This window comes from Schistocerca piceifrons, chromosome 2 (assembly GCF_021461385.2).
Source record: "Schistocerca piceifrons isolate TAMUIC-IGC-003096 chromosome 2, iqSchPice1.1, whole genome shotgun sequence".
Taxonomy (NCBI): domain Eukaryota; kingdom Metazoa; phylum Arthropoda; class Insecta; order Orthoptera; family Acrididae; genus Schistocerca; species Schistocerca piceifrons.
The window spans coordinates 217,705,985-218,859,417 of NC_060139.1; the positions used below are offsets into that span (position 1 = coordinate 217,705,985).

Below are 1,153,433 nucleotides of genomic sequence, written 5' to 3' on the forward strand. Positions count from 1 at the left end.
ATATTCCGTGGTTTTGAGAATATGATTCGCCTTCTGCAATTACGAGGGAGAGGAGCCAAGCTTTGCTGGGAAGCCAGCGGTGGAGAGAAAGAGGTCTTCTGTTTTGAGTGCCCGCATTTGACGGTCGCTCAGTATCAGTTTTTGTTGGTACAGACGGGCTTGCTGTCTTTGCTCTCAGGAGATTTTGTAGTCAGTAAATAGTTAGGCACTGTACTGTTGGGAACTTATTCGATTCTGGACTTCGCCTCCGGGTAGGGAGTCGTCGTTAAGCACACAGTGTTCAGCGACTGAGAGCACTTCTTCTGTCTACACTCACATTGAGACGTTATCTGAATTCCATCCGTGTGGCTGGGAGTTGGCGTTTCTCGTCTGTAGCACACTGAGACGAGAAGACAGTATTAAATTACACAAGTCAGAGGACCGCCTCATGCCGTCCTAGTGCTTGAATGAGTTTGGTTTTCATATTCTGTGGCTGGAGTTCTTCTGTTGTCGGAGACGTGTACGAGAACTATCACCCCAACGCACCGGTCACAGTACATACGGTGATATTGCTAATCGCTTCGGCTTATTAGGGCTATAAAGCTAAATATCTGTGATCACGTAACTTTATTTCCACTGGGGTTGCACACCACTGTAGATCATCTTTAAAAATAGTGTCTCCTAGTATTTGGTGCCTAGATGATGCCTGCCATCTCGCGTCATTTATATTAGATCGCATAGCCATAAAAGGGCACATTTGGGCAATTGATTAGTAATATTAGTTAGGGAATTCATTTGTATCTCTTTATGTCCATTGGGTATAGATATGCAAACATTTATGATATATGAAGGGGTTTTAATCTAAAATAAATGTACAAGCAGAAAAAACATTTATATTTTGTAGGTACTAGTTCCCTTAAACGTTCATTTATATTTTGTAATGTATATGTTAAAGAGCAAGAAGAAGGAAGTAACATCACCATTAAGAGATCCTAAGATCTGCTTCAGGGGGTAGTTAGACTGGGCCAAATCTTCATTTTCGTGTTCAGTATTTTCCTTTGGGCACATTTATTTTTTACCCACCTGGAGTAGCATCTTGGAATATTTTTGGCGATGAACCCTGTATTTCCTTTAGAGGCTATCAACATTTTATACTTACGGACGAGTACATTTACCTTTTTGTCTTGAAGCAGCTGCCCCTGTGAATGGATAATGCAGGTGAGGTTGGCGTTATGAATCAGACATTCCACCAGTTACAAATCTGTCTCAAACGTTGGAAGTCTATAACGTTCTTCGAACCGCATGAGAAGCATCACTGTCATCATCATCATCCATTTCACATCCACTTGCCTGAAATATATGCAGGCATCTCCCCGCACTGTATTCCTCACCTTTACAAATTCATGTTGCTGCAGCAATGTTTTCTGATGTCTTATGAGCACCTTTCATAAGGACTTGGCCTGGATCTCTTCTTACCTCTTGGAGTGAGTGATGTGACTGAATGCACGTAATATACCAGGGCAGAAGAGTGTTTACAGAAATTATTTGTGCTGTACTTGAATGGTAGCAGTTATTACAAGGATAAGAGAGGCAGTTTTATTCTCTGCCGAAAAACTTACACATCTTTTTGTGCCTCTGTCATGTAGGCGATTACACTGGTCCTCACGACTTTGTTGTTAAAGATTTATTTGGATGTCACTGTTTCTGTTTCCGTAAGGAACGTTGGTCTACAGACCTCAGAGTTATGGGAACTGGCCAAGAAAGAGTACGTGGTGAATTGCCGCCTTTCACTGCCATAATGGCCAAACCCGAAATTAGAAGCTTCACCTGGTCTCGAAAATTTCGGGTGAACTTGAAGTTGGTAACTACCTCGGTGCGAATGTTTACCAACCATGGTTCAACTCCTTCACACATTTGACAGACATTAAGGATAAATCTTTCTGCGACTGTCAGAAGAATGGACAAGGACACATTAACCTCCTGGCTGTTTTCCAGCAGTTTCTCCGAAACACAGCGGACAGTTTACCATGAAACCTTGTGAGATGAAAGGGGACACTTTCGACAGTTGCTCCCGTTGCAATGTGTCATGAATATCCTCAAATACACAAAGATCTTTTTTATTTCATGTGACACAACAATGTTAGTATACGAAATAGGTGTGCCATGTGGAGCAGTATAAACAGTTGAATGTGCAGATGTATGCTATCCAATGTATGTTGACTTCTTTCTTGCATTCTATTTTGTCTGCAATTGATACTCCAAGATTGCTTATCTATTGTATCTACAAGGAATTTTTAAAATAAGCTTAAACTGTTTACGTTGTGATTTCCGTGTATCCATGATTTCGTATTTGTAATAAGCTGTTGGCAAGTATGGTTCAATAAACCCAAACCAAATTAAAATAAGAAATGTATTTAAGTTTTTGTTGTAAGTATATTCTAAGACCTGCACTTACTTTCAGAATATTTTCCAGTGTAATGGAAAATATCCGGCAGTCGACTCTGTTTTTAGCTTATTTTTGATACTCACGGTGCAGTAGATTTACATTTTCTGTCTTGAAACTGCTGTGCTGTTGAATGGATAATGCAGGTAAGGCATAACGAATGAAAAATTCCATCGATTAGCAAATAAATATTACCGTCTTAATGATAACACAACATAAATACGATTCATTTACAGTGAACTGATATTCACAATACAGAGTCTTGTTAAATTGTTATGGACAATTACTCTATCGACTTTACAGAATAGTATGGGAGCTAGACAGCCGTTGTGCCTAGAAGTAGGTCTTAAATTATTGGGCTACAATGGTAAACATAAGAATCTGCTATTCATAACATCACACTTTCGAAATCGGTCAGAACGTGGTTCTCTTTATCGGAAAATGTGGAAAACTGTGTCTCATTCTATTAGCATTTCAGTGTTAAGTTCTCAACAGTAAAACTGAAAATGACTGAAACAGTTGCCTCTACAATGATTCATTGTAGTAGTCTCGCAGACAGGCTGAAACCATTGTTAAAGAATAAATATTAAAGGTTTCATATGTACAAGTTATGAAAAGCTAGATCAAATTTCATTTGGTTTTTCTCAGCTCCAACTTTTCATATGGAGAAGAAGTTAATGAATTTAACAGCCATTTACAGTTTTCGTTAACACTAGATCAACAAATTTCGGGCACACGTACATGTCACAGCACATATAGTATATATACATTTCAGCGCTTCACAGAGTTCATAGGCAAATGAAAGCAAAAATTTTATTTCAACACTGATTATTGCTTCAATATCAGGAAATATCTCAGTAAGCTGTGTTCTCCGTTTCACTTTTACCGCACACTCTTCGATTAAAAGGTGTCACTACGTTTGATATCCTGCTTCCTTCTTTCTCTACTTTTATTGTTACCATTGTCAATTTTAAGTACTGAATCTCTGTAAAATATTGGTTTTCCTGAACAGAAGGTTTAGTTTCGCCTGCCTCAGGTAATTTCGAACCTTCTGAGCCATCTGGGCACATTTCAGGAACAAGTTCAATGCTGAAGTCCGTTTCTTTTCTCAAACACTTAATTGCACAAAGGCTATCCTGCAGCACTACCACTCCGGTCACAGTATGGTTTTGATGTCTTACACTTTCGAATATCAACAAAAAGCCTTCAACTAAATTCGCAGGACTACACTTATGGGTCGAAGGATTCTTTTGGAGAACGGATCTGGCCTAAGTAGTACGTTTGATCGGACGTCTACATTCAAGACTGTTCATGTAACGTTACGTAACCATCCCAGGTAGGATGTAATTCCATCTTTGCTGCACTATAGGCGTCCATCGAAGCTTTCGGTGATTTCTGGAGTACACGTCAGTTTGGAATGTCGCTAGAAGAAGTCTAGATCCCATAAGCCGGTGCTGATATATCTGTAGTGTAGACTTTTTTTGTAAAAGGTTACGAAAAGGTAATGCAGTATCTTGTTTAGATTTTCTATATCTTTGCTATACGAAAGTCTCACCTCACTGTCACAATTACTCACTCTCTTGATTTTAAGTCAAATACAGTTGACATCTCACGCTGAGTTCGTACGGAATAAAATGAAGGGTGGCGGCCAAGTGCTTAAAAGTAAAAAGATAGAGAAAGATATTCATGATGATGCTACAGAGCTGTTAGGCTTCAATTCTCAATCCTACACTCCTTCACAGAAATGCGTCGACATAGATGGGCCATTGACCTGCTGAGATTAACTGCTTGTTGAAATGGCAATCGTACAGCTGTCCCGGAATGTGTGAACGGCATTTAATAAGTTATCGCTGGAAGACTGAAGAATCTCCATCACCAATACCACAGCGACTCTACCTGCGTTGGCCTTGCTTTGCGTAGCAGGGAGTAAAACATTCATCAATAATCAGTTGAGCGACAGAAAACATTTGAATATGCGGTTACCCAATTTCATGAACATTGAAACTTGGAAAATGACAGGGATGTAAACTGGGTTTCCATTCTAACCGAAATTGAGATGAGGACCTATAACATGACCATGAAAATGTGTATAAAAAGTGACCCACCAATACCTAGTATTATTATGAATACCTCCACTGCACATACGTAACAGGTGGAAGACTTCGACAGTGTAAGTTTGGAGACAAAGACTCATCTTGCTCAGGTCGGAAACTCCTCTTGACGTTTTTCCGTGTTTGCGACACAGAACTTGTTTATTTTTTATCCACTTGATGCAAAACGCTGTTTCTTTTTATTCACCCGGACATGTTTCGAGATCTGTGTCATCTTCTGTGTGTCACAAAAATGCACGAACTTTCTTCATGACTACTTTTCAGTGACATGCAGCCAAAATGACAACAAAGAGCGCAAAGATCGATCTGTAGAAATGCATTTTCACTTTCAATGTAACTTTCAGGCGAGCAATCAAAACAAACCAAACAAAATGCACATGTTATAATTTTTAGACCTGCAATAGGTAAACAAGTATAAATTTTGTATTATACTTTACAGAAATAATTCTGACCCATAGAAGATAACACATAGTTGTCGAAACCTGCCTCGGCGAATAAAAATAAATATTGTTTTGCGTAAGGCAGATTTCAAAAACGAGAAACACTAATAGACAAAGATATTTCCGTGAGAAAAGTAATGAGCCAAACAACACAGCGAGCGATTTGGCAACACTGTGTTATTCTGTTAGAGTAGAGCGATGTGTTCATTCCTTCTAGATGCTCAGTCCGAGTTTCAGCTCCTTACACCCATCACATGAATTCTGAGAGCGCCATTTGAGGAGTTATGTTTTTGTTGTGTGTTATGAAAATGGAGGAGTGGAACTTGGAGCAAAGTCATGCCATCAAGTTTTGTACTAAACTTCTAGAACTCTCTAATGTGACTTTTGGAAGGTCTATGGGGAACATCAAGAGCACAAGTTTTTCGTTGGGACAAATCGTTTTTGGAAAACCGAGAACATGGAGAAGATAAACCTTGCTCAGGGAGACTTCCAACTTCAAAAACCACTGGGGGCCGAACCGCACAATAACCCTGGGTTCGGTGTGGCACGGCGGTGGGGTCGGTGGACTGCTGTGGCCTGTTGTGAGGATGTGAACTACTGAGGGCTACAGTGGGACAAAGCCTCTCTGTCGTTTCTAGGTCCCTGGCTTGACTGCTGTACTTAAATCAAATAAATCTGAAAAAAATCTTTCACCATATGACAAATTTTCACCGAAATTTTTCACATGCGAAAGATTTGTGCCAAAATGGTGACAAAAAAACCTAACAGCGGGGCAGAAAGACAATCAAAGAAACGTATGCGCTGATCATCTTGAGACAATTGCCAGTGACCTCGAATGCATCAGTCGTATGATCACAGGTGATGAACTGTGAATTTTTGAGTATGATCCTGAGACAAAGTGGCAAAGTGAGGAGAGGTACACTGAGATATCTCCTCGACTGAAAAAAGTTCAAATGAGCAAATCAAAGATCAAAACAATGCCAGTTACCTTTCTTGACCAGTTAGCATAAAGAATATGTTCCTCCAGGACAAACTGTCAACCAAATGTTTCATAAATATGTCCTTGAAAGGCTAAGGAAAATGGTGAATCGAGTGAGGTTGGACATTGCAGGAAAGTAGATACGCCATCACGAAAACCCCTCATGACGCATGGTCACTTTCAACACGGAATTTATGACCTCAAAAAGAATTTTTGTTGTTCCACTGTCCCCCTATTCACCTGATCTCAGTCCCTGTGACCTCTTTTCTTTTCCCGAAACTGAAAAATGTCTTAAAAGAACAAAATTTTGTGACTCTGCAGGACGTTCAAAAGAATGTGACCGACATGTTGAAGGCACTACCAGTTGAAGCCTTTCACCGCTGTACCCAAGCTTGGAAACAACAATTCTGCTGGTGACTAGCTGCTTAAGGGAGCTGCTTTGAAGGGGACAATTCTCTTGTTTGGAAAAAAATAAAAACTTTGGTAGATAAAGAATCTGCCTCATTACTTTTCTCATACACCTCGTATTAACGGAAACGAAGTGTTAATCCTTAGGATTATTCTGAATTCGCTGATTGCAGAGTGGATGCTGAAGATGGTCCAAGCAGAGGGATCGAAACGTCCAGTACTCTAGAACTTTGAATCCATCGGAAGAGGACTCAGACGGCCCAACATTATCGACCGACCGACGTGTCATCCCTAGATCACAGGCGCCGCTGGATACTCATGTGAGGGGCATGTGATCAGCACACCACTATTCCATCTGTTGTCAGATCTGCGACTTCTAAGTCAACAGCTCTTCAATTGGCCTCATAAGGTCTGAGTGCATCCTGCTTGTCAACGGTGCTCGGAAGACCCGTGCTGTGCTAGCTATGCCCAATAGTGCCTAACTTCGATGACCAGTAAGCTATGTCTACAGCTAAAGATTTATCAGCACCTTCTCGTAAGCAAAAACCAGACCATCGTTTCATGACATAACTCCAGTTTTCAGGAGACGCATAGCTCAGATTTTTCGATTTCAAAAGATGCATACGATGTTCGAGGTCCGATTAGATGTTAGTCTGGAAGCTACAGCGATAGCTGATGTCTGTCAGACAGAACAGGTGTCGATGTGCGCTGGTGGAGAGGCCAGCGCGTCGCTAGCCAGTGATGAGGTGGCTGAAGCAGCCGGTGGGCGGCGTCCTGCTGCCGATGAGGACGCCGCCGCTCAGCGAGACGGGCGCCGGCCTGCACAGCGTCCCGGCGTCGCGTGGGGGCGGCGTCGGCGCCGGTGGCGTGTGCCGCTGGTGTCGGTCGTCGGGTCGCGACAGCAGCGACTCGATACTGAACGGGTTGGGCCTGCGCTGCTTGGCCGCGTCGCTGGACGCGGGCGGTGACGGCGACTTGGGGACGTCCAGCGGCTGCTGGTGGTGGTGGAACTGCTGATGCTGGAACGGCTGGAAGGAGCCGTAGTCTTCCGGCCGGGTGGCGTGGGAGTTAGGGGAGTCGAATTGCGGCTGGTCTGCGTGGGCGGCCGCCTCGTCCTCGGAGGGGTCGCCCACCACGTCGATCTCGACGTCGCGGGCCGTCGCCGTGGAGGCGTTTGTGCTGCTGCAGCAGCTGGACGAGTCGTGCGCCGACAGCAGCTGGTGGCGCGAGACAGCTGCCGCTGCCGCCGCCGCCGCGGCCGCCGCCGCCCCCGCCACCTTGCGGCAGCCTCCGCCGCCCGCCTGCTGCTGCTGCTGCTGGGCCTCCCACTCTCGGCGCAGCGTGTCCAGGTCGACGGCGACGCCCTTGGCGGCCAGCTTGCGCTGCTGGCGCTCCAGCGACTTGAGCAGCTTCTTCTCGCGCCGCTCGCGCTCCTTGCGCCGCAGCTCCTCCTCCGGGATGGGCTCCCCGCTGCACGTCTGCGGGTGCGCGTTGTGCGCCGGCCGGCCCGGGCCCTTCTTCGTGTGCTCCTTCTTGCGCCACTTGGCGCGCCGGTTCTGGAACCACACCTGCAACACGGAAACCGACAAGGTGTTACAAACTGAGTGGCCAAAACTCACTGGGAATCTGATAAGATATAAACTGAAGCAATGAATTACAATTTGTGCCACGGCTGGGACCTGAACCCGGGTCTCCTGCTTACTAGGCGGTTGCGCAATGTGGCTACCACACCTACTAGGAGTACCTAAGTCCAGTACCCTCCCTAACACGAACCAGCGTATTTCATCGCACACACGACTCCTGACAGCATCGTTGGCTGTAGTGGACGAGCGGTTCTAGGCGCTACAGTCTGGAACCGCGCGACCGCTGCGGTCGCAGGTTCGAAGTCTGCCTCGGGAGGGGGGGGGGGGGGGGGGGACTGATGACCTCAGAAGTTAAGTTCCATAGTGCTCAGAGCCATTTGAACCATTTTTGAATGGATCGACGATGAACTTGAACAGGTGTCGTGGAACGTCCGCCCTCAACAAATGCAACAAACAGTAATGAACAGAATGACATTTTTTTAAAAATTGTATGGCGACCGCTCGCGATAAGCTGTATATCCGGTTTCGAGTCCCTCTCCGGCACGAATTTTGACTGTCGTTATTCCATTATACATCCGATGGTTGTCCGCATTCGCAACTGTGAATGCGTTTCATGATTTCTGTGTGTTCTACCATCCAACCGACGTAACTACCGTGCTGATTACAGTGCCACCTGACACGAATGGAAAGAATTATTTCGACGAAACGTATCTGTTCCCTTTTTGCGTAGTATCAGAGACTGCAATCAAAAAGGGCGTTATCGATTTGAAAATAAAACCTGACCTCCATGCGTGGTGAGGGGATTAGGCGTGGCCAGTTTCAGCAATGGCAGCAGCAGCAGAGACACAAATCCCCTTTGAAAACATCAACTTTCCATTCCCTCAGCTTTTTTTATTACAGAGGGCAGGTCACGCTGAGCTACCGAGCTGATAGCATTTGGCCTCCCTACCACGACTCACAAGACTCTAACTTCCATGCATGCGTATCCGAAGGAGCATTGCATCGTAATTCCAAGTAACACAGGTACTGCAGAATGCTTTTATGCACCGACACCGGGCAAGCGACTTTCAAGTAAAATGTCTCTTCCTTGCATGGGAGTATACATAATGGATGTACGACTACAGGTTCTAGGCAAGTAGTTGACGACATATGGAAGTTTGGGTTTGGCTGTGAGTCGTGCACGGATAGCCAAATAGCAAAGCGACCGCTTGCCATAAGCGGGAAACCGAGTCCTGATACGGCGTGAATTTTCCTTGTCGTCATTCCATTGTATAGTTGATGGTTGTCCATATTTGGAACTGTGAATGCATCTCACGTATTTGATAATGGCTGTAGTCACCTCAGTTCAAATGGTTCAAATGGCTCTGAGCACTATGGGACTCAACTGCTGAGGTCATTAGTCCCCTAGAACTTAGAACTAGTTAAACCTAACTAACCTAAGGACATCACAAACATCCATGCCCGAGGCAGGATTCGAACCTGCGACCGTAGCGGTCTTGCGGTTCCAGACTGCAGCGCCTTTAACCGCACGGCCACTTCGGGTCACCTCAGTGCCTGTTCTTTCAGACACATATGCATGTCCGAAGGGACGTTTGCATCGTAATTCGGAATAACACAGGCACTGTAATGTCGCACACCGAAATCAGTCTCCCTGATGTTGAGCGTCGAGGGATTCACCAAAATCAAGCGTCTTGATGGTTCAGGGACTCAGCGAAATAAATCCTTACGGGAAGAGGTACCACGCTGCGTTAAAGTTAAATTATTTTCCAGACCTTTAAAAGTTTAAATGTAAAACTTCTACTGTGTAATCAAAATTGCATAACTGAATTAAAATTTTAATATCACTGTTTTTCCAAAATTTTATCCTACAGAAAAAAACTGATTGTACAAAATATTATATATTCTACAACATTCACATCTCCGTCTTCAATACGGAAATTTGTAAGAAATTGGCAGTCGAGTAATGTGACTATGTAGGGGATGTAAAAAAAGTATTACAGAGAAAACAGCATAACAACAAAATTGATCAGAGGATAAAATGAAGCAGGACATATGATGTAATGAAAACCATCACCACATTACATTCTTGCTATATGGTGCGAGACATGCCTCAAATGTCCTGGACACATCACTAGATAATTTTACTATTCGTAGCGATTAGCTTACACTTGATGCTAGCATTCAGTTGATGGCTGCAATACTGCTTTCCATTACTTTCAGATCTGTAATGTGACTTCACTCACGATTATGCTTAGCGTTCATTGTTAAGAGAGGTAGATACCTTTGATCCACTTGGTATAGGATCAGTTATTCATTAACACATCCGAACAATAGGTACATTGACTACTTCACAGTCTCGTTTATTTAAATGATTTCAAGAGTTTCTAATTGTCTAGTAACCTTCTTTGCTTAATTCTTTATTATGTGGTGGCCGAATATGCCACGTGGTCCATGAATGGACAACTGTACTTTTTTTTATTATCAACGTGTATGGCTTGCATCAAAAAAGTCATTTACTGAACAACAGCATCTATGATTTACATACATTCCACTGCCATTGATAGTTCCTTGTATGCATTCTGCAGTCTGTACTTAACATCAAGCATTGATTAACTCTCATCCACCCTCTGCCTCTAGCAGCGATGTATCAGTGTGAGCCCAAACTTCGTTCAGTGCATACTTTTTCAGAACTGCAGTCAGCGGAAGCCTTTTTGTATTTATTTCCATTGACAGGTTCCAAGGTAAATGACAGCGTGGAAATTCCAAGAATGCTTGCTGCTGTCATATTATTTTTGACATTGTTACTCTGAATCTTTATATTTCAGATTTTAAGTACTAATGTGTTAGGTTGTCAGATGGAGCCTAATCTGTTCCTTGCACCTGATTCACAATCATAGGAAATTAGCTATATATTCTTTGAATCACATTATGAATCTGCTACAAATAGCTGTGATCATAAAATTCACTCAAATATTCATTTATGCTGTTAATTCTTTCTGTCGTGTAAAGCAAGAACTGTCAGTTCTGGAATATTCTTTTCAAAATATTCCTTGGAACTACGCTTTGTATAAAACAGCGCACTTGCTTAGGATATTTTTCTGAAAGCTTCCTTTCAAGTAGGGCATACTCAAAACAATACGAAGCAGCATAGTTAGCTTACACAGTGTAGCTGAATCTTTGCAAGTTGCCATTTGAAAGACAAAAAAATGGCTCTGAGCACTATGGGACTTAACATCTGTGGTCATCAGTCCCCTAGAACATAGAACTACTTAAACCTAACTAACCGAAGGACATCACACACATCCATGCCCGAGGCAGGATTCGAACCTGCGACCGTAGCAGTCGCGCGGTTCCGGACTGAGCGCCTAGAACCGCTAGACTACCGCGGCCGGCATTTGAAAGACAGCTGTAATAATGTAGAGTCAATCACTGGAGGGTTAAGATCAGTTAGTATGCATCTGACTTTGCTTGAGCCTTCATGATTACCTTTCCTAAAGAAGAACGATTTTATTCATCCAGCTCCCTCACTTTATATTATTCTTACTGTCTCAAGTGTAAACACAGACTTTACTGGTATCTAGTGGAGAGTGAAGGAGGTACATGCAGAAGAGGGTCTTCCCCGTGGAATAATTTGGGGAGGGGCAGGGATTTGGAAGGCGGAGGAAGCCAGGGGCCTGAGCGCTAGGCCCGTGGCTCGTGGTGGCTGCCGGATGCTGAATTATTCATGCGTCGCCGCGCACACTCCATCACGCAAGATGGCGACGCGCGACGCACAGCTTAACGATGCTAGCGGCTTTTTCACTCAATCCGCCTTCCCAAGTTCAGCCCAGCACTAGGATCGCTCTGGTTACACCCAGCCTTCCTACTGCTACACATTATCAACGTACATCTTTCACGTCTCTCTCTCTCTCTCTCTCTCTCTCTCTCTCTCTCTGTCTCTTGTGTGTGTGTGTGTGTGTGTGTGGTGAAGGAAACTGTCCTACAAGTGTGCCGAAAATTTCCATTTCACTCTATTTCTGAGGAAACTCTGTGGAGATTCTACGTTGCTAAAGTTTCCTCTTTTGTAACTCCCACAAGGAACCCCTTGAGTGCAAGATCGCAAATTCAATTTTTAGTAAGGCTCATTCGAAAGTACTGTATTAACAGTTGTGACAGGAAAAATATTAACTAGTAATGACTCACCATGTGCGTCAGGAGGGCGGCAGGAAATGGGTGTCCGGGAGGTGTAGAGATTAACTTTCTCAGGGAAAAATGTACAACACTTTACAAAATGGACATAGTCGACATTGAAGAAAAGTGCAAAACAAAACAAACCACTAACTTCCACCATAAACACCGAAAGAAAAAGGCCGCACCAAGTGATCACAAGCGTTCGCAACATCAAGAACGAAGGCGGACTCTTCGGGACTTACAAATCATGCAGGACAATCAGCTAGGTATCCACTCCCGAAGAATGCGTATAGAGTCATATTGGTGTAACTGGGTGATAAAAACTGATGGAATGTGCGGCATGTAAGCGAATGCGAAATAGTCTGTCGTGGAAGTTATCGTGAAACTGTCTATCCTTTAAGGTGTAGCTGCAGCTAGTGCAATAATATGTTTTAAAGACACGAAAAAAAAACGAACATCCAGAGGTTGAATTAGTTCAGTGGTTCCAGGTGATATGAACTGCAATGTCACAAACCTTTCAGGAGGGGTAGTTTGCTATAAAGGACTATGATTGTTATACGCAGAATAGGACTCAAGCAAAAGCCAAAGGCAGTGTTCATACAATACTTGTAGTTCTCTCACACCTATTTTCCCACTTTTGCTTCCTGTCACGTAAACATTTCCTACTGCCCTTGCAAGATCACACACACGAGAAAAAATCGAAGGGGACAGAGCACCTCCAACTTCTGACATCACAATAAATAACTTCCCAGACAATTTACTATCCAGGTTAGCAGGCGGCGTAACTGTATACGAATGTGTAAGGGGTCGATGTTAGCTGATCTTGATACAAATCTCTTGGTACCTGTAATTTCGAGGGTTCCTTTCATATGCATTTCCTCTTCAAATCCCGTTTGTCGGAGTTGAAAAGAAATTTCTTGTTGAGCGATGAGATAACTTTTTTTTATCTCCTCCACAAATTTTCAGGCGGTTCCACAGTTTGTTGTACATTGTCAAGTTGACCCTTTGTTTTAAATTTCGTTGTGTTACGTCTTCCAGCTCTGTTGCAAAGTTTGAAGTTATGCAACAATCACTGTAACCAATGTCGCGCGCAATTTTGATATGCTTAACATAGTAGGTCACTCTCATGCACATCCCGTAAGTTGTATCGAGCATCCTTGAAACGCACAAAAACTAGTTTTTGTAAGAAGTGAGGCTATCCTCCCTTCAATATCCGTAGTTTTCCTTGTGCACTACACGGTCATATTGTTGTTGACGTATTCGAAATCTTTTCATAACACTTTTTTTTACTATACTGCGGATATTCTTCCACGAACGTAATTATGTTTACTACCCGTTCTTTGAACAACGATTGTTCTTTACTGCATTTCACTGGAGACGCGATTTGTGGCTCCCTGTCCGACAAGGATGAACCACATGGCTCGACACCTATTACAGTATCATTTTAACTTGTCAAGCACTTATCGTCATAATTATACTCTTCATGTACCATGTCCACAGAGCCGTGCGTATACGGCACCACACATTCCACTGACTCATCTTGCAGAAACGCTAATATTTCACCTGCCACTTCTTTCTCACTGTGAGATATTCCTTGGGTACCTTTCCGACGAAACGTCAACGTCAGCAACTATTGTCGGAGATATAACACAATGTTTGCTTTGTTTATCGTTGCCGTTGCTCTGCTTTGTATCAACACCACTAGCACTGTAGCAATGTTGTGAGTTACTCGTCGACTACGTAGTTCAACTACGCTCCACAGCCTCATGCTGTGTTCATCAATGGATACCTCCAGTTCCGCCCCCTGTTACCTTTAACAGCCAATACTGTGGTTCCATTGTAGTCAATATGTGGGGCATCGAATGTCATAAACATCATAGGGTCATTTGTCGTATCTCATCCAAGAAGTTCCTTGTCAGTTTTTTACCTGATTTGATGCAGTTCACCTTTTTACTATCCTACGGTGATATTCTCGCCTCTGCGCGATTTCGACATCCTACATTCTCTGGAAGGGTGTTCCAGACGCGATGGTAAACATTTTATGAGGTGGCAGTAGTAGAGTAATTCGAATAAAACATCCCATATAAAGTCTGTTCATTTTTCTTCGTTACAGAAATGTTTTCATTTGGCGTGGGTTTATTTTTCGATTGTCCTCTTCGTTTGAAGTTAAGGTTGTGAAGTTGTGCTTGAGTTTACATATAACATAACTAACCTTAGGCCTTTATTATACGCCATTGAAATCGTAATATGTGTTTTTTGAGTAAAAATCTTGCACCCAAAGGAAACTGCACGACATCGACGAAAGGCCTTCGCGGAGTGCGAGGGCGGCTGGTGGGAGGCCTGAACGCCACGTTTTTCAACCTAGAACCAAATTTTAAAAACTGCTTTGAAACTGATATACTGTCTAGCGTAGTCCGTCGTGGTATTTAAAAGAAATGCTTTTTTAACAAAATAGAAGTCAATTTTTCGACCGAAAATTCGTTATGAAAACAAGCACCAAAACCCACAATTAATTTGTATATTAGAAAAAACTGCGACTCGCCAGATACAAAAATGTTTAATGTAATTTTATGTGTATTTCATGACATAGTTTCCTCCGACATCTGTCCTTATTGAAGTTGAGCAAACCTTTAATCGGCAATGCTAGCACCTTACAGTTGGCTTTATTTTCGGCGATTTCGAATCACTGTCATTTCGATATTCCAAGTTATGTCGATTATTGGCTTCCGCTAACCAGTCGAAAGGTTTTATGAACGATTGGCATTACTTTTAGAAACTTTGCTGTCCATAAAATATGTCTGTTTCTCATTTTCAAGCACTCACGTTTTACTTCGTATATATAAAAAAAAGAAAAAACAGAAAAACAAGCGTAGTGACAATTTAAGCAGAAGCGAGACAAGCGAGTATTTTCAGACTGTTTACCGTTCACGAACCATGTGACGTAGAGAGCTCTCGTTGAGAAAAGAATTTTAGTTGAACTTATGCCCTCTGTGATACATTCGAAACTATTAGGACCCTCTTCCGTCGGTAACTAATATAGTGTCACATCGATTGTATCCGAGTGATCAGATGCGCCATAAACCCATGCTGTAAATCACGGTTTTGACATATTTTAACCGCGCGACCACTACGGTCGCAGGTTCGAATCCTGCCTCGGGCATGGATGTGTATGATGTCCTTAGTTTAGTTAGGTTTCAGTAGTTCTAAGTTCTAGGGGACTGATGACCTCAGAAGTTAAGTCCCATAGTGCTCAGAGCCATTTGAACCATTTTTGACATAATTTCTCATTTATGACACACTGTACATGAATGAAAAAAATCTCCCTAAAAACAATTTATACCTTGATCTACAATCTTAAGCAGTCCGCACGTATTTGAAAATCCTCATTATGCCGATTTGAGATTTTTTTTAAGGAAACGCTGCTTCTGCTGCTTGCAGAAAATACGACAGACGGTCTCCTAACTTCACAGTAGCAGATGCAAGAATGTTTATTCGTGATTTTAATAATCTGCGTGAGACTGGCGCAGTCATCAGCTGTCAAATACCATCTGAACGTCCAACTGAACAGGAAGTGAATGAAGTAGAAGACAGAATTCAGTTAGCAGAACGTAGTCACAGAACGTAGTCATTCGAGATGCACGCGCAGAATTTCTACGCGTACCACATACAAGAATATGGCAGGAATTACGTATGCACAGCATCTGTTTCGATCATTTGCAGCAGATTCAACACTAACGAGGAAGAATTGAAAGAAGACAAATTGTGGCATTCGTTAATTGCAAATCGTCAAGTAATCCCAGTAATACTGCTTACTAAATAACCCACTGCATTCGTGAATGGATTAACAACACGTGACATGTATTCTAAGTTGCAAATATGGACAACCATTAGCTGTATAATGGAATGACGACGATGAAATTTTGTGTCAGAGTGGGATTCGAACCTAGATTTAACGCTTGTACTGAGGCATCGACTTACCTTTTTTTCCTGTCGTCTGCCTTTTGAACTGCCCCGAAATAGTAGATTTGGGTTGAGAGGTCAAGCAAACGAGTTTTACATTGATAATTTAGTGGAAACAAAACAGAACACCTACAGTTTTCTGCCATGAGGACCGCTATTCACTCTCTGAGAAAACAGATATCCCTGTTTGATTCTTCAACGTACCAGGAAACCTCTTCAGATGACGTATTAAATAACAATAAAATACTGTGGAGATGCTGGGGTTTGAACCAGTGAACTCTGACATGCCACTTTTTTCAGAGACCCCGCTATTGACCGACAGCTACACTGTCCACTTTTTTTTTCGGGAGGAAAGAACGGACAAGTCAGCTTCAGGCTGGGTGGAGACGAGGTGGATAGGGGACAAATCCCGAGGTCTAGCGGTAATCTCTCTCGCCCCTCCTCCTTCCTCCATCCCCCCTCCCACCCCCCCCCCCCCTCCCAGGCATGTCACTGTGCTGGTCCCTCACTTGGTATTGACAGGTTATTCATAATTTTTTAATTTTTTTTAGACCCTTACAACTTGCTACGCAAAAGAAATGAAACAGACTAGGAGTCCATACTACATGGCTATCGCTATGTAAAAAATAAAAAAAATAAAAAATCCATTTCCTGTCGGTGACTACAACTATTTGTTATTTATTTTCTTTTTATTAACTAAAAAGAGAAACAAGAGAAACAGGACGATTAGGCTACCTGAGCACCACTTACGGCCAGACCCAAACTTCCGTATGTCGTCAAAGTATGTGTTTACAGACTGTACTCGTATATACATTATGTATATTGAAGTACAGGTGAGAAATTTTACTTGAAAGTCGCGTGCCAGGTGTCCGCGGATAAATACGACATTGCACTGCCTGTGTCCTTTGGACACGTATACATGCCCGAAGGAACGTTGCATCGTCATTCGGAATAAAACAGGCACTGTACAGCGTATGAATCAATAACACTCGTAACTCACATCGGAGTCCAATGAAATCATACACGTTTTTGTGGAGATGCATTTCCAGCAACGCTTATCTATAGCCGCGCGGAGTAGTCGCATGGTCTCGGGCGTCTTGTCACGGTCCACGCGGCTCCCTCCACCGGAGGTTCGAGTTCCCCCTCGGGCATGGGAGTGCGTGTTGTCCTTAGCGTAAGTTAAAGTGCGGAAGCCTAGGGAGCGATGATCTCAGCAGTTTGGTCCCATAAGACCTTACCACAAGTTTCAAAAAACAATTTGCTTATCTATAAATGGTGTGATAGAAAATACTCTTCTCTACAGGGTGTTTCAAAAATGACCGGTATATTTGAAACGGCAATAAAACCTAAACGAGCAGCGATAGAAATACACCGTTTGTTGCAATATGCTTGGGACAACAGTACATTTTCAGGCGGACAAATTTTCGAAATTACAGTAGTTACAATTTTCAACAACAGATGGCGCTGCAAGTGATGTGAAAGATATAGAAGACAACGCAGTCTGTGGGTGCGCCATTCTGTACGTCGTCTTTCTGCTGTAAGCGTGTGCTGTTCACAACGTGCAAGTGTGCTGTAGACAACATGGTTTATTCCCTAGAACAGAGGATTTTTCTGGTGTTGGAATTCCACCGCCTAGAACACAGTGTTGTTGCAACAAGACGAAGTTTTCAACGGAGGTTTAATGTAACCAAAGGACCGAAAAGCGATACAATAAAGGATCTGTTTGAAAAATTTCAACGGACTGGGAACGTGACGGATGAACGTGCTGGAAAGGTAGGGCGACCGCGTACGGCAACCACAGATGGCAACGCGCAGCTAGTGCAGCAGGTGATCCAACAGCGGCCTCGGGTTTTCGTTCGCCGTGTTGCAGCTGCGGTCCAAATGACGCCAACGTCCACGTATCGTCTCATGCGCCAGAGTTTACACCTCTATCCATACAAAATTCAAACGCGGCAACCCCTCAGCGCCGCTACCATTGCTGCACGAGAGACATTCGCTAACGATATAGTGCACAGGATTGATGACGGCGATATGCATGTGGGCAGCATTTGGTTTACTGATGAAGCTTATTTTTACCTGGACGGCTCTGTCAATAAACAGAACTGGCGCATATGGGGAACCGAAAAGCCCCATGTTGCAGTCCCATCGTCCCTGCATCCTCAAAAAGTACTGGTCTGGGCCGCCATTTATTCCAAAGGAATCATTGGCCCATTTTTCAGATCCGAAACGATTACTGCATCACGCTATCTGGACATTCTTCGTGAATTTGTGGCGGTACAAACTGCCTTAGACGACACTGCGAACACCTCGTGGATTATGCAAGATGGTGCCCGGCCACATCGCACGGCCGACGTCTTTAATTTCCTGAATGAATATTTCGATGATCGTGTGATTGCTTTGGGCTATCCGAAACATACAGGAGGCGGCGTGGATTGGCCTCCCTATTCGCCAGACATGAACCCCTGTGACTTCTTTCTGTGGGGACACTTGAAAGACCAGATGTACCGCCAGAATCCAGAAACAATTGAACAGTTAAAGCAGTACATCTCATCTGCATGTGAAGCCATTCCGCCAGACACGTTGTCAAAGGTTTCGGGTAATTTCATTCAGAGACTACGCCATATTATTGCTACGCATGGTGGATATGTGGAAAATATCGTACTATAGAGTTTCCCAGACCGCAGCGCCATCTGTTGTTGAAAATTGTAACTACTGTAATTTCGAAAGTTTGTCTGCCTGAAAATGTACTGTTGTCCCAAGCATATTGCAACAAACGGTGTATTTCTATCGCTGCTCGTTTAGTTTTTATTGCCGTTTCAAATATACCGGTCATTTTTGAAACACCCTGTATGAACGTTACGTCAGACAATTAGGTTTTGTGCATCATGTGTTACCGCATCCTCCTATAGTGTCCCGTTATCCACATTGTCTGAAGCACGAGCTTCCATCATTATTGAAGGAGGCTCCCTCTACCACAAAGATGAGTATTTTCTTCCAGTATGAAGGGGGTCCCTGCACATTCCAGTCATCAGGTCACACATCATCTAAACCTAACATTCCCCAGGAGATGGAGCAAGTGAAATAGCCAAGTTTCTTGGCTACCAAAGTCCCCTAAGCAGTATAGATCTATGCCTGTGGGACTGGTTGAAAGTTGAAATCGACAAGGAAAAAGTAAACACAAAAGACGAATTGACTGATCAAACTATGCATAGACCTCCCCCCATTGATTAACGCTAAGACGGTCTGAGAGGAGCTGCACCTGGTGTTGACAAGATAATTGGAAACTATATTGAAATCTGAGATGTAATTCATAAAAATAACTTCGAACTCGAATATTTGTCTTTACTTAACATCTTCTATAAGAATTTATTTCAGTTACATTCTAACATCCATATCTCTATAGCAAATAAGAATTGGACACGTGTTATATGGAATGTTTTATTGTAAACACTGTGTACCACAACATTAAATGAAGATGCTGTACACCCTGCTTGGCATATTCCAGAACTCAACTCTGTTTGCACTAACAGTTTCCCCTTCCCGTTACTACTCCCGCCAGCAGCTGTAGCACATTTTCGACCTAATATGCCCATCTTTCGCTAAGGCTCTTCCATAAAGTCTTTCCTCGCCTAATCGTTTCCGTATTTCATGGTTTAACATTTTCGGTATCAATACACTTCGAATGCTTCCAAATTTTTGTCTTCTCGGAATTTGCGCCGCTCTACGTTTCACTTCCAAACAACGTTGTGCTCTAGTTCAGTGGTCCCCCAAACTTTCAGAGAACATTACCCCTGAGTGTAGTCAGATATTACCTACTACCCCACCCCCACAACCACTCCCCGGCCCCACCATCATCGATATTAGCGTAAGTAAACTGTAGAATGAAAAAGAACTCTCTTTGAAATTTTTATATTTAAAATGACAAAAGATACATGACATTTATTTTTTGTAGGTGTTTTATTAAACAACGAACTAATGAGTCAGTGAACCAACGGGTAAAGCTCATTTCTAACAAGTTTTCTTTTGAAAAGAATGGAACAACTCTCAGTGGATCGCGAGTGATGTCCGCAACACTTTCTGAGGAAAGAAAGCTAACTGTCTGCATTCAGCGTAGACAACTGTTACAAAACATGCTTGCTCTACGCCATCCCTGTCCCCAATAACACCCTGCGACCCCATTCAAAATTAAACAAGTTAAACGTGGACTCAGCACTTACTGTTTGTAAATCACTTGATTGCTGGACACTTTACTTCTGAAACGGAGGAAACTGGAAGACATATGTTTCAAGGAGTTGCGAGAATGAGCACACGCCGAGGAAAAACGTAATGCTGCAGCCGTTTACGACAGTCAGGTGCCCAATTATTTGGGATGGAAATTTACTGCTGAACGTCAGTTTCGAGCTAACTGACACTCCCATTTGGAGACAGGGACATGGCAGCAGAGGTGCCCTTTGTTGAAGTAATCATCCCGCCATTGACATGGAACAGTTTAGGGAAATAACGACGATCTGTTTCAGTTCCACCAGAGAGTGAGTTCGACATTGTTTCCCAAAGCTTGAACGAATTGCTTTATACTTTATATACGAAGGAGATACAAATGGAAATCTTAATTGTTGATACACCGACGGAAAAAAAATCGCAACACAACAAATAATTAAAGTAATGAAACTTCGGGAATACACTTTTTCTAGGTGACATATTTAGGTAATTATCATTGCAAGATCACAGGTTAATGTAAGTGCGAGGTAAGGCATTGCAAATATGAAATGCTGGTACACTAATAACCGGTGTAACCGCCAGAATGTTGAATACAAACATGCACGCATTGTGTTGCACAGCTGTCGGATGTCTGTTTGTGAGATGGAGTTCCATGCCCGTTGCACTTGGTCAGTCAACACAGGAACGATTAATGCTGTCGGTGAATGGCGCTGGAGTTGTCGTCGGGAAGGTGTACCACATGTGCTCGTTTGGAAGGAAGAATTGGTAATCGAAGGGGCCAAGGCATCATTTTGACACTCTGCAGAGAATATTAGGTTACAATAGCGGCATGCAGGCGAGTACTAACCGCTAGAAAACACCACCTGGAATGCTGTTCGTGAATGGCAGCACAGCAGGCCGAATTACAAGACTTACGTACAAATTTGCAGTCAGGGTGCTTCGGGTAACCACGAGAGTGCTAGTGATGTCATACGGAATCGCACCCTACACCATAGCTCCAGCTGTAGGTCCAGTGTGTGTAGCACCCAGACAGGTTCTTTGCAGGCCGTCAAGTGGCCTCCCTCTAACCAACATACCGCCATCACCGGCACCAAGACAGAACCAGTTTCCATCAGAAAACACAACAGGCCTTCACACTGTCCTCCAATGAGCTCTCGCTCGACACCAGTGAAATCGCAAATGGCGATGGTTTGAGGCCAGTGGAATGCATGCTACAGGACGTCTGCAAAAAAATGGTTCAAATGGCTCTGAGCACTAAGGGACTTAACATCTGAGGTCATCAGTCCCCTAGAACTTAGAACTACTTAAACCTAACTAACCTAAGGACATCATACACATCCCTGCCCGAGGCAGGATTTGAACCTGCGACCGTAGCGGTCGCGCGGTTCCAGACTGTAGCGCCTAGAACCGCACGGCCACTCCGGACGGCAGGACGTCTGCATCTAAGGTGTCCTTGAAGTAACCGATTTGTAATTTTTTTTTTTTTTTTTTTCTGGCACTGCCGTGTGGACCGCGGCCCAGATTGCTGCTGCAGATGCAGTGTGATGCACCAGAGCTATACGCCTGTTAGCATAGTGCCACGTAGCCGTGTGTAGCCCAGCTTCTTGCAACCAAACATTCCCGTGACCATCGCTGCCAGCAATAACGTATAGTAGCTACATTCTCGCCGAGTCTTTCTGCAGTATCGCGGAAGAAACATCTAGCTTGTTATTGTCCTACTACACGACCCCTAACTCAGTGAAGAATTGATAAAGGCGTCTTTGTCACCTTAAAGGCATTCTTGTCCTACACCAACCCACCAAGTCCAGTCTCAAACGTAACTAACCCTCAAGACTGTCACAGCGTGTATTTAAACTGGATCCTCACAGTGGTGCAACTGGAGCCACTCTTACGCGAGTGAATCGAAATTTGAATAGACATCACCATTCAGATGAAGAAAAATAGCCACCAATTTCGTTTATGTCACACAACTCCTTCTTGGCGTTGAGATTTTTTTCCATCGGTGTTTTATGCTAACGAGATAATGTACAAAAATTGCAGATGTATCATTTTTCGTTATAGTTCCCGTGAGGTGTAATTATACCACTTAGAAAGTGGCTGGATACCTCGGAAAGAGAATTCTTTTTGTTGTGTATACAGCCACTCGCGTACCGGAGCGTTCACCTCTTCGTCGCTTCTGAAAAGTATGCCTCCCAGTACTTCTTTGAGCCCTCAAAACACATCATCGCCAATTGGAGCGAGGTCCGGTTAGTAAGGAAGGTGTTTGAGACATTCAGATTTCAATCCTGTACTGTTCGTGCGCCTGAACGGCCAGTTTTGGGAACGAACATTGTCGTGTTGCAAGAAAACACCCGCAGTCAGAAGTCTTCACTTTCAATTCCTGATCGCAGGCCGAAGATGGTTTCTTAGCAAACCTGAGCATTCCCTGTTAATTCTCTTTCCATGTCATGCCCCAAAAGTACGTCTTTCGGCATCCCAAAAAGAGAGTGAGTGTTTTCCTGCCAACGGTTGAGTGAGAATTGTTTTGGTTTTGGCAAAGGGGCACGGCACCATACCTTGCTCGATATTTTCGTTTCGAACTGGTGTTGAATGCACTCACGTTTCATTTGCTGTAACAGCTTTCTCCAGTAATCCATTAGCTTCGACCTGAAAATGATGATAAGGTTCCCCAAAAGGATCGACGCGGTGATTTCTCAATTCAGTGCTAACTGGCATCTACACAGCTCCCAGGCATTTTACTGAATCGTTTACAGTAATATGCCTGGTTTCCTCCACCTGTCCCACTGCGATTGCTGTAGTGATTCCCGTCGTACTACACGGTTTGCCTCGATTTGCCTGCCGATCGAGGTGGCGCAGTGGTTAGACACTGGACTCGCATTCGGGAGGACGACGGTTCAATCCCGCGTCCGGCCATCCTTTTTTAGGTTTTCCGTGATTTCCCTAAATCACTCCAGGCAAATGCCGGGATGGTTCCTCTGAAAGGGCACGGCCGACTTCCTTCCCCATCCTTCCCTACTCCGATGAGACCGATGACCTCACTGTCTGGTCTCCTTCCCCAAACAACCCAACCCCTCGGTTTGCCTAGCCCTGATGCGGAGCGCCTCCCACGGAAGTTACGCCTGTAATAAACTTTCTGCGCCGCTCGTGTACTTACTGTAGGAACACACATTGTGAATTCGTCCAAAAATGCATTTTGCAATTTCTGCAAGGTTAACACCTTCACCACTCAAAATTCGAATCACAGATCCCTGCTCCAACGTGGTGCAAATCGACGATGTGTTTTCGATCTTGGCATTGACGAAACTACCTGTCCTATGATGCAAGATCTGGCTGCCAACTGTTGGTCATTTATCGAAACACAACTCCAGCCAACTTACTTATATTAAAAACAAAACAGTCACGGTTGCAAAGTTATTTTTATTTAAAAATAATGCGTTTTGCCTTTGTTAAGCATCAGCGGATTCCGTAAAACTGTCAAATAAAATTCACGCCATCAGCCAGCAAAGCTCTACGTCGGCCATATACACATAAAACCGTCTGTGTGCGTGTCTGACGCACAGCTTTGGTAGCTGACGCAGTGAACTTCTTTTTATGGTTTTACATAATCTGATGACGACTAAGCAAGGCGAAACTTTTGAATAAAAACAACTTTCCAACCGTGACTGTTTTATTTTTAAAATAACTTTGATAATCGGTTTGTGTATCAATCAGTCAACGATGGAATGGAATGAATACTATAACTTTTAGGAATTTTATTTCATTTCTAAAGTTTTCATTTGAATAACCGTAGTTTACATTTCTCTGTAGCTTACTACTACACAGCAAAAACATCTACTAAACAGAAGCTCCGAAATGCATACTGGAAAAGTTATGAGCGGTTGTTGATCTTCGCTACTGTGAAACACATCTCTTCATCATGCATAACTCTTAAGGCATTTGTTTTAGAGCCCATATCTAGTAGCACTTTTTTTGCGTTTTGGTCCACACCTCCTTCTAAAATACTGAAAGCAGGAGCTTGCACCAGAAGAGATTTATTTCGCAGTACTGAAGAAGCGTTCGTAACTGTCGAGGTATGCATCTTACAGCCCATATTTACCTATTTTGATTCGAATGATCGACCTGTCATATCCCTCAATACTGACCATACCTCGTGAGACACCATGCATACAAAGAAAACTACTCCCATTATCCTGAAATAGCGACATCGCTGTCCTGCAATTGAACCGAAATGTCGTTTGATATTCATGCTGCCAGGGTGCACTTCCGTAAACCATCAAACTGAGGCATGTGCTGGAGTTTGAAATAAACATCACTCTCGACGCAGCTCTTAAGATCTGGAGCTGATCAATGATCAGCAGCTGGCTCTGCTTCACACACGCGGATGAGCGGTTCTGGTGTGATATCGCCCTCCTCTGGCCCTCGTTCCAGCTCCAGAGGGCGGAAGTGCTCACTCCAGCGAGCGCGGCCGCCTGGAATGGCCCTGGAGCCACGGGCCCGGCCGTTACGATCAACTGTCAGACCCATCTCAGCTTCATTACCGTCTTTACCCATACGGCCATAAATCAGCCGGATCAACAGGTGCTCAGCGACTGAAATTACGGACCCGCCGCGCCAAACCCTCCAACAGGGGGTGGTGGATAGGGGGGGAGGAGGGGGGGGGGGAAGATACCGGCGGGGCATTTCTCGGGAAACGGCCGGAATTATGTCGCCTTATAATTCAGCCAGTGCTGGCGGAACTGGATGCGTCGGCCGACAAAACGCATCTAATAACTTAAACAGAAGTGTTTATTCGTACAACACAAAATTCGTTAGTCACTGCCCTCACAGGAATTATTTGACCACGAGGACAAATAGGCACGCCTTCGAATTTACGATGTGGCGAAGACGGAAAGGGGATGCTCCAGTTGGTGGGTCGGAGAGCAACATAAATCTTCTTTATTCAAAAGGAGAGGAGACTTTTGGAGGGAAAATAGATATCTTCGGTTCGCTCGCGTCGGTGGACAGATGGCACACGAATCGTACTGGCGTATATTAGCAGTTCAGATTCACTTCTGGGGCCAACGATAGACATGTATACACCTACATTCATTCTCTGCAAATCACTGTGTAGTGCATGGCAGAAGGTACTTCTCACTGAAGCAGTTGTTATGGGCCGGTCGGAGTGGCCGAGCGGTTCTAGGCGCTACAGTCTGGAACCGCGCGATCGCTACGGTCGCAGGTTTGAATCCTGCCCCGGGCATGGATGTGTGTGATGTCCTTAGGTTAGTTAGGTTTAAGTAGTTCTAAGTTCTAGGGGACTGATGACCACAGCAGATAAGTCCCATAGTGCTCAGAGCCATTTGAACTAGTTGTTATGGTTTTTTCCCGTAACTTTCGGAAAGCTCACAGTTCGTAGTATCGAAGAAAGTCATGGAATAAAGCAGTACCAAAATGTGCGGTTCCCCAAGGAAGTGTTGTACGCCCCTGCTGTTCGTGGTCTAGAATAAAAGACAATATGAGCAGCTCTCTTAGATTTTTTTGCAGATGATGCTGTCATTTACCGTCTTGTAAGACCGAAACCAATTGCAGAATGATTTAGATGTCAAAAATTCTAATTGACGGTAAGTAGTGAACATTGTGAAGTCATCCACAAGAAAACTGCAAGCAATCTGCTAAATTTCGGTTGCGTAGTGAAACACACAAATCTGAAGGCTATAAATTCAACTAAATGCCTAGAGATTACAACTACGAATAACTGAAATTGGAACGATCAAATGCGTAACGCTGTGGGGAAAGTAAACCAAAGATTGCGATTTACTGGAAGTGCAACGGTTCTACTACAGAGAGTGCTTACTGTACGCTTGTCCACCCTCTTTGGAATATTGCTGGGCGGCTTGGGATCCGTGTCGGACAGGATTGAAGGAGGACATCGAAAAACCTCAAAGAAGGGCATCCCCTTTCGTACTATCGCGAAATAGGGAAAACAGTTGCCCGGATATGATACGCGAAAGCTCAAAGAAGGACAGCACGTTTTTCACTATCGTGAAATAGAATGAAGAGCGCCACGGATATGATACGCGAATTGGGGCGGCAATCACGAAAACAAAGACATTTTTCGTTGTGGTAGGATCTTCTCATGGAATTTCAATCACCAGCTTCCTCCTCCGATTGAGAAAATATTCCGTTGGCGCCCACCTACGTAGGGACAAATAATCATCATTGTAAAATAACAGGAATCAGAGTTCGCAGAGGAAGGTGCTCGTTTTTCCCGCGTGCCTTTCGAGAATGGAGAGGTAGAGAATAGCTAGAAGGTCGTTCGAGGAACACTCTGCCAGGCACTTAACTGTGAATTGTAGAGTAATGATGTAGATGTAGATGGAGTGTGGAAGGAATGATTGCTTAAACGCTGTCAATAGTCCAATCTTGTCCTCGCTATCACTAATACGAACTGGGTTGTGGTATATTCCTGGATTTCATAAGGCGTTTACTAACGAATCTGTCAACAGCTGCACTACTTACATTTGGCGACCAGTTTCAAACCTTGCACGTTAGTTTTCAAGTCTCGCCTACTGAGACTGCACTGAACGTGTCTGATCTTGATTATTAATATCAAAGTGGCAAACATACTTTACAAAATTTTTGGAAACTGAATGTCACAATCCGCAAGTGGCAAGTCAAACTCACGTGTGGATTGTGAAATTCATTCTCCAAACATTTTATAAAGCATGCGCCGCCACTTTGATGTTAATTATTGAGATCATGCATTTTCAGTACATCCTTAATAGACCAAGCTAGAAAATGAACCTGTAAGGATTGAAACTAGTAGCCAAATATATCAGTGCAAGTGTTGACAGAGTCGTTGATAAACGCTTCATGAAATTTAATAATGTTGATGGTTTCGTGTCAACAAATGTTGAAACTGAAAGAAAACAATATTCCTAGATTTATCACCGAAAGCAGTGTCCTGAAACTTTGTAAGTAGGTTTTTTCGGGATAGTTTCTGTCTATCTTCAAACGTTTGCCTGCTCAGTTTCTTCAGCGTCTACTGTGTCGAGTGATTGCATTCCCCTAGTATTCTACCAATGACCCGAATTCCGACACGTTATTTACCCACGACTGAGGCTGTGTGATAGTTCCATTTCTTGTGGTCACAAATTGTTACAACTACGTATTAAATGTCAATATCGTATGACATTGTTGGCTGGAATATCTCACAGGGTGGGTTCAGCGGCCTGTCGGAAAGGGTGTTGTTCCACCGCGCACGTTGTTCCCTTACCATCACATATGCGAGACTTGGGTATTTGTGGAGTGTAGGTGGGTGTAATGGACGCTTCTATAGCGTAGCGTATGTTTGGGTTGTATGATGATAATGACAGATGGGAAATGTATCGGCACATAGACTACTCCTCTCGAATAGCAGCAAGGGGGCTGCCAAGCTTAAGGTCCCCATCCGACGGACGGATTTCCATCAACAGTACCAAATGCCTTCACTTCCTGACACATTGCCTTCCCAATCAATGGAATGAAAATATCATGCACCTCCTCGATTCGAACCTTCCAGTCTGTTTTGTGTACCACAGGGGGGTCAGTACCATCTCTCAACAGTTTATTTGGTACATATCTCTCGACTGCCGTCGATACTATTTCTTTGGATGTAAACCACATCTCATCTACACTGACATGCGAGATTTGAAGGCATAGAGACTGTTTCTTAGGAGAGCGTCAAGCCTTTTTTTTTAAATAGATGTATTTTTCTTTTATTTTTGGTAAGTTTCGAAGTTACGGTATTTGGTCACAAATCCTAGAATCCGTCATGATGTTCCCTATTTGCTCAGGTTTATTTGCTGCAAAGAGGTCACAAATGTTTCCACAATCATTATACTTCCAGTGGGCTCCTTAACTAATTGTTTAAAGTTATTGTCTAGGAACGCAATCCAGAACGATTTCTTACCACTTTTTATGTCTACCGCCGACTTAAACACGCATTTTCACCAAATATCTGTATCACTGAACCTTTCAGTGGTGCGAGAATTAAACTGAGGTATTACATCTGGATTTTCATTTCTAAAGGAACATTTGAAAACTTTCAGTGTTTCTGCTTTTGGTTTTTGCTACTCACAGTTTCAATACCTGTCTCGTCCATGTGTGCCTGGGGACTAACTTAGGTGCCACTAACAGCCTTCGCATTCTACAACGATTGTCGCTGAAGGCTTCACGCATTGACTCCTTCATGCAGCGCTATTTTTTTTAAATTTTAGACCTATTATGCAGCAGTCTCTATTTCTTTATGTGACTGCATACCATGGCGCCTCCCACCGTGAACTGCTCTATTACGTGCGTATCTATCAAATCAAACTATTCTTTGATAGCTGAGCCACAGTTCTACTACAAGTTCGTCTCCAGAGCTAAATGTTTCGAAGTCTTTGTTGAGATAAGGCACTACTGCCTCTACAGGGTGTTACAAAAAGGTACGGCCATTTTTTCAGGAAACATCCCTCACACACAAAGAAAGAAAATATGTTATGTGGACATGTGTCCGGAAACGCTTACTTTCCATGTTAGAGCGCATTTTATTGCTTCTCTTCAAATCACATTAATCATGGAGTGGAAACACACAGCAACAGAACGTACCAGCGTGACTTCAAACACTTTGTTATAGGAAATGTTCAAAATGACCCCGTTAGCGAGGATCCATGCATCCACCCTCCGTCGCATGGAATCCCTGACGCGCTGATGCAGCCCTGGAGAATGGCGTATTGTATCACAGCCGTCCACAATACGAGCACGAAGAGTCTCTACATTTGGTACCGGGGTTGCGAAGACAAGAGCTTTCAAATGCCCCCATATATGGAAGTCAAGAGGGTTGAGGTCAGGAGAGCGTGGAGGCCATGGAATTGGTCCGCCCTTCGACTGAAATGTGCAGGAGCTCCATCGTGCATGAACCACATGTTGTGTCGTACTTGTAAAGGCACATGTTCTAGCAGCACAGGTAGAGTATCCCGTATGAAATCATGATAACGTGCTCCATTGAGCGTAGGTGGAAGAACATGGGGCCCAATCAAGACATTACCAAGAATGGCTGCCCAAACGTTCACAGAAAATCTGTGTTGATGACGTGATTGCACAATTGCGTGTGGATTCTCGTCAGCCCACACATGATGAATGTGAAAATTTACTATTTGATCACGTTGGAATGAAGCGTCATCAGTAAAGAGAACATTTGAACTAAAATGAGGATTGACACATTGTTGGATGAACCATTCGCAGAAGTGTACCCGTGGAGGCCAATCAGCTGCTGATAGTGCCCGCACACGCTGTACATGGTACGGAAAGAACTGGTTCTCCCGTAGCACTGTCCATACAGTGACGTGGTCAACGTTACCTTGTACGGCAGCAACTTCTCTGACGCTGACATTAGGGTTATCGTCAACTGCACGAAGAATTGCCTCGTCCATTGCAGGTGTCCTCGTCGTTCTAGGTCTTCCCCAGTCGCGAGTCATAGGCTAGAATGTTCCGTGCTCCCTAAGACGCCGATCAATTGCTTCGAACGTGTTCCTGTTGGGACGCCTTCGTTCTGGAAATCTGTCCCGATGCAAACGTACCGCGCCATGGCTATTGCCCCGTGCTAATTCATACATCAAATGGGCATCTGCCAACTCCGCATTTGTAAACGTTGCACTGACTGCAAAATCACGTTCGTGATGAACACTAACCTGTTGATGCTACGTACTGATGTGCTTGATGCTAGTGCTGTAGAGCAATGAGTCGCATGTCAACACAAGCACCGAAGTCAACATTACCTTCCTTCAATTGGGCCAAATGGCGGTGAATCGAGGAAGTACAGTACATACTGACGAAACTAAAATGAGCTCTAACATGGAAATTAAGCGTTTTCGGACACATGTCTACATAACATCTTTTCTTTATTTGTGTGTGAGGAATGTTTCCTGAAAGTTTGGCCGTACCTTTTTGTAACACCCTGTATATCTAGCTTACTGAAAATATAAATCCTATTTCTTTTTTGGGGTGCCCTTTGTATTTTGGTAATAATTTTGCTATAGCTGATACCAGTTTCCAAGTGGACATCGTCGAAGAAGTTATGCCATTCAAGTCTCTGCTGCTATGTTGATTTGAATAGCTTTAAAATTGCGTGTATTTCACGTACCAATGCCCTCAAGTTTTACGTCCGCAAAATTTTAATTGTGCGGCCATAACGTATACGTTGAGAGCTGTGTTACGTGGAATACATGTAATTTTAAAACGATAGCACGCTTTTGTTCAAACGGTGCCAATGATACCGGTTTTATGGCAGCTACGATTCCTGCACTCACAATCGATGTGACAGTGGGCATCATCGAAAGGCGCACAGGGGCAGAGACTTGTATAGCATCACGTTTCATCGATGAATTTCTGTACAGATATTTGCCCGTGGTGTAAGACCGAAACTGTTCAATCGTACAACAATTATACAAAGTAATTTAGTGATTTAAACTGTACTGTTCCATTGCGTTATTCATTTCAAAGAAAGATTACTAGAGTATATCTCCACGATTCGAAATTATTAGCCAAAATGGACGGGGATACGTACACTGATGGGATCGTCGCATTCGTTGATGGTCTGTTGTTTGTTCTCAAGAAAGAGAACTGGAAAGCAAAGCCAGTGGCGTTCTACACAGGATGGGCAAGTGGTGCCTGAAAAACCAGCTCACCGTGGGCCGGGACAAGACAGTGTGTATACTGGTGCAAGCAGAACTACAGAGGGAGCCGATCATGGAACTACAAAATGCAAATATTCACTCAAATCATGTAACCAATTTGGGGGTACAGTGGGTCAATCGACTGAAGTTTAAGCAATACACAAAACAGCCAACTGATAAAACAGAAAAATTTTCAGTCAAACTCGCACGCGTCAACACAACCATTCACGGATTTCTATTGCAAATTGTACGAATGTATCCGTGTACCTTGTTTAAATCAATGATATGTTTCGCGGTGAGCACGTGGGCACACAGGCTTTGTCTCGCAACGATCAGAACCGTTGTTAGACGAGGTCAAAGAAATTTTCTGCTGAGGTTATCAGGGGCTTTCAGCATCACGCCAGTGGAAATACAGTGCGGCGGTGCTCGAAACAGAGATGGCGACTATCGTTGAAACAACCGGTATTCAGTTATATCGACTTTATCAACGCCAGTTTAAACTGAGTGTCAAAACCGCTGAAAATAACCCGTTTCTGAAATAAGCGTTTTACGGTTTTTTATTCCTATTACTTCCTTTAATAAACGTAGAAATCGAAAAGAGACTGAATACTTTTGAATCCCTCAGTTTCAAGACAAACAGAATTAACCGTCCAAAAAATTAGATAGGAAGTACGAAATTGCTAAGTGAAAATGGCTAGAGCATAAATGTAAGGATTTAGAAGCGTATTTCACTAAGGGAAAGATAGATACCGCCTAAAAGAAAATTAATGAGGCCTTTGAGGATTAGAGAAGCAGCTGGGTGAATATCAAGAGGTTAGATGGTAAAACAGTCCTAAGAAACGAAGGGAAATCTGAAAAGTGAAAGGAGAATATAGAGGGTCCGTACAAGGGACATGCACTTGAAAGCAATATTATAGAATGGGAAGTGGACATAGATGAAGGTGAAAAGGGAAAGATGATAACGTGAGAAGAATTTGACAAAGCTCTGAAAGAACTAAGCCGGGAGTAGAACGCATTCCGTCAGAACTACTGATAGCCTTGAGAGAGTCAGCACTGACAGAACTCTTCCATCAGGGTACAGGATCTTTGAGGCAGACGAAATGCCAGCAGACTACAAGAAAAATATAATAATTCCAATTCCAAAGAAATCTGTTACTGACAGAAGTGAAAACTGTCGAGCCATCAGAAAATAAGTCACGGTTCCAAAATACCAACTTGGATTCTTTACAGAAGAATGCAAAATTTGGGAAAGCAGATCTCGGGGAAGATCGGTTTGGTTTCCGGAGAAATGTAGGAACACGCGAGGCAACACTGCCCCTACGAGTATCTTAGAAGCTAGGTTAAGGAAAGGCAAACTTGCATTTATAGCATTTGTAGATGTAAAGCTTTTGTCTATGTTGATTGGGATACTCCCTTTGAATTTCTGAAGTTAGCAGGGGTAAAATACAGGTAGCGACAGGCTATTTAAAACTTGTACAGAAGCCAGATGGCAGTAATAAGAGTCGAGGGGCATGAAAAGGAAGCAGTGGTCGAAAAGGGAATGAGACAAGGTTGTAGCCTATCCCCGATGTTATTCAATCTATACACTGAACAAGCAGTAAAGGAACCAAAGAGAAATTTGGAATAGGAATTAAAGTCCAGGGAGAAGAAATAAAAACTTTGAGTTTGCCGATGACATTGTGATTCTATCAGAGACGGCAAAGCATGTTGAAGAGGACTTCAACGGAATGTAGAATGTTTTGAAAGGAGGATATAAAATGAACATCAACAAACACAAAACGGGGATAATGGAATCTAGTCGAATTAAATCAGGTCATGCTAAAGGAATAAAATAAGGAAACGAGGCACTTAAAGTAGTAGATGAGCTTTGCTGTTTGGGCAGCAAGATAAATGATGGCGGTCGAAGGATAGAGGAGATAAAACGTAAACTGGCAGTGGCTAGAAAAGCATTTCCGAAGAAGTGAGATCTGTTAACATCGAATATAGATTTAAGTGTTAGGAATTCTTTCTGAAGGTATTTTTCTTTAGAGTAGCAATGTATGAAAGGTAAACATGAACGATACACAGTTTAGATAAAAAGACAATAGAAGGTTTCGAAACGCAGTGCTACAGAATAGTGCTGCAGATTAGATGGGTCGATCACGTACTTAATAAGGAAGTGGTGAATAGAACTGGGAAGATAAGAAATTTGTCGGAGAACTTGATCAAAAGAAGGAATGGGTTGATAGGATGCATCGTGAGACATCAAGGTATCACAATTGTAGTATTGGAGAGGAAGTGTGGAAGACCAAGAGATGAACACAGTAAGCAGATTCAGAAAGATGTCGGTTGCAGTAGTTACTCAGAGATGAAGAGGTTCGTACAAGGTAGAGTAGGATGGAGAACTGCATCAAACCAGTCTTCGGACTGAAGAACACAACAACAGTATGAAAATGTTAAATTAAGAAGGCAGATAAACAAAATTTAGTCAACCGTTCGCCACTTTTCTCGAAAAATAAGTGGCTGAGTTCTACAAACAATCACCAGTACTCTCTTATAGATTCTAATTTTTTGGGACTCTGCTCAAAAACCATGTTGTAATCGAAGATCATACCACTTTTTGGCCATCACGAATAGTCAATGCTAAAGGGTGAAGACTGACGTCGGAGAACGCTGTTTTTCATGTTAATTTGTCTGTTTTCAAAAACTACAATCAGATATAGGTATATTAATTAGGCACAGGCAACAGATTAGCTAATTTCTAATTCTATGAGTGAACTGTTAAGTTCTAAGTTACCTCCTTACATCATCTCAAAAGTTTGTTTTCGTTCCTCCTGTTCTTAATCTTTTAAAGGAATTGGGGTATTCACCGATGATGCCCTTTGTAACATACGCTTGCTTCCAGACTAGGGATGGTGGCATTCTGATATACAGCTACATATAGACCGGACAGGGCAAGTCAAGCGCGCTGCTCGCTGACGCATACCGCCCAACACGCCACACCACATGGTTGCAGGTAGACAATTCTCTCAGCAGTGCTCTTATGCCATCTGTTTGTTCCTCGTTTCTGACGACAGTATTATTAAAATAGCGCTGATCGCTGCTCACAATTTCTATAATGACGCACTATTTTTTAGCAGTGGAAATTTTACGAATAAAAATACCCTTAAAAAAGATTAATCAAAAACCAAAAATTATAGCACTGCTGCTATCGGTAATCGATATTTCGGTTTTTTTACCCGGTTATTTACAAAAAATAAAAATAATACATCCTTTATAACCGAGAGCAAACAAACGCCGAAATATACAGCGTATCCTGAACTAAAATACCGGTATCGGTTTTAACAGGCCGGTTTTCTCGTCGCTAGCTCTGAATACATCCGACTGACCTAAGAGTCCTCTAGGGAGCTACGACATATTGGACATATTGGTTGTATACAGTCATGCTAGATGAAGCAATGGAAATCCCAGGGAAATTTTTAAGGGACAAACGCCAACTAAGACAATGGCGAGAGAATGCGTTGTCGTGTTAAAGCCTGTGAGTTTACTCCTTTCTCCCCCACATACGGAAGCGATTGAAAACGCACCATGCGGACCCCAGTCGAGACATAGTGCCCTTTTTAACACCAGCCTCAAATGCACCACGGTCAGCGAATAGAGTGTTCCCGTGTGTAACCACGATGCACTGAACATGTACTTCTACAGTGAACACTACACATGAGGACCCGACAAACAAATTTCACACATGACGTTATATGCGAATCCGGAAGAGACCATGACAATGAACATGACTTGAAAAGATTCGCTGACATGACATCATGAATACCATATTCCGAATACACAGAAACGAGAGCGTACAGTCGAATCATACAGGATTACTCGAAGTGAAACTATCCGGTCGAAAGTATCCGACACTGAGCTGAACGAAAATACTAACCGACATGCAGCAGAATCAAAACACGGGACCAACTCCGCATGAATAACAAAGGTTGCCGGCTAACAGCTCCCAATTCGGGAAGAAACACCTGCGGACTACATCTAGCTATAACTGTGCCAGGGCGTGTCCTGGATAGGCACGTGAACCATGTAACACCTGTAGTGTAGAGGTAGTACCATTACATCAATAAATAGTATACAAACGAAATATTCTAACAACATACATAGAACGATACAAGGATTCAGATTAAATTAGAATAGTATTTAGAATGGAATAGCGGTTCAAATGGCACTAAGCACTATGGGACTTAACATCTGAGGTCATCGGTCCCCCAGAACTTAGAACTACTTAAACCTAACTAACCTAAGGACATCACACACATCCATGCCGGAGGCAGGATTCGAACCTGCGACCGTAGCGGTCGTGCGGTTCCAAACTGAAGTGTCTAGAACCGTGTCTAGAACCGCTCGGCCACTCCGGCCGCCAGAATGGAATATCGCTGAAGACTGATTTGAGGCAGCAACTAGCCATTCATTCGGAGATGTCCGTCACCAGGATTAGATATCACTACATGTGCCACGCAGGATGTGTGGCTCGAAGTGTACAACCGATGTCTCCGCATGTGGAATGGTACCGGTGCTGGAATCTTACATATTCTATCCTTTATTTCTCTCTTTCCTTTCTAGTCAAATAATCGTAAGTGATTCTAACGTTGTTTCAATACACAGAGGAACTAATTAAATTAGCTGCGTGTGGGCAATGATTTAAATCAATGTGAAAAGTTGAAAATTCGTAATGCACCGACATTCGAACGCAGGTCTCCTGCTCACTAAACAGATGCGCTGACCATTTCGCCATCCGGACTGACATGTCATCAAAACTGTATTGACAACCCAAGTACGCCTCCCATCAGACTCAAATTCTCAACATAGCCACACACTTCTGATGTAGTGCCCCTTGCCCATTATCCTCGTTGCTAGCGGTATTTCACCGACTCCCGTAAGAGATGCAGCGTGGCGTGCATCCGCACTGAAGTGATCATTTGATTATTGGCTATCCATGCCTTAATTATATATGTGGTGTCTGTTCTTCCAGACATGACCCTGTCGTCACTATGAATTAAGACGCAAAGTAATTAATGACATTGCCGGCCGCTGTGGCTGGCCGCTGTGGAACCACGCGGCTGCTACGGTCGCAGGTTTGAGTCCTGGCTCGGGCATGGATGTGTGTGATGTCTTTAGGTTAGTTAGGTTCAAGTAGTTCTAAGTCTAGGGGACTGATGACCTCAGATGTTAAGTCCCATAGTGCTTAGAGCCATTTGAGCCAATTGATGACATTAGCTGCCAGTCGGCACACTGAAATCAATGGAGAAAATTGAAAATTTGTGCCGTACCAGTATTCGAATCTGGGTCTCCTGCTCAACAGGCAGATTCAATGACCACTTCGCCATCTGGACACAGTGGTGATATATATCAAGTGAGATTCGCTGGAGGCAAAAATGACGTTCCTTCTGCGAGGCAGACAGCAGAACGATTCTACTGCCGCCAACTAAATTTTCGCGGAAGGACCAAGAAGATTAGATAAGAGAAATTAGGCACGTATGGAGGCATATAGACAGTCGTTAACCCCTCCCTCTATTCGTGAGTGGAACGAGAAGGGACACGACTCTAGTGGCACAAGGTACCGTTCGCCATGCACCACACGGTGGCTTGCGGAGAATGTATGTAGATATAGCTGCAGATACAGCTTTAAGCGACAGAGGAAGGTAGGAGAGAACGAGATGAAGACATCCTGCCTTGATCTCCCCACGCCTGCCTACCTGGGTGCCTGGCGTGTGTGGGAAGACCGTGTAGGAACCCCCCTGTGCCGGCCAACAGCAATTTTCTTGTAACAATTCAATCAGGCCGGCATGGCTCTGCTGCCACCCCTGGCGGCTTTTTGTCTCTCGCTAAACACCGGCTACAACTTAATCACGGGGGCTGCCGCCCAGGGCTGTCCACTGCCGGCCGGTCCCCGGGCGCCACGTTACTTCCCAGTCACTCTCCGCTCCACTCTCGGGTCGAGGAAAGGATCAACTCACACCAAAATGTTCATCACTGATGGAGTGTGACTGAATTGTTCACCAGGAATTGGGATGGGTATGACTCAGTCGGTGTGTGCTGAGAACTGTCATGCGATATCAGCTAATAAGACTGTCTTTACCAAACAATTCGTCATACACATATGTATCTATACTCCGCAAGCCACCACACTGAAGGTGGCGAGTGTATTTGGCGTACCACTTCCACCTGTTCCTGTTCCAGACGCGAAAGGTTCGCAGGAAGAACAATTGAGGATCGTTTTAACGAAGTTCAACAAACGTCATTTTTCTCAAAACTCGTTTCTTAACCGATTGTTTGCTTTAATACGAGCCTCACTCAATGGTTAAAAGCAAATACGACAAAACTGAATATTGGTCGTAGTAAAATGCGCCAGAATGTAGCAAATTTTCATAGGCCTCGACATTTCCATGTTTCAAGATTACACAAAACTCTACTAATTCTTTGTTTACACTGTGTTGTTGAAACTTAGAACATAAATTTAAAAGTCAAATTTAATAGCCTTTACACTCCGTTGCGTTGATTGTCAGGCAGTCGCACAAATCTCTGCATTAAACAAAATGTTTGCTAAACGTTTGTTGGATAACGATGCATATTGTCCCGGTTAATTATCTTTCATGTTCAGCCATAGTTTTACTACATGATTAGTAGCTGTAGTAGTATGCTCTTGTTGGTACATCATTTTCAATTTGTTACAACATTTAGTATATTCTGAAATAGTTCGGGAGCTCTAAAGTGCAAGATACAGCGAGACTCGTCAACGTCAAAATAGTGAGAAGTATACGATTGCACCCTAAAATGAAAATCTGAATGTAGATCGCAGCCATACTGATACAACAGAGGAAACCACATACGAAACAGGATGTATGTTTTACAATTACCTTATTAATTTTAGAGATGACCTGTATATGAATAAAAAAAGTTGATCAGGAGCATTTCTTCCTACGATTAATGTAGGCAAATTAGACTTTTGCTGGCCAATAAATATGCACAAGCTGGAATTATTTTAATCCGTGTTAGGCACCCCAAATAACAATTAAATGAGTTTGTGACGATTTCTGATTTGTACCAAACTTTTGAGGGCCGGAAAACCACGAAATTTTTTGACATTTTTCGTTTTTCCTTTTTAACTCGAAAACTGTAGATCCTCCAGAAAATATCCAAAAAGCCGATGGAAGAACTTAAAATTTCTCGTAGAAGAACCTACTTAAGCGTTAGCATCGGTTCAGCCATTCAGCTACAATCATCATCAAATATCGGCAGTTTTTATCACTTTGGATGAAAACTGCGTTATGCTTACGTTCCAAAGCCTGTATTCATAAACGGCTACTCCAAGTCAAACGTGTCGTACATGAAAAGTACACAGCATCAGTTTCTGTCTAAACATAACTCCTAAATTTTAAAATTCACTCACTCTTTTGAAAAAAGAGAAATAAAAATGTGAAAGTCTTCGTAGCGCCCAAAGAAGAAAAAGGCCGTCCAAATTTAGAATTTAAGTGCGGACCAGATGTGGCTTGAATTCAGTGAAATAGTATCGACAGCAACTGAGACAGATTTTTACAACATAAATTAAAAATAACGGTGATTACCCCTGGTACACAAAACAGGTCAGAGCACAGTTGCAGAAACAAAGAGAAAATTGTGCCAAATTTAAACGAATGTAAAATCCCCAAGACTGGCGATCTTTTACAGATGCTCGAAATTTGGCGCAGACTTTGATGCGAGATCCTTATAATAGTTTCCGCAGTGAAACTTTGTCTCGAAACCTGGCAGAAAAACCAGACAGAATCTGGTGATATGTAAAATATGCTAGCGGCAGGACACAATCAATGCCTTCTCTGCGCGATAGCAGTGGAAGTACTATCGATGACACTGCTGTTAAAGCAGAATTATTAAACACAGCCTTCTGAAATTCCGTCACCAAAGAAGACGAAGTAAAAATTCCAGGTTTCGAATCAAGAACAGATGCCAATATGAGTAACTAAGAAGTACAAGACGATACCTTCGGAGTAATGAAGCAGCTTACATCACTTAATAAAAACAAATCTTCCGGTCCAGATTCTACATCAGTTAGGTTCCTTTCAGAGTGTGCAATAGCTCCATACTTAACAACCATACACAACCACTCCCTCGACGGAATATCTCTATGCAAAGACTGGAAAGTTGCACAGGTCACATCAGTATTCTAGAAAGGATATAAAAGTACTCCTCTAAATTACAGCCCATGTCATTAACGTCTATATGCGGCAGGATTTGGAACATACATTGTGTTCGAACGTTGTGAATTATCTCGAAGAGAAAGGTCTATTGGCACACAGTCAACAATGATTTAGAAAACGTCGTTCTTCTGAAACACAACTAACTCTTTACTCGACAAAGTGTTAAGTTCTATTGATAAGATATTTCAAATTGATTCTGTATTTATAAATTTCCAGGAGGTTTTTGACATAGTACCTCACAAGTGGCTTGTAATCATACTGCGCGTTTATCGAATATATTGTCAGTTATGTGACTGGACTCCTGATTTCCTGCCAGAGTGTCACAGCCCGCAGTAGCCGACGGAAAGTCATCGAGTAAAACATAAATGTAACATATTGTGCATACACAGGAAAAGAAATCTACTTCAGTGTAGCTACACTATTGATGACAAACAGCTGGAGATAGCGTCTGCCGTGAAATATCCAGGCGGAACTATCCAGAGCGACCCAAAATGAAATAAACAAATAGTGAAAAAAGCAGACACCAGCCTCAGATTCATCGGAAGAATCTTAAGGAAATGTAACTCATCTACGAAAAAAGCGGCTTATAAGGCGTTTGTTCGCCCGATTCTTGAGTACTGTTCATCTATCTGTGATCCCTATCAGGTAGGACTAGTAGAGAAGATCTAACGAAGTGCGGCGCGTTTCGGCACGGGATCGTTTAGCTGACGAAAGAGCGTCACGGAGATGCTAAACAAACTCCATTGGCAGACGTTACAAGAAAGGCATTGTGCATAACGGAGAGGGTTACTATTGAAATTTCGGGACAGCACTTTTCAGGAGCCGCACAAAAAAATGGCTCTGAGCACTATGGGACTTAACTTCTGAGGTCATCAGTCTCCTAGAACTTAGAACTACTTAAACCTAACTAACCTAAGGACATCACACACATCCATGCCCGAGGCAGGATTCGAAACTGCGACCGTAGCGGTCGCGCGATTCCAGACTGTAGCGCCTAGAACCGCTCCGCCACCCCGGCCGGCAGAGTCGAACAACATATTACTTCCCCCAACAAACACCTCGCGTATTGATCACGAGGAGAAAATTCGAGAAATTAGAGCCAATACAGAGTCTTACCGACCATCATTCTTCCCAAGCACTATTCGCAAGTGGAAAATGGTTGCAGGGACTAGATAATGGTACCGAAAGTACCCTCCGCCACACACCATTAGGTGGCTTCTAGAGTATGATATAAATGTAGAGTGACTTCTGGCTCCCCAAGGTTGTGTTATGGGCCCTCTGCCGTTTCTTATCTATATAAACGATTAAGAGACGATCTGAGTAACTGTCTTAGGTCGTCTGCAGATGGTGTTGCTTATTGTGTAATAAAGTCATCAGAAGATCAAGACCAATTGCAAAACGATTTAGATTAAATATGTATATGGCGCGAAAATTGGCAGTTGACTGTAAACAATGAAAAGCGTCAGATCATCGACATGAGTGCTATAAGGAAACAGTTAAACTTCCTTTACACGATAAATCAATCAAATCTAAAGGCAGTAAATTCAAATAAATACCTAGAAATTACAGATGCGAACATCTTAAACTGGAAGTGACACACTGAAAATGTTATGAGGAAGACGAACCAAAGTTTTATTGGCAGAACACTCAGAAGATGCAACAGATGTACTAAAGAGACAGCCTACACTACGCTTGTCATCCCTCCTTTGGAGTACTGCTGCGCGGCGTGGGATCTTTACTAGTCAGGATTAACGGAGTGCGTCGTGGAAGTTAAAGAAGGGTAGGCCGTTTTGTACTATCGAGAAATAGGGGAGAGAGTGTCAAGGACATGATACAGCATTTGGAGTGGAAACCATTAACATAAAGGCATTTTTCGTTGCGGCAGGAAATTTCAATCTCCAATCTTCTCTTTCAAATGTGAAAACATTTTATTGACGCCGACCTACATAGGGAGAAACGATGATCATAATAAAATAAGGAAAATCACAGAAAGACGTAGGGCTTTTTCCACATACTGTTCGAGAGTAGAGTAATAAAGAAATATTGTGAAGGTGGTTCGATGAATTCTCTGCCAGGCACTTAAGTGTGATTAGCAGAGAATCCATGTAGATGTAGATGTAGATGTAAGAAACAAATTCGATAAAATTGGTGCAATGCACCCGCCGCCATCGACTGTAGGGTGGTTTGTGAAGTATTTGTCTAGATGTAGACAAGTTCAGCTTGGGCACGGAAGCGGAAAAAAAGTCGGCTGTGTCTTTTTTTGAAGGAAATATCACAGAATTCCCCTTACATTTTAGGATAATCCTGGAAACCCAAATACGGAAGACGAACGGGGATTTGAAGCGTGTCCCTCACGATTGCGCGTGCATTGCATTAACCGCTTCGCAACTTCACTGTTGTGTAGAAACAGGCGGCATGGGAGGAGACGGGGGCAAAGATTAATTACAGTGGAAGACACACTCATAAATATGTATTTCTCCTTGCGCATTATCTTTGGCCATAAATTTTCAGCGTCCTGTTGGCAGCTTCGCCACTCATTACGTATGGCGCACATGTTATCTGTACAATTTCAAGGAATATGAGTAAGTGACTTTGAAGAAATATGGTCACAGTTGTCTCCGGCCCGTTTCCTCAGCTCCGATACCAGCATATGTGATACAGTTGTTGCACAGTTTCTATTTTAACGCGCTCCCTCACGCCTGGACAGAATGAGTAATTCTCGCAGATGGCGCGCACCCCGGCGCTGACCTCATTTTATCACTGCTGAATGCGGCGGCGAGAGTAAGCACCCGTTTCCGGTAATTCATCCCTCCAGGCCGCGCCACGCCGCGATCTAAACGCATCCCGACAGCAGCCCGAACTAATTGCCCCCATTCGTCCCGTGCAAGCCTGCAGGGGCGTCGCCCGCACAAAGAGATTGCGCGTTGTTAATTGAGCTGCGGCCAGGAGTGTACTGCGCGGGACGAAGTCATGGCTCGCCACCATACGTTTCACGAGCATTCGACGTTCACTAAAACCGTGCGTGCTATGTGCACGGTTTTCTGGAGCTTTAATACCTCTAAATTCAAAATAAAGTCACTGTACATGCGAACACTTTCCGTTATCTTCCTCTCCTATGCTTTTTATATGGTAGACACGCTTTTTACATTCCATCGTGGCAGGTTGTTACAGAACCGGTTTAAAAGTGGTTCAGAACAAAAACAGTCTTGGTTGCGAAATCATTTAATGTCAATGAAGCGTTTCACCCATTTGCGGTATGACCAGATTGTGTAAATGTAAGTGGATACGTAACCCATCAGTCATACTACTACATATAATATAAAAGACACCGGATATACAGGGTGGTCCATTGATAGTGACCGGGCAAAATGTCTCAGGAAATAAGCATCAAACGAAAAAACTACAAATAACGAAACTTGTCTAGCTTGAAGGGAGAAACCAGATGGCGCTATGGTTGGCCCGCTAGATGGCGCTGCCGTAGGTCAAACGGATATCAACTGCGTTTTTTAAAATAAGAACCCCCATTTTTTACTTCATATTCGTGTAGTACGTAAAGAAATACGAATGTTTTAGTTGGACCACATTTTTCGCTTTGTGATAGATGGCGCTGTAATAGTCACAAACGTATAACTACGTGGTATCACGTAACATTCCGTCAGTGCGGACGGTATTTGCTTCGTGATACATTACCCGTGTTAAAATGGACCGTTTACCAACTGCGGAATAGGTCGATATCGTGTTCATGTATGGCTATTGTGATCAAAATGCCCAACGGGCGTGTGCTATGTATGCTGCTCCGTATCCTGGACGAAATCATCCAAGTGTCCGGACCGTTCGCCGGATAGTTACGTTATTTAAGGAAACAGGAAGTGTTCAGCCACATGTGAAACCTCAACCACGACCTGCAACAAATGTTGATGCCCAAGTAGGTGCTTTAGCTGCTGTCGCGGCTAATCCGCACATCAGTAGCAGACAAATTGCGCCAGAATAGGGAATCTCAAAAACGTCGGTGTTAAGAATCTACATCAACATCGATTGCACCCGTACCATATTTCTATGCACCAGGAATTGCATGGCGACGACTTTGAACGTCGTGTACAGTGCTGCCACTGGGCACAAGAGAAATTACGGGACGATGACAGATTTTTTGCACACGTTCTATTTAGCGACGAAGCGTCATTAACGAACATCAGTAACGCAAACCGGCATAATATGCACTACTGGACAACGGAAAATCCACGATGGCTGCGACAAGTGGAACATCAGCGACCTTGGCGGATCAATGTATGGTGCGGGATTATGGGAGGAAGGATAATTGGCCCCCATTTTATCGATGGCAATCTAAATGGTGCAATGTATGCTGATTTCCTACGTAATGTTCTACCGATGTTACTACAAGATGTTTCACTGCATGACAGAATGGCGATGTACTTACAACATGATGGATGTCCGGCACATAGCTCACGTGCGGTTGAAGCGGTATTCAATAGCGTATTTCATGACGGGTCGATTGGTCGTCGAAGCATCATACCATGGCCCGCACGTTCACCGGATTTGACTTCCCCTGATTTCTTCCTGTGGGAAAAGTTGAAGGATATTTGCTATCGTGATCCACCGACAACGCCTGACAACATGCGTCAGCGCATTATCAATGCAAGTGGGAGCATTACGGAAGGCTAACTACTCGCTGTTGAGAGGAATGTCGTTACACGTATTCCCAAATGCATTGAGGTAGACGGACATCATTTTGAGCATTTATTGCATGAATGTGGTATTTACAGGTAATCACGCCGTAATAGCATGCGTTCTCAGAAATGATAAGTTGACAAAGGTACAGGTATTACATTGGAACAACCGAAATAAAATGTTCAAACGTACCTACGTTTTCTAAACGTACATTTCTAAAAATGCACGTTTGTAGCACAAGCATTGTATGGTTGTGAATCGTGGACTGCAGGGAAATCGAAAAGAAGAGAGTCGAAGCGTTTGAGATGCGGTGCTAGGGAATGATGTTGAAAATTAGATGGAGTGCTGAGAAAAGAAAATAGGAAGGTCTCTGCGGAATCGGCGAAGAAAGGAGTATACATAAAACAGTGCCGAGAAGAAGGAACAGGGTAACAGGACATGTGTCAGACGTCATTGAATCAACTGTACGGTTCTAGAAGGAGCTGTAGAGGGTGAAAACTATAGAGGAAGGGGGAGGCTGGAATACATCCATCAAATACGAGTGAGAACGTAGGATGGAAGTGCTACTGTGAAATGAAGAGGCTGACGAAAGAGAATGCCTGTTGGGTTGCATCGAATAACACGAGAAACTGACAACAACAAAGAAATTTCCAAATACCTCAGTTTTTAAAATTACGTATTTGGTCACGTATATATACTTATCTATTTCCTTTTTTATTGCAATGGAATATGTGTCATGAGAGAGAGTTTTCATTTAAAACTTTTTAAGAATTTTCATTTTTAAAAATTCTGGCAATATTTTATCCAGCATTGTAAAAGGTGGTTGTTACAGTGCAGATCATGGGTAAACACACGTTACTGGGTACAGTAGTACAGTGGTAATAGTTTACATATTGACTTGCGATTACGTAACAAAAATACGATGATCAAGTAAGACTGAAGGGATGCCAAAGAGGTTCGGTCACTTCTGAATTAGTTCGCTAAGATGAACTGGTAATGTCTATACCTATCCCAGAGATGAACTGGTAATGTCTATACCTATCCCAGACATGAACTAGTTAAGTCCATACCTATCGCAGAGATGACCTAGTAATGTCTGTATCTATCCAGGACGACAGTGCAGACGGCCACGTTTGAGAGATCGTTGCGGACACCCCTGTCTATTACCTGGGTCCGGAGTGGCGCTGGCCCCACGGAGTTGTGAAGGCGGCACGCGGCTCCCTCCAGAGACGCGGAAACGGCCGCACGTCATTTTCCCGCAGACACGGACATATTAATTTGGAGAAACACGCGGGGCAAAAAAGGGAGCAGTAAAAACGGGAAAAGAAACGTAGAAGAAGGGAACACGACAGCCTCAAATCGGTGAGCTGCATGCAATGCCGGTGGATGGTTGGAGCCCCAGTTGGTGGGACGATAGACCAAGACATCGCTAATGACTTGGAGGACAAAGCACTTGTGAAATACAAAGAGGGGAGGTTTATTTATTGGTTCTTCGACTCAGAGAACTCTAAAGGACGGAGCAAACATAGGTATGAGGATGTGAAGAGACCGGTCGCTCTTATATAGGCATTCCGACGTTCACTGTGCTTATTGAAACCACAGGAGAGCTGAAGAGGGATTTGAATTATACCTTTCCAAAATATGATCCTTGTGACGTGCACACTGCAATACTTACGTTTTAAATTTCTTGTCATTGTTACACAGTACCTACTCCGATATATGGTTGCACTACAGTTCTAATACTACTGGGTTGGTGCGTAAGTTGGTAGCGTTTTTGTAACAAATACTTTAGTCATCAATAATATACTCTCCTTCATTCTGGACAACACTCCGCCAACGCTCGAGTAACTGAACGTGGTTTTTGAGGCGAAGAACTCGTTCAGCCATGTTCGGAAAGGAAGTTCTACATCTACATATATACTCCGCTAACCACCAAGCTGTGTGTGGCGGAGGGCACAATTCGCCCCAAAGTCATAATTCCCCCGGTCTGTTCCACTCGCAGATCGCGCGAGGGAAAAACGACGGTCTGAACGCCTCATTACGAGCTCTAAGTTCCCTTATCTTTGAATGGTGATCATTGCACGATTTGAAATTTGGTGGTAATGATATATGCTCTACATCCTCGGCGAAGATCGGATTTCGGAATTTAGTGAGCAGCCCCTTCCGTTTAGCGCACCGTCTGATTGCAAGTGTGTCCCACTTCGACTTTCTATGAGATTTGTAACGGCCTCGCGATGGCTAAATGTACCAGTCACGAATCTTGCCGCTCTTCTTTGGACCTTCTCAATCTCTTGAATCAGACACAACTGGTAAGGCTCCCATACAGACGAACAGTACTCTTAAGACTGGACGAACTAACGTATTGTAAGCCATTTCCTTTGTTGACGGACTGCGTCGCTTCAGGATTCTACCAATAAACCGCAATCTAGAGTTCCCCTTGCCCGTTACTTGTGTAATCCGATCTTTCCATCTGAGATCATTTCGAACAGCCGCACCTAGATACTTGCAGGATGTTACCGCTTCCAAAAACTGGGTATTTATTTTGAACTCGAACGTTAACGGGGATTTTCGCCTTGTTATACGCAGTAGGTTACAGTTACTAATATGGGGATATAACCGCCAGTCATTACACCACGCATTTATTTTCTGCAAATCCTCATTGATTTGTTCAGAACTTCCATGTGATACTACTTACCTGTTGACTACAGCATCATCGGCAAACAATCTAATGCCGCTGTGAGTACCATCAACCAGATCGTTTACGTAAATTGTAAAAAGCAGCGGACCTATTACACTGCCCTGGGGCACACCTGAAGTTACGTTTGTTGCTGTTGAAGTCACCCCGTTCTGGACGATATACTGCTCCTTGTCTAAACTTTCTATCCAACCGCATCTGTCATCAGACAGACCGTAAGCGCGCACTTTCTGGAGCAAGCGACAGTGAGGAACTGTGTTTAGCGCCTTCCATGAAGTTCCATGAAGGTTGTTCGGTACAGAACGGGAAAGGTGAAAATGTGAGGACGCGAGATCAGGTGAATAAGGTGCATGTGGAATGACTTCCCAACCCAGCTCACGTATAGTGTTTTTTGTCAGTCTAGAAGAATGCGCCCTCACACAGTCCTCCTTATCGTTGTTCTTGCTTTGCGTCTGCAAGGCGTGTCAGTTGTCGACGATAAAAGTCAGCAAGTATGGGGATACCTCAGGGTAGCAGTTCGTAGTACACTACGGCGTCGCAGTTCCAGCAGATGCATAACATTGGCTTTTAAGGATGCACGCAGGTTTTTGTACGGGGACTTGCTCATTTATTAGGGTTCAACCATTCCTTTCTTCTCCTTATGTTGTCCGCCCCTGGTAGCTGAGTGGTCAGCGTGACAAAATGTCAGTCCTAAGGGTCTCGGTTCAATTCCCGGCTGGGTTAGAGAATTTCTCCGCTCAGGGGCTGGGTGTTGTGTTGTCCAACCAACATCATTTCATCCCCATCGACACGCAAGTCGCCGAAGTGACGTCAAATCGAAAGACTTGCACCCGGCGAACGGTCTACCGACGGGAGGCCCTAGTCACACAACATTTACATTCTCCTTATGTTAGCATAAAAGCACCATTACTCGTCAACAGTAACGATACAGGATAGGAACGGTCTGTGTTGTTGACGGGCCAACTCGTAACGTGTAAGCAGAGATGTACATATGGTCAGTCGCCGATTTTCTTTTTATTTTGGCTTGTGCATGCGGTGCCCATGACCCGACTTTCGAACCTTCCTCACTGCATGCAGATATCGCACGATAGTGGAGAGATCACAGTTCATCCCACTTGCCAGTTCCCGAGTACACTGACTTTGGTCGTTGTGGATTAATGCATTTAAACAATCTTCATCAAACGCCGAAGGTCTTCCTGAACGCGGAGAGTCACTAATGTCAAAAGGTCCTACTTAAAACGAGAAAACCATTTTCTTGTCGTCCTCTGCCCAATGGTATTACCCACACACGCGGGGCAAATGTTTCTACCTGTCTCCGCTGCTCTCACCCCCTACTGAATTCTAACAGAATATACGTCGGTAATGTTCCAATTTCTTCCCTTGGCACTTAATTTTCTACCGTCCGCAGCTCCACTATCTCCAAATGACAAATTGACAATGTTTAAACTCATATAGAAACAGTGAACTACAAATAAAAAACGACAATCGATAAATAAACCCATAGCAGCCGGAATACCAACATGCAAAACAAAAACGCTTCGAACTTATGCACCAAACCTAATATAATATTACTGTGGTGACCTTATGCACGTTGACAAAAAATGAGAAAATACCCAGATAGAGATAAAACCATAAACTTTTTATTTTGCATAGCATGAACAAATGATTCACAACAAATGTCCACAGATGCAGCGAATTGGGGAGTTTATGTGACGCGAGTAAATAATCTTCCTGATCGATAATTGATACTGAATAATTGTTTCCTATGGATTAGAAGCAGTCTCTACCGCAATAAAACATTTCTTCAGTCGTAATGTGGCCATTTTCATATCATTTATGCGGTGATGGTAGGCGTTTGCGCTGAATAGTGCAGGTGTTTTGATTCGACGAACGTCTGTTGAGCAATGAGCAGGCTCGAGGCTCTGAGCACTATGGGACTTAACATCTTAGGTCATCAGTCCCCTAGAACTTAGAACTACTTAAACCTAACTAACCTAAGGACATCACACAACACCCAGCCATCACGAGGCAGAGAAAATCCCTGACCCCGCCGGGAATCGAACCCGGGAACCCGGGCGTGGGAAGCGAGAACGCTAGCGTACGACCACGAGATGCGGGCTGAGCAATGAGCAGTTGACGCTCGTAGAGGCGTAACATTTGTTCCGTTCACCAACACCGTTTACCATCATGGTCTAAACGGTTTGAAGATGGAGACATTCAGACAAAACCGGTGACCACTGTAAGTAAATTTTATGTTCTATTGCGGTCGAGAATGTGTTTAATACATTTTTACTTTTAGCCCGATCGCTGTTTCTCCACGAGAAATGTTCTCAAAAATTCCTATAGTTCGTGTTAAATACACTAACACATGAAGTAAATATGCTGGGTTGGACTTCCATCACCACATAGTATTTCATAGTAAAAGTCTAAGCCGAGTGGACCCCAATTTTGGTATCAGCCTTTAAACTCAATCACAGAAGACATGACTACCCGCGGGTACAAAAGTCCTGACGCCCAAAGTCCACCGGAGGCTGTAAATTCAGCTAAATACTTTGGAATTACAATTGCAAATAACCTAAACTGGAACGGTCACATAGATAATATTGTGGGCAGAGCAACCCAAAGACTGCGATTCATTGGCAGAACACTTAGAAGGTGCAACAGGTCTACTACAGAGACTGCTTACACCACGCTTGTCCGTCCTATTCTGGAGTATTGTGGGATCCGCATCACGTGGGATTGACGGATGACATCAAAAAAATACAAAGAAGGGCAGCTCGTTTCGTATTATCGAGAAATAGGGGAGATAGTGTCACAGACAAGATACGTGGATCGAAGTGGCAATCATTGAAACAAAGGCGTTTTTCGTTGCGACGGGATCTTCTCATGAAATTTCAATCACCAGTTTTCTCCTCCGATTGCGAAAACACTCTGTTGGCACCCACCTACATAGAGAGAAATGATCATGACTATAAAATAAGGGAAATCAGGGCTCGCTCACAAAAATTTAAGTGCTCGTGTTTCTCGCGTGTCTTTCGAGAGTGGAACGGTAGAGAGACTGCTTGAAGGTGGTTCATTAAACCCTCTGCCAGGCACTCTATTGTGAACAGCAGAGTAATCACGTAGATGTACATGTGGCGGTTGCAGAGGCGTAACTTCCAAGTAGCTGTGGCAGTTGAAAACTGCCAGGTCTATTACTGGACGGCTACCTAAATACCATTTCAGCGGAATGACTTGGTTCGGCATACTTGCTGTCACATGGCATGGCGGAAGCAGGTTCTGCCGCATTCGCCGCGTCTAAGCGCATGTGCACACTAGGCCAACGAAGGCCAACGAACGACAGTCAGCCACTTCGTTGACCGACTTTTGCTTAGCGTGTACGGGTGGCAAATCGGAGCCAACGAAGCGGCTGGCCTTGGTTGCGGTTCGGTCCGCTGGCGGGAACATCAAAGCGTTGATGGGTGGTTGGTGTTGGGACCTCTCTCGTAGTGTGGACACCGGTTCGAATGTTCACAAATTCAGTAGCGATGCGTTGTGCCTTTAGAATGGGTGTGTATTTAAGATTTTCCGAACAGCCACAAGTCGCGCTTACTGTGTTTTAGTGACCAGTTGCACTCTATAATTCAACAAGAGCATCATCGGAAGCTCTGGAACTACCAGCTGGCTGTGAATTAAAGAGCGAAATCAATCAGTAAACCATACTGAGTGCGACTTGTGACTGTCCTGAGACACTTAATTTCCACAGTCGCTGTTTCCCCTGCAGGCAAAGCCTGTGTTGGCTAGTGGTGTGTATTTATTGTGTTTAAAAATGCTGGAGTATAGAGTGAAATATAGTGAGAGCATTAAAGCCGAACGGAATTTATCGAGAACGAGAATGTGTATGGGACCAGATGAACTGTGATTATAAAAACAGACCGAAACGATAGACGCCTTGAGGGAAATAACTCAGTTAGAAAGTGATGTGCATGATGTGAGAAAGAATACAGTGTCTTCATCGACTTCTTTTAGCCGTGAATGGCAAAGAGAAACAAACAAAACTGGGAGTGACTGTTAGCTTTGTGCTGTAGGTGCACCTTTCCGAAAGCAGGTGTTAACTTTGAGAGTTTTAGAACCTACGCAGTTCAATAATAATTCGAAATCTGTAGCTCCAGTAGGAAAAATAAGCACTGTAACTGTTGACAGAATCGGTAACGAACGCTTTAAGAAATCAGGAAAAAAATTGTGAAATAGCCATATTCCAGTTCAGATTTATGGAAAACACTAATTTTTTAAATTTCTTTTTACAATTACTACTTCATATCTAAAAGTTCATCTATTGACTAGAAGGAGTTTTCATTCAGAAATTCTTTTGATTTGTTTTTAAATTCTGTCTGGCTATCTGTCAGACTTTTAGCTATATGTTAAACTTTTAATGCTATTTGATAAATGACGAAATATTTCTGTGGTATCGTGAGTCACCGCTTTCTATGCCAAAGTCCGGTTTAACCCACAATAGTGAAGTTCATCTTTTCTTATAGCATATTTTAACTAAAGTTCAGTCTTGATCACAACACTTATGTCTCAATAACATAGGTGAGCAGTTTCGGTTATATTTATATAACCATCTTCAGACCCTTGGCTTCCTTGGACGATGGTAGACGGAGCTCTCCTCAGCTGCTACAAAGTCAACTGATCAGTTGACTTCGTAGCAGCTGAGGAAAGCTCCTCCTACCATCCTTCAAGGAAGCCATGGGTCTGAAGATGGTTATATAAACATAATCTAAACCAGTCACCTATGTTATTGACACATAAGTGTTGTGATCAAGACTGAACTTCAGTTAAAATGTAATACTCTATAATTTTCTGAAAACCATTATTTAAAATTTCCTCAGCTAATTCTTGTTTGTTGGGTGTGATTATTATACTTGCATCATCAGCAGATGGAACTAGCTTTGCCTTTTCATGAATATAGTGTGGCAAGTCATTGATATATATTAAGAACAATAAGAGAACGAAGACTGAGCCCTGTGGGACACCATTCTTCATACCTCCCCAGCTAGAGGACTCTGCTGATATTTGCAGACTATCTGTACTGTTAATTTCAAACTTCTGCATTCTTCTAGTTAAATATGAATTAAAGCTGCTTCCTACTTTTACAAAAAGAGGTCGTCCACCTACGTCGTTTCTTCTTCTTCTTCTTTCTCTGATAATCAGCTAATTGCAGTAAAATAAATGCTGCACGTACGACGACTGCTAAATTCTATTATCCCCTTATAATATCAGTCGGTGAAAATGCAATTAAAACGATACTTTACAACAATAACAAACCGGGTCACTGTCGGCAAGTTATCAGAGTAACTGCGATTTCTCATGGGCGAATCCCTTGGCCCCAAGTACATTGTTTGGTTTGGTTAAGAAGCCGAACGTCAAGGCATTAGAGACCAAACGTTCGGCCGAATTCAGTCTCTTTCGATCGTTGGCTTTCGTTGGCCTAGTGTGGAAGCACCCTAAAGGGAATACAGCTGACTCCTGCTGGCGAATTAAGTATCGCTCGCTTGTGCAGCGTCCGCTAGAGTTTTACACGAAAGCAAACCAGTGTTGATGTTGTCATCCCGGAATACTGGTATATTTGGTTCCTGAAGAGCGTAGCCTGCAGATCTTACACTCCTGCAACCCGCCGAACACGCCTGTGTTACTGGTGGATCAAGTGCCCCGATACAGAAGTTTTTTTTTTTCCTTTTTTTTCCAGAAAGAGATATTACATCTGTTATAGTGCAGGCAACAGCCTTGCCTCGTTGAATGCTCCATTCTTATCAGATTACCCAAGTTACGCAATGTTGGGCGTAGCCAGTAACTGGGTGGGTGCGCCAAGTGTTTTTGGCTGCTTTCCATATGCCTTTACGGCAACGGGGAGGCGGGGTGCTAGTGGTGTAAAGTTCTCAGTCACTAGACTTTGCGCGAATGTCCTGCATTAAATTCCAAACGTGTCAGCCGCGTCTTGCGAGGGCATGTGACACTTTTGGTGGCGGTCCATCGGATGGGGACATTATGCTCGGCTGCCAGGGGAGTAGGCTATGTTCCTGCATCGGATTTCACTCCTCTGTTTCCTTCATCACCCAGCACAAACATAACACCACACTACACACACACACACACACACACACACACACACACATCCATCGCAGCGACACACACTTATCAGATACAACGAAACCTACCATACACTGCAAAGTAAAGGTGCCACTGTACGCGAAAGGCAGGAAATCTTTCCGGTAAGGTAGCTGAGCCTGCCTTTCACGGTCTCCCAGCCAGAAATGTCATACGACTTTACTTTTTGTTCTAATCCTTTAACGACTGTTATGTTATATCTCCTGATATTCAGTGTGAACCAACAAAATTTCTAAAAGTGTTCAGGGATACTTCGGTATAGAAGACCAGTGGTCTCCAGACGGCCGTTACAGGGTAATAGAGCAATTATGAATTATTTATTGCCCCAGTTATATTCGTTCCTTCGAAAAAGTCTGTTGTATGCAATCACCAAATCGTATAGTACGAAACACACTGTACACCATCGATCCGAGCCGGCCGGAGTGGCCGTGCGGTTCTAGGCGCTACAGTCTGGAGCCGCGAGACCGCTACGGTCTTAGGATCGAATCCTGCCTCGGGCATGGATGTGTGTGATGTCCTTAGGTTAGTTAGGTTTAAGTAGTTCTAAGTTCTAGAGGACTGATGATCTCAGAAGTTAAGTCCCATAGTGCTCAGAGCCATTTGAACCATCGATCCGAAGCCGAAGCAGAGTTACTGAAGTGTGACTGCAGTCGCTGTTCCACTTCTTGCGTTCGGTGAACCCATAAATGAGGAACATACCGGCAAACCATTATCAGTACACCTACGCATATTACTGTATGTTACTGTTAATTTAAAACCATAAAACTAGAAAAAAATGGAAAAAAGACCAGGAGACAGATCCGAGCAGTACTGAAAACAGCTTTAAAGGCGAAGATTAAAGTGAAAGTTATCGTTATCTACAAGTACCTTGACTGAGTAGACAACTTTGTTTCCAAAGAAGATACAGAGCGCATACCAAAGACATTTGTACTATTGTGGACATATTTTCAGTACAATAGAAGTTCTAAAATACGTAAGGGTGAGACATCCAACACTACTCTGTAACGAGGCACCGCAGACTAGGGGTCTTTTATACAAATATACTCAGAGAATATCCCTGAACAACCTCGACATTTTGCCGACGGATTTCCCCTACTATGACACGGGACCGCAATTAATAAGCAGCTACCTCTACGTTGTAATTATTAAGTCATCTAACTCAATAATATAAGATTATTTTTAACTTATTGTACAACACTAAAACTACTAAAAAGAATCCACCACCGGCATGCCTACGAACAGGTGCTGAAGTTCAAGTAGAGCAAGGACTAAAAGAATATGTTTTATGAAACTGAATAAAAATAGTTTTATTGTGAAATAATAACAACACAATAATCAAAATAAAGGTAGTCTGTTCGGAAGTGTACGTCTTTGGACGTCTGTGAAATCAAAATTTGCTACTCCACTCCGTATATTCCAACACTTTGGATCCCCTTTGGTATATTGTACACAAGGTGACAGAGCGGTAAGAATGCTGTATTATTTTACAACAGTGTTAATGAGTCATAAACAAAGTCAATCACATAGCGTAACTATTTGGAAGCGGCCCGTATCTGAAAGCTGCCCAAGTGTGTAGGATCGGTATCAAGGACCACAAAGAAAGGAGGGTGAGAAAGGGCACAGGCTAGTTTGACAGGTGAAATAGTGTAATATGACAGCTGTTCGGAAAGTAAGGTCCGACAGGTCGCGAAATGAAAAGCACGGTGAAAATCCGATAAGGCTTTGAACAGGTGTATTCGGCAGTGTCTCCAGTATGCCTGTCGACTGTGTCACGTAGCTCTTTACAGTTCTGAGCACTCAATGAGCACGTAAGACACCTAGAACAATAGTGTCTGCTGTCAAGTATGGTGCCCGCTGCGAGGTTGCGCCTGATTCCATGCAAGCTCACATAACGTGCCTGTCATAGATTTCCTTCTTCATGACAATACCCGGCCCCACAGTGCAGGGGCAAAGAGGACGCCCCCGCAGCGTTTTCGACAGGAATTGTTTGATCACCCACCGTACAGCCAGGACTTGGCTCACTCTGATGTTCATCCCTGCTCACATGAACCGCTGGCTATGAAGGCAACACCTTGTGACAGACAATAGTACAACGCTACGACTGATGTCTAGGTCATAGCGATGACTATGCAGAGAAGTAGCCGAAATGTTTAGCAACCTACTGCCAATAAAACATTTTAAATTTTCAGTGTGGTTTCCATTTTGCGACCGATCGAACCTTACTTTTCATATAGGCCTTGAAGAAATGATGAAAAGTCTCATATCGCAGATTCTCGAAGAGACACGCTGCACATCTGTCAAGCTACTTATAAAACTTCAACGCATATCGTTCTCGACAGAAGTTTCAAGTATTATCCAGCCCCCTAGATATCTTTGAAATTTATGGTAAGTTCCCATGGGACCAAACTGCTGAGGTCATCGGTCACCAGGCTTACACACTGCATAATCTAACTTAAACTAACTTAAGGTATGGACAAGACACACACCCATGTCAGAGGCAGGACTCGAACATCCCACGGAGGGAGCCGCGCGAACCGTGGCAAGGCGCCTAGATATCTATACCGAAGAGATAGGAGACACAATCAGGCAAACAGCTGCTCGCTATGAGGCAAAAAGCGGTCAAACACTGTTTCCGTCAATGTTACAGCAAAGTCCGCCCCTGGTAGCTGAGAGGTCAGCGCCACGGAATGTCATACCTAACGGCAATGGTTCGATTCCCGGCTGGGTCGGAGATTTTCTCAGCTCAGGGACTGGGTGTTGTGTTGTCTTTATCATCATCATTTCATCCCCATCGACACGCAAGTCACCGGAGTGGCGTCAACTCGGAAGACTTGCACCAGGCGATCGGTCTACCTGACGGGATGCCTTAGCCACTCGGCATTTCCGTTTTACAGCAAAAACCCTAATATTTTGTCTTATTTTTGGGGGAAGATGTGAGGAGGTCATCAGTCTTTATAGCTAAGGTCCTTATTTATTTGTTCTATATATTCTACACTCTTCCTCCACTACATTTTTTTAACCTTTATAGCTCTGTCTAGCACAATGGAACTAATTCCCTAAGTACCGATGACCTCAGCAGTTCGGTCCCATAAGATCTTACCAAAAATTTGCAATTTCCAACTAATTCCCTGATCTTAACACATGTCCCGTTATCGTACCATTTCCCTATCTCATGTCTGTCACACATTCCTTTCCTTACAAAGCTATGAAGAATCTACTTCTTTCTTATCATATCAATCCATTTAATTCTCTGCATCAACGAGTAACACAATATCTGAAATGCTTGAATTTTTTTTCCCATCTTCCTACAGTTCATGTGGAACTGATCAGTTGAACACTCTCGGCGTTTAGTAATGTACGCAATAACTTATTTAATGCACATCGAGAGCCCATAAAATTTCTCGCACAATATCTATTTAAAAAAAATTCATTCAGGTGTTATAAACGTGACGTTTATGAACAATGCTGTGTAAAACGTAAGGACGAAACGAACTTTCGCATATCGTATCACTGTCAATAACACAGCTCGGTGAAACTTAGACCGTACGTAAAAAGAACCGCTACAGTATGCTACGGAAGATATCTGAAAGAAATACGCGGGGAGACGAACAAAAATGACACTTTTATTGAACGACAGTAATTACGCCAAGGTCGGCACGATTTATGATAGTCCTCTGTACCCCGCAAAATACGTGACATGGTTCTCAATACGACCTGTGATTGCCTCGGAAGGCAATTCATGCTCTGCCATGTGTCCCCTTGTCGGCCATACGGTTGGTGAGGAGTTCTTGTAGTAGGGCGTTCCATTCCTCGACCAGGCGTTTCACAATTTCTGGATGGTCATTGGTGGATGTGGATGTGCTGCAATATGTAACTTGTGATGTAATGGACGAATTGTGGCGCCTTGAAAATGTGTCGATGAAGGAGATGTCTATGCCGGGAGTACCAAAGATAGCGGACTTTGTGAAACCATAATAGCAGACATTTCACAGTTCGTATAGAAATTAATAGTAGCCAGATGAATGATGGTACCTCAAAAAGAATCAAGTACATTACCATTATCTGCACTTCAATTCTGATGGTGTAATCAGATTTTCAATATCTTTTCTAGTTTAAAGTTTAGTATCTGACTGTAAATTGTACAAGTAACACCCAGCAACGAATTTCGAAAATCTAATCGCTTCATCCGATTTTCTCGATCGACGTGTCTTTAGAAAGCTATCAGTGTAAACCTAAATTGGTATAAATTACAGGCATTTAACTTGAATAGTCACATGAGTTATTGGAGGTCAAATTGGCCGATTACTATCGATCACGTCAGGCCATAAGTGCTCCACAGTTGCACAAAAAAACCGTATCAGCATGCTTATAAATATATTTATTCGTATATGTCTTTGTTTATATCCGATATATACTATTCATGAAGAAATTGGTCAAATATTTACTGTGTGTTAGGAGCCACTTTGCTTGCTATTCCTTTGATACATATTTATTTAATTTGTTTTTGTATTTAATAATGTATGTTAGAGCGTGTTTATGGTCCAGCCGTAGGAATATTTATTTAATTTCAAGTTATTTACATATAAATCCAGTATTTCGAAAGTGGTAATGTTTGTGAGTATGCATTGGCTTGAAGACATGGCAGGAGCGCTGTAGCCAATCACAGCACTCGTGAATGGGGGGACTCGATGGAAGTTGGAGAACAGAACGGCGCAGGACACGGGGAGAGTCGCGGGAGAGGGACTTGGAGAGTGTGGAGCGGTTTGCGCGTGGTCGCGGCAGGTAGAAATGCTTCGGAGTGCCGACTTGTGCACTTGTGAGGTTTCCGTGGCTTCTACAGTGAAGACGTAGTGTACGTTTAGAGGTGAATATCTCGCGAGCTATGTTGTTGTTCATAACTACACTCCTGGAAATGGAAAAAAGAACACATTGACACCGGTGTGTCAGACCCACCATACTTGCTCCGGACACTGCGAGAGGGCTGTACAAGCAATGATCACACGCACGGCACAGCGGACACACCAGGAACCGCGGTGTTGGCCGTCGAATGGCGCTAGCTGCGCAGCATTTGTGCACCGCCGCCGTCAGTGTCGGCCAGTTTGCCGTGGCATACGGAGTTCCATCGCAGTCTTTAACACTGGTAGCATGCCGCGACAGCGTGGACGTGAACCGTATGTGCAGTTGACGGACTTTGAGCGAGGGCGTATAGTGGGCATGCGGGAGGCCGGGTGGACGTACCGCCGAATTGCTCAACACGTGGGGCGTGAGGTCTCCACAGTACATCGATGTTGTCGCCAGTGGTCGGCGGAAGGTGCACGTACCCGTCGACCTGGGACCGGACCGCAGCGACGCACGGATGCACGCCAAGACCGTAGGATCCTACGCAGTGCCGTAGGGGACCGCACCGCCACTTCCCAGCAAATTAGGGACACTGTTGCTCCTGGGGTATCGGCGAGGACCATTCGCAACCGTCTCCATGAAGCTGGGCTACGGTCCCGCACACCGTTAGGCCGTCTTCCGCTCACGCCCCAACATCGTGCAGCCCGCCTCCAGTGGTGTCGCGACAGGCGTGAATGGAGGGACGAATGGAGACGTGTCGTCTTCAGCGATGAGAGTCGCTTCTGCCTTGGTGCCAATGATGGTCGTATGCATGTTTGGCGCCGTGCAGGTGAGCGCCACAATCAGGACTGCATACGACCGAGGCACACAGGGCCAACACCCGGCATCATGGTGTGGGGAGCGATCTCCTACACTGGCCGTACACCACTGGTGATCGTCGAGGGGACACTGAATAGTGCACGGTACATCCAAACCGTTATCGAACCCATCGTTCTACCATTCCTAGACCGGCAAGGGAACTTGCTGTTCCAACAGGACAATGCACGTCCGCATGTATCCCGTGCCACCCAACGTGCTCTAGAAGGTGTAAGTCAACTACCCTGGCCAGCAAGATCTTCGGATCTGTCCCCCATTGAGCATGTTTGGGACTGGATGAAGCGTCGTCTCACGCGGTCTGCACGTCCAGCACGAACGCTGGTCCAACTGAGGCGCCAGGTGGAAATGGCAATGCAAGCCGTTCCACAGGACTACATCCAGCATCTCTAGGATCGTCTCCATGGGAGAATAGCAGCCTGCATTGCTGCGAAAGGTGGATATACATTGTACTAGTGCCGACATTGTGCATGCTCTGTTGCCTGTGTCTATGTGCCTGTGGTTCTGTCAGTGTGATCATGTGATGTATCTGACCCCAGGAATGTGTCAATAAAGTTTCCCCTTCCTGGGACAATGAATTCACGGTGTTCTTATTTCAATTTCCAGGAGTGTAATTACGTGCAATAGGACTCTGTCTTTCCCTGTTATTCAACTAATATTTTAATCGCTGGACCATCGACACCAATAAGTGTTTGCAGAAATATACCACATTCTCAAAAGTGCTTCTACTATCCTACTTGTCATTTAAAGTCGTTAAGATAGTACCTGCAGATTTTATTTAATCGCAATCTTTCATTTATAAATTTCTACGTTACATTCGCAATTGCCGAGTGATAGGAACCTTTGACCATTCGATCCATGTTCATATTAATATTGTGTACTGTAGGCTCAGTAGTATTTGGCTTGTAATGCGTCAACAACGTATCCTAGCCCCTAGACAACGAAACCAGCCAAAGTTTTAATATTTCAACTCTGAGCTGAGGGTACATAGTCGAGGGCCACCTCACCATCACCATTTCACTCTCCAAAGTATCCCACACATGATCGATGCGAGTGAAGTAGGGGGAGCGGACAGGCCAGCCGCTTCACCCAAGATCTCGTTGCAACAACTGTTCCACTTATCCCATTCAATGTTGTCGCGCACTGTCACCCGTAAAAATGAAGTCATTGTCATAGTAACTATAACCGGCGAGTGCACTGTGTTCAGACATATGGAGATCAGTACGAGCATGCAATATTATGCCTCTCCACAACAAAACACCCGGACCACAACCGCCAATTTTCCTGGATGTATGACGTGTTCCTACGTTTAGCCATATGAGAGTATGTAATGCTGTTCGTAATGATCACATACCCTATTCAGAACCACGTCCCACCTTTTGTAGTGTTCACCGTGCCGTTATTAATCGTGGTAACTTCAGTGTAATTATTGTCACTGAAGAAAAGTGTCTTTTCTTTTCTTCTCACTGCGAATTTGTTTCGGTAACATTCTGTACTATATTGCAGCATTCCTAGTATGGTCCAAATTTCATCAAGCTGTTACTTGGCAGTGGTAGCGGACGTCACTTTCACTCTTACGTCTTGCAAAGCATTGTATACACCAATATGAAGGTTATTTTCATTCAAGTCACGTACTTTCAGTACAGTCGTACATATTTTGCGCATTTGACTAGTATTACCATGTCATCGATACATACGACATTTTATACCTTTGCGAGTGTTTTGCTCCTTGGCTGGAAGAAGTCAAGACATGTTTCGGAGGCAATTGTGTGTGGAATTTAATGATTTGTTACATTGTACTGGTTGTGATTATCAGTGAAGATTATAATAAGAAGTGGAAAAAATAGGGAAACGGTCTGTTACATTCCACTTACTAGTGTACATGAAACAAAATTGGGAACCTAAAATCCGTTTAGAAAGTAGGTATACACCTCTAGACGTACTTTGGCAACAACAGTAACAAAATCGAATAACGAATGGACGACAAATAGAGAATAAGAGAAAGAAAAATCAGTTCTTGCAACGTTAACTTAAAAACGTTAATAAACCGTTCTTATGCTGTTCCTTGTATTACTTCTCAAAGCACTGAGGGGTAAGGACTGAAACAGATCGTTGTGGGAGTTACGTTTTATGAGTGTTATTTATGTTTATTTTGATTATTTGTGAAAAGTACTAATATCAAGAGTTAGATTACAGCTTCGCTACTATTTGGTGGCCTAGTGGAACAGTTTGACAAATTTCTTCCTCGAGTTAAATCTTATGTAGGAAACTAGTGAACATCTTTTCGCGAGACATGCTTTCCTTTATATGTTCCAGTCTGCTTTATGTATCGTTCTCGCTTCGTTCGTCGTATATTATTTCCTTTCCTAGGTAGTACTACTACGGCGCCCCAAGTTACTATTTTAATTTTACTGCTAATTCCCGGTGTTTTCCATTACTTTCGTATTTTGCACTTAGTAGACTGTTAATCCTACTCAGCAGGCTCTGTAACTTAAAAATACTTCCACATTGGATACCAATGTCACCAGCAAATTTTATCGTTGATATCTTTTCACCCTGAATTTTAATCCAAATTACGACCCGCTTGTTGTTTTCCGTTGCTTAGTTTTCTAAGTACAGCTTCATCAGTAGAGCAGAGAGACTGCTTCGATATATTAGGCACTTTCAGTTCGAGCACTTCTTCCAGGTCTTGTATTCTCATTGTTCCCTCTCAGTACTACTACATATGGAAAATAACCACCTTTCTCTGTTGTGTACAGCTTACACAGTGCCTTGTTGACAACTTAGGTCCATAGCTTCGTGGAGTCTGCAGCACACTCGAATCCCCACCAACTCTCACCAAATGAAATTTGGACTCATCTGACGAGGCCACGGTTTTCCAGTTGTCCAGGGTCCAGCCGAAGTGGTCACGAGCCCAGAAGAAGAGCTGTAGGCGATGTCGTGCTGTTAGGAAAGGCACTCGCATCGGCCGGATGCTGCCGTATCATCGTCTTAACGAATACATTAGGCCTAAGTCCCACTTTGATCACGCAGTGTTACTTGTCTGTCAACACTGACAACTCTACGCAAACGTCACTGCTCTCGGTCGTTAGGTGAAGGCGGCCGGCCTCTGCTTTGTCCGTGGTGAGAGGTAATGCCTGAAATTCGACACTGTGGATCTCGGAATATTGAATTCCCTAACGATTTCGAACATGGTCTGTCCCGTGCATCTGGTTTCAACTACCATTTCGCATTCCAAGTCGGTTAATTCCCGTCGTACAGCCATAATCATGTTGGAAACCTTTCACGTGGATCACCTGAATACAAATGACAGCTGCATCAATGCAATGCGATTTTATACCTTTTGTACGCGCTGCTAACGCCGTCTGTATGTGTGCACATCTCTAACCCATGACTTTTGTCACCTCAGTGTGTATCACTGTTTTACCTTTTTCATCTGTTGTATGAATTTCATTAAGAAATGTTTGACACTGTTACCCCGTACCCATTTCCTTCAGAACTGGTTGCGCACTGGCCTGTAGTACTGAACGTAATATGCAGAGTTGACTCTGACCAACCAAAGTTGTTGCTCAACAGCTGCGACTCCGAAGAGCGACTAGTGAATTGGTAAAACAGTTACGGCCAGATAATAACACAATCGCAGCTGTAGCAAATGTGTACAGTACCGTGCAGCAGGAGGGCGGTTCGATTTCCACGGTCGCGACACGTGCCGAACTTTAGCGCCGCCGCTCGGCCAGAATCTATTTGGTGCCAATAAAAGGGCGGGCGCTGGCGTGGCGGGTGCGCACGCGTGCACGCACCCGGCCCGGGCACACGCACGCGCCTCCGTAATCCGAGAGGCCATCCATCACCAGCCGGAGCCGGCTCTGAGGTCTGGGCGGGGCCGCGGCGGTCTGTCGCCGGAGCGATGTCGTCTCGGCGGCGCCGGACACAGTCAACGGCGGCGGGCACACTCCTCCCCTCTGCCCCTCCCCACCCAAACCTCCTCTCCCAGCCCTCTCTGCCTAATGGCAGTGCCCTACGACGTGGTGACGTCTGCTGACAGCTCGTAATGAGGAAAGCACTTGCAGGGGAACGACAATCCCAGCAGTCCCCTTACGATCTCAAACGGATACACAGAACTACACCCTGATTGATTAAATTTTCATGTGCATCTACACTACTTTCCTGCAGTCTACAGGAAACGTACTCACACCGACTTGTACTTAGAAGCTAATAGTTGTCACCATTCGGCTCAGCGTGAAGGGGTACTTCGTACCTTGGTACACAGGGCACATATCGTTTCTGACGCTGAGACTTTGCCAGCTGAGCTGTCCCATCTTGAAGTTACATTTCGTCAAAATGGTTACAGTGATAGACAGATTGAACGTGCGTTGCGCTATCGACCAACTGTACATCAGGTGATTGATGATAATTCTGAGTCAACACCTAAGTCTACTGCCTTTTTGCCTTACGTAGGAAACACGTCCAATAAGATCGGTCGTATTTTACGGAAATACGATGTGAAATGTGTTTTCCGACCTCCATCTAAAATTAGAGCACTTTTGAGTTCCGTTAAGGATGATCTTGGACTGCGTAAGGCGGGTGTATATCGTGTCCCTTGTAGCTGCGGCATGGCATATATTGGTCAAACTATCAGGACCGTGGAGGACAGATGTACTGAGCATAAACGGCACACACGATTACAGCAGCCAAATAGATCTGCTATTGCCGAACATTGCTTGGATACTGGTCACTCCATGTTATATAATAACACCGAGATATTGGCATGCACGTCCAGCTATTGGGACAGTGTGATTCGGGAGGCAGTTGAGATTAAATTAGCGAGCAACCTTGTTAACAGGGATGGAGGCTTCTGTTTAAACTCTGTTTGGAATCCGGCTCTCTCCCTTGTCAAGAAACAGAGGGACAGACTCAATGCTACCTCACCTGCGAATTCATAGTCTCACTATCGATAGCTCTGACTTTGGCCATCTTTGGTGGCACTAGTGTTCAGTGTGTGTGTGTGTGTGTTATCTTTCCTGCTTGGGTCCGAGAACCGAGGTAATAAATTTGCATGTACGCCGCCTGTCCGTTGCAGTTTGCCTTGAAAATGGCGGGGTGTTCTCCCGCCGAAATATCGGCGGTCGCTGAAAGTGTTACCTGGCTGAATTCCCGGAAGTTATTTGAAAGTTGTATACGCCAGAAGAAACTCAGGTCTCACATCTACACTACTGTTTCGAGAAAGCGAACCACCAAGCCCGAGAGATGTGATCACGATGAAATTTATTCCATCGTCTAGTGACATGACACTAAAGTAGCATCAGACGTATATGCATTAAATGAGTATGTGCCAAGCAAGATCGTAAAAGATGGAAGAGATTCACCGTGGCACAACAACAGAGTTAGAAAACTGCTACGGAAGCAAAGGGAACTTCGCAGCAAACATAAACATAGCCAAAGCCTTGCAGACAAACAAAAATTACACGAAGCGAAATGTAGTGTGACGAGGGCTATGCGAGAGGCGTTCCATGAATTCTAAAGTAAACTTTTACGTACTGACTTGACAGAAAATCCTAAGAAATTTTGGTCTTATGTCAAAGCGGTAGGTGGATCAAAACAAAATGTCCAGACACTCTGTGACCAAAATGGTACTGAAACAGAGGATGACAGACTAAAGGCCGAAATACTAAATGTCTTTTTCCAAAGCTGTTTCACAGAGGAAGACTGCACTGTAGTTCCTTCTCTAGATTGTCGCACAGATGACAAAATGGTAGATATCGAAATAGATAACAGAGGGATAGAAAAACAAAATCGCTCAAAGGAGGAAAGGCCACTGGACCTGACGGGATACCAGTTCGATTTTACACAGAGTACGCGAAGGAATTTGCCCTCATTCTTGCAGCGGTGTACCGTAGGTCTCTATAAGAGAGTAGCGTTCCAAAAGAATGGAAGAGGGCACAGGACATCTCCGTTTTCAAGAAGAGACGTCGAACATATGTGCAGAACTATAGACCTATATCTCTAACGTCGATCAGTTGTAGAGCTTTGGAACATACGTTCGAGTATAATGACTTTTCTGGAGATTAGAAATCTACTCTTGAAGAATCAGCATGGGTTTCGAAAAAGACGATCGTGTGAAACCCAGCTCATGCTATTCGTCCACGAGACTCAAGAGGGCCATTGACACGGGTTCCCAGGTAGATGTTTTTCTTGACTTCCGCAAGGCGTTTGATACAATTCCCCACAGTCGTTTAATGAACAAAGTAAGAGCATATGGACTATCAGACCAATTGTGTGATCGGATTGAAGAGTTACTAGATAACAGAACGCAGCACGTCATTCTCAATAAAGAGAAGTCTTCCGAAGTAGGAGTGATTTCAGGTGTGCCGCAGGGGAGTGTCGTAGGACCGTTGCTATTCACAACATATATAAATGACCTTATGGATAACGTCGGAAGTTCATTGAGGCTTTTTGCGGATGATGCTGTAGTATATCGAGAGGTTGTAACAATGGAAAATTGTGCTGAAATGCTGAAGGATCTGCAACGAATTGACACATGGTGCAGGGAATGGCAATTGAATCTTAATGTAGATAAGTGTAATGTGCTGCGAATACATAGAAATAAAGATCCTTTGTCATTTAGCTACGATATAGCAGTCAGCAACTGGAAGCAGTTAATTCCATAAATTATCTGGGAGTAGGCATTAGGAGTGATTTAAAATGGAATGACCATATAAAACTAATCGTCGGTAAAGCAGATGCCAGACTGAGACTCATTGGAAAAATCCTAAGGAAACGCAATCCGAAAAAAAAGGAAGTATGTTATTGTACACTTGTTCGCCCACTGCTCGAATACTGGTCACCGGTGTGGGATCCGTACCAGATAGGGTTGAGAGAAGAGATAGAGGAGATCCAAGGGAGAGCAGCGTGCTTCGTTACAGGATCATTTAGTAATCGCGAAAGCGTTACGGAGATAATAGATAAACTCCAGTGGAAGACTCTGCAAGAGAGATGCTCAGTAGCTCGGTACGGGCTTTTGTTGAAATTTCGAGAACATACCTTGACCGAGGAGTCAAGCAGCATATTGCTCCACCCTACGTATATCTCGCGAAGAGACCATGAGGAAAAAGTCAGAGAGATTAGAGCCCAGACAGAGGCATACCGACAACCTTTCTTTCCACGAACAATACGAGACTGGAATAGAATGGAGAACCGGTAGAGGTACTCAGAGTACCCTCCGCCACACACAGTCAAGTGGCTTGCGGAGTGTGGATGTAGATGTAGAAGAAGTATATGTTGACGTGTTCATACACCGTGACTGTGGAAATTCAGTGCGGTGTAGTGTTCCCATGTGAAGCAATCAGAGCCGCTAGATATCGTGGCGTGGAATCAAAGGGCGCCTGAATAAGCTGCTGGGGAATACTCTGCTACGCGGTTTTTAGGCCCTCCACAAAGCATCATCTGTGGTTGCGGGAGCACCTGAACAAAACGAGTTGCCGACAAACCATACACCAGATACGTTCGATGGATGATATACCCAGGCGAAACGGCAGGTCAGGGAGGCAGTGCCACCCATCGTTCTTCGATGGAGGCTTGCGCGTTCCTCACCACCTACTGCCGCGCGTTGTCCTGCTGAAATATGGCACTTGGATCGGCCTGCAGGAAGGGCAGTACCTCGGGCGGTGAAACCTCTCTGATACAGCGGTAACTGTTCAGATTGCTTTCAAGATGTGCGGCCTTGTAGCCCGTTGGCACTGTGTACGACCCTCTTCTCTCCACTGATTCCACATACGCCCCACTTTTGAACCAGCGTGCCCTGTACGAGCCGAAATGTTACGGAATGACACACCGGCCTCCCGGAGGTCAACCATTCTGCCCCGTTCGAACGCACTCGTGTGCCGATATTCCACCCCGTGATGTCGGTGGCACTAGTGGCACTCGGTTACACGTTTCCACTTCGTAAGAAGGCTCCACACTTACTAGGTGTTACATGAACCTGACATGTCCGGTCACACACAAGAGACCGCCAATGAGCCTACGTGCGCGTCCTCTCCTCCATTTCAATCGTTTACGTATTCGCTCTTCTGTACGTCCTGTTATCGTGGCGTGTTGCAGATCATTGTTTGTGAGCGTTTCGCTTTTTACAAAACAGTAGTGTACATTTATGCCTACATTTATACTCCAAAAGCTACCTTACCGTGTGCAGCGGAGAGTACGTCCGCAACGATCTAGTTACATACGTATTTTAATCCCCGAGAAAATACACTCCTGGAAATTGAAATAAGAACACCGTGAATTCATTGCCCCAGGAAGGGGAAACTTTATTGACACATTCCTGGGGTCAGATACATCACATGATCACACTGACAGAACCACAGGCACATAGACACAGGCAACAGAGCATGCACAATGTCGGCACTAGTACAGTGTATATCCACCTTTCGCAGCAATGCAGGCTGCTATTCTCCCATGGAGACGATCGTAGAGATGCTGGATGTAGTCCTGTGGAACGGCTTGCCATGCCATTTCCACCTGGCGCCTCAGTTGGACCAGCGTTCGTGCTGGACGTGCAGACCGCGTGAGACGACGCTTCATCCAGTCCCAAACATGCTCAATGGGGGACAGATCTGGAGATCTTGCTGGCCAGGGTAGTTGACTTACACCTTCTAGAGCACGTTGGGTGGCACGGGATACATGCAGACGTGCATTGTCCTGTTGGAACAGCAAGTTCCCTTGCCGGTCTAGGAATGATAGAACGATGGGTTCGATGACGGTTTGGATGTACCGTGCACTATTCAGTGTCCCCTCGACGATCACCAGTGGTGTACGGCCAGTGTAGGAGATCGCTCCCCACACCGTGATGCCGGGTGTTGGCCCTGTGTGCCTCGGTCGTATGCAGTCCTGATTGTGGCGCTCACCTGCACGGCGCCAAACACGCATACGACCATCATTGGCACCAAGGCAGAAGCGACTCTCATCGCTGAAGACGACACGTCTCCATTCGTCCCTCCATTCACGCCTGTCGCGACACCACTGGAGGCGGGCTGCACGATGTTGGGGCGTGAGCGGAAGACGGCCTAACGGTGTGCGGGACCGTAGCCCAGCTTCATGGAGACGGTTGCGAATGGTCCTCGCCGATACCCCAGGAGCGACTCTCATCGCTGAAGACGACACGTCTCCATTCGTCCCTCCATTCACGCCTGTCGCGACACCACTGGAGGCGGGCTGCACGATGTTGGGGCGTGAGCGGAAGACGGCCTAACGGTGTGCGGGACCGTAGCCCAGCTTCATGGAGACGGTTGCGAATGGTCCTCGCCGATACCCCAGGAGCAACAGTGTCCCTAATTTGCTGGGAAGTGGCGGTGCGGTCCCCTACGGCACTGCGTAGGATCCTACGGTCTTGGCGTGCATCCGTGCGTCGCTGCGGTCCGGTCCCAGGTCGACGGGCACGTGCACCTTCCGCCGACCACTGGCGACAACATCGATGTACTGTGGAGACCTCACGCCCCACGTGTTGAGCAATTTGGCGGTACGTCCACCTGGCCTCCCGCATGCCCACTATACGCCCTCGCTCAAAGTCCGTCAACTGCACATACGGTTCACGTCCACGCTGTCGCGGCATGCTACCAGTGTTAAAGACTGCGATGGAGCTCCGTATGCCACGGCAAACTGGCTGACACTGACGGCGGCGGTGCACAAATGCTGCGCAGCTAGCGCCATTCGATGGCCAACACCGCGGTTCCTGGTGTGTCCGCTGTGCCGTGCGTGTGATCATTGCTTGTACAGCCCTCTCGCAGTGTCCGGAGCAAGTATGGTGGGTCTGACACACCGGTGTCAATGTGTTCTTTTTTCCATTTCCAGGAGTGTATTAATTTCAAACGTGAAGTTACGGTTTGTTTGGTGCTGCTGTGATCCTCAGTCCGGCGACTGGTTTGATACAGCTCCACTTGTTAGTCCATCCTATGCAGCTTTCTTTATTTCTTGATAATTAACGCAGCTTACAACCATCCGAACCTCTTCATTGTTTTCAAGTATTTGTCTCTGTCTCTCTCTCTCTCTCCCTCTCCCTCTCTAGAATTTTTAACCCCAAAATTTCTCTCTGTTACAAAATTGTAAATTCCTCGATGCTTCAAGATGTGTCCGATCAGCTGATTCCTCCAGAATTCAAATTGTTCCATAAATGTCTTTTTTCCCCACATTGACTCAGTACTTCCACAGTCGTTATTAGATCTACCCACCCAACGTTCATCAATATTCTATAGCACGACACCGCAAAAGCTCCTGTCTTCCTTTCGTTTCAATTACCTATCGTCGAAGTTTGACTTCCATGCAAGGCTATACTCCAGATCTATGTATATTACTAAGAGACTATCCTGTAATTCGCAACCCTTGAAACTTCTTTATTTTCAGTTGCGATTCTGTACTTAAACTGCTGAATGAAATGAGAAGTTGAAGCCTCTACGTTATTTGATTCTGAAGCTGCTGAGTGAAACTGAACGTACTGAGCTTACTTTCTCTTTACTTATTCTTATCATGTCAACACTGACCTTCAATATCCTAGCTCAACGCAATCTGACTGCCCAAAAAAAGATAACTGGACTTCATATAATTAATTCGAAAGAATGGCCCTGACTAAAAATAAATCGTAAAAATAACCTATTTCATTAAGCACTTACCTCACAAAAATCTTCACTACGCTAACTACTGCAATACAGCGATCGTCAATATTGCCAGCAGTTAAATAAAAGATTCTGACTACTAAAGCCACTAACTACTAATAGGCATGTGGTTAGCAAAGGAAAGATTTTGTTGCAAAACAAATAATGTATTTTTTTACATTAATAATGTGACATTCAGTTGAGACACGAATATAAATCGTCATTGACATCTAGTACAAAGGTATATAATCATGAATAATATTCAATCTCCAAGTATAACATGTACAGATCGTTAACCTACGTTAACACTTCAGACCTCTACCCTCCATCAATGCTAGCTACTCACATCTAACATCCATTACTGCTGGCTGTTCACCTCCAACTGCCCCTTCCATCACTGCTGGCGACTAACTTCCAACTGCCCATCATTACTGGCGATTAACTTCCAACAACGAGTCCAACCAGCCACAGAGTCTCTTACAAAGAAAGCGCAGTCAGAGATCCAATGCAAAGCGCTACACAGCGCTTCCAACACAGAAGCAGCCCACTTACACCGGGAACCGAGAACCACTTGCTTAACTAACGGCTCCCAGGCGCTACGAAAGTTTTATTTTCAACATTCAGCGCAGTAATTGACCCAATTTAAAAATTCAGAATGCAATCATATTGTATTCTTTAACAGATATAATGTTATGTTGAAACTTTAACACAATGACACAAGTATTACTGTTAGAACTGTCAAATATTTTTTATTCGTTTTCGATCACAATATAAAGTCCCTCGACGATGACCGGTTCCAGTCAGTAATGCCCATCTTAAGATCCCTTCTACACCATGTCATAATGTGATAAAGTCGTAATGGCATCGTCAAAATATATAACCACACTCACTGAAGCATCGACACGTAGAACTAAGATATGGTGTAAACTAGGCCACATAGTCCACACAGTCATTTTGCAACTGGCGTTACTGCACAAAACAGACCGCACTTCAGTATGTTTTGTACAGTCACGCTAGTTGCAAAATGACTGCGTGGACTATGTGGCCTATTTTACGCCATATTTTAGTTCTACATGATGGTGCTTTGCTGAGTGTATTTACATGTTTTGCGATGCCATTACCACTTTATCACATTAGGACATGGTGTAGAACAGATATGAAGATGGTCATTACTGACTGAAACCGGTCATCGTAGAAAGACTTTATATTGTGATCAAAGATTGGAATAAAAAACATTTGGCAGTACTTCGATCACTGCTTGTATTCACTACTATGTCGCAACTTGTGAAGTTAGAAATGTGTTTTTGTCTTGAGGCAGATTTATTCATCCATTATTTGAGAATAATTTCAAACTTTTACGAGGTTTTTTCCTCACTGACATCTCCCGAAATATGATGAAAGGAAAAACGTTTATCGCTTACTACATTTTCGCTGTTCATTCAGTAAAACTTCAGCATCAACTTCTTTGCTACCCAGTCGATTCCCAAGTTTGCATACACTATCCATATATACCACTAAATGTACCTGCAAAATTATATCATTGTGCTGCACACAGTTCAGGAGATAATATGGTATCACAGATATTTAAGTGCGTGAGAATCTAGCTTCTCGTTAAAATAAAACACGCAGTAAAACTTGAACATCAGGCATGAGTTTTTAATCTGTTAGTTCTTTACTACTGCCTCTATTCGCAACACGCTTTGTAGGCAGTTTTTACATATTTCAGAGAATTTATGTGTAAAATTAAATCATTATACGACGGATAGTTCAGGAGATATGACGTCTTAAACACTGAGATGCGGGAAAATTTGCTTTTCCTTAAAAGGAGCGCAAATTACCCAGTCTGTAATCATCCAGTGTTTCATAATGAGAGCTCTGGGAGACTTCCAACGAACTTAAAGCATAATTTCAAACCTTTTCTAAATTTATTTTCCCTTACATGATTAACGCCAATTATTTAACACATTGACTCATTTGTAAGGCAACAAGACGTTTAAAGCTGTTTTATACACGTGAGTTCAGTTATTTAAAAAATTGACTGGTACCTTCAGAAAAGATTTCTCAACACTTAAGCTTGTATACTTCATATTATATGTTAACAAAATCCTCTTTTTCGGAAATGCTTTGCTCGATATTGTCAATATGCATTTTATATCTTCCCGAACTCGGCTATCATCAGTTACTTTGCCACCCAAAGAACAAAACTTATCTACTATATTTATTGTATCATTCCGTAACCTAATTCTCTCAGCACCGCCTGATTTACTTCGACTACGCTAGTTTTACTTTTATAGCCTTCATATAATAACCTACCATCAAGACGCTATCCATTCCATTCAATCATCCCAAGTGGTTAGTCCACTCTTCCAGAATTACAACGTCATCGGCAAACTGCAAAGCTTTTATTTATTGTTCCTGAGCTTTAATATTGTCTTTCTTTCTTTCTTTCTTTTGCTTGTGCAGTTTTTCCCGCGGATACGTAGGGTCGGCATGGTTAATCGGATGTGGCAATGTTAGTTGAAGGGGTGGCCGGATGCCCTTCCTGCCTTCACCCCTTACCCCCCAGGAAGGAATTAGTGTACCACAACTGTCTGCGACTAGTGTAATCCATGGAATAGTGCTAAAGTGTTCAGATGTCTGCGAGCCATGTAACTGAGGCGGGACGTGGGGACCAGCCCGGTATTCACCTAGGGGGATGTGGAAAACCACATCCAGGCTGGCCGGCACATCGGCCCTCGTCGTTAATCCGCCGGGCGGATTCGATCCGGGGACGGCGCGCCTACCCGAGTCCAGGAAACAGCGCGTTAGCGCGTTCAGCTAACTGGTGGGTCATGTTCCTGAGCTATAATCGCCTTTCTAAATTTCTCCTTGGCTTCCTTCATAGCTTGCTCAATGTACAGATTTAATAACATCGTGAATAGGCTGCAAAGCTGATTCACTCCCTTCTGAGTTACGGCTTACCCTTTACGCCCTTCAGGTCTTACGGCTGTCGTGTGGTTCCAGAAACCACAGAAAGGCAAGATCGCAGGAACAGAACAAGAAACTTGCGTTTATGCCTTTCTGTGGTACAATGTCGAGAAAGATTGAAGAGACACAACATCTCATCAGTGTTCAGGTACCAAACAAAAATACGGCAGTTCCAGAGGCCTGTGAGGGGACGATCTAGGGCTTAGAACATCTGGACTGTACAAGATAACATGCCAGTGTGCCCGCTGCAACGTCGGCCAAACAGTACACGCTGTGGAGCAATCGCGGACGAGAGATGCTTCACACTATCCTAAAAAGACAGCGCTGGCAAAACACGCTTTCGAAAATCGACATCGAATTCTGTTTGACGAAACATCTGTCATTATGAGGATGAAGGGATTTTGAGATAGCGTTATAAAAGAAACTGTAGAAATAAGAATATCTGAAAAGAGCATAAGTAAGAACGGCAGATTGCAGCTCAGCATAGCACAAACGTCCGCAGCTCGTGGTATAGTGGCTAACGTTGCTGCCTCTGGATTATGGGGAACCTGGTTCGATTCCCGGCCAGATTGAGGATATTCTCTGGCCGGGGACTGTGGATTTATGTTGTCCGCATCATTTCATCATCATCGTCATCATTCGTGACATTGTCTTGCCTGGATTGTGTAAAAATTGGACTGTGTAAACTTGGGACTTTGTACGGGCGCTGATGACCGCGCAGTTGAGCGCCCAACAAACCAAACACCACCACAGCTGGCGAGGAAGAGAGCACCAGTGACGTCACAGCCAGCAGAGTGGCTATATAACGGCAAGGCAACGGCGACACGCGACTCATTTACTTAAATATTTTCAACATTCAACGGTCCTGTCAGCAACTGTATAAATATTAATTTTAATTTTAAGCATCAATGGCCTCAGTTGCACAGATTACCTAGATCTATCTAGGTTTCAGTCGGGATAATCCAACTTTCTTCAGAATAAAAGTAACTACCGTTTGTCCATAGTGGACATCATCAAACTAAAACCACAAATCCGTAAATTATCGTCAGACCGTAAAAACTTATCTGAAACTGCCTCGGCGCCACTTTCGCGACCGCGATGCGGCAACCACGAGTGCTGTACTGTAACTGACCGTAGCGTCATGAGGCCCGCCTAGGCGGACAGAATACCTTGCGCCTGCGCATAAACTTTGTGAACGGTACTTGCTGGGACAAGACGTGAACCTAACTCCCAGTATGTACCGTTCACACAGTTTATGCGCAGGCGCAAGGTATTGTGTCCGCCTAGGCGAGCCTCATGACGCTACGGTCAGTTACAATACAGCACTCTTGGCTGCCGCATCAAAAATGGCTCTGAGCACTACGGGACTCAACTTCTGAAGTCATTAGTCCCCTAGAACTTAGAACTAGTTAAACCTAACTAACCTAAGGACATCAAACACACCCATGCCCGAGGCAGTATTCGAACCTGCCACCAAAGCGGCCTCACGGTTACAGACTGCAGCGCCTAGAACCGCACGGCCACTTCGGCCGGCGCTGCCGCATCGCGGTCGCGAAGTGGGGCCGAGGCAGTTTCAGATAAGTTTTTACAGTCTGACGATAATTTATGGATTTGCGGTTTTAGCTTGACGATGTCCCTATGGACAAACGGTAGTTACTTTTATTCTGAAGAAGGTTGGGTTATCCCGACTGAAACCTAGGGAAATGTAAGGAATCTGTGCAACTGAGGCCGTTGATTGTAAAAATTAAAATTGAGTCATTTACCACTTGACAATGCCCGAGGAGACCTGGGTCGAAAGCTCGTGGGATTTCAACCAATGACGCGTCTAGAAGGCGAGAAAATTTTACTAACAATAACCGTATATTTGTCTTTCTTCGACCTATCCTCTAAGTCAAGTCGCAAGGTGAGTGCTGCTTCGCGTGTTCCTACATTTGCCCAAAACCAAACCAATCGGCCCTAAGGTCGGCCGCTACCAGTTTTTCCACGGTACCTGATTTGTTATGTTACTCCAGCGTGGTTTCTCCTCAGTATGTTATAGTTTCCAGCGATTCTCCACAAATAGTGTAATCCAATAGTAGCGGATCTCTTCACCTCTTTAAGGACAATTTGTTACATTTATTTACGTCCACAGTTAAGTGCCACTCCATGCAGCAAACATTTATCCTCTGCGGGTGTTTTGCAAGTCTTCTGGCGTTGCAGCCGTCCCATAATGATCAGCATCTTCTACGAAAGGCCTCGTAGAGCTTCCGACATTATGCACCATCCGCAGCGTTTGTGGTGGTATGCTGCAGTTCTGTGGGGCGGCGAAGCATGTTTGGCAGGTGGCCAGTGCGTCGGCGCTGATGAAGACATTGGCGGGCCGGCACGCCACGTTGGGTAATTAATTAGCAGCCAGCGGCCGGGCCCGCCTTTTCGTCGTTCAGGCAGCTCGTTTGCGCGCGGCGATAAGGCACGGCGTGCGTGTCCGCGCGACATTCAATTACAGGCGGTGGGCGGCGGCGGTGGGCGGCGGGGGCGGCGGGGCGGGCGGCGCTTTGTGCACAGTGTTCCCGACCCGGCGCCGGCCCGACGCGGCGGTCGCCCGCTGCGCGACTCCAATCGGTAATCCAGGGACCCCCGCAGTCGCGCCGTGACCAATCGCAGCCGCGCTGTGCCCGGGGAAAGGGCCCGCCGCAGACGACACAATTACGTTCGCCCCGTCTTCCCAACGTTTCGTCAGGTAAATTCGATTTCTCGTTCCGAATCGAGACTCATTCCGGCCTCACTGACAGCCCTCTTGACTGCAACAGTTCAGTGGCGTACAGGGTGATCCGAGATTGTAGACCCCAGAGTGGTGCAGCGGAACCTACACGAGAAAGGAAACTGCAGGCTGTCATTTACAACATATCGTTGGATCCGACTCTTTGCTGAGAGATAAAGCGAAACGTCCCAGACAATTACTATACAGGACGAAAAGTACTTAAACCGACAAACTCTGGGAGTTTGTAGGGGCCATCAAAACAAATATTTTTCCCTAGTGTCATTTTTCCCTATGAGGATTATTTAAATCGGTGGAGGCCGTATTACGCTCTTCAGTTGTTAGAGGGCGTATTACGCTCTTCAGTTGTAGGTAACTGCTGTCCACCAGTGCAGCAGTGCATTGTCTCTGTTTACTAATGGAGCGATACACCTGGAGTGAGTACACTGATATGGTACTACGTAGCGCAGCACAGCGGACGACCCTGCACAGCGGGTTTATCAACAACAATATCCTAATCGCCATATTCCGCATCATACAACCTTTGCTGCTGTGTACCAACGTCTGCGTGAGACCGGGTCATTTAGCAGATTACCTGGAACAGTCCTTCGAGAGCAATTGTTACGTCCATTTCATTTACAGCGTGTTCACAACCTGGAACCAGTTGATTACCCACTCAGAGCACAGTTTTCGCTGTGGTACCTGGAATAGTGTGAAATGCATCCTACATTTCCATCTTCTGTCTTGTTTACCGATGAAGCAACGTTCGGGAGTGATGGAGTCTTCAACATGCACAATTCGCATGTTTGGAGTGAGGATAACCCACATGCCACAGTTGCTAGCGCTCATAAAGTGCGGTTCTTCGTTAATTTGTGGGTCGGTGTTGTTGGGGTCTGTTTAATTGGGCCATATCTGCTACCTAGGCCATTAAATGGCAGGCAATATTACAATTTTCTTGCCAGAGCATTGTCAGAATTGTTGGAAACGTCCCACTCCCTACAAGACAACGCATGTGGTTCCAACTTGACGGCGCGCCGGCACATTTCACTCGTCGTGTGCGTCGATTCCTGGACCGACGATTCCCAGAAACGTGGATTGGCAGAGGTGGTCCTGCTCGATCCCTAGATATGGCCCCTCTGGACTTTTTTTTGTGGGGAGAGATGCGCAACCTTGTTTACGCAACTCCTGTTGCATCAGAAGAGTATCTGGTTGCCCGGATAGTAGCAGCAGCAGGAACAATTCAGGATACTCCTGGGGTTTTTGACCGTGTTAGACAGAACACGATCAGACGGTGTATCCTTGGTTTACGTGTCAATGGAGGCATTTTTGAAAATCTACTGTAATTGAAATTGGGTTGTGTCAACGAATTGTCTCTTGGTCATAAAAAAATGGAAAAGTGTTTGTTGGTTTAATTAATTTGTCGGCAGAGAAATCTTCCTCTACCGTTTTAAATACTCCTCATAGGAAAAAATGACATTAGGGAAAAATATTTGTTTTGATGTCCCCTACAACCTCCCAGAGTTTGTCGGTTTAAGTACTTTTCACCCTGTAGTTCCCAGAATGGGTTTTTCACTCTGCAGCGGAGTATGTGCTGATATGAAACTTCCTGGCAGATTAAAACTGTGTGCCGGACCAAGACTCGAACTCGGGACCTTTGCCTTTCGCGGGCAAGTGCTCTACCATCTGAGGTGCCCAAGCTCGACTCACGCCTCGTCTTCACACCTTCACTTCTGCCAGTATCTCGTCTCCTACCTTCCAAACTTTACAGAAGCTCTCCTGCGAACCTTGCAGTACTAGCACTCCTGAAACAAAGGATATTTCGGAGACAAGTTTCATATCAGCGCACATTCCGCTGCAGAGTGAAAACCTCATTCTGGAAACATCCCCCAGGCTGTGGCTAAGCCATGTCTCCGCAATATCCTTTCTTTCAGGAGTGCTAGTTCTGCAAGGTTCGCAGGCGAGCTTCTGTAAAATTTGGAAAGTAGGAGACGAGATACTGGCGGAAGTAAACCTGTAAGGACGGGGCGTGAGTCGTGGTTTGGTAGCTCTGCCCGCGAAAGGCAAAGGCCCCGAGTTCGAGTCTCTGTCCGGCACACAGTTTGAATCTGCCAGGAAGTTTCAATTACTTCACTTATTTTGAGAAGGTACGTGGATTTCAAGAACTAAACAACGCCTACTGCAGGGAGCTGAAACTTCTGTAAGTCAGCGACGTCTACACAGTAGCAGGTGACGCACACAGCCAACCATTTGCAATAAATGGTCGTATTCGATTAACATTTCCCATGGTGTCAATAGATTTACCAGTCTTTCTCAGAACAACAAGACATAAACTTCACATTAGCAAAAAGTCAGTAAAGGTACCTCCACACGAAATGTGTCGGCAACGGTCTGTACGTCCATATATGACAGTTAAAGCCACTAGAATCAATGGCTTGTAACACCAGTGCATGCTACGGCGTGTAGGTCTTAACATGGTCTGGTATTTTATGTGACTGGTATTACTGATGTGACAAGCCGTTGATTCTAGGGCCTTAACTTTTATATAGGCCGTACAGACAGTTACGGCACATTTTATTTGGAGATTAACGTGTAGGCTTTCACGGCCCCGCCGGCCAGGGTGGCCGAGTGGTTCTAGGCGCTGCACTCTTTAACCGCGCGACCGCTACGGTCGCAGGTTCGAATCCTGCCTCGGGCATGGATGTGTGTGATGTCCTTAGGTTAGTTCGGTTTAAGTAGTTCTAAGTTCTAGGGGACTGATGACCTCAGCTGTTAAGTCTCATAGTGCTCAGAGACATTTGAACCATTTTTTCACGGCCCACGTCTTCGCAACCTCTTCTGAGGTGACTCAGAAGAAGTTACCCGCAGTTGGCAACGAAGCGTCAGGAGGAAGAATTTCTACTTGTCGACCACGGCCTCTTATCCCGGAAGCTTTAATTAATGGTTACTGACCGTTTACTAATGCTTCTCAGGAAGACGGATTTAAATCCGTTGAAACTATGGTAATGATTGAAACTTCCTGGCAGATTAAAACTGTGTGCCGGACCGAGACTCGAACTCGGGACCTTTGCCTTTCGCAGGCAAGAGCTCTACCAACTGAGCTACCCAAGCACGATTCACGCCCCGTCCTCACAGCTTTACTTCTGCCAGGTCCCGAGTTCGAGTCTCGGTCCGGCACACAGTTTTAATCTGCCAGGAAGTTTCATATCAGCGCACATTCCGCTGCAGAGTGAAAATCTCATTATGGTAATGATTGATTGAAAACCACCATTTATTGTTAGTGTTTGGTTGTCTATTTCACCTGCTACTGTACTGTTATTTGACAACCTTGCGAAGAGTATTGCTCATTTGTTAGATTAATATTTGCGTAAACATAACGTCTAAGCACTCAGCTATGGTGGCGTGTCCTTTGAAAGAAAGTACATGCTGTTTCAAATTAATTATACGAGTTTCAATCTTTGTAGCATTTATTACATTCAGCTCATAATTATACAAAATACATCAAATGAAAGAACAACTCAAACAGATTGTGCGCCAAGGGGGAAACGGCCAATAGTGTCTGAAGAACGTGTTGAACGAGTGATAGTCTTTGACGCTTAGCTCCCAGAAAACAATTCCGAAGGCTAGTCGTCAATAAGCAATTCCAGAGACACCCCGTGTGAAGACTTTTCAAGAGACGCTTAAAACTACGTCCTTATCGGTCGCAGTTTTCACAAACTCTAAAGCCTACGGGTAACGGTTTACCTACCAACTTCGCAACCGACATACTGCTGCATGACGATGAAGATTTTCTGGGTCGTGTCGGCTCAGTTACGAATCGACATTTCACTTACGTGGAAATGTGAACGCATATAATGTGCGAATCTGGTGGTCAGCAAATTCCCAGTAGATGTTACAGCTGCAATGAGAGTTCCATACGGATTTTTGTTTGAACCGATGAAAGAAGCTTTGTATGGCATCAAGATCAACGGCAACGATGTGTTAAAGGGAAAAGTACAAAACTAGCTTTGAGATCTTGGTCAAGAATTCTTCGCTAAGAGGATAATAAAACATGTAATAAGGTCTTATTTGAACAGTTACTGTGTTATGTTTTTAAACTGTTTGGTAATCAAAATAATTGCTACTTGCTATGGTTCAGACCTAGTTTAGCGTTCATTAATACACACTGGCGTGCATAACTTAAGGACGGAAGCACCTTTCCCGTGATGTGTCGGTGCCAAGTAACTTAGTTCCTTGAGACGTCGGCCATACATAGAAGCAACTACTACAGTATGGTACAGAAGGAAACCGCAAGAAATACACAATAATACAAACAGAAATGACACTCTTATTCAAAGACAATAATTAAACTGAAGTCACCGCGAGTCCTGATGATTCTCTGGACGCTACAAACGACGGGACGTGGTACTTAACAGGGCGTATGGTTACCACGGATGGCAATGAATTCTCTGCAGTGTGTTCCTATGCTGGCCACGTGGTAGGTAAAAAGTTATCGTGTGAGGGCGCACCACTGTTCCACCAGTGCGGTTGGCATCTGCTGGATGGTCGCTGGTGCGTGTAACGTTACGTGCAAGTAGGCGAGCTAGTCGGCCTCCTAGGAGTTGTACAAGGTAAGGTGAATTTATCTGCGAATCTGTGCGGTCCCAAGGCCGATAGAACGACGAGGCCAGACAGGCCGCTCCAGGCGGTCACGTGCGTTAGCAAAGGACCGAATGTGGGGAAAATCACGACGCTGGGAATTTGGACGGCTGTTATTCGCATGTCCTTTGTGCAGGAGATGCTCCAGGAAATGGAGTGTCAGATAATCTTAGACGTGGCTAAGTTACAACTCTCTGAGATTCGACAATACATCACAGTTAGATATTAGCCCGAATCGGAATAGGTCTGCGATCTCCGAAAAATAAGGCACATCCAAACACACAACAGTATCTCATTATCACTATAACTGCAGAAGTTAATACACTGAAGAGCCAAAGAAACTGGTGCACCTGCCTAATATGGTGTTGGTACCCCGCGAGGACTCAGAAGAACGTTGCATGGACTCGACTAACGTCTGAAGTAGTACTGGAGGGAATTGACGTCATTATTCCTGCAGTGATGTCCATAAATGCGTAAGAGTACGGGGAGACTGGCGACCAGCGGAAGTGTTTAATATCTGAATCCTGATATTCACGGTACACTCGTGAAATGGTCGTACGGGAAAATCTCCGCTTCATCGCTACCTCGGAGATGCTGTGTCCCAACGTTCGTGCGCAGGCCATAACAACACATTCAAACTGACTTAAATCTAGATAATCTGTCATTGCAGCTGCAGTAACCGATCTAACAACTGCACCAGACACTTGGTATTTCATACAGGCATTGCCGACCGCAGCGCCGTATTCTGCTTGTTTAGATATCTCCGTATTTCAATACGCATGCCTATACCAGTGTCTCTGGCGCTTCAGTGTAGTTCACAGTGAATAAATATTTACGCAATGAACCTAATAATTAACAACTTTTAATCGCTTCATAAGATTTGAACGAGCGGTATCTCAGATGAGAGCGTTGCACTACAACTATCATGGCTGAAAGTTACGTACCTGTACCTGTTTTATTTCTTGATTTACGACGCTTTTTAACGTATTTTTCATTATACAAATGTTTGTCAGAACGTCTATTCTCCACATTTACACAGCAAATGAATGCAGCATGAACACCTCATATTTTGTTATACTTGTGTTTTTATTTAATGAATTTCTACTGATTTGCCCGTAACTTTATTTAAATGTTTATTGCAAATGCTATTAAAAAACTGTGCTAATTTAAAAGTGATCAATCTCATGTGCTAGCGGAGACCACCTTTGTTGAAGCACGCCTGGCAAGCAGGCTGCAATAATTGTTTAAACTATATTTAACGACAGTTCATTGTCATTTAACGTGAGCGCACTTGCGTAAGATTGCTGTCTTATTTATTTATTAACCAACTATTACTTATATTTAATGTAAATTGTCTGAATGTAACCGAATGTTCATAACATTTCGTTTTATTTAAATATTGTTATAATATAATAGTTTTGTGTGAGAAAGTGATCAAGTGAGTCAAATCATGTCTGTAGGGGTTGAGAACGTATTTTTGGTGAGGATGGCTCTCAGCCAATGAGAATTGGAAAGTGGTGAAACATCGCTGGAGTCATGTGGAGAATAGGACTTTTCGAGTGAAGGGCTCAGGGGAGCGAACCTGGACTCTTTTACGTTTGTTCTTCAAGAAGGCAGACCTTCCAGTGATGCAGTGCTTTATTCGGTCGTGTAGCTAATAGATTCTGGGCGGTAGACGGCCGCTACAGTACTTTTAAATTTTCAAGGGACTTCATATTTCGAGAGGTCTGAATGTGCTGCAAAGTAGGACTCTGACTTTTGCCGCCTATACTACGCAACTGAGGACAGACTGAGTATGGCTTACTATTCTTTGTATCGCTTATGTTAATTTCTGAATCATCATGGTGAACTATGAACTGTTTTGAGCGGTACATGTTTCGTATACTGTGATCATGAAATGGACATAGTTTTCGCGTAACTTTGACCACTATTTAGTTTGGGGACTTTGCTACCATTCTCGAAACGCTCTCAATGTAACTTTACTTCATTTCATGAGGATTTTTTCCTGTCTGTATTTCAACTGAATATCGTAGAACTACTTCCCGTTTATTTGAGATGTCCTTTCTTCAATGAGCATTATTGAATGTAATTCTCTGCCATCTACATCAATTACAGACATTAAAATAGTCCTTCTTATTAAATTGTTCATTTATCTTTTAGTTTCTATTTGTGTGTATTTTATTAGCTCGTAATTCTAGTCAATGTATAGACTATTTGACTGGATGATCACACTTACAGTTTATTATTTGCTGCGAATTAGCTGATGGGCATGAAAGCAGACGTGCGTGGCTCGACCCTATGACTATAATGAGTTACTGTTCTTTTAACCAGTACCTAAAGGTATCCACAGTACCTAAAGTACGAGTAACCGAAGGGAAAGATGCAACTGGTCTGCTCGTATGGGATGCTGTTTAGGAAGAGCAAGTACTCAGCTGTCACCGTTAGGTAACGTCGCAATTTGGACGTGCTGCAGTACGACTGCCCAACCGATTCCCCACGTGCTCGATCGGAATAAGTCGGGAGTAAGGACAGGCCAGTCTATTTACCAATTAGTCTCTCGTTCCAAGAGTTCCTCCACCTGCACTACTAGCCGGCCGCTGTGACCGAGCGGTTCTAGGCTCTTCAGTCTGGAACCGCGCGACCGCTACGGTCGCAGGTTCGAATCCTGCCTCGGGCATGGATGTGTGTGATGTCCTTAGGTTCGTTAGGTTTAAGTAGTTCTAAGTTCTAGGGGACTGATGACCTTATATGTTAAGTCCCATAGTGCTCAGAGCCATTTGAACCATTTTGAACCTGCGCTACTCAATGGAATCGCACTTTTCCATGCATTAAAATCAAGTCAGTGCGCTACTCAATGGAATCGCACTTTTCCATGCATTAAAATCAAGTCAGGGCCGAAAGCACCCATGAAAAGAGGCGTATGGGGAAGGAGTACAGTGTTACGATAAAGTTGACCGCTGACTGTATTGTGTTAGAAGATTTAGAGGTCAGTAAGCCTAGGCAACGTAATCTCCTCCCAACCCGTGACATCTAGACCACCAAAACAATCGTGTTCGACAATGCTGGACTTGCTCTCATACAGCGTGAGTTAGGAATGCGTAATGCACTCTCGAACATTGTCGAACCGACCTTCATTTCTGTGGAAATGCTCAACAACATTGAACAGCGAGGTGAAGAAGTTCTTGGAATGAGAGGATACTCGGCTTAAATATCATAGAGCACGCATAGGATGCGTTAAGACGTACTTCAGCGTGTACACATACAAAAACAATCGTCCGGCTGTCGTCAACCTCACAGGTGGAAGAATGGAACGCCCTACCGCAAGAACTTTTTACCAACCTTGTAGCACATTGCAGAGCATGCATTGCCGCCCTTGGCGATCACACGTCCTATTAAGAACCATGTCCCGCCTTTTGCAACGTCCAGGCGACCATCATTAATCACAGTGAATTTAGTGTAATTATTGTCTTCGAAGAAAAGTGTCATTTCGGTTGTCTGATTCCGTATTTATTTCTGTACCATGATACAGCAGTTCTTTCTAAATATGTTCCAAGTTTTACCGGGCTATGGTGCTCGGCAGTAACACACCATGCGAATGTTTCTGTCGTCCATAAATTTTGCACATTACTGTAGTATACGAAAATGACAAACTAAGTGGCTCAATCCAAAAGATACAGTTGTAACCTTAATTATCCATTTTGTTGTTGTTGTTGTTGTTGTGGTCTTCTGTCCAGAGACTCGTTTGATGCAGCTCTCCATGCTACTCTATCCTGTGCAAGCTTCTTCATCTCTGAGTAACTACTGCAACCTACATCCTTCTGAATCTACTTAGTGTATTCATCTCTTGGTCTCCCGCTACGATTTTTACCCTCCACGCTGCCCTCCAATAGTAAATTGGTGATCACTTGATATGTCAGAACATGTCCTACCAACCGATCCCTTCTCGTAGTCAAATTGTGCAACAAACTTCTCTTCTCTCCAGTCATATTCAATACTTCCTCATTAGTTATGTGATCTACCCATCTAATCTTCAGCATTCTTCTGTTGCACCACATCTTGAAAGCTTCTATTCTCTTCTTGACCACATTATTTATCGTCAATGTTTCACTTCCATACATTGCTATACTCCATACAAATACTTTTAGAAACGACTTCCTGACACTTAAATCTATACTCGAAGTTAATAAATTTCTCTTCTTCAGAAAAGCTTTCCTTGCCGTTGCTATTCTACATTTTAAATCCTCTCTACTTCGACTATCATCAGTTATTTTGCTCCCCAACTAGCAAAAGGCATCTACTACTTTAAGTGTCTCATTTCCTAATCTAATTCCCTCAACATCACCCGACTTAATTCGACTACATTCCGTTATCTTCGTTTTGCTTTTGTTGATATTCATCTTATATCTTCCTTTAAAGACACGGTCCATTGCGTTCAACCGCTCTTCCAAGTCCTTTGCTGTCTCTGACAGAATTATAATGTCATTGGCGAACCTCAGAGAGGGGACTGATGACCTCAGATGCTAAGTCCCATAGTGCTCAGAGCCATTTGAACCTCAAAGTGTTTATTTCTTCTCCATGGATTTTAATGCCTACTCCGAATTTTTGTTTTGTTTGCTTTACTAAAAGAGAAGTGTTGTGGTGCGTCATATAACAATTTTTCTGACTTTTTATTTTTTCTCAATGACAGAGCTTTTCATCGTGGTCGTACATGTGGAGAACTTCCCTCGTTTGTGTCTGTGTATTCCCGCACGGTGGAGATAAAATCCACTACAAGGCCTCATGTGATGTATTCAGTGCTAACGAAATTCATTTATCTTGCTTCTGTGCAGTTAATTAATATTTAAATTATTATAGTTTTGGCAGGAGCGGGTTGTAAAGGCAGAATACTGAGATTTCAATCTACATGTTGATAGAAGCTAACAGCTCTGCGATGGAAAATTGTTTGTCCAGCATAGCCCACTGACGGCTCTGGCTTAAAGAAGCCATTATCCGAACATGGTATTCTTTCATCTCAGGTCGATTTAATAGATCCGTCTCATCACCTCATTGATTAAAAACTTTTTATGTAAATAGAAATTCTTGAAATATTCCTTAGTATTTAATTTTGCTGTTAACCGTTGTTTTCTAAAACATCTTTGATTTCGGTTTGCCTTGCTGCTACTATAAAAAGTAAGTTTCTTGTTTCTTGGCCACAACCACTGTTTTACAGTTTCTTCATTAGCTTTCTAGTGCACATTTTTATTTGATGTAATCAATCCACCGTGAATATCCAACTCACAATGTCGCCTCATGATTAACAAGAGAAAAGTGCAGACATCTGGGCAGATTACTAGTTGTCGAAGTCATCCGATTAGGCCGAAATCCGTGCTGACGAGGTGTCGAGATTACGGGCTCGATCACTGCCCATGCCTCGACATGGGCTTAAAATATACAGAATATTCAGAAATGACTACAGCGAACGATATACAGTCTGCATCAGGAGAATTGTGCATATTTTAGGAGGTTGAGGCGCAGACTATTCGGAATAGAATTGCGCCAACCCCGGTTAGCTTGTAGCAAACGATTTTTGCGATGATTTTGCTGTACCGTCTACCTCCTTGGTTCGATTGCTCTCTAGCAACTTCCCGTCAGAGGGTTCCTTTTGCAGAGAGCGGTAGGCTATTTGGGCGCGTGCGCATTGCCATTGGAGAGGCTTGGATTGTATGTACCTGTGTTGAGTAGCGGCGCTCCGCGAAAGAAAAAGAAGGAAGGAAGATTGTTTTTAACGTCCCTTCGACATCGAAGTCACTAGAGAAGGAGCACAAGCTCTGCTTATGTCAAGGATGGGGAAGGAAATCGACAATGTCTTTTCAAATGAACTATCCCGCAATTTGCCGCGAGCGATTTAAGAAAATCATGGAAAACCTAAATTTGTATGGTCCGACTCGGATTTGAACCGTCATCCTCCCGAACGCTAGTCAATTGCGCTAACCACTGCACCACCTCGCGGAGTATGGTGACAGCACCCGAAACACTCGGCAGTGGTGTGTTCGGTGCCGATGTTCCATGAGTAATAGCGTGGGCCACTCTGTGATTGCTAGAGGCGCGTGGGTCTTCAACGGCTCCATCAGCAACCTAAAGAACAAGTCAAGGTACTGCGTGGTTTTCTGCGTTTCTGTGGCGTAGGGTCATGTCCGCAATGAGTTGGCGACATTTTGGCGGACTACTATGGGGCTCTCGTAAATTCTGCTTCACTCTGGTAGCCTGTGGCCACTACGTTATTTCTATTCAGTCTTGAGAGCTCAGCTAATGTGCAATAACTCCCTTCTTCCGGGTTTTTCATCAAATGGTGAGAATTATTGTGCTTCTTATGGTGTTCCCACGCCCTGGTTAAATCTGAAATCCGAGTAATGACCATACTCTCCTGTCAAATTTTGTGCAGTGTCGTCATCTCAAGTTGGTCCTCTTCTGCTAAGTCTTACATCAGTAGCTATTGTGCGTACAGACACCACTAATTCGGTCCTCGTTTAGGGCATTGGTGCCCTCCCTTATGTTTTTTTTTTTTTTTTTTTGTATGTCGGTGATGGTGGTAAAAAATTTATGTTTGAAGTATTTCTATCCAAATGTTCCACTCTATGTAATGCACTGTAAAGGCCACACTGATGACTGATTTTTTAAAAAACATGCAGAGCAGCCATCAGACAGTGGGGCTTGTATCTGTGTGTTATTATTTGGAGCCAGACTCTTAAATAATTTTTTCTTTCGTCCTGTTTTCAGCTAGTCAATTGTAATTATTACTTCGCTGTTCATGTTCTGTGTACTGTGGGGACTGTCATTACAAAAATTTGCTATTGAGCTCCAAGCTGTAATTACTGTCTCTCCATTTTTTTCCTTAACTGTGTGATTTAACTGATTTCCTTGTAATAAAGAAATAGACTCCTTTAGGCAGATACCTTTTTAAACAGGCTGTGTGCTTGTGATTAATGGTGTTTCGTATTGTGTAATAAAGGCTTTAAATTTTAAGAGTTCTTCGCTAGCTGAACTTACGTGATTACTGTTTTTTTTTTTTTTTTTTTTTTTTTTTTTTACAAATCTGGCCACTGAACTGAACCATTGCATAACGCCCCTTACAGTGTTTAATAGTTTATACCACAGTTGCAAGTTCATATCAGCTTGATCAGGTGGAATAACTGTAATTGGATTACGTTAAAATTTCGCATGCACAGTTATGTTGCTCAACTCAGGGTTTGACTTGTTGTTTTATAGTTGTTATCTACAATCTATGAAATTCATTTGAGTTTTGACACCTTCACTTTCCCTGAGCTGTAGTCAGAGTGTAGAATTTGTGGTTTCAGCTTGGTTTCATGTGGATCTGTTCAATTGTTATTTCTTGTAGCTTGAGGCCATCATAAATTATAATATGAAGTACAGGATTATTACAAATGATTGAAGCGATTTCAGAGCTCTACAATAACTTTATTATTTGAAATATTTTCACAATGCTTTGCACACACATGCAAAAACTCAAAAAGTTTTTTTAGGCATTCACAAATGTTCGATATGTGCCCCTTTAGTGATTCGGCAGACATCAAGCCGATAATCAAGTTCCTCCCACACTCGGCGCAGCATGTCCCCATCAATGAGTTCGAAAGCATCGTTGATGCGAGCTCGCAGTTCTGGCACGTTTCTCGGTAGAGGAGGTTTAAACACTGAATCTTCCACATAACCCCACAGAAAGAAATCGCATGGGGTTAAGTCGGGAGAGCGTGGAGGCCATGACATGAATTGCTGATCATGATCTCCACCACGACCGATCCATCTGTTTTCCAATCTCCTGTTTAAGAAATGCCGAACATCATGATGGAAGTGCGGTGGAGCAACATCCTGTTGAAAGATGAAGTCGGCGCTGTCGGTCTCCAGTTGTGGCATTAGCCAATTTTCCAGCATGTCCAGATACAGGTGTCCTGTAACGTTTTTTTCGCAGAAGAAAAAGGGGCCGTAAACTTTAAACCGTGAGATTGCACAAAACACGTTAACTTTTGGTGAATTGTGAATTTTCTGCACGAATGCGTGTGATTCTCTACCGCCCAGATTCGCACATTGTGTCTGTTCACTTCACCATTAAAAGAAACTGTTGCTTCATCACTGAAAACAAGTTTCGCACTGAACGCATCCTCTTCCATGAGCTGTTGCAACCGCGCCGAGAATTCAAAGCGTAATTGTAAACGGTAAGGCTTCTGCTTTAGCCTTTTCCGTAAGATTTTCCAAACCGTCGGCTGTGGTACGTTTAGCTCCCTGCTTGCTTTATTCGTCGACTTCCGCGGGCTACGCGTGAAACTTGCCCGCACGCATTCAACCGTTTCTTCGCTCACTGCAGGCCGACCCGTTGATTTCCCCTTACAGAGGCATCCAGAAGCTTAAAACTGCGCATACCATCGCCGAATGGAGTTAGCAGTTGGTGGATCTTTGTTGAACTTCGTCCTGAAGTGTCGTTGCACTGTTATGACTGACTGATGTGAGTGCATTTCAATCACGACATACGCTTTCTCGGCTCCTGTCGCCATTTTGTCTCACTGCGCTCTCGAGCCCCCTGGCGGCAGAAACCTGAAGTGCGGCTTCAGCCGAATAAAACTTTATGAGTTTTTCTACGTATCTGTAGTGTGTCGTGTCCATATGTCAATGAATGGAGCTACAGTGAATTTAAGAAATCGCTTCAATCATTTGTAATGGCCCTGTACAGAGCATGTGTTATTCATTCTGTGAAAGTTAAAACAAGATTTTTGAATTTAAGCAATATGTATGATGTAATTTCGGTCCAGCGTCTTAACGCTTCCTCCCCGATCCTGTCACTTCAAAAACATTCCATATAACATGTGTTTAATTTCTACTGGTTCAGTGATACAACTGGATACATAGACAATTTGTCATTCCGGATGTTAGTACTCCATTTCCAATGGGTCCATTAATCGAGTGTTACTTCTGTTTAGTAGTTGAAGTTTTGAAGCTGTGTTTGAATGTAGATAACTGAATTTTTTATCCGTGTTTGTGATTATGACTTGTTAGTCAATTCTGTTGTACCGTTTAAACATACTTACAAATACTGAGTACGCCGATTTGGTATATGTGTAAGAGTTCTGTAATTGAAACATCGCTGTTCCTTGTAGAGAATATGGTTGACGGTTTTCTAATCATGGAGTATCAGTTCAAAGAGTGTTTACCTTTGTTTTCACTAAAGTGCTTAAGGACGCTGCAGTATCTATCAGTAATATACAGGGTGTTTCAAAAATGACCGGTATATTTGAAACGGCAATAAAAACTAAACGAGCAGCGATAGAAATACACCGTTTGTTGCAATATGCTTGGGACAACAGTACATTTTCAGGCGGACAAACTTTCGAAATTACAGTAGTTACAATTTTCAACAACAGATGGCGCTGCAAGTGATGTGAAAGATATAGAAGACATCGCAGTCTGTGGGTGCGCCATTCTGTACGTCGTCTTTCTGCTGTAAGCGTGTGCTGTTCACAACGTGCAAGTGTGCTGTGGACAACATAGTTTATTCCTTAGAACAGCGGATTTTTCTGGTGTTGGAATTCCACCGCCTAGAACACAGTGTTGTTGCAACAAGACGAAGTTTTCAACGGAGGTTTAATGTAACCAAAGGACCGAAAAGCGATACAATAAAGGATCTGTTTGAAAAATTTCAACGGACTGGGAACGTGACGGATGAACGTGCTGGAAAGGTAGGGCGACCGCATACGGCAACCACAGAGGGCAACGCGCAGCTAGTGCAGCAGGTGATCCAACAGCGGCCTCGGGTTTCCGTTCGCCATGTTGCAGCTGCGGTCCAAATGACGCCAACGTCCACGTATCGTCTCATGCGCCAGAGTTTACAACTCTATCCACATAAAATTCAAACGCGGCAAACCCTCAGCGCCGCTATCATTGCTGCACGAGAGTCATTCACTAACGATATAGTGCACAGGATTGATGACGGCGATATGCATGTGGGCAGCATTTGGTTTACTGACGAAGCTTATTTTTACCTGGACGGCTTCGTCAATAAACAGAACTGGCGCATATGAGGAACCGTAAAGCCCCATGTTGCAGTCCCATCGTCCCTGCATCCTCAAAAAGTACTGGTCTGGGCCGCCATTTATTCCAAAGGAATCATTGGCCCATTTTTCAGATCCAAAACGATTACTGCATCACGCTATCTGGACATTCTTCGTGAATTTGTGACGGTACAAACTGCCTTAGACAACACTGCGAACACCTCGTGGTTTATGCAAGATGGTGCCCGGCCACATCGCACGGCCGACGACGTCTTTAATTTCCTGAATGAATATTTCGATGATCGTCTGATTGCTTTGGGCTATCCGAAACATACAGGAGGTGGCGTGGATTGGCCTCCCTATTCGCCAGACATGAACTCCTGTGACTTCTTTCTGCGGGGACACTTGAAAGACCAGGTGTACCGCCAGAATCCAGAAACAATTGAACAGCTGAAGCAGTACATCTCATCTGCATGTGAAGCCATTCCGCCAGACACGTTGTCAAAGGTTTCGGGTAATTTCATTCAGAGACTACGCCATATTATTGCTACGCATGGTGGATATGTGGAAAATATCGTACTATAGAGTTTCCCAGACCGCAGCGCCATCTGTTGTTGACAATTGTAACTACTGTAATTTCGAAAGTTTGTCTGCCTGAAAGTGTACTGTTGTCCCAAGCATATTGCAACAAACGGTGTATTTCTATCGCTACTCGTTTAGTTTTTATTACCGATTCAAATATACCGGTCATTTTTGAAACACCCTGTATTATCTGTATGTAAACATGAACAGAACGCAAATGAAGTAGAATGTATGAAATCGGTAAAATGTAGCCCTTCAAAAAGAACACGCCGAATTTCTACGTGTATCGGTGTTCCACAGAGAAGACTGAGGCAGAGCTTACGTAGGTAGGGCATCTACCCTTAGCTTTTTGCAAATCGGTGAATAATCCTATTAATACTCTTTACTGATGAAGGCGCTTTCAATAGTGATGTCATCAATAACACTCCCATATAATAAGCCCATTCTCATCTGAAATATGTAATGCATCACTAAAGCAAGGCATTTTTGTAGAGAGGGATAGAAACATGTCGTTGTTAAATCCCTCTTTAAGGAAGGTGGTGAGAGATGTAAATAACTACCGATCTGTTTCACTGCTGACATCGTTTTCCAAAACATTTTGCGAAGGTGATATATTCTAGAATAGTGTCTCACCCGAGCAACAAAAAGAAAAAGCCTCACAAAGTCGCAGTTTGGTTTTCGGAACTACTGAGAATGACATTTACGAGTTCACTCATCAAATTTTACAAGCATTAAATAAGAAAGTAGTTCTGGGTGGTATTTTCTACGAGCTATCTAGGGCACTTGACTATGTGAATCATAGGATTCTCCTGGATAAATTGATGTTTTATGGGATTAAAGGTATTGCCAATGACTGGATGTGCCATATGTAACCTAAAGAATGCATAAAGTTGTATTTGGTAATTCAAGCAATATTGTCCGTGGAGGTAATTCTGACTCGGGAGAAATCAAGCTTCGGGTTCCCCAAGGCTCAGGCCTAGGTCAGCTAGTCTTTCTATGTGTAAAGTATCTTCCTTCGAATATACGACAAGCAGAGTTAGTTCTTTCTGCAGATGACACCAGTATTGTAATCTGTCCTACATACAGAAACAGAAGAAATGAGAGAGAGTGTTCTTAAAAGAGCCATTGATTGGTTTTCAGCGAATGACCCCATCCCCAGTTTTAAACACACACAATACTCGTATATTCAGTTCTGCACGTAAAAAAAATTAATTTAGCCACATTTGCACTTAGAATCATTGCAAATCTTGATGAGACACAATTCAGCAAGTTGCCATATTCGCATATTTTCGTTAAATAATGTTCTGAAGTATCTCATCTTTAAGAAAGGAAGTCTTCTTTGATCAGAAACGTGTTGTAAGAATAATATGTGGTGCTCATCCACGATCATATTGTAGACATTTGTTTAATGAGTTGAGCATTCTGACTACTGTTCCACGGTATATGTATTCCCTTATGAGCATGCTGTACCCTCTACAGACCAAAAGGAAGAACAATGTACCTAATTACAACACTAGAACGAAAAATGAGATTCATTATTCCACGCTAAGGTTGTCTTTAGCAGAAAAAGGAGTGAAAATATTTATGCTCACTTACCCAGTGAAATATAATGTCTGACAGACAGTAAAGCAAAGGTTGAAAAAAAAGCGAAAATGTTTCTCCTTGACATCTCTTTCCGTGGAAGAATTCCGTAGAAAGTGTGCGTAGGAATTACTAACTCAGATCTGTATATTTAAAATAAAATGAAAATAAAAAAAGATAAAAATAAAAAGCACTTATAAACGTTCGGCATGTAGCCGTATTTAGAAAGTAATTTGTAATGTGAGTGTGAAACGACTCTTTCCGTATGGCTGCGATTTATCGAGCAAAAGATCCAAGGAAATGAAACCAAGTAATTAACTCAGTAGGAAGAAGAAAACCCAATTACTGTGTGGAAATCCATTTCCAATTACGTGTCACTGGAAATGTAAGGCACGTAACGACAGTCAGTTGAATGGGCCTGTTCTTTTACCACATCATCTTGCGGGCCCCATTATCTACACTCTTGAAAATGATCTTCCAGCACTACTGGAGGTGGTTTATTTGGCTGCACCGATGGATACGTTCTCCCACCATAACGCGCCCCCTGCACATCCTAATCATCAGGTGACACATCACCTACGCTTAGTATTCCTCAGAGAACGGATCAGCATAAATGGTCACGTTTCTTGGCTACCAAGATCCCATCAGATTTTTTAATGTAGCGATGGTTAAAAGGCGATGTCTACAAAGAAAAGGTGAATAGAAGACACGAACTGATCGTGCCGCTCCCGTAAAAGAACATAGAGACCCCCTCAAAAGAGCTACACGTGATGTTGGCAAGACAACTCTAAAGTGCCTTGAAGTCGGAGGCGTAATTTATGAAAATCAGCTTTGAATTTGATCGCTTGGCCTTGCTAAACACCTTCATTATTTGCTTGGGTTACGTTCTAATAGTTTCATCTAAGCAACCAATATAAATTGAGTACATGTTGAATGTTTTATACGAATCAGTATACATTACCGGCTCCTGAAACAAATGCCACTGCACCTGTATAACAATGTACACACTGTATAAAATGGTTCAAATGGCTCTGAACACTATGGGACTTAACTTCTGAGGTCATCAGTCCCCTAGAACTTAGAACTAATTAACCCTAACTAACCTAAGGACATCTCACACATCCATGCCCGAGGCAGGATTCGAACCTGCGACCGTAGCGGTCTCGCGGTTCCAGACTGTAGCACCTAGAACCGCAGGGCCACTTCGGCCGGCTAGAACCTTAAAGTCTAAAGAATAAAGCAAGAGGGGTGTTCAGTACGTACTGTAACACTTTTTTTTCTCGGTCAGTTTCAGTTCAAATGCTGAATATTGTGTGACGTGGTGGAATATTCCCGGTTCAGCCGCTATAGTTTCATGAAGTTCCGATAAGTGATGGCGCTATGTAAACCTGTCAAAAGGGCGTAGGTAACGGAGGTGCGCTCCAAGCAGAGACCTTTGATTGAGGTTTTTTTTTGCAGAAAAAAGGGCATTCCATATATTCATCGGCACTTGCAGAATGTCTACGGAGACTTGCATTGAACAAAAGCACGGTGAGTCGTTGAGCGAGGCGACTGTCATCATCGTTACAAAGTCGCACAAACATGTCCGACCTCCTGCGTGTCAGCCGGCCACACACACACCTGCTGTTGCAACGTGCGGACGCTCACAAACACCTCGCTGCTCAAGTGGGAGGACTCTGTTATTAGTAGTAAAACAATCGTCCACCAGTTGGGTTCCCACAGGTTTGTATACCGAGCGAGGTGGCGAGGTGGTTAGCACACTGGACTCGCATTCGGGAGGACGACGGTTCAATCCCGCGTCCGGCCATCCTGATTTAGGTTTTCCGTGATTTCTCTAAATCTCTTCAGGCAAATGCCGGGATGGTTCCTTTGAAAAGGGCACCGCCGACTTCCTTATCCATCCTTCCCTGATCCGACGATCTCGCAGTTTGATCTCCTCCCCCAAAACAACCAACCCCAACCGAAGGTCTGTGCCCGTCGACTTCCTCGTCGCCTAACAGAAGAGCATAAAGAACAACGAAGGTCCACCAGTGCGAAATTGCTTGCGCGTTACGAGGCTATTCGAGACAATTTTTTGTCAAACATCGTCACAGACGATGAAACGTGGGTTCCTCACTTCGAACCGGAAACAAAATGGCACCTCTCCTCTGAAGAAAAAGTTCAAAGCCGCACCCTCACGGCGACAGTCTTCTAGGACCCTGAAGGGTTTGTTCTGATTGATGTCCTCCCTCATGGTGCAACGATCAACTCTGAAGTGTACTGTGCTACACTAAAGATGTTGAAGAAATGACTTCAGTGTGTTCGTTGCCACAAAAACGCAAACGAACTTCTCCTTCTTCATGACAGCTCAAAGCCTCACACGAGGTTGCGCACCCGACATGAGCTCACAGGGTTTCATTGGACTGTTCTCCCCTGCAGCCAGGATCTAGCACCTTAAATCTGTTTGCACGAACGAAAGATGCGCTCCGTGGGAAGCAGTACGTGGATGAAGAGGAGGTCACTGATGCAGTGTAACGGCTTCGACGTCGCCCAGTTGAGTGGTAACATGTGGGCTTACAGGCCGTCCCAGTAAGGCAGCGGAAGACTTGAGCCGCGGCGAGCTGGCGCCAGTGTTATTTTGTTCATGTATCGTTGTATGTATGCAGGGAAGATAATCTGCGGTGGTATTCCGTTGCCTTCCGCAGTTCTGGAGGCCGCCCCTAACATGGGATACAGACGCCTTTTGCAGCCGCCCGCTCCGGGTCAGACGCTGCATGAGAAGTATAGGTTGGAAAATGAAAGACCCCTAGCCCTCGAAACCTAATAGCGTCAGGGTCGGAAAAGAACAAGAGCTGGCCGAGGGTGGCCAGATAGGAAAGACAAAAGTGAGGAGCCTGGCATAAGTAAGTGCAAGCAATGCCAGGACTCAGCTCGGGACCCCGTGGTTAAAGTTTCAGTTAAAGTGAGAGGAGAAAGTACAAACTGGATCAGACTAGGGAAAGGAGTAAGACAAGGATGCTGTTTATCACCTACTCTTTTCAACCTGTACTAGGAAAATATGATTGACCAATGCTCATTAGATGACAAAGGAGTAGAAATTGGAGGAAGAAGAGTAGGGTGCTTGAGATTTGCTGATGACATGGTCCTTCTAGCCACAGGGGAAAAAGAATTACAGGATATGGTGGACACCATTGCAACTAACGGAAAAAAATATGGAATGAAAATTAACACACATAAAACAAAAGTATTGGTAATAGGAGGAAACAAGGAAATAAAAATTTTGCTGGATGGAGAAACACTAGAACAGGTGCAAAATTTTAAGTATCTTGGAAGCAGGATAGACACCGACTGGAAGTGCACCACAGAAATTAAAACAAGGATAGCAATGGCAAAAGAGGCGTTTTATAAGAAAAGGAGAATCTTCTGCAGTGGTCTGGACAGAGAACTCAGAAAGAGACCCATAAAATGTCTTGTATGGAGTGTTCTTCTATATGGCGCTGAAACATGGACTATGAGGAAAAAAGACAGAGAAATGCTGGAGGCTTTTGAGATCTGGACATGGAAAGATGGAAAGAATAAGTTGGATGGACAGAGTAAAAAACGAAGAGGTACTGAGAAGAGTGGGAGAGAAAAGACAGTTACTAGATGCAATAAAGAGAAGAAAAAGAAATTGGATTGGGCATATATTAAGAAAGAATGACGGACTGATAAAAACACTTTTAGAAGGTTATGTAGAAGGGAAAAGGAAGCGAGGAAGGAAGAGATTCCAGATACTGGGTGACATGATGGACGGTACAACATACAACAGCCTTAAGAAGGAAGCAATGGATCGCAGAAAATGGAGAGGCAAAGGACCTGCTAATATAGCAGATAACTGATGATGATGATCGTTGAGATCTATTGTGGTTGAGCTAAGCTATCTTTGCTTTTCGCGTGTCGTATCTTCCAGGATGACGGGCGAAGCGACTTGGTTGTTAGCCTTCGACGGGTAATCCTCGACATCTCGTGCCATTCGCTGGGAGACGAGTGTCAACGGCTGCCGAACAAGCTTGATGACCATTATATGTTGTGGTGTGAAATTAGTAGGGTGTTTTGGCCACATGGGCAGCTATGAGATAACAAGTTCTGTAACTTCGCTGGGAACAAAATTTGAAGTGAAGCGGTGAAGAAGTGCAAGCCGCTCCTTCGTATTGTTTTCGTGATATGAGTAAGTGGTCGTAATTCTCTTTCTTGACCGACGCACTCACGGGCATTTAAATTTTATTATTATGGCGAGACGTTCATAGTCGAACTTTCAAGATGGTGTGGAAGAGCTCAGTTGGCCTAGTAAAATGGTGGCCGTTATTTGAAAGCTTTCTCAGAAGTTTTACTAGTGCTCTGTGTTTCTTGCCACAAAATGATTTTATGTTGGCGTTTTGACAGCCTGCACTCTATCAATACAGTTGTCCATGTGTAAAATGCGTAAGCTCAAAGTTGTGAATTTGTCAGTAGAGTAACATGTTCCTTTACACGCTTACTTATATATCGAGTGAAAGGTTCTGCCGAGTGTTTCTATGTTTCAGAGTTATTTGAATGTCTTTGTGATTCGCGCAAAAACCTTTCATTGTGTCAGCGCCTTGGCGGGTAGTGAAACATCATCCGAGATCTAGGCCTGGCAGTGTATAAGAACCTGGCCACTACCGAGAGTTGTTCACATACCGCCTTCCAAAGTTTGGTATTTATCTGTCCTTCCATAAAAGCGGGTTAAGCTGGTAGATGTGCAAATATATATAGTATGTAACCCTTTCTTATACGAACCTGTTTCCTTAAATATTAGCGACTGGCAACTGGCTAAACTTTAAACTGCATAGCATCTGCTGAGTTCCTTGAGCAGCTCTTTCTGGTAGTCCTTTATTAACACGTCTGATCACCTGAACATTCATTTTTAAGGATCAGTGTTTCTGTTGTTCTTTATGTAGGTTGTTCTATCATGTTATGTAATTGTATCTTAGCTTGGCACTAGTGTTTAAGTGTCATTAAGTCACCCTTTACTGGTAACTGTTTCATTGTATGTGTTTTGAGGGAAATCCTGTATGGGAGTTTGAATTTCTGAAGTTTGTCAGTAATTCTGTTTACTTAATAAGGGCCGTCCGCGGTGGGCGAGCGGTTCTAGGCGCTTCAGTCCGGAACCGCGCGACTGCTACGGTCGCAGGTTAGAATCCTGTCTCGGGCATGGATGTGTGTGATGTCCACAGGTTGGTTAGGCTTAAGTAGTTCTAAGTTCTAGAGGACTGATGACCTCAGATGTTAAGTCCCATAGTGCTCAGAGCCATTTGAACCATTTGAACTTAATAAGGGGAAATAAAGCGACGGATATTACTGCCTGGCTACGTTAAGTTTGTAATTGACGTTTTAACAAGTGCTTCTTTAACGGATTGAAATAGTAAGTTTATAAGGATATATTAGTGAAGAAAGTTTTAAGTGTGGCCATCTTAATGTAATAACTGTTTTTAAGGAATTTGATGAAGTAGCTATGTGAAGTAATTGATAATTGCTATGCTTAAGGTTTCTATGAATTCCTGGCACATTAAATTTTTTACAACTTTCTCTTAAGGGATTGTGCCGGCCGCGGTGGTCTAGCGGTTCTACGCGCTCAGTCCGGAACCGCGCGACTGCTACGGTCGCAGGTTCGAATCCTGCCTCGAGCATGGATGTGTGTGATGTCCTTAGGTTAGTTAGGTTTAAGTAGTTCTAAGTTCTAGGGGACTGATGACCACAGATGTTAAGTCCCATAGTGCTCAGAGCCATTTTTTTTCTTAAGGGATTGTTCATTTGAGTACTGAGTACGTTGGGGTTCTAACTGTATTTGCAAAGCTTTATCTAGTGGCTCGTCCACAATTTGTAATTTTCAAATTCTTTAAAAGGCGTAATGTCAATAAACTGTCTTAATTATAAATAGTGTGGTACGAATAAGGGAAACCATGTACCAACCATCACATTGAACGCAGATTATGTTGAAAAATATTTTTTGTAGCCAAAAGAGTGCAGAATAATTAGGATGCATTAGAATCTTGAATGAATATCAATCGTCGGTCAATAAAAAAACCAAACAAACCAAAAGAAATAATGTGGCATTACTTATTGAACGCCACTCGCAATAACCACGGTAGATTTGAAGTATACTCAGGCGTAATGTTCATTCCAATAACTTTTGCTTTAAAACGCGTGTTCATTTCACAGACACCAACAAAAGTGCGTACTGATGATGGCACAAATGTGTCGAAACAAATTTAGGCACCAGAAAGAATAGTTGTTTGTATAATAAACGGTTTTGAAAACCGATGAAGCAAGCAGTGTTTGTCACGAGCTACTTTGCTTGTATCTGTACGGACCCGTAGGGTGAAATTCGTCTTCCTCCCGGTAGAAGCGTACGCATCTGACACGCACAGTATGTGGAGAGAGTTGCAGCGCTCTTAGAAGACGGTTTATTCGGTGCCGCGACTGTACCCTAGGTGGGGTGGGTAGGCGAGGCTCGAGACGTCACGCCACGGTGTCGGTGTTGGCGGTGGTGGTGCTGCCGGCGCTGGTGCGGGGGCCAGATTGCGCTCGCCACCCCGTAATTGCCTGCCGGCTCCCGCCGCCGCTGCCACCCCGCCTTCTCCACACGCAGCCCAGAATAAACCCCCGGCTCGAGTGGCCGCTGTCTTGCTGACACGGCGTCCGCCTCATTTACAAGTGTCTACCCACAGCAGGCTTCTCTTTAGCGGAGGCCGCGGTTACAGTTTCGGAGAACACAGCTTGTCAGCCCCTAACATTTTCTACTTCGCTTCCCATTACGCCAAACTTTTTTCGTAGCTTCGCGTTCCAGTGCACTTCATGCTAAATGCCATATTATAATAAGTCATTTAGAATAATGAAAAATACGGACACTGAATATTCGAGAGCATTAATTTCCCAGTCACTAATAACGCTCCTTGTTTTTGCACTAGAAAATAAGTGGAAAATGCGGAAACTTTAAGGAATCCTGGAAATTAATGAACAGCTCGAGCACAGTTCATATTTGTTCCAAAAATAGAAACGGTCTCTGTTGCAAATGCTTTACTAGCCACTAGCTTAGCGCACGCTGCTTCACTCACGTAGACTGTATGGTCTGCACACATATTTTTTGTTCCTCTTTAATCGAATTTTTATGTTGTTCAAATGTTCAAAAATGTTCAAATGTGTGTGAAAACTTATGGGACTTAACTGCTAAGGTCATCAGTCCCTAAGCTTACACACTACTTAACCTAAATTATCCTAAAGACAAACACATGCACCCATGCCCGAGGGAGGACTCGAACCTCCGCCGGGACCCGCCACACAGTCCATGACTGTAGCGCCCTAGACCGCTCGGCTAATCCCGCGTGACTATGTTGTTCACAAAATGGCATCACCTTCTAAACTTATCACGCTAATTAAGGCGATACAACAATGGTATTGCGAATGTACTTCTGACGAAACACTGAGGCTCGTACCTGGAGTCAAAGGTTCTTGTTAATCATGCACTTTCCCTTCTTGTGGTAATGTTTCCATAGAAACTTTCATTCCCAAACACATATTTCTTATATCTAACCGAGAAGAGAAATACCAATTTTCATCGATTTAGTTTTAAAATTTTTTCAATACGACGAAATATTTTTTAAACTTTTTCATCCCCTATTTCACCCCCTTACGGGTTGAATTTCCAAAAACCCTGAAAGACCTATTTTTTATTCCTAACTCAGAAGTCAAATATCATTTTCATATGGCTTTAAAAATGTTCTATAACAATGATTTGTTTTCAAAAAATACTTCCATCCACTATTTTACCCTCTAAGCGGTGGAATTTTTTTCTGACTGAGGAACCAAATACCAATTTGCGTAATAGCGACGTATTTTCAAATAGTCTTCCATCTCCTATCTCATCCCTTAGTAGCGGAAATTCGAGAAATCCCTTCTTAAACGACGTCTACAGTATAAACCCCACACCTTCTCCAAATTCCAGGTTTCTATCCTTACCGGTTTTGGAGGAGCGATGATGAATCAGTGAATCAGTCTGGCCCTATTTCACTCCATGTTTCCAAAAGCAGTTAAACACGTACCTTTTTTCATTTGTAGATATTTAGCTCTTAAAATGCTTTCACAAATAAATATTTTCGTAAGACATTTCACCCATTTTCAAAAACAGGGAAATGCATATCTATATCTATTTCCAACAGAAAAGCCAATTTGCATAGATTTAGCCTAAAACTGCTTTCGTAATGAAACATTTCCTGCCGGCGGGATGTCCGAGTGGTTCTAGGCGCTACAGTCTGGAACAGGGCGACCGCTACGGTCGCAGGTTCGAACCCTGCCTCGGGCATGGATGTGTGTGATGTCCTTAGGTTAGTTAGGTTTAAGTAGTTCTAAGTTCTAGGGGACTGATTACCTCAGACGTTAAGTCCCATAGTGCTCAGAGTCATTTGAACCATTTTTGAAACATTGCCTGTAACATTTCATGCCCTATTTCAAGCCTTTAGATGTTGAATTTACGAAAGCAATGAAAGAAACATTTCTTTTAATTTGTAACCGATGTGTCGAATACCAGTTTTTATAGATGCAGTTTTAAAGACACTAGTGTTTATTTAATAATCATTTGTATTTAAAAATTTCACACCCGTAGGGATTAAATATCCGTAAATGCCTAAACATTTATTTATATACTTCAGATAGAGAAATCAAATACCAATTTTCGCAGGTATAGCTTCAAAATTTTCTTAAAAGTGATGTATTTTTTAAAAAAATTTCATTCCCTAATTTACCCCCTTAGGGATGGAATTTCGAAAAGCCCCGTCTTAAACGATGCGTACCGTATAGGATCAACACCCTCTCCAATTCAAGTTTCTGTCCCTAGTAGTTTGCGCTGGGAGATGATGAGTAAGCCAGGACATTTCCTTATACCGCATACACTGGGTGTTTCCGTAAGAACGTGCAGAAATGTAACAGGACATAGACAATGCTCCAGTGAACAATTTGAGGTAGGAAATGTAGGGTCGGAGAAGCCAGCTTGAGGAGATATGGAAGTAAACTTGTCTAAAGGCACCTGTGTTTGAGAACCCCAATGGATACCGAGTTGGGATTAGTTGTCAGAATTGTTAACTGCCTGTGATGTGATTCGAAACGCACCAAGGATACTTGTCAGGTTGTGTCAGAATCTTATTCGCCGATGTCATTGTTGCATTGAGATTTATGGCCGTCAGTTTCAGCACATTTTGTAAGATACAGTACAAATGGGACGTTCATTGGGTCAATAATAGTATTTGCAGTTAACTGTCATTAACGTAAATAAAAAAGTACACGGTAATGCGATTTTATTCATATTATCTCCCGGTAAGGTGGTTTCCCAAACCCAAGGTTCCCTACCTCAAATTGTTCAGTGGAGCATCCTGTATGCCCTGTTATTGCCAGTTGTGTTGACAGTTCGAGCAGCGTGGTCTATTGCCCGACGAATTTGTAGCACTACTGAAGGCTGGCTCTGAGCACTATGCGACTTAACTTCTGAGGTCACAGTCGCCTAGAACTTAGAACTAATTAAGCCTAACTAACCTAAGGACATCACAGACATCCATGCCCGAGGCAGGATTCGAACCTGCGACCGTAGCGGTCGCTCGGCTCCAGACTGTAGCGCCCAGAACCGCACGGCCACTCCGGCCGGCAGCACCAGTGAAGCGCATGCCGTGAAGTGTTTCTTTCAGTTTAGAAATCGAGTTGAACTCATGAGGGCTTAAGTCAGGGGAGTGCAGTAGGATACTCTTAGCAGGTGGTATAGCACTTAGCAGCCCCATCAGTCAAACAAATCAGTAACAGCTTGCACTGTACGTGCTTGAGCATTGTTCTGCAAAATGATGGTCAGTTCCTGCAGAAAGTGTCATCGCTTCTGTCTCTGTGCTGTTCATTTTTGGAACACAAAGTTCCAAACAGCGGAGACCGCATGAGTCATATCTAAAAGCCATTGATATGATGGCGTTAAAGCGAAAGCTGCCATCTCTGCTGTTCAAGATAATCTGAAGATGCACAAACAGCGCGAAACGCATCATCAGTAATAAAATGCAACAGAGACTGTTTTCAATTTTTGGAACATTGAACCACTGTTGCTGCATCAGGTGTAAATGGAGTAGAGTATTATCCTCAGTTCTTACTTGCTATAAAATTAAAACCGAGACTATAGATTCCTTTTTCGTAACAATATCAGTTTTTCAAGTTTCACATGTGTTTCATCGTTAAAATCCTCCTAGAAGGGTCTTTTCAGTGCCACCAAGAAGAAGTTCCATTAAAAAAAAATGGTTCAAATGGCTCTGAGCACTATGGGACTTAACAGCTATGGTCATCAGTCCCCTAGAACTTTGAACTACTTAAACCTAACTAACCTAAGGACATCACACAACACCCAGTCATCACGAGGCAGAGAAAATCCCTGATCCCGCCGGGAATCGAACCCGGGAACTCAGGCGTGGGAAGCGAGAACGCTATCGCACGACCACGAGCTGCGGACGAAGTTCCATTAAAGAAAGCGAAGTCGGTATCATAGTTTGGTAGCTGTTAACGTTAAAAATTAACCGTGTATGGTAGTAAAGAGAGTTTCGCGGAGGTGCCGCGTACTCATGTGAGTCAGTCTTTGAAAGGGGCGTCACTGTCGATCACCAATTGGCTAGGTGGTCAAATCGTGTAACATCTAGACATGTGAGGCATTCGAATTTGACATTAACCTGATACTGGATTCCCTGAGAACGTAAGGGCAGGCGCGCTCTTCGTTAAGGTTACTTCCGACCACGTCTGACCACCAAAAGGTAGAATCACCCTATTTATACACCAAACACCTCATAACCCACCCCTCCACCATCTAGCAGAGGTTGAAAATACCGCTTCAGTTGTAAATTACTTTATTTTCACACGACCGATTTCGGACTGTTACAAGCCCATCCTCAGGTGTCGTACTGGAAATAGCAAAACACGGGAGATAAGTTTCACACGCCGAAACACACACAAAAAACAATTTTTTTCTAAAAAGTTTTAAAAACTTACAAAAAAAAACTTTCGAAACCGCCGGTCGGGCTAGGTACTGTGAAACCTATGTCAATGCGCAAGTGGCGCCAGACAGTACTACGGACGACTGCCTTGGTAGGGAATACATACAAATGGTATCACATCACTTACGCTGTGCTGTGGTCCCCGAGCGCAGCGTGTACCAGGCGCGGTGTGCTGCCTATGAGTGCAGAACAGGGAGTAGCGGATGCGAAAGAGGAGGCAAATTGGTAACCAGAGTGGCAAAAGTGCTGCCATCTACTGACGGAGAGAAGAAGGCGGGGCCACTAGCCCGGCCGTTCACAATTTGAATTTAATGGTTTACATTTAAAATGAAGAAAAAAAAACAAAAAATACACGATATAAGTTAAAAGAGCGTTGTGCGTAGTAAAGGAGCGTATTGAACAGGTCGGTCCACAACTGTGGTAAAACTGAGTGGAAAGTGCTATATAAAATTATTATATAAACCATAAAGCGCAATGAAACTTTACTTTTACATGAGTGGCAAACAAGTTTTAAATTTAGTGGGGATATATAAGTGGCAACGTGGGACAACGCGCCACAGTCATCAGTTAAAAGAACATGCACATGTGCCACTCCTATTTACAAGCTCTCGTTACTGATCAACAAGGGAAGTAGTGAAATCTTACAGTCTATGCCTTCAGACAGTAATATGCCAATTAATAGCTAGCAGGAATAGCATTAAAAGAAGACATTAAATGTGGGGTCAGTTTAAAACTGTTAACCAACCGTCGACATCTAATCGAGGCTTACATTACATATTACGTGAGGCGCACTTTACATCGTGAAAGACAGGTAAATTTTTAATTAGTGAGGACACAAATAATGCCACGGTACAGAATGTGCCGTAGTCGTAGGATAAAATGAAAACATGCATATTTTATTAACAGAGGACAATTTTACACCTATGTAAAGTGAACTGGGTGGACCTTGCTGACCTCACTATAGGAAACAGGCATATGCCGTACATTCGTTAAGCCTACTGAAGGCCACAAAAAACACTGACCCAATAAAAAATAGTATACATGTAATGACCCCCCCGCATCATTCAATGTCAGTAACCAGCAGCTGTCAGATTAGTGCCCAGACTTTGAAGCATGGGCTGATAGTGAACTGTATCGTGTGTGTTTACCGATGAATCGCTATTCTGAAGTACTCCGAATGAATATAGTCATCGAGTAGGGCGGCAACGTGGGAATAGGTCCCATGTTTTGGAAAGTCACAGCAGTATTCCTCCTGGCGTAATGGCGTGGGGAGCCAATGGGAAGGACTATAGATATTTCTAAAAATATCAGATATGAGATATATCGATATTTGAAAATATATCTTTGCCGGCCATTGATATAGAAAAATATCGACAGAAAAAGTATCGACGCACGCTGCCTATAAAAATATTGGCTGCACATTGTAAATATACTGTCGGTTTTAGAGTCGTATGTGTAAGTACTGATTTATTATTAGATATTTCGTGCATCAACAAGCTAGCAGCCTGCCTATCCCCCTTCGAGCAAGAAATGAAAGGAAAACATTGCATGCTCACACTTGGCGATAACCACTTTGCTAACAATGGTAACGCACGCGAGTGGCACAATGAAAGATGTCGGAAGAGTCCGTCATTAGGTTTCGTCACGTATCGGATTTGTCCGGAACACTTCATGTCGACTTCCCCGTCTTTTCATTTCTGCCAACGCTAACGACCTAGCAGTTGTAGTGTCAAAAGAGCGTACTGAAGCTAAACGTTGCAGTTTCTATTGTTAACGCCGAGTACCGATTACGTCAGCACTTCCCCTTTCCATTTGACACGTCTCCACTAATCGCAAAGACCAGTCTTGTCATTTAGAGCTTTGTTCATCATTTGCAGCAACTTTTTTTGAAGAATGCCGATCTAAAGAGGTAGCACACTAGCTGCGTTACAAAAAATGGTACAAATGGCTCTGAGCCCTATGGGACTAAACATCTGAGGTCATCAGTCGCCTAGAACTTAGAACAACTTAAACCTAACTAAGGACATCACACTCACATCCATGCCCCAGGCAGGATTCGAACCTGCGACCGTAGTGGTCACGCAGTTCCAGGCTGAAGTGCCTAGAACCGCTTGGCCACACCGGCCGGCGCTGCGTTACAAATTGGTTTTTAACGCAACTGGTGTGCTATTTCTTCACATCGGAAATCTTGTTATTCCAGTCACACCGCCACCTCCAGTGCAGTCGGGCTTCTTCTTTTTTGCACATATACTTGCTTCACAAAGTCAAAAGAGAAAGACTGGACTTGATGAAAGCTCAAAAAGTAGTAAGACTCCACACAGTGAAAGCAAAATTATGGTCTACTACAACTTCAAATACATACTAAAAATTGCGAAAAAATAATATAAAATAAAAGTATCGGCACTCTGCATTGCCATTTTGATATCGATATACCAAAATATCGGTGGAAATAAAAATAGCCGGTAAATGATACTTTTTGGAAAATATATCGATTTATCGATATTTTATTAACAGCCCCACTAAGGGGTAAGACATCAGATCAGGAGTGGTAGCGATTGAGGCGAGTCTGACGGCCGAAAGATACATTACCCACCTACTGCGTCCCACGTGTTACCCTCCATGTGACAGGACGATGCTTGTCCACAAAAGACAGTTGTCTCTATGAGCTGTCAGCGAGATGTTGAGGTACTCCTGTGACCAGAAATATCACCAGATCTGTCCGTGATGGAACACGTGTGGGACCAGCTCTGACGTCAACTGCGTCCCATTTCCAGCATCCAGGACAACGAGGACCACTTACAACATCTGTGGCCTGCTTGCCTCAGAGGAACTGCTTCAGTGCGTGCATCCAGGCCAGACAGGGTGCAATGTCATACTGAAAAGTGGGTTCATACTGCCAAACTTTTTGTAAATTTGGCTCGATGTTGCAGTCGGTGAAATAACATCACATACCTTCTCAAACATGAAGTTTCGTTTCGTTTTCTTTTCCCTTCTTGGTGCTTCACGTTTTCTCGACGCACAACAAGGAACTCTTCCAGAGCTTTTTTTCGGCTTCCCAAAGCCCACATTATCTTTGTTCTCTGAGAAGTTTACGCCATTCTGCGCTGGTAAGTCCACGTTCTTCGGATCTTCTTGCTTTTTTCTGACAGGCTAACTGTCCACTTCTGAGTTTCCTGCTTAAACGTTTTTCTCCCTGATACATCAAGTAGGGTTATTCCTGCGTTCTTCAGTTCTTCTTTAAGTGGACAGATCCATTTTATTGCTTCAGTTATAGTTTTACTGGGGGTTTCGTAGAAATCAACAACCTGGTTAATCTGGTTGCTTCCATTTTTCTAATGCCTGTGTTTTTTCATGTCGAAAAAAATATTGGTATACTTTTCAATCTCTTTATTTGCTCTTAGTCTTTATGTTCCTTCTCCAGTATAATTTAGTTCAAAAATTTCCTGATTGCTTTTTGTTGTCTATCTTTGATTCTTTAATGTCTCTTTTTCTGGAATGAGATTTTCACTCTGCAGTGGAGTGTGCGCTGATATGAAACTTCCTGGCAGATTAAAACTGTGTGCCGGACCGAGACTCGAACTCGGGACCTTTGCCTTTAGCGGTCAAGTGCTCTACCAACTGAGCTACCTGCTGCAGACGAAGTTCGCAGAAGAGCTTCTGTGAAGTTTGGAAGGTAGGACACGAGTTACTGGCAGAATTGAAGCTGTGAGGACGGGTCGTGAATCGTGCTTGGTAGAGCACTTGCCCGCGAAAGCAAAGGTCCCGAGTTCGACTCTCGGTCCGGCACACAATTTTTTTTTTCTGCCAGGAAGTTTCGTCTCTGTTTCTGTTTAAAATTAATGTTTCGGTTCCATAAAGATAATCTACTTCGATGACCGTGTTGTAGTGTCTCAGTTTCGCGTATTTTGAGGCGCATTTCTTGTTTTATGCTGTAAGTCCCAAAAATGCTGCGAAAAACTTCGAGAAGTTGTACAGGGTGTTTTGAGGAACAAATCGGGGATCGGAACCTGTGTCCGGAAACGTTATCGAACGATGCTACACAGCATCGAAGTTATAGGCGCCGGCTCCTGTTCCTTGGCCGCCTCTTCGGCAGCAAACGCGATTTTGTACGCTGACGGACAATCGGCGGAACGTCTCGCAGTTTTGTTTGTTATTCAGTTATCGTGACTGATTGCCACGATTGCCAATGGAGAAGATGGAGCTAGCTATTCCGTAGAAAGGCCTTTCCTCCGGTGAATACGATGTTCTGTTGCCTTGATTGATGGCAGTTTCGGACATGGGTTTTCACCAGTAACTTATTTTTCTTTTCGAAACCTCTAAAATCTCCATTGTTTTTCGGTGTACAGGACCAAAATAAACTTCTTATGGCAACCCGTGTCAGAAACCTTCATGCACCAAGGCAACAGAGGATCACATTTATCGGAGACAAAGTCTGTCTACGCAACACCTATCTCCAGTTTCTCCACTTGCGATCGTGGCGTCTGAATAACAAACAACATTGCCAGACATTCTGCCTATAGTACTTCAGTGTACAGTGTCACGTTTGCTGTCGAAGGGGCGGCGTTGTGGCAGGCGCTGGCGCCTGTAACGTCGACGCTCTGTAGCGTCGTTAGATGACATTTCCGAGCACGGGTTCCTACGCTCTATTTGTTCCTCAAGACACCATCTACAGCCCCTCAAGTCTGTCATAACATTTCTGGGACACCTTGTACGTCTTTTGTGCCAACGAATTTCGTGACCAATATTTTCCAGGCGAGTTTTCAGAACTGTTTCACCTAAATATTTTGTCTGAGGAACTCTCTTGATTTTCGTGTATTTGTTGTTCAGAATTTTGGCTGCCAGGATTTAGGTAGATGAGAGTTTCTTTTTTTCGAAATTGTAGTTGGAGCCCTACTCTTTCTACTGTTTCTTTAAGAATTACTTTTTGTTTTTGTACTGCTCTGAATGACCTGACATAGGATCACCAGGTCATCTGCAATATATATATATATATATATATATATATATATATATATATATAACTGCTTTTAACTTATAGCGGCACATAACAAATATAAATAATAACGAAGTTCGGTTTAGTTGTAGCCTTAGCTTTAAAGTATAAAGTGATTCATTTCACATGTGTCCTCTCATGCATTTAATTCGGTGGTATATTCCGACATTCATGACATTTTAATCACTGAAATTTGAAAGCTTCCAGTCTTCGAGATTTTCCACAATTTTGATTTTTAACGTCTTCTTGCAAAATTGTTAAACAGTCTTCTGTTTAACAGCTATTATAGAATCCACTAATATGTAAACCTATCTCCCATCACAACAACAGGTTTTTTGTCTGAGATATAATCTTTTACTATCTAACAACAGTGACGAATTCATGGATGTTATTGTTTGACGCCATCGGTTTTATCGCCTACTATTATGCTGTAAATGGTTTGATGAACCTGATGATGATCTGTGGGTCGAAACCACTTGTTCAATAAATAAATTTTATCAGCAACTCTTGACGGTAAACCATAACGTTCTTCTAATATCACAAACCCTTTGAACCCTTGAAATATCTTTTCATTTCCTCCTTCCCCTCTGAATGTTTCACATTTTTTCTCAGACAGTGTCTGAATGACACGGTAAAGAGACAAGCAGGGAGCCGCTTCATACCAATCAAAATTCCGATGGCTACAGAACCACTTTTCATTTCGCCGACTACATTAACAGTTGTCGCAAACATTGCGCAAGAGACGCTTCTGCATTGTCCATCTCACGGCAATTCTGCTCTCGATGATATCGCAGCTGGTCCGCTCGTAACGACAACCGCGGTTCATTTCGGGCTCCGGCGCGCTCGGAGGCGGCCATAAAGAGCAGAGGCTCCTCCCAGCGGTCTAGTGAGTGACTCCCGATTCCCAGGACGGCGTTTACTGCGTGCGACTCCCGCGGGATAGGCCATCTGGCGCGTCGTAGCGCTGCTGTAGTGTGCCAGGGTGCCCCACACTCAGAAGCTGCATCACACATTGGGTCGCTTCTCCCTTCCGGAGAAAAGACGGAAGCACCATTAGTCGAGATACTACAGTATCTTGGCTCCGATGTGTGGACGTCACATTTGGAAGACTGAAAAGCCAAAGAAACTGATACACCTGTCTGTTATCGTGCAGGGCCCCCGCGAGCAATCTGAAGTGCCGCAAACGACATGGCATGGACTCGACTAATGTCTGCAGTAGTGCTGGAGGGAACTGACACCATGAACCCTGCAGTGCTGTACATAAATCCGTAAGAGTACGAGGGGTGGAGATATCTTCTGAACAGCACGTTGCAAGGCATCCCGGATATGCTCAGTAATGTTCATGTCTGGGGAGTGTGGTGGGCAGAAGAAGTGTTCAAACCCAGAAGGGTGTTCCTGGGACCACTCTGTAGCAATTCTGGAGGTGTGGGGTGTCGCATTGTCCTGCTGAAATTGCCCAAGTCCGTCGGGAAACACAATGGACATGAATGGATGCAGGTGATCAGACAGGACTCTTGCTTACATGTTACCTGTCAGAGATGTATCACTCCAACTGCACACGACTCACAACATTACAGAGCCTCTACCAGCTTGAACAGTCCCCTGCTGACATGCAGGGTCCATGTATTAATGAGGTTGTCTCCACACCAGTACACGTCCATCCGCTCGATACAATTTGAAACGAGACTCGTCCGGCCAGTCAACATGTTTCCAGTCATCAACAGTCCAATGTCTACGTTGACGGGCCAGGGTGAGACGCAAAGCTTAGTGTCACGCAGTCGTCGAGGGTACGCGAGTGGGCCTTCAGCTCCGAAAGCTCATATCGATGATGTTTCGTTGAGTGGCTAGCACGCTGACACTTGCTGATGCCCCAGTACTGAAATCTGGAGCAACTTGCGGAAGGGTTGCAGTTTTGTCACGGTGAACGATTCCCTTCAATCGTCGTCCGTCCCGTTCTAGCAGGATCCTATTACGGACGCAGCGATGTCGGAGATTTGATGGTTTACCGGATTCCTGATATTCACTATACGCTCGTGAAATGATCGTGCGGTAAAATCTCCACTTCATCGCTACCTCAGAGATGCTGCATAGCTCTTGCGCGACTATAACACCATGTTCACACTACCTTAAATCTTGATAACTTGCCATTATAACAGGTGTAATTGATCTAACAACTGCGCGAGGCACTTGCTGCCTTATGTAGGTGTGGGCGACCGTAGCTCCGTATTCTGCCTGTTTACATATCTCTGTATTTGAATACGCACGCCTGTGCGAGTTTCTCTGGCGCTTCTGTGTATTATGCTTATTACAAATGTAGACACAATAACAGAAATAAAATGATACTGATTTGAAACGACTCACTGCCGCTTTTTTACAGTTGAAACATCCCCTTAGAAAAATTTATGAAAGACTGTGCTGATAAACCTCTTACAACATTTGATTTTCAAACAGCTGAACGTACAAACAGAACTGAACGTACTCAGACATTTCGCTCTTTACCTATTCTGATCAACACTAAACTGACAAACAATATTTTTAGCGCAACGCAATCTGACTTTCAAAAACCCCTACAAAAGAATGGCCCTGACTAACAATAACCTATACCTTTCATGAATCAATTAGCTCACAAAAATCTTCGTTACTCGAACTACTGCAATACAGCGAGCACCAATACTGCCAACTAAATAAAAGATTCTAACTACTGAAGGCACTAACTACTGACAGGCATAGTTAGCAAATGAAAGATTTTGATAGAGAACAAACAATGTATTTACCTTAATAATATTCCAAAGTCATCATATATATATATATATATATATATATATATATATATATATATATATCAGTTCATGATATCCAATATTACAAATTTACTCTTTCTGATGGACACACGTCCAGATCGTCCGCTCTCAAAATTCTGCCATTTATCTCCCCACATCCACCACTGCTGGCGGCTCACCTCCAACTGCACAACGCTACACGCTGTTCACATCCAACTGCCCAACACTACAATGGCGAATATTCCAACAATGCCAACCAGCCACAGATTGCACACAGCACAGCCAGTGATTTTCATACAGAGCGCTACGTGGCGTTACCAACATAAAAACCTAAACAGCCTACTTACACAGTCTCCTGAAGAAAATTAACCGTCTTTCGGGATAAAGATAAGGAAAAATGAATGAATCATTTAAACACTAATAATAATTTACACTTGTTAGAATTACGTGGGAATATAAAAAGTTACCGGCACCGAGATTCAATGCAGCAGCCTCCCTCTGATAAAAATAAGCGCTTACTCTCTCGGCTGTTGATCCCTTCAATGTATAAAGTAGATTAGGGCGTCCAAAATTTTACAAGTCGATTATCTCTACCATGGTTGACAGCTGCGCATTCCTGTTTACATACATTGAAGTCCTCGACATGCCTTACACACTTGTCTGTATGAATCAAATCCGTGATAGGAAGTTCGTACGGTGCCCTTTTGTGTGTGTGTGTATGTGTGTGTGTATGTGTGTGTGCGGCCGGCTGGCTAGTGGGACACATGACAGGTTTGCGCGATCTTGTTGCGATGATGACTCATCGTGCTTTTGTTCACTTCCAGGTCACTATAGATATTCTGCAAGTGCCTAGTAATATCTGCGATGCTCCGGTTTCCCGCCAACACAAAGTCGTTGACAGCTCCTTTACAGACGCCTTTTTGAAGGGTATGTATAGCACCGCCACCGATTGGAGCGTTATGAAACTATAGGGGCTGAAGCGGGAACATTCTACGATGTCCTACAACAAATTCCGCATACTTTCAACGCAAATTGGCCGAGAAAATGTGTTGCATTAATTATTGACGACCACTCGTATGTGGAGCGAGTCAGTTTACGCGATGTACACACATTACACGTGATTAGTGTTAACAGTAATGAATACGCTGTTTTTCCGTCCTACTCATGTCATGCCAGTACAATTGATAACTAGCTTTTTCACGGGCTAACAGTTCTAAATAGAATAGAAATTCGTCCATGGAATAGAAGTTGTTCATGAGAAATGATTTAAAGTTACATTTAGAGCTTGCTTTGCCATTTGTCGTACATTTGATGATAGTGGGCCAGATTGTCCGCCCCGGTAGCTGAGTGGTCAGAGCGAAGATTGTCAATCCTAAGGGCCCGGGTTCGATTCCCGGCTCGGTCGGAGAAAATCTCCACTCGGGGACTGGGTGTTGTGTTGTCCTAATCATTATCATTTCATCCCCATCGACGCACAAGTCGCCGAAGTGGCGTCAGATCTAAAGACCCGGCGAACGGCCTATCCGACGAGAGGCCCTAGTCACACGACATTTACATTTTTACTGGGCCAAATTGACCCAGAATTTTTGTTGTTATATATTGAACTCCTTTCTGAGCCACTGACGGCTTTCATGATGGGTTTTTCGTTTAGTGTTGTTGGTATGGATATAGAAGTGACTCTCTAGTGCCCTTACCTTTCGTAAAGCCAAACTAATAGTCATCAAACATATATTTTTTTTCTTATTCTTATCAACATGCAAAGAGTGCCGTTGACTAAACCAAGTGGACATTTTGTCCAAGTAGACAGCAACAAAGTCATACACAGCGGAGCAGTTCACGAAGACCAGCGTTTGCAGTAACAGGACAGGGACTTACGGCGACGCGCGACTCCTTGAGGTCGAGGCGCATGGCGAGCGCCTCCCGCATGAAGACGTCCGGGTAGTGGGAGGCGAGGAAGGCCCTCTCCAGCTCCTCCAGCTGCCAGCTGTTGAAGTTGGTGCGCGACCGCCGCCGCTTGCTGCCGCCGCCGCCGCACACGTCGTCGCTGTCCACGTCTGCAACACACGGCGACCACGAGTCGCAGTCAGTAACGCGGTCTTCCGAGACCCCGTCGTGCCGGTCAGCGCAAGCGTCTCAAAACGAGGCGTCTCCTTCCCTCTGGTGACCAACACGCTTAACTTGACCAGATCACATACCGTAAAATGGAGTGAATGGAAAGAGTGAGATAAATCGAAAGGAAACTTCCATCGTAGCGGAAGACAAATAGGATCATCATTCAAAGATCTTTTGCAATATACCAGTCTAATAGGGAAAGTATACACTACTGGCCAAGAAAATTGCTACACCAAGAAGAAATGCAGATGATAAACGAGTTTTCATTGGACAAATATATTATGCTAGAACTGACATGTGATTTCATTTTCACGCTATTTGGGTGCATAGATCCTGAGAAATCAGTACCCAGAACAACAACCTCTGGCCGTAATAACGGCCTTGATACGCCTGGGCATTGAGTCAAACAGAGTTTGGATGGCGTGTACAGGTACAGCTGCCCATGCAGGTTCAACACGATACCACAGTTCATCAAGAGTATTGACTGGCGTATTGTGACGAGCCAGTTGCTCGGCCACCATTGACCAGACGTTTTCAATTGGTGAGAGATCTGGAGAATATGCTGGCCAGAGCAGAAGTCGAACATATTCCGTATCCAGAAAGGCCCGCACAGGACCTGCAACATGCGGTCGTGCATTATCGTACTGAAATGTAGGATTTCGCAGGGATCTAATGAGGGGTAGAGCCACGGGTCGTAACACATCTGAAATGTAACGTCCACTGTTCAAAGTGCCGTCAATGCGAACAAGAGGTGACCGAGACGTGTAATCAACAGCACTCCATACCATCACGCCGGGTGATACGCCAGTATGGCGATGACGAATACACGTTTGCAGTGTGCGTTCACCGCGATGCCACCAAACACGGCTGCGACCATCATGATGCTGTGAACAGAACCTGGATTAATCCGAAAAAATGACGTTTTGCCATTCGCGCACTCAGGTTCGTCATTGAGTACACCATCGCAGGCGCTCCTATCTGTCTGTGATGCAGCGTCAAGGGTAACCGCAGTCATGGTCTCCGATAGTCCATGCTGCTCCAAACGTCGTCGAACTGTTAGTGCAGATGGTTGTTGTCTTGCAAACGTCCCCATCTGTTGACTCAAGGATAGAGACGTGGCTGCACGATCCGTTACCGCCATGCGGATAAGATGCCTGTCATCTCGACTGCTAGTGATACGAGGCCGTTGGGATCCAGCACGGCGTTCCGTATTACCCTCCTGAACCCACCGATTCCATATTCTGCTAACAGTCATTGGATCTCGACCAACGCGAGCAGCAATGTCGCGATACGATAAACCGCAATCGCGATTTGCTACAATCCGACCTTTATCAAAGTCGAAAACGTGATGGTACGCATTTCTCCTCCTTACACGAGGCATCATAACAACGTTTCACCAGGCAACGCCGGTCAACTGCTGTTTGTGTATGAGAAATCGTTTGGAAACTTTCTTCACGTCAGCACGTTGTAGGTGACGCCACCGGCGCCAACCTTGTGTGAATACTCTGAAAAGCTAAGCATTTGCATATCACAGCATCTTCTTCCTGTCGGTTAAATTTCGCGTCTGTAGCACGTCATCTTCGTGCTGTAGCAATTTTAATGGCCAGTAGTGTAGAATCCCAAGTTACGACACTGCTAGTCGATGTTTCGTTCCGTTTATGGCACATATCGGATGCGGCGCCGAATTCGCTCACTTCGAACTTTATTTCCAAGTACCAATCCAAACAGTATCGTTTTAGTGTAATTGAATAGTAAGAAAATTTGTAATCCTCTTTCATTAATCGAAAATTCAGTTTTGAAATACACTTACATCTAATTTTTATTCAGGCTAAATGAAAATGTAGGACTGTGTTTTGTAATTTTTGGTGTGAGTAGAAATAATAATCGTCTGTGCGTCTTCAAGAAGAGGCCAAGTGTTTGACGGAGATGAAGAACCATGTTTTTGAACCAGGAGATGATGCTGTGATTAAAGTATGGGGTGTTCAAAAAGTTTCCCCGCAGTGCCGTATGATTGTTACCCGCGCGTGCCGTATGATTGGTTCGCCTGCCTGGGTTACTTCCCTTCAAGTGGACTCTCCCATCATTCCACCGTCAGTAGTATCGTTGGTGTTTGTCGTTACATGTTGACGCAAACGTTTAAGTTAAGTTCCTTTGTTCGTTTTTGTCACTGTTAAAATGCTAAACATTGAAGAAGGCGTGTTTTTAGTCAAATGGCTCAAATGGCTCTGAGCACTATGGGACTTAACATCTAAGGTCATCAGCCTCTAGACTTGGAACTACTTAAACCTAACTACCCAAAGGACAGCACACACATCCATGTCCGAGGCAGGATTCGAACCTGCGCCTAGAACCGCTCGGCCACAACGGCCGGCTGTTTTTAGTCGAACAATTGTTCAAAGCTGGCGGTAAATAGTTTCACATCGTCAAACATTTAATTCAGTTTTCCCAGAGACAATACTCCCGCATCGCGATACTGTGGGAGATTTGATTAACGAATTTCGAAGTGCGGGTTCAGTGACAGGTGCACCGAGAAGTGGTCGTCCTAGCGCTTTGTCTGAGTATAAAATACTCGATATTTCCGATAAAATGTCCATGAGTGCCAACAAGTCAGTAAGAAAACTCGCTCAGGTAACCGATGTTAGTGACGAAACGTCCCACACAGCTGCAAGGAAAAAATTAGAACTTTTCCCATACAAAGTCACAGTCGTGCAAGAACTGAAAAATACTGATCATGGCAAGAGACAGCATTATTATCAGTGGTTCAAAAATTTCGTCCGACTTGTCAGTGGTTCAAAAATGTCGCTCAACAAAATGGAAGGGGTATTCTTAATGAAACGTTTTTCACTGTTGAGGCGTGGTTTCATTTATCCGGATACATGAACTCGCAAAATTCTCGTTCGTGGACCACCACAAATCCGTTCTTTATTGATGAGGAACCACCTCATTCTGTGAATATAGGAGTTTCGATTGCAATTTCTAGATGTCGGAATGTGGGTCCCATATTTTTCAACGAAACAAGAAACGCACGACGATACTGCAGTGATACTCTGTACCCATTCATAGGAGAACTTGTGTTAAGTGAAACATTGAACGGTTATTTTCAACAAGATGATGCAACCGCGCATACAACTCGCGTTTCAATGTCACTGCTTGCTGATGTTTTTGGTGAGCGCATAATTCCACAGGGACTTTAGCCTCCACGATCGCCTGACCTAAACCACCTGACTTTTTCTTCTGGGGTGCAGCGAAAGCAGCTGTCAATAAAAACCGTCCAAAATCCATCGATGAATTGAAAACTGCAATATCCACTTCCACTGCTTCTGTTACAGAAAAAATGTTACAGTTTGTGTTTGGAAACATTATTAAACGAATTGCACTGTGCATTCAACAACAGGGAGGACACTTTCAACATTTAATGTGAAAATTTGTAACTAAAAATAAATATTCAATAAATTAATAACTTGTATTCCATTTTGGTATATTCGCTGCGGCATACGGCACGCGCGGCTAACAATCATACGGCTCTGTCTAGAGACTTTTTGAACGCCCCGTATATGGGGAAAGTAAGCAGTCATTTGAAGTCTATGTATTTAAGTTTGTTATAATGAAAGCGAAGGTTATGTTACTGTTCTTTTTCTTAAGAAAAGAACAAGGTCCATTAAACACGTGTACTGTAGCACATGACGTGTCATTTTTTGTCAAAGCGATGTTATTCGAAGAGGAAGAGATTGGTGTTTAACGTCCCATCGTCAACGAGGTCATTAGAGACGGAGCACAAGGTTGGATTAGGAAGGATGGAGAAGGAAAGCGACTGTGTGCCCTTTCGAAGGAACCATTCCTGCTTTTACGCTAAGCGATTTAGGAAAATCACGGAAAACCTAAATCAGGATGGCTGGACGCGGGTTTGAAGAGCCGTCCTCCCGCATGCTAACCACTGCGCTATTACGCTGGGTAATATTGTTTGAAAGATCTTCGTTACTTCTCAGAATACGACTTGAGGATTCAGAGATATAATTTCTAAACATGATGTCAGTGACTGAATGATTTAACAAACAAAGCAAGTTCATCGATTTAATGTTAACAACAAAGTAACTAGAGATTTAACAGTTTTTATTTTTAAAACAGAATAAAAAATCACAATTCATGCAATATTTTTGTTTTGCATTGAAAAACTTTTTCGAACCCGAGAAATTTTGTTTCTGGTTTTCCTGGCTCGAAACTGAGTTTGACATTTCGCAGGTCACCCCAAAAACCAATGTGCATAAAAAATATGATTAACGCTGCTTTTTCTATTCATACCTCTCCTTGGATTGCACAGAAATATCAAGTTTTTATTTTTTATTTTACAATAGCGAGAAATAAGCTCGAAACTAATAATAAGTTTCAAGTTAGGCATAACATTTGTATCCCACATAATGCTGATTTTCATATTTCTTATTAAAATTATCAATTTTTACGTGTAAAGTTTAAATTTTTTTCTATTCACAACATTTTACAGTATCTCAGATAATCAGGAAAATTGTAGACACCATAAGCAACAAGATGTGTCGCTGGAACTTTACATTCTCTTGATGTACAAGGAGCTCATTCGCTCGGTCATAGCTTACAGATGCTTCTTTCATCACAGCGCTGCCAGATGTGCAATTCAGAATCCTGACACAGCACATATCTTGTGGCTGCAGATATGCCTTAAGGCACTGAAATCGATGTACGCCTTACTGCAGCGTTGTGCGAGTAAGAAAACGGGTGCGTGGCTTGTCCTGGGCGTCACCGAAGTGCTGTCTTTGTTCCACACCACATCCTCCGCCCGTTGGCTATCCTCTGTTCAAATGTTCAAATGTGTGTGAATTTCCAAGGGATCAAACTGCTGAGGTCATTGATCCCTAGACTTACACACTTCTTAAACTAACTTATGCTAAGTACAACACACACGCCCATGCCCGAGGTAGGACTCGCACCTTCGGTGGGACGCTATCCTCTGTCACTGGCAACTTTGACACAAGAGCCACTCGGAGCAGTTGTCTCTGCTTTTGGGACTGGTTAGATAACTATATTTTCTAGGAAGACTATCACCGTCACATATTTATTATTTACTTGTTTACTGCGGTTCTAGGCACTACAGTGTGGAACCGCGCGACCGCTACGGTCGCACGTTCGAATCCTGCCTCGAGCATGGATGTGTGTCAGGTCCTTAGGTTAGTTAGGCTTAAGTAGTACTAAGTTGTAGGGGACTGATGACCACAGCAGTTAAGTCCCATAGTGCTCAGAGCCATTTGAACCATTTTTGACTGGAGTACAATTGTCTTCAGTGATTAATCCCTCTTCGAACTGAGACCCGAGGACCAGGAAGGACGTTTCTGGAGACGCGCCCAGACAGCTGTAGGATACCAACCTGACTCTCACTTGCCGTACAGCCCGACAACCAGGAGCAGTGGTCTGTGGTGCCATTTCTTTTCGTAGGAGCTTCAAATGGTTCAAATGGCTCTGAGCACTATGGGACTTAACATCTATGGTCATCAGTATCCTTAGAACTACTTAAGCCAAACTAACCTAAGGACCTCACACACATCCATGGTCGAGGCAGGATTCGAACCTGCGACCGTGAGGTAGGACAACACAAACACCCAGTCATCACGAGGCAGAGAAAATCCCTGACCCCGCCGGGAATCGAACCCGGGAACCCGGGCACGGGAAGCGAGAACGCTACCGCACGACCACGAGCTGCGGACCTTTCGTAGCAGGTCCCCTTTGCTTGTTATCCGGGGCACCCTTACAGCACAGCGGTACATCGAAGACATTTGACGGCTCGTTTTGTTGCCCTTCATGGCAATCCATCCTGGGCTTACATCTCAACAAGAGACGCCCACTGCACATGGCGAGAATTTCTACTGCTTGTCTTCGGGCTTGCCAAACCCTACCTTTGCCAGCAAGATCGCCGGATCTCTCCCCAGCTGAGAATGTTTGGAGCATTGTGGGCAGGATCTTCCGAATATCTAGGAATTTGGATGAAATAAGTCCCAAATCTGGCACGCTATGTGTCAGGAGGACACCCGACAACTCCGCCGATTAATGCCAAGGCGTATAACTGCTTGCGTAGGAGCCAGAGGTGGACCAATGAGTTATTAGCTTGCTCAGTTTGTGAAGCCCTTTCCCTTGAATAAATCAACCATTTTTCCCTGAAATTGTAATCATCTGTTTATCTGTACACGTACATCACATCTATCGATTTCCGTCTCATTAGGTTTTATTCCTCTGTCGTATCTTAGAGTGTACACAGACTTTTTTCTGCCGACGAAAAAACCCATACAAAAGGTGATTCCGTCATGATGTTACAAACACTCAAGGAATGAAACGTATCAATTTGCTTTCGGTATTTTGAGAGGTGGTAGTATGTAGGAAAGTATAAACACCATGCATTCATATAACTGATATGTCTCGTTGAACTATGAAACGGCAACAATCAGAGCAGATGCACATATACGTTCGACCTCCAGGATGAATCTAAAGTTAGCGATCACGGAGGAACAGCACGGGGACTGTGGATAAGGGGAGCCGCTAGGTGGGAATGTGTATCGGTCGAGGTGTGTGACGAGCATTTGCGAATAACACTGTGTCCGGATGGTGGCAGTGGTTAAAGCAACTACCTAGCAAGCAGGAGATACCGGGATCGAGACCAAGTCTGGCCCTCATCTTCACTCATCATCGCTGAGTCTGCATAAAGTCCCGATGTAGCTGTTATCATCAGTTCCTTGCATTTCCTTTCGTTTCTTCCCCTCTACCTTCAATTTGCTGAATGTGTACGGTGACAAAAGTTTAAGGCAAATGGCTCTGAGCACTATGGGACTTAACTGCTGAGGTCCCCTAGAACTTAGAACTACTTAAACCTAACTAGCCTAAGGACGTCACACACATCCATGCCCGAGGCAGGATTCGAACCTGCGACCGTAGCGGTCTTGCGGTTCCAGACTGCAGCGCCTAGAACCACTCGGCCAACCCGGCCGGCACTAAAGTTTAAAATTTCATGAATTTAATGGTGTTTTAAGAATCCACAGAGATGGAACTCTTGTGATTTCTGTAAAATTCTCATCAATTACTAAATGCGTAATTGCAAAAGTACGTTATCCTTTCAACATCATTGCCAAACATATCATGGATTCAGAATGAGATTTTCACTCTGGAGCGGAGTGTGCGCTGATATGAAACTTCCTGGCAGATTAAAACTGTATGCCCGGCCGATACTCGAACTCGGGACCTTTGCCTTTCTACCATGGTAGAGTACTTGCCCGCGAAAGGCAAAGGTCCCGAGTTCGAGTCTCGGTCGGGCACACAGTTTTAATCTTCCAGGAAGTTTCATATCAGCGCACACTCCGCTGCAGAGTGAAAATCTCATTCTGGAAACATCCCCCAGGCTGTGGCTAAGCCATGTCTCCACAGTATCCTTTCTTTCAGAAGTTCTAGTTCTGCAAGGTTCGCAGGAGAGCTTCTGTAAAGTTTGGAAGGTAGGCTGTGAGGACCGGGCGTGAGTCGTGCTTCGGTGGCTCAGATGGTAGAGCACTTGCCCTCGAAAGGCAAAGGTCCTGAGTTCGAGTCTCGGCCGGGTACACAGTTTTCATCTGCCAGGAAGTTTCATATCATGGATTGGTCAAGACTGTTCCGTATTCTTGGATCTCAAATTTTTTCTTTCCACCTTTTCTGCGGGCTTCCTCCACTATGTTTCCTTTCAACTTCTTAGTTACACATCTTTATATCTAGTGTGGGCCATTCTTTCAAGGTGAGTCAACTATTTCTCTGATGTCCTTCAATTTCTTCCGGTATACTACGAACACTTACACCTAATCTTAGTTTTACATTTTCATTTCGGATGTGATGAACTCTAGTGTTTCCTATTTTTTTTGTCAGCATCCAACACCACTCTCTGTAAAAAAATTATGAGGGTTGCCATGGTTCAATAAAATTTTACCGTTCAGTCAACACTTGCTTTGCTGCACAACAAGTCTTAGTGCTGTAATTACAAATTCAGGAGTAATTTATCAGTTACTACCTGGAGCTTCTGCAGCATGAGGACCGAAACGATTTCATCTGATCTGCTATCCTTCATTATTGCTAAAGGCTGTTGTTAAGAAACCTATAAAAAGTGGGCGATGGAAACGTCGACAACCGGCAATCAGAAAAGAGTTGTCATGTCTGATGAAGCTGCGTTCAGAAATCACTCATCGTCCCGCCAAACATTCGATAATGATGGGCACCAGGATCGGAAATTGGCATGAGTGATTGAGGCAGGTGTTTTGCTCGGGGCAGCTGACCACCTGTTTCATTTGAATGACGCAACAGTCGCCGACAACGGATTAACGAATGCAACGGTGTAACGGTGTCGCTATCACATTCGCTTCTTCGCTTTACATCTTTGCACCATCACTTATGTGAAGGAGTAGCAATAATTTCTCGTAAGGAAACATCAAAGTTTTGAGATTTTTACGAGCTCAGAGTCGAACTCCACAGCTGCTATGTGTTTCACGAAAGACATACTTGTGTACTAACACCATCAGCTGATGTCAAACCTTTTACTAAACATCCTACTATTTTTTGCAAATACATGGACCATCTTGTGGCACCTGGTAACTATGAATAGAAGGTACCAACAGCTAATTGTAAAACATTTAAAACTTATACAAACATTATAGAAAGTCACATAATGTATTGCATGATGTCAATATGTGAAAATTTTCTGAAATGTTTTTCTACTAATTTCCAGGTAAACGTAGTTTATTTCAACAAATATTTGAATATGTAAACTGAAAAAAGGTGGGAAGTTAAGGAGATGGGACCTGGATAAACTGAAAGAACCAGAGGTTGTACAGAGTTTCAGGGAGAGCACAAGGAAACAATTGACAGGAATGGAGGAAAGAAATACAGTAGAATGGGTAGCTCTGAGGGGTGAAGTAGTGAAGGCAGCAGAGGATCAAGCAGGTAAAAAGACGAGTGCTAATAGAAATCCTTGGGTAACAGAAGAGATACTGAATTTAACTGATGAAAGGAGAAAGTACAAAAATGCAGTAAGTGAAGCAGGCAAAAAGGAATACAAACGTCTCAAAAATGAGATCGACAGGAAGTGCAAAGTGGCTAAGCAGGGATGGCTAGAGGACAAATGTAAGGATATAGAGGCTTATCTCACGAGGGATAAGATAGATACTCCCTACAGGAAAATTAAAGAGACCTTTGGAGAAAAGAGAACCACTTGCATGAATATCAAGAGCTCAGATGGAAACCCAGTTCTGCGCAAAGAAGAGAAAGCAGAAAGGTGGAAGGAGTATATAGAGGGTCTATACAGGGGCGATGTTCTTGAGGACAATATTACGGAAATGGAAGAGGAGGTAGACGAACATGAAATGGGAGATATGATACTGCGTGAAGAGTTTGTCAGAGCACTGAAAGACCTACGTCGAAACAAGGCCCCGGGAGTAGACAACATTCCATTAGAACTGCTGACAGCCATGGGAGAGCCAGTCCCGACAAAACTCTACCATCTGGTGAGGAAGATGTATGAGACGGGTGAAATTTCCTAAGACTTCAAAAAGAATATAATAATTCCAATCCCAAAGAAAGCAGGTGTTGACAGATGTGAAAATTACCGAACTATCAGTTTAACAAGTCACAGCTGGAAATACTAACGCGAATTCTTTACAGATGAATGGAAAAACTGGTAGAAGCCATCGTCGGGGAAGATCAGTTTGGATTCCGTAGAAATATTCTGAAGGTGTCAGGGGTAAAATACAGGGAGCGAATGGCTATTTGCAATTTGTACAGAAATCAGATGGCAGTTATAAGAGTCGAGGGACATGAAAGGGAAGCAGTGGTTGGGAAGGGAGTAAGACAGGGTTGTAGCCTCTCCCAGATGCTATTCAATCTGTATATTGAGCAAGCAGTAAAGGAAACAAAAGAAAAGTTCGGAGTAGGTATTAAAATCCATGGAGATGAAATAAAAACTTTGAGGTGCGCCGATGACATTGTAATTCTGTCAGAGACAGCAAAGGACTTGGAAGAGCAGTTGAACGGAATGGACAGTGTCTTGAAAGGAGGGTATAAGATGAACATCAACAAAAGCAAAACAAGGATAATGGAATGTAGTCGAATTAAGTCGCGTGATGCTGAGGAAATTAGATTAGGGAATGAGACACTTAAAGTAGTAAAAGAGTTTTGCTATTTGGGGAGCAAAATAACTGATGATGGTCGAAGTAGAGAGGATATAAAATGTAGACTGGCAATGGCAGGGAAAGCGTTTCTAAAGAATAGAAATTTGTTAACATCGAGTATAGATTTAAGTGTCAGGAAGTCGTTTCTGAAAGTATTTGTATCGAGTGTAGCCATTTATGGAAGTGAAATGTGGACTATAAATAGTTTGGAGAAGAAGAGAATAGAAGCTTTCGAAATGTGGTGCTACAGAAGAATGCTGAAGATTAAATGAGTAGATCACATAACTAGTGAGGAGGTATTGAATAGAATTGGGGAGAAGAGGAGTTTGTGGCACAACTTGACTAGAAGAAGGGATCGGTTGGTAGGACATGTTCTGACATATCAAGTGATCAACAATTTAGTATTGGAGGGCAGCGTGGAGGGTAAAAATCGCAGAGGGAGACCAAGAGATGAATACACTAAGCAGATTCAGAAGGATGTAGGCTGCAGTACGTACTGGGAGATGAAGAAGCTTGCACAGGATAGAGTAGCATGGAGAGCTGCATCAAACCAGTCTCAGGACTGAAGACCACAACAACAATATGTTACAACAGTTCCACTTTGCTTAGAATTTAATTTTTATTTTTTTCTTATGCCTGTTATGCTATCCCCATCCCTCTACGAACTTCTCGGTATGTGTGTTAAGTGATGATATGGAAGTGGCTACAGGAGTTGGCTATGTATGGAACGAGCAACGCTTACTGCATTGGATGGCATTATGAACTTGAGAGATTTTCTTCAGATTACTTCCAGTTAAACGTTGTAATTTATAAATAACGTCCGATGCCCACATTCAGTTCTGAAAAAATATAATTATCTATATTAATGAAGATACGTTCACTGAAGTTCTCGATAATTATAGAATCCTATTTCATGCACCAGATACTTTCTCTACGTAAGATACAGGGAAGGATGAAGGACTTGCGATTCACGCACACGTTTAAAGAACGGAATTGCATATTAATGTACAACATAGAATAACTGATCAGCCTCCAAGCTGAGCTTCGTCATTGCGCATTAGGCGAACTCCCTGACTCTTAAATCACATGGAGCATTTCACGACAGACAGAGTCATTAGCCGATAAACGATTTTTGCAAAGTTTTTCTTCTTTGTTAGATATATTACGCATTGTTGGTGTTTGCTGTATTGCAAGAGCTAACGACATTTGTATTTGTCTGATCTTTAAGACAGAGATTCACTACGTCGTGGACGATGAAGACACTGAATTCCTTTCTGCAAAAAGAAAAATTTGGAGACAGTTAACGAACATTATTAATTCGATTTAATCAGCTTCACGTCTGACAGAATATAAACGTAACTGCCAACTAGACCAGTAACCTTTACAGAGATTCATTTAATTTTTTAACTTGTCAGCCAGCATTCAATTATGCAGATATTGTTTGGATATCTGGTTGAATATAGTATATTACTGAGCATTAATCTTAATGTGGCATGATGGCGTCAGTTGTAATAGTGCCCTTGGGGGCGACTATAACGTGTTACAGTTGATGCCCAGTGAATGCGAATTGGTTTTGTTTCCATTTCTACACAGTTTGAAACATTTCAATAATGTCTGTAAGATAAATGCCTGAAAATTGGCTATAACGACGTTTTTTCTATAGTAGGCCGAGGAATCGTAAGTGTTCAGGAGAGGGGGATAGGTGCCACGAGAAAGTATGGAAGTTATTGTTGGGGAAGTTTTAAGTTCCAGAAAATCTGTAAGCAGTGTGAGTCAAGAATCTAGCGTACGTCACGTCTGATCGCATAGACGTTTACCAGAAAACGAGGAAAAACGAGATCCTAAAAGCAGGATGCAAACCAGAACACCGTGTATTCAGCGACAAACTTGCAGATTCCAGCAAACATTTTGCCAATCTGTTTCTTGAGTCAGGATGTCAGGAAGTTAGCTTTCAGTGTGCTCTTTACACTGTAGTCTGAAGTTTCCGCCGGCCGAAGTGGCCGAGCGGTTCTAAGCGCTACAGTCTGGAACCGCGTGACCGCTGCGGTCACAGGTTCGAATCCTGCCTCAGGCATGGATGTGTGTGATGTCCTTAGGTTAGTTAGGTTTAAGTAGTTCTAGGGGACTGATAACCTCAGGAGTCAAGTCCCATAGTGCTCAGAGCGATTTGAACCATTTTTTCTAAAGTTTCCAGAGGCATGATGTAAAGTAGATAGCGTGGGAGTGAATTGGCCGAATGCGTCTCGACAACGGAATATTTCATTATGAATTCGTCGTCCAGCGGGAACTAATCTCGCCTGAGCAATCAGTTACAATAAAGAGAGCGTGGCAGAAAGTACCTTGTGGTTGTAATTAAACTTTCCCTATTTAACACGTTATAACACGGAAACTAATCACCGTACGAGCACCAAACTTGGCAGTATTAATGCCAAGGACATGAGGAAGCGAAATAATGCAGAACCAATTCAACTGAAACAATTTTAAATGTGGTGCTACTGTACATCATACCATTGCATATCGCTACCATTACTGCTACAGGAGGGGCTCCACATAGCGCCCATCAGTGTCTAGAAGAGTCTGAAAGCGCAGGATTACATGCTGCACAGTAGAACGAAGCACGCCCGTTTGTGTGCTGGTTGCCTCTCTTGTTATCTATGAATGTCCGCTGGTAAACCCTGTCCTTCAGGTAGCCCCAGAACCAGAAATCACATTGAGTGAGATAAGGCGATCGCGCCGGCCAAGCATTTGATAACGATCGGCTGGTAATTCGATCGTTTCCAAATGTGTTTCAGAGAAGCAGGAGGACTTCACAAGCAATGTGCGGTGGGGCCCCATCTTGCATAAAAACTGTTGAGTTCAAAGCGTCTCTCTCCTGGAAGGCGGGTGTGACATGCTGGCGAAGCACGTCGCAGTAACGCTGGACAGTCACGCGGCACGTCTTTGGTCCTTGAGCGGCAACCTGTTCAAAAAAGAAGGGGCCAATGACGAACGTAGCCGTGAAGCCACACCATACGGTGACACGTTCACCATACAGAGGAAGTTCATGCACAGTGACTGGAGTGAAAGATCCCCACACTCAGCAATTCTGTGTGGTCGCCTCACCCGTCACAGAAAAATGAGCTTCGTCTGTCCGTAGCATGGTTCAGGGTCAGCCCTCGTCAACCTCATTGCTTGCAAGAAAGTGGAGAGAGAAGTCAACCCGTCGTTGTGCGTCCTGTTCTGCAAGCTACTGCACGATATGGATCTTATATGGATACCATTTGAGAATGGTTTGAAGCACCTTCCGTACAGTGGACCACGGGATGTTCAACTTTCGTGACACAGCACGCGCACTGCCTGAAGATCGGGAATTGCGCGCAGCGTTGTCTGCCATAGCAACAGCGATTTCATCAGCCACCTCAGTTGCAGCCGGTCGTCGGCCTCTTCCCGGAGCGACGCCCAGTTCTCCAGTTCATTCCGACTTCTTCATTATACTCCGCACAGCAGGTAGGGAAAGAGGACCCTTCCGTAATCCTTTCAGCCAGCGATATTCTCGAAGTGCAGCTGCAGCATTACTGTTGTTTTGATAACAGAGCTTCACCAGTAATGCCCTGCTCCTTTTATCCAAGCTCATGTTGATACGCCAAAAAACGCACTGCGACTGGTCATTTGTGTGAGACTATGAATCACAATGACTGATCACGGCACCTGGCGACCATAGTTGGAACTAGACGATGACGCTGTGACGCATGGAAACCATGGACATTAAGGCTACCTAGTTTGTGACTCGAACGGCAATTAGCTTCCGCGTTATAACGTATTAAATAGAGAAAGTTTAATTATAACCACCCGGTATAAGATGACCACATTTTTCAAACCCCAGGACTTGTATAATGTAGACAACACTGGTATTCATACCGTGAAAGTTCAAAAAATGGTTCAAATGGCTCTGAGCACTATGGGACTTAACATCTATGGTCATCAGTCCCCTAGAACTTAGAACTACTTAAACCTAACTAACCTAAGGACATCACACAACACCCAGTCATCACGAGGCAGAGAAAATCCCTGACCCCGCCGGGAATCGAACCCGGGAACCCGGGCGTGAGAAGCGAGAACGCTACCGCACGACCACGAGCTGCGTGAAAGTTCCAACAAAAGTATTGGCACAGAAGGGGAAGAAGATCACAAGTTGAGGCAGTTACTTCAGCAGAACGAAATTATGCTGTCATGGCATAACGATTGGTCGGATTTCTTCAAGAACATTATTTGGAGACATGAGGTGGTGTTTTATGTTAGGAGATTCGTCAATCGGCACAACTGCCGTTGTAGGGCAGAAGCAAATCCAAGAATTATAACTGGAAGTTCACAAAGACGACCAAAATCTACAGACTGGTGCGGTATGACCGCGGAACGTCTGACTGATCCAACAGCGACTGGTATCGCTGAATGAGTACGTGTGATCACTGATAGCACAGTGGGGTAGTGTCGTGGATATCCTTTTTCAGCAAGATGGAGCACCATCTCAATTTGCCTGCACCGTTCGTGACTGACTGGACGAACACTTTCCGGGACGTTGACAGGGATGGCGAGGACCCCATGAATGGCCTCCGAGAAGTCCTGACCTCACCCTTTATGCCTTGTTCTTGCGGGCTTTGGCCAAAGAAGAGGTGTACCTAACCAAACCACGCACACTAGATGAACTGGAGCTGAGGATCACAGTTGTCCCGGAAATGTACCTTTGACATTCTTGCATAAATCAGTTGATGATATTCCTGTACATTTAGGTCGTTTGGTCGGCAGCGCAGAGGATATGTGGAATTGTAGTGTAGTACACACGTTCTCATGGTCCTGACAACCGACTGCAACGAGTTCCGTGAACAAATATTTGTTAAAAAAAACTACGGACATTTAAAACTATAGAGCGACTTCTCACCCACCCTGTACAGACAGTCGTTTTTCACCCGCTCTGTTTGCAAATGAAATAGGAAAGGAAATGAGTAGTAGTGGTACAAGGTACCCTCCACCACGCTTGCGAGGGATATACAGGGGTAGATTTAGATATTGAACATATTCAAAGATAGTGTTGGTAGTGTTCTTGTCAACCCGTAGTTGCACTTTTGTGTTCTAATATTGTTAATTCTACAGAAACATACTCGAGCCACACTCACGACAAAAATAGTGTAATCCCTCTATTATAGCTTAAACTGGTTTTTAAGTACTAGTTAACAAGGTCGTAACTGTAAAATTACCATAGGCTACTGTAGGTTATCATAAGTAAGACTAGCTTTCCTAATAGCTTTGGTCAGTTAAGGTCGTATGCATATTACCTGCACATTAGGTGTGCTGCCTACCTGTCGGGCGTTAACTCATAACGATCGCTTTCTTTCGACTTACTAGGATTCCCCTAAAACCCGGGAGTGATGAACTGACTAGAAATAGAGTGAGGTTTTATAAAGGACCAGGCAACCTGCGGGACATTTTTGTTCTACGTAGTTATCCTCTTGTCTGTTACATACAAATAAACAATATTTGTAGCAAAATTGAAATTGTTAATGTATAAGTCTTTTGTTCGAAAGTTGTTAACCTGTGACGTGAAACAGAGGAATGTTGTAGTAAAAATAAAGAACAAAACACAGATTTATCATATAACGCTAGAAAACACCCATTTCGTCAAGGAAAAGGTAAAATAAGAAAACCAACTTATATATGTATAATCTCGTCAATATTTCATCGAACATGTCCCACATCTACCTCTACGTCTACATGTAAACTCTGCATATCAGTCTCAAATGTCTGGCAGAAGGTTCATCGAATTACCTTCACATTAATTCTTTATCATTCCACTGTCGAACAGCGCACGAAAAAAACAAGCACTTACACCTTTCTGTGCGAGCTCTGATTTTCCTTATTTTCGTTCAAATGTTTCAAATGGCTGTGAGCACTATGGGACTTAACTGCTGAGGTCATCAATCCACTACAACTTAGAACTACTTAATCCTAACTAACCTAAGGACGTCACACACATCCATGCCCGAGGCAGGATTCGAACCTGCGACCGTAGCGGTCGCGCGGTTCCAGACTGAAGCACCTAGAACCGCTCGGCCACACTGGCCGGCCCTTATTTTAGTATGATGTTTGTTTCTCCCTAGGTAGGTCGGCGCCAACGAATTATTTTCTCATTCGGAGAAGAACGTTGGTGATTAAAATTTCGTGAAAATATCCCTCTGCAATCAGAAAAGCCATTGATTCAAAGATAACCACTCCAACTCCTGTATCATGGCCGTGACACTCTCTCCCTGTTTCTCGATAATACAAACGTGCTGCCTTTCTTTGAGCTTTCTCGATGTACTGCGATAATCCTGGTAAGGATTCCACACCGCGCAGCAATACTCCGAAAGAGGACGGACAAGCGAAATATAGTTTTTGTCATTCATAAAAACTTTCAATAATAGCAACAATTGCACAGTTTTTGTGTCATTCGCAAAAACTTTCACGGTTATCAGTAATAACAGGAAACTTCGATCATGATGAAGAGCGTTCAGCTGAGTGAAAAATAATATTTATTATTATAATTATATAGGGTGATTTTTTCCACTGTGTACAAACTCTAGGAATCGATCGATGAGAGGATACGGAACAAAAAAGGTCTAATGACATTATGTCCAGAAATGCACGGTTTCCATGCTAAAGGCTATTTATTCAGTCATTACTTTTACAGAGGCTGCAGTCTAATAAGCGCTGTACCATGCAGCAACTGTTACAGTATGCATGGGTTCCTCGTAGAGGGTGGTACCGTTTCTAATAGGTCATGCCCCAAGGCCTTCTACTGCCATAGTGATTGGCATTGTTGTGTCCGATTCATTTCACTTACTGACTAACTTTGTAGTGGATGTGATACAGCGTTGTACACAATGGTTCCATATTCGAATCCACGGCTCGGGCATGGTGTTTACTTACGGATAGGCATATGGCAACGCGCCGCGGCGGCCAGCAAGACGGTATCAGGAGACCTACCTCTGCCGACAACAACCACAGCACTCAATGTTTGTAAAAGTGTTTCGCCGTTTTTCTGAGACAGGGTCGCTTCAGGAAGCAGGAAATCATGAAGAACGTGCCCGAAATGTTCGGACACTAGACATCGAGGAAAATGTGATTAACTCTGCGGAAGGCGACCGCCGTGTCAGTACCAGGCAGTTGGACTGTCAGCACACGGTAGGCCAGACGACCGTGTGAAACGTTCTCCATTACTGCCCTTATCACTTACAGTGCGTGCAGGGCTTACTAGCGACAGAATTTCCACGTCGGGGGACAGTATTATCACTGGTTTTTTCACCAGGCAACCACGATTCCGGGATTTGTGTCATCAGTCCTATTCACAGATGAGGCCACTTCTACGCTGAGGGGTACACTACGTGATCAAAAGTATCCGGACACCACCAAAAACATACGTTTTTCATATTAGGTGCATTGTGCTGTCATCTACTGCCATGTACTCCATATCAGCGACTTCAGCAGTCATTAGACATCGTGAGAGAGCAGAATGGCGCGCTCCGCGGAACTCACGGACTTCGAACGTGGTCAGGTGATTGGGTGTCACCTGTGTCATACGTCTGTACGCGAAATTTCCACACTTCTAAGCATCCCGAGGTGAACTGTTTCCGATGTGATAGTAAAGTGGAAACGTGAAGGAACACATACAGCACAAAAGCGTAGAGGCCGGCCTCGTCTGTTGAATGACAGACACCACCAACTGTTGAAGAGGGTCGTAATGTGTAACAGGCAGAGATCTATCCAGACCATTACACAGGAATTCCAAACGATATTAGGATCCATAGCAAGTACTATGATAGTTAGGCGGGATGTGAGAAAACTTGGATTTCACGCTCGAGCGGCTGCTCATAAGCCACACATCACGCCAGTAAATGACAAACGACGCCTCGCTTGGTGCAAGAAGCTTAAAGATTGGATGTTTGAACAGTGGAAAAACGTTGTGTGGACTGACAAATCATATTACACAATGTGACGATCCAATGGCACAGTGTGTGTGTGTGGCGAATGCCTGGTGAAGGTCATCTGCCAGCGTGTGTAGCGCCATCAGTAAAATTCGGAGGCGGTGGTGTTATGGTGTGGCCGTATTATTCATGGAGGGGTCGTACACCCCGTCTTGTTTCGCGTGACTTTATCAGAGCACAGGCCTACATTGATGTTTTAAGCACCTTCTTGCTTCCCACTGTTCTTGAAGAGCAATTCGGGGATGGCGATTGCATCTTTCAACACGATCGAGCACCTTTCCATAATGAACAGCCTATAGCGGCGTGTTTACACGACAATAACACTCTTGTAGTAGACTGGCCTGCACAGAGTCCTGACCTGAATCCTATAGAACACCTTTGGGATGTTTTGGAACCCCAACTTCGTGCCAGGCCTCATCGACCGGCATCGATACCTCTCCTCAGTGCATCATTCCGTGAAGAATGGGCTGCCATTCACCAAGAAAGCACCTGACTGCCTGCGAGAGTGGAAGCTGTGTTCTACTCTAAGGATGGGCCAACACCATACTGAATACCACCATTACCGATGGAGGGCGACACGAACTTGTAAGTCATTTTCAGCCAGGTGTACGGATACTTTAATTACATAGTGTATTTTCAGCTTTCATAATAGTCATCTGTGGGATAGTATGCAGAGCCCCTACGGTGCAGTGACAGCGAATCATGAGCATCGGTGCAGCCGGAATGTTTGGGCCGGGATAACTGGCGAACGTATGTTGTGACCACTTTTCCTTCCACGTCGCCCAACAGGCCGTAACTGTCGGCGTTTCTTGCGGGTGACTTTGCCTCCCCTGTTGGAAGAAATCCCACTGATGATTCGAAGGGTTATGTGGTTTCTACATGATGGTGCTCCAGCCACTTCACCATTTACGTCCGGACGCATTTGAATTGTATCTTCCCTGGTCAGTGGATCGGACGAGGTGGTCCAGTTGCTTGGCCTGCTCGTTCATCGGATCTCAACCCGTGCGATTTCTGGTTACGGGACCGTCTCAAGAGCATCGTGTATGCAGAGCCTATTCCAGATGTGTAGACACTGGAGCAGCGCATTCATGCTGCCCTTGACACTGTTCGGATGCAGCATGGCCGATGTGAACGTGCTACGGCTCGTTCACGCTTGCATTGAGGTATATGGAAACCATTTTCAACACGTATTGCAACTGTGGCTGCATGGTACAAAGCGTATTAGACCGCAGTCTTTGTAAAAATTTATGATCCAATAAATGGTCCCTAACATGGAAACCATGCATTTCTAGATACAAGTTTATTAGACCTTTTTTGTCCCGTACCTTCTCATCGATCAATTCGTAGAGTTTGCACACGGTGCAACAATCACTCTATAGAGCACTGAAAGACCAAAGTCGAAACAAGGCCCCGGCAGTAGACAACATTCCATTGGAAGTACTGACAGCCTTGGGAGAGCCAGTCTTGACAAAACTCTACCATCTGGTGAGTAAAATGTATTAGACAGGCGAAATACCCTCAGACTTCAAGAAGAATATAATAATTCCAATCCCAGAGAAAGCAGGTGTTGACAGATGTGAAAATTACCGAACTATTTTAATAAGTCACGGCTGAAAATACTAACGCGAATTCATTGCAGACGAATGGAAAAACTGGTAGAAGCCGACCTCGGGGAGGATCAATTTTGATTCCGTAGAAATATGGGAATACTGACCCTATGACTTATTTTAGAAGCTAGATTAAGAAAAGGCAAACCTACGTTTCTACCATTTGTAGACTTAGAGAAAGTTTTGACAATGTTGACTGGAATACTTTCTTTCAGATTCTGAAGGTGACAGGAGGAAAATACACGGAGCGAAAGGCTATTTACAATTTGTACAGAAATCAGATGGCAGTTATAAGAGTCGAGAGACATGAAAGGGAAGCAGTGGTTGGGAAGGGAGTGAGACAGGGTTGTAGCCTATCCCCGATGATGTTCGATCTGTATATTGAGCAAGCAGTAAAGGAAACAAAAGAAAAGTTCGGAGTAGGTATTAAAATCTATGGAGATGAAATAAAAACTTTAAGGTTCGCCGATGACATTGTAATTCTGTCAGAGACAGCAAAGCACTTGGAAGAGCAGTTGAACGGTATGGACAGTGTCTTAAAAGGAGGTTATAAGATGAATATCAACAAAAGAAAAACGAGGATAATGGAATGTAGTCGAATTAAGGCGGGTGATGCTGAGGGAATTAGATTAGGAAATGAGGCACTTAAAGTAGTAAAGGAGTTTTGCTATTTGGGGAGTAAAATAACTTAAGATGGTCGAAGTAGAGAGGATATAAAATGTAGACTGGCAATGGCAAGGAAAGCGTTTCTGAAGAATAGAAATTTGTTAACATCGAGTGTAGATTTAAGTGTCAGGAAGACGTTTCCGAAAGTATTCGTATGGAGTGTAGCCGTGTATGGAAGTGAAACATGGACGATAAACAGTTTGGACAAGAAGAGAATAGAAGATTTGGAAATGTGATGCTACAGAAGAATGCTGAAGGTTATATGGGTAGGTCACATAACTAATGAGGAGGCACTGAATAGGATTGGGGAGAAGAGGAGTTTGTAGCACAACTTGAAAAAAGAAGGGATCGGTTGGTAGGACATGTTCTGAGGCATCAGGGGATCACTAATTTAGTCCGCCGGCCGCGGTGGTCTAGCGGCTCTAGGCGCTCAGTCCGGAACCGCGAGACTGCTACGGTCGCAGGTTCGAATCCTGCCTCGGGCATGGATGTGTGTGATGTCCTTAGGTTAGTTAGGTTTAAGTAGTTCTAAGTTCTAGGGGACTGATGACCACAGATGTTAAGTCCCATAGTGCTCAGAGCCATTGGCATTGGCACTAATTTAGTATTGGAGGGCAGCGTGGAGGGTAAAAATCGTAGAGGGAGACCAAGAGATGAATACACTTGCACAGGATAGAGTACCATGGAGAGCTGCATCAAACCAGTCTCAGGGCTGAAGACCACAAAAGCAACAACACATATTTTTATGTTGGCTCACGTGAACTATACTTGCATCAGGAGTAATTGCTTGTGCTACATAAAAGCACAGATTTTCCACGATTAGCTATTTTTATTACATAAAAATGCAATTCATATACTGTAGGTATATAAAATGCACAGTGAACTAGTACTGAATGAAGTGCGGTTCTAATTATGTGCGAAACAAACAGTTAAGAAAAAAGAAAAAGAAATATGGAGAAGCCATCGTGTCCGAGGATCTGTCTTACGCATTCAGTTATATTTCTTTCCCTAACAGTGTTACCAATACAACTGGTAATCCTACCATTTACTACGCCATTTGTCTCGTGCACCAAAACTACGGAACTGTAGTTACAGTAATAGACGTGGGACGAACTGTGCTAGGCGATCTGTCGAGTTACGGCGGTCGACGTACGGTCGTCGTAAATCAGAGCGCTGGCTGTTGTCTGCTGTGTGGTGGGTGGTGTGCGATTAGGGCGTGGGCCGGCGGCAGCCAGTGAACCGCAACGGACGAGGCCGCTGTGGACAGCTACGGAGCGACGCGACGCAGCCGCTGCGGCGCGTAGCCGTGCGTAAAAACGCGCCGACCGGTGCGTGGCGCACACTCTGCGTCGGTTCGTAATTTATTCCGTCCCGCGGATACGCCGGAACTAATGGCGCCTGCGATGCTATCGCCGATTCTCCAATCGCGGCGGAATCTCTGGCGCCCGCCACTGCCGCCGCTGCTGGCGTCTCGGTTCACGTGCTGCCACGAGGGTTCGGGGCCTGGCTGCGTCGCTACTGCCCTATCAATGGCCAGAAGATCTTCTCTCCACGATCGAGGATGCCGGACGAGGGCAGTAATATCTCCACTAACGTGTTTATCTCCAAGTCCGCTTTCATGCCCGCTTTGTAAACACGTTTGCGTTAGCTCCATAAGTGACCGAGAGTTTCAGTAAAAACCTTCAGGAGATATGACTGTCTCAGGTTTCGGCCACTTCTCTCCATAACCGAGGATGCCCGAGGAGGGCGGTAACGTCTTCACCAATGCATTTATCGGCACGACCGGGTTTCGTGCCAGCTTTGTTAACACGCGTGCATATGCTCCAGAAGAAAGTCTCGATGAAAACCTTCTGGAAGTGTGACTGTCTCAGGTTTCGGACACTTCTCTCCACGATCAAGGTCGCCGGAGGAGGGCGTTAACATCTTCACTAACGCGTTTGTCTCCACATTCGAGTTCGCGCCAGCTTTGTAAAGACGCATGCGTCGGCTCCAGAAGTGCTCGAAATTTTAAATGAAACTCTTCTGGAAGTATGACTGTCTCAGGTTTCGGCCGCTTCTCTCCACGACCGACGATGCCGGAAGAGGACGCTGACGTCTTCACTAATGTGTTTTATCTCCACGTCCAGTTTCAAGCCAGCTTTGAAAACGGGCATGCTTCGGCTCCGGAAGTGCCAGTGAGTTTCAATAAAAACCTTCTGGAAGTATGACTGTTTCAGGTTTCGGCACTTACCCTATGTGAGCGAAGATAATCAGCCACCTATCAGTTGACAATAATGTGGCGTTCGTACACATTTAGCCTTTATGACAGCTTGAACTCTTCTGGGGACACTTTCGATGACGCGTCAGAATGTCTGCGGAGGACTGGAAAGCAATTGCTCATCAAGAGCCAAAAGCAGAGAAGGTAGTACATATTTTTTGTGAAAGCCAACATCACTTGATTTTAAGACCTTCGTTCCAGTTAAAGTGTCGACAGAATAGCGCTCTTGCCTTCAGGCTGGCATTACACTTTGCGTATGTGTCCACATACATGTGTCATCGACATTTTGGTAAAGTGTAAACACATTGTTCCCAAAATGTCGACGGCACATGTGTGTGAACGTATACGCAACTGTAGTGCCAGTCTGAAGATGGCAGCATGGTTCAAACGGCACTATGGGACTTAACTGGTGTGGTCATCAGTCCCCTAGAACTTAGAACTACTTAAACCTAACTAACCTAAGGACATCACACACATCCATTCCCGGGGCAGGATTCGAACCTGCTACCGTAGCGGTCACGCGGTTCCAGACTGTAGCGCCTAGAACCGCACGGCCACTCCGGCCGGGATGGCAGGATGATTCTGTCGAAACTAGTAATTGAAATAAGGGTCTTAAGATCAAGCGATCTTGGCTTTCACAAGAAATATGTATAATAAACAGAGGTCCCCACAACAACATGTGTAAAATACATAGAACGTAATGATGTTGGACGATGAGGAGTGATGTCGGCGTTCTAACTCATCAGAGTTGTGGCATAAAGGCACCCAGGAGGGAGGCGACCATGTTGAATAATTTAAGTAGTTTGCATACGCTGAATTGGTCGCAGATGAAGGAATTGTAGTGCACACAAACTTGAAATCAGTATTCATCATTTATTAATGCACTTTTACATGTTTTAGCGGTAGCCATTATCCGGATCTGCATATGCAGATACATATATGAATTTATGGAAGCACTTAGGGCTAGCTTAAAGCAAACAGAAGGTACATCACATAAAAATAGATAAGGCTCGTCTAGTAAAGTGGAACCATACTATCCATAAAGACTAGAAACATCCAACATTTTGCGAAAGATACCTACTGTGGCTCAGGTGAAAACCAGAGCATTACATAGTTCCATGGTTGATTTGTAACGAACATGAATGCACTGACAGAATTCAGATTGTGAATACTGTTATGTCTTCCACTGCACGCCCTGTGGTTCTTTAGTGGATACAGGCGAGGAACAAATGCCGTTCATAAACAGAGCAATCAAATATTAATTTATTCTATAACTAATTTCAAATAGTAAAAATAATACATAACTTTGTTGCTGTATACACAGCGACTGTCGTTTGAATGTAAAAATATATACAGATACAATAGGTTTATAAATCTGTCACTCTTCAATATAATGTCTATTCATAAGATGCCCATCCCTGGCCATTATGATTGAAATGGTTCAAATTGTTCAAATGCCTCTAAGCACTATGGGACTTAACATCCGAGGTCATCAGTCCCCTAGACTTAGAACTACTTAACCTTAACTAACCTAAGGACAACACACACATCCATGCCCGAGGCAGGATTCGAACCTGCGACCGTATCAGCAGCGCGGTTCCGGACTGAAGCGCCTAGAACTGCTCGGCCACAACGGCTGGCTCCTGGCCACTATGAAAGTCTGTAAATGTTATTAAACTGACAAACACACAAAATGAACTTACTCCATGAATACACCAACTAAATACAACCGCCGCTGGAGCTCCAGAGAGGTGATGCTTGCATCTCATTGGCAGAGGCGTAATCGTTCGTGGAAGCGCCTCGTGTCGTGGTAGTGGCTGTAGGAAACGCAGCGGCGTAACTGGCGGCGCTTGTATTTGAAAGTCCTGCTGAGCGGATGGCGGCCGATACCGCAAATTCAGAGAGGTACAACGAATTGGTCACTAGGTGGTGCCACAGTACATCCATGTTGATCACCAGTGCCACCCACGAAAAACAAGAGCAACACAAATAACTATTTACAAGTATATGATGTCAATGATATTGGGTAATTTGGACTGATAAAATGGAGCTAGTTCAATGGCCGAAACGTTGAGTAATTTTAACATGTGGTACATAGTTGGCCAACATCTAGAACATCTGTATAAATAGAAACAAAGAAACTTCTTTATTACTAGACGGCATATATACAGGAAATAACCATAGGAATGTCAGTTGTCACATTATGATAACAAAAATCATTATAAAGTATGAAAAGGATAAATACAATAGAAGGCACTTTACCAAAAACATAGGCACGTGACATACAACCATACGGAGAAGCTAATAATGCCATTAAGGATACAGATCGATATCAATATTAAAACATTGGAACATTTATTAAAACGTAACTAAAATAACAAAATTGGAGACAACAAAATAACTTTAAAATATACATGAGTACACTATCCACGTTCGTTCAGTTCAACCACGTAACTGCGAAGTCCTCTGGTTTGTAGCTGAATCAGTACTCTTGTGACGGCTAACATCGAAACGCGAAAAAATGTATTAGTAAATTAACTGTTCCTTACAGTACGCACTAAACAATACTGTAAAGTGTGTCCGTATAGATCTCTATGCATCGCTTTCTGGGCAGTAAAAAGGGGACCACACACTTACCATGAAAAACGGCCCCATACCGTAACGTTTTCTAGCATCCGTCAAACACAAACCCTTCAATCGGATCACCGCAGGGTACAGAGTGAGTCACAACTCCAAGTCACTCGTATCCAGTCACCCACTGTCCAATGGCGTCACCCTTTTCACCTCAAGCGTTGCTTAGCACAGACCACAGTGGCTTATTATTGTCTAGTATGATGTGAGTCATGTAACAACGATATTTTATGTATAATAGAGAGTTTGTTCTCATTGGATTACACTGTGTGTAGTCTTGCTTATTTGCTTGGTTTTTTTATCACAGACGTTATCGTAATTTTGACAGGTGCTGATCCAAAATTACGATAACACCTACGATAAACAAGTCAGCGTCGACACACAGTGTAATCCAATGAGAACAAATTCTCCACTGCACGTAAAATATCGTTGTCACGTGGGTAATATCATGCTGGATAATGAAGATCTGAGATGCACTTAAGTGTGACATAAATGGAACTGTCCGCACCAAACATATCCTAAATAAAAAATACGAGGGCAGTTCAATAAGTAATGCAACACATTTTTTTTCTCGGCCAATTTTGGTTGAAAACACCGGAAATTTCTTGTGGAATATTTTCAAACATTCCCGCTTCGTCTCGTATAGTTTCATTGACTTCCGACAGGTGGCAGCGCTGTACGGAGCTGTTAAAATGGCGTCTGTAACGGATGTGCGTTGCAAACAACGGGCAGTGATCGAGTTTCTTTTGGCGGAAAACCAGGGCATCTCAGATATTCATAGGCGCTTGCAGAATGTCTACGGTGATCTGGCAGTGGACAAAAGCACGGTGAGTCGTTGGGCAAGACTGTCTGATCTCCCGCGTGCGGGCCGGCCGTGCACAGCTGTGACTCCTGCAATGGCGGAGCGTGCGAACACACTCGTTCGAGGTGATCGACGGATCACCATCAAACAACTCAGTGCTCAACTTGACATCTCTGTTGGTAGTGCTGTCACAATTGTTCACCAGTTGGGATATTCAAAGGTTTGTTCCCGCTGGGTCCCTTGTTGTCTAACCGAACACCATAAAGAGCAAAGGAGAACCATCTGTGCGGAATTGCTTGCTCGTCATGTGGCTGAGGGTGACAATTTCTTGTCAAAGATTGTTACAGGCAATGAAACATGGGTTCATCACTTCGAACCTGAAACAAAACGGCAATCAATGGAGTGGCGCCACACCCACTCCCCTACCAAGAAAAAGTTTAAAGCCATACCCTCAGCCGGTAAAGTCATGGTTACAGTCTTCTGGGACGCTGAAGGGGTTATTCTGTTCGATATCCTTCCCCATGGTCAAACGATCAACTCTGAAGTGTATTGTGCTACTCTTCAGAAACTGAAGAAACGACTTCAGCGTGTTCGTAGGCACAAAAATCTAAACGAACTTCTCCTTCTTCATGACAACGCAAGACCTCACACAAGTCTTCGCACCCGAGAGGAGCTCACAAAACTTCAGTGGACTGTTCTTCCTCATGCACCCTACAGCCCCGATCTCGCACCGTCGGATTTCCATATGTTTGGCCCAATGAAGGACGCAATCCGTGGGAGGCACTACGCGGATGATGAAGAAGTTATTGATTCAGTACGACGTTGGCTCCGACATCGACCAGTGGAATGGTACCGTGCAGGCATACAGGCCCTCACTTCAAGGTGGCGTAAGGCCTTAGCATTGAATGGAGATTACGTTGAAAAATAGTGTTGTGTAGCTAAAAGATTGGGGAATAACCTGGTGTATTTCAATGCTGAATAAAACAACCCCTGTTTCAGAATAAAAATGTGTTGCATTACTTATTGAACTGCCCTCGTACAAGGCTTCTGACAACGGGCTAAGCCTTAAACTAATCAGCCAGTAAATAAACAGCAGCTTAGGTAAAAAACATTTAAAAATGCCTTTTCTTCAATATTTGAGAACTGCAAGACTCGACGTACTGAAAACGGTTATAAGATCATCACCCACAAACATTTCTTCCTCAACTCTTTCGAATATAACCGGTTTCTTAATCCAGAGGCACTCATCAACTTCGGACCATAGTACAAAATCCGCACAGCCTTAGGCTACCTGTTACTGTTCATAGAACGCAGGCCGACTCCAAAAATAAGACTGTATTGCTCTACTTGTGTGTTCCATGGAAAGGGTCAACACTGACATGCGGTGAAGGTGCCAACCTGTGGCTCTGTATGGAAAAGGTTATGTGCCTGCAGTAATTTAAGAAAGCAAGAAAAACGTTAAATCTGGAATGCCGACTCCGGTAGCGAGGGATAACAGTAGCTCACCAGCTCACGACCCTGGCTTGGTTCTAAGAGGCACCGAAAGCATTATTCCTCATTTAATTTACGGCGGGCTGCTCGTTAGTTAACAAGGGAACCCGGCGTGCCTTATAGATTATATCTTAAATGGAAGTCACGGCTCCTGCGTCAAATCAGTTGATATATGGTCACAAAAAGATTTCTGTGAGACACACAGCTGCAAGCGTAAGAAAGCACGTCTAATATATGCTTATTGGCACTTCAAAGTGGATGACTTTTTTGTCGAGGCAGAGAGAGAGAAAGAGAGAGAGGGAAAGAAAACACGGAGTTCCTTTCCAGTAGCCTGCCAATTAGGAAGTACCTCCACGTCGCCAACGGTATCTCTAATTATTTCTTCGTGTCTATGCGCTTTTTACTGTGACGGGTAACGGCAGCATCTATGAAGAAAACTTCTAACTTATAATACAGCGTGGTTAAAGGGTCCACGGAATCTTTATCCTAAAATGCACTAGCCCAAAGATATAAACTTTAGACCGGACGTCAACGAGAAACGAAGCTATAGAGCCGAGATTGCCTTCACAAATAACTACCGTATGTAGGAAGACGATTAATTACGAAGTGAGAATCAGTTCTTTTACATCCCTTACAAAGGCGTGACCAGCGAGAAGCAATGGAGCGAAGTTGTCCCCCCCCCCCCCCCCACACACACATACATTACGAAAAAAAAAAATGCTCGCAAACCGAACTAACATCTTCTCCCGCCACACATACTATCCGTAGCTAGAGAGCCAGAAATTCTAAAGGGTACGGACTAGTATCAAATACATTCACAGCCGTTTGACGTGAAATCATAAGACGGTTTCGCCGTTGCCGCTATGCTCCTTGTATTTGAAAAAGCCAGCTAGCTCTATGTTCTGCTAGTCTCCAATAATGTTATATCTCCAATTCGTGATGTTTACCCACTAATGCCCAATTATAAAAATGCGGATAAAGACAAAATTCGCTTCTACCTGAAAATTACTTGTGTTATAGCAAAGTGATACTTACAAACCATACTCTCTGTTAGACACTGTACACGGTACTTACTTATAATGAAGTGGTAGCATTAGTACTGTTGGTAATTAACAAACAGTTCCATCGAAACTGTCCGTCTAGGAAAAGTTATTGGGAAAAACGAAATAGGCTGTATGTACCAGAATCAAGAGTGAACAATTAGAATGGAAAACGAAGAACGAAGACGAGGATTAAAAGGGGTGTAAGACAGAAACGCAATTTTCTGTCCTTGCTGTTCAACCTATTCATCGAGGAAGCAGTGACAGAAATGAAATTAAGGTTCAAGTGTGGGACTAGAATTCTCCATGAAAGGATATCAATGACAAGATTCGCTGATGATACTCTTATCCTCATTGAAGTGAAAAAGCATTACAGAATGTGTTTAATGGAATGAACAGTCTGATGAGTATATAATTTGACAGGAAACCGAAGAAAAACGAAAGTAGGGAAAATCAGAAGTAATAAGAAGGGCGAGAAACGTAACATCAACATTGATGATCAAGAAATAGACGAAGTTAGAGACTTCCGCTGTCTTGGTAGCAAAATAACCCATGACGGATGAAGCAAGGAGGTCATAAAAACCAGACTAACACAGGCAAAGAATGCATTCCTCGCCAAAGAAAGTCTACTGGTACCAAACATAGGCCTCAATTTGAGGAAGAAATTGCTGAGAATGTACGTTTGGAGCATAGCATTGTGTGCTAGTGAATAATGGACAGCGGGAAAACCACAACAGACGAGAATCGAAGCGTTTGAGATGTAGTGCTACAGAAGGATGTTGAAAATTGGATGCACTGTTAGGGAATGCGGAGGTTCTCTGCAGAATCGGTGAAGAAAGAAAGAAACATACAGAAATCGCTGATAAGAAAGGACGGGATGGTACAGACATGAGTTGAAGCATAAGAGAATAATGTGCATGGTACTAGACAGAACTATAGAGGATAAAAATTGTAGAGGAAGACAGAGATTGGAATAGATGAAAAATGTAAATGAGGACGAAGAATGCAAGTGCTACTCCGAAATGAAGAAGTTCATGAGGTCGTGGATGCTGCTGCTCGATTGGTACAACAACAAATAAAATCTCTGTGAGGTGTGACAACGGGCGGTATTACATCTCTGCGAGGTACTGTTTTAAGGTGGCTCGATTTTGAGAGTGCACCAGTGCAGCACTCGTTACAGGGAGTCTGAAGGTGTGTTTGGGAACGAAGGCTCGGTCGGAGGAACTATTCGAAAGAAAGCAGTGGACTGAAATTTACCGTCGCCTTTGGGAATAATATTGAAAAGTAATTCGCAAGTATGCAACTCTGCTAAAATTAAAGCAATCATGAAAGTTAAAGTATATTACAGAATCCTCCAGATGGGCTCAAAAATGGTTCAAATGGCTCTGAGCACTATGGGACTCAACTGCTGAGGTCATTAGTCCCCTAGAACTTAGAACTAGTTAAACCTAACTAACCTAAGGACATCACAAACATCCATGCCCGAGGCAGGATTCGAACCTGCGACCGTAGCGGTCTTGCGGTTCCAGACTGCAGAATCCTCCAGATGGCTCGACAATAATTTTCCAGAATATCCCACAATATTACACAGACTTCCAAAAGGTTCGAGAGTGTACTATAATTTTCCACAACGTTCGCGAATGCTCGAATGCTCAATTATACTACTGTGGTGGGGAAGGCCATATTCAGGGTGTCAGGGATGTCGATTTTGGGTCTCGTCCTCGAGAGGACGGCCGATGGCTTCTATTGAACAGGGACGAGAGATGGTGGCCTGCGAGCTACTGAGCGTCTCTCTTGCAGAGTCTTCCACTGGAGTTTATCTATCATCTCCGTAACGCTTTCGCGAGTACTAAATGATCCTGTAACGAAGCGCGCTGCTCTCCGTTGGATCTTCTCTATCTCTTCTATCAACCCTATCAGGCACGGATCCCACACCAGTGAGCAGTATTCAAGCAGTGGGCGAACAAGTGTACTGTAACCTACTTCCTTTGTTTTAGGACTGCATTTCCTTAGGATTCTTCCAATGAATCTCAGTCTGGCATCTGCTTTACCGACGATTAATTTTGTATGGTCATTCCATTTTAAATCAATCCTAATGCCTACTCCCAGATAATTTATGGAATTAACTGCTTCCAGTTGCTTACCTGCTATATTGTAGCTAAATGATAAAGGATCTTTCTTTCTATGTTTTCGCAGCACATTACATTTGTCTACATTGAGATTCAGTTGCCATTCCCTACACCATGCGTCAATTCGCTGCAGATCCTCCTGCATTTCAGCACAATTTTCCATTCTTACAATCTCACGATATACTACAGCATCATCCGTAAAAAGCCTCAGTGAACTTTCGATGTTATCCATAAGGTCATTTATATATATTCTGAGTAGCAACGCTCCTACGACACTCCCCTGCGGCACACGAAATCACTCTTACTTCGGAAGACTTCTCTCCATTGAGAATGACATGCTGTGTTCTGTTATCTAGGAACTCTTCAATCCAATCACACAATTAGTCTGATAGTCCATATGCTCTTACTTTGTTCATTATACGACTGTTGGGAACTGTATCAAACACCTTCCGGAAGTCAAGAAACACCCAATCTACTTGGGAAGTCGTGTCTACGGCACTCTGAGTCTCGTGGACGAACAGCGCGACCTGGATTTCACATGATCGTCTTTTTCGAAATCCATGCTGATTCCTACAGAGTAGATTCCTAGTCTCCAGAAAAGTCATTATACTCGAACATAATACTTGTTCCAAAATTCTACAACTGATTGACGTTAGAGACATAGGTCTATAGTTCTGCACATCTGTTCGACGCCCCTTTTTGCAAACGGAGATGACCTGTGCCCTTTTCCAATCTTTTGGAAAGCTACGCTCTTTTAGAGAACTGCGTACACCGCTGCATAGAGGGGGGCAAATTCCCTCGCTTACGGAAGGGACGGTACGATATGGCACTGCGGCTACAGCATTTTGTTTCAGGTCCCAGTTCAGTACTTGCCTTCTAAGAATAATCTCAGAGGAGGAAGTTCCAGCGGAGAAAACTGTTGCTCTGAGAGGAGAATTGCGATGTCTCAGCCGATGGGAAGCGGTTCAAATGGTTCAAACGGCTCTGAGCACTATGGGACTTAACTTCTGAGGTCATCAGTCCCCTAGAACTTAGAACTACTTAAACCTAACTAACCTAAGGACATCGCACACATCCATCCCCGTGGTAGGATTCGAACCTGCGACCGTAGCGATCGCGCGGTTCCAGACTGTAGCGCCTAGAACCGCACGGCCACCACGGCCGGCATGGGAAGCGGCCAGTGATTCTTCAGCTGCCAGCAAAAATGTCTGACTCTGAGATGCTTTTGAAAAAACAAAAATGTGTTGTACAACTCAAAGTGCCACGGTGCACGTCCTTGCTGCAATAAATCAGTTTTACATAATATGACTATGTTTTCAAATTACAAGTGCTAAATGCAACTTTAGAAGTACGACTGTTTTGTTATTACAGCCATGGTTCACATTCCTTACCTCTTGGCAGTGAAGGTATACATTCACTAGTGACAGTGCGCTATCCGTAGTCGATGTGTATTGTTTGACAGAACTGGAATCAGTAATCCACTTTCACTAAAAGGGCCAGTGAAGGTGCAGTAGCGCCAGTGATGGGATACTTCGCCTGAAACGTTCACTTTCGCTAGAACGTATATATGTGTTCCCAGGTATATGACCACGTTGTAGCTTGGAACATGTTATCACATTTGGGAAATCCTTAATTTTCCGAAGTAAAAACCACTGCAGCACATAAAACTTAAAGCTACAATTTTAAAATGAAATAAGAAAGTATGTTAAATTTCTGTTATTTGACTGGCTTGGGACGAAGGTCTGAAAAATGTACGCTCTCCCCCAACCAAGTGTCACGTGATGTGTGTCGTACACGCCCTGTTTTGCTCAGTTTTAAGGACGTTATAGATACGGGAACAATATTTAAATTGTATCCACGTGAGGAACAAATTTTGCTGCAGTGCTAAGAATGCCGAAGATAAAGAGATGTTGATATTGTACTGAGTAGTTGAAAGACTAATGCTGTGAAAGGAATGTCTGTCAGTGCCATTTCCAGAAAGGACCTTATTGAGAACACTTAGCCCTCACTCCTACTGCCTATGCCTTAGGTGGCAGGTGCCAACAGTGACTCACGGCGCACCCTTAGCTGGCATCGTCTGATCACGTGCTGTCACAGTTAATAGCGGTAATTTGCGCGAGTATGTAAAGTAGACCCGCTTAGTCATGCCCTCGCCGGTCGATCAATTCACGTTTTTGATTCCTCATATGGGAACCAAATAAATGGCTGTATGTACTGAGACAGTGTATTTATTATTGCCTTATTAGGTATTCACTCATGTGTTTTAACCTTATACGATGTAATGATTACACTCTTCCTTTACTAACAAGAAAAAAACCTTCCCGCTGTTAGTATTTATCACAGCGTAAAAACTGTATACACAACACACGTATTCTATTTCGTGCTTGCAGGCGACATAGAACAATAGTAAACTTTACAAAAAAGATCGCTTCGGTTTAATAAAATTGCAGTACTGCGTACGGTTTATTATTTTATCCTAGCTATTATCATTAGTACAATCAGATCATGAGAAACAGCAAACTGATCCGTAAACTTCACAATAAAGATTGCTTCGGATTACTAATATTGCAATCTGCGGACGTATTGTTAATTTATCCTACTTCGTACCCCTAGCATCATTAATCATGACAAACAGCAAACTTACATACATAAAACTAACTCTTATACATCCGAAACGAATGTGCTTATGAACTGTCCAGTTGAACTCGCCTGCGAGTTCACTTCTCTATTAAATAATATTTCCGATACTGAAAGATGAACGCAAAGAAGTCTCTCCTATCTCATGACGTATGAAGACGGCGAGTAATGCTTATTTTGTTCAGATCCGTCCCGAAAATAAGCAAAAATGATTATTGTCGCTCTTGTAAGTATGTAGGTCGCATCCTTGCAGTACACTTCCGAACATTTACAATACTTACGCCTTCGCGATATGATAACGCAGATGTACAGGTTGAAGATATATTTTCGAACCCCTTCCTCACAATATCTTCGGAACAAAATGTTTTAATATTACGCGTCTTGTGGTCAACATGCCAAAAAACTAAAACTTCATGTGAGACCTGATTGGTAGGTAACCAGAGAGCGCACAGGATAAGGTTGGGGATGGGGCCGTAAACAATTACTGTGGGTTGCACCATCAAACACACAACTTTATTTTCTATGAACCACTTATTTACACGTTGGCTTAAGGATCACAATTAAACAATACCGCTGAAGGCCTAGTTAAAGAAAACTTAAGATGCTTTCAAGGCTGAAGGCCCAAAACCACACAACAAACACAAGAACGGCTGAAGGACTGGCTTAGAAACCAAAAGCAATTAAAAATAGAAGACAATTTTAAAAAAATGCAATGAAAACAATTAGCGGCTGAAGGCCTACACTACACTTCTGAAGAACAACTATAATCAAAGCACACTAATAAACAGTTTTTTCTAAGAAATAAAATTTCTTTTTAAACTTACAACAGAACGGCCGAAGCCTAATTAACTTATTGCACTGCTGAAGGCCACAAACAAATTTGCAACAACGGCTGAAGACCTGAACAACAAGTGAGATAAATAATTTAGAATAAACCCCTCGCTTCTTATAAAAAAATTTCTTTACAGAATACACCCGGCTGAAGGCCTTATTAAGGGGTTACGCGTATCATCGGCTGAAGGCCACACATAACACATGGAACAACTAAAGGCTTCGTCCCTGGATTACAAACAATTTAAGATAGAACAATTTCTAAGAATAAAAAAATGTTTTTCTAAACAATCAATGCTAAAACTTTTAATTTAACACGGCTGAAGGTCTTTATGTAAAATTAAAATAAAAAACTGAATCAGACACGACCAAAGGCCTCGCACAATACTTCAACTAAAATGAAAATCACAATTTAAAACAAACGGAACAAGTTCAAATGGTTCAAAACCAACTTAAGGACATCACACACATCCATGCCCGAGGCAGGATTCGAACCTGCGACCGTAGCGGTCGTGTGAATCCAGACTGTAGCGCCTAGAACCGCTCGGCCACTCCTGCCGGCCACAGAACAAGTGGTGTTCAGAAGTGTTCCAAGGGTCGGCCTGGGAAGGTAGCTGAAAGGTGACGTGAGATGAAACAGGCAGCCAAGACTTGAAGCTAGGTAATCGGATGGCAGCCAAAACTAGGGACGGCACAAGGACCGACCAACAATTTAATTAATTCCCTTCCGTCCGACCAACGGTACAACGATGGAGAATATCGGCCGAGGATGAAAATACGAACAGCACTACGCCTCCAGGAATTGGCGTCTAAAACAGCGAGGGGAACAATATCCACTTGCTTGCTGCTCCGTCCCAACCGACTCACTCCATCCAGCACGCAGACAGCATTAAAACTACTGCTCAGTCAAAACCACACAAGCTACACCCGGTTCCGCGAAATACTTCCACAGGCAACTCGAACAATACTAAAACCAGTCACTGAGGAATAACTAGAACGAATGACAAGTCGACACACACAGAGAACCCGAAGCAATCGGCGACCAAATATACGTCGTCCGACGAGAAGACCGACCGAACGAAGGTCGTCCCCACTCAAGTTACGTGTGTCGGCAATGGTCGGGCGAGTCATGGCTGTCCAGATCTCACTGCTGCTCCAACCCGACTCCCTTCGGACGGACGACGTCCCGGAGACACTGGCTCGGACCCAATCATGCAGAGGGAACACCGGCCCTTTGGCCACCCGACATCTCTACACGAGGAAGGAACCGACCAAAGTCCCGCAAGATGATCAATTGAAGGGGCCCAGAAGCGATCGGAAGACCAAATACACGTCGCCCGACGAGACGACCGACCGAACGACCAACGAATGGTCGTTCCTGCTCCAGTGTCCTTCCGTCGGACAGGGCATGTGTGTCGCAAGCGGTCGGCGAGTACTGGCAGTCCGAACCTCACTGGCGCTGCGTCGCGCCTGAACTCACCGCAAACCACGACCCCGAAATACTAGCGGGCGCTCCAAAGATAGTACGACAGTGCTCTTATCGATAGCGCTGCTGCTGCCACTCACGGGCAGGCAGGCCAGCAACTCAGTGACGCTAGTAAATCGGATAAGAAACGGTACGCCAGTAACGCAAAGACAAGATGTCAAGTATCAAGCGGCACGAACTCGAGTCGCGCACAGCTCATCATGATTCTCGAACGTGACAGTAAAACCGCAACAAAGGAACTCTAATATGCGTATATCTTGATGCAAGACGGATGACAGCAGATATGCTTATAACTTTTCCTCCTCCCCTTCTGCACGCCTCATTGAGTTTATCAGCTCTTATATCTGCTGCCATCACCCTACACAATGCTGTAGTGTCATACGCCCCGATACACAGAGCATATCTGGTAACAGATCCCAACAGTCTGCCAGGTGAGCTGCAACACCCTAGAAAATGTTCAAATGTGTGTGAAATCTTATGGGACTTAAGTGCTAAGGTCATCAGTCCCTAAGTTTACACACTACTTAACCTAAAGTATCCTAAGGACAAACAAACACACCCATGCCCGAGGGAGGACTCGAAACTCCGCCGGGAATAGCCACACACTCCATGACTGCAGCGCCTTAGACCGCTCGGCTAATCCCGCGGGGCAACACTCTAGAACCGTGTCCCAACAGGAATGTTACTCTGATAAACCAGCGAACTGGATGTAGGGATTTAAATAAAGACACGGAGGCAACCACTGGAACATCCTACATGCCGCATTCTGGAGTGGGGTCTTCATTAATCAAACTAATACTCAACAAATTCGACATTAAATGCGTTTTTCGTTCACGGGCGAAACTGAGAAACCTGATATACGAGGTGTGTGAGAAAAGTAGTGAGATCGATTTTTTGTCTACCAAAGTTTCCATCTTTTTTCAAACAACAATATTGGCCGCTTCAAAGTAATTCCCTTCGAGAACTTTAAACTGGCGAAGTTGTTTCCGGTGTCGGCAGCAGCGCTGAAACGATTCAGTTGCTAGGGACTTCCTTCCTTCAAATGTTCTGCAGAGTCCCAAAATAAAGTCCTTTTAAGACATTTTATACTTTTGGGAGAAGAAAAGAATCACAAACCCTCAGATCAGGTGTACAGGGGGGGGGGGGGGGCTGTGGAACAATAGGAATGCTTTTGAGGCTAAAAATTCCTTGCCACATGGGGCGTTCTCACGATCAAGCACCCACTTGTCGGCAATATCCAGTCTCACTGGATTCGCCCTTTTCCTGAGCATTTCAAAGACATTTTCGTAAAACGCTTGGTTAACAGTTTGTCCTGGAGGGAAAAATATGCACGATGACCCTACTGTCAAAAAAATCAGTACTATTTTGGTTTTTAATTTGCTCATTCGGGCGTCTTTCATCGAGAAGATGGCTGTTCCAACCTTGCCGCTTCCTCTCAGGATCGTATTCAAAATCCAGCACTCATCGCCAGGGGGATCACACGAATGAACCACTCGTGGTCACTGACAGCCCTGTCAAGTTTATTCGATTGTATTTCTTCTCAGTTGTGAGGTCTTACGGCACCGTTCTGGCACAAACCTTTCACAAGTGCGAAATTTCGGACAAAATAAGATGTAGCGAGGAAGTGTTTAAGATGTCACACTTCATCGTTATTGTTTAAATTGCACAAAGTAACTTAGGATCTGTATTCTCGTTTTTTGTACTTCAATTTGTCGGTTGGTTTGGTAGTTATCTTGTCTTCAGCCTTCTCTATTTAACTAACATTTTTGGATAAATTGAAAGCCTTGCCTTATAGCATGTAACTACGCCAAGCTCTGATGTTATTAATGGCGAATATATTTTATTCACGTTTCTTTGTTATTAGTAGTGTTTAACAAGTATTACTATGGTGAAAGTTGTGTTGAGGATAAACTAACAAGGAGAGAGTGTCACGAAACACATACTAGAAATCCTGACTGGGGAGTGATAAATGTTGGGGTGGAGGTGCGTCGGAAGGTCACATTCGTTCGTTTTCCTTGAATAACTCAAAAACCGCCGCCTCTAGCGAAAATGTATCCCGGTACAATATCTAACTGCATTAAATTTTCTACCGAAAAGATCTTGTTCATTTCTTCTGCAGGACTAACAGTTTGCGCTTAGCGAGCGAGAGAATATCAAAATCTCTCCCGTAGTTTCTGAAGGCCAGATATAGCATTGCGGGCTGTATAAAACGGCATTTGTAGGGGCAGCTGAATCGCCTTGTACACACTTATTTTTTCCTTTATTCACAATTCTTTATAATTATTCATATTCAACCCACCACCTTACATAATTAGTGGGTCCTTAAATGTTACATATCATTATAATTACAGCTAATTTACAGTTTTCACAACTGAACTACAGTCAGTACATAATTACTACGGACAACTTTGTTACTACTAATACTCTACTTTATAATAGGTACTTATGTCTAATCCCTACTGTCTGCAGCGTCACAGGTGTGTCAGCAAACGTATAAACCCACTATGCAGCCTTGCTCACCGAGTTAATCCCGATGAGGGTGTCCCTGACACTAGACAGGCAGAGGATGTTTAACACTGCAGGTTCCTATTTTAATTTCCTAATTCTAAGTCCTACTACCTGAGATCTATTTTATGTCATGTTCTGTGTTTGGTGTTGTCGCACCCCACTCCCCCTAATCCTGCACGTGGCGGATTCCAACTATGATGTAAGTCGGCCTGTCCACTCACAGGAGGTATACGATTAGGGTACTGGACGCATTTGGTGTTAGTTAATATTCACGGATTAATAGTTACTTAACGTCCCTCTGATATTCCGTCAACACTTTCCGTGATACTTCGTTTTCCAAACTGTTCAGAGTTTGAAATGTGTCTTCACGTCTCAGTGTCATTGTGAGGTAATTGGTCTCGTAGTGTGGTTGCTACATCACTGAAAAGGGGGCACTCGTAAACCACATGGTCGGGAGTACCCTCCGATGAGCCACAGTCACACGCGGGCGTAGCCCTCTTCCCAAACCGACATAGGTATGTCGGGTAGGGCCCATGTCCAGTGAGAAAATGGAACAATTCCCTGGTTGGTTCGAAGTACTTCATACCTAGTCGTTCCTTCACATCCGGTAAAAATTCAAACGTTCTTCGACTAGTTTCTGCCGCTTCCTATGATTCCTGCCACAACTCTTCACCTCTTTTCTTTATCGCACCCTTGTCCTCAACCCTAACACCCAGTATGTCCCCTGTTTTCATGATATCCCCTTTTTCGCCCAGTACAACACTGCTTGTTCTCTAATTTTGATGTCCAAAGGACAGAGCCCCATTATAACTAATAAGTGCCCTCCTTGGAGATGTCCTATTGACCCCAAAGACCTCAGTATCATGTTCCTCTGCACTCAAGGAAACCAGAGACGCGAGACCGCTACGGTCGAAGTTTCGAATCCTGCCTCGGGCATGGATGTGTGTGATGTCCTTAGGTTAGTTAGGTTTAAGTAGTTCTAAGTCTAGGGGACTGATGACCTCAGATGTTAAGTCCCACAGTGCTCAGACCCATTTGAACCAAACCAGAGACACCACCATGATAGCGCAATCTGGGGGATGCGATTAATCGGGCCGTCGATAGTCGCGGCTCAGTCGCCTTCATACCTTCCGTCACTCTAGATTTTTTTGGGGGAGGGGGGTGGGAGGGGGGGAGGTTGATGGGTTTACGGACGTGCACCAGGGGTCGGCATACTGAAGACGTGAGAGACATCGATGTATCGTGTATTCCCTGGCATGTGCACAGCATCAATAGAGGCGTGGTATTGTGAACGTAACGAGCGTCGCGGCCGCGCATCTTCCCATCTGGCGAGATGGCGGAAACGCCGACGACGCTGCTCCAGCCGGGAGCCGCCGCCGGAGACGTGGAGGGCCATTACGACCTCGCTCCCACTCGCTCGGCTAATGGCCGCGCCGCGTATAAATAAATATAAACACGCGGCTAGCTGGCCGGCTCCATCACGCCGAGCCCCGCCCGCCGCATACATATTTCCTCGTGCATTACCATAGCGCTGCCAGCCATCCGGATTTCAATTGTTAATTGGTTGTGGGCGCGATGGGCTTCTGTTTCTGTAATGGCGCCGTGGCCCGCAGCAGGTGGCTCGGCCCGGCCCGGCATGCATTATTCAGGCGCCCGGGGCCGCGCCAGCCGCTCCTGATGGCTCAATCCCGGCCCGCGCTCTGGCACAGCCAGCTGGCCGCGCGGCCGCAGCAGACGCCGCGTACGCCAAGTGGCCGATACGGTCCGGCCCGGCGCAACGTTAAACACACGAATTATCGCGCTAGTATTTCGGGTCGCCGCTACTGCGTCCGGCCTGCTCCTCTCGTTACGTATTCATTACATGCCGGACGGCATGTGCGTCCGTGTGTCGATGTAATCGGCCGTTGTTTGTTTTACTTGAGTGTGTAGCAGTAAAGGACGACTTTTAGCTTTTCCCTGTTTTTATTACTCTTCCTTTAAAGTACTTTGCCTACCTCCGAGTGTGACTTGCGACCGCCGTTAGATGTTTTGGTAATAAACCTAGGTAACAAAAGTTATGGGATAGCGCTGTGTACACATACAGATGGCGGAAGTATAGCATACGCAAGTCCATTGGCGGAGCCAAAATTTGCACTCAGATGATTCACGTGAAAAGGTTACCGACGTGCTTATGGCCGCACGACGGGAATAAACAGGCTTCGGACGCGAGTCGGTAGTCGGAGCTGGACGCATGGGAAATTACGTTTCGTAAATCGATAGGGAATTATATATTCCGACATTCACAGTGTCAAGAGTGTACCGAAAATAGCAAATTTCAGGCACTACCTGTCACCACGGACAACACAGTGGCCGACAGCATTCACGTAACGAGCGAGAGCAGTGACGCTTGCGTTGTCAGTGCTATAAAGCAGGCAACACTGCATGATCGTGGGACGTACGACGAAGATGTTCATTGGGACACTGTCCGCCTGCTTAGCTGGTTAGTAACGTGCTTGCCTCCCATGAAGCGGGCCCGGGTTTGATTCCCGGCCGGGTTGGAGATTTTCTCCGCTCGTGAACTGGGTGTTGTGTTGTCCTCATCATCATTTCATCAAATGTTTCAAATGGCTCTGAGCACTATGGAACTTAACTTATGAGGTCATCAGTCCCCTAGAACTTAGAACTACTTAAACCTAACTAACCTAAGGACATCGCACACATCCATGCTCGAGGCAGGATTCGAACCTGCGACCGAAGCGGTCTCGCGGTTCCAGACTGTAGCGCCTAGAACCGCTCGGCCACCCTGGCCGGCCATCATTTCATCACCGGCACGCTAGTCACTCAATGTGGCATCGACTGAAATAAGACTCGCAGTCGTTGGCCGAACTTCCCCTGATGGGTCCTCGAGGCCAACAATGCCACATGATCATTTTTTTATTGAGACAATGCGGCGAATGGCGTTGATGGGCTACAGCAGCAGAGGACGAATTCGAGTGCCTTTGTTGACCACGATATCGTCTGCAGCGCCTGTCCTTGGCTCGTGACTATATCTGTTGAACCCTAGACGACTGCAAAACCGTGAACTGCTGAGATGGATTCGGATTTCAGTTGGTAAGAGCTGTAGCAGGGTTCGGGCGGGGCGCAGACGCCACAAAACCATGGATCCAAGTTTTCAACAAATCACTGTGTAAGCTGGGTTTTCACCAGTCTTCCAGCTGGTTTGATGCGGCCCGCCAAGAATTCGTCTCCTGTGCCAACCTCTTTTTCTCAGCGTAGCGCAACGTTGTAACGTCCCCTTAGAAAATTACAACGTACATCCTCAATAATTTGCCGGATGTATTCCAATCTCTGTCTTCCTCTACGTTTTTTACGCTCTACAGCTCCCTCTAATACCATGGAAGTCATTCCCCGATGTCTTAACAGATGCCCTACCATTCTGTCCCTTCTTCTTGTCAGTGTTTTCCAGATCTTCCTTTCCTCAGCGATTCTGCGCAGAACCTCTTCATTCCTTACGTTATCAGTCCACCTATTTTTCAACATTCGTCTGTAGCACCACATCTCAAATGCTTCGACCTTTTTCTGTTCTGGTTTTCCCATAGTCCGTGTCTCACTACCATACAATGCTGTCCTCCAAACGTAGGGTATCAGAAATTTCTTCCTCAAATTAAGGCCTATGTTTGATACCAGTAGCATTCTCTTTGCCAGGCATGCCTTTTTTGTCAGTGCTAGTCTGCTTTTTATGCCCTCTCTACCCCCTCCCGGATGGTTATTTTTCTGCCCAGGTAGCAGAATTCCTGAATTTCGTCTACTTTGTGATCTTGAAACGTGATATCAAGTTTCTCGCTCTTCTCATTTCTGCTACTTCTCATTGCTTCTCTCTTTCTTCGATTTACTCTCAGTCCATATTCTGTACTTACTAGATTGTTCATTCCATTCAGCAAATCCTGTGATTCTTCTTCGCAGTCACTGAGGATAGCAGTGTCACCAGTGAATCTTATTAGTGATTTTTGTATGTCCATCCTCGTGACTGGAGGTCTGGCGGACCTTCTGGCGCACTTCTGACGTTCACTTACGTAAGAAAACAAAACACCAACAGCCGTCCTTGATGCCATTTATTGTGTGACTACCAGTTTCGGGGCTTCAGTGCACCCTCTTCAGGCCTTAGCTGACACTGCGGGGGTTAACACCATCTGTATACACGATATGTCTGTCGCCAACATCTGTAATTCCTTTACGTAGACTACCTGTAACCACGATGTGGTCTCTCCAGCCATAAACTATCGACTCATCAGTTGATAGTCGGTGGCTGGAGAGCCAACATCACGGTTACAGGAAGTCTGCGTAAACCAGTTATGGATGTTGCCCACTGATGCATCGTGTATACGGATGGTGTTAACCCCTGCAATATCAGCTGAGACCTGAAGAGGGTGCACTGAAGCACCGAAACTGGTAGCCATACAATAAATGACAACTTAATTTCGAACACATATTAATGATACCCTCTCACCTTGAAATTTAAACGGGTAGTGATCCCATAATGGCGTATGCCGTGTTTACAGGGAATGCAATGGGTTTTCTGGTAAAACTGAACATTGACTCGGAAAGGTTATGTTCAGTTACTTGGAGAGCATTCGCAGCCATTCATAGACTTCATGTTCCCAAACAACGATGGAATTTTTATGGCTAATAATGTGCCACGTCATTGGACCACAATTGTTCGCGAAGAAAATTCTGGACAGATCGAGTGGATTATTTGACCATCCAGATTGCGGGGAAAGTGGGAAGAACGGCATTTGGATGCCAGAATATGAATTTAAGTTCCGTTGCTGTCAGATGCGCGTGTTAAGTACTAACCACCTTACAATTCCGCTTAGTGCGACAATCCAGAATCTGCATCTACCGCCCTACATGAATCGTATCGAACATTTATGGGAGTTAATCGAGAGGTCAGTTTGTGCACACTATCCTGAAGGGTAACCCTTTCGCAGTCATGGATGAGTACGGACAAAAGGAGATCCTACACTTTATTAGGAAGTATCCCTTAGTGTACGTTGCTTTAGCGAATGATTGCTTTACTCTATCGCTGATATCCCAAAAACTGTGTACTTCGCACATTGCTGTCTTGCAGAAAGGAACACAATTTTAAAAAAATATCATTGTGTCGACAAATGTTTGTCAGTGATATAGCATTGTATAAACTCACTGCTAACAGACTGCTAATGAGTGTCACTGCTTATTAGAAAGAAACGTATCTAAACTAAATTGTGTGTACGTAGCTCGGTTCCCGGAATAATCGCCTTCTAGTTCATAGAAGCATCCTTACCATTTGTTAAGTGCTGAAATAGCACAATGTCTCACGGGTTGTTCTAGCCTCCCGTTTACACACTGTTGGTCGAGAACAGTTTTCGTGCAGTGCACTAATTCTCTTTGTGGATGTTTATATTTTTTTGCGGCATTTGCGGAGAAAAATATTTTTCCTAAACAGAAATCATTGTGAAATCCCTTGAGAAGCTCTCCGGGAACTTGTTGATGTACTCTCCTTTCTGGCGTATTTTTATATGTTTGTTGATGCCATCTTCTCAGCAAGACGCTATGACGGTTAGAAGGGTCGTCCAAACTTCTCCTCTGGACTATGCTTGAAATTGATATTAAATAAGGCACCGCGACAACTTCGGTAGGAGGAGGTTAGCCAGATAGCAGCTCTGCTGGGAACATGGAGACAAATCCATTTCTCTGCTATCTCGAGAAGGAAACTTCACAAACGTCTTTGCTAAGTTGCTCCATCTGCTTTTATTTCCAGACCCCATTACAGCGTGAAACACTGTCCGACGGACTTTTGTTCTCTTTGGCTGGAACCCAGCAACAGCAAACCTTTTTTCTTCGTATTAGTGGAGAAAAGACATCTGAGTTCGCTTGTGCGTGCGTGCGTGTGTGTGTGTGTGTGTGTGTGTGTGTGTGTGTGTGCGTGTGTAAACCAAAACGAAGGAGAAACGAAATGAAAGAAAAAATATTACGTTAATAATTCAGCTCACTAGCATGTTATAAGGCCACTTAGCAACTTAGCGATTTAACAGAAAAAAATACCTAGTGAATCCGTACGCTTGAAGATAGAGGAAAGTTATTTTCCTTTAGCAGTTGTTGGGAAGAAGCAAAATCAGGAAAGGAAAAGACGGGGGGGGGGGGGGGGCGGAATTAAAATATATGTGACGTAGAATATCGATTTGAAAAGTCACTCGTCATGGAACCAATGAATTTATGAATTCCGTTGCTAAATACGGCGACTGTTCTGTTTGGGAGTTTTACACGTCATTAGTTCGTATATAATGTATAACGTGTGCGACGTGTTGTGGTTGCGTAAAATTTAAAAGTTAGGGGAAGAGACCAAGAAATGTTTTTATTGATCTGTAAAGGGATTTGTGTTACCTGTACATGATGGCGACACTAGTGTTCTTTATGATTGAACTTTTCTCAACACTCTCGTTGCAATAAATTTTCATTTAATGGAGATGTAACATAAAATCATGTAGAAGACTAGCGAACATTCTCGTAAATATGCATAGATCTGCAGTTAAATTGCCTAGGTCACATTAAAACTCATACAGGATGTGAAGAATGATTTCATCAATCACAAAATATGCATGATGCATTTCGGAGTTCAGAAATTGAAGTCCGAAGGTAGCACAAGGACAAAAGCATTACCAGTTGTGCACGTAACATGAGATCATACATTATTTTGTTAACGCAATTCAAACGACGAAGGGCTCCGCCTTTAAAACACTTAAAAATTAGTGCTTCTGCGTTTACATCTCGAACTTAAAACTTGGAAACTCCCAATAATTGGTTATTGCAGGCATCATGAAAATAACATTTGTAGCTCGCACGGGGCGTAATATGCAATCCTTGTATCGAAAGTACATTCATCGACGCAACTAGATAAGATTTCATTATATTAAGCAGCAGAAAACATCACGCTCCTTAGAGTGGCCTTCATAGCGTAAACGGAAGTCTACGTACCTGATGATCAGTGAAAGACAGGGTGACAATTATTGAACTATATGAAAAATACATAAAGTAGTTACATACCACGGCGTGCAGACACTTTATTCAACATGTAAACGCCACTACAGATATTCGGATGTAGGTTATGGCGTGTTCGACATGCCTGCCATCATTGGCGGTGATGTGACGCAGACGAATAGCGAAATTCTGCATGAACCGCTAAAGTGTCCGAACATCGATACTGCCGATGGCCCTCTGATTGGCCGTTTTCACCTCAGCAGTGGTTTTGACGTTATTGCTGTACACCTTGTCTTTAATACAGCCCCACAAAAAGGAGTTGCATACGTAAAGATCCGGAGAACATGGCGGCCAATAGAGGCCCTTGCCAGTTGCCTTCGGGTACCCCAGAGCCAGTATGCGGTCCCCAATGTGCTCCTCCAGGACATTACTCGTCTGCTTGGATGGGGTCGAGTTCCGTCTTGAATGAACCTCATCTTGTCGCAATCAGGGTCACTTTGGACAACACGTACCGTTCGCTAGCTACCGTGCCATCAAGAGATATCGCACCAGTTATTCCGGGACTGGACATTGCACACCACACAGTTACCTGTTGAGGGTAAAGAGACATCTCGATCGCGAAATGCGGATTCTCAGTCCCCCAAATGCGCCAGTTTTGCTTACTGACGAACGCATCCTAATGAAAGTGGGCTTCATGGCTAAACTAAGCCATATTAACCACACTAATTCCCATCACGCTCCTCGCCCAACAGTGCCGTTTGAACGTCCTAACGCAAACCGTTCAGATGTTTCATGTAGTTGTTACCCCGTATGTATGATACCAGTAAGAAATCAGAGCTCTTGGTAATATGTAAGGGGCGATTGGAAAGTTTCCGTCCGAAGACCGTACAGTCCGGAATCGGTATGCCGGTCAAGAAAAATCACCGTGAGCTCTGAGGCAATCTTCCCACCGACACACCAGGTAGAAGACAGCCGTTTGGTATTACACCGTGTCCTGCTGCGTGAAGAAGTCCTTAATTGTCTGCTGCACATCCTCGTCCGACAGAAACCGTCGGCTCTTCAAGGCCTGTTTTAAGGTACCGAAGGCGAGATAATAGCATGGGGAGGGATCAGAGCTATAGGGAATGTGTTCGAGTGTCTCGCACTTGACGTAACTTCTGCATTACGGCATTTGCTATATGGGGACGCGCGTTATCACGAAGCATCAGCACCCCCTGTCGCAGTTTTCCCTGACGTTTCACCTCAATTTCTCGCCTCAGTTTCTCTAGTGTTGCACATTAGCGTTCCTCGATGATATGAAAACCAAGTTCCTTGAAGCCAATAAGAAATGGGCCGCTGTAATCAAAAAATAGGGTGAGCGTCACCTTCCCAGCTGATATATTAAATGTATTCCCAGTTGCGAACATGTGCAACCATCAGCTGTAGAATGGAATGACGGCAACCAAAATTTGTTCCGGACCGGGAGTTGAACCCGGATATCCTGCTTTCGCGGTCGCCTTACTATTTGGCTATCCGTGCACGACTCAAAACTAGATCCAAGCTTCTACATGTCGTCGACCATGCTCCTACAACCTGTAGTCGTACATCCATTATGTAAATTTCCGTACAGGAGAGACATTTTACTTGAAAGTTGCTTGCCCGGTGTCGGAGGCTAAATACGATATTGCAGTGTGTGTTAAGGTAGGAAATCCGGGTTCGAGTCCCCGTCCGGCATAAGTTTTCATTTTCGTCATTACGTTCTACAGTTTATGGTTGTACATATTCGCAATTTCGAACACTACTGGCCATTAAAATTGCTACACCAAGAAGAAATGCAGATGATAAACCGGTATTCATTGGACAAATATACTAGAACTGACATGTGATTACATTTTCACGTAATTTGGGTGCATAGATCATGAGAAACCAGTACACAGAACATCCACCTTGGGCCGTAATAACGGCCTTGATACACCCAGGCATTGAGTCAAACAGAGCTTAGATGGCGTGTACAGGTACAGCTGCCCACGCAGCTTCAACATGATACCACAGTTCATCAAGAGTAGTGACTGGCGTATTGTGACGAGCCAGTTGCTCGGCCACCATTGACCAGACGTTTTCAGTTGGTGAGATATCTGGAGAATGTGCTGGCCAAGGCAGCAGTCGAACATTTTCTGTATCCAGAAAGGCCCGTCCAGGACCTGCAACATGTGGTCGTGCATTATCCTGCTGAAATGTAGGGTTTCGCCGGGATCGAATGAAGGGTAGGGCCACTGGTCGTAACACATCTGAAATATGACGTCCACTGTTCGAAGTGCCGTCAATGCGAACAAGAGGTGACCGAGACGTGTAACCAATGGCACCCAACACCATCACGCCGGGTGATACGCCACTATGACGATGACGAATACACGCTTCCAATGTGCGTTCACCGCGATGTCGCCAAACACGGATGCGACCATCATAATTCTGTAAACAGAACCTGGATTCATCCGAAAAAATTACGTTTTGCCTTTCGTGCACCCAGGATCGTCGTTGAGTACACCACCGCAGGAGCTCCTGTCTGTATGCAGCGTCAAGGGTAACCGCAGCCATGGTCTTCTAGCTGATAGTCCATGCTGTTGCAAACATTGTCGAACTGTTCATGCAGATCTGTTGACTCAGGGATCGAGACGTGGCTGCACGATCCGTTACAGCCATGCGGATAAGATGCCTGTCATCTCGACTGCTAGTGATACGAGGCCGTTGGGATCCAGCACGACATTCCGTATTACCCTCCCGAACCCACCGATTCCATATTGTGCTATCAGTCATTGGATCTCAACCAACGCGAGCAGCAATGTCGCGATACGATAAACCGCAATCGCGATAGGCTACAATCCGACCTTTATCAAAGTCGGAAACGTGATGGTACGCATTTCTCCTCCTTACACGAGGCATCACAACAACGTTTCACCAGGCAACGCCAGTCAACTGCTGTTTGTGTATGAGAAATCTGTAGGAAACTTTCCTCATGTCAGCACGTTGTAGGTGTCGCCACGGGCGCCAACCTTGTGTGAATGCTCTGAAAAGCTAATCATTTGCATATCTCAGCATCTTCTTCCCGTCGGTTAAATTTCGCGTCTGTAGCACGTCATCTTCGTGGTGTAGCAATTTTAATGGCCAGTAGTGTATTTAATAATGGCTATAGTTGCCGTAGTGCCTATTCCTTTGGGCATGCAATATCGTATTCCCAACTGATGGCTGGCTCTTGAACTTCTCGGGACAAGGGACGATGGATGACACCATGGCATGGTCGACCCTTTCGCCTGAGGTTCCCAGTGGTGGCACCAGCTTTCGCAGACTGCAACAGTCCACTCATGGAAAGTGTTTCCTTCAACATTGAAGTGCATCAGGTGCTTCAGGCAAACAGCCATCCGGTTTTATTTCTGTTCGGCATTCAAGCCCGGGGTATGCATTGCTGCAAAGCTTATGGTAGCGTAACTGCTGTCGGATAAGGTGTTGCACGCTACCGAAGCTGAGGTCTAGACACTAGCACACGAATGCTTCCGCGCCGGTCCCCCCTAACTGTATAACCAACCGCCCGCTTGTTGTTGTCCCGAATAGATGAGGCTGGCCTCCCAGATCTACCAACGTCTTCTGTCGAATGGCGAGCAGCACGGAACTTGGCGCACCATTCCATAACGGTGGCTTTCACAGACATGCTGCCCAACACACATCTTTCATTCTCTGACGGATTCCTACCCGTGTCTTTCCTTCGGCAGCCAAGAAAAGAATAACAGCACACTGGTCCTGTTTGGACACACGTAGTATTAACGTCGCCATAGTTTACGTTTGCGCATTTACCTTACGCACGTCGGGAAGACTCGAATGCCACATTAAGTGCTTGCCTACAAGTCGGTTCTTATATACCCGCAGCGGAGTCGCACTGAGTGGCCCCCTTACGTATTATGTTCTGTTTCTCGTAATAAAACGGAGCGCTGAAGCAGATGAAAATTCGGATTATTAGGAAGATTTCAATCGCATAATTAACTTCATTAACGAAAAAGTTTCTGTAATTGAATAACACAAGAAGTCTATGAGGATTTTCGGCTATTAAGTCACTTCAAGCAACTCAATAGAACGAAATGCTGTTATATTTGTCCAAACAGCATACCTCTTCGATTCATTCCTTACTAGGTGTTTTCTGTTGTTAGCTCGTTGACAAACTTCTTCAGTAGTTCCGAGTGATCTTGAATTGTCTCCTGTAGCACGTCATTTCTCCAAACGTAGCTTTTCATGAGTATTTTGCTCGGCTCAAGGTTTATATTTTTTGCTGTTAGCAGTGACATTCTTATTTACTTTTTTGTCTTTGGAATGCCTTTCTCTCGTGTACAGTCCTTGCTATTACGTCTTTGTTGCATCTTCGAGACGGCAAAATTTTCCACCACTTTAAGAGTTTCTTATTCGTGTTCATCATTGAGCCATTGAACTTGTTCAGCAACTAAGCTCGCCATTATCTTATATCCCTTTTATTTATGTGCGTGTAGTAACCTTTAGCTACGTAAGAGGAGGCTAAAGAAGGTCCCTGACAGTTACAGTAGACTTGGCACGGCCTCTTCGGGTACCTGCCTTAAACAATATCTTAACGCGATTTTCTATACGTGTCTGTGAAAAATCCCCAGGATAAAGCAGAACTCCCCACGAACCTACTACGGTGTCGTAGCAGGCGGAGAGGTGATACTCCGACGTGGCGCGTCCCAGGTGGCGGATAGGGGGGTCCTCACCGGTTTACCGGCGGACTTGAGTGAAATAAAATAGCTCTCGCGGACCAAACACTAAGCAACCTCTACGGCTAACAACCGTAGTTGTAACTCGGAGCTTGCTCCATACAAGGTTGACTACCTTTGAAAGTCAAACATGGAAGGAAATCTTTCAAGGAATAATCCACCGCTTGGCAATAACCAAGGAAGACTGCACTCGGATACGGTGGGCAGTCACCTGAAAGATAACTTGGATGAGTCGGAGCATCTGAAAATACCCAAAACGGACAGACGACCAAAACTCAAGACAGAACAAATAAACTACATTGCGACACACAATATAAATTCCCTCATACAACCAGGCAAACTCAAAATTCTGACGGATGAAATGGATCGCAAGGGGATTCTCATAACCGGACTTCAAGAAATGAGAAATACTGATCAGGAGCCGATAGAATCACAAGGATATAGGATTTATAAGGGAATACCAGGGAAAAGAGTCATGAAACAGTGTCCACAATTTGGAACAGGATTCGTGGTGAGTCTGAAAATAATAGAGTCCATAATAGAATTTAAAGCACAATCTCCCAGGCTCTCAACATTAACTCTAAAAGCTGCAAATAAAATGTACACAATAATAAATGCCCATGCCCCGACAAATGATAAAAATAATAAAAAAGAACACAGAGAAGAGGTAGAAAAATTTTGGGAGCTCTTAGATCAAACGACGAATAACATTAATAAAAATCACATCAAAATTTTAATTGGAGACCTCAATGCCCAGTTAGGAAGGGAAAAGAGATATAGAGACATAATAGGGAAATGGACAGCACAATGAAGAACAAACAAAAATGGCATAAGACTAGTGGAATTTTGCAGAAACCATTACATGATCTCAAAGTCGACGTATTTTAAGAGAAGACCAAGCAAACTAAAAACTTGGAAACATCCAGACTGGAAAAAAGGAGAATGGCAACTGGACCACGTCTGCATGGATAAGAATTACCACAAGGAAATTTACAATGTGAAAGTACTGAGAGGGACAGATACCGGATCAGATCATTACATGATAAAAATTAAAATTAAATTAACCCCATTAGCAAAGAAAAAATCCCACCAGAAGAAGAAGAGAACCTATGACCCTCATAAACTGATACGAAATGAGGATTATGAAGCACAAACCAGGGATATAAAAACAACAGATGATCTGGAAGAAATAATTCCCAAATTGAAACAAATAGCTGAACAAGTTGCCCCTATAAATCCAAGGAAAAAACACCAGTGGTGGAATGATGAATGTGATGAAGCAGTGTTGGATCGACACCAAGCTTGGTTAAGGCATCAAAATGAAAAAACAGAAAAATCATATTTGGAACTCACAAAACAAAGGAAGACAACACAAAATATAATAAGGAGAGTTAAACGTCAGTACCAAAAAGATATACTTCTAATGATAGAAACAAATAGTGAAAAAACAAACTCAAGAGACTATTACAAAATATTTGGCAGACAATTACAAAGATATGATCCTCCAACATTAATGTTAAAAGATAAAGATAATAACCTAGCCCATAGCAATAGTAAAAATACAGAAATTCTAACAGAAACATTCAACAAGTTACTAAATTGTGAAGATCCCCCAGAACGTCTTCAGATAAACACAGAAACCCCAATTAAAACACCAGCAGAAAATATAAATCCACCTACAATTAATGAGGTCTACAGAGCTTTGAAAGAACTCAAAAACTACAAAGCAAGTGGAGAAGATCAAACGTTTGCTGAACTTTGGAAATATGCAGCAGAACCAGTAAAGATAGCATTACACCAATGCATAGTAAAAATCTGGAATGAAGAGAAATTACCAGAAAATTGGACTACTGCTATAATACATCCATTACATAAGAAAGGAGAAAAATCAAATCCAGACAACTATAGAGGAATTTCCCTTTTGGACTGCATGTATAAGATCATGTCAAGAATACTATACAACCGCTGTAAAGATCAACTAGAACTGGAACTGGGAGAATATCAAGGAGGATTTAGATCCTGGAGAAGCTGCCCAGAACAGATAATCACCTTGAAGTTAGTTATGGATGTCTACAAAAGAAGGCAAAAACAACTAGTCATAAACTTTGTAGATTTCAAAAAGGCGTATGATTGCATCCATAGATCTTCAATGATGAAAATATTAAGGAATTTTGGACTTCATCCTAAATTAATAAAAATGATACAGTTAACCTTAACAAACACCAAATCCAAAGTAAAATTTAGAGGAGAAATATCTGAACCATTTACGATTAAAACAGGGCTGAGACAGGGAGATTGCTTATCACCATTGCTATTCAATTGTGCTCTTGAATATGTAATGAGAGAATGGTACAAGGAAAATCCTATGAATATTAAAATTGGAACAAAGAAAGATAAAATAAACCTAAATTGCTTGGGATTTGCTGATGACCTAGCATTACTAGCTAATAATATTCAGGAAGCCACGTAACAAATAACTAGCTTACAAAATATAGCACAAAAATTAGGACTCCAGATATCATTTGAAAAGACTGAAATAATGGTAACGGATCCACTTGTAATAGATCACATCACAGTGAACAATAGGGAAATTAAAATAGTGAAACAATTTAAATACCTGGGTGAAATTATAACACATAAATTGGACGAGAAACCTGCATGGCGAGCAAGAACTAATAAGATGATAAAAGCTCAAAAACTAACATGGTCTACGTACAATAAAAAATGTCTATCAATTAAAACAAAATTAAAACATTACAAGACGGTGGTTCAACCAGAGGTTACATACGGAAGTGAAACTCTTTTTAAAGTCACCCAGAAAAACAGAATTGACAAAATTTTAAAAGTAGAGAGAAGAATTGCTAGAACATGCATAAATAAGAAATATCAAAAAGCTGGGCAATGGCGGATAGTTCCAAATGAAGTGGTATACAGAGAACTGGAGCCCATCACCGATACTATACGAAAGAAAAGGATCTCTTTTTGTGGTCACATTCTGAGGACACCACAAACCAGATTATCAAGGAAAATTATTGAGAAACTCTGGAATTTGAAACAACAAGGAGGATGGCTTAAGGAAATAAGAGAGGATATGGAAGAACTGGAAATAACTCTGGATGATTTGCAGAACAAAACGCCAAATTTAAAGAAGTTGAGGGACACAGAAATAAGATTTAAACCAAAAATTGACAAACGACATACAATGAAAAGGGTATTTACAGATGAGGAACGACGAAAAGCATCGGAAAGAATGAAGAGATACTGGGCCACTCGGAAGGGGAAAATACCAAAGAAGAGGACTAGAAATGATTGACTGAAGTGGTCCAATGAGGCCGTAAAAGCAGAAGAAGAAGAAGAAAGCAGAACTCCACCGACGAACTTTTACAGGTGGTAGTACACAGCAAAACAAAAAGAAAAGTCTCGCAAACAAAGGCTCTTCGCTACAGTGAAACACATCTCTTCTACTGAACAAGTGCTCGCAGCTCTTACGATATGCATTTTAGAGCCCATGTTTACTGGACACATACATAAGAAACCAAAGATCTTGCTGTTGAAGAGATGTATTTCACAGTATCGAAGATGAACAAGCGCTCATAGCTCTTAAAGAATGCATTTTTCTTGTTTTGGTCCATACTACCACCTCTCAAAGTTTGTCGGTGGGGCTCTGGTTTACACTATATGGAAGACTACCAGTAATTTCCTCGATACTGATTCTTTAAAGAATCGAACTGTCATGTATGAAATTGCTTCACATCTCGGATTACCTTACAATGAGTTAATAAGTTAAATATTCAACGATAAGCATATAAAATCTCTATTGTTAAGAAGCAAAACTCTAATGAATGTATTACTTTTGAATGCATTACGGGAACAGCAGTGATCAATGTCTTATAAATAATTACTATTAAAAACAGTCTTGATCACGATTTATTTCACAAGGTGACCGGTTTCGACCACTCCTGTGGTCATCTTCAGACCACTGAGTAGGAACCTCTTTCTGTTGGAGAATTCTCCAACAGAAAGAGGTTCCTACTCAATGGTCTGAAGATGACCACAGTAGTGGTCGAAACCGGTCACCTTGTGAAATAAATCGTGATCAAGACTGTTTTTAATAGTAATTATCTAATGAATGTTCTTGAAGCCGGCATTATAGAGAGGGAGATATGATACCACGACAAGAATTTGACGGAGTTCTGAAAGATCTCAGTCGAAACAAGGCTCCGGGAGTAGACGATAACCCGTCAGAACTACTGATAGCCTCGGGAGAGCCAGCCATGACAAAACTCTTCCACCTGGTGTCCAAGACGTATGAGACAGGCGAAATACCTTCAGACGTTTCTTATTTATATAAATGATATGCCTTCTAGTATTACAGGTGATTCAAAAATATTTCTGTTTGCTGATGACACCAGCTTATTAGTGAAGGGTCTTGTGTATAATATTGAAACATTATCAAATAATGTAGTTCATGAAATAAGTTCATGGCTTGTGGAAAATAATTTGATGCTAAATCACAGTAAGACTCAGTTTCTACAGTTTCTAACTCACAATTCAACAAGAACTGGTATTTTGATCAGACAGAATGGGCATATTATAAGCGAGACGGAACAGTTCAAGTTCCTAGGCGTTCGGATAGATAGTAAGCTTTTGTGGAAAGCCCATGTTCAGGATCTTGTTCAGAAACTAATTGCTGCTCTATTTACCATTAGAACAGTATCTGAAATAAGCGACATTTCAATACGAAAAGTAGTCTACTTCGCATATTTTCATACGCTTATGTCATATGGTATTATTTTTTGGGGTAATTCTTCTGATCCAAAAAGCGTAGTTTTGGCTAAACAGGCTGTTCGAGCTATGTGTGGTGTAAGTTCGAGAACCTCTTGTCGACCCCTATTCAATAGTCTGGGAATTTTGGCATTGCCCTCACAGCATATATTTTCTTTAATGTCGTTTGTTGTTAGCAATATTAGCTTATTCCCAAGAGTTAGCAGCTTTCACTCAGTTAATACTAGGCAGAAATCAAATCTGCGTGTGGAATGCACACCCTTGACTCTTGTGCAGAAAGGAGTGCAGTATTCTGCTTCGTCCATTTTGAATAAGCTACCACAAGAACTCAAAAATCTTAGCAGTAGCCCAAACACTTTTAAGTCTAAACTGAGGAGTTTCCTCATGGCTCACTCCTATTCTGTCGAGCAGCTCCTGGAAGAGCTAAAAAATTAAGCAAATTCCAGTGTTACATTGTTGATTTTCTTTATTTAAACTTACGACTTGTCGCCTGAATATGTTTCTTATATTTCATTTTATCTGTTTCTACAATCGTGTTAAAATTTCATGTATTGACTCGTTCCATGACCATGGAGACTCCTCCTCAATGTGGTCCCACGGAACAATAAATAAATAAATAAATAAACGTCAAGAAGATTGTGATAATTGAATTTCCAAAGAAATCAGTTGCTGACATGTGAAAATTACCAAACTAACGGTGTAATAATTTATGGTCGCAAAATACTCACAATAATTATTTACAGAAGAATGGAAAAACTGATAGAAGCCGACGTCGGAGAAGATCAGTTTAGATTCCGGAGGAATATAGGAACACGCCAAGCAGTACTAACCCTACGACTTACCTTGGAAAGGCAAACATACACTTATGGCATTTGTAGACTCGGAGAAGGCTTTTCATAATGTTCATTGGCATATTCTCTTTGAAATTCTGAAGGCAGCAGGGGTAAAACACAAGGAGTGAAAGGCTATTTATATCTTTTAAGGAAACCAGACGACAGTTATGAGAGTCGAGCAGCATGAAAGGGAAGCAGTGGTTGAGAAGGGAGTGACACAGATTATAGTCTATCCACGATGTTATTCAATATGTACTGTGAATAAGCAGTAAAGGAAACCAAAGAAAAATTTCGAGTAAAAATTAAAGTTCAGAGGGAAGGAATAAAAACTCTGGGAATTACCGGTGACATTGTAATTCTGTCAGAGATAGCAAAGGACTTGTAAGAACAGCTGAATTGAATGGACATTGTCTTGAAAAGAGGATCAAGATGAACATCAACAGCAGCAAAATAAGAATAATGGAATGTAGTGGAATTAAATCAGATGATGCTGGGGGGGATTAGGAAAGGGGACACTTGAAGTAGTAGATGAGTTTTACTATTTGGGCAGAAAAGTAACGGATGATGGCCAAAGTAGAGAGGATGTAAAATGTAGACTGAAGTGGCAAGAAAAATATTTTTGAAGAAGGGAAATTTATTAACATGGAATGTAGATTTAAGTGTTAGGAAGTCTGTTCTGAAAGCATCTGTCTGGAGGGTAGTCATATATGGAAGTCAAATCATGGACGATAAACAGTTTACACAAGAAGAGAATGGGGCCATTCCAGAAGAATGCTGAGGGTTAGAGGGATAGGTCATGCAACTAACAAGGAAGTACTGAATAGGATCGGAGAGAGAAGAAATTTGTGGCACAGCTTGACTAAATGAAGGGCACCGTTGATAGGACACATTCTGAGACATCAAGGGGTCACCAACTTAGTACTAGTGGGGGCGAAAAATCGTAGAGGTAGACAAAGTGATGAATACAGCAAGCAGATTCAGAAGGATGTAGGTTGCAGTAGTTATTAGGAGATGGAGAGGTTCGCACACGATAGAGGGGCATGGAGAGCTGCAGCAAACAGTCTTCTGAATGAAGACCACAACAATAAACTAATGAAAACGTTTATAGGAAGTTTCAGATTCTGTTTGGAGTCAGTTGGGAGTAGCCAACTGCTCTCACTATAACACTGAATGAATATAGTGTAATTCGCGTTCTGTTTTAAGAAGAACTGATTTACCACCCATCTCAATGTTTACGAGGCCATATGTCCTGAATTGTGAGAGCAATATGATATAATTTTGCAGGTATATTCAGTGCTACAAGTGGATACGTTTTACAAAATGTGTTGCAAATAGAGTCTGTAGTAAAAAGTCAAGTCTGATGCTGAAATTTTAATGCATGAATATCGAAAATGTAGTAAGCGATAAACATTTTTCCTTTAATTATTTTTGTGGTCGTGGGTGTCAATGAGAAAAAGCATCGAAAAGATTTGAAGGTGTTTTCACTTTCAGGTACTAAATGAATATAGGAGCAGTATGGCATCCATTCTACAAATGATTCCAATTTAAGAAAAAATGGAAGAATTATTCAGTAGAAATATCTTCACAAACTGAGCAAGCCAATAACGCGTCGGTCCACCTATGGCCCTTACGAAAGCAGTTATTCAGTTTGGCATTGCTTGATACCCTGAGGTATATCGTGCCACATTTGTGCAGCTGGCGTTTTGGGTAGCCAAAATCTCGAGCTGGTTGGACGGACCTGCCCTTAACGCTCCAAGTGTTCTCACTTAGGGAGAGATCTGGCGACGTGGCTGACAAGGTAGGGTTGTCAAGGATGAAGACATGCAGTAGAAACTCTCGCCGTATCCGGGCGGGCATTATCTTGCTGAAATGTAAGCTCAGGATGGCTTGCAGTGAAGGGCAACAAAACGCGGTGCTGAATATTGTCTACATACTGCTGTGCTGCAACGGTGCCGCGGATGACAACCCGCTGTGAAAAGAAACGGCGTCCCACACCATCGCTCCTAGTTGTCGGGGCGTATGGCAGGCGACAGTCAATATGGTATCCCATCACTGTCGGGGCCGTCTTTCACACAAGTGTTAGCTGGTCATCGAAGCCCTGTTCGAAGAGGGACTCATGACTTAAGACAATTCTACTCCAGCCAATAAAATTCCAGGCCGAAGATGTGTATGCAGACGCTCCGGACAGCAATGGGGTACTAACCTGATTGGCCCCCAACAGGGGCCTAATCTATGTCAATGATTTAGGAGACAATCTGAGCAGCCCCCTTGGACTTTTCTCAAACGCTGCAGTAAACCGTCTAGTAAAGTGATCAGAAGATCAAAAGCAATCACAAAATGGTTTAGACAAGATATCGGAATGGTACGAAAAGTGGCAAATGATGCTTCTTATATAGAGACAATTGTCACTTTTCGCACCATATAAACATCTTGTCTTTTCATTATTTAGCCGGCCGGTGTGGCCGAGCGGTTCTAGGCACTACAGTCTGGAACTGGGCGACCGCTACGGTCGCAGGTTCGAATCCTGCCTCGGACATGGATGTGTGTGATGTCCTTAGGTTAGTTAGGTTTAAGTAGTTCTAAGTTCTAGGGGACTGATGACGTCAGAAGTTAAGTCCGATAGTGCTCAGAGCCATTGAAACTATTTTTCATTATTTAATATTTAAAAAAAACATAGTTCTTATTATAGGAATCAGCGATCTATAATTATTATAAATAAACTGGAAGCAGTCTTGATCGGATAATTTTTTAATGTGGTGACTGTTTACGATCTTATTATAACAATGAACCAGAATCCTTATAAACAAATAAAAGACGAAATCGTATATTGATAAAACAGCAAATAACGCTGATATACCACAGATGTCTGCCGGAGGCGGTGGCGCATGGCAACCCTCTTGCTTATGGCTGCTGGTGTTGTTTATTGTGTGAAATCTAACACATGAGTACCGATAGAAGTCCTTTAAATTTAGGTTACACAGGAAATCAGACTATTTTTAACCAATTTCCGTTCAGCTAATAACCTAATGATTACAATTACAATCAACCTAAACTGGAACGATCACATAGATAATGTTATGGGGATGGCGAACCAAAGAATGTGTTTTGTGGCAGAACAATCAGAAGATGCCGCATATCTACTACAGAGATTGCCGAAATTGCACATTTCCAATTTCTTACTGAGTATTGTTGAACGTACGGGATACTTACCAGATAGGATTGACAGAGGACATTGTAAATTTTAAAGAAGGGCAGCTCGTTTTGTGCTATCGCTCGCGTAACAGGGGAGAAAATTTCACAGTTATAATGCGCAAGTTGGGGAGGGGGGCAGCAATTATCAAAACAAAGGCATTTTATACGAAGATAGTAACTGTTCTCGAAAGGACAGATACCATTGATGACCGTGCAGATTCTCTAGAATAAACGATAATTAATTGAAACCCTCAGATGCCGACAGGTGTTGTTGATATACCTCGATGGGGACAGCTGAAAATATGTGTCCCGACCGGGACTCGAAACCGGGAACTCCTGCTTACATGGCAGACGTTCTATGCATCTGAGCCACCGAGGACACAGAAAAATAGCGCGACTGCAGGGACCTATCCCTTGTATGCTTCCCGTGAGACCCACATTCCCAGTGGATTGGCAAATATCTATTAGGTAAATTACGTATGTAGATTGTGGACAGTTGGGAATTTGGGTCTCACGGGAAGCGTGCAAGGGATAAGTCCCTGCAGTCACGCTATTCATCTGTGTCCTCGGTGGCTCAGATAGAATGAGCGTCTGCCACGTAAGCAGGAGATCCCGGGTTCGAATTCCGGTCGGGGCACACATTTTCAGCTGCCCGTCGAGGTATATCAACAACACCTGTCGGCAGCTGAGGGTTTCAATCAACTATCATGTACTCTAGAGAAGCTGCACGGTCATGAATGGTATCTGTTCTTTCGGAAACAGTTACTATCTTTATATATATATATATATATATATATATATATATATATATATATATATATATATATATATATAGTTAAAGGCTACCCAGCCACTGACCTTAGTCTGTGCGAATGCGCACAGGTTGCTCGAACCCTTACGGGAATCGTCAGCTTAGTGTGAGCGAGTAATGTATTTGGTACATTACGTATGTAGATTCTGGACAGTTGGGAATTTGGGTCTCACGGTAAGCGTGCAAGGGATAAGTCCCTGCATTCGCGCTATTCATCTGTGTCCTCAGTGATAGAGCGTCTGTCATGTAAGCAGGAGATCCCAGGTTCGAGTCCCGGTCGAGGAACACATTTTAGCTGTCCCCATCGAGGTATATCAACAACACCTGTCGGAAGCTGAGGATTTCAATTAATTATCAAAGGCACTCTTCCTTGCGGCGAGATCTTTACACGAAATTTATTTCAATCACCAACTTTCTCCTCCGAATGCAGAAATACGGGGTGATTATAATTAAAGTTAATGATTTGTGCCAGTGAAGAGGGAAAACTATTTGCCACATGCGTACCCAGCTTTATAAGAGTTATGTTCAGTCTATGCGCTGCAGCATACGCGTTGTTAGTAAGGTTAGAAAGCGTGATGAACTGCCGCTAGGTGCCGGTGCTGGTATGGCGACGCACGGTTCCAGACAGTCAAAGCTGCTTTATCAATACAACAGTAATAGTGCTGGTGCTCTTCGCGAGTATCGCCATATTAAAGTAACACAGAGGGACCTTCTTTCCACAGCGGTACTGGAGAACATGATTCGGAATTTCGTATTAATTGGCTATTTGGCATTTGCTCTTGGGAGAGACCAACAGCCAATTGCACCACAAATTGTTGACGAAGTTACTGTTGCCATTGCTGACATTGACGGATGCAATGTGTGGTTTTCAAGCAGTGCACGGGGGATGTCATGACAGCTGAACATTCCGTGGTCGGCCGTTCGAAAGTTGCTCCGAACCTTTGTGAAATGGTATCCGCTCAAACTTCACATTACTCACCAAGTTTTGCCAAGTGACGCAGACATTCGAATACACTTTGCTTTTACCTTTCTTGCAGTGGCTGCAATTGACGAAATGTAGCCTTGGAAAATTTTGTGGAGCGGTTCAGCACACTTTACGCACACCGGGGCAGTGAACACTCACAACTGTCGCATTTGGGGATCTTCGCCGCCAACGAACGCTCATGAAGTTCACTTGCATAGGGAAAACATCACCGCGCGGTGTGACTACATTGCACAGTTCATGGCTAGTCCATTTATCTTTGAGGAACTCGGACTACAGGACGAAGACAATGCAGCTTGGACTCTACACATTATTGTGATCTGCTTCGCCAACATAATATTCTAGCTCTATGAAAGATAAGTGCTTTGAAATCAAGTGTTCTGATACACACTGGAGCTCCACCTCACACTGCTTTTTGAGGTTACCCGGTTACTCTGTAATACATCTGGAGAAAACCGAGCCATTGGCCAATCCTTCCAAAGTGCATGGCCACCAAGAGCACCAGATTTGGTTCAAAAATGGTTCAAATGGTTCTGAGCACTATGGGACTTAACATCTGGGGTCATCAGTCCCCTAGACTTAGAACTACTTAATCCTAACTAACCCATGCCCGAGGCAGGATTCGCGACCGTAGCAACAGCGCAATTCCCGACTGAAGCGCCTAGAGCCGCTCGGCCACAGCGGCCGGCAACTAGATTTGAACGCGTGTGATTCATAGCTGAGAGGTTACCTAAAGGACAAGGTTTATCAACGGGAGATTAACACACGTTAAAGATGAGGATAGCGAAGGAGGTAGCCAACATCCCGCCTAAAATGTTTCGGGCAGCAGTAGTGCAATCTCTACTGCGATTCCAGGCAGTCGAGGATGCAGATGCTCGTCACCTGGAACGTAAACATGGTGCGTAATCAACAAATGTTACCCTCTCATAAAAAAATTAAAATATGTTTCTTTCAGTGGTTTGTTCGTTATTTCTCGTCTCCATGTCCTTAGAAATGTTTCCATGAGGCTCCATCGTTCTATAATCACTCGTTTTCATGGGGGCCCTCTCAAGTAAAGAAAGTTTCATTATAACCACCGTGTATTTTGTTGACTCCCGTCTACGTATAGAGATACAACAATAGAGATACAACAACCATCGTAATAACATAAGAGAAATCATTGAATGTTAGTTCCCCCCCCCCCCCCTCGTGCTCTTCGCGGGTGGAACGGTGCAGAAATTGTTGAAGGTGGTTCTATGAACCTTCTGTCAGTCATTCAAGTGTGAATTGCGGAGTAGTCATGTGGATGTAGATGTGCTTGAAGTATTGTACCGTCTATTAATCTGTGAGTAATTGTGCACCAAGCCGGACAACATGGGCGCGTTTCGATGAGACGCACTTGCTATTCCCATCACGTCTCCCTCCGAAATAATTTGCTTCGCATGGCCATCGTAAACTAAATATTTATGCTGAGAGAGAGAGAGAGAGAGAGAGACAACCTGCTCGGTTCGGCCGAATTAAGCCATCAGAGCAGAACAAAAAACGACAAACAGAATATTTCACTTTGCTTCCCAGAGGGGTCTCGGCGTCACTTTTTCCCCGGCGTCCCCGGTCATCTTTCCGGACTAGCTGGCCGGCGCCTACCTCCTGGTTCGTCTTTTAAAGTCCGTAGGAATTAGGCAGAAAATTAATAAAAGCCGCCGAGAAAAAAAAGAGACAATATCGGCGTAATCCGGCGGTGGGCCCGGGAACCTAATGGCCGGCGCATCCAAATTGAATAGGCAATTAGGCGGTGCTGCACGGTGGGCCGCGCGCTGGAGAGCCGGACCTCGCTGGAGCGCCGAGGAGCCGTGTACTGGAGTCCAGAGTGAGGAGGGGGTGGGGGAGACGGCAAGGGGGGGAGGGCCCTGGGGGCACCCGGGCCGGCCTGACAAATTTGTGGGCCTCGGACACGATCTTCGGGGAAATGTAATTATTGCCGGGAAAACGGCCGCGCTGCTTCAGAGTTATGCGGGCGTATTATGTATTTAAATTGTTGTTTATAGGCGGCGGGGCCGCGGGTGTCGGGAGTAGTACATGGAGGGAGGGGAAGACAGGGGGGCAGAAGGGGGGGGGGGGGCTTTATGTCTTGATAGCCGGCGGATGCTATCGCTCGGTTGATAGAGCTGTTACTGCCCTGCCGGCTGCGTTTCCTGGAACGGCAGATAAATCCGCGCAGCCGGCCGTCTGCATAGCGATGAGGCACAACCGGCTGGCATCCGCTGCGTTGGCACCGGGATCGAGTCCCAGTAGCGGTGCAGACTGCACTCCGTAGCCTGTCTCTTAAATACAACATATACAGTAGAAATATTGGAACACGTGAGGCAATACTGACCCTTCGACTTATCTTAGAAGCTACATTAAGAAAAGGCAAACCTACGTTTCTAGCATTTGTAGACTTAGAGAAAGCTTTTGACAACATTGACTGGAATATTCTCTTTCAAATTCAGAAGGTGGCACGGGTAAAATACAGGGAGTGGAAAGGCTATTTACAATTTGTACAGAAACCAGATGGCAATTATAAGAGTCGAGGGACATTAAAGGGAAGCAGTGGTTGGGAAGGGAGTGAGACAGAGTTGTAGCCTCTCCCCGATGTTATTCAATCTGTATATTGAGCAAGCAGTAAAGGAAACAAAAGAAAAATTCGCAGTAGGTATTAAAATCCATGGAGAAGAAATAAAATCTTTAAGGTCCGACGATGACATTGTAATTCTGTCAGAGACAGCAAAGGACTTGGAAGAGCAGTTGAACGGAATGGACAGTGTCTTGAAAGGAGGATACAAGATGAACATCAACAAAAGCAAAACGAGAATAATGGAATGTAGTCGAGTTAACTGGCGTGATGCTGAGGGAATTTGATTAGGGAATGAGAAACTTAAAGTAGTACATGAGTTTTGCTATTTGGGGAGCAAAATAACTGATCATGGTCGAAGTAGATATCATATAAAATATAGACTGGCAATGGATAGAAAGCGTTTCTGAAGAAGAGAAATTTGTTAACATCGAGTATTGATTTAAGTGTCAGGAACTCGTTTCTGAGAGTATTTGTATGGAGTGTAGCCATGTATGGAAGTGAAACATGGACGATAAATAGTTCGGACAAGAAGAGAACAGAAGTTTTCGAAATGTGGTGCTACAGAAGACTGTTGAAGATTAGGTGGGGGGATCACGTAACTAATGAGGAGGTATTGAATAGGATTGGGGAGAAGAGAAGTTTATGGCTCAACTTGACTAGAAGAAGGGATCGGTTGGTAGGACATGTTCTGGGGCATCAAGGGATCACCAATTTAGTATTGGAGGGCAGTGTGGAGAGTAAAAATCGTAGAGGGAGACAAGAGATGAATACACTAAGCAGATTCAAAAGGATGTAGGCTGCAGTGCGTACTGGGAGATGAAGCAGCATGCACAGGATAGGGTAGCATGCAGAGCTGCATCAAACCAGTCTCAGGACTGAAGACCACAACTACAACAACAACAGTAGACCTCATACGCACATTTGCTGAGACTGTTTCCGTCGTGGTGACACCATAGCCTCACATCCAGTGACGCTGTTACAGAGGATGACATGGTGGTCGGTCGGTCCCGAATCTTTGCGTTTTTTATCATCTGTGGCACGACAGCTTGTTCTGGGCGATGGTCTCCCGCAGAAGACAATTTCATTTTTAGCAGCTGGTGAATTTACCGTGGTCAATGGAACAGTTTTGTTCCTGACGTTAAGTCCGGAGATGCAGTGTACATCTTCAGAGGCGCTCCTGGTTCCGCTGAGCAAGGGTGGTGGTTATCGCTGAAACCACCGGTTGTTGGTTATAACGGTTTTTCAACGCCAGTTTAACTTGAGTGTTAAAACCACTCACACTAACAGGTTTCTGAAATAACCGATTTTAGCTTTTCTGTTCCAGTTACTTCCTGTAATAAACGCAGAAATCCAACAAAGACTGAATAATTTTGACTCCCTCTGTTTCAAGAAGCATAGAATCAAAACACTACATAGCCAAATAAAAAGCAAACTTAGTTCGTACACCGTTCCCTGCTTTTGTCGAAAAGTGTTAAGTGGCTGAATACCACAAAAAAATCTCCATTATTCTCCAACTGATGCAAATTTTTTGAAACTCTGCTTAAAAATCATATTGTAATCGAGGATCATATCAAAAAAATGGCTCTGAACACTATGGGACTCAACTGCTGAGGTCATTAGTCCCCTAGAACTTAGAACTAGTTAAACCTAACTAACCTAAGGACATCACAAACATCCATGCCCGAGGCAGCATTCGAACCTGCGACCTGACTGACTTTTGAAAATTTTTGCTCGATATTAAATTTTCAAGAAATTCCCCGTTTATCGTCTTGATACTCGCACTGGTCGAAGTAGAGAGGATATAAAATGTAGACTGGCAATGGCAAGGAAAGCGTTTCTGAAGAAGAGAAATTTGTTAACATCGAGTATAGATTTAAGTGTCAGGAAGTCGTTTCTGAAAGTATTTGTATGGAGTGTGTCCATGTATGGAAGTGAAAGGTGAACAATAAATAGTTTCGACAAGAAGAGAATAGAAACTTTCGAAATGTGGTGCTACAGAAGAATGCTAAGATTAGATGGGTACATCACATAACTAAAGAGGAGGTATTGAATAGAATTAGGGAGAAGAGAAATTTGTGGTACACTTTGACTAGAAGAAGGGATCGGTTGGTAGGACATGTTCTGAGGCATCAAGGGATCACCAGTTTAGTACTGGAGGGCAGCGTGGTGGGTAAAAATCGTAGAGGGAGACCAAGAGATGAATACACTAAGAAGATTCAGAAGGATGTAGGTTGCAGTAGATACTGGGAGATGAAGAAGCTTGCACAGGATAGAGTAGCATTGAGAGCTGCAGCAAACCAGTTTCTGGACTGAAGACCACAACAACAATTAGCACTAACACCTAATTGTGGTTGTTTTTTTTTCCAAGGCAACAAAGACGCTCAACTCAGACAGCGATCGACGTATCGTTGAGGCTGTACTCGAGTTTTCCGAACTATCTATGGTGTTTATTCAATCAGTGCTGGACTACCCTCCACCAGCGCGTTAACGACCGCTCGTTGTCGCGAAACTTGCCCGGTGACTTGCAGCTCTTGTTAACTGCCACCCGTGAAAACAGGTCACGTAAAATGCTAACTTAATAAGGTAATTCCGGGCTTGCCGTGTTTTTCATGTCACATAACTGCTGCGACTTCATAAACCTCGCTACATCATACCTGCTGCGAAAATTGCCTATGCTATTCCAGGTACCTTACGTAAAATACGAGAATCCGAGACGGACGTTCCTCGAGTTTGAAACGGGTTATATTCTCGAATCAATGCGGCCTTAGAGAAGTTGTACACAATATTATAACTTTATTCGTGGCAGATGTTATTAGTTTCTGACATGGACGACACGTCCCACTGAACATTGACCTCAATTTGCAAGTGATGGTAGTAGTATGTAAAGTGCGATTTTCTCCTTCTTCATCCCCACGTCCCCCACCTCTCGCTCTCTCTCTCTCTTTCTCTGTCAAGGTGGCGCCTTATAAACAGTAGACTTGCATACATGACGACAGAAGTTCAAAATCCCTGCTTTTTTTTTTTTTTTTTTTGTCATTCAAGTATGTGTTTATTTTGTCTGTAGTGAAAATAATAATTGTACTAGACATACTAAAACTATTTTAGGCATTTAGTTATATGACTGGTTTTTTGTGGACCTTCACGACTTCCTATTCTATGCTTACGTTTTCATCTTATACATGGCCAGTTACTTTAGTATCACCACCACCTATGTTCGATGTAAACGTGTAGTAACCACTCACAGACGGTAGGTGGCAGTACTAGCAGGTTGTGTAAGGCTTGTCGGAGTGACGGGGCAAACAGTGTAGTCTTTGTCGTACCCCGCAAACGAAGTGATTTATCTGACTTCAAAAAGATCATAATGGTTTGCTCTCGGGCCAAGGGTGGAAGAATGTCCAAAACGACTAGGTTTGTAAACTGTCCGTGTGCCGCCGTGGGTGAGTACACCGTGCATGGCAAAATGGCGCTATCCAAAACCTGCGTCGAGGCCACGTGGCGTAGATGACGGGTGAATTACGGTTGCGGAGAAATGGGATGACAGTAATTGAATTATATGAAGTAAAATCGTCATAACTTCAGAATAGTTTGCGTTAGGACGTTAAAACTGCACGGTTGGCAGCGGGACATGATGGGAATTAGTATGAGCATGCATGGTTTGGTTTAGCGACGGAGCCCACTTTTATTTGAATGGGTTCCTCAATAAGCAAAACTGGCGCACTTGTTGTACTGTGAATCCGCATTTCGCGGCAGAGATGTCTCTTCACTCTCAACGACCGACTGTGTGGTGTGCAATGTCCAGTCACGGAATAATCAGTGTGATATTCCTTGATCGCACGGTGAATACCGAACGATACGCAATGGCTTTGGAAGATGATTTCGACCCCATTATCGAAAGTGACACTGATTTCAACAAGATGTGTTCATGCCAGACGGAGCTCGATCCCATTTAAGCGGGAGAGTGTTTGATGTCCTTGAGGCACACTTTGGGGACTGCACTCTGGCTCTGGGGTACCTAGAGGTCACTGGCGTGGGCCTCTATTGGCCGCCGTATTCTCCGGATCTGAACACATGCGACTCCTTTTTGTGGGGCTACATTTAAGGCAAGGTGCACAGCAATAACCCCAAAACCATTGCTGAGGTGAAAACAGTCATTCAAGAGGTCATCGACAGCCTCTATGTTCCGACAGTCATACAGAATTTCGCTACTCGTCTGCAGCACATGATCGCCAATGACGGCAGACATATCAAACATACATAACTTAAATCCGAATATCTTTAGTGACGATTACGTGTTGAGTAAAGGGTGTGCAGGCCGTAGTCTGTAACTAATTTACGTTTTTTTTTTTCATGTAGATCAATAATTTTCAGCCTGTGTGTAGCCGGCCGCGGTGGCCGTGCGGTTCTGGCGCTGCAGTCCGGAACCGCGGGACTGCTACGGTCGCAGGTTCGAATCCTGCCTCGGGCATGGCTGTGTGTGATGTCCTTAGGTTAGTTAGGTTTAAGTAGTTCTAAGTTCTAGGGGACTTATGACCTAAGATGTTGAGTCCCATAGTGCTCAGAGCCATTTGAACCATTTGAACCTGTGTGTACCGACAAATAGACGTGCAACTGAGGAGCATCTGATCACCCTGATGAACGAAGGAGCTACCAAAAGTGTCTTCCGCCGCAGAAGCCTGCTTCATGCACCCGTGCTGACTGCTGTTAATCGGCGACGAAGGCACGCCAGTACTGCAACTTGACGTATACTGAGTGGCTACTGGTGGCCTTTGCAGATGAATCACGTTTTGTGCTCCATCGAACATACGGCCGTTGCCGTGTACGACGTGAAACATGAACGCAAACACCCTTCATTCATTTTGGTCTGGGGGACGTTTTCGTGGCATTTCCTGGGTGGTCTCGTCATTCTTAAAGATACAGCGGATCAACGGAAGTATGCATCTATCCTTGCGGACAATGTCCACCCCTACATGAAGTTTGTTTCCTCCTAGGCACGACGGCATCTACCAGTGCGACCATGCAAAATGTCACACAACCCGCAGTGTATGTGCGTGGTTCGAAGAGCAGCAGGACGAGTTTGCTGTACTCTTCTGTCACCGAACTGCCCGGGATCACCTCATTCGGGTTGTTGGCGCCATGGATACTCAGCCGGGAAACCTAGCGCAGCTGGCCACGGCACTGGAGTCAGCATGACTCCACATCCCTGTCGATACCTTCCAGAACCTCACTTGCTCTCTTCCTGCAAAGTGAGGCAGTGATCCGTGCTGCAAAATGTGGTTATGCAGGCTTTTGACAGGTGGTCACATTAATGTGACTGGACACTATACTTTCCTTCCGAACAGGCCTTGAAAAGCCTAACAGCACCGACCGGCCGCCGTATCATCCTCAGCCCACAGGCATCACTCGATGTGGATACGGAAGGGCATGTGCTCAGCACACCGCTATCCAGGCCGTATGCCAGTTTACGAGACCGGAACCGCTATTTCTCAATCAAGTAGCTCCTCAGTTTGCCTCACAAAGGCTGAGTGCATCCCGCTTGCGAACAGCGCTCGGTAGAGCGGATGGTCACCCATCCAAGTGCTAGCCCAGCCCGACAGCACTTAAATTCGATGATCTGACGGTAACCGGTGTTACCACTGCTTCAAGGCCATTGGCTGACTGGACAATAGCAGCACTTACATCTAGCGTCCTCAGTTATTTATTCAATATGTTCCAATTCTTGTCTTCACCTACAGTTTTTACACTCTACAGCTCCCTAAAGTACCACTGAAGTTATTCCTTGATGTCTTACCATGCGTCCTGTCATCCTGTAGCTTCTGGTTTTTTTCTGCATTTTCCATGGCACACATATTGATAGTAAAAATAATTTATGTATTACAGTCCTAGATAGTTTACAAAGCAATTTGTATTACCACAGAAAAGAAAATGCTCTTATTGCCGCGAAAGAGATAACGCCAAAAGAAAAACCTGTAATAGCATTTACTTGTTACCTAGGACTCATGTTTGTAAATTATTCTTGAGCCGTTTGTGGCTCGTGTTCGTGCCATTTCTTATTTTACGTCTTCTTTTTACCGTACTGCCACCTCGTTATGTTAATTATCAACTACTGGTGTCACTAATTTGCTGCCTTGCCTGACCGTGAGCGGCACCAGCAGCGCTTATCGATACAGGCCCTGCAGTGTTATCTTTGTTGGACTGGTATTACTCTCCGGTCGTCGTGTGTTGTTAGTTCGGACCTGGCAGTGTTTCAGTTGGCACGCGGCCCAAGTTCAGTAAGCAGTAAGGTCTGGACCTCCATGACTCGCCCGACGGTTGCTGATGCGCATGATTGGACTGGGGACGACTTTGGGTGGTCGTCGGTCGGTCGTCTTGCCGGACGACGTTTATTTGGTCAGCTATCGCATACGTGTTGGCTGTGTGTGCCGACTCGTGATTTGTCCCTGTTATTGTACAGTCACTGCCGTTAGCATTGTCTAGTTCTTCGGGCAAGTGTTCGTGAAGCTGTGTGTAGTTTGTGTAATTTTGACTGACAAGTTAATTTAAATGTTATCGGCGTACTGGCTCTGTCGAGTCGGTCGGTTGGCGTGGAGCAGTGAGGAATTCTCGGCGGGGCGTAGTTTGGCCGAGACCCGCTGGCGGTCTCTACACGTATCGGAGCGTGTGGCGCTGCTACGAGGTCCGCGGCTCACCGACCCTGGACACGAAAGTTGAGTTTTGATTTAACCTACCAGCAAGTCAAGACTGTTCAAATTGTTTCGTTTGGAGTTTGTAGTCGGCTGTTGGGATATTCCCGCGAGCAACAACGTGGTTTTCAAGTTGGAGAATTCCAGCCACCCTCCAGTGGAGTTTCACTGTATTTGGTTATTTGAATTGAAGTGCACCAGCGGAATCTTCCACCTTGTGGCCGTTAACGTTCCGGTTACCTGCCCTAAGCGTTGACGTAAATTTCAGACAGTGTAGTTTCCTCATCGTGTTGTTGCTGTCCAGCACGGTGTGTAGTTTGACAGTTCTGTGTATGATTGGTTGTGGGCGCCAATATCTTCTACGTTGTTCCGTTGAACTCCCTGTTGTGCCCTGGTCGGGTGAAGTGGAAGTTATCTTGGGATGGGTCCGCTGACTGTCGGTCGGTTGGGTTGTCGTCGGATCGTGAATGGTTGGCCCAACTGCCTGTCTCACCGAAGCGAGAGTTCGTGTTTGAATCACAGGCCGACCATCGAACATCTGGGCGCCCTTGTGTGTACTGCCTTATTTTTTTAAATTTGTTCTTGTCGATGGAACTTGTATGGCTTCTAGCCGGTTCTGTGTTTTAAATTAGAGTTCTTTCACGCTTAAGTCCTTCAGCCTAAATTAAAGAACTGTTTCACAGACGGACTTTGGTATTTAAAAAAAAAAAAAAGTTTTCGAGTTTTAAGTGTTCGGCCTTCAGCTGATTTGAATTTAACTTGTTTATTTCAGCCAAACTAAAGAACTGTATTAAGATAAGGCTTGCCTTTTAAATTTCTGATTATGCTTGCGTTTTAAGTTATTGGCCTTCAGACGTTTTTAAATTAAGCCCCAAAGATTAAAGCTGCGTGTTTAAAAAATTTTTGGGCTATTGTAATGTCTGATCAAATAATAAAGTTGTATGTTCGAGAGTAACTGACCGCCCCTTATTTTGACCCCTTTCCACAATTATTCTATCTGTCCCGTCCTGTCGGTTACGCAGGGCATTTCAATTCCCTTTAAGGAAAGCAAACTGATTTTTCGACGAGTAGTTGTACTTGTAATCGTAATAATTCTGTGTGTTACAATTCTCATTAAGTTTATGAATATGTTTATAAATTTTTTTCTCTCGATTTAAATCCATATGGGAGTCTTCCCTCAGCTGCAAACTAGGTAAAAATATATAGCATCTTCTGTTACTGGAACAAAAGGTTTAGTGTCCTACGTAGATATTCGATTGGACACCTTTTAGCGGCATAACATGGGGAAGCGTGTCGATTATTCTACTTCACAGCATGTTGTTTACTACAGAACTGTTGCACACCAAACCGGGTTTTTGAGTTGTTAGTGTACGGCCTTATCTATTCTGTAGGAATCATTCACAACGTTCTCTCCCTACTTCCACTTATTCCTCCAGATAAGACATGTAGTTTCTGTAAAAGACAGTCTTCCACCCACGTTGGTCTCCTGACTCCGATGGGGCTGAGTAGAATTATCCAGCAAATTATCCAGTAGTGGATGGGCAGGAAAGTAATTAATGGAAGGTCGCTGCAGATGCTGATATACAGGGTGAGTCACCTAACGTTACCGCTGGATATATTTCGTAAACCACATCAAATACTGACGAACCGATTCCCCAGACCGAACGTGAGGAGAGGGGCTAGTGTAATCGTTTAACACAAACCATACAAAAATGCACGGAAGTATGTTTTTTAACACAAACCTACGTTTTTTTAAATGGAACCATGTTAGTTTTGTTAGCACATCTGAACATATAAACAAATACGTAATCAGTGCCGTTCGTTGCATTGTAAAATGTTAATTACATCCGGAGATATTGTAACCTAAAGTTGACGCTTGAGTACCACTCCTCCGCTGTTCGATCGTGTGTATCGGAGAGCACTGCAACATACATCGCGTTTCTACAGAATGATCTGCCAACGTTGCTCGAAATGTCCCACTGGAAACGCGTCGACGTATGTGGTATCAGCATGATGGTGCACCTGCACATTCCGCAATTGACACTAGGCTGACCCTTGACAGGATGTTCGACGGGCGTTTCATAGGACGTGGAGGACGCATAAATTGGCCAGCCCGTTCTCCTGATCTTACACCTCTGGACTTCTTTCTGTGGGGTACGTTAAAGAAGAATGTGTACCGTGATGTGCCTACAACCCCAGAGGATATGAAACAACGTATTGTGGCAACCTGCGGTGACATTACACCAGATGTACTGCGGTGTGTACGACATACATTGCGCCAGAGATTACAATTGTGTGCAGCAAATGATGGCCACCACATTGAACATCTTTTGGCCTGACATGTCGGGACACACTCTATTCCACTCCGTGATTGAAAACGGAAACCACGTGTGTGCGTGTACCTCACCCCTCATGGTAATGTACATGTGCGTCAGTAAAAAAGACCAATAAAAAGGTGTTAGCATGTGGACGTAATGTGCTGTTCCAATCTCTTCTGTACCTAAGGTCCATCACCGTTCCCTTTGGATCCCTACGTATTTCGGTGCTCTCCGATGCACACGATCGAACAGTGGAGGAGTGGTACTCAAGCGTCAACTTTAGGTTACAATACCTCCGGATGTAATTAACATTTTACAATGCAACAAACGGCAGTGATTACGTATTTGTTTATATGTTCAAATGTGCTAAAGAACCTAACGGGGTTCCATTTAAAAAAACGTAGGTTTGTGTTAAAAAACATAATTCCGTGCATTTTTGTATGGTTTGTATTAAACAATTACACTAGCCCCTCTCCTCACGTTCGGTCTGTGGGATCGGTTCGTCAGTATTTGATGTGGTTTACGAAATATATCCAGCGGTAACGTTAGGTGACTCACCCTGTATAAGTCCGTGATCGGTCTCGGTCTCACATCTGGGCCATTCTGAAGTAGCACCTGAATCTGCTTCACCACAGCACAATTTTCAGGCCAACCTGAAAAGGGACTGGATGCGAAGTCCGCAACCGGTCATGCCGGTCATGGACGCATACAGCAGCAACTGTAGCGGCCTTTCAATAAATGAATATATAGTATTGGAATAATGGCACAGTCTGAACATGGAGAAACAAATATTTGGACTGGCAGGTGTTCATGAGTCATGTCATGAACTTCCATTCTGTGCCAGTGGTCTCTGAGAAAGCTGTGAGTCAGAGAGCATGCAATCAAAATGCCGTGCGTTTTAGAATTATGGGAGTAGTGCTCCGTGACATTTTCAAACACACAGCTTTCTCGTCGTCAGTCCTGTCAGTGTTATACAGTAAAATAACTATCCAGATGCAAAGTGGATGATATTTATCAGGGCTCTACGGCCTATTTGCATCCCAATAGGCACGTGCTACGAACACAATCCCGGTCCAAAGTCAAGTTTTAATCAACCAGACTGTTTATTTTCTCTTTTATTGTGTTTACATCATGATTAGTTTTTCAGTAATGTTCTAGTCTCTCTCTCTCTCTCTCTCTCTCTCTCTCTCTCTGTGTGTGTGTGTGTGTGTGTGTGTGTGTGTGTGTGTGTGTGTGTGTGTGCGTGCGTCTCTCTGTCTCCCTTCCTTGTCGTTTAGTTGATCCCGACTCTCCGTGACTCCATGAATTAAAGCATACCAATTTCTCCTATATTGCACTATCTCCAGAAATCTTTCTTGGTTGGAATCTCTTACTCCTATCAATCAATCAGTGCATCTTATCTTCTGCCGCCCTCTTCTTCCAGCAAATCATGTCTTCTCAAAATGTGCCAAGTGTAGATCAGCTTTTGTTCGGTATCAGACCTTCCGAAGAGCAACTTGGTTTTATTTGCTGGAATAGGGTCCTGTTCATTCTCGTCTGCAGCCCATGGAACTCTAAGGACATTTCTCCAACAACACTGTTCAAAGATGTCTACGCCACGACGTCCAGCCTTTCTCACGCCCAGCTCTCACATCCGTATGTGATAAATGGAAAGACCATAGCCTTTACAATACGGATCTTTGTTGTTAAAACTATGTCCTGCCCCTTAAAACATTGTCAAGTTTGGACATTGCCTTTCTACCAAGTAACAACCGTCTTGGTTTCGCAGTTCCACTCACCAACACAAGAAGTCTAGGAACTCTGATAGTTGAAAATAGAAATTACTTTCATGTTCCTAGTCCTATATGCCACAGAGTGATGTGTGCAGTTGCCATAATTTTGTTTCCTTGACATTAGTCCACTCTTTGCACTTTCTTCTTTCACCTTCAGTAAGATGAACTCTCTTCTTCACTTTCGCCATCAGGATGGCATCGCTGCATATTTAAGGTTATTTATATTTATCCCAGCTATTTTAATTCCTGTTTCTTCTTCAGCTAACCCGGCAAACTTCGTAATGTACCTTGCATACAATCCAAATAAATAAGAAAATAAGATGGCAAAATACAACGTAAGCCAATGGCCTTGCCACGGTGGTAACACCGATTCCCCACAGCTCACCGAAGCTCATTTGGATGGGTCACAGTCCGGGTCTGCCGAGTGCAGTTAGCAAGTGGGATGCTCTGGGCCCTTCTGTGGCCAATTGAGGAGCTACTTGCCTGAGAAGTAGCGACATGGGTCACGAAAACTGACAACGGCTGGGAGAGCGGTGTGCTGATGACATGCCCCGCCGTATCCGCATCCGGCGACGCCTAATGGTGAGGATGACACGGCGGCCGGTCAGTACCGTTGGGACTTCACGACCTGTTCGGATAGTTTGGATACAGAGTAACCATACTCCTTTCTGAATTTAGGCCTATTTAATTGTAGAGATACAAATCTTTCCGGAATTCTCCTGCCTTCCCCATAATCCATAGGCAGCTAGAAATTTGATCTCTTAAAATACTAATACTACATGAATTGTGCAGTTCTACTCTGTAGAAATCAGCATGGGTTTCTTAAAAGACGATCGAGTGAAACCCAGCTCGCGATATTCGCCCACGAGACTCAGAGGGCCATACACACGGGTTCCCAGGTAGATTGCGTGTTTCTTGACTTCCGCAAGGCGTTCGATACAGTTACCCACAGTCGTTTAATGAACAAAGTAAGAGCATATGGACTATCATACCAACTGTGTGATTGGATTGAAGAGTTCCCAGATAACAGAACGCAGCATGTCATTCTCAATGGAGAGAAGTCTTCCGAAGTAAGAGTGATTTCAGGTGTGCCGCAGGGGAGTGTCGTAGGACAGTTGCTACTCACAATATACATAAATGACCTCGTGGATAACATCGGAAGTTCATTAAGGTTTTTTGCGGATGATGCTGTGCTATATCGAGAGGTTGTAACAATGGAAAATTGTAGTGAAATGCAGGAGGATCTGCAACGAATTGACGCATGTTGCAGGGAATGGCAATTGAATCTCAATGTAGACAAGTATAATGAGCTCCGAATACATAGAAAGAAAGATCCTTTATCATTTAGCTACAATATAGCAGGTCAGCAACTGGAAGCAGTTAATTCCATAAATTATCTGGCAGTAGGCATTAGGGGTGATTTAAAATGGAATGATCATATAAAGTTGATCGTCGGTAAAGCGGATGCCGCACTGAGATTCATTGGAAGAATCCTAAGGAAATGCAATCCGAAAAAAAAGGAAGTAGGTTACGGTACACTTGTTCACCCACTGCTTGAATGTTGCTCACCAGTGTGGGACCCGTACCAGATAGGGTTGGAAGAAGAGATAGAGAAGATCCAACGGAGAGCAGCGCGCTTCGTTACAGGATCATTTAGTAATCGCGAAAGCATTACGGAGAAGATAGATAAACTGCAGTGGAAGACTCTGCAGGAGAGACGCTCAGTAGCTCAGTATGGGCTTTTGTTGAAGTTTCGAGAACATACCTTCACCGAGGAGTCAAGCAGTATATTGCTCCCTCCTCCATATATCTCGCGAAGAGACCGTGAGGATAAAATCAGAGAGATTAGAGACGACACAGAGGCATACCGACAATCTTTCTTTCCAAGAACAATACGAGCCTGGAATAGAATGGAGAACCGATAGAGGTACTGAAAGTACCCTCCGCCACACACCGTCAGGTGTATTGCGGAGTATGGATGTAGATGTAGATGTAGACCTTCATTAATATCTTATGTCATTCCTAACTAACAGCAAAGGGAGACGAGCAATACTTTTGAGAGCACGCACAAGTGGATTGGCACTACTACTTTCGTACAGAAACTACACAATGGCAGAATCATGTCCACGATCTTGCATCGCATTTGCCTTCCACATAGGTGTAAATCGGAGACAAAATAATACAGCTGGTGACTTCTAACAACGGAAAGGAATCAACGAGAACGCGTGGCTCCCCTGCTGTTTCTGCTGGATATCGACGCATCTCCAGATCTCCAGTGCTGTCCTCTTCCCTAGTAGCAACATTGTTTCGAGAGAAAACGACATATTTCCCGATCATATCTCTCCGTCCTCCCTCCCCGGATTCAATTTCCATACGAAAATACTCGTTCCGGGTTTATTGTGGCATCTACGGGAAAATAAAGACATTTATTTTAATCCGGAGAGTAACGGTATCTTTATTCGCATCTGATACCGGGGACGCGAGATACGCGGCGGCGGCTGGCCATAAAACCGTAACAAGATTGAATAATATAAAAATAGAGCAGTGCGAGACGCGCCCACTTTCCGCAGTTCGGCGCGTTATTTATCGTTTTATTGCGTTATACATGCAAATTGAAACGGGATTAGACGCCGCTGTTTACAGCCATCGCGCGGCAGTAAAGGGGCGGGCGCGGTTGGTGGTCGTCTCGACGCGCTTATGCCGGCTAATGTCACGACCAACACGACCCTCGCGGTCGGCCACTGCCAGGCTGGCAAAAGAGACCCCTGTCGCCGTACATCAGTGCCTACAGCGCGCGGTGGGGCCAGGCGGTTTGAGGCGCCATGTGACGGATTGCGCGGCCCCTTCCGCCGGAGGATCGAGTCTTCCATTGGGTATGGGTGTGTGTGTTGTTCTTAACATAAGTTAGTTTAAGTCAGATTAACTAGTTCGTAAGTCTAGGGACCGATGACCTCAGCAGTCGTCCGCCCCCGGTAACTGAGTCGTCAGCGTGACAGACTGTCAGTCCTAAGGGCCCGGGTTCCATTCCCGTCTGGGTCGGCGAGCGGTCTACCCGACGGGAGGCCCTAGTCACATGACCTCAGCAGTTTGGTCCCTTAAGAATTCACGCGCATTTGAACATCAGTGCCTACACGTCACGGTGGTGCCGAAGTCGTTAATGCAGCGCAATGTGGTCGCGTTCTTCTAGCCTAGTGGTCGGCAAACTCGTTAGTCAACACAGGAAAATATCAGTTGTAAACGAATAAAATTTCTTTTGAGTGCCAGATTTTGTAAACTTAAAGGTAGGTACACAGAAATGGAGATGGTGGGAACAGACACAATCCTGGCATTTGCTAACGAAGTTGTGATCCTTGGCGACATCCACAAGCAAGTAAAGGGCTGACACTTCACGATTCCACCGTAACGCGAAACAAAAAGGGCTGGTAGTGAACGAGAGGAAAACAAAATGTCTCGTTGCATCGCGACATCAGGTTCCTCTCCCCCCCCCCCCCCACCCCATTACTGCTGAAGGGCATGCCTTCGAACGAGTAAGAGAATTTAAGTACCTGGGGTCCATAGCGACCAACTAAAGTGAAATGACGAAAGAGGTGCAGCAACGAATGACAAACGCTAGTCGCGTTTTCTTCAGCCTAAACAATACATTCAAATCTCGCCTGATATCAACTAGTTCAAATGGCTCTAAGCACTATAGAACTAAACATCCCCTAGACTTAGAACTACTTAAACCTAACTAACCTAACGACATCACATACATCCATGTCCGAGGCAGGATTCGAACCTGCGACCGTAGCAGCAGCGCGGTTCCGGACTCAAGTGCCTAGAACCGCTCGGCCACAGCGGCCGGTCCGGCTGATATCCCTCAAAAACAAGATTCGGCTGTTCATGACATTAGTATGGCCAGTAGTTCAGCAAGTAAAGAAGCAATTTGTGCATTCGAGAGGAAGGCACTTCGAAATATGTATGGGCTGTCTACAATACCGTGGAAAGTAAATGGGAACGAAGAACGAAAGAAGCCCTTTACCAGCGGTATGGAAAACCACACATCTGCCGGATATTAGGGAAGAAGAGGCTACAGTTGATTGGCCACATCCTCCGAGCCTGTGGATCCGTCCGTAACCGTGTTCTCCGCTCCCACCCTGCTGGGAGACGCCCAAAGGGACGACCGACGTCGCGACGGAAGGATCGGGTACTCGCCATGACCAAACAAGCGGAGCCGACAGCGCTAGAAGATGAGGCTGAGGACCGACAGCGACGGACCGCCATCTGCAATAAACGTCTCCTGCAGTGAGATTGTGACTGACTGTTTTTTTTTTTTTTTGTAATGTGTACCTTCGCAAATTTTTAAAATATGTGGTTTGTTGTATTCCTTTTATATTGTAGTTTGTATCCTTTTTATTCTGCTGTAGGCCTTAAAGGCCCGTAAATGCAATAAATGATGATGATGATGATGATGATGAGGTACAGTGTTATTAACTTAATTAGGGTACTCCTAAGCCGGCCTTTGCTAAAAACGTCCTCAGTGTGAAATAGATACATTCGCTGAGGTCGATCCCTACCAACTCTCCCATTCAAACTGGTCTTCCTCCATAAAATTTCGGGCGTGTGGTTTTTTCTTAATCATAGCCACTTAGCCACTCTCTACACTCCTTTCTATTATCTATTGCATCTGCCGCATGTTTTTCATTTTAAATTTTGCAAATATTGTCACTGCTATTAAAAATTCACAAGCCCAAATTTCCAGGACTGTCTGTGTGGGGTTAGGAATCTGTATGCGAATAGGAGAAATTATTTTATACTTTTTATACCCTTTTAAAAAGGTATTATATTAAAAAGGTGTTTATTTAAATAATAACTTTCCGCTTTTTACTTTTGTGTGTGTGAAATTTTGGTACTACAAAAAAAGTGGTAAGTTTCTCTTCATGTGAGTCAGGTAATATATTGCTTCTTCCTACAGACATCACTTGAAAAGACGGTGAAGGGAAAAATTAGAATCGACCTTGTATTGTATTGTATGGAACTGGGGACCTAGAAACGACGGAGAGGCTTCGTCCCCGCCGTAGCCCTCAGTGGTTCACAACCCCACAACAGGCTACAGCAGTCCACTCACCCCACCGCCACCCCACACCGAGCCGAGGGTTATTGTGCGGTTCGGCCCCCAGTGGACCCCCCCAACCCCCGCCCCTCGGGAACGTTCCGAGTACCAGAAGGCACACTTGAAGACGACTCACGGAATATGACCGATTCTCCGAGAAAACGGTTTACAGGGAATCTCCCCCTCCATTAACTTGCCCGAAGACTACTCGGAAGCTTTTGATGACGGTAGTAGGATCCGGTGGGAAATAAATAAATAAATAGATAAATAAATAAATTTATTCAAATAAAAGTCTCTTGATTCTGTAAGATCATTTTCCGTCCTTAGCTCTTGGAGGGTTGGAACGGGACCACCGCTACAGAGCGAAAAAAACGTTTTTTAGAGAACACGCTCATCGTTGACAAAGGAAACAGGTTCGAGTTCCGGTCTGGCACACAATTTTAAACTATCAGAAACTTTTATTTAAACAAAATTTCTCCAGACCCTCACAACACATCTGGACATCGTTAACGACTTCATGGCGAAGTGACTGAAGTTATGTTCTAAATCGACATGAAGCTGAGGGGAAAAAATTGCTTTCGCATCGTACGTTTCGTATCTTTGTTTTCCGTAAATAATATTATACAGGGTATAGCAGGTATAAGTGCAGATATTTCTACTGGTGACTAAGGACGGTATGCTGAACAACTTTACATCAGTAGTTAAGTCATTTGCAGACTAATAACTATAGCTATTACAGATCATATGTTTTTAGGTTGGGTGGTACCTCCACGTGTGGGTGGCACCAGTAAGTCATTAATGTCTATTTCCCCCTGCGCAGCAGACCAGGTATCGAGGTACGAGGAAGCAAACCGATAGTCTATACTGCCAGGCGTTGTTCACTTAGCGGCCCAGGTACGGCTATGCAGAACACATCGCATCGTGAAGTTTGCGACGTGTTTTTGGGAAGACCACACAGAAAAAGCAACCAAGACAGTGGTATGTGTACATATTAAGGTACCACATTTAAAATATCTGCACTTATACCCGTTTTTCGCTGTACATATCAAGTTCAGTATTGGAGTTCAGACGGCGTACAAAAGAGTAATTAACAGTTCCATGCCGATTAATGTATGACGCTATTCCCATTAGTACTGGACCCAATATCAGTTTTGACTGCTGTATCTCTTCCTTCAGTGTTTTACTTCTCCAAAGGTACGAAATTACAATCTCGATTGGCCTAAGACCGTGTACCTGCTAGTTGTTTGCGCCATATTTTCTCCTATGAAGAAGTGGCAGAGGCATTTTAAGGACAAACAGCAAGGAACATTGAATTCAAGAACAATGAACGAGTTTGTGTAATGGTTGCGACTCCGGACATGTATTACAGAGAAGATGAATTTAGATCCTCTACCGATCATGAAGTTGTAGGCGTGATTTCTCTAAATAGCCAAAGGGAAATGCTGGTATGTTTACTTTGAAAAAGGGAACGGCCGATATTCATTTTCATTCTTGTCTCATCAGGGTTTCCATTTCGCCTCTAACGGCCTGATCTTCCTTCTCCCTTCAGGATAGCGGTATGGGAGTTTGAAGCCTGTCGTCCGAAAAGCTACATGAGCCTCGTCTAGCAAACTATTTTTCTTCAAACGAAACTTCCTGGCAGATTAAAACTGTGTGCCCGACCGAGACTCGAACTCGGGACCTTTGCCTATCTCATTCTGGCTATTTTTCTTCACTTTATCTTGTGAGAATGAGGAACTATATTGATATGTCCAGAATGAGATTTTCACTCTGCAGCGGAGTGTGCGCTGATATGAAACTTCCTGACAGATTAAAACTGTGTGCCCGACCGAGACTCGAATTCGGGACCTTTGCCTTTCGCGGGCAAGTGCTCTACCAACTGAGCTACCGAAGCACGACTCACGCCCGGTACTCACAGCCTTGCTTCTGCCAGTACCGCGTCTCCTACCTTCCAAACTTTACAGAAGCTCTCCTGCGAAACTTGCAGAACTGGCACTCCTGAAAGAAAGGATATTGCGGAGACATGGCTTAGCCACAGCCTGGGGGATTTTTCCAGAATGAGATTTTCACTCTGCAGCGGAGTGTGCGCTGATATGAAACTTCCTGACAGATTAAAACTGTGTGCCCGACCGAGACTAGGTCCCGAGTTCGAGTCTCGGTCGGGCACACAGTTTTAATCTGTCAGGAAGTTTTATATTGATATGTAACGTAATTTTCATTTATTCTTCAGTCACAATTGCAAATGCTTAATTGCATGAAATGTTGAGATCACTCCAGATCATCTTCAGAGGTAAGTAATTGCATCAGCAATCCATCTTGTCTGTTCAGAATCTCATATCAGAGTACTGAAAGTATTGAACATCATACTATCAGTACAGTAATACGAGGTTCTGAACAGACAAGTCTCGTTGCTGACGCAACCACTTAGATCTGAAGATAATTTAGAGTGATCAAAACAAGTCATGTAACTAGCAATGTGCAAACGAAACTGAAGAATAAATGAAAATTGTCTCAAACATTCTTCTTCACTCCAAAGAGTATGTGCGTCGCCTGTTCTGATCTCAATCTAGCCTTGAATCAAATGCCACCTCACGAGACACCATATGCCAAACCCCGTGGAAGCGAAATATCCAGCGGTCAACTGGAGTAACGTCTGGAAAAATATTAACAATCCCATCCTCCACACTAAAATAGTGTCCACATGGTGTGACACTGTGAACGAGAAGGTCCCCACAGGTGAAATCTGCATAATATCAAACTGAAGTAAAGTCCATATTGCGATCATTGCCATACTGTAGATATCTTGGCAAACATCCTAATCTGCTGAGACCAATTCCACATATGGAACTGGACTAAAAAAAACTCGCAACAATTACTAGGAGTAAAGAATCTGCTATAACACTTAAAGAAGTACTTCAACCTGACTGGCATTTCTTTCCAGAAACAAAGAAGAACAGCTACACTTGGATTTGGCCAGTTCGCATATTTCGCTATAACGTCTAAACATGCGAGTACAGACGCATATACAGTGTATAATGGAAGAGCACCATAATCTTAAAAAGAGTCCGAAATACATAGCTTTGCTTCAAAATTTCTTATTTCGCACTTTGCCATAATGAGAGGTAATTTTTGGTTGGCGCACAACAATAAAGCGAGTCGCTACAAAGTTTGCATCATTTTAATTAAATTGGTACAAATTTATTTTTGTTAGTAAGCCTAAGTCAAGGTGCGCCAGGAAAACTAATCTTGGCAGAATCCATAACATGGAAAATAATTAAATATACATAAAAAAATTATTTTATTTTATTCTATTTTACGGATACTGGACACTTTGGTACGAAAAGGAGATTTATTTAGATTCTGTTAAAAAATTAAAAACAATAAAAAAAGCTGAAGTAGTGGCAAAAAAGAGGTCCTGGCTCGAATAAAAAAAAAGTTGGTTAGGAGGAAAGTGGTGGAGGCACTAGTAGTTTTGTTTTTGTTTTTAGGTTAGATAGATTTTTGGGGGTGGTATGGGTGATTGGAAGAGGTCTAACAGTGGCTAGCATTCCTGCCTAGCAAGCAAGGACACCTAGGTTCAAGTTCCGGCCATGGCACAAATTTTGATTCATTGCTTCAGCTTCCGAAATACTTAAAAAAAAAATATATATGGTAGAGGCAGTTAAGGTAACTGCTCTAGAAATGTGAGTCCCCGTCTGACACTAATTTTCAAAACTCACCGGTGCATTGCCGCAATGCCATGTGCGGCTGCAAATCATTATTTCCTTCCTATCTCTTTCCCACTCCGTTTCCTTTCCTTTTGCAGCAGCTTCATCGCAAATGGTATCTGTTCTGTCAGGCATGTTTATGAATAATGCTTCTTCCGGATACTTTCAATTAAACTCAGCCTGGCATCTGCTTTTCTCACAGCAAGTTTCAAGTGATCATTCCATTTCAGGTCATTCCGGACGGTAAGGATAATTTACGTTTTTTTTCTGTTTCAAATGATTTACTGCCAATAGCGCAACCCAACAGTAATGGATCCGTTTCGCCCATTTCTTCACTGTCTGCTACGCTGATTTACGTTCAGAGTCAACGGCCAGTCTCTGCAAAAATCATCCATAGGTCTTCAAGCAATCCGCTGCATCCTTCTGGCGCTGAAATCTTCCAACAGACACAGTCTAGGAAGAACCTAATGAACCTTTCGACGTTATCCTCTACAACATTTATAAAAATTGTAAACAGTAACGGGCGTCTAACGATTCCTTGAAAATAGCATTTAGATGTGTCGATTTCGTCAACGTTATGAGTTCTATTTGCTTGGAAGTACTGAAACCACTCACAAACTCGACCGAATATCTCGTATACTTGGGAAACCTTGTATTTTATGCAACCAACGGGACGGGGTTAAAGAGTCCCTGGCGCTTTAGAACGATGTCACCCAGGATCCAGCGATGTGGTGCAGTGGTTAGCAAAAAAATGGTTCAAATGGCTGTGAGCACTATGGAACTTAACGTCTGAGGTCATCAGTCCCCTAGAACTTAGAACTACTTAAACCTAACTAACCTAAGGACATCACACACATCCATGCCCGAGGCAGGATTCGAACCTGCGACCGTAGCGGTCGCGCGGTTCCACATTGAAGCGCCTACAACCGCTTGGCCACAGCAGCCGTGCAGTGGTTAGCACAATGGACTCGTAATCGGGAGGACGACGGTTCGAACCTGTCTGGCCATCCTGATTTAGGTTTACGTGATTTCCCTAAATCGTTTCAGGCAAATGCCGGGATGGTCCCTCCGAAAGGGCACGGCCGACTTCCTTTCCCATCCTTCCCTAATCCAGTGGGAGCGATGACCTTGCTGTTTGGTCACCTCCCCCCAAATTGACCAACCAACCCTGGTTGGGGCAGACAACCCCGAGAGAAAGCACAGGACGGGAGGCATAAGGTGACATCCCCACCACGTGACGGCCTAGCTAGAAATTCGTAATCTGTTATGGGGAAATGTTTTCACTCAGATTTCTCAGTCAAAGCCGGATTGTCGCTGTGTGAACCACTGTTGAACTTGAAGCAATTTTCATCTTTGCGTTGCTCATCTCCTGATGTAACCGAAAACGTTAGAGAAAGCGTCAGATCACTTGTTTGTAAGTTCCCCAATCGTACTGTAACATCGGTGGAGACTTTAATCATCCAACAATCAATGAAGAAAATTACAGTTTTGTTAGTGGTAGGCGTGTTAAGACATCCTGTGAAACTTTACTAAACACCTCCTCTGAAAACTACCTAGAACAGATAGTTGGGAACCCCACTCACGGCGGAAATATGCTGGATGTAATGGCAACGAGTAGATCACATGTCTCTGAGGATGTCCACATCGAAGCTGGTGTTAGTGACCATGATGCAGATGTGGCAACAATGATAACCAAAGTACAAGGGACAACTAAAACAAGCAGAAAGATATATATGTTCAGTAACCTAGCTAAAAAATCGGTAGTGTCATATCTCAATGAGGAACGTAAGACTTTCAGAACAGGGCAGGAGGATGCAGAGGAACTACGGCTCAAGTTTAAAAGAATAGTTGACCACGAACTGGATAGATATGTACCCCGTAGAGCAGATCCTTATGGGAGGGAACCTTGTAACACTTATGTCGATTAGCAGTAGGTTCACTTTAAGTAACTGTGTGTCTGCAATTTATGAAGTGTGCATTCTGTGTTGTTTGAACTCCTTGATGTCTTGCAAGAAAATTATAGTTTTGAAATGTATATGTGAAAAAAGCAAAAGAATATGTTGAAATTATAAATTATTATGATGTGAATACCCTTATGAAAGAAGTATGTTTATTAAAAGCTGGTTCATGCTCAGGGAACTTGTAACATGTAAACGCTGTAAGGTGGCATGGTGCGATGTAAACGGTGGGTTTCATTGCCGAACTGAGCGGCTCCTTTGTGTCAACGGCACGCAGTGTGTGGCTAGCCTTAGCACGGTACACCTCGACGGTGCTAAAAGACGCAGCTGGAAACTGCATTAGAAGGAGTTTGCCTCGGAAGTGGATCTGGCTGTTACTCGTATTTGGTATTCACGGAATAATGCAATGGCTCTAATATGTTAAAAATCCGACGCCAAGAAGAAATTTTATAGAGCGTTCGCACATCAAGAGCCGTTATTACACTTAGCCGCCTGACACTAATCTTCGCCACTGCTTCACAGACTTCATACATTCAGTTACGTAATATATATTGGCATAGACCAGTTAATTTGTGTGTTGTTTCAATAATAATCACATAAAACGTCCGTGTTTGAAACCATAATTTCAATCCTGATCATGAACCTACGCAGGGTCCTCCCCTAAGTGTTACTGAAACCGAGTATCCTGATTTAAATAAACAATTCTGGCAGTCATGTGTTTAAAACTTATTTTTTGTCTAAAGTAAAAGTAATAGTAAAAGTTAAAGTAAGAGTAAAATTTGGATACTTTGTTTATTGACTACTCCAATTGAAATTCTTAAGGTAGGACGGTTAAGTACAAAAATTTAAAGATCAATCAATAGGAAAGTGAAAACCTTAAATATTTAAAAGCTAAAACCATAAAAGTGAGGTTGGATATGCTACTGCTAAAGTATCCTTACAGTGCAAGATTGTGTAAATGTTATTGCCAAGAATACCTGCTTCACAGGTGATTAAAGTACAAGTACATATAAATCGTTAATGAACCGATTTGAGGTAGTACTATTAGAAGTGAAGTTATGCACATTTTCAAAGATAGTGTAGTTCTGGTACCCATCATTTGAAGTTAATTAAGACCAGTGTTGCATTTTATTACCTTTCAAAGTAATTTAAGTGAATGATTAACTTTTAAAGATTTTTTTTTCTTTTGCAATAATCTGGGCTAGTGAAACTACAGCAGTTCATGGGTCCCCATCATATTGTCCTCCAATTAAGAAATAAATGAACTATTACTGTTACTAAGGAAAACTGCTATATGCAGAGGAGCTTAAACAGTGTATTTAAGATGTTATTAATTTTTACTTGTGTTATTCATGTCATTCAAAATAGAAGCCCCTCATGTCCAACATTAGTTCTGCACTTCATATGGTGATGTTTCAGTATTTTGATTAAGTAATGCTGTTCATTGTGGCTGTCATTAGTATAAGCTCGGTGCAATTTTGCTCCCCGTGATTTATTGGTGCCACTTTCCGTCACTTTCTACCGCTTTCCACACCAACAATAAATTCTCAGTGTTGTTTAATACAACTTATTGTGTTTATTGTACATCGTAGCACTACCTACAGAGCGCAATTAAAATTAAAGGATCACTTTCTCGAAACCCCGTTACTGTCTGCCATTGCGACGCATAAGTTTCAAATGTGGCTCAAAGGTGTCTACAAGCTACTTCTGTAACAGAACAAATGCGTGTCATGCTGCAACATCACCCACTGGCTCGGCGACTCTGCAAACAGCAAGGTGTCGACTCGTGCGAAAAAAGGCCACAGATCATAACGTCATGTGCCCTGAAAGATGGGTTGATGATATCGCATTGACACCAGATTTCACAACCAACTGCCCAGCGCAACCGTGGACGTTTCACACGAAAAAGAGGTCGCCACAGCCCCTCTTACCGACATTTCACTTCTGCGGTGGAGGTCAGAACCGCAATACCCAGCCTTGAAATCACGTAGTTTTTTACGCGTGAATGAGCAAAACATTTCAGGCACATCACCGCCCACAATCGGCACAGGTGTGGCATAAAGGGCGTCTATGAAACCACCTATTTCCCTCGGGCGCCGGCCGAAGTGGCCGTGCGGTTAAAGGCGCTGCAGTCTGGAACCGCACGACCGCTACGGTCGCAGGTTCGAATCCTGCCTCGGGCACGGATGTTTGTGATATCCTTAGGTTAGTTAGGTTTAACTAGTTCTAAGTTCTAGGGGACTGATGACCTCAGCAGTTGAGCCCCATAGTGCTCAGAGCCATTTGAACCATTTTTTCCCTCGGGCGGTGACTCCCACACATTTCGTTGTTTTCGACAGTTCCGAGTGCGATGAGCAACAGTAAGTTGTTCTTGGCAATATCTGAAACAGCTGGCACCCTCGGCAAAGGGTTCTTCTAACAACCTTCTGTTCGGCAAGACCCTAGGTGCCAGCCACACAACTTTGTCGAACATGTCACAGATGTGCCTCTCAGAAATTTCAGTTCAGTCTGGCGACTGCTCTAGCGCCTGAAGGTGGGGAAACCCCACGCAAGGAGTGACGAAGGGATTGACAAACCTCTAACAGGCTGCTTTGATGTCGGAATTTCTGCATTTTTTGATGTGCTCAATAAAGGTGGGTGGGTGACTCCGAGGGAGTTGCCGAAAGGTGGGTAGGGCTTAGAGGGACCCTTGTAAGGCAGTCATGTCATTTGAGTCTGTAAGTCATCGATGTTCACGTCAGAGAGGGAACAGGTTACGTTACTGTTACACAATCTTTGGTCTTGTCGTGGCACAGTCTTTGCCTCTGCGCACTCTGATGTATTATTAGTTGAAGGGTGGCAGGAGATGGACGTATTTAGTGTGCTGTGTTGACTTGTGGTGGTATCTGCTGGATGAAGAAAGGACAGCAAGGTTGAGTATATTGTGTTCAATGAAAGGTGAAAGGAATATAAAGTTTGAATAATGTAACTGGTTTTGGTAGAAGTATGAGGTAAGACTGCAGCACTGCGCACCTAATTTGTCGGAATGATTATTGTCAGCTAGTCAACTTGCTCTGAGCTCAGAGAAAGACCACCCCAGTTCCCTCAATCATGGATTAACGAATTAGTTGATTAAGCTGTTTGATTTTTATAGAAATTCTCTGCTAGCGCTGTACCTTATTTAAATCATTGTTCACTTTGTTAAGCGTAGTATTGCTCAGACCTAAGTTATGTGTGAAGATCATTCGAAGTTTTACTCTCTCTTTTTGAACATATACTTCATTCTAAAATCGTTGTCTTGGAATATCATGTCATAGGAGTAGTTACTCTCACCACCCCACTGTTTATCATTACGCATCACCACACGCAACAGTTTGAATATGTATTCAGAAACAGCAATCTAGTTCAGCCGTTGCCTGCTTGCTGTTTGCTATTTTGATGTGCAACAATGTTGTCAAGACGCGAGGTAAGGGGAAATTTTGATTACGGCCAGATAATTGTTTTACTTCCCTTGCGCATTTAATACAAAGTCAAGCAGCATTCAGATCAGTTACTGTTCGCTTCAAACCAGGTTCTGTTTAGTGAAAGATTAGCATACGAGTGTAAGTTGGTTAACAGTTTATGAATATGTAGTTTTTCGTGATACGTAGATTTTAAAGAGTGGGAGGTGAAGTTGGGCTAAATTTCAGACAAAAACCAATTTACTGGGGACGTTACACTCTTCGTCTTTTCACTCTCGCACACGTTAATATTGCTCTCTCGCGTGATCACGCCACAGGAGAGTGAAAAACAGGAGAGCAGAAAAAGCATAAGGACGTTCAAATTTCACTGAATGGTTTTGTACAGTCGCTAGTGGTTTCAATTTGTACAGAAGAGCAAAAATTGCGGTCGCTCTGCTCTCCAAAAGGTGCGATCACGTTTGTTCAATGAGGGAGTGTCCTTAGGGAAGAACTGAAACGTCAGAGGGTGCCAGACTATCAAGGTTGTCAAGGACATCTTAATCCTCGTACTGCCAACAGTCGTTTTCGACCGCGAAGTGTGTGGGAATCAACACCCTAGGGAAAGAGGTGGTTTCACTGACCCCCTTTATGCCTCCACTGAGGCCTTATCGTGTCGATTTTGAGCGATGGGTGTGTCTGTCATGTTTCCCTCGGTTATCTTTAAGAAAACCGAGTGATTTCAAAGCTCGTTGTTGACATTCTGGCCTCCATCGCACAGACGTCATAAGAAGGAGTAAAATGCGGGTGAGAGGGACTGTGATGACACGTCCACAACTGCTTTTGGAAAAACTGAGGTGAAATTTCGTGTCAATGTGACATAATCACCCCACTTTACAGCTCCCATAAACTTCCGAGCTGTGCCCTTTTTATAGCAAGTGTCGACACCTTGCTGTTTGAAGCAACAAAGAGGTCGACTGTGACGTCGCAGGGTGTCACGCTTTTGCACTGTTACTGGGGGAGCCAAATCTCGAACTTGCGCGTCGTAGTGGGAAACAATTGTAGGGTTTCAAAAAAGTGATCCTTCAATTCTAATGCTCAGCGTGGTTCATCAAATTTTCCTCGTCACTCAACTGTCTGTTCTTCTTATTTTACACAAATATATGTCTCTCCGGGCGCAGCACATACAATAGGAGAAACACACGCACAGTGTTTAATGCAGGGTGCTTCGCAGTTCTTATTACAGCTTTTATGGTAGTAGGGGGACAAGCTCTGATAAAGAACCCATTTTTGATAATGTCCCGTTTGGAAATAAAATTTATAAGAGTGGATCACTTTCAAATCTCTCTCGCTTCACAGTGCAGTAAGCAATGGTAGGGATGCAGAACGCATGTATCTAGAACGCTTTCTGGATCGCGTAAGTCCATCACATAGCACTGTCGTGCGAATACAACGGATGCAAGAAAATGATTTGATCGCCACTAGTGACGTTCACTGTGGTCCTCCACAGACGCGCACTCACCATTGTTTGTGGATCGCGTGAACGAATGCACTCGTAGCAGATATACACTATGCAATCAAAAGTGTCCGGACAACCCCAAAATCATACGTTTTTCATAATAGGCGCACTGTGCTGACACCTCCTGCCAGGTTCCCCCCATCAGCTACCTCAGTGGTCATTAAGACATCGTGAGAGAGCAGAATAGGGCGCTCCGCGGAACTCACGGACTTTGACCGTGGTCAGGTGATTGGGTGTCACTTGTGTCATACGCTTGTACGCGAGATTTCCACACTCCTAAACATTCCCAAGTCTACTGTTTCCGATGTGATAGTGAAGTGGAAACGTGCAGGGACACGTACAGCACAAAAGCGTACAGGCCTACCTCGTCTGTTGACTGACAGAGACCGTCGACAGTTGAAGAGGATCGTAATGTGTAATAGGCAGACATCTATCCGGAGCTTCACACAGGAATTCCAAACTGAATCAGAATCCACTGCAAGTACTATAACAGTTAGGCGGGAGGTGAGAAAACTTGGATTTCATGGTCGAGCAGCTGCTCAAAAGCCACACGTCAAGCCAGTAAATGCCAAACGACGCTTCGCTTGGTGTAAGGTGTGTCAACATTGGACGATTGAACAGCGGAAAGACGTTGTGTGGAATGACGAATCACGGTACACAATGTGGCGATCAGGTGGCAGGGTGTGGGTATGGCGATTGCCCAGCGAACGTCATCTGTCATCGTGTGTAGTGCCAACAGTAAAATTCGGAGGCGATGGTGTTCTGGTGTGGTCGTGTTTTTCATGGAGGGGGCTTACACCCCTTGCTGTTTTGCGTGGCACTATCACAGCACAGACCTACACTGATGTCTTAAGCACCTTCTTGCTTCCCACTGTTGAAGAGCAATTCGGGAGTAGCGACTGCATCTTTCAACACGATAGAGCACCTGTTCATATTGCACGGCCTGTGGCGGAGTGGTTACACGATAATAACATCTCTGTAATGGACTGGCCTGATCTGAATCCTATAGAACACCTTTCTGATGTTATGGGACGCCGACTTCGTGCCAGGCCTCACCGACCGACATCGATACCTCTCCTCAGTGCAGCACTCCGTGAGGAATGGGCTCCCATTCCTCAAGAAACCTTCCAACGCCTGATTGAAAGTAAGCCTGCCAGATTGGAAGCTGTCATTAAGGCTAAGAGTGGGCCCACACAACATTGAATTCCAGCATTATCGATGGAGGGCGCCTCGAACTTGTAAGTCATTTTCAGCCAGGTGTCCGGATAATTTAGATCACATCTTGTATGTTGTGCAACGTATATCAGGTTAGCCACATGGGGGAACTACTGTAGAGCACAAACGTGAGAGCTCATTCTCTCCGCTGATTACGTCCCGTGAAGAGGGAGATTTGAAAGTGATCCGACACTCAGACTTTTTTTACATCCAAATGATACTTTGCCGAACGCGAGTCCCTCATAGAAACTTTAACTGTGAAGTCCCCTCTACAGTTCCTAGAAACCTGTAATTGGAATTGTATAACATTCTGAATATTAGTTTACGTACGTTTACAACAAACATGGTACAAATGAAAGAAAGAAAGAAAACGATAAACAATTAACCAAAGCAAATTTCATCACAGCCTTCTCTAATACATCACTACTCAGCATGTTACGCATCAGTTGCCGAACTCGTGATATATCTACCTCAACATGTTATGGGACTACGTCATCGCATTATCAAGTGGTATAAAGGAAAGTAATCAGCATATCAATGCAACGTAATAATACACATAGTGACGACGATGCAAATTTCTATAGTGTCATGTAGTGGCTTAAAGTTACAACACCATTAGGGACAGTCAAAAACAAAAAGGCAGCAACATATAAGCGTTGTCAAACACAGAATGCCTCATGCTGGCGTATAATACTCGCACAAAGATCAGTTGCACACTAAAGGCAGCTGCCTTTCTCTGCCAAAGATAGTACTGTCGTGTGACGTACATATCACAGTCCACAAAGTTCATCTGTCTACAGTGTAATCTATGAACGTTCTGCCGCTAAGTAGATTAACTTGGTGTCTGCTTCTCACGGAGGACAGAATGCCCCTTGGACACTTCTCTCTTCTCAAACAGGCTGATGCATTCCTCTCTTGAAGTGCAAAAAATTTCCGCTTCCACCAAATTTGACAGCAACCACCCTTTTCTTCAAAGTGAAATATATTTATGCTGTCAGCAATATTACCCAACGAATACTGCTCGTTCGTGAGGTGCTCAGACACCGCCGGTGAGCCATTCTCTTTACTGTTATGCTCATTAAACCTATGGATTTCTCCCAGTTTGTCCCACACTTCAGCTCACAATCCAGGAACTCTATTGCATAAACTCCCGCTTTGGATCTGGTTCTCATCTGTGCCTCTGCTCCAGTTTGTCGTCTGTCCTGAATGCAATTTTAGCCCCTTTGTTCTTGAAGTGCTTCGCCATTTTATGTTCTTTCATGTCTAAAAAAAAATAAGCGTCTTGACTGACCGCTTCATCATCGCCCACACCAAACCGCTAAGTACAGAAACTTGAAATTTGGCAAGGGTTAATCTTACACCGTAGATATCGTTTAATAAGGGAGTGTTCGAACTCATCCCCTAAAAGATGTGAATCTTGGGATGAAAGTTTTTTTGAAAACATTTCTGTTATGTGTCCAAGGGGCATTTTTTCCTCCTTGAGAAGCAGCCATCGACTTAATCTACTCAGCGGCGGAACGTTCTTAGATTAACGCAATTTTGAAGCCACAACTATGAAAATTGGTATTTCGTTTCTCGGTTTCAAAAAGAAAAGTACAATTGTCAGAAGTTTAGGAAATGCAGCCACTAAGAGGCTGAAACAGTGGATGAACTTTTTTTAAGGTATATCTTTATTGAAGTACTCCTAAAGAAATTTAAAGTTACGTCTATGAAAACTGATATATGACTCCTCGGTTCTAAATTTAAAAAAAAATAATTTGCTTCACCCTTTTTCGGAAATGCACCCCTTGCAAAAGAGTATGAAAATTTTTATGAAAATATTTCGTTACGTTACAACATTTTTAAATCGAAATCTATGAAAACTGTTATCTGACTTCTAAAGAAATAAGTATTAGGGGATGAAAGTGTCTATGGAAAAATCACCACAAGAACTCAAGACGGGATTACCAAAGACCTCCGATTCACTAGCCACCAGAAGCGCTTTTTGGTCAGAAATGCATTGGGAGAAGAGCATGTTTTCGAGGTCTTATTAGCGCAAAAATTTTAGAAGATGTTACAGTTTGTGAGCAACATCAAAATTCTGGCAAAGAAAAATACAAAACCAAAAAAGAAAAAAATAATCTGTACAGGCCATACAGTCTACGCTGGCGAAACATAGGGCGCTAAGCTAGTATAAACCCCAAATATGGCATAACTCTACATTTCTGCGGATATTTCTAATTGTTTTGCTGTCTGTCCTACCGATGCATCAATCCTGTCTATGAAACCGCTTCAAAGCTATTTTCTGCCGCTATTTGTCGGCTTTCATCTCTTCATCTTTGTTCTTGTGGCTTAGCAGGATTGAATTAGCCTTAGGCCGGCCGATGTGGCCTAGGGGTTCTAGGCGCTTCTGTCCTGAACTGCGTTGCTGCTACGGTCGCAGGTTCGAATCCTGCCTCGGGGATGGGTGTGTATGTAGTCCTTAGGTTAGTTAGGTTCAAGTAGTTCTAAGTCTAGGGGACTGAATCATTCTTGAATTAGCCTTATGCTATTTTTGTTTAGAAAGGTGGCATGAGAGCTTGTCACGTGAGAGTGAGTTTCCAAAATAATACTATCTCAAGCTTGTTATCTTATTCTCGCCGCGCGGGATTAGCCGAGCGGTCTTAGGCGCTGCAGCCGTGGCCTGCGCGGCAGGTTCCGGTGGGGGTTCGAGTCCTTCCTCGGGTATGGGTGTGTGTGTTTGTCCTTAGGATAATTTAGGTTAAGTAGTGTGTAAGCTTAGGGACTGATGACCTTAACAGTTAAATCCCATAAGATTTCACACACATTTTTCTTATTCTCGATCCTCAAATCACGACAATTTAAAAATCCCTGTTGCTTTTGCTTAACAACAGATAAATTTCTCTACTGCATTTCGAAAATGCTTATTCATTGATAATCTATTGGCATGTTGTCATATTTTCGTGCTATACGCATACTGTTTACACCATGTACTCAGAGGTAACATAGTTCTTCCAAAAATGTATTTACAGATGTATTTACAGGTAACACAGTTCTTCCAAAGATGTATGATTTTATGTACCTATGATCTTTCCGTAATCACGTATTATGCAACATAGACTTACAACCTACGCTGTTCGTCTTTAACCACCAGTCAATCAGCAACTTTCGTAGTATATTTTCAGACCATGTAACTACAGCATTGATGTTCATCCTTCGGCTCAGTTGTCTCATGGATGGAAAATATGTTTGCTATCTGTCTGCACATATTTTGGTGATTTTGGTCTTACCTATACACTGGGACACCCAGTTCAATAGGTCTTGACAATGACTTCACTTAGCAAAACCTAATTATACCCAACATATGAGTAGTATTATTTCGATAACTTTTAATCTGACTTTGGAGTGACACACTGATGTTGAATTCGGGTTCTTCGCAGTTTTTATTCATTTCTACAAAATAATTTTTCAGTGTTGTACTTGATAACGGCTTAAGTTCGAAATCATGATAGTAATATAAATAAAGAAGTTTGTTCAGCCAAATAGTAGAAATATCATACAAACGTGCACATTCGTTGTTCAAGAACGCTGTTGCTCCCGTGAAGATGAAAGAGATAACTTTTCATCTTGACTCTTAGGCAAAAAATGTTGCCCCAGTTTCGATACATGACTAAATTAAGTGTTGTAAAAGGATGGATTCAGTTCCTCAAAATAATGCCTTTTAATGTTCTGACTTAGGCAAAATACCGCGAGAGCTCTTTCATTCCGTGGTCTCTAGTGCCGCAGCGCCCGACAATTTACAGCCACTCCCCTACCAGCCAGTGCCAAGTTCCACGCCCTCGCTACATTTATTGCAACACAATTAGACTGCAAAAACATTTAAAAATGGAAATTCTCGAAACGGCGCAACCGCATGATGGAGTCTGCTTGCGAACACGAGGCGGCTACAACAACCAAAAAAGAAAAAAAAAGGAGAGGTGTCGGTTTTATTAATATGGGATGAGCGGTTCGGTTCCCACAGTCCCGGGACGAAACACGCTAAACGCAGTGATTATTCGGCGTTGCTCTTTTTCTCCCACTTTCCTTTTCCGTACGGAAACAAAAAATAAAAATACGCGGCAGTGTCTGCCCGTTATCTGGCGGCGCGGTCGTGCCGTAAATACGTAATTATTAATAAGCCTTAATTAAATATCTCAATCAGGCGGCGTACACAGACGGAGTGTACGTAATTTATTATTAGTTTTATTTTGACGGCGGCGGCAGCGGCAGGATAATGAAGATGCCGTTGCGACCGGTTCCGCCCGGGGCTACACAGCCAGCCAGCCATCTCTCTCTTGCCGCCGCGGGAGCTGAACTGCTGCCGTGCGGTATTCACGCACGGTGCAGCCGGTCTGAACACCTTTTTACACGAGCGACTCTCTTATCTCTTTGGACTACTCGCGGCAGTTGTCTACTGCAGCGCTCCTGGCGCGTTATTTCCGTACTAAACTCGCTCCTCACAGGTCGTCGTTAAAGGGAGTTTGCAAGCAAAAACAAGAATTCTTTGGTATTTTACAAGACCAGCACTGGAAAGTTCATTAAATAGTAATTAAAATATTATATAATTTATCTCTGTATCACATATAACAGCATTTTATTTTTAATTTTTATTACATCAATTGCGTATCGGTGAAACAACGTGATTTTGGAGAAGCATCTCTTTATGAATTGGTATCTCTGAAACTCCACAAATTACGCTGTGGCACAGTCTCACACATAGAGTCACGACCATAAACGGACAACGTTAATCAAAAAGTTAGCTTCGTTAAACGTAGAAGCATTAATATACAGGAGACTGGTCGGAAGCTAAAGTTGATCTTTAATTCTTAACTCGTAATCGCAAACTTTAGGTTGTGGGTCTAGTGAAACGTGCCAAGTGAATCACACGTTTTACCTTTGCTTAAATAAAAATCTTTTGGTTGGAAAATTTTAGATAGGACATAGAAGATAAATAAGAAAAACAGCTTATAATCATTTAATCATTTATTTTTATAATTATTTAGTTCACGTTGTTAAATTACGGGACAGCCATAATACAGGAGAATCCGGTAGTATCTGACATAACGTGAATATTTTTTTTCATGAACATCAACATGTTACAGTTTTCATCCGAGAGCGTGGCTTGTTGGAGGCACTGCAGCACTCGAGAGTGCAGGGATTTAAAGTTTTTCTCAGCTTCTTAAACGACTTGATTCGATGACATGTAAGGGAATCATGCCCGTAACAAAAAAGTTTACTATGCTTTGCCCCACACTAATTTGAGACACTTCGCTAACAATTGTTGCAATGCGAAAACATTCTCCATCGCTTCTCTGCCGTATTCTTTTGACTGGATTACTGCTACCAGCTCGAGATTTATTTTTCTTTTTGACTTTCCTCAACTGGATCCTGCCTCAACTGTTTCTTCGAACTGTAAGTATAGAAATCAATGTACTCCCCTTACGTATTGTTTCAAATTGTTAAGGCTCGAAGTGTGAGCCCTAATTGTTGAATTGTTTAGGCAAGCACAGTTAACAATCGATAAGTATTTGATCTCATGATCTGGATACAAAATTTGTGAAATAATTTAAATTTGGCCGCAGATTTTCATCATTGTAGAGCTAGAATCCGGTTCCATGACTTAGTTTCCACAGTCAGTCCATTAACAAAAAATAGTGCCCAACGCGAGCTCAGTAAACAAACTATGGCTAACAGCCAACTTCTAATTACTGTCGCTCGCACTCGTTTGTTTACATCATGAGCACGCGCAGACGCAAAACACGATTTCTGCGGGCGGCGCGGAGTCATTTTTGTCATAAATAGTAAGTAACTAATTAACGGACTCCAAGGAAGGTAACGGAAGTTCAATAGCCGGTAACGTTTTTTAAAATTAACTTAAAAGCTAATCTATTAATCGATCAATTACCTTCAACAACAGTTGAAGAATTGACCGTCTTGTGTCCAGCTACGGTCACTACGCTCTTGCTTATTTCTGTTGTTGGTATGCTACTACAACAGCACTCCAAGCAGTCAGTAAGCTACGCTTCCGAACATGATATCGGACTAGTTTTTCATTAGGGAGAGTATGTAGTGCTAGAAAAATCAACAGTTTATTAAAAATTGACGCCACGTTTCTCTTTCTTTGGTTTTCCAAGGAGGCTAGGGAGGTATGTAACGATACCTCACTCGGCAGTTTATTTATGACTATCTTGTAACTACAGATATTTACTGAAGAGCGTCGTTTCTTTTAATAACATAAAACGGCTAGTAAACAGCACAAGACGTGACCTCTCGCAAACAGATGTCGTATATCTACTCAACAACATGAAGTTTTGTTCAACTCACCAAATAAGCCACCACAACTGTTGATGAAGGAAAAACCACTCAGACATAATAAAAAAAGTCAAAAGGTATAAAACTGTTGCCCACCACAGAAGAAGCAGTTACACAACTGTTGCTCCATCTCAGTCACGAACGACAAGAATCTTCAATACATTCGCTCTTGAAACAAAAAATTCGTGCATCAGATAGTCGAATGATGTGTAAGAATGTGCGAATCACTCGACTCTGCACTAAATTGTTAGCCTATGTGTTGAGCAAAGGACAGAAAAATATACTTCTCGTACGTCAAATAAGTGTTAATATTCTCTTGCTTTCAGCAGATTAAGCTGCAATTATACACATATTCGAAAGTATGTTTTCAAGAGTAAGTTGTAGCTTTGTCACTGCATCAGTTAGATTCGGTTGTTTTTAAATTCATTTCACAATCATTCTCTCGATAGTTTATCACTGCTTGGAAGGCAAAATTATAACAACTATTTCGTTAATTAAGTAGAAAAATAATTAAAAGCAAATAATAATTTTAGGATTGCCTTTCTCACTGCTAGGGGTGCTCGGATTGAAGAGGGTGTAATACTGGGATGTAGACTTTCGGTCCTACTGTTCAATCTGTACAGAAGCAATGAGGAAAATAAAAGAAAGGTTCAAGAATGGGATTAAAATTCAAGGCGAAATGATATCAGTGGTACGATTCGCTGGTGACATTGCTATCCTTAGTGAATGTGAGGAAGAATTACATGATCTGCTGAATGGAATGAACAATCTAATGAATACAGAATAGGAATTGAGAGTAAACTGAAAGAAGATGACTCACTCGTGAGTCGGTTGTGAGCTCTGCAAGATTCATGAACTATTTCATATTAACGTGACAAACCCTAATTCTAGAGCTATATTTTATTTTTGACACATGGGTCTATGCCGACAATTGTAAAAACGGCGATGGTACATTATTCCTTACTAATGTAAAATTGTTACCTTCTGGAGAAGAATTTATTTATCCATTGCAACTCGTCGGCTGTTTATAATATTATTAAGATTAAGAATGCTAATGCGTCTCAAAATCAGGGTTGGCTGATTGTAAAGGAATTGTAACTTTTGGACAAATGAAGAACTGCAAAGTCATCTACTTATTTTTAAATGAAAATACGTTTAAGATTTTTTTGTGTTAATCCACATTTGTGAGGCCCATTTCACCTCAAATCAAGCTAAGTGTAGTTTCTAGCCAGACAGTGAAACGGCTAAGCATGTTGTACTGTACGACTGAATTTGAAACACTGAAGTAAATTCCGAATATAAATGTCAACCGTTAGAACACAAACGTTTCCATTTACGTCGTAAATGAAATTTAGAATTACATGTGTCGGTCCTTAATTGCAAAAACAGGCACACTTCTTATTCATCGATTATAGTGCCATCTACCACGAATGGAATACAATAGGTTGAGTAAACAGAACGTAATTTTTGACGTAGAATACGAATATGCAGTAAAATGGGGGTTCATATTTGAAAATACTGACCCTGCCCACGCAGGAGGGATGGTTTTGCCTTAACTAATGCTAACTTTTCACTTGGAATTTTTTTTTTTTTTGACGATACGTTGTTTCCGAGATATTTAGTTATAATTGAGACTTCCTGACAAATAAAATTGTGTGCCGGATTGAGACTCTAACTCGGGACGTTGGTCTATTCGCGGGCAAGTGCTCCACCGACTGAACTGTCTAAGCACGACTCGCGACCCGTCCTCACAGCCTTACTTCTACCAGTACCTCGTCTCCTACCTCCCAAACGTCACAGAAGCGCTCATATAAAAACAAACATCGTCCGATCAGGTCTTGAAGGTCCAACGGTACCGTCCGGCCGCCGTGTCATCCTCAGCCCTTAGGCGTCACCGGATGTGGATATGAAGAGGAATGGGGTCAGCATCCCACTCTCCCGGCCGTTGTCAGTTTCCGTAACCAGTGCCACTATTTCTCATGCTAGTAGCTCCTCAATTGGCCTCACAAGGGCTGAGTGCTCCCCACACGCAAACAACACTCGGACGGTGACCCCTCCAAGTGCTAGCCAAGCCTGACAGCTCTTAACTTGTAAAACGTGGAAACAACACAAGCACAACACACTACGATGCCTCATAGAGTACAGGAAAACTATTGCCACTCTCTAAAATAGACCACAAAGGTTGAGATCTGGTGACTGTAGCTGCCAAGGAAGAAGCGAAAATTCATCCTTGTGCTCAAAAAAGAGTCCTGGACGATATGAACTGTGTGAATAGCGGTCCTATCGTCTTGGAACACAGCATCAACATTGGGGGACCAACATTGTGCCATTGGATGAATACGATTAGTCAAAGTCGTCATACAATCCTTGGCACCAATGCTGCCCAAATCAACACCAAACCCACCGCCACATTTCACTCTTCAGACCTAACGTCGGCCAGAAGTTGAAAACAGTGTAAACCAAGACTCTTCCGTTCGTCATAATCCAGGCATTGTGGCCGCGGCACCACTTTTTTTTCTGTTATAGGCAATTGTATCGCTGATGAGTGATTTTGAAATTCCATCTCACTCTGAAATTGCCTTCCTACGGATCTGCCTTTCTGTTGTTTTGGTGCCGACAGCGTTTGCGAATAATATTCAGTACTGCAGTGACTTTTTCAGCTGTTGTCCTGTTATTTTCATCAAGACACATCACACACTTCCGTCCGCATTTTGGCTTAGCGGATAATGTTTCCCCGCTTTCCCAGTAAGCGGTATATACACTGAACCGCCAAGGAAACTGGTATAGGCATGTGCATTCAAACACAGAGATAGAGTATGTAAACAGGCAGAATACGGCGCTGCGGTCGGCAACGCCTACACAAGACAAGTGTCTGGCGCAGTTGTTAGATCGGTTACTGCTGCTATAGTGACAGGTTATCAAGATTTAAGTGAGTTTGTACGTGGTGTTGCAATCGGTGCAAGAACGATGGAACATAGCATCTCCGAGATAGCTATGAAGTAGGTATTATCCCGTACGGCCATTTCACCAGTGCACCATGAATATCAGAAATCCGGTGAAACATCAGATCTCCGACAACGCTGCGGCCGGAACAAGAACCGGCAAGAACGGGACCAACGACGACTGAAGAGAATCGTTCAGCGTGACAGAAGTGCAACCCTTCCGCAAATTGCTGCAGATTTCAAAGCTGGGCCATCAACAAGTTCAAATGGTTCAAATGGCTCTGAGCACTATGGGACTTAACATCTATGGTCATCATCCCCTAGAACTTAGAACTACTTAAACCTAACTAACCTAAGGACAGCACACAACACCCAGTCATCACGAGGCAGAGAAAATCCCTGACCCCACCGGGAATCGAACCCGGGAACCATCAACAAGTATCAGCGTGCGAACCATTCAGCGAATTGTCGTCGATATGGACTTCCAGACAAGAAGGTCCGCTGGTTAACCTTGATGACTGCACGACACAAAGCTTTACGCCTCACCTGGACCCGTCAACACCGACATTGGACTGTTGATGACTGGAAACATGTTACCTGGTCGGACGAGTCTCGTTTCAAGTTGGCTGGCTCTGAGAACTATGGGACTTAACTTCTAAGGTCATCAGTCCCCTAGAACTTAGAACGACTTAAACCTAACTAACCTAAGGACATCACACACACCCATGCCCGAGGCAGGATTCGAACCTGCGACCGTAGCGGTCGCGCGGTTCCAGACTGTAGCGCCTAGAGCCGCTCGGCCACCCCGGCCGGCCGTTTCAAATTGTATCGAGTGGATAGGTGTACGGTAATGGGGCCAACCTCATGAACCTATGGACGCTACATGTCAGCAGGGGACTATTCAAGCTGGTGCAGGCTCTGTAATGTTGCGGGGCGTGCGCAGTTGGAGAGATATGGGACCCCCGATACGCCTAGATACGACTCTGACATGTGACATGTACGAAGCATCCTGTCTGATCACCTGCATCCATTCATTTCCATTGTGCATTCCGAAGGGCTTGGGCAATTCCAGAAGGACAATGCGACACCCCACACGTCCAGAATTGCTGCAGAGTGGCTCCAGGAACACTCTGAGTTTAAACACTTCCGCTGGCCGCCAAACTCACCAAACTTGAACATTATTTAGCATATCTGGGATGCCTTTCATCGTGCTGTTCAGAAGAGACCTCCATCCCCTCATACTCTTACGGAATTATGGACAGCCCTACAGGATTTCTAGTGTCAGTTTCCTCCAGCACTACTGCAGACATTAGTCGAGTCCATGCCACGTCGTGTTGCGGCACTTCTGCGTGCTCGCGGGGTCCCTACACGTTATCAGGCAGGTGTTTGATATGCGGTTTTCACAGAATGGACTGTAATTCAGGGGCTCACGTTGTTAGCTAATAAGCAGACTGAAACAAAGCTTGGAAGATTTTAGAGCAGACAGACACTTTTTGAGTGGAACATTGTCTGCCGATCTTAACAAAGTACTCCTCAACACTTCGAAATTTCTTTCGTTTACTGTCAGCCCGTAATACGTGTCGATCCGAATGTTCGTTCGATTCAGCAAGTAGTGTTGCCCACTTTCACAGAGGAAGCAAAGTCGTGTGCGAATCTAATCACTGTTAACGCTTCGCTCTGAAATTTATTTCCGCTCCTGAACCTCTCTTTGTTATCGCTCCACTGCTTCGTCGACATGATTGTATTTGCGACTCTTAGACGTTCGGCTGTGTCGTCTTGTGAAGATTTTAATCAGATAAACACGCATCCGCTTGTCACTGAAGCGTCGGAGTTTCGTGCGTCTGCCACGGCAGCGTCACAGCGTGGCGACCGGGACAAGAATGCGACGGAGCGCGCATGCGCGCAATAGCGGCGTGCCTCCCCTCAGCGCGTTCCCCCACCACTGCGCCCTCCCCTCCACGTTCCGCGACGCGGAAGCCCCGCCCTAGCGCAGCTTCTCTGGCCGTCGGGCACCATGACAACAACATTCGCCATGCGAGTCTGCACTCCACAGCCACGCGCTGGGATCGGCTGCTAGCTCGCATCACCGGAAAGCGCACCGAGGCGATCCTGTGACCTTCGCATAGGTTTGCCATAATTCTCCTGCACAAAACAGACAAATGCATATTAGCCACGGAGTGCACCTAATGAAATAGGCAATACAAATATATTTAGCGTAATTTTAATGTTTTGAGATGACTGTACAGTGTCAAGGTATTTGACAATTTGTCACTGGAGATTAATGCATAGAATTCAGAACAACTGATACTAGAGTTTACAATATTAAGTTCGATGTCAAGAGTGGACATATTTATGCCAAATTCTGTCCTCAGTACAATCAGCATTCATGAGAACACTTTTTCTAACACTCGATAATACTGGTCACTCATCAGACTATCACAGTGAATGTAGTGGATTCGTACGGATTCTTCCTCTTAAAATACAGATAATTGAACAAGGTACTTCCCAGTATTGCAGTTGGAAAGTAGGCGATCACATCGGAATTACGGCAAAGACCCGATAACACGATAGTTTACTTACTTCATCGATAAGACCAAATTTAATCGATAATTTTTGAGCCTCAACTATTCCAGTTAATCGAAGTTTCAAGAGATTAGGCAGTCGTTTCAACTTTGTTTCCTTGATATCTACATAAAAGGATTACTTTTTAAAAATCCACGACTTTTACTCAGCCGGACGGGACATTACACCATGAAAATCAGGGACAATTTCGGTTTTCCGGGACGTAGGACAACCATAGACTGAAAGAACTGCAGAAGTTGCATCTCACTCTCCATCCCCCCCCCCCCTCCCCGCCAACACCCCCACCCCACCACCTTCCTCGCCTGTAAATCTACCCTTCTGCATTTTTTTCTACGTAGATACATCTTATAATTTTGTTATCAGGTTTAATAAAAAAGTAGGAGTTCTGAACAATCTTTCTTAAATGGACTATATTGATGAAGATCACTGTCATAAATAAACTAAAAATTATATAAACTATCCAAAAAAACTGAAAGTAAATCCAGTTTTTCATGGCAAGTGTTGTACATTGCTTTTAATAGATGTACAGTGAAGGTCAGATGTTGTTTGCTCTTCATAAATGATTAATATTGTATAAATTAATTACTTTTAATTTCTTTGCTTTTAGCGAACCAAACTCTAATGTTACTGAAGTCAAGTGTCGCAGTTACGTCACACTGCCATGTATATCTCGAAAGCTATTTCGATGTTTGGATAAAGCATCTCTTAACATATTCTTTCAAGGAAAAAAAAAGCTCATTTGCTTCAGCAACCACTCGGCGAACTTTGAGATCGTACAATTTTGTAGCGAAGAAGCAGCAAAAACTCCGTTACTGAAAATAGGCGACCACTGTGAACTAAGAACACTGTTGCCACATGACTGTATTAACGATCGACGTATGTTCGATATTAGTCATACCTTTGTGATGATACTTAGAGTAAATGACTGTAAACAGCAAGCATGAAGGGAGGTCAGAGGGAGGAATGCAGAACTGAAATTTTTCTCCGCTCTGCGCGTTACGTCACTATCGAGAAAACACGTTCAGTTAGCGCGTGCTCTTACGTGTTGAAGAGAGTAAGTTTCTCTGTTCTGCCGGGTTTGTTCGTTCTGTTTGACACTAGTAATGCTGAATTGGGCTGTGGCTGTACGTGAAAGCTAGTTACAATTTTCTCACAGAGACAAAAGCACATGATCAGGAAGCTCACCTCTGTAGAAGATATGATGGCGTTGTTGTTGTTGTTGTCGTCTTCAGTCCTGAAACTGGTTTGATGCAGCTCTCCAAGCTACTCTATCCTGTGCAAGCTTCTTCATCTCCCAGTACCTACTGCAACCTAAATCCTTCTGAATCTGCTTAGTGTATTCATCTCTTGGTCTCCCTCTACGATTTTTACCCCCCAGGCTGCCCTCCAATACTAAATTGGTGATCCCTTGATGCCTCAGAACATGTCCTACCAACCGATCCCTTCTTCTGGTCAAGCTGTGCCACAAACGTCTCTTCTCCCCAATCCTATTCAATACTTCCTCATTAGTTATGTCATCTACCCATCTAATCTTCAGCATTCTTCTGTAGCACCACATTTCGAAAGCTTCTATTCTCTTCTTGTCCAGACTATTTATCGTCCATATTTCACTTCCATACATGGCTACACTCTATACAAACACTTTCAGAAATGACTTCCTGACACTTACATCTATACTAGATGTTAACAAATTTCTCTTCTTCAGAAATGCTTTCCTTGCCATTGCCAGTCTACATTTTATATCCTCTCTACTTCGACCATCATCAGTTATTTTGCTCCCCAAATAGCAAAACTCCTTTACTACTTTAAGTGTCTCATTTCCTAATCTAATTCCCTCAGCATCACCCGACTTAATTCGACTACATTCCATTATCCTTGTTTTGCTTTTGTTGATGTTCATCTTATATCTTCCTTTCAAGACGCTATCCATTCCATTCAACTGCTCTTCCAAGTCCTTTGCTGTCTCTGACAGAATTACAATGTCATCGGCGAACCTTAAAGTTTTTATTTCTTCTCCATGGATTTTAATACCTACTCCGAATTTTTCTTTTGTTTCCTTTACTGCTTGCTCAATATACAGATTGAATAACATCGGGGAGAGGCTACAACCCTGTCTTACTCCCTTCCCAACAACTGCTTCCCTTTCATGTCCCTCGACTCTTATAACTGCCATCTGTTTTTTGTACAAATTGTAAATAGCCTTTCGCTCCCTGTAATTTACCCCTGCCACCTTTAGAATTTGAAAGAGGGTATTCCTGTCAACATTTTCAAAAGCTTTCTCTAAGTCTACAAATGCTAGAAACGTAGGTTTGCCTTTCCTTAATCTTTCTTCTAAGATAAGTCGTAAGGTCAGTATTGCCTCACGTGTTCCAGTATGTATTCTATTACTCATTATTTTTTATTATTCACTATTTTCTTTTAGGCAACTTCTTACTTGCTGTCCTCCATTTTCCATAGCATTGCATACACAATAATCATAAGCTATTTATAGCATAACTATAAAGAGGACGATTATGTACAGGATCTTCAGGAAGAATAATTGAAAAGTTCCACAAAATAATATCTTAAAGCAGACTGTAGTGCCTACATTGCATGTAATTAAAGCCACTATTACTAGTGTTCAACCCTCTAGTGAAACGGGTTTCACAAAGAAATGATAGGATAGCTCGTGAAACTCGTAAACGAGCGCTTAACACATTAATTAGGCGCACTGTCATCGAAAGAACAAACAACGAGGCAAAGCACAGAATAAGAAAAAGGCAGCATCGAGGATGACATTAAGAAACTCGAGAAAAGAACTCGGCGTTTAATAACAGAAAAACCATACGCTGACAACAAAAAACATTACAGCTAATGGCTCATGCTTTACGCAGAAAGGCGAGTCAACGCCGTACCTTTCAGCTTCCACACAGTGCTTAACTAATGATCAAAGGTCTGAGGCGTCTTATCACTGTTCGCGCGTCTCCCCCCGTCGGAGGTTCGAGTCCTCCCTCGGGCACGGCTGTATGTGTCGTCCTTAGCGTAAGTTAGTTTAAGTTAGGTCAAGTATTGCGTAACCTCAGGGACCGATGACCTCAGCAGTTTGGTCCCATAAGACCTTATCATAAATTTCCAAATTTTTCCAAAGTACATCAGATTTCGTAAAGATGTCTTTGCACACACAAAAAAATGGTTCAAATGGCTCTAAGCACTATGGGACTTAACTACTGTGGTTATCAGTCCCCTAGAACTTAGAATTACTTAAACCTAACTAACGTAAGGACATCACACACATCCATGCCCGAGGCAGGATTCGAACCTGCGACCGTAGCAGTCGCGCGGTTCCGGACTGCGCGCCTAGAACCGCTAGACCACCGCGGCCGGTTTTGCACACACACAAATGAAACACATCGTCAAGTGTCAGAAGAAGGCTATTGGAGTCGGTAATATACAAGCAAAAACTTGCTTCCACGCTCTTTGTCCAGGAAAGCTTATATTTAAATAACTAACATGACTATAACATTGTTCGGATTGCCAGCTTTAAGAACATTGGTATTTAATTCATTTCGATGTTATCTTGGCAACTTGATTAATGTGTGCCGATTAAATCTCCGCCTGTTGTGTAATTATGTGTGTTTCAATTCACTTAAATTATGGCCTTTTCTTGTTACTTCGTGTCTGCATGAAAATTATGTTAACGACTATAGCCGATTGTGACGCACAGAACGTGTTTACTACGCTACAGCTCTTATGATTATTGTGTATGCAATACTATGGAATATGGAGGATAGCAAGTAAGAAGTTGCCTAAAAGAAAATAGTGAGTAATAGAAAATAATGAGTAATAGAATACATACGTCAACAGCAGTCGTAAACTGTAGTTCTACTCTTGTAACTAAAGCAATATACAAGCGCCGCGTGGGGTAGCCGCGCGGTCTTAAGGGCCTTGTCACGGTCCACGCGCCTCTCTACGTCGGAGGTTCGAGTCCTCCCTCTGGCATGCCTGTATGTGTTGTCCTTAGCGTAAGATAGTTTAAGTAAGACTAAATAGTGTGTAAGCTTAGCGACCGATGGCATCAGCAATTTGCTCCCATAAGATCTAGACACAAATTTCCAAAATTTCCAACATACAAGCTTCGTGGCTGCAGGTAGTAGTGACATTCAATCCCTGTGTATGTACACTAAAGGAAAAAGGATATCCCAACACCAAAAAGGACTTGTGTGAGATAAACAGAAGTTGATATTCGTGCTTTTACATCTGCAAATGTCGCGCCAATCGCGTCAGAGAGGCGCTAGTAGCGCCACTAAGAGGATGCAAATCAGATTTACTTTAAGTACGTCCTGCAACGGTCGTTTAGATTGGATGTAGTGAGTTGATGTTGGTCAAGAATGCTTAAAGGTGACGAAGACGCCATTTTCGACAACTTACTGACTTTGAACAGAAGGTGGATATCCCTTCCGTGATATTGCAGAAGGATTTGGCAGGAATGTAGCCGCTGTACGTGACTGCTGGCAGCGATGGCCATGAGAATGAACGGTCGCAAGAAGACCGGGTTCCAGATGCCGATGTGATGATGATGGTGATGATGATGATGTTTGGTTTGTGGGGCTCTCAACGGCGCGGTTATCAGCGTCCGTACAAATCCCCAACCTTTGCTCAGTCCAGTCTCGCCACTTTCATGAATGATGATGAAATGATGAGGACAACACAAACACCCAGTCATCTCGAGGCAGGTGAAAAGCCCTGACCCCGCCGGGAATTGAACCCGGAACCCTGTGTTCGGGAAGCGAGAATGCGACCGCGAGACCACGAGCTGCGGACCCATGCCGATGTGGTCTCATCGAGGGGAAAGACTGTCGTGTTCGGCGTTTGTCTACGGCTCTGGCGCATCCCATTGCGTCTGCAACAGCAATCGAGTAGCAGTTGGCACGAGAGTAACCCAAAGAACTAATTGGTTAAGTGAAGGATAGATCTCAGCCAGACGCCATGTAGCGTGCATTACACTGGCCCCAAACCACAACCGTTTGCGACTTCAGTGGTGTCAAGCGAGAGCTCAATGGAAGGGGAGGAGGAGGGGGGGGGGGGGGGGGAAGGTTCTGGCTCGGTGCCAGCGGTGGTCATGTGTTGTTTAGAAGAGGCCATGGTGAGCGTCTGCAACCAGCCTGTGGCCCAAACACATTGGACCTATACATGCTTCGTAAAGGGAATTTCGTAGGAAATCATGGCGCAGATCTCCAGCAATTCGAAGAATCCTCCAGTAAATGACATGATTCATGCTTGATATACATTTTCGGGAATGGGGCGGACAAAAACTTTCTGTCTACTGATTGTTCCACTTCATGTGTTCTGTAGTTCATGAGATGTAGGAACTAAAGTCTGCTATCGGCTGGTTTAATCTTGTCAAATATGTGTTTCTGTCAATTCAACTACAAAGATGCCAAGATTCTTGTGATATATACAGGGTGTTACAAAAAGGTACGGCCAAACTTTCAGGAAACATTCCTCACACACAAATAAAGAAAAGATGTTATGTGGACATGCGTCCGGAAACGCTTAATTTCCATGTTAGAGCTCATTTTAGTTTTGTCAGTATGTATTGTACTTCTTCGATTCACCGCCAGTTGGCCCAATTGAAGGAAGGTAATGTTGACTTCGGTGCTTGTGTTGATATGCGACTCATTGTTCTACAGTACTAGTAGCATCAAACACATCAGTACGTAGCATCAACAGGTTAGTGTTCATCAAGAAGGTGGTTTTGCAGTGAGTGCAATGTTTACAAATGCGGAGTTGGCAGATGCCCATTTGATGTATGGATTCGCACGGGGCAATAACCGTGGCGCGGTACGTTTGTATCGAGACAGATTTCCAGAACGAAGGTGTCCTGACAGGAAGACGTTCGAAGCAATTAATTGGCGTCTTAGGGAGCACGGAACATTCCAGCTTATGACTCGCGACTGGAGAAGACCTAGAACGACGAGGACACCTGCAATGGACGAGGCAATACGTCGTGCAGTTGACGATAACCCTAATGTCAGCGTGAGAGAAGTTGCTGCTGTACAAGGTAACGTTGACCACGTCACTGTATGGAGAGTGCTACGGGAGAACCAGTTCTTTCCGTACCATGTACAGCGTTTGCAGGCACTATCAGCAGCTGATTGGCCTCCACGGGTACACTTCTGCGAATGGTTCGTCCAACAATGTGTCAATCCCCATTTCAGTGCAAATGTTCTCTTTACGGATGAGGCTTCATTCCAACGTGATCAAATTGTAAATTTTCACAATCAACATGTGTGGGCTGACGAGAATCCGCACGCAATTGTGCAATCACGTCATCAACACAGATTTTCTGTGAACGTTTGATCAGGCATTGTTGGTGATGTCTTGATTGGGCCCCATGTTCTTCCACCTACGCTCGGTGGAGCACGATATCATGATATCATACGGGATACTCTACCTGTGCTGCTAGAACATGTGCCTTTACAAGTACGACACAACATGTGGTTCATGCACGATGGAGCTCCTGCACATTTCAGTCGAAGTGTTCGTACGCTTCTCAACAACAGATTCGGTGACCGATGGATCGGCAGAGGCGGACCAATTCCATGGCCTCCACGCTCTCCTGACCTCAACCCTCTTGACTTTCATTTATGGGGGCATTTGAAAGCTCTTGTATACGCAACCCCGGTACCAAATGTAGAGACTCTTCGTGCTCGTATTGTGGACGGCTGTGATACAATATGCCATTCCCCAGGGCTGCATCAGCGCATCAGGGATTCCATGCGACGGAGGGTGGATGCATGTATCCTCGCTAACGGAGGACATTTTGAACATTTCCTGTAACAAAGTGTTTGAATTCACGCTGGTACGTTCTGTTGCTGTGTGTTTCCATTCCATGATTAATGTGATTTGAGGAGAAGTAATAAAATGAGCTCTAACATAGAAAGTAAGCGTTTCCGGACACATGTCCACATAACATATTTTCTTTCTTTGTGTGTGAAGAATGTTTCCTGAAAGTTTGGCCGTACATTTTTGTAACACCCTGTATATATCAAAAAAAGTTTTGCATCACCGGATCCCAGAGCTCCTAAAGACAGATGTTGACTGAGGATAATGTATCACAGAAACAGTCCCTTACTATTAAGAGATGTTACTAAACCCACCCAAAGATGTAAACAACTATGCATGTACAACGCCTCTTAGACGGAGGGGGTCCGACAATCATTCCCAGTCATTCCACTAGGAAGAAGGTACACGGCTCGTGTTGTCTGTCGTCCAACCATGCCTAGGCAGTCAATACCGCGGTTCCATCACGTCCACGTTGTTACTTTGTGCCAAGAAGAGCTCTCAACAAGAAAAGTGTCCAGGCGACTCGGAGTGAACCAAAGCGATGTTATTTGGAAGAGATGCAGCGAGACAGGAACTGTCAATGACGTGCCTCGCTCAAGTCGCCCTAGGGCTACTACTAGGGCTGACCGCTACCTACGGATTATGGCTAAGAGGAACCCTGACAGCAACGTCACCATGTTGAATAATGCATTTCGTGCAGCCACAGGACGTCGTGATACGACTCAAACTGTGCGCAATAGGCTGCAGGATGCGCAACTTCACTTCCGACGTCCATAGGAAGGTCCATCTTTGCAACCACCGTAAGCGCGGTATAGATGGACCCAACAACATGCCGAATGGACCGCTCAGGATTGGCATCACGTTCTCTTCCACCGCTGAGTGTCGCATATGCGTTCAACCAGACAATCGTCGGAGACGTGTTTGGAGGCAGCCAGGTCAGGCTGAACGCCTTAGAGACACTGTCCAGCGGGTGCAGCAAGGTGGAGGTTCCCTTCTGTTTTGGAGTGGCGTTTTCTGGCGCCAACGTACGCCGCTGGTGGTCGTGGAAGGCGCCGTAATGGCTGTACGATACTTGAATGCCATCCTCCGACCGACATTGTAACAACATTGGCATCATATTGGCGAGGCATTCGTCTTCATGAACGACAATTCGTGCCCCCATCGTCCACATCTAGTGAATGACTTCCTTCATGATAAGGAAATCGCTCGACTAGAGCGGCCAGCATGTTCTCCAGACATGAACCCTATCGCACATGCCTGGGATAGATTGAAAAGGGCTGTTTACGGACGACGTGACCCACCAACGACTCTGAGGGATCTACGCCGAATCACCGTTCAGGAGTGGGACAATCTGAACCAGCAGTCCTATGAGAGACTTGTGGATAGTATGCCACGACGAATACAGGCATGCATCGATACAAGAGGACGTGCTACTGGGTATTAGAGGTACCGCTGTGTACAGCAATCTGGACCACCATCTCTGAAGGTCTCGCTGTGTGGTGGTACAACAAGAAATGTGTGGTTTTCATGAGCAACAAAAAGGGTGGAAATGATGGATAAGCGGTATTGTGACTGTTTCTGAAACCATCTTGTTCATGTGCTGTATGTTGTGTTCTGCAAACTGTTATAGTCTGTTGCTAATTATTCCTTCAAAAGTTTTGCCAATTATTTGAAGTAATATGACAGGTCTGTATGAGTTAGTGTTGTGTTTCAATTATCTTTTTTTCGGAATCATTCCAATTTTGTTTCCATTGGGACGGTACAGTTTTTTGAGTTAAGACTGCATTAAATAAAGGTGTTAGTGTTTGAGCAAGTCCCTGTGGTAGAAGTAGTTTGAGACGTGATCGTCCAGTGCCGTCATTGCTGTATGTTTGCCACTTAGTACGGCAGAGGATACCTCACATTCTGTCACTTCTTTCAATAGATGTGCAAATTTGGTCGTCAGTGTGGTGATTCGACCTGTTGCGAAGCCATTCATGAACAACATACCAGTGGGTGTTTTCCAACAGGATAACGCTCGCCCACATACCACATACCGAAATGCTCTCGTTTCGACTTCTTGCCTTGGACTGCTCGATCATCGGGCACATATGGGATATCATCGGGCGGCAGCTCCGGCCTCATCCACAAACAGCAATACCGTTTCTGTACTGGCCGACGAAGTCAACCGGCATGGAATCCCATCCTACAATCTGACATGCTGCACCTGTACAGCTCAATGCACTGCGCGTTTGCGAGTCGTATCATTACGCCACTTAGTAGAAGGACATTCATTACTGCACCAGAAAAGTGATGAGTGCACTGTTTCGATATTTAATCGAAAGCACGATATCACCTCTTCGCCTGTATGTAAGCAACCGCCTCTTTTGCGTCCCGATCGCCGACAGCTGGAGAATGGCCATCCAAGGACAAGCTACGAGGCAAAAGGACGCTACGAGCAACGACCAAAGCTGAATTTCATTTTAGGCGAGAGCAAGAGTCGCCATTCTGTCAGTTTTCACGTCTGAGAAACACGGCACTCGGATATGGTGGAAGGCCTGCTATCATGGGAAAAGTGAGACAGCTGAGCGTTTGATGCACTTGTTTCATGGACGCCTCAAAACGTAGACTGTACAAGACGCTATTCGGAGCTGTCCGCTGTGCCGCTGTGCCGCATTTCTTTATGCTACATACTTTAGGCGTCAGTTAACAGTGGTGCTATTTAATGAGTTTACCGGTCGGACTAATTTACATTGGTTATATTCTGTACCTCAAAGCTATTTCTCTCTATCAATGTTATCTGAGTCTATCCCGTACTTGTACAGGGCTATTACAAATGATTGAAGCGATTTCATAAATTCAATGTAGCTCCATTCATTGACATATGGTCACGAAACACTACAGATACGTAGAAAAACTCATAAAGTTTTGTTCGGCTGAAGCCGCACTTCAGGTTTCTGCCGCCAGACCGCTCGAGAGCGCAGTGAGACAAAATGGTGACGGGAGCCGAGAAAGCGTATGTCGTGCTTGAAATGCACTCACATCAGTCAGTCATAACAGTGCAACGACACTTCAGGACGAAGTTCAACAGAGATCCACCAACTGATAACTCCATTCGGCGATGGTATGCGCAGTTTAAAGCTTCTGGATGCCTCTGTAAGGGGAAATCAACGGGTCGGCCTGCAGTGAGCGAAGAAACGGTTGAACGCGTGCGGGCAAGTTTCACGCGTAGCCCGCGGAAGTCGACGAATAAAGCAAGCAGGGAGCTAAACGTACCACAGCCGACGGTTTGGAAAATCTTACGGAAAAGGCTAAAGCAGAAGCCTTACCGTTTACAATTGCTACAAGCCCTGACATCCGATGACAAAGTCAAACGCTTTGAATTTTCGGCGCGGTTGCAACAGCTCATGGAAGAGGATGCGTTCAGTGCAAAACTTGTTTTCAGTGATGAAGCAACATTTTTTCTTAATGGTGAAGTGAACTGACACAATGTGCGAATCTGGGCGGTAGAGAATCCGAACACATTCGTGCAGCAAATTCGCAATTCACCAAAAGTTAACGTGTTTTGTGCAATCTCACGGTTTAAAGTTTACGGCCCCTTTTTCTTCTGCGAAAAAAACGTTACAGGACACGTGTATCTGGACATGCTGGAAAATTGGCTCATGCCACAATTGGAGACCGACAGCGCCGACTTCATCTTTCAACAGGATGGTGCTCCACCGCACTTCCATCATGATGTTCGGCATTTCTTAAACAGGAGATTGGAGAACCGATGGATCGGTCGTGGTGGAGATCATGATCAGCAATTCATGTCAAGGCCTCCACGCTCTCCCGACTTAACCCTATGCGATTTCTTTCTGTGGGGTTACGTGAAAGATTCAGTGTATAAACCTCCTTTACCAAGAAACGTGCCAGAACTGCGAGCTCGCATTGACGATGCTTTCGAACTCATTGATGGGGACATGCTGCGCCGAGTGTGGGAGGAACTTGATTATCGGCTTGATGTCTGCCGAATCACTAAAGGGGCACATATTGAACATTTGTGAATGCCTAAAGAAACTTTTTGAGTTTTTGTATGTGTGTGCAAAGAATTGTGAAAATATCTCAAATAATAAAGTTATTGTAGAGCTGTGAAATCGCTTCAATCATTTGTAATAACCCTGTATTATACACTCAGGATTAATGTAAGGCCACTGTCTGTTGAAGCCATGTGGACGTTCTGGTTCAATTTTTACTTATTCGTTCTTTTATGAATTAGCCTGAGTAATTTCACTTTGAAGTCAAGTTGTGCAAATTGTTACCTGTTTCTCTCTCTGCGAAGTTTGAATTTTATTTATACATTCTGTTACAGAAGTAGACAGACTCATTTCCATTCTCTTGGCGTAAGAGAAAGTCGGGCATCAGCCACAATTGGGCAGTGAAATAAATCAAATCGCGACCAGAGAAAATATGTTCCGGACCAGGACTCGAATCCTGATTTCCCACTTTACATGAGCGGTCGCCCTAACCCCTTCAGCCATTCGAGGACACTTTCCATCCAAACGAAATTGCAGTGTCCAGTGTCATCATTGCTTGCAGCTTCATCTAATTCCCGCAAGACTTCGCATGCAGTGCGCATCTGCACTGAAGGTATCATTATGCCCCGTCAAGGCGCTTGTACATTATTGTATCTGCGGTTTCTGTTCATTCAGATAAGGCCGAAAGAACAGACACCACACATTAATAATAGTATTTCTCTGGTTTAGGTGAAGCCGATACTTCACATTATTTTATAATTCTTTGTTGGTTGTTCTGAACTGATTGGCGTCCCTGGTCGGCCGCTGTGACCGAGCGGTTCTAGGCGCTTCAGTTCGGAACCGCGCTGCTGCTACGGTCGCAAGTTCGAATCCTGCCTTGGGCATGGATGTGTATCATGTCCTCAGGTTGATTAGGTTTAAGTAGTTCTAAGTCTAGGGGACTGATGACCTCAGATGTTAAGTCCGATAGTGCTTAGAGCCACTTGAACCATTTGATTGGCATCCAAGTGCCAGTTCACGTTTTGGCTAGTGTTTAACGATATTCCTACTTTTGAACTAGAGTGAACTGAAGTTTTTCATTTTTTATGTTCTAGTAATATCTGAATTTCAAATTGTCTTTTACTGAAATTACTGAAATATTTTTTTTTTCTGTCCGTTCTAGTAATGCTCGAATTTCACACTCTGCATTTTAGCGCGATTATCTTGATAGAAGCGCTACGTAAGCTCACAATTTCATACATCAAGTGAGAGTTTCTCAGTTCTCAAATATTAAATATTTTGCGTGTTTTCTTACATTTATTTGGCATTGTTAAATTTCATGCGTTTAAAAGAAAAAGGAATTTATACCACTTCCTATAGTCTTTTTCTGAGTGACATGTTATGTTTTTGTGCCCTGGCACCTTACTACTCCCAGCTCCTCTCTTACTAAAGTATTTCAAAAGAGTCAAATGTTGTACCCATTACAAATATAACTGACAAGTAGAGACTGAAATGGAAAGACCATGTCCAATGCGTACCTAATAATACAACTAAAGCTGCTGTACTAGACAACAGCTGGGCGTTACAGACAGCGTGAACCATTTTGAGGCAGAACAAGCTAAGAAGCCTGACGCTTCATGATGGTGATGACTAGAAAACCCTATTGTCACACCCTTCACGACTGCAGAACTAAACCGTGTATTCCAGTACGCATTGCAAGATCACAGACTGCTGTTTACAAACGCCGCGAGAAACGTCCAATCTATCACTGGTCTACTAGATCTCTTGATTTGTCGCTCATGTCTAGGACGTGGTGCAAAGACGTATATGTTCATACCAGGCTGCGGTCAGTAACCTTCAAGAACTGACGCAGCATGTGTAAAATATGGCAAGAAATTTCCCAGGATGACATCATACGGCTGTTTGCTTCCAAGCCACAACAAGCACGAGAGTCTATTAACGCCAGAGGGTTGCTAGCTCCAACAGATATTGACAGTGGAGATCAGTTTCGAATGGAAAGACAGTATGGTAATAGACTGGTGGATTTGGAGTGAAGGGGGATGCCAGACAGACAAATATAAATTCTCAAATGTCTTTATTACAGCCCCTCCCCCCCCCCCCCCTCAACCGCCATGGTTCTGTTCTGTATAGGCAACAGCAACGTGGCTGGGGCGCCTGAGGGTTCCCTGTGTGTGCCATCCAGCAATACAGACAAAGTACGGCACCGACCGAACGGAGGCAAGAGACGCACCCGTCTCTGTCAGCGAGAGTGGACTGCCCTTTCGCAGAGTCGACCTGCGGCCCACGAACAGCATTCCAGACGGTGCCTCCAAGCGTCACGAACCCATGCTGCTTTTACTAACACAAGTGACTTTAGTACAAAACGGTTGGCTTTCAAGCTCCGCTTGCTTTGGCTTTACTGTTCCTTGCGGCATTATACTAAACACTTCTGCGGCTGCCAGTGTGGAAAGGCCTCCCACCGTTGAAGTACTGCTGTGTCAACTCTTTCTACATCTCGCCAGGCCGGCTCGCCTCGCAACGGTGCGATGCTTGTGTTGTATTTTATACTGCATAACATCCATGCTTGCCTGGAGATGGCGCTGCTGCAATCTGTGCGTTTCTGGCCAAATTCGGTCGGTATGCTACAGTATAATAAATTAAAAGCCATTATGTAATGAAGATGATCATGAAGTTTGATTAATATCGGACTTGTGCTTCATGGTGTAACACTGTCTGTATCCATCGGTGTGTATACAGATGTTTCGAAAACAGGGGGAGTAAATTCATTTATGTATTCTCTGTACATAAACAACAAAGAAGTTCATTACAACATCAGTCTGGAAATTTCTGGCCTTCAAATCAGTGTTATTTACCTATTCTTCTAACAGGTAGCTACCATGACAGGTGATACTTGTATTAACAGCGTAATTCCGAGGTGAAGGGTACACTGAATAATGTGCTATCGACGTGTGCTTAAATCAGAAGCTGGTAGAAAAATGGTTCAAATGGCTCTGAGCACTATGGGACTTAACAGCTGTGGTCATCAGTCCCCTAGAACTTAGAACTACTTAAACCTAACCAACCTAAGGACATCACACACATCCATGCCCGAGGCAGGATTCGAACCTGCGACCGTAGCGGTCTCGCGGTTCCAGACTGCAGCGCCAGAACCGCGCGGCCACTTCGGCCGGCTTTACGATAGGTGTGGAACTCTAGCTGACAGCAGGAGAGTTTCTAGCGTGTGAAGGTCGTTCGTTTAAATGTCACAGCCTAGTTACTCGTTCTTGCTTGAGTTCTCAGTTGCAAATCTGGAGCAAAGATATTCTGTACCAGGCTATGCGCTGCTTAGTGTATTACTTCTCTGACTTCACGTACAGTTAGGCGGACGGAAGGGCTGTGATAGCTCGTCATTTGCACCAGGAGAGGTACCCATAGTGAAGATTAAAAACCTAAACTCCGCCAGAAAAGGCCATGAAGGCCCAACAGTAACGACCGACAGCCGTGTCATTCTCATCCCACAGGCGCCAACAGATGCGGATATAAAGTGTAATGTGTTCAGTACTCCGCTCTCCCAGCCATACGTCGGTTTACGAGACCAGAGCCGCAATTTCTCAGTCAAGTAGCTCCTCAGTTTGCCTCACAAGGACTGAGTGCCAACAGCGCACGGGAGACCGGATGGTCATCCATACAAGTGCTAACCCAGCGTGACAGCGCTTCATTTCGGTGATGTGACGGGAACCGGTGTTACCACTGCGGCAAGGGCGTTGGCTCATAGCGAAGATGTCCAGATAGGAAGACATTTGAACGTCTCCATCGCCGTCTGTACGCGAATAACAACACATCTCCTGGTTTGGCGAGGGGGCGTCGAAGATCCACAAATCTGGATGTAGAGGACGGGATTTAGGACTCTGTATAAACGACTGCTCCCAGCACCACACAACAGTCAGCACTGCAAGTGAATCTTCTTTGTACGTGTGACCTTTTAGACAATTCCGCACACAGAAAAATTGTGCTTCAATTCTGTTTCTTTCACAAAATGAGAAGGCCTTCAATAAAATCTCCATACCTCTAAATAACAGCAGACCACCGTCTCGGCAAGTTCTCTATTTCCGTTAGGACGCCATCTTTCTTGATCTGTCTCATTACACGGGTCGCTGCAACTTACGCTTCCTCGGTAGTCTGAAATCGTTTCTCTCGGAGTGGGTCCTCGGGTTCTGAAACAATTCAAAGTCTGATGAGCTCATGTCATATCTGTACGGTGAATACGAAAGGATTTACCCTCTATAATTCTCTAAAACTCTGTGGTCGTGCGTTGCCACGCAGAATGAGCTCTCCGGCGCCGAATTTGTGGCTACAAAAAATTTTGCATTAAGACCACGTAATTTCGCCCTGTTACAGTGGTTCCCTGGGGCACTGTGTACTGCTATCACTCCATTCTTGTCATAAGCCTCAATCATTATCGGCCTGACTTTCGACTGTAGGCGAGGGTTTTGTTTTGGCCGAGGAGAGGCACGACATTTCCACTGCGAAGACTGATATGTTTCATCTACAGCAGCAGTCCGTATAAAAACTGATCTCCAGTCTCGTGAAGCTGAAGCAACTGTTGCGCGATTTTCTTGCCACCTGCTTTTTGATATTCAATACGGCGATGAGGAAACCATTTTGCAGCGACTTTTGTCTTTTGTGACCTCACGGTTATGAATGTTTCCAGAAATTACTGCAACCAGTCTTTTTTTGTTTTATTATTTAGATTTTATTTTTCCTTACCGATTTCGAATCTTCTAGCGGTTCATCAGCAGATGATACATATTTATTGCATGTTTTCACCATTGTGGGGGGTCGTGTAGCTGTGGCAAAATGTGTAAAAGACACGTGTACGCACTGAATGTGGCGAGAATTATTCACATTAGGAGATGAATTTATTTGCATTACTTACACATCTATAATGGATAACAAAAAATTCTCTCTGTTATGTTTCTGAACGCCAAAGAGACGTGCATGTTTGCCTCATTTGAAATTTTTTGGGCGTTTTGCGTCGATCTTCTTGCAATTAGTCGTCAATGGCGATAGTGAAAGAGAAAGTAGCTCGTTGCAGATACCGACGGACGGCCCGCTCTTTGCATTATCTTCAGTACTACTCCGATTTTCGCGGAAGCCCACCGTGACACTGTGCTTCGATCCATTACACCATCCCCACAAACTTTTCAGACGGAGCGATGTGAATTTCGGTAGGTGTTTTTTCCCGGCAAACTGGTCAGTAGGTAAGTTTTTACCTGAGTCATTTTCTCACTCCATTTCAAATCAGAATACCTCACTCAAAACACAAATTATCATATCACTAAAAACACGTGGTGGTAGATGAAAGTTTTGTCTCACAACTTATGCTTAGCGTGCGAGGATCGTTCCACTTCTACGGACGCGCATGCGCTCTGTGCAGAAGTTTTGAAACGGCCCTCGTACGAATATCTACTGGTTTGGAGAGGGGATGATCGAGACCTCCAACTCTAGCTAAGAGGACGAGATTCTGGAGTTTGTGCAGACGACTCCTGTAAGGTGCCAGGACATGGGCAGTTACACGCTAGCTTACCAACATTAGTATTAATAATAAAGCGACTGGCAAGGGCATCAGATCATGACTCTATTGAATTACGATAAACATGAGGCGCTCTCGAGCAGTATTCCCTGCATGTCTGCATGATTGACCCACAAACTTAAATCGTTGGTGAAATGTGTCGGAAGTTGAGAAATGTGGAACATAAAGTTTGCAGATGGCCGTAGCTTGCCGGGCCGCCGTGGGCGGCAGGTAGCGGTCACCGGAAACGCGGGACAATACGGCGCTTTTGGGGGTAACCCGGCATCCGGAGCCACCTGTGCTGGGCAACACGTGGCGAAGACGGGAATTTCGTTTGCCTAGGGGCGTTATGACCTACTCGATCATTGGGTAGATCTCAGAAATGCCGTTGCAGTGATTTCGGCGATGATAGAGCCTTCGACATTGGCCGAAACTGAGTATTCTTCCGCCGCTTTTTCGTATGCGTGGGAGACAGGAGAATTGAGGAGGGAGGGGACTTCGCCTTTAGCCATCGAGCGGTACGGACTTGGAGACGACGTCTTGGCCATCGTCTTCGAAGGGAGATATACGGTCTGTATCTCAGCACAGCACCAACGCGTGTTCCGTGCAGAGTTCTGCAGTTAGAGCTCTTTGCGTACTCAGAAGCGAGATTTTCACCAACGCTTAACCACTTCCAACAACTTACCTAATATTCTTGATCTGGTAGTTATCCTTGCGAGGTGCCGAGTATTTATCAACGCAGCTGCCGGTAATAGGGGCTCGTAATTGCAAATTGTCAATGTGCCATTCTCAGGAGTGTGCGGGTGGACAAAGAAATTCACATTTTTTTTATGTAAATTTTATCAGTTGTGGGGGATATCAAATTAAAATGCCAATATTACAATCGAATTATCGACTTCATTGTAGCTAGCATTTACCCTGTCCCAGTAAGCTTTACATGTACTCTAGTCACTGCACAGCTTGCCCAGCCGGGAAGGAAAGAAGGTTTGCGGTCTTCTATGTCAGACACGGACAAATATGCTTACACTTCTTCTGTCAGAACATAAAGAATAGCGTTGTAAGTGAATGTTCTTTATGTAAATCTATGGAGACTGTTGCTAGCGGTAGCGTTGAATACTTATCATCTGCAGCTTGTACAGGACATATCACCAGTAGATTACCATGCACGTGTTATATTCTGCAGTGGTTCTTGTATAAGCGTGGTACAGATCCGCACTTTCTTGCTTTAGTATTAGTCACAGATGAAGCACAGTTCACATCAGATGGCATTACAAACTTCCGCAGTCAGTATGTATGGGCATATGAATATCCACATGCAACTGTTCCATCTCATTGCCAAGTGCGCTTCTCCCTCAGCGCTGCTTAGTTGGACCCCTGTACTAGGTTGGCGCATAAGTTCGTAGCGTCTTTCCATAATTTCAAACAATACTAAAGATTACATATAACGGAGACGTTAGTCACCAATAATGTACTCTTCTTCACTATCTACAACAGTCTGCCAACCCTGGCGTAACTCTTCTATTTCGCGAATGTAGAAACCACATGGTTTTGAGGCTAAAACCTCGTCGAGCCATGATCGGAGTGCATTTTCGTCCGGAAAGGGAGTCCCTTGAAGGATGCTCGATAGACGGCAGGAAAGGCGAAAATCTGAGGGCGCAAGAGCAGGTGAAAGAGGTGGTGCGGAATGAATGTGTAGTGTTTTTTGTCAGTCTAGCAGAATGCGGGCGGGCGTTATTATGAAGTAGCATCACTTCACGCAGTCTTCCTGGTCGTTGTTCTCGGATTGCATCTGCTAGACATCTCAGTTGTTGACAATAAATGCCAGCAGTGACGGTTACACCTCGGGGAAGCAGTTCGTAGTACACCACACGGTCGCTATTCCACCAGATGCATAACAGCATGTCATTATCGTTTGTGGAAGCGGGCAGTACTTTGTACAGGGAGTTGCTGGTCCACGAGCCAATTAATGTCGATCAAGGAGAGATTCACGTATGGCCACTCACTGATTTTTATGATTTAGGCTTGGAGCATGTGGTACCCATAAACCCGATATTTGAACTTGATGTGGATTAATGGGTTTAAGCGATCATCATCATCAAACCACGACGGTCTTCCTGACTGTGGATAGTCGTTAATGTCAAAACGATCCTCCTTAAAAAGAGAAAAACATTTTCTTACCGTGTTCTGTCCCATGGCATTGTCCTCGTACGGCGGAAATGTTGCTGGTTGCCACTGCTTCTGTCACGAGCTCAAACAGAAGAATATGTCGGGAATGTGCCGATTCCTCCTTTTACATTTCACTTTGTAGCGTCTACAGCTCCACTCACTATCTCCAAATGACGATATGTAAACTCAGATAGCAACAGTGAACGGCAAATAGAAAATGACTGTCGATAAATAAACCCACAGCGACCGGATTACCAACATGAAAAAACAAAAACGCTACGAACATATGCACCGTACTATTATTTTAAGTGGTCAAGTGAGACTGTTCAGCGTGATTGTAGCCCAGGTCAGTCCCTTCTTTGTCAATTGTTCCACGTTATATGCGACTGTGCACATCACATTTTTGTTATAGTTCCTGCTTCACTGTTTTTAGTCAAGGGTCAATTTTTGATTCCTAAATCCATTTATTTGTTTGTTTACACTCGTTATTCGTAATTAATGATGGTTTTACCAACGGAAGAAGACTGGGAACTTTGCTTAGCTACGCTGACTGGTAGTGCGGCTTTCTATAATATCTCCCTATACCCTATACCATATGACATAGCACTGTAAGTATCTTTTGACTCGAAATTACAAATCTTATATATTATATACGCCAAGAGCCTTGCCGAAGTGGTAACACCGGTACCCGTCACATCATCAAAGTTAAGTGCTGTCGGGCTGGGCTAGCACTTGGATGGGTAACCATCCGGTCTGCCGAGCGCTGTTGGCAAGCGGGATGCACTCAGCCCTTGTGAGGCAAACTGAGGAGCTACTTGACTGAGAAGTAGCGGCTCTGGTCTCGTAAACTGACATGCGGCCGGGAGAGACGTGTGCTGACCACATGCCCGTCCATATCTGCATCCAGTGACGCCTGTGGGCTGGGGATGACATGGCAACCGGTCGAGCCGTTGGGCCTGCCAAGGCCTGTCCGGACGGAGTTTACTATGTGTTATATACGAACAGGCTCGTTCTTTGTCAGGCGTATGTGATCCGCACCTAGTTTCCTAACGAAATACACCAGATTTTCTTCCTCATTTAATTCTGTTCACTCAGACTTTGGAAATATTGAAACACGTATGTTGTGTGGCGGCGATGGCGAGGCATTGCAGAGTCTCTGACCAGAGAGCCATTTATCGTGGCTAGTCTGCGCTTGACCGCGCGAGAGTTGCGAGCGGTACTCTGTCAGTAGTAGTCGTGCAGTACAGTTGCGAGCAGTAGTCAGTGGGCAGTCTGTGAGCAGAGCAGTCTGTCGGTAGTAGCAGCCCAGTGCAGTTGCGGCCAGTAGTTGGTCCGCAGTAGTAGTCAAGTACAGTTGTGTGTGTGAGTCGGCGGGCGTCGACATGGCACTCTGGTCAAGATTCAGGATGAGGTATATTATTTTTAAATGCGCTCAGCTAATAATGTAAATTAACTGTAACTAATTTGTGCAACAATCGCCCCAATAATGATTTTGGTTTTTAAAGCAATTTTTTTACAAAGAATTCTTTAATGAAACAAATATTCCCTTGATATTCCTTAAAGAAAAGCTTCCCTTAAATTCAAAATTTTTGCAATCAATTTCCTCCAAGCTATGGCAAAAATAAATAAGAGCAGATGCAGCTTTACTAAGGTAAGAATTTCAGTCTAATTAGTGAACAGGGCCTAAGATCGACATTTCGATGTGTTTGTGTTTTCATTGTCACTGAGATTTTATTATCACTGAATTGACTTTCATTTTTTGTGAGGAACTTATACTTGAGTCAGATTGCTAATTTTTGTTTAATTGTCATTGTCATTGAATTTATTTGCTGGGAGGTTACGTTAGGTTGTATTCTTGTTAACATTCAACTATTGTGTTTCAAAAGTTCTCTGGGGAGCTTGCACTTAGCACAATGTGCATTAGCATTTAAAATAATATCTTTTAAATTTCTGCGGGGAGGTTACAATATGTCAGTTAACTTCATTTCTATATTATCAAAGAAGTAATTATTAAAAATTTCTGTCCAGATGTACACCAGAATCATCATTTTCTGGAGGCGTTATTACTATTCTTTTGGCAGTGTTAGTTGTAGAGGGTGGCCAGATGCCCTTCCTGCCGCCACCCCAACTACGTCGTCTTTCTGCTGTAAGCGTGTGCTGTTCACAACGTGCAAGTGTGCTGTGGACAACATGGTTTATTCCTTAGAACAGAGGATTTTTCTGGTGTTGGAATTCCACCGCCTAGAACACAGTGTTGTTGCAACAAGACGAAGTTTTCAACGGAGGTTTAATGTAACCAAAGGACCGAAAAGCGATACAATAAAGGATCTGTTTGAAAAATTTCAACGGACTGGGAACGTGACGGATGAACGTGCTGGAAAGGTAGGGCGACCGCGTACGGCAACCACAGAGGGTAACGCGCAGCTAGTGCAGCAGGTGATCCAACAGCGGCCTCGGGTTTCCGTTCGCCGTGTTGCAGCTGCGGTCCAAATGACGCCAACGTCCACGTATCGTCTCATGCGCGAGAGTTTACACCTCTATCCATACAAAATTCAAACGCGGCAACCCCTCAGCGCCGCTACCATTGCCACAGGATTGATGACGGCGATATGCATGTGGGCAGCATTTGGTTTATTGACGAAGCTTATTTTTACCTGGACAGCTTCGTCAATAAACAGAACTGGCGCATATGGGGAACCGAAAAGCCCCATGCTGCAGTCCCATCGTCCTCGCATCCTCAAAAAGTACTGGTCTGGGCCACCATTTCTTCCAAAGGAATCATTGGCCCATTTTTCAGATCCGAAACGATTACTGCATCACGCTATCTGGACGTTCTTCGTGAATTTGTGGCGGTACAAACTGCCTTAGACGACACTGCGAACACCTCGTGGTTTATGCAAGATGGTGCCTGGCCACATCGCACGGCCGACGTCTTTAATTTCCTGAATGAATATTTCGATGATCGTGTGATTGCTTTGGGCTATCCGAAACATACAGGAGGCGGCGTGGATTGGCCTCCCTATTCGCCAGACATGAACCCCTGTGACTTCTTTCTGTGGGGACACTTGAAAGACCAGGTGTACCGCCAGAATCCAGAAACAATTGAACAGCTGAAGCAGTACATCTCATCTGCATGTGAAGCCATTCTGCCAGACACGTTGTCAAAGGTTTCGGGTAATTTCATTCAGAGACTACGCCATATTATTGCTACGCATGGTGGATATGTGGAAAATATCGTACTATAGAGTTTCCCAGACCGCAGCGCCATCTGTTGTTGAAAATTGTAACTACTGTAATTTCGAAAGTTTGTCTCCTGAAAATGTACTGTTGTCCCAAGCATATTGCAACAAACGGTGTATTTTTATCGCTGCTCGTTTAGTTTTTATTGCCGTTTCAAATATACCGGTCATTTTTGAAACACCCTGTATATGATACACGATGTGAGATGCTGATGATTAAAACAAAGGCGATTGTAGTTGCGGATATTTTCACGAAATTTGAATCTCCACCTTTCTCCTCCGAATGCGAAAATATTTTTTTACGCTCAACAGCATAGGGAGGTCCGACCATAGTAATAAAATAAGAGAAATCAGAGTTCCCATGGAAAGATCTGAGTGCTCGTTTCTGCTGCACGCTGTTCGAGAGTGGAATTGTAGAGAAATAGGTTGAACGTGGTTCGATGAACCTTCAGCCGGGCAATTAATTGTGAACAGCTGAGTAGTCAGGTAGCTTTGGATGGTTTTGTTTTATACAGAAAATTGCAATTTTGGTAATATTTTGGATGTCACGCGGAAAAGTACAGATCCAACAGCATTTGAGAAATAGCGGCAACATATCCTTCAAAGAGGTTGTGTTGCGAGACACTGTAGTAGAACCTCTGCTTGTGAGAGAGGGAGATAGGGAGAGAGAGGGGGGGGGGGGGAGACACACACACACCACACACACAGACACACACACACACACACACACACACACACACACAGAGAGAGAGAGAGAGAGAGAGAGAGAGAGAGAGAGACTTAGGGAGGATATGGAGGAGAGAGAGAGAGAGAGAGAGAGAGAGAGAGAGAGAGAGAGAGATGATGTTTTTAGGCCGTCGTGTGTGCTGGCAATAATTTTCTAATATTTTTCATTTATGGAGAGATATTTCGTAAATTCATTCAAAAGACTTCAAAAGGTACTATAATAGCGCATCTGCCGAAGCATACCTGTACATGGATTTTGAATTGAAGATATTTGTGATAATGTAACAATGTGTGATTTACTTATTTTTCAAAGATGGCTAGCGCACGTGTTTGTAAGAAAATAAAGATAATTTTTTTTCAGATTTTTGCGCTTTTACTGTAAAGTGAATTTTTAATGTTTCAAGTGTTAAAATATTTTGTCTTAGTGATGAAAAGTTCTGTCAATACAGTTACTTTATTGTTTTTCCATCAATCAGCATTCGTTCAAATGGCTGTGAGCACTATGGGACTTAACATCTGAGGTCATCAGTCCCCTAGAACTTAGAACTACTTAAACGTAACTAACCTAAGGACAGCACACACATCCATGCCCGAGGCAGGATTCGAACCTGCGACCGTGGCGGTCACGCGGTTCCAGACTGAAGCGCCTAGAACCGCACGGCCACATCGGCCGGCAATCAGCATTCGTCTCTTTATTTCAAGTTTCATATAAATAATTTTGCTTTCCCGAGTTCCTCAGTAACAGAACTTTAATTGACAATGATCGTTGCAGTAATGAGATTTATTAGTACAGAAGTTGTGTGGATGTCTCTATAAGTTTAAAGAACGCATCGCACATCGCGTTGCTAGTAGTCTGAATTTTTGTTTTTTAACTAGCATAGCAGCAACAGCTGCAGTAGTTTAGAGATAGCAGGACCACAGCATTTATTCATTGTGCAAACAGGTAGGCCACTTATGGTTTACATGTGATACAATTAGCATTTCAACAGTGGCATACTTTTCAGATAGGGATTTTTCTTAAATTTAACAGAACAGACCGAGCGAGGTGGCGCAGTGGTTAGCACACTGGCCTCGAATTCGGGAGGACAACAGTTCAAACCCGCGCCATCCTGATTTACGTTTTCTGTGATTTCCCTAAATCGCTTCAGGCATACGCCGACATGGTTCCTTTCAAAGGGCACGGCCGACTTCCTTTCCCATCCTTCTCTAATCCGAATGGACCGATGACCTGGCAGTTTGGTCCCCTCCCTCAAATCAACCAAGCAACAGAACAGACCCTACTCTCGCCACGGGCGTCACAGTACACAGTTTAATGTTGCATTTGTGATTAACTTTTCCATTGCTGATCACTTAAGAATTACGAGATTACTTACGAACTTAAATACGAGCTTAACTGCTTGTCTAATCACGAGTTCAAATTACCACACAGACGAAATAACTATACATTACCGTACAACAAAATCTAATTAGCCGCTTTCAACTGTGTGGATGATAATCACATTACTGTTCGGTAATGAGTCACCGGAGACGAAGGGCCCCATTTACTAAAGCACAAAATATCCGTGAAAAACCTCCGAAATATTGTCGGCACTACAGAAAAGTCATTCAGTCGTACACAGATGCCAATCATGCTTGTAATAGCCGCGAAGCTGATTACAGCTGCACACACTTTTAAAGGAGAAGTTCGGGGTCGGAAAAAGTCCTGTAGGAGCCAACGAGCGTGACGTCAAAGCGCTGCATCACTCCTTCCTGACTCACCGGGGAGCATCCGGCGAGAAGGCCGGAGCATTCACCGAAGCGGGCTGCGGCTGGCTAGCTGTACACCGGGACGCGGCCGAGGTTCCCGGGCTAGCACACCACCTAAACGAGTGTATCCTCTCGCTACGTATCTCGTCTTTTTTTAGACTAAAATTTATTCGAACTGGCCATTAACAATCCCATATTTCACATAAAATCATGAATTCCTGTTTTAAAGTAGCGAAAGTTAAATCAAAGAATAGAGGCAATGGGATAGAGTATTATATGCTAAGTAGCAAGGAGCTTTATTCAAAGAGTATCTAACGAACGTCCCTCTTCTTTCCCAACTACTATATAACCCCAACGGACGTATTGTTAACGTCTTCAGCGCCTGGAAATCTTTACCTTTTGGGAGTCTTTGTGTTCGAGACTGTAGTGTCTGACCTTTCACCGTTAGAGTCTCGAGTATTCGCGGCTCTTACGTTCACGCGCCACTGCGTGAAATAGTTAACTTCATTGGCAGCCAGGCTAATTAACAGTAAACTTCCGCTCTTTTACTTTATTGTCAAAAGTTCGAAAACTGACAGACACGAGATAACGCTAACGTCTCAGTCGATAATTACAATTTCAGAACTTCAGTTGTTGCCGAAGCTACTATTCAAACATCGCGTCGCTTTGTTTGGACATATGTTATCGAGTTAAAGTGTGACCATTCATAGTAGTGAATCATATCAAAGAAACTGTACTAATAAAAAACCGTGTTAGGGAAAAACTATAGCGTCCTGTGATTTCGGGAAGTGAACCATATATTGGTTTATAGCTGGGCAATAATAATAATAACAATAATAATGATAGTAATAATAATAATAGTTTTTCCCACATTAATATTAAAGTGAATAATTTTTAAAGGACAAAACATTGTGTTGTGTTAAATGAACCCTGTGTCTTTTGAAGAAATTAACTTGGTGTACTTGTGCTACGCTAACCAAAGACATCAATTAATTCTGAAACGCCAATCAGCCGCCTAGTAACCGTTGATGAGCAACTTTGGTGGCAATTGCTAAAACAACGCAGCTTACTGATAGTAATCATTTGAATCTAAACTTATTAATGGAAGAGACTTTCCGTGCCTGGTTAGCTTGCGTGGGAGTTTAGCTTCGAACTGAGTAAGAGCTAGACATAACCCAAAATGAGACACTGGGATGGGGACCCTCAAACCCGACACGGCGCGTCCCAATGGCTGATAGGGGAATCCCCTGTAGATAGGTAGGACAGATGTGAATAAGGCCTAGCCAAATAAGCACCAGCGGATCAACTGAGGTGAATAGAAAATGTTCAACGGCTTCAATGGCAGAAGAGGACATATACCTCAATGGCAGAGAGTGCCGAAGAACCGAATTTCAAATCCGCTTTGCGTATGACTTGGACTGAGCGGCAAAGCGGTCAGCGTCTGTTTACCTAATAGGTACCGCTGCACACCTTACGTCCCAGCAATCCCTGGTCCTAAACCCCCAGTGGAAACACTGGACAAATCTTCGATTGTAAGTAATTATGATTCGTGAGAGTAGCAACAGAATCACCTCAGGTGGTAACCAATCCACCCGTCAACGGATGGCAACTAGGTCTTAGGGATCTGGGGGACCTGGGCTACCACGATCACAGAGAAAGCCGGAGTTCTCTGGCAGACTACCACCAGAGAGACCCACTTACATCGGGACCTTCAACGTCAACACCTTACGACAACCAGGTGAACTACACATCTTAACATAAGAATTAGATCGACAAAGGTACAGATACAAGCTCTTCAGGAAACACGCTTTACAGATGAAAACTCACTAGACTATGGCAATTACCGTATCTCCAAAAGAAAAACAGACCAACGAATAGGAAGAGGTGGCACCCCACTCCTGGGTATGGCATTTGTCGTTCATAAGAGCATAGTTGATTCGATTGAAGAAGTCACCCCCATAAGAAATTGACTAATGACAATGAGCATACAGTGTGAAAACAACAAATACACACTAATTAATGTACATGCACCCACGAACATTGAAAATAAGGCAGATTTGCAGAAGGTAGAGCAGTTCTGGTCTAAACTCGAGAAGGTAGGCGACTTCAGTGCCCAGACTGGCAGAGAAAAGTAATACCAAAAGACCGTAGGCAAATTCCCGGTCCGTAAATTCACTAACACGAATGGCAAGACTTGGAGATCTCCTATACAGTCTCTCGGAAAATATCAAATCGACGACGTGGACATCACACACCCTTCACGGAAGGGAGTTCATGAGGTGCAAGTCCGAAGAGGAGTCAGCATTGACTCTGACCACTATCTAGTGCGGATCAAAGTGAAATTTACTTCGAAAATAATCCACCACAAGAAAACTCATCTTCAAAAATTCGACACCAAAAAGATCAAAGAAAGCAACATAAAAGAAGAGTGGGAAAAGGAAAAGGCAGGCACCTGGCATCAATTCTGTAACAAGATAATCAAGAGAACCAAAGAGGTAGTACCATTGAAGAAGAATACGGGATATCCGTGGTGGGACTGCGCATGTGAAGAATCACCGGAAGAACGAATGAGTGCTTTTCAGAAATATAACTCTAAGAAGTTACTGGAGACTCAACAAAATTATCTTCAGACAGAAAGGAAGCCTCAAAAATTGTCAGACAAACAAAGAGGGGGCACATGAAGGACCAGCTAGACTCGATAGAAAAAGACTTCCGAGATCACAATACTCGAGACTTTTACAGGTCGTTCGCAGGGAGGATTCGAGGATTCACCGCTCAGAACTTATGTTTCCGAAAACCAGACGGCTCCCGCTGATCAACAAGATAATTGTAGAGAACTGGCCTGATATTTTTCAGAGCTACTCAACAGCCAGGAGCCCACTTCAAGATGGCCCAAAGAGACTCGCGCACAAGTACACGCAGAATATTCACCACCTGCCAAAGGAAAAATCGATAGACACATCTTCAGACTCAAGAATAACAGGGCATCTGGAGAAGATGGTATAGTTGTAGAGATATTGAAGAACATAGGGCCAAATACACTTGAAGAGCTCACACAAATCATCATAGACATCTGGAAATCGGAAAAGGTACCTGAAGAATGGGGTATGTCCACCCGTTACGCAAGAAAGGTGACTGAACAGATGTCAATAACTACAGAGGGATTTCTCTCCTTTAAGTCACCTACAAAATTGTATCCGCGTGCCTTCTTCAAAGAACACAAGAACAGCTTGAAAACAAAATTGGGGATTATCAAGCCGGTTTCCGACTGGGACATTCTTGTGTTGAACAATTTTCAATTTGAAGATACTATTGAAATACAGAGCAACCCGAAGCTCTCCGATCATCTGTATGTTCGTCGACTTCAAGAAGGCATACCGACAAGACTCATCGAGGAAACACTCACGGGAACGAAGTCAAAAGTGAAATTCATGGGCGAACTGTCAGAGCCCTTTGAGATAAAGAACGGTGCGCGACAAGGTGATGGATGGTCACCACTGCTCTTCAACATTGTTCTGGACGAATTCATCCGAGAATGGGAGAAAGAATTGCAGACCCAGGACCACTGGAAACTTCAACTCTGGCGAAAGAATGATGACATCAAGGTCAGTTGTTTAGCTTTCGCAGGCGACCTAGCGATACTAGCGGCCTGCGAAAATACACCGATAAAACAGACTGAAGTCCTCAAGGAATGCTCTGAGAAAGCTGGACTACAAATTTCATTCGAGAAGACCAAGTTCATTTGCACTAAATTCGACATTCAGGAACTGAACACAAAATACGGGCAGATCAAAAGAGTTTCACACTTCAGATATCTCGGCGAGATCATAGAACCAACAGGGTGGGAAAAGGAAGCACAGAAAGTTCGGTTACAAAAGCTCAAACGAGCTTATGGAAGAACGCCAGAAATGTACAACAAGAAATGTATGTCCATTCATACAAAGATCAAACATTATAATACAGGGATTAAACCTGAAGTGCTGTACGTGAGCGAAACAAATGGTTCAAATGGCTCTGAGCACTATGGGACTTAACTTCAGAGGTCATCAGTCCCCTAGAACTTAGAATTACTTAAGCCTACCTAACCTAAGGACATCACACACATCCATGCCCAAGGCAGGATTCGAACCTGCGACCGTAGCGGTCGCTCGGTTCCAGACTGTAGCGCCTAAAACCGCTCGGCCACTCCGCCCGGCGTGAGCGAAATCTTGGTACTTAATAGAAAAGGCGATCTAGAGAACAGGAAAGAAAGATCATGAGGAAAACGCTGGAACCAGATAAAACAGAAGAGGGGCTTAGACTCAAATCGAGCAAAGCAACAGAAGAACTGCCCAGCCTTGCCGCAGATATCAGGAAATGAAGGCTGAAAAACTATGGATTCATTCGTAGACTCCCATCTTCAAGGCTAACTCACAAGATTTTGACATACACTGCGAAACTGAAGAACATTCCATGGATAGAAGAAGCCAAATAAGACTTGGAAAAGTCGCAGATAGGAACATCGGACATACTAGACAGAAAACTTTACCGTCAGAATATAAATGGATGGGTAGTAAAGCCAGAGAATGAAGTCCCTAAAAGCTCTGGGACCAAGTGGTCAGCCGGCCGAAGTGGCCGTGCGGTTAAAGGCGCTGCAGTCTGGAACCGCAAGACCGCTACGGTCGCAGTTCGAATCCTGCCTCGGGCATGGATGTTTGTGATGTCCTTAGGTTAGTTAGGTTTAACTAGTTCTAAGTTCTAGGGGACTAATGACCTCAGCAGTTGAGTCCCATAGTGCTCAGAGCCATTTGAAGCCAACCAAGTGGTCAGAAGAAAGGAAGAAAGCACATATCGAAAGATAAAAGTTATATGGGCTATAAGAAAGGCGAATCGTAAATGTAATGCGTGACCCGACCAGGTCCATACGCACATAATAATAATAATGGAAGATACTTTAAAATATTTGTGTAACCCCGAATAGAGACTCAAATTAGCGCCAAGAATGGACATTATCAACAAACATTGACTGCAGTAACAGTGTCTTGTCGCCTCGCTTTCGCGTATTTCGACGAGGTGAAGAATACTGGTTAGGCATAGAGAAAGGACGTTACAGTTTCTCTGATCGTGGAAGTGTCAGTAAGCAGCAATAGGAGGCATCACAGGCGCCCTCTCTGAAAACTATTAGCTCGTCGTTCAAATCACGTCTTTAAATACACTGCCTCACAAAAAACAGTGAAACACCAGGAAGAGGAGGAGGAGGCAAACTGAAGCTTCAGGGGTCGAGAGGGTATGTGAGGTTACTATAATGATTACAGAATCGAGCCACGTTTACGTCATCTTGGCGTTATGATCCCACTTACAAGGATAATACTGCCCCCACTCTGGCCTGAATGCTTGTGCTAAATCGTTTGGGAAGGGTATCATAAAGATATTGTATCGTCTCCTGGGTAAAGTTTCCCCACATCTGTCGTAACTGGTCCTTGATGTCCTCGATATTGCCACTGGAAAGGAGTTTATAATACTGGTTTCCTGTTGGGGGTATTAAATTTGGTAGAACTTTTGTTTTTAAGAGTTTTGATGCGATAAAGTTTGCCAAAAACGGTCTCTATTGCACAAATATTTGTTTAAACTGGTGACCGGTTTCGATGTGTTGTACATAGATCATCTTCAGTCCTTGTACTCCGTGGTGGTGACAGCAGCTGGGCTAGCTGAGCACGCTGCTCTAGGGAGATACCCATCACAAGGTCTGAAGATGATTTAAGGACAATACATCGAATACGTTCACCAGTTTAAATAAATATTTATGCGACGAAACTATTTTTAGCGAATTATATTGATATCCCTGTTTTCCTAGAACAATGTACCAGAAATTGTTTAATAGGATAGTCAACATTACATCTACATCTGTATAGATACTCCGGAAGCCACGGTCTGGGGCATGGCGGGGAGTGCTTGTCATTTCCTTTCCTGTTCCACCAGCAAGTAGAGCGAGTCTATAAGCCACCGTATGAGTCGCAGTTTTTCAGACCTTATGTTCGTTATCCTTACGCGCAATGCATGTTGGCGGCAGTAGAATCGTTACGCAGTCAGTTTCAAATGCCGGTTCTATAAATTTTGTCAATACTGTTTCTCGAAAAAAAGTCACCTTTCCTCCGGGGATTCCCATATGAGTACCCGAAGCATCTCGATAACACTTACATGTTGTTCGAACCTACCGGTAAAAGATATAGCAGCCCTCATCTGAATTCGATGTCTTGTAAGTAGGCTGGTTAGGTTTTTATGTTGTTATGAAAATCGCTGACTGCGCTGTGTGCAGTGTGTGGCTGGTTGGACTCATTGTTGGAATATTCGCTTGTGTAGTCTTGGGCAGTTGGATGCGAACAGCGCGTAGTGTGTTGGGCAGTTGGAGGTGAGCCGCCAGCAGTGGTAGATGTGGGGAGAGAGATGGCAGAGTTTTTTGTTATATATATATATATCAGTTCATGACATCCAGTCTTACAAATTTCCTTTTTCTGACGGACACACGTCCAGATCGTCCGCTCTCAAAACTCCGGCATCTCTCTGGCGGCTCACCTCCAATCTGTTATTTAGCTGGCAGTATTGGCGCTTGCTTTATTGCAGTAGTTCGAGTAACGAAGACTTTTGTGAGGTAAGTGATTCATGAAAGGTATAGGTTATCGTTGGTTCAAATGGCTCTGAGCACTATGGGACTTAACATCTTTGGTCATCAGTCCCCTAGAACTTAGAACAACTTAAACCTAACTAACCTAAGGACATCACACAACACCCAGTCAGCACGAGGCAGAGAAAATCCCTGACGCCGCCGGGAATCGAACCCGGGGACCCTGGCGTGGGAAGCGAGAACGCTACCGCACGACCACGAGCTGCGGGCGTTATCGTTAGTCAGGGAATTTTGCAGGAATTATTCAAAGTCAGATTGCGTTGCGCTAAAAATGGTGTGTGTCAGTTTAGTGATGATCAGAATAAGTAAAGAGAGAAATGTCTTAGTACATTCAGTTTTGCTCAGCTGTTTGAAAATCAAATAACGTCAGAGTCTTGCCAGCACTGTCATTCTTTACATACAAAGGGGAAGTTTCAGTCTTCCTTATGTCCGCTTTGGACGGATCCCAAACACTCGTTCAGTACTCAAGAATAGGTCGCAATAGCGTGCTATTTGCGGTCTCCTTTAAAGGTGAACTAGTCTTTCCAAGAATTCCCCAATAAACCGAAGTCGACCATTCGCCTTCGCTACCACAGTTCACACACGCTCTTTCCACCTCATATCACTTTGCAACGTTACGCCCAGATATTTAAACGACTTGAGTGCGTCAAGTAGGACACTAGTAATACTGTATCCGAACATTACAGTATTTTTATTCTTACTCATCCGCAAAAACTTATATTTTTCCACGTTTACGGCTAGTTGCCATTCACCACACCAACTGGAAATTTGGTCTAAGTCGTCTTGTATCTTCCTAAAGTCACTCAAACATTTTACCGTACACCACGGCATCATCAGCAAACACCACCTTCACCAAATAATTTATGTATACAGAGAATACAGAGATTGGAATACATCCAGCAAGTAACTGAGGATGAAGACTGCAAGTGCTACTGTGAGGAGCACAGGAGAGGAATTCCTGGAGGGCCACATCAGACCGGTCAGAAGACTAATGACTGAAAAAAAAAATTACATAGAGACAACAGCGGTCCTGTCGCACTTACCTGGGGCACTCCTGATGATACCCTTGTCTCCGATGAACACTCGCCGTCGAGGACAACATGCTGGGTTCTATTACTTAAGAAGTCTTCGAGCTACACACGTATCTGTGGTTCAAATGGCTCTGAGCACTATGGGACTTAACAGCTATGGTCACCAGTCCCCTAGAACTTAGAACTACTTAAACCTAACCAACCTAAGGACATCACACACATCCATGCCCGAGGCAGGATTCGAACCTGCGACCGTAGCAGCCGCGCGGTTCCGGACTAAGCGCCTAGAACCGCTCGGCCAGCACGGCCGGCTCACGTATCTGTGAACTTATTCCGTATGCACGTACCTTCGTTTACATCCTGCAGTGGGGCACCGTGTCAAATGTTGACCAGAAATCTAGAAATGTGGAATCTGTCTGTTACCCTCATCCACAGTTCGCAGGATATCGTATGAGAAAAAATCAAACTGAGTTTCTCACAACCGACGCCTTCCAAAACCATGATGATTCGTGTACAAAACCTTCTCGGTCCCAACAAAGTTTATTATATTCGTACTGACAATATAATATAGTAGGTGCCAGAGTGAAGTTCTTGCTTTTTATTGTCAAATGTTTCAGAAAGGCGTACTTTACAATTAACTGAGGCATTTCCTCTAGTGAAGGCCTGAATTTATTGAATGGGGTATATTCCACACCATGCACTTGAGCACTTAAGTGTCCGTTATCGTCGTTGTTGAGCGGAAGTTTGGCGACACGAGAGCGTATTAACGTCAAGTTTCAGTGCAAAGAAGTGATTCGTATCGCGCACCATCATTGCGCTGTTGTATAAGCATTTCAGCATCTAGAAGTCGAGCCTGCGACTTAATGTCGTTATGAAGTCCGATTATTATTGTTAATAACCGGACTCTGTAACGACATTAGACTACAAGCTCGACCTGTAAATGTTGAACTGCATTTACGATAGCGCACTGACGGCGCGATCGTTGAGTCATCAGACCGACCTCTTCCAACGTATTCGACAAGAAGTAAAAATTCATAAAGCTGTTTCAGTTAGTGGAACGCGACAGTAAGTATCTTCCTACTAAATAAAACATCAATCAGTTGGAACATATAATTACTATTTGATTTTGCACATACAATTATTATTTCCCCTCAAGATTGCGACAACAAATTGTACAGGACCTTTTCGTGTGACGGTAAGAACAAGTAGAAAGAGATGACAACGCAGCATACTACACCTATTAAAAAAAAATCGAGACTCAATGTAATATAATGCAAATGTAAGCTTTGCGTTCGATAAAGAATTACGTCGTTGGCTTTGACGAAATCTAATTATGTTCTACCGAGGACATACCTGCGGATCTTGTTGGCCACAGGAGTACCTCGACATCACGTAGACAGTTCACACACGCGCCTTCCCTGTGAGGTCGAGCATTGTCCTATTGAAAAATTTCACCACGATACCGTCGAAGGAGAGGAAACCTGTGGGACGCTTGATTTCCGTGATGTGCCAATGTGCCACCAGGGTACCCTCAGTTACTACTATCCGTGACCTGAGGTCGTGCCCAATAGCTTACCACAGCTCGATACCAGGAGTAAGGAAGCAAAGCAATTGATGACAGATGTTGCAAGGAGGGTATAAGTAGCACAGGCAGAGAGAGCATTCCTCCTTAAAACTAGTCTAATGGTATATCGGCCTTAGTTGAGGGCGAAATTTTTTAAAATGTGCGTTTAGAACTTAGGCCTTATATGGTAGTCAGTCACGGACATTCTGGAATCTGGAAGAGAAGGCATTATAATGTTTGCATTGTGGTGCTACAGAAGGAGTATGTAAATTAGGACTGATAAGACGAGAAATGGCAAGGGTCTCCGCACAATCGGCGAGGAGAGTAACATACGGAAGAGACTGATAAGAAGATGGTAGGACAAGTGTTACGAAAAAAAAAAATGGTTCAAATGGCTCTGAGCACTATGGGACTCAACTGCTGAGGTCATTAGTCCCCTAGAACTTAGAACTAGTTAAACCTAACTAACCCAAGGACATCACAAACATCCATGCCCGAGGCAGGATTCGAACCTGCGACCGTAGCGGTCTTGCGGTTCCAGACTGCAGCGCCTTTTACCGCACGGCCACTTCGGCCGGCCAAGTGTTACGACTTCAGGGAGTAATGTTTATGGTACGAGAGGGAACTGTTGTCGGCAAAAATTGAAGAGAAAGTGAGAGATTTAAATACAGCCCACAAATATTTGAAGACGTTAGGTCTAATTGAAGAAGTTGGCACACGAGAGGAACCCGTGGCTGCTCGCCTCGCCGCATCAAAGAAGACTGGTGACATCCATCTCTCCTCCTTCGATCTCACCATCAGTAAGAGAAAGTACAAAAGAAATGGATTCTTCCCATTGTGGTGCATTAAGGGGAGGTTTACTATCTTTGGTCCGAAAAAAGCATGTTCTTTGAGGATTTTTTCTCGGGATGTGTTATAGATATCAATGGCAAGTTTGGTCAAAATGTTATTGATATTTCCTCTACAAACCGGAATTTTTTCGACCGAAAATGTCGAAGAGCAAAGGCGGAGTGCCGTCGAAACGATACAAAATTTCGATGTAGACCTCCACGCGCGGTATGTCACAGGTCAGCCGGCTCGTCTGAAATCAAAACTGAGTTGACGTTAGCGAAGTATATAAGACTTTTTAGGAGTTGCACCTCGCTTAAGATATTTGGTGCACAGGAAACAAAATGGCTGCCACTTGAAATAAAATAGGGTTTTATCGATTTTTCGACTTCGTCGACCAAGTAAAAGTATTTATAGTTGATGGAGCGGAATACTAGTGGTACAACTGCTAGAGAATTTAGTTAGCTTCGTCGGAAACGAAGAATCATGCCAATCGGTTCGGTAGATTTGAAGTTACCACAGCGCACGATAAAAAGAGAGTCATTTCGAGAAAAACACGTTTGAAGTTTTGACTACATATAAATGCAATATTATGCAACTTACGTTCAATCTGCTATTCCGGGTCCATAAACTAGTCCTTCCTCTTCCTCACAGAGGGCGTTCTGCTCGATCTGGGACATCCTGCGCTGCTCCAGAGCCGCTCCTACGGCCGGTGACAAGCGGTTTTCGGCTGCTTGAATCCGGTGGTCATCCGAATGCTTGGCGAACTGCGTCGAATAGAGTCCGAGGGAGACGTCCATCATCGTCATGGTCTTCTGAATTGCTGAATACCCTTCGCTGAAGCTGCTCACTGCCAGGAAGGTCGCAATCTCCACGGTCTTCGCACCAGAATGCAAATGCTTGGGGGCTAACTTGCAAACATACGCGTTCAGACCTTCATTTGAATTTTGTGTGTTTCCTCCCAAGCACAGGTACAATAACTCACCCTCCGAAAGAAAAAAAAACTGGTGCGTGAAAAAGGCCGATTTCAGGCAGGTGTATTTTTTTGTTCAACCGCGAATAACAAACATTTCCGTACCGAATTGGGAAAAACCGTTCCAGGGGTGGATTCTAAACACTTTTATGGATCCAAAAATTCAATTTTAAAAAAATCGATATCTTGAACCAAAAGATAGTAAACCTCCCCTTAACCTTCGATCTTGTGCAGCCGGCATTACGCGGCACACCTAACCTTTCCTAGTCAGAAATAGGACTGCCACCTAGCGGTGGAATGGGTGAACTTGCGATTTCAGTAAACTGTTTATCCGCCGGGGAGAAATAGGAACTGTTTGTTCTGTTCTGCGCAGAATGCAGCATTTTGAGCGCACTTTATGGTTGTTATTGTTTTCGCGTGTGGTCAGCAGAAGAGAAATGCGTGAGCTCTTGGAAACTCTTTTGGTAGTCGTGCGAGATATTCTAGACATTTTTGAGTGAGTATTTTTTTAAAGTAAAGACGGTAACAAAACAAATGGAAATTCTCTTCTCTGTATTGGCGTTGAGAAAACCACTATATCTGATAACAGCTTCTTATTGTAGAAAGGAATGATAGTATAACCGTGCTTATTGAGGCATACAACATGGAGAGTTGTCTATATGATCTTCTAGATACGCTGCACCATAATAATACACGTCTACAAATGTTTAATTCTGAGTTTAACCGTTTTATGTAAATGTGCATATAATTTTACTTTCGATATGTGTGCGTATTACCTTAATTGTTCGATTTGATTGCATCTTTTACGTTATATCTGTATTGCAGGAAGAACAGAGTTGACATAAAAGCTACAAGAGTCAGAGCAGCTGTGCGAGCAGCGATTAATGAGTACTGTAAAACCCGTCGTGCATCTTCGCGGCCGCACTATTGGGAAATAGCTTCTCTCACTACCACGTCACTTGCACAAATCCCGTCAGGTACGATCAACAAGGCACACCCATTCCGACGAAGTTTCTAAATTCCCGTGCATCTTCTGGCCTCAACTCCATGATTAACAGGGAGTCTCCAGTCCTTCTTCCCAGCCAGGGATGAAACAGATTCCTACTCCTAGGATTAGGCCGCCGTTGTGCCTCTCTCCTAACGACTAAGGAGGACACTGTAACAGCAAATGCTGCCTAGATAATTGCATCCACCGTGTCTAAAATGCTGTGAAACATAAACAAAGATAATCATTTTCTTGTACATGACGTAAAAGGAGCACTTTAGTGCGTAATTCTCTATGATCCTAACGTTTTTTTTTCATTGTAGCTGAATAAGATAACAATAACTGCTTAATAAATAGGAAGCTCTCAGAAGCTTCAGTAGGAGTAAATAGCACAAATAGCGGCTTTACAAAATTATCAGTTTCACACTCATCGACGTAAGCAAGCCTGGGTTTCGAATACATACGCTTGGGGCGCTAGCGCAGACTTGCACGTAGAGAGACTTTATATAGTCTCTTCAAGTACACGTTAGGTGATGATGAAGTCCCATACTCCTTGACAGAGCGCAGGGGACGATGTGGGAGACACGCAGCGCTGTACTAGGCAAGGTCCTAGAAGAGATGGTTTGCCATTGCCTTCCTCCGACCGTAATGCGGATGAATGGTGATGATGATGATAAATACGACACAACAACACCCAGTCATCTCGACGCAGGTGAAAATCCCTGACCCCGCCGTGAATCGAACCCGGCACCCCGTGCTCGGGAAGCGAGAACCCTACCGCGAGACCACGAGCTGCGGACACACGTTAGGTATACCGTGTAATAGGACTAAAGAAAAAGTTGTCAGTTCCAGACTTGTACGCTCGAGGCGCTAGTGCAGACTTGTTTTTACGATAGGTGTGGAACACCAGCTGACAGCAGGAGAGTTTCGAGCGTGTGAAGGTCGTTAGTTCAAATGTCACAGCCAAGTTACTCGTTCTTGCTTGAGTTCTCAGTTGCAAGTCTGGAGCAAAGACATTCTGTACCAGGCTATGCGCTGCTTAATGTATTACTTCTCTGACTTGTCGAACGAATGTAAGTCGTCTTTTATTTACTCGGGAGGCAGCGTTTACGCTCGAATCACAGCCCTCTACGGGCCTTGCCACCTGTTTAAGAGCCCTGTTGAATGGTGGACAAAGCATTCTGTTCTGTTCTGAAGTTTTGTCTCGTCTCGCCACTTTTGGGCTTTAACATGGGAGACTGCTGTGGTAGCTTGCTTATAGATACTGGATACTGGCGCTGAGGTTACTTTCTGATGGCCATCCTGACGCAGGAGCTACGAGAATTACAGTGAGGTGGCGGCTTGAACTTGCAGGTGTCTGCAGCATTTTCAGCTCGTTGAAAGTGCCTTCACTTGTGTTCAGAACTAACTCCTGTTCTTCAAAGACGTAAGTCGTGGCCCTGGGGGCATGCACGTAGCACAGTATAGGTTCTTGCAAAGGCTAGGCGTGCTATCTACATCACATTTCCAGTAATTTAACTACGTTCAGGATTTGCTAATGTACCTAGAATTTTTTTCTGTTTTTTAAAAAAAATTAACCCTGTATACCACGTGGCCCATCACAAAACAAGTGTAATCCTTAGTTTTCTGTTGCTTCAGAAATGAGTTTCAATAGTCAGGAATTTATCTAAAATACTTGCTATTTTTTTTGTTCCCCAATCACTTGATGAACCCCACGCTAAAAATACGATTGCACACGTGTTTTTACGTCCACATTCATATCTGCATGTAATTTGAGAACGAACGTTGTTGCAAAACCTGTCTTCAGCAGAAATAGTAATCATGGCGAAGCCAAACTGCTATCAGCAGAAGCCTTTTTCATTTCTTTGCATGCCTTTAGAGCACAGAAGCTGAGATTTCCGAGACTACTTGCTGTTTATCAGGCAATATTTGAAATGCTTTCTTCATTGATCATCATATTTCTTGCGTACACAATGCTATCAGATGGAGGCCTAGGTATACTCCCGTAGCACTAGGTCTGCCTACGAGGAAGATCAACTGTACGTCCACCGAATCAGGTTATGAAACTTTAAGAAGTAACTGTGATCTTAAATCCATTCAAAAATTCACCCACGCCCCCATTTCATCCCACTCAGCAAAGTAAGCATCTCTCTCTTGGACTTACACTCCTGGAAATGGAAAAAAGAACACATTGACACCGGTGTGTCAGACCCACCATACTTGCTCCGGACACTGCGAGAGGGCTGTACAAGCAATGATCACACGCACGGCACAGCGGACACACCAGGAACCGCGGTGTTGGGCGTCGAATGGCGCTAGCTGCGCAGCATTTGTGCACCGCCGCCGTCAGTGTCAGCCAGTTTGCCGTGGCATACGGAGCTCCATCGCAGTCTTTAACACTGGTAGCATGCCGCGACAGCGTGGACGTGAACCGTATGTGCAGTTGACGGACTTTGAGCAACGGCGTATAGTGGGCATGCGGGAGGCCGGGTGGACGTACCGCCGAATTGCTCAACACGTGGGACGTGAGGTCTCCACAGTACATCGATGTTGTCGCCAGTGGTCGGCGGAAGGTGCACGTGCCCGTCGACCTGGGACCGGACCGCAGCGACGCACGGATGCACGCCAAGACCGTAGGATCCTACGCAGTGCCGTAGGGGACCGCACCGCCACTTCCCAGCAAATTAGGGACACTGTTGCTCCTGGGGTATCGGCGAGGACCATTCGCAACCGTCTCCATGAAGCTGGGCTACGGTCCCGCACACCGTTAGGCCGTCTTCCGCTCACGCCCCAACATCGTGCAGCCCGCCTCCAGTGGTGTCGCGACAGGCGTGAATGGAGGGACGAATGGAGACGTGTCGTCTTCAGCGATGAGAGTCGCTTCTGCCTTGGTGCCAATGATGGTCGTATGCGTGTTTGGCGCCGTGCAGGTGAGCGCCACAATCAGGACTGCATACGACCGAGGCACACAGGGCCAACACCCGGCATCATGGTGTGGGGAGCGATCTCCTACACTGGCCGTACACCACTGGTGATCGTTGAGGAGACACTGAATAGTGCACGGTACATCCAAACCGTCATCGAACCCATCGTTCTACCATTCCTAGACCGGCAAGGGAACTTGCTGTTCCAACAGGACAATGCACGTCCGCATGTATCCCGTGCCACCCAACGTGCTCTAGAAGGTGTAAGTCAACTACCCTGGCCAGCAAGATCTCCGGATCTGTCCCCCATTGAGCATGTTTGGGACTGGATGAAGCGTCGTCTCACGCTGGTCCAACTGAGGCGCCAGGTGGAAGTGGCATGGCAAGCCGTTCCACAGGACTACATCCAGCATCTCTACGATCGTCTCCATGGGAGAATAGCAGCCTGCATTGCTGCGAAAGGTGGATATACACTGTACTAGTGCCGACATTGTGCATGCTCTGTTGCCTGTGTCTATGTGCCTGTGGTTCTGTCAGTGTAATCATGTGCTGTATCTGACCCCAGGAATGTGTCAATAAAGTTTTCCCTTCCTGGGACAATGAATTCACGGTGTTCTTATTTCAATTTCCAGGAGTGTATTTATGAAACCGTGGTCAAATAGCGTTATAGACTAATTTTTGGGTAAAATTTGGTGTAAAAGGAGCACAATTTAGGCCTTTTTTACTAAAATCAATTGCTCTAATGTACTTTTAGTTCATTTACAAAAAAAGTATAATGTTAAAAAGTGAAATGAAGGAATGCAAGCGAGTGTTGGCTGAATTGCTTCTGCTGTGAGCACCATCACCATTACTTGAACATATATGGTAAGTAAACAAATTTGCAGAATCAGCTCCTTTTATTTCGTATCAGACGTCGTGCACATATTCCGAAAGAGTGTACTGGTTCGTGTGTACAGTAGCACGTAAATTTCCCCTGAATTAATTGAGTTTGACAAAACTTCTGATAGCAAAAGGAGACCGCTGACTTCTGCGAAAAGTCGCCCACTACTACATGACGACAAACGGTTGCTCGATAATGCCGTCAGTTTCATTTACTTTTGTCTCGATTAAAACGTTTGACAGAGAGGCTGCTAGAATACTATAAATGTTCATTTCAGGATACGGTCGCAAACCCAACACGAATACCATAATTATCTGTCATTACTCGTATTCAGTCAACACTTCAGCTACAAATGTTTTTTGTTTTGCATTAAGCAACCTGGTGTCTGGCTATTTGCCTTTACCACAATGCTACAGCCGCGTACCACTGCCGGTCATCAGAACACATATGCGCCAAAGGCTTACTTCCATCACAGTCAAGTATTCCACCCAGCGGACCCCCTTGGCTTCTATGAGGTTATCGGGCACTCAGCGTTACGAAATTTTTCCTAACGTAAAGTCAGCTGTTTTGATATTTCCACAACAGTCCCTGATCCACTAGTGGGGGATAATAGAATCTGCTAATGTTTTGTGTGTTATCGTTTATCCAGATTCTCCACATCAGCTGGGATTTATCCCTTCGTCGACGTGCAGTCAATAGTCAGTTGTCATCCACTTTGGCTTTTTTTCGGTTTTGGGTAAAGCAGTTGAAAGATAAAGTCGCTGTCTTCGAAGAGATGTTAAGCAGCTTTAACTAAGTTGGATTACTGACTGTGAGTAAATGTACCAAAGTACCGAGGAATGGAGAGAAGAAGAAATGAAAGAAGGTTAGAGTTTAACGTACCGTTGAGAACCAGGTGATTAGCGACAAGCAACCATTTGAGAGTTGAAGTAGTACTCGGTTCCCTGCGGTAAACATTGGTTTTTGATGGAATAGTGCACTTCGGACTATGAAACGTGTTTTCCTAGTATTTAGGAGGTGCACAGTCATTTATCATTTTAATGCTTGATCCATAGAAGGCTAAAGAAAATATTGTCCTGATGGTTAAAATTCGTCTGGCTGTTGCATCGCATCATTGTATGAAATACTTTAAATATAAAATATAAGGCCGTGCGGGGTAGCTGAACGGTCTAGGCGCTTTGCCACGGTTCGCTCGGCTCCCCCCGTCGGAGGTTCGAGTCCTCCCTCGGCCATGGGTGTGTTTGTTGTCCTTAGCGGAGGTTAATTTCAGTTAGATTAAATAGTGTGTAAGCTTAGGGACTGATAACCTCAGCAGTTTGGTCCCGTAAGACCTTACCACAAATTTCCAATTTCCAAAATATAAAACCGATGTTTCTACCGTATTGCAACGGGCTTTCTGAGGAGAAGACTGTTTTTTCAGGAGGAAAAGTGCCCCCAGTTATCACGGACAATCGGAGTCATTAGGTTTTATTTGCGAAACTTTATTGGCCTCTGAATGATGACGAAAAGAAGAGCATAGGAAGGAAACTACTTGCGGACTACGCACAAATAGCTTCCTTCTACTATGACGAATGGTACCCTTGTACACTGCCCTTTTCGTCATGACTAGCCTGTTATATTCTCGGGCCAGTGAAGTTTCACAAGTATGACGTATTGACACCGATTTGTATGCAATAAAAGGGGGCACTTTTCCTCCTGCAAAACCTGTCTTGCCCTCAGGAAGGCCGATGTAATACGATAATTACGTCGGTTTTGTGGTTTTTATAAAATACTTTAAATATAATGACGCGGTACAACATCCAGAAGAACTTGAAACATCAAGATGCGTTCCGCGGAAGCCTACGTAGTTACGTCAAAATATTTTTCCACTCTGCGTCCTCATGAATCTATTACACCGGATGCTCTTCTCTCGAGAAGAACAAAATAAACAATTTAAAAGCTAGTGCAAAAAGCAGTGATTGTACGGCTGATTCATAAATCGAACATGACCTCGAGATGGACACGCTGATAGTAAAATTGGTTCTGCTGAGTGAATCATTCATTCCATGCCATAAAATGACGTTATGCCTTTTTTTGGGTAATATTGAGAGTACATGCTTTTCACGGATGTAAGTGCGTGCTGTAAGAAACAAAGGAACATGAAAGAGCGCAAACAGGAGTCGAACTTGGCTATAAATTAGAGGAAAGATCAGAAATGGTTCAGTCTGGTGGAGCCCTGGCAGCGAGCACGCATTACATTAAAAGTCAGAAAAACTGAAGAAGACGAATATTGTGCACAAAACGGAAAAAATATATTAATTACTTAAACCATGGATAGAAGCGAATCGATAACTTTCCAAATACTTTGGCTTGACTAAATCCGAGCTCAGATTTGTACCCTCCTATTCAAACTCATGGTTTGATATACATAAGAAGAATATTATATTCATTTGATGTTGGGACATTTTTGTACTGATTTTTGTTCTTATACTTTTTATACTTTCTAAAAGAATTTGTTGTTATTTGACACCGAACAAAACAGCAATTTTATACTGATCTGAAGATGGTTTGTCGTTGAGCTGAAACTAGTTATCAGAAAAGATACTTTCGCGATCTAGATCTAGGATTTTTAACCCATACATTTTAAAAGTTAATAATTATGTTACATAGTTTTCTGACGTCATAACAAATACGTAACAACTCACCATTACAAAAGAAGCTGTCTCAACTGATAGGGACAGAGTAACGCAATCAGCAAAGCTGCGAGTAAGTGTTAATGGTTTTTCTGAAAGCTGCTGCTGTTCATTGCTTCAGACGGCACCGGATTTTCGGTTATGAGCGATGGTACAACAATGGTGGCAGCCATTATTTAGTGAGTAAGATGCGTGTTTCGTTGTTGAAAGTGTTAATAATAAACAAACATTCTGTCAAGTTTTGGTTCGTTAATCTAAGTTTCATATCGCCTCATATATGGCTCTGAGCACTATACGACTTAACTTCTGAGGTCATCAGTCGCCTAGAACTTAGAACTAATTAAACCTAACTAACCTAAGGACATCACACACATCCATGCCCGACGCAGGAGTGGAACCTGCGACCGTAGCGGTCGCTCGGCTCCAGACTGTAGCGCCCAGAACCGCACGGCCACTCCGACCGGCCATATCGCCTCAAAAATGAAATGAAGTGGTGAACCTACAACTCTGGAAGAAAGATCAGCTAAGATTAACTTGCAGAAAGGGATGTCGAACGGTTGCACTAAAATATGCGGCCGGCCGCGGTGGCCGTGCGGTTCTGGCGCTGCAGTCCGGAACCGCGAGGTTGCTACGGTCGCAGGTTTGAATCCTGCCTCGGGCATGGGTGTGTGTTATGTCCTTAGGTTAGTTCAGTTTAAGTAGTTCTAAGTTCTAGGGGACTTATTACCTAAGGTGTTGAGTCCCATAGTGCTAAGAGCCATTTTTAAAATACGCGCCTCTATCTCTGAGGTCGACCTTTTGTAGGATTTTACAACTTTTTTACTATCGCTTATTATGAAATTTGTGGAGACCGTGAATTTCCTCTACAGAAATCCACATGGGTTTCCTAAACAACAATCGCGTGAAACCTAACTCGCGCTTTTCTTCCATGAGACGCAGGAAGCCTTAAGACACCGACGCCTAGGCTGTTGCTGTATTTCTTGACTTCAAGAACGTCAGACCAGCTGCGTCACTGGTTTGAAGAGTTTCTGGGAAACAAAACACAACGTATCATTCTCAACGGGAACATATCTCCGGACTTCGAACGTACCCCGAGGCGGTGTTAGAGGACCATTAGTGTCCGCAAAATACAGGGTGCGGCAACGTTCTTAGTGGGATATTAACACATCATCAGGCAAAACTGTAATTTATTTATTGCCTCTTATGTCAACTGCCGGCCGCGGTGATCTCGCGGTTCTAGGCGCTCAGTCCGGAACCGCGCGACTGCTACGGTCGGAGGTTCGAATCCTGCCTCGGGCATGGATGTGTGTGATGTCGTTAGGTTAGTTAGGTTTAAGTCGTTCAAAGTTCTAGGGGACTGATGACCGCAGCTGTTAAGTCCCATAGTGCTCAGAGCCATTTTTTTCTTATGTCAACTGATAGTTAAACGTATGCCATTTACTAATGTTTAAGTCATTGTCCATCGCGTCGATTACTTTTTGAATATAACTCCTGTCAGATGATGTCTCCTCTGCACAACACATTCATCTAGGCGGCGTTGGAAGCTTTCCACAACTCTGCGTAACGTATTCCCTGGGACATTGCCGACGGCAGTTCTGATGCGACCCTTCAACTCAGGAATGGTGGCACAACGTGTTCGGAACATTTCTTGCTTCAGGTAGCCACAAAGGGAAAAGTCCGCACATGAAAGGTCAGGTGAGCGAGGCGGCCAGGAAATGGCACCAAAACGGGAAATTACCGAGAAATGTCTGTAGCAAGAAATCCATGCAAATTCTGGCTGTATGCGAGGTCGCTCCGTCTTGTTGAAACCATAATTGTTCCACATCAACATCGACCATACCTACTTGTGGAAGAAACGAAGTATTGGAGCATTTTTAGGTAGCGTTCACTGGTTACAGTTACAGCCACACCGCTGTCATCCTCAACGAAGTAAGGGCCAATAATGCGAAAGGAACCAACTTCACACCACACTGTGACACAAGAACTGTGCAAAGGTTTGATGTGCAGCTCATGCCGGTTTACTCCAGTAACGCATGTTCTGCTTATTCACTGAACCACATAACTCGAAATGACCTTCATCTCACATCTGGATGGTGTTCGACATTTGTGGATTTTGGCGAAGGAGATCACGCACGGTTAAGCAGAATGTTTCGCGTGAAACCCAACCGGGAGGCCTAATTTCCTGAACAATCTGCAGCTGATATGGGTGAAAATTTAGATCTTCGTGCAATGTTCTCCTGAATGAGCGGTCGGACATATGCACAATTTGTGCATGACGAGCTTTTTGGGCTACGCAGTAGTGCAGCACGAACATTTTCCCCGGCTTCTGGTGTCCGCACAGTTCTTTCACTTCTTTCCAGTTTGCCATTGCAAACAGAACCTGTTGTTCGAAATGCACGTACCCACCTCACAATGAGCCGTCCATCTGGAACTTTCCCATGACGTCCCAAGTTGAAACGTTGCCGAAATAGACGCTGGGTAGCAACAACAGAGTCGTTATTCTTGAAACAACTTTCAACAGCAAAGGCACGATGCTGTGCACTCCACCGCTCCACATCACTGTCACACTCGAAATGGCAGCTCATTGGTACACGAATGCGGCACGAGCTGCCGCGTGTTCCTGCAGTACGTCGCTGTACTACGCAAGTCAAATTACGCTATGCACTCTGCCGCACCCTGTATGAAAATGACCTAGTGGATAGGGTCCGAAGTTCCATGGCGCTTTCTCCGGACGATGGTGTTGCAACCCTAGGAAATTGTAGCGAAATGCGGGATGACCTGCAAAGGGTTGACCCTTCGTGTGAGGATTTGCAGTTGACCCTCAAAGTAAACAGGTGTAAGGTATTGTGCATAAAATGGCAAAAAGTTCCATGATAACACAATTGCACAAAAAAGACTGGAAGCAGTTACATCCATAAAATATCTAGCATTAAGCGTACAGAGCGATTCAAAATGGGACGACCACGTAAAACTAATCGCAGTTGAAAATGACAGACTGAGATTCACAGGTAGAATCCTCAGGAAATGCAGTCCACCCACAGAGAAGGTAGCTTACAAAATCCTCGTTCGACCAATACCTGAATAATGCTCCTCAGTATGGGCTCCGCACTAGACAAGATTGAAAGAGGAAATGGAGAAGCTGCAAATAAGAGCAGCGCATTTCGTAAGCGCGAAAGCGTCACGGAGATGCCAAACGATTCCAGTCGCAGACACTGCAAGGGAGGCGTTCTGCATCACGGTGCGGTTTACCGTTAAAGTTCCGAGAGCTTACGCCCCTAGAACAGTCACCCAATATATTGTTCCTTCCAATGTACTGGTACGTCTAGCGAAAGCTCATGATAGTAAAAACAGAGGCAATCGAAATCACGCAGAGGTTTACCAGCAATCGTTCCTCTGAGAACCGTTGTGACTGGAAGAGAAAATGGGGGAAGTGACAGCGGCACACGAAGAACCCTCCGCCACACACCTTAAGGTGGCTTGCGGATTACAGATATAGGAGCTTGTACTCAAAGGAGCTGTCGATTTGGGTGTTTCGATTGATGTCACAAAAGAAATGTAGTTAGATCTCAAAGAGTCAGGAAAATCTGTATTAATAATGCTCTTACTCTCATAAGAGAACCAATTTATTCTGAGTATAAAAGGTCACGAAAATGTAATTATCTACATCTACATCTACATCCATACACCGCAAGCAACCTGACGGTGTGTGGCGGAGGGTACTTTGAGTACCTCTGTCGGGTCTCCCTTCTATTCCAGTCTCGTATTGTTCGTGGAAAGAAAGATTGTCGGTATGACTCTGTGTGGGCTCTTATCTCTCTGATTTTATCGCCATGGTCTCTTCGCGAGATATACGCAGGAGGGAGCAATATACTGCTTGACTCCTCGGTGAAGGTATGTTCTCGAAACTTCAACAAAATCCCGTTCCGAGCTACTGAGCGTCTCTCTTCGCGATTACTAAACCATCCTGTAACGAAGCGCGCTGCTCTCCGTTGGATCTTCTCTATCTCTTCTATCAACCCTGTCTGGTACGGATCCCACAATGGTGACCAGTATTCAAGCAGTGGGCGAACAAGTGTATTTTAAGCTAATTCCTTTGCTTTCAGATTGCATTTCCTTAGGATTCTTGCAATGAGTCTGAGTCTGCCATCTGCTTTACCGAAGATTAATTTGAAATGGTCATTCCATTTTAAATCACTCCTAATGCCTACTCCCAGATAATTTATGGAATTAACTGCTTTCAGTTGCTGACCTGCTATATTGTAGCTAAATGATAAAGAATCTTTCTTTCTATGTATTCGTAGCACATTACACTTATCTACATTGAGATTCAATTGCCATTCCCTGCACCATGCGTCAATTCGTTGCAGATCCTCCTGCATTTTAGTACAATTTTCCATTGTTACAACCTCACGATATACTACAGCATCATCCGCAAAAAGCCTCAGTGAACTTCCGATGTTATCCACACGGTCATTTATATGTATTGTGAACAGCAACGGTCCTACGACACTCCCCTGCGGCACACCTGAAATCACTCTTACTTCGGAAGACTTCTCTCCATTGAGAATGAGATGCTGCGTTCTGTTATCTAGGGCCGTGCGGCTCTAGGCGCTTCAGTCTGGAACCGCGTGACCGCTACGGTCGCCGGTTCGAATCCTGCCTCGGGCATGGATGTGTGTGATGTCCTTAGGTTAGTTCGGTTTAATTAGTTCTAAGTTCTAGGCGACTGATGACCTCAAAAGTTAAGTCGCATAGTGCTCAGAGCCATTTGAACCATTTTTTGTTATCTAGGAACTGTTCAATCCAGTCACACAATTGGTTTGATAGTCCACATGCTCATACTTTGTTCATTTAATGACGTGGGGAACTGTAACGAACGCCTTGCGGAAGTCAAGAAACACGGCATCTACCTGGGAACCCGTGTCTATGGCCCTCTGAGTCTCGTGGGCGAATAGCGCGATCTGGGTTTCACACGATCGTCTTTTTCGAAACTCATGCTGATTCCTACAGAGTAGATTTCTAGTCTCCAGAAAAGTCATTATACTCGAACACAATACGTGTTCCAAAATTCTGCAACTGATCGACGTTAGAGATATAAGTCTATAGTTCTGCACATCTGTTCAACGTCCCTTCTTGAAAACGGGGATGACCTGTGCCCTTTCCCAATCTATTGGAACGCTACGCTCTTCTTGAGACCTACGGTACACCGCTACCATAAGGGGGGCAAGTTCCTTCGCGTAATCTGTGTAAAATGGAACTGGTATCCCATCAGGTCCAGCGGACTTTCCTGTTTTGAGCGATTTTAATTGTTTTTCTATCCCTCTGTCATTTCGGTAGTGAAACAAGTACTACAAGCTGCTCTTCATTGAAGAAGGAGCAAACGTAAGTTAGCGTAGTAAAGGCTGACAGACGAAAAAGGATGGCGAATAACATGAATTCCGACAGAGAACTGTTTTCGGCGAGAGTGTTCTCCTAAAGACGACAATCTGCGCTAAAGGTGTGAGCCAGAGCGCATGCGCGTCGGCGGTCGGTCGATACGGGCGCGCCGGCACCGCGGATCCAGACAGAGCCGGACAGGTAATTACGGCGATCTGCACAAGTGCCTCCGTAATGGACGGCACAAAGTGAAAAACTTTTGATTAACAAAATTTTTGCCGCCTCCCTCGCCTCCTGCACGCCGTTCTGCAGCCGAACGAACCGGCGGCGCGGCCGCAGCTGTTACGGACGCAAGCATAAGAGATCGGCTCGAAACCAGGCACGGTAAAAAGTTGCGACCGTACCTGGAGATTCCAGAGAAAGCGTCTGGGCTTTCACGTACTCTGGTCAACGTCAGCATCAATAGTTGCATCACAGATACACTAATGGCCATTAAAATCGCTACACCACGAAGATGACGTGCTACAGACGCGAAATTTAACCGAAAGGAAGAAGATGCTGTGATATGCAAATGATTAGCTTTTCAGTGCATTCACACAAGGTTGGCGCCGGTGACGACACCTACAACGTGCTGACATGAGGAAAACTTCCAACCGATTTCTCACACACAAACAGCAGTTGACCGGCGTTCCCTGGTTAAACGTTGTTGTGACGCCTCTTGTAAGGAGGAGAAATGCGTACCATCACGTTTCCGACTTTGATAAAGGTCGGATTGTAGCCTATCGCGATTGCGGTTTATCGTATCGCGACATTGCTGCTCGCGTTGGTCGAGATCCAATGACTGTTAGCAGAATATAGAATCGGTGGGTTCAGGAGGGTAACACGGAACGCCGTGCTGGATCCCAACGGCCTCGTATCACTAGCATGACAGGCATCTTATCCACATGGCCGTAACGGATCGTGCAGCCACGTCTCGATCCCTGAGTCAACAGATGGGGACGTTTGCAAGACAACAACCATCTGCACGAACAGTTCGACGACGTTTGCAGCAACATGGACTATCAGCTCGGAGACCATGGCTGCGGTTACCCTTGACACTGGATCACAGACAGGAGTGCCTGCAATGGTGTACTCAACGACGAACCTGGGTGCAAGAATGGCAACACGTCAGTTTTTCGGATGAATCCAGGTTCTGTTTACAGCATCATGATGGTCGCATCCGTGTTTGGCGACGTCGCGGTGAACGCATATTGGAAGCGTGTATTCGTCATCGCCATACTGGCGTATCACCCGGCGTGATGGTATGGGGTGCCATTGGTTACACGTCTCGGTCACCTCTTGTTCGCACTGACGGCACTTTGATCAGTGGACTTTACATTTCAGATGTGTTACGTCCCGTGGCTCTAACCTTCATTCGATCCCTGCGAAATCCTTCATTTCAGTAGGATAATGCACGACCGCCTGTTGCAGGTCCTGTACGGGCCTTTCTGGATACATAAAATGTTCGACTGCTGGCCTGGCCAGCGCATTCTCCAGATCACTCACCAATTAAAAACGTCTAGTCAATGGTGGCCGAGCAGCTGGCTCGTCACAATACGCCAGTCACTACTCTTGATGAACTGTGGTCTTGTGTTGAAGCTGCATGGGCAGCTGTACCTGTACACGCCATCCAAGCTCTGTTTGACTCAATGCCCAGGCGTACCAAGGCCGTTATTACTGCCAGAGGTGGTTGTTGTGGGTACTGATTTCTCTGTATCTATGCACCCAAATTGCGTGAAAATGTAATCACATGTCAGTTCTGGTGTAATATATTTGTCCAATGAATACACGTTTATCATCTGCATTTCTTCTTGTTGTAGCAATTTTAATGGCCAGTAGTGTAGATTGCATGAAACCTAAGGGGCAGCGTTGGACACTGAGGCGTCAAAAGTAATGGGACAGCGATATTCACGTATACAGATTGCTGTTGTATCGAGTGCATATGGTGTTAAAGAACAGTTCATCGGCGGAGCTGTCTTTTGTACTAAGGGGATTCATTTGAAAAGGTTTCCGACGTGATTATGGCCGCACGACGTGAGTTAACAGAATTTTGAGGCAGAATGGTAGTTGGGGCTAGACGTATAGGGCACTCTATTTCGGCAACCGTTAGAGAATTCAATATTCCGAGTTCAGGAGTGTACCGAGAACACCCAGGCATTACCTCTCAACACGGACAACGCACTGCCGACAGCCTTCACTTAACGGCAGAGAGCAGCGGCATTTGCATGAGGTTGTCAGTGCTAACGGACGAGCAACACTGCGTGAATTAACCGCAGAAATCAATGTGGGACATACGACGAACGTATCCGTTAGGCTAGTGAGGCGCAATTTGGCGTTAATGGGCGATGGCCGAAGACCACTGTAGAGTGCTTGAAAGAGGGTACTTCACATTGGACCCGCTGTTAGGGCTTCTTCTCGTTGCATTCACGTACGAAGCACTGTAGTTAACTTAAATTTGTCTTCCCGTTTCTTACGGGAGCGATGTGTTGGAGGTTGTAGCATATCCCTGGATTCCCCCCCTAAGGTTGGTTCTTGAAATTTGCTAAGCAGGTTTAGCTGGGAATGTGGGTCTCAGGGGAAGCGTGCCAGAGATAAGTCTCTGCAGTCGCAGGTGTCTCAGATGATAGAGTGTCTACCATGTAAGCAGGAGATCCCGGGTTCGAGTCCCGGTCGGGGCACACATTTTCAACAGTCCCCGTTGACTTATATCAACGCCTGTATCCAGCTAACGGTATTCATTTCATTGTAATTTAGTCTACTCTGTTTCAGCGGAAAAGGGAGATATGTGATGACAGATTAGAGAAGATAATCTTGTTTGCCAAGCCCGCTAATAATAACCTTTATTCTAGATAACCGGTATCTGTAATCCGTGTCACCATCTTCAGACTACGACAGACAGGCTATTGTATATTCCTTACTGTTATTTTAAGGGATGGCTTGGCCATATCTGCAAGCTTTTGCCGATACATTTCTTTCAGCGTCTTCGTGATGGTCTTCAATGGATGAAAAAGACCTGTGACCATTCGTGCTGCTGTTCTTTGTTTACTTTCAATATTTAGTGTTAATACTATTTGGTATGAGTCTCACACACTTGAACAATATTCGAGTACGAGTCGCACGATCGATATGTATGTAATCTTCTTTATAGACCGATTGCATTTCCCTAGTATTCTGCCAGTGAAACGAAGTTTGTATCCGCTTTATCCATGACTGAGGCATCCACTTCCCTACACATTGTTACAACCAGGTATTTTTGTGAGTCGACTGGTACCTCCTACTAGTTATTGATATTATAACCATGAGATACTATGGTTTTTCATTTTCTGCAGTATAAAATTTCCCACTTCTGAAAATTTGAAGCGATTTTCCAATCTGTGCACTACTTTGAAATCTTTTCAAAATGAGACAGAAGACTTGTGTATTTTTTCAGATAGTACTTCATTACAAATAACTGCATGATCTACAAAATGTCTAAGGTTACTACAAAAATTGCTTGCAGCGCCATTAACGAATAACATGGACTACGAGGGTTTCCAAGCTCTTTCATGAAGCACACCTGAAGTTGCTTCCGCTTCAGTCGATGCCTTTATAACGAAGATAACATGCTGCTCCTCCGTAGCAATAAATCGTCAATCCTGTCACAAATGTTGTTTCATACTCTCTAATATCTCACGTGGCTGGCGGTTTATATGTATAGATGTGCAGGTTGGCCCAAAAATCCGTTAAAATTTAAATATTTAATACTTCACGGAATAATGCAGGTAGAGAGGTAAAAATTGACACATATGCTTGATATGACATTGGGTTTTATTGGAATCAAAAATTGTGCACAAAATGACCAACAGATAGCGCTCTATATGATACAAAAGCAATAATTAGCATAACAGATATTTTAATTAAAGACGATTTTTTGATAAAAAATGCTCTGCATGCCGTCCGTCATTCATCAACAATACCTTTAGTCGAGAGACAATGTTGTAAACAGCACAGTACAGCATAACAGTAGGTACGGTGAAAAAACTACCGTCGGATGTAGTTGTTTAGCATTCCTAATGTGCAGTCATGGACTGTGCGGCTGGTCCCGGCGGAGGTTCGAGTCGTCCCTCGGGCATGGTTGTGTGTGTTTGTCATTAGGGTAATTTACATTAAGTAGTGTGTAAGCTTAGGGACTGATTATCTTAGCTGTTAAGTCCCATAAGATTTCACACACACACACTTTCCTAATGAGGTCGGACGCTTGCAGTAGACCTACGACATCGGGTAACGCAGCAACCAATAATCACACGGGTTGAGGTCTCGAGGCCTGGGAGGCCAAGCATGACGGACGTGGCAGCTCAGCAGGCGGTCCTCGCCAAATAATGGGCACAAGAGATTTTTCATGCGTGTAGGGATAGGGTGTAGAGCACCACCCTGCATGAAAGTCATCCCTCCCAGCAGTTGTTTATCAGACAGGCTAGGGATGATCTTACTCCCTCTCTCACTTCTGCCATTGTACACACGATTCCCATGCGGCGTCACTGACGTGTTGCCATCCAGCGCCATCTGTTGGGCAGTTTTTGCACTAGTTTTTTGGTTTGAATAAAGCCCCATGTCTTTTCAGTATTGTGTGTCAATTTTTACCTCTCTACTACATTATTCTGTGAATTACTGCATTTTCAAATGTTAACGGACTTTCGTGTCACACTGTAAACTGCCTTGGTCCTTGGCTTTCGCGATACTTTTTGAGAGAAGAGCAAGTTGGCTTTCAAAAGACTGATGTTTTCGGAAGCAATGAGAGAGGAGGTTATTCTATTCGAGGTATCTCGTGAACCATTGAATGCGACTTACGTAAAATAAAATGAGATGTAAAATCGAGGTGAAAAATTCTGCTTTGTATTCACTTTGAATGGCAACCTGAAGCAGACGTCCAGAATGAGAGTTTCATTCTTCAGCGTGGTGTGCGCTGATATGAATCTTCCTGGCAGATTAAAACTGTGTGCCGGACCGAGACTCGAACTCGAGACCTTTGCCTTTCGCGGCCAAGTGCTCTACCATATAATTTTCGGCATTGTTCCTTGCGTTTGGTCTGGGCGGACGTCACAAGACATCCTTTCAAGTTGGTCGTTGATTCCTTTACTCAATTTTTTAATACAGAGGGTGAGCAGCCCTCTGACCGAACAAGGTGCGCTACCGTGCCGGCTAACCATCTGAGCTACCCATGCACGACCCGTCCTCACAGCTTCAATTCTGCCAGTACCTCGTCTCCTGCCTTCCAAACTTCACAGAAGCTCTTCTGCGAACCTTGCAGGACTAGCACTCCTGAAAGAAAGGATACTGCGGAGACACGGCTTGGCCACAACCTGGGGGATGCTTCCAGAATGAGAGTTTCACTCTGCAGCGGAGTGTTCGCTGATGTTGGCACAAAATACCGTGGCCTGTAGACGTGCAGATGGCACCGCAGGGGAGAGAGCAACGATGTTGGTGGGGGCTCCATTGTGAGTGGAGGTGCAGTTTTTACAGCTGAAGTCTATGCAGAAGCGCGTATCTCGCATAATTTGAATGCTACAGCTAATGTGTCTAAAAAGATCGTATTAACTGGCTGTGCCACTACGGACAATAAATCGACAAATATAGATGATCAAAGCCAATAGTTCCTCACTAGAGTACTGAAAAAGAAATGCATGTACATAAACAGAGGACCAGCCAAGGTAAAACAATCCCCACCATGCAGTGTCAGAAGAAAATCTCATAAGACAAAAAGGCGTCAAAAAAGTAACTTAGTGGACAGTTTGGACTACTACAGTATCGACAATGTAAAATAAAGAATATCAGTCACGCAGAAATTGTATGTAATTCCTCTGACACTCTGTTAGGCAATGTCACCTAAGAATATAACTTTTTCCTCGTTCTTTGTTATCTTTCCGAAGTACTGAAACTTAGGGAAGTACTTGCAGCTACATTTTCGCCCTTCTTCCTTATTCTCTTTCTTTTGCAGTTGGAATAGCTATCAGTTTCAGCAATCCTCTCAAATACAGATTTTAATCAGATTTTTGTTTCAACGTTTGCCTCCTTCGGCATAAATTTAGTGGTATTGCATATAATTCTACATGCCTCATTATGAAGAAAAGCATTGGCCCGACGTGTCAGCACGGATTTAGAAAATATCGTTCTTGTTAAAAACAACTAGCTCTCTACTCACACGAAGTGCTGAGTGCTCTTGACAAGGGTTTCAAATTGGTTAAGTATTTCTGGATTTATTTTATTTTATTTTATTTTTTTGTCGCTGTAACACACAAGCGGCTTGTAGTGAAATTCCTTGCTTATGGAATATCGTCTCAGTTGTGTGAGAGGATTCCTGATTTTATATCACAGAGGTAACAATTCGTAGTAACGGACGGAAAGTCATCGAGTAAAACAGAATGATATCCGACGTTCCACAAGGTAATGTTATAGGCACTCTGCTGTTCCTTATCCATATAAACTATCTAGGAAACACTGTGAGCAGCCATCTTCTGTTGTTGCAGATTATGCCGTTGTTTATCGTTTAGTGAAGTCTTCAGAAGATCAAAAGCAATTGCAAAACGATTTAGAAAAGATATCTGTACGGTGCGAAAATTAGTAACTGGCCCTAAATAATGAAAATTGTGAGGTCATCCAAATGAGTGCCAAAAGGAATCCGTTAAACTTCGATTCACGATGAATCAATCAAGTCTAAAGGCTGTAAATTCAACTAAATACCTAGGAATTACAATTACAAACAGCTTACATTGGAAAGAACACTTAGAAAGTGTTGTGGGGAAGGCTCACCAAAGACTGCGTTTTATTGGAAGGACATTACAAAATGTAATACATCTACTAAGGCGACTGCCTACACTACGCTTGTCCGTCCTCTTTTAGAATACTGCTGCGCGGTGTGGGATTTTTACCTCATAGGACTGAGACGAAGTACATCGAAAAAGTTCAAAGAAGGGCAGCACGTTTTGTATTATATCGAAATATGGGAGAGAGTGTCACTGAAATGATACAGGATTTGGGCTGGACATCATTAAAAGAAAGGTATTTTTCAGTTCGGCGGAAGCTTTTCACGGAATTTCAGGCACCAACTTTCTCTTCTGAATGCAAATATATTTTGTTGACGCCTGTCTAGATAGGAAGAAACTATCATCATAATAAGAGAAATCAGAGCTCGCTGTTCGAGAGTGGAATAACAGAGAATTATTGTGAAGATGGTTCGATGAAACCTCTGCCAGGCACTTAAGTGTGATTTACATAGTATCCACCCGTAGATGTAGATGTAGATATAGACGTAGATGATGTGCAAAACTACACACGTGCACAATGTGCTCGACGCGTGCGGTCTGAATCCCGGCCCGTCTCGGAAATAGTCGGTATGTGTCAGCTCTGCTGGATCCTTCTCGGAACTGCTCGGTACAGCGCAATATCTCATTTAGCACTGCGATGCGTCGCTATTTCTTCCAGTATTTGGTGCTGCATTTTTCGGTCAGCATGCCTTTTTTCATTTCGGCAGAATTGTGGTGTCAGTGCTGTTCGTGGTATAAAGGAAGTTCACAGGTCCAGTGGCTGTTTGAACAAAAGGAAGCAATTTACCGATCATCGTCATAAGCCATAAAAAATTAATGAGTATCACAGAAGAGAAGGATGGGAATACTCAATACGTGTTATGCAGTCATATAATCGACGGGTGCAGCAGATTTCCTCTGGAACAGGATTACAACATAATGTAAAAAGATTATAAATAGTCAGTTGATGAAAGCCCAAAAAATTACAGTCATCAACATGCAATTTGTATGGGATTCATTGCTTTGTACATCAAGAAGAACCTTGTGCTAAATTTTAAGGCATGGAGCGTATGATGATATCAGTGATACGACTAGTAAATTTCCAGTAATCATACACATTATTATACTGTCAGTCGCAATAGTTCTTGATGGATCTGTGCGAAGAGTGTGGAGACGTTATACACTCCTGGAAATTGAAATAAGAACACCGTGAATTCATTGTCCCAGGAAGGGGAAACTTTATTGACACATTCCTGGGGTCAGATACATCACATGATCACACTGACAGAACCACAGGCACATAGACACAGGCAACAGAGCATGCACAATGTCGGCACTAGTACAGTGTATATCCACCTTTCGCAGCAATGCAGGCTGCTATTCTCCCATGGAGACGATCGTAGAGATGCTGGATGTAGTCCTGTGGAACGGCTTGCCATGCCATTTCCACCTGGCGCCTCAGTTGGACCAGCGTTCGTGCTGGACGTGCAGACCGCGTGAGACGACGCTTCATCCAGTCCCAAACATGCTCAATGGGGGACAGATCCGGAGATCTTGCTGGCCAGGGTAGTTGACTTACACCTTCTAGAGCACGTTGGGTGGCACGGGATACATGCGGACGTGCATTGTCCTGTTGGAACAGCAAGTTCCCTTGCCGGTCTAGGAATGGTAGAACGATGGGTTCGATGACGGTTTGGATGTACCGTGCACTATTCAGTGTCCCCTCGACGATCACCAGTGGTCGATCGGCAGTAGCCGGACGACCTCAGAAGATGTCTACCGCAGATGGAGACGAAACGTCAGGAGGAAATTTTATACATCGACCACGGCCTCTCAGCCCGGAAGTTTCAACTGAAGACAACACCGGCAGTGAAAGCCTACATTGTGTGATCATCCAAATTTGCTGCACACTTAAAAGACACCAACCACAAAATACCTAATATAGATGGATCACTTCAAATATTACATAAGCTACAGAAAGGAAAAGTTATGGATGCAATGGAAGAAACTGAAATCTACTTACATCTAAAAGATCTGTCAGACAAAGTTTTAAATGACCAAACGACCTGCGAAATAGGAAATTCCTAGACAACTTTCTACCACTTCTAGGATGACGGAAGCACAGAATGTAAAATTATCGCTACACTCATTAATAAATATGACTGTAATACGAAACATCACGCAACCATAAAGCAGTTTCTACTAGACTCTCGTTTTTCTCAGTACCATTTCATTAGAATACTGCGATAAATGTGATATATAAGATCGTTTTACCAATTGTTCAAAAATGACGTGCTCCTACAGTAACAGAACAAATATTTCCAAGTTATTTTAAAGAAATTACATACAGTCATATTTACACCAATGATGAACGGTAATTAAATACAACTGAGAACAAAAGAATATGCAGGTTAAGTAGCAAAATTCTGTAAAATAATTATAATCTTCCTAGTGTTAAGTACGTTACATATAAGAGCTTTACAACAACTGCTCGAAAGTAACGTGCTCCTAAATCAGCGCGAACGCCTCTAACTAATTTATGAGCATAACATTATGTCATAGGAGCAAAGACGTATATAACATAATCTGTTACCAAAAATTCATCCATAAAGTTCGTTATAATGCGCCTAGTATACCTACAGATATGACTTGATCCTACATCAAAATCACAAGTGTCACTAATGTATCCAATGTATGAAACATCCATTTTAGATACTTGTAAATAGCCTAAGGCAAAATTGTACAACCATACAGGAAACAAGAAAATGGAAGCTGAAGGCTTCAAGAAATCATTCAAAAAAAATCTCTTACGTTAAAAGTATCTAGGAGTTCTATGTTGTTTTCGTCGGGTAAAGTATCCACGACTTTATAATGGGATTGCAAACGTGATAAAATGTTTCGAAGAACGTATGTCCATGAAAGGCTTATTTCGATTTCGAAACTGAATATGTCACGATTACACAGCAATATGACTGCCAAAGAATACCGAAATTTTCTGCCTCTGTCTATACTCCGACAGTTTGTAGAAGTTATAAATTTTTATTATGTCTTCAGCATGTGTGTTCTTGAGAAATATGGAACATGAAACCAAGCCACACGCAAGCCATCCATTGTTCCTTGTGCGACTACAATTGTCAAGTGGAGTGTCCCAGTTTCCCCTTGTCTCTCTTTCCTTTCCCCTCACTCAGACAGCGCCGCATGGTAATGAGGGAAATGAGCAACTGGGTGGCAGTGAATCATAAGTGTCCAAGATCTATGCACACATGCAGAATTTTTGGCTGTTCCTGATGAAGATATTTTCTTGTGCTTTGAAAAGAGTGCAGAGCCATGTTATGCCATACTAGCCTGTTCCCTGCAGCTTCGACCTCGTATGCATTCGACATGTGTATTGAACACACCTTCTCAACTCCATCTTGTACCCACCTCTTCCTCCCTCTGTCTCTCCACCTCATCCTGCCACTTCCATCTCTCTCCTCCTCCCCACTCTATTCACCTCCTCTCCACCTTTTTGCCCATTTCCTCCACTGCTTCTCTCTGTGTGACCATATCTTTCCCCCTCCATCCCTCTGACCATATTTTCTTCGCTCGCTTTCCATCTCTGCCTACCCCTCTTACTTTTCCACCAGCCCACCACCTCCTTCATGTTCCACCTGCCTCATGCATCTCCCCACCTTCCTTCTCTTCAGTAATTTCCTCCTTCCCTCACTCTGTCCATATCCTCCTCCATCCTTCTCAACCTGTCCCCAGCCATCCTCATAGGTACATGTAACCCCTGCAATAAAGGTCAATAAAGCAGGCCGATTCTACTCGCACAACACACCTATCATGTAGGGGAGCCTTCATGTTGGGACCTGGAAAACCATTTCTTGCCCCCTTAAACTGGAGATCGATAGTGTTGCCACAAAAGGTGTCTGTCATTCAAGGCAGCATACAGGGTGGTCTGCTGATAGTGACCGGGCCAAATATCTCACGAAATAAGCATCAAACGAAAAAACTACAAAGAACGAAACTTGTCTAGCTTGAAGGGGGAAACCAGATGGCGCTATGGTTGGCCCGCTAGATGGCGCTGCCATAAGTCAAACGGATATCAACTGCTTTTTTTTTTAAACAGGAAACCCAATTTTATTACATATTCGTGTAGTACGTAAAGAAATATAAATGTTTGAGTTGGACCACTTTTATCGCTTTGTGATAGATGACGCTCTAATAGTCACAAACGCATAAGTACGTGGTATCACGTAACATTCCACAAGTGCGGACGGTATTTGCTTCGTGATACATTACCAGTCTTAAAATGGACCGTTTACCAACTGCGGAAAAGGTCGATATCGTGTTGATGTATGGCAATTGTGATCAAAATGCCCAAAGGGCGTGTGCTATGTATGCTGCTGGGTATCCTGGACGACATCATCCAAGTGTCCGGACTGTTCGCCGGATAGTTGCGTTATTTAAGGAAACAAGAAGTGTTCGGCCACATGTGAAACCTCAACCACGACCTGCAACAAATGATGATGCCCAAGTAGGTGTTTTAGCTGCTGTCGCGGCTAATCCGGACATCAGTAGCAGACAAATTGCGCGAGAATCGGGAATCTCAAAACCGTCGGTGTTGAGAATGCTACATCAACATCGAGTGCACCTGTACCATATTTCTATGGATGAGGAATTGTATGGCGACAACTTTGAACGTCGTGTACAGTTCTGCCACTGGACTCAAGAGAAATTACGGGACGATGACAGATTTTTTGCACGCACCATACGGATATGACGTCCCCGGATTTCTTTCTGTGGGGAAAGTTGAAGGATATTTGCTATCGAGATCCACCGACAACGCCTGACAACATGTGACAGCGCATTGTCAATGCATGTGCGAACATTACGGAAGGCGAACTACTCACTGTTTGTGACTATTACAGCGCAATCTATCACAAAGCGAAAAAAGTGCTCCAACTAAAATATTTATATTTCTTTGCGTACTACACGAATAAGTAATAAAAAATGGGGGTTCGTATTTTTTAAAAAAGCAGTTGATACCCGTTTGAGCTATGACAGCGCCATCTAGCGGGCGAACCATAGCGCAATCTGGTTTCCCCCCTCAAGCTAGACAGCTTTTGGTCTTTGTAGTGTTTTCGTTTGACTCTTATTTCGTGAGATATTTGGCTTGGTCACTATCAATGAACCACCCTTTATATGACTGGGGCTGAAAAAAAAACTGTTTCGCCCATATCTCCGTCCCTATTGGAACCAAACAGTGATAAACCCTTAAGTGCTGAAATTCGTGAGGTCTGCTGTTTCTGTGCCATATTTGACTGAAATCGCTTTTAATATACAACAGATCGTATATTATCTGTCTCTCTTTGTAGAATCCTCCTATTTTTCTCACAGTTTCCAACTTATTGCACCATTTTACGTTATCGAACATGGAGTAATCTTTCTGAAGTCCTGCTTTCATTATCAAGTGCAACGACGGAACTGCCTCTGCGATGCCTTTGTATTTCGTAAAGGCAAACTGATAGTCAGCCAACAGCTATTCAGTTTTCCTTTTCCATTCCATTGTCAGCAATATGCGTGCATGATCTGTTAAGATGATTGTGCGACAGTTCAAATGGTTCAAATGGCTCTGAGCACTATGGGACTTAACATCTGAGGTCATCAGTCCCCTAGACTTACAACTACTTAAACCGAAATAACCGAAGGACATCACACATATCCATACCCGAGGCAGGATTCGAACATGCGACCGTAGCAGCAGCGCGGTTCCGGACTGAAGCGCCTAGAACCGCTCGGCCACAGCGGCCGGCTTGTGCGACAGTCCTCGCATTTAATTGCTCTGGGCACGTCGTGAACCACCCCGATCCTCCGTCGGCGCCTCATCTGCGTCGGCTGCCAGCTCCGGACGATGCCTCCCCCGGCCGTGTCCCGGCGTGCCTCGCGGTGCCCGACGCAGGAGCACCTGCGGCGCTGATTGATCGGTGGGCGTGGCCCGCCGCGGTAAACACAGCGCTAACTGCGCCGGTGCCGCCTCATTAGCCGCTCGCGCCTTGCCGCTTATCTCGGCCAGCCGCCGCGTTCGCAAACTGGCGCCGCGCGTGTGTGTGTGTGCGCGCGCGCACGCTTCCCACATTAGTCGGCGCCCGCCGCTATTCGTGGTCGACTCGGATCGAAGCAGGTACTGTTCACTCCGCTCGGCCTCTGCACCGGTGGTAGCGGCTCTGGCGAAAATTCAGACCAAAGTCTTAGAGACATTAAACGTCTTAAAATGTCGCAGGCAGAAATCGGGGAGAGCACACCGAACATGTCTGCTCCATGACGTCTCGGATATTCGGGAATCCAGCCGGATGTTCGCGTCGTTCTCGCACGATATTTCAACAGCGTGCCTCGCTGTCTTCTTCAGGTGCATATTTGATGAATTTTACATGTTATGATGTAAGTATTTGAAATGAATGGAGAAAAACGAAAGAAAAACGACAGAAGCGAGATTCGGACCAACGATCCAGCGATTACCGTCTCGAACGAAATCGGTCCTTACTTTCATCTTCATGTATTTTGCTGTTCATGGAAATGCTTCGTTTAAAACCTAGAATCGGCTGGAAATTGACCGCAGGTAGCCCACTTGGTAGATGAACATTCTATCAAATCGCCACATCGTCTAATCGGATATTCGTTCTATTTCGTAAATCAAGAACGCTCGGAAAAGTTCATGTTAGATTTTCTCAAGAATTCTTGAGAATTGCTTCGAACTGCTTTGAGGCGTAAATACAAAAAGTTATAAAACTCCGATTGCTGTGTGGTCTCCATGTTAACTAGGCAATTTTATGATCGATGCTGGTCACCTTGTGAATATTTCGTTGGGAACAGCAACTTATATGACGATTCCCAACCTCTGTGTTGAGGCTGGTGAACCACCGCTGGTTGTCCGGCGGCACATCTTCATGATCCGTCACGTATGCAGCCTACTCCCCACCACACAGTCAGCTGCATTCCATACCGTTGTTCGCCCCCCCTGTGGAACGACTATTCAGAAGTAGACCGCCAGCAACGAAGCCATTCGGGAAACGTGTGTGGCAGAACTCGCAAGGGAACGGTCTCAAGTGGCAGACGATCTTGAAGAAACTATGAATAGAGGGAGCAAAATAACACAACACGTATTTTTTCCATAATTTCACTTCTAAGAGCACAACACACCACAATAGGTAATTTGGCATATTATGTTTTAGAGGTAATATATTCGGAACGATGATACAGAAAATATGTTTTTCATAAAAAAAAGCTGATATGCATTTAACGTTCTTGAAATCTCTATAATCAACTTTTGTAAGCATTAGAAATTCTGCAAAACACCCCACCACCGTAATAAATATTGAAAACTGAAAAAACAAATGCAAGCGAAATAAATAATTAGGATGATAACGAATTTTTAGATATATTAATTAGATATGTTGAAAGTCTTCGACAGCACGTAATGTACAGCTTATTTTCGCAAAATGGTATGTTTTATGACATCTAACCCATAAGTTGTATCCTATTGACTACTGATGGCGCAGGGCGCCAGGCAAGGGTCGGGGCATCTGCTATTGAACTGCATGACTCCGCCCCACAGTCAGCAGTGGGTGACAGCTGCAGTACCTGTTCTGTGCCATTGTCTCCACTCGACATCTCTGGGCATAAAATCGCATAATTTATGTTTCATTAATGTTTATTACATTTTATGTTTCGTTTCTATTCTTCCGTACTCTGAAATGCAGAGTACAGTCGGAAGACGATCTACATCGTATCGAAACCGGTCAGTACATATGAATGGAAGGGTTTCTAATGCTATCAAGACTCTTCTGTATAACATTTCATTATTATTTCTACTCTCTCTTCGACAAGTGACAGTCTAAACATTATTTCAAAAAATTTCTTACTTCTCTGTTCCATGAACCACTTGTCGCCTAACATAGTGACATCATCTCACACATGTTCCCACTACCAACTGACTTCATCTTCATTTACAGAAGCCAAATAACACTTATGACGTAATGGGTATAGCGCTGCCCTACTTTAACATCCAGTGCATTAATAGTATACGAAAGTGCAACAAAGGAATAAATTCACGTACATTCATTCACATTTTATATTTGCATTAATAAAATCATAAAATAAGAGGTATTAACTCCAGAGTGAACACAAATACAGTTAACGAAACAGAAAATAGTGTGGAATTAACACATAGCGATTACATGGGATAAAAAATCTCCTTCTCGACTCCTAAGCAGTGATGAGTTTGATGTAATTAAAATCTACAATACCAAATTCCATAACATTTCTCTCGAAAAGTGAGATAATATGTTCAAAAGGCTGATTATCGTGTATAATGATGGAGAATACCTGAATAATTTAAGCCCCTACGCGACTTCGTAGATGAATAAAACAGTAGTGTTCCTGACTTGAGACGCTACTTGATGAAAAGACCATCTGATGAATAAAAACGCTGCAACTGTCATATGTATATCGATAGCTGACCGTACAACAATAAACAAGTGACAAGCCAGCCATCCAGAGTCTACCGACAACGCAGCAAAAAATTGTAATACGTGTTACGTAGTTTCTGTTGTCGGCAAGGACCGTAGGATGGTGCACAGGGTTCTCAAACCAACTTAACGGCCGCCATTACGTCAGTCTGCGAAGCATATGTAGTGAAAATATACTGTACTTTATCTTGTATTCCACAAGATTCACATATTGGTAGATCATACCAAAAACAGGGGCGTAGGAGGCTAATTTGGACAGTGTTGCCAGAGTTTCTATCTCCAACTTGCTGTGTTCAGACTGCCTCACTCTGACAAAATCGTACAAAACGGCTTTTACTGAAAACTTTAGGCTCACTGATGGTTATTCAGAAATGTCATGTCCGACTGTCTTCCTCAATCCTTGTACTCAGTCTCCACTGACGTCGTCGTCCACCACACATTCTACCTTAATCTTCCTTTGTTTTGTGAGAGAGCTTTTTCTTAGGCTAACAGAAGTGACCACAGCTGGTTATTCAAAGATACAAAACTAACTTCTCTTTGAGCTTCGATACAGTGCATCTAAATTTGCTATTTGTTTAATTTTTATGGTTACTGTAACGTGAATCTAGTTGCGTATAATCATTTCAGTAGGTTAGTATTAAGAGGTAATTACGGTTACAACGAAAACAAAATATAGCCATGTTAATAGATGGTAGACGGACCGATGAAGTCCTTTGCTAAGTTCCAAGAGAGAAGAAAACACCCCAAGACATGGAAGATGGTTAGATGTGACTAAAAAACATGCAAGAGCTTCGACGATCCTTTGCGAAAGCTGGTACTGAATGGAAAAGTCCAATGGAGGCCTTAATCCAACAGTGGACGCTAAGTTGCTGTTGCTAATGACGGCCGGCCGGAGTGGCCGTGCGGTTCTAGGCGCTACAGTCTGGAGCCGAGCGACCGCAACGGTCGCAGGTTCGAATCCTGCCTCGGGCATGGATGTGTGTGATGTCCTTAGGTTAGTTAGGTTTAATTAGTTCTAAGTTCTAGGCCACTAATGACCTCAGAAGTTAAGTCGCATAGTGCTCAGAGCCATTTGAACCATTTTTGCTAATGACGATGGTGTGAGATTCGTTTATAAGTATTAAGTGCTCATGAAACATCACTATGCATATAGAACTTTATTTCTTATCAACGTTTCCTAGGGCTGATTCGCAAGGTTTTTCTCTAAACAGGAACGAACGTCTACGTGTGCGTCCTTTTTCAAGTTACTATAGCTATTGTCAAATAATGTCCCTTGTAATGCTTCAATGGCAAATCTAAATCTACATAGATACTCCGCGAGCCACCGTACGGTGCGTGACGGAGGCTACCCTGTTCCACTCGCAAATAGAGAGTGGGAAAAACGACTATCTACAGGCCTCCGTAAGAGCCCCAGTTTCTTGTATCTTATCTTCGTGGTCCTTACGCCCAATGCTTGTTGGCAGCAGTACAATCGTTCGGCAATGAGCCTCAAACTCCGGTTCTCTAAATTTTCTCAATAGTGTTGTTTGAAAAGAACGTCACCCTTCCCTCCAGGAATTCCCATTTTAATTCCCGAAGTATCTTGTTCGACCCTACCGTTAGCAAATCTAGCAGATCTTCTCTGAATTGCTTCGATGTCTTCCTTCAATCTGATCTGGTACGGATCCCAAACACTCGAGCAGTAATCAAGAATAGGTCGCACCCGCGTCCTATATGCGGTCTCCTCTACAGACGAACCACACTTTTCTGAAATTCTCACAATAAACCAAAGTCAACCATTCGCCTTCCATACACAGTCCTCACACGTTCGTTCCTTTCCACATCGCTCTGCAAAGCTAGGCTCAGATATTTAAACGACGTGACTGTGTCAAGCAGGACACTGCTAATGCCGTATGCAAACATTACAGGTTAAGTTTTCCTTCTCTTGCGCATTGACTTACATATTCCCACATTTAGGGCTAGCTACCATTCTTCACAGCAACTATAAATTTTGTCTATGTCATCTTGTATCTTCCTAAAAACTTCGACACTTCATCCTACGACACAGCGTCATCAGTGAAAATCCGCAGTTTGATTGACGATACCCTTGTCTCTGATGAACACTCGCCGTCAAAGACAACATATTGGATTCTCTTAATTAAGAAGTCTTGGAGCCACCCACATATCTATTAACTTATTCCATATGCTCGTACCTTGTGGTTTAATGCCATGAAACATGGAATCTGCCTGTTGCTCCTCCTCCACAGTTTGCAGTATACCATGTGAGAAAAGGGCAAGCTGAGTTCCGCAAGAGCGATGATCTCTAAAACCATGTTGATTCGTGGACATAAATTTCTCAGTCTCAAGAAAATTTATTCTATTCCTACTGAGAATAGGTGCAACGATATGTGACGGAAGTATGCGTCTGGGTCTCTTTTAACAGTGCTGGATATTGTCCCAGAATTTTAGATAGATGTAAATCACTTCCGATTCCAAGCTGAACAAAAATTTTAAAAAATGCGACCGTAAGGAAGGCAATTGATTTTAACAACTTGTAATTCTTCCTCTTATTCCTCAATCAAGGTATAACAACAGTAACAGTTGCGTGTTGCTCAATGTCCGGATGGAACTATTTCGTTTGGTCGTCACTTCGGCTTCCTGTGTTTCCTTAATCTACCTAGTCACCGAAGTGGGGAGAGAGGGTTTACACTTTAACGTCGAATTTTAACCTCTCCATATCGTCGGCAGGTGATGGCTAGATTAAAGGAGCACAGAAAATTTCTATTGTTCAAAAAGATTTAAATGGCTCTGAGCACTATGGGACTTAACATCTGAAGTCATCAGTCCCCTAGAACGTAGAACTACTTAGCCGGCCGGAGTGGCCGAGCAGTTCTAGGCGCTATAGTCTGGAGCCGCGCGACCACTACGTTCGCAGGTTCGAATCCTGGCTCGGGCATGGATGTGTGTGATGTCCTTAGGTTAGTTAGGTTTAAATAGTTCTAACAAGGGAACCTCCCCATCGCTCCCCCCTCAGATTTAGTTATAAGTTGGCACAGTGGATAGGCCTTGAAAAGCTGAACACAGATCAATCGAGAAAACAGGAAGAAGTTGTGTGGAACTATGAAAAAAATAAGCAAAATGTACAAACTGAGTAGTCCATGCGAAGATAGGTAACATCAAGGGCAATGAGAGTCAAGGAGCGCCGTGGTCCCGTGGTTAGCGTGAGCAGCTGCGGAACGAGAGGTCCTAGGTTCAAGTCTTCCCTCGAGTGAAAAGTTTAGATTTTTATTTCTAGTTTATGTGACAAACTCTTATGTTTTCATCACTTTTTTGGGAGTGATTATCACATCCACAAGAAAATCTAAATCGGGCAAGGTAGAAGAATCTTTTTACCCATTCGCTAAGTGTACAAGTTAGGTGGGTCGACAACATATTCCTGTCATGTGACGCACATGCCGTCACCAGTGTCGTATAGAATATATCAGACGCGTTTTCCCGTGGAGGAATCGGTTGACCTATGACTGTGCGATCAAATGTTTTCGGTTCCCATTGGAGAGGCACGTCCTTTCGTCTACTAACCGCACGGTTTTGCGGTGCGGTCGCAAAACACAGACACTAAACTTATTGCAGTGAACAGACGTCAATGAACGAACGGACAGATCATAACTTTGCGAAAATAAAGAAAGTAAAATTTTCAGTCGAGGGAAGACTTGAACCAAGGACCTCTCATTCCGGAGCTACTCACGCTAACCACGGGACCACGGCACTTCTGAGCTCATACGTTCCATGATGTTTCATATCTTGCGCATGGACTACTCAGTTTGTATATTTTACTAATTTTTTTTATGGTTCCACACAACTTCTTCCTGTTTTCTCGATTGATCTGTGTTCAGTTTTTCAAGGCCTATCCACTGTGCCAACTTATAACTAAATCTGAGGGGGGTGCGATGGGGAGGTTCCCTTGTAAGTTCTAGGGGACTGATTACCACTGCATTAAGTCCCGTAGTGCTCAGAGCCATTCCTAGAACTACTTAAACCTAACTAACCTAAGTACATCACACACACATCCATGCAAGAGGCATGGTTCCAGACTGAAGCGCCTAGAGCCGCTCGGCCACAGCAGCCGGCAAATTTCTATGTTCCAGCTGTGATTCGATTCCGCAATCTCTCTGTTTCCAGGCACGAGCTTTAACGCTAGACTTCTACGTCCGACAATCACGTATTAAAAGTTAAGTTTGTAATAGTTTCCGATGTGGACACACAGTTGGTCTGCCAATGTTTCTCTCCCCGCAGGGATGGTTTAATTTTTCGTCGGGCAACATCTGTGAGTAGTTCCATCACTTGTTTAGAATAAGACAATGTATGTCTAATTGGCAACACTTTCGCCATTTGGCTTTTCTTTTGTTTCTTTTCAGGCAGTGTCATCCATTATTATTCTATAGCAATTAATCACATCGCACGCCGTAGCATATATCGAAAAAAATCATATTTTCCATTTCTAATAAGTATTCTTGAAGCATATGTAGGAAATTTAGTCAACTGACAGTGCCATTTAAGACAATGAGGCCCGGTTAGCCCACCTCTGATAATCCCTGCCCGTACACTCACGCTCGGAGAGGGTAACTCTTTCTCCATCGTCACAAGGGAATTTGTGGAATCCCAGTTGACGGGATGTGGTCTTCACTCTGCCATTCACCCTTAAAAATCACCTCGTCGGTCCGAAGAATTCTTTTATAAAACTTGGAACCGGCTCCTTGTTGGATTCTGTACAACTCGCAGAATTCCAAACGTTTTTCCAAATCACCTCCATTTAAGCCTCGAAGTAAAGTAGGTCTGTTGATATTGTTGTTGTGGTCTTCAGTCCAAAGACTGGTTTAATGCAGCTCTCCATGCTACTTTATTCTGAGCAAGCCTTTTCACCTCCGGGTAACTACTACAAAGCTTGTTTGGAAAAGTTCCACAAACATTTCACAAACTCACTATAACAGTGGTCATCTTTCCACCACGGTTCCAAAACGATTACACACTGTACTGTGGTTGACTTTCTATTCATTGTTTCTCAGATAACAACAAACAACGTAACTCCAAACAGATAGTGTCAGCTGACTTACGGATACCAGACCCAGCTTGATGACCGCTACTAACAATTACAGTTTGAAAGGCTTTGCATTCAAACTAACATAGGCCAGAAATATTCCCGAAGAACTAATGGCTCTGAGCACTATGGGACTTAACATCTGAAGTCATCAGTCCCCTAGAACTTAGAACTACTTAAACCTATGCCCGAGGCAAGATTCGAACCTGCGACCGTAGCGGTCGCGCGGCTCCAGACTGTAGCGCCCAGAACCGCTCGGCTACTCCGGCCGGCATTCCTGAAGAGAGAACTTGAGCCGAAATCACTAAAAATTGGACATAGAGTAGAAATTGAAGTAGTCTCCATAGGCCACTAAAAGAACAGTCAAATGGCGAAACTGATGTCGTTTAGATAATTTTACGTGCCACTGACTCCAAATAATAGAAAAATCAACAACCAGAATATGTCCTTACGATCATTTACGCAATTCAAGAGTACAATATAATTTTTAATGCAATTTGTGATGACGTCTCTTTTCATAGTACATTTCTCAGAAAAAATGAATAAAAATGCTGAACATTGCATCGAACCCGTCAGTTAATTTCTGAATTTCGTGCTTTTTATGTCCAGTTTTATTAATTTGCACATGATCATAATTAGAAATAATCAATTTATGTAACTGATTGCGACTTAAATTTTGTAACTTTTATGCGCGTTTTGAGGCTTACAGAGGTACGTAATAAGCAGGTGATCCGTTGTGGCGTGCTCTGAATTATTCATAAACAAATTACAATCGCACCGCTGCGTGGCCATTAATTAGGAGGGAGTGGTGAATTACGGAGCGTGACCCTAATAACTGCGCTAATTTCCTGTTTGTAGCCGCCAAATGAGTCGAAGTCTGCCCTTTATACAAAAGTTCGCTATCTCCCGCCGTGCACAGAGCAGGTGCATATTTCCTCCCCACCCGCCGTTTGTTTCTAATTAGTCCCCGAAATGTGTACTGGTAAACGCATCACAATAGTCGAAAGGCTCGCTCCAACAGACATTTCGTCCGCTACGCCCAGTTCCGTAAAGGCTACTGGGAGAAGAAGGGAGAGAAAAAAATTGGAATACGCGAGGGGAAAAAAACGAAACAGGAAAGCGAAGGGAGAGCTGTACAGGAGAATTAGTGCAAGGGAAGGAGCTGGAGGTGTTGGACAATGGAAGGAGGGGAAGGGTGTGGGGTGGGGGAGATGAGAGGTCTCATTAAGACGGACTGAGCTGCGCATGCGCAGAAGAGACTGGCGTGGCTCTGGTGCTGCGCTCGCATCAGCGTCGCGCATAATTGCATGTTAATTAGCGGCGAGAGGAGTCAGGAGTGAGAGAGAGAAGCACAAGGCGCCGTTAATAACTGAATTACCTGCGGGGCCAGGCTCAGAACGCTTTACGGCCTTATTAATAGCCCCCCTCTCTCTCTCTCTCCTTCTCTCTTATTTCCGCAGGCGGAGGACCCGCTTCATTGCGGCCACGCTGATAAAAATAGTTTTCATTATTGGAATGGGCTAATAATTACAGGAAACGGTCCTCTAATTAATCCATTAAGACTGCCGCTCGTTCTTCAGCATACAGAGACCTCGTTGCGAAAAAGGCGTCCGGTGTATTAAGGGAATAGAAAGATCGCTGAAAGTGGAAGACAGTGGCTAGGAAGGAAGGTGGTTGATTGTTATTGTAACGCTTGCTGGCGCACTCGTCAACGCGTGCGATTAGCACGGCTGTTGAGTCTGCCCACGATGCTATACATTTCCGGCAAACAAGCTTACCACCTGCTGTCTAGGCTTATCAGCACGAAAGTTATTTCCGGAGCGGGCGCGTATCGGTCCGACTTTGAGGCATATTGATGGCCGTTAATTGACCCAATGAGAAAGTAAATAAAAAGGCAGCAAAGGGAACCGCCAAAAGGAAATACAAACGTCTAAAAAGTGAGACTGGCAGAAAGCGAGAAGTGGCTACACTGGAATGGCTAAAGGATCTACGCAAGGCTGTAGAAGCAAGTATACTTAGGGAAAGATAGATACCGACGCATATAGGGAGATTAGAGAGATCTTTAAGCAACTATAAGAATATCAAATACTGAGCAGAGAAGGGGAAGCTGAAGGTAGAAGGCATATACTTATATATGGCTCTGAGCACTGTGGGACTTAACTTCTGAGGTCATCAGTCCCCTAGAACTTAGAACTACTTAAACCTAACTAACCTAAGGACATCACACACATCCATGCCCGAGGCAGGATTCGAACCTGCGACCGTAGCCGTCACGCGGTTCCAGACTGTAGCGCCTAGAACCGCATACTTGTATAAGAGTGTATCTGATACAAGTGTAAATATTTTTATATGAGGTACCTAAATAGGTACACACATCCATGTGTTGGTTGTTTCTTCTCTGTGTCGAACGGACTTTCCACTAAAACGTTACTATTAGATGTTTCCTGCACGGTCGTAATCGTACCACTAAGTGGACTATGTCTGTCAGTATAGACTAACCAATTTGTATCCATGCATGCACACTGTAACATACGACCTGCTGCCCGGAGGAAAATAAGCATCAGTGTCTTGCTCTTGCCACATGTACTTGGAGGTACTACCCAGCCTAAAAGTATACGACTGTATATTGCTATAACTATGATGCACATACACGCACAGAGACCCTGCAACGGAAATTAAATAATACTATAGAAAGGGAAGAGCAAGTAGATGAAGATGGGAGATATTATGATGCGAAAGCAAATTATTGAGAGCCTTTGGAGAGCCAGCCATGAGACAAGTATCAAACATGGTGCGAAAAACACGAGATAGTCAAAATGCATCCAGACTTCAAGGAAAATGTAACAATTGCAATTCCAAACACGACATTTGCTGACATTTGTGAATATTACCCATTAGTTAAATAACACATAGTTGCAAGAAACCAACACAAACTATTTACAGAATAATGGAAAAGCTTATAGAAACCGACCTTGGAGAAATGTAGGAATATGATAGGCAATGCTGACAATACGACTTATCTTAAAAGATAGGTTAGAGGAACACAAATTACGTTTATATCATTTGTGGACATAGTGAAAGCTTTTGACAATGTTGACTGGAATACACTATTTGAAAATCTAAGATAGCAGGGTAAAATACACGGTTACATAGAGCTTGCACAGAAATCAAACCTCAGTTACGAAAGGGAGGCAGTTGTTGGGTTTGGAGTGAGGCACGGATGTGGCCTATCGCCGATGTTATTCAAACTGTCCATTCAGCAGGTATTAAAGGTAATCAAGGAGAAATTTCGAAACAGAATTCGGGGGGCAGATAAAAACCTGAAGATTGCTAGTGACAATGTGATTTATGTTGTAACAAAAGTTTTCCTTTTTTCAAAATTAATTATGGTTGTGGGGTATTCTGCAAAAAGTCACATTATTGCAAAAGTTGATTGTAAAGTTTTCACGAACTTTTATACGAAAAACGTATTTTATATAGCCGACCACTGTGGACGAGCGGTTCTACGCGCTTCAGTTCGGAACCACGCTGCTGCTACGGTCGCAGATTCGAATCCTGCCTCGGGCATGGATGTGTGTGATGTCCTTAGGTTAGTTAGGTTTAAGTAGTTCTAAGTCTAGGGGACTGATGACCATAGTGCTTAGAACCATTTGAACCATGTTTTATATATCATCGTTTCCAAGATATTATCTCTACGCGCAATATGGCAAATTACCTTTCGGGGTGCGTTTTACCCCTTAGAAGTGAAATTGGGTACATACAAAAAATATGTATTGCATTATTTTGCTCCCTCTACACACCCGCCAAGTTTCACGAGTATCGTTTACGGACACTTGGAAAGATTCCTTTATCAGGGGCTCTTAATGCGGACCCCATTTCTGTGCCTCGTCCAGGTTTGAGTCCTTCGCCACCCTGGGTAACAACGAAACACTGAATCGTTTTAGATTTATCAAAGTGCAAAAACAATTTTAACGCAGGCTATGTTTTTAAATTCATGTTTTGCAGAATTTTATCCGGGTACTAACTGTGTGGTCGCTTGCACTGATGGTTCTTATCAGAGTAATTCCATCGACTGCTCTTTGTCATTTATAGCTTCATTTACCTGCTACTTTCTCAGTGAATGACGCTCAGTTATATGCGATCTTAAGGGCACTGGAACAGATACAGTGTCATTTTGTTACCAAATTCTTCATCTACACCGACTCCCTAATAGCCCTTCAGGCTATCAGTCTTATGTACCCAGCAGAAATCTATCTTCAGCTGATCCAAGACACCTTTTTCCGCCGCGCGCGTTTAGCCGAGCGGTCTAGGGCGCTGCAGTCATGGACTGTGCGGCTGGTCACGGCGGAGGTTCGAGTCCTCCCTCGGGCATGGGTGTGTGTGTTTGTACTTAGGATAATTTAGGTTAGGTAGCGTGTAAGCTTAGGGACTGATGACCTTAGCAGTTAAGTCCCATAAGTTTTCACACACACACACACACACACACACACACACACACACCTTTTCCACTTATAGAAGAAGGGAAACAGGGTCTCATTCTGTTGGGTATCAGGACACCTGAGCGTTCATGGCAGGCTCTGTAATGGTGTTGGTCGTGTGCAGTTGGAGTAATATGGGACCCATGATATGTGTAGATATCAGTGCTTGGATAACATTCTGCAAAACATCAATTTAAAAATAGCGTACAGTATAATTGTTTTTGCACTGTGAAGAATCTAAAATGATTCAGTGTTTCGTTATTACCCAGGGTGGCGAAGGACTCAAACCTGGACGAGGCACAGAAATGTGGTCCGCATTGAGAGTCCCTTACAAGGGAACATTTCCAAGTGTCCGTGAACGATACTCGTGAAACTTGGCAGGTGTCTAGAGAGAGCAAAATAATGCAATATATATTGTTTTGAATGCACCCAATTTCACTTCTAAGGGAAAAAATGTACCCCGAAAGGTAATTTGGCATACTGCTTGTAGAGGTAATATCTTGGAAACGATTATACATAAAATATGTTTTTCGTATAAAAGTTGAAATGTAATTAACGTTCGTGAAAACTGTATAATCAACTTTGCAATAATCTGAATTTTTGCAGAATACCCCACAACCATAATTAATTTTGAAAAATGAAAACTTTTGCTACAACATAAATTAAAGAAGCATTCAAGCCACACACACCCACGTGTAATAAAGCCAAAGAGCCAAAGAAGCTGGTATACTTGTCCAATAACTCGTAGGGCCCCCGCGAGCACGCTGAAGTGCCGCAACACGACGTGTCTTGGACTCGTCTGATGTCTCAAGTAGTGCTGGCGGGAACTGACACCATGAATCCTACAGGACTGTCCATAAATCCGTAAGAGTACGATTGGGTGAAGATCTCTTCTGTACAGCACGTTGCAAGGCATCCCAGATAAGCTCAATAATGTTCATGTGTGGGGAGTTTGGTGGCCAGCGGAAGTGTCTGAACTCAGAAGAGTGTTCCTGGAGCCACTCTGTAGCAATTATGGACGTGTGGGATGTCGCATTGTCCTACTGGAATTGCCCAAGTCCGTCGGAATGTACAACGGACATGGCTGGATGCAGCTGATCAGAAATGATGCTTACGTGCGTTCCACCTGTCAAAGTCGTATCTAGACTATCAGGGGTCCCAAATCACTCTAGCTGCAGACGGCCCACACCATTACAGAACCTTCACCAGCTTGAACAGTCCCCTGCAACATGCAGAGTCGATGGATTTATGTGGTTGTCTCCATACCCGAACACATCCATCCGCTCGATACGATTTGAAATGAGACTCGTCCGATCAGGTAACATGTTTCCAGTCATCAATGTCGGTATTGACGGGCCCACAGGAGGCGCAGAATTTTGTGTCGTGCAGTCATCAAAGGTATACGAGTGGGCCTTCGGCTCCGAAAGCCCATATCGATGATGGCCGAAATCTGCAGCAATTTGCGGAAGGGTTGCACTTCGGTCACGTTGAACGATTCTCTACAGTGTCGTTGGTCCCGTTCCTGCAGGATCTTTCTCCGGCCGCAGCGATGTCGGGGATTTGATGTTTTACCGGAATCCTGATAGTCACGGTACACTCGTGAAATGGTCGTACGGGAAAATCCCCACTTCATCGCTACCTCGGGGATGTTGGCCCCATCGCTCGTGCACCGACTATAACACCACGTTCACACTGACTTAAATCTTATAACCTGCCATTGTAGCAGCAGTAAACTACCTAACAACTGCGCCAGACACTTGGTCTTACATAGGCGTTGCCGACCGCATCCCCACATTCTACCTGTTTATGTGTGTCTGTGCTTGAATACACGTACTTATAGCAGTTTCTTTGGCGCTTCAGTGTATGCTGAGGGTTGTTGTAAGTTACATCTAAGTAACAAATTATATATCATGTAGTTAAAATTTTACATAATATAACGTGAAATGTATAACTGACCAGCCAATGGCATCATCTACAGCTACATCTACATCGATACTCCGCAATGCACCTTATGGCGCCTGGCGCTGGATACCGAGTACCACTACTACTCATTACCTTTCCTGTTCCACTCGCAAACAGAACAAGGGAGAAACGACTAACCACACGCCTCCGTTTGAGCCCTAATTCGTGGTATTTTATCTTCGTGGTCCTTACGCGCTATGTATGTTGAAGGCAAGTCAGTTTCAAATGCTGGTTTTCTAAGTTTTGTCAATAGTGTTCCTCGGAAAGAATGTCTCCTTCCCTGCAGGGATTGCCATTTTAGTTACCGAAGCATCACCGTAACACTTACGTGTTGCTCGAATCTGCCAGTCACAAATCTAGCAGCTCGCCTCTGAATTGTTTCGAAGACTTCCTTTAATCCGGCCTGGTACGGATTCCAAACACTCGAGCAATATTGAATTATAAGTCACACTAACGTCTTGGATGTGGTCTCCATTACAGGTGAAACACGCTTTCCCTAAATTCTCCCAATAAATCGAAGTCGACCATTCGCCTTTCCTACCACAATCCTCACATGCTCATAACATTTTATACCGCTTTGCAACGTTACGCCAGGATATTTAAACGAAGTCGAGTAGGAACTACTAATAAGGTATCTGAACATTAAGGGTTCGTTTTTCCCACTCATCCACATTAATTTTTTCCCCTACATTTAGAGCTAGCTGCCATTCATCACACCAACTAGAAATTTTTTTTAAGCCACCTTGTATCCTGCTGCAGTCAGTCATCTTCGACACCTTACCGTACACCACAGCATCATCAGTCAAAAGCCGCAGACTGATGCCTGCCCTGTCCTCCAAATCATTTACGTATGAAGAGAATAATAGCTGTCCTATCACACTTCCCTGGGGCACGCCTAACGAGCCACTCACCTAGTTGTGAACCTATTCCACATGCTCGTACCTTCTTTAATAGCCTGCAATGGGGCATCGTGTCAGACGCTTTGGAAAATGTAGAAATATTGAATCTGCCTATTGCCCTTCATTCTTAGTTCGCAGAATATCATGTGAGAAAGCGGCAAGCTGAGTTTCGCACGAGTGGGACTTCGTGAACACGAAAGATGGACAGCAGGATACTGCTGGCTACATAGTAAAGTAGACGCCTTATCGACAGCGATAAAAGGTGCTACGCTGCTGCCATGCTGCTTTCGGTTCGGTCGGGTAGGCGTTGATTGATGTTGCGTTTTAACGCCGATCCCCAATATTATATGTAGTGTCATGTGCTGCGGAAGACCCATACAACCGTTGTCCCACACGGTCAGTAGCACTGTCATACTAATAATAAGCACAGAATGATATGTAATCATTGTCTTGAATTTAATGACATTTAACATTTTGTAAAAGATTTCTGTATTGGAACGAAAATATATAGGACGTAGCTTAATACAAAACAACAATTTATATGTTGTAAGTTAACAATTTGGCATAACGTAATGTGAAAGAAAGTAATCGCTCAGCCAAGGGCATTCGTTAACACGTTAGTGGGCTGCATTCTGCTGAATTTTGTGGAGACCAAAGATTAGCTATTGGAGGCCGCTGGTTATCTAGCGACATGGATGCCTTATAGAACAGAATAAAGTGTTGTAACAGCGTAACTTCTTTGATCGCTGTCGATAAACGTCCACACAGCTAGGCAACCTTCGGCGACCTTCATACCATCTTTGGTGTACACTAAGTCGCTCAAAGAACAGTCTAGTAAAATGATGTCATTGGCTGGTCACACACCTTTAACGTTACACTTATATTATGTAAAATTTCTACTGTATAACACACAAATTGTTCCTTAGATTAACTTAACAATAATACCCAGCCCATTATTAAGGTTTGTATTCATGTTGTATGACATGTCTCGCAAATGTTGTACCCTATTACTGAAGGTGGCGTAGGGTGACACAAGGGGCGGAACTTCTATGTTCAAATGTTCAAATGTGTGTGAAATGTTAAGGGACTTAACTGCTAAGGTCATCACTCCCTAAGCTTACACACTACTTAACCTAAATTATCCTAAGGACAAACACGCACAACCACGCCCGAGGAAGGGCTCGAACCTCCGCCGGGACCAGCCGCACAGTCTGCAGCACCTTAGACCAAACTTTTATAATTTAACTCCATGATGCGGATACATAGTCAGCAGTCAACATCAGTGGGTAGTATCTGCAGTACCTGTTCCATGCCATCGTCTCCACACAGGACTGAATATAGCGTTGTAAAATTTATGTTTAACATAATACGAGGGCTATTCTGAAAGTAAGGTCCAATATGGCGCGAAACGAAAACCACCGTGAAAATCTGATGAAGCTCTGCACAGATGTGTTGGGCAGTGTCTCTAGTAAGCCCATCGATCACGTGGCATCACTCTTTACAGTTCTGAGCTCATAGTGAGCCCATAGAGATGCCTACAACAACCTTGTCTCCAGCCAAGTATGTGGATCTGGTGAGAGATTTCGCCTGAAGCTATGCAGCCCACATAACATAAATGTCATGCGTTTCTTTCTTCGAGACAATTCTGCGCCGTATTGTGCAGGGGCATAGAAGTTGCTCCCGCCGCGTTTTCGATGGGAAGTGTTTGCTCACCCACAATACAGTCCTTAACTGGCTCCCTCTGAGTTTCATTTTCGCTCACATGAACCGCTGGCTACGAAAACAACATTTTGGTGCAGACAACGAGCTGTAGACCAGTGTAGATAACTGGCGGAAAGCACAGGCAGCTGATTTCTGTGACGAGGGTACTGGAAAGTTTGTACAGCGCTATGACGAATGTCTAAGTCGGGGCGGTGACTATTTAGAGAGGTAGCTGGAAGGTGTGGCTAACTGTTGCGGATAAAAAATTTTTGGGTTTTTCACTGTGGTTTTCATTTCACAATCAATCGGACCTTACTTTCCGAACAGCCCTAGTAGTAATTAGAAAAAGAGCAAAGATGAAGAATTGTTTAGTGGCGGACGGCAACTACGCTGTGCTTGAAGAAATATGAGCAGCTGTTTGGACCCTCCTTGAACACTTGTGAGCAGGAGAGGTGAAAGAAAAGTGTGTTGGCCAGTGCAGTCACAAGTAAAAATTCATTTGAGCTGCGTTTCGTACGCAACGTAACATTCAGAATTGTTCAGTTATTTGTGAGGGCGTAGTATGTGACTTCAGAGAGTGAAGATTTGAATAAATGTGCATGTTGCTTCCAAATACACTCCTGAAAATTAAAAAAAAATCGAAACACCAAAAAATAATTAATGTAGTGTAACGAAATTTCGGAAGTGCTTTTGTCTAGGTAACATACTTAAGTGATTAACATTGTAACGCCATAGTTTAATGTAAGAGCAAGATTTGTCATTGCAAATGGAAATGCTGGTATCTTAATAACCAGCGTAACCGCCAGAATGTTGAATAGGTTGGTTGGTTTGTGGGATGTAAGGGACCAGACTGCGACGGTCATCGGTCCCTTTTTCAAAAAAAAAAAAATTAAAACCACCCAGAGAGAATAAAAACGAACAACAGAAAAGATTTCAGACGACACAGGACAAGAAATACTCCGACAGAGATCAGACAAAACATATTAAAATCACACAGAGTGTGTCGGTGGTTGGCCGACCATTAAACAAAAAAGGAAAAGCCAACCACCGGGAAACACATTAAAAACGCAGACTAAAATCCTAGGCCAAAGGCCAGAATCAACACAAAAGGACATAACAAACACTCAGATGAGACGATAAAAACCCCCTGCCCGAATAAAACGTAAAACTAAGCCAGCCATAGCAGGGTCATCAGATAAAAGGGCAGGGAGCGTATCAGGCAGCGCAAAAGTCTGCCTGAGCACTGCTAAAAGCGGACACTCCAGTAAAATGTGGACCAGAGATAAAATGGAGCCGCAGCGACACAGAGGTGGGTCCTCACGGCTCAATAAGTGGCCGTGCGTCAGCCGAGTGTGCCCTATGCGCAGTCGGCAGAGGACGACAGACTCCTTGCGAGAGACGCGCAAGGAGGAGTGCCACACAGTCGGCGTCTTCTTGACGGCACGAAGTTTGTTATGGGTGGCAAGAACGCGCCATTCAGCGTCCCAAAGCGAGGAAATGTGTCGGCGGAGGACTGCCCGCAAATCAGTCTCCGGGAGGCCAATGTCCAGAGATGGTGTACTGGTGGCCTCTTTCGCCAGGCGATCAACATTTTCATTTCCGGGTATCCCAACATGGCCCGGGGTCCAAACAAAGACCACAGAGCGGCTGCAACGCGCAAGAGTATGCAGGGACACATGGATAACCATCACCAGACGAGAACGAGGAAAACACTGGTCGAGAGCCCGTAAACCGCTCAGGGAATCGCTACAGATCATGAAGGACTCACCTGAGAAGGAGCGGATATACTCCAGGGTACGAAAGATGGTGACCAGCCCAACAGTGTAAACGCTGCAGCCAGCCGGCAATGAACATTGTTCGGAATGGTCCCCTAGAGTAAACGCATAACCGACACGACCAGCAACCATCGAGCTGTCAGTGTACGCAATGCCAGAGCCCTGATACATTGCAAGGAGGGAAAGAAAGCAGCGGCGGAAGGCCTACGGAGGGACTGAGTCCTTCGGGCCCTGTGCCAATTCCAGCTGAAGGCGAGGGCGAGGCACACACCGTGGGGGTGTACGCAGAGGTGCCCGGAAAGGAGGCGGAAGAGGTAAAGCCCCAAGCCCGGAGAGAAGCTCTCGGACACGGACCGCAACCGTACAACCTGACCGGGGCCGACGTTCTGGCAGAAGGACAACCGATCGCGGGAACAGGAGACGACAGTTTGGATGACTGGGCAAGCTAAAAACATGGGCAGCATAAGCGGCCAATAAATTTTGGCGCCTGAACCGCAATGGAGGGACACCTGCCTCTGCAAGTATGCTGTCCACTGGGCTGGTCCGGAAAGCACCAGTGGCAAGGCGTATGCCGCTGTGTAGGATTGGGTCCAGTACCCGCAGCGCAGATGGGGATACTGAGCCATAAGCCAGGCTCCCATAATCCAGACGAGACTGGATGAACGCCTGGTAGAGCCGTAACAGGGTAGATCGGTCGGCGCCCCAGCGGGTGTGGCTCAAGCATCTCAGAGCATTTAGATGCCGCCAACGCGCCTGTTTAAGCTGCCGAATGTGAGGCAGCCAAGTCAGCCGGGCATCAAAAACTACACCCAAAAACCTGTGGGTCTCCACCACAGCAAGCAGGTCGTCGGCAAGATAAAGCCGCGGCTCAAGATGGACTGTTCGGCGCCGGCAGAAATGCATAACGCGGGTCTTGGCAGCCGAAAACTGAAAACCATGCGCTACAGCCCAAGACTGCGCCTTGCGGATAGCGCCCTGTAGCTGACGTTCAACAGCTGCAATGCCAGTAGAGCTGTAGTAAAGGCAGAAGTCGTCAACATACAGGGAAGCGGAGACAGAATTTCCCACCGCTGCAGCGAGCCCGTTTATTGCGATTAAAAACAGACACTGAGGACAGATCCCTGGGGTACCCCGTTCTCCTGGACTCGGGAGGAACTATGAGAGGCCGCGACTTGCACGCGGAAGGTACGATACGACAGAAAATTGCGGATAAAGATCGGCAGAGGGCCCCGAAGACCCCATCCATGAAGCGTAGAAAATATGTGATGACGCCATGTCGTATCGTATGCCTTCCGCATGTCGAAAAAGACAGCGACCGGGTGCTGACGGCGGGTAAAGGCAGTACGGATGGCTGACTCCAGACTCACCAGATTGTCGGTGGCGGAGCGGCCTTTACGGAACCCACCCTGAGATGGAGCCAGAAGGCCCCGAGACTCCAGTACCCAATTCAAGGGCCGGCTCACCATCTGTTCGAGAAGCTTGCAAAGAACGTTGGTGAGGCTAATGGGGCGGTAGCTGTCCACCTCCAAAGGGCTCTTGCCTGGTTTCAAAACGGGGATGACAATGCTTTCCCGCCATTTAGACGGAAACTCACCCTCGCCCCAGAGACGGTTGTAAAGGTCGAGGAGGCGTCGCTTGCAGTCCACTGAAAGGTGTTTCAGCATCTGACAGTGGATGCGATCCGGCCCAGGAGCGGTATCAGAGCAAGCGGCAAGGGCACTGTGAAATTCCCACTCACTGAATGGAGCATTGTAGGATTCAGAATGGTGGGTGCGAAAAGAAAGGCTCCGACGTTCCATCCGCTCTTTAATGGAGCGGAAGGCCAGTGGGTAATTGGAAGAAGCAGAACTAAGAGCAAAATGCTCTGCCAAGCTGTTTGCAATTTCGTCTGTAAAAACTGCTCCAATCAGTGAGAGCGCAGGGACGCTGACAGGCGTCTGATAGCCGTAGAGGCGTCGGTCGTGGCCCAGACCTGCGATGGAGAGACATGGAGGCCAATGGTGGACACATACCGCTCCCAGCACTCCTGCTTGCTTTGGCGGATAAGGCGGCGGGCCCGCGCACGCAGCCGTTTGAAGGTGATGAGGTGTTCAATGCAAGGATGTCGCTTGTGACGCTGGAGCGCCCGCCGGCGATCTTTAATAACTGCAGCGATCTCAGGCGACCACCAAGGCACAGTACGCCGCCGAGGGGACCCAGAAGAACGGGGAATGGCAGATTCGGCTGCAGTAACGACGCCGGTGGTGACCGATTGAACCACCGCATCAATGTCATCACTAGAGAGAGGTTCAATAGCGGCAGTGGAGGAAAACAAGTCCCAGTCAGCATTATTCATAGCCCACGTGCAACGGCGCAGAGAAGACTGACGCTGTGGCAGTGACAGAAAGATCGGAAAGTGGTCACTACCACACAGGTCGTCATGCACTCTACATTGGACAGACGGTAAGAGGCTAGGGCTGTAGATCGAAAGGTCGATGGCGGAGTACGTGCCATGCGCCACGCTGAAGTGTGTGAAGGAACCATCATTTAAAAGCGAGAGATCGAGCTGTGCCAATAAATGCTCAATGGTGGCGCCTCGACCGGTCGCCACTGACCCACCCCACAGAGGGTTATGGGCGTTGAAGTCGCCCAGTAACAAGAAAGGTGGTGGCAATTGGGCTATCAGCGCAGCCAGGACATGCTGCGAGACATCACCATCCGGTTGAAGTTAAAGACTGCAGACCGTAACAGACTGTGGCGTCCACACCCGAACAGCGACAGCCTCTAAAGGTGTTTGGAGAGGGACAGACTCGCTGTGCAGAGTGTGAAGGACATACAGGCAGACGCCACCAGACACCCTTTCATAAGCTGCCCGGTTCTTATAATAACCCCGATAGCCACGGAGGGTGGGGGTTCACATTGCTGGAAACCAAGTTTCCTGAAGAGCAATGCAGAAGAAAGGGTGAAGGCTGATAAGTTGTCGGAGCTCAGCTAGATGGTGGAAGAAACCGCTGCAGTTCCACTGGAGGATGATATTGTCCATGGCTGAGAAAGGCCTGAAGGGACTGGGAAGGCAATTTATGGCGCTTGTTCACTCACTGCCACCGATTAAGTACCCGTGCGAGTGACATCCATGGCGTCTGAGGGACCGGCGAGATCAGGGTCCTCAGCGGACGCCAGAATCTCGACCTCATCCTCAGACGCAGACCTCGAAGGGTGCGGTGGGGTCGGTGCCATCGCAAGTTCTTTGGCCTTAGAGGTCTTTCTCTTGTACTTCTGTCGCTGAACCTTGGGTTTCACCAGCTGGGAAGGCTTCACCGATTCAGTCTCCAGGACGGAAGAGGATCGTGAAGCCCTACGCCTGGCCGCTGGTGGCGACGTATGCCACTGTCGGCCGTCATCCTTCCCACTGGTGGAAGCCTGGGAAGGGAGGGATATAGGGCTTGACGTCACAACGGTAGACCATCACCTTGACCTTCTCCCTCGAAGGCCAAGATGAAGGCACCAGTAGCAACCTGATTGTCCTTCGGACCCCGATGAACGCGCCGGACGAAATGAACACCTCTACGCTCTAAGTTGGCGCGCAGCTCGTCATCAGACTTCAAAAGTAGGTCCCTATGGAAAATAACACCCTGGACCATATTTAGTTATGTGGTGTAATGGTGTTAACATCCCCCAACTTGTCACAGGCAAGTAACCTGCGTGACTGGGAGGAGAATGCCGTTTGTATCAGTACTGACCCAGAGCGCATTTTGGACAAGCCCTCCACCTCCCCAAACTTGTCCTCTAAATGCTCCACGAAGAACTGAGGCTTTGTGGAGAGAAAAGACTCCCCATCAGTTCTCGTGCAAACTAAGAATCGGGGCGAATAACTGTTACCTCCATCCTGAGACTTACGCTCCTCCCACGGCGTGGCCAGAGAGGGGAACGTTTTCGGATCGTACTTCTGAGCATTAAATTGAGCCCAAGAACGCTTAGAGACTGCTGGTGGCTGGCCGCCAGCGAGAGATGATGTACCACGCTTCATTGCGGGTCATCCGCCCTGATGCCACCTACTCCAACCAAGGGCCCTCCCCACGGGCGCCACCCAGCCGCAGCAATAGCCACCTGGCAGGATGGCCATTGCCGGGAATCCTGATGCCCCAGGGAGACGGGCATCTACTCCTAGGCATACGTGGGGAGTTAACGGCGCAGGCATCAGCAGAGCGATCCCTGTGTTGTCAGGGGGCTACAACCAACAGGGTACATGGCGGCCCCACCACAACGGACTGGCTACTGTGCTGGATGTTAGGTGACATGTTGTCCATGGTCGCCATCAGTGCAGAAAGTGGCACTGCACAGCGCAAGGTGGAAAGTGCACGCAGGAACGTATCCATGCCCAAGAGATGGAGAGTGGGCAGGACTGCAATGCAACGACAAAGAAGCTGGCGAAAGGTCTGATCGCTAGATGAACTCAATGCACCAAGTAAGGCGCCCTTCCCCAATCGGCTCGCTCTTCGGGAAAATTTGGAGAGATGGAGGTCAAACCCAACAGGGGACCATCACATACGGCCGAAAAGTTTGAGACTCCTTGTAGTCGCCTCTTACGACAGGTAGGAATACCGCGGGCCTATTCTTACCCCGAACCCGCAGGCGGCGAATGTTGAATACAAACATGTAAACATGTATGATAGTGTTGTACAGGCGCCAGGTGTCAATTTGTGGGATGGAGTTCCATGCCTGTTGGATGTGGTCGGACGTTACAGAAACGGTTAACACCGGTTGTGGATGACGCTGGCGTTGTTTTCCTGTGATGTTCCATATATGCTCGATTGGAGACAGACTTGGTGATCGTCAGGACCAAGGCAAAATGTCGATGCTCTGTAGAGCATGTTGGCTAACAACAGAGATATGTGAGTGAGGGTTCTCCTGTTAGATAACATCCCTGAAATGCTGTTAATGAATGGGTTCACAGCCGGCTAATGTGGCCGAGCGGTTCTAGGCGCTTCAGTTTGGAACCGCGCGACCTCTACGGTCGCAGGTGCGAATCCTGCCTCGGGCTTGGATATGTGTGATGTCCTTAGGTTAGTTAGGTTTAAGTAGTTCTACGTTCTAGGGGACTGATGACATATGATAAGTCCCATAGTGCTCAGAGCCATTTGAACCAATGGGTACACAACAGGTCGAATTACCAGACGGACGTACATATTTACAGTCAGGTTGCATAGGATAATTACGAGAATGCCTCCGTTGTCATATAAAATCGCACCCCACATCATAACTCCAGGTGCAGGTCCAGTGTGTCCAGCACGCAGGCAGGTCGTTTGCAGCATCTGAACTGGCGTCCTTCTTACCAAGATACGACCATCACTGGCCCTGAGGAGGAACCAGCTTTAGTCAGAAAACGTAACAGACCTTCAACCTATCCTCCACTGAGTGCTCTTTTAACACCAGTGAAGCCACAAGTGGCTGTCGTTTAGTATTAATAGAATGCAAACTACACATTGTTAGGTTCGGAGCTGTCCTTGAAGTGACCTCTTTGTGGCAGTTCGTTGTGTCATTTGATGCCGAAACTGCTGCTGCATATGGATTACGACGCGCCAGAACCATACGCCGAACACAATGGCCTTCACTCTTGGTAGTGCTACGTGGCCGTCCGAAGCCTGGTGTTTTTGTGGCTGTACATCCTCGTGATCACCGTTGTAGAGTGGCTACATTCGTGCCAAGTCCTTTTTGTAATATCAGCGAACATCCAGCTTCTCGTAGTCCTATACTACGAGCTATTTCACATTCAGTGAGGCGTTGGTAATCGCATCTTTGTCGCCTTAAAGGCATTCTTCACTACTTCTACTCACCACGTCCAAAGGTAACTAACGATCGCGACCGTTGCAGCGTGTATTTAAAGCAAACCTGATTTGCATTCTTTTAATGGCGCTGCTAGCGACACTCTTGTACGACTGGCATGAAATCTGAATACTCATCATGTTTCAGATGAAGAAACGCGCCTGTCAACTTTTTAGTATGTCGCATAACTCCTTCTTGGTGTTGCGATGTTTTTCCGTCACTGTACTCCTCAGGGGACACCGCCTCAACGAAGCACTGTCCGAGCGAGTGAAGAGGTTTGCGCGCTCTGGATCCGGGAGGCTATGCCGGCGGTAGCTTAGCTACCAGAAGGATCACCCAACCCGGGCAGGCCGAAGGGGAGGATTCAGACAAAGTGTGTCCCACAACGTCCTATATATTCCCATTTTCCTACCCTCATACTGTGCTAGCCTTGTCCTTTTTCCTACCATCCCCTGTCATAAGTCATCGGTGTAGGAGGCGGGTAACGTCGACAGGCAAATACTCACTGCTCCTGCATCGATGAGGCAAGGCATCTGTGATATGCCTTAAGGGCGTATGTCAGAATACTCCTTCTGTCTTGCGGTCATTCACTGCATCATCTGCCTCTCGGCAGTCGCATCGGCCTTGCGATCCACTGCCAACCGAGTTTGAGGACGAGAGAGTGGATCTGCACCTGCGCAACTGCTTGTCCACTTAAATATATACACGCGCAGATGACTCCGGCAAAGATTCATGGACTAAGAATTTAAAAAAAAAAAAAGGTCCTGTGGTGACAGAGGACTGACGGTGAGGCGCAAGAGTTTGGATTCGCACACTGGGGAGTCCATGCAAACTTATGTACACTCAAGTTCAGAAAAAAAAAACAGAACACCTTGAACGACTGGAGACATATTCACAGAACATGAACATTAGTATGTTCTGCAGAAAAGATTAGCGTTTCAGTCACCTCGGTAAAGCGTGTGCCCTGTTGCCTAGTATGCACAGGGTCCGATATGGGCCCTGAAAACTTGGTCCTTGCGTGATAACATAGAAGAGTATGAGGCTCGAATGGCGTCCTGTGGCACTCACTGCGGCATTCACTTGGTTCCAAAGTTCATCTGTGGTGGTCGACATTGGGTCATAGCGCTGTACACGTAGTTTCACCATATCCTACACATTTCCGATCAGCGACAAGTCTGGCGATCAGGAGGGTCAGGCCCAGCGGATGACGTCCTGTGACATCTGCGGTGTTCTGCAGAAAGGGTACGGCTACGGGTCGCAGGATGTCATTCACGTAGGTCACACTGGTCGCAGTACCCTACATACGCACCAATTATGATTTGTGATTATACCCCATAGCACCCCTCACCATAACACCTTGAGTTGATGCTGTATATCTTGCGCGAACACAGTCACTACCATATGCCGCTCCCCCTGACTGCGGCGAACCAAAATTCGACCATCATTTTCCAACAAAAAGTGCTTGGATTCGTCCGAAAACACTATCTGATATCATTCCTGTTCCGAGGGGTGTTTTGCCATACACCATTACCGTCTAGGATGTTTCTGCACGTTCGTCAAAGGTAGGTGGAGAAGTGAACGACACGTACCCTAACCCATGCCGTAGTAAACGGCGACGTACTGTTACCCCTGATAGTGTACGATGTGTTACACTGTTCCACTGTTGCGCCGGAGCCGAGGAGGGTGCAGATCTGTCGTGCAACGCCATTCGGATCAGGTGTCAGTGTTCTAGGAGGGTGTGTGTTGGTGATACGAGCTGATCATACAATGAAGGCTTTCACGACCAGATGTTTCAGTTGCCGAGAATTCTTCCGGTTTGTATGGCCCGTGGTCTAGGGGTAGCGCCTTTGATTCATAATCAAAAACGTCTTCGGTCCCGGGTTCGATCCCCGCCACTGCCTAAATTTTGATAAATAATCAGCATTGGCGGCCGAAGACTTCCGGCATAAGAAGTCAGCCTCATTCTGCCAACGGCCTTGTCAAAGAGGGCGGAGGAGCAGATAGAGGTTCAGGGCACTCTCTTGTCCTAGGGATGGGAAATTGCCCCTAAAGGCGGAAGAATTAGCAATGATCAACGACATGAGGATGCAGAAGGCAATGGGAACCACTGCATTAAAGACACGTAACGTGTATCCACAGGACATGTGGCCTGTAATTGAAGAAGTGTCATGATGATCTCTCCACTGGCAAAAGATTCCGGAATAGTCCCCCATTCGGATCTCCGGGAGGGGACTGCCAAGGGGGAGGTTACCATGAGAAAAAGATTGAATAATCAACGAAAGGATAACGTTCTACGAGTCGGGGCGTGGAATGTCAGAAGCTTGAACGTGGTAGGGAAACTAGAAAATCTGAAAAGGGAAATGCAAAGGCTCAATCTAGATATAGTAGGGGTCAGTGAAGTAAAGTGGAAGGAAGACAAGGATTTCTGGTCAGATGAGTATCGGGTAATATCAACAGCAGCAGAAAATGGTATAACAGGTGTAGGATTCGTTATGAATAGGAAGGTAGGGCAGAGGGTGTGTTACTGTGAACAGTTCAGTGAACGGGTTGTTCTAATCAGAATCGACAGCAGACCAACACCGACAACGATAGTTCAGGTATACATGCCGACGTCGCAAGCTGAAGATGAACAGGTAGAGAAAGTGCATTAGGATATTGAAAGGGTAATGCAGTATGTAAAGGGGGACGAAAATCTAATAGTCATGGGCGACTGGAATGCAGTTGTAGGGGAAGGAGTAGAAGAAAAGGTTACAGGAGAATATGGGCTTGGGACAAGGAATGAAAGAGAAGAAAGACTAATTGAGTTCTGTAACAAGTTTCAGCTAGTAATAGCGAATACCCTGTTCAAGAACCACAAGAGGAGGAGGTATACTTGGAAAAGGCCGGGAGATACGGGAAGATTTCAATTAGATTACATCATGGCCAGACAGAGATTCCGAAAGCAGATACTGGATTGTAAGGCGTAGCCAGGAGCAGATATAGTCCTAGATCACAATATAGTAGTGATGAAGAGTGGGCTGAAGTTCAAGACATTAGTCAGGAAGAATTAATACGCAAAGAAGTGGGATACGGAAGTACTAAGGAATGACGAGATACGTTTGAAGTTGTCTAAAGCTTTAGATACAGCAATAAGGAATAGCGTAGTAGGCAGTACAGTTGAAGAGGAGTGGACATCTCTAAAAGGGGCCATCACAGAAGTTGGGAAGGAAAACATAGGTACAAAGAAGGTAGCTGCGAAGAAACCATGGGTGACAGAAGAAATACTTCAGTTGATTGATGAAAGGAGGAAGTACAAACATGTTCCGGGAAAATCAGGAATACAGAAATACAAGTCGCTGAGGAATGAAATAAATAGGAAGTGCAGGGAAGCTAAGACGAAATGGCTGCAGGAAAAATGTGAAGACATCGAAAAAGATATGATTGTCGGAAGGACAGACTCAGCATACAGGAAAGTCAAAACAACCTATGGTGACATTAAAAGCAATGGTGGTAACATTAAGAGTGCAACGGGAATTCCACTGTTAAATGCAGAGGAGAGGGCAGATAGGTGGAAAGAATACATTGAAAGCCTCTATGAGGGTGAAGATTTGTCTGATATGATAGAAGAAAAAACAGGAGTCGATTTAGAAGAGATAGGGGATCTAGTATTAGAATCGGAATTTAAAAGAGCTTTGGAGGACTTACGGTCAAATAAGGCAGAAGGGATAGATAGCATTCCATCAGAATTTCTAAAATCAGTGGGGGAAGTGGCAACAAAACGACTATTCACGTTGGTGTGTAGAATATATGAGTCTGGCGACATACCATCTGACTTTCGGAAAAGCACCATCCACACAATGCCGAAGACAGCAAGAGCTGACAAGTGCGAGAATTATCGCACAATCAGCTTAACAGCTCATGCATCGAAGCTGCTTACAAGAATAATATACAGAAGAATGGAAAAGAAAATTGAGAATGCGTTAGGTGACGATCAGTTTGACTCTAGGAAAAGTAAAGGGACGAGAGAGGCAATTCTGACGTTACGGCTAATAATGGAAGCAAGGCTAAAGAAAAGTCAAGACACTTTCATAGGATTTGTCGGCCTGGAAAAAGCGTTCGACAATATAAAATGGTGCAAGCTGTTCGAGATTCTGAAAAAAGTATGGGTAAGCTACAGGGAGAGACGGGTCTATACAATATGTACAACAACAAAGAGGGAATAATAAAAGTGGACGATCAAGAACGAAGTGCTTGTATTAAGAAGGGGGTAAAACAAGGCTGCAGCCTTTCGCCCCTACTCTTCAATCTGTACATCAAGGAAGCAATGATGGAAATAAAAGAAAGGTCCAGGAGTGGAATTAAAATACAAGGTGAAAGGATATCAGTGATACGATTCGCTGATGACATTGCTATCCTGATTGAAAGTTAAGAAGAATTAAATGATCTGCTGAACGGAATGAACAGTCTAATGAGTACACAGTATGGTTTGAGAGTAAATCGGAGAAAGACGAAGGTAATGAGAAGTAGTAGAAATGAGAACAGCGAGAAACTTAACATCAGGATTAATGGTTACGAAGTCAATGAAGTTAAGGAATTCTGCTACCTAGGCAGTAAAATAACGAATGGCGGACGGAGCAAGGAGGACATCAAAAGCAGACTCGCTATGGCAAAAAAGGCATTTCTGGCCAAGAGAAGTCTACTAATATCAAATACCGGCCTTAACTTCAGGAAGAAATTTCTGAGGATGTACGTCTGGAGTACAGCATTTTATGGTAGTGAAACATGGACTGTGGGAAAACCGGAACAGAAGAGAATGGAAGCATTTGAGATGTGGTGCTATAGACGAATGTTGAAAATTAGGTGGACTGATAAGGTAAGGAATGAGGAGGTTCTACGCAAAATCGGAGAGGAAAGGAATATGTGGAAAACACTGATATGGAGAAGGGGCGGGATGATAGGACATCTGCTAAGACATGAGGGTATGACTTCCATGGTACTAGAGGGAGCTGTAGAGGGCAAAAACTGTAGAGGAAGACAGAGATTGGAATACGTCAAGCAAATAATTGAGGACGTAGGTTGCAAGTGCTACTCTGAGATGAAGAGGTTAGCACAGGAAAGGAATTCGTGGCGGGCCGCATCAAACCAGTCAGTAGACTGATGACCAAAAAAAAAGTCAGGGATAGAAGAGTTCCATGGACCATGGCCATACAGCCCAGAAGAACTCTCGGCAGCTGATACGAGCTGACCCATCTCACCGTGTTCTATGGCCTTCCGTGAACCATTCTACACACACCCGTTGCACTGTCGAAACACTTGGTCCCACACGAGCAGCAGTTTTCTGGATAGTTGCATCACATTCTCTCATGCCGATAATGCACCCACTTCGAAACTCCTTGATTTGGCAGTACGTGTCACAAATATGTCTGCGAGGCATCCTGCTCAAGTCACACTGATCCACCCCTTCGGTGCCTCAGGCACATTTTACCGGTATGTGGTGTTGCGCCGCGATATCGATGTTGACGCTGAATCCGTGTGCCGACGTGGTTCAAATGCTATATTATTTCTACAGAATACACTAATGTACATGTTCAGTGAATATGAACGTCCTACCTATAGTCGTTCAAGGCGTTCTGTTTCCTCTGCACGTGAGTGTATAAAGACAAGCCATACATTCTGGGAATCGAGGATTTGGACGACTTTTGCCTGTTAGCGACTTTGATACTGGTAACATATCGGTCCCAGGCACTCCAAGACTTCCGAGAATTTTTGTTTATTTTTTATTTAATTTCAAGTTAATAGTCGGATAACAGTCGTTAAAAGAAAATTTTTTTGTGTGACACAATTATAAATTAGCAACGTTCGGATACTTCTACTTTACTTCTACTGTGAAACCTTCTTTGTTACCAAATTTCATGATTATACGTCAAGGGGAAGTGCCCTACAGCTTTTAATGAGTGAATTTTCGACTACAAAAGTTATGACTTTTATGACCGTATCTCTTCACTGCATTGATTTAGAAGCTTCACTTTTTTACATCGCCAAGGAACTGCAGTACTTAATACGTGACATAAAACTTATCTTGACAGGTCTACCCTTTCCTCAGAAAAAGGACTTTTAACGATGGTACAGACAGACAGACGGAGAAAAAGCTGATCCTGTAAGAGTTCTGTTTTTGCCGACTGAGGTACGGAACCCTAAAAAGGAAAAGAAAAACCATAACACGTGTCCGATAGCAGCACGCGTGCCGATCCTTATGCCACTGCAGGTGGTCATATACAGTACAGACCACTGGAAAACGCGGTCTTTCCGTGTTGGTTCTTCGTGACGGTGTCAACGGATAGGTGTGGTGTGAGCTGCAGGCTGACATCGCTAAAAAATACTCTTCGAGGAAAGGATGCTGGAGAGAAATGGCATGGTCACAACCTTGAGGAGTGCCTCCAGGACGAGTTATCACTCTTTAGTGGAGTGTGCGCGGATTTGAACTATCCTGGCCGACAATAAAATCTACGTACCGGAGCTATGCTCGAAGCTAGAGCCATCAGCTTTCTTGAAGAAATGATCTAGCATGTGAACGTAAGAGAGGTATTGGCAGAAGTAAAGTTGGAAGGGTAGGGCTTAAGTCATGTCCAGACGTCCATATCGCTCAATCCATACAAGGTTTGTCCGCGATAGGCGAAGGTCCCGTGACTACATTCGAGTCCAGGTCTGACACACACTTCTAATTTCCCAGTGAGGTTTGGCACCTAATATCGCTCTTGTCTAGAGTCCGTGTATCGGGAGAATGACTCATGCGTGCACAGTGACACATGGTCTGGAACGGGTTCAGTCGAGTACGTAGTTCTAATTTTCATCTACCAGAATCCAGTACTGCACAGAGACATTGAAGAAATAGGTCAAGACAATATTTTCGTGAATTGCTATATTTATTTCTTGAAGCCTTTTTTGTTTATTTATGTTTGTACAGTTTTGTATATGCTTTCAGCAGTGTGAATGATGCCTGTATGCGGTCTAAAGTAAATATGTAGATCACTGTTCTACTGATGAACGCTGTACGAAAAAGTGTGAGAAATTTTTAAGAAAGTGTGAATACAGACCATGGGGAATTTTGTATCATAATATGTTAAGTAAGTTTATGGTAAAAGGAAAGCTAACTCGAATGAAATTGAAAATAGTTAATAACGTAAAGTATAAACAAAATATCACAATGTTAAATATTTATTTCGGGAAAAAGTACAGTTCGAAAGTGTGTTATTTGTTGATTGGTTAGTCATGAAAAGCGCGAACTAACGCTGGAGAATAATGTTTTTCTATTGGCTTTAAAGAAAACTGACCAATCAGAACGGAGTATTCTTCGCACGTCTTCTCTCTTGGAGACAGAGAATGCTTACGGCAGTCTAAGTAGTCGGAGCCCAGCCTTTCAATGTGTGTAGTATGAGCTCCGAAGGAAGTTATAATTTGCCGGTTTTAGTTGCGCTACATGTTCCAAAAGTGTTTTAAAGTGAGGGCATATTTATTTCGGTGTGTTTCTTAGAAAGTACGGATTTTTTTAAAGTAATTCTGTGTACAACAAAAGACAGTAATTCCGCATCGCATATTGAGCAGATTGGTGGTCAAAAACTTGAGTGCATTAGACACCTCCAAAACTTAATAGTATGGCGAGCATTTTCATTTAAGAACAATCCGTGCCTAGTAGCTGTTCAGATTTCGGGAAATACGTTACCGTAAACCTGCTACCGCGAAAAAAAGGGTTTGTGGATGGCTGTGTTACCATTAGCACGGGCTTCGCAGTGAACGTGTAAATTAGCAGGGTTCAGAATGTAACGAAGTTTAGCCAGTATTTCCACCTATAATTCAAAATTAAGATATTTTCTCGATTCTTGGAAGAGTTACTTTGTATGCAGCCTGGTGCGAGTTGCAGTACGGTAGGTTTCTTCTAGGCTTTCCTGCCGGCGATCTGCTGTATACCATAATACTCCAGTCAGTCATTTATCGTCTGCACTCTGCCCACAGGTCAGTATTCTCGCCGGCTGATTGTGGAAAGCTAGCCTCGTGGAACCAGAGTGCATTCGAGGAGCGGAATTGGATCGATTCACAGGAGAACTTCTCCGGTTCGTGCCGAACCAAACGCTTAATGCCTCAGCAGAATAATTGTCGTCTGCGTTTAACTGTAAACCAACCCCCCTCTTTCCTTCTCTCTTCTCTCTCTCTCGCTGACAGTCGAGAGCCTATTTCATCGTCCGAGTGTGGCGCAAGTAAGAATCAAATCTGTAGTCGCACGGAATTTTTTTAAACCAACTCGGAAATAAATTGTCCCGTCTTTGTGCGTTCAGAAAAACGTTCCTGGCACGGAGCAAAGCTCTGCGTCGGAGGTAATAAAATTAGAAGGACATTTTCGTTTCCTCTTCTCGCCTCTCGTGATTACGAAATGGAGGCCGGCCAGCCCGACAAGCGGCAGGCTAGGGCATTGTGGACGCCGACGTCGCCCGCCGCTTCCATTGCCCACACATTCAATTAGATTTCTTTTTTTTTAACTTTTTTATTTTCACTTTCTGAATAACGAGGACCGCTGAGCAAGCGCGTCCGCTGTTCACCAGCCTTAATTGAAAGCGCACCGGAGGCGGGCGTTGTCCGCATTCAGAGCTGCGCGTTCTGTGGCGACAGCCTCGACACACCTTCTGAAAGGACAATCGATCTCTCGAAACATTCACGCACACACACACACACACACACACACACACACACACACACACACACACACACACACACACAAAACCATACCAATGGCTAGTGGACAACAGATGTCGCTGACAATAGCTGCTTGGTACAGACGGAACTCTTCAGACTAGCGGGTTAGCAACCTTGGAAAAATTCGCAGGGACGTTTCTAGCAAGTGATAATTTTTGTTTTGGCTAGAGTCACAGTCGCAGTAAACTGTTTGAATGATGCTGCAGCCATTTGAATATAATAATTTCCATTTTGTTGTTATACGATCCGGATTTCGACCTTAGGCCACTTTGGAGTACAAAAACTTATTTATATGTCAAAAGACTAGTCATATAAGCCAGATCTGTCACCATTAAAAATGGCCTTTTAGAGATGTTCTCACTTTTACTAATGTCAGATCTGGTCTACATGAGCCGGCCGCTGTGACCGAGCGGCTCCAGGCGCTTCAGTCCGGAACCGCACTGCTCCTGCGGTCGCAGGTTCGAAGCCTGCCTCGGGCATGGATGTGTGTGCTGTCCTTAGGTTAGTTAGGTTTAAGTAGTTCTAAGTTCTAGAGGACTGATGATCTCAGAAGTTAAGTGCCATAGTGCTTAGAACCATTTGAACCATTTGGTCTACATGACCAGATATTATTTTTCGATAAGAACTTGTATTTCACACCAGTCTGTTGTGTTTTGACATATGAATAAGTTTTTGTATTTGAAAACGGCCTAATCTGCATCGTATAACAGTGAAATAAAAACCATTACCGTCAAATGGTGGCAGCATCATTAAAGAGAAAATTCAGCAACATTCCGTTCGTGAGTATGGGGTAGAGTAGTGGGTACTACTGTTCGGTAAGTAGTAAGGTTCAGTGATGTGGAGGTAACTATTAGTTGTTGTTGTTGTTGTCTTTTTTTCCATCGGTCTTGTGACTGATTTGAAGCGGGTCGCCACGAATACCTCTCCTGTACCAAACTTTTCATGTCAGAGTAGCACTTCCTACATATGTCCACGATTATTTGCTGGTTGTATTCCAATCTCTTTCTTCCTCTACAGTGAAACACGTTTCTGGCATGGAGCAAAGCTCTGCTGCGGAAGTTCGGCCGCCGAGTTGCAAGTATTTTCAGTTGATGCCATATTGGGCGACTTGCTTGTCGATGATGACGGGGACAACACAACACCCAGCCCCCGAGCAGAGAAAATCTTCGATCCAGCCAAGAATCGAACCGGAGCTGCTACATGGCACTCAGACGCGCTTGCCACTCAGTTAAGGGGGCATTCCCTTACAGTTTTTCCCTCTACAGTTCCATATAGCGCCATGGAAGTTATTCCTTGATGTCTTAACAGATGTCCTAACATCCTGTCTCTTCTTCCTGTCAGTGTGTTACCTCAAAAAAGTGAATCTGCCAGCATGAAAGAAAGTTGGTGATTATGCTAGCGGTGTCGTGTGGATTGCTCTCAGTGAAATTTGCACTCAGAAAATGTCGAGGAAAGCTCCGGTAATTCCTCTGTATGGATACCGATTCTTGACTGGCTGGTGAAAAGCCGCGGGCTCTTACGTGTTGTTTTACTGTCTAATGACTACTGATGATGCTCGAACGAGAAATGCAGTGCCGAAAACATCTGTAATCGGAAGTGGTCATAATCTATTTCATTTTCTATCTGTCGCCGTCACAATATTTCCAGTTACGGCTGGATCGTTACAAACTGAAACATCGTATCTCTTCCACCTGCCAAAGAATTAACATAAACGTAAATTAAAATATGGTTCCATGCCTTTGGATAAGAATATGGTACGTGTTATGAACACAAAGATGAATTTTCGGAATAACTAAAAGACCAGGAGAATGCACGTATGGTGGTTACATAAGCTGTAAGTAGCTTCTCCTCCCACTTTTTGTTTCAAATTGACATATTTCTAATTGGAAGCATGCGACTCTTGTAATCTTTGTATTATAATTTATTACATCACGATCTCTTAGACTGTTTGCCTACTTCAAATGTACTTAATTCAATAAAAAATTTCATACAGATGTATAAACAAATACAGTTAGGAACTTTATCATCAAGTCGTCTAACAATTTAAGGTATGTACATCATATCGTAACACGATAAAAGACAGTTTTTAGCATGTGAAGATACGATGTACACTCACTGAATTGTTAAATGACTTCATGATGTTCAGAGTGCCTAATTGTATTTTTTTATACTTCTGCACGAAGCTTCTCAGTGGATTACAGAATGTGAAGATGGCAAATACTTGCCGAAACCAGAAATGTGAATATTTTTACACATCGAAGAGATCGTGACATAATGAATTGTAAATATATCATAACAGTAATTAATTGATTGAGAGAACCACTTTCGGGTGTTGCCAGACATCATCGTTATCTGTATTACAGAAAAGACACAAATTCCTTATAATTCGTAACATACAGTGTATATACAAGTTGCAGAACACAAAATATACAAGACGTAAAAAATTATTATACAATTCCCCTCCCATTCCTACCGCTGCATGCGCCGTGCCCTCTGAGTGTTAGTTCAGAACAATAAAACAATTTTCTCGATCTCCAGAAAGTATTTTCACTCTGCAGCAGAGGGCGTGCTGATACGAAACTTCGTGGCAGATCAGAATTGCGTGTCGGACAAGTACTCGAAATGGGGTTCGAGCTCTGATCCAGCTCACAGCTTTAATCTACCAGGATGTTTCATAATTTTCTTCCTGATTGTGATTCTTCATGTCATTATTGCCGAGCGGAAGATATAAGAGCATTGTGAAATTGCACATTAAATAAAATAACGTTTAAAATGGCAGAGCATGCATCATAAAATACCCTGATTGACCAGATTATTGTGACCACCGACCTACTGTCGATATAAATCAGTCCAGGCGACACCAGTGTCACCTGGCGAGGAATGACTGCTAGCCGGACACACGCATGGCGTATGTAGTATTAGTGAGCGCACTGTCCATTTGTCGAATGGGGAAGGCGCGCAACCTATCTGAGTTTGGCCGAGGGCAGATTGTGATGGCCCGGAGGCTCAGCACGAGCATTTCGGAAACCGTGGAGTGTGCTGTGGCGAGTGTTTTCAACACGTGACGAACCCAAGTAGAAACCAGTCGTCGTAGAGTTAGGCCGCCACCCCTCATTACATACGAGGGTTGCCCAGAAAGTAATGCACCGCATTTTTTCTTCAACAGTTCTTTATACAACATAATGAGAATTACACACACGAAAGAATGGTGCTTTATCTATTCACCCTAATTTTCCACGTAATCTCCATAACGTTCTATGGCCTCCCTCCAGAAGGGCGTGTATGTCCTGTCGGTACAAGTCCTTGTCCTGATAGCGGAGCCAGTGCTTTGTTGTGTGAATCACCTCCTCATCGTCCTCAAAATGTCTTCCACAAATGGCATCCTTTAATGACCCAAACAAGCGGAGGTCCGAGGGAGCTAGGTCAAGGCCGGAGGGTGGATGGTGTAACACTGTCCAACTCTGTTTTGCGATGTGTTCAGCAGTCCTCAGACTTGTATGGGGCCGAGCGTTATCGTGGGTTGCTGTGGCGCCGAAGTCGCAAAAAGCGCGTCTTGAGTTTTGATAATGTGTTGACATATGCTTCTGAATTAATGGTACCACCTCTTGGCATCGAATCACTGAAAATCTCACCTTCACAGACCCAGAACCCGGTGATCATGACCCTACCGGCGGAAGCAGTTGCTTTGATTTTTTTTCTTCTGTGGGGAGTGGGAATGGCGCCATTTCAACGACTGTTGTTTCGGGCTCAAAATGGTGAACCCTGGATGCATCTCCTCTCACAATCCGGGACAAGAGGGCCTTTCCCACAGCTTCAAAACGTTACAACAAATCAAGACAAATGTTTTTTCTGTGCGATTTGTGATCCACCGCTGGACACCGCGGGACGCATCTTCTGAATATCCAAGAGTGCGGATAATTGCATCCACACTTCCTTTGCTGTCTGACAGATGCAGCGCAAACTGCCGAGTCGTAATGCGTCTGTCCTCGCGAATGACATCAGCTCGCTGCAACATGGCAACATGTCAGGTGTGACAGGTGTGGATTGTCTCCCCGATCGCTGCAAATCGTGGAGCTCCGCCGAACCGCCTTCTGATGACCTCACCCTCTGTTCCCAGCGACTAAACTGTACTTCTCTCGATAGCAGATGCTCCATAGATTTCACACAAGCGTTTGTGAATATTCCCAACACTTTCTTTCTCTGCATGAGAAATTCCATGCAGGCACGTTGCTTTTAAAGTACATCACCTACAGACACCATTTTGAAACAGTCCTGCAGCTACGCTATCTGTCGGAAGAGACGGAAATTAGGTGCTCTCATTCAGGAGACTTCCAATAATAAATGCGTAACGTTTCGCATTCGCAGCATTTTTTTCGGCTGAGGAAAAACCTCGTGGTGTACGTAGGTTGTGATTTCATGGATTTTAATTCGTGCTCCAAATTTTTCTTTTGCTTTCTTCACTGCTTGCTTAATATACATATTGAATAACATCAGGATAGGCTACAACCCCGTCTCACTCCCTTCCCAACCGCTGCTTCCCTTTCATGCTCTCGATTCTTATAACTGCCATCTGGTTCTTGTACAAATTGTAAATAGCCTTTCGCTCCCTGTATTTGACCCCTGCCACTTAAAGAATTTGAAAGAGAGTATTCCAGTCAACCTTGTCAAAAGCTTCCTGTAAGTCTAAAAATGCTAGAAACGTAGGTTTACCTTTCCTTAATCTATCTTCTAATATTAGTCCTAGGGTCAGTATTGCCTCACGTGTTCCAACATTTCGACGGAATCCAAACTGATCTTCCCCGAGATCGGCTTCTACCAGTTTTTCCATTGGTCTGTAAAGAATTCGTGTCAGTAGTTGGCAGCCGCGACTTATTAAACAGATAGTTCGGTAATTTTCACATCTGCCAACACCTGTTTTCTTTGGAATTGGAATTATTATATTCTTCATGAAGTCTGAGGGCATTTCGCCTGTCTCACACCTCTTGCTCACCAGATGGTAGAGTTTTGTCGGGTTGGCTCTCCGAAGGCTGTCAGTAGTTCTAATGGAATGTTGTCTACTCCTGGGGCCTTGTTTCGACTTAGGTCTTCCAGTGCTCTGTCCTTAAGTACATCGCCCATTTATAGACCCTCCATATACTCCTTCCACGTTTCTGCTTTCCCTTCTTTGCTTAGAACTGGGTTTTCATCCGAGCTCTTGATATCCATACAAGTGATTCTCTCTTCTCCAAAGGTTTCTTTAATTTTCCTGTAGGCAGTATCTATCTAAGTCCTCGTGATATATGCTTCTACATCCTTGCAATTGTCTCTAGCCATCCCTGCTCGGCCATTTTGCTCTTCCTGTCGATCTCATTTTTGAGACGTTTGTATTCCTTTTTGCCTGCTTCATTTACTGCATTTTTATATATTTTTTCCGTTCATTTGCAGAATAAAGTAGGAGTCTGGCCTAATCACAGCTCTAATGCGGTAGAGCGTTTACATGGAACCAAAAATCGATTATGGAAGCTGAAACCCGACGGCCGAAATCGCATTTACAGAATCAATGAATGAACAAACAGCGTCTGGGTCACAGTTTATTTTGTTACTTATAACCGGTTTCAACCTGCCCATCGCTTTCAGACTATTCATAGAACTGATGTACTTTGCGACGCCAGATCTGAAGATGATAATCGTCGTAAGTAAAATAAATAAATAAATAAATAAATTTATTCCGACGGTATATTTTCATTCATTACAACAACTGGTAGCACTGTTCTTGAGATATGGTGTGTTTGTTTTTGTGTAACCAACCTGAAGCGGTGTTGGAAAATACGTTTACGGAAAACGGAATTTCGGAGCCACTGTAAACGTACTATAAGTATACCCTGTCTCGTGATGCCGATGGGACCAGCTGGATCCATAGAAATCTTAAAACATTGCCTCATATTGACAAATTTTTGCTCACAGCTACCTTGCAGGGATTGGAGTGTTTGATGCGTCAACGTCTGTGAAACTACGAGAGACACAGGTGTTGTTAAGGATAGCTAAAAAGTCTAAATTATAGCACCTACACGCATTTAACACATGTTGTTCAACAGCTAAAGTTAGCAGCGATTGGATGGTAATTAGTACGTGTCAAAGATTCTATTTCTATCGACTTAGCTACTCCAACTAACCACCTCGGAAGGGTCGACTTAGAATGCGCGTGTAGTAGCTATCATGATGTCCTCTGAAAGAAGCACCAGCGTTACTCTGTTACGTGCAAACAACTTAGTGCCACGGGTTTTGTGGTCCATTTCGAAATTTAATTGCTTTGCCTTCATGGCCATAAGGTGATGGCCCGAATGGGACTAGGGTATCGCTGTTTTTTTTATTTCAGTTGTCTCTTTTAATGTTCACTGTGTCTCGTGTGAACTCAAGCAATAATTAAGTCATTACGAGATAAACAGAACAGTTCACTTTGTCACCCGCTTCAGTACGTATACATTTAATTATTTTTTCCTGAGTAACACATTTTTTAATATTTTTCATATCCTTCGCGGTTACGAGCGTAAAACGGAAAATAACTTCCCGTAGCTACTCGGGTCGTCACATGGTCATGTTTTAATTGTTAAGGAAAGTAACTAGTTTATATCGTACTGCCTGTTACAGTGCCTGTAATCCAGTTACTTCTATTTGTAAATTCGTTGAATCTGTTTCTCTTTTTTACTTATGCACTATAATGGTTCAAATGGCTCTGAGCACTATGGGACTTAACTTCAGAGGTCATCAGTCCCCTAGAACTGAGAACTACTTGAACCTAACTAACCTAAGGACATCACACACATCCATGCCCGAGGCAGGATTAGAACCTGCGACCGTAGCGGGGGAGCGGTTCCAGACTGAAGCGCCTAGAACCGCTCGACCACCCCGGCCGGCACTAATCCACTAACAGCGTTCTATTGCTAGCGGATAATCCTCTGTGTGGCACGGATATATAAGCTATAACTGACTTCTAAACGCATTGCCAAGCGAAAAGCTCACACCGTATTTCGATGTAGTAACATCTTGCATGCGTGTATGTGCATAATCCCTCTTTCCCCCCACCCCACTTCCAAAAAAAGAAAAAAGTATTCGGTCGCTCTTCAGAATAATTGGATTTTTGGATAAAAGATGGTTTTGGCCTATATGACGTATTATTTTGCTTTCTAGTTTATACGTATAATAAAATTATTTTATCAGTTATATCCCGGATATATTCTTACAGACTGTTTCTCTTTTCCATACATGAAGTTAATAGCGAGAGGCGCTCTTAGAATGGCTGGAAATGTGCGCATCTTTTGCGTACAAAAACAATTAGGTGGAGCTTATCCGAAGGAATCCGATGTCGTTAGCTACAATCTGGAGCGGACGTTTTCAATTCCGGCGGCTTAGTTTTCGGTGCTTTAATTTTCTATTAGGACGCAGTGGCTACCTGGAAGTCGCTTAATGAAGAACAGTGCCCGTTACCCACGAGAGGCTTCTCTGATCCGGTGCTGTGAATATCTGCGAAACGTTGTTTCCTACTGTCTCCGTTACCGGCCCAAAATTACAGGTAAAATGAAAGATCGTTTCTTGAAATGTAAATAAGGCTAGATGAGTACCCGGCATTGCCTGCGAATATATTTATTCTAGTTCTATTAGTCCATCCCCTTTTTCCACCTCTGTGCTCGTCCACATCTTCGTCACTCCTACTCTCGCCGCGCTAAGAGGTTGCTGGTTCCCCACAGTATCTCTTTCCTGGTAGTAATGTGTATACCAAGACGGGTGAAATCGATCGGAGGATTTAGAAGGAGCTCTAAATCCGGAGCTTTGCCCGCATACTCCACATGTCACTTGTACTGCACACATGTCTAAAATATTTCATACATATTGGTAAACATAGTTCACCTATATCTCTAGCGAATTTCAGCCTGCAGTTTCGAATTCACGCAGCTAAAAGTTTATGACGTCGCATCTCCAGCACGATGTATCGAAGAATGATATGATTTTGCAGGGTGATTCAGCAGCGAATAGGATGTGCAAAATGGGTTGCGAATAGCATTATTGGAAAGGTCATGCCTGATGCGGCAAGTTTGCTTCGTCAACAGCGAAAATGTAGTAAGCGTCAAACATTTTTCCTTTCACTACTTCGTACGTGTATGGGACGGGGGGAGGGGGGGGGGTGGAAATGAAGTCTCTTTAAATTCTGAAATTATGTGTAAAGTTTGTTACAAATCACTAAATGCTCACATTCTCAGATAATGGATAAACATAATCTGTTTTTTTTTTTTGTGTGTGTGTCGTGAGTTGCGCTTCTTTTTCACGTCCAACCTCACCCCTTCGAAAGGTAGGTTATTTTTACCCCCACAGTGGTTCTTTCTCGAAGGTGTGTGATACGTGTACCAAGTTTGATCGAAATCGATCCAGTGGTCGAGGAAGAGATGCGGAGGTTTTACATGCATCAACTTTTACAATATGTATCGATCTGAGGAAAGAACTATTTATCGGTGAAATAAGACGACTCGGGAATTTAAATGCTCCATAGCCGAATGGAAAGGAAAGTAATTGTAATATGCTTCACTGCACTACACAGTGGTTTTTAGAGTATGTACCCTATGTGATCGAAAGTATCCTGACACCTGGTTGAAAATGACTTACAAAATCGTGGCGCCCTCCATCGGTAATAGTGGAATTCAATATGGTATTGGCCCGCCATTAGCCTTGATGACAGATTCCACTCTCCCAGGCATACGTTCAATTAGGTGCTGGAAGGTTTCTTGGGGAATGACAGCCCATTCTTCACGGAGTTCAGTACTGAGGAGAGGTATCATTGTCGGTCATTGAGCGCTGGCACAAAGTCGGCGTTCCAAAACATCCCAAAGATGTCCTGTAGGATTCATGTCAGGACTCTGTGCAGGACAGTCCATTACAGGGATGATATTATCGTGTAACCATTCCACCACAGCCCGCGCATTATGAACAGGTGCTCGATGTGTTCAATGATGCTGTCGCCATCCCCGAATCGCTCTTCAACCGTGGGAAGCAAGAAGGTGCTTAAAACATCAATGTAGGTCTGTGCTGTGTTAGTGCCACGCAAAGCAACGAGGAGTGCAAGCCCCCTCCACGAGAAACACGACCACACAATAACACCACTGCCTCCGAGTTTTACTTTTGGTAGTACACACGTTGGCAGATGACGTTCACCAGGCATTCGCCATACCCACAGTCCGCCATCGGATCGACACATTGTGTATCGTGATTCGTCACTCCACACAGTGTTTGTCCACTGTTCAGTCGTCCAATATTTGCGCTCCTTACACCAAGCTAGGTGTCGTTTTGCATTTACCGGTGATGTGTGGCTTTTGAGCAGCCACTCGACCATGAAATCCAATTTTTCTCACCTCCCGCCTAACTGTCATAGTACTTGCAGTGGATCCTGATGCAGTTTGGAATACCTGTGTGATGGTCTGGATAGATGTATGCCTACTACACATTACGACGGTCTTCAACTGTCGGCGGTCTCTGTTAGTCAACAGACGAGGTCGGCCTGCACGCTTTTGTGCTGTACGTGTCCCTTCATGTTTCCACTTCACTATCACATCGGGAACAGGGGACCTAGGAATGTGGAAATCTAGTGTACAGACGTGTGACACAAGTGATACACAATCACCTGACCACGTTCGAAGTCTGTGAGTTCCGCAGAACGCCCCATTCTGCTATCTCACGATGTCCAATGACTACTGAGGTCGCTGATATGGAGTTCGTGGCAACAGGTGGCAGCACAATGCACCAAATATGGAAAGCGTATGTTTTTGTGGGTGTCCGGATACTTTTGATCACATAGTGTATATTGGAATACTAACTGCCAACAGCCAAGCAGCCTATTAAACTAGTAGCGATCCTCATTACAGTGAACGTGCGTGCTATGAAGAGACCTACGTTCGTGAGACGTCTTTCGTGTAAGGGACACAGCTATATAAGACGCAAGGTGAGTGGGAATAACATCCGCGACATCTACCTGTAGTCCACCTGCGACGCCAGTGTGAAATGTCTCGTTATTACATTCAACCATATGACGACATTTCCAACAGTAACGACAAGCGGAGACGTTACTTATTTATCAAATATTAGCTGAGTATCCGGTGTTGCCTGATACGCATTTATTCCATCCTTCTATTAGTCCATCTCCTCCTTCCAACTCTCTCTCCGTCCATCTCTTCCTTCCCCCTCTCTCTGTCTATCTCCTCCTTCACCCCCTCTCTGTCCATCTACTCCTGTCCTTGTCTTTGTCAGTCTGCTTCTTCCCCCTCTGCCCATCTGCTCCTTCACCCACTATCCATTTCCTCCTTCCCCCTCCGATCCCATATCGTCCTCTCCCTCTCTTTGTCAGTCTCCTCCACCAGCCTCTCTCAGTCCATCTCGTACTCCTCCTCTCTCTGCCCATCTCCTCCTCTTCCCTTTGTCTGTTCATTTTCTCCTTCCCCTACTTCTATATATCTCCCCCCCCCTCCTCGCTCTCTGCATCTCTCTTCCTCTCCCTGACCATTTCTTACTTTTTTCCTTTCTCTGTCTCCTGTTTCTGACCACTTCCGCCTGCCCTATCTTGCTCCATCTCATCCTCCTGTTATCTACACCTATCACCTCCTTCCCCCTCGCCATCTGTCCATCTTCTCCTCCTCTTTCTCTCTCCACGTTATGATGCTCATCCCGACTGTAGGCTGGTTGCCCTACACTATTTCATTCCAGACTGTAACTATCTTGTTTACGCTAATTAAGAGTGAGCTTTCAGCACGTGGCTTTGCCCAAATACGAACATGTCAAATATGTTTCACTTGTACGTAACATACTTCAAGCGCATTTGTTCACATATTTCACCTGTATGTGTAGCGAATTTCGGCCTGCAGTTTCATTTTCACGAATGTTAACGTTTATGACATCGTATCCCCGGAATATGTGGTGTACAATGATATAATTTTGCAGTTAGATCTATTGTTATACGAGGTCTGTTCAAAAGACTCCCGAACATTCGTAATTTCGCGCCAATGGTGGGTTGGAGCGAATGCGGTTAGCATCCCTGCACACACATGTGTTTAATGTCTAACTGCCGGAAGTTTCATTGTTGTATGTCTGTTCGTTATTGTTCAGTGCTGCATTGAGTAGAACGTTGTGTTTAGTTTCGAGATGGTAGGTTTAGAGGAGACGCATAAGCATAAAATTTTGCATGAAACTCAAGAAAACGTTTACAGAGACACACCAAATGATATAGGAAGCCTACGGTGATAAGTGTTTAAGCCGTACTCAATGTTACGAATGGTTCACAAGCTTTTAAAATGGCCGGACGGACGTTAAACATGACCCTCGTTCAGTTAAAGATGACCCTTCGATGTCTACCGACGTTAGTTCTTCATGAATTCGTACCAAAGGGACAAACTGTTAATCGGTGGTAATATCACGATGTGTTGCGACGCCAGGGAGAATATGCGAGGAGCAGAGGGCCTGAAATAGGCGAGACAATTCATGCTCTTACGTCACGATAATGCACCCTTAAATTGATCCTTGTTGGTATGTGGCTATTGCACAGAAAACGAAATCACCTGACCCTGCGGACGTTTTTTAATTCGCACAGTTGTTAACCCCATTGATGGGACGAAGATTTGCAACGATAGACGAAATAAAAGAAAATTCGCAGACAACGCTTCGCACCATCCAGCAAGAGGCGTACCAAGACTGATTTCGGAAGTGGAAACGGCGTTGGGAGCGGTGTACCAATTGTGAAGGAGATTATTGCGAAGAAAACCATGCACAATAAGTAAGAGGTAAGCGTAGAAAAATTTGGTGGACCAGGTTCCGGAAATTTTTGAACGGACCTCGTACGTGCCTACTGTCTGCGAAACGTGTCGTGAATACAGTAAATGGAGCTGTGGAACAAACACGTAAACATAGATACGTACATCCATTTTCACAATTTGTATGGATGTTTCGAAGTATTTACCACTAGCATCCTGCCACGAGAAAATACTGTAAGAGAAATTCATGGGAGAAATTTGCTAATGATACACGGAGTGATTCAGCTGTCCTTACCGATAAAGTTTTATGCAAACTGCAATGTTATATCTGTTCCGGAAACAACTGTTCAGCTGGCGTGCTCAGCAAACACAGATAGTCATCTAGATACTTACCGCATCAACACAATAGGAAGCCATAATTTATGAGTGTGGTCTTTAGAGAATATGATGCTGAAACGTCGGCGAAACTCTAAGGTCGAACTGCACTGAACTGTAGCGTAGTTGGAACAATCGAAAATTTGGAGTCCAAAATGGCGCACTATACTCTTGAGGAAACGTCTCCCTTGGGAGTACAGAAACGATACATAGAAAGGTGAGCAGCATATGGAAACATCGTTGTGAAACAATGTTATTGTCAGAATGACACGAATTTTGACAATGCAGAAGCAATACCGCTGGCAAGTCATTTCATTTATAACTTCAGCATCTCTAGAAAGGAAGACTTTTCTGTACTCAACCCAAAAATACCGCGATACTTTTCAGTCAAGTTAGTGCACCAAAAATAGCGAGGTAGCAAGTAAGTCGCTCACTGCGTGACTGACGAAATTCGAGCCAACCGCAGGGCATGTACTTCTCCACGGCGTAATTACACTTAATACTTAGCTACGGCTTATCACTGATCACAGTAAGCGGTGTGGTATTATTATGCAGCCCTCTAGGACAAACAATCAGCTAACAAGCGCCTATGCTGCTCCCCTGCCTTCTCAATAGCGAGAGAGAGAGAGAGAGAGAGAGAGAGAGCGATGAAACTCATTCCGTCGTAGTCACCTCAAAAGGTAATTCAACTACTACTGTTGTAATTTGAATTAATTTGTTGTAAGACTACACTGTTTCGTCGCGACGCCAGTCTGGAATATGCTTGTTTCAGTTTTCAGGAAGTTAGGAAAGACAGAAAACCCGTACAGTAGTCTTAAACAATGTTATACGAAGCTGCAGTAATCCATTTTCGTTGCTTTTGGAGAGATGAAAGGTATGAAGAGGAACATGAACCTCCAGTCTGAACTCCTGTAAAACAGCCATCATTAAAACTTTAGTTTCGACTTCTTCTTCCATATATTATCTGCGGTAGGTGCAAGTCTGTTCGCCTGATGAGGATTACGATACATCAGGAACATAGAAATACATTGACGGGAAAAATTGGCAGAGCCAAACAATAATTAATGTAAAGTAATGAAATATCGGAAATAGATCTGACTAGGTAAAATATTTAAGTGAATAACATTGCAAGAGCACAGGTTCACGTAACCGCGAGATAAGCCATTACAAATATGAAGTGCTGGTACATTAATAAACAGTGTGAGCACCAAAATGTTGAATGCAAGCATGCAAACATGCATGCATTGTGTTGTACATGTGCCGGATGTCAGTTTGTGGGGTGGAGTCCCATGCCTGTTGCGCTAGGTCGGCCATTCTACGGATGGTTAACACTATTTTTGGATCTTTTTTGCTAGTCCATATTTTTATTCCTCAAAAACAATAACAAAAATGGCTAGCTTACCATGAAATAACATAAATAAGGTGACAGGTAACTGTGGTCATAAATTACAGCATTCATAGAACGAGGATTGATATCAGCATTTAGAGTCTTTAGCAGTAGCACACATTTAGCCTCTTCACTGTCACCTTCAACTGGTGGCAGTTCAGCATGCACATTTTCTTCTTCTGCAGCCTGAGGTTCCTCATCATCATTTCCCAGTCCCAAATTAATCATTCAGTAAATCCTTGATGTGTGTTCCTTCCAGGATAAATTACGTGGACATGAGCAGTCCCGAAAAGCGACATTAGGCTGGAGTTGTCGTCCAATGATGTACCACATGTGCTCGATTGGAGACATAACTGATGATCGAACTGACCAATGAAAAATGTCGGCACTATACAGAGCATGTTGCGGTACAACAGCGGTATGTGGGCGAGCGTTATCCTGTTCGAAAACACCCACAGAATACTGTTCATGAATGACAGCGCAACAGGTCAAATCACAAGATTTAGGTACAGATTTGCAGTCAGGGTGCTTGGAATAACCACGAGAGTGCTCCTGCTGTAATACGACATCGCACCCCAAACCATAACTCCAGGTATAGGTCGAATGTGTCTAGTATGCAGACAGGCTGGCTGCACGCCCTCAACTGGCCTTCTTCTAAGCAACAACACGAATATCACTGGCAGCGAGGCTGAACCAGCTTTCATCAGAAGGCACAAGACACCTCCACCGAGCCCTCCAATGAGCACTCGCTTGACACTCCTGAAATCGCAGATGGCGGTCCTTTGAGTTCAGTGGAATCCACACTACAGGTCGTGTGTATCGGAGCTTTCCTTGAAGTAAACGATTTGTAACAGTTCGTTGGGTAACTGTGCCAAGCGCTGCTCAGTTTGCTGTGCTGCAAATGCAGTACGATGTGCCAGAGGCGTACGGCGGCGTAGTGTCAGCAGGCCGTCCGGAGCCCGCTGTTGTTGCGGCCGTAGATTTCTGTGACCACAGCCGGAAGTAATCATATACAGAGGCTACATTCATGCCAAGTCTTTGTGCAAAAACGTGTATAAATATTTGCGCCCCACAAAAAACCAAAGGAAGAATAGTCTCGTTAAGTTATGAAAACGAGCTACCTTTTAAACATTTCCCGAATGAAGTATGTACACTACTGGCCATTAAAATTGCTACACCAAGAAGAAATGCAGATGATAAACGAGTATTCATTGGACAAATGTATTATACTAGAACTGACATGTGATTACAATGTCACGCAGTTTGGGTGCATAGATCCTGAGAAATCAGTACCCAGAGCTACCACCTCTGGCCGTAATACCGCTTTGATACGCCTGGGCATTGAGCTTGGATGGCGTGTACAGGTACAGCTGCCCATGCAGCTTCAACACGATTCCACAGTTCATCAAGAGTAGTGACTGGCCTATTGTGACGAGCTAGTTGCTCGGCCACCACTGACCAAACGTTTTCAGTTGGTGAGAGATCTGCAGAATGTGCTAGCCAGGGCAGCAGTCGAACATTTTCTGTATCCAGAAAGGCCCGTACAGGACCTGCAACATGCGGTCGTGCATTATCCTGCTGAAATGTAGGGTTTCGCAGGGATCGAATGAGGGGTGGAGCCACGGGTCGTAACAAATCAAAAATGTAACGTCCACTGTTCAAAGTGCCGTCAGTGCGAACGAGAGGTGACCGAGACGTGTAACCAATGGCACCCCATACCATCACGCCGGCTGATACGCCAGTATGGTGATGACGAATACACGCTCCCAATGTGCGTTCACCGCGATGTCGCCAAACACGGATGCGACCATCACGATGCTGTAAACAGAACCTGGATTCATCAGAAAAAATGACGTTTTGTCATTCGTGCACCCAGGTTCGTCATTGAGTACACCATCGCAGGCGCTCCTATCTGTGATGCAGCGTCAAGGGTAACCGCAGCCATATTCTCGAGCTGATAGTCCATGGTGCTGCAAACGTCGTCGACCTGTTCGTGCAGATGGTTGTTGTCTTGCAAACGTCCCCATTTGTTGACTCATGGATCGAGACGTGGCTGCACGATCCGTTACAGCCATGCGGGTAAGATGCCTGTCACAGCTAGTGATACGAGGCCGTTGGGATCCAGCACGGCGTTCCGTATTACCCTCCTGAACCCACCGATTCCATATTCTGCTAACAGTCATTGGATCTCGACCAACGCGAGCGACAATGTCGCGACACGATAAACCGCAATCGTGATAGGCTACAATCCGACCTTTATCTAAGTCGGAAACGTGATGGTACGCATTTCTCCTCCTTACACGAGGCATCACAACAACGTTTCACGAGGCAATGCCGGTCAACTGCTGTTTGTGTATGAGAAATCGGTTGGAAACTTTCCTCATGTCAGCACGTTGTAGGTGTCGCCACCGGCGCCAACCTTGTGTGAATGCTCTGAAAAGCTAATCACTTGCATATCGCAGCATCTTCTTCCTGTCGGTTAAATATCACGTCTGTAGCACGTCATCTTCGTGGTGCTGCAATTTTAATAACCAGTAGTGTATTAATAATTTGTACAGACATACTACCGATTATCCTACCGAACGATTACATATTGGGAACTGACAAACAAGAATGAAAATAACATGCATTTTTTAATAGCAAAGTCCTATTAAATAAATTTTCAAAATCTTCCTATCTTGAAAAATATGATGATGTTGTGGTCTTCAGTCAGAAGATTGGTTTGATGCTCCTCTCCTACCTCGTATATCTGTTATGTCTCTTCATCTCTGCATAACTATTGAAACCTACATCCAAATGAACCAATTTACTGCCGTTAAGTGTTGATCACCGTCTACAGTTTTTACCCAGCGCACTTCCCTGTAATACCAAATTTACGATTCGTTTATGTGTCAGTATGAATCCTTTTAATTTGTTCCTTTTTCGTATCGAATCGTGCCATACACCGCCTCCCTCTCCAGTTACATTCAGTAACTCTTACTTAGTTATCAAATCTACTCATCTCTAATCTCCAGCATTCTTCTGTAGAACAACAACTCAAAAGCTTCTGTTCTCGTCCTGTTTGTATCGATTATCGTCAACTTTTTAGTTCCGAATAAGGCTACACTTTTGACCAATGTTCTCAGAAAAGATTTAACAGTACTAACAGTTACATTAGATAACAACATGTTTCTCTCTTCCAGAAATAATTTTCGTGCTATTTCAAGTCTGCAGTTTATACTCTGTTTGCTTCTGTCTTTGGCCAATTTATACTGGAAAAGTATCGAAATTCATCTTCTCCTTTCAGCGTCTCGTTTTCTAAACTAATTCCTCAGAATCGACGGACCCAATTCACTACATTTCATTAGTCTTGTTTTATTTTTGTAGACGTTCACCTTAAAACCCTTTTTCAAGAAACTAACCATTCTTTTCAGCTAATCTTTTAAGTCCTTTCCTGACGGAAATAAAATATCATAGGCATACCTTATTTCTCCTTAAAAATGACTTTTTTAATTCTTGAGAAAAGCATGTCGTGTACAAATGTAACAAATAGTTATTATTATTAAATTTAAGAGTAAATGAAAAATGGAAGTTTCATTTGATACTTGTCCAAGCATTTTTTTAGAAGAAGGCTAACGAAAAATTCAGTGGTTTTAGGAAAAAAGAAATGAATATTCTGCTACTACATTTGCTTAGCAAGCTTTTTGGCATCAGACTGAATACATCCTAATTGTGTTGTTCCATATTTTTGTGACTATTCATGTAAATATTACTCACACTAACTAGAGCATAAAACGCATTTCCCACAAGTAGATAGTTAACTAAAAGAGTCTGATTTTTATCTGTATTAGAGTTTCTCAGATACCCTATAAGAACAGCTACAACAAAAAACTGTAAATATATTTCGACTCATGGGAGCTTGTATAGGGGGTCGGAGAGTGGAGTGTATAAGAATTGCTGATGGTATGGTTGTGATGGCAGAGAGTGCAAGAGAGATGGAACAAATATTAGATGATCTAAACACAAAAATAGGAGAATATGGAATGAAGATTAACCAGAAGAAAACGAAAAGCATGGTAATTGGAGGAAAGGGGAGAAAATGCCTTTGAAAATAACGGGAGAGGACATAGAGCAAGTGAATAACTTCAGTTATTTGGGAAGTGTAATAATGGATGACTTGTATTGCTCAACAGAAATGAGGAAAAGTACTGCAATGGCAAAAGAAGGATTCAAGAGGAAAGAGAAATTACTCTGTGGACCACTAAACAATGATCTGAGGAAAAGACTTGCCAAATGTTACATCTGGAGCGTTGCACTATATGGTGCGGAGACCTGGACATTGTGGAAGGACGATGAAAGAAGATTGGAGGCACTAGAGATGTGGATATGGAGAAGAATGGAAGAAGTGAAATGGGAAGACGGAGTAAGGAATGAAGAAGTATTAAGAGGAGTTGGAGAAGAAAGAAACATGCTGAAAGTTATCAGAAAGAGGAAACGGAACTGGATGGGACATTGTTGAGGAAGGACTGTTTATTGTAGGAAGGAATAGAAGGTATGGTGGAGGGAAAAAGGGGAAGGGGAAAAAGAAGATATCAAATGCTGCGCAATACAGAAGGTGACAAATATTCAGAAATGAAAAGATTGGCTATGGACAGACAAAAGTGGAAGACGCTTAACCCATGACAAGACCTGCCGTAAGGCAGAATACCATACTACTATTAATCTCATTGCATGAATATGTCTAGGGTCATCATGCACAAGAATTTGTAGTCATCAGGTCATGAAGTGAAGACATAAAAATATCCAGTTGTTTACTCCACGGACATTGATAGCCTTTCAACTTCCAGTGCAGAATAAATTTATGCACTTTATTCACGTCGCCAGTATGAGAGGACCGTTACTATTCTCAAGGTATACACTGACAGAAAAAAAAATCGTGACCAAGAAGGGATTGTGTGACTTAATGAAAGTTGGTTGGCATGTTTCTACATCTGAAAGATGATGACTATTCAAATTCCAAGTCAGTCGCACAAGAGACGTTCTGTTAGCGCCACTACAAGAATACAAATCACGTTTGCTTTAAATACACGCTGTAGCGCTCGTGAGTGTTAGTTACCTTTTAGATCTGGCGTGGTGAGTTGATGCCAGTCAGGAATGCCTTTAAGCGACAAAGACGCCATTATCAACGCCTCACTGAGTTTGAACGAGGTCGTGCAATCGGACTACGAGAAGCTGGATGTTCCTTCTGCGAAATTTCAGAAAGACTTGGCAGGGGCGTAGCCTCTGTGCATGATTGCTGGTAGCAATGGTCACGGGAATGTACAGCCGCAAGAAGACTGGGCCCCGGACAGTCTAGTGGCACAAACGAAAAAGAAGACCATCGTGTCCGGCGTACGCTTCTGGCGCATCGTATGGTACCTGCAGCAGCTGTATGAGCAGCAGTTGGCACCACAGTGACACAACAAACTGTTAAAAATCGGTTACTTGAAGGACAGCTCCAAGCCAGGCGCCCTGTGGCCGCATTCCACCAACCCTAAACTACCACCGTTTGCGACTTTAATGGTTTCAAGCGAGGGTTCGTTGGAGGACAGGATGAAGGTCTGTTGTGATTTCTGACGAAAGCTGCCTCCGTGGCAGTGATGGCCTTGTGTTGAGAAGCAGGAGGCCAGTTTAGAGCCTGCAACCAACTTCTCTGCGAGCTAGACGCACTGGACCTAAACCTGGAGTTATGATCCGGGGTGCGATTTCATATGACAGCAGGACCAATCTTGCGGTTATCCCGAGCATCCTGACTGCAAATTGGTGTCACACTGGCGATTTGACCTGATGTGCTGCCGTTCATGAACAGCATTACAGGAGGTGTTTTCCAGCAGGATAACGCTCGCCCACATACCGTTGTTGTGACTCAATATGCTCTACAAAGTGTCGAAATGCTGCCTTGGCCTACTCGATCACCAGATCGGTCTCCTATCGAGAACATATGAAACATCATCGGACGACAACTCCAGCGTTATCCACAAACAGCATTAACCATTCCTACATTGACCGACCTAGTGAAAGAGAGACAGTACTCCGTCCCACAAACCGTCGTCAGTCACCTGTACAACGGAATGCATGTACGTTTGAATGCTTTCATTCAACATTTTAGCGGTTACAACGGTTACTAATGTATCAACATGTCGCTTTTGTACTAGGTTATTGCACGCCTACATACATCTACATCTACATCTACGTGATAACTCTGCTATACACAATAAAGTGCCTGGCAGAGGGTTCAATGAACCACCTTCAAGCTGTCTCTCTACCGTTGCACTCTCGAACGGCGCGCGGGAAAAACTAACATTTAAATTTTTCTGCACGAGCCCTGATTTCTCTTATTTTATCGTGATGATCATTTCTCCCTATGTAAGTGGGTGCCAACAGAATGTTTTTGCAATCGGAGGAGAAAACTGGTGACTGAAATTGCATGAGAAGATCCCGTCGCAGCGATAAACGCCTTTGTTTTAATGATTGCCACTCCAATTCACGCATCGTGTCTGTGGTACTATCTCCCCTACTTCGCGAAAATACGAAACGAGCTGCCCTTCTTTCGATGTCATCCGTCAGTCGCACCTGATGCGGATCCCACACCACACAGCAATAATCCAGAATAGGGCGGACAAGTGTGGTGCCAGCAGTCTCTTTAGTAGACTTGTTGCACCTTCTAAGTGTCCTACCAATGAATCGCAGTCTTTGGTTTGCTCTACCCACAACATTACTATGTGATCGTTCCAATTTAGTCTATTTGTAATTGTAATTCCTGTGTGTGACTTATCTCGTAATCGAAATTTAGCTGATTTCTTTTAGTACTCATGTGAATAACTTCACACTTTTCTTTATTCAGGGTCAATTGCCACTTTTTGCACCATACGGATATCTTATCTAAATCACTTTCCAAGTCGTTTTGATCATCTGATGACTTTACAAGACGGTAAATGACAGCATCATCTGCAAACAATCTAAGACGGCTACTAAGATCTTCTCCTATGTCGTTAATATAGATCAGGAACAATAGATGGCCTATAACACTTCCTTGGGGAACGCCGCATATTACTTCTGTTTTACTCGATGACTTTCCGTCTATTAGTACGAACTATGACCTTTCCGACAGGAAATCACAAATCCAGTCGCACAACTGAGGCGATATTCCGTAGGCACACAGTTTGTGAGGAACGGTGTCAAAAGCCTTCTGGAAATCTAAAAGTATGGAATCAATTCGATATACCCTTTGGATAGCGCTTATTACTTCATGAGTATAAAAAGCTAATTGTGTTTCGAAAGAACAATATTTTCTGAATCCGTGTTGACTATGTGTCAATACATCGTTTTCTTCGAGGTACTTCATAATGTTCGAATACAGTATATGTTCCAAAACCCTACTCCAAATCGACGTTAGTGATGTGGGCCTGTAACTCAACGGATTACTACTACTTCCCTTTTTGGGTATTGGTGTGACTTGAGCAATTTTCCAGTCTTTAGGTACGGATCTTTCTGTGAGCGAGCGGTTGTATAATTCCTAAATATCGAGCTATTGCGTCAGAATACTCTGAGAGGACTAGTATACAATCTGGACAGGAAGCCTTGGTTTTATTAAGTGATTTATGCTGCTTTGCGACACCAATGATATCTATTCCTATGTTTCTCATCTTGACAGTTGTTCTTGATTGGAATTCAGCATTATTTACTCCGTTGTCTTTGGTGAAGGAGTTACGGAAAACCGCGTTTAATAACTCTGTTTAGTGGCACTGTCATCAGTGACTTCACAGTTGTTATCGCGCAGTGAAGATATTGATTGCGTCTTGCCACTGGTGTGCTTTATGTATGACCAGAATCTCTTTGGGTTTTCTGCCAGATTTCGAGACAGAGTTTTGTTGTGGAAATTATTGAAAGCATCTTCCACTGAAGTACGTGCTATATTTCGAACTTCTGCAAAACTTTGTCAGTCTTGGGGATTTTGCGTTCTTTTAAATTTGGCATGTTTTTTTCACTGCTTCTGCAACAGCGATCTGACCCGTTTTGTTTACCGCGGGGGATCAGTACCATCACTTATTAATTTATGTGGTTATATCTCTCAATTTCTGTCGATACTATCTGTCTGAAATCATTCAATAACTTTTCTACGCTTTCATGATCAGATCGGAAGGAGTGCAGACTGTCTCTTAAACAGTGTTAAGAGCGTTTCTATCAGCTTTTTTAAATAGATATACTTTGGGTTTATTTTTGATGGTTGTAGGAGTTACGGTATTCAGCCCAGCAGCAACTGCCTTGTGGTCACTAATCCCTGTATTCGTCACAACACTCACTATTTGTCCAGGATTATTTGTTGCTGAAAAATGGTCAAGTATGCTTGCCCAACCATTTACGCTTCGAGTGGGCTCATGAACTAATTGTTCAAAATAATTCTCTGAGAAAGCGTTCAGTAAATTTATGATGATGTTTTATGCCTGCCACCGGCTTTAAACCTATAATTTTTCCAGCATATCGAGGGTATATTGAAGTCACCACCAACTATTATTGTATGAGGGGGTACTTATTTGAAACGAGACTCAAGTTTTCTTTGAACTGTTCAGCAACTGTATCTCCTTAGTCGAAGGGTCGGCAGAACGATCCAATTAATAGTTTTGTCCGATTGTCAAGTATGAGCTCCATCCATACTATTTCGCAGGAACTATCTACTTCAATTTCACTACAAGGCAAACTACTTTTGACAGCAGTAAGTATTCCACCACCAACTTTATTTAATTTATGCTTCCCGAACACGGTTAGATCGTTTGAAAAAATTTCTGCTGAACTTATTTCCGGCTTTAGCCAGCTTTCTGTATCCTATAACTATTTGAGCTTCGGTGCTTTCTATTTGGGCTTGGAGCTCTGGTTCTTTCCTAGCACAGCAATGACAATTTACAGCTACAATACCGATCATCTCTACAACCAACTTACTGCGTTTTACCTGGCCCCTTTTAGACGGACGCCCTTTTTGTGGTTCCCTGAGGTCCTCTAACCTAAAAAACCGCCCAGTCCCTTCCACATAGCACCCGCAACCCGTGTAGCCGCCTCCTGTGTGTTGTGGACTCCTGACCTATTAACCAGAAGCCGGAAACCCATCACCCGATGGAGCAAGTCAAGGAATCTGCAGCCTACACAGTCACAGAACCGCCTGAGCCTCTGATTCAGACCCTCCACTCGGCTCTGCACCAAAGGACCACAGTCGGTTCTATCGACGATGCTGTAGATGGTGAGCTCTGCCTTAATCTCGCAAGCAAGACTGGCAGTCTTTAACATTTCCGCTAGCCGCCCGAAACGAGCATCTCTTCCGATCAAAGCGACACACGTCACTGGTACCGACAAGGGCCACGACCTCCAGCTGGCTGCCCTCTGTACTCTTCATGGCATCCGGAAGCAGCCTTTCTACATCCGGAATGACTCCCCCCGGTATGCACACAGAGTGCACACTGGCTTCCTTCCCCTCCTTTGCAGCCATGTTCCTATGGGGCCACATTACGTGCCTAACGTTGGAGCTCTCAACTACCAGCAGACCCACCCTTTGTGAACACGTAGACCTTGTGGGCCGAGAAGCTTCCTCTGGTACAGGGTGGACGACTGTATCTGGCTCAGAGACATCATCATCCACAGGAAACGCCCGAAATCAGCTGTTCAAATGAACTGGGGAGGCCCTACGATCGGCCGCTCGGAAAGTTTTTCGCTGCCTGCCAAGCTTTGGAATGCTCTCCCACTCAACCATGGGTCAGTACCCAGGGCGGCCACAGCAGTGGACCGAACGGGGGACACGTGGGATGTGCTCAACGTCCCTCACATCCCTGCGTGTGACCCCTTGGCAGCAGCCTCAAGCTGTGTAACAAAGCAAACGCAGCCTGGAGCTGTGAGCGAAGGGTCGACAACTCAGCTCGCATCTGTACACAGCAATCACAGTTCCTATCCATTACTGCAGTCCTGTTTGAAGCTCGTAAAAGTATACAACAAACGAATGGTGTACTCGGATTATTAGCAGCAGGAATTCAAAGTGCTCTCTTACTAATGGTCTAAACGACACTGAGCTGCACTAACCAAAACCAAGAAAAGCCTATTCGATATGCAGGTCGACATAAGGGTCGATAGCAACGGCGGTACGTAGCTACACTGTTATTAAAATAAAATCTTGTGCCTAGTAAACACTCAAACACACAAGAAAATTACAAAAATAATCTAGTAACTACACAGGTATCTGTAAATAAGTCGCTCCTGTTGGAAGCTCGTAAAAAAAGGTTTGGTCTGCAATGTTAATCACTTTAAAATGTTACCTAGGCAAATGTACTCCCAACTTTGTTACTCTGCACTAATTGTTCTTTGATGTTGTGTTTTTCTCCATCAATGTATATAAAGAATCTGTTGGCTATCACCGGAAGATGCGTGAAAATGTTAGAAAATGTTGTGTTTGTCTATAAAAACGGAGGAACACCAGAAGTCTGCAGCGCTTTTCAGGAAGACATGCAGAGGACTGCCAATTCGTGCAGGGGAGGGCAGCTGACCCTGTACGTAAATAAATGTAGCATCTCGCTCCTAAATATGCGAAGAAATCCACTACGGTACTATTACACTACTGGTGACATCACCAGGAACAGTAATCACCCTAAAATGCGTAGGCATAATCATCCAGATCACATAAATCAAGTAGTAGAAACAGCAGATGCCAGACTGACGTTCCTAGAAAGACTGTTAAGGAAACGTAATTAATTCGCGAAAGAAGTGGCTTAAGTGTTCGATCGATTCTTGGATATTGCCCATCCGTCTGAGACCCTGGATTAAGGGGACCCAACCGTCATGGCCTCTAGTTTTTACTACTATTTTGAAATTTAATAACTCAAATATTTTAATATATACTGGAATGAAACTTTAACCAAATAATTAGTATATTATGACTTTTTTGCGGAAATAATTTAAAAACTGTAGACTACATAGTGTATTGAATATTAATTTTTATCTTACGTTCTGAATTAGGTGCAATTTATATTTTAGACTCAGTGTACTTCCACACTGTTCAAAATGAAAGGTTGAAACTAATTTTATTATTTTAACTATGAACCTGTTGAAACAATAAACCAGAAATATTTACCAATTTTTTGTTCTGTATAAGTAAAAAAAAAAAACAATATTTTATAGATGTCAGTTTCCTCTCCTTACAATTTATGAACATATGTCATGCTGCAACTTAAAATACGTAATATATTATTCATTAATGTGATTTACGCAATTTTCTTTCTTTTTCTTTTTTTAGCTTTAATGTTGTATGAGTTAATGATGCCTCAGCAAGAAAAAACACTGATTACGGGAAATTTAAAATGAAGATTTTGATGTACGCTACTGGCTATTAAAATTGTTACACCACGAAGATGACGTGCTACAGACGCGAAATTTAACCGATAGGAAGAAGATGCTGTGATATGCAAATGATTAGCTTTTCAGAGTATTCACACAAGGCTGGTGCCGGTGGCGACACCTACAACCTGATAACATGAGGAAAGTTTCTGACCGATTTCTCGTGCACAAACAGCAGTTGACCGGCGTTGCCTGGTATAACGCTGTTGTGATGCCTCGTGTAAGAAGGAGAAATGCGTACCATCACGTTTCCGATGCCGCGCGGGATTAGCCGAGCGGTCTAAGGCGCTGCAGTCGTGGACTGTGCGGCTAGTCCCGGCGGAGGTTCGAGTCTCCGTCGGTCATGGGTGCGTTGTTTCTCCTTAGGATATTTTAGATTAAGTAATGTGTAAACTTACGGACTGATGGCCTCAACAGTTAAGTCCAATAAGATTTCACACACATTTGAACATTTGAACGTTTCCGACTTTGATAAAGGTCGGATTGTAGCCTCTCGCGATTGCGGTTTATCGTATCGCCACGTTGCTGGTCGCGTTGGTCGAGATCCAATGAATGTTAGCAGAATATGGAACCAGTGGGTTTAGTAGGGTAATACGGAACGCCGTGCTGGATCCAAACGGCCTAGTATCACTAGCAGTCGAGATGACAGGCATCTTATCCGCATGGTTGTAACAGATCGTGCAACCACGTCTCGATCCTTGAAACTGCACGAACAGTTCGACGACGTTTGCAGCAGCATGGACTATCAGCTCGTCAACCATGGCTGCGGTTATCCTTGACGCTGCATCACAGACAGGAGCGCCTGCGATGGTGTACTCGACGACGAACCTGGGTGCACGAATGGCAAAACGTTATTTTTTCGGCCAGGTTCTGTTTACAGCATCATGTTAGTCGCATCCGTGTTTGGCGACATCGCGGTGAACGCACATTGGAAGTGTGTATTCGTCATCGCCATACTGGCGTACCACCCGGCGTGATGGTATGGGGTGCCATTGGTTACACGTCTCGATCACCTCTAGTTCGCATTGACCAGTGGACATTACATTTCAGATGTGTTACGACCCGTGGCTATACCCTTCAGTCAATTCCTGTGAAACCCTACATTTCAGGAGGATAATGCACGACCGCATGTTACAGGTCCTGTAGGGGCATTTCTGGATACAGAAAATGTTCGACTGCTGCCCTGACCAACACATTCTCCGGATCTCTCACCAACTGAAAACGTGTGGTCAGTGGTGCCCAAGCAACTGGCTCGTCACAATACGCCAGTCACTACTCGTGATGAACTGTGGTATCGTGTTGAAGCTGCATGGACAGCTGTAGCTGAACACGCCATCCAAGCTCTGAGTCAACGATCAGGCGTATCAAGGCCGTTATTACGGCCAGAGTTGGTTGTTCTGGGTAGTGATTTCTCAGGATCTGTGCACCCAAATTGCGTGAAAATGTAATCACATGTCAGTTCTAGTATAATATATTTGTACAATGAATACAGGTTTATCATCTGCATTTCTTCTTGGTGTAGCAATTTTAATGGCCAGTAGTGTAGTTTCCTTCTCAATGTTAACATGTTAAAACATTCCAGCTCTATAGTCTTGTTGACGCTTAGTGTCCTTTTCATATTAGTTTTGTTTTCTTTTTTTCTTTATTATTCTGGTCCCCGTTGTCATGCTTTCAGGAGCTTTCTCAGCCTTAGCGACACGTTGCCTGTCCTCGCCTAGACTCCACTTTTCATGTTATCCTGGGTTTTGATGCCTAGTCTGCTCATACTCGTATTCGAAAGGACGACAGTTCAAACCCGCATCCGGCAATCCTGAATGATTTCCCTAAATCGAGACAGGCAAATTCTGGGATTTTTATTTATTTATTTATTTATTTATTTATCTTTTGAAGGGGCACAGCTGACTTCCTTCCACATCCTACCTAATCTGATGGGACCGATGACCTTGCTGTTTGTCCCCTCCCCCCCAAATCAATCAGTCAATGAATCTGCTCATCGTCTTCTAATCTGCTTGTTACTCTGTCATTAAATCATGTTACCGCGTCCACCGCGCCAATCTGAAAAGCTGACATGCCAACAAAAACAGTTATGGGTAAGCGTTCCCATCCGGCCGGAGTGGCCCATCGGTTCTAGGCACTACAGTCTGGAGGTGCGCGACCGCTGCGGTCGCAGGTTCGAATACTGCCTCGGGCCGAGGCAGGAGTCTAACCTGCGACCGTAGCAGTCGCGCGGTTCCAGACTGAAGCGCCTAGAACCGCTCGGCCACCGGGGCCTGCAAAATCAAGAAGAATCCGGTATTTTATTAAAGAACAAAAGTGCATTTTTGGGCCCTCATGACGTCCAGGTCCCTTAATGAAGAGGTAGAGAAGACCCGACGAAGAACTGCGTGTTTTGTCGCGTGATCATTTACCTGCGCGAGACCATTACGAAGATGCTTAACGAGCACCAGTTTACAAGAGACGCGTTCTTCATCACGGTGAGGTTTACTACTGAAATTGCAAGACAGTAATTTTTGAGACGGGTCGGGCGACGTATTACTTCGTCCCACAAAGGCCTCTCGAAATAAAGACGACGAGAAAATCCGAGCTAACACGAAGATTTCCCGGCAATCACTCTTTTCACGTGCCATCCACAGATGAAACAGGGAAGCGGGGAACCGATAGTGCTGCCAAAAGTACATGTAAATGAGTCATGTTGAGGAAATTATTCACGAAACCTCTTGTTTCGTGACCCTTCTTCGCAGAACTGGCGAGATAAACGGAACCGTAAAAAGCACCAAAATAGCATACAAGAACCGTTCCTCGACCCTGACCGGTAACTGCTGCGTGATACCAGTGGAATCGTAAATAAGAACCCAGCAAAGTGATCGAAACGTCGAGCACTGAAGAGGTTTGAAGGTGAATATGACACGAACTATTCAGGTGATTTTACCATCAGAACGAAAACATTGAAATAAATTTGTCTGTCGTAGTGGAGAAGCTGAAAAGCGATTGGTTGTTATGTGAAGGTGCAATTGCAGACTCCTTCAAAAATCCTTAGCCAGCCACCAGTGGCCTGTTGACCTCGGGTTAAAAACCTCTGCAGTCTAATCGCTTACTATCCAACCCGTCGTAGTGCTTAAGATGGAAAGAAACTGATGATGCTCAGGGTAGGCTAATGATAATACAGAATGCGCCTCGTATCAGCGAAGCTATCTTTGAAGCACCAGTTTTAAACAGGCTGCTTAGGCAAGGAATAGCTAGATATTGCGGAAGGTTTTGCTAACGTATCATCAACGAGGAAGTGTCGATCAAAACACACAAAAAGAGAAGAAATTGGCCACTAGCATTAATTCACAGGCCGCGTTTTATACTCGACAGACTCATTGGCTTTGTCAATTGAGACATTAGAGAGAGAAATGCCTAGCTAGGAGCAGGGGGTGTGCTGTTTGGCGTAGCAATTTGGGGACATTGTCGTTGCGGGTGATGGCACGGTCCTCCCCGGCCGTAATGATAGCTCGCCTTTCCCACGCCCGAGGACACCGCCAATCTGAGACCGTAATGGCCGCCCGGCCGAGGGCCGCGGAATTAACCACGTAAGTGGCCGTCCGGACCAGGTGGGCGCCGACCAAAACAAACCGGAGTACACCCGGCGGCCAGTGGCGCCATGGCAACCGCGACCGCGGCGCACAGCTCAGCAAGTGGCCCGAGGCAGAACGCCCTCTCGCTGTGCTTGCAACACGCTAAAGTTAGCTTGTCCGACGAGACAAATTCTGAATTGTAGACACCTCATACGCAATCTTTATAACGTTTTTCCCGTGTCCAAACGTATCTCTTGCGATTCACGTGTGTTGCTACATACAAGGTGCGACAGTAAAGTAATGAGACTGATTTTCTTTGCAAGATGTGGCAACCCTGCAGGCTTGCATAGGCACAATATCTTTGACCTTGGTCTATAAGCTGCTTCTAGTCCAAGTGGCACATCGATGCAACTGCTCAGTCGTTGAGTTGTGCTGTAACAAGTTAACACGTGTTTGCGTCTCTCGTCACGGAAATGGAACCACATAATATTGCGCAACGATATGCCATTTCTTTTTGTGTTAAATTGGGTGAAAATGCGCATAATATCTGGCGCAATCAAATCTACTCCAGTTTATTGGCTTCCACTGTTAACCGGTATAATGCCTCCTGATCTACGCAGATGTACTGCCCTTATGAGAGAATTCCACAAGATCTCCAGGAATTCTAACCTACCCGTGCATAGCGACCTGCCACTTTTAAATCGCAAGAGACTGAAATCACGCCAGCCAACTCCGTGCGATGCTGCTGACATGGTTGCTAAGAATTTCAAACCTCTTGAAGAATGGAAAGGTCGGTGGGAAGCAGTGACAGATGTGCACCTGCATAACATCTTCTCAGGTGCTAAACTTCCAAGTGGATTCGACTTACCATGCAAGACCTGGTCTACTCTCAACAGAATCCGTACCGGCCATGGGCGATGCAGGGATGCTCTCTTTAAGTGAAAGAAGCTACCTGATCCAGCTTGTGACTGCAGGGCTCCATACCAGACTGTTCACCACATTGTCAGTGAATGCAGGATTCAAGCCTATAACGGCGCCAAAGAGGACTTCCTGCTAGCAACTCCAGATGCAGTGCGCTGGATTGAAGGACTGGATATTCAGTTGTAAAGACAAACTTAAGTTTCTTGTGTGTCAATATGTACATACGTATAGGTAATTTAATTTCATATGTTTGTATTAGCCATACGCTAAATAAATAAATAATAACGGGTGAAAACGCGACGACAACTTACGGTAAGCTTCAGAGGGCTTCTTGAGAGGAGGTTATGGCAAGAGCTCAAGTTTCTCTTCGGCATACAATGTTTAGTGAAGGCAGAACGAATGTTGGAGATGAAGACCGCAGTGGACGACCATCAGCCTCATGGACGGATGTCAACTTGGCCAGGGTGCATGAACTCGTACGATCTGATCGAAGGTTATCCGTGAAAATGATTGCAGAAGAACTGAACATCAATCGAGAAACGATTCGTCTAACAATAACTAAACATCTTGGTATGAGAAAGATTTGTGCAAAAATTGTCCCCAAAAATCTCACACCACAACAGCGAGAAACACGGAAAAATGTGGCAGCCGATCTGTTAGAGCAAACGAAAATCAATCCAGAAACGTTGAGCCGTGTTACCACTGGTGATGAAAGTTGGTTTTTTCAGTACGATCCAGAGACAAAACGCCAAAGTTCGCAATGGTGCTCAATGGGATCACCCAGACCAAAGAAAGCTCCCATGTCAAAGTCAAAAGTGAAATGCATGCTTCTGTGCTTCTTTGATTCCAAGGGAAGTGTTCATAAAGAGTGGGTGCCTCCTGGTCAAACAGTTAACCAATATTACTACAAAGAAATTTTATAAAGACTTCGTAAAAGAGTTCTTCGTGTCTGTGCCAACATTGCTGATGACTGGATTCTGCATCACGATAATGCGCCATCCCGCACTGCTCTGTCAGTACAGGAATTTTTAACCTCAAAACAAATTTCAGTACTACCACAGCCACCTTATTCGACCAGATATCGCTCCGTGCTACTTTTTTCTATTTCCAAGAGTCAAAACGGCGGTCAAGGGACCATTTTCAAACAACACAAGATGTCCAAAGAGCTGTGACGAAGGTCTTGGAGGATATTACAGAACATGAGTTCCAGAAATGTTACCATCAATGGCAGAAGCCCTCGAAAAAGTGTGTGCAATCAGAAGGGAACTACTTTGAAGGAGACAACACTAAACTTGACTGAAACGGTAAGCAACATATTTTTTTTCACATCAGTCTCATTACTTTACTGTCGCACCTCGTACCCTCTAAAATTTAAAAATATAAAAGAGTAACAAGAATGTTATCAGCCTGAATGGGTGTTTAGGTAAGAGAAAACCGCATAAATACGAGTAGGGCTCGCACTCTGAGGGCTCCATACGTAATAATACAGGGTGACACAGAAAAACGTGGACATATTCGCAATACAGTAAAACTAGAAGTGGCGAAGGAAAGAAATTGCATTCATAGTAATTGAAACCTTACAATTTTGCCATTTACGAAACCTTGATGGCATTTATCATTTTTTTTAAAAAAATACGTCCTTTAGATGGCGTCCTCCTGTACGAGTACATGCGTGATATCTGCTGTTGAGATTCCTCATTGACCGCTGCTGCATCTCACCTGGGATACTGTGAATTGCATCCCGAATTCTCTGTTTTAACTCATACAGGGTTCTTGCTCGAGTCGTGTAGACTTTGCTCTTGAGGTGGCCCCACAAGAAAAAATCACAAACCGATAAATCTGGTGATCTAGGGAGGCAGGGAATGTTACCGAATCGTGAGATCACACGACTGCCAAACAATTATCGCATTTATTCCATTTACTGTCGTGCAGTGTGTGTGATGTCGCTACTGTCGTGCAGTGTGTGTGATGTCGCTCTGTCCTGTTGAAACCAGGCTTCTTGAACGTTTGGAAAGTTGTTCAATGCAGGTGTAACGAAAGTTCGTAGCATCTCCACGTAACGGTCGGCATTGACAGTTATTGTGTTTCCCTCTTCAATTGCGAAAATATACGGTCCGATAACCCCATGTGATGAAATACCACACCACACTGTCACTTTACTAGCGTGTAAAGTGCGCTCACGAACGTCATTAGGATTTGTGTTTGCCCAATAACGGTATTTCTGTTTGTTTACATCAACTGTGAGATGAAAATCTGCCTCATCTAACATCCACAACTTGTCTAGAAATTCATCATCATTGTTTATTCTTGTTATCATTTGTTGACAGAATCATAATCGTAACCGGTAATCGTTGTCCTTCAATTGTTGCACCATCTGTAGTTTGTACGGACTGTAAGTAGGTTGTTTAGTTTCTTATTTTGGTAACGCCACGTAGCGCTCTGTATGAAAATCACTGACTGTGCTGTGTGCAGTCTGTGGCTGGTTTGCATTGCTGGAATATTTGCTACTGTAGTGTTGGGCAGTTGGATGTGAACAGTGCGTAGCGTTGCGCAGTTGAAGGTGAGCCGGCAGCAGTGGTGGATGTAGGGAGAGAAATGGCGGAGTTTTGAGAGCGGACGATCTGGACGTGTGTCCATGGGCGTACCCAGCGAGGAGCAGCTGCCACCCCCCCCCCCCCTTCCCTAGAAGATATTCGCAGTTTTTCACTAGTTAACTGTTTTATTTAATAAGAAATGCTCCAAGTTTTCTCGGATTGTACAAGTACATTCTTGTATTTAAAATGTTTATTAAAAGCAGTTTTTCACTGGTTTACTGTTTTATTTAATAAGAGGTGCTGTATGTTGTCTCGAGTCCTTGTTTCCTGAGACTAGTATGACCTCCCCCCCCCCCTCCCCCCAGTTCAGATCCTGGGTACGCCCTTGCGTGTATCCATCAGAAAGAGTAAATTTGTAATACTGGATATAATGATGTGATATATATATATATATATATATATATATATATATACACACATATGACTTTTGAACATTATTAAGGTAAATACATTGTTTGTTCGCTATCAAAATCATTCATTTGCTAACTATGCCAATCAGTAGTTAGTGCCCTCCATAGTTAGAATCTTCTATTTAGCTGGCAGTATTGGCGCTCGCTGTACTGCACTACGAGGTGCATTCAAGTTCTAAGGCATCCGATTTTTTTTCTCCGGACTGGAAAGAGATAGAAACATGCACATTGTTTTAAAATGAGGCCGTGTTCATTGTCAAATGGTTCAAATGGCTCTGAGCACTACGGGACTCAACTGCTGTGGTCATAAGTCCCCTAGAACTTAGAACTACTTAAACCTAACTAACCTAAAGACATCACACACATCCATGCCCGAGGCAGGATTCGAACCTGCGACCGTAGCGGTCGCGCGGTTCCAGACTGTAGCGCCCAGAACCGCTCGGCCACTGCGGCCGGCGTTCATTGTCAATACGTCCCAGAGATGGCAGCACTGTACGGCAGATGGAATTTACCTCCAGCGGCGAGAATGAGAACTGTTTTAAATACCTAAAATGGCGACGTTTTCCTTACTTAAACAGCGTGCAGTCATTCGTTTTCTGAATTTGCGTGGTGTGAAACCAATTGAAATTCATCGACAGTTGAAGGAGACATATGGTGATGGAGTTATGGATGTGTCGAAAGTGCGTTCATGGGTGCGACAGTTTAATGAAGGCAGAACATCGTGTGACAACAAACCGAAACAACCTTGGGCTCGCACAAGCCGGTCTGACGACATGATCGAGAAAGTGGAGAGAATTGTTTTGGGGGATCGTCGAGTGACTGTTGAACAGATCGCCTCCAGAGTTGGCATTTCTGTGGGTTCTGTGCACACAATCCTGCATGACGACCTGAAAATGCGAAAAGTGTCATCCAGGTGGGTGCCACGAATGCTGACGGACGACCACATGGCTGCCCGTGTGGCATGTTGCCAAGCAATGTTGATGCGCAACGACAGCATGAATGAGACTTTCTTTTCGTCGGTTGTGACAATGGATGAGACGTGGATGCCATTTTTCAATCCAGAAACAAAGCGCCAGTCAACTCAATGGAAGCACACAGATTCACCGCCACCAAAAAAATTTCGGGTAACCGCCAGTGCTGAAAAAATGATGGTGTCCATGTTCTGGGACAGTGAGGGCGTAATCCTTACCCATTGCGTTCCAAAGGGCACTACGGTAACAGGTGCATCCTACGAAAATGTTTTGAAGAACAAATTCCTTCCTGCACTGCAACAAAAACGTCCGGGAAGGGCTGCGCGTGTGCTGTTTCACCAAGTCAACGCACCCGCACATCGAGCTAACGTTACGCAACAGTTTCTTCGTGATAACAACTTTGAAGTGATTCCTCATGCTCCCTACTCACCTGAGCTGGCTCCTAGTGACTTTTGGCTTTTTGCAACAATGAAAGACACTCTCCGTGGCCGCACATTCACCAGCCGTGCTGCTATTGCCTCAGCGATTTTCCAGTGGCCAAAACAGACTCCTAAAGAAGCCTTCGCCGCTGCCATGGAATCATGGCGTCAACGTTGTGAAAAATGTGTACGTCTGCAGGGCGATTACGTCGAGAAGTAACGCCAGTTTCATCGATTTTGGGTGAGTAGTTAATTAGAAAAAAAATAAGAGGCCTTAGAACTTGAATGCACCTCGTATTTCGAGTAACGAAGAGTTTTGTGAGGTAAGTGATTCATGAAAGGTATAGGTTATTGTTAGTCAGGACGATTCTTTATTGGGGATTATTGAAAGTCAGACTGCGTTGCGCTAAAATAAAAATATTGTGTGTCAATTTAGTGATGATCAGAATAAGTAAAGAGAGAAATTTCTGATTACGTTCAGTTTTGCTCAGCTGTTTGAAAATCAAATAAAGTAAGAGGTTTACCAGCACAGTAATTAATAATTTTCGAAAGCGGACGTTTCAAGGTGAAATTTTAAATGAAGATGAAGAATTCTGCGAACACTTTCCCGGGACATTCCAACCACAGCTGCTTGCTTACGAAGTGAACGCCGTGGGCTCCGTAAGACAGAGTCGCGTACAACATCAACGTTCGCAGGAGAACGGACACTTCTTGGTGGTCCTGTTGGTTTCTTCTTGAGGGCAGATCCAGTCCCTTACAACATTTTATCACGTGTTTCTCGGAACTGCATCATGACGTCCCAAACTCCCGTCGAAACTCCCTCTACGCCACTCCAAACTATTACAGTTTTTATAAAACAGTTTTATGGCTAACTCACGCTGTTGTCCGTTCCACTGGAAATGGAAATGAGCGTTTGGCGTCATTGGCCGGGAGGCCCCTTACGGGGCAGGTCAGGCCGCTGATCCATGATTACTGAAATGGCGGACTGTTTACTCACTGTCACGAACTCGCAGTGCTGCCACCTGCCCACGGCTGCCCCTACTCATTTCAAACATTCCCGTTATTCTGTCTCACCCTGTAATTTACTGTGGATCAGTGGCCTGGTGCAACACTTATTAGTTGCCACTTAGGTGACCTGGATGCCCCAATATACCCCAATAATACCATTGTTGCCTGTCGGTAGTTCAGAGTGCCTCCTCTTTCGATTTTTGTTTATTCTGACTGCACAAATATTTTACACATCCTGGGCTAATGGTATGTTTAGGTACACGTTTACGTTGAGTTGGAAACACGTCACTGTTCTCTAGATGCTTTTTGGTAGTCAAAGAGTATGCTTGTACAATCTTTGGAGGCAACAAAAGGTTTTCTTTGGAGAGACCGTATTTGTTTTGTTTATTGTCATACAACTATTCGCAGTTTTTGTCTTTACTGTACATGGTTTGGGTGAGGGAAGAAAAGATTGTTGGACTCTGCTCACGCCGACAATGTGCAGGAGATCGAGAGGTCAGGACTTGTGAATGGGCATCCAGGGCTGCCGTTAAATGGCAGAAAAGAAAATTGGCTAAAATAAATAGAATATATTTCAATATACGGAATACAAAGGGCGCGCCTAGGGTCGGAAGTTACCAGGTGTGGGCCAGTCTTTGAGGACGAACAACCAAATAGTTGGGCAACGGATGGGGAGGCTGCTCATGTTACGTTGGTGGCCGATCATGGAACGCAGAGCCAGAGGCTCTGTCTCCCAAGAAAGACTTCTGTTCTCCTCGAGGTCTGGATCACAAGAGTGAGGAGGCAACTGTGCTCTGCACTGCAGACTCCTCCAGTGTCCACAAACGTGGCCTGTAGCCCACACACACTATTGGCTAAAACCGATGGCATGAATTCGCTATCAGTTTCAGCAGAGGGCTCAATGTGTCTTTTGTCAGCAGATTTAACGGGACAGAACTGCCTCGGTTCTGAAAGGCAGGCAACTCGTGTCACGTTGGCGCAGTGGAAACTGCTCTGGGAGAAAACTTGTAAGGATTTGACCGGGGCCTTTAAAAAAAATATTTAAAATTTTATTTTAAATCAGTTCCCTGAAATATTCCTTGACTGGCTGTTACCCTGCATATTACTAGCATAGATATGGTTAAGTTTAGCTCCTATTTTCTTCTCGTGCAGCTCTTTTGTTAAGTTTGTAGTTTTTATTTACGAGATAAGCCGAAAACCATGTGGTACTGTAGAGTGCCGCCTGACACTATGCGTATTTTTCATGCATTGCCACACAAGCGCAGTTTGTCGCCTTCTTTGATATTTTTCGCTATATTTTACTAGCTTTTTCCTCCTATCTGCATAAGGATCAGGCTCCTTTTCGTCCTAGCATAGTCCTCTTTGGCAGTACTGACAGATGACGCAATTGTTGCAGCTCTTCTGAAAAGTTGCTGGATGATAATGATGTTGCAGATGTAAGGGATGCCGCACGGAGTAACCGAGACGTTTGAGGCGCCATGTCACGGACTGAGCGGCCCCTCCCGCCGGAAGTTTGAGTCCTCCCTCGGGCATGGGTGTGTGTGTGTTGTTCTTAGCATAAGTTAGTTTAAGTAGTGTGTAAGACTAGGGACCGATGACCTCAGCAGCTTGGTCCCTTAGAAATTCACACACATTTGAACATTTTTTGATGTAGAGGATGATGAAAAATCGATACTGGTGCAATGGTGCTAATAATCCTGAAGGTTTAAATTTTTTTGAAAAAGCTTCAGATTTTATGAGTGCTTGGTGTCTCTTCCTTCGAAAGAACAACAGAGATCCCCCCTTCTATTTACGTATAGCTTTAGATTTATATGCAATTTTTGTAGGTGTTTTGGCAGAATGCCCACCAGTAGAGCTCGATATGTATGTTAAAAACAAAGGATAAATGACCGCTTACACGAGAACTCTCTTAACACTAGAAAGCTGAGACTAGAGTAGACAGGAGAAGGAGTAGGAGTAAATGAGCACAGCCCATTTCTTTCTTCAAAGGAGGAAACTTGTTGGAACAACACAACGGAATAAAGGCTGTACAACACTGTTACAAACTGTGGCATACTAAATACCTGAAAAACTACATTCTTGCCTTTGATTTTTATGACGGGACAAAAGAAGCTTTGGAGAGAAAATTGAAAATGATAAGTCAGGCTAATTCTCAAAGAAGTTTTGCGGCAAATACAGGAGACAGGATTTTGAATACCTATTTATTTAGTTTTTCCTGCGTGGCGGTGAAAAGAAGAGAACATTTTGATCTGTGGCATAATGAGGATAAATAGGAAAAATTTCCCTTCGGGCCTTTCACCTTGCAAGGACGTCATCCTCCGGAATTCGGGTACGTTGCTGAAAGACAAGAAAATTGTCTGTCTGGCTTTCAATTACCATGGAAGAAAATTAATATTTGCCTCCAGAAAGCAGGAGGATTGCATTAAAATCATAATTAATGAAACCAACATTCAGTACTATTCTGTAGTAAATGACTACAGTTGCAATATGGGATTTGTAAATCATATTGACAGACAGCTCTACGCATTGGGTGGGTAGGAGATCGAAAAAGTATTTTTAACTGCGTATGAGCTGTTCTGTGAGCTGTACAGAAAGATTCCACCTCTGGATTTCAGGAGAAATATTGCTTAGAGACTGATGGGATAGATGAATGCAAAGCATGTCAACCCCAGAGCTGCAAGCCAAATTCTGACAGAAAGCAATTAGCGCTACAAAAAGGATAAATTAGCCCCAGAGAATGAAAATTAGGAAGTAAAGCTGTTATTTTTTGTCAATTTTGCAGTAAACGGAAGAAGAGATGATGTATGTAGTAAAAAAACGTTCCATATGGACCTAACTCAAAATGTTTCTTTTGTGGGCTCTTTCTCTGCTGTAATATCAATAAAAATACTTTTGCTGAACTCCATCTAGCAACTTTGTATGATTATCATGACAATCATCGCTGGTTTGTAGCCTCAGCGCATTCTAACTCATATGGATTCGTTACTTAGTAGAAGTACTGTACTGAGAACTGGACGGCCAGAAACTTCTCAAAAGTACCATCTCCATAAATGGAAAAAAACTAAAATTCCCCCAAAAAATTCACTGCTGTTTTATTACTATTTACTGCAGTTATCCACGAAAAGACTGGAAAATTTATGTGTTTCTGATAGTTCAGACAACAATGGATTATCCAACGGGGAAAACAGGACCTGCAGATTAACGTGGAATGCAAACCACATATTGTTTTTAGCGACTTGTCATAACGGGGGGAGGTGAAAACTAGGTTAGAACGAATATTGAAAAATCCCTGGTCAAACCAATATATGATCCTGTGATCTATCGTTTTCCAGCACATGTATACAAACAGTTCGTCTATACGTTTTGATGGATGACTTTAAGAATATCAAAATATGTGGCATATGTGACTGTATCTTCTGATGACACAACCAGGGGATCGTAGACCCTTAATATTTGACATAAATTTCAACTTGATGCCTCTCACGGGTCCTGAGAAAAAGGGGTCTGAACATTTAGACGGGCAGATAGACAACAAAGTGATCCTTTTTTACCGATTTAGGTATGGAATTCTAAAAATGGATATAGTTACCTGCGTAGACCCCCTTAAGGCCAACATTTTTTAATGTACCCTTCCCATACCAGTATGTCAGGTAATTAAATATCAAAGTAATGTGCATTTTTGGAGGTAGAATTCACCATCTTTGTGCCACATGATTAACCTTGGGGAGAAATGACTACAAACTAAATATGTTTTATTTGTGGTTTCCTCTTGACTTCAGCTTCTTGTCCAAGTTTAGAATTTCTGTTTCATTGATTCACTTTTCTCTCTCTTTTCATTCATTTATTTACGCCGAAATAGCTTTCCTCAAGAACTGTCACTACACACGGAATGAGAACAAAATACAAACAGAGACGAGACGTAACATGATTGCAGGTCGAAAACGAAACAGATTCTGATGGTTGATTGAGATGCAGTTGGCACGCATCGCTCGTATTTGCAACCTCACATTCTCCGCGAGAATGTTAAAGACACATAAAGCTTTTAACTGCAGTAATTTCCTAATTAAGATATGGTTGACAAAATTATATTTTTTGGAGACTAGCAAATTAGACTGTCAGGAATATAATATTCGTTATTTAAATTTATTACAATTAAAAAAATGCTCTAGAATGTGAAACTTCTTTTCTCCTGTACCTTAAAACCATAAATTTCTTAGAAGAGTAAGATCTTTTATTCACAAGTGTAACAAAAGCGAGGCATGTGAATACTAAAACAAATTATTTTTATTCGTGTGGAAATATTATTCAATGGATACATAACTGAAATTGAAATTTCATAATGTTTCTTAGAATAATTTTTTTAACAAAATTAACTGCATTTTGTCGTCATGAGACTACTAAATACTGAATAACAATGTGTAATTTGAAACATTTTCAACAAAACTTTGACAACTTTTTGACCCTACTGACGACAAATTACTTTTTCGTTTATGTCTGTAAAAGAAAACCAAAGTATTATTTGAACAGTTAGCTCCTCCTTTCCGTTTCTAAATATACCTCCCATTACAGATTAAAAGATGAGATGGCGAACCTTTATTAGTATGTATGTCAGACATACATATTGTACTTGACTATAGCCCGAAAGGTATGCTAACTACTTACACGTGATTTCATGTATCGCGTAATTGATTTATAAGTACATATCAGATACTATATTAATCATTTGTATCGACTACTACAGTATTGCATACACGGTTAACAGGCCAGATGTAATCTAACATGTTTGTCGCTACTGTCCTCCCAGTTTTTAAGATTGTGTCGTCATATTACATCAGTCATGACGAAATAGGTATAAGATGATCTTGGACCACACAATACGCAAGTAGATCTATAGCAAGATCATTATAACCGTGGTCGAACCGTCGGCGACAATCGTTTTCGTACAACATGACGAGCTGTATACCCAGAAAAGTTTTATGTCACATTAAAAAATAACTCTAATGCTATATTTTCGACACGGTTTTCTAGAAGGCGTCTTTAGGTGCCAAGAAAATGCCGAAAATAGACACCCGCTCCCAAGAACCAGCTATATCAAATTTGGCTGAAGAACGACAGATAGTTCTACAACGGCTAAAAAGAAAAGCAGGGACTAAATTGGAGATCAACAGTACGTTTTTCCTACACAAAATTTGTTCTGGTTCTTTAGTTTCATTTCAAACGCTTTCCCCCGTGTTCGCCATACGGACTGAGTGATTTCGTAATATTCCTCGAGAACGGTTGCATCGAACGATAAAAATGTGTTTTCAATGTGGAAGAAATTATTTTTATAAACTAAAATAAGTGGGCTTGTAATCAATGCCTTTCCAATGCTCTTTGTAAGGTGGGCACGTCCTCAAAGCGCGACTGCAACCACATGAGCTGATGTATTGGCCCTAATTACACTTGCCGTGCCTTGATTTACGATTCGATCGCCCTTATTCTGCGCTGATGCAAAAAGTGCCCTAGAATCCGCAGCGAATATATAATTCTCGACTACGGGGCTTTAATTAATTCCGTCGCGGCAGTTCTTACGACCGCAACCAGATTGAAATCGGGCTCTCGAGAACGGGAATCGCACCAAACGATTGCTACTCTAATCCTGGTAAACGTTCGTAATTTCTTATTTTTCAATTTCGTGCCGGTGGCTCGTTAGCGCTGTCATGTCTGACCTCATTCCTGATCGTTAACAGCCGGACTGCCTGCTAGACGACACTCCACGCCGAGGTAGTCGTGTAAACAGGTGTGAATTAATTGTGCCGATATCGCTTCTCGGTACCAAGTAAATTGGAACACTGCTCGCCTTTGTGTTTTCTTGTTGTATAGCTTTCACCACTGTGGATGTCTCTATTTACTACCTGCTCTAGAGAGGGCTACAGCTTTAAATACGGTTCTCGGGAGCGCTATTTATTGAACTTCGTTTCTCGGCTAGTTTCTCGAATAATACTGTAGTGGAAGGTGAAAAATAGCGTTCCAAAAAATTGCTTCCACAAGAACCAAGTTTAATGTACGTATGAAGTAATGTATGAATGCATGGTCTGATGGCGACATGAATCAATAAAATCTCCTCGGTCTTCCAGCCGCCGGCCGGAGTGGCCGAGCGGCTCTAAGCGCTTCAGTCTGGAACCGAGCGACCACTACGGTCGCAGGTTCGAATCCTGCCTCGGGCATGGATGTGTGTGATGGCCTTAGGTTAGTTAGGTTTAAGTAGTTCTACGTTCTAGGGGACTGATGACCACAGCAGTTAAGTCCCATAGTGCTCAGAGCCATTTGAACCATTTTCGTCTTCCAGCCGCGTCAGGTGGTTAAAATATGCCGAGCTTCGACAGAGATCTTGTCGGCCATTATCAAGTGGTAAATATTAAGTAACGTGTACGCTGTATCGGTACGCATGAGATCAATATGTTCCAACACGCCTCGCATTAAAACGGGATTTTTCCGGGGTTCATAACTCGGGTTTTACTCGTGGCAGGAAGGTAGGTCAAGTGTTTTGGATAGCCTTTGGATTAGGGACCATTTGTATGCCCAACAGAAGGATTGTCTTACTGTCATTATCCTACAGGACAGGGTCAAAGTTTTAATATTACAGACCGGCCGGTGTGGCCAAGCGGTTCTAGGCGCTTCAGTCCGGAACCGCGTGACTGCTACGGTCGCAGGTTCGAATCCTGCCTCGGGCATGGGTGTGTGTGATGTCATTCGGTTAGTTAGGTTTAAGTAGTTCTAAGTTCTAGGGGACTGATGACCTCAGATGTTGGGTCCCATAGTGCTCAGAGCCATTTGAACCATTTTAGTATTACAGACCTCCTTTAGCTTAGACAAATGGACGGTTGGTTCTTTTTGAATTAGAAGTGGGCTCCGGTGCACCTTAAGGAGCCTATGGAGCCCTGTGCGGTTCCTGAGAAAATGCGAAAAAGCCTTTTTTCACCATTTTTTTCTCTGCCAGCAGCGAATATTTAGATAACTAACTACAGAAAATTTCACGCATTTTAACAGTATGTTCTCTAGGCGTTTAACTAGTAATGGCTGTTTCCAAAAGCGTCATCTCGTGATTACAGAAACAACTTGACATGGAAATCGTATGTGAAAAGACGTCGGTGGTAATAGAATAACCAACACACCGCAAAGGTATCGATACCTAGCCCTAGTGTCGAGAAGGAACCGGAATTTCACTCCTAGGCATATCGCTGAGTACCTTGCAGCCGCTACTGGTACACGTGCCTCTGCCAGAATCGTTTCGCGGTGATTAAATGGGACTGGTATGTTTTTCTCGGAAGCCTGTTAAATCCACCCCTCTTCAAGCACGCCATCGTCGAGGGGTTCGTTGGTGTAGGAAGCATGTCGGTTGGAGCCACCAACAGTGGTCCATAATGATGTTCTCCGACGAATCCCGCTTCGCTGTGGGAAGTGATTAGAGCCACGAGTTAGTGTGGAAGAGGGGGGAACGTGCTGCATTTCACAGAACGTTCATGAACATCATCGGTATGGCCCGGGCGTTATGGGGTGGGCAGGTATTATGCACAATGGCAAAACGTTGCAACATATCTTTGAGTGAGGTACCGCTACAGCACAGTGATATTACAAAGATATTTTTGTGGATCATGTCCGTCTGTGTAGGAGTGAAGTATGTCCCGACTTCCTATTTATGGACGACAATGTCCGCTCACACAGAACCGCTAAGGTGTCGACACACTGGAAACTGCCGGCCACGGCGGCCGAGCGGTTCTAGGCCCTTCAGTCCGGAACCGCGCAACTGCTACGGTTGCAGGTTCGAATCCTGCCTCGGGCATGGATGTGTGTGATGTCCTTAGGTTAGGTTTAAGTAGTTCTAAGTTGTAGGGACTGGTGAGCTCAGATGTTAAGTCCCATAGTGCTCAGAGCCATTTGAACCATTTGAACACTGGAAACTTATGGAATGGCCTGCGTACTTCCCAAACTTAAATCCTATGGAGCACGCCTGCGGCGCTATTGGCAGACGTGTTTCTCAATAAAACAGTCCTCCCCGAACTCAAAATTGCCTTGAGAGAAGAGTGGGACAACACCCTCAAGAAGCCCTCGACATTTTGGTAGCCATGTACAAAAAATGGATTAATGCCCGAGGAAAGCAAAGTCCCTAGTGAGAGCTCGATATCGACCTTTATGTTGGAAGTCTAACCTGTGTCAAATACGATCATTGTTTTTATGTTTGTTATCCTGCTTTCCCATGGGTGAAACCCGTCCCATTTTTTTATACGGTGTAAATATACACTTCACCTCTATTGTGTATTGTCATCCATCATTACCTATAATTATTCCTGTCCAACAACGCCTGTTTTCTTAGCATTCCTCAAATATTGTACAGTATTTTGCTTCCGTTTCATTACTATTTGTCATATTAAAAATGTTATACATGCTGTATTTTTGTTGTTGAGACCTCTCTTCCGCAAATTTACAAGCAATGTGATAATTTCCCCTTCTTTTACTACTGTGTAAAGTCTTATTTGGACCAAATGCGTTTCACTTGCGTTAAAATATATTCAGCGGTCAGTGTTTTGGCTTCCACATTATTTCCATGCGTTCTCTTACACGCAGGCGATGGGATTTTAGTTCAGTGAACTGCACTGATACACAGTATTTTCTGGTATCCATGCTTTTACACAGGCTGAGGCGGCTACGACAGGCCACCCCAAACATACCAAGAATGAATAAATATATCGAGTTGCGACTTTTGCCAAATTATAGCGGACAGGGCCACGTGGAGGGGCCGTGCAGTTTGAGGCGCAATGTCACAGATTGCGCGGCCCCCCCTGCAGGAGGTTGGAGTCCTCCCTCGGACATGGGCGTGTGTGTTGTTCTTAGCATAAGTTCGTTTAAGTTAGTTAAAGTATTGTGTAAGTCAAGGGACCGATGACCTCACCAGTTTGGTCCCTTAGGAATTCACACACAACTGAACTGATAGCGGACAGTATCACGTACGGTATTTCCTAACCTTCGCAAGTAATTTTTATCCTGTATCCTGACGGAGTTTCGTTTAGTTTAACAGTCGCTGAATTACGAAAACGACTTAAATTTTTCTTTGGTATTTCAAAGAAGCTTCTCAGGGAGCTTCAACGACTTGATGAAATTGTATCAAGGTAATAATGCTGCAAACCACTATCGCACTGTCAGGAAAAGAGGATCCACAAATGTCTGTCCTGTTATACCAAAATAAGCAAACATGTAACTCAGGTGTGGTTCTTGTGTTTACCTACTCGCTTGAAGCCCATCAGTTTGTGTTCTGCTGTTGTAACAGTTAGATAACTTGCTCGTAAAGCTATTGAGACATTCACAACTTGTACGATGCTCGGTCTAATGGATACCGTTTATGGCCAAAGTCGCTAAACTATTGGAGCAGCGGTGCGGTTGGGTGCTGAAGAGTATCCGGATCGTAACAAGCACCCACGACCAGCCGTTCCAAACATTATATAAAAAAAGTTCCAGACAATGGAAACGTAGAGAGGAAAATACGAGAAGAAAAAGAGAAGAGAGCTGGTGAGAGGAATGCATTTTAGCAGCGAGAACACAAAATGCAAATTTCACTAAGAAGCGTATCGAAAGCTCGGGAGACATCAACCAAATGAGTGTTCTGCGAGCGCTACATCCCATCGCATTTCATCCTGTTCTCATTTCTCTGCATCTACAGCTTTATGAAAATGACTTCCAGAATTGAAACTTCCTAGCAGATTAAAACTGTGTGGCGGACCGAGCCTCGAAAATGGTTCAAATGGCTCTGAGCACTACGGGACTTAACATCTGTGGTCATCAGTCCCCTAGAACTTAGAACTACTTAAACCTAACTAACCTAAGGACATCACACACATCCATGCCCGAGGCAGGATTCGAACCTGCGACCGTAGCAGTCGCGCGGTTCCGGGCTGAGCGCCTAGAACCGCTAGACCACCGCGGCCGGCGCCGAGACTCGAACTCGGGACCTTTGCTCTACCATCTGAGCTACCCAAGAACGACTCACGCCCCGTCCTCACAGCTTCACTTCTGCCAGTACCTCGTCTCCTACCTTCCAAACTTTACAGAAGTTCCCCTGCGAACCTTGCAGAACTAGCACTCCTGAAAGGAAGGATATTGCGGAGACATGGCTTATTCATAGCCCGGGGAATGTTTCAAGAGTGAGAAACTTCCAGAATTGGTTACAATTCTCCGAATGTTATCTACGAAAAGTGTGAAGTGATTAGGGTGTGATGCAGCACATCTGTGCAAAATTTTCCTTAAATAAGCGGCATCGTTTACAAGCCATTGGCAAGTCAATCTTCGAAGGATGTATCAACAGTTAAGTTGAAAATCCAAGCACACTCAGAGAACAGGATAAAAACGACACTCGTGGTCTGTCAACATTTCGTGCGTGTTTTTCAAGACTCGCATCATTGGTCTCTGTTTTATTGATGGGAATCAGAATACACAAAAATATCTCGAGTTCCTAACATATGCTGCTGCTGCAGTTATTGGAAGACATCCCACTGGGCGTAAGGCAATCGGTATGGCACCAACATGACGGACACCCTTCCCATTCGGCATTTACTTGTATAATGACAGGCACACTTAAGAGAACAATAGTTCAGGAAACTCAAAATGGTCTGCGCAGTCACCAAACTTTACTCTCTATACTTTTGTCTGTGTCAAAAATTAAACCAAGAGGTCTATTAAGAAACACCGACGACTCCCGAAGACATGAAATATCTGATAAGACAAGCCTGTGCTGCCGTTAACTCCAAATGAAATTCAACGTACAGTATTTTTTCTCACAACCACGTTACAACGTATAGCAATGGTTTGGTTCAAATGGCTCTGAGCACTATAGGACTTAACTTCTGGGGTCATCAGTCCCCTAGAGCTTAGAACTACTTAAACCTTACTAACCTAAGGACATCACACACATCCATGCCCGAGGCAGGATTCGAACCTGCGACCGTAGCGGTCGCGCGGTTCTAGACTGCAGCGCTTAGAACCACTCGGGCACTCCGGCCGGCCGTATAGCAATGCTCAGGGTCAACATTTTGAGAACTTGGTATGACAGTTGTGTTAGTAAACCCCGAACCGTACCCGAGATAAAAGCTTGCTTACGTGTAGCATAATGGGGCAAACGTTTGTAGAACCTCTTCTCCTGACGGCGGGACAGTGGTAATCTTAATACTATTTGATCAAATCCCGTACACAATATGTCATTGAAGTTTTGTTATAAACTTCTTTGAAATGACAATGCCACAGACAAAAGTATACATTTCCATCAGGAAAATACAAAACTCCATGTCGTGATTCGTCGACTACAAACGATAAAAATTAGCTGCGAACAGCAGGAAATTCGCCATTTTGTCCGCTATAACTTGGCGAAAACCGGGCCTAGATATATTTATTCATTCTGGATATTCACTGCGTGGCCTGCCCTACCTCCTACCTGCTGCACTCTGCCCAAATTCATCTCATGTACTTTGTGCATTTTGTGCGGTTCAAAACAATACGACCAAGGATCACTATGTGTATTCGGATGTATGGTGTGAATTGTCTGACACTTTAGTTGACGTTAATATGGGGTTCTGGCCTTCGCCTTTGTGATGGCTTGAACTCTCCTTGGGAAACATTCAATGAGATGTCGGAATGTCTGTGGAGGAATGACAGCCCAGTCTTCCTCAAAAAATGAAACCAGAGAAGGTTGGTTTGTCGGTTAGATGATTTGGGGGAGAGGACCAAACAGAGAGGTTAGGATGGAGAAGGAATTCGGCCGCGCCCTTTCAAAGGAACTATCGCTGCCTGAAGCGATTTAGGAAACTCAGGGAAAACCCAAATCAGGATGGCCGGACGCGGGTTTGAACCGTCGTCTTCCTGAATGCGAGTCCGGTGTGCTAACCACTGCGCCACCTCGCTCGGTACCAGAGGAGGTAGTGATGTTGGATCTTGGAGCCTAGAGCGAAGACGGAAACCCCATACACCCAGCCTCCTTTCAGTTTACTGTTCTTTCTATTAGGAATGTAATACCATTTTACAGTGTCTGCGTTTTGCGGTGTACTATGCACTTTCCTTTAGACATACATGCATATGTAGATCGTTTTTCGGTGTAATACACAATTTCCTTTAGACATGCATGCACATGTAGATCGTAGAACATGTATGCATGAAGAAAACTGCATGGTACACCGTAAGGCAAAGACACTGTAAAATGATGTTACATTCCAAACAGGCTGCGACACTAGTAAATAAGTCTCTCCCTGTGCGGGACTCACTGCAGCTGTGCGAGTGCAGGACGTGGACACATAGTGCTAGATGGGGATTTGGTCGGTCCAGGATACACTCTCGGAGTATCGAAGCGGTAAAGCGGCTGCTAGCGTAATTCAAGATAACCAGGTTAGAGTTCCGGTCCGGTCAAGATTTTCGTATGTCACCAATAAATGGTGGAACTGAAGACTAATCATGTTCGCAAATGCGAATACATTTGTTCTATGAAAACATGCAAACAAAATTATACTGTGTGTCACAGCAGTGTATCTACATCTACGTCTACGTCTACATTCATACTCCTCAAGCTACCTGACGGTGTGTGGCGGAGGGTACCTTGAGTGAACTTCCGATGTTATCCACAAGGTCATTTATATGTAGTGTGAATAGCAACGGTCGTACGACACTCCCTTGCGGCACACCTGAAATCACTCTTACTTCGGAAGACTTCACACAGTGAGAATCAAATGCTGCGTTCTGTTATCTAGGAGCTCTTCAATCCAATCACATAATTGGTTTGATAGTCCATAAGCTCTTACTTTGTTCATTAAACGACTCTGGGGAATTGTATCGAACGCCATGCGGAAGTCAAGAAACGCGGCATGTACCTGGAAACCCGTGTCTATCGCCCTCTAAGTCTTGTCGACGAATAGCGCGAGCTGGGTTTCACACGATTGTCTTTTTCGAAACCCGTGCTGATTCCTACAGAGTAGATTTCAAGTTTCCATAAAAGTCATTATACTCGAACATAATACGTGTTCCAAAATTCTACAACTGATGGACGTTAGAAGAAAAGCACTCCGTCTTCAAGCCACGACTGGCCTACCGGGACCATCCGACCGCCGTGTCATCATCATGTGAGGATGCGGATAGGAGGGATGTGGGGTCAGAACACCGCTCTCCCGGTCGTTATGATGGTATTCTCGACCGAAGCCGCTACTATTCTGTCGAGTAGCTCCTCAATTGGCATCACGGGGCTGAGTGCACCCCGAAAAATGGCAACAGCGCATGGCGGCCTCTATGGTCACCCATCCAAGTGCCGACCACGCCCGACAGCGCTTAACTTCGGTGATCTCACGGGAACCGGTGTATCCAGTGCGGCAAGGCCGTTGCCGATCAACATTAGAGATATACATCTATAGTTCTGCACATCTGTCCGCCGTCCCTTCTTGAAAACGGGGATGACCTGTGCCCTTTTCCCATCTTTTGGAACGCTAAGCTCTTCTAGAGACCTACGGTACACCGCTGCAAGAAGGGTGGGCAAGTTCCTTCGCGTGTATTTTTATAGAAATGAAGCGTCTGTGTATCGAAGAGCGTGTGTAATAAGTAAGAGGCAAAAAACTGAGCCCTGAAGAACGTCAAATAAAGCGAAACGCGTCGTTTCCAAATAAGACGTCATACAGTCACAAAAGACTGAATAGTTCCCATTTCTGTCAAGCGTATCTGCCGCAGCTGTGGACGGTAATGTGCACTAATGGCCATTAAAATTGCTACACCAGGAATAAATGCAGATGATAAAAGGGTATTCATTGGACAAATATATTATACTAGAACTGACATGTGATTACATTTTCACGCAATTTGGGTGCATAGATCCTGAGAAATCAGTACCCAGAACAATGACTTCTGGCCGTAATAAGGGCCTTGATACGGCTGGGCATTGAGTCAAACAGAGCTTGGATGTCGTGTACAGGTACAGCTGTCCATGCAGGTTCAACACGATACCACAGTTCATCAAGAGTAGTGACTGGCGTATTGTGAGGAGCCAGTTGCTCGGCCACCATTGACCAGACGCTTGCAATTGGTGAGAGATCTGGAGAATGTGTTGGCCAGGGCAGCAGTCGAACATTTTCTCTATCCAGAAAGGCCCGTACAGGACCTGCAACATGCGGTCGTGCATTATCCTGCTGAAATGTAGGGTTTCGCAGGGATCGAATGAAGGGTAGAGCCACGGGCCGTAACACATCTGAAATGTAATGTCCACTGTTCAAAGTGCCGTCATTGCGAACAAGAGGTGACCGAGACGTGTAACCAATGGCACCCCATACCATCACGCCGGATGATACGCCATTATGGCGATGACGAATACACGCTTCCTATGTGAGTTCACCGCGATGTCGCCAAACACGGATGCGACCATCATGATGGTGTAAACAGAACCTGGAATCATCCGAAAAAATGACGTTTTGCCATTTGTGCACCCAGGTTCGTCGTTGAGTATACCATCGCAGGCGCTCCTGTCCGTGATGCAGCGTCAAGGGTAACCACAGCCATGGTCTCCGAGCTGATAGTCCATGCTCCTGCAAACGTCGTCGAACTGTTTGTGCAGATGGTTATTGTCTTGCAAACGTCCCCATCTGTTGACTCAGGGATCGAGACGTGGCTGCACGATCCGTTACAGCCATGCGGATAAGATGCCTGTCACCTCGACTGCTAGTGATACGAGGCCGTTGGGATCCAGCACGGCGTTCCGTATTACCCTCCTGAACCCACCGATTCCATATTCTGCTAACAGTCATTGGATCTCGACCAGCGCGAGCAGCAATGTCGCGATACGATAAACCTCAATCGGGTTAGGCTACAATCCGACCTTTATCAAAGTCGGAAACGTGATGGTACCCAATTCTCCTCCTTACACGAGGCATCACAACGACTTTCCACTAGGCAACGCCGGTCAACTCCTGTTTGTGTATGAGAAATCAGTTGGAAACTATCCTTATGTCAGCACGTTGTAGGTGTCGCCACCGGCGTCAACCTTGTGTGATTGCTCTGAAAAGCTAATCATTTGCATATCCTAGCATCTTCTTCCTGTCGGTTAAATTTCTCGTCTGTAGCACGTCATCCTCGTGGTGTAGCAATTTTTATGGCCAGTAGTGTAGAAAGAGCTTCCACAAGGGTGCTAGCTAACAGCGCCCTGCGACGCCTTCTACTGCGAGTCTTTCGGGAGGAACGCTGACTGCGACCACGACTTGCAGCGGCCTGCTGTCAGAGACGGTAGGCGCCCGGGGTCACAGCGGCCGCGCCTGCCCCGCGCTGTACAGTAGGCGGCGCGTGAGAGCGCATCGGCCCGCGTCACAGTGGCGGCTGACGGCTGACGAGGCGCGACAATGGCGGCCGTCCGTCCCGTCTCGCCGCCTTGACGAGCCGTCGTTGTGCGGCTGGCGTCTTCATTACGGACGACGCGGAGCGACCGCGCCGTAAAGCCGATTGCCGGCGTAGCGCCGTGACTGCCGAGCGCCCGGCCGCGTCTTTATGACGACACAATTGGGAAGGCGGCGCTCATCTGCGACTGAATCTGCCCCGCCGGCGCAGCGCAGCGCCTGCGAACACCTGCCGCCGCCACGTTATTGCCTCTTCTGTTTGCTGACATTACTGCGCCGTCACGTTACGCCCACACCTCGCTTTGTCTGCGCCCCAGGGCCTCCTAGCTTCTTCTACGCTTCTGTTTTACTCTACTAGCTCTACTCCTTTTAAATTCATCACCCGTTTGCACGGTTTCATATCTCGCGCCATCGCTAAGTCGTACACGTCTTTCCATCTGTAAGTTAGCTTCTTACAACAAAGAGCGAGGGGGCGTAGTGTCTGTGAGACCGTGCGAATAGCTAACGTTTCTGACACGAACATACAGTCACGCTGAGAGATCTCAAGGATCATTTCGTTCAGACTTACAAAGGGATGTGAAAAATGTAAGTAACTTAAAATCTAATTACAGATACGGATTCTTAAGTATACGTTGAATCAAATTACGTCATTCACAGGCTGATAACAAGCATAACTGGTCGTTATGGAAATGACTGACAGCGCAAAACACACGTTTGTCAGGACCATCAAAAATCTAATGCACCGGGTGGTTACAGTTAATATACACTACGGCCATTAAAATTGCTACACCACGAACATGACGTGCTACAGACGCGAAATTTAACCGACAGGAAGAAGATCCTGTGATATGCAAATGATCTTTTCAGAGCATTCACACAAGGTTGGTGCCGGTGGCGACACCTACAACGTGCTGACATGAGGAAAGTTTCCAACCGATTTCTCATACACAAACAGCAGTTTGCCTGGTGAAAAGTTGTTGTCATGCCTCGTGTAAGGAGGAGAAATGCGTACCAACACGTTTCCGACTTTGATAAAGGTCGGATTGTAGCATATTGCGATTGCGATTTATCGTATCGCGACATTGCTGCACGCCTTGGTCGAGGTCCAACGACTGTTAGCAAAATATGGAACGCCGTGCTGGATTCCAACGGCCTCGTATCACTAGCAGTCGATATGACAGGCATCCTATCCGCATGGCTGTAACGGATCGTGCTGCCACGTTTCGATCCCTGAGTCAACACATGGGGACGTTTGCAAGACAACAACCATCGGCACGAACAGTTCGACGACATTGGCAGCAAAATGGACTATCAGATAGGAGATCATGGCTACGGTTACCCTTGACGCTGCATCACAGACAGGAGCGCCTGCGATGGTGTACTCAACGACAAACCCGGGTGCACGAATGACAAAACGTCACTTTTTCGCATGAATCCAGGTTCTGTTTACAGCATCATGATGGTCGCATCCGTGTTTGGCTACAAATTGCCGTGAACGCACATTGGGAGCGTGTATTCGTCATCGCCAACTGGCGTGTCACCCGGCGTGATGGTATGGGGTGCCATTGGTTACACATCTCTGTCACCTCTTGTTCGCATTGACGGCACATTGAACAGTGGACGTTACTTTTCAGATGTGTTATGACCTGTGGCTCTACCCTTCATTCGATCCCTGCGAAACCCTACATTTCAGCAGGATAATGCACGACCGCATGTTACAGGTCCTGTAGGGGCATTTCTGGATACAGAAAATGTTAGACTGCTGCCCTGACCAGCACATTCTCCAGATCTCTCACCAATTGAAAACGTCTGGTCAATGGTGGCCGAGCAACTGGCTCGTCACAATATGTCAGTTACTACTCTTGATGAACTGTGGTATCGTGTTGAAGCTGCATGGGCAGCTATACCTGTACACGCCATCCAAGCTCTGTTTGACTCAATGCCCAGGCGTATCAAGGCCATTATTACGGCTAGAGGTGGTTGTTCTGGGTAGTGATTTCTCAGGATCAATGCACCCAAATTGCGTGAAAATGTAATCACAGTCAGTTGTAGTATAATATATTTGTCCAATGAATACTCGTTTATCATCTGCATTTCTTCTTGGTGTAGCAATTTTAATGGCCAGTAGTGTATGATTTCAGGTGGAGATATTCAGCCGCGAAATAACTGTTAACATTCATGGTGAAACTTTCATCTCTTATTTATATTGCCAAATTCGTTACTAGTAACAACTGATCTTGCCCCTTCCTTCGAACCCCCCAACCCCCTCTTTAGAGAAGAAAATAGCACTGTTCCCCTCTGCTTTCTCTGTAGTGTGTTCTTCACTCACATTCGTCAAAAAATTTCTACTGATTAAAAAGGTCCCCCGGCTCCCTACAACACCCTCCCCCTCCCGGATCTTCCATTGGGTATATGATGGAACTGATACTATAATAAAGTTTTAATCTCTGTGTTCACATTCTTCATCAAAAAATTCCTTCCGATGCCTATTGCAGGGTGTTTGCTTCCAGACCTTTTACGTGGTACACGCCAACGGTCATCTTCCATCCGGAAAGGCAACCTGTCACCACTTAGTGGACTCAGTGGACGTCCAGTTGCGGTACAAGTTACAGCCTTACAGCCTTCGTCGCTGACGAACAGCAGTTAGCTTGGGTGCATGAACCAAGCGCCTGCTGCAGAGGCCCACACACAGCAAAGTTCACCGAGCAGCTGTTAAGGAGACACTGCTGGCAGCCCTTTCGTTCGTCTGGACGGGCAGTTACTCTCTAGTTGCACATCTAATCGCCTGTACTCATTTCCACAGCCATAATTCACTCCTGTCATCTACGACCTATCGTCCTTCACAATTGCTTCGGTGCCGATTTTGCCTAGCGACGTTGTTTGCCACGTACAGTATACTTTAACCACGATGGTTGTGAGCAGTTTACAAACTTGGTCGTTTTGGAAATGCTTCCACCCTTGGCCAGGAAGCCAATGACCATCCATTTTGGACATTAGATAAATAGCTTCGTTTCTGTATTACGATAACCACTGCACTGTTTAGTGCGTCTCCTCGATAGACATTACTTACCCTCCTCCACCGAGCGGGGTAGCGCAGTTGTTCAAATGGGCGTCCAGCCATTCTGATTTAGATTTTCCGTTATTTCCCTAAATCGCTTAAGGCACGTGGCGAGATGGTTGCTCTGAAACCACAGTGCCGTTTCCTTCTCCATCCTTCTCTAATCGAAGCTTGTGGCCGGCCGGAGTGGCCGAGCGGTTAAAGGCGCTACAGTCTGGAACCGCACGACCGCTACGGTCGCAGGTTCGAATCCTGCCTCGGGCATGGATGTGTGTGATGTCGTTAGGTTAGTTAGGTTTAAGTAGCTCTTAGTTCTAGGGGACTTATGACCACAGCAGTTGAGTCCCATAGTGCTCAAAGCCATTTGAAGCTTGTGCTCCGTCTCTAATGACCTCGTTGTCAATGGGACGTTAAATATTATTCTCTCCCTCTCCCTAGTATGTCTTCCATAGTTAATGCTGCCATCTGCCACCTTTGAGTGGTTACTGCACTTTGTCGTGGAAGATAGGTAGTGTTCACAGTAATGTGACTGGGCGGTGTATTTAGATTTCACTGTGTTAGGTAATGGGAATGAGCGTTTGGCGTCATTGCCCCTGAGGAGCAGCTCCGGCCGCCTTGGTGAAGGTCTTATTACATTCGACGCCACACTGGGCGACCTGCGTGCCAGATGGGGATGAAATGATGATATAGACAGCACAACACCCAGTCCCTGAGCGCAGAAAATCCATGACTCAGCTATCGGGGCGGACATTCTGTTAGGTGTCGGACATATAGTGCCACGCATCAAAATGTTACCAAAGATAAGTAAAGTTTTGTATCATTACTATTAATATATGTTATTGATTATTTCTTATCGCGTTGCCACATTTCTGTTCTAGTGCCACCCTGTCACGCAAGTTCAAAAAATGGTTCAAATGGCTCTGAGCACTATGGGACTTATTTTCTGAGGTCATCAGTCCCCTCGAACTTAGAACTACTTAAACCTAACTAACCTAAGAACATCACACACATCCATGCCCGAGGTAGGATTTGAACCTGTGACCGTAGCGGTCGTGCGGTTCCAGACTGAAGCGCCCAGAACCGCTCGGCCACCCCTGCCGGCTGTCACGCAAGTGTTAGCAGATTTTAACTAGTGCGCATACTGCCACCTTCTTAGTGAACTATAGTAGAAATACGTTTTATGATACCGTGGATGACTAGATTGAATTGAGAACTTCAAATACAACATCGTTGACTTTCTAGAAGGTTCCAGAGGGGTCAGCTTTGCCCCGACGGTCCGCACAGTAAAAGTGCTCCATTGTCCAGTTTTGCACGCGTCTTCTCTCAGAGCACAAAGATTACTTCTAGGAACAGAAAACCTTTTCCAGCAGGTTCCGCGCTCTTGGGAAACGCTTGAGAAGCAATTCAGTAGATTACGAGTGGTCCAAAATGACAGTCGGAATTTGGCGCAGAGGCGGAAAAAGTTAATGCGTTAGAAGAATTATTCGTTCTACTGAAATTACGAGAAGTATCGTGAATAGCGTTTCTGTACATGTAGAAGTTTTGTGAATTTATAAGTGAAGCATTGAAAGTTATTTGTAGTATAAGAGTATTGTGAAGTAATAAGTGTGTGGCAGCCATTGAGGTCGCATGACAGTTCGAATATAGTAAATGTGGTTGTAGAAATAATACCGTAAGAAGTCATATAACTTATCAAGGCCGCTAGAGAAATAATTAAGTATTTCCGAACGTAAATTACCTGGTGAATCCTTCTTCGTGGCTAGACAGAATGAGTGATATGAGACTTTGCGAGACTGACTATGGACTATATACATCAAGGATAAATAAGCCGTATTAAAAATTGAGTGAATTTTATCATTCTAGTACTCTCTATATAAACACAGACACCTATATGCATAGGAAGCAGTGCGTATCTGAGTTCAGGCACACGATAAAACTATGAGTATTCCACGTAAACGCCACCACCTTTCAGTTGGCAATACTGAAGCTTCCCCGTGACAATCGTGCAAATAGAGGTGCAAGCTAAATGAGAAAATTGGTCAACCAGGGCATCAATCGCCAGTCAGATCACTGCCTGGACACTGGGTCTGCCACTTCATTCGTCACCTAGAGCGTTTTGTACGTTTACTTTTTAAATACCGCCACCAGATATCGCACTTCTCCTCCACGGATTTCTGTAGGCCTATGGCCTAGGCACGATTGATTTATTTCATCAGCTGTAAACCTTTTCGCGCACTACAGTCTAATAGCACCTCGCTTCAGCAACAAGTGGCAGCAACGATTTCTGATGCCATTGTTCCTTTCATCCAAAACAATGACTCCTGTAGCTTTGTAAACACTCAACAGATGGTGCAACATTAGTTAAACTTTGTTTCGAGTTGTCAACATTTAAATGTAAGCAAATGGCAGTTACTTCTTCTAATACGCCTCTTACTATCCATTCCACCTGCGCCCCAAGGAGTTCGGTCATGCAGCCACTTGCATGCCCATTCGAAATGTGACTCAGGGAGCGTATCATCTCATAAGTTAACTGTGTGAAGTCTCCTTTCACTTACAACAACTCCCCTACAAATAGAAGTTTATTGAGAGACCGAGAAATACTTGCCCCGTCCCGTACCAGAAGAAGACGCGGAACCTGCTGGAAAAGGTTTTCTGTTCCTAGAAGTAATCTTTGTGCTCTGAGAGAAGACGCGTGCAAAACTGGACAATGGAGCACTTTTACTGTGCGGACAAAGGCTAATGCGGGGCCATTGTTTCTCCCTGGTTTCCGGATCAGCGGACCAGCTGTGGGAGCGAATCAGCGATTCTCCACGTCTGCAATACTCACGAGAGAATATCTTTGGTCACAGCTGCATCGGCGAAACAAGAAATCTCAGGGTGATGTTGCGCAAGCCGAAAACATGTGTCTTTCACATCCAAAGCACAACAATCTGAAAAATTATTTTTATTGCTTTGTAGTCGGAATCTGACTCTCGTTTTGAATATATTTCTAGACTTTGGAAATTGGAAATGTGTGGTAAGGTCTTTTGCGACCAAACTGCAGAGGTCATCGGTCCCTAAGCTCACACACTACTTAATCTAAACGCTAAGGACGACACACACACACTCATGCCCGAGGGAGGACTCGAACCTCCGACGGGGGAAGCCGCGCGGACCGTGACAAGACGCCTGAGACCACGCGGCTATCCCGCGCGGCTTTCTATAGGTTTCAGCCTTGATCGCTATAAATAAAATTTTGTTATGTTGCTACACGTAATAATAGAAACAAAATCCAGGAACCCTTCAGAAGCAGGGAACTGCATGACTGATTATGAGAAGAATAAGGAAAATTATCAGGGAAGTGTGAATCGTGTAAAAGTAGACGCAATGGACTGCAACCAGCCTCTCCACTTTTCATCACCGTTATGGACGAGATAATGGGACGAGATAATGGCAGCGCAGAAGCAGAAGCGCAAACAGGAGATAAAAAAATTTAAAACAATGTAGATTGTAGATGATCTAATGATGTGGGGAAATGCAGAAGGAAAGGTACAAGAAAGGCTAATTGTATTGGAGGAGGTGGTAGGAGAGTAAAGGTTGAACTTTAATGCAAAGTATAATGATATGATAGTGACAAGAGAAAGACAAACTTCGTTATCATGATTCATTGTCTCGTTCAAGGTTAAGCTTGTCCCTGAAACTTAAGTACCAAGCAGGAAGAAGTAGGCATTGAACACTAATGATCCCTTTAGAAAGTCTGATAAACTCACAAGCACTTTTACTGGCTTTGTTTCATCAAAGAACTTAAAAAGAAACGCGGCCAGACGCAATCGACAATTTCGAAAACTTCGCTTAGGGTTTTGCTCTTTTACTGTCGCTCCTCACACAATCCATTAAAAAAATCACTACATCTTCAATTGCTCAGCAAAAATTCTGAGCGGGTATTCATTTTGCTGAGTGTTCCGATTTGTTAGCAGGCATGTTGCCTGTTCTCAAAATCGTCACGTCTAGAGATTGAGACCAATATTAAGAACCTATAGTAATAAAGTGCTGTTGGATATCCCAGTACCACGTTTCCTTGAAATGAATGTCCTCTTTACGTAGAATAATCCGTACTGTCTTCACAGTAGCTTCAAGCAGTTGACAGTAGCCATTGTGGAAAGAACTTTGTTGTGTGTGCGCGTGTTTGTGCGATTTCGGCAACTTGATCAGCGCTTTCTCTGCGCCTTATGCTGATGTGATCGAGCCTTGATTGAATACAGACCGATTAATATACATATTTCGATCTAGCAGGTTATCAAAGAATGGCCGGCCGGAGTGGCCGAGTGGTTAAAGGCGCTACAGTCTGGAACCGCACGACCGCTACGGTCGCAGGTTGGAATCCTGCCTCGGGCATGGATGTGTGTGATGTCCTTAGGTTAGTTAGGTTTAAGTAGTTCTAAGTTCTAGGGGACTTATGACCACAGCAGTTGAGTCCCATAGTGCTCAGAGCCATTTGAACCATCAAAGAATGTTGTGCGCTAGACGGTTTGCAGTTTTTGTGATATGGATGCCCGTTGCCAATATTTCGCTAACTGATCCTTAACGAAGTACACGCAACTAAAAACTGTTACATTTGTTGATAATTTAGGCAGTTCAGTAGATACATAGTATCCTTTAATATCAATTTGGTAGCCGATAAATCAGTATGAGTTCACTATAATGTTCTTCAAGCCATTGTTCCATAGTTCTAGCTCCGAGACACCGACAGTTACACTGCCGAAAGATGACATCGCGGTCGGGGCAGACATCGCTATTCGCAGCTGTCAGAATGTCTTCCAATACTACCACAGGTCCCACACAGACGCAGGAGAATATCTCCTAGCATAATACTGCTCCCATCAGCCTGCGTCCGTGGGGTGCTGCACGTTTCGAGCCGCCGTTCACCACTATGACGGCGTTTGTGGGCGACCATCGATCTAGTGTAGCAAAAATGTGATTCACTCGAAGAGCCGACACATTTCTGTTGATCTACGGTCGAATGCCGACGGTCCCGTGCCCACTGGAAACGTAAATGACGATGTGATTGGCTCAACAAGAGTGAACACGTACTGGTGGTCCGTTTCAGAGCTCCATGCTCAACAATATACGATGAACAGTGTGCTCAGGAACACTCTTGCGTGCACCAGCATTGTGCTCTATCGGCAGAGATGCCACAGATCATCTATCCTACTTTACAGAACAGACAAGCCAGCAAACATCACATTCTGAGAAGAGTTGTGGACGTCATTTATTAAGTGCCTAGTGGTAGTTTCACTGTTCTTCTACCTCTGCCCGTAGATGCTCACGACAGCATCACGTGAACATTCGCCCAGCCTCGCCGTTTTCGAGATACTCGTTCACAGGCTCTGCATTATAATAATCTACACTTTGGATATCCTCATTTATCAGCCCATATCTTCGCTAGGGTGATCCCTCGTCCGTATCTGCTCAGCCTATATACTTTTGTTACCGCGTCACGAGCCCGTGATCATAATGTTTTGGCTTATCAGTGTACATTAAGAATAGCTACTTCCATTTACACACTGAACCACGATTTTCGTGAAATGGTACACAGATATTGTAGATGCACAATACAAATGTCGCCACAAATGTCGCCATAGTTTCATTACTAAATGCCCAGACGACTACTAAACATTTATTCGAGCAGTAATGAAATGCTCGACCTTTGTCACAAAATTGATTTATTCCTCTCGATACGTGTTTCGATGGATATCTCCCTTCTTCAGATGAGACGTCCAGATTACTTCCATGAATGCATTGTGGAGATACGCCACCATTGACAATACTGACCTTGTGGTTGCAAAATGCTGTCAGTAATATCTCGGCTAGCCGTTCCTTCCCGCAAATGTGGCTTACAAGTCAAAATTGTTCCTTATTGCAAAAACGAATGAATATTATGACTTAATGTCCGGTCAACGACAAGGTCAGCAGAGACCGAGCACAAGCTGCGACAGCGAAAGGACGGGGAAGAACCGACTGCGTATTTTTCAGAGGAACTGGCCCGGCGATTGAGGGAAAAGCGAAACAGAAACTGATGGAATGGATGTGAAGCATCGTCCTCCCTAGCGCATTCCTAGAACGTTAACGATTGAGCTACCTCGTCCGGAGGTGTCATTCAGTTATCGAATCCATACGTGCAATCGATCCTTTTTAGATGAAATTCTGTTTCTGGATTGTGGGTGTGTATCCGCCGATACAGCGGCTGGCGGGCTAGAGCCCCTGTCTCCTAATGGCGCATGCCTAAGGCGCAATTTCACACCAGTGGTCCCTCCCCCTGCTGTGTGACCGTAACTCTCGGCAGTCGTGGGATACGGAGAAGCACCGAGAAGGACCAGCGCACTCAGCCAACGTGCAGCTTCCGTTGCTGGAAGTAAATTAGATAAAATATTATCTCAGTCTACACATCTACGTAGAGTGCGTGGCTGAGATCACAATCATTAATTTTTCTTCCTGTACCATTAACGGATGGCGTACTGAAAGGGTCACTGCTTACGAGCCTCCAGCAGGCCGGATAGCCGTGAATACTAAAGCGCTGCTTCCGGGACTGGGAGTTGCACCGGATCCGTGTCGCATCCGCCCGGTGGTCTAACGACGGGAATCTATGTGCCGGCCAATCTCGATGTCGTTTTTAGGCGTTTCCCACATCCCACCAAGTGAATGACGGAGGGTGCCCAAGCCCGCCTCAGTTACATGATTCGGAAGCATCTAGAAAACTTCTGTTCACTTTCGCATGAATAACACTGCAGTTTGGGTACATACATTCCGCCTCAGGCGGTAATGGGGTGGCAATAGGAAGAACATCCGACCACCCCTTAGACTAACCATGCCAAATCCGTTACTAAGCATACTAAAACCGTTACTTACCATGTCATCCCTGCACCGATGAGGGACAAAGGCACAAGAAAAATAAAAAGAAGGTTTCTTATAAGCCTCTATGCAAGCTATTATCAGTGCTGTTTACAGCTCACGTAAGTCACTAATAGTGAAGCTAATATGGAGGCAGTATGCAGCACATACAAGAAAAGGGTTGCTCTGCAGGTACAACGGATCTGAAGATTTTCAGCGTTTTGACGAAACCGGTAATCACTATAAAGACAATTGCGACAACAGACCGCAATAATTTTTTTTTTTTTGGAGGGGGGGGAGGGTGAGTCATCAGTCTTCAGACTGGTTTGATGCGGCCCGCCAGGAGTTTCTCTCCTGTGGCAGTCTCTTCATCTCTAAACAGGTCCTCCGTCATTTTATGGGCACATTTCAGTCTCTTCTTCCTCTATAGCTTTTTTCCTCTAAATATCAGTAGTATCTAATTCTTGGAACGTTGAATGAGGGAAATCGTGATTGCCGCTAGGGTCCGCAGCTCGCGGTCTAGTGGCTAGCGTTGCTGCCTCTGGATCACGGGGTCCCGGGTTCGATTCCCGGCCAGGTTGGGGATTTTCTCTGCCCGGGGACTGGGTGTTTGTGGTGTCATCAATTCATCATCATTCGTGACAGTGGCTAGATTGGACTGTGTAAAAAATCTGGACTGTGTAAAAATTGGGACTCTGTACGGGTGCTGATGACCGCGTAGTTGAGCGCCCCACAAACCAGACATCATCGTCGTCGTAGAATCTGGCAGGAATCCCTACAGTCCATGCGACCACATGTCGTCCTGACAGTCGTCGGTTGATGAACGAAGGGACAGCGTCGTGTAAATCGGCGATCTACGGACACCTGTTATTTAATATTGATTCATGCTATGCCCGTACACGAGATGGGATTCCTCAAAACTTACGTTGGTGAAGGGGTTTCAAGGTGGTGGATGGAACACAGAAAATCGTTACTTAAATAAATTCAATGCTAAAGAGACGCATGCAGTTGTTTTAATTTTCATTTAACATTACTTACTTTTAGTGGAAGACTTTGTGTGTGTGTGTTTGTGTGTGTGTGTGTCTTCAGGGGGTTTCAGAGGTGATGGTCAATATTCAGGGCCATGACAGGACTGATCATTCGAAAAGAAAAAAAAGTCAAGTAAACCTGGGCTCTAAAACGCATACCTTAAGAGCTATGAGCAATTTTTGATCTTCAGATGGTTCAAATGGCTCTAAGCACTATGGGACTTAACAGCTAAGGTCATCAGTGCCCTAGACTTAGAGCTACTTAAGGATATCACACACATCCGTGCCCGAGTCAGGATTAGAACCTGCGACCGTAGCAGCAGCGCGGTTCCGGACTGAAGCGCCTAGAACCGCTAGGCCAAGGCGGCCGGTTCTTGATCTTCGATACCGTGAAACAAATCTTTTCTACTATAAACTCTTTGCCTTTCATATTTTGGGAAGTAGTAATATGGATCAAAAAACGAAAAAAATGTCCACATAAACATGTGCTCTAAAATGCAGTCCTTAAAAGTTATGACCGCATCTTCATTAGAAGAGTTGTACTTCAAAGTAGCGAAGATTAATAAATGCTCATTGCTCTTAAGGCATGCATTTTAGAGCACATGTTTGCTGGATTTTTTCTTGTTTTGGTCCACACTACCACTTCCCAAAATATGGAGAGCAAAGAGCTTGCACTAAAAGAGATTTCTTTCACAGTACCGAAGATCAAGAACCGGCCGCTCATAGCTCTTAAAGAATGCGTTTTAGAGCCCATGTTGACTTGATTTTTTTTGTGTAGAATGATCATTCCTATCATATCCCCGAATATTGACCATAACTTCTGAAACACCCTGTTTGTATGTAGTCAATTTCATTTACATTTTCTGGTTTGGTTTCTCTACATCTTCAGTGAAAAACTGACCTATTTAACTTCCAGTGGCACTTTTTACAGACAACTAAAACAAGATGGTGGACAGTTGAAAATGTTCTGGGCGGGAGTTTCGAATATTTGCGAAGTATGTCTGCTATTGTGTGTGTGTGTGTATATATGTTTATTTAATTAATTTTTACTTTTTAACTATTATTATTCACCTATTTAATTGTGTAATTGTGGATGTTCCTAGGTTATCTCTGTTTTCATCTATCTGTTCTGCAGGCTATCTGGGTAATAGGGGAGAAGAAAAAAATCGTGTTTTGCTCAAGGCAGACCACTCCCAAAAACAAATTTATTTAAGGAACACAGACAGAAAACCTTCAACCTCAACGGGGTGATTCAGCTGCTTCTACCGGTGGGTTTTATGCAACCTACACTGCCTATAATTACCATGCACAAGATTTTCATATTATCCTACTTGCTATAAGCAACTATTAGTCCTACAGAAAACCAATGCACGCAACCATTTTGTAACAAATTTAATTTAGTTACTAGGTCTACAACTTTGCTTCCGCCGTTTTTTCTCGAAGTTCGGGGCTTTACTGTGAAAAACTTACAAGAAAGCTATGATTCATAGTATTGCCCATCGCTGGCCACTACATTCTCCCGTCTTTCGGATAGCATACAAATCCCGTGGCGGAAGAATTGGGCGTCTTTTGAGGGGATCCATCAATCTATTGAATTTGGCACTTGTCCATATGATCAGAAGTGCTGGTCAGCCAGACTGTATGCCACTAATCGAAAAAGGTGGCAGTCAGTGAGAGCAACGTATGGAGAAAACGGCGGGAGGGATAGGACTTGTCATTTCAACGTTTCCATGTACATTTTGACGGGTTTTGCGACATGGGGTCGAGCACTGACCTGCTGCAAAATTACCTTTACGTGTCTATCGCTGTATTGTGGCCGTTAGTTTTCAGTGCTGGGCTCTAACGCATCAATTGCTTCCGATAATGATGTCCTGTGACTGTCTTTGTCTGTTCCAGTAGCTACGAAAACGTTCTGTCATCCACTGCCATGCCGGTCTTCGACATCAAACTCACAGTTCTTAAGGCGTTGAAAACATTCTATGCACGCTCTTTCACTAATAGTTTCTTCACCATTGGTCAAGAGCCACAGCCGCAGATTTCTTCATGTTAAAGCAGAATATTAAAACTAAGCTTATTGTATTACACCTATGATCAACCACCCGAACTCCACTTGCCGCTACTGCCGTCTATTGCAAAACGGCTCAAGCAAAGTTGTAGACCTAATAATTTACTTAAATTCTGTACTGGGATACATTTTCGCTAGAGGCCGTAGTTTTCGAATTATTCATGAAAAACGTATAAAGGTGATCTTGAAATTCGTTTCTTTTCAATAACTCGAAAACTGTGGCCTCTAGCGAAAACATATATAATGTAATGTAAGTATAAAATTTAACTACATTGCATTTCCAACAAAAAAGTTATGCCAATTTTTTCTGTTGGGCTAACAGTTTGCATGTAACGAGAGAGAGAGAGAGAGAATATGAAAGTCTCGTTCTGGTTTTGGAGGCTGTTGCGGGTTGCATAAAATCCATTAGTAGTGTCAGTTGACTAACCCTGTATCTACTTCAAAAACTGCGTCACACAATGCTGCCTTGTAATACTTGTTTATTACGGCCAGTTTCGGTTACTGAGCATCCTGACAGTGCTGTGCAAACGACAAAACAGAAGAAAATGCAATGTAACATCAAAACGGAATACGAGATCAAATGAGACTGCACAGTCAGCTTCAAATACTAGCTAACAACTACAGTCACAACATCACATGTCATATACTTCTTGAGATATGAACGATAGCTTGATCACAGCGAAAAAATGTAAAACAGTCGATGTAAGTTTCCAGTACCGAAGCAATATGGCTTGTAAAATGGTGATCTGTACACTGGCTTGTATTATCTAAGAAAACAATAAGGTAAGAAGAAGAAGATCATACGAGTGTTTACCTAATATTATGGCGAGAGTAAGTACAAAAGTTCAACAGTGAAATGACCATGTTCAACGTAAGGGGAAAATATAAAAAAATAAAGAAATAGAGCTTTTCAAAAACTTTTTAAAATAGTTGTGTCTGCTACGTTCAAATCCACTACCTGATCACCGTGTGTAATGCAGAACTGACCACTAGATGTCACTAGAGAAGGACCCGCCCTGTAGAGGGAGCCGGAGAGTGCTGTGTTGTCAGTAGAGTAGCGGAAACAGCAGAGTGGGTCGGTTAGAAAGACCACTTCCGAGAGCAGCCGAGCACACACCTGCCGAAAAATGTGAAGCAGTCAACAGGGGAGGACCAATGAAACTTCATCGGTTGGGTGTGTGTGTGATACTAGTTCAGCGATTACAAAATCGAATCAAATTTACAAAAAACTGTGCAGTACGAGTCCACTTGTCAGTATGACACTGCGCCCAGTCTGACCTGGACACAAGCACTGGTTCGGTTGGGAATATGTAGCATATTGTCCTGTGCCAAGTTGGTCCCAAAACTGTTGAAGCTGTTCTTTGAGATCCTGCTACCGAGTTGAAGCCCAATCTGGTCCTGCCCATGTTCTACAGGCCACGAGAATACCTGAACATCAGACAGACAGTTCATGGACACAAGTGGTGTGTGTGTACCAGCATTGTCCTACTGAAAAATGACACTACGGTACTGTTGCATGAGAGATAACACAAGAGGACGCAGGATGTCCATCATGTACCGTTATGCGTCATGGCTCCCTCAGTCAGTACCAGTTGTGACTTGAAGTGATACCTGATGTCTCCCCAAACTATGACGCAATAAATGGAGGAATACTATCCCTGCGTCTCTCCAAAGAATATGAAGGATGGGACCTCCCCACAAGTTTTCACCATACTCGGCGACAACGGTCACCGAGGATAGTGCGGAACCGCGATTCATCGCTGAACGCCATTCACCAGCAGTCCATGCTTCCCAATCACGGCATCATTGCAGATGTAGCCGATTGTGGTAACTGGAGCTTACCAATGGGACAGTAATTCCCTAGTCTGGTTGTTGCTAGTTTACAGCCAATGATACAGGATCACACAGAATTTTGCAGGAGGTACATTATTTGTTCTCAGACAGCAGGCACGGATGCGAAGGGGTTGGTGCTTAATACTGTAAACCTCCCATGTGGCGATCAGACATAGTCAATTGGAACCTTGAGAAAAGGTATGCGTGCCCTCACATTCCCATGCAGTTCAACATCGGGCCACTGTCACGTCCGAATGGCCTCTAAATCTGGATATTGCTCTATTCGGTCAGCCAGCGAGATAGAGATCCATAGTGAAGATTTTTTCAAATTATGGCGAACGCTGATAACGCTGTCTCTCAAGAGTACGCGGCATCTCCATGTCCTTCACAGTGATCACTCAATGTTCAACGCTGTTCACACTCAGTAACAAAGTTAAACACGTCAACGCTCATGCACTGTGGTGGCAAGACACAGAGAAATTAAAGACATTAGCTGTCAAAGCGTACTGATTTTTATCAGTGGGGCAAGCTAAAAATCTATGCCAGACCAGCATTCGAACTTGGGCCTCATGCTTACTAGACAGATGCGCTCACCACTGCGCCATAAGAGCACAGTGGTCCCTGCAGCTGCACACACTATCCTAGACACCTCCCATCAGAACCGTATTTTCAACTTATACCACACACTACTGATATAGTTCCCTTGCTCGCCAGACTCATTACTCGCGTCATCTCGCCCATTCCTGTAACAGTTCGTGCTTGGTGTGCATCTGCACTGAGGAGATCATTGGCTGACATCGACTTAATTATATACGTAGTGTCTGTTCTTTTGGACGAGTCCAATGGCACCTATACTGAAGGGATCATTGGCTGACATCGCCATACGTGGTGTCTGTTCTTTTGGAGATGTCCGATGGCATCTGGACCGAAGGGGTCATTTACCATCATCGCCTTAATTATATATATGGTGCCCGTTCTTTTGGACATTTCCAAATGGCATCTGCACTCAAGGCATCATTCGCCGTCATCGCCTTAACTATGTGTGTCGTGTCTGTTCTTTCAGTCATGTCTGAAGGAGATGACAGCCAATGATCCCTTTATTGCAAATGCACACCAAGGTCGAAGTCTTAGGGGAACTGGCGAGATGTAGCGAATAATGAAGCTACTGAGCAGGGGCACGGTGTAAGTTGACAGTTTGGGTCTGATGGGAAGTGTGCTAGGGTAGTCCGTGCAGCAGTTTTTATGGTGACCACTGTGTCCGGATGGCGTAGTGGTTAACGCATCTGCCTAGTAAGCAGGAGAGATTGGTTCGAATCTCAAGTCGGCATTGATACAAATAAACGCCCAACGGCAGCTTAAATTTTTAATTTCTTAGTGTCTTGATTCTCCGTGGATGCAGGATCAAAACAGTGTCTGAAGATTATTAGGTCGCGTCGTATTTGTACTAAAATGATCCACATTTTGACCCCTCTGCTGGGATCTTTCTCAGGATCTTATGGTCTCCACTACTGCTAGAACACCATATGATCCTGAGGAAGATCCCAGCAGAGGGGTCGAAACTTCGATCATTTTAGTAGAAATATGACGCGGCCTAATAACCCAGACGATTTTAACTTCAGTGACAACGCCCACGAAAGCTTGCAGAATTACGTAAAATGGTGTCTGTCCTTTCGGACATGACCGAATGAACAGACACAATATACTCACTACGGTGGCAGTTGTACTTGAGACAGGGCACTGCAACTGTAGCTATTTTCGTATCTAGTGATTACATAAACGGAGTTACATTTAAATCTGATCATATCTTCTGGGTGCTTCCACTATTTTAGTCGGGCACGGTATTGTTTCCTCGCAAAATGATGACAACGATATAATCCTAGAAATTAGAACCAATACGGAGGACTACCGACAATCATTTCCCCACGCGCCATTCGCAAAGCCAACAGTGATTGGAGGGACTGACAGTAGCAGCAGAACTACCCTCTACTACACACCGTAGAGTGGCATGCAGAGTACAGATCTTTGGAAACATGAAAGAGAACAAAAAATTGCGGTTGTGTGTCCCTCAAAATCATAGGGAGGAATCGTACAAATCAGAAACAGAGGCAGTCACTGCTTGAAGAAATAAAAGTAGAGGGTTATGATGAGAACTTCACGTCGATTTAAAAAATTCTGCAATACTCGTGTAGTGGTTTCACAACTACTCAGCCGTGTCTTACAAATATGCGGAATCACTTGCTGAGAACCTGGACAGACAGCTGTAGAGGTTGCTGTCAACGCAGTAATGCTGCTACCTCGTTCATTTATTTCGCCTTTCAGCTGTAAATAACTCGGCTATAACGGAGTAGAAAATTAGTCGTCAGGAGATCGAACTTGAGGAACGGCTGAAATGGCAGCGGCCATTCGTCCCCAGTGGCCGCGACACGGCAGTGGTCTTCAATTAAAGCTGTCCGTCTTTTGTGTCGCGACCCCCATCACAGATACAAATGGGGACCCGTCCAAGCGTGTCTGGCGAAACAAGTGACCCGATTTTCCGCTGCGTTGGCCTACCAGGAATTACGGGAAAGCGACTGACGCACGGTGTTTGACGTCTCAGTCGCTGGGAAACGGACTGGCGCGACGCGGCACCAATTAATTTCCGTCAGTTAAACATCGAAGTCAACGAGACGTGGGAATTGACTCCTAGATCGATGAGAGAGCAATGTATCTGAAATTTCAAAGCATGCAAATGATCTACATTACTAAACGCCTAAAACGGTTACAAAGTACAATTTGCAGGTTGCCTACCTAACGGCACTCATGTGCAATGAAAAAAGCCTATTTCCAACATTTCATATAATTATAGACCGAATTTAAAAACTGAAAATGCTGTCATAATCTACTCATTAGAGGTATAACCCTACGTTAAAGGTCTATCACAGTAAGACAAATATGACAGTTAGAAAATGTGGATATATGAGGGTATACTGAAAAGTTATCGGTCTAACACAGACATAAGACATTCTAGTCTTCAAATTTACTTTTATTTCTACCAATAATGCCTTTGTAAGTCTATACGTATCTCCCAGCGACACTCCAATTTCCATAACTCGTCCAAATAATACAGTCCAAGACACAAAGGAAAACGACACTCCACGATGGAATTATCCGAATTGGGCGGAAATCGATACATGTGATGTACATGTATCGACAAACAAATGATTATGATTTCAGAAAAATTAGATAATTTATTCAACAGAAACAGCTTCACAAATTGAGCAAGTTGTCCACCTCTGGTCCTTATGCAAGGAGTTATTCGGCTTGGCAATTATTGTCAGAGATGGTGGACGTTCCACGGAGGGATATCGTGCCTGATACTATCCAATTGGCGCGTTAGATCGTCAAAATCCCGTGGTGGTTGGAAGGTCCGTCTCGTAATGCTCCAAACGTTTTCAGTTGGGGATGGATGTGGTGATCTTGGTGGCCAAGGTATGGTTTGGCAAGGACGGAGACAAGCAGTCCAAACTATCACCGTTTGTGGTCGGGCATTATCTTGCTGAAATTTAAGCACAGGATGGCTTGCTGTGGAGGGTAACAAAACGAGGCGAATAATATCGTCGAAATACTGCTGTGTTTTGAGGAGCAGCGGATGACAAACAAAGGGGTCCTGTAATGAAAAGAAATGGCATCCCAGATCATCACTCCTGGCTATCAGGACCTGTGACGGGGGACAACCACGATTGTCCGGGGCGTCTCGACACACGTCTTCAGCCTGGAATCTCATTGACTGGGGTAGACTTCACGTGAGTGATGAGTCCCGCTTCGAACTGAGTGTAGATGACCAGCGAAGACGTGTCTGGAGGCACCCCAGACGGCGGTGGGATACCAACCTGACTTTTGCCTGCCATACTGCCTGACAACCAGGAGTGATCACATGGGGTGCCATATCTTTTCATAACAGGACCTCTTTGGTTGTCATCCGCGACCTCTTACAGCATAACGGCGCGTCGACGGTATTCTATGCCCAGTTTTGTTGCCTTCATGGTAGGTCATCCTGGGCTTATATTTCAGCAAGATAATGCCCACCCACACAAGACAAGAGTTTCTTGTTTTTGTGCTTAGCAAAGGATTACCTTGGCCGGTTAGGTCGCCGGATATGAACGTTTGAAGAATTACAGACAGGGCCCACCAACCATCTTGGGATTTCGATGATCTAGCGCGCCAATTGGACAGAATTTGGCACTATATCTTCCGGAAGGCAGTCAACAACTATCAGTCAACGCAAGCCAAATAATTTCTCGCATAGGGGCAGGAGGTGGTTCGACGCATTATTGACTTGCTCATCTGTGAAGCTCTTTCTCTTGAATGAATTATCCAGTTTTCCTAAAACTGTAATCACTTGTCTGTCTGCCCATGTACATCACATGTCCCGATTTCCGTCCCATTCGGGTAACTCCTTCGTTCTGTATCATTATTTTGTGTCAGAGCGTACTTACTGTCTTTTTCTGGAAAATTGTGGTTTACGAAGGTGATGACCTGTTCATTCGACAGAAATTTCTGATCTGCGAGCTTAACTTTTATCCGACGGGAAAAAAAGTCGTTTTGGACTGAGTAAGGCATGTGGTTAACCTGGAGAAACCGAAATTCGTGGAATTTCGCCATGGCTACCGCTAAGGTGTGAAGCGGCGCACTGTTCTGGTGGAACAAAATTTCTTTCTTATGCAAATGTTACCTTTTTCCCTCGATTCACTCTTTCAGCTTGTCTAGTAACGTCACGTAGTTTGATAGTATTATCCCATAATGATTTTCCCTGTTTCTACAGTACATTTTTGAGAACTTGAGCAGTGTTTTCTGCAGTGGTTGCAGTTTTTAGCTGTCATGAACGTTCATTATTACCAAAGCTGGTAAGGTCACGTTTAAATTAAAATGGCTCTGAGCACTATGAGACTTAACATCTGACGTCATCAGTCCCCTAGACTTAGAACTAATTAAACGTAACTATCCCAAGGACATCACACACATCCATGACCGAGGCAGGATTCAAACCTGCGACCGTAGCAGCAGCGCGGTTCCGGACTGAAGCGCCTAGAACCCCTCGGTCACAGCTGCTGGCCTTTTAAATTCAGCAGCCCAAAATTTCACAGTGGTAAATGAAGGTGCAGAATTCCCGTGCATAGCGTCCAATTTGCGTTTAATTTACATAGGCGTATTGCCTTTCAGGCGGAAAAAAGTATGGTATTTCGATGCTCGATTTTGTCCATTTTCAGAGAAAACACTCGCATCGACTTACTAAAATGACTGTCAAACAACAACTGCATCTCCAAAATGGCTAAAATTTTGGTGAGTGTCTTACTACACCTGCGTAAACAAATTCCCCAACTTTTGTTGACTAGTGCTGTTATCTTCATGTTGAGGAGGGAAATCTTTCAGACTACCCTCTAATCTAGAGACAGCATAATTCAAGCAATTTACCCAATGTACATTCTGTAAGTATTTGAGAATGAGAGCACTTAGCGACTTACAACAAACTTTACACATAATTTCAAACCTTTTCGAAACTTTACTCTCTCACACCCTCCATAAAATAATGAAAGGAAAAAGAGTTTATCGCTTACTACATTTTCGCTGTTCATGCAGTAATCCTCCGGCGTCAGGCAGGACGTTTTAATTTATTATTTTTTTACTGTTAGCTTTTTTACAAAAATATTTTGTAGACAATATCCACATACACAACTGAATGTACCTTAAAAAACTTACTGTGGTGTTATGATGGCTAATCATGAGAGGGTATGTTGGTTATTTTCGGTGGTACTGCTTCTGTGGTGGCTAGAAGAGTTTCTGCTTATGTAATGCATGTTCTGTTGGTTCAAATAACGCTACGACTCCACGAACGCTCAATGCTCTATTAGCGTTCGTGGAGTCGTAGCACCTGCTCCGTCCACCCGCATGGTGTGAGGTCTGAAGATGGTCTAATAGAGACAGAAACCCGTAACCTCACAAAAAAGTAGTTTATTGCGGTTGCGGCTGTTCATGTTCATTTTTCAGCAATAAAAAAACGCTGTTCTCCAAGAGAAAATTAATTTCAAAATGTCTTTTCAAACTCTGTCCTACAACACGTAGTATATAGACAAGATCTGAGATAGTGTGATAGCATTCAGAGGGTCACGCGTCTTTACATGACCAACCAGATATTAACATGAACGCCCGAAATGGTACTTGATGAATGGAAGAACAACGAGATGAGGAACCTGAACGCTCGAGTGACTTCAAAAATTGGATTTATTTTAATTTGTTTTATTTGATGCCATTTACAAATATCCTGCCAACTAGCTATTAAGTCAGGTCGTCCTTTCACAATACTGTACGTAAACGTAATATTATTTTGACAAAGTTTAACTGTTTTGCAGCTTAAAATACTTGTAAACTTAAAACTAATTGGTTAACGGAAATGCTTAAAACAGGAATTTATATATTATGAAGACAGGAAGTTCGGAAAAAGTTTACATTTATAGATTGCCACGACCGATGCTGTGCAGTAGGGAGTACCTCAGTACAACAGTACAATACTGATCCTCTAGTTCCTGGGTGCCCACCGCCGGATCAACTACTATTCGCTATTCGAGGGGGAGTGCCTCTGTAATACTTAGAGTCTCTTGCCTCCAGATGGCGTGATCCTACACCTATATTAGGATATTCTACACGGCAGCCTGTCCTCTCATTCATTTATACATTTCTCTTACAGTCTAATATTAGTGTTTACTGAACACTTGCTTTCGTGACACACCAGTGACTATACATTCAGCCCTTACTATGTGACTGTCTATCTTTGCCTGTGTCTTTGTTGCCTGACCTCCACCACTATTATTGTCGACTAGCTCTCTAGAATTTTCTGTGAAGTCATTTGTCGCCTGTGTGCTGGTTGCGGCCTGTAATCCCGTCGCTGCTCTTCATGCAGTACTCTAGATATTCTGTCAGGGCAGTCGTTGAGATCTGTCCACAAGGTCCGATCTGTAAGTGATTGTGTTATGTCATCGTGCCATTGTGCTAGTAGTCTTTCCGCAGCCAAATGTCACAGTACAGAAGTACATATTCTAGGGTGGCTCTCTCTTCACAGGCACAATCAACCTCCACACCAAAGTTTACAGGCAGCAAAATCGTGGGGTATGGCTCGTGGCCGGTTAAAAAGCGAACCATCTTCCGACTATTATTGACATTTTTCGCCCTCAGTCGCTCCCTGATGCATGGGAGGAATGCATATTATCCTAAGGGACTATTCATAGTTGTCCCTCTCCTTGTACTATAAATGCATTCTCCAGGTTTTGAGCTGTCTTTAGGTCTGTACTATAAATTCATTCTCCAGGTTTTGAGCTCTCTTTAGGTCTGCATTTTCTCCTCTGAGAGGTCTCCCGCCGTTTTCGACCAGTATGTCGCCACGCGATACTTGACAGTCACGTGTGTCAGGTACATCCCGACACCACACATAGTGCCTCGACTGAACTGGTTCCGAACTTTCCTATGCCCGCTCCTTACACCTAGGTATTAGCCACGGCGCTGTGTCGACGTATAAATTTCTAGGTTTGTTGCTGTAAATTATAGCTGGACAGGCTTCCTTTTCTTAAACTTCCTGTATGTGTCTGAGTCGTAATCGTGAACAATGCAGTTGGTGTAATTACGAAAACGCTATTTCATTAAATGAGTCGCCACAGCTGTCTGAACCTGTATAACTGTATTTGAATTAATTTTTGCCATAACCATCAAGACACCTAAAACAGTACAGTAAATAAGCTGTCTTATGAAACTCTCTGTTGTGCAGTGCAGTGGACAGAGCTACAACGCGGACAGTAAAATACATGGGCCCTGCAACGAACTTGTGACGTCACAGTAGTAGGCTTGTCCGTCACACTTCGGGAACGTTCGACTCCATGCAGGGCCCACGGGAAATCAATATTTAATTGAAAAGGTACCCACTAAAGGTCTTTGTTTTTTAGTTTGCTATCGAGAGCCTGTATACATTTAAACGCGCAGTCAAGAATTATTAAACTCATCTGAGACAGTTACTCGCTCTCCGCGAGAGACGGCTGCTGGCACTCGTAAGACTTGCAGTGTCACGTGCTGTGACGTATGCGCCACGGCCTCTATGCCTCGTGGTCCTCGGTGCTACAGTTTGTGACGTCACAGTGCGTGACTTTCAATTCCAACACACAAAGCTAGAATAATAAAAACGTTACATAAAATTACAAATCGAATTTTGAAAGAATAAAAAACGAAAAGAGCTTCCACACACATAAAAAAAAAATTATGCAACACCCCAGTTCCCCGAACCGCTGAAAATAGATGTTGACTGTGGATATTGTATCACAGACACAATCCCTTTGACTGTTCAGAGATGTCACTAAACCCGCCCAAAGATGTAAACAACCATGCATGAGCAGCGCCTATCAGACGGACGGGATCCGACAGGCGATCTGTTCCAGTCATTCCACCAGGAAGCAGGTACACAGCTCGTCTTGTCTGTAGTTCAACCATGCCTAGACGGGCAATACCGCCTTTCGATCGCGTCCGCATTGTAACTTCGTGCCAGGAAGGGCTCTCAACAAGGGAAGTGTCCAGTAGTCTCGGAGTGAACCGAAGCAATATTGTTCGGACATGGAGGAGATACAGAGAGACAGGAACTGTCGATGACATGCCTCGCTCAGGCCGTTCAAGGGTTACTACTGCAGTGGATAACCGCTACCTACGGATTATGGCTCGGAGGATCCGTGACAGCAACGCCACCATGTTGAATAATGCTTTTCGTGCAGTCACGGGACGTCGTGTTACGACTCAAACTGTGCACAATAGGCTGCATGATACACAACTTCACTCCCGACGTCCATGGCGAGGTCCAACTACGACACCATGCGGCGTGGTACAGATGGGCCCAACATTCTGAATGGACCGCTCAGAATTGGCATCACGTTCTCTTCATCGATGAGTGTCGAGTGTGCCTTCAAACACACAATCGTTGGAGACGTCTTTGGAAGCAACCCGGTAAGGCTGAACGCCTTAGACACACTGTCCAGTGAGTGCAGCAAGGTGGAGGTTTCCCGCTGTTTTGGGGTGGCATTATGTGGGGCCGACATACGCCGCTGGTGCTCATGGAAGGCTCCGTAACGGCTTGACGATATGTGAATGGCATCCTCCGACCGATAGTGCAACCATATCGGCAGCATATTGGCGAGGCATTCGTCTTCATGGACGACAATTCGCGCCCCCATCATGCAGATCTTGTGAATGACTTTCTTCAGGATAACGACATCGCTCGACTAGAGTGGCCAGCATGTTCTCCAGACATGAACCCCATCGAAAACGCTTGGGATACATTGAAAAGGGCTGTTTATGGACGACGTGACCCACCAACAACTCTCAGGGATCTACGCCGAATCGCCACTGAGGAGTGGGATAACCGGGACCAACAGTGTATACCAATGCAAGGGGACGTGCTACTGTGTATTAGAGGTACCTGTGTGTACAGCAATCTGGACCACCACCTCTGGAGGTCTCGCTGTATATTGGTACAACATGCAATGTGTGGTTTTCATGAGCAATAAAAAGGGTGGAAATGATGTTTATGTTGATCTCAATTCCAATTTCGTGTTCAGGTTCCGGAATTCCGGGAACCGAGGTGATGCAAAACTTTTTTGATGTGTGTATAAAATTGACGAGCACAAACTGAGTAAAGAAAATGCCAAACAGTAGATACCACAAACAAAAATGTAACACTGCTCTATACGAATGAGACCGTCTCCATAAGAAATAAAACTGGACTGAACTTTACCTAAACCGAACCTGATGTTAATTTTGAAATGCAAAATTTGACTGTGAACGATTTTATTGTTTCGTCATTGATGTTAAACTGGTCCTAATAAATTTTAAAGGCTTACCTGTGCCAACGGAAAGTGTGTACTGCTCGTAAGTGGTAAACATAAGAAGTACAGCGCGGGAGCAACTCAGCTACAGGAAAGAAAGCCTTGGGCAGTGCAATGAAAGCACGTGCAACTACGCAAAGCAGATAATGCTTCAGTCACTGTGTGCCGCAGAGTGCAGTGAGGCGACACACATAACCAAAAAGACGGCGGTAGAACTTAAACTTGCTAAATGATCGAAGAAGACTGATATTCGAAAACTATATTGGATGATTCTTTAACAGTTGCAACCATCTTTACAAAAATCACTCATTTTGTACAAAAATGGATTATGCCATGAAATGAGTTACTAAATGATAAAGGATTGGTAAATCTACAAGTTCTGAATGCAATCCGAGTGAATAGACAACTTTGTTTAATCACTTTAGAACAATGAAACTAACTACCACGAACCAACAAAGAAAAATCCCATTAACTGACCTGTTTCTTAAGCACACCATAAATTGCAAGCAGGCAAGCAGTGCAGCAACAACATCACCTGCAAATTTTCACACTTATTAATTAATCTTTACCATATCACGTTCCCAAAATTCAACATCCTCTGTATTTTATCTCTGTGCTCTGCAAGCTATTCCCAGACCCCCCGTTCACTAGCGAGACCAAACCTTACGCCCTCACTTCGCACGCAATGCTACTGTGAGCGACAGTGCTCCCGACAAACAATGATCACAGTCTCTGGACTGGACGTAGCATACCGATTATTGAAGACTTCTGTTTGAAAACTGTCCATTGTACAGATATGCCATATCGAATGAAAACAGAGCTCATATCACTTCTAGTTAAGATGAAATTCGCCTCCGTTAGCTGAGTGGTCGTCGTGACAGAATGTTAATTCTAACGGCCAGGGTTCGATTCCCAGCTGCGTCGGAGATTTTCTCCGCTCAGGGACTGCGTGTTGTGTTGTCCTAATCACCACCATTTCATCCCCCCGCCGAAATGGCGTCAAATCGAAAGACTTGCACCCGGGGAACGGTCTACCCGAAGGGAGGCCCTAATCATACGACATTTACATTTTAATGAAGATGACAAATAAACTAGACAACCTAAAATGTACCCTCAAGCTGGTAGCAAAACATGTTGTTGACCTGAAGACAGCGCAGTGATATTTTCATGCTATAATCATGGATAATTTGTAGCATCTGTTGGTTATTGATTCCCACGTGCATTAACGAAGTTGTGAATTCGATCAAATATATAAAGTTACCCACGTTAAATACTACTGCAAAGTATCTCGCGGAAGGTACTCTTGTGTTTCGTAATCAGAAAAGCCTTGTAACGTACCGTCTCGTAAACAAAGAGGAAGCGTGCTAGCGGCCAACCACTCACCATAACCCAACGCTTCCAATGTTCATTTTTCACTACTACCAGACCAAACGTCTCAGAGTGTTTCCATAAGGGCGTGCAAAAATGTAACAGTACATGGAGAATGCTACACTGAACAATCTGAGGCAGGGAAGCTGGGGCCGGAGAAGCCAACTTCAGTAAACATCGAAGCACGCTTATCTACCCGTTTGTCTTGCATTACTGTTTTCCATCTTATTTACAGCTAACACGAGTAAAAGTTTACACATACCGTGCTGTTTGTTTACATGTACATTCTTTATTGCCGGCCGCCGTGGTCTAGCGGTTCTCGCGCTGCAGTCCGGAACCGCGGGACTGCTACGGTCGCAGGTTCGAATCCTGCCTCGGGCATGGGTGTGTGTGATGTCCTTAGGTTAGTTAGGTTTCAGTAGTTCTAAGTTCTAGGGGACTTATGACCTAAGATGTTGAGTCCCATAGTGCTCAGAGCCACTTGAACCATTTGAACATTCTTCATTTTCTGCAATGAAACAAGGGGAACGAGCCTGATTACGAGAAAGTCTGGAAGCGGGTTTTGTTTAGTTTACTTGTCTATAAGGCGGCACTGTTGTATCGTACACTGAAGAGCCAAAGAAACTAGTGCACCTACCTTCTACCTAATATCGTGTAGGGCCCCTGCGAGCACGCGGAAGTGCCACAACACGACGTAGCATGGACTCGACTAATGTCTGAAGTAATGCTGGAGGGAACTGACAACATGAACCCTGCAGAGCTGTAGATAAATGCGTAAGAGTACGAGGGATGTAGATCTCTTCTGAACAGCACGTCGCAAGGCATCCCAGATATTCTCAATAATGTTCATGTGTGGGGAGTTTAGTGGCCAGCGGAAGTGTTTAAACTCAGAAGAGTGTTTATGGACTACTCTGTTGCAATTCTGGACACTTGGGGTGTCGCTTTGTCCTGCCCGTGTCCGTCGAAATACACAATGGACGAGAAAGAACGCAGGTGATCAGAAAGGATGCTTACGTACGTGTTACCTGACAGAGTCGTATCGGGACGTATCAGGGTTCCCACATCAGTCCAACTGCACACGCCTCACACCATTACAGAGCCTCCACCACGTTGAACAGTCCCGTGCTGACATGCAGTGTTCATGGATGAATTAGGTTGTCTCCATACCCGTACACGTCCATCCGTTCGATACAATTTGAAACGAGACTCGTTCGACCAGGCAACATGTTCCCAGTAATAAACAGTCCAATGTTGGAGTTGACGGGCCCAGGCGAGAGGTAAAGCTTTGTGCCGTGTAGTAATCAAGGGTATACGAATGGGCCTTCGGCTCCGAAGGCCCATATCGATGATGTTTTTTTGACACTTGTTGATGGCCCAGCATTGAAATCTACAGAAATTTGCGGAAGGGTTGCACTTCTGTCACGTTGAACAATTCTCTTAAGTCGTCGTTGGTCCCGTTCTTGCAGGATCTTCTTCCGGCCGCAGCGATGTCGGAGATTTGATGTTTACCGGATTCCTAATATTCACGGTACAGTCGTGAAATGGTCGTACGGAAAAATCTCCGCTTCATTCTTACCTCGGAGGTGCTGTGTCCCAGTGTCCCATTGCTCGTGCGGCGACTATAACACCACGTTCAAACTCACTTAAATCTTGATAACCTGCCACTGTTGCGGCAGTAGCCGATCAAACAACTGCGCCAGACACTTGTTGTCTTATACAGACAATGCCGACCGCAGCGCTGTATTCTGCCTATCTACATATCTCTGTATTTGAATACGCATGCCTGTACCAGTTTCTTTGGCGCTGCTATGTATTTACATTGTCGCATGTCAGAAAGTACTATGACTCACCGAGCGAGGTGGCGCCGTGGTTAGACACTGGACTCGCATTCGGGAGGACGATGGTTCAATCCCGCGTCCGGCCATCCTGATTTAGGTTTTCCGTGATTTCCCTAAATCCCTCCAGGCAAATGCCGGGATGGTTCCTCTGAAAGGGCACGGCCGACTTCCTTCCCCATCCTTCCCTAATCCGATGAGACCGATGACCACGCTGTCTGGTCTCCTTCCCCGAAACAACCAACCAACCAACTATGACTCATCGACAGACCCATTCATTACTCTGTGCTATTCACAGACTTAAATTACAACACGATGGATCAACACCGGTACATTATCACAGAACTCACTGACATGCCCCTTGTATATGGGGAAGTACGTTGCAATGCTCTCGCTGCTGAAAGGCTGTAAAGGGAACGATTTCCTAACATATAGCATCCGTCCCGACGAGTGTTTATTTTTCTCGTTCGACTAACGTGCGAGACCGGGCAGCATGGGCACCACACTAGGGGTTTAGTCAGAGTGCGTCAGAACCTTGTTCGCGGATGTCATACTTGCATTGAGGTTTATGGCCGTCAGTCACAGCATATTTTGTAAGATACAATACAAATGCTACGTTCATTGTGTCAATAATGGTATTTGTAGTTAAATGTAACTAATGTAAATAAAAAAGTACACAGCAATGTGATTTTATTCCTATAATCTCCTTAAGATGTCTTCTCCGACCTCAGGTTCCCTATTTAGAATTGTTCAGTGGAGCCTCCTCTATGTCCTGTTAAATTTTTGCACGCTGTTATGGAATCACCCTGTATACTAAAAACGCCAGCACAACGTTACGGCACCGGGTAGAAGAAGTGCGTGTTCTTGTGAGACAGATACGAGGGTTGTTTGAAAAGTTTTGGGAATCACCACGAGAGGTCAGCGCTAGCGCAACGCGTTGTTCACGTGATATTCATTGGACTGTTGCTTGTAAACAAGGAAGAGAGCTGTGGCGGTGACGTGGCTCTGCTGCTGTTCCCGCGTAGTGATTTGCGAAAATAGAAAAGATCGAGATTCGAACAGTGATTAAGTACCTCATAAAGAAAGGTATAAAAGCAAAGGTCATTCATGCCGATTTCCAGAATACACTGAGGGACTCTGTTCCTTTATGTTCAACTGTTGCCAAGTGGAGCAATGAACTTAAATTTGATCGGGAGAGCTTAGATGATTAATCCGCGCAGTGGTCGGCCAAGATGTGTCGTTGGGAAAGTGCACAAAATGGTCATGAAGGATGGCCGATTGAAAGTGCTTGAAATTGCTCAATCTTGCCAGATGCCATCTGAAAGAGTATTTCACATTTTAACTGAAGAATTAGAAATGAAAAAATTATCTGCAAGATGTGTGCTGCGACTCTTGACGCTGGATCAAATACATGTGCCGTCTCCATGGCAAAATTACACGAACTAAAAGATATGAATTGTTGCCACTCCCGCCTTTTTCACCTGATATGGCTCCGTCAGACTTCCATCTCTTCCTAAAACTGAAAATTTTTCTTGGTGGACGAAGATTCACTTCAAACGAAGAATTGAGAGCTGGAGTTGACAACTATTTTGCAGGCCTGGAGGAAATTCATTTTCGAGATGGGATCAAGGCACTGGAACATCGTTGGACCAAGTGCATTAATCTACACTGAAAAATAAAAACGAAGTTTCGGTGGTGTAAGTACTTTTTCCCATTTTGTTCCTAGAACTTTTCAAACCACCCTCGTATTTTCTCTGCTGGCCACCTGTCCCTTGCTAACCGGCTCTACCGCCATGCTTTCCTATTGGCTTCATCGCGTCATAGTTTACCCGACTTCCTGAGGCGTACATTACAGTTTCCACCCAGCAGATACCATTCCAGTAGGGCTAGACTACTACAGGTTCCTTGAGACAAACTAGTAACTGTTCTATGAGGCTTCGGGATTGCAGCCGGTGAATGTTGACTTCTTGCCACAGTATATCAGCTGGCAACTGCTTAGCCATCTTCAGGTGAGTTCCCGCCACTGGGGACTGCTAGACTGCTAGTTCACGGTGTCGGCTTAGCCGCCTCCAATGGCGGACACCTGAAGATGGCTGAACGGTCCCCAGCCGAACTATTGTGGCAAGAAGTCAACATGAACCGGCTGCAAATCTGAAACCTCACAGAATATTCAGCACGTCGGAAAAATTTCAAGAATCACGAACTGGTGGCTATGAGTAACTCGCGAATACACAGCACGAAATATGTCTGACAGCAGATAACTATCGCAGTGTAGGTCTAGTTGGGGGGCTTACTCACAGCCGCTACGACCAGCGTTTGAAATAATTACAGGATTGTCGTTTACATTTCACCGATTCCAGAGTTACCCCCTTTACTGGTTGAGTAAATACTGTGCAGTCGGTCGCGGTAGTGAGCTGCGGACGAAGCTCATGCCGGCTTGAAAGCGTTGGCACATTCGCCGGCAGACCGGGGGTTTCGCAGGCGCACCGCGCCAGCTCGTCGCACATTAATTCATTCCATTTACGTCGTCTCGCTCGAGCGTCCGACGGCGGGGTTTAATACATTTTAACGATTTTATTATTGAAATATTCATGAATTCCACGTAGTAAAATGAATAGAATTAACGAATGTTATGGAAGCGTTAAACAGCTAATGCAGCGGCACATATCAGCGCACGGAGCCAGGCCCCGCCGGCCTGTGGTTGGGGAGGGGGGGTGGAGGGAAGGGGAGGGGTGGGAGTTGGGGGTAATTGTACGGGCCGCGGACTCCAATTATGAGGGAGGCGGGGGTGGCCGGCGCGGCCAGCCTTGTTTACCGAATTACATACGAGCGGCGCGGGCGTGATTAATGCGCTGTATCAAATGTATTAGCCCGGCCGTTAACCAGCGCTAATTGTGGCGCTCCAGCACGCCACCGGCGACCGATGCTGCGTCATAGCTAACGCGTCCTCCGCTCGCTGCGCAGCTGCGTTTCCACTGACAGAAATGCGGCATGGCCAATGGCAAGTGGTGTCGTAGATTTCGCGTCAATCGTTGCTGCCCTCGTCCTTTGAGCGTGTGCTCAGCTACTGTTTTGTCGAAAGTTGACATGGCGAGACTGTGACTGTACATAGATACCATTCTGCAGTGTCGTTTAGTAAGCAAAATGTGGTGTCACCGCCAGACACCACACTTGCTAGGTGGTAGCCTTTAAATCGGCCGCGGTCCATTAGTATACGCCGGACCCGCGTGTCGTCACTGTCAGTGATAGCAGACCGAGCGCCACCACACGGCAGGTCTAGAGAGACGTACTAGCACTCGCCCCAGTTGTAGAGCCGACGTTCATAGCAATGGTTCACTGACGATACGCTCTCATTTGCCGAGACGATAGTTAGCATAGCCTTCAGCTACATTTGCTACGACCTAGCAAGGCGCCGTATTCAATTGATATTGAGATTCTATTAATGTGTCATCAAGAGCGATGTTCTACAAATGTGGATTAAAGTTAAGTATTCCAGAAGCTACGTACTTTTCTTTATAGCATTCATTACGTATCCTGTTTCAGACCTCACGCCAGCCTGCGTGAGTTTAAGCGCGTGCCTTTCGGCTTCCTCTCATTGTGTCTAGGCTGTCTTGTCTAGACACAACACAAAAATACGAGCTTACCTAGTATCGAACCAGGTTTGTGGTTCTCCGTACATCCATCTTCTGGTGGATATTCAGACAACAGTATCTTAGAATGAGATTTTCACTCTGCAGCGGACTGTGCGCTGATATAAAACTTCCTGGCAGATTAAAACTGTGTGCGGACCGAGACTCGATCTCGGGACCTTTAATGTGCCAGGAAGTGTCATATCAGCGCACACTCCGCTGCAGAGTGAAAATCTCGTTCTGGAAACATCCCCCAGGCTGTGGCTAAGCTATGTCTCAGCTAAATCCTTTCTTTCAGGAGTGCTAGTTCTGCAAGGTTCGCAGGAGAGCTTCTGTAAAGTTTGGAAGGTAGGAGACGAGGTACTGGCAGAAGTAAAGCTGTGAGTACGTGGCGTGAATTGTGCTTGGGTAGCTGAGTTGGAAGGGCACTTGCCCGCGAAAGGCTAAAAGGTCCCGAGTTCGAGTCTCGGTCCGCCACACAGTTTTAATCTGCCACGAAGCTTCAACAGTATCTTATATGAAGTAACGATAACATTATCAGTTCTAGCGTATTTTACAGACCACGGGACGCACTTTTTTCTTCGAAAAAATGCCTCCAAAATTCAGATGTGTCTTCTACTCAAAGTTGTTATAAAAATAAATTGTTGATGGTGTACAGCAACCAGCCACAAATTGATTTTACGTTATTTTACTCAAAAAGTACCGTTACCGATTTCGAACGCACATTGAAAATTCGTTTGGTGACCGGACGAAAGTGGTTTACAATGGAGTGGAACTTTCGTGCCTGTGAAAATATAAACAAAAAAATGGTTCAAATGGCTCTAAGTGTAGTGTTGGCAGAAGAGCCAACACTGTTTTTCTAGAGGAGGCCGAAATGAACGCGTTTAATTACACGCTGACTGGCACGAGGTCTGGAACAGTTAAGGGAATTAATAGTAGCAAATAAAGTACGTAGTTGATATAAAACTTAACTTTAATCCACAATTGTAGAACATCTCTCGTTACGGTACATGCTTCACAATATTAATAGCAAAGGATAAATGGCGCCTTGCTAGGTCGTAGCAAATGACGTAGCTTAAGGCTATGCTAACTATCGTCTCGGCAAATGAGAGCGTAGTTGTCAGTGAACCATTGCTATGAACGTCGGCTGTACAACTGGGGCGAGTGCCAGTACGTCTCTCTAGACCTGCCGTGTGGTGGCGCTCGGTCTGCAATTACTGACAGTGGCGACACGCGGGTCCGGCGTATACTAATGGATCGCGGCCGATTTAAAGGCTACCACCTAGCAAGTGTGGTGTCTGGCGGTGACACCACACTAAGCACTATGGGACTTAACATCTGAGGTCATCAGTCCCCTAGACTTAGAACTAATTAAACCTACTAACCTAAGGACATCACACACATCCATGCCCGCGGCAGGATTCGAACCTGCGACCGTGGCAGCCGCGTGGCTCCGGACCGGAGCGCCTAGAACCGCTCGGCCACCGCGGCCGGCAAATATAAACATCCTTGGGAATTTATTGCATTGCAAGAAAACTGCTAATACAAATGCGCCAGATGGAAATTTCACCTTTACTCACAGGAAATCAATGTATAATGTGTGTTGATGAAAGCATGAAAAAAACCTTCTGATGATGAATTGAAAAAAGTTCGAAACCATAACTGTACTTTTTGAATAAAGTAACGTAGAAACAATTTCTGGCTGATTGCTGTAAACCATCAATAATTTATTTTATATAACAGCCAAATTATCCAACTATGTCTATAAAAGACAAAAATGCATAATATAAAAACGTCCAGTGTTTGATTAAAAATTCCCGCCAGTCTTAGAAATGGCCATATGTTCGATGTCAGGGGATACCAATCTCTATCTGGCAACACAGGATTCAACTGGGAGCAACAGTGCACTGACGCGACGAACATCAGTGGCGGGGATTCACAAGTTTGCTAACACTCTCGCCCCGCCATCACAAACCCAGAACACTGTCTAGCTTATGTTGCGTCATTGCAGTCTACTGTGCCAGTGAACATGAATTCAGGGTGATTTGCGTTATTGGTAACCGTGCAATATTTTTGATACTAGCTAGTCTACAGTGCCAGTGAACATGAATTGAGAGTGATTTGCGTTATTGGTAACCGTGCAATATTTTTGATACTAGCGGTTAAAGGCGCTGCAGTCTGGAACCGCAAGACCGCTACGGTCGCAGGTTCGAATCCTGCCTCGGGCATGGATGTTTGTGATGTCCTTAGGTTAGTTAGGTTTAACTAGTTCTAAGTTGTAGGGGACTAATGACCTCAGCAGTTGAGTCCCATAGTGCGCAGAGCCATTTGAACCATTTTTTTTTATACTAGCTAGTTTCGTAACGGAAAAAAGTAAAAGATATTCGTATGATGCGGGCTATAAGTTGAAAGAAATAGCGTATGATGAGAGACATTGAAACAGAACAGCTGAAGCGCATTTCGGGCCTCAAGCAATAAGAAAAAACCATTCGCGATTGGCGGGCTCGTAAAGAAGAAGTGAAAAAAATGAGGAAGACTAAATGTGGTTGCAAAATGAGCAAAACTAGAATACGACGACTTTCAGGGGTTTTAAAGGTCAGTTGGGTTTTATATACTAAGAGTTTTTTCAAGTCTGGCTTTGCAGTCTAATACTAAAAATGGTATAAATGTTACTTTATGAAAAACTGTTTCAAAATCAAGATGCGCCTTATAGTCTGTAGCGTCCGTAAAATGCGGTATTCACTTTTTCTTCATGTGCAGCTGGTTCTCGTGTCACAGTTGACCATTTCAGGCTCCTCTATCTTTCTAGATGATCATACAGATAACGGGAAACAATCATTATTCTTTCTGCATATGTACAGTAAGGTCTTGATGTATATTTATAAGACATATTTCTCTTCTTTCTTTTCAGATGGCGGACACAAGGGCGTACGGTATGGAAGAGCACGTTCTGGCAAGTGCATAGGGTCATAAACGTGCAGACACCGGGAAGACCGTAAGAGATGCACAATCGGATTTTGCGGGACGATTCCAGAAACAATCTCGACCAAAGTTAACGATACTGCGATGGCAACAGAAACATTTCAAAACCGGATCCATTTTGAACGGAAAGAGCACAGGTCGACCATCAACACAACAACAAAAATGTGCAGCAGTGGCGGATTCTGTGGCAAGATCTCCCATAAAATCATTGCGGAGAGGATCTACTGAACTTGGAATTCCAAAAAACGACTATGTTTAGACACATGAAAAAAGATCTGAAATTAAAATATTTTAGGTCAACATTTCTGAATGAAGTGAGTGATGAGGGCATGCGGCAGAGACATGAAATTTGCTGAGATCACTCCATGTGTTTGTGACGCTCCCACGGCGGGGCGAGGTTTTCTTCTCACAAGGGAACCTCCCCATCGCACCCCCCCCCCCCCCCCCTCAGATTTAGTTATAAGTTGGCACAGTGGTTAGGCCTTGAAAAACTGAACACAGATCAATCGAGAAAACAGGAAGAAGTTGCGTGGAACTATGAAAAAAATAAGCAAAATATACAAACTGAGTAGTCAATGTGCAAGATAGGCAACATCAAGGAGTATGCATGACCAGGAGCATCGTGGTCCCCTGGTTAGCGTGAGGAGCTGCGGAGCGAGAGGTCCTGGGTTCAAGTGAAAAGTTTAATTTTTTATTTTCAGACAATTATTATCTGTAAGCCCGATGCGAGGTAACTGCGCCGTAGTACGGGGATGTTGTCTGAAAACGTTAAAAACATATGTTTTGACAGAGCACAGGGAAAACTGTGCGACTGTGAAACTGTTGCATTCATTTGTTGCAGTTTATGTGACAAACTCTTATGTTTTCATCACTTTTTTGGGAGTGATTATCACATCCACAAGAAAACCTAAATCGGGCAAGGCAGAACAATTTTTTACCCATTCGCCAAGTGTACAAGTTAGGTGGGTCGACAACATATTTCTGTCATGTGACGCACATGACGTCACCAGTGTCGTACAGAATATATCAGACGTGTTTTGTACAGAATATATCAGACGTGTTTTCCCGAGGAGGAATCGGTTGACCTATGACCTTGCGATCAAATGTTTTCGGCTTCCATTGGAGAGACTCGTCCTTTCGTCTACTAATCGTACGGTTTTGCGGTGCAGTCGCAAAACACAGACACTAAACTTATTACAGTGAACAGAGACGTCAATGAACGAACGGACAGATCATAACTTTGCGAAAATAAATAAAGTAAATTTTTCACTCGAGGCAAGACTTGAACCAAGGACCTCTCGTGCCGCAGCTCCTCACGTTAACCACGGGACCACGGCGCTCCTGGGCTCAGGTTATCATTGAAGCTGCATATCATGCGCATGAATTACTCAGTTTGTATATTTTGCTTATTTTTTTCACAGTTCCACACAACTTCTTCCTGTTTTCTCGATTGATCTGTGTTCAGTTTTTCAAGGCCTATCCACCGGGCCAACTTATAACTAAATCTGAGGGGGGTGCGATGGGGAGGTTCCCTTGTCAGAAGAATGTGCAATTTATCGCTCTTGTCGGGCTACGAGGGGGGCTATGATCTGGACTGCAGTGTCCAGTAGGCTCATCATAGGGCCGTATGTCTTTGACGATGCGGTGAATCAAAGATCTTATTTGCAAATATTGCATGAACGTTTTATTGCAGAGCTCCAGAGGCTAAACGTTCTTGATGGTAGTTGGCTTCAACAAGATGGAGCTCCTACCCACTACGCTCTCCGTGTTCGAGAGTTCTTGGGTGAACCGTTATCCTAGAAATGGATAGGGTGAGGATCAGTGCATTTGCCGCGCCGATCCCTTTGGGGAATAATTAAGCATCGCGTCGCGTAACAACGATACCAGAGAATTGACGAATTGAAACAAGCTGTTAGGAAGGCATTCAATAAGTCACACTGCCTATGCTTCGGAAAATTTCACATAGGACCTGGCGTCGCATCATTTCGTGCCGCAACAATTATGGTAGCCATACTGATCTTCTGGATTGGTAAACAAGCTGGAACGTGAAGTATCAACGTTTGACACATGTGTGCTATTACACGATCTGATTAAAGAAATAAATACACATCATGACCAAAAAAGATCAGGGGGTGAAAGGATTTTCGGACCAGGATGTACAACTGGCAACGTGAGTACTCGGCAATTCACAATAAAGTGTCTGGCACGGTGTTTCATCGAACTACCTTGAAGTTACTTATCCATCATTTCACTCTTAAACAGCACGCGGGCGAAACGAATACTTACATCTTTCCATGCGCGCTCTGATTTCTCCTATTTTATTACGATGATCATTTTTCCTACGTAGGTGGGCGCCAACAAAGTATTTTCGCATTCGGAAGAGAAAGTTTGAGACTGAAAACTCCTGGAAAAATTTCGTCGTAACGAAAAAAGCCTTTGTTTTAACGTTTGTCACTCCAACTAGCGCATCAAATCCGTCACACACTCTCCGACATTTCGCCATAATACTAAACGAGCTGGCTTTCTTTAAAATTTTTCGATGTCCTCCGTCAATCCTATCTTATGCGGATACCATACCGTGCAACAGAACTCTACAAGACGACGGACAAGCGTAGTGTAGGCTGTCTATTTAGTGTGTAAGTAGGCTGTTTAGGTTTTCTTATTGGTAACGCCACGTAGCGCTCTGTATGAAAATCACTGGCTGTGCTGTGTGCAGTCTGTGGCTGGTTGGCATTGTTGTAATACTCGCCATTGTAGTGTTGGGCAGCTGGATGTTAACAGCGCTTAGCGTTGCGCAGTTGGAGGTGAGCCGCCAGCATTGGTGGATGTGGGGAAGTGAGATGGCGGATTTTTGAGAGCGGATGATCTGGACGTGTGTCCATCAGAAACAGTACATTTGTATTATTGGATGTCATGAACTGCTTTATATATTATGACTTTTGAACAGTGTTAAGCTGGCAGTAGTGGCGCTCGCTGTATTGCAGTAGTTCGAGTAACGAAGATTTTTGTGAGGCAAGTGATTTGTGAAACGTATAGGTCAATGTTAGTCAGGGCCATTCTTTTGTAGGGATTTTTGAAAGTCAGATTGCGTTGCGCAAAAAAATATTGTGTGTCAGTTTAAGCACAGTCATTCATTAATTTTTCTAAGGGGACGTTTCAAGTGGACCTGTTGGATCTTGTAAATGGTCTGCCATAAAGCGCAGTCTCTTGTTCACTTTCCCTACATTATCTATGCGATCGTTCCAAGTCAAGTTATTCATAAGTATTTTGTTGAACTGACAGCCTTCAGATTTGTGTGCTTTATCATGTAACAGAAATTTAGCAAAATTCCTTTTAGTACTAATGTGGATGACCTCACACTTTTGTTCAGTGTCAATTGCCAGCATACAGATATATTGTCTGATTCATTTTACGATTGGTTTTGATACTCTAATGGCTTTACTAGACGATAAATGACAGCTTCATCTGCAAACAATCTAAGAGGGCTGCTCAGATTGTGTCCTAAATCGTCTAAGTAGATTAGGAACACTTTCTTGAAGAACGCCAGGTATCATTTCTGTTTTATTCGATGACATTCCGGCATTTAATACAAACTCTGACCGGTCTACCAGAAAATCACGAGTCACATAACTGAGAAGACACTCCATAGGCACACAATATAATTATAAGTCGCTTATGAGGAACGGTGACAAAAACTTTCTGGAAATCTATAAATATGGAACCAATTATAGAATCCGCTACGGATGGCACTCATTATTCCGTGCGAATAAAGAGTTAGCTGTGTTGCATACGAGCGATATTTTCTGAATACGTGGTGACTATTTTTCAATAGGTCGTTTTCTTCTGCGTAATTAATGACTTTCGAACACAGTATACATTACATACTCGAGCTGAAAATCGACTTGTGATATTTGTCTTTAATACAGGGCGTTACTCCTATTTCCTTTCTTGAATATTGGTGTGGTTCAATTGGTTCAAATGGCCCTGAGCACTATGGGACTTAACATCTGAGGTCATCAGTCCCCTAGACTTAGAACTACTTAAACCTAACTAACCTAACGACATCACACTTATCCATGCCAAAAGCAGGATTCGAACCTGCGACCGTAGAAGCAGCGCGGTTCCGGACTGAAGCTCCTAGAACCGCTCGGTCACAACGGCAGGCCCTTCCGATCAGCAACGTCATCGTCTCCACGGTCTTGACCAAATTTTTGACACCGTTTGACTACGGCTGTACGCGGGATCACATTTGGTCCATATTTCGCTAATATTTCACTTACTTTGACTTTGAATTATTGGTTGGACAAAAACACTGAAACACTGCGAGTAATACGTACTAGACCATAAATGCAGATTCTAGTCAAGCCTGCTAGTTGCCCAGTTGTATTTCATTACGAACGGCACCTGTGCATCGCCCTCAATACATTGCGAGTGTTAGTAGTGCTCAGAGAACAGTTCTTTGTAGTTGTGAGAATATTATGTTACAGCTATGTGGATTCGAACGTGTGCAAATTGTTGCTACTTGTATGTTTAGTTCTTCCGCAACTAAAGTAGCCAAAGTGTTCGGTGTTTCAAGAGGAATCATATCGAAGATTTATGCTGCATACAGAGAAAGTGGAAGCATATAATCCATTAAGTCACAACGCAGATGAAAATGTGTGTTGAGTGATCGTGACGGACGGTCATCGAAGAGGATTGTGACGAAACATAAGCGACAAGAGGCACTGCAGAAGTGAAAACTGAATGTGGCACTCGCGAACCCTGTCGTCACCAAAACAACAAGGAGGAAACTCCATAAGCAGGAATTAATAGGCGAGCTGGAAGTCGAAAGTTTCTCATCAGTGTTGCGATTACATGCAACAGGAAAACTTGGTCCGGAAGCTAAAAATATCTGGATTATGGAGCAATGGAAGAATGTCATTTGATCGGATGTGTCTAATTTCACTCATTTTTCGATATTCTTGCCAGGTGTACGGCCCAAAAGTGAAACATGGCGGGGGGGTTCTTTGATGATCGAGCACATATAGTGGTATTCAAAGGCCACCATAGTAACTCTGTAAGTTCTCATTACTGACAAGTATTATGTAAACCTTTTTGGCTGGCCAAGTCCGTGTCTCGGTACAATCTTTGTTCCCCACTGCTGTGTTCCAAGACAGTAAGGTTCCTGTGCATACAGTTCGCATCATCCAGGACTCGTGAGCACGAGGATAAACTGTCGCATCTACCATGGTCACCAAAGCTATCAGCTGTAAATATTATTGAGTCCTTGTGGGGTACCTTGGAGAGAGTGCTGCGGGACCGCTATGCACTTCCATCGTCGTTATCGTAACTGTCAATTATTTTCCACGAATACTGGTGTAAGATTGCCTTGAAAACCACACAGGATCTGTATTTATTCATTCCGAGACCACTGGATGCTGTGTTAAATCCCAGCGCTTGTCCTACACCGTATTATACTTGGTAATTTGTTGTGTTTTTTGGTTTTTCCATATTTTTATACGCTCCATGTAATAAACGATTTATCAGATTAGCACCACTATAAGGTTGACGATGCTGTTGTCCACAGAAAAGTGTCGGTGATGGACGACGGGCAAACAAATGGACAAGATTTCCATTTGGTGCAATAAATGTTAGAGTACTGAACACTATGTAGGTGACGTGCAACAAACATAAAATTATCGTGAAATGCAATGCATGCTTCGACATGCAAATGATTATCATTTTAGCGCAACAGCACAAGTACGTAGGAGTAACGCAATCTACATTCTGTATATAATGGAGAAATTACGCAGCCGGTCTCTCATTTGTAAATTGCATTTGATCGTTGTCAGTGTATTGCGTGTTATAAGAAAGACAAATGTCTACTGGCACTAAACCATGATGCCTCAGGACCGTGGGCTACTGGGTGAGATCGCAGTTACTCGTTCCGGGATTCTGCTGTTCGCATTCGTCGGGATACCGCGACTTTGATACACATATGGATTCCATGAGTTCAATAGGTCCGTCCTCAATACCCACGTGACTAGCGCTAGAGGGAACAGACACAATGTTCACTCGGCCGTGCAGGGCCGTACACGCGCTTCACGTTCCATGTATTAAAAAATGGTTCAAATGGCTCTGAGCACTATGGGACTTAACACCTGCGGTCATCAGTCCCCTAGAACTTAGAACTACTTAAACCTAGTTAACCTAAGGGCATCACACACATCCATGCCCGAGGCAGGATTCGAATCTGCGACCGTAACGGTGGCGCTGTTCCAGACTGAAGCGTCTAGAACCACTCGGCCACCCCGGCCGGCCCATGTATTAAGAAACAGCCTTGTTTACAGCAAGACAAATACCTGCAAGAACAATGCGATGACGCTCCGAGCACCACGGGCCGTCACCGCTACGATCATTACTGCATCCCTTGACGCAGCAACCGAGGGGCGTCCGCCGACGAAAACGTTGGATACGTGAGTGGCACCAAGTGGTGTTTCCAGACGAGTCCCATTGTTGCGTACGACATGCTGAGGACTATCCGCGCGCGGGGCTTCAGAGGACAGTTTCCACACTGCATTTTTCATCGTCATTAGACCCAGCACCCAGAGTGTTGGTGAGGATGGTATCGGTTAAACAAGTCGATCACCTCTGCTTCGCACAGCCTTTAATTTTCACAGCAGGCGCGCCTTGATTGAGAACAGCAGGTGAAACTAACCACGTGTCCTCATCCGAGTTCGGGACGGTTAGAGGCATCCGTTGACCCTACTTGTTAGTACGATATTGCAGTGCCTTTATTATTCCGAATTATGATGCGAGGTTCCCTCGGACACCCAGACATATTCGAAGGAACAGGCACTGCGGCGACTACAGACGTTGTGAAATACATGAAATGTATTCGCAATTGCGAATACGATCTACCGTCAGCTGTAGAATGGAATGACGACAACGAAAATTTCTGCCGGACGGGACCCGAACCCAGATTCCCCGCTTACCATTAAGCTAACCGAGCGCAGTTCATGACCAGACCCAGACTTCCTTATGTCGTCAACCACGTGTCTACAACCTGTAGTCGTACATCCATTATATCCTTGTTAGTATAACGACGCGCTGATAACTTTCTGAGGTTCCTTTCGGAGTATGCTGATGCATTAGCTCCATACTTCACAATCATATACAACCGTTCGCTCGACGAAAGATCCGCACCCAAAGACTGGAAAGTTGCACAGGTCGCAGCAATATTCAAGAAAGGTAGTAAGAGTAATCCACTACATTACAGGCCCTTATCGTTAACGTCCATATGCAGCAGGGTTTTAGAACATATATTGTGTTCGAACATTATGAATTACCTCGAAGAAAACGGTCTATTGGCACACAGTCAGCATGGCTATAGAAAACATCGTTCCTGTGAAACATAACTAGCTCTTTATTCACATGAAGTGGTGAGGGCTATTGACAAGGGATTTCAGATCGATTCCGTATTTCTGGATTTCCGGAAGGCTTTTGACACTGTACCACACAAGCGGCTCGTAGTGAAATTGCTTGCTTAAGGAATTTCGTCTCAGTTATGTGACTGGATTTGTGATTTCCTGTCAGAGAGGTCACAGTTCGTTGTAATTGACGGAAAGTCATCGAGTAAAACAGAAGTGATTTCAGGCGTTCCCCAAGGCAGTGTTATAGGCGCTTTGCTATCCCTTATCCATAGTAACGATTTTGGAGACAATCTGAGCTGCCGCGTTCGGTTGTTTGCAGATGACGCTGTCGTTTATCGACTAATAAAGTCATCAGAAGGTCAAAACAAACTGCAAAACGATTTAGAAAAGATATCTGAATGGTGCAAAAAGTGGCAGTTGACCCTAAATAACGAAAAGTGTGAGGTCATCCACTTGAGTGCTAAAAGGAACTCGTTAAACTTCGGTTACACAATAAATCAGTCTAATCTAAAAGCCGTAACAACGTAAATTGGAAGGAACACATAAAAAAGGTTGTGGGGAAGCCTAACCACAGACTGCGTTTTATTGGCAGGACACTTAGAAAATGTAACAGGTCTACTAAGGATACTGCCTACACTACACCTGTCCGTCCTCTCTTAGAATACTGCTGCGCGGTGTGGGATCCTTCCCATAGGACTGACGGAGTACATCGAAAAAGTCCAAAGAAAGGCAGCACGTTTTGTATTATCGCGAAATATGAGAGAGAGTGTCACAGAAATAATACAGGGTTTGGGCTGGACATCATTAAAAGAAAGGCGTTTTTCGTTGCGACTAAATCTTCTCACCGAATTCCAATCACCAACTGTCTCCTCCGAATGCGAAAATATTTTGTTGACACCGACCTACATAGGGAGGAACGATTACCACGATAAAATAAGGGAAATCAGAGCTCGTACGGAAAGATATAGGTGTACATTCTTTCCGCGTGCTATACAAGATTGGAAAATAGAGAATTGTTAAGGTGGTTCCACGAGCCCACTGCCAGGCACTTAAACGTGATTTGTAGAGTATGTAGATGTAGATGTAGACTTGCTATCCGTCCCGATAGCTGAGTGGTCAGCGCGACGGACTGCCGTCCTACGGGCCCAGGTTCGATTCCCGGCTGGGTCGGGGATTTTCTCCGCTCAGGCACTGAGTGTTGTGCTGTCTTCATCATCATTTCATTTCCATCCGGCACACAGGTCACCCAATGAGGCGTCGAATGTAACAAAACCTGCACCAGCCGGACCTGCCTCGCAAGGGGCCTCCCGATCAATGACGCCAAACGCTCATTTCCATTACCAGACTTGCTATCCTACTCGTATTTGTTTTCTCTCCATCGCACAAGCACCTCACTGTTTGATTTATTACTAATTAGGAGTAAATGTAGCCAGAAGCACTTACCAACTTAGACTGACGTGACAAAAGCAATAGGGTATCTGCTAATATCGTCTCGGACCTCCTTTTGCTGGGCGTAGTGCAGCAACTTGACGTGGCCTGGACTCAACAAGTCATTGGAAGTTTCCTGCACAAATACTGAACTTTGATGCCTCTATAGTCGTCCATAATTGCGAAAGGGTACACGATTTTGTTCACGAACCGACCTCTCTGCAGTGTCGCATAAATGTTCGACGGGATTCATATCGGGCGGTCTGGGTGGCCAGTCCATTCCCTCCAGTTGTCCAAAGCCAATCGCGAACAATAAAAATGGCTCTGAGCACTACGCGACTTAACTTCTGAGGTCATCAGTCGCCTAGAACTTAGAACTAATTAAACCTAACTAACCTAAGGACATCACACACATCAATGTCCGAGGCAGGATTCGAACCTGCGACCGTAGCGGTCGCTCGGTTCCAGACTGTAGCGCCTAGAACCGCACGGCCACTCCGGCCGGCTCGCGAACAATAGTGGCCCGGTGACATGGCACATTCTCGTTCACAAAAAGTCCATCTTTTCTTGGGAAAATGAAGTCCACGAAAGGCTGCAAGTGGTCTCCAATCAGCCGCACATCCACATGACCCATTCCATTCCAGCCCGACATTAAAGGAGCCACTACCAGCTTGCACAGTGCCTTGTTGACAACTTGGATCTATGGCTTCGAAGAATCTGCGCCACACTCGGACTCTCCCATCAGTTCTTACCAACTGAAGCAGGAAATCAGGCCACACTTTTCCAGTCGTCTAGAGTCCAACCGATATGGTCAGAAGCCCTGGAGATGCCCTGCAGGTGATGTCGTGTTGACAGGAAAGACATTAACGCCAAACTTCGCCGCACTGTTCTAATGGGCGCATTCGTCTTGCGTCCGACTTGATTTCTGATGCCATTTCACGCAGTGTTGTTTCTCTGTTAGGACTGACAACTCTACGCAAATTCCGCTGCTCTGGGTCGTCAACTGAAGTCCGTCTGAAACAGCGTTGTCCGTGGTGAGAGGCAACGCCTAAAACTTTTTACTCTCGGCACATTGCTGACACTCCGGATCGCGGACTATTGAATTCCCTAATGATTTCCGAAATGGAATGTCCCCTGCATCTAACTCCAACTATGTATGGGGCTACAGTGTGGTGGAAAAATGTAGAACAGTAGGTAGCTGCAAAGGAGCTTGCTAAGATGCAGAGATCGGCCTGGTTAGGTGTTACAGGCGGAATTAGCAGCACAACCACTACCGGGATGAAAACCATGCTTGACATGCCCCATTACACCTGTGGGTAAAGATGGAGGTAGCAGCTGGAGCACACAGGTTAAAGACTGGCAAAAACTGGAACTCACTGGAGTATCCAGGATCTCGCACTAAAATACTGAGTGAGGTAGACATAGGTTTGGTTGGGGAAAAGCCAGCCGACTATATAATAATTCCCAGGCGCTTCAACAAGCCTTTAAATGTAGTAATTGGAAGTAGAGAGCACAGGGAGAACAAATTTCGATACTGTACTGGGGACATAATCTGGTTCACTGACGGTTCGAAAACAAACCAAAGTGCTGGTGCCGGGGTATACGGAGTACAGCCAAGGCTGGAGAGTGCAATCTCTCTAGGGAAGATGGCCACTGTGTTTCAAGCAGAAATATCTACCAGGGTGTGCGTGGAGGAGAATTTGCGGAGGTGCTACATAGGGAATTCAATAGTCCGCGATCCGGAGTGTCAGCAATGTGCCGAGAGTAAAAAGTTTTAGGCGTTGCCTCTCACCACGGACAACGCTGTTTCAGACGGACTTCAGTTGACGACCCAGAGCAGCGGAATTTGCGTAGAGTTGTCAGTCCTAACAGAGAAACAACACTGCGTGAAATGGCATTGTAAGAGCCTACGGAATATCAGACCAGCTGTGTGGCTGGATTGAAGAGTTTTTAGCAAACAGAACACAGCATGTTGTTATCAATGGAGAGACGTCTACAGACGTTAAAGTAACCTTTGGCGTGCCACAGGGGAGTGTTATGGGACCATTGCTTTTCACAATATATATAAATGACCTAGTAGATAGTGTCGGAAGTTCCATGCGGCTTTTCGCGGATGATGCTGTAGTATACAGAGAAGTTGCAGCATTAGAAAATTGTAGCGAAATGCAGGAAGATCTGCAGCGGATAGGCACTTGGTGCAGGGAGTGGCAACTGACCCTTAACATAGACAAATGTAATGTATTGCGAATACATAGAAAGAAGGATCCTTTATTGTATGATTATATGATAGCGGAACAAACACTGGTAGCAGTTACTTCTGTAAAATATCTGGGAGTATGCGTGCGGAACGATTTGAAGTGGAATGATCATATAAAATTAATTGTTGGTAAGGCGGGTACCAGGTTGAGATTCATTGGGAGAGTGCTTAGAAAATGTAGTCCATCAACAAAGGAGGTGGCTTACAAAACACTCGTTCGACCTATACTTGAGTATTGCTCATCAGTGTGGGATCCGTACCAGATCGGTCTGACGGAGGAGATAGAGAAGATCCAAAGAAGAGCGGCGCGTTTCGTCACCGGGTTATTTGGTAACCGTGATAGCGTTACGGAGATGTTTAATAAACTCAAGTGGCAGACTCTGCAAGAGAGGCGATCTGCATCGCGGTGTAGCTTGCTCGCCAGGTTTCGAGAGGGTGCGTTTCTGGATGAGGTATCGAATATATTGCTTCCCCCTACTTATACCTCCCGAGGAGATCACGAATGTAAAATTAGAGAGATTAGAGCGCGCACGGAGGCTTTCAGACAGTCGTTCTTCCCGCGAACCATACGCGACTGGAACAGGAAAGGGAGGTAATGACAGTGGCACGTAAAGTGCCCTCCGCCACACACCGTTGGGTGGCTTGCGGAGTATCAATGTAGATGTAGATGTAGATGTAGGTCGTAGCATTTTCATTTATTCATACACCCAAGCAGCCCTGAAAGCACTGGCAGCCTCTGCAATGAGATCAAAGATAGTGGCAGAATTCCACAAAGTCCTTGTCGAACTATGGAAAAGCAATAGGGTAAACCTATTGTGGGTCCCTGGTCACTCAGGGATTAGTGGTAATGAGCAAGCTGATAGGTTGGCCAGGATAGGGGCGATGACAACATATACTAGACCGGAGTCTGTCCGACAATCACCAAGGCGATGATCAAAATAAAACTACGAGACTGGGAAAGAAGAGAGCATGTAGCATATTGGGCTAAGGCCCAAAAGCAATAACATGGTAAGGTACTGATGCCGAAGCCATGTTTTAAGAGAAGTCTCTCAATCCTGGACTTGAACAGGAGAGAAATGAAACTCATAGTCGAACTATTGACAGGCCATAAGGACTTCAAAAAATACCTACATACAATGGGAATAATAGAAGAAGGATATAAGAAGAACATCAACAAAAGCAAAATGAGGATAATGGAACGCAGTGGAATTAAATCGGGTGATGCTGAGGGAATTAGATTAGGAAATGAGACACTTAAAGTAGTAAAGGAGTTTTGCTATTTGGGGAGTAAAATAACTGATGATGCTCGAAGTAGAGAGGATATAAAATGTAGACTGGCAATGGCAAGGAAAGCGTTTCTGAAGAAGAGAAATTTGTTAACATCGAGTATGGATTTAAGTGTCAGGAAGTCATTTCTGAAAGTATTTGTATGGAGTGTAGCCATGTATGGAAGTGAAACATGGACGATAAATAGTTTGCACAAGAAGAGAATAGAAGCTTTCGAAATGTGGTGCTACAGAAGAATGCTGAAAATTAGATGGGTAGATCATATAACTAATGAGGAAGTATTGAATAGAATTGGGGAGAAGAGAAATTTGTAGCACAGCTTGACTAGAAGAAGAGATCGGTTGGTAAGACATGTTCTGAGGCATCAGGGGACCACCAATTCAGTATTGGAGGGCGGCGTGGAGGGGAAAAATCATAGAGGGAGACCAAGAGATGAATACACTAAGCAGATTCAGAAGGATGTAGGTTGCAGTAGGTACTGGGAGATGAAGAATCTTACACAGGATGGAGTAGCGTGGAGAGCTACATCAAACCAGTCTCTGGACTGAAGACCACGACAATAGAAGAGGATCGCAAGTGTAGGATGTGTGGTGTGGGCGAGGAAGCTGCATCACAGTTGATCTTCGAATGCAAGGCATTGGAGATTAAAAGACACAGAATATTCGGATCAACGGGACCTGAGGAAATTGTGTCTAGCAAAGCATTGTTAAAGGATCTCCTTGCACTGTTCAAGAGCACTGGGTGGCTTTACTAGATATACCGGGAACGATACGGCACAGTAAACTCTGTTTCGGTGCGGGCAGCAGCGGGCTTGACCAATGTTGTTTTCGCTTCCCTGGTAGAATCAAATCAAAACTCCAACTACCATTCCTCGTTCATAGTCTGTTAATTCCTGTCATGTGGCCATAAACACGTTGGAAACCTATTCACATGAGTCACCTAAGTACAAATAACGGCTCCGTCAATCCACTGGCCCTCTATACCTTGTGTACATGGTACTACCGCCATCTGTATACGTACTGTCGCTATCCCAAGACTTCTGTCACCTTATGGTGTACGGATGCCAATAAAATTAGCTTACTTTGTGCAGGCTTATGTCAAGTATTCTCACACGCACTGATCCATAGCTTACTTTTGCATAAGCTAATGGCATCAGAACGCTCGCTGGGAGAATACAGTTGCATTCGGCTTGAACCAGTGAACAAGCGAAGTAAAATTAAGTTTCACGGCAGGCGATACGGCTAGGGACTCACAGACCTGTGACGAGGATTTCCCGCGTCCGCCACACCCGTGGTGTCCCTGGGCGGTTAATTGCGTTACTCGCTCGTTAGCGCAGCTGACTTGGCGAGTATCTGCTGTTTTTTGCAGAAACATTCTTCTCCTTGAGACACGGGCGACTACTGACAGCCTGAGTCGTCAGTGCGACAGTTCTCGACGAAACTGCCGATCTAACTATCCCTGCAGCTATCGCTCTTTTCAGTCCGAATCGTCGGCGTGAGCACGAGAGGATGGGAAGGAGGGTCTGGGGCTTCGGACGGGGCGGCTATTGGGCCAGATGAGGCACTTAACGCGCCCCTGTCCCCATGTGCATCTCGAATGCACTTTTTATACATATATAAGGTAGTTAGCCATCAGTTCTCTGACTCACGTTAAGTTATTAGTGCCACATGTACACTACTGGCCATTAAAATTACTACACCAAGAAGAAATGCAGATGATAAACGGGTATTCATTGGACAAATATATTACACTATAACTGGCATGTGATTACATTTTCACGCAATTTGGGTGCATAGATCAGGAGAAATCACTGGCGTGTTGTGACGAGCTAGTCGCTCGGCCACAATTGCCCAGACATTTTCAATTGGTGAGATATCTGGAGAATGTGCTGGCCAGGGCAGCAGCCGAACATTTTCTGTATAGAGAGAGGCCCACACAGGACCTGCAACATGTGGTCGTGCATTATCCTGCTGAAATGTAGGTTTTCACAGGGATCGAATGAAGGATAGAGCCACGGGTTGTAACACTTCTGAAATGTAACGTCCACAGTTCAAAGGACTGTCAGTGCGAACAAGAGGTGACCGAGACCTGTAACCAATGCCACCCCATACCATCACGCTGGGTGATACGCCAGTATGGCGGTGACGATGACACGCCTCCAATGTGCGTTCACCGCGATGTCGCCAAACACGGATGCGACCATCAGGATGCTGTAAACAGAACCTGGATTCATCGGGAAAAATGACGTTTTGCCATTCGTGCACCGACGTTCGTCGTTGAGTACACCATCGCAGGCGCTCCTGTCTGTGATGCAGCGTCAAGGGTAACCGCAGCCACGGTCTCCGTGCTGATAGTCCATGATCCTGCAAACGTCGTCAAACTGTTCGTGCAGATGGTTGTTGTCTTGCAAACGTCCCCATCTGTTGACTCAGGGATCGAGACGTGGCTGCACGATCCGTTACAGCCATGCGGATAAGATGTCTGTAATATCGACTGCTAGTGATACGAGGCCGTTGGGATCCAGCACGGCGTTCCGTATTACCCTCCTGCACCCACCGATTCCAAATTCTGCTAACAGTCATTTGATCTCGACCAACGCGAGCAACAGTGTCGCGATACGATAAACCGCAATCGCGATAGGCTACAATCCGACCTTTATCAAAGTTGGAAACGTGATGGTACGCATTTCTCTTCCTTACACGAGGCAGCACAACAACGTTTCACCAGGCAACGCCGGTCAGCTGCTGTTTGTGTATGAGAAATCGGTTGGAAACTTCCGTCATGTCAGGACGTTGTAGGTGTCGCCACTGGCGCTAACCTTGTGTGAATGCTCTGAAAAGCTAATCATTTGAATATCACAGCATCTTCTTTCTGTCGGTTAAATTTCGCGTCTGTAGCACGTCATGTTCGTGGTGTAGCAATTTTAATGGCCAGTAGTGTAAAATACAACACTTATGGTATGACATATCTCGAAACGGACCCCTCATTTATATCAAAAGTGGAAATGTCTCAACATTTCACCCCCCCCCCCCCCTCCTCACTACCTTTCCACCTGGAAAAGTTTCTGGGAGCGCCAATGGCCGGAAGGTGAGTTTGAAGCTGTTCTACAGGCTAGTCTATCCTGTGCAAGGCTGTTCATTTGTGCATAACTACTGTAATCTACACTGATGGAAATCGTAACAACAAGAAGCTAGTTGTGCGACATAAAGCTGGTAGGCGTGCTTCTATATCTGAAACATGACGTCTGTTCAAATGCCGCGCCAATCTTATAAGAGTGGCGCTAGTATCGCGACTCTGAGGATGCAAATCAGGTTTGACTTACACACACGCTGTAACGATTGTGGACGTGGTGAGATGACCATAGTCAAGAATGCCTTTGGGATGACAAAGACCCCATTATCGACACCTCACTGAGTTTGAGCGACGTCGTGTGTTAGGGCTACGAGAAACTGGATGTTCCTTCCGCAATATGACGTCAGTGGTGTGAAGCGAGTGCACATTGGGGGCAGAGTGGAGACCAGTTTTGTTTTTTGATGAAATCTGGTTCTGCCTCGGTGTCAGTGACGGCCGTCTGTTGGTTAGAAGGAGACCAGTTGAGGGCCTGCAAACAAACTGTCTGTGTGCTCGACACAATGGATCTACACTTAAGTTATGGTCTGTGGTGCGATTTCGTATGACAGCAAGGCCAGTCTCGTGGTTACCCTAAGTACCCTGACTGCAAACTTGTATGTCAATCTGGTGATTCGACCTTTTGTGCTGCCGTTCATGAACAGTATTCGATGGGGTATTTTCCAACAGAATACCCCCCGCCCACAAACCGCTTTTGTAACCCAACATGCTCCACAAAGTATCGACATGTCCATTGGCTTGATCCGTCTCTAGTCGAGTACATATGCGACATCATCGGACAACTCCAGCGTCATCCGCAAACAGCATTAAGCGCCGCAGTATTGACGGACCAAGTGGAAGAGATATGGAACTCGGTCCCACAAACTGACATCCGGCATCTGTACAAGACAACGCATGCACTTTTACATTCTCGCGTTCAACAGTCTGGCAGTTAAACTGGTTATTAACGTAGCATTTCAAATTTCCAACGACTTATCTCGTGCTTACATGAACCCGTAATTTTGTATGTTGAGTACCTAAATATGTTACCTAGACAAATGTATTCTCGAAATTACATTATTCTACAGTAGCAATTTTTTGGTGATGCGATTTTTTTCCGTCTGTTTGCAACTATCTGTTACAAATCTATCTCCGAGCCAGACGCCCTGCACCGTGCATTCTGCCGATCCCAAACAACCGCCATTTGCGACGTCAGTGGGGTCCAGCGAGAACTCCTAGAGGGCAGGGTGGAGGTCTGTTGTGTTTTCTGATTGGTTCTCCCTCAGTGCCAGTGGTGGCCGTGTGCTGGAGGCCAGTTGATGATGGCCTGCATTCAACCTGTCTGTGCGCTAGACACACATGACCTACCCATGGACTTATGGTCTAGACCGCGATTTCATACGACAGCAGGAGAACTCCCACGCACCCTGACTTCAAGACTGTACGTCAGTCTGGCGATTCGACTTGTTGCGCTGCCATTCATGACCAGCATTCCAGGAGATCTTCAACAACAGAATATCGTTCTCCCGCATATCGCAGTTGTAACCCAATACGCTGTAATCTCCCCCTTCCTAATAGGCCTACTGGATTGCGATATTACTGACCGTGACCCCATATGCCTAATGAAATTTTACAGAGAGTAAGGCTAACGTTACCGAAGGAAAATAATACCGGTTAGTTGGAGGAAAGTGTACAACAGACTCTTCTGAAGGAAGAATCTATTCTAAACTTAAGCTAAATACTGATGATAATTTTGAAAAGGGTGGAGTATAGTGCAATCGCTAACGAAACACACAGGGAGGAAAAGGGTACCACGTAATATCTACTACAAAAATCACTGATAACGTGAAGAAAATACTGATTAGCTAAAAAGAATGGATAGTTAAACAGTCACCAGCGCACTAGGGCAATGAATCTTCAGAATCTTGAGAAAGGTAATGGCAAAGAAACTTAAGCAATAATCGCAGGCGTTTGTCACGCGTTTCCACGGCAGAACAGTTCACGTGAAAATAAATGAATCTGAAAGCAGTGAGTTTGCACTTACTTATTCTGAAATACTAAATTTTGAAAGTAACGTTAAATGAAATTACTGGTTAAAGAAATGACTGGCATAACTTAAACTTCGTTATGTAAAAAAAAAATAGCTTTCAGGAACCTCAGTGTAACGTAATGCAAAATTTAGAAAGAGCAAGAAATTTATTTTTGATTATTGAAAGACTGAATTGTATTTACTTGGAGCAAACCGCAGGTGATTTTACTTTTAAAATAACAATAATACACATACCAAGCCACCAGAAGTCACTCGCTAAGCTAAATATAGAATAAATGAAATTTCGCACTCTTAATTTGTGCTGTATCTTTAGTTATTAGTTTTGCCAGTGATATTTTGCGTTACTTTAAGTAGCCTCTGTTATGTAATACAAAAATGAACAGTTACTGATGCAGCAAATTTAGACTGAAACTGGTCATTAGCAAATACACAAAACTGGCAGTAAATAGTTAATCAATTTTCGATGACTGCATGGAAAGGAAAGGAACCCCGCTTGGTAATAATGTTTGAGGTCAATGACAACACAGGTGCCCTACAAGTTTTACCTATTGCACGTTATTATTGAGGTTAGCCATACTTTGTGAAAGAAATGTTACTGGGTAATTCCTAAATAAGTTTATAATTTATCAAATGGCTCTGAGCACTATGGGACTTAACAACTATGGTCATCAGTCCCCTAGAACTTAGACCTACTTAAACCTAACTAACCTAGGGACATCACACAACACCCAGTCATCACGAGGCAGAGTAAATCCTTGACCCCGCCGGGAATCGAACCCGGGAACCCGGGCGCGGGAAGCGAGAACGCTACCGCACGACCACGAGCTGCGGACTATAATTTATCACTTAACAGTTCTACGATGCGGTGGCTGTGCTGACGACGAAGAGTGTAGCCGACGACAATGCTGAGCTGGCGTTGTTGTTGCTGCTACTGTTCGATGAGAAATCCGAGTCGTCTCGAGAGACATAGATAATTATGGGACAGGCAGTAGTTGGAATGGCAACTTCCTCTGCCTGTCCACTTCCAACGTGCGCTCAATACTCGCGGGTTAACGAATCAGGCGCGTCTAATCGGGGCGAGTATAGCTGCACCCCACGTCTGCAGGAGCACCCAACAAACACCTCCGCACTATTTCATCACTCAGGCTGCGCTGCCTCCTCTCTAGGCACAACGCGACGGACACTCTCCACACGCAAAGATAAACAACGGCGCAGCTACTACCATTTCGTCGTTGCTACCGATACATTTCAATAAAGTTCACATGGCTGTTACCCAGCAATTTACAATATTTTCATTATAATTACAATCATTTATGTACAGCCAAAAATAAATACACTATTACGTTGATAAAGTTTACAGATTCAGAATCAGAAATATAGTAAAAGCTACGAACAGATATTGAAACATCCCCTTTTTGAAAAATTATATACGTGACTGGGCTTAAACTGACACACAATATTTTTAGCGCAACGCAATCTGACTTTCAATAGTCCCTACAATAGACTGGCCCTGACTAACATTAACCTATACCTTTGACAAATCACTTACCTCACAAAAATCTTCGTTACTCGAACTACTGCAATAGAGCGAGCGCCACTACTGCCCGCTAAATAAAAGATTCAAACTACGGAAGGCACTAACTACTGATAGGCACTGTTAGCAAATGAAAGATTTTGATAGAGAACAAACAATGTATTTACCTTAATAGTGTTGAAAAATCATAATACACATAGCAGTTCATGACATCCAGTCTTACAAATTTCAAAACTCCGCTATTGCTCTCCCCACATCCACCACTGCTGGCGGCTCACCTCCAACTGCCCAACGCTACGCGCTGTTAACATCCAGCTGCCCAACACTACAATGGCAGACAACAATGCAAACTAGCCACAGACTGCACACAGCACAGCCAGTGATTTTCATACAGAGCGCTATGTGGCGTTACCAATACGAAAACCTAAATAGCCTACTTACAATATTAAACGGCGAAAATTTTTGGATGATACAGAAGGTAGTTTATCTGCATTTTCGGTGTCGACGTGTCTTTGGCTTGCTCCATCACCAGTTCTATTTCCAGTCGAGCACTCGTGTGACATCATCGGACGACAACAACAACGTCCTCCACAAACAGCAGTAACCGTCCCTGTACTGACCGACCAAATGCAATACGCATGGAACTCCACCCCACAAACTGACGTCTGGCACTGTATATGGCTATGTGTGCACGCTTGCACGCTTGCATTCAGCAGTGAACACCGGTTATTAATGTACGAGAATTTCACATTTGAGTGGTTTATCTATTGCTTCGACAAATGTGTTCCCGAAATTTCATTACCCTACGTTAATTATTCTTTTGGTGTTGCGATTTTTCTCTGACAGTGTACTTTCTTCCCCCATGAGTTGAGAGGTCCCTGCTTGGACCCCCTCACAGAAATAAACTCAGTTTGAGTAGAAAATGTAATGACAATCATAAAAGTAAACTGAATTAAAACAGAAATGTAATAGCAAACTCAAGGAAGGCAAAACGAATGATCATTTATTAATGTTACACCTTGTAAAGCCAACATTTCCTGTGTAATTCCCTTAATCAATATCCCATTTGGTGTGTGTGAGAGAGAGAGAGAAAGATATTTGCACAATTTGAATATTGCAGCAATCGATAGCGTCTGCTGGACAGAGATGTAAGAGTGCCCCAAAGAGAGCAACAGCTAGTCGAAACTTCAGGTCTTGGTCAAGCAGAGATGAGTAAGGTTGGCATTAAGAGGGGAGCTTCTTTTAAGATACTTTGGAGGGCTTCCGGGGACAAAAAAGAATGCTGGGTGAGGTGCTGTTCTAAAGCACTCTGGCAGTGAACTTCATGGTGAGTGGACATGTTGGGTAGCTCCGCTAAGGAAGCGTGGCATGGTTGGTGAGTTCACCGTAAGTGAGCCACGACGATACTAACTCTTTTATTTCAGCATTAGGAAATCGAGACAGATTTTAAATTAAGATGCGTCTGTGAAATACTTAAGACTCTTTTGAATATTGTAAGACATCGTGTGAAGCTTTGTAATGGTAAATCTCTGAGTCGTGTTGCGCAAGAGCACGATGAAATGGTAAGACACAGGAGGTAAAGCTTAAGGTTAGGATATATCTTAAATTAAGATACGTGTTCGAGATACCATTCGTGTTTTGAGATTAAAATAGAATAGCACGTGTGACTTATAGATTCACTGTGCACGAGCGCCCCAGTGGCAATAACAAAGTATGTGTAATGTCTTTCCATGTTTTGTGAAATTGCTACATGTTCTGAGAATTTTCGTATTGTGAAAGGAGAGAATAGTAATCACGATCCCGAGATTTAATTTGAATAGTAGGCCAACACGTGGACTTGGTGGCCACGTGGTAGGCGATATGTAGATCCACCGTTTGCTTAATACAGTGAATCAGTTAGGATGCTAGAGAGTTTCTTCTTGTTATTTAAGTTGTTTGTAAATATATTGTAGGGCGATTTTAATAATCATCATGTGGATAATGTCTATGAAGGTTCTAAGTAACACGTGGGTTCGATCTTATAGTCCAGGGAATGTCACGTGCCTTACGTGAATTAGCCCGTCTTATTAGCGTTGTGAGTAACGAGAGCGATATTCCATTCTTGGACAGTTTCTCTTAGTTCAGCTACACGTGCGACTTCACCGCAGGAGCAGACCCTAGTCGGCAGTTTGCTTAAGGAACCCTCTTAGCGTTCGAGTCTGAAAGGAATTGGGCTGCGAGGTAAAGTAGCGCCTTGTGCAGAAGGGACAGAGGCTGTGGACCGAATTCTGGCCGTTCTGGGGAAATGTGACGTCTTGGAGGTGAGCATAAAAGGGGGCCTCTAAGCAACGTGTAGCGGCTCGTTAGTTTGCGGGTCTTTCGGCCAGACCTCTGCTAATTTAGAATTGCGAAATGTACCTTAGCTCCGAATTTCGACTGTGCTGCATTACTTGTAACTTGTTGCACCATACTAATCGTGATGCATGAAATAAAATCCGGTGTGCAGTGAAGGTATGACTCTACCACACAAGTACTAGCATTAATGTGAATAGATCCAGTCCTCTTTCATTACCCGAGTACATTATCTGTTGGCTTATAACTGTAAAGGCACCCATGAGATTGACATTATTATCGAGACGTTAAATGTTGCAATCAGTTAAATAAATTAATATATAACTCATTGGTCTGCTATTATTCCAGGCAATTAAAATAGAATCCCGTATTTATAATGAGAATGAAAATCAGAGAAGTAATTATCAGAGTGTGGTGTGCGTACTTGTAAGACCTTCAGTACACACACCATCAGATTATTTGACTTGTCACTCTAACGAAGTAGGCGAGTGTCAGCAATATGTCTCGTGGTCTTATCGTGGCGTGTTTATCTTCTGCCGTTAGGTCAGACGATAGAAATGCCACTTGCACGCTTAGAGTAGCAGATTGACGGTGACCAACTATAAACAGAACTTGATTAATTTTTACACACATTTATTAAAATAATACCAAGCATAAAAATTACTTAACTTGGTTCTGCATGCTATTTACAATTGACAATCTGAAGTTCGTTTGGTATTGGTACGTTAATCTTATTCCCACATATATCTCTGATATTTGACGAAAGTGTCTATACATTTATCTTCATGGCTATGTACAGGAATATGGTAATCTTACAAGGCGCAGACTGAAACTTGACTGTAGACTGGTACAGACAAATGTAGAACTCGTACAGACTGTTGCAGACAAATGCAGACTGACTAATCGGAGGTCTGTACACTCGTTATAATACCTCGCGCGTACATGTATCACTGCGCGAGTGTGATCCGCAAGGAGAAAAGGTTCTACGATAGCAGCAATCTCATTGGCTGTGTTACATATTAGTACGCGGATCGCCGGAAGCAGAATTTGGTCCGTCTCTATGGCAGCGCCATCTCGTAGTGCGGAGACGGACGAGCGCTGCGCCTGCGCTGTTGTGCTTAGCGGGGTGCGCTCTAGTGGGAAAGTTGGGCACGCGCTGACTACGCGGAACTATGCACACAACACAGAGAAAGAGAGAATGATAAATAAGCTAGAAGCGTTAGAAGGAGAACTCTTTATTAACCCTACACATGGCCAGGAAACTTTCTACTTGTTCCATTAACAAAGATACACTCCTGGAAATTGAAATAAGTACACTGTGAATTCATTGTCCCAGGAAGGGGAAACTTTATTGACACATTCCTGGGGTCAGATACATCACATGATCACACGGACAGAACCACAGGCACATAGACACAGGCAACAGAGCATGCACAATGTCGGCACTAGTACAGTGTATATCCACCTTTCGCAGCAATGCAGGCTGCTATTCTCCCATGGAGACGATCGTAGAGATGCTGGATGTAGTCCTGTGGAACGGCTTGCCATGCCATTTCGACCTGGCGCCTCAGTTGGACCAGCGTTCGTGCTGGACGTGCAGACCGCGTGAGACGACGCTTCATCCAGTCCCAAACATGCTCAATTGGGGACAGATCCGGAGATCTTGCTGGCCAGGGTAGTTGACTTACACCTTCTAGAGCACGTTGGGTGGCACGGGATACATGCGGACGGGCATTGTCCTGTTGGAACAGCAAGTTCCCTTGCCGGTCTAGGAATGGTAGAACGATGGGTTCGATGACGGTTTGGATGTACCGTGCACTATTCAGTGTCCCCTCGACGATCACCAGTGGTGTACGGCTAGTGTAGGAGATCGTTCCCCACATCACGATGCCGGGTGTTGGCCCTGTGTGCCTCAGTCGTATGCAGTCCTGATTGTGGCGCTCACCTGCACGGCGCCAAACACGCATACGACGATCATTGGCACCAAGGCAGAAGCGACTCTCATCGCTGAAGACGACACGTCTCCATTCGTCCCTCCATTCACGCCTGTCGCGACACCACTGGAGGCGGGCTGCACGATGTTGGGGCGTGAGCGGAAGACGGCCTAACGGTGTGCGGGACCGTAGCCCAGCTTCATGGAGACGGTTGCGAATGGTCCTCGCCGATACCCCAGGAGCAACAGTGTCCCTAATTTGCTGGGAAGTGGCGGTGCGGTCTCCTACGGCACTGCGTAGGATCCTACGGTCTTGGCGTGCATCCGTGCGTCGCTGCGGTCCGATCCCAGGTCGACGGGCCCGTGCACCTTCCGCCGACCACTGGCGACAACATCGATGTACTGTGGAGACCTCACGCCCCACGTGTTGAGCAATTCGGCGGTACGTCCACCCGGCCTCCCTTATGCTCACTATACGCCCTCGCTCAAAGTCCGTCAACTACACATACGGTTCACGTCTACGCTGTCGCGGCATGCTACCAGTGTTAAAGACTGCGATGGAGCTCCGTATGCCACGGCAAACTGGCTGACACTGACGGCGGCGGTGCACAAATGCTGCGCAGCTAGCGCCATTCGACGGCCAACACCGCGGTTCCTGGTGTGTCCGCTGTGCCGTGTGTGTGATCATTGCTTGTACAGCCCTCTCGCAGTGTCCGGAGCAAGTATGGCGGTTCTGACACACCGGTGTCAATGTGTTCTTTTTTCCATTTCCAGGAGTGTATTTCCATGAAACGAACCTTCCCCGTAACAGGAGCCTTTCTATATGTACAGGAACCTTTAGAGCAAGCTGGTCGCAACTTTTTGTTGCAGCCCGAACTGCACTTTAACTTCGGAGGAAGTAACAAATCCGTCTTCGTCCATCTGGCGGCGGCGCCAAGACAGGCTACGTAAGCGGCAGTGCACCGGCCGGCAGGTTGTTAGGGCGAGAGGGCGCTGACGGCGCGCTGCTAGGGGGGGCGGTGTGGTGGCAGCGTGGCGCGGCGCGGCGCGGCGCGGCGCGGGTGTTAAAAAGAGTCGCGTGCTGCGAGGCCGTGAGGCGAGCGGACGCCAGCCCAGCCCAGCCCAGCCCAGACCAGACCAGACCAGCGCGGCCCACGCCGGGCTGTGAGCGGGGCTCGCGTGCAGCCGCCGCCGGCTAACAGCTCAATCAGCGACGGCCACTCGCAGCCCGCACGCAGAGCACAACACCACACCACACCACACCGCACTGCCGCCTGCCTAACGACCGCGCTGATCACACGACCGCGAGCGCGAGAAAAACCGCGCCGCAAATGCAAAGCGGCCACGCTCCATTCACGTCACCTGCAGCACTAGCTCCACGTCCAGCAAAGCAGTTGTTTCCGTGGTAATATACTACCTTGTTTCCACAGCCCCATGTAGCAGCCCGTAAATAATCTGACAAGAAAAAGCTGAGTGAATATTATTTTTCCCCTCCCTCCATTCGTAGACAAATGTATGAAATACAGGGTGGTAGCGGGGTGATGTACAGACTTTCAGAGACGACGGAGAGGGGTAAATGCACTGACAGAAAAAAAATCACGAGCCCCAACAAATAATTAATGTACAGATAGAGTAGTGAAACTTCGGGAAAACATTTGCCAGAGTATCACACACTACTGTCCATTAGAATTCCAACACCACGAAGATCACGCGCTACAGACGCGGAATTTAACCGACAGGAATAAGATGCTGTGATATGCAAATGATTAGCTTTTCAGAGCGATCACACAAGGTTGGCGCCGATGGCGACACCTACAACGTGCTGACATGAGGAAAATTTCCAACCGATTTCTCATATACAAACAGCAGATGACCGGCGTTGCCTGGTGAACCGTTGTTGTGATGCCTTGTGTAAGGAGGAGAAATGCGTACCATCACGTTTCCGACTTTGATAAAGGTCAGATTGTAGCCTATCCCGATTGCGCTTTATCGTATCGCGACATTGCTGCTCGCGTTGGCCGAGATCCAACGACTGTTCGCAGAACATGGAATCGGTGAGTTCAGGAGGGTAATACGGAACGCCGTGCTGGATCCCAACGGCCTCGTATCACTAGCAGTCGAGATGACATTCAACTTACCCGCATGGGTGTAACGGATCGTGTAGCCACGTCTCGATCCCTCAGTCAACACATGGGGACGTTTTCAAGACAACAACCATCTGCACCAACAGTTCGACGACGTTTGCAGCAGCATGCACTATCAGCTCGGAGACCATGGCTGCGGTTGCCCTGGACGCTGCGTTACAGTCAGGAGCGCCTGTGATGGTGTACTCAACGACGAACCTGGGTGCAAGAATGGCAAAACGTCATTTTTTCGGATGAATCCAGGTTCTGTTTAGAGCATCATGATGGTCCCATCCGTGTTTGGCGACATCGCGGTGAACGCACATTGGAAGCGTGTATTCATCATCGACATACTGGCGTATCACCCGGCGTGATGGTATGGGGTGCTTGGTTACACGTCTCGGTCACCTCTTGTTCGCATTGACGGCACTTCGAACAGTGGACGTTACATTTCAGATATGTTACGACCCGTGGATCTACCCTTCATTCGATCCCTACGAAACCCTACATTTCAGCAGGATAATGGACGACCGCATTTTGCAGGTCTTGTTCGGGCCTTTCTGAATACACAAAATGTTCAACTTCTGCCCTGGACAGCACATTCTCCAGACGTCTCACAAATTGAAAACGTCTGGTCAATGGTGGCCGAGCAACTGGCTCGTCACAATACGCCAGCCACTACTCTTGATGAACTGTGGTATCGTGTTGAAGCTGCATGGGCAGCTGTACCTGTACACGCCATCCAAGCTCTATTTGACTCAATGCCCAGGCGTATCAACGCTGTTATTATGGCCAGAGGTGGTTGTTCTGGGTGCTAATTTCTCAGGATCTATGCAACCGAATTGCGTGAAAATGTAATCACATGTCAGTTCTAGTATAATATATTTGTCCAATGAATAGCCGTTTATCATCTGCATTTCTTCTTGCTGAAGCAATTTTAATGACCAGTAGTCTATTTAAGATATTAACATTGCAAGATCACAGATTAATGCAGGTGGAAGATGAGGCATCACAAATGGGAAATACTTGTATATTAATAACCGGTGTAACTGCCAGAATGTTGAATGCAAACATGCAGACGCGAATGCACTGTGTTGTACAGGTGACAGACGTTTGTTTGTGGGATGAATTTCCATGCTTGTTGCAGTTGGACGATCAGTGTAGTGACGGTTAGTGCTGTTTGTAGATAACACCAGAATTGTCGTCCGACGATGTCCAATATGTGCTGCACTGGAGACACATTTTGTGATCGAGCATGCCAAGGCAACATGTTGACACTCCGTAGAGCATGACGGGCCAAGCGTTATCCTGTTCGAAAACATCCCCTGGAATGCTCGTCATGAATGGCAGCACAACAAGTCGAATGACTAATTAGACGTACAAATTTGCAGTTAGGCTGTGTTTGATAAATACGGGAGTGCTCCTGCTGTCATACGAATTCGCACCCCAGACCATAACTCCAGCTGTAGGTCCAGTGTGTCTTGGACGCTGGCAGGTTGATTGCTGGTCCACAACTTGACTCCTTCTAATATACACACGGCCTTCTCTGGCACCGAGGCAGGACCAGTTTTCCTCAGAAAACACAAGAGACCTCCATCTCACCTTCCAGTGAGCTCTCACTTGACAACTCTGAACCGTAAATGGCTGTGGTTTAGGGTCAGTCGAATGTACGCTACCGGGGGTCTGACCTGAGTTGCAACAGTTCGTTGTGTCACTGTGGTGCCAGCTGCTGCTCGAATTGCTGCTGCAAACCCAGTACCATGAGCCAGATATAGTACGCTGAACGTCTTACCTTATGGTAGTGTCACGTCGCCGTCCGGAGCCCGGTCTTCTTGCATCCGTACATTGTCGTGACCCCCGCTACCAGTAGCTATGTATAGTGGCTACATTCCTGTCAAGTCTTTTTGGAATATCGCGTAAGAAACATCCAGCTTTTCATAGCTTCACTACACTGTCTCGTTCAGAGTCACTGAGGTGTTGATAATGGTGTCTTTGTCGGCTTAAGGGCATTCTTCCCTAACACCAACTCACCACTCCCAAGCTCAAAGGTAACTTTTGCTCACGACCGTTACAGCGTATATTCAAAGCATACATGCTTTCATGCTTTCCATCCCCATAGAGGCGCTATTCGAGCCACTCTTACGAGACTGCAGCGAAATTTGAGTAGACATAATCTTTCAGATAATAGAAACTCGCCTACCAACTTTCACGTCGCACAATTCCTAGGCGTTACGATTTCTTTTTCACTGAATGTAAATTAATTTGTGATAAGGGCCCTAGTCCAGAAACGATAGAGTCGAAAGGTGTAAGTGGCAGTTCACTAAAGTTTCATCTTTGCCTCGCGCAGCGCTCAAACTAAGTACCCTATCTTCCGAACCCTGATCATGACGCAAGGAATTGCCGGTGGTATTCCCCAGTACTCTCAGATAATGTCCCCTGTTGGTGGACTAGTAACGATGCACTTCACTTGAGAGGTACCGAAGATTCTACGGTACACTAACAAGGAATTGCAATTATCTGCACAAGTTTCACATTAACAAGAGTTACTCACATTGGCTTCCCCCAACGTCAATGCGGACACACGTCGTCAGTTCTGTCGTAGCCGTTCTGATACACCCGGTGTCGCTTGTACAGTGAGGTAAACAACGATAGTTCTCGCCAGCAGATCCTCTTCAGAGTCACAGGCGTTTCTTACACAAGACTTTCCACGTTGTCCCGCAAGAAGAACTCAGGTGAACGTGCTGGCCGCGAAGCACAACCACTTCTGGCTATCCACTTTTCAGGGAATGTCTGAACTAGATCTTCATGAACCTCAGAGAAATGGGAAGGAGGGGGGGGGGGGGGCAGGCCTTCATCATGTTGGAACCACATCCGTTGACGAATAACAGGTGTGATACGTTCCAGGAACATGAGCAGACAGTGCTGGTAAATGTATTCTGCTGTCAGAGGTATCAGAAAGATTTTCGCTTATAACTTTCGAGTTGATCGTTTCCAGACCACGGCCTCTTACTGCCAATTGATGCAGCTACCCTTCTCCACCATCCCTGAAAGCTTGTAACGACATTATGGAATTAGCCTATTTGTCTTTATAAACTGCACACCTCGTAAGTGAAAATATGAAAAATGGCTACTTTGCACAGTAGATAGGACAAAGTGGCTGGAGAAGAGAAAGGAAAAAGTAAGAATCAGATGAAGATTTTGGAACGCTTGGTATAGGAAGGGATTGCGTAATGCAGGAAGTACACATTTACAGAATTAAATACATTTAAATTGCATAAAAATATTCTAATACATTCATAATTTACTAAATCAAGCAAAATGTTGATAGACTTTCAGTTTCCAAGTTCCACAGTCACACTTCTCAATCGTTAAAAGTCAAATTATGTTCAAAGGTTGAGCTATAATGCCACATTCGCACATAAGCAACACATCACCCTCCCCACAATCAGTACATTCTTCATCAACCCATTGGATGCAATTAGAGGATCTAATACAACCCTCACTATCCTTAGAGAAGCTTTCGTTGTCTTCTTCACCGCATTCTTCAAAAAGCTGTACTTTACTGGATCCTTTCCCTGTTGCGTATTTGCATTCTTATTTTTCAACGAAGTATATTTGGACTTTTTCGTCTTTTCTTCCATTTCTATTGGTTTAACTTCTTCTCCCGTAGATCTGCTTACTTTTTTTGAAATTTATGTGGTTACAGTTCACTATTGTGAGAGCTCGAAGCTACTATCGTTGCCTTGACCAATCTTTGCCTTTTATTTCTCTACCTTCTGCTGGAACACATGCATTGACGCGTGCGACACGAGATGTGCATCATCCAACAACGAAATCCTCCTCGCTGAAGTCTTAATTTCCGTAGGCTTGTAAACAACAGATTCCGTGACAGATGGGTAAGTAGAGGTGGATCAATTCCTTTGCCTCGTCACTCCCCGTACCTATACCTATTAGACTGTTATTTTGAGAGGATTTGAAAGCTCTTGTGCAGGAAATCCAGATACAAGATGTACAGTCTCGTGCCCATTGTAGAAGGCTGTGAAACAATACGCAGTTATGCTGGGATACATCAACGCACCAAAGATTAAATGCGACAGTGGGTTGAAGCATGTATCCTTGCTAAGGGAGAGCACTGTAAATATTTCATTTAGGGAAGTGTTTCTTACTGTAGCCACTGGATATGTTGAAAAGTCATGTAACAAAACATTTTTCTCATGCTGGTACGGCCTCCTTTGTCTGTTTCTCATGATTAATCTGTACTACTACATAAAGACAAATCGTTGTTTAACGTTGTCTCAGAAATTCTTGACGCCTGCTTAACTGGGCGGTGACGTGGTTTCCTCTCATGAATTAGGCCCGGGTTTGGTTCCCCGACGGGTCGGAGATTTTCTTCACTCGTGGAGTGGGTGTTGTGTTGTCCTCATCATCATTTCATCCTCATCATCGGCCGCAAGACGCCCAGTGTGGCGTCGACTGAGATAAGACTTGCACTTGGCGGCCGAACCCGAATGGGACGTCCCGACCAACAATGCCGAACGATCATTTAATTTCATTTTGAAAAGTAGATGACCAATTTAATTCAGATTTTTAGACGGTATTCTAAAAAAGTTCAGACGGACATAAGCCTAATATTCGTTAATGTATATGGTGTATAACTACATACACGCTGTATAAAGGTGGCCTGTGGGGCCGAGCGGTTCTAGGCACTTCAATCTGGAACCGCTCGACCGCTACGGTCGCAGGTTCGAATCCTGCCTCGGGCATGGATGTGTGTGACGTCCTTAGGTTAGTTACGTTTAATTAGTTCTGTTCTAGTGGACTGATGACCTCAGATGTTAAGTCCATATATATATATGACATGTACATATATATTTAAAATCTATACGATTTTATAATGACAAGTCGTTGTCTAATGTTCTTATCATAAATGTCGAAAAGTTCTTGACCGATTTACTTACGATTTTCACACAATATTCTAATAAACGTTCGAACGCACATAGTCTACGCATTTTCTTAACGTATGTGGTATGTAAGTGTGTGTATACGATACAATACGGCAACACTATCAACGCATATATTGTAAAGGTGTTGATCAATTTACTTCAGGTTTTTAACCCGCTACTCTAATAAATCTTTGGACTGACACAGGCTAGAAATAATCGTTGGACGATTTACTTTAAAAGTGGTAAGTGATAAACGTTCCGATGGATACGTGTTACAGCCTCACTGTTATCAGCAAAACTCTCGAAAACTAATTGACCGATTTACTTCAGATTCTTACACAATACTCTAATGAACACTGACACAGACATAATCCCCATATTTTTAATTTACATGGCATATAATGTACAAGATATAAATATATGTGTAATGTATAAAGATGAAACATTGTTGCGAAAATCTCGAATCATTGTTCGATTTATTACAAATTTTTAGATGATACTTTAATGAGCGTTCGGACAGACAAAAGTTATATATTTTCCAAATACATATGTAATATATAAATATGTATGTAATATGCAAAGTGGAAACATCATTCTCAGAAATCTCGACAATCTCTTGATCGATTCACTTTTAATTTTTTACACAATACTCGAATGAGTCTTTGGACAGACATAGGCTACATATTTTAAATACATGTGTAATATGTAAATATGTATGTAATTTATGAGGGGGAAAAGTTGTTACCAAAAACATCCAAAAATTCTTGATCTGTATTGTTGGAATTTTTAAAGGATACTTTAATGAACTTCTGGACGGATCTGGGCTATATTACGTTATTACTAAAAATCTGGGAAACCTCTTGACCGATTTACTTCAGATTTTGACACGATACACTAATAAACATTCAAGTGGACAATGCTATATGTTTATTCAAACGATGGTGTACAGGTTTTCTGTTAAAACTGACTGTGGGGAACAAAATGCTGTGCTGTGCTTGGAAATGTGCCGTTTCGTTTCACATTAGAAAAGCAATCCCAAGCCGTGAAATTGAATGACATCTGGATCCCGGTGCTGAAGATTGTCTAGTCTTCCAACGTGGGATGAAACCAACAGCGGAAGACGACAACAGACAAAAGCCAGTTGTACTCGTGTATTCAAAGCATGAGACGTCACGTCACTGCTCGAGAGCACGGGTAAACGAAATTTTGCTGCAGTCCGTAGCGAGGTGTGAACTGGATGCTCAAAGAAGCTACGATTCCTCCTGAAAAAGTCATGCGCAGATAGGGATGAATCATTGGGTTTTAATGTGAAACCCATTCGACCACGGCATAATAACCTGGAATATTTTATTAATAGTGAAATATGATAGAGCTCCAAAGGTGAAGCGCTCCAGAAGACTAAAAACTATGTCATCACCACCAGCATAGAACTTATATGTCATGCATCTACTTGATGAATAAAAACCAAAAAAGCCGTGTCAGATATAGGTAGCAAGCCGAAAGGGTTTCACATTTGTCAAAATACATTGAGTGTAACAAAAACGTATGCCCAAACTTCCAGGAAACACTCCTCACACAAAGAGGAATAAAATGTGTTACATGGATATTCGTCCGGAAACGCTTTACTTCCATGCTGGAGCTCATCTTTCACTTATCTTCATAACCACATTAATCACGGGAAACAGTCAGAAACAGAATGTGCCCGAGTGACATGAAACGTTTTCTTACACGACATGTTCAAAATAATCTCTTGATTACGCTTATAAAGTACAGTAGGTTATAATTCTAGGGTTCACCGCCCGTGATAGTTGTTCAGTATGATTCACTACATTGCTTGCGTTGACTTACGGTTAACCTCACTGCTATATTAAGAGAATCTTCCGTCGGTTCTTCGTAGAACAACATTATAATAAATGAAAAGCACTAGTTTGTAGAACAGAAGCAAACTAGTGCTTTCCATTTGCTACTCTCTGCTATACTTGCATCAAGCACGTGCTATCAAATATGTAGTGTTCATCAAGGACTGTGCAGGGAAGTAGTATCGACTGTTTAGTGTTCATCACGCACTTGGCTGCCTGTACAGTGCAATTAAGGTATACTCAAATAGCAGATGGTAATGGTCTTGGCGCTCAGCGTTTGTATCGGGAGAGATTTCCAGAACGATGGTGTCCCGACTGGAGCACTTTTGAAGCAAGTGATCGTCGTAGGGAACATGGACATTTAAGCCTACTGCTAGCGATTTGGGGAGTCCTAGAAGGACGGGGACACCTCAGCTGGAAGAGAAACTCCTTCGTGAAGCTGGTGGTACAACTAGTGTCAGCGTAAAGCAATTAGCTGCAAAATGTAACGTTATGCACATGACAGAATGCTAAATGAGAACCAGCTGTCTCCATACGATGCACAGCGTGTGCAGGCGCTAACGGCACGTCATTTTCCTGCACGGGTACGTTTCTGCGAATGGTTTATTCAACAACCTCCCAATCCTCAGTTTGGTGCAATGTGCTGTTTACGGATGATGCTTCGTTTAAATGTTGCTTATTAACGTGTTGAAGAGTTCTACAAATTGAACTCTAACATGGGAAAAGAGTCTTTCCGATTCCTTACCATATAAGAATTTTTTCCCTCTATGTTGGTTGATTGGTTCATTTGGGGGAGGGGACCAAACAGCGAGGCCATCGGTTCCATCGGATTAGGGAACAAATGAATGAAATGAAGTCCCATGCTTCTTTACAGAGCGTAGGGGAACGATGCGGGAGACCAGCACCGCCTTACTAGGCAAGGTCCTAATGGTGGTGGTTTGCCGTTGCCTTCCTCCGACCGTAATGGGGATGAATGATGATGATGAAGACAACACGCAGTCATCTCGAGCCAGGAAAAATCCCTGACCCCGCCGGAAATCGAACCCGGGACCACGTGCTCGGGAAGCGAGAACGCTACCGCGAGACCACGAGGGGCGGACGGATTAGGGAAGGATGGGGAAGAAAATCGGCCGTGCCCTTTCAAAGGAACCACCCCGGCATTTGCCTGAAGCGATGTAGGGAAATCACGGAAAACCCAAATCTGGATGGCCGGACGCGTGTTTGAAACGTCGTCCTGCCGAATGCGAGTCCGGTGTGCTAACCATTGCGCCACCTCGCACGATTTTTCCTCTACGCGAGAGAAATATTTTGTGAGAGCTTCACTATACCTTCCTTGTTTCTTTCTGGTTTGAAGATTTATCTTGAGCTTTTATTTTTTGAATACTCATTTTATTTATATTATTTTTATAATATCTTGTTATATTCTAATACCTGTGTTTCACAGAAGAAAGAAACTGCTGTTTTGAAACTACACAAAAAATTGCTGAATTACGAAAAATTTTCTAATTATAAATTAAGTGGTCAATTTATAAATAAAATTCATCAAAGTAATCCCTGAAAACACTTTATTAGGAGAGTAAATAATGCATATGAGGCCTCATAATGCATATGTACCATGCCTAATATTTTAATGTCAATTCAGTTTCTTAAATTTAGTATTTAAATCTTATCTTGTTCCAGAATAACGCATTTACCACCAACGTATGACTGTCATCCATAAAATCTAAGGACTGTGGAGTATAAACGCTTCTTAGAGTGTTTTTTATCTCTATTTACTTACTAGCTGACAAACCCGGCAGAGCCCTGGTATTCATTTCACCAATTTTCTGTTGGAAACGAAAATAAAAAATAGACTGTGTTTGTATGAAATATCGAAAAAATTTCATGTCCATGTATCCGTGAAAACACATTTCAAATTGTGGAACAGTCGTTCAAATAAACAAACATAACATAAAAATGTGTAAGTACAGTATCCAAATTAACAAACATGATCCTCAGCAGTTTCTACATATTTTTTTCCGTGTTCCGTTGATCAGTCGCACGGTACGGTAGCCGTTATCACGTGGAACGAGTCAAGTGCACGAGAAATGCACATACGAAACAAGATTTTTTAAATAAAGAGTTAAGGATTAATATTTCTGTTATTTACCCCATTGCCTTAAATGGCACAAAATGCATACACTATATTTATAGACTTATTTATTTCTATTCAAGAATTCATCTATGATACAGAAGGAGTTGCCAAGGACATATGATTTCAATTTATTTTGAAGCTATTACTGCTGTCTGTCAGACGTTTTATTTCATCTCGTAATTTGTCGAAAATTTTTATAGAAGCGTATTTTACCCCCTTCTGTGCCAAAGATAGATTGAGTAAAGGATAGTGTTAAGTCTCTCTTTTTTCTGGTATTATAATCATGAATGTCACTGTTGTTTTTAAACTGGTCCACGTTGTTGAGAACAAATTTCATTAGTGAGCAAATATACTGTGAGGCTGTTGTAAGAATTCCCAATCTCTTAAAAAGATGCCTACAAGATGTGCTACTACGAACCCCACACATTATTCTAACCACTTTCTTTTGAGCAGTGAATATTTTTTGTCTAAATGTTGAGTTACCCCAAAATATTATTGCGTATGACATCAGAGAGTGAAAGTATGCAAAGTATGTTAGCTTACTAATTTCTTTATCATCAAAATTGACAATTATTCTGATTCCGAAAGTTGCTGAACCTAGCCGCTTTAGAAGATCCAAAATATGAATTTTCCAATTAAGATTTTCGTCTATGTGCACACCCAAAAACACAGTTGCCCTATCCTGTCTACTGACGTCTGTTGATGTGTTATATTTATTGAAGGAACTGTACTTTTCTGGGCGCAGCTGCTTCGCGTGTCTACAATGCAGTTTTGTAAACGTCGCTATGGCAACGCCTGTTCATAGCTCTATATGCGGGTACTGCTATCGCCTGTAGCCATTTGCGCTTCGCAGTTGAAATCTGTCAAAATGCTGCCATACGTCAGCGATTTCCGTGAGTTGACATACTGTAGGAGTGTCTTACAAGGGAACCTCCCCATCGCACCCCCCTCAAATTTAGTTATAACTTGGCACAGTGGATAGGCCTTGATAAACTGAACACAGATCAATTGAGAAAACAGGAAGAAGTTGTGTGAAACTGTGAAAAAATAAGCAAAATATACAAACTGAGTAGTCCATGGGCTACATAGGCAACATCAAGGAAAATGTGACGTCAGAAGTGCCGTGGTCCCGTGGTAGCGTTAGCAGCTGCAGAGGGAGAGGTCCTTGGTTCAAGTCTTCCTACGAGTGAAAATTTTACTTTCTTTATTTTTGCATAGTTATTATCTGTCTGCTCGTTCATTGACGTCTCTGTTCACTGTAAAAAGTTTAGTGTCTGGGTTTTGCGACCGCATCGCAAAACCGTGCGATTAGTAGACGAAAGGACGTGCCTCTTCAATCGGAACCGAAAACATTTTATCGCAAGGTCATAGGTCAACCGATTCCTCCACAGGAAAACACATCTGATATATTCTATACGACACTGGTGACGGCATGTGCGTCACATGACAGGAATATGTTGTTGACCCACCTAACTTGTACACTTGGCGAATGGGTAAAAAGATTCTTCTACCTTGCCCGATTTAGGTTTTCTTGTGGATGTGATAATCACTCCCAAAAAAGTGATGAAAACATAAGAGTTTGTCACATAAATTGAAAATAAAAAATTAAAGTTTTCACTCGATGGAGGATTTGAACCAAGGACCTTTTGTTCCGCAGCTGCTCACGTTACCACGAGACCACGGCACTCCGGCGGTCCTTGTGTCCTTCATGTTGCATATCTGCCCATGAACTAATCAGTTTGTATATTTTGCTTATTTTTTCACAGTTCCACACAACTTCTTCCTGTTTTCTCAATTGATCTGTGTTCAGTTTTTCAAGGCCTATCCACTGTGCCAGCTTATAACTAAATCTGAGGGGGGTGCGATGGGGAGGTTCCCTTGTTAGCAGTAAAGAATGAATGTATTAAAACTTATACATGGTGTGGCATTCTTTCGGGTATCTCAGTATTTATGACGTTATGTCTCTTGGACTACGTCTCGTACAATGATATATTTGCATAGGTACATTCAGCGGTATATGTGGACAGTGTTAGCAAAATGTGTTGCGAATAGAGTCGGTAGAAAACAAGCAACAAATTTGCAAGTCAAGCAAATGCGTAAGTTTTTCACGGATGTCAGTGTTTATTTCGTCACATCTTCTGAATTATGTGTGGTACCAAGATAGACCTTCATGGGTGCGTTTGAGAAGTGCGAGAAACTTAACATCTGGGTTGGCTGTAACGAAGTAGATATACTTAAGGCATTATTCTGCTACCTAGGCAGCAAAATAACGCATGACGGATGGAGGAAGAAGGACATCAAAAAGTGCATTCCTGGCCAAGAGAAGCTTGCTAGTATCAGACATAGGCTTTAATTTGAGGGAGAAATTTTTGAGCACAGCACTGTATTGGCAGTGAAACAAGGACTGTGGGAAAAGCCGAAAACAAGAAAATGGAAACAATTTAGATGCGTTGCTACAGAAGAATGTTGAAAATTAGGTGGACAGATAAGGTAACAAACGAGGAGGTTCTCCGGAGAATCGGCGAGAAAAGGGGTGTATGAAAAATAATGGCAAGAAGAAGGGACAGGGCGGCAGGACATCTGTTAGCACAACAGGGGATAACTTCCATGAGCTTCCATGGCACTAAGAGGGAACTGTAGAGGGTAAAAACTGTAGAGGAAAACAGAGATTGCAATACATCCAGAAAATAGTTTGGGACGTAGGTTGCGAGTACTACTCTGAGATGAAAAGGTTGCACAGGAGAAGAATTAGTGGCGGGCAGCTGTAACGTATGTGTGAAAAATGTGTAACGTAGCTACAGCCGATGTTGCCTTTGTTCGTCTGTGGAAGTGGACTCTATAGGCAACCTGAGGCAACAGTAAACTGAATCTGTCCGGCGTAATGCTGTGTGCGTGTTGTATGAGTGTTAGTTTCAATGCCATTTAAGCCCTCAACAGATTGTTACATGAAAAACGTAGAAACTAACGTTTGGATAAGCTATTTGAACAAGAATTTACAAGTGACACAGAATCTGACTTGTGGAACGGCATTTACTGGATTAGAGTACATGACGTATTGTGGTGTGTCAGTGTATCTGTTTCGGCCCTAAGTTTTTGCACTCACCTCTTAAGGTGACTACCTTTTCCATCTGGTTTACAGCAGTTGCAGCAGCGACTAAAGCTTATTGTTACTAAGAATGAAGTTAAAAAAAAGGAATTTGTTTGGGTCTTGTTAATTACAAAATAACTTGTGAGAAAGGATTTCATTAATTAAATCTATTTAAAACTTCAGAAATCATCACGACTAAGAATTAATAATGACAATGACAATTGCAATGATATAGGTATCAATAATGGCTGAGAGCCAGATTAACAAATTATTTCGATTTCAAAGTTACATTAACATTTAATAACCACAGCAGTTATAAATTAATTAGATGTGGAGACTAATTATTATTATTTGGAGGATACGGAGGCTTCTTTAACTAACAAGCAGAACATGGGATTATTGCAACTCGGACACACAATCACGAGCCTAACCCTGCAATTGTTTTTGCGCTATGCTTGCGAATTTTACCCTAATTCCATCTTCAAGGGTAGTTAAGCCTTCTAAATCTCTCTTGGCTATATAGATGAAATCAGGCCTTGAATGTGGTAAGATCTGCCGTCACTCTCGCAGACAGACCTTGTCTCACAACAATGCTTAGAACCGCGCTCCCATATTACGCCCTCAGGTTGTTACTATCGATATCTGAGTGCTAACACAATGCAAGGAATAGCGTTAAGTTGGATATATTGTTTTCAATATACCACTCTCTTCACACTGCATCAGACCAAACCAGTCAGAATTATGCTCAATTTTTTTTTTTTTTTAAGAAGGTGCATTTAGCGGTACATGTGGATACTGCCTGCGAAATTTAAGGCGAATACAGTTAACAACAGAGAAGAATTATATATAAACGTCATGGACAAAGCGGCAGTTTTCCACGCATCTCATTTTTTATGACGTCATATTTACTGGACTATGATAGGTAGCGATTGCCTGATTGTGAGGGATGTGTGTACTAAGTTTGGTTGAAAACGGTCCAGTTTTTTAGGAGGAGATGTGGAATATACAAACACACATTCACTCACACACAAACACATGCCCACCAATCCACCCACCGACCAACCCACCCATCCACCCACCCACCCGCCCACACACACATGCACACACACACACACACACACACATACACACACACACACACACGCACACACACACACACACATACAGGTGTATACATCTATTTCTGTAATATGTATGGATTTTATTGCGGTCTGGTCATTGTCACTTCAGGCTCCCTTCTTGGATACACGCCTCCTCTTTCTCGACTTTTTGTGGTTTGCGAAGTTCGTGTCCACCCAATTCCCTGCCCTCTTGCTGTCATGTACTTGCCAGTGCGTAAGAACAGGTTGCTTGCTTGCGATTTCACAAAGAAAGTAGTCTTAGCCAACTATCGGGTTCGTTCCGAGATGCGCCTGGTATTGGCTCGCTTTATAAAATTAGCAGCCTAGCTAATTACGAGCACTTGGCCGCGGCGTGGAATGGCCCCCGTTGATTACCCCGGCGTGTTGAACAGGGTGGGGCGGCGACAACCACCCCTCGCCGGCGGCGCCGAGTCGATAACGCGGCGGGACGTGCGCGCCGCACCCCTGACGCTCCGATTGCGCGATAGGGGAGCCAAACACGGGGGAAGCGTGTGTTTACCGCCCGTGTGAAGCCCCTTTATACACTCCCACTTCTGTCTTCGAGGGGCCCACTCGCTCGCGGGGGTAGTCGCTTGCATGCCTGCCGTCTGGGCAAATGCGCTCGTCTAACTGAGTTACCACAGCCCTAAGGAGCAACTCTTTCATTTGGATTTCGATCCCCGAGCCAGAAAGCACGCACTAGGTGCAACTTAACCTCTACTATTTTTCCTTCGGTCTTCTGACAGGCTTGATGCGTCCCGCCACGAAAATCTCTCTCCTGAGATGATATATTCATGTGACAGGAGCACTTGCACTCTTGTTCGTATACTTATCTGAGAGGTAACGTGTCTAAAAATGGTTCAAATGGCTCTGAGCAGTATGCGACTTAATATCTGAGTTCATCAGTCCCCTAGACTTAGAACTACTTAAACCTAACTAACCTAAGGACATTACACACATCCATGCCAGAGGCAGGATTCGAACCTGCAACCGCAGCAGCCGCGTAGTTCCAGACTGAAGCGCCTAGAACCGCTCGGCCACCGCGGCCGGTGGTAACGTGTCTTCCTACCGTACAGCGGGCCCAAGTTCGATTCCTGGCTGGGGAGGAGATTTTCTCCGCTGGTGGACTAGGTGTTGTGTTTGTCCCAACTATCACTTCATCATGACCAACACGCAAACCGCCCAATGTGACGTCACCTGAAATACGACCCTCAACTCGGCGACCGAACTTCCCCGGATGGGGCCTCGCGGCCATCAATGTCACACGATTATTGCCATTTTTTCATTTGCACCCTTCAAGGGTTCGACAAAAATATGGGAACCCCACGAGAAGCGTCGGCTGTAGTGGCCTAGCGGTTCTAGGCGCTTCAGTCCGGAACCACGCGGCTGCTATGGCCGCAGGTTCGAATCCTGCCTCGGGCATGTATGTGTGTGATGTCCTTAGGTTGGTTAGGTTTAAGTAGTTCTAAGTTTAGGGGACTGATGACCTCAGTTGTTAATTCCCATAGTGCTTAGAGTCACTTGAACCATTTGAACCCACGAGAAGCGTTTGCTTGAACATAAATACTAGCCAAGCCTGCAGGTTGCGTTGTTGTATTTGAACGGTACCTCTGCAATGTTCTCAATACACAGTATTGTCAGTAGTGGACAGAACAGTGTTCTATGTCGTTGTGAGTTATGTCGGACGTAAGTGAAATCGAACGTTGACAAATGCTTCCGTAATTAAGGTAGCCAAAGTGTTTGATGTTTCAAGGGGCGCTGTATCGAAGTTTTGTACCACATATAGGGAAAACGGAGAAACACCGTCCACTAAATCATAACGCGGGCGAACGTATGTGTTGAGTGTCGTGACGAACGGTCACTGCAGAGGACTGTGACGAAAAATGAGAGAACCAGAGCTCGCGGCCTCGTACTGCCCGTGCAACAGCTGCTACCATTAATGATCTGCACTTTGATACTCTGCCACGTCCGCCATACTCCTCAGACTTGGCGCTGAGTGGTCACCACATGTCTGGACCACTCAGAGAGGCGATGGAAGGGAAGAAATTCCTTCCTGTGAAGAGCTGCAGTAGGCGGTGGACGAGCGGCTGAGCACACGAGCAAAAGAAGGTTTTTCAGAGGAATCCGAGTAATTTCTACGAGCTGAAGAAAGCTTGTTGGAAGCGAGGAATGTAGAAAAATAATACAATTGCGTTCTAGTTTTGTTTCAGAAAAAATATTCGTAAAAATATTTAGGGTTTTCACTTGACTACACCTCATACTTGACCATGAACGCCACCCGTACAATGTGCTCAATATGTTGGAAGTGTCGGTTGTGGTCAGAACAATATTATGGGTAGTTGTGAGCTTATTATATCGGGGCTAAGTGAATGTGGGCAAATATTTGCTGCTCGTATGGGGGGTGCGTCCATAGCCAATGTGCCAAAGAGTTTTATACCACGTACAGGGAAAGCGGGAAGACACCAGCCGCTGAGACGCAACGTGTTGAATCATGTTGACGAATGCTCACTGAAGATGGTTGTGAAGAAAAGTGAGAGAACGACAGCTGAAAAATCTGAAAAATGGTTGGAAAAGAGCACAGGTAGTCCCAGTTTTCAAGAAGGGTCGTCGAGCAGATGCGCAAAACTATAGGCCAATATCCCTCACATCGACCTGTTGTAGAATTTTAGAACATGTTTCTTGGTCGCGTACCACGTTATTTCTGGAAACCCAGAATCTACTCTGCAGCAATCAACATGGATTCTGCAAACAGCGATCGCGTGAGACCCATCAAGCTTTATTTGTTCATGAGACCCAGAAAATATTACATACAGGCTCCCAGGTAGATGCCATTTTCCTTGACTTCCGGAAGGCGTTCGATACAGTTCCGCACTGCCGCCTGATAAACAAAGTAAGAGTCTACGGAATATCAGACCAGCTGTATGGCTGAATTGTAGAGTTTTTAGCAAACAGACCACAGCATGTTGTCCTCAATGGAGAGACGTCTACAGACGTTAAAGTAACCTCTGGCGTACTATCGGGGAGTGTTATGGGACCATTGCTTTTCGCAATATATATAAATGACCTAGTAGATAGTGTCGGAAGTTCCATGAAGCTTTTCGCGGGTGATGCTTAGTATACAGAGAGGTTGCAGCATTAGAAAATTGCAGCGAAATGTAGGAAGATCTGCAGCGGATAGGCACTTGGTGCAGGGAGTGGCAACTGACCCTTAACATAGACAAATGTAATGTATTGCGAATACATAGAAAGAAGGATCCTTTGTTGTATGATTATATGATAGCGGAACAAACACTGGTAGCAGTAACTTCCGTAAAATATCTGGGAGTATGCGTGCGGAACGATTTGAAGTGGAATGATCATATAAAATTAATTGTTGGTAAGGTGGGTGCCAGGTTGAGATTCAGTGGGAGAGTCCTTAGAAAATGTAGTCCATCAACAAAGGAGGTGGCTTACAAAACACTCGTTCAGCCTATACTTGAGTATTGCTCATCAATTTGGGATCCGTACCGGGTCGGGTTGACAGAGGAGATAGAGAAATCCATAGAAGGGCGGCGCGTTTCGTCGCAGGGTTATTTGGTAAGCGTGATAGCGTTACGGAGATGTTTAGCAAACTCAAGTGGCAGACTCTTCAAGAGAGGCGTTCTGCATCGCGGTGTAACTTGATGTCCAGGTTTCGAGAGGATGCTTTTGTGGATGAGGTATCGAATATATTGCTTCCCCCTGCTTATACCTCTCGAGGAGATCATGAATGTAAAATTAGAGAGATTAGAGCGCGCACGGAGGCTTTCCGGCAGTCGTTCTTCCCGCGAACCATACGCGAGTGGAACAGGAAAGGGAGGTAATGACGGTGGCACGTAAAGTGCCCTCCGCCACACACCGTTGGGTGGCTTGCGGAGTATAAATGTAGATGTAGAAAAAGTCACTGCAGGACTCGAACCCTGTCTGCGCCGAAATGACACAAAGGGAGATCCATAAGCAGGGAATTGTCGGGCGAACTGGAATTCCAAAACCACTCATCAGTGATGCGAATGCCCGTAAGAGGTAAACGGGGTGCCAAGGCCATAAAATCTATGGAGCCATGGAGTATTATAGAAATGTTATGTGGACTGATGAGTCTTGTTTCACACTGTTTTCAGCTCTTGGCGGAGTTTACGTCTCAACAGTGAAACATGGCAGTGATTCGGTGACGATTTGGGCAGCCATTTCGCGGCATTCGATGACCTACTGGGTTACTGTGCAATGTCTGATTTCTACCAAGTATTATGTGACCGTTTTTTCTGATCAGTCCATCCCGTGGTACAATGTTTGATGCCCAGTGGTGATGCTGTGCTCAAGACGACAGGCCCCTGTTCACACAGCTCGCATCGTACAGTAATGCTTTTGTGAGCACGAGAATGAATTGTCCCTTCTGCTGTGGCCACCACAGTGAGCAGTATCAGTATCATTGAATCTTGGTGGTCTACTTTGGAAAGAGGTGTGCGTGATCGCTATCCACCTCTATCATCGTTACGTGAACTGTAACTGTACTGCAGGAAGAATGGTAAAAGGTTCATTTCAAAACAATTCCTAAACGCCGAAAATCTATTTTGAATGACAACGGTTATTCCACACACTATTATGAATGGTTCTGTGTAGTGTTTTCATATTTTTGTTTACCGTCTGTACGTACTCCATTATTTCTTCTTCTTATTATTATAATTATTCTACACTGCGTGGACGAGGCGTTGAGCCAGTTCTGTCTTTATCGTCTGGCCACCTCTTCTTCCTGCCGATTTGTAAGCTAATGCTAGTTTTAAAAGTCGTTTACTGTCCATTTTGTGCACGCATGCAGTCCAAGAGTTGTGGTACTGGGCCATTCTGCTTCCAATTGCGTCGGCTTTGGTTTGAGTACCCTTCCGTCCTTCTTAAAAATTTCATTCCTGCCCTTTGTATTTTATCTAATGTTTTTTTTTTCACTCCCACGAAGAAGGTTTACAAGAACCATACTTTTATAAAATTTAACTCTCATCTCGTGTCTGTTCAACAAAAATTTTGCATCACCTTATTCTTTTCAAATTCTGGGTATAGGAAACATACATTCCGTCTGAGGCATGCATATATTCGTTCTCTATCTTTCCAGAACACCAAAGAAAAAAACGTGATTCGTGTAAGGAAAAAAATGGTCTGATTCCCGCGGTGAGTTTCTTACAGGCTCCTGAGCAACCTCAATACGTGGTGAAAAGTCCCCTTGCCCGGGTGTGCACGACTGATTCCGTCATGGCACGCCATCGACTAGATAGTCAAGCCAGCCCTGGTCCAAATTCTAATACTCAGGCCAAGTACGTTAGTCGTTATAAACGTCGAAAACGGCTTTCAACCGATCTAACACTTGTTCGAGTGAGTTTTGTTCTTGGAATATGCAGGCCGCTCCATATTGCTGATCCTAGCATACTGAAGAGACATTTTGACGAGGACAGTACAATAACATCAATTTATCATCCATCACGATGAAATTTTCAGCAAAATGTTGGTGATACGATCCCGCTATGAGTTGCACAATCTCGTGCCTGTACCGTAAAGTAGTATGATTATCCTCAAGAACCATAGGCGGTACACGGATGCCCTACGTAATGTCACTCCAATATGCCACTCCATCACCACCTTGCTGCACAGGTGGGACATTGTGTTGGAGGGGTTCTATACCATCGGGTTGCCTCCAGACATGTTGTCTGCGATTATTACGGCACAAACAGATCCGGGTTTCGTCAACAAACAACACTTTACGATAATCCTAGGGCATTCATTCTGCATGGCCAACTTTCCTTGTTGATAAGCTTTTTGCACTTGTGATGATTCGAACCCAAACATTGACCGCGATTTTCCTTCGTGGCGTGATGGATTTTCACTCTACTATTCCACGGACGTCTCTAATGATGATTCGAACCGAAACATTGGCCGCGATTTTCCTTCGTGGCGTGATGGATTTTCACTCTACTATTCCACGGACGTCTCTAATGCCTCCCTAGTGGTGCTTTACTACAACTGCAATACTAGAACCCGTTCGAGTTCGTCATTCTACCCTTAGGTGGCGCTTGCGATAAGTGCGTGTATGTTTACAAACAACATCAGGGTTGTCCTCCGATAGGTACAAGAAGAGCCATAACAGCAGCACATCTGCACGACATATGAATGTCAGGCTAAATTTTTGTTGATGTGTGTATGCTTCCAGTTTCTAAACCTAGCATTTTTGCAGTTTGATCCTTAACACTGTGTGGGCCAATTTGACATCGCAAATAAGTGAAAGATGACACTTTTTCTGAAATCACGTTATCCATAAAGATTCTGAATGGGACCGGATCTTTATCCCAGAAAGATACCACTTTCGTCCTGGGTTTAGAAATCTCATCACTTGATTGCTTACAAAGGTAATTCAGATGGTACACTACAACTTCTGACTTCTTTTTCTTGCAATATGAGGACATTATCTGCATGAAGTAAAACATTTAACATATTCTCTTTCGACAGTTTAATACCTTTCCCTATATGTTGCCTCCAATCTGGGATAATGTCATTAGTACAAGTATTAAAAAGATTACTTGATACTGGACACCATTGTCGTACTCCTCTATTTAATAAAATTCCTTCTCTTCTTCTTTCATCTACATTTATTATAGTTACTTTTTCTGTGTGTAGGCTTCTTATGGACTTTACTAATGTGCTGGCATATCCATTGCTCTCCATTATATTTAAAATTTTGTTTCTGCTTCCACCAAATATTATGTGTGTTGTAGTGATTCAAGCCGTTCATAGACTTCAGAGTAAAGACGTGCGAGATCGTAATTGAAGGGTCCAGGGAAAAAGGATGAGAGTCAATTTCTTATGAAAAATGAGCTTTCAGTGAATTTTGTATAGTTCAACCCCAATAGAATATATTGAACTACTGGCAGAAGGCCAAAATAATTGAATGTCTGTGGATACACAGCCAACACAAATATGTGGTTTAGTCAAGAAAGATGAGGGTGCCATTGAATGTGAACTACAAGGATGAGGGTCCATTTGTTTGGCTGCGCTGACTGCAGAGTGCTCTGCTTTCAGTTCACCCCGCTGTTGGTAGTTCAATGTTGTGTTAACCGTTGAACCGTGTTACCCCAGTGTTGATTTATTTGTTGTTGCGTCTTGTTTGGTCTATAACATATTAATGAAAATGTGTGAAAATGAAGAGAATACAACCTTTGAAAATAGTTCAAGGAAAGGAAACTCCTTTGGCCGCATACAAGATGTAATGAAAAAGTTGAAGTCAAGTATCCATGAAACAGGACCAGACTGTAAGGGCTTAAAACCAGAGTGTTTAAATACATAATTTCAAGTGCCAAAGTGATATTATTTCAAAGTTTAATCAGATTGAATGACATGAAAAGCAGTCGCTGCATCCTCTGTCTCTACAAAAAGGCTTTCCCAGACAATAAAATATCACTGGAAAAGAACAGAGAAATATTTAACACCAAATTTAATTTGACCTTTGGCTATCCGAGGTGTGACAACTGTAACACCTGTGACGAATTTACTGTGAAAGTAGAGTCTGTTCATTCGGAAGTAAACCTGCCTACTACTACTCAGAATGGAACTTTAAAACTTAACTATGAACTAAAGAATCTACTGAAAAAAAAGAATTGCACTTAAAGCAAGCTGTTTCTTTTTACAAATTAAAGGAAATTGCTAGGCTTGCAGCACAAAAAGTCAAGACCAAATAAGTAGTCGCCATGGACTTTCAGAAAAAACTGCCTCAGCAAAAACGATGATTACTATCGATGGCAACTATCACTCTACCTGTTTAACATACAGCAATTATCAGATTCTGCAGCTATTTTCTACACGTATCTTCAAAGCTCCAGCAAAAAAGGAGGAGATGAGGTTTGTTCCATGCTGACGGATTTCATTTTTCATCATTTTGCTTGTGAAGTAAAGGAACTTTCTATTTTTTGTGACTTTGGTAGTTGTCAAAACAAGAACTACTCTGTGTTTAGAATGCTACACTACAGTGTACATACCATTCAAAGTCATTTCTTGTGACAATCAAGAAATATTCAGATTGTGGGCCACCTTTCTTTCCCCAATATATGTAAAACAATGTCCCTTTAAAACACGTCCAGTGAGGAAACTGAAGATCATTCGTCACGATCCTAGAATTATCTTACATCGGCCAACCCGTAATGGCATGGGTGATGAAAGTGTTGTCACCAAACCGAAGAGGAAAATCTTATCTCTACCTGACGGCTGCTTTCACCATCCTGAACTAGCATATGATGGACCTATACCTGTTCCAAAAGCAAAGTTTGATGACCTTCATCACCTGAAAAAATTTTGTTCTGTCAAAGCCCAAAAATTTCATGCATCACTCTCTCATTTGTGAAGTGTACTGTATATTTAAAAAGCCTAGTATTAGTTTCAGATAATAATGTAGGCCAATTTATATCAAGTGCTATTTTAAGTGTTTCAAACACTACCACTCAAACAATATATTCATAGATCTCACTGCAAATGAACGGACAGCCATCCTTTTTGCCTATATTTTTGTGCCATGAATCAATTATAATGTTATTTTTATACACTACATTAATGCAAAAAGTCTATCTACACAATAAAAATGTGTCAGATCTGTTATTTATCTGTATAAAAACATAATAATTATTGTATTTTGTTTAGGATTTAGTTGTTTCCTTTTAAAAATAAAACCGCTGTTTTCTCAAAACATTGTTTACCTGACGCTCATCTTTTTTTCCATGGACTCTTCAATTATTTTGTAAACATTGGGCCACATACTGTGGTAAAGTATTACTCAACAGGTGCGAAGTCTGCCTCCTGGAGAGTATTTGTAATCTCTGCAGAGCAAGGAGGAATGAAGGAGCTCTGGTACACTGGAAGATCTCTGGTACCGAGGAAGGCGAATATGATGTATATAAGCGATTGTTGTCTTATACTATTCATAGACATGTTAATGATATCTGTGAGACAGCAATGTTAGTTGGTTCTAGGAGCAGCAACTTTCCATGTGACGCATAACCGTTTATGAAACTTTGTGACAATATACAGAGTTAACTGGAACCAATCTACACTTTATTTAAATAGAGAAGCAGTGTTTTTTTCACAGCCGCTTCACTTATAGAATTCTGCATGCAAGAAAGAAGTCGATGTCGAGGGAGAACAGGGCGCGACATTGCTGGATCCTGAGAGAGAGCACAAGAGTTCCAAGACTGAAACTCTACACCAGTCTAATCAGGGAGTGTTAAGACGGCGGTGTTAGTGTAGCTGCGTGGAGTAATAGATCTAGAAGAGACGTTATTGAGTCAGCCGAAACATCGCCACACAAGCTAGATAGAGCAGTCATCAGCCACTAATTAACACCCCAGTGTTTCTCTGTTACGTATTCATTTTTCTATGTTACTTATTGCAAAGCAAATACAGTCCCTATCATTGATCTCCCTATTTTAAATCCACTCTGTTCCTAAATTATTTGTTGGATGTATTTCAGTATCTTCCTGCCCGTACATTTTTTACCCCCTACAGTTGTCTCTGGTACATGGAACTTACTGCCTCTTGTCTTAACAAGTGCTCTATCATCCTGCCCCTTCTTCTTGACAGTGTTTACGTCACATTCCTCTCGGCACCGATTCTGCGGAGAACTTCACTTCTTATCGCACCATTCCCATAATTTTTAACTTACTTCTGCAGAACTACATCTCGAACGCTCCGATTCCTTTCTGTTTCCCATAGCCCTTATTTCACTACCATATAAAGCTGTACTCCAGACGTAGGCCTACATTCTCGCAAATTTCTTTTTAAATTATGGCCGATATTTGATACTAGTAGACTTCTTTTAGACAGGAATGCCCTCTTTGCTTACGCTAGTCTGCGTCTTACGCTCTCCTTCTGAGCCATGGCTGGCTCAAGTCATGCCTTGTTTTTTTTTTTTTTTATCATTGGTTGCAGTCCAGTGGTGTCCTATTTCTTCTTCGGTTACCGCCCTAGCATTGCTGTCTTCTCTCGGTGGGTGGCAGCAGCAGCGTGTATCGATACTAGTACTGCTGTACTATCTTTGGCGTGGCAGATCTATTTTCCAGGTGTGGCAGTCGGTCGGCTGGAGCAGAGCAGCGAGGAAGTCTCCATGGTGCGTTGTCAGGTCAGAACCACTGTCGGCGTGCACGCATGGTTGGAGTTGTGAGGCGTTTCTTGAAAGGATAACGAAGTTCGTCACCCACCGATCCTGGACACTAAAGTTCAGTGCTTACTAAACCTACTATCAGGCCTCAACTGCTATCACATCTCTTCATTTGATCCTGGTTGTCACTTTCTGGGCCGGCCGTTGTGGCCGTGCGGTTCTAGGCACTTCAGTCTGGAACCGCGTGATCGCTACGATCGCAGCTTCGAATCCTGCCTCGGGCATAAATGTGTGTGATGTCCTTAGGCTAGTTAGGTTTAAGTTGTTCTAAGTTCTAGGGGACTGATGACCACAGATGTTAAGTCCCATAGTGCTCAGAGCCATTCACTTTCTGGGAGATTTCCGTGAGCAAGAATGTGTGTGCATTGAAGTCGGCTAGATTTGCAGCCGTCTTCCTGTGTGGTGTTTAACTTAATTTAATTCATTCCTTCATTAATGAAGTGTACCAGCGGTATCTTCTGCCTTGTGGCCGTTGACGTTCCGGTGACCTGCCCTGGTTGTTGACATAGTTTTGGCAGTGTATTTTCCTCATTGTGTTGATACTTTCCAGTACGGCGTGTAGTTCGACAGCTGAGGTGTTTTGGTAGTTTAAGGCGTTTATTCTGACTTGGCTGGATTGGGCACCAGTATCCAGAACGTTGTGATGTTGACGTCTTGTCGTTTTGCTGGCCGGGTGGAGCAGAACTGAAGTTGGTTGGTTCGTATCCAGAACGTTGTGATGTTGACGTCTTGTCGTTTTGCTGGCCGGGTGGAGCAGAACTGAAGTTGGTTGGTTCGTTGGCTGGCTTTCGGTTGGGTTGCCTTCCGATTAAGAGGTTGTCGGTATGGCTGCCTGTCTCACCTAGACATGCGTTAGTGTTACCTTCCCAGGCTTCCCAGTTCCTTGGAACCTTCTGAGCGCCACTCCTTGTGTTTTACATAGTGATTTCCTTTTTAGTCTTAAGTACTTTGTGTGGCCTTCAGCCGAGTTTTAGCGTATTAAAATTGCAACGCTTTTCTTCTTCGGCCTTAAACCGTAAAAAAATTCTTGTTTGGTATCTGGCCTTCAGCCGAGCTTCAGCTTTTCAAAATTAAAACTGAAAATTCCTTGTGCATAGGCCTTAAGCTGTAAATTGGTTTCAAATTGGCATGTGGCCTTCAGCCATGTTTTCAGCCTTTTGACATCAAAAGTTGAAAAATTTTGCATAGGCCTTAAACCGTAATAGATATTTTCTAGTTTTTATGTGTCCTTCAGCCGAGTTTTCCAGCTTAAATTAAAAATTGGAAATTTCTTTGTCTGGGCGTTAAGCCCTGAGATTGTTTGGGTTTCGTACGTGGCCTTCAGAGAGAGTTATGTGAAGCATTTTAGGATACAGCCTTCAGCCTATTTTAGTTGAAATTTAGAAGCTCTTTCCTTTAGGCCTTAAGCTGTAAAATGGTTTGCTGCATGGTGTGTGGCCTTCAGCCGAGATTTAATGCCTCTTAAATTAAAAATTCAAATTCCTTGTCTTGCCCTTAAGTTATAACATTGTTATTCTTTAGTATGAGGCCTTCAGCCGAGTTTTACACGAAATATTTTAAGATAAAGCCCTCACCCTTTTGAAAATGAAACCTCTTCTTCCTAGGCCTTAAGCCTTTAAATTGTTTTGTTGATATGCGGCACTCAGCAGAGTTTCCAGCCTATGTAGATTGAACATTGAAAATATTTGTCTCGGCCTTAAGCTGTAACACTGTTCTTGATTAATGTGAGGCCTTCAGCCGAGTTCTATGGGCAAAATTTAAGCTATGGCTTTCAGCTTATTTATATTGAAGATAAAAAAAAAAATTCCTGAAGAAGTGAAACCTCCAGAAGAACTCCTGTACCTCAATTCCTTCCTTAGGCCTTGTGCCCTGGATTTTCGATGTGGCCTTCAGTCGATCTAAATTAAATCACGGGAGGTCTTTCGTTAAAACCTTGAGAGTTTTTATTCTTGCTTGTGTGATTGTGTGTCTTAAATACAGTTTATGTGTTGAGTGCAAGTGACAGTAACTTTCCAGAAATATAACCGAATTTGCTCCGTCCTGCTAGCCCAGGGATTTCACCTTCCTTCGTCCGTCAGATGCTACTTTCCCAGTACGAATTTTCACTCTGCAGCAGAGTACGCGCTGATATGAAACTTCGAGGCATAATAATACTGTGTGGCAGACCCGTACTTGAACCTGGGACTTCAACTTTTTTTGACAACTGCTCTCTCAACTCATCCACTGCAGCACCACTCACGACCCGTCGTCATAGCCGTACTTAGGCCAGTACCTCTTCTTCCAACTTCACAGAAGTCCTCCTGCGGAGTCTGCGGAACTACCTCTCCTACTGAGAATGCATGACGTAGCCACCTCCTTGTGGATTGTTCCCGATACGCATTTTTCACTCTGCAGCGTGGTGTGTGCGCTGATATGAAACTTCCTACCAAATTAAAACTGTGCACTGGAGCGCACACTCCGCTTTATTTTCGTTTGTGGATAGCGACAGACTGATAAACTTTCAAGGTTGTTGTTGTTGTTGTTGTGGTCTTCAGTCCTGAGACTGGTTTGATGCAGCTCTCCATGCTACTCTATCCTGTGCAAGCTTCTTCATCTCCCAGTACCTACTGCAGCCTACATCCTTCTGAATCTGCTTAGTGTATTCATCTCTTGGTCTCCCTCTACGATTTTTACCCTCCACGCTGCCCTCCAGTACTCAATTGGTGATCCCTCGATGTCTCAGAACATGTCCTACCAACCGATCCCATCTTCTAGTCAAGTTGTGCCACAAGCTCCTCTTCTCACCAATTCTATTCAGTACCTCATCATTAGTTATGTGATCTACCCATCTAATCTTCAGCATTCTTCTGTAGCACCACATTTCAAAGGCTTCTATTATCTTCTTGTCTAAAGTATTTATCGTCCACGTTTCACTTCCATACATGGTTACACTCCATACAAATACTTTCAGAAACGACTTCCTGACACTTAAATCTATACTCGATGTTAACAAATTTCTCTTCTTCAGAAATGCTTTCCTTGCCATTGCCAGTCTACATTTTATATCCTCTCTACTTCGACCATCGTCAGTTATTTTGCTCCCCAAATAGCAAAATTCCTTTACTACTTTAAGTGTCTCATTTCCTAATCTAATTCCCTCAGCATCACCCGACTTAATTCGACTACATTCCATTATCCTCGTTTTGCCTTTGTGTATGTTCATCTTGTACCCTCCATTCAAGACACTGTCCATTCCGTTCAGCTGCTCTTCCAAGTCCTTTGCTGTCTCTGACAGAATTACAATGTCATCGGCGAACCTCTATGTTTTTATTTCTTCTCCGTGGATTTTAATACCTACTCGGAACTTTTCTTTTGTTTCCTTTACTGCTTGCTCAATATACAGATTGAATAACATCGGGGATAGGCTACAACCCTGCCTCACTCCCTTCCCAACCGCTGCTTCCCTTTCATGCCTCTCGACTCTTATAACTGCCTTCTGCTTTCTGTACAAATTATAAATAGCCTTTCGCTCCCTGTATTTTACCCCTGCCACCTTCAGAATTTGAAAGAGAGTATTCCAATCAACATTGTCAAAAGCTTTCTCTAAGTCTACAAATGCTAGAAACGTAGGTTTGCCTTTCCTTAATCTTTCTTCTAATATAAGTCATAGGGTCAGTACTGCCTCACGTGTTCCAACATTTCTACGGAATCCAAACCGATCTTCCCCGAGGTCGGTCTCTATCAGTTTTTCCATTCGTCTGTAAAGAATTCGCGTTAGTATTTTGCAGCTGTGACTTATTAAACTGATAGTTCGGTAATTTTCACATCTGTCAACACCTGCTTTCTTTGGGATTGGAATTATTATATTCTTCTTGAAGTCTGAGGGTATTTCGCCTGTCTCATACATCTTGCTCACCAGATGGTAGAGTTTTGTCAGGATTGGCCCTCCCAAGGCTGTCAGTAGCTCTAATGGAATGTTGTCTAGTCTTGGACCTTGTTTCGACTCAGGTCTTTCAGTGCTCTGCCAAACTCTTCACGCAGTATCATATCTTTCATTTCATATTCATCTACATCCTCTTCCATTTCCATAATATTGTCCTCAAGTACTCCGCCCTTGTATAGACCCTCTATATACTCCTTCCACCTTTCTGCTTTCCCTTCTTTGCTTAGAACTGGGTTTCCATCAAAGCTCTTAATATTCGTGCAAGTGGTTCTCCTTTCTCCAAAGGTCTCTTTAATTTTCCTGTAAGCAGTATCTATCTTACCCCTAGTGAGATAAGCCTCTACATCCTTACATTTGTCCTCTAGCCATCCCTGCTTAGCCATTTTGCACTTCCTGTTGATCTCGTTTTTGAGACGTTTGTATTCCTTTTTGCCTGCTTCATTTACTGCATTTTTATATTTTCTCCTTTCGTCAATCAAATTCAATATTTCTTCTGTTATCCAAGGGTTTCTACTAGCCCTCGTCTTTTTACCTATTTCATCCTCTGCTGCCTTCACTATTTCATCCCTCAAAGCTACCCATTCTTCTTCTACTGTATTTCTTTCCCCCATTACTGTCAGTTGTTCCCTTATGCTCTCCCTGAAACTCTGTACAACCTTTGGTTCTTTCAGTTTATCCAGGTCCCATCTCCTTAAATTCCCACCTTTTTGCAGTTTCTTAAGTTTTAATCTACAGTTCATAACCAATAGATTGTGGTCAGAATCCACATCTGCCCCTGGAAATGTCTCACAATTTAAAGCCTGGTTCCTAAATCTGTCTTACCATTATATAATCTATCTGATACCTTCTAATATCTCCAGGGTTCTTCCATGTATACAGTCTTCTTTCATGATTCTAGAACCAAGTGTTAGCTATGATTAAGTTATGCTCTGCGCAAAATTCTACCAGGCGGCTTCCTCTTTCATTTCTTAGCCCCAATCCATATTCAGCTACTATGTTTCCTTCTCTCCCTTTTCCTACTGATGAATTCCAGTCACCCATGACTATTAAATTTTCGTCTCCCTTCACTACCTGAAAAAATTCTCTTATTTCAACATACATTTCATCAATTTCTTCGTCATCTGTAGAGCTAGTTGGCATATAAACTTGTACAACTGTAGTAGGCGTTGGCTTCGTATCTATCTTGGCCACAATAATGCGTTCACTACACTGTTTGTAGTAGCTTACCCGTACTCGTATTTTTTTATTCATTATTAAACCTACACCTGCATTACCCTTATTTGATTTTGTATTTATAACCCTGTATTCACCTGACCAAAAGTCTTGTTCCTCCTTCCACCGAACTTCAATAATATAATTCCCAATATATCTAGCTTTAACCTATCCAATTCCCTTTTTAAATTTTCTAACCTACCTGCCCGATTAAGGGATCTGACATTCCTCGCTCCGATCCGTAGAACGCCAGTTTTCTTTCTCCTGATAATGATGTCCTTTTGAGTATTCCCCACCTGGAGATCCGAATGGGGGACTATTTTACCTTCGGAATATTATACCCAAGAGGACGCCATCATTATTTTTTTTTTTCAGGGTAGGTGTCATGAAAAGCTCTTGACTGCTCTACAATATGCAAACGGCTCTGAAAGTGGTTGCTTGGACTCTCCGTTTCTAACTTTTTCTTTGCGTCCGTATTACCAATGACAGGAGACTAACGTCGTGTTTATCGCGTTAGCTAATCATTTCCTTCGACGTCTCAGTGCGAAAATAAATTACTCAGGTTACTTCTTTTTGCCTGTCTCAGTCTAACTGCAGTGTTATTTACGAGGTGTTGAATCTCGAAGATGAGTTAAAAAGGATAAGCACGGGAAACGCGTGGCACATATCTCGGGAATAAATGTCAGAAGCTGAAGTGGGTACTTAACGTCTTACTGAGCCGTACGTGGCGCGTTCTTCGTTTCGCTGTAATGGTAGTGCTTATTCACATGTTGATTTCATAATCAGTTATACATGAAATTCTCGAAGAGACATCATCAGTGCAGTGCCTTCTAGTTGTGCGCTAGCTGCATAGAATTTCTACTTCGACCCTCAAAAGACGTAACCGTCACGAGTTTATACAAAATAACGCATGTTTTTAATCGAATGTCACTCTGACCTGTCCTTCATACAAATAAGAGTTTCCACACACACTTCGTCACTGTCTTCTATTTTTTTCTCAGACTTTTTCGTTTCATGTTTTAGATGTCCACTTAACATTTAACATACTTCTGTAACACTCATTTCAAACGCTCCCCATTTATTCTTCTTTGTTTTTCTATTACGCAACGCTGCACTTAACCGCATTGCTAGACTGCAGGCGTGTCATTTATTTTGCGTGCACGGGTATATAAAAAGTATTTCATATTCGTCCAGATAACAGCGACTGTCAAGACTAGAAAACAAAAATCTCTGGAAACAACTAGACCCCTACTTGTTAAGATTTGCCCACTTGACTTGCGTGGGCGAGTACGTTATATAATCAGAACGACTTCATCAGGGCTGTTTTCCATACGATAAAGCGTTCAGCTGACGCTGTTTACGACGAATATCTGTGTGAATATTTTTCACGCTACCTGAGAACGTTTCCCTTGCAGAAGGAGAATGTCCGAGGTGCGACAATAAAGTAAAGAGACTGAACTTCTTTGCAAGATATGGCAACCCTGCAGGCCTGCATAGGCACAATATCTTTGACCCTGGTCTACAAGCTGCTTCTAGTCCAAGCGGCACATCGATGCAACTGCTCAGTCGTGAGTTGTGCTGTAATAAGTTAATACATGTTTGTGTATCTCGTCACGGAAATGGAACCGCATAACACTGCGCAACAGTATGCCATTTCTTTTTGCGTTAAATTGGGTGAAAACGCGACGACAACTTACGTTAAGCTTCAGGAAGCTTTTGGAGAGGAGGTTATGTCAAGGGCTCAAGTTTTTCGCTGGCATAAAATGTTTAGTGAAGGCAGAAGTGAATGTTGAAGATGACCATCAACCCCACGGATGGATGTCAACTTGGTCAGGGTGCGTGAACTCGTACAATCTGATCAAAGATTATCCGTGAAAATGATTGCAGAAGAACTGAACATCAGTCGAGAAATGGTTCGTCTAATAATAACTGAAGATCTTGGTATGAGGACAATTTGTGCAAAAATGGTTCCCAAAAATCTCACACCACAACAGCGAGAAACGCTGAAAAATGTGACAGCCGATCTGTTAGAGCAAACGGAAATCAATCCAGAATTGTTGAGCTGTGTTATCACTGGTGATGAAAGTTGGTTTTTTCAGTACGATCCAGAGAAAAAACTCCAAAGTTCGCAATGATGCTCAAAGGGATCACTTGGACCAAAAAAAGCTCGCATGTCAAAGTCAAAAGTGAAATGCATGCTTGTGTTCTTCTTTGATTCCAAGAGAATTGTTCATAAAGAGTGGGTGCCTCCTGGACAAATAGTTAACTAATATTACTACAAAGAAATTTTAGAAAGACTTCGTAAGTAGTTCTATGTGTCCGTGCCAACATTGCTGATAATTGGATTCTGCATCACGATAATGCGCCATCCCATACTGCTCTGTCAGTATAGCAATTTTTAGCCTCAATACAAATTTCAGTACTACCACAGCCACCTTATTCACCAGATATCGCTCCGTGCGACTTTTTTCTGTTTCCAAGAGTCAAAACGGTGGTCAAGGGACACCATTTTCAAACAACACAAGATGTGCAAAAAGCTGTGACGAAGGTCTTGGAGGATATTACAGAAGATGAGTACCAGAAATGTTATCATCAGTGGCAGAAGCGCTGGAAGAAGTGTGCGCAATCAGAAGAGAACTACTTTGAAGAAGACAACACTAAACTTGACTAAAACACTAAGCAGCATTTTTTTTCACATCAGCCTCATTACTTTATTGTCGCACCTCGTATACAGTGTGCCTACGACGTGGCACCATCCCATTTTCTAAGCATCGTACGACTGTAACTAATAAAAATGTTTAATAGGCGATGGAATTGTCTACATGGTCCTGAAGGGTGGCCTCACCGTTCATCTAAACATAGTCCCTTAGACTGCTATGTATGGGAGCTTCAAAGTCAATTTTGTATTCCACATCTGTTGGCAATGCACACACTCTACAGAAGAATGTGTCTGATGCATGTGACCAAATCTGAATGCAGCTACATGTTTTTATCGTGTTTGTGATTCTTTCAAAACAATATACTCTGATGAGCCTGCCGAGCGAGGTGGCGCAGTGGTTAGCACACTGGACTCGCATTCGGGAAGATGACGGTTCAAACCCGTTTCTGTCTGTTCTGATTTACGTTTTCCATGACTTCCAAAATCGCTTCAGGCAAATGCCGGGACGGTTTCTTTGAGAGGCCATGGCCGCTTTCCGTCCCCATCTTTCCCTAATCCGATGGGACAGATGATGTCGCTGTTTAGACCTCTCACACAAATCACCCAACCAACTGATCATCCGGAACGCTACGACCACCGACCTACTATCGGTATAAACCCATCGGGGCGATAGCAGCGTCACCTGGCGAGGAATGACTGCTAATCAGACACATGCACGGTGCGTGTTGTGTCAGTGAGTGTGCTGTACGTGTGTAGAATGGAAAAGTTGCATGATCTATCTGAGTTTCACCGAGGACAGATTTAGGTGGCCTGGAGGGTCGGCACGAGCATTTCGGAAACTGCACGACTTGTCGAGTGTCCTGGAGTCCTGTGGTGGGTATCTTCAACATGTAGTGAAACCAAGGCGTAACCATGTCCAGACGTCGTGGGATAGGGCGGCTGCCCCTCATTACGGACTTTTCAGTGTCTGTAAACTTCACCAACAGCCGTATACTTAAAGATGTTTTATTTTATTCTGAAAGCAACCAGTTTCGGCAGTTCATTTTGCCATCTTCAGGCCCCAAGCCCTTTTATCCGAATAAACGATCTTATCGTATAGCGCCATAAAACATTGGATATCGCCAATTTCAATCGCTATACAAATGCTTCAGACGAAGACGCGAGAGCAACCTGGTCTTCGTTTGGAGCATTTGTATAACGATTGGAATTCACGATACACAGTGTGATAAGTTCGTTTATTTGAATAAAAGCGCATGGGGCCTGAAGATGGCAAAATGAATTGTCGAAACTGGTTGATTTCAGAATAAAATAAAACATCTTAAAGTACACGGCTGTTGGTGAAGTTTATTGACATCGAAAAGTACTTACCAGCCGATGTCACCAGGCCATGATGGACCAACAGAAACTTCATTACGGTCGTCGGACGTCATAGGCTGGGCAGACTGATAAAACAGGACAGGCAGCGAACTGTAGCGGAACTAACATCAGGATTTAATACTGTGCAGAGTACAACTGTGCCTGAATACACAGTGCAGCGAGTGCTCCTAACCTTGAGCCTAGTCAGCCGGCGACCCGTGCATTTCTACATCTACATCCATACTCCGCAAGCCACCTGACGGTGTGTGGCGGAGGGTACCTTGAGTACCTCTATCGGTTCTCCCGTCTATTCCAGTCTCCTATTGTTCGTGGAAAGAAAGATTGTCGGTATGACTCTGTGTTGGCTCTAATCTCTTTGATTTTATCCTCATGCTCTCTTCGCGAGATATACATACAAGGGAGCAATATAGTGCTTGATTCCTCGGTGAAGGTATGTTCTCGAAACTTCAACAAAAGCCCGTTCCGAGCTACTGAGCGTCTCTCTTGCAGAGTCTTCCTCTGGAGTTTATCTGTCATCTCCGTAACGCTTTCGCGATTACTAAATGATCCTGTAATGAAGCGCGCTGCTCTCTCTGGATCTTCTCTATCTCTATCAACGCGATCTGGTACGGATCCCACACCGGTGAGTAGTATTCAAGAAGTGGGCGAACAAGTGTACTGTAACCTACTTCCTTTGTTTTCGGATTGCATTTCCTTAGGATTCTTCCAATGAATCTGTCTGGCATCTGCTTTACCGACGATTAATTTTATATGGTCATTCCAATGCAAATCAGTCCTAATGCCTACTCCCAGATAATTTATGAAATTAACTGCTTCCAGTTGGTGACCTGCTATATTGTAGCTAAATGATAAAGGATCTTTCTTTCTATGTATTCGCAGCACATTACACTCGTCTACATTGAGATTCAATTGCTATTCCCTGCACCATGCGTCAATTCGTTGCAGATCCTCCTGAATTTTAGTACAATTTTCATTGTTACAACCTCTCGATATACTACAGCATCATCCGCAAAAAGCCTCGGTGAACTTCCGATGCTATCCACAAGGTCATCTATGTATATTGTGAATAGCAACGGCCTACGACACTCCCCTGCGTCACACCTGATATTACTCTTACTTCGGAAGACTTCTCTCCATTGAGAATGACATGCTGCGTTCTGTTACCTAGGAACTCTTCAATCCAATCACACAATTGGTCTGATAGTCCATATGCTCTTACTTTGTTCATTAAACGACTGTGGGGAACTATATCAAATGTCTTGCGGAAGTCAAAAAACACGGCATCTACCTGGGAACCCGTGTCTATGGCCCTCTCGGTCTTGTGGACGAATATCGCGAGCTGGGTTTCACACGATCGTCTTTTTCGAAACCCATGCTGATTCCTACAAAGTAGGTTTCTAGTCTCCAGAAAAGTCATTATACTCGAACATAATACGTGCTCCAAAATTCTACAACTGTTCGACGTTAGAGATATAGGTCTATAGTTCTGCACATCTATTCGACGTCCCTTCTTGAAAACGGGGATGACCTGTGCCCTTTTCCAATTCTTTGGAACGCTACGCTAGAGACCTACGGTACACCGCTGCAAGAAGGGGGGCAAGTTTCTTCGCGTACTCTGTGTAAAATCGAAATGGTATTCCATCAGGTCCAGCGGCCTTTCTTCTTTTGAGAGATTTTAATTGTTTTTCTATCCCTCTGTCATGTATTTCGATATCTACCATTTTGTTATCTATGCGACAATCTAGAGAAGGAACTACAGTAAAGTCTTCCTCTGTGAAACAGCTTTGGAAAAAGACATTTAGTATTTCGGCCTATAGTCTGTCATCCTCTGTTTCAGTACCATTTTGGTCACAGAGTGTCTGGACATTTTGCTTTGATCCACCTACCGCTTTGACATGAGACCAAAATTTCTTAGGATTTTCTGCCAAGTCAGTACATAGAACTTTACTTTCGAATTCATTGAACGCCTCTCGCATCGCCCTCCTCACACTACATTTCGCTTCGTCTAATTTTTTTTTTTTTTTGTCTGCAAGGCTTTGGCTATGTTTATGTTAGCTGTGAAGTTCCCTTTGCTTCCGCAGCAGTTTTCTAACTCGGTTGTTGTACCACGGTGGCTCTTTTCCATCTCTTACGATCTTGCTTGGCTCATACTCATCTAATGCACATTGTACGATGGTTTTTAGCTTTGTCCACTGATCCTCAACACTGTCTGTACTTGAGACAAAACTTTTGTGTTGAGCCGTCAAGTACTCTGAAATCTGCTTTTTGTCATTTTTGCTAAACAGAAAAATCTTCCTACCTTTTCTAATATTTCTATTTACTGCTGAAATCATCGATGCAGCAACCGCTTTATGATCGCTGATTCCCTGTTCTGCATTAACTGTTTCAAATAGTTCGGGTCTGTTTGTCACCAGAAGGTCTATTATGTTATTGCAACGAGTCGGTTCTCTGTTTAACTGCTCAAGGTAGTTTTCAGATAATGCACTTAAAAAAAAATTCACTGGATTTTTTGTTCCTGCCACCCATTATAAACGTTTGAGTCTCCCAGTCTATAACTGGCAAATTAAAATCTCCACCCAGAACTATAACATGATCGGGAAATATACTCGAATTATTTTCCAAATTTTCCTTCAGTTGCTCTGCCACAACAGCTGCTGAGCCAGGGGGCCTATAGAGACATCCAATTACCATATTTGAGCCTGCTTTAACCGTTACCTTCACCAAAATTATTTCACATTTCGGATCTCCGTCAATTTCCTTCGATACTATTGCCAATGTTAACACCACAAGGTCGGCACCTACAACTGAAATGGGCACATGACCATCTGCAGTGGACGTGGGCGCAGTGGTAAAGCGTTGCACGGTCTGATGAACCCTCATACCTTCTTCAGCATGTCGACTGCAGGGGGCCAATTGTCGTCTTCCAGGGGAAAAGCTCCTTCTGTACTGCGGGGCGGAGACAAAGATGGCGGTCGCTCTGTTATGCTCTGGAGAATATTCACATGCATCTGTGGATCCAGTGGAGCTCTTGCAAGGCACCATGACGACCAAGGAGTACCGTACACTGGTTGCAGACCACGTACACCCATTCATGACGATCATGCTTCCCAATGGCAGTGTCAGTTTTCAACAAGGCCATGCACCATGTCAAAAGCAGAGTGCTGGAGTGATTCAAGAAACGCAGTGGCGAGTTCCAATTGATGTGCTGGACACCAAACTTGCCAGATCTAAAGTCGATAGAATATATCTGGGATGTGACTGAATGTGGCGTCTGAGCTCATCGCCCCTTCCCTGGAATTTATGGGAGTTAGGTAACTTGCGTGTGCAGATGTGGTGCCACTTCCTCCAGCGACCTACCAAGGCCTCATTGCTTCATGCTACAAGGCGTCGCTGCCGTTATCCGTCCTAAAGGTGGACATACCGGCTATTAGGTAGGTGGTCATAATGTTTTGGTTGATCAGTGTACTGCGTGACAAAATAATGAAGCACCCAAAAGTGGAGGAGGAAACGCGGGTTGAAAGAATATGCGATGTTATTCCAGTGAGTGCAGTATCGAGTTAAATTTGCGAAGAACGTGACATTACGAGCTAACTCATTCTACCACCATTGAGGTGGATGAATACACTGTCTCCATTGGGTGTCATAATGGGGTTGTATCTCGTCCTCAGGTAAGCTGGCCTACAACTGTTGTTACTAGCCATTGATATCCTCGATACTGACACTGGGACTGTGTTGATGTCCGAACTGGTCCAGCACATGTTCTATCGAGGACAGCTCTGGAGATCTTGATGGCCAAATAAGTATCTCAACGTGACGCAGACAGTTCACAGAAATACGTGTCATGTGTGGACGCGTATTCTCCTGTTGAAAACTAGCACCACGATACTCTTGCATGAGAGGTAGCACATGAGGACGGAGGAAGTTCGTGACATATCGCTGTGCCGTCGGAATTCCCTCAGTTACCACCAGCCACAACCTGAGGTCATACCAACATGGCTCCCCTCGTCACCACGTCTGCTGTAACACTGTTTTGCATCTCCAAAACACAGGAAGATTGGATCTCCCCACAGATCACCGCCATTTTCCCCGACGTTGGTCACGCGCGGCACTGCATAACCTCTATTCATCACTGCACGTAACAAGACGCCTTTCATCAGCAGATCATGTTTCTCTGTAACGGCACCATTCCAAACATAGACGTTTGTGTTGACGTTTTAACGGCAGTCTACGCATAGGATGGTAGTTCCCTAGTTCATTTGCTGCCGTTGTGGAGGAGTTACGATGTGCGTGTTGCACAATACAGTGAATCTCCCTTGTGGTGATCAGACGTGTTCGAGAGGAACCCTTACGCCGAGTTATGCCTGCCCCCACATATCGGCCCGGTCCAGCATCGGGCCATTGTCACATCCGAATACCATAAAAGCCTGAATCTGGCACGCTGCGGCCAGCCAGTCTAATAGAGACCTACCGTGAGGTCCATTTTGTTATGAAGCGAGTCGATAACCGTTGTGTTCCGAGGATACACCGTAGGAATCTGGACAGGCAAGCAAAAGATTAATTGACACTCCAGTGCATTTCCAATGAACGTATTTTATTCAAGGGCCATTGTCACATCCGAATACCACAAAAGCCTGAATCTGGCACGCTGCGGCCAGCCAGTCTAATAGAGACCTACCGTGAGGTCCATTTTGTTACGAAGCGAGTCGATAACCGTTGTGTTCCGAGGATACACCGTAGGAATCTGGACAGGCAAGCAAAAGATTGACACTCCAGTGCATTTCCAATGAACGTATTTTATTCAAGCGTTGCTTAAGAACTGCTACACTGATGACAACTCTCAACCGCCACCAGCTAGCTACAACCAGTGGCCCTACACGGGAATGCACCTATGTACAATGAATGTTTGCTGGGGGGAAGGGAGGGGTGTAACTGTCTATCTGCACACAGCTAATCACAGGCTAACAGCGGTCGGCTATAGTAAAAATTTTGCGACCGGAAAAAGACTCGCTATAGAGAAGTGTTAATGTTGGGCCTATGCTACTGAAATGCGCATAATTGTCGATTGGTGAGTGCCATTTTGTAAAAGATGAAGTGGTACAGAGTTGTATAAAGAAAGAGAGAGAGAGAAATCTGAGTTTTATCAGGCATATGGAAATTATATAAAATGGTAATTCAGTTGGTCTCTATTATTTTCTGAAGTGAATTCTGAGGAAGTAAACAGTGCTAAGCTTCTACAGGCATTTCGAACGTTTGGTTGACGATGTTTGCTGGTGGACCTGAAAGCACAGTCCAGAGTATTTAGAAGTGTTTCCTGTTGTTAATAGAATTCTGCGAACGGCTAAGCATCATATAACCAAATTTGGACTGAATCTTACAGTCAGTATGCGAGGACAAGTTCCTATTTACGAACAGTGAAAGTATTACAGTCGACTGGAGGATATCGGCAGTTGTTTCTGCTCTACGGGATCGACAAGGTATCACCACTACAGATTTAATATTCTTTCTAGGTTAATATGTTATCGCCGGACATTTGCTGACAAAAACTGAATGATATAATTATGCTCATGTTCTGTAAAACTGTGGAGGCACAATAAGAACAGTAATTCGTGCTCTAGTAATGAGACTTTCAAGTATTGGTAAGAAAGTTTTTGCTTATTGTGGCACTAGCTTTCTCAACGTAGAGCAACAGTCACCGATTCAGACATTGGTGCATCTCTATTAGCTTCAAGTTATAATTACTTCAAGTTAAATTGTTTTCTTATCACGATTAATTGCACCTCCATTACAATGTATCCACACTTACACCCAACAATATACACAAACATAATAAGAGATATACTGTACGTGCCCAATGCTATTCCTTGGTAAGCGGCGTGCAGTATCGATAAGCTATGGTACTACACCTTTCAAACCTTGTCAGGTGCTGATATCGCTGTTCAGACGAGCACGCGTCATGTCTGTGTCATTCATAATGACCAGTGAAAGCCTGACACTCTCCACACCCGTTATGTACCCTCCCAGGCCTGGTAACAATCCTAAAGAAGAATTACGTTAACGCATTTTTGTGACTATTCTACCAGTCAGAGAGAATTGTAATTTTAGTCAGTTACATACCCGTCGATGATTGTGTACCGGTCTATTAAAAAATGCCGGAACATTCGTAATTTTGCGCCAGTGGTGTGTTAGAGCGAAACGCATTTGGCACCCCGGCACACGCGTGTGTTTGTAACTGACGAAGTTTCACTGTTGTATGTCAGTTAGTCATTGCTCAGTGCGGTACTGAGTAGAACGTTGTGTCGCACAGTTTGCGAATTTCGAGATGGGAAAGTTAGAGGAGCATCGTGTCTGCATAAAATTTTGCGTGAAACTCAAGGAAATCTTTTCAGAGACAGGGAAAATGATGCAGGAAGCTTACGGTGACGAGAGCTTAAGCCGTACACGGTATTACGAATGGTTCACAGGGTTAAAAAACGGCCGGACGGAAGTTTAAGATGGCCCTCGTACAGGACGCCCTTCGACGTCTACCGACGATGCTTAGGCCACGAATGTCAACGAAATTGTGCATACTATTCGAAGACTGACTGCCCGAGACACTGCAGAAGAATGTAACATTTCAGTTGGATCATGTCATGCAATCCTGACACATCATCTTGGAGCGCATCGTGTTGCCGCCATGTTCGTGCAACGGTTCATGAATCAAGACAAGAAAGAACTTCGCCTCCCAATCTGTGAAGAGCTCTTGGATCACGCAGATGAGAACGAGATGTTCGTTAAGAGAATCATAACTGGTGATAAGATGTAGGTCTACCGTTATGATGTTGAGACCAAGATTCAGTCTTCACAATGGCTCGGTAACGGATCCCAAAGACAAAAAATATCTCGTCAGGTCAGGTCAGATCAAATGTCAGAGCCATGCTTGAAGGATTAATTCATCGTGAATTCGTGCCACTGGGACAAACTGTTAACTGAGGGAAATATCGAGACGTGTTGCGACGCCTGCAAGAAAATGTGAGAAGGAAACGGCCTGAAATGTGTGGAGAACCATTTACAGTGGGTCAAATCAGATGTGTGCATCACTGTAACGCATCCGCACACTCATCCCTGTTGGTGTGCGACTAGTGCAACAAATACGACATCACTGTGCTGCATCATCCTCCATAGTCTCCATACCTGGCCTGTGAGGACATTTCTTTTATTTCTTAAGTTGAAAACCCCGCTGAAAGAACAAAGATTTGCAGCGATAGACAAAAGAAAATTCGCACGAGCCAGCAAGAGGCGTACCAAGACTACATCCACAAGTGGAAACGGGTTTCGGAGTGGTCTATCAATGTTTCGAAGAAGACCATGGCCAATGAGTAAAAGGTAAGTGTAGAAAACGTTTGTGGACAAAGCTCCGGAATTTTCTGAACAGACCTCGTACGTGTACAAAGTTACACTAACATCCGACAATTCTTGTGGTTCTTGAGGGTATTTTTGTTCTGTCGTTGCAACTACAAAAATGCGTGATTTTGTTCACCAGACGCTTTTCGCTCTAGTGAGGAAAAGCATCATCAGTGATGGTGATTTTTCGGCTGATTTCCCGATGTAAGCAAGGAATCAGCCAAACAATCACCATTCGTCTGGCGAAAAAATCACACATTTTTGTAGTTGCAACGACAGAACAAAAATATCTTCAGTAATTGTAAAGTAACTACAGACACTACGGCCACACAAATGAAGAATTTAATGTCGCATTCTTCTTGTGCTTCACTTTGAGACACAATGGCCCTTATATTAACAAATTTATTTAGCTGAAACAGACACAACGACCCATTTGTACTTGTTTCTGTACATGTTATTACAGACTGTTTTCTGAATTTGACCAGTACTATAACCTGACAGATTACGGTACCGTCTGCGGTCGCTTCAGTACTATGAAAACTAGTCCTTGATAATGCATGTCGCATTATCTTGTACCTCTTTTTTGTTAGCATTTTCCACACATTCCTTTCCCCATCGATTTATATCTTGACCATCATTCTGCAACACCTCATCTCAAACATTTCCACTGTCTTCTTTTGAAATATTCGCCTTCGCGTTAACTGCTAGCAATTCTCTACAGCTACTTTTGGGATCACGTGCTACAGTAATCGAAGAATTACAGTTTTTTATAAGCGAATGTACAAGGAAACTTTAAGTGAATCTAATATTTTTAATTTATCTCGGAGCCTGTGCTCCGTCCCCAGACGATGTAATAGCCCAACAATTTTTTTTAGTTTGGTTTGGTTTCTGCCATTTTCATTTTGAACAGAAGCAGAATTTTTCGTATTTATAGCTCCTGAAGAAGTAGTAGACATGATATTTTTACCAGTGTTTACTATTTTGTACTGTAGCAATTAATAGAAAAATGCCTAGGCGTGGATGGTTGGTCGTTTCACGATACCCGTAGCATCTATTCTAGTCGTCCACTGTACCTGACTCTGCAATAGAATTCAAAGTTAATTTAAAGTTTCATCGTGTAGGCGCAGTAGTAGAAGAAAAACTAAAATTACTGGCTGGTGAACTTCAAAGAATATTATTATGTGTAATGGGAAGGCTTGGACCGCGGAAGTATCTGTTACATATTTGTGACTAGAGGTTACTGTATTTAAGAAAGTACTGGGACAGAAACCACTATCCCAAATATTTTTCTGTAACCTCTTTTCATTGAGCACCTGCTTCCATGCACCATTAAGATTACAGCTGCTGTCCCTGATAAAGGTGTCGAGGCGAATCTCATACCAAAAGCTTCCTTGGTGATACTAAAACAGTCGCTGGGACAAGATGCTTGCCTTATGATATTACGCTCGTTTGTGATGCTGTGCTCGGCAACCACTGATTCTATCGAATTCTCAAGTTTTGTATGCGATGCCGATAATCTACACAATACTCTGTTATCGGATATGGACCGACTAAACCGACAGCTACCACTGTAGTGACCACCTGTGTTCTGTAGGGCGGTAAAATTTCATGAAATGACTGAATAAGTGGCTCAAATCCTTATAGGGAACGCTTCGAGGAGCACATCCTGCATTCAGTTGTCCTCAGTCCGTCCCCTTTCTTCCATTAACTGTATCCTCTAACATCTGTTCATTAAAGAATCGAGCTCCCAAGTAAAATATAGCTTCAAACGTATGGTTACTTTACAAACCAGTTAATGTCATTCAGCACGTGAAAACCTTTGAGGCTGAAGACGTAAAACGCTAATTACGTTGGTTTTATTAGTTCCGGATTATTCATCCAAGTAATTTACTACTGTAGTCTAGTTTTACACTTATCTCAATTTTTATGACACTGTATCTCCTGAACTATGTGACGTACAATGACATAATTTTGCAGGCAAGTTCATTGGTATGAGTTGATACTGTCTGGAAAATGTGTTGGGAATAGAATTTGTAGTACAAATGTAATAAATTAAAATCTCTTGCTTGATGCAGTAGTTTCACTGAATGAACAGCGAAACTGTAGTTAGGGATAAACTTTTTTCTTTGATCATTTTGTGGAGAGTGTCAGCGAGAAAAAGTTTCGAACTAAGTGCGAAGATTATTGGAAGTCAGAAAGTGCTCTCATTCTTAAATAATGGATGAATAAAGTCTAGCTGATTTGCGCGCCATGAGGTATGCTAGCTCAAGACGTAATTATATAGTTTCTGACTGTGATAAATGACTTATTCCGTTAAACTTTTAAAGTCTTACCTCTTAATGAGTAGATTGTGAGAGCATTTTAAATGTTTAAATTCGATAAGTAATTATATAAAGCAACGGAAGTCAAATTCTTGTTGCCCCTGCGAACCACTAGAGAGGCATCCTGACGACCGTGTTACGCGTTCAATGTTAACAGATTGCAGGTCGTTTATGAACTGGCCACGTGGCATCGAAACTCTGCAGGGGCTCATCGATCTCGTGAACTGTCGGCACCCCTGCATTACGTTCAGTGTTGAGATTCATTCTGTAAACCCTTGTCACCAGGTTCATAAAGGCCTCGTCGCTACTGCTGCGAAGCCCAAGATGCCGCTGTTGTTACGGTAGGCCGAATATGTGAGTTCGTGAAATGGCTTCTGGTGCAGTACACCGCTATGACAATTTCTCCCTGCCACTATTGCACAGCTATGGCCCAGGGTCAGGTAACAGGATAGGAGAACGAAGGTTCTACAACACTCCAATAAATTAGTAACAAAGTCACATAAACGAGTTAAAAATGTTTACTCATCTTTGTGACTTGTCGAATAATGAAGTCTGCAACACTGCATGTACCATAACAAGAAAAAGGCCCTCAATGGCTAAGTGCAAATAATCGTAATTAAACTTCACAGTACACAGCAAATGCAATTTACAACTGTCTGTTCACTTCTAAGAGTTCACTATAGGACGTTCCCTGTCTAAGTCAACCCTGGACGAATATCTACAGTGTGTTACAAAAAGGTACGGCCAAACATTCAGGAAACATTCCTCACACACAAAGAAAGAAAATATGTTATGTGGACATGTGTCCGGAAACGCTTACTTTCCATGTTAGAGCTCATTTTATTACTTCTCTTCAAATCACGTTAATCATGGAATGGAAACACACAGCAACAGAACGTACCAGCGTGACTTCAAACACTTTGTTACAGGAAATGTTCAAAATGTCCTCCGTTAGCGAGGATACATGCATCCACCCTCCGTCGCATGAAATCCCTGATGCGCTGATGCAGCCCTGGAGAATGGCACATTGTATCACAGCCGTCCACAATACGAGCACGATGAGTCTCTACATTTGGTACCGGGGTTGCGCAGACAAGAGCTTTCAAATGCCCCCATAAATGGAAGTCAAGAGGGCTGAGGTCAGAAGAGCGTGGAGGCCATGGAATTGGTCCGCCTCTACCAATCCATCGGTCACCGAATCTGTTGTTGAGAAGCGCACGAACACTTCAACTGAAATGTGCCGGAGCTCCATCGTGGATGAACCACATGTTGCGTTGTACTTGTAAAGGCACATGTTCTAGCAGCACCGGTAGAGTATCCCGTATGAAATCATGGTGGTGAATCGAGGAAGTACAATACATACTGACGAAACTAAAATGAGCTCTTACATGGAAATTAAGCGTTTCCGGACACATGTCCACGTAACGTATTTTCTTTATTTGTGTGTGAGGAATGTTTCCTGAAACTTTGGCCGTACCTTTTTGTAACGCCCTGTATAACCAAGTGGCGATACCTGCCGTTCTGTCTTCCGAATAGTCTCCTGTCCGTTTTCGACCAGTCATTGGCGGATTGTACTCGACTGGCAATTGGCCGAGGCGAAGTCGATATCTTGCTCCCCACCGACGCCTGTGGCGTTGGTTGAACTCGCACAAGTGGTGAGTCTATATGGCATTGGCACCAGCTCGCATCTTCGCAACTATCGGGCTTTTGCCCTGGCTGTGTCTTGTTCGGACGACACAGCAGTTGGTTGATACGGAAAGCTGCTATTTGTGGATGACCAACTGTAAACTGGTAAATTGGATGGTCGACTCGAGGATTATGTCTGTTTCAAGTCCTGCAGACTGATGACATCGGTGGTGCTACTGGCATCCCTAAAGCGCAGACATAGACGTAATTTTTAGTATCATAAACAAAATATTTGACTTATTCACGATGTATTCCTGGCGAATATAACACCGAAGTGACAGAAGTCATGGGATAACGATATGCACTTAAAAAGGTGGCGGTAGTGCGTCGTACATAAGGTGCGGAAGAGCAGTGAATTATCGGAGCTGTCATTTGTACTCATTCATGTGAACAGGTGTCCCACGTGATTATGGCCCCAAGGCGGGTACTGACAGAATTTCAACACGGAAATTAGTTGGATCCAGACAAATGGGACATTCCATTTCGGAAATCGGTAGGGAGTTCAATATTCCGCGATCGACAGCGTCGAGAGTGTGGCGAGAATATCATATGTCAGACATTACCTCTCACCACGGTCAATGCAGTGTCCGACGGCCTTCATTTAACGACCGATAGCAGCGGCGTCTGTGTGATCTTGTCAGTGATACCAGACAAGCAACACGGCTTGAAACAACGCAGAAATCAAAGTAGGACGTACGGCGAAAGTTTCCGACACGACAGTGCGGTGAAATTTGGCGTTAATCGCCTTTGGCAGCAGACGACCGACGTGAAGGCCTTTGCTGACGGCACATCGCCTGCAGCTCCTCTCCTGGACTCCTGACCATATCGCTTGGACCAAAAACGATTGGAAAACCATGGGGCATGGTTAGATGAATCTCGATTTCAGTTGCTAAGGGCTGATGGTAGGGTTCGAGTGTAGTGCGGACCCCACGAAGCCATGGACTCAAGTTGTCAACAAGGCAATGTGCAAGCGGATGGTGGCTTCATAATGGGTTGGATTGTGTTCGCATGGAATAAACTAGGTCCCCGGTTATGTTCGGATACTAGTATACCATTTGTAGCCATTCAAGGACTCAAGTTTCCAAACAACGATGGAATTTTTAGGAATGACAATGTGTCATCTCATCGGACCATAGTTGTTTGCGACTGGTTGGTAAAACACTGTGGACAATTCGAGCGAATGATTTGGCTACACAGATCATCCGACATGAATCCCATCGAACATTTATGGGATGCAATCGAGGGGTCAGTTCGTGCACAAAAACCTGCACCGGCGATACTCTCGCAATTATGGATGGCTATAGAGGCACTACAACTCAATATTTCTGCAAGGGACTTATAACGACCTTTTGAGTCCATGTCACGTTGAGTTGCCGCACTAAATTTGGCAAAAGGAAGCCCCACACGATGTTAGAAGCTTCCCATGACTTTTGTCATCTCATCGCAGATACCGTAGTACCAGCTTCGAGAGTCGGCTATGGAAATCGTCGAATGACTGAGTTGTCACTCCAAACTAACACGACAAGAAGAGGAAAAAAGAAAGAAAAAACTCAAGGAAGGAAAGTAATTTGAGTAAAAGTCCCGTCGATGTCGAGGTCATTAGAGTCCTACGGATGAGAAAGGGAATCGGCAGTGTCCTTTTCAAAGACCTAAATACGTATGGCTGGTTAGGGATTTGAACGATATCTCTCCTGCCGGCCGAAGTGGCCGCGCGGTTCTGGCGCTGCAGTCTGGAACCGCGAGACCGCTACGGTCGCAGGTTCGAATCCTGCCTCGGGCATGGATGTGTGTGATGTCCTTAGGTTAGTTAGGTTTAAGTAGTTCTAAGTTCTAGGGGACTAATGACCTCAGCAGTTGAGTCCCATAGTGCTCAGAGCCATTTTTGATATTTCTCCCGATTGCGTGTGCAGTGGGTTAACCACTGCGCCATCTCGCTCAATTTTTATCCGTTAACGTAATCGTGAGAAACTACATCTCCGTTTTCAACATTATACCTATTTTTATTGATAGTTTACATTCTAGTTTTGATCTGCTTCCTCTTTCCGCTTCTCGGATGCCCTGTTGGCTATAGATAAAGATGACAGGCTGCCCTAACGCAGCTTCCGTGGTGCGCCTTTTAACTGCAGACCGGCTGGTTTTGTTTTTCGTGTTTGATTATTCGCCTGGAGCTTTAAAGCAGTGAATCATGCAACCACGAGTTTGATAGGCACTCATGAAGCAGCAAACAACTGGTCTTTTAATGATAACGTGGCATTTAAATGGCGTATCGGATGCGCTGCTGTAGACATGTACGAATTCTCAAGGCACGTGCGATACGTTCGATTCAGGAGTAATGTTGTGGATTCGCAAAGTAAATTACATCCGGGGGGGGGGGGGGGGGGAGATGTAGCAGGTAGGAGGCTGGTGGGGGGAAAGGGAGGGGGGGTGAGAGGAGGAAGTGGAGTCACATACTAGTATGTAATTAACATCTTCCTTTAACGTTCTTAGCTAAATTGCATATCCATTTACTGCACATTGTTTGCCTCTGACGTGAGAAATAAATAAATAATATATCTGATCCGAAGCTATTAATAGGCTGACTGACGATGTCTGAGATAAAAGTTCTTAAATTTTTTTCTTCTGGAATACAGGAGTAGTGGAATGTGATGCGTGAACTACTGAAAAATGAGAATTAAACGAAAGTTTTCAAATGTGGTGCTGTCTAATAGTGTTACGAATGAAGGGGAAACACAGAGTAATTAATGAAAAGAACTCTGTACACTAACGTTAGTAGAACAAAGAACGTATTAAAAGTTCCATTAGTCATAAACAGTAGCTGGGGCGATAAACTGTGTGTAGGTAAAGATTAGAATACGTAAACACGTTATTGTTGACGTTACTTGTAGCAGCCACGTAAATAGGGAAAGATTAGATGAAGGCAGAAAGAGATGAATAACGGCATTAAAAGAGGCACAAGATGGACGACCAAAACAAACGTGTACTGAACAGGAAATGTTGCTTCTCTGACGTAGTGACTCATATTTAGAACTATCCGATATCCAAAGTGCTCGTCATCATTGATATCTGACCAAACAACAAGGCCTAGTGTCCACTGAACAGAAAATCTGTGAATAATTGTTATTGTTTCATATACCTCTTATTTAGATTACTTTTTCATTTTATTGGGAGGTTCTACATAAACTGCCTCAGATTTATTGAAGACATGCCATTCTCCAAACTCTAAACGTTTGTGATAGTAAACATTGGCTCAGATTACGTACTTGTTTAATGGACCCATGGTGAGGAGGTGCTTGAATATATCTAAAAAGAAGAATTGTATGCTAAATGTTTCCAAAAGAAGTTAGGCCAATTTTTCTTCCACAAATTCCGGGCAGAAATGGCCTTGGTGGATGTGGAATAAGTAAAGATGTCTAAGTAAATTTTAATCTAAAAATTAATACAAAAATTGTTTCAAATATGTAAATGTATGTATAATAAACTGTGTAATTCCTAAGCTATTGAGCCAGGTATTGCCAAAAAAAGTTGAGAGTGCTTATTTAAACAGATCGCATTACTGCACTGCTGAAATGCATTCAGATGTTATATAGTACTCACGTAGTATGACGAAGAACAAGACGTTGGAAAATAAGAAATACTTCAGATTTCTTGTACATTGTACTTCTTTACCGGTTACCCTTTTTGCGGTTACCAGTAATTTATTGAAAACGTGTGGTTCTAAATGAAGCACACGTTCCCCTATCAAAGTACCTGGTTTTAAATTCTGTCGATATTATTCTTATACCTGCAATGTATTCCTTGAACTGAGATGATGGTTTCAAAGAGAGATATAAAAAATTTCATAAAGGAAAAAAATAAACAAGCAATAAATAGATTAAGTAAGTCATTCACCAGGTTGCTGATGAACAATCTTAAATTTACAGCACAAATAAATTGTATTACACCACTCTGGACTCGGCAAACCTTAGGTCGGTTTAATGAGGAAGAGCCTGGGGGAAAAGATCAGCAGTGAGCAGAATGGAAGACAAGAAATACAAAAGTATTTGTAGTATTAAGGAAAGGCCCTAAAACTTAACGGTGTTAATAAAGCAATAAATAAATAAATCGCGGTCTGAGACAAAGTAGACATGGAAAAGTAACCTATGAAAAACGCTTGTCGATGGAGGGAAACAACGAAGGGATAGCCGGAAGAGCATTTGTAGTTGATTTGTAATGTAGGTACCAGTAGAGAGAAAAACTTCAGAAAATCACAAAGATTGTAACGTTCGACAAAGGTTTCTAAGACCGCTAAGTCTAGCGGATAAGTAGACGAGTCGGAATTGGTGCGTTAAAAAAAAAAAAGGTTAAAATGGCTCTGAGCACTATGGGACTTTCCGTCTGAAGTCATCAGTCCCCTAGAAATCAGAACTACTTAAACCTAACTAACCTAAGGACATCACACACATCCATGACCGAGGCGGCATTCGAACCTGAGACCGTAGCGGTTGCGCAGTTCCAGACTTTAGCGCTTAGAACCGCTCGGCCACTCCGGCCGGCTTGCGCACAGAAGACAGACCGGTTAACGTAGATGAGAAAGCGTATTGTCCGACTATATTCCACAGCACGCACTTCACATTAATAATCTACGTCAGTGACAAGTAATGTTACGACACTTCAGACGTTTTGGAATGTCCAAGTGCATCTCACACATCGAGTTGAGATTATCATTTATTAGTAACTATGAATGTGATAGTTAAAAATATAGTAATGGGTTCACAACGGTGTTCCTGAGTAAAATATACTCAGAGTCCCAAATGAAACCGCAGGCCATCGTAAAGGTATTAATTCAAGAACGCCCATGCCTACACAAGAGCTGACGTCAACCAGTGGCTAGAAAGGAGATCGGATTAATATTTCTTCAACATTCACGGGTTGTCCCCTCTTTCTTTCTAAGTGATCCTCTAGTAGATTATATCCAGTCTTCATCTCCTGGAAAATGAGAATTATTTAGTGTTTAAATATTGTCGATTGGTTAGGTTTATTTTTATACTAGATACGTTGCTAATCTTTTGACTCCCGAAAAGCATTTGTCTCAGTATCACACCTGCTCTTATTTTAAAAATTAGGGGTGTATGGCGAGTCAAACGGAATTTGTAACCAGATTGAGGATTTCTTCGTAGAGAGGACGAAACATGTTATCTTGAGTCATCACCAGATGTACAAGTAACTTAAGGTGTGCCGCAGGGAAGTGAGTTGGCACACTCGCCGTTCTTTTTTTATATTAATGATCTTGTAGACAACATTAACAGTAATTTCAGACTTTTCGCTGATGGTGTGGTTGTATACAATGATGTACTGTCTGTAAAGAGCTAAAAATATTCAGGCGGATATTGATGAAATTCCAAAGTGGTCAAAGATGTAATTTGCATTATATGTTCTGAATTGTGAAATTGCGCTCTTGACAAATTAAGAAAAGCGTAGTATCCTACGACTACAGCTGATACAAATACCTGGGTGTCATAATTTGTAGCGATATGGAATGGAACGATCACATAGTCGTAGGTAAATCAGGTTTGCTGCTGGAACACTAGGGATATGCAATCAGTCTATAAAAGAGATTGGATGAAAAACACTCATCTGACCAGCCTAGACTATTGCCCAAGTGAGTGGGTCCAGTACTAAAGGGGGACGCATAGGGAATATTGAACGTACGTCAAGAATGAGAACATGAATACAGGTTTGTTTGATCCATGGGAGGATATCATGGAAACGCTGAAGAAACCGACCTAGCTGACGCTTGAAGCTGTACGCAAACTATCCTGAGGCAGGCTGCTTTCAAGGTTTCAGGAATCACCTTCTAGTGACGAATCTAGGAGTATACTACAACTCCATACATATCGCTCCCAAACAGATCGCGAGGACAGGATTATATTGATTACAGCAAGCACAAACACGTCTAAACAATCATTCCTCCCACGCTCCATACGTGAATTGACCGGGAAGCAGCCCTTATATCCTCTACGAAGCGAAGTACCCTCTGCGATGAACTTTACAGTGTGTTGCAGAGCATGGAGTTAAATGTAAATGTAAGTTATGTAAGCACTGACTGCCAGCTTATCCTTCAGGTCACATTTTATGTTGCAGTACTTACGATCCGTGTAAGCCACAAGATAATATGTCGAAGAGATACATGCAACAGTATACTATTAAATATTCCATAGCACAGTGTATCTTGACTATGCTACTGTGCCGATGGGATGTGTACTACATTTTAAAATCTCTAGTGAAAAAATAGAGTCTTTAAATAGAGAAGTACGATTGCTAGAACATCATCTGCCTTTCAGCTATCTGGCATAAGGCAAAAAATCACAAAGAGCGACATAAGTAAACACCTTAACCACGTTGAAATTTTTTAAGCTGTCGGAGTGCGGTGATATATGAACATCTTCCGTAAATGAAACCTACTGCAAACGAATAATTATTGTCTTATTCAACGCAGCAATCAAAATCCCCAAATTTCTTCAAATAACAGAATTTGCAAGCATTCTTTTGAATCAGTCACACGGCTGTATTACGAAACGAAACGCTAAGAAATTTTTTTTAAGCGACAAATAATTTTGAATTCATTTTGAGACTAACCAAAACACTAAAGGCGTTCTTACAAAAATTTTGAACTACTGGATTATGCGAAACTTGCTGAAATTGCTGTTTTACAAAGCTTTTTTTACACTTCTGAACTACATTTTTTTGTCTTTAAGTAAGAAATTATTCGCACAGCCTTAGCTAAATTGTTATCACATTTACTGTATCCATCTTGTACTTAAGCTTTATAAATAATACAGTCTTTATTGCGTACACAAAGAACCCAAATGGTTGTCTAAATAAGATAAAGCATTAGCTTTGCATGTGCAAAATGTCTTAAAACAGATATTCAAAACAGTTAAAAAATACAAGCACTGTGGATACAAGAAAAAGAACTACTCCTGCAGATCATTTTTACACCAAGAAAACAAATAACAAACGAAATACTTGGGATGAAAAGAGAGAAATATTCTGACATTATGTTCATCTGTTGTATCATACTACATGACTGGATACAGTTAGCAATAGACAAGCTGCCATTAGGGTGATGGACATTTGACTGTGGAGGAAAATTGGCGAAACTAGCTGAACGAAATAGTAAATCCAATAACCATGTTTAAAAGTAAGAAATGAGAAAAGAAGCCTCGATATTTCTTATTAAATAAGGAATTCAAAAGTTTTCCGTAGCTATATACAAGTACGTTGCTTAGTACGGAAAACTTTGGGTAAAAAAGAGAAGGGGAAGTCGCATCAGAAAATACATAAGATGGTGAAGAGATAAGCACACAAAATGCATCAGAATCAACACAATGGTACGGCATGGCTTGAAACAAAAGAAACGAAAAGGACAGTATAATGCTGATAACGATGTTAGGTATTGCGCAGAAATTGTGATTATTGATATTCAAAGAATTGGAATCTGTAAATCAGAGTGTGCTACTAATCACATCCAAATAGTCTTGCATTCCAGCAGTACAAAATTAGTAACTCGTTAACTGAAACACAGTCACATTTTTTGTATCGAACCATTTGAAATGTACCTTTCACCGACTATCACTGATCTCTTTCCAGTGTCTTAAGCGCTTCATTTCATTAGCTTTCTCCTCAAATGATACTCTCGTTTAAACATAGACGTATACTTAAATGGAGAAAATAATGGTTTATTTTATTGTGAAATGAATCGGTCTATGACTGAAATATTAAAATAATTAAAGTGTCAAAACTTTTAGTAAATTCTGCCTTAGAAAAACGAGTCATTCAAGAATTTAGGGTGTTTTAAAGTGCTGCTAAATGAATTTTTATCTCAGCACCAAAATGAGAAGGTTTCATTTTGACTTCCATGTAATGGACATACATGGTGTTGCTACCTTTTTAGGATAATGTTTAGGGGTTCTCCCATTCCGTCTTCCCTTTTCTCTTAAGGCAGGGAGTAATAATGTTGGATTGATTAATTCGAAAATTTCTTCTCTTTACTGTATGAAGGCTTCCAGATTACTGATTTATTTAGGCGTAACAGAATCGTAAAGTCGTTTTCTCTTCCTACATCAGTCTCATAAAAGCCAACAGGAAGACGTGGCTAGATGTGTCTGAGGATGGGATAAAATATGTTTCAGATCATTACAAAACTCTTAGTTCACACAGAAAAAAAGGGACACATATAGTAGAATCGCGAGATGGTACCTTAAATTTCCCTACATGATGATATGCGTTCTCTGCTTACACGTAAAATGTTCTGTAGTATGATAGCGGCACCAACGAAGGTGACAATTTCCACGTACCTACACTTACAAAATAATTTTCTTGTCTGTTGCATGAAGAGAAAAATGTTATTTGAGAGTGAAAATGTTAATTGAGAGTGTAAGTAACGAACAGAACAATAAAAATATGCAAAGGATGTACTGTTTTGGAATTAGGAAACAACGGTTTGATGTATATGAATAATGATTTCTTCGGAAAAATGTAATATTTTACTGAAACATACATACTATACTGAGTAAAAAACAGCAAAAAAAGTTCCCATGGAGTACACCTTCGCGTGGGGTTTAGATAAGAACAATGGGAAAGGAATAAACAGAGGACCACAAAATGTACAGATGAATGTTAAAAATTTAGTGGGTAGATAAATTACGCAGTGGACAGGGGGCCAAGATTGAAACATACTAGACAAATTTTAGTGTGGTAGATACGAAGCGACTTGCAGAGGAAACTCTGAAAGTAAAGACTTCATGAAATTAACGGAAAGTTCGATAGCAGTAAAAGCTGTCTATAACTATTTATAATAATAAAAAGTAACCTATATACTGATAGAAGTGCACTTGCATATGGAAGAAAGATGGTGAAAATTTACATGCACCTTTCATGCTTCTCAGAGTACGTTTCGGACAAAAATGTATTCTCGGACATAGCACAATTCTCAGGGAGTTTCGGCAACCGACAATTGGCAGTAGAATATCTTTTCCTTGCGTCTGCATTTAAGATACAATGACTTACCTCCCCTTGGATTTGCTGACTATAGCAAATATGAAATCGGGAGTCTGTTCTCCGTCGCTTCCCCGTGGAGCCCTTGCAGAGCTGTAGAAGGGAACTATTAGAAAAATCCAAAACACGTTGCTTTCGCAACACACATTAATTTTGCCAGTCATCTTTAACAAATAATGCAATAAATCCGTTAACGTGATCAGCTAAGTTTCGTAAGCAAACGTAATGTCATAGATTGCATCAAAGTTTGAATAAGCATTTTTAAAGGTTGTTACCTGTTTATCCGCTTTGAGGAGTATTAATGAGTGGTGTTTTCATTAATAACCCTTATTTATTTATTAATTTTGCCGTTTCAGATTTTTGACTTTCAGAGTCAATCTGACATTACGAAAATATGAAAAATGTCTCTTGTGAATATTTTCTAGCTATTTCCTTACCCATCGGATTTAATAACACAGAGACGCAGTTTCAAGTCGTTAAATCAAAGAGAAGGCATGAGCATTCATAATGATCATTAAAAGTATCTACTTTGCACGTGCAAATGAAGTACGTTTAGTATTTAGGTGTCAGAGTAATTCTCCTTAAAAAATGTCAATAGAATCTATCGATAATTTGCAGTTTTGTGTATTTCCTTTCAGATTTAGTACCCGGGATACTGCACGTTCTCAAAGTATCTGAATCAGTTGTGTCAAAAATGGCACTTTTATTGTGTTTCACACTCTGAGATAAATTCCTGTGGACGTCCATGGTGTAAGTGGGAACTACACTGTAAGCGAAAATTTTGTAGCAGATCGCGAAAATGCAGTAAACGAAGAAAGGTATAGGACACCGTTAATGAGAAAGAGAAGAAACGGTGATTCAGATGTCTCTGAGCACCATGGGACTTAACTTCTGAGGTCATCAGCCCCCTATAGCTTAGAACTACTTAAACCTAACTAACCTAAGGACATCACACACATCAATGCCCGAGGCAGGATTCGAACCTGCGACAGTAGCGGTCGCTCGGCTCCAGACTGTAGCGCCTAGAACCGCACGGCCACTCCGGCCGGCTTTGCACAGAAAGATTGCAACAACTGCACTGACCAGACTACAACAAACCTACTGCAGTCTCGTGAAGAGCACAGCTTGTCACGTACTACCGTAAGGGCCGTACGTCATGAGCCCCCTTCCTCGAAGCAGATAACGACTGTGAGGAATGGCGAAGTACTTGGAAGTGGCGGGCAATGTTTTGTGTGACTGGTAGCTCCCGAGTTATATGCTGCATCATCGTCTTGACATTAAAGAAAGCCGGAAACTGCCCGTACCTTAGGAGACTCCTAAGCACACAAAGTACGAACAGAAGAAGAAATTTGATGCTCTAATCAGAACACTAATACACTCACTAATATGAATGTATTACATGTTATTGGTTCACTATTGTGATTAATACCTCGTTCAGGGTAAAGCGTTATCTCCATGAGAAAAAGCATCTGACCGTCACTACTAGTGGCAGAGTTCAATGATATAGTTTACATAAGCGTTCTAAGCAAGCCTCATGGTGAAGGATTTTAGAATTTATAAACAAATATGTACTTTGCTTTCTAGATCCATAGCGCGAGTCTAATTCTATCAGCGACATTTTCCTTCGTCTGGTATAAACTGACCCCTAACACGATCGTCGGATTCACATATCGATATTAGCCTTCAAACTACTTCCAAGTGATTGACCATATGAGGAAACTGGTAAACATCTTGAATCGTTGCAGACGCACAAGACAAGGTAATTTAAAACTTTATTATTACTGTTTCATAGGTGAGATTGAAAACGGACCAAGCTGGTTGCAGACGCAGAGATGGTCTATAGTTGCGTCTTAGCTCAACTACTTCATTAAATTTTTAAAGCGCCTTATACAAAAATTCCACTGAAGTTAGCTTTTCCCATGTGGATAATGTTAAATCACAAGTCTGTCTTCAGTTAAAATACGAAATTCGATAATATTCTGAAATGAGTTGATGTACTGCACGACTGACTAATGTCTATTCTGGGTTCCAGATTTTGTGTTCGAGTTTCCTTTTGTCTTTTTACGGGGATATGTGGAAATCAAAAGAAGAGAATTATATAGGAAGCCAACATGTATACAACTCCTAAGTAAGGTCTGGCAGGGTGAAAATTTACCTACTTATCAGCTTCCGATCCCTGTCTCTTTTCCTATGTATCCATACGGCAGTGTGACTGTGAATAAGGAAACTATGCAATAAATAACCTTACACCTTCAACGCTTAACACACAAATAAAACAAAGAAGAAAAAAGCGAATACTAAGGTCGAAAGCGAGAAGTATGAATCTATTCGGTATCAATCTATTCAGTATCAACGTAGAAGAAGCAGGAAGATTAAACGATCCTGAAATTACAAATGGAGCAAAGTCAGGAAGCAGTGCAGAGTGGAATGAGTGATACAGGTGAAAGGAACTTACTTCAACAATCGACAGATGTGCTGGAACCAAATGTGACGTATAAGTCATGAAGATGGTTTTAAACAGAGAGTTTGCGAGATTGTGGAGTGGGCGGGTGAAACGGAGACAGGAAGAATGGTGGAGAAAACCTGAGAAAAGCAAAGAACCTAGTCAAAGTATTGACACGTGATTTAACAGATATACGTTGAAAACTGGACAGTAAAAGTTCAAAGAAATATAAAGATATTTGCATAGGATTTGTGGACATAGCAAAAACTTTACACAATGTAGAACGGTGCCAGATGTTCGAAACTCTCAGCAAAATAAGTGTAAACTGTAGGAAATGACGGATAATGAATAATATACACAAGAACCAACAATGAAAAATAAGAATGGAAGATTAAGAAGGAAGTGCTCGGATCAGAAAGGGTATGTGATAGGGATGTAATGTTTCACACCTACCGTTACATCTATACGTCGAAGAGGCAATAAAATTCAAATTCACAGTGAAAGGACATCAATGAGAAGATTCGCTGAGGAAAACTGAGAAAGAACTGTGGAAGGGAATTAACAGTTAAATGAGCATTCACTGTGGATTGAGAGTTAATTAAAGAAGGACGAAATTAATGAGGAGCCGCAAAAATGAAATAACGACAATCATAAAATTGGGGACCACAAAGTTGACGAAGACAAAGGAATTCTAGTATCTTGGGTGCAAAACAACCCAGGACAGACGAAGCAAGGGGGCTTAAGAAACAAGCTAGCACAGCGAAAGAGGGCATACCTGGCCCAAAGAAGTTTACTAGTATCAAACATCGGCCTTAATTTAACGAAGAAATTTCTGAGAACGTACATTTGGAGCACAGCATTGTATGATTGTGAATCATGGGCTGTTCAGAAACCGTAAAAAGAAGAGAATCAAAGCACTGTAGTATGTGGTGCGATAGAAGACTGAGGAAAATCAGGTGGTGTGATAATGAAAGAGATGATTCTCCCTGTAATTGAAAGTTAGATGAACATGTGCAAAACATTGACATGGAGAAGGATGACAAAGATAAGACGTGTGTTAAGATATCGTGGAATAACATCCATGGTACTAGAGGGAACTCAAAAGGCTATAAACTGTGGGTGAAGACAGAGGTTAGAATATATGTAACAAACAACTGAGGATGATAGTTGTAAAGATAATGTGTGTACCACACACTTCCATACTGCAGAAGTACAAGAAGCTGTGCTTTGCTATTTCAAAGAAAATAGCTAACTCTGCAACGAAAAATTAAATGGGTCTGTATCGTGGCATTTTAGTAGAATTCCATAGGCCTATCAGTAAGTAACGAAAGGATTTGATAATCTAGAATCTGTTCAGGCGCTCTTACTTTCCAAAGTTTCCAGTCATGTTGTCTGTATGTATGTACCTGTTTGTAAAATCTCTGCATCCGTTGCGTATTTGCATCTGTCGTTTAGACTGTTGTGTGCAAACGTCGAATCAATTTTCGTAGGTTTCCTTTTTGTAATGTGTATTTTTAATATAGCACATGTTTTCTTCCACATCTACTGTGAACCCACATTCCTTACCGGTCGACATTTAATGCCATGTTTGGTGATAGGAGATTTATTGCCTAGAAAACTGCCTCTGTGACTCGGCTGGTGACTGAATAAATCTTCATAGTCACAGGTTGACTAGGTTCGTGGATGGATTTGGAACATATGGCATAAGGTACCGATTCTTGGGAGGCATTTAAGAACCTACACCAAAGTGAACTGGAATGATTAATAAATAAAGTGTTACGAAGGACCTTTCATTTATTTTCCAGAAAGCCAGTCACCAGCTGACACTATCCTTTATCATTCCTTCTATTTTCAATTTTTTATCATTATGTACCAGTTTTACTGAAATTATGTTTCTGCTATCGACGGAAAGTTGTCGTTTTCGCATTTTTCATCTATATTGTAAGATAAATTTCGGCTCAGCCCGCCTTGTGATGCAAGCTTCTGAATGCACACATGTAGAGCTGAGACTCAAATGAGTGATCATGCCGAATGTCAGTAAGAACATGATTAAACGTCCTCCCAGCTGACATTCCGGAGGTGACAACTGTCCCCCCGCCCCCTCCCCCCTCCCCAGTTTGCAACCCGTTTGCAACAGATAATAGTCATCGTCTCGTCATTCAGTTCGTCCTTAAAGGATAGTTCGAAATTTTAGACCAAAATGCATTTTACTAAAAAAGTAAAAGGCGCTTCGTTCTCCAAGATAAAGAAAGAGAGGTATATTACGGCTGGCCTGCGTACATTTCTCAGCCAAAGTGAGGTTTGGATAATCGATATTCTGTCTTTGGTGCTAACAGCTACGACGTCCTCTCCTGCCCCAAATTGTTCATCTCAGAACAGCAGTTGCCTCCTACGTACTCAATTATTTATGGGATGCGTGCCAATCTATGTCTTCCCCTACAACACCCTCTCATACGATTCGCCTCTTTTCCGTTTTTCCCGCCGTCCATGATTAGCGACAAAACAATGCTGTACTCCGAAGATTGTTGTTGTTGCTGTGGTCTTTAGTCCTAAGACATGTTTGATGCATCTCTCCATGGTACTCTACCATGTGCAAGCCTCTTCATTCGCCGAATAACTTCTGCAAAATGGGTCCTTTTGAACATGCTTACTGTATTCATCTCTCTGACGCGCTCAGTAATTGTTATCCCCCCGCCCCCAAACACACACACACACACACACACACACACACACACACACACACACATACTTCCTTACAATACTAAACGCATTATCTTTTGACGTCTGAGAACGTGTCCTATCAACCGATACCATTTCCATTCAGCACCTCCTCTATATTATGTGATCTACCCATATAATCTTCTGCAATGCTTCATTTTAAAAGTTTCCGTTTTCTTCATATCTGAACTGTTTATCGCCCACGTTTCACTCCCGACCAGGCTCCAGATATATACCTTTAGGAAACACTTCCTAACACATAACATTTATATTCGACGATAACAAATTTGTCTTCTTCTAAACCCTTTTCTTGCCATTGCCAGTCTACATTTTATGTCCTCTTCACTCCGTCCATCATCAATTCGACTACATTTCGTTACCCTTTTTCTGCTATTGTTAATGTTCACCTTATATCCTTCTTTCAGGACCTCATCCATTTCATTCAGATGCTCCCCCAAGTATTTTTCAATCGCTGCCACAACTACAATATCACCGGCAAACCTCAAAGTTTTTATTTCTTCTCTCTGAACTCTAATTCCTTCTCCAAATTTTTCTTTGTTTTCCTTTACTGCTTGCTCAGTATACAGATTGAATAACATCGGGTACAGGCTACAAACTTGTCTCAGTCCCTTTTCAAGCATTGCTTCCCTTTCATGCCCCTCGATTCAAACGTACAATCTCAGAAATTTCCTCTTCTAACTGAAGCTAACGTTCGAAGCGAGTTACTTCATTAGGCCACTATTTCTCTGTTTACCTGAGCTAACCCGCTTCTTATGCCCTCCTTGTTTCGTCCGTCATCGAAAAAGATCAAAGAAAGGCAGCTCGTTTTGAATTTTCACGAAGTAGCTAGTGAGTGTCACGGATATGATAAGCCAGTTGGGATATCAATCACGGAGAACTAAGGCGTTTTTCGTTGCAAAAAGATTTTTCGAAATTAGAGTCAGCAACTTTTTCCTTTTAATGCTCTTATATTTTGTTGACTCTCACCTACATAAGGAAAAATGATCATCACAATAAATTTAGATGTTCATTAGTAAACCACAATCACGATTCTCTGAAGACGCAAACTCCGATGTATAAAACAACATCAAACGTCTGACTACTTAAAAATGAGTTAACGGGTTAATTATTTGACGTTAAACTTGCAAGCGGGAAATAGTTTAGGAAAGATCCGAAATTACCTTTAAAGTTTGTTGGAAGTCACTAAGGGCTGTCGCTATCAAACAGCTGAAGAATGCAATCTAAGTAATACGAGTTTTGTTTTAAGCAAAAGCTAGTTTTGAACGCATCTCAGTGTCTGTGACGTTGTATCTCCTGAGATAGGGGCCGTACAACGACGTAATTTTAACACATATTCACTGGTATACGTGGATAGTGCCTACAAAACTATCAACGAATACAGTTAGCAGTAAATCAGTAATAAATTTAAACACGATAGCTGATGCTGAAGTTGTACTACATGAACGATCAAAAAGTAGTAAATAAGAAACTTTTTCCAAATTTTTCGGGCGGCCACTCTGCTAGTTCTCATTCCTTTCGTCTTGCCTCGAATTACTCTCAATCAGTATTACATGCTCATGAGACTGTTCATTCCATTCAGCATATCTTGTAAGTCTTCTTTACTTGAGAATGAGAGAATCTTATCATTGATATCCTTTCTCTTTGAAATTCAAGCCCACTCTAGTATCTTTCTTTTTTCCGTCATTGCTTCTTTGATGTATGGACTCAACAGCAGGGCTAAAGACTACAATCCTGTCCTATACCATGTTTAATCGGAGCACTTCGTTCTTGATCTTCCAGTCTTCTTGTTCCTCTTGATTACCGCACATATTGTACATTTCCTGCAGCTTACCCCCGTCTCTTAACAAGTTGATTAAGACAACATTTTAAATTGGGCCATTAATTATGTGGGACATTGAAAATCAAGATTTTTTAGATTTTGTACATGGCTCGAGCAGCATCCGCAGGATGAAATCTTCTTGTAGAGGGCTTTCCTTAGGCAAGTGTTGCGTACGTGACGCTAGTGCACTAGCTGTACATTGGTGAGGAGTACCAAGTGACAACAACCATGTTGTGTACGTTTAGTTACTATGGGGACGAAATTTTATATTTGACTGGCGCCTTTCTGCTATATCTTAATGTACCTACGCCACAACATGTAACCCAGTTGTTAGTATTTCCTTCTGGAGAAGACGTTTTTGTAAATGCTGAAATCATAGTAAAGGGGATTTTGATAAACGTTCCATTTTGCTACTGTTTTGCCATTTATTATTTCTGCAAGATGAATCAAATTTTTGTTGTCCCTGTAAGATGATAAGTAGTCAACCTGCGACAGGGAATGTGCAACTTGCACCGGTTTAGACATTTAGGAATACAGATTTCTCAGCTGTGCTACTCGAAAGTGGAACAGTAAGCGAACAGTGTGAGAGTGGTTTATGTACCTTCTGACAGACATCTAAGTGTGATCTAGAGAATAACCATATGGATGTTATTTTGCTTCAAAGAGAGCAGAATTTCTCCACTTCTTCCTCTTCTTCGTCGTCCCCAATTTTGGTATTTCATTTACTGCTGGTAATATTTCCGCAACCTCTACTGACCTTTGTCTTCTTCGATGACCTGTCGATCCGTATTCTGTGCACTTCAAGCTGTTCGTTCCATGAGTGCAGAAGCCCTACAACGTGATGAAAGAAGAAGACGGAGAAGTGTAATGAGAACTACGGAACTAAGGAAACCGTCGTCGAGTACGTAACAAAATGAAACACCTGTAGCCGTCGTTCTGATGTTATTTTTTTATTCTGCAACCAATTTTGGTGACTCAACACACCATCTCCAGGTCTTAACTGACGCTGAGGGGGTGAACTCCGATGGTATACACGGACCCAGTAGTGGCCAACATCTATGAACTGATGCCGGTAGAAAGCTGTAACAGTGATGTTGTGACTGCAACCATCAACTACCAACTCATCGACTTCAGTGGTGACAACTGGGCAAATGCGACAGGGACTTGAGGTGAGCGTGTGTTTTGGAGAACGCTCTGGTCGTAACACACACGCCGGGCGTGAGCGTCTTGGCGCTGCAGCGTCGTAATCTCCCGCGACACCTCCCCGCCCCTTCCCCTCCTCCTCCCCCCACCACCCCACCCCTCCGCCTCCTCTCCCCCCTTCCCCACCCGGCCTCCCCCTGCCATATTTCACGAGATAACGCAGCGTCTCGGGCGCTGCCGGCGGCACGGCGAATGGCTTGCCCCCCTAACAATGAGTGACATCTTATTAATTTTAGTGCGCTTTAGACGCGGCCGACTACAACGGCCATTTTTACCGCGAAGAAAGCAATATTTATGGTCGCTATTACGGGGCGAAGATATGAGTAATCTTTAACGTGTAGCCGCCCGCGCGCGCCTCGGAGAACGCCTCGGCGCATCCGCGCTGCACGACAATACTGATTTATCGCACCTGTAAGAACGGCGTGGCCGTGAAATATGCGGCGACTTGTCAATGCGCAGAGCCGAGGGGCGGCCTACCCCGCGTCCCTCCACGTCGCGAGCCCGGTGGTTGTCGTCTTTTTGAGCAAATATTTCTTCCCCTCGCGTCGGGCGGCGGCTAATTCTGCCGAACAAATAAACTCAGCGCGCGCGCCGGGTTCGATGTTGACGCTTTCTCGCACGACGCTTCTTAATCAATGTCTCCGTTATCGGCCAGCGCAGAAAGCAGACGTCCGGTGAACAACAGGGTGTGCGGCGGATGACAAATAAATTGTTGGGACACTCGTATATCATCACTCTGTTGTCTCGTGTTATTCTGCGGTAAAACAACAGATATCGCTCTTCGGCGAGTTACTGAATGTGTGTAGAGCGAGACAGAAAAGATGTGATGAATGTAGAGTACACAGGCAATCCGCTGAGAAATGAGGCAAAGCAAATAAAAATATTGGAACGTAGGATAATTTAGTTCCCACTGAATAAGATCGCTTGTTTTTTTGTGAATCGTATCGCAAACGCACATGGATTTCTTCGTGCCTGTGTGTGTGTGTGTGTGTGTGTGAGTGTTTTTGTGTGTGTGTGTGTGTGTGTGTGTGTGAGAGATAGAGAGAGAGAGAGAGAGAGAGAGAGAGAAAGAGAGAGAGAGAGAGAGAGAGAGAGAGAGGGAGGGAGGGAGGGAGGGAGGGAGAGGGAGAAGGAGAGGGAGAGATTACAAGATTAAGAAGCGTGCCGTTGTTTTGCTAGCATCAAAACGTTTTTTAAAGTTCTGAAGATCACTTTCACAAAAATTTAATGAGGCATGTATCTACGTATTCATTATCTGTTTGCGGTAAACTAAATTTTCATAAACGTTTCGCCTACTGGGTCAATGGGAAACCTATTTTTTTAATATTATACTACGCTAGCTTTTTTTAATAATATTGGATACAATTCGCGTTTACGTACCCAAAGATGCGGTTTGCAAACACACCTGGGAAACGCGATAAACACAAAAGTGAATTATACAGAGAAAGGATCGTTTTGAATTCTTTGTCGTTCAAATACAACATAGCGGGGAGAAAAACCAAATGAACAAGCGAAAGTCTGTTGCAGATATTTAGTTTTTGGAGGCTACTTTTGCGAAATGTTTCGCAAGGAACACTGACTTTCAGTATGTTACCTACACTTCCACGAGATATCACAAGCAGTTAAAAAGGTAATTTGGTCGTTCACTAAGTGGCCGGATAAAAATACTGCCAGTGATGTTCATAAAACAAGGTACGCATCACTTTACCTAGTGTTACTTGTCAAAAACCATTTTCAGTATCTCGAACGACCTACGAAATATTTAGTGTGTCCAAAAAACCCTGTAAGAGATGACAAAATGGATTACGATATCTATGAAGTGGGCACAAAACAAACCTAATGATTTATAATCCGTTCTTTCTTCCTGTGCTGAGGTACAGATCTTGAGCATTATCAAAGATTCCCAAAACGAATACGCCGTCTTGCCTGCAGTCGCGTTGTCATAGTCTTTTACAAACTTGAGAACTTTTTATTCAAGTCCCTAGCTATATCTTTATTGTACGTACTCTAATCAACGTATAGTTCGCATGGGACTTCCCGTGTGGTGTATGCGTCCTACAGACATAAATAAGTTCATTTTTAAAAATTTCTTCGTCTGAATCCTCAACTGTCTTTCAAAACTTTGATCAGTGTGGGAGACATAACGTAATGGAACAAGAGGTAGATGAAGCTGGATGAAAAGATCGGTATCGCAGAAGGGAAATACGCCGACCTAATGCTTCAAGTGTAAAACAGTACGAAGAAGAAAAAGTAGTTGAATTATAATAACCGATCAGTATAACGCTTCACACTTTTGTAGCCTCACCGCTGGATACGAACCATTCTAAATGGCGCCTATTTTCTTCGTTTGTTTCAATATTTCGTGTTACAGGACCCTGAATTTTTACTAAATACACTGTATGGTTTTGCGCTGTAATGTCCCAAACAGTATAGTAACTTTATGTTTGAAGTACGCTAGACGACCTTAAATAAAGAGGAAACGCAGTTGTGAATAGACAAGCACGTGCGTGGTCTCCACCACGTCTACACCTGGAACCAAGTATTAAAACACTGTTGCACATGCGTAATACTCGTATTTCCTAAATTACAGGTAAAACATTGTAATCTAACGTCTATTTCAAATCGTTTAACATCGGGTTGACCGGCAGTTACTCTCGGGATGATGAGGGAGGACGGTTACGGTGATACGGAACATGAGGGTCTTGATCGTCTTCCAATTATAGATCCCGCACTATTCTAATGAAGTCTATGAAAGATGTAACACTGACGTATATACTCCTCATTATGTCAACATAAAATATTTTCTCTGGGGGTTGTGATGAATATTCTGTTGAAATTATGTCAAAACTATTGATGTAAATAGTAAATGACTTTTTCTTACAGATTTAAATTACTTTCATTTAGTAAAATTTATGCCCCTCACAGATGTCAATCAGCTAGTTAGGTCTGTATTACTCATCTTGATCTCCGATGAATCTGTTAAATGTATGACCACGCACTAAGTTTTATAAATGATATCATGAAAGTACCCAGTCCACTGTCAAAGACTTTTTGCAAAAAGCATTTTATAATAATATGTGACATAATTTTATCATAGTATAATAAAAGCATTACACGAGTAAATATGTGAAAGGGCTATTGTAGTAGCAATAAATTTCCGTCAAGGGGTTTATTTTATTTTTATTTCATAAAACCACCGAAAAATTATAATTTAAAATTACAGATAGCAAGGACTGGGTAAAGTGACGATAATGTCCTATAGTGACGGATCAGCTTATAGCGACGATTACTGGGAAATCCCCTGAAATTATTTTGGTAAATCACTAAAACCTCTATGGATCTACCTGGTAAAAATCTTGAGTCGTCATTCAGCAATAATATTTCGGTAACTCACAATAACATCGATCTGGTTTAAACTATCTTCGATAGAAGAAAGAGCACAAAAGATTTTCCAGACCTTCCGCTTGAACTAGAAAATGTGTCACTGTTATTGGCAATTTTCAGTTCCTTTGGAAGTCTTAAGAAAGAAGTAAAATATAACTTCCTGAAGTCAGAGAACGACATGCTCGACAATTTCTAGTCGTTTCTTGTTTCCACTGAAGTGTGTACATTGTCAACAACAAATCTGATTAACAAATTAAATGCAATATGAAAAAGTTATAGCTGGTACCTTAGTACTGACTTAATCGAGCAGCATAGTCAAAACGATTTGTGAGAAGAGTGTGTAAAATAATATTTATAGTTCATAAACTTGTTGCTTATGTGTTATTGAGACATGAGCCCTTAGAAAAATACAGCAATTTATTAAGTATAAAGGCACAATTAGTAGATTCTCTGTAATAAACAACGTAATTAGAGAAAACTCTCGTTTGAGATTAGAACGAACAAATTGTTCGTGTTTTGCCGATATTTAGAATTGCTTCCTTACTGTCGCATTTTATACACAGACCATTTTCCAGTAAACTGATGTCCTGTCATTGTAAATGAATCGATTCAAATAACAGTACAAAGAAATAATTTCGAGTAAGATACATATAAACAGTCTTCTTTTTAAGACACCTTCATACCGAAGGGACAACAAAAAACCGAAGCAGGTTAATACAATGCTTGAGTTACAAGTTACTTACATTACTATGTAATGGCTCGGGCAAATATGTAGGTCTGATTGAAATATTTCGAAAACCACTAATGATACTGTGTTTAACACATAAAACTATAACTTTTAACGATAACACGGAGAACTATTGATCAGTGTTCTAAATATGACAGAAGTTCCAGTCAACTAGCAATATATAAAGAACCTTCTCCGTTGAAGCGGATTTATGTCACTTAGCACAGAGATGAAAACTATTTTTTCTTGTACAAGCTCTTCCTTCACTCAGCTTATCACAAGTTCAAATAGCAAAAGAATATTACAATGCAGAAACGAGATTTGATGTCAAGAACAAGAAACCAAAATACCTTAATTTTCCACGCATACTGTTATTACATGCCGTTGCTTTACAGCCATTTAAAGTTAACATAGAAATTTAAAAATTCTTTTCTCCTTTATCTTATCTTGAATCCGTAATAAGACACTTTGATAGCGTAAGAAAAGATTCGACAAAAGCGCCGTATTTGCTTATTTGAAAAATATTTGTTTGCGAATCCTCAGAAAATTTAAATAGAAGAAATAAATCATAGCAGGCTTATCCTCGACAAATTAAATCAATAGAGTACAGGCAACTGGTCTGGTCAAATAGTATGTTTCGAGGCACAGATTTTCGAATTTCTTATTGTGTAAGTATGTAAAAAGCCGCATAATGTACTACAGTACGAAATTTAGCTTTTATAATGCAAATATGCGCCTTGTCTTCTCAAACAGCAATTTCAATTAATGTTATTCCCAATAACTTACCTGACAATATTGTGTTGTTCGAAGAAGACACATCGCATAAAAATTTTTAGTGCAAATTAATTTACACTGCTACAAAGTCCTTGGACAACAACGACATAACATAACTTAGAGGCTATAGTCAAAGATATTGAACAGAACACCGCAGCGAATAATATAGTTCAGAGAGACCACCAAACCAACTACTCATGTCACTGCAAATTCTCATGTTTCGTCAGATTTTCTGCCTGCTACAATCTACTACTTGTTTTTCATTTTATCCACTTTACCAACTCTAACCGTGAATATCAGATAAAACCATAAATAGGGTCAAACAGGGGTGAACTAATAACAACAATCATATGCATGGTAAACAGCTACAATGACGCTGAGAAACAAAATAAACTGAACTTAACGAACCTGAACCTTTCAGAGTGGAGTAAATAGTGTCCAACGAGTCAAATGTCAGTGTAATTTTAACCTGCTGTTTCTATATGACAGTGAAAACAGTTAATGCCTTTTAAAAAATATTTTGTTAAGTTGTGAAAATTATAGATTAACTCTTTGAGGATCGAGGTGTTATAGTTCTCTGCCTTTTGACATTTGTAGGTTTTATGGCAAGTGCAAGAATACAAAATTTCGTTTACAATTATTTCAACTAAGGTTGTATAATATATTCCTTCTTTCCCAATAAAAAATCGTTCGGCGCCTATTCTCTGAAAACAAAGCCCGAGCAGCAGTTACTCAGCGATATAAGCAGGATATTTCGCACACTCAAAATCAAATGTAAACAAGATTTTGATTGCACAGTTTTGACATCTATTGTCCATAAATATACTCAACAAGCAAAGACCCAAAACATGTAAAGTATCATCGTGGAAGAAAGAGATAGCCAACTATCATTAAGGTGTCACAGAGCGTAACTAGGATCCAGGATAGAGAAAAAAACGAAGAACGAAAAAAGTGAATAATTTGTTCTACTATTACAATGCGAAGTAAGATTACAATCCATGGTTCATTACGCAACTTTTAGTCACTTTTCAGTGGTTTGCAATATGTACGTGGGGGTATGCGTAATATATTAGTACTTGCGGAAGAATTGTAACCGCTCTAAATTAAACTTTCGTTGCAACACACTTACCAGAATAACAGTTTTCAAAGACATTCATCTTACGGGAAAGCAATTATTTCTCACTCGCTACAACAGCTGAATAACAAAATTAGTTCCCTGCTCTGAGTAATGAAATTCACCAACATTGACAGCGAAACGCTATCGCAGTTTTACAAAGAAAATAGAATGCCCACTCTAACGTTTTTGATCAATTATTGACATAAATACCAAGTAACAGATAAATTGCGATATCATGCACATAAAACTGCTGTACTTAATGACAGTTCTTTCGCAGGGGGAACTTTCGATGTATATTAAAAGACATGCTAAGCTGACCACTGGCCACAGACTCAAGACACATGTCTCTCAACAGCATTCAAAATGCGAAAGAAGTGATTTCAGTATTATACAATCACGTTTGTGAACAGGAGTAGTATAAACAGTATAGCTGAGTGTAGGCTGATGGAAATGTCTGGTACAGAATATAACACCATTCAGCTCATCCGAAAGACATAATCATTACTCCAAGAAAAGTTATTATTTCTCTGAGAAAAAGCTAATTTTCGAAACAATGGAATATTTAGATTCAGTTAGTGTGCTAGTAAAATATTTATCTGGCAACTTACAGCATGTCCACTAACTTCATGTACACGGAAGCGGAAAGCTGTTACGTAATCTGGCCGGCTGATTGAAATACTCGTCAGCCACGAAAAACATCTGTTTCAGATGATCAGTGAAGAAAAACTATGCTCACAGCGTGAAGAAAAATACAGCTACTGCAGCACTACACGGAATGTTTTGCAACGAGAAAGACTGATTTCTGAGCTTCAGAAAACGATCACCTGCGTCAATTTTACCGTGGCTATATAAGATCGAGGTATAAATAACAGCAAACTACACGCCTTAATCACAATTTAAAACATTACCTCCACAAAACTTCGTTTTAGGCTTGATGTGACATCATCAAGTGTGGTTTTTTTTATACACTCTCATTTAATATCCGTGTAAATTATATTAATGTGGCACTTTGCCCAGAAATAATAACCTCATAAAATATCAACATGTGTGAAAAATTCTGATTTACGTGTTTTAAACTCTTTATACCATGTTATTATACTTCGGTTTCACAAACTTTGATCGAAATTGTTGTAATAATCAATGCCTGCAGTGACGTTACAATCTGAAACCAGTTAGTTGTGTGTTCGCCTACAAACAGAATACATCAATTAATGTTAAACTTCCAATGAAACGTGGACATTACATACTCAGTGAGTGTTGTGCTCACTATTATATTTTCAGTGCTTGCTACACGTGAAAAAAATAAAGTTGCTCCTTTGACTGAAGAAAATATTGGTGGTACACCATATAGTTATCAACTGGGTAAATACGTTCACAGGTTAGATAATACCTAGGGCACACCACTTCGAATAGGATACTGTCTAGCTCCTCAACCGAGAAGAGCTATAATGTTGGAGTACGTTTTTTGCAGTCGCAAAAACAATAAACATGACCAGTACTTTCATATTATTTACACAAATGACGCCAAACGGTTGTGCAATCAGCCAATGGAACACAGCCAATGGAGATGGACCTTGTGATGATGAAGTGCACTCATGTTTATTATTTTTAAATTTTGACATAAGAAACAACACCAAACTTTCGCTATGATCCACTTGAAAACGGGTAGATGCCTATGTTAGATCCTTCGATTTTATAAATAATTTTAACTGAATAAAAAAGCGGATAACTAAAACCAGCCGCTTATGAATTATTGTTCATTCACATTCATACATTATTTTTCGGGCCATCTTAGCCTCGTCTTCAGATGAGGCGTGCAGAAATTAGAGATTTATTTTTGTTCTGTTATACTGAGTGCTGGGTACTGGATTCCAGCAATGTATGATAAATATTTCAGAATCGATCGGCCGCAAATATCTGTCTTTCTATTCAATTAACAAAGAGATTTATTACGCAATATTCATAATGGTAAACCTTAATAACCATAATAATTTTAAGTCACAAGTATAATGATGATGTATTTTGAAAAATTTAGCATTTGGCTGTTTCGCAAAACACCTCAACATAGCTCCTACAAGAGATCAAAATAAACAGAAAATATGTCCTGCATGATCAGATACTTTGGAAATAAAATTTATGTATACACTGTGTGACTGCTACGATTGGTCACAGTCTACTGTTTGTCATTTTCAGTATTTATGTGTGAAATGTAAGGCCATGTATGTGCTTACTCTTATATTCTGTTATTGGATAAACAAATCTACTACTTTGTGGATGTTATTTAATTCACATCACTGATTTCGAAATTATAATTTCGTCTTCAGATGACCCTGAGATTGACAGTTACAAGCACAACTGAAGATAAAATTGTATTATTTCGAAATTGATCATTTTAATTAAATACTAACAATAAAGTAGCTGAACAAAGAATAAAATGACTGTATACTGATTTAACAGTGTACCAAGTACAAGCACAACGCGTTTCAGAAGTTTATTCTCATTTTGAAGTTCAACCACTTACATTAGTATTTCATGTGACGTGTGTGCGTGCATTCTGCAATCGAAAAACATGAATCTTCTGATTGGGATGTTAAAAGTCAGAACGTTTATATTTTATGGTAGCGCTCAAACGATAAATAGACACCTGCAGGGCCACAGAGACAGGAAAACCTGCACACAGGCATCACATACAACACCCATCCAAACAGTTGCACCAGAGAATAGAATAAATGCTTGAGACCTGTCGTGCTATTTGTGAACAAGAAAGGTAACTATAGTAGTGTTTTAGTATCATTAGTGACACAGTTTGAGGCTTTCTTAAAACGTCGATTATGCTGAATGACGGTGTTCTAACGACGCACAACTGAAGCACCTTCAGCTTCCATCAACTAAAAATCACACCCACACTAAAAAAATAATAAATACAAAACGAGACTTACCTTTCTTGGGCGAGCCACCGTCCGAGCCACTGTCCTCGCTGTGCCTTTGGTGGTGGTGGTGGTGGTGATGGTGGTGGTGTGGATGGTGGTGACGCAGACCCCGGGGGTCCACAGGATCGCGCGCACCCGGCGGTGACACCACCAGGGAGGCGGCGAAGCGGTGCGCTGGCCCCGGGGGCAGGAAGCCGAAGCCGAGCCCGGGGACGGGAACGGGCAGCGCCAGGTGCGCCGCCGGGTGTCCGAGCGGCGCGTGGAACGCCGCCCCTGGGCCCGCCGCCCAGCCACCGCCGCCTCCGCCCCCGGCGCCCGTCGCCCCCGAGGACGAGGCGGACGCTGCGGCGGCCGCCGCGGCCGCGTACAGTTGCAGCGGGGGCGGCAGCGCGCCCGCCGCCGACTCGAGCACCATGCCGCCGCCGGCGCCGCCGCCCGCGGTGCCTACGGCCGTCTGTCGCAGCGCATATCGGCTCGGCAGCAGCGCTCAGCTTCTCCAGAACATTTGTGCAGCGACAATCCCTCCAACGCACCTTTAATCTCCTCTCGGCTAATTCCAACACACCGATTATTACGTCACAGTCACAAAGAAAGTCTTTGTATGCCGCTCACTCTTGCAACGCCACTCCTAAAACTGCGATTGTCTCATTCGATAAAGTCCCATTTGACGCAGTCCAATTTGACCCTGAGCCATTTGACCTTGCCCCATTTGACGAGACGCAGTTTGACTCAGCCCCATTCGACGCTGCCCCATTTGATTCTGCCCAATTTGACGCAGTCCTTTTCGACTCTCCCACCGTTCGTCCCCTCCTGCTTCGCCGATGGCTGCAACTACTTTCCGGGCAACACCCACAACACTCAGCTGACCGGTTGCAGCACTGCACTCACACACAGTGGCCGGTGACCCCGCGCGCGTGCCGGACAGTTGGCAACAGTGCACGCGCACCAGCTGTCTCTCGTCGTGAACGGTGCTCGGCGCTCAGAGCTCGGGCGCGAACAGCAGGTACTGCTGCAGACAACCCGGGCCGCCGCAGGGGAAGCCGCCTTCCCCTCTCCGTTCCCCCTACCTAGCTCCCAAGCGCATCCCCGCCGCACTCGAGAAGAGAGCTGCCTATTGGCTGCGTCGTGGCCACGCCCACACGACTTCCCTCGCCGCGGGGGCTCCCTCCCTACCCGCGACAGCACGCCACAGAGCTGACACGCCTACCGCGCTAAAAAGAAAATCCCTTCCGCTCCTTTTTTTTCCCTCCCCGAGGCGGCCGTCCCTCTTCCGCTTTGTTTTGTGTGTTTTGCATTCAATTAGGTGGTTGGCGGAAATTAAAATGACGCCGACGACAACAATGGGTGGAGCGGCGGTGGTTACAGGGCGCGTCGCGGGCGCAGGGGGCGATGTTTAGCGTCTGTCACGGCGCGGGGAGAGGGAGGAGCTGCTAACCGCTAATAAAACTTGGCGCCGTAACATCTTGTAGGGCCAACGCCACTCCCCTCTCTCTCCCCCCCCCCCCCTTTACCACACCCCTTCAACTTGCTCCACTTAGCCCGTTTAAGCCGCGGTTAGCACGGAGCTCCAACATCGCCGACTGCGGGTGACCGCGCGTCAAAACACACCGACCAGTTTCATTAGGGGGACCCACTTCTTTTGACTGTCTCGTCGCTCACTGCGCTTTTTGCCTCCCTCTGCGCCAACACATCTGCGGTCTTCTTTGTGAAATGACTTTCTGTAGCATATTTAAAACGCTTGAAGAACTGTTAGACTCTCAGGTTGACTCAGATGCGAATAAGGTTAGGCAAACAAATTCCATGCACGCATTTCGCGTCTTTTGTTATGACTGTGCAGACGGTGGGATAACTCTTCTTCCTTCTTTAATGTACCAATATGTTTCGAGGTGCAAACCCCATCAATGGTAATACAAAAACATTTAGCAAAAGCAGGCATAGTTATTACATTTGCTCTTTATGGCTTTCGCATGTGTTGTGCTCGCCTTGCAGAAAAAGAAAAGGAGCTAATATTAGAGAAAATATTTTTGGTCTACTGTGTTCATAATTTTTTCTAATAGTTACTCCCATTAAGCAGTTATAAAATTGCTTGTGTTGTATTTAGTTACCTCCATTGCCATGGCTCCACTGCTTTTGTTAACCAACATTCATAAACTTGCGATGGACATTTAAAAACACGATATCAAACATGTTCAAATGTGTCCGTGTTCCTAAGGGACCAAACTGCTTAAGTCATCGGTTCCTAGACTTACACACTACTTAAACTAACTTATGCTAAGAACAACATACACACACCAATGCCAGAGGTAGGAGTCGAACCTATGGCGGGACGGGTCGCTAAACATGGTATCACAGCCAAGTCTAATGAGCAGTGGAAACAAGATGAAAGTTTAAACAAAGCTTCTATCCATTTAACTATTGATGTTTCGATCCTGGTTCTATCAGTCCCTTGCAATGTCTTCTGGACATATTGCTGTCGCTTCTCTGATATTGGTCGACGAAATACACTGAGGTGAAAAAGTTATGCGGTTGCGACACGCACGTATGCAGATGGCAGTAGTATTGCTGCATAAGGTATAAAAAGGCAGTGGATGTGGCGGAGATGTATTTGTACTCACGTGATTCGTGTGAAATTGTTTCCGACGTATGGCCACACGACAGGAATTGAAAGACTTTGAACGCAGACTAGTCGTTGCAGCTAGATGCATAGGACATTCCATTTTGAAATCGATAGGGAATTCAGATTCTGAGATCCACAGTGTCAAGAGTTTCCCAAGAATACCAGATTTCAAACATTACCTCTCACCACAAAATGTTCAAAATGTTCAAATGTGTGTGAAATCTTATGGGACTTAACTGCTAAGGCCATCAGTCCCTAAGCTTACACACTACTTAACCTAAATTATCCTAAGCGCAAACACACACACCCGGGGGTACCAGCCGCACAGCCCATGACTGCAGCGACCTAGACCGTTCGGCTAATCCCGTGTGGCTTCTCACCACAAATAAAGCAGTGGCCGACGCCCTTCACTTAATGACCAACAACAGTGGCGTTTGCATCGAGTTGTGAGTGCTAAGAAACAAGCAACACTGCATGATGTAACTGCAGAAATCGATGTGGGAAGTACGATGAAAGTAGCCGTTAGGACAGTGCCGCGAAATTTGGTTTTAATGGGCTACAGCAGTAGACGACCGACGCGAGTGCCTTTGTTTGCAAGACGCCACCTGCAGCGCCTCTTCTGGGCTTGTGACCATATCGGTCGGACCCTAGGTGACTGGAATACCCTGGCCTGTCAGATGAGTCCCGATTTAAGTTAGTGGTAGAGTTCGACTATGGCACGGACCACCAAAGCCATGGACTCAAGCTTTCAACAAGGCACTGTGCAAGCTGCTGGTGGCTCTACAGTGGTGTTGGTTGTGTTTACTTGGAATGGGCTGGGTCCTCTGATTCAGCTGAGCCGATCAAATGGTTCAAATGGTTCTGAGCACTATGGGACTTAACATCCGAGGTCATCAGTCCCCTAGACCTTAGAACTACTTAAACCTAACTAACCCAAGGACATCACACACATCCATGCCCGAGGCAGGATTCGAACCTGCGACCGTAGCGATTGCGTGGTTCCTGACACATGCGCCTAGTACCGCTCGGCCACATAGGCCGGCCCTGAGCCGATCATTGACGAAATGGTTATGTTCGGCTACATGGAGACCCTTTGTAGCCATTCATGGATTTCATCTTGTTCGTGCTTGGTTAGAAGAACATACCGGACAATTTGAGCAAATTTGACCACCCAGATCGCCCGACATGAATTCCATCGAACGTTTATGGGATGTAATTGAGCGTTCAGTTCATGCACAAGGTCCTGAACCAGGAACACTTTCTTAATTATGGACCGTTACAGAGGCAACAAGGCCTTATCACCATGCCTGAAGAGAATTTCCAGCGCCTTGTCGAGTTCACGCCACGTCGAAATTCTGCACTTAAAAAATGATGTGCGACACGATATGAGGAAGTATCCCGTCGCTTCTGTCACTTCAGTTTTTATAACCATACGACTGCGACAATTTGATGGTAAGAACGAAAGCATAAAAATTATTTTAAACAATTACTGAGACATTCTACTGAAACACAGATTCATATATATACTTACTCGTTCGGTGTTTTTTATTTTAACAGTACTGAATTTAAGTTGTGAAGAAATGCGAGCCCTCGAAATCTGTAGTTTCGTTTAGTGTATCGTTTTGCCACTTTGAGCCGTGGATAATTATTTCAGTGTCCTCCGAGATTTTTATTGTACAGTTCTTCTCTACAGTATGAAGCACTTTAACATCGACGTCTGTTGCAGCGTTGTGTTATGAGTCGTATGTGTGCTTCGCTATAGCGGATTTTTTTGTCGATTTGTGGTACGATCTTATGGGACCAAACTGCTTAGCTCATCGAACCCTAGGCTTACACAGTACTTAATCTAACTTAAACTAACTTATGCTAAGGACAACACACACACCCATGCCCGAGGGAGGACTCGAACCTCCGACGAGGGGAGCCGCGCGGACCGTGACAAGACGCCATAGACCGCGCGGCTATTCGTTGGAATGACGGGATATCACATTATGAACTCGTGACTTTCTGAGTGTCTCAGATGGTTTGGGAGATGCCCTGCATCAATTTGTTTCTAAAGTTGTTAGTGATGGCAGAACTGATTCCTATGATTGTGTTTGTAAACACCTTGACAATTTTGTCTGAGGCGATCCACTAAATATGGAGTAGTTATACAGAAAGGTTTTCGTATGTTACTGTAGATTTGGGCCTCTTTAGTTAATTTGCTCTTTCTTTCGTTATATATAGTGAAAGTGCATCTTGACAGCCATTGTTAGGCCTATATGCAATGGATTATATTGCGTCAGTTTCAGTTTCAAAGTTTGCAGTACTAAGCATTAATTACGCTTTTGGCTGCATATGCGGTCACTACGATCCTTTTGCATTTTTCTCTGTCTTTGTAGAATACATTACAGGACTGGCTTCCTCGTCTTCAATCGGATGACGGTAATCTTGGTTTTTTTCTTTGTTTTTTGTTTTTTGTTTTCCTCCCAAATATGTTTTAGAACATTTGTGCGATCTTTAGTATGGTCTTCCGACATTCGCCGTCATCTTCACGCACTACAGCCTCCTGCCTGAAAAGAGCTTGAAACCTGATCTTTCCATCTTTTTTTCTTTTTATTTGTGTTGTGTATCACAGTTATAAAGTCATTAAAGGGATGCGTCATTTTTCAACTTTGACTGTAATAATCTAAACTTTACCTTCGCTCCTCAACCAGTGTCACCTGTTTCAGACATTATTATTATGTCGATCCTTATACCTGCTTCACAGATTACGAAAAAAAAAATTAGCACTGTTCTGCGTGACAGACTGATGCATAATCTTCCATAAACAGGGTCTAGATGGCTGTTACACCCGACTCTCTGGAAGTCTCCTCTTGTTCCGAAGTGCTGGCGTGCGTGTTTGCTCAGCTGCCAGAAGAACTATAATTTATGAATGAAGTTCTCCAGGATTGAATTTCTCTCCCCATTACTTTTCAACGTATATTGTGAAAAGGTTTTTCAATATGTTGTTAATGGAAACTTCCGAGAAGTTTTACTTAACCGAGTTACCATAAAAAATACCAGATACGCTGATGTGACTGTCACACTGGCACTCTTCTGGGAGATCTGCAAGAATTGTTAAACACGTTTACTGAAGGGAGCAGTGCCATAGGGCAACGTTTAAACGGCAAGAAGACAAAATGGATGGTTGTCAGCAGAAAGAGAGATAAAGTTCAGGGCACCCTTGCATATAGTATTAATAACATCGAAAGGGGTACATCCTATACATTTTTGGTGGTGCCGTATCAACGATAAATGAGACTTCGCGCAAGCATTTCGCTGTAGAATGAAACAGACCAGATGTTCTTTCCAGAGAATGAAAAAAGTTGTGACTAACCGTGACACAAGAATTACGTGTTGCACTCGAATGCTTTGATGCTACGTGTTCGGTATCCAACTGCACAGAGTTGAGTCTACACGTACATATACATCTACATGATTACTCTGCAATTCACAGTTAAGGCTAGGCAGAGGGTTCATCGAATCACGTTAAGGCAGTTTCCCCACAGTTTCACTCTCAAACAGCGCGAGGGAGAAACGAACATTTTGATCTTTGCGTGCGAGCACTGATTGCTCTTAGACGATAATCATTACTTCGTGTGTTGGTGGTCTCAACAACATAACTTCGCATTCTCAGCACAAAGTTGAGATTTCGTAAAAGAGCTCACCGCAACCAAAAACGCCGTTGTTTTAATTATTTCCACCTTATCTCGCATAGGCCGATCACATCCGTGACATACTCTCCCTTATTTCACGACAACAGAAAACGAGCTACCATTCTCTCAATTATTCGATATCATCCAGTGGTCCTATTAGGTAAGGATCCCATACCGTACAGCAGTACTGCAGAACAGGACGGACGAATGTAGCATACGAGCATGCAGTCTCTTTAGAAGATCTGTTGCATCTTCTAGGGATTCTGCCAATGAAAAGAAGTATTTGGCTTGCCTTTTCCACAACATTTTGTTTGTGATCGTTCCAATTTAAGTTGTTAATTAATTGTAATCTCTGGGTAATTAGCTGAATTGACAGCCTTTAGATAAGTGTGATTTATCGTGCAACTCCAGTATTAGATAAGAATTTCGAGGCATTTGAAATGAGGGCGTCTCGAAGGATGTTAACGATGCCACCGACAGATATGCCCTTCACAGTTACAAACGTGCCAATATTGCGGCGCACGAAGAAAGATTTAAAAAGTGTCAATACCATCAAGAGAACAAAACTCGTAACTCGGTCATATAATGATTCACAACAAATACATCCCGAGGCAACCAATACTTAAAGGAAACACTGATGGCAGCCTTGGTCTAGAACTTGTCCTGGGTAAAGAAAGCAACCCAGTGGTTTGGACTGAGCACAGAATAGCTGTTGAGAAAAGCCACGGACAAACAACGCGTCATGCTATTAATTGGCATTGCTCTTGGAGGTCGTCACACTTAACAGATGAATTCATTATGGAATGCTTAACCGTATAAAAGAACACTCTGAATTACCACCACGAAACGGGAACACAATAGCGTGAAACTAAATTAACGGTAATGTAGTGCGCATTTTTATGCAAATAACACCGGCTTAAAAAGGTGGCACTAGCTTCGGTACGAAGAGGAAGATCAGTAAATCCAATGTATATGGAAAAAATGCCTCTTCCATTTCTTAATCTTCTCTTTAGTCCCGTCACTCTGTGGAATTGTCTAGGCCTAACTTATATATGTAGGCCGACTTTGGTCAAAGTTCGCAGTTCATTCGTATCACATGAGGTCTCCAGTTTTGACGATATTCTAAGATTTTGTCGTACAAGCTGTTAATTTCGAGTGTCTGCACCATGTCGTCGCTCCCCTTTCTGTCCCCCTTTGGTCAAACTGATGTAAGATACTGCACTTCGGGGGCCCCTTGGCAGTGAGAATAGAAAAAATGTGGATCTGCAACATGGCGATGTTTGGCTTTGGGAAAGGTAAAGGCACCAACAGGCAGTTCTGACGGTGCGATTGGTAACACTGATTGCCAGTGAAATATCTTTCTTGATGGTAAAAAGTTTTTCTTATGTATTTTTGGTTGCTAGCTGTCGGTAAAGTGTTTAGAACGTTCAGTCACGTGCAGTTACGAAAAACTGCGAATTTTTGTGCGACATGCAAAATGTGGTTACTTAATTGTTACAACAACGGCAGTATTGTTTAGTGAAGGTTTGCAATATAACTTGCTACAAGAAGATATTTTATGTTATAGTACATAATAAGCTCTCTAGCATACATACTTGTATTTCAGTGATATTCTTAATAAACATTTGTTTTACATATTGTTTTCTTCGTAGACTTCAGCAATGGGTGATGTCGACGGTTCTTCCTCTTACGAATTTTATGGCTATAAAAATTCTCCTGACCACTTCAGATACATCTATTCTCAACAGGGAAAGTACACTGAACAGAAGGGTGTCGAGGTCCATATACACGACACTGATTAGACCTCTAATGACGTACGCAGCTCCCGCCTGGGGAAGTGCAGCTGCCCGCAGATCACACAGAACAAAGTGCTATTCTAAAAATGTGTTATTCCATTCAAAGCTGGACAAAAAATAAATAAACAAGAGCTTCTGCCTCGGCTTCTCATATAACCTGACATTGTGAAACAGTTTATTAAAGCCCTACCAAAAGCTACCCCCCCCCCACCCCCCCATGTACCATGGACATTGTCGTTGGTGGGGAGGCTTGTGTGCCTCAGCGATACAGATGATCACAACGGAGGGGTATCTGTTGAGAGGCCAGACAAACGTGTGGTTCCTGAAGACGGGGCAGCAGCCTTTTCAGTAGTTGCAGGGGCACCAGTCTGGATGACTGACTTCTCTGGTCTTGTAACACTAACCAAAACGGCCTTGCTGTGCTGGTACTGCGAACGGCTGAAAGCAAGGGGAAATTACGGCAGTAATTTTTACCGAGGGCATGCAGCTTTACTGTATGGTTAAATGATGATGGCATCCTCTTGGGTAAAACATTCCGGAGGTAAAATAGTCCCCCATTCGGATCTCCGGGCGGGGACTACTCAACAGGACGTCGTTATCAGGAGAAAGAAAACTGGCGTTCTACGGATCGGAGCGTGGAATGTCAGATCCCTTAATCGGGCAGGTAGCATAGAAAATTTAAAAAGGGAAATGGATAGGTTAAAGTCAGATATAGTGGGAATTAGTGAAGTTCGGTGACAGGAGGAACAAGACTTTTGGTCAGGCGAATACAGGGTTACAAATACAAAATCAAATAGGGGTAATGCAGGAGTAGGTTTAATAATGAATAAAAAAATAGGAATGCAGGTAAGCTACTACAAACAGCATAGTGAACGCATTATTGTGGCCAAGATAGACACGAAGCCCACGCCTACTACAGTAGTACGAGTTTATATGCCAACTAGCTCTGCAGATGATGAAGAAATTGAAGCAATGTATGATGAGATAAAAAAATTATTCAGGTAGTGAAGGGAGACCAATGTTTAATACACATGGGGGACTGGAATTCGAGAATAAGATAAAGGAGAGAAGGAAACGTAGTAGGTGAATATGGATTGGCGGTAAGAAACGAAAGAGGAAGCTGTCTGGTAGAATTTTGCACAAAGCATAACTTAATCATAGCTAACACTTGGTTCATGAATCATAAAAGAAGGTTGTATACATGGAAGAATCCTGGAGATACTAGAAGGTATCAGATAGATTATATAATGGTAAGACAGAGATTTGGGAACCAGGTTTTAAACTGTAAGACATTTCCAGGGGCAGATGTGGACTTTGACCACAATCTATTGGTCATGAACTGTAGATTAAAACTGAAGAAACTGCAAAAAGGTGGAAATTTAAGGAGATGGGATCTGGATAAACTGACTAAGCCAGAGGTTGTAGAGAGTTTCAGGGAGAGCGTAAGCGAACAAATGGCAGGAATGGGGGAAAGAAATACACTAGAAGGAGAATGGGTAGCACTGAAGGATGAAGTAGTGAAGGCAGCAGAGGATCAAGTAGGTAAAAAGACGAGCGCTAGTAGAACTCCTTGGGTAACAGAAGAAATATTGAACTTAATTGATGAAAGTAGAAAATATAAAAATGCAGTAAATGAACCAGGCAAAAAGGAATACAAACTTCTCAAAAATGAGATCGACAGGAAGTGCAAAATGGCTAAGCAGACATGGCTAGAGGATAAATGTAAGGATCTAGAGGCTTATCTCACTAGGGCTAAGATAGATACTGCCTACAGGAAAATTAATTATACCTTTGGAGAAAAGAGAACCACTTGTATGAATATCAAGAGCTCAGACGGAAACCCAGTTCTAAGCAAACAAGGGAAAGCAGAAAGGTGGAAAGAGTATATAGAGGGTCTATACAAGGGCGATGTACTTGAGGTCAATATTATGGAAGAGAATGTAGATGAAGATGAAAGGGTAGATATGATACTGCGTGAAGAGTTCGACAGAGCACTGAAAAATCTGTGTCGAAACAAGGCCCCCGGAGTAGACAACATTCCATTAGAACTACTGATGGCCTTGGGAGAGCCAGTCCTGACAAAACTCTACCATCTGGTGAGCAAGATGTATGATACAGGCGATATACCCTCAGACTTCAAGAAGAATATAATAATCCCAATCCCAAAGAAAGCAGGTATTGACAGATGTGAAAATTACCGAACTATCAGTTTAATAAGTCACGGCTGCAAAATACTAACGCGAATTCTTTACAGACGAATGGAAAAACTGGTAGAAGCCGACCTCGGGGAAGATCAGATTGGATTCCGTAGAAATGTTGGAACACGTGAGGCAATACTCACCTTACGACTTATCTTAGAAGAAAAATTAAGGAAAGGCAAACCTACGTTTCTAGCATTTGTAGACTTAGAGAAAGCTTTTGACAGTGTTGACTGGAATACTCTGTATCGAATTCTGAAGGTGGCAGGGGTAAAATATAGGTAGCGAAAGGCTATTTACAATTTGTATAGAAACCAAATGGCAGTTATAAGAGTCGAGGGGCATGAAAGGTTCAAAATGGTTCAAATGGCTCTGAGCACTATGGGACTCAACTTCTGAGGTCATTAGTCCCATATAACTTAGAACTAGTTAAACCTAACTAACCTAAGGACATCACACACATCCATGCCCGAGGCAGGATTCGAACCTGCGACTGTAGTGGTCTCGCGGTTCCAGACTGCAGCGCCTAGAACCGCACGGCCGTTTCGGCCGGCGCATGAAAGGGAAGCAGCGGTTGGGAAGGGAGTGAGGCAGGGTTGTAGCCTCTCCCCAATGTTATTCAATCTGTATATTGAGCAAGCAGTAAAGGAAACAAAAGAAAAATTCGGTGTAGGTATTAAAATGCATGGAGAAGAAATAAAAACTTTGAGGTTCGCCGATGACATTGTAATTCTGTCAGAGACAGCAAAGGACTTGGAAGAGCAGTTGAACGGAATGGACAGTGTCTTGAAAGGAGGATATAAGATGAACATCAACAAAAGCAAAACAAGGATAATGGAATGTAGTCGAATTAAGTCGGGTAATGTTGAGGGTATTAGATTAGGAAATGAGACACTTAAAGTCGTAAAGGAGTTTTGCTATTTCGGGAGCAAAATAACTGATGATGGTTGAAGTAGAGAGGATATAAAATGTAGACTGGCTATGGGATGAAAAGCGTTTCTGAACGGAAATCTGTTAACATCGAGTATTGCTTTAAGTGTTAGGTAGTTGTCTCTGAAAGTATTTGTATGGAGTGTGGCCATGTATGCAAGTGAAACATGGACGATAAATAGGAAAGAAGAGAATAGAAGCTTTCGAAATGTGGTGCTACAGAAGAATACTGAAGATTAGATGGGTAGACCACATAACTAATGAGGAGGTGTTGAATAGGATTGGGGAAAGGAGAAGTTTGTGGCACAACTTGACTATAAGAAGGGATCGGTTGGTAGGTCATGTTCTGAGGCATCAAGGGATCACCAATTTAGTATTGGAGGGCAGCTTGGAGGGTAAAAATCGTAGAGGGAGGCCAAGAGATGAATATACCAAGCAGATTCAGAAGGATGTAGCTTGCAGTAGGTACTGGGAGATGAAGAAGCTTGCACGGGATAGAGTAGCATGGAGAGCTGCATCAAACCAGTCTCAGGGCTGAAGACAACAACAACAACAACAACAACATGCAACTACTGAACATGCACATATGTTCCTATTTGTGTGAGGGTGGTGAACTGCACTGCTTATATGAACTTACTCCTGTGACTCGCATCAGCACAGATACAGATCCGTACAGCAATGTGGTAGGAAGATGTCAATGTTCATGAAACAAGTAAATTTACAATGACTAATAGTTTGTTTTGGTACTCAGTACCTGTAATAGATCACAATTTCAATTATTAAAATGAATAAATGTGCATTGGTGGCCTCACGTTGGACGCCAGTGTGGCGTTCGCTGTGTTATTCAGTGGTTTGGTATTTAACTAATTTGTAAATGGAAATGATAATCTTATTTTATTACATTGAGTAATTACTAAATAATTTTTCTCCCGGCTAAAGATTTGATCAAGTTGCTAAAGAACTCCAAGTTAACGTCGTGTTGAAGTGTTGTCTGTAAGTTGCGAAAGTGTCACTAAATCACAGTTCATAAACGGATTCAATACAACTATGGATTATGGTGGAAACAGTTATCTTCAGCAAAATGATCATTAAAACCACTGAATATCAGCCGCGCACAACACTGACGTATGTTACCTGAAACAATATTCTTCGCAACTCGTGCGTAATTAACTTCGGCTCCATACATCAGCTAGAAAAGTTTGTTATAACGATCGTGCTGTGAGCACTGTTTTTAAAGAACAAATCTGATTCGAATCATTTTCATTAAAATGAGTTCGGAACCACCGGTGCACATTTATTTTTACACATTTGTATTACGTTCGGTATTTATGTCTGCAGAGTTGCGTAATTTGAATTTGCCTCTGAGACAATTGTTAAGATGGCGGCAGACAACTGATAGAGACTTTCTATTGTTAGAGCAAATAAGTATATTAAATGCTTATTAAACTTTACAGAAACTCTACTTTCGTATTGTGCACTATTTAGACTTCATCAAGCAAATATTTGATTTGTTTCTAAGGAAAACACAGACAAAAACGCGATACAAATCGCTATCATCAATGGCTGCGCTCCTTGCAGCGGAAAGAAATAATTAACACAGATAATGCTTACTGAGAGAGGAATTAAAATTACAAATAATTATTCACTCATGTTTATAATAATAATGAACTCTATTTTCCAGTTTTAATTAACAAATAATTACAATTTCTTAACAGACCTCAGTTCGATATTCGTCCTCAACGTACAAAAGCCAACCAACAAAAGGTAAAAAGAAAGGAAGACAAACGCAGATCATAAAAGGAATTTACAATTATCATTGTCTTTGTATGATACACATCATAGAATATTATATAAATAATTAATATTTATAAGTTTTCACTGTTTTTTCATACGTCGAATACATAACGTTTATAACTGTTAGTGGCATAATTTCCTCTCGTCGCACTGTAGCCAAAAATTTATCTCGTGGATGTTACACCATTTTGCAATTCCTGTCGATCTCAATTTTGAGACGTTTGTATTCCTTTTTCCTTGCTTCATTTACTGCATTCTTATATTTTCTCCTTTCATCAACAAAATTCAATATTTCTTCTGGTACCCAAGGGTTTCTTCTAGCCCTCGTCTTTTTACCTACTTGATCCTCTGCTGCCTTGACTACTTTATCGCTCAGAGCTACCCATTCTTCTTCTATTGTATTTCTTTCCCCCATTCCGGTAAATTGTTCCCTTATGCTCTCCCTGAAACTCTGTACAACCTCTGGTTTAGTCAGTTTATCCAGGACACATCTCCTTAAATTCCCACCTTTTCGCAGTTTCTCCGGTTTTAATCTACAGTTCATGACCAATAGATTGTGCTCAGAGTCCACATCTGCTCCTGGAAATGTCTTACAATTTAAAACCTCGTTCCTAAATCTCTGTCTTACCATTATATAATCTATCTGATACCTTCTAGTATCTCCAGGATTCTTCCATGTATACAACCTTCTTTTATGATTCATGAACCAAGTGTTAGCTATGATTAAGTTATGCTTTGTGCAAAATTCTACCAGACGGCTTCCTCTTTCGTTTCTTACCGCCAATCCATATTCACCTACTACGTTTCCTTCTCTCCTTTATCTTATTCTCGAATTCCAGTCCCCCATGTGTATTAAACATTGGTCTCCCTTCACTACCTGAATAATTTTTTTATCTCATCATACATTGCTTCAATTTCTTCATCATCTGCAGAGCTAGTTGGCATATAAACTCGTACTACTGTAGTAGGCGTGGGCTTCGTGTCTATCTTGGCCACAATAATGCGTTCACTATGCTGTTTGTAGTAGCTTACCTGCATTCCTATTTTTTTATTCATTATTAAACCTACTCCTGCATTACCCCTATTTGATTTTGTATTTGTAACCCTGTATTCGCCTGACCAAAAGTCTTGTTCCTCCTGTCACCGAACTTCACTAATTCCCACTATATCTGACTTTAACCTATCCATTTCCCTTTTTAAATTTTCTATGCTACCTGCCCGATTAAGGGATCTGACATTCCACGCTCCGATCCGTAGAACGCCAGTTTTCTTTCTCCTGATAACGACGTCCTGTTGAGTAGTCCCCGCCCGGAGATCCGAATGGGGGACTATTTTACCTCCGGAATGTTTTACCCAAGAGGATGCCATCATCATTTAACCATACAGTAAAGCTGCATGCCCTCGGTAAAAATTACTGCCGTAATTTCCCCTTGCTTTCAGCCGTTCGCAGTACCAGCACAGCAAGGCCGTTTTGGTTAGTGTTACAAGACCAGAGAAGTCAGTCATCCAGACTGGTGCCCCTGCAACTACTGAAAAGGCTGCTGCCCCGTCTTCAGGAACCTGGAAATGTCTTACAATTTAAAACCTCGTTCCTAAATCTCTGTCTTACCATTATATAATCTATCTGATACCTTCTAGTATCTCCAGGATTCTTCCATCGGCCACAATAATGCGTTCACTGTGCTGTTTGTAGTAGCTTACCTGCATTCCTATTTTTTTTATTCATTATTAAACCTACTCCTGCATTACCCCTATTTGACTTTGTATTTAAATCCCTGTATTCGCCTGACCAAAAGTCTTGTTCCTCCTGTCACCGAACTTCACTAAATCCCACTATATCTAACTTTAACCTATCCATTTCCCTTTTTAAATTTTCAAACCTACCTGCCCGATTAAGGGACCTGACATTCCATGCTCCGATCCGTAGAACGCCAGTTTTCTTTCTCCTGATAACGACGTCCTGTTGAGTAGTCCCCGCCCGGAGATCCGAATGGGGGGACTATTTTACCTCCGGAATATTTTACCCAAGAGGACGCCATCATCATTAACCATACAGTAAAGCTGCATGCCCTTGGGAAAAATTACGACTGTAGTTTCCCCTTGCTTTCAACCGTTCGCAGTACCAGCACAGCAAGGCCGTTTTGGTTAGTGATACAAGGCCAGATCAGTCAATCATCCAGACGTAGTAATAATTAAATATTCTGGCTGCGAGAATAATATTTTTAAGTGCTATTTGTGTATATGCGTTAGTTATAAAATTATTTTGTGTCAATTGGTGCTTGTCAGTGATTTATATATTTGTTGTGCTATATTGGTGATAGAATGGTTAAACAAAAGAAAAATAAACCGAATGATCATACTGATGCAGAGATGACATCAGAGTCTCAGGTAGAACAATCTACCCATATTTCTGTCGAATTATTAAAAAATTTAATTATGAATGATAATTTCGAAACTGATGCCCCGAGTGATAGTAAAACCGGGGAGTTGCCAAAACAAACTGACACTCCTGCATTCAACCAGTTAGGAATTAATGACAATATTTCTTCTGTGCAAGAGGCAGAAGTTAGCAAAGCTCAAGCTATGTCCATACAGGATATGCTAACAGCATTATTTGAAAAGTTTACTATTAAAGAGCAGGAGCGTGAAAAACAACGCGAGCTTAAAGAGCAGGAGCGTGAAAGACGTCAGCAGGAAAAGAAAAAACGTAGACAGGAAAAGCTTATAGAAAAACAGCAACAGGAGCTCAGGGACCAAGAAAAGGAAAAGAAATTTATGGAAAATGTAAACAATATTTTTCTGGAAAGAGATAAAGAAATTGTCCGTAGGATAAATCAAGTGTTGGTCGATCATGATAATGCTATTACTACCCATTTTAAGCAGGAGATCGATGCAGTAAAAACCACTATTGAACCGTTAACAAACATTCCAGTTCAGGTCAATAGTCTTCAAACTGAAGTAGATAGACTAGAGAACCAATTCAAAGCCTTGGCTACCGCTGTGGAAACAATGCAGGAGGACATTCCCTCGGAAATCCGAAAGCAAGTCCGAACAGAAGTAGCCAGGGTGCTGAGCTCTGAAAGTCAAAACTTTGAAAATCTGACAGTATGCAGTAATGACAACACTGGTACTGACAGGCAAAAGATCGCAGATAATCTGACGGCGAATATTAATGCACCACAAGGAATACCAAATTTTGGTAATCAACCGATATTACCGGAGCAATATGCGACACTAAGGAACAATAATAGTGGAATAGAACATACTTGTAATAAAGTAACCACACCACCTGCGAATGATAGCAATTCCATGCACTTAATTACTTTGATGCATGAAGAAAGCCTGATTAAGCATAGACAGTTTCAAATATTTAACAAAGAAAGCAAGAAAAACATACATCCAGTAGTTTTCATTCGAAACTTCAAAAGCGTTCTCCCGAAATAATGGTCGGAAGAACAGAAAATACAGCTTGTGGTTTCACATATTTCTGGTGATGCTTCGCTCTGGGCATTAAATGCAACAGAAACTTGCAAGACTTTCAACGACTTTGAGAAGGCGTTCCTTGATCAATTCTGGTCAGCGTCTACTCAAGAGCGACTCCGTAAAATTGTTTACAATGCAGAAATGTACAATCCGAATTCAGGTTCCTTAAGAAAGTACTTTGAAAAATATATTAACATGACCCGGTACTGGGATGAGCCAGTAACCACTAGAGACTTATTGCGAGTGTTAAAAGCTAGATTACCCATACATATTAGAGAAAAATTATTTAATGATACAGACACCGATCTGAAAGAATTTCTGTCTGTAATTGATTCTCTGGATCTAGTGCAAGAAGACACCAGAAAAAATTCTGACGTAATCAGCAATAATAATAGTCCTAATAGAAAAAATTCGTGGAATGTAAATAATGGAAATAGGGGCGAAGGTAGTCCAAAGAAAAATAAAAGTAAAGCTTATAGTAACGGAAAATACAATAATAATAATAGTAGTAGGAATCCCTACAACCAAAATTTTGGTTATCCTAATAATAATAACAGTAATTATCAAAAGGCCGAAGAACATCATCAACCGAATGGTAATCAGACGCCGTACTACAATGAAAACCCAAACAATAACAATAGCAACCGAAAGAGACGAAATGACAACAGGTCAGACAGTCCATATAAAGACAAGCCTACAAATATGCTGGGTGACAGTGAATATTGGCGAAAGGAAGGGCCAAGTCATTGGCAGCCGCAGCAAAATTCTGTCAATTCAAGTCAGCCAATAAATTATGTACAGGCTATACCTATACCAAACAATCAATATCCAACGTGGTGGGATCCAAGCAGGCCTCCTCCGACTGAAAACTCACAAAATGTTAGAATAGTGGAGGTACCTTCGGAAACAAAACAATACACTCAGAAGCCAACAAACTAATTTCGGTCCCTGTAGGCCTTCGCCAGGTGACCGAGACCAACAATGAAGGCAATAGGTCGACGGAACAAAAAATAAATATGATACGGTATCAGGATGGCAACAGGATCGAAGATGAGCTATATCAGGAACCTGCTGTCTCTGATAAGCCACAAAGGTAAAATATCCAAGCAAGTGTAACCGGAGCTGTAAATGGTGAGGCAACTACTATTCTGCTTGACACAGGTGCGAATGTATCGGTTATGAACACGCAGTTTTTCAAGAAGGTATCGGAGATAAGAAGATTGCCGATTTTGCCGGTTGCAAATTGTATATATGTATCTGTAATAAAAATGGAAATGTACTGTTATCTGGACAGTTCAGTAATGATCTCATGGTCAAGATAATGTAGCAGATTCTGAAAGTTTTATATTGTCTCATGTTCATGTGACAGTGTAAAATTTTAAAGTTTGTTATTCAGTCATGGTAATATGAACTTATGTGCAAGTGTACCAGACCTCATTACTTGAAAAGTGTCATTTGCATATAGATTGTCTGTTAAGTACTGTGGAAAACTACTGACAGCAATCAGAACAGTGAAACGTGTTTCGCAGGAACTAGTGGACGCGTGAAGAACTGTGATTTACATTGTGAATAATGATGAACAGTGATAAAAACTGTGATCACGTAACCTTATGAACGCTCTTGGAGTGTAGCAGCAACGCTATGAACGTTGAGTACTGTTGACTGTATTAATAATTAATTTGAACTGATGACCTTTAGTAGTTTGATATGAAGCGTCTTCACGTGCCAAATTTAATGTGACAGACTGTACAGCCAGCAGCGCGGCAAAACAATAATGCAACGTTGGCTACGCAGCGCGTCGCGAAAATATTTATATTCCGCTTAAGTAAACGAAGCACACTACGGACACTTGTATGATTAACGGTGCAGTGTTCAAAATGTGCATATTGTGATAAACTTAAGTGTGAATCACTACATTGTGTTGAACAGTGTCAAAATACAGAACACACTCCAAAAACAGTCCAATTCCATCCGTGTGAATGCAAGTGAAATGTACACTAATAAACTTTTTCACAGGATGAGAATAGTAATTATCTTGTCACTGATGCTTATATTTTGACATTTCATGTACCCGTCTTAAACTGAGGGACGTGGGAAAGGAGAAATAAGACCAGCTGCAGAGCGACTTCTAGCCAGCAGCAGATCCAAACCACGATGCAGCCGACGGCAGCCAACGCCCCACCGACTCGGCCGGGGGCGGTCCAGCAGCAGCCACTACCTGTCTGCGGTCCAACGGCTCGACACGGGGGCGATCTTACGACATCAGCAGCAAATTCTTATGACATTCGACAAATGAGTGACTTCGGAAATTTTATGATACCCCACCATGAGAAAACATTCATTATCTCAGATGCTTCAACAGAGTCATAAATTTACATTTTCCAGCGTATTTTATTACATTCATGTCAAGCCTGACTGTTAAAAGTAGGTGTCTGTATTTTCTTGAAGCCCCTTGGACGGTTTTATTCCCGGTTTTCCGAGTCCAGTGGGGGGGGGGGGGGGGGGATAAGTTAATCCGGGAAGTATCCGCAGCAATTTCCGACACAATACAGTCACTGAAGTAATTTAAAGTACTCTATTCAACTATAATTTTATCATGTCTGAAACAACATTGAAACTGAACATTCGCATTTTGAGAGTAACAAATCTACGTGGATTACGTGGACTGATAAAAAAATATACAATAGATAAACTAATTTTTTTTCTCGCCCCAAGGGGCATTGTAACATCCACGAGATAAATTTTTGGCTACAGTGCGACGAGAGGAAATTATGCCTCTAACAGTTATAAACATTATGTATTAGACGTATGAAAAAACAGTGAAAACTTATAAATATTAATTATTTATATAATATTCTATGATGTAATTAGACATATCGATGTGTATCATACAGAGACAATGATAATTGCAAATTCCTTTTATGATCTGCGTTTGTCTTCCTTTGTTTTTACCTTGTGTTGGTTGGCTTTTGTACGTTGCGGACGGATATCGAACTGAGCTCTGTTAAGAAATTGTAATTATTTGTTAATTATTACTTGAAAATAGAGTTCATTATTATTATAAACATGAGTGAATAATTATTTGTAATTTTAATTCCTCTCTCAGTAAGCATTATCTGTGTTAATTATTTCTTTCCGTTGCAAGGGGCGCAGCCATTGATGATAGCGATTTGTATCGCGTTTTTGTCTGTTTTCCTTAGAAACAAATCAAACGTTTGCTTGATGAAGTCTAAATAGTGCACAATACGAAAGTAGAGTTTCTGTAAAGTTTAATAAGCATTTAATATACTTATTTGCTCTAACAATAGAAAGTCTCTATCAGTTGTCTGCCGCCATCTTAACAATTGTCTCAGAGGCAAATTCAAATTACGCAACTCTGCAGACATAAATGCCGAACGTAATACAAATGTGTAAAAATAAATGTGCACCGGTGGTTCCGAACTCATTTTAATGAAAATGATTCGAATCAGATTTGTTCTTTAAAAACAGTGCTCACAGCACGATCGTTATAACAAACTTTTCTAGCTGATGTATGGAGCCGAAGTTAATTACGCACGAGTTGCGAAGAATATTGTTTCAGGTAACATACGTCAGTGTTGTGCGCGGCTGATATTCGGTGGTTTTAATGATCATTTTGCTGAAGACAACTGTTTCCATCATAATCCATAGTTGTACCGAATCCGTTGTATGAACTGTGATTTAGTGACACTTACACAACTTACAGACAACACTTTAACACGACGTTAACTTGGAGTTCTTTAGCAACTTGATCAAATCTTTAGCCGGGAGAAAAATTATTTAGTAACTACTCAATGTAATAAAATAAGATTATCATTTCCATTTACAAATTAGTTAAATACCAAACCACTGAATAACACAGCGAACGCCACAATGGCTAAGCAGGGATGGCTAGAGGACAAATGTAAGGATGTAGAGGCTTATCTCACTAGGGGTAAGATGGATACTGCCTACAGGAAAATTAACGAGACCTTTGGAGAAAAGAGAGCCACTTGCATGAATATCAAGAGCTTTGATGGAAACCCAGTTCTAAGCAAAGAGGGGAAAAAATGGTTCAAATGGCTCTGAGCACTATGGGACTCAACTGCTGTGGTCATAAGTCCCCTAGAACTTAGAACTACTTAAACGTAACTAACCTAAGGACATCACACACATCCATGCCCGAGGCAGGATTCGAACCTGCGATCGTAACGGTCGTGCGGTTCCAGACTGTAGCGCCTTTAACCGATCGGCCACTCTGGCCGGCCAAAGAAGGGAAAGCAGAAAGGTGGAAGGAGTATATAGAGGGTCTATACAAGGGCAATGTACTTGAGGACAATATTATGGAAATGGAAGAGGATGTAGATGAAGATGAAATGGGAGATATGATACTGCGTGAAGAGTTTGACAGAGCACTGAGAGACCTGAGTCGAAACAAGGCCCCGGGAGTAGACAACATTGCATTAGAACTACTGATGGCCTTGGGAGAGCCAGTCATGACTAAACTCTACAATATGGTGAGCAAGATGTGTGAGAAAGGAGAAATACCCTCAGACTTCAAGAAGAATATAATAATTCCAATCCCAAAGCAAGCTGGTGTTGACAGATGTGAAAATTACCGAACTACCAGTTTAATAAGTCACAGCTGCAAAATACTAACGCGAATTCTTTACAGACGAATGGAAAAACTGGTAGAAGCCGACCTCGGGGAAGATCAGTTTGGATTCCGTAGAAATGTTGGAACACGTGTGGCAATACTCACCTTACCACTTATCTTAGAAGAAAAATTAAGGAAAGGCAACCTACGTTTCTAGCATTTGTAGACTTAGAGAAAGCCTTTGACAATGTTGACTGGAATGCTCTCTTTCAAATTCTAAAAGTGGCAGGGGTAAAATACAGGGAGCGAAAGGCTATTTCCAATTTGTACAGAAATCAGTTGGCAATTATATGAGTCGAGGGACACGAAATGGAAGCCGTGGTTGGGAAGGTAGTGAGAAAGGGTTGTAGCCCCTCCCCGATGTTATTAAATCTGTATTTTGTGCAAGCAGTAAAGGAAACAAAAGAAAAATTCGGAGTAGGTATTAAAATCCATGGAGAAGAAATAAAAACATAGAGGTTCGCCGATGACATTGTAATTGTGTCAGAGACAGCCAAGGACTTGGAAGAGCGGTTGAACGGAATGGACAGTGTCTTGAAAGGAGGATATAAGATGAACATCAACAAAAGCAAAACAAGGATAATGGAATGTAGTCGAATTAAGTCGGGTGACGCTGAGGGAGTTAGATTAGGAAATGAGACACTTAAAGTAGTAAAGGAATTTTGCTATTTCGGGATCAAAATAACTGATGATGGTCGAAGTAGAGAGGATATAAAATGTAGACTGGCAATGGGAAGGAAGAAGAGAAATTTGTTAACGTCGAGTATAGATTTAAGTGTCAAGAAGTCGTTTCTGAAAGTATTTGTATGGAGTGTGGCCATGTATGCAAGTGAAACATGGACGATAAATAGTTTGGACAAGAAGAGAATAGAAGCTTTCGAAATGTGGTGCTACAGAAGAATGCTGAAGATTCGTTGGGTAGATCACATAACTAATGGTGAGGTACTGAATAGAATTGGGGAGAAGAGGAGTTTGTGGCACAACTTGACGAGAAGAAGGGACCGGTTGGTAGGATATGTTCTGAGGCATCAAGGGATCACAAATTTAGTATTGGAGGGCAGCGTGGAGGGTAAAAATCGTAGAGGGAGAGCAAGAGATGAATACACTAAGCAGATTCAGAAGGATGTAGGTTGCAGTAGGTACAGGGAGATGAAGAAGCTTGCACAGGACAGGGAAGCATGTCGAGCTGCATCAAACCAGTCTCAGGACTGAAGACTACAACAACAACAACCAAAAGCTGGTGTCACTTTCAGTAGTATGTGGAAAGTAGGTTATCAGAAGCTAAGATGAAAGAAAGTGTTTTCATCAGCCCCGATGATCGCAAACTAAAGAAGGACGAGACATTTGAAGATATAATAAATTAAATTTATAGATCACCTTGGATACCGGTATCGATTAAATAAGTTGTCATCAATTTTCTAGGAAACTTTAAAGACGTTGATTACGAGAATTAGTAAGAAACATGCTGGACAACTTCAAAGTACTGGATACCTCACTGAGCTTGAAGCTGCACTCTTTGGACTTCCGTGAATGAGTGAAGAACGGGAAGAAAGGCCCCACCATAACACTGAAGAAATGGAACGGTGCTGCGAGGATCGATGGGATATCAGCATGGCAGCCGACTGCGGCTGAATGCTGTGCAGGAAGTGTCCTCAGGGGCACAGAAAAAAAGGTAACGGAGATCTGAGTGGGAAATAAAGAGGCATTATGATTTGTGCCTTTGTATTAGACAAGCAGAACATAGTACTTCAACATGATGTTCGGAGTGCGTTATAGTTTATCGTGTTTTATTAAATGCATGTGTTTTTACGAATCTTCTAGATCTTCAACATTACCTGGTGGAAAACTTAAGAGACCCAGGAAAATTTCTGAACTTAACGCGATAAAAAACATTAGGATCACCTAAAATGATTCAGGAAAAATTTTCGAAGCATAAGTTGGTAGACATGTGTAACGGAAGCAACATCAGAAAAATCAAGACACATTTGTTGGATGTATTGATCTATTGAAAAGGTTCGACAGTGTAAAATGGTGCAAGATGTTTGAAATTCTACGAAAAAGATGTGTAATCTATAGTGAAAGACGGGTAATATCCAGTCCGTTAAGGAAGTTCTTGGTGAGGTTGATCAGTAGAAAATGTGTTTGACAACAAACTGTATGAACGAAAGAAAAAAGCAACTCCAGTTAATAATACGTCCAGTCATCCGCAGCATTGATAACTGCCTGTCATCTAAGCGGCATGCTTGAAACCAGGTTTTCCGTGTATTCACATGGAAAGACGTCCAAATTTGCGTCGAATTTGCATTGACAGCTGTTTCAAAGTGAAGATCTTTTATCCTTGTAACTTCGTTTTGGTGTAAGACCATACATTTTCATTAGGAGCAGCGTCACGCAACTGTCTGAGCCAAATCCAGTACCTGCACACGTGTCTCCTTTTTCCAGTCGCTGCAAGGCCTGCCGGTGCATCGGATCATTGTCCTCCTGAAGTATCCAATCTTCATTTTTGTCGATGAACCATTGTTTGGCAATCGGTTTCAAACATCTTTGATAAACGCGACGCGTAGATGTACTCATGTCTCTTCTTGTGTATCTCAGTGAAGAATTCAAAGCAAGCTAATGTGTTATGGACACTGCATGAGGGACAAAGGTTCCCTCTGTTGGGCTATGCAAGAACTAAGGTGATATCTTTTACCATCCATGTGTAATGCCGACCATGCTCTTAGTTAACAGACAGTACAGTATGTACGAGTACCAAGAGGGGACAACAGGAATGGATAATGAATAACGGAGTGCTCTGATTAAAAAGGGTGTAAGACAGCGATGTAGTCTTTCTCCCATACTGCGGAATCCGTACATAGAAGAAGCAATGACAGAAACAAAATATGATCAGGAGTGAAATTGAAATTCAGAATCAACGAATATCGACGACAATATTCGCTGATGATATTTCTGTATTCAGAGAGAGCGAGAGAGAATTTTAGGATGTGCTGGGAGGATATAAAAAGCTGACTAGCGGAGGCAAAGAGACCATGCCTAGCCTACAGCCTGAGGAGTCAAAAAAAAAAAAAAAAAAAAAAAAAAAAAAAAAAAAAACGCGAGAGTCAACACTTCATCTTCTTACATTACATTTACATCTAAATGGATGCTCTGCAAACCACACTTAAGTGCCTGGCAGAGAGTTCATCAAAACACCTTCACAGTAATTCTCTATTATTCTAATCTCGAACAGAGCGCAGAAATAACGAACAACTATATCTTTCTGTGTGAGCTCTGATTATTCCTATTTTATTACGTTGTTCGTTTCTCCTTCTGTAGGTCGGCGTCAACAAAGTATTATCGCATTTGGGGGAGAGTGTTCGTGATTTAAATTTCGTGAGAAGATTCCGCCGCACCGAAAACGCCTTTGTATTAATGGTGTTCATCCCAAATCCTGTATTATGTCAGTGACACTTCGTCCCCTGTTTCACTATAATACAAAACGAGCTGCTCTTCTTTGAGTTACTGGTAAGGATTCCACACCGAGCAGCATTACTCCAAAAGAGGAGGGACAAGCTTAGTGTGGGCAGTCTCCTTAGTAGATCTGTTACATTTCCTAAGCGTCCTACCAGTAAAACGTAGTCTTTGGGTAGCCTTAACCACAACATTATCCATGTGTTATTTCCAGTTTAAGTTGTTAGTAACTGTAATTTCCAGGTGTTTAGTTGAATTTAAGGCCTGTAGATCTGACTGTGTAACCGAAGATTAACGGACTCCTTTTAGCACTCATGTGGATGATCTCAAACTCTCTATTATTAAGGGTCAATTCCCAATTTCCGAATCTTACAGATATCTTGTGTAAATCGTTTTTCAATTTGTTTTGGTCCTCTGATGACTTTACTAGACGATAAACGACAGCATCATCTGCAAGCAATGTAAGAAGGCTTCTCAGATTGCCTCCTAAATCGCTTATAGACATAAGGAGCAGCAGAGGGCCTATAACACTACCTTGGGAAACGCCAGAAATCACTTATATTTTACTCGATGAATTTCGGTCAGTTATTTCGAACTGTTACCTCGCTGACAGGAAATTACGAATTTAGTCACATAAGTGAGACGGTATTACATAAGTACGCAGTTTGACTACAAGCCGCAGGTACTGCCGAAGTCCTCTACAACTTCAGCATTACTCCCTACCTTTATTGATTTCTTAGCGTCGTTTTATTGTACTATCCATCGTGTTAAATTTTCCAGTGTTCCAGGTGCTTAAAAAGATGAGAGAGTTCTGCAAAGCAAAGGTAAACTGGCTGACCTGCTCAATGTATGTGTTATTAATAACCAGCCTGTAGCGGCCTTGGACCGTAAATAACCATGGACACTGTTTTGACCACAGAAATTTTTAAGTTGTACTGTCCCATTACTTACTGAATTAAAACAGAGATCACTGTAGCTTGTTGTATTTGAGTCTCAGTGTTTGGTTAACCTTTGTAAGACAGCTTCTCACAATCTGCCACGTTTCATAGACCGATAAGTACCCAGTATTTTCCTCTCTTGCAAATGGAGGCCCGAAAATATTGGCCATATTATTTTTGGTAACACATGTGAGAAATTTAGACTTCGATCATGAATGCGTACAAATATGAATTTGAGCTCAGTTTTCAAACTTTTCCGTGGTGTTCTAAGCATAAATGTAAGTTACAGTGTTATGGGCTTCTGTCTGCGAGAGAGGAACATGTGTACGGTTATTTGGACAACGAAACAAATAAAGACATTCTACCTGACCAGAGACTCCAGGGCCTACGAGTCCTGACCAGGTGATAATTGAGACTTAACGGCTGTTATGGCCGAGAGGTTCTAGGCGCTTCAATCCGGAATCGCACGACGCTAAGGGCGCAGGTTCGAATTCTGCCTTGGGCATGGATGTGTGTGATGTCCTCAGTTTAGTTAGGTTTAAGTATTTCTAAGTTCTAGGGGACTGATCAGCTCAGATGTTAAATCCCGTAGTGCTCAGAGCCCTTTGAACCATTTTTGAATTGAGACTTGAACAAAATAAGATTCAGTACGCGAAGTTACAGTTCAGAGGGATGAAATGAAAATTTTACGAGTTGATGATGATAATGTGATTCTGTCAAAGACAGTTAATGACCTGAAATATCATTTGAATAGAATGGATAGTGTGCTGAAAAGAGAATATACGACAGTTGTCAACAAAAATAGAACAAGGATAAAGGAGTTAAATCAGGTGATCAGATGATGCGGAGGGAATTAAATTACGAAATGAGGCACTGACAATGAAGACCAGTTTCGCTATTTTGGAGGCAAAGTTACTGACGACCGCAGAAATGGAGAAGATATAAAATGCAGTTTTGTAATAGTATGAAAAGCTTTTCAAAGAAAAAGAAATGTTGTTGTCCCCCTTTTATTAGTGAATGCAGCTAGTTCTATGCGACATCAAATGTAATATTTTCCTATATAAACACTCTACGTCATTTTTGTGTCTTCTATGTTGCTACGAGAAGAAACTACAATCGTCCAGCTATAGCTGTGGGTTCTTTGATTGCTCTGGGAGATTGTTCGTCTGAGCTACAACATATGAAATATTATCTCAGTTTATTATTTGAATAAATAAAAATATTCAATTAATTTGATACAATCCTACTTGGTAATTTACAGCTGTCAATGACTAGCAAAGCATCACTTGATGCACTAATTAACAAAACTGTTCTCTTCAAGTACAACGTTCAACTCTCGCAATCGTGCATACCCATCTGAGACTTGAATAACACTTTACTCCTATTCAGTGATGCTGACTGCTTCAGCTGAGAGCACGAAGTGGGGAAAAGCGCCTCCATGCTCGCCTTTATATTGACCTACACGTGATGGCGCTGCTGTGCTGAAAGAGAGAGCGTGTCTTCTCTAGCCTCTCTTATTCGTCGCTGCAGATTACACTAATATCTGTGGTATAGATGTGCGTTAATGACTTTGACGCGACGCTGAGATCTTTAGAAGATACCTCATCCTGTTCAACTAATACCAGTGTAGGTCGCACATCATGTTTATCTGTGTTTGCTACATTCAGTTGCCAGCTGAAGATGGATTAGAAGCCGAAATGCCCCGAAAGGCGATTCGTGACCAAATAAGTACTATTTTGCAGAACAGTAGCAAGTGTTTACGAACTTTCCGTATGCTGGAGTTGCTGCTGCTCAGAAACTTCTGTTAATCAGTACAACGAGCACGGAGGAGATAGAGAAGATCCAAAGAAGAGCGGCGCGTTTCGTCACAGGGTTATTTGGTAACCGTGATAGCGTTACGGAGATGTTTAATGAACTCAAGTGGCAGACTCTGCAAGAGAGGCGCTCTGCATCGCGGTGTAGCTTGCTCGCCAGGTTTCGAGAGGGTGCGTTTCTGGATGAGGTATGGAATATATTGCTTCCCCCTACTTATACCTCCCGAGGAGATCACGAATGTAAAATTAGAGAGATTAGAGCGCGCACGGAGGCTTTCAGACAGTCGTTCTTCCCGCGAACCATACGCGACTGGAACAGGAAAGGGAGGTAATGACAGTGCCACGTAAAGTGCCCTCCGCCACACACCGTTGGGTGGCTTGCGGAGTATAAATGTAGATGTAGGTGGTAGATATAGAAGTTCCAAGTTGCAGATTTTACTTTTTTTATTAAGTCGATGACTCTCTTCGGGAGGAGACCCATTTTCAGTTCATCTTACAGCGCAGAAAACCAAATTTACTCTCGCGTATAATACAGATATTACCAAATTTTTAAGCATATCCTAAAAATGCAGAACATATCGTTTCAAGACTTATAAAATATAGTCAAAAATGGTATTTCCGAAGATGAGAAAATGTAAGGGGGCAACCGACCCTTACGTATTGAAAACAGTATATCTTCGCCTCTCGCAGATCGCAGTAGGCACTATCGATAGTCGATCGCCCAGTGTGCCAGAGGGTTGTCAGTGACGAGACTCCCAGCAACTAAGTTGTTGGTTGCTAAGCGAACAGAGCAGATTTCGGCAGGACGGCCGACCGCGTTTACAATTGTTTAACGGCTGTGTGGGTCACCCAGAGCCGTAGACCTGACCTGCAGCAAATACGTAAATGGCATTAACTGAGTGGTTTGTTTCTTGTGTTTAAGTGTTCATTTGTGCACCGTGATTACGCGACAACCGCGCCGGACACCCACGATTTGGATTGCAATGAGGATTATGTATTCAGTGCCACATGAAGAATATTGGCGTGTGATGACTTTAGTAGGCGACCTGTGATGAGTGAACCGTTATTATTTTATCAGACGATGGGAGTAAATGTCTCATTCGTGCTTTTTATGCAAAAGATATAGAACATCAACAACAAAGTATGTACCGATTATTGCTACTTGACATCCTAATTAGCTTTGTTGTATTTGATACAAAACAACTCTCGTATTAACCGATCAACTTTCATCAGTTGCACACGTTCGAACTACTTTGAACTGTTAGGCTATAATACACTAGTCAATAACGGTGGGTTTAGTAGGGATTATTTCAAAAACCATATCAAAAATGTGCAACGAACAGTTACAGCGCATACAGACAATTGGCAATTTACGTCTTCCGTTGCCTGTATGCTAATAGAGCTCTCAGTTAGAGAGGTTGCGTAGGAGAAGGGAGAGCTATGGCTTCAGCTACGTTCAAGGACTGAACGTGGGTCCACTGTGTGCTATGGTCCAGAGATCGTTGTGCCACACCAAAGCCGGCAACTCGAATCGGTACCACAGACATTAGGAAGGACTCGCTGCAATCCGCAACGACGAATGGAAGGCGCCCCTGGAGGCCACGCCTCTTTCCTAGCACTACAGCGTCCACGCACTGAGGTCAATATAGTGTTGAGCATGCAAGAGCTCATCCCCGGTCCGACACCTCAGCCAGAGCACTCAACAAAATCGTATAGGACCAATGAACTGGTAAACTTTCAGTTGAACTTCTAGTTTTACTAATGTTAAACATAACACTGCCAGAGAACAGTTTTTTTATTCAGAATCTCATATGAAACACTTTTCAGCCGTATAAATTTCCAAATACTTCTTTTATTGGGCTACCAGTTTCGGCGATATATATTACGCCTTCTTCAGGCCCCCCAACCGACGTGTAAGAAGATGCCCAACTCTAGACCGGTCGAAATAGAGGCTGGCATTCAATGACTGATATCTTTAGCTTTCAGACAGCGATAACCTCAAATGTCACCTGCCGAATGAGTGATGTTTGAAGTGATCGTTGTCTCAAGAATCTACGAATACGTCATTGAATGCTGTCCTCTATTTCGACTGGACCAGATGTGCGAATCTTCCTACATGTCGGTCAAGGACCCTGAAGATAGCGTATCGCAGAAACTGGTGTTGTTGTTGTGGTCTTCAGTCCTGACAATTGAGAAAAAATTCATCAACCGACCACGGCATAACAGCCCGGATAATTATAATGGACATGATATTTCCGGCCGTGAAAGTCCACATTTTAGTATCAGTCCTGAGACTGTTTTGATACAGCTTTCCATGCTACTCTATCCTGTGCAAGCTTCTTCATCTCCCAGTACCTACCGCAACCTACATCCTTCTGAATCATCATCTCTTTGTCTCCCTCTACGACTTTTACCCTCCACGCTGCCTGTGCAAGCTTCTTCATCTCCCAGTACCTACTGCAATCTATATCCTTCTGAATCTGCTTAGTGTATTCTTCTCTTGGTCTCCCTCTACGATTTTTACCCTCCACGCTGCCCTCCAATGCTAAATTTGTGATCCCTTGATGCCTCAGAACATGTCCTACCAACCGGTCCTTTCTTCTCGTCAAGTTGTGCCACAAACTCCTCTTCTCCCCAATTCTATTCAATACCTCCTCATTAGTTATGTGATCTACCCATCTAATCTTCAGCATTCTTCTGTAGCACCACATTTCGAAAGCTTCTATTCTCTTCCTGTCCAAACTATTAATCGTCCATGTTTCACTTCCATACATGGCTACACTCCATACAAATACTTTCAGAAATGACTTCCTGACACTTAAATCTATACTGGATGTTAATAAAAATTTTTCTAGAAACGCTTTCCTTCCCATTGCCAGTCTACATTTTATACCCTCTCTACTTCGACAATCATCAGTTATTTTGCTCCCCAAATAGCAAAACTTCTTTACTACTTTAAGTGTCTCATTTCCTAATCTAATTCCCTCAGGATCACCCGACTTAATTCGACTGCATTCCATTATCGTCGTTTTGCTTTTGTTGATGTTCATCTTATATCCTCCTTTCAAGACACTGTCCATTCCGTTCAACTGCTGTTCCAAGTCCTTGGCTTACAATGTCATCGGCGAACCTCTATGTTTTTATTTCTTCTCCATGGATTTTAATACCTACCCCGAATTTTTCTATTGTTTCCTTTACTGCTTGCTCATTATACAGATTTAATAACATCGGGGATACGCTACAACCTTGTCTCACACCCTTCCCAACCACTGCTTCCCTTTCATGTCCCTCGACTCATAACTGCCATCTGGTTTCTGTACAAATTGTAAATAGCCTTTTGCTCCCTGTATTTTACCATTGCCATCTTCAGAATTTGAAAGAGAGTATTCCAGACAACATTGTCAAAGTCATAGGGTCAGTATTGCCTCACGTGTTCCAGTATCTCTACGGAATCCAAACTGATCTTCCCCGCTGTCGGCTTCTACCGGTTTTTCCATTCGTCTGTAAAGAATTCGCGTTAGTATTTTGCACCTGTGATTTATTAAACTGGTAGTTCGGTAATTTTCACATCTGTCAACACCAGCTTTCTTTGGGATTGGAATTATTATATTCTTCTTGAAGTCTGAGGGTATTTCGCCTGTCTCATACAGCTTGCTCACCAGATGGTACAGTTTTGTCAGGACTGCCTCTCCCAAGGCTGTTAGTAATTCTAATGGAATTTTGTCTACTCCCGGGGCCTTATTTCAGGTCTTTCAGTGCTCTGTCAAACTCTTCACGCAGTATCATATCTCCCATTTCATCTTCGTCTACATCCTCTTCCATTTCCATAATATTGTCCTCAAATACATCGCCCTTCTATGGACCCTCTACATACTCCTTCCCTCTTTCTGCTTTCCCTTCTTGCTTAGAACTGGGTTTCCATCTGAGCTCTTGATATTCATACAAGAGGTTCCCTTTTCTCCAAAGGTCTCTTTAATTTTCCTGTAGGTAGTATCTATCTTACCCCTAGTGAGATAAGCTTCTGCATCCTTACATTTGTCCTCTAGCAATCCCTGCTTACCCATTTTGCACTTCCTGTCGATCTCTTTATTGAGACGTTTGTATTCCTTTTGCCTGCTTCATTTACTGCATTTATATATTCTCTCCTTTCATTAATTAAATTCAATATTTCTTCTGTTACCCAAGGATTTCTACCAGCCCTGGTAGCGCATTAAAATGATTTGGAAATTGAGGTGGCTGTAAGGTGTTTGACTTGACATTCTGTTCTCAACAGTGGAGGTCCCGCAACCATCTGTGGATAGATGGGCATACAGAGTTTGTTAATTAGTGCATCAAGTGATGCTTTGCTAGTCATTGACAGTTTTAAACTGCCGAGTACTCCTGCTGCCAAGAAATGCGAGAAGGTTAAGCAACTCTTGAATTCATTAATGTAATTAAGCGAACTAATATTTCATGTCTTGAAGTTTGATGAACCTTCCCTCAAAGCAATCAAAGAAACCACAGTTGTGCCTTGACGAAACTAGTTCCGTCTGGTCGCAACACACTGGACCCACGACTGCAATTGTCAGTGGTCAATATCAGTGCAGTCAGTGTGCGTTTGGCTTTCACTGCCAGAATAAAACCAACAATTTTATTTTAGCACTATTATACACGATACTTTTGTAAGGTGGTATTACTATACAACTTAAAATCCTCGTTTACATCCAATACGACATAAGTAAGCCCGTTTAATGATAGAAAAAACAGGTTTGTGCTCCCTCATTAAAAGCATGTATGTGACTGACATCGTCTAGTACACATAATTTATTGTACAATGTCTGCATGTTGGGTAACTGGGGAACCAGCAGAGCTGTTAATCGCGGGACCCGCCCGTGAGCTGGACCACCTGCAAAACGGGAACGCGTGTCCAGCGGGCAGGCGTGAGAAGGCGGCCTGGTCGGCCAAAAACACATGGCAGTAGGTACTCGCGTACTTCTCTACGGATATAGAAGAAACTTCCAGAAACTTCAGTCTGGATTCTAAAATGCGATTGGTCGGCGTTCAGAAACGAACACCTTCTGCAAAGATGATTCGCCACACAAATTTAAGGGGGAGAAAAGACTTTGACCAGCGAAAAGAGGAGAGAAAAAAAGAGGAGTCGTTGCGGGGTCGTGAAAGAGGAGAGTCGTATTGGAGGTCCACAGCAGTCGACGGACGTCTTCGGCTGTAATTTTGGTGAAGTAGAATTTTACTATAATCTCGCTGAGGCGAGAAGTTCTGCGGTCATAGCTTCTGATCACTACGGTGATCTTGCTTATGCGCCGGCGTGTAGGAAAGTGAATTTACATTGGTGAATCACGTGTTCTGCACCGAGGTTTCACACTTCTCATTGAGATAGTAGTGCCTTCTTGCTGTTTAGTACAACGGAGGATCTCAGTCACTCAGCGCCTAATCACAGATCGCGAGTACATTATAGGGCAGAGCCAGACAGTTTAAGGGCCAGTATTAATACAGGGAGAACCTGGGATTTTTAGTTATTGTTTGGTGTCTTTAAACTGTTTTTTATGATGAATAAACGTGTTAATATCACGGCATTTATCCTTTAGTAGATAGTATTTTCCTGTACCAATTAGTCTCTTGTGTATATTTTATAACTTATTCGTTAAAAGGGGGACTGGATTTTGTCGACGTACCCTGACATTCTATCGTATCCACAGGATAAGATTAGGAAACGGGTAGGTTATCATGTGACAATTTACATAATTAATGAGAATAACGTACTCCTAATGGGGGACGTGTAAGTGTGAGGGTGACTTCAGCAGCTTTAAAACCTCCATTGCGCGTACTTGTACGTACTCATGGCAAGTCTCCGCTGTCAATAGCCAGTAGAAAAAGTGGAGGTATGTTTGACTTTAAGTACGACTGGAAGTTGTGAGTGAAGCGTGCGACTATTTTTAATTATTTTTGTTATGATTCTAAAAATGCTCGCAGGTCGTAAAAAGCAGTCACTAGATGATGTTAATGGAACTTTTCTATTTTCATAACGTGTTTCGGGCGTGGCCCAGTGTCAGATGACCTGCACAACACAAAATGAGTACAATACTATGGCAAGTAAGTCTTTCGACTTACAATACAAGCAGTTACTTTATTCTCAAAAGAACAGAGATACCGATTCGTCGGTAAGCTGTTCATGTTATATTACTGTTCCTGTTCTTACCAGAGTACTACATATACTCTAAGTCGAAACACTTCCTTGTCACAGCATTGTAGTCATAGTGCATTGTACAGGTCATCTGATGATGGGCCATGCCCAAAACACGTTATGAAAATAAAAAACGTTGGATTAACAGCTAGTGACTACTTCTTGCAACCTCTCAGCTTTTTCAGAATCATAATGAAAACAAAACAAAACCAAAAAATTATATGTGACTGCAGTCGAACTACGACAGTGTGTTAGTAACAAAAATATTCCCAAAGGTTTTAGTGACGGACGTCTTGGATCAAATGTCTGTTTATAAAGTATCTTGATCTACATTATAGCACCATCTACAACTTCACCGTCTGTGTTTTTACAGCAATTATAATAAATAAATAATCTTTTATTGCATTTTAATCGTATTATTTTATACATTTTACTGTAAAATTTGTCTTTATTGTTTAATCTCATTGGCTCAAGAGCAACGTACAACCAGTATCTCTCTTAGTTCCTGTCGTTCCCTCTGGAACATAGGGCCGTGACGAAATTCCTCCATCTGGTACGATTTCCAGCAAGTCTCTTCACCTCACTCCAGGTTTTCCCGTCCTCTGCAGCTTCTCTCTCGATCGTCCTTTTACACGTCTGTTTGGGACGACCACTTTTTCTATCTCCTGGAGGGTTCCAATCCAAATTCATCCTTTCAATAGCTCCATCTGGTTTCCTCAATGTATGCCAATCCAGTTCCGTTTTCTTTCTTTCATTTGCTTATTGATTGGTTGCTGATTTGTCTCCCTCCAAAGATCTTAGTTTTCCATTATATCTGGCCATCTCACATTTAAAACACGCCGGAGACAGCGGCTGATAAAAACTTGGAGTTGGTTTTTGATGTGGTTAGTCACCTTCCAAGTTTTTGAACCATGTAACAGAACAGCCTTCACATTGCTATTGAAAAGCCGGAGTTTGGTCTTCTTTGAGGTGTTCCTATTTCTCCAGACAGGGTACAGTTGTACAAATGCACCATTTGCTTTGCGTATGCGACTTAGGGCGTCCTCCTCAGCGTCTCCTGTAGCTGTGACTATATTTCCGAGATAGAGGAAAGATTGGACCTGTTCTACGTCCTCTCCATTAATGGCCAGAATATTCGTGATGGTCGAATTTATCCGTATTTCTTTGGTTTTCGAACATTTATCTTGAGGCCTGCAACTTCCACCTCTCTCTGTAGCCTGGCCAGTTTCTCTTCGATGTCCGCCGCTTTTCGATTGACAGAGCCGAAAGCCTTTTCAAAGTCAATGAAGGTAAGGTAGAGGGTGTGTTCCCACTACACCCTCTGTTCGAGGATAATTCTGAGAGTATTGATAAGGCCCACAAGGCTTCGATGTTTTCTAAAACCCGCCTGCTCTCTCCTCAGTTGTGCTTCCACAGAATCCTTAATGCGGTTTAAAATGATCCTCGAAAGTACCTTACTCGGTACTGACAATAGGGTAATGGCCCGCCAGTTGTTGCAGTTAGTAACATCTCCCTTTTTGAGTATTTTCACGATAATACCTCGTTTCCAATCTGCTGGCAGCTTCTCCTCTCCATATCTTCTCTAAGAGGATGTACAGTAACTCGACAGTTGCTTCCAAGTCTGTTTTCAGCATCTCAGATGTTATATTATCTGGTCCCGGTGCCTTCCTATTCTTGATCTGCTTCAGTGCTATCCGAATTTCTGCTTTCGTGGGTGCATTTACACCAATGCTGGGACTAGGATCATGGAATTCCGTTTGTTCTTTTCTTCTACCTCCCCACTGAGGTCTCTATTTAGAACTTCTTTAAAGTATTCCTTCCAGCTGCGTGACGACCTGTATGGGAGAAATAAAAAACCACTGATTTACCGGCAGTATATGATCTATGGACAAAGAAGATGAAGCAGATTTTCGAAAATTGTGTGTCTACAGGATCGTACTGTTTGAATGCCAAGAAAAATGGTTGGTTGGCTGGTTGATTTGGGCGAGGGGACCAAACAGCGAGATCATTGGTCCAATCGGATTAGGGAAGGATGGGGAAGGAAGTCGACCGTGCCCTTTGAAAGGAACCATTCCGGCATTTGCCTGAAGAGATTTAGCGAAATCACGGAGAACCTAAATCTGGATGGTCAGATGTGGCTTTGAACTATCGTCCTTCCGAATACGAGTCCTGTGTACTAACCACTGCGCCACCTCGCTCGGTTAAGCTGAACGCTAAACAGAATCACAATAATCATCAAATCTTCTACTGGAGAATGACGTTTGTAGGCGCCAGATGGAAGCCCGCAGCTTTCAGCGGCGGCGGCATCAGGACCAGCGCTGGGAGGGAGGAAGGAGGGGGATATGAGGATGTGGGGGTGGAGGGCGATATCAGAGCCACAGGGGTGGGGGGAGGGGTGAGTTTAATTCACTATCAGCTAATTATGGCACGCGACGCCGCACTAATGTGATAGATTAGCGGCCCATTGATTGCATCTGACACTAATTTCTTGATTTGATTACCCTGCTCGCAGATAGCGGCGTCTATTGAATAGCGGTGCGTGAGGTCGCCGTGGTACGGGCGACGCGGGATTGCGCCCAACACGCTTGCTCGCATGTTCAGGAACGTATGACTAACCTCAGTTTTTATAACCTCTAGCGCGAAATAGTGCCGCAGTCAAGGGAAGCGAGCAAAATTTCCCTAACTCCTTTAACAATTGTCATTATCGCTCAGAAACGTAGCAGAGGGCGCACGAGCTATACGACTATTATGGTAGATCTGATCCTACGTATGTCTATATCTATTATCTTTAAACCACTGTGAAATGTAGAGTAGAAGGTGTTTTCCGTTAGAAAATACTGGTTGTCAATATTTCTCTGAATATGACGGCAATTACATTTTCACCAGAGAACACTGAAAATTTTCCAGTCAGGTATACTCTGACAACTTTGACACGGGAACATGTTGAGAAATAAAAAGATATCTGAACTCTACAAAGTGTTTCCTTTCATCTTAATTACACTTTTAAAGCGACCCTAGTATCTACAGCCGTATGTCAGCCTGAGGTACCTGCTAAGAATGCAGCCAAGGCCAGGACTTGTACGCGACTCGCCTTGTTTATTGTCACAGGCTATAAACCAGCCAATGTTTGGCGTGGAGCATCAGCAAGTGCCACCGTCGAAACAGCAAAAATTCCCTAAAATTATGAAAATTAATGGTGCCTAAAATAACTAACGTATAACACCCTGAGACCGCCGTTGTAATCGACTGAGCGACCGCTATGTAATGACACTAAATAATTCCAACTAGCTATGCTTCATCGATATTCATCAGTAAAACGTAATGAGCAGCAATAACACATTTCCCAGACGTGAAAACACATCAGCTCAGGGTACTTACTAGTTACTCAAAATGGTTCAAATGGCTCTGAGCACTATCGGACTTAACTTCTAAGGTCATCAGTCCCCTAGAACTTAGAACTACTTAAACCTAACTAACCTAAGAACATCAAACACATCCATGCCCGAGGCAGGATTCGAACCTGCGACCGTAGCGGTAGCGCGGTTCCAGACTGTAGCGCCTAGAACCGCTCGGCCACATCACCCGGCTTCTAGTTAATCTGCATAACTATAGCATACCGTTTACTTTATACGCACACACACACACACACACACACACACACACACACACACACACACACACACATACACGCACTATGTGATCAAAAGTACCCGGACACATGACTGAAAATGGCATACAAGTTCGTGGCGCCCTCCATCGGTAATGCTGGAATTCGGTATGGTGTTGGGCCACCCTTAGCCTTGATGACAGCTTCCACCCCCGTCAGGCATACGTTCAGGCAGGTGCTGGAAGGTTTCTGGGGGAATGACAGCCCATTCTTCACGGAGTGTTGCACTGAGGAGAGGCATCGATGTCGGTCGGTGAGGCCTGGCACGAAGAGGGCGTTTCAAAACATCTCAAAGATGTTCTATAGGACTGAGGTCAGAACTCTGTGCAGGCCAGTCCATTACAGGGATGTTATTGTCGTGTAACCACTCCGCCACAGGCATTATGAACATGTTCTCGAGCGTCTTGAAAGATGCAATCGCCATCCCGGAATTGCTCTTCAACAGTAGGAAGCAAGAAGGTACTTAGAAAATCAATGTAGGCCTGTGCTGCGATAGCGCGAAGGAAAATAACAAGATGTGCAAGCCTCCTCCATGAAAAACACGGCCACACCATAACACCACTGCCTCCGAATTTTACTGTTGGCACTACACACGTTGGCAGATAACGTTCACCGGGCATTCGCCATACTCGCAGCCTGCCATGGATCGCCACATTGTGTACCGTGATTCGTCACTCCAGACAACATTTTTCCAGTGTCCAATCGTCCAATGTTTACGCTCCTTACACCAAGTGAGGTGTCGTTTGGTATTTACCTGCGTTATGTGTGGCTCATGAGCAGCCGCTCGACCATGAAATTCAAGTTTTTTTACCTCCCGCCTAACTGTCATAACACTTGCGTGGATCCTGATGCAGTTTGTAATTCCTGCGTGAGGTCTCGATCGATTTCTTCCTAGTAGACATTACGACCCTCTTCAACTGTCGGCGGTCTCTGTCAGTCAACAGACGAGGTCGGCCTGTACGCTTTTGTGCTGTATGTGTCCCTTCACGTTTCCAATTCATTATATCATCGGAAACAATGAACCTAGAGATGTTTAGGAGTGTGGAAATCTCCCGTACAGACGTATGACACAAGTGATACTCTGTCAACGAAGCACGTTCGAAGTCCGTGAGTTCCGCGGAGCGCCCCATTCTGCTCTCTCACGGTCTAATGACTACAGAGGTCGCTGATGTGGAGTACCTGGTAGTAGGTGGCAGCTCAATGCACCTAATATGAAAAACGTATGTTTTTTGGGATGTCAGGATACTTTTTATTACATAATAAACCGTCAATCGTGAATACGTTCATTGTTTTAGTGTTTACGTCTATACTGGATGCTAAGAATTATTTCATTTTACGTATTTTGAACTCAGAATCGCGAGTTTTGGGGGTGCGACTGTCCTGTACCGGCAGTGCTGTGAGGTCCTTGTAGCGGCAGCGCAGGGAGCCCCTTGGCTCACCGTTTCCCTGTGGTTCTGCGCTCTCCAGTCACATTCGTGTTACCGCCTGTCAAAAACTTGAATAATCACCTCTTGTAACGCAGACCGCTTCGAAACATGCAGGAATAGAGTCAGTGAGGTTCTAGAAGGTAGTGACAGGGATGTGGAGCCATGCCGGCTCCAGTGCCAAGGCCAGCTGTGCTACGTGTCTCGATTGACGATCCGTGGCACATACACCCTGATCTAGGCTGTACCACAGATTCTTAATTGGGTTTAAATCCTGGTGGAGTACGGTAAATTCATCTTGGTGCTCTTCGAACCATACACATATACTGAGGGATAGTGACACGTTGCACCGTCTTGCCGGTAGGTGCCACCAAGACAAACTAACCGCTTGTGGGAGTCGTCATGGTTCCCAAGGATAGACGCATACTTGATCAAGTGCGTCATCCAGAAGGTTGGATCATTAGATGCGGTCTGACGAAGGTCCGTGCATACCGCAACAAGCTGTGCCTTCTGATCGGCAGTCAAGATCCTTGGCACAAATTTTGCGGCGATACGATGCATGCCCAATTCATCAGTCAACATTCGTTGACATGTCCCATTACCAATACCCACTTCATCCGCAAGGTCTTGAATTGTTCCATGTCGATCCGCACGAACCAATTGTTGAAGATTGCCATCGGGCCTTCCAGTGTGAGCATCATCTTCGACGACTGTACGGCCGGTCCTGAACCGAGCATGCTACTCAAAGACATGCGTACGGCTCATGCTCTGTCCCCCAAACACTTGTTGAATCATTGCAAGGGTCTCCGTAGCACTTTTGCCGAGATTCGCACAGAATTTGATACCCACGTGCTGTTCTGTTCGCGGATCCATCGTAAAATCGCCACACACCAAAGAGAGTATTACCGAAATCACTGTAGATACGCAATACATCTTCCCAGCTGAATGCCACTCCGCACACTGACTCATCAGATACGCAGCTCTCGCCACTTAGCGGTGCAAAGATCTACTACTCCTACTTTCCAGATGGCAGCACCAGTTCCGAAAATTTTGGATTCCACCTTGTACACTTTTTTTCTAAGTCCACTGACAGTTGTGGAAACCATGGCAGAAACAGTTTCGTCGGTTCATAAAGCCCATAGAAAGCTTCATATTTGTCACCTCTAAGACAAAAAATCAACGCACAACGGAGGAATTATCCGAATGGCACGGAAATCAGTAGACCTATCAATGTACAGACAAACAAATGATCAAAATTTCGGGAAAAGTGGGTAATTCATTCAAGAGAAATAGTAAGTCAATCACGTGCTGGTCCAGCTCTGGCCACTATGCAAGCAGTTATTAGGCTTGGCATTGACTGATATAGTCGTTGGATGTCCTCTTGAGGAATATCGTGCCGAATTCTGTCCAACAGGCACGTTAGATCGTCAAAATTCCGAACTGGTTGTATGGCGCTGACCATAACGCCCCAGCTTTCTCATTTGGGGATAAATTCGATGGCCTTGCATCGCATAAAGGTAAGCAACAGGCGGGCGAGCATTGTCTTGCTGAAATGTAAGTCAGAATGGTTTGCCATGAAGGTCAACAAAATGGAGCGTAGAATATCGTCGACGTAGAGTTGTGACATGCTACGAAGTGAAACGGCACCCCAGAACATCACTCAAGGCCGTCGGACCGTATGGCGGACACAGTCAGGTTGGTATCGCACCACTGGTTGGAGCAGCTCCAGACACGACTTCCCTGGGAATTGCGGCTCATTTGGAAGTTGTGATCATCACCGAAGACAATAATACTCCATTTAATGAGGGTTCATGCCTAATGTTATCTCCACCGTTCGTTTTATACATTATACTGATTAACGTCTTACTTCGACGGAAGCAGTGATATTTCTTGAACTGACACACTTTTGCTCCTTTCTCTGTCCTTTTTGGTAATGGCTGGAGGAAAATTTTTAGCCAAGTCCTCGAATAGTTTCTTCGACGTCCTATAAATTCTTTTGAACTGGATTTCGTCTTTTTCAAACTCTCACGCTAAATGGAAAACTGAACGTATCTGATTATTGAGAATGAAAGGATCAATTTAAAATTTCCTCTTTCGTTGAAGCTTTGTCAAGTTTTAATACACAACGAAAACATTACTAAGAGTGACGCTTGCAATCGTTGAGCAAACTGACAAAAAATCGCACTTTTGAGTCTATCGCCGATCGCAATGTAGTTACGTCAGTGGACGAAGAAAATGCAACGCAACTCTCGTCCAACTGTAGCCAATAGGTTGCGTTGCGAACGCGGTTGCATTTCCGTTGCAGATGCGTTGTGCCAGTGGACGAAGAGCCGTGTAGGTTTCATTAAGCATCTATCTTTGTTCCTGGAATGGTGCAACTGAAATTCATACTCGAAACTTCCGTTTACTTTGAAACTAATCTGCATTAGTAACGGTTTGAGGTCCGGAACGAAAACCTGCCTTACCCACCGACTCGTCACCATAATAAACAACTTTGCCCATTATGCAACACTCGATTAATAATTTGGCCACCATGCACAGCGGAAACATCATCACTCTGAAACAACACTTTTGTGTATTTATGATTATATTGGTCGAGTGAGAACTGCCGAATCTTGGGGAAGTTGGAGGAAGTAGGGTTCATAAATGAAAGTCGATGTAACAAACTACTAAGCTTCTAGACCTGAAAACCGCGTAACATGTAACTCCAATGTGACTCTTTGAAAACAAAAACATGGAAAATTAACTTGAAAAAATAATTTGGGATTTTGAATGACATCACTGGGAAGACTGAAACAAGAGCAAATCAGAGTTCGTTTTAATATTTTTGATCGATAGTCCTGTAATAATGTTTGAATGATATTTCCGCCATTTGACTGTACAGCTTCTTTATTTTATATTACTATCACAATTTCCGCCTTATACCATTATCTACAACACTGAAAACATTTTTGTACAAATGAATAGAAAGTGAAAAGGACCAAAATGTAACATCCGTGTGCCATTCCAGTGTCGTCAGGATCTATTTAACCGGGTGTCCCAGCTTTCAGATAAGTACAAAATCAACGAAATGTGTAGCAGATAGGTAGCAAACATGTTTTCCAGCCACAAATCAGAGTTCATCATCTGTTAAATTCTGATTTTCAAGTAAACAAGAGAAATAACCTGATGAACTCCGCAGAGAAAATGCGTAAACAACCAGATAAATGTCAGCTGTTCGGAGTACGAACTCTGAAACAAAACACCTCATTACAAAAAAAAAAAAAAGTCACATGTTCAAACTGCACAATCAGCACGGTAAAACTCCCAAGAAATCGAAGTTCTCTGTTTCAGCCCAAACGCTCTTTGAAGGGGTGGTAGCAAGCTTGTAGCCAATGTGATGAACGATGAAGTGCCTTGAAATATGAAAATTAAGGGAAACGCTGCGAAAGAGTCCCTGATGTGGCGCAAAAATACTCATAAACCATTTAATGGTTGGTACCGTGTTTGAACAGTCTTTTAACTTTTTTTTAAGGACGTTACATGTTGAAAGGTCAACAATTCGTTTCTTGAAGGAGTCACTAGAAACTAATGAAACTAGTCTTGATCAACAAAGCATTTTGATGCAGCTTTGTTATAGGCAGGGGTTATAGAGGTGGGGGGGGGGGGGGGGGGAGAGAGCAATATACAGGACTGGCCGATGAGAAAATACTGGTAAGTAGGTGCTAAATTTCTGACGTTTCATGGCAACAGTAATGTTTCTTGTTGACATCCATGCTGCACAGACAATTGCTACGTCTCAAGTGGGCTCTGGGGAGCTAAGGTACCATTGCGTCAGCGATTAACTACCAGAAACCGCAACTTCAGAATAGGTGGAGCACAGCCTGTGAATCACTCCAGGATGGCACCCAACCCTCGAGCAAAGACCGACAGTCTACACTGCTTGATTTAATTAAAGAGTTAAATGGAACTGAAGTGATACAGAATCGTAAACCGATCTGTAGCAGTCACGTTACAGCTTTACCTGAAAAAGTGAAGTTACAGCATTTCATTATTGAGCGATGTGCAACGATTTCATCAAATAAATTTCGCGATAAGCTTTCCATACAGTCGGGTCAGGTCTTGCGCGGGGCTGGCTGACACTTGGACGGCAAGTTGGCGTGTGGCGGCAGAGTGCCGGTGGATACGGTGGGGTGTCTCCAGCAGCCAGCGGCAGCGGCAGAGGCGAGAAGCCGGTGATCCCGCCTTTGTTTCGGAGACAGGCTGAGCCCCCTGTGATGGATTCGTCGGCCGTGCGGCAGGCGACGGAATTACACGCGGCTTAGGCGCACCCCAAGCCCCTCCCCCCCCCCCCCCCCCCCCGCCCCCTCTCCAAAGGCGTCATTAACGTCCTCCACAGCATAGGCGGCAGATACAGCGCCGCTGTGTCAAGAGTGTCGACTGATCAGGGGTTGGGCGAGACACTATAACACCCACTTAACATGGTGGAGGGCCCTTTCTCAGCATCCGAAACATTATGAATCTTCTTGGGGATCATTGTAAATCAACAATGAGAGGCGTTTACCGAATTTTTTATCCGTAAGAACTGTACTACGTTTTCTTGAAGGATGCTGGAAGGAGGACAGCTATTTCTTTCAGGTTTCCTTTCCTTCTTTTCTAGAAGCAGTGCGCCGTTTCCTTCTTTGCACTACCTCAGATAATACATTACTGTTTGTACTTGTGCTGGAGTGGAAAACTTGGCCGCGCGGGATTAGCCGAGCGGTCTTAGGCACTGCAGTCATGGACTATGCGGCTGGTCCCGGCGGAGGTTCGAGTCCTCCCTCGGGCAAGGGTGTGTGTGTGTTTGTCCTTAGGATAATTTAGGTTAAGTAGTGTGTAAGCTTAGGGACTGATGACCTTAGCAGTTAAGTCCCGTTTCGAATCTTGCCTCGGACATGGATGTGTGTCAAGTCCTTAGGTTAGTTAGGTCCTAGATGTTAAGTCTCATAGTGCTTAGAGCCATTTGAACCATTTTGAACCTTATTGCACTATCGTTATCTCCCACCGTGAGACTTTTATTTAAAAAGGAAGAGTGCGGGATGGAGGTGAGTGTAGTTATCCAGGCTGTGATAAAATTCGTCCTGAGACTTGTGAAGTAATGAAAGTATCCTGAGCGCGGGCTCGTTTGTGGTTAAATAACTATTGAATTATGTAAACACTGATCGGAGCCGCTGGTACATTCAAATGGTTGTTTTGAAGCGGTTCCTCAACCAGCACGATAGTTGCTAAACTCCAAGTAGTTGAATTTTGTACATTTGTGGAAATCTGAACGGGTTCCTTTTAAACTGTGGTTATTTGATCTGAGCCTATGCTTATGTATGTTTTATGTGTTGGAGGTAGCTTAGTAAAGTTTCTTGTAACTCCTACAGCTTGTACTGATGGCGGGCGATGTTTATGTATGTCACGGCTTAGTGGCCCTCTTGTTACCGCTATGTGTAATCATTCCGTCAACTGATGCCAGCTGGTTCTGGCCATGATGCCTAAGGCTGTTCTTATTGTAATTCTTGGGACAACGTGCAGCCTTACTGACGTGATTTAATTCTTTGAGTGACTCAGAAAGTAATTCATTTAATGGAATTCTGTGCAAGCTTTCAAATGTTTTTTTAAGTTTGTTACTATCTAGCAATTTTACTTTAGCCACTAGTAAATTTTGTCACTGTAACAACTCATTGGCTTGTAGCTGCAGCAATTTTTTGGAGTTTAAAGTTAACTGAGCGTTTCAAGGTTTAAAACAGAAATTGCTATTGAGATCTCTTGTGTAATGCTTGCTTTTTAAATCCATTGTGGACTTGATCAACTAAAGGCATAATAAAGAAACTGTTTATCCTTTGGGAATTTTTATCAGTAATAAATATGCTTTAAAGCATTATGTGTTTATTAGCTAACCCAACCCGTCACCACTCCACCACCTACCCTATGTGATCAAAAGTATCCGGACACTCCCAAAAACATACGTTTTTTCATATCATATGCATTTTGCTGCCACCTAGTGCCAGGTACTCCATATCAGTGACCTCAGTAGTCATTAGACATCGTGAGAGAGCAGAATGGACCGCGCGGGATTAGCCGAGCGGTCTTAGGAGCTACAGTCATGGACTGTGCGGCTGGTCCCGGCGGAGGTTCGAGTGCTCCCTCGGGCAAGGGTGTGTGTGTGTTTGTCCTTAGGATGATTTAGGTTAAGTAGTGTGTAAGCTTAGGCACTGATGACCTTAGCAGTTAAGTCCCATATGATTTCACACACATTTGAACATTTTTGAGAGCAGAACGGGACGCTCCGCAAATTCACGGTCTTCGAGTATGGTCAGGTGATTGGGTGTGATTTGTGTTATACGTCTGTACGCGAGATTTCCACATTCCTAAAAATCCCTAGGTCCACTGCTTCCGATGTAATAGTGAAGTGGAAACGTGAAGGGACACGCGCAGCACAAAAGCGCACAGGCCGACCTCGTTTAATGACTGACAGACACCGCCGACAGTTGAAGAGAGTCGTAATGTGTAATAGGCAGACATCTATCCAGACCATCACACAGGAATTTCAGATTGGATCAGGATCCACGGAAAGTACTATGACAGTTAGGTGGGAGGTGAGAAAACTTGCATTTCATCGTCGAGCGGCTGCTAATAAGCTTCACATCACGCCGGTAAATGCCAAACGACGCCTCTCTTGTTGTAAGAAGCGTAAACATTGGACGTTGTGTGGAGCGACGAATCACGGTACACAATATGGCGATCCGATGGCTGGGTGTGGGCATGGCGAATGCCCGGTGAACGTCATCTGCCAGCGTGTGTAGTGCCAACAGTAAAGTTCGGAGGCGGTGGTGTTATGGTATGGTCGTGTTTTTCTTGGAGGGGGCTTGCACCCCTTGTTGTTTTGCGTGGCGCTATCACAGCACAGGCCTACATTGATGTTTTAACCACCTTCTCGCTTCCCACTATTGAAGAGCAATTAGGGGATAGCGACTGCATCTTTCAACATGATGGAGCACCTGTTCGTAATGCACGGCCTGTGGTGGAGTGGTTACAAAACAATAACATTCCTCTAAGGAACTGGCCTGAGCAGAGTCCTGACCTGTATCCTATAGAACGCCTTTGGGATGTTTTGGAAGGCCGACTTGGTGCCAGGCCTCACCGACCGACATCGATACCTCTCCTCAGAGCAGCACTCTGTGAAGAATGGGCTGCCATTCCCCAAGAAACCTTGCAGCGCCTGACTGAACGTATGCCTGCGAGAGTGGAGGCTGTCATCAAGGCTAAGAGTGGGCCAAAACCATACTGAATTCCAGCATTCCCGGCAGAGGGCACGACGAACTTGTAAGTCATTTTCAGCCAGATGTCCGGATACTTTTGATCACATAGTGTCTGCCCTATCGCCAGATGTGATGTTCCGTTGACATTCGGTTCTGTCACGGACCTGAGCCCACGCACGTGGTGTTGCGGTCTTCGATTTTGGGTTTGGATGTCAATTAAGCCCGGCTCAGGTTCAATGTCTTCTGCACGAAGAGGAGGAAAATTGTTTGGAGAAATTGCAGGGAGGACGGCATTACAAGAAACGTCTTCGTAATAAAATCTGCCGTCAGATTTCTCCACTAACCGAAGTGCGAATTTGGCATAGAGAAACAGCCATAAACTTCTCTGACGGCAGAGAATTCTTCTTATTTCTTGTAATAAAATAGTCGCGTTCACCTCGACCACTTTCAGTCGGCGGTGTAAATTGGAGGTTATATGCGACTGCGCTTAGTGGCTTGAAAGCGAATCACTTTAAGTAACTCTGAACTGTCCAGTCATATTAATGGGGCCACCTGTCATGAGCCGGAATAAGCAGCTTCTGCAGCACTGACCGCTGTCTAAGGTGCAGGAAGTTGATGTAGGACCAGCAACACATATTTCACGAAGAGTTTATTACAAATATGTCACTGCCTATGACAGATCTGTAATGAACTCTGTAGTCCTTTTTCATTTGACAAAACCAGTATTCCATTAACAAATCCAGTGACATGAAACATAATCAAAACCCACGTATGCTGGACTATCCACAGAAATCAAATTCAATGATAAACACAACAAAACAATCCATACGTTAAGTCGGCTGCAACACTAAGGTGATGTAAAATTTCCTGACATTACATACGTTGTCATACTTGGTCCTGCATGGTCGGCACTAACCACTTTGCTGGGCGGTCATTCAGTACTCTCACAATGAGCACGAAAAGGTACGTTTCTCGTTAGTATATAAATCGTTTATCTAAAACTAACGGCAAAGTGATGGTCTAAATATAACAGTATAGTACTGACAGAGTCTCCCATGCTATTTTGGAATGTATCTGAGGATTAATTTAGCTACTGTTAATAAATGAAACAAGCAGGTTGGTGCGCGTACTAGAGGATAGTCCCCTCTAGCAGGCAGTTAGAGGACAAGTAGTCTCTCTCGGCGCAGTTTGCCACGAGTGCTGCAACACGCTGTTGTGGTTCCTCCCCTCATCTTGGGACGTCATGCATCAGCTATTACAGCCTCGCTCAAGTCGGGTGTCATCTGTAAGATTACAGGAATGGCTCCAAGTGCCGAAAATACTACACAGATCATACAGTCGCTCGAAAGAATTCGATTCCAGTGGTTGTCGAGAATAGGAAATATTTGGCGAGTTTGTGGCAGTTATGCGGAGATGAAATGTGTTGACATTCCTGCGGGGTCCAACAAACTTCACGTAGTTCTTTGCTGTCACATTCGTTGGCTTCGTCAACTTACAGCCAGACTGCTCTGTTGGCTAGCGTTGCTGCCTCTGGATCACGGGGTCACGACTTCGATTCCCTACTGGGTTGGGGATTTTCTCTGCCCGGGGGCTGGGTGTTTCTGTTGTCATTATTTCATCATCATCACCATCATCATCATCATCATCATCATTCGTGACAGTTGCTGAAACCATGTTGGTACTCAGAGAGGGCACGGGATAAGGTTACGATTGTGGATGGGACCGTAAACAGTTGCTTTGAGTTGCACAATCAAACACACAACTTTATTTCTCTAAGAACCATTTATTTACACATTGTCTTAAAAGATCACAATTGCACAATACGGCTGAACACCTAGTTAAATAAAACTTGAGATGCTTTCTGGGCTGAAGACCCAAAACCACACCTAAAACAAGAACGGCTGAAGGCCTGGCTTAGAAATCAAAAGCAATTAAAATTAGAAGGTAAATATTAAAAAAAACATCCAATTGACAACAATTAGCGGCTGAAGGCCCACGCTACACATCTGAAGGACATCTATAATTAAAACACATTAATAAACAATTTTTCTAACCAATAAATTTCTTTTTAAACTTACAACAAAACGGCCGAAAGCTTAATTAAAGAAATATTAACTTATTGCACGGCTGAAGGCCACAAACAAATCTGAAAGAACGACTGAAGGCCAGAAGAACAAGTCAGACAAACAATTTAAAATAAACCCCTTCCTTCCTATAAAAAAATTCCTTTAATGAATACACACGGCTGACGACTTTATTAAAAGGGGTTCACGTAAATCCCCGGCTGAAGGCCACACATAACACATCGAACAACTAACGGCTTAGGGCCTGGATTACAAACAGTTTCAGATAGAACAAATTTTAAGAGGAAAAAAATTTTTTTAATAAAATCAATCTTCAAAATTTTAATTTAACACAGCTCAAGGCCTTTATGTAAAATTTGAAAAGAACTGAATTAATACATGGCCAAAGGCCTCGCACAATTCTTCACACTAAAATGAAAATCACAATCAAAAGCCAAACAGACAAGTGGTGCTCAGAAGTGTTCCAAGGGTCGGCCTGAGAAGATCGCTCAAATGTAAGGTGAGGTTATACAGGCAGCCAAGAGCTGAAGTTAAATAATCGGATGGCAACCCAAAATAGGGACGGCCGAAGGACCGATCAACAATTTAACCAATTTCCTTCCGTCCGACCAACGGCACAACGATGGAAAATATCGGCCGAGGACGAGGATACGAACAGCACTACGTCTTCAGAAATTGGCGTCTAAAAACGGTCTAGGGAACAATAACCACTCTAAGCAAAATATGAACCAAACAACTTAAAAGACTGTCGAACTACACGTCGTGACGGACAGCATCAACACGACGAGGAACAGCACACTACCAGAAAACTACACTAACAACCAGAGCAAGTAACTGTGTCGTTAACGGCCACAGGGCAGAAAATACCATTGGCGCACTTCACTGGCAAGTAACAGTCAATTTAACAATTAATCACAATATAAGAAGACGGTTGCAAGATTTCGCCAACTCCAACACATCATATGTTGCTGCTAGCCTGAATGACCTAGGGAGCAACAATCCGGAAATGAAGAAAGAGATGTCACAATAGTTGAGGTTTCATAACAGGTTAACTGATCACTCAACTTCAGCGTCCAGGTTGGGCGGGCAACGAACTTCGTCGCTCTCGCAGCTAGCGCCTCACGATCTGACAGTGCGTGCGCGCCGCCAGCGGTCCGGGCCTGGCCTAGAGTCACGGAGACTTCCTCGCTGCTCCGTCCCAGCCAAATGATAACTTGCAGCACGCAGACAGCATTAAAATAGCTGCTCAGTCAAAACCACACAGGCTGCACATGGTTCCAAGAAGACACTTCCACAAACAACCAGAACAATACTATAACCAGTGACTGTGGAACAACAAGGACGAATCACAAGTCGACACACAGACGGAGAACCCAGAAGAAGTTGGCTACCAAATACACGTCGTCCGATGAGACGACCGACCGAATGACCAACCAAGGTCGTAACCACTCAAGTCATGTGTGTCGGCAACGGTCGGGCGAGTCATCGTTGTCCAGACCTCACTGCCGCTCCGTCCCGACTCAACTCCCGACACACGACGACCCGGAAATACTAGCGGTCGCTCCAAAGATAGTACGACAGAGCTCTTATCGATTAGCGCTGCTGCTGCCACTCACGGGCAGGTAAGCCAGAAACTTAGTGACGCCAGTAAATCGAATAAGAAACGGGACGGCAGTACCGCAAAGACAAGATGTCAAGCAATAAATGGCACGAATATGAGCTGTGCACAGCTCATTTGCTACATTGAATTGAGTTAAAAAATTGGACTTTGTAAAAATTGGGACTTTTTACAGGCGTGGATGACCGCGCAGTTGAGGGCCCCCCAAACTAAACATCATCATCATCACAACCAGATTGGTCTCGGATTAAGCTACAGATCAGTCTGCCACCACAACCAGGTTTTTTGGTTTCATATCCATTAGTTATGCCAACTCGCAACCTAACTGTCTCATTTCAGTCTTGCTATGACCTCACAGGACGATGGACAAACCAGCCCAAAATGGGAAAAGGAAATTAAATTTTCATAAAAAAGTGATTGGTTGCAGTTTCTTGAGTCTCTCACACACATTAAAACTAATACGCAGTAATACGTACTGGTTTGGACACCTACGTAATGCAGAAACGACCACTAGACGTATCGAGAGGTGGACTAGCACGATATCAAAAGAAATCGCGGAGTGTTGTGATGCCAGTGGAGAACTAGTAACAGTGGAGTGGGAAGAGCGCAGTCACTTCGAACGCCTATAATCACTGGATGTCACCTGAGCAATAAATCCAAAAGGGTGATTTCAAACCTTCTAAAGCTGCCCAAGTGGACTGTTGGTGATGTTATTGTAAAAAGGAAATGCGTAGGAACAACCGCTGCTAAACCAAGAGCAGCCAGACGTCATATAGAGAGGAACCGAGGCCCACGAGAAAGACAGGCCGCGGCGCGTATGTCACGAAGGTAGGCCTGAGCTCGCTCGCTCGCTCAACTCAGCACACAAAATGCGCTTCTACACCTGTAACTAGGTGTGTACGTACAAACGAGATTTGCGTCTTTTATTGGAATCTGCTATTGTGGAGTCTCACTTTTATTAGACACAGAATGATCGGAAGTCCTTAGGCCTACTTATAATTTGTTGCGGCTGTACTGGGGTACAATAAAATTAAAATCATGCCAAAATGATTATCAGTTGAATAAGGCACCACTTCTTGTATGAAATAAGGACTTTTAAGCAGAAGAGACTAAATGCTATAAACAAGACGTTATACCATTTATATCGAGTACTGATCGCCGGCAGCTGTGGCCGAGCGGTTCTAGGCTCTTCAGTCCGGAACCGCTCGCCTGCTACGGTCGCAGGTTCGAATCCTGCTTCGGGCATGGATGTGTGTGACGTCCTTAGGTTACTTACATTTAAGTAGTTTCGAAGTCTACGGGCCTGATGACCTCAGATGCTAAGTCCCATAGTGCTTAGAGCCATTTCGAGTATTGATCTTTAATTAAATTTTGTTGTATTGCTGTCAGTCAGTAAGACTTCATAATAGCAGATTCCAGGAGAAGATGCAGTTCTCGTTAGTACTTACATGCCCAGCTGCAAGTTAGCAGATTCAGAAATGCGTTTTATCTGCTGACCTGAGTGAGAGAGCGAGTTCAGGCCTACCCTCGTGACGTACGCGCTGCGGCCTGTCTTTCTCGTGGGCCTCGCAGACGGACAGGGATCGCTGGACAAAGCGGAGGGTGACAGCAAAAAATCGACTGAAATTAGCACAGGGAATCACTGGTGAGCTCCACAATGCCACCAGCAGTCCAGCTAGCACAGTTACTGTGCGTACGGAGCGAAAAAGAATGGGTTCAAATGATGAAGCAACTCGTCGTAAGGCACACATCTTGGAAGTCTATGCCAAGTGCCGCTTGAGTTGGTGTAAAGAGCATCGCCACTGGAGAGTGCATGACTCGAAATCAGTGATCTGGAGCGATGAGCTACGCTATACCTTGTCCTAGTCTTATGGAAGAGTTTGCTGTTGACGAATGTGTGCAGAACGTTACATACCAAAACGTGAAGTTCGGAAGAGATATGGGGGTGTTTCCCGTCATTAGGGTGTGGTCCCTTATTGCGCTTAAGTAAACGCTATATGTGTTAACAGTACAGAACAGTTCGGAGACGAGGACAATCCACCCTGGCATAAAGTGGTTACTGGATAATAACGTTACTGAAATAGATTGGCCTGGCCATAGTTTCACCTAGAGCCCAATGGAGCACGTTTTGGGTATGTTAGAAAGTCAGCCTCGCGCCAGATACCGCATCCTTCACCACTACTTTTTCTGTTTTGACGTCTTGAGGAACAATGTGCTGCCATTCCTCCACAGACATTCAGAGTTCAAGCCGTCGTAAAGGCGGAGGGTGAACACATCCCATATTACTGTGCACTATTAAGTGTCTAGATACTGCTGATGAGGACTGTAAAAATTACAGAGGAATACCCTTTAAGCAACGTACATGAACAGTGTTACTGTCGGTAATTAAAGACAGGTTTAAAAAGACATTAGATTGGAACTTAGCCAATGGTCAGTTGGACTTCAGATCAGGAAAATGAACGAGGGAAGCAACATTTAATTGCGTAGGCTTTCGCGCCCAGAGACAGTTGACTTAAAAGTTTTGTGAGTACCGTATAGCGTCATAATTAAAAAAAAAAAGGCACTAGACCTAGAAGTAGGCCACTGTAAACGTGGTTGAAACGTTGGATTCTCCAGCACAGATTTTTTTACACTAGGACGTGTACGGTCCTCAGAAAACTTTTGTCAGTCGAGAGGAGCAATATTGACACAATGTCAAATTGGAAAAAAAGATTCGAAATAAACAGAAAAATTTCTGACAGTTACCGACCTAGAAACTGTACAAATGGTAAATAGCCTTTCGCTCCCTGTATTTTACCCCTGCCACCTTTAGAATTTGAGAGAGAGTATTCCAGTCAACATTGTCAAAAGCTTTCTCTAAGTCTACAAATGCTAGAAACGTAGGTTCGCCTTTTCTTAACCTAGCTTCTAAGATAACTCGTAGGGTCAGTATTGCCTCACGTGTTCCAATATTTCAACGGAATCCGAACTGATCTTCCCCGAGGTTGGCTTCTACCAATTTCTCCATTCGTCTGTAAGGAATTCGAGTTAGGGTTGTAGCCTCTCCCCGATGTTATTCAATCTGTGTATTGAGCAAGCAGTAAAGGAAACAAAAGAAAAATTCGGAGTAGGTATTAAAATCCATGGAGAAGAAATACTTCAGGTTTGCCGATGACATTGTAATTCTGTCATACACAGCAAAGGACTTGGAAGAGCAGTTGAACGGAATGGACAGTGTCTTGAAAGGAGGATATAAGATGAACATCAACAAAAGCAAAACGAGGATAATGGAATGTAGTCGAATTAAGTCGGGTAATGCAGAGGGAAATAGATTAGGAAATGAGACACTTAAGTAGTAGATGAGTTTTGCTATCTGGGGAGCAAAATAACTGATGATGGTCGAAGTAGAGAGGATATGAAATGTAGACTGGCAATGGCAAGGAAAGCGTTTCTCGAGAAGAGAAATCTGTCAACATCGAGTGTAGATTGAAGTGTCAGGAAGTCGTTCCTGAAAGTATTTGTATGGAGTATAGCCATGTATGGAAGTGAAATGTGGACGATAAATAGTTTGGACAAGAAGAGAATAGAAGCTTTCGAAATGTGGTGCTACAGAAGAATGCTGAAAATTAGATGGATAGATCAAGTAACTAATGAGGAGATATTGAACAGAATTGGGGGGAAGAGAAATTTGTGTCACAACTTGACTGGAAGAAGGGATCGGTTGGTAGAACATGTTCTGAGGCATCAAGGGATCACCAATTTAGTATTGGAGGGCAGCGTGGAGGGTAAAAATCGTAGAGGGAGACCAAGAGATAAATACACTAAGCAGATTCTGAAGGATGTAGGCTGCAGTACGTACTGGGAGATGAAGAAGCTTGCAAAGGATAGAGTAGCATGGAGAGCTGCATCAAACTAGTCTCAGGACTGAAGACCACAACAACAACAACAAACATCGACCTATAAAAGGCAATTGATATGGCTGATTGGAGGTTATTACTTAATGCAATGTGGAAAGCAGAACTTGGCTGGCAGGACGAGTGACTAATTTTTAGAACATACGAAAGTCAAGGTACGGACCTGAATATAAATAGCAGGAAAAAAAGAACAAAAAATGTTTCAAGAGGCAACATCAGCGATGAAAGAAAAGGCGACTGGATTCAAAATTAGTGGTATGCACATCCATTGTATCAAATTTGCGGACACTGCAGTAGTGGTAGACTCAGAGAAGGAACTAAATAAAATACTTAGGATAAAAAAACATAAAATGAAAGGAAATAGCAAGAAGACGAAAGTCGTGGCTATAAAGAAAGTGAAGGAGGTGGAGGTAAGACTGACACAAGAATACTCAGTGAGCAACTCCACAAAGTAGCCGAATTTCACTATCTCGGTAGCACAATGGAGGGAAACAATAGAGTTTACATTCGATAGGGATAGAAGCTGAGATAATGAACTAAATCTCTTGCTTAAACCATCACTCGAATCCAGGTTTGACGAATTAATTTAAAAAATGAGGTAATTATTTGAGATTGTTTTTTCGGTCTGTAGTGTATCTTGATGCATAATCAACTGAAAGTGCCAGTTTTCGGAAAAGTGATCCGTTACGCATGGTTTGCCGCGAAGTTATTGCCGAAGTGTGAAGTCTTCAACAGTGTTTACGACATTTCTTTCCCGAGTAGATTCATACGAAGAAATGTCACTGTGGCAAACCTACCTTCGCACTATGCTCGTGGTGTTCGGAATGTCTGTATTTGGAACGTTTCTACGATCGGTATCATCCGACAGAACGCTTTAACTCTTCTTGAAGCATAAAAAAATATAAGGATTACTATAAGAGTGATATGAGAATGAAATACGAGAATATGAGAATATAAAAAGAAGTATGGCGCCTATGGTGAAATCCAGTGGTAATTTTAGAATTAATATTGCAGCTTTGGATCTCCTAATTTTATAAGAAATATTTGTGTAGTAACCGTCTGCAAACACGGGTAGATCAATGACAACAATGAAAATAAAATAAATAAAAGAAATATCGGGTTTCGGACCCGGGACGCAAAATTAATAAGCCACGACGATAAGAACTGAGCCACCATTTCGGCTGATGGTTCGGCGCACTAAAGGGCACGTAAAGTGTCGAAAGGAACTTGAAGAACTTGACCGTTGTTTTTCTGGAAACTGTCGAAAATGGTTTAAATGGCTCTGAGCACTATGGGACTTAACTTCTGAGGTCATTCGTCTCCTAGAACGTAGAACTACTTAAACCTAACTAACCTAAGGACAGCACATACATCGATTCCCGAGGGAGGATTCGAACCTGCGACCGTAGCGGTCGCGCGATTCCAGACTGTAGCACCTAGAACCGCTCGGCCACCCCGGCCGGCTGAAACTGTCGAGTATCTACCGATAAGTCGAGACCGGTGTTCGCTTATTTTGTCTCCTCTTACACTGAGCGAAGTTCCTGGGAAATCGAGTTATGGCACTTGCCGTGTTCTCCTCATTAGGGTCTGTCTTAGATTTTATTGGCGAAACCATTAATTGTATACAGTTTGTCGAGGGTCTCTTACAGCCGTGTACAGATACGTCGTGGACAGAGTGTTCTCACTGGAAATTTCTCCACCTGGTGGGACCCATTTAGACGAAGTGGTGCTGGGATTGCCGCTGCTCCGGTCGACCAGAGTAGACGCAGCAAGGCTGGCGGGACACCCTGTGGAGCCTAAAGTGTCGCCCGCTGTCGGGCCGGGCTCCACTTTCCATAATTCGAGGCCGCCGTCGTAAATTCGGTCGCGATCCGGCGTGGGCGAGCGGTCGGCGAGCTGTTGCCGCTCCAAACGCGGGCAGGCAGGCGCGGGGCAGCCGACCCCGGCACCCGCCGCGCCGGCGGCATCAATTACCGGCCAAACGCGTCCACTCGGCGTCGACAGTCCGGCCGCCATTATGCAACACAAACTTTCCATCGTCCCTGGAAACGAGCGGACCCCGAGCACGGGAAACCTCTGGACAAATAACGACCGCGGCGCTCTCTCCTTCCTGCAGTTATCTCGTACCAATAAACATCTCTATACTCGAATATTCGAGGTACAATTATTCTTATACCTGGCGACAACGCAATGGAAAGTTACTTTTTTCATTTGATTCATTAATAGAAAGGCAATGTTTTATGTATATATTGACCGTGTTCAGCTCCACCGGCGCACGTCTTGAAATATGACAACTGTATCTTCCACAACTAGTGGACAGTTGTACATGCCTCGCCTAAGACAGACTTTTCATTCCCTGTATGTAATCAATTTTACTGACGTTAGTTGCACTTTATAGTAAAATCTTCAAATAAATTTGTAAGCTGAGGCAGAAATGTAGTCTTTGTATTAGCCGGAAGACAATTAGAAATATGTCAAGCATATTTTAGGAAAAGGCAACGGCCTTGCCGCAGTGGATACACCGGTTCCCATGAGATCACCGAAGTTAAGCGCTGTTGGGCGTGTTCGGCAATTGGATGGGTGGCCATCGCGGCCGCCATGCGCTGTTGCTATTTTTCGGGGTGCACTCAGCCTCGTGATGCCAACTGAGGAGCTACTCGACCGAATTGTAGCGGCTTCGGTGAAGAATACCATCATAACGACCGGGAGAGAGGTGTGCTGACCCCACGACCCTCCTATCCGCATCCTCCACTGAGGATGACACGGCGGTCGGATGGTCCAGGTAGGCCACTCATGGCCTGAAGACGGAGATGTTAGGGAAAAACAGGGATAGATGGCCATGATTTCTTTCAAAGGCAAATGTGAAACGCTAATACACAAAAACAATGGGAAATTTACGCATCTTGATTCATATGTTCACAAAAAAAAAAAAAAAAAAAAAAAGAATTCGTTCAAAAGGTTGGACCAAATTTCAAACTACGTATTTTTTCTTAGTTGTATAATACTCGGACACCTCACCTAACTATCCGGGTTAGTTGGCAAGACACGCAAGGCATTGTTGGCCAGCTGGCAAAACACTTTAAAAACAAGGAGGAAATCTTATTAAGAGGGTCTCCTATAATATTAACACATTTTTACAGAAATGCTTGTTACAAGTACGTTTTGTAGAGATAATTATAGGAAATCCCACAAATCGTTCCTCATTGGATAAACACAAACAGGACCATGGATGGGCCCAGCGCAGTTTTTGAATCACAGCTGGTTTTTATATTTCGCTCTAGGGTTTTTCTTTGATATTAAGCACTATAGAAGTTTTCTGACTGAATAACTATCATTATTTAGTTTATAAATAGCAATTTGAAGTGTTTTTCCTCTCCATCTGCCTTTAGTAGAAACAGTCTACAGAATGTACTTAGTTGGCATATGTAAAAAAATGAATTCTCACCAAAGCTGAAAAATAAACAAAGTTTTACGAGGCGGCTAGCTATCCCAAAGAAGGTATGCGCACCTCTCCCAATCAGCAAGGAGAGGTGGCCATAGCGCCTCATCAAACATTGTGGACTAAAACGCAAACAGAAACAGTATGATGATATGGAGGTAGACATATACAGCCCTGAAATGTAAGTTTCCTTAACTACTCACAGTCTGATTAACGGAAAAAATTAAAAAGTATTGACGTGCTATATAAAATTAAGGTGTATTAAAAAGTATAATGATGAAAAATATTTACTCTGGTTGAAATAAAGAGTCAACGCAAACATCAACGCGTCACTCCCGCAAAGATTCAGTCTCAACTGACTAGCAGCGATCCTAAGCGGATACTTCGTGAATCAAAGCCGTTGGCCATCTCCCCTGTATGACTCTCTATCCCTGTTTCACCATACGTATTACACACATCAAAAAAAGGTTTCCATCACCCTGGTTCGCAGAACTCCTGAAAATAGGCGTTGGCTGTGGATATTGTGTCACGGACACAGTCCCCTTCACTGATCAGTGATGTAGCTAAACCCGTCCAAAGATGTAAACAACCATGCATGAGAAGCGCGTATTAGACGGAGGGGGTCTGACAGCCGGCCAGTTCCAGTCATTCCACCAGGAAGGAGATACACGGTTCGTGTTGTCTGTAGTTTAACCATGCCTAGACGGCCAATACCTCGGTTCGATCGCGTCCGCATTGTTACTTTGTGCCAGGAAGGTCTCTCAACAAGGGAAGTGTCCAGGCGTCTCGAAGTGAACCAAAGCGTTGTTGTTCGGACATGGAGGAGATACACAGAGACAGGAACTGTCGATGAGAAACCTCGCTCAGGCCGCCCAAGGGCAACTACTGCTGTGGATGACCGCTACCTACGGATTATGGCTTGGAGGAACCCTGACAGCACCACGTTGAATAATGCTTTTCGTGCAGCCACAGGACGTCGTGTTACGACTAAAACTGTGCATGATTCGCAACTTCACTCCCGACGTCCATGGAAGGGCCATCTTTGCAACCACGACACCATGCAGAGCGGTATAGATGGGCCCAACAACATGCCGAATGGACCGCTCTGGATTGGCATCACGTTCTCTTTACCGATGAGTGTCACATATGCTTTCAACCAGACAATCGTCGGAGACGTGTTTGGAGGCAACCCGGTCGGGCTGAACGCCTTAGACCCACTGTCCATTGCTGATGATTTTTATTCGAAATTTGAACGGTGGCGGGGTACGAACCCGGGACTAAGGACCTTTTGATTAGTAACCAAAGACGCTATCCCTAGACCACGGTTACATCACAAAGTAGTTTATATTTATCGTGGAATTTGAACAAGAGAATAAATTCGTAGTTCCAACTGACCGAGTAAAATGGCGCTCACAGTCGGCAAAAGTTCTTTATACACGGGATCCTGTGATTTCTCTTAACAGATTAAAGTAACTTACGGTATGTAAGTGATATAGTCGATTTCCTTCCTTTTCTGCGCCTACCTCTTCGTCTCAGGATACTCCTTGCGACCTGTGTCTCAATTATTTGTTGGGTGTACTCCAACGTCTGTCTTCCTCCGAAGTTTTTACTCCCGCCAGCTCGCTCTAGTACCATGGAAGTAATTCGCCGGTGTCTTAACAAATGTCCCATCATCTTGTCCCTTCCTCTAGTCAGCCTTTTGCATACTTTCCTTTCCTTGGCGATTCTATGGACAACCTCCTCAAAGCATGCCTTTTCTGTCCACCTAATTTTCGACATTCTTCTGTAGCACCATATCTCATATGCTTTGATTCTCTTCTGCTCTGATTTTCGCACTGTCTGTCTTTCACTACCATACAGTGCTGTGCTGCAAACGAACATTCTCAGAAATTTCTTCCACAAATTAAGGCTTATGTTGGATACACTAGACTTCTCTTGACCACGAATGCTCTTTTTGTCAGTGCTAGTCTACTTTTGATGTCCTCCTTGCCCCGTCCGCCATGGGTTATTTCGCTGCTCAAGTAGCAGAATTCCTTAACTTCGTCTAGTTCGTGTCCACAAATCATTAGGTTAAGTTTCTCGCTGTTCTCGTTTCTCCTACTTCTCATTACTTTTGTCTTCCTTCGATATATTCTCAATCCATATTCTATACTCATAACTGTTCATTCTATTCAGCAGATCCTGTAATTCTTCACTGAGGACCGCAAAGTCATCAGCGAAACTTATTATTGATGTCCTTTCACCATGAATTTTAATTCCCCGCTTGAATCTTCCTTTTATTTCTGCTACTGTTTCTTCGATGTGTAGATTGAAAAGTAGGGGCTGAAATCTACATCCCTGTCTTACACCCTTTTTTTAATCCGAGCACTTCCTTTTTGGTCTTTCAGTCTTATTGTTCCGTCTTGTATCTTGTAGATATTGTATATTACCCATCTTTCTCTATGGTGTACTCCCATTTTTCCCAGAATTTCGAACATCATGCACAATTAATACGTCTCACACATTCTACACACCAAAGGCAACAATGATTTTGTTGCCACTTCCCGAAATTATTTTAGAAATTCTGATGGTACGCTTTCTGTTTTTCCGTCTTATTTTAATTCAAGTCATCCAAAGCTCTTTTAAATTCTGATTTTAATGGCGGATACTCTATCTCTTCCCTGTCGACTCCACTTTCTTGCTCTATCACGTCACCAGACAAGTTCTTCCCCCTACAGAGGACTTCATTGTACTATTTCAATGTATCCATTCTCTCTTCTGCATTTAACAGTGGAACTCCCAATACACGCGACACCTGCTTTTAATTTCATGCAAGGTCGTTTTGACTTGTCTGGATGATGAGTCAGTCCTTCCGACAGACGTGTCTTTTTCGATTTCTTCAGATTTTTCATGAAGCCAATTCTCCTTAGCTTTCCTGAAATTCCTATTTACTTCATTTCTAAGTTACTTCTATTTCTACAGTCCTGATTTTCCTTTACAATTTTTGTACTTCCTTCTTTCGTCGATCAGCTGAAGCATTTCTTCTATTACTCACGGTTTCTTTGCCGTTATCTTCCCTGAACCTATGTTTCTTTTTCCAATCGCCACCACTTCCCCCTTCTGTTCTTTACTCTTCCGGCCGCCCCGACGTTTCTTCGCCTCTATGTTTTGCTCGTTTTCCTTTTCCCTCGACTGGATTGTGCTGTTGTGATGTTCCTCCCTTAGTTTCTGTCCCCTTCCACTGTGGGGCCACTGACCTCGCTGTCTGATTTTCCACACCCATCCCCCTCACCCGCCACTCAACCCGACAGTCAATATTTATTCCAGCTTCTGTGATTGACTATTTCTAGACTAGTCTCTTAAATCTCAGCCAACTCTTCATTATTACTGTGATAACAGTCTTTATCTGATCCTGGGTATGCCTTACACCTTATTTCAGATTTCGGGATCTCTTCCTGACCTTGTCGAAATCCAGCTGGAATCTTCCCACTATATCTCCTCCTCTTGTGTTTCTTGAATGGAATATTTGCTGTTGTCAGCTGAAATTCATTGCAGAACTGAATTAATCTTTCTCCTGTTTCATTCCTACTACCAAACCCAAATTTTCCGTAACCTTTCTCCTCGATCCACATTCCAGTGCCTCATGACTTTTACATTTTTATCTCCCTTTACGTGATGAATTACCCATTCAGTATCCTCATAAACTTACCTCATCTCTTCATCTTCTGTTTGAGACTTCGACACATATACCCAAACTGTGGTTATCTGTGTTGGTTTGCTATCGATTGCGATGAGAACTCTTTGCACTACCTTCCTATCCTTAACTAATCCTACTCCCGTTATACCATTTTCTGCTACTGTTGATATTACCCTATACTCGTCTGACCTTCCCCCATGAACCATGGACCTTGCCGTTGGTGGGGAGGCTTGCGTGCCTCAGCGATACAGATGGCCGTACCGTAGGTGCAACCACAACGGAGGGGTATCTGTTGAGAGGCCAGACAAACATGTGGTTCCTGAAGAGGGGCAGCAGCCTTTTCAGTAGTTGCAGGGGCAACAGTCTGGATGATTGACTGATCTGGCCTTGTAACATTAACCAAAACGGCCTTGCTGTGCTGGTACTGCGAACGGCTGAAAGCAAGGGGAAACTACAGCCGTAATTTTTCCCGAGGACATTCAGCTTTACTGTATGATTAAATGATGATGGCGTCCTCTTGGGTAAAATATTCCGGAGGTAAAATAGTTCCCCATTCGGATCTCCGGGCGGGGACTACTCAAGAGGACGTCGTTATCAGGAGAAAGAAAACTGGCATTCTACGGATCGGAGCGTGGAATGTCAGATCCCTTAATCGGGCAGGTAGGTTAGAAAATTTAAAAATGGAAATGGATAGGTTAAAGTTAGATATAGTGGGAATTAGTGAAGTTCGGTGGTAGGAGGAACAGGACTTTTGGTCAGGTGATTACAGGGTTATAAATACAAAATCAAATAGGGGTAATGCAGGTGTAGGTTTAATAATGAATAAAAAAATAGGAGTGCGGGTTAGCTACTACAAACATCATAGTGAACGCATTATTGTGGCCAAGATAGACACAAAGCCCATGCCTACTACAGTAGTACAAGTTTATATGGCAACTAGCTCTGCAGATGATGAAGAAATTGGTTCAAATGGCTCTGAGCACTATGGGACTCAACTACTGAGGTCATTAGTCCCCTAGAACTTAGAACTAGTTAAACCTAACCAACCTAAGGACAATACAAACATCCATGCTCGAGGCAGGATTCGAACCTGCGACCGTAGCGGTCTTGCGGTTCCAGACTGCAGCGCCTTTAACCGCACGGCCACTTCGGCCGGCTGATGAAGAAATTGATGAAATGTATGACGAGATAAAAGAAGTTATTCAGGTAGTGAACGAAGACGAAAATTTAATAGTCATGGGTGACTGGAATTCGTCAGTAGGAAAAGGGAGAGAAGGAAACATAGTAGGTGAATATGGATTGGGGGGAAGAAATGAAAGAGGAAGCCGCCTTGTAGAATTTTGCACAGAGCATAACTTAATCATAGCTAACACTTGCTTCAAGAATCATAAAATAAGGTTGTATATCTGGAAGAATCCTGGAGATACTGAAAGGTATCAGATAGATTATATAATGGTAAGACAGAGATCTAGGAACCAGGTTTTAAATTTTAAGACATTTCCAGGTGCAGATGTGGATTCTGACCACAATCTATTGGTTATGAACTGCAGATTGAAACTGAAGAAACAGCAAAAAGGTGGGAATTTAAGGAGTTGGGACCTGGATAAACTGAAAGAACCAGAGGTTGTACAGAGTTTCAGGGAGAGCATAAGGGAACAATTGACAGGAATGGGGGAAAGAAATACAGTAGAAGAAAAATGGGTAGCTCTGAGGGATGAAGTAGTGAAGGCAGCAGACGATCAAGTAGGTAAAAAGACGAGGGCTAATAGAAATCCTTGGGTAACAGAAGAAATATTGAATTTAATTGATGAAAGGAGAAAATATAAAAATGCAGTAAATGAAGCAGGCAAAAAGGAATGCAAAAGCCTCAAAAATGAGATCGACAGGAAGTGCAAAATGGCTAAGCAGGGATATCAAGAGCTCAGATGGAAACCCAGTTCTAAGCAAAGAAGGGAAGGCAGAAAGGTGGAAGGAGTATATAGACGGTTTATACAAGGGTGATGTACTTGAGGACAATATTATGGAAATGGAAGAGGATGTAGATGAAGATGAAATGGGAGATAAGATACTGCATGAAGAGTTTGACAGAGCACTGAAAGACCTGAGTCGAAACAAGGCCCCGGGAGTAGACAACATTCCATTAGAACTACTGATGGCCTTGGGAGAGCCAGTCATGACAAAACTCTACCATCTGGTGAGCAAGATGTATGAGACAGGCGAAATACCCACAGACTTCAAGAAGAATATAATAATTCCAATCCCAAAGAAAGCAGGTGTTGACAGATGTGAAAATTACCGAACTATCAGTTTAATAAGTCACAGCTGCAAAATACTAACGCGAATTCTTTACAGACGAATGGAAAAACTAGTAGCAGCGGACCTCGGGGAAGATCAGTTTGGATTCCGCAGTAATGTTGGAACACGTGAGGCAGTGCTAACCTTACGACTTATCTTAGAAGAAAGATTAAGAAAAGGCAAACCTAAGTTTCTAGCATTTGTAGACTTAGGGAAAGCTTTTGACAACGTTAACTGGAATACTCTCTTTCAAATTCTGAAGGTGGCTGGGGTAAAATACAGGGAGCGAAAGGCTATTTACAATTTGTACCGAAACCAGATGGCAGTTATAAGAGTCGAGGGGCATGAAAGGGAAGCAGTGGTTGGGAAAGGAGTGAGACAGGGTTGTAGCCTCTCCCCGATGTTATTCAATCTGTATATTGAGCAAGCAGTAAAGGAAACAAAAGAAAAATTCGGAGTAGGTATTAAAATTCATGGAGAAGAAGTAAAAACTTTGAGGTTCGCCGATGACACTGTAATTCTGTCAGAGACAGCAAAGGACTTGGAAGAGCAGTTGAACGGAATGGACAGTGTATTGAAAGGAGAATATAAGATGAACATCAACAAAAGCAAAACGAGGATAATGGAATGTAGTCAAATTAAATCGGGTGATGCTGAGGGGATTAGATTAGGAAATGAGACACTTAAAGTAGTAAAGGAGTTTTGCTATTTAGGGAGTAAAATAACTGATGATGGTCGAAGTAGAGAGGATATAAAATGTAGACTGGCAATGGCAAGGAAATCGTTTCTGAAGAAGAGAAATTTGTTAACATCGAGTATAGATTTAAGTGTCAGGAAGTCGTTTCTGAAAGTATTTGTATGGAGTGTAGCCATGTATGGAAGTGAAACATGGACGATAGCCAGTTTGGACAAGAATCGAATAGAAGCTTTCGAAATGTGGTGCTACAGAAGAATGCTGAAGGTGGGTAGGTATTGAATAGGATTGGAGAGAAGAGAAGATTGTGGCACAACTTGACTAGAAGAAGGGACCGGTTGGTAGGACATGTTTTGAGGCATCAAGGGATCACAAATTTAGCATTGGAGGGCAGCGGGGAGGGTAAAAATCGTAGAGGGAGACCAAGAGATGAATACACTAAGCAGATTCAGAAGGATGTAGGTTGCAGTAGGTACTGGTAGATGAAGGAGCTTGCACAGGATAGGTTAGCATGGAGAGCTGCATCAAACCAGTCTCAGGACTGAAGACCACAACAACAACTCGTCTGACCACTTCACTGACCCCCAATACGTCTAGATTGAGCCTTCTAGCCTCACTACGACGTCCAGGCTTCTGACATTCCACGCCTCAACTCGTTCAGCGTTACCCTTTCGTTGATTATTCTGTCTTTTTCTAATGGTCACCTCCCCTTGGTAGTACCCTCCTGGAGAACCGAATTGGGGCTAGTAAGGAATCATTTGTCGATGGAAATTTCATAATGATACTTTTCCAATTACAGGCCATGTGTCCAGTGGATACTCATTATGTGCTTTTAGTGCAGTTGTTTCCATTGACTTCGACATCCTCTTGCCGTTGATCATCGCTCATTCCTCCGCCATTTAGGGGCAGATTCCCACCCGAAGGACAGGAGAGTGCCCTGAATCTCTGCTGCTCCTCCGCCCTCTTTGAAAAGACGGTTGGCAGAATGAGGGTGACTTTTTATGCCCTAAGTCTTCAGCTGTCGTCGAATGATAGTTTTTTGTTTTGTTTAAAAAAAAAAAAGATCTTATCGTCAGTGACGTTTTACTCACAGCCAGCAAATTCATATTCATAATAGTTATCGTTGAAGGCGATATTTACGTCTTTGAGTACCATACGGGTTATTGTAAACTGCACTGAGGAGGATACTCTTCGTTGTATGAGGTGTAGTGATTCATATAAGTTAGGTAAAAAATAGAGATCCGATAAAATTGTCTGCCTGATTAGCTTTAGGCCTAAAATGATGATGTTAGTGATACATTTGTTCGAAGAACAGCTAATCTTTACAGCGGGTACAAATGCTTCAAATGGCTCTGAGCACTATGCGACTTAACTTCTGAGGTCATCAGTCGCCTAGAACTTAGAACTAATTAAACCTAAGTTACCTAAGGACATCACACACATCCATGCCCGAGGCAGGATTCGAACCTGCGACCGTAGCGGTCACGCGGTTCCAGACTGAAGCGCCTTTAACCGCACGGCCACACCGGCCGGCTTTACAGCGGGAAGAGTAGTATGCAAAGTATACTAAATTTCTTAAAACTTTTTGTACGTTGCAAGTGAAGCTGTGTTTTGCATGTCATATGAGCGAAGCAGTTAATCACAACGAACACCTGGTTTAAAAATCACGAAACAAGGTTTTATTCGTGGAAGAGGCCTGGAGACAGCAGAACGATATAGACTGGTTATATAATGGTAAGAAATAGATTTCGGAAACAGATTTTAAATTTTAATACATTTCCAGGGGCAGATTTGGACTATGTGCACAATTTATTGTTTGTGAATTGTAGATTAAAACTGAAGAAAGTGCAAAAAGGTAGGAAATTAAGGAGAATGGACCTGAGTAACTTTAAGAAAACAGGAAGTTGATGAGCGTTTCAGAATGACAACTAGGCTACAACTGACTAAAACAGAGCAAAGCAATACAACAGAAGACGAATGTGTAACTTTGAGAGATGAAACAGTGAAGGCAGCAGAGGATCAAATAGGTAAAAAGACGAGGCCTGGAAGAAATCCTTGGATAACACAGGAATTACTGAATTTAATTGATGAAAGGCAAAAATATAAAAATGCAGCAAATGAAGCAGGCAAAAGGGAATACAAACGTCTAAGAAAATGAGACTAACATGAAATGCAAAATGGTTAAGCAAGATTGGCTAGAGGACCAATGTAAGGATATAGAAGCACATATGATTAGGGATAACATAGATGCCTCCTGCTGGAGAAATAAAGATGCCTTTGAAGAAACGTGAAGCAGGTGTATGAATATCAAGATCTCATTTGGAAAACCAGTGAACCAGTATAAGCAAAGAATGGAAAGCTGAAAGGTGGAAACAGTGTGAAGAGGGGCTATGCAAAGGAGAGAAAGTTGAAAGGAAATTTGTAGAAAATGGAGAGAATGTAAATGAAGGTGCGATGAGAGCTAGGATAGTGTTGGACGAGTTTCGTGGTGTCCTGGAAGGTCTAAGTGGCGATAAGGCCCCTGCTCGTAGAGTGGATGATATCCCGATAGAACTACTTATAACTTTGGGAAAAACTAACACGAATTCCACAGAAAAACCGAAAAAATGTTAAAAGTCGAGCTCGGAGAAGATCAGTTTGAATTCCAACCTAGGAACACGGGAGACAATACTGACCTTAAGACTTGTTTTGGAAAATAAGTTAAGGAAAGGAAACCTACGTTTATAGCATTTGCAGACTTAGAGAAAGGTTTTCATAGCGTTGACAGAAATACTCTCCTAAATTCTGAAGGTAGCAGGAGTGAAATACAGAGACCGAAAGGCTATTTACAACTTGTATAGAAACCAGACGGCATTTATAGGAGTCAAGGGGTATGGAAGGGAAGCAGTGGTTGAGGAGGAAGTGAGACAAGACTGAAGCCTATCGCCGCTGTTATTTAATCTGTACATTGAGCAAAAAGAAAAATGTTGTGTAAGAAATAAAGTATGAGGTTTGTCGATGACAAGGTAGTTCAGTCAGAGACGGCAAAGTGCTTGGAGAAGCAGTTGAACTGAATGAACAGAGTCTTGAAATAACAATATAAGACGAACATCAACAAAATCAAAACAATGGGAATGGAATGTAGGCGAGTTAAATGAGGTGATGTTGATGGAATTAGGTTAGGAAATGAGACGCTCAAAGTACTAGAGTTTTGCTCTTTGGGCACCAAAATAACGAATGATGGCTGAAGTAGACAGGATATAAAATGTACACTGGCAATGGCAAGAATAGCAGTGCTGAAGGTATTTGTCTGCAGTGCAGCTGTGTCTGGAAATGAATCATGGACGGTAAACAGTTTAGACAAGAGGAGAATCTTTTGATATGTGGTGCTACAGAAGAATGCTGAAGGTTAGATGGTAGATCGCGTAACTAATGAGGAACTACTGAATAGAACTGCGAAGAAAAGAAATTTGTAGCGTAACTTGAGTAAAAGAAGGGATCGATTGATAGGACACTTTCTGAGACCTTAGGGGATCACCAATTTAGTATTGGAGTGAATAAGGGGAGTAAAAATCGTGGAGGGAGACCAAGATGAATTCAGTAAGCAGGTTCAGAAGGAGGTAGTTTACAGTGGTTGTTTGGAGATGAAGAGGCTTGTACAGGGCAGAGTAACAAGGAGAGCAACATCAAATAAGTCTTCGGACCGAAGACCGCAACAACAACACTGTAACATTACATTTGGAATTCCACTGTTAAACGTAGAGTAGAGATCGAATACATAGAAAGAGTACAATGAAGGCCACTAAGATGGATTGTCCTTGTGACATGACAAAAGAAGAAATGGGAATCAAAGTTTCAAACATAGGGGATCCAGTATTAGAGACTGAGTTTAGCAGAGCACTCAAAGTATTACGATCAAACAAGACAGAATGGGTTGATAACATTCATTCAGCACTTATAAAATAATTCAGGGAAGTGGCAACCAAAAGACTCTTCTAGTTAGTGTGTAGAGTTTATGAGACTGCAGACGTACCATGAGATTTCGGAACAATGCCATCCACAAAATACCGAAGATGGCATATTTCGATAAGTACAAGAATCAAGGGACAATCACATTAACATATCATGCATCCGAGTTGCTAATAAGAACAATATAAAGAAGAATGGAAAAGAAAACTGAAGATGTTAGATGACGATCAGTTAGGCTTCAGTACAAGAGAGGCTGTTCTGACGTCGCTCTTGATAAAGTAGGCAATAGTCTATCAAGATACTTTCATAAAATTTTTCGATTTATAAAAGTCGTTCGACAATGTAAAGTGGCGAAGGATGTCCGAAATTCTGAGCAAAATTGAGGTCGACAATAAAGGATGAACAATAAGAATCGAGAGATGATATACACAGATCAAAAAAAGTTTTGCATCACCTCGGTTCCGAGAGTTCCGGAACCTGGACAGAAAATTGGAATAGAGATCAACATAAACATCATTTCCGCCCTTTTTATTGCTCACGAAAACCATACATTGCATTTTGTACCACCATATAGCGAGACCTTCAGAGGTGGTGGTCCAGATTGCTGTACACACCGGTACCTCTAATATCCAGTAGCACGTCCTCTTGCATTGATGCATGCCTGTATTCGTCGTGGCGTACTATCCACAAGTTCATCAAAGCACTGTTGGTCTAGATTGTCCCACTCCTCAACGGCGATTAAGCGTAGATCCCTCAGTGTGATTGGTGGGTTACGTCGTCCATAAACAGCCCTTTTCAATCTATCCCGGGCATGTTCGATTGGATTCATGTCTGGAGAACATGGTGGCCACTCTAGTCAAGCGATGCCGTTATCCTGAAGAAAGTGATTCAGAAGATGTGCACGATGGGGGCGAGAATTGTCGTCCATGAAGACGAATGCCTCGCCACTATGCTGCCGATACGGTTGTACTATCAGTCGGAGGATGGCATTCACTTATTGTACAGCTGTTACGGCACTTCCATGAACATCGGCGGCGTACGTCGGCCCAACATATTGCCACCCCAAAACAGCAGGGAACCTCCACCTTGCTGCACTCGCTGAACAGTGTGTCTAGGGCGTTAAGCTTTATCGGGTTGCCTCGAAGGACGTCTGCGACGGTTGTCTTGTTGAAGGCTTATACGACACTCATCGTTGAAGAGAACGTGACGTCAGTCCTGAGCGGTCCATTCAGCACGTTGTTGGGCCCATCTGTACCGCGTTGCGTGGTGTCGTGGTTGCAAAGATGGACCTCGCCATGGACGTCTGGAGTGAAGTTGCGCATCATGCAGCCTATTATGCACAGTTTGAGTCGTAACACGACGTCCTGTGGCTGCACGAAAAGCGTTATTCAGCATGGTGGTATTGCTGTCAGAGTTCCTCCGAGCCATAATCCGTAGGTAGCGGCCTAAGCGATCCATGTCACCAACAGTTCCTGCCTCTCTGTATCTCCTCCATGTCCGAACAACATCGCTTTGGTTCGCTCCGAGTCACCTGGACACTTCAAAATGGTTCAAATGGCTCTGAGCACTATGGGACTTAACTTCTGAGGTCATCAGTCCCCTAGAACTTAGAAATACTTAAACCTAACTAACCTAAGGACATCACACACATCCATGCCTGAGGCAGGATTCGAATCTGCGACCGTAGCGGTCGCGCGTTTTCAGACTGTAGCGCCTAGAACCGCTCGGCCACCCCGGCCGGCCTGGGCACTTCCCTTGTTGCAGACCTTCCTGGCAAAGTAACAATGCGGATGCGATCGAACCGCGATATTGACCGTCTAGGCATGATTGAACTACAGGCAACACGAGCCTTATACCTCCTTCGTGGTGGAATGACTGGAACTGATCGGCTGTCGGACCCCCTCCTACTAATAGGCGCTGCTCATGCATGATTGTTTACATCTTTGGGTGGGTTTAGTGATATCTCTGAACAGCCAAAGGGACTGTGTCTGTGATACCATATCCATAGTCAAGTCTATCTTCATGAGTTCTGAGAACCGGGGCTGATGCAAAACTTTTTTTGATGTGCGTAGAATGGAAGACCAAGATAGAATTGTTCGTATTAATAAGTGTGTAAGGCCGCAGTCTTAAGCCCCTACTGTTCAACATATAAATAGAATAATCAATGAGGGAAATATAAGACAGCTGCAAGAATCCGATTAAAAATTCAGCTCAATGACAAGATTCGCTAATGTCATTGCTATCCTCAATGAAAAAGAGTAAGATCTGGACGAACTGTTGAATGGAATGAACAGTCTAATTAACACACACAGTGGATTGATAGTAAAGCGACGAAATACGTAAGTAATGAGTAGCGTAAATAAAATTAGCGATAATCTTACAATCAACTTCGGTGATCACGAGGTAGATGAAGCTAAGAAATTCTCCTGCCCTGGCTTCAAAGTAATACATGACGAACGAAGAAAAGAGGACATAAAAAGCAGATTAGCCGAAGGAAAGGTGGCATTCCTGGCGAAAAGAAGTGTACTGATGTCATAGGCCTTTACTTGAGGAAGAAACGACTGAGAAGGTACGTTTGGAGAACAGCACTGTATGGTAGTGAATCGCGGACAAGCGCAAAACAGGAACGGGGGAGACTTGCATCGTCTCAGATGTGGTGCCGCAGAAGAACGTTGAAAATCAGGCGGGCAAATGAAATAAAAAGTGTGTAGGTTCAAAGTAGAATCGGCGAAAAAGGAATTTATAGGGAACAGTGACAAAAAGGAAGGGATATGATGATAAGACATGTGTTAAGACATCGAGGAATGACGTCTACGGTGCTAGAGGGAACTCCAGAGGATCAAAAATGTAGAGGAAGACAGAGACTAGAATACATGCAACAAGTAATCAAAAACGTAGTTTGCAAGTGCTACTCTGAGATGAAGAGGTTGGCACAAGAGAGGAATTCGAGGCGAGCCACATCAGAGCATCAAAGAAGTAAGACGTTAAAAAAAAACAACAACAGTAACAAATCTGCTTACCGGAAACTTTTGCTTCTGACCACAACAAATCCGAGTCTCGCATTTAAACAGAAAATTTAAGCTTTTACAATAGCAAAAAGAAATTTAATGTCTTCAAGCTTTAGAGACTTACTTTATCTAGTGAGATTTATTTCCTTTCTTCTTACGCAGACGAACAGTCCGGTACCATCATTGTGTATTATTTTGCAAACAAAGACCAATCACGCATGAAATCACACTGCAATTCTGTTATTTTAGGGTAGTTCGTCGATGTATGAAAAATCCCAGTGTTTCCAGAATGAATTTTTCACTTTGCAGTGGAGTGAAAAAATAATTCTGGATCAGGATTCACTTCCATAAAATGCTTTGCTCGGCCCGTACCTAACCATAATTTTCTTGATACTGGTGGATTTGTTTTTGGGAGGGATGTGCTCTTTGTCTGTGCAGGTTTGATTCCTACACAGTCCTTGCTTCCTCCGTCATGCGTGTTTTTTTCCGTCTTCCTTTGAAGATATCACCTCACCTGCACTTCTTGTTTACAGCGAAGTCCTCAATTTGCTGTTAAGTTCATAATTAATCTCATTCCTGCTATTCATTATGTTGGTCTTTTTAGTCCACTCTCTGTTCAGTCTTTTCTCGGTACACTGTTGATTCCTTTTAATAGGCCATGCAGGTCATCAATACTCATCGTCTCCAGCGAATCTTATCACTGATACCGTTTCAACTTCAATTTTAATCCCGCTCGTAAACCTTCTTTTTTTTTAATTTTCGTCATTGCTTCTTCGATGCACAGGTTGGGCAGTAGGGGAGAAAGTCTGCTACTCTACCCTACTCCTTTTTAATCACGTGTCCATATATAGGCTATAATGATAAACTGCGCATGAATGAAACCATTCACAAATTATCAGTTTCTCTATGTTTCGAGGACGCTGATTCCGGAACCGTTATGCAGTTAATGTAAAGCTGCCGCAGTTGCTTAATTAGAGCTTTATTAAGTCCGCACGACTGTTTTCGGCCTTTATGCCCGACCATTATCAAGCGTTTGTTATGCTGATGAGAAGCAACGTCAATCATTGACACTGCCTCCCTAGGGGATAACAAACTAATAAAAAGCCAAAGCTGATCGTAAGGACTTAATAAAGTTCTAATTAAGCAACTGGAGAGGCTTTTCGTTAACTTCCAAATAATCGTAGTATATTTTCCCTTCATTTCCTATGTGATGCAATAACACGTATCGCGCTAAAAGGATATTTCGAACCGCACAGCCTTGCAGTGTGTCTATGCGTTGTGAATATACCGGTACGTGTAATACGAATCAAAAAATATGGAGTTAAAGAAACAGAGTGAAATATTTACTACATAAATAAAAGAGTGAATTAGTTACTAGCATAAGTGACAGACATACATCGGCATGAATAGCTGTTGATGTGTAGAATAACTGAGCTTCTATTTGTGAAAACATCGCAGTATAAAATAATGAAGAACAAAACAATTATAGGTAAAATGATTGAATGAAGTAGTTGTTATATGAATAAAAGAACGAAAGAACTACAAGTATACATGTCAAACATATATGAATTTGGAAAGCTGTAGGCTATGTGTATATGTAGGCTGCAGTTATGTTCTACAGTAGAAGGAATATATCTTATTATTATATTTTTTCTAAGGTGTTTTAACGGCAGGTTTTCTTGAGAACGCTGATAGAAGAAGATATGTGCTTCTTCAGCTTTTTCGTTAAAGACTTTATGAAGTGATTTTAGATGTGAATATAAATTTCTAATTGTTCAAGGAGGCCTGCCTTTGTGTGTCAGCAATGTGTAGGTCTAACACGGAGAAGTTATCACTTACATCACCAACAGAGTGATCACGATTGGAAATGTGTGACGCATAGCTGGTCTATCCACATAAACCGCCAATTCAGATCACAGTTCCAGTTCGTCATCCGCAATGGATTTAATGAAGAAAAGAAAGAGTTGTTATGTAGGTTCTGTGCTTGGGAGTGAAATAGGTTATGGGACCAATATTTACACAGTACATTAATATGTTTTCTCGTAACGGTTTGTGGGTGTTTTTGCGTTATGTCTCGCTGCAGATCCTCAATCCTGAACCTGTTGCATTTGATACGCCGATAATCTCTCCCGGAATTGTCGTGTGTCTCGTGAAAAGCCTTTACATCTACATCTACATCCATACTCCGCAAGCCACCTGACAGTGTGTGGCGGAGGGTACCTTGAGTACCTCTATCGGTTCTCCCTCCTATTCCAGTCTCGTATTGTTCGTGGAAAGAAGGATTGTCGGTATGCCTCTGTGTGGACTCTAATCTCTCTGATTTTATCCTCATGGTCTCTTCGCCAGATATACGTAGGAGGGAGCAATATACTGCTTGACTCCTCGGTGAAGGTATGTTCTCGAAACTTCAACAAAAGCCCGTACCGAGCTACTGAGCGTCTCTCCTGCAGAGTCTTTCACTGGAGTTTATCATCTGCATAACACTTTCGCGATTACTAAATGATCCTGTAACGAAGCATGCTGCTCTCCGTTGGATCTTCTCTATCTCTTCTATCAACCCTATCTGGTACGGATTCCACACTGGTGAGCAGTATTCAAGCAGTGGGCGAACAAGTGTACTGTAACCTACTTCCTTTGTTTTCGGATTGCGTTTCCTTAGGATTTTTCCAATGAATCTCAGTGTGGCATCTGCTTTACCGACGATTAATTTTATATGATCATTCCATTTCAAATCACTCATAATTGCTACTCCCAGATAATTTATGGAACTAACTGCATCCAGTTGCTGACCTGCTATATTGTAGCTAAATCGTAAGGGATCTTTCATTCTATGTATTCGCAGCACATTACACTTGTCTACATTGAGATTCAATTACCATTCCCTGCACCATGCATCAATTCGTTGCAGATCCTCCTGCATTTCAGTACAATTTTCCATTGTTACAACCTCTCGATGTACCACAGCATCATCCGCAAAAAGCCTCAGTGAACTTCCGATGTTATCCACAAGGTCATTTACATATATTGTGAATAGCAACGGTCCTATGACACTCCCCTGCTCCATACCTGAAATCACTGTTACTTCGGAAGACTTCTCTCCATTGAGAATGACATGCTGCGCTGTGTTATTTAGGAACTCTTCAATCCTATCATACAATTGGTCTGATAGTCCATATGCTCTTACTTTGGTCATCAAACGACTGTGGGGAACTGTATCGAGCGCCTTGCGGAAGTCAAGAAACACGGCGTCTACCTGGGAACCCGTGTCTATGGCCCTCTGAGTCTGGTGGACGAATAGCGCGAGCTGGGTTTCACACGACCGTCTTAAGCCACAGAACGATGGAAGGGTATTTCTGAGTTATGTCATTTATCGGTAAAGATTACATTCCCGAAGGTCTTGTATCCTGCTTAAAAAGAATAACAAAGGAACCAATGTTGGCTTTCCCTCGTAACGATGCCGTAGTTTATAACCACGTCGGCAGATCACCGTAATTTGGTGCTGTAATGCTTGTGCGTATTTCCTGACGTAGTCGGAAGGCTGATACCGCTTAGGAGGCAGTGATCGGATCTCAGGGCGGAGATAAAAGCCAAGCTGCAGCCCCCAGCATCCAGAGGCGAGCAGGCTGTGACGCGCGTGCTCCGGCAGAACTTTGCTAGGCGCCATCACGTAAGGATGTGAGGTGTTGGCAAATCATCTATATGATTTAGATTCACCAACGACATCGATGTTAAATTATGAATTTATGAAATGGCGTAAAAAGCAACATACAAAACGAAGGGCTTTCTATAAGTAATGCAACACTATTTTCTGAAAGCAGGCTTGTTCTGTTCAGGATTCCCGGGCACTACATTAACCCCCACTCTTTTGCCTAGAAAAACCCACTTTTCAACATAATCTCCGTTCAGTGCGATGGCTTCAACCACCTCTCTGGGGCCCCAAGGTACCACTTTACTGGTCGACATAGGAGTCAACGCTTACTGCATGCATGATTCACATACTCCTTAACGCGGAGTGCTTTCTTCATTGGGCCAATAGACGGAAGTTTCCAGGCTGTAGTGTGGATGAGGAATAACAGTCCAAATGAACTTTTGTGTTCTCCTCTCGTATGCGCAGATTTCTGTGAGGCCTTGCGTTCTCATGGAGAAAGAGAAAACTGTTTGCATTTTTGTGGTGACGAACATGTTGAAGTTGTTTCTTCAATCAGCTTATGGTAGCAAAATGCTCTTCAGAGGTGATCGTTGCACTGTGACAGAGGGCTCAAGAGAATAACCCTTTCACAGCTCCAGAAGACCGTCGCCCTATCTTTGCTGGATGAACTTTTTCTTCGGAGGAGGGGGTGATGTGACGCCATTCCATGGTTTGCCGTTTAGTTTCCGGTTCGATGTGATGCACCCAGGTTTCATCGCCTGTTACGATGTTTGAATTCATGTATTTCTATATACATCTGCGTGATTACTCTGCTATTCATAGTAAAGTGCCTGGCAATTAACCACCGTTAAGCTGTCTACCGTTCCGCTCTCAAAAGGTACGCTGGAAAAACGAGCTCTTAAATTTTTCAGTGAGAGCCCTTTTTTTTAATTTTATGGTGATGATCATTTCTCTCTGTGTAGGTAGGTGCCAACAGAATGTTTTCGCAAACGGAGGAGAAAACTGGTGATTGAAATTTTATGAGAAGATCCTGTCGCAATGAAAAACGCCTTTGTTTTAATGATTGCCACTCCAATTCACGTATCATGTCTGTGGTACTGTCTCCCTTATTTCGCGATAATACAAAACGAGCTGCCCTTCTTTGAACTTTTTCGATGTCATCCGTCAGATCCACCAGATGTGGATTCCACACCGTACAGCAATACTCCAGAATAGGGCGAACAAGCGTGGTGTAAGCAGTCTCTTTAGTAGACCTGTTGCACTTTCTATGTGTACTGCCAACGAATCGCAGTCTTTGGTTTGCTCTACATCATTATCTATGTGATCGTTCTAATTTAGCTTATTTATAATTGTAATCCCTAAGTATTTAGTGGAATTTGAAGCCTTCACATTTGTGTGACTTTTCGCGTAATCGAAATTTATCGGATTTCTTTTAGTACTCACGTGAAAAACTTCACACTCTTCTTTATTCAGAGTCAACTGCCACTTTTCGCACCATATAGACGTGTTATCTAAATAATTATGCAATTCGTTTTGGTCATCTGATGACTTTACAAGGCGGTAACTGACAGCATCATCTGCAAACAATCTAAGAGGTCTACTCAGACAGTCTCCTATGTCGTCGCTAATATAGATCAGGAGCAATATAGCCCTTAACACTTCCTTGGGGAACGCCGGTATTACTTCTGTTTTACTCGATGACTTTCCATCTATTACTACGAACTGTGACCTTCCAGTCGCGCAACTGAGGTGATACTCCATAGGCTCGCAGTTTGGTTAGAAGACGCCTGTGAGGAACGGTGTCGAAAGCCTTCTGGAAATCTAAACATATGGAATCAATTTGAGATCCCCTATCGATAGCACTCATTACTTCATGAGTATAAATAGCTAGTTTTGTTTGACAAGTATGATACTTCCTGAATCCGTGCTGTCTGTTTGGCAATAAATCGTTTTTTTTCCGAGGTAATTCATAATGTCACGATCAGCCTCGTAACGCTCAAGCAATTCCGCACAGATGGTCCTTCGTTGTACTTTACGATTTTATGTGAGACGGCGAGGAATCCATCGGGAACACACATTTGAGTACCCCAACTTGTGGACAAGTTATAACACTTCCGTCTGCTATACCACAACCTTAAAGTTGGAGGCAGATCGTATAATGAAGTTATTTTTATTCAAGCAGTTATGGTATAAAGCAACAGAGCAATGTTACCCTCTAAGAGGAATTTTGTTATGTTGACCGTGTTGTACCTAACGGAGGTGGCTTATCGGAAGTGAAAGTCAGAATTACGTAAATATTTAAACAGTAACAAATACTATTTTACAATCTACACTGTTCACAGAATGAAGAAAACGGTCGCCAGCCTAATTAGGCAAGAGAATGATTGACATTCTTGCTCAAGAAAATAGGTATGAGTAACTTTAACGGACATACACAACTTATACTTTGCCACACGCGAGTGCAATGAACTCTGGCACCTGAATACAGTATGTTCACGTTAAGGTTGGAGCTAACAGATCAGAACAAACTATTTACATAAACATAACAGATAATAAAACACACTATTATCTTGAGATAATTAGTCAAACTGAATGGTCTCAATAACGTTACTCTTAATATTCACTGTAGAATTGTAAATTGGACATAGGTTTAGTATTAATTTTTAAACAAATTCCTATCTGACATGAAATATGGATATATTCACAGAAAATTTAGTTACTGCGCATAGATTAAGTCTCTCACTATTAACACCTTTCTATTTAGAATGAAAATTAAATGGAGTTCACTAACAAATGAATTCTCACTGTCTTTTGAATAAAGAAGTTACTATTTTCATAGATAGTGGCCTTTCTATTACTCGTTATCTAGAATGAGCACAATAGACAAACTGTTGACCCTGTTACACCATTAATATGCAATTTTAATACACAAGAGGAACCCAACATTGTACAGAATTTCACTTGAATAGCAAGATAAATTGAAACTGTCTGTAATTAAGTAACTTTGTGGATTTTAACTACTTTCAATGGAGAGGGGCCCTTAATCTTGATCACTGTAGCAGAGCAAACTAAACATACTTTGAATACACTAAAGAAACAAGCCCTTAGCAAGCATGAACGTGTAACTTCCGACAGTGTCAGTTCTCAACTTTTAACGCATTGAAACACAAAATTGAGATATTTGTAAGATCCTTTCAACAAACAATATTAAATTTAGCACACTCTATTGCCATATTAATTTTAATATTCTATCAATGAAGGACACTCGGTAATCTTTTTAGCATGTGAAGACCCCTAAGTGGTTGTTTGACTAGGGATAGAAAATCAAGGTAGGTATAAGAGTTCGAGTATAAGTTATATTTGTGCCCACTAAAACATCAAATAAGCTGATCCTTCACTATAGATTTCTACTATTCCTTGGGTCCTTTTCAGTGATTGCGCAATGTGGTGGCGATTGCAGGTGGATTTGCAGGCAGAATTGCTGGACTCTGTCATTTCTTGGTGGCGATGATAGATATCAATTCCAGAATAGTTCCAGCTCTTTATCCATCCATCCGAGGCATTGGAGAGCGGCACGGAAAGCATCTCTCGGCACCAGCACAATATACAACTTTTACATGAGCAGTTGACGGTTTGGTAGCTCATCCCCGACTGACTCTCAATCCACCTCTTCTACCTATGCCAACCACAATTTGCGCGCGCTACTAAGTTCCGTTCCGGAGGGGAACCACACCACCTTTTACATATGAAATAACTAAGAACCTTAAGTGAAGGTCAGCAATTTACATAACAGTAACCAAACATATTAAATAAAACAGAACATTTCCACATATTGGCATTTCTACCAAAACAAAAAAACAAAAAAAACAAAAAACATTTAAACAGAATTATTAAACCTCAAAGATAACCAAAGAGATCATGTGAGAAAGACAAAACATATAATTTGCTCATATTGTACATATTACAGAGATTACACTTCCTACAGTCTAAAAGACATCAAAGTTTTTAACAGAGAAAAGAATAAACACTCTCATGGTATCGATTCAATCCAACAACATTTACAGAAACTCAGCATTATAACATTAAACAAAACAAAAGGCAAAATAAATCAGTACAGCATGAGAGTTATGGTGTTACAAAGTGTGTTGGCTCTACCAACAGAGACGGCGAGTCATCCAGCGAGGCGTTTAATTGTGATCCACAGGTCACCTCGCATGAGAGTGTCTGCACGTTCCTATACTGCAACAGTCACAACTGTGTGCGGTCTGCCGGCACGCGGGAGATCGGACACGTTTGCGCAACCTTGATGCGGTGATGACACACGCCTCGCACAACGGCTCACCTTGCTTTTGTTCACTGGTATGGCTCCACAGACATGCTATAAGCACCTATGAATATTAACAGTGCTCTGGTTTTTCGCCAAAAGAAACTCAATGGCAGCGCTCTTTTTGATACACACGTCCGCTACAGGCGCCACTTTGAAGGGTACTTAGAGCGTCGCCATCAAACGGAAACTTCATGAAACTGTAAGGGCTGAAGCGGCATTATTTCACCATGTTCCACGACAGATTATGCTAGACCTTGATATCTGCGATACTAGCACAGAGTCAGAGATGAAGTGCGAGCTGGTCTCATACTTGTTGAATCGAGGACAATTCTGGAGATCTTGGTGACCACTGGCACTCATTCCCCGAGAAAAACAACGTGTTCCGTGACTTACTTAAAGCCCCTCGTACATCTATCATATACGTCCTGACAAAAAAAAAAAAAAAAATAGTGAAGCATTCAGATAGGGAGGCGAAAAGAAATGAAACCTCACAGGTTGAGAGGCAATATCGAGTCAGATTTACAAAGAACTTGGCAATATGAGTTCACTTATCACTATAAAATTGTACCTCTTTTGTCTGGATGCGTATCCTATTTCGATTGGGAAGTGTGTCATAAAATCGTTGTATCCTCTCTTGAGGCAACCTGTACCACAACCGTTGTAACTAGACCTTGATATCTGCGATATTAGCACAGGGTCGGAGACGACGTGCGGGCTGGTCTCATACATGTTGAACCGAGGACAGTTCTGCACCATGCAGACTGTTCATAGATACACGTGCCATGTGTGGGCGAGCATTGTCCTGTTGAAAATTGGCACCACGATACTGTCACAAGACAGGTAACACATGAGGATACAAGATGTCCGTTACATATTGTATTGTTGCGCCAACCTTGAATTGAAGTCATACCCTACTGATCCCCCACAGCACGACATCTGCAGTTACACTGTTGTGCACCTCCAAAACACTGGAAGAACGGACCTGTCACTGCCATACTCCACGACGCTCGTCGCCTGGGGTAGTCTAGAATCTCTGTTCAACACTGCACATAACACCACGCCATTTATCAGCAGTCCAATCTTATCGACAACAGTACCACTCTAAACACAACTGTTTGTGTTGTGGTGTTAACAGTAACCTTCGCATCGAATAGCCCGGCAGCTGCTAGTCTCTGACCTGTGGTGCGGGATGACACAGAATGTTGATCGAGTACTTGTTTTTGAAATTTAACGTGGTGAGCTGCTGTTAGTCAAGAACGCCATTAAGGAGACAAAGGCGGCATTATCAGCAGCTCACTGAGCTTGAACGAGGTCATATAATAGAGCTACGAGCAACTGGATGTTCCTTTACGATATTGCAGGAATATAGCCTCTGTACACTACTACTTGCAGCTCTGGTCACGAGAATGCACGGTCGCAAGAAGACCGGCCCCCGGATGTCAACGTGGTTGTACCGAAAGTGAAGAACGTCGCGTTCGGAATGTGGCTCTGGCGTATCGTACTGCATCTCAGCAGCAGTTTGACATCAGCTGACAGCACAGTGGCACAATGAACTGTTACAAATAGGTTAGTTCAAGGAGGCCGTTGCAGCATCCCTGAATATGGAAGTTAATAGGAATATAAAAAAAGGGAGGAAGGTTTATCTGTTTAGCAAGAGTAATAGAAGGCAGATTTCAGACTACCTAACAGATCAAAACGAAAATTTCTGTTCCGACACTGACAATGTTGAGTGTTTATGGAAAAAGTTCAAGGCAATCGTAAAATGCGTTTTAGACAGGTACGTGCCGAGTAAAACGGTGAGGGACGGGAAAAACCCACCGTGGTACAACAACAAAGTTAGGAAACTACTGCGAAAGCAAAGACAGCTCCACTCCAAGTTTAAACGCAGCCAAAACCTCTCAGACAAACAGAAGCTAAACGATGTCAAAGTTAGCGTAAGGAGGGCTATGCGTGAAGCGTTCATTGAATTCGAAAGTAAAATTCTATGTACCGACTTGACAGAAAATCCTAGGAAGTTCTGGTCTTACGTTAAATCAGTAAGTGGCTCGAAACAGCATATCCAGACACTACGGGATGATGATGGCATTGAAACAGAGGATGACACGCGTAAAGCTGAAATACTAAACACCTTTTTCCAAAGCTGTTTCACAGAGGAAGACCGCACTGCAGTTCCTTCTCTAAATCCTCGCACAAACGAAAAAATGGCTGACATCGAAATAAGTGTCCAAGGAATAGAAAAGCAACTGGAATCACTCAATAGAGGAAAGTCCACTGGACCTGACGGGATACCAATTCGATTCTACACAGAGTACGCGAAAGAACTTGCCCCCCTTCTAACAGCCGTGTACCGCAAGTCTCTAGAGGAACGGAGGGTTCCAAATGATTGGAAAAGAGCACAGATAGTCCCAGTCTTCAAGAAGGGTCGTCGAGCAGATGCGCAGAACTATAGACCTATATCTCTTACGTCGATCTCTTGTAGAATTTTAGAACATGTTTTTTGCTCGCGTATCATGTCATTTCTGGAAACCCAGAATCTACTATGTAGGAATCAACATGGATTCCGGAAACAGCGATCGTGTGAGACCCAACTCACCTTATTTGTTCATGAGACCCAGAAAATATTAGATACAGGCTCCCAGGTAGATGCTATTTTTCTTGACTTCCGGAAGGCGTTCGATACAGTTCCGCACTGTCGCCTGATAAGCAAAGTAAGAGCCTACGGAATATCAGACCAGCTGTGTGGCTGGATTGAGGAGTTTTTGGCAAACAGAACACAGCATGTTGTTATCAATGGAGAGACGTCTACAGACGTTAAAGTAACCTCTGGCGTGCCACAGGGGAGTGTTATGGGACCATTGCTTTTCACAATATATATAAATGACTTAGTAGATAGTGTCGGAAGTTCCATGCGGCTTTTCGCGGATGATGCTGTAGTATACAGAGAAGTTGCTGCATTAGAAAATTGTAGCGAAATACAGGAAGATCTGCAGCGGATAGGCACTTGGTGCAGGGAGTGGCAACTGACCCTTAACATAGACAAATGTAATGTATTGCGAATACATAAAAACAAGGATCCTTTATTGTATGATTATATGATAGCGGAACAAACACTGGTAGCAGTTACTTCTGTAAAATATCTGGGAGTATGCGTACGGAACGATTTGAAGTGGAATGATCATATAAAACTAATTGTTGGTAAGGCGGGTACCAGGTTGAGATTCATTGGGAGAGTGCTTAGAAAATGTAGTCCATCAACAAAGGAGGTGGCTTACAAAACACTCGTTCGACCTATACTTGAGTATTGCTCATCAGTGTGGGATCCGTTCCAGGTCGGGTTGACGGAGGAGATAGAGAAGATCCAAAGAAGAGCGCCGCGTTTCGTCACTGGGTTATTTGGTAACCGTGATTGCGTTACGGAGATGTTTAATAAACTCAAGTGGCAGACTCTGCAAGAGAGGCGCTCTGCATCGCGGTGTAGCTTGCTCGCCAGGTTTCGAGAGGGTGCGTTTCTGGATGAGGTATCGAATATATTGCTTCCCCCTACTTATACTTCCCGAGGAGATCACGAATGTAAAATTAGAGAGATTAGAGCGCGCACGGAGGCTTTCAGACAGTCGTTCTTCCCGCGAACCATACGCGACTGGAACAGGAAAGGGAGGTAATGACAGTGGCACGTAAAGTGCCCTCCGCCACACACCGTTGGGTGGCTTGCGGAGTATCAATGTAGATGCAGATGTAGATGTAGAACTCTGAGCCAGAGGCTCTGTGGTGTACCTTCTATTGATTCCACTGACCTCAAACGACCGCCATGTGCGACTTCCGTGGTGTCAAACGAGTGCCCACTGGAAGGCAGGGCAGAGGTCTGTTGTGTTTTCTGATGAAAGCTGGTTCCGCCTCGGTGCCCGTGATGGACCTTTGTTGGCTGGAAGGACGACAGTTGAGAGCCCGCAACCAAACTTACTGCATGCTAGATACACTGGATCTATTTCTCAATTTATGGTGTGTGTTGCGATTTAACAACAGGAGCACTCTCGTGGTCATGTTACGTATCCTTGCTGCAAATTTGTACGTCAGTCTGATGGTTCGCCTTGTTGTGCTGCCATTCAAGAACAGCATTCCGAGGGGGGTTTTCCAACAGGATAACGCTTGCCAACGTACCGCTGTTGTAACCCAATATGCTGTACAGAGTGTCGACATGTTGCTTTAGCCTGCTGGATCACCAGATCTGTCTCCAGTGGAGCATATATGGGACATCATTGGACGACAACTCTAGCGTCTTCCACAAACAGCATTAACTGTCCCTGTATTGACCGACCAAGTGCTACAGCCATGCAACCTATACAACACAATGCATGCACGTTTGCACGCTTCCATTCAACGTTGTGGCAATTACACCGGTTATTAATGTACCAGCATTTCACATTTGCACTGTCTTATAGCGCGTTTACATTAATTTGTGAACTTGCAATGTTGATCACTTAAATGTGATACCCAGACAAATGTTCATTACTCTACATCAGCAATTCCCAACCTGTTTCGATTCACAAACCCCTTCTACAACGATCTGAGTTGGATGAACCATTGACTTTTAAATGTATGTACAGTAGACACGCATAAAATTTAATTCCAAACAAAAGTCTAATAACCTTAAATCAACTTAACCCTTAAAGATTAAAACCTAATGCAGATATAGTCACGGCTTTAAAATGACTCAACGTGTAGGCCTAGCTGCAATAAGAAATATATGTTTTCATTGTAATTACTCATCCCTGCCTTGGAATTCAGGGAGAAGTTTGCGCCTGCTTTCCATGGAATAGAGCTTTGAAGTCAGGAACCAAAGAAGTTAAAGTCTCAAATCACTTTCAGCACAAAGTCTGTTTCTATATTTACATTTTAATACGAATACGAAGAAAAACGACTTTTCGCACAAGTATGTAGATGAAAAGGTTAATAAAGCCGTTATGGCTTTATTCGCTAACACTGGGAACTCCTTTAAACTTAATCGAAAATCAGTCAATAATAGAGACTGATAACTTTTCTGTAATTGAAAATCAATGGAAATTTAGAGAAGCTGCTCTATTTGATTAACGCTTAATGTGAATTCTAAAAATGTTTACTCTTCGAAGAGATTGTGAATCCAATTGTTATCATTGGACAGAGCAGGTAAGTGTTTTCTGATGGTGTTTCCAAGCCCCTTCAGATGTTCTTTAACCGTGTTCTTGAAGCTTTCGTCCACTAGGAAGTGGTAAAGGATATCAAAGCACTCGGTTTGATTCCTGTTGAAACCGGAGAGATAAGTTGAAACTTATTTTTGAGAAAATGTCTGCCATATAAGGTAAAGTTCGACACATCATATTCGACGTAATAAATAATGTTACATGTCTTTAATCTGGCAGTTGATGTTATTGTCGGACAGTGGTACCATATTGACTTTTTTGAGATAGATTCTCCAGGCATGCATTGTACTACATCATTTATACATAGCCACACTAAATCTTCAGCTAAGATTTACGTCCTTCAGGCTAAATTACATCAAGCGAAATTTGAAACAGATAGATTGATGGGAGAGGAGGGGAGGGCGGGGGGGGGGGGGGGGGGGGGTATGGGAACTGGGTACAGTAACAAGCAATTGGGGGAAAATAGAACAGCTCTTCAGATTCATCTACTTTTGAACTAACAGTGTCGAATAAACTTGGTTTCTTACCTAAAGTTGGAGGGCAAGAGCCTCATCCAGCTAAGGTCACGGTAGGATGCAGCAGACTTCTAGAAAAGAAAATCAATGTAGGTCTTTACCGAAAGAGAGCAAAAAGAAAAGAGTGTTGCTGCTAGGCAGTAGTCATGGGAGGGATATGGAGCAGATGCTATTCGACAAATTAGTGACAGGGTACCAGATCACAACTATTGTGAAGGCAAGTGCCAGCCTTATCCAGGGGACAGAGGCATAGGGTATTTGTGCAAAGGATTCGCAAAGAGTATCAGGTTACTACAGCTGGTGAAGCAGGGAACAGCCCGACTAAGAACAGCAATTACGGCATTAGGCGTGACCTGGATGAAACAGGAGTATCAACTATACACACAAATGTGAGTTTTGTAGAGGTACTGCAGTGCCATGACCAGCCCTATGTAAACACTGCTGTGAGCTGTGTGAACACTGAATTGAGCAGGCTGCTGTTGACTGAAACGAAATCTCGTATGTGTTGCTACAGTGGGGTGATGGGAATATACTAGACATGGTGTCCACTTGAACAGGAAAGGGAAATATAGGTAGGCTGAGCTTCTTTCAGGTAACGTATGAGAGGCCACTACCACACACATCATAATTCATGTGGTTACTAGTGTCAGAGGGACACCTTTTTTAGATTAGAATCAGGATTCAGGCATCATGTTTTGAAAGAAATGAAAACAACAAGTGTGCTCAACAAACTCCTTAATAATGGACAGAAAAGTAAGGTTAGCTTATTTCTTCAAAGTATTAGAGGATTAAGTAATAAAGAGACCAGCTTCTTGTCTATTCGAAAAATTTAGAGAGAACTGAAAAGTTAAACTCACAATGCCTGTCTGAGCACCGATTAACCGCAGGGTTGGATAAGTTACATATAAAAGATTACACTATTGCAGCTTACTCACGCAGAAATAACATAGGAAAAGGAGAAGTTGCTACATACATTAAGACACAACACAATTTTAAAAACATTGAGACAAGTAGATTTTGTAGTGGTCAGCACATAGAAGTGTGTGCTTGTGAATTAATACTGAAAAATAGTTCAATTTTAATTGTGGCTGTATATAGATCACCACTGAGGTATTTTGAATTATTTATGAGGAATCTGTATTCCTTACTGTGCTATCTTTCAGACAGCAGCAATCAATTAATAGTCTGTGGTGACTTCAACTCACTTATTCTAAAAAACTCTTCTTTCTAAATAGATTCTGATAGGAAAATGGTCTGGGAACCTTATTTAGATCCCACAATTTGGTCTCAGTGATTAAATTTCCAACATAGGTGGATGAAGACAGTAGGAAACTAGTTAATAACGTTTTCTTCAATGAAGCTCAAAGTAAGTAAATAACTGTTTACCCAGTGAGAAATGCTCTCTGTGGTCACAATGCACAGCTAGTTAAGATAAATAACATAATGCCCCACAGTACGCATACTCCTCAGTGGAAATCAGTTAGAATAATGAATGACTCCAGGACAAGCTAATCAGAAAGAACACTATACAGCCATGTGAAAAACTATGAATTACTACATGGATTAAAGCACCTTGTGAAAGGAAAATGGAAATGTATCTTTTGGCAAGAACAAGTAGGAATCATACGAAAACTACTCAAAATTACTGAGAAAGGTTATTAAAAAATCAAAGAACATGCACATAATGTCAGATATCAGTACTTCTGACAACAGACTTAATGCTATATGGAATGTAGTGAAATGAGAGACAGGACAACCAGCCACAGAACAAGACAACATCACTACTGAACTGAATGGAAGGTCTGTAAATGATGAGTCACAGATAACAAATGCATTTAATAATCATTTCTGAAATATAGTGGAAAGTATAGAAACAACAGTTCAAGTGAAAAACCACAGCAGTATGTTGAAGATGCAACTTTCATAAAATTTAGTCACATGAATGTATCATCAACTTCTCCTTCTGAAATTAAGAAAATTATACATTCTCTCAAAAATAAGATCTCACCTGAATTTCATGGCGTTCCCAACATAGTGCTAAATTTTTTTTCCATGTAATAAGCCCAGTCTTACCTGAAATATGGCAATCGATCACTAACTCAACGCATTTTGCCAGAGAGACTGAAATATTCCGCTGTTAAGTCACTTTTGAAGAAAGGAGATAATAGAGATGCCAATATCTGCTGATCTGTTTCGCTACTGACATCATTCTCCAAAATCTTTGAGAAGAAGATGCATTCTAGAAAAGTATCTCATCTTAGCAACAATAGTATCCTCAGCAAATCACAGATTGGATCTCAGAAGGGTTGCTCAACTGAGAATGCCATTTAGACGTTCAGTCACCAGATTTTACAAGCATTAAATAATACAATAACGCCACTTTTTCTGCAACCTCTCTAAGGCATTTGACTGTGTGCATCACAGTATTCACCTCGATAAACTGACGTTTTAAAGGATTGATGGTATAACCAACCAATGGGTAATGTCGTATCTAACCAGAAGAAAGGAATGTAGGCCAGGAACATAATTATGACTAGGGAGAAACCACGTATGGGGTTCCCCAAGGTTCAGTCTTGAATCCTCTGCTGTTCCTCATAAACTTAAACGATCTTCTGTCTAGTACACAACAAGCAGAATTAGTTCTGTTTGCAGACGCCACTACTATTTTAATCAATCCAAGTATGTGTACAGAAATAGAAAAAATGTTAAAGAAAGTTCTTAAAAGTATCATTGGTTTTCTACGAATGTTCTCACACTCAGTACTGAAAAGACAAAGTATATTCAGTTCCACAAATCTAGTGGTACTGTACCAATGACAAGTGTGACACATGGTGAGAAATTAATAAATAGGGTGGAAAGTTCAAAATACTTAGGGTTTCATACTGATGAGAATAAAAAAAAAAAAAGACACGTTCTGGAACTCCTAAGACAACTTACCTGCGCTTAGAAGCGTTGCAAATCTTGGGGAGACGAATCAGTAACTTGACATATTTTGCATATTTTCATTCCATAATGTCATATGGAACAGTGTTCTGGGGTAAATCAACTTTAAGCAAGAAAGTCTTCATTGAGCAAAACTGTACTGTAAGAAAATATGTGGTGCTCACCCACGATTATTTTGTACACATCTGTTTAAGGAATTGGGCATTCTGACTACTGTTTCACAGTACATTTATTCCTTAATGAAGTTTATTGTAAATAATCCATTGCACTTCAAAAGGAACAATGAGGTACATAATTACAATACCAGAAGGAAAAATGACGTTCACTACTCCACACTAAGGTTGCTTTTCGCACAAAAGGAAATGCACAACTTTGCAACAATGATCACTTACCCAGTGACATAAAACGGCAATCTGATAACAATCTGAGGAAGTTTTCCTTGACAACTCCTTCTATTGTCTAGAAGGATTTCTGTTATTGTAAAGTGTAAAAAGTGGTGGGTAGCAATTACTAACTCACATTAGTATTTTTTTTCATTTTGGAAATAAAGAAAAAAGAAAAAAACTTAGAAATGTTCAGAAGTAATCGTAAGTACAAATTAATTTGCGATGTGAATGTAAAATGACCCGTTCCACATCATTACGATCTATCGCGTAAAATGATGCATGGAACATGTAATAATGTTTGTAATTATGTTGTTGATGGTATTGACAGCGGCTTTAGACTGTTTGCCGGTGATGCTGTAGTATACAGGAAAGTAGTATCACACAGAAGTTGTCAACAAATCAATGAGGATTTGCAGAAAATAAATGTGTGGTGTAATGACTAGCAGTTATCTCTCAATATTAGCAATTGTAACCTACTGCATATAACAAGGCGAAAATCCCCATTAATGAACGAGTACAAAATAAATGCCCAGTCTTTGGAAGCGGTAACATCCGTCAAGTATCTGGGTGTGACTATTCAAAATGATCAGATTACACAAGTAACGGGCAAGGCGAACTCTAGATTGCGGTTTATTGGTAGAATCCTGAAGCGACGCATTCCTTCAACAAAGGAAATAGCTTACAATACATTAGTTCGTCCAGTCTTAGCGTATTGTTCGTCTATATGGGTCCCTTACCAGTTGGGTCTGATTCAAGTGATTGACAAAGTCCAAAGAAGGGTGGCAAGATTCGTGACTTGTACATTTAGCCATCGCGAGAGCATTACAAATCTCACAGAAAATTTGAAGTGGGACACACTTGCAGACAGGCGGCGCGCTAAACAGAAGGGGCTGCTCACTAAATTCCGAAATCCGATCTCCTCCGAGGATGAAGAGCATATGTTATTTCCACCAACTTTCAAGTCGGGCAATGATCACCATTCAAAGATAAGAGAAATAAGAGCTCGTACTGAGGCGTTCAGACAGTAGTTTTTCCCTCGCGCGTGGAACAGCGAGGGGAAGGGGGGGGGGGGGGGGTGGAATATGACTTTGGCGCGAATTGCGCCCTCCGCCACACACCGCTTGGTGGCTAGATGTAACTAACTAACTAACTATTGTAACTATTGGATGAGGGTTTGTAGTTTTAGCAATTCCGTGGCTAACACGATAAGACACTTAAAGAGCATTCTCACTGTCCCTGTTTGCAGCGGATACAGTAACAGTTAAATTATTTTTGCATGCGTTAGCGTTTCGTCTAAGAAAATCCGCAAATTTGTTTGTATGGTGATCGAGCAGACCAAGGTTCAAAAAATGGTTCAAATGGCTCTGAGCACTATGGGACTTAACATCTGTGGTCATCAGTCCCCTAGAACTTAGAACTACTTAAACCTAACTAACCTAAGGACTTCACACACATCCATAACCGAGGCGGGATTCGAAGCTGCGACCGTAGCTGTCACGCGGTTCCAGACTGAAGCGCCTAGTACCGCACGGCCACACCGACCGGCAGCAGACCAAGGGAACGTATCGACATTCCGTGTAGGATGTTGGCTACGACAGCGGTATATGGCCGAGCATTATCCTGTTGGAAAACAGACCCTGGAATGCTGTTCGTGAATGGCAGCACAATACGTCGAATCACCAGATTGACGTACAAATTTGCAGCCAGGGTACATGGGATAGTGACGAGAGTGCTCCTGCTGTCATACGAAATCGCACCCCAGACCATTACCCCAGGTGAAGGTCCAGTGTGTCTAGCTCGCAGACAGAATGGTTGGAGGCCCTCAACTGTCCTCCTGGTAAGCAACATACGGCCAACACTGACTCTGGGACAGACACAGCTTTCGTCAGAAAACCAAACAAACCACCATCCTGTCCTCCAATGAGCTCTCCCTTGGTACCACTGAAGTTTTAAATGACGGTGATTTGGGGTCAGTAGAATTCATCACTACAGGGCGTCTGGCTCGGAGTTGCCTTTGAAGTAACAGATTTGCAACACTTCGTTGTGTCACTGTGGTGCCATCTGCTGCTGACATTGTTGCTGCAGATGCAGTACGATACGCCAGAGCCATACGCCGAACACGATGGTCTTCCTTCTCGGTAGTTCCACGTGGCCGTCTTGAGTCCGGTCTTCTTGGGACCGTACATTCTCGTGACCATCGCTGCCTGCAGTCATGTGCAGTGGCTGCATTCCTGCCAAGCCTTTCCGCAGTATCGCAGATGAAACCCCATTCAAACTCTCTGAGGTGTCCATAATGCCGTCTTGAAGGCATTGTGAACTAACATCGTCTAACCACGACCTATCTGAAAGCTAACTTACTCTCACAACCGTTATAGCGTGTAAAATGCTTTTTTATTCTAGTCTCTGATCACAATTGAATTCTTTAGACGATTACCGGTTTCAGTCTGTAATCACCATCTTCAGGTCTAAAATATATAAATATATACATCTAGTGAGCAGTGTGTCTTTTAACATAAAACAGCAATATGTATCACAATATACTGTCATACACCATGGAAAAGTGTAGATAAAATATGGTATAACGTACCTTTTTTACACCATATCTTAAAGTGATACGGCCATAATGGCATCGTCAAAACATATAAATATAATCAGCACAGATTTAAAATATGGTGTAGTATAGGCCACATCGTCCACATAGTGATTATTGACAACTAGCTACTGAGGTACAGTAGCAATCAGAAACCTGTTTGCCTACACCCTCCCTAGGCAAATATTGCTGTTTTATGTTAAAAGACACACTGCTCACTAGATGTATATATTTATATATTTTAGATCTGAAGATGGTCATTACAGACTGAAACCGGTAATCGTCTAAAGAATTCATTTGTGATCAGAGACTGGAATAAAAAAGAATTTCACAGTATTGGGTCACTGTTTGTACACGCGATTATGTCGCAGTTGGTGAAAGTTATAGCGTGTATTTGAGGTAAACCTGATCTGCATATTCACAGCGGCACTACAAGCTACTGGCACGAAATTCAAAATTTCAGATGGAGAAACACGACTTCCAACCTCGTTTATGACGCCCAGTTTCTTCTTGGTGTTGCGATATATTCTCCGTCATTGTACTTCAGACGTGTACAAAGAAGTCTAAAATACATTCCACGTGCACGAAGTTGTGGGCGCAGCTGTTAATTGATACCTGCGTAACAGTGGGTTTCTCAACTAGTTTAAGAAGCTGAGGTGCGCTGTAGTCACTAATTAATACGTCATTCAAGAAATTCGCCAGTTTTAAGGGTATATTCTAACTCAGAATATACTCAAGAATTTTGCAGCTAACCGACATCGAGGTAATGATGCGCGAGAACAAGCGCGCGGCAGCAGGTGTCGTGATGGGGGGGAGTGAAACGGGGAAACAAAAACTGGGCAGGAAGTGGAAAGCTGGTAACGAGAAGGCGGAGAGACCGACGTCTCGCGGCAGTGGTAATAATTTCTCGCTTCGTAGACCGACCGGCAGTGGCATCCGTAATATATTGTTCACGGCCGCGCGTCGCCGCGGGCCGCGAGTGTTTTCGGGTGTAATTTTATTTGTGCCGGGTTAATTTAATATGAAGGGGGCCGCGGCGCACATGAAGGCCAGCGCGGCGCCGATTACGCCCGCCTGGCAGGCCTATTTGTGCCCATAAAGCATTCTCCACAGTTTTACGATGGCCAGTCGATAAGGCGAGCGCCTCTCGCCCACCGCCTTAATATGGCCGGCGATTATCACGCCGTTAAGCCGTTAGCCGTCACACCGTCCAGTCGGCCGTAATGGCGCGAGTACCGCCACCTAACCCACCGGGGCTCCCTTTTTGTGAACCGGGGCGTAACTACTTTAAATAAGTTGTCTCTCGCCCCCTCTCGTGTAAATTACTGGTTAAAATTCGACTATAAACAGAGGACGGTGCGTATCAGATGTAATGTCGTCTTAATGATGTACGACCGCCTCCTCCTTCTTCTAGTTGTTTTAAGCCGGCGTAATCACGTGTCCGTCTGTGGGCTGACGTTAACGACCCAACAGACAGAGACGTTGCCCGGGTTCGCAGCTCGTTGGGTTACGGGGCACCCGGGTGGGAGGTTCCCTCCAATTGAGCCAGTATTCGCTCCTTTCTTTCGTTTCGCCGAATTGGCCCGTCATGACGACAAAGGCAATTGCATCCAAGTTTAGCTTGCCACGACCTACGTCTACATCTATACTCGGCAAATCATTGTACAGCGCATAGCGGAGAGAACTTTGTACAAATAATTACGTTGCTGTGTCGTATTTAATTTGTGTATTCAACGGAGGAAGAGCTTTCCTCTGTACACCTCTGTACGTGTCAGATCTCACATTGGTAGGGTTGGTAACTAAGGAAACTCGCTGGCTAGTACAGCTTTATAATATAAGGGGCGATTGAAAAGTCCATGCAAAGTGGGAGAGATGGCACCGCCGGCGCGTATCGAGGTCATGTTTAGTTAGTAGCATCTTTGGAAAGAATGCACACTAAGTTTCAGCCATATTGGTCTATTTCTTTGCGTTTGGCATTCGTGTGAATCAAGGCAGTCGAGTGATTGTCAAACAATGGAGGAAAAAGAATTTCCTGAGGTGATTAAACATTACTTTATGAAAGGCAAAACGCCTCACGAGACGAAAGAGAAGCTTGATAAACATTACGGTGACTCTGCACTTCCGATTAGAACAGTTTATAAGTGGTTTCAAAGTTTTCGGAGTGGCCATGTGGGCACAAGTGATGCTGAACATTCTGGACGCCCTGTGAAGGTTACGACTCCAGGAATCATTGCTCAAATCCATGATATGGTGATGGATGACACAAGAGTTAAGGTGCGTGAGATTGCTAGTGCTGTAGGCACCTCGAATGAACGGGTACATAATATTTGCATAAACATTTGGACATGAGAAAGCTATCCGCAAGATGGGTTCCGCGATTGCTCACGCTTGACCAAAAACGGAAACGTGAGAAGAGTTGCAAGGATTGTTTGAAGCTCTTCAGGAAGAATCCGCAGGACTTTAAACGTCGTTTTCTCACTTTGGATAAAATATGGATACGTTACTATACTCCTGAGACCAAACAACAATCTGAACAATGGGTTACCAAGGGAGGATCTGCACCAAAAACGGCGAAGACCATTCCTTCGGTCGGAATGGTTATGGCGACTGTCTTTTGGGATAATCCTCATCGTCTGTCTGGAAAAGGGTAAAACACTTACAGGTGCATATTATTCATTGTATTTTGACCGTTTGAAAACCGATCTGCAAGAAAAACGCCGGCGATTGGAAGCAAAAAAGTCCTTTTCCATCACGACAGTGCACCAGCAAACACCACAGCAGTTGTGGTCGCAAAATTAATGGAAATAGGATTCCAACTTATTTCACAGCCTTCCTGTTCTCCAGACGTGGCTCCCTCGGACTACTATTTGTTCCCCAATTTCAAGAAATGGCTGGCGGGACAAGGATTTTATTCAAACGAGGAGGTGATTGCAGCAACTAATAGCTATTTTGCAGTCTTGGAGTATTCCTATTATCCGGAAGGGATCAACAAATTAGAACAGCGTTGGAGGAAGTGTCTAAAAGGAGATTATGTCGACAATTAAAAAAGGTTTACCCCAAACACATAAATAGTTTTTATTTTTGCACGGACTTTTCAAACGCCCCTCGTACGTGTTGGGAATTCAGGAGGGCGGCGTAGGTTATCTTCAGTCATAATGTGTCTCAACAACTAGGAATGAAATAATATTTATTAAATGCCAAGAAATACTCAACTTAAACGATACTTCTTCTTGGAGAATGTGCAGCACAGTTAGATGTTGGAAATTATTAGAGGTCCTCCAAACTATTAAAGCCCTGTCACAGCGCCTCTGATTGATGCCTTTGTAGAATCAAGACCTGACCTACGATGCCTACGGAGCCCAAGTCTCGGAGACGACGTACGAACACTGCAGCTTGTACACGCGGCGGTAACTGGAAACTGTAGACGACTTGGCGCGCTGGAGAGAACTGTCAACCGTAGGTCAGTGCTCCGGTATGTAACGAGGCATCGATCAGTAGCTATCCACACACGTGATGCCCATTGGTTGGCAGTTGCGGCCCCTGGTGGTCGTCGGTATAGCTGGTGCTGCCAACCCACAGAGCTGCTGCACTCCGAATGTTTCGAGCGCGGCTTGTCGATTGTGGTTCAGCACTCTCTGAAGTACAATATGGGCAGCACAGCTGTTGCAGTTCATGGTAAACTGAACTTAAATAAAACCACGGACAGCTATTAACACTATGCCGTCCGGCGACACCACAGTGGTGTCGTGCGCCATATATAGCGGTCAATGGCCGGCGACACCACAGTTGCGTCGTCTGCATAGTATCGCTCAGTGGCCGGCGACACCATAGTGGTGTCGTGAGCATAGTATCACGCAATGACCGGTAATAGCCCTTTAGTATCTTTTGCATTCTGGTGGTGTTTTGTTTAGGTAGCAGTAATTTATACACGTCAACAAGTTTTTTGTTTTTATAAGTACTTGTGCTCTCTCATCATGGCGGACGAAAGAGACAATAGGATTATTTACGTTGAATGCCCCGACGTCTTGTCTGACGTTCCGGACTACGTGGCCGATTGGGAAGAAGACATTGGATAGCAAAAAAATGAAAGTCAAGCAGAATCGTTGGAAGACAGTGAAATACGACCAAGAAGAATTCGGCGAACACTACGGTTGCCAACTGATTCGGCTGAAACAGACGAAGAAGGCAGTGCACACTGGTCAGACTTTGATTTACCGAGGACCAATAATAAATTTAAAGGATCCCCGGTCCAAACAGATTTCCCAAAGATACACAGAGCGTCGAGGATATCGTAGAATTATATATTGGGAATGATCTATTTGAATATAGTAGGAACGAAACCAAGTACTACAGTCAAAATTGCAATAGAAGGAAACTAGATTTAAAAAATGCAAAATTTGTCGACGTTACTGCACCCGAACTTAGAAAATGGTTTGGGCTTGCTATCCTTATGGGAATTGTGAAAAAAGGAGGGATCGATGATTATTGGTCAACGATTCCGTTGATAGACATACCGATATTTCGCAAAATGATGTCCCGCAACCGATTCAGACAAATTTATCATTTTTACATTTTTACGACAGCAATAATAAACGGGATAATGCCGACTGGCTTGTCAAAGGGCAATTCGTAATTGATTATTTTTCCAAAAAGATTAAAGAAACGTTTAATGCAAGTCAAAACATCTCAGTTGATGAAGGAATGATACCATGGCGCGGAGGATTAAATTTTAAAGTTTACAATCCGTCGAAAATTACGAAATACGGCGTAGACATTCGGATGCTGTGTGATTGATTACGGGATACATTTCCTCATTCAAGATATATTCCGGCCCTTGACAACCTTCAGCAAAAACAGTGATGGATATACTGACACCTTCTGATGGAAAGCAGCATCACCTCTGCATGAATAATTATTATAACAGTGTAGAAGTTGCAGAGAAGTTACTTGAAAAAAAAAAAATTCGAATCTGTGGAACGATACGGAAAAATAGAGGATTTCCGGAAAATTAAAGCGCGCAAAAGTCAATGAGATTGAAGCTTGTCATCAACGGAAAGGTGACAACCGGCCGGCGACAAGCCAAGGAATCCGAATTAGCGCTGCCGGCTCCAAGCGAATAAATTTGTACGAGACGTGAGGACGGCAAAGTGTTAAGTGATGATTTATTCACGACCTGTTTCGCTACGTTAAAGCAGCATGTTAGTTTATTGACTTGGACATTCTAATTTCTGTAACGAAATTCTGAACAGTGTGCGGAAAACATAGTGCAATTTGTAGCGCCACACATTTTTGTTCATGTTTCTTCCTTCTGCATTATATGTTGTTTTACGAAGAAATAAAATCTTTTAGTCAAATTGTTCCATAAGGGTCTCTTCAATCCTGTTCTAATCACTAACTCTTCATTTACCATTCATTCACTTTACCTATCTAATCATCAGCATTCTTGCCTAACACCATATTTCGAACGTTTTGTGTTCTCCTCTTGTCTGTCCTGTTTATCGCCCACGTTTAACTTTACACCCCAGAAAAATGCTTTCAGAATGGGCTTCCTAACATTTAAATTTATTTGCAGTGCTAACAAATTTCTCTTTCCCATAAATGGGTTTCTTGTTATTGCCAGTATGCACATTGCGTCCCCTCTTCTTAGGACACTATTGAATATTCAGCTGCCCAAAAGTAAAATTCACATATTTCTTTCAGTAACTCATTTACTAATCTAATTCTCTCAGAATTACCTGAATTAATTTTAATACCCTCTATTACCCTTGTTTTAAGTTTGTTGATGTACTAACGAACCCAGCAATGCATCCCAGCTGCTAAATATGTGTGAGAATGTAATGTAGATCCTAACCTCCGTCTTCCTCCCCCATTCTCCTCTCTGCCGGCTGTGCGGTGTGCGGCCAGTCTGTCGGTTGGCGTGGAGCAGTGAGGAATTCTCCGCAGAACTTAGTTTGGCCGGAGCCACTGGCGGTCTCTACGCGGTGTCGGAGTGTGAGGGGCCATCCCATTGCTACGAGATCGTGGCTCACCGACCCTGGACACGAAAGTTGAGTTTTAATTTAACCTACCAGCAAATCAAGACTGTTCACATTGTGTCGTTTGGAGTTCGTTGTTGGCCTTAGGGATATTCCTGCGAGCAACAACGTGGTTTTCAAGTTGGAAAAATCTAGCCACCCTCCGGTGGAATTTCACTGTATTTGGTTATTTGAATCGAAGTGCACCAGCGGAATCTTCTGCCTTGTCGCCGTTAACGTTCCGGTTACCTGCCCTGATCGTTGACGTAAATTTCAGGAAGTGTAGTTTCCTCATCGTGTTGCTGCTGTAGAGCACGGTGTGTAGTTTGACAGTTCCGTGTATGATTGGTTGTGGGCGCCAATATCTTCTACGTTGTTCCTTTGAACTCCCTGTTGTGTCCTGGTCGGGTGAAGTGGGAGTTATCTTGTCGGTGGGTCCGTTGTCTGTCGGTCGGCTGGGTTGTCGTCAGATCGTAAATGGTTGGCCCGACTGCCTGTCTCACCTAAGCGAGCGTTAGTGTTTGAATTACAGGCCGACCCTCGAACACCTGAGCGTCCGAGGGTGTGAAAGGTGTCGGGAAAATCCAACACCTTCCATGAAAACCCTGACATGATAAGCAAATCCAGTAGTATATCACATAGCTCCGAATAAATCGTGACATTAAATTAACCAAAGTAATACGAGTAACGAGTGAGCAAATGGAATACCACAGACTAACACAAGAATGCCTAAATGCATGTCATACCTTCCCACCGTGAGACAGACGCAGTTCTGAGGGGAGAAATGAGAACAGAAGCCGAGAGCAGAACCGTGTTAAGCTGGAAGGCCCTACGATAAGGGACGGACACCCACGTCGCCAGCTAACCGCTAGGACCACACCCCAACCGCAAGTTTTAGCGTGAGACTTTTTCGCGTCTCTGTTACGTCAGGACCACCCCCCAGCCCATGTCAAAAGCTAGAGCCCTCCAGAAGAACAGTATAGATCTTAGGACAACGCTAAAAGGGCCACCCCAGTCGCAAGTTTTAGCGTGAGACTTTTTCGCGTCTCTGTTACGTTGCAAACTTTAAAAACATTGCCCCAACACGAAAAGTATAACGTTTCTCATTGGATAGAATTTTTGTAGGCGGAGCTTAAAGTTAACATTGAGACCCTGATTGGTCAGATGAAAACACAGCCAGATAGTTTTTTTTAAACCAACTTCGGTAAATTGTAGTAAGGAGAAGTGAGGAGAGAATTGCTTCCGAGACGGCGAGGTGAGCGGAGCTGTGCTGCCCCCCGCGCCCTGACGAACACCGATAAGGTAATGAACGCAGGCGATGCCGTATAACAGCGCATAAAGCTTCACTCAGAACTGCAGAAGTCTCATCTGTTACACCCCCTTTTTGCGTAATACTAGTGTCGATCGTCAATTAAAGCTCATGGTGTTCACATTTGCCATTTGAAGTAAAAATCTGAAATGCGATGATTTTTCTGTTATATAGTTATTGAGAAGCCACACCAGCCACTGTAATTTACGACAAGTTAGATAAGTAATTAAAGATAATTGAGGGTCACTGTAGACCATTTTGATAGTTTTCTCTCTTGTGAAACTTAATTTAAACCTAGATTATAGATGTTATATGGCATAGGTCATCCTTCGATCCATTGTAGAACTTGGAAACCCACTCAAGGAATATTCGTTCACATTTTTGTTGAACGCAGTTGGTTTTTACCATCTTGTATTAAAACATTTCCTTTTATCAATAGTGCAATTTATAAACAATGTTTTGTGAGTAGAATAAAATTTCCAATGGTAAACTTAACTGCTTTTTCGACGTTATTTTACCAGCTAACTAAAAATAGGAAAGCCTTGAACCCCTTCCACTAAATTTAGTTAGTATTAAGATTCTTTTACAGGGAGTGCAGTGGAGCTGACGCTGAAATCATTAAGTATTTGGTTATATCATCGCTAGTCTCACTGAACTCTTCTGAACTCTACATGTCATGTGTGGTCTGGCGTCTCCTTACCAGCAACAGGTCCCAGGTTCAAACTAGTCAATTCCCTAAAAAACACGCTCAGAGCGTCGTTGCGCGAAAGTGGTAGGGAGACACGATGTAGAACAACAGACACCACGCAGAATGTTAGAGGTGTACTGCCTTTTTTTATTTGTTCTTGTTGTTTTTACTTGTATGGCTTCCAGCCGAATTTTTTTTTAAATATAAGGTTGTTTTCCCTTAAGGCGTAAGATTCTTTAGGCCTTCAGCCTAATTTAAAGAAGTGTTTCACGTAAGACCTTCGGCATTTTAAAGGTTTTAATGTTGTTGAATTTTAAGTGTTGCGCCTTCAGCCGATTTTGAGTTTGAGTTGTTTTGATCTTAAGGCCTTCAGCCTAAATTAAAGAACTGTTTCACGTAAGGCCTTTGGTATTTTTAAAAAAAATTATGTTATGGAGTTTTAAGTGTTTGGCCTTCAGCCAATCTGAATTTAACTTGTTTGCTCTTGAAGTGTCTGATTTTTTGGGACCTCAGCCTAAATAAAGAACTGTTGTAAGATAAGGCTTGCCTTTTAAATTTCTGATTATGCTTGCGTTTTAAGTTATTGGCCTTCAGCTGTTTTTAAATTAAAGTGGCTTTGAGCCGGTAATTAAATCCCAAAGATTAAAGCTGTGTGTTTAAAAAAATTTTTTTGGGCTCTTGGAATGTGTGATCAAATAATAAAGTTGTATGTTCGAGTGTAACTGACAGCCCCTTATTTTGGCCCCTTTCCACAATTTAAACTGCCTGTCCTGTCCTGCAGGTTAAGCACGGCGCATCAATGTCTTAACCAAAATCCGAATATCTGTAATGACGTTTACATGTTCAATATTGTCTGCACGCTGTAGTTCACAACAAGTTTCCTTTTTTTTCATATACACACATGAAAAAAGGTTTTACATCACCTCGGTCCCCACAACTCTTGAAGATAGACGTTGACTGTGGACATTGTACCACTGGCACAATCCCTTTGACTGTCCAGAGAGGTCACTAAAAAAAAAAAATGGTTCTGAGCACTATGGGACTTAACATCTGAGGTCGTCAGTCCCCTATAATTTAGAACTACTTAAACCTAACTAACCTAAGGACATCACACACATCCATGCCCAAGGCAGGATTCGAACCTGCGGCCGTAGCAGTCGCGCGGTTCCGGACTGCAGCGCCTACAACTGCGTGGCCACCGCGGTCGGCGATGTCGCTAAACCCGCCCAAAGATGTAAACAACCATGCATGATCAGCGCCTATTAGACGGAGGAGGTCCGACAGCCTATCATTTCCAGTCATTCCACCAGTAAGTTGTCTGTAGTTCAACCATGCCTAGACGGTCAATACCGCGGTTCGATCGTGTTCCCATTGTTACTATGTGTCAGCAAGGATTCTCAACAAGGGAAGTATCCAGGCGTTTCGGAATGAACCAAAGCGATGCTGTTCGGACATAGAGGAGATACAGAGAGACAGGACTGTCGATGACATGCCTCGCTCAGGCCGCCCAAGGGCTACTACTGCAGTGGATGACCGCTACCTACGGATTATGGCTCGGAGGAACCCTGACAGCAACGCCACCATGTTGAATAATGCTTTTCGTGCAGCCACAGGACGTCCTGTTACGACTCAGACTGTGCGAAACAGGCTGCATGATGCGCAGCTTCACTCCCGGCTTCCATGCCGAGGTCCACCTTTGCAACCACGACACCATACAGCGTGGTACAGATGGGCCCTTCAACATACCGGAAGAGACCGCCCAGGATTGGCATCACGTTCTCTTCACCGATGAGTGTCGCATATGCCTTCAACCAGACAATCGTCGAAGACGTGTTTGGAGGCACCCGGTCAGAATAACGCCTTAGACACACCGTCCAGCGAGTGCAGTAAGCTGGAGGTTCCCTGCTGTTTTTGGGTGGCATTATGTGGGGCCGAAGTACGCCGCTCGTGGTCATGGAAGGCGCCGTAACGGCGGTACGATACGTGAATGTCGTCCTCCGACCGATAGTGCAACCATATCGGCAGGATATTGGCGAGGTATTCGTCTTCATGGACGACAATTCGCGCCCACATCCTGCACGTCTTGTGAATGACTTAATTCAGTATAACGACATTGATCGACCAGTGACCATGTTCTCCAGACATGAACCTTGTGGAACACGCGTGGGATGACCCACCAACCACTCTGTGGGATCTACGCCGAATCGTCATTAAGGAGTGGGACAATCTGGACCAACAGTGCCTTGATGAACCTGTGTATAGTATGCCACTACGAATACTGGCATGCATCAATGCAAGACATCGTGCTACTGGGTATAAGTGATACCCGTGTGTACAACAATCTGTACCACCACCTCTGAAGGTCTCGCTGTATGGTGGTACATCATGCAATGTGTGGTTTTCATGAGCAATGAAAAGTGCTTGAATGATGTTTATGTTGATCTCTATTCCAATTTTCTGTACAGGTACCGGAGCTCTCGGAACCGTGGTTATGCAAAACGTTTTTTGATGTGTGTAGGTCAATAATTGTCACGCTGTATATAGAGAATGAGGGCGGCCCTGTCACATTTCCCAGGGGCACTCCTGACGATTTTCTTGTATCTAATGAATACTCGCGGGTAGGACGACATATTGGGTAAGAAGTCTCCAAGCCACTCACATATCTTGGAACTTACTCCAAATACTCATACTTTCATTAAACCGTGACATAGACTTTCCGGAAATCTAGAAATATGGAATCTGCCTATTTATCCATTGTTTGTGAAGAGAGGAGGTTGAGGAAGGAAGAAGGAGGTTAGGATCTACATTACATATTCACACATATTTAGCAACTGGGATGCATTGGTGGGTTCGTTAGTACATCAACAAACATAAAACAAGAGTAATAGAGGGTTTCAAAATTAATTCAGGTGATCCTGAGAGAATTAGATTAGTAAATGAGTTACTGAAAGAAATATATGAGTTTTACTTTTGGGCAGCTGAGTATCCGATCGTGGCCTAAGGAGAGGGGACGCAATATGCGTACTGGTAATAACAAGAAACCTATTTATGGGAAAGAGAAATTTGTTAGCACTGCAAATAAATTTAAATGTTAGGAAGCCCATTCTGAAAGCATTTTTCTGGGGTGTAATCTTACGTAAAGTTAAACGTGGGCGATAAACAGGACAGACAAGAGGAGAACACGAAACGTTCGAAATATGGTGTTAGGTAAGAATGCTGATGTTTAGATGGGTAAAGTGAATGAATGATAAATGAAGAGTTAGTGATTAGAACAGGATTGAAGAGACCCTTATGGACTAAAAGATTTTATTTCTTCGTAAAGCATCTAATACAGAACGAAGAAAGATGAACAAAAATGTGTGGCGCTACAAATTGCACTATGTTTTCCGAACACTGTTCAGAATTCGGTTACAGAAATTGTAATGTCCAAGTCAATACACTAACATAAAGCCAAGATGGTTATATAGGCTTCCTCATCGTAATAATTCATGGTATCTTCGAGGGGTCTGCAGGAGAATTCTAAATCAGTTTCAGGATACAGCTGCAAAACCAACAATCATAGCACCATAGATAAGATTTGTTATAACTTGCGTCAATTTTTTATGAGCAAAATGAGGTCAACACATCTGTTACTTTGTGTGTGGATAACCACAGTAAATAAAATATATTTGGTAACTCTGAATAATCCAAATATGGTATCTAAGTTACTGATGTAACCTTTCACACTTTGTTTACTGTGTGCTGGATAGAATTTTTTTATTATTGTGGAGGCGGATTTCAGTTCTCTCGTGTTTTCTAGCTATGTGTAAAAGTAATTTTCATGCATGAATTTGGAATTACTACATTAATCACCGCAATATTGCCTGCCCTGTCTTACAGACTATTTGGAAGTGAATCAGAGAAGCAGGTGATGAGCTATCATGTGGATCGTTTTTGAAGGCGGGAGGTAAAACATCTAATCTACACCGTCCGTCACATCTTGGTCGCAAATAAAACAAGGGGAGCCTTGTTTCCAGGCAGTGTGATAAATAGGGTCCGGATTTTTAGTTTTTTTTATTGAGTTTGGATCTTTTTCTCGAAAAATTCTTTTATGTGTCACTCACGTAAGAACACACACTTGAGATGTGTACCTACGTATGAACACAATCCATGGCCTAACGCTACAACTAACAAAAAATTTTCGTGAAGCTGTCGGCCACAGCGTTGTCCGTGAGGAGAGGTTATGCCAAAAATTTGGCATTCTCGGCACATACTTGACACTGAGAATCTCGGAAAATTGAATTCCCTAACTATTCCTGAAACATAGTGTCCCATGTGTCTTGTTCCAACTAGTTTTCCGCGTTCAGGGTCTATTAATTCCTGCCCTGCGGTCATGACTACGACGGAAACGCTTTATACCTTGTCTAAGCGATACTAACGCCATATTTATATGTGAATATCGCTATCACGCTACTTTTGTCACATCAGTACAAGCTATTTTGCTGAAATGGGAGATTATTCGAACTGCGCAGCAGCCAACTAACAGCGTTAAGAAATTATATTATGAAGATAAGGAATAAAACAAAAGTACCAAAGCTGGCAAAATGCCACGTTTCGACGAATGGAATATTAAATCCCTTGCATAAACATGGCAAATAGCAAAATTCATTTTATTTCAGCTGCAAGGACGTTCAAAATCCGGTCACCATGGATAGCTTCCAATAATTGAGGTATTTGAAATTGTGCTGAGAAGTACCTCCTAGCCAAGAGCGTTTCACGGACTTATCCTATCTAGTAACAACACATTAACTGTGGTTGAATGGCTGACCAGCAGACCCTCAAAACAACAGCAATTACAGGCCTGACAACAGTGACCAGTACTTACAATCTTTTCTCGGCGACAACAAGTCCACATTCGTTACAGAAGTAGGTCAGCTTTCGTTGCGTCCAGTCTGCCTTCCTTTCTGAGAAACCAGTCCATATAACGAGTTCCACTTGAAAATCAACAGCAATGTACTTCCACGTCCACGGCGGTGACTCACTCATTAGCCGGCCGGAGTGGCCGAGCGGTTAAAGGCGCTACAGTCTGGAACCGCACGACCGCTACGGTTGCAGGTTCGAATCCTGCCTCGGCCATGGATGTGTGTGATGTCCTTAGGTTAGTTAGGTTTAAGTAGTTCTAAGTTCTAGGGGACTTATGACCACAGCAGTTGAGTCCCATAGCGCTCAGAGCCATTTGAACTCGCTCATTAGCCGCCCACGCCAACTCCCTGTAGTGTGACCGGCCAGCAGCCACGAGGAGAACTGTTCCTAGTCACTCGACCGGCAAGGCAAGTCAAAGAATTCTCTGAGCAAAGACAGGCGAGAGTAATAACGATGGAAACGCGCACTCGCGCAGATCACTTAATATTAATTCAGAAATTCTATTTAAAAACCAAGTTTTTCCTGCAAAAGTCCTCTTGAGCCCCACTATTCCGGCGAAAGGCTTATTTAATCCCTTTTTCGTCTTTAAGTACGACTTAGTCCTTCTTTGGTATTATAAGGTTAAAACCTTCAAATCCGATCCCTGGTAACTACAGGGCTCCGAAATACAGATGTGTTTATATTGGCTAATGTAGGTGGTATTTATGAATCCTCTCTCTCAGATGAATTGTTGCGTAGGCTGTTGATATTAAACATTCAAAGGGAATTCTGCTGGAAATAATCGTAATATCACCGTTAACTGCAAATGGATGTTGGTACGTGGTAGTTGTTGTTCGGCACGTACAAGCACAGTGGCTGTACCCCAAAGTAAAGGCATAAAAGCTACAGAGCAGATAGTTAGGATGAACTGCAGACCAGGACCCTGTCCCAGGACAGTGCGTCCGCGTCTGCCCTGACTGAGGCAGAGTTTGGAGCCGGAACTGTATAACACGAGTAGCTTTTGTAAAACGTAAACTTTCACGGCCGGAATTGTCACAATTAATAAAATATCCCGGGCTATTACGCCGTGGTCTAAGAGATTTCACTTCAAAACCCGAAGTTTCGTCCCCATCTGCGGAGGACGTTTTCAAGGGGGATCGTAGCTTTGTTGAACGTCCGATTCATACCCTGGCTCGCTACCTGACTACAGCAAAATTCCGCTTCCGCGCATTGGATTTGGATACGCGAGCGCAACTGGCCGTTGTCGACTGCCGTCGTCCGCTGTTACTATCCCATGGTGGAAGACTGGTACACGTCTTCTTCATCACTGAAACCCAAATGTCATTCAATTTCACGCTCTCCCCCTCCCTACTAAAATTCCTGGGGTGTTTTACAATCTCTAGGGGCTCTCTGTGTAGCCTTTCATAATATCCACTTGTGGCTGCCAGTACATGAGTCCTATCAAAATGAATTTGGTGGTCTTCTGGCTGCAAAGCATGTTTCGCAACAGCTGATCTGTCCGTCTCCCCTTTTGTGCAGTTACCTGGTGCTCTTCTAGCCGTTAACAGACCGGTCTTTTTGTAGTAACCAAGTACATCTCCGCACAGCTACACGGAATCCTATAAATTCCTGCTTTTTCCTGCAGTTGCCGAGCATCCTTGTTCAGTTTTAGATGATCTTGTATCTTCCGTGTGGGTGTGTAGATTAGCGCGATGTACCGTTTTCTCAAGATTTTTCCCATGCGGTCAGTCGCGTCTTTAATGAATGGCACGAAAACTTTCGATTTTACCGGTGCTTGAACATCATTTTGAATTCTACGTGGTGGTCTTAATGCTCTTTATATTTCAGCGAAAGAATAACCATTCTTGGGCAATGCAGTGGTGAGATGTCAAGCAGCTCTGGTTCACAGATTTTTTTTGCTCTATCCGCCAACGTTTTTATGACGCCTCGCTTTTGTTGTGGATGTTGGCTCGAGTCCCGGTGTAGGTAAAGCTCTCTGTGCGTGGGTTTTCGGTACACTGTGTGGCCCAAGCTACCATCTTCTTTCTTGAAACTAGTGCGTCAAGAAAATTTCATCTTCCGCCGGGCTCCTCCTCGTTCGCAAACTGAATCTTCGGATTGAGCCCATTCAGATATTTGTGAAAACGATCTAGTTCCTTCCCGCCATGCCGCCACAAAACAAACGTGTCATCCACGTAACGGAACCAGATTAAATATTACAATGATATTTATTATAAATCAGAACACAAAGGTACTTGATTGTCGACACAAACATCAGGCTAGAGGATAGGGTATACTGCACTACTATGAGAACAAGAGTTAGCTCGAGAAGAAGGGGCTCCTATGCTCTGTGGTATAATAGATTGACGATAATGACTGGAGGTCCTAATGAATCAAATATTATTCCCCCGACTATAATGCAGTATCGCAATTAATGGTGAGAGCTCAAATGGGAACACATGGAGAAACAAACAAGGTGGACTTGTAGCAAAGCGAACGCACATGCTGCTGAGGACTTCGGTATAAAACTTTCAGAGCCGCAAAATACTTTCCCAGTCCAAAAACCCGCAGCATCGTCGGTAGGCAGCGTTCTTATGTTGTAGGCGCCGACTCCTGCTGTGCAGCAACTCTGTTTCAACCCGTGACCTCGAATGCTGTCCGAGAATAATAAGTTCCGCTCGCGTGGCCGAAGCAGGAAAACTCCTGGATACGCGAGGATGTATCTCCAGGAAGAGACACAGCAAAACCGCCTAAACTCTCCCAGTCGGTACAAGTGCGGAAACGTAGAGTAAGAATCTGGGTTATCAGCCACAGAATGAAACTAGAGTATGACCGAAGTCATGCTCCACAACGATTCCGAAGAAGTGCGACGAAGTCGCGAGTCCGTCCGATTCTGACAATGATCAGATCCCGAATGTCATGCGCCGGCGCATCACAAGAAGGAAACCAACGTTATTCAACTCCACAGTACTCTAGAAAAGCCGCGAATCAGCATTCAATGCTGATTCCAAAATTCCCACACACTGTCTCAGAGCATCATTCGCGCCAATAGGGACCGTTCCCTCCAATTTCTTGCAGGGCTTTATGACGTCAACAGGCCTCAGTTTAAGTTGACCAATCATGCCTCTGCTATGTAGCTGGGGGCACTGAACTTGCCGTTTGACCGGCTACGAAAATAGCATGCCAAGACCACCGGTCATCCGGCGTCAGACAGTCACACCCAGCAGCCCACTGTCCACAAGAATTCTCAGAATCATTAAGACAAAACAATCAGTCGGCGTCAGCATTCTTCATTCCAAATGCACCGGAGCTGTAAACACAAAAACTGTATCGACACTCAGACGGCTCGCAGGTCGTTTCGCCCTCCATACAATAGGCAAAACTCGACCGAGGACAGTCGCCCCACCACGCGCTCAAGCCCACTGTGTGCGACCCTCTCCATGTTCGTGGAAGTGTAGATCCCCCACGAAAACGCAGTGTGTCGCTTCGTCCAGAGCTCGCCTCGCAGCAAGCCACACAGGGAAGTAACAAATAAAACTAAAAGTAAGACCACATACAGTTCCCAACATGCAGAGCAGTCAAGTGAAAAGTAATCTGAGCTCTCAGTACATATACACTCATCAAAATAAGCTTATTCGGCCCATTCCCACCTTGAAATGATATAAAACATTTTAAAAAATTGATGAAAATGAGAGGCGACATGGAAAAAAAGAGCATGGAACCTGTCAACATACTGACGAATTTTCTTGATAAACACGTCAGCTAAGGTTCAGGAGAGACTGCTGTGTGACAGACTCCAGTCGCACAGACAGCTCTTCGGCCTTAGTCCCCACCAGTTCGGGTTTAGACCACTAAAAAAGTCTATGAATGACGCCATTAGCAATGCACTGCAAACAATACAAACGTCACAATACAAACATGTAGTTGCGATCCTAATTGATATAGCCGGCGCCTTTGATAACCTGTGGTGGTCCGCACTATTAGCTAGATTTAAGGCAATGCAGATACCCACATCGATATACAGGGTGATTCAAAAAGAATACCACAACTTTAAAAATGTGTATTTAATGAAAGAAACATAATATAACCTTCTGTTATACATCATTACAAAGAGTATTTAAAAAGGTTTTTTTTTCACTCAAAAACAAGTTCAGAGATGTTCAATACGGCCCCCTCCAGACACACGAGCAATATCAACCCGATACTCCAACTCGTTCCACACTCTCTGTAGCATATCAGGTGTAACAGTTTGGATAGCTGCTGTTATTTCTCGTTTCAAATCATCAATGGTGGCTGGGAGAGGTGGCTGAAACACCATATCCTTAACATACCCCCATAAGAAAAAATCGCAGGGGGTAAGATCAGGGCTTCTTGGAGGCCAGTGATGAAGTGCTCTGTCACGGGCTGCCTGGCGGCCGATCCATCGCCTCGGGTAATTGACGTTCAGGTAGTTACGGACGGATAAGTGCCAATGTGGTGGCGCTCCATCCTGCTGAAATATGAATTGTTGTGCTTCTTGTTCGAGCTGAGGGAACAGCCAATTCTCTAACATCTCCAGATACTGTAGTCCAGTTACAGTAGCACCTTCGAAGAAAAAGGGACCAAAAACTTTATTGGCTGAAATGGCACAGAAAACGTTCACCTTAGGCGAGTCACATTCATACTGAGTTGTTTCCCGCGGATTCTCAGTGCCCCATATACAGACATTGTGACGGTTGACTTTCCCGTTAGTGTGGAAAGTTGCTTCATCACTAAACACAATCTTTGAAACGAAAGATTCATCTGTTTCCATTTGAGCAAGGATAAAATCACAGAAATCTATTCTTTTAATCTTATCAGCTGCAGACAGTGCTTGAACCAATTTCAGACGATAAGGTTTCATAACTAACCTTTTTCGTAGGACTCTCCATACAGTTGGTTGTGGAATTTGCAGCTCTCTGCTAGCTCTGCTAGTCGATTTTCCTGGGCTGCGAACAAATGCTTGCTGGATGCGTGCTACATTTTCATCACACGTTCTCGGCCGTCCAGAACTTTTCCCTTTGCACAAACACCCATTCTCTGTAAACTGTTTATACCAACGTTTAATACACCACCTATCAGGAGGTTTAACACCATACTTCGTTCGAAATGCACGCTGAACAACTGTCGTCGATTCACTTCTGCAGCACTCAATAACACAAAAAGATTTCTGTTGAGCGGTCGCCATCTTAGCATCAACTGACGCTGACGCCTAGTCAACAGTGCCTCAAGCGAACAAATGTACAACTAAATGAAACTTTATAGCTCCCTTAATTCGCCGACAGATAGTGCTTAGCTCTGCCTTTTGTCGTTGCGGAGTTTTAAATTCCTAAAGTTGTGGTATTCTTTTTGAATCACCCTGTATTACAGTCTCCTAGACTACCGCGACATTAGAGTTGTAGAATGACGCGCAGGCCATCAACGGGTCTTCAAGAGGCTGGCCATAAGGGTCTATATGTGGTCCCATATTCTGGGATATCGCTATAGAACCTCTTTTAAACATCTTTGATGAGAACATCAGGGTAACAGGAATAATTTCGTATGCAGATGACGAAATGGTAATTACATCGGCCAGGTCAAGAGCAAATAACTGGTGCAACATCAATAAACTTCAAATAGCAGCCACCAAGACTGTCTAGCTACTGCTGAAGGGAGCATTACAAAGAAACCCAACAATCAGACTTCACTGTACCACCATACAACGAAAACTTACGACAAGATACCTCGAAGTATATGTTGACGGAAAACTTTCATTCAAAGACGACGGAAAACTCGCGACTGACAAAGCGACGAAACTGATGAATAAACTAGCCAGACTCAACACGGCACAGTGTACACTACTACAACAAACGATACGAACCTACCATATCACCTTGTTTGACTCCATTCTGAGTTTTACAGCCAGCACATGGGCCCATCATTCTTGCCTCGCGTCACGCAAAAATAGTGTACGATGCGGGCAGAGAAGCACCCTTTTAAGAATGTCAGGAGCGTTTGGGACAGCGTGTACAGAGGCATTATACGTCGTCCAGGGTGTGTATCCAATAGACATTACACTACTTTTCAGAGCTGCAGCATACTGGATGAAAAAGGGACGACAGGACAAAGTACAGGAATTACATGAAAACAAATAATTGACAAGAAACAACTTAATAAATGGTCAAATGGTACTTGACAGACTGAATGGGACACAACAGAAAAAGGACGCACAATACACACATTCTTCCCGAACACCGGAGAACGAATGAGCATGAGCTATATAGATCCGACACATGGTATGGTCCACTTTATTACGGAACATGGACCGTACACATAACATCTCCATCATGTTGGACTATGTGACACAGAAATATGCACATGTGGAGATTTCGGCACAGCGGAACACATCACATTATATTGCGGAATGTTCAGAGATACATACGATACCAAGAGCACGACAATGACATACGACAAAAGATAAGTCAGCCAGATAACTGATGAGATCTAAAAACCATCACCAACAAAATTCCACAAGCACTCCACACAGCTTACAAACAGGACCGACCATACGTGAGACGGAGAACAGGAATTCACCGCACAAGACAACACAACACATGGAACGATTCTGACAACAAAACACCCACTGGTTCGGATGCCTCAACAAAGTCCAAACAAGACAATATGGATTCATATAATATTAAAAATATAAAAATAATGAAGAGAGTATATATTGAACATTATCCAATGATAGAAAACCTATAAAATGTATAAGGACTGTAACAATAGATAAGTAACTTGTAAACATTAGCCAAGTTTAATTTCATACGGCGTACAATACAGAAATACAATGAGCTGAAGCTTCCTGGAGAAGCGAGGCTCGACGAACTTCCGAGGCTCCCCTACCACAGGGAAAACCATGACATTGCCAATATTCAACAGTAAAATTTAATACGAAAAATGTATACTAATTTATTATATTTAATGAAAAATTGTAAAAAACGTATTAATATCATTTTTGCTTAGATCTACGGAAATTGTTGCTCCATCTGGGACTGGCTCGATGTTGTTTCGATGCCCTCCCGCCTGGAACAGTCAGGTAGTGGGACACTTTCTTCCATTAGAAACCTCACCTATCATTTATTAGCTTCTTCTTAAAATTTTAAATTGTTTCTGTTTTCTTTCCTTCAATTTTTCATTTTGTTCCAGAACCAACCCATTGTTGTTACTCTTGTTTTATTGCTCAAGAAAAAAATTAAAAATATGGAACAACTTATTGTAAAATGCAAAACTGTAAAATGTACGACCTTCAGCACCAGGTCTTTCAATATGCAATAAATAAATATGACAAATAACGTCATACGAATGGCTGTAGGTATTCCATTTTATTACATAAATACAGCTGATCGCTTTCGGCTGCAGTTAATATTGGCCCTTCCAGCGTCGATAACTGTAAATAGTCGGGTCGGTAGCGTGAGTACTCTCACGCGAAGACAAGGGTAACTCACTAACTGTGACTCATCAGTCCTTTATAACTGATTATTTCCCGAAGTCCCTGCATTCCTTTAGAGGATCAGGGAAGTAAAGGGCCATCAACACCGGAAAATGTACGACAGTAAATCAGATGAAATGAACAACTCTTCTATTTGTCTGCATCTATCACAACCTATAAACTGGTGTGCAAAACGCAGGGACGAAATAACTTTCCCATAATGTTTCACTGCGAGCCAACATAGCTCTATGAAACTTGGACCATGAATAGAACGAAATGCTGCCTTACAGTGCAGAAGGTAACTGAAAGAAATACGGAATGAGACGAATAGAAATGACATTTTTTCTCAAAGAATGATTATTCTGCAGTCACCGAGATTTGTCATGGTCCCTGTATATTACAAAGTAGGGACATGGTTCTTAATAGGTCGTGTGATCACCTCGGACGGCAATGCATGCTCTGCAAAGTGCTCCCATCTGATCACTAGGTTTGCTAGGGTTTCTAATGGTTGACATCTCCTGGATGGTCGTCCTGGATGGAGGTATTGCAGTACGTCTCCCTGACGCGTCCCGCATATGCTCGATGGGATTTAACACAGGCTAGCAGGCAGGCCAGTCCATTTTCCGAACATGCTCTTGGCAGCATCAGAAACGGTGTCACCGATGCGCTGTTGTCAACAGAACATAAGGTACTGATTGTCGGGTAAAAAGACCATCCCGATGGAATTGCAGTGCCACTGTAGAGCGTAGGACTGCATGGCTTGCAGTTCTGTTAAACGTGGTGGCAGTTGCATCCACTGTTTGACGTGGACCCGTTCTTGTCTGTTGTGAATAGTAGAGATGACCTGTTGCTGTAGCTGATCGTGGTCGACCAACTCCTTTCCTTCGGGCAGCAGTGCCTGTTCTTCTGAACGTTCCGCATGCACATGAAATAATGCTCGGAGCAATACAAAACCCATGGGCTACACTCGTCGTACTTTATCTTGCTTGCAGTTTCCCAATCATTCTTCCTCGTGTGAAGTCATCCTAATGTTGTCTCCAGTCCACGGTGGGATTAAGAACATTACCACACTGCACCATAGCGGTTCTAGGTCGCAGGTTCGAATCCTGCCTCGGGCATGGATGTGTGTGATGGCCTTAAGTTAGTTAGGTTTAAGCAGTTCTAAGTTCTAGGGGACTGATGAGCTCAGATGTTAAGTCCGATAGTGCTCAGAGCCATTTGAGCCAACACTGCACCATAATTGTTCACTAGTTGACAAACACCGTCTTTTTCCCGTTCCATCAACTACCTCGTGTTGTAGGGCCATCCCTGTATGGCGCAACAGTCACACTGACCTTAAGCTGCGTAACGTCCAGCTTCTTGTGCACGACTGAGAGACTTCTGGTAACCTGTTCCCACTCTTTCATTCATTTCCACCGAGTTTTTGACGTGTTATGTTATTTTATCTGTCTCGTCCTTAAGTTTTGCAGCGCTGTGTTATGAAGAACACATTGGAATTCAGCGACAACACAAAATGACTGAAAACCCTTTAAAGAAAGGCAAGACTAAATTCTCAATACTAACATGTCATTGTAAATTGAACTGTAAAATGTTAAACTCCATTAAATTCATAGTTTCGCCATTAGATTCATGCCCAGGAATTCGTAGATTCGTATCTTAGGTAGTTGCTAAGACTTTGTTACGTCTAATTAGCATCCTTAGTAATTCATATGCTCTCCATAAACTCGTCACAGTGGACAGGTCTATTGGCAGTTTGTTATTTGCATTGCTGGAATTTGTACATGCTCTGGATGTCTCAAATGCTAAGTGACAATTTTGAATCGCTTACTATTCGCGCTGTCTTTTGTCAGAGTACCAGTGTCGCTGGAAGACGTGTTTGTTGTGTCATTGCTGTTTGGAAGCGAGGAGCGCAGGTGTCCTGTCATTAGAGGAATAGTGAGAAAGACGCCGGGCAGAGGACTCGCGGCAGTGTAGACGTAAAGTTAAGTGCATCTGTGTTTAAGTAAAACGGTTTGTGATGGAATATTCTCAAACAGACGAGAAGGATTTGGTTAGCGATTTAGAATGAAAAGAGTATGAAGAGGAATGAAGGTAATATTTTTATTTATTGGGGCCACAGTCGCGAGTAGTTAGATTTGTTGCTGAATGAGGCATCCGTATCAGGGAAGTTTAGATTTTTCATTGAAGATTGAGTAATTTTAACTGTAAGGTATTTTTCTTGCTTATTAATTATTTGTCTAACATTTGTGAGAGTAAGAGTTTGATATCAATGTCGCCCTTTTTCAATGTTAGTGAGTCTTGTAACAAGAATTGCATACAAGTTATAATATATCAGATAATTTGAAAACAGTTTTTTAGAGGAGTATTTCTCCTAAGAGCATTGTCCACATCCTTGATCCCAGTCCTTTTTATTTAAAGGAGTGTCTCACTCAGTGATGCGCATAAAATAGTTTACTTGTTGTCTGGAGCATTGCACTAAGCTGTCAGCAACTGTTGTTAGAAATTTGCAGATGGCGCACAGAGATCACGAAGCACCGCTTTTCCAAACAAGGTAAAGATATTTTCATTTCAGGATCAGTCTGCCACGAAAATTATCAACGCACAGAGACCATTTCATGAACCGTATTATTAGGCAGATTATTAACGCAGAGGGACCGCTTTGATTCATTAAATAGATTAACAGTAAAGTTTAGGGTTTAAAAAGCTTGCAAATTTCTAGAAAGATTATAAAACAAGGTCAAATTCATGTTGCATTCTTGCAGGCACGTATATTTGGTTTCTCTCGCAGTGAAAAACGCAGAAAGTCACCCATAGCTAAACAACACCGATGTTAAAACTAACAAACCAAGCCAGTACGAAATCTCAAATCAAACGAAAGGAATTGTTTTAAAGGAAACTTTCAACAGTAACAGAAAACTACTGATTCTCTAGCCTTTACCGCACAAAGTTCCCTCATATCGCACGTAAACTAACGACAAAGAGTTCCCATCACCACTGTATCTAGAATTACACAGAAGTCGTTTCTTTGCTTTCCTCGAGTCCAGCTGGAACTCCCAGCCTCTTCCTCCGTGCAGCGTATTCACTGCTGCCTTAAACTCTCTGGTTGTACTCCACAATCGCTACTCCATCTTTGGACGGCCAATACCAGCCAAATACCGACTGACTTCGCTCCATTCCACATCCCGTACCCAGTACACGTTCTTGACTTCTGCACTGTTTTAAATCCCCTACCCAGTATATATTCTTGACTTCTCCACTGTTTTGATTGGTTGTCTCTTAAACATCCATAGAAATGTGCTCACATAGATCAATTAACTCGCTCTTAACCCGCCGCCTCTCTTGCCCCTTCCAGGTGAATTTCCCGGCGTAGCTGTTGTCTGGAAAACCGCGAAATATTACCTTTGACTGGAAAGTAACACATTGGCACTGCAGACTCATTTATTCGGTGTTTGAAGATAGCCTCAGAGTTGCTGGAGCCGTTTATGATTCCATAACAACTCAGGTAATTTTTGCTCTAAAGGTACGTTTACACTGAGATACATGTATCGCGACATGTATGAGCGACATGTCAATTTGACATGTCGCGATACATCACCTCTTACAAAAATTCACGGAACTTGTATGCGGACCCTCGAGCTCATACATGTCGCGTATACATTTTGTATATCGCTTTTTGGCCATATACGCGACATGTATGAGCGACATTTGAACTCGCGCATGCGCAGTACTATCATTTCCTGTCGTCTTGTCGCCTGCCGCTTATTTTGACGATTAGCGCATGCGTAGTACCAGGCTCTTTGGCGGCTGTTTGAGTTTTGGAGGTGCCGACTATCGTTTCGACGTTAATGTATCTGCATAGAACATCAAAAAGTGCCATATGCAACATTATTCTTCGTGTTTGCGAGGCCATTGTGCAAGTTTTATTCCAAGAAGTAAAGGTAAAAGTTTTATATATATCAGAGTATGTAATACATACTATTATTTTTTCATGCATCTGGCACGTATATCAATTTTTTGCTATTATTCCGGCGGCCTCGCGTGATAATGTTGACAACGGATGCCGACAATCGTGTGTGAGACGTTGGCATTAGCAATCGCGCGACAACGCAAATGTTTTGTAATGAAATCTTCGTTTCAAGAGGAATCCCCAGTGGCCAAAAAACGGAGTGTTACTGCCAACTGATCCTCTGGTGGAATCGCTTCCCGAAAGTTTGTGTTGGTTTGGGACACAAGAGGAGCCACAAGTGATAACAAACCGCGGAAATCCTCCATACTCATCCTAACATAATTTCTAAAATATGCGCCATCCTTTAGCGTTAATTCGCGAGAAACTCTCTCTGCCACCATCTACGCTTCCTCCGCCTTTTCTTCCTATCATCTTCCAAAAGAGCAAGTGTACCAGCACATAAAAATGTGAAATCTTCCAAATCGTCGTCGAAAGCTATCGCACAGTGATACATATCAACCAGTGTAAACGCACGCTTATACATGTATGAGGTTGATACTTGTCAACTCATACAAGTCGCGATACATGTCGCAAAGTCGCATATATATGTATCTCATACACGTGCCGATACAAATGGCAGTGTAAACGCACCTTAAGATATACTCCCAGGCGCTGATATGGCCCATTAATAACGCCATCTAGCGTCGAAGTTTTAGTTCGCATTTGGCAAAGCTTACACAAAGCGTCACGAACAGTGGGATTACTCGGAACTAACACAAATGAGTATCGAACCGGAACATCAACTGTGAACCTCACACCGCACGGCTTCAACGTCTTTTCAGATTGTAGTTTATAGGCTCGATTTGTGTAGGGCAAACGCTTTTGTCCTCTGTAGCCTACACTACATAAGAACCTGCAAATATGGAGCTTGTGTGCTGAAAGCAATAATTTATGATGACGCCGTATAACTTGGAGAACTGCATTAACAATGCCTTACAAGGATTGCTGAAAATTTCATAGCATGGCCTCAGAGCGAACTGCAGTGTAACTGAATGGAGCATGTTTTGTATGAGATATTAAGTATTCAAACATGGAGGGAAGGTACACGTGGAAAAATTGTGAACGAATGAAGGGTATAAGATAAAGAATCCCAAATGTATGGAAAAATCCGCTATAGTGTATGAACATATCGGATATACAACTTCAACCGTTACGAATAAAGACTAGCATCATATCATAACACTTAACACCCTTCCGAGTGTCATGCTACAAAAGCATGTAAATTAATTTGCAGACTGTTGGAAAGTAGTCTTATGCGTGAGAGGATATGTGAGTCACTGGAATTTACAGATGGTGAGCTAAGAGATACAGTTCATCATGCGTTCTGAAGCTATCAAAAACGGGAACAATGACGCGATGTTATCCGCAGCAATTCCAAATTCAAAATGCAGCGAGATAAAAAAAAAAAAAAGATGCTACTTTACCTAATTTCAGCATTCGAGTTTTCCATTAACGTGAACAGAACCCAAATGCTCGCAGCTTGTTGCAGTCTTGTTATTATGTTAAAGTGACTTGTCGAACCCACTCACACCAAACACACAAGTCAAGAGTGTGAATCATATCTGTCACTGTGTGGAGTCCATGCTGAGAAAAAAGCGATTTTTATTTCAAATTATATCAACTGTCCAACCGAGCTATGCGCGCTCAGAGCGGCACCGGTCGAAGTTCTACCTTTACTATAAGACATACCTGCTACTCCCCGCTTGCAAAGATATTCATCTCCCGCGCTAGGGGACGGCTGGTACTGCATCTCGAGAATGCCAAGAATTTGGGTTTGCTGATTGGCTAACGGTTATGACGTCATAGTGCAAGTCAGTGTAACCAAAACATTCGACAGCATTCGGGCGACATATTGGGCATCGTCGTATTTCATCGTTTTCGTATGCTGTATGCTGTGACAGTATGCCGTTTCATGGTGTACTGAAGATTTATCACAAACACGTCACTCGTGGTACGATTTGTTGTAACTAAAAATTAGTTAATGGCATATCGATTAGAAACCTACAAGCCATGAGAAGAAGAAAGTCAATGTCTAAATTTACACTACTTCGCTGTGGGTTAATGAATAGAAGCATAGAGTTATGGAAACATGTTTGCGTCCTGCTATACGCTAATACACTCCAGGGACCAAAAGAAAAGCACTCCGTCTTCAGGCCACGAATGGCCTACTGGAACCATCCGACCGCCATGTCATCCTCAGTGAAGGATGCGGATAGGAGGGGGGTGGCGTCAGCACACCGCTCTCCCGGTCGTTATGATGGTATTCTTGACCGAAGCCGCTACTATTCGGTCGAGTACCTCCTCAACTGGCATCACGAGGCCGAGTGCACCCCGAAAAACGGCATCAGTGCATGGCGGCTGAATGGTCACCCATCCAAGTGCCGGCCACGCCCAACAGCGCTTAACTTCGGTGATCTCAGGGGAACCGGTATATCCTCTGCGGCAAGGCCGTTGCCCCAGGGACCAAAGTACGTCCTTTTAGAAGTTTCCAGTCCACTCAAGATTTATGTTTGAACAGTGAATATGGAGTAAATGAAATGATTACATCAGATCAATAGGACAATCGATTCTGAGGTAATACGCGTCGACTCATGCTGAAACACCTCTATTAGTTCGGGGAGTAGCCTCCGTGGGCGGCAATGCAGGCGCTGACTCTAACATGAATAGCACAGAGGGTGAATACTGTCTTGGAATACGTTAGGCCACGCCTTCTCGACCTGTTCATGTAGTTCTGTAAGAATTGTTCGTTGACGGGTCGCACGAGTCACATCTCGTCCCATCATACCCCCACACGTACTCGATCGGAGACAAGTCCTGACGCCATGTTGGCCAGGGACGTTGCTACAGGTGTTACAGAGCACGTTGAGTTCCACGGGCAGTGTCTGGGCGAGTATTATGTTGTTAGATCAACACTTCACCTTCCTGTGGCAAGAACAGGTCTACAACATTCTGCACGTACCGAGCGCTGGTTACCGTCCCATCCAGAAACACCACAGGTGAACGAGAGTTGTAATTTATCGCACCACAGAAAGTAAAGCCTGAGGAGGGCCAGTGTTTTGTGGATGAAAGAACTCTACGAGACACCACTCACCAGGTCTACGTCGTACGCGCAAACGATCATCGTTTGCGTGCAGACAAAATCATCAGGGCCACCATTACAAGTGATCCTCTGACGGCACCAGTCGAGCTGTGTACGTCGATGCATGGCGTGAGTGGAAAACGTGCTAGAGGTGTGCCTGCCTGCAGTCTCACTGATAATAACCGGTTCAGAACAGATCTGGGCTCTCAAGCCCTCTCATCTGTTCTGTGGTAGCTGTACGATCTGCCACTGCCGCCCTTAGAATACAATGATCCTGATGAGCACCTGTGCTGTGTGGCCGTTCGGAATCACTTCTAAGGGTGGGAGAACGTTCACGCGACTACCGATACCAGCATCGATGCGCAAATGACGCAGCACGTCCAACTTGTGTGGCAGTTCTCCGAAGGCCACAATTTAATCCTTTCCAAACTCGCTCAGTTGCCTTTAGGAAGCACACGTATATCTCCTGCTTGCTTCACACGTTTGCACCATATGACCATTCTGGCTATTAAAGGGTGGACACAGACGACGCGCTCTGATAGCTATGCCACTACGCTATCTGTTGGCAGACGACGTTGAAACCAGTGTCAGTATATCTGCTATCCACGTTATCGGAACAAATTCGACGTCTTCTTTCCAGGCGTACTAATCTTTCTCGGCATTTTCGCGTTTTTAATCGATTGTGCGACTTTCACTTTCACCCTAGAAATACCAACGCATTACTCATTAGGTGTACTACGAAGGGAGACGGGAAGTGCTTTATACCCAACACAAAAAATTGAAAAAAATTTCTTTAACTGCTGGTAACTGTTATTAACAGCATTCTTTTTAAACACGTAATGATGTGCCGGTAGGGTCGATACCGGGAAATATGTTCTGGTGCAATCGTAGCAATAACGATGCTTTTTCCATAAATCAGGGTACCAAAGGGTGGGGGGGGGGGGAGGTACTTTATGGTCATTACAAAAAAACTGAAAGAAATACAAATTTCCTTAATTGTGATTGGCTTGTATCCACAACATACTTTTTAAAAATATATTCATGTGTAAGAAGGGTCCTGAACATTAGAATATGAATATGACATAAGTCGTGAAAAATTGCATCCTATAGTAAGAAATAAAATTTTTGGGTTAACTTTTACTGAAAAATGTAAAACAGTTGCAGAGTCTAGAAGAAGAAACCATTTCTTTCAAAATTTTGAAATATAAAGAACATGACTAGATTAAAATATTTTCCAAAGATGGCGTGTAATCCTCCCATCTCCCCCACCCCCTTGCGAGGATTCGAGGGTTAATTTAATACAAGTATTTTCTGCAGTATTCTTTGTTATTTATGTATAACAGTGCACTCTCTTAGGATTGAGTTTTTATGATTTTGTAACTTCCGTCTAGTTATGAAAAGAAAGCTGAAACTGCTACGAATGAAACGAATATTTGAGTTCAAAAATGGTTCAAATGGCTCTGAGCACTATGGGACTTAACATCTGAGATCATCAGTCCCCTAGAACATAGAACTACTTAAACCTAACTAACCTAAGGACATCACACACACCCATGCCTGAGGCAGGATTCGAACCTGCGACCGTAGCGGTCGAGCGGGTCAGGACTGAAGCGCCTAGAACCGCTAGGCCACACTAGCTGGCGAATATTTGAGTATTTTTTTCCGAACATGTTGAGATTCACGAGGGTGTGTTTAGACTGGAATGTAAGAGGACACCTTAAATGTCACCTTATAGACCAAGTCACCAGGCAGCGCTGTTGCAGACTTTTGCCTTTCTAATGACGTTACGAACGTCAATATCGGTTTTCCATAGCGAGGATGGGAGACTTTTCCATCCTTTAAGTTTTAATAGTGGAGATAGACTATTTCCCGTTTACAAGACCGGTGTTTTTTTAAAGCTATTAGAATTATGTTTATGTTCTCTATTTTTATTTTTACTTCTTTGTTGGCTTATTTTGCTGACGTTTACTTTTTTCTTCAAAACGTAAACATTTATTGATAGTCTTATTGAGATTAAAATACATTGTTCTTCCTTTATTTATATTGATTATTATTTTCCGTATTTAATTTCATTATGATTACTTTTTTCCTGTTTTTGTTTTTTTTCTGTTTGTGAAGCGGCAAACAATCTCATGGTAGCCGCGAGAGGCAGTTCGAACAGCTGGTGCCACTGTATATGAGTCAAGAGTCTTACGCATGCGCAAGAGGGCGCAATGTATGGAAGGAGCTCGAGGAAAAGCGACTGTATTTAGGTTTGTACCAGAGAGCGTAGGTGAGCCAGTCTTTGGGCCTCACAGGGACGCGACACAATTGCATCGCTAGTGCGAAATTCACCTTGCCCTCAATTCGCGCGATATCTCGCGAACCATGAATAAATAGGCAAATTCCACATTTCTAGATTTCCAGAAAGTGTATGTCACGGTGTTCGCACTTCAGGCTGTTAATGAAAGTGCGAGCATTTGGAGTAAGTTCCGAGATATGTCAGTGACTTGGAGACTTCTTACGTAACAGAACCCATTATGTCGTACTAACCGGTATTGATAAGAGACAAGGATATCGACAGGAGTGCCCCAGGAAAATCTGACAGGGCCGCCCTCATTCTATATATACAGCGTGACAATTATTGAACTACACACATCAAAAAAGTTTTGCATCTACTGGGTTCCGAGAATTCTGGAACCTGTTCAGCAACTTTGAATAGAGATCAACATATACATCATTTCCGCCCTCATTATTGCTCATTAAAACCACACATTGCTTGCTGTACCACCATACAGCGAGACCTTCAGAGGTGGTGGTCCAGATTGCTGTACACACCGGTATCTCTAATATACAGTAGCGTGTCCTCTTGCATCGATGCATGCCAGTATTCATAGTGGCATACTATCCACAAGTTCAACAAGGCAATGTTGCTCCAGAGTGTCCCACTCCTCAACGGCGATTCGGCGTAGATCCCTCAGAGTGTTTGGTGGGTCACGTCGTCCATAAACAGCCCTTTTCAATTTATCCCAGGCATGTTCGGTAAGGTTCATGTCTGGAGAACATGCTGGTCACTCTAGTCGAGCGATCTCGTTATCCTGAAGGGAGTCAATCACAAGATGTGCACGATGGGGGCACGAATTGTCGTCCATGAAGACGAATACCTCGCCAATATGCTGTCTATATGGTTGCCCTATCGGTCGGAAGATGGCATTCACGTATCGTACAGCCGTTACGGCGCCTTCCGTGACCACCAGCGGCGTACGTCGGCCCCACATAACGCTACCCCAAAACAGCAGGGAACCTCCACCTTGCCGCACTCAGTGGACAGTGTATGTAAGGTGTTCATCCTGACAGGGTTGCCTCCAAACACGTCTCCGACGATTGTCTGGTTGAAGGCGCACGCGACACTCATCGGTGACGAGAACCTGATGCAAATCCTGAGCGGTCCATTCAGCATGTTGTTGAGCGCCTCTGTACCGCACTGCATGGTGTCGTGGTTGTAAAGATGGACCTCGCCAAGGATGTAGGGAGTGAAGTTGCGCATCATGCAGCCTACTGAACACAGTTTGAGTCGTAAGACGACGTCCTGTGGCTGTACGAAAGGTATTATTCAACATGATGGCGTTTCTGTCAGGGTTCCTCCGACCCACAATCTGTAGGTAGCGGTCATCCACTGCAGTAGTAGCTCTTGGGCAGCTGAGCGAGGCATGACATCGACAATTCCTGTCTCTCTGTATCTCTTCCATGTCCGAACAATATCGCTTTGGTTCATTCCGAGACGCCTGGATACTTTCCTTGTTGAGAGTTCTTCCTGACACAAAGTAACAATGTAAGAATGCGGACGCGGTCGAACCGCGGTATTGGCCGTCTAGGCTTGGTTGAACTACAGACAACTCGAACCGTGTACCTCCTTCCTGGTGGAGTGACTGGAACTGAACGTCTGTCGCACCCCATCCGTCTAACAGGCGCTGTTCATGCATGGTTGTTTACATCTTTGGGCGGGTTTAGTGACATCTCTGAACCGTCAAAAGGTCTGTGTCAGTGATACAATATCCACAGTCAACGTCTGCCTTCAGAAGTTCTGGCAAACGGGGTGATACAAAACTTTTTTTGATGTGTGTATATGAAAAAAAACGTAAACTCGTTACAAACTATGGTGTGCACACATTATTGAACGCGTAAATGTCAATACAGATATTCGGATTTAGGTTATGACATGTTCGATAAGGCGGCCTTCAATGTCGATGATATGGCGTCGACGAATAGCGAAAATGTGCATGACCCGCTGAAGTGACAGAACATCGATGCTGTCGATGACGTCCTGAATAGCTGTTTTCAGCTCAGCAATGGTTTTGAGGTTATTGCTGTAAACATTGTCTTTAATATAGCCCCACAAAAAGAAATCGTATGTGTTCCGATCCGGAGAATATGGCGGCCAACTGAGGTCAATGCCAGTGGCCTCCAGGTACCCCAGAGCCAGAATGTGGTCCCCGAAGTGCGCCTCCAGGACATGAAACAACCTCCTCCTTCGAAGGGATCGAGCTCCTTCTTGCATGAACCGCATCTTGTAGAAGTCAGGGTCACTTTGGATAATGGGGATGAAATCATCTTCGAAAACCATCGCGTATCGTTCGGTAGTCATTGTGGCATCAGGGAAAACCACATCGATTGTTCCGTGACTGGACACTGCACACCACACAGTTCTCGATCAAGAAATGTGGAATCTCAGTCGCCTCAAATGCGCCTAGTTTGCTTATTAACGAACCCATCCAAGTGAAAGTGGGCTCCATCGCTAAACCAACTACGCATGCGAGTATTAATTCCCATCATGCCCGGCGACCAACCGTGCAATTTGAACGTCCCAACGCAAACCGTTCATAACTTATGACGATTTTATTCCATACAGTTCAATAATTGTCACCCTGTACACACATAATCTGACGAACAGTTTGAGCAGCAACCCGGAGCTATTTGCTCGTGAGGCTGTGGCGTATGGAAAAGTGTTGTCGTTGAGTGACGGTAGGAGGATACAAGATGACTTGCACACATTTTCTAGTTGGTGTGATAAATAGCAGATTGTTCTAAATCAAGGGTGTATAGATTTTGTAGAAACGTGTGACGCGAACTCCGCACTCTGACTAAGTAAGGAGAAAAACAAAACCATATACATAATTAGTTCACCTAATTTGTTCCACAAATATTTATTTTATTTAACAAATATAATTATAACATCTTATTTTTAAAGAAACGTTATTTACACAATTTAATTTCAAACATGACACTCGAAAGATTTCACAATTGCTTTGATTTTCGGCTCAATTTTTGTCGTAGAGAAGCGCACAACTGAGGCACTGACGATACAAAATATTTCGTTCCTTGCCGTCATAAGAGTATATCTTGTTGCCGCGACTGCACTGCTGTTAAGTGCCCGCGTTCAGAAATAACAAGTTATTATTCCGAATTGCGATCCCTCTGGCCCCATGCCTGCTGGACTGGCGTGGCTCAAAATAATTAAGTACTATAGCGGCCCACTCTCTCTTCTTTTGAGGGAAGGAAAGATGAGTAATAATAAAAGATCACATGAATGATGAGGAACGATCACCATCAGATCGACAGCAGGCCGCGTGCAGTTGTCGGACCACGCTCTGTTCATCCTTGATCTAAATGAAGTAAAAGATAATAACATGGAGATGAGTAGGAAATACAATCTTTTAATGTTAGAATTAAGCATTAGTAGTTTGGTGCTTGAGTCAATCACATCGGTTAAATATTCAGGCATAAGGGTACAAAGAGAGATGGAATGGTCTGAGCACGAAAGAACGGTAACAAGAAAGGCCAATGGCGGGCTTTGGTTTACTGGGAAAATTTTAGGATCATGTGGTTTATCTGTAATGGAGACCGTGTATAGAGCACCAGTGCGACCCATTCTTGAATACTGCTCGCTTGTTTCGGACCCCCACCTAGTCAGATTGAAGAAAGGTATCGAAGCAGTTCGGAGGTGGACTTTGCTGTGTATTTCTTCTCATACAGTGGTAAGGAGTGGAGCAGCAACTGTCATCGTGGGAAAGCCGGACAGGAGCAGAAGAAACTTTACAAAAGAACAAACAGCAATAAAGTCCAGCTATTACAAGAAGCAAACTAAAGGGGGTGGGGGGGGGGGGGGCTTGTTGGGGGAAGGAGACCAAAAAGGGAGGTTATCGGTCTCATCTGAGTAGGGACGGTTCAAGTGGCTCTGAGCACTATGGGACTTAACTTCTGAGGTCATCAGTCCCCTAGAACTTAGAACTACTTAAACCTAACTAACCTAAGCACATCACACACGTCCATACCCGAGGCAGGATTCGAACCTGCGACCGTAGCGGTCGCGCGGTTCCAGACTGTAGTGCCTAGAACCGCTGGGCCATCCAGGCCGGCTAGGAAAGGACGGGAAAGGAAGTCGGCCGTGTCCTTTCAAAGGAACCATCCCAGCATTTGCCTGGAACGATTTATAAAGCACATTGTTAAGTGTGAGGTTCCTGCTGCTACTGCACGAGCGAACTGTCGAAGGCTGACTAAGACTGAAGACTGTCAAAGACTGTGAGACTGGGTGGTTTGCTACTGCCGGCCGTCCTATATCGCGGCGGCAGAGGGCGCTCGTAGTCAGAGCTGCTGAAGTTGTGACTCAGTGGACACGCATCACTGGATCCGCCGGATCCCTGCGCGACCGCTGTCGGAGTGTGTCGGAAATGCGTCTTTCCGTTCCCAACAGTGAGACGCCGACTTCGGTGGTATCGACCTATGATAACGCAGACTTCTAGATTTGTTACCGGTAGATTCTATTAAGACGCGAGTATTATGAAGGTTACTTTGCAATTCACACTTAAGTGCCTGGCAGAGGGATCATCGAACCATTTTCATACTACTTCTCTATCATTCCACTCTCGAATGGTGCATGGGAAAAAGGAAGACCTAAATCTTCCCGTTCGAGCTCTGATTTCTCTTATTTTATTATGTTGATCATTTATTCCTACGTAGGTGGGTGTCAACAAAATATTTTCGTAATCCGAAGAGAAAGTTGGTGATTGAAATTTCTTAAATAGATCTCGCCGCAAAAAAACCGCCTTTGTTTAAGTGATTGCTACCCCAACTCGCATATCATATCAGTGACACTCTCACATCTATTGCACGATAACACGAAACGAGCTGCCCTTCTTTGCACTTTTTCGATGTCCTCCATCAGTCCTACCTGGCAAGGATACCACGTCGCGCAGCAATATTCCAGCTGAGGACGGACAAGTGTAATGTAGGCTGTCTCTTTAGTGGGTTTGTCGCACCTTCCAAGTGTTCTGCCAATAAAGCGCAGTCCTTGTTTCGCCTTCCCCACAATGTTATCTATGTGGTCTTTCCAATTTAAGTTGCTCGTAATTGTAATTCCTAGGTATTCGGTCTAATTGACAGCCCTTAGATTTCTGCGATTTATCGTATACCCAAAATTTATCCGATTTCTTTAAGTACCAATGTGGATGACCTCGCATTTTTATTTGTTTAGTGCCAATTACCACTTTTCGCACCATACAGAAACTCTCTAAATAATTTTGTAATTGGAATTGAAAGTCTGATGATTTTACTATACGGTAGATTACAGCGTCATCTGCAAACAATGTAATGGGGCTGCTCAGTTTATCACCTAGATCATTTATGTAAATAAGGAACAGCAGAGGGCCTATGACACTACCTTGCGGAAAGCCAGATATCACTTCTATTCTGCTCGATTATTTATCATCTATCACCACGAACTGTGATCTCTCTGAAAGAAAATAACGAATTCAGTCATAAGGTGAGACGATACTCCATAAGCACGCAATTTGACTAACAGTCGCTTGTGAGGAACGGTATCAAAAGCCTTCTGGAAATCTAGGAATATGGAATCGATCTGAGATCCCTTGTCGACAGCACTCATTACTTCATGGGAATAAAGAGCGGTATTTTCTGAATCCATGTTGGTTACGTATCAATAAGTCGCTTTCTTCAAAGGTGATTCAAAATGTTCGAGTACAGTATATGCTCCAAAATCCTACTGCAAATTGCGGTCAGTGATATGGGTCTCTAATTCAATGGGTTACTCCTATTTCCTTTCTTGAATATTGGTGTGACCTGAGCTACTTTCTGGTCTTTAGGAACAGACCTTTCGTCAGGTGAGCGGTTGTATACAGGGTGTTACAAAAAGGTACGACCAAACTTTTAGGAAACATTCCTCACACACAAATAAAGAAAAGACGTTATGAGGACATGTGTCCGGAAACCCTTAATTTCCATGTTAGAGCTCATTTTAGTTTCTTCCACCTACGCTCAATGGAGCACGTTATCATGATTTCATACGGGATACTCTACCTGTGCTGCTAGAACGGAGCTCCTGCACATTTCAGTCGAAGTGTTCGTACAATTCTCAACAACAGATTCGGTGACCGATGGATTGGTAGAGGCGGACCAATTCCATGGCCTCCACGGTCTCCTGACCTCAACCCTCTTGACTTTCATTTATGGGGACATTTGAAAGCTCTTGTCTACGCAACCCCGGTAGCAAATGTAGAGACTCTTCGTGCTCGTATTGTGCACGGCTGTGATACAATACGCCATTCTCCAGGGCTGCATCAGCGCATCAGGGATTCCATGCGACGGAGGGTGGATGCATGTATCCTCGCTAACGGAGGACATTTTGAACCTTTCCTGTGGCAAAGTGTTTGAAGTCACGCTGGTACGTTCTGTTGCTGTGTGTTTCCATTCCGTGATTAATGTAATTTGAAGGAAAGTAATAAAATGAACTCTAACATGGAAAGTAAGCGTTTCCGGATACATGCCCACATAACATATTTTCTTTCTTTGTGTGTGAGGAATGCTTCCTGAAAGTTTGGCCGTACCTTTTAGTAACACTCTGTATGATTGCTAAGAAAGGCGCTATTGTGTCTGCATACTATGAAAGGAACTTGCTTGGTATACCATCTGGACCGGAAGACTTGCCTTTCTTAAGTGATTTTAATTGTTTCGCAACACCTAAGGTATCTACTTCACGAACTCAAATGGGAATCCCTAGAGGGAAGACGACACTATTGAGAAAATTCAGAGAACCGGCATTTGAAACTGATTGTAGAACTATTCTACTACCGCTAGCGTACATTTTGCGTAAGGAGAACAAACATAAGATAAAACAATTTAGAGCTCGTACAGAAGCATACAGATATCGTTTATCCCTCACTCTATTGACGAGTCGTACGAGAAAGAAAGTGAGTAGTAGTGGTACAGGGTACCCCCTGCCACGCAGCATACGGTGACTTGAGCACCATGTAGATAGGTGTAGATGTAGATGCAAAGATCCCACTCTTTCGCCACCGACCAGGGAGATATTGTGCATGTGGCCTAGTTAGTAGTTTTTCACATTTCCCATTCAACCAACGAATGACCAGTACGGAGCTGAACAATACGTTCAAATTAAAGTTTTTGTAAAGGCCTCGTTGCTACTGCTCTGGAGGCCGAGTTGACACTGTTGTTATGGTCGGCCAAGTTTGTCAGTTCTTTAAACGGCTTCTGGTGCAGTACACTACTAGGACAATTTTTGCCTGCCACTATTACACAGCTATGCCTCAGAGTTAGGTAATATTATAGGAGAACGAAGGCTCTACAACACTCCACAAATTAGTAACAAAGTTACACAAATGAGTTAAAAAGGTTTACTTAATTTGGTGACTAGTTGAATACTAAAGTCTGGAACATTGCTTGTAATATAACACAAAAAAGGCCCTCAGCTGCTAAGTGCAAATAATCGAAGTTAAAATTCACTGTACATAGCAAATACATTTTACAACAACTGTCTGTTCACTTCTAAGAGTTCACTAAACGACGTTCCCCGATCTACAGTACTGGCCATTGAAAGTGCTACACCAAGAAGAAATGCAGATGATAAACGGGTATTCATTGGACAAATATATTATACTAGAACTGACATGTGATTACATTTGCACGCAGTTTGGGTGCGTAGATCCTGAGAAATCAGTACCCAGAACGACCACCTCTGGCCGTAATAACGGTCATGATACGCCTGGGCATTGAGTCAAACAGAGCTTGAGTGGCATGTACAGGTACAGCTGCCAATTCAGCTTCAACACGATACCACAGTTCATCAAGAGTAGTGACTGGCGTATTGTGACGAACCAGTTGCTCGGCCACCATTGACCAGACGTTTTCAGTTGGTGAGAGATCTGGAGAATGTGCTGGCCAGGGCAGCAGTCGTACATTTTCTGTATCCAGAAAGGCCCGTACAGCACACGCAACATGCGGTCTTGCATTATCCTGCTGAAATGTAGGGTTTCGCAGTGATCGAATGAAGGGTAGAGCCATGGGTCGCAACACATTAAAAACGTAACATCCACTGTTCAAAGTGCCGTCAATGCGAACAAGAGATGACCGAGACGTGTAAGCAATGGCACCCCATACCATCACGCCGGGTGATACGCCAGTATGGCGATGACGAATACACGCTTCCAATGTGGGTTCACCGCGATGTCGCCAAACACGGATGCTACCATAATGATGCTGTAAACAGAACCTGGATGCACCCGAAAAAAATGACGTTTTGCTATTCGTGCACTCAGGTTCGTCGTTGAGTACACCATCGTAGGCGCTCCTGTCTGTGATGCAGCGTCAAGGGTAACCGCAGCCATGGTCTCCGAGCTGACAGTCCATGCTGCTGCAAACGTCGTCGAACTGTTCGTGCAGATGGTTGTTGTCTTGCAAACGTCCCCAGCTGTTGACTCAGGGATCGATACGTGGCTACACGATCCGTTACAGCCAGGCGGATAAGATGCCTGTTATCTCGACTGCTAGTGATACGAGGCCGTTGGGATCCAGCACGGTATTCCGTATAACCTTCCTGAACCCACCGATTCCATATTCTGCTAACAGTCATTGAATCTCGACCAACGCGAGCAGCAATGTCGTGATACGATAAACCGCAATCGCGATAGGCTACAATCCGACCTTCATCAAAGTCGGAAACGTGATGGTATGCATTTATCCTCCTTACACGAGGCATCACAACAACGTTTCACCAGGCAACGCCGGTCAACTGCTGTTTGTGAATGAGAAATTGGTTGGAAACTTTCCTCATGTCAGCACGTTGTAGGTGTCGCCACCGGCGCCAAACTTGTGTGAATGCTCTGAAAAGCTAATCATTTGCATGTCACAGCATCTTCTTCCTGTCGGTTAAATTTCGCGCCTGTAGCACGTCATCTTCGTGGTGTAGAAATTTTAATGGCCATAGTGTATAACCAAGTGGGCGAGAGCTGCATCCTCAGCGCTGCTCGTGGTGCTGGTGGAACTCGCGAAGTGGCGAAACTCTACGGCACTGGCACCATCTCGCATCTTTGCGCCTGTGGTGCTTCCGTCCTGGTTGTGTCTTGTTCGGACGACACAGCAAAAGTCTCACTAAATGAGCCGTCACAGGTGTCGTTGAGACAATCGCGCATCCAGCACACACCTCTGCCCTAGACACGCTGGTCGGCCCACCTAATTTCTTACTTGCCGGCAACGGCCGGGCGGACCATCCCTCTCGGCCATTAGTGGCTCGGCCGCGGCCGGTAGGCAGCGGGCTGGGGTGTGGCGGCGTCAACCCTTTGCCGGGGGAGAGATTTACAAGGGCGTAATTGCAGGGCCCGGCCCCGCGGCTCTGTATGCAGATGAGCGTAATTTTTAATTCGGCGCCGCTCGGCGCGCGCTCACTCACTTGCGGCAGGTAATTCGATTTGAGGGCCCATTTCCCGGCCGCGTTATCTGCCGAGGACTCCGGCGGGGGCGGACACACCCCACCAGTCCTAAATCAGCCGACCAACCGCGTCCGCCCACCGAGCGCGTCTGTTTTCTCTGCGGATGGTGATGAGTCTGCAGTAGGTGCTTTCGTCCTGCTAAGTGGCCTAAAATTTACAAAATTACGTATATGGTTTGCAGAAGCAAATTTGGAGAATGATACGACAGAGGAGGAAAGAATTAAATGAAATTTTGAAAGCGAACAATATACATGAGGATTCATAGAGTGAAAGGCTAACAGAGTTTTATAAAGGTACAAAATCACGAGAAAATGAGGAGAAATCAGAGATCGGTATATAAATGAAAGACTATTTAACTGTTTCACATGGACAGATAGAAGAAGCTGTAAGTACGTTAAAAAATAGGAAATGTCCAGGTAAAGATACAATTCCCAATGAATTTGAAATGGATCTGAGCACTATGGGACTTAACATCTGAGGTCATCAGTCCCCTAGACTTAGAACTACTTAAAACTAACTAACCTAAGGACATCACACACATCAATTCTCGAGGCAGGATTCGAACCTGCGACCGTAGCAGCAGCCTAGAACAGCTCGGTCACAGCAGGCGGCCCCCAATGAATTCCTAAAGCGTGTGGGATACATCCTAACTGAACAATTGACCGAGTTCATTAACAATGTTACAGCTGGTAATAACATTACAGACAGATTGAGAACAAGTATTAAAATTCAGAAAAAGGACAGAATAAAGACCTATTAAACTTCAGTGGGATAAATCTACTGAGTTGACTTATCACATTCATAACAAAAATAGTAGGAAATAACATAAAAAGCATTAAAACCCTTGCAGAGGAGCAGTATCTTCAGGCACAGATGCAGTACTCATTCTTAGGCAGATTGTAGAGAAATCCACCGAATACAACTGACTAGCTTGTCTTTGTTTTATTGGTTTAAAGAAGCTGCATTTACTAGTGGTATTAGACATGGTTATTCTTTGAGCCCGCTACTTTTTTAATATAGTCATGGACATGGAGATGAAGAAGGTATTGGCTTGCAGTGGTTATAGAATGGGGGACGGAGAAATAAAAACCATTTGTTGTGGTGACGATGCAGTTCTGCTGTTAAACAGTGAAGATAACCACCAGAAACTTTTACATACATTTAACATGGCAGCCAAAAACCTAAATATGGTCATATCCACTCAAAAAACCAAATGTATGACTATATATTTGGAACCAGTTAGATGCAAACCGGAAGTGGACGGAAAAGTCATTCAACAGGTAATGACATTTAAATGTCTTGGTATTGAACTTCCCAGCAGTGGAAATGTCGAAAAGGAAGTTACAGCTGATGTAGCAAAAGCAAACAAAGTGGTAGGGTGTTTAAATGATACTATTCGGAAAAATAACCATGTAGGAAAACATGCAAAGGCGAGAATATACAAAATAATAGTGAGACCAATTGTGACATGCATATGTGAGACAAGACCGGAAACGTGAAGAACAATGGATATTTCTAAAGCCACGGAAATGAAAACTCCGCAGTGGACTACAGGGAAGACACTGAGAGATATAGAGCTCAACAGTTCCAATTTGGAAGTAGAAGGGAAGTCCCGCTGAATGTAACAACTACCGCCCAGTACGTCTTCAGTCACACACCATGAAAGTGTTTGAGTGCATCGTCAAAAAAGGATCCGACAAATTATGTCTCTCCATTAATCAATGTGGATTCGTGAAGGGCTGTAGGGCTGTGGGACGACAGATGCTATCCATTCAGCTCGCCCGCTGATCGGAAAGCACAGTGAGAAGTCAAAACAGCTACACTTTGACTTTCTCAACCTCGAAAAGGCCTTTGACCGTGTGCCACACGAGTTAATTTGGCTTGCCCTGCGAGAGCGTGGAGTACCTGAAGAGCTCTTTAGGTGGGTCAGACTGCTCTATCAGAACCCCAAGAGCCGGATACACTCAGCTTCCGGAGTGTCTGACGATTTCCCTACTTCCGTGGGAGTTCATGGGGGATCTGCTCTCTTCCCGCTCCTATTTATCATTGTCATGGAGACCTTCACAAGAAATCAGCAGGAAACCTCACCCTGGACGTTACTGTATGCTGATGATGTGCTACTGGCCAGTGAAGATAACAAGGATCTTCAGCTTCAAGTCCAAACCTGGAATGACCGTCTTGCAGATGTAGGACTACGGCTCAATGTGTTGAAAACATATTACATTTCCACAGATTTAAATGACTCTGTAACCATCAGAATCAATGGTGTTGACCTCCCAACAGCAAGGATTTTGACCTAGGGAGCAGGTGATAATCACTGGGTGCCAAGTCAGGACTATAGAGTGGGTGGGTGATTAGGTTCCACTGAAACCGTTGCGGGAGAGCAACGGTTTGCCGAGCGATGTGTGGGCGAGCGTTGTCTTGGAGAATGTGTACGCCCTTGCTCAACATTCGTCCGCCCGTTTGAGTTTTTTCAGTCTCACAGTACCTATAAGCGTTAACTGTGGTCCCAGCGATTCAGCTCGGACGACGAAGTGAAAGAAGACGTTCCTAACTTTCTGAACAGCATGGTGGCGAGCTGGTATGACATGGGCATACAAAAACTGCCACAGCGTCTACAAAAATGCATCAATTGGTTCAAAATGGCTCTGAGCACTATGGGACTTAACATCTGAGGTCATCAGTCCCCTAAAACTTAGAACTACTTAAACCTAACGAACCTAAGGACATCACACACATCCATGCCTGAGGCAGGATTCGAACCTGCAACCGTAGCAGTCGCGCGGTACCGGACTGAAGCGCCTAGAACCTCTCGGCTAAAACAGTGGAAAAGACTAGTTTCAACCTAAATGTAAATGGGAAACGGCCAGTAGGACGACCAAGGCAGTGACGGCTTGACACCCTGCATGACGAACTCAAGATCTCAGACCTTCAACCTGATCAGTCACAAGAACGCAAAAAATGGCAACAATGAGCCAAAACAGCGGACCCCGCCAGCACGCGGGGCAAAACCTAAGGAAGAAGAAGAAGAAGAAGAAGAAGACACTGAGAGATATAGAGAGAAGTGACGCCTTCCAATCATTCGATTCATATTAACGAATTTTACATTTTTATGACACTGTAATCCCGATATTACAACACTGGAAGTTATAAATATGGCAAATGTAAAAAAAGGACGAAACCTTGGCACATAGTAAGTAAACATAGGATGCCCCTTAGGCGTAAAAGCAGCCTTCTAGAACAGATCGGTGGATGAACACAAATTTAAAGTAGTATGAGATATTCTGAAATTACTGGAGGAAATGGGAACCATTTGATCGTTCAAGTATTTAGTGCCCTATGTGCGGCTGTGATAAGCCAAAACATTACGACGAAATACTTAACAATGTGTCAGTCTACCTCTGGAAAGCAGAACTCTGTATTCTGCGTGGCATGTCCTCGGTAGCTTTCCAGAGATATGTGGCACCAGATGTCACACAGAGCCCTTATATTACGGGCCGGTGGTTGGTCGACTTGGAGATGGCGTCCAGTTGGGTTCAGATTATGTGACTTGGCAGCCAGACCATCAACATGAGATCACTTTCACACAGTTATCCTGCTGGTAGATGCTATATCTACTGGAGAAGACACAAAGTGTGAATGCAGGCAAATGAAGTAACGTTCAAGTAATCCACAGCTCTCATGGTGCCTTCGATCACTACCACAGGTCTTATGGAAATCCAGCTGAACTTCCCCCCATTGTCTAACAATGGCTCCAGTGGGCTGTGTGACTTCCACGGCGCATGTTTCTAGTGGCTGTTTGCCTGGATGACGACTTATCAGGACATGACCATCGTTCTGGTATAACGAGAAACGTGATTCACCCGACCAGGCGGCACGTTTCCATTGATCCACGGTCCAGTCTCCGTGATCTCGGGCCCACTTCAGTTGTAACTGACCACATCGTCGGGTGAAGGAATATATGGGGGTTCTTTGCTGCGGGGCCCCATAATCAACAACGTGCCGTGAATTAAGAGCTCCGAAAAACCATGTCTGCAGCAGAACTGTACTCCGACTAAATCTCCTCATTCCTTGCCTTATCAGCTGCCTGATTTTCATCATTTGTCTATAACACCACATCTCAAATCTCCGATTCTTTTGTGTTCCGATTTTCCCGTAGTCCATATTTGACTACCACACAACACTGTGCTCCAAACGTAGTTTCTCAGAAATTTCTTCCTCAAATTAAGGAATATGTTTGATAGTAGCAGATTTATCTTGGCCGGGAATGACCTTTCTTCCAGTGCTAATCTGCTTTTGATGTCCTCCTTCCTCCATCCGTCACTCGTTATTTTGCTACTTAGGTGGTAGAATTCCTTAACTTCATCTACTTCATGACCATCACTCCTGATGTTAAGCGTCTCGCTGTTCTCATTTATGCTACTTCTCATTACTTTCGTCTTTCTTCGACCTTCTCCCGATCCATGTTCTGTACTCATCAGACTATTCATTACATTCAGCAGATCATGTAGTTCTTTTTCACTTTTACTGAGGATAGCAATGTCATCAGCAAATCGTATCATTGATATCCCTTCACCTTGAATTTTAAGTCCACTCCTGAACTTTTTTTTCCATTTCCATCATTGCTTCTTCGATGAATAAACTGAACAGCAGGGCAAAAGACTACATAACTATCTTACACCCCTTTTAATCCGTGCCCTTCGTTGTGATCTTCCACTCTCAAGATTTTAAACATGGCTGAAACAGCAACTGTTGAAATTCTTCATGGTAAATGATAACAGCCAAACAGTTTCAGGATAAAGATTTATTAAAATCCTTGACTACGGTTTCAGTATATCTAAATATACCTTCATCAGAAGTAAAATACACTAAAATCACATCCTGCAGTGGAGATACATAAAACAATAGCGCCAAAGGCGTCGTCAGTAGGCTATGCTGTGTTCGCATCGACCTTCTGTTCATAGTTATGTTGTATAAACGGAGATGATGTTTTAACTGCTGACGACGCCTTTGGCACGATTTTTTTATGTATCTCCACCGCAGGATGTGATTTTAGTGTATTTTGCTTCTGATGAAGGTATATTTAGATATACTGAAACCGTGGTCAAGGATTTTAATAAATCTTTATCCTGCAACTGTTTGCCTGTTATCATTTACCGTGAAGAATCTTCCACTCTTATTATTCCCTCCTGGCTCTTGTACAGTTATATTACCGGTCTTTCTCCACAGCTTACCCTTACTTTCCTCAGAGTTTCGAACGCCTTGCACCATTCGACACATGCCGAACGCTTTTACCAAATCGACAGATCCTATGAATGCTTCTTGATTTTTCTTTAGTCTCGCTTCCATTATCAACCGCCACGTCAGAATTGTCCCGCTCGTACCTTTACCTTTCCTGAAGCCAAACTGATCGACCTGTTACGCGACGAAATTAGTAAAGAAACGTGAAAGTAGAAGTTATTCAAAGTGCGAACAGCTGACGATACTCAATCACGCTGGATTGTGGCCAGCCGACAGCCGGGTAGCATAAACGTATCAACACCGTTACTGTGTCAGGAAGACAGCTTCGTCGATACTTCAAGCAGAAAATGGTTAAAACAGCGCAGGCCGAACCACCTTCGTTACTCCCATAACATAAGAGACACTAGATAGGAACCAAAAACGTCTAGCGGGAGTTTGACTAAGTAGTACGAGGTGCATTCAAGCTCTAAGGCCTCCGATTTTTTTTCTAATTAACTACTCACCCGAAATCGATGAAACTGGCGTTACTTCTCGACGTAATCGCCCTTCAGACGTACACATTTTTCACAACGCTGACGCCATGATTCCATGGCAGCGGCGAAGGCTTCTTTAGGAGTCTGTTTTGACCACTGGAAAATCGCTGAGGCAACAGCAGCACGGCTGGTGAATGTGCGGCCACGGAGAGTGTCTTTCATGGTTGGAAAAAGCCAAAAGTCACTAGGAGCCAGGTCAGGTGAGTAGGGAGCATGAGGAATCACTTCAAAGTTGTTATCACGAAGAAATTTTTGCGTAACGTTAGCTCGATGTGCGGGTGCGTTGTCTTGGTGAAACAGCACACACGCAGCCCTTCCCGGACGTTTTTGTTGCAGCACAGGAAGGAATTTGTTCTTCAAAACATTTTCGTAGGATGCACCTGTTACCGTAGTGCCCTTTGGAGCGCAATGGGTAAGGATTACGCCCTCGCTGTCCCAGAACATGGACACCATCATTTTTTCAGCACTGGCTGTTACCCGAAATATTTTTGGTGGCGGTGAATCTGTGTGCATCCATTGAGCTGACTGGCGCTTTGTTTCTGGATTGAAAAATGGCATCCACGTCTCATCCATTGTCACAACCGACGAAAAGAAAGTCCCATTCATGCTGTCGTTGCGCGTCAACATTGCTTGGCAACATGCCACACGGGCAGCCATGTGGTCGTCCGTCAGCATTCGTGGCACCCACCTGGATGACACTTTTCGCATTTTCAGGTCGTCATGCAGGATTGTGTGCACAGAACCCACAGAAATGCCAACTCTGGAGGCGATCTGTTCAACAGTCATTCGGCGATCCCCCAAAACAATTCTCTCCACTTTCTCGATCATGTCGTCAGACCGGCTTGTGCGAGCCCGAGGTTGTTTCGGTTTGTTGTCACACGATGTTCTGCCTTCATTAAACTGTCGCACCCACGAACGCACTTTCGACACATCCATAACTCCATCACCACATGTCTCCTTCAACTGTCGATGAATTTCAATTGGTTTCACACCACGCAAATTCAGAAAACGAATGATTGCACGCTGTTCAAGTAAGGAAAACGTCGCCATTTTAAGTATTTAAAACAGTTCTCATTCTCGCCGCTGGCGGTAAAATTCCATCTGCCGTACGGTGCTGCCATCTCTGGGACGTATTGACAATGAACGTGGCCTCATTTTAAAACAATGGGCATGTTTCTATCTCTTTCCAGTCCGGAGAAAAAAAATCGTAAAGACCTTGTAAAAAATTCGTTAGGCATATGTAGCGAAACGAAAGATCTCTGACGACTCGGGAAGGACAGAATCAATTCAGTCATTTCTAATGACTCCCTAGAGCAGATCCTCTCCTCGACGACATAAATACTCGATTTCCACTGGCTTTTGGCACTCGATCAGTAGGATCGATGGCGTTCACGTCGTTCGTATTCGATTTTCTGATTATGCTATGGTAACATGTTGCGGGTGACATTGTTACAGTGTTGCTCTTGCACTTGCTGCACTACGAGGCAATCTACGATCCGAAGCCAAGGCTGATGGAATCCAGAACCCAGTACTAACATGAGCAAAGAAAGCAGCGCTGATGCGTAGTCCGAAGCCAGAAGCTGCTCTAACCTGCAGCATTGCACGGGCCTGAAGATCTACTGCGAGATTCAGCATTCGGCACGACTACACGGCATCCGACATCGCGGTCCGTCTGAGAGAACAACGCGGGCAGTGATTTGGGAGGGACTGAGTTCCCCCCGAAATGGAGTGTGGCCACCGCTGTCCTCGTGCCGAGCTACAGGGGGGCGTGCCTACCTCGTCAGCAGGAGGCAAAATCGGTGCATCAGAGTGTCATCGACTTCCAATCCGAGCTGATGCAGCGTCCTCAGCAGCCATCAGTCGGCTATTGCATTCAGTGGATTCTTCTCCGGATTACGTATCCGTAAGTCGAAGGAGAAGTAGCAGCAACGACTCTATTTTCAGCAAATAAATGGAATGATTTTGGATATTGTTTTATTGCGTCTGACGAGGCTGCATAGGTCCTCGGTCTGTATTCTGAACAATTAGTATGGGTTTCCAGCCCGACAGAGGTCGACCCACACGGATCTGTCACAGTTCGACGAGTATCTCTTTGAAGGGCAGGCAAAACTGTAACTAACCACATATGTAGACGGTTTCAGTGGGCGGTGGTCACTGTGGCTAACCACATAATATTTTCTCCCTTTACCGCTCAGGGGCCAGTAGTCTCTCTGCCAACCAAGTAACTGTTGCCTAAAATGCCTCTAGATGGCAGTGCAGGTCTTCTGTGTGAATTTTTGCTGCGTATTCAGAATAATAGTTAATACTTCTTCATTGTTAGCACTGTTCTTGGAAGCGGCGTGCAGTATTCTCTGTAGCTCTTCTCTATATACGACTATTTTTGGTAAGTAATTGCTTATATTTATATGTTGAACATAAGTCTACATGTAATGTAACTTTATATTGAAATAGAATTTTCCATGTTTTACAGACAAATTTCTGTGTGGTTAGTGCTGCTAACCACCACCCTTATGCTCCACCCAGTATATTATCTTCGTCTCCATCGAAGACGTCTAGCCGAAAAGGGATAACTGAGGACAAATGTTACCGAATTTTATTTGAAGAAATACCTTCTAGTGACAGCAGTTTTGACAGTGATGGAAATGACCCCACATTCACGACAAGCTGTGCAAGTTCTAGTCTTGTGTGCAGTCGTGTGTCGAGCAGTAGTGATTCTCGGGATGACAGTGAAATTGATGACGCCAGTGAAAATATTATTTTACCATCTTCTGTTCCATCAACAGTCACGGTAAACTGGAGACAAGAAACAAGTGTTGACCAAGTGCCATTATTTATTGGAGAAGGTGATGTGATCGCAGAAAAAAAGAACAAAGTGATCCTAAAGACAAATGACTTGTTTTGTGAATTTTTCGATGAAACACCAATAAAACACATAGTGTTCCAAACGAATTTGAATGCTACACAGCAAAACTTTCGTGCCCACCAGCGAAGTTTAAATTAAAGGCTTTTATTGGAATAAATCTTTATATGGGTATCACTAAAAAGCACACCTACAGAGATTACTGGAGCACTGATCCAGATCTTGGTGAATGTCACATATCAAAGCTGTTGCCAGTAAAACGGTTTAGTTGGCTACTGAGTAACTTGCACCTCAATTCGGCCGCTTCCGATAGAAACAGTCGTAATTATGATAAACTGTAAAACTACGTCCATTTCTAGACCATTTGAACAGGATATTCCAGGATTGTTATAAATCACGTCAAAAACTTGCTATTGATGAAGCAATGGTTAAATTCAAAGTCAGATCATCTCTCAAACAATACATGAGGGACAAACCTATAAAAAGAGGGTACAAAGTGTGGATGTTACGTGATCAGTCGTCATACAACCTTAAATTTGAAGTTTATACAGGAAAAGCTTCACATTCTCCAGTAGTGGTTCTAAATTTAACCAGTGGTCTTCATGGAAAGAATCATATTATTTTCATGGACAATTATTTTACATCATATGATCTGTTCAAGGGCCTAAAATCCAATGGTGTGCACGCTTGTGGAACAATAAATCCCAGAAGGAAAAACATGCCAAAACTCAAGGAGGAAAAGGAACTGGAAAGAAGGGAATTCGATTACAAAATAAGCAATTCTGGCATATTAATCTATAAATGGAAAGATAACAGGGCAGACAACTTGATTTCAACATGTCATTCACCATCAGATGCGTCCACAGTAACTCGAAAAATGAAAGATGGAGCAATAACCAATATCACTTGTCCAGTTGTATTGAAAGACTACAATTCCAGTATGAACTATGTGGATAATTTTGATCGACTAAAGTCAGACTATGCTACTGACAGAAAAAGCAAGAAATGTTGGATGAGATTGTTTTCTCACTTTTTAGACTGCAGTGTGACAAACGCATTCATTATGCACAAAGAAATCGAAATGGAGCAGATCTCCAATAAAGACTTCCGTCGAGAGGTGTACAATACCTTGTTGGCTCCAGAAATAGTTTCAGTGGCAGCTGATTTTGCTTCTGTACCCCAAAGTAATATAGCAACCCAGATCCAATCACACAAACCATACGCAGACGAAAGTATTCGCCACGAAAGCAGTAAACATCAACTAGTTCACTCATCATCTATAAGATGCGCAGTTTGCAGTTCAAAGTAAAATTCAGTGCGAACAGTGTGGATGTGTTTAGTGTGCAAAGTACCTTTTTGTCTGAAAGCAGGCAAGAACTGTTTCAAGAGATACCACGAAAATTAAAAACCAGTTATTTCAAAGTTCAACCTCCAATTATCGAATTTCTATACTGTAATGGGGTGGTGGTTACCTATAGTGACCACATTTAATGTTAATATTTTGTTGTTGTTTAAATTAATTTTTACAAACTCAGTGCATAAAATATGTCAAAACAATACAACAAATGTGTTACAGGTAAAAGAAATTTGAAATTTGCAAATAATTTTTCTTGCCCCGCTAGGGTAAATTTTAGTGGTGTTTACCTGCCCCTCAAAGAGGTATGCCGGTTTAAAGAGCGCACGAACCTCGGGCCTTGCCGCGCGGGGCAGCAGCGCAGTCTGAGGCGCCTTGTCACGGTCCGCGCGTCTCGCCCCGTCGGAGGTTCGAGTCCTCTCTCGGGCATGGATGTGTGTGTGTGTGTCGTCCTTAGCGTTAAGTTAGATTAAGTCGTGTGTAAGCTTAGGAACAGATGACCTCAGGAGTGTGGTCCCATAAGATCTTACCACAAAATTTTCCATTTCCTCCGACCTTCACGTTCTGCGACGGACGTCAAACACTTTGCCGCCTACACGTGTGTCTCCGTCCTTCAGGCACGTTCGCTACATGCTCACGACACGACACGAACAGCTGACCAGTTTCTATGTTCCGAGACGTTCGTTTCCAGACGATGGGCATAACAATCTGTTTATGTTAGTGGATGTCCCCGCTTGTGGCCCGTATCATCGCTCGTACGAGTCCACATTCGTGTCTGCTCCGCTTATATAGTCTCCGTATGGTGTCATGTGCCCGAAACGCCACCAGTGGTCGTAAGTTTTTGTTTCTTAGTGTACATGCCTCTATTATTTAATGGCTGTTGAAGTGTAGCAGGAAGACATATTTTATGCGCTTATCTAAAGGAGTCGTGAAATACACTCTAAGATTAAGTGAACGAAGCACGAAGAAATTATGCGAATGGGATGAAAATCGGTGGATGTGATGTGCACGTACAGACAGACAAATGATTACAGTTTCAGAATAGTTGGGTGATTTATTCAAGAGAAAGAGATTCAAAAATTGAGCAAGTCAACAACGCTGTGGTCCAGTTGTGGCCCATATGCAAGTAGTTATTCGGCTTGGAATTGACACAGTTGTTGGATGTCGTCTTGAGGAATATCGTGCGTAATTATGTCTAAATGGCGCGTTAGATAGTCAAAATATCGAGATGGTTGGAGTGCCCAGCCCATAATTCTCGAAACGTTCTGAATTGGGGAGACATCCGGCGACTTTGCTCGCCAAGGAAGGGTTTATCAGGCATGAAAACAAGCAGTAGAAACTCTCGCCGTTTGCGGGCGATCACTATCTTGCTGAAATGTAAGTTCGGGTTGTCTCGCCGTGAAGGGCAACTGAACGGAGCGTAGAATGTCGTCGACGTAGCTCTGTGCTGTAATGGTGCCGTGGATGACAACCAAAGAGGACTTGCTATTAAGTGAAATGGGACCCCAGATCACCACTCGGGCGGTAGTCAGCCTGGTGTCCCACCGATGTCTGGGGCGTCTTCAGACACGTCTTCGCTGGCCATCGGAGCTCATTTCGAAGCGGGAGTCATCACTGAAGTCACTTCTTCTCCAGTCAGTGAGACTACAGGCCGATGATGAATCTGGAGACGTCCCTTCAGCGGTGGGATACCATCCTGACTACCACCCGTCATACCGCCGACAGCCTTGGTGATGGTCTGGGGCACCATTTCATTTCGTAGCAAGACCCCTTTGGTTATCATCGATGGCACCTTTACAGCACAGCGCTACATCGACCGTAGTCTACGCTCCGTTTAGTTGCCCTCCAAGGCAAGCCACCCTACGCTTACATCTGAATAAGCTAATGGCCGGCCGCAGACTACGAGAGTTCCTAGTGCTTGTCTTCGAGCTTGCCAAGCCCTACCTTGGCCAGCAAGGTCTCCGTATCTCTTCCCAATTCAGAATGTGTAGAGCATTTTGGGCTGGGTCCTGGAACCATCTTAGGATTCTGACAATCTAATGCCCCAGTTGGACAGACTCAGTAAAACATCCATCAACTCTAACAGTGCTAAGCCAAATAACTGGTGTTATATGGGGCAGAGCTGGACCAAGGCGCTGTTGACTTGCTCAACTCGTGTAGCTCTTTCTTTTGAACAAATCATCGCATTTCTTCCGAAATGGTATTGATTTATTTGCTTGTGCATGTATCATATCTACCTGTTTCCACTAATTCGGATAATTAGTTCATGGTGAGGTTTTTTTCTCATTAGTCGAGTTTTTTTCTTTGAGTGCATTTAACAGCTGTTAAAGTGTAATAGGAAGAGATATTTCGCTGAACGAGGCACGAAATATATCGGAGTTTGCTGGTATGGATTGGAGGTACGTAATAGAATAATGTTTTTCAAACTGTGCACAATGTAAAATTGTAACTTTCGTACTCGTTAAATGCTAAACGTTAGGAATTTCTGACATCGCCGTCATACGCCAGTTTGAAAAGGGAATATCGGGCCCATCCGTATCAATGTGCGAGCTATTTCGCACACGCTGCCAACATAACAGGCAGAAAGTGTATACGTCGTGACACGTAAATGCATCTGCCAGGTCGAGTGTCGAATTAGCGCCGCCAGAGAGAAATCCGCCCGGACGCTAATGCAGATTTATCCCTGCGGATGGCTCTATTTGTTCCCCTCCTGCCGGTTTTTATTTTCCCCCCCGACAACAGGAAGCGCTGATCGTTGACAAGTGGCGCCTCCGTTGCGCAGACAGCGAGGATTTATACGGCGAGGCGCGAAATTCGGTCACGCGCCGCCATTCGTCCTCATTACGACGCGCGGAGGCGTCGCCATAGCAACAGAGGTGACAGCAGCCATCCCCCGTATCTCGGCATTTGTACGCACATCCGCGTACGTGTATGTGTGTGTGTGTGTTTGTTCGCGCCTTCTGTTAGGTTGCGTCGCGTGGAGGGGTTAGCGCTTCCTGTAGGAGCACGGTGGTGGGTTCCATACGAAGAACGTTTTGCCTTATCGTGCTCTGCTTGTCGGAAACGAAAATATAAACGGCTTTTCTCGACTGGTGTGGGGGAGGAGTGGGAAGAAGCGGTGCAGTATGACCCCTGTATCACGTGCCCTCTCATTCTTTCCACCCGCCTTTCCCTTCCGCAGGGAGAGATGAAGGCAGTTTCCTTGCCCCTTGTCTCTCACTCTCTTTCTCGCCCGACCCTCCCCACTTCCCCTCCCTCCGCTGTTCTTAAATTAAACAACTGTGCTCGTGCTGCCTACCCCGCCTCCCTCCCCCCATCCCCACCGACAAGTGTTTTCTTTGTTGCGCTAAGGGCCCACTTTCCGGAGAGTGCGTTGTTAAAACTACGAGCATCTGGCGTCGTCATGCTTCGAACCTGCCTATCTTATCTCTCAGACACTTTAAGCCCCCCACACCGGACGTTTCTGAAACCCACAACTGTGACCTGTGGGCGAGGAAGGTTAGCCTTGCTGATGACTGTTTACTCAGTTCTTACTTACGTCGCGTCTTTTCTCATGTGGACATAGAAAAACGTGCCTGCAGAAGACGTCATGAATTCTTGTGTAATACAATTTAAATTTTGTAAAAGTGAATAGCACTCCTAGGTTTCGCTTTTTTGCAGCAGTTTTGGACCCACCACGAATAACGTTAATAATTATGTTCTGCCAACCAATTTTTCCGGTATCTTTCGATTACTGCATTGTTTACCCTATGATGTGATGAAATGACTTTTTTTCTTGCATTTATTTTACTTGGAGAGACTAAGCCTTTCTTCTGATATCCCGACGATCTCAATGTGCTCTGCTTGTGTTAACGCCCTCAGCTTTCGCGCCTTCTCTTACATATAACCGAACATTCTTACAGCTTCTACTTATACTTGAAGATACCGATGCATACGGCACATGATTTACCATTACTACTACTACTACAGTGACAAATCACGGTACCCAATGTAGCGATGCGATGTCAGGGTGAGGGTATAGCGAATGTCCGGTGAACATCTGCCAGCGTGTGCAGTGCCAACAGTAAAATTAGGAGGCAGTGGTGTTATGGTGTCGTTGCGTTTTTAATGGAAGGGGCCTGCACCCCTTGTTGTTTTGCCTGGCACTATCGCAGCACAGGCCTACATTGATGTTTTATGCACCTTACTGCTTCCCATTGTTGAAGAGCAGTTCGGGAATGATGACTGCATCTTTCAACACGATCGAGCACCTGCTCATAATGCACGGTCTGTGGTGGATTGGTTAGCGACAATAACATCCTGTAATGGACTGGCCTGCACACAGTCCTGATCTGAATCCTATAGAAAACCTTTGGGATGTTTTGGAACGCCGACTTCGTGCCAGGCGTCACCGACCGACATCGAAATGTCTATTCAGCGCACCACTCCGTGATGAATAGACTGCCATTCACCAAGAAACATTCCAGCACCTGAAAGAACGTATGCCTCCGAGAGTGGAAGCTGTCATCAAGGCTAAGAGTGGGCCAACATCATATTGAATTGCAGCATTACCGATGGAGGGCGCTACGAACTTGTAAGTCATTTTCAGCCGGGTGTCCGTATACTTTTGATACGTAGTGCACATGTGCGTGTTTTCAGGAACGCATTCGCCCCTGATTTCCTTTCTTATGGATAAAAACGCTGGACGTCATCCGACGGCATTCGGCTAATGGTCTTGGACGAGCCGTTCCGTTCCTATAGAGCATGTGTCATATGCATCAGGGAGACATATTGCAGCAAGTCCACATACACTATCGACCATCCAGCAGTTGCCAACCGCGCTGATGGAGGGATGGAACGCCCTCACACAAGGCCTCCTTACCAACCTCGTGACCAGCAAAAAAGCACTTTGCGGAACATGCATTGCTACCTGTGGCGATCGCACACCCTATTACGAACCGTGACGCATGTTCTACAGTACGCGGGAGACCATCATGAGTCGTGGTGACTGCAGTGTAATTACGATCTTCGATTCAAAGAGTCATTTGTGTTCACCTGACGCCGCGTTTCTTTCACTTACCTTCTATTTTCTGCTGTAGCATTTATTTCTATTTGTGGTCCTGCTTTTATCGAGCTGTTTACTTGACAGCGATACATAATTCGAATGTTACTTCCTCACTTACTTTTTGCACACCAGTGTAACATAACTAACACAAAAAGTGCATACGAAGATAGTCTACGCGCAATAACTCCGCGCTGCACAGCACTGCTAGATTAAACTGATTCTTATTGTGAGCTCAGTCCGGAACCGCGCAGCCACTGAGGTCGCAGGTTCGAATCCTGCCTTGGGCATGGATGTGTGTGATGTCTTTAGGTTAGTTAGGTTTAAGTAGTTCTAAGTCTAGGGGACTGATGACCTCAGATGTTAAGTCCCATAGTGCTCAGAGCCATTTGAACCATCTTATTGTGATTGGACAGTAGGTATGGCGTTCTTCCGGGAAAGGTCTCTCCCCCAACAACAAGCAATGCCGGCTTCTCAATTTACAAACAGATTATATTAGCTGGGGGCAAGTTAGTTCAAATGCCCACCGCACGCTCGTCACTGATCGCTGTTGTTTCACCGCCATAGCCCTGCGACGCTGCATTTTTCGACCCATGCTTGTTTTAAATGATTTTGCTCGATTCTGTGCTGGTGTGACCTCATTATCCGGCTGTTTAGCTGCCCTCCGTACAGCAGAACTTATTATTGCATCACTTGACTACTATATTGTTAATGGCGAAAACGGCGCACAATATCAGTTGAAAGTTGCCTACCTAATGGTTCCCAGAGGCAACGAAAATCTGATTTTCAGGGTTTCATACCATTACTAACCATGCCTTCACAATGTGTTCATTATGAGGTATAATCTAAAGTTAAACGTTTAATACAGTAAGTTACCTATTAAAGCTAGATAGTGTCTTGAGGCAGCCTAACTCACGACTTGCAGCTTATAGACATAAAGTTATCCATATTTGAGAATGAGAGCACTTAGCGACTTCCAGGAAACTTTTACACGTAATTTCAAGCCCCTTAGAAACTTTTTCAAATGTTCAAATGTGTGTGAAATCCTGTGGGATCAAACTGCTGAGGTCATCGGTCCCAAGACTTAAACACTACTTAAACTAACTTATGCTAAGAACAACACACCCACACCCATACCACAGGCGGGAGCGGCCGCGCAATCCGTGACATGGCGCCTCAAACCACGCGGCCACACCGCACGGCAGAAACATTTCTTTTAGTCTAAGTGTACATCATTCGAAACGACTGAAATCGATATATTTTGCGTTTTTCGTCTTCAACGACGAAGGTTTTACGTGATTAACGTCAGATATTTAACGCATTAATCATTTGTAAAGTTTTCAGGCGTCCAAAGCCATTTTATACACGGGAGTTCAATTCTTTAAAGAGTTGATTGTGGGGGATTATACTGCTAGAGGTTAGTGGGCTGAAAAGTAGTGCCCTCCTAAAGCCGACTCCCTGGTCCCTTGGTTCTGCTTCTCGTAGCTCCATAGGGACCAAGCGTAAGCGGTAGTTCAGGCTTCCGCTACTTTGTAGCGCAATGCACAATCTGTCCGCTCCACTTGTTACTCTTCAGTTCACCACAACATTTTTTGATAATGGAAAAGTGCTTTACGTTACATTATTAACAATTTCTACTACATATTGGCTGGTAAGCCTTTCAGACCACATATGTTTTAAACAGTAAGGTGTAATTTTATTTTTTATCATTAAACTGTTTGATTTAGATATTTGGTTAAATATACAGGGTTATTACAAATGATTGAAGCGATTTCACAGCTCTACAATAACTTTATTATTTGAGATATTTTCACAATGCTTTGCACACACATACAAAAACTCAAAAAGTTTTTTTAGGCATTCACAAATGTTCGATATGTGCCCCTTTAGTGATTCGGCAGACATCAAGCCGATAATCAAGTTCCTCCCACACTCGGCTCAGCATGTCCCCATCAATGAGTTCGAAAGCATCGTTGATGCGAGCTCGCAGTTCTGGCACGTTCTTGGTAGAGGAGGTTTAAACACTGAATCTTTCACATAACCCCACAGAAAGAAATTGCATGGGATTAAGTCGGGAGAGCGTGGAGGCCATGACATGAATTGCTGATCATGAACTCCACCACGACCGATCCATCGGTTTTCCAATCTCCTGTTTAAGAAATGCCGAACATCATGATGGAAGTGCGGTGGAGCACCATCCTGTGGTACGTTTAGCTCCCTGCTTGCTTTATTCGTCGACTTCCGCGGGCTACGCGTGAATCTTGCCCGCACGCGTTCAAGCGTTTCTTCGCTCACTGCAGGCCGACACGTTGATTTCCCCTTACAGAGGCATCCAGAAGCTTTAAACTGCGCATACCATCGCCGAATGGAGTTAGCAGTTGGTGGATCTTTGTTGAACTTCGTCCTGAAGTGTCGTTGCACTGTTATGACTGACTGATGTGAGTGCATTTCAAGCACGACATACGCTTTCTCGGCTCCTGTCGCCATTTTGTCTCACTGCGCTCTCGAGCGCTCTGGCGGCAGAAACCTGAAGTGCGGCTTCAGCCGAACAAAATTTTATGAGTTTTTCTACGTATCTGTAGTGTGTCGTGACCATATGTCAATGAATGGAGCTACAGTGAATTTATGAAATCGCTTCAATCATTTGTAATAGCCCTGTATATTGGATTAACAGCATGTAGGCTATAGTCGCGTGAAGTGGAGCCCCTGCTTAAACCTAATCCCTTACTTTTGCAAATTTTAAGTCTCCTTGCATTAGTGCACATACCTAATCTCTTGACTACTGTTGTGAATTCCAAGAGGATAACAGGGTAGGTTGATTTAAGGTCAAAAGAATTTTGCAAATTTGCTCATTTTATAAAACAACAAAAAATATGGTTATATAGTGTTAAATAAGCAGATTGTGTGAAAAGAAAGTTATACTGGTAGGTCCTCAATTCCACGTTTTCCTTAATTCCAGTAAGTCGTCACGTGCCAGACACGGCCGATTTCCTTCCCCAGCCTCGACAAAATCCGACCTTGTGCTCCCTCTCTAATGACCTCAATGTCGACTGGACGTTAAACACAATCTTCCTTCATTCTTCCTTCCTTGTTAGTGGCCTAATACAACAGCGCAACCTGCAAGTGTAGCTTGTATCAGCATTTATGTTGAATCATGGATTTCTCGTGGTGTTACTATATTTTTGTCCATTCGCTGTCTTCGGTGCGTTTAAAACATTATGTTTTACTATTTTCTACTTCTTGAAAAGTAAAAACAAAGTGAGTTCCTCTGTTATTGTGAACGCTGCCCTACACTAGTAGAGTAAACATATACATTTGCGTCACAGAGCAGCAGATGCTCTACAAAACAACGCACGCCGCCTATCTCTCAGGCTCCACCTGACGGCACCCCGCCACGCTGCTTTGGCAACTGTGGGTGGGCGCGCGCGCCTGTTCACTCCCCTGCACGCTTTGCCGCAGATATATACAATTTGCCGGGCAAAACGCCGGGGATAAAAAGAGTCGCAGCGAGGCGGAGCGAATAAAAACGGGGCCGTTTGATGGCGGCATTTGTCGGCGTGCACGCCGCTCGGCAATATGTTTGCGTTTGCGGCTCTGGCCTGTGGCGGGGGGCGGAGAACCGCAGCGGCTGAGGGAGGGCGCAGGGCAGGGGGAGGGGTGGGGAGGAGAGAGGGGACGGCGCCGTAAAACTGCCGCCCCCGCGTAATGAGGGGTGCGTGATGCGCAGGGGGCGCGTCTGCAGCGCGCCGCGGAAAACCTCGGTTATACTCAGCGTCTGAATACCGTGTAGCCAGAAGGAAGTGCAACAGAGCCTACGAATTTACACTGAGGCATTGTAAAGGGATCGCAGCTAGTTGAATGTTCTATTATTTTTGTCAAAGTTACTATTTAACTTTCTTATGTCCGTGCCGAAATTTGTGTGCAACTTCCCTGTCGCTGTGTATTACAGATCATTAACGGGCTCGGCTCCATGAACTCGCTTTAAACTATCTCCGAACGCGTCATCTCCGTGCGCTAGGAGGCTTGACTCGTAAGTCTCCGCCGCTGCCCCTCTTACCAACAACACGCTGCTTGTACTTGCTTGGTACAGCTGTACCAGGGATGCGTATATTTTTAAAAAATATCGATATACACTCCTGGAAATGGAAAAAAGAACACATTGACACCGGTGTGTCAGACCCACCATACTTGCTCCGGACACTGCGAGAGGGCTGTACAAGCAATGATCACACGCACTGCACAGCGGACACACCAGGAACCGCGGTGTTGGCCGTCGAATGGCGCTAGCTGCGCAGCATTTGTGCACCGCCGCCGTCAGTGTCAGCCAGTTTTCTGTGGCATACGGAGCTCCATCGCAGTCTTTAACACTGGTAGCATGCCGCGACAGCGTGGACGTGAACCGTATGTGCAGTTGACGGGCTTTGAGCGAGGGCGTATAGTGGGCATGCGGGAGGCCGGGTGGACGTACCGCCGAATTGCTCAACACGTGGGGCGTGAGGTCTCCACAGTACATCGATGTTGTCGCCAGTGGTCGGCGGAAGGTGCACGTGCCCGTCGACCTGGGACCGGACCGCAGCGACGCACGGATGCACGCCCAGACTGTAGGATCCTACGCAGTGCCGTAGGGGACCGCACCGCCACTTCCCAGCAAATTAGGGACACTGTTGCTCCTGGGGTATCGGCGAGGACCATTCGCAACCGTCTCCATGAAGCTGGGCTACGGTCCCGCACACCGTTAGGCCGTCTTCCACTCACGCCCCAACATCGTGCAGCCCGCCTCCAGTGGTGTCGCGACAGGCGTGAATGGAGGGACGAATGGAGACGTGTCGTCTTCAGCGATGAGAGTCGCTTCTGCCTTGGTGCCAATAATGGTCGTATGCGTGTTTGGCGCCGTGCAGGTGAGCGCCACAATCAGGACTGCATACGACCGAGGCACACAGGGCCAACACCCGGCATCATGGTGTGGGGAGCGATCTCCTACACTGGCCGTACACCATTGGTGATCGTCTAGGGGACACTGAATAGTGCACGGTACATCCAAACCGTCATCGAACCCATCGTTCTACCATTCCTAGACCGGCAAGGGAACTTGCTGTTCCAACGGGACAATGCACGTCCGCATGTATCCCGTGCCACCCAACGTGCTCTAGAAGGTGTAAGTCAACTACCCTGGCCAGCAAGATCTCCGGATCTGTCCCCCATTGAGCATGTTTGGAACTGGATGAAGCGTCGTCTCACGCGGTCTGCACGTCCAGCACGAACGCTGGTCCAACTGAGGCGCCAGGTGGAAATGGCATGGCAAGCCGTTCCACAGGACTACATCCAGCATCTCTACGATCGTCTCCATGGGAGAATAGCAGCCTGCATTGCTGCGAAAGGTGGATATACACTGTACTAGTGCCGACATTGTGCATGCTTTGTTGCCTGTGTCTATGTGCCTGTGGTTCTGTCAGTGTGATCATGTGATGTATCTGACCCCAGGAATGTGTCAATAAAGTTTCCCCTTCCTGGGACAACGAATTCACGGTGTTCTTATTTCAATTTCCAGGAGTGTATGTTGTATCGATATTTATGAGGGATATCGATGCAGTGGGCACAGGAATACCGATATCTCGAAAATCGACATCTTCCACCAGTCACTACATATGAATCGCCTCGGGAGCAGAACACTTCTGATGTGTGTTCTGCTCATGAAATATTGTTCTTACTATAAGCATCTCAGATAACAAGAGTCTATTTTCCATTAAATACCAGTGCAGTAGTGTGTGCGACTTTCGGGCTGAGTCTACGTTAGTTCCACAGTGCATCTCTCTACCGGACCAGAAGAGAATCGAAGTATTTGAGATGTGGTGCTACAGCTGAACGCTGAAAATCAGGTGGACTGATAAGGTCAGGAAGGAATGAGGAGGTTCTGCGCAGAGTCGAACAGGAAAGGAATACATGGAAAACACTGAAAAGGAGAATGACTTCTGTGGTATTAGAGGGAGCTGTAGAGCTGTAGACAGAGATTGGAATACCTCCAGCAAATAATTGAGTTCGTAGGTTGCAAGTGCTATTGTAAGAGGAAGAGGTTGGCACAGGAGAAGAATTCGTGGTGGGCCGCATCAAACCATTCAGAAAAAAATCTTGTTTCACGCAGTCAGGAGATACGGAAAACGCTCAAAAAAATGGTTCAAATGGCTCTGAGCACTATGGGACTTAACATCTGAGGTCATCAGTCCCATAGAGCTTAGAACTACTTAAACCTAACTAACCTAAGGACATCACACATCCATGCCCGAGGCAGGATTCGAACCTGCGACCATAGCAGTCGCGCGGTTCCGGACTGAAGCGCCTAGAACAACTCGGCTACCGCGGCCGGCGAAAGCGCTCATAGTTTTGCCTCCTAGTTGAGAGCAGGTAGTGGTAATTTCCTCCATTCTCCTACAGTACTGTTACCAAATGTGTTAGTTTGGCACCTCGTACCTACCATTTGGAATGGTAGAAATGAGACACGGAAGTAATAAGCTTTCATGAATGCGTAGTGCAGAAACACTGATGTTCAAATATCGTGCTCAATGGTAGTACGGAATACGAAATTAAATTAAGCTCATTGTAAGACATTTACCGCTAGTTCGCGAGGATCGGTAGAAGCTAGAATGAGCAAGAAATATGCCAATGAGAAATGTAGTATCTATGAGCCAAGAAAAGATAGACAATAAAGATACCACTTTCGACTACCGTATTTAATATCGATTAACCTATATATATAGGCAGTTATGAAATCTTTGGCATATATCAGTAGAGCTACAGGAAAGCTTCGCTACTTTGGTATATCGATATTTCCTGCCCATCGGTCAGCTGTACTGTGCAAGCTCGGAAAGGAGAGTGAGTACACGACTTCGTGACTATTACCGAGGACTCACAGCATTGCCGCGACACGCACTGGGTGAGGATGATGACTATCTCAACACAATATAACTGAAAGTCCCGTAACGTGATATGTGAAATCTCAGAAACTACTGTACTGATTTACATACGGTTTTTCTAACTGACAGACTGATTCACGAGGACGATTCATACTCGTATACACTGAAAAGCCAAAGAAACTGGTACACCTGCCTTATATCGTGTAGGGATCCCGCGAAAACGCAGAAGTACCACAACACGACATGGCATAGACTCGGCTAAAGTCTGAAGTAGTGCTGGAGGGAACTGACACCATGAATCCTGCAGGGCTGTCCATAAATCCCTAAGAGTACAAGGGGGTGGAGATCTCTTCTGCACATCACGTTGCAAGGTATCCCAGATATGTTCAATTATGTTCATGTCTGGGGAATTTGGTGGCCAATGGAAGTGGTTAAACTCAGAATAGTGTTCCTGGAGCCAACCTGTAGCAATTCTGGATGTTTGTGGTGTTGCATTGTCCTGCTGGAATTTCCCAAATCCGTCGGAATCCACAATGGATATGATTAGATGCAGGTGATCAGACAGGATGCTTGCGTTCGTGTCATCTGTCACAGACATATCTAGACGTATCATGGATCCCATATCACTCCAACTGCACACGCTTCACACCATTATAGAGTTCCCACCAGCTCGAACAGTCTCCTACTGACATGCAGGGTCCATGGATTCATGAGGTTGTCTTCATACTCGTACACGTCCAACCACTCGATACAATTTGGAACTAGACTAGTCTGACCAGCAATACGTCTCCAGTCTTCAACAGTCCAGGCGAGGCGTAGAGTTCTGTGCCGTGCAGTCATCAAAGGTACACGAGCGGGTTTTCGGCTCCGAAAGCCCATATCGACGATGTTTTGGTGAATGGTTCGCACACTGACACTTGTTGATGGCCCAGCATTGAAATCTGCAGTAATCTGCGGAAATGTTGCACTTCTGTCACGTTGAACGATTCTCTTCAGTCGTCGTTGGTCCCGTTCTTGCAGGATCTTTTCCAGCAGCAGCGATGTCGGAGATTTGATGTTTTACGGGTTACCTGAAGTTCACAGTACACTCGTGAAATGGTCGAACGGGAAAATCCCCACTTCATACTGTGTCCCATTGCTCGTGCGCAGACTATAACCTGCCACTGTAGCAGCAGTAACCGATCTAACAACTGCACCAGGCACTTGGTGTCTTACATAGGCGTTGCCGACCGCAGCGCCGATTGTGCCTGTTTACATATCTCTGTATTTGGATACGCACGCCTATACCATTTTCTTTGGCGCTTCAGTGGAGATACAATATATTATCGCTACACCAAACAAGTCGTCAACGTGTGTGGGTATATACGAGGGTTATTCCAAAAGTAAGGTCCGATCGGTCGCGAAATGGAAACGACTATGAAAATCCGATAAAGCTTTGCACAGATGTGTTGGGTAGTGTCTCTAGTATAACCCCAGTTAGCATCACGTCGCTCTTCTCATTTCTGAGCTCGCAGTGAGTGCGTAAAGATGTCTAGAAAATAGTGTCTGCCGCCAAGTACGAGGGCCTGGTGAGAAATTTCGCCTGAAGCTATGCAGCCAACATTACATAACTGTCGTGCTGTTTCGTCTTCACGACAATTCTCAGCCGCATTCTGCAGGGGCAATGAAGATGCTCCTGCATCGTTTTCAAATGGAAATGTTAGATTACCCACAATACAGTCCGCAATTGTCTCCCCCTGAGTTTCATCTCTGGTCACATGAACCGCTGTCTTTGAAGACAACATTTTGACACAGACAACGAGGTGTAGGCCAGCGTGGAGAATTGGCGGAAAGCACTGGCGGCTGCCTTCTATGATGAGGCTATTGAAAAGTTGGTACAACGCTATGACAAAAGTCTAAGTCAGAACGGCGACTACGTAGAGAAGTAGCTGAAAGGTGTAGCTAATTGTTACAAGTAAAACATTTCCGATGTTCACTGTGGTTTCAATTTGGCAATCAATCGGACCTTACTTTTGGAATAACCCTCGTATGTTTGTGGGTGGGGTGTACGTTAATCTACGTGAGAAGTATTTAACCGATCACTGTTATTGTGAACCGATAAAATGTCATCCACAACATTATGGTCTGGACGACTGCGATATTCGGTAACAATCAAACCTACACCACTGAAGTTCGTCTTACTAGATTCACTTGAGGTTGGAATGCACAGTAGGCCTACGCTCTTAGCTGCACGTGCCACAGAAGTTTTCGAAGACTGATTTTAAATTTCTAAATTTATTTTAATACTTGCTCTCTATTTCTATAAAGGTGTTTTCTCTGAAAAGCGATTAAGTGTTGAAATAAATTTCGAGGAATCTTGAAAGAATTACAGAAATGAACTACGCGCCTCTAGGAAACTATTGGAAAGGATCATTACATTTAAATAACACACATAATATTACTATAATGTCTGAATAGTATCGACATCAATTAATCTACATCAGAAGTATTTAACAGATCATTATTCATTTGAACCAATAAAGTGTCTTCCACAACATTAGCGTCCAGACGATTGCGAAGTTCGGTAACAATCAAACGTGCAGGACTGAAGTTCCTCTCAGTAGATTCACTTGAGGCTGGAATACACAGTATGCTCTTAGCTAATCGTGCTACATATGGTACTGTCGTTTCATGTTCTTTCCACTAACCAAGAATATCGACTTCCGCTTCTGCATCTTTTTCGGTAGCGGCGACACTTCCCAGTGTTAGACCGTATGATCAAGACTTATCGCATACTTCTGGAACTTCAAAGGCTTCAGCAGTTTCGATGGGCTTCGTGTACTTTCATATGAATCATGAGTAACTGGGAAGAGCAGATGCTGAAATTTCTAACAACGTTCAATCATAATCATGTTCTACGAGTAAAGAATATTAGGCGTATATACTTGTTTACTCACCTGAAGTATTTGCACACAGAGCACCAACCTCTTTGAAAACATTATCTGTGTCTTTAGTGCTCGGCATCGAAAGATCAGAATAGGGGTGACAAAACAATGTTGTGATCTTGCGGGACAAGTGCTGTTTAATACTATCATTACTTCCATCCACGTAACTTCTGCACCTTAATTGAAGTATTGCCATGGCATCACTATATAACTTATTAGACTCAAGTGCTCATACAGAAGTTTACGTCTCCAAAGAAGCAGTAAATGGGGAGTAAGATCGTTGTCACGTTCTAGATCATTACTAGCTTCTTTGAATGGCTTGAGGAATATAACAAGCTCATACGGGAAATGCTCATCTATATTCTGAAGTCTGCTTAATTCAGTTTGTGTAAGAAATTCCTTAACCTCGATCAAAGTATCACGTACTGAAATCAGTATGACTAACAAACTGCCACGCGGAGTGGCCGCGCGGTTTGAGGCGCCATGCCACGGATTGCGAGGCCCCTCCTGCTGGAGGTCCGAGTCCTCCATCGGGCATGGGTGTGTGTGTTGTTCTTAGCATAAGTTAGTTTCAGTAGTGTGCAAGTCTAGGGACCGATGACCTCAGCAGTTTGGCCCATAGGAATTCACACATTTCAACTAACAAATTGTCCCATCGGGCTTCGACCTCTTGTTTCGGTGGTTTTTGTGAGTCTCTTCGAACCACCAAGTGTCTTACAAAATGCCACTAGTGCTTTAAACGAGTTTATTGTCTATTGTCTTTCCTACACGAGTCAGTTCCAGTTGTGACGATAAATACTCCGACTTAAAAGTATGTTTGAGTGAAGTGCTAAGACCGTGACAAGCGCAAGGAAATCTTGTGACGTTTTTCAGAGCTGCCACTCTATTAGAACCTTGATCTGTTACGAAAGATGCCGAATTCATTAAGTCCTCAGAAGTTGTGAAGGACTCGAAAGGGCGAACAAGCTCCGACAAAACGCTAACTGCTGTGTTTTCCTCATCAGAAACTGGGGCGGTAGACAATACTCTGTTCTCCAAATGCGACGTTTCACTAATATTAGATAGAGTCACTGTAGTGTATGTTGTTTTACGCGTACCTCTCATCCACAAATCAATTTGGAATAAGGCTCTTTTATCGGTGACAGCAGTAGTAACCTGTGCAGCCAGCACCTTCTTAATAACGTCTGCAACTGCAAATACTCTGTTCCTAAAGGTATTCGGATGGGTAGTGTAGACTCAACGTCAACGTCACAACACACTCCAGCTCCTACAGAAATGATCATTTGGGCTACCTTTTTGAAACCGGAGCCATGAACGTTACTGCATGGTCTAATATCTTCGCAGCACAAGAGTGCCACTAAATCGCAGCTAACGCTCCTTTTGGTTGGAGGGACGTAAGAGTGATGTTGATCTGTCCTGTTTTCTTTTGAGGGAATACGTATGTTTCCTCATGGGTAGAAGCAGAACAAATAAGAATGCAATCATGTTATTTGCTCTGTACAAACTTCGTATGTGTTCGGTCTGCAGCGTACAAAACAGATTCGAACTTTTTTCTGGAAATCATTCTTTTTCTTCTGGAGCATCATGTAAATTTCGTGCTACATCCTGTACAGTCTCAGAAACCACAGCTTCGTTAGAGTTGGTCATTCTCGCCCTGTCAGTGCTACGCAACACAGCAGATCGTGCACTCAACTTCCGTATTCCCTTACAGCTAGACTTACACTCCTACACACTCCAGAGAGAGGGAACATTTCGACTAGTGTGAAGCAACTGCAGCGTCGCCTTCTCAGACGCGTCATACACGCGCAACTATAGCGCGAGTGGAAGTAGCGGGTACATAATGAAGTAAAAGCGGCGCCTTCATTTCAAGTGTATGCAACCCGCAATGCGAGTTTCGTGCCCGCTCCGCTGCTGATCACTACTGTGTACATATGCTGCATCATTGAATTCAGCACTATACTGGGATAATATAAATGATCCATTCGCTATCAGAGCTCTCTGTTTCTCAAAGAACTGCATGCACTGATGCACGAATAGAACCGGAAACTCACCATATTTGGATTTTGCTTTCTATAAACGTTCTATGACTGCCCCTCAGGATGCACGACACACGTCCTAGCAATATCCAGAATGGCCCGTACAGGACCTGCAACATGCGGTCGTGCATTATCCTGCTGAAATGTAGGGTTTCACAGGGATCGAGTGAAGAGTAGAGCCACGGATCGTAACACATCTGAAATGTAACGTCCACTGTTCAAAAGTGCCGTCAATGCGAACAAGAGGTGACCGAGACGTGTAACCAATGGCACCCCATACCATCAGGCCGGGTGATACGCCAGTATGGCAATGACGAATGCACGCTTCCAATGTGCGTTCACCGCGATGTCGCCAAACACGGATGCGACCATCATGATGCTGTAAACAGAACCTGGATTCATCCGAAAAAATAACGTTTTGCCATTCGCGCACTCAGGTTCGTCGTTGAGTACACCATCGTAGGCGCTCCTGTCTGTAAAGCATCATCAAGGGTAACCGCAGTCATAGTCTCCGAGCTGATACTCCATGCTGCTGCAAACGTCGTAGAATTGTTCGTGCAGGTGATTGTTCTCTTGCTGACGTCCCCATCTGTTGACTCAGGGATCGAGACGTGGCTGCACGATCCGTTACAGCTATGCGGATAAGATGCCTGTCATCTCGACTGCTAGTGATACGAGGCCGTTGGGATCCAGTACGGCATTCGGTATTACCCTCCTGAACCCACCGATTCCATATTCTGCTAACAGTCATTGGATCTCGACCAACGCGACCAGCAATGTTGCGATACGATAAACCGCAATCGCGATAGGCTACAATCCAACCTTTATCAAAGTCTGAAACGTGATGGTACGCATTTCTCCTCCTTACACGAGGCAGACAACAACGTTTCCCCAAGCAACGCCGGTCAACTGCTGTTTGTGTATGAGAAATCGGTTGGAAACTTTCCTCATGTCAGCACGTTGTAGGTGTCGCCACCGGCGCCAGCCTTTGTGATTGCTCTGAAAAGCTAATCATTTGAATATCACAGCATCTTCTTCCTGTCGGTTAAATTTCGCGTCTGTAACACGTCATCGTCGTGGTGTAGCAATTTTAATGGCAAGTAGAGTACTCACTGTTGACTGTAGAAGAAATTGCAATTTCGGTCTCTGGGCCATTATCACATAGTACTGCCGAAGTTAAAAGAATACAAAAAATTAAGCACAGAGTGTGAATACAGAAATGAACGAACATGCCATATAATCAGTAGCGCATTACAAAAGAAAGTGAAAACAGCACATAATCACAACACACGTTATGAAATGAAGGTACATACGTTTCTCTACAAAATATTAGTGCAGTAAAATGCGTCAGATGGAAAAAGATAATGCGTCATTGAAGAGAAAATGAAATTAGGAGGATAAAATGAATTTAGAAAAATAAAATTTGTGGGAGTGTGGTTGATTTTCACTCGTTGCTGATGAGGTTTTTATTTAATACCTATCATATGCTCTACCAGTTGTTACTGACGTCGTTTTCATTTGATAACTATCATACGATCTACCGCTTTTTATTTTCATCATTTTTCACTTATTTTCAGACATTTTAACGAGTGAAGTTCCATAATTTAATTTTTATGTTTTGATTTTATCCTCTACATTTCATTTTATCTGTAAACTCGCATTACCTCTTCCCATCTGATGTCGGTTACTGCCCTAATATTTTGTACAGAAACATACGTACCCTCATTTCATAGTATGTATGGTGCTCATGTGTCCACAAGGAATGTTCGTGGAATTCTGTATACACACTTCGTGTTTCATTTTTTATATTCTACGAGCTTCTGCTGTACCACTTGGTAATGGCTCAAAGGCCGAAATTGTGACTGTGAAATAAATAATCTCTGCAGTCAACGGCGAATATGCAGAAGCTTGATGCTTTCGTTGAGCTGTTTCAGAGCTCTTGGCAGTGGAAGTACATAACACAGCCCTTAATGTACGCGCAAAGTAAAAAGTCACAAGGCGTTAGGTCAAGCACATGGGGGACAAGTTAACAGAACATCATCACCTTCACCCCTACGCACAATCCTTGCGAGTTGTAAGTTCGTCGTTTAGATAGTGACGAACATCGATGCTCCAATTCTCGAAATTAGCAGTCAGTTGTGGAAACAACCACAGCTGCAACGTATCAAGGTAAGAGGTACGTATCACAGTCTTCTCACAGAAGCAAACCGACCCATACATCTTCGTCTATGACACTGCAAACAAAAGAGTAACCTTCAGCGAATCTCTTCATGCACCACAATATCATGAGGGTTTTCAGTGACCCACACCCTCGCATTGCGGCAGTTTTCCAGGTAAAATGGTAGGTTGCTTCGTCGCTAAATATCAGGTTGGAAGGAGAATGTTCATTCTTAAGTGCTTTTCGCATTGTGATGCAAAATTGAAGGAGACGGCCATAACCTTCCGGGTTTAATTGCTGCATGAACTGCAAGCGGTACTGTTTGAAATGTAAACGCTGCCGCAAAATCTTCCACACAGTTTGCTGCGGTATTCCTAGTTCGTGGCTTGCTCGGACCTTTTTTTTAATTTTTGCTTTTAAACCAGTTTACCATGGGAAATTCAAATATGTAAACAAAATATCTTTGTCAGGGATACTTTTTAATTCACAATTCATGGCAAACACAGGGACGTTATAGAGAAATACTGGTATGTTGCTGCTTCCTTGTTCAACAGCAGGTGGGAGGAATGAGATGTCATTGGGTTATCCTCCGTGCGAGCTAACATCCCATAAATGTTCGGGCTCACATGCGGTTACTCTTCGTCGAAATGTCTTGGCTGAAACTCGTCAAGGGGTTGAACCGTATGCGTCGCTTTTCGCGCCCTAAATTAAGCACTTGTGAACCTTTGGTTAAATTGTCTGGGTGATGACAAGTGTGCGAAATACAAAGTTAACATAGCAAATAATCTGGAACTAAATTAACGATCAATAAATGATGTAGGGCACACAGTTGCCATTTGGTTACAATAATGTTTATTCAAGAAGCAAACTAACAGCGAAAGTGGCGACGATGTGGCGCTGACGAATAGCAAAATTGTGCAACACCCGCTGAAGAGTCTAAACATCGATGGTGTCGATCACCTGCTGAATGGCTGTTTTCAGCTCACCAATGGTGTTGAGGTTATTGCTATAAATCTTGTCTTTAAAAACGGCCCCACAAAAAGGAGTCACATGTGTTCAGATCCGGAGAATATGTCGGCCAGTGGAGGCCCATGCCAGTGGCCTCTGGGTACCCAGAGCCAGAATGCGGTCCGCGAATTGCTCCTCCAGGACATGAAACACTCTCCTGCTTCCATGGGGTCGAGCTCCGTCAGGCATGAACCACATCTGGTCACTTTGGATAACGGTGATGAAATCATCTTCCGAAATCTTCACGTACCGTTCGCTGGTCACCGTACCATCAAGAAATATAGCACCGATTATTCCACGACTGGTCATTGCACACCACACTGTCACCCATTGAGAGTGAAGAGACTTCTCGATCGCGAAATGTGGATTCGCAGTTCCCCAAATGAGCCAGTTTCGCTTATTGACGAACCCATCAAAAGGAAAGTGGGCTTCGCTGCTAATCCAAATCATACAGGGCATACTAATTCCCATCACGCTATGCGGCCAACCGTGCAGTTTGAACGTCCTAATTCAAACCGTTCTGAAGTTATGACGATTTTATTCACCCTGTAGATCGTACAAACTTACCGTCCTTTGACAGTCGCACATACTCTCGCATGGAGGCATGGTAATAAGCATCCCTGGCGAAGAGAAGCCAACTGAATGGGTTGAAGACAAGTCTCCAGGTCCCCAAGCGACTGGGAAAAAGCGCAGTTGACTCTTGTACATAAAAAGTTTAAAAGAACGTATTCACAAAATTACAGACCAATAATCTTAACATAGGTTGGCTGCAGAATTCTTGAACATGTTCTCAGTCTGAATGTAACAAATTTCGTTTAGATCCACAAATCTGCATGGATTTGGAAAGCACCAATCGTGAGCAATTTAGCTTGCCCTCTTCTCACATGATATTCTGCGAACCATGGATGAAGAGCGAAAGGTAGGTTCTGTACTGCTAGATTTTCAGAAAACGTTTGAGACGTACCCTGCTGCGGGCTTTAACGAAGGTGCGAACATACGGAATAGGTTTGGTACCAGATTTATGAGTGTCTGGAAGACTTCATAAGTAATAGAAGCTAGTGCCTGGTCCACAATGGTGAGTGTTCAGAGACAAAAGACATCGTCATGACTGCCCCAGGGAAGTGTGACACGACTTATTCTCTCTATGCATTAACGGCCAGGGTGAGGATAGAGAATGACTTTGACAAAATTTTTAAGTACAAGAAATATTTTAGCAGTAGCTAATATGGACAACCATCAGCTGTGTAATGGAATGACAGCAGTGAAAATTTGTGCTGGACAGGGACACGAACCCTGATTTTACGCTTATAGCGTGCGGTCACCTTCCTGTCACGTTCTCTGAGCACGACACACGGCCAGACGCATAATACTACGGAGATGCTTCATGAATTCAAATTGGCGACCCTGTCGGGAAGACCACGTTCTTTTCGCGGAACACTACTGGAAAAAGTTTAGTGAACCTGCGTTTGTGGCTGACTGTAGAACGATTCTACTGCCGCCCAAGTTCATATCGCGTAAGCACCACGAAGATAAGATAAGAGAAATTAGGGCTCATACCGAACCATATAGCTAATCTATATTCTCTCGCTTTGTTAACGTGCATAACAGAAAAGGAAGTGAGCAGAACTGGTAAAAGGTATCCTCTGCGATGCAGCATATGGTGACTTGTGGAGAATGTATGTAGAAGCAGATTAGTTTAAATTTCGGTCTAAGAGATTAACATGAAATAGACCAAACTAGTAGTAATTAATGGACAAGGTTTAGATCAAATAGAACTCACAATTTCTTTGAAAGACTCGGAGGTACTGAATGAATGTGTGTCGAAGACCTATTATCAACGACAAAGGGAAGTGTGACAAAGAAAGAAATCGACAAATCGTCCTTGGCGAAGCATCTACGGTTGAATTCACTAATACCTGTCAGAAACTGGTAGTGTCCAAAACAAAGAAGATGGGCATGGTGGAATCAACTGTGTTTCCTGTGTTCTTGTATGGCTGCGAGATCTGGACCACGGAAGCTAGTGGCAAGAGCCTAACTGATACCTTTGAAATGTGGTGTTATGCGTAACATGGACAGAAAGAAGCGCCAATGCTTCCGCTGTAGAAGAACATAATATCACAGGAAGTTTCATGCAGTATCAGACATAGATACTTCCAGTTCCTTGGGCACATATTGAGAATAGATGAGCACTCCGTCTTCAGGCCACGAGTGGCCTACCGGGACCGTCTGACCGCCGTGTCATCCTCAGTGGAGGAAGCGGATAGGAGGAGTGTGGGGTCAACAAACCGCTCTCCTGGTCGTTACGATGGTATTCTTGACCGAAGCCGCTACTATTCGGTCGAGTAGCTCACGAGGCTGAGTGCACCCCGACAAATGGCAACAGCGCATGGCGGCCTGGATGGTCACCCATCCAAGTGCCGACCACGCCCGACAGCGCTTAACTACGGTGATCTCACGGGAACCGGTGTATCCACTGCGGCAAGGCCGTTGCCGAGAATAGAAGACAAGAGGATAATTTCGAAATGTCCAGCACGTAAGCCAAAATCGAACCCAGGAGACCACGGGGAAAAGCAGCAATTCAGGAAATCTTAACCTCATCATAAAAAAAAGTCTGGAAGCTCTGTTGTCCCACCTCACAGTAAAAAACAAGGAAATAGTTGTTGCTGGTGATTTTAACGTGGATTTATTGAAAAGCTCTTTCAGTGAACACTTATTGCACCCAGTCACACTATGATTCAGTTTAGTTCCTACTGTGAACTTTGCAACTAGGATATGTAAATGCTCTGAGACTGCTATTGATAATATCTTTGTAGATAAATCTAGGGAAAAGTCGTATCACAAAACCAATAGTAAATGTGCTATCTGATCATGACATACAGCATCTTGCATTAAATGTTGAAACTTGTCAGGATAAAAAAATCTATGAAATCTAAGTACAGGAGGGTAATAAATAAGTCAAAAATTGAGAAATTCAGGAAATTTCTCAAAGACATGAGCTGGATAGATGTTTACAATACTTCTGACTCAGATGGAAAATGCAAAGCATTCATTAATAAAGTTACTTCCACTTTAGAAAATTGTTTTCCCCTAAAGGTAAGTCAAATCACACAGAAGTTAAAAAATAAGCCATGGATTGCACAAGGAATAAAGATATCATGCGGGACAAATATGAGACTATATCTACAATCTAGGAACAGCTCTGATATTAGCATTGTAATGCATTACAAAGAATGCTGCAAAATACTGAAGCAAGTAATCCTATAATCGAAGTAGCTTTCTTAGGTGAAAAAGATAATTACATCGGGCAACAAAATAGAAACTGTGTGTGCTATAGTAAAGACAGATACAGGTGGAGCTAAAGAGGAAGAGGAACAGATAGCTCTAACAGTAAATGAGACTTTTGTAACAAGTGTTGCAAATCTCCTAAACAAGTACTTCATGTCTGTGACTGACAGCTCGGCATTGTCAGGTTTGGCAAATAGTGCCATGGAGCATCTGAAACAGTCTTTAAAAATAACTTCATTAAAATGGAAATGACACTCATGTTTCCCACAGAAGTATCATCCATCAAAAAATTCTTAAAATCCAAGTAATCTAAGGATTTTGATAACACATCAACGAAATTAATCAACGAGTGTTCATGCAAGTTGAGTTCTATCTTAAGTTATTTGTATAATCAATCTCTTATCAGTGGAACATTTCCAGACTGTCTAAACTATGCTGCAGTTAAGCCTCTTTACAAGCAGGAGGATAAAGAGATACCATCAAACTATCGACCAATTTCACTTTTGCCGGGTTTCTCAAAAATATTTGAAAATGTTGTGTTCAAGCACCTCCTTAAGCATCTGACTGAAAAAAATATATTATCCGTGTCACGGTTTGGATTTCATAAGGGTTCTGATACAGAGAAAGCTCTTTACACTTACAGTGAGAATGTACTTAATTCATTAGACAATAAATTAGAGGCTACTGGCATTTCCTTTTACCTGTCAAAAGCCTCTGACTATGGGAACCACAGCATTCTCTTAAGTAAATTAGAATACTATGGAATCACCGGCAATGCAGGTAAATATTTTGAGTCTTATCTAATTAACAGAAAACAAAGGGTGCCATTGAAAGTACATGTGCAGTAAGCCATCAGTCTTCATCTAATTGGAAATTAATTACATGTGGTGTTCTTCAAGGTTCCATCTTGGGACCATTGCTTTTTCTTGCATACGTTAATGACCGCTCGTCTGTCACATTGCCAGATCCTAAGTTTGTTTTGTTTGCAGACGGTATGAACATTGCAATAAGTATCAAGTAAAGTACAGATTTAGAAATAGCTGCTAATCAAATTCACTGACGTTAATAAATGGTTTAAAGCTAATTCACTGTTTTTCAACTTTGAAAAGACCCACTACAAGCAGTTCAGAACCTGTAAGAGATTTCCTTCCAGCATGTGTATAACATACGGTGACATGCAGATCGAGAAGGCTGGCTGTGTTAAATTTCGGGACTTACAACTCGATAATAAATTTTGTTGGGAAAGACATATACAGAATTGCTTATGCACCTAAACAAGTCTGTATTTGCAGTGAGAATTATGTCAGATGTAGGAGATATAAACATAAAAAAACTTGCATACTTTGCTTACTTTCATTCCACTATGCCATACAGGATCATACTCTGGGTAACTCATCAAACTGAGCAAAAGTTTTTAGAGTGCAAAAGCGTGTAATAAGAATCATTTATGGTGTAAATTCAAGAACATCATGTAGAAACCTGTTCAAGGAACTTTGTATTCTACCCACTGCCTCTCAGTATATTTATTCCTTAATGAAATTTATTACAAGTAATGTATCTTTCTTTCCAACCAACAGCTCAATACATAGTATCAATACTAGGAATAAGAACAATCTACATAAAGACCTAAAATCACTTACCTTGGTCCAAAGAGGGGTCCAATATTCACGAACGCACATTTTCAATAAATTGACAGCGTCCATTAAAAACTTGGTTTCAGATAAAGCGCAGTTTAAACAGAGTTTGAAAGACTGTTTGATAGGCAACTCCGTCTACTTTGTAGATGAATATCTTAACAGAGACTGCTGGCCAGCTTAAGTAACAATTCCTGTTGGATTTCAGTTTTGACAGCACTTGGTCACAACAGTCAAGATTAGGTATTTTGTGTGTGATAAATTTATTAATAGTGCATAACAATGTTTGATTCTAACAGTACATTAACTCTGTAAATATTAGCTGTTCCAGATTACTGTATTTTAATCACCTATTTTGACAATCTCCTAACAAATGATCGGGGTAGTAAGTATTATATTCAATTGTTTTATGTTTTTTATGTTATACTTCCTGAGATGTTGCACACCCACGAGAATCAAGTCGTTTTTTTTGCGTCTATGGAACGAAAACTGAATCTATTCTAATCTAATCAAGCGAAGACGATTACCGTTCTGCCTCTTTACAGTACATTAAAAAGAGCTGAATATTGTTGAACTTCTGGGCGAAGGTAGAGTTACTTACAAAATGAACGAAGAGATGAAGTCACTACACTCGTCAATGACAAAACCGACTAATGAATGCTTGATTATACGAGTATTTTATCCTTACATACTATTAGTGGATACGTGGTTTTCAATTTGCAGAGTGAGTGCATGCCACAGATCTACCAAAGTATGGTCTCAGAGGTGACAACACAGACTCAGTACCACAGTGCGGAAGCATTTATCACCGTCAGCCAAGTGACACTTCATGACAAGCCGGAGGGAACGAAAATAGTCAACCTCCGCTGGAAGAAAATGGTATGGAAAAATGGAAATGAGCGTTTGGCGTCATTGGTCGGGAGGCCCCCTAAGGGGCATGTCTGGCCGCCTTGGTGCAGGTCTTATTACATTCGACGCCGCATTGGGCGATCTGCGCGCTGGATGGGGATGAAATGATGAAGACAACACAACACCCAGTCCCTGAGCGGAGAAAATCCCAGACCCAGCCGGGAATCGAGCCCGGGCCCGTAGGACGGCAATCAATCAGATTAGATTAGATTAGATTAGATTAATACTTGTTCCATAGATCATGAATACGACACTTCGTAATGATGTGGAACGTGTCAGGTTAATAAAAGATGTCTGTACAAGATATTACATTACAGAAAATATTGCACGACACTAATGTTTAAGTTGTTTTGTTCCCCTCCCTTAATTTATATCTAAAATTCAGCAAATGAGTAGAAGGAGTTGTCATCTAGAAATTCTTTTAATTTATTTTTAAATGTTGGTGGGCTATCTTTCAGGCTTTTGATGCTATTTCGAGCATCAAAATCTGAGAAAGGCATAAATCTAGCTGAACTGCACAAAACATTCCGCTCCGCACTGTAGAAAACCTGTTACATTCGTCAAAATAATGGGTAGAAAATTTCTAAATGTATTTGTATCTCGATATAAGATAACATGATAAATTATTTCCAATGCAGTTCGCCTGGTGTTCGGAAGTTTCACCTATGCTTACAGACTAGTGGACACTGTGCCTTTACTTAGCTTTAGAAATTTGTGTTGCCTACCACAGACATATTTGACATACAGAAATCATGTTAAATTACCTTGCATGCGATAAAAAAGGAACAAGCATGCCTTTGTTTCGATTAATAAAATTCGAGAAGAGTCGCTGCCCGAAGAGAGAGAGTGAGATACAATCTTCGTAATTTTCGAAAGGGCGAATGTTACAGAAACAACATAGCAAGATAACAAAACTGATGAAGTGTTTAGTGTGTGTAAAATATTATCCTTAGCTAGCCTAGGTTATTTTACTTCACAGTCATTAAAAATGTATGTTAAATGTTTTTTTTTTTTTTTTTTTTTTTTTTTTTTTTTTTTTTTTTTTTTTTTTAGGAGTCGAAGAGTCTACCATCTGACCGCATTGTACAGATATTTTGTTCTTTTCCTTAATTGCAAATAATTACTTTGTTTGATGTTTTGGTATGGCTTTCATTTCTGTTAACCTTTAATACAAAGAGATGTACTGTTGTTTAATCCAAAAAAGCTGGCCTTGTTTCAGAATTTTATTGAAAGTTTATCTTCCGGTTCTTGATAATGGTTTTAAATACTGTGAACACACCAGTCTTTAACTCTGAACTACGATGTGAATATAATATTATGTAAGACGAACAAATATATGATTTTGCGCCTAATATGCAGGCCTTTCTACAGAGCTTGTTGTAAATATTGCAACTCAGTGAGAAAGAAAATGAAATAAAAAGTCACTCTCACTTTTGTGCCGAATTTCTGTGTTGGTGAAAATTTAAAGGCAGCTGAATATTTTCTATAGAATTTTAAACGGTTGCAACTTACAGTATTTAATTTTTTTTAGCAAAGTGATGGAACTTCGCTTAAGCTGCAATGAAACTTGTTTAACCTCACAATAGACTGTATAACTCTACAGAACACGGCAACGAATTTTATCGTCTCGTCTTGGCCATTCTCGTTCCAGAATAATCCCAGAACCATCTTTGTCGTAGCAGAGTTACATTCTAAAAGAAAAAGGCATCCTAATTAGTAGGCGAAACGTAATACTCGTCGTAAATTAACACAGGTTAATTTTCGCTGCTCTTTTAACACAAAAGCATAATCAATTTTAATTGTACCTGTTTCCAAGCCAGTATAAGTAATTTTTTTCGCTTCTGACGTCGGATGATAGAAATGCTTCAATCGACAGAAAAGCCAAATACTCATATTAATTCGAACTTACGTATGATCACGAGAGTTTTATTTACGCCTAAGATCCATGCCGCTATGATTACAATAGTTCGTTGCCGTTTTGTCTTGATGTATCCCTCTCTAAAAATGAGCTACGGATGTGGTGTTTAGAGAAAATATTTAAAATCACATTATTACATTTGATTAATTTTACTCAAATAAAAACAAGCAGTGGTAGTTAGTTCTTCAGAACAGCCACAACTTATACTAATTATGATGAACGGTTCAGGCAATTTCCTAAACAAGGACATATTCTATTTTTCTAGAATGCACTTCATCACTTTCTCACATTCATGTGTACTTAATTTTGCAATAAAACTAATTGTTAATACACTTTATGGCTACAGTATGTTTGGACCATTTCATCTTGAACTTTGGTTGTAATAGCCATTAGGTCAGATATCTTCATTCCAAAAATAAAAATAAGCACTTTTTGCTGCTGTAGAAGGTACTACCATTTTAAAAAGCATTATAACGAAAAATCAGCAATAACGATTTACTGTAGTTCCTGCGGCTTTTAGGAAGTTGTAAGCCCTTCTTGCCCCCAACCCACCACTCGTCCTGTATAGTAGCAAAACAGAACACCCCTCCAACCTGAAAGAACCGTTTGAGATTCATGTTTAAGTTTCAGTGAATCAACATTTAAGGTTATTTTAATAGTTATGTTAAGGTGAACAACTAGGCGAATGAAGCAATTATGCTACCGCGGAAACAAAATAACACATGACGGACTAAGAACGACAAGAAACCAGAATGTAACACAGTAAGATGACGTTCCTGGCCAAGAAAAGTCTATCAAACGTAGGCCTATCAAACGTAGGCCTATCAAACGTAGGCCTCATTTGTGGAGGAAATTTCTGAGAGTGTACCTTTGTAGCACAAAATTTATGGTACTGAATATGGATCGTGGATAAAACGGAAGAAAGAGAATCAAAGTGTTTGAGATTTTTTTGCAACATAATGACGTTGAAAATTAGGACTGATAACTTAATAGATTAGTACGTTCTCCGCAGAATCAGCGCGGGGAGGAAAGTGTCACAAATATTGACAAGAAGAAGAAGAAGAGTGTGAGAGAGAGAGGATGACAGGACACGTGGTAAAAGACATCATGGTTCTTGAAGGAGCTCTAGACGGTAAAATAAGTTGGGGAAGGCGGAGCCTGGAACACATCCAGCTAATAATTCAAGGCTTTGACTGAAAGTGCCACTCTGAGGTGGAGAGTTAGGCCAGCATTAGAATTCGTGGTAGCCCAGATCAAACCAGCCAGAGGACTCATAATCCAAAAAAGTGAACAACAGACATACAAAAAGAGTAATATTTTTAATCAGTAACAAACAGTATCTTGATACAGAGTAGACAAAATAAAACAACCCCGGATAATATTTCATGTAGCTTAAGATAGACAACGTAACCTGCATGATCCATTCTAGGCGCGAGTGATGTATAGGGGTTGGACAAAAGAAACGGAAACACCGAATGATTGCCTGATACTAGCCAAGCCTGCAGGTTGCGCTGTTGCATTTGACCTCTTTCGGAAGAATGGGAAAGGCGAGGCAATATTGACCCTAGGACTTATCGTAGAAGATAGGTTAAAGAAAGTCAAACCTACATTTATAGCATCTGTGGACTTAGAGAAAGTTTTTGACAATGTTGACTGGAATACTCTCCCTGAAATTCTAAAGGTAGCAGGGGTAAAATACAGGGAGAGAACGGATATTTACAATTTGTACAGAAATCAGATGGCAGTTATAAGAGTCGAGGGGCACGAAGGGGAAGCAGCGATTGAGGAGGGGATGAGACAGGGTTGTTGCCTATCCCCGATGTTATCCAATCTGTATATTGAGCAAGCACTAAAGGAAACAAAAGAAAAATTAGGATTAGGATTTAAAATCCAGGGAGAAGAAACAATAACTCTGAGGTTTGCCGATGGCACTGTAAATCTACCAGAAGCAGCAAAGGACTTGGTAGAGCAGTTGAGCGGAATGGGCAGTGTCTTGAAAGGAGAGAATAAGATGAACATGAACATTCTAAGGGAATCAGATTAGGAAACGAGACACTTAAAGTAGTAGACGAATTTTGCTATTTGGACAGTAAAATAACTGATTTTGACCGAAGTGGAGAAGATATAAAATGTAGACTGGCAATGGCAAGAAAAGTATTACTGAAGAAGAGAAATTTGTTAACATCAAATATAGATTTAAGTGTTACGATGTCTGTTCTGAAACTATTTGTCTGGAGTGTGTGTGTGTGTGTGTGTGTGTGTGTGTGTGTGTGTGTGTGTGTGTGTGTGTGTGTGTGTGTGGAGGGGGGGGGGATATAGAAGGGGAACGTAGACAATTAACAGTTTAGACAACAAGAGAATAGGAGTTTTCGAAATGTGGTGCTACATAAGGGTACTGAAGATTGGATGGGTCGAGTTCGCAACTAATGAGGAGGTACTGAATATAAATGGGGAGACAAGGAATTTGTGGCACATCCTAACCAAAAGAAGGGATCGGTTGATAGGACACATTCCTAGACATCAAGGGAACACCAGTTTATTATTGGAGGGAAGTGTGGGTGCTAAAAATTGTAGAAGGAGAGGAGGAGATAAATACAGTGCACAGATTCAGAAGAATGTAGGTTTCAAAAGTTACTGGGAGTTGAAGAGGCTCCCACAGGATGGAGTGGCACAGAGAGCTGCATAAAACCAGTCTTCCGACCGAAGACCGCAACAGTAACCAAAACAACAGTGCTGTAATATTACAAAGACCGGATTAGAACTTAGTTGTCATCTATTTTTATATCAGTAAACAGGTCTGAAGACGGAAGAAAATTCCCATTAATAAGCCAGTTTGAACTGAAAAGAACACGGTGTCTGGCAAATGGAAGGCAAGTCTATTTTCTACAAATAAGGATAACCGGTAACTTCCAGCTAGCTCAAATAGTTTATCAACTACAAGACCGCTAGTGTTAAGTACCGGAGAAGATCGTGACAGAATCTACTAGATATTGGGACCGTAGTGTCGGTTAACGGAAAACTTTGCTCCGTACTACAGGTACGATCCTCTCGCTGTTGTACGAACGAAAAAAAATCAAAATTGACATGGACCACACCATAATAACAGATAAAGCGGTCAGCCGTAGTGGACCTGACATGATATGATATAGTCATTATAGCTGACCAAGCCGTCTTCCTCACGAACGTCGCTGTGTACAGCCCCACAATTTGCGAAACCACCTGCAATGAGAAGATGGCCAAATACACGGATCTGGCAGATTAGTTAAGAAGCTATATGCAAACAATTCTGTGCATTGCGTGTTTGTGGCAACGCCGGAAAATGGCATAACTCCAAAGCATGCAGCGTAAGCTATTATCTGCCTTCAACTGCAGAAGGCAGTTATGCTGAAACGCTGCAGAATAGTTCGTCGGGTTCTTGGAGAACATACTCATGATTTGTTACGTCAGTACCGTGCAAAAATGAGTGTCAACAAATAATAATAAAATTGTCTTACCTTTTGTGACATATTTCATAGCGGCATTAGAAAGAAAACGGACAACGATCTTACACGTTGTACTGGTTCCAAATTATAAAAACTGAATCTACGTTAAAAGTGTGAAGATTTGTCTGATGTAATAGAAGAAGAAACAGGAGTCGATTTAGAAGATCCAGTATCAGAATTGGAATTTAAAAGAGCTTTGGAGGACTTACGGTCAAATAAGGCAGAAGGGATAGATAACATTCCATCATAATTTCTAAAATCATTGGGGGAAGTGGCAACAAAACGACTATTCACGTTGGTGTGTAGAATATAAGAGTCTGGAGACATACCATCTGACTTTCGGAAAAGCATCATCCACACAATTCCGAAGACGGCAAGAGCTGACAAGTTCGAGAATTATCGCACAATCAGCTTAACAGCTCATGCATCGAAGCTGCTTACAAGAATAATATACAGAAGAATGGAAAAGAAAATTGAGAATGCGCTAGATGAAGATCAGTTTGGCTTTAGGAAAAGTAAAGGGACGAGAGAGGCAATTCTGATGTTACAGCTAATAATGGAAGCAAGGCTAAAGAAAAATCAAGACACTTTCATAGGATTTGTCGACCTGGAAAAAGCGTTCGACAATATAAAATGGTGCAAGATGTTCAAGATTCTGAAAAAAGTAGGGGTAAGCTATAGGGAGAGACGGGTCGTATACAATATGTACAACAACCAAGAGGGAATAATAAGAGTGGACGATCAAGAACGAAGTGCTCGTATTAAGAAGGGTGTAAGACAAGGCTGTAGCCTTTCGCCCCTACTCTTCAATCTGTACATCGAGGAAGCAATGTTGGAAATAAAAGAAAGGTTCAGGAGTGGAATTAAAATACAAGGTGAAAGGATACCAATGATACGATTCGCTGAAGACATTGCTATCCTGAGTGAAAGTGAAGAAGAATTAAATGATCTGCTGAACGGAATGAACAGTCTAGTGAGTACACAGTATGGTTTGAGAGTAAACCGGAGAAAGACGAAGGTAATGAGAAGTAGCAGAAATGAGAACAGCGAGAAACTTAACATCAGGATTGACGGTCACGAAGTCAATGAAGTTAAGGAATTCTGCTACCTAGGCAGTAAAATAACCAATGACGGACGGAGCAAGGAGTACATCAAAAGCCGACTCGCTATGGCAAAGAAGGCATTTCTGGCCAAGAGAAGTCTACTAATATCAAATACCGGCCTTAATTTGAGGAAGAAATTTCTGAGGATATACGTCTGGAGTACAGCATTGTATGGAAGTGAAACATGGACTGTGGGAAAACCGGAACAGAAGAGAATCGAAGCATTTGAGATGTGGTGCTATAGACGAATGTTGAAAATTAGGTGGACTGATAAGGTAAGGAATGAGGAGGTTCTACGCAGAATCGGAGAGGCAAGTAATATGTGGAAAACACTGATAACGAGAAGGGACAGGATGATAGGACATCTGCTAAGACATGAGGGAATGACTTCCATGGTGCTAGAGGGAGCTGTAGAGGGCAAACACTGTAGAGGAAGACAGAGATTGGAATATGTCAAGCAAATAATTGAGGACGTAGGTTGCAGGTGCTACTCTGAGATGAAGAGGTTAGCACAGGAAAGGAATTCGTGGCGGGCCGCATCAAACCAGTCAGTAGACTGATGACAAAAAAAAATGTTAAAAAACGAATAATGTATTCTAAAACATAATGCATTATGGCGAAAAATCCCAAACGCAGATTTCAGTTTCGCTGTCAGTTGATAAGATTGGATGATTCCAAACGGATGCAACGCCCCCTTCTGCATCTCAGACTCAAAACCGAAAACAAGGACGCCGTGATATATGAACGTCGTAAAAGATCTAGAGGGAATGGGTCTAGACAAACCACTCGACACGAATTCAGAACAACTGTAGTCATGTTTGTGGTTTCTGAGAAACAAACAACTACCAGACGGTCAGTCAAACGCTGTTCACTGCATCGATGACAAACATTTGGCTTGAACGAAGGAAATAAGGACATAAATAGAGAAGATTAAAAAAAAAAAAGGAGCAGCGCGGTTCCTTACAGGTTCGTTTGGTAAGCGCAAAATCGACACGGAGATGCTCGTACAACTCTAGTGGCAGATTTTACCAAAGAGGAGTTGCGCATCACTGACAGTTTTACTGTTAAATTTCCGAGAACTTACGTTCCTAGAAGAGTCAACCTACATACTGTTTCTGCCTACTTACATTATGCGAAAAGACCATGAAGGCAAGATTAGAGAGACTTGAGACCACACACATTATTTACAACAATCGTTTTCCTTCACGAAACTGTTTTACTAAACCACCAAATCGGCGCACACCTCTTGTTGCAGATTCCCAATCTGACGCCTTCCAAGGACCACACAGATTTGTTTTCGGATGTTTCAATATAATTGTTGACCACATTTAACAATTTGAAATGCTGTCATAATATACTCTTTCAGCGTTAAAATATCACGTTAAAGATGTAACACAATCGAGTGTTAAAATTAGAAACTTTGTGTATATCTTGAGGCAGTGTAAGTCATGGCGCGCAAATTACCCAGATTATATTTATCCAATATTTGAGAATGGGAGCGCTTAACGATTTTCAATAAACTTTACATATACTTTCTAACCTTTACGAAGCTTTTTCTCGCTGGCATCCCCAACAAAGGACGAAATGAAAGAAATGTTTCATTTACTACATTTTCTCTGTGCATGCAGTAAAACTTCAACATCAGGCATGTTGTTTTAATTTGTTACTTCTTTATTACTAACACGTTGTGTGACACATTTTGCAGACATTATCCACACGTATCACTGTTCCTGTGAGTTTATATCACTACACGAAGCATAGTTAAGGAGATATAGAGTCATAAACATTGAAATTCGTGAAAAACTATCTTTTCTCAAAAAGAAAACTAGCTTTTCTCAAAAAGGAGCGTAAATTATCCAGACTATTCTCATCCAGTGTTAGCGACTTCCAGAAGACTAGGAGCATAATTTCAGACCTTTTTTAACCTTTCCATACTTAAATGCTTAACGTCTTATTCTTAACACTTTATCTCACTTGCAAAGTAATTAGGCCTTTGATGCTTTCTTTTACACATGTGAGTTCGATTTTTTAATGAATCTTGTGCGACATAATCAGCTTGTTGGATACTGATGTGGATGTAATTGTTGCAAGATTATCGTGGCCCTCTGGTGGTCTGTTAACGAAATATGAAAGTAATAATAAAAGCCTAATAGTACACCTTGTCTGGTTAAAACATCTACTGTAAATGCATCCGGTTTGTATTAGTAACGAGCGAAGTAAGATGACCAGTCACTTAATCTAAGTTCATACTTCATGCTGTTAGCACCTTACAGATGCTGTTAAAGCTTCTCACTGTGAGACACAAAGCTTGCACACTGAAACTGCTGGTGCCAGTTCAGGGTGCGTGAGGAAACTGTGTTCGCTCAGTGTAAGCACTTGTGAAACAACTAGCGCGACATTATGTTATTCTTTGTTATAGGTGTACAAACAGACAATATTCCTTTCACCGTCACTTTTTCTTCGTATCTTATTATTGTTAATGCTACTCCAAAATTCACAGTGAAGTGAAGTGATCCATACTGAGTCATGCTTATTTCAAAACAGCTGCAGTCGATAATTTAGTGATGGCTATAAAGAATGTGATACCGATCCTTGTTTTTAATAGCCATTAATATCCTGCAGTGAAAACAATAGATCGTGTTCTCTTCATGGACCTTATTGAAACACCTAACGACGGAACCACAAAATTTTCAAAAACGTCTCCTGAAGAACGTCAGGTAGAGCAAATAAACGACAAGAATCTTTGATAAATGGTTCTCCCGTATAAGTCAAAACCATGCCTAAAGAAAGTCAACGCGTAAAGCTACAGTATGCAAAGAGCAATATTTTTAATTGTCTTGTCTATAGAACCCCAAATTGGATAATGCCAAAGCAACATTATTGAACAAGAACGATTAAAACAACGAAGTTAAACTTCCAAGAAGGTAGAACGCAGAATCCCAAGAGAACACTAAATGTTGTTACAAATTTGTTTGTATTCGGTTCCACTGTCTCCAGAAATTTCGTAAAATAAAGCATTGTCCATTGTACGTAGTATCTTTATATCATTTAATTGTTGTAAGATTGGTAAACTTCAACTGCCAAGTTTTTATGCAGCACTTACATATTAACAGTACACACTACTTCACACGAGATGTGGCATACAATTAAATTCTCAGTCTACATGTGAAGCCACACATGAAACTTCAAGTGATGCTGTATACGGACAGTTTCAAGGGTGTCTCCGCATGCGCTTTTATAAGTTAGTTTGTATGCCACTTCGCGTGGGACATAGAGCATACTGCTAATGATATATGCTAGATGATGAAATGGTAGTTGAAACTGGTCAATCGCACAACAAATAAATTATGTAAGCATACAGTCTACTACGGGCAATGTTGTCTTTTACGAAGTGTTAGGAATTGTTGGGATGAGAACTGCTCAGACTTGGAAGGAGGAAAATTTGTTTATGAGAAATACCGATTTAGATTTATATCAGATTTCAGCACAATAATCCTTCCATCAAAACCCACGCAGGAACTGATGTTCTAATGGTAAAAATCTTGTCTGAAAACCGAAGGGTTGAGGGAGGGGGGCGGGGACTCGAATCCCGGTCGGACCACAGAAATTTTCAGTGTGTCTTTAATGCAGCCTACATCTGTGAATGATGTGAACAGTCATCAGAAAGGACACGTGGTTCGGATCCACGTTAAACTGAAGGTCTCCTTTCCTGAATTAGATGACTGGGGTATATTAGGGCCACTAAAGTCGCCGAAGTGATATCCCGGCCGTTGCGTCACACGGCACTATTATCAAGTACTACACAGTTTGAAATAAGTAACAAGTTTTCATTAATTAATGTACTTTATTATACTCTCCAGCAATAAAAATTGATTCACCTTTCATCATTTTGTTAACTTAGCTTGTAGTCAAAATCGCCTTGCCCGAGCATAGTTGCAACAATGCAAGGATACGGAATGGGTTCTCAGACATGCGAAGGTTTCGAAGTCTTATTAAGTAATAGAACCTAGTAAGCTATGCTGGACATCAGGGACAAAGATATCGTCGGGAGTGCCCCAGGCAAGTGTAATAGGACTGCTCTTGTTACCTTTCTTACCGAACAGCTGCTGCTGTATCGAAACGTCCCGAATCGGATAGAGGTCTCATTTGTGTAGATCAATGCGGAATGTGGAATGAAAAAACCGAACAACTGGCTAAAGAGGCGACAACGTTTGGGGTACAAGAGCGATAGATTCGTGCGGAAAATCTCATTCCTGTGGTTAGAGGCCGGCCGGAGTGGCCGCGCGGTTAAAGGCGCTTCAGTCTGGAACCGCGCGACCGCTACGGTCGCAGGTTCGAATCCTGCCTCGGGCATGGATGTGTGTGATGTCCATAGGTTAGTTAGGTTTAAGTAGTTCTAAGTTCTAGGGGACTTATGACCACAGCAGTTGAGTCCCATAGTGCTCAGAACCATTTGAACCATTTTGTGGTTAGAGGCTCGACCAAAATACTTCAATGGGGCATGGGAACAGAAGACCTGCAAAAGGACAATTGGTACAGTGGAATCTATTAGCACTTGCAGAAAGGCCCAGTGGTATGTTGGAAAGCAAGGTTTGAGCTGCAGCGCCGGCCGAAGTGGCCGTGCGGTTAAAGGCGCTGCAGTCTGGAACCGCAAGACCGCTACGGTCGCAGGTTCGAATCCTGCCTCGGGCATGGATGTTTGTGATGTCCTTAGGTTAGTTAGGTTTAACTAGTTCTAAGTTCTAGGGGACTAATGACCTCAGAAGTTGAGTCCCATAGTGCTCAGAGCCATTTGAGCTGCAGCTTACCTGGTACGGAGACCGCGAGACACTTTGTGTGGAACATTGCCAGACAGAACTGCAACCACAGCTGCTACCGACAACACCTTTTTATACTTCACCTCGTACCATCACCATACTGCGACTGCTGGTAGCTCTAGGATATTAATCACTTCTTCTTTCGGCTGCCCTCGATACAGCAGGATGTCCGACTGCCTGATTATAGAACTGATTCTAATGCATCAACTACTTCCTTCTCATGTGTTAATACTGCTGTTTACGAAGAATTTAGATATTTATAAAAGAAGTCAGATGTTTATGAGCAGCTTGCTGACAAATCCGCAATTTCCCCAGTGTGTATTTTGCCAATTTTCTATTAGAAAGTAAAACAAAAAAAGGAACTGTGTACGTAGTGAAGCATCGAAAAAAGTTCGTTTCCGTGTATTTGCGAGAACACCTTTGAAACTATGAAACGGTCGTACAAAGAAATATGCATAATGTACAAATGTGTAAGTACAGTATCCAAATGAAGAAACATGGTCCGGGCAATTTCTTTACGTTGTGCGCAGCTGCTTCCCGTGTAAACAAAGCGATCTTGCAAACGTCTCCTCATAGTGCGACGGCTATCGTTTTCGCCTACAGCTCTTTGAGCTCCGCAGTTGAAAGCTGTCGAAAGACTGCCAGGTATCAGGTATTTCCTTAAGTTGACTCAACTAAGAGTGTTTTAGTAGTGAAGAATAAATGTATTAGAATTTCATGCATGATGCGACATTTTTCATGTATCTCAGTATTTATGACGTCATATCTCTTGAACTATGTTTCGTACAATATTTATGTAGGTACATTCAGCGGCACATGTACCTACTGTCAAGGAAATGTATTGTGAATAGAGCCAGGATCAAAGAAGTAATATAGTTAAATGTCATGCACTATACGGCAAGTTTTCGCGCATCTCATTGTTCACGACGTCATAGCTCCTGAACTCTGACGGGTAGATGCCTCCTATCTCCATAGTAATTGGTGCCTGACACTAAGAGATATGTGTACACCCGCCAGGTAACCTAGAGCACTAATGCGCTGCTTCCTGGACTCGGTTAGGCGCGCCAGCCCCGGCCCGAATCCGCCCACAGGATTAATGACGAGGGCCGATGTGCCGGCCAACCTGGATGTGGTTTTTAGGCGGTTTTCCACATCCCGCTATGTGAATACCGGGCTGGTCCCCATGTTCCGCCTCAGTTACACGGCTCGCAGACATCTGAACACATTCGTACTATTCCATGGATTACACTCGACGTAGACAGTTGGGGTACACTAATTCCGTCTCGGGGGGGTACGGGGTGGCGGCAGGAAGGGCATCTGGCCACCCCTTAAACATTAACATGCCAAATCTGGTTAACGATGGCTGACCCTACGTAACTGCACAACAAGGCTCAAGTGTTAGAACTAAGAGATATGTGTACCAACTTAAGCTCAGCCCTGTCCAATGGCTTAGGAGGAGATACACACAGATAAGCACACACACACACACACACACACACACACACACACACATCTGACTGTTAACTTACGAGCTTACGGGGCCGATGCATTTATTTCGATATTGTTCTAAGACGTCACAGAAGTCATGGGATAGCGATTTGCACATATAAAGACGGCGATAGTATCGCGTACACAAAGTATAAGAAGTGAAGTGCATCGGCGGAGCTGTCATTTGTACTCAGGTGATTCATGTAAAAAGTTTTTCGACTTTGTTATGGCCGCACAATGGGAGTTTACAGACCTTGAATGCAAAATGGTAGTTGAAGCTAGACGCGTGTGACACTACATTTCGGAAATCGTCAGGGAATTCGGTATTCTGAGATTCTCGGTGTCTAGAGTCTGCCGAGAATTTCGGGTATGACCTCTCATCGCGGATCACACAGTGGCCGACGACTTAACGACCGAGAGCAGCAGCGGCATTCGCGTAGAGTTGTCAGTGCTAAACGACAAGCAACATCTAGTAAAATGAAATCATAAATCGACGTGGGACGTACGACGAACGTATCCGTTAGAACAGTGCGGCGGAATTTGGCGTTAACGGGGTTTTGGTAGCAGACGACCGATGCTAGTGTCTTTGCTAACAACACGACATCGACTGGCAGCGCGTCTCCTGGGCTCATGACCACATCAGTTTGACCCTAGACAACTGGAAAAAACGTAGTCTGGTCAGATGAGTTCCGATTTCAGTTGCTAAGAGCGGATGGTAGTTTCCGAATGTGGTACAGATGTGGTGCAGACCCTACGAAGCCTTGGAGCCAAATTGTCAACAAGGCACTGTGGAAATTGGTTGTGGGCTGTGTTTACATGAAACACCTGCTGTGTTTACAACTGAACCGATCATCGACTGGAAATAGTTACGTTCGGGTACTTGGAGAGCATTTGCAGCCTTTAATGGACTTAATGTTCCCAAATAAAGCTGGAATTTTTTATGAACGTCAGTGCGTCATGTCACCGGGTCACAACTGTTCGCGATATGTTTGAAGAATTTTCTGGACAATTCGAGCGAATGATTTGCCCATCGCCTGATAAAAAATCCATCGAACATTTATAGGGACATAATCGAGAGGTCAGTTTGTGCTCAAAACCCTGCAGCCGTAACATTTTCGCATTTATGGAAGGCAATAGAGGCAGCATGCCTCTTTATTTCTGCGGAGGTCTTCCAACGACTTGTTCAGTCCATGCCATATGCAAAAATTCAGTCCATGCCATATGCAGGTGCTGCACTACGTTGGACAGGAGGAGGTCCGACACCATATTAGGAAGTATAGCATGACTTTTGCCACCTCAGTGTACCTTTGGTTTCTCGTACTATTCACCTTGTAACTGAATATTTTTTTAACTTTCTGAGACTTTTAGACATATGGACTTCCTGTATGGGTGCAACCGAATGCCAGTAAACAAGGAAAAGTATGTGCAAAAATACTGGCTAAGCACCAAACTCCTCAACTTGCTCTCGTCTCACCTACGAAATTAAGCGAATGAATGGAGTGAGCCAGTTACGTACCTGCTGATACTCGCGGCATGTGGAGACGAAGAAACGACTGCAGTGCCCATCTGGCAGCGGCCGGATCTCTTGATACACAGCTGACCAGGGAGGCTGCTGTGGGCGGCAGGGCGCGGCCAAAGACGGGCTAATTAATTCGTATCGGTGCGCGGGGTCCTTCCTGCCAGATAACCCCTGGCCACATCCGGCCAGCGCGGGCCCGAATGCCCGCCTTGTTCTGCCGCGGTCGGTCCGCCGCCGCGCCATCACCGGACGCGAACGCCGGCTCGGCTCGCGACGACCGACAGCGATCGTTGACCCCCTCGCGCTCTGTTGTCATCGCGACGAAGCGCGCGCGCTTCTCGGAGCCGTCCGTGTACAAAGCCCGCTGTTATTTCCCCGCCCGCGAGATATACCAGCCGGATCACTCGCGGAACTTCCGCTGTCGTGTCGATGACCTCTCCCACATAATTCTTCCCACAAGTCCGCAATCAAGTCGTCAACATCCGCTCGGTCGTAAAAACTGGTGCCAAAACAGTTTCTGTACACGTCCCCGGGGTCTTCGACCGACAATCAATTTCTACAGCACCACTAATTGGCTTCTTATCCGTGTCTGGACTGCACAGTCGGATTCATTGATTGAGTTTGCCAAAAATAATGTTTCGCTGCTGGTAAAATTGTGATCGTGTAGTTTGTTTCTAAGCAACGCAATTGCGTAACATTATATCACAGTGATCCGAATTCTGTTTGATTGTTTGTGTCTTTTTGAAACAAATTAAATACAGGCTGCCCTCGAGCTGAAGGATGATTTGAACAGTACACTGCTTCCCTTATTACATTGCTGAGCTCGTTAAACAATGAAGTTCAGCTAGTTTTGCTATTCCTTTAATTGCTAGTCTTGGAAACAAGCAAATCAACCTACTGACATACAGTGCGGGGCCGGTCGGTGTGGCCGAGCGGTTCTAGGCGCTTCAGTCTGGAACCGCGCGATCGCTACGGTCGCAGGTTCGAACCCTACCTCGGGCATGGATGTGTGTGATGTCCTTGGGTTAGTTAGGTTTAAGTAGTTCTGAGTTCTAGGGGACTGATGACCTCAGAAGTTAAGTCCCATAGTGCTCAGAGCCATTTGAACCATTTGATACAGCCGCGAAATTTAACCGACAGGAAGAAGATACTGTGATATGCAAATGATTAGCTTTTCAGAGCATTCACACAAGGCTGGCGCCGGTGGCAACACCTACAACGTGCTGACATGAGGAAAGTTTCCAACCGATTTCTCATTCACAAACAGCAGTTGACCGGCGTTGCGTGGTGAATCGTTGTTGTGATGCCTCGTGTAAGGAGGATAAATGCGTACCATCACGTTTCCGACTTTGATAAAGGTCGGATTGTAGCCTATCGCGATTGCGGTTTATCGTATCGCGACATTGCTGCTCGCGTTGGTCAGCATCCAATGACTATTAGCAGAATATGGAATCGGTGGGTTCACGAGGGTAATACGGAAAGCCGTACTGAATCGCAACGGCCTCGTATCACTAGAAGTCAAGACGACTAGCATCTTATCCGCATGGGTGGAACGGATCGTGCAGCCACGTCTCGATCCCTGAGTCAACAGATGGGGACGTTTGCAGGACAACAACCATCTGCACGAACAGTTCGACGACGTTTGCAGCAGCATGGATTATCAGCTCGGAGACCATGGCTGCGGTAACCCTTGACGCTGCATCACAGACAGGATCGCTTGCGATGGTGAACTCAACGGCGAACCTGGGTGCACGAATGGCAAAACGTCATTTTTTCGAATGAATCCAGGTTCTATTTACAGCATCATGATGGTCGCATCCGTGTTTGGTGACATCGCGGTGAACGCACATTGGAAGCGTGTATTCGTCATCGCCATACTGGTGTATCACCCGGCGTGATGGTATGGGGTGCCATTGGTTACACGTCTCGGTCACCCCTTGTTCACATTGACCGGACTTTGAACAGTGGGCGTTACATTTCAGATGTGTTACGACCCGAGGCTCTACCATTCATTCTGTAAGTAGGCTGTTTATGTTTTCTTATTGGCAACGTTACGTAGCGCTCTGTGTGAGAATCACTGGCTGTGCTGTGGCTGGTTTGCATTGTTGTCTGCCATTGTAGTGTTGGGCAGCGGCAGCTGGATGTGAACAGCGCGTAGCGTTGCGCAGTTGGAGATGAGCCGCCAGTAGTGGTGGATGTGGGGAGAGAGATGGCGGAGTTTTGTAATTTGTCATGCACTGCTATATATATTATGACTATTAAGGTAAATACATTGTTTGTTCTCTATTAATATCTTTCATTTGCTAACTATCCCTATCAATAGTTAGAGCCTTCCATAGTTTGAATCTTTTATTTAGCTGGCAGTAGTGACGCCCGCTGTATTGCAGTAGTTCGAGTAACCAAGATTTTTGTGAGGTAAGCGATTTGTGAAACGCATAGGTTAATGTTAGTCAGGGCCATTCTTTTGTAGGGTTTTTTGAAAGTCAGATTGCGTTGCTCTAAAAAAAAAAAATTGTGTATCAGTTTAAGCACAGTCGTGTATAATTGTTTAAAGGGGACGTTTCAATTCGACCCCTGCAAAACCCTACATTTCAGCAGGATAATGCACGACCACTTGCAGGTCCTGTACGGGCCTTCCTGGATACTGAAAATGTTCGACTGCTGCCGTGGCCAGCATATTCTCCAGATCCCTCACCAACTGAAAACGTCTGGTTAATGGTGGCCGAGCAACTGGCTCCTCACAATACGCCAGTCACTACTCTTGACGAACTGTGGTATCGTGTTGAGGCTGCATGGGCAGCTGTACCTGTACACGCCAAGCTCTGTTTGACTCAATGCCCAGGCGTATCACGGCCGTTATTACGGCCAGAGGTGGTTGTTCTGTGTACTGATTTCTCGGGATCTATGCACCCAAATTGCGTGAAAATCTAATCACATGTCAGTTCTAGTTTAGTATATTTGTCCAATGAATACCCATTTATCATCTGCATTTCTTATTGGTGTAGCAATGTTAATGACCAGTAGTGTATTAGTTTTGGCAGTAAAATTTTGCGTTACTTGAAGTGAGTGAAGTTAATACTCAAAATTGTAAATCTGTCAAGCCTTTGTAATAAAATATACGAATGAAAAGTTACTGAGGCAGAAAAATTAGACTGAAGCTGGTAAATAGCAAACAACAAAAACTAGCAGTAAATTGTTAATCAATTTTCATATTTTTCAGTTATTCGATGATTGCATGAAAAAGGTAATAATGTCTGAGGGCAATGAGAAAACAGGTGCTCTACAAGTTTTAACTATTGCAGGTTATTATTCAAGAAAATGATTAAAGCTTGTGAAAAATGCCACTGCCTGATCATTATTAATTATCCTCTGTCAGGTAACAGTCTTGTTGCTGCATGGACGACGAATAATGTAGCCGACGACAACGCCGAGCTGCTGCTTTTGCTTTTGTTTGTGAACCACGAGGCATTTCCAGAACCTCGGATAATTATGAGACAGGTAGTAGTTAGAACTGCAGCTTCCTCCGCCTGTCCGCGTCTGCGAGAGGGCCCAACAAACACTTCCGCACTCTATCGTGACTCAAGTTCCTCTCCTTCCCCTCTGCTTGCATCGCGACAGAGAGTCTCCATACGCAAAGATAAACAACGGCACAGTTACTGCGATTTCGTCTTTGTTATCGATAGATTTAAATAAAGTTCCCTTGGCCATTACCCAGCAATTTACAGTATTTATATTATTACGTCTGCAACTTTGCTTCCGCCGTTTTGCAATAGACGGCAGTTGCGGCAAGTGGGGTTCGAGTGGTTGGTCATAGGTGTAACACAATAAGCTTAGGCATCTGTAAACATAATGCCATAAAAATATTGGTCGATTTGTGATTGCATCATAAGGTTATTCTCGATTACGTACGTCAACTTACGTACCCATTTCTCGCCATTTGCGGGAAGTTTTAATTTTCTGCTTGAACACAAATAAATCTGCGGCTGTGGCTCTTAAAATGCTGGCTAAGGCCAATGGTGAGGGAACTATTAGTGGAAGCACGCCTTCAGAACGGTGATTTTGATGTCGAAGGCCGGCATGGCGGATAGAATGTTTTCGTAGCTACTGAAACAGACAAAGAGAGTGACATTACATCATTATCGAAGGCAATTGATGCGTTCGAGCCCAGCACTGAAACACAAACGGCCACGATACAGCGATAGACACGTAAAGGTAATTTTGCAGCAAGTCAATGCTCGACCCCATGTCGCAAAACCAGTCAAAATATACATGGAAACGTTGAATTGTGCATTGCTATCTCTCCCGCCGTATTCTCCATACGTTGCTCTCTCTACCACCTTTTTCGATCACTGGCATACAGTCTGGATGACCAGCACTTCCTATCATATGAACAAGTGCAAAACTGAATCGATTCATGGATCCCCACAAAAGACGCCAAGTTCTTCCGCCACGGGATTCGTATGCAATCCGAAAAATGGGATAATGTAGTGGTCAGAGATGGGAAATACTATGAATCTAATTTTTTTGTAAGTTTTTCACAATAAAGACCCGAACTTCGAGAAAAAACGGCGGAAACAAAGTTGTAGACTTAGTATAATTACAATTAATTGTGTACAGTCGGAAGTAAATACACTACTACATCCATTACATATTAACCATAGGTTCTGTAACAAGGCTTACAGATTCAGTACAAGTTATCAACGGATATTAAACTGCATTTGCGGTGTTACAAAAACCCTCAAGGACTGTGTTCAACACCAGGGTGTGATACGTGCATACCAACCTGTTGTAGTGTTAGCGATTCATTTGTCACGGTCATTCGCGTTCAGGAGTCCTGTCTGTTCACCCTCTGTTTTGACTCTGCAGGCAGTAACTCAGCTCTAAAGGTGAACGGAGTTTGCAATATTCATCGCAGGGAACAACGATCCCCACCGATGAGTAAGTACTCCTGTTGAACAGCTTCAGCCATTTGATCAGGGTTGCACAGTGAGCCATAGTGTGTCGCTGCTTTCAACAGTGCTCTGTGGAACACTCCTATACCCTTATATCAGGTTCTGGATGTACAGTACACGTAGCAGAGACGCAGACTCATTGTGAGAGCGGCGGTGACCGTCCGAACATATCGGGGAACTTGTTGCAGGATTAAACTCACGTGTGCCTTTAGCCACGCTACCACTGACACCACAACAGTGTCAGTCATGGCTACTCTGGTACCATGAATGAGATGACTGGGGAGTCGAACAGCACTCTGTTATCTTCATTGGTGAGGTCTTGTCTGTATGTGACTGATGGACGTACACATGTATGACGCATACGTGGTGCACGGCCCTTTCTACAGTGCATTCATCCACCCACGACACGCAGTTCTCACCCCAGCCTTCACAGTTTGGGGGTCCAATCAAATACAACTCACGGTCGCATTCAGCGTTTCTGCAGGATAAGGTAACAAGAGCAGTCCGCGGTGGCCGAGCGGTTCTAGGCGCTTCAGTCTGGAACCGCGCGACTGCTACGGTCGCTGGTTCGAATCCTGCCTCGGGCATGGATGTGTGTGATGTCCTTAGGTTACTTAGATTTAAGTAGTTCTAAGTTCTAGGGGACTGATGACCTCAGATGTTGAGTCCCATAGTGCTCAGAGCCATTTGAACCATTTTTAAGATAACTAGTGCCTGCAACATTGACTGCCCGTTATCCTCGTGCTACTGCCGTTTCTTGCTTAGGAGTTTAATGCGCTTATTCAGCAGAACAATTCACGTATGATTGCCGTGGAGGAACGTGTGCCTCATGGGGTGCAGCAACTGCATTGGACCAGGAAAGTCATCACATCTTTCACCGTTGAACATGTATGTGGCATGATGAAGCGGGAACTTTTTCGTTCTCTAAGGCCTGCAAGAACCATCCCGAACTGCAACAAGAGCCGCTAGATGACTGGGATAATCGATCGCAGTATGCCATATGGCACCTTTATGATCGCTTGCAAGCGAGAGTGCATACATGCTTTGCCGCCAAAGGGTGATACAGTATGAGATGATAATGCCACTGTTTGTGTGTGTCATTTGATATGAATTTGTTTGTTCCAGTGGGAACTACCTGTTATCTCAGTTGTCAATAAACTGACCTTGTCCTTTGGGGGTGTTTCATTTTCTTTCCGGCAATTTATTTTTCATTTTCTCACTCAATAATGTCTTATGGAACAGTTTTCTGGGGTAACAAACCACTTAGAAAGAAAGTATTGATTGCATAAAAGCTGGCAATAAAAATAATATGTCATCTTGTAAGGAAGTCTTAAAGCAGTTAAGCATTTTTGTTGCACCATTATAATACATGGACTCGCAAGTGAAATTTATCATAAGTAAAACTAAATACATCACAATTTGAGAAGAATCCATACCTACAACGCTAGAGGAAAAAATAACTTTTATTACCTGTTATTATAGCTGTCATGGCTGAGAAAGGAGTTAAATATGCAGCAGCAAAAATTTTTCATCATTTTCCCAGTACGTAAAATGTCTGACAGGTAGCAAAGTAAGTTTTAAATTTAACACGGAATCGTTTCTCCTGGACAACTCCTATTCCATAGACGAATTTTATTTAAAATATGGTGACCTAAAGAAACCTAGTTTTAATAGCAGCTGCACGCGTAGCACTAACAATAACATGTCATTAATATTATCCATATATTCATAGCCTGTAAACTTAATATTTCCCCACTATTTCGATAGCAAAATCGATCATTGATCTATGAAAAATGAGCTAACTAACTAGGTACCCTAATTCTATCAAGGGTTATGTACTCAGCTTAGACTTGGGCTCTCTGAAGATAAATAAAGCTGCTGCATTGGTTGGGTGTGTTCGGAGTTCCTTAAAGCTATAGACCCGCAGATGAAAAACTGGCTCCAACGATTCTTCAACGAAATAATCTCTTTTCTTGAGTCGGCACGGTAATGAACATATCTGGCGTGATTAGCCCGATGTAGGCAATATCTTTGGTAGATTCACTGCATCTTTTAAGAGTTCTGTCAATAAGACGTCGTCTTGCGTTCACCTTCCCCACAACATTTTTCTATGTGATGGCTTAATTTAAGTCGTTCGTTATTCTAATCCCTAGATATTTACTTGGATCTACAATCTTTGGAAATGTTTTGCATGCACTTTTAGTTATCTTTTAGTAGCCAAGACCGGTTTCGGAGCCCAATACAGTTTTTAAGTGGCTATCTAAACAACACTGGAAAAATGGAATAAGTATATGGGAAAGGAGGTAACCACAATTATCGTCATAAAACCAACATGATATTAAAGTATCAACAAGCATCATACGTAAAAACATAGAAAAGATAATTTTGTTAAAAACTTGTCCACAAACATCATCAGAACAGCTTAGTAAAATAATAACTGTCATATAACAACCCGCCTGCAATTTAAGAAAAGATATAAGTAATGTAAACTTATATGTCTGTAGACAGGCTTGTGAGACGTGCGAAATGACAGTACTTAAGTAGGGGAACGGCAGGTTGCAGAAAGGGCCCGTAGGTGGAGGGGGAGGGGGGCAATGTGAAGGAATGGTGCGCAGGAGAAGCAAATGATGTTAAGAGTGTAAGTATAATACACACATCAAAAAATGTTTTGCATCACCCCGGTTCCCAAAACTCCTGAAGATAGACGTTGACTGTGGATATTGTATCACAGACACAGTCACTTTCACTTTTCAGAGATGTCACTAACCCCGCCAAAAGATGTAAGCAACCATGCATGAGCAGCGCCTATTAGACGGAGGGGGCCCGACAGCCGATCAGTTCCAGTCATTCCACCAGGAAGGAGGTACACGGCTCGTGTTGTCTGTAGTTCGACCATGTCTAGACGGTCAATACCACGATCGCGACCGCATTGTTACATTGTGCCAGGAGGGACTCTCAGTGACCAGGCGTCTCGGAGTGAACCAAAGCGACGTTGTTTGACATGGAGAAGATACAGAAAACAGGAAATGTCGAAAACATGCCTCGCTCAGGCCGTCCAAGGGCTACTACTGCAGTGGATGACCGCTACCTACGGATTATGGCTCGGAGAAACGACAGCAACACATGCTGAATAATGCTTTCCGAGCAGCCATAGGACGTCGTGTTACGACTTAAACTGTACGCAATAGGCTGCATGAATGCACAATTTCACTCCCGACGTCCATGGCGAGGTCCATGTTTGCAAACCACGACACCATGCAGCAATGTACAGATGGGCCAGGCAACATGGCGAATGGACCGCTCAGAATAGGCATCACATTCTCTCCACCGATGAGTGTCGCGTAGCCTTCAACCACACAATTGTCGGAGACGTGTTTGGAGGCTACCTGATCAGGCTGAACGCCTTAGACACACTGTCCAGTGAGTGAAGTAAGTTGGAGGTTCCCTGCTGTTTTGGGGTGGCATTATGTGGGACTGACGTACGCCACTGGTGGTCACGGAAGGAGCCGTAACGGCTATACCAAACGTGAATGCCATCCTCCGACCGATAGTGCCACCATATGGGCAGCATATTGGCGAGGCATTCGTCTTCATGGACGACAATTCGCGCCCCCATCGAGCACATCTTGTTAATGACTTCCTTCAGGATAACGATACCGCTCAACTAGAGCGGCCAGCATGTTCTCCATCCTATCGAACATGCATGGGACAGATTGAAAAAGGCTGTTTATGGGCGAGGTGACCCACCAAACACTCTGAGGGATCTACGCCGAATCGCCGTTGAGGGGTGGGACAATCTGTACCAACAGTGCCATGAGGAACTTGTGGATAGTATGCCACGACGAATACAGGCATGCATCAATGCAAGAGGACGTGCTACTGGGTATTAGAGGTACCGGTGTGTACAGCAATCAGGACCACCACCTCTGAAGGTCTCGCTGTATGGTGGTACAACATGCAATGTGTTGTTTTCATGAGCAATAAAATGATGTTTATGTTGATCTCTTTTCCAATTTTCTGTACAGGTTCTGGAACTCTCGTAACTAAGATGATACTGTTTTTTATGTGTGTAGTTTTTAAAGTGAAAGAAAAGATAAAATCTTATTTTCTCGTTCCTTAGCCCCGAATCGCCGCAGGATAATCGCGGTTATTAAAGGATTGGCATGGTTAGTTTCAACCATCCCTCGCCCTCCCTTCCCCTTCCCCCCAGTCCCTCTCCCCCAGGACTGTGCGTAGCGTTATTCATCCGAATGTGAGCGAAAATTTCATAAATTTTTGTGTACCTGAGGTGAGACTTTTGTACAAGCCCAGTATTCACCTATGGGAAGCGGAAAACCGCTTAAGTACCACGCCGGCCATCTTCGTTAATCCTCTGGACGCAATCTATCTGGGTCGGCACATCTCCCTCACAGATCAGTACTGGTTCCCATTCTGCTTAATAAACATGTACACAACATTCCAGTTACTAACTCCAAGAAAATCTAGTATGCAGTTGGCCTGAGATTAGTATGTCACAATAAAGAAATGAAGCGTTGTGTAAGTACATTCTGAAGCTATCTCAGCATACTGAACTAGTAGTTTTGCAAATGGAGACTCCACCCAAACTCAAGGAAACAGGGGCAACAGCGTTCCGTCTCCATAGCAAAGAGGCACACATTTTATTTAAGGGGGTCGACGTTTCTCATAACTACGTCCCTAAATGTGTTGCGAATACATAGAAAGAAGGACCCTTTATTGTATGATTATATGATAGCGGAACTAACAATGGTAGCAGTTATTTCTGTAAAATATCTGGGAGTATGCGTTCGGAACGATTTGAAGTGGAATGATCATATAAAATTAATTGTTGGTAAGGCGGGTGCCAAGTTGAGATTCATTGGGAGAGTGCTTAGAAAATGTGGTCCATCAACAAAGGAGGTGGCTCACAAAACACTCGTTCGACCTATACTTGAGTATTGCTCATCAGTGTGGGATCCGTAACAGGTCGGGTTGACAGAGGAGATAGAGAAGATCCAAAGAAGAGCGGCGCGTTTTGTCACAGGGTTATTTTGTAAGCGTGATAGCGTTACGGAGATGTTTAGCAAACTCAAGTGACAGACTCTGCAAGAGAGGCGCTCTGCATCGCGGTGTAGCTTGCTGTTCAGTTTTCGAGAGGGTGCGTTTCAGGATATCAAATATATTGCTTCCCCCTACTTATACCTCCCGAGGAGATCACGAATGTAAAATTAGAGAGATTCGAGCGCGCACGGAGGCTTTCCGGCAGTCGTTCTTCCCGCAAACCATACGCGACTGGAACAGGAAAGGGAGGTAATGACAGTGGCACGCAAAGTGGCCTCCGCCACACACCGTTGGGTGGCTTGATGTAGATGTAGATGTAAATATTTAAATGATATCCCTGGCCAGTCACTGCCATATAAATAGCACTGCACATACATGTCAAAGCAGCTCGGGTCAAATGTAAATCTACTCTGTAAAATAGTCGGAAACAACTGGAAAGCAAATGGAGATACAGTACGCAATGTTGCAATGCTCAGTTGCAGAATATTGTGCCTCTGCGTCGTAAAACAACATGCATATAACTAAGATGCAGGGGCTGGACAATTATACAGAAATACTGCAACACACGCATGCTTGAACATAAATGCAGGTGTCAGCCAAGCCTGCCGGTTGAGCTGTTGTATTAGTCCACGAACGGCACCCATACTATGTCTTCAATGCGCTGCAAGTGCAAATCGTGGTCGGAACGATGTTCTGTAGCATTGTGTGTGCATTTCGTCGGAGCAAAGTAAATTCCAACATGGTAAATTGTTGGTAATCGTATGTTGGTTGCTTCTGTAAGGTCGCCAAAAGTGTTCGGTGTCATGGGGTACCGGTATCGAGAATTGATACTGCGAATTAAATTGGAAGCGGTAAACACCATCCATTAAGTCACAGGCGAAAATGTGTGTTGACTGATCGTGAAAGATGATCGTTGAATGGGATGAGAAGGAAAATAAAGAGGACGACAGCTGCAAAAGCCGCTGCAGAACTAAATGTCGCACTCGCGAACCCCGTCAGCACCAGCACAACACGAATAGAGCTCGATAAGATGGGAATTGCAGGTCAAGCTGCTGTTCCAAGACCACGTATCAGGACCGAGCGAGATGGCGCAATGGTTAGATACTGGACTCGCATCCTGATTTGGGATTTCCGTGATTTCCCTAAATCACTCCAGACAAATGCCGGGATGGTCCCTTTGAAAGGGCACGGCCGACTTCCTTCCCCATCCTTCCCTAATCCGATGAGACCGATGACCTTGCTGTCTGGTCTCCTTCCCCAAACAACCCAACCACGTATCAGTAATGCAAATTCCAGTAAGAAGCAGAGCCATAAAACTTTGACTGCAATGAAAGAAAGTAATTCGGTGTGATGAGTCTTCTTCCATAGGGTTTCCAAATTGTGGCCGAACTTACGTGCCAAGAGCGAAACAGAGCGGGTGTTTGGTAATGTATGCGGCAAGCCATTGCCTAGTATTCCAAGAGCCCCATACTTACTCTGCAAGGCCGCATTACTTTCAAGGATTATGTGATCATTCTGGACGATCAGGTCCATCCCGTGGCACGTCTGTTCCCCAGTGGCGATTATGTGTTCCAAGACGACAGGCCCCTGTTCGCACAGCTAGCATCGCCCACGGCTGGTTTTGTGAGCACGGGATGAATTAAAGTATCACATCTCCGATAGTCACCACAGTAACCATATGGGATCTGTATTTGTCCATTTCCAGACACCTAAAAGCTACTTTGAATGCAATCGTTTTCTCCATATCGTATTAGACATCGTAATTCGTTATATTTTTGGTGTTCCAACGTCTCTGTCTGTCATCTTGCAGATTGCGTCTGAATAGCTTCACGGTGATCATGGCATTGTCAGATCTACTTCCTTTCAGTGGCTGCCTGTTCTATCCAATATTGCACCTCCGAATCTAAAAACAAAAGCTGGAAGGGTGAAAAGTCTTTAGAAGGTAGAATTTATCTCTAAGTACAGCTTTCCAGAATCCACCAGCTCTACGCCTGAAGTCAAGCAAGCCACCTGACGTCGACCTTCGTGCTTTCCGATGTCACCGATTTACGAACAATGGAATGGATGTCCAATGCAGAAGGCCTACCTAACGACGAAGGTTGCAGAGTTTGTTCTTCCCCGTCGCGGATGGTCGAGACTGAACTTGTAATGTTATGTGTGCCTCACTGCTTTTTTTTCTTTAACTAATTTGTGCCCGATTTTATTCTGAGAAGCGCAGTAATCTATGTAAATACCAAAAACAGTGAAAACACCCACGGTTTCGGTTATCTTGTGAGCCCCACGTTGGGCGCCAATGTAAAATGACCTTTTTTTAAAATAACATTATGAATATTTATATATGTGTTAGGAGAGAGAGAGATTGATTTTTGATTGAGATTTTTACTTTAAGTCGTAACTGGTAACTGAATCTTTTTGGTTGCTTGAATGATCAGCTTCTGCACTAGTTGTTGACGTATTGCAATTTGGAGGAAGTTATCGTTCTTTAAGGTTCAAAATACGACTCTGTTGGTTACTTGGCCGTATTGCGGATAGCTCTGAGCCAAAGTTTTCGTAGCTTCTCATACCTAAGGGACCACCGTTGTAAGTAAGTAAGATCAAACAGCAATCTGCTTTTCGTGAGAAAAGGAGATTGCTTGACACATAAACTTCCTCCAAACTACACGTCCTGCTACATAAAAATTGGTCAGTGGAGTTCAGCACCATACTATTGTACAAGAACATAATCCAATTACTGTGATTAAGAAATTATGAGAGGTTGTCACTTACTGAATGAAAACTATAGAGAATGCATTTTTTTCCTGTTTTCTAGTGAGCTTTGTACACTTACAATTCTGTCGATTGATAGACGGCAACGACAGTGAAGTTCCGCTCCTTTTCCATGAACAAGATATTTCTAGTCTTCACTTCCGAAAATTTTGTACAAATAAATGTTTGGCAACTCTTACACATTCTTCACTCGGTTTTATCACTGGAATATCAAATGGTTCAAATGGCTCTGAGCACTATGGGACTTAACTTCTGAGGTCATCAGTCCCCTAGAACTTGTTGTTGTCGTTGTGGTCTTCAGTCCTGAGACTGGTTTGATGCAGCTCTCCATGCTAACCTATCCTGTGCAAGCATCTTCGTCTCCCAGTACTTACTGCAACCCACATCCTTCTGAATCTGCTTAGTGTATTCTTCTCTTGGTCTCCCTCTACGAGTTTTACCCTCCACGCTGCCCTCCAACCCTAAATTTGTGATCCCTTGATGCCTCAGAACATGTCCTACTAACCGGTCCCTTCTTTTTGTCAAGTTGTGCCACATACTCCTCTTCTCCCTAATTCTATTCAACACTTCATCATTAGTTATGTGATCTACCCATCTAATCTTCAGCATTCTTCTGTAGCACCGCATTTCGAAAGCTTCTATTCTCTTCTTGTCCAAACTATTTATCGTCCACGTTTCACTTCCATACATGGCTACACTCCATACAAATACTTTGAGAAACGACTTCCTGGCACTTAAATCTATACTCGATGTTAACAAATTTCTCTTCTTCAGAAACTCTTTCCTTGCCATTGCCAGTCTGCATTTTATATCCTCTCTTCTTCGACCATCATCAGTTATTTTGCTCCCCAAATAGCAAAACTTCTTTACTACTTTAAGTGCCTCATTTCCTAATCTAATTCCCTCAGCATCACCCGACTTAATTCGACTACATTCCATTATCCTCGTTTTGCTTTTGTTGATGTTCGTCTTATATCCTCCTTTCAAGACACTGTCCATTCCGTTCAACTGCTCTTCCAAGTCCTTTGCTGTCTGTGACAGAATTACAATGTCATCGGCGAACCTCAAAGTTTTTATATCTTCTCCGTGGATTTTAATACCTACTCCGAATTTTTCTTTTGTTTCCTTTACTGCTTGCTCAATATACAGATTGAATAACATCGGGGATGGGATACAACTCTGTCTCACTCCCTTCCCAACCACTGCTTCCCTTTCATGTCCCTCGACTATTATAACTGCCATCTGGTTTCTGTACAAATTGTAAATAGCCTTTCACTCCCTATATTTTAACCCTGCCACCCTCAGAATTTGAAGAAGAGTTTTCCAGGCAACATTTTCAAAAGCTTTCTCTAAGTCTACAAATGCTAGAAACGTAGGTTTGTCTTTCCTTAATCTATCTTCTAAGATAAGTCGTAAGGTCAGTATTGCCTCACATGTTCCAATATTTCTACGGAATCCAAACTGATCTTCCCCGATGTCGGCTTCTACCAGTTTTTCAATTCGTCTGTAAAGAATTCGCGTTAGTATTTTGCAGCTGTGACTTGTTAAACTGATAGTTCGGTAATTTTCACATCTGTCAACACCTGCTTTCTTCGGGATTGGAATTATTCTATTCTTCTTGAAGTCTGAGGGTATTTCGCCTGTCTCATACATCTTGCTCACCAGATGGTAGAGTTTTGTCAGGACTGGCTCTCCCAAGGCCCCAAGGCCATCAGTAGTTCTAATGGAATGTTGTCTACTCCCGGGGCCTTGTTTCGACTCAGGTCTCTCAGTGCTCTGTCAAAATCTTCACGCAGTATCGTATCTCCCATTTCATCTTCATCTACATCCTCTTCCATTTCCATAATATTGTCCTCAAGTACAACGCCCTTGTATAGACCCTCTATATACTCCATCCACCTTTCTGCTTTCCTGCGTTGCTTAGAACTGGGTTTCCATCTGAGCTCTTGATATTCATACAAGTTGTTCTCTTTTCTCCAAAGGTCTCATTAATTTTCCTGTAGGCAGTATCTATCTTACCCCTAGTGAGATAAGCCTCTAGATCCTTACATTTATCCTCTAGCCATGTCTGCTTAGCCATTTTGCACTTCTTTCCACCAGTCCTGTCAATTGTTCCCCTATGCTCTCTCTGAAACTCTGTACAACCTCTGGTTCTTTCAGTTTATCCAGGTCCCATCTCCTTAACTTCCCACCTTTTTGCAGTTTATTCAGTTTCAATCTACAGTTCATAACCAATAGATTGTGGTCAGAGTCCACATCTACCCCTGGAAATGTCTTATAATTTAAAACCTGGTTCCTAAATCTCTGTCTTACCATTATATAATCTATCTGATACCTTCTAGTATCTCCAGGATTCTTCCATGTATACAACCTTCTTTCATGATTCTTGAACCAAGTGTTAGCTATGATTAAGTTATGCTCTGTGCAAAACTCTACCAGGCGGCTTCCTCTTTCATTTCTTAGCCCCAATCCATATTCACCTACTATGTTTCCTTCTCTTCCTTTTCCTACTCTCGAATTCCAGTCACCCATGACTATTAAATTTTCGTCTCCCTTCACTACCTGAATAATTTCTTTTATTTCATCATACATTTCTTCAATTTCTTCGTCATCTACAGAGCTAGTTGGCATATAAACTTGTACTACTGTAGTAGGTGTGGGCTTCGTATCTATCTTGGCCACAATAATGCGTTCACTATGCTGTTTGTAGTAGCTTACCCGCACTCCTATTTTTTTATTCATTATTAAACCTACTCCTGCATTACCCCTATTTGACTGTGTGTTTATAACCCTGTATTCACCTGACCAAAAGTCTTGTTCCTCCTGCCACCGAACTTCACTAATTCCCACTACACCTAACTTTAACCTATCCATTACCCTTTTTAAATTTTCTAATCTACCTGCCCCGTTAAGGGATCTGACATTCCACGCTCCGATCCGTAGAACGCCAGTGTTCTTTCTCCTGATAACAACGTCCTCCTGAGTAGTCCCCGCCCGGAGATCCGAATGGGGGCTATTTTACCTCCGGGATATTTTACCCAAGAGGACGCCATCATCATTTATCCATACAGTAAAGCTGCATGCCCTCGGGAAAAATTACGGCCGTAGTTTCCCCTTGCTTTCAGCCGTTCTCAGTACCAGCACAGCGAGACCGTTTTGGTTAATGTTGCAAAGCCATGTCAGTCAATTATCCAGACTGTTGCCCCTGCAACTACTGAAAATGCTGCTGCCCCTCTTCAGGAACCACACGTTTGTCTGGCCTCTCAACAGATACCCCTCCGTTGTGATTGCACCTACGGTACGGCCATCTGTATCGCTGAGGCACGCAAGTCTCCCCACCAACGGCAAGGACCATGGTTCATGGGGAACTACTTAAACCTAACTAATCTAAGGACATCACACACATCCATGCCCGAGGCAGGATTCGAACCTGCGACCGTAGCGGTCGCGCGGTTCCGGACGCTAGCGCCTAGAACCGCTCGGCCACTTCGGCCGGCTCACTAGAATATCAGTTTCCATTAAATATAACAATACGTTCTGAGCGACGGACTAGCAACACGTCCTCTTTCCACAAGGTACAGATTAACAGACTTTTTTTTAATAAAATCAATTGTCTCTTTCTTAGAGTCCATACTCAAAGATTCTCTAACACTATCGTTGCGGGGATTGCGCTCCAAAGAGTTTCTTGCTGTCCAGTGGCACTTCACTTCATTTTAAGTACTTTTTGAATCACATTCACATTTTTGGTATTTACGTACATTACTGAGCTTCTGAGAATAAAATCAGGCACAAATTAGGTAAAGAAAAAAAAGCAGTGAGGCACACATAACATTACAAACTACATCCGAACGGGAGACGGCGCAAGAACTCTGAGAAGTGAAGTGTCTGGGAAAGTGCTACATGTGACTGGTTAGGATGAAAAAATAACAGCACATGTTATGGAGAACTGCACGCATCGAGCTTTAAAAGATGGTACAAAGACTTTTGTGCCGTGCAGCGGGTATATCGATGGATTCTTGGGTACTGATAAACCCGTGCCTACATCTACATCTACGTGATTACTATGCTATTCTCAGTTAAGTTCCTGGCAAAGGGTTCAATGAATCACCTTCAAGATATCTCTCTATTGTACCACAGTCGAACGGCGCGCGGGAAAATCGAGCACTTACATTTTTCTGTGCGAGCCCTGATTTCTATTATTTTATCATGATGATCATTTCTCCTCATGTAGGTGTTTTTATGATAGCCACTCCAATTCATGTATCGTGTCTGTGGCACTACCTCCCCTATTTCGTTATAATACATAACGAGGCACTCTTCTTTGAGCTTTTTTGATATAATCAGTCAGTCCCACCTGATGCGTACCCCACACCGCACAGGAACACTCCAGAATAGGATGGACAAGCGTGGTGTAAGCAGTCTCTTTAGTATACCTATTGCACGTTCTAAGTGTTCTGCCAATGAATCCCAGTCTTTGATTTGCTCTACCCACAACATAATCTATGTGATCGTTCCAATTTAAGTTATTGGTGGTAATTGTAATCCCTAAGTACTGAGTTGAATTTACAGCCTTCAGATTCTTGTCACTTATCGCGTAATCGAATTTTAGCGGATTTCTTTTAGTACTCATGTGAATAACTTCACACTTTTCTTTATTTAGGGTCAATTGCCAATGTGCGCACCTTTCAGATATTTTATCTAAATCATTTTTCAATTCGTTTTGGTCATCTGATAACTTTACGAGACAGTAAATGACAGCATCATCCGCAAACAATCTAAGTAGGCTACTCAGATTGTCTCCCTGAGGCAATATTCCATAGGCATGCAGTTTGGTTCGAAGACGCTTGTGAGCTACAAGCTACGAAGGTCTTTGGTGCCCGGCTGAAGTCAGAGGCGTTTTAAGGAGTGTGTGGAGCGGGGACGTGCCGGGCAGTGCCGCTATGACTGTTGGACTGAACAGAGTTGACGATTGCTGGCACGACGGCACGTAGTAAGTAATAGAACCGAGTACGTTCTCCTCGACGGCGAGTGTTCAGAAGCAAGAGTATCGTCAGGATCGCCGCATGGAAGCGTGATAGGATCGCTATTGTTTTCTGCACACATAAATGATTTGGCGAACAGGGTGGGCGCCAATCTGCGGTTGTTCGCTGATGATGCCTGATGTACGGTAATGTGTCAAAGTTGACTGACTGTAGGAAGATAGAGGATGACTTAGACAAAATTTCTAGTGCATGTAATGAAAGTCAACTAGCTCTAAATATGGAAAAACGTAGATTAATGCGGATGAGTAAGAAAAAAAAATGTAGTGTTACGATACAGTATTACTACTCGTGGCATCTACATCTACATTTATACTCCGCAAGCCACCCAACGGTGTGTGGCGGAGGGCACTTTACGTGCCACTGTCATTACCTCCCTTTTCTGTTCCAGTCGCGTATGGTTCGCGGGAAGAACGACTGTCTGAAAGCCTCCGTGCGCGCTCGAATCTCTCTAATTTTACATTCGTGATCTCCTCAGGAGGTATAAGTAGGGGGAAGCAATATATTCGATACCTCATCCAGAAACGCACCCTCTCGAAACCTGGCGAGCAAGCTACACCGCGAAGCAGAACGCCTCTCTTGCAGAGTCTGTCACTTGAGTTTGCTAAACATCTCCGTAACGCTACCACGCTTACCAAATAACCCTGTGACGAAACGCGCCGCTCTTCTTTGGATCTTCTCTATCTCCTCCGTCAACTCGATCTGGTACGGATCCCACACTGATGAGCAATACTCAAGTATAGGTAAGCCACCTCCTTTGTTGATGGACTACATTTTCTAAGGACTCTCTCAATGAATCTCAACCTGGTACGCGCCTTACCAACAATTAATTTTATATGATCGTTCCACTTCTAATCGTTTCGCACGCATACTCCCACATATTTTACAGAAGTAACTGCTACCAGTGTTTGTTCCGCTATCATATAATCATACAATAAAGGATCCTTCTTTCTATGTATTCGCAATACATTACATTTGTCTATGTTAAGGGTCAGTTGCCACTCCCTGCACCAAGTGCCTATCCGCTGCAGATCTTCCTGCATTTCTCTGTATACTACAGCATCATCCGCGAAAAGCCGCATGGAACTTCCGACACTACCTACTAGGTTATTTATATATATTGTGAAAAGCAATGGTCCCATAACACTCCCCTGTGGCACGCCAGAGGTTACTTTAAGGTCTGTAGACATCTCTCCATTGATAACAACATGCTGTGTTCTGTTTGCTAAAAACTCTTCAATCCAGCCACACAGCTGGTCTGATATTCCATAGGCTCTTACTTTGTTTATCAGGCGACAGTGCGGAACTGTATCGAACGCCTTCTGGAAGTCAAGGAAAATAGCATCTACCTGGGAGCCTGTATCTAATATTTTCTGGGTCTCATGAACAAATAAAGCGAGTTGGGTCTCACACGATCGCTGTTTCCGGAATCCATGTTGATTCCTACAGAGTAGATTCTGGGTTTCCAAAAAAGACATGATACGCGAGCAAAAAACATGTTCTAAAATTCTGCAACAGATCGACGCCAGAGATATAGGTCTATAGTTTTGCACATCTGCTCGACGACCCTTCTTGAAGACTGGGACTACCTGTGCTCTTTTCCAATCATTTGGAACCTTCCGTTCCTCTAGAGATTTGCGGTACACGGCTGTTAGAATGGGGGCAAGTTCTTTCGCGTACTCTGTGTAGAATCGAGTTGGTATCCCGTCAGGTCCAGTGGACTTTCCTCTGTTGAGTGATTCCAGTTGCTTTTCTATTCCTTGGACACTTATTTCGATGTCAGCCATTTTTTCGTTTATGCGAGGATTTATAGAAGGAACTGCAGTGCGGTCTTCCTCTGTGAAACAGCTTTGAAAAAAGGTGTTCAGTATTTCAGCTTTACGCGTGTCATCCTCTGTTTCAATGCCATCATCATCCCGGAGTGTCGGATATGCTGTTTCGAGCCACTTACTGATTTAACGTAAGACCAGAACTTCCTAGGATTCTCTGTCAAGTCGGTACATAGAATTTTACTTTCGAATTCATTGAACGCTTCACGTACAGCCCTCCTTACGCTAACTTTGACATCGTTTAGCTTCTGTTTGTCTGAGAGGTTTTGGCTGCATTTACACTTGGAGTGAAGCTCTTTTTGCTTTCGCAGTTGATTCCTAACTTTGTTGTTGAACCACGGTGGGTTTTTCACGACCCTCGCAGTTTTACTCGGCACGTACCTGTCTAAAACGCATTTTACGATTGCCTGGAACTTTTCCATAAACACTCAACATTGTCAGTGTCGGAACAGAGATTTTCGTTTTGATCTGTTAGGTAGTCTGAAATCTGCCTTCTATTACTCTTGCTAAACAGATAAACCTTCCTCCCTTTTTTTATATTCCTATTAACTTCCATATTCAGGGATGCTGCAACGGCCTTGTGATCACTGATTCCCTGTTCTGCACTTACAGAGTCGAAAAGTTCGGGTCTGTTTGTTATCAGTAGGTCCAAGATGTTATCTCCACGAGTCGGTTCTCTGTTTAATTGCTCGAGGTAATTTTCGGATAGTGTACTGAGTATAATGTCACTCGATGCTCGGTCCCTACCACCCGTCCTAAACATCTGAGTGTCCCAGTCTATATCTGGTAAATTGAAATCTCCGCCTAAGGCTATAACATGCTGAGAAAATTTATGTGAAATGTATTCCAAATTTCCTCTCAGTTGTTCTGCCACTAATACTGCTGAGTCGGGAGGTCGGTAAAAGGAGCCAACTATTAACCTAGCTCGGTTGTTGAGTGTAACCTCCACCCATAATAATTCACAGGAACTATCCACTTCTACTTCACTACAGGATAAACTACTACTAACAGCGACAAACACGCCACCACCGGTTGCATGCAATCCATCCTTTCTAAACACCGTCTGTGCCTTTGTAAAAATTTCAGCAGAATTTATCTCTGGCTTCAGCCAGCTTTCTGTACCTATAACGATATCAGCTTCGGTGCTTTCTATCAACGCTTGAAGTTCCGGTACTTTACCAATGCAGCTTCGACAGTTTACAATTACAATACCGATTGCTGCCTGGCCCTCGCATGTCCTGACTTTGCCCCACACCCTTTGAGGCTGCTGCCCTTTCTGTACTTGCCCGAGGCCATCTAACCTAAAAAACCGCCCAGTCCACGCCACACAATCCCTGCTACCCGTGTAGCCGCTTGCTGCGTGTAGTGGACTCCTGACCTATCCTGCGGAACCCGAAACCCCACCACCCTATGGCGCAAGTCGAGGAATCTGCAGCCCACACGGTCGCAGAACCGCCTCAGCCTCTGATTCAGACCCTCCACTCGGCTCTGTACCGAAGGTCCGCAGTCAGTCCTGTCGACGATGCTGCAGCATCCTGCTTGACACAGTCAAGTCGTTTAAATATCTCGGCGTAACGCCTCAAAGCAATATGAAATGGCACGAGGATGTGAGAACTTTGGTGTGGAACGCGAGTGGTCGACTTCGGTTTGTTTGGGAGAAATTTTAGGAAAGATTTGTTCACCTATAAAGGAGACAGCATGTAGGACGCTCGTGCGACCTATTGTTGATTACTGCTCGAGTGTTTGGGATCCGTACTATGTCGGACTGAAGGAGGACATCGAAGCAATTCAGAAGCAGGCTGCTGGATTTGTTACCGGTAGGTCCGAAAAACACTTAAGTGTTGCGGAGATGCTTCGGCAACTCAAATGGGAATCCCTGCAGTGAAGCTGACGTTCTTTTAGAGAACCTCCATTGAGGAAATTTAGAAAGCAGGCATTTCAAGCTGACTGCTGCACGATTAACTGCCGCCTACATACACTATGTGACCAAAACTATCCGGAAACCCCCCCCCCCCCAAACACATACTTTTTCGTATTAGGTGCATTGTGCTGCCACCTACTGCCAAGTACCCCATATCAACGAGCTCCGTAATCATTAGATATAGTGAGAGAGCAGAATGGGGGCGCTCCGCGGAACTCACGGACTTCGAACGTGGTCAGATGATTGGGTGTCACTTGTGTCATACGTCTGTACGCGAGATTTCCACACTCCTTAGCATCCCTAGTACACTGTTTCCGATGTGATAGTGAAGTGGAAACGTGAAGAGACACGTACAGCACAAAAGCGTACAGGCCGACCTCGTCTGTTGACTGACAGAGACCGCCGACAGTTGAAGAGGGTGTTTAATAGGCAGACATCTATCCAGACCATCACACAGGAATTACGAACTGCATCGGGATTCCACTGAAAGTACTAGGACAGTTAGGCGGGAGGTGAGATAACTTGGATTTCATGGTCGAGCGGCTGGCTGCTCGTAAGCCACATATCACACCGCTGAAGAGAAATTCGGGGATGGCGACTGCGTCTTTCAACACGATCGAGCACATGTTCATAATGCATGGCCTGTGGGGGAGTGGTTACACGGCAATAACATCCCTGTAATGGACTGGCCTGCACAGAGTCCTGACCTGAATCCTACAGAACACTTTTGGGATGTTTTCGAACGCCGACTTCGTGCCAGGCCTCACCGACCGACATTTATACCTCTCCTTAGTGCAGCACTTCATGAAGAATGGGCCTCCATTCCCCAAGAAACCTTCCAGCACCGGACTGGCTGCGAGAGTGGAAGCCGTCGTCAACGCTAAGGCTGGACCAACACCGTATAGAATTCCACCATTACCGATGGAGGGCACCACGACCTTGTAAGTCATTTTCAGACAGGAATCGGGATACTTTTAATCACATGGTGTACGTTGCACGTCAGGACCACGAAGATAAGATACGAGAGATTAGAGCTCATACGGAGACATATAGACAGTCAGTCGTTTTCCCTCGCTCAGTTTGCGATTCGAATAGGGAAGGAACTGACCAGTAGTGCTACTGGCTACCATCCGCCACGCACCTCACGTTGGCTTGCGTATTATCTATGTAAATGTAGATGTAGATTAGTGCCTGAACCAGGGACAAGTCTGGGCTATTCAGCACTAATGGAATTACAAACCTTATACAGTCTCACTTCTGGAAAACGTGTCAAGCTCCTGGGTTTTTTCGCCTTCCAGTTCACAGCCAGTGTCACGGTAGAGAGGATTGCGAGGTGCAAATGCGTCTGCCAGTTTATTGCTTGAGTATCTGCTGTTGAATATTCTGAGACACGATTATGTGCTAGTAATTCTCATTAACAGAGAGAGATGAAATCTTAGCTCGTGCAAAGCACCAGTCATTTCCAGAAGCTAAATAAATTGTATCGAATTTTGCCCTTGGAGGTGTTTCTTTGTCACTGTTAAGTTTTAAAGTATTGTCTGGCCGTGTCTGAATGTCGTCGTAAGTTTCAGGTGAAGTTTGTTTAATTTGGTTCGAATCCGCAAGAGTCACTGATATACACTAGATTGATGGACCTGTTGTTTGCACGAAGTTTGTTAATGTTCAGACGCAGTTGCAGCCACTGTGTTATTGATGCCAGTACTTCATGCCAATGTGACTGTGATCTGTTCTTTGTACTGTACTTAATTGCTGTAATTTGCTGAGTACTCCCGTTTCAGTGTGAAAGCACAGCTGTAAGTTAACAAGTGTCAGCTGAGCCCAGATGACAGTTCGTCGTTGGCTCAGTTCAAATCTGTGTGTCGTCCCAGCCATTCTGCCTTAGAGTGCGACGTGTTCTCTCGTCGCTAGTATTGATAACTGCAGTTGAGGTCCTTGTAAATAGGCTTGTTGAGGATCGGGACCAGGTGGCCTGATGAGTAATTTAATTCCTTGAATAGCATCACCTTGAGGATTTAACATCTTGTTTATTTAACACCTTGTTTTGAAGCTAACTAACATGATTTCAACAGCAGGCATTGACCCACCTCAGCTAGAAACTACGCCTTAATCAAAACATGTTCTGATATTTGCTTACGCCACTGAAGTAATTGATATTAAGCCTTGTTGTTAAGGCTTTCGTATGGAGTGCTGATTATTCCAAAATTTTGATAAATTACTTTGATGTGTAGATTGTATGTGGCATTTGGCGTTGCGTGTCTCCCAGATAGCTTTGGCTGTTGAGGATTGCTCTTTCTGTCCTATTGAGGTGTCAGCGGTATTATATTACATTTCACGCCTGACACGGATATAAATTGTTTAATAAGTATGAGGATGGAAGACTTGCCCCCTTTAATGGCGCCGCATCTCACAGTGAGTTACGTATAATTTGAGATTATTGTAACTACAGGTGCTGTGATTCTTTAAACCCTGCGGGTGTCGTACGTCACGTTTAACCTATGTTATACCTCTTAATTCTGTTTAATTAAAAAGTGGGGGAGAGGACCGGAAAAGGACAGTTGAGGGGGAGTTGGAGATGTTGGGGTGACAGATGGATAGACTGATCTGGGGACGGCGTGGGGCAAGTAGGAGAGGTGGACAGGGGTTGGCAGAGCATGGTACATCTGTGAGCTATACTATATACCTGACCATATACTGCGATGTTACATGAATTTCCATTAGATTCATATTGATGTACTCGTACTACTTACAGCATATGAAGATACGCACCAGACATTGTAGGTTATATATAAATTTGCAAGAGAGTGCATCAGCATGTTATATTATACGCCTAAACCATACACTGCAATTTTTCTTTTTGAGACATTAGTCTTTGACTGCTTGGATGTGGCCCGCCACGAATTTCTCTCCTGTGCAAACCTCTTCATCTCAGAGCAGTACTTACAACCTACGTCCTCAATTATTGGGTGGATGTATTCCAATCTCTGTCTTCCTCCACAGTTTTTACCCTCTGCGGCACCCTCTAGTACCATGGAAGTTATTTTGTGATGTCTTAACAGAAGTCCTACCATTCTGTCCATTCTTCTTGTCATTGTTTTCCATATATTTTTTTCTTCACCCATTCTCCAGAGAACCAGCCAGTGCTTGTCTGCTTTTGACGTCCTCCATGAATGTGGGACCACCAGAACAGAAGAGAATCGAAGCGTTTGAGATGTGGTGTTACAGACGAATGCGAAAATAAGGAATGAAGAGGCTTTGTGCAGAACCAGAGAGGAGAGAAATATGTGGACAGGAGAAGCGACAGGATGATAGGACATCTGTTAAAACATCATGGAATGACTTCCATGGTGTTAGAGGGAGCTGTAGAGGGATAAAACTATAGAGGAAGACAGAGGTTGCAATACATTCATCAGACAATTGCGGATGTAGGTTTCAAGTGCTACTTTTAGATGAAAAGTGGGCACAGCAGAGGAATTCGTGTCGGGGCTCGGGCCGCGTCTTTCCTTATAATTTACCTCTATTTTTAGAAGATTTTCGAACATCCTGCACCATTTAACATTGTCGAACGCCTTTTTCCAGGCTGACAAATCCTATTAACGTGTCTTGATTTTTCTTTAGTCTTGCTTCCAATACCAACTGCAATTTCCTCTCTGGTGCCTTACCTTTCCTAAAGCCAATTTGATCATCATCTAACACATACTCTATTTTCCATTTTTCTGTATATTATTCTTGTCAGCAACCGAGATGCATGAGCTGTTAAGCTGATTGTGCCTTGCAGCCTTCGGAATTGCATGGATGATATTTTTCCGGAAGTCAGATGCTATATCGCTAGTCTTAAACATTTTATACACCAACATTAATAGTCGTTTTGTTGCCACTTTCCACAAAAATTTTAGAAATTCTGATGGCATGTTATCTATCCCTTCTGCCATATTTGATCTTCAGTCTTCCAAGACTCTCTTAAATTCTGATTCTAACACTTGATCCCCTATCTCTTCTGTATTGGCTACTGTTTCTTCGTCTATCATTTCAGACAAGTCTTCCGCTCGCAGAGACCTTCACTGTCCTATTTCCACATACCCTCTCTCCTCTCTGCAATTAACAGTGGAATTAACATTGCGTTCTTAACATAACCACCTTTGCTTTTAATTTCATCGAAGATTGTTTTGACTTTTCTAAGAGGGTCACTCCAAAAGAAATGCACACTATTTTTGTAAAAATACAGTTTTCATTCTGCATGAGTGAAAGTCTTACAGTGTGTAGATACATCCTTCCCGCTTGTTTTCAAACTCAATTCAACCCGTTCCCTTGAGTGGCGCCGTCAGAGCATGTCTTCAAGATGGCTGCCACGCTTGACGTTCGTCAGCAGCAACGTGCTGTCTTAGATTTCCTGTGCTGTGAAAACGAGACAGTGGGAAACATCCACAAGAGGTTGAAAAAGGGAAATGGAGATGCTGCTGTCGATCGCAGTACAGTTAGTAGGTGGGTAAGCCGGTTACGTGATGAAAGCGGGCACGGCAATACTGAGGATTTTCCTCGCAGTGGCAGGCCTCGTACGGCACACACTCCAGACAATGTGCAGAGAGTTAACGAATTGGTGACTGCTGACATCACAGTGAACGAATTGTCACGCTACGTTGGAATACGGGAAGGAAGTGTTAGCAGAATACTGAAAGTGTTGCCGTTAAAAAAAGTTTTTGCCAGGTGGTTTCCCAGGATATTGACAGTGGCTCACAAAGAAACAAGAAAACCGGTATGCAGCGAGCTTTTGGAACAGTACGAGACGAATTTCTTGGAATAATTGTGACAGGTGATGAAACATGGCCCATCATTTTTCACCAGAGACGAAGAGGCAATCAGTGGAGTGGCATCATGCAAATTCACCAAAAAAAAAAAAAAAAAAAAAAAATTCAGAACTGCTAGAAAAGTTATGGCTACGGTGTTTTTCGATTCCGAAGGACTCTTGCTTGTGGACATCACGCCAAGTGGAACCACCATAAATTCTGATGCAAATGTGACGACACTGAAGAAATTTCCTTCTCGACTCAGTCTTGTACGACCACATCTGCAAAGGCAGGATGTTTTGCTGTTGTACGACAATGCACGGCCACATGTCAGCCAAAAAACCATGGAAGCGATCGCAAAACTCGGATGGACAACACTGAAACACCCGCCTTACAGTCCTGACCTGGCTCCATGTGATTATTATCTCTTTGGGAAACTGAAAGACTCTCTTCGTGGAACAAGGTTTGAAGATAATGACTCCCTTGTGCACGCTGCGAAACAGTGGCTCCAACAGGTTGGTCCAGAATTTTACTGTGCGGGTATACAGGCGCTGGTTCTAAGATTGCGCAAGGCAGTTGAGAAGGATGGAAACTATGTGGAGAAATGAAAATATTGTTCCTAAAGGATGTATCTAAACACTGTAAAACTTTCAAACATGCAGAATAAAAGATGGATTTTTAAAAAAGTTGTGCGCATTTCTTTTGGAGTGACCCTCGTATATGCTGAGTCAGTCCTTCCGACAATAATTTCTTTTTCGATTTCTTGACATTTTTTACGTACCATTTCGTCTTAGCTTCCTTGTACTTCCTATTTATTTCATTCTTCAGCGACTTGTATTTCTGTATTCCTGAATTTCCCTGAATATCTTTACATTCCTTCTTTCATCGATCAACTGAAGTATTTCTTATGTTACCCATGGTTTCTTCGCAGTTACCTTCTTTGTACCTATGTTTTTCTTTCCATCTTATGTGACTGCCCTTTTTAGAGATGTCCACTTCTCTTGAAGTGAACTGCATAGTGAGGTATTCCTTGTTACAGTATCCACAGCCTTAGAGATCTTCTAGCGTATTTCTTCATTCCTCACAACTTCCGTATCCCACTTCTTTACGTACTGGTTCTTCCTTAATAATCTCTTATACTTCAGTCTACTCTTCATCATTACTAAATTGTTATCTGAGTCTATACCTGCTCCTGAGTACACATTACAATCTAATATCTGATTTCCGAATCTCTGTCTCAGAGTCACATAACTGGAAACTTCCCGTATCACCTGGCGTTTTCCAAGTGTACCTCCTCCTCTTTAGTTTCTTGAACAGAGTATTCGCTATGAGTAACTCACACTTATTGCACAACGCAGTCTTTTTCCTCTTCTTTGTAGCTATACTTGGTTTACAGTAATATGTAACCTAATACATATGTCACTGTATGTTGTTACGTACATTATACAGTTAACCACTGTCGCACTCCCTCCCTGCTCCCTCTCCCCGTCCCAGTCCAAAGTTATGCTACTGTACCATACAAATAATGCATTCATGCGTCCTAAAGGACCTGTTGATATCTTTAGTAATTTTTCATTAATATGATATTAATTTTAGTACCTTTCCTATTTATCTTTTGTAAAATCGCAACACCTAAAAATAATTAATGGAGGGCAATGAAATTTCGGGAATACATTTATCTATGTAACAAAAAAAAATGGCTCTGAGCACTATGGGACTTAACTTCTGAGGTCATCAGTCCCCTATAACTTAGAACTACTTAAACCTAACTAACCTAAGGGCATCACACACATCCATGCCCGAGGCAGGATTCGAACCTGCGACCGTAGCGGTCGCACGGTTCCAGACTGAAGCGCCTAAAACCGCTTGGCCATGTCTATGTAACATATTCAAGTGATTAACACTGCAAGATCACAGATTAATGTAAGTGGGATATAAGCCATGGCAAATGTAATATGCTGCTACATTAATAATCGATGTAACCGTCAGAATCTTAAATGCAAGCATGTATGCATTATGGTGTGTAGGTGTCAGATGACACGATTTTGGATGGAGTTCCATGACTATTGCACATGGTCGGTGAGTACAGAGACATTTATTGCTGTTTGTGGATGACACTGGAGTTATCGTCCGATGATTTCCCATATGAGTTCGACTGGAGACAGATCTGGTGATCGAGCAGACACCAGACTCAGATTCATCGAAAGAATCTTAAGGAAATGTAACTCATCCACGAAAGAAGTGGATTATAGGGCGCATGTTCGTCCGATTCTTGAGTATTGTTCATCTATCTGGCATTCCTATCAGGTAGGACTGATAGAGGCGATAGGGAAGATCCAACGAAGAGCGGCGGGCGCGTTTCGTCACGGGATCGTTTAGCTGGCGGGAGAGCGTTACGGAGATGCTAAACAAATTCCACTGGCAGACGTTAGAAGAGAGACGTTGTGCATTACGGAGAGATTTACGTTTGAAATTTCGGGACAGCACTTTTCAGGAGTAGTCAGACAACATATTACTCCCCCCCCCCCCACACACATACATCTCGCTTATTGGCCACGAGGAGAAAATTCGTGAAATTAGAGCCAATACAGAGACTTACCGACAATCATTCTTTCCACGCACTATTCGCGAGTGGAACACGGTTGAAGGGATCAGATAGTGGTACCGAAAGTAGCCTCCGCCACACATCATTACGTGGCATGCGGAGTATGATGTAGATGTAGACGAGCAGGATGCCATGCGGACCTTTGCGCGAACCGTACCGTCAAATCAGCGAGTCTGAAAGAAGGAGCATTATTGCCTTGAGAGAGTTTGATGCAACCATCCGGGAAGTAGTTACTCATGTGGGATGAAGTGTTTCGCATGTGCAACGGGTGTGCAACGAATGGTTCACGTAACGCCGTAGAACACGACGAGATGGTTCAGGTCGCACAACCCAGACAACCACCTAGAAGATCGACACCTCATCCGAATGGCATTGCAGGACCGATCTGGGTCCTCTTCGGCTCTGGCGCAAAAGTGGAACAGTGTAGCACATCGTACAGTATCAAGGTTGACAGTCCGACGACGTTTTTACGGCACGGGTTACGTGCGCGTCGTCCACTTCTCCGCCTACGTTTGACGAATGTGTTGAAACATGCTAGACGGCCATGGTGTGTGGAATGACATCACTGGGGGCAGGAATGGCTTCAGATAATGTTCTCAGACGGATCCAGGTTCTGTTTGTTTGAAAATAATGGCCGCATTCGGGCTCGCCACAGACAGGGGGAGCGGTGTCGCAGTGACTGCATTTGCACAAAACATGCGGGGCCAACTCAACGCTTTAAGGTGTGAGGTGCTACTATGTACAACCACGAATCACGGTGTTGCTTGTCCAGGGCACTGTGATCAGTGTGACCTTTTCTGCACAATACTCCAGACAGGACATGTACAGTCGTGGACAAAACGAGAGAAAACCCTCGCCTTTTCGTTATGCTGATCCGCACAGCTTTAAAGTCTGCTACACAGTATAACAGGCAAGGCGATGAAGTGCTACCAACATACTATGCACAGGCGTGTAATTGAAAAACTATTCGAACTTTGTCAGACTGTTTTCAATCATGTGTAAGACTATATTAATGCTCATTAGTGTGTTAAACACATCACGTAAATATAAGATATAAATGAAAGAAGAAACGCTAATTAGTATGAACTGTACTGATAAAAATAAATTTCAGCTTATCGAGAGAACATAACTGTTTTAGTAAGACAAAGTAGTCCAGATCGTTGCGAATTAGCAAAATATTATGCTCATTCGGCCGCGAAACGGTCTATGTCAACGTTCAGACCAGTCATACTGGATTACCGTTGCTGACCTAACATGAAAGTGTGCAAATTTAGCAATAAGTGAAGATTCAAAACGACATTCAGTTATAAATCATTCAGCGCCACACTTAAGTCAATTCAATTATTGACCGAAGCGGAAAAAGCAGGCAGTAACAAGTATCAAATTCTACAAGACTTTCATATTGACATCCGCAGGGCGCCAGTACAGAATAAAGGTAGCCATAAAACGTATGGGGGGCGCGAGAATTACTTAAAATTGCTTTACTGATAGTCTATCTGCCTACATCGAGATTAGAACCGAAAACAAACCAGACCTCCCATGCAGTAGCAAACACCTTTCACTAGGCTAGCAGACAACCAAGGCAAACAGCCTCTATTGTTACCCCAGACATGAATAAACCTGCAATTTTGCAATGAAAATAGCAAAATGATCTACAATTTCTGTACTCAAAAACATGAATTTTCTACCTTTATGTCACCGCTTATGTGGCAATCATTAGGGATGTTTATCGAAATAACAAAATACTATTATTAGCGAGTAAATTTAGTAGGATAATTCTGCACCACACCAGGAAATAGGTGGCTACATAGCTTCCAAACGTATTCTTTAATGTTTCGAATTCTCCATTAAACTCGCCACAGCCAGAAAACGTTCATTAGCCGAAGTGTTTCTTAAGCTAGCTAGCAATGGGAATGCTCGCTCTTCTAAAACGTGGTGGCATTAATACTGGGATCTGAATTACCACCTGTATAGGTAAATGGATTTTATTTGCTTTCCTACGGCGTACGGTCCCTTGGTGGTGTAAAAAAGTGAGCTTCTATGTCAACGCAATCTAAAGATACGGCCGTTTATGCAAAGAAAATTTACGTGAAAGGTCAAAAAATGGCTCTAAGAACTGTGCGTCGAAACTGCTTAGGTCATCAGTCCCCTAGACCTAGAACTACTTAAACCTACCTAACCTAACACACACCCATGCCCGGGGAAGGATTCAAACTGACGGCGCAAGAAGCCGCGTGGTCCGCGATATGACGCCGTTGAACGCACGGCTAACCAACGCCGGTAGCTGTTAACATCATCTGGTGTTGCTAAAATGTTATTCACTTCTGGTGAATGATTTCCTGCGCAGTTCATTTAAGATAGAATAACTAAGATATATTTGATGTTGCGTGTCTTTATTTATGATGTTAGATTCGCAATCTGAGCAGACATACTATCCATAACTACACTTTAGCGCCGAGTCATAGTGTCAGATATACGAATACAACACATTGGCTTATACTTGAGGTATTTCGTTTCCCACGAAGTGGTGGCAGACAGTGCTGTGGCGTCTTCGAAGCTCGACCTTCGCCAGTGTTAGCTATCTCAGTGCAACAGCTGAACGAACGTTTTCTTTCTGTTTCTATTCTAATGGACAATGGCAACACCGCAGAATACGTTTGACAACTATGTGGCCATCGATTTACGTTCTTGAATGGTTCATAATTATGTTAGAAAATCCACTCGATATTATTATGTCCTTCAAATTACATTTGCTAAATGATTCGCACTTAAGACGTAGGAAATGTATGTTATTTGGTTCACGGAGCACGGTCCAGCAGAAATTGCTCCTTACATTGACATTTATGTTGCGAATTAGTCGTCTTATCCAACACATGGACAACGAGGATGCTCTGTTTTGCTACAGTTGTTTCATAGCTTTGTGGATTTGTGGCGTTGCCAGTTTACATACTGCGCATGCAACACACAATAAAAGCGTTGGATGCATACAGTGATCAGTCTACTTGAAAAACGTTTGTTATCATCGTAATTTATGCAACTTGCTCTTCGACTTACAATTTGACAATTTGTGGAAGAATGTTTTACCTTGCTAGTCCTAGTTTCGAACATTGTCTAACTGAGAAAACGTAGGCATCAAGGACTTAGTGAAGGCAATTATTCGCTATTATAGCAAACTTTTGAATCCAGAATGAGATTTTTCACTCTGCAGCGGTGTGTGCGCTGATATGAAACTTCCTGGCAGATTAAAACTGTGTGCCGGACCGAGACTCGAACTCGGGACCTTTCGCGGGCAAGTGCTCTGCCAACTGAGCTACCCAAGCACGACTCACGCCTCGTCCTCAGGGCTTTACTTCCGCCAGTACCTCGCCTCCTACCTTCCAAACTTTACAGAAGCTCTCCTGCGAACCTTGCAGAACTTGAGGACGGGCCGTGAGTCGTGCTTGGGTAGCTCAGTTGGCAGAGCACTTGCCCGCGAAAGGCAAAGGTCCCGAGTTCGAGTCTCGGTCCGGCACACAGTTTTAATCTGCCAGGAAGTTTCAAACTTTTGAATCCTCTGGACACTTGAATTCTCTATATTGATTCTGAGAGATTTGTTTTTCCTCTTGCTATTTACTGTCTCAATGTCATCCGTGAGAATAAAATTAAAGGCAGTGGGATTAGGTTCCTGATCTATATACTGGGTATTAATATTCTGCGCTGTTACTTAAATTTTAAAGGTTATATTTTTTACGTAAAACAGAGTATCGTTTTCAGTCCTAGTATCAACGATAAACTTCTGAAATCCAATTACAGAACAGTGACATATCGAATATAGCTCCTCACCATCAATAATAGTTGTTACCCATAGTTTTGTATATGCTATTTGACCGTCGTCTCCCTTTAGAGACCAACCTGATGTTTCCACAATGCCATTTTTGACTTGCTTCATGTCCCATAACTACAGATATGTTGAAAATATTAACTGTTAAATACGCTATTCCACAAATTAAAAACTTCCAGTTATTCTTTATATCTAGAAACTTACTACCATTCACTTTCACTGAAGAAAAGATACATAATAATAAAATTAAATCATTGATTAGAATCTCAAAGCATACTTGAATGGTTAAAATGAAATGAACTAAAAATAATCTTCTTGTCTAAAACACGTTACTGTTCCAGAGAACTTCGGCACCTCTCAAAATTTTTTACACCTCTGATGTTTAGCCACATGTGGACAAATAGTGGGTCTCATGATGCAGCACTGTTTAGCCGTCACAAAATAAAGCCTCAAAAATCAGCAAATAACACTATTCTTCTACTGTTGCTCCGAATCGCATATACCAGCCGCCCTCTGCTGCGACGACGACTCGAAGTCTATTGGGTGTTTGATTTTTCTCTTCTTTTTCGGGCCTCCTTACCTCCCCTTCTAGCCCAACCTTCGCTCTCCCATCACACCTTCATCGGCGAGCTTCTCCTCAATATTTTTCATTTGTGCTGAATTGCTTTTTACCCTTCTTGCATATTCACGTGTGTCATGTACTTTTTAGAGACTGCATGAATATATGCGTGAGTATTTCTTCTCTTAGCAAATTAAATATTAAATTTCTGGTTGTGAATTAACTTGTTGTTTCAACATAAATTGCAATAAACATCCGTAGATAGTTCAGACACGTGTTCGCTTATTTTGTCCCTTCTTTTACTGAGCGAAGTTTCAGCAAGATCGTGGCATGACACTTGGCGGGTCCTCTCGTAAGTGGAGTGCGTTGCGGTTCGGTAGACAGAATGAGTCCACTTTCCTCGACTACTCACTGACATCTTTGGAAACTTTCGTTCTTGTAGCGGTAGTTTCCATTATGAGGGCTGGTTTTCCTGATAACGATCTACTAATGGACTTCGCTCCTAATTTACGTTACTGTGTAGTAGACCTACTGCAACGACTTGAACCTGAAATGTTTGTTTATTTGGGTAGTCCGCTTCTTAGTTGCCATATGTCGCTATAATATTATCCTTTGTTTCAAAACGGCAAGTTTAGATGACGACTGCAACTTGGAAACATCAGTAAAAATTTAATACTTTGAAACAGTTACGTGTGGTGTACGAGGAGTGTACTCTGTTGAATGAGGAATACATTAAACACGAAAGCTACGTCCAGTAACAATAATTAACTTTCGGTTGCATAAAAAAAACACAACTCGAAAAACTGTCAATTCATCTTAGTACCCATTAAAACTTAAACTGGAACGATCACAAACAAAACTATTGTGGGGGAAGCAAACGAAAGACTGCGTTTTATTGGCCGCACACTAAGATTACGCATCATGTCTACTGAAAACACTGCCTACACTACGTTTGTCCGTCAACAGCTATAGTATTCCTGCGCGGTATGGAGTCCTTGACAGACGTGATTGACGGTGCACGCCAAAAACTTCCAAAGAACGGTAGCACGATTTGTAATGTCACGAAATAGAGGAGAGAGAGTCCCAGATTTGGTAGGCGAGTTGGGGTGACATTCATGAAAACAAGCGTTTTTCGTTGCCACAAGATCTTTCACGAAATTTTAATCACCAACATCTGTTCTGAATTCCAAAACATTATTTCCTCGGTAACTTACACAGGAAGAAATGACCATAGTAATAATGTAATTCAAGCCTCGTAAGAAAAGATTTAAGTGGTCCTTTTTCCCCGCACGGAGTTAAATAGTGGGAAGGTAGAGAAATAGTCCGAGGGTGGTTCGATGAAGCCGCTGCTAGGCACGTAAGTCTGGATTTCAAAGAAGATGTAATAACGAATTCATGTTGCAGTTGCGACATGTGAGTTACATTTGATTTGAACATCGAAGTTGTTTGCTGTTTATTTATTTTTTTTGTTCATTATTTTTAGTCATAGACAAACGCCTAGGTGCGTTAAATTGATACTGAAGTAAAGTGTAAAACATGGACCAATTGCAATAAATTCGTAACAACTTGTTATGGTACTGCAGTATCTGCCAGCGTCTTCAGAAGTGGATTTCGCATACGACGTTCCTAGGGTGTTTATTAGTGGATATTGCAGACGACTTCGAACAATATTTGAATGTAGCTTCGTAAAAGTTCCGTGATCAAATGATCTGAGTTGCTGGCGAATACAGTTTATCCTCAAGAGACAGTATATATTTTCATTTTACATGAGATGAAAAGGGTTTTGACGGGTTCGGTGGCCGAGCGGTTCTAGGCACGAACCGCGTGGCTGCTTCAGTCGATGGTAGGAATTCTACCTCGTGCGTGGATGTGTGTGATGTCCTTAGGTTAGGTACGTTTAAGTAGTTCTAAATCTAGGGGACTGATGACCTAAGCAGTTTCGTCGCATAATTCTTAGAGCCACTTTTTGACCTTCCACGTAAATTTTCTTTACGTAAACGGCCCTATCTTTAGATTACGTTGACACAGAAGCTCACTTTTTTTACACCACCAAGGGACCGTACACCGTAGGAAGTGCGATACATTTCCACTTGTTTTGTCTACCAGTACTCGAGGTAAAAGGGTTCAAAAAATGGTTCAAATGGCTCTGAGCACTATGGGACTCAACTGCTGAGGTCATTAGTCCCATAGAACTTAGAACTACTTAAACCTAACTAACCTAAGGACATCACAAACATCCATGCCCGAGGCAGGATTCGAACCTGCGACCGTAGCGGTCTTGCGGTTCCAGACTGCAGCGCCTTTAACCGCACGGCCACTTCGGCCGGCGGTAAAAGGGGTTAAGGGTTGGGTAGACAAATAGATGGTCAAGTAAGTGAGACTAGTAGGGTTCCATTTTTACCGATTTAGGTGACGAAATCTTAACAACGAAAATAGCTACGACAGTTACTGAAGATGAAGGCCACGTAAATAATTCCCCCTACTCTTTATTCGAAATGTTCTAGTTGCAGTCGATACATCTGCATATTAATCGTAGCTACGCTTTCGAACCAAATCACGTTTACAGGAAAGCAAATAAAATCCATTTGCTGCAGGGATTTGAGATACCAATCTGCCTAAGACCTTATTCACATTCTTCGAACCATCTTCACTTTGTTTTCTTAGACTGGATGAAACTCCATATTCTTTTTGTTAGTCGGTCACCGTCCATCCTCATGAGATGACCGTAAAATAACAATCGTCTCTTATTAATGGGTGCTGTGATAAGTTCTGTCTTGCTGTACAAGTCCTCATTTGCTCTCATTCGCCATTTTCCAACAACCCATCTATTACCTAGGATTTTCCTTAATATCCTACGCTCTCGCTATTCCAGCCACTCAGCTTGACCTTGTCTATTCATGGTCAAAATTTCAGACACATATAAGGCTTCAGGTTTTACAACTGAATTATAATGTCGGAACTTGGCCCCTATACTCATAGACTTTTTGTTATAGGTATTCTTTGTCAATTGGTATGCTTGGTCTAACTTCCTCATCCTGACATGAATGGCTTGTTCTTCTAATCAATTCTCCTGGATGACCTCACCGAGACACCTGAAATTCTTAACTCGTCCGATTTTTTCCAGATCTTCGTTATATATTTTGTCTTTCGAATAGAGATCTGGAGACCAACTTTTTCAGCATTTTCTGACACCCTATTGATCTTGTTGACTGCTGACTGTATGTCGATAGCAAAAATGGCCAGGCCATCCGCAAAGGCCAAGCAGTCAATGTACACTCATTTGTTCTGACGACCAAGTTTGAACCGCTCTTCATTTGTTTCTTCTTGGGCTAACAACTTTCTCCAATCTCAAATGACCTTTTCCAAGAGGCTGTTGAAAAGGATTGGGAATAGTCCATCTCCTCGTCTTATGCCCATTCTGATTGTAAAGGTCTCTGATATCTCACCCATAAATTTTATTTTTGACACTCTGTTAGTGAGAGATGGTTTGATCAGCTTTCTTGATGTATCATCTACCCCAAACTCTTCCAAAGTATCAAAATATTCACTAATGCCTCTCGGACGATGGAGTCATATGCCTTCTGAAAATCAACAAATACGGCTACGTAGTTTTTTTTTTTTTTTTTTTTTTTGAACCTGATGATGTTTTCAGGTTAAAGATCTGTTCTGGGCAAGAACGGCCCTTTCGGAAACCAACTTAATATTCCGCAATCACTCGGTCAAGATGACCTTCTATTCTGTTCTGTATCGCTTTGGAGAGAATCTTATATGGAACAGATGCTAATAGATGCCAATATCTAAAATCTATTATCTATCCATCTATCTATCTATACTCTTTCTAAACTCTATTAAAACACACATTTTCTTTCTTGACCACATATTAGTCACGTTGTTCTGTCTTCGGTATACATAAATAAGAACTTCGCTATCCTTGAACTTGTAATAAAACAGGAGTGAAAGATATCTGTCCACTGAACTTACAAAAGTTCACCAAATCGAACACACTCACCCCTGACAGATAGCGCACTTATTTTGACATAACATCAAACATTACAGAAATTATTTCTCTTAATTTCACAGCAAAGACCCACAATCTTTTACAAAACCCTAAGGTGAAAAAAAATTGTGTACAGTTGTACGTGAAACCACTACTGATCTACTCTCCGACCCAAATGGCAGCGCCTTAACCAACTACGCTTCGCTAAAACTCAGCTGAGATTGACATCGTATTTTATGTTACAGTGTTATGAGGACTTTAATCACAGAAATTTTATTAGCTAAAATTTAATTACAACAAATAGTAATTAGAACGTCACGTTTTCATGAATCTGCAATGAGTTGTTGTTGCCTTGAAAACGACCAAATGTCATAACATGTGATTTATAACGCGAAAAGAAATTAACACAAATATTATTTAACCACCAGTACGATGCTTCCGCATTTTATTATAACAGAGTATGCCAGTGACGATTCGTTCTCGAGACATTCAATGTGCTGGTGCTTAAGATTGATACACTATGTCATCGAAGGGACCCGGACACCTGGTTGAAAATGGCTTACAAGTTCGTGGCGGCCCTCCATCGGTAATGCTGGAATTCAGTGTCGTGTTGGCCAACCCGTAGCCTTCATGACAGCTTCCACTCCCGCAAGCATACGTCCAATCAGGTTGTGGAAGGTTTCTTCGGGAATGGCAGCCCGTTCTGCACGAAGTGCTGCACTGAGGAGAGAAATCGATGTCGGTCGGTGAGGCTTGGCACGAAGTCCGCGGTCCAAAACATCCCTAAGATGTTCTATGGGATTCAGGTCAGTATTCTGTGCAGGCCTGTCCATTACAGGGATGTTAGTGTCATGTAACCACTCCGCCATAGGCCGTGCATTATGAACAGGTGCTCGATCGTGTTCAAAGATGCAGTCGCAATCCCCGAATCGCTCTTCAACAGTGGGGAGCAAGAAGGTGCTTAAAACATCAGTGTAGGCCTGTACTGTGGCAGTGCCACGCAAAACAACAACGGGTGCAAACACGACCACACCATAACACCACCGCCTCCAAATTTTACTGTTGGCACTACACACGCTGGCAGATGACGTTCGCCTGACATTTGCCATACCCACACCCTGCCATCGGATCGCCACCTAGTGTACAATGATTCGCCACTCCACACAACGTTTCTCCACTGTTGAATCGTCCAGTGCTTATGCTCCTTACACCAAGCAAGGCGTCACTTGGTATTTACCGGCGTAATGTGTGGGTGTCCCGATACTTTTGATCACATAGTGTATATTCAAAGGGAGTAACGCATAACACGAAACCTACCGAATATGGTCTTCTACTGAAGACGACAAGTGCTGTATGGGGTCTTGCTTTCTGCCTGTGACGTAGAGAGCAGTTCTTGCTTCGTATTGTTTCTACTTTATGTGGCATGTTTGCGAAATATTGCAGAACTTATTTTCGTTTCACGTGGTAAAATGATTCCTCAAAGCGAAAATAGCACAGGGCCCACGAGAAATACCTGCTGTGTAACGAACTTGCGACGTCACGCTAGTCGACATGTCAGCCAAACTTCGCGAACGCTCACAACAAGAGGAATTATCATACAGGGTGTAAATTTCAAGTTGACAAACCAGAATAACTCGAAAAATAAGCTTCACGCGACAAAATGTGTAGAATCCAAGGTTGATTATTTTCGAAGGGGATATCGTGCTAAAATTAGCCAGCCATCCCAGCCCCCTGTGGCTGGGGTGGGAGGCAACTTTAAAATTTCAAATGGGAACCCCATTTTTTATTGCAGAATCAGATTCTACGTAAAAACTGCGTACATTTTGTCTTAAACATTTGTTTTGATTCTTGTTAGTCGGCGCTGTAATTCAAGAAAATCCATGTTCTCATTTTTGCGTGGAAATTGGTTACGGATAAATAAAAAATGTTGACCCAAATATTAATTTTTTACGCATATTCGGATAAGTATTGTTTGTTTCGTGGTCATGAGGCCACACTACTATTAATTATCAAACAAATCATCTGAATAGCTAACTAACTAACCAAACATCCTACTTACTAACAAGTGAACTCATTAACTAAAACGCTAACTGACTCACGAACCTAATTTTTTATTAGATTCGGAGTAATCACTCTTGTTTGTCGATACTACGGTCGCAGGTTCGAATCCTGCCTCGGGCATGGATGTGTGTGATGTCCTTAGGTTAGTTAGGTTTAAGTAGTTCTAAGTTCTACGGGACTGATGACCACAGCTGTTAAGTCCCATAGTGCTCAGAGCCATTATTTGTCGATAAGTCTCACAACTGGGGTGCTTGCTTAATTTGAGTCAACATTTGTAAAACTCTAATTCCTCTCTCTCAAACCCCACCATATGGGCAGACAGGGAGAGTTTTAGTTTTAGCGAATCAAAATTTACAAAGTAAATAAGTATTTTTTACGTATCCGTAAACATTTTCCACGCAAAAATGAGAACATACATTTTCTTGAATTATAGCGCCAACTACCAAGAATCAAAACAAATGTTTAAGACAAAATGTACGTAATTTTTTATATGTAGAATCTGAGTCTGTAATAAACAAAGGGGGTTCGCATTTGAAATTTTAAAGTTGCTCCCCGACCCACCCCCAGGGGGCTCGGGTGGCGGGCTAATTTTAGCACCAGCAAATGTCCCCCTCGAAAATAATCAACTTTGGATTCTACACATTTCTTTTGTGTGAAGCTTATTTTTCGAGTTATTCCGGTTTGTCAACTTAAAATTTACACCCTGTATAATTGAAAAGTTACCCTCCATAAACGTCTGTCGAAAGCTTGTATATATTTATACACGCAATTAGGAGTTATTAAACTCGTCTGAAATAGTTACTCGCTCTCCGCCGTAACTGACAGTCACCTGCTGTGACGTACGTGCCGTGGCCACAGAGCAAAGATGTAAACAGAGTGGCCTTCAGGCCGCGCGAGATGTGTCAAGGCTCCCCATCCATCTGGGTACCCACAACCACGCAACACGTATCGCACGTAACACAGTGCCTTCAAAATATTGTTTTACGTAAATGAAGCAAAACTGCATCCATTTCTGTAATTAGTTTCTCAGTAAAACTTTTAGTTTTATTGCAAAAAAATAAAAACCACTGTTTTGGGATTCGCATGTGTTCTCCGCCATGGAGGCTTTCTCATTCGATTTTGAGGAAACTAATCGGTAAACAAATACGAGTATATTATTTTGCTGCACCTTATAGCCACACATTGCAACTTGATAAAGAACTTGTTTTCTTTCCGTTACGGCTCATAGTTATTGTGACACTTCGAAGTAAAGTCGAGCACCGCTCATATTTTGAAAAGCTTGCAGTGAAAAATATAGTTGCTGGCCGGTTTACGTTTGGTGAGTTTTAGGACTTGTTGTGTGCGAAATGTAGCTAACACATCGAAATTGTACAACTGTTTAACGGTAGAAGGAGGGTTGTGTCTGTTCCCATTCTCGAGAAAATACGTGAGATATACTGGAGATCCTCAGAGAACGAATTTGGCAGTTATGCACCACATGTGCGGCTATTGTCGTCTGCTAATGCATGCTATGCGAAGTGCGAAGTTGCCTCGTGTCTCTCTTCCTCGCATGCTGCCGATTCAAACAGAAGCTGGAAGTGAAAGAAAAACTTAATGACATGAACAGACATCGGAATTCATCAGCACATGACGCTGACTAAGTTTTTTGAATGTCCTTAGGTTAGTTAGGTTTAAGTAGTTCTAAGATCTAGGGGACTGATGACCTCAGAAGTTAAGTCCCATAGTGCTCAGAGCCATTTGAACCATTTTGTTCGCTTTACAATTACGTTCTAGCGGAGCGCGCTGTGAACTGTTGACATGTTCTGTTGTGCGTGTAGGAGATAATAGTACTTTCGGTTTTAATATATTCCAGAGGAAAGCACAGGAAAGAAAAAAAATAAAATGAAACTTGCGTTACTGTCTAATAATTGAAACGAATGTTTAATGTAATATTAACACATAACACAAGTGTACGAAATTAACATAAAATTCCAGAATGCGATTTTCACTCTGCAGCGGAGTGTGCGCTGATATGAAACTTCCTGGCGGATTAAAACTTGTTGCCGTACCGAGACTCGATATTCGAGACCTTTCTCTTTCGCGGGCAAGTGCTCTACCATATTCTTTTATTGTTCTCATTTTTGTTCGATTATGTTCGTTACATTTGTTCGGTGCTGATGTCACATGATATCCCTTCAAGTTCAGTGTTGAGCCGTTAACTCAGCTTTTTATTACTGAGGGCAGCTAATCCTCTGACCGAACACGCTGAGCTACCGTGCCGAGCTATCTGAGCTTACCAAGCACGACTCACGGCCCGTCCTCACAGTTTGGAAGGTAGGAGACAAAGTACTGGCAGAACTGAAGCTGTGAGGACGGGTCGTGAGTCATGCTTGGGTAACTCAGATGGTAGAGCACTTTTCCGCGAAAGACAAAGGTCCCTAGTTCGAATTTCTGTCCGACACAGAGTTTTAATCTGCCAGGAAGTTTCAACATAAAATTGTTGTTCTACTGGAGTTGGGGTTCACATCAAAGTTGTAGATTTTTCGCATCTTTCTCGTTTTCTCTCACTGTTCTAAGAAAAGTGTGCACGCCATGCTACAATGTCCTCCTTCTCAACCAGAGGTGTGCTATTTTTATATTTTTTAAACGAAGCAAACCTTTGCGTTTTTCTTCTGGATAGAAATGAACTACTTATTTATTAACACTTCTCCATATGAGCATACTCTACTGTAATGTTTATTGCTCAATGACTATCCATTTCAGCAGACACTAAGAATACGTAGAAATAGTAACGGACCATGACTATAACGTGACTGTACAGTGTCGAGGTACGTATGTCAGTCGTGTTCTGTCGAGTACTATCGTACACCTTTGGTCCTGTCCTTACGTAAATAAAATTTAGTTCCCCGTTCTGCCGTCCGCAGTAACTTGAAAACCAACAAATCTAAGCAAATTTGATAGAAATGCGAGATGCAATGGCGAGTAAACAAGCAGACACAAGGAAAACAGTTGCGAAAGTGGTGCTGTGCTAGGCGCGGTAGGTACCCAAGGGGTTGGGTGACTGGACACACGGCCTCTGGTCCCTCGCCACGGGGAACGCCGTTCTACTTCTAGGCTCTAAGGCCACGGCCTGTCGTTTTCGTGACGTCACAAAACTCATAGAGCCACACGTCAATGTTAGCTAACTGGTCCCATGTGCTGACGGCTTTAATTTCCAGAGTGGTTGCCCCGCTTTCAGGATCGTGGGGGTACAGTGACGTTCTGTCCGTAGAGAGCGGGGGGCGTCCGCTGTGGCGCGACTACTGTGCGCCGCTTATCAGCCCGGCCAGCGGCCGGCATTCATTAGCGGCCAGATTGAATCCTGGTCGACCCCGCTTCCGGCAGGGGTCACGCCGCTCCCAGCTGGAGCGCCCTTATCGTGAAAACAACAAAACACAACAACACGGCACGGCGCAGGACGCGCCGCGCAGTCTGCTGTGGCCGACAATGGCCGCCCAGTCTATCCCCTGACCATGAAGTACAGCTGTACCGCTACATAGTCCAGCCCACGAACGAGGAAGTCATCTGATGTAATGGACTGCTGTACAATGACCGCTACTGAGGAGTGGAGAGGCGTTCTTCGACTTGGCGCTAGGCTCAGCCAACTGGGCATTGTGGGTTCGATGGGTTGCCGAGGGCTACAGAGTCCGTCGGAGGAGAAAGGTGGTTGCAGCAAGGCAGACGGCGTTAAGAAAAGCTAACAAGCTAGAGCAGCTACATGTCAGTCTCTTGTTTGGTAGAGCAACCTGGTGTCGACCCATGGCGTCCAGGCCCTGGAGGCGCGCTCACGCATCGATCTCATTTTCCTCGGCGGGGGCGCAGTAGCTGCTGTGCTCAGCACAGCTTGAGCACGGCGCGACCACGCCTGATAAACGCTGCGGCGCTGTGTCAGACGGTGGCCTGGTGGTCTGGGCTGTCAGCGAGGTTGCCAGGACCTGCCCAGCCACGGCCAGGGAGCCGGGGATGGACATCCATGGTTCGGCCACCGTCCTCGACTTCTGATTGGTTGGTGTCTGGCGCTGGTGGGGCCCGGTAGGTCGGCGCTAGTAGGGACTCCCACCTATACAGGAATACAGGGCTATTACAAATGATTGAAACGATTTCATAAATTCACTGTAGCTCCATTCATTGACATATGGTCACGACACACTACAGATACGTAGAAAAACTCATAAAGTTTTGTTCGGCTGAAGCCGCACTTCAGGTTTCTGCCGCCAGAGCGCTCGAGAACGCAGTGAGACAAAATGGCGACAGGAATCGAGAAAGCGTATGTCGTGCTTGAAATGCACTCACATCAGTCAGTCATGACAGTGCAACGACACTTCAGGACGAAGTTCAACAAAGATCCACCAACTGCTAACTCCATTCAGCGATGGTATGCGCAGTTTAAAGCTTCTGGATGCCTCTGTAAGGGGAAAACCGATGGATCGGTCGTGGTGGAGATAATGATCAGCAATTCATGTCATGGCCTCCACGCTCTCCCGACTTAACCCCATGAGATTTCTTTCTATGGGGTTATGTGAAAGATTCAGTTAAACACTGAAACGTGCCAGAACTGTGAGCTCGCATCAACGATGCTTTCGAATTCATTGATGGGGACATGCTGCGCCGAGTGTAGGAGGAACTTGATTATCGGCTCGATGTCTGCCGAATCACTAAAGGGGCACATATTGAACATTTGTGAATGCCTAAAAAAACTTTTTGAGTTTTTGCATGCGTGTGCAAAGCATTGTGAAAATATCTCAAATAATAAAGTTATTGTAGAGCTGTGAAATCGCTTCAATCATTTGTAATAACCCTGTATTTTCCCAACTCATAACCATAGAACTTTTTCTTCTGTTTCTCATAAATGTTCAAATATGTGTGAAATCTTATGGGACTTAACTGATAAGGTCATCAGTCCCTAACCTTACACACTACTTAACCTAAGTTATCCCAAGGATAAACATACACACCCATGCCCGAGGGAGGACTCGAACCTCCTCCGGGACCAGCCGCACAATCCATGACTCCAGCGCCTTAGACTGTTCTGTTTCTAATTAATATGTTATGCACTAGCAACAATTTATGAGGAGTAAATGAATTCTCTGCTTCATTAAATGCAAGACTAAAACCAATGTACCGGGCGATCAAAAAGTCAGTATAAATTTGAAAACTGAATAAATCACGGAATAATGTAGATAGAGAGGTACAAACTGACACACATGCTTGGAATGACATGAGGTTTTATTAGAACCAAAAAAATACAGACGTTCACAACATGTCCGACAGATAGTGCTTCATCTGATCAGAATAGCAATAATTAGCATAACAAAGTAAGACATGGCAAAGATGATGTTCTTCACAGGAAATGCTCAATAAGTCCACCATCATTCCTCAGCAATAGCTGTAGTTGAGGAATAATGTTGTGAACAGCACTGGGAAGCATGTCCGGAGTTATGGTGAAGCATTGGCGTCGGATGTTGTCTTTCAGCATCCCTAGAGATGTTGGTCGATCACGATACACTTGCGACTTCAGGTAACCTCAAAGCTAATAATCGATCGGGTTGAGGTCTGCGGTCCTGAGACGCCAAGCATGACGAAAGTGGCGGCTGAGCACACGATCGTCACGAAACGACGCGCGCAAGAGATCTTTCACGCGTCTATCAATATGGGGTGCTTTTTTTTTTTGGTTCTCATAAAACCCCATGTCATTCCAAGCATGCCTGTCAATTTTTACCTCTATATCTACATTATTCCGTGGTTCATTAAGTTTTCAAATTTATATTGACTTTTTGATCACCCGCTATCTAACTGCTATAAACAGTGAGATATAGATTTTGTTAAAATTTAAATTTATTTAGGAAATCTGTACAATTTTCAGATTGTAATTTAACTACAAAAATGATATATTTAATACGTTGTATGCAAGAGAATGCATTTAAGTTGCGTTTTTCATTAAAACTGAATTATTACTACACCCACTTACAAAATTTGTTGAACCTGCATAGCACAAATTACAGAAAGTTAAATATACTTTTGAACAGGATCCGCAAACATACTTTACTTCTTTTTTTACCCAGGCATGTTTCGCTTTCTCTACAGCATCTTCAGTGCATCGGCTACTTGTTTTCCGTCCAATACAGGAAAAATTGCGTTTTGCTATCTGTACATATCGAATTTCAGTCTTTAAGCAAAATATTCCTAAACTGAAAAAAAACCAGTTTGATACCTTTTTAACAACTGCTGTGGCTTCTGTAGATTTCTGTATTTTACTGTGTTACAGTTGTTCCTTTACAGTTTATCCTCCGTAAGCATCGAGAACTTAATATACAGAACTGATTTACATCGAAAATTATTCCTGGTATGAGAAACTTCAGTGGTTTAAGTTATTTTTCTCTATGCGAAAGTTGTCTTCCGTACGTATGTGCAAGCAAATGTCTACACACTAGGATTTATAGATTTTCACATTGTCTTCATTATGAAACTCCAGTTATAACTTGCACTGTCTCACTTTGTACCTGATGGTGAACAGCTGAATGTGTTCTGAGCGGATTTTTGAATCTTGTTTTGAACGTATATTTTCAGATGTCTCTCTCTCTCTCTCTCTTTCTCTCTGTGTATGTGTGTGTGTGTGTGTGTGTTTGTGTGAGTGTGTGTGTATTGACGAACGAGAGGGGAGAGAGAGAGAGAGAGAGAGAGAGAGAGAGGGAGGGAGGGATGGTGGGGAGCAGGGTGGAAAGGAAAAGGTTGGGGGGGGGGGGGGGAGACGAGGAGGTAAGGCTGTTTTTCCTTTTTCCTTTTTTTTCCAAGGTGAATGTAGAATGGTAAGTTCACGTCTGCGAGGGGGGGAGCAGGATCGACTCGGCATGACCACAGATTTCGGTGTTAGATCCGACACTCTCCTTCTTACTGTAAGTCAATAACGTGACAACAGCTTCCCTGTAAGCATCACATGCCTGCAGACATCCTGTTGTTCGTAAGTGCAAAACCATCGCCGGCCGGTATGGCCGTGCGTTTCTAGGCGATCCAGTCTGGAACCGCGTGACCGCTACGGTCGCAGGTTCGAATCCTGCCTCGGGCATGGATGTCTGTGATGTCCTTAGGTTAGTTAGGTTTAATTAGTTCTAAGTTCTAAGCGACTAATGACCTCTGAAGTTAAGTCGCATGGTGCTCAGACCCATTTGAACCATTTTGCAAAACCATCAAAGCGAGAACAGCTATCAAGAATATTAGTGTTGACCTGTGTACGCTATCAAAATAGGACTGAATACGGAATTAAAGCTAAATGTATCCAAAAGATAAGCGACACTGCATGGTTAATCTAGGCCCATTAGCCCGAAATTCCTACTATTATTAATCCCAGATAAGTCAAATACTCTTATGTGTTTCTCTCTTCTTCAGCAAAGAGTATAACTGCAATAATTGATGAAAGGAATAGTAATAGAGGAAAGAGGCAGTTCTGACGTTGTGCTTGATAACAGAAGCAAGACTTAAAACAAGTTCATAGTATTTGTCAACCCAGAAAAATCTTTCGGCATTTTAAAATGGTGAAGATTTTCGAAATTCTTTAGAAATCAGGTGTGGGCATTATGGAATGGCAGGTAATATTCAACATGTACAAGAACCACCGGAAATACAAAAAGGGAAACTAAGATCAAAGTGCTCGGATAAAGAAGGGTGTACTACAACGATGTAGTCTTTCGCACCTACAGTTCAGTCGATACGTCAATTACGCATGACAAAAATAAAAGGAAAAGGAAAAAAATCGGATTCAAAAATTCAAAGTAAGTCTACTAGTAACAATCATCTATCTTAATTCGAGGACGAAATTTCTGACAACGTACTTTTGTAACAAAGCATTGTATGGAAATTAATCATATACCATGAAAAACGGGAAAAGAAGATGCGTTTGAGATACGATGTTATAGAAGGATGTTGAAAACTGGGTGAACTGATGAGACACGAAATGAGGAGGTTCTCCGCAGAACTGACCGGAAGAGAAACACGTGGAAAAGGTTGACAAAAATAAGGAACAGTATAGTATCAGATCTTTTACGACATCAGGAAGTAACTTTCACGGTCCTAGTGGGCGCTGTAGGGGATAAAAGCTATAGAGGTAGACAGAGACTGGAATATATCGAACAAGTAATTGAAGACGTTGCTTGCAACTGCTATTCTGAAATGGAGAGGTTGACACAGTAGACCACACAAATCTAGCCTTTTGAGTGTGGGTTCAACAATGATTATACAACATATATATCTTAAGTTTTACTACTGACTTCAAGTACAGCTTACACATTAAATCTCTGCTTGCAGTTACTGACTATAACGAAAATAATTATGCGGACAGTTCAAAGTACAATTCCTTTTACGACACTATCCAGGCTTTTTGTTTCCATTGCTGTAACAGATAGCGTGGCTGTACGTAGCATACCTTACCTGAAGATTTAAAATGAGAATGTCATGGACGATTCAACTTTGTTACACACTGCGAGTGCATTTATAATACTACATGTGATGGTAGTTAAGCTACCGAACTTGTCACTACTTTCTAAAAAATTTTCATGCGAAATTCGATTGAGACAATACGCGGAAAATTTTTTAAGGTTTTAAAAAGTTTTAAAATTTTTATAATTTTAAGTTTGAACAAAACCAGTCTGTTTTCAGCAATAAATGCGTTGCATTACATATTGAGCGTCCGTCGTATCTTTGACACCCCATATGTTCTAGTAAGAGAAGTATTTTGGCGTTGCGCTCTTGATAAATGGTTCAAATGGCTCTGAGCACTATGGGACTCAACTTCTAAGGTCATCAGTCCCCTAGAACTTAGAACTACTTAAACCTAACTAACCCAAGGACATCACACACATCCATGCCCGAGGCAGGATTCGAACCTGCGACCGTAGCGGTCCCGCGGTTCCAGACTGAAGCGCCAGAACCGCACGGCCACTCCGGCCGGCGCTCTTGATAACAGAGTTATCTATTTTGGAGTCTGATATCCCATTTTCTTCTACCACAGCTTTAATTCATCAGTTGTGCTGTGCCCTGGCATGGGTTCAAGAAGGAAAAAAGTCTCTGCTGTCACTCGTACGCATGACACACGTCCCACTGACTGTAAGTGACAGTGCAAAACACCATCTTTTTTCACTTTTATCATTATCTTATGAACTTACATAGTTGATTCAACATACAAAATCGGTTTATCTCATCAGCTGTCATTCAGTTTCAGTGTTCAAGATTCTTGTCCATTCGTACAATTCGCAGCTGGAATTTTTGTTGTTGCTCGATGTTTCTGGGAAGCTGACTCCACCTACAAAGCCGGCCGGTGTGGCCGTGCGGTTAAAGCCGCTTCAGTCTGGATCCGCGTGACCGCTACGGTCGCAGGTTCGAATCCTGCCTCGGGCATGGATGTGTGTGATGTCCTTAGGTTAGTTAGGTTTAATTAGTTCTAAGTTCTAGGCGACTGATGACCTCAGAAGTTAAGTCGCATAGTGCTCAGAGCCATTTGAACCATTTTCCACCTACAAAGATGCATCGTTCTGGAAAAGCGACTCCATGTAGAGGGATGCATTGTTCAAATGTTCAAATGTGTGTGAAATCTTATGGGACTTAACTGCTAAGATCATCAGTCCCTAAGCTTACACACTACTTAACCTAAATTATCCTAAGGACAAACACACACGCCCATGACCGAGGGAAAACTCGAACATCCGCCGGGACCAACCGCACAGTCCATGACTGCAGCACTGCAGCGCCTCGGACCGCTCGGTTAATCCCGTGCGGAGATGCATCGTTCTTTTAGCTACTGCACCTGTCTTTCCAGATCTGTGTACTGATTTAGATACGAGCCCATAGTTTGGGTATTGCTGATAAATAGATCTTGGCCGGTCTTGTTGTCGACGTTCACCACAGTCTTTTTTTTTTTTTTTTTTTTTTTTTTTTTTTTTTTTACAGGCTGTGTCTAGTGAAATAGTTAGAAAGTCCATCAAGATTTCTTTGTATTTTCATCTTTTCTTTAATTTGCTCCCAGAGACGTAGAAACTGTAATTTCGCATTGTGTCACAGGTGGACGATGGAGTGAGTTCTGTGCCGACTATTTAAATGGTGGCCGATCTCTTGCACGCAGGAAATGCAAAGTCTGAAGTCGTTTTTGTAGTTCCGTCGAAATGGCTCGTTGCGCTTCCATTCAGCAGACTTCACACTTGTCTAATGGTTTTCGAAGCACTTGCGATCGTCAGACAGGGAATCCTATGCTCTAAACAGTCTAGTCCACTGCAGGCATCGCACGCGTGAGTCCTGGTCGGTTGCATGCCTAGACAGTGCAATACTCGACCGCCGGAAAGCTCCATCCTCAGCTGAAGCACGTATGTAGTAAAAACGATTCGCTCAGGTGAACAGATCATTGTAAATGTTGAAGTATGCTTCTGCTGCAAATTCATTCTGTTCATTGAAGAGTTTGTCAGGTTCTCTACGTCTCATAACATAAATCACCAGTTGTTCTAAAATGCTTTTTATAACTTCATGTAGAATGTGAAGCTGTTCGTCGATGTTACCAATATTATGACCCCTCTTGCATATGTAAGCCTAGCGCTGTCTTATTACTGGGATACGTGTGGTCTGATGAAATCAAAATGAAATTGCTTTTAACAAATTGGAATTTTATTCCTAAAAGCTTTTTTTTAAGAAACAGATTTGAAATTATAAGCAGAAAGCACCCTCTAAATATTAAGTCACAGTTTATTCAGAGGCAGAAAGAAACAAAGTCTTGAGTGTATGAGCTTTCGGGCTGAGAACCTTGCCGCTCCCTTTTGACACGGCCGTCGTCACGACCGCTCTCAACAACCTCTGAAAGACTACACTGGAGCAAATCTGCAACACACCAGATTATCTTAAAGTAAAAGTTTTAACAATTCACACAAGCACACCAACTATGCATCCCATAGGAGGGATGGAAATGGTACAAAACACTAAAATTAAAATATTAACTTGCCACCGAAGGTGCAACTTGATTTTAACTTCGAAGAAAATCTTATGGTGGAAGGGTGGCAACTTTATATACTAAAATGACTAAATATAAGCCCATGAACAGCAATCTTACATAAAATTATACAAGGTTGGCTAAACATGCTCTACAGTACACATATACCGCCTCTCAAGATGAAAGGCAAGATAAAAACATACTTCACGAATTAGGCCGTTACACTTCAAGCAATAAATTCGTTATCACACCGAATCCGACAAACATGACAGAGGCACCTATTAACGTACGGCAGATTGATAGGGAGATTACCGAACAACCCGGACCGCAGGTTGCTCTAACCTGCCCTTACTCCACAAGGGAAAAACGGACCACCCAATTCATAAATAACCACATTCCCGCGAGTGGGCAAACGGAGAAGAATGGTGGAACGACCCCAAAACAAAGCGGCTGGTGACCTCACCAAGAAAACAAGTAGAATTTAACAAGTAAGTGAAACAACATATCACCAATCACTTAACTTCTAATAAACTGCGATTTCTGGCGAAGACCTGGCGCAGAACCCCCGAAATGCTCTCCCGAACCGTCCGCTGCCAGCCGCTGCAACGGACGCAGGAAGGCGCGCAGCGTCGCAGCTCGCACCGGCCAGACCGATGAAGTGGGTTGACTCCTGTTGCTCTCGTGTCGGCCGCGAAGCCACTAGCCCAAGCTATAAGGCGCGGCCCACTGGACTCACGTGGCGACCTCACATGCGCCGACGTTCAAGGCGGACAAGTCATCTTGTGTCAGTGCGCGACCGACCAACCGATCGATCCAACCGCCAATGACCGTTGCCTGAGCAACTCGAGCAGACTGGTGGCCTAACGCGCAGACTCAGATGCAGGAAGTAAGCCCCCGACCGGGCGACCACTCGCTGAGTTCTCTCACTGCGCCACAAATTCGGACTAGAGACAGACTAGCAAGCTGGGGACGAGAGACTGACACCAGACTGACTCCAGACTCACCCAGACTGACCAACTGATCTCTTCTGGCGAGCTCATAGCGCCCCTTAAATGCACGTGACCAGGCAACCTTTCCCCTTTCCCACCAGAAGGAGACACCAAAGCAGCGACTGCTACAGCGGCGCCACCGCCAGAAACGGAGGGCGACTGCTTCACACTACGCGCTGCGGCGCGCTCTTCAAAACAGCAATTTTTACCACGGCTCAATAGTAAATCAAGGGTCTACAATATATCATGTCACGAATGTGGAAAAAGCTATATCGGACAGACAGGCAGGACCTTTGACGTAAGGTTTAAGGAACACACATATCCCAGTAATAACTGAATACGATCCACCTTACTTCACCCCACTGCCGACAGCTTATCGAGACGACGCGGGCATCTTGTCGTCGACGCAGTGATGATTATGTCTGACCTGTCTTGGTGGGTGCCCTGTGCAAAGCCTGCTCTCCGCAAGGCCTCGATTGGTTACGGAAGGGAGGTTGCGGAGTGGTGGCGACGGACTCAGGAATTCTATTTCGCCATTCTCTGGGATTGTACTACGATGCCGTATCCAGCAGAGCGTCAGGAGATGGCGAATCGTGCCAAGGCACAGCTCACATCCTTCTTTCGCCACTACCTTGAAGGATCCTTGGTCAGGGCGCGCACACACGATGGGTTAGCGCAAGAGCGTCCTTCTATGTATCATGTCATAGCGGAACGAGACCAACATCGGAAGAATTGATTAATTTCACGACCGATGACGGGCAGCGATTTGATACACAACGGGATATCGGTTCAAAATGGCTCCGAGCACTATGGGACTTAACATCTGAGGTCATCAGTCCCCTAGAACTCAGACCTACTTAAACCTAACTAACCTAAGGACATCACACACATCCATGCCCGAGGCAGGATTCGGACCTGCGACCGTAGCAGTCGTGCGGATTCGGACTGAAGCGCCTAGAACCGCTCGGTCACCGCCGCCGGTCGGGATATCGGGTCTGCCCTCCATGCACATTATGTTACGCCGTACTCTGAACAATGTCAACGTTCTGCCAACATTACGGCGGTCTCGAGACTCTCCTTTGGCTAGGTTCTCGTGGATGCGACGATGGATCTGATTGCTAACGTCACGGAGGATGAAGTCCATGACGCTATCCAGGCGGGTTCTATGAACACGTTGCCTGGCCCTGACGGCGTCCCATTGGAGTTTTATATGACGTTTCGTCCTGTTCTGGCGTCATTGTGGACCGAAATTAGTCAGGACCTTACGTCATCTTTCGTGCCGTTTCCAGACGGTTTCCTCGATGGTTTCCTCATTCCCATCCACAAGCCTCGGGTACCTCACGGACATGCGATTACCGCCCCTTGACGTTACTCAACAGCGATACAAAGATCGTTGCTCGGCTGTTGGCTGCGCGGCTTAAACGTACAGCTCGGTATGTGGTTTCCCCCGACCAGACTTCTTTGGGAGGTACCAATGACATCCTCACCGCCGTCTGCCGCTATCGGGACACAATCGCTCTTGCTCACGCACGTCGTATGCCTGGACTTTTCGCAGCTCTTGACTTCAGCCAGTCGTTCGATCGCGTCGATCATGACTTCCTGGAAGGGGTGTTTCGCAATACGGGCTACCCTGATACTACCGTCGACGTCGTGATGCGTCTCCTTCGTGGAGCTACGTCTCTGCAATGGCCTTCTTACTCCTCCCACATCAATCCGTCGATCAGTGCGTCAAAGCTGCCCGCTCTCTGCACTGTTGTATGAATTCGCCATGTAACCGTTGCTCCGTCACCGCCTCTGGCACGTCTCTCAATGACCATGCATTCAGCTGTACTGCATACTCAGACGATCTCGTCATCTTCAATAAAATTCTTCAGGGTATCAGACCGCATCGTCATAATTTTAAAATGCGCCAACGTTTCGGCCAGCGTTGCAGCTAGCCTTCATCAGGGCCTCACGTTAACTGTTAAATGAACACACTTGGTTCCTTAAATAGCTGCACGAGAAAACCGTATCGTTACTTGATTGGGTGTAAAAGGAGGAGGAGGAGGGGTGAAAGGTATGCTTTATTGGTGTTCTTCGTAGCGGTGCTGAGGTCAGGGAGTCACTCGCATGGGTTTCCACCTACGGCGAAGCTTCTGGTAGCTGCCTGAACGTCCTCAAATCGAGCGCCGTGGCTTTAAGTGTTGGACTTCCTGCGGACAGTGCTGCTCCTTTACATGTAACTGATACTCTCCGTTGCTTAGGACTCGATTTCGCAAGTGATCTGCGGCGGACAACAACAGCAGAGTCTACTTTCCCAACTACGAGCTGGGCTCTTAGACCACCGTTCACTAGCACTCGATACTCTGCAACGCACACAATACGTAACTGTATATCTGGCCGCACGTATCCCCCACGTGACACAGACACTTCCTATACCGCCATGGCCCGCCGCATGCTAGCGGCAATGGGTTCCTTTGTTTACCACGGCTTTCTGTTCAAGATAAGCTACAAAACCCTCACCCTCCCGCGGTGCAGGGACGATGTAGGTCTGTATCATGTGCCTGACAGAGCCATAGTCCCTTTTATTCGCTATCACATGACGTTGTGGCGCCGTAATCCTACGTGCCTAATCAGCCTGTTGCTGGAGGTGCTTGCACCACACTCTCTCGCAGCACCTATCCAGCTTTCGGAAGTCCCGCCACCGTTGAACTGAGCTACATCCGTACTGTGATACTGCCGGCGCAATTGACATCCACGGTTTCCTTCAGCATCACAGGTCACCGAATGTGGTTGAGGGGAAGCTTCCCCACGTCGACTGGCGTGCCGTTTGGCGATCGGTGCGCTCACTGGACACTGACGTCCAGTTTGCATGGTACCTTACTGTCAATGAGAAGCAAGTATGCCTTCACAGGACTCACTTCGCAGACACCCCGTTGTGTGTCGACTGTGATGTTATGGACGCAGACGAGCACCGCCTGGTGTGCAGATCGGCGAGAGGTGTCTGGTTCTTGGAGCGACAGATGTTGTCCCTATTTACCCGTCCGACTCCTCATCAGATGCCTACTCAACTGTTCCTCTTTCCGTACGCGGATACTTCCCGCAAGCGAAGACGAACTCTGTGAGGTGGATTTGTCGACACGCAGCACACTACTTGTTTACTGATGGCTAGAAATCTGTCCTTGACTTTTGGCAGTTCCTTAATGAACGCCACTGTGCAGTTGTCCGCAATCCAAAATACAGACAATTTTCTTCCAATTTCCTCTGCAGTGTCTTCCTTAACCCACCCCATAGCTGGGGTGTTCCTACCATGAAGAGTTGATCCCCGCCTCTTCCACATTCAGAACGGATACATGCACTGTTAATCGGAATGTTCTTCTTAGTCTGGCGACTTGCTACGCCCTCCTCCTCGCGTGACGCTGGTTTCCTGGAATTCTCGGTGGTATTAATGCATGAAACTAAATAAATAAATAAACAAAAAGATAACGAAAGGAAAAATAAATAAATAAGTAAACGATGTTCAATGTATCTCTGCTCCACGTTCTCTACGCTTTCCTTGCTTACTGGAAGGTGGGAACGGAATATCGTGGCCAGGCCTCCGGTTGCGACCCCTGTTCACTTTGCCCCCATAGCTCCCTTTGGGCGCCGGGAAGGTTCCTTTTATTCTTAAAAAAAAGAAAGAAGTCACAATGTTGAATTGCCAAGCGGACGAGCCGTGTTCAAACCTCCCTCGTCACAGTTATTTTTTTCTTTCACTATTCACTGCATTCAAATTTGTGTCTGTGTCGTGGTGCAACGAACGTTTGCAACAGCGAGGTGTAAGGTAGGGACCGGCACTTGATTTTTACAACTACTCTATTAACAGCCGCAAAAAAGTGGCTATCGAATGAGAACCGCAAACTTTTTTATGACAAGGCGCCAAGTCAACTGAATCCTCCACTGGGAAACACAAATGGTGTGTCATACACGGCATTAGTGACAGTGCATGTGTCATATGACACAAATCTGTTATCGACGCGCTTAATTTGTAAGCATGGTAAGAGATTGAGATATGCCTCCTTTCCCAATTTAGGTGTTCGTTTGGACGCGAATGTGATCACTCCCGAGGAAATGATGAAAACGTAACAGTCTATCACATAAGTTGCAACAAATAAAGGCAACAGTTTCACAATCACACGGTTTCTCTGTCCTCTGTCAGACATAAGTTTTTAACATTTTTGAAGTTGCGTTCCGTTTGGAAGCTTTGACTCTTGAATTCCTTTGTTGTGATGTAGTTCACAGCCATTTATTTGTTGTTTTCATTTCTGTGAGACGATTATGTGGTATCTGGCCTGCTTTCACCATTCATCACATTTATTTGAGACGGACGAATTCTTGCCATTTCACAGAGGAGTACACCTTCTTCCTGTTTTCATGCTTGATTTATGTTCAGTTTTTGACCGTCTTACCACTAAATCGAGGGGGAAGCGACGGGGGGTTTTCCTTGTTATTAGCGTAGGCTTACATTGCAGCGTGTAACGAGGGAGGCTGGTGTAAGAGCTCTACGTGGAGTTATTTACACCGCTATAGTCGACTCTGGCCGCATTGATTTCCAATTTTTGTGTATTTCTCAGACTCTTTTAAGAAAGATTTCAACGTCAATACTAACAAGCGCTATATCACTGTAAATGTCTTTCCAAGAGCTGTGGAACGCAATTACTTAAACTGTATGGTTCCATTAAAAAAATGACATTTGTTTCAATACCTCGGTTGATACCGGAGTTCGAAGCGGAGAGCTGTTATGGTTACTACAAATCAGATAAATTCGATCAGGAGCAAGCCTCCGTTTTCTGGTTTTAGTTTGCATGCGGTTGATGCAACTTTATTCAGGCTATTCAGAAACAGTCTGAAAAGCTTGTGAAGGTGTTGCAAGGTAGGCTGTGAAGAAAAATATTTGGTAAGAAAAAAATGACTCTCTTGTTTTAGGAAGGTGCAGGAACACCTTTGGCGATACCGTCTCTGGCGGACCGCTTGAATTTGCGGGCGCAACTGTCTGATTGGCTAACTTCAGTAACAATTAACTCTGAAAGTAAGCAGCAAGTCGAATTTATTTCTTAATACTTATTTCTCAGCACAGCCTATCCTGAAATACCCTTACAAGCTTTTCAGGCTGTCTCTGACCAAGCTGTATACGCCTTCTCGCCACAGTAACTAGAAGACAATTTATAGCTCGTGCTATTGCTTTGGGTGGGTTTAGACTTTGGGCCATGAGCCAGTATTTCGCTAGTAAAAATGTGTATGTTAACTTTACGTTTTGTGCCAGTGTCAGATTTCTTATTGTTTGCTATACTTAGTGCTACCTCTAGTCCGTGGAGTATCGGTTTTGGTTTCTGGCCGGATGGAAGAATTTCTTCCCTCGGGGACTGGTCAGTTCACCGAAGTGGCTTCAAATAGAAATGCTTGCACCTGGCGGAGGTACAACCCCTGCCAATAATGCCGTATGATAATTCCTTTCTTTTTTCTTACTTGATGCTCTGGGAGAATATAGTATTTATATATTAATTAGCTAAATGCGAATTTCTGGACGTCAGCTGCATTAGCTATAGATCTGCTTACCAATAGTCGTGTAAGACAATTAGTGCTGGTCCGAGACTCGAACCCAGGGCGACTAATCGCTACTGGTCGCCTTAATCACTTAGGCAATACGTGCACGCTCCATGTACCGACTCAGACTCCCACATGTCAATTGTCCATATCGTATATCGTAGTCGATATAGTTGCTCACCTAACGCTCGCTACACTACTTGGATTCCCGCAGCGGCGAACCGCTAGAGATAAGCTAGAAATCTGTACAGAGTCGAGGTCTAGTACAAATTTTCATACGGCACTGTTGGGTAGTAGATGTACACTGAATACGAGGAGCGTTCAATAAGTTACGCAACACATCTTTTTTTCTGAAAGCAGGTTGGTTTTATTCAGGACTACAAATACACCGTTTTAGTTCCCTCTATTTTGGCTACAAAACCCTATTTTTGAAGATAATCTTCGTTCAGTGCGACGGCCTTACACCACCTTACTGGGAGGGCCTGTATGCCCGTTTGGTGCCACTCGACTGGTCGACGTCGGAGCCAGCGTCTTGCTGCGTTTTGTGAGCTACTCCCGAGTGCGCCAACTTGTGTGATGTCTTGCGTTGTCTTGCAGAAGGTGAAGTTCGTTTGCATTTTTGTAGCGCCGGACACGCTGAAGTCGTTTCTTCAATTTCCTCTTCAAAGTTGATTGTAGCACCATGGTTCTGGAGATCAAACAGAAAAACCCCTTTCGGGTCCCAGAACACTGTCGTCATGACTTAACTGACTGAGGGTGCGACTTTGCACTTTTTCTTCTGAGGAGAGGAGGTTTGGCGCCACTCCGTGGACTGCCGTTCTATTTCCAACTCTAAGAGGTAAACTCATGTTTCATCGCCTGTAACGATCTTTGACAAAAAATAGTTACCGTCAGCCTCGTAATGCACATCAGTTCCTCACAGATGGTCCTTCGATGCTCTTTAGGCAACAGGGAATCCAGCGGACACACACGCCTTTGAGTACCCGAACTGGAGAACTAGTGTGTCAGCACTACCAACAGAGACGTCCATTTATGGAGCGAGGTAGGTGACTGTTAACCGTCCATCACCTCGAATGAGAGTGTCCGCACGTTTCAACACTGCAGGCTTTCACAGTTGTGTGCGGCCGGCCGGCGCTCGGGAGATCAAACAGTGTTGCGCGACCTTGTTGCGATGATGACAGACGCCTCGCCCAACGACTCACCGTGGTTTTGCTGACTGTCAAGTCTCGGTAGACATTCTGCACACGCCAATGAATATCATCAATGCTCTGGTTTTCCCCCAAAACAAACTCAGTAGCAGCTCTGTGATTGGTACACATCTCCGTTACAGGCGCCATTTACAAGGCTACGTACAGCGCCACAAGCTGTCGGAACTCGGGAAATAACAGGGGCAATATTTTTAGGTTACTTGTTGAACGCCCCTGCCCCCCCTCCTCCCCCATACACCTGTTGTAATGGAATTCCCATTCAGGAAATTGATTTCGAATTATACTACTGGCCATTAAAATTGCTACACCAAGAAGAAATGCAGATGATTAACGGGTATTCATTCGGCAAATATATTGTACTAGAACTGATATGTGATTACATTTTCACGCAATTTGGGTGCTTAGATCCTGACAAATCAGTATCCAGAACAACCACCTCTGACCGTAATAACGGCCTTGATACGCCTGGGCATTGACTCAAATAGAGCTTGGATGGCGTGTAGAGGTACAGATGCCCATCCAGCTTCAACACGATACCACAGTTCATCAAGAATAGTGACTGGCGTATCGTGACGAGCCAGTTGCTGGCCCACCATTGACCAGACGTTTCAGTTGGTGAGAGATCTGGAGAATGTGCTGGCCAGAGCAGCAGTCGAACATTTTCTGTATCTAGAAAGACCAGTACAGAACATGCAACATGCGGTCGTGCATTATCCTGCTGAAATGTAGGGTTTCGCAGGGACCGAATGAAGGGTAGAGCCACGGGTCGTAACACATCTGAAATGTAACGTCCACTGTTCGAAGTGCCGTCAGTGCGAACAAGAGGTGACCGAGACGTGTAACCAATGGCACCACATACCATCACGCCGGGTGATACGCCAGTATGGCGATGACGAATACACGCTTCCAATGTGCGTTCAGCATCATGATGCTGTAAACAGAACCTGGATTCATCCGAAAAAATGACGTTTTGCCATTCGTGCACCCAGGTTCGTCGTTGAGTACATCATCGCAGGCGCCCCTGTCTAGGTGCAGCGTCAAGGGTAACCGCAGCCATGGTCTCAGAGCTGATAGCCCATGCTGCTGCAAACGTCGTCGAACTGTTCGTGCAGATGGTTGTTGTCTTGCAACGTCCCCATTTGTTGACTCGGGGATCGAGACGTGGCTGCACGATCCGCTACAGCCGTGCGGATAAGATGCCTGTCATTTCGACTGCTAGTGATAAGAGGCCTTTGGGATCCAGCACGGCGTTCTATATTACCCTCCTGAACCCACCGATTCCTATTCTGCTAACAGTCATTGGATCTCGACCAACGCGAGCAGCAATGTCGTGACACGATAAACCGCAACCGCGATAGGCTACAATCCGATCTTTATCAAAGTCGGAAACGTGGTGGTACGCATTTCTCCTCCTTACACGAGGCATCACAACAACGTTTCACCAGGCAACGCCGGTCAACTGCTGTTTGTGTATGAGAAATCGGTTGGAAACTTTTCTCATGTCAGCACGTTGTAGGTGTCGCCACCGGCACCAGCGTTGTGTGAATGCTCTGAAAAGCTAATCATTTGCTTATCACAGTATCTTCTTGCTGTCGGTTAAATTTCGCGTCTGTAGCACGTCATCTTCTAGATGTAGGAATTTTAATGGCCAGTAGTGTATTTTTTATAGCTGTGGATCGTCAACGGTGTCTGTTCTTCCACACATGCCAGCTATATTGACTTGGACACGCACGCCGAGGATATTACGTTTCTCTTTTATTGTACCAAAAGGCCTGTATCTGTTTTGTGGATATGTGCACTGTTTTCGTAAGGTATGCTGCTGTAGGCGACGTTCCCTAGTCGAGATTTAAATCGCCCTCGGTACGGTGGGGACTGCGGGTCTACGTGGCTGTGGAACCTCTGCGCCCTCGCCGCTCTGTCCCGCCCTCCTCCGTTCGCAGACAAGACGAGAGAGCCCGCGGTCCGTGATTACAGCGCCGCTGCCGTCCGGCCGGGCTGCTGCCTGCCGCGGAGAGACGTCTGCGCGCGCAAGATGGATGAAGCGGCCGCGCCGCGCAGGGCTCCGCATCGTCCGATGTAATTTCCGCTGCAGAAGAGGTTTTCGCTAATTCAATGTCTTTCAATCAAAATTCGGGAGGTCGCCGTGATAAGAGTTTGATGGATGGAGGCCGCGCCGCCCTATCTCGTGCGCTGCGGACCTGCGAGCCAGCCCAACCCAGCCCAACCCGCTCTGCTCAACTCCGCCTCCACGACTTCTTCCGCGTCCGCCCCGCGCTGGACGGGCAGCGCCTGATAATTCTATTTTCGACCGCACGCCCACTCGGCTCGCGAGTTGCTGTAAATCTTCGCCTCTCCGTCATTCTCTGCGCAGATTATTCTGTTAGCCTTATTCGACAGCTGGTTTCGATCCATCAGATCGGTTAATTACTGGAAAGGAAAGAAGTGGGAGTGCGATAGCACTAGATGTAAGGTTAAATGAAAATACTGTATGAAAATAAAAACAAAACAACATGAAGCAAATCATGTAGAATTACTACAAAACACAGCTCGTCACTTCGCTAAGATTCAGTTGAAATTGTTATGGAAGCTGGTTAGTTAGTTAATTTCATGTTCCACTCATCATTCGTGCGATTAATCGTAATGACGGTCGAACGAATCATCTTACAAAAAAAAAAAAAAAAGTTTAAAAAGGTTCTGAGCACTATGGGACTTAACTGCTGTGGTCATCAGTCCCCTAGAACTTAGAACTACTTAAACCTAACTAAACTAAGGACGTCACACACGCCCATGTCCGAGGCAGGATTCGCACCTACGACCGTATCGGTCGCGCGGTTCCAGACTGTAGTGCCTAGAACCGCTCGGCCACTTAGGCCGGCAGTGGCTCTGAGCACTATTCAAATGGCTTAGTCCGGCAGTCATCTTACATTCACATATACACAAACCTCTCTAAGTACGACTACAAGCTAACCATTTACAAGTTTTTTCTTTAAACACGGAAGTGAATTAGTAATTCCTACCCACCATCTTTTACAGATTACAAAAACAGGAATTCTTCTGTGTGGTAGAAGCTGCTGTTAAGGAGTTTGTTTTTAAGTTTAACCGTGCTGTCTGTCAGACGTTTTGTATTATTAAGTGATAAAAAGTTTTTGGTGCTGCATTGTGCACCCATTTCTGTGCTTAAGACAACCTTAAGCTAGGGTTATGATTATGATTTTTTTCTGTATTTTAGATGAGTCAGTACACATATACATCAATCAAATGGTTCAAATGGCTCTGAGCACAGTGGTACTTATCTTCCAAGGTCATCAGTCCCCTACAACTTAGAACTACTTAAACCAAACTAACCTAAGGACATCACACACATCCATGCCCGCATACATCAACTCTTGTTCCATATATCATGAATACCACATTTCGTGGAACGTGTCACTTTACCATAAGTTTTCTTTATACAAAATAATTAATTAATTAATTTTTTGCGTTTTTTCCCTCTTGACAGCTTCCATAACTGAAGGCGCTTTACTTGGTAAGAAACTTTCTATAGCCTAGATAGTATATATCTAAAAAATCAGATAAACAGTACGTCTACAACGAACGTCTAAGCAACGTTTAAATATAAATTCAATAGAAAATAGTATGTAGAAGCATCGGTATTACACGTAAGAACACGTGACGATGGCTATATACCGAAATGAACTCACTGGGATTTACTCATTAAAGTGGTAATTCGTTATCGTAATCATGTCATTACAAAGCGTCGCAAGGAACAAAAACGGCGGGAATAAATACACTGTGAATGAGTGGTCTCAATATCCAACTTAAATAGATGTCCACAGGATGATCGAGGGTAAACATCGCATATTAATCTTATAGCACCTTTTTTGAGCAATGAAGCCTTGGTTTCTCAAAGATGAAGTACCCCACAACAAAATACGTCGACTTGCTGATTTCTCTCTCTCGAAGATCTTTAATTATTCGAAGTGCAGAGTTTATTTGGGAGTTCCAAAATGTTTTTCCAATTTTGAACTATCCATCCTAGTTATTACTTCCTCTCTACAAGACTACAGAGAAAATTGATTTCGCTAATATTGCCACGTTGCTGAGTACGCAGTTTATTGCCCTATCGTACTAAAAGTTACTCGGAAAATAAGTTAACATTTGAAAACAAAAGCTGAACCAAAATGAATATTTTCAAAATGACAGTCTACGCTTCGCTGAAATTGGGTATCATTTGTTTCATTTATTTTTAATTTTTATTATGCATATTGTCATCGTATGTATTTTTAATTCACTTTACAGCTACTGTACCCCCTTTTATCGTCACCCATTTTCTTCCCACTCTAGTAATTATCCAGCAACACCACTACCATCATTTCCTTAAAGAACGAATTTTCTAGTATAAAATAACTTTAAATACATGATTATTTCGCAAATAACTTAGTGCTAAATATCTCAAGTTAGACTTTGTAGCGTTTATAATATCAGCTTCACATTTATAGGCTAATGAACAAGTTGAACGTTTATGTTTGTTGAAAGGCGCGAAGTTATCTCATTGTCAATATTTGGATGAGTACAGTTGTGGTAAATTTCCCCGCGTTTTAAGAAAAGACAGTTTTTCACGTATCTCAGTGTTTATAACATCACTAAAATATGTGTCGTGCAGTTATATAATTTTGGAGGTAAATATAGTGATATATGTGGGTAGAGTTTTGAGAATAGGGTTAGTAGTGCATAAGTAATAAAACATCTTATGCTGAAGTTTTACTGCATGAACTACGAAAATATTGTTGGCTATTAACGTTTTTCCTTTCTTTATTCTTTGAGGATGTCAGAGAGAATGTTTCGAAAAGGTTATATTGCCCCAAGACTTAGAGTCAACTTATGACTTGTTATTTTAAAACTTTAACATAAGATTGTACGTCCTAATGAGTAGATTATGACAAAATTCTAATTTTTTAATTTCTGTTAATAATGATATGAAATACTGAAAAACAAATTTTTGTCTCACCTGATTCAAGTAGATAAAATCCAGCTGGGATTGTGTGACCAATTTAAGTGGGTAGTAAGGTAAAGTGATTTGAGGATGATCAAAAAAAGGCGGTGTTCGCACTGGTTGTATTTCTTCGGACTGGTTTGATGCGGCCCGCCACGAATTCTTCTCATGCGCCAAACTCTTCATCTCAGAGTAGGACTGAAACCTACGTCCTCGATTATTTGTTGGCTATATTCCAGTCTCTGTTTTCCTGTACACCTTTTACCCTCTACAGCTCCCTCTAGTACAATGGAAGTCATTCCCCGATGTTTTGTCATATATCCTATCATCCCTTCCCTTCTTCTTGTCAGTGTTTTCTACAAATTCCTTTTCTCCCCGATTCTGCGCAGCACCTCTTCATTCCTTACCTTATCAGTCCATCTAATTTTCAACTTTCGTCCATAGCACCACATCTAAAATGCTTCGAATCTCTTCTGTTCCGGTTTTTCCACAGTCGATGCCCACTACCATACAAGTCTGTACTCCAGACGTACGTTCTCAGAAATTTCTTCCAAGAATTAAGGCCGATATTTGATGTTAGTAGACTTCTGTTGGCCAGGAATGCCCATATTGCCAGTGCTAGTCTGTTTTTGATGTCCTCCTTGCTCCGTCCGTTACTGGTTTTTTGCTACTTAGATAGCTGAATTCCTTAACTTCATCTCGTGACCATCAATCCTGATGTTAAACTTCTCGCTGTTCTCATTTCTGTTACTTCTCATTGCTTTCGTCTTTCTTCGCTTTACTCCTAATCCGTATTTATTCTCCATATTCTGTACTCATTAGATTGTTCATTCCATTCAGCAGATCATGAAATTTTCACGTTCATTCAGGATAGCAATGTCATCAGCGAATCGTAGCATTGATATCCTTACACCTTGAATTTTAATTCCACTCCTGAGCCTGCTTTTTAGTTCCTTTATTGCTTCTCCGATGTGTAGATTGAACAGAAGAGGCGAAAGATTAAATCTTTGCCTTTCATCGCTTTTAATCCGAGCACTTCATTCTTGGTCTTCCACTCTTTATTATTCCCTCTTGGCTCTTGTACACGTATGTTACCCATCCCTCCCCATAGCTTACCCCTATTTTCCTCAGAATTTCGAACATCTTGCACCATTTGACACTGTCGAACGCTTTTTTCAGGTCGACAAATCCTATGAATGTGTCTTGATTTTTCTTTAGCCTTGCTTCCACTATCAACCGCAACGTCAGAATTGTCTTTCTGATGCCTTTACCTTTCCTAATGCAAAAAGTGACCTAGACGGTGTCTGTCTTTTTGTACATTGTAGGTGGTCGCGCTGCCCTGTGGACATCACCTCTTCAGTTACGAAATAAATTAATCATTATAGATCCAATAGCTGGTGCACGCCACCTAATGTAGCCATTTCTCTGGTGGTTTGGTTGAGGCACGTTTATAGACGACTAGGTTCAACGTCAGTCTTGCCAACCAGATTTACATAAAAATGTTTCCCACATGATTACGGCCGCACGACTGTAATTAACAGACTTTGAACGCGGAATGGTAAATTGGAGCTAGATGCATGGGACATTTAGTTTCGCAAATCCTTAGGTAATCCAATATTTGCGATCCACAGTGTCAAGAGTGTGTCGAGAATACCACATTTCAGGCGTTATCTATCACCACGTACAATGCAGTTTCCGACGGCCTTCACTTAACGACCGAGAACAGCGGCGTTTGCGTAGTGTTGTCAGTGCTAACGGACAAGCAATAATGCGTGAAATAACCGCAGAAATGGAAGGGGGACGTACGACGGCCGTATCCGTTAGGGCAGTGCGGCGAAATTTGGCGTTAATACGCCGTGTCAGCAGACGACCGACATGAGTGTCCAAGATGCTACTCCAGGCGGGTGTAAAATGAATGTGCGCAACGGAAAATAATAAACACCAAAATGAAGATCTGGCCCTGTGTGACTACCGCCTGAAGCAGATCTTAGGATCTCTTAATTCTATAAATTACGATTGGAACATAAACGAATGATGAAGGCAACTAATCCTACTAAATGATGAACGTTGTTCCTGCTTATATATTTACTGTAGATTTTTTAAAAAAACCTTTATATTACAAAGTTTACATTTCCTCAGTAAAATTACTGATCAATTGCCCAACTGTGCTGGCCTTCCACCCAGAGCTGCGTACCGTTTCATCTCCATTGGCGTTCCAACTTGTACTACTATAGGCAATCATTTATTACGCCGTTTTTATAGTAAAGGCACTCCGTCACCTTTCATGCAGTAAGCTTGAACAATTATTTAAAAGACATACGTGACAATATCAGTCTCCTCTATATAGTCATTTATACGATGTACAGCATGTCACATGATACCTAATTGTGTTTGTAGATCAGGCAAAGTATGTGGATGAGTTCTTGTAAGATGCGAAATTATCGCCACCTTACAAGTGGCTTTGCTAACAACACGACAGCAGCACATGTCCTGGTATCGCGATCATATCGGTTGGACCAAAGACGACTGGAAAACCGTGACCTGGTCATATGAGTCCCGATTTCTGTTGGTAAAAGCTAATAGTATTGTCCGAATGCGTTGCAAACTTCACGAAACCATGCACCTAAGTTGTCGACACAGAGCTAGAAGCTTAAGATACGTAAGTAACTTGGGCTGTAGAGTTTATTTACATGCGAGAGCTTGTAGACAGATGATCTATAAACCAATGCCCCTTTTTGGAACGTATTACAGGCACGCAGGTGCTTGAAAATGATCAAAGGTTGAAAATGGCCAGTTGCATAAATAATAAAAATAGTACAGTCTACCTGGACCATGTTTCCTTTCCCGAAACTCGTTGAGGCTGGAGATCTCCCAACCCCATCAAAAATAAATAAATAAATAAATAAAATAAAATAAATAAAAAATCAAAAATTTTAAAAAATGAAATTTATGTACTGAGGTATTTAGATTTGTGTCACTTCCACTGTTCAGAATCTAGCAACTTTGAAATGTAACAACTACGGCCTACTTAGTTCAACTTGACTCTTTTATTAACAAAATCTTATAGATATATCTGAGTTAAATAATACATGTACTTTTACAATGAGCGTTGTCACATAACAGCTTGCCTGACGTTACAGGCATTGCCATTGATGCCACTTACTGGCGAAATTCTTTACTTTGTATCGTGCCAGATAGGACACTAAGGGCGCTATGAAACAGAGTAGGAGGCGACATAGCACAATGTATTGGTTTTGAAACGTACGTCTTTCCGCTTCTCAGTATTGTTACACTGCAGGCCTCTAATATCTTATACTGTATGTTTCATATATCACATCTGGTGATGGGGTTATACCGAAATGCATCGTTAGACGACAAATAAAAATTATATTGACGACCAAGAAATGCGTGCCACCATCTTGTGCTCTATCTGCAAGATACTAAAGAGTCCGATCATAAGGCAATTTTTCGAGATACGTTGGTGTTTTGAGAGCAATGTGTTATACTAGAATGCCGTTACAAGTACGATAGGTATGCTTTACGAAGCGTAGAAGCATTCTCTCTGAAGCGACTGGTTCGGATCGTTGACCTCCTGACGTATCGCTGCTATTGGTATTCACTCAGAGCGTAAACTACTTGTTCATTGTTTGTAGCGCCGTTTGGTTATATCACTTACGCCACCCTGGTTCCCCCGAGAACGCTTGCGGTGATACATCACTGTCGTTCGTTAATGAATGCACGACTCATAGCCTCTGAGGGAAACTCGGCCCCTCCCAGAAACAGAGGTCACACCTCACTGTGCCGCCACTGGCTAATGGAAACATCTGTCACCGAAACACTGACTTTCGCCGAAGGGAGGGATAAGACGGTTTTGGTGAAGCGCTTTCTGTTACACACCGCAGGAAGCTTTTACAAACGCAAGGCATAAGTTTATTTTTGACTGGCAGGGAACATTACTTGGCTTTTTTGTCAGACGAAATACAATGTTGTCATGTAAAATACTGCATAATTATTCAACGAATATTTTTAGTAACTGTAAACAAAGGTGTGTAAGTCAGATGGACATACGATTAGATTATGATTCGTCGTCCTACTGGGATATAATTCCATGTGGAGTAGCACCATTTCTTCCGAACAAAGAGTATCTACGTGAATAAACAATATACCTAACTTGGGTTCAGGATAGAGTACATGTTAACGCTGCTGACACAGCTCTACTACGCTACGGATAACAGGCACATCAAAGTGCGTGTAAACTGCGTGGCAACGAAACATAAAGTTGGTTCTTGTATGCAAAACGACTAAACTGCACAAAGACTCACCGTGAAATTCTGGCGGTATATGACCCGAATGCGATGTGGCGTCCACCCGTACTGAAACGGTGCCAACAATTTGATCAAGGCCGCACGGACCCGGTTGATGCTGATCGGAAAGGAAGGCCATCGGAGGCAGGTCCGTATGTACTAAGAGCTGCATGCGTTGTAAATGATGCGGATAGTAGCTGTTGTCGTGGACGACAGTACAGCCCTCTTGAGTGTGGATCAAAAATACTGGTACAGGCAGAACATCCCCACTTGCCTGGTGCGTTCTCGTGTGTCCTCCCAATCACTGAAACCTAGACTGTCAAAGATTTTACGTCTCCACCTTCAAGTGGATGTACCTCTCTCGGAATGCTTTTCCAGATATATGGCCATATGACCCGTTCTGCTTCTTATCCTGTCAGGCATCGTTTCCTGTAGTATGTCCCCGTTTACCAAAAATCGCCCTATACAGGCTGTTACAGAACAGCGGTTACAAACGTTCAGGAGAGATAGAGTACACCTTGAAGACGCAAAATCACATAGCAGTGCATGGTCAGAAACGCTTTCCTCGCGCATTAGTGGCGACACTAAACACACGAAAGGAAACATTTTTATTATGCTTAATACAGCTAATAATCTTGGACGGCTTTGGCTGGTGTCAGATGACGCAGTACGTGCACAGTCGTTGCTTCCGCTTCCATCGTGAAGGTTCATTTCGGCTGCCGACATAGTGGATGTAGCATGGCACGTTACACGTACGCAGAACTCGCTTTTTTTAATAAGAGATGCGGCCCCTCCACGCCCGCACCAACGTGGTGACCAGACCAAGAGTTCTACTGTCACCTCCGTCAACATGTTGGTTATCTAGTAAGTGGATCACAGGATGCTGGGCTGTGATGTTATCCGTGCGTCTGAGTAAGACTACGCATTAACACGGTCCATCAGGTGATAGATAGGGGACGAAACGCGAATGAGGGTAGCGATTTGAAGAGCAGAGGGAAAAAAGTGCCAAGGCTCGTGCCGTGGGAAAAAAACCTCTGACGTGAATCTGGCTTATGGGGCCGCTGACGACAGTGTGCGAGGTGAACAGCGGTTGTTCGTCTAAAGTTACCACAAGAGGCAAACTTCCTGCCACACATTCTTGGCATGCTTGCACAGAAGGTTGTTGCCCAGAAGGGGCAACTTGAGAGAACAGTAACAACAGTAGCCAACGAGAAGATTGTGCTGGGGCTGGTACCGAACAATCCCAGTGCCAGTCTGTGGGCTGTGGCCAGACATGTTGGGATATCCCACAAGCAGCATCTAGCGGAGTCTTACGTGGCAACTCCATGCACCCAGCGCGTGCAGTTACTGGACGGAGACAATTTTGCTCCACGAGTGGTCTTTACACTGTGGTACTTATAGATGCACATGACAGACCCACGTCTCCCAGCGACTATTTTGTTCTTCGATGACGCAACCTTCACCCACGTGTGATTGGAGGAGAACTCACATGCAACAAGAACCCGTGCAGCTCAGAAACGATTTTCACTTGATGTATGGGCCGGCGTCGTCGCGGCCACCTCGTCGGGCGGTGCTTCTTGTCCCAACGTTTGAAAAGTACAACCTACCTCATCTTGCAGCAACTATTGGAAGACGTACGTGTACCTACTGCGATCGTTTCTGGCATATGGATTCAGCAGATGGGGCCATCTCACATTACAGTCTCGATGTGCATTGCCACTAGAATGCAACGTATCGTCAACACTGGAACGACAGAGATGGTCCTGTGCTGACTACTTCTTCCGGGGATTCGTCAGCAAGACACTGGTGTAAGAAACCTCCGTTTTCAGTGGTGAGGAACTTGTTGCTCGCATCGTCGCAGTAGCTGGGGAAGTCCGGGACACACTCAGTATTTTCCATAACAGCAAATCTTGCCTGTGCCGGAGACGTATGACCTGCATCGCAGTCCAGGGTCGTAATTTCGAACACCTTCTTAGATGACGGTCGGTGTCGGTTTATGTTCCTATTTCTTGGTTACTATTGTACTAAGCATAATAAACATATTTTCTTACCGTGTTCATCTCCTTCCTCGTGTTTTGCGACGTCACTGACACACCAGAAACGCGTTTCCGACCATGAAATGCTATCCATTGTCTACTCGGGGTGTATTCTATCTTTCCTGAAATTCGTAACCGCTTAGCTGAAAGACCCTGTATAAGCTATCCTCAGTCGTATGGTTACATGATTATGGTATCGTCTTGGAATATTTCGGAGGAGAAGCGGTCTCCCAGATCTCCGAAGGGGGGGGGGGGGGGGGTGACGGATGAGGATTACAAAGGAGGACGTTATCAGAAAAGAGCGCGATATCAAACAATTCTTCACTAGTTCTATGCATTTTTCTGATGTACCCTGATTAGTTCTCTCCTAAAGGGAGACTATTTTACCTAAAAGGATATAAACGGTAGAAAACCGATGTCCAGAAGTTACAGAACAGTGGAGACAGAACAGTTAAAAGACTATGCATACAAGAAGTTATGTTGTTGTACATCTGATATAGCTCAACTTCGATCTACCAAATATTTCGTCCCATCAGTCTGTGGTGGACTTGCTGCCACTTTCCTTGTCTCAGATTCTTGATGATCATATAAAGGATACATGCAACTGCAGTCCGACATCCTCATGAAGTAATTAACACAGATCTTGTGTTCCATCCAGGTCATGTTCTCTGAAATGTACTGGGTAATTCTTTAATATCCTTGCTTCATTTAATTCAAAATTATTGATGCAGTTCTATATGTAATGTATCTGTTCAACTGTTATTTTCTGTTTCTTCTCAGAGAAGCATGCTGTTTACCAATCCAAACATCTTAAAAATGCCTGAGTGATACATAGAACTAACGTCCTAGATGTTTTGTAAAGATCTGTCAAAGCGTTATGTAATTAATTATGTCAATTTACGTCCGCCCAGTACGCAAACAAAACTTACGTTCATAGCTCAGACATGTTCCGGCATCTTTCTGCCATCCTCAATGTCTACACACATTCAGTCTGGGAAATACAAACGTTTTAAGTAAAAAGTATTAGAACAAACAGGCAGGTCCAAAAACATTTTTGACTACTGTGATTATCACCTTATTCTCTAGATCAGGCTGTTCCAGCTCGTCGGCTCCGTTGTGAGCCGCGGAGCGCTCCCTGCTCCAGGGAGCCGCGTCGCTCGCTGTGACCGAATAGTGGGCCGGCACGCCGGCACGTGACACGGCTGGCTGAGGCAGGCGGCAAGGCAAGCGTTTTGATGTGCCAGCTGCGTCTTACAAGATCGACAACCTCATACTCTTAGCTGCTAAGACGTGGTGACGTGCTACATCAGGAAAGACGATGTTCAGGAAATAAATAAGGAACAACTGTTTTACAAGAAATTGCATACTAAATTTATTGGGCCTCTGTAGCTTGACTTTTCTTTTCATTACAAGATCGAAAACACCAGGCGTCAAAGTGTTCGCGGCGTTAATGCGGAGGATGGCCTTCATTGTTGCATCCTGAAGAAACGATCGTCCCTTACCTTTTACTCTTTTCATTGCTGAGAAAAGCTGCTCACAACAATGCGTAGATCCAAACACGCCCATGATCTGAGCAGCATTGTTGTGAAGCTTGGTAAATGTTTTTTGCTGTAATGAACGATACCATCATGACAAATCCAACGTGTTGTAGCACCTGTCTGTCAACAAAGTTGAATTTTGCTAATCAATAATCTCCAACTGAAGTAATGACGACAAGTCATCGGGGGAAACTGAAAAAGGAGTGCTGAACACCTTAAGTCCCATTTCCAAACTAGTGAGATCTCCGAATCGTGTTTCAAACGACGTGATGAGCTGCTTTAACTTTGCTTGGTAATCGCCGAAAGTAGTACCTTCAGGTAGTTATAAAGAAGCAAGACGATTGAAGAACGTTATCTGTCCATTAGTCATATGCCTCTCAAATAAACGTAACTTTTGCATGAACGCTTTGATCTGGTCGTGCATGTCAACGATTAGCTGCCCTTTGCCCTGCAATGACAGATTTAAATTATTCAGATGCATAGTTACGTTAGCTAGGAACGCCAGCTCTGATATCCATTTTATATCTTTCAGACAACGCATTTCTTCCCCTTTCATTTCGAGAAAAAGGGTTATTTCCCCACGAATGGCAAAGAAAACATCAAGAACTTTTCCCCGACTCAGCCAACGAACTGTACTGTTGTAAGGTATATCCCCATACTCCGCTTCCATAACTTTCAGGAATCCTATGAATTGGCGATGATTCACACCGTGACGCCGTACAAAATTCACACACTTCACGACATCTTTCATTACGCCACCTAGCTCTATTGTTTCAGCGCACAGTGCCTCTTGACAATGAAGAGTCAAAATGTCTTTCCCGAATTCGTCCCTGAATTTATTTTTCAAACGAGAAGCATAACCTTGGTGACACCCGATCATTTGTGGTGCACCGTCTGTCGCTACAGAATGGAACTTATGGCAAATTCAAATTGTCCACTGATGCACAAACAACGTCAAAAGTGTCACGTATTGGTGCGGTGTAATCGAGTGGTACCACATCGAAGAGTTCTTCAGTTACTTGCAGCTCCATGTCGACACCACACACAAAGACTGCAAGCTGAGCACAGTCCGATATGTCGGTGCTTTAGTCAAGCGCTAGCGAAAATATACAAAGCTCTCCGCCTTTTTCCTGAGCTGTGTCTCTAAATCCGCTGCCATGTCCAGGATTCGACGAGATATTGTTTGCTTCGACAGGCAAACCCCTTCAACTGCCTGCACCTCCCCTGGAAATAAACTTTCTGCAACTGCTCCCATGCACGATTTTACGAGTGGTCCCACCGAAAACGGCTTGCCACTCGTCGCAATGATGTGAACGACCCTGTAGCTTGCTCGAATTGCAGATTCAGTAGTGTTTTCTCCGCTCTCATTCACCTGAAAATTATAAACGCATTACAGAACACGAACTATGTTGCATGTTTTGATACCCTCCGTATTACGAAACCGTTTTTAAACTTACGTCCCCTGGTATGTAGTTTCTACGCCTGGCGATCAGTTCTCTGCGTACAACGCCTTCTACCTGATCGTAGTGCGCTGCGTGAAGGCGTGTATAATGTCGTTGTATATTGTACCTCTTCGCAGAATTAAATACTTTATGATATACAAGACACTGCGGACGACCAACCCTCTCAATGGATAGAAAGGTATCCTCCAATAGAGATACAGGGCTCCCGCGGCTAATCATCGGTGTCATTGAACACGGATTATTGCGTCAGTTGCGGCTGCATGCGGCCAGGGGGCAGTGAGTTCGCTTTCCCCCTCCACGCGGGCTCCGAGTTGCCGCAGTGAGCGCTCCGGAGCGCTCCGGCTCCCTGGAGCTCGGTTGGAACAGCCTGCTCTAGATTGTTACGTTCTGTAGGAACTTCTTTACAGTATTGTGTAACTTGGTTTCTGCAACGAAATGACGTTTCGTGAAGTTAGAAAGAGAAGTTGGTGATTAGGAAATCATTTCATCTGTAAGCACATTTTCTACTTTTTTTTTACTTCAAAATATTTTACAGCTATGATTCTTGATTGCTTAGAGTTCTTTTCGTTGCTTCCTGTCTTCATTAACAAACGAAGGAGCTGATCCTCCTTGGTACACAAAACGGGTTAGAACACTGTTGCAGAAACAACGAAACAAACATGCCAAATTTAAACAGGCGCAAAATCCCCAAGATTGGTGATCTTTTAAAGAAGCTCGAAATTTAGCGCGGACGTCAGTGCGAGATGCCTATAACAGTTTCCACAACGAAGCTTTGTCCTGAAACCTGGCGAAAATCCCAAGAGATCTAATGGTTCAAATGGCTCTGAGCACTATGGGACTCAACATCTCAGGTCATCAGTCCCCTAGAACTTAGAACTACTTAAACCTAACTAACCTAAGGACATCACACACATCCATGCCCGAGGCAGGATTCGAACCTGCGACCGTAGTGGTTGCGCGGTTCCAGACTGAAACGCCTAGAACCGCTCGGCCACCAGCGGCCGGCGAAAATCCCAAGAGATTCTGGTCGTATGTGAAGTATGTTAGCGGCAAGAAACAATCAATGCCTTCTCTGCACGATAGCAATGGCGATACTATCGAAGACAGTGCTGCCAAAGCAGAGTTACTAAACACAACGTACCGATATGCCTTCACAAAAGAAGACGAAGTAAATTGTAAGGTGTCAGGCAAATCCAACACCTTCCATGAAAACCCTGACATGATAAGCAAACCCTGTAGTATGTCACATAGCTCCGAATAAATCGTGACATTAAATTAACCAAAGTAATACGAGTAACGAGTGAGCAAATGGAATACCACAGACTAACACAAGAATGCCTAAATGCATGTCACACCTTCCCACCGTGACACAGACGCAATTCCGAGGGGAGAAAGGAGAACAGAAGCCGAGAGCAGAACCGTGTTAAGCTGGAAGGCCCTACGATAAGGGACGGACACCCACGTCGCCAGCTAACCGCTAGGACCACCCCACAGCCCATGTTAAAAGCTAGAGCCCTCCAGAAGAACAGTATAGACCTTACGATAACACTAAAAGGGCCACCCCAGCCGCAAGTTTTAGCGTGAGACTTTTTCGCGTCTCTGTTTATTCAGGACCACCCCCCAGCCCATGTCAAAAGATAGAGCCCTCCAGAAGAACAGTATAGATCTTACGATAACACTAAAAGGACCACAGCAGCTGCAAGTTTTAGCGTGAGACTTTTTCGCGTCTCTGTTACGTTGCAAACTTTATAAACATTGCCCCACCACGAAAAGTATAATGTTTCTCATTGGATAGACAGAATTTTTGTAGGCGGAGCTTAAGGTTAACATTGAGACCCTGACTGGTCAGATGAAAACACAGCCAGATAGTTTTTTTAAACCAACTTCGGTAAATTGTAGTAAGGAGAAGTTAGGAGAGAGTTGCTTCAGAGACGGCGAGGTGAGCGGAGCTGTGCTGTCCGCTGCCCCCTGACGAACACCGACAAGGTAATGAACGCACGCGATGCCGCAAAACAGCGCATAAAGCTTCACTCAGAACTGCAGAAGTCTCATCTGTTACACCCCCTTTTTGCGTAATACTAGTGTCGATCGTCAATTAAAGCTCATGGTGTTCACATTTGCCACGTGAAGTAAAAATCTGAAACGCGATGATTTTTCTGTTATATAGTTATTGAGAAGCCACATCAGCCACTGTAATTCACGACAAGTTAGATAAGTAACTAAAGATAATTGAGGGTCACTGTAGACCATTTTGATAGTTTTCTCTTTTGTGAAACTTAATTTAAACCTAGATTATAGATGTGATATGGCATAGGTCATCCTTGGAAACCTATTCAGGGAATATTCGTTCACATTTTTGTTGAACGCAGTTGGTTTTTACCATCCTGTATTAAAACATTTCCTTTTATCAATAGTGCAATTCATAAACAATGTTTTGTGAGTAGAATAAAATTTCCAATGGTAAGCTTAACTGCTTTTTCGATGTTATGTTATCAGCTAACTAAAAATAGGAAAGCCTTGAACCCATTCCACTAAATTTAGTTAGTATTAAGATTCTTTTACAGGGAGTGCGGTGGAGCTGACGATTAAATCATTAAGTATTTGGTTATATCATCGCTAGTCTCACAGAACTCTTCTCAACTCTACATGTCATGTGTGGTCTGACGTCTCCTTACCAGCAACAGGTCCCAGGTTCAAACTAGTCAATTCCCTGAAAAACACGCTCAGAGCGTCGTTGCGCGAAAGTGGTAGGGAGACACAATATAGAACAAACGGACACCACGCAGAATGTTAGAAAATATTCCAGAATTCGAATCGAGAACAGCTGCCAACATGAGTAACGTAGAAGTAAATATCCTCGGAGTTGTGAAGCAACTTAAATTACTTAGTAAAAGCAAGTCTTCTGGTCCAGAATGCATACCAATTAGGTTCCTTTCGGAGTATGCTGATGCATTAGCTCCATACTTAACAATCATATACAACCATTCGCTCGACGAAAGATCCGTACCCAAAGACTGGAAAGTTGCACAGGTCTCACCAATATTCAAGAAAGGTAGTAGGAGTAATCCACCAAATTACAGGCCAATATCATTAACGTCGATATGTAGCAGGATTTTAGAACATATATTGTGTTCGAAAATAATGAACTACTTCGACGAAAACGGTCAATTGACACACAGTCAACATGGGTTTAGAAAACATCGTTCTTGTGAAACACAACTAGCTCTTTATTCACATGAAGTGCTGAGTGCTATTGACAAGGGATTTCAGATCGATTCCGTATTTCTGGATTTCCGGAAGGCTTTTGACACTGTACTACATAAGCGGCTCGTAGTGAAATTTCGTGCTTATGGAATATCGTCTCAGTTATGTGACTGGATCTGTGATTTCCTGTCAGAGAGGTCACAGATTGTAGTAATTGACGGAAAGTCATCGAGTAAATCAGAAGTGATTTCTGGCGTTCCCCAAGGTAGTGTTATAGGCCCTTTGCTGTTCCTTATCTATATAAACGATTTTGGGGACTATCTGAGCAGTTGTCAGAAGATCAAAATAAACTGCAATACGATTTAGAAAAAATATCTGAATGGTGCAAAAATTGGCAGTTGACCTTAAATAACGAAAAGTATGAGGTCATCCACATGAGTGCTAAAAGGAACTCGCTAAACTTCGTTTACACGATAAATCAGTCTAATCTAAAAGCCATAAATTCAACTAAATCTTATGGGACTTAACTGCTAAGGTCATCAGTCCCTCGGCTCACACACTACTTAACCTAAATTATCCTAAAGACAAACACACACACCCATGCCCGAGGGAGGACTCGAACCTCCGCCGGGATCAGCATACAATCATAAACAACTTAAACTGGAAGGAACACATAGAACATGTTGTGGGGAAGGCTAACCAAAACTTCGTTTTATTGGCAGGATACTTACAAAATGTAACAGACCTACTAAGGAGACTGCCTAAACTACGCTCGTCTGTCATCTTTAGAATACTCCTACGCGGTGTGGGATCCTTATCAGATAGGACTGACGGAGTGCATCGAAAAAGTTCAAAGAAGGGCAGCACGTATTGTATTATCGCGAAATATGGGAGAGAGTGTCACAGAAATGATACAGGATTTGGGATGGATATCATTAAAAGAAAGGCGATTTTCGTTGCGACGGAATCTTCTCACGAAATTCCAATGACCAACTTTCTCCTCCAAATGCGAAAATATTTTTTTTGACACCGGATTACATAGGAAGGAACGATCACCAAGATAAAATTAGGGAAATCAGAGCTCGTACGGAAAGATATAGCTGTTCATTCTTTCCGAGCGCTATACGAAATTGGAATAATAGAGAATTGTGAAGGTGATTCGATGAACCCTCTGCCAGGCACTTAAATTTGATATGCAGAGTATCCATGTAGATGTAGATGTAGATGTAGATGTAGATGTAGATCCGTATGCTAATGTGTTGCAGAAATACGCATATCACCACGGTACACGTTCTTTTATGTGCAACACTCGGACATTTCTGAGGAGTGAACTAAACATCGCAATAGACATAGAACGTTTTACATCTAATTTTCGTTGCGATAATTATTAGCTAAATCATGTTTATATGTTACAGACCTAAATAAAACTACTTGCCGGTCAGAACACAAGCTTAGAATGAAGGCTTTCACGACCGGATGTTTCTAACGTTTCGTCGAGAACTGCGCTGGAGATCTTCAGAGGCGTTGCTCCTCCGTTAAGTCTTGCCGATTGACGGGCCTGACGTCTGGAAGTGACATATATACTGTAGAAAAAGCGTGTGGCTGGAGTTGCATGTGATAAACAGAGAGGATCCTTGTCAAAGATATAACATAAGTATCGACTGTCGTCAAAGATAAAAAACTGAGCAGAGATTCTGCAGAGCTGCTGTCCATATGTCGCTAGGTTTCATGGTCCCTTCTTTGGTTGCGGAAGAAACAGTCGTGGGTGGGAACGAAACAGCGACATCATCAGTCCCATCGGATTAAGGAAGGGTGGGGAAGTTAGTCGGCCGTGCCCTTTCAAAGGAACCATCCCGGCATTTGCCTTAACCGCCTTAGACACTCTGTCCAGAGAGTGTAGGAAGGTGGAGGTTCCCTGCTGTTTTGAGGTGGCATTATGTGGGGACGACATACGCCACTGGAGGACATGGAAGGCGTCGTAACGGTTGTACGATACATGAATGTCATCTTCCGACCGATAATGCAACCATATCGGCAGCATATTGGCGAGGCATTCGTCTTGATGGGCGACAATTCTCACCCCCATCGTGCACATCTTGTGAATGACTTCCTTCAGGATAACGACTAGAGTGGCCAGCATGTTCTACAGACATGAACACTATCGAACATACCTGGGATACATTGGAAAGGGCTGCTTATGGATGACGTAACCCACCAACCACTCTGAGGAATCTACACCGAATCGTCTTTGAGGAGTGGGACAATCTGGACCAACAGTGCCTTGATGAACTTGTGGATAGTCTGCCACGACGAAAACAGGCATGTACCGCTGTACGGTGGTACAACATGCAATGTGTGGTTTTCATGAGCAATAAAAGGGCAAAAATGATGTTTATGTTGATCTCTATTACAGTTTTCTGTACAGGTTCCGGAACTCTCGGAACCGAAGTGATGCAAAACCTTTTTTGATGTGTGTATATTTCAACGGCTTCTCTACATAACCGTAGATAACAGTTCGTCGTCGTAGATAAAATTTTAGTTTCACAAAACTTCGTTTCGTGACTTCCTGGCCGATTTACGTATATTCCCCAGTCGTCAAAGACTTTTGTGTTGCTTTAGCCTTGCATGCACGCTTCTCTTGATTTTTCCAACATAATCTTTCGCATATATACATGAAATTTTATATACGCCACATGCTGGCAGATGAGGGCATTTATCCTTTGCAGACCGGAGTACTTCATCTTTTTTCTTTGTTGTTCTAAAAACCGGTCTAATGTTATGTTTCTGTAAAATCTATCCGATCTGACCGGTTACTTTTTTAATAAAAGGAAGAGAAACTGTATTCTTCCATCATTGTTTCTCATTCTAGTTCTTCGACATTCCATTATTTGGTCAAAGAATTCTGTTCGCTTTTTTCTCCAAGTAGCCACTTTTTCTCGGAAGCCTGCTCTAGATGTTTTAATTCGGCTGCTAGGTATTTCGGCATGCAGATCCTTGTGGCTCTATCAGTAAGACTTTTAATGACACCTTTCTTTTGTCGTGGATGGTGATTAGAGATCTTATGTAAATATCTGTCCGTCTGCGTCACTTTTCGAGAAACCTTATGTTCCAAGCTTCCCTCGGTCTGCTCCATAATTTTTTTTTTATCCTTGACAATACGACAATTGATACTTAAGTTTTATCTTTGACAAGGACCATCTCTGCTTATCACGTGTAACCCTGGCCACGTCCCTTTTTCTACAGCATATACAGGGCTATTACTAATGATTGAAGCGATTTCATAAATTCACTGTAGCTCCATTCATTGACATATGGTCACGACACACTACAGATATGTAGATAAACTCATTAAGTTTTGTTCGGCTGAAGCCGCACTTCAGGTTTCTGCCGCCAGAACGCTCGAGAGCGCAGTCAGACAAAATGGCGACAGGAGCCGAGAAAGCGTATGTCATGCTTGAAATGCACTCACATCAGTCAGTCATAACAGTGCAACGACACTTCAGGACGAAGTTCAACAAAGATCCACCAACTGCTAACTCCATTCGGCGATGGTATGAGCAGTTTAAAGCTTCTGGATGCCTCTGTAAGGGGAAATCAACGGATCGGCCTGCAGTGAGCGAAGAAACGGTTGAACACGTGCGGGCAAGTTTCACGCGTAGCCCGCGGAAGTCGACGAATAAAGCAAGCAGGGAGCTAAACGTACCACAGCCGACGGTTTGGAAAATCTTACGGAAAAGGCTAAAGCAGAAGCATTTCTTAAACAGGAGATTGTAAAACCGATGGATCGGTCGTGGTGGAGATCATGATCAACAATTCATGTCATGGCCCCCACGCTCTGTCGAGTTAACCCCATGCGATTTCTTTCTGTGGGATTATGTGAAAGATTCAGTGTTTAAACCTCCTCTACCAAGAAACGTGCCAGAACTGCGAGCTCGCGCCAACGATGCTTTCGAACTCATTGATGGGGACATGCTGCGCCGAGTGTGGGAGGAACTTGTTTATCGGCTTGATGTCTGCCGAATCACTAAAGGGGCATATATCGAACATTTGTGAATGCCTAAAAAAACTTTTTGAGTTTTTGTATGTGTGTGCAAAGCATTGTGAAAATATCTCAAATAATAAAGTTATTGTAGAGCTGTGAAATCGCTTCAATCATTTGTAATAACCCTGTACATCGCTCTCAGATGTCCGATTCGTCAATCCGCAAAACTCAACGGAGAAGGAATTCTTATGAAGATGTCCAGAGCAGTTCTCGACGAAACGTTAGGAACAGAAGAGTTTCGTGGACCAACCCGAAGGGTTTACCAGCAGGAGTAACGCAAACGTGCTGAAACATATTAGGGTTATAAGGGAAATGGTTTTTGCATTATAGGTTTTGAATTCCTACAGTTTAGCTTTCGAACACAGCTGCTGTCATAGCTTCAAACGAGATCGTTCTGTAACAAGATGCTGGACACATGTCACCTGGCGATGTTCTAAGAATGTTACAGGTAGAGGTGATAAAGCATGCTAGCGAATAACAGATTTGTTTATTTGCGAGTTCATTTTATATTCTCAAAAACTTTACCAAAAAAAAATAAATAAAAACTTAAAAGAGAAAATAAAAGTTATAAAAATTAAAAAAATATTTTTAACGTTCTTTCAGTACCGTAGTTTACTAGATATCATTACGAGGCCTATTTCAAGCAAAAGATTCTTCGGACACATAGCGCAGGTGATCTCGTGGCAGGATGAACAGACACATCACTTTTTTTTTTTTAATTTTGAAATCCGAGCAGGACTCATACAGACATCATCGTACATATAGGGTCTAACGCATTGAAGAGCAACGTTCACACAGAGTTAAATACGTTGTACATCAGCATAAAGATAAAATTACTATATAATCTTGTTAACAGTTAACCTGCATATAAAGGCGATGTATTCTCAAGTCTTTCAAGCAGATCTGTGAGGGGAGCAGCAACCGATGGTGACCAGACGTTGTCTGAGATACTTGCTGGAACAGCGATTGAACGTGAGTCGCCTTACGGTGTTCGTGAGTCTGTCGGCATATCGATTTTTCCCATGCCAGCATCAGTACCAGGTTCACTTTGATACAATTTTTGCGTTTGTATCTGGAGCTCTCTTGCCATTCTGCGGTCCACTTCTCTCTGAGTATTAATCTGACAAGATTTAAAACGTCTGCAGCTGCTAGTTCCACGTTTCCTCACCGATAGCTGCTTTGGCTAGCCTGTCTAAAGTTTCATTGCAATGCTACGGGGTGCTTTCACCCCACACACGGTAACTTACTGATTCGAAGTTTATGATGTCATGTGCTATTGAATGGTTAGATCGTCTGCTGTGCAGATGCCTTAATAGCTCTAACGCTGATCTCGAGTCAGAAAGACAACGAACTTGTAGCCCAGGTGCTTCTCGGTGTGTTGAAGGGCCCGTAGTATAGCCAAAAGTTCAGCTGTCATAATCATTAGTTCCTTAGGTAGCTTGAATATCATTCCAATATGACAGCTGCTATCCCAATAAACATAATCACGTCCATCTGCAGTCCTCAAACTGCCAGTGCAGATACACCTTACGTTTTTATGTTTTTGGCGGTGAATAACCATAACCAAAGACCACGTCAAATTCGACTTGTGGTCCAAAAATACTGGTACGGTAATCTAGTAGGACAAAGCAGAGTAATCTCGGTGCAGACACAATGCTTTTGAGAAATGGGATAGTTACCACCTACGGTGCAACAACAAAAGGAAGACTTTTGTTGAGCCAGTATCTGGACGTATTAAGTACAGATGCCTCGTAATATCTGGTCTAGTGTGAACTGCGGTTGTTCAAGTAGAAATTTCACCCTCAGGCCTTAGCGACTTCGAAGCATGGGGAAGCGGTGGGGAGAGGGTGGGAGGGGGGGGGGCTCAACTAAAAGAGCGTTTCTCGGTGCAGACTGCATTGTCCGCAGGCATACTCTGAGCACGTGATTCTTGAGAACAGCTTTATAAAAATGTCTGCGGTCAGGAAAGAAATATATACCAGATTAGAAACGACATTTTCTCGTAAGAGTAAATAACTGTTCCTCAGGCTTGCGTAGATAAACTACGAGGAAGGAAAAGTAGCCGCTCTGACAGTATTCTTGACGTGGTCTGTGACTGCTCGGGTGGAGGTAGAAAGAATTGTTAGCTAGATGTTAAGTGAGTAGGGAGATTCATTTTAATAAACAAAGAAGAATTTGTGAGGACAGCTACAATCTACGAGTCCATCAAGTAGGTGTACGATGATAACAGGAAGTTGTACTCATCCACAGCTGACTCACGCTCTTGCGGTAATTCGACAGACAACACCCGAGTGTGACATTCAATCGCTTTGTACCCCCTGTACGCGAGCTCATATGAAGTTACAGTGCAACGATTTTTACATTTGCATTTTACTGACCTGCGAACCGCCCGCGGCAGCTGTGACAATAGTTGCGGGGCAGAAACAGTTGTCGTACCGCATCTGTCACGGATTCCTGCGCGTATAACTCGTGGTTAAGTCGGCGCGACATTAACTTTATTATTTCGGATTGCACGTGTCGGCGAGTTTATGGAGATCATCAGTAAACTAGGCGAGCGCACACGCGGACGCCGTTAATGGATTTTACGACCGGCTGGCCGCGGCACTCGTTACCCGTAATGCGGCATGCCACCACCCCCTCCCTCAACCCCGGGGCGGCCTTGATCAATCACCACCGGGGGAATGTGGGGCGACTTATCATTGGGCTGCATTGTTTGTCGGAGGCCCGCTGGGGAAAGCAGGAGCGAGGGTGCGCCGGCCGTCCCACCCCAACCTGCGGTGGCTGCAGAAAAAGGATTACCAGCCACTTGGCAGGTCGCTCGCCGCAAAGTGGTCGGCTCTGTCCGGGCAGTCACCTCTCTGTAGCATCAACACGCGCTCAGCTGTGCAAGAATGTGATTTTAGCCTCTTTCGAATGTCAGCCAAAGCAAATCCTACTCAGTTGGCACGTAACACACACACACACACTCACACTCACACATACACACACACACATATATATATATATATATATATATATATATATATATACAGGGTGAGTCACCTAACGTTACCGCTGGATATATTTCGTAAACCACATCAAATACTGACGAACCGATCACACAGACCGAACGTGAGGAGAGGGGCTAGTGTAATTGTTTAATACAAACCATACAAAAATGCACGGAAGTATGTTTTTTAACACAAACCTACGTTTTTTTAAATGGAACCCCGTTAGTTTTGTTAGCACATCTGAACATATAAACAAATACGTAATCAGTGCCGTTTGTTGCATTGTAAAATGTTAATTACATCCGGAGATATTGTAACCTAAACTTGACGCTTGAGTACCACTCCTCCGCTGTTCGATCGTGTGTATCGGAGAGCACCGAATTACGTAGGGACCCAAAGGGAACGGTGATGGACCTTAGGTACAGAAGAGACTGGAACAGCACATTACGTCCACATGCTAACACCGTTTTATTGGTCTTTTTCACTGACGCACACGTACATTACCATGAGGGATGAGGTACACGTACACACGTGGTTTCCGTTTTCAATTACGGAGTGGAATAGAGTGTGTCCCGACATGTCAGGCCAACAGATGTTCAATGTGGTGGCCATCATTTGCTGCACACAATTGCAATCTCTGGCGTAATGAATGTCGTACACGCCGCAGTACATCTGGTGTAATGTCGCCGCAGGCTGCCACGCTACGTTGTTTCATATCCTCTGGGGTTGTAGGCACATCACGGTACACATTCTCCTTTAACGTACCCCACAGAAAGAAGTCCAGAGGTGTAAGATCAGGAGAACGGGCTGGCCAATTTATCCGTCCTCCACGTCCTATGAAAAGCCCGTCGAACATCCTGTCAAGGGTCAGCCTAGTGTTAATTGCGGAATGTAGTAGTAGTAGTAGAGGGGTTTATGGGCGCACGACAGCAAGGTCTTCAGCGCCCGTTCAGTATCATAGTGAGACGGGTGTCAAGAAAAAAACTCAGAACATTTACATAAAACGGAACCAAAAACACGGGGAACAATCATTGGAAAATATGCGCTCACCCACACCGAAGCGTGGGATGAAGCAGGTCGTCAGCAGTAAAACGTGGACAACACAGGAAGAAAAAAGGAGAGGGAGCTAAAACAATGTAGTAGATGGAAGTGGCTGGCTGACCGCAAGGAAAAACTGGGAGGAGTCAGCCACTCTGCAATACACTAAATCCTCCAGCCTAAAAGTTTAGGCCAGAGTCCAGACACATCACAAAACTTAAAAACCCTAGACACACACGTCTCATCATTAGCTAAAACAGAAGGCAGATCCCCATAAACTTATGCTTCTGCCCTTGCATCACGGTATAAAATGCAGTCTGTTAAAATGTGTCGGACAGAGATGTGCACACCACAAGCAGCACAAAACGGAGGATCCTCCCGCCGTAATAAATATCTATGCGTCAGAGGACAGTGCCCGATCCGAAGACGTGTGAGGACCACCTCTTCCCGCCTGAGCAGCCGGCAGGAGGAACGCCACGGCCGAGTGGTTGACTTTACCGACCGCAGTTTATTGGCCGTCACCGCCAGCCATTCGTCCTCCCACAACTCCATGCACTTCCTGTGGAGTGTAGCAATGACTGACTGCAAGGGGATAGGACACTGGACCACATCCTGCTCTCTGCAGGCCTCCTTGGCAGCCCGATCAGCCTGTTCATTGCCCCATATGCCGACATGACCAGGCACCCAGCAGAAGGATACAGTTGGTCATGTATCAGCTGGACCATCTCCTCAGTCGGGTATAGGTTCTGCAGTGATTGTAAGGCACTAAGAGAATCGGAGCAGAGAAGAAATCGATCACCCCGAACACGATGCATCAGCTCCAGTGCCTTCAAGATCGCGTGGAGCTCCGCTGCGAAAACGGTATATTCAGCAGGGAGGCGAATCCGGGTAACATGGTCAGAGAACTCCACAGAACAGCCAAGGAAAGTCTCCTGTTTGGAGCCATCAGTGTAAACGACGGTAAAACCGTGATGCACATCTAAAATGTTAAAAAACAGAGATTGGAACGTAAAATCTGGTGTGCCATCCTTCTTAAAACCAGTCAAATCTAAAATAAGTTTGGGTTTCCGGAGGAGCCAAGGTGGAGATCTGCTCCAACCGCGACGTAAAACACGAAGACCAGCCATAGACATCGCAGCGAGGCAATCCTGTGCGCGAATCCCATAGGGCTGCGTCGCACGTTGCCGGTTATGAAACAACCGTGCCAGAGGAGGCTGAGCAACGGTATGGTATGCAGGGGTGTATGGTGTGGACAAAGTTTTATACGCCTGGCGCACTGTAAGTAGCCGTCGCCGCATATGAAGTGGCGGTTCACCATCCTCTGCACAGAGGCTTGGTATGGGGCTAGTTCGGAATGCCCCAGTGGCCAACCGAAGCCCTTCAGGGTGCACAACGTCCAACAACTTTAAGTAAGAAGGCCTCGCAGACCCATACACCGTGCACCCATAACCGAGCCGAGATCGCACAAACGCCCTGTAAAACTGGAGCAGACAAGTCCTGTCAGCTCCCCATGTACTGTGGCTAAGACATTTTAAAATACTTAAAGCCTGAAGCGACCGCCGTTTCAGCTCTTTAAGATGAGGTAACCACGTGAGCCTCGAGTCAAAAATGAGCCCCAGAAATCTCACCGTGTCTTTAAAAGTAAGAATAGTGTCTCTCAACCGCAACTCAGGAAAGGTTAAAATCGAACGAGAGCGGTTAAAAAGAACACATACAGACTTCTCGGTGGAAAACTTAAAACCACTCTTCTGCGCCCAGTCATCCAAACGCCTAATCGTAAGTTGCAACTGACGAGTTGTCGTTGCAAGGCTTGAGTAAGAGCAGAACAAAGAGAAATCATCCACAAACAAAGAACTCTGGACAGGACTTTTCACTATGGACGTAATGCTATTAATAGCGATGGCAAAGAGAGTCACACTTAAAACGCTACCCTGAGGGACACCATTCTCCTGCTCAAAGCGATCAGACAGGACGTCACCAATTCGGTATCTAAAATATCGTAGCAAGAGGAAAGACTGAATAAAAAGAGGCAGACAACCACGAAAACCCCACTCGTGAAGCTGCTCCAGGATGAGACGCCTCCAAGTGGTATCGTAGGCCTTCTCGATGTCGAAAAATACACCTAGAAGGTGATGACGGCGGAGGAAAGCTTGTTGTGTAGCCGCCTCCAGGAGGGCAAGGTTATCGAAGGTGGAACGAAACCTCCTGAACCCACACTGAAAGCGACTAAGGAGTTGCCGGGATTCTAACATCCAGACAAGGCGGCGGTTGACCATCCGCTCCAAGGTCTTCCCTATGCAACTAGTGAGGGCAATACTACGGTAGCTACTTGGGCCCATGCGGTCTTTCCCAGGTTTTAAGAAAGGGATTAAAACTGCCTCACGCCACGCGTCAGGAAAGCGACCCGAAGCCCAAATGGCATTAAAAAGTGCGAGGAGGATTTCTCTGTTGCGCATTGTGAGGTGCCATAGCATACTGTAATGGATCCTGTCGTGACGAGGGGATGTGTCACGAGCTCCAGACAATGCAGAATCCAGCTCCCACATAGAAAATGGGCAGCTGTAAATTTCATGAGAAGTGGACTGGAAGTCCAGACTACATGTCTCAGCAACGGCTCTATGGCGCTGGAAACCTGGATCCTGACTGGTTGTTGCAGTAACTGTGGCAAAATACGCTGCCATAGTCTGGGCAATGTCTCGCGGATCCGTGTGGAGAGTGCCGTTATTCATTACAGCAGAGTATGGGGCACCTCCCACCTCTGCCAAAAATTCTCCTGATCGTCTCCCAAACAATGGAACTGTTGGTGAAACGATTAATGGTGTTCAGGAACTGTTGCCATGACCTCTTCTTGCTCTCACGAATAATGCGGCGACATCTTGCCCTCGCCACCCGAAAGGCTGCAAGATTTTCAGCAGTCGGCCGACACTTGAACCGACGCAGAGCTGCACGCCAGGTCCTGATTGCAGAGCGGCATTCGGCACTCCACCAAGGCACAGGTGGCCTCTTCCGGTGGCCCGTGGACTGTGGAATGGATGCCGCAGCAGTGTGGTGGACCGTGTTGGTAATATGATCCGCCCACATCTCAACATTCGCACAGTGTTCGAATTGGGTTAACTGGCTATAAAGTGTCCAGTCAGCTCCACTGAGCACCCATCGTGGTGGTCTCCTTTCGGGGCTCGTGCCATCTGGCAGGTGAATCCAGATTGGGAAATGATCACTGCTGTGCAAGTCAGCGACCACTTCCCAGTGAGCACTGGCGGCAAGAGCTGGAGAGCAAAGTGAGAGATCAATGGCCGAGAACGACCCAGTTGCTGTGCAGAAATGAGTACTCTGTCCTCCATTGAGCAAGTAGGCACAGGATGACAGGAGAAGCCTCTCAATTGCTCTACCCCTGGGGCAGGTAATTGCAGAGCCCCAAAGCACATTGTGGGCATTAAAATCACCACAAATAATGAATGGCTGGGGGAGCTGTGTAAGAAGTTCGGCGAGGGCCACTTCATCGAGTGCATCATGTGGGGGCAAGTAAAGGGAACATACAGTCAATGGATGACGCACGTGCACGGACACAGCGACGGCCTGTAAAGTCGTCGTAAGTGAGAGAGGCGAGGAGTGGTAGTCCGTCCTGACGAAAATACATACGCCTCCTCTAGCTCTGTCTCCACGCAGGTCGTCCTTTTTGTGGAGCGTATAGCCTCGTATCTCAGGGGAGTATGATGGATTGAAATACGTCTCCTGGAGACATAGGCACAGTGGTCTATCCTGAGATTGGAGACGAAGTTCTTCCACATGCGTCCTGAACCCTTGCAAGTTCCACTGAAGTATGGGCGCCATCTATGATGGGGGTAGCACCTTCATCCTGTCTCTCCGACGAGGCGGGGAGACCGCAGCAGGTGGAGGAGCAGGCGTGGGGTGAGATGATTGCCCCACACATACATCGTATTCCATCAACTCTGGGGAAGAGTCAGAGGAAGCCTCACGTAAAACAACATCCGCATGATCAGATGGTTTACCACGGGATTTGACCCGCTGGTGCTGCTGTACAGGAGCTTTCTGTGGTTTGGTGGGCTTTGGGGGAGCGGATGTGGAAGTGGTAATTGGCGCACTGGGCTTGGGAACAGCCGCAGCTGTTGGAGGCGCCAGGGGCTGGCCCAAGTTCGCCACTGTACCTATGTCTGCCAGTCGAGTAGGGGCTACTGGCTCTGAAACACTGGCGGCGTTCCAAGTGTACTGACAGCTGCAGGTGTTAGTGCCAACACTCACCACCTCGGTCTGCGTCGAGGCATCGACTTTTGGAGTAGGCTTCTGAACCAGGGATGCAAAAGTTGTAGCAAATGTGGGAGGTTGCATCGACTTATAGATCTTCTTGGCCTCACCATAGGGGATACTCTTGGTTGTTTTTATTTCCTGGACTTTGCGTTCCTCTAAAAATATTCGGCAGTCCCTACTCCACACAGGGTGGTAGCCAGAGCAATTGATACATCTGGCTGGAGACGAGCAACCAACTCCTTCATGAGCAGCCTTACCACAGTTGCCACAAGTCGCTTCGCCTTTACACCCGAAGGTGGTATGCCCAAAACGCTGGCATTTAAAACAGCGCATTGGAGACGGGAAATAAGGCCGCACACTAAGGCGAAGGAAGCCAGCTTTAATGTGTTCTGGAAGTATCGTGCTACTGAAGGTCAGAATAAAAGAGTCGGATTTCACAAGATTGCCATCAACCCTCTTCATGATATGTTGAACATCAACGACACCTTCCGGAGCCCACTCACGTTACAATTCGTCTTTGGGAATGTCGACTAGATCCCGGCATGTCACAACACCTTTGCTATAATTCAAGGTGCTGTGCAGTTCAGCGTCTATGGCATACTCCCCAAGGCATTTAGCAGCTTGCAGGTTAGTGGCTTGCTGGGAAGTGGAAGTTTCCACGAGCAAGGTCCCATTACGCAAACGCTTCACTGATTTTAAGGAGCCACAGATGCCCTCCAGACCCTTTTGTATATAGAAGGGCGAAACCTTCTCAAAACTACCCTCCTTCCACTTTACAATGAGAAACACATTCTGATTACCAGAATGCATTCTGTTACTAAAGACTTGACTTGTCAAAGATGTGCTGCAGTCAGGGGGACTGACTGCACGAGCTCTCTTCAGAGACTGGGTGTTAGAACCTTCCAACGGCCCACCCTTTCCGCTGGGAGGAGGAAAAGAGGAATTCGAAGGATCCATCTCGGTCCCACGAGCAGCTAGGGAACTAGAAGTCCACCTAGACAGAGCCCCGCATGCCTAGGTAAGCCTGATACAACTGGGGTGCGGCAGGTGCCCCAGAGGTTGCCCGCTTGCGACTGTTCCACCCCAACAGCCATGCATCATATAGGCGCGCAGCACACCATAAGATTGAGGGGTTTTTATAGAGGTTTACCGTCCTCGCAATCCAGGCGGTCAAGCCAAGATCCCCATTCCCTGAGACACACAACGTTCCATCGCCGCGCCGCACGGTGGTCGCTGAAGTATGCTCAGAGGTTACGGTGACAGGGGACTGGCGGCGCTTACCGTCCCCAGCTCAGGAACCCTGGGGTCGCCAAGCCCGTACCCAGCAAATGAATGCTGAGCCCCTGGGGGCATTGCGGAATGTGCAGGTGCACCATCATGCTGATACCACATACGTCGACGCGTTTCCAGTGGGACATTTTCGAGCAACGTTGGAAGATCATTCTGTACAAACGCCATGTATGTTGCAGTGCTCTCCGATACACACGATCGAACAGCGGAGGAGTGGTCCTCAAGCGTCAAGTTTAGGTTACAATATCTCCGGATGTAATTAACATTTTACAACACAACAAACGGCACTGATTACATATTTGTTTATATGTTCAGATGTGCTAACAAAACTAACGTGGTTCCATTGAAAAAAACGTAGGTTTGTGTTAAAAAACATACTTCCGTGCATTTTGTATGGTTTGTATTAAACAATTACACTGGGCCCTCTCCTCACGTTCGGTCTGTGGAATCGGTTCGTCAGTATTTGATGTGGTTTACGAAATATATCCAGCGGTAACGTTAGGTGACTCACCCTGTATATATATATATATATATATATATATATATATATATATATATATATATATATATACATATATGTCGTCACTTATCTGGTTTTGGCGTGTGTTCACCACAGCTAATTGGCTAACAGATCAACAGAGAGTGCGAAACTGCCGCAATATCGGATAACGTAAAGAAAGTAATAAGGCCCTGTGACTCTGGATTGAACTGCGGTGGCAGTGTTGACATTAACTGATTCAAAATTGATCACTTTTAATTAAAAAGTGGTGCACATTGATGTTATATTCAGCTATTGAACACCAGATGCAAATGTTGAACATAAAATTAATTAAGAAAATGACTTGGGATTTCAACTACTTGATTGAAAACAGATGCAGTCGATTAGCACAAATTTATCTTAACTCCCGACCTTCCATCATCACATTACATGACTCTCCTATCAGGCAGTGGTAATAAATTGCGTTTACATAAAGTGCGATAAATCATAATTAATTCCTATCAACTGACCCAGGCATAATGCGAAGTGCGAGAAGAATTCCCCAATACACGGCCCACGAAATCCTTGTGGAAACTTTGCCGACATGATCCAACAAATTAACGTGGCCCAATTCAAGCCGGAGCGGGTGCAACATCACCGAATTCAGTGTGGCGGAGCGTCGTCATTGTGAGGACATCGGTCAGCCACGTGGTGCTGCAAGGTTGCGCTCGTGTATTCACTCCTAGCTATCTTGCTCAGTACATAGCTGAACCAAAACTTCCTATCTCCAAGTTCAATTGTTCCATTTGCTAAGTCCTAAACTGCAGAGATGCTCACTTTCTGAGGCAAGCTGAGTCAAGAATGCCACGTCCACACTCTAGGCAAGCTGGTATTGGAGGACCCCTATGGAGACTTCTCCCAGTACGCTCTTTGCCTCGGTTTCCCCTCCAGCAAAATCACTTACGCCAATTGCAGCGCAAGTCGCGTTAATTATGCGTTGCTTCCCAGTGCTGACCAATGCCTGCCCTGGGAAGTGAACAAATTCCCACAAAATGTCCCTTTCTCTGTATTTAGCTCCTCCCAGGCCACCCATCAAGGTTAACGTCTGCACAAAACACCAATTTCTCCGGAATTTTGACTCCCAGGAGAGTACTTCAAATTCCTTGGTCCTACGTTCCCATCGGAAGCCGGCATATCTCATTCTGTGGCTCTTTACCTGATTTAAGTCAGACTATGCGGACTGTGAAATCAGCGTGAAGTTACCATAGTCACGAACACGCATATTTTGGCCTGTGTTGACTGCTCCACTGTAGCTCTGCACAGCATTCTCGCATGTTTCACTGAAAATGGGATGACAGACATTTATCAACAGGCGTACAAGTTGTCTGTCTGCTTCCCAGTACACCAGCATGGGGTCAACCACTCACTCACTGTCACTCATCTTAAGGCAGATGGAGGCCGCACCCCGTTACTGCTATCTCAGAGCCTGAGTGGCCCTAAGCTGCCTATTGTTGCTTCCCTTCGCTGCTCCCCAGCCGGCCACATTCAACTCTGAATACTTCCCTGGGATAAGGTAGCCTGCAGTAAATCGACGCATTTCCACAAAGTTTTCATGTCATGTGAATTACTTTACATCACCCGACATTAATTATTCCAATACATCCATACTATGCTCTCTACAAAATGCATTGTGGCTTGTCAGTCAGTTTTGTTCAGCCCTACTGTTCACTCAAGGTGATCGTTAATGACTTCATGTAAGGGGCACAGTTCTTACCATCTTACTATATATATATATATATATATATATATATATATATATATATATATATATATATATTGCATGGGGGCTTAATTAAATAAATGAATGAAATAATTTTAGTTGCTGTGTGTCCAGTTATGAAGTCTCGTAACCGGTTGGCCCTGACTAGTATTAGTATGCAATCTGACTGCATAAAATAACAATAAAGAATGAAAGGAAATTTCCGTTAACACAATTGATTAATTAAGTCCCCAGCAACTATAAAAGCTACGAAACAACAAAGCACAAGTGTAACTGTTCTGTGTGTGGAAGTGTGATTCAACATAGACGTATCTGGCACGGTTCTTCCTCAATACGATGATATATTTTAAACACCATTTACAATGAAGTAATTGAAAAACCAGAAATACTATAATTGCACATAGAAACCAGAATTACAAGGCTAATACATGAACATGAGCCAGATGCTTTGTTGACTGAACCTGTGACCAAGAGGCATTGTTATTTAGGAAGTTTGAAATAAAAAATTTTTTGTTACCTTCATATATATTGACGAAAAATACATTGTGATCATTTCAACATCTTCCATCTATACATTACACCAACTGAACAGCATCTACTCTCTCACCCGGCATAAGAACAACTGCACACAACATGCTCTCAACTAGTACTGCTCTCAACATCCTCTCAACAAGTACTTCCCATGGCAACCTCTGAACAACTACTGCGCCTGTGGTGGCAACGGAATAACACTCTTTGGCACAATCTCTGGCGCTGTGACTCAGTGTAGCCACCTTTCAAGTGCCCCTCCTCCACAGGCTAGAATTTGATGGTATTTTTGCCAGCATTGGTGGTGAAAATGCCACCATATTCGTCCAAAAAAATACAGACAAAAATATAAAATGATATTAATAAGTAAATATCACATAACTAAATAAATTTTGGCTTTGCACTGACCCTTCAATAACCTAATGTATGAAATACAGTGAGGAATACAAATGCTAGCATACATGTGATTTTACATAATAGTTTACACAAGTATCATTTGTTAAACATTTCAGTTAAACAATTCAACCAATAGCGTCAGCAATGACGAGTACGTGCAGGTAAGAGTCTCATAACATTTCATAAACAGTAAATACACAAAAAAAACAGTTTATACAAATATTCACATAAAATCTTTTCAATAGTTCAATAAACAAGTAGCACTCCACAGAGTAGTTGACAGCTCCAAAAGTAGCACCCACCAATTGTCAACAGGTGCAAATAGCAGTCTCATAACATTTCATCAGCAGCATTTAAACAGCTCCAACAGTGGCACCCAGCAATGGCGAGCAGGCGCAGACACCAACAAGTGACATTATCTCAGTAGAAGCAGTTCCAACAGTGGCACCCAGCAATGTTGACAGGTGCAGACAGCAACTAGTGACATCATTTCAGTAGAATCAGTTCCATCAGTGGCACCCAGCAATGTTGACAGGTGCAGACAGCACCAAGTAACATTATTTCAGTAGAAGCAGTTTCATCGGTGGCACCCAGTAATGTTGAACAGGTGCAGACAGCAACAAGTGACATCATTTCAGTAGAAGCAGTTTCATCAGTGGCACCCAGCAATGTTGAACAGGTGCAGCCAGCAACAAGTGACATCATTTCAGTAGAAGCAGTTCCAACAGTGGCACCCAGCAGTGTTGAACAAGTGCAGGTAACAGTCCATAATATTCACTATCAATAATTAAACAGTTCATCAGGGTTCATTAGCAGAAATTAAACATTTCCAAGTGACACCCATCAATGTTGAACAAGTGCAGGTAACAGTCCATAATATTCACTATCACTAATTAGACAGTTCATCAGAATTCATTAGCAGAAATTAAACATTTTCAAGTGGCAGCCACCAAAGTTAATACGTGTAGGTAACAGTCCATAATATTCACTATCACTATTTAAACTGTTCATCAGAGTTCATCAGTGGAAATTAAACATTTCCAAGTCGCACCCATCAATGTTGAACAAGTGCAGGTAACAGTCCATAATATTCACTATCACTACTTCAACAGTTCATCAAAGTTCATCAGCAGTAATTAAACATTTCCAAGTGGCACCCATCAATGTTGAACAGGTGCAAGCACGAACAACAGTTTGAATGCACACACAATTGCTTTTACAAAATTATTATCAATGCTCTTACACTAAACATACATATTATGATAAACACACAAATGATATCAGATAATTGTCATATTAACTATTACAAATACACAAATATTAGCAAACCTATAATATTTATGGGTGCCAGTGCAAGCCACAACAAACAAGTAAAATAATATTTAGGAGATAGTTCGGTACCAATTACTTGGGATTAGGAAAGGAAAACACACAAACCACACTCACTCATCTTTCATCCACATTAAGTACTACTGTGTAATTGAATAGTGTTAACTGTGTAAACGCAATTCTGTCAAAATTTGATGTTCAACATGTGTATCAAGTAGTAGTGGCAACAGTGTATAACAGTCAATAATAGTTAGTCAACGTCATAGTCATCATGTCAATACCAATGTTTGCCAAGCCAAATCAAAATGTATGGTTGCTGAACAACTGTCAGTGTGCCAAGATATGGAATGACTTCCTCTCTCCAAAAAAGAAAAAAAAGAGTATATACTGCTTATTGATTTAACAAAGTGTGTGTGTAGACAATCTTCCTTCCACTTGAGTATTCTAGTCTGCCATCTTCATCCTCCTTGTTCCATATAAACCAACAAAAAAAATATGCTCCTCACTTTCTTTACCTCTTACCCACCAAAACTCCAATAATCATCAGCATCACATAATCTTAATACTTCAATAATACCTCTTACGTCGATACATATAGACCTTGTCATCAATATCATTTACCTTACCTCTTGTCCACCAAAACTCCAATAGTCATCAACTTCACACAATCTCAATACCTCAATAATACCTCTTCAATATGTCAATACATATAAACCTTATCACCAATACCATTTCACTTCCATAACAACTCTTTCCTCTAGTCAGTCTCCTCCAACAAGTACAGATAAAAATCCTAGTGCAAACTTCAGTTCATCATCCCATACAATCCGAAGACACAATGTCCACACACAACCTCTGTGTAATCCACCTGACACAAATCTTCTACTCATTATGAATTATAAAAAACATTTTGGTTACCTTGACCATCATTAAATAAAAGAAATGCATACATGACCTCTAACTGCCTTTAGTTTAAATAACTTTCAGTAAGTAAGTACAAGTACGGAGTGTGAATGATCATAATATTTCACAGTGTGTACACGACTTCAAGAATCATGGCAAAACAGAAGCAAACATGTTGAGTATTTCTTGTGTCAAGTGTCACTTGATATTTCAAGCCATGCGGTTAAAGGCGCTGCAGTCTGGGACCGCAAGACCGCTACGGTCGCAGGTTCGAATCCTGCCTCGGGTATGGATGTTTGTGATGTCCTTAGGTTAGTTGGGTTTAACTAGTTCTAAGTTCTAGGGGACTAATGGCCTCAGCAGTTGAGTCCCATAGTGCTCAGAGCCATTTTTTTGCTATTTCAATTGCTCACAAAGAATGCAGTGTAATAACTGTCAATGGTCTAAACCTAGTGTTGGTATTTCACGTCGTTAGCTTCCTTTCTATTAGCATAAATTTATACAGCTTCCATAAAACCTCCAGCTCATGTGACTTCAATGAAGGTTTTTTTTTGTGCCAATGTCGTTCGTAGGGTTATAGCAGTTCATTTTCTTATCTTAAAATATAAAGCACTGAGCGTAAGAAAACATGCAATAGCAAGTAAATATTCCAGTAGAAAACAGAATGTCAACAAATGGAAATAGCACAATCCCTACAACGAAGCTCTGCCAAGCGAACAATCTATAATTAATACCATAGTGTGACCTAAACCCCATGTTCGTACACCGTATATCAGCATTTCTATATACCAAATTAAAGAGTAGTTATGACAACAAAACAAAAATGTGTAAATATGCAATCCATACGCAAAGCAGCAAATATATATCTTACGTAATAAACTGGTCACTAGCATCATATCAGCATAAGCAAATAAATGTTTATATGTAAACTTAATAAGTAAACATGAAGGCGCAAGCAGATAAATCACAAAGTATAACTTACATACATAACCATATCAGCACAACTAATCAGGTGACAACTATAATTTAAATGAATAAGCACAGCAGGCACATAATAAAAAAATATTACATCAGTGAAAAAGCAGAGCAGCCAAGCGATGCATAATATACATAAGTAACAACCCTGTTCATTAATCAATCATTGTCAAAATCAGTTAACACAAAGTATAAATCACGTAATCGCGAGCAGCAAATTACATATAAAGTACATACCTAAGTAGAAATATGTTATCTGAAAAATAAACTCAATTAATAGTTACCTTTTTAGCTTATTACTTTCTTCTTCGAAATTACATTCTTCCTGAAATTTTCTCGATAGCAAGTCCTCGTAACGCCGGACACACACAGAATTTACCTGAAGATCTTAAATATTTTATACAAATGTATCCTGAAAAAAAAACTGAACGTTAATAACATAATTTATCAAGTCACTACAGCTTTATACTGAATTTAATCGGAGATATTAGACTGTGTATTTGTTTAAGGCTGTCAGTGCATTCACACTGAGCGCTCGATCAGCTGTAGGTACGCGTGAGGTAGGAAGTAATTGTTTGCGGTCAACGACTGCCTTGTGCGGCGCGCAGACTTGACTGTTGCTTTGAGTATGTGCCGCCGCCAGAACGCGGCGCGGTATCCTTGTATTCTTTGCGTGTTGACGTGTAACTGTTAGTTTCTAAAAAGTATGTCATTCCACAAAAATTTTAACGTTCGATATATGATGTATTCCCTTAGAGCGCCGAGATTTAAGAGTTACTACTTCGACAGTGTTATCATGAATAATTTTGCGAACTCTATATGGACCGTTATAAAGCAGAAAAAATTTGCGACACAAGCCTTTTCCTTTGTGAGACAAACGATGAGACTTAATTAACACCTTTTGATCAACTGACAAGGTTTTTAAACGACCAGGACGTTTAGCTGATTTCTCTCTTCTAGCAGCCGCAGATGCAATATTTTGTAGAGCCAGGTTGACAACTTCAGAATGCCGTAGTTTCCGTGTAGGCGGAAAAGGAACTATTTCAGAAATGCGATTTGTCGGTGCTTTATTTTTTAATATCAATATAGGCGGTAAGGAAGTTGAATCATTAGGGAGTTCATTCAGAATGTTTTGAAAAATATGAAGATACGGATCCCACGTTCTGTGATTTTGATGACAATAAAGACGTCACAATTTATTTATTTCCTTCATCCATCTCTCTGAAGCATTAGATTGAGGGTGAAAAAGTGAAATGAAAATTGGTTTAATCTTACGACGCCGTAGCGTACGAAGCCAAATTTTAGAGCGAAACTGTGATCCATTATCTGATATAACCTTATCAACATGACCCACTTCTTTAAGAAAATGTTTGATGAAAGCATTAGATACTGAACGAGCTGTTGCTTTGCGTAAAGGTGTAAAACACACGTATTTGGATGTCAATTCCACTGCTACCAGAATGTACGCAAAACCATTAAATGTGTACACCAAATCAATTTATTAACCCACTCATCAGGAATGCAAACTAACCAAACAGAGTTGTCCACCGATTTTCGTTTAAAAAGAATATCATTGCGAACTAAATAATACTGTCTAATCGCTACGCTTTCCTTTCCCCTTCACTTCTCCTTAATGTCCTTCCAGATTGGATCCTTGTTTTGCTCCTTAGCGATGTCCTGGAGCGAAGACGAAATAAAATTTTCAAACGCAACGCCTTGAATATACATCAAACAATAATTGTTTTCTTTGCAGTCCTCCTCAGCACTTTGTTTCAAACCCATAGGTGCACGTGATAAAGCATCAGCAATAATATTTGAAGAACCCTGTATGTAAACGATACTAAAGCCAAATTCCTGTAGATACAGCGCCCATCGTGACAATCTTCCATGTGTTAATTTTGCTGACATACGAAATTCCAGAGCTCGATGATCTGTGTAAACCTTAGTATGTCTGCCATACAAAAACATGCGAAATTTTGTGAAAGCCCATACAACAGCCAGCTTCAAGTTCCGTAATCGAATAATTCTTTTCTGTTTTAGAGAAAACACGACTTCCAAATGCAATATTTTTCTGTACTACAACGCCGTTTTCTTCTATCTCTTGAAATAAAAGTGCACCTAGGCCTTTGTATGATGAGTCCGTCGCCAAACAAAAATCTTTAGATAAATCCGGATGTGAAAGAAATGGAGCAGCAGTTGTTCCTCATCCCAACAACAATTAGAATTCTTTCCGGATAGTTCACATAAACGAGATGTGGCCAAATTGTCCAGTCTAACAAAGCGTCTAAGAAAATTACAGACACCAAGGAAACTACTAACATCACGTTTTGTGGTAGGAACAGCATAATTACGAATAGCGTCTAGTTTCTCTGGATCAGGAAGAATACCTTCTGTAGAAATAATATGACCAAGAAATTTCACTTGAGAACGACCAAATTCAGATTTTTCCAAGTTCACTGTAATGCCAACTCTTGCAAAAATACGTAATAATGAATCCAAAATTTTGTTATGCTCACTCCAAGAACGTTTGGCAATAAGAATATCGTTAACATATGAAGATAAACAGGTTCAATTTCGTTTAAACTACGAATGAATGCTGCAGAAGATGTAGTAAGTCCAAACGATAATTTCCGAAATTGATAACAGTTAACGAAGGCTAAAAAGGCTGTGTATTTTCTACAATCAGGGTGGAGTTCTATTTGCCAAAAACTTGCGCGCATATCAACTGTGGATAAAACTTTAATTCCATGGAAATGTTGAAGAAGTTCATCTAAATTTTGTGGACGGTCACCTTCAGGAATGATGATATTATTTATCTGTCTGGAATCCAGAACCAAACGAATTGACCCATCCTTTTTAAGAACGACATGTAATGGGCTGGTATAAGGACTTACTGCTGGCACAATAATGCCTTGATCTAACATGTATTGAAGTTCACTCTTAACCTTGTCTCTATAAGCCAAAGGAATAGCGTACGTTTTTCCCCGAAATGGTGTGTGTTCTTTACTTTAAATAAATATTGTAAGCCTTGTATAGTTCCTGTGTGATGACTAAGTGAAGTCAAAATTTGGTGCGATTCTTCTCTTGCGACGTCATCTGACACTTCAGCTTTGTTAACCTTTTCATTAATTAATTCTTCACTATTAATTATATCGTCCATCGCGTCTCTGTGTCTATTGTCGTTGTCATGAATGAACACATTGTCGTCATAATACTCCGCGAAAACATCAGAAGTAAGAAACCTAAAACATTTTGTGTCTGATTCAGATTTAGTTACACACTCGAAAAATTTCAAACGTCTCGGCATTCCGGCAACAGTCAAGTTCACACTCCCTTCCTTAAAGTTTAAAATTGCCTTATGTGTGTTAAGAAACTCCATACCTAATATAATTTGTGCACTGAGTAATGGAACAATAATAAAATTAGCAGAAAATTCATATCCTTTACAAATAAAATTTAAGTTGGTCTGTTGTTTGACTTCCACACTTTTTCCAGAAATACCTCCTCGAATTGTAGTTTTAGAAACAGGTAACACAGGACAAGCAATAGTTCTTACACATATACGAAAAACTAATTCACTAGTAACATTCAGTGGGCTCCCAGAATCTAAAACCGCAGTGAACTTATTCTTACTCACACATACTTCAATAACAGAATGTAAAAATGCGTCTACATTATTTTCCATTTCGTCTAGCAAAATATCTCTCATGTCTTCCAAGCGTACGTAGTGTAAAGTCGTAGTGTCATTACTTTCTGAACCGTCTATATTGCTGCCAGAAGCCGAAGCTACAAGTCATTGTTGATTGTTTACTCGCGTCATTTCGCGGATCAGTTTCTACGATTTGCACTTGTCTCTCTGAAGTTCTGTCACGTTCAGGATGCCAATTAGATCCCTCCTGTCTGTTGCATGTAAATTATTGTTTCTATTTTCCTGGATATCTGCATGACTGCTTCTTGTGTAATTTCGACTGTCACTTCTGAAATTATTGTTACATCTACTACCATGGTTATTTCTGTAGTAAGAATTTCTATTATTGTATGAATAATTTCTGTCTTGATGATACCGATTACTGTTTCCGTATGATTGATCATTCCGGTAGGAGTTTCCGTTATTATAATTGTCTGTGTAATTTCTGTTAGAACGTCTGTTATTGTCATAAGGCTGCTATCTATTGTCCTGTCTGTTTCGTCTGTCATTTTCAAAATTACCGCTATAACGTCCGTTCCGATCATTATCCCTATTCTCTGAAAATCTATTGTGATTACCGTTACTGAAAAAATTACAAGAAGTCCCGTCGTCGTTGTCATACTCAAGTTCCTGTAGCTAAGTCTTAAAAGTCTCAATGTTGTCTTTACATCTTCCGGCTAAAGCAATTTGTCTTATCGGTTGTGGCAGCTTCGTTGAACAAATGCTAATTAATTCAGTCGGGCTATAAGGGTTGGAAAGGAATTGATTCTTTCGAATCATGTCTTCAAAGTATTCTGCCGGCGTGCGGAATTCAGACTGTTTAAAACTACGCTGCATAATAAGACTATGTTTGACTGTGTCTTGCGTGTTTTCGGACCAATATGCCGACAGAAATGCATGATAAAAATCATTTAAATTATTACAATCTCTAATAAGTGCGCGCATCCGCCTCGCCGGTTCGTTTTCTAAATATCCACACATAAATTCCAGTTTGTGACTTGGTGGCCAATTTGGTGGAAGTGCGTACATAAATTGATCTAGCCATGAACATGGATGTATGTCATTCTTAGAATTGCGAAAGATCTTAACTTTCCGAACAGTCAAAAAGTGTTTACAGTCAAAGTTTTCGCCTCGTGGCGACAAAGACCTACTGCGTCTGTCCCAGTCCGAATGTCGGTTATTGTCAAGTTCGCGCGCCTGGCGCTGTCTTGTTGCATCTCGTAAATGAAATAAATTATTTTCTTCAAAACCCGCTGCTATCTGTGATTCTAAATTTCTTCTACTGCCTTTTCCTGCGATTTAGCTTTCAGTTTAACTTGCTTCCGTAACGTCTCAAATTCCCTTTTAACGCGTTCATTATAGATTCCCGATTTTGAACATGTTTATTTATATTCTGGTACTCTTCTGTTTCTGCAAATGGCAATGGAGCTGTATCATCTGAATCTCTGTCCCCATTTAAACTAAGACTTGTCAATTTATCTGAAATCTCCTCAACTGTTTCCGATAAGTCACCTATTTGTTCTTTCTGTTTATTTACGTCTTCCGTAAGTGTCGCGACTCGGGTTTCAGCATTGACACATTTAGTAGTTAACTGTTCATATTGTTGTGTTAGATTATTTACTCTATCATTTGGTACGGATCCCTCGACTCTTGTTTCTCGCGCCTGGGTTCCCGGGTTCGATTCCTGGCGGGGTCAGGGATTTTCTCTGCCTCGTGATGACTGGGTGATGTGTGATGTCCTTAGGTTAGTTAGGTTTCAGTAGTTCTAAGTTCTAGGGGACTGATGACCATAGATGTTAAGTCCCATAGTGCTCAGAGCCATTTGAACCATTTGTTTTTGAGCCCTCGATTCTTTCAAATATTTCTTCCTTATCGTGTGCACGTTGTAAATTTAACTCTGAAAATTTTTGTACTATCACGCGATCTCTTTCTTCCTGTTCTCTATCCTGTTCCTTTCGTCTAATTTCTATTCAAATTAATCTATTATTGTGAGAATTCAAAATCGGTTGTACTTCTTCTCTAATTTCTTTCTTTAATTCATCTTTCATGTTTTCGAAACATGTCGCTGTTCGTGAGTCTAACCGTATTGCCAATGTTCCCATCTCTGTTTTTAATTCAGATCTTAACTGTGTTTCCATTGTTCCCATATCAATTTCTAACCGTGTTGCCACTGTTTTTAATTCAGATCCTAACTGTGATCCCAAATTTGATATTGCACTCATCAACTGCTCCATATTAACTGGTTCGAAATTCTTTTCGCCCTTAACATTTCCCGTAGAACTAACTTCCTTCGTCATAGCTGTAAAGCTATCTGTGTTCGATACTATTCCAGAATCTTCTGTCGTTAATGTCGTATTCTGAAAATTTTTTGATTGTGAAAAATTTTGAACTGGTTCCGGACTATTTTCCCGGCTTATTAAATTGTTTTCTACTTCATTATTCATCACATTCTTCTCCTGCGTTGACGAGTTCGCCATGTTAACAATTTCGTCATTCTGACTATCCATCATTTTTGCCTTTTTCATCGATCGCGTAATCATTTACAAAACATACAAAACTCGTCACTATACGAAAATTACACACAATATAACACTTTATCACCAACAATACCATTCACATGAAGTGCTTCCCGACAACCACGATTAACGAACAATTGAAATGTTCATAATTGTACAAAATTGTCAAACCCGTATACGAGACATCAAAAATTAAATTCTGCAAAAATACCATTAGAAGAATGACAAGACAACTACAAATGTTCAATTACCAAATCTACACATTCAATATAGACTACAATTACTAAACTACAAATTACTACAACAATACTACTGTCTGCTATTTTTACTATCAGAAGATTTCCAGGGGACGATCCGAAGCAGCGGTCGCCATGTGCATGGGGGCTTAATTATTTAAAATGCAAATAATTTTAGTCGCTGTGTGTCCGGTTACGAAGTCTCGTAACCCGTTGTCCCTGACTAGTATTAGTACGCAATCCGGCTGCATAGAATAACAACAAAGAATGAAACGAAATTTCCGTTAACACAATTGATTAATTAAGTCCCCAGCAACTATAAAAGCTACGAAACAAAAAAGCACAAGTGTAACTGTTCTGTGTGTGGAAGTGTGATTCAACGTACACGTATCTGGCACGGTTCATCCTCAAAACGACGAGATATTTTAAACACCATTTACAATGAAGTAATTGAAAAACCAGAAATACTATAACTACACATAGAAACCAGAATTACGAGCCTAATACATGAACACGAGCCAGATGCTTTGTTGACTGGACCTGTGACCAAGAGGCACTGCTATTTAGGAAATCTGAAATAAAATTTTTTTGTTACCTTTATATATACTGACAAAAAATACACTGTGATCATTGCAACATCTTCCATCTATACATTACACCAACCGAACAGCATCTACTCTCTCGCCCAGCAGAACAATAACTGCACACAACATGCTCTCAACTAGTACTGCTCTCGACATCCTCTCAACAAGCACTTCTCACGGCAACCTCTGAACTACTACTGCCCTCGACATTCTCTGAACAACTACTGCGCCAGTGGAGGCGGCGAAATAATACTCTTTGGCGCAATCTCTGGCGCTGTGACTCAGTGTAGCCACCTTTCAATATATATATGCAAAATATTAACGCGAATTCTTTACAGACGAATGGAAAAACTAGTAGAAGCTGACCATGGCGAAGATCAGTTTGGATTCCGTAGAAATGTTGGAACACGTGAGGCAATACAGACCCTACCACTTATCTTAGAAGAGAGATTAAGGAAAGGTACCCCTACGTTTCCAGCATTTCTAGACTTAGAGAAAGCTTTTGACAACGATGGCTGGAATACTCCCTTTCAAATTCTGAAGGTGGCAGGGGTAAAATACAGGGAGCGAAAGGCTATTTACAATTTGTACAGAAACCAGATGGCAGTTATAATAGTCGGGGGGCATGAAAGGGAAGCAGTAGTTAGGAAGGGAGTGAGACAGGGTTGTAGCTTCTCCCCGATGTTGTTCAATCTGTATACTGAGCAAGCAATAAAGGAAACAAAAGAAAGTCAGAGTAGGAATTAAAATACATGGAGAAGAAATAAAAACTGCGAGGTTCGGCGATGACATTGTAACTCTGTCAGAGACAGCAAAGGACCTGGAAGAGCAGTTAAACGGAATGGACAGTGTCTTGAAAAGAGGATATAAGATGAACATCAACAGAAGCAAAGCGAGGATAATGGAATGTAGTCGAATTAAGTCGGGTGATGCTGAGAGAATTAGATTAGGAAATGAGACACTTAAAGTAGTAGATTAGTTTTCCTATTTGTGGAGCAAAATAACTGATTATGGTCGAAGTAGAGAGGATATAAATTGTAGACTGGCAATGGCAAGGAAAGCGTTTCTCAAGAAGAGAAATCTGTTAACATCGAGTATAGATTTAAGTGTCAGGAAGTCGTTTCTGAAAGTATTTGTGTGGAGTGTAGCCATGTATGGAAGTGAAACATGGACGATAAATAGTTTGGAGAGGAAGAGAATAGAAGCTTTCGAAATGTGGTGCTACAGAAGAATGCTGAAGATTATATGGGTAGGCCACATAACTAATGAGGAGGTATTGAATAGAATTGGGGAGAAGAGAAATCTGTGGCACAACTTGACTAGAAGAAGGGATCGGTTAGTAGGACATGTTCTGAGGCATGAAGGGATCACCAACTTAGTACTGGAGGGCAGCGTGGGGGGAGACCAAGAGACGAATACACTAAGCAGATTCAGAAGGATGTAGGTTGCAGTAGGTACTGGGAGATGAAGAAGCTTGCACAGGACAGAGTAGCGTGGAGAGCTGCATCAAACCAGTCTCTGGACTGAAGACCACAGACCTGCTAGGGTGTATATGGAGCGTGAACAGCCTTGGATATTGAGTGATTACTGTGAAGGACATGAAGATGCCTCGTACTCGAATGAGGCAGCGTTGTCGGCACCTAGTCAGACAGACTTCGAAAGAGACCTGAAATTAGTTCTACTTTCGTCAATAATTCTGCATACAGAGAAAGCCGCTGCGTCCTCCCTACCAAAATGTTCATCATTCCAGCCTTGAATTTCGTTTCGTACTTAAACATTTTGCATAACGACATTTTCATGCAGAAAAGTCCTACTGTTTTTCCAAAATTGTCAACCGGTTGTTTTATGTATACGCTTCAACATAAGTTCTGCATTACTTCTTTGTTTAGAAAATACGGCACAGAAAACAAAAACTGACTCTGAGGCCTGAATATATGTTCATTGCAGTATGTCCAGATCACCAAATGAAAAACGCAAACTTTTTTATTTTTTTGCAATCCCATGGTATTTGCCGTAGAATCTCGTCCCCGTAACGTAGAGAAATGAAATTGCCCTCAAAACCTAGAGGAGTATATGGTGGTTCCGTGAAATGCTACCCCAGAACATCACTGAACCATGACTTTCTTCCACATGTGGGACACAGTGTTGAAGGTGTTTGATATTACTGGGTTATTCTAGACCCGGCGTCTGTGTGTATCAGTTTACTAACTGATCCGAGTTTCGTCCGTAAAAAACGATGACCCCAATCATGGGTCGTCCTTTCAGTGCGATTCGTTGTCCATCTGCTGTGATGTATGACATGGTGCTCCCATCGGTAGTCAGAAATGGCCATTCGCTTTGTAACGTCCTCCTTTACATAACAGGCATGTTTGACCGTGTTCGCGTGTCCGTACCAGAAAGTAAACTTCGGCAAGGCTATCGTTTCCGAAGGAAAATGTAACACCGCTTAGTGAGGGAAAGGCTTACAGCATGTTATCTCTGAGGATAACTATTTCACCTACTAAACTTTCAGTTAAATTTAGTTCAAGTATCAAAAATTGTACTATCATTCAGGTATTGTTCCAACGAAAAGGAGCACCACGGGACTCGGGATACAAAACAATAAACTTTACTGATACTTTTGAAGTAAACGAGAAAACGATCGCCAGTCCAATTGGGCACTGTCTGAAGTAGTTCAAACTGCGAACAATAATGGGTAAGGAATAATTGGAATAGGTGCGGCAACAAAAGTCTACACACACCTTTTTAGTAACAAAAAAACGTCACGGAATAATAATAAGAAAGAATTTCATTTATGGCTACACTCGTTGTTAAACACAGTGAAATGAATTGGGAGTAAGTAGGTCTCACACTTACTAACTGCAGGCTGCCTACTGTAAAGCTAAACAGTAGCGTAACCTTACAGTACCGTTTACCCGCTTTTGCTAGCTTGGGAACTGGCAATGAAACACGAAAGAGAACTTCAGAATTATTTAAGTAAAATAGCTACCACTGAACATCAGCAGAACTGCAACACGAAATACGAACCATGCCAACATGTAAAACAGTATCACAAATTTACGTAAAATTAGCATGTATGAATAATTGTTTTCTTTTAAATAAAATCGTTAGTTTGACGTTCGAGGAATTAATTTACTTTCAGATCTTGAATTTATTTTTGTTGTACAAGAATAGCTTTGCCTCTAAACAATATGTATCTCAACAGTGAAATTCTGCTTTCAAAATTATTAACAAATATAGAAAGGAACTGGCACTGAAATTAATTTTGATATATTTATTTCTTTTCAAATAAACGACTTTCGGCTTGTTTCACTAATAGGAATGGACATGGGACCTACTTGGTAATATCGTGTGACTAGGACCTCCCGACGGGTAGACCGTACACCGGGTGCAAGTCTTTCGATTTGACGCCACTTCGGCGACTTGTCCGTCGATGGGGATGAAATGATGATGATTAGGACAACGCAATACGTAGTCCCTAAGCGGAGAAAATCTCCGACCCAGCCGGGAATCGAACGCGGACCCTTAGGACTGGCATTCTGTCGCGCTGACCTTTTTTTTTTTTTAACCACTCAGCTATCGGGGTGATAATGACAGAGAACGAAGGTTTTGCAGTAATTATTATTAAAACTAAAAGTTCACCAATTTCACTGGGTCATGCCGTTGCAGTTCTAAAAACCGTGAAGTAACAGCCTTACCATCGATCGTCATTGAAGAGATGAAGCTATAGCCGCCGTCGACAATGTTGCAGTACCTCCAGACAAAATTTGCGAGCACGGATTGACTTAGCAGTGACCGTTGGTAATGTAGTATCTTGATGTGAAAGGCGCCGCTTTGTCATCTGTCCACGCTTGTCGATTGCTGTCGTGCCGCTAATGAAAACTTCTCCTCACACTGGCTTAACAAGCAACTCGCGCGTCCGATCACGTCAGACTCCGGAGCCAAGTGCTTGTGGAGCGTGCGCGTCCTGACGTCACTCCACGCCACTACATAGCGCGTTTTTACTCTTTGATACATATCCGGAACATTTTCCTAACCAGCACTAACAAATTATAAATTACAGTTGTTTATATTATTATTTAGACAGATCAAGAAATATTCTTGACACATGCAAATATCTTTTAAGTTTTACGAGAAAAGACCGGCCGCTGTGGCCGAACGGTTCTACGCGCTTCAGTCTGGAACCGAGCTGCTGCTTCGGTCGCAAGTTCGAAGCCTGCCTCGCGCGTGGATGTGTGTGATGTCCTTTGGTTAGTTAGGTTTAAGTATTTCTAAGTCTAGAGGACTGATGAACTCAGATGTTGAGTCCCATAGTGATTAGAGCCATTTTTTTTAAGAGAAAATCAAAACACAACATTTATACACTGAACCTCCAGCGTATAAGAATGCGTATCCAAACACAGAGATGTGTAAACAGGCAGGGGTACGGACTTCCAGATACCTGACTGGAGGAGCACTTAATTTCTTTTTGGGATTGGCTAGAAAAGTTCGTGTTGTGCCTTTCCGAGGTCTGAAGGAAGGATATTCGTATTGGTATGGGTTTTTTGATTCGAGCTTCTACTTGGCTCGTGCCTGTTTTTCTCGACTTCGGTGCTCTGCAAAGCCTTCCAAATTTCACTCTGAACTTTGGCGCACTCGCGGGGAGTTATCAGAAGGATACGACATCCGCGAATCGCAGCGGATGACATCAGCTCAGCCCAACAACAGCTGGCAGTTCGGCGCACCCAGACTTGATCGCTTAGCGGCAGTCACGGTAAGATCGCATTTGCGGTGCACTCTCCCGACTTGGAAATAGCAATATAGCGAGGGAAAAAAGTCCCTTCCTGGTTTCTATTTTTAGGCTTCCTAACCGGTATGCAAGTTCTTCTGCAATCTGATTCTTGCTTCAAACTGGATTCTTTCTGTAACCACTCATGTTTGGTTTCGTAATCAGGTTAACTCCGTGACATTTCTTTCTACACTACTGGCCATTAAAATTGCTACACCAAGAAGAAATGCAGATGATAAACGAGTATTCATTGGACAAATACATTGTACTAGAACTGACATGTGATTACATTTTCACACAATTAGAATGCATAGATCCTGAGAAATCAGTACCCAGAACAACCACCTCTGGCCGTAATAACGGCCTTGATACGCTTGGGCATTGAGTCAAACAGAGCTTGGATGGCGTGTACAGGTACAGCTGCCGATGCAGCTTCAACGCGATTCCACAGTTCATCAAGAGTAGTGACTGGCGTATTGTGACGAGCCAGTTGCTCGGCCACCATTGACCAGATGTTTTCAATTGGTGAGCGATCTGGAGAATGTGCTGGCCACGGCAGCAGTCGAATATTATCTGTATGCAGAAAGGCCCGTACAGGACCTGCAACAAGGGTGCATTATTCTGCTGAATGTAGGGTTTCCCAGGGATCGAATGAAGGGTAGAGCCACGGGTCGTAACACATCTGAAATGTAACGTCCACTGTTCAAAGTGCCGTAAATGCGAACAAGAGGTGACCGAGACGTGTAACCAATGGCACCCCATACCATCACGCCTGGTGATACGCCAGTATGGCGATGACGAATACACGCTTCCAATGCGCGTTCACTGCGATGTCGCCAATCATGGATGCGACCATCATGATGCTGTAAACAGAACCTGGATTCATCCGACAAAATGACGTTTTGACATTCGTGGACCCAGGTTCGTCGTTGAGTACACCATCGCAGGCGCTCCTGTCTGAGATGCAGCGTCAAGGGTAACCTCAGCCATGGTCTCCGAGCTCATAGTCCATGCTGCTGCAAACGTCGTCGAACCGTTCGTGCAGATGGTTGTTGTCTTGCAAACGTCACCATCTGTTGACTCAGGGATCGAGACGTGGCTGCACGATCCGTTACAGCCAGGCGGATAAGATGCCTGTCATCTCGACTGCTAGTGATACGAGGCCGTTGGGATCCAGCACGGCGTTCCGTATTACCCTCCTGAACCCACCGATTCCATATTCCGTTAACAGTCATTGTACTTCGACCAACGCGAGCACCAATGTCGCGATACGATAAACCGCAATCGCGATAGGCTACAATCCGACCTTTATCAAAGTCGAAAACGTGGTGGTACGCATTTCTCCTCCTTACACAAGGCATCACAACAACGTTTCACCAGGCAACGCCGGTCAACTGCTGTTTGTGTATATGAAATCGGTTGGAAACTTTCCTCATGTCAGCACGTTGTAGGTGTCGCCACCGGCGCCAACATTGTGTCAATTCTCTGAAAAGCTAATCATTTGCATATCACAGCATCTTCTTCCTGTCGGTTAAATTTCGAGTCTGTAGCACGTCATATTCGTGGTGTAGCAACTTTAATGGCCAGTAGTGTATTCTTCTTTTATTCATCGATCTGTTGTGTGTCTTTGCTCGAATTCATATATTTTTTTGTTCAATTACTTAACTGTGCAGTCACGGTTGAAAAGGTAGTTTGTGTTTTTTGTGTGTCCCGGCACCATCTCAATCGTAATTGTCCACATCAGGCTGCTAGCGATATTTTCATGTCACTGTTCTGTTTTAATTATGTAAATTCATTCTCAGATTGTTTTATAACCTCGGTGGCTTTTTGTCAGTAAGTTTTACACAGTGTTTGAATAAATATTATTTTACCAGATCAAACTCCGTCATTCAGTAACCATTAAAGTAAAGTATTGTATTTAAATTCTCAGGTTCTCGAACCACAAGCAATACGAGAGGCGCCTGGCAAGTTCAGGGACGTTTTCTGAAGTGCTCGACCGTTGAGCGTTCTTAAGCAGCCAATTAGCTTCATGTGGGTAATGCATCATTTTATATCATGTTGGGTGATAGATTCGGCGCCCGTCTAACCTGCAAACCCATGGGGCACCACTGAGCAAGCGGTAATGTTCACATCACACCCAGCTTCTGGCAGCTATTTCCGGCTTTGTAATACAGTATCGTAAACCGTGTTTATAATCAGCGACATCTAGCGGCCAAGCCCCTCAGTCGTTTGTATTGCAACACTAAGCACAGTGGCCTAACAGCGGCCTGCCACGAGTATTCGTCACAGAATTATCATGGTTTTTAGATCTCGTGAGAGTGCCAATTATAGCTAAAACTTTTATGTGCTTCTTTATTATGCTTAAGCAGACAAGTTGAGAGAAGAGGAGAGACGGCAGCCCAATCTCGACAGCTCTCTCTCTCTCATTTTATTTGTTATTCACAAGGTTGTCAGGCAGTTAAATCTTCGCTTAATTTTCAACTTTGTTCTATTTATCAGCTTGAACGACCAAAAGATGAATGTCATGGGAATTTAGATTACGTTCTTAATATTCTTTCTCTTTGATTGATCACACTCACTACAGTCACTACCTTCATGCTACTCACACTTTAACTGACCGCATAGCGAAAATCTTTAAAAAGCGGAACATCGCGGTAATCTACACACCCACACAGAAGATATAAGATCACCTAAAATTGACCAAGGATGCTCGGCAACCGCAGGAAAAAGCTAGAATTTATAGGATTCCGTGTAGTTGTGGGGAGGTGTATTTGATTACTGCCAAATGATCGGTCGGTTAACGGCTACAAGAGCAGAAGGCAACTGCAGAAGAGGGGAGACTGATAGATTAGCTGTTTCGGAACATGCTTTGCTGCCAGAAGACCACCAAATTCATTTCGATAGGATCAAGTACCGGCAGCCACAAGTGAATATTACGAAAGGATACACAGAGAGCCCATACAGATTATAAAACACTCCAGGAATTTCTGTTGGGAGGAGAAGGGTGTAAAATTGAATGACATTTGGATTCCAGTGCTGAAGAAGATGTGTACCAGTCTTCCACCATGGGATGATAGCAACAGCGGTCGAGGCAGTCGACGACGGTCAATTCCGCTCGCGTATTCAAAACATGTGACATACATCACTGTGCGGAAGCTCGTGGAAGCGGAATTTTGCTGTAGTCAGTAGGGAGCCAGGGTGTGAATCGGACATTAAAAATAGGTACGATTCCCCTTGAAAATATCCTCCGCTTATGGGGACGATAGAAAATATCCTCCGCTTATGGGGGCGAAACGTTGGGTCTTAAGATGAAATCCAGACTACCACGGCGTAATCTTCTTCTTGTTGTTGGTTGGCTCTACAGTCCTTGAAGAACCTTGGTCTCCTGTATCACCTGCCTCCATTCTTCTCTGTCCATCGCCTTCCTTCTCCAATTTCTTATTCCCATCGCTTTTAGATCTTCTTCCATATGGTCCACCCACCTTTTCCTGGGTCTACCTCTTCTCCTTCTCCCATCAGGTTTTCCCATGAAAACTTTCTTGTCGGCTGGTGTGGCCGAGCTGTTCAACGCGCTTCAGTCTGGAACAGCGCGACCGCTACGGTCGCAGGCTCGAATCCTGCCTCGGGCTTGGATGTGTGTGATGTCCTTAGGTTAGTTAGGTTTAATTAGTTCTAATTTCTAGGAGCTGATGACCTCAGTAGTTAAGTCCCATAGCGCTGAGAGCCATTTGAACCATTTTTGAAAACTTTCTTGACACTCCGAGTTTCTGGCAGTCTCTGTACATGTCCTGCCGATCTTATTCTTCCCTTCTTAATTTTAACAACAATATACATCTGTCCAAAAGGAGTTTATGGGTCTACATTTGTTCTTATTCTCCAGCCATCTTCCTCTCTCACTGCTCCAAAAATCCTTCTCAGTATCTTTCTTTCCCATCTCAATAACGAATTCTCCTCCTTTGATGTCAATACCGAGCCTTCTTATCCATATATTACTATAGGTCTTAATATGGTCATGTATACTTTGATTTTTGTATTCCTACTAACATTCCTGGAATTAAACACATTCTGCAAGGCAAAACAGCAACGAGTTCCACTCGTTATCCTTTCTTGTATTTCTACTGCCACTTTATTGTCCTCCGTTATTACAGAACCTAAATATTTAAATGTTTTTAATCTTCCATATTCTTTCCCATTCATTACTATTGAATTCTTTTGCCCGTTTATATTGGGCTCCCCCATCAGCATATACTATGTTATGTTTATGTTTACTTCTAAACCTACTTCTCTTGCTGCTTCCTCTACCGTATCGTAGTTCCCCTTTAATGCCCTTATATTTCTTGCCATTAATGCTACGCCATCCGCATGTGCTACCACTTGAACTTGCCAATTAAGTATTGTTCCTCCGGGGTTTATCGGCACCACGGCGTAATAGCCAGGAACAATTTGTCAGCTGTGTCACGTGGGAGTGCACAACTGCACTGAGTGTCTGCCGAATGTAGGGAAAACACTGCATTGTACTGGATGCTGTTATCTACTGCCTTGTGGATCGCAATATCTACTTCTCAACTGTCGAACGTTTCGCTGTATCAGAGCATCAACAGCGTTACTAACAAGGGAACCTCCCCATCGCACCCCCCTCAGATTTAGTTATAAGTTGGCACAGTGGATAGGCCTTGAAAAACTGAACACAGATCAATCGAGAAAACAGGAAGAAATTGTGTGGAACTATGAAAAAAATTAGTAAAATATACAAATTGAGTAGTCCATGAGAAGATAGGCAACATCAAGGGCAATGGGACTACAGGAGGGCCGTGGTCCCGTGGTTAGCGAGAGCAAATACGAAACGAGAGGTCCTCGGTTCAAGTCTTCCCTCGACTGAAAAGTTTAATTTTTTATTTTCAGTTTATGTGACAAACTCTTATGTTTTCATCACTTTTTTGGGAGTAATTATCACATCCACAAGAAAACCTAAATCGGGCAAGGTAGAAGAAGCTTTTTATCCATTCGCCAATTGTACAAGTTAGGTGGGTCGACAACATATTCCTGTCATGTGACGCACATGCCGTCACCAGTGTCGTATAGAATATATCAGATATGTTTTCCTGTGGAGGAATCGGTTGATCTATGACCTTGCGATCAAATGTTTTCGGTTCCCATTGGAGAGGCACGTCCTTTCGTTTACTAATGGCACGGTTTTGCGGTGCGGTCGCAAAACACAGACGCTAAACTTATTACAGTGAACAGAGACGTCAATGAACGAACGGACAGATCATAACTTTGCGAAAATAAAGAAAGTAAAATTTTCAGTCGAGGGAAGACTTGAACCAAGAACCTCTCGTTCCGCAGTTATTCACACTAACCACGGGACCACGGCGATCCTGAGCCCACATTGTCCTTGATGTTGCCTATCTTGCGCACTGACTACTCAGTTTGTATATCTTACTAATTTTTTTCATAGTTCCACACAACTTCTTCCTGTTTTCTCGATTGATCTGTATTCAGTTTTTCAAGGTCTGTCCACTGTGCCAACTTATAACTAAATCCGAGGGGGGTGCGATGGGGAGGTTCCCTTGTAAGCAGCCTTCGAAGCCGCAGCTCGCTGCGGCAGCTGTGCAGGTCTGACACAAACAGCGCCACCCCTCCCGGTAGCAGGCAGCCCGTGCCCTTCCCCAGGAATGCCGCCGCAGGGCGCCCTTACAGCGAGGGTAGGGCGCGAGGGCAAGGGAGCCACAACAGGCCACATGTCGCCCTATCGCCGCGCCGGAATCTCACAATAACAGCCCGCCTGCTCTCTATTGCGGTTTATTAACAGCCCTGACCTCCTCTCCTGTCCTCGGGGAACCCCCGGCTTGCGTCACCAGTATATGTGCGAGGGCTGTAGTGCTGTCCGCCCAGACTACGACTGCCTGCGTCACACTGTGCTGTTCGGGAGCACGTTTCTGTGGTGGCAACAGTCACCTCCAATTCTGTCGCTTTCCCAATGAGCTAACCAAATAAATTATTTTAATAGGCTGTATACAGGATCGGCTTAAGGGTCGAGCGATACGAGAGCCCCCAGAAGGTCTATAATGATAAGCAGTTTGTGCAGATAACGCTACGATGCGCTATCAGTTTATTCCTTTTTTCTGTGCTTTACTTTATAGAGTAGGTTTTGTATGTTCCTTTTAGGAATTATATCTTTCCAGAATGAGATTTTCACTCTGCAGCGGAGTGTGCGCTGATATGAAACTTCCTGGCAGATTAAAACTGTGTGTCAGACCGAGACTCGAACTCGGGACCTTTGCCTTTCGCAGGCAAGTCCTCTACCAACTCAGCTACCCAAGCACGACTCACGCCCCGTCCTCACAGATGGTTCGCAGGAGAACTTCTGTAAAGTTTGGAAGGTAGGAGACGAGGCACTGGCAGAGGTACAGCTGTGAGGACGGGGACGTGAGTCGTGCTTGGGTAGCTGAGTTGGTAGAGCACTTGCCCGCAAAAGGCAAAGGTCCCGAGTTCGAGTCTCGGTCCAGAACACAGTTTTAATGAGCCAGGAAGTTTCAATTATATCTTTGTTTGCGTCTCAGAGCCGGCCGGTGTGGCCGAGCGGCTCTAGGCGCTACAGTCTGGAACCAGGCGACCGCTATGGTCGCAGGTTAGAATCCTGCCTCGGGCATGGCTGTGTGTGATGTCCTTAAGTTAGTTAGGTTTAAGTAGTTCTAAGTTCTAGAGGACTGATGACCTCAGATGTTAAGTCCCATAGTGATCAGAGCCATTTTTTGCGTCGTAGAATTGATATGAATGCAACTGCTGTTTTCATTTTCTGATAGTGTATGCTTGCACATTTAATAACACGTTATTCGGAATATTTTTCCCCAGACAAAACAATGTGAAATGGCATTTTTGTATGAAATTGTTAATCGTCACTGGGTGTTGTGTGATGTCCTTAGGTTAGTTAGGTTTAAGTAGTTCTAAGTTCTAGGGGACTGATGACCATAGATGTTAAGTCCCATAGTGCTCAGAGCCGTTTGAACCATTTTTTTTTTTTTTTTTTTTTTTTTGTTAATCGTCATACTTGGTCTGACGTTAAACGAGATGTGATGAGCCTTAGAAACAATCGACAAGTCGGTAGAATTAGTAGGCGTGTTTCTGTATCTGAGAGATGATGTCTACTCAAATTTCCCGCCAGTCGCGTGATAGTGGCGCCAGTAGCACTACAATGAGGACGCAGACCGCGTTTGCTTTGTATACACGCTGTAACTGTTGCGAGCGTTATTTGCCTTTGAGATTGGACGTGGTTAGATGATGTTAGTCAAGAATGCCGTCAAGGCAACACACGCTATTATGAACACCTCACTGAGTTTGAACGAACTAGTGTAACAGAGCTACGAGAAGCTGGATGCAGCCACTGTACACGAATGCTGGCGCGAGAATCTACGGTCGCAAGGAGACCGGGCTCCGGACGGCCACGTGGCTCTACCGAGGTGAAAGACCATCGTGTTCTACATGTGGCTCTGGCGGTTCGTACTGCATCTGCAGCACCAATATGAGCAGCAGTTGGCACCATTGTGACACAAAGAACTGTTACAAATCCGTTACTTCCAAGGACTGCTCCGAGCGGGGCGCAGTGTAGCGTGCTTTCCTCCTACCCGAAATACCATTTGTGACTTCAGTGGTGTCAAGCGAGAGCTCACTGGAGGGCAGCGTCGAGGCCTGTAGTGTTTTCTGTCGAACGCTGGTTCTGCCTCGGTGCCAGTGACGGCCGTGTTTTGGTTAGAAGGAGGCCAATAATTCAAAAACAGTCTTAATCGCATTACCGCCAACCGGTTTCAACCCGACGTAGGGGTCATCTTCTGGGCGTTCACACCATTGGTCGACTGCTGGTGGTGTCACTCCTTTCTACATAACGCCCGTTATGTAGACAGGAGTAACACCACCAGCATAGAACCAATGGTGTAAACGCCCAGAAGCTGACCCCAACTGCCGTTGTGTATACAGGACTGACACCACCAGCAGTCGACCAATGGTGTAAACGCCCAGAAGATGACCCCCTACGTCGGGATGAAACCGGTTGGCGGTATAATTATAATAATAAATGCGATTAAGACTGTTTTTGAATTATTGATTAAGCATACTAATCGCTGCTTCTCTCTACAACCATGTTGTCCAAAAAGGAGGAGGCCATTTGATGGTCTGCAAGCAACCTGCCTGCTTGCTAGATACACTGTAAGTACCCCTGGAATATTTTCCAAAAGGGTAACGCTCGCCCACGTATCGCTGTTGAAACCCATCATGCTTTAGTGTCGACATGTTGCCTTGGCCTCCTCGATCACAGGATCTGTCGCAGATCGATTATACATGAGAAGGACCTCATCGGACGACAACTTCAGTGTCATCTACAACCAGCATCCCTGTATTGACCGACCAAGTGAAACAGGCATGGATCTCCCTCCTTCAAACTGACATCCGGCACCTGTACAACACGCTGCATGCACTTTTACATGTTTTCATTCAACATTCTAGCGGATTCACCTGTTATTAATGTACCAACAAATACACATTTTCAGTGGCTTATCTCGTGCTTACATTAATCTGTGCTCTTGCAATGTTAATTACTTAAATATGTTAACTGGACGAATGTATTCTCGAAATTTAATTCCTCTACATTAATTATTTTTTAGTATGATGTTCTCTTTGCCGTCAGCTCCATTGTTGATTGTCTTACTGTAAAATGTTCCTAGTAGCGAAAGAATAGGAAACTCTAAATCCAAAACTGAGATTATTAATAGCTAATGAACGTTATGACGCTGGGAAACGTCACCTGTTAATTGACTGAAGCATGTCTCACCTACGTCGCCAGTTGCAAATACGGTAACTGAGAGGGTTCTACAAATATCGCGCCGTCCTGTTGCATCCACGAGCGGGTGGCTACCATCAAGAGCACCTCGACGATAATTACTGGACTGCACACTGAAAGGCTGTGGACCAATAGCGCTGGCGTCGACATTCCACCGACAGCAAGCTCCAATTAAGAGAAGATTGACCTATCCCACAGAAGCACAAGCCACCAAACATTCGCTAAGAAGAATTTCAGAGTTATTAATTGTGTTAAAGTATGTCAGTCTCCTATAGTGACTGTCTTTCATGTAAATGCTATTCAAGTATGAACACTATTTCACAGTAATTTCAAAATTATAAAAAAATTCGTTCCTTTAACAACAGTATACTGCATAATTTTTTGCAAGCCCATTATCTCACCATCAATTGGTTGAAAAACACGGGTTTAATCTCGTCTTATGTCATATGTATATTGTATAAAATCAGTTGGCTTATATCAACTTTGTTGTTGTTGTTGTGGTCTTCAGTCCTGAGACTGGTTTGATGCAGCTCTCCATGCTACTCTATCCTGTGCAAGCTTTTTCATCTCCCAGTACCTACTGCAACCTACATCCTTCTGAATCTGCTTAGTGTATTCATCTCTTGGTCTCCCTCTACGATTTTTACCCTCCACGCTGCCCTCCAATACTAAATTGGTGATCCCTTGATGCCTCAAAACATGTCCTACCAACCGATCCCTTCTTCTGGTCAAGTTGTGCCACAAACTTCTCTTCTCCCCAATCCTATTCAATACATCCTCATTAGTTATGTGATCTACCCATCTAATCTTCAGCATTCTTCTGTAGCACCACATTTCGAAAGCTTCTATTCTCTTCTTGTCCAAACTATTTATCGTCCATGTTTCACTTCCATACATGGCTACACTCCATACGAATACTTTCAGAAATGACTTCCTGACACTTAATTCAATACTGGATGTTAACAAATTTCTCTTCTTCAGAAACGCTTTCCTTGCCATTGCCAGCCTACATTTTATATCCTCTCTACTTCGACCATCATCAGTTATTTTGCTCCCCAAATAGCAAAACTCCTTTACTACTTTAAGTGCCTCATTTCGTAATCTAATTCCCTCAGCATCACCCGACTTAATTAGACTACATTCCATTATCCTTATTTTGCTTTTGTTGATGTTCATCATATATCCTCCTTTCAAGACACTGTCCATTCCATTCAACTGCTCTTCCAAGTCCTTTGCTGTCTCCGACAGAATTACAATGTCATCGGCGAACCTCAAAGTTTATATTTCTTCTCCCTGAATTTTAATACCTACTCCGAATTTTTCTTTTGTTTCCTTTACTGCTTGCTCAATATACAGATTGAACAACATCGGGGAGAGGCTACAACCCTGTCCTACTCCCTTCCCAACCACTGCTTCCCTTTCATGTCCCTCGACTCTTATAACTGCCATCTGGTTTCTGTACAAATTGTAAATAGCCTTTCGCTCCATGTATTTTACCCCTGCCACCTTTAGAATTTGAAAGAGAGTATTCCAGTCAACATTGTCAAAAGCTTTCTCTAAGTCTACAAATGCTAGAAACGTAGGTTTGCCTTTCCTTATTCTTTCTTCTAAGATTAGTCGTAAGGTCAGTATTGCCTCACGTGTTCCAGTGTTTCTACGGAATCCAAACTGATCTTCCCCGAGGTTGGCTTCTACTAGTTTTTCCATTCGTCTGTAAAGAATTCGTGCTAGTATTTTGCAGCTGTGACTTATTAAGCTGATAGTTCGGTAATTTTCACATCTGTCAACACCTGCTTTCTTTGGGATTGGAATTATTATATTCTTCTTGAAGTCTGAGGGTATTTCGCCTGTTTCATACATCTTGCTCACCAGATGGTAGAGTTTTGTCAGGACTAGCTCTCCCACAGCCGTCAGTAGTTCCAATGGAATATTGTCTACTCCGGGGGCCTTGTTTCGACTCAGGTCTTTCAGTGCTCTGTCAAACTCTTCACGCAGTATCATATCTCCCATTTCATCTTCATCTACATCCTCTTCCATTTCCATATTATTGTCCTCAAGTACATAGCCCTTGTATAGACCCTCTATATACTCCTTCCACCTTTCTGCTTTCCCTTCTTTGCTTAGAACTGGGTTTCCATCTGAGCTCTTGATATTCATACAAGTCGTTCTCTTATCTCCAAAGGTCTCTTTAATTTTCCTGTAGGCGGTATCTATTTACCCCTAGTGAGATAGGCCTCTACATCCTTACATTTGTCCTCTAGGCATCCCTGCTTAGCCATTTTGCACTTCCTGTCGATCTCATTTTTGAGACGTTTGTATTCCTTTTTGCCTGTTTCACTTACTGCATTTTTATATTTTCTCCTTTCATAAATTAAATTCAATATTTCTTCTGTTACCCAAGGATTTCTACTAGCCCTCGTCTTTTTACCTACTTGATCCTCTGCTGCCTTCACTACTTCATCCCTCAAAGCTACCCATTCTTCTTCTACTGTATTTATTTCCCCCATTCCTGTCAATTGCTCCCTTATGCTCTCCCTGAATCTCTGTACAATCTCTGGTTCTTTCAGTTTATCCAGGTCCCATCTCCTTAAATTCCCACCTTTTTGCAGTTTCTTCAGTTTTAATCAACAGGTCATAACCAATAGATTGTGGTCAGAGTCCACATCTGCCCCTGGAAATGTCTTACAATTTAAAACCTGGTTCCTAAATCTCTGTCTTACCATTATATAATCTATCTGATACCTTTTAGTATCTCCAGGGTTCTTCCATGTATACAACCTTCTTTCATGATTCTTAAACCAAGTGTTAGTTATGATTATGTTGTGCTCTGTGCAAAATTCTACCAGGCGGCTTCCTCCTTCATTTCTGTCCCCCAATCCATATTCACCTACTATGTTTCCTTCTCTCCCTTTTCCTACACTCGAATTCCAGTCACCCATGACTATTAAATTTTCGTCTCCCTTCACAATCTGAATCATTTCTTTTATTTCATCATACATTTCTTCAATTTCTTCGTCATCTGCAGAGCTAGTTGGCATATAAACTTGTACTACTGTAGTAGGTGTGGGCTTCGTATCTATCTTGGCCACAATAATGCGTTCACTATGCTGTTTGTAGTAGCTTACCCGCATTCCTATTTTCCTATTCATTATTAAACCTACTCCTGCATTACCCCTATTTGATTTTGTGTTTATAACCCTGTAGTCACCTGACCAGAAGTCTTGTTCCTCCTGCCACCGAACTTCACTAATTCCCACTATATCTAACTTCAACCTATCCATTTCCCTTTTTAAATTTTCTAACCTACCTGCCCGATTAAGGGATCTGACATTCCACGCTCCGATCCGTAGAACGCCAGTTTTCTTTTTCCTGATAACGACATCCTCTTGAGTAGTCCCCGCCCGGAGATCCGAATGGGGGACTATTTTACCTCCGGAATATTTTACCCAAGAGGACGCCATCATCATGTAATCATACAGTAAAGCTGCATGCCCTCGGGAAAAATTACGGCCGTAGTTTCCCCTTGCTTTCAGCCGTTCGCAGTACCAGCACAGCAAGGCTGTTTTGGTTATTGTTACAAGGCCAGATCAGTCAATCATCCAGACTGTTGCCCTTGCAACTACTGAAAAGGCTGCTGCCGCTCTTCAGGAACCACACGTTTGTCTGGCCTCTCAACAGATACCCCTCCGTTGTGGTTGCACCTACGGTACGGCTATCTGTATCGCTGAGGCACGCATCAACTTTATATTGTATAAAATCACCATGCGATTAAATAAAATCTCACAATCCTCGTTATTGCGAATTAGTATTAGTATTAGTGACCTTAGAACCGTCAATCTTTATTTGGTTTCTTCTCATTCGCTTTTAATGCATGTGTACGAATACTTACGTCATTTTTTTCATTTGCATGTACCTTTGTTTGTGTGTCCATTCTCGTATGGGTTAATACAGTGTTCTGAGCAAATACGTGCCTTGTGCCATGTGTACGCTAGTAGACAGTACCCAATCACGAATAGAGAGCGTGTCTGCTGAAGTATTGTGCGCGCAAACTTAGTTGACAATCGGCGCGGTGGCTGATGGGAGCGACTGTAAATGGGAAACGCCTTTACGGGCGCTCCCACCAGCCACTGCGCCGAAAGTCAACTTATCAGTACTTAGGTAGGAGGAAACCCTCGTCGTGTTTGGGCGGACACTATCTTGGTGAAATGAAAGCCTAGGATGGCTTATCATGAAAGGTAACAAAACAAGAGAGTGGAATGTCGGCGACTTACCGCTGTGCTGCAGCGGTTTCGTGGACGACAAAGGGGTTCCCCAGGTCGTCGGACTGTATGGCGAGTGACAGTTAGGTTGGTATGCCACCGCTGTCCGAAGCGTCTCCAGAGCCATTTTCGTTGATCACCGGGGTTCACTACGAAGCGGGTTAATAATTGGCTTTTTTTACCGACCTCCCGACTCAGCAGCATTAGTGGCAGAACAACTGAGAGAAAATTTGGAATACATTTCACATAAATTTTCTCAGCATGTTATAGTCTTAGGTGGAGATTTCAATTTACCAGATATAGACTGGGACACTCAGATGTTTAGGACGGGTGGTAGGGACAGAGCATCGAGTGACATTATACTGAGTGCACTATCCGAAAATTACCTCGAGCAATTAAACAGAGAACCGACTCGTGGAGATAACATCTTGGACCTACTGATAACAAACAGACCCGAACTTTTTGACTCTGTATGTACAGAACAGGGAATCAGTGATCATAAGGCCGTTGCAGCATCCCTGAATATGGAAGTTAATAGGAATATAAAAAAAGGGAGGAAGGTTTATCTGTTTAGCAAGAGTAATAGAAGGCAGATTTCAGACTACCTAACAGATCAAAACGAAAATTTCTGTTCCGACACTGACAATGTTGAGTGTTTATGGAAAAAGTTCAAGGCAATCGTAAAATGCGTTTTAGACAGGTACGTGCCGAGTAAAACTGTGAGGGACGGGAAAAACCCACCGTGGTACAACAACAAAGTTAGGAAACTACTGCGAAAGCAAAGAGAGCTCCACTCCAAGTTTAAACGCAGCCAAAACCTCTCAGACAAACAGAAGCTAAACGATGTCAAAGTTAGCGTAAGGAGGGCTATGCGTGAAGCGTTCAGTGAATTCGAAAGTAAAATTCTATGTACCGACTTGACAGAAAATCCTAGGAAGTTCTGGTCTTACGTTAAATCAGTAAGTGGCTCGAAACAGCATATCCAGACACTACGGGATGATGATGGCATTGAAAGAGAGGATGACACGCGTAAAGCTGAAATACTAAACACCTTTTTCCAAAGCTGTTTCACAGAGGAAGACCGTACTGCAGTTCCTTCTCTAAATCCTCGCACAAACGAAAAAATGGCTGACATCGAAATAAGTGTCCAAGGAATAGAAAAGCAACTGGAATCACTCAATAGAGGAAAGTCCACTGGACCTGACGGGATACCAATTCGATTCTACACAGAGTACGCGAAAGAACTTGCCCCCCTTCTAACAGCCGTGTACCGCAAGTCTCTAGAGGAACGGAGGGTTCCAAATGATTGGAAAAGAGCACAGACAGTCCCAGTCCTCAAGAAGGGTCGTCGAGCCGATGCGCAAAACTGTAGACCTATATCTCTGACGTCGATCTGTTGTAGGATTTTAGAACATGTTTTTTGCTCGAGTATTATGTCGTTTTTGGAAACCCAGAATCTACTATGTAGGAATCAACATGGATTCCGGAAACAGCGATCGTGTGAGACCCAACTCGCTTTATTTGTTCATGAGACCCAGAAAATATTAGATACAGGCTCCCAAGTAGATGCTATTTTTCTTGACTTCCGGAAGGCGTTTGATACAGTTCCGCACTGTCGCCTGATAAACAAAGTAAGAGCCTACGGAATATCAGACCAGCTGTGTGGCTGGATTGAAGAGTTTTTAGCAAACAGAACACAGCATGTTGTTATCAATGGAGAGACGTATACAGACGTTAAAGTAACCTCTGGCGTGCCACAGGGGAGTGTTATGGGACCATTGCTTTTCACAATATATATAAATGACCTAGTAGATAGTGTCGGAAGTTCCATGCGGCTTTTCGGGGATAATGCTGTAGTATACAGAGAAGTTGCAGCATTAGAAAATTGTAGCGAAATGCAGGAAGATCTGCAGCGGATAGGCACTTGGTGCAGGGAGTGGCAACTGACCCTTAACATAGACAAATGTAATGTATTGCGAATACATAGAAAGAAGGATCCTTTATTGTATGATTATATGATAGCGGAACAAACACTGGTAGCAGTTACTTCTGTAAAATATCTGGGAGTATGCGTGCGGAACGATTTGAAGTGGAATGATCATATAAAATTAATTGTTGGTAAGACGGGTACCAGGTTGAGATTCATTGGGAGAGTCCTTCGAAAATGTAGTCCATCAACAAAGGAGGTGGCTTACAAAACACTCGTTCGACCTACACCTGAGTATTGCTCATCAGTGTGGGATCCGTACCAGATCGGTCTGACAGAGGAGATAGAGAAGATCCAAAGAAGAGCGGCGCGTTTCGTCACAGGGTTATTTGGTAACCGTGATAGCGTTACGGAGACGTTTAATAAACTCAAGTGGCAGACTCTGCAAGAGAGGCGCTCTGCATCGCGGTCAACAGTGCTGCACGATCTACCTAAGCCAAGTGCCCTCCCCAACACAAACTTCAATTCATAATTCATTTTCCCTTATATATTGTCACTACTGCCAGGGTCTCCCGGACCTTGTGCTGTGGTAGTGTAAAGGTTAACTGTTCCAGGCAATAGGATCCGGGTTCGAGTCCCGACCGCAGCGCATATTTTAATTCATTTAGCCTGCTTCGATTATTATCGCAGATAATAAAAAGAGACTTGAATGTCTCAGGGAAACATTTAATTATAAGATCTATAACATCAAGTTTATATTGACAAGATTGTGCAATTCGAAGCTTCAGTTCTCCAACAGTATCAGTGGCATTGCTACACACTTAACTCTTCAGACAACTCTGATAAAGAAAATTCAAGGGATTGAGAAAAATGACTTTGGGGACGAAGATACAAAGTATACTCGGTCTATCCACGTAGAACCATATTGGCGCTTCAGACTTATACCAGTACCATGCGTCTGTGCCCCATGTAACACACTGAGCAACGCTGCACAAGGTAAAGTAGACCAAGGGCGAAATCTGAGCCCATTACATTCACCGCTATGAGCAATGTTTGCTTGAAAGTTTCTGTTTCTGTTCTCGTATACTTCTCCATGTCAGTTTTCGTTATTAACTGTGAGCCACACTTTATACATAGTATGTTGTTGTTGTTGCGGTCTTCAGTCCTGAGACTGGTATGATGCAGCTCTCCATGCTACTCTATCCTGTGCAAGCTTCTTCATCTCCCAGTACCTACCGCAGCCTACAACCATCTGAATCTGCTTGGTGTATTCATCTCTTGGTCTCACTCTACGATTTTTACCCTCCACGCTGCCTTCCAATACTAAATTGGTGATCCCTCGATGTCTCAGAACATGTCCTACCAACCGGTCCCTTCTTCTAGTCAAGTTGTGCCACAAGCTCCGTTTCTCCCCAATTCTATTCAATACCTCCTCATTAGTTGTGTGATCTACCCATCTAATCTTCAGCATTCTTCTGAAGCACCACATTTCGAAAGCTTCTTGTCTAAACTATTTATCGTCCACGTTTCACTTCCATTCATGGCTACACTCCAAACAAATACTTTCAGAAACGACTTCCTGACATTTAAATCTCTACTCGATGTTAACATATTTCCTTGTCATTGCCAGGCTACATTTTATATCCTCTCTACTTCGACCAACATCAGTTATTTTGCTACCCAAATAGCAAAACTCCTTTACTACTTTAAGTGTCTCATTTCCTAATCTAATTCCCTCAGCATCACCCGACTTAATTCGACTACATTCCAATATTCTCGTTTTGCTTTTGTATATATAGTATAATTATAAAAATTATATATAGTATAATTAATATAATTTTTATAACGTATGTGGGTAAACAAATAACAAAGCTTGTGTGGTTCACAGCTTTATGTACATACTTCCATTCGACACCGACTGAGTGTCAGGCGGGTCATTTTAAATGTGTCACCAGTAACGGAGCTCAGGTCCATCGAGTGGAAAGCGTGAGTGCCGTTATTTAGGTGTAGAGGCAGATTACTTACGGAATAAGCAACATGAATAAAAATTCAAGGCAGCTACAAGGCGTAGTCAAATTGCAACGAGGCAAAGAAAAAAAAGTAATAAACTGTTTATTATTTCAAAAGTAATCGTCAAAACTGTTAATAATTTATCCCAGTGAGAGACAAGACGGTCAGTGCTCTCTTGGGAAAATGTTTGCGGTTGCCTAGGGAAGCATGATTGTACCCAGGCATGCATCTCTTCGTTCGAAGCAAATCGACGGCCACATGTTGTCAAATCTGTTTTGTCAACGCTGCAGAAGTTTCGCTGGGAAGCCCTTACACATGCTCCGTGCAGTTCCCATCTCTCCCAATGGAATTTCCGTTATTTGGAGGCCTGAAGAAAGGCATTCCTGGTCGTCCATTTGCTACGGACGGGGAGGTTCGCGCCGGGGTAAATGATGGTTCCGTAGGCAATTGCAAACATTTCTTCAGGGGGATAAATGTATTAACAGTTATTGCAAATGATCGTATGGAATTGTTGGGCGGGAGGCCCCCATTCGGGGTAGTTCGGCCGCCGTGTTGCAAGTCCTTGCAGCGTCTGCCATTGGAGTTGCCTGAGCATTTCCACGAAGCTTTCGCGCTTACTTAATAAACCTATAACGAGGCGAGATGTTCTTTTTTGGATCTTCTCTATTTTCTCTATGAATCCTATATTGTACGGATCGCTGACTGGCGAGCCAGTACTGGTCGAACGAGTGTTATGTAAAGCACTTCTGTTGTTTATGGACTACTTTCCCTGGGGAATCCTGAGGAATTACAGTGAATTTCAGTCTGGCATCTGCCTTACCCGTTATTAATTTTATGTGTTCGTTCAGATCGGTTGGTACGCGTGTTCCTGGACTTTTTATGGAAGTAACAGCTTCTAGTGATTGTTCTGCAATCGTATCGTCATACAATAAACGGTCCTTCTGTCTATGTATTGGTAATACGTTACATTTGCTTATGTTGAGGGTCCATTGAATTTCTCTGCACCAAGTGTCAATCCTCTGTTGGTCTTCCCGCCTTCCGGTACAATTTTCTAGCGTTGCAACTTCTTCGTATACAACATCATGCGCGAAAAGCCTCATCGAACTTTTTCCATTATTTACTAGGCCATTTATGTACCGGGTGGCTATATTTTAAGTGCAGCTACTCGCAGAGGTCAAGTGTACTCTGTCATTATCGTATGGCCGCGAAACTTGGTAGATTTGTGAATGCGTTAAGGCGAAACGGATGTACGTTGGAAAAATGTTAGTTCCAATTTTAGCCACCAGGTGCAAAGTTAGCACTATGAATGCAAGAAAGACATATAAAAATGTGTGCCATGTGTAGTGGATCAGCCGGGCGGAGTGGCCGAGCGGTTCTAGGCGCTACAGTCTGGAACCGCGCGACCGCTACGGTCGCAGGTTCGAAACCTGCCTCGGGCATGGATGTCTGTGATATCCTTAGGTTACTTAGGTTTAAGTAGTTCTAAGTTCTAGGGGACTGATGACCTCAGAAGTTAAGTCCCATAGTGCTCAGACCCATTTGAACCCTTTTTTTGTAGTGGATCAGGAATTGGACGTGGGCAGAAAAGGTCAAACAAGTGAGAAAGGCATAATGCTTATTTGATTATTAACCGCCGCTTATACAATTTCTTGAATAGGAGCACCGGAGATGTCGACGAGATGCTGTACAGCGGCAGATTTGCACCTGCTGAAAGAAATTGGAACAAATGTTTCTCCAACGTGTATCAGTTCCGCATTAACGCATTAGTATATCTATCAAGTTTAGTTGCCATACGATAGGTACAGCTCACACTGAACCACAGTGAGTAGTTGCACTTTAATTATAACGATCCGGTATACTGTGAAAAGTAATGGTCCGATACACGCCCTCGGGGCACGCGCAAATTTACTTTTACGTCTGACTTCTTCTCTATGCTCAGACTGACGTGCTGTGTTCAGTTTGCTAGAAACTCTTCAGTCCCGTCACTCAGATCGAACGATATTCGATCACAGGTAGTCTGATATTCGGCACATTCGTATTTTCTTCATTAGGCTTCTGTGAGGAACGGACATTGCACAGCCACGGGTAAAAGGTAGACAAGCGAGACGAGGAAGGTGAAAGGAGTGTTAGTGAAGGCAGTTGAGGAGACTAGGAAGGGACGGAGAGGCGATTTGGCTGAACTGAGGCGCTTAGCCACCTGGCGCCAGCCCTACCGAGGCTTGGCAACCCCCGCACTGGGTAATTGCCGGGTCCGCCGGTGATCGAACCCGGAACCGGGGCAGTGCCGGGCCGTTTATCTCGTGCCATATCGCGCGCCCACGGAAAATTACAGCAGGCCCGGCGCGCCGCCCAGCCGTAATAACCCGGCATTATTCAAGGGCTCGAAACACAAGACTTATAAATTATTAACTAATAATCGTAGCTCTCGGGCCCGCCACCACGGGGCTAACCACAGCGTCGCGGGTAATCACTTGATCTCCGGTTTGTTCTCGCCAGAACCGAACGTCCCAGAAAATAATAACAATAATAGCGCAACAAAAAAGGGCGAGTCGGAGCTTTAGACGAGTGAGTGATGAGGGTGTAAGAGCGAGCCGCTTGTTTGTATAGAGGGTGGGCGGGGTCGCGGGGGTGGTGGAGGGGCGGATTCGCCTGAGAGAGGAACAATGAGCGGTTAAGGGGCAGGCTGTCGCCGCGCTAACAACGCAATGTGACGTCCCAACTGCCCGCCCCCTGTTATGACTGTCGCCTTCTGCCGTGTCTCCTTACAAGTACTCCCACATTATCCTATCAGGGTCGTCATCGGAGGTAGACTCCAATACACCTCAGACACACCTGCTTCGTTCCACAAACACAGACACCTGTTTTGCCTTTGGTAGTGTTTACCGTTTGTACCAGTTTACAGATCGGGACACGAATGCAGGTACCCTTTCAGTCGCGGGCAGTGTACAACCAATCTTAAAGATTCTGTACCTCTATCGATGAAAGCGGAACCATTACAGCATCAGTTTGTTGTCCATTTCTCTATGAAGCCCCTTTTCCTCTGGAATATCAAGTTGAAATTTATGCCTTATATCAAGGTCTGCAGTGCCCTGGCTTTAAGCTTCTAACTCAATGCAGTCAAAAGATGCAGCCACTTATGTAATCCCATCAAAACCTACAAGGTACTTCTCGTTGGAACAGAATCATGAAATTTAATAAGAAGCAAGCTTTCGCAGTACAAGTAAAGGAAAAAGCCCTAAACTGTTAATTTGTAACAATATGACATAAAAAATATTTCTTGCCATTTGTTGTCTCTTTCTCTCTGCTTGTCCATCTTTGAAGAGCACTTTTTCTCAGGAAATTATATATATATATATATATATATATATATATATATATATATATATTATATATGGGGTGAGTCAGGATGAAACGTACATGCTTTGAAGAGTGGTACTAGTGGTGATTCTGAACAAAAAACTCCTAATAAACGTATGCCCTTTTCTTATCCGTTTCCGGGTAAACCAATGAAAACAACTAGAAACGGGAAACGTGTAGCGTCGTACATTTTAACCGTGTCAGTAAGCAGTTCCCTTGCCCATCGTACATTTGTTTACCTCAAGTCTCGGTCCGACATTGCTTGTCGTAGTGCACGGTACTACAGTGTTGTTAGGTGAACAACGAATACAGTTTTGTTTATTGAAAATGCCACGGATCTTCACATATGGAGAGTATGGGGACATGGTGTTTCTCTATGGTTTGTCCAGTGGGAATTCCAGAGCTGCTGTGCGACAATACCAACAACGATATCCGAATCGCAGAGTGCCAGTTAGCAGGGTGTTTAGCAAGACGTTTCATGGATTGCATGAGCGTGGTACGCTTCCCAGCGTAAATGTTGTCTCTGAACGTCCCATATAGCAAACTCTTAATAAAGTTGAGAACATTCTTCAAGTAGTAGAATGCAACCCTACTACTAGCTCTAGAAAAATTGCTGCCCAACTTGGTATTCCACAAACAGGTGTGATACGCACAGTACACGAGCACGGTCTGTATACCTTTCATCGGCAGAGTGTACAACATCTGCATGAAGGAGATGCTGCTGCCCAGCAAGAATTCTGTCAATGGAGCACTGCCAATGAGCGATTAATTACGCGTATTCTGTTCACTGATGAGTCAACATTTACCCGCAACGGAATCAACAAACGCGCCACTCTCATGTATGGGCGAATAAAAATGTGCACGCTACTGTGGAAACGAATGGTCAACGGCGTTTCTCAGTCAACGTATGGTGCGTGCGATATTGTTGATGACCAACTCCTGGGTCCAGTTGTTTTAGATAATGGTCTTACTGGAACACGGTATCTTGAGTTTCTTCAAAATGTGTTACCAGGATACGTTGAGGATATCTCTTTGGCAACACGAGCTCGTATGTGCTTTCAGCATGACAGAGCTCCAGTGACAAAGTATCTCAACACAACGTATCCTGGTCGTTGGATCGGTCACCGTGGAGTCATTGCTTGGCCACCGAGTTCACACGGTGTTACCCCATTGGATTACTGTTTGTGGGGGTGGCTGAAGAGCCAGCTAGGAGTTGAAACGATAGAAAATTTCACGTTGTGTGGTATCGCGGGACTTAGTCTCTTAGCCGTGAGCAGCCGCGTGCCTGATCTGAACTCTTTAACTTTTCGCGTAGATAACTTGAATTTCGCGATGAGATTGTCCATGATCGAACAGTGTCAAATGGATATGCGTTCGAGTGTAACAGTAACTCTAAATACGACCACTTTCGCTGTTAGTTTGCATTCCGAATAAACATTATTCTATCCAAAACGCAACTGTGTGGCCTACATCCCTTATGGGTCACCGAGCGAGGTGGCGCAGAGATTAGACACTGGACTAGCATTCGGGAGGACGACGGTTCAATCCCGCGCCCGGCCATCCTGATTTAGGTTTTCCGTGATTTTCCTAAATCACTCCAGGCCAATGCCGGTATGGTTCCTCTGAAAGGGCACGGCCGACTTCCTTCGCCATCCTTCCCTAATCCGATGAGGCCGATGACCACGCCTTCTGGTCTCCTTCCCCAAACCAACCAACCAACCTTATGGGTCGTTAATTCAGCTCCAGATATTATTGTTACTGTTATTATATGTTATGTTAACTTTGTATTTCGCAGCCAGACAATTTAACCAAAGCGTCACAGGTGTCTAATTTAGGGCGAGTCATGCGACACGTGCGGTTCAGCCCCTAGACGAGTTTGAGCCAAGACATTTTGGTGAAGGGGAACCGCATGTGAGCCCATATCTTTGGGATGTTAGCTGCCAGCGGCTACCTGAAGGACGGGTTCTACAAGGGGAACATTCACAAATGTTCTTATCTGAAGCGCAGCACATCAAGAGAGGTAGCCAGCATACTTACACGCAAGCTTCTTCTGCTGTGCAGAATGCAATCGTGCGCTGTCAGTCTCTTCTCGACGATGGTGGGTGCCATATTGAGTCCTCTTTGTAACAGTAATGGTACCGGTATGTAATGATGTGACGTACCGTAGCAGCACATTAAAAGTGTTTCAGTTGAACTGATTGCGCATTATTTCTCTTCCGCACATCCTTGACATTAATACTACCAAGTTTGGTAGTCGTACAGTAATTAGTTACCGCGTTGTGACGTGTTAAATAGGGGAAGTTTAACTATAACCACCCGGTACATATATGATCTGCTGGATGGATTGATCAGCAATCTGCGACTGTTCCCTGATGACGCTGACAATGAGGTAAACGGGAAGGTTAAAAATCCCCTTAAAAAAATTATGAATTGATTGTGCTGGTAAACCTCTCACGTTATTTGGTTTTCAAACAGCTGAGCAAAACTGAACGTACCCAGACATTTCTCTCTTTACTTATTCTGATCAACAGTAAACTGACAAACAATATAATATTTAGCGCAAGGCAGTCTCACTTTCAATAATCCCTACAAAAGAATGGCCCTGACTAACAATAACCTATACCTTTCATGAATCACTTACCTCACAAAAATCTTCGTTACTCGAACTACTGCAATACAACGAGAGCCAATACTGCCAGTTAAATAAAAGATTCTAACTACTGAAGGCACTAACTGATAGGCAAAGTTAGCAAATGAAAGATTTTGATGGAGAACAAACAATGTATTTACGTTAATAGTGTTCAAAAGTCATTATATATATATATTTTTTTTTCATGAGATCCAGTCTTACAAATTTCCTTTTTCTGACGGACACACGTCCAGGGCGTCCGCTCTCAAAACTCTGCCATCTCTCTCCCCACATCCCCACATCCACCACTGCTGGCGGCTGACCTCCAACTGCGCAACGCTACATGCTGTTCCCATCCAACTGCCCAACACTACAATAGCAAATATTCCAACAATGCAAACCAGCCACAGACTGCACACAGCATAGCCAGTGATTTTCATACAGAGCGCTACGTGGCGTTACCAACATAAAAACCTAAACAGCCTATCTACAATGTTTCGTCGCTGAGTGACTGTAGAAGGATACAAGAGGATTTAGACAAAATTTGTAGTTCGTGTGGTGAATGACAGCTAGTTCTGAAACGTAAGAAATGTAAGTTAATGCAGGTGAGCAGGAAAACCTAAACCCATAATGTTCGGATACAGCATTAGCAGTGCCCTGCTTCACACAGCAACCTCGATTAAGCTGTGATATTGGAAAGCGATATGAAGTGGAACAAGAATGTACAGATGGTAGTAAGGAAAGCGAATGATCGACTTCGGTTTATTGGGAGAATCTAAGGAAAGTGTAGTTCATCGTAAAGGAGACCGGATACACAACCTTAGTGAGTAGGAAAAACTAAACCCGTAATGTTCGGATACAGAACTGCTCAGTCTACCGCTTACTGGAAGACATCGAAGGAATTAAGAGGCGGGCTGCTAGATTTGTTACTGGTAGGTTCGATAAACACGCATATATTACGGAGATGATTTAGGAACTCAAACGGGAGGGAAAGCGACGTTCTTTTCGAGGAACGCTATTGAGAAAATATACAGAACCGACATTTGAAGCCAACTACAAAACAGTTCTACTGTTATCAAAGTACATTTCGCGTAAGGATCAGAAAGATAAGAGAGATTACAGATCGTACGGAGGCATATAGACAGTCGTTTCTCTCTCGCTCTTTCTGCGATGGGAACTGTAAAGGTCCAGTATTGGTACGAGGTACCTTCTACCACGCACCATACGGAGGCTCCTGGTTATGTATATACATGTGGTTGTATAAATGTAACATATCGCGCATATATAGGTGGAAAGACATTTATTGTGTGATTATACGGTTGCAGAACAATCACCGGAAACAATTATATCCAGTAAATCTTTGGTAGTAATCGGACAGAGCAGTTGAAAGTGAAACTAATCACAGCTAGAGTGCATGGCAGACTGATTCTTTGGAAGAACCTTCAGAAGGTGCAGTAAAATTTACAAAACCCTCGTGCGACCAATACTTGAATATTGCGCGTCACTCTGGAATGCATAGTAGATAGGACTGATGTAGAAGATAGAGAAGATCCAAAGAAGAACAACGTGTTTCGTCATAAGTTCATTTAGCGAGTGGGGAAGCGTCACGAAGATTGTCACTGACTTCAGTGGCAACCGCTAACATTTCATAACTATACACTGAGGCGACGAAAGTCGTGGGGTATCTCCTAATACAGTGTCTCATCTCCTTTTGCCCGGCATAGTGTAGCAACTCGACGTGGCATGGACTCATCAAGTTGGAAGTCCCGTGCAGAAATATTGACTCATGCTGCCACTGTAGCCGCTCACAATTGAGAAATTCTTGCCGGTGCAAGATTTTGTGCGTAAACTAATCTCTCCATTATATCTCATATGTGTTCGATGGTATTCGTGTCAGGCTATCTGGATGGTCAAATCATTCGCTTGAATTGTTCAAAGTGTTCTTCGAGCTAATGACGAACAATTGTGGCCCGTTGGCAAGGCGCATTATTATCCATAAAAATTCCATCGTTGTGTGGGACCATGAAGTCGATGAATGGCTGCAGATGGTCTCAAAGCAGCCCAGCATAACCAATTCCAGTTAATGATCCGTGCAACCACGGCCCACACAATTATGGAGCCATCACCAGCTTGCAGACTGTCTTGTTGACAATCTTCGTGCGGTCTTCGCCACACTCGAACCCTCCCATCCGCTCTTACGAACTTAAATCGGGTCTCATATGACCAGGCCACATTTTTCGAGCCGTCTAGCGTCAAACCGACATGGTCAGAAGCCCAGGAGAGCGGCTTCAGGCCATGTCGTGCTGTTAGCAAAGACACTCGCGTCGATCGTCTGCTTCCATAGCTCATTAACTCCAAATTTCGCAGCGCTGTCCTAACGGATACGTTCGCCTCATGTCGCACATTAATTTCCATGGTTGTTTCACGCAGTGTCGCTTTCTGCTAACACTGGTAACTCTGTGCAAACGCAGCTACTGTCGGTCATTAAGTGAAATCCGTCGGCCGTTGCTTTGTGCGCGGTGAGAGGTAATGCCTGAAATTTGTTATTCTCGGAACGCTCTTGACACTGTGGGTCTCGGAATACCGAATTTCCAAAAGATTCCGAGGTGAAGTGTCACATGCGCATAACTGCAACTATTATTCCGTATTCAAAGTCTGCTAATTTCTGGCGGGCGGCCATAATCACGTCGGACACATTTGCACATGAGCCACCCGAGTGCAAATGACACCTTCGCCAGTGCACTGCCTTTATATACCTTCCGTATGCGACACTACCACCATCTGCATATGCGCGTAACGCTATCCCATGACTTTTGTCAACTAGGTTTAAGTAGTAGCATTGACAATAGTAGTAGTACTGGCGTCAGATCACAATGTAAAATATTGGGTTGGTTCATAAGTTGGTAGCGCTTCTCCATACGGTTACTAAACACAACAGATAACATACAAAGATTTTAGCCGTCAATAACATATTCTCCTTCACTATTTACAGCAGTGTGACAGCGTTGGGGTAACGTCTCGATTCCACGACCGTAGGAATAATGTGATTTTACGGCTAAGATCTCGTCGAGCCATGTTCGGAGCTTCTTGATGCTTGTTCGACTGAGAGTGGAAAAGGTGATAAGGGTACGCAAAATCACTTGGATTTAGTGGGTGCGCAATGGCTTCCCAACCCAGTACCTGTATAGTGTTTTTTGTCAGACTAGCGGAATGCGGGCGGTTGTTATCGTGTAGCATCACTTCACGCAGTCTTACTGGTCGATTTCCTTACACTGCGCCTGCAAGACGTCTCATTTGTTGACAACAAACACTAGCAGTGACCACTGCACACTGCAGAAGCAATTCGTACCAAACTGTCGCTGTTCCACTATCTGCATAACATTGTCTTTTGTTGATGCGTGCAGCTGTTTGTGTGAGGAATTCGTTCTTTGTTTGAGCTCAGCCATTTCTTTCTTTTCCTTATGTTAGCATAAAGACACCGTTTCTCGTCAGCAGTAAGGATACGGGATAGGTGTGGTCAGTATTGCTCACCTTGCGAGTTGATGGCGAACACACAGCGATGTGATCTTTGTGATTTGGGGTTGAAGCACGCGGTGGCCATACACCCGAATTTTTAAACTATGCAACTGCATGCAAATGTCACACGACAGTTAGATGACCACATTTCATCACATGTGTCAGTTCTCGAGTACAATGTCTTCGGTCATTGTGGATTAATGCGTTTAAACGATGTCTATCGAACCCCGAAAATCTTCCTGAACGTAGAGGGTCGCTAATGTCAAAACTATTCTCCTTAAAAAGAGAAAACTATTTTCTTCTCGTGCTCTGTTCAGTGGCACTATCCTCACACTCGGCGCAAATGTTTCTTGCTACCTTTTTTGCTATCAACGCTCTATCGAAATCAAACAGAATAATATATCGGAATTGTCCTGATTTCTCCACTTTTCACTCCATTTTCTAACGTCCATACCTCCACTCCATCTTCATAGCACACAATGACACAAAGACACTATCTGAACTCAAACAGCAACAGTGAAAGACAAATAAAAAATGACAACCTCAATACCAACATGTAAAACAAAAACGCTACGAGCTTACGCATCGGTCTAATAACTGAGAGCAGGTAGAACAAAATGGACATCCGTGGCTCCGTCCTCGTGACAGAAAGAAGGCCTCCCGGCTGGAAATAGGAAGTAATGCCATGTTAAACTACGTTTAGAAGAGCTTGCCGGTAGCCAACAAAATGTTTGAGTTTTAGTTGCAGGATTAAAGGAAATGAACCACATTAAACCAAAAAGGTTTTGTAACTCTTCATTACCACTTAGCAAAGAAAAAAACATAAAAACTGATAATTCCAATTTTCTTGTGATATAATTCCAAAATTGAAGTTTAAAACTGCACTGTCATTCTTGAGAATTGTGCCTATATCCAAAATAAAAAATTAGTAGTGATATACATGCGTGTAATCATCAAAGTTATAATTACTGAACAAATGACAGGTAGTAGGTAAGTAGCATGTAATGATGAACAGCATGGCAATACTAGCAAACGTCCTAGTACAATAACAATGACACGTCTATTCTTTGATGAATCTTGATTGCGTCACTCTGTTGTTTTGTAGTCTTCAGTCTATCGACCACTTAGCTGTCGAATTTCATTTCATCTCAAACTCTGAATATGTTCCTGTTTCGTACATCAACACTGCAAATTGAAACCATTCTTTCCCCATGCCTTTGTTTCCGTATATCGTATCTTACTTCACAAGGTTAACTACTTCTGTCTACTTTAGCTCTTGCCCGGTCAACACTTCTTCTTGTAACAATTTCGAAAAGACTTTTTACTTCATCTGTTCTAACACTAAGTGCTTGAATATTTTATTCTCTTTTTGTCTGGTTTGATGCGGTCTGATGCGAACTGACACGAATTCCTCCCCTGTGCCAACCTATTCATTTCACAGTAGCACTTGCAACCTATGTCCTCAGTTATTTGCTGGGTTTATTCCACTTCTGTCTACCTCTACAGTTTATACCCTCTACAGCTCCCGCTACTGCTACGGAAGCTATTCCCTGGAGTCTTAATAGATGTCCTAACATTCCGTCCCTTCTTACTTTCAGTGTTTCTCATATATTCCTTTCCTCTCTAATTCTCCGCAGAACCTTCTCATTCTTTACTTTAACAGTGCACCTAATTTTCAGCATTCGTCTGTAGTACGTGCACCTCAAATGCTTCGATTCTCTTCTGATCAGGTTTTCCCACTGTCCATGTTTCACTACCATACAAAGCTGTACCTCCAAACATACATTCTCAGAAATTTCTTCCTCAAAGTAAGGCCTGTCATTGATACTAGTAGACATCTCTTGGTCAGGAATATCCTTTTTTGGCAGTGGTAGTTTGCTTTTTTGTCCGTATTGCTCTGTCTGTAACGGGTTATTTTGTTGCCCAGGTAGGAGTATTCCTTAACTTCACCAGCCTCCTGATCACCAATCCTAATGTTGAGGTTCTTGCTGCTCTCATTTCGTCTACTTCTCATTTCTTTCTTCTTTCCTCGATTTACTCTCAGTCCATATTCTGTACTCTTTAGACTGTTCATTCCATTCAGCAGATCGTGTGATTCTTCTTCACTTTTACTCAGTAATGTCATCAGTGAATCGTATCATTGATATCCTTTCACCTTGACTTTTAATTTCACTATTGAAACTTTCTTTTATTTTCGTCATTGTTACTTCGTCATACAGACTGAACAATAGGGCGAAAGACTACATCTCTGCCTTATACCCTTTTTAATCCGCGTATTTCGTTGTTTGTTTTCCACTCTTATTGTTATATGTTTTACCTGTGGACATAATTTTTGGAATTTTTCATTTGCAAAATGCCTTAGCTTCTCCTCTCGAAGTCTCTGCAAAATCTGAAAGTATATATATATATATATATATATATATATATATATATATATATATATATATATATGCGGTGTTGTGATAGTAAGAAGTCGTGGGTTACGGTATGCCACCATCTATTCCGGAAGAACATTGTGTTCTGGGAAAGATGGCGTACTCGTCGGGGACTTACTTTCTCAGCACTAAATAGATAATGTATTTCCAAAGTACTTGTGGAGTTCTCTCATTATAAAAGTCCCAAGAATTGCCAGGCTGTGGAATCTAGCTGCAACACAACAAAGATTTCTAGTAGTGTGTGGTGTCCGTCATAAAAACTGTGAAGCACAAACTACAGAAGATTTTTTATGAAGGATGTGATATGCATAAAGGTCAGTCATCATAAAGTGGTAACTACCAATGTTCTTCTGAAGTGAAGTTGTCGGTGATGTCTTTCAGTGAGCACTGGAAAACCTGTTAGCTTCTGATACTTAGTGTCTATACCTGTTCTTTCTTTTATGTATTTTTGTGCATTCGGCTATTTTGTACGTAGAGGACTTGGTTGAGCTTCTCAGTTACTTTCCTATCATAAGTTGCAAGGGTTGCAAGATCAGTTTGATGGAAATGGGTAGTGTCTTGAAAAGAGGTTATGAATATCAACATAAGTAAACCAAGGGTGTTGGAATGTAGTCCATTTAATTCATGTGATGCTAATAGAATTAGATTAGTAATTTGGTACTTAATGTATTCAATAAGTTTCGTTATGTGGGCAATAGAATGACGATGGTTGACATAGAGAATCCAAAGTGTCAACAGTAAGTAAAGCATTTCTGAAAAAAGGAAGTCTGTTAACACTGAACATAAATTTAAGTTTTAGGAAGTCTTTTCTGAAGTTATTTGCATGGACAATAGCCATGTACGGAAGTGAAGTCGATAAACAGTTCAGGAAAGAAGAGAATATAAGTTTTTAAAATGTCGTGGTACAAAAGAATTTTGAAAGTTGTTGGAGTAGACCTAATAGCTAATGAGGAGTTAATGAATCGAATGGGGGGAAAGAGAAATTCGTGTCAAAGCTATCTAAACGATACGACACATCCTGACGCGTCAAGGAATTACAAATATGGCGGTGGAGGAAACTGAGTAACGTAAAAATTGTAGAGGGAGACATAGGCTTCAGTACACAAAGCAGATCCAAATGGATGTAGGTTGCGTTAGCTATGCAGAGATAAAGTCGTTCGCACAGGGTAGACCAGCGTGGAGGGCTGCCTGAAACCAGGTTTCCACCACAACGAACACTTGAGGTAAATGGATGATCCGAGTGAGTTTTACCCTGCTCACGTTACTGCACCCCTTCTCCCTGGGTTTACCAGATCCCACGTAAGAGATCACGCCCCAGCAACTGACGCCTATGAAAATATTTGTGGAGCAGGTATAAAGGGCGGAGGCGAGAATGTAATCGCTGCTAATAAGTGTTACAGGTAACGCCGGGCAGAGGTCCGGTCCTAAATAATGGGGGCTGTGGGCCCTCCGTGCACTCTACGAGATAACGAAGGGCCGCCTACAGGCGTAAATAAGGGTGCGCGCCCCCCTCACTGGAGCAGTCAGGCGATAGACAAGGCAGGGCGCAATAGCCAGCGCGAGCGAGCCGGTACTGTGCTGCATTCTCCGTCGAGCCCGCTCAGAGTAGCTTCTGCACACTGCTTCTGTGGGGGGAAGGCACTACCAACTAACGTAATAGACGAAGAAATGCGTATCGATATGCGAGACGAAGTTCGATTTGAGATCAAATAAGGCAGAAAGGATAGGTAATATACCTTTGGATTTACTAACATCACTCGGGGTGGGGGGGGGGGGGGGATGTGTTGCCGAAGTAGTTGTTGAGGGCTTGCAGGAGACCAACCCACACAATTTAGAGGAAGCCGAAAGGCACGCGTTTTAGCTCACGCAGGCTGGCGTGGGGTCTGGAACAGGACAAGGAAATTAGAACTTAGAAAAACGGACGCAGATGGTGGAATACTTAACTTTAATCCATTAATGTTGAACGTAGCTCTTGTCTGTACATTATTTACAATATTAATAGTAACTGAACATGGCGCCTTGCTAGGTCGTAGCAAATGACGTAGCTGAAGGCTATGCTAACTATCGTCTCGGCAAATGAGAGCGTATTTTGTCAATGAACCATCTCTAGCAAAGTCGGCTGTACAACTGGGGCGAGTGCTAGGAAGTCTCTCTAGACCTGCCGTGTGGCGGCGCTCGGTCTGAATCACTGAAGTGGCGACACGCCGGTTCGACGTATACTACCGGACCGCGGCCGATTTAAAGGCTACCACCTAGCAAGTGTGGTGTCTGGAGGTGACACCACAGTAGTTATTCTAGTTAGTAAGTAGAATCTAGGAGACTGGGGACACACTTTCGGGCCGGCCGGAGTGGCCGTGTGGTTCTAGATGCTACAGTCTGGAGCCGAGCGACCGCTACGGTCACAGGTTCGAATGCTGCCTCGGGCATGGATGTGTGTGATGTCCTTAGGTTAGTTGAGTTTAATTAGTTCTAAGTTCTAGGCGACTGATGACCTCAGAAGTTAAGTCGCATAGCGCACAGAGCCATTTGAACACACTTTCGGACTTCTACCTACACAGCCAGGAAGGCAGATAGATGTGAGACCTATCGCACACTCAGCTTAACAGATCTTGGCTACAATTTTCTGACAAGAATAAAGTGCAAATTAATGGAAATGAAATTTGAGTACGTGTTAGCTGCCGATAAGTTTTGCTTTATGAAAGACAAAGGGATCGAAGAAACAGATCAGACGTTGCAGCTGATGATGTAAACAAGACATGAGAAAAATAAGATACCAGTGAAGTCTGACATGGTCAGGGACGGAGGGGAGAGGGGGAGAGGAGATGACGATCTTAATGTGGTTTATTAAACAAACAAATTTCCAAAAGTGAAAACATTTAATGTATTCACCGCAATTTTCCTATCACTATCAAAGTTCGATAACTAGTTTCTGGTGCTGTCTACAACCATCTTCAGATCGTTCAACATATGAAAAGGCGGTGAATAAATATTGGAAAGCATCTGGGCAATTTCCTATATAACAGTCAACCGGCGAAGTTACCATCGACTACCTGGCTTGCTCGCTGTGACGTTTTCAACTACGTACTGTACTTGGGGTAGCGTCTTTGATTCATAATGAATCCCACCGCTGCTTAAAATTTGATTAATTATCAGCATTGGCGGCGAAGATTTCCATAAGAAGTCACCCTCATTCTGCCAACGGCCTTGTCAAAGAGGGTGGTGGAGCAGACAGAAGGTTCTCTTGTCTTAGGAATGGGAAACTGCCCCTGAAGGCAGAAGAATCAACAAAGAGCAACCGCATGAGTATGCAGAAAACAATGGAAACCACTGCGTTAGAGACACGTAACGTGTATCCACAGGACATGAGGCCTGTAACTGAAGAAGTGTCACTATGATCCCGGAATAGCCCCCCCCCCCCCCCCCACCCATTCGGATCTCCGGGAGCAAACTGCCAAGGGAGAGGTTGCCATGAGAAAAAGATTGAATAATCAACGAAAGGATAACGTTCTACGAGTCGGGCCGTGGAATGTCAGACGGTTGAACGTGGTAGGGAAACTAGAAAATCTGAAAAGGGAAATGCAGAGGCTGAATATAGATATAGTAGGAGTCAGTGAAGTGAAGTGGAATGAAGACTAGAATTTCTGGTCAGATGAGTATAGGGTAATATCAACAGCAGCAGAAAATGGTATAATGGGGTAGGATTCGTTATGAATAACAACGTAGACAAGAGAGTGTGTTAGTGTTAACAGTTCAGTGATAGGGTTTTTCATATCAGAATCTACAGCAAACCAACACCGACAACGATAGTTCAGGTATACATGTCGGTGTCGCGAGCTCAAGATAAAGAGATAGAGAATGTGTATGAGAATATTATAACGATAACACAATATGTAAAGGGAGATGAAAATCTAATAGTCAATAGGGACTGAAATGCAGTTGTAGGGGAAGGGGTAGAAGAAAAAGTTACAGGAGAATATGGGTTTTGGAGAAGAAATGAGTGAGGAGAAAGATTAATTGAGTTCTGTAATAAATTTCAGTTAGTAATAACGAATACTCTGTTCAGGAATCACAAGAGGAAGAGGTATACTTGGAAAAGACCGGGTGATACGGCAGGATTTCAGTTAGTTTAGATCATGGTCAGACAGAGATTCGGAATTCTGGATTGTAAGGCGTACCCATGAGCAGATATAGACTCAGATCCCAACATACTAGTGGTGAAGAATAGGCATAGTCAGGAAATAGTGGGATACGGCAGTACTAACGAATGACGAGATACGTCTGAAGTTCTCTAAGGCCATAGATTCAGCAATAAGGAATACCTCAGTAGGAAGTACAGTTGAAGAGGGATGGACTGAAAAGGGCAATAACAGAAGTTCGGAAGGAAAACATTGGTGCAAAGAAGGTAACTGCGAGGAAACCATGGGTAACAGAAGAAATACTTCAATTGATTGATGAACGGAGGAAGTACAAAAATGTTTCAGGAGACTCAGGAATACAGAAATACAAGTCGCTGAAGAAATAAATAGGAAGTGCAGGGAAGCTAAGACGAAATGGCTGCATGAAAAATGATGTGAAGAAATTGAAAAAGAAGTAAATGGCGTTAGGGCTGACTCAGCATACAGGAAAGTCAAAACAACCTTCAGTGAGATTAAAAGCAAGGGTGATAACATTAAGACAACAACGGAGATTCCACTTTAAATGCAGACGAGAGAGCGGATGGGTGGAAAGAATACATTGAATGCCTTCTTGTGGGAAGACTTGTCTGATGCGATAGAAGAAGAAACAGGAGTCGATTCAGAAGAGATAGAGGATCCGATATTAGAATCAGAATTTAAAAGAGCTTCCAAGGACTTAAGATCAAATAAGGCAGAAGGGATAGATAACGTTCCATCAGAATTTGTTAAGTCGTTGGGGGAAGTGGCAACAAAACGACTGTAGAATGTATGACTCTGGCGACATACCCTCTGACTCTCGGAAAAACATCATCTACACAATCCCGAAGATGGCAAGAGCTGACAAGTGCGAGAATTATCTCACCATCAGCTTAACAGCTCATGCATCCAAGTTTCTGACAAGAATACCATACAGAAGAATGGAAAAGAAAACTGAGGATGCGCTAGATGACGATCAGTTTGGCTTTAGGAAAGGTAAAGGCACGAGAGAGGCAATTCTGACGTTGCGGTTTATAATGGAAGCAAGACTAAAGAAAAATCAAGACACTTTTATAGGATTTGTCGACCTGGAAAAAGCTTTCGACAATGTAAAATTGTGCAAGATGTTCGAAATTCTGAGAAAAATAGAGGTAAACTAAAGGGAGAGACTGGTCATATACCATATGTACAACAGCCAAGAGAGAATAATAAGAGTGGACGACCAAGAACGAAGAGCTCGTATTAAAAAGGGAGTAAGACAAGGATGTAGTCTTTCGTCTCTACTGTTCAATGTGCACATCGAGGAAGCAATGATGGAAATAAAAGAAAAGTTCAGCAGTGGAATTAAAATTCAAGGTGAAAGGATATCAATGATAAGATTCGATGATGACATAGCTATCCTGATTGAAAGTGAAGAAGAATTACATGACCTGCTGAATGGAATGAACAGTCCAATGTGTACAGAGTATGGTTTGACAGTATATCGAAGAAAGACGAAGGTAATGAGAAGTAATAGAAATGAGAACAGCGAGAAACGTAGGTTGCAAGTGCTACTCTGAGCTCTGAGATGAAGAGGTTGGCACAGGAGAGGAATTCGTGGCGGGCCGCATCAAACCAGTCAGAAGACTGATGACCCGAGAAAAAAACTGTAATTGTTTTCATGCTTAGGAATGCATTTTGTTCCATGACTTCAGCTAATGATTCTTTTCAATGCTTATTCACCGTATTTTCATATGTTGAACGTTCTGAAGATGGTTACAGACAGCAACCGAAACTAGTTATCGAACTTTAACTGCGAGAGGAAAATTGCGGTACTAGACATTAAAGGTTTTTACTTTTAAAACTCTTTTCCTGTCAGATTAAAATTGTGTGCCGGACCGAGACTCGTAATCGGGACCTTTGCCTTTCGCGGCAAGTGCTCTACCATCTGAGCTATCCAAGCACGACTCAGGCCCCGTCCTCAAAGCCTTACTTTTGCAGGGGAGCTTCTGCAAAGTTTGGAAGGTAGGAGACGAGATAGTGGCCGAAGTAAGGCTGTGAGGACGGGGCGTGTGTCGTGCTTGGATAGCTCAGATGGTAAAGCTATTTGCCCGCGAAAGGCAAAGGTCCCGAGTTCGAGTTCCAGCACACAGTTTTAATCTGCCAGAAAGTTTCATAACAGCGCACACTCCGCTGCAGAGTGAAAACCTCATTCTGGAAACATCCCCCAGGCTTTGGCAAGGCATGTCTCCGCAATATCCTTTCTTTCAGGAGTGCTAGTTCTGCAAGGTTCGCAGCTTCCGCCCTGCAATGAACCCAACGCAGACAATTCACGTATCCAGCGCTCTTAAGTTATATTGGTTAATTGCACTGGAAACCTGTATCGCTACAATGCACATCTTGTACAAGCAAAACAGTGGTAAACCTCCGATCAATAATGGTAAAATGAGTCTGATTCAAGGTATCACTCTCCGGCAAGAGAAGTGACAAAAGTCAAGAAACGGTACGTTTTAGTTTATGTCACTGAATTGCCGCAACGTGCACGAAAATCGTCACGTCTCCGTGTCGCAATTTTTTCACTTCAGAGCGGTTGGGTCTGTTTTGTTGTACGGTACTTCACGATTCACCACGGGAAGAACAGTGTTGTTTCAGCGTTGCTACTGGCAGGTGTGCAGCCGTGAGATAGCGATAGACACATATACCGATGGTGGTATAAACGGATAGTGCATTGGCGGAACTGTCATTTTTACTCAGGTGATTCTTGTGAAAAAATTTCGGACGTGATTATGGCCGCTTGGCTGGAACGGGTTTTGAACGCGGAATGGTAGTTGGAGCTAGACGCATGGGACATCTCATTTCAGAAACCGTTAGGGAGTTCAACATTCCGAAATCCACTGCGTCAAGATTGTGCCGAGAACACCAAATTTACCTCTCACCGCGCACAAAGCAGTGGCCCACGGCCTTCACTTAACGACAGACAGCAGCGTCTGTGTAAAGTTGTCAGTGCTAACATGCAAGCAACGCTGCGTGAAGTAACTGCAGAAATCAACGTGGGACGTACGACGAAAGTATCCGTGAGGACAATGCTGCGAAATGTGGCGTTAATGGTCTAAAGCAGCAGACGACAGAAGCGAGTGGCTTTGCCAACAGCACGACATCGCCTGCAGCACTCCTCCTGGGCTCGTAACTATATTGATTGGACGTTAGATGATTGGCAAACCGTGGCCTGGGCAGATGAGCTCCGATTACAGTTGGTAAGAGCTAATTGCAGGGTTCGACTGTAGCGCCATGGACGAAGTTATCAACAAGGCACTGTGCAAGCTGGTGGTGGCTCCACAGCGTTGTGGCCTGTGTTTACATGGAATCGACTGGATCGTCTGGTCCCACTGAACTGATCGTTGACTGGAAATGGTTATGTTCGGCTACTTGGAGACCTTTTGGAGCCATTCATGGACTTCATGTTCCGATGCAATTGTGGAATTTCTTATGGACGACAATGGGCCATGTCACGGGGCACCAGTGACAATTCCAGTGAATGATTTGGCGGCCCAGATGGCCCAACATGAATCCTATCGAACATTTATGGGACTTAATCGAGAGGTCAGTGCGTGCAACACTTTCGCGATTATGAATGGCTATTGAGGTAGTGTGGCTCCAAATTTTCTCCAGGGGACTTCCAGTGACGTGGGTCCATGGCACGTCGAGTTGCTCCGCTACACCGTATTAGGTCCGACACGATATTCGGAAGTATCGCATGACTTTTGTCACCTCAGTGAAGTTTTGTATAGAATATAATGGAATTTACTGCCAAAAATACTTACTTGAAATTTAAAGGACAGTTGCACTAGATTTGTGTCACTGTTGTTGCCGGAGTGCGATTTATTATGTTGAAGGAATGGCACTGTTCCAGCAGACAGCGCCACTTCCAATAGGGAAAATACACTACTGGCCATTAAAATTGCTACACCTCGAAGATGACGTGCTACAGACGCGAAATTTAACCGACAGGAAGAAGATGCTGTGATATGCAAATGGTTAGCTTTTCAGAGCATTCACACAAGGTTGGCGCCGGCGGCGACCCCTACAACGTGCTGACATGAGGGAAGTGTCCAACCGATTTCTCATACACAAACAGCAGTTGACCGGCGTTGCCTGGTGAAACGTTGTTGTGATGCCTCGTGTAAGGAGGAGAAATGCGTACCATCACGTTTCCGTCTTTGATAAAGGTCGGATTGTAGCCTATCGCGATTGCGGTTTATCGTATCGCGACATTGCTGCTCGCGTTGGTCGATATCCAATGACTGTTAGCAGAATATGGAATCGGAAGGTACAGGAGGGTAATACGGAACGCCGTGCTGGATCCCAACTGCCTCGTATCACAGGCATCTTATCGGCATGGCTGTAACGGATCGTGCAGCCACGTCTCGATCCCCGAGACAACAGATGTGGACGTTTGGAAGACAACAACCATCAGCACGAACAGTTAGACGACGTTTGCAGCAGCATGGACTATCAGGTCGGAGACCATGGCTGAGGTTACCCTTGTCGCTGCATCACAGGCAGCAGCGCCTGAGATGGTGTCCTCAACGACGATCCTGAGTGCACGATTGGCAAAAGGTAATTTTTTCGGATGAATCCAGGTTCTGTTTACAGTATCATGATGGTCGCATCCATGTCTGGCGACATCGCGGTCAACGCACATTGGAAGCGTGTATTCGTCATCACCATACTGACGTATCACCCGTCGTGATGGTATGGGGTGCCATTGGTTACACGTCTCGGTCACCTTTTGTTCGCACTGGCGGCACTTTGAACAGTGGACGTTACATTTTAGATGTGTTACGACCCGTGGCTGTACCCTTCATTCGATCCCTGCGAAACCCTACATTACAGCAGGATGATGCATGACAGCATGTTGCAGGGCCTTTACGGGCCTTTCTGGATACAGAAAATGTTCGACTGCTGCCCCGGCCAGCACATTCTCCAGATGTCTCACCAACTGAAAACGTCTGGTCAATGGTGGCCAAGCAACTGGCTCGTCACAATACGCCAGTCACTACTCTTGATGAACTGTGGTATCGTGTTTAAGCTGCACGAGCAGCTGTATATGTACACGCCATCTAAGCTCTGTTTGACTCAATGCCCAGGCGTATCAAGGCCGTTATTACGGCCAGAGGAGGTTGTTCTGGGTACCGATTTCTCAGGATCTATGCACCCAAACTTGGTGAAAATGTAATCACATGTCAGTTCTAGTATAATATATTTGTCCAATGAATAGCCACTTATCATCTCCATTTCTTCTTCGTGTAGCAATTTTAATGGACAGTAGTGTGTTTGTTTGCTTAGTTTTCTGCTTCTTTTTTACGCGCGTGGAGATGATTGTAGGTTACAGGTGGAACCGGCAATTGGCTTAGTAAATAGCTGTGATTTTCGTCCATTTAAATAACGGAAAAATAAGACATTCTCCAGAATGAGACATGTGTCGTGACCATGGGACAACGCTATGAAGAAGGAGGACAAGATGGAGTGGTTGCGGGGGAGGGGGGGGGGGCTGGGGGAGAGGGGGGCAGGACAAGGAAGAAGAGATGTTTGCTCACGTCGTCTGCTGCGGTAAACAGCCTGGAGCGTGGTAAGGTCGCGATGTTACAAAATAGCGAGCGCGCCAGTGTAGCGTGCAGTGTACCCGGGCAGTAAACACTCGTTTGGAGCAGCAAGATGAAGGAGGCCAACGGGGCGCTCCTTGTTCGAAGCCATTCGAGGGAGACGCTTATAGCAGAGGGCGGCCCGCGCTCGGAATATTAATAACAGCGGACGGGTCAAGCGGCGACGCGAGGGCAGAACGACCTCCCCGCGGCGGTTACACCGCGGTCCGTGGCTGGGCGCGCACCGCGAAGAACGGCGAGTGGTTAGAGGGCCGCTGCGCGCTCGGCGAAGCGCTGCGGCAAATAACTGGCATTACCTGCGCGCCGGAATTACCGTGATTGTAAAAAGGACGGACCAGCGAGTCGCGATAAGGCCGCGGACCATTCAATTAGTGGCCAGCCGGGCCCGCTCGCCAGAGGTTAACACTTTAACTCCGGTACGGCCGCGGTCACGTTTCCCACGGAAAAAGCCCTGCTCCGGCCGAAAGCAAATAATGAAGTGATAAACGCATAATGGCGCCTACTTAGGGGCTACGCCCCGTGTAATAGAGACATCGTCCGGGCGGCGGTAATCTCGTGAGTTATTTATTTACTTTGTGCACCGGCGCTTTATTATATGTAATACACGTGGGCGGGCGGAAAGCTCCGCCCCCAGCAACCACAGGGTAGGCCGGTCGGCCGTGGACGGCTCTATCTGCTAGCGCGACCGGCCACGCGTTACCTGTCCCACCAGAAGACGTGTATTTGTGAGAGTGTGTGTACGTGCTCGTTCTAACTCTCCAGTCTACCCCATCTTTTCTAAAGAGCCGAGTCGTACGCAAAGCCAGTCATTACATCAAAAATACTCGCTTTATCGAAAAAAAAACGAACGGACGATTGAAAGTGCATTACGAGAGTGTAGGGTTGGCGAAATTGGTAATTTCCAAGAACGTCTGCAAGTGATTAATGTCAATGCGCGACTGTTGCAGAGCAAGATACCGATTTTGTTTACAGCAATCGGAACTATTAAAGACGAACGCCGAGCGGTCTAGGCGGTGCAGTCGTGGACTGCGTGGCTGGTCCCGGCGGAGGTTCGAGTCCTCCCAAGGGCATGGGTGTGTGTGCTTGTCCTTGGGATAATTTAGGTTACGTAGTGTGTAAGTTTAGGGACTGATGACCTTAGCAATTAAGTCCCATAAGATTTCACACACATTTGAACATTTGAACAAAGACGAACGATGTGCATTTTGGTTACACCGTTGGCAACAACAAAAACAATAGATGAAAACTGTCCAATGACGACATTAGATGTAATTTCACTTACCTTACACGTCATCGGTGTCTTCGTCATGGACAATTCCGCATGAAGTGTGTGCTCCCGGTACAAGTCCTTTTTTTCCACAGCCGCGGGACACTCTAACAATATCTCATATGAAAATTGACGAACTTTCACAGGGAAGTTTTATGCCACGTAAGCGCAATTGCGGAAGTAGATATACTGGAAAAATACACAGTTCACCCCGTTCGTCCTTCTCTATTGATGGATGATCTCAGAGAATCACGTAATCGCTCGATCTTTTTGTTTGCACTGGCGGATCATCAGAAGATACGAATTCGACAGAATGTTTAACAAATTCATGGTGAAATCCCTCTTGTACGATTTCCATCCATGTGTAATTACTTTGTTGCCGTGTAAGATGAAGTTCTTAACAAGAGATACTAAGTTTGCTTAGTCCTGGAAGACACTTCCACAACAAAACATATTCCTGAGTGTCTTTCTATGCCTCAGAATACCCAAATGTGTTCAGTTTCGTTCTTTAGAAGTCCTCCTTTCTGGTATTTTCAAGTTGTTATGTGCGTTTCAGTCTAGACAAGAAGAGAATAGAAGCTTTTGAAATGTGGTGCTACATAAGGATGCTGAAGATTAGATGGGTAGATCACATAACCAATAAGGAGCAACTGAATAGAATTGGCGAGAAAGGAAATTTGTGGCACAACTTGACTAGAAGAAGGGATCGGTTGGTAGGACATGTTCTGAGTCATAGACTTCCAATTTAGTATTGGAGGCCAGCGTGGAGGGTAAAAACCGTAGAGGGAGACCAAGAGATGAATACACTAAGCAGATTCAGAAGGATGTAGGTTGCAGTAGGTACTGGGAGATGAAGAAGCTTGCACAGGATAGAGTAGCATGGAGAGCTGCATCAAACCAGTCTCAGGACTGAAGACCACAACAACAACAACATGTGAGACTCATGTGTTTCCACAGCCTTGTTGACACCTCCTATTCGGCCACTGTCATTAATCACAATTAGGTAACACTTCTCGCCAGAAACTTTTTTTTTTTTTTTTTTTTTTGGTCATCAGTCTACTGACTGGTTTGATGCGGCCCGCCACAAATTCCTTTCCTGTGCTAACCTCTTCATCTCAGAGTAGCACTTGCAACCTACGTCCTCAGTTATTCGCTTAACGTATTCCAATCTCTGTCTTCCTCTACAGTTTTTGCCCTCTACAGCTCCCTCTAGTACCATGGAAGTCATTCCCTCATTTCTTAGCAGATGTCCTATCATCCTGTCCCTTCTCCTTATCAGTGTTTTCCACATGTTCCTTTCCTCTCCGATGCTGCGTAGAACCTCCTCATTCCTTACCTTATCAGTCCACCTAATTTTCAACATTCGTCTATAGCACCACATCTCAAATGCTTCGATTCTCTTCTGTTCCGGTTTTCCCACAGTCCATGTTTCACTACCATACAATGCTGTACTCCAGACGTACATCCTCAGAAATTTCTTCCTCAAATTAAGGCTGGTATTTGATATTAGTAGCCTTCTCTTGGCCAGAAATGCCTTTTTTGCCATAGCGAGTCTGCTTTTGATGTCCTCCTTGCTCCGTCCGTCATTGGTTATTTTACTGCCCAGGTAGCAGAATTCCTTAACTTCATTGACTTCGTGGCCATCAATCCTGTTGTTAAGTTTCTCGCTGTTCTCATTTCTACTACTTCTCATTACCCTCGTCTTTCTCTGATTTACTCTCAAACCGTACTGTGTACTCATTCGACTGTTCGTTCCGTTCAGCGGGCGCTGATAACCTTGCTGTTGTGCGCCCTAAAACACTAATCATCATCATCATCATCATCATCATTCCGTTCAGCAGATCATTTAATTCTTCACTTTCCCTCAGGATAGCAATGTCATCAGCGTATCGTATCATTGATATCATTTCACCTTGTATTTTAATTCCACTCCTGAACCTTTCTTTTATTTCCATCATTGCTTCCTCGATGTACAGATTGAAGAGTAGGAGCGAAAGACTACAGCCTTGTCTTACACCCTTCTTAATACGAGCACTTCGTTCTTGATCGTCCACTCTTATTATTCCCTCTTGGTTGTTGTACATATTGTATATGACCCGTCTCGCCTTATAGCTTACCCCTACTTTTTTCAGAATCTCCAACAGCTTGTTCCATTTTATATTGTCGAACGCTTTTTCCAGGTCGACAAATCCTATGAAAGTGTGTTGATTTTTCTTTAGCCTTGCTTCCATTATTAGCCGTAACGTCAGAATTGCCTCTCTCGTCCCTTTACTTTTCCTAAAGCCAAACTGATCGTCACCTAGCGCATTCTCAATTTTCTTTTCCATTCTTCTGTATATTATTCTCGTAAGCAGCTTCGATGCATGAGCTGTTAAGCTGATTGTGCGATAATTCTCGCACTTGTCAGCTCTTGCCGTCTTCGGAATTGTGCGGATGATGCTTTTCCGAAAGTCAGATGGTATATCGCCAGACTCATATATTCTACACACCAACGTGAATAGTCGTTTTGTTGCCACTTCCCCCAATGATTTTAGAAATTCTGATGGAATGTTATCTATCCCTTCTGCCTTATTTGACCGTAAGTCCTCCAAAGCTCTTTTAAATTCCGATTCTAATACTGGATCCCCTATCTCTTCTAAATCGACTCCTGTTTCTTCTTCTATCACATCAGACAAATCTTCACCCTCATAGAGGCTTTCAATGTATTCTTTCCACCTATCTGCTCTCTCCTCTGCATTTAACAGTGGAATTCCCGTTGCACTCTTAATGTTACCACCGTTGCTTTTAATGTCACCAAAGGCTGTTTTGACTTTCCTGTATGCTGAGTCTGTCCTTCCGACAATCATATCTTTTTCGATGTCTTCACATTTTTCCTGCAGCCATTTCGTCTTAGCTTCCCTGCACTTCCTATTTATTTCATTCCTCAGCGACTTGTATTTCTGTATTCCTGATTTTCCCGGAACATGTTTGTACTTCCACCTTTCATCAATCAACGGAAGTATTTCTTCTGTTTCCCATGGTTTCTTCGCAGCTACCTTCTTTGTACCTATGTTTTCCTTCGCAACTTCTGTAATGGCCCTTTTTAGAGATGTCCATTCCTCTTCAACTGTACTGCCTACTGCGCTATTCCTTATTGCTGTATCTATAGCGTTAGAGAGCTTCAAACGTATCTCGTCATTCCTTAATAGTTCCGTATCCCACTTCTTTGCGTATTGATTCTTCCTGACTAATGTCTTGAACTTCAGCCTACTCTTCATCACTACTATATTGTGATCTGAGTCTGTACCTGCTCCTGGGTACGCCTTACAATCCAGTATCTGATTTCGGAATCTCTGTCTGACCATGATGTATTCTAATTGAATCTTCCCGTATCTCCCGGCCTTTTCCACGTATACCTCCTCCTCTTGTGATTCTTGAATAGTCGCAAAAGTATTAATCGACAGTCCAGTTTCCGACACTGTGTTTTCCAGTATGTAATGTAGTACCCAGTAGCAAACCAGGATGATGCTCAGCTGTATTGTAAGTTTGGAATTTCCGGACCATGTGTTTTTCCGTATACTTGTTCTTTTCCGACATTTGCTACAATACAGTTGTAATGGGAACTCACAATCGCTGATTTTTTAAACAGGTTTGGCGCAGTTCTTCCCATAACAATTCACACAGTTTTTAGTATCGTGATTTGCCAGTAGATGGTACTTGCACCGTGGCCGGCTCACGCTGATGCCGTTTTTTCTTTTTGGCATTTTCTCACCTTCGAGTGGCGCCTTATTGCTCCCTCAGTTACTACCTGAACGAGTTGCTCACTTGCCTCCGTCAGTGGCAGCAGCAGCGTTTATCGATACTAGTACTGCTATACCATCTTTTGTGTGACCGCTATTTTCCATATCGTGGTGTGTGTGGTGAGCCGGTCAGTTGCAAGAGAGCAACGACGAAGTCTCCGCAGTGTGTGGTCAGGCCGGGGCCGCTGGTGGCATCCACGCGCGGTCGGAACTGTGATGCACTTGCTGCGAGAGCTGCAAAGTTCTTCGCCCACCGAACCTGGATACTGGACTTGAGTAATCAGTTAACCAGTAACAAAACCTCGACTGCTGTGACATCTCTTCGTTCATTGCTAGTTGTTGCTTCCTGGGCCGTTCCCACCGAGCGAGGTGGCGCAGTGGTTAGACACTAGACTCGCATTCGGAAGGACGACGGTTCAATCCCGCGTCCGGCCATCCTGATTTAGGTTTTCCGTGATTTCCCTAAATCGCTCCAGCAAATGCCGGGATGGTTCCTTTCAAAGGGCACGGCCGATTTCCTTCCCCGTCCTTCCCTAATCCGATGAGACCGATGACCTCGCTGCCTGGTCTCCTTCCCCCAAAGCCAACCAACCAACCGTTCCCGCAGGCAGCTACGTATGGTGTGCCGGAGTCGACAAATTTTGCAGCCGTCTTCCTGTATGATGTTTAACCATTGGAATGATTGTAACTTAATAGTGAAGTGCACCAGCGGTATCTTCTGCCTTGTAGCTGTTAACGTTCCGGTTACCTGCCCTGGTCGTTAGCGTATTTTCTGGCAGTGTGTTTTCTTTGCCATGTTGTTGCCGTCCGGCACAGCGTGGAGTTCGACAGCTTGATGTTGTTCTCCTTTTTTTTCTTTGAGTGGTTATTGTGCCTTGACTGTGTTTAGATCCCAATTAACAAGTCATAGTGCTGCTACGATCTTTGTCCTCACTGATATTTTCGGTTGTCGTGCCTTTGGTTGGGTGGAAGGGAATTGATTAGGTTGTTGGTTGGTTCTTCAGAAGTCCCTAGGTCGTGCTGCCACCAGATTATTTATTGTTATGCATGTCTCACCTAACCTGTTAGAGTTTCCTCCCCAGGCCAACCCTTGGAACACTTCTGAGCACCACTGTTCTGTTGTCTGGGATTGTGATTTTCTTTTGTCTCAAGTACTGTGTGAGGCCTTTAGCCATATATTAATTTAGTTGTTTTAATGTTCAGTATGTGGCGATCAGGTGAACCTTATGTGAAATATTTTAAGATTAGGACTTCAGCCTACTTAAATTAAAATTTGAAAGGTCTTTGTCTAAAACCTTTTAAAATTTCCTTAGTGCAGTTCTTATTATCCAGGCCTTAAGCCCTCAGTTCTTCTATTTTGTAACTAAGGCCGTCAGCAGTCTGTATTCCTTAACCCAATTTTAATAACCTGTGTTCCGGCCTTCAGCCATATCGTTTCTGAACTCTTTTAAGGGCATGTGTGATTAAGCGTTTTTAGCAAATAAAGTTTGTATGTTTGGGCCCCTTTCCACAACCTGATCCCCTCTGTCCTGCGAAACCAGCCTAAACAATTTTCAACGATACTCCATCTAGGAGTCAAATCACGCCACGTGAGACAAACACTTCTGGAAACTGTCGCTGCTTTGGTCATCTCTGAAACTATTGAAAATATATGTTCTTTACCGTTTACTAAGTGCCAATGCTGTCGCTCAAAGAGAGATTCTTTGCTGCAGATTATGTGTCATCGCTGTAAACAAAATCGATATCTTGCTCCGTGACAGTCACGCTTTAGATTCATATCGCTTGCAAGCTTTGGTGAAAATTACTGCGAAATTTATTGATACCGGCAAAGTGAATAAAATTAAACTGAATTACTTGTCCTCTCTGTTGTACTGCCCTATCAGCAGATACATTAGGTCTTAACTGCAGATCTTTTGTCCCCTAAAGGCTTCGGCACACTGACCGTTCATTCGAAGGTTGAGCGTTGATGGTGTCAAGCTTCTGACGCCACAGCGTAGGGAAAGCACGTTTGGGGATCTTTCCGAACGTGCAGGGCAATATCTAGCATGTCATATATTATTAACGTGCGTTTGAACGTATATCAATGAGATGGATACTTACGTCAGATGACGCCATCTCTCTTCAGTATAGAGTCTCGAGACATTATATTGGCTTTCTGTTGAAGCCCATGTGTACACATCCCGTTTATAAGTATCAACAAATTGCAGATGTCTCGAAAACCCGTCGTCAACTGTACGATTTATCGTAATGACGAGAAACGCTATATTGGTGGTAAAATAATTACAGTAACTTGCATTTTGTCAAAGCATGTCATTTCCAGTAAATGGAACTGGTATGGTAGGAGCTGTTGAGGGGTGGTATGGTGCCGGTATGACATTAATTCAGACATCCTTTAAAACAAAAGACTTAGTAACAAACAATTCTTACTCAACAGCTATTGCATAACGTATTGTCCTACCCCTTTTATTTTTTTCTTCTTTTAAAGGGTAGCCATTACTCTTAATTGATAATTTTAACACTGATCCAATATCAGGGGTAAAATACAGATGATACAGAAGTGTCACATTTGAACCGAAAGTAATTATAACATCAATTAAAAGTTTCAACTCAAGCTCGATGACTACTTGTGATAAAAAATAAAATTCCCAATGCCATCTTAAAAATGCATGTAGTAACTGTTAAACCAAATCATAATAACAAACTGCCAGCAACTCAGACCTAAAAACAGTATTCAGATAAATCCAATTTAGCAAAAGCACTTTGTAATGGTAGTTGAATTACGTAACCATTATGGTACCTCACCTGAACCTCTCGATACCAGTGACATTCTACTGTATTTCTGTTAACTACTTAACATATTTCTGAGACAACATTCAGATTTGATTTCATTTGTGATACATCGATATGTTTATATTGCAATGATATTATTCTTATGTGTATTCTTTCTTTTGTCACTATGATCTTTGACGTACTTGTAACTCTGATTTTTGGGCGCGTAAGCGATTATTAGTTAGTTGTTAACTTGTTAGAGAGTCGGACCTTGAGAAAGTCAAGTCTTGGACGTCATGTAGGAAAGACGCGTATTGTAGTCCGCTTATAAAATCTGAACTTTAACAGTGACTGTGAGGAAGATGTTTTCAGTGTAAACTCCAAGAATGGTTTGTGAAGCGCATCTACAAAACTTTTGAATATAGCAGGATAAAAACTAGGCCTCTTTGCATCCGAGCTTGGAATCATAACCACCTAGATTTTCAACGATTGAGCCATGATTTTACGACGAGACCTGCGTGGGAGACACAAAAAGATGAGTGCCTAGTTTTTTCATTATGACATGAAATGACTATTAACTGTGCTCTAATGATACCTGCCACATAATATGACTGTTGTTGCCCGAAAATGCAGTATTTAGCAGCGTGAGCAACACCACAATCGTTATTAAAATTTTGACCTTTGTTGTGGTAGGGTTGTTAGAACTTGAAGTACGCAACATCAAATTACAGCGGGCCACCGTTATCAAGAGTTTTGTACGCACCGGTTTTTCTCGTGCCACAATTTAAAATTTGCTCATTTACTGTACAGGAGTACCGAACAGTTTCAAAGCAAGTTTAGGTGCGAAACTCCTTCATATGAACGCGAAAGTAAGAGACGTGAACTTTTCAATTACAGAAGGTAATTACGTAATTCAAGAACAAATCTGGAGCATTAGAATTCATCCGCTGCTGCGTCAGTGGATTTACAGAGCCGTAATCTTGCAATCTTGTTTCATTTCACACATCAATCTCGCGTACACATCCTGTCAATACGTTATACACATTCATCAAATTGGCGTGATGAGACCTGAAACATAAATCAGCTATTAATGGTCCCACACATACATACAAAATAATAGCCCTCACCAGGCGAAACTCAATGAGAACATTGTAATATGAACAGTTAAAATAAACAAATTATCAGACACGAAACAGTGGAACTAATGGCGTCCCACGAGGACAGACTCAATTAGAATTTTGCAGTAACTACAACTAAAACACACAGATGGGCAAGTACTCAATACTAAAGTTACTCAGCTCCAGGTGGAGTCATCCAGTACTCGTGTGTCAATGCGACCAGGGCGCATGGACAGTATAGTGACGGCTGTATAGGCCTTTGCTTTAACCACCGATCTCCTTCGGGGAGCACCAGTATTGTGCAACCGAAGTGCTTTTGTATACAAAAGGGGAGCTCGTTTCTAAACTACAGCTTTCCACACAACGGCTCTCAACTAGAACAAGGCCACACTATCACTCCGGCACATACACGGGCTGCTACCATCACAGGGCCCCGCTCGCCACTTTCCTCGTACCGCTGCTAACTCAAGACTCCCGTCACTGCCCGACACATTCCGCCTCACGAACCGCATACGCACCACAAGCCTCTCTGGCAAAGAGATTCTACACAACCAGCGGTTCCACCAGAGAGGCACACAGACGAGAAATGCCAAAAGCTTGCGGAAGATTTCCACGCACGGCACAAGAATATCGAGGATCCATCAAAAACGCATTGTCCTTGGTATAATTTGTTACAATTAAATGTCAGTTAATAACACATATACGGTTACAGGTTTCAGGGTACGATAAGACGTAAAATATGGCCGTAATCATCTATAGTCGGTGAATGTAGCCAGCAGAGAGGCAGATTTGTAAGTAACGCGTTATGGCTTGCTGTTTCGCGTGCCAGTGTACTCGTATTCAAATATTTTTTTAGTAACGTTTGCGTTTTCTAATAGGTTCTGACAATTTATTATTAGTTTAATAAAGCAATGTTCTATAATATTCGATGCAATGTAAATGAAAGCGCGCTCTTCCTGAGGAACGAGTTTGTTCCATTGGTTTTACCTACAAGACGGCTTGGGCTACATGCAGTACTATATTTTGCACTTTCTTGTTTCAAGTTTTGTATTTCACTTGTTGTAAACAGTCAGCTTCTAAACAGGAACAGTGATCAAGTAAGAAAGGCGTTAGGGTTTTACTAAAAGATGAGAATGATGAAATGATTTTCATCTTATATGAAGAACTATTGTAAATTTTGTAATACGCCCGGCGGTACAAATGGGTGGGGGAAATTTCTTAAACTGGCTTCTCGTTTCTGCTTTTCGTAACCGTGCGCCCTGTCCAAACCACGTACCTGATAATCCCACGGCGGTCGTACTGTTCTGATCCACACTGCTGCTGGCTTGCTTGAAATTATCGATCGAAATATGCAAGCGAGTAAGGGGAGCCACTTAACGTTAAGCACAACATTGTTCTACGTCTGGTATGAACATCTATATTCTGAGACGCTGAAAGAAAATCGCAGGTTGCACTGTTTACATTCTAATTTATAAGTGTTTATCCCAATTAATGGATGATTACCAATCCCCAATATCACTCAGACGAGCGTACGCGTAACAGACACGACGCGGGTGATTGTTGATGATGCGGAAGCCGAACGATCGCACGAAAGTTCTTACGCTCGTCACGCATACACTGATATTGGGTACCAGTCCTCCTTGACCCTAGTAATGATATTTTGACACTGTTCACAAAGTTAAATGTACAGTTCACAGTTCTCAATTGTACGAGCGTGCACGTAACCGTCGCGGCGCGGTTGATTGTTGATGACGCGGGACGCGATGGTCGAACGCACGTTCTCACTTTCGCTACAAGACACTGGCACTTTAATGCTCTCTCTTGTGGTAAATAGTATTACTGATTCACATCAGTTCATTCTGGGAAACCGATCACGGCGCGGATGATTGATGAACGGTGCGACGCGCAACGAGAGGACATACAAATACATTATTGGCAGCACTCTCACTTTTAATTACATCATTACGCACTTTCCTTTGAATCACTACCATATTCCATCACTTTACTGTAATAGCACTTGCATCAACACTTGAACTTCCAATAATAACAACGCTTCCTACATGCAGAGCTACCCACAACACAACGTAACAGTTCCGGGTCCAATGCTCGACTCTGCAGACGCGGCTGCCCGCAAAGATCCGCAACGAAGCCAAGGATACGACAATACGCTTACACTTTGTATCGCACTATTTGCAATGGAACCTTTATAAGCCAGTGTCCTTATTGCCTAGACAAGGTATTTCCCTTTTTGCCTTACACCACGTTCATGGATATAGAAATTGTTATTTGTGTGTACTACAGGCAGAACAACATGATTAGTATGTAGGCAAAGGAGGAAATGTGCGTTCAATAAAGCTAATGTAGGAATTTTATGCCCGTCGATTTCGTATACAGTGCGCTTTGCGAGCTGCCCCTGGAGAACACTGCGGTCCCGTAAGCCACGTTGAGCTCACGTACCGTGTGCACAAGTCGCATCGTTTCTGAGCGTTCAGAAGCACGGTGAACACGGCGTGCTCAACGTTTACGTTTCAATGCACGGTACGTCTGACGACGGCTTAAGACTATGGCAACACAACGGACGCGGCCCACTTAGCTTACAGGTACCTCGCTTGGCAAGGTATCTTGCTAAGCAAACGGCTGTGAAATTGCGAGACCGGCGGCACTGAACGCTAGAGAAGCCATTTGGTGTATCACCTGGCGAACAGTCGCATTGTTTCTTCCTGACGTGTTGCCTAGTCGCTTTGAAGATAATGCCAAATAAAAGTGGCTCGAACGAGTGGATAAAATTGGTCGTGAATGTATACATACAACCAAATCGCGTGAGGAGCACACCACGAGTACGCCCGCCACGTCATCCAAACCGTTTCAGAAAGTTGTGCGGCCTGTGTCAGTGTGAGTGTAGCAGTGAAAAGGGGGCGATGGCACTCACAGTGTAGCAGCGGGTGTTCACGGTGGAAAGTTAGGCTGCAACAAAGTCGCGGAAACGGTGTGTTCATTTGTTTGCTGAGAGGTTTAATTGCGTCAAAGTGCCAGCAAAGAGTGCCACGCAACACTAAATCCGAAAATGGTGTCAAACCGGATCTGTTTTGAACAAGCCTAAGAAACATTCCGCATTTCACCAGAAAACGCTTCAGAATCCTACCGAATCAACCCGACGCCAGTCGCAAGAGACCGGCGTATCACGTCGATCACGCGAACGAGTACTCCCCGCCTGCACCTGCACATGAATCCCTACCAAGTGTCTATTGTTTACCCATTAAAACAAGTAGATGCTCCTCAGCGCCTCCAATATTGCGAGCGGGTGTTCACTGAGCCAACAATGAATAGCTTGGACCTGGATCTGTTCCTTAAGTCTGATGAAGCCTGGTTTCAAAAATCAAATGGCTCCGAGCACTATGGGACTTAACTTCTGAGGTCATCAGTCCCCTAGAACTCAGAACCTAACTAACCTAAGGATATCACACACACCCATGCCCGAGGCAGGATTCGAACCTGCGACCGTAGCGGTCGCGCGGCTCCAGACTGTAGCGCCTCGAACCTCTCGGCCACTTCGGCCGGCTAGCCTGGTTTCGCTGAGTGGTTACGTCAACTCACAGAATCACAGGTTCTGGGCAGTGGAGAATCCGCATATCTTCCACGAAACATCATTGCATGATGAGAGGGTTCGGGTTAGATGTGCGGCATCTGCACGCTGCGTTATTGGTTCTATTTTCTTTCATCAGACGCTGACTTGTACGTGTTAATTTGCCAATATTTTGAAACCATTTGTGGCAGCATTAACGGAGGAGAAAAAGACCTACAGTTACTTCCAACAGGATGGAGCAAGTGCCCTTACAGCCGGTTGAACCTTGGAGCACATTTACACAATCTTCACTCCTGACAGAGTTGTTAGCAGAGGTCAGTCTGGTGGCGGCCCTAGCTGACCACACTGGTCACCTGATCTATCAGTGTGCGATTACGTTGTCTGTGGAGCCCTCAAGTCTAAGGTATATCGCGACAACCCTCATAGTCTTCAAGAAGTGCCGCAGAGCATTTCGGATGAGACTGCAGCAATTCCAGCTTTCCATATTTGATCCGCCTTCAGAAACTTCTGTTGTATTTTACTACGCTGTTAATTGAGATTTTGGTGGAGCTCCTGTAGTTCTTCCATGTGGCTAGATGACGAAGATATCGTCAACATATCGGAGTCGGCAATGAGGGCGTAATGGTGCAGGCTGGAGAGCTGTTTCTTCAAATGCCGCCACGAATATATTTGCTGCAATAGGAGAGAGAGAGAAGAACCCATAGTTCCACCGTTCGTCTGTTCATAAAATTCCCCTTTCTACCTGAAATAGGTGCTCGCTAAACAGCGGCGCACTATTCTGTAGATGTCAGGTGTCACACGTTCCTCTAAGATAATTAAGGTGTCCGACACTGATAAACTCGTGAGTAGAGACTTCACATCAAAGCTAATCATCAGATCCGTGGCCAACGTTCCAGTAAATGGGTGGAGTACTAGACGTTCGAATCTGTGTGGATCACCAGATGTCGAAGCTTCGGTGTCAGTTCTTTCGCTACTTTGTAGGTCGGTGAATTAATTCTATCCACTGTGAGCCTTAAAGGAAAATCCTCTTTGTGGACTTGGGGTACCCCCTATATCCTTGGTGCCTGTGGAATTTGCGGTATGAGTCTTTTGGCCGTGACGAAGTTCATTGTAGTCAGTACTTGTGCCGAATTAATAATCTTGGCCGTCGCATCACCCTTTAGTTCCGGACAAATACGTTCACTAAGCAGATCCTCCATTCGTTTGTTATAGTCTGTTGTGTCCAGTACCATGCGGACTTTGCCCTTGTCTGCCTATATCACTACTAAGTCATGGTTCTTCTTCAGGGTGTTGACAATGGGGTCAATATCTCAGAAGAATTTTATTGACAGTGACAACGGCCGCGGAAGCCTACTCTTACATTAACGGAGAGGATGTCTTCCCGCGAGAAACTGAATGGCCGGTAGAACATTCTTACTGTTGTTTACAGAAACTTCAGTAATAGTTTGAAAAACAATGTAGTGTATCTGTTAGATTCTGAAGTGCGGTATTCACATACTAATGTGTAACTTACTTTCCTGAAGAACTATCGTCCATAAATGGTCTAGTAGACAAGGCTGAGAGTTCTGTAAGGGTGTTAGCAAACGATGTTGTTGTTTGTAGGAACATTATAATGTCAGATTACTACAGCGTTACTCAGAAAGACCTGCGGAAGATTATCGCGTCGCTGGACTAACCTTAGTCAAGACACCTGCCTCTGAAGCATTCTGAGACCGTTCTGTATATGCATACAGGCAAGAGAGGATGCAACCTCACACTGCTAATGCCTCATACTCCCACATTCTCTGTACGTTTGACTGAAGTTTTTAATTACCAGAATAACATCACATACCTCCTCAGTCAACGAAGTTTCGTTTCGTTTCCTCCTCCTCTTCTGGGAGCTTCACTTTTTTTGCCAGGCAGTTTGTAATGCTATGCTCCAGAAATACAGTGTGATTGAGCTTCCCCTAACGATATGTTTTACTTAAACCACAATGCCTTCAAAAACCACGTGCGAGATTATGGTTTTCTAGTTATTCAAGAAAAACGCGTTTGAAGGTCACCTTTTTTACGTTTTTCTTGAATAATTCGAAAATTACAGCCTCTAGCGAAAAGTATCCCAGTACAAAATTTTCGTACGTTAACTTCCCTACAAAAAGGGCCTGTTCATTTCTTACTGTAGGACTAATAGTCTGCATGTAGTGAGCAACAGATTGTGAAAAATCTGGCATGTGGAATTTGAAGGCGTTGCAGGTTGCATAAAATACATGGGTAGGGGCCACCGAATCAACCTGTACATTCTCAGAAATTTCTTCGATAAATTAACTTCTACGTTTGGCGCTAACAGGCTTCCTTTAGCGACAAACGTCCTGCTTGCTTGTGCTACCTTGCTTTCTGCGTCTACGTTGCTTCATCCTCCATGCATTATTTTGCTCCAAATATAGCAGAATTCCTTCACTTCACCTATTTCGTCATCTCTAGTTTTGATTTAATTTTTATGGCAATTTTCATTTCTACTACTCCTCATGAATGTCGTCTTTATTTGGTTTAGTTTCAATCCTTATTATGTGATCATTAGATAGTTTGTTCCACTCAACAGGTCACGTACTTCTTTCTCACTCTGAATGAGAGTTGCACTGTCATCAATGAATTTAATGGTTGAAATTTTTAGAAAAATGGCTATAAGCCACAGAGAAAGAAAGATACGATGGCGTGGTGAAAGATAACGCCTTCATATTTTTTACGTGAAAGTTTTAAAGCTTTTTAAATAAAAAACATTTTAGTAATATTCTACATCTTTATTCTTTATGTGTACATATTTATTTCTCCACATAGTCACCCTGGTTATGAACATATTCCTCCAAATGAGAGACTAGTTTCTTAATACCCTCACTGTTGAATGTTTGACTTCGTTTGATGGAGGTACAACCTCACCTCTGCTTTCACTGTTTCATCACTATCAAAGTGAAGTCCACGAAGGTCTTAAGTTTTGGAAACGGATGAAAATCAGATGGGGTCAAGTCTCGACCACATGCAGCATGATCGATGACAGTGAACCTAAGGAGTCGAATTGTTGCAGATGACACTGTACTCGTGTGTGATCTGGCACTGTCATCCTGAAAGAGAATTAGTGCTCTTAAAAGCTCGATTACAGCACTCCGTTGCTGATGCACTGACGTGGTTATGTTACACACTACAGTCCGGAGCCCTCTAGCAGCAGGGAGTAGCAAGTTGCGTCAGCAAAGCAGGAAAGTCGACTGAGTAATATGCATGTATGCATGACATGTCAACCGATAATGGTAACGGAATTAAAAATTCCGAGCCATTATTTATCAGCACGCTCTCATTCAGGTAAGAAAGGAAGACTAAGAGGGAAGTACTCAAGAGGAGAACACAGTAAGTACCATAAAGCGATTTTCTAGAAACTTCGCTCAGTGGAAGAAAAGTCAACCGAACACGTCTCTCGGCTTATGCGTAGATACTCGACCATTTCTGAGAAAACAAAGGTCAAAGTTTTCGAGGTATTTTATGTGTGATTAAATAGTTCAACCGAAGCAGTGGTACAGTTGGTAACGTCACGGCTTCACACTTTTTTGCACCTCATGTTCGAAACCCGATTAGAATTTTTATTTTATGCCTGTATAAGATTACTAAGCGAATGTTTCCAATGTATATTGAAACAATGTTGTCCTTATTCATCTACTAATTTTATGTCTGGTGAATTACTTCAAAAAATAAATAAATGGATTAGAAAATTATTTTAAGTTGCTTTCGTGAAATTCCTACTGCAATCGCAAGCGCCAGTTTTCAGTAAAGTGATCCGTTGTGCCTGATTTGCCGTTATATTATTGGCAACACATGAAATCACTACCATATTCCATCACTTTACTGTAATAGCACTTGCATCAGCACTTGAACTTCCAATAATAACAATGCTTCCTACATGCAGAGCTACCCACAACACAACGTAACAGTTCCGTGTCCCATGCTCGATTCTGCAGACGCGGCTGCCCGCAAAGATCCGCAACGAAGCCAAGGATACGACAATACGCTTACACTTTGTATCGCACTATTTGCAATGGAACCTTTATAAGCCAGTGTCCTTATTGACAAGACATTAACGGCGTTCCTTTCCCGAGTGAGAGTCATACGAAAAAATTTCGTTGTGGCAAACCCGCCTTCGTACGATGCACGTTGTGTTCGGAATTTCTACGTTTCGAATCATTTTACAATATCATCAAAAGGACTGCACTAAATCTTCCTGAAGAATAAACAAGAATAAAATGTAAGAATTAATGTAAGAATTGATATAAAAATAATGTATAAGAATAAGAGAATTTAAAAAGTTGGTGGCCCCTGAAAACACCACATCTACACATACTGTATAAGAAATGTATGAGACTTATTGTTAAACCCAGTTGCAATTTTACAATTAATATAATGCTCTAGTATCCCCTAACTCGATAAGAATTATTCGTGTGGTGACCTTCTACGGACATGAGAGATAAATGAATAAAATAAAATCATAAAAATAAAAATAACAATCGGGTTCCGCCGCGATGCTAACCACTGTGTCACCATCTAGGCTGAAATGATCGCTCGCTGTAAGACACATAAAGCACCTCGAAGAGTCCGACCTTCGTGATCTCAGAGACAGTCGAGAATCTACGGATAAGCCGAAACGGTTATTCACTTTGTGAGGGGTCCACTTGTACGTGGAGTACGATTTTGTAATACGAGGGTCATTCAATAATTAAAGAGACAAATTGGTCTGGAGAAAAAAGGATTTATTTTTACAAAACAATTCTTTTTTCTACTTCTCAACAAAATCCACTTGAACATTTGTGCACTTGTTCCAACAGACTACAAGCTTTTTTATTCCGGCTGCAAAGAACTATTTATCTTGATGTTTGAACCAGTTTCTCACAAACTTTTTCACGTGCTCGTTGTCCTGGAACCTCTTCCCACGTAATGCCTTCTTCAGTGCACCAAACAAATGGAAATCATTAGGTACTGAATCTGGACTATGGGGGTGGGGGTGAGGTAGTACTTCCCAGCCCATTTTGTCTATGGTTTCACGGGTTAGTTGAGCAATGTGAGGATGTGCATTGTCCTGCTGGAGAATCACACCTCTCCTCTGAGATCCAGGCCGTCTCTCTTTCATGAATAGCTTCACCTTGTTTAAAAGCAAATCCGAGTAGCATTGGCTGATCATTGTACGCTGCTCTTCGAGTTAATCACAAAAACCTGGACCTTCAGCATTCTAAAACGCTGTCAACATGAATTTTCCTGCTGATGCTTGGGTTTTGAATTTTTTCCTGACAGGTGGTGTGCTTCTACTCCATGTTTTGTCTTTTTTATTCTGGCTGATAATAGTGAACCCAAGTTTCATTAAAAGCTAAAATTTTATTGGGGAAGTGCTCACCTTTCTTTCATAACGATCCTTCAGCTCTGTGCACTCTCTCAATCTTGCTTCTTCGTATAGCCGAGTCAACTCAATTGGGACCCACCTTGCACATGTTTTGCTGTACTTCAGCTTGTTACAGATAATGTTATGAGCTGTACCAGTACTAATTTGAACCTTACAAACTATGATTTCCACAGTCAATGGCGGTCGGCACGAATAATATCATCAATACGACTTTCAAGTGAGGTAGTTGAAACTGCAACTGGTCGGCCAGAACGGCGTTCGTCAGTCACTGAGTCGGGACCATTTTTAAACTGCTCTACCTACTTGTAAATATTTGCACGATTGATACAACCTGCACCACAAACTTCAGGCATTCTGCAGTACATATCCACTGGTTTCTCGCCTTCAACAAAAAACGAATAACATAATGTTGTTCAACTAATGTGGACGTTTCAAGCAGACTCGCCATCTTGAAATGTACTTTTGAGGCTATAAACAAAACAATGTTTATACAGCAGCTGATCAGGGATCATCCCAGTGATGCCAACTTAAAGTCATAAAAGTACCAAATTTGCCCTGCTAACAGTTTTTCCACCACACCAATTTTTCTCTTTAATTATTGAATGACCCTTGTACATCTCATGAAAAATGATCTGAAATGATTATCATATGTAGAAGAGATTGTATCTTTGACACCACTGAACCAAAGTTGTTGCCTGAGTGGCAGAAGCGATTTAAAGTAGGAGTGCGCGGAACGCAGTAACAGTTACCATTGCACTCTATTATAGGTGGGATGCAAGACTTATAGCTAGTGTCTAGCTGTGAGAATTTAGTAGTTGCTCTACGAGTATGGACGCAGCGTAATACAGTTTTTATGAAATGAAGTGATGAATGATATTGTCTGTTCTCACAAAGAGCCACTAAATGTTAGGTCGTAGTTATTTCGATAAAAGTTTGTATTATTAATTTGTAAGGCTATAAGATTATCAAGAATTGTAATGGTACTGATCGTTAACAAATATTGACCATTGTCCATGGCAATTAAAGAAGAGTAATGAATTGATACTGTAACTCAAAAGGAAAGCAACTGGAACAAATTTGTAAGGTAATGAAATTTTGTATATTTAGTTTTAAGTATGCAGCAACGCGATATGTGGATTTCGCTCAATTTTACAGTACTGACCCTTGAATGTAGGTACAAGGTATTTTAGATCAGGTTGATCAGATGTATCAGATTTGTAATATTTTGTGTGTTTTGTAATCCTGATACAGCGGAGATAAATTTTTGAACCTCTTTTGTCAAACGTTGTCAGACTTTTCTCATGTAACAATCATAGTGTTCTTTAATTACGCCAGTAAGTGACAATAGTAGAACACTTGAGAAGTTCACTGATTTTGAAGATAATGTAAAATGTTTGATATAAGATTTTGTGAAGGAGAAGCCTTATTTTGAGTACAGTTTTCAAACTGAAGCATTCGGTCTTAGGACATCAGTACCTCATCCTTTTCCATGTCGTGTTTATTTAAATCGAATGATATTTTTTTAAGGAAATCATTCTTCAGTCAGAACCAGAAAAATATTAATATGCCAGAACTAGGAAAGTTTTAATGTTTGTACCAGTTTCAATGTGGGCAGCACTGCACAGCGCTGAGCCAGTATCCAGTATTTTCACTGAACATTTGCAATGTTATACATTTATCAGCCAAACTACTGATGTTATTTGTATGAAGGTATTTTACGGCCGGCACTGCACTTCGATGTAGCAAGACTGAATATTTTATACGCCTACTGTGGAGAGAACAGAATACAAAGATTACATCCGTTGCGACTCTAGATCTAAGGAAAATTTATTTCATTGTTTATTTGCACAAGAAATTTTATCCGTTTATTGTACTGAGCAATAGAATTCGGTGTCCACGAGACTGGGTAAATTTCAGGGGGACTGATTTCATTATGGGCATCACCTGTTGCCGGCCGCTGTGGCGGAGCAGTTCTAGGCGCTTCAGTCCGGAACCGCGCTGCTGCTACTGTCGCAGGTTCGAATTCTGCCTGTGGCATGGATGTGTGTGATGTCGTTGGGTTTAAGTAGTTCTCAGTCTAGCGGACTGACGACCTCAGATGTTAAGTGCCATAGTGCTTGGAGCCATTTGAACCATCACCTGTTGGTTTTGCAGATTAAGTTATTTGCTCAACAACAGGGCATCGCCTGTTGGTTTTACAGATTAAGTTATCTGCTCAACAACACATCACACAGTAAATTTGCGTAAGACAAACATTATTACATTGCGTGTTCATTGGCAAACAAACATTATGAAACGTCCCCTTAGAAAAATTTATGAATTACTGTGCTGATAAACCTCTTACGTCATTTGAGCAGAACTGAAAGTACTCAGACATTTCTCTCTTTACTTATTCTGATCAACACTGAACTGACACACAATATTTTTAGCGCAACGCAGTCTGACTTTCAATAATCCCTACAAAAGAATGGCCCTGACTAACAATAACGTATACCCTTCATGAATCAATTACCTCACAAAAATCTTAGTTACTCGAACTACTGCATTACAGCGAGCGCCAATACTGCCAGCTAAACAAAAGATTCTAACTAGCGAAGGCACTAACTACTGATAAGCATAGTTAGCAAAAGAAAGATTTTGATAGAGAACAAGCAACGTATTTACCTTAATAATATTCAAAAGTCATCAAATATATTACAGTTCACGATATACAGTATTACAAATTTACTGTCTCTGATGAACACACGTCCAGATCGTCCGCTCTCAAAATTCTGCCATCTCTCTCCCCACATCCACCACTGCTGGCGGCTCACCTCCAACTGCGCAACGCTACGCGCTGTTCACATCCAACTGACCAACCCTTCAGTAGCAAATATTCCAACAATGCAAACCAGCTACAAACTTCACACAGCACAGTCAGTGATTTTCATATAGAGCGCTACGTGGCGTTACCAACATAAAAACCTAAACAGCCTACTTACACCATAATTTTTTTAAGGAATGTTACAACTTGTTTTGATACCTCTTCCGCTGAGCGACGTTTCTGGGAAACTGGATTATGGCACTTGCCGTGTACCCCTCGTCGGATTAAAAAGGGTATAAGACATGGATACAGTCTCTCTCCTCCTCTTCAACGTGTGCCTTGAAGAAGCCATGACGAAAATATAAAATAAAAAATTGTTTTCGGATGGATGATTAAATTTTCCGGTTCCGTAGTTCTCAAGGTCTCAGTCCATACGTATATTTACCCGTCTGAGAAATAGCGCAAATGGTGGCTCCAAAGTAAACGAGCCGAGAGACTGGTAGCCTTGGCGCCTTTCCCTCCGGTATTCGCAGGAAGCGGCAGTTATTACCGGCTCGGACGCGCCGTTCCGCGCGCGGGCGGTTCGCACAGTGATCGATAGCAGGTAATAACAGACGGCCAAGTAATTACCTGTGAGCACGGTGGCCGGGTGTCCGCTGCTCATTTGTCAGGGCCTCCATTTGTTCCTGGCTCATTACCGTTGTTGTCGTGGTCGTCGCTCGCAGGAATGAGTCGTTAATTCCAGTTGACTCGGTCGCTCGAAGGTATTCCGCTTGACACGAATCTCGAGAAAAATCAGGCTTTAAGACGAGGGAGGCGTGCAGACGGACAAGCTGCGCATTAATATTTCATTATTACTGCCGCCCGCGAAATGCGACGAGGTCCTTGGCTTGCAGGTAGTATAATCAGAGGAGTGATAACAGAAGGAAGGCGGCGAAAGTTTTTATTATTTGCTGAAATTCGATGGTGCACGACGTATTCCAATCTTGTAGTGACAGAGTCTTCATTAGCAACAGCCAACTGATGTCTCCTGCTAGGTAAAAACCCCTTCTAGACTGTTCAATGCATGTTTTATAACGTCATCCCTCCACCTTCCTGTACGGCAGTGGCATTAATTCTGAACACTCAATCGAAAGCATTCATTTTAATTGAGAAGATCAAGTCGTATTAAGTGCACACATCATAATTTGACAGGAAGCGAGGAGAAAATAAAATAAAATAAATGAATGAAAACATTCCTCTTCCTGACCAAATGAAATATGACAAAATCCTCGACTGCAGGAACAAGGTATTTAGATTACGCTCCAGAATTAGTCACGACGGAAGTCAATTCCCAATGCTTGAAGGCGTCATTTTAGTTTTTAAATTGCACTTAATACGTTTTGAATCAATTAACTGAACAAAATACATTTTGATCTAATTATGTTTTCAACTAACATTGTTTCAAACGTTTATTTCAAATTCTTGTTCATGTTATTGTTCGACGCAGCCCATCACGTAAGAAAATATAGTTATTAACATGTTGTTGACGGTAGATCAATGTGTTACAGTCCTTTTCCTCGTGCAAGAGAAGGATCAGATGCCAGACACTTATTGTTTTACCATAATGAATTACTCAGTCATTTACTGCATAACGTTAATGGTGTCTCAAAAGCAGCACAAAATTTTAACGCTTTTTTAGCAGTATTGTAAACAACACTGTAACCTACCTCATTCGACACAATGGAATTTCGACTACCTTATCCTGCTTCATAATGCTTTCCATTTCTTCTTGGTTTTGAAGATGTAACTTTCATCGTATAACTGAGTCCGCGATATTATTCCACTTTATTCAGTACGCTGCAAAATTTATTTTTTTACTTTCGCCAGGTGCTTCCACACCCGAACCTGCTTTCTGTGTGATTACAAGGTGGCTCAAAATTACTCAAATGTGTATCTCGGTTGAACTACCTAAAGCGAAATACGTCTCCTCACGTCTTAAGTGCAGATAGTTAAGCAGTTAGACAATCTTTCCCACACGAGTAACGCGCCAAATCACCGACGTCAGATATTTGACAGAAAATTACTTTCGTAAAGTACATGAGATGTTATTACTTACTGAACTTCCTTTTCACCCACGTAATGACTGGGTGTTGTGTGATGTCCTTAGGTTAGTTAGGTTTAAGTAGTTCTAAGTTCTAGGGGACTGATGACCATAGATGTTAAGTCCCATAGTGCTCAGAGCCATTTGAACCATTTTTCCTTTTCACTCGGTCTTTTAGTTTTCGCAGTTCTAATTCTGATTCCACTTCCTTTCGATCTTTCTCCCACGGGTAAACAGCCCTCGAGAATGATCGAAAGTTCGAAGTCATGCAGTCCACACCACACAGTGCGCTGCGAGATGAAAATAGTGGGAACAGCCAACGAATGAGCGGGCTAATAGTACAGGGTGGGAAATATGTCCTGAAAATAATACCTTTTGAACCGAAAGCGGTGGTATGCATAATACGATTTGATCCGATTCATGTTCTTCAGTACTAAATTACTAAGGGGAAGAATACGAAACTACCCGATCTGACTCAACAGCGTTAAAGATTATACCACAATTGGGGTGGAAATACATCATACTGTACATTGACCTCGGCCGCATATTAATATCGCCAGATGCACGTAAGTTTTTTTTATACTAAATCAACGAATTATGTGTCTACTTTTTCTTTATGATGTCTTTAATGAATATTTATCATTTTTAGACCGTGGGATATGTTATCAATACTACTAATAAAATTTTACAAGCCGTCGTGACTTTGCATGGAAAATATTTGCCAAAAACTTTCTCAGCTAGTAAATAAATACTCGGGAAACTCTAATTTCCTCGGTTAGTATTTTTACTAACAATTGGCTGAAAAATCCTGTGGCCGAGGTTACGTACATGTGGAATTTACTTTTGACTTACAAAGCTTCTGTGGTACATCTGAAGGAGTATGATTGGGGACTTGAACATAAAGCGTGTTTTTCATGAAATAAAGTATACTGGAACTGTCACTTTTTACTAATCTTTTACTAACACGACGCTTTTCGGCTGCATGCTGCAGTTATCTTGAGCATTTACAGTTACTTTTACATTGTAAATAACATGAAGTGAGAATGGTTTCCTTTACTGTGTGTACCAGTGAGGTTTTGTGTCGAAAAAGACGCCTGTTCAGGAAGATAAATATGTCATCGTGTGTACGTTATATGACGAGCATGATTAGTCATTTTGTTAGTGCATTTACTTACATTTTTGTTGGTAGTGCAGTTGTCTGACATACAGAGCAAAGTAACAAGTACATAAAAATTTAACACTTTTATAATCATTTGGTTACATTAACGCAAAAGCTGAGATAAAATTGTTTCTATTGTTAAAACAGTAGTACACAGTGAAGTAAAAGATTTATATCTAACCGTATTTATGTCATGGAACATATTACGTTAGTATTTTGTAAGGACGTTTTTTTAATTTTTAATTTTTTGTTTTTGTTTTTTGGACGGGGAAATGGAAATATTGGAAATATTCATTCATGGCACAAGACACAGAGACATGTTACAAAATGATAAACTTAAAACTAATAATATTAACTTCTTTAAAACCTTTTCCAACACTGTTTACTTCATTGACCAAAACTTATTACTCACCTAATATTTGCCAATAAAATATTATTAACATCTAAATACAAATTTTTCATCTTCACTGTAAACTACTATTGTAGCATAGATACTAGTTTTTCTAAGCCATTAAGACTCTTTGGATTGATGCAAACAAACAATTATGGAAGTGTTAAGTTATGGTGTACTAGTCACTTTGATCTGAGCGCCAGACCACGAAATTACCAACAAAAATGTAAGTAAATCCACTACGAAAATGACTAATCAAATTTATCACAAATGTATACACTATAACATATTTATGATCCTGAACGGGCGTCTTTTCGACACATAACCTCACTTGCATATACGGCAAAACAAACTAACCTCACTTCATATTAATTACAACGTAAAAATAATTGTAAATGCATTGATGATGGCAGCGTGCTGCCGAAACTCGACGTGCTAAAAAAATGGCTCTAAGGACTATGGGACTTAACATCTAAGGTCATCAGTCCCCCAGACTTAGAACTACTTAAACCTAACTAACCTAAGGACATCACACACATCCATGGCCGAGGCAGGATTCGAAACTGCGACCGTGGCAGCAGCGCTGTTCCTCACTGAAGCGCTAGAAACAAATAACATTCAGGACATTAAAACTCGCTCACCCACTTCGCAACAAGATTTCCTCTACTATGATGTTACATTGGCGAGAAGTAACTAGAAATAACTAAATCTTGTACCATTGGGCTTACATTTTGCAACAGATGAATCGGTACGGCGTTTTTTAAATTAATTTTTTGTCATGGAAGACCAGGTGCACTAAAGGAGTTTAAAAATGCGTCCAGATAATTGGTAGAGTCCTCCTGTTCCATAACTCTGTTCATAGAGATATTCTCTACATTATCTCCCTCAACATGAGTAAGTATATCCAAATTAATTCTTGCCGCTTGATCGGTTTTAGGTGCCAAAGCCAGGCGTTTTCATGAGTTATTTGCATTTGTCTCTATAAACGGAAGTGATGAAAGTCTTGAAGTGAAAGTACGTATGGCAAAAATTACCAGGGAAAACGATTTGACCATCTTCTTCTGGACATGAGCCGTCACCAATTTCTAACAATAAGTGCATTTGTGGTGCCTCCTATTCACGGCAGCAAATTCGCTGTGATGTGTATTCGCGTAGTGTATCGCTACAAGCATGAGGTATTCATACATGCCCTTATCCACCCTTGTTCCCCGTGGTGCAAACAAACAATATCTACCTAAAATTGCAACGGAAAAGGATTTTAACACTGCCCTTGCGGTGATCATTTTGTCAAATATCTCTGATGGTTCTATCAACAATGTTTACTGTTTTTCGGTAAGTCATGGTGCACTCGTCCTATATTATTAAGCAGCAACCACGCAGAACCCAGGCTTTGTTTTGTTACTGGAAATGTCAACAAAAAATGGCTCTGAGCACTATGGTGCTTAACTGCTGTGGTCACCAGTCCCCTAGAACTTAGAACTACTTAAACCTAACTAACCTAAGGACATCACACACATCCATGCCCGAGGTAGGATTCGAACCGGCGACCATAGCGGTAGCGTGGTTCCAGACTGAAGCGCCTAGAACCGCTCGGCCACCCCGGCCGGCTGGAAATGAAAAGTACTGTGTGTTCGTTAAGAACCAGTTCCATCGGAATTTTGAACACTGTATGAGCAGTAACAAAGCGGATGCTACTCCACTCGAAGAACCAGGATATATTTCCTAGGGCGGGTAATTGTACCAACACGATATTAGTGTAGCACTAAGTATCTGTGGCTGGACGACTTGTTTATAACATATAGCGAGGAGCGGGATAACGCATGACGGTCTTAATCGCAATTCTGTCACACCTCGCTTTCACAAGGAGTTTCCAAAGAATGAGTTAAGGCTTGATTTTCTCGGGCTGCAGCAATTCTCGCCTACGATCTTCATTGGATTCGCGAGACCACATAGTTCTCAGTCTTTTAGCCATTCTAGTGTACTGAGAAAGATTGTACCGTTTTCCAGGCTTTCTTTCGTAAACAAAACGCACCTTCGCTCGTCATTGACTTCGAGTTAATGAGAGGAGCTAAAGCGCTTAGTGGTCACTTGACTGCTACATTAAATGTGTAGTGTTGGAGCCAACACCGTGTTGCTAGAGGAGGCCGAAATGCACGCGTTTAATTACACGCAGACTGGCGTGAGGTCTGGAACAGTTAAGGGAATGTATAGTAGCAAATAAAGTACGTAGTGGATGTAATACCTAACTTTAATCCACAATTGTAGAACATCTCTAGTTACTGTACATGCTTCACAATATACATAGCAAAGGATAAATGGCGTCTTGCTAGGTCGTAGCAAATGACGTAGCTGAAGGCTAAGCTAACTATCGTCTCGACAAATGAGAGCGTATTGGTCAGTGTAGCATCGCTAGCAAAGTCGGCTGTACAACTGGGGCGAGTGCTAGTAAGTCTCTCTAGACCTGCCGTGTGGTGGCGCTCGGTCTGCAATCACTGACAGTGGCGACACGCGGGTCCGACGTATACTACCGGACCGCGGCCGATTTAAAGGCTACCACCTAGCAAGTCTGGTGTCTGGCGGTGACACCACAAAATGTAGTCACAATAAGAAAGTTCATGTTCGTTGTGGAGCGTGCGAACCAAAAGATCGTCGAACCGAAATATTGTGGAAAAGGACATCTTTATATATCCTTACGATAACTTTTGTGCGCGAGTTAAACCGCGCAGATGGGCGTTCGTGTGTTGAGTTCCGCCGGTGATTTCTGAATGAAGAGGAAACACGATTTTCGGATTCCTACTCTTTTTTTACTCCTAGTTCAGTCTGCCAGTGGATGTGAACCCGCGAAATCCCCATCAACACCTCGAGGAGCCGATCCATAATCTCAAGATCAGTGCTTTGTCGGCAATATCTGGTGTCCCCATCGTAACACGATCCGTTCACCAAACTGTTAAAGATAATCGGTACGTGCAGGAACTGTTCAGCCAAAGCATCGATCATTTCACAGTATGGTTATTTTCAGCAAAATGTAACAACAGCACACACTGTCCTTGAGAACCTAGTCAAGAGTTCATGCGGTGGTCGGTGAGGAGAGGACAATCAGAAGAGGCCGTGCATTACCCTGGCTGCCACCATCACCTAATGTCTCTACCTGCGAGATGTACCTGATGGGTAAGCTGAAGGTTCAGGAGTACTCAAACAATCGTCACTCGCTCTAAGAGCTACAGCAGAACACTGAAAGCGCTATTGGGTCTTTTTCTTCAGGCGGGGCTGCTGGCGTGTCTTACAGAGCTGCATGGATAGCGGTGACCATTTCCAGCAACTTCTTTGATGTTCATTAACAAGCGACAATCGATAGTCATTAATACCGTAAATACGAAGGATGTTCAATAAGAAACTTCGTGGCAGATTAAAACTGTGTGCCCGACCGAGTCTCGAACTCGGGACCTTTGCCTTTCGCGGGCAAGTGCTCTACCGTCTGAGCTACCGAAGCACGGCTCACGCCCGGTACTCACAGCTTTACGTCTGCCAGTACCTCGTCTCCTACCTTCCAAACTTTACAGAAGCTCTCCTGCGAACCTTGCAGAACTAGCACTCCTGAAAGAAAGGATATAGCGGAGACATGGCTTAGCCACAGCCTGGGGGATGTTTCCAGAATGAGATTTTCACTCTGCAGCGGAGTGTGCGCTTATATGAAACTTCCTGGCAGATTAAAACTGTGTGCCCGACCGAGACTCGAACTCGGGACCTTTGCCTTTCGCGGGAAAGTGCTCTACCATCTCAGCTACCGAAGCACGGCTCACGCCCAGTACTCACAGCTTTACGTCTGCCAGTACCTCGTCTCCTACCTTCCAAACTTTACAGAAGCTCTCCTGCGAACCTTGCAGAACTAGCACTCCTGAAAGAAAGGTAGGAGACGTGGTACTGGCAGAAGTAAAGCTGTGAGTACCGGGCATAAGCCGTGCTTCGGTCGCTCAGATGGTAGAGCACTTGCCCGCGAAAGGCAAAGGTCACGAGTTCGAGTCTCGGTCGGGCACACAGTTTTAATCTGCCAGGAAGTTTCATATCATCGTACAGTCCGCTGCAGAGTGAAAATCTCATTCTGGAAACATCCCCCACGCTGTGGCTAAGCCATGTCTCCGCTATATCCTTTCTTTCAGGAGTGCTAGTTCTGCAAGGTTCGCAGGAGAGCTTCTGTAAAGTTTGGAAGGTAGGAGACGAGGTACTGGCAGAAGTAAAGCTGTGAGTACCGGGCGTTAGCCGTGCTTCGGTAGCTCAGATGGTAGAGCACTTGCCCGCGAAAAGCAAAGGTCCTGAGTTCGAGTCTCGGTCGGGCACACAGTTTTAATCTGTCAGGAAGTTTCATATCAGCGCACACTCCGCTGCAGAGTGAAAATCTCATTCTGGAAACATCTCCCAGGCTGTGGCTAAGCCATGTCTCCGCTATATCCTTTCTTTCAGGAGTGCTAGTTCTGGAAGGTTCGCAGGAGAGCTTTTGTAAAGTTTGGAAGGTAAGAGACGAGGTACTGGCAGAAGTAAAGCTGTGAGTACCGGGCGTGAGCCGTGCTTCGGTAGCTCAGATGGTAGAGCACTTGCCCGCGAAAGGCAAAGGTCTCGAGTTCGAGTCTCGGTCGGGCACACAGTTTTAATCTGCCAGGAAGTTTCATATCAGCGCACACTCCGCTGCAGAGTGAAAATCTCATTCTGATGTTCAATAAGTAATGCAACACTTCTTTTTTAGGAAAGGTGGTTGGTTTTATTCAGCACTAAAATATACCATTCAGGTATTCCCCTCTCTTTTGGCTACAAAATCGAGTTTTTCGACGTACTCACCGCTCAGTGCGGCATCCTTACACCACGTTACTGGGAAAGCCTGTATGCCCTCATGGCACCACTCTATTGCTCGAAGTCGGAGCCAACGGAGTGCTTCCCATAAAGTTTGTCTTTCATTGAGCCAAAGAGATAGAAACGGGAAAATACGAGATCCGGGCTGTAGGCTGGCTGGCAAGAAAAATCCACTGGAATTTTGTGAGCTCCTCTCGATTGCGCAGACTAGCGCTGTCATGGAGAAGTTCGTCTGCGCTTTTGTGGCTACGAACACGGTGAAGGTCGTTTCTTCAATTTGCTGAGGATAGCTGCGCCGTGCTGCGGCTCAAGTTGGTGCTGTTTGTATATTTCCGCCCTCTTTTGGAGGCCAGACGGTACCGTTTAGTTGGCATGGTTGCAGTTGTTTGTCTTCTTCTTGTGTTGACTGGCGCCACGCAAGCGTGTCCGGTCTGCTAGTGGCAGCAGCGGCGGTTATCGATACGTAGTAACTGTTGCCCTATCTTTGGGGCGACGTCGTTGTTTTTCCAGGTCGTGTGAGTGTGCGAGTTCGGTTGGGGATTCAGGAGGAGCCAGGTCCGTGCAGCGCCGGAACACGCCGGGACCACTGGCAGCACGCATGGACTGCCGGATGGAAGGGCTGTCGTGACGAAGGTGCACGACCTCGTCGTAGGCGGGATCCAGCAAGCTTTAAGATGAGTAAATTTCAATCCAAGTAGAGAAACCTCCACCGCTGTAATATCTCGCGATTCTCCAGTGACTTGGGTTCGTGTTGCTGCTCGTAGTGTCACTGAGGCGAAGAGCAGCGAGTGGAGTGCTTGGGGAAGGGGGACCTGATTAGCTTTCCTCGACTTCTTATTACTATTTACTGCGTTCAGCTTGTTACAATTTGTTAATTTCAACCAGCGGTAATTTTTCTTGCCTGGTGGCCGCTAACGCCCCAGTTACCTGCCCTGGGGGCAAGTGTATGTAACGGCAGTGTACGTTTCCACGCCTTGCCGCTGCTGTCCGGTAAGGCGTGTAGTTCTGACAACTTTCTTGATTGTAGGCTGGTTGGTGATTCTTCTACTCTGGTTAGTGATTACTTTCTCGTTCCGGGTACTCTAAGCACAGTATTCTGGGGACGTAGTGCAGACCGCCAGTTCCGGCTTTGGCTTGTTGTTCCATCGTTGCATTTGGTCTATCGGACGTCAGGTAGCTTCAGCAAGATTATCATTAGTCATTCGTTAGACTGTCACTATTCTGAGTTAGCATCTTGTGAAGTGAATGCAACTCTTGGCTGCCTATCTCATCGCTCGCAAAAGTGTTTGTTGCCGGACCTTCTCAGAAGTCGATTCCTGGAGCACCGTCTGTGGCCCCTTGGTTCTTGTAAGACATGCGTGCTCTAAAAGGAGGTCTGATGGCCAGTAGTTCAGTGTAACGATACTTCAGCCCAAGCATTCTGCGATATAATCTGCCTCAGTACCCTTTCAGGAACTTATGTACTGGACCTTGTGTTTTATTATTGTATTATTTATTCCAATACCTTGTAATGCCTACATTAAAGATTATATATGTGTAGTTAATAGTTCTGGTCGCTTTCTCTAATAAATCTAGCAGTGTATTGTTCAGTGGAATGTTAAGGGTCGTGTTACACAATTTACCATCATCTTATTACACCCGTTTAGTGATCAGTTGCTTGTCTTTTAATTAACCTTTGCTATGGTATTTGCTGTTTTACAACATTTTCTACATTTTTTATGTTATTGATGTTCCTGGCGTGTAAGGCCTTCAGCCGGGATTGTGGTCACTTGCCTTAAAATTCTGATTTGATATTTGTATTTACGCAGTAAGCCTTTGAAACGTTATTTACTGCCATTGCTGGCGTCTGATGCCTTTTGCTGTGTTTGTGGCGACTTGCCTTCAATATTTCAATACCTGTAATTTGTAAGTTGCCACGAGTTTTAAACAATTCTTAATTTATTGACATTCCTGGCGTGTAAGTCCGTTTGCCAAGATCACAGTGGATTGCTTTTTAAACATTATCTGCTGTATCTGTATTTAAATGGTGATTTGCGAAATTATAACTCACTGAAAACACTGTAATTTACACAGTTGTTTATTCCTTCATTAATAACGTGTGGTATTTTTATTTACTGTTGAGTCTGGAATTACTGGTTTAAAATAAATTGTGTGTAATTGTAAAAGGCAACCAACAGTAACTGACTACGGCCCCGTTCGCAATCGTAACCGGATCCTGCCTTCTCTTAACTACCAGGTTTCAATAGCAGAATACACTTCAGAGTTTATCGTCACACTATGAAGGAGGACATCAGAGTCCAGAAGACCGTCGCCATGACTTTACTGACCGACGATGCGGCTTTAAACTTTTTCTTCCAGGACAGGTAGTGTGGCTTCGAAAAGATGAACCCATGTTCCAACGCCTGTTATGATGATCGACAAAAAATTGTAACTGTCAGCCTTGTAACGTGCAATTCCGCACAGATGGTCCTTCGTTGCTCTTTATGGTCTACTGTTTGGCGGCGAGGAACCCAGGAGGCACAAACGTTTGAATACCCAACTTCTGGACGAGTATGTCAGCTCTACGAACATAGGCGTCCAGCTGAGCAGCGAGGTGTTGGATTGCGATCCGTCGGTCACCTCGAATGAGAGTCCGCATGATCCAGCATTGCAGGAGTCACAGCTGTTGTGTGGCCAGTCGGCACGCTGGAGATCGGACAGGTTCAAATGGTTCAAATGGCTCTAAGTACTATAGAACATCTGAGGTCATTAGTCCCCTAGACTTAGAACTACTTAAACCTAACTAACCTAAGGACACCCCACACATCCACGCCCGAGGCACGATTCGAACCTGCGACCGTACCAGCAGCGCAGTTCCGGACTGAAGCGCCTAGAACCGCTCGGCCACAGCGGCCGGCGATCGGACAGGATTGCGCGACCTACAGTAGTTGCGATGATGCCATACCCCTCGCTTAAAGTCTCACCGTGCTTAGTTCACTGCCAGGTCTCCGCAGACATTCTTCATGCACATACGAATACCTGTCATGTTCTGGTTTCCCACCAAAAGAAACTCAATGACAGCTGTCTGCTTGTAACACACCTCCTTACAGACGCCATTTTGAAGGCTACGTGTAGAGACGTGATCTATTGGAACTTAATGAAGCTATGGAGGCAGAAGAGGGAATATTACACGTCGTCCCTTAACAAATTCCTCATTTTCTCAACCAAAACTGGCTGAGAAGAAAAGGATATGTCGTATTACTTATTGAACATCCCTCATATTTCGCCGACCTGTTTAATGTTACCTGTCTTGTACCATCAGTAGTTAACACAGGGTCACGTAATAAAGCATTCCAGTATGACAGCCTTGCATCAGAATTTGCAGCAGTTCAGCCTTGTCCAATGCGCGGCACTGTTGCGGCCCCGCTCTGGTGAGGCGGTGCATTTGACGTTGCCACACAGCAACTGTTGTTAGGGCCTGTGGTGTCAGGCGGACGTGCCGCTCCCCCCCCCCCCCCTCCCCCTATCCCAACAACCCCCACCCCCGGCCAGTCAAACTCCCACGAGATAAGTCGCGCCGTCGCAGGCCGGTCTGATAAATCACGCGACGCAACTCTCAAAAGTAATTGTAGCCGCGCGCGTAATGGCGGGAAATCAATCGCTCGCGCGTGAGTTAGGGGCAGCGCATATCGCGCCCGCCCTGGGGACTCGTAACTCCACGTCCGGTCTAGTCGCGTCGCGTCCGGCGGCGGCAGTGGCTGCGGCGCGCGAATAAAAACAGGAGGTCGCTGCTCCAGGGCTGGAGGACCAGTGGTCGGGCTGAGAGTGATAAGTTGGGAGGTGGGGGGAGGTAGAGGTGTCTCCAACACTGTGCGCTCCCACTGGGGGCAGACTGGAGACCAACGGCGTCCCTCATCTGACGGGAGAGAAGTCACTACAAGAGCTGCCCAGCGAACTGATGTCTGACGGCTGGGTAGTCCCATTTGGCCAGCACAACTTACACACAATTAAAACACGACGGGGTGACACCAGCTACGACAACGCTGTAGAAGTACTCTGACAAAAACAGTGGTGCACCCAGAGGACGCCGTCAGATGTCAGTGTACACACGTGCCCACCATCAGCAGGTCGCCACCATCAGCAGGTGATTAGAGCTACAACTGTCTGTTACAAGGATAGCGGCAACCGTGTGCACGAGGGTTGTTCGTGGTTAATGCTGTTATCAAGACTAGTTGGGTGTGAAATGGGTGTGAACAGTGTTAGGTACTTTCAATGTGAAGGACGCCACTTGCCTGTGTGAAACAGAGCCTGAAAGTGGCTTGATTGTGGGTCTATTACTGTAGCTTACCAATAATGCAGTAGCCGGTGCCTTGTAGATTTCTGCGGGCGCTCCGAGTGGCGCTTTCAGTATCTCCAACAATGAGAACCTCCTGCATGCCGACCAATGAAGGCTGTCAGGACGGCGTTATAAGCAATGGGAAACTGGGCACCAAATCACTGCAGTGTCGCTAGTTGGTGCCGAACGTTACACCGAGTTGTTGGTAGTTAGTTCTACAGGCAAATATTCAGTGTACATAGAGGCTTGCCTGTGTTGGACCTCTGCCTATAGGTAGCAGTGGCTGCCACACGATGTCAACAATGTAACCTTTTGCACAGGTTGAGTAAGACATATTGAGTCAGGGTGCACTCCCCGCCCAGCTAGCCGCGCGGTCTTACGCGCTGCTTCCCGAGCAGGAAGGCGTGCCGGTTCCCGCCACAAATCCGCCCGGCGAATTAGTGTCAAGGTCGGATGTGCCGGCCAGCCTGTGGGTGGTTTTTAGGTGGTTCTCCATCTGTCTCGGAGGATGCGAGCTGGTTCCCCTTATTCCACCTCAGTTACTTTATGCCGGCGTTTGGTGCGCAAACACTGTCTCCACATACGCGTACACCATAATTAATCTACCACATAAACATTTTGGGCTACACTCGTCCCGTATGAGACGTTCTCAGGGGGGGGGAGGGGGGAGGAGGTGTTAATTGGGGGCTGAACCCTCGGATCGGGGTGGGGCAGCGGTGGGGTGGGTGGACTGCTGTGGCCTGTTGTGGAGTTGTAAATAACTGAGGGCTACGGCGGGACGAAGCCTCTCCGTCGTTTCTAGGTCCCCAGTTCAATACAAAACAGCGTGCGTTTGTGTCAGCTAACCTTTCATTGGCCTGTCCAGATTCCAACGGCGACAAGTCCTTTTGGCTACGTTCCACCCATTTATCATTAGCAATGAGGACATAAATGGCTCCTCGGGACATAACGTTTGGTGGCTCGCATCATAACAGTGGATCTGAATATGGCCTGGTTGAATCGTGCAACATCCAGATTTGTATGGTATCGGATGTCACGTGCTCCCAAAGTACGGCTGCGCGAGAGCATGAGGGCAAGCGCACTCCTCAATCAGGTTGTCTGATCGACCACATCAGGAGGGTCAAAGCATTGTGCAGCAAACACGTCGTAATCCCTTGAATCTGTGCCTGCCATCCGAGAACAAGCAATGAACTTCCTGCCACATTCTGTATCATCCTACACCACTGGTCGGAGACTGACAGCAGCCCGACTAGTGTTGGCTGGTTGGTTGATTTTGGGAAAGGGACCAAACAGTGAGCTCATCGGTCCCATCGGATTATGGATGTTAAGTCCCATAGTGCTTAGAGCCATTTCAACCATTTTTTGAATTTAAATTCTGTACGTCCACAAATGACCATCGACGGTGAATATGGTGGCGATCTGAGGCAACAGCCCACTCTTACAGTGCTGCGGAGAAGCACAGCGGCGTTATTCGTGACGTCGTATTGTGGGGAGCCATTTGGTATGACTTCAGGTAACGGCTGACTGATAGAACTCTAACAGCACAGTGGTACATTCCGGAAATTCTGCATTCTCATCCGTTACCTCCCATACTACAGTATCGTTGTGCCGTTTTTGAATAGGACAATATTCGTTCACGGACAGAAAGCATACCTGTGAGCTGTCTGCGTGACGTTAAGGTATTCCCCCGGCCGGCGTTGTCTCCTGATCTATCCCTGATAGCACATGGGTGGGACCAGCTCGCACGTGAAGTCCGTTCCAGTGCCAGTATCCAGCATACCGAAAACTTGTTACAACAGTTGTGGGCAGCTTACCTTAAGAGTGGATACAAAGCCTTCATGACACCCTTTCCAACCGAATCAGTGAATGCATTCATGTATGGGGGGGGGGGGGGGGGGGGTACAGTATCATAGTGAGAAGTGGGTTCATACTGCCAAGTTCTTTGTGAATTTGACTCGATTTTGTATTCACTGCAATAACTTAACATACCCGCTGTAACTATGAAGTTTCATTTCGTATCTTGCTCAAATGACAATACCTGCAGCAAGTGCTGATCGTTTGCAGGTCTTCCCATATTTTGCATTTTAATAATGGAGTATCGTCGTAAGACACCACTTGTGGGCTGACCATCAAAAGCCCACGAGCCTGAACGTCGGTATCACCAAACCCCGAGGGGTGGTTCCAGCGTGGCAGTAGATACAAATCAGACGCCGCTCCTCCCTTCTCCGGAAGACCACAGAACACTAGCTCCCTCTCCAGCGCAGGCATAAAGGACGCCGACTGTAGCGCATGGGGCTCTCTCCGTCAGCACAGAGTCTTCTCAGTTCGACAGCTCAGCTCCACGGGGCAGTCAATTTGGTCTAAGAGAAACTGATACACCTGCCCAATGTCGTGTAGGGCCCCAGCGAGCACGCAGAAGTGCCGCAACACGACGTGGCATGGACCAGACTAGTGTCTGAAGTAGTGCTGGAGGGAATTGACATCATGAATTCTGCAGGTCTATACATAAATCCGTAAGAGTACGACAGGGTGGAGATCTCTTCTGAACAGCACGTTGCAAAGCATCCCAGATATGCTCAATAATGTTCATGTCTGGGTAGCGGAAGTGTTTAAACTCAGAAGAGTGTTCCTGGTGTAAGTAGGCTGTTTATGTTTTCTCTATGTAAGTAGGCTGTTTAGGTTTTTTTATTGGTAACGCCACCTCTGTATGAAAATCACTGGCTGTGCTGTGTGCAGTCTGTGGCTGCTTTGCATTGTTGTAATACTCGCCATTGTAGTGTTAGGCAGCTGGCTGTGAACAGCGCGTAGCGTTGTGCAGTTGGAGGTGAGCCGCCAGCAGTGGTGGATGTGGGGAGAGAGATGGCGGAGTTTTGAAATTTGTCATGAACTGCTATATTTATATATGATGATATCAAGGTAAATACATTGTTTGTTCTCTATTAATATCTTTCATTTGCTAACTACCCCAATCAGTAGTTAGTGCCTTCCATAGTTTGAATCTTTTATTTAGCTGGCAGTAGTGGCGCTCGCTGTATTGCAGTAGCTTGAGCAGCGAAGATTTTTGTGAGGTAAGTGATTTGTGAAAGGTATAGTTTAATGTTAGTCAGGGCCATTCTTTTGTAGGGAATTTTGAAAGTCAGATTGCGTTGCGCTAACAAAATATTGTGTGTCAGTTTAAGCACAGTCTTGTATAATTGTTCAAAGGGGACGTTTCACTGGAGCAATTGCCCAAGTCCGTCGGAATGCTCAGTGGACATGAATAGATGCATGTGATAACACAGGATGCCTACGTACGTGTCACCTGTCAGAGTCATATCTATACGTATCAGGGTCCCGTATCATTCCAGCTGCACAAGTCCTACACCATTACAGAGCATGCACCAGCTTCAACAGTCCCCTGCTGACACGCAGGCTCCGTGGATTCATGGCGTTGTCACCACACTTGTATACGTCCATCCTAATGTGTGCGTGTGTGTGTGTGTGTGTGTGTGTGTGTGTGTGTGTGTGTGTGTGTGTGTGTGTGTCAGTTCCTAAGGGACCGAACTGCTGAGGTCATCGGTTCCTAGACTCACACACTACTTAAACTAACTTATGCTAATAACAACACACACACACACATACACACACACGCCAGAGGGAGGACTCGAACCTCCGGCGGGAGGGTACGTCCATCCGCTCGATACAATTTGAAACGAGACTCGTCCGACCAGGTAATATGTTTCCAGTCATCAACAGTCCAATGTCGGTGTTAAGATTTGTGTCGTGCAGTCATGAAGGGTACACGAGCGGGTTCTCGGCTCCGAAATCCCATATCGATGATGTTTCGTTGAATGGTTCGCACGCTGACGCTTGTTGATGGCCCAGCAATGAAATGTGCAGCAATTTGCGGAAGCGTTGCACTTCTGTCACGTTAAACGATTGTCTTCAGTCGTCATTGGTCCCGTTCTTGCAGGATCTTTTCCGGCCGCAATGGATTCGTGTTATTCACGGTACATTCGTGAAATGGTCGTACGGGAAATTTCCACTTCATCGCTACCTCGGAGATGTCGTTTCCCATCGCTCGTGCGCCGACTATAACACCATGTTCAAACTCACTTATATCTTGATAACCTGCCATCTAACAACTACGCCGTCATTTTTTCTCATATATAGCCATTGCCGACCGCAGCGCCATATTCAGCCTGTTTACATATCTCTGTACTTGAATAGGCGCCGGCTGAGGTGGCCGAGCGGTTCTAGGCGCTACGGTCTGGAACCGAGCGACCGCTACGGTGGCAGGTTCGAATCCTGCCTCGGGCATGGATATGTGTGATGTCATTAGGTTAGTTAGGTTTAAGTAGTTCTATGTTCTAGGGGACTGATGACCTCAGCAGTTAAGTCCCATAGTCCTCAGAGCCATTTAAACCATTTTTTCTTTTTTTTTTTTTTTTTGAATAGGCATGCCTATACCAGTTTCTTTAGAGCTTCAGTGTAGAACATAGTTTACTGTTGAGCTGCAAAGACGTTATTCAGTGGTAATTATGTGTTTCATCACCATTCTATGTCCTTCATTTAACCACGCTCCACCACTGCGATTTCTCGGGTTGTAGCAGCCATATGTGGAGATGGTGCTCAACACGTCTGTCGTTAGCGATGAGAATTTTCTGGCCAATATACGTTCCTTACAATGTCAAGGGACGTTTAAACTTTGGACTTATCTAGTGCTATATAATCTTTAACCGAGCCACCGAGCCAAGGACAGTTCTAACGCCGGCTGGCCGGCGAAACACACTTCTAATATTGTATCGTTTTAAAACGCATGCTATATTTGGATATTGCCTAGCATATGGTATGAAAGATACCGATTCACGTAAGCACGAAATCCAGACCACGATGACTCTCTTTGTCAGACTAGTCATTCATCTTGAACACGATCTTAAGGTGTTCTAACTCTTGTGTCAAGTTGTTCTCGTCCGAGATGGCGTAAGACTCCGTTGCCAACCTTCACAGAACTCCCGTGCGTTGGTAAAACTCATGACGCTACTGAACAAGTAAAACGGAAGACATTTAGGCACTTTGCGTTAACAGCGACGATTTCTGGTGCACTCACTGCTGGTTTTCCGTGGCGTGTAAAAGAGGACACCGTTCGCACTGGGAATCAGTTCTGGAGAGATTAGCAAACAGCTTCGTCACCTGAATACTACTGCCAGGCTTCCTCTCCTGAACACTCCTACCATATAGTCAGCTGAAATATCGTTTCAAGATAATTAATTGTTGATCTTCCTGCATACACTAGAAGGATATGATCGGCTATTACGCCGGAAAAGTTCGTGTAGTCATATCGTTACATACTAGCATACATTGCTTCACAAGCACTTTGAGGGGGGAACAGGAAAAAAGGGTATTTGACGGGATTAGAGAGTATATTTGAGTGATTACAATATCGACTAAGATTTAAAGAGGCCTTGGCAGTATCCACCCATTTATCAGTATGACGCTGGACCACCTCTGGCCTGGATGCATGCACTGAGTCGGCTGGGAAGGGTGTCGTAAAGTCTTCGTATCCTCTTCTGAGGCAATATGGCCCACACTGTTGTATCTGCTCTTTGATTGCCTGGATACTGGCTCTGGGACACAACTGACGTCAGAGCTGATTTCACACATGTTCAATCGGGGACAGATATGGAGATCTTGCTAGCCATGGGTACATCTCAAAATCTCCCAGACGTTTCGTAGAGACATACACCTCGTGTGTACTACCAATGTCTCATTGGAAAATGGCACCATGATACTGTCACTTGAAAGGCGGTACAGGAGGACTCGTTATGCCACCAGAATTCTCTCAAATATTGCCAGTCGTGTCCTGAATTCATACCTGTGACGCCAGTAGTAACACTGCTGTCCTTATCTGAAACACCGGAAGTACGCGATCTCTTCCCAGGAGGTCACCATTGTCGCCGACGATGGTCATATGAAGTAGTGAAGAATATCCATACGCCCCTGAACACCATCATCAGTCCATACTTCCTGGTCACGACACCACTCCAAACGCAGCGGTTTATGCTCAGTCTGTGGAGGCGGCAATGTCCGTCAAGTATCTGGGAGTGATTATTCGAAATGATCTAAAATGGAATGATCAGATTACACGAGTAACGGGTAAGGCGAACTCTAGATTGCGGTTTATTGGTAGAATCCTGAAGCGACGCAGTCCTTCAACAAAGGGAATAGCTTACAATACGTTAGTTCGTCCAGTCTTGGAGTATTGTTCGTCTGTATGGGACCCTTACCAGTTGGATCTGATTCAAGAGATTGAGAAGGTCCAAGGAAGAGTGGCAAGATTCGTGACTGGTACATTTAGCGTTACAAACCTCATAGAAAGTTTGAAGTGGGACACACTTGCAGATAGACGGCGCGCTAAACAGAAGGGGCTGCTCACTAAATTCCGAAATCCGATCTTCACCGAGGACGTAGAGCATATACTATTACCACCAACTTTCAAATCGCGCAATGATTACCATTCAAAGATAAGGGAAATAAAAGATCGTACTGACGCGTACAGATAGTCGTTTTTTCCTCGCGCGATCCGCTAGTGGAACAGAGGAGGGGGGGGGGGGGGATGGAATATGACTTCAGCGCGAATTGTGCCCTCCGCCACGCACCGCTTGGTGGCTAGCGGAGTATATATGTAGATATAGATATTGTGGTGTTAATGGCAGCCCAGGCATGGGACCAAAAGGACAGGATGACATAGCATGTTTTCGGGAGTCCAATACTTTTTCTCATATGGCACGCGCAGGTCTGAAGAGGTTATCCTCGCTAGTGCTGATAAGAAGTGGTCGATAGGATCCTTGACGGCGTACATGCGTGCCGTCACGTTCCCCTGCAGCTGAACTTCGGGTCGCTATCATATCCAAATGCTCCACGAATCAGGATAGTGCGCGATTTGACCAGCCAGCCAAATGCAGACCAACAATGAGACTCCTTTCAAACAGTGTCAGGTGCTGATAACACTGCCTCATGTGAGTGTGCGACATCTCCATGACCTTCACGCAGTGATCACTCAACATCTGGCTCTGTTCTCGACCCTACCAGGTGTTTTAACAGCACTGAACACTAACAATGCTAATGCGTTTTCGAGGCCATTCTACACTCCTGGAAATTGAAATAAGAACACCGTGAATTCATTGTCCCAGGAAGGGGAAACTTTATTGACACATTCCTGGGGTCAGATACATCACATGATCACACTGACAGAACCACAGGCACATAGACACAGGCAACAGAGCATGCACAATGTCGGCACTAGTACAGTCTATATCCACCTTTCGCAGCAATGCAGGCTGCTATTCTCCCATGGAGACGATCGTAGAGATGCTGGATGTAGTCCTGTGGAACGGCTTGCCATGCCATTTCCACCTGGCGCCTCAGTTGGACCAGCGTTCGTGCTGGACGTGCAGACCGCGTGAGACGACGCTTCATCCAGTCCCAAACATGCTCAATGGGGGACAGATCCGGAGATCTTGCTGGCCAGGGTAGTTGACTTACACCTTCTAGAGCACGTTGGATGGCACGGGATACATGCGGACGTGCATTGTCCTGTTGGAACAGCAAGTTCCCTTGCCGGTCTAGGAATGGTAGAACGATGGGTTCGATGACGGTTTGGATGTACCGTGCACTGTTCAGTGTCCCCTCGACGATCACCAGTGGTGTACGGCCAGTGTAGGAGATCGCTCCCCACATCATGATGCCGGGTGTTGGCCCTGTGTGCCTCGGTCGTATGCAGTCCTGATTGTGGCGCTCACCTGCACGGCGCCAAACACGCATACGACCATCATTGGCACCAAGGCAGAAGCGACTCTCATCGCTGAAGACGACACGTCTCCATTCGTCCCTCCATTCACGCCTGTCGCGACACCACTGGAGGCGGGCTGCACGATGTTGGGGCGTGAGCGGAAGACGGCCTAACGGTGTGCGGGACCGTAGCCCAGCTTCATGGAGACGGTTGCGAATGGTCCTCGCCGATACCCCAGGAGCAACAGTGTCCCTAATTTGCTGGGAAGTGGCGGTGCGGTCCCCTACGGCACTGCGTAGGATCCTACGGTCTTGGCGTGCATCCGTGCGTCGCTGCGGTCCGGTCCCAGGTCGACGGGCACGTGCACCTTCCGCCGACCACTGGCGACAACATCGATGTACTGTGGAGACCTCACGCCCCACGTGTTGAGCAATTCGGCGGTACGTCCACGCGGCCTCCCGCATGCCCACTATACGCCCTCGCTCAAAGTCCGTCAACTGCACATACGGTTCACGTCCACGCCGTCGCGGCATGCTACCAGTGTTAAAGACTGCGATGGAGCTCTGTATGCCACAGCAAACTGGCTGACACTGACGGCGGCGGTGCACAAATGCTGCGCAGCTAGCGCCATTCGACGGCCAACACCGCGGTTCCTGATGTGTCCGCTGTGCCGTGCGTGTGATCATTGCTTGTACAGCCCTCTCGCAGTGTCCGGAGCAAGTATGGTGGGTCTGACACACCGGTGTCAATGTGTTCTTTTTTCCATTTCCAGGAGTGTATTTGCAGCTTTAATCATCTAATGAGACCTTTTCAGGTCTCACTGATCTATGGTGTATATAAAGAAAGACTAAAAGGATGAATGGCTTGGCACAACTGCGCACACTCCCTAACACGTCGCCCTCCTCAATCCAAATTCCCGTTCACGCATGAAGCTACTTTTTTTTTTGAGCCATCAGTCATTTGACTGGTTTGATGCGGCCCGACACAAATACCTCTCCTGTGCCAACCTCTTCATCTCAGAGCAGCATTTACGATCACACGTGCTCAATTATTTGCATTCGGGAGGACGACGGTTCAATCCCGTCTCCGGCCATCCTGATTTAGGTTTTCCGTGATTTCCCTTAATCGTTTCAGGCGAATGCCGAGATGGTTCCTTTGAAATGGCACGGCCGATTTCCTTCCACATCCTTCCCTAACCCGAGCTTGCGCTCCGTCTCTAATGACCTCGTTGTCGACGGGACGTTAAACACTAACCACCACCACCACCAATTATTTGCTGGATGTATTCCAATTTCTCTCTTCATGTACAATTTTTGCCCTCTACAGCTCCCTCTAGTACCATGGAAGTCAGTCCCTGATGTCTTAATCATCCAGTCCCTTCTACTCGTCAGTGTTTTCCACATATCCTGCGCAAAACCTCCTCATTCCTTACCTTATCAGTCCATATAATTTGCAACATTCATCTTTAGCACCACATCTCAAATGCTTCGATTCTCTTCTGTTTCGGTTTTCCCGCAGTCCATGATTCACTAACATACAATGCTGTACTCCATGGTACTTGGACAGCATAGCAGAGGCTCTCCAACTCTATTGGAACAACACCTCAGCATCGAACGAAACGGGAGACCATGTCTCAAACCCAGGCATAGGAACCGGCATTGGTACAAATTTTCATCTATCGCCTCATTCTGCAGATATCCATCACAGATGTTTGACACTTGAAAACGTCTCTGGAATCGTAGTTTCATTTCAGCTTTCATTTACATAACTGTCGATCGAAGTTACATTGGCGTCAGTAGTGTGTGATTCAGTATTTTTGTTAGAAAATGTATAATATATTTTGAAAACATAACTAGAAAAGGCAAGCGTTTAACAAAATATTTGAAATTAATTATAAAACAGTGTACACCGGAAAGTCACGTTTAACAAAAGGTTTCGGCTTCGATCATCACATGCTTAAATTCAGGTTGTCAAAACTAGGTTATTGTTGTGGTCTTCAGTCCTGAGACTGGTTTGATGCAGCTCTCCATGCTACTCTATCCTGTGCAAGCTGCTTCATCTCCCAGTACGTACTGCAGCCTACATCCTTCTGAATCTGCTTAGTGTATTCGTCTCTTGGTCTCCCTCTACGACTTTTACCCTCCACGCTGCCCTCCAATACTAAATTGGTGATCGCTTGATGCCTCAGAACATGTCCTGCCAACCGATCCCTTCTTCTAGTCAAGTTGTGCCACAAATTTCTCTTCTCCCCAATTCTATTCAGTACCTCCTCATTAGTTATGTGATCTACCCATCTAATCTTCAGCATTTTTCTGTAGCATCACATTTCGAAAGCTTCTATTTTCTTCTTGTCCAAACTACTTATCGTCCATGTTTCACTTCCATACATGGCTACACTCCATACAAATACTTTCAGAAACGACTTCCTGACACTTAAATCTATACTCGATGTTAACAAATTTCTCTTCTTCAGAAACGCTTTCCTTGCCACTGCCAGTCTACATTTTATATCCTCTCTACTTCGATCATCGTTATTTTGCTCGCCGAATAGCAAAATTCCTTTACTACTTTAAGTGTCTCATTTCCCAATCTAATTCCCTCAGCATCACCCGACTTAATTCGACTACATTCCATTATCCTCGTATTGCTTTTGTTGATGTTCATCTTATATCCTCCTTTCAAGACACTGTCCATTCCGTTCAACTGCTCTTCCAAGTCCTTTGCTATCTCTGACAGAATTATAATGTCAGCGGCGCACCTTAAAGTTTTTATTTCTTCTCCGTGGATTTTAATACCTACTCCGAATTTTTCTTTTGTTTCCTTTACTGCTTGCTCAATATACAGATTGAATAACATCGGGGAGAGGCTACAACCCTGTCTTACTCCCTTCCCAACCACTGCTTCCCTTTCATGTCCCTCGACTCTTATCACTGCCATCTGCTTTCTGTACAAATTGTAAATAGCCTTTCGCTGCCTGTATTTTACCCCTGCCACCTTCAATCAATATTGTCAAAAGCTTTCTCTAAGTCTACAAATGCTAGAAACGTAGGTTTGCCTTTCCTTAATCTTTCTTCTAAGATACGTCGTAGGTCAGTATTGCCTCACGTGTTCCAATATTTCTACGGAATCCAAACTGATCTTCCCCGCGGTCGGCCTCTATTAGTTTTTTAATTCGTCTGTAAAGAATTCACGTTAGTATTTTGCAGCTGTGACTTATTAAACTGATAGTTCGGTAATTTTCACATCTGTCAACACCTGCTTTCTTTGGGACTGGAATTATTATATTCTTCTTGAAGTCTGAGGGTATTTCGCCTGTCTCATACATCTTGCTCACCAGATGGTAGAGTTTTGTCAGGACTGGCTCTCCCAAGACTGTCAGTAGTTCTAATGGAATGTTGTCTACTCCTGAAGCCTTGTTTCGACTCAGGTCTCTCAGTGCTCTGTCAAACTCTTCACGCAGTATCATATCTCCCATTTCATCTTCATCTACATCCTTTTCCATTTCCATAATATTGTCCTCAAGTACATCGCCCCCGGAATAGAGCCTCTATAAACTCCTTCCACCTTTCTGCTTTCCCTTCTTTGCTTAGAACTGGGTTTCCATTAAAGCTCTTGATATTCATCCAAAGGTCTCTTTAATTTTCCTGTACGCAGTATCTACCTTACCCCTACTGAGATAAGCTTCTACATCCTTACATTTGTCCTCTAGCCATCCCTGCTTAACCATTTTGCACTTCCTGTCGATCTCATTTTTGAGACGTTTGTATTCCTTTTTGCCTGCTTCATTTACTGCATTTTTATATTTTCTCCTTTCATAAATTAAATTCAATATTTCTTCTGTTACCCAAGGATTTCTACTAACCCTCTTCTTTTTACCTACTTGATCGTCTGCTGCCTTCACTACTCCATCCCTCAGAGCTACCCATTCTTCTTCTACTATATTCCTTTCCCCCGTTCCTGTCAGTTTTTCCCTTATGCTCTCCCTGAAACTCTGTACAACCTCTGGTTCTTTCAGTTTATCCGGGCCCCATCTCCTTAAATGCCCACCTTTTTGCTGTTTCTTCAGTTTTAATCTACAGTTCATAACCAGTAGATTGTGGTCAGAGTCCACATCTGCCCCTGGAAATGTCTTACAATTTAAAACCTGGTTCCTAAATCTGTGTCTTACTATTATATAATCTATCTGATACCTTTTAGTATCTCCAGGGTTCTTCCATGTATACAACCTTCTTTCATGATTCTTAAACCAAGTGTTAGCTATGATTAAGTTATGCTCTGCACAAAATTCTAGTAGGCGGCTTCCTCTTTCATTTCTTACCCCCAATCCATATTCACGATCGATACTTGTCACCTTGTATTAATGCGCCCTTGCGTTTTACAATTAATTTCATTGAATAATAATGATTCATTTCTTCCCACAGTACACATCTCAGGTCCATCAGGACACTTAACGAACTGTTTGCGCGGAGAGCCGTGCTGGAAGAGAGGCGGCAGTGTTTTTGGGAAGGGACACAGGCGGCTGGAAGACAATTCCGCGCATTATTTGGTGGTGTGGGGCAGCTGCAGGGGCCGGTATCAGCGGCGGCAGAGCGAATTTTGGCGGCGGCGGCGCCGCAGCGCAGTAGAGTAGCGGCCGCGCGCAGGCCAGGGGGCCGGGCCGTGATTTATGCGGCCGCCGCGCCGAGCCGCGCCGTTTCGGTGCCCGCGTGAATTATCCGCGCCACCCTCGCCCGCTCGCCGTAATTTATGGAACGAATCTGTCACGGCAGCGCATTGTTCCCGAGGACAACGGGAATAAATAAATAAAAAATAACGCGGCCGCCTCGCCGCGCCGCGCCGCGCAGCGCCGCACCGCGACGACCCGCGCCTCTAGATTAAATTTCGTGGGTCCGCGGATGGAGCCGTGCGGCGCCGGTGGCTGCTGTCCTACACAGGGCGGCGTCCCACAGACACAGGAAGTAATACTTGTTAATCTGGGGATAGCTTCCACACTGCTACTTACTTACGTAGGGTTTCCCGAGAAACGTTCCTGATTTCGAAATACAATCATATACACTACTGTCCATTAAAATTGCTACACCGAGAAGAAATGCAGATGATAAACGGGTATTCATTGGACAAATATATTACACTAGAACTGACATGTGATTACATTTTTATGCAATTTAGGTGCACTGATCTTGAGAAATCACTACTCAGAACAACCACCTCTGGCAGTAATAACGGCCCTGATACGCCTGGGCATTGACTCAAACAGAGCTTGGATGGTGTTTACAGGTACAGCTGCCCATGCAGCTTCAACAAGATACCACAGTTCATCAAGAGTAGTGATTGGCGTATTGTGACGAGCCAATTGCTCGGCCACCATTGACGAGACGTTCTCAATTGGGGAGAGATATGGAGAATGTGCTGGCCGCGACAGTAATCGAACATTTTCTGTATCCAGACGACCCGTACAGGACCTGCAACATGCGGTCGTGCATTATCCTGCTGAAATGTAGGGTTTCGCAGGTATCGAATGAAGGGTAGAGCCACGGATCGTAACACATCTGAAATGTAACGTCCACTGTTCAAAGTGCCGTCAATGCGAACAAGAGGTGACCGAGACGTGTAACCAGTGGCACCCCATACCATCAAGCCGGGTGATACGCCAGTATGGCGATAACGACTACACGCTTATAAATGTGCGTTCACAGCGATGTCGCCAAACACGGATGCGACCATCATGATGCTGTAAACAGAGCCTGGATTCATACGAAAAAACGACGTTTTGCCATTCGTGCACCCAGGTTCGTCGTTGAGTACACCATCACAGGCGCTCCTGTCTGTGATGCAGATTCAAGGTTAACCGCAGCCATGGTCTCCGAGCTGACAGTCCATGCTGCTGCAAACGTCGTCGAACTGCTCGTGCAGATGGTTGTTGTTTTGCAAACGTCCACATCTGTTGACTCAGGGATTGAGACGTGGCTGCACGATCCGTTATAGCCATGCGGATAAGATTCCTGTCATATCGACTGCTAGTGAAACGAGGCCGTCGGGATCCAGCACGACGTTCCGTATTACCCTCCTGAACCCACCGATTCCATATTCTGCTAACAGTCATTGGATCTCGTCCAACGCGAGCAGCAATGTCGCGATACGATAAACCGCAATCGCGATAGGCTACAATCCGACCTTTATCAAAGTCGGAAACGTGTGGTACGCATTTCTCCTCCTTGCACGAGGCATCACAGCGTTTCCCCAGGCAACGCTGGTCAACTGCTGTTTGTGTTTCAGAAATCGGTTGGAAACTTTCTTCATGTCAGCACGTTGTAGGTGTCGCCACCGGCGACAGCCTAGTGTGAATGCTCTGAAAAGCTAATCATTTGCATATCACAGCATCTTCTTCCTGTCGGTTAAATTTCGCGTCTGTAGCACGTCATCTTCGTGGTGCAGCAATTTTAATGCCCAGTGGTGTACATAATTATGTTTCAAAACCAGGAATACAAAGCTACTTGCGGTGTGCGGGTCATCTAAGGCAACCCAAATATTTTTTTCTCGATATGCGATTCCTTTTGCAGGATTTTAAACACGGCTGCGTTTCAGCAACTGTGCAAGCAAGAGTTTCAATAGACTGGAAATAACAGCCAACCAGTTGCAAAATACAGGTTTATTAAACCCAGATCATGATTTCGACAGTTTAAAGCTGTCTTCTTCAGAAGCTATCATATTATCTGTATCTGTCTAGTACATTTGTTACCACCCACTTAATCACCATCTAAAATGCATGCTTTAGAAGTGGCAGTTTTAAGACGATGCCCTACTGCTACTCTAAAAACGTGTTTATAAAATGGTATGAAGTGGATGACACGCATGTGTACTAGAGAGGGTCAACGACTTCCGGATCGCAGATACACTGATCAGCCAACAAGTTATTGGCGTTATGGCCATTGCCCACCGGGACGTTTGATGACACCTGGCGGCGTTGCCGGCACGTGACGCGGTATCAAGATATTAAAGCGGTGCAGACATGTACAGGGGCTCATCCTAGCGAGGTTATGTGCTGCAAATGGGGAAATCCAATGAGATAAGCGACTTTAATTAAGGGCAGGTTATTATTACCTAGAGCCTATGATTTCGAAAAGCTGACTGAATGTTCACGTGCTACTGTCGTGAGCATCTACAGAAAGAGCTAGAATGACAGCCGTACTACCAGTAGGCGCTAAATGGTTAGACGTCCAAACGGGGGGTTCGGAGGTTCATCTGCTCTGTAAAGTAGGGCAGATAGTGGTCTGTGGTATTTCTGCCAAAAGAGCACATTACCGATGCACACACAAGTGTTTCGAAGCACACCCTTCATCGTACATGACTGTTGACTCAGGGATCGAGACGTGGCTGCACGATCCGTTACAGCCACGCGGATAAGATGCCTGTCATCTCGACTGCTAGTGATACGACGCCGTTGGGATCCAGCACGGCGTTCCGTATTACCCTCCTGAACCCACCGATTCCACATTCTGCTAACAGTCATTGGATCTCGACCAACGCGAGCAGCAATGTCGCGATACGATAAACCGCAATCGCGATAGGCTACAATCCGACCTTTATCAAAGTCGGAAACGTGATGGTACGCATTTCTCCTCCTTACAAGAGGCATCACAACAACGTTTCACCAGACAATGCCGGTCAACTGCTGTTTGTGAATGATAAATCGGTTGGAAACTTTCCTCATGTCAGCACGTTGTAGGTGTCGCCACCGGTGCCAATCGTGTGCGAATGCTCTGAAAAGCTAATCATTTGCATATCACAATATGTCCTTCCTGTCGGTTAAATTTCGCGTCTGTAGCACGTTATCTTCGTGTTGTAGAAATTTTAATGGCCAGTAGTTCGCACTCCTTTTTATGCACCCATTTCAACCTCGTGACCGCTGGGTCCCACGCAGGGCTTAGCTGTAGGTCGTCGACTTCATTGAGGTTCTTGTGAATAGCTCTAATTTCGATGGTTTAATTACTTGTTTCTAGAAGCTATTAGTGTGAGCCACGATAGATGCAATTAGAGTCTAGACCCTGAAGGCAAGGTGATCAGCCGGGCGCCAGTTAGCCCTAGCCCGGTGCAGCTCGGCACACTCAGGTAACTGCGGGCAGCTCATTAGCTGGCATACGTCACAGTGGAGCGAGGCGCAGCGGGAGAGGGGCTGGCCGCCACGCGTTGGAGAAACGTCATCCACTGGGTCACAACACGGATGAATCTGTGTGCTGGGACAGAGGGACATTGAAGAGTATTGTGACGAAAAATTAGAGGACAACAGCTGAAGAAGTCACTGCAGAACGGAATACTATCCTCGCGAAACCTGTCAGCAACAAAACAACACGAAGCGAGCTCCATAAGCTGGGAATTGCAGGGCGAGTCGAAATCAGAAGACTACTCATCACCGACGCAAATTTCCGCACGAGGAAGACATGGTACCGAAGCCTTAGAACCTGGAAAATGGAGCAATTGAGGAAAGTCATTTGGTCGGATGACACCTATTTCACACTGTCTGAAACTTTACATCCCAAAATATAGCGGGGGTTCGATGACGATTTGGGCAGCGATATCACTGTATATCATAGGCACCACGGTTACTGTCGGGGTCGCATTACTGCAGAGGAGTATGTGGCCATTTCGGCTGATCTGGTGCACCCCGTGGTACAATGTTTGTTCGCCTATGGTAATGCTGTGTTCGATGAAGAGAGGACTGGCCTTGTGAACATGAGGATGAATTTCCGCTTCTCCCCTGGCCATAAGAGTCACCGAACTCAGTATTATTGAGCTGCTGTGGTAAATTTGAGAGATAACGGTGTGTGATCTGTGCCCACCTCCGTCATCGTTACCTGGACTTACCAATATTTTGCCGAAGAATGGTATAATATTACGGCAAGTTGAAAATATTTTTCTTGTTCATACCTCCCCTGTGTTACCACAGATGAAGGGTCACTGATCTCATTTGTACTAAGATTGTAGTACACGCGAGATGCCTATTTGTTTCCACCGCCCTGAGTGGAATGCATAAGTTCTAATAAATGTTCACCAACCTGCAGTCTTCTGTAGTTGTTGTCAAATGTTCAAATGTGTATGAAATCTTATGGGACTTAACTGCTAAGGTCGTCAGTCCCTAAGCTTACACACTACTTAACCTAAATTATCCTAAGGACAAAGACACACACCCATGCCCGAGGGAGAACTCGAACCTCCGCCGGGACCAGCCGCACAGTCCATGACTGCAGCGCCTAAGACCGCTCGGCTAATCCCGCGTGGCAGTTGTCCCCTGTGCAGAAAACAGAACGTTATCTTGAGACTGTAACAAACTCATAGCGATGATGATGTTTGGTTTGTGGGGCGCTGAACTGTGCGGTTATCAGCGCCCTTACAAATTTCCAACCGTTGCTCAGTCTAATGTAGCCAATTTCATGAATGATGGTGAAATGATGAGGACAACACAAACACCCAGTCATCTCGAGGCAGGTGAAAATCCCTGACTCGGCTGGGAATCGAACCCGGTACCTCGTGCTCCGGAAGCGAGAACGCTAACGCGAGACCACGAGCTGCGGGCACTCTTAGTGAGCAACTGTTGTTTTAGAAATGATTGAATTTCGAATCAGTTTGTTTATACAGGATGCAACTCGCTTTTTATTGGCAGAACACGAGAAACTGCACAATTACATTCCGTTTTAGAGGCACAAATGATTTTTATTCCTCAGCAAATTAATGAACTGCATATTTCCGTAATTAGTATCACACTGCTCTCAACTATAAGTCCAAATAATCATACATTGCTAATAAATTCTTAACTAACACCGACAGCGGCAGACAAAATGTCTGTCCTCCGACACTGCCGAAAGAGCTCTGATTTACACACTAGACATTGCTAACTAAGTCTTAACTGATACCGCGGCGGACTTCATGTCCGTCCTCCGAGACTGTCCAACGAGCTCTGATTTTACAGCCTAATCACTTCCAAGATAGGTGCGATCCGAAGATCTCCGAAGTACTTTGTATGCCTTTTCATTTCGCAGTCGTTTTATTATTCTGTTGGTTACTAATACTTGTGAAATAATGGAATGATGGCGCGCTAGTGAGAGATGCTTTAAATATGTAACAGATCTATTAAGGAGACTGCCTACACTACGCCTGTCCGTCCTCTTTTAGAATGCTGTTGCGCGGTGTGGGATCCTTACCAGATAGGTCTGACTGAGTACATCGAAAAAGTTCAAAGAAAGGTAGCACGTTTTGTATTATCGCGAAATATGGGAGAGGGTATCACAAAAATGATACTGGATTTGGGATGGACATCATTAAAAGAAAGGCGTTTTTCGTTGCGACGGAATCTTCTCACGAAATTCCATCACCAACTTTCTCCTCTGAATGTAAAAATATTTTATTGACACCGACTTACATTGGGAGGAACGATCACAAAGATAAAATAAGAGAAATCAGAGCTCGTACGGAAAGATACAGGTGTTCATTCTTCTCGCGCGCTGTATGAGATTGGAATAATGGAGAATTGTGAAAGTGGTTCGATGAACCCTCTGCCAGCCACTTAAATGTGATTTTCAGGGTATCCATGTAGATGGAGATGTAGATGACATGCAAGTAAACACGCTGTTTAGTTTGTCTAATATTAATAATAGAAGATAGTTATTTTGGCGCGCAACTTCCGAATGCAGCAGCCAATCGGAGAGAAGAACTACAATTTATGCGGTCTTTCTCACGATACCCGTACAGAACAAACCATCTGTCATCGGTAACTCACACCACATTACGTCATCTTGTCACAGCTGCCTTCTCAACTGCTCTAAGAAGAGCTTCTTGTACCTGATCATGTTGGCTGCAAAGCCAGAAATATTACAATATAATCTTGAGTACCATACAGGGTCCGTATTTAACATCCCGAGATAAGTGAAACCTGGTTTGAATGCCAACAGTTTTGCCTACACCATATTATGGTTGGTAATGTGTTTTGGTGTTCAAATGTTCGTGAAATCTTATGGGACTTAACTGCTAAGGTCATCATTCTCTAAGCTTACACACTACTTAATCTAAATTATCCTAAGAAGCAACACAGACACCCATGCCCGAGGGAGGACTCGAACCTCCGCCGGGACCAGCCGGTTTTTGGTGTTTCCTTTTGTCCACCCAGTGTATGCCTACCACCACAGCAATGACTTCACGTTCCATGGCCCTGCAACACTTCGTTGCAGAACTGGGGCGCAAAAGCGTCCAGTTTGGATTGCTCTGGAAGCGTGTCCGGACGGCAGAGGAGGTTAAAGCAACTGTTCCAGAGAAGCGGAGCATCTGGGTTCGTGTACCGGGCTGGCTGAGATTTTCAACCTTCACCACTGACTTATCTCAATGCCTGTAGGCAGTTGAAGTCGTGATCTCTCGTAATATAGTTTCGTACCCTCTGTTTTACCCATACGATAAGAGTTCAAAGAGTTCCACGTTGGTATTGGTTTTACGGTAACGGAATCTACCCATCAGCTGTACGCTGCCTGAGCACATCTTTTGCGGACAGTTGCCGTGCTGCTGCCCCCGCACATCAACCCCCGGCGACCCGCCACCCCACCCCACCCCACCCCGCAACCCCAAACAGTATATCGTCGCCAGCTGTGGGCTCGGTCGGGTCGCTAGCGCTGTTTGCGGCCGGCACGTGTCTCGGGATTAGGCCCGCCCTGAGCGCATTAGCGCTGTGTAGCACGTGCCGCACACGTGACCTGCCCGTCACCCCTTGCGCTTTGCTTTCTAAACAATGGCCGCCAGCGGCGCTCTGCAAACGGACCCTGTAATTAACTTCAGATAGCCGTCAACACCGCCCTTCAGGCATGAGCGTCCGCAGAAATTCTTTCTAAGGGGTGGATTGAGTTGGCGAGGGGGTGGGGGTAGGGGGAGGGAGGGGGATCAAGATCCTAGAAATGTCATTTTTTTATATAAATGAGTTGATTAGTTTCGAGACAAGTCATGTCATAAAAGCTGAATCTTATATGTACCACATAAAGCTTATTGCATCCCAGAAAACTGATGGTTAATCTCTTCACTTCTAAAAGTAGTGCTCAAAAAACAAAAAAACAAAAAAAAAGACTTTTAGGGGTGTTCTTACACTACATATAATGCAGCGACGTTTTCAATATAACTGATTATTTATATTACTTATTTAACAATAAAAATATATTGTAATTAACATTGCCTAGCATTACCGTATTTTCCACACTGACATCAGTTCATGGGTACTATAGTCTTCATAGTCTCTTACTTTACTCTTGGTATTAGTGTAAGCTTATTTGTTCGTCGCTGACATAGAAGGCCGCAAACCTTCTTTCCTTCCCGTCTGAGCAAGCTGTGCAGTGACTAGAGTACATGTAAAGCTTACTGGGACAGGGTAAATGCTAGATTCAATGAAGTCGATAATTCGATTGTAATACTGGCATTTTAATTTGATATCCCCCACAACTGACAAAGTTTACCAAAAAATGTGAAATTCTTTGTTCACTCACACACTCCTGAGAATGGCACATTAACAATTTGCAATTACGCGCCCCTATTACCGGCAGCTACGTTGATAAATACTCGGCATCTCGCAAGGATAACTATCAGATCAAGAATATTAAGTAAGTTGTTGGAAGTGGTTAAGCGTTGGTGCACACAAAGAGCTCTAACCGCAGAACTCTGCACGGAACACGCGTTGGTGCAGTGCTGAGATACAGACCGTATATCTCCCTTCGAAGACGATGGCCAAGACGTCGTCTCCAAGTCCGTACCGCTCGATGGCTAAAGGCGAAGTCCTCTCTCTCCCAATTCTCCCGTCTCCCACGCATACGAAAAAGCGGTGGAAGAATACTCAGTTTCGGCCAGTGTTGAACGCTCTATCATCGCCGAAATCCCTCCACTGAGATCTACCCAATGATCGAGTAGGCCATAACGCCCCTAGGCAAACGAGATTCCCATCTTCGCCACGTGTTGCCCAGCACAGGTGGCTCCGGATGTCGGGCTATCCCCAAAAGCGCCGTATTGTCGCGCGTTTCCGGTGAGCGCTACCTGCCGCCCACGGCGGCTCGGAGAACTACGGCCAGTTGCAGACTTCATATTCCACAATTCTCAACTTCCGACACTTTTCATCAACCCTTTAAGTTAGTGACTTAATCGTGCAGACATGCAGGGAATACTGCTCGAGAGAGCCTCATATTTATCATAATTCAATAAAGTCATGATCCGATGCCCTTGCCAGTCCCTTTATTAATACTAATGTTGGTAAGCTAACGTGTAAGTGCCCATGTCCTGGCACCTTACGTCAGTAGACAGATTCTGCCGTTCACAAACCAAGAGAGTACATAACCCATAGATTGACACAACTGCAGTGGAGGATCAAACAGTTTCACGAATACCAGATTGTGAAAAGATGGAATGATGCTCTTGTTGCTGTGAAGATGGGATCTGTTCGTTAAAACCTATTTTCACATTCACTAGTAGGTATGGAACCCATGCATTAAGAAGAAGAAGGAGGGACGCTGTCATTCCTTCCTCAAATAATCCCGAAATCCTCTACGTATCCCTCTCTTTAGAAGACCAAAACAAAGACATAAGGGTTTTATACTTGTTTCACTACGTGTCATTCCACGATTTTCAGGCCACGTCGATGTGTCCAACATAGCGGTAGCAATAACCTCTGTCTGCAGAAGACGATTCTCCACCCACTGTTTTAGACAATCATAAAATCCCTTGGGCTCAAGACGTCACCTTTTTTCCCGTGTATTTCCCTTGAAGTTCAGCTCTTCTACTGCTCTGACAGCTTCGGGTACTTAGTAATAACGACCGTTGTTCAGTTTCCTTTCTTAGAACACCACCAACTGGTTTATGGTCTTCAGTTGGGTAGTATACAGTGTGATGTCTCACTGACTTGTATCTGTAGTCACCTATTTCTCATAATTCTTGAAGTGTTTAGATTTACATTTTCATCTTTTTTCATCCAACGACAACGTCAAAATTTCTCATTTTTCACTCGCACAAGAGTTATTGGCAGGAGGGCAAGTAAAACAGTTTGCTGTTTTGTTGCTTATCTAACACCTCTAAACGAAACACAGGACACACCATTGACCATACAACCACGCATACAACCAGCAAGAGTTGAACAATAACTGAATAACCAAATATGCCTGTGTCCCGTGTGTCGGATCACTCACAGAACAGGAAAGCAGATTCACGGATTGGCTGGCAACGTTTCAGTTGTCCAGAACGGTTGCCCGCTGCGTCCAAACATTCGAAATAAAATGTCTCGTCTTTCTCACCACAGACTGCACTGGCATATTGCAATTACTACCATAAAAAATGAAACAAATCCGATTTACGCGGTGAAATAGATAGATGTCAAACTTTGAAGTTCTCCAAAACTGGTCAGACATTACTTTTGGAAGACTACTGTCTGAAAGTATATGAGAATCCTGTACTCCAGTTTCTAGATGGGGGATAGCGGGAACACCTTCCCCCACCCCCTCCTTGAGGACACCTAAGCCGTCAGGACAGGCAACGAAGAGGAGCCCCGAAGTAGTTCATTTTCAAACCAGACTCAGTGCATGGAATCCATACTCGAAATAAGAATGAAATGAAATGATCATATACCATTACAGATGCCCGGTGCACGTCTTCTATTTGACGCCAGTTCGGCAAATTGCGTGTCTTTGTAATGAAGGTGAGATGACATTATTAGCACTACACAAAGACTCTGTCCTCGAGCGAAGAAAATCTTCGACCCAACCCGTAATCGAACCAGGGTCTCCGCGATCTACAGGTAGCGGCGCCAACCACTACTTCACTAACTGCAGACGAAATAAAAACGACCTCAATCAAGACTTCTTTGATCCACAAGGTTGCGCATTATTCGAGAGCATACGTTTCAATAACTTGCCAGGAGCCCCAATTAGATTAACCAGCTACTAATGCTCAGTTTACGAGAGGCATAAAGAATTCATTCGTGGCCAACCCCTACTCCGTTGATAAATTTCTTATTGGAAATTATGTTCAAAAAATTAACAAAAGTGTGTGTAACTTCAAATCTGACTCATGCGTATCTCCAGTGCAGCACTGCATTCAATGAACCAAATCGTAAACTGATTTCCTGTAGCGGGGCTACAATAGCCTATACATTATAACGTAATACAATGTTGGATATCTCGAACAGAGTGACCTCCTCCGTACTAATCAGCATGAGTCCCGAAAAAAAATAATCATGTGAAACGAAATACGCGCTTTTCTCACACGTCGTCCTGAAACACATGGTCCAAGGAAGTCGGGTAGTACCACGCCTACGCTTATATCAAAAGTAATGTCGTGTGGGACATCAAACGAAATTTGTGACTTGGCTGAAGATTTGTTGGTAGGAAAGGCGCAGCAAATTATCTTGGATGGACAGTCATCGAAATCTGCAGAGATTACTTCAGGTATGCCCCAGAGAAGCATGTAGGGTCCGTTGCTGTTCACTTTGCGTATTGATGACCTTGCAGATTGTATTGATATCAATCTCAGACCTTTTGTAGATGATTCAGTTACCTGTAATGAAGTACTGTCTGAAAGCGTCCGTACAAAAATTTAGTCAGATCTTTAATAGATTTCCGATTGGTTTAGAAACGTAAAAGTATGCACTTAATGAAACGAAGGAACATAGCATCCACGTTTACAGTATCAACGATTTACAATTGGAGTTGTTCAACTCATATAAGTAGCTGGTTGTAACAGGGAGCAGGGATATGAAATGAAATGATCACCCAGGCTCAGTCGCGGGTAAAGCACATGGAAAACCTCGATTAGTTGGTGGAATACTAGTGAAATGCAATATGTCTACAAAGGAGTTTAATATATAGAATAAAAACAGATACCAGTTGCGGAAGGTAGTAGTCAAAAGCTCTTGATCTATGTTTCAACCCATATAAATGGGGCTTCCAAACAAATGCAACGTTCAAAAAATTAGGATTTTATAAAAACACAACATACATACAGTGGAGGTTATTACAATATGCAATAAAAATACTTCCACTCGTTATCGTAAATGCAAGCTCAATGGTCACGTGCAAAACATAGCACAGTGGCCGACTGGCCAAGGGCCTAATGTGGGCACTGCTACATATCAAAAAGGCCAAAAGTTATTAATTATTAAAATAAACTGCAACTTACATTTTACATGCTGATCATGATGTGATGCCAACAGGTTTAGTAATAACTAAGATTGGCAATCATAAAAATAGCCGTCTGGCTTTGTCATATTTAAAATAATACACATATTAGATGTGGCGTGTTTGATCATACAGGATAAACATGCAACTGACGGAGCAACATTTATGTGTGAACAGAAATTGAAAAAACTGCTGGTGTATCAGCGCCATCTAAGCGCAGTATTCTCCATTTCTGTTCACACATGAATGTTGTTCTGTCAGTTGCCTGTTTATCCTTTATTAGTCAGACGCACCACATCTAATATGTGTATTATTTTATCTGTGACAAAGCCAGACGTCTATTTTTAACGTTGTCAATTTTAACTACGACTAACCCTATTGGCGCCACATCATGATCAGCATATAAACGTAAGTTTCGACTTATTTTAATAATGAACAACTTTTGACCTTTTTAAAATGTATCAGTTCCCAGGTTAGACACTTGGCCAGTTGGCAACTCTGCTGAGTTTTGCACGTGCCCATTCAGCTTGCATTTATAATAGCATATGAACGTGTTTTTATTGCATATTGCGATAGCCTCCACTATATGTATGTTGTATTTTTTATAAAATCATAATTTTTTTAAAATTGCACTTATCTGTATATGCTTATTTCTAAATAATAAGACTTCTGAAGAAGGCCCATTTCTATGGTTTGAAACCTATGTCGAGAGGAGTGCTACTTACCGCAACTGGTGGCTATTTTTATTCTGTATATTATATTTGCACAGTTGCTGCTGCAGCCATACTTAAGATTACAAAGGAGATTGCCGGCCGGTGTGGCCGTGCGGTTCTAGGCGCTACAGTCTGGAACCGCGTGACCGCTACGGTCGCAGGTTCAATCCTGCCTCGGATATGGATGTGTGTGATGTCCTTGGGTTAGTTAGGTTTAAGTAGTTCTAAGTTCTAGGGGACTGATGATCACAGATGTTAAGTCCCATAGTGCTCAGAGCCATTTGAACCATTTTTTTACAAAGGAGATTGCTTACAAATCATTCGTGCGACGCAACCAAGGATACTAGTCAAATGTGTGGAGCCCGTACCAAATATGACTGACAGGAGAAATTAAACATGTACAGGGAAGAGCCAGTACGAATGATCACAAGTTTATTTGCCTCGTGGGAGAGTGTCAGGGAGATTCTGAAGAAACTAACGCGGCAAACACTTTAATATAGGCAGAGACTATCCCGAGAAAGCCTACTTACCATAAAGTTTCAATGCCACTTTAAACGATTACGAATAATGTACAGCCCCGTACGTACCGCTCCTGCAGGTATCCTGAAGACAAAATTAGATTAATAAGAGTGCATAGTGTCATTTAAGCAGCCATTATTCCTGCACTACATATGTGAATGGAACGGGAAGAAGCCCTAATGTACCCCGTGCCATGCGCTTCGCAGTTTTTTATTGAGTTGGGACACGGATGTAAACGTAAATGTAGATCCAGCCCAGTTATTGCACATTTCCATCTTTCTTACCAAGATTATTACCCTCTAAGGGGTGGGATAGGAGACGAATATTTTTACGAAAATATTTATCTCTATTAAACATACATAAAGCTAGATCTGTCAATTAGGGGATGAAGGTTTCTATGGAAATATCACCACATGAACTCAAAAGACAGGATTAACAAAGACTCCAGCTGCCAGAACCGCTTTTTGGTCAGAAGTACATTCGAACAAGACCAAACACAGAAGACCAAAGTTTTTAAGATTTTGCAATTTGTGAATAACATACAAGTTCGGTTTAAGAAAGAAAAAACTAAGTGAAACCCATATAATCTACGCGAGCGAAGCAGAGGGCGCTTATCAAGTGGGTGCATGTACAAAGTGTGCCTCCTAGGATACGTTAGGCGCAATGTCTCTGATGTTTCGAGAGATATTTGCGATTCGTTTTTGGATTGTGTAGCTAGAGTCAGCCCAAACGATTATTGCTCGTCAGGTCGTTCAAGCGACGCCCGGAATCAACAGAAAGGTCCATTTGTATCCTATTGCGAACAAAATTATTCTTAAATAGGAATTTCACGTACCCATTCCATAGAGTGCCTTCAAATTACTCCATTGCGATCCTTGTTTTATCGATATGTATTAATATGAACAGTATAACATGAAAAATAAACAGCAATCCAGTAGCGATTGAGTAGCGCTGCATACTTGGCGGTAGCAGTCAAAGCAGTCCAGGACGGTGCTGTCACTGCTGGAATACTAGCTTCTCTTCGAGTTTTACTGTCCCTATTAATAGATATCCATAAAACAAATATAGTGCTAGAATGATCTAGAACCACCCTGTCGAATGAGCACGTAAAATTCTTCTTTAAAAATCGTTTTGTTTCTCAAGGGAAAGGAACCGACGCTTTCGGTCGACAATGCGCCTCTCACGAGAAACATGATGGGCATTATTTGTTTGGGCTGACTCTAGCCACACAATGCAAAAGCGAAATTGCATATGTCTTCGGAAGAAGCAGAAAAAATGCGCCTGATGACTCTTAGCTGAGAGACACCCTGTAGATACATGGTGTCCCAGAAAGAACATCGACAAGCTTTAGGGACAGGATCCTTAGACGAAACTAAGAAAAAAACGTGAAGTGTACATTGGCTCTAAAATGTATACCCTAAGATCTATGATCACTTGTTCGTCATCGATACTAAGTCTCTTCTACTTCACGCTCTTTGCTTTCCATATTTTGGAACGAAATAGTATGAACCAAAACAAGAAAAAAATGTTGAGTAAACATGGGGTCTAAAACGCATACCTTAAGAACTGTGGGCATTTATTCAGTAGAAGAGATACATTTCACCCTATCGAAGATGGACAAGTGCTCAAATCTCTTAAAGTTTGCATTCTAGACCCCCTGTTAACTAAACTTTTTTTGTTGGTTTGGTTCATAATACCTCCTCCCGAAATATCGAAAGCGAAGACCTTGGAGTAGAAGAGGTTTAATAGAGTCAATGATGACAAATACTCATAGCTCGTGACGTATGTATTTTATAGCTTATGCTTGCCAGACACTTTCTTTCTTGTTTTAGTGTAAAGAACTTATCCCTAAAGCTTGTCGGTGTTCTCTCTTATACACACACATCAAAAACGGTTTTGCATTACCTCAGTTCCGAGAGTTCCTGAGCCAGTACAGAAAATTGGAATAGGTATCGACTTAAACATCATTTCCGCCCTTTTTATTGTTCATGGAAACCACACATTGCGTGTTGTAACACCATACAGCGAGAACTTCAGAGGTGTTGGACCAGATTGCTATACACACCGGTACCTGTAGTACTCAGTAGCACGTCCTCTTGCATTGATGCATGCCTGTATTCGTCGTCGCATACTTTCCACAAGTTCATCAAGGCAATGCTTGTCCAGATTGTCCCACTCCTCAACGACGATTCGGCGTGTATCCCTCAGAGTGGTTGGTGGGTCAATCTGTCCCAGGTATGTTCGATAGGACGGAGAACATGGTGGCCACTCTTGTCGAGCGATGTCGCTATCCTGAAGGAAGACATTCATAAGATGTGCACGATGTGGGCGCGAATTGTCATCCATGAAGACGAATGCCTCGCCAATATGCTGCCGATATGTTTGCACACTCTGTCGGAGGATGGCATACACGTATAGTACAGCCATTACGGCGCCTTCCATGACCACCAGCGGCATACGTCGGCCCCAAATTGTGCCACCCCAAAGAAGCAGGGAACTTCCACCTTGCTGCACTCGCTGGACAGTGCGTCTAAGACGTTGAGGCTGACCGGGTTGCTTCCAAACACATCTCTGACTATTGTCTGGTTGAAGGCACATGCGACACTCTTCGGTGACGAGAACGTGATGCCAATACTGAGCGGTCCATTCGGCATGTTTTTGGGCCCATCTTTACCGCGCTGCATGATTTCGTGGTTGCAAAGACGAAACTCGCCACGGACGTCGGGAGTGAAGTTGTGCATCATGCAGCCTATTGCGCATAGTTTGAGTCGTAACACGACGTCTTGTGGCTGCACGGAAAGTATTATTCAATATGGTGGCGTTGTTGTCAGGGTTCCTCCGAGCCATAATCCGTAGGTAGCGGTCATCCACTGCAGTAGTAGCCCTTGAGCGGCCAGAGACAGGCATGTCATCGACAGTTCCTGCCTCTCTCTCTATCTCCTCCATGTCCGAACAACATCACTTTGGTTCACTCCGAGACGCCTGGACACTTCCCTTTTTCAGAGCCCTTTCTGGCACAACGTAACAATGCGAACACGATAGAACAGCGGTATTGACCGTCTAGGTACGTTTGAACTACAGACAACACGTGCCGTGTACCTCCTTACTGGTGGAATGACTGGAACTGATCGGCTGTCGGACCCCTTCGTCTAATAGGCGCTGCTCGTGTATCGTTGTTTACATCTTTGGGCCGGTTTAGTGACATGTCTGAACAAAGGTACTGAGTCTGTGATACAATATCCACAGTCAACGCCTATTTCCAGGAGTTCTGGGAACGGGGCTGATGCAAAACTTTTTGGATGTGTGTATATATATATATGCAGGGTGATTCACAAAAATATGCAAATACTTTAATATGTTAATCTAAAGGTGAAAGTAAAGAAAATAGTTCATATAAACATAGGTCCACAAGTGTTTAGTTTCGGAAATACGGCTAATAAAAGATTTTGTCTGTAATTTAACAACTTCACTAAAATGAAGCCATCGTAAAACTGTACGAGGTAAAAGTAAAGCACAATTTCCATTTATTTTGTTGTTATTAATATGGTAAATTTAATGAAACATGTTCCAGACGTGTATCTGCAGTGGTTTTCCAGAACATCCAGAGAAGCAATGACGTAATTTCGTAAAATATTCAATTTATTAACTACTTGGCCCAATTCGTTTTTTTTTAATTCCAGACAATTGCACAAAGTTTTCAGCAGAAGTTGTAGAGAATTTAATTTTGGAAAAATTATGGTAACAACGATAACTGAAACTGTATGAATGTGTCAAATAATCTGTTTTTATTGATACCATAGCACACGTGCGTTCATGTTGAACCGGAGAAAACAAAGCTCAGTGTTAAATAAGTTGTACAATGTACATACAGTTTCACAATACATTCACAATATATGTTCAAAAATGTCTCCACCGAGTTCAATGCATTTAGCTGCACGTGTATGGTCAAATTTTGTTTCACTGGTTGTGCTTAGTTTCGTCTATTGAATTCATAATGCGAGCAAGCAATGCCTCACGTTTATTGATTTTTTCCTCATAAGCTCATAAAGGCTCGCTTTACTTTAACCTCGCACAGTTTTGCGATGGCTTCGTATTAGCGATATTGTTAAATTTCAGGCAAAATCTTTCATTAGCCGTCACTCCGTAACCAAACATTTGCTGACCTATGGCTCAAATCGCTCTGAGCACTATGGGACTTAACATCTGAGGTCATCAGTCCCCTAGAACTGGGAACTACTTAAAACTAGCTAACCTAAGGACAGCACACACATCCGTGCCCGAGGCAGGATTCGAACCTGCGACCGAAGCGGTCGCGCGGTTCCAGGCTGTAGCGCCTAGAACCACTCGGCCACCCCGGCCGGCTTGCGGACCTATGTTTATACGAACTTTGTGGTGTCACCGCCAGACACCACACTTGCTAGGTGGTAGCCTTTAAATTGGCTGCGGTCCATTAGTATATGCCGGACCCGCGTGTCGCCACTGTCAGTGATCTTGCGAGGTGCCGGGGCTAGCAGTGTATTTAACTCTAAATTCTAGAATCTACACATGTAAATGATGCTCTAAGCCCCCCCCCCCCTATTCTAACTCCGACTTTTGCTGTTGCACAAGGATTAAAAAATATACGCGAACTGACTGTAATCAACCCTGCAAGTGGAGTAGAAAAGAGTTTGGCACGTGCAATAATTTAATTTGATAAATAAGTTAAATAAAGGATGGTTTCATTAACGTAGTGAGAAATGATGGGTTGCTCTACCGATTAACAGAATGAAAGTTCTGTCCAAAATAACAATATGATTTATTAAGACTAAACACAAAATAATAAACAAAAACACATGAAACATTTATAATACATCAAACTGGCTCAAATTGGATACACAAACAAACGCTGTGAAGGTGAAGTTGTCCCTAAACTAGATTGTGAGGTTTATGACGAAGTGGTATGTGGAGCCAATTCCTTGCCACTCAAATCTTAAGAGAGACACACAGCTGACCCAACATTAATTGCTGCTACTCAAGACAGAACAAAGTTAGAAAAAGACGAACAGGCGCACTCTGCTGGGCTCTGATTATCACCTAGGAAAATCCCTATCTGCCGGTGCTGCGGACATACATTACCAAACTGTCTTCTTATCTGCCAGAACACGATCTGGCGTACCGGAGGCGAGGGCTGGTTGCTTCGACGTCCTCGACCGAAAGGCGAGAGCCGACTCCCTAGAGCACCCGTACAGGCCGAACACACAACATTCCCGCCCCCACGACAGTGGCCATGGTTAAACGTTCCAATCAGCAACTCGAAAACCAGTGGAAAATTCCACTCCATTGCCGGAGCACTACCATTCCACCAATGGAGATTCTTGGCGCCAATTTCTGCGCTGATTTTGCTACGTCACGGAGCTATGCCCTGAGCCAGCCAATCACAGTTACTATTTTGCAGAAAGCGCGGGAATTTTCCCGCCACAACTGCCTGGGTACACAAGTCATTCCCACGCCTCGCTGGTAGCCCGCCAGAAAGTGTTTTCGCTAAGTTTCTGCGATGTAACGGAACCTCTAGCCCAGCCGCTACTTCAGACCCCTCCGGGCGTGTCTTTTGACAATGTCGGCGTCTGCAAAGCATTCACTCGACTTCCTCACACCCGTCGGCTTAACCCTTTCCAGATGAGGAGAGCCCGCCTGTCACTGGACCACCCGGGTGACGAGAGACACTGCGTGGGAAGTCCGCGTGTGAAGGAATAGCAACTTTTCACTGCATGCAATTAGAGACGAAAATCGTAAGATAGAAATATGAGAGGGGGCTCATGCCACCTCTCAATCTCAGACCGAGCGCCACCACATGGCAGGTCTAGAGAGACGTACTAGCACTCGCCCCAGTTGTACAGCCAACTTTGCCAGAGATGGATGACTGACAAATACGCTCTCAATTGCCGAGACGATAGTTAGCCTAGCCTTCAGCTACATTTGCTACGACCTAGCAAGGCGCCGTATTCAATTGCTAATTAATATTATGAAGCATGTATCATCAAGAGCGATGTTCTACAATTATGGATTAAAGTTAAGTATTCCAGAAGCTACGTACTTTTCTTTATAGCATTCATTACGTATCCTGTTTCAGACCTCACGCCAGCCTGCGTGAGCTTAACGTGTGCCTTTCGGCTACTTCCGAGTGGCGTGGCTGTCTTGCTACTCCACAACAAACTTTTTCTTTAGTTTTACTTGTAGAATAACATACTAAAATATTTGCAGGTCCTCGTGAATCACCCTGTATATGGTTCCAGATATCTTTCCAAAGTCTCAAACATCTGTGATGTGTATAAGCAGACTGAAGTGCTTGGATAATGTGTGCAGTTGTACAAAGCCATTGTTCGCGAGCAACCTAGTAGTTAGCGTATTTGCCTACTGAGAAGGGCACCTGGGGTCGAATCCCACACACAAGGTTTCTTGGGGAATGGAAGCCCGCTCTTCACGGTGTGCTGCACTGAGGAGAGAAATCGATGTTGGTCTGTGAGGCCTGGCACGAAGTCGGCGTTCCAAAACATCCCGGAGATGTTCTACAGTATTCAGGTCAGGACTCTGTGCAGGTCATTCCATTACAGGGATGTTATTGTCGTCTAACCACTCCGCCACAGGCCTTGCATTACGAATAGGTGCTCGATGCAATCGCCATCTGCGAATTGCTCTTCAGCAGTGGGAAGCAAGAAGGTGCTTAAAACATCAATGTAGGCCTGTGCTGTGGTAGTGCCGCGCAAAACAACGAGCTGTGCAAGCCCCGTCCATGAAAAACACGACCATACCATAACACCACCGCCTCCGAATTTTACTGTTGGCACTACACACGCTGACAGATGATGTTCACCGGGAATTCGCCATACCCACACCCTGCTATCGGATCTCCACATTGTGTATCGTGATTCGTCACTCCATACAACGTTTTTCCACTGTTCAATCGTCCAATGTTTGCGCTCCTTACACCAAGCGAGGCGTCGTTTGGCGTTTATCGGCGTGTTGTGTGACTTCTGAGCAGCCACTCGACCATGAAATACAAGTTTTCTCACCTCCTGCCTAACTTTCATAATAATAGCAGTGCATGCTGATGGCCGGCCGAAGTGGCCGCGCGGTTCTGGCGCTGCAGTCTGGAACCGCGAGACCGCTACGGTCGCAGGTTCGAATCCTGCCTCCGGCATGGATGTGTGTGATGTCCTTAGGTTAGTTAGGTTTAACTAGTTCTAAGTTCTAGGGGACTAATGACTTCAGCAGTTGAGCCCCATACTGCTCAGAGCCATTTGAACCATTTTTGCATGCTGATGCAGTTTGGAATTCCTGTGTGATGGTCTGGAATGATGTCTGTCTATTAAACATTACGATCATCTTCAAATGTCGGCAGTCTCTGTCAGTCAACAGACGAGGTCGGCCTGTACGCTTTTGTGCTGTACGTGTCCCTCCACATTTCCACTTCACTACCACATCGGAAACAGTGGACTTAGGGATGTTCAGGAGTGTGGAAATCTCGCGAGTGACACCCAATCAAAGTCCGTGAGTTCCGCGGAGCGTCCCATTCTGCTGTCTCACGATGTCTAATGACTACTGAGGTCGCTGATGGGGAGTACCTGGCAGTATGTGGCAGCACAATGCACCTAATATGAAAAACGTATGTTTTTGGGGGTGTCCGGATACTTTTGATCGCTTAGTGTAGTTATTGCGCTTATCCCCTACTTGTACCAGTATACAGTAATGGAAATCAGTATAAAGGCATGAATATTTATAGGAAAATTGACATTGTTAGCTAGAATGATTTGACACAGTGTATGTAATATCATGAGATCCAGTGTACTGACAAATGCAGTCAAATGGTATAGCAGTAACTACCAGACGTCTAAGACAAATTTCGTCAAACGACAAACAGATTCAAGAAATGACTGCAGGTACCTGCTCTAACCACCGAAACATAAACAGGGTAGAATGTAGTTTGCTGAAAAACGCATGTCGTGGACTTGAGGATGGAATAAAGTGGTCATTACTAATGAGAAGTCTAATTTAGACTTTCCGAATGGATTTCAATATGACGCGAATGATTTGGCTGCTTCTGCAGTAGAGGTAAATCAAGCATTGCTTGTCTGAACACTAGAATGAACTCCAGTATGTTCACTGATATGCTAGGGACAGATTGGATTAGAATGTACGAGGACCTAGGGCACGAAACTAACATTTCAACAAGGTAATGCATCTGTGCATGTTTTTATTACAACAAAAAAATGGTTTGAAGGTAAAGATATCACTATCTTACCCCGATCTGACGGATTCTGGATATGAATCCCTTTGTAAACATTTTGGGAATACATGCAACACGTGTCTGTCGCAACGGAAGACAATTTGAGGCCGTGTGTGAGCTGAAAAGAGTGGTACGAGAAGAGTAAGCAACAACTTCACTGCAAGAACTACAAACCCCAACAAAATCAATGCCGAATATGGTTCAAATGGCTCTGACCACTATTGGACTCAACATCTTAGGTCATAAGTCCCCTAGAACTTAGAACTACTTAAACCTAACTAACCTAAGGACATCACACACACCCATGCCCGAGGCAGGATTCGAACCTGCGACCGTAACAGCAGCGCGGTTCCGGACTGAAGCGCCTAGAACCGCTCGGCCACACCGGCCGGCAATGCCGAATATTTTTGAGGTATTTAGGAAGAACGGAGGTTGGACAAAGTATTAACAATGCAATAACACAACAGGATAGCGAGTACCTTTATATCAGTTCCCTTCCAGGAAAAGCAGACGCCACATTTTTTTTTTACTTGTGTTCTGAAGTAAACTGTAACTCCGTCGTGACTGTTTATGTCTTATATGTATTTACTACTTTCATAATAATTTCGATACATGCTTCAGACATATATTTCCGCAGAGCTCCTGCCTTTATATTACTTCCAGTACTGTCCCTAACTATGTTCAAAATATGGAGCTACCTCGAGAATTGTCGGTAAACCTACCATGTGAAGCTATGAATTGAAAGAAGCTAAAGAACTGAAGTGATGACAGGGGAAAACTTCGTAGTGTGGACGTGATACTGAAATCCATCAAAAATCTTACCAGGATAAGTGAATACCATTTAGAGAGCTTACCATCTGTTTAGTATAATTAGATATGTCGTGCTACTTGGATTTCAGTGTGGATTTGAGTCTATGGAGAGGATGATCACAAAGTGGAACAAAAGTGCGTGGATAATAATATGATCTTAGCAACTCTCGGCTAATGAGGCACACTCCCAAATAACCTTTGCACCTTAGCTGTAACGAATGTACTCTGCAAATTATTTAAAGTGTCTACAGCAAATTGTTTACAACTATAGTTAATTTCATCTGGTAGACGTCGCTTATGCAAAAAAAGCGACGCGCTGATAGCGTAAATACACATCGAAAACACAGCTGCAGAACAGATCTGAACAAAAACGCCACAAAATGATTCTTTCTCTTTTTAAAGATAACACGTGTAAAATTTTTATCAAAAGTCGACTAGCTATTTAGAAGCAACGAGAAGTTTAATATATCATGTTACACACACGACACGTATGACAACTCTCTGTTAGTCGAATTTCACTCTAATGAATAACTGCTGTCAGCGAGCCTTTCCCAGGCAAAACGACAGCGCAAAAACGCCAAAACGCGAGAAAAATTGCCAGAATTTTAAAAAACTCGCATTTGAGTTACGATCAGAATTACGTCAGGGGCCGGGAGCCGCTTTTAATAAGATCAAATTAGCGGAGAATTAGGACGTGAAGTGGCAAAATGCCGCAATGTCCAAAGCTGCGCAAATTACCCCTAAAAAGGGCGAAGGTTATGTTCATTCAACAGTGAATTTGAAACCCAATGTAATTAAGTCATCTGCGATGGAGATTCATTGACGCTTGTGTGTGTTACTGCGGCAAAACTCAGTTCTATATAGAAAGAACGAAGCAATACGTGGACAGAACGAACAGTTAATTTACGGGACAATAGGTGAGTATTTCGTATTTCTTCGTGGATTTATCCAGAGTTGCGGATTGAGCGAGTCTTTGCACGTTGCCTATCTGGTACCAGTATTTGTAGTCAATACCGCTCTTGACGTCACAAGATTAATTTGATTCATTGGGAGTAACATCGTCTACATAATCGGTGAGCTAATTGTGTAAACTGCATTCTCTGTCTTTTGGCTGTTTATGTAAACCTATTATGTGGTGATGGAGCTGGAAAACAACAAATGACAAGTGACTTTGCATTAAACAACATGGAAGATACACTATGAAGGTTGTTAGAAATGTCGAAAACCAGCCATTATACAATAACAGTGTTCTAAAGTTACGACAATAGCAAAGAGAGGATCGTTGGACATAATATGCCAAACATTATTGACAAACTAAATCTGAACAACGCAAAAAGTACGCAGATGCGTTCAATGAATATGGATGCAAAATTCTATCACTTCATTTGTTATGCTTTCCGTCGTTCTTCATTTGGTTCTATATTCTCGGAGATGTGGTCCTACTAGGAGTAAATGAAAGGCTGTTTGGTCTGTACTATACGCGTTTCGCGTATTTTGTACACGAAGCATCTTCAGTGGCTTGTAACATTTGTAGGTTTAATGTACGTAATAAAAGCATTTATAGTGATAAGACATTTTATTATATTAAAGTTTTCCTTGCAGGTAAAAAACATCTTTCTGCAGAGTAAGTTTTGTGTCTGGTTCTACTTACAATTTTGTTATGCCATTATTCCATATGTACTGTCTTGGGGATGTACTCAGATGGCATCCGTACGCCAGGATGTCCAATTTTCGGCGTTTTCGGACATGCTTCAACTGACCACTTTCACTGTGCGTTCGTTGTTTGTGTTTAAGGTATATAATGTTACCAACTGTCACTATGTGTTTTCGTTTGTCTGTCGGCGTGTAGAGGTGTCTGTACGTAATTTGTTACTCATTTGTTTGTTATGTGTGCGCGTGTGTGATTGAATCTCTTCTGGGAAATGAGCGAACATCTGAGCGCAGGGAATCGCAATAACAGTATTGTATGTGTGCGCGCGCGCGTGTGTGTGTGCGTGTGTGTGTGTGTGTGTGTGTGTGTGTGTGTGTGTGTGTGTGCGCGCGTGTGTGTGCTGTGTGTGTTTTTGTGAGGGGGGAGTGAGAACAAGTTACTATTTAGTGTAGTTATGTTCTTCATCTCTGTTTGTTATTGTTTTAGAAACTAACATGGTTAGGGATTTATTACTTACAATGTTTGATCAGTTATTACTTTCTTGAACAATCCAAGGTCATTCTGAAGATTAAATTTCTCCCGTAATATTAGGACTTCTCTGTTCTAATTGTTCATTTCAATTATTTTCTTAACCTGTTCCACGTGAGGCGGTTCATTCCCGTGTTTTATTAGAGGTTCAGCAAAGGTGAAAAGAATGTTTTCATACTTACAGCTTCTTGGTGTTCCTTGTACGTTGTTTTGAAATTTCTACCTGTCGTCCCCGTATATGCTGAGTAGCTGGCATATACCAACTCCTTGATGTTTTCATGGTTTTTCTGTTCGTCTTAATAAATGTGGCTGGAATGTATTCCTGAGGAAATAAGGACTACACACAGCACGCGGAACAAAAAGCAAGTCATTCTAACGATACTGATCCGTACCCGACGAGTTTTCATTTTTTACCAATTGTCCAATTCTGTCCTCTGAAGATGAGCACATTCCCGAGGAAAGAATTTCCGTATCTCAAACATAAAGGCATTGCTCTTTAAGAGACGGCCGTTGTCTACGAACGCAGCGTTTCGAAAGTTGCTTTTTTGTCTAGTTTCCAGAGTGAATTATGTGGCTCCGTAAACGACACTCCACAAATAATGGAATAAATGTTATTGAATATACAGATTGCCAAGTTTGCAGTGATCACGTTTAAAAAATGACAGATTAGATTAAGTGATCCTGAAATTAAATGATTGTCATATGCACTCAGGTGACAGAAATCATGGGATACCTCCGAATCTCGTTTCGGACCTCCTTTTCCCCTGTGTAGTGCAGCAGCCCCGTCGTCGTACGGACTGAATAAGTCCCTTGAAGATATACTGACCCATGCTGCCCCTGTAGTCGTCCAGAATTGCAAAAATGTTGTCGGTGCAGGATTTTGTGCACGAACAGATCTGCCGATCAGGTCCCATGAATTTTCTATGGGGTTCATATTGGGCTCGAATTGTCCAGAACGCTCTTCAAACCAATTACGAACAGTTGTCGTCCATGAAAATTCAGTCGGTGTTTGTGAACATGAATAAGTGCAAATGGTCTCCACGTAGCCCAGCATAGCCATTTCCAGTCAATGATCGGTTCACTTGGGCCAGAGGACCCAGTCGTTTCCATGTAAACACAGCCCACACCATTGTGAAGCCACCACCAAAATGCACAGTGCCTTATTGACAACTTGGATCCATGGCTTCGTGGGGTCTGGGTTACATTCGAACCCTACCATCAGCTCTTACCAAATGAAATCACGACTCACCCAACCAGATCAAGGTTTTCCAGGCGTCTAGGGTCCAACCGATATGATCACGTGCCCAAAAGAGGCGATGTCGTGCTATTAGCAAAGGCTCTCGTGTTGGTCGTCTGCTGCCACAGCCAGTTAATGCGAAATTTCCCATCACTATACTAACGGATAGGTTCGTCGTACAACCCGTACTGATTTCTGCTGTTATTTCACTCAGTGTTGCTTACCTGTTAGTACTGACAACACTACACAAACGACACTGCTCTCGGTCGTTAAGTGAAAGCCACTGTGGTGTATATGATGAGAGGTAATGTCTGATATCCACGCTTGACAACGTGGATCTCGCAATATTGAATTCCCTAACGATTTCCGAAATAAACGAGCCATGCGTCTATCTCCAGCTACCATACCGTGTTGAAAGTCTCTTATGTCCCGTCATGCGGCCATAACCACGTCGAAACCGCACGCACATGAATCACCTGAGTGAAAATGACAACTCCGCCAAAGTACTGCCGATTTATACCTTGTGAACGCGATGCTACCGCCATTTCTATAACCTATGTTTGAAGTCGTGTGGTGTTGTCAGCTGCGGGACGCGAGTAGCGCGTTCAGCAGCCAAATTAGAAAGGTTTTCCTTCTTCACGCAGGTGGGTACCTATCCTTCGTGAACTGCGAGTGTTGCATTCGTTAGATGTGAGTGACTGACGAGTGCACGAGAAGTATAGAGTAGTGTTTGTGTCATTGAGGTGGCTACAACCGATGCCCAGTTAAAAGCCTGCTCCTCTCGAAAAGCGCCAAATGGGTTGCCAAGTGTAACGGTCCCATCACCAGCTGTGCCACATGTTTGCAAGGTATTGAACATTAGGTTTGGAATTTAACCAAAGACGTTGACGAGCCTTAAGAGACCAGAAACTGTGCAGCATCACACCTCTCCTTGCTAGCCAATTACTTCTGACAAAATTGTTACCCCAAAGTATTGTAACTGGCTCGCTAAGAGTTCAGTGCCCACCGCACAAACGTGCGTTTGCACCATTTTATTTGTTTACTGGCTGAGTACCTGGCGTTGACCGGATATGTATTTATACCATCCTTCTATTAGTCCATATCCTTCTTCCCCCTCTTCATAACCATCTCCACCTTCACCTCTGCTCTGTCCATCTCACCCTTCCACCTCTGTCTGCCCATTTCCAATTTCACCTTCTTTCTTTCTGTCCATCTCCCTCCCCACCCCCCATCCCGCCCCTCTCCCTGTCCACCCCCTCCATCTTGTAATCACCATCCATCTCCCCGCCACACCTCTATCGATAATCTGGTCCTCCTCCCCCCCCCCCACATCCGTCTGTTGCTACCCCCTCTGCTCATCTACTCCCACCTCCTCATCTCCCAGTTCATCTCCTACCCTTCCTTTCTATGTATATCTCTTCCTCTCCCTTCTCTCTCTCTGTCCACCTCCTCTTCCCTTAAACACTTCCTCCTTTTGTCTTTTCTTCCCCCTCTCTTTGCCTATCGCTCCCCCCCCCCCCCCCCCCCCCAGCCTGTGTCCATCTCCTACTCTTTCCTTTCTCCTCCTCTCTGTGTCCATTTCCACTCACCTATCTCTGTCCATCTCCTCCTACCTGCATCTATCTCCTTCCCCCTCACTGTCTAGCCATCGTCTTCTGCCCCCTTCTCCCTCCATGTGATCACAGTCATCCCAATATTGTAGGAGGCTGGTAGTTCTTATCTCTACAATATTTCTTTCCAGATTGTAAACAATGTTCCTACTATATTTGATTCAAATTAGCTTTTTACACGTGGCTTTGCCCACATATACACATGTAAAATATATTTCACGTATATTTGACGTATTTCACACATATTTCACGCGCCCATCTAGCGAATTTCGCCCTGCAGTTTCATTTTGACGCAGCTCAGTGTTTATGCCCAAACACATAATTTTGTGTGTACATCCAGAGTTATATTTGGCTACTGCCTGCGAAATGTTTTGTGAACAGAGTCATGCACGATGTAGCAGTTTTTCACGCATCTCAGTGTTTACTAAGTCATACTTCCTGAACTAAGTGTCGTATAATTATGTAATTTTTCTGGTACATTTAGTGATATAAGCGCCTACTGTCTGCAAAATATGTTTTGAAGATAGTTGTTAGTAAGGAAGTAATCAATTAAAACGTCATGTTTCATGTGGCAGTTAACAGATAAAATATAGTAAGCCATAAACTATTTTCCTTTCATCTTGTGGGGGGGGGGGGGGGGGGGGGGGAGGGGGGGGGGGGTCGTCAGCGGGAATCGGTTTCTTAAAGGTTTGAAATCATGTGTTTGTTGCAAGTGTCTAAGTGCTCTCGTGCTCAAATACTGGATGACTCAAGTATGGGTGTTGGCACGTTGTGTGCTACAGTGCTCTTCCACCCCCGCCCTCACTCCTTTGATAGGTGGGCAGTTCTTACCTTCACAGTGATTCTTTTAACACAATAAGTGAAATGTGTACAAAATTCGACTGAAATCGGGCCAGTAGTTTAGATGGAGATACGGAACATACGAACTTGTATACATACGTACATTTTTATAATTTCTATGGATTGGTATACTTTTTATTTTCTGTTGCTTGTTATTTATTTTTTCATATAATCCTGCAAGAATACTTAGTTGCTCAATGTGATGAGATCTCCCCGTGAGGTCTGCGGCTTCTGACCTAACTCGTTGTAAAGTGCAGCCTTTGCCTAGTCCCGGCACTAGGAAGGAAAGTGTGGCGAGGTCATCGTCCTTGTCACATTTAGTCCTGGGGAAGATCCCTAGCACTCAATTTGGTACCAGCCAGAGTGGACCTAGGGCCATTGTGAAGGGACTGGAGAAGGCAGAGGCGAAAGGATACGTTATGCTACTAAGGCAAGGACTTGCAAGCCGTTTGTTAACAGTAATTTACATGCTTGACGTGCTACAAAGTGTGTGCTGTATGCAGAATACGACGTGTAAGACAACACTCCGCCTGCTTAGCTGGATGGTAACGTGATTGCCTCCATGCAGCGGGCTCGGGTTCAATTCCCGGCCGGGTTGGAGATTTTCTCCGCTCGTGCACTGTGTTGTGTTGTCCTCATCATCATTTCATCCTCGTCACTGGCACGCAGGTCACCCAATGTGGCGTCGACTGAAATACGACTTGCACTCGTCGGCCGAACTTCCCTGGACAGGGCCTCTAGGCCAACAATGCCACACAATCATTTCATTTCGTATATGCAGATTTTCGTCTTGTGTATCTGGATACAAATCTCTGTTCGCACGTGGCAGTAAAAAGTTTTTAAATATGGCTTACGTATCAGTGACACAACTGTGTTTGAAAAGTGGCCAGTAATGCAATGCGTTACGTGGTATCGTCCAAAGACTGGGGCGCCTCACCAAAATCAGTAATTCACATCGATACCACAGACGTTAGCGACGTCTTGCTGCAATCTGCAGCGTCGTGTGAGATGGCTGAAGAAGACACACCCCCTCTCTCAGTGCAGCAGTAGCCTCGCATGGAGGTCAATATAGAGCCGAGCATGGAATCACTCTGCTCCATCTCGTGACCTCTGCTGAAACATCAGCGCCATCGAGTAGGACTGAACAAATGGTTCAAAAGGCTCCGAGCACTATGGGGATAACAGCTGAGGTCATCAGTCCCCTAGAACTTAGAACTACTTAAACCTAACTAATCTAAGGACATCACGCACAACCATGCCCGAGGCAGGATTCGAATCTGCGACCGTAGCGGTCGCGCGGTTCCAGACTAAAGCGCCTAAAACCGCTCGGCCACACCGGCCGGCATGACTGAATAGTTAATCATGTCTAAGGTGGAAATGTTGAACATTGAACTTCGAGAGAATGTTAAACCGGGGGGTTGGGTTGTTTCAGGAGGAGACCAAACAGCGAAGTCATCGGTCTCGCCGGATTAGGGAAGGAAGTCGGCTGTACCCTTTCAAAGTAACCATCCCGGTATATGTCTAGAGAGATTTAGGGAAATCACGGAGAACCTACATCAGGATAGCCGGACGCGAAATTGAACCGTTGTCCTCTCGAATTCGAGTCCAGTGTGCTAGCCACTGCGCCACCTCGCTCGGTGTGTTAATTAGTGCTTCAAGTGATGCTTTGATAATCAATGACAGCTGTAGATTATGAAGCACTCCTGTGGCATAGGATTGCATGAGATTAAGTAAATCTTACTATCTCTCGTGTAATAAAGTGAACTAACAACTCATCCATCGCAGATCAAACGAGGCATCACCCAGGGCAATCAAGGAACCCACAGCTATGGCTGAACGATTGTGGTTCCGCGCCGGCCGCGGTGGTGTAGCGGTTTTAGGCGCTCAGTCAGGAATCGCGCGACTGCTACGGTCGCAGGTTCGAATCCTGTCTCGGGCATGGATGTGTGTGATGTCCTTAGGTTAGTTAGGTTTAAGTAGTTCTAAGTTCTAGGGGACTGATGACCACAGATGTTAAGTCCCATAGTGCTCAGAGCCATTTAAACCATTTTTTTTGTGGTTCCGCCTGGGTATAACATGTTAAATGATGCAATAAAGGTCATCTTATATTTTAAAAAATCTGACAGCCTACAGTGATTACTTAAACTGGTTTTATTCAGTTAAATACCTATGTCGAACGACGAGATATTTCCGAAAATTGACAGTGTCCAGGTGGGTCCTCGGCTGGATTAGATTAGATGCACATTTTCTGCCATAGAATCGTAGTTAGGAGACCATCAAAGATGTAGAACACGTCGGAAAATAAGAATATAAAACATTAATTTATAACAGGTAAGTCCTTTCCACACGTTCTGAGTGAAATGGTCCTTGTGAAAACTGAGTAAGTATAGACTCTTGAACGTACTTTCATCCAAGAGGCAATAAACCCTTCATGAAGCATGTAAAATTCACAGTCCAAAGAGGTGCAAATGGCAGTGCTTAGACAAGTATAGCTGTACATCATGAAAGAAAAAATTAGTTCACAGCACTTGCTTTCAGTGATCACGTTGCTACATTGAATATTTTATGCATAAGTCGCCTTATTTGCTATCATTAATGATACACACGCATGTCGGTTCTACTGTGAAATTCGTTACTGGAGTAGAAGCAGTTGACCACCAACGAAATCTTCAGGCTCTTCTGACACTGAAGTTATTAGTATTCACACTTTTAACGGCTGCTGGCAGTGTATCCGTGAATAATGGACGCTTTTCTGGACCAGATTGACTTCTCCGAAGAAACTGTTCTTATTTCTAGCGTTGATTCCATGAAGTCAGCTGTTGATTTCAAATTAGCTATATTGTTTGTAACAAACTTCAGTAAGGAAAAAATATACTGAGGATCACTAGTTAGTACCCATAGATTCTTGAACAGGCCTCTGAACGACGTTCTTGGGTTCACAGGTTCCAAAGACGAGATACAGAGTCTGAAAGCCTTAGCCAGACTGCCAGACACCAAGAAATAAAGCGGTAAATAACTGTACTCAGTAATGCAGTGAGTTACAATACACCATAATACGAGGGGTATGTACTAGTAATCGTCGGATATGCTTTCATTTTTCGTACAGGCACGGAAAACGTAAATTAAAACGGCATCTGCTACATCCAATGAATACAGTTTTCCCACATGTACAAGGAATCTTAAGCTTTTCTATAGAAAAACAAAGCTCACTGACATTTTGAAAAAATTCTCTTCTTCCGAAAAGTTGGAAGCAACCGCTACGTAATGCACCAGTTTCGTAATGATGTAAACTTGCAGAGTGAAGTGACGAATAAAAACGTGAATCAAAGCTGGGAATCGAACCCAGGTGTCCTGTTCACTAGACAAATGCGCTAACCACTAGGTTGCTCTCTCACAATGGCTTTCTACAACTGCATGCATTGTCCAAGCATTTCAGTCCGCTTATATACATCACAGATGTTTTAGACTTGGGAAGATCTATGGAACCATAAACGGGGTGATTCCTGAAGACATGCAAATACTTTAATATGTTATTTTACAGGTAAAACTAAAGAAAAAAGTTCGCATAAACATAGGTCTGCAAATGTTTAGTTACAGAGTTTAGCAACGTCGGTGATATGAACCCATCTCAAAACTGCACGAGGTAAAAGTAAAGCACAATTTCCATTTATTTTGTTGTTATTGATCTGGCGAATCTAATAAAATATGTCCCAGACGTGTATCTGCAGTAGTTTTCCAGAACATCCAGAGAAATAAAGAAGTAATTTCGTAAAACTTTTGATTTATTAACTACTTGGCCCAATTTGTTTTTTAAATTCAAGACAATTGCACAAAGTTTTCATCAGAAGTTGTAGAGGATTTAATTTTGGAAGAATGATGGTAATAACGTTAACTGAAATTGAATGTTTCAGATTTTTTTTTATTATTTTATCATCGGGAGACCGTTCGCCTGGTGCCGGTCTTTCAATTTGACGCCAATTCGGCAACCTGCAGTTGATGAGGATGATAGGATGATGATGAGGACAGTACAACACCCAGTCCCTGTGCAGAGGAAATTCCCCGACCCAGCTGGGAATCAAACCCGGGCTCAGAGGATTGACAATCCGTCACGCTGACCATTCAGCTACCGGGGGCGGACATTGTGTCAGATAATCCGCTTTTATTAATACCATAACACACGTTAATTCATGTTAAACCGGAAAAAAAACAAAGCTCAGTGCTAAGGAAGTTGTACAGTGCACATACAATTTCACAATACATCCACAATAAATGTTCAAAAATGTCTTCACCAGTTCAGTGCATCTAGCTGCAAGTGTATGAACAGATTTTGTTGCTCGTTTCAGTTTCACAGGGTTGTTCTTCTTTGATTCTCTGCATGTTCTGGAAAACCGCAGCAGATACACGTCCGGGACATGTTTTATTACATTCACCAGACCAATAACAACAAAATATATGGAAATCGTGCTTTACTTTAACCTCGTACAGTTCTGCGATGGCTTCATATTAGCGAAGTTGCTACATTTCAGGAAAATATTTTATTATCCGTAACTCTGTAACTAAACATTTGCGGACCTATGTTTACCTGAACTTTTTTTCTTTAGATTTACTTGTAGAATAACATATAAAAATTTTTGCACATCTTCGTGAATCACCCTATAGTTTCATTTGATTAAAGCACCTAGGCCTGGTTTTCAGGTAAGATCCCTCCACTGTGTTCGATGCTGAGATGTTATTCCAGTACAGCTGGACAGCGTTGCAACGCTGTTCGAGTTTAAGGGGAAAACCAAGTGGGCTGAGGTGTAAGCAGGAATTTGAATTGAGGAGGGAAGATCGTCCGTGCAGTTGTGCTAGGGTGGCGTAGTGGTTAGTGCATCTACCCAGTGAGCAAGAAACCCGGGTTCGAATCCTGCCCTTGATACAGATTTTCATCCTTCATTTTAGTCTGCATATATACATCACTGACGTTTGAGAATTAAAAATGCTTTGGAACCACACAGTTTCACATGAGTTTCGTAAACATCGGTGCCGAAAACTGGAGAAGTACGATTACTGTATTTCAGTAACATCTTCACAAGAAATAATTTCTCATTCGTCATCAACCAAATATGATCATGTTTGAAGGCGTTTGACAAAGTTTTTAACTTGCCTATAGCAATAAAAGTCACATAATACTTTTGATAATAATAAAAATTAGTTAAGAGCCAAATAACATTAGAAATTCGATAAAAATTCATGCAAATACACGTGTCTTTCCATCTTATTACCTTTGAGATTTAATATGTACGAAATAATAAGACTAGTCTTAAAATAAATATAAGATGAGAAAACAGATGAACAAGATTGGTTCAAATGGCACTGAGCACTATGCGACTTAACTTCTGAGGTCATCAGACGCCCAGAACTTAGAACTAATTAAACCTAACTAACCTAAGGACATCACACACATCCATGCCCGAGGCAAGATTCGAACCTGCGACCGTAGCGGTCTCTCGGCTGTAGCGCCTAGAACCGCACGGCCACTTCGGCCGGCGATGAACAAGACTCTGGTGATCTACCGATTACGGAGCTTTCTTTATTTTTCGTATTTTTTTATTTTTCAAGAATTTTAAGCAGTTAAATATTCATTAAATGAAACGGAAAATAATTACCTAGAGGGCGCTGGTCTGCAAGGGGATTAGAACTCATAACTCACAGCGCCATTGTATGACAAGACATGTGCATAACCACTTTTTCTTTCCTTTCCCCTCTTTTCTTTCCTTTCTTTATATATATATAAAAACAGAACGCGGTTGAAGTTAATCCCACACTTTTTACTAGTAACCACGTTAAAAATTACAGAATGCCATTAAAGGCAGAAAATTGTGACAGAATAATCAGTTACGCACTCCGGCAATAAATGAAAATAACTCACTTTCAATATTACGCCAAAGAAAAGGAACATCGCAATCTCCAACCCTCGAACAGAACAGCGCCAGTCGGCTTCTCAGAATTCGCAGTCCGTAAGGTTCGCTCGTATATCCTGTTGTAACTGACTTCTCAGAACTGGGACTCCCCAACTGTTGGGAGGATCCGTGGATACTCTTCTTGAGAAATTGGCATAATGAGTTCCAATTGCGTTCGGCACCGTATCTTCTCATGTTGTCCGTGTGAAGTAGATCCAAAACAATAGCACGTCCAAGATGTTGTCGTCATGTAACGCTACTCACCGCCAATTGATCGCTTTAGTTTTTTGTTGGTGGGAAACACGTCAGATATGGATAAAGCATTAGTGCCAGTGTGATCTCTGTGTAAGTACTACGAATAAGAGACGCTATGATACGACACGTCAGAGTCCACACTCCCATCGCCTCTCCACACTCTAAACGCAGTTAATTCGTGTTCATCATCTAGCAACATGTGCAAAGGGGCGAATGAATCATGCATATTACGTGATTAACTAGAACATACCACGAGCATCAAGTTGCCGAATTCAAGTACGGTTGGATGGGAGCGGGGTGTACAGAATGCCAGAGGGTGGGCCAAACTCGCATCGGGTATCGCCGTTACGTCACGTTCATGTCATGACCTCACTATGAGATACGATAAATATCTCGCACCGTCATTACTCTGGACGACGGCAGCTCAGCGTGGACGTAGCTGTAGTCTACAAGAAACTATACAATGTGAGCAGGTTTCGGCGAGATGTTGCCGAATGGAACAGTCTGCACATAGGAGCGTGCCATTGGTTGCTCAGTCACTGCCGACGTTACTGCATACGTCAAACGGTGAGATATTCTCAGCATCGGAAGCATGAACAGGGTCAAAGCTTTAAGGCGGACGTTCGTAAGGCCAAGGCCACCGTCCCATATGTCAAGGCTTAGAGTGGCATAATGATTCTTGAGTATCATCTCGTGACTAACATAATACCCCAAGGCGACCAGCAGGCGATCCGCAGTTCCGTCGGCAGTGGAAATACCAGTGCAGTATGTGGCAACCGCGAGACAACGTATACGTTGGCATATTGAACGCGTTGTATCGTGTCCAAGACTCGTAAGGAATTATCTCGCACCCCGAACGTAAATCATTTGGTGCAGATGCCTGTAACCTGCCGCCGCTGTCCTCCGTAGATCATGGGTGAATAGAATCCCCAGGCTTCTCAACGTCTCCTGCACTCGTAATGGGCCGACGTCTCCGTCCACTCCTTGTATAATGACCATTATGCTCTATTTCTACACTACTGGCCATTAAACTAGCTACACCACGAAGATGACGCGAAATTTAACCGACAAGAAGAAGATACTGTGATATGCAAATGATTAGCTTTTCAGAGCATTCACACAAGGTTGGCGCCGGTGTTGACATCTACAACGTGCTGACATGAGGAAAGTTTTCAACCGATTTCTCATTCACAAACAGCAGTTGACCAGCGTTCCCTGGTTAAACGTTGTTGTGATGCCTCTTGTAAGGAGGAGAAATGCGTACCATCACGTTTCCGACTTTGATAAAGGTCGGATTGTAGCCTATCGCGATTGCGGTTTATCGTATCGCGACATTGCTGCTCGCGTTGGTCGAGAGCCAATGACTGTTAGCAGAATATGGAATCGGTGGGTTCAGGAGGGTAATACGGAACGCCGTGCTGGATCCCAACGGCCTCGTATCACTAGCAGTCGAGATGACAGGCGTCTTATCCGCACGACTGTAACGGATCGTGGAGCCTAGTCTCGATCCCTGAGTCAACAGATGGGGACGTTTGCAAAACAACAACCATCTGCACTAACAGTTCGATGACGTTTGCAGCAGCATGGACTATCAGCTCGGAGACCGTGGCTGCGGATACCCTTGACGCTGCATCATAGACAGGAGCGCCTCCGAAGGTGTACTCAATGACGAACCTGGGTGCACGAATGGCAAAACTGCATTTTTTCGGATGAATCCAGGTTCTGTTTACAGCATCATGACGGTTCCATCCGTGTTTGTCGACATCGCGGTGAACGTACATTGGAAGAGTGTGTTCGTTATCGGCATACTGGCGTATCACCCGGCGTGATGGTATGGGGTGCCATTGGTTACACGCCTCGGTCACCTCTTGTTCGCACTGGCGGCACTTTGAACAGTGGACGTTACATTTCAGATGTGTTACGACCCTTGGCTCTACTCTTCATTCCACCCCTGCGAAACCCTACATTTCAGCAGGATAATGAACGACCGCATGTTTGAGGTCCTGTACGGGCCTTTCTGGATTCAGAAAATGTTCGACTGCTGCCCTGGCCAACACATTCTCCAGATCTCTCACCAATTGAAAACGTCTGGTCAATGGTGGCCAAGCAACTGGCTCGTCACAATACGCCACTCACTACTCTTGATGAACTGCATGGGCAACTGTACCTGTACACGCCATCCAAGCTCTGTTTGACACAGTGCCCAGGCGTACCAAGGCCGTTATTATGGCCAGAGGTGGTTGTTCTGGGTACTGATTTCTCAGAATCTATGCACCCAAGTTGCGTGAAAATGTAATCACATGTCAGTTCTAGTATAATATATTTGTCCAATGAATACCCGTTTATCATCTGCATTTCTTCTTGGTGTAGAAATTTTAATGGCCGGTAGTGTACATGTTCAGAACACTGCAAGACTCCATACTGTTTGGTCAAGCCGAAGGACTTAGCACCGCCTCTGCCGAGGGCTTGAACGCTAATCAAATGACCGCCACCAGCTCTTGCTCAAAGACACAACGAAACGGTACATCACTGGCGCGTAAAACTCCTCTTGCGATTTTGCCGAGATCGCCTAAGTGGTGGACCTTACTTCTTGCAAATTATGCCGTCGTATTGGACTACTGAAAGTGAACAAATAAATCAGAGATCCAAACGTCGTGGCCTTCCTTTGTCAGACACATTTGTATGCAGCCGACCTCTCATAACGTGATATCATGGTGGAGCTGTCCCAATCTGAAAAGCGTCACTTGTTCAGAACAGGCTTGGGTGCTACTGTGCGGTAATCATTATGCATGCCGTCCACTCTGCATAGCTGTTGGACCGCCCAAACCAGCAGCACGCCGCATTAAACGCGTGTCCGCCCTCTTATTTACCAGTGCTAAACACGCCGGCATGTTTCTTCATAAAGGCGGACGCATTCATAGCGCGCGCGAGCCAATTAAAACGAAGTGCTATTCTCATTTGTCGCGAGTGGGCCACCGTTCCAGGCGGCAGCCGTAAACCGCTGATGTTAATAAACGGAAAAAAAGGAATCTTCTTTTTTTTTGCCGGTCGTCGTTTCACGCGCCCGACCTGTTTTTTATTCCGACCGACCTCCTAATTTGCTCTTCCATTTAACCGGCAAGCCGGAATACGTCAACTCTAACAAACAGTCGGCTAATTTAAATAAACTAAGCCCGAAATTAAAATGCAATACATCCTTAATTGCACCACGTAATGCGAGCAATTTTTACGCTTCTTTTTGTTCTCTTTTTTAGGGAAAATTTTGTTTTACAGCACCAGCGCACTGCGAAGAGCGGAAAAATTAAGCCAGCGTTCTTTCTGGCAGTTTTTCATTTTTTTTCTGTCTCCCGCGGAATCAGCGTGCATGCAAACAATTTGAATGCAGGTATTAATGCAAATTGCTTTCTGCTTTTTTGATGACGCGCTGTTAGTACTGGCGCTGAGTGGTGGAGCGGCCATTTCGCTTTATTTGCCAAGTGTTAACACGAGCGAGCCGGCGCAGTGAATACTCAACAACGGGTGTTCCCTAGTCGAGCAGTTCCGGCTGCGAAGAGCAGTTGTTTACTGTGTAGCCTGAGCAGAAAGACTGAAATGGAGCCAGCGAAGAGAGTAACATTTAGAACAGTTGAGTCACGCTGTTACCAACACCACGGCTGCGTAAATCACAACATACTTTCTCGAAAAACTTAAAGTTTTTGGTTTTCGATGTATAATTGATATAATTGATAAATGATACAGTTCACTTACAACTAAATGAAAAAAGTGAGTCAAGATAAACACTCCTACCACTTACGGTAATGAATAATCTACGACGACGGCAAACTAGCATTTGGGACCCCCAGGTATTATCATTACTCTGTTTTTGTACAAATGACACTAACTTCATATCGATGAAGATAAAATAATTGCCATTCTAGACGATGCAGAAGTCTTAATTACGTCTATCAAAGAAGCACCAACAACAGGATTAGAGAGTTTGTAATAGGTTTCCCGTAAACAGACATTCACCTTAACTATATTCAACTTAACTTTTAAAGGACTCCAGAGCGATGTATGACTCTTATTTACGTTAATAAATCCCAAAGCGACGTATATGACGCTGAGATAACTTAATACAAGACACAAGGGGCAAGAAAATGTCAGGAAATATTGTGACATCTACTGGCAAGACATTTACAAAATCTGTAGAATATAAAAAAATTATAAAAATAAACATTTATCTGTGTTATTATTATTATTTCATTAGTGTATGAATGGTTGTAGATTATGTATAAAAGGAAATAATTTTTCATTTCTTATGTTTGTGCAATATTTTTAATCTATATTTCACAAATAACGTCTGTGGTTGGCGAATATGTGTATAAAAGCAGATAATGAAAAATAATTACAAAGATGCTTAGTAAATTACCTATAAATAGTAGAGGTTAAAACATTAATCTCTCTGTCTTCTTGTAGCCGTTAAAGTTGTAAGAGCCTGTGACGTTCGCTTGATTGCGTAGGTAGCCATCGTTTGTCCTTTGATCGAGAAAGACGCCATTGGAGGTTGATATTTGAAAAAGATGTGTACTTTCAATTTATGTCGATTTTTTGAATGTAGAAATTGTTAAAATTATTGCCTGTAATAATTTAATGCTAGTTTGCCCAAGATTTTATTCCACATTCTTAGCCGTTTTCATCATATTAGGAATTTTTCATGACGCAGAGCCGTGCGGCGATTGTGGAACCTTTGCCGCGGCAAATTCAAATTAAATTGAATGAAAGCAGTTTTCCCGCAATATAGCGGGTAGGTAACGGTACATTAAAATTATCTCTTTCAGCTTCCTGGACACTTCAGAGGGAAACTGTGGATTTTATTATGTAATTTTCAGGTGGTCATGGGCAGCTGCTATTATGTTATCAGTTACGTAAATAATTCCTGAGTGAGAAAATTTTACTTGTGTGTGATCAAAGACTGCTGTGCAAAACCTGTTGTGGCTAGTAACATAATAATCAAATTTCATTTTTTTTAGTTTCATGCTCTCATGTTAGTCGTGGCAGTTACTAGTGTTCATATATTTAAAAAAAAAAAAAAAATCCACTGCAGCGTTTACGTTTAGTCAACATAACATGCTGTAACTTCCGTACAGGCAATATGAGTAATTTTCTGTGCATTCAAGAGATAAAAGTAGGGAAGGGCATTTTTTTACTAATTAGTTACAGTAATGATACCATGTTCTATATCTAACTAGCCAATCAATGTTATACACAAATAGCTTGCAAATTAGAGATCGTACGTCCACAGCAGGAAATCTTTCAGTGTTGTGCGTATCCCCACATAATAGGTCAAACTGCGTAAAGTTAAAATATTTTCAACTGCAGAAAATAATAGTGAAAATCATATTTTATCTGTCGTACTCGCAACAATAAGCAATATAAAATTAATTAAAATATTATGCCATATAAACTACATATAAAGTAAAAAGGATGTGCGGTGGGGATTACTTGACAATATCGAAGAGTTGATGGCAAATGTGGAACATCAGATGACGTACCTCGCCTCACATGCAACGACTGAGCTAGTCGACCTTACCCTCCCCGGTAGGGGGCAGTGCTACACATCACTCCGCTAGGCTACTCTGTTTTCAAACATTTTTTTGGAAATATTACCTGTTGTAAGCATAGAAGCCACAAAATTATTGTCCTCGCCGTAAACAAGCAAAAGCTTTTGTAATTTTGTCTTTTGTCGCTTCTTTCTTTGTTTACCGACTTTATTTAGTAACGAACACATCACTCATTTACTGGTAGCAATGCAGTTCGTAAACTTATTTACTTGTGACGCCATACGTTAGGTTTTTGTCGTACTGTACTTTGCACTTAACCAGCATCGCGAGACCGGTAAATCAAATCATAACTCTCACCTCACTGCAAACACATAACTGTCTAACGCAACGCAGAAAAATACTGCCGGCCAGATCCAAGACTCGAACCCTGAGCCCCACACGCTAAAATCGTGCACGTAGGTCTGGAGCCATATCAACGTGACTACTTGATTTGGCCTGGGATGATCAGGTGCTACAGACAGACGGGCTCCACCGCTGCACGTGCGACGAGGTACGCCATCGGATGACGTCACATATTCAACATCTGTCATCCACTTTTGGGATATTTCCCGACTTTTGGGACACCACGTGTCTTATATTAAATTACTTGTCTCAACGTCGTATACGTCGATTCGTGGTTTTGTAACGTCAACAAGAATCATCCTGAGTATAAACAGAAAAAAATTATTTTCTCTACTTCTTTGTTGTAGTTGTCTTGTATTCAGGGATTGGGAATCTGTCTGCTGCATCAGATATTTTATATCCTCCTTTTCCTCGGTCCACCTACGTCTGTCCTCTCTTCCGGATTGCGTTTCAGGATTTTTTGGGCATTCTTTCATCCCTCATCCTGTTTACATCTTTGTTTCCACTTACTTAGTTATTTCCTTATAAACAGCATACATGTTACGAAAGTTTTCTTTTCTGCTGTCTTTTTGTGCAGCCCTTCACTCTCTTCAACACTCCATTTCTGCTGCTTGCATTTTGCTGTCATTTTTCTATTAATTTACCCAACTCTTATTCCTAGTTGCGGTGAACCGGAACAAAATGTATTTGCGGCGCACTCCAGACCTTTTCCATGCACATGATCCTTCGGAACGCTGAGAACTGGTTCTGTTGGAAGCCAGAAATAAAAATTTTCAACAGTTACTGATTAAATTCGCGATGAGCTCCTAGCATCTTACTGTGATTTCATTGAATTTTCATTCATCGGTTTTGGAAAAATAAAACATGTTTCAAGAAAAATAGCTGTACATCGTAGATTATAGATTTTTACTACTTCCATGTTAAAGAATACCTTTGGTCTGAAAGTACCCCTAATAACTAAAGCAGGTTACAAATAACAAAATGTGTTTTAATGACTCTCAATATGAAATATGTCCGATAGTAGACCAAGGCGTAGGAAATAAAGTTAGTTAATTAAACACAGATGTAGAGCAATTCGCAGAACCTTGAAATGTACGCTCAAGAAAAAAAATAGTAAGTAATATATTGGTTTAAATTGATCCTGGGCTTTAGGAGGAACTGTTTATCCACGGCTCTGCCAGAGTTCAACCATTTCATACATATTTCACATATGTTCAACATACTTCCTACACACTTGTGCACGTATCTCACCTGTATGTGTAGCGAAATTTACTTTGTAGCTACATTTTTACGCAACTCAATCTTTACGACGTCACATCCCCTGAACAATGCGTCGAACAATTATACAATTTTGCAGGTAAATTCATTGGTACATTTGGACACTGTCTACGATGTTTGTTGCGAATAGTGTTAGTAGTAAAGACGTAATAAATTGAAACCGCATGATGGTGCGGAAGTTTTTCACATATCTCGGTGTTTATGACGTCATATTTCCTAAATTATGTATCGAAGAATGACAAAATTTTTCAGGTACATTCATGGGAATTATCTTCAGAATGTGTTGGGAATACAGTTAGTAGTAAAGAGGTAATAAATTAAACCGTCATGCTCGAATCGGGGCAGCGAAAATGTAGGCCTCGTAAACGACAAACTTCTTCCTGTCATCATTTTGTGAGGGTTGTCAGTGTGAAAAAATTTCTTAAGGGTTTGAAATTATTTGTAAAGTTTGCTGCACGTCACTAAGTGCTCTCACTCCCTGATACAGGATCAATACAGTCTAGGTAATCGAGCGTCGTCGGCTACATTTCTTTTAAACCTCATCCCTTCTATACGTAAGTTGTCCTGACCCCACCGCGATTCGTTCCAGACAGTAAGTGATACGTGAATAAAGTTTGATTGAAATAGGTCCTGTGTCTTAAGACAAGATATAGAGGTAACTTCCCCAAGTCGTGGAGGGACGCAATTCTGATCCCCCTGCTCAAACCAGGAAAGGACCGGACGTGTCCAGGTATTTATCGGAGCATCGCCTTAATGAGCTGTATAGGAAAGACCCTGAAACGTATGGTTCACCGTCGTCTGGTCTGGCTTTTGGAGACCAGGCAACTTCTTAGCCGCTCTCATTGTGGATTCCACAAATATCGGTCCACGGTCCACAACCTGACCCTCCTAGAGGCGGCTATTCAGCAGGCATTCCTCCGTTAGCATCACTGTATCGGCATATTCATTGATATCAGTAAGGCATATGATACTACTTGGAAACACTGTATTCTTGCACAAATGCATCAATGGGGCTTTCGTGGTCACCTCCCCATTTTCATTCGGTCTTTCCTGTCTCAGCGGTTTTTTTCCGGACCCCGGTTGGTAACACACTGTCTGACCGATTTGAGCACGAGAATGGTGTCCCCCAAGACAGTGATTTAAGCGTTACCCTCTTTGCCATAGCCATCAACAGTATAACGTCTACAGTGAGAAGTCCAGTACAGTGCTCCTTATTTGTGGACGACTTTGCTGTTTTCTCTTCCTCCTGCAGTGTTGCAACAGTGAGCCGTCAGCAGCAACTAACAGTGCGGCGGTTAGAGGAGTGGGCTACAAAGGCGGGTTTTAAGTTTTCTGCCGATAAGTGTGTTTGTTTTCATTTTAATCGTCCTTGTCGACTTTTTAATTTGCTTGTCTTGTATATGGGGGACACTGTACTACATTTTAGAAACACGGTGCGGTTTCTGGGCCTAATTTTTGACTCCAGGTTGTCATGGCTGCCACACCTACGAGACCTGAAAGCCAGAACCCTGAAGGCACTGAACAGCGGACAGGGCGCGTCGACTCCAATTTTATCGGGCTTTTGTACGTTCACGGCTGGACTACGGGTGCACAGTGTATGGGTCAGCGAGGCAGTCTTATTTGCGGATCCTTGACGCTGTTCACCATGCGGGGATTCGACTGGCCACGGGTGATTATCGGACCAGTCCCATATCCAGCCTCTGTGCTGAGGCTGGGGAACCGCCACTCACCATCCGGTGTCAGCTCCTCCTGGTGCGCCAGGCTTGTAAGTTTCTTGCAGCTCCAACCTCGCCTGGTCACCATATTGTTACTCATCCGCCTCTGGACCACCTTTTCTCCCACCGTCCCCGGGCTACGATGCCGTTTGAGATCCGTGTGCAACGTGTGTTAGAGTCCCTCAGTATGGAGTCTGTGCGACCCCAAATCCAGGTTTTTAACCGTCTGATACTCTGGTTACTGGAGAGGCCCAGAGTGGTTTTAGATTTGGTGCAGTACAGAAGAAATAGCACTCCTGTTTCCGTTTTTAATGGGGTCTTTTCTGCCGTTTTGTCTGAGCACCACGACCATGTAGCTGCTTTTACGGATGGGTCTAAGCAAGGGGACTCCGTTGATTGCTCTGTCGTCTTCCCGGATCGTGTCCTCAAGGTCAGACTGCCTCGCGAATTTACCATCTTCGACGCAGAATTGTATGCCATCTTGCGGGCACTGGAGCAGATGAGACTTTCTCCCACTGTTAGATTTCTCGTCTGTTGAGATTCTTTGAGCGCCCTTCACTCTCTCCAGCGTCCCTACCCAGCAGATAAAGTAACCCAGACTATCCATCACACCCCCCTCCAACTACAGCGACTGGGGAAGCAAGGGTACCAGGGCACGCGGGAATTCTGGGGAATGAAAGGGCTGATAGAGCAGCCAAGGAGGCGTGTCGTGGCCTTCAGGTCTTTCAGTGTGCTTTCCCCTTGCATGCCCTCACCTCGCTGTTGCGGTATAAGTCCTGTGTCGCTGGGAACATGAGTGGCTAGAAGTGACCGACAACAAGCTCCGTGTCATCAAGCCCACAACTCGGCCGTGGCGTACTTCCTTCCAGCCACGTCGAAGGGACGAGGTCATTCTTAATTGTCTTCGCATCGGCCACAGCGCTACGACGCATGGGTTTTTACTTCGGCGAGAGGACCCTCCGATGTGTGGTGCTTGTGGCGTGCCGGCTACATTGGTAGTGCCAACGTTCTCAACTGAAAGTAATCGATCGTCATTCTTATGTTGTAATGCTGACATCGAAATTTTACCTAAATTAACACCTTCTTCTTTTCTGTTACAATTATTAGAGTGTCTGCAAATCTCAATAGCCTCTCTAATCTCTATACATAGGGGCATGATAATATGATGTTTTCGATATGACACTCGTCTCTGTGAATTTTATTTTGTGATCGCCCTCTTGGTAAATGAATGACGATCGATTACTTTCAATCGAGAGTGTTGGTACCACGAGAGATAATCTCGTAGACGACGTCACGCAGTGGACTGTGGTGCCCTCCACACTGCCCATATATTCGCCGCTCCATAGAGTTCTAATAACAGTTCGCCACTTTACATCTGAAGATGACTCCCGCAGTCGGAGAGGAAATAGTAGGAGAAATTTTTATACATCGACCGCGGCTTATCAGCCCGGACGTTTTAAGTGATGTCAGTACCAGCAGTGAGAGCCTGCACCGTATGATTTCCTTTTAGATTTAATTCTACATATGTTGAATGTTTTGTCTAAAGAATCAATTAGAAGAGCTTTGTGTTTGATGTTCAGATTATACTCGTAGTAACAATGATCAGCGAATCAGCTAATATACGACTGACCAAAGTAGTTTTCAAGTTTTTCGACATCCACATCCCACTTGCTATTCAAAACTTTTTAAATCGGACTCATATTGCAGTTCACGATATCCATTTGTTAAATTTGTACTTAACTGGCGCATAATACTCTTGCATTGCACATGGTAACATTTATTCTAATATTTTATTTCAGATCGGAGCACTCGAAAGCAACCACAAGGCGTAGCCTAGTAATCAGCTGTCATGCAGGAAAGTCAGTGTGACTATAAGGGCCAGAGTTGAACATTGTTTATGCACTTAGGGTACAGTGATTGTCCATTCATGTTGCATTCACATTCAAATGTTGTTTAGTTTAGCGGCTGTGTGTTTTGCATTAGAGGTCTAAATAGTGAGATTATTCACATTGGAGGGTCACATGCTTTGTCCTCATAAGGACTGCATATAATGTACGTAATAATGCAGCAAGATATTTAAAACACAGGATTTTCGTAAGCATTAAAAGTAATGGTTACATGGAGCCACTAGTCAGTATAAAGTTACATCACATACACAGATTAAAGTCTAAAGGTTTTCTGACATGCAAAGCTAAGAATTGTCTTTTGAGAAGTTAACACAGATGAAAATTTACACATAGACATTCACACAGATAGGAACATAGAAAGTAGAAAACTTAACAGAGGAAGGTATTTATGGGGATAGCGATGAACACATTCAAGAATGAAAGCGCAGGAAACTTACAACTCGACCTTGAAAGACGAAGCTGTTTCAGCTATTATCACATAAATTCTGTTACCACAGGATAAACCGTCCCTGCGTCACAGTGACAACTTTCGTCAGTTAAACTTTTAACTGCCAACAACGCCCTGCGTGTTGGTTTTCAGGAGGAATCAAAGCCGAGAAAAGATAAAGTAATCGGCCAGTACATCTTCCGTGTAGGAGGCCAAATTCTATGAGTAAGAAGAAGCGCCTCGCGGCAAGGAACCGTCCAGTTACGGAGAAGGCTGTTATAGTCGGAGAGCGGCCCCACTCCTTTCCGTGCGACAATCCTCGGATGCAAAACAGGCAAAGCAGAGAACGGGAGAGAACAGTAAGAGAAAGGAAGAGAGAGAGAGAAAGAGAGGGAGGGAGAGAGAAAAGGAGAGGTGGTAGGTAGCGGCGGCGCTCGGCCGTAGTGTGCGGGTGGGGGCTATTGAAAGTAAGATGGCGGCGTCAGTTTGCATACGGCGGCAGTACATTAGCGAGCTCAGGCCCGCCTGTTTACGCGCGAATTTGCATGAACGTTGCGGGAATGCTCACCGCTAGCCTCGTCGTCCTGTGGAAACAATTCTGGGAAGTACCCAGTGTGGTTGTAGAGGGGTTTGGGGGGGGGGGCGGAGGGGGGGAGGGGCGGTGCGCATCTAAGGACAGGCAATGCCGCGGCGTGGCGCTCGTAGAAACGTAGGATTCTGGATTCTGCCGAAGCTTCCAGTGGAGCGCGTTTCACTCGCACCACACACCACTGCGGAGAAAAACCACAGGCAATAAACTGTCTCTCCGTTATTTCATCAAATTCTCGTTCTGTCATACTTTCAATCATTTCTCTTCTTTTGTTACAGGCACGCTACAGAGCACATTTAAGCCTCTAAGGTAGCTTTACACTTGCGCTAATGCTCTTTCATCTGTTCACTCTTTATTTGTTCCTCTTTTCTCCCATTTAATTTTTACCAAATGCTGTACAGCTTTTCTCACCTGTCTGTTGAGACTCACTTTTTAGATGAGATCGTTGGACATTAACCTTCTTCTCCTAATTTCAGTTTGTTTTTATCTGATCCTTCTTAATTTAAATTTTACTACTATTCTTCCATTTCCTACTATCTTTCTCACAATCTGCCTTTCCTTTTTCATGATTTCTCCAGTACGTTCCATTAATTCTGAAATTTGTGCTTGTGGCGCGTATTTTCATTTTGGCTGAATTACTGCTCAGTAATGACGAGTTTTTGTTTTTATTTTTATTACAAACTCCTTGTGTTAAATGATGTGCATGTCTCATAATTTTGCTCTGATGGCATCTTTCTCCCTTCTATCAGGCATGATGACTTCTCCGCGAAAAAAAAAATATATAAATGTCTGTGCTTTTCAAATTTCAATACTTTGAGCATAATTTTTGATGGTTCAGTCTTGTTGTTTTTAAATACCTCTGCTTTCTCAAAGGAGATTGTAGTTCTGCTTTTGTCTCTCTTTATCTGTTGCTAAGTTTCGTGTGCGACCTCTGCACTGTTTGTAAAATAACAAAATCATATACAGATGCTAACCAACCAGCTTGTGAGATTACCCCATTTCGTGCCAGTTTGTAATGCTCTTTTGATAGTAGCGCACGCCAAAGTCTTCCCGCATTTTCTGATAATTTTTTCAGGCACACGGCTGGGAAGTATTGGAGTTTAAAGCTCTTTTGTCGAAAATTGACATGTTGAGAACTATGGCTGTAATACTGTAAGGTTTATAACTGAGACAGCAACCAGCCACTAGTATGGTTTAACAAGGTTTATTTGGGACAATCCATGACCGATTTCGAATTTTTTACAAATCCATCTTCAGACAGTCGTTTTGTTTTCTTGCTTGGGCCTCGATTTTGTATTCGTAACTGGTTTGCTGCACACGGACCGAAGGTTTGTTGTTTGCTATTTGGTAAAATTCACCGCAGATTTATTTCTTACGACCTTTATCAAAGCGTTATTAAAAGGTTTTGAAGTTACTACAACGTGGAATATTGTGAAATCTTATATGCTGTATGCTTGTGTGTGACGAAATCGACCTACGTTTTAATTGTGAATTTTCAAGTTTATACATTTTTGGATGTATATTATGAAAGTGCTGTTCAGTTTTTTGAAAAATATCTTACACCACACCATTCTCTGCCTGATGACAGTACACACGATAAAAACTTATGATATGTGGCCCAGCTTCACACGAGTAATATATACTACCGTGAAGCTTACGAAATACTGAATAAAAGGAATTCTGTTTGTCTTAATACAGCAAACCAATAACAGATACAAAAGGAGGCCACAGGAAAAAAAAAATCCGAAGATGAATTCGTAAAAAATTCGAAACCAGTCATTCTTTGATCCAAATAATCCTTATTAAACCATACTTGTGGCTGGTTGCTGCTTCAGTTATTAACCTTATTGAACTTCTGACTGAAATTTCTCTCCTAAATTTTACTTTAGATCGTATATTTGTTAACAGTTCTTTTAAGACTCCAGTTTTGTCTTAGCTGTGCCAAATTATTCCAGGGTTTTGAACAAAGTCGGCCGTCTATAGAGTGGTAAGTCTTTTTAGAACGTCGAATAAGCTCCAGACGCCAGCGTCCCATACCTGGTTTGGTCTCTTGAGGTGCAAGGGTTGCTATTCATCCATATATATTCAGACATATCATTGAAAGTGTCCCTGGCACAGTTCAAGTCGGCATATAGCCGAATGGTGGACACACCCCTTATTAATGTCCATAACAGGTGTCCAGATACTTTTGATCAAATATTGTAGATGATTTACCCGACCACGATATTATTGCACTTCATTTAACGTGGACAAGCTCAATCATTTTATACTAAACGCATATCTGACCTGAAAGCACTGAAATGAATTTTCCTTAGTCACCACTGTGTTTATTTACTGTTAAGGGGAGGTTTACTATCTTTAGCCCGAAGAAAACATGTTCTTTGAGAATTTTTTTCTCGGGATGTGTTATCGCTATCAATGACAAATTTGGTCAGAATGTTTATTGATATTTCCTCTACAATCTAGGGTTTTTTCGACCGGAAATGTGGAAGAGCAAAGGTGGAAGTGCCGTCGGAACGAAACAAAACTTCGATGTAGACCTGCACGCGCGGCATGTCACAGGTCAGCCGGCTCGTCTGAAATCAAAATTGAGTTGATGTTAGCGAAGTATATAAGATTCTTTAGGAGTTGTAGCTATCTTAAGTCATTTGGACCATAGGAAACAAAATGGCAGCCATTTGAAAAAATAGGGCTTTTTCATCGATTTTCCGACTTCGTCGGCCAAGTAAAAGTATTTATAGTTAATGAATCGTTATAAAAGTGGTACAACTCCTAGACAATTTAGTTAAATTCGTCGGAAACAAAGAATCATGCCATTCGGTTCAGTACATTTGAAGTTAACATACCGCGCGATGAAAAAAACGTCAATTCGAGAAAAACGCGTTTGAAGTTTCGACTACATATAAATGCAATATAATGCAACGTACGTTCAATCTGCTATTCCGAGTCCATAAACTAGTCCTTCCTCTTCCTTATAGAGGGCGCTCTGCTCGATCTGGGCCATCCTGCGTTGCTCCAGAGCCGCTCGTACGGCCGGTGACAAGCGGTTTCCGGCCGCTTGAATCCGGTGGTCGTCCGGATTCTTGGCGAACTGCGTCGAATAGAGTCCCAGGGTGACGTCCATCGTTGTCATGGTCATTAGAATTGCTGAATACCCTACGTTGAAGCTCTTCACTGCCAAGAAAGTCGCAATCTCCACAGTCTTCGCACCAGAATGAAAATGCTTGGGGGCTAACTTCCAAAAACACGCGTTGAAACTTTCATTTGAATTTTTTGTGTTTCCTCCCAAGCACCGGTACAATAACTCGTCCTCCGAAAAAAAAGAGAAGAAAAACTGGTGCGTGAAATAGGCCGATTTCAGGCAGGTGCATTTTTTTGTTCAACGGCGAATAACAAACATTTCCGTTCCGTATTGGGAAAAAACGTTTCAGGGGTGGATTCTAAACACTTTTATGGATCCAAAAATGCTGTTTTAAAAAAATCGATTTTTTGAACCAAAAGATAGTAAACCTCCCCTTAACGTCACCGCAGGTTTACGGTAACGGCCACGGAAGCCCAAGAACGATAAATGTTAGACGACGATGAAAGCAGCGCTAATACACTGTCATGTCGACTCACACACCACATACAACCTAACCACTCCCACCTAAACACACTTCCCACGCTGACCGAGTTCGCAGTTTCTCATGCTACTCGCTCCCTGTAAATCCGCGCATTACCGGCGGCAGGTCGAGATAACGCTTTGGCACGCCCTCAGAGCGCCGCGGCCTGGCTCGCCGTCCCATTATCCGCTAATCTCCCGCCGCTGCTGGCTGGCCTTATAGCCGCCGCGCTGACAACGCCGCCTTTCATTTTCTTCCCCGCGGAAGCGTCAGTTCGATGACAACGGGACACGCCCACTCCGGCGTAAGCGTTTTATAACGATCGCCGGACAGATAGGGCGCACGCAGCGCACGCCGCCAGGCCGTGGTTCGCACGTGGCGACAGGGTGATGCTGCTGGTAATGCACTGCCCGTTTCGGCACCCTCGCCACTACACTAGTGTGTTATGGATTGGGCCCTCTGGTTTTCGTAATACTTATAGGATTGCATCTACATCTACTGGCTGGTTATACACTACTGGCCATTAAAATTGCTACACCACGAAGATGACGTGCTACAGACGCGAAATTTAACCGACAGGAAGAAGATGTTGTGATATGCAAATGATTAGCTTTTCAGAGCATTCACACAAGGTTGGCGCCGGTGGCGACACCTACTACGTGCTCACATGAGGAAAGTTTCCAACCGATTTCTCATACACAAACAGCAGCTGACCGGCGTTGCCTGGTGAAACGTTGTTGTGATGCCTCGTGTAAGGAGGAGAAATGCGTACCATCACGTTTCCGACTTTGATAAAGGTCGGATTGTAGCCTATCGCGATTGCGGTTTATCGTATCGCCACATTGCTGCTCGCGTTGGTCGAGATCCAATGACTGTTAGCAAAATATGGAATCGGTGGGTTCAGGAAGGTAATACGGAATACCGTGCTGGATCCCAACGGCGTCGTATCACTAGCAGTCGAGATGACAGGCATCTCATCCGTATGGCTCTAACGGATCGTGCAGCCACGTCTCGATCCCTGAGTCAACAGATTGGGACCTTTGCAAGACAACAACCATCTGTACGAACAGTTCGACGTTTGCAGCAGCGTGGACTATCAGCTCGGAGACCATGGCTGCGGCAACCCTTGACGCTGCATCACAGACACGAGCGCCTGCGATGGTGTACTCAACGACAAACCTGGGTGCACGAATGGCAAAACGTCGTTTTTTCGGATGAATCCGGGTTCTGTGTACAGCATCATGATGGCCCATCCGTGTTTGGCGACATCGTGCTAAACGCACATTGGAAGCGTGCATTCGTCATCGCCATATTGGCGTATCACCCTGCGTGATGGTATGGGGTGCCATTGGTCACACGTCTCGGTCACCTCTTGTTCGCATTAACGGCACTTTAAACAGTGGACGTTACATTTTTGATTTGTTACGACCCGTGGCTCCACCTTTCATTCGATCCCTGCGAAACCCTATATTTGAGCTGCTGGTAATGCAGGTTGCCGGATACAGAAAATGTTCGATTGCTGCTCTGGCCAGAACATTCTCCAGATCTCTCACCAACTGAAAAAGTCTGGTCAATGGTGGCCGAGAAACTGGCTCGTCACAATACGCCAGTCACTACTCTTGATGAACTGTGGTATCATGTTGAAGCTGCATGGCCAGCTGTAACTGTACACGCTATCCAAGCTATGTTTGACTCAATGCCCAGGCGTATCAAGGCCGTTATTACGGCCAGAGGTGGTTGTTCTGGGTACTGATTTCTCAGCATCTATGCACCCAAACTGCGTGAAAATGTAATCACATGTAAGTTCTAGTATAATATACACTCCTGGAAATAGAAAAAAGAACACATTGACACCGGTGTGTCAGACCCACCATACTTGCTCCGGACACTGCGAGAGGGCTGTACAAGCAATGATCACACGCACGGCACAGCGGACACACCAGGAACCGCGGTGTTGGCCGTCGAATGGCGCTAGCTGCGCAGCATTTGTGCACCGCCGCCGTCAGTGTCAGCCAGTTTGCCGTGGCGTACGGAGCTCCATCGCAGTCTTTAACACTGGCAGCATGCCGCGACAGCGTGGACGTGAACCGTATGTGCAGTTGACGGACTTTGAGCGTAGGCGTATAGTGGGCATGCGGGAGGCCGGGTGGACGTACCGCCGAATTGCTCAACACGTGGGGCGTGAGGTCTCCACAGTACATCGATGTTGTCGCCAGTGGTCGGCGGAAGGTGCACGTGCCCGTCGACTTGGGACCGGACCGCAGCGACGTACGGATGCACGCCAAGACCGTAGGATCCTACGCAGTGCCGTAGGGGACCGCACCGCCACTTCCCAGCAAATTAGGGACACTGTTGCTCCTGGGGTATCGGCGAGGGCCATTCGCAACCGTCTCCATGAAGCTGGGCTACGGTCCCGCACACCGTTAGGCCGTCTTCCGCTCACGCCCCAACATCGTCCAGCCCGCCTCCAGTGGTGTCGCGACAGGCGTGAATGGAGGGACGAATGGAGACGTGTCGTCTTCAGCGATGAGAGTCGCTTCTGCCTTGGTGCCAATGATGGTCGTATGCGTGTTTGGCGCCGTGCAGGTGAGCGCCACAATCAGGACTGCATACGACCGAGGCACACAGGGCCAACACCCGGCATCATGGTGTGGGGAGCGATCTCCTACACTGGCCGTACACCACTGGTGATCGTCGAGGGGACACTGAATAGTGCACGGTACATCCAAACCGTCATCGAACCCATCGTTCTACCATTCCTAGACCGGCAAGGGAACTTGCTGTTCCAACAGGACGATGCACGTCCGCATGTATCCCGTGCCACCCAACGTGCTCTAGAAGGTGTAAGTCAACTACCCTGGCCAGCAAGATCTCCGGATCTGTCCCCCATTGAGCATGTTTGGAACTGGATGAAGCGTCGTCTCACGCGGTCTGCACGTCCAGCACGAACGCTGGTCCAATTGAGGCGCCAGGTGGAAATGGCATGGCAAGCCGTTCCACAGGACTACATCCAGCATCTCTACGATCGTCTCCATGGGAGAATAGCAGCCTGCATTGCTGCGAAAGGTGGATATACACTGTACTAGTGCCGACATTGTGCATGCTCTGTTGCCTGTGTCTATGTGCCTGTGGTTCAGTCAGTGTGATCATGTGATGTATCTGACCCCAGGAATGTGTCAATAAAGTTTCCCCTTCCTGGGACAATGAATTCACGGTGTTCTTATTTCAATTTCCAGGAGTGTATTTGTCCAATGAATGCTCGCTTATCATGTGGATTTCTTCTTGGTGTAGCAATTTTAATGCCTAGTAGCGTTATTAAACTTCACTACGTAACATGTTATAACACGGAAACTAATTACCGTACGAGTACCAAACTTGATAGCATTAATGTCAAGTACATGGGGAAGAGAAATTATGCAGAATCAATTCGGTTGATACACTTTTAATGTGCTGCTATTGTACGTTTTTCCATTATATACCGATACCATACTGCTATTAAGGTTACTCAATACGGCGGCCATCAGTGTCCAGAAAAGCCTGAAAGTGCAGGACTGCATTCTATACAGCAGGACGAAGCATGTCCATAGGTATTCTGGCTACCTCTCTTGGTATACTGCACTTCAGATCAGCACATGTGTGAATGTTCTCCTTCGCGCACTGTGACTGCAGGTGAAAATCCCCATACTCGCCAATTCTGTGTGTTCTCCTTACCCGTCAAAGAAAATTGATCTTCGTCTGTCCATAGGACAGTCCAGGGCTAGCCCTTGTCACCTTCAATCCTTGTGAGACCTTGTGAGAAAGTGGAGAACGAAGTCAATACGTTGTTGTGCGTCCTGTGGGGCAGAATTCTGTACGATATGGGTCTTGTACGGATACCGTAAGGGAATGATTTGAAGCACCTTCCATATAGTGGGTTGTTTAACTGTTACGACACAGCACTCGCACTGACTGACCGGAAATTACGCGTTGCGTTGTCTCCCACAGCAACAGCGATTTCATCAAACCACCTATGGTGGAAGTAGTCGTGACCTCTTCCCGGAGCGACGTCAAGTTCTCCAGTTGGTTCGAAATTCTTCGTCATGTTCCGCACAGCAGGTGGTGAAAGAGGACCCTTCCGTAACCCTTTGAGCTTGCGACATTCTCGAAATGGCTCTGAGCACTAAGGGGCTTAACATCTGACGTCATTAGTCCCCTAGAACTTAGAACTACTTAAACCTAAATAACCTAAGGACATCAAACACATCCATGCCCGAGGCAGGATTCGAACCTTCATTCGCTTATGACGTGTGGTATTAAATTTTCTGGTAACTCTTCGGATTCTCAAAGAATATTTTTGGCTCGGGCAATAAGTGGTACAAGTTCGCTAACCTCTTGTTGAAACCTATTAATTAGTCTGGCCATTCTGACTCTGGTCTCTCGAAATATATATTCTTTAGTGCCCTTTTTTGTTAGCAGTATCAGCTTATTCCCAAGAATTAGCAGCTTTCACTGAGTTAATACTAGGCAGAAATGCAATCTGAATTTGGGTCGCACTTCCTTGACTATTGTGCAGAAAGGTTTGCACTATACTGCTGCATGCATTTTCGATAAGATACCATAAGAATTCAAAAATCTTAGCAATAATCCACACGCTTTCAAATCGAAACTAAAGAATTTCCCCATGGGTCACTCCTTCTATTCTGTCGAAGAGTTCCTTGAAAAATTAAGCTGATTCTTGTTGTATTGTTGATTGCGCTTACTTAAACTAATGGCTTGACTTTTTTCAGGATCATAAACATTTTATTTTATCTGTTATCACCATTGTGTTGTAATTTCATGTACTGACAGGTTCCATGACCTTCGAGATTTGCTCCTCAGTTTGGTACTACGGAACTAGATGTGTAAAATAAAGTAAACAGAAATATATTTTAAATTCAGTAACTATGTTTAAGTACATAGATTATATTACATTTTAGCAACGTGTAAAAAGCAGTCCATTCTATATTTTCTAATATACACTATATATATACCTTGAGTTGTCTGTAATCGGCGCCACAAACAAAGACCACTCTTGTACAGTCCATGTGGTATTTCATGCCTAAGATAAGGCCGCGGCAATAATAATAGACGTCTCTCCCTGTGCGGGAGTCATCGCGACTGTGCAAGTGCAGGGCGTTCACGCCCAAAGACAGTTGGAAGTTTGGATCTGTCCGTGAAGTGCAGTCGGATAGCCGAACGATGGGTTTCGACCCCTTCCTCCACCGGCCTGAAGCTGACTGCTCTACAAACAAACCAAAAATTAAAACAAAGAAAAAAAGTGGATAGGCTAAAAAAATGGTAGGGCAACTGCTCCCGATTAAAAGAAAGGCGGTTAAGTCGACCCCTTGCGTAGTGGGATATCCGGGCTTGAATCCTGGTATGGCACAAATTTTCATTGTCACTAAACAATTGTGCTGCTGCAGTAAAAACTTATTTGCAGTTGTGAATAGATTCTTTCAATTCATACTGCTGTCTATCGCCGCAGTGTTTGCACTGTACATCGTGTAACACAGATACTGCAAGTAGTAGAATATCAAAATGCCACAGGAAAGACAATTCCTTTTTTATTTATTTTTTCCCATTTAGAACAAGAAGAAATTTAACTTCCGTAATAATAATAAAAGAAAGTAACCTGAGTTGTCAGTATGGCAGATGCCATGTGGAGGACCGGCCGGACATTGTGGCCGAGTGGCTCTAGGCGCTTCAGTCTGGAACCGCGTGACCGCTACGCTCGTAGGTTCGAATCCTGCCTCGGGCATGGATGTGTGTGATGTCCTTAGGTTAGTGAAGTTTAAGTAGTTCTAAGTTCTAGGGGACTGATGACCTCAGATGTTAAGTCCCATAGTGCTCAGAGCCATTTGAACCATGTGGAGGACCTGGTTCGATTCCCGACAGGGTCGGAGATTTTATCCATTTGGGGACTGGATGTCGTGTTGTCGTCATCATCATTTCATCATCATCATCATCGTTGTTATCAATGCCCATGTCGCCAAAGTGCAGAGTAACCCCATATGGGGTCTGCCGGCCAAAACTGCTGTACGATCATTTCCTCTCACAAGTACTATTGCGTTATCTAGGGTTCCATATTTGAAAATTTGGTGTAAACTCAGAGTGAAACTTATTCTGTGAAGTTTAAAGATTGCAGACGGATGACTTCGAATTCTTGCCACGATATTTCGGCTGGCAACCATTTAGCCATCTTCAGGAGGATATTTTGCAATTTAGAATGCTGGTTCACATCGCTAAGTTGACGCGGGGACGCACGCGCTAGGGTAGAAGCTACATGAACGACCTCTGTCGAGTTTCGCGCTCTCTTCGAACATTGCTCCTATATAGCACAGGCGCATGTGTAGTGGTAGTACTCCATGCATGTTCTCTGTCGGAAAGCCGGCTCATGGAGCTAAAATTCAATTCCAAACTAATAAAATTACCTGTAGTTAGATGTACCGTTAATCATAAAATGTTTTCTTTCTGAAGATATTGAAGAAGTCAATGCGTCCCATGCCTTATCCAGCTGAAAGCCGCCGTCGCGATTAATAAGATGATCCGCCTAAAGTGTTTCTACCGATTCCTCAATAATTGTATCCCACAAGGACCTCGTCGAGGCCAAGATTTCGGTGGCAGAATAATATATAGACCGTCGTGCGGACTACAAATCTCGGCTATTGTTGACTTACTGGGCTGCGAAAGGCAAGTCTGGGGATCATGTTCAACCAGATATATGTCAATGTGGGCTTTGCCGCACTGGGAAGGTATACTGTGGATTTCAGCTCTCCGTAATGTTAAGTCGTCATTTGCCGAACCGAGAAGACCACAAGTTGAAAGGTCTCTGTTGGATTCCTTTCATGTTAATTTCTTAAATCTGTTGTCATTTACGGCATAAATTCCTCTTCTAAATTTACTGTGGCGTTTCTGACTATCTGGGAGGAGACAGTAGTGGAACGTTTTACTTTTACACATAAACAAGAACGATCTGTCACACTACTACACTTTAAAACACAGTTTATATGTAATTCATGTCACACAGTCTCATACGGAACCTACATCCGCTTTCTTTTATATACTGTATATGATATGATACTGTCATCCCCCTTCCCTTCTGTGTGAGAGGATGAATGAGCAAATGTATTTCTAGTTGCATGCTTGAGGGTAGCAGACAAGTCTGTCTGCTAGAGAACAGTAGGACCATCGTCGGAACAAGTAGCTACGCTTTCTAAAAGCAGAGAGGTTTCTGTTCTTAGTATGGTCCTGTCCATCCCTTGTCATGGTGGTATAGGAAGCTGCCCCTCTGGCCAATTCCGTTTGTATTTGTGAGCCACCCTCAGGAAGGGACCACAGCAGTCTGTCCTCGGAGAGCGTCTGAAGTGGTAAGATCTCCGGGTAATCGCGTGTCTGCTAAGTCCTTATGACAATGGTTTTCTTAAGTTCAGCCTAACTGAAAATTTAATCACCTTTATTTCAGGTTTAGCTCTAAAATATCTAATGTTATCTTAAATTGCAATGCAGTGTATTTTGGGTGTGAAGTTCAGAATATCTTCCAGTAGTTGCTTTGTCACTACTTTGTGAGTAAAGTGGAACCACGTGTTGATCAGTAACTGTAACTAAGATCATCAATCTTAAATACGAATGTTCGTGAGATTATAAGGTCTCGTCTTGACAATATTTTTCAATATAGCAACTTTTCTTTATGTTCGACCCACGTGGAGTGTACTTTGTGAGACCAGTACCACGTGCTTATACAATTGTTTGACCCAATAGGTTAATAGTAAGACGATAGTAACCAGTTCGAGGTTTTTCTTTTGTAAATTGCTTTTCGATCTAATTTATTTTAATTATCAAAATTATTGTGGAGTTACACTCTTTGTGTAAACCAAGTTGACCACGTGAAGCCTGTGGTGTAATCATCAAAGTAGCCCTCAGCTATTCTTTTCGGGAAGATTTCACGGAGAGTTAGTATGAATTTAGTATACCAGTGTGTGGTAATTACATGATGGACAGGATTGCGCTTCGAACGTAACTTCTTTGGGTGAAAATTGAATCGGTTGGTTGTGGTTAATTTCCTCTTGCATATGTTTCAACGTTTTTCGTGTGTTATTTTATGAATGCAGTGTTGTATGCAGTCTCCCAATCTTGACTCCATATTTAATGTGTTCCGTAAGATTACAAACTCACATTTTCACAGTCCTAAATAAGGCACCAGCTTAGTTATGATTCAAGTTTAATATGCTGAAATTTCAATGATAAATGTTAAAATAAATTTCCAAATGTAAACTGATTTAATTCTTTTTATTTAAATTCTCTTATATATATATATATATATATATATATATATATATATATATATATATATATATATATCACCGGTTGTCGTATGACTATTAAAAGATTATAATTAATGTTAGTCTGGTTGGGAAATTGGTAAGCTAGGCTGGATACTTGGTGAAACAGTTGCTCAGTAATGGAAGGTTAACTTCCCCAGACAGCTCATAGCTTTTAAACCACTTTTATGGTCTTGAATAGCAGCACCGCTTACACCTCAAATTAATGCAACAACATTACGAAGTTTTTGTTTGAAGGTGAGAGTGGGTCGGGGGGGGGGGGGGGGGGGCGGGGGGAGAGGATGAGATTATTTGATTATTTTCTCATGATGTTTCCTTACGATTCTGCCTAATTTCGATAAATATTGCAGGTATATGAGAGAAACGCCCTGTACGTGAACCGTTCCTGCTCCTCTTCATCTTACACGTGTGAATTGTAGCGCCTTGCATAATTGCGCCTGTGTAAGAGACAATAGTAACTGGCATGGCCGAAATGTGTCAGCATCTTACAGACTATGAACCAATACGTAGTTAAAACGTATTTTGGAAACAAAGCTGACCTGTTGTGACGAATACAATTTTCATTGATTACTGCTAGTTTGTTTAATTACTAGAGTGCGTGATAGTGTGAATAATGTTAGGCGTATTAACTGAGTATATGTTATCGTGACAACTGTGTTCAGAGAGAATCATATTCAGACGAAATTGTAAAGCGTTACTAGCCACTTTATCGGACTGAGAAAACAAGATACATTCTACGACGATTTATAGAAGAAGCTATTGTGATATTTCTGGATTTTACCAAATGTTCTTTTAATAAACTGTTCATTGGTCAAAAGGAAAAGACGCTGGATTAATACTAATATTGGATTGGCTGTCATGTGTATCAGCTTATCAGAGGATAGTACGTTCGAGCGTATTTTCAGGGCTAAATTATTTCTTTGTGAAGTTCAGAGAGCAGCGGTGACCATGTTCGAACGTGGTGAATGTAAGGAGTTCCGAATAGATGTGAAAATTTTACGGAATAATGGTTAAAACACGCAAAGTGGAAGTGAACTTCTGGAAAAGATGAACATGTGATATTCCGATTTTAATACGTGAACTGCGACTTTTGAAAAATCAAAATCCAGGTGGCTTGTTACTCAAGAGGTCAAATTGTGTAATACTGAGCGAGTATTCTGTCGCAGGCAATCCGTTTGTTAATCATTTTGGTAACAGGTTCGTTTAAAAATGGTTCAAATGGCTCTCAGCACTATGGGACTTAACATCGGAGGACATCAGTCCCCTAGACTTAGAACTACTTAAACCTAACTAACCTAAGGGCATCACACACATCCATGCCCGAAGCAGGCTTCGAACCTCCGACCGTAGCGGGTTTGTTTATTCGCCATAAACTGGCTATTGTGAGTGAGTGTGACTGCATGTGAATGACGAAACTGTAACTTAATATTAGCAGGGGCTTTGCGGTGTTTTGTGTCGATGATGTCACAATATACTGAAGTTGTTACTTGCAAAGTACCTTTCAGTTAATCGCTCAGCTAACCTGGTAATGATAAACGTTTTGATCCGACTTGTAGAGATGTGTACAGTTCCTAGTTTACTCTACAGCTTTTTCTAGCCGACGAACATCACGCTTTCTTGTAACAGGAAAGGTGCAGAACTGGAAAAGAACAAATAACCGAAAGGGGAGTGCAACTGTTTCCTGTAGGACGAAACACAAATAACCGCGCCGTTACAGGTGGTCACGTTTCTTCCTCCTTTAGGCTGCGCAGCTCTGATGATCTGAAACTGGTTTGAACTGGCAATTTACGTTTTACGAGATGTGGTACGCTTTCAACATTACGTACATTAATTTCTCCGAGCTAGAATCGTCTTTGACTTATGTTACACTGTTAGACGTAGACATGCGCACACCTTTGTCCCTGGGTTATTACGCTAATTACCGGATGAACAAATGAAATTTCCTCGCCGCAGCCGCCTGGGCGCCTGCGACCTCCTTCACGCCTGTGTTTCGCCTCGTAATCCCCATTGTGTTCATTCCGCCAGTAATGATGACGCCGAGATGTTGTGGGCTGGGCCTAATGCGGCCGACTCGAGCTATTGAGTCAGACAATCGCCACCGGCGTGTGTGTATATTGTGCCCATGCAAATGTGGCGGCCGCCGCTGCCGCCACCGCCGCTCTGTTGCCATAACCGACACCGGAAGAACTCTGCGAGCAATTAGGAGAACCACTCAGCGCCAGGCCGGAAAAGGCATCCTCCTCCACCCACGCTACTCAGCGGGCGGGAAAGAGAGACAGAGAGAGAGAGGTGGAGATACTTTCATTAGGGGCTATCGCAATACAGCGGAACTAAACGCGTCTCTTTAAACGAGAATACCTCATTCAGGTACAGAGTGGCAGGAAATGACCTCGCCGGTTCTAAAGAAATCCAGCTAAAGCCAGGAGCCGAACGTGACGCAAAGTGTCCCGCAGGGATGCGTGTTGCCTCCGTTACTATTCACCGCTTACGAAAATGGTTCTGTAGATAGCATCAGCGCATCTGAGAGGGCGATTACTATTGTGTGTAAAAGATCGTAATGGCGAGACTTGGGACACCCAGGTGCACAATAAAAGTGTTCGCTTTTGTATGAAATTAACCAACAGGTGCCAAATGAAATAAATACAATACCGCAAATAACAATTTCAAATGTACTGGAAAAAGTAAGTTTGGTTTCATTTAAGATACGGGGAAGCAATTTCAACATTGTGATAAGTCACTGAATCAAAAATAAAACAAATATTACAATTACATATCATAATATTCACTATTTACCACTTCCAGACACTGCCATTAACAGATTGTGCAACGTGTTACCTTCGATACGAAATATCTGTACAGATTCGATTCTGAAGTTTGTGGAGCTTGTACCACAAAGGTGCAATCTCAACTTTAGAGTAGACTGTTGTGCCTTGGAAAACACTCCAGACTTACTCCTCTAGCAAGCCCTGTAATAGAAGTTCCATATATTGTCTTATTGTGAATAGAACCCGTGGTCTAGGTGTAGAGTCTTTGATTCATAATCAATACGTCTTCGGTCCCCGCCACTGCCTAAATTTTGATAAATAGTCAGCATTGGCGGCCGAAGACTTCCGGCATAAGAAGTCAGCCTCATTCTGCCAACGGCCTTGTCAAAGAGGGCGGAGGAGCGGATAGAGGTTCAGGGCACTCTCTTGTCCTAGGGGTGGGAAATTGCCCCTAAAGGCGGAAGAATCAGCAATAATCAACGACATGAGGATGCAGTAGGCAATGGAAACCACTGCATTAAAGACACGTAACGTGTATCCACAGGACATGTGGCCTGTAATTGAAGAAGTGTCATGATGATCTCTCCATTGGCAAAAGATTCCGGAATAGTCCCCCATTTGGATCTCCCGGAGGGGACTGCCAAGGGGGAGGTTACCATAAGACAAAGATTGAATAATCAACGAAAGTATAACGTTCTACGAGTCGGGGCCTGGAATGTCAGAAGCTTGAACGTGACAGGGAAACTAGAAAATCTGAAAAGGGAAATGCAAAGGCTCAATCTAGATATAGTAGTGGACAGTGAAGTGAAGTGGAAGGAAGACAAGGATTTCTGGTCAGATGAGTATCGGGTAATATCAACAGCAGCAGAAAATGGTATAACAGGTGTGGGATTCGTTATGAATAGGAAGGTAGGGCAGAGGGTGTGTTACTGTGAACAGTTCAGTGACCGGGTTGTTCTAATCAGAATCGACAGCAGACCAACACCGACAACGATAGTTCAGGTATACATGCCGACGTCGCAAGCTGAAGATGAACAGATAGAGAAAGATAGAAAAAAAATCCCTTTTAAATGGTAGCGTGCTGCTGTCTTTGTTTCTGAAATTGCAAAAAATTACTCATGAAACGTAATGTTTTTCAAACGCGAAGAAATGTTACAAGGTCACGTACCTAGGGGCAAATATTTTATTGAAATTTGAAAGTGATGCAAATGAGAAAATCTTGTCAACACTACTTTTAGTAGTGTACCTACTACATTATTACTCTAGTACACACCAATAATCAGTTGGTGAAATCAAATTAACGAGAAGTGTTTGAGCCGAGCACGGCTCGTGTTCATGCCGTTTATTGTTTGTCATCATCTCTTTACGGTCCTGCAGCCTCGTTTTCTTATTCGATTTACTGGCATTGCTGAGTGCCTGTCTTACCTGCCCGTGAGTCGCAGCAGCAGCGCTTATCGATAACAGCACTGTTGTATTATCTTTGAAGCAACCGCTAGTATTTCAGGGTCGGTCGCCGTCCGTCGGGAGTTCGGTCGTAGGGACGAAGCAGTCGGGGACGGAGCCCCAGTGAGCCGCTGGACACACACATGTACTGTCCGACGGAAGGACACTGGAGCGGGTACAACCGTTATTTGGTCGTTCGGTCGATCTTCTCATCGGGGGACGTGTATTTGGTCTTACGATCGCTTCTCAGCCCCTTCTATTGATCATCTTGCGAAACTTTGGTCGGTTCCTTCCTTGTGCAGAGATGTCGGGTGGCCAATTGGCCGGTGTTCCCTCTGCATGGTTGGGTCCGAGCCAGTGTGCCCGGGTCGTCGTCTGTCCGAGTTCCGAAGGGACATCGAGTTGAGTCGGGTTGGAGCTGCAGTGAGCTCCGGACAGCCATGACTCGCCCTACCGTTGCCGACACACGTAACCTGAGTGGAGACGACCATGGTCGGCCATTTGGTCGTTCGTCTCATCGGACGACGTGTATCCGGTCTCCGACCGCTTATGGAAACTCTGGGTGTGTCGACTTGTGATTTCTCCTTGTTGTTCCACAGTAATTGGTTTTAGGATTGTCGGAGTTCTTGGTGAAGTGTTTACGTGGAACTATGTGTAACCTCTGTGATTTCCACTGAGCAGATGAATGCTGTCTGCGTACAGGAGTAGGCAGTCATTCGGTTCGGACAGAGCAGCGAGTGTGTGTTTCCTCGCCGTGTTGATGCTGTCCGGCAGGGCGTGTAGTTCGACAGCTGTGGTGATTTTATTTTTTGTCTTTGAGTGGTTATTGTGTCTTGACTGTGTTTAGATGCCAATTGTCAAGACGTAATGCTGCTGGGATCTTCGTCCTCGCTGATATTTTCGGTTATCTTGCCGCTGGTCGGGTGGAAGGGAATTGATTACGTTGTTGGTTGGTTCTTCAGCCGTCCCTAGGTCGTGCTGCCATCCGATTATCTAGTGTTACGCTTGGCTGCCTGTCTCACCTAAACTGTTGTTGCTGTTTCCTCCCAAGGCCGAGCCTTGGAACACTTCTGAGCACCACTGTTCTGTTCTGTTTGTGATTGTGATTTTCTTTTTTCGCAAGTACTGTGTCAGGCCTTCAGCCGCGTATTAATTTTGTCTGGTCTATGTTCAGTATATGGCCTTCAGCAGAACCTTATGTGAAGTATTTTAAGATTAGGCCTTCAGCCATGTTTTATTTAAAATTCTTGTTTGCTCTTTATTTAGGCCTTTAGCCTCGTTTGTTGTAAAATTTTTGGATTTCAGCCGTAATGTGTAAATTCCTGTCTGAAAGTTTTCTCTTTAACTATCTTGAATTCTTAAAATGACCTTCAGTCATACTGTGTAAATGCTTATCTTAAGGCTTGTCTTCAATTGTTTTGAATAATTGTTTGGGCCTTCAGCTATCAAGATATTTCAAGTTTTCTTCATATGGTTTTCTGTTGTACTGTGTAAATGCTTGTCTTTAAAGGTTGCCTTTTATTATGTTGAAATATTATTGGGCTTTCAGTCGAGGAATTAATTTAAATTTTCCTTAATATGCCTTTTAGCCGAAATTGGTAAATGGTTGACTTTTAAAGAATTTCCTTGCTGATCTCAAATATTATTTGACCCTTTAGCCGAGGAGATACTTAAATTTTACTTAATTAAGGCCTCCAGCCGTTTCTCTAAATCCTTGTGTTTTAAAAGGAATTATTTCAACTTTATTATTGAGAAGTTACTTGGGCCCTCAGCCGTGAACTGATCCTTGTTGTATTAAATAGAAAACTGTGCAGTGGTTTTCGAGGAATAAAGTTCTGTGTTCTTGTGTAACTAACAGTAACTGATCTTGGCCCTTTTCCACAACCTGATTCGCTCTGTCCTACGAAAAACCAGATTTCAGTGTTATCTAAAGTCAGTTATAAGTTTAGTATATTTTAAGTCAGAATGTATTGGAAACTACCGCAAACTCCCATTATCTAGACAGATAAAATTGCTACGACACTAAAGAAATTCAGTTCATTTGCAAATACTCGTATGATGAATTCTATCCCAGAAGACTTTCTTCCGTCTTAAGGTACAAGATGCTGCACCACCGACGAAGTGTGGCTTGACTATTTATATATATAACTAATTTAAAAATGCATGGAATGTTACTCATCATAACTTTATGTAACTGAAAAATTAACAATGTCCTCCAAATACCCGTAAAACATTATAGAGCACTGAAATGTGTAAACGTTAAAATACTACTCAAAACACAATGTCATATCTCGTAACAATATAAACATTGCAAAATGCCGGAAACTGCTTATTGAAGTCATGTGCTTCTACAGTCTCTCACTAGACTGAAACATCGACCAGGAATCGTCAAGCTACAATACTCTACCGGACAGTACAACAGAACAAACAAACACCATCCGGACATGCCTTGAAGGCGAAACGGTATCGTCTGACCGCCGTGTCATCCTCAGCCCTCACCGGATGCGGATACAGAGGGGCATGTTGTCAGCACTCCACTCTCCCAGCCGTTGTCAGTTTTCGTGACCGCACTCGGCAGACCCGGACGGTGACCCATCCAAGTGGTGGCCAAGCCCGACAGTGCTTAACTTCGGTGATCTGATGGGAACCGGAGTTGCTACTGACAATTTTGTCCATTGATACTCAACAATGTTTATGCTACAGATGAAATTTTCGTGCTGACCGCTCAGCTAATCTGAAATGTGTTTGTTCTCGCTTTTGTCAAGCAGAAGGGTCTTCACATCTTTCTCTGTACTCCTGTTTAGAGCCGTAATCAGTGATGGTGTAACGGTAAAGGCCTTATAATCACTGATTCCCTGTTCTATGCTCAGTCGAGACGTTCGGGTGTCTTTGTCACCACAAACCTAATATGCTACTTTCATGAGTCGGTTCTCTAGTTAACTGTGCTGGCGTACGCCTTCGCCAGCACACCGGTCGGCACTAGAAACATTGTATAGCAGGCGCTGAAATAAGCGCACCTATGACAACAAGACACCAACCAGACTATGCGCTGGTAACGCACCCCGGGCAGCGTGCATATACACTCCTGGAAATGGAAAAAAGAACACATTGACACCGATGTGTCAGACCCACCATACTTGCTCCGGACACTGCGAGAGGGCTGTACAAGCAATGATCACACGCACGGCACAGCGGACACACCAGGAACCGCGGTGTTGGCCGTCGAATGGCGCTAGCTGCGCAGCATTTGTGCACCGCCGCCGTCAGTGTCAGCCAGTTTGCCGTGGCATACGGAGCTCCATCGCAGTCTTTAACACTGGTAGCATGCCGCGACGGCGTGGACGTGAACCGTATGTGCAGTTGACGGACTTTGAGCGAGGGCGTATAGTGGGCATGCGGGAGGCCGGGTGGACGTACCGCCGAATTGCTCAACACGTGGGGCGTGAGGTCTCCACAGTACATCGATGTTGTCGCCAGTGGACGGCGGAAGGTGCACGTGCCCGTCGACCTGGGACCGGACCGCAGCGACGCACGGATGCACTCCAAGACCGTAGGATCCTACGCAGTGCCGTAGGGGACCGCACCGCCACTTCCCAGCAAATTAGGGACACTGTTGCTCCTGGGGTATCGACGAGGACCATTCGCAACCGTCTCCATGAAGCTGGGCTACGGTCCCGCACACCGTTAGGCCGTCTTCCGCTCACGCCCCAACATCGTGCAGCCCGCCTCCAGTGGTGTCGCGACAGGTGTGAATGGAGGGACGAATGGAGACGTGTCGTCTTCAGCGATGAGAGTCGCTTCTGCCTTGGTGCCAATGATGGTCGTATGCGTGTTTGGCGCCGTGCAGGTGAGCGCCACAATCAGGACTGCATACGACCGAGGCACACAGGGCCAACACCCGGCATCATGGTGTGGGGAGCGATCTCCTACACTGGCCGTACACCACTGGTGATCGTCGAGGGGACACTGAATAGTGCACGGTACATCCAAACCGTCATCGAACCCATCGTTCTACCATTCCTAGACCGGCAAGGGAACTTGCTGTTCCAATAGGACAATGCACGTCCGCATGTATCCCGTGCCACCCAACGTGCTCTAGAAGGTGAAAGTCAACTACCCTGGCCAGCAAGATCTCCGGATCTGTCCCCCATTGAGCATGTTTGGGACTGGATGAAGCGTCGTCTCACGCGGTCTGCACGTCCAGCACGAACGCTGGTCCAGCTGAGGCGCCAGGTGGAAATGGCATGGCAAGCCGTTCCACAGGATTACATCCAGCATCTCTACGATCGTCTCCATGGGAGAATAGCAGCCTGCATTGCTGCGAAAGGTGGATATACACTGTACTAGTGCCGACATTGTGCATGCTCTGTTGCCTGTGTCTATGTGCCTGTGGTTCAGTCAGTGTGATCATGTGATGTATCTGACCCCAGGAATGTGTCAATAAAGTTTCCCCTTCCTGGGACAATGAATTCACGGTGTTCTTATTTCAATTTCCAGGAGTGTAGGTCGCCGCCGCCGACCGAGCCGTCTCAATCTGAAGTAGGCTGTTTAGGTTTTTATGTTGGTGACGCCACGTAGCGCTCTGTATTAAAATCGCCTACTGCGTTGTGTGCAGCCTGTGGCTGGTTGGACTCATTGATGGATTATTCGCTAGTGTAGTACTGGGCAATTGGATGTGAACAGCCCATAGCATTGGGCAGTTGGAGGTGAGCCGCCAGCAGTGGTGGATCTGGAGAGAGAGATGCCAGAGTTTTGAGATGTTAATATGAGCGGACAATCTGGACGTGTGTCCGTCAGAAAAAGGAAATTTGTCAAACTGGATGTCACGAATATATATATACCAATTCGTGACATCCAGTTTGACAAATTTCCTTTGAACATTATTAAGGCAAATACATTGTTTGTTCTCTGTCAAAATCTTTCATTTGCTAACTATATGCCTATCAGTAGTCAGAATCTTTTAGTTAGCTGGCAGTATTGGCGCTCGCTGTATTGCAATAGTTCGAGTAACGAAGATTTTTGTGAGGTAAGTGATTCATGAAGGGTATAGGTTATTGTTAGTCAGGACTATTCAATTGTAGGGATTACTGAAAGTCAGATTGCGTTCAGTTTAGTGATGATCAGAAGAGTAAAGAAAAAACTACCTGAGTACGTTCAGTTTTACTCAGCTGTTTCAATATCAAATAACGTAGAAGTTTACCAGCACAGTCTTTCTTTACATTCAAAGGGGAAATTTCAAATTCCTCAATAACCGTACCTCAGCAAGTCGCATCGGGACTCAATTCGCATTGCACCACAGTACGTAGCACTGTACTCCAGTCTTTCGTAGTTATAGTCGTCGTCTCGCACCTTAGCTAGCTGTGAGGTAACGTTAGTCATTGTATACATTTGAGACTTGGACACGAACAAGATTTAACAATCAGTATGTGTTATTTGATTGCTGTTAACCACAGAACTTCAGATTGGACATCATTAAAGTTAAATAATCAATTGGTTAATGTAATAAAGTGTATTTTAACGACGTGCACAATCTTTGTTGTAGTGAGAGGAAACCGGCCACCCACCTACCGTACCACCCTCTCAACATCCAGCCAGGAACTACAAAACATTACAAGAGAGCACAGCCACAACATTAACCGCCCAAGGCAATTTTCGGAAAAGGCATTTAAAACAATTTCACATGATCCCCTGTTCCTAATACCCGCCATCATAACACCAGTATAAAACTGATGGCTCGTCATTGACCTGTCAATCCCTAGGGGACGCCTGATACAATCTGTCATATTGCGGCTTGTTGGCGTTGGACATTACGTATTGTTGAGGAGGCCTGATACAATCTGTCGTATTGCGGCTTGTTGGCGTTGGGCATTACGTATTGTTGACGAGACACCACGTACAAGCCAAGCCATTGCATTGCACTTGGAGAGAAATTTAGGCTGCTAAATTTGCGAAGTAAAATTTCGAATTCGACAGCGCGAAAAGCTTTTTTGAAGTCTAGGAATCCTCTTATTTACTCATGGTTTCAGGTCCTCTGTTACTTTTACTAAAGCAGTTGTTCTGCTGCAATGCTTGCGGAAACCTATTTGGTATTCGTCAAGTAGGTAGTTTGTAGTTAAGGTCCCGAGTTCGAGTCTCGGTCGGGCACACAGTTTTAATCTGCCAGGAAGTTTCATATCAGCGCACACTCCGCTGCAGAGTGAAAATCTCATTCTGTAGTTAAGTAGTTTGTTAGCTGGTCGTGGACTACGTATGCTAAGGTCTTGGACAGTGCCGGAAGAATGCAGATAGGTCGGTAGTCAGAGCATGATGTGACAATGTCCTTTTTAAGTAGTGGCTTGACAAGTCTCTGTTTCCAGCTCTCAGGTAAAACGTGATTTAGGTTGAAGCTATGTGTTATGGTGGGCATTAGTGGGTCAACATCAAGCTTCATCATCTGGACTCTGATGTTACCATATCCAATAGATTCTATGATGTCATCCTCTCCAGTAGATGCCGAACTGATATGCACGTTGAATTTTTTTATGATATTGCCTACTTTACAGAATTTGTTGTGGATATCGTCGTTTATCCGCATGATGTAATTAATAAGCCTCTGTTTCGTTTGCGGTTCAAATGTGGCTGCAGGTAATGTGAAATACCGCCCGGGACAATGGGATGGGCTGCAGGTTTTACTTTGCCAATACAAAATAGGAGAGCTACACTGTGTCTATTGCCGGTTAAAGTATCGGAGCGTCTGAGTTGTACGTTTCTCACAGCTTGACTGACTCTACTCCGCTTCTTCTTGTGAGTAAAGTAGGGCGCGATTTGTATGAGCAATGTCCCCAGTGTCTCTTTAGATCCAACTGTCTCTGATATTCGTCATGTGTTTCAGCTGATCAGTTGGCCAAGGGGGTAGATTTCCTTCTCCCTTTTCCAGTCTGTAGGGCAGCATATTTCTCATATAGTTGAATATGTTTAGTATTAAATCCATGACATTTGTCGTTTATGTCTGAGAAAGGAAACTATTTCTTGCGCTTCAGCTGCAAGTCCAGGTACGCTGATACTTCTAAAGTCTCTTGACGTAGTCAATTGGGGTTTCTTTCTTGGACTTTCTGGTGTGTAAGTCATGAAAACTTTCCCTCGACTGACATGCCAGCTGCGGATATTTGAGAGCTACGAATTACACCGTGCGGCGATTTCGTTACAAATACAGGGTGTCCCGGAAGACTTTTCAGATTACAAACATGAATAAGGCAGAAAATATGACACATATTTTTTATCTTCAAATGAAGACAACATATTCAAGTTTTGTGTACACACACACACACACACACACACACACACACACACACACACACAGAGCTAATAAATTACGACGTTGCCCGAAGGATACCAAGGCGATATTCCAGCAACACCCAAGTGTTGGTCAACATTTCGTGAGGGATGGATGTTGTGGCGGCAGTTATTCTGGGCCGTAATGCTGCAATGTCGTTCACTGGTGTTTGGTAAACCTGGTCCTTAATCGCGGAAGCAAGTTGATGAGGCCACCACGCCCTATCCATCTCCCTGGAAATTTTGTATCCAAATAGGCACGAGCATCTAACACTCTATCAGGTGGCACACCATCGTTTTGGAAAATTAAGCCCAGAACATCCTGAATTTGTGGCACAACAAATAACTGCAACATGTCGAGATAGGTTTTGCTGTGAGTGTCGTTTTTGACTGAAGGAAAAAGATCCTCCGATTTTATTGTGTTTAAGACCGCACCACGCGTTCAGCTTAAGGCTGTTTCTGCCCATCTCAAACACAGCTTGGCGATTCTCTGAGCCTCCAGATCCTAACACGGTGTCGGTTGACAACACCGTTGAAATGAGATCAAAATGTAGTTACCATCTTCCTTAATCTCAGCCAGCGTAGTAACTGCAAAGTCATAACGAGCACTGAATACCGTTGGTTGGATGGACTGCACGATTTGGACTTGGTACGCAAGGAAAATAAGTTGTTTATGCAGGATGCGGTGCACTGATCAGAATCACGTGAGGCTCTGCACAGAGACTTCTTGGGACTTCTCTCACGGAATTTTCTGCGCCCTAGGTCCAGGCCTACCTGTTCTAGAGAGATCACAGAAGCTCCTTTTTTCCCTAAACTTCGCGTAGCACATCTTGATGCATTTAACGTCTGGTGGCTGTCTGTGGTATGCCATCTGAAATTTTCTCTGGACTGTTTTTGGTGACTGTGTCTCATGATACTATAGGACACATTGTGCTCTTTTACAGTTCGAGAACATGCTGTTTGCAAATAGTGTCCGATTCCGTTGTTGTTACGTCAGTGGACCCTGTAACGTACAAAATAACAGTAACACAAAAAAACTGAATATATCATATGCAATTCAAGACGAAAAGTGTTTGTATATGTGTCACATTATGTACCTTATGAATGTTAGTAATCAGGGAAAGACTTCTGGGATATCCGGTAAATCTATGAGTGTGTGACTACTGGCCGTATTATGGGTAGGCTATAACTGAAGTAGCTTCATATTTGATGAAGGAAGCACGCTCTTGAGTTTCCTACTGGAGAGACTGTCGTACAGAAAATTTCGATTAATGTCACGGGCTGTAACTGTCAATTCCAGACTTTAGGACAGTTTAGAAACTGGCCAACTCTCTTGCTTTAGAGCGTTTGTAGAGGGCAAAGAAGTCCTCCTGATAAACAAACAACATTTTCAGGATACACCTTTTTATTTTTCCTCTATACAAAACATTATATTGGGTGGTCAAGATACATGGAACTCACTGTACAATGTGATCTATTAAGCAGAAAAATTTAGTGACAACCTCGCCAGATCGTCCAGGAGTGTAAAAGGGGCCACATATGTGGTCCTGCACTGTTTCTCGGTAACACCACGAACTATGCTGCTCTCGGTGGCCTCCTGTTGTATACGGACCGAGCCCACACTAGCCGCGTCCATTCAATAACGGAGCGCGCCCGGTTTTGTGCGTCCCACGGCAGTGCATTGATTATCGACTATTGCGGTTATCCCGACAAAGCGTGCGATCCCGCTTTATAGATATTTATTACGGAATGATGGCAGCCCGGGGCACGCGGACTGGGATTACCGGCAGCGTCCACAGCACATCCCTGCAGGCTTTGTTCGTCCGGCGGGGGTTCGCTAACGCGCCTCTAAAGCGAACCACGGCTATGACCAGCAGTCACGTAAACCTTCGCCAAGCACCCGCCTGCGCGTGTAATGATTTCGGCCCGAAGTGTGTCAGATTAACGGCGCAACGGAGAAAGTATGGTTCATGCAAGTATCGGAGAAACACTCAAAGGTGTGTCAGTCTTCATTCTGCCACAGCCTTTTCCCTTTACCTCCATAGTGTAGCTTCTCGAACCAGGTGTGTCGAGACTGGTCATCAACCAAGCGCTCTATTTCACATTATTCTGTGTTCGGGTCGGGTGCTCATCCTTACTTCAGTACCGATGATTCTTTTTCCATAGCCAGCACTATGTTTTACTCCATGTACCATGTGTTGTACTGATGTTTTCGTCTAAAGCTGCCACTTTCAACGTCCTCAAAAAACTGATTTATATTAACAGAAATTCATTTATACATCTACATGATACTCCGCAAGCCACCTAATAATGTGTGGCGGAGGGTACTTTTGGTTCCACTATCTGAGCCCTCCAAACCCGTTCCAGTCGCGAATAGTTCGTGGGAAGAATTATTGTCAGTAAGCCTCTGTATTGGCTGTAATTTCTAAAATTTTTTCGTCGTGGTCAATACACGAGATGTATGTGGGGGGAAGTAACACGTTCTGACTCCTCCTGAAAAATGCTGTCCCGAAATTTCAATAGTATATCTCTCCGCGATGCACAGCGTCTCTCTTGTAACGTCTGCCAGTGGAGTTTGTTTAGCATCTCCGTAACGCTTTCTCGCCAGCTAAATGATCCCGTGACGAAACGCGCCGCTCTTCGTTGGATCTTCTCTATCTCATCTATGTCCTACCTGATAGGGATCCCAGATAGATGAATAATAAAGAATTGGGCGATTTTTCCGATGAATCTGAGTCTGGTATCTGCTTTTCTCAATATCTGTTTTATATGGTCATTCCACTTAAGGTTGCTCTGGATAATTACGCCTAAATATTTTAAGGCAGACGCTGTCTGCAGCTGTATGTCATCAATAAATGTAGCTGTACAGTAGTGGATTTCTATTCCTATGTATGCGTAATATGTTACATTTATTTACGTTCAGGGTGAACTGCCAGAGTCTGCGCCATTCATCAGTTCTCTGCAGGTCGCTCTGCAAATTCTTACTATCTTCTGGCGTTGCTACTTTGGTATAAACAACTGCATCATCTACGAATAGCCTTAAAGAGCATCCGACGCTTTCTACTAGATCATTTATATGTATATTATGAACAGTAACCGTCCTATCACACGTCCCTGTGGTACTCCGGATATTAGCTTTACATCTGTCGACTTAGTTTCGTCAAGAGCGACGTGTTGAGTTCTATCTGCAAGACAGTTTTGAATCCAATCACAGGTCTGCTCTGATACTCCGCAAGCTCGTATTTTTTTTCCTTAAACGGCAATGCGGGACGGTGTCAAATGCCTTACTGAAATCAAGGAACACGGCATCAGCCTGAACCCCGTTGTCCACTGCGCTGTGGATCTCGTGGAGGAACATAGCGAGCTGGGTTCCGCAGGATCTCTGTTTGCGGAATCCATATTTATTTTTATAGAGGAGCTGTTCATTTTCCAAGAACGTCATAATTCTTGAACACAAAATATGTTCCATAATTCTACAACAGACTGACGTCAACGATATAGGTCTATAACTGTGTGTATCTGTCTTACGGCCTTTCTTAAAAACGGGAATGACCTGCGCTTTTTTCCAGTCATTAGGTACCTTTCGTTGCTCAAGCGATGTACGATAAATTACTGCTAGAAGGGGAGTAAGTTCTTTTGCATAATATTTATAGAATGTTATAGGTATCTTATCTGGTCCTGAAGCCTTTCTCTACTAAGCGATTGTAACTGCTTTCCAATCCCGCGATCGGTTATCTCGATATCCGCCATTTCGATGTTCGCATGACGACTGAAAGGAGGGACGGTGTTACGATCTTCCGCGGTGAAAATACTTCGGAAGACCGAATTCAATATTTCGGCCTTCTCTCTGTTATCTACCGTTTCGGAGCCGGTGTGGTCGCTGAGAGAATGAATAGATGATTTTGACCCACTTACTGAGCCGGCCGGAGTGGCCGTGCGGTTCTAGGCGCTACAGTGAGGAGCCGAGCGACCGCTACGGTCGCAGGTTTCAATCCTGCCTCGGGCATGGATGTGTGTGATGTCTTTAGGTTAGTTAGGTTTCATTAGTTCTAAGTTCTAGGCGACTGATGACCTCAGAAGTTAAGTCGCATAGTGCTCAGAGCCATTTGAACCAACCCACTTACTGATTTTACATACGACCAAAATCTCTTAGGGTTTTTACTCAGGTCGGTTGACAACGTCTTATTTTCAAAATCATTGAACCCTTCTCTCATTGCTCGCCTTACGCTCATTTTCGCTTCGTTCAGTTGTTTCTCAGCTAGGTTTTTACTTTTCTTGAATCTGAGATGAAGTGCTCTTTGTTTACGTAGTGCTTTTCTAACACGGCTATTAAACCGTGGTGGATCATTCCCATCCCTTAAAACCTTACTTGGAACATACTTGTCTATGCCTTTGAATTTTTTTTCCATTTATTCTCCACATCTTCGTCCTCATCACCGAATATTTAATGCTGACTGCTGAGATATTCTGAAATTCGTATCCTGTCACATTTGCTGAGCAAATATATCTTCCTACCTTTCTTAACATTGTAAGATGGCATTATTTTGTGCGACAATACAACTACCACTCCGGAAAGAAGACCCTTTAATAGTATAAACATCGAGACAAGAAACCATTGACGATACTGACATCGGCTAGGAATCTTAATTTGTAGCAGAATATCTGCACGTTGGGCGATAGGGAAGCGGACGGAGACGGAAGGCTGGCAGGAGAACGGGAAAGACACAAGCGTGGCAGGCAGGCCTGAGAGCTGAAGACAACAGCGAACGTAAGCTCCTGGAAACCCCAGGCGGGTGGACCGCGGCTTAGCGGGAGCCACGTGGCCGAGGACAAGGAGAAGACACAGGGGCTCACTCACAAAACGCGTGGCGGCGTGTAGGTGGTTCTCCCAACGGCCGGAGCGGAAGCTTCTGGAACAGTCTGGAGCCTTCTAGAAGCTTCGGTCGGTTGCAAAACTGAGATTGGTCGGCGCTCGGAAATGAACGCCTTTCAGCAACATGATTAGCCACGCACATTAAAGGGTGGAAGAAAAAGAACAGGAGCTACGAAAAAGCGTAGCCACTGTGAAACACTTGTTCCTGGGGCGTCGAGGAGAGAGGTTGGTCCTGGCGAGGTGTGCGACCTCGTTACTGGGACAGAGTACTTGTAGCGAGAGCCTGAGGATCGCTTGGTGTTCCACGGCAGCCGTGGAGGTGCCTACGGAAGCTTTTGGTGAGGTAGAATTTATGTTATCTCGCTGAGCCGAGAACCTTTGCAGCGATAAGCGTTAGATCACTGTAGTGGTCGTGCATTCGCAACGGCGGTTAGGGAAGTAAAGTAAATGGCTGATTCCGTGTCTTTTTCGTTCTATGCTGAGGCTTCACGTTGCTAGTCGCGAGTGTAGTTCTAAATATAATTGAAATTGCCATAGCTGATGTCAGTATTCCGCACTTGAATTAACTACCGTGAACATACCACAGGACAGTGCCAGACAGAGCGATTACCAAATGTGAATAGGCAGAACTATAATGTTGCTCCTACTGTGTAATCTTGTATAAAGTAAATTGCAGAAGAGTAAAGAATTTAACGCTTCTGAGTGTATCATTTCATAGCTAGTACTTTCCTTTGTCATTTTATTATCTCCTTATTTGTGTATTTCATGTTTGCAACCACAATGGTGGAGGCAGTGTTTGTACGTCAGCACATCTGAAAATTCTAGCATATACTGAGGATACGGTTAGAAACCAACCAGATTTGCATACGACTAGTTGATGTCACATATAGAGCAAGGGATAAGCTTACCTTTCTGGAGAGGGTATAAGTGTCAGGGCGACAAATTAGCGTTATAAAATGCGTTGTGCAAAATTTTTCACTTATACGTTCGGCTCGCAGGCTTAAACATCAGCAGAAAAGGGCAAAACAGAAGTGGTAGCTTACAACATTCCTTGTAGGACCCGTCGTCATAGATGCTGTCACAGCCTTATGATCACTGATACCTTCCTCTATGTTAACTGATTCGATAAGTTCATGTCTGTTTCTTGCCAGGAGGTCTAAGACGTTACCCTCACGAGTTGGTTCTCTATCTGCTCAAGGTAATTTTCGGACAAGACATCAAAACAATGCCACACGATTCCCTCTCTCTCTGAGACCCGACACCAGTTTTGATGGCATAACACTCCCAATTTCTACTCCAAATCCAGTCGTGAGCCATGTGCGGGATGTACTGTTAACATATCTCCCAGTCCCCTTTCTTTCCTGTTGCAAAGACGAATGGTACAGGGACTGGACAGCAATATTGTAACACCGCGAAAAATAAATGGAGATGCTAGCCAAGCCAGCAGGTTGCGCTGATGGTCCAAACAGTAGTGTACTGTGTAGTTGTGAGTGCATTGTATCGGAGCTCATTTCATTTGAACAAGGCCAAGCTCGTATGATGGGTGCTTCCATAGCCAAGGTAGCGAAGTGTTTGGTGTTTCAAGACGCCCAGCATGGAAAAACATCATTTCCTAAGTCGCAAAACGAACGAAAGTGTGTGTTGAGCGATTGTAACGGATGGTCATTGAAGAGCTTAATGACGAAAAAGAAGAGGATGGCAGCTGCAAAAATAACTGCTGAACTGAGTGTCGCATTAGCGAATCGTATCAGCAACAGAGTAACGTAAAGGGAGCTCCATAAGCAGGGAAATGCAGGGCGAGTTGGAATTCCAGAATCTCTCATGAGGGGTGCAAATGTCTGTAGCAGGAAAACGTGGTGCCGATGTCCTGAAATCTGGATTGTGGAGTCATTTGGTCGGATGAGTCTTGTTCCACACTGTTTTCAAGTTCTGGCCGAGTTTACGCCCCACGCGTGAAACGTGTTGGGGGTCCGCTGATGATTTGAAAGTCATATCGTGTTATTTCATGGGCCCCATGGCTACTCTGCAACGCCACATCATTACCAAGGATTATGCAACCATTTTGGCTGATCAGGTCCATGCCATGGTACTACTTTTCCCGCAATTGTGATGCTGTGTTTTGAGATGGCAGGTCCCCTGTTCACATCACATCGTCCAGGACTGTTTTTGAGAGCATAAAGCTGAATTTTCGCATCTCCTCTGGCCACCACAGTTACCAGGGCTTCTTGTGGTGCACTTCGGACAGAAGGATGCGTAATCGCTTTCGACCTCTTCCTGAACTTGCCAGCCGGCCATTGTGGCCGAGCGGTTCTAGGCGCTTCACTCTGGAACCGCGCGACCGATACGGTCTCAGGTTCAAATCCTGCCTCTGGCATGGATGTGTGTGATATCTTTAGGTTAGTTATGTGTAAGTAGTTCTAAGTTCTAGGGGACTGATGACCTCAGATGTTAAGTCCCATAGTGCTCAGAGCCATTTGAACCATTTGAACTTGCCGCCATTTTGCAGGAAGGATAGTACAAAATTCCCTTGAAAACCATACAGAACCTGTATTTACCCATTCTAAGACTAGTGAAACCTGTTTGAATGTCAACGGGTTTCGTACACCGTGTTAGCCATGATATTGTGTCGTGTTTTTGTTGTTTCCATTTTTTATCTGCCCTCTGTATATCACGGACGGTGAGAGTAAACGAAAAGAAGACAAGCGTTTGAGATGTGGCGCGTATAGTATTATCCCTTCGTTGACTATTCCATCTTTTTCTAATGGTCACTTCCCCGTTGGAAATCCTCTCCCTGAGGTCCGAATGTGGGGCCAACACGGAATCTTTCGACAGTGGAGAGGTCATCATGACACATTTTCGGTTACGGGCTGCCTATCTGTGGATACACCTTATGTGTTTTCAGTGCAGTGGGATCCTGTGCCTTCTATATCTTTACGCCATTGATCATTGCTGATTAGTTCGCCGTTTAGGAAAAGTCCCACACCTCAAGGGCTCTGGATCTCTGTCTGCTCCCTCCCTCCCTCCCCCCTCTTTGACAAGGTCGTTGGTAAAAAAAGAGTGACCTCTTATGCCGGAAGTCTTCGCCCACCATTGCCGATGATTTTTATTCAAAAGTAGCTGAGTATCCTGGTAGGTATTTATTTCAGTTGCATTATTTACAGTCAGTAAATGATAACGTGTACCAAGTAAGCAACAAAAACATCAACGTTGTACCTGGACGTCCTTTAGCTCTTCCTGAAGCCCCAGTTGTTGCCGACAAGACTGTAGATTCGGCTATGTTTCAACAGGATGGCACCCCATCACCCTCTGCGCAGCTTGTCCGTAATTACAAAGTGACGTTCCCAGGACGTTGGACTATACGAGGCTAAGCACGGTTCTGGGCAGCACGCTCGCCTGTTACAACAACCTTGGACTTCCTTGCGTGGGACCACATCAAGAATCAGGTGTACAAGGTGAAAAATGGAAATTCGTGGTAAGGTCTTATGGAACCAAACGGCAGAGGTCATCGGTCCCCAAGCCTACACACTACTTACACTATGGACAACACACACACCTGTGGTGTCACCGCCAGACACCACACTTGCTAGGTGGTAGCCTTTAAATCGGCCGCGGTCCATTAGTATACGTCGGACCCGCGTGTCGCCACTGTCAGTGATTGCAGACCGAGCGCCGCCACACGGCAGGTCTAGAGAGACGTTCTAGCACTCGCCCCAGTTGTACAGCCGACTTTGCTAGGAAAGGTTCACTGACAATTACGCTCTCATTTGCCGAGACGATAGTTAGCATAGCCTTCAGCTACGTCATTTGCTACGACCTAGCAAGGCGCCATAGCATTTGATAATTAATATTGTGAAGCTTGTACAGTAACGAGAGATGTTCACCAATTGTGGATTAAAGTTAAGTATTACAGCAACTGCTTCCGTTTTCTACGTTCTCATTTCCTTGTAATGTTCCGGACCTCACGCCAGCCTGCGTGAGCTAAACGCGTGCCTTTCGGCTACCTTACAGTGGCTTGGCTGTCTGGCCAAGTCACTACAACACCCATGCCCGAGGGAGGACTCGAACCTCCGACGGGGGGAGCCATTCGGACCGTGACAAGGTGCTTCAGACAGCGTGGCTACCCCGAGCGGCTGTACAAGGTGAAGATCTGGCAATTGCAGCACCTGCACGAACGCACTCGGCAGCGGTGCGTACAGTTATCTCAGCAATGTTCCAGCGTGTGTTCAAATGCATCTCGGGCACATGGCTACTCTGCTTGGATATGGGCGGATAACACGAACGGCAGTGATTTGATTTGAATTACGCTGTATTCCTTCATTATACATTCATATTTGAGTCGTGCTGTGGCTCGTGTTGGTGCCGTGTGTAGGTTTCTGCTAGACTGCATCGTTTAGTTGGCAAGGTTCCGTAGTTTGTTTTCACTGGCGCCTCTCGGTTTCGTAAGCGTTGCCTGTCCACTACTGGCAGCAGCAGCGCTTATCGATATGTAGTTCTGCTGCGCTGTCTTTGGGGCGACCTCAGGCTTCTTCTGTGTGTGGTGAGTGTGGAGTTCGGTTGGGGACGCAGGAGCAGCGAAGTCAGCGCAAAGCGACAACACGCCGGGACCGCTGGCGGCGTGCATGGACTGCCGGATCGAGAGGAAGTGATCACGAGAGTGTACGACCTCGTCGTCACCGGATCCTGCGTGTTTAAGTTGAGTGCATTGCAATTCGCGTAGAGAAACCACCACCATTGTGAAATCTCGAGATTCTCCAGTGACTTGGGTTCGTGTTGCTCCACGTAGTGTCGCCAAAGCGAAAGCAGCGAATGGGGTACCTGGGGAAGGAGGATATGATTAGCCTTCCTGAGCTTCTAATTACTATTTTCAGCTTCTTAAATTGTTAAGTTCAACAAAAGGTATTTTCCTGTCTTGTGGCCACTAACGCCCTAGTTATCTGCCCTGGGGGTTAGTGCATGTAACGGCAGTGTACATTTCCTCATCTTGCCGCCGCTGTCCGGTGAGGCGTGTAAGTTTGACAGCTTCTTGATTGTAGGTTGGGTGGCGTTCTTCTACCTTAGTAGTAGTCATTTCTTCTTGTTCCGGGTGCTCTAAACACAGTATTCTGCAGACAGAGCCCAGACCGCCAGTTACGGCTCTGGCGTAATGTTACATCTTGCATTTGTTTTAAATGATTAATGGAAAATCTCATATAAAGATGTGAAACAAATACTAACAAAGAGATAGAGGGGCTGGCCAGTACTTACCTCAGCTCAGTACAGCCGATAGATACACAAAAAAGCAGAACCAAAAATTTACGGGCCGGCCGCGGTGGTCTCGCAGTTCTAGGCGCGCAGTCCGGAACCGTGCGACTGCTACGGTCGCAGGTTCGAATCCTGCTTCGGGCATGGATGTGTGTGATGTCCTTAGGTTAGTTAGGTTTAAATAGTTCTAAGTTCTAGGGGACTAATGACCACAGCAGTTGAGTCCCATAGTGCTCAGAGCCATTTGAACCATTTGAACCAAAAATTTACGTTCCTAGCTTTCAGAACAAATGTCCCTTCATCAGGGAGGAGAGAGGGGAAAGAAAGGGAAGAAGGGAAAGTAGATTCAGTTACTCACAACCCAGGTTATGAAGCAACAGGGAAAGGAAAACAAGGAGGGTAGCAAGGATGGAGGCATGGTTGTCAGAGGGAAGCCAAAGATATTCTACTGTAAGTACTGTGCCAGCTTCAAACCAAAGAGGATGCATACAGAAGTAAAGAGGTATATAGAATAAAGACGGTTCGTCTGTGTCCGTTCATGCGCTCAGCCAGTTTAGTTGTTGTCATACCGATGTAAAAGCTGTGCAGTGCAGGCATGTCAGATGATAAATGACATGTGTAGTTTCACATGTGGCCCTGCCTTGAATTGTGTATCTTTGTGGGGCTGGAGTAGGTGGTTGTGGGGGGATGCATGGGGCAGGTTTTGCAGCGGGGTCGGTTCCAGGGGTAGGAACCGCTGGGTAGAGAACGTAGTCTGGGAATATTGTAGGGTTTAACAAGTATGTTACGGAGGTTAGGGGGGCGACGAAAGGCAACTCTGGGTGGTGTAAGGAGAATTTTGTCAAGGGATGATCTCATTTCAGGGGTTGACTTGAGAAAGTAATATCCCTGACGGAGTAATTTGTTGATGTTTTCGAGGCCAGGATAATATTGGGTGACAAGAGGGATGCTTCTGTGTGGTCTGGGGATAGGAACATTGTTGTTGGACGGGGAGGAATGTATTGCTCGGGAGATCTGTTTGTGGACAAGGTCTGCAGGATAGTTGCGGGAGAGGAAAGCACTGGTTAGGTTATTGGTGTAATTGTATTCCCAGACTACCTTCTCTAACCAGCGGTTCCTACCCCTGTAACCGACCCCGCTGCAAAACCTGCCCCATGCATCTCCCCATAACCACCTACTCCAGCCCCGCTACTGGTAAAACATACACAATTCAAGGCAGGGCCACATGTGAAACTACACATGTCATTTATCAACTGACATGCCTGCACTGCACAGCCTTTTACATCGGTATGACAACAACTAAACTGGCGGAGCGCATGAACGGACACAGACGAACTGTCCGCCTAGGAGATGTCCAATACCCAGTAGCGGAGCATGCCCTCCAGCATAATTCTAGGGACCTAGGAACCTGCTACACTGTATGTGCCATTTGGCTTCTCCCACCCAACACCAGTCCCTCTGAACTGCGGAGATGGGAACTTGCACTCCAACACATCCTTTCATCCCGCCATCCCCCTGGACGGAACCTACGTTAAACCACCTCACTCCCATTTACTCTTCAGTCTTCTCCTCTTTAGCCATTCACGCATCTTTTCATCCTACGTAGTTGTGTTTATCTTTATACTATATACCTCTTTACTTCTGTATGCATCCTCTTTGGTTTGAAGCTGGCACAGTACTTACAGTAGAATATCTTTGGCTTCCCTCTGACAACCATGCCTCCATCCTTGCTACCCTCCCTGTTTTCCTTTCCCTGTTGCTTCATAACCTGGGTTGTGAGTAACTGAATCTACTTTCCCTTCTTCCCTTTCTTTCCCCTCTTGCATTTGTTTTGTTAGATGTCAGGTAGCCTCACCAATATTATCATTAGTCGCTCGTTACACCGTCACATAGTCCGAGTTACCATCTTGTGACCTGAATGCAACTCTTGGCTTCCTTTCTCTTTGCTCGCGAAAGTGTTTTTGTGTGACCTACTCAGAGGTCGATTCCTGGAGCACCGTCTGTCACTGGCCCTTGTGTTTTATTTTATTATTTTATTATAAAGTTACCATCATTTGTGTCACCTGTTTGGTGATCTGTTGTTTATTTTTTTTAAATTAACTTTGCTATGCCATTCGCCGTTTGACAGTATATTTGTTAAATTATTTATAATTGCCATTTTGGGCGTTAAATGCCTTCAGCCGTGATAGTGGTTACTTGCCTTAAAATTATGATTGCGACCACATTGGCCTGTCTTCAAAATTATTGGCTGTCTGTATTTTTTGTATTTGTGAAATTTTAAACATCTGCCATATTTCGCGTTAAAGGCCTTCTGCTGCTATTGTGGTTACGTGCCTTAAAAGTGATGGCTTGTTTTCAAAAGTTATTTATTAAAATAAATGAGTTAAATTGCAAGGCAAACCAATAATAGTTGCTTCGGGCCCCGTCCACAGTCGTAACCCACTCCTGCCTTCCTTAATTACCAGGTTTCAATATTCTTTCAAACAGTAAACATATTTCTCCCCAGAAATGATTAGGGAAATTCTCGAGCTCCCTCTGTATCTCGCAAAACGACCAGGATGGAAAAACTTAGCTATATGGTTGATCCCACTCGGGGGTTCAACGATGGTCATTCTTTCCGCGCACCAGTCACGAATGGAACAGGGAAGTCGCGCGGTGATAGTGGTGGGACAGAAACTCTCCAACACGCACTGTACGGTGTCTTCTAGCGCACGGATGTTGATTTATTGAGCTCAGCCAGGCCGAGACGTCACAGTGCGACCGGCCAGCTGATGGAGACGTCGGCTGCCTTTGGAGGTAGCGGCGTCACTGTGCGAGAATGTCTTTCCTTGACGACTATTTTCCTTTCGTCCCTTCACGCGACAAATGTGCTGTCGAGCTGCTGGGAGCCATCAGTGGGGCGTCCGCTCAAGCTGTCCGCTGTCAAGCTGTCCGCTGTCAAAGAGGGACTGATGCGGCCATCACGCCCATCCTCACGACGGTAATTGTGTAATGCGTGTTGTGCTGATGCGTTCCCACCAACAGCTGGTTAGTTAATCTAGGTAAATTACTCGAAGCGTCCCCATTAATTTCTTTTTACTATTTTGTAAAGGGGCTTTTTAGCAAGTTATTTCTTGCGAAACTAATTTCGGGCACCGGACGATGCCGACGGGCTACGTCGCCGAAATATTATTCGTGCGAGACGCTCGCACGCAGCTGCTTGCCTGAGAGCGTTGTTTTTGTAGTAGCAAATGTTATTTGTTGGACACTTTAGTGCAGTAATGGCGGAAGGTATGGTTAAATGAACGACTCAGTCACGATTTGCCTGAATGAGTCATTCACTCTGTTTCGAAAACCACGCTGCTCGGAAGGCTCTGCTACATATGTGACGAGATTTGGGCCCTCTACCTTATATGTCTACATCACAAACCTTGTATAGTATTTACTCTTCTCCTTCATTGAAGGTCTATCATCGGTGGGTACTTTGGAACGACGCTGCCATCATAAGGTATGCATCTTCTTGTCATACATTGTACTACGTTAAACGACTTTAACTCAAAAGTTGCAGGAACATAGGTTTCATTTCTGACATACAAAACGAAACTAAAAACACAACGCATATTTACAGAGAGCTTTGTTAATAGTTCGGGTATAATAAAATCTCTGTTCAAATGAGGTATCTTAACAGCATAATTATTCTTCGTAATTTCAAGTAGTAAAGTATAAACAAAGCTCTCTATATATCCCTGAATTTATTCTCCACTTCTAGGCAAAATTGTTATGACACTATTATGACATTTCCAAACTCTTGCATTACTGAACGTCATTTAAAGGCAATGAATGAAGACTACCTACGTCTTCTAAAAATGTGTCGTATATGAATTTGTATCTCTGAGAAGCTGAAGATCATGTTTTTATATACGAAACCAAGCATTTCGTGCGTCAAAACTGAAATAATCTTTATAAATAGCAGACGAAATGAAAGTTTAGTAACAGTTCCAAATTTCGTCCGAGGAAAAGGGGGATGAAATTACGAAGCTCTTGAGGTTTATTAGAATGTTCGCCGCAGTAACATATGCCAAACTGTTGACTACAGCGATTACGCGACACAAACTGCAATAAACAACTGAAATATAGCCTAGTATTTGAACCTAAATTAGTGTTCACACTAGGAATAGCTGGCTGTTAATTGCAGTGCTGTACTAACTCAGCTCAGCGTAAAAAATGCATGCACGCGCACTACAGAAGCTAAATACGCTGCACGCAGAAGACTCAACAAGACAGTGGAATGACAAGACGCATGAGAGCGCAGCTAAACATTAGTTACCAACTGTGGGAATTTCTAGGGGTACGAAATTAGTGTCGGCGGAGTTAGGGCACCTAATTTTATGGTTTAAAAAAGATAATTTAAATCAAACCATTACCGGTTTCGATTATGCCACAAATAATCCTTACAGATTTTGTTACTTTCCTGCTGGAGTCTCGTTCTGCACTCGTTGTTAGTTTCGTACGCTAAAATAAACAAGAAGTTGTTAATCACAATTAGGTAAACTTAGGAGAGCTTTTTAGGTCCATAACTAATTGGTAAGATCTTTTTAACATTCATAGCAGCAATCATGACACTGTTTTAAAGTTAATGAAATGTAAACCTGGTAATGGTTTGGTTTAAATAAACTTTTTGAAGCCACACTGTTCCGTGGAACATTTTGTGAATTGGTTCCTTGAAAAAGTTCCGTATATAAGAACTGAGTGTACATAAGAATAGTATCTAAAAGGCACTGGCTGTTACTGTAAGAGCATAACATGCTGATGACACTGTGTTTACACGCAGCTTTGTGTGTTCAAACCAACAGAAATTCTATATTAATTCCTAAGAACTTCATGTTCCTTACACAACCTATGGAGGTGAGATCTACATTTAATTTCGCATTGTTATTTTCTCTCTTAAAACTTAAATCCATGGTATTTGCATTCTTTATATTCAGTGTAGTTTTATTGCCACGTGTCGACCAACTGTAAACTGAAAGTAAAGAAGCAGTGACTATGTCTGCAAGACGTGGTCGGAGGGCTCAATCAATAGGACACCATTCAACACAAGTAGATTATAACAATTACTTTAAAACATCTGTCATTTCACTCAGTACTTCACAACTTGTTTTTGTTTTCTTTTCTCGAAAACATTACTCAAAAGTTCTGAAATGGATAACATTCGTGCCCAATCCTCTTTTTGAGCTCAATATCGCGCTCATTATGAATGTAAACTGACTCATTTTTCCATGGAAGCTACGGTACTCAACATGTAAACCAAACATCGTTGGCAAGATCCTGATGATACGTGAAACGAGGTCTCCGGTTCGAATCCGGTGTTAGGCACTTAGTGTAACTTGAATCAAAACAGTTATTAATTATGAAGGGTTGATAAACCGTCAACAGGGTACCCACCAGGGGTAGCCGAGAGCGCTAACGTACTGCTTCCTGGACTCGGGTAGGCGCGCCGGCCCCGGATGGAATCCGCCCGGCGAATTAACGACGACGGCCGATGTGCCAGCCAGCCTGGATGTGGTTTTTAGGCGGTTTTCCACATCCCGCTACCTGAATACCGGGCTGGTCCCCACATTACACCTCCCTTACACGGCTTGCAGACATGTGGACACATTCGCACGATGCCATGGATTACCCTAGACACAGACAGTTGGGGTACACTAGTTCCTTCCCGGGCGGGGGGGGGGGGGGGGGGGGGGAGGGGGGGGGGGTACGGGGTGACGACAGGAAGGGCATCAAGCCACCTCTTCAAAAAATTAACATGCCACATCCGATTAATCAGCAGACCCTGCAAGTCGGGATAAATGCTTGGAAAAAGAGAGAGAAACTGTCAACAGGCGAAATCCTTGAAAGTTGAATTTTCGAAATGTCCTTATTACAGTTTAATGTCACTCTGATTACAGATTTCATTCAAGTAGTGCCCTTTGTTAGGTCCGTCGAAATAAAGAAAAGATATGCTATGGGTAAGCGTAGTTAACTACACTAAAACACTAAATGTGAATAAAATAAAACAAAGTGTAGGGCACTACGGTAGTTCCAGAACAGCTAAATATAGTCACTAAAGAAGAATGAATAAAAGTGTGTGGACTCATAATGGACAGAAGAGTACATGTTGTGAAGAATTTTGGATGTATCACTCCGTATCTATGTTACATGGAGAAGAAGAATAGAAACCATTATTACCACAAGAATTTTCCCCAAGTGTCTATTAGTGTAACTGACCAAGTACGTTTATATGGACTGCGTCCAGGAAGACTTTTACGGTTGCGTATGTTCTAAATTTGCTTGAACCGTATTTGACGAAAATGTATATTTGAACCATTGACACACACTGTTATTGTCCTGTGAAGATGGTTGTAATAACTGAAATAGGTACAGGGTATACATACAATTGTACAGCTCATTTTCCAAAATATTTAACTGCTGTAGAGAGTCTCCTTCGAAACGTTTTATTAGTACAACAGTTTGTAGTATCTGTTTTCTTAAATCTATCTCTGTTATATGGAACTGGATGAGGCCTGTGATAACACCCACATTATAAACAATTTACTTTCTCGCTGTATTATCTAAAGAAGACATATTGAGAAAAATAGCTGTTGTACATTTACAAGGTTTATAATTTAAACGTCAAAAAAGCTTGATTATCTATCCATGACCACGGTCTAAAATCTAGACTGATGTTACATTTAACAATAAAGATAAACTAAAAATTCTAACAGTATTTTCTGCCATGGCGTGAAGTTGTATGGTAAACTGACCACGGAGATTATTTAAAGAGGCAGTCAAAAGCATCCGTTAAGCAATACTGAATAAATGGTGATGGTTTACTAAGATAATACACAGTAATGGTTTGGTAAAACATTCAACACAAGTAGATTATAACAGTTACTATAAAACATCTGTCATTTCACTAAATACTTCACAAGTTGTTTTTGTTTTCTTTCCTCGAAAACATTACTCCAAAGTTCTGAAATGGATAATATTCATGCCCAGTCCTCCTTTTTAGATCAATATCGCACTCGTTATGAAGGTAAACTGACTCACTTTTCCATGGAAGCTACGGTACTCAACATGTAAACCAAACATCGTTGCCAAGATCCTGATGATACCTGTTAGTCTGTGTAGTGTTACAGTGCGAAAGATGTGCGTAGTGTATGTGTGATGATCGGTACTGAGAAATGAATGAATTATGTAGCACCACCCTTTTACATTAGTAAAGAACTTTTCTGCAAAAAAAAGTGTATTGTACACCGTAGATAAACTGAACGAAGTGCCACCGTTTTAAACAAACTGGCCTTGTATAGGCGGGATGAAGGATTTCATGCGCCATCTGGATACCATGATTTTGATTATCCTGGGTTTTCTCTAAATTACTGGAGGGAGATGACGAAATTTAACCTACTGTAAAGTCATCTTCGTTAAACGAGACCAGAACGTACATTTTATTTATTTAGTAGGTGCTACTATTACAAATTATCTGCCATCTACTTTCTAAGAGAGGCAGTATACTCACAATATGAAACGGTACATGTACAGAATGTCAAACTTATTTGATATTTCTTATTTGTAATAGGGATTAATAAAAATGGAGCTTTAAATACTTATAGACTTAATGGTAATTAAGAAATAAAAATTTTAACATTAACGATTAATGAATGGCAGATAGAAGGAGGAGGAGGAGATTAGTGTTTAACATCCCGTCGACAACGAGGTCATTAGAGACGGAGCGCAAGCTCGGGTGAGGGCAGGATGGGGAAAGAAATCGGCCGTGCCCTTTCAAAGGAACCATCCCGGCATTTGCCTGAAGCGATTTAGGGAAATCACGGAAAACCTAAATCAGGATGGCCGGAGACGGGATTGAACCGTCGTCCTCCCGAATGCGAGTCCAGTGTGCTAACCACTGCGCCACCTCGCTCGGTAGGCAGATAGAAATTAAGGAATATGGAAAGAGGTTGTGACATACTTTGACGCTATGACATAAATTTGGAAAAATTTCTAAAAGAAAACGAATCTTAGGTTTAAGTAGGAGAAACCAAAGACAATAGTAAAGTACGCAGATTTGTATTAGAGATCCAACGATCTAGCTGTCTCGGGTTTGAGGGCTCGGTAAATCATCGAGCATGTCACATTCTAAGTAGCGTACAAAACGTATCTTTAATATCCATTTGATAATTTATTTCTACAGACATGTGTTGTATTATTCTTATATTACATCGTCACATCATTTTCATTACAGGTATTATTTCATCTAAGCTTCATAAACAATTCTATCATGTAAATTACACTTATTATTCAAAACGTTTATACATTTATTAAAATGACAGTTGATGCATTTCTGTGTTCCCTTTTTTTAGTCTCATTTACGTCTAGTTCTGTATATTAATCCCACTGTTTGCATCTGTTTCAGCATCTGACTCTGTTTCTATGTTTGTGTTCGTGTCTGCGTCTCTGTCACTCCAAGTATCCTGTTCCCGAGTTTTTGTGTTTCCTCTTTTCTGTGTATGAGCTTTTTCTTACTCGCATAATTCGTGCAACGCAAATGACACATTACGGGTATGTCATTCAGTATGCTCCAATACCCGCGCTGCCGCAGAATTTGTCCTATGTTGTCATATTCCGTTCGGGGTCGTAAATGTGTGAGTCTGTCACAGTGTGAAGTGGCATGTTCGCGACTTCCTAGTTCTCTGCAAGTGCACATGAGTGCTCGGCTGAGACCAAACCGATGGATATGTTCTGGATATGGACCATGGTCCGTGAGTAAATGGACCATGTCACCTGTGACATCTGTATGTTTGAGCCCCATTCGTTCCTTGAAACTGCGGGAGGTGGCGCGAGCGAGGTGGCGCAGTGGTTAGCACACTGGACTCGCATTCTGGAGGACGACGGTTCAAACCCGCGTCCGGCCATCCTGATTTAGGTTTTCCGTGATTTCCCTAAATAGCTTCAGGCAGATGCCGGAGTGGTTTCTTTGAATGCTCACGGCCGACTTCCTCGCCCATCCTTCCCTAACCCGATGAGAGCGATGACTCGCTGTGTGGTCCCTTTCACCAAATAAACCAACCAGTCAACCAACCGTTCCTAGATGTTTGGGAAAAAGGTGTGGATTCTGTCGAATCCTGTTCTCTCCGCCAGGTGTCATTTTGCTAGCGGTTTAGTTGGCGCCTCTCCTATAATTTCAAATACATTGTCGCGTCTGCCTTACTTCAACCAATACGCTGCTGCTCTTTCACGAATGGTGATGTCAGTGGGACACACTGCCATCACAAGTGCCTCAACCGATGTTGTACCGAAGGCCACCGACATCCTGAGCAGAACACTTCTTTGGCCACGTCTCACAATGATTTTATGTTCTGCAAGCCTCAGTCGATGCGCCCTGGCGTTCGCTGCATAGGGTACTATGGATTCGAATAGTGCGATATGATTTGTACATATTGTCTTTATGGGTAGTTTATATTTTGTAGTATTTAGTCTTGCTAATGTATCCATTATTTTCATTGCTTTGGCGGTTGTTATCTGATACATTCTGTGAACTTCAGTTTGTCGTCAATGTGTAAACCTAGATATCTTGTCAGTCTTTTGCGTTGCAAGATTGTGTTATTTAGCTTTACCCTGGGATTTCTTTTAAGTTCGCTTTTCAATAGTAAGTCTACAGTTTTATTAGCTGCAATTGTAAGTTTATTATTACACCATTAACTGATGTCTACAAGAAGCTGAATAGTCTTTTTTTTTTTGTAAGTGTCTTCTTGAGTTTCCCGATACCACTACTCTGTTGAGCATCTCCAGCCCAGCGTCATTGCGCCGTTAATACTTAATGCTGCCACTTTTGCTATTAAAATAGTATCTGAAGTCAGTGATAGTTCGACACGAAAAGTAGTGTACTTCGCTTATTTTAATACGCTTATGGCGTATGGTGTTATATTGTGAGGTAATCTTACCATTTTCAAAGGATACTTTTTGCACAGAAACAGGCAATACGTGGTGTAGGTTCGTGAACCTGTTGTCGACTCCTATTCGTTAGTCTGGGTATTCTGACCGTGGCCTCTCATTATACATATTCTTAGCTGTCGTTTCTTGTTAACAGTATCAGCTTATTCTCAAGAGTTAGCAGCTTTCACTCAATTAACATTTGACCCGCCAGGGTAGCCGCGAGCGCTAACGCGCTGCTTTTTGGACTCGGGTAGGCGCGCCGGCGCCGGATCGAATCCGCCCGGCGGATAAACAACGAGGGCCCATGTGCCGGCCAGCCTGGATATGGTTTTTAGGCGGGTTTCCACATCCTGCTAGGTGAATACCGGGCTGGTCCCCATGTTCCGCCTCAGTTACACGGCTTGCAGACATCAGAACACTTTCGCACTATTCCATGGATTACACTCGACACAGACACTTGGGGTACAGTACTTCCGTTCTGGGGGGTACGGGGTGGCGGCAGGAAGGGCATCCAGCCACCCCTTAAATATTAACATGTCAAATCCGATTAACGATGGCTGACCCTTCGTAACTGCAGGACAAGGCTCAAGCGATAGATATCGATAGACTCAGTTAACATTAGGCAGAAATCCAGTCTGCATTTGGATCGCACCTCCTTGACTCTTGTGGAGAAAGGTGTGCAGTATAATGCTGCATCCATTTTCAATAAGGTACCACAAGGAATATTGAAAAATTTTAGCAGTAATTCACGGGCTTTCAAATCTAAACTGAAGAGTTTCCTGATGAGTCACAATTGCTGTTCTCTAAGGCGCTGCAGTCATGGACTGTGCAGCTGGACCCGGTGGAGGTTGGAGTCATCCCTCGGGCACGAATGTGTGTGTTTGTCCTTAGGATAATTTAGGTTAATTAGTGTGTAAGCTTAGGGACTGATGACCTTACCAGTTAAGTCCCATAAGATTTCACACACATTTGAACATTTTTTGAACTATTTCTGTTCTGTCAAGGAGTTCCTTGAAAAATGTGCTAATCGTGTGTTACATTGTTCATTGCATTTATGTAAGCTTAAAGCTTGTCGTCTTTTTAGAATTCATAAACATTTATTTGATCGATTATTACTTTTTTGCTGTAATTTTATATACTTACACTTTCCATGACCACGGGGATTCGCTCCTCAGTTCGGCGGGTTCCTTGAAAAATTAAGCTGATCCCTGTGTTACATTGTTGACCGCCTTTACACAAACTTATGGCTTGTCTTGTTTTGGGTTAGTAAACGTTTTATTTTATTTGTTGTTGCTTTTTTTGTTGTAATTTTATGTACTGACACGTTCCATGACCACGCGTATTTCGCCGGCCGGTGTGGTCAAGTGGTTCTCGGCGCTTCAGTCTGCAACCGCTAGGCTCGCAGGTTCGAATCTTGCCTCGGGCATGGATGTGTGTGGTGTCCTTAGGTTCGTTAGGTTTAAGTAGTTTTAAGTTCTAGGGGACGGTTGACCTCAGATTTTAAGTCCAATAGTGCTCAGAGCCATTTGAATCACGCGTATTTCCTTCTCAGTTCGGTCCTACAGAGCTAGACGTGTTAAATGATAAATAAGTAAATAAAATAGTAAATAAAATCAGACATGTACAAGGAGGTAACACTAATAAATTTATCTACATTATTGAACATGTGTCAGCTCTCCTAAAGTGCAGTAGACAGACAGAATACAGGGAGAAATCAGCAGCAGCCACGTTCCTATAGGCAATAAGTACCACAATGTGAGGCTGTTAGTCACGTCTGGACGACCGCAGTTAACGCCACCGGAAACATTTCGGTCCGCTTCAGGAGCAGAAAAAAAGCGAATTAAATTAGAGCGGCCGTCGCATACTTATTCCCACGCACCGAAGGCAAACAGAAGCAGTCCTCGGACAGCGATCGCGGGGGCGTCGCCTTCTGGGAAGTCGGCGGCGGCCGTGTTTGGAGCCCACGTAACGGGCCGGGGTTAACGGGAGCGCGCCAACTGCGGCGGCTGCCAATGATTCCGGGAAGGGCACAATGGCGGAGGTGGCGCGACGCGACGCCGGATGACGTCTCCATTAGCGGAGGCAATCCCCTGCTAGCCGTCTGAATGCGGCGACCGGCGCCGGCCAGCCGGTCACTCACGGGAGGTGGTCCGCGATACGGCCCATTGCGCGCCGACCGCACGGTTCCGTACACGGACCACAACTATTTGCCTTCCACTGCAGCGCACTCTGTTCGCCAGTCCCGCTAACCATGGAGTGAACTTGCAGGCGGCAAGAAGTCCAGGAGGCCACCGTGCTTTTTACTTGCCTAAAAAGGCAACGCTGGAGCTTACATTGCTATCAAACTGAAATGCGGTACGGAGCTGGTGTTGAGTAGAAAGGTACTCAGCCATAACGAATTTATTAACGTTTCTAAAACGCAGTAATGAATTTGTTTTTTGAAGCGAAAAATACAGCAGTATAAAATCACTTCCTTTCAGTAAAGAATAATACACGAAGTAAAAAAATACATTTAAATTACAAACAGCAAAACATATGAACAAATGATTATGTCACATCAACCATCGTCTATTGCCACTAATTATCAAAACCCCATTACCTTCGAGGAAGCTAAAACGACAGACTACACTACTGCCCATTAAAATTGCTACATCACGAAGATGACCTGCTACAGACGCGAAATTTAACCGACAGAAAGAAGATGCTGTGATTTGGAAATAATTAGCTTTTCAGAGCATTGGCGCCGGTGGCGACACCTACAACGTGCTGACATGAGGAAAGTTTCCAACCGATTTCTCATACACAAACAGCAGTTGACCGGTGTTCCCCGGTGAAACATTGTTGTGATGCCTCGTGTAAGGAGGAGAAATGCGTACCATCACGTTTCCGACTTTCATAAAGGTCGGATTGTAGCCTATTGCGATTGCGGTTTATCGTATCGCGACACTGCTGCTCGCGTTGGTCTAGATCCAATGACTGTTAGCAGGGTGGTTTCAGGAGGGTAATACGGCACGCCGTGCTGGATCCCAACGGCCTCGTATCACTAGCAGTCGAGATGACAGGCATCTTATCCGCATGGCTGTAACAGATCGTGCAGCCACATCTCGAACCCTGAGTCAACAGATGGGGACGTTTGCAAGACAACAACCATCTGCACGAACAGTTCGACGGCGTTTGCAGCAGCATGGACTATCAACTCGGAGACCATGGCTCCGGTTACCCTTGACGCCGCATCACAGACAGGAGCGCCTGCGATGGTGTACTCAACGACGAACCTCGGTGCACGAATGGCAAAACGTTATTTTTTCGGATGAATCCAGGTTCTGTTTACAGCATCATGATGGTCGCATCCGTGTTTGGCGACATCGCGGTGAACGCACATTGGAAGCGTGTATTCGTCATCGCCATACTGGTGTATCACCCGGCGTGATGGTATGGGGTACCACTGGTTACACGTCTCGGTCACCTCTTGTTCGCATTGACGGCACTTTAAACAGTGTACGTTACATTTCAGATGTGTTACGACCCGTGGCTCTACCCTTCATTCGATCCCCGCGAAACCCTACATTTCAGCAGGATAATGCACGACCGCATGTTGCAGGTTCTGTACGGGCCTTTCTGGATACAGAAAATGTTCGATTGCTGCGCTGGCCAGTACATTCTCCAGATCTCTCACCAATTGAAAACGTCTCCTCAATGGTGGCCGAGCAACTGGTAAGTCACAATACGCCAGTCACTACTCTTGATGAACTGTGGTATCGCGGTGAAGCTGCCTGGGCAGCTGTACCTGTAAACGCCATCCAAGGTCTGACTCTATGCCCAGGCGTATCAATGCCGTTGTTACGACCAGAGGTGGTTGTTATGGGTACTGACTTCTCAGGATCTTTGCACCCAAATTGTGTGAAAATGTAATCACATGTCAGTTCTAGTACAATATATTTGTCCAATGAATACCCGTTTATCATCTGCATTTCTTCTTGGTGTAGCAATTTTGATAGCCAGAAGTATAATCTGGTTCAAATTAATGATGATAGAGGCAGTGGCAGAGGCAAAACCAGTAGCAATAATTCCTCCTTCTCTACTAACATAGGACGGCGGTTGCCACTACCACAGTACTATAAACATTCATTAAAAATTTCAATCTAGGTACACCAGTATCTTTAACCATATCACAGTTATCAAGAGATACAATCACCTGTCCTGTAACACAGAGACAACTCTTTAATTATTCAGTAAAAATTTAAACACACTACAAATGCAGACATACTTCTCAGTTTTTTGTAGAAGCAAACGATTTAGTAAACAGCTCGAGCTCACAATATTAGCCAATAGGTAACTATAGACATGCCACAGAAATAAGGTAGCTCGCTTCAACATTTTTCAGCGACTATAAAGTAAAATTAGTAAATTAGAAGAATTACATCTGCATTCTACATTGTTAGATTCTAAAATCTGTTTGGAATAGTGACAGCCTAAGCCCACAAACGTTGACAAAACTGAACTCAAGAAGTGCCAGGCAAAACATTCATAAATAATACATTTCAGCCGGCCGCTGTGGTCGAGAGGTTCTAGGCGCTTCAGTCCGGAACCACGTGGCTGCTACAGCCGCAGGTTCGAATCCTGCCTCGGGCATGGATGTGTGTGATGTCCTTAGGTTAGTTAGGTTTAAGTACTTCTAAGTCTATGGGATTGGTGACCTCAGATGTTAAGTCCCATTGTGTTTAGAACCATTTTGTACACATTTATATAAATACCAACGGGCAACCAGATTACGGAGTCAGAATAGCCACCACACGACAACAAGTGACGTGCAAACCAATCGGATGCTCACCGTGATTTCTCGTAAAATTCAGCGCCCATTAACAAACGCTTGCCTAGAAAGCGCCGAGAGAAAGATGTAACCAAGATTACTTGTAGGCGGAAACCGACAGGCGTTCACTACTCGCAATGGTCAGACCGGGATCCAAGCCGGCACCACAATGGACACAAACTGCTTGCAACTTCAATAGCAGAGGAAATGCCGAATACTGTGGGCCCTGCCGAAGTGGCCTTTAACGAACAATGTTCACGGCTAATATGAAATTTTCACTCTACAGCGGAGAGTGCGCTGATATGAAACTTCCTGGCAGAGACTCGGTCCGGCACACAGTTTTAATCTGCCAGGAAGTTTCAATGTTCACGGCTCTGACCAACACTCGGCCCCGCCAAACCCGCAGTGAGCAAAGGCGCCACCACTCCTGCCAAGCCGCGCGGGATTAGCCGATCAGTTTAACGCGCAGCAGTCATAGACTGTGCGACTGGTCCCGGCAGAGGTTCGAGTCCTCCCGCGGGCATGGGTGTGTGTGTTTGCCCTTGGGATAATTTAGGTTAAGTAGTGTGTAAGCTTAGGGACTGATGACCTTAGCAGTTAAGTCCCATAAGACTGAACATTTTGAACACTCCTGCCAACGGACCACGGCAGTCGCTTGGCCACAAAAACACGCCACCTCACTTGCGCTCTTCGTCGCCCGAGTCACACTCTCCCTTTCTCCAGCTGCGGCAGCCCTTAACTACCCTCTCCTCCGATCTGCCCTCTACTGGCGACAGTAACACTCCATGTCCTCTTGCGCCAAGAGGGATTCCAAATCTGCAGGAGTTACGCAAAATTAAACGCTGGCGCACAGCACAAGAACTAGGCGAATATTTAGTTATTGTAACATTAAGTTGGTGTATCAGTTCGTAGAGTTTTTGCTTGTTGCTATTGCGGTTGCTGTGGATTTATTTACCGACTGTCGTTTTTTATTTGTAGTTGACTGTCGCTGTTTGGGTTTACGTATTGTCATTTTGTCATTTGGAGATATTGAGTGGAGCTGTGGACACTAGAAAATGGAGGGCCATGTGGAGAAATCTGAACATTTCCGACATATTCTTCCGTTTGAGTTCAGTACAGGGGTCTAGGGGTAGCGTCTTTGTTTCACAATCAAAACGTTTTCGGTCCCGGGTTCGATCCCCGCTACTGCCTAAATTTCGATAAATAATCAGCATTGGCGGCCGAAGACTTCCGGCATAAGAAGTCAGCCTCATTCTGCCAACGGCCTTGTCAAAGAAGATGGAGGAGCGGATAGAGGTTCAGGGCACTCTCTTGTCCTAGGGGTGGGAAATTGCCCCTAAAGAAGGAAGAATCAGCAATGATCAACGACATGAGGATGCAGAAGGCAATGGAAACCACTGCATTAAAGACACGGAACGTCTATCCACAGGACATGTGGCCTGTAATTGAAGAAGTGTCATGATGATCTCTCCATTGGTAAAAGACTCCGGAATAGTCCCCCATTCGGATCTCCGGGAGGGGACTGCCAAGGGGGAGGTTACCTTGAGAAAAAGATTGAATAATCAACGAAAGGATAACGTTCTACGAGTCGGGGCGTGGAATGTCAGAAGCTTGAACGTGGTAGGGAAACTAGAAAATCTGAAAACGGAAATGCAAAGGCTCAATCTAGATATAGTAGGGGTCAGTGAAGTGAAATGGAAGGAAGACAAAGATTTCTGGTCAGATGAGTATCGGGTAATATCAACAGCAGCAGAAAATGGTATAACAGGTGTAGGATTCGTTATGAATAGGAAGGTAGGGCAGAGGGTGTGTTACTGTGAACAGTTCAGTGACCGGGTTGTTCTAATCAGAATTGACAGCAGACCAACACCGACAACGATGGTTCAGGTATACATGCCGACGTCGCAAGCTGAAGATGAACAGATAGAGAAAGTGTATGAGGATTTTGAAAGGGTAAGCAGTATGTAAAGGGGGACGAAAATCTAATAGTCATGGGCGACTGGAATGCAGTCGTAGGGGAAGGAGTAGAAGAAAAGGTTACGGGAGAATATGGGCTTGGGACAAGGAATGAAAGAGAGGAAAGACTAATTGAGTTCTGTAACAAGTTTCAGCTAGTAATAGCGAATACCCTGTTCAAGAATCACAAGAGGAGGAGGTATACTTGGAAAAGGCCGGGAGATACTGGAAGATTTCAATTAGATTACATCATGGTCAGACAGAGATTCCGAAATCAGATACTGGATTGTAAGGCGTACCCAGGAGCAGATATAGACTCAGATCACAATATAGTAGTGATGAAGAGTAGGCTGAAGTTCAAGACATTAGTCAGGAAGGATCAATACGCAAAGAAGTTGGATAGGGAAGTACTAAGGAATGACGAGATACGTTTGAAGTTCTCTAACGCTATAGATACAGCAATAAGGAATAGCGCAGTAGGCAGTACAGTTGAAGAGGAATGGACATCTGTTAAAGGGGCCATCACAGAAGTTGGGAAGGAAAACATAAGTACAAAGACGGTAGCTGCGAAGAAACCATGGGTAACAGAAGAAATACTTCAGTTGATTGATGAAAGGAGGAAGTACAAACATGTTCCGGGAAAATCAGGAATACAGAAATACAAGTCGCTGAGGAATGAAATAAATAGGAAGTGCAGGCAACCTAAGACGAAATGGCTGCACGAAAAATGTGAAGACATCGAGAAAGATATGATTGTCGGAAGGACAGACTCAGCATACAGGAAAGTCAAAACAACATTTGGTGACATTAAAAGCAACGGTGGTAACATTAAGAGTGCAACGGGAATTCCACTGTTAAATGCAGAGGAGAGAGCAGATAGGTGGAAAGAATACATTGAAAACCTCTATGAGGGTGAAGATTTGTCTGATGTGATAGAAGAAGAAACAGGAGTCGATTTAGAAGAGATAGGGGATCCAGTATTACAATCGGAATTTAAAAGAGCTTTGGAGGACTTACGGTCAAATAAGGCAGAAGGGATAGATAACATTCCATCAGAATTTCTAAAATCATTGGGGAAGTGGCAACAAGACGACTACTCCCGTTGGTGTGTAGAATATATGAGTCTGGCGACATACCATCTGACTTTCGGGAAAGCATCATCCACACATTTCCGAAGACGGCAAGAGCTGACAAGTGCGAGAATTATCGCACAATCAGCTTAACAGCTCATGCATCGAAGCTGCTTACGAGAATAATATACAGAAGAATGGAAAAGAAAATTGAGAATGCGCTAGGTGACGATCAGTTTGGCTTTAGGAAAAGTACAGGGACGAGAGAGGCAATTCTGACGTTACGGCTAACAATGGAAGCAAAGCTAAAGAAAAGACACTTTCATAGGATTTGTCGACCTGGAAAAAGCGTTCGACAATATAAAATGGTGCAAGCTGTTCGAGATTCTGCAAAAAGTAGGGGTAAGCTATAGGGAGAGACGGGTCATGTACAATATGAACAACAACCAAGAGGGAATAATAAGAGTGGACGATCAAGAACGAAGTGCTCGTATTAAGAAGGGTGTAAGGCAAGGCTGTAGCCTTTCGCCCCTACTCTTCAATCTGTACATCGAGGAAGCAATGAGGGAAATAAAAGAAAGTTTCAAGAGTGGAATTAAAATACAAGGTGAAAGGATATCAATGATACGATTCGCTGATGACATTGCTATCCTGAGTGAAAGTGAAGAAGAATTAAACGATCTGCTGAACGGAATGAACAGTCTAATGAGTACACAATATGGTTTGAGAGTAAATCGGAGAAAGACGAAGGTAATGAGAAGTAGTAGAAATGAGAACAGCGAGAAACCTAACATCAGGATTGATGGTCACGAAGTCAATGAAGTTAAGGAATTCTGCTACGTAGGCAGTAAAATAACCAATGACGGACGGAGCAAGGAGGACATCAAAAGCAGACTCGCTATGGCAAAAAAGGCATTTCTGGCCAAGAGAAGGCTACTAATATCAAATACCGGCCTTAATTTGAGGAAGAAATTTCTGAGGATGTACGTCTGGAGTACAGCATTGTATGGTAGTGAAACATGGACTGTGGGAAAACCGGAACAGAAGAGAATCGAAGCATTTGAGATGTGGTGCTATAGACGAATGTTGAAAATTAGGTGGACTGATAAGGTAAGGAATGAGGAGGTTCTATGCAGAATCGGAGAGGAAAGGAATATGTGGAAAACGCTGATAAGGAGAAGGGACAGGATGATAGGACATCTGCTGAGACATGAGGGAATGACTTCCATGGTACTAGAGGGAGCTGTAGAGGGCAAAAACTGTAGAGGAAGACAGAAATTGGAATACGTCAAGCAAATAATTGAGGACGTAGGTTGCAAGTGCTACTCTGAGATGAAGAGGTTAGCACAGGAAAGGAATTCGTGGCGGGCCGCATCAAACCAGTCAGTATACTGATGGCCAAAAAAAAACAGGGGTGACAGCAACGGAGGCAGCCAGAAACATTCGCACCGTGTACGGGGATAATGCCATTGTACAGAGCACGGCTATAAAATGTTGTAGTTTTAAGGAGGATCACTTTGAAATTAGTGACAACTCCAACTTCAGGAAGAGCTTCAGGTACACGATGAAGATCATCTAAACGCTTTAATCCACAATGATCCAGGGCAGTCTAAAACTGGCAAAAATGATGAACTGTGATCATAGCACCATCGTACGACACTTGCGTGCAATGGGAAAGGTTCATAAATCGGATGTATTGGTACCCCGTACTCTAAGCCAAAATGAGAAAAATACTCGTACATAGCTGGCCTATGTGCATCTCTGCTTGCTCGTCAGCAACTGGATCGTGAAGAACACCGACCATTCGTATCCCGTATCGTTACCGGTGACGAGAAACAGAGTCATCATGCTAACAAAGGGAAAAGAAAGGAATGGTTGGGTCCAAACAAAGTGGTAACTCCCCATGCAAAGACCTGTTCACATCCACAAATTATAATGTTATACGAGTACATCTGCTGGAACAGTGACAGTGCGGTGTATTACGAACTGCTTCCCCGAGGCGTAATCATCACTTCTGACATTTATTGTCAACAACTGAAATTGAGAAGTGCTGGATAGGCAATCCAGGAACAACGACCATGAAGACTGGGGGGAGTGATGCCTCTCCACGACAAAGCCCGCCCGCATTCTGCTAGACTGACGAAGAATATTATAGAGAAGGTGGCTTACGAATTCATTCCGCACCCAGCTTATTCGCCTGATCTTCCACTCTCAAATTTTCACGTTTTCCGCTCTCTGCCAAACAACCTTCGCGGAACTTCCTTCCCGGATAATAATGCACCACGAACATTGCTCGACAAGTCCTTCGCCTCAATACCACGTGATTTCTACAGTCGCAGAAATCGAAAAGCCATCCCATCGGTGGCAAACTGTCGTAAATAGTGAAAGAGACCATATTATTGATGAGTAAAGTCTCTGTTTTGCCTACCAGTTGTGTTTGTCAAACTTATGGAAAAACGCTGAGAACTTACATGCCAAACAGTAATACAGGGTACTTCATAGATGTGGAATCATCCTTCTAAAACAAAAACGGTTTTATAACCACAAAGATAAGTAGTGTTCAAATGGCTCTAAGCACTATGGAACTTAATATCTGAGGTCATCAGTCCCCTTGAACTTAGAACTACTTAAACCTAACTAACCTAAGGACATCACACACATCCAGGCCCGAGGCAGGATTCGAACCTGCGACCGTAACGGTCTCGCGGTTCCAGACTGTAGGGCCTAGAACCGCTCGGCCACCCCGTCCGGCTTAAGTAGTGTGATATATCAATTCGTTTGACAGGTTAAACAGGACAAAACTCAAGTCAGTACTACAAGAAAATGGACTTTCGCAACGTTTGGTATGGGCCGCAAAAAGTTTAAGCAATGAAACTAAATTTGTAACAAAAACAGCAAACAAATGAGAACGGCATTATAAGTAACCACGGAAGCGCTAACATTCTGCGTGGTGTCTGTTAGTTCTAAGTCGTGTCTCCCTACCACTTTCGCGCAACGACGCTCTGAAAGTTTGAACCTGGGACCGCTTGCTGGTAAGGAGACGCCAGACCACACATGACATGTATAGTTCAGAAGAGTTCAGTGAGATTAGCGATGATATGATCAAATACTTAATGATTTCAGCGTCAGCTCTACTGCACTCCCTGTAAAAGAATCTTAATACTAACTAAATTTAGTGAAAGGGGTTCAAGGCTTTCCTATTTTTAGTTAGCTGGTAAAATAACGTCGAAAAAGCCATTTGAATTTTTATTCTACTCACAAAACATTGTTTATAAATTGCAGTATTAATAAAAGGAAATACTTTAATACAGGATGATAAAAACCAACTGCGTTCAACAAAAATGTGAACGAATATTCCCTGAATGGGTTTCCAAGTTCTACAATGGATCGAAGGATGACCTATGCCATATCACATTTATAATCTAGATTTAAGTTAAGTTTCATAAAAGAGAAAACTATCAAAATGGTCTACAGTGACCCTCAATTATCTTTAATTACTTATCTAACTTGTCGTAAATTACTGTGGCTGATGTGGCTTCTCAATAATTATATAACAGAAAAATCATCGCGTTTCAGATTTTAACTTCACGTAGCAAATGTGAATACCATGAGCCTTAATTGACGATCGACACTAGTATTACGCAAAAAGGGGATGTAACAGATGAGACTTCTGCAGTTCTGAGTGAAGCGTTATGCGCTGTTATGCGGCATCGCGTGCGTTCATTACCTTGACGGTGTTTAGGCAGCTTCAGGGGGCGGCGGGCGCCGTAGCTCCACTCACCTCGCCGTCTCGGAAGCAACTCTCCCCTAACTTCTCTTTACTACAATTTACCGAAGTTGGTTTAAAAGAAGCTCTCTTGCTGTGTTTTCAACTGACCAATCAGGGTCTCAATGTTAACCTTAAGCTCCGCCTACAAAATTCTGTCTATCCAATGAGAAACGTTATACTATTCGTGGTGGGGAAATGTTTTTTAACGTCTGCAACGTAACAGAGACGCGAAAAAGTCTCACACTAAAACTTGCAGCTGGTGTGGCCCTTTTAGTGTTATCATAAGATCTATACTGTTCTTCTGGAGGGCTCTATCTTTTAACATGGGCTAGGGGGTGGTTTTGGCGGTCGGCTGACGACGTGGGTGTCCGTCCCTTATTGTAGGGCCTCCTAGCCTACACGGTTCTGCTCTCAGCTTCTGTTCTCGTTCCTCCCCTCGGAACTGCGTCTGTTTCACGGTGGGAAGGTATGACGTGCATTTAGGCGTTCTTGTGTTAGTCTGTGGTATTTCATTTGCTCACTCGTTACTCGTATTACTTTGGTTAATTTAATGTCAGTGTTTATTCGGAGCTATGTGACATACTGTAGGATTTGCTATCATGTCAGGGTTCTCATGGAAAGTGTTGGATTTACCTGACACCTTACAAAGCTAAACAAGGTTTCAGTCTCACTACTTTCATTCAAGTTATGTATGAATGACGTGATTAAAAAGTGGAATGAGGAAACGAACAATAAAGGAATAAAAGAATAAAAGAAAGCACTTCAGAAGAAGGATTACAAAGATATATTTTTAAATTAATCCAAATTGGTCAGAATTAAAATTTAAACATATCTACCAAAAAGAAAGAAAATTATGGCATTCGGAGGGAGGAAATAGTTGCAGTCAAAGTGCTTCTGTGAAGTTTTGAAGGTAGGAGACGAAGTACTGGCAGAATTAAATCTGTGAGGTCGGGTCGTGAGTCGGGATTGGGTAGCTCAGTTACCAGAGCACTTGCCCACGAAAGGCAAAGGTCCCGAATTCGAGTCTCGATCCGGCACACAGTTTTAATCTTCCAGAAAGTTTCATATCCGCGCAAACTCCGCTGCAGAGCGAAAATTTCATTTTTGAAAGATCCCTCAGGCTGTGGCGAAGACATGTCTCCGCTATATCCTTTATTCCAGGAGCGCTAGTTCTGCAAGTTTCACAAGAGAGTTTCTGTGAACTTTGGAAAGTGGGAGACGGGATACTGGTGGAATAAATGCTGTGAGGACGGGTCTTGAGTCGTGTTTGGGTAGTTTACTTGGTAGAGCACTTGCCCGCGAAAGGCAAAGGTCCCGAGTTCGAGTCTTGGTCCAGCACACAGTTTTAATCTGCTAGGATGTTTCAGTGGTTGATGTTGCTTCATCAGTAGCCGCTTTCAGACATCCACATTTCAGTTTGTCCACTTCGTCTGACCAGAGCCATATATTTCATGCCATTTTGCGGAAAATTTCACCAGCTCACTTTGTATAATGGATGGTCTCTCTGGGTGGCGTTGGTTTAAATCCTCCTCTCTCCTGATATTGGGACGATCTCAGTTCGTTCGCACTGTGTTTACACCGTGAGCTTACCCGACACCTGCAAGCAACAAAAATCAGAATATAAGACGCTATGCTCAAACGAAAGGCGGTGTTGTTTTTCTCGAGTAATTCTCTGCTTGATATTTCACATGACACAAATTCCATTTGAAAATTACGAGTTTCATCCAGACGGCGATTTCCAAGATGACCGCCAGGCGGATAACGTAGCCTAGCATGTTTACCCCCTCTCCCATTAGTGAATCACTTTTAACAAAAAAAAAGTTATGTATGGCTTCACTCACAACCAACAATATATTCACTCAACAACAACCGCAACTGCTGGTGAACAGGCCCAACTGGCAGACATTAAAAGATACTGTAGAAGAGTTCCCCTTGCACACCAGCCGAGGCAGTATTGATTACGGAGTACACACATTAACTGGTCTACTACAACGATCTCAAATCGCTACAACCCCACAAGTGAATGACATACTAAACTAAGTATACAGCGATCGAGAATATCAACAAAACTAAGGAAAGACTCACGAGTTAACAAGCAACGACAACACAAGGAAAAGCAGTGATGCTGCAACAATACCGTGAAGCCAAAAGATGATACAAAGACAAATTACAAAAAACAAGGCAGGACCATTGAGACAATTTTGTCAGCACAAACTTCCAGAATAATTTATGGGAAGAGCTCTTCACAATGCAAACTAAGAGAATAAAAACACCAACGCTAATGTCAATATTAGAGCGACAAAACCGTGCAATGACGCATGGCTGGAAATGCTCGCCAGAGTACATGCTAAACAAGCTACTGCCAAACGATGACTCTTCATACGACCAACACCACCACATGAACCTTCACAGATAATGCAGTAAATAGGGCTTACACATAACTCAGAGCACATAGAAGAAATATATGGTGACAATATTAATTTATGTTTCTGGCGCTTTCGACATCCTATGGTGGCCTGCGCTACTCGCCAAGTTATGACAAATGCAGATCCCAACATCTTTATGTAACAGCTCCCTCGACTATTGTAGAGTTAGTGGTGTAGAACAGCGAGTAGGCCACCGAAGAGTTGTTAAGAAAATCACCAAAGTGTGCCCAGAATGATCTGTATGTGGACCCATATCCCGGGACATTTCTATTAAGCCGCTGATACGCAGTCTAGACAGAGAATTACAAAAAAACAAGGCGCGACCATTGGGAGAATTTTATCAGGTCTAACTTACAAAATAACATATGGGTAGAACTCTTCAGAGGGTAAAACACAAAGGGTTATGTCAGCATTAAAGCGATAAAACGGCGCAATGACGCTGATCCTGGATGTGGGCTTTCCGCGACGATTTATACCTGAACTACTAGAAATCTGAATTGTTAAAGCACACTAATCATATGCCTATTGCATGTAACAAGAAATTCGGGCTTCGTTGAATTTTGTATTAGAAACTGCGAAAACTGAGTCGTATTGTAACTTGGAGTTAAGTCATGAACTTAAATGTTGGACTGCATTATTTGAAACAGTGCCAATTTGCACACAGCATCTTTTACTACCAAACTAGCGTCGTCAGCAAACAGAAATATATTAGAATCACCTATAATTTTAGAAGCCGTATCATTTATATAAATAAGGGCCCAGCACTGATCTCTAGGGCACTCCCACCTCTTCTACCGATGCAGAGGTGTCTGAATGTCTAGGAACGTATGACAGCCCACTTTTTTCTCAAGAACAGAAATGTCACGACATTCCCCAAAGCTGGATGACAACCTTGAATCTGTGACGTCACTAAATGACGTACCTCGCCGAGCGTGCAGCGGTTGAGTCTATCGGTCTGTCGCACCTGGGCATCCCAACCCAAGTCAAGTCAAGTAAAGCATTCACGTCGGTATGGCTCTGGGCCTACGTGCACGACTTAACCGTGTGGACTGGCAGAAATTTTTTTTTTTTTACATTATGTTAGACAGTTATACTGTCAAACATTTTCTTACGACAAGGTTTTCAAATACCGCTACCAACGCCAAAATTTGTTGATACTGAATTATTTATTTATATTTATCATTTTATTTACCGATCTTGAGGCCTCCGATGGTTAAATGCAAAGTCGATCGTAGAATCGCCAAGCCCAGGTATGGAGGTGAGGTACGACATCTGGTGACGTAATATTTCCAACATTTGTCACCCACGTTCGGGTATTTCACAGGCGTCACTATCATCTGTCTAGCAAGTATTGTCACTTTTCTTTTTCTTCAGCGTTTTCCCCTAGGAGCTAACCGTTTTAGACCTCCAGAGCCCTTTTTCGTTCCAGTTATCCGGTCCTTGATTTGTGTCTTCCATTGCTTCCCGTATTTATTTTTCTCATCTTAGCGCTGGCCTTCCTCTCCTTCTGATAAGATATAAAATGTAGACTGGCAATGGCAAGGAAAGCGTTTCTGAAGAAGAGAAATTTGTTAACATCGAGTATAGATTTCAGTGTCAGGAAGTCGTTTCTAAAAGTATTTGTATGGAGTGTAGCGATGTATGGAAGTGAAACGTGGACGATGAATAGTTTAGACAAAAAGAGAATAGACGCTTTCGAAATGTGTGGCTACAGAAGAATGCTGAAGATTAGATGGGTAGATCACATAACTAATGAGGAGGATTGACTAAATTTGGGGAGAAGAGAAATTTGTAGCACAACTTGACTAGAAGAAGGGATCGATCGGTTGGTAGAACATATTCTGAGGCATCAAGGGATCACCAGTTTAGTATTGGAGGGCAACGCGGAGGGTAAAAATCGTAGAGGGAGACGAAGAGATGAATACACTAAACAGATTCAGAAGGATGTATGTTGCAGTAGGTACTGGGAGATGAAGAAGCTTGCACAGGATAGAGTAGCATGGAGAGCTGCATCAAACCAGTCTCAGGACTGACGACCACAACAACAACAACATGAGACACTGTTAGCAGAGTATCCCAAAGCGTTCAATTAAATCTTGTACGGATGGTAGACGATTCTAAACAGACTTGATTCAGATAAGATTTTATGACATAATAATTATATTTGTTCTTTAGAGGCATAATTTAGTTTCTTAATCTCTATAGAAAGGACTTGAGCTCATAGAAATAATTCAAAATGATCATCACCATAAAACTTTGTCGCATTATGTGAAACATACAAACAGCACCAATTTTTATTACATTTATCAGTCTTCTGACTGGTTTGATGCGGCCTACCACGAATTCCTTTTTTGTGCCAATCTGTTTGTCTTACAGTTGCCAGTATACCCTACCTCCTCTATTATCAGATCTGTTCCAAAAGTTTTTCTAGGTTTTACTTTCTACAGCTCCATCAGGTAGCATGGAAGTTATTTCTCGGTATTTTAACATGTCCTATCATCTTGTTCATTCTTCTTATATTTTCCACTTGTCCTTCTCCTCACCGATTCTACGGAGAACCTCTTCACTTCTTAACAGTCCACCCAATTTTTAACATCCCTCTATAACACGACATTCCAAACGCTTCGATTGCCTTCCTGTTCTCCGACAGCGCATGATTCACAATGTCTTCCACCAAAAGTACAATCTCAGAAATTTCTTTCTCAATTTAAGGCCGATGCTAGTTCACTTCATTTGTCCAGGAATGTCCTCTTTGCAAGTGCCCTCCTCGCTTCTTACGTCATGTGTTATTTTCTTTGCAAGGTAACAGAATACCTTCACTTCGTCTGCTTCTTCTGGTGTTAAGTGTAATGCTAAACTGATTTCTGCTGTTCCTCTCTACTTGTGTCTTACTTCCGCTTAATCTCAATCCATAGCGTGTGCTCGTTAGTCCATTTAATTCAAAAATGGTTCAAATGGGTCTGAGCACTATGGGACTCAACTGCTGAGGTCATTAGTCCCCTAGAACTTAGAACTAGTTAAACCTAACTAACCTAAGGACATCACAAACATCCACGCCCGAGGCAGGATTCGAACCTGCGACCGTAGCGGTCTTGCGGTTCCAGACTGCAGCGCCTTTAACCGCACGGCCACTTCGGCCGGCCTCCATTTAATTCAACAGGTTGCGAGGTGCCGGGGCAAGCAGTGTATTTAACACTAAATTCTAGAATCTACATATGTAAATGATGCTCTAAGCCCCCCCTATTCTAACTCTGACTTTTGCTGTTGCACATGGATTAAAAAATATACGCGAACTGACTGTAATCAACCCTGCAAGTGGAGTAGAAAAGAGTTTGACACCTGCAATAATTTAATTTGATAAATAAGTTAAATAAAGGAAGGTTTCATTAACATAGTGAGAAATGATGGGTTGCTCTACCGATTAACAGAATGAAAGTTCTGTCCAAAATAACAATATGATTTATTAAGACTAAACACAAAATAATAAACAAAAACACATGAAACATTTATAATACATCAAATTGGCTCAAATTGGATACTCAAACAAACGCTGTGAAGGTGAAGATGTCCCTAAACTAGATTGTGAGGTTTATGACGAAGTGGTATGTGGAGCCAATTCCTTGCCACTCAAATCTTAAGAGAGACACACAGCTAACCCAACATTAATTTCTGCTACTCAAGACAGAACAAAGTTAGAAAAAGACGAACAGGCGCGCTCTGCTGAGCTCTGATTATCACCTAGGAATATCCCTATCTGCTGGTGCTGCGGACATACATTACCAAACTGTCTTCTTAACTGCCAGAACACGATCTGGCGTACCGGAGGCGATGGCTGGTTGCTTCGACGTCCTCGACCGAAAGGCGAGAGCCAACTACCCCTGAGCACCCGTACAGGCCGAATACAGAACATTCCCGCCCCCACGACAGTGGCCGTGGTTAAACGTTCCAATCAGCAATTCGAAACCCGGCGGAAAATTCCACTCCATTGCCGGAGCACTACCATTCCACCAATGGAGATTCTTGGCGCCAATTTCTGCCCTGATTTTGCTACGTCACGGAGCTATGCCCTGAGCAAGCCAATCACAGTTACTATTTTGCAGAAAGCGCTGGAATTTTCCCGCCACAACTGCCTGGGTACACAAGTCATTCCCACGCCTCGCTGGTAGCCCGCCAGAAAGTGTTTTCGCTAAGTTTCTGCGAAGTAATGGAACCTCTAGCCCAGCCGCTACTTCAGGCCCCTGCGGGCGTGTCTCTTGACAATGTCGGCGTCTGGAAAGCATTCACTCGACTCCCTCACACTCGTCGGCTTAACCCTCTCGAGATCCGCAGAGCCCGCCTGTCACCGGACCACCTGGGTGACGAGAGACACTGCGTGGGAAGTCCGCGTGTGAAGCAATAGCAACTTTTCACCGCATGCAATTAGAGACGAAAATCGTAAGATAGAAATATGAGAGGGGGCTCATGCCACCTCTCATAGCCCCTACGCCATTTTAGATTGTAACTGATGAGCGGTTGGCTCACTTAGGAGCAAGGTAGTGAGTCAATCGCCCAAGAACAATCTTACAAACTGACTCCACATGCCGCACTCTATAAAAAAATCATTGCAACTGAAAAATGCAGCTCATAGAGGGAGGATTATTTATGATGTAGCCAACTTCACCTTCTTAATAGGGAACACTAACACTCACATCACACATCCATACCCAGGGAGCCCCTTCCAAACACCGATTCACACAGACATTCACGCTCTAAATATGGCCCGGGCATGTGAGCCAAATATGGAGCAGTTTATTCTTTACAATGAAAGTTGGAGTGCTCCGCAATTAAATGCCCAAGATTTTACAACAATTTGAATCATGAAACTAACCTGAACTCACTTACACATGATACTATTTAAGTTAACAATCTCTTTGTGAGCTTTCAGAATCTAGTTACAACCTCCGATTCATTCTGTCTCCCTACAGCAAGAATAACCTTTACAAAATGTTCCCTGAACTGATGGTCCATTCACAATGACAGTGGTGGTATCTGCTTCAGTTTATGTGGACTTCAGGCACACTGTTTGCATACACACAACAATAAATACAAAATACAAAAAAAACATATCACTAATATCCACTGACCTTTAATTGCTTTTTTCATGTACAGATGAACTTTTGGGGTTTAAGTCTCCAACCTCTGCCTTATACCGCATCTAATCCGAACAATTTGACCTTGATTTTCCCTTCTTATTTTTCCCTCTTGGTCCTGTACATGTTTCATATTACCTATACATACATATTTCTTACACTTACTTGCCAGAGCATTTCTAACATCGTTTTACATTTTCGAATGCTTTTTCTATGCAGGCACTTCATGAATGTGCCTTGATATTTCTTAAGCGATGCTTCCATTATCAAATGCAATGACAGAACTGCCTCTTTTGCGCCTTTACTTGTACCTGTCCAAAAGCCAAACGATCATCTTATAAAATGGATTTTAACCATCAGCTGTTTATTGTCCCATTAGTCATCTACCGGTGTCGATTATTAACCATCATTCCAGGATGTTTTTAACTAATCTGTTGTACCATAGCCGGCCGGGGTGGTCGAGCGGTTCTAGGCGCTTCAGTCTGGAACCGCGCGACCGCTACGGTTGCAGGTTCGAATCATGCCTCGCTCATTGATGTGTGTGCTGTCCTTAGGTTAGTTAAGTTTAAGTAGTTCTAAGTTCTAGGGGACTGATGACCTCAGATGTTACGTCCCATAGTGCTCAGAGACATTTGAACCATTTTTGTGGTACCCTAAATGCTGGATGATGGTTAATAACAGCAACTTGTAGATGAGTAATGGGACAATAAACAGCTGATTGTTAAAATGCATCTTATAAAATACTTTACGGCTCATGAACGTCACCTCACGGAGACATTACAAACCGGCAATCGTCTAGCAGTTCCTCAGTTTTAGTATCCATTCTTCTGTACATTTTTCTTGTCGGTAAATGTCAGCCACTACGCAGATACTAAATTTCGGGCAGTTGACGATCCGTAGAAGATCGTATTCTACTGTCAAGAATCTTCCCACAGCTCATTTCGCTCCGTAACTTCCGTCTCCCTCACTTCCGGGGAGGAGTTACCTATCTGAAATTTATGCATTTAAACTTATCCATCATCCTTCAACTTATCCATCATGTGTATCATCATCTACATCATAGAAACACCTTTAACGTGCGCCTCAAGCCACTGTACGAAGTACGGAGGTGAGCACTTTGTAACGAAATATAACACTCCTTGATGTAGATGCAAATGCAGATAATTTCTCCCTGTAACCAGGTCGGCCCGTAACTGACACATTCTTCCTCATCAGTGGCACGACTAAAATATCAGCCCTCGCGCGGCTCACTGAATTAACTCGTTTACGGCGACCACGCGCGGTGCCGACGAGTAGAATGGAGAACGCGTTTTGGCCGAGCGGGGCAGAGTAGTTAATCTCCATCAGGGCGCGTTCCCCAGCTGTGGGCCTGTAATTTCGGGAGCTGTGCGCGAGCAGCAAGCGCCCCGTTTTCACCATTAGGGGTGCTGGCGGGAGCTAATAAGAGGATGGCGGGCGGGCTGGTGGTGGGCGCGCCGGCAGGTGGAGACGCCCATCCGTCAGCCGACGGCAGCTGCCTTGGCGACGTCAGGTGTACAGCTGGTCCCAGCAACTAGCTGCCAACCACGAGCGGCCGTAGCGTTCCAGAGCGTCCTGTCTCTTGCACCATTTCACAATGTGAATTCCCTGACTTCAACCACTCGAATAAATGTATCGACACCCCGCGAGAAATGCATTCCTGAACTTAAATACAGATGCCAGCCAAGCCTCCAGGTTTCACTATTGTCCCAAGGCTGTTCTTTGTTCGTGAAATACAAAACACAGTGAAAATCCTGTGAAGCTTTGCGCAGAAGTGTTGCGCAGTGGTGGTAACATCAAGAATGCAACCGAAATTGCTTCTTAAATGCACAGCAGAAAGCGGATAGGTGGAATGAGTACACTGAAGGCCTCTATGGGGGGAAAGATATGTCTGATGTGATAGAAGAATGCATTTATCGCGAATCTCTTGCCCAACGCAAAGTCCCGAGCTACTGGAAAAAAGCGCAGGTGACGCCTGTATATAAGAAGCGTAGAAGGACGGTTCCTCAAAACTACAGACCAATATCCTTAACATCGGTTTGTTGCAGGATGCTCGAACATATTCTCAGTTCGAATATAATGAATTTCCTTGAGCAAGAGAAGTTGCTGTCCATGCATCAGCACGGCTTTAGAAAGCATCGCTCCTGCGAAACGCAACTCGCCCTTTTTTCACATGATATCTTGCGAACCATGGATGAAGGGTATCAGACGGATGCCATATTCCTTGACTTCCGGACAGCATTTGACTCGGTGCCCCACTGCAGACTCCTAACTAAGGTACGAGCATATGGGATTGGTTCCCAAATATGTGAGTGGCTCGAAGACTTCTTAAGTAATAGAACTCAGAACGTTGTCCTCGATGGTGGGTGTTCATCAGAGATGAGGGTATCATCTAGAGTGCACCAGGGAAGTGTGGTAGGTCCGCTGTTGTTTTCTGTCTACATAAATGATCTTTTGGATAGGGTGGATAGGAATGTGTGGCTGTTTGCTGATGATGCTGTGGTGTACGGGAAGGTGTCGTCGTTGAGTGACTGTAGGAGGATACAAGATGACTTGGACAGGAGTTGTGATTGGTGTAAAGAGTGGCAGCTAACCTTAAATATAGATAAATGTAAATTAATACAGGTGAATAGGAAAAAGAATCCCGTAATGTTGAATACTCCATTACTAGTGTAGCGCTTGACACAGTCACGTCGATTAAATATTTGCGCGTAACATTGCAGAGCGATATGAACTGGTACAAGCATGTAATGACAGTTGTGGGGAAGGCGGATAGTCGTCTTCAGTTCATTGGTAGAATTTTGGGAAGATGTGGTGCATCTGTAAAGGAGACCGCTTATAAAACACTAATCCGACCTATTCTTGAGTACTGCTCGAGCGTTTGGGATCCGTGTCAGGTCGGATTGAGGGAGGACATAGAAGCAATTCAGAGGCGGGCTGCTAGATTTGTTACTGGTAGGTTTGATCATCACGCGAGTGTTACGGAAATGCTTCAGGAACTAGGGTGGGAGTCTCTGGAGAAAAGGAGGCGTTCTTTTCGTGAATTGCTACTGAGGAAATTTAGAGAACCAGCATTTGAGGCTGACTGCAGTACAATTTTACTGCCGCCAACTTATATTTTGCGGAAAGACCACAAAGATAAGATAAGAGAGATTAGGGCTCGTACAGAGGCATATAGGCAGTCATTTTTCCCTCGTTCTGTTTGGAAGCGGAACAGGGAGAGAAGATGCTAGTTGTGGTACGAGGTACCCTCCGCCACACACCGTATGGTGGATTGCGGAGAATGTATGTAGATGTAGAAATAGGAGTTGATTTAGAAGAGATAGGGGATCCAGTATTAGAATCAAAATTTAAGAGAGCTTTGAACGACTTAAGATCAAACAAGGCAGAAGGGATTGATAACATTCCACCAGAAGTTCTAAAATCATTAGGGTAGGTGGCAACAAAACCACTATTCACGTTGGTGTGTAGAATGTGCGAGACTGGCAATATACCGTCTTACTTTCTGAAAATCATCACCCACACAATTCCAAAGACTGCAAGAGCTGACAAGTGCGAGAATTATCGCACAATCAGCTCAGAAGCTCATGCATCCAAGTTGCTGACAAGAATAACATACAGAAGACTGGAAAGGAAAATTCAGGATGTGTTAATGACGATCAGTTTGGAAACGTAAAGGCACCAAAGAGCAATTCTTACGTTGCGGTTGATAAAGGAAGCAACTCTGAAGAAAAATCAAGACACGTTCATAGGATTTGTCGATCTGCCAAAAGCGTTCGACAATGTAAAATGGTGCAAGATTTACGAAATTCTGAGAAAAATTGGGGTAAGCTGTGGGGAGAGACGGGTGATATACAATATGTACAACAGCCAAGAGGGAATAATAAGAATGGACGACCAAGAACGAAGTGCTCGTATTAAAAAGGGTGTAAGACAAGAATGTCGTCTTTCGCCCAAAAATGTTCAAATGTGTGTGAAATCTTATGGGACTTGACTGCTTTGGTCATCAGTCCCTAAGCTTCCATACTACTTAACCTACATTATCCTAAGGACAATCACACACACCCATGCCCGAGGGAGGACTCGTACCTCCGCCGGGACGAGCCGCACAGTCCATGACTGCAGCCCCTAAGACCGCTCGGCTAATCCCGCGCGGCGGCTTTCGCATCTACTGTTCAATCTGTACATCGAAGAAGCAATGATGGAAATAAAAGAAAGGTTCAAGAAGGGAATTAAAATTGAAGTTGAAAGGATATCAATGATACGATTCGCTGACGACATTGCTATCCTGAGGAACTGAAGAAGAATTACATGATATGCTAATTGGAAATGGCAGTCTATTGAGTTCAGAATATGGATTAAGAGCAAATGGAAGAAAGACGCAAGTAATGAGAAGTAGCAGAATCGAGAACAGTGAGAAACTTAAATCAGGACTGATGGTCACGAAGTGGATGAAGTTAAGGAATTCTGCTACCTAGGCTTCAAAATAACTAATGACGGACGGAGCAAGGAGGACATGGAAAGCAGAATAGCAGTGGCAAGAAGGGCATACCTAGCTAAGAGAAGTCTACTGGTATCAAATATAGGACTTGATTTGAGGGAGAAATTTGTGAGCTCAATATTGTATGGTAGTGAAACATGGACTGTGGGAAAACTGGAACAGAAGAGAATGGAAGCATCTGAGATGTGGTGCTCCAGACAAATATTGAAAGTTAGGTGGACTAATGAGGTAAGGAATGAAGAGGTTCTGCGCTGAATCGGAGAGGAAAGGAATATGTGGAAACACTGACAAGAAGAAGGGATAGGATGGTAGGATATCTGTTAAGACATCAGGGACTGACTTCCGTGGTACTAGATTAGTAAAGGGATCTGTAGAGGACAAAAAAATGTAGAGGAAGACAGAGATTTTAATATATATAGCAGATAATTGAGGATGTAGGTTGCAAGTGCTCCTCTGAGATGAAGAGGTTCTCACAGGCGAAATATCGTGGTGGGCCGCATCAAACCAGTCAGAAGAATGTTGACTCAAAGAGAGAGAGTTTTGCAGTGTCTCTAGAATGCCCATCTACCGCGTCACGTCACACATTACAGTTCTCAGCACACAGTGAGCACATAAAGACGCCTAGAAAATAGTGTCGCCCTGCCAATCTGAAGTACCTGCTAGGATGTTTCGCCTGATTTTATTCAGCCCACATAACGCAACTGTCATACGTTTCCTTCTTGACGACAATTATGGCCGCTCGCTGCAGGTGCATCGAAGATCACTCACCATACAGCGCGAACCTGGCACCCTCTGATTTTCATCTCTTCGCTCACATGAACCGCTGTTATAAGGATAGCATTTTTGCAGAAACAAAGCGGCAGACCAACAGAGGGAATTCTATGACTAGTGTATTGGAAACTTGATTACACGCTGACACAAATGTGCGACTATATATAGAAGTAGCTGGAAGGCTTAGCTAAACGATGCAAGTACCACTGAAGCGTCAAAGAAACTGATACAGGCATGCTTATTCAAATATGTAAACAGGCAGAATACGGCGCTGCAGTCGGCGACGCCTATATAAGACAACCAGTGTCTGGTGCAGTTGTTAAATCGGTTACTGCTGCTACAATGGCAGTTTATCAAGGTTCAAGTGAGTTTGAGCGTGGTGTTGAAGTCGGCGCTCGAGCGGTGGGACACAGGATCTGCGAGATAGCGATGAAGTGGGGATTTTCCCGTACGACCACTTCAGACGTGTACTATGAATATCAGGAATCCGGTAAAACATGAAATCTCCGACATCGCAGCGGCCGTAAAAAGATGCTGCAAGACCGGGAACAACGACAACGACGACTGAAGAGAATCGTTCAACGTGACAGAAGTGCAACCCTTCCGCAAACTGTTGGAGATTTCAATGCGGTACATCAACAAGTGTCATTCAATGAAACAATAGAGCCGAAGGCCCACTCGTGTACCCTTGATTACTGCAATACACAAAGCTTTACGTCTCGCCTTGGCCCGTCAACACCGACCTGGTCGGACGAGTCTCTTTTCAAATTGTATTGAGTAGATGGACGTGTACGGGTATGGAGACAACATCATGAATCCATGGACCCTGCATGTCGGCAAGGGATTGTTCAAGCTGTTGGAGGCTCTGTAATTGTGGGTTGGGGGGGGGGGGGGGCGTGCAGTTAGAGTGACATGGGATCCCTGATACGTCTAGATACGACTCTGACAGCTGACATGTACGTACACATCCTGTCTGATCACCTGCATCCATTCATGTCCATTGTACATTCCGACGGATTTGGGCAATTCGAGCAGGATAAAGCGACACCCCACACGTCCAGAATTGTTCCAGGAACTGAGTTTGAACACTTCCGCTGGCCATCAAACTCCCCATTTACTGACGACATCTGGGATGCCTTGAGCGTGCTGTTCGGAAGATATCTCCATACCCTCGTACGCTTCCGGTTTGCCGGCCGGAGTGGCCGTGCGGTTCTAGTCGCTACAGTCTGAAGCCGAGCGACCGCTACGGTCGCAGGGTCGAATCCTGCCTCGGGCATGGATGTGTGTGATGTCCTTAGGTTAGTTGCGTTTAATTAGTTCTAAGTTCTAGGTGACTGACGACCTCAGAAGTTAAGTCGCATAGTGCTCAGAGCCACTCTTACCGTTTTATGGACAGCCCTGGAGGATTAATGGGGTCAGTTCCCTCCAGCACTACTTCAGACATTAGTCGAGTCCATGATACGTCGTGTTGCGGCACTTCTCCCTGATGCGGGGGCCCTACACGATACTAGGCAGGTGTACCAGTTTCTTCGGCTCTTCAGCTGTAAAACATTTTTGATTTTCACAATGATTTCCATTTCTAGACAAAGAGCAGATTGGAGAAAAATAGACTGCTAACGGCACCTGTGCAGAGGACGACGGCTGCAAAAGTCGCTGTAGAACGGAATGTTGCACTCGCAAACCCTGTCAGAACCAAAACATGAGGAAAGGAGCTCCATAAGCAGGAAATTGCAGGAAGAGTTCGAATTCGAAAACCACTCACCTGTGATGTAAATGGCTGTAACTGGAGAACGTGGTGCCGTAGCCGTAAAATCGTGACAATGGAATACGTAAGAAATACATTTGGTCGGAAGACCCTTGTTTCATACAGTTTCAAACTTCTGGACGAGTTTACGATGCAAGAGTGAAACACGGCGGGGTTCGGTAGTGATTTGGAGTGCCATACCGTGTTATTCCACGGTCACCATGGTACTCTACAAGGTCGCATTACTGCCGAGGATTATGTGATCCATTTGGTTGGTGAGGTTCAGCCCATGATACAATGTTTGTTCCCTATGGAGCTGCTGTGCCAAGATGACAGGACCGCTGTTTACATAGGTGTTTCGTGAGCACGAGGATGAATCATGACATCTCCCCTGGCCACCACACTCAACAGGTCTCAGTACTACTGAGAGGTTCCATGTCCTCTTTTGCATGTCACCTCTCATTTTCATCAATTTTATTAATGTTGTATGTCATTGCACGGTAGTAACAGACCGAATAAGGTTATTGTAATGAGAATATTTGTACTGAGAGCTCAAAAAATACTCTTCACTCGATCCATAAACGCCGGCCAGAGTGGCCTAGCGGTTCTAGGCACTTCAGTCTGAAACCGCGCGACCGCTACGGTCGCAGGTTCGAACCCTGCCTCGGGCATGGATGTGTATGATGTCCTTAGGTTAGTTAGGTTTAAGTAGTTCTCAGTTCTAGGGGACTGATGACCTCAGATGTTAAGTCCCATAGTACTCAGAGCCATTTGAAACATTTGATTCCTAAACTTGTTGTTTTACTTCCCTGGGTGGCTTGTGCGAGGCGAGCATCCGAGGACGCGGCACACTGCGTTTCCGGATGGGGGCTGCAATTCCCTGAATTGTGAGAGGTTCGTACAATAGGCTTAAGCGCCTGGCTGAACGACTGACGTTGGCCGAGTTTCTCCTATTGTATGTAGGGCGAAACGACCTGTGAGACGTCTGTCGCCGCCGTTTGTGTGTTTACCGTTCCGGCACGTCCAGAACCAACATTTCTGGCACCGATTGACTGCATTGTGCTCTTGGTTATGATAAAACTTGTGGACTGTGCCCTGCTGAGTGCGACTGTCTGGCACCAGATTGCCGGTGGTCTTGGGAGGTTGTTTTCGTATCTGGTCAAAGGGCAAGTTCAGTGCCCTTAGCTGAATAGCAGAGGAATGATTGGTCAACTTAAACTGAGGCTAGTTGACGTCATAAAGCCCTGTCGAAATTGGAGGGAACGGTCGCTATTGGCGCGAATGATGTTCTGAGACAGTGTGGGGTAATTTTGGAATCAGCACTGAATACAGATTTTTTTTCGGCCAAAAAAGAGGGGCAGAAAAATGGCACTTTTTAAAAAATATCTATAATTTAACCAACAAATTTTTTTTGCATCTGTAAGGATCAGGGTGATAAGTTACTTTCATGTTTCAGATAACCACAGCCGGATTTACAGCGAGACCCGTCGATCTACCTCCTCTAAGAACTGCGACGGGAGAATCCCAATTACACAGTGCACGTATTAATATTTTTCAATGAAAATACCAATAAAAACTTCGATGTACGCTTTGTTCATTGCAGCCCACCCTATTCGTCTACATCATTCCAGTACGAAGGAAAAAATCCTGAATTTGAGCAATATGTTCGTCCGTCACCCAGTCATTCCCACTTACGATAGATGTATTCTCTGGTACTGTACATTAGTATGTTCTTCAGTTGTACATTTCCTACCCTGCCTCATTTATTAGACATAACGTTTGTCTTAGAGAGTTCAGTCTCATTGACTAACATTCCGAGGCGAAATCCTATAGCAACGTCCATATGTCTTCAAAATTCATTTGCCAGTAGTACAACGTGATTTACAAATCTCAGGTTGTTACGTCTCTTCCTATTGATTCTAATTACTATTTCTTTCAAGTTCAATTTTGATATTTGCATGTCCCTTATTGCAGACAATAGTCTTAGGGAGATGGGATCACATTTTGCCACTGCTCCGTGAATCGGAATAAATCAAAAACTGTAACATAAGAGACCGAGGGCTGAAATAATTTTACAATAAGGTCACTGTGTTTCGCTAAGGCAGCATCCTTAGTCTGTGTAAACTTAATAAACTTGACTGACTGAGTCATCCAGTCGACATAGAGGTGGTCCAGGTTTCTGATAAAGAATTAGTTCGCGCATTAGTAGTTGACTTAAAGGTATTGGATCCAGATGGGAAAAACTTCATCACTAAACACCCAGCAGCCTGCCCAAAAAGCTTACTTATGAAACAGCAGTAACAACAGCCTATCAAAAAGTGTGCAACCTGAGAGAGAAAAGGAAGTTTGGACCTTGAGTTCAGTTCCGTCAATCGACTGCTTTGCCGAATTCCCTGAAGTTTGTAATGTTCAGCTGTGATGATACGCTCAACTGCCGCAGTCGCCATTTATTGAGTGATGAAAATTGATGTATCACAGGCTCTTCACGGGACATCAGGAACGATTCTCCATCAAAGTAAGCGATGAAGTGGTACAAGATCAACTAATAGGACCTAACCTGCTGCTTTACCTTGAGGATACAGCACATTAGCTGGCATTCATTCATGATGTACTGCCACACCTCGAGACGGTAGCTCTTGTGATCCACTTGAAAACGTGGTTTCAAGAAGACGATGCGTACACCCACGATAACATCCCTGAATATCTGAACAACAGGTACTGACGTACTTGGGTTTTAGGCAGCAGCCCTATTCCATGGCCAGAACGATCTCCGCACTAGATCTTTTCTTTTCCTGTCTCACTACCGTATGACAAAGCAATCATTATAAAGTTTTATTAATAAGTGGAATGGTAATGTTAAACGCTTGTTGCATTTATAAAGTTTTAGAAGGAAAGAGTTGTGAGGAATTACGTCGCGCGAGTGGGCGAGAACAGAGATGATCACGTGGCGCGCTGCTATACGGGAAAGATGCTAAGGGGCAGTCAACTAGCAGGCCGATAACAGACTACGAGATGGCCACGAAAGAAAATACATTAATTTTAAAAGTTTGCTTAAAGCTGTTCCTTTACTAACATAAATGGTTGCAAATGGTGTTACGAGGGCTATATGTTAGTCTGTTTTAAAACTACGGTACGAACAGGAGCAATAGGTACCGTAAGTAAAGTTGCAGCTGCGGTGAAGTACGCTTTGGTAGGCTAATTCGATACAGTTTTGACGGGGATAAATATTGGATGTTCATTTCTGGAGGCAATTTGGATTTTTAGTCGTCATAATTGTGTTTGAACACTGACTTCGAGAGTTTGAAAAGTGGCTTAGCATTGGATGCAGGATATTGAATAGTTCATACAGGGTGATTTTTCGCATCGTGTACAAACTCTAGGGATTGATCGATGAGAGTATACGGAAGTTCTAATGAACTTATGCCCGGAAATGCATGGTTACCATGCTAGCGACCATTTATTCAATCGCACTTCGTTACAGAGACTGCGTTCAAGTCCGCGCTGTACTATGCAGCCGCAGTTACAGTATGATGGCCTCCTCCTAGAGGATAGTACTGTTCCTCCCACGTCATGCCCTAATGCCCTCTCCTGCCACAGTTATTGGTAATGTTGTGTCCGATTAATGTTTCTTGCTGCCGCACCTTGTAGTAGATGTGCCACAGCGTTGTACACGATGGTTCCGTATTCGAATCGAGAGCTTGCCACATGGTGTTTTCTTATGGAAAGTCAAACGTTTACGGGCGACGGGCAGCAAGGTTGTATCAGGAGGTCTATCCCCGCAGACAACAAAACGTTGAATGTTTGCAGCAGTATTTCGCCGTTTGTCTGAGACACGGTCGTTTCAGGGAGCAGGAAATCGTCAAGGCCGCACCCGAAATGTTCGGACACCAGACTTGGAAGAAAATATGATTAACACTGTGGAAGACGACCGCCGTGTCAGTACCAGGCAGTTGGCCCCTAGTACATGGTAAGCCAGACGACCGTGTGGAACGTTCTCCATGACAATTGTAACTACCCTCATCACTTACAGCGTGTGGAGGCCTTACTAGCGACAGACTTTCCTCATCGGGAGCAGTTTTGTCACTGGTTTTTTCACCATTGAGGTTAACTTTGGAGAAAGAGACGTCGTTGTTAGAAGCCAACGCCTGATGAGGTCCAGCATTGTGAAATCATTGATTAAGGTTGAGGCATTAAGTGGCGCTGGTGACTTATTGGTTTCTTTTCCTTCATTTTTTTAACTGAATTTGATTAGGCTTCTGGGGTGTGAGTCACTGTTGTTAGCTGCATACTGTTAACTGTAAGTCTGAAGAATTAACAGACCGCTGGAAAGACAGATACGTTAAATATGGATTCTTGTTTCAATGTGGCTTTGTTAGTGTGCCTGGTAAGTAAAGGAACGAAATAACGTCGAAAGTGCTATTGAAAAAGTACAAGTAAAGAAAATACAAAGTATATTTTGCATAAATAAAGAAGCTGTATGTATGGTAGACTGAAAATAGGAATATTAAAGATAATTATCATTAATTATTACTTGTGAGCTTTGTGTGTCTTGGATAGAGAAGAAAGTTTCAGTAACGGAGAAATTAGCATGGTGAGTCACTACAATTTACAGTTCTCAACTTTAGAGAAAATAAAAGAAAATTAATGTTGAGGCATTAAGAGGCTTTAGGGAAAGTAAAAGAAAATGAGTGTTATTAGACTCGGCGAAGGACAGTCTTAAAAAAGATCATTGGTTATGTAGACAGGTTTTGCAATATGGAATGTTTTTAAATAAACATTACTTTATTAATAAGAAGTGTCGAGCGCATTTAAAAACATATATAAAGACTGTCATTATCTTGACAACTGTTGCACTATAGCTGACGGTTGTTAGTAGTAGTCTTTGATTAAACGTTGCTTTGTAGCTGAGGCAGAGGCATAAAGCTTGTACAAGTACTTCGTGGTATAAAATGTGTACAGAACTCGAAAGTAAATATTGATTAAACGGTTTTGTAAGGTCTTTTGATACCTAAATGGTCACATATTAGTGGAATCAGACTTACTGGGTTTAGGCTAAGATAAAGGCTCGCTTTTTTTAACTTTAGAATGAGCAGTATACGAAACTACTGTAGACGTTACGATATATATATATATATATATATATATATATATATATATATATAAATTGATGCAAAAGAATATCAATGTAAGAGTCGCTGATGACATTGTGAGTAAGAGTAAAGAACAGTTACACGATCTGCTGGGTGGAATGAGCATATGGATTGAGAGTAAATCGGAGAAAGGCGAAGGCAATGAGAAGTAGCAGAAACAAGGACAGCGAGAAATTTAACACCAGGATTGGTGATCACGAAGTAGATGAAGTTAAGAAATCCTGCTACCTACGCAGCAAAATAACTCACGACCGGCGGTGCAAGGAGGACATAAAAAGCAGACTAGCACTGACAAAAAGGATATTCCTGGCCAAGAGAAGTCTACCAATAAAAACATAGGCTTTGTCTGGTAGTGAAACATGGACTGTGATAAAATCGGAGCAGAAGAGAATCGATGAGGTGCTACAGAAAAATACTGAAAATTAGTGGATTGGTAAGGTAAAGAATGAGTAGGTTCTCCGTAGGATCGACGAGGAAAGAAATACGTGGGAAACACTGACAAGAAGAAGGGGCAGGATGATAGGGCATGTGTTAAGACAGCAGGGGATAGCTTCGGGTCACTAGAGGAAGCTGTAGATGGTAAGGACTGTAGAGGAAGACAAAGTCTGCAATACATCCACCACATAATTGAGGACGTATGTTGCTAGTGCTACTCTGAGATGAAGAGGAAACGGGTGAGGAAAGCGTGGCGGGCCGCATCAAATAATCAGATAATTGTTCCTAAGAAAAGTCGAACATTTGTTTGATGTTTTTTGCGAATTAGATATGTAGTTTAATCGATGACTGACATTCTATGTTACTAGGGCCTACATCAGTTAACCTGTTGGCTGTTAATAACGAATAACGTCCATCTACGTGATACGTGAGGTATATGGGGGGGAAGGGGGGGGAGGGCGGGGAGGGAGGAAGTATTAACGCCTAGCAGCTACCTAATCCACACTGACGTCTGGTAAAACACTGAACGTAGGCTCGGTGAACGATGATTGCTGCCATTGATGATGATGATGATGATGAGGTCCCATACTCCGAGGAACGCAGGGGACGATGAGTAATAGGCAAGGTCCTAGTGGAGGTGGTTTACCATTGCCTTCCTCCGACCGTAATGGGGATAAATGGTGATGATGAAGACGACACAACAACACCCAGTCATCTCGAGGCAGGGAAAATCCCTGACCCTGCCGGGAATCGAACCCAGGACCCCGTGCGCGGGAAGCGAAAACGCTACCGCAAGACCACGAGCTGCGGACGATTGCTGCCATTAACTGGTGTTATCTGAGCAAGTTCTCCTGTGTAAGGCACCTAATCTGGTTTTAATTCTCAAGTGATATTGGTTATGTTAACCTTTAAACCATTCATGTTGGCACTGCTTCCAGTACGTAAGTGGTTGTGCTTGCGTCTAGAATAGTACAGCTTTGCAAAAGGGGCCATTTTTATTCGAATCAACAAACTCTGTTGATTTGACATGGTTCAGGAATGACTTGAATTACATATGTGGATCGCCTGATACAATATTAACGAATTAAGCAGTGGACTGGTTGATCGACGAACCGCGCGTCGCACGATAAGTTCGTGTCACCTACAGTGGCAGAGTACAGTGTACAGGAAGTGTTTTGATGAAACGTCGACAGATATAAAGAGAGATCATTGTACTGCGATGGAATTTCCTTTGATTAATTAATGTTTTATTTTCTTTTTTTCATTTAACCTCTGAATCTTATAAAACATATGTTAACTTATACATAAAATACTGCACGTCTTTATTTTCTGCTGGATGATTAATAAGCCATAGAAATAAAATAAATGTAAAATCAGAGGAACAACGAGACAGTAACAGCTGAAAGTTAGTTGAATGGAGAGAGATAAGGAATGGTGCTTCTTGATCTAGTTGTTAGTAAGATGTGCAAGAAACACAGACAGTTGCATCAAAGCACACTAAGAATTAATTATTGCTGTGGAAAGTGGTGTTAAGTTAGAAGAGATTTGCCGGAGGTCCACCTGAAATTTTTGAAAAGTGACGTTTGTATGGCATGTTTATGAAGCGATGCACATATTCAGGGAAAGAATGTTACGATTTGGAAGATCCTCAATATAAATAGAGCGGGCATAGTACTGCCAATTTCTAGAGGTTGTTAACAATAAACGACAGCCCATTTGCTTGAAAGTAAACCGAATGTGCGATCACCGGTGTCTGGGAATTTAAACTCCATCACGTCCGAACATTCCATCATACAAAGTTCTACATATACTTATTTTCAATAAATTAATGTATTATTGCTATCCATCAGTCAATTTACTTAATCAATAATTTTAACAACAAATTACGTAATATTAAATAATGGGGAATCGCCATATTGGATACAGAACTAGAGACACAGCATCACTCGCCGTTATCATATGGCACAAAATAGGGCCAATTTACATGTGTACATTTTCCATCATAGAAAACGAACAGTAGAAGCGAACCGAAAATAAACGGAGTCGCGTGTGCATCAAAGAGTGCTAAGAAATTATATTTTGAATCACATTTAATGAAAAAAATAATTTTAGAATCATTCTCAAGGGCGCAAGTACTTGAACAATTATTGTATCGGTTCATTCAAAGACAATGAAAAGATTTTAGTTGTTCATTGCAAAGTAGCTACAATACTGTCCATTACAATTGCTACACCAAGAAGAAATGCAGATGATAAACGGGTATTCCTTGGACAAATATAGTATACTAGAACAGACATGTGACTACATTTTCACGCCATTTGGGTGCATAGATCCTGAGAAATCAGTACCCAGAACAACCATCTCTGGCCGTAGTAACGGCCTTCATACGCCTGCACATTGAGTCAAACAGACCTTGGATGGCGTTTACAGGTACAGCTGCCCAGGCAGCTTCAACACGATACCACAGTTCATCAAGAGTAGTGACTGGCGTATCGTGACAAACCAGTTGCTCGGCCACCATTGACCAGACGTTTTCAATTGGCGAGAGATCTGGAAAATGTTCCGGCCAGGGCAGCAGTCGAACATTTTCTGTATCCAGAAAGGGCCGTACAGACCTGCAACATCCGGTCGTGCATTATCCTGCTGAAACGTAGGGTTTCGCAGGGATCGAATGAAGGGTAGATCCACGGGTTGTAGCACATCTGAAATCTAACGTCCACTGTTCAAAGTGCCGTCAATGCGAACAAGAGGTGACCGAGACGTGTAACCAATGGCACCCCATGCTATTACGCCGGGTGATACGCCAGTATGGCAATGACCAATACACGCTCCCAATGTGCTTTCACCGCGATGTCGCCAAACACGGATGCGACCATCATGATGCTGAAACAGAACCGGGATTCATCCGAAAAAATGACGTTTTGCCATTCGTGCACCCAAGTTCGTCATCGAGTACACCATCGCAGGCGCTCCTGTTGTGGTGCAGCGTCAAGGGTAACCGCAGCCATGGTCTCCGAGCTGATAGTCCATGCTGCTGCAAACGTCGTCGAACTGTTCGTGCAGATGGTTGTTGTCTTGCAAACGTCCCCATCTGTTGACTCTGGGATCGAGACGTGGCTGCACGATCCGTTACAGCCATGCGGATAAGATGCCTGTCATCTCGACTGCTAGTCATACGAGGCCGTTAGGATCCAGCACGGCGAGCCGTATTACCCTCCTGAACCCACCGATTCCATACTCTGCTATTAGTCATTGGTTCTCGACCAACGCAATTACCAATGTCGCTATACGACAAACCGCAATCGCGATAGGCTATAATCCGACCTTTATAAAAGTCGGTAATGTGGTGGTACACATTTCTCCTCCTTACACGATGCATCACAACAATGTTTCACCAGGCAACGCCGGTCAATTGCTGTTTGTGTATGAGAAATCGGTTGGAAATTTTCCTCATGGCAGCACGTTGTAGGTGTCGCCACCGGCGCCAACCTTGTGTGAATGCTCTCAAAAGCATTTGCATATCACAGCATCTTCTTCCTGTCGGTTAAATTTCACGTCTGTAGCACGTCATGTTCGTGGTGTAGCAATTTTAATGGCCAGTAGTGTATAAAAAGATACAAACACAGTTTGCATGTCACTAGATGGAAAAAAGGGTCAAACTTCTGATTTTGTCATTGATTGTATGTAGCAACATGGCGACTGCACCACAAGATAAAACATTATGGGTGTGCTAACTCAATCCACTGTTCAAGTGCAGCGTGCATTCCGCCGTCAGTGCAGCAAGAAGATGCCTCTGCACAAGAAGATTTATGACTGGCATGCGGTATTCTTGGAAGTTGGGTGCAAATCCAAAGGGAATAGCACAGGTCGGCCCCGAGTGCCTGATGAATATGTCGAGCGTATCCGTGATGCATTCATCAGTATCTTCTATCTTTGATTTACTTTAAGATACTTCTTATTCCTGATGTCCTTGTGATTATATATTTTAATGTTTTGCGTCAAATATATAGTTTCAAATATTGTACCAGAAACTTACGGCGTTGTTTGACGCTCGTAAAGGTTCAGAAGCTGTTCACTACCTCAAGGAGCTATGAATACACATCGACCAATGCCTGTGGTTGTCTTTTGATTATGAAAATGTAGATTCGTTGGAAATGTAACATTTTGTTAATTATTATTTTCCGTAATTATTCAGCCTCAGAGTTTCAAAACATTGTGATCACAGAGATACAGAAGAACAATACAGCTTGCATCCAGCTTGTTTTCAAACAAATCTAGTTCAACAACATATATTTCGTTTCATAATCTTAAAGTAGTGTCAGACGTATTAGCATAAAATCTCCTGTTTCCGAACTGGCGACCGTTTTTCTTAGTTTAAATTTTATTTCGGAGGGACTGTCATACTGTAAGTTAATTTCAGTTGAAAGGAGTATACTGAGGCACACTTGTATGTAGTACCATAATAAGATAAGAACATTAATAAATTAAAATGAAACTAGTGTACTATAAACGATGAAAGTCTCTGATAGGCTCGATAATGCGGTTCGCTGACTGTGCGCGACCACGGAGCCAAAGATCTGTTGTCTGAGACAATTATAGTGTTGGAGTAAGAGAGCACTGGATGCACAGTTGTAGGTACCTGCCTGTGAGAGAAAGACGATGGAGTAGGCAGTCTTTGGGGTGTGCTGTGTGATGCCACCAAGAGTTAGATTAATGTAGGTATTCAATATCGCTGAACATGGAAGCAGAAGTCCTGAGTGTTACTAATTCACCATAATCAGCACCGCCTCCCAGCCGAGGTCTTTATTTTTCAAAAAAGTTGGATTTTCTTAAATGTTCTCGTTTGTCAGCCAAATGAATTTTATGTGCATTTCAAGTATTATGGCCAGACTTTCCCACTTCTGAGCCTGTAGTTAGCATATTTATACATTTTTTTATGAGAGACCAGAATATACGCGTTCAATCGTTGCTGCTTTAGAGGTAATACAATTTACTTTTTTTGTTATGTGCACAGGGACCAAAGTTATTAGTTTTGAACGGGGCCTTAGGATTCACTGTTTAAGGGGCTGAATGTGTTTTTCAGTGACTGTGTTTCTTTATTGGTACTGGGAGTTGCATTGTCCATTCGATTCATGTAAAGTTTTGCTAACAATAACACAGAGTAAGCACACAACTTGCACTTACAACAGGCAACACGACAATTCGAGTTCACTACGCATTCCACAGATCAGACATTCATTCAGCAAAATCGTAATCTCTCTCTTTCTTTTTATTAAAGAATTTACACAGTTCGTAACTAATCTGACAAGAATCAGTGTTCTTTTGGTGGATGGAACCAAGCTATCGAAGGGATAACTAAGGTAGGCAAGTAAAGTGAAATATTTGTGTGTGTTGTAGATTATGATCGGACTCCTTATCCATCTTACTCTTTGTAAAGAAACGTTCGATCGCCTTGAAAATAATAATTTCAGTTTGTGTTACATTGGTCAGACTTATTATTAATAATGTGTTAGTACAGTGTCAGTTAAATGCCTATACTCATTTGGGTGAAGAGAGCTGTACAGTTTTGTAAACAGCTTGGGACGAGGGCGGAATTTTACGTTACGCTTCGCATTCGAGGTCAGGCACCGAGTTCGCGTGATCGGTTAAACAAGTGGCTGTTTTTTAGTGCAGCAGTTAACACGGCAGAACTGGAAAATAAACATGCTAAAAGTTTGATTAAACTAGGCGCTGAACCACATTAAGAGATTGAAGGAGAAAAGTACACTAGGTCACACGCGTCATTACGTAATTGTAAAAAAGACAGTGTTATGGTAATATGAGGTTCGATGACATCAAGAAGGGACAGACTGAGGACACGTGAAATCAGAGGGTTCGGCTATAGAGTACCACAGGGTTCAATTTTGGGTCCCTTCCTGTTCCATATATTTGTAAATCACCTTCCTCTCAACATCCATGACGTAGGATAGTACTTATTTCAGAAGATACTAGTATGTTAATAAATCCCATTAGAGAGAAAGCAACGAAAGAGATTGTTAATTATGCTTTCCAAAGAATTATCAAGTGGCTATCTGAAAACAAACTCACCCTAAATTTTGAGAAGACCCACTATGTTCAGTTTTATCAATAAATAGTCATACCAACTATCGATGTAGCGCGTGAAGAAGAATCAGTGAAAAGGGCAGAACGCTTCAGTTTTTGGGTGTACGTACTGATAAAACTAGAACTGGACGGAGCATATTGCTGAGCTTCTCAGATAATTAAGTTCTGCTACTTATGCACTTAGTATAATTGCTAGTCTTGGAAACAGATTAATCTCCTGACATATTTCCACTCAATAATGCCTTATAGAATAACTTTCTAGAGTAACTGGTCACTTAAAAAGAAAGTACTGATTGCATAAAAACGTGCAGAAGGAATAATAAGTGATGTTCGCCTGCAGTCGTCAAGTAGGTGGGTACCTTTAGAAGGAGTTACGCATTTTAACTGCACCGCCACAATACACATATTCGCTATTAAAATTCACCATAAATAATACACTGCATTTTGAGAAGAATAGTTATATCCATACCAACAATACTCGAGCAACAAATCAACTTCTGTTCACTGGTCTGTCTGTTTTAAAACTGGTAGCCTGTAAAAAAAGAGAAAAATAAGAAAAACAGTTTTTAATTGTTGTTGCAGAAATAGGAATGAAACAAATAATGTGTTCATTGATTTCAAAGCTAATCCTGCGCATAAATCCTGTAAATTGACTCGTTCCATATCATTTCAATAAAACAGTCGTTCAAAAGATTTATGGGACATGCAACTAACTAACTAACCAACTAGCTCAAAGTTATCTGTTTAGGGTCGCGACCATAAGAGTTATTTTCACTCTAAGATGGTAAATAGTCAGTAACTGCTAGGCGAAGTCATTGAGGTTGCGTCATCGAAATATGAGACAACTTCTACCAAAGAAATACTCCCTGCTTCCAACGAAGATCCGATTCAAAGACAATGAAAGTCTTCCTTTTTGTTTCGAGCATACGTAACTCATGCAGAAGTTCACGATATGTTGCCACAAAAGATGTCATTGGAATTCTACTTTGCTCGGTTGAACTCTTAGATGGAGACATTCCGTATATGAAGCCATACGAAAAAGAATACATCTACATTACAATCTTAGAACGAAAGAATCGTCCTAGAACCATATAACAACGTCGTATTACGCGTGAACACAACACTTGCAAAATCATACTGAGGCAGAATACAGTTGATCTAATTTATAACAAAGGTACGTTCAAAGGTAACACAAAGGACTATCGATAATTTATATCTTTGTGTGTTACGTGTCAATATGTGCAAGTTAATTTTATATACTGGACACGTCGCGCACAGCGGCGGGATACAAACTAGACTGCCGCCCGCCATGCAGCCCGACAACTGTGAGTGATGCTCTGGAGTGACATTTCTTTTCATAGCGGGACATCTTTGGTTGTCATCCGTGGTACCCTCACAGCAGAACGGTACGTCGACAAAATTCTACGCCCTGATTTGTTGCCCTTCGTGGCAAAGCATCCTGCGCTCACATTTCAGCAAGATAATGGCCGCCCGCACACGGCGAGAGCTTCTACCGCTTTCTTCGTGCTTGACAAACCCTAATTGGCCAGCGAGGTCGCAGAATGTCTCCCCAACTGAGAACGTTTGGAGCATTATGGGCAGGGCCCTCCAACCATCTCTGGATTTTGACGACCTGAAGCGCCAGTTGAACAGAATTTGGCACGATATTCGTCAGGTATTCAGTGCCAAGCCGAGTAACTGCTTACATAATGGCCAGAGGAGAACCAAAGCGCTATTGATATGCTCAATTTGTGAATCTCTCTCCCACGGGACACCGCCTTATAGTAGGCACCTTCAATCCCAGGCGAGAGGGTTTGCGTACTCCGTTGAAGTCGAGAGCGGTGCCGGTGGTGGCGTAGCTACTGGCAGGGTCACCCAAGCCAGATTGGTCGTGAATGAGAAGCCAGGTGAAGTATGTCCCACAACATAGAGTAGGGAGGGCTCTAGAGCCGTAATGAAGCCAGCTTCCCTAGGCGAGTGAACCTAATACAAATCCTGGTCCTCCAGATTGGGTGTTGGGCATGGGGCTAATAAACCCCATACTTAAAAGAAAGAACATTATGGAAATTCAACAGAAGCCTTGGAAACTGGATGGAAAACATGCATCACGACCCCAGCAAAGGAAACCAATATAAGAACTGATAGTAGCATCATGAAATGTGAGGACAATGCTTCAGCCTGGAAAAATTTTAAAATTTAAATATGATGTCGTAGGGCCAGAGGAAACGAGCAGATAGATAAACCTGAGTGCTCATTGGCATATAGTGGACCAAAAGGAAGAAGAGACCAATCCAGTACAGGATTTATAAAAGCGGAAAGTTAGGAAAAGCCTATTAGAATTTGAACCCATAAATGAAAGGATGTGCAGACTCAGACTGAGAGGGAAATTTAGGAATGTATCAACAGTGAATGCACATGTATCAACAGAGGATAAAGAGGATATAATCACAGAACAGTTCTACGAAGACTTGGAAAAAGTGTGCTGCGCAGTACCTAAATATGACCTGGTGCTAGTAATAGGAGACTTTAATGCAAAAACAGGGATGAGTGAACATCAATAAGGAGTTTCTGGACAATATTCACTACATGAAGAAAATTACAAGAATGGACATTTACTACTCCAATTAGTAGCAAGAAATAATGTGATCATTAAAAGTACCTGCTTCCCACACAAAACGATTCATCTGGGTACTTGTCTGCAGTCAATGGAGTAGTCAATGATATTGACCATAATTTAGTGATTGCACGCCACTCCACGTCAGTTTAGATATACGGAGCTTCAGAGGACCAACCTATGACTCACACCACTTTGTGATAAAATCAGTCTTGAGAGAGAAACTATCATTAACAAATGGCAACAGAACAGAACAGAAGATGAACTGGTATACTGACAAACCGTAAATCCGTGATGAAGAAAAAAAATACCACGTAACACTAAAGGAAAATTGAGCAATGAAGAGACTGCAATAGGAGCACATGAAAAGTGGAGCAAGATTGAAAAACCCATTAAAGATGATGCAGAAGAAATAATATTCACAAGAAGGAACAGAAGAACCCAGGAATGATTTGACAATATAGAGAATTAACGAGAAGAGCTAACAGACTGTGCAAGAGAAAGAAAATAAAATGGACTAAGGATATGTTTCAAGAACTAGAAGAGTTAAAGAACCAGAGTGAAATAAGAAAGTGCTATCATGCTGCAGGCAAAATAAATAACAGATTCTAGCCAAAAATATTAGCGTGTTACACAAAAGATGGGAAAAGAACAAGGGAGAAAGAACAGATAGTCGGAAGATAGGCAGAGTATTTCAAAGTTACACTAAATACCAGCCTAGAAGATGATGAGACACCTGCACAGGAGGAAAGAATGGAGCCGGAAGTAGACAATGATGCCAGTGAGGCAAGAAAGCCAACATTACAGGAGGTCACCCAGGCTGTGCACTAGACAAAAAAAAATCGATACCATGGGGGAAACAGCATAAGCCCTCAATTAATAAAATCTGGTGGAGAGCTGTAATAAAGAAACTGCACACATTAAATCAGATATACACAAAACGGAAAATATGCCAGATAATTGGAAAACTGGAATAATAATCCCCATTTATCAGATAAGGGATAGAGCAGCATGTGAAAACTGTGGAGGTGTAACAGTCCTTAGCATAGCTTATAAGATCTTCACAAGTGTGTTAAACGAAAGGATACAGAAGTACGCAGGACACATATTAAGCGAACATCAATGTGGCTTTCGGCGAGACAGAGGAACAGCAGATGAAATATTTGTGATAAGGCAAATGATGGAAAATTTCTTTGAGTATGATGTAGATTTGCATTTCCAATTCGTCGACTTCAAAAAAGCTTTAGCAACATAAACCACCAAGAATTCTACAGAGTACTGCAAGAATTTGGTATGGATGCTAAACTAACAAGACTAATCAGAATGACAATTACAGACACGAGAGCAAAAGTAATTGTCCTTAGCAGAACAAGTGAAAGCTTTGGCTTTGATAAAGGTGTGAAACAAGGAGGTACTCTCCAGTGTCCTATTCAATATAGCCTTGTGTAGTGTAGTAAATAAAATCAACAAAAAAGCACCATATTTATGAAAACTAGCCAGATTTGCGCAAACACTGATGAAGCTGCTATAGTTGCAGGAAATATCAATACACTCCTTGAAACATACCGGCCAATGGAAACAGAAGCATTATAAAATGGCCTCATAGTAAATGTTCAAATGTGTGTGAAATCTTATGGGACTTAACTGCTAAGGTCATCAGTCCCTAAGATTACACACTACTTAACCTAACTTATCCTAAGGACAAACATACACCCATGCCCGAGGGAGGACTCGAACCTCCGCCGGGACCAGCCGCACAGTCCATGACTGCAGCAGCGCCTTGAGCGCTCGGCTAATCCCGCGCGGCCTCACAGTAAATTAAAACAAAACAAAATGTATGCTGATGTCATAATCTGAGGCCAGAAGAATCCCGAAAGAATTAAACATCAATGGAAATGCTTCAAAGGAGTGTCCACTTTTAAATACCTGGGAGCCCTCTGAACAAATGGTAACTGCATGCGAAAGGCTATAAGGGAGAGAATACATGCAGGAAACAGAGCTTACTTTGCCAAATATGCAGCTTTTCAGAAATAGTCTTGTTACAAGAGTAACAAAACTGCTAATATACAGGGTGAGCCACTAACTATTGCCACCAAGAATAACTGCGGATGTGTGATATGAGCCGAAGCGTTTGTGGGACGAAAGTTGCCTGGGACAAAGGGGGCCATAATAGGACGCTGATTTTTTGTTCGTAGGTGGGGTCGCGTCAGAGATATAAAGATCAACTTCGTTTTTTTAAACGGGATGCTATAGTTTGGTACTTATGTTCTGATAGCGGCTATCGAGACGAATCCAATGATGTGGAACAGTAAGGTCTTTGAAGGTCAACGAAGGTCAGAAAGGTGGCATGAAAGTCCATTTACAGAAGGTGTTTGAAGTGATGACCATTTGTATCAATGCAGTGCTGCAATCTTCTTATCAAGGATTGAATGGTAATCCTTGTCACTTCGTCACTTATCGCAGCACATGCTTTGACAATTCTCTCTCGGATATCTTCAGGTGTAGTTGTAACATCTTTATAAACAATGTCTTTTACGAATCCCCACAAGAAAAAATCAAGAGGTGTCAAGTCTGGCGAACGAGCCGGCCACGACACATCTCCTCCGCGTCCAATGCAACGATTTGGGAATTGTCTCTGCAACTCATTTCTATCCATCAGCGAAAAATATGTGGGACACCCGTTGTATTGATACCACATTCTGTTCCTAGTTCCTAAAGGTATTTCTTTCAATAATACACCTAATGTTTCTTGCAGGAATGTGGTGTACTTCCTACAGTTAAGGTTTCCTTCGAAGAAATAGGGCCCTATAATTCTGTCCTCCAGAATCCCACACCATACATTCACCGACCACGGTTTTTGGAGTGCAAATTGCCACACTCAACATGGATTTTCAGTTGCCCAGTAATGCACGTTATGCAAATTAACATTTCCATGGTTCGTGAATGTAGTCTCGTCAGTATATAAAACCAAATTAATAAATGTGTCATCCCTCTGAATCTCCAATTGAGCCCATCGGCAGAATTCAATTCGACGCATACAATCCGTATCAGTTAATTCTTGGTGGAGACTGATATGGTTAGGATGATATTTATGGCGATGCAGAACAAGAACAACACTACTCTGGCTCGTGCCAGATTCCCTTGTGATTTGACGCGAACTAACACAAGGATCTCGAACCACAGTGGCAAGAGTGCTAATTTCCGTTTCCTCGTTAATAACTTTCCTTTGCCGGACATGTTTCCGATGCGCCAAAGATCAAGTTGTTCTCAATTTATCATACACAAATTTAAATGTACGACGTGTAGGGCGAGTACGTTGAGGATATCTTTCAGCGTATAAGTCTCTAGCGCTCACTGAATTTCGTTGGCATTCTCCGTAAATGAGAAGGTTATCGCCTTGTTATTCGGTGAATATTTACTATTTTCAAGATCTACGAGAGAGAATTGTCAGAGCATGTGCTTCGACCACTCAATCTATGACAAGAAGATTGCAGCACTGCATTGATACCAATGGTCATCATTTCGAACCCCTTCTGTAAATGACCTTCGTTGACCTTCAAAGACCTTACTGTTATACATATTAGATCCATCTCGATAGCCGCTATCAAATAATAACTAACAAACTATAGCATCCCATTTAAAAAAACAAAGTTGACCTTCATGTCTCTGACGCGACCCCACCTAGCAGCAAAAAACCAACGTCGTATTATGGCCCCCTTTGCCCCATGCAACTTTCGTCCCACAAACCTTTCAGCTACTATCATACTTTCTATGTGGCAATAGTTAGAGACTCACCCTGTATAACTCACCAGTACGCCCAGTTATCTTTTACGGGTCAGAGGTATGGGCGTTGACAGAACATGACAAAAATGCACTAAGAACCTTTGAGGAGAAAATACTACGCAATATTTATGATACAATAAGGGAGTAAGAAGGGTACGGAATACGCCACAACCCCGAATTACAAATAGTAGTATAAGGTAGGGACAAAATACAATTTGTGAAATCACAGCGAATACGATGGCTAGGACACGTGGAGACAATGGTAGCGGATAGAATTCCAAAGAAAATGATGAAAGATGTGATCCACTCACCTAGACGAAAACGGAGACCTAGAAGAAGATGGGCTGACTACGCAATAGTGCATCTCACCAGTATCGGAGTCTGGGGATGGAAAAGAGCAGCAAACAACCGAGAAATGTCGTGGAAAATCGTTGACGAAGCCAAGGCTCACCAAGGGTGTAGCGCCACCGAAGAAGAAGAACTTTGTAAATCTCTTTTCCTGAATAAATGATCCAATTTTTCTGAAATTGTAATCATTTGTTTTGTCTGTCCATTTACATCACATTTTACGATTTCCGTCCCATTCGGATAATTTCTATGACTATTGAGTCATTTTTTTCTTGAGTGCATTCAGTTAAGTTCAAAGACAAAAGGATAGGATGCTTTCAAGATGTAACAAGAAACGTAATTCATCAGATCGATGACAGGATGTCACTGATCCATGACCCTATTTAGATGATGCTGTGACCACTGAATTCTTAATTGACGATGCCGTTGTGTCGAAATTGGAACCCCATCTTCAGCAATGTGCGCTGAACTGTGTGCTCTGAAACGGTTCTGACAGCAGCAGATCGCGACGTATCCTTATTTACAGAGCGGGAATGCCTGCTGGTTGGTTCAAATGGCTCTGAGCACTATGGGACTTAACAGCTGTGGTCATCAGTCCCCTAGAACTTAGAACTACTTAAACCTAACTAACCTAAGGACAGAACACACATCCATGCCCGAGGCAGGATTCGAACCTGCGACCGTAGCAGTCGCGCGGTTCCGGACTGCGCGCCTAGAACCGCGAGACCACCGCGGCCGGCGGAATGCCTGCGACCTTCAAGTTCTGTGACGAGATGTGAACTACCAACACCTTGTCGCCTTCTCGTAGCTTCACCGTCCTTCCTTCACTTGCTACCTATGCTCAGACAGTAGCATGCAACTAGCCGAGCGCTACGGTCGCAGGTTCGAATCCTGTCTCGGGCATGGATGTGTGTGACGTCCTTAGGTTAGTTAGGTTTAAGTAGTTCTAAGTTCTAGGGGACTGATGACCACAGCTGTTAAGTCCCATAGTGCTCAGAGCCATTTGAACCATATTTTGCATGGCAGAGGGTTCTTCGGCACGCAGGGTGGTAAATGCGTGCGCCTCCGGAAGCACTGTGCGTCGGCTGGTGAACTCTGAGACAAATTGTTCATAAAAGTCTGCATCTCTTCCCATACAAAATTCAAAACGATCAGCCCTTAAGCCCCCTATGGAACATCGGTTGTGTTTCGCCAACACTGTTGTCCACGGAATTGACGAACAGGACTTTGATGTGAATATGGTTTGGTTTAGCGAAGAAGCCCACTTTCTTACAGATGGGTCCGTCAATAAGCAAAATTGGCGCATTCGGGGTCCTTGAAGTCTCTACACCCTCACCGGGTGACTGTATGCGGAGCAATGTCCAGTCACGGAACAATTGGTGGTATATTTCTTGACGGCACCGTAACTACCGAACCGTATGTGAAGGTTTTGGGAGATGATTTCATCCCTATTATCGAATTCGACAGGATGTGGTTCATACAAGACGGCATTCGACACCATCGAAGCAGGACAGTGTTTGATGTCCTGGAGGAGCACTTTGGGGACCGCATTCGGGCTATTGGGTACCCAGAGGCCACTGGTATGGACCTCGCTTGGCCGCCGTATTCTCCGGATCTGAATACATACGACTCCTTTTTGTGGGGCTATATCAAAGACGAGGTGTACAGCAGTAATACCAACACCATTGCTGAGTTGAAAACAGCCATTCAGGAGGTCATCGACAGCATCGATATTCCGACGGTTCAACGGGTAATGCAGGATGTCGCTAGTCGTCTGCGCCACATCACCAATGGTGGCAGGCATATCGAACATGTCATAACCTGAAACTTCCTGGCAGATTAAAACTGCTTCTGGAAGCAGTGCTAGTCTTGCAAGGCTCGCAGGGGAACTTCTGTGAATTTTGGAAGATAGGAGATGTGGTACTGGCAGAATGAAAGCTATGAGGGGGGTCGTGAGTCGTGCTTGGATAGCTCAGGCAGCCGGCACGTTAGCTCAGCGTGTTCGGTCAGAGTGTTTAGCTGCCTTATGTAATAAAAAAAATTTGAGTGAACAGAACAACGAATAACATGACCGGTTATCATCAGACGTCCACCCCGAACAAATTCAACGAAGTATATAGAACAAAATGAGATAAAAAAGGGCGGAAGAGCACTTGCCTACGAAAAGCAAAGGTCGCGAGTTCAAATCTCGGTACGTCACACAGTTTTAATCTGCCAGGAAGTTTCACATCAGCGTACATTCAGCTGCAGAGTGAAAATTCGGGATATCATAACCTAAATCCGATTATCTGTAGTGATGTTGAATAAAATGTGGGCACGGTACAGTTTGTAAAGTTTTTGTTTTTCATATAGTTCAGTAATTGTAAATGGGAATCGTACATTAAAATATTTTCGTGACAAACGGTTATAGACGATTCCTGTTGGCGGCTACTTCCACTGTCCTTAGGTCTCGACCGCCCCCGACTGGATCTTATTTGTCAGTGTACGTGGCACGTCACGCGTGTACGAGTTACACAAAGGCAAGGCAGTCACGATGAATGAGTAACAACAGAGACAGCAGCGCTCTCCGGGCGAGTACAGCTCCCGTGCTCCGCATTGTTCACGGCCCGGGCATTCTCGCTCCGCCAGCGGACAAGTGAATTCCTCGGCACGCACAGTGGTAAATGCGTGCGACGACGGAAGCACTGTGCGTCGGCTGGTGAACCCTGGTCAGCGTTCCCAGAGCGCCTGCAGCAGCCGGCATTGTGGGCGGCCGGGCACAATGCGAGCCGGTGGGCGCGATGTGTCGGAATGCCGGCGCGTTCCTGCACAGATCCAATCACGGCGATTCTAACGCGCTCTGAAAGGCCCGCCGCGGCCCCGATTGTGGCGCGCGCGGCGTTAATCAGCGCCGGCTGAGCGTGGGTGGCGCTCCGGGCTGATGAAGACGTCCGCCGGGGTCCTCGCCGACCACCGACCAGCCTGCCATTGGATACGCGTCGCCATCAGGGCACTCGTGATGTGGCACTGCTCGGTGTTAATGCCGGCCAGTCATTTTCTCAAGTGGCGAGCGATTTGGTAGCTCTACTAAATTAGAAAACGCGAAGTGGGCGAGAGTGCCTTCACACACGGTTTTGTTGGCTGTCGAGGTGTGATAAAAAAAAGTAACGCGAGTAATTCCCCTCAGATACCGGGTGGTTATAATTAAACTTTCCCTATTTAACACGTTTTAACACGGAAACTAATTACCGTACGAGTACCAAGCATTAATGTCCAGAGAATGGGGTGCATGATTTCCATGCGTCACAGCGCCATCGTCCAGTTCCAACTTTGGCCACCAGCCGCCGTGATCAGTCATCGTGATTCATAGTGTCACACGCCTGACCAGTCGCAGTGCACTTGTTGACCTGTCAACATGAGCTAGGACAAAAGGAGCAGGGCATTACTGGTGAAGCTCTGTTATCAAAACAACTGTAATGCTGCAGCTGCACTTCGAGAATATCGCCGGCTGAAAGGATTAGCCGGCCTTGTGGCCGTGCGGTTCTAGGCGCTTCAGTCTGGAGCCGCGTGACCGCTACGGTCGCAGGTTCGAATTCTGCCTCGGGCATGGATGTGTGTGATGTCCTTAGGTTAGTTAGGTTTAAGTAGTTCTAAGTTCTAGGGGACTGATGACCACAGATGTTAAGTCCCATAGTGCTCAGAGCCATTTGAACCATTTGAAAGGATTAAGGAAGCGTCCTCTTTCTCCACCGCCTGTGCGGAACCTCATGAAGAAGTTCGAATCAACTGGAGAACTGGGCGTCTCTCCGGGAAGAGGCCGACGACCGGTTGCAAGACAGATGGTTGATGAAATCGCTGTTGCTATGGCAGACAATGCTGCGCGCAGTTCCCGATCGGCAGGCAGTGCGCGTGCTATGTCGCGGCAGTGGAACATATCGTGGCCCATTGTACGAAAGGTGCTTCGAACCACGGTATCTGTACAGCAGCTAGCACCACGGGACGCACAACGACGTGTTGACTTCGCTCTCCACTTTCTTGCAAGGACCTATGTTGACGAGGGCTGGTCCTGGACCATCCTATGGACATACGAAGCTCATTTTTCTCTGACAGATGAAGTGAACACACAGAATTGCCGAGTGTGGGGATCTCGACCTCCTCTGTATGGTAAACGTGTCACCGTATGGTGTGGTAACACTGCTACGTTTATCATAGGCCCATTCTTTTTTGAACAGGTTGGCGCTCAAGAATCAAAGACGTGCAGTGAGACTAGCCAGCGTTACTACGATACATTTCGCCGGAATGTCATACTCGCCCAACAGGAGAGAGACCCATGGAACTCAACCATTTTCATGCAAAATGTGGCCCCACTGCACTTGGCTCGTAAAGTTCACTTGCTTCTCCAAAACACATTTGGAAACGATTGAAGTATCAACCGATCGGGGCAAATGCCTGGCCGGTACGATCACTTGATCTCACACCCTGTGGTTCCTGGTTGTGGGGCTACCTGAAGGACACGGCTTACCAGGGGAAAAATGGCTCTGAGCACTATCGGACTTAACATCTGAGGTCAACAGTCCCCTAGACTTAGAACTACTTAAACCTAACTTGCCTGATGACATCAAACACACCTATGCCCGAGACAGGATTCGAATCTGCGACCATAGCAGCAGCGCGGTTCCGGACTGAAGCCACTAGAACCGCTTTCTCTTTCTTCATTCTGTTCGATATAGTTCGTTGCATTTAGTCTGGGCAGACGTCACAAGACATCCGTTCAAGTTGATCGTTGATTCCTTGACTCAGTTTTTTTGTTACAGAGAGCACGCAGCCCTCTGACCGAACACGCTGAGCTACCGTGCCGACTAAAATTACTATTTTGAAACGAACTCTTAGTACTGAATAGTTTAAAAATGATTACTTTTGAATAATCAAAATATCCACGGGTGTACTGCCGGTCTACAATGCCAGTTGGACACTGTAGACCGGCAGTACACCCGTGGATATTTTTATTATCAGATACGCCGGGAGAAACTCAAGAATTACTTTTGAATACATTATGGGAGTAGCAATGATCAATGACGTACAAATATTTGCAATTAAAAACAGTCTTGATCACGATTTATTTATTAAGGTGACCGGTTTCAACCACTACTGTGGTCATCTTCAGACCATTGAGTAGGAATCTCTTTCTGCTGGAGAATCACTACTCAGTAGAAAGAGGTTCCTACTCAATGGTCTGAAGATGACCACAGTAGTGGTCGAAACTGGTCACCTTAATAAATAAATCTTGATCAAGACTGTTTTTAATAGTAACAAAAAGTTTACAAATGGTTCAGATGGCTCTGAGCACAATGGGACTTAACATCTAAGGTCATCAGTCCTCTAGACTTAGAACTACTTAAACCTAACTAACCTAAGGACATCACACACAACCTTGGCCGAGGCAGGATTCGAACCTGCGAGCGTAGCGGTCGCGGGGTTCCGGACTGAAGCGCCTAGAACCGCTCGGCCACAGCGGCTGGTCGATCCTGCTTTTTAAAATTGTGTACACACTGTAAAAACCAATTCCTAAATGAAAGGAGCATAGGCGAAGAGAGTCGGTCTCCGACCAAGTAAAACGGAAACGTAAATTGCTTTTTCTAAGCCGCCGTCACTATAAAATAACATTAAAAGGTAAAGTAGCATGTAGGGAGCTACTGGCCCCCGATTGGCTGGCACAAACATAAGATGTGCGAACCGTTGTGGGGACGACTCCGCTCTAGAGGGCGCTCTACGTCCTGCGCATGTGTGAGCGATGGAATGGTAAGACTTTCTCATCGACACTCGTGTGCTGGAGGCTAGCTTTGAGTATAGTGGTGCACAACATTGGTGAGAAGGTGTGAATCAGTTCCCTTGCTCCACTGGCGTTGGTTTTCCCAGTCGAGGAATAATTTGTGGCGCAGATGCTTTAACCATAATAGGCCCCTATTAATGCTTGAACACGAAAATTGAAGTACCAATTTTTAACTCTGACTTTACAAGGAGACCAGTGGTACATAGATAATTCGAAAGACACTTTGCGTAGATGTGCACAAAGAAAAAAATAATGTGTGTATATAGCTGTTAAGAGTGACGAAAGGAAGAGGCTTTCACATTCACAACACTGATATTACTTCTCTATCGCAGCTTCAAATCTCCAATACTTCAACATCGAAAATTGAAGAGCTGCCAACCTCTGCCCAGCGCACCTATCAGCGGCTATCGTAGAAAAGACACACGAAAGTGACAACATTTTGTAAAATCGCATTCTAGGGTCTTTCATGTTTACATGGTTCATTTGCAATAAAACATGCATACTGGACACCTACAATGCGGCAACTGTTATGTCGAGGATGCTGTCAGCAGTGAAAATAAACATATCGTAGTAATTAAGTCTGTAAATGACGTTGTGTGTTGGCATCTTTATTTCGCTTACTTTTCTGTAAAAATAACTGTGTGGTCATTTGCAGCAATTAGCAGAAAATTTGAAGTACGCACCTAATTTTTAATTTCTGCATTTTGAATAACTGCGACTTCCGACCTCCCTTGTTATGCGCATAACTACACTCCTGGAAATGGAAAAAAGAACACATTGACACCGGTGTGTCAGACCCACCATACTTGCTCCGGACACTGCGAGAGGGCTGTACAAGCAATGATCTCACGCACGGCACAGCGGACACTCCAGGAACCGCGGTGTTGGCCGTCGAATGGCGCTAGCTGCGCAGCATTTGTGCACCGCCGCCGTCAGTGTCAGCCAGTTTGCCGTGGCATACGGAGCTCCATCGCAGTCTTTAACACTGGTAGCATGCCGCGACAGCGTGGTCGTGAACCGTATGTGCAGTTGACGGACTTTGAGCGAGGGCGTATAGTGGGCATGCGGGAGGCCGGGTGGACGTACCGCCGAATTGCTCAACACGTGGGGCGTGAGGTCTCCACAGTACATCGATGTTGTCGCCAGTGGTCGGCGGAAGGTGCACGTGCCCGTCGACCTGGGACCGGACCGCAGCGACGCACGGATGCACGCCAAGACCGTAGGATCCTACGCAGTGCCGTAGGGAACCGCACCGCCACTTCCCAGCAAATTAGGGACACTGTTGCTCCTGGGGTATCGGCGAGGACCATTCGCAACCGTCTCCATGAAGCTGGGCTACGGTCCCGCACACCGTTAGGCCGTCTTCCGCTCACGCCCCAACATCGTGCAGCCCGCCTCCAGTGGTGTCGCGACAGGCGTGAATGGAGGGACGAATGGAGACGTGTCGTCTTCAGCGATGAGAGTCGCTTCTGCCTTGGTGCCAATGATGGTCGTATGCGTGTTTGGCGCCGTGCAGGTGAGCGCCACAATCAGGACTGCATACGACCGAGGCACACAGGGCCAACACCCGGCATCATGGTGTGGGGAGCGATCTCCTACACTGGCCGTACACCACTGGTGATCGTCGAGGGGACACTGAATAGTGCACGGTACATCCAAACCGTCATCGAACCTATCGTTCTACCATTCCTAGACCGGCAAGGGAACTTGCTGTTCCAACAGGACAATGCACGTCCGCATGTATCCCGTGCCACCCAACGTGCTCTAGAAGGTGTAAGTCAACTACCCTGGCCAGCAAGATCTCCGGATCTGTCCCCCATTGAGCATGTTTGGGACTGGATGAAGCGTCGTCTCACGCGGTCTGCACGTCCAGCACGAACGCTGGTCCAACTGAGGCGCCAGGTGGAAATGGCATGGCAAGCCGTTCCACAGGACTACATCCAGCATCTCTACGATCGTCTCCATGGGAGAATAGCAGCCTGCATTGCTGCGAAAGGTGGATATACACTGTCCTAGTGCCAACATTGTGCATGCTCTGTTGCCTGTGTCTATGTGCCTGTGGTTCTGTCAGTGTGATCATGTGATGTATCTGACCCCAGGAATGTGTCAATAAAGTTTCCCCTTCCTGGGACAATGAATTCACGGTGTTCTTATTTCAATTTCCAGGAGTGTATATTTGTTTTAGGATATGCCCAGAAGGTGAATGCCAACGAGTCACAGTGAAAGACGCACAACTAGACAGATCCAATGTCTGCGTGTAGAAAGTAATAGAAGTGTGGACATTCATAATTATAATGCATCTGCCTTATTTAGCGATGATTATTTTCATACGTGAGCATCGAAAATTGAAGTACTGATTTTCAAATTACACTACTGGCCATTAAAATTGCTACACCACGAATATGATGTGCTACAGCTGCGAAATTTAACCGACAGGAAGAAGATGCTGTGATATGCAAATGATTAGTTTCTCAGAGCATTCACACAAGGTTGGCGCCACTGGCGACACCTACAACGTGCTGACATGAGGAAAGTTTCCAACCAATTTCTCATACACAAACAGCAGTTGACCGGCGTTGCCTGGTGAAATGTTGTTGTGATGCCTCGTGTAAGGTTCAAAAAATGGCTCTGAGCACTATGGGACTTAACATCTGAGGTCTTCAGTCCCCTAGAACTTGGCACTACTTAAACCTAACTAACCTAAGGACATCACACACGTCCATGCCCGAGGCAGGATTCGAACCTGCGACCGCAGCGGTCGCGCGGTTCCGGACTGAAGCGCCTAGAACCTCGTGTAAGGAGGAGAAATGCGTACCATCACGTTTCCGACTTTGATAAAGGTCGGATTGTAGCCTATCGCGATTGCGGTTTATCGTATCGCGACATTGCTATTCGCCTTGGTCGAGATCCAGAATATGGAATCGGTGGGATCAGGAGGGATCCAAAGAAGAGCGGTGCGTTTCGTCACAAGGTTATTTGGTAAGCGTGATAGCGTTACGGAGATGTTTAGCAAACTCAGGTGGCAGACTCTGCAAGAGAGGAGCTTTGCAATGCGGTGTAGCTTGCTGTCCAAGTTTCAAGAGGGTGTGTTTCTGCACGAGGTATCGAATATATTGCTTCCCCGTACTTATACCTCCCGAGGAGATCACGAATGAAAAATTAGAGAGATTCGAGCACGCACGGATGCTTTCCGGCAGTCGTTCTTCCCTCGAACCATACGCGACTGGAACAGGAAAGGGAGGTAATGACAGTGGCACGTAAAGTGCCCTTCGCCGCATACCGTTGAGTGGCTGGCGAAGCATAAATGTAGATGTAGATGTTATACGGAACGCCGTGCTGGATCCCAACGGCCTCGTATCACTAACAGTCAAGATGACAGGCATCTCATCCGCATGGCTGTAACGACTCGATCCCTGAGTCAGCAGATGGGGACGTTTGCGAGACAACAACCATCTGCACGAACAGTTCGACGACGTTTGCAGCAGCATGGACTATCAGCTCGGAGACCATGGCTGCGGTTACCCTTGACGCTGCATCACAGACAGGAGCTCCTGCGATTGTGTACTCAACGACGAATCTGGGTGCACGAATGGCAAAACGTCATTTTTTCGGATTAATCTAGGTTCTGTTTAGAGCATCATGATGGTCGCATCCGTGTTTGGCCGACATCGCGGTGAACGCACATTGGAAGCGTGTACTCGTCATAGCCATACTGCCGTATCAGCCGTCGTGATGGTATGGGGTGCCATTGGTTACACGTCTCGGTCACCTCTTGTTCGCATTGACGGCACTTTGAACAGTGGACGTTACATTCCAGATGTTGAGCCGTGGTAAAAATTGCTGTTCTGAAGAGCGCGAAGCAGCGCGGTGTGTGAAGCAGTCACCCTCCGTTTCTGGCGGTGGCGCCGCTGTGGCAGTCGCTGCTTAGGTGTCCCCCTTTGGTGGGAAATGGGTAAGATTGCCTGTTCACGTGCATTTAAGGGGCGATATAAGCTCGCGAGTGGACGAGTCTGGTCAGTTGGTCAGCCGGGTCAGTGTGGGGTCAGTCAGTGTCTGTCTGTCAGCCGGACTGCTAGTATGTGTTAGGCCGCCAGTCTGCTCGAGTTTGTTGGATTGGCGGTTGGATCGATCGGTTGGTCGGTCGCGCACTGGGACACAAGATGACTTGTCCGTCTTGAGCGTCGGCGCATGTGAGGTCGCCACGTCAGTCCAGTGGACCGACACGAGAGCAACAGGAGTCAACCCACGACATCGGTCTGGCTGGTGCTAGCTGCGACGCCGTGAGATGGGAGATCGGCGCGCCTTCCTGCGTCCGTTGAAGCGGCTGGCAGCGGACCGTTCGGGAGAGCGTTTTTGGGTGCTGCGCCAGGTCTTCGCCAGTCATCGCAGTTTATTAGAAGTGATTTGTGATATGTTGTTTCATTTACTTGTTAAATTCTACTTGTTTTCTTGGTCAGTCTCTCGTCCCCAGCTTGCTCGTCTGTCCCTCACCCGCATTCGTTAGGCAGTTAGTGTCTGTCTGTCTGTCGGTCTGCCGTACGTTAATAGCTGCCTCTGCCATGTTTGTCGGATTCGGTATTAACGAATTTGTTGCTTAAGGTGTAAAGGCCGAATTTCTGAAATATGTGTTTACCTTGCCTATCATCTTGAAAGGCGGTATATTTGTAATGTAGAGCATGTTTGTACATTTTATGCAAGACTGAATTTCATGGGTTTTTGTTTAAATGGTCATTTTGGTATATAAAGTTGTTGCCACCCTTCCACCGGGAGAGTTTTCTTTTGAAAACAAGTTGCACTTTCGATAGCAAGATTTTTTTTTTTTAATGTGAGTGTTTTGTACCATTTCCATCCCTCCTATGGGGTGCATAGTTTATGTGTTTGTGTGAGTTGTTAAAATTTTTAGTTTAAAGTAATCTGGCGTGTTGCAGATTTGCACCAGTGTAGTTTCAGAGGTTGTTGTGAGCGGTCGTGAATACGGCCGTGTTAAAAGGGAGCGGCAAGGTTCTCAGCCCAAAAGCTCATACAGTCAAAAAAAGAAAAATTGTTATTTCTGCCTCTGAATAAATTGTAACTTGCTATTTAGAGGGTGCTTTCTGACTATAATTTTTAAATCTGTTTTTAAAAAAAGAAAGGGTTTTTAGGAATAAAATGTCCATTTGTTGAAAGAAATTTGTTTTCGGCAGTTACCCAATGGCAACTACTTCCACGCTCACATAGTGTGACTAAATGTGTTAATGTTCTTGATGAATCGCTAGTAAATAAAGTAAATTCTTTAAGAAAAGAGTCTGAAAGTAAATCCACGGTTGATTACTGCTGACCCAGCTGACCAACTGACCAGACTCGCCCACTCGCGAGCTTATATCGCCCCTTAAATTCACGTGAACAGGCAACCTTCCCCTTCCCCACCAGAGGGAGACACCAAAGCAGCGATTGCCACAGCGGCGCCACCGCCAGAAACGGAGGGCGACTGCTTCACACAACGCGCTGCGGCGCGCTCTTCAAAAAAGCAGTTTTTACTACGGCTCAGATGTGTTACGTCCCGTGGCTCTACCGTTCATTCGATCCCTGCGAAAACCTACATTTCAGCAGGATAATGCACGAGCGGTTGCAGGTCCAGTACGGGCCTTTCTGAACACAGAAAATGTTCGACTGCTGCCCTGGCCAGTACATTCTCCAGATCTCTCACCATTTGAAAACGTCTGGTCAATGGTGGCCGAGCAACCGGCTCGTCACAATACGCCAGCCACTACTCTTGATGAACTGTGGTACCAGTATCGTGTTGAAGCTGCATGGGCAGCTGTACCTGTTCACGCCTGTTTGACTCAATGCCCAGGCGTATGAAGGCCGTTATTACGGCCAGAGGTGGTTGTTCTGGGTACTGATATCTCAGGATCTATGCACCTAAATTGCGTGAAAACGTAATCGCATGTCAGTTATAGTACAATACATTTGTCCGATGAATAGCCGTTTATCATCTGCATTTCTTCATGGTGTATTAATTTTAATGGCCAGCAGTGTAATTATATAAGCAGGCCAATGAAACATATAATTCGAAAGGAACTTTGTAGTAATTTTCCACAAAATAAAAGAAAATCAAGTGCATAAATCTACACTAGAAGATGAAGTAGACACACACACGTGAGAAAAGATTTACTTTGTCTCTGGCATTGCTACCAACTTCCAGCACGCGTAACGATCAGGTGCTGTGGTAAAAACGGCACGAAAATAACAGCGTCTCGTGAAGTTGCACTCTAAGGACTTTCATGTTTTAATGTTACAGACACGGTAGTTCATCTGCTGTAACACCCGTATACCGGGCGGCTACAATGTCGTAACTGCTAAGTCGTTGATGTCAATAATGGAAAACTAAACGTAGTAACGAAGGCGTCGGGGACGACAAACATTGTTTATAAGCGTCGTTTTTTACTTACTTTGGTCTAGGAGTAAACGGAACTCTGTGCTCTTTTGCCACCGTCACCACAAAATTTAGTGTATTCCTAATTTTCATTATCTTCATTTTGAGTAGGCGCAGCGTTCCTTATTATAAGGAAACTATATTTGTTGTAGGCTATGCCTTAGCTTTGTTCATTCGCCGTTGGGAATCCAGTGGTGACCAGGGCGTTTCTCTTAGTACCTGCTGACAGTTGTGCTTGAGCATAACAAATCAGATCTCGGTACTATGGATTCTGCAGGTTACGGAACATGCACGCACAGGAACAACAACTACTTTTCAAACCCCTACTGGTAAAGTCAACCTATACAATTGCAAAACGGATAATCTTAAAAAAATCTAGTTTTTAACTATTTTTTGAATGAAAACATCATACGAAACATTTTTTTCATTTCGTAGAACAGGAAAACGTCACTTTGGAAGCGTTATGTAAAGCCATAACATGGGGAGCCAGCATCTGATGAACGATTTACAGCTTGTGTTAACGCATTGTACTGCGATGGCTTCTGGGTGGGGGGGGGGATCATTCCGAAGCTATTGACTCCTATTTTTTATATTGTCTTTTAGTAGTGATCATAGCGCCGCTCAAAGTCTGGACGCCTCTTCAGCAACTTCCATGTCCCTAACGTACCAGCAGTAATCTTACGTGCGAGAGGGTACCTACAGTTTGATGTTGGCTACGAACCATAAGTCGTTCCTTGCCAATCTTCACATCATTGAGAGGTGGAGACTAGGCTAAAGCAGAAAAATTTCGCTCCTCAAACGTTATTCGATCATCCGACCTTTCAGTTTTCACAAATGCGTTTTGCCAGTGGACCACCAGACAAGATTGACGTTAAGGGTTCTGCCTAAATGATGTATACATAGTTGTAAAATTGGACTCTTCCGGCTAATATCCTGACCGTTATCCTCCAACGGAAAGCAGCGGAAGGGGAGCGTTCCAAAATAGCGTTTGAAATCTAGACAAAATTTTAGAAAGCATTCTGTAATGGCAGCAAAACAGCGATCGGTATAAAATGCTGAAAATCAAATAAAAACAATCTCGATCGCGTTTTCATATTTTTATAAATTGTAATCTGTATCAGCATACACAGACGTATAACGACACTATCAAAAGTCTATTTTCCGTGCACGCTTTTGTCTCGATTTTTGGGACGAAATAAATGACATTTGTTTCAACAAGCCACCATTTTATTCTAAATAATTTTCCATGGTGATAGAAAATATATTGAAAACGAGTTTCACCAACTGCGACATGGTCGCGTACACAAACAGTGATACAATACTGTAGATTTTTTTTAATTTTTCCAGTCTTTGATCACAATATCAATTCTTTAGACGATGACCGGTTTCAGTCCGTAATGACCATCCTCAGATCTTTTTTACATCATGTCCTATGGCCTTATCACTTTAGGACATGGTGTAAAAAAGATCTGAGGATGGTCATACGGACTGAAACCGGTCATCGTCTAAATAATTGATATTATCATCAAAGACTGGAAAAATAAAAAAACATTTGAAAACGAGTTAAACAAAATTATTTTGCTACGGGTCGAATAGGAGGGGTTCTGTGATTCCCGCCTGACCAATGTTCCAGCTGCAAGGGCGCCTGGTTGCACAGTTACAGGGAGCGTCGGATGTGGACGCCAAAACGGTTTCTTAAAGAGAAAACTGTAAGGAATAAAACTGTATCATCAGGTTTACCATTACACGTGTACGCAAAAATTATTCCTTAAAGAGAAAAATGTAAGGACGAAAACTATATCATCAGATTTACGTTCTATTTTACTTGAAAAAAATCACGAAAACATCTGTTTCTCACGCGTTCAGAGAGGACCACACCAGGTCATTTGCTTATAATCTTCCTTCGGGTGCTGGTATTCATATTAACGACATGTGTTTACCGAGCTGTGTAGGTTGAACATGCGGTCCCGTAAACATATTTCTGCTCAAAGCAAAGAATTTTTTTTTCAATTCAGATCTTTTAATTAACATTTACACATCAAATAATGTACACATCGACGTAATTGCCTAACACAAACCTTAACTGTCACATGTCAATTCCCCGCAACTTTCTGCCCAGACCTCTCTGGCGCTATGAACGCACAGGCACGTTCCAGGGGCCACTTTTCCATCAGGATTTCGTGTTGATTGAGAGAAAGTCTACGCAATACCGCGAAATAACGAGTCCGCCCGCCTCCAGTCCAGAGCTTGGCCACGTCTCAATTAGGTCTCCCACGGACCCAATGAGTGGGGCCTTTCTCGCGGGCGTTATCACCTGATTAGCCGCATTAACTTCCTTATTACAGGCGGGCTGAAAAATTGATACCCCCAGGGCGTCGTTGTGTTGCCGTTTTAATTTAGATCTAATTTGGCCCCCGCGCCGCTCGCCTGTCGCCAGCGTTTTGTTTCGATGTGGCGGGGCCCACTGGCGCCGCCTCTTCCAACTGATTGTTTCTGGAGATATTATTAAGCCCGCTAAATAGAAGTTTCTAATACGCATTGAGCCATCTAACAAATCAAATATTTCGAGCGGCATCAGATAGGGCGGCGGAGGTATCTATTATGGAGGGAACAATTATAACACGCGGAGACGCCCGCAGCTGCGGTCATTAATAACGGCGGCGATCGCATCTGAGGTGGGGAACTGATTCACACCGAGGAGGCAACCGCTTCTCGCCCGCCTTGACAGCCGCCGGCTCCATCTGCATAACCAGCGGCCAACTACCTGCGCTTCTGGGTAGCAGCCTCCGTCTCTAGCCACCTCCACGTCCAAAACAAAAACTGCCGGCAGCAGACGATATGAGTAGCGCCTCTCGAATGATATCTATCCAAAAATTCACTGTGCTGCTGTCATATAACTTAGCGATCCGTACCCTCCGCGTAAACTAGCACTCTACGATGTAAAATTTGGATTGTAACTGGCGTCTCTTGTACTGGCTGTACACGGATGGCTGCAAAGTGCATGTCTCTGCAGAAGCCGCTTATTTTGATAGCGAAACAAGGTAGCAAAAAACCTTGTTTCCAACAGAAGAGTCGGTACTAACGAGAAGTTGTATGTCGTCGATAAAGTTATTCGTTACATTATCGACTTACCAGTCATGAAATGCACCGACTCAGCGAACGATCTACAGTCTCTTACGAGGTCAGCCGAATTAAAACTGTAAATACTTTGGTATTCGATATTCTGTGGAGTCTCACAAGGTAGGAACTCGACTTTATATTTTAAGACAAAAAAAACCATTTGCAAGATATCAATCACAGTAATCGGCCCTGCGCGAAAATTTTGCGTGTAATTCTGATAGTACGCAGTTATGTCTTCTGAATGTACACTTTTCAAATTTCGAGCCCACGGATTGCATGTCACACTTTCCGCCCCACTACAGCCGCCTAATAATGGCTCTGAAAACTATGGGACTGAACATCTGAGGTCATCAGTCCCCTAGAACTACTTAAACCTAACTAACCGAATGACATCACACGCATCCATGCCCGAGGCAGGATTCGAACCTGCGACCGTAGCAGTCGCGCGGTTCCGGACTGAAGCGCTTAGAACCAGTGGGCCACCGAGGCTGTCAGCCGCCTAATACCCGAGTGCAAATTACTGTACAGTGAAATTATAGCTAGAGACCTCTTATTCGCGTGACGTTAAAAGCAACGGAAGAGGAGATCGACACATCTGGCCAGCATTTTTGGAGTCTTGTTCACAAGCGTATGCTGTTCTACGAAAAAAATAATAATACTAGTGCGTAATATGTCATCCTCTCGCTCATAATCGATCAGTATTATTTTATTCTGGTACTGATATTCCGCTGCAAATGAAAATGAATCAGTCTGAGGAACTACAGAATTATTATGCAATTAAGTTAATGATTTTCGGTTTACAATTTAATCATGCCACATAGATTGATGAACAGTGTATATCCTGCAAAAATGCTTGACTTTAACAGTGTCAGCTTTAAAACCAAAGGAAATAAAGCAAAACAGTGATTTTAAAAAAATGGTTCAAATGGCTCTGAGCACTATGGGACTTAACATCTGAGGCCATCAGTCCCCTTGACTTACAACTACTTAAACCTAACTAACCTAAGGACAGCATACACATCCATGCCCGAGGCAGGATTCGAACCTGCGACCGTAGCAGCAGCACGGTTCAAGACTAAAGCGCCCAGAACCGCTCGACCACAACGGTCGGCGAACAGTGATGTTAATAACTACATATCACTAGGCTACTTCTTTAACGACATTTTCATTCGTTTTACATATCATTTACGAACTGCAACGTAGAACACATTCAGAACAAAGATCTCTCTGGAACCGGCTACGGGTTGGAAACCGACCACTTTAACACGATAAACAAAGCATGTTACTAATTTCAAAGCAGTATTTCACAAATCTCTTATCCACTCCACTTCACTGTACTGAACTTGACACTCCGGCATTAAGTGGGTATAGTGGGATGGAGCGAGTGGCAACGCGTGCGCGAATTTTTAAGAGCGTTACTTTCAGCATTACTGAGAGAATTAGGTTAGGAAACGAGACACTTAAAGTAGTAAATGAGTTTTGCTATTTGGGAAGCAAAATAACTGATGATGGCCGAAGTAGGGAGGATATAAAATGTAGACTGCAATGGGAAGAAAAGCATTTCTGAAGAAGAGAAATTTAGTAACAGCGAGTATAGTTTTAAGTGTCAGGAAGTCCTTTCTGAAAGTATTTGTATGGAGTGTAGCAATGTATGTAAGTGAAGCATGGGCGGTAAGCAGTTTACACAAGAAGAGAATAGAAGCTTTCGAAAAGTGGTGCTACAGAAGAATGCTGAAGATCAGACAGGTACATCATGTAACTAATGTGAAGGTGCTGAATAGAATTGGGAAGAAGAGATATTCGCGGTACAACCTGACTAGAAGAAGGGATCGGTTGATAGGACACATTCTGAGGCAGTACTGAGTTTAGTACTGGAGGGAAAAGTGAGGAGTAAAAATCGTAGAGGGAGACCAAGAGATGAATACAGTAAGCAGGTTCAGAGGGATGTACGTTGCAGTAGTTAGTCTAGGATTGCACAGGAGAGCTGCATCAAATCAGTTTTGCGCTGAGGACCACAACAACAATTTTCAGCAAGTCATAACTGCGAAATGTCAGATATATGGCCTAAATTTTCCGGAATCGATTGCTGGGCCTTTTTTCTCCGTAAAATATGTGATGTTGGTGGTTCTTCCCCGTCAGTCGAGCAAAGTAGCTGCGTTCGACTGTTTCATCTACAGCGGATACCGGGACATAGGCCTTAGCGGCAATGGACGTGCAAACCAAAGGGCATCTTCCCACTGACATACCCCTACGATACACTGATCTTCGTAGTACACTCACTAACTAAGCAAAAACGGAATGGACGAAGTTAGGGAACATGGACTGTAACATCAAAGATACGTCACCCTTGATGTTTTGTTTCGGCGTTCACGTGAAAAAACTTACTATTAACAGACTAACAGTGGGTCACATATATACTAATCAAACGAAGAATTTCTTAAAATTAATTCCCTCTTCAGGCACTGAATCCTGCCTCATTGACAAAGATGTTGTACCGGGTGATAATTATTGAACTACATAAAAGAAACGTAAATTAGTTACAAACTGCAGCGTGCATACACTTTATTCAAAAGCCGGCTGGGGTGGCCGAGTGGTTCTAGGCGCTACAGTCTGGAACGGCGCGACCGCTACGGTCGCAGTTTCGAATCCTGCCTCGGCCATGGATGTGTGTGATGTCCTTAGGTTAGTTAGGTTTAAGTAGTTCTAGGGAATTGATGACCTCAGATGTTAAGTCCCATAGTGCTCAGAACCATTTTAACCATTTTTATTCAACATCTAAACGTCACTAAAAATACTCGGATTTAGGTTATGACATGTTCGATATGCCTGCCATCATTGGCGAAGATGTGACACACAAGTGTCGGAACATCGATGGTGTCAATGACCTCCTGAACGGCTGTTTTCAGCTCATCGATGGTTTTGGGGTTATTGCTGCACACCTTGTCTTTAATATAGTCAGGGTCACTCTGGATAATGGGGATGAAATCATTTTCCAAAACCTTCACGTACCGTTCGCTAGTCACCGTGCCATCAAGGAATACGCGTATCTCACTGATTATCCCCTTCTAGAACGAAAAATACGGATTTTCAGTCCCCCAAATGCACCAATTTTGCCTATTGGCAGACCCATCCGAATGTAGTAGGCTTCGTGTCGCTAAACCAAACCATATCCACCTACTACTTCCCATCAACCCCCGTGGACAACAGTGTAGTTTGAACGTCCTAACGCAAACCGTTCAGGACTTACGACGATTTTATTTCATGTACTTGAATAATTGTTACCCTGTACGTATATTAAAATGATTTAATAAATGCAGTCATTCAGGAACAATTATATTGCACAACGTTTTAAAAATTAAGCATTAATTTTCTCTTAACGTATCTCTTGGTTCCATGAGTAGGCCCGTTACCATTTTATCCATTTTAAAATTTCAGTACCCTTCCTAATTTATCTTAACACTTTGTAGCTTTTACTGGCATGGTGGAGTCAGACTAATATACTTTGCAGAATAATTACCTCGTTCAATTATGTTTTATATTTTCTAATGAAATCAAACCAAAGTTTCTTTTGCATCATTAAGTGATTTTATCTGGTGGAATGGGCTTTGCCAGAAAGCAGGGACCCATGTCGCATTTTTGCCTCACGAATCACCAGAGGTGAGGCCACAAACCTACTCTGGAGATGTTGAAGGAAGATAAGATTTTATTTACAAAAGAGATCTGTCACAGTTCCACTATACGTAAACCGTGGCTGGTGATTCATATCTAACCTGGATGTCGACGTGCATCTGTCTCAGCGTCTCGACCAAAGATCCTAGTATCTCGTTTCTTTCATGACAACAAAATGAAATCCATCAAAAGCATGAGCCTATTACACCGCTTCGTCCTCAAGTACCAATGTGTGAGCGCACGACCGTCGTGGACAACATAAGTGCCCTATTCGGTGTGGAGCTAAAGGAGTGGTATAGACAGAACTTTCCCACGTGCTTGACGTGTTCTCACGCTTGCTTTTAATCATCGATACTTATACTATCAAAGATATTTTATCTTCACGTCCAAGTGGTTGTACGTCTGTTGGAACTCAGATTCCTGCCAGGTGTCCATTTGACCTTCTTTGCTCTTTATCCGCTCAGAGATCGATTCCTGCAATTTGCACTATTTAGAAAACTCACCCGGCGTATATACCGGGTGTTTCTCCTAAGAGTTTCCAGGCGTATTTTCTTTATTGTTTGGACAGATTTATGCAATTTTGTTTTTTGAAGTGTATAGCTGGAGTCAGCCTATACAAATACTTCTCATCACGTCTTTCATGTGACTTCCTGAGTCAACGGAAAGCGTCAGTTTGTTTCCCGTTACAAATAAAATGATTTTTGGATTATAACTCCACGTGCCCATTCGATTGTGCGGTACCGTATTAGACTAGTGCGATGTGTATTAACAGGGCCAGTATAACTAATTCGGGGTCACGATATCGAATGAACACGTAAAATTCCGTTTTGGAAAGATTTTTTTTTTTTAATTTTACGGGAAACGAACAGAAGCTTTCCGTCGACAATGGAAGTCGTATGAAAAACGTTATGAGCTTGGAGTGACTACACCTACACACTGCAGAAATGAAATTAGATCAGGTCATGGGAAACAACTTTTGTCAGATACATACTGTTCGATGGTGACGCTAGGCGTGCTTCGGTGTGATCAAAAAGTAACAGGAATTTTCGTTTTTCTTACAGCATCGTTAAGTTTGTGTGCTTAATGTGAAGTGGGAGATTTGAACGTGATTTTAAAGTGATCTGATCTTCAGTCTTATTTTATATCAAAACGGTACACTTATGAAAGTTCACTCCGTGTTAAAACTCCATCTAATAAGTCCCCTCTACAACCGCTAGAAATGTGTGCTAGGAACTGTCAAACAGCTTGTATACAGTTCAACATCAACTTTGTCCGCTTCAAAGTAATCCCGCTCTGGAAGACTACACTTGTAGAACAGAAAGAAGTAGCAGAGTCCATGTCCGGCGTATACGGTGGCTGAGGCAACGTAACAGTTTTGTTTTTTGCCAAAAAAACACGAACAAATATTGAGGAGTGAGCGGGAACATTACAACAATGCCGTTGCCACGAGTAGGGTTGCTTCACGCGAACGGCGCATTACTTAAAAGTAGCATTCCTTGTTGACCATGCGACCTTAAGGCACGAACTCACGATGCACTATCCAACTGTAATCGAAGGAATCAGTGAGCAGAATCTTCACATGTGATCCAACTTGTCGAATTTTTTTCGGTCTTGGCTCTTCAGGCAGTTTCCAGTGGGGCGAATGGACCTTGGCTTCAACGTCATACCCGTATACACATGTAACGTCACCTGTTATAATCTTGTTTAGAATTTTTCGATCGTTGTCGACTTTATTCAGCAATTTCTGAGCGATGTCTACATGACGTCATTTTTTGGTCGAAGTTCAACAATTTCGGGACAACCATTGCTGCCACACGTTCCACGCTCAAAACATCCGAAAAAATTGCTTGTCGTGAGCCAAAGGATATGCCAACATCATCAACAACCTCTCTGATGGTGATTGCGCGATTTTGCAGAACCAGTTTTTTATTTTTTCCATACTGTCGTCAGTAATTGATGTGCTAGAGCTTTCAGAACGGTCGTCGCCTTGCACGTCTTCTCGACCCTACTTGAAACACTTGTACCACTCGTAGACTCTTGTCTTACGCACAGCAGATTCGCCAATAGCCGCAGTCAACTTTTCGAATGCGGTGCTGCACTTTATTTCATTTTTCTTGCAAAATTTTATTCGGATTCTTTGATCCATCTTTGTCGAAAGCAAAAATTCACCGAGCAGTCGACAACACGAATAACGTTATTCGGCTGTCAACAGGAAACTAAATATTCAAAACAGCTGAAAATGCATACATACATAAGGAACTTGTGTACAACAAGATAATAAAATTGAAAATCCGACGTATAAAGCCCGGGAGATTAAAAAATTCCAGTTAACAGAATCTTCCGTCGGTTCTTGGCAGAACAACATTATAATAAATGAAAAGCACTAGTTTGCTTTTGTTGTACACTATTACTTTTATTATTATTTATTTATTACGCAATAGAAGTAATATTGCAGAACAAAATGAAACTGTTGCTTTTCATTTATCAAAAAATTCCTTTAAAAATTACTGTTTGATCACACCGTCGTATGACCCTGAGACGGGATCGGGGTAGCCAATCTATGGCGTACGAATGCCTCATGTGTTGCCTATGTTCCAGTGATCTGCTCTCTGACAAAGGGGTAGGCCAAGCAAAATTAAAGTTCCTGATTCACTTCTAAAGCGTCCGCCCCCGGTAGCTGAGTGGTCAGAGTGACAGAATGTCAATCCTAAGGGCCAGGGTTCGATTCCCGGCTGCGTCGAAGCTTTTCTCCGCTCAGGGGCTGGGTGTTAGGTTGTCCTAATCATCATTTCATCCCCATCGATGCGCAAGTTGCCAAAGTGGTGTCAAATCGAAAGACTTGCACTCGGCGACCGGTCTACCCGACGGGAGGCCCTAGTCACACGACATTTACATTTTTTTTTACTTCTAAAGCATCGTTCTCTGCTTAAATACATTGATTTCTTGTTTAAAACCACTATCAGTTTACTGTAGTAAATAGTATGCAGCATACCTGGTCAGCAAATGCTGTTATTTCGGTGTAATTTCGTCGTACCAGGGCACCACCTACTACAAGATGCCTAGCATTGCCGGGAAGCGTTAGCGAACATTTTGTCTCCGACAAGAGTGGTTCGCCATGACGTGATATGTCACTCCTAGACGTTCCATGGGGCGACTTCGGAAAAGTCTCCATATCTTACAATAATCTGGTGAAGCACTACGGTATTCTGTGGAATGATGAAGTAGAGCAAATACGACATGGAAAGACGAAATTAATCATTTAATAAAGTATAAATAATGATGGCAGTTCTGTAATACCCCTGTGACAGTTACGTGATACTTGGTAGGAAACATTATACACTTCGCTGCCTCACTGACGGAGGTAATTCGTAACCTTCACACGGCTATGTCCGGCCACGCTTTTGTATTCGCCTGAAACGTCTTCACCCGCCTCTCCGGCTGTTCTCCACATCCTGGAAGAGCGGAGACGTCCCGCAGCGGCACTCGAGTGCTGGCGGTGATGAGGTTAATGAGACTGACCGAGCGTCAGCCCGTCAGGAGGAGTCGCGGTTCGGGAGATCGGCTGGCAGGTACGTTGGTCCCACAGGTCTGGGCTGGATGACACCCCGCCAACCGTCACCTCGCTGTAACTATGTACCTCGCCCTCTTCTTTCCTTTTTCAAATCCTCTTCCCCGTATCTGCTTCCCCTCACACAATGTGGAAAAACTGCCATGTCACTTCTTTTACCTAACACATTGCGACAACTGTTACCACAGCCACTAGTCACTGGACACCGTGATCCAAAAGACAGCGTATCTGAAAGGGTTGACAGAACCGTCAGAGTGCAACAACTCTGAACGCGAAAGTTATGGTTTTGGATGTAGCCAGTGAAAGTCTTGGAATGTCAAGAACAACAAAAATAGTCTAGTTGAGAAAATAATGTCAAGTTGAGAAAGCAACGTCCTGTTTACTCAGCGGTGTTGTACATTACAGAACTTTCTGGCAGATTAACACTGTGCGCCGGACCGAGACTCGAACTCGGAACCTTTGTCTTTCGCCGGCAAGTGCTCTACCATCTGAGCTACCCAAGCACGACTAACGCCCCGTCCTCACAGCTTTACTTCTGCCAGTATCTCGTCTCCTACCGGCCAAGCATCCCTCAGACTGTGGCTAAGCCATGTCTCCGCAATATCCTTTCTTCCAGCGGTGCTAGCTCTGCAAGGTTCGCAGGAGAGCTTCAGTGAAGTTTGGAAGGTAGGAGACGAGGTACTGGCGGAAGTAAGGCTTTGAGGATGGGCTCTGAGTCGTGCTTGGGTAGCCCAGTGGTAGAGCACTTGCCCGCGAAAGGCAAAGGTCCCGAGTTCGAGTCTCGGTCCGGCACAAAGTTTTAATCTGCCAGGAAGTTTCATATCAGCGCACACAGCGCTGCAGAGTGAAAACTTCATCACAGAAGCTGTTGAAAATGGCGACCACCACCTCCAATACCGGCATAAAATCTTAGCATAAAATTCTAGCGCACTCTACCTAGGACACCAGACGTCGCACGAGACTCATCAGACGCTGCAGGTACCATGGGAGAAGTGTTTCTTTGTCTGGTCCAACAATTGTTGAAATTACGATGCATGTGCATTGATCGTCTAGGTTCTTGACATTCCAAAGCTTCCAAGACCATAAGTTTTTATTGCAAAATTCTATTTCAAATCCGATATCGGTTCCTTCAGTTTGTGCGTAACCTTTTCTTTCACCCTGCATGTAAAGTAAAGACTTAATTTTCTTGTTAATTTGACAAGCTTCTAGACCAAACATTTGTTGATCTTTTCACGTAAGAGGCTGAAGTGACAACGTTTTGCGATACTGTGTACGGAGACGTTTACTCCGACTTTGACAAGCACCTTAGCACCGTTTGCATCTGCGATACTATCAAACAGAGATTTTTAAGGCCTTGATGACTTTAACATTGTTGTTTCGCAACAGGAAAAAATCGCAACACCAAGGAATTGTGCGACATAAACAGAAGTTGGTAGGCGTGTTTCTACATCTGAAAGGTTTCCCGCCAGTCGCATAAGAGTGGTTCTTGGAGCACCACTATGAGAATGCAGATCAGATTTGTTTCAAATACACGCTTTAAACGGTCAGTAGCGTTAGTTACCTTTGATATTAGATGTGGGAGTTGCTATTGGTCAAGAACGCATTTAAGTCGACAAAGACGGTATCATCAGCACCTCATTGAGTTTGAACGAAGTCGTTTAATAGGGCCAAGAGAAGCTGGATGTTCATTCTGAAATATTTTCAGAAAGGTTTGGCAGGAATGTAGCCACTGTACGTTATTGTGGAAGCGGTGACCACGAGATTGTACGATAGCAAAAAGATTGGTCTCCGGACGGCCACGTGGCACAACCGAGAGGGACGAACATTCTACATCTACATCCATACTCCGCAAGCGACCTGACGGTGTGTGGTGGAGGGTACTTTGAATACCTCTATCGGTTCTCCCTTCTATTCCAGTCTAGTATTGTTCGTGGAAAGAAAGATTGTCGGTATGCCTCTGTGTGGGCTCTAATATCTCTGATATTATCCTCATGGTCTCTTCGCGAGATATACGTAGGAGGGAGCGATATACTGCTTGACTCCTCGGTGAAGGTATGTTCTCGAAACTTCAACAAAAGCCCGTACCGAGTAACTGAGCGTCGCTCCTGCAAAGTCTTCCACTGGAGTTTATCTATCATCTCCGTAACGCTATCGCGAATACTAAATGATCCTGTAACGAAGCGCGCTGCTCTCCGTTGGATCTTCTCTATCTCTTCTATCAACTCTATCTGGTACGGATCCCACACTGGTGAGCAATATTCAAGCAGTTGGCGAACAAGTGTACAGTAACCTACTTCCTTTGTTTTCGGATTGCATTTCCTTAGGATTCTTCCAATGAATCTCAGTCTGGCATCTGCTTTACCGACGATCAACTTTATATGATCATTCCATTTTAAATCACTTCTAATGCGTACTACCAGATAATTTATGGAATTAACTGCTTCCAGTTGCTGACCTGCTATATTATAGCTAAATGATAAAGGATCTTTCTTTCTAAGTATTCGCAGCACATTACACTTGTCTACATTGAGATTCAATTGCCATTCCCTGCACTATGCGTCAATTCGTTGCAGATCCTCCTCCATTTCAGTACAATTTTCGATTGTTACAACCTCTCGATATACCACAGCATCATCCGCAAAAAGCCTCAGTGAACTTCCGATGTTATCCACAAGGTCATTTATATATGTTGTGAATAGCAACGGTCCTACGACACTCCCCTGCGGCACACGAAATCACTCTTACTTCGGAAGACTTCTCTCCATTGAGAATGACATGCTGTTATCTACGTACTCTTCAATCCAATCACACAACTGGTCTGATAGTCCATATGCTCTTACTTTGTTCATTAGACGACAGTGGGGAACTGTATCAAACGCCTTGCGGAAGTCAAGAAGCACGGCATCTACCTGAGAACCCGTGTCTATGGCCCTCTGAGTCTCGTGAACGAATAGCACGAACTGGGTTTCTCACGATCGTCTTTTTCGAAACCCGTGCTGATTCCTACAGAGTAGATTTCTAGTCTCCAGAAAAGTCATTATACTCGAACATAATACGTGTTCCAAAATTCTACAACTGATCGACGTTAGAGATATAGGTCTAAAGTTCTGCACACCTGTTCGACGTCCTTTCTTGAAAACGGGGCTGACCTGTGCCGTTTTCCAATTCTTTGGAACGCTATGCTCTTCTAGAGACCTACGGTACACCGCTGCAGGAGGTGGGCCAAGTTCCTTCGCGTACTCTGTGTAAAATCGAACTGGTATCCCATCAGGTCCAGCGGCCTTTCCTCTTTTGAGTGATTTTAATTGTTTCTCTATCCCTCTGTCGTCTATTTCGATATCTACCATTTTGTCATCTGTGCGACCATCTTAGAGAGAGAACTACAGTGCAGTCTTTCTCTGTGAAACAGCTTTGGAAAAACACGTTTAGTATATCGGTCTTTAGTCTGTCATCCTCTGTTTCAGTACCATTTTGGTCACAGAGTGTCTGGACATTTTGTTTTGATCCACCTACAGCTTTGACATAAGACCAAAATTTGTTAGGATTTTCTGCCAAGTCAGTACACAGAACTTTACCTTGTTTTCGGCTTGAGGCTATGGCGCGTCGTACTATACGTGCAGCAGCAATTTGAGCAGCAGATGGCACCACAGTGACACCACGGATCGGTTACTTCAAGAACAGCTCAACCAGACGCCGTGTAGCGTGCATTCCACTACCTGAAACCACCGTCATTTGCGATTTAAGTGGTGTCAAGCGAGAGCTCGTCGGAGGGCAGAGTGCAGGTGTGTTGTGTTTCCTGATGAAAACTAGGTCTGCCTCGGTGCCATTGATCACCGAGTGTTGGTTAGAAGGAGGCCAACTGAGGGCCTGCTACCAACCTGTCTGCATGGTAGACACGCTTGACCTACACCTGGAAACATGGTGCTGGGGTGCGATTTCTTATGATAACAGAAGCACCCACGCAGTTACCTCAAGCACCGTGACTGCAAATCTGTACGTCAGTCTGATGATTCGATCTTTAGTGCTGCCGTTCATGAAAAGCATTCAGTTAGGTGTTTTAGAACGGGGTAACCCTCGTTTATGTATCGCTGTTATAACTCAAGATGATCTACAGAATGTCGACATGGTGGCTTGGCCTGCTGGATCACCAGATCTATCACCAAACAAAGATTGTTGCCTCTCCCTGTTATTGTTCAAATGGCTCAAATGGCTCTGAGAACTATAGGACTTAACAGCTGAGGTCATCAGTCCCATATAACTTAGAACTACATAAACCTAACTAACCTAAGGACATCACACACATCCATGTCCGAGGCAGGATTCAAACCTGCGACCGTTATTGTTCAACTTATGCCTGGAAGATATTAATGTGGAAGGTATAGATGGAAATAGAGGGTTGTGGAAAGAGAATAGAATATATGACATGGTATTGAACAAACTGTAAACAAAATGTTAAAGGATCCTAATGATGCTTGTGTGGAATATGGGATCAAAATAAATACATCAAAAATAAAGAGTATGGTGATCGGCGAAGGAGACTGGCACATATTAAGATAAAACAAGTTGTTATTAGCCATGTAAGAGCATTTAAACATCTTGTAAGTACGATTACTGAAGACTCGAGACGTCATCAGCAGGTGATAAATCGTATTGCTGCAGCGAAGGAGGCATTCAGGGAAAGAGGAGATTATTACGTGGCAAACTAGATAAAGATGTGACGAAAAGACTTGGCAGATATTTCGTCTGGAGTGCGGCACTCTACGGAGCACAAATATGGGCACTGAGACGAGAGTATGAGAAAAGGCTAGAAGCATTTGAGATGAGAACATGGAGGAGAATGGAGAGAATAAGCCGGAGGGAAAGAGTAAGTAGCGAAAGAGTGTTGTAAAGTGCTGGTGAGAGGAAAAGACTGGTGCAAGTTATAAGAGAAAGGAAGAAGACATTCGACAAAACGGAAGCGCCTGCTAAGAGACGCTTTGGAAGCTCTAGTTCGTGAGAGGAGATTGAAAGGAAGGCGGACATAAAAGATGATAGACGACACAAAGGGAAGGATGGTAGAAGACAGGAAATCATGGATAGTTACCGTGTGAAAAGCTGCCTTTGGGCAGAATACTGATATTGATGACATCTCCGAGCCAATATAAAGAAATAGAAGGCTTTAGTCTCAGAATGACCGTCGTGTTTCACCTCTTGGGTAAGTAACAAACATTTTGGTATACGCTCTGTTCGACTGTTCGACCATTATTTTGTGGAAGAGAGACAAATCGACGCTACACACCCAAGAGAAATTCTGTTAAGAGAGTTCGGCTGTAAGAGCGGCGCCTTCGTCCGCGGACAGAGCGGTTCCGCAGCTCTCCTCAGCTGCCGCTGGTAGCCGGGAGGCAGCGCGCCTGACTGCCTTCTGGCTTCTCCTCAGGTCGTAACGAGCGCGCCGCGTCGCCGCTAATCAATGCGAGTGCCGAGGCCCGACACTTCAATTAACGCGTACCGCCGTAATTATTACATGTCTAATGAGAAGGGCCCGGGAGGCGGGGTAGGCCCACACACTTGTCGTGGGCGCCTCCTAGCTGCCGCCGCTGTTGCTGCCCTGCAGCGGCCGCGAGGAAAGGACGAGTAAGAAACGTCCACAGCAGCAAAAGTCAAGGCACTGCTGTCATGTGCGAATTAAGGGGGGAAACCACATTAGGAGGCTGTTTGATATTTTGGAATTTTTTGTAGTGGGAAGAATTAATGAGAATTTAATCAAACTTTCCTGGCAGATTAAAACTGTGTGCCGGACCGAGACTCGAACTCGCGACCTTTGCCTTTCGCGGGCAAGTGCTCTGCCAACTGAGCTACCCAAGCACAACTCACGCCCCGTCCTCACAACTTTACTTCCGCCACACAGAGAATTTAATCAGATTTTGACATCATTTCATTCATATTTCGAACAGTTTTTGTGAATTTTTTGAATAATTTCAGCCAAAAATAAGAAAGTTACCCTGTGATGTCCGCTGAAGGTGGTGAGTGTAGTTCTCCAACTGCGTGTAGTCATCTGAAATCAAAAAGGTTTTGATTTTACATTAATAACTTATTTTCTAAGAATATGAACCTCAATGCAGGTGAAAATAATGGAAATTGAAAATTTTGCGGGCGTTGGAACAAAAAAATGTTCAGATGGGTGTGAAATCTTATGGGACTCAACTGCTAAGGTCATCAGTCCCTAAGCCTACACACTACTTAACCTAAATTACCCTAATGACAAACACACAGACCCATGCCCGAGGGAGGACTCGAATCTCCGCCAGGCCCAGCCGCACAGTCCATGACTGTAGCGCCCCAGACCGCTCGGCTAACGCGGCCGGGTTGGAACAATTTACTTCGATTTTCACGTTTTTTTCCTCTAATTGTGCAAAGGAAAATACCCTTATAATCATATCATCTAACAAGTTGGTTCATATAATTCGTAATTTTATAAAGAATTTTAATAATGATCGGTTCTATACTTCTTGAGTGCACGCAAATGTGGAGAAATTCATTTCGAGATAAACGCATTTGAAAAATAAATTCTCGGAAGCTAGAAATTCAAGGAAGTTAACAATCTTGTAAAATGCTTACCGATTAATCCGCGATTCTAGCAGCATATAGTAATCCTTCCTCTTCCTCGTAGAGTTCGTTTTGCGCTTGCAGCAGTGTTTTTCTAGCTTTCCGACCTTCCTTCGATTCCAATGAACTACGCTGATTCTGCCGGCTCATGCGCTGGTTATCCATTTGTTCGGCATAATTGAAGCTTAGCGTGCGTACTACAATTCCCGCCTCATTCATGACCATCAGAAGGGATGAATTTCCTTCATCGAATAAGCCCGCTGCTAAATACGATGCCAGTTCAACGACTTTTAGTCCGGAGTGTAGGTGTTTAGGAGCTAATCTCCAAATAATGGAATTAAAACTTTCATTCGCATTTTGTGTGTGGCCACCTTAACATCTCTCCAGTAATTCATCCCTTGATAAATCTTCATACATTGGAAAATTTCCTTCAGTACGTCGGGGTGCAATGGGGAAGGGTGTTCCGTTTACGCCACTTGCACCAGCTGTCTTCTCCCTCTGGGCAATACTCGTGTTGAGGATTTTCATCCGTGAAAATCATATTATAGTATGTCGCCATAATTGCTTTTTTCATGTCTTGCACACTATCTATACGTGTTCGAATCGCTAGACCATACTAAATGCTGAGCTCTTTCACTAATGACTCTGTGAGTTTGCCTTTTTCACCAAGCTTTTTAGTTTTTCGAATGTTTCGGAGTCGAGTCCCCATCCTCTTCTGGACGTGGCTCGAGCCTGTACCCGATGTGCTCTCTGTTCTGTTCTCATAAAATCTAAACGAATGCGAATTTCGCTATTCTTGGATAGTTAAACTAACGACTTATGCAATTAAAAAAATTGGATTTTTTGAACCTCCCAATGTGTTTTTCCCCCTTAAGAGGTCGGAATTATTTGTGAACTCGAGAACGTCCTGAAGAGACATGCCAAAGAAACTGGAGCTACTACATACTGCCTCTCTACATATTTTTTCTATCTCGTCAAGACTTAGAAGCTGAGTCATCCCTAGTGTATTCTATCACATCAAGACTTAGAAGCTGATTCGCCCCTAGTGTATAAGAAATTAAGGAAGTAACAAAAACTTACACAGTACAGTCTGGCGAAGACTCCATGGCAATTGAATTTTCAAAAGGGTTTGCACCAAAAACCATAGATCAAGTAATCTTTGAAGAAGGTTGGAAAACAGTAAATAACCCATAGGAATAGAAAATGGCTTTAATACAGCCATTGCACAAGAAGGATAATAGGCAACATTTTCACAGGTACTCGTACATATCCCTCCTACTAATAGCTTTAACATATTCTCCATCACTTAACATAGTAAAATCTACATTTGAATTTCAGTTGGGTGAATATCAAGATGGTTTTAATGAGGGAAAATCCTACTCAGAACAAAGTTTGAACCTAAAATTCGTAATTCGGTACAGAATAATAAATTCTAAAGACATAATCGTAACATATACTGATTTTAAAATTTTTTGACTCTGTTGTTAGCGAAACCGTACATAATATAAGATCACCAAACAAAAATTTTATCATAAATATCTTCAACATTTCGCGGCCCTGTCAGCAACTATATAAATATTAATTTTATTAATTAAGATCCTCAGTTGCACCGTTTAGCTAGAATTTACCTAGGTTTCAGTCGAGATAACCTAACCTTCTTCAGCATAACAGTATCTGTCGTTTGTCCATAGTGGACATCGTCAAGCTAAAACTACAAATCCATAAATTATCGTCAGATAAGTTCTACAGTCTGACGGTCACTCCGCGCGGCCAAGGGTAAATACAAGAACGTGGCAGATTGGCAAAAAGAGACAATAGTGTTTGGCTGTGCCCATGGTTCTGTTGCTGGTGTTTCGCGAGGGACTGGTCAATATACCTAGTTCGCTGGTGTGACACGCGTGACCACGAAACAGGAAGTCAGAGTTGTGATCGGAAAAATATCCTGAGAGGGACCGGAGATATATCTCTCTGCTTGTGAATCAAAATGTTTCCAAACCCGCCAGGAATTGCTGCAGACAGTGAATGAAACTCCATCTCAGTCTGTTAACCAGAGAAAATTGCGACGGGAACTGCATGCAGTGAACATTTGAAGTCGGTCACTTTAAAAGAGGCCATTGCTCTCAGAGGTACGTAAAGATGACAACGACAAAGTTCATCTGGGCTGAAAGACTGAGTGATTCTCTGGATACTTCCCCACCCTGTTTCTTCTCTACTGGGATCATCTGACTTGAACCCCATTGAAAAAAAAAACTGTGAGACATGTTTGTACATCGGGTAGAAGGCCGACATCAGCATCCCCGTAGTTTAGTGGAACTGCGTGATCAAATACTCAGCGAGCGGCTTAACCTGGATACCACGTACCTGAACAACCTTGTGGACTCACTTCCTAACGGAATACAGGCGATTTTCAAATTCAGGTGTGAATTACATGGTATTAAGTGATGCTTGTAACGATTTTTCTACGGGTGATTTTGTTCGAAGAGCTTAATCCGTGAAACTCGAAGGAACACAACCTCTAAAGTAAAATTTATGGGTGAGATATCTCGACCTCTCAAAATAAACTCGGATATCAGGCAAGGTGAAGGTTTTACAAAGCGTATTCCGAAAGTAAGGTCCAAGCTGTTGCGAAATGGAAACCATGATGAAAATCGAGTTTTATTTGCAGTAGTTAGCCACACCTTCCAGCAACGGCTCTACTAGAGATGGGTCGTTCGCGAACTAACGGGTCCAAAGGAACGGTTCACCAAAATGAACGGAACGAGCGGGGAACGAATTCTAAGGAACGGTCTTTCGTATTTCACTTCGGTCGCGGCTCTCTACTTATAGTTCCCGGGAACGGGAAACGGTCGGTCTCGTTCCCGCTACGGCCCCTCGGCCCGTCTCGTTCCAGCCTCGGTCCCGTTCCCGTCTGTCTCGGTCTCGGTCTAGCTTGGCCGGACTCGTGCTCACTGTACGCTCAGAACTGAAAAGACACACGTAACACGATCAACGGGCACTGTCGAACACACCTATGCAAAACTTTATCGGATTTTAACTGTGGTTGCCATTTCTGCGACCGATCAGACCTTACTTTCGGAATACGCCTCGTCTCTAGTATCAGTACTACTAGTAGTAGCAGTAGTAGTAGAATGGTATTGGACATGTCTTGGTATTAAATTAAATTAAATTAAAATTTAAGAACAAAAAAAGGAGCATAATTCATTTATACAGGCTAATAAATATTTGCAGTTCTATTTGACGAGGATGGGATAGGCAGTCGGCCATGAGTTTAAGCTGGAAATCATCCCAGCATTTTCCTGACGTAATTTAGCGAAACCACGGAAAAACTAAATCAGAATGGCCGAATGAAGACTGGAGCCTCCGTCTTCACGAATACAAGGCCATTCTGTTTAAAACAGGACTCCCTCATTCGGTTAGTCCCTAGTATACAATACACTATTTTATAAAGAAGTTATTTAATAATTTAAAAGGCTAGTATTGCACTGTTCACTTCATTTCTCACTCCCAGTCAATCCACACACTACACAGTGCACACACAGTTTCATAGCTTTACGCCACAAACACAACCAACTGATGTCAGGACCATACCCACGATGTCTGATATCCATTTTGTGTTCCGCAATTTCCCACTTGCTACCCTGATAAATTGAGTCAGTTTGCCTTTATAACAAGTAGGATGTTGAGGCCAGAAAGGGGATATGTTGTTAGTAATATACATTGGATATCTTTGGGAATAAGATTTTCCATAAAAGGAAAAACAACAAGGAAAAAACAATGTGAAAATATTATGTGAAATAACAGATGTTTTATGATCATTGTTATTTATTTGTGTTACATATTTTACCAAACTCATGCTCTCTGTTACCTAAGTAATCCTTCAATGTATATAATGTATTGCTTAGGAGGTAATTTTAACTGCGTATTTGAATAAGTTTGTTTTAACCATCTCTTTAATCTCGTTTGGCTATTTATTGTACAGTAATCCTACTTTGAGTTTTGTGTTTCGTTTTTCTTGGTAAATGTAAGTTCAGTCTAGTTCTTTTTCTATGGTCATGAGCAGAGCTGTTTTTGTAATAATTATTAAGGTTATTTTTGATCATACAACTGATTGGTACATGTACTCATATGGTGCAGTTAAAACTACATTGTTTCGAACGTTTCTTTACAGTGAGCTTGGCAGCAAAGTTTGGTTATTATTCCGATGGCCCTATTCTGTACTTCACATTTTGTGCATTTGTTCCTCAGAAAAGAACTCCACAGTTAGGAAGTTATTATACATATGAATAGTATATAACCAAAGGACACTGCTGTTACACAGCCATGAAACGTCTCTAAGAGCATAACACGAAGATGAGTTTCTGTTTGCAAGTCTCTACACTCGTTTTCAACTGTGTGACAGAGAAAACTGTAAGAATTTCAAACTGAAATAGTGGAAAACATCGTCACTCTTGCTAGGTAGGAAAACCAAACATGTTGCAATAAACTGACTAGCATTTGAGAATGATTATTCGATGATTTATTAAACTCTGACAGATGCAGCAATGCAAGTTGATCTTCTGGAGGCTGGCCAGGGTGGCCGAGCGGTTCTAGGCGCTACAGTCTGGAACCACGCGACCACTACCGTCACAGTTTCGAATCTCGCCTCGGGCATGGATGTGTTTGATGTCCTTAGGTTAGTTAGGTTTAAGTAGTTCTAAGTTCTAGGGGACTGATGACCTCAGAAGTTAAGTCCCATAGTGCTCAGAGCCATTTGAACCATTTGATCTTCTGGAAGAGACAGTCAATACTCTATGTGGAAAACGAAGTTTACCAAAAATATGAAAAGTGATCCATAACATTTAATAACAGGTAATAGATAATCTGAAAAGGTAGAAAAATCAAATGTTTGTCGAAGACTATCCAAGAAAACGATTTAGAAAAAGCTTCTTCAGAGGAAAAGATACACAAGATGGAAAAATTGTATGTTGTAACTAAGAACATCTACAGAAAAAAGTGTTTACCTAAAAAACTTAAAATAAACCACTACAGCGTAGTGGAAAAATCAAAATGCCTTTATGTTAACGAATGCCTAGTATTGAATCATAAGCGTGATTAGAAATATTAGAAAAAATTATTATTTGGAAATTAAGAAGTAAGGATGAAATATATTAAAACATAGAAAACGTATCAGAAACCATAAAGAAGGGGGGATTACTACTTTTTGGACGTGTTTGCAAGTTGAATGCCAATGGACCAAGCCGATCTTCAAATACCTTAGGGAAAAGAAATTAATAACCACTTGGATTCAACAAGTTAGGAAAGTACTGACAAGGAATAGCAGCAGTATTGGAAAGAGAAAGAATCCAAGGAAGGAGGGAAAAGAAAATTGGCACAAAGTGATCTGAAGATAGGGAAAAGTAAGCAATTAAGGAATACTAGAAGAAAACGAAAGAGCAACAAAGGATTAACAACTGAAATTAGAACGTAGTCCCTTGAAGAAGTACATATTCCTTTTTCGGACCAAATTTTCTGTTCACGAAATCAGTGCTAAAAGGTGCCCATTGTTCAGTAGCACACATTTTCAGATATTTACCAGCAGCCATAAAAAGCTTAACTACTAACAACTTCGGTTTAAGAGGAGCCTAAAAGAAACTCCTGTTCTACTATTGACTTCTTTACTGCAACCACTACATTTATACTCTATTAATAATATCAAATAAATTTAATGGAAATTTGACTTCTGCATATTTCCAGTGCAGTAATGTGATCAATTTAAGTAAGTGTTGCTGACTGATTTACCGTTTGATGATGCGTGGCTATAATAGCCTAAGAATTATCATATGACTTGGTGTATTATACATTTACGTGTTCTTTTTTTGATAAGTTTGTTATTTGTAAGATGTTATTACTTATTCCACATCCAAGATGACCATCAGACATAGAGCTTGTGGAAGAAAGATTAGCATATCCGTTTTTGTACATATATCCGTATTATGCGTTCCCGTTTTGTGATATGTTCTTCTATCTTGAGCAATTTCTCGTTAACAATGTATGGAAAAAGTAAGGCAAATCTAATGGAATCTCATCTAAAAGAAATTATCATAAATAAATTAATTTTTTGTGTTGCCTGTCATTACTTTTATATTCTCGGAGATGCAGTCCAGCTTATCAACTAACTGAAAAGCTGTTTGTTTAGTGCCATCCACGTTTCGGTTCTTTTTGTTTATGAAGCAGCTGCAGTGGCCTGTGATATAAGGGTTTCTTAGGCTTTCCTTATGTGTTTGAGCTCGAAAACGCCGAAAATTGGAGACCAAAGTGTAGGCAAACTCCACGATAACACATACGGAATAATAAGTCCAAAAACCGTGAGTGAAACCAAATAGTAAATTTAACATTACGAAACTTGTGCTCCAAAAAGTTGTTTCTAATCTAACAATAAAAGAAGGAGCCTATCTGCAAACATTATATAAGGTATGTATTATATATATAAAACATACATGTATTACAGGGCCATTGAAGATGCTTCGTAAGTAAAACGTACCGAAACGCGAATGACATAAAACACACAGTATTCGATGCAGTTATGGTAACGGACCACTTCGCCAAGAGCATAGCAATTATCTACCAACGTGCTTTGTGTCACGAGCAAAGTGGCAACGGTTAGTTTAATTAAGTTCCACCTACCTCTAGACACTATCAAACTGGATTAAGACGGTACACTGGCTCCCGTAGTAAGCTACGGTGGAAGTGTGTGCAAGAATGGCTAAATCTATACTAGTTCTGCTCAGTGTGCAGAGAAGGATGTTACTAATTTTCAGAGGAGCGCCAACGATACAGACAGTCGTGCTGGAGGGGCACCCACTTCGGAGGAACATCTGTAGAGAGGCCAGACTAACGTATTGCTCATGTGTTCATGAAAGGAGGGGGGTGGCAGCATTTTCAGTAGTAGCAGTACGGATGATTATCCTATCTGACCTTGTAATACTAACCAGCATCGTTTTGCTATATTAGTGCTGCGGACGGCTCAAAGTGAAAGGAAATTGGAGCCTTATCTTCCTCGAAGGCATAAAGCTTCACTTTTCTGTTGCTCAAGAGGATTTAGTCGTCAGGAGAAACAAAATTAGCGTTCTACGTGGTGCACCTTGCAATGTTAGACTCCGTAAACGGATGGGCAGGTTAAAAAACAGGAATGAGTAGGTCGAAGTTAATAGGAATTAGTGAAGTGAGGTTACAGGGAGACTAAGGCAGAATTATCAACATGAAATCAGATGGGATAAACCCAGAAAATGCAACAATCTACAGCCGTTAACTATTTCTCCTGGCACGCAACAAACGTTAAACAAGTGAAATACCACAACGGTTCAAGAAGACTGTAGTAATTCCAGATCCAAGGAAGGCAAGTGCTGAGCTGTGTGATTACAGTACCTTTAGTTTAGTATGTCATGGTTGCAAAATACTGACACGAATTATTCACAGAAGAAAGGAAACTGGGTCTCTGGGGAGATCATTTAGGGGTTCTAGAAAAATTTAGAAATATGCAAGGCGAAACCGACCGCGTCAGTTATCTCTGAATGAATGAAAGGTAAATTCACGTTCATAGCACCAGTAGATTTAGAGGAAGAGCGTTAACTGTAATACATTCTGCAATTACGTAGACAGAAGGAGCAAAATACAGGAAACTGAAGGATACCTAGAAGTTGTACAGAAAGAAAACAGGGTATAAGAGTCAAAAGTGAACGGAAGCAGTGGTTGAAAATTGAGTGAGACAGGATTGCAATGTCTTTTATTCAGTCTGCGTATTGAGCAAAGAGTAAAGGAAACCAAGGAGAAATTAGGAGAGGGAATTGAAGTTCATGGAGAAGAAGTAAAGCGTCTGTGATTTTATGATGACATTGAAATTCTGTCAAATATAGTGAATGATCTAGAAAATAAGCTGTAAAGTTGTGAAATGGATATCAGCAAAAAATAGAACAAGATTAATTGATTTTAGTTTAATTAAATTACGTGATGTCACGGGAAACAGTAGATGAGTTTTGCTACTTCGTCAACCAAGTAACTGACAGTGACCGAATTAGAAAGGGTACATAGTGCAGAAGGGCCATAATAACAAACACGTTTCTGAAAAATAGAAATTTGGTAGTATCGAATGTAATTTAAGTTTTCTGAAGGTCTCTATCTGGAGTTTAGTCTCGTACGTAAGTCTAAATGTCGAAGGCAAACAGTCCAGGCAAGAACGTTTTTCTCATTCTCAGAAAACCTTGCCTTGTTATTGCAAGATTGAGTTGTCTTCCTTACTTCCAATCTCGTCTGTCATTTTGTTTCTTAAGTAGTAAAATCAGTCTGCTACTTTTAACATCCCAGTGCCTAATCTAATTTATACCTTCACCCAAACATAGTAGATTGTATTAGACGTAAATAAAACTTTTAGTCGTTAAAAAAGGAAGTAAGATTAGGGTTTAACGACCCATCGTCTTTGAATTCATTAGAGACGGAACACAAGCTCGAATTGAGGAAGAATGGGGAAGGAAATCGGCCATGCCCTTCCAAAGGAACCATCATCCGCTTTAATTTAGGCAAATGATGGAACAGCTAACTGTAGATGGCATTTGGACCCTTTCTCCCAAATAAAGTTCCTAATACATAATGAAAATTTCTCAAGTGATTCAGCAATGAAAATTAAAAACAATTGCAGTTCAGGTACCAATCCTTGTGAAACCTCACTTTAGCTGTTCTGTTGGAGGCTCTTTAGATGATTCACCTTAAACGATTTGGGAAAATCATAGAATAAATCTGCATGAATGTAGGGCACTGGACCCACCATCCTCCTACATATGAGTTCAATGTATCATAACTGTGCCACCTCTCTCTGTTCTGTAGTTGTTCACAAAAGTTTCTTGGATTAAACATTGTCGAAGATTAAAAATAGTAGTTCAGATATTGACCCCTGAGGAACCTGACTTCAGCTGTGCTATTTAAGGGATTTAAAGGTGTTATAAGGATGGCGAAGACCACTGCTGAGCTCTTCCCCCACGACAATCAGCGCCCTTTGGAGAGGTTTCCACAAACTAACTCAAGAGTCTGCTGAAATACCGCGTAATTTCAGCAACTGCAACCAACATAACTAGTCTCAGCGACATCATTTTTATTTTCGTTGACCTTCTCAGTTCAAACTGTGCGTGTGAACGTCCACTAGGGTGATTTCCTTCGCTATTGCTCTCTCTTTTAAAGAAAAAGACGAGCGTAAACAGAGGACGGGAGTAGTTGTGCGTCAGCAGTGGACACGGCCGCGCGGCTCTCGAGTTGCACAGTGATGGATGGCAGGCGGTGTCCCGCGGGAAGACAACCGCTGCCTCTAGCCGCTAGCTGCTAGCTTAGCTGCCGGCCACAGCGCATTCCAGGCAGCTCGACCCGCGCCGGTAAATTCTCTCCCCGGCAACTCGCCCCGAGAAGCAATTAATCACGAGCAAACAAGTTTTTCTCCTCCCAGTTAACACCTTGTCGTGTCTAACTTGTTGTACCCACATTACGCTTTCCCACCTCCTGCTCTACCCTCTCTCTTCCCCTCTGTCTCTCCCTCCCTCTCGCTTAGGCGAGCCTCCGACGTCTTCTTCTACCTCCTTCTCTTCGAACGGACTCGCCGCGGCCGGGTAAGAAAACGCGTCAGCCTGTCAAGGGAAAACGGAAATTTATGCGCGCCGGAGTTGCTAATGAGCTGGCAGCGAACGTCAGTGATGTCACGCGTTAAGAGAAAATTATCAGCGCCTTTTTTGTCGCTCGGAGACGAGATGGTGAAATGAGGAACCTTGGCTACTCGAAGCTCGTTGTAGAACCGGAATAATGGTGAAATTGTGAGACAGGAGTACGAGTTCAAAAATAACTTCAAAAAAGAAATCATGTTTGGGGCCACTTGTAGAGTGCGTGGTCTAGTTAGCAAATAATGATGTTATCACTAGAGTACTGAACCAATAAATGCATAATACGACTAAAACTACAAAAAGTATTTGGTGGAGAACCGTAGCATGAGAAGAGGTATAACATCAGCAGATATTATGTCGATAATTTAGGAACACTTCCACTTGAACGTTATAAGTTTCTAATAGTTCGGATACACAGGGTGATTCAGTGATGATGTTACGATCTGTCAGGCATGATGCAGAAAGGTAAACGTACCAATATGAGGTAAGGAAACCCACACAAAGCAAAAGTCCAGTAAACCTAGGCTTTAAACTATATACTTCGGGAGACATGAGCACTTGATCATCTTTGATAATGTAAAACATATCTCTTTTACTGAACAAGTGCTCATAGCTGTTAAGGTATGCGTTTTAGAGCCCATGTATACTCTTCTGTAACGGGATTATATCCTGTAAATACACCTAGGGACAACATATGAGTTTTTCAGGATGCAATATTTGCAAAAGGAACACTCTGAACCTAACCCTAGGCCAGCCAGCAATACTGACAGACTCCACGAATGGGAGAACATTCAATCACCAGTACAGGGGCATTATGTCTTGAGCTGTCATAAAACCCTCGCCTCCCTTCCACTCATTCTGTGTCTGGTCGCTCTATCTAAATCGCTGATATCGATGGAAAGCCAGCTCTGCTAGTTGCAGTATGACCCGGTGAATATGACCAAAGGTCACCAGTCACCACCAACTTAAGAGTCTACGGCCACAACTTCAACTCTGCGAGGTGCATTCCTGACTGTCACATCTGTGACTACCCGAAGATGAGGGCTGGACCAACTTTCCGAGAATGCAGGAGCGATCTGTGCACCAGTGAGCTGTTCCACATGGGAGCAGCAAGTCTTGACCGCCACTCTTGGGCAGTATTAGTACCACTTTAACAACTGTATGCTGGGACTGCCTCGCTGTTGGGTCTTCCGCCTACACTCCATGGCGACAAATAACGACAGGGGCCACAAATTTCTGGTGCCGACCCTGGCAGTGCCACTTAACGAGAACTCTGAGGTTCTGACAGACCTCCATAGCAACGCCATGTCTGTTAGATTAATCACTAACAGACATAAAATTATCTGAACAAGAAAGCAGCCTACTTGAAAAGGGTCCCAAACATAACATTAACACAATGGTGTCACATAGGACAGTAGAAAATATCATAACAGAAACTGAAAACATCATAAAGCAACAAGAAACACTAAACACACCTGAATTTAATGCAAACCTAACAAGATAACTAGTTGCTGAGGAAATAAGAAATATAATCAAAGAGAACAAAACCACCATAAAAGAAAACACTAGGACTCCTGAAGAAAAAACCTACATAAACCTACAAATTAAATTAACACAAGAAAATGCCATCATCACAAAATCTGACAAAGGTAATTCAATAGTAGTCATAAACAAACAAGAATACATTCACAAATCATTAGAATTCATCCAAAGCAACAACATCACAGAATTAACAAGTGACCCAACAAACCGATACCAAAGTAAGTTACAGAAAACCCTGAGAAACATAGAAACAATTTTCACAGAAACACAGATTAAAAAAATGATACAGAAAAATCCCAAGGCCCCCACCCTAAAATCATTGCCTAAAGTTCACAAACCCGGAATACCCATACGTCCATTAATTAACTTCGCCACAGCACCAACATACCACTTAGCCAAACACACACACACACACATTCTGCTACAGACAATATACAAATACACTGACAACAGAAGTCTAAAGAACTCAAGTCACTTAATAGAAAAATAAAAAATGAAAACATACCAAACACAGCAACATTGGTTTCATTTGATATAATTTCAGTGTACACACACATTCCAACAGAAGAAACCATCAACATAATAGAAAGAAACCTCCAACTGCAAGGAAACATACCCACAACAAACATACAAGAAATATTAGCCATACTCAGGCTCATCACAGAACAGAACTACTTCACATTCAACAACAGATTTTACTCTCAACAAGATGGACTACCCATGGGATCCCCAATCAGTGGCCTCCTAGCTCACATTTTCCTCAACCAGATAGAAAAACAAATCTTTGACAAAATAGTAATACCAAAACAGTACAAAATAATATATTGGTACAGATACGTAGATGACATAATTTGCCTAATAGATGAACCACTGTCCCGCATAAAAGAACTTCATGATAACATAAACTCCATCCACTCACAAATACAATTCACCATAGAAACACAAACAGATGAAAAACTTAATTTCTTAGATCTCACTATACACAAGAGAAACAACAAACATGAATTCACAATCTACAGAAAACCCACACTCACCAGCACCATTATTCATATCCAATCCAATCACCCCATAACCCACAAAGAAGCCAGCTTCAGATATTTACTTCACAGGCTGAACAAAATACCCATGAATAAGCATGACTATACACAAGAACTGAACACAATAAAACAAATTGCACAGGAGAATGGATATGATGCAAAGAGAGTAGACAAAATAAACCACAAAATACAAAAACAAACAGCACATAACCACGAGACACACACACATACAAACACAACTCATCACACAACAAATCGGCAGACTGTAAGCAACAAATGGCACATAATGACTTACAACAACAAAGTCACACACAGGGTGGGTAATATACTAAAGAAACAAGGACTCAACATAGCATACAGAACCAACAACACAATACAGAGCAGACTTGGAAGAATTACCACCAACACTGACAAATACAGCCAGTCTGGCATCTACCAACTTACCTGCAACTGCTGTCAATCTGTATATGTGGGCCAAACATGCAGGACCTTCAGAACCAGATATAATGAACACCTCAGAGCACTGAAAAGCAATAGCACACACTCAACATTTGCAGAGCACCTGGTAGCACACAACCACCACCCAACAAACATTGAAACTGACCTTCACATCCTAAAAACTAGCAGCAGCCTATACCAAAAATTAACTATAGAAGAAAACTATCACATCCAAAAATCAATAGCCCAAGGAAAGAAAGTACTCAATGAATACACATCACTGTGCAACAAAACTCTCTTCGCCACAATAGAAGAACTATACAAGTAAAACACACACACACACACACAAATCCTCTCTCTTTTCTTTCTTTCTTTATTTCTTTCTTTCAGTCTCTCTCTCTCTCACACACACACACACATACACTCTCTCTCTCTGCCCCAGTAATCATCACACACAGGCAAACCCACATAAACCACACACAACTAACACCAAATACAATTCAAACTCGCGCGCCTCAGCCAGCAGAACACGCTACGAAACAAATGAACGCCACACAGCCACAACAACACGTAATGGATGCGAAAACTCCGCCTATGTTTTGAGTAATCGTAAAACTGCATTACCACACGAACACAGGCAAAGAAGTAAGCCCATTTACTTCGCCAACAAAACAGGAAAACGTACCACAACTTCAAAACTGTAAGTTACAGAAAGAAAACGTGATACAGTCTTATTTCCGTTCGTAAATACATAACAAATAGAAAATAAATTACGTTTTGCTGTTTGCAGATGACATGTTGTATATTGTGTAGCATAACAGCTACCAAAACAAGAGGACAATAATATAATGTAAGGTATGTTACTTTTCGCCAATTAAGTTATATAGAACCCACTGATGGTAGCACAAAAGTGCTGAAACATGTGTGGGTGAAACAAAAGAAAAAAGGTGTATTGCATAAGGCGGAACCTCTCATCCCATGACACAGAGTTGTAATTATTCCAGAATGTCTATACCCGATAAACACGTTTCTGGCCACAACAAAGATACGAATATTACTCTGAATGTATTCATATACAAATCTGATAAAATTCGTCCAGCGCACAAGCAACTAATAACTACGTGCACCGAAAAGCAAATTAACTAGGAATTCTCAATTAATACCAAAGTCTCCACAGCAGGCTGCGACATCTCATGTCGCGCGACTTCTCTCTACCGCCCTCCCCCCCCCGCCCCCTCCCCCCCCCCCGCCCCCCCCGCCCCCCTCCCCCCGCCCCCCCTTGCGGCCGACCACTACCGACTCACCTCGACAACTGCTCGCTCGCTACTCCTCGCGATAATAATATCTTAGACTCACCATTTGTGTATGCACATAGCAGAATCATAAACGTCCTACTTTCATAAACCCCATCCTCACTTTAAAAATTTTGTGGGCTGATTCTCGCCAAACATGTTGGCAAGGAGCGAACGCAAAATTCTTGTATAACAAAATTGAGAAGAATAGCATCAGATGTTTTACGAAAGTAGTAGAATACATAAATATAAGCATAAGATTACGTAACCTATGTACATAATAGGAAATTTGTAAGCTGTACAATATAGTCAAGAAAAAATAATTATCATCTTATGCATGTAAGCACTCATTACCACATGATATTGATAGCACTTCATTTGACAGGATAACAAAACGTTATTTGTATTTCTCCAAGAGTGCAAAAAATGGCTTTCAGTTGTGTAGATGCAAATATTACATAGAAATTCAAATGATGCAAAGAGATAGAAAATAAATGTGCAAGTATCACTGTGTTGGTGAGCCCTCAAATCTACCTGACGTTGGCATTAGTTCATTTGACAAGACAACAAAATGTTTTATACAGAGCTTCAACAGAATAAAAATCATCTGGCAACAGAAAACCGGGAAAATAAATACATGTTTTAGGTGAAGCAGACTCTTAATATATTCATTCGACGATATATAAGTTTGAGCTGTAAGCAGACTCGGGAACTAATTACATCCATTATGCCTAATGACAACCACACCAAAATGTTTTAGTGTGTCACTCCTTCCAATATTCAGATAAAGATGCAGTACAGAATCAGTAGTAATAGATAAGGCACAAGTGTACCTTGTTGAGTACCAAAGAAATCATGATGATCGTAAAAGGATTGTCGTCGAATTCCTTGGACAAAACACGTTATTATGATTGACATAGGAGGTCAAAAGTCTCACATACGACTCAGTAACAGAAACAAATCATATTGAATAAACGAATAATAATATGTTACAAGCACTTGAGTATAAAAGTCAACATTATTTGAATAGGCACCTAAGCTCAGTGCTCAGTAAATTACTCAAATGTGCATGACCGCAGATAATTACATAAGTGTGGCAAGTTCCTTCAAGTACAGCTGTAAATATGAAGTTCACGCCAGTTGCACAGTGGCAAACCAGTTCTATACAAGTCATTTCATAATGGTGCAGTACACAGCGTGCCACAAAGTAAATGTCTTGATCCAGAACATACAAAATATATGACTCATAACATCAAGGCGACATATAAAAAAAAAGTTACATTAAATGTAGATCTCAGAGTTGATACATACATAGTAGTTACCTGTCATTTAATTTATCATACAATAGAAAATTAGCATTGATCGAAGATACATTTACATACACAGTATAATTACAGGTAAATAATCAGAATATGAATTTCATATAATCCAACTTCTGTGGAAGATATTTAAGAAAAACCATATGTGAGTATACATGCGATTCCTTCTTATACAGTATAAGTGACTTCAGTCAACGTAAGTTAGTAAAGAATGTCATTTCTTATGACTGCATATTCGGTTTAGTTCTCATAACTTATTACACATTCAACCATTGAGTAATGGGCCTGTGATTATCACAAGTACAGCACTTCCTTATTATTGCAATATAATTATTTCATTTCTCAAAAATCATACTAATGTTTACATGATGAAAATCGAACAGAAAATAGCAGGTAGCAACACGAAGTCAATATCGTTAGATGTAAAATTTGTGTGGAGTCGAATTACGTGGCAATATGAAGATACTCACGAAAGCATAATAAATACTACATTCAAAAGACATATCTTATAAAGCAACCAATAATGACATAACTTACTCTGAGATGCAACACATAAAAGATTTATCCTCGAACTGTTCAGTAGTAGCTGAAAGAAATAGTTTATTAACCGAAAATTAAGCAAATAATTTCTCTTGAGGTTCAGTATTGCTTATCGACACGAGAAAAAAAGTCATCATCTTACAATCATTAACTCAACGTGATACAATTGGCACTGCATCACTGTTGTAGCAGAACCATAAGAGAAAGTCTGAAATAAAATTGTTTAAATAGAAAGACACAAATGTATTCAAGCAACGTACGAGAACCTCCGTGTATTGAGTAGAGCTGTGGGTTGCTTCGTTTAAAGAGTGTACTTTTCTTGCCTTATCTTGTTCCATAAATAGGTGCAAAAATCTAACCAAATCGTATATACTGCCTCGTCTGTCTTCCTCACAACACACATATTTCATTAAACTTCAGCATAATATCCTACGAATCATAGTCCACTTCACATAATATACCAAAGCTGCACCAAACGTATTCATTAGTTGCACCATAGTAACCCATATTAACATCATAAGCCTTACATGGAAATCCTAAAGCAAAACTCCTCATCATATTCCTTATCTACATCGCACAGTATTCCCTAGATTCATCACGAAAAAAATGAGTATCTTAGAACCTCAAAACCCAGTCTACTCTGCTATAACAAGACCCCAAAATAAAAATTCCAAACTCAAGAAATAATATAACAGTACTACATTTCAATCAGATACTTCACAAGTAAACTCAGAATAACACCAGCTGAATTAAAATTTTTCACAGATGGCTTACCATTCCATATTGTCATAGCGCAAATATAGATGCAAAGAAAAATTGTCTGTTTCCGCTGTCTAATCTGCTTGTCAGACTAAGCTTAGCAAATTCAAAGTACTTACTTAACACTATACAAATCATAAATCATCAGTATTCTTTAAAATTCCGTATTAAGTAGATTGACAGTAAGAGATACATTAACAGATACACAGATCACTTGAAGAGTATGAAACGGTGCTGAAAGCTAAAGTAAGAAAATTCACCGTAAGAGCTGTGTGACCTATGCTCGTCACTGTACCAGAGTACAATAAACCCCCAAGGGTACTATTCTTTGTAGACTCTGATGTTTGATACATGATGAAGACCTCTTGATTTATGTGTGATTATGGTTTCAAGCTTCACAGTATTTGCATGTGCGATTCGCCGTACGCGAAAGGGACCTTCATACACCAAGAGAAACTTGCTACTTAAAGACTTTCTCTTATGAGATAAACGATGCGATTTGAACAACGCTTTCTGACATACCTGTAAACTCTTGATGTTCACTCGTAGATTCTGTAACTTCTTCCTTCTCTCTGCGGCTTTCTTGATGTTTTCCAATGCTGTTTCATACGATATGGTCGTGGTTTATACTTTAGTATAAGGAGTGGAGGAGAAGTTATAGAATCATTCGGTAGTTCATTAACGATATTTTGAAAATCAGATAGACGTGAATCCCGATATGTGTGTTGACGACAGCAACATAGTCTACAACGTTTACTTAATTCTTTCATAATGCGTTCTGATGGGTTACAAGACGGCATAAAACATGATATAAATATTGGTCTAACTTTTCTTCGTGTCAAAGTTTTCAGCCATATGTTGCAATGAAACTGTGGGAAATTATCAGAAATTACTTTCTCAACATGCCCTGCTTCTTTCAGAAAATTCTTTACGAATACTATAGAAACAGATTTTGTATTAGCTTTCCGTAAAAGTGTAGATGACACAAATTTAGAGGTAAGCTCAAGGGGTGGAAAAACAAATGAATGACCATGTTGAGATCTCGTAAAGGGACCGAAAATGTCAACAGCAGCTAATTCTCTTAGTTTCATAATAATGATCGGGAATAGTGGTGTTCTGTGCTTAATGAGACAGTTTTGTCTTTTGGCACAGTCTGCATTTTGCTAAGACAATATGAATTAGCTTTCCCGTATTGCTGAAGTAACATGTATCCCGTAATTTCTGAAAACATTTATTAGCACCAAAGTGCGCGTCACTAAGATGTGTTTACCAAATGAGTTTGTTAACGACTTCGTCTGGGATGCACAATACCCAAATAGGACTGTTAGGACATTTACGCCTGGACAGAACGTTGTTACGTACAAGGTACGACTGTCTCATAGCAGTATTTGGTTTGTTTTGCTATTTCTCCTTTATCTCTTTCCAGATTGGATCTTTCTCCTGTTCATTAGCAATATCACATAACGAGGATGAAATAAAGTTATCAAAAGCTGCTTTTTGCAAATATAACAAAGTAAAATTATTTTCTTTGTAGTCTTCTTCATTACTTTGGGATGGATGGCTCTGAGCACTATGGGGCTTAACTACTGAGGTCATCAGTCCCCTAGAACTTTGAACTACTTAAACCTAACTAACCTAAGGACATCTCACACATCCATGCCCGAAGCAGGATTCGAACCTGCGATCATAGCGGTCGCGCGGTTCCAGACTGTAGCGCCATTACTTTGGACTGACCCAACAGGTGTACGTTCATCAGCATAATGTTTTCTGAACCCGGAATGTAAATCATAGTGAAACTGAATTCCTGGAGAAACAAAGCCCAACGTCTTAAACGATAATGATTCTGTTTAGCTGTCATAAGAAACTGAAGTGCCCGATGACCGGTACATACCTTAGTGTGTTTACCTTGTGGAAAGTAACGAAATTTATCAAGCGCCCAAACTGTGACTAATACTTCGAGATCAGTGACAGAATAGTAACGTTATGCTTTGCTTAAGACTCGCCTGGCGAAAGCTATACTTTTCTGTGTAACAGTTCCTTTTCTACAATTTCTTGAAACAAATGTACACCAAGACTAGATTTTGAACTATCCGTCGAAAAGGCAAAAGCAAAGAGATGTGATAATATGGGTGCATTACGCAAAGACGTTTTCAGATTATCATATTCGGCCTGGGCGACATCGTCCCAGTTCCCAACTATATTCTTGCCTGTGAGTTGACATAGTCTTGGCGTAGATAAGCTCTCTAAACTGATGAAACGCCGTTAAAAATTCATAAGACCTAAAAAACCTTTAAGTTGTCGTTTGTTCATAGACACAGGCATTTCTTCAATTGCTTTCAGCATTTCTGGATTGGGTGATGTACGTTTCGTAGAGACAATGTGGCCAAGAAATTTAATTTGCGTTTAGCCAAATTCTGATTTTTCTAAATCGACTATAATGCCATGCTCAAGAAATTCCTGTAATAGTTCGCTCAGTGCCTAATTGTGTTCTGTCCATTCTAACATCCACGACATGAATTTTAGCTACAGTGCGACGAGAGAAAATTATGCCTCGAACAGTTATAAACATTATCTATCCGACATATGAAAAAACTGCGAAATAAATGTTAATTATTTATATAATATTTTATGATGTAATTGGACATATCGATGTGTATCATAAAAAGACAATGATAATTGTAAATTTCATTTATGATCTGCGTTTGTCTTCCTTTGTTTTTACCTTTTGCTGGTTGGCTTTTGTAGGTTGCGGACGCAAGACGTATATCAATCTGAGGTCTGTTAAGAAACTGTAATTATTTGTTAATTATTACTTGAGAATAGAGTTAATTATTATTATAAATATGAGTGATTAATTATTTGTAACTTTAATTCCTCTCTCAATAAGCATTACCTGTGTTAATTATTTCTTTCCGCTGCAAGGAGGGCAGCCACTGATGATAGCGATTTGTATCGCGTTTTTATCTGTTTTCCTTACGAAAATGTCAAAGGTTTGCTTGATGAAAATTAGTCTAAATAGTGCATAATATGAAAGTAAAGTTTAATAAGCATTTCAGATACTTATTCTATTAAAAAGAAAATTTACTCTAATAATAGAAAGTCTCTATCAATTGTCTGCCGCCATCTTAACAATTATCTCAGCGGCAAATTCAAATTATGCCACTCTGCAGACATAAATGGCGAAGGTAATCAAATTGTGTAAAAATAAATGTACACCGGTGGTCCTCAACTCATTTTAATGAAAATAACTCGAATCAGATTGGTTCTTTAAAAACAATGCTCATAGCACGATCCTTATAACAAACTTTTCCAGCTGATGTTTGGTGCCGAAATTAATTACGCACGAGTTGCGAAGGATATTATTTCAGGTAACATACATCAGTCTTGTGCGCGGCTGATATTCGGTGGTTTTAATGATCATTTTGCTGATGATAACTGTTCCCATCATAATCAATAGTTGTATAGAATCTGTTGTATGAACTGTGATTTAGTGACACTTACACAACTTACAGACAACACTTTAACACAATGTTAACTTGGAGTTCCTTAGCAACTTGACCAAATCTTTAGCCGGAAGAAAAATTATTTAGTAATTACTCACTGTAATAAAATAAGATTATCATTTTCATTTACAAATTAGGTGAATACCAAACCACTGAATAACACAGTGAACGCCACACCATGAATTTTCCGCAACCAAAATGTCATCAACATAGGTGGGGATCCTGTCTTTTAAATGCTTAGGTAAGATAGTCTTCAGACCTCGGATAAATGAAGCAGATGAAACATTGAGGCCAAATGGTAGATAATTTTCGAAATTGGTAGCAGTTTCCAAAACAGAGAAAGACTGCATATTTCCTACATTCAGGATGTAATTCTATTTGCCAAAAACTGTATAGTAAATCAAGAGAAGACATTACCTTTTCAAAATGAAATTTCTGTGATAATTCATCTAATGTTTGTGATCGATCTGTTTCTGGTTGTGTTATAGTGTTGATCTGTCTGAAATCGAGAATAAGTCTAATAGAATAGTCTTTCTTTTTATCAACGTGTAATGGGTTGTTACATGAACTACAGCATGCTCAATAATTTCCTGATTTAGCATTGATTGTATATTCTGCTGAACCTTTTCTCTGTGTGTCAACGGAATATCACAAGCTGGTACAAAAATTTTAGTATGTACCTTAACCTCGAATTCGTAAAGAAAATTTCGTATAGTTCATGTCTTGTGAGAAAAAACTTCAGAATGTGACTGTAAAATTCCTAATAATTCATGTGTGTGTGCATCAGAATCTATTACGTCTCTGTGTACTTCCTTTTTAATTTGCTGCTCTGTGGTAGTAGATTGTTCACCTTTACGATGAAATGTTGTTACGCCGTTCATGCAATTGTTAGACAAATTCGGTGAGTGTTGTGCCTCGAGCGGAAAGAGAAAATGCAAACAGTTCACATCATCATCTTCCTTTGTTAACCAGCCTCAAAATTTAAGCGTTACAGGTACCTGACTTACTAAGTAACATTACTTCAACATCGCAAAAGTTTAACACGCTTTATATTCACGTAGAAACTATACACCCAAAATTGCTTCTGTTGACAAAAGAGGGACTATCAGAAAATTCGCAAAAAACGCGCCCGTGGCACATTAAAACTAATTACACACATTATGTACATCTACACTCTTTTCTTGAATCGCTCCCTTCAGTTTGGTTCCTAACAGAGGTAAAATTGGACAAACAGATGGTTGAGCACATTTACTAAACACTGTCTCGCTACGGCTACCAGAATCAAGTAGAGCAGAAAGTGAAACGTTTCCTATGAAAAATTTTACAAAAGGAAGTACAAGCCTTTTTCACAGTAGTCATGTTCTTTTGCAATGTGTCCCTAGTGTCATCAAAACCTAGAAAATTAATATGGTTCGTGCGCAGACTGTCGGCAACTGCAAACGATCGTTTGGTAGCGTGGCTGCTAGTCATTGTTGCGTCGGTCCGTTTTGCCTGGAGTTTTGCGTGGATTGGGCGGTCTGATTTCTACAACTACATCACGTCCAGAATTTGAATTTCTACCATCACGCCAATTTTCGTTTGATCTGTCACCATAATTATGTCGTCTTGCATAACTGCAAGTAATATTATTGTCCCGTGGGCTCGATGCTCTGATTTCCATAACCTGAGCACCACGGGCAGAATCAACGTTTGTGTGGTCACGACAATGTCGATTTACTCTGTCGTCATTACCATTACGTCTACAATTGTCTGCAGTGCCATAACGTCTGTGTTCTTGCGATTAGCGATCTTTGTTCCTGTACAGATAATTCCTACAGCCACGGGAATCATTTCTCGAGGGTCTATAATCTTTACTGTAGGGCTTATGTCCCATATCATGCCTGCCTTCGTCGTCTCTTTCATCATATCGCTCACGCGAATTGCACTACGTTTTCGGTTACGCAGCTGACGGTAATTTTCCCAATACTGATTATTATTATTGTCTCTTCGCATTTTATCATTATTGTCAAATACGAATTCTTGCAAAAGAGCTTAAGAGCTTCAAAAGCTTCCAAGTGATCCTCACAACGTCCTGCCAAAACTATGAGGCATAACCTGATAGGTGTTGTAGTCAGACAAATGCGGATTAATTCCGACGTGCTGTACGGATTAGTTAAATATCTGTTCATGCGCGTCATGTTTCCAAAGTACTGCACAGCAGTTGAAAAATTCGATTGTTCATAATGTTCAAATGTTGTGTGAAATCTGATGTGACTTAACTGCTAATGTCATCAGTAACCTAAATTATCCTAACGACAAACACACACACCCATGCCCGAGGGAGAACTCGAACCTCCGCCGGGACCAGCCGCACGATTATTCATAATTTTGCATCGTGATAATGTAATGTTTCGTGCAGTCTTGAGGTGTTTCGGACCAGTAAGCGGACAAGAACAAGAATGCGCGATAAAAATCATCGTACATGTGACATTCACGTGCAATTGATCTCTTTCTTGTCGCAGGTTCTCCTTCGAGATAACCTCAAATGAATTCGAGTTTGTGGCCATTTGGCCATGTTGGTGGTAAAGAATAGTCAAATTGTTATAACAACTCCCTTGAATTGGGTAAAATTTTAAATTTCCTTACTGTGAGAAGATGTTTATAATCAAAACCATCGTTTTTCTGAACGGATGAGATTTCTCTCATAACACGAATTACAGTCATTTTGTCCTAAACATATCACGTTAACGAGAGAAGTGATCAGCATTTCCAAAATTAGTGCGTTCATAGTGATTTCTAACGTCAGAATGATTAAACGTACTGGTGTTATCGCAACCGATATTTTCATTGATACTGGCAAGCTGTTCCTGTATTTTTCTTGCGTCACGTTTATTTTGTTGATTAATCGTCATCTCCCCTTCGTTAAACGTTGCAAAGAGTCAAATTCTTCGGTATCGGTGAACGGAACCGGCTGAGTATCGTCTGACCTTTTATCTGAATCATTGTTCATTTGCGTCACGCTGTCTGATAATTCTTCAACCCTTTTGCAACAGACATCAACTGATTTTGGGTCTTCGAAACTTCGGTGTTAGTCTATAACTGTAATGACCCTAACGTTTGTGCAAATTCCTCTATTTGTAATTCCTGTTGTGAAGTCTGTTGTTTCATCTTAACAATATAAACAGACTGTTCATGATCAAATCTGGACTCAAGATTATAATATTTGACTTGAGTTCCTCACGTACCTTAATTTTCAACATTTCTGACATTTCCTCTAATTTGTTGTTGTTGTTGTGGTCTTCAGTCCTGAGACTGGTTTGATGCAGCTCTCCACGCTACTCTATCCTGTGCAAGCTTCTTCATCTCCCAGTACCTACTGCAACCTACATCCTTCTGAATGTGTTTAGTGTATTCATCTCTCGGTCTCCCTCTACGATTTTTACCCTCCACGCTGCCCTCCAATACTAAATTGGTGATCCCTTGATGCCTCGGAACATGTCCTACCAATCGATCCCTTCTTCTAGTCAAGTTGTGCCACAAACTTCTCTTCTCCCCAATCCTATTCAATACCTCCTCATTAGTTACGTGATCTACCCACCTTATCTTCAGCATTCTTCTGTAGCACCACATTTCGAAAGCTTCTATTCTCTTCTTGTCCAAACTAGTTACCGTCCATGTTTCACTTCCATACATGGCTACACTCCGTACAAATACTTTCAGAAACGACTTCCTGACACTTAAATCTATACTCGATGTTAACAAATTTCTCTTCTTCAGAAACGATTTCCTTGCCATTGCCAGTCTACATTTTATATCCTCTTTACTTCGACCATCATCAGTTATTTTACTCCCTAAATAGCAAAACTCCTTTACTACTTTAAGTGTCTCATTTCCTAATCTAATCCCCTCAGCATCACCCGATTTAATTTGACTACATTCCATTATCCTCGTTTTGCTTTTGTTGATGTTCATCTTATATCCTCCTTTCAAGACACTGTCCATTCCGTTCAACTGCTCTTCCAAGTCCTTTGCTGTCTCTGACAGAATTACAATGTCATCGGCGAACCTCAAAGTTTTTACTTCTTCTCCATGAATTTTAATACCTACTCCGAATTTTTCTTTTGTTTCCTTTACTGCTTGCTCAATATACAGATTGAATAACATCGGGGAGAGGCTACAACCCTGTCTCACTCCTTTCCCAGCCACTGCTTCCCTTTCATGCCCCTCGACTCTTATAACTGCCATCTGATTTCTGTACAAATTGTAAATAGCCTTTCGCTCCCTGTATTTTATACCTGCCACCTTTAGAATTTGAAAGAGAGTATTCCAGTTAACATTGTCAAAAGCTTTCTCTAAGTCTACAGATGCTAGAAACGTAGGTTTGCCTTTTCTTAATCTTTCTTCTAAGATAAGTCGTAAGGTTAGTATTGCCTCACGTGTTCCAACATTTCTACGGAATCCAAACTGATCTTCCCCGAGGTCCGCTTCTACCAGTTTTTCCATTCGTCTGTAAAGAATTCGCGTTAGTATTTTGCAGCTGTGACTTATTAAACTGATAGTTCGGTAATTTTCACATCTGTCAACACCTGCTTTCTTTGGGGTTGGAATTATTATATTCTTCTTGAAGTCTGAGGGTATTTCGCCTGTCTCATACATCTTGCTCACCAGATGGTAGAGTTCTGTCATGACTGGCTCTCCCAAGGCCATCAGTAGTTCTAATGGAATGTTGTCTACTCCCGGGGCCTTGTTTCGACTCAGGTCTTTCAGAGCTCTGTCAAACTCTTCACGCAGTATCTTATCTCCCATTTCGTCTTCATCTACATCCTCTTCGATTTCCATAATATTGTCCTCAAGCACATCGCCCTTGTATAAACCCTCTATATACTCCTTCCACCTTTCTGCCTTCCCTTCTTTGCTTAGAACTGGGTTTCCATCTGAGCTCTTGATATTCATACAAGTGGTACCCTTCTCTCCAAAGGTCTCTTTAATTTTCCTGTAGGCAGTATCTATCTTACCTCTAGTGAGACAAGCCTCTACATCCTTACATTTGGCCTCTAGCCATCCCTGCTTAGCCATTTTGCACTTACTGTCGGTCTCATTTTTGAGACGTTTGTATTCCTTTTTGCCTGCTTCATTTACTGCATTTTTATATTTTCTCCTTTCATCAATTAAATTCAATATTTCTTCTGTTACCCAAGGATTTCTATTAGCCCTCGCCCTTTTACCTACATGATCGTCTGCTGCCTTCACTACTTCATCTCTCAGAGCTACCCATTCTTCTTCTACTGTATTTCTTTCCACCATTCCTGTCAATTGTTCCCTTATGCTCTCCCTGAAACTCTCTACAACCTCTGGTTCTTTCATTTTATCCAGGTCCCATCTCCTTAGATTCCCACCTTTTTGCAGTTTCTTCAGTTTCAATCTGCAGTTCATAACCAATAGATTGTGGTCAGAATCCACATCTGCCCCTGGAAATGTCTTACAATTTAAAACTTGGTTCCTAAATCTCTGTCTTGCCATTATATAATCTATCTGATACCTTTTAGTATCTCCAGGATTCTTGAACCACGTATTAGCTATGATTAAGTTATGCTCTGTGCAAAATTCTACAAGGCGGCTTCCTCTTTCATTTCTTCCCCCCAACCCATATTCACCTACTATGTTTCCTTCTCTCCCTTTTCCTACTGACGAATTCCAGTGACCCATGACTATTAAATTTTCGTCTCCCTTCACTACCTGAATAATTTCGTTTATCTCGTCATACATTTCATCTATTTCTTCATCTGCAGAAACCTACTCCTGCATTACCCCTATTTGATTTTGTATTTATAACCCTGTAATCACCTGACCAAAAGTCTTGTTCCTCCTGCCACCGAACTTCTATATCTAAATTTAACTTATCCATTTCCCTTTTTAAATTTTCTAACCTACCTGCCCGATTAAGTGATCTGACATTCCACGCTCCGATCCGTAGAACGCCAGTTTTCTTTCTCCTGATTACGACGTCCTCTTGAGTAGTCCCCGCCCGGAGATCCGAATGGGGGACTATTTTACCTCCGGAATGTTTTACCCAAGAGGACGCCATCATCATTTAATCATACAGTAAAGCTGCGAATTTACGACTTAAATTATCATTAATCTCATCCCGAAACAATTTGAAATTCTGTATATATGGTTCTCGGGCGAGATGTCGGATGTCATAGTGAACACTCCATAATATTTCGTCAGCGCAACTGGCCGACATCTTCAAGTGCGACGAACACACTGCAGAGCGTTCGTCGCACCTGAAGATGTCGGCCAGTTGCGCTGACCAAATATTGTGGAGTTTTCACTATGTCATCCGACGTCTCGCCCGAGAACCATGTATGCAACAAGTCCGTCGGGAAATATATGCAACAAGTCCGTCGGGAAAGCCTCAAGCAACAATTTGAAATTCTCTTCCTGTAACATGAAATTTTGTTCCTGTTTGCTACTAGATTCGTTGATTTTATCATTTAACTCGTCACGCAACAATTTGAAGTTCTCTTCCTGTTTGCTATTAGGTTCGTAGATCTTGTCATCTATTTCGTCACTAGATTCTTTAATTTCACCAAGTTGAGCTAGTATTAATAGTACAACATTATTACTGAAAGAAGGGAAGACAAAATTATTTGGCTCTCTAGAAGTGGAAGCAGTAACTCAATCTCTCAAAACAATGGACGGTGGTACGATATTTTGGCCGCCTGAATTGCGTGTAGCTCCCTGCAGTTCATCATGCATGATCAGCTAATAACAGCCTATATTCTATTCACAGTATTGTTTCAAAGCTCCCTGACTTCATTATCCGGAGAGGAATTTTGTATACCATGTCTCAAATTTTCCGAAACTTCATTTGAAGCTAGCTCTACTGTCTTGTCCATGCCTGTCTACGCTCTATTTTTCACTGTCGATGTAGCAATAAAGAAAATGGCATAAAAATGCAAAATAACTGTCTTAACGCAAAACTGTTAATTTCACTGTTATAAAATAATTAATGAACCATAAAACCGCTGAAATAAAAGTTTTGAAATAATGCAAAGCAGCGCGCAAGCAACAAAAAACGCTATGCAACGATGGCTAAGTACTATTGCACAAAATTTTGCAAATGCAGTCACAAGACGAAGCACCTCTAACTGTGAAATCGTCCAACGTAACGAAATCCCGGCAGACAGGTCAACAGGCGAAACGGGTTCGTAATTACACTACTGGCCATTAAGATTGCTACATCAAGAAGAAATGCAGATGATAAACGGATACTCATTGGACAAATATATTATACTAGAACTGACATGTGATTACATTTTCAGGCAATTTTGGTGCATACATCCTGAGGAATCAGTACCCATAACAACCACCTCTGGCCGTAATAACGGCCTTGATACGCCTGGGCAATGAGTCAAACAGAGCTTGGATGGCGTGTACAGGTACAGCTGCCCATGCTGCTTCAACACCATACCACAGTTCAGAGTGACTGGCGTATTGTGACGAGCCAGTTGCTCGGCCACTATTGACCAGACGTTTTCAGTTGGTGAGAAATCTGGAGAATGTGTTGGCCAGGGCAGCAGTCGAACATTTTCTGTATCCAGAAAGGCCCGTGCAGGACCTGCAAAATGCAGAATGCAGTCGTGAATTATCCTCTTGAAATGTAGGGTTTCGCAGAGATAGAATTATGGGTAGAGCCACGGGTCGTAACACATCTGAAATGTAAAGTCCACTGTTCAAAGTGCCGTCAATGCGAACAAGAGGTGACCGAGACGTGTAACCAATGGCACCCCATACCGTCACGCCGGGTGATACGCCGTTGTGGCGATGACGAATACACGCTTCCAATGTGCGTTCACCGCGATGTCGCCAAACACGGATGCGACCATCATGCTGCTGTAAATAGCACCCAGGTTCGTCGTTGAGTATTCCATCGCAGGCGCTCCTGTCTGTGATGCAGCGTCAAAGGTAATCGCAGCCATGGTCTCCGAGCTGATAGTCCATGCTGCTGTAAACGTCATCGAACTGTTCGTGCAGATGGTTGTTGTCTTGCAAACGTCCCCTTCTGTTGACTCGTTGATCGAGACGTGGCTGCCCGATCCGCTACAGCCATGCGGATAAGATGCCTGTCATCTCGACTGCTAGTGATACGAGGCCGTTGGGATCAAGCACGGCGTTCCGTATTTCCCTCCTGAACCAACAGAATCCATATTCTGCTAACAGTCATTGGATCTCGACCAACACGAGTAGCAATGTCGCGATACGATAAACTGCAATAGCGATAGGCTACAATCCGACCTTTATCAAAGTCGGAAACGTGATGGTGCGCATTTCTCCTCCTTACACGAGGCATTACAACAACGTTTCACCAGGCAACGCCGGTGAACTGCTGTTTGTGTATGAGAAATCGGTTGGAAACTTTCCTCATGTCAGCTCGTAGTAGGTGTCACCACCGGCGCCAACCTTGTGTGAATGATCTGTAAAGCTAATGATTTGCAAATCACAGCATCTTCTTCCCGTCGGTTAAATTTCGCGTCTGTAGCACGTCATCTTCGTGGTGTAGCAATTTTAATGGCCAGTAGTGTATTATCAAAAGATATATGGAAATATGTGTGTGTTGAAAGCTCCATCTCTGACAATAATAGCATTCTGACGGAAAACATAGGGAATGACAAACTAAATAAATTACTTCTTCCACGAATTATAAACAAAGCATTCCCAACCATCTGACTGAGACTTTTAAAATATCGTCTAACATCTCCTAACAACTGTTCTGCAATGCTCCTGTACGCAACAGACAACTTACCTCGTCTTTTCGCTGCAACTGCGTGATCAGCAGCATGCTAAGATTTTTTTTTTTAGGCAATACTGCCATGCATGCAGAGTACAATGCCTGGACTAATTGCAAGAATTATCGCCATACTTTTATACACAGAAAGTGAATGATCAGGAGGACTTTGGTCAACTAACCTTAAACGAAAAGAAAAATAACCTTAAACGTAAAGAAAAATGAAAGAAACCAATAAAAACTTTTAAATTTATTATATTCAGAAGTTGAGGATTTAAATGCTGAAAACTTTACACAAAGTTTTAATTATTCCAGAAAGTCTGTACTCAATAAAAACGTTTCTAGCCACAACGAAGGTACGAATATTTATCCATATACAAATCTGACAAAATCCCTCCAGTACGCAAGCTACCAACTACGTGCAGCGAAAAGGCAAATTACCAAAAAAATCCTCAATTAATACCAAAGTCTCCTCCGGCGCTACAAGCAAGATCACGGCAGTCTCCGATCACTTCCGACTCCCCTCGACAACTGCTCGCTCGCTACAATTCGTGATAATAATATCTCAGACTCAGAGTTTGCGTATGCACACAGCAGAATCATGAACGTCCAACTTTGTGTAGGCCTGGCGGCACAGGTGATTTTACAGAACTTTATGCAAGGCATGGGCAGTTCTGGACAGTACTAAACCTTCTAATTCAATTTTATTACTACATTCTGAAATTCTGGACACAGCGCACTTCATGTCATGTGCTACTGATCCTCTGGGACCAATGGTGACAAGAGTGTTGGTTTCTACATTCCACATTCGACTGACTGAACGCCAACTGGATCCAATACCCGAGCGGCGGCTTAGCGAGCGTTGGTTTCGTACAGCGCCAAGCTTGAGTACTGTTTTTAGCCCTGCTGGAATACGTCCCGTTCTATCGGGATTTGTCGTTAGTTACGACAATGTGAACTCTCCAGCCCACTCTACCACTCTACAGAGGCAGCTAAGACGGATGGTATTACCACCTGAAAATTACTGGAAAAATAAGTGACTCGAACTCTGTCCCTATCTGCATGCTTCTCCAGGCGTTTCCTCTGAGAAACTGTTTCGTTTATGAAATATATTTAGTGTAACAGAAACTGATTACTGACAACAGAATCACACTCACTAGACCACTGTTCTGAAACAAAGTCTTCGAGAAAGTATAACACGATGAATTCCTTTACAGAAATTGTTTATGCAAAATTACAACTGAGTTCTCCGCTCCCTGCCGACATTCAGAGCCCGTACTCGGCAAAGATTTATAAACTGATGGAGAAGCTGCAAGCTTTGTCGCTTAAATCCATTTGATAACATACCGCAAAGTGAACTTTCGAAAACATAGAGTCCAATTAAAGTTCCTTAAAATGAATTCATTCGCCACGAAATAGTGTATATTTACAGTACATGAGAAACAGTTTAAAATGTTCATAGTACTTCAACTACTCACAACGCTTCCACTGCGTATGTTACTCCACAAAATTTAGAGTCTGAAATCTAGTGAGTCTGTCATCTACCATGATGAAGGTTCTTTAAGTGTACACACATCGCGGTTTCCCATGTACCACCAAAACTCACTTCTGGGCGCCGACGGGTGCATCTTTCACCTGGCAGACTGGACGTTTGGCGAGACATCCGCGCTCAGCTCTCTAGCCGGTGCTTTCACCACGAGTAAAATGTGCTCCATCCGACCAACTAGAATATTCATAGGGTTCCTATGTGCGTCTCTACTGTGGCTTTGTAACGTTTTAACATTTGGTTGTCTTTTTCTGAGTAAATCTCAGCGAGAAATATTACCGCAGACTACGAAATATTGGTATAGGAATTTATTAAACAAACGGCATGGTCGGCCGTGGCCCGAAAAAGAAATCATGAAGACTTCATTTCACCTGGAATAATATCTTGACACTGCTCCAAAACCACACATCCCTACGAATTTCTGTAACAATACAATGAAGGCTTTCACGACCGGATGTTTCAGCTGTCGAGAATTCTTCCGGGTTGTATGGCCGTGGTCATGGATTGTATGGCCGTGGTCATGGAATTCTTCTATCCCTGACGTTTCGTCCAAAGCTACGTTGGACATCTTCGGAGGTGCTCCTGGTTGTGCTGAGCCTTGGCGACTTGCGGACCCAGTCCTTGAGAGTGTTGCATCTTTTCCGGTAATGTATATTTCAAAAGTCAGAACCTGAAAAAAGAACCTTTGAATTCACAGTTTTAAATGAGTATACTGGGGCGCACTTGTATGTGGCACCAGAATAAGATAAGAATATTGATAAATTAAAATGGAACTAGAATACTATAAATGATTAATGTCTCTGAGAGGCTCGATAATGCAGATCGCTGACTGTGCGCGACCGCAGAGCCAAAGATCTCTGGGTTGAGATTATTATAGTGTTGGAGTAAGAGAGCGCTGGGTGCTAAGTTGTAGGAGGCTGTCGGTGAGGGAAAGGCGATGGGGTAGGCAGTCTTTGGGATGTGCTGTGTGAAGCCACCAAGTGTTAGAGTAATGTAGGTATGTCAATACTGTTGAACATGGAAGCATAAGTCTTTATGCAACCAAGGTAAAAATGTTAAATAATTATGATTTCTGTTTTTTTGCCAGCGCGTTAGTATAGATGAGTTGGCTGATAATTTGTAATTGTTGAATAACCCCACAATGTACGTAAACCGTTTTGATGAAAAGGCTAGTTAGATATTTCACTGTGTAATGTTTCTGAGATTTTTTAACAGAGATATACTTAATTTCATGTTTTGCATTTATGTTGGATTAATGAAGCCAGATAATACTTGCTGTTTAAATCTCATGGTTTGTGAATCAATTGTGAATAATGCAACTTCAATTATCAGATGTTTTTGAAAAGACAAACTGAACTTGGGATATAATTTTTCAAAAAAATACTGAGTGTTAGTAATTCATCATAATCAGTACCGCCTCCCTGTCCAGGCCATAAAGTAGTTGGATTTTCTTAAGTGTTCTTGTTTATCAGCCAAATGAGTTTCATGTACATTTCAAGTATATGGCCAGCACTGCACACTACTGAGCCTGTAGCTAGCATATATGTATATATATATATATATATATATATATATATATATATATATATATATATATATATATATATATTAATGAGAGACCAGGATATCTCGCGTTCCACCGTTGCTGCTTTAGAGGTAAGACAATTGAATGTATTTGCTACGTGCACAGGGACCAGAGCTATCAGTTTTGAACAGGGCTAGAGGATTCAGTGCCTAAGGGGCTGAACGTGTTTTGTAGTGATCGTATTTCTTTATTGGCACTGGGAGTTGCATTGTCAATTCGTGAAAACTTTTGCTAACAATAATACGGAGTAAGCACGGCACTTGCACTTACAACACGCAACACGACAGTTCGAGTTCTGTATCCATTCCACAGTTCAGACATTCAGTCAGCGTAATCGTGAAGTTTATTATTTCATTTTATTTAAAGAACGTTACAAATGTTGATCACATTTTGTATTATTCGAACAGATAACTGGTGTCTGCTGTAGAGCCATTAAATGTGCAAGAATGAAATGACGATGAAGGATGTATAAAAGATAAAAAAACAACAATAATTGAAGGTAAACGTTTTTCAGAATTTATGAAACAAACATTAACGTGTTACCTATACACAGAAAAACATTTAAGCGTATTAAGTTATAATGGAGCGACACTGAGGATGTACAGTTGTTAATTGAATTGATAAACAGTGTACATGGTACTTTAATAATGGGTAAAAGTCACAAAGCGCTAGCGTGCTGGTGGAGGGGGCTTAACAGATATTTAATAAGTGAATATTTACGTAGTTGTATGTGATGTTCATGCACGCTGGCTCACAAAAAAAAAAAAAAAAAAAAAAAGAAAAATGAAGCACTCGAAGACATGTTCAGATGTCACTGTAACTTCGTATATGTACTGCACACATCGTCATCGGATATGTAAATTTTCATTCTTGAAATTTTCGGCGCTTGGGGTAGTCCCGCGGTCTAAGGCGCCTTGCAACGGTTCGCGCGGCTCGCCCCGTCGGAGGTTCGAGTCCTCCCTCGGACATAGGTTTGTGTGTTGTCTTTAGCGTAAGTTAGTTGAAGTTTCCCTTCATAATGCGAAAATATTTTTTTGACGCCGACCTACATAGCGAGAAACGCTCACCATAATAAAATAAGGGAAATCTGAGTACTCAGAAAAATATATGTGTTCGTTTTTTCCGCACGCTATACGAGATTTGAATAATATAGAATTGTCAAGGTGGATCGATGAACACTCTGCCAGGCACTTAAATGCGATTTGCAAAGTATCCATGTAGATGTAGATGTAGAATCGAAAGTCATCAATAAATAAAAAAAATAGTATCTCATAATTCTCCAAAGCTGAAGGGTTTAGAGGGAAATACGCATAGTTAATATTGACGAGAAAGGTGTATTTAAGGTATTTAAACTTTTGGTATATAACATTTATGAAACTCTGCTCCAGACACCACAAGGTTATCATGGTGATCCGTCTGTTTATATGACGTCGATGGTATTCTGAACGTTAAAATTTATTGCTCATTTGGTAGATTCTCCATCAATTATTTTCCTGGAAGATATGATTATCTGGTCGTTTCTGCGTTCTATAATTCGACTTTAAGACAAATGTATAAGAAAGGATGATTTATCTAAGTGATTCTCTCTAAATGTATCAATGCGTTCTTGGTTAGTAAGGAGGTAGGATCGAATTCAATGCTAATAGGAAACTTGAGAGAGCTGTGTTTAAAGTAATGGCTACATTTAGAGAACAGCGTTTAAGGAATTTTAAATAGGAGGTAATTAGAGGGGAACTGCAAGAAGTAAGTTAGGGAAAAGCGCCAGCGGGACGAAGAGAGTATATCAGACTCCACAATAAATTACTTCTGTCCTCCAGCAGTCCTAAAGAAATTAAGAAATTCTGCTGCAGTTTAAATGTACGGGGGGAAAGAATGAGCAAATACAGCGGAATGATAACCTTCTCTCATGTTAACTACCCTTACGCTTTTTTTTTTTTTTTAATGATACACTCAAATATATAACATATATTTAAAGTGTGAGACATTACGGAAGTTTCTGAGTCAATAGATTTAATTTTCTTGCCTGTCGCTGTAGTCTTGATTAGGAGCACGGTTGCTAGAGGTAACGGTAATAACAAAGAAGGTAAAGTGATTAATGAGATGCAGGATATATTTGGTATTTTGAATCAGACAGATGAGTGCCACTTCTAGGCTACTGTCATCTGCGGTTCTTGGCTGAGTTATCAAAATATGGGAAAAAGTATTCACCCGAGGTATTAAGGATCACGAAAGAGTAGATGTAAGGAAAAAATATATCGCTTGCAATTTTCTGGGGATCTCTACTCGGACGCACAATTAAAAACATTCTATGAGGCTGCAGGAAACAACGGTCGTTTGGAAAAAAAAACCTTCACCTGTATTAAGTAAAACTTCGAAAGCGTTACAATAACAATAGGTAGGACAATGGTTTCTTGTTTCTTTCCTAATATTTCTAACCTATAATATCTAGACTGCTGAAAGCAATGTCAAGGCATGCGAAAGGCATTTTTTTCCATTCGAAGATACCTTGCGGCTGTTCATTTTCTGCTTGTGAAACCTCTTTTTCAGGTTCTAGACTATCTCTTTCATGTTGTGAGGTCCGGCACTCCCATTGCGCTTCTTCATTCCTCGCATCTGCTATATCTCCAACAGTTTCAGGTCCAGAATCTTCTCTGCCTGAGAGCTCTGAAAGGTCACTGTCATTGAGCTCTAGTAGAATCTGCTCAATTTACTTGTCGGAAAGTTTCGCCATATCAGAGTCTGAAATATAAAATAGTTACTGAAATGAGCTATGTGATGTTTGAAAATAATCGTAACACACATTAAGTATATTAAGAAGGATTAGATTTCACAATTATTTCAACTTAATATCAGAAATATTACCTACAGAAACGAGAATTTCCATGCAACATGCACGCACGTCGTCACAATTATGTCAAATGACAACAACCAAATTTGAAAAAATGTAGCTAACAATGTAACATGGAAACATGCACCACAGTAAGACACACACATTAACCTTACATTTAAGAGACTTGTAACACCTTTGTCTTCTCGAAACAGAAAGGAAAAAATGTGAAGCACATTCCACACACTACAGCACACGTAACACAACACGACAAACTAGAGTGTTGACTTCCCTATTCAAAGCGCTCCATGCGGCACACGCCTGTACTAGATTGGTTGTCATCCGCCAACAGCGCAACGAAACGCAGACATTCTGTGTTTTCACTCTGCAGTCGATGAAACATGATGGTGTCAGTTGAGAAACGATGAACGAAAGGGTTATAAAGAGTAGCAAACAAAGATCCCAATTTTTTTTAATGTACTGTCCACGGATATTTCATTCAGCTGTTTACGTTCAGCAGCCATGGAACTTCGGCTGCTGTTAGTTTTATCTTCGTATTGGGTGCGTACAGAACTGGCGTATGCAATGTTTACAGTAGGTAGCACTTTAAGTACTTCAAAGTAAATCATATGATTCTGAAACCGGACATGTGTATTAAATATCATGAATAAACATCTTAATGGATTACTCGATAACAGTGTACTAATAAAATATTGATGTATGTCCCCAAAGTTATATCAATGAATGCGTATCACGCCACAATCCACTCTATAGTCTCTATGGACAGGAGAACCTTTGACAGCTATGACAGTTCAGAATTAAACCTAAATTAACAAACCTAATACCTGAATCTCTCACAGATGAGTCTCGAGTATAAAATTAACGAGTTAAATATTAAAACCCTCCTGCATAAATAAAGGGGTAAGACAACGCAATGTTTCATATCCTTCTCAGTTCAATCTGAAAAAAAGTTGTACGAATCTGAATGGTAAAACAATGAGAACGTGAAATTTCGTGACCAGTGCTCTAAATAGATTAAAAAGGTGCCAAAGTGAATTGTCTTCGTTTTGGTGAGTTTTTGCTATATTCTACGAAAGTCCGGATGTTTATTTAACTAAGTTAAAATAAATCAACACAACATGTGGCAATACCAGAATGCCTGTACGCAAGTAAATGATTCGCACTGAAGCATTAATTAAATTAGAAATTTTGGACAGAATAGTTACAAAGAAAATACTGAGCTCACTAAAACCAACAAATTCCATGAAATTCACAAGTGTTATTGAAGTATACTGAAATACAGGTAAAACAAAAAAATAACAACTTCGTAACTTGTGTAGAATGGACGACAGCAGGTTAACGGAACAGACCTTCAAATACTTCTAGCAGACGAAGTCAACAAGTTGGATCTCAGAAAGTTTCGCACATATCTGTAATATATGGAGGAGTAAAAGAAAGTTTCAGAATAAAAGTATTAGATATGAAAGGCTCCCAAGGAAAAAAGGAGAACAAAACAAGGCAAAAGTGCAGTGGCAAGAGGAAAAAGAAAGCCGTGAAAAAGGATAATGCATCTAAAATTTTAAAACTGACTCGTTGTTCCCAGATGAGAGATGAAAAATGATAATACGTATGTAATTATTGTCAGTTTAGTGTAGTTAAATGTTCCATGAGTGTGTGACAATGCTTTTATCATTTTTAACAGTTTCCAGCCTCTGGCCAGGTCTATTTGGAACGTAGGCCTCTCCATCGTCTTCTGTCTTGCCGTCATCTCTCCGTCTTCACCTTGGTCCAGTCTTCTCCTTTCTTCTGGACGCATTCCTCCACTCCTTTCAGCCATTTGTCTCTCTGTCTTCCTCTTGGTCTCGCTCCTTCTAGTTTCATGTCATGTATCCTCCTGGGTATCCTCTTCTCCTCCATTCGCTTAACATGCCCTACCATCTCAGCCTTTATTTCTCTATATCCTCCTGCAATGGTTCTACCTTCATTAACTCTCTGATCCTCTTATTTCTTATCCTGTCTATCTTTGTTACTCCAATACCGTCCCTCAAGAATTTCATATCACTAGCTTGTACTTTGCCTTTCTCTCTTCCTTTCATAAGCCAGGTTTCGGATGCATATGTCAGGATCGGGAAATAGTATAGAAGGTATATAACCTTTTTACTGATCTGGAGTACATCCTTGCTCCAAATCAGGCTTCTGACACTTCCGAAATGCTTCTGCATTAGTGGGTGGCCGTTTTACAAGTTTGTCAGGGGTACACTGACCTAAATTTAACGTTAATGAAGTTATTTTTCAGTCCTACTTATCCATCTCCCCTTAAAACTACGTGAACTATGTGTATGACAGTGTGAACTTATGAAATAAACAATAAAAGAAAGTAAAAGTGTAAGATCACCATACTGAACAAGCAAATCTAGAAACAGTAAAATTGGTACAAACGCTTCACCTGAAGATAAAAACGATGAGAAAATCATCACATTTATGATAAAGACATATGAAGTTCTCTCCATTGACAACCCAACGGAAGAATGAGAAGATTGAATTGAAAGAGACAGTAATTCTGTAAGAAAGAAGCGGCGGGGTATTAGGCACTCCACACTGCGGAATATTACTTTCTTCTCTGGGTGAGGAGAACGCTTGGAAGGAGGCTTGGTATAAGAGGATGAATTAGTAAGTCTGGTAAAAACATAGTAAACAATATTTTTAGTTACATAATTTGCTACATTTCCTACAGAAATTTGAACCATTTTTCTAGGAAATGGTGTGGAAAGGGTCCATTTATAGGATATGTATATAAGATTAGTTTAGTGGGTGGCTACAAGCAGCCCATTCTACAAGTTACTCAGGGGCACACTGACCTAAAGTTAACGTTAATGAACATATTATTTTTCAGTCCTACTCATCCAACTACGCTTAAAACTACCTTGTTGTATGGGCAACCAATTTTTAAATAAAAATTCGTCTGTGGAACAGAAGAAATTGTCTAGAAGAAATTAGTTCAAGTTAGATTTAAAGCATGTTAGATTTAAAACTTGCTTTAGTGTCTGTCCGCAAACACCCGAGGATATATTAATCGAAACAGCGCTAACAATAAAATGTTTCACAAATGGAGCTACGAAATGAGCCGAAAATTGGAAAGATATTTTTAACATAGAGAGCTCCTATCATTTTTGCGCATAACGATTCTTTTAGTATTATTATTATTGTTATTGTTTATTTATTACCCGGGGAATGAATAAAACTCAGCACAGTTTCTATCAACGCCTCAGAGGAAACTTCTTTCCTTCAAGGCATTCTTCTGTCAATCCTTAGCGTGTTCGTCAATGGAACGTTTCACTGTCTTCTTGGGCAGATTCATGCGGAAGGAACTCGGAACCGTTTTGACTACAATTCCCTCCAAACATACCATATTCATTGACTCGTTATGGTTACCTTTCAAAGAAAGACTTCAATCTTTCAACTGGTGAATGCTAGGACACATGGCTGAAGGTGACCACAAACGACTGTAATGGCGTGTGAGCCTTCAGGTTCTTACTGGGATCCCTGATCTCCTGTTCGTGAACTAATGTGACATCTGAGAGACGATCAGTTTCTGTAATGACGAGAAAATACTTCCGGAACGACGGAGAGGAACATATTTAATACTCTGAAATGGGGAACCATGGTACTGACATTACTGAGTCGTAATTTGCAAGCGAAAATGAGGGAATTTCAAATTTACCTTGTTTTAATTATTGGACCCCAACTCGCGCAATACAGTATATCCGTGACACTTTCTTCTCATTTTCGTGATAATACTAAATGAGCTGTACGTCTTCGAAGCTTCTCCATGTCCTCCGTTAATAGTATCTGATAAGAATGTCATAGTTCAGCAATGTATAACAGATGTAGGATTCGTTATGAATAGGAAGGTAGGGCAGAGGGTGTGTTACTGTGAACAGTTCAGTGGCCGGGTTGTTCTAATCAGAATCGACAGCAGACCAACACCGACAACGTTAGTTCAGGTATACATGTCGACGTCACAAGCTGAAGATGAACAGAAAGAGAAAGTGTATGAGGATATTGAAAGGGCAATGCAGTATGTAAAGGGCGACGAAAATCTAATAGTCATGGGCGACTGGAATGCAGTTGTAGGGGAAGGAGTAGAATAAAAGGTTACAGGAGAATATGGGCTTGGGACAAGGAATGAAAGAGGAGAAAGACTAATTGAGTTCTGTAACAACTTTCAGCTAGTAATAGCGAATACCCTGTTCAAGAATCACAAGAGGAGGAGGTATACTTGGAAAAGGCCGGGAGATACGGGAAGATTTCGATTAGATTACATCATGGTCAGACAGAGATTCCGAAATCAGATACTGGATTGTAAGGCGTACCCAGGAGCAGATATAGACTCAGATCACAATATAGTAGTGATGAAGAGTAGGCTGAAGTTCAAGACATTAGTCAGGAAAAATCAATACGCAAAGAAGTGGCATACGGAAGTACTAAGGAATGACGAGGTACGTTTGAAGTTCTCTAACGCTATAGATACAGCAATAAGGAATAGCGCTGTAGGCAGTACGGTTGAAGAGGAATGGACATCTCTAAAAAGGGCCATCACAGAAGTTGGGAAGGAAAACATAGGTACAAAGAAGGTAGCTGCGAAGAAACCATGGGTAACAGAAGAAATACTTCAGTTGATTGATGAAAGGAGAAAGTACAAACATGTTCCGGGATAATCAGGAATACAGAAATACAAGTCGCTGAGGAATGAAATAAATAGGAAGTGCAGGGAACCTAAGACGAAATGGCTGCAGGAAAAATGTGAAGACATCGAAAAAGATATGATTGTCGGAAGGACAGACTCAGCATACAGGAAAGTCAAAACAACCTTTGGTGACATTAAAAGCAACGGTGGTAACATTAAGAGTGCAACGGGACTCCCACTGTTAAATGCGAGGGAGAGAGCAGATAGATGGAAAGAATACATTGAAAGCCTCTATGAGGGTGAAGATTTGTCTGATGTGATAGAAGAAGAAACAGAAGTCGATTTAGAAGAGATAGAGGATCCAGTATTAGAATCGGAATTTAAAAGAGCTTTGGAGGACTTACGGTCAAATAAGGCAGAAGGGATGGATAACATCCCATCAGAATTTATAAAATCATTGAGGGAAGTGGCTACAAAACGACTATTCACGTTGGTGTGTAGAATATATGTGTGTGGCGATATACCATCTGACTTTCGGAAAAGCATCATCCACACAATTCCGAAGACGGCAAGAGCTGACAAGTGTGAGAATTATCGCACAATCAGCTTAACAGCTCATACATCGAAGCTGCTTACAAGAATAATATACAGAAGAATGGAAAAGAAAAATGAGAATGCGCTAGGTGACGATCAGTTTGGATTTAGGAAAAGTAAAGGGACGAGAGAGGCAATTCTGACGTTACGGCTAATAATGGAAGCAAGGCTAAAGAAAAATCAAGACACTTTCATAGGATTTGTCGACCTGGAAAAAGCGTTCGACTATATAAAACGGTGCAAGCTGTTCGTGATTCTGAAAAAAGTAGGGGTAAGCTATGGGGAGAGACGGGTCATATACAATATGTACAACAACCAAGAGGGAATAATAAAAGTGGACGATCAAGAACGAAGTGCTCGTATTAAGAAGGGTGTAAGACAAGGCTGTAGCCTTTAGCCCCTACTCTTCAATCTGTACATCGAGGAAGCAATGATGGAAATAAAAGAAAGGTTCAGGAGTGGAATTAAAATACAAGGTGAAGGATATCAATGATACGATTCGCTGATGACATTGCTATCCTGAGTGAAAGCGAGGAAGACTTAAATGATCTGCTGAACGGAATGAACAGTCTAATGAGTACACAATATGGTTTGAGAGTAAATCGGAGAAAGACGAAGGTAATGAGAAGTAGTAGAAATGAGAACAGCGAGAAACTTAACATCAGGATTGATGGTCACGAAGTCAATGAAGTTAAGGAATTCTGCTACCTAGGCAGTAAAATAACCAATCATGGAAGGAACAAGAAGGACATCAAAAGCAGACTCGCTATGGCAAAAAAGGCATTTCTGGCCAAGAGAAGTCTACTAATATCAAATACCGGCCTTAATTTGAGAAAGAAATTTCTGAGGATGTACGTCTGGAGTACAGCATTGTATGGTAGTGAAACATGGACTGTGGGAAAACCGGAACAGAAGAGAATCGAAGCATTTGAGATGTGGTGCTATAGACGAATGTTGAAGATTAGGTGGACTGATAAGGTAAGGAATGAGGAGGTTCTACGCAGAATCGGAGAGGAAAGGAATATGTGGAAAACACTGATAAGGAGAAGGGACAGGATGATAGGACATCTGCTAAGACATGAGGGAATGACTTCCATGGTACTAGAGGGAGCTGTAGAGGGCAAAAACTGTAGAGGAAGACAGAGATTGGAATATGTCTAGCAAATAATTGAGGACGTAGGTTGCAAGTGCTACTCTGAGATGAAGAGGTTAGCACAGGAAAGGAATTCGTGGCGGGCCGCATCAAACCAGTCAGTAGACTGATGACCAAAAACAAAAGTTCAGCAATAGTCTAGAAGAGAACGGACAAGCACAATCTATTTAGTAGAAATTTTAATACTTAATAGAATGTTTCATCTGCTAAGAAATGCAGTCTTTGCAGTGCCTTCCCCTCAACGTTTTCTGTGGGAGGGTTCCAGTTTGAGTTGTTAGTAATTGTAATCCTTTGGTACTTACGTAAAACGACATACTTACATTTGTGTGATTTATCACGTAACCTAAATTTAACGGTTTCTTTTTAGTACTTACATGGACGACTTGAAACTCTTTATTGGTTACAATTAGTTGCCCGTTTGCGCACCACACAGATATTTTAAGTGACTCATTTTGCAATTGGTTTTGATCTTGAGTTAACTTTAGCAGATGATAAAGGACAGTATCATCACCACACAGTCTGCTCAGATTCCCTCCAAATTGTTTACGTAGATTAAGAACAGCAGAGGGCCTGTAACACTTCCTCGGGGAACAGATATCACTTTTGTGTCACTAGACGACTATCTGTCCGTTACTACGAGCTGTGACCTTTCTGACAGATAATCACAAATCCAGTCACACAACTGAGACAACACTCCATAATCACGCTGTTTGATTGGAGGTCGCTTGTGAGGCACAGCATCAAAAGCGTTCTGGAAATTCGGAAGTGTGGAATAAACTTGAGATCTCATTACTCCGTGCGAATAAAGAGGCAGTCGTGTTTCACGGGAACGATATTTTCTGAATCCGTGCTCGTTTTCTGTCAATAGATCGTTTTCTTCGAGGTACCTCATAATGTTCGAACACAGTGTTACTGCAGATTGACGTCAGTGTTTGGGTCTGTAATTAAGCGGATTATCTCTATTTCCTTTCTCGTGTATCGGCTTGACCTGTGCAACTTCCCAGTCGTTACGCAAGGATTTTTCGTCTAGCGAGAGGCTGTATACGATTGCTAAATGTGGAGCTAAACTCTCGTAAAGTTTACCACATTCAGAATTTTTCTAATCTAGTACAGTATATTTACGTGTAATTCTAACAATGTGCAGCCTGACACATACGCCGGAAGTTTCGAAAATAGATTTTCTATGCTTTAAAAGATATAGCACAATAAGTTGAGAGGTGCGAGACGGTACAATTTCGTCTAAATTGTACCATTGATATAAAATGAACTAGTAAAATTTTTCTCAACTACAGCAAGAAATACTGAAATTTGGTGAGCATGACAAATATTTGCCTCAATTTTCAAGACGTCAGCAAAACTATTTGAACCCTCAATACATATTCATTATCTAAAATAGGAGGCTACTTTTGGACTTTCAATAAACACTTTCAACTTTAGCCAATCATTCAGGTTTGCAGCTATCAAAATATAGTACTTTTTCCTTCACATTTACTTTGCACACCGAGTGTGAAGCCAACATTTGAGGAACTTCATCATTTCTGCCTCCTGAACAACGTCGCAAACCTTGAAGAACCATCTTGAAGACGTTTTGCCACATTTAGTTTTCTTAGGCCTACTTCGGTTTTTATCAATTTTTTTGTCAAGGGCGACTCTTGCAACGACTACTGGTGTCCAAACAACGGATTATGCTGCTCTGCTTATTAGCCATTTTGTAGGATTTGGACACGGGAGATATCTTGTTGACATTCTGATACTCTTCTTCTACAAGTTTCTTTTGTGGGAGTTGGATAATTCAAAATTGCATAATTTCCATTAGTTACCCTTGACTTCCCTGTAAGTTCTTGACTTGTCTGTTCCTCATTTCTTCTCTCTCAACTTACGATTTTGGACTGGATGTAGTCGCCACTAAGTCCGAATCCCAAAAAATGTGTGTACCCAACGGCTAGATTCCAGTTTTGGTGAAGCCACGATAGCATTTTGTATAGTCGCAATCCTGCCATATGATTTTCCTAACAGCTGACTACTCATTGTTTAATATTGCTGTTAGGGTTTGTGCGAAGCCATCTGTCAGCTGCTCGGTTGTTATGAGCTGCAAATGTCTTCAAAAATGCAACTTTTAGTAGCCATGGCCTGTGAGTGGTGAGTGGAGCAAGGCGAAACATGATTACAACATTAGCTCTAGCTTAAGTTACGCAAGTTATCACCTACAAGAGTGGTTTGATAAGTCTGGTAAATTTTCACGAAAGAATGGAACATTTCTGTTGCGCATTAGTGGTTGGTAACCTTGATTATTCCAAAGATAGTATAAAGAATTGCAACAACATGCAGCGTACGGTTCATTGTTGACAGCCGTCTGAATTGGTCAGTGTGTCGACGGTGACTGAAAATGAAAAGAAAAAGAATTAAGTGTTGTATTTAAACACATTACTTTGAATGGTTGGATTGCGGCAAAAATCAGAACTGGATAAAGTTCACGCGTACTGTGTACCATCGTTGAAGACATTTACTTTTGAGTTAATCAATCCAAACGTGGGCTGGTCGGTCAAACAAAGAAGACGAAGCCCGCTCCGGCCGTCCAGTTGAGGTCACTATAAAGGAAACCATTGACAAATTCCACGATGTGGGATTGAAAGGCTGCCGAATAAAAATTCTTGAGGTTGCTGAGACTGTAGGCGTACCAACTGAGCTAGTGAATAATATGCCGCACGGAGAATTGGCTCTGAAGAAGCTGTGTGCTAGGTGGGTGCCGCGATTGCTCATAGTCGACCAAAAAGCGCATATTGTGATACATTTCAGCATAGTGTCTAGCGACGTTTACTTGCAATCCCCAAGCCTTTTTGAACCGATTTGTGACTGTTTGTGAAACGTGGATCCAGAGTAAACATGGCAGTGAAAACAATAGACAAAGGCTGCACCGAAGAAGGCAAAGCGCATATTGTCAGCTAGTAAGCTAACGGCCACTGCTTTTTTTTTTTTGTGACTCCCAAGGAATAATCCTCATAGATTACTTGGAGACATCACTATGCTTCGTTTTTGAGACTTGCATTAGCTGAACAAAGACAAGGTTCACACACAAATAAATGCTCTTTCACCAGGATATTGCACCATATCACGCATCAGCAATAACAGTGCTAAAAGTGCATGAAATGTTCTTTGATTTGGTTCCCCATCCATCCTTATCGTCAGATGTGGCCCGAGTGATATCTTCCTGCTCCGTTGCCTGAAACTTTGGCTGATGGCAAGAAATTTTAATCAGATGGTGAAGTGATAGTTGGAGTCAACGAGTATTTTGCCGAGTTCGACAGACCCTATAATTCCCATGGGATGAAAAAGCTGGATGAACGCTGGACGAAGTGTTGGATCATGTCGTGAAATGCTGGCCAGGTCAAACGTCAAAACCATGCTGATAGTTTCCTTTAACTTTGAAGTTACAAGGGACATACTGTCAATCGATGGTACTATAGAGACGTGTTGCGACGCCTGCGAGAAAATGTGAGGAAAAAACGGTCCACACATTCATCCCTGTTGGTGCGTGACTACTGCACAAAAAACGAAATCACTGTGCTGCCACGTCCTACGTACTCCCCAGACCTGCCCCCTGCGCACTTTTTCTTATTTCCAAAGTTGAAAGCACCGCCGAAAGGACGAAAGTTTGCAACAATAGACGAGATAAATGACGGCGCTTCGGGCGATCCAATAAGAGGGGTACAAGACTGTTTACGGAAGTGGAAATGGCTTTGGGAACGATGTGTCAATAGTAGAGGAGAGTATTTAGAAGGAGACGATGAACAATAAGTAAAAGGTGAGCACAGAAATGTTTTGTGAACAAAGTTCCGGAATTTTTTGAATAGACTTCGTCTATCTCTCAAAGGAGAAGCAAAGTGAGTTATTTACGAAACATGTAGCACTACGGGTCTTAGATCAGATATTAGATCATATCAGCTGTTGAAAAATGTATAGTGGACATTATTTTAAAAGTGGTGGAACGCTTCATAAGACGATGCCGTGCTTCTAAAACTTACTTTATACTGCAGAGAGGGTAAGGTGATTTTAAACTTTTCTAGGCTATATTATCACTGAATAAGTACAGTTATGTGCTATATAAATTATAAATAGGTTTTAGAGCTCTGTAAGAGTACAGATGATAAGCTTCACAAACAAACATTTTCTTCCTTAGAGCACAAAATAAACTTGAACCACTCTACACCTAAACTGTCAGTGGCCTATCTATCTGGTCACTAATAACAGCTAGATGTAACCTATTACATATTCTGTCCAACATGCGGCGTCCCTATGCAGATAGTTTGCTAGATATGTGCTAGCGGTACAGTTTTACTAGCTCTTTACTGTACTCCAGAAGGAACCTAATTGGTACACAATTTGGACTGGGGACTTGCCTTTATTGACTGAAGCTGCTTGGATACACCGAGGGTATCTACTTCTAAGTTAATTAAGTTAAGAATTCTCGAATATCTAGTCTATCTTCTTTGGTGAAGGTATTTAGGAAAATCATGTTAGTAATTCTACTTGAATAACACTGTCGTCGGCAACGTTATCATTGGTATCGTGCAGTGAAGGTATCAACTGTGTGTTGACACTGGTGTACATCACACAGAATTTGAATCTGTTTGGATTTTCTGACAGACTTTGAGACATAGTTTCGTTGCGGACTCTAAAATGGCACTGCTGTATTTTACAAAAATGGTTCAAATGTCTCTGAGCACTACGGTACTTAACATCCGAGGTCATCAGTCCCCTAGAACTTAAAACTACTTAAACCTAACTAATCTAAGGACATCACACACATCCATGCCCGAGGCAGGATTCCAACCTGCGACCGTAGCATTTGCGTGGTTCCGGAGTGAAGCGCCTAGAACCGCTCGGCCACCGTGGCCGGAGCTGTACTTCACATACAATAAGAATTTCTTTGGATTTTCTGACAGACTGAGACAGAGTTTCTTTGCGGAAACTATTAAAAGCACTTCGGTTTAAAGTCTGCACGAAATGTCGAGCTTCTGGGGAAAATCACCGATCTTTGCGGTCTTTTAAAGATAGCATGTTTTTTTCGTTCCTCCTGCTGTCGATGACAAAAATACATGAACTTAAAGGTTGTTAATGACTTTTCCGGCATTTATCCCAATAATCGTTGGCTGGTAATGTGGGATTGGAAGTATTTTAATTTATTTCTGGTACATTATTATCCACTGACGCATGTAACGGCGTGTATGTATTAGTATGTATATATAAATGCAGGCCCACAAGCGCCGGTAGGGGGGCAGGGGGGGGGGGGGGAGGCAGCGGACCCGCACCCTCTCGCCCGCCCCCGAAATGTTTGCGCTTATACTACATACAATGGAAATTTGCAAGTACGAAAATGCTTTCTTCTTTCTTGATTAGGACTGAAAGTCAAGTGAAGGAGGTTTAAGGTATAGAAAAGTTGACGAAAAACAGTAGAGGAAGATACACCAAACTAATTGAGGCTTCAACTCTTGTTAAGCAGACTAGATGACGAAAAGTTTCACAAGATATTTGCATAAATATTTCCGTGTAGTTGAGAACAGATCACCAAAGGTCAGGTTTGTGGTAATTAGCTACCTTTGGATTCAGTCTCAGTGCCATACTTAGCCACACAAGGAGAAATTTAGGTGCAAGATGGCAGGGTTTGCGCTGTTCCGGAAGAACAGAATAGACTAAGGTGAGTATCTTTGCTCGAAAATTTGCGAAATGTAATCAGGTGCCTTTACATAGGAAAAAAACAGTGAATGATTTTGACTCTACTTTGTAACCTTCCGTCAGTTTCTTTGAATTTTTCTAGATATTTGCTTTCGAATGCTTGCTATGTGAGAGTCATACTTCAGTAACACTGATGTAAATTAAATAAATATTTATCTAGAAGTTTTGCGGAAATTTGAGCTATTAACACATTTCTGGATCAGTTAAGGTGAACGGAAACAGCAAATCAGTTCTTGTCCGCCTATCTGATCTATTAAAAGGTTTAATCGAATTTGTATTTATATTATAATATAGATAAAATTAGCTTTCCGATTTGCCCCCCCCCCCCCCCTGAAAAATAATCCGGTAAGCGGGCCTATGTGTAGCCTAGATATGTGTACGTACTTCTGGTGTAGGGTGGTGCGTTTCAGTGTGTGTGTATCTGTTTTGAGTGTTTGAGTGACACAACGTTGTGCATGCAGTATCCGTTCAGGAACAATGCTGTTGTTGAAAGAACTGACATCGAGAGTTCTTGAGAAGAGATGCTCTCTAGTCTGCAAAGGTCACTCGTGCATTACATTTTTTCACATGAGCATAAAAAGGAGAAAAGGGAGGAAATTATTCTTCAGTTATACGGCGAGGCACACAGTGAATCATACCATAAGAATAGTCTCCATACTATTTGTAGAACTATCCCACAACGTGTATGTAATCTTAACAGTCGAGTCAAAAGATTCCAGGCAATTCCAGACTGGTGAAAAATCCCTTCTATTGTGGACGAATTGCATTTCCTTAAGATACTGCCAATGAGTCTCAGCTTGACCTCTGATTTTTCCCACAACCTGTTGTGTATCCTCATTCCATTCTACGCCGTTCTGGACAGTCACTCTAAGGTAATTTATGGTTGCTGCTACTTTCAGTTTCTTGCGCACTGGACAACCTCGTTCTCAATCGTCTGACATAAATGTAGTTCCGGAATGTCGCAAAGGTCTGCTGTAGGACTATTTACAATGTATTTAAAGGACGTAGAGGAACACAAGAAGATTTATAAGACTGCGGACGACGCTGTTGCATATAGAGAAGTCACAGTACTAGAAAACTGTTGCGAAATATAAATATACCCGATGAGAATTATGGCTTGGTGCAGGGATTGGCAGCTGACTCTCAGCTCTAAACAAATGTATTGTGTATACCGCATTCTACGGGCTATAGAACGCTACGGACTATAAGACGCACCTTAATTTTTAAGAAATTTTCTAAAAAAAGAACATTTTTACCATTTTTATTATTAGACTGCAAAGTCAGACTACAGATTTTCTTAGTTTATAAAACCGAACTGACCTTTAAAATCCCTGAAAAGCGTCATCTAAACTTTCTTCTTCTTCTTCTTCTTCTTCTTCCTCTTCGTCTTCATCGTTATCCTCTTCATACGTAAGATGATCTTCACTGCCATCGAGAGCGTTATTTACGCCGCGCTGCTTGAAAGACTTAAAACTAATGCCTTCTTTCACGCTAGAACAACACTGTTCTAGCCACTGACACACTTGTTTGATGCTGGTTCGTTTTAAAGCTCCCTTCTACGTGATTTCGTGTTGGGTTTCATCCATCATCCATTTGTTCAGTTCCTCTCTCATATACACTTTAAATGGTTTATTTGTCATGTACGCGAACAACAACACCTGGCGGTATTTCAGAAGGCTTTGGCACTGTTTTGCGATTGAAAATGATCATTGGGTTGTTTACTACCATCAGCACAACATGGAAAAACAACAGTGTAGTGCATTTTTTCATAACCACTTGTTTTTATAGTTGCTGTTTTAGCGCCTATCATGGCAACAGTCCTGTTACTCGGCACATCAAAAGTCAGAGGAGGATCTTCCATTTTCGCTATATGGTTTAGTTACACACTGGTTTTCTTTCGATGTTGAATAGTAAAGCGATGGAATGGTAATATTCCCTCTTCATACTGTTGTGGCATTTTCTGCGATATGGCTTTCGTTCGCATGCTAAGTCCATAACGCTTCATAAACGCTAGCATACGAGTGTGTATTTGAATCATTTTTGTATTAATTCCAACGCTATTTTGATGGTGTCCTTGAATCGATTTCAATACGCCGACTTCTGGTTTTTGGCGATTTTTCATTCAGTTCTCTATTTGCACGTCTAGTCTTCCTCATATTTTTCAGTTCTTCTTTAGTAGCTCGCCCATCGCGAATGGTTTTTCCTGTTGGTGGAAGCCTAAATGCCACACAACTGCTCTACTATCATGTTCTTCTACACATACTATTACTTTCAAATTATAGCCCGCATCATATGAATACCTTTTATTTTTTTTTCATTACAAAACTAGATACTGACAAAAATACTGCACTGTTACTGATAACACAAATCACTTTCAAGTCCACTAGCACGGTGGACTGGAATGAGGCATCATAGGCTAGACAGTTTCCTCTGTCAATGCTGCTGCCAGTTGCATCCAATGTTGCCAGATGGAGGTAGGTTTCCCACAACATCAAATATATGATTTTTAAGACTTGCAGGAATCTTAAATCAAACACTGGACATTTTTATATTAATTTCGAGTACAAGACACACCTGAAATTTGGAAGCAATCTTTCGACGAAAAAAGAGCGTCTTATAGCCCGTAAAAAGCGATAAATATATAGTAACATCTGTTACGTACAACTGCCGAACAATCACAGGTAAAACATCCGTTACGTAGGTTGGAGTATGCGTACAAAGCGATTCAAAGTGTAACGACCACACAAAACTAATCGCGGGGAAGACTGATGTCAGGCAGAGAGTCACTGGAAAAATCCTCAGGAAGTGTAGCTTTAACTCTCGTTCGATCGACACTTGTCTTCAATCTGGGACGCTTCCTTACAGAGAGAACTGTTGGAGAAAGTGGAGTAAACCACCGCGTTTCGTCAACACCGGTTTGTTTAGTGAGCATTAATGTCGAAAATTCTCACCCTGCTGCATTGGCAGACGCTATACGAGAGGCGCTGTGCATCACGGAGAAGACATTGCGCTTTCTGCTGCGTAGATGCTACTGTGACAGCTGCACTACTACTTACGAACTTCCAACATGCTGTAGTAGTTGTACATCAGCAACTTCTGTCAATCAGCACAACGGAAAAACTGTCCAAAGTTGCAAATTTTACTTTTTTTATTCACTTGATGACTGATTTCGGGCCAAGACCCAGGTTCAAATCATCGTAACATAATCAAAAATGGTATTTTCGAATATGTGAAAATACCATTTTTGAGTATGTTACGATGAATTGAAAATGGGTCTCGGCCCGAAATTAGTCATCGAGTGAATAAAAAGGGTAAAATTTGCAGATTTGGACTGGTTTTTCGTTGTACTGAGCTGCACTCTTCGATTACGTCGACTGTGGCAAGAGAGAAAAAAGAAATTAGATGCTCTCAGAGCAAATGTAGGAGCGTGTCCATAAAAACTTCACGAGATAATCTACCATGTATACATGTGGAAGTGTGTCGCCAAAAATCTTTACGAGTTAAGCTACCGTTTTCAACAAACCGCATTGCTGTATCTAGCTTAGTGCACTAGAAATAAATTTTTGCAACGAGGAAAATACCTTGTTCCCACCCTGTACTTTTGACACAAAGCGTAATGCTCGCATCTGATAATCAAAATATCCGCATACTAAGAGCAAATTGCTTCGCAACAGCCACAAAGCTGTGAATGATGTATACCATCCCTAGAAGAAACTGAAGAAAGGATTACACGAACTACAGCTTTTTTTTCTTTATTGTCGTTTTATACCCTCCCCTCACACGGGCCCGGGAAGAATGGAGCTGCTTGCTGATACGTTAGTGCGCTCTACCAAAACCACGTTTCGGTAGTTTTGGCAAAGTACATAAATGCTGTAGTAAACGGTAGGATTACCGGTAGTTTTGGCAGCATCGGCAGGGAAAGAAAGATAAATGAAGGCATAAGAAAGAAACGTTATTTTCGTTCTTTATTTTGCACATAATTAGAACTGCACATTATTCAGTATGAGTCCATTGCCTATTTTATATGCTTACAGAATATAAATTCAACTTTACAATAACAAAAAGTAGCTGATCGCGTAACGTCTGCACATCTGCGTAACCAAGGGGGTTAATTTTGATACAAGTACAGTTTACATGCACAAATATATAAAATGTATATGATTATGGTTATTTTGTGCTCAATAGAACGTTCTTCATCATGACCAAAGTCGAGATTTTCCTGTTACTATAGATTAATATGAAAGTTGTTTGTGAATAGCAGAAACACGTTTTTTGTAAGTTCGACTAAATATTGAAGCGTGTTTTTTGTTTTGTGGTCTTTACCTTGTTGTTGTAGAAATTTCATTTTCTAGAGCTATATGCTGAATCTGTATTGTCTGCTTTATTTTTATTTCAACATCCCCCTGTTTCAAGTTACAAATCAACAATTTTCCCAACGAAATGTGAATTAACACGGAAAAGTTAAATTTTTCTATAAACGCTGTTTTTTTTTAAGTAATAGGCAGGAGGGCAACTTTGTAGAACAAAAATGTTTCTTAGGTTGTGGGGCACTTTATATATTTTCTCTCAGTTTCTAGACGGTTTAGCGCTTCCGGTTTTTACGTGCACCTAATCAGGCACTGATACACGTAAAGAAAGCGGTCGTTATGAGGTAACACATGATAGATATGTACCTTAACTGACCAAACTAGGAAAACTACGGAACTCTACGATTACTTGTGATAATCTCCGATATACATAGTAGTTTTACAACTATAGTTCGTAGCAATTCAGCCAAAGGATTCTCGAAATTTAAAACAAAGTAATATTTTTAAATGGTGTATTCGAGTATTATCAGAAAATAAAATACAGATGGTAAGTTACGTTGGTTAAAAGTAAAAAAGATGATTTTTTTAATGAATTAATGAATTTATGTAGACCGCTTAGAGGCAAGTATACTACGGAATTTGTAGGTTTATGGGTGTGGTGTGGGTGTTATACGTGGATTGATGTTTGGTTGAGGGATTTAGATGGGTAATAAAATAAATGAACAAATATCGTGTGACTAGGGCCTCCCGTCGGGTTGATCGTCCGCCACTTCGGCGACTTGCGCGTCGATGGGGATGAAATGATGATGATTAGGACAACGCAACACCCAGTCCCTGAGCAGAGAAAATCTCCGAACCAGCCGAGACTCGAACCCTTGGACTGACATTCTGTCGCGCTGACCAGTTAGCTACCAGAGGCAGATTAGGTAACGAGAGAGAAGATCCGAACCAAGCCTTAGAATGTCGGTAGAGGGGAGTGATGAGGATGGAAGGCCAATAAGAAGAGGAGCGCCGGTTATGCCAGGCCTTGTAGGACGGTTGAAACGTCCCCTTAGAACAATTATACCGGACTGTCCTTAACCTGACATAGAATATTTTTAGCGCAACGCAATCTGACTTTCAAAAATCCCTGCAAAAGAATGGCCCTGAGTAACATTAAACTATACCTTTCAGAAATCACTTACCTCACAAAAATCTTCATTACTCGAACTACTGCAGTACAGCGAGCGCCACTACTGCCAGCTAAATAAAAGATTCAAACTACGGAAGGCACTAACTACTGATAGGCATAGTTAGCAAATGAAAGATTTTAATAGAGAACAAACAATGTATTTACCTTAATAGTCATAATATATATAACAGTTCATGACAAATTACAAAACTCCGCCATCTCTCTCCCCACATCCACCACTGCTGGCGGCTCACCTCCAACTGCGCAACGCTACGCGCTGTTCACATCCAGCTGCCGCTGCCCAACACTACAATGGCAGACAACAATGCAAACCAGCCACAGACTGCACACAGCACAGCCAGTGATTCTCACACGGAGCGCTATGTAACGTTGCCAATAAGAAAACATAAATAGCCTACTTACATAGCCCCCATGCTCCCCACAAAAAATTTTACAAATTGTTTTGGGCAGTGGCCAACAATGATTTGATAAAATTTTTCATAATTACAATAACAAAGATATCAAATGCACACACTTATTCATACAATGTTGGTCAAAAGCTAAAATTTTCTCACAGTCCATAAAGACAGTCCAGATTGTTCATCACAGTAAAATTCCAGTGTTTTTCGCAAAGTCTGAGCAGTAAAATAAAATGCACACGGACGTAGTGGATTTCCATGCAGTCTTCAAGAAGTAGTGTTGTCCTTCCTATGGAAAGACAGTGCTGACTCTTGACATGCAGACAAGTAATGGGCCACAACAGAGCAAACCCACAGCAGAGTCAATCGAAGTTTTGAAGAGTATTGGTAGGTCATCACAGAGCAGACCCACTGCAGTCCTGGTAAAGATTACGATATTGGTGGGCCACCAGAGGTGCAGACCCACTGTAGTCCTTGTAGAAATAATGGTAGTGGTGGGCCATCAAAGATGCAGACCCACTGTAGTCCTTGTAGAGATGGCTAGCAGCCATCCGTTGCGACTGTGCAGGTGCACAATCACTATCGAAGATTCTTGCAGAGAATATAGCAAGTCCATAAACCACCACTTGTGCACGCGCAGAAAATTTTTTTTGAAATTGCCCTTAGAACCAGTAATGCTGTTATCCAGTCCCTTGCTGAATTATTAACACACGTGCAAACACTATCAGTCCCTACTTCTCACATATTGTCCATATACTATGACCAACAGAAACGTGTGCAGTGAAATGTAACTTAGAAGTTACTTAATTTGATGAACTGGTGTCAATTACAATTTTATAACATGAGAATACAATTACAAAGGTACAAAATACATCATTAAAGAACAAAACAATACAGATAACATATGTAGTACAGGCTTTACAACAGAATAGAAATAACCATATACATCAATGTTACAGGAATTATGAGATAAGTAGATACATAAAAGATCAGAATAAATATTGAAACATCAACTTCACACATGAGCATTAAAACAAAACAGAATAAATAATGTCTAAGCATATTTACAAAGAAAATAACATAGTATTTGAAAAATTCTACAACATAAATCTTATTAGCTAAACACATAAAGACAGGAAAAAGATAAATACACAAGGGTACATAAACACATAGCGGAAAAATACAAAAGGAAAGGACAGGGTTTGTTTTACTGCAGTATTTTGCAAACAAAACTTTCTTTACTTCTTGGAGATCTCCCTTCATTCATCATTATTCCCAAAAAAATCCTATCTATACCTGCTTTCTGTATTCTATTCATATTTCTTTCAAAATAATTATTTCTCAGTGCACCATACTCATTTTTGCCAAATCTGTTTCTTATAACTTCTCAATGCATTTTTCCCCTATTGTCCATAGTCAGTTTCTTATACAGTCTACCCCCTCCTAAGCTAACTTAAATCTACTGAGCTCAGATGCTAAACTGAAGGACGAGGCAATGCAGCAGCATAAAACAATTAATACAAACAGCAATAAAAAAATGGAAATTTGCAAAGCAAGCTACAGTAAATCTAAATTACCAAGCAATTCAACATTACAACTAATATGAGGCAATGTGCAGCATACAAGAAAAATAAATCTGGCTTAGAAGAGTAACACAAATTAAAATTCAGTAGCACAAAAATGAAATAACTTATATCTAAACATGACATAGCTCAAGCAGAAAAATATTACACTAAAAATGGCCATCTCTAATACCTATGTCACATCTTAACACTAGAGTGATGCATCACAAAAACTTACTCTGCAAGAAAGTTACCAAGTCAATAAAAAATTATTTATGCAATTCCTGTGAAAGGAAATGTCTATTTGTGCTCTCTTTTCTAAGAAAATGTATCATAAACGTATTCTTTACTGGGTCTGTAGACAGAAAATAGTGATATTAGTACATATATTAAACTTTATAATAACCAATGCTGCAGTGCAGATAGGAACTAAATATTAAACAAAATAGGCAAAGCAAGGCATCAAACGTCATTCACTAGCCATATGGCATTTCATAATGCAGTAAACAATCTTTCAACTAACAAGACAATAGACATAAAATGTTTCTCATCATTTCATTTCAGTAAATGTCATAAACTAAGAACTCTACAGTGTAATCATGTTTTCAAGTTTGAGGGTGTCGTATTTACGATGCTTTCTACAAAGGAACGTCAATAGCGAGGATAATGGCCCCCCTTTTTTTTTCACCTGTGCCTCTGGAAGGCACACGCTAATGGCTTTTGTTCAAGGCGACTGTCGCCCAGCTGGGTGCCCACGACGCATTAGGTGCAGGTGGTCACTTAACTTTCTTACCGAAATATTTACGACACCAGTTTCCGCTACAGTGACAGTCTCATATGAAAATTTCACAGGTCGAAAATTTACGTTACAAATGTGTAGAAACAAAATCCTGTAAATATAACAGTGTCCAAAACATTTTCGTCGGCATTGTGGTACATTCAAGCATTTACACACATTTCATAACTCTTAAAGTACGATTCTTGGTTTCCAACATCCTTTTTCACAAGTCAGAGTCCCTAACCACTACTCATTATTCCTTACCTTATTACACATATACATATTCGTCGACACTTCTTCAATATTTCATCATAAGAAATACGTAGCATAATCAAATTCCTCATTTACGGTAGCATCATCTTATTGATCATAAACATACCTCAACAGCATAATACACATCATCATCGTAAAAATAACATCATAACACCTCAGTCAAATCTCGAAAACGTCATAGCTTTCTGCAATAATGTCAAAACCTAAAAAAAAATTCTCTGCTCATGTCAAAAGTGTCATCTGCCTCAAACATACTTTAAAAATCATGATCCCATACCAAATATATCATTCAAAGCTCTCATAATATCACAATGGGTCCGAAAAAATATGAACAGTTCACGAAGTACAGACAAAATACAATTTCGTAAGTGTGAAGTTATACAACGGTGTAATTACGTAAACATCTGTCACTGATGTAGAAAAAAAATGTTTGTCTCTCAGTTGAATGCTCAGATAGCTGTGTAATTTATGTATTAGAGAAATATGGTACCGATGTGTAAAGTTGTATAAGCAAATACCATATTAGCTAGGGCTCCTTGTGCTCGCCAAACATATGGTACACAAAGTAGGCGTGTACCCCCCTGAGGATTAATGTAATTATACCCTCAGGTGTTACAGATTACAGCAATGAAATGAAATGTATGACTGAAAACCTTTGTATCATTGTACTTCAAATATCTTTAAAAATAAATGTTTTAAGTACAAAATTAATCACTCAAATGCGTGTCCTGTAGCACTAAATGTGTGTCTTGCTGTAAGATAATTCTGTGGAAGTGTCGTACTTATCGTCCTCCGACAGCTAAGTTCTGCAGAAGTCAATGTACTTACCTCATGATACACCAAATTTCAAGTAAACCAAAATGTTGCATTAAAATCTCTTTAGCAGTACTGGTAAATGTTCTAAGTATGTAAGCCTTATAGTCGTTCCATAATCGTGCAACTAACAAGCAAGAATGTACACACACAATAACACTGTGACGTCTGTTCACTATAACAATGCATTCGTCATTTTTGTTTAAATAAGTTCTCTTGGTTCTTGATTGAATATTTAACTTCAAACATTGTTGTATGTTAACAGATTCTAAGTCTGACAAAGCATATTAGAAATGTGAAGTGAAAAGTTTTATGGCAAAGACAAAGTTAAAAAGCAGATTATCTCTCAATAAACGGTTTTACATGTGAAATATGGTGTAAACCTTTACTCTTCCTAGTACGCAGAGTTTCAACTTCAACGCAATTATCATGTAGTATACGTCGGATTCTGTAAGGTCCATTGTAAACTAGAAAGAATTTGTGACTCAAGTGTTTCTTCTTATGCGACAATGAATGAGCTTTAACAAGAACTTTCTGACCAATATACAACTTCTTTGCATTTGCTTTACCGTGTAGTTTTCTCCTTTTGTCTGCTGCAGATTTTATATTTTTAAGAGCCAAATCAATTATGTCTTTGTGTCGAAGTTTACGTGTATTCAGGAAAGGTACAAGTTCTCTGATTCTGTTTGGTGGTTCTTCATTCTTTAGTACAAGAGTGGGTGGTAAAGCAGTGGAATCATGAGGCATTTCATTCAGCACATTTTGAAATAAGTGTAAATATCTGTCCCAATGCTGATGCTTTCTGTGACAATGAAGTCTGCAAAGCTTATTGATTTCTTTCATAATCCATTCAGACGGGTTACAATGTGGTGAGTACAATGAAATAAAAACGGGTTTGATTTTATGGTTGCGAAGCATGCGTGACCAAACAGCAGATTTGAATTGCGGTCCGTTATCTGAAATGACTTTACTAACGTGTCCAACTTCACGTAAAAAATTTTTAACAAATGCGTTGGATACAGACCGTCCAGTGGCTTTACGTAACGGTGTGAAAGAAACAAATTTTGAAGTAAGTTCAACAGTGACTAGAACGTACGAAAATCCATTAGATGTTCTGACAAGCGGTCCCAAGAGATCAACAGCAGCAAATTCTTTTAATTTAGAAGGAATGATAGGAAAAAACGGAGCACGATCTGAGATAGTAGATGGTTTCGCCTTTTGACAAAGTTTACAAATAGACAAGATTCTTCGAATTCGCTTTTCCATATTATTAAAATAACAAGTCGTTCGAAGAATATGATAACATTTTCGTGGGCCAAAATGTGTGTAGCTGAAATGAATGTTACAAATGAGCTTATTAACAAAATCGTCTGGAATGCAAAGTACCCATAGCTTGTTATCAACAGTGCAGCGTTTGAACAGTATGTTGTTTCTAACCAGATAATAATGCTGAATCTGTGTGTGTGTCTTTCCATGCCATTTGCTCTTGATGTCTTTCCAAATCGGATCTTTATCTTGTTCATGAGCAATGTCCTTTAAAGATGTGGTGATGAAGTTTTCAAAGGCTACTTTCTGAATGTAAAGAATACTGAAATTTTTCTCAATGTTGCCTTCTGTGTTACTTTTCTCAAGCCCAGCCGGTGCGCGTGACAGCGCGTCCGCAACAATGTTCTCCTTGCCGGGAATGTAGACTATTGTGAAGCGGAATTCTTGCAGAAACAATGCCCAACGTTTTAACCTGTCATGATTTAATTTTGAAGACTTAAGAAATTGTAATGCATGATGATCACTGTATACTTTTACGTGCTTACCAGAAAGAAAGAAACGGAATTTGTTAAATGCCCAAACGATAGCTAAAGCTTCTAATTCAGTAACGGAATAATTTTTTTCAGATTTTGTTAGCACTCGGCTAGCAAAATCAATGGTTTTCTGAACAGTAATGTCATTTTCTATGGCTTCTTGAAATAAATGGGCACCAAGACCGACTTTAGAAGAATCCGTGCTAAGGCAGAAATCTTGTGACAGATCTGGATGAGCTAAGATTGGCACGTGAAGTAACGCTTCTTTCAAAGAATTGAATTCCAACTGTGCTTGTTCGTCCCAGTTCCAAATAGTATTTTTTCCAGTGAGAGAACAAAGTTTTGGTGTAACAAGAATTTGCATATTCAGAAAACGACGGTAAAAATTTACGAGACCTAGAAAACTGCGGACTTGTCTTTTTGTGGATGGAACTGGAATGGCTCTGATTGCTTCTAACTTTTCAGGATCCGGCTGAATGCCTTTAGAAGAAATAATATGTCTCAAAAACTTCACCTTTGTCCTACCGAATTCAGACATTTCCAAGTTAACTGTAATTCCAGATTCTGCAAAAATATGTAACACGCTGTTGAGGATGCGATTGTGTTGTTCCCATGAGGCTTCTGCTATCAGAATATCGTCTACATATAAGGTGATGTGACGTTTTAAGAACTCAGGTAATATGGAATTTAGCCCACGGATGAATGCTGCTGAAGAAATGTTCAAACCAAAAGGAAGATTCCGAAACTGATAACAAACGCCGAAACAAAGAAAAGCTGTGTATTTTCTACATTCTGGATGAAGTTCGGTCTGATAAAAGCTGGATCTGAGATCAATGGAAGACAACACTTTTACACCATTAAAATTTTGAAGAAGTTCTTCCATCGTCTGCGGCCTGTCTGTTTCAGGAATAATGATAGTATTGATTTGTCTCGAATCTAAGACAAGCCTGATCGATCCATTTTTCTTCTCAACAACATGTAACGGATTGTTGTATGAGCTTACTGCAGGCTCAATAATGCCCTCGTCAAGCATAGATTGTATTTCTGTTCTAACACGGTCCCTATAATGTGCTGGAATTACGTATGGTCTAACACAAAATTTAGTATGCCCACGAACACGAAATAGGTATTGAAATCCCTTCATTGTTCCTGTTTTGTGAGTAAAAACTGTGGAATGTACTTGTAAAATCTCAAAGAGGGCCTGCCTATCAGTGTCATTACAATTCTCAATTGTTTGAATTTTATTCTGAATTAACTCATTAGTTTCAAATATGCTGTTGATATCATCCCTGTCAGTACTTGCAGAGTGATTGTTAGTTTCTAGTTCCGTAGAAAATTCCGAACTGTTGTCCAACAGAAGGTAAAGCAGATTAATTTCTTCGTCATGGTTTGAGAGCCAATCTGCAAATTTCAAAGCTATTGACTTACCTTCCTTCTCTAAACTTATTTCAGCATCGTGAAAGTTTAAGATTGTTTTGTATTCATTCAAAAAGTCTACTCCCAATATAATTTCCGTCGACAATAATGGAACAATAAGAAAGTTCATAGAGAAGCTGTGGCTTTGATAAAAGAATTCTAAGTTAGTTTGTTGGCGTACATCTACACTTTTTCCAAAGATTGCACCTTGTAATTTAATCTTACGTAACGGAAGTGTGGGACAATCGTCCGATTTGTTGCATTTGCTAAAAGCTGTTTCACTAATTACTGAAATGGGACTGCCAGAGTCAAGTACTGCCATAAATTTTACGTCATTTACAGTAATGTGAATCACAGGATATGCAATGTTGTTATGTTTTACGTCGTGTTCCTGGAGTAAGACGTCCCTAATGTCTTCCATTTTGACGTAATTACTAGCTACGGCAGCTGCGTCATCAGTTTCATAAGTACGTTTTGTGGCTGCTAGCGGTGTGAGTCATTGCCTATTGTCTCTTTGTTGGCGCGCGTCGTTATTGGGATTTGGAGACCTAACTTCTACAAATTCACCGTGACGAGAGGGCCCTGCCCTGTTTAAATCCCGACAGTTCTGATGCAATTCAGGTTTGTCGTTACGATCACATCGTCTGTCGTCATGTCGGTAGTTCCTGTAGTTTCTTTCTTGTCGGTTAAGTGGTGGAGAATTTCTCCCTGAATCGTAACTGCACGCTGGACCGTTGCGTCTAAAGTTATTCTGTCTCCCTTGATAATAATTATTTTGGTTCCCAAATTGTCTGTTTCTCTGATTGTCTCTGTGATAGTCACTACCGCGGAGAGGTGATCTTTCCCTGTAATTATTACTACTCTGCCAACGGTTGTCATACGGGTGATGTCTGTTTTGGTCACGACATGTGTTGTGAGAATAGCCTTGTCGTGTCCAGTTATTATTTCTTTCATCGCGGAATTGTGACAGATGTGACCTGTAATTGTTGTGCTCCTGTTTCCGCGTTCCCCGATTGTCAGTGTCAATTTCCAGTTCTTGTAACAGTCTCTGAAAAGCCTCAATGTCTTCTTTGCAACGTCCTGCTAAAATAATATGTCGCAAATGTTCAGGTAATTTGATTAAGCAAATGCGGATGAGTTCTGAGGGGCTGTATGGGTTTGACAGGTACTGATTCTTGTGCAACATGTCTTCAAAATATTTCACAAGACTGGAGAATTCAGATTGTTCGAAATGTTTCATCATTATGATGCTATGTTTTACTCGGTCTTGTGTAGCTTGAGACCAATATGCTGAGAGGAAGGCATGATAAAATTCTCCTTCACTGTGGCAATCGTGAATGACCGATCGCATTCTTACAGCTGGTTCATTCTCTAAGTAGCCACACATAAATTCTAATCTGTCTTCTAACGACCAGTTGGAGGAAAACAATGAGAGAATTGAGGGAGCCATGCTTGTGGATGAGTGTCGTTGGCAGAATTCTTAAACGTTTTGAATTTACGTGTAGTAATGAACAGGTTATAGTCAAAATCATCATGTCAGCGAGTCGCATATCGGTCATTGTTACGTCGTTTCGGCGGTTCCATTTCAAAATTCGGTGCACCTTGCCAATTTCTTTCATAATTTCCGAAATGCGCTGTGTTATTATTTTGTGGCTGTTCCGTATTTCTATGTCCCTCTTCCCGTATTGGGGCGCGAGTGTCCTCTGAAATACGTAATTCTTGTACTACCTGTGTCAGCTGATCTTGTACTTCGCGGATTTCTCTTTGGTGTCGCGTATTAATTTGATTCTGATTTTGTTTGAATTTCCTAATTTGTTCGCACTCTTCTGTGTCATTAAAGACTACCGGTTTTGTGTCATTCAGATTATCATCTACCTTCGTAGATAAATTATTTAGCTGATCGGAAAGTTCAACTACTTTCTCTGATAAAGTACTAATTTCCTCCATGTGTCTTTCTACTGTGTCCTTTAAGTTTTCCTGAGTTTTTGCAAGTTGCGTAACCGAATCGGTAGACGCAACTGAGTCAATTTTAGCTTGCAAGGTCTCATGATTTTCATGAACAATAATTTGCAGTTCCTTTATGGCTGCTTCGTGATTCTGTAATGCATTTTCATGCCGCGAAAAAATAGATTGAAAATGCTCACAAATTTGAGTTTTTACGTCATTACAGACTTTTTGACATTTCGATTCAATGTTATGTAACTCAGTAGTTAAATCTTCACGTGTTTGTTCAAGAATTTGTTCCAATGAGTCTAACTTTTGAAGCTGTTGCTGTGTGTGTCTCTGATTTTGTTCCATCGTGTGTAACTTTTGAAGATTTTGTTCCATTGTGTCTAACTTTTGAAGATTTTGTTCAATTGTGCCTAATTTTTGTAGCCTTTGTCCCATTTGTTGCATTAACTGTAATAACAATGCACTGGTGTCTGAAACATGTTCCTCAGTGCTTTTCGGCAGTGAAGTTGCACCGGCAACATTCACATTTTGACAAGCAGAAAATGTTTCTTGACTCATTTGAGAAAACGGTGAGAACCCAAAACCTGAGTCTACAGTATTTGCAATATTGTGTTCTGTCATTCCCGATTCCTGAGGCGAGCTGTTGCCGACCGATCGATCGATAATGCTTCCCTGTTCACTGCCTGTTTCACTGTCTACACCATTATTTGACGCCCGCTCCATTTCCCTATGCACAGTTACCAAGTTACTATGTTGAACATTAGTTAATTCATTAAACAGTGGCGCTAACACACTGCTTTCGTCTTCGCTGTCATTTCTCAGTTTACTTTGGAGCCTAGTGTTACGTTTTTCACACGCCATTATTGTCACAATATTTCACACGACAACACAGAAAAACACAATTTGAAGAGCAAAAATAGGGGAACACATTATCATAGCACTGAAAATAATATCTAGTTAATTGCAAGCGCAGCTGCGAAATACTTGCTGCAAATCTACATGCACGCCACAACCGTTTTACTGTACAACAATGAAAGACTGCAACTACAAAGGATATTCTCTCTACAATTACGCGCTAGCAATAAACAGTAGCAACACTAATTACACAAACTACAAGAAAAAATCTGAAGATTCCAGTGAGGTATCCTCGGCTAAGGGTCGACATATGAAACGTCCCCTTAGAAAAATTATACAGGACTGTCCTTAACCTGACATACAATATTTTTAGCGCAACGCAATCTGACTTTCAAAAATCCCTGCAAAAGAATGGCCCTGAGTAACATTAAACTATACCTTTCAGAAATCACTTACCTCACAAAAATCTTCATTACTCGAACTACTGCAGTACAGCGAGCGCCACTACTGCCAGCTAAATAAAAGATTCAAACTACGGAAGGCACTAACTACTGATAGGCATAGTTAGCAAATGAAAGATTTTAATAGAGAACAAACAATGTATTTACCTTAATAGTCATAATGTATATAGCAGTTCATGACAAATTACAAAACTCCGCCATCTCTCTCCCCACATCCACCACTGCTGGCGGCTCACCTCCAACTGCGCAACGCTACGCGCCGTTCACATCCAGCTGCCGCTGCCCAACACTACAATGGCAGACAACAATGCAAACCAGCCACAGACTGCACACAGCACAGCCAGTGGTTCTCACACGGAGCGCTATGTAACGTTGCCAATAAGGAAACATAAATAGCCTACTTACACGGTTATATATCTGAGCGACAATCTTGGTCGGGTAAATAGGGGCAATTAAAGTGGAAAGTCTGTAGCTGTAGTGTTAAGGGAATGTTTTGGTAGAAGTGCGGCAGAGTACTGTGATTGGAAGGCAGGGGGGAAACTACATCTACGTCTACGTGTATGTACGTATTCCACAAGCCACCGTCCGTACGGTGCATGACGGAGTATACCCTGTACCACAACTAGTCATTTCCTTTTCTTTTCTTCTCGCAGATACAGAGAGGTAATAACGACTGTCTATATGCCTCAGTACGAGCCCTAATTTCTGGTAACTTTTGTTGTTAGTCCTTACGTGAAACGTATGTCGGCTTCAAACTTCGGTTCTCTAAATTTTCTCACTAGTGTTCCTCGAGACGAACGTCACCTTCCCTTCAAGAGATTCTCATATGGGTTAACGAAGCATCTCTGTAATATTTGCGTGTTGTTCGGACCTACTAGTGAAAATCTGGCAGTCGCCTCTGAACTGCATCGATGTCTTCCTTTAATCCGACCTGGTATGGATTGAAAACACTCGAGCACCACTCAAGAACAGGACGCACTAGCACCCTATATACGGTCTCCTTTACAGATGAAGCACGCTTTCCCAAAATTCTACCAATAAACCACAGTCCTATGTTCTCCTACCCAACCACAATGCTCACATGGTCGTTCCATTTCATATCGCTTCACAACGGTACGCCAGATATTTAAACGACCTGACTTTTTCAAGCAGGACACTACTAATGCTGTGTTCTTTCTCAGCCTCATTAACTTACCATTTTTCCACATTCTACATTCATCAGACCAACCGGAAATTTTGCCTTGTATCCTCCTACAGTCACTCAACTCCGACTCCTTGCCATACACTACAGCGTCATCAGCAAACAACATCCTATTGCTGCCCACCCTGTCCCTCAGATCATTTATGTATACACAAAATAATAGCAGTTCTATCATTCTTCCTTGTGATTGCCTTGACGATAACCTTGTCGCTGCTGAACACTAGGTTCTGCTACATAAGAAGCCTTCGAGACACTCACATATCTGGTAACCTATTCCATATGTTCGTATTTGCGTCAACGGTCTGCAATGGAGCACGATGTAAGATGCCTTCCGGAGATCTAGCAATATGAAATCTGCCTGTTGCCATCTATTCACAGGTCGCGGTATATCTTGTAAGAAAGCTGAGTTTCGCACGAGCGACGCTTCTGAAAGCGTTCTGATTCGAGGACATATGCTTCTGAGTCTCAAAGAAATTTACTGTATTCGAACTGAGAATATGTTCAAGAATTCTGCAGCAAACCGATGTTAAAGATAATGGTCTGTAATTTTGCTGGTCCACTTCTTTATCCCTCTTATATACGGAAGTATCCTGAGAATATGTTCAAGAATTCTGCAGCAAACCGTTTTTAAAGATAATGGTCTGTAATTTTGCTGGTCCACTTGTAAGTAGGCTGTTTTTGTTTTCTTATTGGTAACGCCACGTAGCGCTCTGTATGAAAATCACTGGCTGTGCTGTGTGCAGTCTGTGGCTGGTTGGCTTTGTTGTAATACTCGGCATTGTAGCGTTGGGCAGCTGGATGTTAACAGCGCGTAGCGTTGCGCAGTTGGAGGTGAGCCGCCAGCAGTGGTGGATGTTGGGAGTAGAGTTGGGCAACACGAGTCTTTCTCCCGATTCGATTCCTACGATTCAATCTCACATTGCGAATCGATTCCTACGATTCGTTCACGATTCTTTCATGATTCATTCTAGTCTGCTAAGGCGCGATTCTTACAGAATGCAAAAAGTTCTACATCTTATTCACAGCTGGCAGGATATGTCTGAAATTGTCAATGGGGTTAGAATCGAACTGTATGATGATAAGATATTCCAGAAATAGTCTATTTATGAGTAAACATGCATATGACGTTACAAGTGTGATTCTCGATTTATACGTGTAATGCCTTAATTGATGAAAGGTCACGTTTGATTTGATTGCATCTATTGTTTTATTTCAGTATGCCAGGAAAGAGGAGTCTATTTGTGCGAAAGGTGGTGCAAAATTACGTGGTATGCCAGTTTGGTTGTGTGGCTTGAACGTATCTAACTACAGACGTCTGTTTTATAGTAGCAAAATCTAGCAGTGAGGCAGACGTGTTTTGGCTCATATCATCCTACGTGTTTCTCTGCTAAGATGTCTTTCCAAGTCCACATCACCCTTGTAATTCATAACGCAGCTGACAGCCCTCCCACACAGCAAATTTAGCTTAACTTTCATTTCTTGTAAATACAAAGCATAGGTATTTTTCTTGTAATTTGTCTGAGAACTTGCCGCTGTCACTACTATCTCCGTGAGAAGACGACATACTTCTAAACAGTAGGATTCAATCGTATACAGCGACTTTACTTCACTAAAATTTAATATGAATCTGAACACGATAGCATTCGAAAACTCGAACTTGAAATTATTAATTAAAATGCTTTTGTTTAAAGACGGTATTACACGGCGGTCCGCCAAGAAAGGTACTGGTTAGAGAGCCTATATTCTCTCTATATAGGCTCTGTAATATTGATCTAGTGCGACAGCCATTTAGTGGCAGCACTGGTGGAACTAACAGAATTAGCAAACTAGCAGTGAAGTAATGTCGCAGTATATGATTGTATCCTACACTTTAGAAGTATGTCGTCTTCTCACATAAATAGTAGTGGAATAAGTAAGTTCTCAGGCAAAAATAAAGCAAAATACCTATGCTTTGTATTTCGACGAAACAAAAGTTAAGCTAAATTTGCAGTGTGTGAGGGCTGACAGCTGCTTTGTTATGAAATATAAGGTGCTGTGGAATTAATCGCGCAAACTAAGCTGACGTCGGTGCGGTGGCTGATGGTAGCGATAGTAAATGGGAAATGCCTTTACGCTCGTTCCCGTCAGCCACCGCCAAGTGTCAGCTTGGTTTTCACGAGTAATATGATGGCCAACGAATTTCATTTGTTCGTTCCGAGCTTCTTTCGTTCACACGCATCCTCCACTTGACTGCCACCTGGCGGTCGTAATCATTCGGCACGACACGGCATCATTCGGAAGTTGCCTTCGAAGCATAGCGTACTAAGAATCGATGAATCGTTGGAACTTGGAATCGTCACAACTCGGAAACACGCAATCGTTCTTACGATTCTTTTGAACGACGATTCGTCCGTATCACGATTCGATTCTTACGATTCTTTATTCAGAGTCGTTCAAATGAACGACTCATTCAAGAATCGCCACAACTCTAGTGGGGAGAGAGATGGCGGAGTTTTGAAAGCGGATGATCTGGACGTGTGTCCATCAGAGACAGTAAATTTGTAAGACTGGATGTCATGAACTGCTATACATATTATGACTTTTGAACACTATTAAGGTAAATACATTGTTTGTTCTCTATCAAAATCTTTCATTTGCTAACTATGCCTATCAGTAGTTAGTGACTTAAGTAGTTAGAATCCTCCCCCCTCCCCGCACCCAATTACAGCGTTCACAGGGCCACTTTTGAAGTCTTCTTTCTCGCACTCCACACGGGTATGCACTGGGAAAGAACCCTAGGTTGTAGTTTAATCGGAAGTACCCTGTGCCATGACTTCACAGTCGTAGCAGCATACTAGTGTAGACATAGATTTAGTAGGGCTCTAGCTGTCTGTCTCTCTGCAGAGATATTCCCAAGAACATCTCTGTACTGGCCAACCATGAGAGAGCCTACACACGTGACACTGACGGCAGTACAAGCTGACTTGCGTCTCCGGGACGACCGTTAAAATAATCTTTGCTTAGCAGAGAGAGAAGAACTACTGTGCAAGTTACCGAATGTTTGATTTAAGTCATGAGAGTTGACAACTTTTCAATATTCCTTCCGGTCTTTTTTCTTTTAATGATAATACAAAATAGTAGATTTTAAGCAACATTGTGGTACTTCTACGCTTTACAGTGTAACTGAGGGATGGGCTGGAGTGTGTGTAGGTGTGTATGGGGGAGGGATGTAAATTTCCATTAACTTTGTAGTCGATACGCAATGTTTACAAAAGCTCTCGATACTATCTTATGTCTGAATTATGCGATATGTCTAATCACACTTAAGTAATAACTTCATGTAGCATGTGTTGTAACTAGTAAAAGCATTTCTTTCGAGCTGTTCTCATGTATAACACGTATGTTTAATGTATAACAATCAAGGCTCGTCATTACACAATTTATTTTGAAATAAAGGAAGCGATTGAAAACAAAAAGTGGAACTAATGATCCAAAGAACACTTTACCTTACTTTTATATCTACTGTCTACTAAACAAAAAGTGGAACTAATGAACCAAAGAACACTTTACATTACTTTTATATCTACTGTCCACTAAATACGTAATCAGTATGTTCCTGTGATTGCCGATATTTTATGAGAATTGTACCACATTAAGCTTTAATATTCATTTTTGTAGTTCTCAGTCTCCTCAGTGTAAGATTGTAGCTAATTTTATCAAAAACTTTTTACTTAAAGAAATATGATGAAGTACCAAAATGTACAAAGTATGTACTGCCTAAATAACCCACACAGATGAAAGTTCTTTGTATTAGTCTTTACATACATCAATAGACCCTCTTTTTTATTTTTGACAGAGCATATTTATTTCTCAACAAATAATTTGTTACAAAAGTAACTGATGATAAAACTTTCGCATTCTAGAGTATTCTTTTGTAAAACTGAATCAGATTAGAATAAAAAGTACTGTATTCTTAGTTCTAATGTTTCTAAAAACGTATACTTCGGTCAAAATTAATGTGCTAATTACAAAATTATTGTAATCCAAAATTTCTGTTTCGCGAAAATTCTCACGGGATATGCGACCATATAAATATAGGCGTTGCGCGCCAAGTGAGTGTGTCTACGTTTAGTTCTTGACCTGTAAGGATACTATGCTACTCATCTGAAGATGGGTGTCGCTTGTCTCACTTCTCTGTAGAAGTTACATCGTAAACATCATATCCGATGTTAATAAATGAAAAATAAACGCGAAGAAATGCGTTTCATTCAATACATAACTAACCCGACCGTAGACAACTAGCAGAAAGGAAGAGAAAAGAATAAGTAAAACATATTTTGTTCGTAATTATTTCTTCTCAATCATAATTAATTACTTCACACTAATTGGAAAGGAGTGTTACATGAGGTTTTTCTTTTTATGTACGTAATGTAACCTCTTTTTGTGGATTTACGGAACACATTAGGGACAATGGATGCAGATTCCCTGAGGCTAGAGGCACTGCCTACTCTCGTCACATGGGTAATAACGAGTTTTTCAAGTCAATAAAAGTTGCGCTTATATTAAGTTTAAGATTGAGAAGTGTACGCCATTCATGGCCCATTGAAATATTAATACAGTGTGAACCACCTCCTATACTAAAGACACAAAAATGTCCGTAAAATGTTTCATCTCGTGAATACTGTCGACAGAAAATGAACATTAAATAAACGCAATTTGGCAACAGTATAATCGTATATAGCTAGTATTTTCGTTAAATACAGTGTGACTGTTCTGTGTATTGTCAGAACAGAGCGTATACTTTTGCGTTACGGTACTCAACGTCATGCGTTTGATTCCCCTTCCAGGTGTAACTTTTATTACTTTCTGATTTTGATCTGCCCAGTTAATGATGTAGCACACACTTTTTTTTAAACGATGCAGCAATATTTATTTTAATTTTTTATCGATGTTAGGGACTGAAAACCCCTGAAGTCAAGAGCCCTCATGAAATCTTTTCGGCTAACAATCAAGCCATGTTCATGTGCCTTGCGGCTTTACACATCGTTAAATGACTTTCTTGATATGACAACATCATACACGAGAAAGGTAAAAACAGCTTTTCATTGTTCACAGCCAGTGAAATTGAACGATGGACATAAAACAGAGATCATCGTGGGTTTTCAATCCCTAACACAAATTTTAAAAAATTGCGACAGATCGCGTGTTGACAATGTCAACGAACCTGATATATTAATAAATTTTGATGAGGGATAATTAACAATAACTTAAGAATAGATTACCTGTCACAGAATGGAAATAACTAAAAAATTTATCCTTTAAAGATGTTAAACAAACATTGACTAAGAGCGGCCAGTTGTAATACTTTAAGTGCTGTATGAGAGGCAACATGTCTCTCACGGTATTGTCACATTTTTGTTAGAATAATTACACTTGTTTTGTATAAGACGTTTGGCTCTGCTACACAGTAGTGAATGGATGAAGATACTTGTCGGACACGTGTTTACAATGCTGCAAAACTGCCATACTTTGAAATCTATTTTTTAGTAAAAATGTACAAGGTACGAAATTACAGAGCTTTTTTTATTTACTGTGCAAAAACCACGCTGTGTGAGCAAATTTTGGTTCACCTTGAGTGTTGCAGCGCATTGGTCTGAAGACGGGTCTAATTACAGAAACCGATTGATTATCAACATTAGATAGAAAATAAATTTGCAATTTAATTTGCAACTTCCTATCCTTATCAGCTTGTGATGCGCTCATTGCTAGTAGCACCAACACCGACTCAAAGGAAGGCCTCGGCGCTTGTTCGTGACGTCACGTCAGCTAGGCACGGCGAACGCCAGGTCTGTTGCAGGCATACTCGTAATGGTGGTGTAACTATTGGCGGTAGTTGACCAACACACATTGTTCTGAGAGATTTCTGCAATGAATTAATTGTGCAATTCATTACACTTCTTAACAAATAGTTTACTCCTAAACTTAAATTTCCACATGTTTTAAGGATTGACATACAAAAACAACTTCATGGTCCAGCAGCAACAGAATTCGCACTTCTTTACCTTATTTGTAAATCTGAGGAAGTTACGCTTATACTGTGTTGCTTTTACAAAAAACTGTGAACATATTGGTGCTCTTCTTTAGGTATCTTGGTTGATATGGGGTGAGGAGCACTGAATGTTAATGAAATTTCTTCCGATTGTACACGTTGGGGGAGGGGGTCGGGGACAGAAGAGACAAAACAGAGATACTTGTTTTATCAAATAAAATCTTATTATCTTATAAAGTTTCTCCTTTCAGTTGTAAGAGGGGAATATTTATCTTTTCTAATGTGCACGTTTAAAAAAGTTTAAGCTCAGCAATATTTTCGATGTATGAAGCTATTTTGTTTCCTATTTAGAATTACTTTCGTTGAAAACGACTGTAATCTAATGACTGGCAACAGCTGGACATTTACACATGTAAATTAGTTCACATTTCCAGTGACGATGTCAAACGAAAATAAATAAATAAATAAAAGAAACGAGTTCAGTGTAAGGGGGTTGGGGTAAGTTTCGATAACAAAATGGATCAAGTAAATATAGTTACTTGAATGTAAAATTTCCGAAGCTTGCAATGGGGCAAAGCATCTTCTCATATTGATCTACGTTTGTTTGGACAGGATTCGCTAATAGAGAACTATGATCTTCATTTGTAGCTTTACGATAGTAAGAAAATTCTTTCACCTAAATAAAAGTGCAGAATCCAAAACAATACCAAACATTTTGCCCAAAAATAAGAGATTGATAGTTATAAGCACGCCCTGGCATTTCTGCCTGCAACAGACCTGGCGTTCGCCGTGCCTAGCTGACATGACGTCATCAACAAGCGCCGAGGCCTTCCTTTGAGTCGGTGTTGGTAGCACTCGCCACTCTGAACAGTCTCTACGAGCTCCATTTCTTACTGTAACGTCCAGTTGTCTTATTCCGGTATTAATTTCTGACCATTAGCTCCTTTCATCTGAGTGGCTTAGTTTAAGGTTCTGTGTACGGCGTTTCTGAGACGCCGAAGGTTTGTTTTGCAACTTCCTCTGGAGAAGTATGCAATCGTCGCTGATTCTGCAGCCAGTGCCCTCCCGCGGAACAACTCACTCTCTCCGTTTCTGCGGTGAAATATTGCGTAAATATCAAAAGGAGCCGGCCGTGGACGGTGTGTTTAGCCTTATCGAACCGACAAGAGGGCGGCCCGGCGGGCGGCTGATCCGTCGCTGCGGATAGCTGTGGGCCGTAATAACTGGTATCGGCCCTGGCAGCTGGCCACACCTCCCCCCCTAACCCCTCCAATCATCCGCTCGCCCCTCGGCAGCATTTCCTGATCGGCCTGAGCGGCACAACTCAATCCGCCACAGCGGCCAACCTATACTTAGCACTGCTATCTGCGGCACACGCGCGCAGCCGGCCGGCCGTCGCTTCGTGACGATTGTATCGGCCCGCGCCTCACCGCTGCACCCGCGCTGCCGACGCCGTCGCCTCCCCCTCCTCTCGCTGCCAGCGCGAAGGTAATTTTCGAATTTCACGCGCCCGCGGCCGCCTGCTCCGTACGGAGCGGACGTCTAATTACCTGCTCCGCGGATCCCGCCGCACAGACGTTGGAGCGCGGAAATCAATAAAGCGTTTCCGACGAGCTGTCCGCGGGGCGTTGCCTTTGGCCTTACTCGGCGGCTGAGATGGGTCGTCCTAGAATGCAAACGAGGCACCTCAGCGTCATCCACACATTTTCTTTTTAATCTCTGCCTTCCCCTCCATGTTTTACTCTCTACAGCTCCATCTACTACAATGGAAATTACTTCCTGTTGTCTTAGCACACACTGACACCGTCTTACCAACCCACCTAATTATCAGGAATCGTCTGTAGCACCAGATCTCAAACGCTTCCATGCTCTTCTTTTCCGGTTTTCCCACGGATTCACTACCATACAATGCTGTACTCCAAACGTACATTTTCATTAATTTCTTCTTCAGATTAATGCCGATGTTTGATACAAGTAGATTGTCTTTGTCAGGGATGCCGTCTTTTCTTGTACTAATCTTCATGTCTTCCTTTTACTTACAAAGTACCAGAACTCCTTAACTTCATCTACTTCGTGGTCCCCAGTAAGTTTATAGTTAACGTCATTCCCCCCTCTCTTCACAACTGTCGCATTTCTTCGACTTACTCTCAATCCATACTCAGCAATCGCCAAACCCTTCTTTCTATTCAATACGTCTTGTACTTCTTCTTCACTTTCACTTCTCCCTCTCTTCACAACTATCGTATTTCTTCGACTTACTCTCCATCCATACTCAGCAATCGCCAAAACCTTCTTTCTATTCAATACATCTTGTACCTCTTCTTCACTTTCACTTCTCCCTCTCTTCACAATTATCGTATTTCTTCGACTTACTCTCCATCCATACTCAGCAATCGTCAAAAGCTTCTATCTATTCAATACATCTTGTACTTCTTCTCCACTTTCACTTCTCCTTCTCTTCACAACTATCGTATTTCTTCGACTTACTCTCCATCCATACTCAGAAATCGTCAAACCCTTCTTTGTACTCAATACATCTTGTACTTCTTCTTCACTTTCACTTTTCCCTCTCTTCACAATTATCGTATTTCTTCGACTTACTCTCCATCCATACTCAGCAATCGTCAAAAGCTTCTATCTATTCAATACATCTTGTACTTCTTCTCCACTTTCACTTCTCCTTCTCTTCACAACTATCGTATTTCTTCGACTTACTCTCCATCCATACTCAGAAATCGTCAAACCCTTCTTTGTACTCAATACATCTTGTACTTCTTCTTCACTTTCACTTCTCCCTCTCTTCACAACTATCGTATTTCTTCGACTTACTCTCCATCCATACTCAGCAATCGCCAAAACCTTCTTTCTATTCAATACATCTTGTACCTCTTCTTCACTTTCACTTCTCCCTCTCTTCACAATTATCGTATTTCTTCGACTTACTCTCCATCCATACTCAGCAATCGTCAAAAGCTTCTATCTATTCAATACATCTTGTACTTCTTCTCCACTTTCACTTCTCCTTCTCTTCACAACTATCGTATTTCTTCGACTTACTCTCCATCCATACTCAGAAATCGTCAAACCCTTCTTTGTATTCAATACATCTTGTACTTCTTCTCCACTTTCACTTCTCCTTCTCTTCACAACTATCGTATTTCTTCGACTTACTCTCCATCCATACTCAGAAATCGTCAAACCCTTCTTTGTACTCAATACATCTTGTACTTCTTCTTCACTTTCACTTCTCCCTCTCTTCACAACTATCGTATTTCTTCGACTTACTCTCCATCCATACTCAGCAATCGCCAAAACCTTCTTTCTATTCAATACATCTTGTACCTCTTCTTCACTTTCACTTCTCCCTCTCTTCACAATTATCGTATTTCTTCGACTTACTCTCCATCCATACTCAGCAATCGTCAAAAGCTTCTATCTATTCAATACATCTTGTACTTCTTCTCCACTTTCACTTCTCCTTCTCTTCACAACTATCGTATTTCTTCGACTTACTCTCCATCCATACTCAGAAATCGTCAAACCCTTCTTTGTATTCAATACATCTTGTACTTCTTCTTCACTTTCACTTCTCCCTCTCTTCCCAACTATCGTATTTCTTCGACTTACTCTCAATCCATACTCAGCAATCGTCAAACCCTTCTTTCTATTCAATACATCTTGTACTTCTTCTTCACTTTCACTTCTCTCTCTCTTCACAACTATCGTATTTCTTCGACTTACTCTCAATCCATACTCAGCACTCGTTAAACTCTTCGTTCTGTTCAATACATCTTGTACTTCTTCTTCACTTTCACTGACGACAGCAATGTCATAGGCGAATCTTGTCATTGATATCTTTCATCCTGAATTTTATTCACATTCTTGGTCCTCTCTTGTATATCCGTAATTGCTTCTTCAGTGTCTAGATTGATCAGAAGGTGCAAATCACTATATCCCTAAGAAACTTAAAAGTGGCCAATGGAGTGGACGGCAGTGACTGGTGTCAGGCGGCGTCTGGCTGTGGCTCCGCCTCAGGCACGTCATTGTTCAAATCTGTCCTTGGTGAGGCGTTGGAACATGACGTCTTGGGAGAAAGAGTCCGTCCATCGTCAGGTAAAGATACTGCCCTCACTGTCGTAGAATGAGGTGGAGGGCCGCGGTCGTATGCTCCTGGGATTGATGTCCCATGGGAGTTGTGTAAGGCGAGAGACGCCGACCTGACGTGACATTCCTGGTCACATCCAGAACACGTACGTGGCTGTCCATCGTAATTACTGTTGTTCAACAGCCAACAGCGTTGATATATGACGGTATGGAATCAGAATGGTGGGTTGCCGTCTCATCTCCATCCGAAAGGAATGTGGAGGTTGGCACAATCTTAGCTTCTGTGTCCATGGCATCCAATGGCCTCAAAGGGCGCGGGGCAAAATCAGGACATGCGGGGACCAAGCAGCAATCGGTATTGTAAACTGTCGAAGCTGCGTTGGTAAAGTACCGTATTCTGCAATGCGATGACTACGCATCATTGACGAGCACATTTTGTAACATCTACATTTAATGTCATTTTCAAGCCAATCTTAATTACAATTACTTGTCATTAAGTAAACCTCGCATTACAGTCTGCTAATTACGGACCATGTTTTCGTTTATTAAGCATCTGGGGGCTGTGGATCCCCACAATTACAAAATTTTAAGTACTATATCCGTGTCTTGCACCCTTTTTAACCAGAGCACTTTGTTCTTGGGGTCCATTCTGAAGGTACCCTCTTGATCCTTGTAGATATTGTACATTATCCGTCTTTCCCAGTAACTGACTTCTGATCTTCTCTGAATTTCAGGTATCTTGCACCGTTTTACGTTGTCACTTTTTTCTAGGACCACGTATCCTACGAATGTGTCTTACTTATTCTTACGTTTTGCGTCCTCCGCGCGGCTCCCTTCGTTGGGAGGTTCGAGTCCTCCTTCGGGCATGGGTGAGTGTGCTGTCCTTAGCGTAAGTTAGATTAAGTTAGCTTAAGTAGTGGTAAGCTTAGGGACCGATGAGTTCAGCAGTTTGGTCCCATAAGAACTTACCACAAATTTTCAAATTTTGCATTCATTTTCATTCACAACTGCCTCTCTGGCACTCTCACCGTTACTAAAGTTAAAATGATCGTCACGTAATAGACTGTCACTTACTATTTCGCATATCAGACGGATTTATTTATCGGTCACTCTTAAGAAGATTCCCGGAGTGATCGTTGATGATAGAATCTTTTTCAGTAGAAGCAGAAGGTGGCGTATGACTTAGGAGCGAAATTCACCTTTTTTCCGGTCGCTACCAACGTGGTGCTACGGAAGAATATTGAAAATTAGGTTGTCTGACAAGGTAACGAATGAGGAAGTTCTCCCCAGGATCGGCAAAGGAAGGAATGTATGGAAAACACTGACAAGATAAAAAGACAGGATGGTAGGACATAAGACATCAGCGAATAGCTTCCAATGTACTAGAGGAAGCTATAGAGGGCAAAATGTATAGTGGAAGACAGAACCCGGAAAAACAATAAATAATTGATGAAGTAGGGTGCTCAGCAAAGGAATTCGTTGCGGGCCGCATCGAGCTATAAGAAGACCGACGACAAAATAAGTAAATAATAAAAGTTTTGGCCATCTGGACACTGTCCCATAAATCCGGGTTCGAATCGCGTTCCGACACAAATTTTCAACTTTCGCCATTGCATTACCACAATGCCCAACACTTTAAAACTGTTACGAACATCAAATTAACATTCACCAGCTTTATATCGACTTCAAACAAGCCTATGATAGCATCTCAAGAGTGGCATTGAGGAGTGTAATGGAAGAGGCTGGAATACCTAAGAAGCTCATTAAACTTTCAATGACGATCCTTAGCGAAACCAACTGTAAAGTAAAAATACAGGGCGAAATCCCCAGAGAAGTGGAAGTGAAGAAGGTACTTAGACAGGGTGGCAATATCTCCTCTTTTGCTATTCAACCTTTACCTAGCAAAAGTCGTAAGTCAGATAGAGTTAAATAAAGGAGGAACCTTCGTTAATCGTTCACTGCAGTACCTATCCTACGCCGACGATGTGACATTACCCGCACGAAACACTGCTGTGCTAGGCGAAGCCTATCAACAACTGGAGAAAGATGCAAGGGAACTTGGCCTGACAGTCAATGTCGAAAAGACAAAGTATATGGCAATGACCAACCAACAAAACCTATCAAATCTCAGTATAGCCGACAGGGAGTTTCAAAGGGTGAGAGACTTCAAGTACCTTGTGTCGACTGTCTGCTGCAAAATACTGGCTGGACTACTTGAAATTTTGAAGGTAGCAGTCATAAATTACAGAGATAGAAATGTTATTTACAATTTGTATAGAAGCCAGACTGCAGACAAAATAGCTGAAAGGGATCTGTTTGCTCACTCTGACTATTTAAAGGACACTAAGTCCTGGATACATTAGATTATTCAGTATTCCTTATAAACATCACAATACCAGTGATAAAATTTTATCTGATTTCTTGCCACGTCAATTCGTAAGTGCCTGCAAGATTTCGGTACGCAGGAAATCTCTATCCTACTACCACGAGATGCAGTGTGAGCATACGCTTTCAGGAACGTTGCGAACGGACTGAAAATTGGCACAGCACTGCCTGGAAAGATTTTGTTGAATTTCATTTTACGTAACCCTATCAATTCTGTTACTTATTCATGGGTTTCACCGACCCTTTTAGATCCTAGTATTCTGTCCCCGAATTACAGTTTCTTGAGACGAGTTGGCAGTTGATGCCTCGCTTGTGCATAGTTTTCTGCTTGAAACTGACACCGAACATCGTTTTAAGGCTTCTGAGTTTTGATGTGCTGATGCCAATTGCGGAAATGATGTTATAAATAAAGTAATATGTCAAAAGGTCTAGATGATTTATTCACATAATGTTAGAACTGGCGTAAAAGCCGGAGGATTCAATTTCGTAATGAAAAGAATCCGAAAGAATACCCACAGCAGTGTAAAGGGGGGAAAATGTCCATAGCTAGTTCTTAGAAAGCATTTTACACAGTGATTAATATTAAGTTCGTCCGCGGTAATTTCCTTTGCCTGGCTCCAGATTACTTCAGACGTGCTCCGCTAAGTAAAGAATTTCGAGAACAGTCTTCTTAATTTTCCTTCCGGCCTCAGTTCTTGTTATAAAACTTATTAACTCGGCGCTGTACTAGCGGGAACTTTTATTGGATTATGCTTTTATCTCTTCAGAATTTCCACCGGCTCAATGGAAATAACGTTTCTACTTTTCTTATCCGGCGCAATTTTTATTCAATATATAAGGAGTTTAACCCGAGGCCGAATGCTATCGGGCGCAGGTCTCAGAAACTTTTGTCATTAAAGTGCAAAGTTCCTGGCTGAAACGTGAGGCGGAAAGAATTGACTTCCACAAAAATTAAAAAGCGAAAGAAACAGAGAGAGGAAAGTGGGGTGACAAAGGACGAGAGAAAATTCCTTCCTTTATTTTTTTTCTGTGTCTTGGATGTTCCATCCACCGTAAAGAGAATTTAGGAAAATTGAGTCCGAGAAATAATACGTTTACTATTTAACCACTGTATTTAATTTCACGGGGAAGGGCAACACACATGTGGCATTCCATTTATCGCGGGCTTTTACCATTATTAGCCTGACTGAAATGAAATTAGACAGACAGTTTCTCCATGAAATTGGCTTTGTTCAGACATTACCACCGTTAGGGGCGGTCGAACTGCTATGCACACCCCAATTACGACAAGGTTGAACGCACGGCCAACTCGCACCCCTGGGGAAGGTGACTCCTATACTTATGGGGAGGGTCCGGAAATTGGAGGCTTCTGCGGGTTATTATGCTTCTGGATCTATTGAACCGTTGCGCCTCTGAAGTTTAAAAACACTCAGCTGACACAGTGAAAGGACCGACCGCGGTGGCCGTGCGGTTCTAGGCGCTTTAGTCCGGAACCGCGGGACTGCTACGGTCGCAGGTTCGAATCCTGCCTCGGGCATGGATGTGTGTGATGTCCTTAGGTTAGTTAGGTTTAAGTAGTTCTAAGTTCTAGGGGACTGATGACCTAAGATGTTAAGTCCCATAGTGTTCAGAGCAATTTTTGAACAGTGAAAGGCGTACGTTGTTTCGTACGCCTTTCATAATATTGTCTTTCAATATGTACAGTTCATTGTCTATAATTCTTTACTAATGGTTCGGCCCAATTAATGTTGTTCTTATTGTACCACGACTTGCAGGGAGATTTCTGTGGGATATGTGTGTGAACGTGCGACTGAAAGTCCTATAAGAAGTATGCGATCATAATGCATGAGTTAAACAGTACTGTTGGAAGGATCACTTGTTGGAACTTCATCAGTCGGTGAATAATTGACTTTATTATAATGTGTTTCGGGTTTACACATCATTAGATGTTCTGAAAATAGAGGATACATTGTCATAAAATAAAAAAAATTGCAGCAGTGACATGACGTATGAAGAAGAAACATAGGTTACAAAACAAATGAACATGTAACAAATCCATTACGTTGTTCAAATGAACTGAAAGTACGTGTGGAATACGTAACTGTCAGAGGCAGTATGCAGTGTTAGTAAGATGACATCAAGTGAAGCAAAAACTATCGATAGGGTTCTCATTTCTTTAGACTTACCAACGGTATTGTTATATTGTGTGGCTCTTTTATTGGCTTTTTGAATATTTATCAAAAAAAGAAAACAAAAAGCCTTTATTTTGTAATTATCTACACGTATTATGAAAAACATATGAACGCCAATTCTCTTCAGGTGAATATGTGTACACACTCCAGAATGAGATTTTCACTATGCAGCAGAGCTTCTGTGAAGTTTGGAAAGTGGGAGACGAGGTACTGGCGAAAGTAAAACTGTGAGGACGGGGCGCGAGTCGTGCTTGGGTAGCTCATATGGTAGACCACCTGCCCGCGAAAGGCAAAGGTCCCGAGTTCCAGTCTCGGTCCGGCACTCAGTTTTAATCTGCCAGGAAGTTTCATGTGTACACGCTGACGGACAAAGAAAAAAGCAACAACGAGAAGGAGTTGTGCAATGTAAACGAAAGCTGGCAGGCGTATTTCAATATATAAAAGATGCCTGTTTCGCGCCAGTTGCATAAGAGTGGCGCTAGGAGCGTCACAAAGAGGATCAATCAGGTTTGCTTTAAACACACACTGTAACCGCTGTGAGCATTAGTTATCTTCGAGATTGGCCGTGGTGAGTTGATGTTAATCCTGATTGTCTATAAGGCGACAAAGACGCCGTTATCAACACATTGAGTACGAGCGAGGTCGTGTAATGGTGACACGAGAATCTGGATGTTCCTTCTGTTACACTGTAGAACCATATGGCAGAAATGTAGCCACCGTACATTACAGCTGTAAGGGGCGGTCACGAGAAAGTTGTAACCTCCCCCTCACTTATCGACCTTAATGACAGTGAAAAATGAAACCGCGTGTACCTAATGGGAATTTTGGAAAAGCAATCGTCACCGAAGTTAACCTGTCAGTAAAGAGGGAGGAAAGGGTTACATCTAAATGAAAGGAAAAATGCAAGTGAAACTGGTGGAAATTAATTTTGAAATAGGGATAAAGTTAATAAAGAAAGTAAATGTGCGGCCGTTACGTTAACAATCAACTAGCGGTAAATAGATATTTGAGATTTGGGAGAAATTACGGTCGCCAGTCCTATGGACAATTACTATAATAACTGAAAAGGAAAGGTTATTACACATATAATTAGCACTAGAAGCGTGGCAACTGAAGGTTGACACGTGTAGTGTGAAAACTGAAAGTTTGTCAGAAGTAATAAATTTCGCTACACTTAATTTAGCAAAAGAATTAATGAAACCGGAAAATCGAAAGTTAATTTAGTGACTGAAGTTAATAGTGAGCTTTCTTTCTGAAGCACATCGAAATACAGTTAGTCTTGGACTACCTCAACGATCATTTCTAAAGCTACTTGAATCTACACAATTTAGAAAGAACAGATTTAACTTTGAACTTGAATTAAACGATTCTGAACAATTAACAATAGTAAAATTTAGTACGTACCAAGTTGAGCTGCAGTCACAGGTAAGCTAAAATACGGTAACAAAACTCGCACTCTTAATTTGTGCTTGTGTAATCTAACTATTGTAGCCAGCTATGAATACTTAAATTGAACTTTGAAATTAAAGCAGTGAAATGGAATTATGCAGGTGTTTGAATTTCAACGACACTCGGGTTCATTTCGGAAAAGGAAGGGACCCTGCTTGGCAATGCAATTGGGACAATCAGCAACAAAGGTTCATGCTAAGTTGCTGTAATTTTGCGAGCCAAATGGAACAATTTGAAAAGCTGAGGTCTGCCATACAGTTCTGAAACTTTACGTGCTTTTAGTCTTCCTTGTTGGTTGATTGAAGGTTTGAAGCCGTCGATCGAGGAGGTGGTGACAGTCACTCATTGTCGGCCGTCGCTGTTGCAGAAGCTGGATGTTGGCGCGCCTTCTTCTCGACACGGTCACCGGGCGAAACGGGCTCTTGATGTGCGCCAGCTAATGCTTCCCGTCCGCGACACCATGTCAGAAACTATCATCGCGAGTCGAGCGCAATTACATGCTGCCAAACCCCGAAAGCGCGGCAACTCGCGGGAGCGTCACACAACACACCTGCTCCACTCGCTACTCCAGCCAGACTCTCACTGCCCTGCCCGCGCTCCACGCGGCAGAGTTAACACCACCAAAGAGCCTACACACTTGGGTTCTCCACACGACCTATCGATGTAATCGTTCGATAGCAGTTTTCCCTAGGCAAGACCCAGCGTAAAATATAAATAATATTCACAAAACAAACCAATTATACATCGACATAAATGCATATATATATATACAAATAGTAAAACAATTACAATATACAAAGACACAGAAATGTTATATCTTCAGGTAACAAAATTAAGGAAAACAAATTTATAGTACAATAGATGGTAATAGGAGGATATGCATTTCCGGCGTTACAAAGTTCGGCCTCATGAGGACCAGGCTCCACACGGCCACGTGGCGCTACCGAGCGGCAAGACAACTGTGTTCGGCTTATGGCTCTGGTGCATCGTACTGCATCTGCAGCAGTAGTTTGGGCAGCAGCTGGCACCACAGTGACACAATGAACTATTCTTCAAGGACGGCTCCGAGCCAGACGCCCTGCAGCGTGCATTTCCCTGTCCCCAAACCACCGCCATATGTGACTTCAGCGATATGTCCATTGTTTTATGTTTCTGTCAAGTTTTATTTTTATGATGTGTGTTTATTCGTATGCTGATTTTAAATAAAATGGTTCAAATGGCTCTGAGCACTATGGGACTCAACTGCTGTGGTCATCAGTCCCCTAGAACTTAGAACTAATTAAACCTAACTAACCTAAGGACATCACACACATCCATGCCCGAGGCAGGATTCGAACCTGCGACCGTAGCAGTCACGCGGTTCCAGACTGAAGTGCCTAGAACCGCACGGCCACCACGGCCGGCTGCTGATTTAAAATGTGATTACGTATATTTGTGGTGTTGGTTATTTTTCTTTTAGTTTAATTTTTTTTTTTTGAATTTTTGGATTTGTTCTCATCAGATGGCACGGTGGAGATCTGTTGGGTCTTCTGATGAAAGCTGGTTCAGCCTCGGTGCCAGCGATGACCGTGTGTGGTGTGACCTATACCTGGAGGTGGTGTGACTGCAAGAGCACTCTCACGGTTGACCCACTCACCATGACGATAAATTCGTAAGTCTGGTGATTCGACCTGTTGAGCTGCCGATTATGAACAGAATTCCAGGCAGTGTTTTCCAACACGATAACTCTCACCTACATACGCTATTGTAAACCAACTTGTTCTACAGAGAGTCGACATGTTGCCTTGGCCTGCCTGATCACCAGATCTATCTCCAATCGTGCATCATTGGACGAGGACTCCAGTGTCATCCAGACCCAGATTTAACCGTCAGTGCATTGACCAACCAAGTGCAACAGTCATGGAATTCCATCCCACAAACTGATATCCGGCACCCGTACAAGAAAATGCATGCACGTCTGCATACTGGCATTCAACATTCTGGTGGTTCCCCTACATTGGCTTACCTCACACTTAGGTGAACCTTTGATCTCACAGTTTTAATCACTTAAACATCTTTTCTGAACGAAAGCATTCCCGAAATTTCGATACGCCAATTTAATTACATTTCGGTGTTGTGATTTTTTTTCGTCAGTGTACTTCAAATTTTTATGTACATCTACATGGTTGTAAATAAAGTATTGTACTTTGCTTTACTTTTTTGCTTCATGGTGATATCTTACTAGCTTTCACCTCTGCCTCTGACAGAGTTTCAGTTCATGTGAACAACGTGCTGTGTTTGATACGTTAGTTCTTCATGATACGGCACGTTACTGCTGTAAAACTGTTGTATGTCATGACAATTTAACCTTTATTTTCAGAATATTTGATGACAGATAAACCCTAAAAGCATTATAATAAAATTATTAGTTCGTCAATTGATGACATTTCATTGAGTAAACTACCTATAATTTGTGCAGTACTGTTGAACATATGTAAGTTCATTTTATTTTCCCTGGCTAATCATGTGTAATCAGTAGTCTCATGCCCTTTCTTCGGATAGAATTTTGCGTGAAACAAAAATATGACGTCGTGGCCGATTGCTAACAGAATTTTGCGTGAAACGAAAATATGACGGCGTGCTAACTGGGACGCTAGGGAGAAATCGTTCGGTTTTTTAGTTTAAATTGAGTTGGCCGTCAAATCACAATGGCAGAGCCAAGTCTTCCCGCCTATTTTAAAACCAAGTCATTTTACTGGCTTTCGTTTTTGCACCGAACCGTAGAAATCCTTCTAGAAACTTTTTCGGCGTGCAAATCATAAATGTACATTTTCCGCCTACGTTTTTCAACCATTCTGATTGGCACAGCGCTTCACGCACGCTGAGAATCATAGTGGATTCGTCCTAGACCACCGCTCCTAAATAATCCAGACTCTGGGTGAGACGAAAGAGATTGTTAGATAGGGGATTTAATGACAATACTTTCATAAGTACAGGCGTTCTGCTAAAACGCAGAGATGTAGTTTTAAGACGGATTTTAGGTCGCACGATAGGAGCGCTTAAGTTTTTTTTTTATATGTGCCTTCAGCGATACGGAGTACTTGAACTTGTTCAAATTACTGTGTTTGCGTGTGAACCTTGCTATTTTCAAGTGAAATTTAGTGAAATGAACTTACTTTGTGGCTTGTCTTTGCTGCCACTTGGGTAAACATTACATGTGAGTCGTTGTCAAGTCTGCGTTTGCTTGCAGTCACACTAGCCGACGAGATCTTGGCCCGCCAGCTAGAACGAGCTCTTCCATTCGGTACTAGATGAATTCCCTGCGAACCACTGTAGATGAAAGCCACCATCTTTCCCTCTAACATGCCTCTAGATAGCTGCCGATTTCACAAATAAGCATGGTATGAAACTTTTCTTTAAGTAAATCCTGTTTCCTGGCACGTAATGAGACTTTCCAGTGCTGATCATTTCCAAATATTACTCTCTGACAAAAAGAAAAAAAAAAAGACCTCCAATGAATTATTCAAATGGAATGGTTCAAATGGCTCTGAGTACTATGGGACTTAACTTCTGACGTCATCAGTCCCCTAGAACTTAGAATTAGTTAAACCTAACTAACTTAACGACATCACACACATCCATGCCCGAGGCAGGATTCAAACCTGCGACCGTAGCGGTCGCGTGGTTCCAGACTGTAGCGCCTAGAACCGCTCAGCCATTCCGGCTTGCCAAATGGGATGGAAACCGGCTGATGGGATGTACGTTTACAGGCAAACAAACGCTTACAATTTCAGAAAAATCGGGTGATTTATTCAAGAGCTTCACAAACTGAATAAGTTAGGCGTTGGTCTACCTCTGGCCCTTATACAAGCAGTTATTCGGCTTCTCATTGATTGACATACTTTATGTATATCCTTGTGAAGCATATCGTGTCAAATTCTGTCCAATTGCCACGTTAGATCAGCAAAATCCCGAGATGGATCTAGGGCCCTGACTATAAGGCTCCAGAACTTCTCAGTTGTGGAAAGAACCGGCTATCTTGCTGGGCGAGGTAGGGATTGGCAAGCACGAAGACAAGCAAGAGAAACTATCCACGTGTTCGGGAGGGCATTCTATTGCTGAAATGTAAGCCTAGCATGGACTGCTATGAAGAGCAGTAAAACCGGACCTAGAATATCGTCGACGTACCACTGTGTTGTGACGGTACCAAGGATGACAACCAAACTGGTCCTGCTGTGAAAAGAATTGGCATCCCAGCCCATCTGTCCTGGTCGTCGATCCGATTGGTCAGGTTGGTAGCCCACTGCTGTCCGGGGCAGCCTAGAATTTCATCCACTGGAAACGTGACTTGTCTTCAGTGGTGGTTCTCGCTTCGAACTGAGACCCGATGACCAGCAGCGGGATACCAACATGACTGCCTCACTGCAGGACCCATGTGGTCGTCATCCGCGGCACCTTTACTGTACAGCGAGACTTAGACGATATTCTACGCCCTTGTTTGATGTCCTTCATGGCAAGCCTTACATTTCAGGAAGACAATACTCGCTCGTAATCCTACCTTGGACAGTAAAGTCCCCGAATTTCTCCCCAGTTGAGAAGGTTTGGAGCATTATAGACAGAGCCTTCAAACCAGCTTGGGATTTTGACGATGCAACTCGTAAATTGGGCAGAATGTGGCACGGTATCCCTCAGGAGGATACCCAACAACTCTATCAGTGAGTGTCGAGTGGAATAACTGCTTGCATAATGGCCAGAGGTGGACTAAAGCATTATTAACTTGCTCTGTTTGTGAAGCTCTTTCGCTTCAACGTACTATCCGATTTTTCTGAAACTGCAATCATTTTTTGTCCATACGTTTACAATACACCTATCGTTTTTCGTCCAATTCGGATAACCGCTGATGCTACGTATATTGTTTCCCTTAAAGTGTAATTGTACCCCCGGCCGGGGTGGACGAGCGGTCCTAGGCGCTACAGTCTGGAATCACGCGACCGCTACGGTCTCAGGTTCGAATCCTGCCTCGGGCATGGGTGTGTGTGATGTCCTTAGGTTAGTTAGGTTTAAGTAGTTCTAAGTTCTAGGGGACTGATGACCTCAGAAGTTAAGTCCCATAGTGCTCAGAGCCATTTGAACATTTTGTAATTGTACTCTCCGATCTTACGTGTCACTAACGGACTACAGCACTTAAGGTCAACCATACAACATTTTCTTAAGTGTTGTTCAGTTCAATTTGTAGAAATAAACTATGTTTGGTGTCGATTTGCATGTTTTTGAATTTTCAGTGGTGTACTCAGAATGCATCCGCAGTTCAAACAAATAAAGACGTCACTGTACGGTCGCATTGAATTTAGTGCTTCTCGTTGCATCACTTTAGTTTATTCTGTTAAAATCAAAGAGCTTAATATTATATAATGAAGTCAGAGTTTAATACGACAAGTGCACGTAGAGTGCAAAACCAATTAAAGGTAATTAGTGCCAGATTTAGCACGTCAGGTTCTTTAATTTAATAACAGCAGTCAGATAACGATAACATAATTAATAAAAGGCACCCTCTTTCATGTTAGACTTAATTCTGTAACAGACTAACGATTAAATAAGATAACGACTCTTTCAGTATTTTACTGCAAGATTCGTAATGCTACCAGCAGCAGCTTAATATCAAAAGGTAACAGTAACAAGAGGAGAAAGATCATTCGTTTGTGTGGCACATATTGACAACAACTGAAACTGTGGAAACTTGCCGTGAAGTGTCTGAAACGCTCAGAACCCGTTGATTTTTCACGACAATAATTATGAGTAGAAACTTCAAAGGAAAATATCTGCAAGTTTGGCATTCTTCATGTTTCCAAAACTAAAGTTTAAGGTAACTTCTCACGTAGGCAAAATGTATTTATTCAGCAAAACGAAGTAATTAGATATCCCATGTGCATTAAGTTGGATCACTGGTGCAGGAAAGTAATCAGACAGTCGTTGTCAAAAAATGGAGAGAGTGAAGCAAAATGCGCAACAGTAAATAAAAGCGTTCAGCAGTATGCAACGTCTGTCCGTCTCTCTTCATCATACACACTGAGAATGCAATAAACGAGGGTATTGGTATATGTGTTTAAGGAAACTTATAAATGCTTAGATGTCCAGATGATGTAGCAATGCTAGCTGAATCTGAAAACAGACTCCAAAAGGCCATAGTGGGCATGAACAATGTTTATTCAGAAACATATAATTTGAAAATAAATAAGGAAAAAACAAAATCCTTGTATATATACTACGTTCATCGTAAGAATAAACCTGATGTAAACATTACACTAAGTATTATTCCGCGTTTGCTGGAGTCTCATTGGATTTCTTTTCTAGTGGAGCTGTCATGTACGACGGCAGGGAGAGGTCTCATTCTGCTCCTTACGCGCACATAAACTCAGTGATGATACGGGACAATAGCTTTACCGGATCATTTAACTTGGACACCACTGACTAGTCAGCTGGTGCAACTAACTTGCAGTGTCATGACCAGCTGCAGTTTATTTATTTATTCGTATGGCTCATATGCAGTTTCAAATTACAGGTATATAACATCAGTAATACTACATACAACAGGAATATGAAAATACAAAGCTATATATAAAACTAACTAAATGTCAACATCTAGGTTCCTAATCCATATAAGAGCCGTATCATCAGCTTTCATGAGGTCGCTCCAACTACCCTGGTAAGAATGCGAGGGGCATTTATCTCTATGTGCTTGATTGTCTGTTTCGGAGCCCCACAGTCACAAACCGGAGACTGTAGCACCCCATTTGCAAAGTGAGTCTGCGCATCGCCCGTGATCAATGCGAGCTCTATTCAATTTGACCCACAGTTTCCTGTCGAGTTCTGTGCCAGTAGTATCACATTTATACTTTCTGAACCACTCACCCTCTTCAGGATTTTCGATAAGTTGACAACTTTGGTTCCACAGGTCTCTCACACCAGTGTTACTGGCATCTAACTCTTCTGCTTGCTGTAATGTTGGGTTTCTTGAACGGAGTGTATTTCATCGTAAACTTGGTATGTTTTTCTGTATGGGTAATTACAGGTTCCCCTGTATATTGCAGTATTCTCTAAGCAAGATGTTTCTCAGTAGAGGAATCCAATAAATCGTTGTTGGTCGGATTGTCCCAGTTATTAATCGCCTAGTGTGTTTCAACTGGACGTCGATCAAGTTAGTGTGGCAGCTGTTTAGCCACACCGGGGCACAATACTCGGCTGCCGAGAAGACCAGCGCAATGGGTGATGTGCGCAAGGTATCTGCAGAAGTTCCCCATGTCATTCCACACAATTTTTGAATAATATTGTTACGAGGTTTTATCTTGACAGCAGTATTTTCAACATGTTTTCTATATGAAAGGGTGCGGTCAAGGTTGACAGCAAGGTACTTGGGGAACTTGTTATCGCAAAGAACGTTTCCGTTAAGTTTCACTCTGAGCTGCGCATTAGCTTGTTTGTTCGTCAGATGGAATGTACATACTTCAGTTTTACTGGTACTGGGTTTAAGTCGCCACTTGTTAAAATAGGCGCTCATACCGGCTAGATGTTCTCCGCTCGTCCCAGATCCTTGGTTCTACAAGCAAAAGCGATATCGGCTGTGTAGCGGAATTTTGTTGTCCTGGTGTTTGGGAGATATCTCTGAACTCCTTGAAAGGCCCAACGATACCAACCGGCCGCCGTGTCATCCTCAGCCCACAGGCGTCACTGGATGCGGATATGGAGGGGCATGTGATCAGCACACCGCTCTCCAGGCCGTGTGTCAGTTTACGAGACCGGAGCTCCTCAGTTTGCCTCACAAGGGCTGAGTGCACCCCGCTTGCCAACAGCGCTCGCCAGACCGGATGGTCTTCCTTCCAAGTGCTAGTCCAGCCCGCCAGCGCTGAACTTCGGTGATCTGAAGGGAACCGGTGTTACCACCGTGGCAAGGCCATTGGCGAGATCGGAGGTATATAGGTTGAATAATAGGGGCGCCAAGACGGAGCCCTGTCGTAGAGCATTACTTAATTTCCTCTCCTTGTTCACATTTTCTCCCAAGTAAACACGGAAATATCTGTTGTTTATTATGGTGTTGATGACAGTTACAGTTTTTCGGCATCGGAAAGGGTTTTTTTTTAATTTGTGTACAATTTCTTCGCTCCTGACTGTGTCATATGCCGCAGATAGGTCCTCACGTTTTCTTGGAAACCAGCGTCTATGAAAGTTGTTAGGGCCAATACCTGATCGCAGCAACTTCTCTGTGGCCTGAAACCCGGTTGCTCAGCTGTAATGTTTCAGAATGAAGCCGCTAACTCTGTTATAGATTAGTCTCTCCAAGAGTTTATAAGTACTGCTCAAAAGCGTAACTGGTCTGAAACTTTGTGGGTGGTCAGCTGGTTTACCTGGTTTCAAAATTTCCACTATTTCTTTCTCTTTAGCTCCTTGGGCAGCGATCCACTATCTAGGATGTTGGAGAAGAAGCGAATCAGCCATTTTTTTCCACTATTACCCATGTTTATCAGAAATTCTGGGTATATATTATCCAGACCAGGCGCTTTACCTTGTTTAGTTTGTTTCAAGGCCTTGTCCAATTCAGGCAGTGTAAACGGTGAAGAGAAATTGGTTTAGTTTGGGCACTGAGCATTTAGAGAAGTGAGTTCTTGTTTTCTTTAGAGGAATGTCTTTCGTCACGGGATGATCTAGATGTTTCAACTATATGGTTAGCGATTTGGTTACCTGAAATACCAGGTTTCTGCCCGGGTTTATTAGAGGCTCCGCCCAGCTTACGCGGAAGGCTGTATGCCTTTCTACTTGAATGTCTGAAGTTTACATTTTCAACCATCTCACACCATCGTACTCTTCTAGCAGCGTCAAGACTTTGGATGAGGTCATCTGCAATGTCGATGTCATCAGTTTCGCTATACTGTTCATAAAGTTGTCCACACTGTTCATTCCAGCCTGGTATATATTCCTTTCTGTGCCCACGAGGGATAAACTTCTTAGCAGCAGTAAGAACAGCCTCGACGAATCGAGGGTAGTTTCCAGCTTCTGGTGGAATAAAACAGATATATTTATCTAGGTGGTCAGCAAAACCGCCAATCGGCCCTGCGGAAATTCCCATCTGCCCTGCGGAAATTACATCTGGGTCGTGGTACGGGTCTCGCTATTGAGATAGAGAGCCCCATGTTGAGGATTACTGACCTGTTCTGGCTGTGTGGAAAATTCGATATGCCTTCTCTGGATAGAGGCACTGGGCGCCCTCTGCAGTTCAGGGACACAAAGCAGAGATCCTGGTTGTAATCTCTTCGCCAAGCGGCCGATCTGAAAGTTCCCAAATCCTTGGCATCGTAAACCAGGTACAGATTTTCAATTTCAGCCCAGTCGTTGAGTGCAATACCACACTCATTGTCACGTGCATAGTTCCAGTGACCGTGGTGACTTTTAAAATCTCCAACATAAATCGATGGGTGGGCAGTAATTGGCACAACATCCAATGGACATGGCACATTTGACGGCTTGTAAATATTATTTGTAATCGTCTCCTCCACTTGCATAGAGACATAATGGATCTCATTTCCTGTATTTGTCGAAATGAGACGAGCATGCTCGATACTGGTCCTTAAATAGGTGGCTAAACCCTACACACTGTGAGATGTAGCACCCATAAGATCGTAACCATGGATCCTACCTCTTCTAAGCAGGTCTTCCATAGTTGGAGCATGTGTTTCCTGGATTATAATTACCTTAAGATCATTATCTACAAGGAGTTTAGATAGGTACTCGCTTTTACCTCGGCCAATACCTTCTACATTTAAATGGCATACTCGGATTGAAGGGGCACGTCTTTTAATCAGGTAGTCCTGAAAAGGTCCCTTTTTTAAAGCTTTTTAATTTTGATTTGTCTGGATATCTGTAGCCAGGAATTCCAATATCTGGTCTGGTTGCCTATTAGTTCTAAGTCATTTTGCGTTACCCGGGGTTCACGTGTAGTATTCCACTACGGACGCGAGCTAGTTTATACCCCAGTTAAACAGCTGCAGTTAAAAACGTAAAAGGAGATGAGTAGAGAAGCAACAGAGCTCCGAATGTCATTTAATTTTTAGACAGAATGAGATAATATATAGCGAAACTCAAGCAGTACATCTCTAAGGTGACCAGACGCAAAATGTAACATGCTGTCGTTCTTAGCTACCAGAGTACTGTAATTAAAAATAGGAGTGACGTAAATTCCTAACTTAAACACGGGGTAATTTTTCTGCGTGACCCATGTGTGACATACATTTGATGAACTTCAAATTTAACTGATGTATATATTCGAACTGAACAAAATGAAAAAGGCCATTGTGAGTGTAGAACCAGCGATCCACAGAATTCTCTATTGCCAGACTCCAACGCTACGAGTACGCCACGGATCTCATATTCTTAAATGCCTTATGTTTTGTAAATACAGTGTCTCAAAAAACTTCAAAGCTGATTTTCTCTGTAATTTTTTGAAAACCGTTAATAATTTGGTTCTCGCCATTTTTAACCGCATGCCGTGTGCTTGTTTCACTACCAAGCAGTAGGCAGCGTCAGCCATTTTCACAGTATGTATTAACATCACGGGAATTAGCACACTAATATTTACAGAAATTGCGACTATAAACGATTTCTTAAATAAAAGCTGCATAGTCGTAGTATGATTGAGAAAAAGTTTGTGGCTGTTATACATTAGAATATCTTGAAGTTTCATTTACAGTGAGATTTTAATAAGATATCTAATACAAAAATTGAACTTACTTCCAAGAGAGTAAAAAAAAAAATTGGGTACCTGTACTACGGCTGTTGACTTATCAGCGCGTTTGCATTTCTTTACATCAAGTTTATTCTTATGATGAAGTATACTATAATTTCAATGGAACCAAATTCCCATCTGGGTGAAGAGAATATGAAATTAATAACCAACTTCCAGCACCTGGGCAGTAGAGTACCAGGAAACGATCTGTCAAAATTTTTCTTTGGAGCGTTGCTCTATGTGCCTCGGAGATATAGACAGTGGAGCAGCAGACAGAAAGGAAAAGACGAAGCTCGGTGTGAAGAAGAATCCCCAAGTTTCCATGGAGGTAGAGAATGATCAAGTATATTGCAAAGAAAAAATCGCCGAGGAGAACTGTCAAGGAACGGAGACCCCGTTTGGTTGGACGCTCGTACAGACATTGGTGTTCATTGTGCAGTTAATAGAAGGAGCAATTTCTGAGAGGAATGTACGACGAAGAGCATGACTTGAGCACATCAGGAATATAAAACAGGATCTAAAACTCTGAATATATTCGGAATTGATTTACCAGAGATAAGGAAAATTGGCTACTGCTGTCAATAAATGTACGCATTGAGGCCAAAAAGAGAGGAAATATACTTCTATCTAGGAGTATTTAAGCTAATGACAATGCTTATGGTAGGTTTTCAGAACGTTTGACTTCCGACAAAGCTTTTATCGGCAGAAGCAATGTCAAAGAGAAACAGATTTCGTGCGCGTTTAAAGATTCTTTATGATATATCAGATACTTTATTTCGCATGTTTTCTGTTAAAAATCTTTATAGCTTTGTACTTCACTCCTTTCCGGGAGAAATAAAGATTAAACTGGAGTGTAACGTACTTACTTTTTCCTTTTCAGCACTATTCTCCTAATAAATCAATTATTTACCAATTGGAATGCATTTGAACGATATATTTCGTAAGAGGAAAAATATTCTGCCACCCTGGCGCTATTACTGCCGACCCTAGTGAGATCCACGTATCCGAAACCCGCACGTTCCCGTAATTGCTTTCCTTTTGCTAATCTTTTTTTGTCTCCTGTGAGGACTGTTCCAAAATTTTGTCCATAAGCTATTTGTAGATAGCCACAGGCGAAATAACAGTCTGCTTTCAACGCATCACAGTTGTCAGTTGTTCTTGTAAAAAGACTGTTTGCAAGTTTTGTTTTAAAAGAAGCACAGTGTGATGTTTTCTAGTTGATGTTCTTAATAAATACTGTCGGTGTCCATCTCTTGCAGTAACAGCACTTTGCTCATTATAACATTTATACGAGGTAGGTAATGTGAAATGCGCAAAGGGCTGCCGTCAGCAACACCTTAATTATCTATTTTAAATTCACCACTGGAAAAAGACTTTGAAAGTAGGCTTGTAAGTAGGCTGTTTATGTTTTCTTATTGGCAACGTTACGTAGCGCTCTGTATGAAAATCACTGGCTGTGCTGTGTGCAGTCTGTGGCTAGTTTACATTGTTGTCTGCCATTGTAGTGTTGGGCAGCGGCAGCTGGATGTTAACAGCGCGTAGCGTTGCGCAGTTGGAGGTGAGCCGCCAGCAGTGGTGGACGTGGGGAGTGAGATGGCAGAATTGTGAGAGCGGATGATCTAGACAGAGACAGTAAATTTGTAAGAATGGATGTCATGAACTGCTGTATATATATTATGACTATTAAGATCTATTAAATAATAATTTTATGATCCACATTCTTCGAAAAAGGAGCACTTGGAATGGAAAGAACAATAAGAAGGGATTAATAACGGTAACTGCATACATAATTTTCTTTTCAACTACTTGGTATGTAGATCTGAGCTCAGTAGATTTCAGTTAACTTAAGAGGGGGTAGACTATATAAGAATGAGTTGCGACGAATTGGAAGAAACGCATTGAGAAGTTATACGAAAAAAGTACAGAAAGCAGGTATAGATAGGACCTTTTGGGAATAATGAAGAACGAAGGGAGGTCTCCGAGAAGTAAAGAAAGTGTTTGTGGACACTTGTGTATTTATGTTCTTCCTATCTTAACATGTTTATCTGATAAGACTTATGTAGTAGAATGTTTCTAATACTCAGCTACATGAACTATGATGAGGAATACTGTTATCCTCAAATATAATTTGCATTAATAATATGTTATTTACTTTGTAAAGATGTTAGACATTATTAATTCTGTTCTGTTTTAATGCTCATGTGTGAAGTCGATGTTTCAATAATTATTCTGATCTTTTATGTATGTACTTATGTCATAATTTCTGTAACACTGATGTATATGTTATTTCGATTCTTTTGTAAAGCCCATATTACTACAAATGTTATCTGTACTCTTATGTTCTTTAATGATGTATTTTGTACCTTTGTAATTGTATTTTCATGTTGTAAATTTATAATTGTATAGACACCAGTTCTTCAAATTACGTTAGATTTCACTGCACACGTTTCTGTTGGTCATAGTATATGGACAATATGTGAGAAGTGGGGACTGATAGTGTTTGCACGTGTGTTAATGATTCAGCAAGGGACTGGATAACAGCATTGCTGGTTCTAAGGACAATTCCAGAAACTTTGTGAGTGCACATGTCTCTAGTGTGTCAAAACTATTCTTATCCCATACATCCCAGTAGTGCTCAAATATAAATTGCGCAGACGTTTTCGAATGGAACTATTTTCAACAAACAGCAACACCGAGTTTCTTGGACAAAAGGGATGTTAGCGTTCAAAAGTGTTTCCGAAGAGTAGCCAAATCTTCAAATATGAGGTCTAACTGTAATACTGAATTAAGAGAAGACAAATTTAGAAGTTTCGCTGGAACAAACAAGTATTTCGTTGGAATTTGGAACAAGTGCTTTACGTCAGGACGATGAAAACTGGCGAAGTCAGTTATAATGACGTTTCTCGTTTAGTTTTCTATTCCTAATTCAGGCAATACTTTACTCCTTGCTTTTTTTTCCTTTTTGTGTCTCATTTCGTTATTTGCGAGCGTATGAACAAAGGCACAAAATGTAATTTTTGATTAGTTTCACCGTCAATAACACCAAAGCATTTCTTCCCGAAATTATCGAAAAATATATTTTGCGTTAACTTCCTGCCACTTATTTTCTCTACACTTCGTTAGACTAAATTTGAAAAAATTATAGACACATTAAAATATTTCTGATCGTTTCATGTGGGACGTGCTATAGATTGCTAAGCGAAAGTGTTTACTTATACTGAAGCTTGGTAATAAAATTGATGTAGCAGTAAAGCAGCGACGAACAAAATATATTTGAATGCTTTCTGCGAGAAACTTCTCTCCAGAATGCTATGGGGATAAAATGTAACGCTATTAACTGAAGCTCTAAACTCTTCACTTGTGTGGCAATATTCTCCGTAGTTGCTCTATAGCTAACGAAAATAGTCTAAATCGCTTTTTGCAACTACCGTTGCCACCAAACGAGTTCCGTTTTATTGCAGTAAAACCTCTTCAGTGGTATGTAATGAAGGATATCTGCAATCTTGACTTGCTTTCGAGATCGAAAAACAGTTTGTTACAAAAGATGTTGATTTTACTTGCGGCCATTTATGCCTGGTTTTTGCTCACATCAAGATGTATTCCTTCCTTTGACATTGCTGAGTCTGACTTAATCCTACTTTGCAGAACTATTCATTTCTTGATTGGGAACAAGACTTAGCGTAGCACCACAACCATTTGCTTGTATCCTTATGGCTAACTATGCGTCGTGTGCTTTGTGTAGTATTACTATTCTTATGTGACAGTTTTCCCTTTCATCTAAAACTGTTTGCTTCCGTGATTCGGTATATGTGTGTTACGTCATTTAATTGTGCTGCTATGTATTTACTTAATGTGTAAGATAAATAAAGGCGTAGTAACGGAGAGGAAGCTCTGAAAGGAGAGCAGGTGGGGCGAAGGTGGGAGAGACAGGGAGAGGGGGTAAAAATGAGAGTGAATTCTTTAAGGGGGCAGAGGGGGACGTACAGTGAGAGAAGGAGTAGGGGGTGGGAAACGAAATTTTTGTTTCATGTAATTTTTCGTTTGTTTTATACGATGTCTGGTTTTTAGCATATGCACTATGTGATCAAAAGTATCCAGACACCTGGCTGGAAATGACTTCGTGGTGCCCTCCATCGGCAATGCTGGAATTGAATATAGTGTAGGCCCACCCTTAGCCTTGATGACAGCTTCCACTCTCGCAGACATACGTTGAATCAGGTGCTGGAAGGTTTCTTGGGGAATGGCAGCCCATTCCTCACGGAGTGCTGCACTGAGGAGAGGTATCGATGTGGGTCGGTGAGGCCTGGCACGAAGTCGGCGTTCCAAAACATCTCAAAGGTGTTCTATAGCATTCAGGTCAGGACTCGGTGCAGGTCAGTCCATTACAAGGATATTATTGTCGTGTAACCACTCCACTACAGGCCGTGTATTATGAACGGGTGCATTATGAACAGATGCAATCGCCATCCCCGAATTGCTCTTCAACAGTGGGAAGCAAGAAGGTGCTTAAAACATCAATGTAGACCTGTGATGTGATAGTGCCACAGAAAACAACAATGGATGCAAGCCTCCTCCATGAGAAACACGACCACACCACAACACCACAGCCTCCGAATTTTACTGTTGGCACTAAACACGCTAGCAGATGACGTTCACTGGGCATTCACCATACCCACACCCATCGGATCGTCACATTGTGTACCGTGATTCGTCACTCCACTGTTCAGTCGTGCAATGTTTACGGTCCTTGCACCAAGTGAGGCGTCTTTTGGAATTTACCGGGGTGATATGTGGCTTATGAGCAGCCGCTCGACCATGAAATCCAAGTGTCATAGTACTTACTGTGGCTCCTGATGCAGTTTGGAATTCTTGTGTGATGGTCTGGATACACGTTTGTCTATTACACATTACGACCCTCTTCAACTGTCGGCGGTTTCTGTCAGTCAGCAGACGAGGCCGGTCTTTACGCTTTTGTGCTGTACGTGTCCCCTCACCTTCTCACTTCACTATCACATGGGAAACAGTGGACCTAGGGATGTTTAGGATTGTGGAAATCTCGCGTACAGACATATGACACAAGTGACACCCGAACACCTGACCACATTCGAAGTCTGTGGGTTCCGCGGAGCACCCCATTCTGCTCTGTCACGATGTCTAATGACTACTGAGGTCACTGATATGGAGTACCTGGCAGTAGGTGGCAGCACAATGCACCTGTTATGAAAAATGTGTGTTTTTTGGCGTGTCCCGATACTTTTGATCACATAGTGTACCGAGTCATTAAGTAACTACTTATTGTGTGTCAGTGCTTTGTGTGTATGAAAGTTTTCTCGGAAAGGGAGGAGGTGTCTGTCTTTTCTATCTTTTAGGGTGTTCATATTTTTTTCTGTTGTGCTAGGCCTATTATGTTCCTGTTGAAGTTGGTCTGCAAATGTAGGCTATTTGTATTATATTTGAATGCCGTGACGCTCCTTATATCTAGTGACAAATGTCCTTCCAGACAACCCAATGTAGATTCATCCCAATGTAGATTTTTTTCATAGCTCATGAAAGAGAGCTAGTAGATAGCAGAACTGTATCTGTCTGGGTTTGGTTTTATTTAGAGATGTTTTTCTATGTTGAGTTATTTGTTTTGTATACAATATTTATGTCCTGTTTTCTGAATATATTACCTATTTAGTGCGTGAATTTATTGTCGTAGGTCACTGTATGTCATTTTCTTCTCATTGTGCTGGTACACTTTTTGGTGTGATTTGATTTGCTTCATCATTTGTGTCTTTATTTTTCTGTGAAGTTTACTTTCTAGTGTATTCATATTTAATGGTATCTGTTTAATAGGGGCTAGCTCTTTTTGGTAACATAAGTGTTCAGGGAATCTGTTTAGAATGTATTTGACTGCAGCTTGCTTGTGATTTTATGGGTCGTTGCAGCCTACATTTATTACGGTGTCTGTTCTTATGGGTTTCTTAGATATCTCAAAAGTTTGGTTCCTGCACGTAGTGACTATGTCTTTCTGCAGTTGTTGTATTTTGTTTCGAAGTTCATCTGCCACTCATATTATGTCATATATATTCCTGCACCAGTAGATGATGTTGTATCTCTCCTTTGTTATTAATCTTCAAATATTAATTTTTTTTATATGTTTCATGAAAATGTTAGCTAGCGTTGCTAAAACAGGTCAACCCATAGATAAACCTTCTTCTTGTATTAATATCACTGATTGAATTCAAAACTGTTTTCTGTGTTATTAACTGTTTATTGAATTAGTTTAACGTTTCCAGTAACATGGAGGGAAATGACATGCTTTCTACTTCAAAGGAGTGCTGTGCTCCTGCGGTAATAGGACACGTTTGAGGCGTCAATATCCGAGGCGTAAAATGACGTAAGTAAAATGGTTCAAATGGCTCTGAGCACTATGGGACTCAACTGCTGAGGTCATTAGTCCCCTAGAACTTAGAACTAGTTAAACCCAACTAACCTAGGGACATCACACACATCCATGCCCGAGGCAGGATTCGAACCTGCGACCGTAGCGGTCTCGCGGTTCCAGACTGCAGCGCCTAGAACCGCACGGCCACTTCGTCCGGCTGACGTAAGTAAAGTCAACATCTTTTGTAACGAACTGTTTTTCGAACTGGGACGTAATGCAATAAAACGAAACGCGTTTGGCGACAAAAACGCGGATTTCCTTATTGGTGCGAAGAATCATTTAAAATAACTGCAATAATGAAACTCTAAAGTAGGTCGGAAAGGAGAGAGTTCACTCTTCCGTGCTATCCCTGAAAGCAGAATTTATTTACTGTTCTAACGATCAGGAGGAAGGACACACACACACACACACACACAGAAAGAATTGGAGTATACCTAATCCTGATCTGTATATGCGTTTACTTTAAGAGACCTCGAACGAACGCGGTGACAACTGCGTGTATATGATTAATGGTTTCCTTCGATCCCCCTGTCAGCACCACAGACGACGGCCATTGTCAGGGCAGACTAATCCAGAAATTGCCACAAAATACAGAAAATACGATAGGTATCGGAAAAGTAAATATAAAAATGTGATGTGTAGTAGAAGAAGTGGTGTGTTGTCAGTATTCCAGTCGGTAACCTTTTGCTCTTGTATGCACAATATTTCGTCGAATAAAGTATTCTTCGTCAGTCGCTGCTAACGATTCCTTACATCTACTCACGGCCTACATTCTAACCAGAATTATATTATAAATAAATTGCTATTGTTGCATCCCCTACGTATTTAGACTCAATTTAGTAATGATGAAGAGTAGATTAAATTTGAAGAGAATAGTCAGACATAATCAATGTGGAAAGAAGTGGGATATTGAAGATCTGAGGGTCTTTATGTACGTTGAGATACTCTGAGGTTGTAGATATTACTATAATGAATATTACAGTAGGCGGTCCATTTTAAGAAGAATGAAACTCTATAAAAGAACAATTACAGAAGTTGTACAGACAAATGTGGATACGAAAATGGTAATTGTGGAAAAAGAGTGGGTAACAGAAGAGGTATTTCAAGGGATAAAAAAAAGGGAGGAAGAAGGAAGCACAAGAAAGTTCAGGAGAATTCAGGAATGAAATAAATGGGATTTAGAGGGAGGAAGAAGGAAGTACAAGGAAAGTACAGGAAATTCAAGAATGAAATAAATAGGATTTACAGGGAAATCAAGACGAAATGGATGCAGAAACGATATGAATAAATCGAAAAAGAATTGGTAGTTGGAAGGACTGATTCAGCAAACAGAAAATTCGAAACAACGTACAGTTAAATTAATAATTAAGGACATCAGCAATAGAAGTGCAAGAAGAATTTCACTGTTAAACGTAGAGGATAGAGCGGATAGGTGGAAGGGATAGACAGGAGACTTGTATAAGGAGGTGAAACTGTCTGGTGATATGATAGCAGAGGATACGGAAGTCGATCTGGAAGACACAGGAAATCCAGTGTCACAGCCAGAGTTAGCCAGAACTATGGAAGACTAGCGATCAGATAAGGCAAAGGGCAAGGACAAAGTTCTAATATCACTGCGCGAAATAGCAGCCAATCCAATTTTCAAGATGGTGTCCAGAATCTATGAGTCTGGAGACAACCCATCAGAATTATGGAAAAATATAATCCACAAAATTGCGAAGAGAGGAAGGGCAGGTAAGTGCAAGATACGGAGAAACTCACTGTGCGATGCGAGATTTGGGGTGACAGGATTGTTGGTTCTTCTTTCATTGAAGGACACCTCAGACCGTTTGTGTACCTCCACGCATTGACAAATGATATCTTTTTGTGAACCCTGGACTAAAGTGGGGATTTCCAGCTTTCTCGCAGCAACACGGGACACCATCGAGCTACAGCAGTGAAGTGCGGCAATGGTTGGACCAGCAGTTCCCTGAACATTGGCTCGGTCAATGTGATCCAGCAACTACTGATAAGAGCAGCGCCATACGTCACACTTCCTGCAGATAATTAGCTGCTAACTGGGCGCGGCAGGAAGTAGCGCGCTGATAATCCAACATGGCGCACCGGAAGCTGAATTTTCCAGTGGATCGCGGTCTGTTAAAACTAGAGCGCGATCCTCCAGGCGCCTCGTGCTGCGGCTAAGTCCCGTTCAAGGTCACCCGCCGATATGGCGGCGCACACAGCCATATAGAGCACCCACCCACCTCCCCAGGGGTCGTAACCCCTGCAACCCACAATATAGACAGATGCTTCAGTAGCTGATTAATGTTTTTAATTTAAAAAAAAAAAATCTCACGAGATAGATAAGGATGGTTCGCAACTTTATAATAAAGAATAAAATAAAAATATTAAAAATGAAAGAATAAGAGATAAATAAAGACATAGAAAAGAAAATTAATTGAAAAATTTCCCAGAGAGCATGCCAGAGTGCCCCAGAGAGCATCCCAGAGTCACCCAGAGAGCATCCCAGAGTGCCCCAGAGAGCTACAACACTAAGAAGAATCGCTTCTCGGCTTTTGGCAAGATCAACGTGTAGAACTGTATATAAACTGTTCCCTGAACATTGGCTCGGTCAATGTGATCCAGTGGAGTGGCCATCTAGGTCGCAGACGTCACTCCAACGTAGGGCCACTTAAAATCGATTCCATACCAGCAGAAAATTCATAATATCGAGGACCTTCAAAGAAGAATCTCATTACGTAGCCAACAAATTATACAGGATGCTCAAAAATATCCCTTACAAAACTCTACGACTTGTAGAGGGGACTGAGTAGAAAATATTTGGAATTGGAACCCATGTCCGGAAACGTACTGTTTCCGTGCTACAGCCGTTGGAAAACATGTTTGCTAGGTAGGTATATAATAGGGTAGTCATGGTGGTGGGTGCTTACCACGGATCGATTGATGTTATTTTATGTCTATCCCACCTCTCTGACCCGGTTCGAGCCTCATTCACGTGTCTGTGAGTATTAGAGCAACATGGTTGAGTACACGTTTGCAGAATACGCCGACATGTATGGATAAGCTCACGTTAATGGAAGAGCTGCTCGTCCCCTTTATCAAGATTGGTATCCACAACATCAGACGCCATTGCAACATTACGCAAGTGTACCAAACTTTGTGGTCGCCACATCGAACCTTACTTGTTTTCTCTGTATGTCCACCTTATCAACGATGGTTGCGGGATTCGACTGATCGATACAGGATGTCAAATTAAATACTTTCAGCCGTCTAGTTTCCAACCTTATTTCATTCGACAGCAAGATTCTGCATTTTACTACGCCATCTTCAGGCCCCTGACCGACATGTAGGAAGAATCTACTTCGGTTGTGGTCAAAACTGGGGCCGGAAATACTGGCCTTAGTAGATTTTTGCTATAGTGATCACTTCAACCATCAGCTGCCGAGAGTAGGTCAGTAGCCTGAAGATGGCGTAGTAAAACTCTGAAACTGGTTGCCAAATAAAATAAGCTTGGAAACTAGACGGCTGAAAGGTATTTAATTCATGTTTCTAGGACACTCATCACTCTGGTTCGTGTCAGATTACATCTGTGCTACAAAGCAATGGACCTAGTCCAAATAAAGGGCATCTGGGTTTTCATTTTTGTCCTAAAATATTAAACTGTAACGTTTCTTCAATTTAAGCCATTTTTATTAACAATATTTCATAAAATGTCGATTATTAAGAATTTATATTTGAAATGAAAACAGAAATTTCGCATACAATATGTAATTAGAAACAAGAAGACGTGCATTATTCATAAAAAACGGTGATGAATTTTACAATTACGAGATGTAGGTATTTCAAATTGAAGGAAAAAAGATGACCTATGTGAGACTTAAAACAGTGATACATGAATTGCAGCAGATTACCAATCTACCACGCTACTGATCCTGCTACATATCCAATGTGTATCTGCGTGTTAGCTGTATCAAATACAGTCCCTCGAAAACCTTCAAAGCCGATTTTTTCCGTAAATTTATGAAAAAAAATTAAGAAGAACCTAGTTCTCGGCACTTATTAGCCGTGTTCCACACACGTGTTTCACTACAGGACAGAAAACAGCCTTAGCCACTTTCATACAGCGTGTTACCAGCGCGACAATCACAGCACCCACTACAGAGACTGTCACTGTACACCATTTTTGAAACAAAAACTACAAAACTAAAGCGTGATTTAAAAAAACATTGATTGCAGTTAATACATCATAATATTTTAAAGTTTCATTTAATGTAACTTATTAATAACATATCTAATACATCTTCAATCTCCGGCAGCACACTGAGAATCTGCGTGATTATGGTAAAGATTTGCATATTTTATTCGTTGACTTTAAGAAGGCCTATGATTGTATACATCGCAAGAGCCTGCTGAGCTGCTTAAGGAAGTTTGGCATGGCAGAGAAACTCATCAGTGTGACAAAGATTTGTCTGAGCGAAACATGTGCAAAGATGAAGGTGGGAAATCGCGTAACTGAGGAATTTGAAACTGTGACAGGACTCTGGCGAAGAGATGTTTTGTCCCCTATCCTGTTCAACTTTGGCCTCGAGAAGATCGTATGCGAGACCTTCCAAGAGAAAGAAGGGATTGAAATCGGAGGAAAGAGGCTGGCATACTTAGCCTAAGCAGACGACATCTGTTTACTGCCTATATCTGAAGAGGAGTTGGAGCAAATGACCAGAGCATTAAAGCAGGCTGCCGGCAATTTAGGCAAAACATAAATGAAGCCAAGACAGAGCATCTCGTTATGACGCGTGGTCAAAGTCAGAGTGCTGGTCATCTACAATCACTGCAGGTGGGAGATCAGTCCTACAAGAGAGTGCATGAATTTAAATACCTAGGCGCACTTTACACTGAGAACTCGTCATGTGAAGCAGATATCAATTCCAGAATACCAGCAGGAAAGCGATCTTACCACAGTCTAGCACAATTGCTTCGGTCCAGATATCTCTCCAGACAGATCAAGATTCTACTGCACAAAACCCTGATCCAGCCTGTGGTTCTATTTGGCTGTGAGACATGGAGTATCCGGAGGCAGGACTTCTATAATCTCCACGTTTTTGAGAGAAAAGTGTTTCGGAAGATCTTCTGTCCGGTTCTGGATGCAGACATAGGGAAATGGAGGATCCGACACAGCCAGGAGCTTGAGGAACTATACCAGCAGCCCAGTGTAGCAGGAACTGTCAAAGCCAAACGTATGCAATGGGCCAGCCATGTGGCACGGATGGATGATCACAGATGGCCTCGAAAGCTCCTGGATTTCACACCTACAGGATCCAGACCCCCAGGGAGACCTAAGAAGCGTTGGAGGGATGGCCTCCATGAAGATTTAAACCAAGCAATAATAGATGTGGACGGATAGCGGATAGCAGCAATGGACAGAATACAGCGGAGGAGGAAGCTTGTAGAAACGTGCAGTCCACTGGGCCTGATCACGTAGAAAAAGAAGATTCATAAATAGGACCTACCTCAAAGAGCGTAACATCACCAGTGTGCTAAGGCTTCCAAACAATCATCGCGTTTGTGTTTGTTTACATCGGGTTTATCCTTACGGTGAACAGAGTATAGTTATTTTTCTCCAGATCCATGTCCAGTACTTCATTCGATGTACACATATAAAATTTGTGTCCTGCTGGGTCCAGTGATAATCCTCGGAACCACTGAGCGCCAGGATGTGTTGTTCCATTTCTACTTAACAAGACTGGCTGTTGTCAGACCAGTGCGTAAAGAGACAAAGTACGGCTGCGTTAAGAGGGCGTCGCTGGTAGGCGTCAGGCTAGGGATAAATTAACTGGGAAATTTCATTTGCAACGAGACACGCCGCTGTCATAACAGCAAAAGAAACTAACGCGACGACTTCATAGCAGGTCCTCGGCGAGCGAGATAGGCGGCGGGAGACACCTGGCGGCGGCGTTTGGTAATTAACGGCAGGTAGGCGGGCATTGTTCGGCCTTAATAAGGCCCGCTTTGTCTATTAATAACATCCGTCTTTGTCTCGTTCTGCGGCTGCTCCCGGGGCGAAGTCGAGGCCCGAGAATTAATTTCGAGAGGCGGACGCGCAACCCCGTTCAAAAAAATTTTCAATCCGAGCCGGGTCGATCCGAATATGGCAAGGGTAACACCCTGGCCGCAGCCCGGAGCTTTTCGTTTTCTGATAGCCACCACGCCGACTCGTGGGGGAATCGGATAATTAATCTCATCGCGGCTCTACGGGCTTAGAATGCGCCCGGGGACTTTTTTTTATTTTTTGTTCTCCCGGCGGGCGGCGGCTGTCGAGCCGAGGTGATGGCTTCATCCGTACGTCCTGCCAGCATAGCTTCGCTTTTACTCGGCCGCTACCGGAGGAATACGTGGCGCCTTCTCCAAATCGGCTGCTTTGTTAACCGCGGTGGAAGGTAGGGCGCTGAACTCTTTTCAAACATCGGATTCGACGCTGGCTCCAGAAGAGGAAGTCTGATCCATTCTCCATTCTACTCTCGGCAATCACAAATTTAATTCATCGTATTGATTGCACTTTAAATGAGGCCCAGCACATGTAAACTAGATACGTCCAATCTTCTACCTTCTCCTCAATCTAAGTACCATTTCGTTTTAATCTCAGTAGCTGACTACTTCTGCTGAGTTGTTATCTAAAATGTGCCGTGAAATCCGTCCGTATACTGTAGTTACAATGACACCGTACGAACCTCCCCACACCGATTTTATTCACATCGTCTGGGTGTTAAGGGCACGATCAGGACTTCAACGTATGTAAACAATAACGTACAACTCCCAGCTGTTTTCGAGAAAATCTAGTTTGAAAGTTTTAGGCATGCTTATACAGGGTGGTCCAAATATCTCACGAAATAAGCATCAAACGTAAAAACATCAAAGAATGAAACTCGTCTTGCTTGAAGGGGGACACTAGATGGCGCTATGGTTGGTCCGCTAGATGGCGCTGCCATAGGTCAAACGGATATCAACTGCGTTTTCTAAAATAGGAACCCCCATTTTTATTGCATATTCGTGTAATACGTAAAGAAAAATGAGTGTTTTAGTTGGACTACTTTTTTCGCTTTGTGATAGATGTCGCTGTAATAGTCGCAAACGTATAAGTACGTGGTATCGCGTAACATTCCGCCAGTGCGGACGGTATTTGCTTCGTGATTCATTACCCGTGTTAAAATGGACCGTTTACCATCTGCGGAAAAGGTCGATATCGTGTTGACGTATGGCTATTGCGATCAAAATGCCCAACGGGCGTGTATTGTGAATTCTGCTCGGTATCATGAACGACAATATCCAAGTGTCCGGACCGTTCGCCGGATAGTTACGTTATTTAAGGAAACAAGAAGTGTTCAGCCACGTGTGAAACGTCAACCACGACCTGCAAAAAATGATGATGCCCAATTAGATGTTTTAGCTGCTGTCGCGGGTAATCTGCAAATCACTAGCAGACAAATTGCACGAGGATCGGGAATCTCAAAAACTTTGGTGCTGAGAATGCTACATCAACATCGATTGCACCCTTACCATATTTCTATACACCAGGAATTGCATGGCGACGACTTTGAACGTCGTGTACAGTTCTGCCACTGGGTGCAAGAGAAATTACGGGACGATGACAGATTTTTTGCGCGCATTCTATTTAGCGACGAAGCGTCATTCACCAACAGCGGTAACGTACATCGGCATAATACAAGTGGAACACCAGCGATCTAGGCGGGTTAATGTATGGTGCGGCATTATGGGAGGAAGATAATTGGCCCCCATTTTATCGATGGCAATCTAAATAGTGCAATGTATGCTGATTTCCTACGTAATGTTATACCGATGTTACTACAAGATGTTTCACTGCATGACAGAATGGGGATGTACTTCCAACATGATGGATGTCCGGCACATAGCTCGCGTGCGGTTGAAGCGTTATTGAATAGCATATTTCATGACAGATGGATTGGTCGTCGAAGCATCACAACATAGCCCGCACGTTCACCCTATCTGACATCCCCGGATTTCTTTATGTGGGGAAAGTTGAAGGATATTTGCTATCGTGATCCACCGACAACGCCTGACAACATGCATCAGCGCACTGCCAATGCATGTGCGAATATTACGGAAGGCGAACTACTCGCTGTTGAGAGGAATGTCGTTACACGTATTGCCAAATACATTGAGGTTGACGGATATCATTTTGAGCATGTATTGCATTAATGCCGTATTTACAGGTAATCATGCTGTAACAGCATGCGTTCTCAGAAATGAAAAATTCACAAAGGTACGTGTATCACATTGGAGCAACCGAAGTAAAATGTTCAAACGTGCCTACGTTCTTTATTTTTATGTAAAAAACCTACCTGTTATCAGCTGTTCGTCTAAAATTGTGAGCCATATGTTTGTCACTATTACTGCGCCATCTATCGCAAAAAGTAGTCCGACTAAAACATTCATATTTCTTTACGTACTACAAGAATATGTAATAAAAATGGGGGGTTCCTATTTTAAAAAAACGCGGTTGATATCCGTTTGACCTATGGCAGCGCCATCTAGCGGGCCAACCATAGCGCCATCTGGTTTCCCCCTTCAAGCTAGACAAGTTTCGATCTTTGTAGTTTTTTCGTTTGACCCTTATTTCGTGAGGTGTTTGGCCCCGTCACGATCAGTGGACCACCCTGTATACACTGTGTGGTTGTTTGCAATTAAGAAGTCCGTAGCCGCGCAAGTAAGATCTTAGTTTCATAAGCGCGAGATCTCTGGATGGATATAGCTGCTGGTACTATTTTCCAGCCCCATGTAATTTTAATATGAGATTTATTTTGACTGTGCAAATAATCAGTAGCTAATGAAGCATTTATTATTTTCATAATCTTTATCTTGTAAAAATGAGGAGAAATTTTTTTCACAAGGAGATTGGAAACAGGAAAAAGGATACACGAGGTCTTTTAAATCAGTATAGCCATTTTATTTCCGTTATTGTACTTACATTTCCGACAAGTATAATGTGTGACCTATAGGGCACCGCACGAATCAGGATGATACTGGTAGTAGAAACATGGAAAACAATAATTATTGCAACGTACAGCAGATGTAATGAACGATGAATTTTTGCTCGTTTTTCAATATATCTGTTTCAAAACAAACTTGGTTTACCTTCACAATCGGCTCTCAATTATCACAAAATTTTGAGGCTTAACACGTATATCGAAGCATATAACCTAGTGTTGGTGCAGATAACTGATATTATTCGAATGATTTTTATGAAATACTGCTCAGAAACTGTCTATTCTGTTCGATGATGTACGCGCAATTTTGTAGTCGTTTTATTGGGTTCTTCACTTGCTGTGACAATAGACGTCGCAGTGCTGCACCAGCTGAGGGCATTGTGGAGGAATTACTTTAACACTGCACGATGGTAGAAGATCTCCATTTTGATAAGGTTCCATGGGAATGAAAATCAAAGAACTGTAGCTGCAGCAAGAAGCGATCTAGAGTCCTGGCGATTGTGAAACCAAGTGCTTACTCGCTCGGGTGCGGACTTCTTTAGTGCTAGCGACCACACAAAATACACTCCTGGAAATGGAAAAAAGAACACATTGACACCGGTGTGTCAGACCCACCATACTTGCTCCGGACACTGCGAGAGGGCTGTACAAGCAATGATCACACGCACGGCACAGCGGACACACCAGGAACCGCGGTGTTGGCCGTCGAATGGCGCTAGCTGCGCAGCATTTGTGCACCGCCGCCGTCAGTGTCAGCCAGTTTGCCGTGGCATACGGAGCTCCATCGCAGTCTTTAACACTGGTAGCATGCCGCGACAGCGTGGACGTGAACCGTTTGTGCAGTTGACGGACTCTGAGCGAGGGCGTATAGTGGGCATGCGGAAGGCCGGGTCGACGTACCGCCGAATTGCTCAACACGTGGGGCGTGAGGTCTCCACAGTACATCGATGTTGTCGCCAGTGGTCGGCGGAAGGTGCACGTGCCCGTCGACCTGGGACCGGACCGCAGCGACGCACGGATGCACGCCAAGACCGTAGGATCCTACGCAGTGCCGTAGGGGACCGCACCGCCACTTCCCAGCAAATTAGGGACACTGTTGCTCCTGGGGTATCGGCGAGGACCATTCGCAACCGTCTCCATGAAGCTGGGCTACGGTGCCGCACACTGTTAGGCCGTCTTCCGCTCACGCCCCAACATCGTGCAGCCCGCCTCCAGTGGTGTCGCGACAGGCGTGAATGGAGGGACGAATGGAGACGTGTCGTCTTCAGCGATGAGAGTCGCTTCTGCCTTGGTGCCAATGATGGTCGTATGCGTGTTTGGCGCCGTGCAGGTGAGCGCCACAATCAGGACCGCATACAACCGAGGCACACAGGGCCAACACCCGGCATCATGGTGTGGGGAGCGATCTCCTACACTGGCCGTACACCACTGGTGATCGTCGAGGGGACACTGAATAGTGCACGGTACACCCAAACCGTCATCGAACCCATCGTTCTACCATTCCTAGACCGGCAAGGGAACTTGCTGCTCCAACAGGACAATGCACGTCCGCATGTATCCCGTGCCACCCAACGTGCTCTAGAAGGTGTAAGTCAACTACCCTGGCCAGCAAGATCTCCGGATCTGTCCCCCATTGAGCATGTTTGGGACTGGATGAAGCGTCGTCTCACGCGGTCTGCACGTCCAGCACGAACGCTGGTCCAACTGAGGCGCCAGGTGGAAATGGCATGGCAAGCCGTTCCACAGGACTACATCCAGCATCTCTACGATCGTCTCCATGGGAGAATAGCAGCCTGCATTGCTGCGAAAGGTGAATATCCACTGTACTAGTGCCGACATTGTGCATGCTCTGTTGCCTGTGTCTATGTGCCTGTGGTTCTGTCAGTGTGATCATGTGATGTATCTGACCCCAGGAATGTGTCAATAAAGTTTCCCCTTCCTGGGACAATGAATTCACGGTGTTCTTATTTCAATTTCCAGGAGTGTATATAAGTACTACAAAAACTTTCAAACTCGATTTTCTCGAAAACGATTGAGATTTGCGCCTTTCTGTTTACATATGTTGAAGTGCTAGTCGTGCCATATACATAGTATCAGTATGAATCAAACTGAGCAAATTTCGTCGGTTCCCTTGTTTGTCAGCGATACAAATACTGGGACACCCACGGTATGTAGTCCATTTTCATTTCATTGTTATGAGATGTTTGTGTGGTTTTACACCAACATAACTTATAGATAATTGTTCTACACACATTGCCATTACTGGAAGGCTATATATGTTTATTTCTTAAAAATTACATGACCCAGTTGCTTTCCGTAATTGACGATGCATTGCTGAAGACTTCCTTAGAAGTTTCTCAGTCATTTTTTGAGAGTTCTTGATATGCAAGCTATAGTTCTTGAGTCCACTGTACTAAATTTGAATACCTCTACAACATTTGGCGAAAGAGCTAGCAACTGCGAAAATTTCAATGTTGAAAAAGAGTTATTTGCTGATTAGCGAAAATAAAATTGCGATCACCACTCTGAAGAGCTTCCTAAGTGTTCTACAGAAAACCTTAATCAAATGATATTTTTTGTGCAGGTAGTAGTTTAGTTCCGGATAGCACTTCACGAGTTTATCGAAAAACATAATGTAATATCTTGTGAAGATATTTGTAATTGCAATAATGTGGGATCCACTTCATTAACATATAGCTTTTAGATCGTAAGCTGAACGTCGCTGTTCGTAGTTGTGATCGGTGCATGTACGTACGAGTCGGTACATTCGTGTCGACTGTCGTTATGTATCGGACTGCTGACAACCTCAGCAGTCTAATGGTAGCTGTAATTTTTGGTCTACTTATTGCTTGTATTACAACAACATTAATTTGGTACTCCTTGCTACAATTAAGTACCGGATTTGAAGATAGCTGTCTCTGTAATGTGTTTATACGAACCTGTTACTTCAATGTTACTTCAGAATTTTCTAACATTTTGCAATACATACGCTATTTTTTTCACAGAGGAATTCAGATGCGCCATTCAATCAAGCACCTTTTATACCTTCATACGTTCATCCTCGAGGTTAGAAAAGAGGGATAGGGTTAGGCTCTTGTTACCTTAGAGAGAGCTGTAACATATCCATATAAACCTCCTAAAGATGTATATTTCTCGAAAAATCGGTTGCCAACTTCACAGCTATTCAGAATTGTGGTCACAGTTTTTTATCGCAAAATTCTACAGAACTACTTATATATTTTACGTAGAGCTCTGGAAGTATAGCATAGGTATCAAGAACTCTGAAAAAAAATTTATATTTCTCTAAAGTCGGGTCTCAACTTCACGTGACTGTAGGAAAGGATCCCTCCCTCGTTATTGGAATTTTCTCATAAACTTATTATCTGCTCAAAAAATATTATTTGGGAGCTATTCAAAATTGTGATTATCGAATTTTTACTCAAATCTGGCAACTAGGTTTTTTTTGTACAAGATTAAAAGTTTCAGAAGTATTATTATTTTCTTGGCGAAGTTCTGTGGAACTATTCAAATTTTGTACAGAGAACTATAGAACTATGGCATACCTATTAAGAACTCTCTAAAAATATATGTTTATCGAAAGTCAGGTGACAACTTCACATGACTTCTTTTCCCAGAATGTGGCTCTCAGCTCATCAGCATTGTGCAGCAGCCTTGAAAAAACTTTGTTCGTTTGATGGCCTCACGCGAAAAATTAAGGGGTGAAAGATCAGCTGGTGTGGTCCAGCCATGAGGTACCACCGGATCGTGAGTGTAATCGATGTGGAAAGCATCATGGTAGCCACTGAATTACAGCGCCATCTTGTTGGAACGATATGGCCTTTAATCGGCACTATCCCTGCAGCTGTGGATTGAAGCAATTGTTAATCACGGCCGCATACCGCTCGGAAAAAACACTCACTGGCCATCCGTCGTTTTGATCAGAAAAATATGGCGCAATAATTCCAGTGGTCTGTCCAGTAGCACACCAGACGACACCGTGCCTTTCAATGAAGAGCTGCGGGCGTGTGCCCGAGTAATATTGGAAGCTTGTTTATTGACAAACCCATTCAGATGAAATTTTGTCTCATAAAACAGCACAAGATCTGTCGGTAATGCGTCGTAGTGGTCAGTGGTGCCCAGGGTAACGTTGTGCAAACAAATGTACCTACCGTATCTCCCTACCGCAACATATAGCCACTTGCAACTTGTAACGATGGAACTTTAAATCATTTTCACAATCCTCTGCAAGAACGTGCGAGGGAATTGTAATATTCTGGAATGGCGGCGCACAAATTACCGAGGGGCTTCACTGCAGAGCTACACGACGTCATTGGATATTTTCCGGCATTCGAACTCCCATTTCATCTCCCTTACGCGTCACATTGATTACAGTAAAGCACCTTGATACTGTCCTTCAGTCCGGAACACGAAAATGGCGGCTGTCTTCCAGGGTGCATTGCGCATTGGACAGACGGAAGGCTCTGCACACGATTCAATTCCTTCACTATATCAGTACGCACATGCGCTGGCCAAGTTCCATACTGAACAGAATGGGATAGTATACGGTCTGATTAGGTGCGGTAGACACCTTAACAGACCCGCCAGTTGAAAGTTTATTATTTTCTGCGGGCCACCCTGTAGAGAGTGATTTTTTCCACCGTGTCCTTAAGATTCTTCCTATGAATGTCAACCTGGCATCTGCTTCTCGTATTATTTATTTAATATGGTGATTCCGCTTTAGGCCGCTACGGATATTTACTTCTAGCTATTTCCCGATAGTAATTGTTCTCCACGATCTGCTTAGAGGTACAGTAGTAAATTTTTTAACCTACTTATTTTACGCTAGAATTGCCTGTGGTCTAAATTGTACCAACTGTTTTTATAGAGTACCGAAAGTCAAATTTTTTTATACAATTGGATTATGATAAAAAATATCGTGTTTCTTAAAGTGTTACACTTCACGTAAGGCTGTATCTTAAATTTTGGCCTCAGAACAGACCATAGCAAATTCTTGCTTGTAACTGCGAATATCAATGAAATAATTCTTTGATTTCTATGCCATTTCAAATGAGTCCTTGATACACTGCTTGTGTTAATGGCGCTAAATTAACTCCCCATTAAGACAACATAATGTGATTGGGGCTATGTGAGGTAAAAACGTCACGTCATACATTTTGCATTACTAAATCCACACTGAAAATTCATCAGACTGCAGTTGTAACTCTCATAATAATTTGGATTTACGCTCAGTGAACATGCAAATGTATCTTACAAAACAACGTTAGAATTATCATTATCAACGTCCACATTATTCCTATTGCTTTGTCTACGCAAAATTTGTGTCTCTCCCCTTCGTCTTTCGTTCCAACCCTTTAGTGTTTACTTCAAGGCATAACGTAAAACAAATACAGTTTTGCGCATAATAAGGGAAATCTTATTTATTCAGAATAAAAAATAGAAAATTAGGAAGTTAGAGTACTTCAAATTTTGCGGTAATGGCAGGGCGATTTTTTCCTCTGTGTACAAACTCTAGGGATTGATCGATGAGACGATATGAAACAAAAAAGGTCTAATGAATTTATTTCCGGAGATGTATTATTCAGTCACATATTGTCACAGAGACTGCGAGCTAATACGCGCTGTACTGTGTAGCCACAGTTACAGTATGTGTTAAAAATGGTTTCCATGTTCCACAAAGCATGCGTGTACGGGCCGTAGCATGTTCTGTCTCACACGTTCGCATCGTCCAGGCTGCATCCGATCAGCGTCTCCATATTTGGAATGCGCTCTGCATACATGATACTTTTGAAATGATCCAATAACCAGAAATCGCACGGGTTGAGATCCGGTGAATGAACAGGCCATGCAACTGGACCCCTTCGTCCGATTCATCGACCAGGGAGGACACGGTTGTGATGCGTTCGAACATTAACGGCGAAGTGGGCTGGAGCACCATCATGTAGCAGCCACATAGCCATTTGAATCATCAATGGTACTTCTTCCAGCAGGGGAGACAAAGTCACCCGCAAGAAACGCCGATAGATCCGGCCTGTTAGGTGACGTGGAAGGAAGACTGGTCCCAAAATACGGACGCCAATTATCCCGCCCCACGCATTCCAAATGTACCGATGCTGATGATTTGCTCTCACCATACCATGGGGGCTCTCCATACTATCCCACAGATAACTGTTGTGAAAATTGAAGATACTGCGCCGGCCGAGGTGGCCGAGAGGTTCTAGGCGCTACAGTCTGGAACCGTTCGACTGCTACGGTCGCAGGTTCGAATCCTGGTTCGAATCCTGCCTCGGGCATGGATGTGTGTGATGTCCTTTGGTTAGTTAGGTTTAAGTAATTCTAAGTTCTAGGGGACTGATGACCTCAGAAGTTAAGTCCCATAGTGCTCAGAGTCATTGGAAGCACTTTTTAAGATACTGCTCGGCGTAAAGAAAGGTGGCCTCATCTGTAAATAGGATGGATGACACAAATCCCGCAATCGTGGTCCCTTGGTGATGAAAGCAGTAACAAAACTGCTCCAGATGTGGAAAGTCTGTCGCTACTAAGTCCTGCACACGCTGTAAGCGATAGGGGTAGTGGCAATTGTCAAGGAGAATGTTCCACACGGTCGTCTCGCTTACAGTGTACTGGTGGACCAACAGCCTGGTACTGACACAGCGGTCGCCTTCAACAGTGTTAACCACATTTTCCTCCAGGTCTGGTGTCCAAACATTTCGAGTATGTCCTTCATGATTTCTGCTTCCTGAAACGACCCTGTCTCAGACTAACGGCGAAACGCTGTTGCAAACACTGAATGCTGTGGGTGTCGTCGACGGGAATAGGTCCTCTGATACAACCTTGCTGACAGCCACCCACTGCCATTTGCCTCTCCGTAAGTAAACACCATTTCGGCAAGCTCTCGATTAGAAAAAGCAACCATTGCGTACGACGCTGCACCATATCCGCTACATGGCGGGTCAGCAAGAGAAGTGAATCGGCGCTATGGCATGGTGTATGAGGAGCAGCACCACCCTCTAGGAGGAAACCATGCATACTGTAACTGTGGCTGCATGGTACAGCGCCTATTAGACCGCAATCTTTGTAAAAAAGTATGATTGAATAAATGGTCTCTAGCATGGAAGCCATACATTCCCGGAAATAAGTTCATTAGAACTTTTTTGTTCCGTATCGTCTCATAGATCAGTCTCTAGAATTTGTATACAGTGGAAAAAATCACCCCATATAATGACACTGGACAGAAATTAGAAACAACCATAAACTATTACGCTAATACCGTCAGCACCCAATAGCTCCTTGAAAATGGCCTCGATCAGACGAAGCAGAGAACTGACAAGATTAATTGACAACAACCTCTTTTTTATATACCTTAGGCGTCCTTTCGCAGCGGCCTTTTCGTAGTAGATACACGGAAGTTGAGCGCTGTAGGGCGTGGTCGGCACTTGGATGGGTGACCATCCAGTCGCCATGCGCTGTTGCCATTTTTCAGGGTGCACTCAGCCTCGTGATGCCGATTGAGGAGCTACTCGACCGAATAGTAGCGTCTCTGGTCACAGAAAACCATCGTAACGACCGGGAGAGCGGTGTGCTCACCACACGCCCCTCCTATCCGTATCCTCAGCTGAGGAGGACACAGCAGTCGGATGGTCCCGATGGGCCACTTGTGGCCTGAAGACGGAGTACTATAGGCGTCCTTTACCTCAGAAGCCATGGTTTCCTTCTTGCAGGTCATTTTCTCCGGTTATGGTCAGCGTGTAAGTGGAAGGGTAAATTAGTGTCTGCATCTTTTGGAATAACTGCATCACAGTTACCATTCTTGTATTGCACCGTTCGGATTTTGTCAAGGCAGGAGTTGTTAATTTGCAATGATATTAAAATCTTGGACGATGATGTTGTCTTCATACAACCTTCTCTGAATTCAATAAAGGAAGCAACTAAATTGCAGTTTTCCTTTCATAGTGCATGTACCAATCACAAATACACTGGGTGCAAAACTTAAGGACTAGAGTAACTTTTCCGGCCGCTGTGGCCGAGAGGTTCTAGGCGCTTCAGCCCGGAACTGGGCTGCTGCTACGGTCGCAGGTTCGAATCCTGCCTCGGGCATGGATGTGTGTGATGTCCTTAGGTTAGTTAGGTTTAAGTAGTTATATGTGTAGGAGACAGATGATCTCAGATGTTAAGTCCTATACTGCTTGGAGCCATTTGTATTTTAAGAGTAACTTTCGCATGAGGTGTTACTGCCAGCAAACATAGCTTAATGAAACTTGGACCATACACCGAAAGAACTACTGCAGTATAGTACAGAAGGTGACAGAGAAATTAGACTTTTACTCAAAGATAATAATTAAGACGATGCCCCGAACATTATAAAAGGTGGGATATGTTTCTTAATAGTCTCATGCTGGTCACTAGTTTGATAATGAGTTCTTGTGGTGGGGCGTTCCACTATTCCTCCACCAGCGTGGCTGACAAGTGCTCGATGGTCATTGGTTTATGTGGGCGTGTTGCAGTTTGTTTCCCCAACACATCCCACACGTGCTCGATGGAATTTAAGACTGCTGAAAGTTCAGGATCTTAGCCTGAAACCCCGTACCTGCGCTGTTCAATGTGGTCGCCCATTGTCACAATAGCGCTGACCAATGAGTGTTCCGTGTTAAAAAATTATAAGGTCAGTGCAACCATGTAACATTACGTTTCCTCACGACATAGTACTTGGACCACTAAAACGATTGTGTTCGACAATGTTCATGGATTCCCACCTCTCGCTAGAATCACTGACCGAATTTACTCTCATTCGAGTAGAGCACGCGCCCCATTCTTCGCTCGTCCAGTCCCTATGCTCTTGCCACAATCGAAAACGCTGCCGCAGATGTGCGAAGGTTAAGGGAACAAAATACCGGGTGGTTATAATTAAAATTTACGTATGTAACACGTTATAACTAATTTTCGTTCGAGAACCAAACTTGGTAGCATTAATGTCCAGAGTATGGGGCGCATAATTTCCATGCGTCTCAGCGCCACCGTCCAGTTCCAACCATGGCCACGAGGTGCCATGATGAGTCATCGTGATTCATTGTCTCACACGGCTGACCAGTCGCAGTGCACTTGTTGGCGTGTCGACATTATTGGTGAACCTCTATTATCAAAACAACAGTAATGCTGCAGCTGCACTTGCAGAGTAGCATCACGAAGAAGTTCGAATCAGCTGGAGAACTGGGCGTCTCTCCCGGAAGAGGCCGACGACCGATTGCACCACAGATAGCTGATGAAATCGCTGTTGCTATGGCAGACAACGCTGCGCGCAATTCCCCATCGTCAGGCAGTGCGCCGGCTATGCCACGACAGTTGAACGTCTCGTGGCCCACTCTGCGGAGGTGTTTAGAACCATTCTCAAATGGTAGCCGTACAAGATCCATGCCGTACAGCAGCTTGCACCACAGGACGCACAACGGCGTGTTGATTTCGCTCTCTACTTTCTCGCAAGGATTGAAGTTGACGAGGGCTAGTCCTGGACCATCCTATGGACAGACGAAGCTCATCTTCCTCTGATGGGGATCTTCACCTCCAGTCACCGTGCATGACGTTCCTCTGTATGGTGAACGTGTTGCCGTATGGTGTGGCTTCAGGGATATGTTCAACATTGTCCCATTCTTTTTTGAACAGGTTGGAGCTCGAGGACCAAAGACGCACAGTGAGACTGGTCAACGCTACTGTATATCCATCATGTCATATCCGCCCTGCAGGGGAGAGACGTATTGAAATAAGAGTTTTCATACAAGGTAGGGGCCCACTGTGCATACCTCGTGATGTTCACCCGCTTCTCTGAAGCACATTTGGAAACGATCGAATTATCAGCCGATAGTTTCCAAATGCTTGGCCAACACGATTACCTGGTCTCACTCCCTGTGATTTCTAGTTGTGGGGCTACCTGAACGACAGGGCTTACCAGGGGAACATTCACACATGTGCTGATCTTAAGCGCAGCATATCAAGAGACGTAGCCAGCATACCTACGGACATGCAGAATGCAATCCTGCGCTCTCAGACTTTCGGGACACTGATGGGAGTCATACTGAGCCCTTTTTGTAGCAGTAATGGCACCGGTATGTAGTGGTATGACGTACAGTATCAGCACATTAAAGGCGCTTCAGTTGGATTGATTCTGCATTATTTCTCTTCCCTGTGTCCTTGACATTACTGCTGGCAACTTTGGTCCTCGTACGATAGTTAGTTTCCGTGTTAAAACGTGCTAAAAAGGGAAAGTTTAATTATAAACACGCAGTATGTTGGTAGTCGGGCAAAGAGAGCGCTTCCATTCAGTCGCCGAGCCACTGCGGAACTGAAATACCCTCCCTTGCAGTCCTGTTACTTTTGGTTTCAATTGCACACACTGTTTGACGTGGGCTACGTTCATATGAGTCAGTCCATTGCTGGAATGGCACGTCTCATGTGTTACCATACCTGATGTAAAATCATTGATATATGAACTCTATTCCACTCCATAAAATACCGTCACGTCTGCGTGCCACTTCGAATATCCGCCCAATACCTCCTGTGTGGCATTCGCGCATTGCCGGACAAGTTCTAACCTTCACACTATATCAGTTTGTCTGAAATTTAGCCCAGCTTCACTCACGCTCTATATAAGGTCTATATATTATCAAAACCATGTTCTCGCAAACTGTCGTCCAAGTTAAACTCGTATGCTAACCTTTGGCTGGAGAACTGAACTGAACTGTAACTGATATGAATACAACTTGATTATATAAAATGCGCCACGAAAGTAAAAAAATTATCTGGACCTAATCAAATTTTCCACTTACCTCGCATCTTGACAGCACTGTTGCAGATTTCTCGGAAGCACAACAGCAAACTACTAAGCTGGATTTCTATTTCTAAATAACATTTCCAAACTGTATTCAAACTGTTTCATAATACATGTTGCAATTTTATAATATGTAATGATAAACAGTGGGATGATACTGGAAAACCATGGTTTTAGAATGAGTATGTATTCTAAAAGCAGAGTACAGATTCGCGTGATCTTCACATAGAACATTGGTATGAACAGTACTACGCTTAACAAAGTGAACAATGATTTTAAAAATGGGTACAATGTTAACAGAGAATTTATATAGAACCAAACAGCTTAATCAGTTGATATCTTATTGCAAGGTTCAGGGAAATGGGGTTGCCTTCCTCTCAGCTCTGAGCAAGTGAACGCCGTTAACTAACTGCCAGTAATCATTTCTACAACTCAGGTGCGCAGCGCTACAGTCTTACCTCAAACTCCTCTTCAAAAAATAACATTATTCAAAATTTATATTCCTTTTGCCTTTCAATATATATATATCATATTCATCCTTGCTGTCCGTTACAATAAATTCTTCTTCATGTAACAGATACAGTCGCAAATCAACACAGCAGTACTGAAAACGTCTATCGCCTACCACACTTCAACTAACAAGGGAAACTCCCAATCGCAAATCCCTCAGTGGTAAGAGGGTCCAGTAAACAGCCAGTCAAGCTCGAAAACAGGAAGAAGGTGTACTGCACTGTGAGAAAAAAGCAAAATAGAACAGTGATCGGTTTAAGATCAACAAGTGTAATACAGAGCAGCAGGAAATACGAATGGCGTGGTGGTTAAGTGGTTACGGTGTTGAGCAGCCAAGCGACCGAGCCGTGTTCAAACTTCCCTCGTGCCATGTACATGGAGGTCCATTGATCGTGACCGGGCCAAATATCTCACGAAATAAGCGTCAAACGAAAAAACTACAAAGAACGAAACTTATCTAGCTTGAAGGGGGAAACCAGATGGCGCTATGGTTGGCCCGCTAGATGGCGCTGCCATAGGTCAAACAGATATCAACTGCGTTTTTTTTAATAGGAACCCCCATTTCTTATTACATATTCGTGTAGTACGTAAAGAAATATGACTGTTTTTGTTGGGAGACTTTTTTCTCTTTGTGATAGATGGCGCTGTAATAGTCACAAACATATGGCTCAAAATTTTACACAAACACTTGGTAACAGGTAGGTTTTTTAAATTATAATACAGAACGTCGGTACGTTTGAACATTTTATTTAGGTTGTTCCAATGTGATACATGTATCTTTGTGAACTTATCATTTCTGAGACCGCATGCTGTTACAGCGTGATTACCTGTAAATACCACATTAATGCAATAAATGCTCAAAATGATGTCCGTCAACCTCAATGCATTTGGCAATACGTGTAACGACATTCCTCTCTACAGCGAGTACTTCGCCTTCCGTAATGTTCGCACATGCTTTGACAATGCGCTGATGCATGTTGTCAGGCGTTGTCAGTGGATCACGATAGCAAATATCCTTCAACTCTCCCCACAGAAAGAAATCCGGGGACGTCAGATCCGGTGAACGTGCGGGCCATGGTATGGTGCTTCGACGACCAATCCACCTCTCATGAAATACGCTATTCAATACCGCTTCAACCGCACGCGAGCTATGTGCCGGACAACTGTTATGTTGGAAGTACATCGCCATTCTGTCATGCAGTGAAACATCTTGTAGTAACATCGGTAGAACATTACGTAGGAAATCAGCATACATTGCACCATTTATATTGCCATCGATAAAATGAGGGCCAATTATCATTCCTCCCATAACGCCGCACCATACATTAACCCGCCTAGGTCGCTGGTGTTCCACTTGTCGCAGTCATCGTGGATTTTCCGTTGCCCAATAGTGCTTATTATGCCGGTTTACGTTATCGCTGTTGGTGAATGACGCTTCGTCGCTAAATAGAACGCGTGCAAAAAATGTCATCGTCCCGTAATTCCTCTTGTGCCCAGTGGCAGAAGTGTAGACGACGTTCAAACTCGCCATGCAATTCCTGGTGCTTATAAATATGGTTGCAACGCCGGAAATGCATATCCTCCTATTTCCATCTATTGTACTATAAATATTTTCCTTATTTTGTTACCTGAAGATATGACATTTCTGTGTCTTTATATATTGTAATTGTTTTACTATTTGTATATATATATATATATATATATATATATATATATACACTCCTGGAAATGGAAAAAAGAACACATTGACACCGGTGTGTCAGACCCACCATACTTGCTCCGGACACTGCGAGAGGGCTGTACAAGCAATGATCACACGCACGGCACAGCGGACACACCAGGAACCGCGGTGTTGGCCGTCGAATGGCGCTAGCTGCGCAGCATTTGTGCACCGCCGCCGTCAGTGTCAGCCAGTTTGCCGTGGCATACGGAGCTCCATCGCAGTCTTTAACACTGGTAGCATGCCGCGACAGCGTGGACGTGAACCGTATGTGCAGTTGACGGACTTTGAGCGAGGGCGTATAGTGGGCATGCGGGAGGCCGGGTGGACGTACCGCCGAATTGCTCAACACGTGGGGCGTGAGGTCTCCACAGTACATCGATGTTGTCGCCAGTGGTCGGCGGAAGGTGCACGTGCCCGTCGACCTGGGACCGGACCGCAGCGACGCACGGATGCACGCCAAGACCGTAGGATCCTACGCAGTGCCGTAGGGGACCGCACCGCCACTTCCCAGCAAATTAGGGACACTGTTGCTCCTGGGGTATCGGCGAGGACCATTCGCAACCGTCTCCATGAAGCTGGGCTACGGTCCCGCACACCGTTAGGCCGTCTTCCGCTCACGCACCAACATCGTGCAGCCCGCCTCCAGTGGTGTCGCGACAGGCGTGAATGGAGGGACGAATGGAGACGTGTCGTCTTCAGCGATGAGAGTCGCTTCTGCCTTGGTGCCAATGATGGTCGTATGCGTGTTTGGCGCCGTGCAGGTGAGCGCCACAATCAGGACTGCATACGACCGAGGCACACAGGGCCAACACCCGGCATCATGGTGTGGGGAGCGATCTCCTACACTGGCCGTACACCACTGGTGATCGTCGAGGGGACACTGAATAGTGCACGGTACATCCAAACCGTCATCGAACCCATCGTTCTACCATTCCTAGACCGGCAAGGGAACTTGCTGTTCCAACAGAACAATGCACGTCCGCATGTATCCCGTGCCACCCAACGTGCTCTAGAAGGTGTAAGTCAACTACCCTGGCCAGCAAGATCTCCGGATCTGTCCCCCATTGAGCATGTTTGGGACTGGATGAAGCGTCGTCTCACGCGGTCTGCACGTCCAGCACTAACGCTGGTCCAACTGAGGCGCCAGGTGGAAATGGCATGGCAAGCCGTTCCACAGGACTACATCCAGCATCTCTACGATCGTCTCCATGGGAGAATAGCAGCCTGCATTGCTGCGAAAGGTGGATATACACTGTACTAGTGCCGACATTGTGCATGCTCTGTTACCTGTGTCTATGTGCCTGTGGTTCTGTCAGTGTGATCATGTGATGTATCTGACCCCAGGAATGTGTCAATAAAGTTTCCCCTTCCTGGGACAATGAATTCACGGTGTTCTTATTTCAATTTCCAGGAGTGTATATGGATTCCACAGATCGAACGTGAGGAGAGGGGCTAGTGTAATTGGTTAATACAAACCATAAAAAAATGCAGAGAGGTATGTTTTTTATCACAAACCTACGTTTTTTTAAATGGAACCCCGTTAGTTTTGTTAGCACATCTGAACATATAAACAAATAGGTAATCAGTGCCGTTTGTTGCATTGTAAAATGTTAATTACATCCGGAGATATTGTAACCTAAAGTTGACGCTTGAGTTCCACTCCTCCGCTGTTCGATCGTGTGTATCGGAGAGCACCGAATTACGTAGGGATCCAAAGGGAACGGTGATGGACCTTAGGTACAGAAGAGACTGGAACAGCACATTACGTCCACATGCTAACACCTTTTTATTGGTCTTTTTCACTGACGCACATGTACATTACCATGAGGGGTGAGGTACATGTACACACGTTGTTTCCGTTTTCAATTACGGAGTGGAATAGAGTGTGTCCCGACATGTCTGGCCAATAGATGTTCAATGTGGTGGCCATCATTTGCTGCACACAATTGCAATCTCTGGCGTAATGAATGAGGTACACGCCGCAGTACACCTGGTGTAATGTCGCCGCAGGCTGCCACAATACGTTGTTTCATATCCTCTGGGGTTGTAGGCACATCACGGTACACATTCTCCTTTAACGTACCCCACAGAAAGAAGTCCAGAGGTGTAAGATCAGGAGAACGGGCTGGCCAATCTATGCGTCCTCCACGTCCTATGAAACGCCCGTCGAACATCCTGTCAAAGGTTAGCCTAGTGTTAATTGCGGAATGTGCAGGTGCACCATCATGCTGATACCATATACGTCGACGCGTATCCAGTGGGACATTTTCGAGCAACGTTGGCAGATCATTCTGTAGAAACGCGATGTATGTTGCAGCTATTTGGGCCCCTGCAATGAAGTGAGGACCGATGAGGTGGTCGCCAATGATTCCACACCATACATTTACAGTCCACGGTCGCTGTCGCTCTACCTGTCTGAGCCAGCGAGGATTGTCCACGGACCAGTAATGCATGTTCCGTAGATTCACTGCCCCGTGCTTTGTGAAACCCGCTTCATCGGTAAACAGGTAGAACTGCAACGCATTCTCTGTTAATGCCCATTGACAGAATTGCACTCGATGATTAAAGTCATCACCATGTAATTGCTGATGTAGCGACACCTGAAACGGGTGAAAGCGGTGACGATGCAGTATGCGCATGACACTACTTTGACTCAGTCCACCGGCTCTCGCAGTGTCCCGTGTACTCATGTGTGGGTTCATGGCAACAGCAGCTAACACACAACTGCACCCCCTTCTCCTGTGACGGGCCTGTTACGGACCCGTTTGCGTGCTACGACCATACCTGTTGCATACAGTTGGCGGTAGACGTTTTGCAATGTGCGGCACGTTGGATGCTCTCTGTCCGGGTACCGTTCTGCATACACCCTGCAGGCTTCAGCTGCATTTCGTCGACACTCGCCATAGATGAGTATCATCTCCGCCTTTTCAGAGTTCGAATACACCACGGTCACAGTTCCTACAACACTACACTATCACAGACGTCTAGTAACACGGTGTACTACAGTTGGTCTGCGTGCGGAGACGAATGCAGAATAACAATAGCAGCAAGCGCTACATGCGGACACTGCGACAGCTAGACCAAGCCACAGCAGTGCACTACAGCCACACTCGTAAACACGGTCGTCATCGTAACCATGTCCCTGCAGATGCTGCTCGCCGACTGTGGCCCGTGTTTGTTACAACAGGCAACTGAACGTCGGAGGTTTCAAGCGTCAATTTTAGGTTACAATAACTCCGGATGTAATTAACATTTTACAATGCAACAAACGGCACTGATTACGTATTTGTTTATATGTTCAGATGTGCTAAAAAAACTAACGTGGTTCCATTTAAAAAAACGTAGGTTTGTGTTAAAAAACATACTTCCATGCATTTTTGTATGGTTTGTATTAAACAATTACACTAGCCCCTCTCCTCACGTTCGGTCTGTGGAATCGGTTCGTCAGTATTTGATGTGGTTTACGATATATATCGAGGTATAATTGTTTTGTTTTGTAAATATTATTTGTATTTTTACTCTGGGTCTTGTCTAGGGAAAACTATGCTATTGAACGATTACATCGATAGGTCGTGTGGAGAACCAATCTTTGGTAGTGTTGGCTCTGCCGCGTGGAGCGCGGGCAGAGCAGAGTCTGGCGGGAGTAGGACGGTGGAGCAGGTGTGTTGTGTGACGCTCCCGCGAGTTGCCGCGCTTTCGGGGTTTGTCAGCATGTAATTGCGCTCGACTTGCTATGTTAGTTTCTGACATGGTGTCGCGGACGGGAAGCGTTAGCTGGCACACATCAAGAGCCCGTTTCGGCTGGAGACTGTGTCGAGAAGAAGGCGCGCCAACATCCAGCTTCTGCAACAGCTACGGCCGAAAATGAGTGATTGTCGCCACTTCCTCGACCGACGACTTCCCTTCAATCAAACAACAAGGAAGACTGGAAACACATTAAGTTTTAGAACTATACGGAGGACCTCAGCTTTTAAAATTGTTCCATTTGCCTTACAAAATTACAGCAACTTAGCATGAACCTTTGTTGCTCATTGCCCCAATTGCATTACCAACCAAGGTCCCTTCCTTTTCCTGAATGAACCAGAGTGTCGTTGAAGTTCAAACGCCAGGTAATATCATTCGATCTCACTGCTTTAATTTCAATGTTCAGTTAAGGTATTCATAGCTGGCTACAATATTTAGATTACACGAGCACAAATTAAGAGCGCGAGTTCTGTTACCATATTTTAGCTTACCTGTGACTGCAGCTCAGCTTGGTACGTACTAAATTTTACTATTGTTAATTGTTCAGAATCATTTCGTTCAAGTTCAAAGTTAAATCTCGTATTTCTAAATTGCGTAGCTTCAAGTAGCTTTTGAAATAATTCTTGAGGTAGCCCAAGACTAATCTTATTTTACTGAATTTCGTAGTGCTTCAGAAACAAAGCTCACTATTAATTTCAGCCACAAAATTAACTTTCAATTTTCCGGTTTTATTAATTCTTTTGCTAAATTAAGTCAGAATGTAGCGAAATTTATTACTTTTGACAAGCATTCAGTTTTCACACAACACGTGTCAACCTTCAGTTGCCACGCTTTTAGTGCTAATTATATGTGCAATAACCTTTCTTTTTCAGTTATTACAGTAGTTGTCCATAGGACTGGCGACCGTAATTTTCCCCAAATCTCAAATATCTAATTAACGCCAGTTAATTGTTAACGTAACGACCGCACATTTACTTTCTTTGTTAACTTTACCCCTTTTCAGAATTAATTTCCACCAGTTTCACTTGCATTTTTCCTTTCATTTAGATGTAACCCTTTCATCCCTCTTTACCGACAGATTAACTTCGGTGGCGATTGCTTTTCCGAAATTTCCATTACGTACATGCGGTTTAATTTTTACTGTCATTTAGGTAGATAAGTGAGGGGGAGGTTACAAGGTACGGGTGCAATCTTTACGTACTACACAAATATGTAATAAACAATCGGGGTTCCTATTTTAAAAAACGCAGTTGATAACCGTTTGACCTACTGCAGCGCCATCTAGCGGGCCAACCATAGCGCCATCTGGTTTCCCCCTTCAAGCTAGACGGGTTTAGTTCTTTGTAGTTTTTTCGTTTGACGCTTATTTCATGATATATTTGGCCTGTTCACTATCAAGGGACCACCCTTTATTTCGCAGTTTGCTTTATTCAAATTTGTGTCTGTGTCGTGGTGAAACATCCGTTTGCAACAGCGAGGTGAAAGATAGGGACTTACAATGACAGTTGATACTGCACAGCTACTCCGTTACAAGGCGAAAGGAAGTGACTTTCAAATAGAATCCGCAAAAGTGTGATGACAAGGCGACAAGTCAACTGAGTCCTACACCGGAAAACACGTCTGAAGTGCCATAAACGGCATTAGTGACGGTAAGTGTGTCATATGACAGGAATCTCTTACCGACGCACCTAATGTGTACGACTGGTAAATGAGTGAGGTATGCCTCCTTGCCTAGTATAGATATTCGTACGAATGTGAATGTGATCATTCCCAAGGAAATTATGAAAACATAATAGTTTTTCACATAAGCTGTAACAAATGAAAGCAACAGTTTCACAATCACACAGCTTCTCTGCGCCCTGTCAATATATATGTTTTTAACGTTTTTGACGTTGCTTTCCCTTTTGGAAGTCTTGACTCTTGAATTCCTTTGTTTTTTTTTCATTTCTGTGAGAGGTCTATGTTTTATCTCGCCTGCACTCACTATTTATCAAATTTACTTGCGACGGTAACGTGTTCTTACCACGTGACTCATATTCTATAACCAATCTACAGTATGACAATTGCCAAGACTACAGAACGAGAACAAACATTTCAATGACCGGATGGACAGTTCATAGTGTTGTGAAAACAAATGTTAATAATATTGCCGTGGGAGTTTAGCATAGAACACGGCTCGCCCGTTTGGTAGTGCAACACCATACCCACTTACCCATGAAGGCATTGCCATTTCGGGCTGATTTTGCTTTGCACTTCTTGTTCTTGGATCGTTCACTGTTTCTATTTTGCTGTCGTTTCACAGTTCAGTACACACCCTTCCTGTTTTCATGCTTGATCTGTGTTCAGTTTTTGACGGGCTATCCAAAGGGCCATCTTACCACTAAATCTGAGCTGGGTGCGACGGGGAGTTTCCCCTGTAAGAATGTATCAAACTCTGCAGAGGCAAAGACTGTGCCACAACAAGACCAAAGATTGCTTAACCGTAACATAACTTGATCTCTCTGTCCCTGGCACACACATCGACAACATACAAAAATCAAAATGGAATGACCACCTTACAAAGTGTTGACATCGGCCGCCACTGGTGAGAGGGCTCCCCATGGCCTGCTTCTGCAGTTCTGCTTTCCAGGACGATCTCAATTCTTGTCGAACGGCCAATAAGCAAATATCTGGTAGAGACTGCCCCTGCGGACATACTTTGCTATGTGTCTCCGCCCGGTGGTTAATGCGACCTGTCAACGGATTTTACAGCCGGCATATGATTTCCAGCTGTAGTCTGATGTCGTTACTTTGAAGTGTATTTCATGTAGGAACTTGTTGCATGCCAAGGGGCACCGACCCACGGACGTTCAATTAACTTCGTTTGGGCCGAGAGAAAAGGTGACCGTTTTCGTACAAACCGTTCCCATCTGTTGCTACTTCATAATAAGAGAGTTATGTTAACTTACATGGCCTATAAATGGTCACTGCTGCGGGTTCTTTCGAGAACTATCATAATTATTATTTACGTTTTTCCTGGCTCTTGTGTTATCTATTGTGTGTTTTGTGGGCCCCCATTTAAATTAAAATGTGATGGTCGTGAACTGCAGTTGGTTTTGTAAAACTGTCAGCCTGAAACTGAGATCGCATGTACAGCTTTGGATGTAGATTTATTTTTTAAGTTACATGTTTTATAAGCTTGTGATCTCAATGCTATTTCTTTTACTTCTGCTCTGCTAACTGTAAGTTTAAATTTTGTAGATTCGTTAACCACTCACGTAAATAGTGTGCGTTATTGACCATGGGGTTTGTGATTATGGAATCGTAATACTAACTGAGCATTCCTCTCTTGATTGTCTTTTGTTTGAAATACATGCTTTTCCATCAATAATAATTTTTAAATGTTGTTGCGTACACCTCGCCGGCTTACCGCCAGAAAAATAGTTATGACTTTTTGCATCGATAATAATACCTGAATTGCACGCCACAAGGAATGTCTTTTGTTTACCTTGTTTGCAGGTGAGTTGTATTTTTAGGTTCATCATTTTCAAGCAGTCTCTGATTTCCGTTGCCCCAGCTAAGGTTTATTCAATACAGTTACGCAATTTCAGATGGTTCTGACGACTCATTCGTGTTACATGGCGTTTCCGTAAGCACAGCACGTGCGTTTTTCAGCATTTCAGCACAAACTTACGAAGGGTTAAGGGTAGGAAAACAGTTCGGTGTCATAGTAGTTAATAATATTCAGCTGACTATATTATTTATTTCCATACAGAAAAGTGACACTGTAACATTAGTGAATACGAGAAGTAACCCGTCTACTTTAAATATTAATCTCTTCTCTCTTCTAGGGGCTGTTCTGAAAGTAATTTTCATTGTAGTTTAGTTGGGTACCTGCTGAGACAGATTGGATGTTGTAGTCCAGGCCAGTGACTTTGTGTGTGGATGGGCTGCTTTCAGATGAAAGCGCGGGGAATAAGACGGGCTCATTGTTAAGGCTAGGTAGCGGCTACAATGTGCAAGAGCCAAGAGAGGAAAATAAAAACGGACGAGCAAGAACGAAGTGCTCGGATTAAAAAGGGGATAAGGCAAGGATGTAATCTTCCGCCCCTATTGTTCAATCTGTACATCGAAGAGGCCATGATCAAAATAAAAGAATGGTTTAGCAATGGGATTAAAATTCGAGGTGAAAGTATATCAATGATACGATTTGCTGATCACATTGCTATCCCGAGCGAAAGGAAAGAAGAATTACGTGATCTACTGAATAGAATGAACAGTCTAATGAATACAGAATAAGGATTGAGAGTAAATCGAAGGAAGACGAAAATAATGAGAAGTAGCAGAAATGAAAACAGCGAGAAACTTAACGTCAGGACTGATGGTCACGAAGTAGACGAAGTTCAGTAATTTTACAGCCTAGGCAGCAAAAGAACCAATGACGGACGGAACAAAGAGGACATCAAAAGCAGTAGCACTGGTAAAAAGTGCATTCCTGGTCAAGAGAAAATGCAGGCCTTAATTTGAGGAAGAAATTTCTGAGAATGTACAGAGCACAGCATTGTATGGTAGTGAAACATGGCTCTGGGAAAACCGGAACACAAGAGAATCGAAACATTTCAAATGTGGTGCTACAGACGAATGTTGAAAATTAGATGGACTGATAAGGTGAGCAATGAGGAGGTTCTGAGCAGAATCGGAGAGAAAAGGAATATGTGGAAAACACTGATAAGGAGAAAGGACAGGAAGACAAGACGTCTGTTAAGACATCAGGGAATGACTTCGATGGTACTAGAGGGTGGTTTAGCGGGCAAGAACTGTAGAGGAAGACATAGATTGGAATGCATCCAGCAAATAACTGAGGACGTAGGTTGCAAGTGCTAATGAAGAGGTTGGCACAGGAGAGGAATTGGCATCAAACCAGTCAGTAGACTAATGAGTGGAAAAAAAGGTGTAGCCGCCACGATACAGCCATTGTCAATGCCGGCGTCACGAGTCGCGTTCCTACAGATTCTGAGCGATATTCGGTCCAGAGCTACATTCACGGACACCGTATGATGTAGCATAACGAACACCTGCACCCACGGAGAGACAGTTTTTACAAGCAGTGCCCTCTGGCCCAAACACACTTAAAAGGAGCCTTATTTTACTCCAACGACTCACCTTCCGACAATGCTGGGTGACATATAAAAATGTCGTTGTTTCGTAAGATGAGGCGGACATTGTGGACAGGGATTATTTTTTCCGTGAAATGCGATGAACCTACTTCTCGGCGCCTTTTTCACGGGGTAAAAAACCTCTGGCATAAACTATTGTAAGAGGGCTCCTCATTTGATAATCGATGACAATAGCTGACGGGGAGAAATCGGGACTCCAGTTTCCGAGAAATGCAAACATGAGGACGAGCATATTGACTCAAGTAGAAATTTAGCTGAGGAATCGGAGAGTAACTCAGAATTGTTTAATAACTGCGTGCATGGATGGTAACGATTGGTAAATGTTGTAAAACTTTTGCTAGGTGGGTAGACAGTTTTCTGTTTAACAAAAGTATTGCTAGCCCGAATTTTGGAGAGCCTTTCTCATACAGAAAATGCGTGAACTTTTAGAGAGGAGAAAGAAATCTGTGTCAGAGGAGAACGCATCAGCTTGGGACACGGCAGTGAAGACATCCATCACGGGACAGTGGAGAGAATTCATCTGAAGAGCAGAAAGTGAGCTGATGTATTGCTGTGTCTTGCAGATCATGGCACCCGCTGTTATCCACGCATCTGAATGCTGAATATGGTGAAAAATCACAGCTTGGGTAGGCAGGTTATCAGAACTACCTTGTTGCATTTGTAGGCTTATTTTCCTGTGGATCACATGTAGATTATGTTCTTGTCCCTTTCACCTCAGCTGTCTAACCCAAGGATTATATTAGCAACGTCCCGTGTAAAAACTTTTAACTCTTTACTCTATGCATTTGTTGTGATCAAGTAGATCCAGTAATAATTTATTAGTCATGAATGGGAGTAGGAA

At 43.4% G+C, this 1,153,433-nt stretch overlaps 1 protein-coding gene, 1 non-coding gene and 2 pseudogenes across 2 annotated transcripts; 1 reads left to right on the plus strand and 3 right to left on the minus strand.

The window, feature by feature from the left end:
* Positions 1 to 4,425: 4,425 nt before the first annotated feature.
* LOC124775268 (homeobox protein unc-4 homolog) lies at positions 4,426 to 490,129 on the minus strand. Its single transcript, XM_047250105.1, has 4 exons — positions 490,120 to 490,129; positions 489,430 to 489,693; positions 112,308 to 112,486; positions 4,426 to 7,928 (listed from the first exon to the last, which is right to left on the minus strand). Exons 1-4 carry the CDS (start codon positions 490,127 to 490,129, stop codon positions 7,092 to 7,094), a joined length of 1,290 nt encoding a protein of 429 aa, XP_047106061.1. The 3' UTR covers positions 4,426 to 7,091.
* On the plus strand, positions 120,072 to 120,146 carry Trnas-cga. Its single transcript has one exon. It is a non-coding gene; the product is annotated as a tRNA-Ser (tRNA).
* On the minus strand, positions 357,232 to 357,349 carry LOC124778243 (annotated as a pseudogene).
* Positions 490,130 to 651,227: 161,098 nt separating the features above from the next.
* LOC124778720 lies at positions 651,228 to 651,345 on the minus strand (annotated as a pseudogene).
* Between the last annotated feature and the right edge of the window lie 502,088 nt (positions 651,346 to 1,153,433).

Coding starts and splice junctions, on each gene's coding strand:
- LOC124775268 (XM_047250105.1), bottom strand. Junction 112,487..489,429: donor CGGTGGCTCGCCCAAGAAAG/GTAAGTCTCGTT, acceptor CGTGTGTTGCAG/ACGTGGACAGCGACGACGTG. Junction 7,929..112,307: donor TCAAGGAGTCGCGCGTCGCC/GTAAGTCCCTGT, acceptor TCCGTGTTGCAG/GTGTGGTTCCAGAACCGGCG.